Source organism: Phalangium opilio, unplaced genomic scaffold (genome assembly GCF_054372755.1).
Source record: "Phalangium opilio isolate 3A_F unplaced genomic scaffold, DU_Popi_V2 ptg000045l_1, whole genome shotgun sequence".
NCBI classification, from domain to species: domain Eukaryota; kingdom Metazoa; phylum Arthropoda; class Arachnida; order Opiliones; family Phalangiidae; genus Phalangium; species Phalangium opilio.
The window spans coordinates 6,670,311-7,618,980 of record NW_028324168.1 but is presented as its reverse complement, the minus strand read 5'-3'; the positions used below and the strand labels follow the sequence as shown (position 1 = coordinate 7,618,980).

Below are 948,670 nucleotides of genomic sequence, written 5' to 3'. Positions count from 1 at the left end.
GCCAGAAAGACCTTCCTCCACAGCTCTCAGGCTAAGAATGACCCGGCTGGCTTCTAATTTCCAACGTCAGCTGAACATGAAAGATTTTCCGAAACGACCTTCCTCCGCAGCTTCCAGCAGGCAAAGAACGAACGCGGCTTCTAACTAGGAAGTAAATTTCCAACGTCGTGGGGGCGCTAAAAGCGCCGATTCGCGGACTCGGATGGGCCGTGTCCTAGGCGCGAAATTCAAATAGCTGAACACCGCTAGGCCTATATTAATGATGAAAGCTAGGCCTATATTAATGATGAACGCTAGGCCTAAATAAATGGATAATTATTACCTATTATTAACATCTATCGTGACGCCACAAGTCAATTACCTCTGTGACGTGGTCACGTCACTTGACGTCATAGGTCACGTGACTTGACGTCATAGGTCACGTGACCTGACGTCATAGGTCGCGTGACTTGACGTCATAGGTCACGTGACCTGACGTCATAGGTCACGTGACCTGACGTCATATGTGACGTGATTCTACGTCATAGGTGACGTGTTTGACGTCATATGTGACGTGGTATGACGTCATACGTGACGTGGAGCTACGTCATACGTGACGTGATTCTACGTCATACGTGACGTGTTTGACGTCATATGTGACGCGGTATGACGTCATACGTGACGTGATTTACGTCATCGTGACGTGTTTTACGTCATAGGTCACGTGACCGGGTATGATTAATCCGTTCACTATCACACATAAACACACATTGTTATGCGACCAGCACTAGCTTAAGCTGGCTGCTATGTCCAATGCACTTGGAATAAAATCATTCATTTTAACTTTGATACTGTTTTCAAATTTTTCATTGGTTAAAGTCATTTATTCAGACTGTTTATAAAGAGTGAGTCGTGTCAACATTTTCGACTCTTCTATGTTGTGAAAGCACACTCTAATTCAGAGGGTATGAATCAAGTTTCTATACGTTAGCCACTAACTATAATTAGTAGGCTTACAAGTAAAAGTAAATTTATCACGCAGACTTATATATATTAATGCAATATTTTATTACGAAATATATTCCATTTGATACATTTGTATTTATTAAAAATCAATAGTTAAAATACTTTTCAAAAATGTGTAATCATTCATTATAACTTTAATACTGTATGCAAAATTTCATTCTTTAATTCTGTTTATTAAGAGTGCGTCATATTCGACTCAATTGTTCTGTGTTGAGAAAGCACTTTAATATAGTGGATCTTATACTTTAACTAGCCGCAAAGGAACCCGGTGCTTCCCGTCGGTGTTGGCCCTCCTGCTCATCAAACTTGGTCAGGGTAGGGTGAATTCTATAACTGTTTGGTACTAAATGCTCAGCAATCAACCCATGAACCTCGTCTTGACGTGGGACAAAAATCCACACGCGCGCCTTGGCAAATAGTTAAGCTCTAGTAGAGTAATGATGAGGGAACCATTTATCGCCTATGTGATTCGGTTTAGTAAACTTTTTCCAAACCTTCAGATGTTGGTAACAATCATGCTTTGTGGTAAGCTTCTCTCGAAAAAAAGTATTATATAATTAGTAAGCTTATAAATAGAATTAATTTGATCAAATAATATTTTATAAATATTAATGCAAGTTTTTATTTTGAAATATATTCCATTGATACATTAGATTTTATTAAAATGATTAATAATGAAAATAATAAAAATATTTTTATAAACGTGTAACTTCTGAGTGTTAAGTCCAGGTACTGAAAATAATAAGAAAATTTCTATTATTAACAAATTTTAATCGGCTTAGAATATCCACTGTTTTAACGCGCTAACACCCTACTGAGCATTACGCTGAAAAACTGGTTAGTAGGAATTTGGTTGGATCGGAAGTGCCTAAAGTCACTCAGGTCAGAATGCGCGTGTGGTTAGCCCCTCGGTGATATTATAAATTACTTACACCTCACTATAAAATTATATATTGTCGAGGGGTCCAACATTTACACGAAATCCCGTGCGCTTCTCGCGAAATCTTTGAAGAAATCAAGGAGGAAATCCCGAAATCTTGCATAAAATACAGAAAAACTACAGTGAAACTGCATAAAACAGAGAAAAACTACAGTAAAACTGCATAAAACAGACAGAAACTACAGTTAAACTGCATCAAACAGACAAAAACTACAGTAAAACTGCATAAAACAGACAGAAACTACAGTTAAACTGCATCAAACAGACAAAAACTACAGTAAAACTGCATAAAACAGAAAAGACTTACAGTAAAACTGCATAAAACAGAGAAAAACTACAGTAAAACTGCATAAAACCGACAAAAAGTACAGTAAAACTGCATTAAACAGACAAAAACTACAGTGAAACTGCATAAAACAGAGAAAAACTACAGTAAAACTGCATAAAACAGACAAAAACTACAGTTAAACTGCATCAAACAGAAAAAAACTACAGTAAAACTGCATAAAACAGACAAAAACTACAGTTAAACTGCATCAAACAGACAAAAACTACAGTAAAACTCATAAAACAGAAAAGACTTACAGTAAAACTGCATAAAACCGAGAAAAACTACAGTAAAACTGCATAAAACCGAGAAAAACTACAGTAAAACTGCATAAAACCGAGAAAAACTACAGTAAAACTGCATAAAACAGACAAAAACTACAGTAAAACTGCATTAAACAGAAAAGACTTACAGTAAAACTGCATAAAACAGACAAAAACTACAGTTAAACTGCATCAAACAGACAAAAACTACAGTAAAACTGCATAAAACAGACAAAAACTACAGTTAAACTGCATCAAACACACAAAAACTACAGTAAAACTGCATAAAACAGACAAAAACTAAAGTTAAACTGCATAAAACAGACAAAAACTAAAGTTAAACTGCATAAAACAGACAAAAACTACCGTAAACTGCATAAAACAGACAAAAACTACCGTAAACTGCATAAAACAGACAAAAACTACCGTAAAACTGCATAAAACAGACAAAAAACTACCGTAACACTGCATAAAACAGAGAAAAACTACAGTAAAACTGCATCAAACAGGCAAAAACTACGGTAAAACTGCATAAAACAGACAAAAACTACAGAAAACTGCATAAAACAGACAAAAACTACAGTAAAACTGCATAAAACAGAGAAAAACTACAGTAAAACTGCATAAAACAGAGAAAAACTACAGTAAAACTGCATAAAACAGAGAAAAACTACAGTAAAACTGCATAAAACAGAGAAAAACTACAGTAAAACTGCGTAAAACAGAGAAAAACTACAGTAAAACTGCATAAAATACAGAAAAACTACAGTAAAACTGCGTAAAACAGAGAAAAACTACATTAAAACAGAGGAAAACTACAGTAAAACTGCATAAAACAGAGAAAAACTACAGTAAAACTGCATAAAATACAGAAAAACTACAGTAAAACTGCGTAAAACAGAGAAAAACTACATTAAAACAGAGGAAAACTACATTAAAACAGAGGAAAACTACAGTAAAACTGCATAAAACAGACAAAAACTACAGTTAAACTGCATCAAACAGACAAAAACTACAGTAAAACTGCATAAAACAGACAAAAACTAAAGTTAAACTGCATAAAACAGACAAAAACTACCGTAAAACTGCATAAAACAGACAAAAAACTACCGTAACACTGCATAAAACAGAGAAAAACTACAGTAAAACTGCATCAAACAGGCAAAAACTACGGTAAAACTGCATAAAACAGACAAAAACTACAGAAAACTGCATAAAACAGAAAAAAACTACAGTAAAACTGCATAAAACAGAGAAAAACTACAGTAAAACTGCATAAAACTGCATAAAACAGAGAAAAACTACAGTAAAACTGCATAAAACAGAGAAAAACTACAGTAAAACTGCATAAAACAGAGAAAAACTACAGTAAAACTGCGTAAAACAGAGAAAAACTACAGTAAAACTGCATAAAATACAGAAAAACTACAGTAAAACTGCGTAAAACAGAGAAAAACTACATTAAAACAGAGGAAAACTACAGTAAAACTGCATAAAACAGAGAAAAACTACAGTAAAACTGCATAAAATACAGAAAAACTACAGTAAAACTGCGTAAAACAGAGAAAAACTACAGTAAAACTGCGTAAAACAGAGAAAAACTACAGTAAAACTGCATAAAATACAGAAAAACTACAGTAAAACTGCGTAAAACAGAGAAAAACTACATTAAAACAGAGGAAAACTACAGTAAAACTGCATAAAACAGAGAAAAACTACAGTAAAACTGCATAAAATACAGAAAAACTACAGTAAAACTGCGTAAAACAGAGAAAAACTACATTAAAACAGAGGAAAACTACAGTAAAACTGCATAAAACCGACAAAAAGTACAGTAAAACTGCATTAAACAGACAAAAACTACAGTGAAACTGCATAAAACAGAGAAAAACTACAGTAAAACTGCATAAAACAGACAAAAACTACAGTTAAACTGCATCAAACAGAAAAAAACTACAGTAAAACTGCATAAAACAGACAAAAACTACAGTTAAACTGCATCAAACAGACAAAAACTACAGTAAAACTCATAAAACAGAAAAGACTTACAGTAAAACTGCATAAAACCGAGAAAAACTACAGTAAAACTGCATAAAACCGAGAAAAACTACAGTAAAACTGCATAAAACCGAGAAAAACTACAGTAAAACTGCATAAAACAGACAAAAACTACAGTAAAACTGCATTAAACAGAAAAGACTTACAGTAAAACTGCATAAAACAGACAAAAACTACAGTTAAACTGCATCAAACAGACAAAAACTACAGTTAAACTGCATCAAACACACAAAAACTACAGTAAAACTGCATAAAACAGACAAAAACTAAAGTTAAACTGCATAAAACAGACAAAAACTAAAGTTAAACTGCATAAAACAGACAAAAACTACCGTAAACTGCATAAAACAGACAAAAACTACCGTAAACTGCATAAAACAGACAAAAACTACCGTAAAACTGCATAAAACAGACAAAAAACTACCGTAACACTGCATAAAACAGAGAAAAACTACAGTAAAACTGCATCAAACAGGCAAAAACTACGGTAAAACTGCATAAAACAGACAAAAACTACAGAAAACTGCATAAAACAGAGAAAAACTACAGTAAAACTGCATAAAACAGAGAAAAACTACAGTAAAACTGCATAAAACAGAGAAAAACTACAGTAAAACTGCATAAAACAGAGAAAAACTACAGTAAAACTGCATAAAACAGAGAAAAACTACAGTAAAACTGCGTAAAACAGAGAAAAACTACAGTAAAACTGCATAAAATACAGAAAAACTACAGTAAAACTGCGTAAAACAGAGAAAAACTACATTAAAACAGAGGAAAACTACAGTAAAACTGCATAAAACAGAGAAAAACTACAGTAAAACTGCATAAAATACAGAAAAACTACAGTAAAACTGCGTAAAACAGAGAAAAACTACATTAAAACAGAGGAAAACTACTGTAAAACTGCATAAAACAGACAAAAACTACAGTTAAACTGCATCAAACAGACAAAAACTACAGTAAAACTGCATAAAACAGACAAAAACTAAAGTTAAACTGCATAAAACAGACAAAAACTACCGTAAACTGCATAAAACAGACAAAAACTACCGTAAACTGCATAAAACAGACAAAAACTACCGTAAAACTGCATAAAACAGACAAAAAACTACCGTAACACTGCATAAAACAGAGAAAAACTACAGTAAAACTGCATCAAACAGGCAAAAACTACGGTAAAACTGCATAAAACAGACAAAAACTACAGAAAACTGCATAAAACAGAAAAAAACTACAGTAAAACTGCATAAAACAGAGAAAAACTGCATAAAACTGCATAAAACAGAGAAAAACTACAGTAAAACTGCATAAAACAGAGAAAAACTACAGTAAAACTGCATAAAACAGAGAAAAACTACAGTAAAACTGCGTAAAACAGAGAAAAACTACAGTAAAACTGCATTAAATACAGAAAAACTACAGTAAAACTGCGTAAAACAGAGAAAAACTACATTAAAACAGAGGAAAACTACAGCAAAACTGCATAAAACAGAGAAAAACTACAGTAAAACTGCATCAAACAGAGAAAAACTACAGTAAAACTGCATAAAACAGAGAAAAACTACAGTAAAACTGCTTAAAACAGAGAAAAACTACAGTAAAACTGCATAAAATACAGAAAAACTACAATTAAACGGTATAAAACACACAAAAACTACATAAAACACAAAAACTACGTAAAACACAAAAACTATAATTAACACACTAAAACTGTACAAAAAAACACAAAAACTACAATAAAACTACATAAAACACTGTTGTATGTTTATGAATCACGACTAAGTTTACGGAGGACGATAGTTTATTCACGTCTGGCTAGTTTACATTGTACAGGCGAACTGCCCTTAGTCTCTTATCACAAAACATTAAATAACCTCGTATGACAAAGATTAGATCAGATTAAAAAAGTAACATTAGATTAAAAAACATCTACCGTAAAAGTAACATTAGATTAAAAAACATCTACCGATAACGGTTGGCCTAGCAAGCCTACTACCAACATCTTCCTTCTCAAGTTAATGTTCCATCCATTACGGCATCAGCTGAAGTTTCAACTATTGATATAGCAGGGCATCATATCGAACTGGATGATGCAACTTTCCTCTTGACCGCAGACATCGAATGTGGGGTGCAGCGTTAGTCGGGTCCGTTCGCTGAGTCGACCTCTCCAAGGTTACGGGTACTTGAGGTTCGTTGATTCCCTGCATGCTGCGACGTTCCTCGTTAACAGCTTGTTGATTAATGAGTGATGGACGGTCACTGCTTCCTGGCTGACTGCTGTTGGGTCTAATCACGTTTCCAAGAGTTATATTAGTTTCTTGTCCTCTCGGTCTTACGTGCTTAAGTTGCGCCGCCTGGGGCCCGTAGCTTGGTACCAATGGAACGAACGATCCATTTGGGGACCCTAGCCTACTATGTCTCGTTCGGGGACTCTCTCGAGCTGCCTTGCTGTTTCCTCCAGGAATTACAATGTCTCGTCTATTCCTTCGTAGTGTGGTACCGTGTTCCGTTTCTAATAGGTAGGATCTTGGGCCAACCAATTCCTTACATATGCCATTAATCCAAGGATGATGCCTTTTGCGTGGATTAATTTTGACTTCTTGACCGATAGACAATGGTATCAGGTCTTTTGTTCCTCTGTCATACCATGCCTTCATTCTTTCTTGTTTTTGGACTATCATTTTTGGAACATCTGGTATGACTGCTGGTTTCAGTTTGGCCACATCTGTGGGGAGTAAAGACTTGGTTTGCCTCGAGAACAGCTTCTCGGCTGGTGTTACGCCGTCTTGTTGCGGGGTGTTTCTCCAATCCAGTATGGCGAGCAACACGTCCTGTTTCGCGTACTCCACTTTCTTGATGAGGTTCTTAACGATTTTGACCGCCGATTCTGCCTTTCCATTTGCCTGGCTATGGTAGGGTGGATTCGTCAGGATACCAAACAGTAGACAACTTTGGACGTCTCGCCATGACCTCTGCGCCTACGCAGCGACAGATCCCTAATCAACCGTCGGCATGTACACCAGAGCCTCAAGGACTTGTCCGCCAATATGAACCATGTCCCTTTCAAGACTCGTGGAATATTCAGAGATCGGAGCCCACAGAAGACCTGTTTCAGCTACAAGTACATCACATCGGAAACAAGTCAACGCAATCGAAAATGGAAGCCAGAAAAAAACATCTACCGATAACGGTTGGCCTAGCAAGCCTACTACCAACAAACACAAAAACTACAATAAAACTACATATAACACAAAAACTACAATAAAACTACATATAACACAAAAACTACAATAAAACACATAAAAACTACATTTAAACTGCATAAACAAAGTAATAAAACTACCCACACAAAATAATAAAACAACTCGAACAAAATAATAAAACTCCATAAACCAAATAATACACACAAGAACTGCAATAATACACACTAAAACTACATTCGAAAGTCAAGATAGCCCCCATAATCTCATTGTTAGCAAACATTTTTCATATTTATATCTAAAGTAATTTTATTTCAAATCCTTTTAATGCACGTCTGCCTTTTAAACGCTTATTTCTTCCCTGTACTTGAATACCGTGAACAACGTACGAGAACTAGTTTCATATATTAAGATGTTTTCTCCCAACAGACCGTCATTCGCTAGAGAGCCGCGTAATAGTAAACTTCCTTGTGCGTTTTAGAATTCTAGAAATCGTTAAAAAAAATACATAAATATAGTCTAAAACAATGCGATACACAATCTGTATATATATTTGCTTTATATGCGTGTATTGTAAATATTCCAATGGACAAATTGTCCATAGAGGCAAGTGTAAAGATTCACCGGTTCAGGATAACTTCAATATAACCAAGGTAAGAAATGTTCTCGAGAATCATGTTTATGAGCAAAATAGATATATATTTAGAAAATTGTGATTGAAAACGTTTTAGTTTGCAGGCACCTGGCACGAAACCTCCAGATCTTTCACGTTTTTTGAATTATTAATGAGATGCGTCCGAACCGAATACAACATTAGCGGTCAAGGAAAAATAGACATCAAAATTCACGGTGTTGACGCCATGTAAGCATTTATTTTTATTAAAGGTAATTTTTAACTGACAATGAACAAAAATGTTCACGCCCATAACAGTGTTTAAGCGGGTGAGACATTTTCCATTGTATACCCGATAATAAAACGGTAAATTTAAAGCGAATAGTCAGATTTGACAAATGTCCGACCTCTCGATACAAGCGCTACTATTAGCCGTTGACGCGTTAGAGTTATTGTGGTAGGAAATGTAAAATTCAAATTACAGTTATTAACGCAATTAAGGTTTTTAGGCCTAAAATTTAATGAACAAAACAGAAATTGACGTAATTTTCTCTATTGTTTTTGGGCTGTTGATATAAATTCTTTAAGAACGTTTTCCAGTTTCTAAATTATATTTAAAGTAATTAAAGTGCCTTTACAACCGATAATATTTGTTAATAAAATTAAAAATGTGTTTTTATTTTAACGGAAAATTTCAAACAAGCGTTTTTGCCGTGAACCCTATTTTAAAAACGAGAACGGTATATAAAATTTCACGCCCGAGGGTTTTTTCTTACCCTCTTATCGTTAGAAAATATTTCTAAAAATGTTTTAACGACTCTAACAGACCCGTTTTACTGAACCTCCATCTTATTATTTGAACCGAAAAAAGGTTTATAATTGACCGAAATGTTTTTTATTTTTTTACCAGTGGGGCTTCCAGATCTTTTCAAGGCAAAGCCGAATTAAAAGATGCTACTCAACCGGCGAAGTTCAAAGCCAAATTTAGAATATGTAAGTAAGTTATTTAGCTTAAGAAAATGTAAATTTAATTTAACTTTTTTACTTTGGTTAAATTCAGTGCCAATGTCTATAAACTACGATATCTTAAAAACGGATTATGACAACTACGCCATCATTTGGTCTTGCAATAATATGTTTGGTGGACGCTTAGGACATACAGGTAACTAATTCTGAATTGCGTACTTTAAATCAACAAGGTACAACATCCAAAGAACATCCCCATTAATTTAACACCATGAAATCACGCTTGATTTAAAAATACGCCTTACCAAGAACCCATATAGAAATAGAGAACGTACTTCAAAGATAGAACTTAGCTGTAGGGTTTTACCGGTACTCTTTAGCATTGACAAGTATATAACGACCCAGAAGATGACTCTTCATACCTTTTCATGTCTTATATGGGTTTTGCCTTTGTTTTAATTAAAATATTACTTACATATTTTAGAGCAATTGTGGATCATGAGTCGAAAACCAATGTTAGATGATTACGTAAAATCCCAACTTTACGATTTCTTGGATAAACATAATATAAGACGCCGGTTCTTAGAGGGCAACGCCAGACAAGAGAAATGCTTTCAACCGGAAGTTCCGGAAACGGCGGAAGTGATACCCATAGCTGCAAATACGACAATCTTAGCTGATGGAAATACGACAGTCTTACCTGATAACAACACGACACTTAGTTCAATTTAGGAAGAAATTCTCAATTTAAAACCAAATAATATACTTAATAGACGTTTTACAAAAAAATTTTGCGTTTTAATATTCCCAACTTCAAGTACTGGACCTCAAGTAATTTCAATCTTAAAAATCTAATAAAATATAAATGTAAGATAACAGAATCATGTTCACTGAACTTTAAAATTTTAATTTAAAAAAAATCGATAAAATATGAAATCGATAAAATATGAGGAAATGTAAAATATTTTTTAAATAAAAACCTTATTTTAAACCCAAAAGATGAATCATAAAATTATTTCTTCTAAATATTACAGGAACTAAATAACCCGAATATTTTGAACAAAACGGACAGGAAATAAATATTTTTAATTACAACCCACGCATTTATTTCCCCATATACATAAACTTTCACTTAATTCTCTATGAATGCCTTACATACGCTCATGAATTCTGAATTTATGGTTGACTCATAGTATACAGATTATTAGCCTAAATAAAATATCCAAATTTAGTATAAACACTCGTGGTACAAATGAATATACCTTTTCTTAGAACCATAGCAAAAAACGCGTGGGGTTTTTCCCAACATTGCCGGGAACCGAGGGGCAAATCACTCTCAAATTAAAAGATGACGCGTAATCCATGTAGAACACCAAAAGCACCACGTAGTCGGCCCCTTTCCAGGAACTTATAAGGAAGTTACATGGTAAAAACCCAACCACTTTATTTTTACTTTCATTTATTAATCTAGGGACAGGTATTTTCATCCCAAATCTATCACATCACTTAAAACTATTGTTTCAGTTATCTTACAAGCTATCGCCTTAAAGTGATACTTGTATTGTTAATTCAAGGATAAAATCAACTTAAAAATAGAGCGAACTTAAACTAAACGTACGTTTCAGGTACGCTACAGAAAAAAAGCGACTAGGGGGTAAATGAACTTATGATGCGATTGCCCAACCTATTTTGGGGGAATAGAAAAACTTCCTATGGTCTAGTCGGAAAAAACTTTTACTCCTGACCTAATTTTTATTTCAATACACGAGGGGCTAAATTTTCTAAAGTGAAAATTTTCTGTGGTAAAAATAATATACGCAAATTATTAGTCTACCTGGATACTTCGATAGCAACGGTTTGAAGATGGAGTTGAAATTAGGCTTAGCTTTAACCCTAATTTGGTCGTCATACCTGGTTTTAACCCAAGTGGAAGGTCAAGCATTATATAGAGGGTCGTGTCCTAGCCCACCAATTGAAGAGATTTTTCAAACTGATCAAGTAAGTTTTTTCCATGTTTGCAGTTTTTGCTCGTATATTATTAATTGGGAAAAAAACGTAATTGGTTTTGTTTATGATGCCTTTGGGTTAATTAAATTCTTTAGTAGAAGTATATTAGATTAGAAACTAGTTTCGCGATTATTTAAAAACTTAAAGGAAAAGCGAAAGCTATCTTAATTCAGAGAGAATAATGCGAGAGGAGTAGGAGCTTAAGCTAATTCTTTCTCTAAGCTTATTTTCTCTTATCTAACCATTAAACAAGATAGACAGGGTGATTCTAATAAGCGTGGTATTATTTAGCACTGCCTTTTAGTTTGTTAATTATAAATTTAAGGGGTCATCTCTGGAAGCAATCTTAACTTGAAAACGGTGTCCCTTGGGTCAAACAAAATGGAGATAGAAGTTATACATTTTCGACTCAAAATTTATTTCCCAAAGAACATCAAAACCCTTAATTTATGCATGCAGACTTATCAGATACACCCTGTATTTAAGTTTCCACGAAAAAATTCGTTTCAATCTCAAAGTTTAGTTTGTACCGAGTTGTACAACTATACTACATAAACACGCATACGTTTGTGATAAACGTACATTTCCGTCAAGTTTTGGGAAAACAATGGATTTAAATGGTTAAAAAGTGAGACTGTCTGAATTTCCTAGTACAAAAACAGGCGCATCACGCGTGACGTCGGTATTTCACCCAAATGTCTTTCACAATAAATAAATCACGATAATAAGAGCAAAAACAATAAGCCAATTTGAGCGAATCCGGGTCCTGGTATTTTTAAAAATTATAAAGTGAATGAACTGGGTCGGCCGGCCGATAAAGAGTGATTAACCCTTAAGTACTTGACGACGTATTAATTTCGGCCTCTAGAGTTTTTTAAAAAAAAAATTATACGAAATTTCTTTTCATATTTTAGGAAATAGTTCAAACGAGAGAAAGTTATTGGTTTTTGGAGAGATATTAATTCGTTGATTTTTATCTTGTATATTTATTAATTATTAGGTATAGACGTTATTGTAAGTTGTTAGAAGTGAAGTCATATTCCCAGGGAAGTAATTAAATGTTATTATAAAGAAATAACGCGTGTCACAAGTTCACAACTAACACTTCCTTAAAAACCTAAGCTATAATACTGCCAAAAATACCGGCACATAAATAAATAGAAAGGAAAATTAAACTTTGAACCCACCTACCACAACAAATTGACAATAATACGCATTTAAACATTCCAAAAATAACCCTTACGTATAATATATAATTTAAATTATTTAAAACATGTTATTAACTAAAAGGACATAGATGATGAATACAAACAAACAAATAAACTTTAAATTGTTTGGTAACACGAAACCAATAGAGCTCAAACTTCACGAAACTATCCCTAAACTCATAACTATATAGCTTTCCCTTTATTAGCTTCATCTAATTAAACAAAGCGTGTAATGGTACGTGGGTGATTTGGGTTAATGTAATCATAATAAACCCTAATAGTCGCAAAAGAAACGTGTTTTTTCACTTAAACTCTGGTGAGGCTATCCGGCACCCATAAATTACCCCCTCCCCCTTTTTTTCAAATTACTTTCGCTTTTTAACTTAAAAAGAACACGCGACGACATATTTTCTCGACATAATCATTGTGGTTTACCTGTAAGACATTCCCATAACGCGGGTCACTAGTTAAAATTGCGAAATGTAATCTCAAATTCTCAATTCGCGCAAATTAGATATACAATTTCGATTTTTGACCATAGGTACCGAATTCAGTTGGAGTTAGTGATTTAAGTGACGAGCACGCGTTGAAATTTAGACATTTTTTTCGTGCAATGATGAATTTAAGTTGGGTTGTGTTTGTGTTAGCGGTGGGCTTAGCGCCAATACGTATTTACGCGCAATCTTATTATATTGGAAAGTGTCCCAAGCCACCGGTTATGGAAGATTTGGATACCATTAAAGTGAGTAAAATTATGTCCACTGGAACATCGTGTTTGACTTAAAAGGTCTACAGGGAAAGTGGGGTTTTTTTAAAATCGTATGTACGGAGAATTTGTTTTTACAAGACTTAATTAGATTCACGGTTTTACTATTATTACTTAAAACAAAAAACTTACCGACTTTCATTTCAATCAAATGAAGTTAATTTTATTTGACAGTTTCTGGGTAGATGGTTTGAAGTGGAGAGGACATTTGCTTTGTTCGAGGCCACGCTTCGATGCGTCTCCACAGAATATTACCTAAGAGAAGACGGTAAACTCGGTATCCGAAATTCGGGTGTAAACGCTCTGTAAGTACAATTTATGTAAAATAATTCATATTAAGAGGATATTTAACGTTACTCGGAGAGATTCTAATCGTCTATGACAATAAAACCTAGGGGAAGAGAACAGAGCGTAACGGGACACGCTATTGCGCAAGACCCATTACACCCAGCACGACTGACTGTGTTCTTACAAGGAGGTAAATGTAACAGAAAAATTTAAATCTTACCAAAATGAAGTCGGTTCGATCATACGCGGTTTCCTTTTATAGTCCTATTTCCGGCAAACTTGACCGTCTTGCACACCGATTACAAAAATTTCGCAGTTCTTTGGTCTTGCAATGAGCTATTAGGTGGAATTCTGGGTCATACTGGTAAAGTTTTACCTTAGAATATTTTCAGACCCCAAAACGAAATTACAAAATAGGTTTATTTGCTAGAAAACATGTGGATTTTAGCGCGAAAACCATACCTTGATGAACAACTGAAGGCGGTCATCTACCAATTCCTAATTCAAACGGGAGTCGGACTGAAGGGTTTGAAAATGGTAGAACAAAATCACTGTCCCCAACGTGCGGTCAAAATCCCGGAAGAACCGGAAGACGACGAATACCATCACGCTTACAAACCAGACCTGAACCACAACTACCACCAATCAGTCGCCAGCGTTCCTGATATCCCGCCACAAGCTCATGTCCCTCAAATCACGTCCTATCACGGTCCACCTCAAGGACATGATCAAGGAAGTTACCAACAAGAGGAAATACAACCAAATTACCAAGCAGAGGTACAACTTGGTCAACGGTACAAGCCTGGTAAAGCTCCGTACCCCAATCAAGGACACGCCCAAGTACCTCATTATCACGATGATGGACCGGATAAAGGCCAAGGTGGTATTATTTATAAACAAGAAGACGACAGAAACTACGGTCATAGAGGACAAGTGGGTCAAGGAAGTGGACAAGTACATTTCAATGACGAATACCCTTCACCAAGAGAGGTTGACCAACCGAGCGGCAATACCCAATTTCCCCAAGACCACGAAGAGGAACCCAGGACATACAGGGACCGTAAAGGTCTTAGGCAGCCCGAAGCTGATGAAAGCAGACAGAGTAGTACAACTAAAGGACAATCAGACGAAGGCGCCAAAGAGTTCTTGGAATCACACAGAAGAAACGTTACTCTTGATGACAGGAACACTTCGAGTAACGCGAGTCTAAAGGACAAGGGGATGGAATACTACGAGTATATCAGAGACGGAGACGATACAAGAATAAGGAACAGTACCAGGAGGTTGAGACGACCCGCCTTGGAAGACGACCTCAAGTTGGACAAAGACACAGTCCGGTTCTTGGACTTGGACAAACGTAATAAATCGTCGTCACTTATCTTCATAAGCACCAAATCAAACAAAGAGGACCTTAATGACAAAAGGAATGTTACTAAAAGAATCATCAAAATTAAAGTTGATTAGATTTAATATGTTAATAACATCATAATAATCACGCCAAAATCAAATGACATATTTAGCTGGTCCGAAATTCTTCATTCACTCTATTTTAATATTTTTTAAATCTAATGCCAATTGACATTTTAATTAAGATGAGATTCCAATTAATTCCTCTAATACACGCCATCAATACTCTTGTTTATAATCATTTGTTAGTTCAGAGAGAATAAAATGTTAATTTTTAAAATAAATTGGTTTCTTTCTTCATCTCTCATCAAAGTTGTAGGAAAACTAACGATCATGTAGCGCTGAACTACTTAAAAGTACAGGAGCGCAAGCGCAGTAGGCCAATCAAGGGCGCGCAAACGCCTAAAAAATAAAGAAGCCTATAAAAAAGATATCTGAATGAAGAGAGTAATACCAGAAGTGAGATGAGACCAGAAGTACTGAGCTAACCAAATTCTTCACTCGGCGAAAGTGAATATTCTTGATAACACACGAACGGTTGGCCCTCTAGTGGCGGTTTCTGAATTTCCCCTCCAAAACGTGAGACGCTCGCGGTGGTAGACGGACGAACTAGATTCAAGCACCCGTTTCGTCCCTGTTCGGCCGCTTTAGGTTAAGGGGAAAGGGGTAGGAAATGTTTTTGGAACTCGACCAATTTATTTCTCAGTAGTGTAGGCGCGTGGGAAGCGGCATAAAATCCTCAAATTTGTTCACTAGTGCCAGGATCTACTATCAATGCTAGAGCCCTTCACTTCTAGTCTCATCACACTTCTGGTAATACTTACCAGAATTAAGAAATAGAATAGAATGTAAAAAAAAAGCCAACAATATTTTTCAAACACAATTTTTATTGCATTATCAAAGCAATCCAGAATATAGTAAAAGACGACAGGTTTGTTTTAGTAGTTTGTAAGATTCTACTAATATTGTTCTGTATATAACAATTTCCTACACCGTTTTTTTTTAAAAAAAAAGAAAAACAAATCGCGGGGGAAAAAAGAGGGGGGGATTATATGGTTATATTATCCAAAAATGTGTATTTGGAACGTTTAAAAACTAATTGTAAAAAACATTATTTTCTAGTACATAAAAAGATTTCGGTCTTTCTTACTAAACACTGACGAGATATATATTATTTACAATTTTTAATTATTATTTATTTTCTTGTTGTTATTATTATTATTATTATTATATAGCATTGTAAGAAAATACATTTTTCCAAAGTTTTTCACGTCCTCGCTTTTATATAACCTAGATTATGTTTTAGTTGTATATTATAATACGATTAGGGCCTACAAATACTATAAATTCTTGAAGGAGAGAGGGGGAATGGAGCGGTAATCCGAATATCTATAACGAACGTGCCTCTGTACCCCCCCCCTCCCACAGCAACGAAGTTCTCCCAGCATCCTCAACGTTTAGGTAGAGTTGTTTGGTACGGAAACGTAAAGGACGCCCCCTCTAGCAAGTAGTCCACTTAGCCTTGCGTAACCGTATCGTTACCGTTTTAAGTTCGTAAATCATCCGAAAGAGGGCGCCCATTACCTAAGTCCGAAAGCGTCGTTTAAGAAATGCTATCAGATGGCGTTCTGTACGTATTTGGATACGTGACGTTACGTTAACGGTACGGTTTCACAAGGCTTAGTGGACTACTTGCTTCTGTCTTAAAAATAGAAGCTAGTTCTCATACAAATACAATGGCGCTACGCGGCAGCGCTTAACAATCGGTACGGGCGTACGCGATGTACACTGGGAGAGTTTCAGTGTACCACTCCATCTTACCTCCTTACTCCCTGCTAAAGGGAACCAAAAATTTATTTACGACCAATAAGAAACGATATTATCAAAGACAAATTGAAATAAAAGAACGATTGCCACGGTACCATGTTTCCGACGCTCTCAAGAACAATCAGCGCCCTACTTTATGACGTTATGGCACGTGGCCTAAGATCTCCTTACGTTCTAACTTATCTTTATTTGATTTTGAAATTAATTTGCCGATTGGTGGAGAATTTGGTTAAGGGTTTGTCAGATCTATTATTTAAATAATATTAAAACCAGGGATAGATTTAATTTTAGAAGTAGGAATGGAGAACAGAGTAATCTAGGCGCGCGTCAAAGTCCCGGACCCCCTTCTCCAAGACGGGGGGGGGAGGGTGTATAAAAAGAAGAGGCGGGGGCGGGGGAGTCATAGCGACAGAGGTAAAAAGGAATTACATATTTTTCGCCGTCCCCGTCAGGAACGTCATCAAAACGTAGTTTAAGTGAGCTGCCCAATAAGATAATTTAAACTTTTCGTTACGTGTTGGAGGGAGGAACTCTATACTGGGTGGTCTATGAGTCGGACTGAAGTAAACTAAATACTAACCGTTCTCCATTCCTACTTCTAAGATTAAATCTATTCATGATAAAACTAATCAAATGCGCTTGGATCGTTAACTCAGTAACTCAACACAAAGGAACAAAACTTCAAACGCGAGAAAGAAAACTATTGATAAAATTGTTAGTTAAGTCGTTTAAACTACGAACTTGTCGCAGCGGAGGATCTCCTAATTATGGCACCTATGACGTCGTTATACAATTTCTTTCACCATCTTTGTCCTAAAACTCTTTTCTTTTTTTTAATTAGTGTTAAAATTTCCATATAAAGGCAACTCTGTTCTTAATTACTTTCAACGATCCTTTATAGTATTAGTGTTTCATACGCGTGTATTTTAACTGTGTTCTTATTATTAATTTCTTTTTATAAGATTTAAATTTTATGTTTCTATATGTATATCTATAGCTATAGATCAGCGTTAATGTTAATTTTAATTTTATGTCCTAAACCTCGGTTATTAAAGTTTGGCTTAAAGGGTTTGGTTTTATATTATTTTCATTATATATGAGGTAGAAACTTACCTATATACACGATTTGATTGGTTAATTTTTTTATTTATTTTTAATTAAAAACATTACCGGTTCTGGTTAGGTCACGTGGAGTCGCGTCCTACCCGTTTTTTCTGTTCGGTTCTTGGTAGGGATCGTCCCGCGTCAAGAATGTCTACGGAAGAAACGGCTTTACCCGGGTCCGAACTTTGATGCGTCGGCGTGAAATGACTAGGTCCTGGTAAGGTGGAAGCCGTGGTGGCGTTGCTACAAAGGGTGGAAGCGCAACTAACGCTACCGACTGCCGTAGTTAGCACCAAGCTACTCGCTCTTAAACTCATTGGAGACGCGCAACTAGAACCATTTGTGGTAGCGCGGATTTTGGCCCTGATTTTTTCAAGTCTACTGAGGGTACTGGCTTGGGGGGATGGAGGAACGGTTGTTGGTCGACCGAGAGCGTTCATGTAATCGGCGATTAACAACGTCAACTCAAGGATCTGAGTTAAAACGTTAAAGTTATAAAGGAATTACCTTTTACCCTAAGCAGAAAGTGAAGAACGAGAAGCCTAAACCGCAACGTGAAAAATGAGTTCCCCCATAGTCGATTCAAGATTTTCGTCCCCCTTACAGAGCGACGGGAAGAGTTGGTCTTATGCCGCGGCGGAGAGTTACTTTCGCGTAGTTTTACACAAGGTACATGCGTAAGTTGGCTCGAAAATATAGTTCACTTATTTCTTTATTTTCATGTCGTCTGCTATAGTTTAATTCCAAGGCTTAATATAATCTAGTCATTTAGGTAGTCGGGAATCGGCACCAGGCTGGGAAATAAGGATATTTTTTTAAACTAGTCCTTTGGACCAGTGACCCCCTAGTGTCTGAAATAATTAACTGGTCTCCGGACTGGTCCCAGCCTTTGCTCTCCAATAGATTTGCAATTAATAAACTGGTCCCGAGGACCAGTAACCCCCACTTCTTGAATTAAAAAACTAGTCCAAGCAATTAATAAACTGGTTTTGGACCAGAGGACGTGTGCTATTTCCCAGCCTGGACATTTGTCAAAATGTCAGATTTGAATTTAGCAAACATTTTAGAAAGCTACGAAAAGGATGACGTTTTTCCTGATTGATAAAGACGGAAAACTTAAAGGTGCAATAGAATGCATGAAAAACAATATCAAAATTCAACTTAACGAAACTTGAAAATTCCACGACGATTGAACCGAAAGAGCGCTAAAGAACAACGTTACGTTAAGCCTAGTTAAGCAGCCGATTTCTCAATAGTATTCCCCACTATCCCCAGGAGCCGCTACCATCGCGAACTACTTTCCGCTTGTCACGTGACATTAACGATGACCTAATATCAGAGAGAATTTAGAAGGGGAGTGGAAGGCCCCCCCTTTGACTCTATTAAACGTGATGACGCCCAAACAAGATGTCGCGTTGAGCTTTTTGGGGTAGGCGAGTTTCCGGTCACGTGTTCTAAAATCTCTCTGTTACAAACGCACCATACCGGAAATCGACCTGCCTAGATAACGTTTAGCAGACGACGTTGCTCTACATTCCAAACCACCCCTTCCACTCCCCTTCTAAATTCTCTCTGCTAATATATCTCTGATTCGATTGGTAGTTGAAAACGAGGCTCACCAACCACCCATTTATGTCCCCCCTTGCTTCTCATTTTACACGAATACCGTTGCTAAAGGCTGGAAAGGTTTAATGTTCTTCACTTTCTGCCCTAAAGCGAATCACCTTACCTTTGGTTTTGGCATAGAAAATAAAAGTTTTTCAGTTGTGGCTGTTGAAGAATGCGCGTCACTACGTCCCATAGTGGAGGAATCCCCACCGCCGCCGCGATCGGAGGAACCCATGTCCGATTGTTGTGATATAACTAGCATAAAATCATCCCGACAACCTCCGAAAGTAACCACCATTGAATATGGATATCGCACCAAAGGTTGCTGCGTAATTAAGTTCATAAACCCATATGGAACCAGGAAAAGTAATTAAAACTTAGGGACTCACCATGGAAACACAGTCCAACAAGGCTATACTATCTTCCGTCACCGCTAACCAAACTGACTGTTGATCACCTCCGCGAAGTTTAGCGCTATAAAGTCGGGAACCGCAGAAAGACCATTTCCGGGCGCAATTCAAATAAATGCGGACGCAATCCAAAACGTTGCGTCCTTTTAGAGCAATCCACTTCTCGCGAATTCTCTCCTGGTTTTGCCTGAAATGCCGCAACAATCTAGAAGCAATTAATCGTCAAGATTACGACATTAACAACAACAATAACAACGACAACGAAGAAAAAATCTAGAAGCAATTAGCCTTATTCCTGATCAGCGCCATCTACCCATAGCGGTGACTTTGAGAACTACAGTAAGCGGCAAGCCAATCAGATATCGCTAAAATCTGGTGACGTCATTTTTGGTAAGACCCGAGAGTGCCAGTCAGTGACGTCACCAGATTTTAGCGACATCTGATTGGCTTGCCGCTTACAGTAGTTCTCAAAGTCGCCGCTATGGGTAGGTGGCGCTGATCAGGAATAAGGCTAATTAATCGTCAAAATTACGACATTAACAACAACAATAACAACGACAACGAAGAAAAAGGTGAAGGAAAAAGTTTGTACTTTTCATTTGGAGGATCCCTGTATCGTTGAGGGAAAAACCTCTCTATCACTTGCTGCAATTGGTGTTGAGGATTCGCGGGTGTTCCAGTACTCCCCCGGGGCTTATCGGCGTTAAAATCACCAAACTCAATCTTTAAGGATAATTGGATTGGATTTTGTTAAACCGCGCGACAAAATGACTTATTTAATTTAAGACATATTGGTTAGGTGCTAACCTGAGCCATTAATGCCGCTAATTCGATGGACAAATCCCAACTAAGCGGAAATCGACCTTGAACCACGTCTTCGTTAATTTGATAAGCCGTTAATACGCGTTCACGATCAGTTTCCGCTTTGAGCAACTGACGGAAGCACAGCCGGTTCTTGTAAGTTAGTTTCAAGACTTTGGTGTTTTCGAATTTTCCCAAATGTTTTTCTCTTAAGGCTTGTTCCCATTTAGAAATGACATCACAGAGCTGTTCCAATGACGCCAGCCATTTCGTATTATCAAAAGTGGATGAGAGGAAAAGTATGAAAATGGCCAAAAGTCGACTCGACTCGCGAGTCATCAGAGTTTCGCCCTACGTAGTTGACCGTTTTATTGGCGTAGCTATACTGGGCCTGTTCACTCCCTTAAAATAGGTCTTGTGTTAATTAGCCATATGCCTGATCAGCGCACATGAGCATAGCGGCCAAAATTGGAACTATCATAAGGATGAGCTTAAAGTAGTGGCACTCTATGTTAACTCCCTATAGGGCATAATAAGTCAAACCCTCGGAGATGCCATTACTCCATTTTATACGAGCTAAGAGCGGAAAAACGTATTTTTAAATTTTACACCTGTAAAATCTTTTAAAAAACACTTGGAACTTGTATTTCTACTTACTTTCGAGGAAATACCACCGTTTTCTGAAGGTAAGAGTCTTTTTTTATACATTTATTACTATAGTAATAAAAACATTTAAGGTGAGCTAAGCCTTGGTCTTGTAAAACACGGAAGATTAGTGATTAGCGCGAGGATTAGCGTCGTTTTCAAAATCCACTACTTTAAGCTCATCCTTATGATAGTTCCAATTTTGGCCGCTATGCCCATGTGCGCTGATCAGGCATATGGCTAATTCGCTGTTACGCGGTTACCGTCGTCTGCTATCGTGTAATCTCGGTAATTTAGCTATAGCGCGAGCAGCTTGCGTCGTGATGCGCGTGATCGAGTAGGTTATGGTTAAACCAAGGAGCATAAATGTCTGAACTACTTTCAATCGCGAGTTTGCAAGTCCATCAGTAAACTAAATAGTTATTGGCGAAACTTTGATGTCCGCGTTTTTTAACACAGGCTCTATGGCCATTGTCATACTTTCTTTCGTATAATGGTCTTGGCTTTTGTAATATAGTAAAAGGGGTTGACTTACTTTGGCTGAATTCTGAAGGCAATGTTCCATGGACTTGTCTATGGGATCATCACTGTATAAGGCAAAGCCAGACTGACTAGAATCTCGAATTCCGGCTTCAGCGTTGAGCGTGTGAATAAATTCTTCAACGGTCGAAGAGCCATCGAATCCGACCACTTGGTACGTCCCATTCAGGTAATGTACCGGAATGCTATGTGGCAAGGAATGATGGTACGGGTTTTTGAGCAAAATACTTAGCACCTCCATTCGACTTGGTTTGCACTCGCGAGCACCGTTTTGAAGAGTCCTTTCCAAGGCGCGTTGGCAGAAAGTAGCGTATTTTCCAGCTTCCGTTCTGTCGTAATTGTCGTTGTTGTATTGGATTCCGTAATAAAATTCAATCACTTAGGTAATTAACTTACTTTGATTCGGCATTCCGTTGAAGATGGGCTCTCAGAAACCATAAAGTTCTGTTCTTGGGAACAAAGAGGGTGACAGTTAGCGCCAAGAGTTGCCACCCTTGAATAAACACAAAAGGCGCCGGATTAAGTTTGCTTTCAGCTGGCGTTGGTCTGTCGCCGGGAGAAGTGGAAGAATTATTGGAAGTCTTCTCAACCGATGACGTGTCGCATAAGAACAGAGATTGCGTAGCGCACAATAGAAGCTGCTACACGATGGAATAAAGTCCAAGAAAGAGTCAAAATTTTTAAACTCGGCACTTAGGGTTCAAATAACTAAAGGACAATTACTTGAACTCCTAGTCTTTGATGGGAATGTCTAGAAGTTTGTTTAATTAACTGGCAAAAAAGTTCGTTTTGTAATTCGGGGTATAGGAGACACTGTTGCAAGGAATTTTGGGCAAGAGCTATGTGGTAATCGATACCAGATGTTTCGAGCGGTACTGATATGAACAACTGGATGGACTGTACGAAAATTAAGTCGTAATTGTAACTACCACGAAGACTTGGAAGTAAAAAAAGCGCTTTAGCGACTTACTTTAAAAAGTTTCGTAGCTTCGACTTGTAGAGTGTCAGATGGAAGGGTAGTTAATGGTTGAGCTATGTTTTCCTTTGAGTATAATAGAATTGGGTGCCTCCATAAAACGCTGTCTGAAAATATAGATATTTCCTAATGATTGGGCCTAGTTTTCATGACATATTTGATGCGTCGTATGTTTTATTGGAATTGCAAGTACAACATTTTGAAAAAGAACAGTTACTTACTTTCATCCCCATCGACTTCCATCAATTTTGTCACTAACTGCTCAAACTGCGTCCCAACAAAATTATCACCTGATGAGACCACGGTCAAGTGGTAAAGCCACGAATCCTTAATTATAAAAAGTTTAATAACAATTAATTATAATTTAAAACTAAAACAGCAAGTTAAGAATTACAAAGATATATACCAATTCCTGTTTGGTCGCCATTAGCAAGTAAGTTGGTCCTTGGTGATTTGGGAATATTCCAACAGTATGCTCCGACTTGCTCATAGTGTCATCATGATCCTCTTCTTCGTCGCTATCTGACACGTGTGACACTTCTTCTACTCTCGCATCCCTCATGTTTATTTGTCCCAATGGCGTCTATGGGTTAGAAGTACTTAGTTTTCTATAGTCACCAAATATACGGGTGACGTACGGTTTCATTTGGCGTTTTGAAATACAGAAACATTCGACCTATCAGGACACACCAACACCGTCTGGAATGTCCATGCTTTACTTTGGTTATCCAACCTTCCATTGTTGGTCGGTTGTCCTCTTTGCTGAGCAATAAACGAGTGGCGTTTCTTCTTAAAACATTTTGCAACACTGAAATTAAATAATTAACCTAGATTTATCGCTACCAGCGCTAACCACTTCGTCACCCCAACAATACAAACGAAACAAACAATTAATTACCTTTGATCCATTCTTCCATCGTATTAACAGATTCCGCGGTTAAGTAGTAAGTTCTCTTTCCGGTTGAAATCTTGAAATTATAGATTTCGTAAGACAAATATTAAAAAAACGTCATCATTAAGTCTTGTCATCTCATCATACTTCGAACGTCGCGGCACCTTCCGCTCTAGTAACGCGACACACGTCATCCAAGGTGATAAGTCCTTGGGGTTTTCGAAAGACGTCATTCTGAGATTTAAAGTAGCTAAGGGTACCATTCTTTAAGACGAACCACCTGCGTCTCCACGTTTTGAGTTTCCCACCGAGTTTCGTTAAATACCCGCTCTTTTCAAGCGATTCCTATTAAACCGAAATTAATTCAAAGTCAAGCTTCGTCTCATGAACCGCTTCAACCTAACTCCACGCGTATTGTACCTTTTTGGGACTTAGTTCTATAATATTGGGGGTGCTTCTAATGGTTTGCGGTTCAACTGAATCGATACTTATCGCGTCGGAAGAGATGGCGTCAGGAGGAATGGCATAATCATCGGATAAAACAGATTCAACTGACGTGTCTGGAAAAACGGAGAAATTAATGGGATTACACAGTTCTATAGTCATCATGATCGATGGAACCGCGACTAATAGATTCGATATATCGATTAATTAACAGACGTGTACGGAGAAAGACGATTAAAAGGTTGAAAACAAATCGATTATTTTGACTTATTGCAAAAACAGATCGATTTAAATTATATCAAATAAAATGACAACGGTTGAATAAATAAAATTTAATTCTTTTTTTTTCTTTTGTTCGAATCGATTTCAAACAAATCCCAACGATTTTTCATCGGAAAGATAAAAATATCGGATCGGAATCATCCATCAGAAAGCTAAATTGATTACCAAATTAAATTTTCTAGTAATTCCCTTACTCTGCTCCTCTCACATTCAATGCCCCTTACATTTTATCAACGATAATAAATATTATTAAAATCGAAAGTAAAGCTCGGGATTCGGGGATGAAAAACTATCCCCATTTTAAGGAGAGACACAGGACAAAATTGAATTTCAGAATTTCGAAGTAAAATTGATAGTACAAGTTACCTCTCTTAACAGATTTGGTGGGGGAAGTTGAGCCCTGTCGGATGGGAGTCGAAGGAGGATGAAGAGCGGAGGATGAGGTGGAATTCTTCCCTCCTCCTCCTCCCGCGCTTCCTCCTTTACTAGGAGATCCTCCCGTGGAGAGAGACGACTCCGTTTCCCCGCTGGTCGTGTGAGAGGAATTGGTCGTTGTCACACGAGTGTCCTCATTGTCCGAAGAATCGGACGACTCTCCAGTAAAAGGCACGGATCGAATTTGAGATGCCCGCTGCGTAAGATTTCCGATCAAATCAAATGAAATCGCAATTTCTCTCTCAACTTCGTAAGGCTAGCTAGTTAGTGTTAGTGCGAACATACCCCTTTGACTGTGGCGTAAACGGGAATGTTCAAGTCGGGAAAGGCGCCGTTTGAATAGGAATCTTGATTTGGCTTGCTGTTATTATTTGGAGAACCTACCAATAAAAACATAAACTAGGCCTATAGATAATCTAGACTTTAAAAATAATAATTTAATAAGTTCGCGAACTGTATCTTTACACCATCAAAGCTATATACGTTTTGTCGGAAAATGTCATGGTATTTTGGGCAAAAACTACATCAGCTGTCGTGCCATGAAGCATAAACAAAACTGATAACATACCAGTTGGGGCAATTTGCAGAGACTCGGGAACCGTAATACCATTAACAGCCACATCATAAATTCGAGATTCCTGGAACGACAACAACGAAAAAAACTTAAATTCCTCATTAATTTTCATTATTGCACTTCATGAAGCGAAACTCGCGATAAAAGCGTATGTCTCCAGACGTTTACAGATACTAATATCAGGACAAACCCACGTGACAACTGTACGGAATTGATCCGTTTATATCCTGCAGCGACTCTTCAAGTCCTCAACCCCGGAAACGTTTTCCCGCCAATGTCACTAGCACCAGGGTTCAGGAATAAAAGGCGCGAAAAGGCACGCGGGCGAGCACAATCTCGAGTTAAATTAAAACACAAGACTCCTAGCTGGAACCGACAAAAACTTTTATCCATACAGCAACGTAGCGTCAAGTTGGCGCTCGCAAGATGTCTTTTCTAGAGCACACCATGACCCGGGGATGGAAGGAAGGGAGAGAATCTTTTCCTAGTTTTTTTTTCTTTTCGCTCTTTTTCTGTAGAAAATATTCTTTTTATTTCTTGAAGAAGAAATAAGATGTAGTCTAGAGGATTGGGGTTTTGATCGTGCACTTTGTGACAAAATAACGAAACTTTGCACAAAGTATCTATGTGTCTTAAGTAATCGATTAAAGATTGGAGGCATTCTGTATCTGTCCTGTGACATTTGTGACAGGCGCAAAAGTGTGACATAGTTTTGCAGAAGTGCACTCTGAACGCCCCCTCATTTCTCTCTTAACGTCTCCTTTCTTGGGGGCGGGCGCCTCTACTCCAGATAGTATAAAGTCTCGAAGGGGTCGTTCACTATAATACCTTTCAACAAAAAAATGCTTAAATTCAGGTGCTTCAATACAGTATTTTTATATTAAATAATCTTTAAATGTAAATATTGAAGTACTAACGATTATGTTTAATTTTAACTTTGGCAAACTATATAGAAATGAAAAACATTTTAGTGTAAAAGACATTGACAGGTACAATAGTTATTTCGATACATGTGAAAATTGTTATAAAACATACAGATATCAAAATTTTTGACAATAAATACATAAAAACATACAAAACTTAAATGTACCGAATGACAAATTATGTCATAGCTCTATCGCAACCAACACATTTGCATAGCGCGGTGCAAGGTAGTTGTGCTTTAACACAAGAGCACTGTCCACGGCAACCTTTAGTACAACCACATTTTAATATTTCGCGACACGACTCAGCAGCAGGAGGTAATGTTATCCATTTTATTTGCCAATTTTGCGAATCTTCTCTTTTGTACCATCCGTATTGGTTTGGATCTGGTAAATCAGGGACCCTTTTAAGGGCTTGGCCCCACACATGGCCCGATTGGAACGCTGCTCGCAATACATGTTGCATAAAAGCGTCTTTAGTTGGAGGAATATTTTCCAGTTCCCGATTTTTTTGAGTAAAAAGCGATTTTTTTCCATCATTTAAGTTTTCATCAGAACTAAGCTACATCTGTCATACATTAAAATGACAAAACGTTCGAGGGATGGAATCACTTCGTGTAATTTTGAAGCAGATAGTCCTTTTGATGGAGATAGGTCATCTATATTGATTTCTGATGTGGTCAAGACCTTTTCGATACTGGTAATTAAAACAATTCCAGGAAAATTTGCACAATAAATTTCCTGACTCAAAAAGACAAATAGTTCTTTCTTATTTTCGTCTATTCTTAAGAATTCAGGCCAATTTCGAGGTACTGCTTTTCTACCTTCAACTCGCACTCTAATTCCTTTTCCTCTTTTTTGCTTGGTGTTCACTTTTAAACTGTTTTCAATGTATGTGTCAAACACAACATCAACTCGACAAACGTTTCCAGTGAACTGTCTAGAAATGTATTTTCCGAACATCTCTGCGTAATCGAAGAACGAAGAAGCTGGAACAGGCTTTATCATGTTAAGGATGACTGCTCCATTAAGTACCACCATGTCCACCTCTGGGGTCGAATTTACCTCTTCGTTGACACAATTAATTTTAATGTTAACGTTAACTAAAAATATTTTCACTAGCGTGATTAACAAATTAGGGAATTTAAATTTAAAAACAGAAATAATTTCTACCTTACTAGAACCCATTTAACAATACATTTAGGCAATTTTACCTCAAAAACTAGGGATCGTAAAATTACATCTACATAACATATGGTCATTTTGCAACCAATATGTTACCAAAAAACTCGTCCATTTTTAACTAAAGGACTTAAACAAAGAAAAATTTACTAATCATGGGCACCTAGCCTTAATAACAAGTTTAAATAATGCGAGTGGTCCTAGGGAAAAAAGACGGACTCCCAAAATGAGACATTTTTATAAAATAATAATAGATATATAAAATAATTCTGAACTTACGAAATTAAACTTTTATTAAAGTGGTTCGTATTAACGTCTAGGGGAAATATTTTAAAAGAATAATAATAAAATAAAGCTTAATGCTTTTTATAAAATAAACTGTCGTCATTGAAATAACATTACATTTCCATTTAAAAACCTTAAAACTTATAGTATAAATAGTTAACGTTTCTTTGAGTATGTAAGACCCTTCCCAATAAATTTGCCAGTGCAAAAAATGGTAAAATAGTATGATGAACGACCCCTTCGAGATTTTATACTATCTGGAGTAGAGGCGCCCGCCCCCAAGAAAGGAGACGTTAAGAGAGAAATGAGGGGGCGTTCAGAGTGCACTTCTGCAAAACTATGTCGCACTTTTACGCCTGTCACAAATGTCACAGGACAGATACAGAATGCCTCCAATCTTTAATCGACTACTTAAGACACATAGATACTTTGTGCAAAGTTTTGTTCTTTTGTCACAAAGTGCACGATTTTACTAAAAATCAGCACGAATCCTCTAGACTAATGGTTTTCGCTCCGTCGCCCGGCCCTTCGCTCCGTCGCCCGGCCCCTCACTCTGCCCATACAGTTCAGGCGGGACACGCCAAGGAATTCTAGCGTGAAAAATGGAAGAAACGCGACGCGACAAAAGAGAAAAGAACTTCTTTTCAAGAGAGTAAACGCTCGACTCGAAATGGACTGGAATTCCTTAGGTTTTAATACCACCAACCAACTTAAGAATAGAGATAACATTTTTAATGCAACGTTAACGTTATTGGGCTTGAAATATTATGTCCGAGGACAGAGTTATAGGCATAATTCTTTCTCAAAAATTCGTCTAAAGCCTTACATTTCATGCACTGCTGAATGATCTATTTTACTGAAAATATAGTACCTTAATATCTGCATTATTAATAAGTCTAAAATATCATATTTTTACAAATTCCTGATGTGAATAATGTTGAAAGGTCGCTTATCTTTTATAGAGGAGGTCAAGTTAACGTCAATCGTGATAATGCTTTTTCCAAAATAATCTCATTACCCTACAACACGGAGACTAAATGTATACAAGCAGCAAAACAACATTTTTTATGTATTTCTGTAATAAAGCTATCTAGATTAAAGAGAAGATCACCTTAAAGTAGCGGAGTACATCGCAGAAGCCAACTTCCTCCATGCATTAAACTACAAGTGCGTTTCAGCGAAGTAAAAATGTTAAACATCCCTTTAAATGTACATCAATATAAAAGCAACAACTTAACTAAGCCTTCAAATGTGTTCTTTTTTAAAATGAAAATAACCATGTAGAAACATGACCGGGATTAGAATATAACGTGATGCAAAACGACGTTGCTAAACGCGAGAAACCGATTCAGTGGCGACTTTCTACTCGAAATGAAAAATAAAATATATAAACAAAATCACGTTGAAATAGCTGTTTAAGGTTTCCAACGTTACTCTTTTGAAAAAAGGCTCAACCGTCATTATCAAAAAAAAAATCGTTTTTAAGGAGTCAAACCATATACAGGGTGTTCCCGATAAGTCTATCATAAATTAAAGGGACCCAGAATCGATTTCCCAAAGACCAAAACACCCTGTATAGAGCGCGTAAATAGGGGGAACCGCTGGGAAAGAAAACTTGAAAACTTTAAGGCACGTCATCGACAAAGGCTTCTGGGAAAAATCGAAGAGGCGGTTTTCGATACATCGAGATTCGAGAGAAAAGTATCCTTTTGACCGAAGCAAAACTTTGTAAGCGGCTTTCGAGAGGATTAACGAAGAAAGAAGAGGGGCCATCGTTTTATCGGTCTGGCCCATCGGACAGTCTACAAACACGAGGGAAGGAAACGCGTGGGATGAAATAAAAAGGAGGTGAAGGGTCATCATGAAGTGCAGGCCTGATATCGATTGAGGAATGAAGAGTCTTTTCGTAGATAACAACCACTTGGATATTATATTACAGTTTGCCAGACTTGAAAGCGAGAGATATAGATCAATGGATATACCAAATATTAACTTCCACATTTATTGTTCTAATATCAGAATTCCTGATAGAATCGGAATTTCAGCGCTTCTCACCTTCGTTCCAGAACTACTATGAACTGAATGCTACCATAACAATATAGCGCATAGCATAAGTTTATAAGATATGTTCCTTCCATAAGTATGACACTACCTATACTTCGTAATGCTAGAGACTTAATGGGTGCTAGTTCGAGAATAGGATACACTCGGTTTAGCAGTCCATCTCCCTGTTTAGCTTGCACTAAGCCTTTCACAGCGTCTCACCAGGCGTGGCTCGCTTTACCTCGAATCTATGACCTACTTCACTCACTTCATGACAAGCTCCAGTTTCTAAGTTACCAGTGATAAACTCATGGAACATATCTTAGCTTGTCGGCCTAGATACTCGCCATTGTCCATGACCAAAGAATAAAGAATAAAGAAACACAGACTTACCCATGACGGAAACCGATGAAGGGGCGGTGTAGGGGGCTTCTCGTCATCCTCATCAACCCCGCATACGCTTCTATGATGATGTCTATGATGATGATGTGGGTGGTGGTGATAAAATTCGGGAAGATCATTATTAGTAGCTGGCGTATAAATCTCCGCGTAATCGTGGGTTTCGTTGTCAGTTCGTACAGTCCTTTTGGGACCGGTTGCGCTACGCGCGTCCGTTTTACGCTGCCCGGTCAAGTTCCGGTCCAAACTACCGTACCCGTCCGTGTTTTTCGCGTCCACGGGGCTTAGTTTATGATTGCGAACTCCGCCCCTGGTGGTGGCCGGTGAGGCCGACCTTGAAGATGGTCCACCGGTCGCGCTAGGAGAACCCGGTGCTGAATCTGTCACTCTGAAATGGTGCATTTTCTTACTGGTTCGAGGGGTAGGTAATGGCGAACCGTTTTCGGTCGTAGCGGAATTGTCCAAAGCGACCGAATCCAAAATGGGATCGTAGGCCACGTTAACGTCCAAATCGCAAAATTCGTCCGACGCCACTGAACTAACGATAGACACGTGATTATCGTACTTTTTCCGTTCGATTTTGACGCGAGGGGGAGCGGATTTTAATTGGGAACGTTTCTTGGAGTAATCAACGGCGGCGTATAATTGGTCGAAACTAGCGTCGAAGCTGGCGTTGCGAATGTGATGGTGATTACGTTGATTGTTACGTTGATGGCAATTGTTCAAATCGTTGGCAAGTTGGCAACAAATTGAATTGGATGGCGAGGAACAATCGCGACACTGATGGTGCAATTCGCGGGATTCCGAAGGATAACCGTCGTCCGATTCGCAACAACGGTCTTCGAAGCTGCCACGTGATGAATCTTCGGTGCTATTGCGGTGATCCTTTGTAATTTTGTTGCGGGAAGGGTTCAATTGCGATAGTTGCACCAAACGATTGCGCAAAAGTTCCAGTTGTTCGTTGCACTTTTGATTCTGTTCTCTTAAATGTTGGTTTTGTTGTTCTAACTGCGAATGTAAATTAAAAATGAAAATTCTTGATTAGGTTTCACCATATTGGATTACGTAAGTAATAAACTTAAACTTTGCTACTCATTTCTGTCTAGACAACAAGCATTAAAAGGTAATTTTGAAGTTTCTATTTCCGCGACAGACGACACGTACCTCTTTTAGTTTATTGGTGACCCATTCTTTGATTTTGGCCGCTTTAGCTTCAACTTGTTTGGCATCTTGAATTCGTAGTTTTTTCTGAAGAAAAATAATAAATATTATAATTAATGAAAATTCAAATTAAAATTTAATACGGAATTTCCATAGTCCTCATATCAATTCACGAAAATGTTTTTCTTTCGACGATATAAAAATAAACATCTATGACCCACAAAAGTGTACTCAGTTTATCACACCTCTTGATGCTGTCATATTTTTTGAATAAATATTTGAATATTTCAAAAAACTGAAAGGTTTTGAGTGGAATAAAGACCCAACCCTGGGGGAAAGGATTTTAACCGAAAAATGCAACAAGAAAAAATAAAAAGGCAAGCAAAGTATCAAATATCAATATTCAAGATTTTTCTTGCTGAATGGACAAGAATGCGTATCTATTTTGAATCTTCTAAAAGAAACCTTTCAGCCGTTTCCACCCTATATCTCCTCCATTTATTCAAATCCTAAGACGACTTTTTATAAAGGCTTGAAACATATTAATTCTCGGTGCAACAATATTGCATTTTTCAAACAAACAGAAGCAGATGATACCGAAGTTCCCCGCCACTTATCCGAGATGAGTTTTTTGAAACTCTACGCGTAGAGTCATAAGGGTGTGATAACTTTGGAACGCTATTTCTTAGGGTAAAATCCGCCCATGGACGTGCTGGTTCCACGGTGCTCAGTGGTAAAGCCTACCATTAAGGTAAGGAGGAGCCATTTTTACCATCCTTTCAAAGTAATAAACTCAAAATGGGTTTTTAATCAAAGGCCTAGGCTATTTAAGGGCTAACAAATGGAGGATGTAAAAGGTCGGCGCAGTAAAAAACAGGTTTTCCACCATAATCCCTTACTAACTGCGATGATGTAGGTATAGTTATAAAACTGACAATTATTACAAACATAAATCAAGAGTGCAACGTTTATTAGTTTTTTGGTTTTGGCTCTATTGTAAACTCAGCCTCGAAAAAAGATGTATTACGTCCCAAGAACTAACAACAAACCCTGAAACTATGGTTTTGTTATTTATCGAATATCGATTACTTTGTAAAAATCACCGCCGCAGTTCACAAGGTCTTAATTCTCAATAACATTATGCTATTTGAAAATTCAGAATCAAAAGTATCAAGTTTATCTCATCCCTAAACTCGAATAAAGCTAAAACTCTGATCCCCATTACGTAGTTCTGAATATTTCCAGTGAGTACTTTTACCTTCACTGCAATATTGCAGTGAGATACTCACTAATGAAACCCTGTTGGATTTATGTACCCTAGGTTCAGTTTTATACCCTAAAATCACGCACAACGTAAGTAGAAATGGGACTAGTTTGAAGTAGGACGTTTGTTAAAAATCCATAATTTCATATAGGGTATAGTTGGAACATAGATATAATAAATATATAAAGGTGAGAAAACAAGTAAAGAAGTGACCTCAAAAATGGGAAACATATCGAGAATAAAAAAGTCCCCTTCTCTTTCTAAACTAAACTAGTAAAGATACCTACAGGTTATTTATATTTCTTATATCTATGATACATATATCTACTTTCAAAACTCCACTTGATTTATTATAAAAGGTAACTTTAAAACTTGTTAGAAGTGAAACGTGTTTCTAATTAGATTAATAGGCATAGATATTGGAAAATCCGTAACTTGGCAGGTGGGTTGTAGATTAGGCCTAACGTTAAGCCTTGGTCCAGTAGTTATTTTATTAATAGAGGCGCTATAGGATAGTGTGTGTGAGCGGGAAAAGAACTAGGATTTCGCGTGAGAATTGGCTTTATCGTGGCACGTCAAAAAATTGTTCCTTTAGTTGTTAACAATTACAAAAAAAGGGCCATAAAAGTTACAACGTATGGCGACGCAGTTTTGTACGCTTCAATTGCCCGGCTAAGGGAATTATGGGTGAACAAAGTGTTTAGAGAGTATATTATGAACTACACCAGAGTTATGATCATGGTACATGAAAGAGCGGAGAAGGGAGGGGGGTGAAAAAGATATTAAAGACCATAAATAGGTTTTGTCCAGACTTGGAAAAACAAGTAGTGGATATCCTGAGAAATCATAGTTCTTTATGGGCTTAGATTTTGATGGAACGTTACCAAGCACATAAGAGAGAAACTAATAATGTTCAGAAACTACAAGAAACGTTGATTAATTGACAAAGGGTGAATTCATAAATCAACCAAAATCATTTATGTCTAATATATCTAATAGAGAAATCTCAATAATTTACCTATTAAATTACGCATTATAAATAATAACTATACTTTGTATATGAAATATTAATTTCCTTTTAAATTTCATATAATAAATAATTCAAAATGACTTAATACTGTATATGAAAGTGAATTTCATAAATTTTATATTTGACATGTTTCTACCTGAATTAAATATAAAAATATTCTCTTTGAAATGTTGTTTATGAAATTGGGTTTTACTCGTCGTCTGCTTCAGGTTTTTCCCAATAATTAAGCGCCATACATCGTAACTTTAACTTAGAAAGGAATTTAAATGAGGGGTTACGTACTTGTTCTTCAACTTCGCTCTCTAGAACGTTGATAACTTCTGGCGGGGGAACCTGAGGAGAGGAATTGGTCGAAGTGGAAGGGGAGACTCTAACGCCGGAGCCCGTGGAGGAGATGAGGCTTGAAAGCAATTGGTGGGGCTCGACTAGGAGACTCGAAGGACTGGATGAGGATGAAACTAACACGTCGCCTGCTGACGATTGAACCGAAGAGTCCACCAAACGATCCTCCATCAGCTGAGCCTAAATTGCAAAAAAAAAAGAAAGAAGAACAAACATAATTAGACACCAAGACTAGACAGAAATCTTAAATAAGAATGTTGAATCAGACAATGCCCTTTACGCAGTCTCGACTAGATTTGCTAATAAAGAAAGGTTATTCTTGATAACGGGTCACTTTTATTAGAAATAATGGACAAGACTTTGTCCAAGATGTCTGGGAACCCACATCTCCGTAATTAAATGTTGTAAACCTCCCATGTCCCGGTGACACTTTGTATTCAGTTGGACCCCTGTATTCACTACAACAGTTTACTTCAATTTATGGCCTATAAAAACTTACAGGCCTTTAATTCCCCAGAAGAAGCTTAAGCTCGCTCGAGAAAAAAAAAGTTAAGACTAAAAAGAAATAGCGAAAACCTGGGAAGTAAAAAAAAAGCAATAAAATTTAAGTCTTCCTTCGCACGCATTATTAAGCTGACAAAGGATAATGCCTCAGCTGCAATGCCGAGACAAGGGACGTACTGTGAACCCCAAATGCTTGACAACAGGTAATTGAGAAATCCCATCAACTTGACCCTTCTATGTTTGAAACTTGCCCAAGTATTCCCTACATGGGAATCAACGTATCAAGTATGAACTGTGAACCACGCAGTTTGCTCAGTCTTTATACTTTAAATTACAAAGACAGCTTGCTTAAGTATAACAAATCTAAGAAAATTTGCATTTCAGCTGTTAAATATTCAGATTGAAGTCAACAATGGCACAGATAAAAGCCAAAAACCCAAACAATTGCGCAAATTGCAAACAAAAAACTGAATATTCATCTTAAACGAACGATAGGCCGGACGGTAAAATGTTATAGAACATTTTCAACTTAAAATCGTGCACCCAAATAACATCCCCCTTTAATTATAGCAGACTTATTAAAAACACCCTGTATACTCCATTTACTAAGCCTAATTTTGACGTGGTTTCCTCCAAAATTTAATTAATCATAACACTACTCCCTCGGCAGGTTTAAAGCTAGTTTGAGAACCCTAATAATTTAGACATTCACTTCCTGTAAAAACAAGATCTTATTAAACAAAAAGAAAAAATCGATTATTTTAATGAGCAAGGTGAAATTTGGTATGTAAATAGATGGGGGGGGGGGCTAAATTAATATCGTTCCCAACTAGGTTATTACGTAAGGTAAAAAAGGTATTTTTCCCTTCACTCATAATCTAGCTAAGTGAGTTCCTTTACTTAAAAAGAAGAAAGAAAGAAAAAAAGACTCAACAATTCCGAAATTGGATCTAGAGCCAATCAGACGGAAGACATTTTTCCAACCCTATAACTTCACCTCTCTCGTTTCCGCTTTACGCTGCTAAGAATACAAGAGTAGTAGTCCAAGGTTCAGTTCACATATAAGATTAAAAATATTTAAAGAGAAAAATAGAAATAAATTAAATAAACAAGTCTAATGCTTAATTGGCAATTAAAATCTACTGAAATATGTATGTAGATACTTTAAATTGGTTTTCAAAAAATAATCAAATTTTTTTTAAAATATACGACCTAAATTTAATTAATATTTAGTCTGAGACGATGTGAAATTGATAAATAATATTTGATACAAAGTGCATTTTTAAACTAAATCAATTGGTGATTAAAAGGGTATTCAAAGTTTATTTAACAAGAATTTCGAAAATTCTCTCTCAGAGCTCTAAATGTCAGCTTTTCCCGGAGCACAGGTGTACGCAGGAAAAAACATTTCTACAGGGGCCGGTAGCAATAACATGGGAAGCTTCACGCCTATATGTTGGCTTTGCCCACATACACGGAGTTTAAAAAAAATACTTATTTGTTTATATCTTCTTTAATCTAATTTAGATCGAAAACAACAGTTCCAAACTTCATTATTATTTTATATACTATTTTGGAATAAATTATGAAACACGGCATGGATCTTTAATTTAAATTAGTCTGAAATCTTAGAAAACAGACCGAGTTTGATATCCATTTATAATAAACCTATTTATAGCTTGAAATATAAGGAAATTCACATTTATCAGCTAGTCAATTTTAATCCCTTATACGGACGGAATAAGAAATTTCCAGACGAAAAATAAAATTTACAATGAAAGGATTTTTGGGGTCGTAATAAAACAAACCCCGAACGGCTGAAATCTATCCCATAGCCTTTAAATCTCATTTCCCCGCAACCTCTATTATCTTCCTCTCCCCCACCCCCGTTTCGCCCGCACCCCTAAAAAACCCAATCCCAGTCCGAAAAATATTATCAAAGAATCAAAGAATCTAAACTGAACCCTCTAGCTCCAGGAAGAAGACTAGTATTTTGAGGAAAAATTCTTAACGCTTCAGACCTTTCCCGTATCAGGTTTTTTTCTTTTTCCTCCCAAGCATTCCTGTAGAATGAAGTAGAAACACCGTTAAAGCTGGAACCGAGAGTAAATGATGTCTGATCCCCCTAAAACCCCATAGTTTCTCTCTTCACCACGGGATTTTTCGGGGTTTTTTTTACCCGTGGTTATTAGATGAGATGGTTTGGGGAAATGTTTAAGTTCTCTACTTGATAGCACATCAAAATTACAATAATTACGATTTAAATAAATTCCAATTCAAAAACCCGGCGAGATATTGCTCGTTTCAAAGGGATCATAAAGTTGTCTGCTACACTAAGAACAACTTGTTAGTAATTAACTACCGCCAGCTATGTTTAACAGGTCTGGCCTATCGTCTGCAAATTAAACATTGCTAAATATATCCTTTCTAACTCAAATATTATGTGCACTTTTACCACATAAAAATAATGGGGCTGTCGTTTAGCCTTCCCAGACTAGCAGACGAATCCTCAAATGATCAACTCAACCACGCCATCTATATGACAAACCATAGTTTTTACGATAGGTCGAGTTCAGGTTGGACTAGAGGTTTTGGTAGGGGGAGCTAGCCTTAGCCGATAAAATCGGAGAAGCACTTCAAACTTTACCAATAGATGGGGTTATAAACGTTAAGGGCGAGTTCCGCTCACCCCCAACTCCGTACCACTATAGCCCCTTGACGTTAACGATTTCTTCTTTCTACTGCCTACGCGGAAGACTTTCCTTCAAATACTTTGAACCAATAGCGCAAAGGATGGAGCTTTACGAGTATTTTAGAGGAATAAGACCTTTATTCTCTTCTCTCTCACTTTGAACGAACTCTTTTTGGCTAAAAATCCCCCCGTATCCTTTAATACATAAACCCTACAGAACTATAAAAGATAGAAAAAACATTTATCGCTTAACATTCAGAGTGATCTTTTTATCGATGGTATTAATGGAGATCAAAAGTTGTAATCATTAGAACTTTTTTTATATGCCAATTAATGCGATGTAATGTTGTTCAATTTAAAAGTTATTCATCTAGAGGCTCTATACACCATGGGAAATAACTAATAATTTCCTTAAAAATCACTTCATTTTCCAATTCACCCTCCCTTTAAACCTTTATTATCATCGAATATATTAACGTTTATAAAAGTTTCAAAAACTTAATAGTCGCACGCATTAAGCTTGAAATGATGGCGTAAGTCCCGAACGGGTAATTTGACAATATATCCTTCCCCAGGAAATAACCAATTGATGGCCAATTAAGGGTTAAATTGATTTTAGCCCGGCCTTTCTCAGAATCACCTTTTCCACTTTGAAGCCTTTTTTCCCCTTTCTTTTTACCCCACAAAGTTAACGTTAAAAATAAAATGCACCCAACTAGCACTCCTCTCCCTTGACTCCCTATTAGATTCGTTTTGGCTCATTGATAGCGAATTTGGTCTAAATTTCCCTCTTCTATTTTTTATTAAGAGTTTGAAACTTTGGGGAAAATGGGGTTTTCCCTCTAAAGGCAATCTACTTTTTACTTTACGTTATAGAGCGCTGTTTAAGGTGTAGGTTTGGAAGGTGGAAGTAGAAAGCTAGACGGTTAACCCCAAAGGATTGCAAACTATACATAGACTGTAGAGATAATTTGGTGTATGGGTTTCGGTGCATTTTGATGTTTCAGTGTATATCTAAATGCTATGGAAAAAAACATTTATCAAGCAAGATCATCGAGTAAACATTGAAAATAAACAATTCCAGAGTATGAACATGAGCAAACATTGGAAAGAAATAATTCCTGACCATGATCACGAAAAAAACCTTTATTTTGGAGCATGTTGACGAGCAAAGCATGAAAAAACAATCCTAAGCAAACACTGCTCAAAACAATTTTAGCTGTAACACTTGGGAAAAATTTCCAACTGTGAAATACACGAGGTTGGGGCGTTCTCGAGCAAGCTCCGACTGAACCCGAGTAGTTCTATATTGTACACCATCTTTCCTTCTTAACTCTTATTGTTTAATCTTGCGTATACATTGACGACTTTCCGAAAGCGCGAGGGCTTGCCCTTTTTCTGGCTTTTCTCTTTTTTTCCGTATAGTTTCTGGGCAGCGCGATCTTTTAAGTATTAACGGCAACTGTCTAGAACCAAAAACTCTAGATATCAAATGCTTTCTTTTCGAGGTCCCTTTCCCTTCCTTAGATATTTCTCGCCTTTGTTTCAACGCCGTTCGTTCCTATAAAAGAAATGAGAGAGAGAGAGAGAAACCAAGAAAAAAATCTCTTCTTTTTGCCATCGCGATACCAAATTCAATTTTACTTCGGAATTGCTTTTTCCCCTTCTTTTTCTAGAGCTCTCTTTCAAGCTTTCTCTCTCTCTCTCTCTCTCTCTCTCTCTCTCTCTCTCTCTCTCTCTCTCTCTCTCTCTCTCTCTCTCTCAAATATCTTTCAAAATTCTTATTTTTATTCTTTTTATATCTTTTGACCTCGAAGTTTTTCATCTATACGATCCAGTCGCAGTCATATTCAAATTACAAGTGTGCAGCTAGCACCATTGTTTAAAGTGGTTTTTCTTTTTATTTTTTCAAGTCTAAAGTTTTGAGTTGAAACTATAAAATTTGAATTTATTATCAGTGCGTAAGGAATGATGATAATTTTGGGGTACAGCCATTAAATAGAGGTATGGTTTGTACTATACTAAGCCTTAGTACCTGAAACTAGAAGTAACTTATTATAGAGGCGTCACTAAGAATTCTTACACGCCTACAGGTATTAGACTGCAACTTAATTCGAGATGTTACTCTTTTAAGCTAGCAACTCTCGGGGTCATGTTGACCAAAATCAACCTCCCGGCAATAAAAATTCCTCATGCCAAATCTACAATTGCAATCATCCGCCAACATCTATACTTCATCCTACCTTTAAAAAATAAAAAAAACTGCCATAAAAACCCTTCCATAACAAAACCGATATAAGTCATCTATTTGGTTGTCGTGAAGGAGCGGTTTATACATAACGACGCGTAGGTAAGAAGCGCGAACAGCTCCAATCCATTAACTAGCGGAGCAGTCAGCTAGGCCTTAATGAATTTACACACCTCAATGGATAAATGTGCAACTGAGAGATAATAGAAACGTGGGGGAAAGAAACCAAAGAAAGAAAAAGAAATTTCATTACAATAAAATATAAAGCAGTGTGAAGTAGCATGGTACCTCGCGTTTCTACATGGATCTCATAATCCAATAGAGGATTGGAAAACTTTCCCACGTTTTGCGCGGCAGTTTCAATAGGAGTTTAGTATTCTAGCGAGAAAAAAAAACCTTTTCTCGTCCCCTTGATAAACGCAAAGTCCGTGGCGTTTCGTCCCTGAGTATGTTCTTCTTTTTTCGACTCGTAACAGGAAAGAATGAAAATAGAAAAAAAGAAAAAAGGTTCCCGACCAAAACCTCAATAAATTTTGAAAGCGCCGCTGCTACAGAGAGAGTCAGACGAAAACCTTTCCATTGGTATTCCAAAAACGTTATTATTCCACCAAAACCAAGTATACCAAAAAAATAAAAAGTGTGTCCAGAAAAGGACCACCTTTTTTTTATTTCTAGACTGCATTTTTTCTCTCCAACAATAGTGAACTTCTTTGAAGAGACTATTTATGACCATACAAAATATATTTATTTTCAAAAATAAAACACCATGTCCCGTGCGTAAAATTAGGATTTATATTTTCAACTAAATATTATTGTTAAGACTAAATTAAGTTTGGTAGTTTCAAATATAACCAACTCTACAGAGGTAGTAAAGACAGCCTAAAATTTTCCACGAAATTTTGTAAGAAAAAAAAGGGATATTTTTTGAAGACGCGCCAAAATTTCCAATAGCATAAACCGACCTTTCAATTTAAGCCTGTCGATATTCTATTCTTTTTCTTAGGGTTTCTGCCTCATGGCGGGAGTACAAAGGAGTTTTGCCTTTACCTTATCCTTTTCCTGCACTTTTTTTTCTTTTCTAGCGGAGTAAACCATTATCGTTAAGGTGAAACGAACTCTCCGGCGATCCAGACTAGAATAAACCGGCAACCCGCAATCCTCTTCTCCAAGAAAACGAAAGGGGAAAAAACCCCAACCCAACCCTAGAACTTTAGTATTATTAGTTCGTAAATTTTAGGCCAGTTTTCATACTCTCCAGATCAAACTATTTCTCGGAAATTCTTGAATTATTCAACGATGGAATATCGGTAAGGGGATTTGGATAGATATTACGAAACTATATCAAGTTCTACATTTATATATAGTACAGTAGTATAGAGGAAATGACCCAGAGAAATAAATGATGGTTTTTCTGTAAGGTTAAATATGAGGGTGCTTACAACCTAATACGAAATTGCGATGATAATAAACGTTGAATTACGTTTCACTTTAATAAAAATGAATATATTTCGTTATAAAATTTAACTATAACGATTGAAAAATTAATTTTTTAAAATTATTATGAATTTGCCCCTGAATGTTTGGTTCACCCATTGGTGTATTTCTAATGCTAAAAAAAAAGGTATGTACCAATCGCTTGCGAGCCAGTAGTGGCTCCTCCCTGTTTCAAAAGGGATCTACTAAGAAGGCAAATAAAGGTTCATTCATTCATTGCGTGAAAAACATTTCTACAGGCGCTGATTGAAAATACATGGAGAAGCTTCAGCCTGGTGGAGTACTTCTCCCTATTACAATTCAAATCGAATTTTAAGTTAAAATTACAAAATTTAAAATTTTAGAAAACGGTTAAAACTAGCCTATATATTTTTAAACGTCGAGTTCTACAATAGTTAATGTTAAAAATTTGGCAACTAAATACAACAGTTTGAACTTAATTTCTGTACAAATATCAGTCACAAAATTACAAACTTAAATCAACTTTTTCCTGAATGAATTCTAAATATAACATATGGGGTGTTACTTTGTATGATTAGTTTTATACCTTAAATGCAATGATATGAAAAATACATTAACCATATACGTTTCTCGTTTAAAATAATAACCATAAAAGCAAAAAAAAAGACCTCCCTTAGAAATAACGATTAAATAGTATAAAATCGGAACTGATTGATTAGACGCTTCCCTAGGTACACGGTTCAGGCTGGACTTCCAAGTTCAACTTTTACATCATTAAGCTAAGCTTATGAAGGAGGTCTTTAAAAAAAAGCTATTTTCAAGTCAATACGAAAACGATCGGGGATTTCAGTAATGATCTTGCCAAGTCTTACGTTAGGTATAGGCTTCGAAAAATTACCAACCGTTCCGTTATTCAAAACCGGATAAGGTTATACATATTAAATCATTCTGGGAATAAAAACCTACATGGAAATCGTGGTTAGAAAATATGAAGCAATACTACAGAATATAAGAAATAGAGATTTTAAGGGTCTGCAGTGACCAGTTTGAATTCTTGTTTATATAGGTTTAGGCTTAACTGTATTGGTCTAGGTTTCTTAAATAGAGATAAGATTGTTTTTCCTAAACATGTATCTCAAGTATATGTCACGTTAGATTAACTGCTATAGCTAAAATAAATAGGAGAATATCCGCTTTGGTTAAATATTTGAGAACTTTTTGTACGTGATCATTGTTCTTGTTCCAAATAAGTTTAATATCACATTTCATGCAATGCACGATTTGGCAGGTCTATAATTTTTTCCAGACTAAACAGATACGTCTCCGCATTTTTAAGGTAGATAGCTAAGCCTAATCTTTAATATATATATAAAAATAGGCCTAAATCAAACTCTTTCGAGGCGTTCCATTAACAATCACAATGAATTAGGGCTCTAACATAGATTATTGTAATGATTCAGTATTTTTCGATGCATCGCTAAGCCTAATTTAAATTATGTCTAAAATAATCATCTTTTGAGAGTTTAAAGTCTATAAATCACCCATCAATTTCATTAAACTCATAAGCCTATTTTAAAAACCTATTTGTCTACAATACGTAAGCACAACCTGGTTTAATAATGTCTAATTAAAGTAATCAATCATCGATGTTGTGTATACAGTCTCGAGTATTTACAGCTCATTACGCTTGAAATAACTAAGGGTATCGCTAAGCCTATTCAAGTAGAATAAATCCTTCGATAATAAACTCCAAGTCAGATTTTACGCATAATCATAATAGTGATAAAAATAAAGCAGCCAAGGCTTAGTAAAAAACTTGTTAAGGTAGGTAGAAATCATGGGGGGGGGCACAGGACTACAATTCTAAAACTAAAACCCAATTAACTCAGGAACAAAAAACATCGCTAGTCAAGTTCAGGTGTAAAGAGATTCGGAGAGAAAGAGAACCGAGAGAGACACCGAGGCTTAGATGGGTCCCTCTGGTGTGTAAATCACAGACAACTTGCCCAATTATTGCTAAGCCTTTTCCGCGATAAGCTCAGACTCGAAACACCCAACCAACACCCCCTTGAAAGTAATCATTATAAATTTGGCAAAGTAAAAGAAGGGAAGTCCAAAAAAAAATGGTCGATAGAAAACAATATGATCGGATTCACCGATAGGGGGCTCCAAAAGAACGGCCCGGACAGACCCGGACAAGAATAAAAATGGGATTTAACCCAAAATTAGCCGTCCAGACCCCTATCTTACGGGACCCCCCCCTCTCTTTCTACCCCTTACCTAGGAAATACCCAAGAGGAAATGGCTTATATGGGGGAGGAACAAGGAAGGGCTTAGACCCCCCCATGCTCAAGAGGGGGCGGACACTCGTTGAAATCCCTTAAGAAATGAAATTTTCTAAATCGAAATTTTGAGGAATTTATTATTTTGAATATTATCTTTTTTGACAGTAAAATGATAATTTAAATTAAAGGAAAATTGAAAACTGAGAATATTATAGAAATATTCGAGAATATATACTACATCAATTTGATAAATTTTATATAAAATTAAAAAATAATATTGAAAATGTTGGAAAAAAACCATTTAACAAAATTCCAAGATTATTTTTTCAAAAGACTGAACATATTCGAATTTTAGCAAGTAAGATATAGTGTGAGACCCCTTGCACCAGCTTCCCTCTTTCCTCGCTTCTAGCTTTGAGTTATGGGGCCGGGAAAAGTGCAGACATAAACTGGTTATAATATATTGGTAATGGAGAACCTAGGGAAAGATGGCCTATGCCTGTAGGATGAGTGAGATAGCGATGGAACCTAGCTCTCCGGCCGGTTCTCCTGGGGATTTCGTTTTGAACCCAGGTTGGCGAACGGGGTTTGCGGAAGGTAAAACAGGGCTCCCAGTTATTACGAATAAGAAAGGATTACCTTTAACGTGTTGTGTTAAAACCTTAATGAAAGACTAAGCCTTGGCCAGGAAAATGGAGTAAGTCTTCCATCTATGGGATAAAAGAATTTAAGGGGGGCAAGTTTCGAAGTCCTGCCTTGAACTCCAAGATCCCTCAATTTGGAGTCGAACGATAACTTATCGTTTGAGGGATTAAGTTATATGAATTATGCTTGCCATACAAATCAAACTATAAGGGGATTGGTATATTGAAGGTACTTGACACAAAGTTTAAAGTCTCTTATCAGCAAAGACACTCCATTTACGCGTCAGTTGACACTTGGCTTTATTACACACTGGAATTGATATGAATAAATGCGCTATTCAGTTAAATTTCCGCATGTACGGATACAAATAATACTAATAAATTAGCATCTTATATAAAAGTCTAACGAACTAAGCTGGAAAGTGTGCTGACAAAATATTATTCAAGTTCGAGAGTCTAGGAACCCGTATTTTTACAGAGACGTTACGTCCTTTGCTTCTACTTACATTAAAAATTAAAAATATACATGCATAATTTAACAGCTTCTATTATGTTTATTCTTAATTAAAAATTTCAATTTTTATTAATTTCCAAAAACCCTGTCTCTGAAAAGTTTGATTTAATACCGTTTTTGGGATTGAAAATTTAAAAAATTTGAATTGAAAGGAATTCACAGAAGAGAAGGTAAGGAAAAAAATGATTAAAATTCCCCAAGGGAAGATGAAAATAAAATTGCTTCGGGGCAATGAAAAGGATGCAATTGTGATTAATTAGGGGAGATCAAGACCAAGTTATTTCTACACAGAGAGAGAGAGAGAGGTCCGAGGCTCACAATAAACGTACACGATGGGAAAGATGCATTTTAGAATCATTAATTAAATGCAATTAGTACAAAAGAAGATTTTTACTTCTCCCCCTCTTTTTGGCACGGCCCGCGATTATTGTAATTAAACATAAAGGGGGCAGGGCAAACCCTTAAATAAATAATTGCTCCCAGCTTGGGGGCCTAGGGAAAACTAACGTAAAAGCGCTCTGCATGGAAAAAGGAGGCTTAAGTTTCATTTCGGAAAAATAAAAACGCATTACCAGGAAATTTCGGAATAAAAGTAATAGGACTAGCTCATTAGTCCAACGTTTTCGGCACTAATGTTGCAATACAATATTAAAGGCGGAATGAAATGGCTTAACCGTCATAGGAAATTACTGACCGCAATACCAGTAAAATGTAGTACTTATAATCACTAAAGTAAGTCATACGATTACTCCAAGTAAAGCGTACAATTTGCTGTACATTCATTAGTAGCTTCCATAATTACTTGGTACCGTCAACCTGGAAACGCCTACCTCCATTCTAAATTTAATTTAAAATTTATATATACGATTTTTCATTAAAACGTACGCCCGTTAGAAAACTTTAATACAACGATCGATTGATCCGTGGGTAGGTTTAAAGTTCAAACCCCATGCACCAAAACATTCACATTATGCTTCCCAACATCAATAAATTTAGATGCGTTCAACATCGAACCAAACTGATCCAATGAACCAAAGGCCATAGATGGTTGATTTAAGAACTATCTCCCAATACATGAACATTCGTCGACTGAAAGAATTTAAACAAACTGCGGATGGAACTGTACAAATTGCGTGGCATGGGGAAGGAGGGGCTCTTCCTGACACCCCTAGGGGCTTGCCCCCCTCTTAATTAAACAGAGTTTCATGATTTATCGCCTTGACTTAATTCATTTTTGGATGGCACTCGGCTCTCAGGAAAAGCCCCCTTACGAATTCTACGTACGCCCCAGCACGTGCAGACACTCGTCTACTGTACATGGGGCCTTTCTCTCCCCCCAAAGTGCGTGGCTTGACAAAACCCAATAACCAATATAAAATTCCATCTCTGCACTGGGAACCAAGGGGTGCTAGAATTAACCGTGTGAAACACGCCCGTCAGGGGCTTTCCAACCAAAACTCCCGCCGTTGCCGCTGCAATTCAGCATGCATGAGCAAACGCGAGAGAACGGGGTAGATTGCTTTTCATGCTACAACTATCGCACTCTTTTACTCGTGGTGCAACCAGAAGCACGTTTTTAAAAGTTAATTCCATGTTTCACGTGAAGAATAAAGACTTCGTGCAAAGATGTCACTGCATTCATTTTGGGTTCACTTCGAGAAAGGAATGTCTAAAGCAGAACGCTCTCTACCTATACCCTAGAATTTTCATTTAGACTGCTGGGGAGGTTTTAAAGATGTTTCCTTCCAAGTTAAGCCAAATTTAGTGCGTAACTTGAAACATCAAAAGTTAGAGAGGTTGGTCGCGGGAAGGGAGAAGAGTGGATGGAATATGTCGGATTCCTCCGAGGGATTGTCTTGGTGAAGTAAAACCCATTACTTCTAAAAAGCATTAAAAATAAGAAATTGTGTTTTCTTTTTTATTTTCCTTCTAACTCAAGCGCCCGTGGCGTTTCTGAGGGTGTTGAAAACTCGGAGACGCTACACGGGGGTTTGAGTTTTAGGGGGTGGACTATCTCACCACGATTTGTCTTCCTTTTACGATTGGCTGAGCGCCGCTTTTGACGTTTCATTCATCAAAGCTACGAGGTTAGAGTTGGTTTTTCTTACTTCTTTTTCCTCGTTCTTTAATTCTTTTTTATTTGAGAAAGCGCGGCCCCAAAATCCCTAGGTTTTTGTTTCTAAGTGTTTGTTGTCAGAGGTAAATACCTTCGTACCTAATAGCCAAGTTGAAAGATGGTGAAGTTAGGATTACCGTCGTTATTTACTCATAGAGACCTTTCATTTGAGTATAAACAACGTAGTTTAAGCAATTTTAAGAGTGAACCCCCGTAGACCCCAAAATTGGGGGTCTAACTATAAAATTGATATGGAACAAAGTGTGTGAGTACTTGTAGGAAAGCTAGTGATGTGACGATTCTAATGGTGATATTTTTAATGAATCAGGATATCTCAATTAGAAATTAACAACGTATTTTTGTTTCATGTACCTTATCACACCGGTTTTGAATTGAAAAAGGGTGCATGTATGAAGATATACTTCTTCGTCACAACATTTCATGCGTCGCAGCGAGCAACAAATCACGGGTCTTCACCAGCTAGGTGCATCCCACCTTATTGGCTCAAAACAGAGTTCTGAGCAAACAAGAGAAAGTATAAGGGGGTTGGGGGCATTCATTCCTCTTGGTAACCCCGCGGGGATTAGAGAATGATGGGAGACGACGAGAAGAATTTTGGGATAGCGTCTAATGGAGCGAGAGGAACGAAAAGAAAAACCCCCGGAAGGGAGAAAAAGTGAACGGGGAAGATGCTAGTTATAAAAAGAAGCGCCGCGGCAATAAGGGGGTGAATCAGATGGGGTGGGGGGGGGGGTAAAAGAAAGCCATGAAAGACGTATAGTCGCGGATTCTTGACTGTGAGCGATGGGGTTAGAGATGGCTCAAAATTTATCACCTCTCCTTAGGTGAATCCCGCACCAAGCCCAGCCTCTCAAATCCCAAACTATCCTTCTCTTATCCAGGCTCGTTCATTCTTCGAGATCTTCTAACAAACAGCGAGAAAAGCCCAACTATCTACAAAGATTTCCAAGCAAAAGATGGTGGTGTCGAGTAGAAGGAGGCAACGCGCCTACAACCAACCAACCATCGAAGTTAAAAAAAGGAACGTCTTAAAGATTAAGCATTAAGATACAATCTTTAAAGACAGACAGAGTGATCTTACAGGCTATTTATCATTTATAATAAATGGTTTTCCCTCTTGCAACCTTATTGGTCTTAATCTTAAAAATGTTTGTTGTTGTACACTCGCTTTGCCTGGTAATGGTAACGATTAAATGATTCCTATGAATGATAATTAAAATTGGCAAGATTTATTTTACTAATTAGACACGGAACAAAATTAATTTAGAAGTTGCATCTTTGACTTGCCATGGCTGATAACAGTAAGATAGTAATCTAACTATACGCAAAGTATTTTAAAATTAAATTAGTTGAAAATAGTTCGCGTCATTTGAACTTCTAACTTAATTTAACAAAGCTTTAATAATGTGCAAAGTTAACGCGTCTATGTTGTAGCAGTACGTATATTTTTCCAATTTGCATATTAATACGAGTTTCTATTAAACGTTTACCGTCCTAACTAAGTCATCAAAATTGAGGTGCCTAAAGATAACGTGGAATACTAATGACCATTACTATATGGCCGAAAGCATTTTATACCCACCCAGCAGCATGCAGGTTAGTTAAAAACTCTATAGTAGAAAAGATACTTTGGTCCTAACCTTACCGTCAATGTTAAAAAAGGAAGAAACGAAGCAGAGCCTGTAGGCGGTGACCCTAATTACGGCCATTATTCCCAGGACCCGATAACAAAAGAACATTCACCAGAGGACCAAGGAGGAATGGAGGAATGGGAGGGGAGAGAAAGTCCCACCAGTACTAATAAGAAAACAAGAGGCTACCAGTATACAGTCTTTGTTTCTTGAAGATCCATTCTTTTGTAACGAACTTTCTTTTTTTATATAACCTCGACACACCAACGTATTGTACCACCATATCTCAGGGTAAAAATATCGTAACTACACATAATTAAAGGTCGAGGTTCTCTAAAACGTTCTAACTTTGTTGTTAAATCCTTAAAGGTTTCAGAGAGACAAGTATTCATGGTCGCAATGACGCATTCAATTCTTCAAGGCCATGTTGAAGTATCCCCAATTCTTCCAAGTCATGGTGCATGTCCCATATATTACAATATGAAGAGCCCCCATGCCACGTCGAGGTTCAGTAAAGTTCAGAAGAACCCTGAAGTTACAACGTTCTTAATCTTACATGGTGAACTGTTCTTTTCGCAAAGGTCCTGCCATTCTTCCATCCATTGTTAATTAAAGGCGGCCGCGTTAGGTAGGTGAGGGGTAGACAAACCAAATTGGGGTTCAGAAGGCCCCCGCGGTAGTAGTCCTTTTCTTAGTAATGGTTCTTTCGTTTGACGTGGTGGTAGCTAGCTGGAGGTCATACGGTGGCTTTCTTTTTGTTCCCCCATTGTCTTCCGAGTCTACAAAAGGGGTGCTAAATGATCAGTGTTCCGGAAATCAATAATAGCACCCTTAATATACCATACTCTTGTTGCATTTCTATAGCTCTACCCACCCCGATAATCAAATAACGACTATTTGGTATCAAAAAGAAAAAAAGGGGGCTATCTAGGGTCAACCTTCATTACACAAGTCACTGTGGGTTCTTTATGACCCTGGCCAACCTTACTGACTCCTTGTCCCTCGTGTTTGAGGAAAAATGGTCCCGGTCATTTATGACGTGAACTTCATGACCGGGTATTAGGGACATAGGTCATAGGTTAATGCGGACATTTATATTTTCATGGTATTTGACGAGGTAATTTCGACAAAAGTAAATAACAGTGAATGCAGTTCATATAAACGAGGTTATCTTTTGTTTGATACAGTTTCAGAGGTCATAGGGATTTTCCTAACACGAATGATTGGGTAATATTGACCAATGGTCAGTCAGTCATGCAGTAATAATATCTGAGAAATGGAAATAATGTAGAAAATAGCTGAATATTATTGGATACAGATCTTAATTCTAATCTTTAAAAATATATCACTACATTAAAATGTCATTCTCTTTGCAAAAAATACAAACAAGACCTTCTTTCAAAGTAGGAAATTAGGCGCCATTCTTAAGCGTACGCAACAGGCTACGGTTAATCACTTGTCAAGACAAGCTTGTAAGAATTCGTTGAAAAGCCGATGACGAGACAAATTTGACGGGCCGGTCTTGGTCATTAGAGTACAAGAGCGACAAACGCTAAACTTCCAAGAAGACCGGCCACCACTTAGAAAAGGTTCGTAGTCTCTCCTTTTAACAAACATATAGGCGGTCGGTAGGAAACCCCATAGCAAATTACCTTCATTAAAAGGCGAAAGACTTTGGGAAAAGTGCATGAGTGAAGCATTATGGGCAGTATGGCAGTGAATGCATAGGTTAGTCTATACAAACGATCGTTAAAACAGCATGCACCAAAACGAAGTCAGAAGAGCATGCACCAAAACGAAGTCAGAAGAGAGAAAATTGAGAGGCTAGAATACATATTTGAGAACCTCGGGAATATCTCCTAAAGCCAGCGGTCAACCATGGCACGCTGCAGAGACAGTAAAGTATACTCAACTAGTAAGTATATCTATGAAGTTACAACGATCTCACAGGAAAAGGTGTGTGCAAGTTTCGAACCTTACTTATTGGTAATACCAAGAAAAAATAAGACACGAGAGTAGGTTTATATCTGCTCTTGCATCGCTTGCCAATATGGCGGCAATACACAAGTTCATGATCCTTAGTCGCTATTACATTTAGAACCAAACAAAATACGATTACACGAAACAAACAAACGTTATTCAAGAAGGAATTAAATAAACTCTACAAACAGAACCATGCCCATCCCCTCCCCTTTTTAACTTTTGGCTTCTCCCTGCATGGCCATCATTAAGTAACGCGCGCCGCTTACGTATTGAAGGGAGCAAGCGAGAATGATAGACTATTTTCATAGAAAACTTGGGAAAACGTGTCCCAATGCACTTCAACAACATAGCTATACTTCACAGTCAAAGGTTGACTCGAAGTAGCTGACGATGATCATAAAATTGGCCTATCACCTCCCCTCCCGCTATAGGGAAGAGTCTCTGGCGCTAATGGCTTTCTCCCTACTCTCATTTAGAGCGAAAGGAGGTTAGGCCTAACTGACTGTCCAAGGCCTAAAAGTAACAGTATACTGAACGTCCTTCGCGCGTTAAAACATTGTTAGTCGTTTAATCATCGAGGCCGGATTAATAGATTAGCGATACATGGAGAGGGAATTAAAACTAGAGACCTCCCCTATTATAACTCCACGTTCTGTATATCTACCCTGTCCTCTCTTGGGGTCTAAGAGGGCCTATTCCCTGTTATAAACTTCCTAATTCTACCCTACCCGGTAGGGAAGAGGGGTTTAGTTTTAGCAGAAATGCATAGCGGAAAGTGAGCGAGTCTATATGGGAACACGTGGAAACTTTAATTCTTAAAGGACTTGGTTCTGATTTACCCATTTCATTCTATCTATTTCCGCTACTATTATAGCTAATCGGAAGTGGGTTGGCACTCCAACGTTAATGTAACCCGAAGGCTAATTCTGGTATTATACTTAGATTGTTAAGATCGAATTTGTCAAAATGAGAGGGTCCTAGGCTCCTAGCTCTTCCGGATTCTTCAAGTATGTTTTATATAGGATATAATGGTTTAATTATTACGATTTTCGATGCTAGATAGACCTCAAATTTCATGCAAATCTCTCGTAAGTTTAAATCTCGAAAATTAATTTCAAGTTTCTATAGTTGAGTTAGGTTAGTAAAGTTTCGTCTGTTATTTCTGAATTGTTATAAGTTTAAAGATTAATATATACAGCTAATAAGAATCCTGGTTTAAGAGATCTTAGATTTTAAATTAACAGTCATTAAATTGAATTATTATACTGCTTGTTCAGCCAACCACGTAGTAGACGATACGAGCAAAGATTCGCAATTAAGAATAGTTCTAATTTCAAGTTTGCTTCTCGTTTTAACTCAAACAATTGGTTGAAAGTTTAGATAACGATATCAATTAGAAAAGCAGGTGCACTGAAATATATTTTAGGAACGTGCTTGTCTGCAGAAACCTACTTAAATTTGTACTGATAAAGTCAGAAAATTAAATATTGAAATAAATAAATTATAAAACTTAATTTACTAAAACATTCTTGTTCACCTAGAGAATTTTATAAAGTGTATTTTTAAATTGCCTTGCCTTAATTTTAAACTTACATAAAATTTAAACTTATATGTCTATTATTTTTTGAGCAAGGATTACGGGTAAAACTCACAAAAAAGGTCGCAAAAACCACGGATAAAAGGTTGTTTTCCTTCAGGTTCGTTCCTTACAGGTCATGTCGTACTTAACCTAAACCCTATTTTTTCTTCATCAACCGTACGAAAATATTAAATATTTACTTGTAATCCAAAGTTCCGGGTCTAGGTTATAAATTTTACATGAGAAAACTCAGTTTTCGAGACTACGATAGTCAAAATGACGATTATGTGTTTGTAAAAACGACCCTGTAAACTCGACATCTAATTTGACCAACAGCCATAATTTCGATGTACAATTTGACCAACAGCCATAATTTCGATGTACAATTTGACCAACAGCCATAATTTCGATGTACAATTTGACCAACAGCCATAATCTCGATGTACAAATTGACCAACAGCCATAATCTCGACGTATAATTTGACCAACCGTCATAATCTCGACGTACAATTTCACCAACCGTCATAATCTCGAAATACAATTTCACCAACCGTCATAATCTCGAAATACAATTACACCAACCGTCATAATCTCGACATACAATTTCACCAACCGTCATAATCTCGAAATACAATTACACCAACCGTCATAATCTCGACATACAATTTCACCAACTAGGTTCGTATTTTTAGCCAAAATAAAAAATGAAGTGATTAAATATTAAAATTTTCGTCGACAATTCCAAAGAATTTCACTTCTCTTCCTTTTATCGGATATAACGGAAGATTTCAAAAAAAAAAGGAAAAAAACGGCTTATAAGACCAAACATCAGAAGAAATAAATAAAAAGTTATAAAATGTTTCTAATATTTTTTTCATCATCTGGTTTCCACAAAGGTTTCAACGTTTTGCAATTTGAACTTTCTCGTAGCAATCAAGGTATTGTGGGATAGATGATAAATAGATATTAAATCAAGCGTAAACTTCGGTTTAATCTACTATAGATCCCATATCCTTTTTCCAGATAGTTCCCTTTATTCGAGATTCCGTCGAGAAAATAAAAAACCCTGCAATCTCTTTTTTTTTGTTCGATATAGTCCATAAAGTTTCATCATGTTTTAGAGATCGTCTTCTACGAGGACACTATATATATAGAACTTGTATTGGGGCATGGTTTGGTTAGGAAAAGGTGTCTAAAAGTACTACAAAGCGTATCACTCTGAAGATTCAATATTGATAAGATAGGACTAGAGTACATTCAAGCAAGTGTTACTTACAATAAGAGAAGTAGTGTTGCAAATTGCGGGTGGATTAGAAGTTAAATATTAAAACGGATATTGAATTAATATAAAATACTATAAAATTATTTGCGTTGTAAAAAATAAATAAAACTCAAAAAAATTATTTAAAAACAGAACCTTAAATCCAATTTTGATGAAATTGGTCTCATTTTGAAGCCATTAAACCGCCCTATCTCATTACACAACTCGTCTACTAAATATATCTTTCATTTACCTTGAATTTTAAAAATAAATAACCTGTAGTATATTATCTATAGCACACTAAGAATGGCACGAACTACAGAAAAGACATAACGACAAGGAGTAACGGCTCGTTTTTACAAGATTCCCTTTTTCCTATCCTTTTTTTTGTCAGCTTTTTTCTAGCTCCTTTCACCTTTGTCAATAATGCACCCGTAAAGACGTTCTACAGGAAGCGACGAAGCTTTATCGCTGTAAGACAAGAGAAGTCGAATACTTCACCAAATTATATAAAAAAAATTGTAAAAAAATTAGTAATCAAATCGCAATCTTAATTCTTCCAATCAATATTAATATTGAAAATTTCACTTTTAAAAAATAATATATTTACAAAATAAGAAGTATCCTGCCCCTTTACGGTCATGGGGATATAGGGTCCGATTTTCCAGGGACTTATAGAGAGATCTAAGGGTGATGGTCTCTTATTTTTTTATATTAAAGATATATTGGATGATAGGGTCCATTCTATTGGGGTCATAATACACTCTGGAATGTAACGTACACAATGTACCATAGTTTAATACAACTAGTTATTGGAATTAGTTTTAATACCAATAAATACGTATCAACAGATTCGCGTATATTCGACTAAATGCGTTTGGGAAGATAGCCAACATCCAGGGGTAAACTTTATAATGGATTTCCCATAGAACGCCTGTAGAAATGTTTTACCCGCAGCACACCAATGTCCAGGGTGAAGCCACCTTACAGGCTGATTATATTTAAAAAATATATTCTAAAACCGATCTCAGCAGTGATTTAGGGATGTTTTACAGTAAAACCTTTCATGCAAAAATACTGTATTATATTTTTATAAAAGAGCATTATGGGAATTGAACCACGCACGGTGCATGCAACTCCAGTAAAATTAATTGTTATCCCAGATCAATCTGTTATTCCCAATACCTCGTGGAATTTGGGTCCCATTATAGCCCCATACTAACTAATAGAACATTGATACGGAATTCCAGGCACCCAAAAAACCCCTATAAATATTGCAATTCCCAAACAACACCAGAGTAACCAGAATAGCAGCCCAACATCCCAATAAAATTTCCCACGGCCAGTAAAATCCCCTTGAGGATTAAATAGAGAACCTTCAGGACCATGTACGCCAGCCACCATCAGTTCTGCACCAAGGAATCATGGGAGAAAAATAGGAGGGGTGGTGTATGAAAGAAGGTTAACAATAATACCCCATTTTTTTTTTTTTTTAGAAGCGACAAGATATCTTGACAGTAGAAAGAGTACAGGATTGACTGTAAAAAAAGATAGATGCTAAATAGTCTAGATAGATTGAATATATACGGTGGGTGATGGGGGGGGGGTTCGGAGCAGATCCCCTGGCCAATCTCTGGGGAAGGTTAGCTCTCTCTCGCGCTAAGTCGTGAGCCACGCGTCTGACATACGCGCGCGCCCGGCGCGAGCAGGGGGATTTTCCCGCCAACTCGTACCCCCATATTACTCGTAACAGTCTGTGTGACTCATGCCAGTGACTACGAAGGGAGGTTTGAATCAAGGCACACAAAACCGTTGCTCTCTCTTTCTCTCCTCTCCCTGCACGGCCCGCTCCTGTTTCTATTATGAAAAAGATTGGGGTGCTTGCCTAACCTCTCTTTTTCCTATACGTCTCTCTACTCTGTTTCTACTCCAGGGCGACCCAACCCCCTTATAAAGTAGGAATGGAATAGACCTGACGAGCTATATACCGCTCATCTGGTGCACATGGTGTATTCCGGAGTACTCTTTTTGTAGGAATAAAGGATTGCGCGCGGATATCCTATGGGAGCAATATTGGTTTTAAGCCTCGCTAATTAAGACTGCATGAATCCTACATTCGTCGTAGGGGAATTTAGAAATATTTGAACAAGGCTAAGTTGGAAGACAGAGACGGTTTATTTATAAGGAAAAGAATCGATTTTTCAATTCCATATTGAAAAAGGGTTTAATATTAATAAATATATATAATTTTAACTTACTTTATGTTAATAATAATAATAAAACGGTGATTCTCTAATGCAAAATTTATGAATTTGAGATACCAATAGTAATAATTAACCGATTTCCTTTTGCTTCTGCCTTTGAAACGGAGTAAACAATAAATTGAGTTATCCTCAAAGTTTAACTCCAATGAATTGCCTTTTTTTGGTTGAGTCAGTAACCAATATAACGGCTATTTCCACACGTAAAATAACAATACAGACCTCCCGTTTATACAATATAGGCTCGCATATCCATACAAACAACTATTATACAAATAAACCCTAAATTATCCTAGATAAAAAACACAAGGAACAAAAAAAAACATAAGCAGAAAACCCCTTTGAGTAAAAATCAATAAATAAAACGATTTACAATTATAACGTGGTCTATGTCTCTTCCGCGTAAACTATGGTTCATGAATCTATTTAATTCTCTCTAGAAAAATATAGCTTAATAACTTGATGAAATTGGTTTTTAAAGCCTAAAATACAGGCTGTGTATTGGCCATTTTATATTAGTTTTTGCACGTGTAAATTGAATACATTAATGATAAAATATTAGGTTATGATATAGTCTTCTCACCTCAGGCGTTCCTTCCGCAAAGGTTGGACTGGAAATGACCAGCCCTAAAACCGGAAACGGTCGAGGTAACAACAACCGGAAGTAGTTTTACGTAGCAGCCCATCACCCCGGCCCCTTTTTTTGCACCACGAAAGCACCAGTTAAGTTTATCCACAAAAGAATATATTTATAATAATTTCAGCGGTTTAAAAAAATGAAAAGTTCTTTAGATGAGATTTGGGTTTTATCGGTAACGGTTACTCTAAGACATATTTCTAAAAGGACACAACAAAGGAAGCTAGTGACGTTTATACACGCTTATTGTAGAGAGAGAGAGACAAGCTCACGATCGTAAAACCTGACTGGCAATGAAAACCTTTCCTGGTCGAGTTTTTCCCCGACTATCTCGCGAGTTACGTATTGTAGCCTAGTTGGAAAGCTCGGCTCGCGTGGGGGACACGTAATGGAGCGAATAGGACTTCTATCTGAGGTTCGGGAGCGCACTCTGCCGGCTAGATTCGCAAACTGAATGAAAATCGCCCTAGTAAGAGAAGAGATATCGCGTCAGAGTGAACCGGGGTTGGGGGTTGGGGGGAAGAACACACGAGAATATAGTATAGGGGGTTTTCTAGGGGGATTAATACCATAAGAGGGATTAGGACTTGGATGGTTTCGTATAACTAGGATTAAAATTTAGGGGGTTTGTGTTAGTTTAAGGTGTTCTGAACTGACGTTATTTATTTTTACGTATTTAATTAAGGTAATGATTTCAATGTCATTCATTCCTGGGATTAGTTTTCTTACTAATTAAAGAAAAAGTTGTGTATGTCTTTTGTGGTAATAGAAGTATTCTACCAGCAGAACATTAATTGGTATTGGTGGGAAATAGAGCTCTAACTGATGCACTAGACTGGAAAATATTTAAGTTACTTTCAAATAAGGTTCAGAACTTAATTGAATTGAACTAACGCTATTTAAGGATCTAATTGGTTATTCACAAGCCTTTAAGTATTAATTAACCAAGTTTATGTTAGAAAAATAGATATTCCGTTTTCGTTTTTGCATATCGTTTACCTTTCACAAATTATACAATCAGTCTATAAAGAAGAAACCTACTACAATATGGAATAATACTTCCTACATCTGGTAGGGTACATACGGTTGGTTATATTGTCCTTCCGGTTTCCCCATAGGTTTTAGTACTATATGGAGAAGAATCGGGAGGGAAAATGAGAAAAAGCGGGTAAAAGAGGCGCGAAGCAAAAGAGGGAGGAAAAGGGCGGGAAAGCAGAAGCGCGGGAGAATGGAGGAAAGAGAGAAAGAGGGAAAAGAGCGCCAAAGGTGCACGTGACGCGGCCCGCGAATTTTATATCTGCCAGAGCAAAATCAATGGCAGCCGAGGGTGATGGGGAAAAACCTGGTAACCATGACAACCACCCTTTTCTCCCTCCGCCCTCGCGATTCCACGAGAGCAGCCCCCTTGGTTCTCGCGCCAAAATTTCACTGTCTGCACGAGCATGGCCAACTTGGCACGAGGAGCCGCTCAGAATAATAATAAAAAATAAAATTGAAATAAATTAAACAAAAGTTATAATATTAAATAATCCCTTATTCACCTAACTTATCCATAATAGAAGCACCTGGTTTGCTACACCAAAATCCACGAGTTTAAAAAAATGGGCTGACAATTTTTGACTAAGAACACAAAGGATCTTGTTAACTTCCCGCTTGATTTACTTCCGACTGCTATAGAAGAGAGAAAGAGAGACCCTCGTGAACCCGGGCTAAATAAGTCTGAACGTTTTAAAATGGAAATACACGATCAAAGCAGATTTGAAGTTGGGCCTATTTTCCATATAGGAGAGCGACTAAAGGAGCTATTTACAGTATTCCGACAATAGGACACTTTCTCTAAACTGTTAAAGCAGCACTCCACCCGCTGTGAACCACCTCCCCACCTTTTCAATGAATTTGATAAAACGTTTTAAGCTAAGGACCAAGAGATAGGGACAATATGCTGATTTCCACGCGATTAGTTACTACTTAAACTGGTTTAAATTAAATTGCCCAAGGAAACCTAATTTGAATATAAAAGCTCGATTTTATCGGGCTAAATTTGAACGATGTCTAGAGCGTCTCAATATAAACCATGCACTTTTCCAAAATTCCCAGCAAGAACATATCGAAAATATAAACCTTTTTTTCACAGTACATACACTTTATCATTAACTATTTCACCTAAGCTTAAATTAACATAGCAGGTAACCTATAAACTAATTCAACAAACAAACAACTCGGTTGTAACTTCCAATATTCCTTAACAAATTTCCATAAAACAGTAATTTCGGAAGCAAACATAACCTCCGAATCATGATCAAAGTAAAATTCCAGGTATAGTACAAATAAAACCAACAACGTTCTTGGCAAACCCTTCCAGATCGTTGCTATGGTTTAACCTCTTGACCTTATCGCCTGCCCACGACCGAAAATAGTTCAATATACCCAAGAATGTATATACGCACAAACAATTTAATGTAGCTCGGAAAACCCAAGCCTTTAAATATGTTAAGAACCAAAAGGATCCACTGATTCCATATTCTTGGATAAATTTCAACAAATTCCCATCACGGTCCTAACCAAACCAACCCTCTAAATCCTTCGAAATGCATTAAACCACGCGACCGCAAGCAAAAGAAGAAAAAAAAACCAACTATCCCATTCCCTGGAATGAAACCAATTACTGTCTCGAACCCTCATCCGAACCTAATTGAAATTAACTATCGAACTAAGGTACGGTTGCGGTTCTCTTTGAGTCCATCCCTAGATTGGGTTCCAAGAAATCAAGGAGTCTACGCCCTTTGACCCCTCCTGACTAACACGTCGTTAAGAAATACACCCTGACTCCCTATTCCGTCAGGTATGGTAAACAAAAGGTTAGGAAAATAAACTTTTTTCTAGGGTGCAGCGTATCCATGACAACGCTCGTTTCCGTCATAAGTTTCTGAAAGAAGGAAGGAAGATAGTGGTATTGGCACACACATCTCAATCTCAACTTCCGAAGTTTTACTTCTAAGGAATATAAGCTTTAACATCTTCATCTTGTCTCTGTTCTTTTAGTCACACCTCGAATAGAAAACTTGTGTATTTAATAACAACACTTACACTAATGTATAAATTCCATTCAATGTTAAAAACGTTCTGTAAAAACCTTGATTCAGGGGGCGGGGTGCTGTATTAAAAATCAAAATGTAGGCCACAAGGCAGAGAGACGTTAGGAGCAATCAGCAGACCGACTTAACCAAACATCCCGGAAAGAAATAATAATAATAAACCCCAGTTTTTCTTTCAGCTATAAACTTGTCAAAGAGTGTAAAACAATACTTCCGCATTCCCCATCTTGTTTTTAACATTTTTTTCTCTATATATATTCCTATGGAAGTAGACGTACGTAACGTTACGGGGGTAGGAAGGAACCTTTATGAAATCTCTCCCATAGGAGCGATGAAAATCTAGACGAGTTTGAGGGAATGGAGAAAGATTTCCAAAAGGAGATTATAGTCGGCCACACCGCACCACCACCAGAAAGCGCCCCTTCCCCCCCCCAAAAAAAAACACCCCCCCCCATATACTTCCGTTCCTCCGCCAAGTATATGTGCCTAAAAAGACCGTTAGCATTTGCTTCGAGTTTCCATAAAAAGGTATTATTTGAATTCCCGCTTTTTTTATACCCATCCCGTCGTCCAGTAAGATAATCTAAATCTGCCTCTTTTCATATTTGGCTTTCCTTTAGGTCTCTGTACAAGCGCAACTGATAAAAGAAGGGGAAACTGAAGCGTATGAATACGTAATGTTAAATATCATAATAAAGAAAGTAGTGATTAAAGAGTGAGCTTGAACAAGAGTTAAGTTTCTTTCAGCTATCGAGAAAAGTTCGGTTTTGCATTTTATTTTTTTGGAATTTTTCTCGATTTTAAATATTTATGAAATACGTTGATTTTAATATGCTAATTAGCTTTTTAATATTTGTAATTATGTAGGTATGTTTCTAACCCAGAAAACCATTATAATAAGTTGACTAATAATATTTCAAATTCACTTAAGATAAAAACAAGTTTCGTCTTGAAAACAAACCACAAAAACAATCGTAAAAACAAAGAAGTTCTTAAGGAAAAACAAAATTCCACGTGATCCTAAATCGAATTATTTCTCCACGAACTCGAAGCAAATATTTACAAAAAATTGCCTTTTTTTATAAAACAATTCCTATATACAGGGTGTTCCTTGCGGCAAACAAACAAAATGGAGATAGAAGTTACATTTCCCAAAGAACAATACATCAACCCCTTAATTTATTTACACACTTATGAGAAACACCCTGTATATAACGTACCCTCCCCTTTCCAAGCTACTTTTAAGCTATGCTTCTAAAACCACATATATTTCGAAAAAAAGCCATGTAGAGTAAACAATATAGAAAAAAAATCTACAGTAATATCTCACTAAGGTAGATAATACAACGATTTTTTGCATATATTCCTAATATCGATTTTACCCGTATACTTGGCAACAAAAGAAGCTTTAAAAATATATATATTCGTATATACCTATACATATAAATTAATCGATAACTTATATATATATATATATATATATATTGATTTGTGGTGTTAAAAAAAATTGTTACGTCTAGTAAGTAAAAAAAAAGACCCGAAACGGAAATGATATTCACTTCCGGTCAATAATATGTTAGAGGGAACTAGTAGGGATATAGTAAAGAAATAGCCCTAACATCGGTAAGAAAATTACGCCATGTAAGATATTAAAGGATATAACTAATCCCTTTTGAATTAACAGTAAATACTATAACTACCATCATAAGTTTAAAATATGTTTTTCATTAGTATGACACTACCTATACTCTTTGTAATGCTAGAGACTTACAGCTCATAGTTCGAGAACTTTGGGACATATCTTATGAACGCATGCTACCATGCCGTGTTCGTGTTATCAGGTCTTCTGTGAGCCAAGTAGATCTGAAAAGTTCTGACTGATTCATAATTAAGTCTTTCTCTATACAGAATCTTGGCTCACAAAGGTCCTGGCAACACTGAGGATGATAACTACGCATAAAGAAAACTAGAAAAACAAACTCACTCTTTGCTCAGCAGCTTCGGCACGTCTCTCCGCTTCAACGACCCTTCTTTCCAAATCCGCCAACTATACAAAACAAAACAAGAAAAGAAAAGAAAAAAAAGGGTTAATAAAGAATTAATAATTCATCAGACTTCCGGTATATAATTGAAAATTCATTAATTTTTAAATAAAAATCTTCCACAAAAAACCCTTATTTTCCCCACAAAGAGAGAAAGAAAGAGAGGAGAAAAAAAAAAGATTATATTTCTTTATCATTAAGTAAAGAAGTAGTTCGGAATAAAAAAATAATCCCAGAATCCCTTGTGATTATTCGCCGCTCTTCTGTAAGGAATTAAGCCTTCTCACAAAAGGAACGAGAAACTTCATTTAAATTCGTTCGTACAGAAGAGAAGATTCGGGTTCCTTCGCAGTCGTAGAAAGGATGGGCCCAAAATGCCCCAAGGGAAAATTCAGGAGTGCTTTCAGAACTGCATGGTGCTGCTCTAGAGCAGAAGATTCCACTCCAAAAATAAGATTTTCATTTACATATATACAAAGGCTACTAGAGTAAAAATAACGCATCTTTAAAAGGAGATTCATAATAAATACGTTAGGGACGTAGAAGCTGAACTTGCTTTAATGTTACGAACAATAAAACTTGGATGAAATGAGCATTATTCAGCATATATGTCAACACGGATCAATTATAAAAACGAGACAACAATCTATTATTATTTAAAGAAACTGTAATGAATACCCGTTTAATTTATGCATGCAGACTTATCAGAAACACCCAGTATATTTCCTTGAAAAGGTAGTAAACATGCAGTATTCAGTATTTTGACCTTTAATGTTTAATTACCGTTCATTTTTAAAAATGGAAGAAATTATAATTATAATTATTGTCATTATAATACGAATCCCAATTTCACTTGAGGTCAAAGGTCAAAACAGACTTACAGCACACGCTCGCTCCCCAACCAATTAGAAAAGGTTTTCTATTTTTACTTGAATTTCACTGTGTTGCAAATTATCTACATACGACTATAGTAAATGAGATTTTTCGTTAATTTGATTAAGTTCGCGCTAAATTAAATACTACAGTCGAATTCTCTCTCTCTCTCTCTCTCTCTCTCTCTCTCTCTCTCTCTCTCTCTCTCTCTCTCTCTGTTTTTAATTATATTAAAACAAGCGAATCTTCATTTTAAGAGAGAGGGAAATTGTTTTCTTAATTGGTCATGCGCATTGCCGCTTTCATCATGGTGATTTTTGAAATAAAATTAATTAAAAACTAGAAAATCAAATAATTTTTTAATATCTTTAAAACACACTATTCGTAAGTAATTTAAATTCATAATAACGTATTTATTAATATATATTATATACTAAACTTCATTAAGAAATGATAAAACTATTTTGCCTTTGACGCAGCAACAACAGCACCTTAATGAAAGGTTCTTTAGAAATTAATGATTTTGAGAAAAGTATAGTAAGAACAAAGCAAATTTGTCCTGTATGGTAGTACAAATAATAATGGATGAGTCAGTGGAAGGGAAGCTCCCAAGCGCCACCTAACGGAGGCTAAGACAACTAACAGGAGTTCTATCTGAACCAGGGTTACTAAAGAATGAGGTTGTTCACAACTACCTTAACAGCGGTTTTGTTTTTGTAAACAATGCTTTTGAAAGGGACCTTGACATACCAGAAAAAATGCAGATCCTCATTTACCTAACCCACGTGAAAGAGTTTAAGTTCTATTTTATCAGAAACGGCTAGAGTTGCGGAATTCTAATATTATTTACTACAAACAATCTATCAACAAACCCTGGCCGCTATATCGCGAGTTTCCCCTCAGAACTGAGAAACGCGAGACTCCAACTTAACGAGCTAGTGACGTTTTAAGTAGAGCAGGGCGCTGTCCTAACATGACGTCAATTTGCGCTGGGTCGAACCCATTACTAAGCTATCAAGTTAAGTGGACGAAAAAAACCCAGACTGATAATGCGGAAGAAGTTTTAAGAGGAGAGGAGAAAAGAGAAGCTCGAGAGACGAATTACTTTCCAATCAGAGTTTGCTGTACTGGGAAACGTACCTTAATGAATTTCTAGTCACATTAAAAATGCATTAGTTTTGGGTCGGCCTATAGTGACAACTCCGAATGAAGATTAATAACTACAAAAAGTCTCGCGCGCGCTATATGGACTTTAAGAGGATTTTGGCGGGAAATAAAAAAGCACGTGCTCTTAAAGGAGAGAATTTTTTTTTAGAAGGAGGCTGGAAATAAGGAAATGAAATTAGAGATTTTCTTTAGTGGGAATATTCTTTATTTATTAATTTCTTTGAAAAGTTAATTAAGATGTGGGTGTACCTCCTTTACGTTAATTCATTTTTAATTAAGTTATAATGGAATAAATAATGGCAACTTTTCATTTAATATTCGAGAGGTTACGGTTGTGTTTTAAGATTTTAATAATTCTTAAAAATGAGTTGTATTGATTTTGAAAATGAAGACGCGAAGATTAGATATATAACTTAAGCCTAGAATTGTAATGAATCGATATTAAAGTGGGGCGATAAAGAAAAAAAAATAGAAAGTATCGGATTGCAATTTAAATATTAAAATTGGACATTATTCATTCTATGATGAAATTTCAAATAATAAAAATCGAAAAATCCTAAGAATCTAGGCCTATAAATTGTTATTTGCAATAGCTGCTTTCGTGAAAATAAAATATTTTAGAGTTTTCAATTCTCAATTTAATTTTGCAATATTTATTTTAAGATTATCTAATAATTTCACCTAATTATTTCCTATCAAACTTTAAAGTTACTAGGCCTACAAAATAATGATTATAGAATTATAAGAAAATATAAATGATTATCTAAAATATTACCCTCTTTGTTGAATTGTAAAAAAAAAAAATTCAAAAATGAAATTCAAAATTTTACAAAAATTCCTTTGAGTTACAAAAATAGCCCAAAGGGATCGTCAGAAATATTTCTGCATTTGACGCGCTCAACAAAAGAACTATTTTAAATCTTAAAATTACTTTGAAAAAGTTAAAAGATGAAATTTTAAATTCCTTAAGAAAAAGTTCAACCAAATTTCTCTTGTACAGTTAGGGATGATCAGAACATCAGACAATTATTAAGTCCTTCCAAGAAATCACGATTATGCAATCTTACCTCTGTGAGTAAAGAGCCCACCGCGTGATCTCCGGAACCTTCTTCATCACTCTCAATCTGACCATCCCCTTTCACCGCTTTTTCCATCCAAAAAAAACTATGAACTAATAAATCTTTGTCTTACATCCCAGCTTGACTATAACCAAGTCTCGATGATCAAATACCACCATAACGTCATCAAACCAACAAAAAACGGCGCTGCTTTGCCTTCAGGACAGAATCCGAACAGTAAACCCCGAACGTACACACAAACGACAATTCATCCCCCATTTTTACCCCCATATGAAATTGGAATTGGGTCTAAAAATCCATCCTAGGTCAAACCGGGCTTTTATGATCTACATTCCTTCCTAACATCCTTCCGGAGATGATCAATTTGTAGTAGTTTTCCGACAAATTTTAGTATTATTCCTCCTAATAACGGTTATGATAGGATGACGTAATGGTTAGGTGTGGTATGAAAATTTGGTGGAAGATGCAAGAACCTGGATGGGGGTAGTAGATTTAATACCGCGTGTAGAGTAAACATACTGTATTGATGTTTGAGGCAGACGGCTTTTATGGGGAGAAACTCAACAGCGCCATCAAACGGACATATTTTGCGGTTACGTTATTAAAGGTATAGAATTAAATATTTCAAATTTCACGTATTTGACAAGAGCAGACCTTACATTTCTCACGTATTAACACAAATATTGAAGCTGAGCAACAAAGGTTTCCAATATAGCAATAAAAGTTAACACGAGAAAAAGTCATATGTATGTAATAATTCTCAAAACTTCTTTTTGGAAAATTCCAGACACGCAATAATAATAATAATAATACACTCATATATTTCCCAGACATTTCTGTCTATGAGTCACAAAAATAGGTCAAAACTGTTTTTGTTTTATAGCTATTTGAGATACGTGGATAGTGAGAGTGTGTTTTGCCCCAAGACAGCTCGCTCAAGGAGGGTTTCCCTGTGAATCAACTTTCTCCGATCGACCAACTCGGTGGTAAATCTTTAACAAGCGCCATCTACCAAGCTACTGTTGCGTGAAACCAATAATATTTAATATCGCGTTTCATTTAATTAACATTTTAGACACGTCTATTTAGGAAGTGTAATTAAGAGTATTCTAAAGTTAATTGAGTCTTAGAATAATTAAGATTAAAGGCATTGTACTCGAATAATCGATAAAAATCGATTTAACACAATCTTAAGACGCGGAACGTCGATAGAGGTCGCTTATGTATGGTTGGTTATTTGTAATACAATTGCATTTTCATAATTTGCCCATAGACGTTAAACAAACATACTCTTAAGTTATCAATTTGATTGGAATAAATATGCGTTCACAGCGCCAAAATGGTACAAAAGTTAAAAATACCTAATAGGAAAATTAACTTGGAACTATTAACTAAACCTTTCAAAATTAACATAAAAATTTAAATAAAGTAATTAATTTTAATATTATAATTAATAACGTCAAAATTAGTCAAACGAAATCGCGTAAAATGTTAATATAACCTCAGCCACAACCGCATAATTTACAAGAACAAATTTAAAGCAAGCCCATAAGTGTAAGTACTATACGCAATAACAAATATAAAACCAATTACGTCAACTATTATTACAGCAAACATAACCTTCCAATTATGGGGAAAACAGAACCAAAACAATTCTTTAACGTGTAAGCATTAAACGACTTTGCAAAGTAGAATAGGAAATTCTTAATAACCCAGAGTGCCCCGAGCCAAACAATATTGATTTCTATATTAATTCCCGGGAATTCCACCCTAGAATCGTGGTCAACGAAACCTTAGAGCGCTATAAAAGGCTTAGGAGATCAAAATAAATCCCTTATCAAAGGGTCAAGTCATACTGACCGGAAGCCAAGCACGTGCCTCTCGACTTAGCACTCTTATAGTAGATCGTAATATAGCAGAAAGAAATAAAAAAATAATAATCTAAAGTTCATTATTTGTAGTTAGAAATAAATCAAGAGTTAAAAGGGCTCTCTCCATATGGGAAAGCTAGAAAGTATTTACTTCTCTTAATGGACGTTTGATAAATATTTCGAGATCGTATAAGGTTTTTAATCTTATTTATAAAAGTTATAAACCTACGCGTCACGCAAACTGAATGGGTTCAAACGCAATCCGTATCTTTTCAAGTGGAAAAGATACTATTATTAATTCTATCAGACTATGTTGAAATATACCATACGTTACTCGTATTACTCAGTAAACATTCCAACTGAAGCGTATAAACAAGTCGAGAAGCAGGTGGACTTAACGCTCAACTTTTTCTTTCGACCAAAGTTTGTACCATATGATTCAATATAAGGTGAAGAAATTTAAGCTAGGGTAGTCCTAAGGGTTTGAACTACGGTATAAATTCTCAAGCTGATGTGAACAGTACATATCCGTAGGGAAAAAAAATATTGCAATTTTATGACGTTAAGTCGAGGACAAGTTTGATGTAATTAGATTTTTGGGGGTGCATGACGTTTTTAGTGGAGGCTGGTTATATGACCGAGAATGTGACCTTTCACGATGTTTTATGGATGTTTCTATATTAAATATCATCAGTTTACTACTTGAAATTGAATTTAACGAATTAAGGGGGGGGGGAGAAATCGCTTTGATGTAGTGCCTCTGCAAAATAATATTATATCATATTACTTAACCGTTATATACACCATATTCCAAAGGTAGTTTGAACTAAAACATTATTAGGTTTAGAACGTGAAAAGTGTAGCTAAGATAGAGGGTACACAGAGTACTAAACTAACCCATAATTGTCAAAAGGCATAATACCATAAGGCTATCACAATCTCCAAAGTAAAAAGGGTTTTCCCCCTAATAAGCTAGCTAGCTGCCTATCTAAATAATTTCCGTTCCGCTCGTTTAAGGTGGCGTTGATAAAAAAATAATAATGAACTGGTCGACTCGAGATTATTAAACTAACAAAATAAGAGGAAATAACTATGATCCAATTTTATCAAAAACAAATTCATATTTCGGAGGGGGCACATTATTCTTATCCTAGCTTTGCTCCATACCAAAAAAGCTGGGTCTAATTCATCTCTTTACGCCCAAAAAAAAATTGCCCTATCTCTGTTATTTAGTTAACCACATCGCGTTGCGTTCACCGAGCAAAAATGATTTATTATTCTAAGTCCATTACTGATAAAAATAAGCGAAAAACGGCCCATCCACCAGAAAAAAAGAACCCCTTAACCACACAGGACATATTCCAAAAACCCCCTTCACCCTTAGTTTTCCACACAGACTAAGAAAATAAAGAAAAATGTAACAAGCAAGCTGAGCTTTTATCTTGTTTGTGCAAACCCCCCCTCTTCCTTCCCCATTTCTGATAGCGGTTCGCATACTTTCCTATTGATTAATCAACCTATCAAGGGCAGGCAAAAGATATTCAGACGGGGTTAAAAAAACTGGGGAGCTTCCTCATTGGTCCGATAGATGTCGCCGCAATCACATTCGCCAGAGTTTTGCAAGGAAAAACCATTAAGGGGTTCATGAAAGAGAAAGAGAGGAATATTTTGGGAAAGAAATGTTTCGGACCGTACTGTGGCGGTCAAGCGAAACGTTATTTACAATAGTGAGTTTGACAATTTGACATTTGCAGTTAGAAGGGGATATTATTTTAGCGCCATCTATTTAGCTAAAAGGGGAAGAGATGAATTAAGCAAACGTATAATCAAGTTGGGAGTGTTTTCGTTAACGCTGTACTAGTTTAATTACTGTGATTATATTGTTTCATTAATTACTAACGAGTCTGGCTCTGAACCCCCCTAAAGTCCAAGATAGATACGTGAAGTTCGCCTGCCAGCCTTCAAACAAACAATAAACGTACAGTTTTCCAAATATAGTTAGTTGAAGCACCAAAAATACTTTTACGAAACTTAAAAATGTAGTATACTACCCGTGATTTTTCTTTAGATTTATGATCTTAAATTCTTACATTGTCAAAGATGTTTTGAACATCAGACTTAACAAATGACTTAATTATCTAGATAAATAAAAAGAAGGCGGGAAAATTCTTGGAAAATCCGATTTATCTCAAAAACACAACTAAAAATAGGAGGAAAAACAAGGGGGGATTATTCTACATAGCGAATGAAAAATGAGTGACCCCCTGTCAGAATAGGAGGTTATACAAATGATAATCCCAACGCGGATTCTTTAAGACCCTAGAGAAGGGAGACCCTATCGGCTATAGGGCCAGGGTTTTATGAAAAGGGGGTCTTTTATATTTACAAGAGACTCCTCTTTGTCGGGGGTGTAAAACCGTTCACTGGTAGAGCCTAAGAAACAATTTATGGCTGACTATTTACAAGGGAAACTGCATTGCGCGAAAAGAAAAAGAACATTGAGCCAATGTGTGATAGTCTAGTAAAGTATAGAAGGGATAGGGGCCCAGCACGCTCTTAGCAACTTTGGACTAAGGATTACGCGCCGCTTTATTTATAGATGGCGATTATTACCTTCCTTCTTAAGACTCCCTTTTCCTGCCTTTTCCACTAACCAAGGCTCCCTACTCCGCGTGCAGTTTCACCAAAGCGCGCGTGCCCCGAATACTTTGGCGTGCGCGGGAAGAAAAAGCGCGGGCTGCTTCTTCCTAGTACGTGGAGGATTAAAACTAGAGTAGAATTAGATATAGTCCAAATTTATCTATGCAAGTTATGATAAATTTAAAATACATTTGACTAACTGATAACGCAAATCAAACTTAAATTCATAATTCGAAAATGTTCACAATTTCTTTCGAAACCCAAATCCTTTTCGGGTTACGCTCTTAGTTACTACTCCCGAATTTTATCCTCCATGTTCCCTACTTCCCAAAATATTGGCGCGTGCTTTAGCGCTCCAGAGTGGGAATTTGGCGGGAGTTCGCGGGGCTAAAATAATGGGGGGTGGGCGCTAAAACTCTATATTAATCTTAGAGGGTCAGAGCCCAGAAAATATGAGCGCGTGCACGGAAAATACGAGGCACATAGCTATCCATGAAAGAGGTTTAGTTTAGGCGCTAAGCCTCGCGAGCACGTGTACCCACGCGACATATATAGTTGTTTCTTTTACACTTTTTGTCAGTAAATTTGGTAAAAACACGGGGGTGTCTGGGGGATTGCGAAGTTTGTTTTCCATAAATCATCTCGCTAATGTTGTTTAGGGGTGACGCTAGGTTTTTTTACACTAATTTTTCTATACTCAATAATGCATTGAAGAAATAACGTATAAAAAGGAACCGAGGCTTAAGAAAATGTTTTCTTGTTATTAACACGTCATTTTGTTTCGGCAGGTTTTCTCTCCCTACAAGTTATTGAGTCGATTCATCAACTCAAGCTGCGCGCCTCGAGAGCAGACAAAGAAACTTTTAGTTTTTCTTTAGGGGTAACCAATCAACATTCTCCATCTGGTATAAATAATGATGAATTATTTCAGCCTGTCTTTAATTTGACGCCATCAAAATGAAAAATCATGAAGCTAAGGTTTAAAGGCTGGGTCGTTTTCTCCGAAACGTCTACTATTCATCTACCTTAAGCCTAATCTTGCCTATAATGTAGGTTTAAGCGGTAGACCTTAATCATGTATATATTTAAGCTTAAACCTTAAGCCTAATCTTGCCTATAAAGTAGGTTTAAACGGTAGACCTTAATCATGTCTATATTTAAGCTTAAACCTTAAGCCTAATCTTGACTATAATTTAGGCTTAAATCTGAGGCCTAATTTTGTGTACAGAACATAGCTTATCTCGTTTAGAAGAGATGTAAAATAGGTCACGGTTTAACGATGACATTGCGGTATGTGGTTTACAAATCAACAGACACCCTAATCAACAAATCCCTTAAAACAATACCAAACTAAAATCCTCCACTCACTATACTAAAAGTGACTAGACACTATTGGTCCTAACAATGGGATTATAGCTTCGAATATATCTATTATATCATGGAATTTTAAACATATATATCTATATAGAAGGGTCTTTTATCTCTTGGAGCCAGCTATTAACATATTTAGGGATAATAATATATTTCAAAAGGCGAAAACCCGCCAGATGTCGGCTCAACCGCGGAAACTGTCTACCCAACCACTTTAACAAGGGAAGCCACTGCATAATGAGTGAAGAGGCAACAATGCGCGCGCTTTTCTAAAGAGGGCGCTCGCCCCGTAGCCACCCAGAGACAGCACCAATCGCGATTAGCATGACAATCCATTCCAGAGGGCAGAGCGCGAGGCCTCGTCAAACCTATACGAGGATAAACGGCTTAGACCGAAACCCCTGGAATAGTGCGGAAAGAATGTTAAAGGACAAGTATATCCCAGAATAAATCAGCCTTCCAACATGGAATACTATATACAATATTTTCCTATGATACTTGTCCTTTACGGAAGACCTATTCACTCTACACCGGAATCGTTTTAGCCTCAGAAATAACCGATAATATTGATCCGTTTACATTTTTTTCCTTCTCTTTTTTCTCCACTCTTTAGCGAATTCAGTTCAACAAACTGAACTCCCTGATAAAAAAATATTAACTAATTTATTATTTAAGCATAATAACGCATGGCAAGCCTTATATATATACATTAAGGCGATTCACGAAAGGATTCATGGGTTTTCCTTAAGTCGTTGCTTAAATATTTAAACTAAATCGGGTTTAAATCCTTCAATACGGTTATTTAAATTTCAACTTAGTAGGAAAGGATCTGAATATACTACAAGGAATAGAAACTACGACTCAACATCAAACAAACCAAAAAGTAACCTTCTCAAATTGAAACGAAACTTGTGAGATAATCAAAATTTGGAGGTATTCATTTCTAAATTAATTCGCAAAAATTCTTTACATCTTTCAACAGATGGCACCAGTCAAACTTCCGACATTTACGATGGTATAAACGATCCTTCCTTTTAGTTTAAAAATTATGTAAAGAAAGAAGAAGGAAGAGAAAAAAAACCTGTAGAAATGTAGAGAATGTTAAAACTTGAACATCAATAAATATTACCAGAGCGAAATGCCAAGGGGTAGGAAATAGCTGCCGGGAGATTCGGAGAGAAATCTTTGAAATTAGCATAGAGAAAAGAGAACCGTGGGATGAACGCGTTCACAGACAAGGGGGATATACGGAAAAATCTTGGAAAAGATATCTTAGAAGGGAAAGGATGTAAGGAGGATGAGGAGAAGGGATTGGGATTGGAAGAGGCTGAGCATGCACAGCGAGATGAAAGCGAAACCGTCATCCATCATAGTCAAAAGCTCCAAACGCCCCCACATCCGAAACTTATATCTCACACAAACCCAAAATTCTCCCCCAAAATACAGCTCATCCTATCTCCGACCAACGCCTCACAAGCTTGCTAGGCCTTTGAACATTTTTCCTGTCCGCGAATTCTCATTATAATGCTGATGGGGAAGGGAGGGGGGGGGGTAATATTTGACCTCCCCCAACCCCGGCGTCTCTTCCTTATTTTCGCTTTTGAAAAGCTATTAAGGATGGGGGGAAGAATAGAACAATAATATTCATTGGACGATGACTGAAGCTGATTATAAAGAATTCAGTATAGCTAGGCTTTAGCGGTTAGATGCATGGTATATTTCCCCGGAACTCTTTGACAACTTGGTATAGTTGAAGGAAACTGAGCCCCCCTCCCTTCTTAAAGTATTAATTAGATTTTAGAGGCTAGAGCTAACTTGCATAATTAGTTATTAACAATGCATTATGGTTAGGGATTTAAGGGATTTTAAGTCCCACACGGAATTTGAGGAGTTTGAAGATTCAGCGAATTTTCAATGGAAATCCGTTAAGCTATTAAAATGTCTTGAAGATTGTCATATTAACTTGTCCGTATTCTAATACAGTAATATTTATTCCACGTTTAATGAGACTTTATTATCGAAACAAAAATTTGTTTTTACTTTTGCACAGTATAGGGTTGAAAAAGTATTATTCCGACCAGTACGGATGGTTGGTTGGTTGGTTGGTTGGTTTAGTTGTGACCTGATAGAGAAATATCGCATTTAGTTGTCGTTACAACTCATAGATGGATTTACAAATCGATATAATTAATTTTAGCTAATTAAGTTTCTTGTCTGAAGAAACGATTAGAAATGCCAAGCGCAAAAGTACGATCGTATGTCGGGATCATCTTGTTTTTTTCCCTCAAAATCAAAATAACAGTTTCAAACCACGACTGTACAATTTTGTTCCATCGTAACGAGAGATTATATTATAGGTCAGAGGTGAAATTTTAATCACTATACCGTTAGGGAATAATCAATAGCTTAGAGAAGACCATAACTAAACCCACGCAAAGCCTTATAAAACCCAAGTTTCATGCACTGTCCATAAAAACTAAAAGACCTAACAGGCAGTAACCGTTCACAAAGAATTTAAGTAGGGCGTCGAAAACTTGGTTAAAAATCCCGGGGGTCCATCTACCAATTTAGGGTTAAGGCAGAAGGGGGGTGGGTGGGGGATAAGAGCTTCCCTAATTAGAGTCGACCAAGCAATTCATTGACCCGTCTACCAAAAACAAGCCACAAAGCCTTTCTTCTTTCCTATCTATATATACATCCTAAAAAGCAACACAGCACTCATTCCTAAGAGCTTTTCCTACCAGCAGAACATAGAAGCAGCCAAGGCTTAACATTTCGTCAGCTTCTATTAGAAGAAGAAAGCGTACCATAGTATAGGAGGGCTGGAAAAATCCTTAATAATTAAAGAGACTAGACACGAAGGGGTATGAAGAACAGAGCACAATGTTGTCTTCCTACTATAGCCAACAGAAGAAGTTAAGGAACCGGAAGTTGGTAACTAGTTTTATTTTCAAATAGAAATTAATTTACGTACAATTTTTGAAGAGGTTAACTTCGATATAATCAACTTTTGGATGTTATATTTTCAGTCAGCTGTTTAATATTTTACATACAATGTAAAGAAAGCTGAGCAGCGTGTGGTTTCCTCTATTCTCTATAACCCACTAGAACGTTTCCTTAAATTTTCCTTCATTAACTTCAATTGATCGGACTTCACCACAGGAAACGACCGAACTTTTTAGACAATTCTTTTATATAGAAAAAGAAGACCTCGTTATAAAGTCAAAAAAGTCCTTTCTTTTAAATATTCCTTTTCCTCTCTTTTTTTTTATATTTTTTCTCTTTCATATTTAAAATGGAGATAATACCTCAAGCTTTTTTGGCTTTTCTATGGCCCCCTCTTATTGATTCATTGATTTAAGTCTGTCCCTTTCTATTCTTTTATTAAGCCTTTTTTACGGGTGTAGTAAAATAGAATGTGTAGGATATTCAAATAGGGTTAGCAAATAGACATGTCTGGAACTCTGCAGGATTCAGCCCGAAGTTGGTTCTATTTCAAAAACGCGCAATAGGCGAAAAACTATTTTTGTTTCAACTCAATGTGACAAAGTTAAGCCAAAAAAGAAAATTAGAGATATGACTAGCGAAAGGTCAATTCTTCTGCAAGGGTTAAAGTTAAGGGCCAGTGAAACTTTTCTGTAAAATTTAGAGACATGGTAATTGTAATTATTTCCTTGAATTTGGTCTATAAATGAAACTTAGAGGTATAGAAATAATGAGTTCTAATTGGTCAAAGGTAAAGGTACCGATAATTTAATAATTAGTTTAAATATAGCGTGAAATTAAATACAAGAGTTTAATCTTAAATTCCTTCTGAAACTATAACATAAAATTTAATAAAAATAACTCAAATATTTCTTATATTCATCCCTGCATTAATTCAAATTTTCTTTATTGGATAATATCTTCGTTCAATACCATCTATATGGTGTTTATCATTGCGTATAAATCCGCCTAGGTTTTCCTCAAGTTTGTAAAACTTATTCTGAACTAAAACGCAATAAAATAAAAGGGATTGTTGCATGCAAGAATAAATTTCTCATCTAGCAGAGCGTGTTCATTTTTGGCTTCCCCTTGTTTTCTGGGCCTCTGGACACCAAACATTTCTACTGGAAGAGATATAGCTTGCCTAAAGCGGAAACGGGAGATTGTCTTCTCTACCCTTAGTACCCCAACATCCAAACGCATCCTCCTGTTAAATTCTACTTCCCTTTTTACTTCCTCGCTTGATAAAGGCGCCGGTTAGCTTTGTTGCATGCACGTAGCCCATACCCCCACCATGCCCCCTGTCTTCTTTTTAAGCCTTATCCACCACTATTTCCTTCCACCGTTTTCCACGTGCAATGTACGTTACACGTTACGAAAGGAGGCGGAAAACTCAAACCTCCGAGTGAAATAATTCTTCCACTTGGGATCACATTAACTCCTGTCTTTTCTCTCTGTTGTAACTAAGGGCTATGCCAAGGGGGTTCTTCCAAAGATTGGTATGGCGCGGGTCTATCTCGTGTACAGACAAAAAATTCACGGTAGAAAAAAAAATCCCCTAAATTTTAAGTTACAAGAATTCGATTCGTTTAGTTTTGTTACACCGCGCTTGTTTGAGCGTCAATATTTGTTACGTAGTTTTTTGCTCCAAGTCAAAATTAGGTATGCATGGTTTTCACAAAGTGAACATGGAAGTTATGAGGTTAGAAAATTTTTATTTGTGGGCACATCTTAATGCAAGTGAACCTTGCAGAAAAACTGCGCATTGAAATGTCTGGTCCAGAATTTATCTAAGTTGTATCTCCTCCTTTCCAGCTGACCATTACGTTACCGATGAAATAATGACCACCAAAGCGAGGAAAAGTGACCAACACAGAACCGCCTAGACAAGCGCTACTGAAAATGTTCTAAAAATTGATTATGGGAGTCTGTCTTGGAGGGATCAACTGGTAATCCATTTCATTATTCCACAGAGAGTGCAGAATCGCGTAGCAATGCAGGGTCCAAGAAAAAACTCTTGGGGGAGGAGGGGGGTCTCGACAAGTGTCCGAAGCAGAGCCCACCTTCTTCATCATCATGCACCCACCCAACCAACCGGGGGTCTACGAACCTCTTAAGAGTATGGGCCCTTTTTTCTCAACCCCAAAAATCTTCCAATATGGATGGACTAACTGGGGGTAAGAGTAGCGATCGAGGCTTCAATATCCTTCGTGTACACTGAACGTCCCCTCATTCGCGCGCGCGCGTCAAAGTCTTTTCCCGCCAAAAGTTTCCCGCCATTTGACAAGCGGCGCCGTGATGGATAGGTCAAGAGGCGAACGAGACACTAGGATGACATTATAAAGCCCCGTCAAACTTCATAGCACGCGCGTTTGCCCTTCAAGTTATAAGGCGGGAATTGGTCCATCATTGGAAGTGATTATGATAAACTTCGGTGATATGGCTTTAAGTTGTGGTAGTTAAGTTATACAACAACCTAACCTCGAGCTCTCCAGGAAGCACTCTTGACTGGGTATTGTTTACATCACAAAATCATCTGTATAACTGCTCTGAAAAGTCGCCTCGGAAGTATTTGAGCATCACTTTTCCTCTCAGTGTCATCAGTACTTGTCTGTCGCAAAATTTGGTCTACTGTCTTCTAGAGTTCCTCCTCTTCATGGATGGCGGTAGTAACAAGAATTATATAGGGCAGGGCGCCGTCTCGAAAAGGATTCTTCTCGGCAGTACTTCAGTATAAAACTACTACTAGTCGGCTACTATTTTTATAGCGAGCAATTTCATCGGGAAAACCCGAAGAAGAGTGGGTTTTTTGGGGTGGTAGGAATGGGATGGAGTGCGTCCCCAATTCCCTATCGTCCTTCCTAACTCAATGATTGACGTCTCTCCCTCGACTATAGGCACCCTCAATCGTCTCCTTTTTTTTCTTCTTGACCTTTGACATATTCACCCCGAAAGCCACGGGTATAATATCCGTCTATGCTCACTCGAGAAGAAAGCAGAGAAGAAGCATCTCTTGGAGGAGAAATTACATTCTTGATTGGACGTGTCTTCGTTACTAAGCCTTGGTCTCGTAGATCTTACGGAAAACAGGGATAAACCGGGCAGTCAATCAACTCAAGGTAGTATAACCCGAATTCTGCTGAAGATGTTCTAGATGATTCGAGCGGAAATTACGCTTTAAAGGGAAGGCGAGACGTAAATAAACCCACCCAATCGATGCTAAGCCTACTTTAATAATCACGTTATTTTTACGAAAAGATGTGGATATATATTTGATCAAGGCAAGCTGGCCCTTTTAATAAAATTTGAACTAATTAATGAACTATCCGTACGTAACCCTATCGTAAGAAAGTTTTAATGATATTGCAGCCTATTGCTTTCCCCATGGAAAGAAAGACAGAGCGCATGCGCTATAATCTTACTTCAAAAGGCTTAGGTAAATTAGGGTTGTTCAACTTTGACATATATATTGAATGAAGGAAGGGAAAAATCTAAAGCTTTAATTAAATGGCTGCAGGGAGGCCTAAAATGGAAAGGAACGAAAATTTCGGAGAGGGAAAGGGTGTAATAGGAACGTAAAAATGAAAAGACCGCTTAAGCGTATTAACTTTTAGATGACGGGGAAATAGAAAAGCTAACCAGGAAGCGTTTTATCACGACGCTACTTAGCCGCTCGCTACCAGAGGAGCTGCTGTAGTCTGGAGGCCGATTCTCTTCTTACAGACTAAGAAAGACTAGAAAGAAAATAAAGCCTAGTAATTCCGATAAAGAGAAAGAGATAGCCGTCGGGAGTGAATCCATCCCAAAAAGAAAAGAAAAAAAAATGTATATAAAAAAATATAATAGCCAAGGCCTAGCGCTAGCTTTTTCTCAACACGATCACGGGTTCTATCTCTCTCTCTTTTTTTTTTGGGCGCGCAATCTGAAAATCTATCTTAGCGTTCAATCATCTAGGCTTCTAGATGGCGTTCGTTGCTGCTAAATTAAGAACAGCCGTTGGAAGACGTTCCTACGTAGCTCTTAAGCGATTTTTCCATCCTCTCCCTCCTCCATAAGATTCGCTAATAACAACGAGAAAGAGCCAAGAGCGTCACTAGGAAAAAATAAGCTTAGATGATCGTTTCTTGGGAAGCGAAAAAATATCACGGAAAAAAACCCTAGTAATGAGCGGAAGTGAAAAATAGATCCGAAAATGATGGTTGCTTCGGAGAAGGGTAGAAAGAAGGGGCAAGGGGGAAGTAAAAATCCATTTTTGTTCATAAACGCTAGCGTAAACATAAATATGAGTGCGGTTAATATAATGGGTAGTACCACCTAAGCTTAAAGAGCTCTGCTCGAGTAATTTAGCCAGGTTGATGAGGAGACATTATTTTGGTGTGTTAAAATCCATCCGCCATCGACTTCCTCATGTCAAGAGCTTTAAAATAAGCACAAACAAGACATGCTACTTTAAATTAATTAATAACTTTCACATTAAGCCTAATCATACGTTGTTTGAGCTCATTTCAAAGCTCTAGCTGACCGAGTTCAATTTAAATATTGGTCTATCCGAATATACCAAAAAAGGTCCACGACCTCTCAGTATAATTGGCTTTTGGGAAATATTTTTATATGCCATAACAATCGAAAAAATGATAGGTCAAGACCCTTCCCTTGTTGGAGATAGTACCACCAAAAAAAAAAACCGCAATAAGCAATATCAAAATAGGTCGAGGCGGCATTAGAGATATAGAGAACTAACAGAGAATATAAGGTAATATAAAAGATAAAAGGTTGGTGAGAGTGCTCAGTGCAGAGAGGAACGCGTGGTGTGTGTGCATGGTGGTGGTTGCCTCTCCGCAGAACTCATAAATAAAATCTCTTTCCTCACAACGCGGCCAGAGAGAGTTCGGAGCTGATTTACGGGACCCAATGCGCAACCATTATAGAGGACTAAGGATAAAATAGGAGTGAAGAGAGATGAAGGGAGATTTAGCCATTTTCTAAACGAACTCCCATAAGCCTTGGCCAAATCCCAAAACCCAACCAAAATATAAGGGACGGTCAAAAGCTACCACGCCTAATTTCGCTACTGACTCGAAAATCTTCTTCTCTTTTTGATGAAAAATGTATAGAAACTTATTTTTGCAAGCCCATAGCAGGGAGGATTAGGAAAGGAGTCGTAGTATGATTCTACAACGCCAAACTAGACTCCTCCCACAATGAAGAAAGGGGGTCCAACTAAGGTTGTCACGTGGAGGGTTACTGTTTGAATATTCAGGTACTATTTTGCGCCCTCTATCCAACACAAAATGCACTACTTTCAACAAAATCTCGTACTACAGAGAAGGTTCTCACGAGAGGGTAGGCAGCTTGTCGCACGAGTTTGCGGGAACTCTTAGGGAAGTCTAAACAATCGTTTTCCAGCTCTAAAGAGCGGCAAAACGAAAAAGTGGGTAAAATTTCATCTCCTTTTCTACTCCTCCCTGTCTAAAGAGACCGCGTGGTATCGTTTTGACAGAAAAAAAAGCGCGGGAAATATCTCTCTATTTTAATATTTATCGAAAGGAAACCAATTTTTGAAAAAGGATCCGAAAGCCAAAAGCTAAATTATTGAAAAGAATATATTGAAATTTTTACGAGATCGGTTTAAGTTTAAAAGCCTGGGTTATAGAAAGGGGAAACGCCTCTTTTAAATTTATGTTTGTTCGGATTTGAAGGGGGGAGCTAAATTTTTAAGTGTTTATAAGCTTTCGTTGACCCGGACCCCGCTACTTGGATGTACAATATGCACGTACACTAGTTGGAATGGAAATCGGGTCCAAACCGAGGCTTAGAAAAGTTTAGAAATGAGAATATTATCAAGTAGTAAAAAGGAAAAGAGAGGAAACTCTAGGATGAGAATTTTTGGGAAAAGGAAATTCTGTAAAAGAGATTTAGGGACGTAAGAGGGATTAGGTCAGACGCTCTGCAGAGACTTCTAAACCCGACGGAAAATAGAGGGGAATGACACTCGCGTAGTTACTTAATTAAATCGGATTAATTCAATTTTTTAATTGTGAGCTTTTTAATTAAATCATTAAATCAGACTTAATAAATACGCAATCCAAAGACATAATATCTGTTCCTTCAGGAGTACGAACTATAAGACAAATTTCGATCAGGGCCGGAAATAAGCACAGGACACTGGACATTGTCCAATAAAATTTTAAAATGTCCCATAAATTTTTAAAAATCTAAGGGTCACTGGACGGTTGACCAGTAAGTTTATCCGAAGTTTTGATAACTTGACTATGAAGACGCAACACAATTTTTGCGCACTCCAGTGGACAATGTCCTATAAATTTTCCAGTCAAAGGGGGTGTCACTGGACACATGTCCTATAAGAAAATTTTCTTATTTACGGCCCTGATTTTGATAACGACTCAAATTCAACCTCCTCCAAGTGAACTGAACTGAACTAAACTCAGAAAATAAATCATATAAATAACCTATTCCATCTCTGCCAGATGCGCGTACACGTCACCCATCAAACTCATCCATAAGTTTTCCATCTTGGAAAAAAAGAGACGGTCAAAACATCGGTAGCTCTCGAATCAGGATTCAGCTTGGCTTTTTGCGTATATATATATAAGCAGATTTTTATGTCCTTTTTTTTTTGGGCACTCGGACCATTTCCCCGAAACAAACTCAAACGAGAAAACTGCATCAGTGAAACAACAACATCAAACGACGATGGAAAAACAAGAGCGGGGGAAACCAGTAAACAAGACGACGCGTTCGATATTAAAATTGAACCACCCCCACGCAGACAGAGTTATCTCAACTTTACAGACAAAAACAGAGGAAAACATTAACCCATCCATAAAACAAGGACCGAATGCATTGAAGTAAAATGAACACGAAAGACGGGCTAAAAAAAAGAGGAAAAAAAGTCCTTATTTTGAGTGAATGCATACCGAGAATCAAAATCTGAATAAAAATACACAACAGCCTGTTTTCCCATCTATATACCATACCACTTTTCCTTCTGCGATGTGTACAGGGTGTTTCTGATAAGTCTGGCATAAATTAAGGGGGATGTTCTTTGGGAAATCGGTTTTAAGTCGAAATTGTTCTATTAAACACTCTTGAAAATCATAACTGGAAAACATTGTCACTTGTGGCAAACAAAATGGAGATAGAAGTTAAATAAATTAAGGGGGATGTTCTTTGGCCTATTTTGAGTCGAAATTGTTCTATTAAACACTATTGAAAATCATAACTGGAAAACAGTGTTCCTTATTGCAAACAAAACGGAGATAGAAGTTACATTTTCGATTCAAAATCGATTTCCCAAAGAACATGAACCTGTGAAACACCACCCTGTATCGGAGAGTTTTGGGGAAAATGTCACAACGAAAAAAGTCCAGTACTTTAGATACGCCACATTACACAGGAGATTTAAAGGAATTTTTCCTTTAAAATGCTAGCATATATAAGATAGGTATATGGTAATGCATTTTCTACTATTCCCCGGAAGCGCATGCAAGATGGAAAGGTTTTTTGTTTCTGATTAGAATTTGATATTATTTTAAAACTTCATTTCGCTAAAAGGTATAATATGTCACGTTTTCTTTTCTTGTACCAAAACAAAGGGATGAATGTAAGTAAGGTTGGCTTTAAAGGGAATATAAAGTAATTGAAATTTTGGGAGTAAAAACGGCAATACCTCGGCTTGTTTGTTAACTTAACCAGCACCTAATCAAGTCACTTCAATACTATTATAGTTACAACTTTCCCAAGTAAACACAAGCGATGTCGAGGATTTGGTGACACCTGGTAAGGTAGTTTATAATCAATTACTACCAAAAGCTTACGCCGCGGTTATTTCCAAAACATTAAACACGTAGCCACGTATCTTATGTACAGACATAGAGAACAAATTGTATAAACCACCCACCTTAGACCCAGGTGCAAAAATCCGCCGTAAAAGTCATGTTAGACTAAACTTTAAAAGAAAGGAAAGACTATTACAACTTAACAATCGCCAGTTGGACCAGAGAGGGATATAACATTAAAGCTATAAAGTAGTGTAGAATACAGCCCATTTCAGAAAAAGAAAAAGAAAGAGTCAAGGCCTAACGGGTACTTACAAATCTGAGAAGGGAATAAAACTGCTGGTGCATGGATACAAAGTTACAAACACTACTTTTTATTTTCCAACCTCGTTAAAAGAGTACGTGATTGTTTAAAGCCAGCCCCATCTACTGAGAGATTCTTCATAAAGGAGAAAGGAAGAGAAGAGAAAGACGGTTTCAAAAATACACTCAACGTGATAGGGGGGGGGGAAAGAACTCATAATAAAAGTTATCACTCTAACGTCTTTCACTTCCAATAAAGTCTTAAACGAAAAGTGGTCTTTTAAGTTTCTTTTCATAACATTTCAGCACGAAATCTACGAAGATCTCATGGACTAGCTTTCTTTGACAAACATAGAGAGCACCATTACCATCCTCTTAAAGAAATGGCCGCCATGGGAGCTTAGGATGGGCGCCACAAAAACATCCAGGGGAGCTTAGGATCTATGCACTGACGCCGCAAAGTCAAACAAATCAGAGAACAAGGTACAAAAGAAAAACCTTCTACCCCCGCTTTACTAGTCCTCTTTATAAAATAGTGAATACAAAGTCCTTGTCATTAGTTAACAGTTGGAATAAATAACAGTCAAATGTTTCATTGTAGTTTAAAAATATTGTCCAAAACACTTTGTATACTATTTTTATCAACGCCTGGTAGGTAGCTTTTCCCTGAGCACCGGTGTGCAGCGGGTGGAACACTTCTACAGGGGTCATTGAAAAACCATAACAGAAGAAATAAATAGATTCCATTTTACAGATTTTCCTAAAAGGTTAAATATAAAGAATGAATGACTTATCTTTTAGCGGTTGTTTGAGACTTTTCAATGAAAAGGGGTATCTCTAGAAATATACCAATAAAAAAACAAGTGTTGAGAAATTCTTTACAGCAAAATCGTTTGGAAATGAAATATTATCAGCGGGTCTCTGAAACATTCGATAGCGTAGCTATGTAATAGATATTAGAAATATGAAAATATTGTATGAGGGAGATTAGACCGAGGCTTATTTGGTCAGAACTGGTAACTTTGAAGCCCATCTAACGTCGTTTGATTGGGTATACGAATACAATACATGCTCCATCTTAATCAAGCATTATAGCTAACTATCATTCTGATATCTATGGTCGAGTTGTCCAGTCCAGAATAACGAAAAAAGGTAATAATAACTGATCGAATTCTCCGTCGTTGGCGGGGGAATAACTTTCTTTTGCTATTTTTATCAGAAAAGTAGCTGCTTCTAAGCCTTGGCTTTCATATTGAAGAATGCATGCCTTTTTTGTTATTCGGCATTTCTTATCTCGAGAAATGGTATATAGTAACCATGAAAAAAAGAAAAACTAACCTTAGAAAAAAAGTGGGGGGGGGGGACGAGCAGGAAACGGTAATTGAAACACATTCCTTTTCTTTTTAAAAAGGGGAAGAATTTACGCCTGAATTTGAAAGCAAAAACCACGTATGTAAAAAACCTGATAATTTTTACTAATTAAATTAATAATAAGCGGAGTAGAGAAAATAATTTTTTTTAATTTATACTAAAGTTAGTTTTTATCTTAAAGTATCTGATTAAAAAAATCGAAAGGGTTAATGGCCGTACCTTGCCTGCAAATTGCAATCATCGGAGAAATGAAACGCGTTTTTACACTCTCACTAGCAACCAAAGGGTACAAGAGCGTTAAATTTTATTAAATTAAAAACAATTCCCCTTAGGATATAGTTTCGAAAGAACTCTAGGCACACGAGACACGAGATGAATATCGAAATAAATTTCCTTAATTAAATTAATTGAAAACCCTTTTCTTTATCTCTTTTCATTATCATTCTTTTAGAAGATATTTATAATATATAAGTAGAAAGTTGGCAGATAATCTTACGCTTAATTTCCTTTAACTTTTCTTTCTCTTTTAAGTTCTGTAAATTAGATTAAATTATATATATATATATAGTCAGAAGTCCATTAAATTAGCCTAGGAAGTAACCAAAAGCGGGGTTTGGGACTCCCCTCTCTTGTGTAGCAATACTGAAGAAGGGCGACACCTTCGCCACCTCGCGGTAATTTTTCTCAGATCTCCGGTTTAAGTGCGACTCGTACGCCAAAATTTGCCCTATCGAGAGAGAAAAAACTATTGGCCGAAAACGCCCCCTTCCACTGTAAAACCGAGCTCTCTTTAGCATAGGAGAAGGGAATGGGGGTGTGAATTTTGGAACAGTCAAGGTCATTCAGTTTTTTTATGACTCTTCATAAACCTATTGAAAAAAAAACTATTTAAAGGGAGGGTGAAGTAGAAAATCAAGTGATTTTTTATCGATTCTTCTACTAATTACAAGACCAGTCTGCATAGCCAAACATTCAGGAAATACTTCCGAATGATTTTAAAATTCAAATAAGGTTCAGATTTAAAGGATAATTTTAAATAAGGACGTCCGACCAATCGCGTAACCCCCTGCCTTTTTATAATTAGTAGAAGAATCGATAAAAAGACCACTTGATTTTCTACTTCACCCTCCCTTTAACAACCGTGGCCGTTCCTTTTTAATTTTACACGGAATTTTATTCCGTTAAAATTTAAGAAACGGCACCAAAACCCCTGTCCCTGTCCCTGTCCCTGTGCCGGACGAACGCTTACGATGAGAGAGAGAGGGAAACCGGTCGCGTCCGCGAAACGTACGCTTACGATGAGAGAATCAGAGAGAGAGATCGCTAGCGTACGCGTGGCGATACGAAGCTCCGCGTAGAGAGAGAACTGCCTGCCTGGTATATTAGTGAGAGTGGGAAGAGGGAGAAGGGGCAACCCGCTCGGAGAGAGAGGAAAGAAAGGTAGTTTAAATCTCGCGGGCTTTTTTGAGTGAAGGGAAACAAGATGATAATTTTCGTGCACTACTGCACTTTGTGCGCGTGATACATCAGAGATTATGCTGGATGGTTAGGTTAGGTTTCGTAAAATAGAGGGGACGGTTTACGGTCATAGTGATTTCTGGTTTAGGGGATCCAGGATTTTGTTTAAATACATTATTTGATTCGTATGGTTTTTAAAAATTATACTTTAGTGGGGTGCACAATTTAGTTTCATTAATATTATTTGAAATGTGACGTTATTAGAAATTAAAGGGATACACGATTGTGTTTCAGAAATGTTTTTAGTTGTACGATTTATTGGAGATCAACTATACGGGGGGTAACGTGAGCCGTGTAAAATTACTATTAAGGCCCAGCCCTTGGGCCATCTTGTTTTAATTTTTTATAAAGCAAACAATCTACCCTTTAAAGATCCAGCGTTCATGGGCTGAAGAAGTCACGCCCCGCTCACGTCAAGAAAGACTTCCTAGAGAGGAGCTCGAGATTTCTAACTGTGTTAGGAAAGGGGGAAAAATTTAACCCCCTATCCATGGAGCTAGAAGGAGTTTTTATCCCAGCAGAGACGTACGCTATACCAGCCATTGTAATTGTTCACTTCCTAGGCTAATTTAATGGACTTCTGATATAGTATATCTTCTTTTAATCTGGAATATTAAAACATTTTTTGAAAAAGAAAGAAAGAAAGGGAGAAATTTCTGCATTGCAAAAGTTTGAATTAGATTATGTAAATTTCGGTAGTAAAAATAGTAGTATAAAAATGAATATATTTAGCTGTATTTTAAATAAAGATTCAACGCTTATTTCTGTTGAAATATTTCGCTAACACGAGATTGTAAGGTAATAATTTTAGATGTAAAAAGATGATACAACGATGCAAATTTTTAAATTTCAACCCTAACAAAAAATGTTTCCCTTGACAAACGGGGTTTGTCCAAACCTCTGACGATTTCGGAAATACATCAAACTTTCAAAATCTAAAGCGCAAACACTTCCCGGTGCCAAACTAAGGCCCAAAATCCAGGGAAAAAGAGAATAGAATCTATAAAAAAACCGTCTGTGCCGAAATCCCAATAAAAATTTATATCACCGAAACCTTGATTCTACAAACACTGTATCAGAGAAGAACGGAGCGGAGCTATGGGTGAAATCGAATTTTCTCTTCAAAAGAAGAGCATCGACAGTGTCGAAAATACTATTACCCATATAAAAATAAAACTCATGGAACGAGAAAATTCCCGGACTCCCCCAGAAAAAAAACCTCCTTTCCATCTAGTTAAATTGATTCAATACCTACAAACCTTGGTGAAGGTGGATAATCCTGGCACCTATTTCACCTTCGCCCAATATTACTTCATTGTAACTAAAACGTTACATATTCCAAGGCAGAAGAGACTGTTCAAAGCTCGCCTAAGGCTCTTTTGTAACCAATATTTTCTATACCTTTATCAAATGAAATGGATGTAATAAAGGATAGAGATGGGGATATGGGATGAACATAGATGGATAACACTCATTTTAGGCTATGTATGTATTAGTTCTATTACGGTAAACATTTTCACCCACGCGTTATGCCCGATTTTGCCCACCCTTCCTTTTGTCGTCGCTTCTTATTGTTCCTCCATTAGACAAACTACATTTCATCAGGGATTAAAATTAATATTAACCATACTTAGATTAAAACTGATAGTGTACAAGTGATCAACACTTTCTTTTCTACTGTAAAAGTTTCACACTGTAACATACGAGATTTAATTCTAATAACTACAGAATTAAGTAATTAATTTTTAAAGAACCGCTCGCAAAATGTCCTAATGAAAAATAATTTTGTCTATTCCCATCGTTTCGTTTCCTCTTCGCAAAATCTCAGGGTGGGTAACCACGTCCCAATTTTCATGCTGAGTCTTTACTACAGCTAAAACGTGGGGTAATACAATTTGAACTCGATTTAAACAACACGTTCCATAAGGTTAATACCTAGTAAAGCTTTAGGGTTGACATTTTTACAACGTTAAGTTTGTACTATACAGTTAAGCCAGGCTCCATGCTTTTCAAAGCGAGTTTAGATTGTATTGAACACGCCTTTGGTTATGGAACCATCTTGGGATGCAGGGGATACTCCGGGGCTGTATGAAACCGCACACACAACTTTGGTTGCACGGACAAACTGTACCTAACGTGCATGGGAGGGAAACCAAGAATAGACCTTGTTCTAGTATCACCAACCCTGAGGTTGCATGCACCTTGCTTGAGATTGCTCTGCTCTAGCAATTGGATCAATACATTTTTGGTATAGGGCCTAGGAGAGATTGGATAGGGCTTCGAGTTAGTTACAGAATTGCACAGGGGCTTACATGTTTCAGTGGCGCCCTAACTGATTCATAAGGGCTTTGGAAGAGTACAGTTATAGTTTACTGAATAGGGTTTTAATTAAGGTTGGTAAACACGATACAAAGAAAACAATTTGAAGTAGCAATATTTGTACAACATGTTGTAACGTAATCGCAATAGGTTTGGTAATCAAATATTAATAATTTCCGTATCTAGTTCCGCTCTTTTAAAGTAGAAAGTGCAATTCCAAAAATGATAAAATTGTGTCGTCTTCTCTACAAATATTTGCTAAAATTGCATGGTTTAAGAATAAAATCCCTAGCTCGGTTTTCTTTCGATATTTCTTTAATTATCAGACCCCTCCTTTTTTCGATAATTTCCTAAAATAAATTTTGGTTTTAAAAGAAAGTAAAGTCAATTTGGATAAAACTAAAATCACTTTCGGTGAAACCAAGCCAGATCCCTCCTAGCTCAATCGAAAAACCCGCGCTAAATGAATGGCCTTTGTAATTTTCCTTCTCTAAAAGTCTCTCATCCCATCCAACCCCATTGCAAGTAAAATCTTCGGAGAAATTTCCTTTGGATTTCTTGGAATATTTTCTCTCCTCGTCTCAAGAAAGAATTAATTAAGAAACAGTTCACTTTTGAGAAACACTTTTCTCTCCGTCTCTCTCTTTCGTATAGGTTTTCTTGGCTTTTACAGAAGTATATTATAACGAAAGAAGTTATCAGAATTGATAAGCTATGGGGAGAATCTTCCCTGGTTAGGGTACTACCTATAACTTCGAGATCATTTACTTCCGTTTTTCTAAATTCCGGGCTTTTTCCTTAGAAATATTCAAGAAGGAAATGGAACAATTTCTCAATGCTCCCCATGCAGCAGCAGCGGAACATCCCTGCGGTCGAGTTCTACTTCTCGTTGGAAAGAAAACACACAAGCAAAATAGATTGAGTTTGGTCTATTTTTATTTCTCGGAGTAGACACTCGAGTAGATTTGAAAGAGGCTATACCGTTATATTTGCAGGTTTTGCGATATACAAAGTCAAAGCCCCAAGTGTCAGATTGATATATGGCGAATATATTTGGACTTAAGTTTTATTTTTGTATTTCCAAGAACGACTGAGAGATGGATGGATGGATATGAACTGGATTTGAAACATTCAGAATTCAACGTAATACACGATTTTGAAATGTCAAAATCATGGAGGATGGTATGAAGAAGAGGCACGTTCGTTCCAATAACCTTAACTATAACTAAATGCACCTTTCTACGCGTTAAAACCTTCGCTCTGTAATATAGGTGAGAGAAAAGAAATATAGAATCAGATCAGATGGTGCGACCGGGTTAGCAACGGATAGAAAATGGGAAGAGACAAGGGATCGGATACACCTGAAATTCAATCTTAACTTTCTAAATAGATTTTTCATAAATCGCATGCAGTTAATATTGGATTACTTTAATTTGAATATATTATTGGAATAGAAAATGCAATTTTTTAATATTATAAATTAAGTTTTGGGAAATGCAAGGAAATTTGGTGGCAAGTACGGGACCCCACGGATGAAAGAAGACAGTTTTGTTTGTGGAGCGTGTCAGAGACGAGAAGATGAAGAGAAAAGTAAAGAGAAAAAGAAGTTATAGGGAAGAGAAACTAGCTTAGGGTGGGCTAGGGGGATGGGAGGATGGACAAGGAACGACGACTCCACGGAGAGAGCAAAAAAGATTCGTTTGCTTAGAGAAAGAGAGCGAGAAAGCGAGCTTGTAAGCTGACTGTCGTAAGGTACCCTTTTATTCCATACGAGCTTAACACTACCCATTACCAAGCTCTCAATAAAATGGAATATTAAGCAAACAAGGGGTTCTTCGCAAGCAGTGACAAAGATACAGAAAGGTGTAAAGGAATCCATGCACATTCCCCCTTCCCCTATTCGTGTAAATGTGCATGGGGGGTGCTGGCCAATGACTTTTTCGTTACATGATATTTTATAGCCTGGGGTATTTCATTATAAAAGCACGCTGTTAACATTCTTATGTAGCATATTTTACTTAAAGGCATGAGTATGAATTTCTCTAATACTTTTTCAAAATTAAAGACGTATTAAGTAATGACAGACGTGAGATGAGACCAGAAGTACTGAGCTAACCAAATTCTTCACTCGGCGAAAGTGAATATTCTTGATAACACACGAACGGTTGGCCCTCTGGTAGCGGTTTCTGAATTTTCCCTCCAAAACGTGAGACGCTCGTGGCGGTAGACGCGGCCGAACTAGATTCCAGGAGCCGGGTCCGTGTTCCGCCGCTTTAGGTTGAGGGGAAGGGGGTAGGAAATGTTTTTGGAACTCGACCAATTTTTCTCTCTCTAGTTTTAGCGCGTGGGAAGCGGCATAAAATCCTCAAATTTGTTCACTAGTGCCAGGATCTACTATCAATGCTAGAGCCCTTCACCTCTAGTCTCATCTCACTTCTGGTAATGATTATGTGTTTTCGTACAATATTGAAACTGGATCCTGTGACGCAAATGATGTTACGGTATCAAAATATGTTGGACTAAAGTATATGAGGAATTTAAAAGTGTTTTCAAATTCAAAATCAGAAAATTAGGGCCAAAGTTAGAGCACATTCTCGCTAAGCCTAACCGTGCATGTCAAAGGTTAAAAAACCTCAATATATACAGAGCAGTCAGCAGAAATAACTTGCGAAGATTGAAGCTAAAGCTACGCCTTTATCTCAAACTCCAAAAGACCCAGTCAACAAAATATATACCGCGACAAATCCTTTTTACAAATCCACAAACCCAAACCTAAATGAATTCAATGGAGTTCTTTTCAACTTGACTGAGTCTAAAATTTGGGAAAAAGAGACGGACTCACTAAAAATAGAAAGGAAGAAGGAAGAAAAATAAAACCATTTCCAGTTCCCGTATTAACACATCTAGAAGCGAGTCCAGTAAAAGGCGTTTAAAAGATAGTGCTTATTTAGAGAGTCAATATGGTGGTACCCAATACCGAAATGACCAGGGACTCGTATCTTTGGAAGGAGCAAAAAAAAAACCCCCAAGAGAGATAAGGAGGAGGTCGCCGCGGACCGCTCCAGGAAACGGCGACTAGTTTTTTAAGAGAAGCGATTCGCTGCTCGTCTCTAGGGAGAAAAGGACTGCGGGTCTGCAAACCATACCACCTAAATGTGTTTAAGTCATTCTCCCATGAACATTTAAGACTTGAACTATATGACAAGAATAACCTTCAAAGATACGGAGAGAAATATCCTTTTCCCAAATCTAATTTTGTAAATTTCAAGTTCTAAGACGCAGCGGTCAATTTATATTCATGCATCTCTAACAACTCAATATTCTTGGTGGGAAATGATTAAATTCAGCTAGAAAAAGGAAGCCAAACGATCAATGATGAACAGAAATCGCCGCGCAAAGTTTACTCGCGCCATGCACCCATACCTATTAAAGCTCTTACGGTTGCTAGCGATTCTCTCCCTCGATCCCTAACAGGAAGTTAAGATATCTCCATTTCCGTTTACTTCCTTTTTTAAAAACTTAGAGATTCCCGAATCCCGCGAACGGAGAAGGTTTGGAAGAGAAAACTTCCATACAGGGATATGCACGCTTATTCAATTCCCGTGCAGTGACTCCTTTCTCTGTACTTAACCGCCCCCAACTAACTTATACAAAGAATATCAAGTACAAAGATGGGAAGGTGATTTCTTTAGGCCTAAGGTTATTAAATTTTACATTGTTAAGGAACAGAGTAACGTTTGCTTTCGAGCCATCAGTGATACATGGGAATCCTAATTTAAGATATTACAAACGAACTAAGAGCAATTTTGAATCTTCAATTCGATGCGGGGCGTATTTAATTCTTTAACTTCCAAAGAAAAGACGCGACTAACTCGCTATACCCAAGTCCTTTAAAAAGAAAACCCACAAACACGCAAAGTAAGTAAGCCCCCACCAAGGAATAAGGCGCGCGTATGCAAGGCGGCTCCTGGGAAAAAAGACATCGTTAAAAGCGCGTTAGAAATCAATCACGCGCCAATTTAAACACGTCACGTGCAAGGGTGTATACCTTGTACCACCCACCAATCCACCCCCACCCCGCCTTTACTACCATGCAAGTTTGACAATTCCCGGCACGTGTTTTGCGCCCAAAACAAAGAACCAAATGGGGTTTGTTTGCTAACACGAATCTGTCCCCTAAGGCAGCTCCATACATCGGGGATAAAAAACTGTAATAGTTAAAAAAGAGACTCTATGAGAATAACCCTAGGTTCTTATCATAAACGTGGCTCATCTGGGTCACGTGTCTATATTTTAAACTAGCTATTTTGCTTTTGAATTATTTCGCCTTTTTATAAACTTATTCGTTTAAAGATTGATTTAATTTTGGAATAAAAATAAAGCTAATGTTTACAAGATTCTAAATAGAAATGTCTAAAAAGAAGTGCTCCAAACTTCTTCAAAATAGACCAAAGGAGTACGTGAACTTTCTTTGTAAGATAGAAAATAAATATACAAGAAAAGGAACTATATTCGAGCAGATCTTGAGAAAGGAGTAAAATTACGGAAGCAGTATATAAAATCGGGCATTAAATTGCCCGTAAAGGGGCCGACAAAATCGATTTTTAAAATTCCTTCTCGTTTTACTCCCTCTCTCTCTCTATTGCGACGCTATCTTTCTCTCTTTTCCAAGAGCTGTTTCTATAGTTACAGCTATACGGAGCTAAGCCTTTTCCACTAGACTTCGCAGTGGAAGACGGACGGGTATATGGAATCTCTACAACGCGTAACTTCTCTCTTGGATGGATAACGGAGTTGGAACTATTGGAGATGCGACACCGGAATGAGATGAGATGGGATGGGATGGATGCTGGAGCAAATAGGATGAGTACATCAACAAGATGTCGCTATCTATTATCGGTACTAAAATCAGTATAGGTTTAATTTGAAAACCCAATATGCACAGGGTGTTTCTGATAAGTCTGCCATATATTAAGAGGGATGTTCTTTATCAGAAACACCCTGTATCATCTTTAATATTTTAGATATAGACACGCTCTTCCGATTAAAAAAGAAAAAGTTCTAGCCTTTTAAAAGACTAGCTGCCAGACGACTCTGGCAAAAACAGGAAGATCTCCCGGAAATTAGCATGCATGATTCCTTAAGAAGTTCTATAAGAGTTACTACGCCTAGCTCTTGAAGACACCAAAGGGGGAAAGACGTATATAAAATAAATGTCTTTGGTGATGTTTTTCGTATACGCACTAAGCTTGGGAACGAAGTGTTAAGAACTTTTTCTTAAAATATTTTTCTCTTATCTTCAATCATGACAGACAAAGTTAGGAATGAAAAGTTCGGTAACTTAATAAAACTTGGATTTAGTTCCATATACATAGCGAGAAAAGAATAGCTATTTAACTTAATTTAATCAGCTGTCTACTAAAAAGTATCTCCATTTTGCACAAAGGGACACTAACAGACTTCCTAGAAACCTAAACGTACAGTCTCCTGATAAACAATTCTTATACAATTCGTAATTTACAGTTAATTCATATACATAAATAAGGACATCACGCGTTGTTTACTGGAATGTTAATCAATATCCGTGGAATTAGACTGAGCTCTACACGAACCAGTTTCCCATCCTCATTAATTTCCAACTAAGGTTTAAACCTTGAGAATCCAGATAGATACACGCTCTCCTAGGCTACAGTCCTTGGCTGGTTGGATTAAGACAATTAGAATGCCCAAAACGCAGCCGACTACGTGCGGAATACCATCACCATCCATTGACGGTTATTCAATTGGCGAGACCAATTCCCCCTAGCCCTCCATCGCGACCAAGGTCTGCATGGTCGCATTGTTTTCTCACTCTCATATAAAGGAGATCCGCTATATATTAACTGTGCATCATGAAACGACAAAATTCTCCTAATAATATTGAACTGAGGGTCAAACTGTGTGGAAATTGGTCACCAGCACAACTAGAAGTAAAGAGCTCTAGCATTGGTAGTAGATCCTGGCGCTAGTGAACAAATTTGGGGCTTTTATGCCGCTTCCATCGCGTCTACACTAGAGAGAAAAAAATTGGTCTAGTTCCAAAAACATTTCCTATCCCCTTCCCCTCAACCTAAAGCCGCGGAACACGGACGCGGGTGTTTGAATCTAGTTCGGCCGTCTACCGAAACGAGCGTCTCACATTTTGGAGGGAAAATTCAGAAACCGCTAAAAGAGGGCCAACCGTTGGTGCGTTTTCAAGAATATTCACTTTCGCCTAGTGAAGAATTTGGTTAGCTCAGTACTTCTAGTCTCATCTTACTTCTGATTTGGCCCAAAAACAAAATTAAGGAAATTGTGGAATGACCGAATTTGTTAATTCAAGGAAGTGTTATTGTTGAGTCTCTCTTTGGAGGACTATGATGGTATCATCACTCTGTTTAAGCCTTGGCCCACTATAGCCTGTGCTTTATTACATTACTTGGCATAGAAAGAAAGAGAAGCTAGGCTAATTTAATCAAAGACTGCATGCACAAAGGCCTGCATGGGCTGTAGCTAATTTTTATTTTTTTTTCTCCCTTTGGATGTTTTTGTTTCTAACAACTTCCTCCAGGGCTACCTCACGCTGTCTAAGAATTTAATTACACTCAGCAGCCAGCTAGCACTTGGTAAGTTTGCTAACGAAATTCTCGTCTCATTCGAAAGGTTCAATGGGTATAAGGCTAATCCTTTGTTACGGATTTGAATTAAACCAAGGGTTAATTATACAAGCTTACGATGCATTTTCAGTACGAGACGAAAAGACAAGTCAGACAGTCGACTCTACAGGTTGGATACATTAGAATATTAAAATGGTCTATAATCAAATGCTTTGTGCAGAAGTTTCCTACTGTTACAGTTAAAAATGTAGATCGATGGAATGCAACACGTTTTTCTATAGCCCAAAAATTGAGAATCTAAAACACGTTCGGTTTTCTATCTCGGAATTTGGTCTATTTCGCAGTTGCTATGTACAATTCTTATTTAGTAAAAACATCAAAGTAATTCCCAGCACAGGAAGGTAATTTTGGTTTACAATTTGTTCCCACACATCTTGAAAAGTAAGGTATATAAATAACAACTTTTGAAGTTAAGTTTCCGAGGAATTTTCTCATCAGATCTCAGGTGCTTGGAAAAATCCGAATCATGTACCAGTACCACCAAGCAAAAGGTGGATAAAAGAGATACGATGAAAGGAGAGAATGTTATTTCGCGACTCTGGCCCAGCATACTTCGTAAAGCAAACTTGAACTAATAGAGATCAAAAGAAATTGGTTGAGACCGAAAAGAAAATTCACTTACAAAAACACAACCCACCCGGGATCAAACAAAATCATACGCACCATGAATGAATTATTAGGTCTTGCCTAATTACGCCTACTGTTAGAGAGTTTGTTCTAATTAACAAGCTTTCAATTTAAAACCAAAACCCTTGTGAATTCGCCAATTTCTATACGATATGGGCGTTGTTTAAGTCAGATACCTAATTAAAACCCGAAGCTAGGCAATCCCAATCAGTAATTCTAGAAATTTCAAAGCTAATTCTGCAATGTATCTTTGTATCATCAACTATAGGGCCTTCGTTCCGCTTTTCTCCATGATAATTTCCTTATCTTAGGGCAACCAGGCGGTAATATCATTCACAACCCCTCCCCCCCCCGGCTCCTTTTCCCAAACCAAACCAGGGAAAATTTCAAAACTCACCAAACGTAACGAAACGAGTCCGCGAGCACTCCGCGGATTTGGATATAGGCTTAGAAGGGGTTGGAAAATGAAGAATTTAAGGCCTATTTTTACACCCCCTAGCATATCCTCCTGTTCTACAAAACAGTATAGCAACACAGGAGAGGAGAATATAAGGGGATTTCTCGGGTTTACGCGGGAAAAGGCGCGAGAATCGTCAGCGCGTGCCTAATTTCCCGCCTTCAAGCTATGTATGACCCCGAGCTCGAGCGCCTTTGCCCTTTTACTTAACTCTATAAATTTAGAAGCTAAAATTATCTACACTAAGTCTTAGCCCCTTTTCGTATCGGCACTCTTTATTAGACTTTTAAAAGCCTATTGGTTTAAAGCGCCAACCGCTGCCGAATTTGCAAAATATTATATCATACAAGAAGATAAATTTCATCCGTTCCGTGGATGGATATGGAAGGCTTCCTTCCGTTTTAAGTTTCAGGAAAGGTTTCAGACGGTCGCGCGGGGTTAAGGATTTAATAATAACTAGATTTCCGGAAGGCCGAAGGGATTAATTATACGGAGGTATCGCCTTACTGGTTTTTAATGATTATCGCAATTTGATTGTCAAATTAAATTTATATACTTTATATAGAGGATAATAATTGGATATTATTTCTAATTGAGTAAGAAAACTATATTACAACACTTTGTTGCTATGGTTACGGCTACGACATATCGTTCCATCAATAGACTGCATAGTTACGTTGTCAAATGGCCTACGCCAATTTCGAAATAATTGGGATTTCCAAAGAACACATTTTCAAGTTTTTAAACATTAAATTATGGTTGTTGAAATTAAACACTCATATCCCTTCAAGAACCTCTTGCAACAAATCAATTAAAATTAAGCATTCATGATATAGGCCTAAATCAAGTCTACGAAAGTACACTTTCCTTGTAAACATCACTCCCGGAGGACAACTAAAATCAACATACGTAAATAAATAAAAAGGGAATAAATGTATAAACACTCACGCACCCCTTACAATAACTCTTAACGGTCCTATAACCAAATTACGAGAAATTTCCCCATAATATTCTTAGTCACAACATATAGTCAAAGTAAAAGTGTTCAGCTAACAAAGCTACATGCAGAAGTACTTAGATAGTTCTCAGCTCCTCTTAATTCCAAAAGAACTTCCCGTCCGCTAGACGAAACGTAATCCTCGCAACACGGGGTGCTAAATTCATACAATTCCATTCGGAATACCTACAAGGCTGCAAAGCAACTATCCAAGCTAATTCAGTACCCAAATAAAACGTATTGTTCCCCAATACATACTGTAGTAAAGTTTCAAGTTTGAAAACACCATACAAAACCCATCGAATCTTTTAGGTTACCGGTGTGTCACTTCGGTTACTTTATTGGACAACCTACCATATTCGTGTTAACTTATTTAATACAAGGAAAGTAGGGTGATGGGGTATTTCAAAGCGTATGTTATTTGGGTTTAAGGTTAAGATTTCTCCACTACATCATGATGAAAAGACAAAACCACGCGACACCCCTCCCGAAGGACAACCGCGCCCACTCTAATGCACCCTTCCTGGGCAAGTTACGGTCATTGACACGTGCGGTTGACCAAGCGGGGGCTTCTCCCCATTCGTGCATGCCCCTTCCCCCGCCCAACTACCCACCCATCCGGTCCTATAGTACCAAGGAAGGGTCCTTGTACCGTCTAACAAAATCAGCCATATTGCTTCCGAAGCTAATAAGGCGATTCTTATTGGCGAAAGAGCTAATTCTAGGGGAATATGGAGTAAATCCCCCGTACCCGGGACTCTTCCAAATAATACTTAAGTGTCCTCTTGTGACGTCATTGTCTCTATAAGGCAGGGAAACGAGTATTGTAACTCAATTTGTACCGCGAACTCTGAAATTGCAAGCTCCAGCATAGAAGAATTAAAAGTAAATGAAACCACAAATTATCAAACTCCACTATAAGGTAAACATTGAAAACTACAGATTGAGTAACGCATCCCAGAGAGACGAGTGTTAAGAAGGGGGTTAAAAGTTGAAGAAAATGGAATTTCATAACTTCTAGTTCATGGACATCTGTTCCTATATAAGGTTGGGTCACATCAAGACCCCAATGCTCGTCATTTTGATTCGTTTATGCGTCCCTAAGGAGAATTCTTATGGACTTGGGAATATACCTGAATGTTGAAGTCAGATCGGCGTAATATTGGCTAGGGCACTTTCCATGTTTTCACGATGAGATCGCAGTGAAATTAACGTTATATAATATAGGGGGTTTGGCTTTGGGTATGGTAGATTCTCAGCTTGGAAATGATACTAATGATATAGGGGGTGCAAAGGTTAGAGAACTTGGAGGCCTATTACATAGAACAGTACATTGAACGACTTGGATTAATGAATGCTAAAAAACCGACTTTATATAATTTCATAATTTTAATTAAGGGTTTTTAAGACTGACTTATAGAGAAAAGGTGTTTTGCTGTACAAATATACCAAAAATTATCCAGTACACTAAAAATTTGAAACATATTATCATAATTTGCCAATTTGAGTCAGCAGAAGTTAACGATGTACGCGACACGTGTCATATGCAAATAAACCTATTTAAATTAAGTTCAACTACCTTTAACACCTACACGAATAAGCTATTACCTTAAAAGCATTAAGTATGCATAAAAAACATCAAACACAGTTATAATCTACACATGCAAATCACACTTCGACGTATGCCATGAGAGAACTCCTTCAAATCCAAACATAAGTCACTCTATAAAAGTCTCGAGTTTGGGTTCGGATTTGGAATACAAAAAAGATTCAAGCCACCATTGGAGAGTCAGTCTCCTACTCTCCTTGCGGAAAGACCCGTACAAGATATTCCATCAAAACTAAGTAAGTATATTTAACTTAGGGCTAAGGAGAGAAGGATAGAGAACCAAACAGCCCGCGGTACAATACATATCCAGCGGCCAAGTTTCCACCCTCTTTGTCATGGCCCAATATACAATCAAACTTAGTACAAACGCAAACAAGCGGATCCCCCAAAACCCCGGCATATTGTCTTAAACCGTTCGAGATAGAAATCAATTCATTGTACTTCCGTTATACGTTAAAGAAGGAATTTACTAAATTGTCACAATAATATTGACCATTATTGTTGTGGGAAGGGCTAGACTAATCCTCAATATCATGTATGACGAAGTTTACATCGCGAATAATCTACCTCGCTGCCTGTTGCGCCTATATTACGGCTGACGGGCAACTCCTTATCGTCGTGTTTTGCAAACTGAACGTTTTGTTAACATTGAAGAGATACAATATTCATGGAAGACTGGAATACATTATAAATGTACCACACTATAAAATCTCTCCCTTTAGATTCAACTTCACTACACCGTCCGTCAAAAGACATCAATATTCAAAACAGGAGTCAGGGCCCCGAACCATTAGTCGACATAGCAGCGCGCAGCGTAGGAACGGGGGGGGGTCCAATCTAAGCTTCAGAAGATATACAGGAGAAGACAGCGGTGATTTTGCCCGCTGTTATTAGGCCTAAGCGAGTTGATGTCTCATCAGGAAAGTTCAATGAGTAAAAGACGAAAGAGCAAATGAAAGCCTACAATGATAAAGGGTTTTAATCGATTTAGATCTAGTCTAGAATTTAATGGAAAAATCAATTTTTGGGTTCTGGCACGGGTTTTGCTTAAGACTTAACGAACGAAGGTGATGGGGGCCAGTATTTTTAACTCACTTGTAAAGTAATTCTTTACTTGAGAATCGGTTTGTGCCACTTTCTTATATACAAATAAAACCTAATATAATACTTAAACACAGTAAACTTTGCTCTAAGGTCAATGAATACTTAACACCACGGAGTTTAGGTGAATTAGGCGCTAGTTACGTTAATAACAAGCCATCACGTGACTTAATGCAGACGATTTTTCGATTGGGTTTCTACACACTCGCTGGGGAGAATTATCCAATCAATGTAAATGAACGGCTTCATAAACTCAAGAAGTCAAACCATTCCAGTATCACTTTAGTATATCGAAAAACCCCTTCAACCCAATCTTAACCCTTTCTATTCCATTGCACACTAAGCAAGCTACAAAACATCATATAAAACCCAAGGCTTGATTGCCAATACACAGGGATCTTCAAAGATGGGTGGAAGGGGGTGTTAGGGTGCATAACGCTTAAGCCTAACGCACACATCATCCATCGCGACCCTAACGGAAAGAGGAGTTTCCTTTCCAGCATCCCTTCTCCCTACGTATCCTGCAGGGCTCGCAAAGGCAGCTGACGTTATAATTAGGTCGATTAATTAAAGATCACTAATCAAGGCCTCGCAGCCATAGCCAGCGAGGATATCCAAGAGTTCCACGGGGTTCCATGTCCCTGAACCCTTTGACCAAAATTCGGATATTCATCAATAGGAACTAGAGGACAAGGCCATGGAAAGAGTAGAATATTCAACAAGGAATAAGTGTGTCCGTATTAATTAGAAATGTTAATTAAGTGGAGGCGAACCAGCGCGCGGTTTATTATTAATTAAACGTCATTCTTTTGCGTGGTTCCTCCCTTGAATATCTAAATATAAACCCCAAAAAAGTACGCGAGAAAATTTGAAAACTATTTCTATATGTCGGAACTTGAGACTATTGGAACTCAAGGCACGATTTTCAGACCATATGGGCAAGAGGGATTCGTACCAGTTTCATAGTGCAATTTAGGGCTGGGTTGAATATACAGCTTGCTATAGGTATCTGATGAGTCAAAAGTTCGTAACCCTGACGTAAGTCATAGCTGTGCAAAGTTTATAAGTTGAAGAGCTTATCTTAAAATTGGGACGTCATTTATCCACACTTTCTGACCTGGATTGTTTCGTTATACCCTTGGCATGCAATACTGGTAAAAATATTTTACTTCATTTCAGGTACTTCTGATTAAAGTTTAAAGAGAACGCGAGGTTCTATCTCATTGGGCATTACGATTGAAATGAACTTAAGACAAGTGTATCCCCCTTCCTTACCCGGTCACGCGATTGAACATTCCTTGGGTGCTCACTTTGGAATGCTACCTCAACTTCAAAACTCCTACATGCACCGCTACGTCTATTCGCAACATATACCGCTCCGTTGACATGTAGATTTCTTCTAAGATACACAAAGGCTTAGCAAAAATATACCTATTTAATATTTTACGAACGTAATATAAGCACGAAACCCAACCCAAGATCATGGACTACTTACTATATACTCTATATACACCTTTCTTATAACGGAGCCTTTCTAGTTGCAATATGCCATTGAAAAGTTCAACATGCAAATTGATTCTAACGTTTTTTACATAACTGGATGATGGGTAGGGAGCGTAAAGATTGAATTTATTTCCTTCCGTGGAAGATGTATATAAGACTATATCAAATGCCATACCGCGCGCAAACTGTTCCGGAGTTATTTCAAGTATTTTGGGTGAATTTTCTAGTGGGAATACCACGCATGGGCGTTTTTAGTTTCGACTACTGGTTCGTCGCCAACGCCAAGTGGTAGTTGGTATTTAGTTTCACAGTACAAGGGTGGCGAAGAAATTTGGTTGTAGAGATAAACTATGAATTGATTATTTATATTTGAATGTTTTTCAAACATAAGTTTGATCGTGATTTACAATTAATGTTCTTGAATGTCATATTAGATTAGCGGTAAAAACCATATAGATCTGTGTACTGATAAATGTCATTACAGTTTCAGAAGATAGAAAACTTCAAGCGTTAAACCTTTCTTAACAGTAATAGCAACTGTCGCAATAAAAAAAATCCCCTGTCAAAAACAAAAGAAAAGAAACAATTTTAACACTTACTTTCTCTCTTAAGACTTCCCGTATCCTGGCAGCTTGATTCCTAAACCTTTGCAAGGACGATTCGAGTTCCTCGCAACGCTGCTTCCAATTGACATCCTCGTCTCGCAACGAGGTCAAGTCCGACATCGAGGACGTTGAACTCGCTACGCCTCCGTCCGAAGGTCGCGGACCTTTCCGGCCAACTGCCGGAGAACCCCATTCGTGAACGCTTCCAATTACGCCGTCCAGGAACGTGTCCGCGCTCTCCGTGCATTTAGTTCGCGTTCTAATGGGTAAATCTTCACCCATAACCTCGCCAGTCATGGCTAATAAAGAACTCAACGGCGAAAACAACGGAGAAGGTATTTTGGGTTTTTCAGAGGAAGACATGTTGGTGATATTAATTGTAATAGAATGAGTGTGGCACGACGACGCGCACGATGGAAGCGAGTCCCCAATGGACACGGTTTAGTTAAGCGCGCGCCCGAGTTAAGACGACCGTACTCGACCAGTTACGGAACACGAGTATCTTTGGTTGAGGATTGTTGGATGCTGAGAGACGATAAGAGATGTTGAAGGAGCATGCACCGTCTCCGAGACGGACTCGACGACTAAAGCTCCCGAACGGGGGTTTTCCCCCTCAAGCATCGATAACTATTGGGTGAACACTACGCGAGTGTACGAGATGCACTGGGGCTTCTCGGTGTAGGCTGTGCGGTGGGTATATGGTATACTGGAATTTACTGTGATATCATTCGAAGCGACGACATACCCTGCGCGCTGATTTTCGTCATGACTTATTACCTGCAAGGATAGAAAACGCATTTGATTACATTTAAATATGGTGTAGCGTGACGTAAAATTAATTTTAAACGAGATATCTAAGGTTGCATTTAGGCTTATTCAAATAAGTAAAGACCATCGTAAACAAATCGACGTTGAAAACTTACAAAACATTCTACCTGCTGCACATAAAACACATTGCCTTTAAGACAACCGTAAACAACAACCCGAGCTATCTTTCCAAATGCTATATACAGCTACACAATATGCATCCTATAAAATACGGCCAAAAGGTGTAAATTGCAAATATAAACTATCTCTTCCACGTTTTGTAACGAATCCCTATCTAAATTTTACGAATTTCAACTTAAACTCAGCCCACTTCGATTCTCCCGTTAAGGTATACTATCTCAAACAAGCAAACACGTTCTTCGAAACTAGAATCATCTAAAAGGGGTGAGAAAGATAGGGCATCCCTTTGGAAGGAATAAAACGAATATCCTTGATATGTTTCCCGGCACAATCTCGAATTATAGATGAATAGAGAAACCATGTATATTTATACGAGAAGAGATAGAAGGATTCGCAGTCTGTGTTTATGTACCTGAATTATTAAATTCGGGTGTAAATATTTATAAAACTATACACTATTTTGGCGCCAGAATAAAATGTACCACCGATCTTGGAGCGGGCAATGGCCCCAGACGAACAATCATAAAAATTATTATTTTATCTTCGAAATACAAGAAATGATAAGTCAGTGTTGTCACGAGATGTTAATTCATTTAAGGCAAGTAAACTTTCGAGATTTGAAATTTAACATTTTTGAAAATACATTATAATAAGTGTCATTCTTATAGATCATATCTTATAAACTTATGGGAATACTAAATTCTCGAGTCGACCTCGAAGCATGAACTTCTCTTTGGGACTTAAAACAATTCTCAATACATTCTAAGTAATGATCATTCTAAAATGAAGATAGCTAGTTCAAAAGAAGAAAAGAAATCGGACAGAAAAATAATAAGCCGATTTGAAATCGAGTCACAACTGTAGAATAAATTTCAAATTCCCTTTTCAAAAGATGAGCTTAAAAATTGTTTTCCCCAACTCTTTCTCTCGCCTTCGGGCCCATAATAAAGAGCCGTTACACAGTCTAATGTTAAATTCAAAAGCTTGTGTTGTATATATATGTATATAAAACTCAAGGTTTTCGTCGCGTTTCTCATTAGGCTAATGAGATGTTGGGTGACTGTATTCCCCGCTAAACAAGAAAACAAAGTTACACAGCTACGTTGGAATAAATCTAAATCAAGCTGCTTGCTCTACTACTGTTAGCCTGTACTCGCACTCGTATAGGTTTAAATTTAATGGTGTGCCAAGAAGGCAATTTGGAATTTACACGAGCAAAAGTTTGGAACAGATCAGAGGTACCAAAACTTTGTCTGGATATCGCGAAACTGCCGACGGAATAAATCAGTATGATAAATTGTAGAGCTGCGAAACTGGTTAGTTTAATCTATTCCAAACTGCACAGTCCGCGTTGAAATAGGTCAAGAAGAGCTCGAATTTGTTAGATTGTTACAAATTGTGCAAATTGGAATTATGTTAGGTTTAAAAAGCAAACCAACCGAAGATTTAAAACTAACTCATTAGTGGAAAATAAATAAAAGAATAGTCTAGGCCTAGTTAGTTTTATTTTATGGCTACCTTTTATGGTAATTCTACGGAAAACCAATTTTTCTATTCAATTAGATATAACGAAGACTTCCACTTTGAAATTTCCTTATTCAATAAATGAAAAATTTGCAAATCTAATTAAGAACTATTTACATGGATTATTGGATAATATGTTAATTACGTTTTGGGGAGAAAATAAACTTTGATTCAATTATTAAATTCAATTCAACACTTTTGTTAAATTGAATTACATTCAATTAAAACTGTTTTAAACAATCTACGCTTTCGTAACTTAGTAACAATTCTCGAGCTACATACAATTGTAATTCATGAAAAAGATAAAATTTAATTTAAATATATATTCAACTGCAAACAAATCCCTAAATAGGTCAATTTAAAAATAGGTACACCTATACTTATAATTAAATTCAACTAATCTAAAACCAATATGATTAAATTAAATTTAACACGTTGTAATAAGATAAATGGTAATAAAGAGTCAATTGAAAGCAATCAAGTTTCGGCAGTAGCAATAAAATGCGTGCAATTCAATTACCGTTGGGTCACAGACTCAGTTTCTTTTCAACAAAAGAAAAAGCAAGAAAAAAAACCCCAAAAGTCTAAACTAAAAAGATGACTAAGGGACAATCAATCCCAGAACACAAAAGAAAAACAAAGTCATAGAAACCGAATTAAAACCCACTAAAAGACAACAAAACCGACCAGTAAAAAAACAATACCTAAACCTAATGTATTTTTTTGTAACAAGATACCATAGGAGATAAAACTTAGAACGATAAATGGCACCTTGTGTTACGTTCCCATATGACCTAACATGGTCCAACTTACGACTCTGCCAACACACGACATTATATGAACTAAAGACCAGCATGCAATGTACCGTAGAGTTCAGACAAATAAACTCACACGGGATCGAATTTTAAAACGACATTTCAATAGGCTATTTCGACGTAACAAACAGGGGGGTAAAATTACGTTTGACCTTATGAAACTTTATTAGTCTGATCATAGAGTCACCGGAATTGGAGACAAAGGCCTAACGGAGAAAACAACGTTTGTTTCAGGGGAGAGTGTGCTATCCAGAGAAGCAAAAAGCATCGTATAAAGAAAACTATACACCTTCTTGTAGTCGAGTGTGACTCTTGCTTTGTAGTTTTTCGTAGTGGGGAATTCAGGCTTAAATAAACAGAAGGGAAGCTCAAGCTAGCTCCGGAGAGCCCTGGAGAAAAAAAGAGTCAGAGAGCAGGCAAGGAGGATGGGGATGAAAAAACTTGGAGTCTTGGAGACTTCTAATGATCCGGAGAGAGGGAAAAACTTTTTTCTACCGAATATACTATAGGGATGAAGCGCCTGTATTATACAGGGTGTTTCTGATAAGCCTGTCATTAAATTAAATAGCGTTTTCTTATAGGGTCAAAACTGAATGGGAAAGTGTCACCAGTACATGTGGACTACTAAATTTAGCTCCTCAAACATTGATTGATCCCTAAAACAAGGAAACAATTAAATGTTCTGGTGACACCACTTAGTTTGACCCCAAGAACACACCCTTTTTATCGTAAAAACACCCTGTATACTAAGAGTAAAACGTCGCATGAGATTTCTTCTCCCTTCTTTTACTACTCCCCTAGTAATGACTTTTTTATTCCACCGCGTTGGATAAAAAATTGCTCGATACTCGTCGAGTATGGCAGCAAAAAAATCTTTACATTTTTGCAAATCGCGCGATGTTGTACTGCCTACCTGAGAGCTAAAACGTAGCTGCTCCCATGAAGAATAATTACAGATTGAAATTAGTCAGATCTTGCTGTATAATTTAAGATCAAAAGAAATTAAAATAATTCAGCCATACTCTCTTCGGTAACGGGTCATACATACACCTTTGCAGAGATAAAAAATTATATGAATAACTCATTTTCTTGAGAGTTAATACGGTTCAGCTCTCATATTTCATACGTCTAATATAAATGGTCCTCTCATCATTTCCCGCCTAAATAATAGACCAGTTTAGTAGACGTGAGAGCATATATACATAAAATATATTTTTCACGAAGTTTTTGATAATATATACATAGTGCCCCCGCCTTTTATTCGTAACTACAGAAGTAAAAACATAAAGAAAAGAAAAACCACGTGGGAAAATAGCCGTCAAAATGTCGGCCACACGCGGATGTTTCTCGTGCGCGCCAAAAACTCCTCCCAATCGCGCGCGCCCAAAACGCTTTTGGCGGGAGAATACCAAGGCCCAGTAGCTAAGCCTAACTTAAAGGATAAAGAAAGGTGCAACGCAGGCGGTGAAATAAGAAAAATGTTCCCTAGAGTCTCTTTTTAAAGAGGGGTGTATTTTGTCTTGGAGAAACCATCACGTGCACGGACTTCCCTCTACTTACATTTTTACGACACGTGATATATAGCTAAGAACTCCCTATTTTAAAGGGAGAATGAAACATAGTTATTAAATGAACTACAGGTCCTGGAAACATACGATGGGTATTCTAACATTCTCAGATCTTAAGTTAGTTCTTGTTTGTGAGAACAGAAAATAAAGAGGGTTATAGAGAAATATCATACGCTTCATTGTCCCTTTAAGGAAAGGCTCGTTTAGATATTCTAAAAACCTACCAAGCATACACAAACCATCGAAGAGAAACAATCAATTTACTTTCGATTAAAAATTGTCCCGGAAATATTACTATAACAAATTAATTCAATCTTCCTTGAATTTTGAACTGATATTGCCCTTCATTTCAACTATGAACTACCCAGTTTAAAACTTGACTCAACAACATTCTTGGGCAATTATGAACTTCTTCATGAAGAAATTCACCCGAACCGAATTATTTATCATAAATTTACATAAAAATCAATAATATTTTAAATTCGTCGTGTATGGAAATACTCTATTATTGATATTATTTTAATATCAACTTTATTAAATAAAAAAGTAACATTTTTTTTTCATAAAACTCCCCCCCCCCCCGCCTCAACCACACTTCCCTTATCAATCAATATCCGTTTACAGAAAAGATACTACTTTAAATAACAAGAATCGGCAACCCAAATTACTTTTCCATAGACCCTCCTCACGAGCTGTCACTAATCTACAAAATCAGCTGTCACAAACAAGAGAGGTTGTGTTATTACTTGCGTAGTAGACCAACCTGGCTAGGGAATTGTAGTAGACGATTAGGCCTATTTTGTTGGCAATTAAGCCTTGGCTGGTCATTCTCGCCTGACCAGGAGGTTCCAGTCAACCCCCAAGGTTAAACTAAGCGTTACATAGCTTATTGAGGGAATTTACTATTTACCCTTGATACAGCCTCCATAAAAAGGGATCAAATAGTTAACGACCATGAGCTCTTTCTTGGGGATGGGTGATGTAGTCTGGTGCAGAGGGAGTGATGCTAGTGATACGGGACAAAAGAGGGTAGAAATGTCCTCCACTCCACTCCCTTACCAACGTTAATAATGGCTACGTTGTAATCTTTAGGTTCTCCCAAAGTCCCGAATCCGAAATAAATAAATGTAAAGTTATCAAATATCTATATTTTCGAGATATTTTCTTTCTGACGTCATAACTACCGTTAGGGTAAACCGATTCACACGAAATTTGGTACGTTTGTTCATTACAACATGCAGAAAGTACATATAAATTTTTATTTTAATCGTTGGCCATTTTGAAAAATGGCGTCCATAATAGTAACCGCAACTTCCGGACGCGATAACGATCGTTACGGTAAACTGATTCATGTGAAAGTTTGCATATTGGTTCACTATAACATGCAGAAACTATGTATAAATTTATATTTTAATCGGTGGTCATCTTGAAAAATCCCTTCCAAAAATTGTCGGCTCTAAAATGAATCTAAACATCCGGTTAACCTACTTCAGAACGGTTCTATACCAAGGACTTTCACGTCTCTAATCTCTTCCAGTACATTTCTACCCCCTTTATAACGTCTGACCTATTGAGAGTAGCCAGTAGCCACTCTGGATCTGTAAGACGTACGACTTTGACCATTAAGGAACCCCCGGACAATGGACGACGTCTAGAAAGGACATCAGGGTATCCCTGTCAATTGTCGTTCGTCTACACACACAGTCGTTCTATATAAAGCTTAACTCTGATTTTCAGTCTATATTTGTTCGATATCAAGACTCTAGTTCGTTGAACCTTTGTGTGTATGTCTCTTCTTGAAATATTGATTTCACAAATACAGAACGAGAAAGAACAAGTTTTGCTTGGACTGATAAATAAATAGTAAACCACCCACCCCCTCTTAAGGTTAAAAGTAACAGTTTTAAAGTGCACGTGGCACTCACCAATATTATGAAACTTCCTCGATCCCCTCTGAATTAGATTATTTATCTTATATCACAGCTTCCTAATTAAATTCATCATTAATCGCGGACACTTTAAATTTAAAGACAGACTACAAACACAGATAGCATAAACCCACGCGACTACGCTTTATTTCAATTTCGAACTTAACAAGGCATCTTTTTTATTTATTTTTTTCAAATTCGATATTTTAACAAGCGAACCGTGAAAATAACGAACAGATTAAAATTTTCTCTGCCGTCTTATAATTTGGCCATCGTCTTTTATAAAAACTTAACGCCGCCATGCAGTTTTGGCAAAGATCCAAGAAAATAAAATTATACCCAGAAAATTACGTCTAAGAAGAAGGAAAACGTGGCATGATCTATATTACATCATACCACCACGATCCTGCTCCCTGTAACACCCCTTTTCGTATAAACCCCCTAATAAAATGCAATCTCACATACAAGTACATTCTCAATTACATTTAGGTTGATATCCATAACAAAAAGTAGGTGTTTTTAAGGTTTATCAGAGTGATTCTTAAAATTCCCTTACTTCAAGTTCCGAACTTCTATTACACCATCCACGAAGTATGCTTATTAATAAACGTAAAAGCTAAAAAGAATTTTCCCCATTCACATTTGTAAATTTCTCGGCAAAGGCCTAACAGAAGTTTAAACCTACACGCTTTTTTATTTACCTGTTCTGTATAGTGCATGCATTTTCTATGCCTCTTTAGCTAGTTAAAGTAAACACTAAGCCTAAATGAAAATGGTTTCGGTATAGACCTAAAGGAAAACGAATTGTATTATCTCGAGAAGTCTGGGATAAAAACCGTAGCTTAGAGAGAGTGAAAAGTGTGTGAAAATGAAACAGGAAAAGGGAGAAAATAGAATCCTTTTTCATTATAACGAAAGTCCTTTTATTAAAAGCCTTGGAAAACTAATATTCTTAGGCCGCGTGTTGCTGTCATGGAGGAAGAAAAAATAGAAAGGAGACGAAAACACAGGGCAGGCAAGAATCAAATTTTCCTTCAATCAACAAAATCCCACAAGAGGGACAGAAGTGAGATTTTGTCACGTGACTACATTTTACCAGTCTGCTTCCCCTAAATTTTCAACATGCACTCCACCAAGTGGGACTGGAGTAGTAGCATCAAAAAATGTGGTTTTCCATCTCCTTTCTATTTTTCCTTCATGTTTGCCATCTTGCAAAGTTCCCATGTAGACCAAGGTTTAAGAATACATATAAAGTTGTAAGGTTTCCCAAACATATTAATGCTTTCCGGAGGAAATATCCCGTTAGATATATACATTTTTTCCCCTCACGCTATGAAAAACATTACAGGATTAAAGATTTTAATTTTAATAATAAATATAAATATAGGAGATAAAAGGTTTTTAGTGAAAAATTAATATCCTTCTTAAGAAAGTTTTGCATAAATAAATAAAAGAAGATTTATAGAATGTTTTACTGGAATTTTGGTAACAAAAAGGCGTGGCGTTACACGATTGGTCGGAGGTGCAAATTTCAAATATCCACCATATCTCAATCTAATTTAAATTAATTTTAAAACCAGGTAGGTGATAATTCCTGGATGTTACCCTATGTAGATTGGTCTCATAAGAATCGATAAAAAATTCACTTGTATTTCCATTTCACCTTCCCTTTAAAGGGAGCCTTAGAAAATTCATCTTAAAAATTTTCTTGTAACCTATAGGTGCGCAAAATTACGAAAAATTAACCCCCCTCCCCAAAAAAATAAAAAATTCCAAAGCCCCCCTCCACCAAAAAAAATTAAATAAAAACCATATATATTCGGTACCATGCATGTATCTAATTTCACATTTTTTTTTTCATCTTGAACATGAAATAGAAAGAAGAGAAAAATGGAAGCAGGGGAATGAAAATCCACACATACCGTGTCTCCATCTCTAAGACGTTCTAGGGAGTAGGTGGAAAATTAAAGGGGAACCGGGAGTAAGCCTACGCCCCCCTCAAAAGAGGATCATGTCACAGGAGGATGGAAGAGGAAGCGAATCTTCAAATCTCCGCCGATGAAGGATGGAATATAGGCCTTTGCTGAGAGATGACAAGACGGTCGTCGGTCGGTGACGCGCGTGGGTAACACTATGGACATGCAGTACCAAGTATAGGCCTACCATAGGAGGGATGGTAAATCCAGCCAGGTTGTCAACTCTAGGGAGACAAATGAAGCCTCACCCCCATTCTCTCTTCTTTCCTCATTTGAGGCCCTATTTCTTCTCCATTTCTTGGTTGTGTCCCTTCCCCCCCGGTTTCGTGTCTGCAAGAATGAATTCGCATATTCCAGAGAGTATGTATATATATGTCTTTATACAAACAGGAGTGGGTCGTCTTGAAACGACTATTGCATTTTACCATTAGGGTCAATGCGGATTTAACTTCAATGTTCAAGGTTTAATTGAATAAATTCGCCATCTGCGGGGATATACCCTAAAAATGGCCCAGTTTAATATGTCTGCGATGGTAGTTGGTAGGTAGTAGAGTCTGTCTTATATCGAAATTGATCCATTGCCCGGATAAATGCAACAGAAAGTGCTATAGTCTGCCCGCCTTCTATACCGTTTTCGGCAACAAAAAATTACACTTGTTATCAAGCCTGATGTCTATAAAATAATTGTATAAAAGTGGTGTGTGTACACTCCATGATGTAATTATTTTTATAACAGAAGTTCATCCGTTAAAGTTAAAGTAAGATGCTGGTTAGTTAAGGGAATACTTTTAAAATTGTCACAAACTTCAGAAGATGTAATATTGGTTCGGTACATGCGGGCTATGGTACATGAAACAGGGGAAAGATCTTACAGAAATTTAGGCCCCAAAGGTATTATGAGATATTGACCTAATGTTATGATTAAAGCGTTTTTAAGGATGATAAGTGAGCCTAGTCTGAATCAATATTTTGAAATGAAAAAAAGTTTATAAACCCTGTATGCATTTTTCAATGCACTAAAATTGTAATAACCAGTTTATCAATGACTAACTAATAATTCTTGGTATAGTTAATGAGTGCTCAAAAAATTATCAACATAAATACTTCAAAACAATACTGTATGGACTTTGAAACAGAAAATCCGGAGAAAACCACAAAACCTGTGACGTCAATTCAATCTTTTTTTCTTTCTTCCAAAAAACTTATCAAGCATCGTGCAAGCGAGTCACGAATTTCAAAAGAAAATTTCTAAGTGCTATTTTATCCCTCTACATAACAGTATAAGCCATAGCCTAAAAGTCATCTCCCGTAAAAGACTGTTTAACAGAAATTCTAGAGTGTTTACGACAACATCATACACTTTGAAAGCCATCAAGCCCTGGGCTTAATATTCAGCGCGTAAAATGCATTCGCTTTATAACGTAACATTCATACATACATTTCTTTAATAAATGAAGACAACTTTAAGACAGCGTAACCGGCGGCGGCCCCATAAAGGCTCAAGCTCGACTCTCAATATTAAATTTTAAAACATTTTTCAAAATGACTTTTTGAAGGTCTTAACGCCGTTGAGTTTTCTTCATCAAGAATTCTGTTCCTCAAACGCGACACTCAATGCACGATGGTGATTCTTAGATAAAAAATAACCTTGTAGTTAAAAGGGTGTAGCCAACCTATGGTCCACGAACTATTAAACAGAAGTCGACTATATACAGGGTGTTTCTGATATGTCTGCATGCACAAAATTAATGGGGGATGTTCTATGGGGAAATCAATTTTGAGTCGAAAATGTTGATTATAGTTGAGAGACCACCATGAAATAGTGCAGAACATTCCCTGTTATTATATCGTTTCTTAGTTACGCGTTTCAGCCATGAATGTGTAATAAACTTTGAATTCAGGCCGCCATCGCCAAAGTGAGGACCTCCTTCAACTAAAACATACGCTGAGAACCAAACCTTGCATACGTATATAACCAAGAATAAAACTTCAATATACCGAAATTTCAATCCAAGTATATCTCCAAAGTGGGGCCTTCAGAAAACTAAACTACAGATCCCAGAGCCCTAAATTGATTACTTAAACCTTGCAGTACACCCCATAACAAACCAAAACGTTATAAATTCAAACACCATTCTCTTCTCTCTCCCTCGGCTCTCGCAGACAAAGTAGGGTCCACCTCAAAACAAATCATAATTCGAGGACTCACTTCTGGCTGGCTATACCTTACATGCACCCCTTAAAATTTTACATCGTTTTAGCTATACGCAACTATATCCCTCATCATCGTCTTTGGCTTCAAACCGCGTTCCCCGAGAGCTGTCATAAGCTCTCACCCCCATTAAATTTAAACACAGAGGCTACATATTTTAACGGACGGCCTTCGGCCTCGCATGCCACCCTAGTCCTTATCCCCCCCCTTCAGAAACAGGAAGTTCCTATCCACCCACAGACAAGGGCACCCTTCCCTAAGTTAACTTAGAACCCTCAAAATCCAAAAATAAAATCTACATGACTAAGATGAATGAAAAATATGATCAAAGATTTCAAAATGTATATAAATTTAATACTTGATGTGAGATCATCCCCATATGACATGATTTCAGTTTGGATTAAGTTACATTTTGGACTCAATATTGATTTCCCATAGAACCCTGGGCCAGACTTATTAATTGCGTACTAATTAATTACTCGAATACTTAATTAAAAGCTTGTCTAGTTACAGACTGAGATATTAATCTTAAATTTAAAAAAAGGTAAAATGGATGTATTCAGAATCAAACTGACCGAAAAACGTCTAAGAGAATTCCTTCAAACCAAGATATTTTTAATTGACAATTCCTTAGTCCTCTGATTTTAAAAATAAAATATTTAAAAACCAACGTTATAAAACCAGACATATTAATAATAACCTTTAAAAAACATTTAAACATTAACATAACTACAAAAACCCCTTACATCACGGCTATATTAACCATTTAAAGAAAGAAAAATATAAATAAAAGTTGCTAAATGCAAATTGTATAATAACTAAAAAAACTAAAGTTCTCCAAAAAAGCCACCTGGCATGGTTATATTTTACCATCTTAATGATGCTACTAAATCTAAGAAGAAAAAAAAAACACCCGCTTAGCGCCAAGTTCTTTGCAAACAGAATACTTAGTGACGTAATATTAAAACCATAATGGCCCCGTCTTCCAGTATAAGACTGTAGACTTGCATCCACATGGCGCTCGCTGAGCCTGATTTAAAACCTACGCCATATAATCAGATATTCATTCTCATACACTCCAGTTGACATTAACAGCGCCGCGCGCAATTTCTCTGAATTGACGATTTCCGTTGAAAGCTCAGTATATGCCGACTGAATCTAGTCTAACTAGTTTTAGAAATATGTATATAGCTTCAATGGTAGGAGGTTATGCAAAGAGATTTATGGACGAACAAGTGTTAGTGTTAGATTGTAGTAAAGTGGTATAACATCACAGGGCTAGGAGAAGAGGCCCAGCAGAAGATGTAAGTTACAAGTTCTGGGCTGGGCTGGCAACTTAAAGGGAGTGTACAGGGTGTTACAAAAAGGATGGATGGTAGTATGGGGAATAAAAATAAAATACATTAAAATTCACTTTTATTTACAAACACAACTTCATAGTAAATTGAAAATAAACACTTGTTTACACCCAATTTGACCAAAAATCTATCGTAACCTTGGCCTAATACATGATTTTCTTAGTCGGTTCATAAAGGCCTATATTTTTTTGGGGAAAGAATGAAAGGAAGATTGGGAAAAAAAGGCAAGAGGGCCTCCCCCATATAAGAAAAGTTAACGTTTTGACATTTGACCTTCCTCTGTACCCTACGCGATCTCGAGTATACTCGAGAATTTTCTTTTCTTTTTCATATTTACGTAAGATGGCTAATATTTATATTACTCGCCCACTCACCCACATCGTTTGATCGTGATAACATCGCTTTAATTACAACGTTTAGGCATTTTAATGGGAACTAAATTTCAAAGGTCATTAAGGCAAGGTCTAATTATTGAAGTTTCCTCCCCCCATTATAATATAAGTTTTATGACAGGAGGTCATTTGGGATCGATTATACAACATACGGAGGAGGTTTATAGAGTGTTCCGTTATAATTAACTTCAAGTTTTGTTCACAATAATTTTTAATTGCTTAATATTTCAAAGGGGGAAATTTTTGGGTAAATATATTAAAAATTAATTTTAAACTTTTGTAAACAGTTGTTTCAAAATTTGGGGCTAAAATAGAGTACTTTGATTGGACTGCTAACTTCAAACCTTATCTAACGTCTTTGTTATCCATGTATCCAATCCATGTTCAGTCTTAAGCTTAAATTAAGCCTTTTCAAAAAGAGTCTAAAAAAATTAAATTAATATTTCAAATAGAAAAAAATCTCCATCAAATCACGAAAAGAATGTAAATTTTCGTGTTTCGCTAGCTGAATTGGACACCTACAATTTATTGTGGCAAATTAGACATGTCTAGCTAGCTCGGGAAAAAGACAAGAAAAAAGTTAGGAAAATTTACCAAATATATTGTTTCCCAAAGTTTCATTTATCTTTTGTAACAAAATACCCCTTTTTTCCCCAACCAAAAAAAAAAATTATACCAAAAGGGTTAAAAAGGTTTAGAAAGTCTACCAGAGGGTGGTTTTTGGAGTAGGCCTAACCAGCGGTATTACAAGACAAATAGGGAGGCGTATTTTCAGGCACTTCCTCTTTCTCAATTTCAATCTTATTTCTGACCCCGTTTTCTTCCCCTTCTTCCTAATGTCACTTGACTAAAACTCCATTCAACTAAAGCATCCTCCTAACACTTGGCTTCAGTGCCCCTTGATCTTTGATAAGAAAGTGAGCGGCCATCTTTAGATCACGTGAAAAAGAAGAAAGGCAAGGAGAAAAAAGGAGAATTCCTTCTCGAGCTTTTTTTGGTGTAGAACCTTGGTAATTCCTTGGCCTTAGGTACAAAGCCAAGCTCGAGAAACCAGGGAGGAGTGAGAAAATGAGTAGTATTGTGGGGTGAAAAATATTCTACAACGCGAGCCTAAACTCCTCCCACAGTGGGAGAGAGGCAGCGTGCCACGCGATAACCGATAACCGAGTTTTCCCTTTCTCCCTGGGAGTTAAGATGCACTGCTGTCAGTCTAAAAATACCTCTCCATTTCTACTGCTCCCTGATTGAACCTTAGGTACAAAAGCTAAGCTGGGAAAAAACGAAGCAGCAAATGGGATTTTCAGGAGGATTTAGGCTTAGTTTAAGGTCTCTATAGGCCAGGCAAATTTTTATTTCATGAGCAACCAGGGTTTTCCTACAGCTAAAGTTTATATTGGATAGTAAAGCTTAGATGTTTTATTCCATGGTGAATGAAGAAGGATAGCCAAGATTAAGGATTAAAGGTTTTATTTCTAAAGGTCCAATTTAATTTAGTATAGTACCGGATAACGATATTGACATGTTGACCAGCGATATAACAGATTTCAAAGATGATGTAATCAATTTTAGATATCAAAATTATATTTAATAATAAAATAGCCAAACAAATACAGACTTTTCAAAAGAATTGGGCTGAAGTATTGAAAATTTCAATTTGTCACCTTTATTTTTCTAACCACTTAGTAGATTCCCTAGCCGTTACACAAACGTTAATGGGTGCAACTAAAGCTCAAATTTATATTATATATATATATAAGATTAGAGCATTCCAATTGTAGGCTGTAGCAATACCAGTACATTTTGACAGAAAAAGGCATTCTCAATATGAAGAGGCGTCCTACGTTTTTTTTTCTTATTGAATACCCACGGACAAAAAAAAAATAGTCGCGGAAGAAGAATTGAGCTTCTTGGAAACAAGGTTCTAACTTAGACAAAAATACTTCCTAAGGACATTTCACGCCTTTCTAAATTAAATTACAAAGATTAAGCTTATGGAGGAAGTAGAGAAATGAGAGTTAAAGGGGAAAGGTAACTTAAACGGCACTGTCGCATATGTATCTCACGCGCATCTAACGCCAGTACTACGGCGCAGAGGGGAGGAGCCAGATATCACGTGAACCGTTAATAAGGAAATTCAAAAGGGTAAGTAAATAAGAAAAGATCGTTATAGAGCTCTCTGATGTAGGAATTTAAATTAATTCTGTTACCATGAGAGTTATTTCGAATGTTCTTAACCTATTTTTCACTTTAATAAGATGTAGACCGAGAAGCATCCAGTATCAATTTTCAGCCAAAGTAAGTTTCTTTGTTTGTACTGTCGCAGTGCGATGTCCTTACGGGATACAATTTTTGTCTCAAGTTCTAGGGTAAGTAAGAATTGCTTTTCCAGATTCTTGTGCGACCACCCTCGCGCCCACAACCAACTAAAGACAAAACCCAAAGGCCTATTTTAGACATTCCTAGAAAACCCAGCCAGTGGAAAGCCATACTGGGCGCCAAGCGGGGAGGGAAAAAGAGAGAGAGTGAGGAAATAAAACTAAAGTTGGGTATATAGAGGAGGACGTTTGGGTGTTTATCCAATCTAACAGAATTGCTCCCCACAAAAACTTCTTCTTCTGGTTTATTCCCCTTTGTGTTTTGCCTGCAGAAGTAGATTATCACAAGTTCTAAATGAATCTAATTACGAGTAAAGTAACCTGTATTGGACAAACCACTGAACTATTTAATAGGTGATTTAAATAATATAAGGACACGATAATCGTCTCACTAAGAACCAATTTGGGTCCTGAGAAGAACGTTCGTGGTGCTGTAGGGTCATGACCTCTAGTTTCATCCCCCCCCCCGAATCTTGGCCACTTTATAAATACAACCATAACGAAAAGAGAAAACCACTCAAATAAAATCAATAGATAACTTCGAGTTAGTTTACTTTGATTTAGTGTAACTATAAGGCAAGCAATTGGAAAAGTCCGCCAGTCAACCAACCACAACAACAGACTTTTTAGCTTTTCGTACAATAGTTTTTAGAATGCTCAATGGTTCGGAGAGTTAGAAAAAAAAAACGCCCAAACAAACCTTAAGTTTAGAACTTTTATTTTTATTTATTTGCTTCTTTCTTTGGTCTCCCTAAATTACACCTGGTTGGTGACATTACTTATCGTGGTTAAAAGGCTAGTTTTGTTTGCGTTTCGAACTTTGAACTTGACAGACAAAGTCGTCACTCACTCAGACTTTTTCAATTTAAGGTTTACCAATTTAAAGAAAGGGTTTCAATCTTATTTAAACAATTTAAATTACGTAATTGCAGAATTATCTGTAGAGTGTAGATTAATAAAAGTGAAAATTTATAAAAAACGATTTGGCGGTTAGTGACCCATTAAAATGTGAGAGACGTAGGGTACGTTGTATAGCGACAATTTATCTGATTAAAATTAAAGAGGGTGTTAAGAATCTTATGTCCCCTTTCTTCATCTTAAAGAAAAGTCCTTTATAAAGATTGGGAGAACACACTCGGAAAAAGAAATACAGAAAAGTTATTGAAACGTCATAGGGTGACTGATCGGTTTGGTTACAGATATAAGAAAAAAAAATAAAACACAAAATGATGTATAGAAAAAGAAAAAGCTATTATGGATCCCCGAGAAAGGCTTTTCAAATAAGACCATATTTGTCATCCCATGGCGACATTTTCTTTTTGATAAAAAAAAAATTTATATATATCTATAAAGCAATGCCCTTATATGGAAGTCGAAAACAATTACACGAATGGATAGATTTATTTCAAGCGACACTTTTATCCGGAGAGAAAATTGGCATCATAAATTATTACCAAAAGTTTTGTCAAAACAAAGGAACGATAAATTAAAAATAAAATAAAATGTTTGACTAAACTAAAGTGTCAGGACAGAAATCGGTATCCATGTATTGTAATTTAAAAATTTAATTTTAAAATTACTGTTTTATAATTTATTTAAATTTGCGCGTGCTCTCTACGTCACGTCACGTGATTGATTAACTTATAAAAGTTTCCAAAAGCCCCAAAGATAGTTTAAATGGATCCTTTTAAACCTATTAGGGTTTTTAAAATTTAATCCCGGTACCAAACCAAAATAAATCTCAATTTGTTAGTACAAATTCGCTATTCAGGGTTCGTATGAAATTTCCTAATTCAAAATGGTTATCGACTTTTTCAAGTCATGCCCCCTAATATCCCAGGGAAAAACTTCAAATCCCTTAGTGGAATTTACGCCCTCCAAATTCCTAATCCCCCAACTTATCCAGGTTGCGTAGGAACCCTGGTGGCAACCCCGTATCTTTAATACCTACAAAAACCAACCTTCAAATTAATGATTTGTAAGATTCAGGCGTGGAAAAGCACGCTCCGAATGAGGTCCAACGAGAAAATCCCATTTCTCCGGGGGCCCTAGATACCCCCAACAACATACATACAACAAACAGCAAAAGCGAAAGGGCGCGCGAGCGGCCCCGTGTTTTCTGAGGATTTTTCATTGGATTAAAAGATTAGAAGCATGATGGAAGCTTGATGAAAAGCTCGCGCCAAGGGTGGAGGAAAGAGTGCATTATACACCTTGCGTACAAGGAAACTTGTCAGTAAAGAATAGGGTAAACTAGAGCTTGCCCAGCCTCGTGACAAAGTGACAGGTGAAACCAAGAATGTAGAAGAAGAAGCGCATGCATTTACCAGAGTCTATCATACCCCGAGGGATGTCGGTCTTGACTTACGAAAGAGGCCCCCCTGCCTTTTCTCTTCTTAAAAATCCTTTCACAGAATTCGAATGGTCAAAAGTTAATTAACTAGGAGTTGTACTATAGTGTTAGTAATTGTAACGATATCGACCAATAAGGACGTCCCATATAGTGATCAGTACACCCAATTAAGTAAGAGATGACGTTAATTGAACCATAGATTTAAGTGGATAACCTGATTAAAATTAATGCAGTTAATCAAGGGCTTAATCTTTTTAATTAAGATAACTTTGAATTTATCTACTTCAGATAGAATAACGCTAATAGTCGTAGGCATTAATTCATTAGAAAGCATCAGGTCTTTCGACTGGCTCTTAGTCAAGCTTGGCCTCAAGGGATTTTAAATGATGTATTTGCAAGTCAGAAATTAAGCTAGGGATGACAGTGTACCGGGGAGATATGGAAACCATCGTTTGCTTCAAACACAAGTCAGAGAGGAACCTTTTTTTCTTAGGGGATTAATTTTGGGACAAAATGTTGAGATTTTCGCCGATATAAACTGGCAATTTTAGTTTTAAATTTTATTGGGAGAAATGACTCGTTTTCATTCTTCAAATAATACTTTCAACTTTCGTAGGATTAACAAGGGGATTATTATTATGTGTTGTTTTTGTTGTGTAAATAAAGGGTTATCGATTTGTGTTAAAAAAAGCACTTTGTTTTGTCAAACGCGTTATATATATATACATGTATATTTCTAAGTTTGTGTAGGGTCTTTGTAGCCATTACTATGCTAATACGGTGTAATAAACGACGTTAAGTTAAATTCTAAGTGTTATCCCCAAACCCTCAAGTGTTTATTACGATTTGGCACGCAAGCTATATTTTTTTCTGGAGACATTATTTTTTATAAGAAAATATTAAATTATTATTTTAAATCGACAATATTTAGTCGTATAATATTTAAAGTCAATCGATAATAGGTCAAATTTGGCCTCCCGTTAAAACTGGCCTATTTATAACAGCCTGAATGGTTTAATTTAGGCTTTATAGGCCTGGAATAACCTTTAACCCCATCTCTCCCGACACAATCTTTAATCAAAATTAACTTATATTTCCTAATTTAACCGTCCATTTCCCACATAAATCTTTTCAAAACTTTATACATTTACTCATTATCAAGTTCCTACCCCCTAAACTTCCGGTTGTAATTAATTAAACATGCCACCCCCTATCGCTTGGTGTGTAAATTCGTTATACAAACCGTTAACTAACATGAGCCTACGGAATAATTAGACCACCCATTGTATAATTAATAACCAACCTCGCTTTCACTTACGAGATACATTTATCATACGAAATATAATAAACCTAAAAATAATCCCAAGCATATTTTGGATGATTGCCTAATTCTCTATGAATACTTAAACAGTTCAGTAGCGCGAAATATTGTAGGTATAGTATATAAACCAAAAATAGATAATACCGAAGTTAAAGTTTAAAAGAAATCAATTCGGGCACTGCGGGGGACGGAATTGTAACCCCCTTCAATTGTACGAGGCACTAGCCTACGGATATTACGTGGTTTACTTCGTTATTGACGAATAAACTGTTTGACAACACCGGTTTAATACACTTCTGTTCTTAATGAAGACTACATATGCACGCTTAGTTAGTCATATTAAGCTTTAAAGCCCTTCAAATTTGTTGGGAACCTCTCTTCCCCCCTTTACAAATGGAACGGGAACTTTGCACTATCATCTAATTTAATCCCGCCACTTTCACTATTCCCTCCTCCTCGAAACCCCTGTTTCAATACACGACCGCGATCTCATACGGTTTTATGCCAAATCATTGGATTGTATCATGGAATAGTCCATTTACATTCCATATTAATATCGCACGGTGCACGAAAATTACAACACGTTTTAATCATTAAACCTAAAAACTGTGCTTAGCCAAATTACAAGGGTTTATTATTACTCTCTGATCATCAGTTTGAAAATTTATGCACCAAGGCCCTACTTTGACAGGGAAACGTTCCCGCCCAGAGAAATGTCAAATTATTTACCCCAGCTCGTGTATTTTAATAGGGAGGGGGATTTCCCTTTAAATGTCAAAGTTTGGTATTTTTAAACAGGTTTAAATTAAAATTAAACACTTACGGTTTAAATCCCAAGGCTTGAACCGAGTAAAACGGCTGAAAATTGAGTAATTCTTCTGTTAAGGGTCACAGCGGGTCAAATTTTCACGCGCCAATATTTTTTCGTTTTCGATGTTTGCTCAAAACGCGACGTGTCCGAGGCTTAGCGAGGTTGAACTGGGCTTCTCGCGTACGAAGCGATCTCTCTCCGTCAGACGCTGGGTGAATATTACGGCGCTAAACTCCCACACACGCATCGAAGCGAAACTACGGGGGTTGTAGTGGGCGGGGCTGGGGATCTATTGTTTTAAAAATTTTATTAAAATTCGCACGCCGAAGCGAAAACTCACGCAGGCCCCTGTGGGTTAAGAATCTAATTAAACAAGGGCCGAAAAATATCGGTGGTGGAAGCAGGTGCGAGGAAGTTAAGCCTAACCCGACGTTAGCCTAGATACTTCGACAATAAACTAAACGAGAGAATTCCGAAGCACCGCAGTCAGCCGACGGTATAGAATCAAACGAGCGGGCAGTCAAGGATCGTCTGCATGAAATCTTTCCATTGATCTGATCGAACCAGGGAAACTAGTGCCACCTATGAGCAGTAGGCCAAAACTACTATGTGAAAAACTTTTAACTTTAAATAAATTGGCATTTGTGCTTTGTATTTCAAAACTCAAAAGTAAATTTTTAGGCATTAATTAGACTTATATTTGAATATAATTTGGTGGTCTAAGTTTTGCGCCTCTAGAGGGGACGGAAATCGTATTATAAATCTGCTCAATTGACCCGCCAACCTTTGAAATTTGGCGGGAACGTGTGCTTTATAGGTGACGATTAATTTATACCTAAATTTGATCTAAATTCGTTTAAAAGTTATCAAATTTTTTCAGAGATTGAAAATTTATTACATTAATACTTTATACACAATAAAACTACTTCATTTACGAGCAAAATGAATTATTTCAAGGGAAAAGATATCTAGTCTAATATAAAGCATTATTAGGCCTACGAATTCTAGTCTTATTTTTATACAATTTTACATTAAAAACATCAAAATGGCATTGGCAATTATCTACGTATCGTAAAACCATAAACCAAATGAACCTCAATATTTTATATAAGTTCGGTTGTCTTTTTTTTCTTTTTTGTTTGTTTGTCTGACGTCATAAAAAATAAATATATATATACTCTTTTGGGGAGAAAAAATAAGAAATTTCATAAATCGTATACAGTTATAAAGCTTTCCCATGGAACGTTATCTAGGGCACAATATTTTACAAAGATAAGCCAATACCAAATTATAGATATATTTTTAACGCCTTATTCACACTTAATTATAACTAATTTTGGCCTGAATTAATTATTTTTTAGTTTTTGTTTCTTATTTCTTTGGCAATGACTAACCTGAGTGTTTCCTGTAATAAATTGTTAATTGATTAACAAAAAAAAGTTAACGTTACACTAGGCATTAGTTAATGTTAATTACCTTATTATTCGCCATAGCGTCTCTTAAAACGGCATTGGCCAATGTTAAGGAGACATTAATTAGTTTTCTGTCGTTAACCATCAGAATTTGGTCGCCACGAAATACGCCCGCTGAGTTTGGAATGCAACCACCTGGCCAGACTTCCGATACAAGTACTTTACCATTCAAATCTGAGTTGATGCCACCTTCTACTTTCATATTCAGAGTACCAGTCTGGAATTAATGATAATTAAGCGTTAGTATTTAAATTTAGTTATAATTGTAATTATATAGGTATAGGGTACCTTTTTAACTTCAATTATCTTCACTTCACGACCTTCAATTTGCTCTTCGGTGAACTACAAAGAAAGATAATTTACAATTTTAGTTATTATAATTACCTAGACGCCATATTAGATACACTTACAATTTTCAAAGGATCAAATTTATCACTTTTCTTCAAGGTTTGACCTTTGGGGTCAGCAACACCGTTGCCATTCTTGACATCTTTCACGCCGTTGGTCCCGTTAGTCTTAGCATCTTTATTATTAGTCCCATTGACCCCGTTGACCTTTCCATTTAAACTCGCGGCGGTCATTTTTGGCACATGATTGTTTCCGTTAGACACAGGGGGGAATGGGTTTAAAACTTCTTTGGATTTATTGACCGATATCGAATTAACGTTCACTTTCACACTTATGTCCTTTGCCTCCTTATTAATGGAAGGTTGCTTTTGTTGAGGCAACGGACTCGACGTGGTTGAGCTAGCGTTGGACGAGTTCAGACTGTTTGAAGAGGTCATACTGACCGAGAAAGAAGGTTTGTTCGATTGCCCCCCTGAAGCCGAGGACAAGGTTGAAGTTGGACTTGATGAAATTGATTCCAGTTGCCTGTGTCTTAAAGCTGGGTGCATACAACCACCTGTAACGTGAATTAAAATGAATTCTTGTCAGTTAATAAAGTTAGGCTTAAAAATAAGCCTTTGTTTATTTACCTCTTCCATTGGCGTTCGCCACGCTTTCATGAAACGTAAATCTATTACTCCTTGAAGTATCAGGATAAACTCCAATGGTCACTAAAGGACCTTTGACTGGACGATCAAAGTACGTTTGGGGTGGTTTTGGGGCTGGTCCCCGACTGTCTGTTATGGGTACATCCTTCCCATTGACTTGCCTGACGTTAGGACTAACTGGTGGACTACAACTAGCCAATGGTGAGCCCATAACCATACTAGTTGGTGGTGAGGAAGGGGTTACGGCAACTGTTGCGCCATTAACCCTGGATGGAATCGATATTGGCGCCGAGGTTGCGGACGCTGAGCCGGTAGATTGAGTAGGTGGTACCATAAGTGGTTTACTAGCCACTAAGGTCTGTCTGCGTAAGTCCACTGAGATGGGTTGCGTCGCCTTGAATTATTTTTTGAATTAGTTTTAATCCCTCAATTCCACGATATATCCGATTAGAAAAGCCTTAACGTTTTAGTATTGCTAAGCCTAGTTCGTCTGATCGGACATATAGTGGATTAGTTTTTAGAGTTAAAGAGTGTTAACATTAGATAATTAGCAAACAAGCAAGGCACATTAATTAAACAAGTATGAAAGAAAAAAAATACAAGCTAATATACCTTGACAGTGGTAGGGTCAACAAACATGTGAGGGTTAGTGCTGAGGGGAGGGACGTAGAGACTACCCCTGCGGGACAGAGGCTGAGCTCGAGGCTCCTCCATTGACGCCAGGTTATTTTCCTACAAAAATTAGGTAAGGCGCAGGCGAGGCGAGGTGTTAACGATTAAACTTAACGATAAAGTGCAAAAATGTTTAAAAAAAAAAAGGGCACACAAGGGAAGGGTTTTGAAAAATTAATGGACACACAATACTGGTTAAGAACTATGAAATACCCAAACACCATCTATATATTTATTAATTTGCACTAGTCTACAAGCTGCAAGGCCACAAACACTTAAACTTACTTTACCTTACGTCTAAAGAAGATTAATAATTGGTAGAAGGACTTAGTTTTTAAATTTACTTACATCTAGTTCATCTTTGGTTATTTCAAACACTTCCGGTTCTCCAAGATTGTCGTCATCCAACTTGTGGCTATCAAGATTGGGTTGACTAAGGGTTCTAGGAATTCCAGGGGGTGGGGGAGGAGGGAATGAAGCCTCGCTGTTCCTTTGACGTCGATTATGGTTCAAGGTAAAACATTGCGAGGGCGGAGGAGGATTGGTTTTTTTAAGGAAAACCTTTGACTGAGTGACATTTTCGGTTGAAGGCGCGGGCGTAATGTCACAAAGCTCACTGACTGTTGGGATTGGTTTAGGCTCCGAGCGAGGCTTAAATTCACCGTTTTGGGTACCGAACATGCGCTTATGCATTTGTTGGAATTCTTGCATTAGTTTCTCGTGTTGTTGGCGTTTGACGATCTCTTCTTGGTATTTTTCAACTTCAGAACCTGACAGAATGAAGGATATGTTTAAGTCTAGTTTTCATTGTAGTTATTAAGCCTAACGTCGTGTGGTGCATGCTTACCAGTTCGACTATGTCTGGCGTCCCCGTTGCTGATTGGATTGAGCTGTTTCTGTTGCAACTCCGCCAAGAAACTCTTTGTCAGAGCTGGAGTAGCTGGTCCGACAGAGGGGAAGGACAATGGTATCATCATCATAGGCGGAGGCGGCGTGATTCCATTCACCTGACTTGTTGACTGCCTTTTCATATCTTCTTCGAGTTTCTTCCTTTCCTCAGCCAATTTCTCAGCTTCCTTTTTCAATTTCCTTTGTTCTTCCTCCAGGTTTTTTCTTTCTCTGATCAGCCATTCCTCTTCTTTCTTGAGTTCTTCCGCTGATAAGGTACCGGTTGAGGAAACGGCTTTACGATCCGTTACGTCACTCGATGTCTCTTCATTAGGCATGATGACTGGTTGGGCGATAGCTTCTTCAGCTTCGCTAATACAATACTCTCGTTCTGAACCAGTAGTAGTGGTAAAACTAGGCGAAGAAGTTGCGTTGGTGGCTATGGTTGAGACACTGTCTTGTCTATTGTGTTGTTGGGATTCGTTTCCAGAATCCACGCAGTCTTTTTGGTTATGGTTTATGTCTCGTTTAGGGTCTATCTCGTGATGACCGTTTGTGCCGTTGGTACCGTTAGTACCGTTTCTGTAAATTTCGAAATAGTTTTTTTGAATTAGAGCAACTTTATTCAACTTAGGACTAACTCTTGTAAGCCTAATGTATTGACAAGGTTATCCATCTAAACAAACAGATCGTGACCTACTTGTTATCGTCTATATCTTGCGTCGCAACGGTGTCAGTTGACGCCGAGGACGACGTGGGTTCCTCTTGTCTCGTGATGTGACTAACACCGTTCAAAATGGCCGCGACTCTGCGAGCCTTTTCTTCGGGAAAAAGATCGAGTCCAGCCCCTTTTCTAACGGTCATCCGCAGATCCTTACTTGATTTCATCCATGCTACTGCCTAAAACGCCGTTCAAAGTTTTAAAAACCAATAATTACATTTCAAGTAACTTAAAACATACCTCTTTGAAATCAATTTCGAAGAAAGGTACACCATTAACATCAATGATATGATCCCCAACGTGCAGACCACTTTGTTCGGCTAAACCATTCGGTTTCACAGTTTGCACAAAGATACCGGGCAGATCGGGTGGGCCTTTAACAATTCTGTTTGTATCATAAAACAATTAGACTCAAGGTAATCAGTACAAAGGTACACATGGGATGAATTATTATCAATAAACAGTTACGAAGAAATCCATTAATTGAAGTCCGAGATTTATATACGATGGCAATGATGTTTTTGCAAAAAAGGGGGAGGGTTTACTTCGAATTATGGATTAAAGATATGTACTTACGTGCAACCAATACCGGCTGCTCCTATGTCGCTAATGAGAACGGACTTTTCGCAAAACTCTTCAAAATTAGAACTGCCGCTGTACGAATTCTGATGATAAGGTAAAGATAATAATGTTACGAAACAGTTCGCGATAAAGGTTATCGCTTATATTTTTGTGAACGATAGGTTTAGGGTTAGGAATTGGGTATTATTCGAACAATTACTCACAGATCCGATGACAGACCCGTTGGGAGAGTTCTTGCAAGCGTCAATCATTTTCCACGTCAAAGGATCTTTCTTTTTACTGCAGAAGATTTCAAAGCATCTTTTTTTGTATTTTCATCGCGAAATATTTTTTCGATAGTGATTCGTTTAGATAATAGCTTAATTAATTATTAAATGCGATCTTGCATATAGATGGTAATATGTTATAAGGGTGAGGTATTATATATAGAATATGAACGACATCTTATCTTGGCAGTATTATAAATTATTTAAAACTACACGTGACTACATATGACTCGTTGAAGACTGAAGTTGTAAAGAGGTGATTTTATCAGGTGATATATGCGTGGTGGGTAGAGATAACAATAATAATGGGATAATTAAAAAATGCTTTCAATAAAAGAAATTTGGGTCTTGGCGCATGTATCTTGTAGAAATTATTCTTGCTTCTTCAAGTATATTTTTAACACTTTGGACAATGAAGTAATAAATTTGTGGCAGGACTTAAATTGACTAAGATGAAAATTAAACAGGATTTACATCTTTTGATGACACTAAACGAACCACTATGGTATATCCGAAATTCAATTTCCCAATTAACCCAAAATTAGACGACAACAATTTTTAACAAGTTTATTCTAAAAAAAACAAAACCCGTGTAAAAATTCTACATCATGCCATGCAACCAGTGAAAGTTATTGTTAGTAAAGAACAAAGAAGTGTTATAGTGAGAAACGGGATTTCATTGGAAAATGGACGGAATTTGAAGTTTCCCTTTCTTGGGCCTGTTTTAAGTATAGTGTAAGAAAGAAATTGTTTTAGAAGATTCGAAATAATCTAATAATAATTTAAGAAAGAATGAAACGTGAGCGTGTGATTTACCCGGGTGATAATTTTGGAACTTGAACCGGTTTGGCCTCAACCGCAACTTCAATTGGTTTTGGATCATCCTTAGCAGAAGAAGAAGTGCTTGACGAATTAAACCTGGCCATTATGCTCTTGACGTTAGGTTTTTCATTTCCTTCCGTCAAAGTCTTTCCATTTGCATTTGCGTACGCGCCACTTCCGTTTACAGTAGGCTTAGCAATTACCTCACTCTGTGCGGAACCCTTAGACCCTAAATTCGCTAAGATTTCATCTATTGTTGATCCCCTTTTAAGCTTATTTGACTGATCGGTTTCTCCGTTTGAAATACTCTTTGCAATCTCAGGTTTAGATGTTGTGTTTAGGGCCTCATCTTTTTTGAATACCTTTCTAAGTGTTACTGGGAAAGGTGAAGTTTTAGTTTCGCCAAAAGGCTTAGCAACTTCACCGTTTGAAACAAGCTTCGGGACCGATTCGTTGGAGACAGGCTTTGGCTTAGTAAGCTCTTTCGAAGCTGTCTCGCCTACTTTAGGTACTTTTCTAAGCTTAATTGGGAATGGTGTACTCGAGGTTACAGCATCGTCCGAAATAGGCTTAGCTTTGGTTTCATTAGAAGTAGGCTTAGCTTTGATTTCACTGGAAGTAGGCTTAGCAGCGTAACCTTGAACATTCTTTGACCCTTCATTATCACCAGTCGCATCAAATTTGGAAAACCTCTTAAGCCTTAATCCGAACGGTAAATCATTTTCCTCGGACGTACTATCTGAAATAGGCTTAATAACCTCACTCTCTACTTTGGGTGACGCTACCTTCCTAAGTCTAACGGGAAACGGGGATGTTTTTTCACCACCATCTTCGTTAGAAGTAGGCTTCACGACCTCATCTACTTTTAACGTGGCAATATCCCCCTCATCTATTTTTGATAGCCTCTCAGTATCTTCGGGAATAGACACCGGAGCTGCTGGCGCCGCTTGAGCTTGTTGAGTTGAAGATGCACGATTAGGGTCAGATCGGTCATTCTCGACCCAGTTCGAGCGAGCCGCTATGATTTTCTCTTTCAACTTCTTCTCGAATTCGTTTTCTTCATCGTTAAAGGCTATCACGAAGGATTTGTTTTCCTTTGACTCTGATTGAAGTGGCGGTACTGGTGAAGGAGTTGGGGTGTTAGGGTTATCGTCGTCTAAAATTGAATCGAGTTCATCGAAAGCGGCGGTGATCTTTTCCGATTCGGAGTTGGTTTTACCCCGTATAGGAAGAACCTGAAGAGTAGATTCAGATTCACGCTGTTCTGATACTTCCGGTTTGATATCTGACGTAGGTTCCATTTCCGCGTCGACTTCTTGGTCGGTTGATGAAGTTTTATCGCTTTCAGTTGTCTCAGTTGTAAGCTCGGGTTCTTCTGGTATGGGTTCAATTGGTTTAGCTTCGTTGGAAGAAATTTCGGTTGAAATTACGGGAACTGGGAGAATGCCATCAGTTGGTTTTGGTTTATCAGAAGTTTCCTGGTTTGGTTCATCGTCTTCTAGAATTACGGCTTCACCTTGGATTGACTTTGCGTCTTCAGAAACGTCTTCTGTGGGATTAGGCTCTTCGTCTTTTAATGACATTGTCTCTTGGACTGGGGATGATAGAGGTTCTTCAGTTTTATCATCAACGTTCTTGAATTCATCATTAATCAATTTTGACTGCTCTTGTACTTCATGGGTTGACGAAGCATCTTCAGAAACGACTTCAATTGACTTGACTTCCTCTACAACATTTTTTATCGATTTGGAGTCTTCGGAAACATCTTTTATCGATTTGGCATCTTCGGAAACATCTTTTATCGACTTTGTATCTTCATTCGTCTTGGCTTCCTCAACCGGTACTGCCGAAGCTGAATAACTCCCAGAGCTTTTATCCAATGACAAAGCAATACCTTCATCAGACGACCTCCTTGACTCTGGTACTTTTTCAATCACGGCTTCAATAACCTGTTGATGACCATCCGATACTTTATCCTGTTCTTCATCTTCACCTTCTACACCGATACTTTCAAATTCCAACGTATCATTAACTGGTTGCTCCACAAAGACATTAACCTTGAACTTTCCCGAGTATAAACTCTTGTCGTTCAAAACCCAACTAGTGTTAGCATCCTGTACAGGAAGTAGCTCTGACTTGGGCCTAACTTTCTTACTACTCGAACTCTCAGTTGATTTAGTAGATTTAATTGATTTACTAAGTGAAACATTATCATCTTGGGGCTCTTTAGTTTTGGGGGACTCCTCTTTAGCGGCTAAAATAAACCCCGAGGTCCCTGATGCAACTGGTTTATCTGATTCAGGGTCAAACAAGGTTGGAGTGGAAAGACTTCGAGAGATTTTTCTCGGAAGGGTTTTCTTCTTTTTGGATTCCAATAAACCCAAATCGGTTAGTAGATTCGGCGTATGACTATATTTATGGTGCAAGTCAAGAGATAGATTTCATGATAAAAATAACATGCAAAAGAAAAGAAAAGGAAATTTTGTTCATGCAATTGTTACTTAGAGATATTTACGGAATTGGGGTAGGGAAAACAGTGACAGTGGACTAGAAAATATTGCACTATCAAATTTGTGTCATCGTCGTTAGTATACAAGGTACGCGTTGTATTTTTCTACACCCACATGGAATAACTAGAACGAAATACTTACTCTTTCACGGGAATCATCCCTACACCTGTAAAAAAACGAAAAACAAAGGTTTTGTTAAGCCTAATCTCATTTTAAAATGATAGGTTATTTAAATTTCGATTGTTTTAAAATACATATTTTGGAATTTATTTAAAAATAACGATTTTAACATAAAAACTAAATTGCTAGAATTAGTTTAAATTCCAAAAAAAATATACAGTAGATCTATAAATGTATATTTTAGGTATGTAGGTACCGTTCCTAAGTCTAATTACCAAACATAAATAATTATTTACAGTCAAAGCTAAGCCTATATTCAATTCGAAAAAAACATATTACCTCATCGCTAAATAATTAAATTTGTAAAATTTTAAAAAACTTACTTTTAACTTTCAGTACGACACCCGGCTTCGATTTGAGCAGACCAAGCACTTCTTCGTGTATGGCTCGATCAATATTGAATCCATTAATACGAACAATTTGATCACCGACCTTTAGAACACAGCAATTTAAAAAAAAAATTAATATTTTGCAAAAAATACTAAATAACATCTACACTCATCGTCTGTAGTCTTACATAAAGACTAAACTATAAAAAAAAACCCCACAAATAAACGTTATTTTAAAACACTCTTTAAATTTAAGTGACTAAGGCCATTTTAAATAACCACCTTACATAAAAGAATCACCTTAAAGTAAATCCTTGGAATTTTATTTTCCTAGATATTTTATTGAATCACAAAAACCTTTTTTACCGGCTTCTCATAAAGAGTAAGTCTACAGGGAGTTTACCATTCAAAACATTTCCCCAATACACCTGTGTCATAGTATATAGGTAGTTTAAAACTCTACCTCCCCCCCTAACTTTCGTTCCCTTTACAATATAATAGACCAAAAGCTATCCATACTCTGTTCTAAAAGGTATATATTCTATGAGAAATATTATAACATGTCGTGTATGACACGCTTAAAATAATAAGATTATGTTATGTTGTGTACATACTTTGAGTCCTTGACGCTCAGCTTCGGTGCCGGCTTGAATATCGGACACAAATATGCCGGTACCGTGTTCGCATCCTGGAAGAAATTGAAAATTAAAATTTTTTAATATTATTTTTATTAAATTTAAAAGAAAAGCTAACAACAAATGAAGAATGCGTGAAATTCTGACACGTATATTGAACAGGGCTTCTATTGTAACTCGAAGAACACGTTTCAAGGTAAATAAGTGATACCGAAACTTGGTTTCAATATTCGCATAAGAACACGAGTAATACCGAATTACACTCTTAGAAAGCTCTAATCTTCTAATACTAAGATGGTCCTTTTCAAAAGATGAATAAATCTTTCCGAGTCTGCAACAATAGCTAAGAAGGTAAAACTACATTTCACCATCTTAATAATCATCTTGACAATTGGCCAAAAACTATTTATTTCAAAAACGAAAGAAAGAAAGCTTCTGAATTTTTTTTAGCTCGATGTTGACGGCTATGATGTAATGGTATTGTCTACAAGGAAGTTTGGGAATTGTTGAGAAATAACACTAGCGTTTAAAGTTACAAGTGCTTTTAAGAATCACTTGTAACTTTAGAAAAATGTTTTTCTAAGAACTACAAAGAGGTAACGTTTAAACTACTCCGTTTTTCGACAGTGGTCAAGAAACCATAGTTTGTACAATTACCAAAGCACGGAGAAAATCAAAGATCAACTCAACACCAGGAGGAGGCCAGGCTACTTGGTGTAGTATCATATAACCTGGCCTCCTGGTGTAAATGGTATCAATACACCAAAGTGGCCACGATGTATTAAAAATAAATAGAGAAAAAATACTAACCTCCACGTATTGAAAATCCAAGGGGCACATTTCCTTTTCTTCTTAGTCGTATAACTCTGATCCTCGTTTGAGTATAAGGCGCCAAAACGTTGAATTCCATTTGGTGTTCATTTGGAATGAAAGGACTGTAATGAAACGCAAAAACGATATCCGCATAAACCACCAATTCTCAACTAATTCGGTCCTAAGCTTCACTTGGAATCAACTTCACAATAAAACTGAAAACAAACAGTCACAAGTATAACCCCTATTATTACCTCACCAAACCAAACACCATTATATTAAGTCCTTCCTTAATAATAAACCACCTGCTCTCCCAGAAAACCTATTACAAATAAGGTCAAAATAAAAGGGATCCTATTCTAGAGATTACACGTTTACCATGGCGCGGTAAAAGTAATACGTTAGGCTTAATGCCTCATTTCAAATGCGCTATTGTATTGTGAAAGTCAAACCTCATAAAGCATTCGCTAGCGATATTTGATCAGCTGCTTAAGTTTTTATAAACGATGATTCGTATTTTCAAGTTCAAAACGTGCCCCTTTTCAAGAATAAACCTTGGACTATACCTAATCGTTATTTTTTATTTTGATGATGGTTGCTTAACTTTCTTGGTTTGAATATTAAGGGAGATGTGCGTAAGTGTTTAGGCAATTCGTGACTACCCTTTCGTTTAAGCTATTATAAGCCTTCTTAATAATCTACCGAAAACCTTGAAGTAGTCGGTAGGTGTTATAGTTCGATTTATACAGGGTGTTTCTGATTTGGAGTTGAAAATGTAACTTCTATCGCCATTTTGCCACAAGGGACACTGTTTTCGAGTTAAGACAGTTGAGCTATAATACCTCTTGAACAATTACTTTAACTTGACCTTTGAATTGAAAGGTTTGACGGGTTTGGAGTACTTATTTAAAAAAACACCTACAACCAATACAAATTCAGATTAACTCTCAAGTGAAACTGAACGAAATTAATTTAAAATTTCAATTTGAAATATTAAGAATTTTTCATCTAGTTTTGTTAAATAACCGTTCTCGAAGTACAGACAACTGATAATAAAAAATTAAAATGAAAGTAAGAGCTCCAAACTGCTCTCGAATAAAAGTAAATTTATAGTTTCATTAATAACAAACATTAAAGATGTCTGTTTATAAATGAATAAATTTAAGAAAAGCACGTATAAAAATAAATAAATAATAATAAAGATATTTATATTTCGTCTTCCCTTTAGGATGCAATCACTGTATACGCGTGCAGTGAATGAATTAAATTGAAAACTCGTTCAGTATATTTTTGGGACTACCCTATAATAGATATATATTTTTTTATTCTAACTTCCAGATAGACAATTTCAAAGTAAATTACCTTTCAAACAACAGTACACGAAAATGAATTCGATTTTCTTTACGCTTTCGTAAGTTTTCCCATAAGAAAATAACTTTTTTTGTCTTTGGGAGAGAATTTTCTCTAGCAACCAAAATATAATAAAAAAAATATTGTCTCCATAATTTCAACGTGGATGCCTTAGATATTTTTCAGTTATTTCGTTCATAAATTTAGGCCTGATAAAATAATAGAGTCGATTGTTTCGTTTGTGGGTGGAAGAACTTTTTCCTCTTGAAAAGGTTCTAGTCGACTGAATAGACAGACGGTAAAGTATTCGGAATTTACTATATATTTTCTTTACCTGCAATAAACACGTTTAAAATAAATATATTCACGATTCTTTACGGATTTATTTTGTGTTTTTTTCCGTAGAAATGTTCTAAATTTAACTGGAAAATATATAGGTAAGGTTTTTAGAAATGTTTGAAACAATATAAAAGGTTTTCACGAGTTTTTCAAAGGATGATTAAGTGAAGTGATATATACGGGCTGTTTATATGAAGAAACTGTAGTGTTTGAGTAGCTTGGTTTGTCCATATGTTCAATAACAAATTTAAAAACAACCCAAGCCACAATATATCAGAAGTATTGCTACTATACTTGCAATTTTCTTGCAACACTGCAATAAAGTTGAAGCTAAGAAAATGGTGTTATACAGTATATAGGGGAAAACAAATCAATCAGATCGAGAAACACATTATTAAGATAAATTAAATCACAACTCGAGTAGGCTACATCTTAATACCTTTTCCTCAATAATAAAACTAAATTCTCCAAACACAATGTATTTTCAACAATTTCCTTATATTCGAGCTAACTGTTCCCAAAAAACACCCTTATAAATATTAAATAATCCAGTAGGACATCTCGCCATCCACATCAGTATTAAAACATTTTAAAAGAAATCTATCATTACATTACATCTCTTATCACTTGGGTAAGTAATTACGGGTAACCATGAACTTGGCTAACGAAATAAATTACACCCCCAGGGTGTTAATATCGACAATGTAATCGAGGTAATCACAGACACGATTTCTACCTTTTTCAGTCCGTGTTTTCTAAAGTGTTTATCCGTGGTCTAAGAGTGTGTCGGACACTTCCTTATTCCAGGATACCCAATTCTTCAATTAAATCAAATTAAAATATCCTTTGTCCTTTCCCAAGTTAGGGCGTGGCGTTAATGATGCCTTCAAGACACGCTAAAGGCGATTAAAATCTTCAAATCAGATGTTTAGAAAATTTTGAGTTAAACAATTCTTAGTTCCGTTGATGAGATTTTGAGAAACGTTATGGGCAGAGTAGAGTTGAATCTCGATGCGGATTACATGGCGATATAAACCTTTTAACTGTTTTGGGGGTTGGATACACGCTTCGGTGAGCGGGCCACTAGGTTGCAAAGCTTATCCGTATATTTAGTAAGCTTAGCATCGGAAGGATTTTTAAAAAAAATGAATATACGATTTTTGAAGCTAAAAATGTAATACCATAATGTTTCCGTTCGATTTACGTTTCATATATTTTTAACAAAAATTTCGAGGTCGATTGAGCAATAAGATTTTGTTGAGAAAACTTTTAAAAACTATAAGATGGCGTATTTTGGTTAATTGAGTTTTTAAAAGTTTATTTGTGTTCCGATTTCAATGAATGTATTTGTTGTGAATTATAGCTTCAAGTTCAAGGTGGAATTTAGGGCCTAGATTTTATGCAGAAACGAGGTAATCTAAGATTCGGGGTTAATTTCTTTTTTTTTTTAAATGGGTTTAAAGGGGTTACATCTCATAAGGAATTCGATTGAATGTATTGATAAATTAAATTAGGTTACTTCTTAACTTTTTAAATAAAATTGTTTATCTATTCAAAATAAAATATTATTTGAGCCGGATTCTTAAGATTCCATGAAAGAACTTAGTTTATATTGAATGTTTTTAAGATGTTTATCCTGGATTTTACACGCATAAACTTCATGAAAAAAATGGGGAATAATCATAATTCTTTTATAAGTTGTTCAATATTTGATTAAAATTAATATCTGCTCCAGAAAAAATACAGTTAATTCGGTAAATTACCTAAATATATTGAATTAATTCCATTGGTCTAACCATAAGGGGATTACACTTCATACACAGCTTAACTTGAGGTGTTTCTGAATTTTAGTTTTTGATATCACGTAAGAAAAGGTAAAAAAACCAAGGTCTTGCATAAATAAGAACCGTTTCACATGGAACTAGATCCTGGCCCGCATTTAAAGTCAAAATAATTCATGGTTCAAGATTAAGAAAATTATAATCATACTATAGAATAGATACACCTAAAAATAACATCCACGATAATTAACTTTAAATCTGTCCCGTAACAAAAAGCGTTCTAAAAGACGTATCACTTATATACTATACTTAGTTTAATGATATCGCTGTGTTAACACGCCTCACCGAACTACTGCAGGTCGCTTATAGATCACACTTTAAAATTTCTTGCCAAAAATTACATATATGTGAGTTTTTGGTATAAGGCATGACATTGATAGTATAAAACCTGGTTCGAATCATGAGATGCTGTAATATTTAACGCTCTCGTGATTTCGTTAATATTACTGAAGGTAAAGGCACCTGGATGCCGTATCGCCATTACAGGGGCAAAAGAGAGATCACGTGATGTAGTTTCCTATACCTAAAAATGAGCCAGCCGGATTCGGAACTCAAATTCGAAAATCTTCTCCCCTTGGGAAATCATGTAGAACAATTTTTTTTCTTCCGATTTTTATATTTTGGAGTATACATTTTTGGAGGCGCACGATTTCCTATTTAGGAAATTTTGCTGGTTTCTAGCTCTATTTAAAGTTAAGATTATTTTTGGTTTTCCATTTGAATATTATATGCTCTTTCTTTATACTAATTATTGTTAAGGGAAGTATTTCCGCGCATGCATGGTTTAACGGACTTTAATTGATCAGGTGCGCGTTCTAATATCCGGTGTAGATTGAAGAATAGGATGACGAATATGTTTGTTATAAGGATAAAATTAAATTTTTTGGAGATATTTTTAAAGTTATTGTTTTGAATATTTTGATAAATAATTGCGTGTAATAAGTGAAATTAATTAAGTACAACGATTCAATTAGTTTTTTATCATTTTGGTACATGTAGGAAATGCAGCGATCAATAGGAATATGAATCAAGATGACATGCCCCTCAAAACATGATATGCAAAATGAAATGAACCAAAATATTTTTGCTATATTTTGGACTAAGTTGATTTTGCATAATTTTCTTCACGTAATTTCATTTAGGAAATAAATTGGAAAATTTTTCCTTGGCATTTAAACTTTCATCACACATACATCCAAAAAAGCCTCTAAGCCCGATTCAACTTATCAGTAGCAATTTACAGTATGAATTGAAGACATGTCAAATATGAAAGATAACAGGTTTGACGAAAATTATCAATGACAAGTGATTCTTCTGAATAATTATGAAATTTCTCTCGAGTTAATTGCGCAAATTAAGTGCAATGTATTGGAATATATAATAGAAATAAGCATATCACACCCACTATCTATCCCAAAGTTCTTACAATTAAGATATCACCTTTTGACATCTTTTAAACCATTAATAAAATCACAATAAATTTCATTCCATACATTATTAAAGCACATTTTTGTCACCGATGTAATGAACAACACCATTAACCCAAATAAAATTATATTAGTTAAAATCCCCTGAACATAAATTAACAGAAAAAACGATGAATTTCGAACTAGATTCTATCTCACTAATTATATAAATAATAAATTCAAAATATAGCAAAATATTAAATACCTACTTATCATTTGGCAAAGAAAAGAAAAAGAAAAAACATAAAAGAATTCATAAATCTTTATAATAATATTAGTAATTAAAAATATGTGGGGCTAAAAGTTAATGAAAAACACAGAACGTATATTAACCTAAATACTAAGCCTAGAATTATTAAAAGACAAAGTATATTTGCAGTAGTATTTAAGTCAGAAAGACCCCACTCCCCTCACCCTATGGTATCTCATTACTGCCAATCACGTTTGACTTCAAAAGCTCAAATATAATTTATTCCAAAAAGTAGGTCTTAACTAAAGCTCGAGCAGTGTTTTCGCGGCTTTATTAATATTTAATCAAGTTTCTAATGATTTTGTCCTTGAAGTCGGTGTGTTTTTTTTTTTTTTCATTCTTAATTAGAATCGGAATAGCTGCTGGTTTATTTAATGCAAAAAATCGTTTCCGGGTGCGAATAACCCCTAAAGGTATTTTAGCGAAGTGATCTTAAACGTTTTGTGGTTGTAATTACGTCTGGTTCTTTGCCGTTAATCGCTTAAGGCTATGTTAAATATTTAATTAAGGATATTCTTCTTCTCTTCTTTTTATTATTAGAAATATATTTATTCTAAATTTAAGGATGTAAACTTTTTCATACCACATAAAGATGCAGTCTTGTATCTTCGGGGTTCTATACAAATTATTTATTTATTATTATGAGGAATTTGTTTAGTTATAAATATTTTCATATATTTATTTATTTATTTATTTATTTATTTATAATATGGATTGATCTTATACCGAATATATATTTTTAGGAAAACAAAATCTAGGCATATTGTTGTTGTAATTTTTGATTGATGGATTTGGGTCGAATTTTGGGCGTTGATTTAAGGGATATATGTTATTATTCAATGTTTTTATAACAAAGTATAACAGAGTTTCTATTGATTTTGCAGATTTTTTTCTGAGATTATGTTTATCAATGTTCGCACCTTATCGAGATTTAAACTTATGGGGGCAATGTAACTTAGTTTTAAATTGATCAAAGGGACTGTGAAATACCTCAAAGAATTGTTGGAAATGAACTATAAGTATTGATCAATAATTGTTTCAATCCGAAATACTAGGAAGCGAAAGTGGACCCATGAGGTCAGTTTATGGCTGCAAGTTGCATGTACCTTAACCTCTGACTTAACCGCAGAAATGTTTACACCTGTCGACAGCTTCCCCGGGGTCATACAAGCACCCGATAAAGGTGAAACCATAACCCTTTACGTACACCATCTACTAGTTACAGTTCATCTTACCTTTGAAAATGTGTTCTTGGTGGATTGGGCAACGGTTTTTGAGTCGCACCTGCTGGTAACTTCTGTCCACCAATGTTGCTACTGTTTTCCGAATTCAAAATCTTACTGTAGCCTTCATTTCCATTTTGTTGCTCTTTTTTATCCTGCAATTCTTGCAACTTTCGATGCTGAATTTGCTGTTGTTGTTGCACTTGAACCTTTTGTTGTTTCAACGCCTGTTTTTGTTGCTGGGCCATAATTTGCTTCCGCTGTTCCTTGGCTTGTTTATGTTGCTGTTGCAAGGCGTGCATATTCTGCGCCGTAACAACTTTAATTTGATCCTTTTGAGCAGGCGAAGGTGATGTCATCAATTGGGAACCATTATGCGAGATTGCAGCGGCCATTATCTTCGTTTGTTGATGATGTTGTTGATAAGCCATAATCTTCATTTGTTCCTTACGCGATGGGGTCCTTTGCAATTGATTTATTTGATTCAAGGCCACAATCTGCGCCTTTTGGGACACATTTCCGTTGAAGGATAGTACCTTACAATCGCCATTCGGTATCATCTTTTGATTGTTAAAGACAACGGGTTGAAAGATGGGTGGCCACGAGGACGCATTGGTGAATCCCATCGGTCCAACTTTAGCATTGTTGACATTGTGCAAATGATGTTGTTGCAAGTTTAAGGCGTAAAAGCACATATATCCCGCCGCGCCTTTTCCATTGCTTACTTGCCATTTTAGCATTCCAGCCGCAGCGGCGTTGGCAAAGTTATTATTAACATTATTGGAACCAGCACTGACCTTCATGACGCTACCGAAAATCCCAACGTTCTGAGGAGAGTTGCTAAGTTTAGAGATGGGTGAAATGCGTCCCATATTACGCGGAGTTAAATCACGTGTAGTTGCCGACCGGTTCATGTTGACGGACCCTCCAGGTGCGCGCCTTGGGCGCGGGACCCTTACAACGGGATGCGGTGAAGGGTGTCTGTTATTACGGTGTCCGTGATGACTGGAACTACGACGCCTTCTTCGTCGAGGTGGTGCCCGAGGTGTTTGAGTTTGAGATGATGGTATAGTTCCGTTAACTCGTGAAGACTGCTGATTAATATTCGATGTATTTGGGGGAAGAGTCGAACTACTGGTTGCCGCCGCGGTGGCACTACCACCACCACCAGACGTTGAGGCTCCCGTGCCAGGACCCGATCTCGGTGGCATCTCGAAAAAGATTACCGTTTTTATAAACTAGTTGTTGACGTTTGGGAAAAGAGGTTCCTGGGAACCCTTTGCGTAATGATTCTGCATCCAAAAATACCCCACTTAAGTCTTTCTTAGTTTAAAAAAAAACGTTTCTTATCCGCGGGGGGTAATATATATATTAATTACTACGATACTATAAAAAGGGAAGGTAGAAATTTTCAAAAAGAAAAAAAAAACTAGTTCTCTGTTAATATAACAGTCAAACAAAAATATTTTAATTAAGTATGCGATATAGAAAAACTAATATAGGTTATTAATACACGGGGGGTCCGCGATGTTGAAATTCCAGCGTTGCTGTTGTTTTCTTTTAAATATTTATAAATAATATAGTTTATAAATAAAACAATGGAATGTTACCGGGTACGAGATCGTTTAGAAATTTCCTAACACACTTATCGGTTAATTTTCCGAAATTGTTAAAAATCTACTAATATTTTTGAGATGAACCGTAGAAATACGTTTTTGCGAGTAACTCCTCAAAATTCTACTTCTCAAATGATTGAAGATTTTTTTACAGGGATTTGCTTTGCTACCCAAAAATCATTGAGATGTTTGGGGGGAAATCAAGGAGGGTCGAAATGAAATTTGGTAAAATAATAAAATAAAAAAAGAGGACCACTAGATTTTTTTTGGTTGATTTTAAACGCAAACGGGCCGGGTGCTATAAGCAGCGATTCGGTTCGCGGAGTTACCAGGAAAAAGACTTCTTAAAGTACTTAGATCGTCCAAGAATTTCTACCAGCTTCTCAAGAATGTATAGTTTCATTTTAAAATTTAGTGTTTTGCAGGTTTCCAATAGACAATTTTAGAGATATCACTAATCAGGACCTTCTCGAGAGAGGAGGCAATTTGGTCAGTTTAACCCCCCTTAAAAGGGCCCAGGCTACCTATAAACCTGTCTTCCTTTCTCTTCGGGCCTATGACCATTCTTTGGTAAATGAAATACATTCTTGAGAAAATACTTAAGGTTTATGGTGATGTAGAGTAAAAACGCGAGGTGGGGCATGAACAAACATTTGGGGGAAGGGGGGGTAGAACTGTTTGGTATACTGAGGGATCTGTTCTCACGCAACCCCCCCCCCCCCTCCGTGTCTAGTATATGTAAATAATAATAATAATAATAATAATAATATGCAGTCTCTTAGATATGGAACTAGAAGAATGAATAACTCCCTATGAGCTTGGATGATTTTGAATAAGCTTGCATGCTTATCACTCAAAGGTGCTAAATTTTTGTATGAATAATTTTGTGGGTGAGAATAAGAATTCTATCGGTTTTTGTAATTTAAATTTAAATATATATGAAAGATTTGGTTGGTATTTAGGTAACGAGTTAGAGCGTATACCGTTTTGAGGTTTAAGTATATGTTTAAGTATAATTAGAGTTGTAATTTATTGCTAATTATAACGGGGATGCGAATACCAAAAGATAGAAAATATTTGGAGCATTATGTTAAGTTATTAGCTCCGTTAAGTTTCATTAAATAGGGGTATAACAGAAGAGTAAGTTTAGGATCAGATTCCTAATTTTAGAAACTTTGTAATAGATGTTTTTACGATTTTTGGGCTTGGAAATCTGTTATAACTGTCTAATTCTTAACAGATTTAGGCTACATTACTGAAAATTCAAATAGCCTAATTTTGTATAATATTAAGCATGCAAATAGTAGTATAAAAAACACCTAACAATAACCCAATACAATTTCGGTATAAAAAATGTAAAAATATCAGCAAAAATGGGCTGCAAACCACACGAAGTTCTATTTTACTTTATTCGCGATGTTATTCTACAGGGCCGGTAGGCCCTTGTAGATATGACTTGATACTCTTTTGTAACGTTAAAGCAAAATTCACATGCTTTTACCATTTTTCCTATGGAGATTAACATGGGGTTTTTCGTGATATTTAGCCACCTCTAACTGAAAAACTAGAGCGAAGTTACTTTTCGGAATACTCTTAATTTAACAATTATGTATTCAAGGTGTGCTATCGGCTAGTTTAATTTAAATCAATTAACTCTAAGTATGTTAATTTTAGTTAATTCTGAAAGTACGTCAAAATTACTTTTGAGTCAGACTATCTAGCAGTAGACGCTGACAGATTACTTTACTATTTCATCCGAGCTTGAGCACCTTTATATGTATTTTCTAATTAACTGTAGCACCCTTAATAAGAAATAGGTCGTTATCAGGTCGAATTTTCGTCTAGAAAAGTAATTCAGGTAAATAATTACAGTTAACAGAGGTTTTTATATCATTTAAAGTAAGTTTTTGAACGTTCTTTACGGCCAAGGCTTAAGTTGTATTTTAGTTTGTCTATGAAATATAGTATTTATATAGTCTTTCCCCTTTCAAGATAAAAAAAGCTCATTTCCAGCTCTGTATTCCAAAAATACGCAGTCTGCTTCGTTTCCTGCTACAAACAAATATATGAGGACTGAGGTATACAGGGTTTCATTATTTGTTAATCTCACCAAAATGCTACTAATTGTGAAGGTGTGTGATATATTTCCTTAAACTAAACCAATGTAGAGGAATTTCCATGTTTACATCAGCACAGATTCTCTCAACGTAACCACGTTGGAAACGGAGAGTTACGTATGAGGTATACTGGGTTTCATTATTTGTTAATGGTTTAGAAATCAACGGTAGTGTTTTCACCCTGTGAAGAATTCAACTTCAAAATATTACAGGAAAGATCACAAAATGTTCAATGTGTTTTCCTACGGCAGTTAAAAGAGTGGTGTATAGGTTACTGGTTAGCGCAGTTCACTCAACATTCTCATTTGAGGACAGGTATACGCGGTTTCATTATTTGTTAATCTCACTAAAATGCTACTAATTGTGAAGGTGTGTGATATAATTCCTTAAAACTAAACCAATGTAGAGGACCAGATTATTCGTTAAAACAATTTTGGTCCTATTGAATCAGTTATACTGTGATGTTACGTTATCATTTTATAAACTATTTGTTACCAACAGTGGATTGTTTAATTCATAAGTAACAGTGGTGCTGGTTAATCCAGGAGGACAGTGTCGTTATATAATTTAATTAGTCAAATAATTTTCATGTTTACATCACAGATTCTCTCAACGTAACCACATTAGAAACGGAGGGTTACGTTGTTTGCTATTTCCACAGTCCACGTTGCCGTTTGTTTATTGGTTTAAATTGCTATGAATTGTATAGGTATTTGATTTAATTACTGGTATTCAAGCTAAACTATAGAATAACATCATTCATTAACATATTGTATAGATAATCTTTACCACAAACCTAGCACAGGATATGATAAAAATTTAACGCAATGTGTTGGAAATAATAAAAAACTCCTCTAAACATTAGAGTTAAGGTGAATTATTTATTAAAAGTCATTTTATAAGCTTAATGAGCACTGACGACAAGTTAATTTCAACGTAATTAAGTGTAATTAACGTGAAATTAAACCCCGAATGTACATTTTTTTTGGATGAAAACTCAGATGTCCTTGATTAAGATTGTATCTAACCAAGCCGTTGGTAAAGCCCCATGTTTTCTCTTTCACACTTAAGCTAATTTAAATTATCTCGAAAGCACCTTAATAGGCGCGAAATTCAAAAGTTTAGGGTAAAATAAGAATCGAAAACTCCACTAAAAATTGCAATTAAGGTGAAGTATACATTTAAACTCATTTTATAGCCTAAATGTACACTGCCAAAACACAATCCTACGTTAATTTTAACTCAATTAAATATAATTAACGTGAAATTAAACCAAAATATACATTTTTGGATAAAAGCTCAAATAACTTTTAAATAAACTGTTTAAACTACCCAAAAGTTTAGGGTACCATAATGATGAATATATGGCAAAAATATTAAACTGCACTAAACATTGCAAATAGGGTAAAAAATTCAAATAAATTTTAAGCTTAATCCACTCTCACGAACCACGCTCAAATTAAGATTAAAACATCACAAGTTTTTCGTACAGCCACAGTAGTTTCCTATTTCACTTTCAAATTAATCTAAATGATCATTAAAATGTATGCGCATACATTAAAATTTTAGGGTAATTGCAATTTAAGTTAATATTTTATTGAAACTTTTATTATAAAATAAATCCACACAAGATAAACAAGATAAGCCGTTAAATTAAACTCAATCAAGTATAATTAACCTAAGAAAAACATTAACATGTACAAAAATGGGCCAAGCCTCGCTTCGTGCCCTCTCCGCCCTAAAAAGTTCTGAGATCCCATGTAGAGCCAAGTCTGCCTTTTGTTCTCATTCAATCGCCAATTGAACAATTATGTTATAAATTAAGTCCTTTTCCTAATTAATAACCAATCTTCTTTGACTCTATCATTATTATACATCTTTGTTCGTATCAAAAATATCGTGACTTGGCAATCGCAATTAAAAGGAAGTCGAAGGGATATTCACTAAATCGTTTATGGTCGAGGGGATATGTACAAGTTTATAAGATGAGTCATGCACAACCCTATGTACAAATTATATGGTGAGTTATGCATAACCCTATTTACAAGTTTATAAGGCGAGTTATGCATAACCTTATGTACACCTGCGCTTGCCAAGTCACGATATTTTTGATACGAACAAAGATGTATAATAATGATAGAGTCAAAGAATATTGGTTATTAATTAGGAAAAGTACTTAATTTATAACATAATTGTTCAATTGGCGATTGAATGAGACCAAAAGGCAGACTTGGCTCTACATGGGATTTCAGAACTTTTACGGCGGAGAGGGCACGAAGCGAGGCTTGGCCCATTTTTGTACATGTTAATGTTTTTCTTAGGATCTCACTTCTTTTTGTAGACCCTCTCGTTATACTTCGGTAGTTATATTAAAACAAGACCCTCTCGTGGTACTTCGTTTGCCAATATAATCGCTAACGTTTGTCCATATTTACGCTGAATTACCCCTTTCGACCCGCAGAGAATATGCAATAAAGATTGTACGCGATATCCTAATAAAAGAATGTAGCATCAGTTACGACACATTTCTATTAAACTACTACTCCTATTAGCTTTAATATATATTTAACTTTCGGTTAACTTTGGACCATTACGTCCTTTCATCAAGAACACACACTATTTCTGTTGAAAAGACGGCAGCGCCATCTAGTTTTAAAATAAAGAACTAAAGAACAATTTTATAAAAAATTCGGGATGTTTTAATTTTTCTGTGCTTTATAAAATAAATGAAAACTAAATCCTGAATTTTAAGTTTCTATCTCCTCTAGAAGTACCTTAGAATTTTGATGATCGGTGAGTGAGTGAGTGAGTGACAAAATAAGGTAAATTTCACCTGCGATATTTCGAAAAGCATATAGGGTAGGAACTTGAAATTTGGAAACAATAGCTAGGATTGACAGTCCTCGCGGCAAGCAAAATTTCAGACTTTCACCTATACCCATCACGAAGTTACAGTGGGCTTAAAAGTGCCACGAGTTGCTTCGAGAAAAGGATGTCAGTGCTCGACTTGGCTGGGAGCACGGCACCAGAATGTGAAAGATTCGTGTTTTGGGTAAATTCATGGATACCTTATAATTAAACTAACAAATCTTTCACCCAGCCTCCATTTTCCTGTTTAATTCTTACGATTAATTAAATTGTCATTTAAAAGCTTTTTTCCCCATTTTGAAAAGAGAGCCATTGAAAAGGCGTGATATTTAAAAGTTTTGGGGCAAAGTAGTGATTGTTCTGCAAGAGTCAAACAGTCACTCCTCTAAAGTTTGCAGAATTTCTTGTTCAAACTCGTATAATAAACTGAAATAACACTAGTAAAAGAAGATAAGCCGTTAATTTCAACTTAAGGATCATATTTAATTAAAATTAATCGAAAACAACAGGTTTTTTTTGGGTAACTATAGATAACCCTTAACTGAAATAACAAAATAAGATTAAACTACGCCAGTTGTTCTTTCAGCCTAAATGTTTTCCTATTTAACACTAAAATTAATTACATTATCACTATAATGCATTAATAGGCTCCAAACACAAAATTTTAGGGTAAGGAATGTGTCAAAATGAAACTTTTCCATTTAAATTTTAATATATCATTAGCATAGTTCGCCAAATCACCAGCAACAATTTAATCTGGCAACATTCAATGTAATAATGTTGCCAATAAAACAAGGGCGTCTAGCCCATAACTAAGCCATATCACTAGCCATCTCTCGCTATCCCTAATTCAATAAATTTTCTTCTACTGAAATACCACCTAGCATACCAGTCAAGTGGGGGGAGCAACAGAAAATTTTAAAGCACAGTCTTACGATAAGTCTTGGAATTTGGGCCTCAAATTACAACCTCTAATCGAATCCGTTTGGTACACATCAACGTCAACGTAAATGTTCAATGTGATTACCATTGTGGTGCAGGCACTCTTCATCTGTCCATGTCTTTCAATTACTTTACAAGCAACGAACTCATGACGCAGGAAGTCCAAGTAAATGCCTTCAGAGATTTTCTTATCAAGAAAAAGGGTCCGATAATTTGGTTTCCAAGAATGCCCTCCCAAAAATGCACGTTATGAAGGTTTAAGGTACCATCCTTAAATAGCCTCGTCAGAGAACAGTACCTTTCTAAAAATAATGGATCGGCTTCAATTAGTTCACGCAAAGGTTTTGCCGTTTTAGGTAATCCTCGTAAACATCATGTTCAATTTTCCCTGGTTTGAATACACTGGCATTTTGCTAAAAGACGAGACTAACTAATTAAATTCGGTCCTAACTGCTACGTAACGACGATTAGTTTTCACTACGGCCTTTTTTCTCGGTTCCTCAGACAACTCGGACCTTCTGCTTCAAAGTCATTCCCAAAGAAACCTTTATGTTTTCTTTATTTTGTTCATAGTTTAAGGTTAGGGGGCCGACCTTTATTACAATGGTTTCTTTTTTCGGTATTTGTGCCTTTTTAACAGGCGTATTGTTAAAATTGTAACACTACAGAAATTGTATTTCAAATGGGACCGGCAATACCGCAACGCTGAGCCGAAAAACTGGATGGTAATTGTTTGGACCTATAGGGTCAGGACATTGGAGGACCAAACATACCGTGGTGTCACGTGTCGAATGTTAAAGCGACCTTCACCACTATACATACTATGACCTGCTGCTCAAGCTGACAATCTTTGAAAACTCAACTTTGAGGAACTTCCGGTCTTTTTAGATATAAAGGGGCTTTCAGTGTCGCTAAGTAGTAGAATTACAGTAGTTGGTCTCGTTTCCTAGCAAAATGCCAACTTATTCTAACCAGGAAAAATTGGGCAGCAAGTTTATTTTGGGTGAAGGTCGCGGTAACATTCAACCATAGAGAATTTTACACATGTGTAAAATTCTCTCTGGTTCAACTAAAGGTAGTGCTTTATGCCGAACGGTCTCCACACCGACATTTGGGTGCGAGGACTTTCGTCATTTCGATAGTGCAAGATCGTGAACGTAGAAGAGACTGTATAGTCTGTAATGAGGATACAGACTTTGACATCGTAGAAAGTTTTGAAGCCAATCTCATGCTTGTAGTAGAGCGGTGGAACAAGAAGTTGCACTAAGCCATTCTACTGTTCGTGCCAGTTTACAAGGGCATTACTACAGGCATAATCATATCCCCCTACATCAAGCCTTAACGGACGAGAAGTACCTAAGACGGCAATACCATTAGTCTTGCCATGCGTCATGAGTTTAGTGGTTGCAAATGTAATGCAAGACACGGACAGTCATCTGGAAGAGTGCCTCAACCACAATGGTAGACACTTCGAATATTTACGTTGAGTTGTTTACTAAACAGTTTAGAGGTTGCAATTTGAGGCCCAGGTTCTAAGACTAATCGTAGGACTGTGCTTTAAAATATTTTGTTGCATTCACGCATATTCTCCTGTATTCTTTGTGTATCTTGCCACTCGTTGTCACTTAAATACAATAAAACATGAATTCTAAACATTTATTTACACCCTGTATAATTTAGCACGACATCACCCGTTGGCAGTATTGGGGGTTGTACATAAAGGAAGCTGTTGGTCTGATCTCGACAACACTGTATATGTATACAGTGTACGAAACAAATATTTTTCTTCCATATTTCAAATACCGTCGTTTTTAAACTTTTCATAAATAAAGTACAACACAATATGCTTATACAGGGTGTTTGTGAAAAGTCCATCAATAATGAAAGGGCGTATTTATTGGGCCATTTTGAGTCGAAAATGTTCTATGACATTTTGCCGTCCGAGCCACGGTTTTCGAGTTATGATTTGAATATTTTAGGGATGACCCCTTCATTAAATTAGCGCTGTCTTTCAATTTCTTAATTAAATTTAAGGGGTCATCCGTAAATTACTCCAATCATAACTTGAAAACAGTGGCCCGAACGGAAAAATGTCATAGAACATTTTCGACTCAAAATGGCCTAATAAATACGCCCTTTCATTATTGATGGACCTTTCACAAACACCCTGTATAGACATCGTCTTCAAGCTCTTCTACTCATGATGCATTTCCTCAAAAATTCTCATTGATATATGTTTAGAGTGTACACAACAAATAAAAAAATTTATTCTACATTTCAAATACTGTCATTTTTGAACTAACTTCATATATAAAGTACAACATTATATGCTTTTCGAAAACTATGTTATTGGATATGAGTTCATATAATTAACTATACTTAAGTACTTCTTTAAGCTATTAGAAATAGATCAACCCCAAATGTATGTCGGTACAAAAAACATGAAATTATTCAAATTTTAATTACATTAAGACTGAAGGGACAGATATTATAAAAAAACGTCTTGATTTGGACCAAGGCCGAAAAAACAAACGATATGTCTGAGGTTTATCAGTTGACTGAAGTTTCAGATATTGCAATTTCTTTTTAAATTACTTTTATTCCTTTAATCCTTAATCAATATTTAATTCAATCAACTTATTTTTACTGTTAATCGATCTATTCCCTCTAAATTAATTTCAAAAATTACATATCTACGCTTTTTCAAGAATAATTCCATTTTCCGAAAACATTTTATCATGAAATTAATTATTTTGAAGGGATTTCGTGTCGATGATTACTAAGTTGGAAGCACAGTTTTAATTCTTGTTGCCTTGACAAATTTTCAAGTTTGCACCAAAAAAGTTTAAATCTGTTGTAAGTTGCTGGGAAGACTGATGTCAAGAAATTATGATAAAGAATTTATTTTGCTCAAACTAATTTATAAACTTATGTTGTCTACTTAAGACAAAGCAACAACCTCGGTCCTGTCTTGTTTCTTTTAGTAGGTAGCTCTCCTTTTATGCACTGGAAAAATATGATATCGGTGTAAATATAACCAAAGGAAAGGGTAAAGTTTACATAAAAAGAAATACTTCTCAGTTCCGATGACTTGTTATTTCCTGAGGAAATAAAATGGTTGAACACATCATACCTTACCAGAACTGCCATGGACCGATCGTACACAAATTACATAAGGAGAAACTAAAACACTGGGGCGATGCCGCCATTGGGGTCTTCTCCCTCTCGCCTAGAAGCACCGCTAGAGGCAGTGCGAGTTGACTTTCCTCCCGCCTGTAGTGAACTTTGGCACCGTCTGACGATGGCCCTTGGTGCAAGGAAGAATACCCCAATGGTCTCCTCGCCCCTGTGTGTTTTCGGAAATGGTCTCTACGCCTGATAAAATCATTCCGCGTAATACGTAACCGGTGTACAATACAAGTAACGCCAACAATGTAGTAAGGGGTGATGACGTTCCAAATCTAGATTGAGTTATGGCCAAGAAGCTTTGAAGTTCGGAGAGGGAAACTGCAGTGCAACCTTTCCTTCATAGTCGCGACAAAAAAATGTAACATTTCGATATTCGAAGTTAAATGTATAAATTCGCGTCCCCAATATATGCATCCACTATCAAATATTTACATTTTCCTTTCGAGTTATATCAAAGATCGCTTGCTCTTTTTAGACACTTCGTATAATATTTCAAATATTCAATATTCGTCACCCAACACGTACTCCCTTCAAAATAATTAATTTCATGATAAAATGTTTTCGGAAAATGGAATTATTCTTGAAAAAGCGTAGATATGTAATTTTTGAAATTAATTTAGAGGGAATAGATCGATTAACAGTAAAAATAAGTTGATTGAATTAAATATTGATTAAGGATTAAAGGAATAAAAGTAATTTAAAAAGAAATTGCAATATCTGAAACTTCAGTCAACTGATAAACCTCAGACATATCGTTTGTTTTTTCGGCCTTGGTCCAAATCAAGACGTTTTTTTATAATCTAGTCTGTTTCCTCGCTTCGAGGCATCAATTTGGCGTTCTTGAAACTGGCAATTTCCCCTCATTCTCTCTTCTTTAAGTTGAAACAATAGAATTTATGTAAAATGGGATTAACTGAAGCGATGAAATTAGGCCTGCCCAAAACATACACGAGGAAACTAATTGGTCATTCTGGACAATGGCCAGTAGCTAAACCATCCTATTGTAACGAAAGAGTCAATTAAAAAATTCTAAACCACTATACGATATTTTTTTCATTTTGTGATTATTTTTTATTTTTTTTATATTGAAGTTATTGGTGTAACAGGACTCGGGTGGCTCCATTTTGTTTAACAAAGTATTTTTCTTCATAAATTTAAATAGTTTAAAATAATTGATAACAAATGGAGTATGATCATTTCCTTAATTTTGAAGACTATAAAATTTTACCAAATTATTTGAATCGTTAAACCATATTGAGATTTGGTTTAGTTATTTTTTTATTTTTTTTTGTGTAATTATATTGGGGGGGGGGGTTAAAGGGGCAGTGAAATACCTGAATTATATTAAGCAAAAAAAAAAGGACTTGGTAAACCTAAAAATAACTTCTGTCTGAAATTGTAGAAAGAGGCATAGATTTCTCTGAAACTCAGCTATTAATTTTAACAATGAATAACAATCCAATGATTTATGGGTACTTGACGGTATTACACGGCATAAACCAATATAACATTACAAAACTACCAAATATATTTTTCGTAAATTCCTTAAAAATCCCCCAATGAATAAAACACATTGAAAACAAAACAAAGTGAATGACCTTATCGGCGTGTCGCCAAGTACAAGAAATATCCCAAATACAACAAATTTTCTATCGCTTGCATGACTGTATCTTTTTGAAGGTATCAACGTCAAATTTTACGGATAACAGTTTTTTTATTTTTTATTTTTTTGAGGAAACAAATGCAATAGGCGGAAATGGTCATCTTTAATATATATGTAACGGATGACAGACAACTGTCCCGGGCCATACTCGTTTTGAGTATCCCTTACTCATCGCCATAGTCCTGTACTAAATTCATCCCCTCTCCCTATATTTAACTCTTGTCTCACAGGCCAATTAACTCGAGAAATATAGATGGGTATTAAAAATAATAAGTATAATGCACGTGTAACTGTTTAAGGTCAGGCAAACTAAGAGGAAATAGATTTCTAAAAAATAACGGAACTAATTTTTTAAGCCTTGGCTTGAAATATTTGCATTGGGTGAAATATTACAAAAGGTGAAAATAAAAAAAATATATATTCGTTTCAAAGATCTAATGAATATTTTAAGAAATTATAATATTTTGATGGATTAAATTTTCCGATAATATCTATACCTAACGTATTAAGAAATACAAAGCAAAACATGCCCTATAAATGAATATATAAATATTTTTAGAAATACGAAATCCGTATAAATATCGAATTATAATTATTTTTTAACCCTATTTAAATGTTATGTTAATGTAGGCCTACATTTTAAGGTTTGAAAATAACAAAACACGATCAAAACAATAATATGGTAGCGCTATTTAAAAGGGACGCTGAACTGCCCTAAATATTCATTAACAAACTCATCTCCCCTAAAAGTTTTTTTAAATTACAAAACTGATAAATCTCTAGACTTTAACACTGAAAAAAAAACAGTAAATTTGAAACAATGAGAATTTCTTCATTTTGAATATATATAGGAATAGGTCTATTATTTCAGTTAGGAAACGGTTAAGAAATTCCGGACAATCTTTAAGAATGATGCCAAGAAAACCGCCCAATTTTAATCAGATAACTAACCTTGGAAAAATAATCTAAACTAACGAAACAAACACACCGAGACTCCTCCTGAGGTGTACAAGTTTTGGTAAACAAATTAACAAATGAAGTGAAATACGCAACTATACAATTAATTCCCTAACGAATCTAACAGAAAATAAAATTGAATTCTCTCCAATTAACATAAGAACAAGTAGAAAACAAATTAACACGAAGATAAAGATTAAATTGATTATCAATTATCTTATGGTCCTAAAATAAATATGATAATTGTTAGAGAAAATTCAATTTGAAGCTAGAGTCGTACTCAAAAGGAAATAAACTGTAAATATTTTGAGGACAAAAAAATAATAAGAAACATTTAAAATATCTTATTGCCACTTTGCCACGCAGTTTTGCATTACAAACAGTTACATCCTGTTACAACACGGAGAGGGAGAATTTATATTGGGTATATAATAATCAAAATGTCACGGTTGGACCGCTAAATTGTGGAATTTTTGGGAATGTTAACTGAAAATACTATATTATGTCTCTCCTTGATGATCTTCTTTAGTCCGTTTGACTTTAGTGGAGTAATATTTTATAGAATACACGGTACACATTATCTAGTCATTTTATTGCATATAATTTTAAAGGGAAAGCTAAAATGTAAACATTACTTCAAAATAAATATATCTATTTTTAAAATGGTTTCCTAAACTCAAAACGAAATTTACTCAATGCTATATAATTTGTGTGAAACGATAAAATATTTACTATTTTGTAAAGAAAAATCACCTTTTGCGAGACGCGTTATATTATATAATAACTAATTCTTCAGAGTGATGAACTTAGAGGAGCGTCCGACTGCAAGCATTAAATCAAATACTAACCCCCAATTTTGCAGTCATTTCACACGCCCTTTAAGTGGAAATTAGGGCACCCATAGACCCTCTATAATATACTATTTGGTGTATCACCCCGTATGAAAGGAGGGGGTCAAGCAAGGGTGACGGATCAGATATAGCGGAAGAAACTAAGAAAAAGATGCCTAGGTTACCGGTAAAACACGTGTAGGCCCATAACACACGCACACAAACTCAAGGCATGCTGGGGAGATTGGAAAATTCCCGCTTAAAAATTGTAAGTGGTAGAACGAGTTTAACGAGGCTGAAATTATAATACAAACGGCCAATTATGATCATACTCATATCTACAATATTTCATCAGTATCTTTCATTAGATATGATGATAAAAGCCGTTCATATTTATTTGCGAAATTCTTGTTCAGAACGAGCTAAGCAATTGGTTTCAGATTCAGTTAAGATTGTGGTTATTTTATGGAGATTAGTATCGCCTCGGTTAAATCGAAATTTATTTCATGGCAATTAACTTGTTTGCTTGTTGCATGGTTAAATAAATATTTATTTGTCGTAAATATTAAGATTTTGAAATATATACTGAAATATGAATACATTTTTGATTATTTATCAAATTTTACACCTTATTTCATAGGTCTGCTGTTTGGCATACCGATTTCTTCCGTCAGCAGTCTCGCGATTTCTCTAAAGAACCAAATGGAATTTTCTCTCTACACTTTACAGCACCCTCTATCGTTTAATCCCCGAAATTTCGTAATAATTTTAAAATTTCAGTTGAAAACAGTCAGTGGAAAAACAAAAACAGGACACTAAATTTAGCAAACACAAAACATTGCTCGCTTTGCATACATAAATCACACTGGAATGATAAACACGAATTAAACTAAACTATTAAATTATTCCGCTATCGTCATTTAAACGTAACCGGACGTTCGCAAATAAAAAATGCTAATTTCATACTATTTTTGTTTTTTTTTACGTAGAAATAAGAGTTCAAACTGAGTGAGAGAGCATTGCCCACTCTGAATTAGGTAGCTTACACCCTTTGTAAAATAATTTTTTATTTTTTTTTCTAACAAAACAGCAAAAAGAAGCTATTGCAAAGCATAATATAGACGGGGGTGGAGGCCCTTTAATTTTTAGGAAGTGTGTGTGTGTGTATACAGCAAAGTATATCGGAGGGTAAAAATTACCTAGAGTCGGTCTCCCCCGTTTGAAGTTGAATCACGTCCCGTCCACTACAGTGGACGAGTGGCAGTTTTGCGATGCAGCAGGGAGTTGAATTAAATTGGGTTCATGAAATAAATGACAACGTTATACGTTAAAAAACGCCTATATCCTCCTTTCCCGCCAACCAAGTAAAAAGGGTTTATATCAAGGTATAGTGAAAACGCAAAAATTATGAAAATATCCGTTTTTCGAATTTAAATATTTTCAAAGGTAAATACTTCGAACATGAATGAAGTTTGTATTTCATGGACTGGTAACTTTGAAACCCCTATCTAACGTCTTTTTTTTTGTCCACACACCACCAAATCATGTTCCATCTGAGCCCTAGATCTAGCAGACACTGCGTCCCTCCTTTGAAAAAAAAAATCTATTTGCCAATGGGTTTCATTATACCTTTAAAGACTGAGGGACGTAGATACTACGAAATTATATGACAATGTTCCCTTTATAATTAGCGAAACGACCCGGATATGGATAACCATTAGCTGAATTTATAACGTGTGCAAGTTATAAGTTTTTCAACGTCCAACATGCAGCTGCGTGCTAAAGCCACAGAACTGAGATTTGTAGAAAGAGGAGTAGAAAGGGGTACCTTCCGCCACTCCTTAATTGTGTTCCAGTACAATATTTATTCAACATGGAAAGCGTCACGTGTTTATAGACGAATTCATAAACTACAACGACTTTTAGAGATAATAGAAAATATAAGAGCCTCAACCAATTCTAGATGGCGTTAGAGTACCCTGAACGCGAACGCAGAGGTAGAGGGACTTGAGTTCCTGTCTGGTGGCTCCATCTAGAGTTGAATCTAGGCTTTTTATTGGAAAAGGTTCCCTATACGCCTGTTATCCTCTCTCTATAGGCAACTTAGACTTCATAAGTTATTTTCTTACGCTATATATTCTCCTGAATATAATTAATTTATTCAAAAGATACTATGTACTATTAATTCACTGTTATTATATCATCCCAGAATAAAAAAAATTAAGTTATTTAAACAAAATAAAAGGTTATATCGCAATCACGCAAAGTTCAGTTCAGAATTACTCCTCATCTCTTGACAATAGATTTAATTTAATTGAATTATCTAAGACTCGATTTAAATTATAATGGCGTGACAGTCCGGTTATAAAAACTTTTTATAAAAAAGAAATTGACCATGGCCGAGACGCAGACTTCTGTCGCGACATTGAAATTTAAGATTTTGAAACAATGAATTGTCTTATAAAATGAGTTTTAATTTTTTTTCTCTCTCCCTCAATAATGAGAATTAATGACTCTGATCTAATTGGTCTCATCAAAACTGGTACTATAAACAAGTTGCGCCATGCAAGGGACTATAAATCACATGATTTATTACAAAGCTTGATAAGAAGTTATAAAAAACCTTGAATTATTTATTACTCCATATACCTGTTTAATATATTAGCATTCAGAGTTTTATTTGAAGTTTATTAAGGGTTAAAATGAAAGTATTTTCTAAAAATGACTTCATTACAAGGAGTGTTAATTTAAAGGAAGGTACAAATGTACCACGTTACAGACAGACAACGAAATTAATCTAACTTCCCAATCAAAAGTTTAAAACTAAAACACATGAATTCTCCCTTTCTATATTATTTTAATTGTTTTTATCACTGGCCAATCACGGATAAAAGTCTAAAAATTAATAGCCTGTATCACTAGCTAAAATTTCCTTTCACCTTTCTATTCCTATCGCCTATATAGCAATATTATACAGAGAGAAGGTGAGACTGAATCTTATTCTCAAGACGTTTTTACCAAGAAAAACCAAAGATATACAGATGGTCGTTCTTTTACTTTGTTTCACGCATCACCGCTCCTAAAGAACGACAACCTCACGCACTCAAGTTTGAAAGAAAAAAGAAACAAGATGGCCCAAGGGCTGGGCCTTAATAGTAATTTTACACGGCTCACGTGACCCCCCGTATAGTTGATCTCCAATAAATCGTACAACTAAAAACATTTCTGAAACGCAATCGTGTATCCCCTTAATTTCTAATAACGTCACATTTCAAATAATATTAATGAAACTAAATTGTGCACCCCACTAAAGTATAATTTTTCAAAACCATACGAATCAAATAATGTATCTAAAACCAAATCCTGGATCCCCTAAACCAGAAATCACTATGACCGTAAACCGTCCCCTCTATTTTACGAAACCTAACCTAACCTAACCTAACCATTCAGCATAATCTCTGATGTATCACGCGCATGGTGCCGTTTCTTAAATTTTAACGGAATAAAATTCCGTGTAAAATTAAAAAAGTGCAGTAGTGCACGAAAATTATCATCTTGTTTCCCTTCACTCAAAAAAGCCCGCGAGATTTAAACTACCTTTCTTTCCTCTCTCTCCGAGCGGGATGCCCCCTCTCCCTCTTCCCCCTCTCACTAATATACCAGGCAGGCAGTTCTCTCTCTACGCGGAGCTTCGTATCGCCACCGCGTACGCTAGCGATCTCTCTCTCTCATCGTAAGCGTACGTTTCGCGGACGCGACCGGTTTCCCTCTCTCTCTCATCGTAAGCGTTCGTTTCGCGGACGCGTCCGGGACAGGGACAGGGACAGGGACAGGGACAGGGACAGGGACAGGGGTTTTGGTGCCGTTTCTTAAATTTTACCGTAATTAAAATTACGTGTAAAATTAAAAAACGTCTCAGGCAGCTAAGATTCAACTGTTACAGCTAAGCCTATGCCACAGCAGAATTAAAAAAGTGACATATTTGAAAATAAACCGCTATACATCATCGGATACGATGGGTTTCGTTTTTCGCATACAAATATAGACGCTTGCTTTGTATAGACAGGAGGAACTGGATAACTCCCCCCCATCCCCCCAACCTGAACCTTTCAAGGGTCAATGCCAGTAGCAAATTTAAATATTCCATTAAGTAAGTTGTTTAAATAACAAACAAATAGTTCCTGAGTTGGTTAATTCCTCTTTGACGTTTCGTGATGAATTTGACATTGATTTATTTCATAGTCAATTTGCAAGTTGATTATGTTAATAGAGTTATACTTGGTACAAAGGGAATACCCACTCTGTTTTGTTAGTACCACTAACGTAACGTGCAATTTCACGACTCAATACGTCAATTATGACGTGGCGCTAACACCAATTTCAGGTTCACTAATTCTGGCAAGAAAATTCCCAATAAATCAAAACCTAAATTTACTCTAAAATTTTACCGGAGTAGAGAGCCCCTCGCTTGTTTATAGTTCAGTGGTATCCCATGACAATTATGTTCAGATGCGTTCTGATTGGCTAGGAATCTTGAATGGTAAAAGGCACACCATTCAAAAAGGTCAAAAGTTAAATATATCTCATCATTTATCCTAACTGAGCTTTTGAAATATTGAATTATAGTTTCTATATAAATTGAACTTTCACCTTTGTAACTTATTTCCTGCAAAATGAAACACACCATACCATTCTGTCTATCGTTTAGCATCGCGTTTTAAAAAGAGTAATTCAACGTAATTAAATTTAAATTAAAAACCAGTGTGTGTATATTCACGATATATAAAATAAACAAATTTTTTAAATTAAAGGTTTCAAACGTAATTGGGGCCAAATTCCAAACGGTAAAGCGCATATTTTATAATATAATCCGAACGTACTCAAATAACAACTAAATTTCAACCTCAAAATGGGGGTAAAATAGACTTAGAAAACCGGTTTTAAATTCACAAATAATACAGTTAAGAAGATTGCAACTAAAAACAATATTTCTCGCCTTTCTCTAAAGTTATTCCATCTCATCAAAAATTCTAAACTTCCAAAAGGTGCGCTAAATTTTTTTCTCCGGAAAGATAATAACGATTATTAAGTAGATTAACCAGAAAGAAAAAGAGTCAAGTTTTATATTTCATTCTAATCATTTTCACCCTCATAATCATTAAAAGAAAAAAAGCTTGAAATCAAAAGAGGGAAAATTTTTTTACATACTTGATGGCATTGAGTGAAATTCTACTTTTATTAAAACACCATCACTTTCTCCTTTCTTTCATAGGAGGAAATAAAATAAATAATAAAATTATTCTAAATATTGACTGAGTATTTATGAATATGAATAAATTATCATATAAAATTACGGGATGAATCTGATTAATTTTTCCAGTAATATTGAATGTTCATTTTTTCTTAAATTAAAATTTCTGACCCCATGAAACAAAGTGTATTATTAGTAGCCCTAACTTGGAACAGATCTAATTTGGAACACTTCTATTAAAATCGTCATAACCAAAGTTCAGAAGTTTTAAATTAATATTTTAAGGGCTAATTTTGGTCATTTTAAAATACATCTATACGTAGAACACGGCCACAAGACTCTACTATAGATTATAGAGAAGATACAAGAATTATTGGATAACCTCATAATTTGGAAAATATATTTCATTTCATATTCACGTAAGGATTGATTTTATTTAAATTAATTTTCCTGTAAAATACCGGTGGAAGGTTCCCGAGTCAAAATATAAAAAATAATAAATAATAAAAAGTCCAATTTTAACCGTTAACAATTGAATTGTTAAAACAATTTGAAGAAAAGGAAATTGCTTTATAGTTTTAGGAAATTTTTACTTTTATCTTGGGAATTACGTTATAATAAACAGAGGGAGAGATTTTCTCTTTCTTGCTGTTGACCAACGGGAAAAGAAAATGCCTTATTAATATTTAACTCAAAACTCAGTGACCCTATTTTTATTTTTATATAGTTTTATATACTTTTGTTGTCAGCCATAAAAACAAGTAGCACCTAAGCCCTACCTCGTAACTTTTAATCTTAAAATTAAAATTGTTAAAAATATATGACACCTTGAAATAAACTCAGAAGATGAGATATTTCTACTATATAAATATTTTAAAGGTCTGATTTAGAAGAAACATAATTTATATTTGAGGTCAGAGGTCACGTCATACAATGTCCCAAGGTTCCAGTTTTAAAAATTAAAATAAGTCGCTGATGTTAGCCGGCGTACAAGCAACTATGTTTAATTATGAATGGAGTATACAGATTTCATATTTGACAGTCAAACACTGAAACCCACGTAAACCTCCATTTCATTAAACCACCACTCAACAACTAACCGCCTGAAGGAGTCAAGATAAAACGTACCCCGTCGACAAAAGAAACCAGCGTTAATATCGCACCTAGATTACGGCATATAAAATTCCGACCCAAAGTAAAGTGAACCTACCAGCACACTTGAAACCGTAATAAAAAGGTTCATATTTACAAAGCACGTAATATTAATATTTTTCCCTGGTTTTCCATTGATAATTCCTGGAGTTTTTGGTCTAATCTAATTTCCCTGATATCTCCAGGACTTCCTTGTGACGCTAACAAACGCACCCATTAGAGACATTTTTGGCAGGACTTCGCTTACGAGCTGCCTTTCCTAATTTAATTTGCGGGAGTTTACCAAGAAAAAAAGGATGAAAATTATAAAGTAAACCACCTACACCGTGCATTTACTTATAGCTTCATCAACGCAGCATACCTTAAAAATCTAAAGGCGTTAACGTGGTTAGAAAAAAAACTGTATTTTTACAAATATTTAGGAAGGATGCTGCCTGTGAAGAACTTTGGTATTTTAGGCGGGTAAACCTTAGAAATTGTTTATATATGATTATAATAAGTCCAAGGCTTACGTTACGGATTTGACACTAATTTTTTAAACAGAAGCTCATTTAGTGAAGTATAACAGAAAAAAAGAGGTTGACAAGTCCCTATTTTTGTGAATATACTAAACCAAATTTTTCTGGTTACTTATATCCCTCCGTGTTATGAACTTCTAACAGATCTTATTGTCCTCTTAATTAACTATAATTAACTTCCATAGTTAACTCTGAAGTTATTTACGTAGTTTGACCTATTTTGATAAAATATTTCTTAACAGTAAGCTATATCAGATTTCTTTAAACATTAGAGCACGTTTCAAGGAAAAATTAAACCGTGTTTTTAATTTTCTGGTGTAATTTAATCTTAACTTATTTTATCGTGTTTTGTGTTTTACTGTTTGAAAGGTCACGAATTGCAATTTTAAAAAATATATTGTAATAATTTTGGTATCTTGAAGGTCTATTCGACACCGAATTATCGATGTAGACATGTTTTATAAAATTATTAAACCATTGTGCTTGTGTGTGTGTGAAATAGACAGAGAGAGACAAAGGGTTTGACATAACATTAACCTAGAAAAACAATATCTCAACGCATGGAATGCTTTACTATGGGTTATGACGCATACCGATATACAGGATATCAAACCTAGATATTTTTTTGGCGGGTTGGCAGGTGTCAATATATTCGAAAAATATATCGCGTCTATTGATTCTCAATAGTTATTAACGGTTATAACCACGCACCTGGTGTCCAAGATGTAGTTAGGCTTAGCTTAAAGTCATTCGTTAAGTTTTTACTTAATTGGGCTTAGCCTTAATCGAATTCGGCTTAGCAACCTTAGGATGACGTTTCTAGCTTTGGCAATGCGCAATAGTAGAGATTATGATGGGGGGATAGAGCTTCAAACCATTTGTGACGTTACTCCTAGCTTTGGCAGAAAATTTCCGCCATTATGAGGGTTATTTCAGTACATATTAATATAGCTAACTTAGAATTAGGTTAAATTAAATACAAATATAAACTTTCAGGGCTCGAATTAGTCTTAGATGTCATCTTCGAATTAGATTTAATTAAAATCCACTCACCCTGCTGCTAAGCTTAATCTTACTTATCCCAATCAAACTTTTAATTATATTTAAAAAGTTAAACAAATTATGTATAAAAGAACAAAATTAACTAATTAAATACAAATATAAACTTCCAGGGCTCGAATAAGTCTTAGATGTCATCTTCGAATTAGGTTTAATTAAAATCCACTCACCCTGCTGCTAAGCTTAATCTTACTTATCCCAATCAAACTTTTAATCATATATAATTATTAAAAATTATGTATAAAAGATCAAAATTACCTTTCACCGTTGGGTTTCATACCGCCAATTAATTTAAATCAACGGCGTTACTCAATTAAATCCAATAAGTTAATAGTACGTAATTAAAACCGCACCGTCACATTTTTCTCTTCGCCGCGATTTAACTAATATTCCAATTAAATCAAATCAAATCATGAACCGACACCACACGAGTCACGAGAAACACAACCGATAACGATGGCGATAACAATTTAAACACATTAAAATTAATTTCAAAAAAACGTATCACAAAAAAAGGCAGCAGCTCCACAAACGTAGGCGGGCTTTCACGCCGATAAAAATATTATTAAATAATTTTTTTTCTTCTTTTTCACTTTCTATCAAGTAATTTAAAGGAATTTATTCCTTAAGTAATTTACTAATGCGTGGCGGGAAAATTATCCTACAGTGTACAGGTAAATTACGCGCGCGAAATTATTTACCGATACCTGAAAATAATATTACAGCTGCATTCAGGTAAATGACATCAAATCAAAATGCCGACCAAATAAAAACGATTTAAAATAAACTAAAAATTCATAACGGGGGGGGGGACGATAAACGGGGGGGAATAACTTCACGGTAAAATTGCAGAAATTTCAATACATTTGTTTACGGGAAAAAGGAGTTTATGGGAAAAGTGGAGACAATCTTTTAAAATTAGTTAATTTACCTTAAGAAAAAGACAATAACAAAAACAAATAAACTAAATATTTTGTTATTTTTAAATAAAGACCCGCATTTTACTGCCGTTTGAGACGACCGGAACCTGGCTTTTGTTGAAAGCAAGTGTGGTTGGTACAGTGTACCTGAGGACGCCAGTGTGAGAGTTCGAGCTCGAGGTAACTCCGCAGCTTTCGCGCGTTTGAATGGGGGGAGAGATATTAAAAAGGGGGGGATAGAAGCAGACGATGTTTTTTATTATTTTTTTTTCTTTTAAGTATATTTAGGTTTAGGCCCCCGCTAAGGCTTAGCTAATATTATACAGGTATAATCTCAGTGTATTATAACGTTAACAGACTGGATATATATATGACGTATGAATGACACTGGGGCGGAGGGATTTAAAAGAAAGCAACAACTAACATTTCTTTTGAGATGAGGAGAGGGACGATGGGGGATGCAATGGATAATGATCCCCCGAGAGGGGGAGAGAGAGAAATATGGTATTATTGTGTGGTTTGTGTTTTTATTTAAGGTATGTATGTTGCGTTGTATTTTTGATGAATTTGTGAGTAGCTAATAATTATTTTATGAGATATTTAGCTTTTCAAATTTGTCAATTACTATTTGAAAAAAAAAATAAAAAATCTAACTCAAAATTAAATAAATGAATAAAAATAAATAAATAAATTCTATGGTATTTTGAGAATATTATGATAAATCATAACCTTTACTACAAAAGAATTCAACCATTTAAGATGGGAATAAAACTTGGTTGAAATTCACTCCTCCGAATAATTTTAACTTTAAAAAATGGAAATTCCTTCAAAAAATTAAATAAAAAAATAACACAATTACCAATTTTCCTGAACGAATTTTTTTATAAATAAAAAAAACTAATAAATAAATAAATGAATAAAACAAAGCGTTCTAACCCTAAAAAAGGTTTCTAAATTTAGTCGTCGACTATAACAAAATGGGATGAGAAAATAAGTAAAGAGGACGGAAATGGCCACAAACCGCGAAATAAAAAGAAATAATAAAAAATGTTTATCGGTACAATAATTCCACACAACACTTCACTTCACTTCATCGCAACGAATTTTTCTACTGATTATAAAAATTGCAATGTAACGTCACGTCCCGCGGACTAGGTTTCCATGGAAACGACGGTTTTAATTTCACTTCCTAAACTTGGCTCCGTTATTTTAACCTACGCACCAAAGCACCACCCTATGGGTTACCACCATAACCTTACTATTCGTAAAAGGGACCAGAGACACTGTTCGCAAATGCCATATGGAGTCTACTCAAAATCTACCAAACTTCGAAACATATCAAGAAAGAAATTATTAAATATAACAGCGAAATTTTTTTAAAAAAAAGTGACAGTTGGTTTTGGTCAGTCTCGCTAGCTTAGTGGTCATTCGCATCTGTTAGGTACCGCTTTGGTTTAATGAGCAAATAGAATGGGTGACGTCACACTAAGGCTTCTGAGATAGCTCTATAGGGACTTGGCTAATATTACTACGTCATGAAACGTCAGGCTACCTTCCACTAGTGCTAAAAAACATACCAGAAGGAGGGCTTATATAGCTTTCATTCTGTAAAAAAACATACCATAATGGCGCTGTGGGCGGAGTTAAGCCCTAATTGCCAAGTCCCTATTGTAACTCTAGTCTTTGACTTGAAGAGACCAGTACAAAGAGGGGCTTATATAGCTTTCATTCTGTAAAAAAACATACCATAATGGCGCTGTGGGCGGAGTTAAGCCCTGTAACTATTGTAACTTTGGTCTTTGACTTGAAGAGACCAGTACAAAGATGTTTTAATAACTTCGGATTAAAGCACTTCCGAACGTGGGAAAGCTAGTAAAATCCTCGCTAAATCCTTAAGGGAGGGATTACAGGTAGACATGGGGGGTTAAAATATAGGGGGGGGGGTAACCAACGGAAGTATAGGGGGTTCCAAATAACGCCAGGTGTCATTGTGGTGGGTGTTTTTATATAACAATTTTCAATCGAACTCTACCCTATTGTTAACAGTATAAATATACGGATAAGGAAAGACACACACCCTGCCTTTAGCTTTGGAGTAGTCTTAAAATGAAAAATAGTTGTAGTGGAACCTGGACTAAACGCTGTAAACTTCCGGTGGTGGCGCAGGCCAATAGGCCCAATACCGGCCTCTTTTATATTACATCTCAATGGTGGTGGCTAAGGGACCCATCCTATCTTTAGAAAAACATTCAAAATAAAAAATTGCTTTAAGCGGCTTTCTCTCGCCCCTATGGTTGGCTCTTGGTGTGTGTCACTTGCCGGACTGGTTATATGAAAAGTTTTTAAACTCCTCTCGACCTGTTTTTAGCTCAACAATTCATTTTAATTCAGAATTGAGGGTCCTGAGCTGCTGCTCTATCTTTTATTTTCTTTTTTCTAATTTTTAACGTGTTTTTAAATTTAATGGGAAGATGAAATGATATTTCCAGGTTTGTATGACTATGATCCCTGTCCACTATACATTTCGGAATACGTTTCAACAGCCCTTTTATTATGGGGGGGATGGGATTTCTTTAAACTTATTTACATTTTAAAGTCACATTTTTTACGCAATGGCTGGGAAAATTTACTAGACCCTTACCTTGACGATAAACGTTTCAAAAATTTAAAATGGCATATAAATTTTTAGCAAGCAAAAAAAAAAAAAAAAAAAATAACCCGTTTATATTTGTACCATCTGTGGTTTTACCAAAAAAAAAATTATAAGTAAACTACATGTAAGTTATTGCCCAAGCGTATAGGGCAAAAAACATGGGAAGACCCGGACTGGAGATAGGGGTGGATGAATTTCAAGGTTATGACTTAAGCATATATTAAAAAAAATTCAAATTAAATAATTGATTATTAATTATATATCATCTTGAAAAACATTTTAAAAATTATTTTTAAAAACATTTGTTTACTAAGTAGGCTATGGGAATACCGAATACGCGTTAATTTTTTTTTTAATTTAAATGCTTATATTTGAATTGGGACAACATTCGGTTTAAGTTCAACCTCTAGCAACTTTTCATCATCTCAAATATGTGTAAAATAATTTGAAAGTAAAGCAAGCCATTGAAATCGCGAAGTACCTCAAAATAACGTATTATTTTATACATTTTATCTGAGGATTTTGATCAAACGGGGTTTTAGTTCGTGGTATGGGAAATATATGGGTTAAATAGAGCAAGACGTTTTCATTGTATACCAAAAGGGATTGTACATAGTAAAATATATACATACATTCGTGATATTTGGTTTTCGTAACTTGGTTAGTTTCTTAGCGCTTAAACCTATTTTTAGGGATTTAAATATAAAATTTCTAGACTGCAGACTCTATTATATTCAATTTTTTTATTTAGAGAGCCCAGTTGAAGAAGCTTAAGGTAAGGAGGTGTTAAATAAACTCAGCACTTATATTAAGCTAGCTAACACTCTTTCAGATTACACGTGTGAAGATGAAACCATTGTAATACCGGTTTGTATTTGATTTCTTGACACTAAAATTAGGCTTGAATCGAGTACCTGTCAATCATATTTTAACCATATACCTATGATTTTAACGGATTAATTCGAATTAAAAGGGGTTGCATTGAGGCGGAATTGTGTCTTACTGAGCGATTCGCGTGTTGTTAAACAACGGGGAAAATATTTTCTTTCATATTCCCTTTACAGAATTTACTTATAAAATAATCTTACGTTCAAGATACTAGCACCACCTATGAATATTATTTTGAACTAAAAATATCACTTTAAATATAGCCAATATTCTCAAACGTGGGGACGGATTTAACATTCAATGTAAATATTTCCCAATGACAATAGATCAATTCAAAACCCACTGATAAAAAAATTAAAATGTACTTACCGAATATCGTCATAGAGTGACATTTGCTCTTCTTTTTTTAAGAGGGATTTCATACCATTGAGTAATTGTTTCACATCTTGATTACTGTAATTATAATTAAATTAAAATTAAAGTATAAAAATTAAATACTTCAAAATGAATGAAAAATTAAATACTTTAAAATAATTGAAAAATTAAATACTTTAAAATAAATTAAAAATTAAATACTTTAAAATAAATGAAAAATTAAATGCTTTAAAATAAATGAAAAATTAAATGCTTTAAAATAAATGAAAAATTAAATACTTTAAAATAAATGAAAAATTAAATACTTTAAAATAAATAAAAATTAAATACTTTAAAATAAATAAAAATTAAATACTTTAAAATAAATAAAAATATAACGTACTTATAAAATTCATTAACCATCGTTTCCAAATCATCTCGTTCCTCCGCATCAGGTAATAAAACTTGAAGCTAATTAATTTTAATTATAATTATAATAAAGATTTAACCACCGAAGATTACTAACTTAAAAATCACCTTCATAGCCAAATGAGGGTCAGACCAGGGATCCGCTGTAATTTGCTCCATTTTGAAATTAAATAAATTATAAAACACAGTTTGCGCTTTTGCACCGATTTCTTCGTCTAAGTTAAGGCTTAATAATGAAGAGCAATTCTTGCTATCCAAGCATTAAGTTTATCAAATGTAAACCATTGTATTACTCAACTTTTATATAGATAAAATAGCAATTATATTACAGTTCCTGAATTCAAATTAAGCGTTTAGCGTTACACCAAGCTATCACCCGTTTTTAACAATTATACGAGATAATATTTATAATATAGCTTTGTATACACCATCAACTAAAACTGATACATAAACTATATAGTAAGTAATCTTTGGACTTTATTATTATTCAGATAAGGCTTATATGGTGTTATTTTTACAGCCAAATAGGTGTTGAAAGATACACTTACTCGCTTACCTGAACGTAGAAAACCTTGAAGCGGTTTTATTAATAATCGCAGTGATTAATTATTACCTAAAACCCCATTAAACTATCATGGCAAGGCGATATATACGATATTATAAATAAAAACTTCGCGTCAACCTTACCTGAAAGCATTTACCAATAGAAAACCGGTTTGTGCAATGTTAATTCAGTATCAGGTTAAATTGTCGGTGATTTTTTCAATATATATTTCTACACATTATTCTAATTTCTCGCGGGAAAGTTCAAATACACGATATAATAATAGAAAATTCGCGTCAACCTTACCTGAAAGTACTTACCCATAGAAAACCGGTTTTCGTAATGTTAATTCAGGTTCAAGTTAAGTTGTCGGTGATTTTTTCACTAAAATTTTTAAGTATTATTAAAATTTTTGAAATATGGACGAATCATATATTATTTTTACATTTACAGTCTTATGTATATGCTTATAAAAAGGGGCAGAATATATAAAAACAAATGTTTTTCTTTTAAAATATAAAACTTTCGGTTTTTAAGTAGGATTAAAAAGGGATTTGTGTTTTTCAAGGATATCAAGCTTTGTGGTGATGAAATTCGGGAACTTATTTTTTCTGTATTATTCAAATACTCCATTCAACGATTGTTTCGCGAGAAATTGGAATTCTAATTTGGTGCAAGAGTAAAACCTGAAATACACGTAAATTGTTCGAGTTGAAAAAAGGGTTTGTAATACGTAATTTCGGATTCGTACTTTGTACTCTTGGTTCCATACGATTTGTTTCGGAAGTAAGTTATAGTTTCCGTCAATCGTAATTGTACTTGGCTTCTTAGTTAATCCGTAGATTTTCACTTTTTCAATGTCAGCATTGTCGAATGAGCTCTTAAAGAACTGTTTCTTAGGTTGACCTTTAACCTTAAGTAGTCCCTTAAAAATTATCGGAAAAACCGTTCATTAAGCCTACTTTTCATCAAAAACCGTTCATTAAACCTACTTTTCATCAAAAATCGTTCATTAAGCCTACTTTTCATCAAAAACCGTTCATTAAGCCTACTTTTCATCAAAAACCGTTCATTAAGCCTACTTTTCATCAAAAACCGTTCATTAAGCATACTTTTCATCAAAAACCGTTCATTAAGCCTACTTTTCATCAAAAACCGTTCACTAAGCCTACTTTTCATCAAAAACCGTTCATTAAGCCTACTTTTCATCATAAACCGTTCATTAAGCCTACTTTTCATCAAAAACCGTTCACTAAGCCTACTTTTCACCAAAAACCGTTCATTAAGCCTACTTTTCACCAAAAACCGTTCATTAAGCCTAATTTTCATCAAAAACCGTTCATTAAACCTACTTTTCATCAAAAACCGTTCATTAAGCCTACTTTTCATCAAAAACCGTTCATTAAGCATACTTTTCATCAAAAACCGTTCATTAAGCCTACTTTTCATCAAAAACCGTTCACTAAGCCTACTTTTCATCAAAAACCGTTCATTAAGCCTACTTTTCACCAAAAACCGTTCATTAAGCCTACTTTTCACCAAAAACCGTTCATTAAGCCTAATTTTCATCAAAAACCGTTCATTAAACCTACTTTTCATCAAAAACCGTTCATTAAGCCTACTTTTCATCAAAAACCGTTCATTAAGCCTACTTTTCACCAAAAACCGTTCATTAAGCCTACTTTTCATCGAAAACCGTTCATTAAGCCTAACATGTAAGCCAAGGCATTGAAACTTACAGGGCTAGCTTCGAAATGCACATCAACATATTCGTGTGTTTCATATGAATTCAAGCAATCCCCATCATCCCAAAACAGGTATCCTGTAGCGAAACCATTCGAATCCAACGCCACTAATACCATCATGGGATTACTTCGACTACATTTAAAACCAAAGCCAATTAACTAAATTTGCATTAACTTAAAAAAAACAAGAGTATTAATTTTCACCTGGTCTCCAAATTCAAAGCGGCAATTTGTTGCGGAATAATTTGTCCCGCTTTAACATGGAGAGCAATTGGTTTAATTGTACTGTAGAGATAGGATTCCGTCTCGAAATCGTTCTCCGCCATTTTTTCACCCTTATTTAATTAAATTTAATTGAGATTAGTCCCTAAAACTAATTAAATAACGTAATTAAAAGACTTACAGTGTAGTAATCAAACCAATCACTCTCTGGTAAATAAACACGTTTCGTTTTGGCTCCCTGAACGTTAAAAGGTTGTTTAATTTAATTAACTTTAACTTAAGTTTAAATTGTAATTACTTTTTCGAGAACGGGAGAGATCATTAGGGAAGAGCCCCATAAGAACTGAGATTTAATTTCCCAGATAACTTCATCTTTGGGAAACCTTAAATTGAAAATAATAGCGACTTAATGATTAGGCCTAAAATATTTTAAAATTATTGCTGACTCATTAGGCCTTCAAAAAATATTCCCAACTCATTAAGCCTTAAAGCTAAGCCTATCTAAAATTTAGGTTGAACTTACTGGAACCATAAAGGTTGAATCGGCAAAGTTCCCTTCTCATGTGACAAATGAAACAGGGAATACAGATATGGTAATAGTTCGTAACGAATTTGAATCAAACTTTGAAACGATTCCAAGAACTCTGGTTTCTCAGTTTCAACCATCTTTAATTCCGAAAAACAATGTTTAACACGTTACCTCGCATACAACAACAAATACTTACCAAAGATTTTAGCTCCACATGAACGTATGGTAAGAACGTCATCAGTTGCAAAGCCCTCAAGTTCAATTCTTCGTCCTTAGAATCGAAACTCAAACTTCTTCCACTCTTAATTGATTAATCCTTTGTCAGTTGTCGAATTTAAAAACAAAAACTAAAACAAACATCTTACAAATGGTATTCCAAAAAATCCGTAAAGAACTGTTGATGATAAAACACTGTTAAGTTTGTCCCAAGTCAACTCCGATGTGGAATCGCCATGTCCAGCATAGCGTCCACTACCAGCGAAAGTTGAACTTGAAATTATCATGGTTCTACGATCTGGGTAAATATTCCTCACAGCACTGAAGGGTTTTTAAAACAGAACCTCCTTCGTATTCAATTGTCCCTCAGAAAGAGTTATTTGAGATTACTTACTCAGAGGTAATTTTAGCCATAAGATGTCCGTAAATATTATGAACGTCATAATGATTGCAGACCTTAGGTCCGCACCATTGGACACTGTCCATGCATAACGTATTATCGTAAATGGCACTTTGAAGTAAATTCGATGAAAAAGGGGGTTTGTTAAAATTGTCAGGTAAACAACCGGTTTGGGATCCTTTCGCGAGGTTGGTAACTGGTGAATTGTCCTCCTTTCATTTTTAAAATTAATTTTAATCGCGGCGGTTAATTAATGACTAAATTAAAATTAGCATCTTACAAGCCATAATCCATTAAATGGAATGTGTGTATTTAACTCCTTAAGTCTATCAGTCCACCAGGACAAAGTTGCGTGATTACCAAAGTCAGGGATGGCACTAACACCTCCGTGTTTGTTCTAAATTATCCCACAATTAGTTTTAACTAATTTGTTAATAGTAACCACGAAATTATTACCATTCCAAATACAGGATTAACTCTCCATGAATCATTAACAAAAACTCCATGATGGGCGCCAACGTCAAATGGCACCGAATGCTTGTTAACGGATGGATAAACCTTCAACACGACTTTCACTTCGTTCGACTTAAGAGTTGAAGTCAAATTTTGCAAATCGCGAGATTTATTTTGACTGTAAACAAATGGGGCTTCGTCGTCGTGAATATCCAAGTGCAAGACGTCCAGCGTCACGTTATTTTCGCTCATACTGTCAACAGTCGCTTGAAGTTCTTGAATTCCAATTGGTTCATTGTAAGAAACGTGAAGACCCAAACTCCAATAAGGTGGCATTTGAGGAAACCCAACCGCCTGAGATAAAGATGAGGTAATTGAAAGATATACTTATACTACGACGTTTTTGTCAACAGATTCAAATACCTCCGCGTATTGTTGAATGACATCTTGAGGCGTAGGGCCCAAGAAAAAATAAAAGTCCAATAACCCTCCTATTGTTCTGAAAGTAACAGCCGGCATGGGTTGTAATTGAACCTCTAAGAAGCAAGAAAAATATTGTACCGTAGGCTATGATTTTCAGCTCTAAAACTTTACTATGTACTTTATAAACTCGTGGTTTAAACAATAGAAAATTTGGGAGTGTACCCACCTAACGCGTTGCTATTCAAAAGTAAGACTCCGTGAGCCCTACCATCTTTCTCGATGCAAAGATAAAACGGGTGAGACCCATAATTTGTCTGGAATGAAAGTTTATTCACCGTAATTTGAAAATCGGAAACTTAAATTTGTTTTCCGCGTTGGAGAGATAATGATAGACAAGGTTAGGGGACTTTGAGGACGTATTTTGGCTAGTGCAGGGATTAGAAGTTGTTAAAAAAAGGTTCCAAATTCACCTCTTGGGATTTACGGGAAAACAAAAGCCAGGTTTTCCAATTCAAATCTAACCCAAAGTGTTCAAGGTCTTCGTCGCTAAGACCAAAGACTTTCTTAGAAGGTAAACGCGAAGATAGTTGCAAAAACTGAGGTGAAAATGTGAAGCCACCAATGCTTGTGTCAAATCTGTGAAGTGTTAACAATACGTTGATTAAAATTATCCAATAAAAATGAGGCCTTAATATTAATTTACATAATGGTTTCGGTGTCCGTTCTTCGAATATTTAAGTTAAACGGTGATGAGTTTGTATTGTAGTTCAATGAGTAAAGTGGAACTTGTTCCTCATTGGGTGGCTCGAGAACTTCAATTTTAGGATCAGGAACTTGGTATCGTGCTTCTTGCTTGTCGTAAAACTGAAAGAAATCACGTGATGTAAGTATGGCCTGACAAATGAAGAAGCCGGGTATAGCGGATGAAGTAGTTTAGGGGACACGTCGTCACGTTATTTAATTTTATTATAAGTATCTTCTTTATTCAAGGGAATGTGAAAACAAATTCTAAAAAGAAGAAAACGGTCCACGGGTCAAAGGTTACGCGAGATTCCACTAGTTAAATCGAAGGTCATCATCTTGTACAATAGCCAACCTAATAGATTACTTATCCCTTCACCGCTCAGCAAACTAATACAAGATTAATTTGCGTTTCACAGTACATTTAAATATTTAAAGACACCGTCCAGACCGTGTTTAGGAATTAAAATACTTAGAAGAAGTCATTCTCCTTTCTACTATATCCATGTCCTTTATTTACTCGCAAATCTATCAATCATCATTTAGCAGTAATCAAGTGTAAAGGTTTCTTTAAGCGTTGAAATAAACATTGATAAACGTTCGCGTGGTGGTATGTATGGTGATGACGAGACCAAATCTAAAGTTATTCCAATTTAGTCAAGTCACAGTCAAAGCAAGAAGCAGAATGCGTTATACAACATTTTCTTGGCTTATTTTGTGCGCCGGATTGGCCAACGCGTACACTGGTAATATAAGAGTTATATTATTTAATTAATTATGATTAAAATAATTAAATTAATTAAATATTGATTCAGATACAAATATCTTCGAGTCGAATCAGGATGAAATATCCTATCAGGTTTATGGGAAGAATATTGCTCATTTAAAAGTGACCGACACATCCGTGTCATTCGATTTTGAAACTGATGACGAAGATACGCGATTGTCGACGATATTTTACAAGTACACTTTAAGATATAGCGGAACTGGAATGGTCAAATTTGGACATGTCCAAGCGGGTAAATAAAATGAAACCTTTTCATTTTCGTGATCAAAGAATTTAACGATTAGCAAACTTTGCGTTTGGGGCTTTCCTAAATATGTTACTTATCCATAATTCTTCCTTAGGTCATTTTGGACTTTGAAGCAATTACTTATTGATTATTTTTCTAGGACACGATGGAAGATTCACAATAGACGGTCTACGGAAAGGCTCGGTATTTAACCTAACTCTAGACAGCACCGAAGAAGGTCTTCACATCAGGAACGACAATTTCAGGGTCAGACTTATACCACCGGCACCAATAATATCCGTTATAACAGTCACCCAGGATTACGTATTTCTTGGTTATCATTCACCAACGTCTGCTAAAAATCATAATGACTTCTACGAGTTGACGCATAGCAGGGTAATTCATTCATTAATTAATTCTATAATTGAGATTTTAATTAATTATAAGCAGTAATTATTTAAGGTTCAAGACGTGGAAAAAGTGGATGAAATAATCCCGTTCGAACCGGAAACGGAAATTAAAATCCCACCAACGGTTGGAAATACTTTTAAACTGTTCCGTAAAAGGGGTAATTACTACAGTGTTGTCAAAATTCGCGCGCATAATGAAGCCGGGTACAGCGAAAGCAGTATGTTATTGCTTTCGCCATTTCAAGAATATTGAAATGAAAATGTCGGGAGTCATTTTCGACAATAATATTTAACTCATTTTATAAATTCATTCTGCAAATAAAAGATTTTAAGAAAACATAACTCGAAGGTTTTCTTTATGTTTGACTATACAAGCTTCACAGTCACGATTCGGTTGAAGAAGTTCGCAAAGGTAAGGTAATACTTCATAATTAATATTGCAATAAGTAAAACCACGCCTGAGTTATGACAGTTGAATTTTTACATTTATAAATATTGCTAAAACTTGCCAAGAGTTTCACTGGCAATTAAGTTATGCAAAAATTGTTCTTTAGCACCTTGAAAAAAAATTGCACATCAAATTTATTTATTTTCCAAGACCCTTAATATTTACCTAATATAACCAATTTCATTAAATCGAACTAAAACCGTACACAATTCACTCTTCCTTTTATAACAAAACCACTAAAGTGAAACGAGTTAAACCGTGTTAAATAATGAAATTAACCTCGATTTTTTCTCTTTTCTATCCATAACAAAAGCTGCATCAAACAATTCAAGTTAAAACCCTGTTCAATACAATGGTTTTTCATTTTCCAAAGTTAATAATTTGAATCGCACGCAAAATAAAATATACCCAAACCTCAAGTAAGTATTTAAGCCTTTAAAGACCTCCCACATAATATATTCAGTAGCTACAGACAGGTCCGGGTCGTGCGTCATGCACGAAATTAAAAGTTAACCAATTTAAAAAAATTAAAGAAAAAATTATAAAACTCTAAATCGTGTAACTTGATAACAATCACAATAAAAAGCGTCAGATTTTTAATTCTGCAAATGAATTGTTTTCAGAAAATCGCCTTCTCGCGTTCGCCTTATAAAGGCACGCGATTACCGTATTACTAATCTAACTAACACAATGGGTAAGAAGAATTTGAACCGCCTCCAGTTTATGGTAATTAAAAACCATTGGGAAATTACCAAAACTCAAACTTCTCCGTGAATATTTTACAGCCGAAAGAAGATATAATATTTTAGCAGGTTGGGAAATTCTGTTTTTCATTCTGGGACAGGTTTTTTGAAGCGAATTTTGGTATCTTACAAGTCGCTGAAATAGAATAGCATGGGGTTTAATTATCTCTTAATTACGTTTTCGAGTGTAATAACGAATCTACCCACTAATAAGCTGGTAAAAATACCATTAAGGGATAATGTTAATAAGTCTAACCCCAAAATAGATTAAAGTTATCCTATATTGAAGGGAGAGCAAACTGTTTGAATTTTTAGGGAATATCTGGTTAATTGTTGTTTAATTTAAAAAGTAATTAATTTTTAATGCAACTTTGAAATTAGACATAGCGAGGAATAATGGTAAGGTTTTGTAAATAGGCTTAAGGGAGGTTCCCTGTTTGTCTGTCTGCTAGTAACGCTACGACGGTGCTTGGCTTTGCAAAACGTGATTTGTAACTATAGTTACACTAACCTTTTAAGCTATTATTACCATACCAAGTCAGGGTTCGAAATGGGCATTTTACATCTCCTTTAATTTCGCCCCAAAAAATATGGCCCCTTAAGGCTCGTAACAAACTTTGATAACCAAGTTATCTTGATTTGAAATCTGAAGTTCGCGGCCGTGATAATTCCATGAACTAACCCTGGAACCCTAACACAGTGAAATCTCTTAACAGCGTCAAAAACCTCGTATCTTAGCCCTAAGTTTGTATTAAAATTAATACATCTTGGCTCAAAAACAATATATGGAAATCGAAAAAATGCCTTTATGAAATTACAAATTATACTCCAATTTATAGCGAAAAACCTGTTTTGGTTTTACGGCGAATTCTGGCATAATTTTTTTTCTTATTTAATCTCGCCAACATTTTTTTAAATATAGAGTCATTTAAAATTATATATGAAAGAACAGCGGCACCAGTGGACCGTGAAATTGGCAATGAAACGGATAACGATGACGTTGATATGTAACGAATTTCAACGCTGAGATTTTATCACTGTTAATCCTTATTTACCATGAATTTAAATCAAGTTCGAAAAACACAATCCCTGCCTTACGCCCCAGTATAGACTTAACTTGGAATTACTTGAAACGGCCTAAGGAATACTTTACTTATCTTAGAAACTAAACGTCTTAACAGAAATAGATGAATCTAAAGTTATCTATTCTACCATTGTTGTCAAAATACCTATCAATGTTAACTTGTTAAGTCTTTAGAAAACAAGGCCTATTAAAAAAGGGTCTATTTGCAATACCATTTCATCAGAAACTTTTTTTTAACAACTTCGTAAATTTGAATTTAATTCACTTCCGGTCTTCAGGATATGAAAGTGACGGTTCACGCATTACTGGCAACGCTTTTTACCCCCTGCTTAAAGTAATTAAGCGTTTGAAATGTAAAAGTAATTAGAAGGTGTACCCGTCCCCCTGGGGGCCAACGTATGATCGTTATCCATATTTATCCGGTAGTCACTAAACTATCCCAAATCAAATCTAAGTATTTAAAATAAAAATAAAAAAATGTCATCTCCATAGTCGTTTCGTCATTGACAATAGCATATTGGCATAAAACCGGAATTAGAAAGTTAAATATGAAACGATAAAAAACAAAAAGATAAATCTGGAAATATATGAATTTTACGTTGTTGTGTCCTTCAGTATTTAGATAATGTCACGGCATGGTGACAATATCGGATGGAATATGTAAATATGACTTGAAATTAAATTTACCTGTTTGATTTATAAATATTTGCATTTTAGGCCTTGATAATTTTTTATCGATGTATTTAAATGTGGTAAGGTGGCATATAAAATATTTCTCACTTTTCATTTTATCTTTTTTTAAGTCAGAGTGTCAACTTCCAAATTAAAATTAAAATAAAAACACATTTTTGTTGCAGTAAGTTTTTTGATAGAATAATTGCTGTGTTAAGTGTTGTGGCATTGCTTAATTGGTTATAGGCGCTGATCTCTTTGTCATATTACACCACCCACAAAATGGCGACCAGAACTATTTACAGGCCCTGACAACACGGCTTTGTTTACTGTCCGAGGGTTATAGTAGGTAATCGAATTATTATTCCAATCAGGGGGTAATGACTAATGTAAATATTTAGGAAAAACCCACAGTTACGCATTATAAAATCCATTAAAAATAAAGACTAAACATTACATGGGCGTAATGGTTTCTATATTCAAATAAACGAAATAACCATTGATAAAACCATCGATTTTTGTAAGGTACAAGCAAATTTTCAAACCCCAATAAGGGTTTGTCGGTCTAACGCAAAAACCCTGGTCAGACCAGAATATTGAATATAATGATCAATAACACGCTGCCCGGGGGGTCCAGTCTCATTAAACTGGCCACCCAAAATCAATAAAAACACCTTACGGCATCAACACCGTATCTTCACCCAATAAATCCTATGAAATTACCACAGTTTAGAAGTATAGGGTATAAGCATGCATGCTTAGTATAATCTCAGGAAGCCAGGTAAATGTGATTGATAGGCGTGATAAAATATTTAAATATAGATTAGGCTTAGCACTGTCTCTCTTACCAATACGTGGAGTCTATGAGGTGTCTGAGGTTCCACCTTGAGTCTAACTTGCTGAATATCGTCTCCGTATCGGGAAGGCATGGGTAATCTTTTGAGCGGTACTTCGAACCCGTCATAGACGCTTTCAATGTCGCCATCGAGTTCGTATCCGTAATTATCAGGGTAGAAACAACGCACGGGACTCTTATTAGTGTCCTTGTTCCAACAACAACCTCTGGCACGACACTTGGATTCGCTGACCCCGGAGCTGTCCGGATAACAATCGAAATAACTTTCGCCCGAATTGAACGCTTCGATGACTTTGCCACGAAAGTTATGGACGCCTCTTCGTTTTTTACACTCCGGGTACCACGTTCTACCATCGCCTGACAGAAAAAAATATATTATTAACATTTTTAAAGAGGTTTTGCAGGAACGGATATGGACTGTGGCAGAGAAGCGCTAGAGTTAACAATTTAGAAAAAAAAATCAGATTCTCTATGAGTTGAATTGCTACTGATATTGGAATTGTTTAGGTTCATTCGATTTCGAATTAAATTAGAAATCATTGTCTGAAAGTTTCTTAATTAAATTTAAGAGGTCATCGGTCAAAAACTTACTGGGGTCACGGAATTCTTGGTAGGAAGGGTCCTCGCTTTCTTGGTGTCCAAAATCATGAAGAAATATAAAGTATATGGTAAGAAACGTGGCCAACAACACAATCAGGATGACAATTAGAACAATCAGTAGCTTGATCTTGCTGGAGATGGTCGTCAACTTCCGGCCAACTACGCTGTAACCTCGCGATCGAGACATTCTCTTCTCTTCTAATTTGTTATTTTAAGAATCACATCCGGTAAATTTATGCGTAAAATCGCCCGCATATCCTTGTACGGGATTTTCAAAACAATTCTGGAATGTAAACGTTTTATGAAACTTTAAATATTGAAAGAGAATATGTAAAAGGCAGCTACTCCAATTTTGGCACGACTCTCTTCTTCAGTGTGAAAGTGAAAATAAACCTGATTCAGTAGAAAGAATGTAAGCTACCGTGGGAAAATATCAAATAAGGTCATGGAAAAGGGATATGCCATAAAAGGTTCAACTCAAAGTTAAAAAAAAGTCTATAATTTACAAATTATAAAAAGTCTAAAATTCTCGGCTCAAACATTAAACAGACCAAAATTCTCCGCACAAAGACCAAAAATTACCCGCACAAATTTTAAATAGACCAAAAATTACCCGCACAAATTATAAATAGATCAAAAATTCCCCTGCACAAATTATAAATAGACCAAAAATTCCCCTGCACAAATTATAAATAGATCAAAAATTCCCTGTACAAATTATAAATAGATCAAAAATTCCCTGTACAAATTATAAATAGACCAAAAATTCCCCGCACAAATTACGAATAGATCAACTTCCCATACACGTAACTAAAAATAGACCAAATCCTAAACACCAACTCTCATCGCCTCCAATCCACGAAAAAAAAAAAGTTTCTGATCCATTTTCTCACCTTTCCAGGTCGCGATTTAAGTTGACAATAACACAGGGCACAGTAATAATCAACTTCTCACTTCTTGGCCCCAAATACAATTCTTGGCTTCCAAGCGATAGCCCCGACTCTCATAATTTCTCACACACACTCACGAACCACCTTCGGTTCTCAAACTTCAATAAAAAGTAAACGATCTTCCAGAGAAGGCAGTGAAGAAAGTAAAATCCGAACTCATATTCTCTCTTATCGAGTCCTTATTGAAAGAGAGAACTTAGGAACCGCCACTTTTTCAAACAAGAAAATGTCTTTCACGGAAAGCTAGGTAAAAGGCAGGTATGTAAAAAAACCCGCCCAAAACTTTTCGCGACTGTCCGTCACGAACACCTAAACTGTTATACCATCCAGGAATGAGATTCCAGGTAGAAATAATAATGAAAAAGCTCCCAGCTATAGAAGCAAGCCAGTATGGGGAGGGTAGAATTACTAGAGGAGAGTGAATTTAGTATAATAGGGTTCGCCAGAGACGGACGTAGTTTTCTGAAATTTCTGTTTGATGACTTTGATGCGATGAAGCCTGAGGTGTTGATTATTGAAGTTCGTGGAAGAGATGGTTAATAGGTTGTTAAACTTAACAGTCTGTAAAATGTTTGTTTTGTGGAATTATTTTCAGTCGATTGCTTCCACAGCTCAAGGAGACAAAGTTCAAAGTATCCTGCGTTGCCAGTTCAAATTGGTAATACGTGAACAAGTACTTTTAGTATGAGAAAGTACCCTACACATGGTGTTAAAAAGGCCCAAGGTACATATATTTTCATTAGGTTCTTTATCCCACGTGACCTTTACAGCTAGATACTATAAAGGACACCGTTCCATTCCGTTAAAGCAAACTATTCAATTTCATCTTAACTGTGCATCAAAATAAAACTAGCCAGGCTTTTGTAGACATAATATGTCTACTGCCAGGTTACATTGTATATAATATTATATTACATAAAAAAATTCCGCGTAATAAATTTATATCGTTCCATAGTCCACAGTGACGGTACCAAAGAAATATTTGGGGATAAAAAGTTATAATATAATTTGACTGCTTTAAATGTACAGTTATTTTTAAAAAAATTTGGTTTAAAACTGGAGCTTAAATCATTTAGGTAGCAGAGAAGTAAAATTATTTTAGTTAAAGACCTTGGAAATGTTATTATATAGAAATTGTTGCGTCTAGTCGTACTCGTGTAGATGTAGGGTTTTATATATTATGCTAGGGTGCTTTTGGTTCAAATACGTGTAAAAAAGGGTTCTTTATATTTTTCTATAGTTAAAATATAATTACTAGTTTTAAGGGTTCCAATTAAAAGGTTTAAAGGGGTAAAAAAATTAATTTTAAATTGAGGAAAACTTGAATTTTTTTTCTTTCTTTTTGAATAGTTGCAATGAAAAGCAATGAGGAAATTATGAAATTCAATTAAAGTCGTGATAAATCTTAATTTAACTAGATTTAACGATTATTACTAACGAGAAAACGAAATGAATAGAAATTGGGTAGGTTTGTATTTCAAAGGGAAACTGAAAGCAATTCAAATTTTCCTGTTCGGATTACGCCACTTTAAACCTAAAATACAACTTCTTGTAATTTCAACTTTCCTTAATTTTAATACGTTCGAACGTACTTCGGTATATCTCCAAATTCAATTCCAAACAAAAATCCCACATACAAAATGGACCAAAGTGAATTACATTCATTCACCCACAATAAGACACAATTATTGCTATCAAAAAAGGGCCGTAGTACAACCTACATACATTACGAAATAGCTGGTTTCTGTAACTTCTTATCACAAAGAACTTGACCCCTTGACACCCAACCGTTTAAGCTGGCAAAATAGTATACGCAATCAGAGAGAAAAACTAGAAACGTGAGCGTGCAATACGAGTTCTTTCATATGTACAAAAAAATGACTAAAACCTACTCGAGTCGAGTAGCGTAAAATTTGAAATATATTAATCCCGAAGTTTCTACATAAACTGGACATTAATTCATTTTGAGTCCATCTTTGTTTACGCCCAGTGCGTGTGTCCTCTCGAATTTGAGCCTAGTCAGGGTCTCCCTCTCGAATTTGAGCCTAGTCAGGGTCTCCCTCTCGAATTTGAGCCTAGCCAGCGTCTCCCTCTCGAATTTGAGCCTAGCCAGCGTCTCCCTCTCGAATTTGAGCCTAGCCAGCGTCTCCCTCTCGAATTTGAGCCTAGCCAGCGTCTCCCTCTCGAATTTGAGCCTAGCCAGCGTCTCCCTCTCGAATTTGAGCTTAGCGCGCATATCCCTCTCGAATTTGAGCTTAGCGCGCATATCCCTCTCGAATTTGTTAAAATAATCTAAAACCCGAGCTAATATATTTCTGACTAAATGAAGAACTAAAGTGCTTTACTTTTCCGTCAAAGAAAAGATAAAGAAAATATCGTAGGCGAAAAACTATTGAATAATCGCTTTCAAAATAAAACAGGTTCTACCTACTTAAATGGGAGGGAGTGTGATGGTGAACGCGGTTGGTTCCCTCGGAGAGGTAAAAATCATGTTCATGCAAAAAACAAAATTGGAAAAGGGGCAAACTACACCGTCCACTAAGTGACGCGTACGGCCTCAGCAAGGTCTTAACGCCTCCACAAAAATTCACAGACATGTTATAATTGCTTTTAGAACTTTGAAAGCTATTTTTAAAGCATTACATCAATAGAGTCAAAAAGATCTGGTACCCTGATTTTACTTAACTACTCTCAAAAGGTATTTTGACCAACCCACGTTCAATTTTAGTGAATTGCCCCGAGGAACTTACATAGTTTACAATGGTTAAACTGAAAGAATTTTAGTAGACTAAAAAGAATAGTTTTTGTGCAAAAATTGTAGTTTTTACCTTTTACTGCTCCTCTGCATAGACGGAATTGTTTCAATAAATTATTTGCAAGGTGAAACATATTTTTTATTGTACAATTTAACATAAATATTAAATATACACTTAGAAGTGTTCCATTAATATAATATAACATAATATATATATATATTTATAACTTTTTTTACACTAGAAGAGCTCTAACTTGCTCAGGACTGCGAGGCAAAAGTGAATTTGGTTCAGGATAATTGTTATAAGACAAATGTACCGCTTGGTATAGTTGATCATAGAAATCGCAAACAATTTGAATTGATCTTTTTCGCAGAGATTGCCTGCAATTGCCAGACAAAATTACACCATTGATTTTTTTCTTTCAAAGTGCAATATATCGCGCAATTTTCAGTAGTGTAATAATAAATATCAAGAAAGGCAACAACCCACCAACCAAGCAAGCCAAATAGTTCGTTTTAAATATCGAAAAAAGAAAAAAACCCACATTTTTTGCACAAAAACCACTGCACCATCATGCAACCAAACCCAACCCTAACTACAAATACCATATTGGTAAAAATCTTAATCAGAAATAGAGCTATTTCAGAAGCCTCAGTGTGACGTCACCCATGCTATTTTCCCATAGAACCAAAGCGGTACCAAACATGGCCGCCGACTGCCAAAGCTAAGCCCGTGACGTTTTACCTAGGCACTGACGTCACAACTGAGATAGCTCTATAGTATTGCAGTCACAATAGACTCATAGTACGAAGTACAAAACCAAACCCAATTGGTGTTTACAGGGAAAGGGAAAACCAAATTACACCTTAAACCAACCAATAAGCACTGCCATAGGCAGAAATTTCAATTGCAATCACAATTGCAATTACTTAACAACAAATTAATGAAAACCCAACCCTACCTCATTGATGTACTGAGAAGTAGGTGACTTTGTGCAATGATTAAGGTATCTGGTGATCCAAGAAAAGTGTCCATTTTATTCTGAAACATTGTACAAAATATCACAATGTTTAGAGTTTATTACATAGTAATTAATTTAATTAGCGGAGCGTCAATTAATTTAAACCTACTCCAATTGTACTAAATATCACTATGTTTAGAGTTTATCACGTAGTAATTAATTTAATTAGCGGAGCGTCAATTAATTTAAACCTACTCCAATTGTACTAAATATTACTATGTTTAGAGTTAATCACGTAGTAATTAATTTAATTAGCGGAGCGTCAATTAAATGGACTTATAATAGCAAATTTAAACCTACTCCAATAGCTTGAATAGCCAAAGAATCACATCCAGGTAAATTAGCCAATGGTCCCTGTTTGGGTTGATAATCTTGCAACACCTTGTATACAGCACCCATGGCCAAATTAGACACAATATGCGACGCCTGTTCACTAACTAACGTATCCAAATGGGCGTCCATCTACCAATACCAATAAACCCCATTACATTACATTAAAACCCCAACTACCTCCATTCCTATCTAAGATCCTATCGAACCCACCTGTGCTTGAAGCATTTCTAACCACTGGTCGACAAATTCAAACAAAGCCAAGGTGGAATGCATCTGATAAATGCAATTGGCCATATAAACAGCCATATCAGATGTAGCCAACTTAGAGGCGGTCATGTGACATAATTGAAGCAATGGTTCAATCATGGCTTGAAGAATTTGGGGGACATCTTGTTGGCGGTCATTCATAGAGACCAAACAAGCGTCTTGACAAGAAAGAACCTCTCTCATTAAGCTAAGAGTTTGGACAACAGCTTCGGATGGACCCAAACCAGCTGGAGGCAACTCAGCTTGTTCTATAAGTCTATTGCAATGGCAAGTTAAGCTGTTGTAGAACATTTTTTGAGCTAAAGAATGGAGTTCATCCAAGGTACTTAGGAGTTGAGAAGTTATTTGCATAACTTGACTGGATAATTAAGTTGATGTTAATTAATTAATATTTAAAGAAAGACAACTAGGTATCATCAAAAGCGCATAGATAACCAGAAAGTGAAGAACGAGAAGCCTAAACCGCAACGTGAAAAATGAGTTCCCCCATAGTTGATTCAAGATTTCCGTCCCCCTTACGGAGCGACGGGAAGAGTTGGTCTTATGCCGCGGCGGAGAGTTACTTTCGCGTAGTTTTACACAAGGTACATGCGTAAGTTGGCTCGAAAATATAGTTCACTTATTTCTTTATTTTCATGTCGTCTGCTATAGTTTAATTCCAAGGCTTAATATAATCTAGTCATTTAGGTAGTCGGGAATCGGCACATTTGTCAAAATGTCAGATTTGAATTTAGCAAACATTTTAGAAAGCTACGAGAAGGATGACTTTTTCCTGATTGATAAAGACTGAAAACTTAAAGGTGCAATAGAATGCATGAAAAACATCAAAATTCAACTTAACGAAAATTGAAAATTCCACGAAGATTGAACCGAAAGAGCGCTAAAGAACAACCGTTAAGCCTAGTTAAGCAGCCGATTTCTCAATAGTATTCCCCACTATCCCCAGGAGCCGCTACCATCGCGAACTACTTTCCGCTTGTTACGTGACATTAACGATGACCTAATATATATCTCTGATTCGATTGGTAGTTGAAAACGAGGCTCACCAACCACCCATTTGTGTCCCCCCTTGCTTCTCATTTTACACGAATACCGTTGCTAAAGGCTGGAAGGTTTAATGTTCTTCACTTTCTGATCTATGCGCTTTTGGTATCATCATATACCTAATGGTATGATGATAGAATTTGAGTAAGCTTGACAATCTGAACAAAATGACAGCACCAGGTTCTGACACTATCAATTGCTCAACCCTGACTTTCAAAGGTCGACATAACCCTTCTGTTATATGAGATAAGGCTTGTTTGATATCATTTTCCAAGCCTTCTTTGGTGCAATTACGAAGCAAGGCCTCTAACATCTCCTTCTCAGAAGCCGAGGTCTGATGTAACCAAGCTAACATATCTCCAGTATATCTTAAAGGATCGTGGGAATGCAACTCAATAGGTCGCGGTGTCCCTCCTGGTCCCCCTCTAGTTAAAGCATCAATAAATCCTCTAACTACAGCTGCTCTTCTGGCAGTTGCATATTCATCCAAGGAATACTGGAACAAAACCGGCCGGTCTTGCAAATTTTCCATAGCTTGCCATAACATGGGATTAATATCAGGGTTTTCAACATTTAGAAGGCGGCATTCGCTTTGCGTCCATCGATACAGACGTTCGTAAGCAGCTTCTTGATGTAGAGCCATGGATTCCATTATTTCAATTCCGGCAGTTTGTTGGTTACTTCTCAGTAATACTTTGCAATCTTCATGGATTTTTTTGACTTTTGTCAAAGCACCGAAGAAACCTTCTTCTAATTTACCATCGCGGTTTCCTCTCAAGCATTTTATTTCATCTTGGCTTAGTTGAAAGGTCTTCAAGAAGGAATCAACGATGTCTTGTTTCAATTGAACAGTTTGACATTCATTTTTAAGTTTATTTGTTTGACTAATTAAATCGTGTGTTTGCGCCTTGGTTTTTTGTAGACGATCAGTCATATCTTTGCAGTGGCTGCTCATGGTATGGATATCTTCGCACATTTTATCCAGAACATCCTTAACTTGACTAAAAGCTTGGACAAATTCTTCATTAACAGCTAGATTTTTTTTCTCAATATCACTACGTAAATTTCGGCGTGTTCTGATGTTATTCTCTACAAATATCGTCGATAAAGACCTAAGGGCTTCTAAAGTTTCCTAAAATCAATTAATTAACATGAAATACTTATAATTTACTCGATTAAATTAAATTAAAACGGAAATTAAGATTTGGACCAAGGCTTAACAAAATATTGATTGAAAATTCCTTTACCTTGTCAGATTCTAATCTTAAATCGAGTATTTTCCCAAGTTTCTGATTCAAATGACTACTTTGAAATCCCGATTCTTTAGCGGTTTCCATTTCAGTATCAAATAGTAATTAACTAAACGAAATAATTAGTTTCACACCCGGCCTCAAACGAAACGTACAGCGATGCCAGATGGAAAACCTTCAAGCTTCAACCCGCCAAAATCAAATTGGAAACAAGCCCAAAAAACCGCCAATCGGTATTTCGAAAAGAAGCCCAAAAACTGCCTATGATCTAAACTATCCAGCCCAAAAACAAGCCAAAAATTTATCGTGAAAATTTGAAATTAGTTTTTTTTAGAAATTTTAATGCAAATTCTATACTGACATCATTTTTAAAACCCAAAACAAAATGAAACCACTTGATTTAACCATAAATTGACGAATTATAAGCTACACAAATGGTTTGACAGTACCATTTGTCAGTTTTTTGGACATTCTAATGATCTTCCCCTATTGGCGGTATTTTAAGTACAGAAAGCCAAAGAAAAACCCCGACAAGCCCAATTTCCAGCCTACAGCCAAACCGTTTATTTCCAGCCAATATTTTTTAGAAGAAGCCCAATTGGCGGGTTTCCAGCCCAATATGGCATCCCTGCGAAACGTAGACCTTCCGTCGTCTGCTTATGCTACATTCAATAGAGGTCACTGGCAACTTACCGGCGACGGCATATCCTTTGACCTGACACGGAAACGAGATACCACGAGGTTTAGTATAAATTTTCTTCTTTTAAATAATAATTACGCATTCTTAAATTATTTATTTATTTACAAACAAACAGGGGGAACACGATGTCTATGTTCCACTTCGTAAATTGCCTGGCTTTGGCCTGTGTACCTTATTTTATGACCTACAAATTCACGGGATTGGCTGAATATGGATCATTTTGGAAGTGTGCCCAGGCTGGATCTATGTACATGGTCACTCAACTCTGTAAAATGTTACTTCTGGCGACGTTTTTCCCCACGAGCGACAGTAACCTGGGTTCAACCGTGGTAGGAGGAGTTGACGTGGTCCACGAATTCCTCAAATCCACAGTGGACTTGGCTGATTTGGCTGGCTTACACGTGGTAATGACCAAAATTGCTGGTAAAGGAGAGACCAAATTCCTGGTAGCTGGGTTAGGATGGGCCTCGGCCGAGTTCGTCATGACACGATTCATTCCATTATGGGTGGGAGCTGGCGGTTTAGAGTTTGATTGGAAGTACTTGCAATTGAGCTTCGACTCCAATATCAGTTTAATGCATTACATAATGGTCGCGACATTAGTGTGGCTCTCAGGACGCCATACCCTTAACCGTACCCATGTACCAATTGTGTTAATACTCCTTGCCGTCGCTTGTTATCGCCCCCTATTGGTTGAACTTATATTCCAACTATTCCATTTGGGTCCGTGGACCATACTGATCTTTAAGGGTATCGCGACAATGTCTATGGGAATAATTACTCTTCACATTTACTTAAGTTTAGCCCAAACCATGAATTCATATTAAATATTATTCACTAAAATCATGAACCAAATTGAATTGAATTGAACTGAACCCAAAAACAATAAAATAAAAAATAAAAAAACATCGTGTGTTCAAAAATGTAATGTTATGTATTAAGTTATTAAATACATTTTGTAATGATGATGATGATGATATTAAAATTGCTTTTTGTAATATACATTTTGTTTAACATAAATGTTCACATCCAACCACCAAGGCGAATTTTGGCTGGAAGAAAAATTCTGCACAAATAATCGGCCGAAATTTCGTTTAAAATTTGAATTTCGGCCTTTTGTCTCCTAATTTGCATCAAGGACATTTGATACCGCCAATCGGGACAATCAACAATGTATGGACGTGTCAATAGGGAATTTAGTTTACTTACATCTCTGTTATTCAAAGGTTGAGTTGAATTAACCAATCCTAGTCTAAGGAAAATTAAATATTATAAATTTTATTTAAATTCTCATAGAATTCGTCGAGCCACCACGTGGTATTTAGTAGTTGGCGCCAATTTTAAATCGGTTTAGAACACGTGGTTCAAACTTGATTCTTATATCAACCAAGACTTATTTTTTAAAGCATATTCGTGAGATTACCGACCTGGTAATGTCGCTAGTGTGAATACCAATCCATTTTAACCACGGGATTGTTAAAGTTTTGTTATGATAGGAAACTGCCTACAAGTTATTATTACACTTTGTACCATAAGTTGGGTTAGCTAAGACTTGGCTATGATTGAAAACTTACCATCGAGCCATATTTATAAATGGCCAGGATTTCTATGCCTAAAAACATAACTCAAATCATGTTAAATTATTGTTGAAATAGTGATTCATGTTAAATAGCAAACCATGTGGATCGCAGTCCGCCAGACCAAATACGGGTAATTGAAGATCAACCGATAATTTACGGGATAATTCGCGGGTATTTAAATCAGGGTATCCTTTACCCTAAATTACGTAACTCATATCTAACTCAACATTATTTATATTTAAACTAATTAATTATGAAATACCGTGATAATAATGCAAGGACATACAAAGTCCTGAAACTTCCCATCCAATAATTTTTGAAAAGTAGCATCTTTCTCGACCACTAATATAAACTTTGCCCTTGATTGGACAACTGGGAGTGAAAGGTCAATATTTTAAACGGACTAAGCATAATTTTAAAATAGTCAGTATTAAGTTAACCTTTTATAGCTCCTACATTAGTTGGAATGGAAATACCCTAAACAGCGTGCATTGCGATTAGGTTAGGTTAGATTAAACTAAACTCATTAACACTTTAGTTAAATTAGTTACCGCTATGGTTTCAAGGCAGTTTATCAAGTTATCCTCGGCATCGGTAAAATGTAAATTACCAGCGATTAGACCTTTGGATGTCGCGAGCTTTGAACCAAAACCCCTGTTTAATTTAAGTATTAAAACTTAATTTCTAATTTAAAACTCACAACTCTTAATTCAATTCTCGGTACTCGGTACAAACACGCTAAATCGTCAATAATAGTGTCAACTGAGGCTTGTGTCCCAAATAAAGCTGGGTTTTGATAGAAAATGTCCCTAACACCTCCCAAAGTTAATTTATGGAAGGTTACCAATTACATTAATCACTTTTATTTACCGTTTAGTTGAAAATGCATCATTTAAAAGTAAATTATGAATTTTCTCCAACATGTATGTAACTAAAGCTAAAGGGATTAACGGTATTAAATTATACGAAGCCTGCAGTAGACATAAATAGGCTAAGCCTACCAAACTTCTTTTCCTTTGAAATCATATCCATTTCAATTTTGGCGGGATTTTCAACTAATAGGACCCCAACCCCGTCTATAAATCTAACATTTGACCAGGCGTTTCTTTTGACTAGACTAAAGAAGGGGATTTGTTGTTCCTGAAGCGTTTCTACCACGGTAATCATGGTAGTTTCAATTTTCTCAATCAACATTTCACGAATTCTAATCGAATATTTTCAATCTTACAAAGGCTTAACCGAAAGTAGAGGAAATTAGGCCTAGTTTTACCTCTGTCTGTCAGTTACGGGCAATGACACGAAATAACGAACACATTCGTTTCTTAGCTCGCTCAAGCGAAACAAATCGTTTTCGGCATCACCCATGGCTCGTGCTGTAATTAAAGAAACATCAATTAAATGATATAAATGGGAAACAACAAAAATAAATTAACACGCAACTTCTTCCTTCAACACACACCGTAGTCTTCGATCAAAATATTTGAAAAAGCGCCATTTCCCAGTGCTGCCATCTACATATCAAATGAGAAGGTTTTCAAAATTATAAATTGAATTTGAAACTAGGTTTTTTTTATATTCTTTCTTTTAGAAAAACAAGTCCTAAACAAGTCATACCTGAACGAAAGCCGTGGGGTGGAAAAAGTTATTAACAAGGTCGTTTATATTTTGAATATACATGTATAGGGTGTGTGTATATGCGTAAAAAAGAAACCGGCTATATTTCATATGAATAAAATTCTAGTTTCCACTACAAAACTTTAAGTACTATTACTGTACATTAGCGATAATGGATTTTAGACCAGTTTGCTTATTTTTTAACCCTATTTAGTATAGTATTTAGTATCGTTGAATTGGGATGGAGAGAATTTACACTATCTTTTGATTTTCGCTTAATTACTCGAGCCCTGATTGTTGTAACCCTAATTATAAGGTATAATTGTAAAGGTAACAAATACACCTTTCACATATAAAGAGAGGGGGGGGGTCTCTGCGTCTCTTATAAAACTAGAGTTACAACACTTCAAAGTTCAGATGCAATAAAGTTTGGGGTGGTCAAAATTACACTAATTTTAATAATTTTTCGAGTTCCTGTAAATACTTTTGGTAATTTCGCAAAAAAGTAGCTAAACGCTTGCTTTAAACGATGACCCAACAAATAAGTATAGATCCCCAAACTCGTAAACTAGACGTGCCCGGCCACTAGGTGGAGTTTTTTCCAGTTCGCTTCATCATTTTCATAGAAGCTGAACACTAAGCTGAACAAGCTAGAGAACGTCACGTGTACATTTACGCACACACACAGTACACACTCCTAGGAGTGTAGTCTCGTAGACGTCGTCGGTCTAGGGTGGCTCTAGCGTCTGTTCTTCTATAACAGGGCAGCCAGTCAGTAAAACAGTATAGTGTCTCTCCTACAAAGTGTAGAACTCGCGGGAGATCGGTGCCACCACGACCAATTATAATGTAACTCAAAACAAAAAATAAAAGACCCCGCTAAAATCAACACGCCAAATATTCAAAAAAACGTAAGCAAATGCTTATATATATATTTATTATATATATATATATTCTTGAATTATAGATTAAATAATGACGTAAATATGTGTGTAGTGATGTTTCGATTTTTGTAGTCGCCAGTTTTTCGTTGTTTTTTTGTACGGTTGTTATAAAACTTTTACTGAAAGCAAGTAGGCCCCTACCCGTTTCTATACGGTATTATACAATATAATTTTATATACCCCCGCGGGGCCCATTTTATAATATAATAAAAAAACAGTTTTAAGTCACTGACATTGCGAAGAAACGATTCTATAGAAAAATGACTAAATATTTCGTCTACATTTTGCTATAGTCGCCGTGCAGTTTTTCCATAGATATTTCATTATATATATCTAGTACTAAAACCTCTCATACAAAGTCGAAATAATTTTATCTATACACTTCCAGCGGAGATAAACACATAACGCTTGCCTCTGTATTTTATTGTTAGATATTATTTCAGAAAATATGAGATTACATGCACAGAATTACGTATTACCTGTGTAGGTATATATTTCTAAGTGTATATCCATTTTCTTTTTTGAGGTTAATTATTTCACGCGTCTGAGAATTATGATTAATTTGTAACCTGAATATTTCCCAGAATTTAACGTATCATGGTCAGAAGTATATTAAAGATGAAGTATTTAATTTTTTCAAGCATGTGGTCAACATATTGTTTCATAGAATAAGCCTCTTCGGTGTAAAAATGGAGGTAGGGAACCCGCAGTATCATGACATACAAAGGGGTTGACAAATAGCCGCCGTCTCTGCGCACTCTCTGGACACAAAAATCCTATAGGGCGTGCGCCGAAAAGCGGGATTGAAGGCGAAGTTTTACCCCCGTGTCTTTCCCTCTTAGTTACATAGGAGACTTATACAGTAGTGTTATTTAACTTATGGCAATACGCGTAATAGACCAATGAAAATAAAAATAAAATAAGCAGACGACAGCTTTACAAATTCATAATTTCATTAGTGGAAACTTATTTATGGTATTTCAATTTTTGATAACTTCAGATTAATAAAATCCCCCAAATGAGAATAATAATTTGCCTAGGGTTAATAAATATAATTTATTATTAATGTAGGTATTAACAAATACGTTTGATTATTTAATAATTATTTGAAGCACGATTTAAGTCGGTTTCCATTTTCAGGATTACGCCACTTTATCAAAGTACGCCGATACCTAAATAGTTTAATAGTTTTTACTAAACCAAAAAATTATGAATTAACTTTCCTAATTTATGGGGGTCATTTAGGAAGCCTGTTTTTTCGTATAGAAAACAGAGAAGGCGACAATAAACTCTTTTATATTTTTCTACAAAGAAAAACAAAATGAAGTGATTCATTTGAGCGACTCTACTTAAAGATTAATGTTACAGATTAAATCCTTTTTGTTACAAGAACTTAAAAGCTATCGCGTCTGACATGGCTTTTAAAATTGAACTTCCACGATTTTGCTGAGTCGAGTTTTTGTCACTCAGTGAGACATTAATATTAATTTACGAATAACAGTGTTAATTACTTTAATTTAATTGAATAAGTGTTAATTATTTTAATTGAACTGAATAGCAGTAGCCTTATTTAATTTAATTGTTTCTGTAAAATAATACCAGCTAATTTTAGAGGCAATTAAAATAATTTTTAACTATTTACTAAACTATTACAAAACCTTATTTCCTCTTTATGCAAATTAATTTCCACGATATTACGTAATGACTTCGTCACGAACTAAATTTACATCTATACCTCATTAATTATTTCAATGTAAGGTTTTTTTCATTTAGGTAAAAATAAAGTGTATGAAAAAATGCAAGTCAGGTACTCTGAGGTTAAGTCATGAATTTGTTTAGTAGAACAATGAATATTGAACACGTTACCCAAAATATAAATAAGTTTTAGCGTTTAGTATTGGCCATTAAACACGTTTTACATTGAAGTAGTTAATTATAATTTTGTTTTATTTTAATTTTTAAAATATGCCTTTTTTTAAAGCGAGGCATTCATCAAGATCTTTATGTACAGTTCAATATTCAAGGGGTATTTCTCTTCACTCTTTTCCCTACCGATATATATAAATATATCATAAGTTTATAAGATATGTTCCCCATAAGTATAACACTTGTAATGTTAGAGACTTACAGCTCGAGCTAGTTCGAGAACGACGGAAGCGAGACAAACTTAGGAACATATCTTATGAACTTATGATATATAGGGGTGCTTCATATTTACGACCATTTGGGTCAATGATGCGCCGCTTAATTATGCAAATTACTGGGTGTTTACCTGCAACCAAATCCCATGAAAATAAATAACCGAAATTTCCCACCAAAAAAATAATAAATAAAATAAGATAAAAGCAACTCGAAGAAAACACAAAACTCGGACGTGCAGTAACGCATAAATTACGTCAAGATATGCATACTTCCGTTCTATTTCCTAGAAAAAACGGAACTAAAACTTGGGAAGAAATTTAAAACCGACAAACGTTCTTCTCTTTCTATTTAAAAAATAAATACAGATCTATAAGACCATCTGAAAAATGCCTTCCTCAAATTTATTAACCGTGGATTTGGACTCGGACAAAAAGGACAAGACCAGTATGAATGACTCCATTGATATCCATAGTGACGTCACCAAAATCATCGGAGACGAAGGGTAAATATACGTTACAGAGATATTTCCTTGATATCACATTACTGCGCAAATACATAGGGGTTTGTTTATTCCATTTTGAATTGTCAGTCACTACTTTTTTTTCCTAAGGCGATTAGTAAGTAATATCCCTACACCGTACTTTACAGTGTATTGATTTCAAGGTGAAATATAAACTTAAGATACTATATCTATTTTGAAGAAAATAATAAAGGGAGAATGAACTAGCTTGACAAGAATTTGGTTATATCAAGATTTCATAGATTATAAAAGTGTCACAGTTTAAAGTGTAACAGTTGGTCGATGGGGGTAGATAGTCTGACGTCATGCAGCCCCCACACTGAATGAAATATTTGCACGTGAAATACTGTTATTCCATCATATTGGGGGGATAGAACAGAAGAAAGAGATAGAAGGGTATGACGTTGCAAGGATTGAATAAATATGACTTAGAAAGAAGGGGCACATATTATTGCCACTATGTATAAGTGGCTTATTTCGCGTTAAAAATACAGCAGCATGGAAGATAAATTTCCCCGCCAGATACATTTATGCTCCCTTTAAGGCACTAATCACATGTTTGGTTATTCTGAGTGTTTAGAATGATGAAATGCTTAGGGTGGTGACCCGATGTTCTGTTTTAAATTGTTAAAACAGTACTTCGTAGTTAAAATTTTTATTCAAGAGTATTTTTTTCCCATCTTAACACTAACAGAAACGGCAGCAGCGTTGGTAGCTGGCAATCAGTTTATAGTCCAACAACGGAAACAATGTCCTACCAACCCGTCAAAGGCATCGGAAAATACAAGCAATCTTTAAAACAATTAATACCGATCAGAGTTCGAACCGGGTAAGTGACACGTTTTAATCTCTTATCTGAAGTAATTTGAATATACTTAGACACTCACAGGAAATTTAATATTTTTCCTTATCTCTAGATAGCTATATTTTAATTAATTATACAGGGTGTTTCTGATAAATCTGCATTCCACAAATTAAGGGGCATGTTCTTTGGGAAAACGATTTTTGAGTCGAAAATGTTCTATACTTCTATCTCCATTTTGACGTTCCGGCCACTGTTTTCAAAATCGAATTCCCAAAGAACATCCCCCTTAATTTATGCATGCAGACTTATCAGAAATTAACACCCTGTATAATCTAAGATTAGGTTATTAAACTTAATTACAAGGATATTTTTGCGATTATTTCTATTACTAGACCGGGTAGTTCAATGCCTGTGGACCAAGCCGGTTTTTTCGCCTTCATTTTGTTCTCATGGTTGACCCCTCTAGTATGGCGAGCGTACAAGAAGGGTCTCAACATGGCGGACATTTATTACTGTTCGCCATTCGAAAGTGCCAAAGTTAATGGAACTCGATTGTCCGCCATTTGGGATAAGATTATAAAAGAACGTAGTGGCAAGAATTCTTTATTTCGACACGCTCTGTACCATTTTATAAGCACTAGATATATAGTCGCCTGTTTCGCCTACATTCTATGTCTCGTCTTTGGATTCGTGGGACCAGTAAGTGACTTAATTATTATTTCAGGCAGAAATATCGTAACTGACAGGCATATAGATTAAAAGTTACGTCGGTTTGCTGATCGAATATCGATGGGTTTTATCATAAGGAGATCATCTCTCTAAGGGCCCAAGCGCATCTATTAGCAAAAACATCTAGTTCTGCTAGATGTGACGTAGATTTTGTATAGGGGCTCCTTCCGAATTTTTCGTGAAATTTGCGGCAGAGAAAAATAATTTTCAAAATCAGCCACGACCGATATCCTAAGCCGGTCGTGGTCTAGACGCGAGCTCTGAGATAACGCTCCCAAGCGGTTGGAAATCAAACTAAAACAGGCGGGTAGGCGAGAGAGGAAGGACTGAGGGGAAAAAATAAGTAAGAGAATTTCCAGAAGCCCCCAGCTCTCTCAGACACAAGAGGTAAATTCGCGCTTAGTAAAAATCACGAAGAGCTGTCGTGAGAAATCTTTGAAGGAGGGAAAAATGTTCAATGCCGGGTTTCTCTGCAGCGAGTGTGCTCGGCCTCTGTTTAGGCTATACAATTATTATACCACTTGAGATGAGACGGATGGCTGACCAAATCGGACATACATACATTTCAACCGTAACATAGAATCTTGGGCCCTTAGAGACATGATCTCCTTATGGTTTTATTGGAGAAGTCGAAAATTGCCGTCTTTATCTCGAAATCAATACAATCTCGATGTATGTTGTCTGGCCCGGCCAAATTAGAATTAGATATATGATAGAATCTAAAGTACATCAACCTGAAGTTCTCACTCAAACTCGTTTTTAACTATACTAGTGTCAATGGGATTGGATTGATTTTATTCTTCCCACAATTCTACGCGGAAAGTTGAAATTTTATTCCAAAATCAATATTAAACTAAAATGTTTTGCCGTATACTCCCTTTTCAAAGGCTTCCCCATCCAAACTTTCAATCAAAAATTTTAAATTAAATTCAATTTATAAGGCACCATATTACTTTTTAAACCATCGACCATATCGACGTACTCTCATTCGTAACACACAACGTAATTTAATAAAACCATGTCAGACACGGGGATCCGACATTGCTCTAGCTTCAAACCAAAATGGCCCAACACAAGAATCGAATAATAATACTGGACAAAAGCACTGAACTTATCGAACGTACTTCTCTTTATCCCACAGACCCTATTCTTAAGAATGTTATTAATATTCTCGGAATCGGAGCGAGAAGAAACCTTGGAAGGAGTTCTATGGACTGTTGGCCTATTTCTAAGCGAAGCCTTACGAGTTTTGACCTTCGTAACCCTATGGGCGATCAACTGTCGTACGGCCATCCGAGTACAAGCGGGTCTAACCTTCTTACTGTACAAAAAACTAGTTAAACTAAGAGCCCTTCCAGGAAAGACCGCTGGTGAGGTAATCCTCATGACCCTAAAATAAAATAAGCCTAATTCTTAAGAGGATTAATTTTGTAATTACATTTCAAAAGTTAATCAACTTGTTCTCTAACGACACGAACAAAGTCATGTTGATGGTATACACGGCACCCTTAATTATTGGTGGACCCTTGCTCATTGTGGCTACGTTAGTTTACACGTGGTATCTTATTGGGGTCTATTCTTTGGTCGGAGTAGCTGTATTTTGCTCGGCATACGCCTTCCAGGTAACTTAAAAGATCGCGTTGGACATAAGTCGATACTGATTTAAAATTTGCAGTTCTTAATTTCCAGGTTAACAACGAGTTACAGGAAAAAGGCCATATCTACCACAGACGAGCGTGTAAGAGGCTGGTGTCTTTTAATTGACTTTAAACGTGAAATTTTAACTTATTTATTAAAATCATGCAGATAAGTTTGATGGGGGAGATACTAACTTACATTAAACTAATCAAACTTTACGCCTGGGAGCGTCCATTCGCATCTAAAGTATCCGAAGTACGTCAACGCGAACGGGCCCTTCTAGAGAAGTGTCAATTTTTACAGGCCATCAGCGCTTCAACCGCTGTCTTGATACCCGTCCTCGCGACAGTACTAACTGTAATAACTTACACCTTACGTGGCAACAACTTACACCCATCCGAAGTAAGACGGCCCTAACAATGACTTATCATATTTGTTAAGCCTAATTCCCAAGTCTTGGTTTTTAAAATTTAGGCATTTACGATTCTAATGTTAAATACCATCGCGGCGCATGGTTTAAAAACTTTACCGTTATGTATTCGAGATCTTGTGAATGGTTTTGTTGCCCTGATGAGGGTCGAGGTAATTTCACGGTGAATTATATAAGTTCAAATATTTAATTAACACTTTCACGCTTCACGCACGAATCCCAGGTGTTTTTAAAATTAGACGAAAAGTACAGCTACGCCACGATACCTTCCCGTCCCGATATTGCCGTTTACGTTTCCAAGGCCACGATAAGTTGGCCCGTTAATGCCGGCGATGAACACGACGAAATTCTTACTGGTTAGTAGGTTAAATTACTATACAACATTAAATAGTAAATTTCTTCTCACCTCGTTTACTCTTTCAAAATCTAGCCAATAAGCTTCTAACTGTGGATACGGACCAAGAAGACAACGCCGCATTGGTCATACCACTATCTCCTCAACCAGCCTTGGTTAATATTAACTTAACTCTACCTGTCGTAAGTTGGAATTGGAAATTATGGTTAATAATTAAGATTTAAATAAGATTAACAACTTTAGGGACAAGTCTTTGGTGTTTGTGGTTCAGTGGCTAGTGGTAAATCATCCCTATTATCTGCCTTACTGGGTCAAATGCAGTTAGTCACTGGACAGGTGTCCCTGAAGAATTCGGTTGGTTATGTCTCTCAACAGTCCTGGATTTTGAACGCGACACTTAAGGATAACATACTATTCGGTCACCCTTTTAACTCCAAAAGGTATTTTAATACCGGTTTCCCGTGGTGACATACATATTTGAGTCAATCTAAGATCGCCAATGTCTTGACAGATATTACGAAGCCGTGTACTGCTGCAGCTTAACCGATGACATCGCGTCATTACCACACGGCGACCAAACAGAGGTAAGTTTAAATCTTGGAAACCAGTAATAGGACTTACAAAACTACTTCAGATAGGTGACAATGGTATAACCTTGAGCGGTGGTCAGAAACAACGTTTAAGTCTAGCCCGTGCTTTGTACGCCAATAAGGACTTATACCTTTTGGACGACCCCTTTTCGGCCGTCGACTACCAAGTAGGGAAGCACGTTTTTCAACACTGTATAAAAGGGGCGTTGCGCGGGAAAAGTATTCTATTAGTAACCAATCAAATTCAAGTAAGAATAACCCAGGGCCAAGATCAACGGGCAGTATTAACAATATTGTTGCTTCAGTACTTGCAAGAATGCGATAAAGTCCTCTTTATGAGTGACGGACAGATAGCCGAGGAAGGAACTCATGAAACTTTAATGAAGGACGATATAGAATACGCCCATTTCATCAACAATGTCAATGACGAGTTACTCAATACGTCCATGAGCAGTTCCAGAGATTTTACGGAACCCGGTACACCTGAAAGTACACGTGGTGAACTTTTCCGTGGAAGAAGTCGAAGCCCAAGTACTCCAAAGAGCATAACAAGTTTGGCCAATTCCATGTCCGATTCTGTGGACGATGGTTTAGCAGCCACTGGAATAATGAATGAAGAAACGGGTATCCAGGGCCAAATCTCTTGCGAGACGTACCAATCTTATATTGTAGCCGGCGGAGGTTACATCATCTGCTTCTTAGTTCTATTCTGGTACCTATTTCACGCTTGCGGCGTCGCCTTTTCTAATTGGTGGTTGAGCTTCTGGTTAGACCAAGGAAATGGGGAAAAGATATATAACGAAGACACTGGGTTGAGGATACAAACGAGTATCACTGATAACCCCGACTTGGATATGTATGAAAGTGTATATGGAGTGACCGCTTTAGCCACTGTTGTGATTAGCCTTATAATGGGTTTCCTATATGTTAAAGTAAGTTTTTAATCGAATTATAAATGGTTAGGGCGAATTAACTTGGTTGTATATTTATAGACGACATTCAGAGCGTCAAGTAGCTTTCACGACAAACTTCTGCAACGTGTCCTGTATTGTCCAATGAGGTTCTTCGAGACAGTTCCTATGGGGCGAATCATAAACATCTTCACCCGAGATTTGGATGAACGTAAGAAACCACAAGCGTTTCAACTTTGGGGGTGGATTAGTAAATCACCTTCCCTTCCACAGTTGATGTCCTCCTACCTGTCGTATTGGACGCTTTCCTGCAACACTCTATGGCCATAATATTCAGCCTTTTATTGGTCGCCTTTGTTTTCCATTGGTTTTACATCGCCATCATCATCATCCTCATCGTATACGTGTTCCTGTACCGGATGTTTCGGTTGGCCCTCAACGACTTAAAGCGGCTTGAAAACGTGTCCAGGGCGCCGGTTTACAGTCATATTTCGGCTTCGGCCAACGGTCTCAGTACCATCCAAGCCTTCCAACGTCAAGATGAGTTCGTTGATCGTTTCTCTCACTTGGTCGATCGACATTCGTCACCATTATACCTCTACTACTCCTCCTTGAGATGGCTCGGTGTCCGAATGGACTTTGCCTGTCTAGTCATAACCCTATTGGTTTGTTTATTGGCCGTGTTCCTTAAGAATGAAGCTGGTCCCGCTTATACCGGTCTGGCCATCGTCCTTGCCATGCAGGTAAGATCAATCCATGACTTGAAAATAAGCGTCCTAACCCTAATCTAACATTGTCCCGCGCAGTTTAGTGGGATACTGCAATACTTGGCCAGAATGGGTTGCGAAGTTGAAAGCCGTTTCACGTCCGTCGAAAGGATACACAATTACACGACTAATTTAGAAACGGAAGCCTCGTCGCTTGTGGAGCAAAATAAACCCGCCTCTGATTGGCCGACTAGAGGAAGGATTAGTTTCAGAGAAGTTCATATGAGGTACCGTCCGGGTTTACCATTAGCTTTAAAAGGAATCACGTTTGATATCAGTCCTCATGAGAAAATCGGTATCGTGGGTCAAACCGGAGCTGGTAGGTGACTTAGTAATTATACTTAAGTACATGGTTGTAATAAATTCATTCACAATTAAGGTAAGTCTTCAATCGGAGTTGTCCTATTTCGACTTGTGGAACTATCTTCGGGTACCATACACATTGATGGTGTCGATATAAGTAAAATCGGGTTGGAAGACTTACGCTCAAACTTGTCTATCATTCCTCAAGATCCCATTTTGTTCTGCGGAACTGTTAGGTAACTATTTATGGCTTTCTAACATCATTTATTAAGCCTAACTTGTTAAATCATTATTCCATAGACAAAACATGGACCCACTCAACACATTCGAAGATAATGAGTTATGGGACGCCCTTGAGAAAACCCAAATGAAAGAGAAGGTAAGACATGACAAGAAAATTGCTGGGCATCAAGAAATGTTTGCAGAAATGTTAAATACACACGCAGATAATAAGCATGAAGGGTGCCTTGGACGCGACCGTGGAAGACAGAGGTGAGAACTTCTCAGTTGGCGAAAGACAACTGCTCTGTTTAGCCAGGTCCTTGTTAAGGCATAGCAAGGTTGTGATACTTGATGAAGCAACGGCTTCAATGGATTCCGAGACGGACCAAACAATTCAACATACCATTCAAGACGTTTTTGCCGAAAGTACCATACTAATAATTGCCCATAGACTCAACACAGTATTGAACTGCGATCGAATTATGGTGCTAGATCATGGAAAGGTATTATTGTCAAAGTCAATTTCATCAATCTTAATCAAATTAATGAAATTTATTTTGTTCAGGTTGTGGAATTTGATACTCCATCAGTTTTGCTATCAAATCCTAAATCTCGCTTCTCGCAATTAAACCAAGTCACCCATTTATAACTAACTTTAAACTAAAATTGTTGAAAACTAAAAGAAACTATTATTTATATTATTAACTAGTTGAAAATATTATTAATGATTAAAATATATGTTGGGGATTAAAAAATAACCAACGTTAATGTGTTTATGCCAAAATTAAAGCGCGCTATTTTTACACCATGTATTAAAAACCCCATAATAGAATTTATTGCACGACGTATTTAGTTAGATTTAATTATTAATTAATTAATTAATTGTATTTCAACCACACACACTACAGTATACAAGACACACGTCTTAAATTTCCTATATAATTTAGCTCAATTCCATATTTTTAATTATTATTATTCATGTTTAAATTTTAAGAAGAAAAACACTTAATTTTATATGAAATTGGGTACAAAACAGTAACTAATAAAGATTAATCATTTTTATAAGCGTAATATTTAATTATTTCTACCAGTTTAAGTAACTATTACTACAAAGTCGCTCCACCATCGACCAACAAATTAACCCCGGTTATGAATGACGCGTCATCACTGGCTAAGAAGGCGATTGGTTTAGCAATCTCTATAGGTAATGCCATCCTACCAAGGGCCACACCCTGAATGGCGGCATTTTCCATCATGTCAACCGTTTCTTCAGTGGTACCGGGCATATTCTGTATTATGTTAGTTTTGGTTACATCGGGGTTGACAGAATTGACCCTAATTTGAAAGGGTGCCAGTTCCTTAGCGGAAAAACGGGTCAGTTGGTCGACACCAGCCTTTGAGACGCAGTACGGTAGACTGAACAGTTCCGGTTTCGTAGACAGACGACTTGAAACGTTGACGATACTCCCTTTTGTCAATTTCAAATACGGCACGCTAAGTTGACTCAAAGCAAAAGCTACTTTCAAGTTAACGTCAATAATGTGGTCAAATTGGCGCATATCAGTGGTTTCCAGAGTCTGGTTTAATCTAGCAATGCCAGCGCAGTTGACCAGAATGTCCAGTTTCCCAAAATGGTTGACGGTTTCGTTTATGACGTCTTCACGGACACTCTGTTTTGTTAGGTCTCCGGTTTGGATTAAAACCCGCTTGTCACTCAGGCCCTTTTGAAGACACTGTTGTCTTGTTTCTTCCAGCTTTTCGGGGTTAATATCAACTAGAGATACGTTACAGCCTAGACTCGCGAAATATATAGCAGTCGCTTGACCAATGCCCGAAGCGGCTCCGGTAACTATCGCGACTTTATTTTGCAAATTCGGCATTTTCAAAAATAATGGTTTTGGAAAATTTAAGAAAAAGACGACTTTTGTCTATCTGCAACTTCAAACTTGACTATACAGGTTGCTTTGTATTTTTTCTTTAGACCAGTTATAACCTTCAACTTATTGATAAGCAGTTGTTTAAACACAAGTACTGATAGCTGAATGTACAGGTACTTAAAATGAAAAACTCGTTTCCAAAAAGCTCGACTTAATGAATTGTCTCGAAACTTACATAATTAAGAGATAAAACTGAGACCTTGATTTAGAGCTAGATTTTATTAGCTAAAAATTCAAGAGTACAAAAACTCAAGGATACAATTGTATACTTAATTAGCCACCTTGTGTCTTACTAGCGAAATAGGACTATAAACACCTCCCGCCATCGACTAACAGATTAACCCCAGTTATGAAAGAGGCATCATCACTGGCTAAGAAAGCAATTGGTTTAGCTATCTCTTCGGGAAAGGCCATCCTACCTAAGGCAACAGCCTTGATCGAAACATTTTCAAGGGCTTGAACAGTTTCTTCAGTACATCCTGTTCCTGATCGTAAGATATTAGTCTTGACTATATCAGGGTTGACAGAGTTAACCCTAATTTGAAACGGTGCCAGTTCCTTAGCCGAACAACGGGTTAGTTGGTCGACACCAGCCTTTGAGACGCAGTACGGTAGACTGAACAGTTCCGGTTTCATAGCCAGACGACTCGAAACGTTGACGATGCTACCTTTTGTCAATTTCAAATGTGGTACGCTAAGTTGACTCAAAGCAAAAGCGACTTTCAAGTTGACGTCCATAATATGGTCAAATGTGGGCATATCAGAGTTTTCCAAGCTCTGGTTCAATCTCGTAATACCAGCGCAGTTGACCAAAATGTCCAGTTTTCCAAAATGGTTGATGGTTTCGTTGATGACATCTTCTCGGACATTCTGTTTGATTAGATCCCCAGTTTGGGTTAAGACCTGCTTGTCACTCAAGCCCTCTTCAAGACATTTTTGGCGCGTTTCTTCAAGTTTTTCGGGGTTAAGATCAACTAGGGATACGCTACAGCCTAGACTCGCGAAATGGATGGCAGTGGCTTGACCAATGCCCGAAGCGGCTCCCGTAATTAACGCGACTTTATTTTTCAAATTCGGCATTTTCAAAAATAATGGTCTTGGACAATTTAAGAAAAAGTCGACGGTTGTCTATCTGCAACTTCAAACTTGACTATAATGGTTGGGATGTATTCTTTCCTCAGACCAGTTAAAACCTTCAGCTTATTGATAAGCAGTTGTTGAAGCACTGATAACTGAATGTACAGTTACTTTAAGTGAAAAACTCGTTTCCAAATAGCTCGACTAAATGAATTGTCTCGTAACTTATATAATTAAATGAAAGATAAAACTGAGACTTTGATTTAGAGCTAGATTTTATTGGCTACAAATTCCAGAGTACAAATCAGGACATAAAAAACTCAAGGATACAATTGTATACTTAATTAGCCACCTTGCGTCTTACTAGCGAAATATGACTATAAAGACATTCCGCCATCGACTAACAAATTAACCCCAGTTATGAAAGAGGCATCGTCACTGGCTAAGAAAGCAATTGGTTTAGCTATCTCTTCGGGCAAGGCCATCCTACCTAAGGCAACAGCCTTGATCGAAACATTTTCAAGGGCTTGAACAGTTTCTTCAGTACTTCCTGGTCCAGATCGTAAGAGATTAGTCTTCGTTATATCAGGGTTGACAGAGTTAACCCTAATTTGAAACGGTGCCAGTTCCTTAGCCGAAAAACGGGTCAGTTGGTCGACACCAGCCTTTGAGATGCAATATGGGAGACTGAACAATTCCGCTTTCGTAGACACACGACTTGAAACGTTGACGATACTCCCTTTTGTCAATTTCAAATGTGGTACGCTAAGTTGACTCAATGAAAAAACTACTTTCAAGTTGACATCCATAATGTGGTCAAATTGAGGCATATCGGTGGTCTCCAAAGTCTGGTTCAATCTGACAATACCAGCGCAGTTGACCAGAATGTCCAATTTTCCAAAATGGTTGATGGTTTCGTTGATGACATCTTCACGTACACTCTGTTTGATTAGATCCCCAGTTTGGGTAAAAACCTGCTTGTCAGTTAATCCCTCTTTCAGACATTTTTGGCGCGTTTCTTCTAGTTTTTCGGGGTTAAGATCAACTAGGGATACGTTACAACCTAGACTCGCGAAATGGATGGCAGTCGCTTGACCAATGCCCGAAGCGGCTCCCGTAATTAACGCGACTTTATTTTGCAAATTCGGCATTTTCAAAAATATTTCTCCCTCTACTATATAAACAACAAGTTCAATCTCAACTTAAAAGAAGAAATTTGTAATTCAAGCTCTAGGTGATTATCGCATATTAATGACTACGACTAAAGTTCAAAGTATATCGATAACAGATGTGTAGTGGCTTTTCAAAACTATACTTGTTGCCGAGTGCTTACAATTTACCAAAGGGAGGATGAAACGAAAAAAAAGTAGAGCTTTTGTTTTTTTAAAAAAAAGACAGCCTTTATTGTTATAATTTCAATTACATTACAATTTTCAGTCCAACATTACTTAATCAAAACTAATCCAAGGCCATTCCTCCATCAACTAGCATATTAATCCCAGTAACGAAGGACGCATCGGACGATGCCAAAAACGCAATAGGTTTAGCAATTTCCATTGGATCGGCTCTGTTTTTATTAATCTGACTGAATAGCTTGTCCAGTTGTTCTTTCGTCATGCCCATGCTCTGTCTGATATTCGTCTTGACCGAACCGGGATTGACCGAATTGACCCTTATCCCAAAAGGAGACAACTGTTTAGCGGCGAATCGTGTCAGCTGGTCCACGGCAGCCTTAGAGGCGCTGTAGGCCAAACTGTGCAGAAATATCTTCTTGGAACCCACACTGGACACGTTGACAACTGAACCTTTGGTCTTCTTCAAATGAGGCAAACATAAGTGAATCAATCTCATTCCGGCCTTGAAGTTAATATCCATGATTTGGTTAAAAACTTCCATGTCGAGGTTCTCTAAAGTCTGTTCCTTCCCTTGAACACCGGCGTTGTTAATCAAGATGTCCAGTTGTCCAAAATGTTCCACGGTCTTGCGCACCAACTCTTCTTGGGCGGTTTCATGGCTGACGTCGCAGATTTGAATTTGAACTTCATCTTCGGTTAAGCCTTGTTCCAGACATAGTTTTAAGGTTTCTTCCAAGTTCGGGCTCAAATCGGCCAGAGATAATTTGGCGCCCAATGAAGCAAAATGGACAGCAGTTGCTTGTCCGATCCCAGAAGCGGCACCGGTTATAAGCGTGACTTTGTTTTTTAAATCCGGCATTTTAATGTAAGTGGTTTGGTGAAACTTAACTATATATCGCACTCCTTACTTTCAACAAGTCAGACAATCTTATCAGACGATTAAGGCCCGATCTCTCTACTTCTTTTCAATTGTCATCTTTTGATAATACACAATGAAAGTAATTCAGAGTACAGAAGAAGTCCAGCGATAGCGACACTCTTTCGATGTTTATCCCAAAGTAATTCGTTTGAAATATGATTATATGCAATATAGATCAAGTACACCTAAAAGTAATCTACCTTTACATCTACAAATACAGTATTATATGCAATATAGATCAAGTACACCTAAAAGTAATCTACCTTTACATCTACAAATACAGTATTATATGCAATATAGATCAAGTACACCTAAAAGTAATCTACCTTTACATCTACAAATACAGTATTATATGCAATATAGATCAAGTACACCTAAAAGTAATCTACCTTTACATCTACAAATACAGTATATGAATACAGGTGGAATGGATTTTCTGAAATAGAAACGAAGGTCAAATAACAAGTACCTGCTTTTTTGAAGCCGTCATAAACAAACATCAACGTAAACTATAATTCAACTTTATTTCAAAAAAGACTCAGTGTCATTTTCTTACAAAAAATAGGCCTATATTGCATATTAATTTAGAAATCCAAACATCTTCCACCATCTACGGGCAAATGAATCCCGTTTATAAATGACGCGTTACCAGAAGCTAAAAACGCTATGGGTTTAGCAATTTGCACGGGATCGGCCAACCAAGGTGCGACGAGCGACATCCATTCCTCTTTCGATATGGACATTGTTTTAGTCACGTTAGTCCGCACCGGTCCAGGATTAACTGAATTAACCCTTATTCCAAATGGAGCCAACTGTTGCGCGGCGTATCGTGTCAGTTGGTCAACGGCACTCTTGGACACCTTGTAAGTCAGACTGTAAGGATACTTGTACATTGAAGCCATACTGGAAACATTAACTACGGAACCCTTTGTCTTCTTCAAATATGGCACGCAGATTTGAATCAGACGCAACCCCGATTTGAAGTTAATGTTCATGACGGCATCGAAACATTCCATTGTAATATTGTCTAAATTCTGCTCTACACCAACTACCCCGGCGCAGTTAATTAATACGTCCGCTTGCCCAAAATGTTCCACTGTCTTCCTGACTAACTCTTCTTGCCCAACCGGGCAGTGGCGCCGCTAGAAACTTTTGCGGGGTAAGCGGTATTTTGTGTATGGGCCCCCTACCCAGCCGTGATCCATGCGTGGTGAAAACGGGGGTAAATCTAAGGTGCACCGCGGTGCCTGAGCGCTCCTTTCTCGCGCACAGTTGACGTAGAGGATGACAGAGATAGGGCGAGGAGGTCAATCCCCCCTGCGCAAAGGATGTGCGTCCTAAAACTAAACGTACCGAAAATTGTTTTTACTACCCCCTATTTTCCCATTTTTCGGCGGATTTTATAAAGCGCGTTTCTATCTCCCTCTTTCTCTCCTCTTCGTATTTACTATTTCGAAATAAGAAGTAACAGTAGAGAGTTTAAGTTGCAATACGTGTAAGGTTCTACAGTGCATTGGACAAATGCACCGTAGAAGCCTAAAATTAGTGCAGCATAAACTCTCTAATAATAATCCTCGAGTCAGCGCCGTCCCGTTGACGATCCTTATCAGTACACAAAAAAGTAACACAATAGAGCTGGTCGAAGTGAAAAGTGCTCGGTTTAGCTACCTCTTTCGCTTCCAATAAATTCCTACCAGAAGGAAGTTTCGATCAAGTGAAAGTATTTTCGCCTTTCACTTCTAGGCCCGGTAGGACTAAAGGTCCCCATCCCCAAAGCGCATTCTTTACTAACCTAACCCGATCCCATTATGATAGCGATAAAAGCCGGCCAAACCTGTAATAGCCACCGCGGTATTCCACCTGCGACTCCAGGACTAAATTTTGAATATTTTCAGTAAAATCGTATTTTTGTAAATGAGGCCCTTCCTCCAAAATTAGGCCCCCTTCAAAATTTGAAGTAAGCAGTCGCTTACCGCGATTACCTCTGGCGGCGCCACTGCAACCGGGTCAGTGACGTCCATGGCTTGAATTAGAACATGATCTTTAACAGTTATCCCAGTTTCGTAGCATTGTTTCACTGTTTCTTCGAAGTTAGGATTCACGTCCACCAAGGATAGTTTTGCTCCAAGTGAAGCGAAATGGATGGCCGTGGCTTGTCCGATACCCGAAGCAGCGCCGGTTATTAAAGCAACTTTGTTTTTTAGCGACATTGCGGTAAACTAAAAATATCGGCGGTTATAGACCGTTTTAAGGTTTAAAACTAATGTAGTAGAATAGGATAGATGTAGAAAACACCGTATATTAAATAAGCAGCTGCTGGTGTTTTCAAAATAAACACGTTTATAAAGGTTTCTAAAAATAAAAGGCACTAAAAAATTCTAAAACATTCTTTTATTTTTACTACAATTTCAGTAGAACAACATCCGAAATTATTTCCAAAACACAAAACACTTCCAAAAAATATCGAAAACAAACTACGCTACTATAATTAAATTATGTTAATGTCGAAGACTCAACCCTCCATCTACAACTAAATTAATTCCAGTTATAAAATCCGCTTCATCGCAAGCCAAGAACGCGATAGATTTGGCGATATCTTGAGGTTGCGCAATTCTTCCCAATAACGTTTTCTTGGCTGATTCCTCCATTATTAAATCGACATTATTACAATCCTGGAGCAAATTAGTATTAACCACACTAGGGTTAACCGAATTAACCCTAATTCCGAATTGCGACAACTCCATAGCCGCGATTTTCGTCAAAGTGTCGATTGAAGACTTTGAAACGCAATATGGTAAGCAATTGGGCTTGGGATACTGACTCAATCGGCTGGAAACATTGACCACTCGTCCTTTGGTCACTTTCAAATGCGGTACGCATAATTGAATCATGCGCAGAACTGATTTAAAATTGATGTCAAAAGTACGGTCGATATCGTGCATTGTAGTGTTCATAATGGTATGGTTGAGAATCATGATGCCCGCGCAGTTGATCAGTATGTCCAGTTGACCAAAATTTCGCATCGTATCATGGACAACTCTTTCTTGATCCTCCTGTTTCGTTAGGTCACACGCTTGAAGAAAAATATCGACGTTTTCGTGGTCTTGAATACAACAAAATTGTTTCGTTTCTTCAAGTTTAGTCAAATCCAAGTCAGTTAAAGATAATGAACAACCCAAGGAGGCGAAATGGACAGCGGTTGACCGTCCAATTCCCGAAGCTGCGCCTGTTATTAGAGCGACGCGATTTTTTAAGCTGTACATCCTGAGGATAGATAACACCGAATAACAGCAAAGTCACAGGTGTTTATATAGAAGTTACAGGCGGGTTTTTGGGTTTTTGTTCGTCCACACTTACATTGTTGGATATATTCAAAAGGAGGGTTTTTACATCTCCGAGCATATAAACAGTCGCAATACGTGTAAAATAAGATTAAATTATGCTATATTAAAACGAGTGCCATAATTACAATACAATGCATCAGTAGGGGTAGATTTTAATCTCTATAAAGAGACGGTGAAAGCAGAAAATATCCAAACAAAGAACGCGTTAATACCATGTTCCAAGCGCCGACAGACAGGTGTAAGCACGTGCTTTGCATCCGACTTCGTGTAATTAACTTCTATGGTTCAATTAAAATTTTCCCTAACTAAACAACGAAAATAAATTCCGAATCACGTCGAAAAGAAGTTTGAATCTTCTTTAATGAAACTATTCGAAACGCCCAGGGTGAATTGACGCAACAAAAATAATTCGAAATAAGTCAAAAGTAAAAGGTGATAAAGAGAATTTTGAAAAATAAATTTTAAGGGTAAATAAAACATTTAATTGTCCCGACTGTGAGCGGATGCGGAAAAAGAATTAAGAGAGTCGAAACTTAGAAAAACAAATCGCAAAGTTTCGGTTGGTACATATAAAGTCTACTAATTCGACGCCCCTGTTTTCCCAAAGGCATTTTATTTCTTTTTCCCACTCTCTACTCTTCCCAATTGAACAAGTTTTCTCCTCTCTTCCCCTATACCAACTACTTCCGATTTACTTCGGGCAATTTAACCCTCCCTCACGCATGGATTAAAACGCATTTAGTCCCTATTTCCCCTTTAAAGGGAAGTTGAACAGTCAAGAGTCGTTACTTAGTTGGATAAATTGTATTATCTTTTTATTTGAAGCCTAAATTAAGTACTAATAAAATTATGTTCCTAAGACTAAATTTCCCTTGAACTACAAATTATTTACTAAACCCAATCACAAATCATTTCAGAACTTAATTTGCTAATTTCGAAACAGATTATAGATGTACTTCGGTAAACTTCAGCTTACAAAAATGTACTTGTGCTGGAAAGCTAACCATGATTTAGGAAATGTTAACCCTAAGAATCGAGTTCAAACCATTAAGCCTAATCAAAGAGCTTCTATCCTTAAGCCTAATTAATCACCAAAATAATGGAGTTACAATCTACCACAGCCAAAAAAATGGCATAATTTTCCAAAGAGCGTCACCTTCTCTTTAATAACGTGAGAATTCATTACGTTACAGTAACTTGGCGAGAATTTAACGGGAGGGGGGAAAACAAAAAAAAATTGCCTTTTACAAAATCAACAAAGCCTAAGGGCCTGGAAATCATTTATAAAAGAAGTGGAAACGTAAAGCAAAACCCTTTTTAAAGAGAACTTTCACTCCCCGGCCTATTTCTCCTGGAAAATTCTTTAAATTATAACGAAGTAGTAAATAAAGATTTTCTTGCAAAGTCTACTAGATTACCGTTTTCCCGTCTTTAAAGGTAAAGGGGGGAAGGGAAAGAACTTACATTCTTACCTCCTCCAGGTGCTGAAGTAAAGTATAGGGAAAGATGCGATGGGTTGGGTTGGAGGAATGCTCTTTTATTCCTGACCCCCAGGGAGCAAATTGGTATAGGCATATATAGGGATTGAGAGAAGCTGGAAGAGGATGAAGGTACTGAGAGAGAGAGAGTAAACTCGGAGAGTAAAGAAGGGCTCTCGATTGGACGGCCAGTGATTGCATTAAGGTGGCTTGCCTTTTGCCCCGGTATGAAGTAAAAGAACTAGGGACACACCAATAAAATAAAGAAGGACCACCCAGCAATTTATAACCCCAGTTAGTGATGGGACGAGTTCGCAGATAACATCATTCATTTCTAGATGAATTATGTTACCACGTTCGTATAACCATGGGTTTTATTAAGAAATTGAGTTAATAATGCCAGTGTTTTATTTTTAAATTATGAATTTTTAGAGAAATATATATTTCCCTAACATTTTCAGGTTTCCTCAGGTTTCTATGAACACTGGACTCAAAATCTTCACGAAATCAAAAATGATTCTAAATAATTTTATCAAAACCATAATGCAGCTTTAAAATTAGACAAATTTTGACCTAAATCTTAAAAAAAATATGAACTTCCTGAAAAACTTCATTAAAGCTTAAGAAAGACATAAAACTTCTCAAAATCCTTTAATAATATGACATAACAGCTAAAGAAAACCTAAAACGAGATCGTGCATGCCATCTCAAAAGTCAAAACAACATAACATTAAAAAAAATGCCCTACTTATCTCTAGAAGGTCAAACGTGCAGTTTACTACAATTCTTAAATTAAACTGCTAAAGGCCTAGATTCACGTCCTTATTATTATCTCACTTATTAATCCCGTAATGATACATCAATAAAAACATCTGTTTTCACAGCATGATAAATGCGAACACTCCATAACGCTAAATCCAATAACTAAACAATGTTTATTGGTAGCCATACAATTTATATATCAGTTTGTTCTGGGCTTATAGACATCAGGCATTACGCCCCAAAACTATATCACGTCGGGTGGGATCAAAAGGTATATGTACATCACCCCTCTCCCCATCACCCAGTTACACTCTTTATCAAAGTACACATAAGATCGGGCCCATCCTCTGAAGGAAACTATACAGGGGCACTCCCTTGGTTTCCCCAATAACGTTTTCAGGAAACGTATATACTGCACCTCGCCTCGCGTAGTCGATCCATGCCCTCCCCCTAATTGTTTTATCCGTAATTGGTATTTGTTTGTCAACAAATAAAATTGCGCTGGAGATATTTGTCCGACAATTTACCGGGAGAGCGAGTTACGGGTCAATAAAGGGGAACAGAACTGATTCTATCCCCCTACTAGACTCTTTACCCTCAGGTACTAGGGTAGAACGTCACGTGTTTCGCGTCAGAAAAAAAGAATTTCAATCGATGTTTTCTGAATTTGCTGCAAATATGCATGGGGTTTCAAGGAATTTGAGAGATACCTTACAAAGAGAAAATAATAAAATCGTTTGGCAACATTAAGTTGAAAAGCAGACATGGCAATGTACTTAAACGATATATATCATAGTGTTTGAGCGGTTTGGAAGCGATCAAAAGTATCATAGAAATCGACTTTTCAATAAGGGAATTTTTTTAGGGAAAGTTTTGAATACATTTCTTGTAAAAACTTAGCGTAAGAGAAATCAACCCTTTGTGCTTCTATAAGTTAGCACTTCGTAATTGCAACTGAACTTATTACCCTAAAGTTCAAAGTTCTCTAGTACAAATTATAATCTTCAATCGTTACAAAATCAAAATGAACATCACTACTGCGAAAACTTCAATGTGAACTTAACATTAGTTGGTACCAGACAAATTTTCGCTCCAACCCTAAAACCACTTATTTTTCCAATGAAATCTTTACGACTTACGACGTTTCATCGTTAAAACATCCGATACAGGAGACAATTACCTTTAAACCTAACCCAAGCTACAAATACCGTGCGGAGAGACTAGTCTAGTAGGCAGCTAGTATAACGGGCCAAAACCTTTACCTTATAAGGAATACACTATACTATACAAAGAGCGCGCGCGAATTTAAGCATAGGACCAACTTTTCACCCGCGGGTATTTGCGCGAGAGCTTTTCAACAGGGAGAACTTTGACTCGGGGCCGAAATCTATAAAGTAAAGAACAGGAACAGAGAAGGGAGCCCAAAAGCGCGGGCGCGGGAAAAGGCGACGGGGCGCGAGAGAGAAGTCTGCGAAACTCAACGGAGGCTCAAGAGCAGCGGAGAAGACACGCAGTCGGAAAAGCTAAGGCATTGGGAGAGAGAGAGAGAGAGAGAGAGAGAGAGAGAGAGAGAGAGAGAGAGAGAGAGAGAGAGAGAGAGAGAGAGAGAAAGGCGCACCAGAATTTCCCGCCCAAACTGAAGCCTTAGATAACCTTTGGCAGTCCGGGGGAGAAAGCTTTGCCCTCATCAAGCTGATTCAATTACGAACCGTGTATTTGTAATTTAAATGGTGTGTATCTTAATAATAACTTAATGAATTTGCCTGGGCTTCGCTTCCCAGTAACGGATTGAGCAGTTTAAGGTTTGCTAGGGGGCTCCTTCTTCTTCTTCTACCTCCCTCTTCACCAATTTTTTATTTCAGGGGAGTATACCTACATACGTATACAGTTTGCCATTTCTTACTCCCAAAAAATGGTACTAGAAGGTCGTAGTATTAAAGTATTTAACCGGACAAGTCCTTGAATTTCGTTGTTAAACATATATATTTGGTACTGAGGGAAAAGAAGTTAAATAATATTACCTAATGATTTTTAAGATTCAAAATTTGTGCCAGATGCAAAACATCAGTGAAATTTAAAAAAACTATCAACTTCAAACTAATAGACTTCTAATATTGCCAATTTCATTCCATTGCAAACACCTTTGGTATCTGAAGCTTAGATTTAAACCGCGTTTCACCATCTTACTTGACAGTAGTATGTTTAGATACATATTAAGGTAAACCTTTGGTAAAGTATAAAAAGGGTTGGCATTTCCGGCTTCCGGAGAAGAACTCAGGAACTCAGGATTGGGCACAAATTAGATTTCCTGAGAAGTATTTTTTTTTATCTCCCGACTCTTTTTTTTTTCATTAAGTGTTTCACGTTTTTTTTTTATAGTATTGGAAATAAATTAAAGGAATTAAAGGGGTACCCTACGTAGACAAAGATGGGGGCTTGAAATTAAATTGTTGAAAAATTTGGTCCCTATTTATTTTATTTATTTACTTATTTGATTTAAAAGCAAGGCAATACTGAGTCAAACTGCTTCGTTTATTACTTTTCTAGTTTTAGTTAGTAACTTATTTGTCAGCCATTTTCCAAGATGGCGCCGGATAAAAGCATGCATCTATTACTTAAGATTATTTTCCCCATAAAAATAGTTTAAGCATGTCGTATAAAGTCAAACGCGCCATACAGCAATAGCAAGCACATACGTTTCATACTCCCTTTAAATTAATTAAATCCCTAAAAATACTCCCCCCCCCCCACACACACATCATATTCAATTAAAAACATCAAACGAAACCAAAAATAAATAAAATTCACATCTTAAAATATCAATTAAAAATTTTTCCAATTTCCTTCATTTTCTATTTCGACCAGCATACATATACTCCCTCCCTTTAAAACACGGCCAGTAACAAAAATAAACTAAGCTTAAACAGGCTTAAGTTAAAGTAAATGTTGGGGCCCGAGCTGCCCCTCCTCTCCTTAACGGAAAAGAGCTAGGAATGTGGGAAGGTGGGAGTCGACGCTCAATTCAATCAACTCCGTCGTGATTCTTAATTTAAGCCCGTTAATTAGGTGACTAATGAAATTACTAATTACAATCCCGGCAAGTCTGAGTTAAGCACTCCGATGGGCCAGAGACTGAACGCGTTTCCCTATCCCCCTCCCTTCTTCCACCAAATAACAGAAAGGAGTACCTGTGATTAAAAGAGTGCGCCTCCTGGTTAAGTGTACAGTAGCCTGCACTGAGAGAGAATATTTTCAGCCCCGGGCTAGATTTCCCCCTTCCCGGAACATGTAGGACTCATCAAAAGGGGGGACCACCCCAATTGGGGATGGATGGTTGGGATGGGATGGGACCGGAATTTCATTTAGCTCATTAAATCGCTGAGCGAATTAGGTCTTTTAATTGCTTTACTTTTAATAGGCATATCGAACTCGAAATTGGATTAAAAATAAAGGTTTGAATTTTACTTTTCCTTTACTGATGTTGTGCGGAAATTCAACGTTATTTGGATGAATTTTCGGTGTACGAAATATTTTAAAAAATACTTCGCTATTTTCAATCAAAATCCTAACTTAAAAACAGTAACCCGGAAGTTAACATTTTCATTTAACTTATTTAAGAAACATTATACAACCCTGGTGACTTTTTAAATTAATAAATAAAAATAAAAAGATGTTTCAAATTTCCGTCCATCCATTGACATTCTCTTAAACTAAACTATACGATAAACGTACACTTTTCTCGTTACGTTAAGTTACGTTTTTAACCTCTCTATTTAACGAACGATTACATCAACGGATCATTTTCGGATCATCGAAGCGAATGAATTTAAAAAAAAGATAACATTGGGTGCAATAAGGGCTGTATGCAATTTGAGATCCCTATATAAGAGACAATTCGTTGTAAGCTCCCTTTGGGAATCTGTTTTCGGACCATCTAGCACTGTGTTTCGTTGGAGAATGATGATCTACTTGATACGATGATACCGGCTCATTCTGGCGCGAATATCATGATTCCTCGGAAGCGCGCGCGTTCACCATCATTCACCATCCACGTGCGAAGCAAATAGCGCGGGAAAATAATAAAAAAGGGCGCCCTTTTTATCCCTCGTGCATTCCCTTCCCGCCAACCATGATATCATTGTACTACCCAAACCCCATCAGGGAATTGTAAGTAAATTAAATTGTTCCTACCTTATTGGTAGCCTTGAATTATAAAATTTGAAAATGTTTCGATGAAAAGACACGCTGTACATAAATCTGTTAATGAAAAAAGAAGGTAATTATGTTCATTAATGTCAATATTTAATAGTATCAAGAATTATATTAAATTAAATAAAAAATAAAGTTCACCTTTCTCATTAGAATCGTAATAAAGCCGATATATCATACATAAAATTTAGAGTGTTTTTTATACTACATATCCATGTTGCAAAATTATTTAAAAAAAACGTAAGGGGCACCATTATGCAAGGGCGTGCGTAACGGTTCTAAAAGCAACGTCAATACGGTTTTTTATACCTGATGTATTTTTTAGAAGTATAAGGAGGGTAGTAAAGTAATGCAAAAGTGTTATGGGCAAGTTCAAATATCACTTTTCCTTGAGCGCCGTGGCTCGTTTCTGTCAAAGCTGTATACATACGTACAGTAGCGGCAGTAGCTGCAACTTCTTAATGGCTAACATTGAATAAAAGCCTAAAGTTTTTACGTACAGATGGAGGAAAACGACCTCCCTTTTTCTAGGAACAAATATCTAAGCTAAGCTAAAGGATACTCCCAAAAACATTTTCATAAAAAAACTCTACTTTCCCTGTAAAAATAAAGTTGGAAGTATACTTAAGTTTGCTTCAATTGTTAAATCAGGAACGATAAATGTTATTTGGTCTAAAAAGAAAAGCTTTACTTTTAAAAAAGTAAAATGTTTATAAGAAATAGGCCTAGGGGTTGTTTAAATTAATATTTTAAGTTTAAAGTCTTGCAAGTTCAATCTGAACTACATTAAACGATCTCTTATCTGATTTAAACATATTCAAAACCTTTTCAAAGTAACCTTTGACCCCAAACAACCTACGTATATCCATTACATGAGCTGTAGGCAGCGGTTAATACGTCGCGACAAGAGCGGGTCCAAACACTTAGTCGCTATTAAGGTCCATCCCGTATAGAAAGTGTCCGAAGATACAATATCTCTCTCTATAGCTATAGGAAACCTTCTTGCCAGCGTCGGACGCTTGGCTTACCAGCAAATGGCCCGTACATTTTAAAGATCGCGCGCGAATTGGCGCTAGGCTATCTCTCGCGATTTGGGCGCATTAGTCCAAAGTGGAGGACACGTAAGAGATCGAGGACCGAAGAAAAAGATGTCCTCCAATAGAAGAGAGGGCAGTTTACGGAGGAAGCGAGGAAGATGACTTTAAGGACGCATCGCGAAACAAGTCTGCGGACATAAGTCAAGACCAGAGACTCTGAGAACATAAGGGATGGTGCACGCACGCTCTCTGATGTCCGAAATGGACTTATTCACGCCTAAATTCTTAGGAACTAACTCGAGTGTAATATATTTAGTTGTTGTTGATGGAGGGTTTGGTTGTTTATGGGTCTTGAATAGATAGACGCATCACAACCTTGCTCGCAAACGGATCTGTTTGGTCTTTTGGTAGCTCATTTTCATCTACATGCACTGTCTTGTGTCGTGCGCTATCTCATAATGCGGGACTTAAGGGGTTACCTTCATTTTTCTGTTCAAAGAGACTTTTTCTGTCCAAAGAAATACCTCTCATAAATATACGAGAGGACCAACTTCGGCTATAAAAACGACCATACCTCGAAAGTTTACGTATTTCAGATATCTATGAGGGGAAACAACAGCCCCTAACAGCTCGTGTACGCTATTAATGAACGATAAAGACCTGGCTGGTGCCCAGCCAGTTATCAAAATAGCTTTTAGCGAATATGGTTTCCTAGAATATATATACGAGATTGCAGTTCACGAGTTACTGGTATAGAAGTGGTACGTATAAGGGGTGGGGTGGATGGATTAGGGGTTAGACGAATAAAAGTCTGTGACACGAAGCGTAAGACAGTGACGCCGGAGTTCTTTCTGATTTATAGCGGGGCTAATGGGCGCGTGAGCGGAAATACAGGGAGAGAATAGCCCCGGACAAAAGCGATAATTAGCCATTAGACGCCGATTATACATTTCACTCAAGAAAGACATTTTTTTAAAGCGAAAATTAGCTGCTAAATTAAACTGACGACAGAGTGTTGGCGTTAAGCGTGGCCGCGCGCGTTAAGCTAACATTATCTTGGAATAACTAATGAGGAAGCTGCACCATCAAAATATATTCTCTTCAAAACATGACCCCTTTCTTTAGAAAATATGAATTTTTCAAAGGTTCTAGTTTTGTTAAGGGAAACAGTGAGAAATTTGAACCATCTCATGGCACGAGCAGAATTTCGATGCCTTTCATCTTGCTCTTTAGCGTCTGCGCTGTAGCGGTTTTGGATCCTGAGATTGCGCAGAGACGGCAGTGGATCAATCCCTTTGTACGTCCCTATACTAAGGGTTGGCTCCCCCATTTGTTTACGTAAAATGTTTGGCGTAATATTCCATAATGATCTTTACAATCCAACTCCTTTTAATTATTTATTCCACTGTCTTGAGTATGTATATAGGGGAAAACGCGCAAAATTTTGTCTTAATGCTTTCAATTAGGAGGGTGAAAGCTCTCAGGCTTCAGGGGGTGGCGGGCTCGACTGTTAGCGGAGTTAGACAGAGATGGTCGAAGGAAAAGGGAGTTAATTAGTGTTTCCAATTAGCGCCCAAAAATCTCTCTTTTTCTTGGAATCAGAGCGCTCGGGAAATGGGGGTATGTATGGAAAAGGGGTTGGGGGTTTGTTTGAGTCAACTCGCGCGACGTACGATGGCCACTTTGCAGATAGTTAATTATTTACTCGCCAGTCTGTATGTTTCCCCGGCCGGAGAAAGAGGAAGTCATTTTAAGATGACATTTCTGACACCGTCGAGTTATAAGTATGGTCATCACTTAGTAATCTTGAAAGTTATTGACTTTATAAAGTAATAATTATCGTGGTTTTAAAACATTTTTTGTTCCTCGAGCACTTCATGTTGTGTAATTATAAATTACAGTTCATTGTAATTGAACTATAGCTTTCTTAATAAATATTCAATTCTATCAATAATGACCTTAAAAATTGTCCCTCCGCTTAAGTTTCTCCATATCTTATTCTAAGAATAATTTTATCTAATTAATGAAAACTATAATGAATTCGGTATAATTTCTAATGAAATCAAACCGCAAAATTTAAAACTGCCCAGCGTCCACCTATAATATAACGCTATCTGAAAAAGAATGAACCGAATCTCTCCTATGGCCCAGAAAAGAAGAAAGAAAAACAGTTGTAAAGTTTGTCAATAGGTGCAAGGCTTATAGCTGTAACAGGAGCTCCATGGGTTTAAAGTTAAAGGAAGGCATCTGGGAAGCTGGCAGAAAGAGAGTGAGGAAAAGACGTCTCTCTAACAGGAGCAATCCATCATCGAGATGGGGAATAAAGGTTGCCTCCCTCTCTCTCTCTCTCTCTCTCTCTCTTTCTCTCTGTAGAGAATATTTTAAAAGAGATTTTAAAATGATCTAGCCAGGCCCTCCCTTGAGAGATAAACGCCTAAGATTATGCCCTACTGAATATCTGATGACCCATCCTAAGTATTAGCTTGATTCAATTGGGGAAAAAAATTCATAATCGTATAATAAAATGAGAGGGCCCTTCCCCCCCTCGGGTCGACGCCCCCCCTACTTTGTATCAAATCATAATAACGGAAGAATTTAAATGGGACGCGACCTTTCCTTTATGTTTAAGCAACTGTAAAATATCAATATGGCTTCTTTCAAGAAAAAAAATAAATAGAATGTTTTTCAATAGTTTGTGACGTCAAGGCTTCTGATAAAAACTTTTAATATTAATTAACAAAGTTATCACTGGCAAATTGTACATCTACATTAAATGATAATAAAAATCAGAGATTTAAACTGAAGGTTTGCTTTTTCCCATAGCATCGGTGTGAAGCAGTGTAAACATTTCTACAGGCGCACGTAAAATAATAATTTTACTTTTCTAAACAAAATAAGTCACTGATAACAGGTGAAACAATTAATAATTTTACTTATTGTTTAATGTATTAGCAATGCATAAAATTCCGAAGTCCCTTGACTACAACGGGCAGTCATAATTCTTATTTATCGAAAGAGTAAAATTTATCACCACTAAAACTCAAAGGGTTAAAATAAAAATCAAGTTTTCTATAGTTTGCGAGGCATTTTTCGCTGGTATGGCCATATCATTTGATAAGAAGAAATAAAAACCAAGTACACAAACACACACACACAAAAAAATGCTTTTAACTTGTCCTTGTCCAGCCTCGTCCCGCGTTTAAGAAACAATATTCGACAAATGCACGCCGATGTGATGCGATTTCAAAAATTGAAACATTTTTTTTCTTCTTCTTTCTAAATATTTCTTTTGCCAGCTAGTGGCGTTCTGGCATTGCGTTTTTTAAGAGGCAGGAGGGTCTCTTTGTCTCAGAGCTTGAAACTCTTGAGTGCTTTTTTTCTTTGTCCAAAAAAAAAGGACAAATGGCCGATTTTTATTTCTTATTTCTCTGTCTGTGTAATCGGCGTAAAAACGGTCAGGGAAAATTTCCTACATATGATTTTTTCAACTTGGTTTGTTTCTTAAGTTACCCCCTCTCGTGGAAGTTACGTTGGGTTTTTATACTATTATTATTATTTAAGTATTTACCGAAAGAAAAGGGTCAGTAAGCGTTTCCGTTTTTGGCACAGATATACAGGGTGTTTCTAATAAGTCTACCATAAACGTTACTGAACTTTTATCAGGGTTGCCACGGAATTTTCAGAAAAAATTCCCTGACCTTTTAGGGCGGAAGGGTAAATGTTTACAGCAGGTTTTAAGTGCTTATAATTAAATAAACTCTCTACATTAAGTTTTTCAATGTATTTTTCGCACCAAAATGATTAAGAAACATTTTAACTATAAGTTACAGTCTAAGAGATTTCTAGACATTTTTAAGGATTGCTCTAGAGTTTTCTGTGTTAAGAGAGGATGAGGAGAAACTTTCATTACTCTTTCAAGAAAGACTTATCCCCAGAAATTTTACCCACTAAAATCAGATTCCCTGACTTTGCTGAAACTTTAAAAAATTCCTGACTTTTCCAGGTTTTCCGGGTTTTCCCTGACCCGTGGCAACCCTGTTTATTTAGCAAAAGTGTACAATTATATGGATAGAAGTGTAAGTAAGTCTGGTAAACTAAGTTTCATTAAAAACTCCAACACATGCGAACAAAACCTTAAATGATGATACACCCCCTGCCCCCCTTTCGGATCTCGTGTCTCAGAGTTTTGCCGTTCGGGATTCATTTCGAAATTTTTAAAATGATTCTTTTTTAAAGTTGGTGCGCGGCCATCAGAAGTTGCGTTGATGTCATCCGAGGGGTAATGGCACTTCTCCTGGAAAATGGGGGCTTCTAAAATACCCCCCACCCCACCCCACTCCACTGTTCCCTCCATTTTAGGATGTTTTTTGGGACGATATAAGCGATACTAAAGCCATGGCTTGGATGGAGAGAAATGTTTGATGGCAATTTTTCCGCCTATTCGACCTTTTAGCGACGTCATTTAAGTCAAATAACTTCTAACCATTAGGCGGCCGTCCAAAATATATATCTTTTTCATTTAATTTTTTATCTTGTTTTTATTTCTCGTTTAGAGCAGCAGCTAGAAGAATTTCTTAGAAAAACTAATGTCCTTTATATCTTAACGTTATGATATCCCATTAGGTTATTTCTTATTTGACCCAATAAATATTATATTCCGAGTTAAATCTAGCTTTAATTTTAACTGGACTGCAGCTATTGTTAATGTTAAAGAACTTTACGTTAAGAAAATTTAATTAATTTAAAAAGTATACCGTAAGGGAATGAAACCGTTTAATCATTTTTATGGTATGTTTATAGCTAATTGAATTTAGCTACCTTTTTAAAGGGAGGGTGGAACTATAATTAAGTCATAAATTTAGGGGAATGTTCATTGGGAAATTGATTTTGAATCGAAAATTTTTTATGAGATTGATTTCCCAAAGAACATCCCCCTTCATTTATGGCAGACACCCTGTATATAGTACATGAGAATTTTAGCAATATGACGTCACAAATGTAAAAATATGCAGTACCTAGATTCAAATATAGAATCAATCTATTGATTATATAAGTAAAAAATTTTCTTCATAATTACATCATAAAATAAATTAAAATTTAGTTGAAAACAATTATTATTGGATCGAGTGTTTTTTGGAAAATTAATTCCACCGGACTGTTACCAATATAGAAATGACATCAAAAACTAAAATTCAAGCTCAGGAGCTTGTTCCCTTTTTATTCCATTCCATTATTCCTTTTTATAATTTAATTCTTAAAATAAGCACAAAGATTGGGAAGGGGTCGGCCTCTAAAGAAAAAAAAAGAAGTTTTCTTAATTTCCGAATCTGTAAAAGCAGCTCGGCTCTGTTCGCTATAATAATTCAGTTCACTCGCTCGCTCCGAAATTTCAAAACATTAAATTAGTCCGCATGGTTAGAGAGAGGACATACGTTCGTTTCCCCAACCGAAAAAGAACCCATTGTTTTACAGCTTTATTCTACTTTACCAAAAGTCCCATTTAATGTCTAGCTCTATTCAAATAGAACCGCTTAGCTCACCGGGACGACTTTGAAATAAAAAAACGGGTTATTTTTTCGCTCATTGGGAGAGATTTTTCCGTGTTAAGTTAGCGTTATTAATACACGGTTAATTTGTATAAAACGTTTTTCCACCTATAAGATCTCTCTCTCTCTCTCTCTCTCTCATTCTCTCTCTTCACGTTGTCTTTGGTCCCGCTCACCCATTTTTATTTTAAAACACAAAAAGAACTAAAGTTTAAACTCGATTAAGTCTTTGTTGAAACGAGAAATTTTACGCGATTGTTCTCCTGGATTTTTCAAAAGGTTTTTGAGGTTTTCATGGTAGATGAAGAAGGAAAAAAAGTATCCAGAATTTTCTTTAAAGGTATCATTAGTTATAATTATTTCTTGACAAAAAGATAGGGCGCTTTTAAATTAATGATATTTGTGTCGCATTAAAAGCATTAAAGAGATGGTGAAATATACAGGCTGTATTGGGTTCTATGCAAGCTTCATTGGACCACTTTTTTAATTCAAATCCCGAGCCTCACTGGTCCATCCAAAGGACTACTTTAATAGTTCCAACTTAAATACAGAGGGTAAGGGGCACTGGTCCTTGGGACAAGTAGTAATTATTCAAGACACCAGGGGTATCTTGTCTGGAGGACCAGTTTGAAAAAAAAAATGAATTCCTTATTTCGAATCCTGATTCTATTTATAACATAAATTTTGAACATGTTAGGCCTACCATTTACAAGTTTTCAAACATAACAGAAAAAATAAATAATAAAAATTCACTCCCAAAGTACACTTTTAGTATTTAGGTGTTGTTTATCAAAAACATCCATGGAAAAAAATTCCAACAACAGAATTCAGAGTAAATTTATAAAATTGATGAAAACTATACAGAAAAATTCAATTCAATTTGAAGGAGAAAAAAGTGGAGGGGGGGGGTGCCACGCAAGAAACTTCTAAATATAAGCAGAATAGGATGCTAAAACGAATCTGTTAAAGAAATGAAGCTATATAGTGCTGCAAGGAAAAGATTGATGCAATGAAAAAAGTACAGAGGACCCTCACTATTTCATTTCCATAGTGTTTAGGCGAGTATAGATCTTATAAAAGAGTTAGACGTAACGAAAGGGAAACAAAAATGTATTAAATTTCAACAGGAGAAAGTACCACGACGAAAGAGTAATTCTTAAGATTACGGAAAATGCATAAATCCCCTAGTTTATCCCTTAGTAAATTTTGATATTGAAAAAAATGCCTGGGAAATATATAGAGTGGCAAGTTAAAGGCACAGGGGCGTCGATGTTCCTACCATCTATCACACAGAGACGGGAGCAATACGGCTTGACGAAGATCCACTATCTACATTCTATATATATTCATGATACAATTACGAATGAAGAGAAGTAGGGGAAACGTCGTAGAAACTACAGAACTGTTTAGCCTTTAACTCAATTCAGAAAAGGCGCATGGACACACTGTATAAGTATCCATTCTATATACAAATCGATGCAACATTCTTAAAGGCAAAAAAATTCGGGTTGGGGAGAAGCTCATAAAGTAAAGTAAACCTAATATGTGACCTATCTCTGGTTATATAAGAGGCACAGGAAATTCTATCGACTATGTGATATCTCTATTTCTTGCCTTTCAAATGATACCTTATAATTGGACTTGCATCAATCAGGACTCGAGCAATTAAGCACATTAATAAAAAGTAATTAATTCTCTAAATATATTAAATTATATGACTCAATGCCTCCGTAAACATTTACATCAACTTAAGAGCTTCAGATTCAAGACACAAGCTAGAGAAGCCGTGAATAAAAAAAAAGAGAAAACTTTAAGTTATTCCTTCAATTTAAGTAATGCTACGTTACGTGTATAGGCTCTTTTGGGACCAAAGGGTTGCAAAAGACTTCGGAGGCAAAAATTCAATATATACCGAATCTGGTCTATCAATAACTCGCCAAATATATATAGATATATATATAGATCAGGGCTCTATATAGCTTTTTCTTAGAAGAGAAACTCTAAAGTTATGACTGTATATCACTACATATATACATAGACACACACTTCTATATAGTCTACAAAATGTCGGGTCAACGAAACCAAGCCATAAAATTGCGCAGCATTTTCACAATTTTTCAACAGTACGATGGGCACTTATAGGAAAAAGTATCTATATAGGTTTTTAAAATCGATTTAAGTACATCGAATTTTGTAAGTATAGATCGTGGGACGCAATAATACCCATCAGGAGAATCTATTTCAGTGATCATCTCTCGTTTTAGGGAATTTAGCTTCTATTCAATCCCCCCTCCCTCTATTTCACCTCCCCCTTCTAAGTTTCAAAATTGCTTCTTGGCAGCAATATACACTTTTAAATTTAGGGGGTGTTATAAGATACAGGTTTTGTTCACATCAGATAAAAGAATTTAAGTTTTGTATAATTTATAAATATTTACAGAAAATTTCCGATTGCCCCTACATGGTGACTTTTATAATTGCACAGATGCGCCGCAGTGTAAACATTTCTACAGGGGCTGGTAAGAAATACATGGGATGGATTTCCCCTGAATGGCATCTTTCCCTAACAGCAGGATAAAACTTAAAAACTTCTAAAAACTGTACCGTTAAATTTATTTTTGAGTTATAAGAACTGGTTATTAAACTAAGGGTCTTGCAAAATCAAAGTACCTTGTGTTATGTCCGAATAAGCCCCTTAAAACCGTACTAAAAATCACTTTGATCGAGTAGCCCTAATAGCCCAGGACCTTTTTTTGACTGTCGGTTCGGACATAGTGACTGATGACCCGCTATCACCGTCCACCCACCGTCGAAGGGTCCGCTACTAAACCATCTTTCTCTCTCAGTGTCCCTTAAGAACGTTGAAAAAAAAACCTACTATCCGAAGCGGGGGACGTCCGAAACGCTTTTTAAACTTTATAGTGGTCCTTACAAAAATTTCTTTTACACGCGGGCGAGTGGCTACTTAAACTTAGCTTGACCAGTTTGAAAATTTTTAGCAAATTAGACTTTAGAAAGGGAGGGATAGCGATGGGTTTTAGAGGCGGAACGGAAGATGACTGCATGCAGCTTTAGAGAAGAGAAAAATTTCCCCCAATTGAGTTAAGTTTATTTCGGTAATGCTAGCGTCCGAAAAAAAGGATGGATGGGATCAGTTTTGAGACACTTTTCAACCTTTGGAGTCGAGGCCACACTGTAGTCAAATTTCTTTGATGTTGGGATATTACACTAAAGTAGTGAAACGCAAAAATTTTGATTAATTTGATGCTAAACTAAACGAAAACTTCGACTAAGTCAAAAATATAGGATAATATAGGACAGGTTCAAAAATACATATGATTTTATAGGAATTATAGGACTGATGGGCTCCCTGTAAAGGATTACGTAACCCTCAGCTTACTAACTTCATATCCTTAATGAAAACTGGAAAATACTTATATATTTAACTACCCGTAAAATCAAATTAAATTATATTAACTCACGTTAAAATTAGCTCTTATAAAAAATGGGGGAGAAATAAAAATAAACCAGAGTGAGAAGATTAAATTTGAACAATAGCGGAAGACGCTTCCCTTTTTCTAGACGGTCCCAAAGTTTGTCAAAATTTCAACGCCTTACAAGATTTTGTTAATAAAAGTGTCGAGAATAATTTCCGCATGGTAGCCGTGTTAATGAATCGAAACTCTTTAAAATTTTGGATAAAAACGGCTGAGACAACTTGGCGATTTCACCCAAACATGATAAGGGCTTCTCTCTTCTTTTTTTCACAGTCGGTTGGGGAAGAAAAAAATGGTTAACTTAATTAAGGTCTGGAGTGAAATTCTAATTCAATCTCGCTGCTTTTTATCCCCCGTTTCATGCATAAATTTAACATCTATATTTTTTAAACTATATTTCGTGTATTTGACTTGCATTATTAAACTGTAATTAATTTAAAAATAGTGATTAATAAAAAAAGGCATTATTGAATGCAAGTTTTAAATGATAAAGGTACAAATGTTATTTGCAACTTTGCGCCATGATTTAATTGAACTTAATTAATATTTCCCTAAAATTTCAAATAAAAAACTGGATTAAATTTCAATCAGATTCCGTGTATTTTTACTGAAATGACTAAACATTGTCAAAAACTAGTAATGTGGGATAAAAATCAACCTTATCTCCCAATTCGCCATTTTCCATTTAAATACCCAAGTATCCCCGGAATTACAAGGTGAAACAATTACAAAACGGTGCACACGTAAACGTGAATCTTTTCGCGTCATTCAACTCTCTCATCCCTGAAAATCCTCTCCAAAATCCCGCCTTTCATACACCCAGTACTCCTAACCGTTACATCCAATCGGGGGTTGTTTCCTAGGAAGGCAAACCCCGCCTTAAAGTCATCTTTCCCGCCGAAAGAGGGGAACCTCGGTACGTAAACGTCTAGCGTGTATCCCCTTGAAAACCGCCTTCTCCTAAAATGTCAGCTATACGCAGGCGCGCACTAGTTGAGCTTAGCCTTAAGAAGGGTACGGGATAATTACATTAGGGGCTCGACCCCCCCCCCTTAGAAAACCCCCTTAACGGAAAAATAACAAAACTACTTGAGCAAAAGACAGACCTAATCATACAAGTTAGAGAGCTTCGTGAAACCGGAGGTCTGTCGCTCCTTAAGGCTTAGACGCGAACACGTGGTGCAAGATTTCCGGTTTTAAACCTAACACCATCCCAACAGTGGTGTGATTTATTTAAGTAAATATGGAACAATTAACAGAATTCGTTTCAAAATCCTTCACGACGGAGCGTCCGACGTTAACATCGGCCTTACCGGGTGACCAAAGTCCGAGTTCGGCGGCCGTAGCAGCGGCCGCGGCCGTTGCAGTTTCATTACCGGGTCCAAGAGCACCGTTATCCCGTTCAATTCACAGTGTCGTTGACAGACTATCGGCTTCGGCCCCGCATTTTCTAACGGCCTTCCCGGGTCTACCGGGATGCGGACCATTGGGCTTATTAACTGGGACATCCCCGTTGCTTTTCCCAACCCGACCGAGCAGTTTGAGTTCCACGGCTTCGAGTGATTTGGGTGGAAACGCCGCCGCCGGTGGAAGCGCCGCAGAAAGAGCGCAAGCCAACGCCCGCAGGCAGCAAGAGGAAGTGGACAGATTTATTCACATCAGAGATATGGCAAGAGGTAGGTCTTAAAAATCAAGATAAAAAACCGTTTGGATTTTGAAATTTTAAATAAGTTTTGCGATTGAATGTTTAAAGAGATGGTGGTAGCTCTTATAAAAGGGGTAATTGGGAGAATCATCGGTCAAAATTGTCTTCAAAACATAACGAAGCATATTAGCATAAATATCAGCTAATTATCATAAAAATAACAGAGCATATTGGGCGGCTAATTATCATAAACTATGTGGCGTTAAGAAATTAAATATAATTAAATTAAAAATAAGATGAATTTAATTATCTCGTAACAAAATTAAACCTAACATTCACCTCCTAATTAATAAATAAATAAATAAATAATTTTTACTTTATGCCAATATGAATAATCGGCACAAACTATGGAGCACATATAGAGACGCAAATTTCATATAGCAATTTCTAATGTTCTAGTATGCAAACATAGCAGACAATTGCTATCAAAGTAACGCGGTTCAGTTTTAGTTGAAACAACAGAATTTTACATGCAACAAAACAATACAGGGAGAAATCACAACCCAATGAAATGTGAACGGGGAAAAATATATATAAATATAGGGGGCATTATTGAATTAAGGGTTCACCCTAAGGGATTCGAGGATAACAGAGGGGGAATATATATAGCTGCCAACATGGATTAAACCAATTTTTTCCTTTACACATCCTAAGTCTATATTGTATAATGTCTCCTAGGTTTAAAAATAAATATTTAAAACCTATTATAAACTCAGAAGATATCTATATATTTATGAAATTTGAAAATTAATTGTGACAGTTTCACTGAATGAGTCAATTATGAAGGTATATGCGCAAATTGAATTTTAGTCTCCATTATATTGGGAGTTAAAAGCCATATGACATTAATACGATTTGAGTGGTAATGACTGTCTTAATTCTAAAACAAATGTCAAGAGCTATTAACATCAAAATGGTCTGCAAATAAATTTGTAATTCATGAACCAAACCAGCAAAACTATCATAATAATTTCCCGCATAAACACCGTAAAATCGCATTTCACAAATGAACCGCATCTAGACAGTCCTGTATAACATTTCGTCACAACACGCACGAATCTTCCGAAGCAGACGACGTCCTGCGCTACAAAAATACATTTCTTTCCATATTGCTAGCAATCCCATCAATATTTGAGGATGCAATTTTCGGTAACACCTCAAAAACCAGCCTTAATTCAATAACTAGAGAGAGAGATAGAAAATGGACCCCCGTATATTCGTTTTTGGGGGTCCCTTCTTTCATACGTGACGTTAGCTTTTTTCCAGCTTCGTAGATCGCCATTAGGGAAAAAGAGAAAAGTGGATCAGAGATAACGTAAGTGCAAATAAGAGAAACCACCAAAGGTAAAAAGAAAAAAAAAAAGAGAACCAAACCAATTTCGTTCGCGCTTCAGTAAGAATCTAAGAGCATTGTGTTAGTCTCTTTTGCCAAAGATGACGTGTTTACGGCTATAACGGATAGCCAATGATGTCTTATTGCCGCTATCCAGCTTGCCCTAGTGCAACCCGGAGCTCCCTGAGTGCATAGGGGCACGTTCTCATTGTAAAAGATTCAAGGTACTGTGTACCTTGGTCTTAAATGGGAAGGGATGAACCGATTTTCACGCAGAGTTGCCATATAGAAAATTTCGGGGGTTTTGTTAGCCAATTGAAACGGAAAATAAAACTCCGAAGTGATTTTCTTTTCTTTTTATTTTATTTTCGAGTACGAATCACTCGGATTGAATTTGAAAACAGGCCCAGTTCGGACTATAACCTTGTTCTGCTATTGGAAAACCGGCTTTAAGCGCAGTGAAAAAAGCAAAGTTTTCATCCTTAATTTATTTATTTATTTATTTATTTATATATTAAGACTAATTCGTAAATTGAAGATTCAGTAGCAAAGGCTTAACGTGAGTGTTTGCGTTTTTGAACCCTATATAATGCCAACCAATCAGAGAGCTCCGTTGTAATTTCAAATTAATGAATTAAATACAACGTAATACAATAATTAACTGTTTTTGCCTAAGGTCAGAGAGTCTAACTAACAAAAAATAAATAAATAAATAATAAAAATACGCCACACAAATTAAAGGAAGCAATAAACGAAACTAAATAGCCCAGGTTATTCCTTATGGAATTGAATCAATTCTGATTTTAAAAATAGATCAGAGCCTTATTATATAAACCCATCAAAACATAACATTCGGTATTGAAACCCAAAAATCGGCGTATACACAATTTTCCCGCCAATTGAATTTGATGTCGTCCCCATAAACTACTTTCCCTGAAATTGGGTGGAGTATTGGGGGGGTGGTTCCCCCGGGGAGTCATAACGCTCCGGGAAACCTAAAACCATGCCACCTATCCGAAAAATTCACTCCCCGTAATTTTCATTTTCACCTTTGGTCTCCTAGCATATAGGCCTAGTTCCCTTTTTAATAGCTATACCGCGGAAATTGCTTTAAGAGAACGAGCATGCGGTTAGTCGGTGTTAAATATTTTAACTTGGATATATCAAAGGCATTGAATGAATTAAATTATAGTGTGGCTAAGCCTTGGTCAAAAATGGTGGCGGGAACTTTAAGGGGGGGTATGGTCGTAAGTTAGAGGGCCGTTATTTTTCCCGCCCCCGTTTATTTCTTGTCATAGACCTTTACACTCTCTACACTAGCTTTGCGCCCAGCAAGCTTATATTTGGATGGGGGTTATGCCTCTCTCGCGATGTGTATACGTGACTGGGCCTTGGAGGGTACGACGTGATTCCTAGTGTACCTGATTTTACAGATGGACATTACCGAAGCCACCTTTTCGGATATAGAGATATGTTCGCGTATACCCTACCTCTTCCATCTCCCCCAAACTCCAAAAAAAAATAAGTGGGACCAGTTCAGACTTGTAAATACGTCGTCTGAACTATTCGGGATAAGTATTTAAGCTTTGAAATTGACATTATGGACCATTCTATTAATTAATTGCGCAGAAACCAACGCAGGGGAAGCCATCTTACAGGCTGAAACACCCTATGCATTTCCAATAGGCCCCTGTAGAAATGTTTCACCTGCTGCACACCATTTTCATAAAAAGCTTCGAAACATACTGTATATTTAAATTTGTCGCAAAGTAAAAATGTTGTTTCTTAACTATAAATTGACCGAGTAAGATTATTATATTTTTAAATTGAGACATTTTGTTAATGTTAAAGATGTGTTTCAGTGATTTAAAAAAACAGACCCGAGATATAAACAAAACTTATTGTTCAAATTGTCCCAAAACAAATTTTAAAAATGATAAACCAATAAATGTAAATGATTCATTTTGACGCCGGTAACGCATTTTAGCGAACAAACTGCATGCGAACAGAGCCCTGAAATCGCGAAAAGACGTAATATAAGTAAGCCTGGGAATAAAACCGCGAACAAGTTGTTTATTACAAGGAGCATTTCTCTAGGAAGCGGCATACGCGAAAGGAAAGGAAAAGATGGAATTTTCATTAGGTATACGGGGCAAAAGGGAGAAGTACGGGGTCGCCACTTACATGTTGAATTTTTGAGCATCCTAAAAATGGATGAGCGAATTAGGCAAATGACTAGGAGGCTTTGGCTCCAGGTGCGTACCACCGTACACCAACGTTACTCGCCCGTTTTCATTCGCTTATTTAAAATTGAAAAGGAAAAATTTTAGGGTAGTCCTCCTAGCAGCTAGGGCGTTAATCCACTTATCGTTCAGTCCAAAAATATTCGAGCACGTATTTTCGAGGGTAGACTATACGGACTAGTGCGGTTCATTTTCACCACGAATATTCAACTTAAAATACATTCAACGTGTATACTTATTACTATACAGTAACGGATTTAAAAGTTTAATACTCGTGAAATGGTTAAATAAATTCTTTCGAGCTCGCCCTTAGCTAGACGCCTATGGGGAGAATCATTGTACATCGATTCATTTTAGAAATTAGAATTATTCTACGGGTTTTTATTTTACCGCTCTAATTTAGTTTGCGCTGCACGGCTTATCTTAATTACGGTAAATAAGTAAATAAATGAAGGTGAGATTTGTGAAATACATCGAAATGTTTGCACCTATGACTTCCTAAAACACTTTACCATAGTACAAACCTTTAGAACACTTCTGCTAGCTTACCCTTGATTGAAGACTATTTAACATGTGTGACTATTTCCTGCTCTTTGGGGCCAATCAATCTATGGGCAGCACAAATTTTAGTAACTAAATACCCCATGGTTCTTTGACACTTTGTGGTCCGTTTGACCCTAGGAACGGGTCCTTTAATTCAATTGAAGTCAGACTTATCACAAACACCCTGTATTTAAACCAAACTAATTAGTCCTCTCTCAACGTTAGCTTAACCTCACAAATCCGAAGTGGAAACTAAATCCAATTTCCTCAATTTTGGAAAAATCACCTACATACTTTTCCTCCAATTTAAGAGTTGCTCCCTCTCATATAGTCTACCTTATTTTAAAATGTATTCCTTCAGCGGTCACGTTTCAAAAGGCCCGGCATGTTTCGCTCCCCAATACGCGTGCTATGTTCACCCTTTTAGAGCCAATAAAGTTAGGGTTGAATACCGTATTAGAAAAGTCCAGCCCGTTTTAGCTTCGTACGCGCTATCTGTATTTATTTGGATATAGACGGAGTTGGGTTGCCACCACCAGGCGCTATTCCGTTTTAGACGTCGAATAAATTAGATCACGCGCTCCCTCCTTGATAATTATTCCCAATTAGAAGGTTTGAAATCGGGGTAATGGCGTATATAAGCTTGCTGGTAGGTTCATTACGGCTATTACTCCGCCTGTATTGGAGGGGACAGTATAGCTTAGCTCCACTGCCGCTACAGTACCAAGGCGATTGATTGGATGGAAGTTTAAGCCTAAACCTTGCCCGCGCTTTAAACTTAACGGGGGTTTACTGTTTGGAAATTAAAGCTTGTATAGAGTTTATCCTTCCAGCAAACTCTGTTTATTAGAGAGTCCCTTCTATAACCCGAAAGTAGACAAATAACAAAAGATATCAAAAGACACGTTTCTAAGCCTAAATTGAGTGGAGTGTGGAACACAGGTTTTCAAGCCTAAATTGAGGGGGAACCGCAGGTTTTAAAGCCTAAATTGAGGGGGGAACGCAGGTTTTAAAGCCTAAATTGAGGGGGGAACGCAGGTTTTAAAGCCTAAATTGAGGGGGAACACACGTTATTAAGCCTAAAACGAGGGGGAACACACGTTATTAAGCCTAAAACACGTCAAATACAAGTTTAACTTCGATATATCAGTTGCACGTATCGTTAAGAATATTTATTTACTCTTAAATTGCAACGCTAAGCCTAAACTGAATTCCGCTTTTCAACACGCGGTCCCCATTGATTGTGAAACTGCAGTTTGATAACTTCGGTTTTTCCTATACTTCCGTTCCAACATTTAGTAATTACTATTGTATAGGAAAGTGGGGCGGGCGCCCAACGCTGTTAGCAATTGGAATTTAATAATTGAAAATGCCCGAATCATTTTAGACCGCGTTGCTTGGCAATCTCAGTTACCTACAGCTACGGTTGATTTTAGAGAGAAAGGGAACTTTTGGGGCCCCCACTTCCTGAATTATTTATTATATTGGTCGCGTGTTGTGGCCCCATTTAAGGCGCGAGTATTGTGGCGCGGCAGCGGTTATATTACAGTTACGATGGGATGGACCAAATTACCAAGGTTTATATTAGGCTATTAGGCTTTAATATGTTTTAGAAGACAATGTTGGTTAGTTTCTAATTTGATTTTCCTTTGAATTAAATTGGGCCATAGTTAGGGGACGGTTAAATTAAGCAATTTTGGGTATTATTAATAATAAATGCCATAGAAAGGTTAAGAACGTAGTATGACTTTAACGACGGTTCAAAAACTTAACAGAAGTTTAAAGAAAATTCTGAACTGATTTAATAATTGTTTACGCGGGAATAAAGTAACTAATTAAATAGGCATAATTGAAAGGGTTAAAAAATATTTTAACCCATTTGGCCTACAATATCCAACGGTCATCTTTTCAATTAACGCCAATCTTTAAACAAAATTAAAATTTCAAAAGCTTAATTACATTTTAATCAAATATTTGCATAAAATTACCCACGATATTGACGCTATTTTAGCATCTTTGAATTTCTACCCAGGTTTAATGAACCACCCTCCTTTGACTCCACCGGATACGCACGAAAACAGAAGCGAAATGAACTTGACCAGGGTCCATTCCCGTTCCGAAAGTAACGACGGAGGTTCCCCACCACCATCCCCAAATTCAGACGTCAAACACATTGTGGTAGATGACCGTTGTCCGGGGGAGTCCAACGGTAGCCGAGACACGCCGGTAGTCGAGACCATCACGGCTAGAAGCGAGAGTACACCACCGTGTCGGCCGGAACCCAGCCCATCAAGAGTGTCCTCTATGAGTCCGGACGATTCGGGGGGTTCGGCTATTAACGGTGGTAGCGGGTGTCTCAGCCCGGATGTTAACTCGTCAGCCAGTTCGCAATGTCACGCGCCCAAGGTCAAACAGCGGAGGTCAAGAACAAACTTTACTCTAGAACAACTTAATGAACTGGAGAGACTCTTCGACGAGACGCACTATCCCGACGCGTTTATGAGGGAAGAATTGTCTCAAAGGCTAGGGTTGTCCGAAGCCAGAGTTCAAGTAAGTAATTGCGGTCATGCATTCCATATTCAAATCCCGGCAGTAAAAATTATTTATACAAAGTAATTAATAGGCAAATATATTGATTATGTGTATTATGATAATAACAAGCCTTAGTTCAAAATATCGCTATAAATTATTGTACAATTCTAACCCCTAAAAGTGGTACACAAAATATAAGGCTAAGTTACTTTGTCTAGGATATCACCCTTTGTATTCTGACCAGCAGACCAAAATCATAGGGAGGCTGGATGGATTGGATTTAATTTATAGAGTATATATCAGATCGCTTCCATAGCTCTTTGGGTATATGGGCCTTGTCGATACGAGGATTGAACTAGAGTTACATGTAGTTAAGCTAGAACAGAAGAAGATAGTATATAGCTATGGCTGTGGCCTGACCATGCAGTCAGTATATACTACTAGAAAACGGCGGCGACTGGTCGCGGCTTGCGGCTCGATTCTGCGGACTGTCAGGCTGCCTTAAGACCTAATCGGACATCGGCCGATTCCGATTCCTGCACTAGGAGGAACCCCCTCCCCTACCCTATAGCTCCTCTTTACCCCTAACCCAATTAGGAACGATAGCGATAGATGAGCCACCTAATACGCTTTGAACGCTGTCCACTCGTGTCCCTAATACATGGACCCCCAACACACCAAAAAAAATCTCTATGAGAAGAATGGACATTTTTTATTTTTTTTTTTTTTCGCTTTTCTGCCTTGAAACTCGCGTACCAAAAATCTTTCGGAAGTTGGAAGTGATTTGATTGAATTGAAATCGATTTTAAATTTACAACACTTCTATTTTATTTTAAAACTGCGTTGGAATAAAGTGCAGGGAGTATATGTAGAAAAGGAGAGGAACATTACTCTAACAATCCCGTAAATCTTAACTCCCATAACAGATTAAGAAAAGGAGAACTTGGTTATCGCTTATCACGTTAATACCTTTTTAAGCTCGTTTATGTTTAGGTCTATTTTAGGGTTAAACACGTTGGTATTGTTGTCGTTTTAGGCCTATTTTATTGTTTTTAGTAATATCGATTAAGATAAAAGGGGGAAGGAAAAAATGGGAGAAGGGAAGCGAGGAGGAAGTGACGGGGGAAAATGTTGAAGCATGATATTGCAAATATCTTCGGACGTCTTCAAGCGGGCAATGCGCGGACGGGGGGGGCCGATTTCTTGACCCGAAAGATACGAGAAAGGCGATTCGCATTACGAACCAAACAAATAAAGACATCTTTTTTTCCCAACAACGGGGGCGAAAATATCGACAGAAAAGAGGACAGATCCGTTTACCAATGATATTAGTTCGAGACAAAATACGAGTTATGAATGCTACAACATATCATTTATGGAAAAGATAAAATATCTCTTTATCTCTCCCTCTCTTGCGCCTCCTCGCGTTTGCTTCTGCTATAACATATTGCTAGTATTTTTAGGACAATTTTTCAAGAGAAAAAGGTGTCACACAAACCATATCTCTTTTCATATTGAAATAATTAAGGTTTGAGTTTTTAAAAAACGCGACACTTACGATAAAATGACCTATAGAGAACAAACAAATAGATAAAGAAGAACGATAATCGCATGCACCTTTAATATTAAAAGGCCAAAAACAAAAAAAATCTCCTGTAGATAGAAAAACAGAGAAAAAACATAGTATAACCATGCAGCAACACATAAGAAATCGTCGTATCTTTTGCATAAAAAAATAAGTCCAAGATATCCACGAAAGGAGAGACATCAGAGAGAGAAAGAGAAAGGTTTTCTTCTCTTTTTTTTGTGAAGGAAATCGCATCATTACACGCTATTTTATTCACCGCAAAACGACCACAAAAAGCACTTTAAAATGAACCATTTTCGGGGCTGGGTGCTGGGGCTAGCTCTTTATTCCATTTTCTCTGCTCACCGTAAAAGAGAGTACAATCCTTAAGAAATATATATTGCCCAATGGGTGTTTTTAAGCCTTAGCTCCCTGGGTTTCTTTTTTTTTTAAGTCCTGGTTGAAAATGGATTCGTGAATTGTCTTCCTTTGTCGCCCAATAGAGACGAGAGTGGTCAGACAAGGGGAAATAACGCGGACAGATTTCCCTCTTATTCCCTAGCTATTCTTATCTTGCCCAAATGGACCACCAAACACCCCCTTTTAAAAGAAACGGAGACCCATAGATGGGAGAACACTTCTTCAACCATGGATGGTAAAACGCGAGCAAAATACGCCACCCTTTTTAGGTATTTATATCATGGCTTTCCCTTTTCCTGGGTTTTTTTAAATGGAGAAGCTTAGGAAGGGAAATGCAACCTCAAATGGTGGTTTAAATGTACTCTAAATATACCGGGGAAATTGTGATATGCCTTTTTAACTTTTAGATGGATATTTTCAATTTTGCATGATGCGATTTCTTCTTGCCCTCAGGTTGAAATTTTAAACAATAGAGATTTTATTAACAGGGGATTTTTAACAGACATGAAATAGCCAAAAATGTTGAATTTCTAAATGCACGTGTTTAGTAATTAGCTTTAGTTAACCAGAGTATGTCTGCCACACATTTAACAGTACTGACACTTCCGCTAGGTTACCCTAAACGTCTGGTAACGCTACCCTAAGTAAGATCAGAGAAATAAATAGGATATTTAACGTATTATCAGTATAGCTAGTGATCCATAAACGTATATACCACCCTTCGTTGCACCCTTACAAGTTCTAAACTGCATGCACTTAGTGTACCCTGGAGCATGCAGTCAGTATAGTTAAGTTCTACCCTTAAATCGATTCCCGTAAGAGTTTGAAGATGTGATAATTCAATCTGTATAACCCCTATCTACACTTCGCCCCAGAGCACGTGGGGTGAACTTTAAACAAAAAAAAATCCTTTTTTTTTTACATTGAATTTTGGGAGTCGAATCTATTTGTCATTCAGCTAGTCTCACTCCGTTGTTCGACTTATTAGAGTCAATGAAAAATATCGCGGGAATGTTTTAAAACTCTTATAGAAAAAACGCACCAACCCAGCTTTCTTTGTACTAAATCAAACTACTTGAACAAACTATAACTCTCTGGGTGCTTAAATAGTTTTTACCCCAGACAAAAACCGTCACCCTCTTTCTTTTTTGGAGTTGAAGAAGGGGTTTAACCCCTTTTCTTATATGTGTACAGGGTGTTTCTAATAGGGGTGGCCCGGAGGACAAAATGGAGTTAGAAGTTACATTTTCCACTCAAAGAACATCAAAACCCTTAATTTATTTACAGACTTATCAGAAACACCCTGTATACATAACCATTTTATACATTTAGAAATATCAGAGTCAAGCTAAAAACAGCCCAGAAAGGGGTTGGTTAGGATTTTCTTATACGGAGCTACTTGGGGGAAGGGGTGAAGGAAGAAAAAATTTGTCACCCATGAATGCTACTATAGTTTTTTTGTCGCCAAGTACTTAGCTCTAAGTGACATTTTTTTACTAAGAGATTTTTTTATTTTATTCTAAAGCCTTTATTCTTATAAAGTGTTTGTGACTCATATTCATCGATTAAAGGCGTAGTGTAAGTGCTTGAATTATTTGATTGGCTTGACATATGATAATAAGAAGCTGCATTAATGAATATAAAGGTTCAGAAAATTTAAATGTGCTCAATTAATTAAGTAATGATAAAAATAAAATTTAATCCTAAATTCGTAAAACTCCACGCAGAGGAGAGCATCCCGCGTTTTAGTAGCCGGATTATTATCGTGCCGAGCTGGAATCTGAGAGAGACTCTGGCTGCAGATTTTTAGGAGCCCATCTCACTCAAGTCTCTCATGGGACGCGCGGAGAAGGGGGGCGTGGCAGTAGTCAGGTCGAGATAAGCGGGTTTGGCACGTCGATTAAGTCGGGCTTTTACGCTGATTAAATCCTTGTTTCCTTAATGCTTCTTTTATAGAAGGTAAACGGTTTCATTCAGGGACCTTAATTGGGAAGAGTCGCTATAGCGCTCTCGCAGCAAGAGGAGAGAGATAGAGAGATATTCCCCCTTTTCATCGGACAAAAATAAAACCCCTCTTCTCCCGCCTTCTTCCAGTTGGTTACTTGGAAACATAAGATTCTCCTATTACTAATAAACTCGATCTAGAGTTGAGTATATAACCGCTATTATCCCCTCTTATAACCATGGGTAAAATACACCGGAAGTCAACAACAACTCCGCTTGAACCAGCAAGATGTAACTTAAAGGTTACCCAGTCGCTAAACAGACTTCCTTCGTACAACTTTGGGAAAACAGGCTTCGGACGAAATTTTTACATTGAAAATCCCTGCCATATTCAGGTTATCCATGACCAAATTTAGCCAATATCCCTGACAATTTTAGGATGTTTACCAGAGTCCAATTCATGATGACACCTGGGCTCATATTTAGCATTGCTCGAAGCGTGGTTTGATCCACCAAAACGAAATCCCTGAACTATCCCTGACTTTTTAGGAAAACATTTTAAAACCCTGACTTATCCCTGACTTTTTCCCCTATTATCCATATCCCTGACTTATCCAGGTTTTCCAGGCTATCCAGGTTCCGTACGAACCCTGTATTAGACACATTGAAACCCATTTCAACTGTTTTGTAATTAAAAACCAGAAGTGAGATGAGACTAGAAGTGAAGGGCTCTAGCATTAATAGTAGATCCTGGCATTAGTGAACAAATTTGAGGATTTTATTCCGCTCCCACGCGATAAAACTAGAGAGAAAAAAATTGGTCGAGTTCCAAAAACATTTCCTACCCCCTTCCCCTCAACCTAAAGCCACGGAACACGGACGCGGGTGCTTGAATCTAGTTCGGCCGTCTACCACCGCGAGCGTCTCACGTTTTGGAGGGAAAATTCAGAAACCGCCACCAGAGGGCCAACCGTTCGTGTGTTATCAAGAATATTCACTTTCGCCGAGTGAAGAATTTGGTTAGCTCAGTACTTCTGGTCTCATCTCACTTCTGTAAAAACGCAGAAAGAGATTTTTATGAGAAAATGCAATTGTTTTTAAAAACATTCGCCTCCTGTTTGAGGAAACTAAAACATCCTTCTAGTTGTAACCGAGATTCTTAAAACGGAGATATAGAAAATTAATTCAAAGATACGCGGCCAAAAGAGAACGCTGGCCAACGATTGTTGTCCAAGAACGGTGCCTCTTAGAATCCAGTATATTTAAGGAGGCAAAATTTACAACTAGCGCTAGAGTAAGGGTAAGGGCAAGATTTTCCCCCTAATAAATAGAGTGCAACGTCAAGCGTAAACTGACTTGGCTACGATGGAAAACTTCGGGTAGCAGTCAAGACATTGAGAAAAGAGAGAAAACGACTGAAGCCCCTCTAACCCCTTTTTTCTTACATTAAGAACATCACTAGGCCTATATACCGGTGGGGGGAGAGAGATCACATTCCTTATCCCATTCCACCCCCGCCCCCCATTAAGAACAAAAAGATCCATTCGGGATTCCGTAGTTCCCTCGAAAGAAATGAGCGTCACGTACAAACTGGTTCTCAAATATCCAGTCCAGCACTCCATAAAAACCTAAGAGACCTCAGAGAGACCAGCATGAAGAGAGAAAGGAAAAACGATATATAAAATAGAGAATTCACCAAATCCAACTTGGCTAATTAGTAGATTGATAGATCGAGTTCGGATGCCGTGCAGTTTTCAAGACAGATTTATATCAGATTGATTTGATTTTGAAATGGGGAGGGAGCTAGCTACCCTTTAACATCCGGTTCCGGTATGTGAATGGATGCAAAGACGAAAGATTGGGGCTTCGCCGTTACCAGTCCTGTATCAAATTTGCTCGAATGTTTTGATAAGCTTTGCGCTACTGTTTTTGATCAAATTTCCCCATTTTAAAACAACTTTAATCTGACTTAAAATATCAATGGGTGTCTCATGTCCCGCTATTTACTTGATAATCCAGCTTTTATAATATGGATAGTAGGTTTAAATCCCTATTTTCATTCTATATAGGTTTAATTATACTAAAAGGGTAATAAACAAACCCCCGGGCTTAATCCCACGTCGAAATCTACTATAAAAGCCCATCTTTATAGGCAGACAGTTTGGGATTGAGTCAAGGCGTTATAATCCGCTGGCCCCGGAATTTACGATAGTGCCGAATATAATCCCCAATTTGGGTGTAAAATTAAATCTACCAGTTATGGACACGTGACCACATATCCATCCATTATTAACGTGGACGTTATATATTTGTAAAAGAAATATTCTGTCAGTTAGGGGCACGTGCGATGCGCGCGCAGACATAGAATGATAGCGCAGTTGGGGGTAAATGTTTTCGTAAAATTTTGTAAGGGAGGATTAGATTACTACTCCCCGTGGGATTATGTAAATTTGATTTGGATTTTTAGGGAATTGGCAATTCGTGTAATTTTCCCACAAACCGTAATACAATCAATGCCGATTGGTGCCGTTTCTTGTTATTCATTATGGTCAGAAAAAATGTATTAAGCAATTGGAATTATTGAAATTGAACTTAATACATTGTTCGTGTAAATGTTTTTATCTTTCTTTATAAATTGCGTTCACTGTACACTTTATTTAACGTATCTATTGTTAAATAAAAACTTTTTTTTTTATCAAATTTCAATTTCCAACCTAATTTTGAAGGTCGGTAACAATGACTAGCATAGAAAGATTCGCTCTAATAACCTCAATTAATCACTGCCTTATTAAGACAAGCATCCATGAGTTTTTGCCTCCCCAAGGCTTAACAGTCACGCAACCCCCGCAGGGTTCTTCTTCCGTTTCGGAAGTGTATATTTTTTCCTTACTTCCTCCTCCCCCTTTATTTAGTACTTCGTCTATACTATAACTGAATCTTGAAGCAAGAGGAGGAGAAGGAGAAACTTAGGATAGGGTTAGTTTTAGGGCATTAGGCTTATGGAAAAGAAAGAAAAAAGGAAAAAAAGGAGAGAGCTAAAGCCGACTAAGGCTTAGAAGACGAAAGACCCCCCTGCGGCCGAAACTTCTTGATTACATTAGGACAGCCACTTATTTCTAATAAATTCCATCTTGTTAAACGGCAATTTCCTAATGAATAGATATAGTGTGCTCGGGTAACGTTTAGCCCCGAATTATGTAAATTAAGCGGTGGTGGTGGTCCCGAACTTCCCTCCCTCCCTCTCTCTCTCTCTCTCTCGTGGACCCCTTCCGGCGATTTTTCCGACGCTGGGATTTGGGATAACCCTCTCTCTCTCTCTCACTCTCATCCTCATCTTCCAAGAGGAACCCATCGATGCTGCAGTCTGTATACGCATCCTTATTTTAGGAAAAACCCTAAACTGTACTGTACGAAGGGTGGAGTATAGGACTAAATAGAGAATAACTCTTAATTGAATTCTGCGTCAACGTTAGGGTTAAGGACAGACGGTAAATAAAATTTGTGATCTGCCTTTAAGGAATCTTGATATAGTCAAATGCATGGTTTTCAAGGCGAGATGCGTGCTGGGCATGGACGTTAAGGATTATGGATTGGTGTGCAATTTGTCATATTGAACTGTTATTCGTCGTGTATTAGACGATAAAGGCGTTAACGATATGATATTTACAGTTTTTTTAAGTTGAAAACATAGATACAGACTGACTAAGAGTTGGTAGGTTTGAAGTGATGGTAACAATATATCCTTGGTTTAAATAAATTCGGAAAAGAAAAGAGAAAAAAATCAGGGTTTAGTCAGAGACTAAAACAGATTTATAAAGCGTATAATAGAATCGGGGTTAACCTTATTAACCGAGTTAAGACGAATCAAGTTCGAGAGAGGGTTGGTTAGCTATAACTGCTAATAGGAAAAACGACGACATAGCTAGTCGAGATCCAGCGCTTAATAAAAATCGGGGCCTTATTTCGGGGGAGCCACTTAATTAAGTTTGCTCGCTCAAGAACTCAAGATGTAGCTCGACTCAAAGCGATAGACGATCCTCTTGAAATAGGCGGCTTCTTAATGAAGCCACCCAGTAATTCCCATGAATATTCAACATTTAATACAACATAACCCTTTCAAATTAAAAAAATAAATCTAAAAAAACAAGATCGCAATAAATGTCTTGAATTAATTTTGATGGATATAAATTATTGCTAAGATTAGATAGTTCCCAAACACTTCGTACTATTTTAATATCCTCAAACTTTTGTCTCATAACTTTCCTAACTTTTTAAATTAGTATAGCAATTAAAAACAGATATCATATTGCTTCCGCCCCTCTATGGTTGCTTTCCTACGGGCACCGGTGTGTTGTAAGAACAACATTTCTACAGGGGCATAGAACCTTTCTATGATAATTCCCTTGCTAGTGGGTTGTTTTTCCTGGCCCGGACGGGGGCGTTAGCAACATCCGCTCGTCTTTCCCACATTTTTGATAAGGAGGTGGCCGGCTGTCCTCTCTGTGGGGAGGTCTTAGAGGACATCGAGCATGTAGTGCTGTTTTGTCCGGCCCTGGCACAAGCAAGAGCCCCGTACCTGAGGTTTGGGCCCATTACCCTGGCGGATAGCCTATCTCTCGGGGATAGGCCAAATATGGAAGTCATAACTATCACAAAAAGTATTTTAGCCAATTGGGCGAAATTGCGCCTTCTCTGCCCCATGCCCTATTAAAGGATTGAATCATATGTCGATCAGCTGTCATTGTACATAATTGTAAATAGTTTTCTTGTTGACTTTGTAACGTGTAAATATTAATTTAGTGTTTTTTTATTGTACGACATTTAATGCTTTGTTTTAGTTTTTTTTTTTTATTTTCGGACCTGTGAACCCACGTTAGAGGGTTCCTCCCTGTTCCAAAAGGGATTTGTAATCAAAAGGGTCAATAAACCATTCATTCACCATTCATTCATGGTAAGAAATACATGGGATAAGTTTCGCCTATATGGCAGCTTTCCCCTTTCGCATACCGGAGTGCAATGGGTGAAACATTCCTATGGGGGCCATAGAAAGTAAATGGGACAACATTCCCCTCTTATTTCATTTTTCAATATTATCGGAAAAATTCAATAAATTCTTATCACCAGGGAGTAAATGGCAGTGGTAGGCCAACCGAGACACATTCTGAAGCCATTGGAGAAACACAATAGAGACAACGACGAGATAATTCAATTATCAATCTCTACACCCTCTCTCTCTCTCTCTCTCTCTCTCTCTCTCTCTTGGTGACTCTATGGTAAAGACTTGCGCCCAAAAAGAGGGGGGAGAGAGACAGTAATTCTTTTTTATTAATCGCCAAGATTCCGTGATACCCAGGGATAAAAAAATAAATGGGGAGAGGCTAATAGACGCACTTTATTATTAGTCACTAACGATGACGAAATTGCGTGTTATACATATGCATTTATCCCTGTCTATCCTACGTATGGTGAAATTGAGAACACGTGGTCTAAGAATCGTCCCTAAAGAATATCTTTCAATTTTGGTTCGAAAAAAATTATCAGCGCATGAGGCTTAACTCATTTTATCATTTTGAAAACCTTGATTAAAACATTTTGATAGCTCTGCTTAATATACCCCTGTAAGTTAGCTTACTGCGCTTTTCCTTGGGCACTGGTGTATAGTAAGAACAACATTTCTACAGGGGCAGGTAGAAAATACATCCTGTAAGTTTCGCCTAAATGGCAGCTTTTCCTAAGTACGCACACCCGAGTTAAGGGGTGAAACATTCTTACAGGAGCCATAGAAAATATAATGGAATCTAATATTATTTTAATTTTTTTCTTTTATTCACAAAGGTATGGTTCCAAAACAGAAGGGCGAAGTGTCGAAAACACGAAAGTCAAGTCCAAAAGAGTAAGCAGTTTTTTTTTAATATATAATATATAAAATAAAGAATTTCTAGACAACTGAGTCTGACAGTCCCGTTTTATCACCCTCAATCTTTTTTCTGAACTCTAATTCTAACACAAACTACTTTGATTCTAATTGACAGTGTCAGTACCGGATCTAATGATGGCAGCAAGTACCCCGATCGAATCTTCTCGCATTGCTCCGTACATTAACGTCAGTAGCTCTTCGGCTAGTCGTTTACCGAATCACCACCAGGAGCGCTACTTAGTTCCTACGACGGCAGCCGCCCATTACCTACCCTACGCCGACCCGGCCTTCCTGGCTGCCGCCCACCACTATTCGGCCGCCGCGGCAGCAGCGGCCGCTGCCCACTCGGGTATCAATTCCGCCAGTTCCTCGGCCCAAGCAACGGCAGCGGCAGCTGCCGCAGCCGGATTCCTATTCTACCCAACCCCGACACATCCCTTCAGTTTAACGGCTCTGATGGCCGCGGAGAGACTCAGTAACAAGAACTCTAGCATCGCGGACTTGAGACTCAAAGCTCAGAAACACGCAGCCGCCCTGGGATTATGAAACGAGGCCCTTTTAAGTCTGAGAAAATAATCTAAAACGAGTGTTCCTGATGGGCCCCGTTCACATCATTCATTCGAGACTTAAAAGTAATAATTAAAATAAAACCTAACTAAATCAGAAACAAAACCCAATCAATTGACGCTATAAAAAATGTGCAATAACAATATGACAAAACAATATTTTAGGACAAAATAAATCGCGTGTACCAGTGATTATATAATATTCGATGATATAACAATTTTTCGTGTAAATAATGATAACAACAAAAAGGGTTAAAATTGTAAAAAAATGGGGTGATGATAATTATGGATTCAATTAAATCTTTTGTTTAATTAAAATTAGTTTGAAAAAAAATTGTCGTGAAAAAAAAATAATAAAGGAGGCGGAAAGGGAGCTCAAACAAAACTTTCCCAAACCATAAATTAATTAAAAATATTTAACAAAGTTCTCCGAAATAAAGTCATCGTAAAATCACGTCCAATTTCGATGATTTTGGTCATTCAAATATGACAAAAACCATGATTTTTCTCTATTGAAACCAGCGAAAATATAGCGAGAGAAATGGAAACGCATTAGACCTATTGTAAAAAGGTTTTTGAGAACTGCATCCCAATTTTCGTTTTTGGCTTATAAACTGTTATCATAATTAATTAAAAATTCTTAGTAACCCGGAAGTAGAAACAGGAAGTTACGAGGCAAGTTCCGAAGAAACCTACTACTTCTCTCGCTATATTATTTCTCCAATAAAAACCATTCGAAACCCCTAAAATCCACAACAACAAAAAAAACTAGAATATAGATCTAAGGAAGAAGATGGTTTTGAATAAAACCAACCAACTAAAGTATTAAAACTAAAAAACAATAAATAAAAACAATGTAATTCCTATGTATAAAAACAAAATAAAAAGTAATAACTTTGTTCTATTATAAAAAAAGTAAAACCACGTTGACCTCTTAAGTCTTAACAATACAAATCCATACTGCCGAGGAGGTCTACGTCGCGATACATCTTAAATAACAACGACACGTGACCTGGCGTGCAGGCGTCATCATTCAAAATCAATCCTTAAGAGAAAGAAGGTTGCTAAAAGCGTGCCGTCCTAACTTCTCCACATCAATTCTCGTAACAGAAGGCAAATAGAGCGAAATCCCTAAAGAGTTGAAGCGCGAAAGGTAAAATGCCCATATTTTTCTATCAATAAAAGGCAAAGGGTGCCAACTGCCTACTCAGACGATAATGGAAGGCTACAAGAATTTTCGCCTTGTCATCCTAAAGGGAATGGGTGGGGGGTCTATCCCTCTAAAGCACCCAACGCGACCCTATGTCCCTATCCCTAAAGGGTTTGAAGTTACAATACCATATAGGGTAGGGGGGACAAGCCCCCTTGTAAAAACATCAAGACAAAACGCTATAGGCAGGCTTTCACCCTTTTTACATAAAAATCTGCATGAAATCTCGTTTCCATTCAATGGGTTGCTACAGAAGATGGATACGATTCGTTCAAACATCTATTTCGTTTTCTATATTTGGGCTTTTTACGTATAAACGTTTGAATCTTTGGATGGTGACAATTTTGATATTTATAGATAACTGTCTGTGACTCGCGGATTTTAAGGGGTTACAGACGTGCATGCGTGTGGAATCATAACGGTAAGTCTGGCATGATATAAGCGAGAAAAACTAAACTTTAGGGGTTCTAAAGATCAATTTGACCCCTATTTTTCTCGTGACATAGTTGGAATGGTATGGTATGGTATGATTTCAAAATTCTCTGTTCAATTTAATTTAATCTCACTTAATTGGTAGAGAATTTAGAATCTTGTTTTTAAAATGACTAAAGTTACCATGAACCGAACAGTATGAAATTCCATGACCTTTTTTAAAATTCCAAATTCTCAGGTTAATTTAATTTCCCAGAAAGATTTTCCCTGACTAACTCTTTCTCACTTTAATTTGTATATAAAATTCCCTAAATTTAAAAATTTTAAAATTACTGAATAGGATAATTAAATACTGTTACAACCCTGTATCGGGAAAGCAAGATTTCATGGTAATTTATTAACTACCCAAGTGTACTAAAAGCAACGATATTTTGGTAATTAGACACAAAATAATCAGAAAAACAAATACGTTTTACTCGTGTCCAATTTGAGAAATGTTTCGAGAGAAATTTGAGCTAACAGTTGAATGGCAAATCTTTGAAGGATGAGTTGAAAACCGAAGACGAAATAGCGAAAAAAAGGAGGTGATTTTTACATTTTACAGTGAAAAGGTTTGAAAGTGACATCTGCCCAACCATAGCTCTTGCAAAACGGCGCGAAATAGAACGAGAAGTATAGAGAAAAGAGTTCGACGACGTTTAAAATGACAATCTATTTGTCAAACTCAAAATTCTTTGCCTGATGCCTATCAGACAATAACGCAAAAACGCGCGGCGAACACACACAATGACAAAAAACCAAAATGACTTTGATAAAATGGAAAACTGTCTCGTCCCAAATACGTTCATCCAGGCTTACATCACTCAAACAAATACTTGGGTGAGAAAGATAATGGCGTTAGGGTTAGATACTCCGGTCCTAGCTAGATAATATGGTCAAAATCTAATAGTTTTTTGGAACTTCAAACTATTTCAAATTTATAAGTCAATACTCTCTACTCTAACAAAAAAAAAAACAAAAAAAAAACGTATAATCACATCCTAGATTACATTACCAATATCGGGGTACTGTTTCGAAATCTACAGGGAAATAAACAGAAAATATGGTCCGTTTTCTAAAAAAAAAAAACAATCGAATCCTTATTCCCCACAAAGAAAGAAAGGAAAAAAACCCCCAAAATCCGATTCTAACCATATGGGAATTGGTTCCACTCAAGTGATCGCCACCATTTTATACCTTAGCAAAGTTGAAAGCGTCGAAGGTTCGACGAAGAAATCGAAAAAGGTAACAAAATCGGCAAGTCCACCGATTTAATTTATCAGAAACAGAAGTATATTAACTAGAAGTTAGCCTAACAATGTCTCTCAGAATGAATATGTAGCAATAAGCCTCTTCGACGTCACTAAGAGGGAAAGACAAGGGGGTATAACTTTGCCTTCCATCTCGCGCCTGCGCTCTATAGGCGTTTTGGGTCCAGAGAGTGTTCGGAGATGGCAATGGGTCGCAATACTACCCCCCCCCCTTTTCACATCTGTCATCGAAGAGGCTTATTTCCTACAGTTAAGGAAACCGGAGTTCTCTCTGCACCGTAGCCTTTTAATAACATCCTTATTAATCTACTTCCGTTAGGAAGTGATTGATTCGGAAGAAAGGCGTCGACAGCCTGATAAGATAAAAGCCCAAAATCGTTACGGGTCATTTGGTCCGAGAGATAAAAGCTGACAAACACAGATCAATTGGTAATAACAACTTCGCAGTCTTCCTTTGCTACCTTTTTTCTATTACATCATTATTATTAAGTGTTTATTTCCCTGAAGGTTTTATTTTATTTTTTAAAAAGGTATGCCTAGACATTTGAAATATACCATTTCATTTTTGTCTTTTCCTCGAATCTAAATATTAACTTTGTGTGGCTAAGTATTCGGGAAAATGCATGGTAAAGGTGTTTATTATACGTTGTTGTAACTTGTAAGAGCTTGGATAGCTTTAACCGAGATCGTCTAGCGTTTAATTTCGGTAATGCGAGTAGCGGAAGCGAGGATGCGGAACTGCCAGGCGGATGTATATAAAGCAAGCAGCAGCCGCCACCGTTTCCCTGCCAAAACATCCCTGGGGTCGAGTTAGGGAATAAGACAGAGAGACGCGTTCGCATTCAGCTTTTTATTTATAGTAGCTATAGAAATAATTCTGATTTTATTTGTAAGGATATTTTGGAAGTTCTTGGACTATGTTATCGTTATTTATTTAATTAAAGGTTTGGCAAGGTCTATTAAGGAACAGCTAAGGGCCTAGAGTTGCTTTCTTTTTAAAAAAAAGAGTTCCAGCAAAGCCGATTTCCCCCAGTTTTCCAGATTTTTCCCCACATATTTCCCTGAGTTTTCCAGGTTTTTTCCCACATATTTCCCCGAGTTTTCCAGGTTTTTACAAACACATTTCTCTGAGTTTTCCAGCTTTTTCCCCACATATTTCCCTGAGTTTTCCAGGTTTTTTCAAACATATTTCCCCGAGTTTTCCAGGTTTTTCCCCACATATTTCCCTGAGTTTTCCAGGTTTTTCCCCACATATTTCCCTAAGTTTACCAGGTTTTTTAAACATATTTCCCTGAGTTTTCCAGGTTTTTTCAAACATATTTACCTGAGTTTTCCAGGTTTGCCCCATGATATGGAGTAATAAAAACGGAAGTGGTTTATTTATATATATAGTTGAAGCAACCCCTTCAATGCAAACTTACTGAACTCAAACCTCACAAATTTCCCTGACTTCCCCGAATTTTCCAAAAAAAAAAAATCGAAATTTCCTTTTTAATAGTTTTTACCAACTATTTATTTCCCCGAGTTTTCCCATCTTTGTACGAACCCTGCCTGGTATAGTGCGAACGGGCCATATGGTTTTGCATGGTAGCAGAGGTTATTCGGATTTAGAAAAGGGAATTGGAACACAGATTAAAGGCGCGAAAACAAAAGATATATTCCCTCCCTCCGTTTCTTCCCGATACTATATAGACCTATACAGGCCCTTCCGTAAATCCTGGGGATTTCTCTAGTGAATCGAGGCGAACGCGGAACAGAACCATACGAAGAAAGAAAGAAAGAATTCTCGCGCCCTGATTACATCTTCACGGAGCGGCGAAACTTTTCTTAAAGGTTATCACTCAAAGAAATAAAGCGAGAGAAAAAGGGGCCCGAATGAGAAATATATGGACAAGGAAGGATCCATGCCTTACGCCATGTTACCTTTCAAACTTATTTCACTTGCTAAGAAACCCAGATATATATAGAGAGAGCCTTTTCATATTTGCCAAGAGGGCAAGAATGGATATCACCAGCGTTCTGGCTCTGGACATTTCTCAAAGGGATTTCGGATTTCTAGGTGGGGTATATCGGCCCCACATTATAGTAAATCGTTTTCTCGACTCGGTTCAGATGTGTAAAAAAAAAACAAATGAATAGAAAAGATGCGAAGTATACAGGGTGTTTCTGATAAATTATGGAGTTGATGAAAATGTAATTTATCTAAGACATTTTACCTGATTTCTCTAAACTGTAATAAATACTTAAGGTTTTCCCCGATACTAACTAACAACCAATAATCATGAAGTAGAACACGAAACTTACATCATCAAAACATGAAACGTTGCGCGGTACCTTTTACCATCACCAAAAAAAAGGGAGCCCACTCTTAAATTTAAATTCCTTATAGGAAAAATAGGAATTTTTTTCCGGAATTATAGGATTTTATAAGAGAAAAAAAGGGTTTTTATAGGAAAATATAGGACTAAAAATGCTCTAATATAATACAATTTTGGGCTTAAACTATGTAGAAAAATCCCCCCAAAAAAAATAACAAATTGGATTTTACTTTGAAAACTCAGAAGAACTTAATTAAAATATAACATAATATAATATATAAAAAATCCTAAGCGAGCTCCACAATTTCGGTGTCTATTCAAATGTGATCTCGATAAAAAAAAAAGCTAAATTTTGATAAATTTGATGCTAAACTATACGAAAACTTCGACTAAGTCAAAAATATAGGATATTATAGGACCTTTCATGAAATTATAGAATAATAAAGGACAGGTTCAAAAATATAGGAATTTATAGGAATTATAGGACCGGTGGGCTCCCTGAGGAGCCCACTCTTAAATTTAAATTCCTTATAGGAAAAATAGGAATTTTTTTCCGGAATTATAGGATTTTATAGGAGAAAAAATGTGTTTTTATAGGAAAATATAGGACTAAAAATGCTCTAATATAATACAATTTTGGGCTACAAGAGCTCGCGTAGGATTTTTTATATATTATATTATGTTATATTTTAATTAAGTTCTTCTGAGTTTTCAAAGTAAAATCCAATTTGTTATTTTTTATTTTTTGGGATTTAAAAAAATAATAAAAAATGTTTTGTACTCACCCAAAAAATTCACTCTTGAAAGTTGATAATGGGGTCCTAACTTAGAGACCGTCCATAACATGACTTGAAATCCAATCCTAATGAAATTCTCGTGTCCCGAGAGAGTTAATTCAAAATATTCTTCAAAAACTCTATATTTCAAAAGCAAAAAGTTATATTTTCAATTCTTAAATAACAAGTTTCAACATAACATAACATAACTGTACTATATATTGATAAAGGTTAGTCAAAACTATATATATATATATATATATATATATATATATATATATATATATATATATATATATATATATATATATTATATATAGAAGCCCAAACACCATCCAAATCAAATTTCCTATCTTGTAAAATAAGTATAAGTTTGACGGGGTGAATATATTTTGGAAGTGGTATATTGAGGGGGCCAGGCAATATATATAAAGAATGAAAATACATTGAAATACATAATACACTCTTAATATAAAGGAATAGGTCAACATAAACTTTAGGGTGTTAGGCTAAACGCCGAAGTAGGTAACTTGAAGTGATATATTTCTTATGGCGTGATAAAAGCTAATTTGAGAATCATTAGTTACGGATTCTACAGCATTTTTAGCGGTAATGGATCCGATGATTTAAGGTATGAACTAAGTTCCCATTTTAAAATATTCATTCAATTAACAAGCTTAAGGCTAGAGTAGACGACTTCAAGTTATCTACTTCAGGTATAGTGTTAAAAAAGCAGTGTACTGGCAACTTACAAACTAAATCAGGCGACCAAGTGTTTTGGAGTAAAAAAAGGGGGGGAGTGAAAATATTTTGCATTCCAATTTAAAAACCTCCACACTGAATTGTTCGGAATAAAATATAAACATAAAAATTTATTTAATATTTATTTTTATTTATTTATGTGCCACTGCTTTTTTTCTGGTACACAAATCCGTCTTCCGAATTTTGGGTAAAGTTAAAAAAGAACCACCAATCCTTAAGATTGGTTCGAATCTATTCGTCCAATGGAAATTTTTAGTCAAATTTGAAAAGCAAACTGAATGGCAAATTGAAAATTTTAGCATCCTCTCTGTCTCCTCCCGTTCATCTTTTTCTAACCAAACGTATTCAGAATTCTTTACAAAAACTTGCGAAAATATGAAAAAAAAAAAGAAAAATTGAATTTTCTAGGGGCGCGGCTTTTTGGGGTTGCTTAATGAACTAACTTTATGAGTAGGAAAACTTTCGAAATTGGTTTAAATTTATATGATGAAATTTAATAAAAAAAAAATAATAAAAATGAGTCGTGGAATTAATCTTTGAAAAAGACTTATATTTATAAGAAAAAATTGTCCCTAAAAATATAATTTATTTAAATTATATATTTCTCAATAATTTAAATATGATTCAAATTGTAAATATAAATATAGATAAAATTTTCAGAAAACAGTGTCCTTTGAAATAGAAATTACATCGATTTCCCAAAAGATCATTCCCATTAATTTATGCATGCAGACTTATCAGAAATTAACACCCTGTACATATATTTATATCAAAGCCATATATATATATACAGGGTTCATACAACTTTTGGAAAACAAATTTCCCTGAGATTTCCAGGTTTTTCCCCATATACTTCCCCGAGGTTTCCATGTCTTTCCCGTATGTGGAGCATTCCATGGAGCAAATGTTAACGAAGAAGGTGGGGGGGGGGGGGTCAAATAGGACTATAACATACTAAAAGGACATCCCCGTATCTCTAATATAACCAGCGTTATGAGCCTCCAAAGAATAGTGTAATGTTAATCCTATGGAGGGAATGTTCACGTACATTTTGCTTAATTACTCTAATTACTCGGCCCCTGTTTGACGCAAATTTCCCTGATTTCCCTGAAATTTACTAAAAATTCGAAAATTCCCTGAATTTTCCCTGAGGTTTTTGTCAACTACTTATTTCCCTGATTTTTCCAGGTTTGTATGAACCCTGATACAGTCATATCAAAGCTATATATCTTTACTTCAGACTTCCATATAAAGTATTTAACAATATATATGGAATTTCGTATAAACACCTTCGAGACTTTACAAATAAAGTTAAGAGTTTAGTTTCTTATTCGTAAATATATTTAAACCCTCAAGATACTTTAAAATAAAGAAAAAACACAGGCATAACACGTGGGAATAAGGAAAACAGTATCTTACAGTGATTGAAAGACTTCAAAGTCTTGAAAACTATACCTAACCACCAAAAACAACTTCTATCTTTAAATTCATCTGAGAATTGTAGAGAGAGCTTGAAAAAAAAAACCACAACTTACGTATTCCCGTTTACAAATAAAATAAAAAATAAAAACCCGAAACCTCAAATTCAACCTCATATAAAAGAACCAAATCTACTTTGGGGTTACCATAGTAAGTCTTCCTCAGTCAATTCTATGGAGAATTTGAAACGCCGCGTCGTGTATTTTACAAAAATTCCCTTATTCCCATAAGATGAGCTTCGTTTTATTTTAAAACATTATACCATAGACTTTCTAACTCCCCTCCCCCCTTCTGGGGGTAAAAAAAATCAGCTCTGAATATTTCATGTTCCCCAAACTGTAAAGTCTAACCTTTGCTAGCATGGACCATTTTACTTTAAGTTTAACGCAGTTTCTCCATAGCCTTTAACCATATTAATAATTTTAGTATTACAAAGGCTAAAATAAAATTACTCCAGTTTGAAAATAAATTGGTCTATTCTCCAAAATTCAATTTAACTTGATACAGTTTTGAAACGCAGATAAATACGTTGGGTCTTACTATCAAGTTTGTTTGAATTCCCGTCTATATTTTAACGATTGTACCAATTGGTTTCGGTATTGAGTTAGGGTATATTGTAGAGTACCAACCACGAAGGTTATAGGTTGAAGGTTAGGTACCAATCCTTGGGTTTACATTCGAACGTGCCTTGAAGGAAGTTGCAATTGAATTAAGGGTTTGATAAAAGGAGGGGGAAGGTAAATGATAAACCAATGGTGTTTCTTTTATAAAGGGGAATAACAAGTCAAGTATGGCATCACACTTGAGGTTAGGTTATGTTGCATAAAGGTCAAAGAAGGACTTTTTCCATTAAAATTAAATATTTCAGAAAATAAAACTTAATGTTCACTCTTCCTTTTCAAAATTTAAGGGTTCGATGTTTGAAAATCGATGTTTAGTATTATTTAAAAAAAAGGGAAAATAAATATTTTGATGTGTTAACTATCTTATGATATCATAAGCTAAGTCATTCTCTGGCGTTTTTCTCTATACTATAATATAAGGAACTTTGAGTCTATATATATTTTTAATCAAGATTTATACTAGAGAAGGACGGGGGGATGCCATTCTAGTCATATTATACCATATTTGATAAGAGGGGGCGCTATAAAGAAGATATCATCGGAGGCAACGGTCCGGAAAAAGGGGATATCTCATCATACTATAGTGATTTAAAGCAATAGCTTCCACCAGAGGGGTTCGTCCGCCGTCCGTTCATCTTTTACCACCACCAAAGATATTACCACGGAAAAATATCCTTACAAAATCAGAGGGCCTATTACGTTACGTTACGCTGTCTAGGGTCTTTCAAAAGGCTGTCGGTCTTACGCTTTTGCGGTCTTTGTCTTTGTCTGGATTAATATTTCAACTCTAAGATAGTGTGATACACCCTATTTGAGGCCACGACTTGTTTTCTTTCCCAAGAATTACGCATATTTTTGAAGAGCTTCTAAAATGTCTGGATTTGACGTGTTTTATGAGGCAACATAGCGTCAAAATCCATTGATATGTTAAAACTAAGGCAACTTGTGGTTACTTTTTCCGTTGCCCTTTTTTACATAACAATTGTAGAAATTCCTCCCAATGGGAGTTGTCATAAAGAATGGTTACAAATTTATAGCTTATTGTAAGAAAAAATGTGCTATGATCAGCTTATGTATTCAAAAACAAGATAGATGCAAATAGTTTAGTATTACGGTGGGTTGTGGTAAAAGAAATAGAATAAACCGACATTATCAGTCGTCCAAACTAAACATTGAAAATAAAATAAAATTTTACTTTTGTTGACATGATAAATAAACTAAAGGAATTAATACTCTTTCTATGTTTGGTAATTTCGCGTTAATCAACTTCTGAATTATATATTTAATAAAGATATAGTGGTAAGAATGTTAAGGCTAAGCTGAAAGTTAGGGGCGACTTTTCTAGATGGGATCTTTGGTAATTGAAACAAAATGGGCGCGACGCAAAAAGATAATCTGTTCCAGGGAAAACCATGAGAAGGGGATAGAAGAATAGGATGGCCGGACGCCGCTCTTCATTACGTCATCAAGAAATGAAGATCCACCATTTAGGGAGACAAGAGAGCGGGGGGGGGGGAGAAGGCGGGTTAAGGATAAACCTCCGACTAAAGGGGACCGTCCGTAAAACGTCAATTAAAAATTCTTAGGTTAAACTGATCAAATAATTTGATTAAAGTCTTGGGAACTGAACTAAAGTGAATTGAGCTGAACTCTGGAGCTACTGACAACCCTGAACTATGGATGGTTCGAGCTAAGAATTTTTCGATGCATATAAAAATAGTACAAAACTTTAAAAGAACGTCTTGCAGTTCAGTTAGGGAACCGAATTGAACTGAACTCTGGAGCTAGTGACAACCCTGCACTATGAAAGGTTCGACCTAAGAATTTTCTCAATACATATATAAAAATAGTACAAAACTTTAAAAGAACGTCTTGCAGTTCAGTTAGGGAACCGATTTGAATTGAACTTTGGAGCTAGTGACAACCCCGCACTATGAATGGTTCAAACTAAGAATTTTCTCAAAATGCATTTAAAATAAGAACAAAACTTAACTCCAAAAGAATTCTAATTAACCTATATTTATTTTTCTTCGGTAAGGGCCCCTTATTGGGGATATAGTTTTTCTTTAAACATTGGGTAAGGGGGGGGAAGAAGAAGAAGGGGCTGACGACGTTAAGTGATCCTCGCTAATTAAACGGGGCGCGGTGGGGGAGGGGAGGGGGGTTGTAGACGAGCCGGATTAAATCTAATCAGGGTGATTCGAGATTGATAATCAAAGCGGAAACAAGTAAGCGACTCGGACGCCCTAAAGTAGAAATCTATTTAAGAGAATTGTGCGGACGAGGCATGCCAGCAAGAAGAATTTCATCGAGATGGAAAAGCAGCCCATGACCCTCCGGAGAAGAATGGAGAGAAAACTGGGATGAAGACTGAGGAGAGGAGAGGATGCTTTTCTAGAAAAGACTGAGTCTCAGCTGCTAACTGGATCGTGGGTGGTGGACTGACGTGTGTGGCTGCTGGGCGCAGAGAGAGAGTCAAGCAGCTTCCTCTTTAATAAAACGCGTGGTTTCAAGAGGATAATCGTATCACCGCGATCAAAAACCAAAAACTGATCACGAGGAGCGCGGCTTGGGCACCCCCCGCATTGGGGGGCACGTGGACGGGGGAGGGGTACATTCCGCTTCTTCGGTTTTCAATTGTTTCTGACACCTTACACGCGTCTCGATGGCTACCAACTAAAAACTCAGTTCGCATTCGACCCTGATTCAACCTCCAGACAGGGTTCATAAAATTTTCAAGGTTTGTAAATGCAATTTTAATCTATTATTATAAACTATAAGTGAAATCTTCACTGAAAGAAGTTTTCCTAAAGTGGGCCATGTGTTTTTACACGTTTTTCATGTTCTAGGAACACTGATAATTGCACTAAAAGCAGGGATTCGTGCCCATACCCAGTGGTGAACTGCCCAATTAATTTAAAACTGTTCTGAACTAATATTAGCATTAATATTTCATTTAAATCAAAATAAAGATAATAATATCAAGGGAGAAACTCTAGTACGAACTGAGACTAAAGTTAGGAGGTGTAACTATCGAGATGTATGGGATTTAACGCGAAGCGATGGCTAAATTTAGTTAGAAGGGGGAGGGGGAAAAGGGGGCGGACACTGATAGGAAGCCAGGCTTAAATTGGAGAGACAGGATAAATCGAATTTGGAGAGGCATTTTAACAAAATAAAAGGGGTTTGCTGGCATAATAGGGAAGCCAAAAGTGTTTGGGCCAGCGCGATATCCCTGCCAAGAAGAATTGGCCCCTGCCATGAAAATAGCTTTTTCTTCCGTCACTTTGTCTTTATTTCAACCGAGCAACCAACCAGTCAAAGAGACCAGCGGCTTAAACCGGGTGCCAATGGGTTAAAGTTGATTCGATATAACACACACAACCTCTCCCGCCCCGATATCCATACTAAAGCTACTAGCCTAGCCATCCCCAATGATAGGCCTTATTTATTTAATACGTGAAGTGGGTACTCTAAAACTTCAACGTACATTCAATAAACTTCGAACAACTATTTATTGGGTTACATTTAACAGGAAAAAAATTCAAATTCACACTACTTATATGAATTTTAAACTTAAAACGCTGTAAGTAAACATTTGTAATTCACCACTTAGCGGTAAAACTTGATTAAGGTAAAGTTTTCAAGTCATTTGCTATTGCCATGTTATCAACTTATCTTTCATGATAAACCATTTCAAACCCCTTATTAATTCTAACTTATTTATTAACGAGTACTTACCAAATCCCCTCCTATTTAGCACCGTTGCTCCTTGAAGAAAGGTTGGAAGTTGCAGCAGCTTTGGAACATCCTTTGTTAACTAAGATTGACCAAGGCTTAACGTAATTGAATAACCTGTAGCTGAGAGGCGGGAGGGGGTTTATAACAGAATGGGCGAAGTGTCTGATACAATAGGTATTATAAATAACTCCCTAAACCTTCACTTTCATTTATTATTCATGAAAAATTCATGAATTTAATTTAAACTAATAAATTCACTAACAATTAACTACGAAAATTCATGACACGAAATTCACGGCGCGAGTCGTGGCCCGTGGGACTGAAGTACAGTTACATTACTAGACATGGTCCACTAGATCACGCACTTTCGCAACGGATTGTTTTAAAAGGCGGGAAATTGTGCGTTTTTCAACGGGTTTAAATTTAAAAAGATTCACTTGATTTTATTTTAATTTTAAGGCTAAGAGGGCAGGATGGCGCTAAGTTATTTGGACAGAATTAAGCTAATGAAATCATAGAGGCCAAGGCTTCGAAAAGAATATAAAATATTTAAAAGATTATTGAATAAAATTAGCTCAGGAACTTAAGTGATTCAATCTCATTAGCTTAAGGGTTTTTCATCCCTCTTCATTCTCTCGGGAGCACCATTCCCCACCCCCACCCCCGCTTAGCGAGGGCAAAGACTCCAAAGAGGCTCCGGGACTCTTCAATAATCGAGTGATATCGTCTTTATAAGTCCTTGGCATTATTCGGAGTGACTCGTGGAGCCGAGAGAAGAAAAGGGAGCTGAGGAGAGAGAGAGAGAGAGCGAGTCCTTTTAAAAAGATGGTCTTAATTTCTTCGTTCGCTGTATATCAATAATACCGTTTTAAAAGAAAATATATCTATAGGCAGAGTATGTCCCGCTCCCGAGGCAGGCAGGCAGGCAGTCGAGAGGAAAAAGGAGGTTGAGAAAGTGACAAGGTCTGCTCCCGCTTCTATTCTGCCTTATTTGGACGTTTTCCCACTTAGAAATCTGGTGGCTTTTCGGCCCTGTTTACATTCAGTTCAGCACCACACCATCAACTTAGGTTCCTGACACGGGCCCACAAAAATTATGTCAATTTTCAACAGTGCTCCACTGCTCCAGCTTTAAGCAACATTTTTTTCTCTAGCCTGGTGCACAAACCTTTCTTACGTGAAGCAGACGATACTCGACAGTATTGGGGTTAGACATAAACCAATATGCAATAGATAAACAATTAAAGCACCCACTGGGATAGAAATAAAATCATGGACTGTGGTTAATTGAGTGTAAACGAAGCCTGACATTCAATGAAAGGAAACTAAAAGAGCCTGCCTCTACGCAATGAAGTACTTTTGGAAAAGCCGCCATTCAAGAACAATAGAAGACGCTTTTTCCGCCCGATCATCTCACTGCACTCTCTTGACTTTTTTGGCCCCCATGCTCCCTTTGAACAGCGAATTCAAGGGGAGCATCCAGTAGGACTGGGTCCAAACAGTAGGTCGCAAAACTGGCCTCCCCTTAACCCCGGGGCCTATCATATCGCGTGAAGAGAGAGACCCCCATTCCATTAGTAAGATGAGGAGAGTAGATTTTTCTAAAACTATTCTCTCAGGCGCGCCATCTATTGAGTACCGAATAGAAATCGAGAAAATATTCCCCAGTAGAAGAAGAAAAAAATAAAGGGAGAATCCAACAGGAGGGAAAAGTCTATTGTTCAAAGACGGTCCTGCAAACTAGCTCAACTCACTGTTTGAAAAGTTAATGAAATTACTTTTTAAAAATGAGATTTTCAGCCTTTGCTCGCCAAGGGAATTGCAAAAAAGAGATCAAATTAAAAATATATATATAGGCATACAATCCCTTCACTTAACTTCGAGACTAATAAAAAACTTTACCATTTAGGCTTATATAAATTAAATCAGAAGATATATAATAAAATACCTTTTCATATTTTCGCAGTGCGCCATGCCACGTGGTAGCGGTTCCCGCCAAATTTCAGCGCGCCACGTGGCAGCAATTCCCGCCAAATTTCAGCGCGCCACGCGGCAGCAATTCCCGCCAAATTTCAGCGCGCCACGCGGCAGCAATTCCCGCCAAATTTCAGCGCGCCACGCGGCAGCAATTCCCGCCAAATTTCAGCGCGCCACGCGGTAGCAATTCCCGCCAAATTTCAGAGCGCCACGTGGCAGCAATTCCCGCCAAATTTAAATAATCTAAAGTCACGTGTATGGCCTAAATAAAAATGTTTTACATCTAGTTAGGTTTCTGAATGATCGGATATAATAAATGACAATTATATTTAATTATAATAACGACTAGTTAATTAATTAATCAAACATTACAGATTAAGTTACACTCGTACATGAGCAGAAATTCCAAATAATATTTACATCCATATATTAAGCTTTTCATTCAATTAAAACACCATCTGGAATTAAGATGTCGTTGGTTTAAGTTATTATTATTTAATTTAAATTTACACTTATGTACACTAATATTTTCTCGTGTTTCTGGTTTAATGATGTTTAGGAATGGTATTTAATTTAATTTAAATTAAATTAGAATTATTTCACTTTTGTCGCATTGTTTGTGTTTAGAACAATTCCGATAAATAGGCAAATTAAAATACGAATTTAACGATACTTAATCCTTCTTCATCCTGGTGCTGGTCATACGGTAGATGATGGAATCACGTCCGGGGTCCATGAACCACATGGCCACGCTGATGCTCAAAACAGCCAAGATTAAGATGATGCTAGTGAAGGCGATAGTGGCAAAAGCAATTGCGAAATTCTCATCAAATCTGTAGGCCAGACGCAATCCGTTGTCTTTACTTGGTGCTGGCTGAAATGATAAAAACTCCGGTTGGGTACGATCCATTTGGGACCACAGATGGTTCAAAGATAGTAGGCCAAAAAATTGGGACGTGAAAAACAGAAGTGTCTCTCTCTCTCAGCTAAGGACGTGAAAAACAGAAGTGTCTCTCTCTCTCAGCTAAGAAACTATGTACAAATTGTTATGGAATTTGTCGTATAAAAATGGTTTCCATATTACAACTTAGCGTCTGTCGTTCAGATCCCCCTAAACGACGCATCAACCCAATCCCTAAGGGAGGGGGGTCCTACCAACAGAAAAAAAAGCCATCCCAACGCGAGTTACGCAACTAGATGAAAAGTGTCCAAAGTGTCGGCCACGGTGACAACTCAGCGCTTGCTTGTGTAGCAACGGATATATGATACAATTAGTCGAAGTGTCCAAGAGGGGTATACACACACACACGACGACTCAACAAACCCCTTTTTATACCTTGATTTCCTATAAAGAGGGGGAGGGGGTTCGATTCCCCTTGAGAGAGAAAGAGAGAGAATCACTAGCAGAAGCACGGTGCCACCAATACGGAATTGTCCTTGCTTAGAATGCCGTCTTATTAAAGGCAAACCCACGTTTAAACTCAGCTTGAACGAGGGGCAAACTTGGGGTGAATAAGAGTAAGGCCTCTCTCTCTCTCCCAACAGATTTCCTATAGATCCCCATAGACGGTGTTATGGTCATTCATCACTTCCCCGTACCATTTCAGCTCCCTCCTCCAACCTCGTAACGGGAGCAAATAAAAGAGGAAAAGCTAATGACATCCCCCCACCCGACCATCACCACCTCACCTACCTACGCGGAATACCCTTACGCCTCTCGTTGGTAAATAAGTGCTGATTAATCAACATGGATTAATTTAAGAGGGAAGGTTAATTATATGCTAAATTGGTGAAAGGTTAGCTTAGCTATTTGTCAAAAGGAATTTTACAGTTTGCATTATGCTCCATAAATTTTGATTTATAAATGAATGGGGACATGGTTTCAAGGAGTCAATAATGAGGGGTTGAGGGGTTCGTCACTAAAGGGATCGACTGCCCTTTTTCCAGTGGCTCTCAAATTTTTAAAACCAATTACTACCGTACGACGTCACAGATACTAATAGCTACAGAAACCCTTCCCCATTAATGTACTTGTAAAATTGGACAACTCTCTAGAACCAACTTCTCAGTCAGGACTTCCTCATTCTAAAAGCATTTTAAGGCCCATTATCCTCCACCCTACTCAATTACCCCATCATCGAAATCTCGATCGTCACATTATCTAACTAAGTCACGTGACAACATAATAGACCTAAAAACCTATTACCCAAAGCACCACCACCACCACCACTAGACCCCCTCAACTTCAGTAATGGTGATAAAAGGGTTGCCAACCCAAAAAGGCGGGAAACTCTAGCTGTAATACTCTAGAACAAAGGCGAGCCACGCCGTTAAGAAAGCGCGCGCAAAATGATGGATCATGTCTCTCTTCTTTCGAATCTCTACTCCTAAGTGGGTAGGCAAACATCTTCCTAAGCCTAACCGAGAGAGTATGGTCTTCACTCAATATAATGCCAAAATAGGGACTAATGACTGAAGGAAAGCAACCCTCTTAGCGATACCCCCCTAACCCTACTTTACTCCCTTCCAATAACTCCATCAATTTGCTTACAAAACAACATTGAAATAAGAACACAGCACTCTGGGTAATATGGCCATAGGGTCTTAAACAATCAAGGAATCAACGTGCCCTTACTCTTTTAAGTTTTTTCGCCTCCCCCCCCCCCTAAGTCTAAGCGGCCCTAAAGAGATTCAGTTTGGGATTTATTTCATCGTTTAGTTTATGTTCTTTCATCGAATTAGGGGGATGAAACGGAGAGATAAATGATGTAGCGATAAACAAATAGGTATGGAGATTATATTTTCAACACGTGTTATCATAAGTTCATAAGATATGTTTGATATAAGTTTGTAACTGGTTAGTGAAGTACGGAGGTCATAGATGACTGGGGCACTGTCAAAGGCTTAGTACAGACTAAATAGGAACTTGGATTAAATACAACCATAAACGGATTTATGGGATAAGAACGTTGGAGTTAGCGAATTCACTCCCCATCCTCGCATACTTTATTGAGAAACTTCGTCTGCTTATATTTTGACTCCACCCACAAATTCTGTATATAGCTACTTGTAGAGATCGAATTTGTGGGTGGAGTCAAAATATAAGCAGACGAAGTTTCTCAATAAAGTATGCGAGGATGGTACTAGAGGCTAAAGCTATGATCCGACGTTCTTATCCCATAAATCCGTTTTTGATACAACTACGTATGGATATGGCACTCCCCGAAAAACGTGGCCAACATTTGTCCCTTAAACGGGGCGCCATCTAGGGCGAGCTACAGACAAAGAGGGGGGAAATGGGCAGTTTTTAGATTTGGTGTGACAAACCGTTAGCCAATGAGAGCGCGTGTTTTTAATTTTAACCGTGGTTCAAACTCAACTGCCTGTGGCGCGTCAATTTTTTTCTTCTAATGCACGTGACTTATGACGACACTGCTTGTCACACTAAAACTATTTTCATTTTTCCTATGATTTTCCATACGTTTTGACGGGTCAAAGGCGATTGCCTTACCGAAGGCTAGAGTGCCATATCCATACGTAGTTGTATTTAATCCAAGATAGGAACTAGACGGACTGCAAAATTAACAGTGTGGTTCTCGAACTAGCTAGCATTACGAACTATGGGTGTCATACTTATGGAAGGAACATATATTATAAACTTATGGTGTTATTAAACGGATCTTGCCTTAACATGTAAGATTGAGATACAGAGCTCATTTATTTATTTCATTGGAAGAGACAGAGGCAGTTGAAATTAATTTCAAACGCCACATTTTTATGTTTTTTTGTCTGTTTTTGTGATTGTTTTTGACTTTTGAATGATTGAAAAATATTTTAATTTTCTCTGAAAGGTTTTTTATGCGAAGTATTTGCGACTTTTAAGGGACAGGATGTCACTTTGTTTGTGTTAAAAGTATGTGTTTCTTTGAGTAATTAATGCATGCATTGTGTCAATTTAAATTTAGGTGTATAATAAATTAATTTTTGTTAATTAGCTGTCCCACAAAATTCAAAATTTTTATAATATTTGACATGCCAATCAAAACGCGAATTTTATATCTCACCCATAGGTTTAACATTGGCGAAAACGGGATTTAATTTATTTAATTTCACTTAAAATAATTAATTTGTCAACTAATTAATATCGCTAATGTATAAAGGTTAATTGTATGTATATCTGACTAAAGTTTCATAAATATAAACCGCTTTAATTCCGAGATAAACGAAAAAACATGAAAAGGTACTCACAGTAGTTGTAGCGTCTTCCAAAAGTTCGCGGGTTTTTCGAATTAGAGAAGCTGGTGGCGACATCTGGCTGAAGACGGTCACAACTGCCTCATTATCATATACCTCATTCATGGTGTTTACAGTCTGTAATTATAATTAAATAACAGGAGAATTAAATTAAAATGGCAAAATATTATTTTAAAATAGCAAAATATTATTTTAAAATAGCAGAATATTTTTTTAAAATAGCAAAGTATTTTTTAAAAATAGCAGAATATTCTTTTAAAATAGAAAAATATTATTTTAAATAGAAAAATATTATTTTAAATAGCAAAATATTATTTTAAATAGCAAAATATTATTTTATAATAGCAAAATATTATTTTATAATAGCAAAATATTATTTTAAATAGCAAAATATTTTTTTAAAATAGCAGAATATTTTTTAAAATAGCAGAATATTTTTTAAAATAGCAGAATATTTTTTAAAATAGCAGAATATTTTTTAAAATAGCAGAATATTTTTTAAAATAGCAGAATAGTTTTTTAAAATAGCGGAATATTATTTTAAATAGCAGAATATTATTTTATAGTAGCAAAATATTATTTTATAGTAGCAAAATATTTTTTTAAAATAGCAAAATATTTTTTTAAAATAGCAGAATAATTTTTTTAAATACCAGAATATTATTTTAAAATACCAGAATATTATTTTAAAATACCAGAATATTATTTTAAAATAGCAGAATATTATTTTAAAATAGCAGAATATTATTTTAAAATAGCAGAATATTTTAAAATAGCAGAACATTTTTTAAAAATAGCAGAATATTTTTTAAAAATAGCTGAATATTTTTTAAAATACCAGAATATTCTTTCAAAATACCAGAATATTCTTTCAAAATACCAGAATATTTTTTTAAAATACCAGAATATTTTTTTAAAATACCAGAATATTATTTTAAAATACCAGAATATTATTTTAAAATACCAGAATATTAATTTGACACTTAAAATATTCACATTAGTTAAAATTATATAGTTAGTAACATACCTCAGTTATTATTTGCTGTGTTAACCTAGTCCCTTCTTTGGCTTGGAATGAATCACTACCATATTGAGAAACAATAGAATGAAGACCCTTAAGTTGAACCCAATAAACATCAGGAATGCCATCAACAATAGCTGCTTTGTTTTGACGAAGCTACAATATTAAATTAATATCATTATAATTATAAACCCTGATAAATTTAACTTTCCTAATTAAATTAAATTAAATTATCTTACAGATTTCAAGAGCAGTTTAACAGTTTCCAACTCAATCAGGAAATCAGCATCCTCAGTTTGGCTAATATTAAAAGTACCATCATTAACAGGTCGACTCAGTTCAACATCATTTAACGCCAATTCTAATCTGGCTTCTCTCTCGGCTGGAATTTCACTCATCAAAACTCTTTCTTCAGATTTTGGGGCATATAACTGAAAACAAAAATTAATTATCTTTAATCTTAATTAACTTTAAATTTGTGTTAAAAAACATACCTCATCTGAAGCATCTAATTTTAAAACAATAGGGCGACCTTCGGGGGTATTTTCATACCGGTGAATAGTTCTAAAGGCCAAGAGGTCGTATTGACTATCCAAGTTACCCAACTGGAAGGTAATTAAGGATTATAATTAGCTTAATTTAAAGTGTAAGGTATAGATTTAAAGTGAGAAACTTACATTTTCAAGGGGGAAAGTTGTTCCTTCAGTTTTAAAATCCATATTTTCCGAGACTCCGATGATATCAAAGACAAATATTGCTTCTGGTCTTTGGAAAGGATTTACTGGTGCTAAACTTTGCCATTTCATATCCTATTTAATAGATTTTAAGTTTTTAAATGTTAATTTAAGATTATTTCATAATTTTAACATTTAATTCAAGATATTATTATTATTAAAGATAATTTAAAAGTACTTACAGGATTAACAGTGAAGGCTAACATTCCACTTAATGCATTGGCCGCATCTGTTGATCTCAAGGGTTCAATGGAGTTAAATTTAATGCCCTTAGGAGCATATGGAACGTGAAAGTTATCATCTGCTTTCAGGATTAACGGAAACGCTGGTAAAAAATAATTATATTTAATTTAATTTAAAGTAACATAACTTAAACGCTGCAAAACAATTATTAACGCCTAAGCCTTGGCTACTAAGGGTGACTATGTCACCTATTTAAAGTTTTAATCATATTCTGGGACTAAAAAGCTTAGTTTTAATATTAATTTAGGTAGAACCACTAATATTTTATTAAAATAAACATAATATATGTTCAATAATTACCTAAAAAGCAGATATTTAGTAGAATTGAAAGACCCATTTTCGGTTTCGTCTAAATCTCAGAAAGAACCCGGCGATGCTGCTACCCAAAATCATGTGATTGGATTTCTTTATCGATGAAGTACTTAGCGCCACCTATGGGAATGTTCAAAACACGTCTTTGGCGCGAAATATTTAAAAAATTAAAAAAAAACGTGACTTTTTCAAGTTCAATATATAGAAATACTTTAAAGTTTTTAACAATTTATTTCAATAATTAACAATGTTGTAAAATGTGCGTTAGAAAGCCTGTATTGAAATACATCGTAAAACTTGAAACATATTGTAAGTTTCGCAAGGAAAATTAGACCAAAAATAGGTCAAAGTATCTGTACACGTTGTACGAAAAGATTAGCCCAATTTGTTGTAAACTAAGGGTAAAAATTCCACTGCAGAGACGGAAGAGAACAGAGCGGAAAAAGATATAAAAAGTAACAAAAAAGATAGCAATGACGAAAGAGAGAGAGAGAAAGAGAAGTCGTCATTTCTCGGCAGGAGCAGAATCGTCTTTCGACGCTCGTTTAGAAACGGAAGTCAAAGTCTGGTTTCTATTTCTCGCGGGACTTCCGGTCGGAGTCTTCCGAACGACGGGGAGAGCTCTTCCGGGTACGGAAAGGAATAATTCCTTTCCCCCGTTTTCCCCTGGGCCTCCAGCGGCGACATAGTTCAGAGATCGTCCGCTAGAGACCGCGTCGGAGGCGCGGTTGGGATGAATCGGGGATCGGGATGCTACGCTTGCAGAAGTCGGAGCCGGAGAGATCCCGGAGGAAGATGCCAAAATGGAAAACTCATCGTCGGCTGAGATACAAAAACTCCCGCCGCGACTGGCTCCTTCCTGGGAGATGGAGATGGTGTTTTCCAAGCTGGCTGGACTGTTAGCTGGACGCACGGAACTAGCTCTCGAAGTTCCAGCTCGCGAAACTGGAGCCTTTAAAATAATTCAAGGAGAAAAATCGAATCTAGAACTAAATTCTAGCACAGTAGGCCTATTTCCTGAGGGAGGAGGGGCTAGGAAAAAAGGCGGGAAAAGTTTCAATAGTTAAGGCAAAAGCTAGACCAAATAAATCCTTTCCACGGAAAATATTTATTGTTATATTTGTACTTAAATACGCGTCATGTTCCAATGCCACGTTGAACCTACTTCTAGGTATAATTGCCTTCACCTAAAATAGAAGTTTCTCGTGTGCTTTGATATAATATACTCCTCTGAATTTTAACATCGCGTGCTGTGTAGTGTAGTATGCTAGGTTACTTTCAAAACTCCATTAATTTTTCAGTTTTTTTTTCCCTTGAGTAAAAGTAAGTCTAAAGGAACGACCTCTACAAGGCTTAAGTATAAAGAAACAAAGGCTTAGGTCTACTGTTTCAAACATTGTAGATAAACAAAACTTTTATCGAAAATTCGGTGCACACGAAGGAGCTGAAAGTTAAGGTCAATTTCGAAGCGAGGCGTTTATCGCGTGCGGCCCCAGTAGTGTATTTCAAGGATATTTTTCAATAATAAAGAAAAAAAGGGAGGAAACGTAAACGCGACTTTATAGTTATCGCGTTGGGTATCTGGATCAAACATAGAAACCACGAAAATAAGTCATTAGTGCCTGACAGAATCATTTTAAGGTTTCAGTGCTAAAAATATACTTGTGGTGTGAACTCACGAGGTATCGTTTCCATTGCATGGAACATCTCATTGGCATTTGAAGCGTGATTCTTTCCAGAAGTTGTCTATTTTCGCGCATGCGTTGAATCAGTTCTCGTTTGCGTTTTTCTTCGTTTAAGCTGGAATGACGCAGACAACAAATCTTTCATAATAATAATTATCCCCCACTAGCATTCCACTCCGAAAATATTTCCGCCATTTTGGGGGCAATTCTAAAGCAACATTCCCCTGCCCTTTCCTAATATTTCAAATTATTCGAAACAAAAGCTTATGGATATTTATTAAAAATAAATATCTATATCCATCTATTAAATTCTATCATTAATAAAAATTAGAATTAAATATAAAACTTCTTACCTTTTCGATGTATAATCATTTCGGGAATCGGTCCATCCGCCTGAACGCATAATATCCCTCATTCTCGTAAGTAGACGGGCATTTTCTCTCCTAATTTCTTCATTCCTTCCTTCCTCTAGACTGAGTTGTTTCAACTTAACATGTAAATGAAGGTAGGTATTTGGGGCACGAGTGTCAACGCAAGGTACGGCGCTAGACACCTACAACAAGATAAATGAAACGAAAAATTCTTGAATAATTTTAAAACACCTCATATACATTTACAACAAAAGTTATCAATCAATCAAATAAAGTAGCTAATGTCATAATTTAAATTCCACAAAAATAAACACGTAATCTCTCTTAGAAATTATAAAAAAAATTTATTTTTAGGTATTCGGGAGAAAGCAACTTACAGGGGAAACAGTTCCCATGTATTCTCTACCAGCCCCTGTAGAAATGTTTTTACTGCTGCACCGCGGTGTTCAGGGCAAAGCCATCTTACTTTCATTGCTTTTCGGGATCACTTTTAAAATAATCTAATCATAGCTTGTAAACGGTGACCCGGACGCCAAATTTTCATAGAACATTTTCGACTCAAAATCGCTCAAAGAACACCTTGAACCACATAAATTCTCACAAATATCTCAAAAACATGATGTATAACAACATAATTGTTTCAACTAAAAAATGATCAATTTATACTCTACTTTGATAAACCTATAGCCCAAAATTATATAATCATTTCTTAAAGTGAAATACCTGGCCATATACCTTATGATAAAAATAATATCATCGAAATGGGGGTGGTTGGGATAAGAAGAAAAATAGTTTCAATTAGCCTAAGAGATTGGATATTGGTAAAACTAAAAAGAGAAAAACGAAAACGATCTCGTTTTCTCTTTCTTTCTGTCTTTTTACTCCGGGATATAAACTGAAAGAACTTCCGCTCGCAGCCACTAAAGAAAAATCCGATAGAGATTCTATTGATCCGGAAAGATTGCGAGGGAGAGAAGAGATAACGAGAGGTTCGACACTAGTTGTTGTTTTACTATAACGTTTGTGTTCGATCAGTTTTTGTGTACTGTACAAATCACCTTATGTTTACCAGTCATTTAGTAAAGGTAGTGAACAAATAAAACGGTGTTTGCGGGCGTCGTTTTAATAATCAAGGCTCAACAGATAAATGTTGCTCGAGAAACGATTTACCTTTTCCATTCATAAATCCCGTATAAAGTTACGATTTAGCTGAAATTCGCGCATAAAATCATTCATTCAGATCATTTTCCTACAGAAGGGAGTGTGGATCCTCTCGTAAGGAGAGATAGAGCTCTGGAAGAGTTAGCAATTGGAAAGAACGGCCCCGTGGAGAGGAGGAGGGAGGGAGTTTGGATCGAGAGACAGATCGGGGGAGTGCATGGTGCGACTAAGAAGAGGAGCAAAAGAGTATTATTTACTTGTCTTCGATGTTTTTCGAATCGTTCTCGCTGCCATCGCTTTTCGAGAAGTTTACAAGGCGAAGCGAAACAAGGCCGTTGTTTAGTCTGCATGGCCGCTCCCGTTAAGAAGGACTGACCAAATGCAACTGGTCACGCCTCGTACCACTCTCACCACTGCACGACGACAGAGCCATACCAAGCGACGGAACGCTCGCTCGCTACAGCCTGCCACCGACTTTTGCGTTCCATTAAGGATTTTATTCCCCCCAACCAACCAAACTTCGCATGCATTTTTTGAAATGGAGTATTAAACATCGGATATGAAATAAAAACAATCGTACTGTTAATTGAGAGTTGAGACTTGGCCCAAATCCAGCCAGGTCTTTGACTAAGCCTCCCAAGAAAGTTTAAGCTAGGAGTGTTACGTACAAAATTCCTTTGTTCTTGTATAAACGCACATATTTAAACAATTCAATAATAAGAAAGTAGGCCTAGCTTTAGTATCGACTCCCATATTTAACCCTCCGTGGTACAATTTCTCCGAAGCCAACCAACTCGCGCGCGCCCTGATCTAAAAATCGAAAAAAAACCGGTTCGCACGCGATTACCCCGTAATAATAAGATTCCGTCTTCCGGAGAAAAAGGGAAAACCCGGAGCCGGAGCTAGCGACCTCGGCCTGAGAGCAAGAGAGAGGGAGAGAGAGAGAGAATATATATCACTAATCGCCACACGCTCCCCAAAAACTTTTCCCCCAACCAAGGCTTAACTTCTATACGGATGGCGCCACAGTCTCAGTCGCTTTTAAGTCGCGCTATCGCAAACTAGAGTTTTTGAACCTGGTCCCGCTGATGCAGTCGACCTAATTAACGCTGGAATCGCGTTTTCAAAAGAGAGGCGTTCTAATTCAATGGGCGGGAATAGTTCGCCGTAGTTTTTTTTCTTTTTACTCTTTTCACTCTCCCCTCTATCCTTTTTTTATCGACTTTATAAAACCATTGTCGAGAAATAAAGAATACGAAAAATAAAAATCCGTTCAAAGAGTTGGAAAAAGAGAAAAGTTTGGCGTATGCGTGGTTGCAGGCTCGAAGACCGATGACAACTAGCGCCCGTTTCCCGCCTTCCCCAACCAACTACCCCCGCTGCATTCTTCCAAAAAACAGAAAAAAAGAAAAAGGGGTACTGATGACAAAAACATGAGTTTTTAGGCGTAAATTCCACGCCTACTTGTTTTCCACTCACGCTGCTCTGTTGTCAAACATTGTGTTGAAACGTTTTAAATCGTTATTTTTACGTTTCTTTGAAGTTCATAATCTGCACGTACAATTGAATTATCAAGGTTAATTTAAAGTTTAAACATCCCGAGGTTTGAGTGAGGCGAAATTGGGTACAGAAAACTATTTAATACAACGTTCGGTCTTTACTATAATACTCTATGAACTACAACGTCATTCATTTTAGCTTTTGGAGAGATGTACGCCCCCTCTCAAAACTGCCTATATTATCGACACCTCAAAATTGACGCGTGAAATTATCTATAACTTTATTACATTGTACAATCAAATAAACAAATCATACTATTACCTTATCACACACGCAGAAGCGTGAATAGAAACACTAGAAGCAGTGGTGCGAATCTAATGAATTTTCTTCTTCCCCCCATCGTACTACGCTAAGCCTTGGTCGTAATATTAGTCCCAATGGTAGCTATCCACCCCATATTCACACTCAGACAGAGAGAGTGAGTGAGAGCTAAGCCTAAAAAGGCCTAACCCAAAACCCAAAGTTGACCTTTCTTTTAGGTTTAGAGGAGGATGTAGGCTTCATGACGACACTTGGTGGCGCTATCGACGCGCTGCATCCATGAACACGCCCTCTTCCGTTGGCATTCCTGTTTCCCCCCCCCCTCTCACTGATTTCACGCGCTTATACTCGCATGTAGACGACCCCTGAAACCAATACCCTCTCTCCCTTCTCTTCCTCTACACCCCGGGCCCTTATCGTTAGAGAAGAACCAAAGAAAATGTATTTTGAGGAATGGAAACTACCCATAAGTCCACTCAAGTGTTTTGTAGAGACTAATGGTGGTAGAGAGGGGTGTAGACTGTGTATCCCTCCCCCTGGGTGCTGCGGCACGCTTTTCTAAGAGGGGATACTGTATGATCCCAGTAGGGGGATGACACTGAGCTAAGAGATAAAAGGGGTAGTGCCCATTGAGTTTCCTTTCTATTCACTGGGTATATTTTCCATGATAGAGAAAGGGCGTCTATCGAACCGACGTCTCGTTCCGGATAATCGGGAGAAATAGCGATATCTAAACTCTCCGGCGCGTCAGGAAACTGGGTATCAGGCCGAGTTTGATAATCAGCCTCTATAGAGATTGCCTTAACGCCTACATTAGTTTCTAGAGTATTCTTAGATTGACGCGGCCCGTTCAATAGAAGAATTTTTTTATACACATATATTTTGTTGCATGAGGATCAAATGATGTAAGCTAGATGTACGAGAGGGAGATTGTTTTTTGAGTTTCCTAGGGGTGTTCAGGCTTCTACTACGCGAAAACATCCAGCGTCTCAATCGTTTACCACTTCTAAGGAAAATATGATAATAGGTTCTTATAGTTTCTAAAATATTTTGTGGATTTGAAACTAATTAATACTATTTTTTTAATTACTGCGTATTACTCGTTGTATAATGACAATTAAAACATTCTCTAGTCACTCAATTGTTTTTGTAGGCTAAGCCTTATCAAATCTAATATTAATTTTCAATCATAATGATTTTCTCTCCTACAATACAAACTTGCGAAACACCTCTTTTGTTTAGTTAATTATCCGTAAACTTATTCAATTACAAATTACACACTCCCTACCCTAATATCGGCTGAATTCTTAGCCGCTTGCCAGTTAGTTAGTTCTTGAGTCGGATCCAAAGTCCGAACTGGGAATCTTATATCTGAAATAATAATATTCGCTGACTTTTAATACGCCGGAGGAAAGTACCAAAATAATGGGGAGCATCGAGCGAGCGGTGAGTTGTAAAAGAAGCGTAAAAACGGGGAGCGCGTGGAAATAGAGGTGTCGGACATTTACCCATTGGAAGCCAAAGTTTCAGCTTAAATAAATTTTCTATGATTTTGAATTAAATAGGCAAGTACGCGACACCTTTTTATAGTTAGGCCCTCTAGCTGGTCTCTTGGACTTAGTCCTAGTTCTTTCCCTAATAATAACAAGGTTCTGGCGCGCCTGTTCTCGTTTCATTTCGTTTCGTAGTTGGCGCGTCGGTCGTCCGCTGGCTGGCAGCGTGCTCAAAACGCGCGCGCGTTTTCTCCCTTTTTACTTTCCCGCCTTTAATTGCGCGCGGGAAAAGCCGCGAGGAATAAATTATACGGGCTCCTCTATCCATTACTTCTCTTCCCCCCCCTCATCTGCCTCCTTATCCCTAACATCCTTCTCCCACCCCCATCTATTTCAAATCCCTCTCTCGCGCCCGCAGCTAAACTCCCGAAAAGAGTCGACCGCCGCCGCTATACCACTTTTCCCGCTCTCTCTCTCTCTCTCTCTCTCTCTCTCTCTCTCTCTCTCTCTCTCTCTCTCTCTCTCTCTCATGCACCCTCCCCCCGCTCTTTTCCGTATCGCTAATCTTATACTGACGTGGCGACGACGATACGAGAAAATTCAGGGTGCAGCAGAGGGTGTTTTATCTTAGAGAGAAAAGCGTGTATATAAAAAAAGGTCGTACTTAGACAACAGCGTCGAGAACATCTACTACTACTACACGGAATACAATGGTTTAAATGTATGGGTTTCGCTATTTTCTTAGGCGAACCCTATTTTTGTATTTATTCCAAATAAAAATACTTGAAAGTTTCGAGAATTGGAGGCTAAAAAATAAATATTGGTTGTTCAAGACTGTGTTTTTAATAAATTGCATTGTTTTAGTAATATGAAAATTATGTAAGATACTACGTTTTTGCTTTCATATTTGACAAGCGGTGGAAATAGGGAAGGAAGTGCCGATATAGGATGCGTATAAACTGAAAAACAAAAAAGTCCACGAGACTGAGACTGCGATACGGCGCCGACACGGAAACTTTGGACTCTCTCTCTCTTTCTCTATGGCTTATAAAGCCTTTTTCTTTTTTGGCGCGTCTTGTTCATTGATATACGCTGCTGGAAGCGTTTGTAATTAAATATAAGACAATCTCGCACTTTAGCGAGCGCGAGACGGATCGAAAAATGCGCACGCTCTATTATGACAGATTTTAACGTCGTCTGCATCGAAAAAGGATAGACTTTCACGCCTAATTGATTTTTCTTTTTATTATTATTTCTATTCATGAGCGTGTCTTTGAGACACGTTACAACTTTTATCTGCGCATGATAGAACATAGCTACGAATGTTAAGTTCATGGACATGCATTGCACCGTAAAACCTGTTGAACACGGAGGGAGAGTTGAACTGGTCTGTAATGAGCCAGCCATGATCTACATGGGGCGCAATTTATTCCCATATGATAAATACTCCTCCATAATCCCTTCATAGATATTTCATGTTTTCAGCTCTTGGGTGTCACTTACATGAAAAGGCCGTTCCGTTTTGAGGTGGGGGGGGGGGGTTGAAAGCAGCCAACAAACTTTCCCCTTCGTTTCCCCCCTACTCTCTCTCTCTCTTTCTCTTCCGTTCTTAATCTGTCACCAAAGAGGCTTTACGCCGTTTAGCTTTAAAGAAAAAGAAATAAAAAAGAGAGAAATAAAAAGGCCCGGACGGACTGGATTCCGAAAATGAGTTTTCGACCCAAGTTGATTCCTTTCCTCTTTACCCAAACGCCCCCTTCTCTCCCTCCTCTCTCTCTATCCCTACTTGGCACACGTATAATTTCGCTTCGTCTCGCTCTGACGTTATAGCGCTAACCCTAACCGCTTATGAAAGTGGATGGGCAAACGAGTGAAAAGTGAAGAATAGTATTGGAGCAAAAAGCACGTATCTCCAGTTATTTCATTACCGTATCTAAAACCCGATCAAATTAATACTTATTTAACCACTTTAAAACAATTTCTTTGAAAGAAAAACGCTAGTAAAAGTCGTATATGGTGTACCATCTGGCATGGAAACTTCGAAATTAGCATATTTCAATCGGCATTCTCGGGAGAGGGTAATTTGGCCTTGAAAGATTAGATTAACACTAAATGGTACTATAGTAGATAGGGGAATACGCTGAGTGTTAATTCATAGTTCCCCTTGATAAAAGAAACTTAATTTCACGTTTCTACCAACATGTTTTGGGAAAATTGGGCAGTCGCTCACTTTGAAGTATGAAGTACAAATAAAAGAAAGTTTTGTTGGTCTTAGGTTAATTTTGATAATTTCATTCAAGAATAAAGATTTAGGATTTACGTCAGTAGTGAGAAAAGGGGGGTTCTAACTCAGGAACCACCATGTTAAACCTATGGGGTTTTCCAGAGTACCACCATGTTATTTCCCATAGGGAACCCATATGGAACCCATAGGGAACCCATATGGAACCCATGCTATGTATTTTCTATGACGTCCTCGTTTTTTTTTTTTATGACGTAAAGATCGGGGGGGGGTGTTAGTGGTAAAATGGACACGTTTGATTTCCTGACCTATAAAAACCAAAATGTGGGTTATTTAAGTATTGAAGGAGGGAGGGGATGTGATTTAAAAAGAATTTTTTTTTACGACGTAAAGATCAGGGGGTGGTGTGAATATGTTGTGTCTGGGCAGTTCGATTTCCTGACCTATAAAAACTAAAATGCGGATTATTTTTTAAAGTATTAGAGGAAGAGGGGATGTGATTTAAAAAGAATTTTTTTTTTACGACGTAAAGATCAGGAGGTGGTGTTAGTGGTAAAAAATTAGTCGAATATGTTGTGTCTGGACAGTTCGATTTCCTGGTCTATAAAAACTAAAATGTAGATTATTTTTTAAAGTATTAGAGGAAGAGGGGATGTGATTTAAAAAGAAAAAACCCCTCTGGGAATACAAGACATAAGAAAATTTATCTCGTGATTATGTATAAATACCATCTTACTCGAGAAAATGGGAAAATTTGTATTTACACTACAAACGTTGAAATGAATACGTTGGAAGTTGTTAAGCTCTCTCAAGAAGCGATTATTCCAACTAGAGGGTCTGCAAATTCAGCCGGACTTGATTTGTATTCTCCTCGAAATTATGAAATTCCTGCTCAATCAACTATGTTGATAGAAACAGATCTTCAAATACGTGCTCCTTCAAATTGCTACGTCCGCATTGGTATGGTTTTAATTCCCGAACCATCATCCTAAAAAGGGGTGTATTTTTAAAGTTAATTAAATTTTTCAGCCGGACGTTCGGGTTTAGCGTTGAAAAACTCAATTTCCATCGGAGGTGGAGTTATAGATCGAGATTATACTGGTAACGTTGGGGTTATCTTATTTAATCATTCAAACGAGATGTTTATCGTTGAGAAGGGAGATCGTATTGCTCAACTCATTTGTGAAGTTATTGTGTCCCCTGTTTTGTTAGTATGTGAGGTAAAACTACGCGTTTTCAAAACAACTTTATATTGGAGTATAACCTTATTTTCTTCCCTCAAGTCTCTTGAAATGACCGCCAGAGGGATGAACGGTTTCGGCTCAACTGGAAAATAACGAATTTAAATTCATACGAGAATCGAATAAAAAAGCGTCCCCCGTTTTTTTTTTATGATGTAAAGATCGGGAGGTGGTGGTGTTAGTGGTAAAAAAAAAAAAACTTTATGTACCACTTAATATTAATTATCTGCAAAACTTGTAATGTGTTAAATAAAGACAAAAATATTTCAATCAAATTTGTTTATTTTGGAATATGAATTACAAATTTGTTTTTACTTTAAAACTAAAGATAAATGTTCGTGGTAAAAGCTGTCCGGGGTTTTAATATCATTCATTTGTCGCATCACCCAAAGTAAGTAATTATCCACGTGCAATTTCGCCTTTTCCTCCAGAAGTTGCGACGGGCTGGGCATTTTGAGGGTTTCAGCTATGGTTGCATTAAGTCCATGACCCAAACGACTGAAAATTTCTCCATCTCTGATATTTTCGAGAATGATGGTACTTGCGGGGCGAATAATTTTTCCAATTATTTCTTCCTGATCTCTGTACTCAAAATCCCTCGTCCGAATCATCTTCTCATCAAATGGAGGTCTTTGTTTCGTTATTCGAGCAATTTTTCCTTTCTCACTCGTTTCATGTTCGAAGTAAATGGTAAACATACATGGCATTTGAAGACAATAGATTACCATGTACTGGAATTCATTTCTCCCCTCAAAACGTGTGTATGTAACGATGTAATGCATTTTTCCCGAATGAATTCGAAGCGATAGAGTAGATGGTTCTTATAACAAAATCTAGTAATCAACGACGCTTTACGGTATTTTTTTTAAAACATTTAAAACTTTTTAGTATTTTATAAACGTAATAACAAACTAGAATATCGTTTAAAACAGGATATGTTGTATAGGATTTAATAATCCGTTTCAGACTCCACCCTTTCTGCATTTTATGAATGAAATCAATTGAGTATAGTCCGCATGTTGAAGATCTAAAGTCTTGAATTTGTTTATTTTGTATTTGAAACTGACGCGCTAGATGATGTATTTTCAAATTGTACGATTCGGGTCCTAACCCAAAACTATCGAAAAAAATCGCTTTTCCCCCTTTTTTATTAGATTTGACACCCAAGCTAATCCAATGTTGTCCAGGCTGATCACTCGTTTGATTGTTAAAAACTATATAGTAATCACCTTTCCTTTTTTTAGCGATGAAATTGGAAGGGAAAACCCCGTAAAATTTTCTACCGCAAATTTTGGAAAGAATAGATTCTAGCTGCAGGGTATCCATTTTCTTTCCTCAGTTATGAGGGGTTGTCTAATTATACGTAATACCTCTGTCCCTGGATATTTTCAATGTTGATTCGAATTCGGAAAATAAAATGACTGTTATATTGTCAGTTAAAGCCGCTTTAAATTTTAAAAGTAACTGTAAAGATCCTGTCTTAATCGGCTCTAAATGTTCCAAACCCCCTAGTTCATCGGCGGTTAGAGGGATGACGAAAAATGAATTTCCACTAACGTATTCGTCATATGTTATATTCGATCCGGAATTAATATTATAATTATTAGATCCCGTGAATAAGCTGAGATATTCTCTATGATATCTTTTCTCAGCGAAGTTCGGGGTAAATGCGGGGGAAGGATACCGACGAGTATCTATTATACACTCTAAGTGAGTGAGACCGAAATGTTCGAATGTGTAAGGCGAGGTGTGTATATTACCATTAAAATTAGTGGACTTACACATTGCGACAATTAATCTGTTGGGTAGGGTACCATTATACACCATGTCTCTGTACGTTTCGATAGTCCCCTGAGGTAGAGTGAAAAATTTGACCTCACTGCGGTTTAGGTTATAGACAGCCGGTCTATGTTCTAACGTTAACATGTGTCCGAGAACCAAATCGGGGTTTAATTTCCATTTTTTAACATATAGACTACTATCTACAATTTCGATTTTATATTGATCGTTATTGGTTGAGGGTGTCATTAAAACAAACTCATCGGGGTTTCGATTAAATTTTAATCGAAGCGAAACCCCATTTAATAGGGCTTTATTCATATTGAACAGTTCATGGTAAATTGGACCGAAGACAGTTACAATTTTCGACTGAGATATAGTTTGCATTCTCCTTTTTAAACCGTTTGAGGTGGTAGAGTTAAAAAGGTTGTCAATATCTAAACCTTCATTTTCATGTGTATATAATCTAGTCGACATTTGAGTTCGTTTGGTTTCTCTATTGAAATTGAGATGATCTGTTATATACCCTTTATAACTATACGTCGGTAGACCACTACTCAAACTGACCTCATTCAAGGCTACATCTAAATTAGAAAATAAAGCGGATAGACAATTGTTAACAGTAACCACTTTAGCATCGTTAGGAAGGTTATCGCCGTCGGCTTTAACTACCTTAAAGCTTACTGATAATAAAGTATCATCTAATTTTAGATAATGATCGGCTGAACCATGAACGAAGAATTCTAACGGAACTCCGGCGGTAAATGAATTACTCAATGGTTTTATTAAAACGCATTCACTCGCGTCCAAACAATTATTTGTAGCCGGTTCGGAAAAAAAATCGAGCGAGCTCATGAGTAACGTGGTATTATTGGCCATTTTTGTTTTTTAATCCAAGTAGTCTGGAAGACGTCTGGTTCTTTTTCTCTTAGGATTAGATGTGGTGCTACGACGTTTTTTTTTTCTTTTATATACGCCCTTCCCGGATTGAAGATTATTTATAACATTCATCCCTGATTCTTTCAATCGTTTAACAGCGGCTTCTTTGAAATTAGCGCCCTCAGCCAAATCCCCTAACACATTCGAAGTAGCACGTAGCGCCTCATTTTTTAAAACTCGACCAATAGGTTTGTATATGGGTTTTAAAAATGAAAATAGTGATCGAAAAACCGAACCGAACGAACCACCATGTTGATAATACGGTACGGAACTAAAATATGGCAAATCTCCCCCAGTCTGGTTGTTACTATTATGGTATCGTGAAAAGTATATTATATAAGGATTGTCGCTAGAATCCATTATGATTTTTATGTACCGAACACACTATGAGTCATTCATGAATTAAATAGGTTTATGGGAAGACAAGCCTATTTATATTCAAGAGGAAGGTTTTTTTCTTATGTGGAGTTTGAGAATGGTTTTGCCCTTTAAGAATTTTAGAAAGTCACCGTAACTAGTTCTAATATTGATTTCTATAGCTTCGAAAGAATTACATTTTAAGGGATAATAATCGGGGAAATCATAACTTTTCACTAAAACCTCCTCTCTTTCGAGATTTCGCGGGATGGGGACGGTCCGTAAAATTGGAGCCATTGTTGAAGCGTACAGGCTTTCTTCGACTAGAGATGAGTAAATTAGGAAATTTTGAATACCGGATCGTACATCGTGTACCCGGTTTGATCGAATTAGACCTTCGAGTTTCACGTTAATCTGATCTGAACTGAAACCTAAAATGTACGCCAAATTAGGGTGTGATTCGGGGAATTTTATAGAGACGGGTTCGCTAGTAGCTATCCGTGTTTTCCCATCATACGATTTAGATATTGTTACTTTATTTCTAAATTCACGGGGAATTACCTGGATCATGGAGTTATAAATCTCTTCTATACTAACATAGTAGCCGGGTGTGATATTGAGTTCGAGAGATTCGTCTATGTGGGAAATTTTCTGCGTTTCGCAAATTAATGACGTTTCGGAGTCTATAATTACCCCCGGTTCCATGTCCTCAACATGCGGTAATTCATCAGACCTAACTATCCCCCGAAATACGACCCAACCCTCATTATCCTCTTTACTTTTAAACCGTAATAATTTAGCCAATTCAGGACTAAATTTAACCAAAACCCCATTTGAAACTTCAATTTCAGCGTACATTTTCATTATAGTTTTAATCTCTTTAGAATTCGAATCTGTAGTAAATCTTTTACTTTCAAAAAGTCTAAAATTGAATCGTCCGTCGGAATTACTGTAGCCGAGATTGTGAAGCCATTCCTCTAAAAGTCTGTATAATTCATACCCCCCCGCGGACCGTTTACCTTTCCCAAATTTTTCCCAGTCCATGACGTGTGTTGAGGAATTTTCAATAACTTTTTCAGATGAAACTAAGTGAAAATGGGTACAGTCATCCGGGACATTTTCATATTGCAAAGGCATTATCAACTCTTTCAACCCACACTCGTAGTTCCCGTGTAAATGTATTTCTTTTGGTAATAAAATCTTAAACTTACTACTAGAATTGTCATTGAAAACATCCAAAGACGCGGTTGATATACAATGAATATAAAACGCGTCCATTATGATGTGAGTCGTATCATCTTATGATCAGGATAAATAAAAAGAGTCGTCATATATAGATTTCAATATGTTTATTGATATAAAACAGACACACCAAAATTTTTCCACAAGGGGAATCATGATTAAAAAACCTGAATAAAAACCGATATTTTTCCCGAATTGCAAATGCAATATCAAAAATATAATTACGTTGTTATAAAACCAACAAACTTACAAAACACAATTAAAAATTTAAAATGGTAATTAATACTTAATTTCAGTTTCATAACTAGTGAAGAAGCGAGAAGAAATTTTAACTTGTTTATTTTTTTGATTCATGAGGTCGGTTTTAAAGTCTTCTAACTTTAACAAACTATTAATAATGTCGATAGTTTCTTGAGCGTTTCCGGGGGCACGTCTTAAAACTCTTTGGTAAAAGTTAATATAATTTAATACTTCGCTCATCTGTAAATTTTGGACGGCCTGATCATAGAACGAAGAAACCCTATCACTCCAATCTAGGGTCACACACTGATGGCCCAGTTGGTTTTCGTATGAGTTTTGACAACCAACACACGAATTCTCTGCTATTTTATTTATTTCCCTTATGAGGAGATACGCCAACGTTTGTTGGGCTTCAAAGTCCCCTGTCAATTTAGGTGGGAAAAATATGAAATGTATAGTTGGAATTAAATATTTTAAATAATTCCATTCGTCAGGGGTCATCATTATCCCGGTTATACTACATGATTTTTTTTTCTGACGTGTTATAGCGACATTATGTTCAACACCTGCGTTTAAAACAGTTAACCACGCTCCATCGTTATTATGGTCCGACAGTGGGTATATTAATTGAGCGGGTGTCAAAAGTAAATTGTTATGACCTCTAAATGATTTAGAAAGTCTGATATTTTCTTTCGCTTCATTAAGTTTCACGATGTGTGTGTCGGTCAAAACTACGCCATCATGTGTTGGTAACCATCTTCCGATTTCAGACGAATAACGGAAAGAGCGTATGTTTAAGAACATATTCCCATTGTTGTTTTGTCTGGAAATAGTAGCGTATTTGACCAAAGTTCCATCTTTCTTTCTATATGTTGATCCTAATGGCGCTTTAAACAATATGTCAAAGCCACTTTTATTGTCATGAAACACGGGATCGGCTACGTCCATGTTGTAAAAATCGGGGCTGTAATTGGACGTCAAATCATTAACACTATAAAAAGCTATATAAATATAACAGATTATTCGGTAAAATGAAAAAACATCCAATTACCAAATTAGAGAGTCTTGAGCCATTTTTAGCGTTGTTCGCGCGTTGGATAATTGTAGAAGACTGAAAGCTTCCAACTGCAACCTTTCCTCTTATGTGATTTTAGTTTCGATTTACTGGACTCTCAAACCTTTTTTTTTTTTTTTAAAAAAAATCGGACCCAACTTCGAATTCGTGGTGGAAATAAGCTGCTTAAATCTTACAACATTGTATAAGATCCGGGCTGTAATTGGAAGCAAATCATTAACACTATATAAAGCTATATAAATATAACAGAATATTCGGTAAAATGAAAAACATCCAATTACCAAAATAGTGATTCTTGAGCCATTTTTAGCGTTGTTCACGCGTTGACTAATTGAAGAAGAATGAAAGCTTCTAACCTCAACCTTTCCTCTTATGTGATTTTAGTTCCGATTTCCTGGACTCTCAAACTTTTTTTTTTTTTTTTTTAAAAATCGGACCCAATTTCGAATTCATGACGGAAATAAGATGCTTAAATCTTATGACATTGTATAAGAAATAGTTTATTCTATTTTCACGTTCAATATAATATATTACGGATATATTGTCGAAACGAACTTTTTTCATTTTAATAAACGTCGAAACTACATGCGAGGACGTGTTTTCGGATTAATCGTTGTGGGTGAATTAATAATGGATAGTTATTTCTTTGGTTTTTAATGTATATTGGATATTTTATGAAGATAAGTCCTACATGATCTACCATAGAAACTAAATATCCTATTTGACCCACATACGAAACTATTTCGAGGTGGGATTAGCTAGTGATAAAAACGTTAAATTACATCAATAAGGATTATAGGTATCGGATTAAGCTTTGCGGGTGGATTAATAGTGGATAGTCATTTCCTCGGTTTTTAATGTATATCGGATATTTTACGGAAATAAGTCCTACGTGATTTATCGTAGAAAACACGAGTTTATGGTATTTTTAAATATCCTATTTGACCACGTATGAAACTAGTTAGGTAAGTTTGAATTCTTTCAGATTGTATATGTATTATACTATACTAATTTATTCGTTCCAGCGAGTATAAAAGTATCGGTCCTTCCTTCTAGAACCATCATTCTCGAATAGTATTTCTAGAGATAGTAACATTAAGATAGAAAATGACTGTCACCCCAATCGCCGTCGGTGAAGAAGTTAGAGCTATCCTACGGTACACGGCCACATTAGGCCCAATACCTGGACGAGATGAGCTACCTGAATTCACGTTCAGGGATTTGGAGGTAAGAATTTAACAAATTGATTCATTTTTATATTAAAAATTAAATATCACAACAACGTTTTTATTCATTTAAGATCTTGGTGCGATCGATACATGTGGGTTTTGTAATCAAGTTCGACTTACGACCGGAGATATCGTCCATAGATGTCTCCGTCTCTTACCATCCGAACCTGGACCGGCTCGTTAGAAGAATTGGGGGTGAAAATAGTATTGTAAAGGTATGTTTCTCTCTCTCTCTCTCTCTCTCTCTCTCTCTCGCTTAATTACATCATTATTCCATGTTTCCTTTATTTCTTCACTAGGTGATGAAGTTAGAGACGTTCATCCTACCACATGAACGGGCCCGGGCTTTCATTTTTAAAGACTATTTCGAGAGCCGGGGTAGCGGCAGCGGAGTGTAACCAAAAAAAATTTAATTTAAAAAAAAAAAAAAAAATATATATATACACATATAATATCATGGAAAATAAAAATTTTAAAAAAAATATATATATAAAATAAATTGAATATTGAAATAAATTAAATATTAAACAAGTAATGGAAAGTCTCTATTTTTTTTTTACAACATTTTATTTTTAAAAATCTTCATCATCCCAATCAATTAAAATTGGGGGCGAAGTTATTACAACTTTTTTTCTGGTTTTCTTATTAACCATAGTCGGTGGTTTCTTCTTTTCCAATAACTCCGTCTGGCTTCTAGTTATAATCGGTTCTTGACCGGTATTTCTGTTCACTTTACCCGAGACATTATATTTTCGTGATTTTTTTACGATTGGTTTCGTGTTAGTGGGAGTAAAAGTCGAAGCTGCGGGGGTTTGAACTGCGTTAGTTTGAAATGTTGGGGTTTGAAGGGGAGGAGGAGGAGTTGGAGGAGGTGTATAGGTGGAAGGGTTAGAATGAATAATTATAGGTGACGATTGTATATTCGGTGGGGTTGATGGTAGATTGCTAACGCTAACCGTTTTCGGAACAATGTGTTTTTTAGAAAACTGATACTTTGAAGCAATTCTTGATACCGTCGAGTTTTTTCTCTCGATGTAAGACCTTTTGTTCGAATTACCGTGAACATTTCCCGGTCAAGGTCCGTCATTTCATTGTTAATTAGATCTTGATTTGATCGAATTTGATCATATGGGACGAGAATTAATTTTTGAAGAGTATTCATTGTCCGAGTAATGTAGAAATACCACTGATAATGCTCGGTAAAAGCGAAGAAATTAGCGGAAAAAAACCCCCGTGTTGTTTCAATTTCAGAAGAGACTTCTTTCTTTTTAACGAAATATTTTTATCAGCTAGTTTACGTATCAAATTCCTGTACTTGACTAATTTTCTCCTTGTTTTATTATCTATGATAACATTTCCTTTTTTTAAGTTGCTTGATAGTTGGCATATGAATTTAAGTTGCGGATCGTTTACGCAGTCCACCCCTCTTAGAGGAAGACCGTTTAGACTACTAAATCTCCTCGATGTTCTCGACATAATGATGAAATTAATTGTTAAATATAGCTATTTATAAAATATCATCGGTAGATCTTCCAAAATTCCGTGTCCTCTTAACCTCAAATCATCGGGGCAATCCACCCTGAGATCCAGAATTAGATACGCGTACGGCGATAAACTAGTCGCATCCTCATACGCCAACAATAATTTATTGGGTTGTTTGGGAAAGACCTGTCTGGAAAGCGTAGCAATCTGATTCTTATCACGCATCATTCGCTTCAAAATTAAATAATGCGTGTTCAGGCTGATATCTCTCATTACGGAACCTTTAAAAAATTAGACATATTCAAAGTATGGTAATAACATATACACAAATAAAATCCATACACAACCTTGCTTGTACATATTTTGACTTAATAATATGCAGCTGGCGTTTTTATGGTGCGCATTTTTAATGAATAAATTTCCGACAGTTTTATTGTCTTTCAATTCGTTTAGAAGGTCATCGATAATAATCAAGTTATTTACATTACAGTCTAGTAAATTTTCAAGATCATCGGGGATTCCCTTAACAAATTCCAAAATTGGAAGTTCCTTTAGTAACTTTTCAAACTCGGTTTGATACGAACCGTACATATAAATTATTCTCTGTATTTTCGGGGTTATGCAAAACTCGTGATTACGTAGTAATTTAAAAACGAACGTGCTTTTACCTGAAATTAAGTTTTAAAGTTAATAACTATCGTATTAATTGTAAAAACAACGAAATTGACGTAACCTGATAAACTGGGTCCGTAAATAGCGTAGTTGCTAGGGTGACGAAACTTCAGATAGCACGAGTTCATTTTTAACAATGGATGGAATGATGTTCCGTGTCCGATATTTATACATGATTATTATTTTTTCTTTATTAAATCGATTTCGCTAATCCACGAGTTGAAGGATTCGTCATACGAATACCATTTAACGTAATGTTCTTTAGTACCATCAGATTTTTTACGCGTTTTTAAAATTTTTTCAATACGGAAAACGCAATCATTCAAATCTTTCCCCACAATTTGCATTTCCGGTTGAAGGAAAGTGCCCTCGATCAACCGAGAATTCAGATCTTCAATCTTATAGGTCCTCGGTTGCGTATTTAAAACCTCAAGCACTCTAAATAGTTCATCACTCCATCTTGGCTTGAATTTTTTATTAAACACGTTTGTTTGTTTGGAAATTCTAATAATGTTTCCCACGTATATATCTTCCGAATCTAAAGGGGGGCTGAAATCGATTTTACCAAACATTCTATACCAAACTTCTGCAGAGTTTTCGCTGTTGACTTCATTAGGATTCATTCCGATTGTTCTATGGAAACTGTCGTTATAAGCCTTTACTAAATTCGGTAATACATTATTGTAGTTAAACGTGTTATTCGCTGTCATATACTGGTAAATTCGATGTTTCATAGTTTGTATAAATCTATATAAAAAAACCCAAGTTAGACGCTTCCTTCCATTTAATAAAAAGTCTCACCTTTCACATATGGACGATTTCATTTCCGAAAACGTTGTATAATATTTTATACCCTTACTTTTTAAATATATCTGGAAACGAGGACCGAATTCTGAACCTCTATCGCTAGTAACTAATTTAGGTTTGTGTCGATTGCTTTTTAATAGGATATGTTTAAAAGCTTGAATCACCGTCTCCACCCTCTTATTTTTAATCGGAACTAGCGAACCCCATTTTGAAAAATAATCCACGCAAGCTAAAATATATCTGACCCCTTTATTATACCTTTTTAAGCTTTGCATATCGATTAAATCCAAACCCCAAATTTGATCAATACCAAATGAAATAACTCGCGGTCTCAAATAATTAATTCTAGCTGGTCTGTGTAGAGTATAAACATTTTGTTGTTTGAGAAATTCTTTAACATCTCGTACCCGATAACCAAAATTCCTCGCTTCCTTAAAGAGAGCAGCGACACTAGCGTAGGACCCCGGGCTTTTACTATTATAATAAATGCTTCGAATTTTCCCCCAATCTTTCCCCTTGTTTCGTGTCTCCTCTGCTCTACGCTTTTCCATCTCGTATCCTTTTCACAACGTAAAAAAAATCACCGCCTAAACTTTCACCTTTCTTGGTCTATTCACTCTCTTTACTGTCTTTCTCAAATGTTTATTCACATTCCAAAACCTTTTCCCCCGTCTAACTACCCTCCTACCTGATAGAAGTTTCCGCGAAACCTTAGACGGGACTATTATAATTCTCTTACGTAACATCATGGATCCAAATTCTGAATGAGTATGGTTTATTCATACACTTGATATTTATAGGAAAATAACGCAACTAGGAACAATAAACATCTTAGTAATATTTTTTTATTATCACACATTACAAAATAGGGTTATTTTTCCGCTATATCCTTATTCCCGTAAGGTAATGAAGTAACACCATCTTCCAAAATATACCGTTTATCATCATAACACGATAACGCGGCTTTCTGAACTTTCAAGGTATAAAGTTCATGATTCTCAGACTGGAATCGATACATGGTCTCCGACGTACGTTTCCTTTTGAAAAGACAATTTTTATAGTCCTCGTGTCTTATTTTGTTTTTCACAACAGTTTTACAAATCCCTTTCAACGTTTTTTTTTCTTCCGTTTCACTCAACAAAAGACTATAAATTTTACTACGGAGCCCTACGTATTCGTGAATGGGCTTCCCCGAAGTTTCATCTTTGAACTTCCCCAACGCCTTTTTATTGACCTCATTGTAGAGAAAATGGTTCTTAGGATAATTGCTAAAGTCAAATTTATCACCGTGTCTTTCTAAATCTTTATACACGTTTTCCGTTTGAACTTCAATACAGAATGAATCAGTGTCGGTGAATAACAATTTCACACGATCATTATATACTTGCTTTAAGAAATTGAAGTAAAAATCGAACATGAGATGTTTTGATAATTCAAGAACAGAAAACCCTATGTAAATTGGTCTATTTAAAGTAATTTTTTTGGGACGCATGGAAACGCCCACTAAATCTTTGTTAAATACCGTCACACTTTTAAACGAGGGTTGACTAACTTTCTTTAACAATGTTTTTTTTGTGTGCGCTAAATGAAATACTATTCTTTTCCTTAAATTTTCCATTGATTTACCAAATAACGAATTGACAATTAGCTTGAACAATGATTGTGTAAATTCGTCGGGCGCTAGCTTCCGCTGTTCTGTATTGAATTCAATAAACGGTCTAAGCCAACGCTCTTGTCTGAATTCTAACGCTCTATGTATTTTTGTTAAGACCATACCTTGTTGTAAGTAAAGTTTTAGATTTCTATAATGGAGAACATACTTCGTTTTAGACATTTGGTTGGGAATTAATTTTGGGTTTGATTCTTTAGGAGGTATGTTAAATTCTGCTAACACATCTTGACAATATGGTGAAAGTTGGGAAACCTGAACGCTCAATCTTTCGGGAGCCAAAGGGAAATCTGATGTAAAAGCATGAATTTCCGGGGGGTAAAGAAGGTCGCATTCGATGATGTATCCTAGATTATTATCATCGGGTATTTTGGGGATTTTTGTCATTAAACTATTTAATTCCGATTCGGGGACCCACTTAAAACCGTCAATTGGTAAATAATCGCTTAAACTTGTCCCATATCTGAAATGATAGACTAACATTAACCCCGTGTAATTATTTTTAAAAATCAACAAGTAACTCACAGGTTATTACAATCCAGATAGAGAATGTAACTCGTTGGTTTATCATTAACATATGTTTGAGGAATAAGCGGATTATTGGCAGCGGCGTATCGGTGTGTTATCATAGAAACTCCTCCACGGATTTCCGATTCTAGGAAGAGATACTGATCGATGTCTAATAATAACTCTAGTTTCACCCCAGTTTTGAAAAGCATCGCTTGCCAGGCGTAACCTGGTACTGTTGAAAATATTACTTTCTAGTATTTAAGAACTACATTAACAACACCTTACGTGTGAACGAATGTAGAACATCGAGGTTGTAAAATTGAAAACATTTGTCTCTAAACTCGTTAAAAACATCACATAATTGAACACAGTCGGTAAGCACATATAGATCATGGAGGTCACCTAGATATTTAAATGAATCCTTTAAAAACTTCAGCCTTTAGATTTTTTTGTTAGAAATAAAAAGCTATTACCCATATTTTTCAATTGGAATGTATTCCAAATTAATTTCACGTGTTCATAATCCTCTTCATCAATACTTTTATCCGATAGAGTACTGAAAAACGCTTCTTTATCCGGAAGCGCTGTCTCATCGAAAACCTTCAAGGAAGTTACGTATTCGTATGGATACGGTAATTTTTTTAATAGCAATTTCGCTTTGTCCTCTTCAAATAGGTTATTAAGAACCTTAAATTTTTCCGCCCCTTCTTTACCCAAATTCATCACGAGATTGGATAATGAAGTGTTTAGAAATCTAAAAACAATTACTATAATCACTTTTACAGGAGTAAAATAATGAAATATCTTACCTAAATGAGTCAATAAATCGGATATTACTAAACGTAAACGAAATGTAACGTTCCGTGTTTGAGGGGATGCAGGACAGTTTTTCATTTTTGAAAGATCCAGCCTTTTGAAGAATTAAATGTAAATCATAGCTGAAAAAATAGTGTTATGTTTTTAATCCTATTTTAGAATTTCATATTCAAACTATTACTTGGAGAGATTATGAAAAATACATGGTAGATATTTAGGGGGTTTGATTTTCAAATTACATGATGAATGCGCCGCTCCACGAAACTGACCAGTTAAATGACAATGATCACGTACTGGTCGGTCATCATCATCATCATCGGCGAAATTCTTCTTACAAACCCTACAGTGACTTGAAAATTGAAACTCTTTCTCCTGTTTATCCGTCATAATTAGTGGAATATTTATAGAGAGCATGTAACTATTAATGTCAGCCTCTATTAGCATTCGTTTGAGAAAAACACTAACAGCGTCCAATCCTCTGTTTAAAGGGGGCTTCAATTAGAACCGGTTAAAAGTAATTGGAAATTAAAAAATGTACCTGTAAACAAACGGTTTTGATGTTGTACCATCGCTATTCATAACGATGTATGCAAAACCACAAGTGATATGTTGATTAATTTTATGCGTGTGCGAAACTTTGTTATCTTGTTCGGGGCCTGCAATCGGAGATAGAATAGATTCGAAATCGGCAACAACGTATCTCGGTATTTTTTCCCTCATTTCATAATTCTTAAAAGTAAATTCTTGTTCTTCCGGCATTTCTATTAATGTCGGCGTGTGTTTTTTACAGCCGTCGATGTGTTTATCCCTTAATGTTTGTTTCGAAAATCTGTGTAGACATCTCCGACAATAAAATGTCGTGGCTTTCTTTTTAGTTAAATTAGAAAGAAGTCTCGATAAACTTTTAATCAGACAGAAGTGTTTCTTTCTTCCTTTAGAAATTAGCAACAGGTCTATTTGACGCCGTTCTTCACATTCGTATTCACTGATGAACAAAGGGTAGACAAACTTTTCGAATCCGAAAATATTGATACTTAAATTGTTACGCTTTTCGAAGGAAATTAGCTCACTCGGTGACACTTTGAATGGACTTTTAATATTTCCCATGTCTATTTCATTCAAGTATCTCGTGTAGTTACTAACTCTTTCACTGTTGAATTCAACAGGATGTAATTTAGCTAGAATAGAGTATTCGAAACATCTCTCATCCTTATTTCGAATATTTATCAACGCTTTTTTTGATTTCAAAAACGGGGGTAGCTTGAAATATGACGCTGGTCTTAGCGGATGATATGATACGATATTTACTTGTAAAAACAGAATTTTGTTCAAAACCCAGTTGCTACCACCTTTCTGGAATTGTTCCAAAGAGTTCCTAATTTTCTGAACACTTCTCTCTATTTGTTCATAAATCTCATCCTCGCTTAAAGTTGTATTTGTATAACCGCGAAAGAAGGGAAACTCTAAGACTTCCTGCGTTGAATTAACTAATTGTCGACTAAACTGGACATTAACCACAAGGTACCATTTAATACCTCGTCTTTCAGTCAAATGTTTCTTCAAATACGCATATATTGCTTCTCTATGTCTACTAGTAAACGTTAAAATATCAACTTCATTTTCATTCGCCTCTATCCGTGTTGTTACTAGAGCGTTACGTAAAATCGGAACTTCATTCGACTCTAAGTCATTAACTCCTGATTGATTTAAATTCCTTTCACTCGATGTGTTAGTACGTGAAGTACTAGGTTGATTCAAATTACCACGTGAAGTACTAGGTTGATTCAAATTACCACGTGAAGTACTCGGTTGATTAGTTTTGCTAGATGGGTCCGCATCATCCTTCCCTCGATCGGGGTAATTCTTTCTCAGTTGTTTTAGTCGTTTATGAATGGTTAAATGTTTTTCTAATCTGTAACAGCGGGAAAATGTCGCGCCGCAAACTTTACAAGTTAATTTGTTTCTTTGATGAACTTCGCGTATATGTCTATTTAATGTTTTCTTATAACTAAACTCCCGATTACAATCCGGACAGATGAAATTCATGATGATAACTGAAACTTAAAGTGCGGGTCTTTTCTCGAGTAGGATGGTATTTATACATAATCGTGAGATAAATTTTCTTATGTCTTGTATTTGCAGAGGGGTTTTTTCTTTTTAAATCACATCCCCTCTTCCTCTAATACTTTAAAAAATAATCAGCATTTTAGTTTTTATAGGTCAGGAAATCGAACTGCCCAGACACAAGATATTCACACCACCCCCTGATCTTTACGTCGTAAAAAAAAATTCTTTTTAAATCACATCCCCTCCCTCCTTCAATACTTAAATAACCCACATTTTGGTTTTTATAGGTCAGGAAATCAAACGTGTCCATTTTACCACTAACACCCCCCCCCCCCCGATCTTTACGTCATAAAAAAAAAAACGAGGACGTCATAGAAAATACATAGCATGGGTTCCATATGGGTTCCCTATGGGTTCCATATGGGTTCCCTATGGGAAATAACATGGTGGTACTCTGGAAAACCCCATAGGTTTAACATGGTGGTTCCTGAGTTAGAACCCCCCTTTTCTCACTACTTACGTCTATTTGCCTTTAAGCCTTGGCGATATCGACGTCGTCGTGGGCTCGTACAGTGGCGTCCCCTATAATATTCCTTGGCCAATTTCGCCTTTCTTGCAGACGCGAATCGGCCGCGGGCGATCGTAACTCAACAACGAAATGTACCTCTCTCTTCTCTTCTCTCTCTCGCTCGCTCTCTCTCTCTCTCTCCCTCCCTCTCTCTTCCTTCACGATCCACCAAAACCGTTTTTGACTGAGAGCCCGCCAAAAGCGCCCATCCAAGTTCTCTCCCTCATTATGAAAAGGAGAGAGAGACGCGGATCAAGCTTAAAAGGGCATGTGGAGAGAGCAGAGAGAGGAGAGAGGGAAATATCCCATTATAGATTAATTCGCCAGATATATTTCCCCAAAATCGCCCTATCTCGCCCAGTTTCCTTCTAAAAGGTAATTAAAAGCCGACAGAGGGAGAACGGACCCAAATTTTAGACTTGGACCCATTAAGTATACGGAGTTTCGATTGAGATAAAATGATTCTCGCAATTCGAACACTGCTTGGGAACGACCCGGTTTGTCGGGTTTGACCATTGAGAAAATTAACAAAAGTTAAAACAATTTAATAAAAAAATTAAAATTAAATTTCAATATATGATTACTCTATTAAGGTACCCATAAAACCACTGGAAACATTACAAAATTTTAACTGAAAAAAATATATAATTAAAGGACGTGCTAAGTACTAGAGGGTAGGGGGGGGGGACTAAATTTTTCAAAATACGTCACTGCATGCACTCGGTATAGCGAAAGACAAAACCGGTTTGGAAAGACCTTAAAATCAGATGCATTTATATATATAAAAAAACCATATATAATATTCCTTTATTTCTTTTCTCCAAGATTAAGGAGTACGTGGAAGGGAGCTTAATTGCAGTAGGAAGGTCTAACTAAGAGCGCGCGTTGCCGCCAAAGAAAATGATGATCGGTATGATATAGTCGCGCGCGATTTTTCCGTTCGCGGAATTTATATAGCGGAAAGATGAAACTCGAAACGGGGAGTACGATTGCAATGCAAGGTGCCATGCACGTTGCTGCTCTTTATAATCGTTTTTTTATATCATCGCTCCTAGGCCTATATAGGCCTCAATCTTTTTTTCACGTGTATCCAATGCAATTTTAAATTCATTTTCCCAGAAAAAAAATAGAAATAATTGAGCATGTCGTTTGATTTGTTAACAGACGAGATAAAATTTTAAAATTTGTACAGTATACATTAATTTATTGTACGCGATTTTAAAGGAGGTTTATTAGATAATATAATTTACTATAGATAGTTTTCACACATGGAGGATTCATACCATTTACACCAGGAAGCCGGGCTATCTGGAGGATTAAAGCAGACGGGTTTTTGTCCGCCAGATAGCCCGGCCTCCTGGTGTAAATGGTATGAATCCTCCATGTGTGAAAACTATAGAATTTAGAAAGAAACGTCAGGAAAATATAGATATGGCATAATTTCAACCAATTTCATTCATTACCACTGTCTCTTAATTCTGTTGCGTCAGAGACCCAGCAGAATTAACCAGAGGAACTCTTCGTACCTCAGATTTGATTGATGTCACTGAAAGCGCGACAGTATTTTTAACTAGTTGGAGGAAGGACACGTTCTTATTGATGGTGAAATGTAAATGAGATGGAAAAATGTATTATGGTTTCCCTAAGACGATGATGAAAAATGAAAGGTCTATATAGATGCTGCTTTCTCTCTATGCTCCTGAAGGAAAGGAGATGGGCAGATAGAGAGAGATGGGATAGGATATGCAAGGATCGCTAGACTAAACCATACTTCTCCGTATAACATCAACGTCAGGAATTTTCCTTCTTGTCGTTCGTCTTTCTCGGTTGCGTTTTAGGGATTGCGGAGTTGTGTTGGTGTGATCGGGGCCCGCGGGTCGTCGATATTAAGGCGAATAGCGTGTGCGCTAGCACGCGTAGGAGCGAGCCCCAGTATGAAAGAGGAGTAAGGCATTCTGGGACAGGAAAGAGATCGCCGGCGATCCCGTAAACACTCGGGTGGGGTATATAGGTCGTCTCCTTTCCTTTCCAACGACGCTCGGCGGCTATTTCAAGTCGGGGTATTTCGTTAACCCCCCCCCCTCCCTTTTGCTCCCCCACCCCCACCTCACCGCGTTCCCATAGCCAACGAAAAAGATCCACCACCCTATATACGCTGCACGGAATATAAACGAGGCTAGGAGCAACAACGTAGTAAGTCCACAAATGTCCCAAGAATTGAATACATCAATTTCCAATATCATGCACGAATAGGTTCGAATTTCATAATTTCATACATGTTTCTCAGGATTTTCAGAAGCCTTGGAATATACAGGGTGTTTCTGATAAGTCTGATGGGTTGATGTTCTTTGGGAAATTGATTTTGAGTCGAAAATGTTCTATACTTCTATCTCCATTTTGTTTGCCCTAAGGGACACTGTTTTCGAGTTAAGATTGGATGGAGGAAACGTCTAAAATTACACTTGAGACGTTTTCGCAGTGAAATAAGTATCTCTGGTTGGTTTTCCTCGGAAAATGCTTGGATATAAGAGAAGGAATGGAGGAGGAAGATGGGGAGACGGACGCCTGGCACTATCGCGGGGTTTTCGCGCTCCAAAGAGATTATACGGGCAGCCAGCTCAAGGAAGAGGAGAGCGAGAGAGAAATAGAGAAGGGAGCGCTGGGAAGGGGAGGGAAAGAGGGAGGGGGACTTTGGCGGGATAGGAATAGAAAACGGGAACTAGATCTCGCGCGCGCCGGAGAATTTGTAAAGGATGGAGCGGGGACTGAGCGGGCAGCCTATAGCTCCCTTCTCCTCCTCATCACCAGCCAGACCTCATCTCTCTTCTTCCCTCCGATACGGAACGGCTACGGAGGAGTCCGTACACGCCGGTAGGTCTCAGTCATGTGGAACAGCGCCAGTGCATGCAGTGGTGGTGGTAGCGTGCATGGCGTGGCCCTAACTTCTCCACCCAAAGAGGGCAGAGAGAAAGAGAGAGAGTAGAAAAACTTTTTATATATATATCTATAGATGAATTTATTCTAGCATCATGTGAATATTGTAAATTGCTAACTCAACGTATCCTATGCTGGAGCCGAGGGGGTAGACACTTGAGAACTCAGGTGTACAATATGTCTTGAACTCAATGTACTGTCAAAGCTGAACTGCGAGTTCCGAAGGCTTTGAACTCAATGCACTGTCAAAGCTGAACTCTTTTCAACTCAGGTGTACACAGAGATCCAGAGCGTCTACCCCCCTCGGCTGGAGCAACGGGGACTTGACGTTAATATTGGTATAGTCTAAAACTCTAAATTATATGGCCTGAGCTGACGACATACAATATGGTGGCCAAAACCGGGTGTTAAGAGATACGAGGGTGTGGCGTCACGAAAAAGTTCGTGGTAGCAGACTATACACGTGATGAAGATTTAAAGATGCAGAAAATACCGAGAGAAAAAAAAACAGCAAAGAACAAAGTTCATTAAAAATTCTAGGCTAAATTGAATCAATTCGGGATATGTTTAAATAGCGTCTCTCCATCGCTCCTCAAGCCGAAACTCGCGGAAATTCGGCGTTGTTTACTATTTTGGCTTTTCCTTTATTTTTTATTTTTTCTCTTAGAGAGAGAGAATCTTTTTTATTTCCGACGAGAGGTAGAATTTCCGACTATTTCTCGCCTTGTTTTTCTTCTTCTTTAGCGTCTCTCTCTCTTTATTAATGCCTTTCTTCTCTTTCGAAATAAAAAGTTGACCGAGTTTCCTTTCCTTTCCCAAGAATAATTCGCGTAGACCGTAGTAGGTTCGCCTTCGCCCCCGCAGAGTTTCGGTATATTCCGTTTTCCGTAATTGAAAACCGCCCTACACCGAAAACTATGAAATGAAGCTTACGCGGCCGGTATAAACGGAAATTAAGTATTTATTAACCACCAGTGCCAATGTTTATATAAAAAAAGAAATATTAGGAGAATTTCCGTTACGTTCGAATCTTCAGTTTCAAATAAAGAAAATAAAGAATTTCTTTTTAGAGGACAGGATAGTATTGCGTAATCATGAAAGACCAAATCACCCTTGGCTCGAAGTTTAAAGTTCGTTTAAAGTTAAGATTTGAGAGCAAACGCCGAATAAAAAGCTCTCTGGTAAGAAATACATAAAATTCCTCGTTCAAACTCATCCGCTTTTACAGCGAGCATAGATTGTATTTAAAATCAATCAGTCTATTGATATCACTTGGATAGAATAGAATCCCGCATATCTTCAAACGCCCCTCTAAATAAAACCACAACCCAGACGGGGGAATATGCGCTTAGAAACCATTAACTTTCTCCTCTCTCTCTTCATCCCTTAAATTTCCTCTCTCTTTCCCTCTCTCTCTCTAGAATGATGTTGGCCTCCCTCCATCACCCCTAAACCTAAAACGTCTTCAGTTCAGTCTGATAATACGGAAAGAATTCTCCGCCCTTAGTATATAGCCTAGTCGTTCACGTTTCCTTCTTAGCGATCCCAAACTAGAAATGGTCATTTTTTTCTTCTCTACCATTTTTAAGACGGCCGCCGTCCAGAAAGAGCTAGAATAAAAAACATTCTAGGAGACTCTAGCTAGACCCAGCTCGTTAATACCGAAAGCTGTCGATATAAGAAGGGCGAAAAAAAATAGAAGAAATTCTAGAGAGGCATTTTTAGTCTATCGTTTTTTTTTTTAAGGAATTGATTGAATATCTGGAAGAATATTTATTCAGAAAGTGTTTCTAATAACACATCTTACTAGAGATAAGGAAGAATTGAATATGCCGATAAATTCAACTGTTCACGGATTTAGTACCTAAAAGTTTCTTTTAATTAAAAGCCCCAACCCGACGTCTGATCGTGTACTTCAACCCTTTATATAAATGAGAATTAAATACCTTCATGAATTAAAAGTTAAAATTCCCATACACCAATATTTAAACCTGGATTGGTTCTGGTAATGATGGCGTAACATCTACGTATACTTCATTCAACACACCATGGAAACCATGGACCAACCGAGGCCGAGGCTAGACTTAACACTTTCGAGTTATTACTTTTCCTGCAGCTTTCAGAAACCACACGTAGGCGTACACGTTCAATAACCCTTATTTCCCTTCCCTTTTCAGACAGCGAGGTTCTAGATCCTTTTTTTCCCCGCGATCTGGACTATGAGAAGAGAGAGAGAGAGCCTTCCCCAAAAATTTGTTTTTACGTCAAGTTAACAAGCAACCGAGGATTTCCTAACTTTTTTTCCCGATAAAGGGAATTTAGGCTTCGAGCGTATTCGAGCCGGAGTGCCGAACAATGACGTAAAAATGAGGGAAAAACGTATATACCCAACTTCCGTGCCTACTGGGAGGTTAATTTGTCGTCGGAGCGAGTACAGCCAGGGGTATACGCGCGGCACAGAGAGCGCCTCCGGTCAGAGAAGTGGTACAGTATTAGTTGAGGAAATGGTTAATTTAGGCGCTTCTTTTTCAAGATTATCTTTAAATAGTTCCCTTAAGAAATTAGTTATTAACATTTATCCTTTTCAAAAGAAGGTGGGTTATATCGACCCAATGACGTTAGACAACGCTTCAACGTTACAAGTCCTTTAGTTTGAAGCCAGGCATATAGAGAGCTTTCAGATGGGTAGTAGCACGTCACACCCTCCCAAGTCTTACCGCTGTTCTGGTAGCTATATTGGCTTCATTCCTGCTTTAAAGCCACCAATATGGCAGCGTAAATTATGTCACGAGACTCAGCTCCTCCTCCAACTGAAGCCTCTCTATACGTAAACAACATAGTCGTCGTCGAACACCCCCCCCCCCCGGCTTTTGAAAAAGTGTTCCATACACTATAACCATCTCTTCAAACGCCTCTGTCACAGGGGGAGCGAGGCTTTTTGAGCCGGGAGCGAGCTCGCGCTCTAACGATATAGCTCTATTTTCCCGCCCAGCTGTGCCTTGTCACGTCGCGCCTCGTCGCGCGCCAACCGTTTTTTCTTCTTCTCCCTCCTTCTTCTTCTTCTTCTTCTCTTTCGCATTTTTTCTTTTCTTTCTTTTTCATCATTCTTTAGTTCTTATTTCCCTTCCCCCTTTTTTAGCCCCCCCTTCCTGGTCGTCTTAAAGAAAAAAGAAGAAAAGTCTCGGCCGCCGCGAAATGAAAGAAGAACGCCCCTGCATCTTAACGATAGATAAGGTGGGTGATTTCTCCTTTTCCCTCCTAAAGTGAGAATCGGCGGGAATTTGGATGTTTATAATATAAAGAAGAAATAGTATGTACCGTTTCAAAGCGTTCTTCTTCTAGTAGTATTTAGGCTATTAATGTTGTTTAAACTAATTTTAATATACGATATTTATATTTCAAAGTGTAAGTAAAAAACTTGCTTAAGAAGAAATTTATAGATTGATTGATTGATTGTGGGTTTGAATTGACGATTGAATTCCCCAAAGTTTATTTATTGGAAGTGATTTAGCGTAATGTGATTTTTATCAGCGTCTAAAGAAACGTACCGGCTGTTGAACTAGCACCGAAATATTTAGGGAAAAGGGATTTCAACTGAATAGGTTTCATATTAAATTAATTAAGTAATTAAATTTATTTAAAAAGATATACAAAAATCGGAATTAGTTTTGATGATTTCGCGAAATTCAGCTTCCGTTCCCTAACTTCTTTTTTGCCGTTAGATTATAAACCCTTGGAATTCCCTTCCCCCCCCCCTCTATTCCCAACCTCGGGCTTCTCGTTTCGTTTCTGGAAAACTGGCTGACGCACGCGCAGAGACTTTAGTGGCAAACGGCCAATTAATAAGAAAGAGAAGAAGAAAAAGAAAGCCAAAAAGAAGAAAGAAAAAAAAGAGGCGAAAAAGAAGAAGGAAAAGAGGTGACTATCTAATCGGGGAAAGAACCCGAAGTAGGGAGGGGAAGAAATCTAGAATGGGGGAAGAATATTAGAGGAGTCTAACACTTGTAATAAATTTTACAAAATTTTAGTTCCTTAATTATCCCGACTTATTTAAATTTTTCAACTCTACCTTTATTTCCTACACAATAGATAGTTTTCAAACATGGAGAATTCATACCATTTACAACAGGAGGCTGGGCTATACCTGGAGGACAAAAACCCGTCTGCTTTTGTCCTCCAGGTAGCTTGGCCTCCTGGTGTAAATGATATGAATCATCCATGTGTAAAAACTATCTATACAAACACTTCTAACTAATACATAGTTTTCAAAACTACTAGAATTCATACCATTAACACAAGGAGGCCAATAAAGCTACTTGGAGGACAATATAGTCTGCGCTTTTCTAGGCTGACCTTTTAATGTAAATGGTATGAATCCGCCAAGTCTGAAAATTATTTTACACATACCCTGTCGATCTTCGATTTGTTTGCCATTCAATGGTAACTCACTGACATTTCCTTGACCTTCCTAGCGACCGTTAGGTGCCCAAGTTTGTCTATATTCCGCACCCCATAATGGAGTAAGAAACCCCAAAATTATATCCAAAAGGTTGGCCCGTGTCGCCTTGAAAGTCACTTTCGGATTTTTTAAAGAGCTCTATTAGCCAGATTTAATGACGTATCCGACGCCACGATAAGGTCTCGCGTGCTCTCTACTCCGATATGGCCATTTTCTTCTCGTATCTCATAGCCGAAATACGGCAGGACCATGCAGAGGAGACGGAGAGAGAGAAGCCCCCTTAATGGTTTTTGAGGTGAACACACCGTGGCGCTTACGCCGTAATTTCAGCCATAAATAATAGGGCCGTGATGGAAACGCCTCTCCTCGACTAAACTCCCGAACCAAGTCAGTCCGTCCGTTCTGTTATTTTTACCTATCCCCAAATACCTCGCGCCAATAACGCAACCCAAAGAGCGATAAAAACAGACTGTTATGTCCGAAAATGTCCAAGTTACCACGAGTGGATTTGATTTGTTTTCAGTTTCCATTCAAAATCATTGCCTCTTGTTTTGAAGTACATTTTTTTAAACAAATTAGGCTACAATCTTAGAATGAAGCCAGTTTTTGGTGTTTTACATTAAAAAACCGGTTTTCCTAATGGAATTAAGGGGTATTTCAAGCTAGTAACTAAGAAAAGAATGTATATTTCATGTATTCATTTAAATTTAAAATTATGGGAATCTGGAGCGATTGAAGTCATTGGTTATAATAAAAACCTAAACCATAGTTCAGCTAATTTCAATCCATATTAGTTAGGCTTAGTTAAACTCAATCCATAGTTATTCTATAAATAATTACGGACCGAACTTCAAATTATGATGTTTGAATAAAAACGTGTATAAATTACACCCTTCAATGAATATGAAACTACTAGAATTTTTTTCTAAAGAAATACGTATACATTTGAAATATCCCTTACGTTTTTCGCGTCATAGAATGAAACGTATAGCCTACTTAACCCGTAAGTCATCAGATTCCAATTTGACGGTCAAAGACATATACACCCAGACTAATTATAAATGCAAGAAACGGCGCCAAAATAAAGAGAAACATATTATCCGCGAGCGATGATGGAAGTTTTATTCAAATGAATATTTCACTCCCCGGTAAATATTAACACCGACAAAAATATGAACTTAACGAGCTAGTCCCCTCAATTTTTCCCCTCATTAGCAATTAGACAATCCTATTCTTAAAACTAAGCAATATTATTAAAGCTCGATAAGACGCTAGTATGTTTAATTTTCCTTGAAAGTCAGTTTGAAAATAACGTTTTAAATTAAAAAATACTTTGACGAATTCGTCAACCAGCTAGACAAGTTCTCTAATCGTTCAAATACAGTTCCATGCCTATAAAATTTCACTCATTCCATTCTGTAATAAGATCCCAGGGTTTCGGGCCATCAACCAATTAACGTCAAACGACGGCTCACCATAACTGAGATATCATCACGAAATGTCAGCGGGAACGAAAAGTTTTATAAGTTACTTCCCCCTACTCTACCCTCCCCCCAACCAACCCATTCTTCTAACAGTCTCTCCATCCAACATTTCAAATCATAATCGTTCCGCGCTTTTCATTTTAAATTGAACAAAAACCAAGGACTCTTCATCTTCCTATACGGACTAAAATGGAATGAAGTAGTTTTAGGTCAAGTCTTAGCTATACAGGATGTTTCTGATTGAAGTCTGTCGAATCAAAATCGATTTCCCAATCCACCTTATTTCCTATCGCCACCGGAAATTAGGCTTATCTCGGGATTCGTGGAGGGGAAGAAATTGGTCTGTCGTCTGCTATAAAGGCCAAAAATATGTACTGTAGCAGACGACAGACGCATTTCTTCCCGTTACTACCCTCCACGAATCCCGAGATAAGCCTAACTTCCGGTGGATTTATGCGAGACATATTAGAAGCACAATTCAAGACGATTCCAGTCCAATATACTATGGGAAATCACTGCGTTTAAAGTTGGTTGAAGCATTGGGAACATATAGGAAGAAAGATGCAAGCCCAAAGGGGTTGGGTGGGATTTTCTAAAACCCCTTTGAACTTCCTCTAGCTCTCTCTCTTTCTATTTATTCTCTTCTCTCTCTGTGGCGGCGTCGTTTCTGAATGACTTATAAGGGGTCTTCGTTAGCGAATAGCTTCTACAACTTAGCTACTAGTTTATCGTCTGACGAATCGTTCGCATGCTCCCAGCAAAGCCTATAGTAGAGTCTCACCACACCGTTTTGCGTCAGAGGATATCTCGGGATTTGCGCGCGAGAACGCGGAGCTTCAGGGGACGGGGGGGGGGTGTTCAAAATCACGCTCCGATGACCACGTAACAACCTACCTCGCGGCTATTCAAGTTAGCAAAAAAGCTTTTTAGTTTCCATCTACTTTTTTTCTCTTGTGTGGTAGGTCCTTTTTGAAAAAATAAAATAAAAAATCCCTTGATAGCTTCGTTCGTAGCATTCTAAATTTAATTTTAAAGGGATAATGAAGAAGCTCAATTGATGAGAAATAGAACTACTGTGCGTGTCTAAAGGGGCTAGAGAAATTTACTCCCCCGTTTCCTAAATTTAACTGCGCATGCGCTTCATTGTTGCCAGTAATTCGTTATTAGAGCATTTATTGCAGGTTTGGAACTAATAGCGGTTGAATCGCATTCAGTCAGTCGCAAATGAATGGCAACACTTCTTCTATAAACGTCAACGTGTACGGCGGAAGATCTTATGCCTAGTACCCACTTACTAACATCCAATTTGATTAAATCGAAATGAATTAATGTTTTTGGTCAAGATGTGTCTTAATTTTCTTGTACCGCGTTGCGTTTGAAATAACTAATGTATGGACGCCCCCTTTTTTTATTACCATGGGGTATAAAAACGAGACTGGGAAAACGCCTACGACTTGGATAGTGTATATATATATTCCCCCGTCGCCACCGGGAACTGATAACTCGTTCTTCTCTAGTGGCACCCGTGAGCTCAAAGTTTCAAAGCGTGGAGGTCCAGAAAAAAAAAATTACGATTCGGAACGAAGCTACGATTACGGTCGGCGGCCAGCCAGCTAGCTAGCCAAGCAGATAGCTAATAAACAGGGTGTATAAACTCTAAATTCAACATAAATATCCAGTGTTAAAATTTCCAAGTCTACTAAAATGGGGTATTTTTCCCTACTGCCGTACATGTAACAATGATAGGCAATTTTCAAAAGGGTAGGCCTATAGTATCGTCTCCTTGAGTTAGGGTTAAAACGGAACATAGGGAGCCTGAAACGTCACACCCTTCTATCTCTCACTGGAGTTTCATCCCCCTTAGGGGTTGGAAACAGTATGCGCAAAAATGCCAACCAGAGAGGGGCTGCGTGACGTCAGACTATCTCTTCGCCCTAGCCAGTTGTTAGTTCCCTATTGATTGGGTATGTGGGGGCAAAGACGTAAGATAGGGGGGTATCCAGTCAACTGAAGTCCTTTGTTTGAAACGTCTTTGGAAAACAAGTTGGTCAAGCACAAAAAGATCTATTGTACCAGAAGCAAAGTACCTAACTATGTTGCGCGTATCTTTTAACTTTGTCAGGTATAAAAACTACAAGACTTTAATCAACAACTCGGATTCCCTCCATCATTCCAAGGTTCGGTTCGAGTCAAGCACATCTTTGAAAGAATGAGACACCCTGTATCTAAAAGTGGCTAGCCATTCGGCGCGGCTCTGGCACTGGCGCGCGAAGCCTTTAAAAAGGTTTTAACAATCCGGGTCGACTCTGGTGGAAAATATATGAGGGGAAAACGTCGAGCGATTGCGAAAACGACCCATTTCCCTTCCCTCTCGGGTCCCCCTCTCCCCCACTCCCTCTCCCGCCTTGCCTCTTTTGGTTCTCTCTCTCTCTCTCTCTCTCTCTCTCTCTCTCTCTCTCTCTCTCTCTCTCTCTCTCTCTCATCTCCGCTTCTCTTTCGGGGCGCTATCCGACGCCTTTATGACCAGGTTGCATGCGAGTTGATTGTTTCCCGGCACGGACTCTCTAGCAGGCACGCGGCGGCCGACGACTCCAGGAGGAGTGAGTGTGTGAGGTAGGCCTTTTAAAATACCCCCCAAACCTCTTCCCTCCTCTCGCCTCAAAAGTTTGCCCCCTACACCTCCCGATTTTCCTCCCTTTTTATAACGCCTCAAAAACTCTCCTCATCCCTCTCATGATCCCGAATCGCTAAAAAGGAAAACGACCACACACATTAAAAGGAGAGCCAACCGGAAGGACTGAGTTTTCACCATACATGTTGATATCATTTGAAATTTTTTAAAGAGGTCCGATCGTTTAATGCTTACTTACCATATAATTTCAGCCCCCCCCCCGATGTGTGCAAGGACCACGTGGTCTTTGACCCTTAACGTATACCATATAAAAATTACTTCTGGCTAGTAGAGAGCTTTCAGATGGGATAGTAGTATGTCACACCCTCCCAAGTCTTACCGCTGTTCTGGTAGCCATATTGGGGTGATCACAGGCTCATTCCTGCTTTAAACCCATCAATATGGCAGCGTAAATTATGTAATGAGACTCAGCTCCTCCTATTCTTGCCCTAACTTGAAGTATAAAACTATGCCTTAAGGAAATCCCCTAACAAAAGAAGTCGAAATTTCAAAACAATATTTCACCTTCACAATCCCTTTAAATATGCATTATTTTTTGAGTCACTGCGCACGATGAAGTGAAGTCAAGTTATCCGCGAAACTACAGGACAGTACGCCGTGCTAGGCCTAGTCAAATCGGTTGTAACCGATTGCAAGCTCAAGGGAATACAAGTTAATTTTAACGTCAAGATATTCTTACTGACTTATTTTTTTCAATATATATATTTTTGGTTTTGAGATAAAAAAAACCTGAAGATGTTATTACGCGCTTCAACGAATATGAATTATAGAGTCTAGTCCCCCCAGGCCTACTCAAAACACCGTCATATAAATTGGTACCGCGTCGTCGTCGTCGTGCAACGGTTAAACAATACCATGGTGACGTGTGTGTGACTGTGTGTATCTTTTACAATCGTACCATAGAGAAAATACATCATTATCAAAGATAAAAACCAAAGTTCTTGGTAATGGTAAAGATCGTACTATAGGTAAATAAATAATCAGTACCTAGTAGAGTACACTATAAATGGGACGAGCTACAGTGATTATACTTCTAGTTCAGATTTCTTCACTTCTTGGGTCAAAATAATTCTCGAGAGAATTTCATATATCGCCAAAAAAGAACTTCGTAAATTGAAGTAAAATCAGTATGATCTACCTTTGCAGTTATAAATGAGAAATGAGCTATACCAATAACATTATACTCAATCTTTTAAAGCAAATGGCTCATATTTCTCATTTGCATACGCGTAATTTGATAAAAATATTAGGCCAAAACATTATTCATTCCGGAAATTTTAACTTCAAATTATAGGTGTTCAATACGCAGCTCAAAAACCTTGATTTCTTTTTTTCTGGAATTTTTTTTTTATATCTCTTGGGTTGGAGAATCGTATTTTTTATATCAGTTCAGAATTTCCTAGCATTCATCCGGGAAGGAATTTTTCTTTTTTTTGTAGCGGGCGCTCAACGAAATATTTTCCGTCTCGACGGAATTTTTTTTTTTGCTTCTTCTCTCCCGATTTCTTCTTTTTTTCTTTTTTTCCCCCATGAAAAACGCAAAAGTGAGAAAACTTCACTTACGTTTCCACCCCATCTATCAAGCGAAATATTCAAAATCTTTTTCTTCTCGTGTGTCTATGTTAGTATTTTTTTTTTTTTAAGGAAATCGTGTATGAAGACGGAGTGAAGGGGGGGGAGGAGGGGACACCGTAGGAGAAAAATATTGCGTTGGAAGAGTCTTCAACTTCAAGACGAAAAAATTACTAATAGTAAAGTGAAAAAAGACGAAACTGTAGGTATAATACAACATTTGTGATACAAGTGTACGTACTTTGAAATTTTTGCGATGCCCCATGAAAAGTGAGTTAGGTTTGTTACCTTCCCAAACGCTAGCGCGCTTTTAACTGGGCCACACATCGGTTTCGTAACTAATTTGGACATAACACTTTCTAGAAACAAGTTAAAAAAAAATTCGCTTCACTGATCATCTCTATATACTACATACACTTTTTGAGAAGATTCTCGCAGCCTCCGTTCTTCTGCAAAGTTTTCCGTCTTTTCCCCCTCACTCTTTCTCAAAAAACCCTCTTCTTCCTCCCAACCTCCTCAACCTTCCGTCTTTTTTCTCTCTTTCTCTCTTTTTTTTCTCTCTTTCTCTCTTTTTTTTCTCTCTTTCTCTCTTTTTTTTCTCTCTTTAATTTATCCCGCCCTATTTTCTCCCGCGATCGCCCTTTCCATCATCGAGGGGTTTTCGTAACGCCAACGTCGCCGCCAAAGCGAGGAAGAGAAGAGACGTTTTCGCCTCTCGGCCTTCTCTCTCCCTCCCTCTCTCTCTGGCGCTCTTTCTCTTCCCCACTAGCGCTTAGGGGGCTTGAAATGCCCTTCTCCCTCTCTCTCTTTTCCCACCCTGAGGACGAAGCTGAAAGTCCTCCGCTCCGAAAGGGCTTTCGATTCCCCTACCTCCAACGCTCCTAGCTCACTCAATCCCGAGACTTTTCCCGGTTTTACGAAAAGACCATGGGGGGGGGATAGGGAGACAGGGGTTGCGAAGCCCCATTATGGAGTAGCCGCGTTAAAGGGGGCGTCCCTAAAATTTATTTCTGCGCCGTACGCTACTTCCCCAACACCTAATAAGAAAATTGTTTTTGATTTGTTTTTGTTTTTAAAATATAATAAAGGTAATACATAATATACTCGTCGATTAGATGTTTATAAGGATGGGAAATAGGTAAGATAATAAGAAGAGATTTAGAGATATGGATATTTTTCTCCCGTTAAAGGGTTAAGGCTTTGGATAATTTCTAAAAATCCATCTAGTACTACAGAAGTTAATAAAAAGGAAACATAACATAAAATTAGGGAATTTTTGATTAGATGTCTATAAGGTTGGGAAATAGTTAAAATAATAAGAAGAGATTTAGAAACGTAATTATACGGATATTTTTCTCTCGCTAAAGGGTTAAAAAAAGAGATATGGATATTTTTCTCCCGTTAAAGGGTTAAGGCTTTGGATAATTTCTAAAAATTCATCTAGTACTACAGAAGTTAATAAAAGGGAAGCTTAAAATTATAGAATTTTCGGCCTTTCAGAACTGTTCAACATTGTTAATATTAATTCCGAGGGAAAAACCGTAATTTCATTTTCTATTTGAACCCAATTTGATTGAGTTGAAAAGTGGATAAAAAAATCGCAAACATCCCTACGGACGGAACCACGTTTGCCACGTTTTTAAACTACATCGCTTTATAGAGAGAGGTTTGCCAAAGTCGCACGCATATATTGAAAATGAATTTAAAACGTTATTATCATGCGATAAGACAATTTAGGCATAATATTACAAACTATACCTGTATATCCGGATTTCATTTTAAAAACAACAAAGGGAGAGAGAAAAAACGAATAACACCGCGAATAGGGCAAGGGCGTTAAGTCACGGAAAAAACAAGAAAAACACCTCGCAAAAAATAGTTGGCCATATACGAAATGATTGATTTTATCCATTTTAAGCCTTTAACCCATATAGTATTTTCTCCGTTCATTCTTGCAAAAAAGTTTACGAAAGGAAACACATACACACAAAATAAAAAGCAAATTGGGCGGAAAAGCGAAAATGGAAACGGAAGGATTTTTTTCCTTTCCCGTATCTCTAGTAGAAATATTCAACTATAAAAGAAATATATTAAAAAAGAATCAATTTAAGTCCTTGGAATAATAGTCCGGATTTTCTTACTTTGGTGTTTCATTACTTTTAACACAAAGATGATAATTAAATATTTCTCAACAATTAGTGAACTGTAATACCTGAAACGTGTCTCAGGTATTAAACCTTGCCGCTATAGAATTTCTTCATCTTTTTGCTCCGTTACAGCGCACAAATTTTGTTTTTGCTTCAAACCTCGATATCTTATACCGAAAAAAAAACCGTGGAAAAATTGTGGAGCCCCTTTTTGCGACGTAAATTTATTTCTCCCAAAATATATTGCCATGCAATATAGGCCCCTATTTGGCCGAGTTTCCCCCTTTTAAAGTTCTTATTTTTTTCCCAACCGAGTCTTTTCGACGTTTCTCCGCCAATCCGGATATAAGCTAATCAAGACTTCCTTGAAATATTATAGGAAAAGATAAAAAAGTAGGCGATCGCCCGGTTAATAATATAATAGACCAGCTCGAACCGTATTTCATGAATTTACGCAATTCTTTCTAATAATATTGAGCAACATTTAGTATAAGATAAAATCAAACCAGGAATTCAACATCCTTAAAAATATTAAAATTCTACAAAAAACTACATTCATCCGTATTTAAATTAATGAATCCTTCCCCATTCTATTCATTAACGCATTGAAATCGAATAATATCGTATTTATCGGTGGAACTTCTTTATCAACAAGGGTAAAAGATTAGACAAAAAATATCAGAGAAAAGACAACCTTGGTGGCTCTGGGGTGCATAAAACAATAGTATGACTAAAAAAACCCTGCAGACATAGGCGCCCCATATCCTATAACCCCTTAAGTATATAATAGGGGTCCGTCAGTGAGGAAACGCTTTTCTCCCACTCCCATGCCATGCCATGCAACCTCTTTTATAGTATAGTATAGGGGTCTAGAATGTTAAATTCTTTTTTTTTTCTTTGAGATTTCTCGAACTCTTCCTTATCTGTATGCGAAGAGTGGCGCGTTCAAGCGGCGGCAGCTCTCTTATCCCGTTGGCCTTTCCTTTTATAACTCCTTCGTCGCGCCGTTTCTTTTAGCTTCGTTTAAATTCAATTCGAAAGTCTTACATTAATTTAAGACGTAGTTGAATAAGTAGAACCAGTGGTGATAGGCAATAAAAACATTAAGGGATAAATACGTCCTGTCAAAGGTCAACCCTAGCTGTTTGCTCGATCTAACTACCCACCCTTAATTTTAATCCATAACAGAACAGATCCACCAAGGGATGAGTCATATTAAAGCAAGCCTTCCTGGTGACATCACCAACTTCGTTTGGTACCACTGTTAATACAAGAAAATTGGGACAAGCAACCTTCGTTATGTATGACGTGAAACCTGTTCAACAACACAACCCATCTTGTTTTTAACACAATTCAAGCACACGCGGCTTTTTGGTGAAAGAAAAAGAACGTGAGGAGTGAGGAGGTGGAGGATGAAAAGAAGTTTTGGGAGACGAGATGGGAGGTTGGAAACTGTGCCGTCCTCCCTGGACATACAATCTTCTCTTTACCAAGGGGTTACTCACTATCATGTTCCACATATATATTCCGATTAAGGAATGGTTTGAAATTTATCATTGATAGGTAAAATAGTATATATAGTCGCTGGATTAGTGCACTGGAATAGTGACTATCCCCTCGATTTTCTCCGACCAGTTTCCTTTCATTCTCCTTCAGGCTCGACTTCCTACCGCGGCGGCGATTTTCGTTTCTTTTTCGACGCAGTCTCTCTCCGTTCCCCCTTTTCCCCTATATACTAAAATCCTCTTCTCTTTGCCCCCTTTGGGTCGTAAAGCGAGCGCGTCTGTTTCGGTCGTCCTTTGGATTGATCCACGGAACCGACCGCGCGCAAACCTCCCGCGTGGTGCGTCGCTCGCGCTGTTCTATACGTGATATAATGGTGGAGAAAGACCTATGTATAGAGGCCTGTATCGGGTCCTCCTCCTCCTCCAACGCGACTGGAATGTCCCTGCTCGCGCCTAGGGAAACAGTGTACAGTCAAAGAACAACTCGCGACCTTTCACTGCTTCCAAACCAGGAATTGGCAGAACGGAGAGGGGAAAAATCGAGTTTTAGCGGTCCGACTTCCGATTTAGAGAGAAAAGTAAAAAAAAAAAAAAAAGAAAGAAAGGCCGCCTAGTAAAAGACGAAATACCAAAGTAACTAAAGTCGCAACCTATCAACCGTAGAGGTCAATAGTCTTAGGATGGCTTGGTAGCCAATTGCTGGTGCAAGCAATTGGGCAAAAATGGAATAAGAACTTGAGGAACTTCTATGAAACACGGGATTTCATTTTCCCATAAACTTCGCTAAAAATATGAAAACCCAATGAATTTATACGCGTTACTTCATTCTCAAACCAGAATATCAACGACGCCTAACAGGAAAACAGATGTACATACAAACGGGTATAAAGAATGGTGCTGTCACAAAAAGATTCGTCAAGCTTTTGACGCGTAGGAAGAGAAACACACCTACAAACAGAAATATTTCAAAAATACCTCAAAATCGTACGCAACGACTAGTTACGATCAAGAACTTCACATTCAATTATCTAGGCCTACAAGCTCTTGTTTTCGTTCTCTTTGGTTCATTGGGGGACTTTTTACACAGAAGCAATGGATGCATTTTTGAAACAATATCCGCGCAAAAACCTCGCTTGAAAAACAAAGTTGAGGAGTGAAAACGAAATCAAGTGGATTAAATTAACGCTGTAGCCGAAACGTGGTAGAAAATAGTATCGCTCGCTTCTCGATCGCGAAAGAGAGGGCGAAATAACGAAACCCGTCGAAAAAAAGAGGGAGAGAGAGAAAGAGGAGAGCGTGGGTGGATCAGGAAGTAGAGGAAGCGAGCGATGTGGGAGTAAGAGGCATCGGGGGTGGTAAAAACGAGGCACGAAAAAACGAAAGGAAAAAAAGGAAGGGGGGGACTGGAGACGCTGACAAGGAGAGAAGAACGAACGGTTGGCGTTGGGGTTGGGTGGGTGGGTGGTAGTAGATGCCGGAGGACGGAAGAATAGTATATGGAGAGAAAAGGGAGGCAAGGGGGTGTTAGACGAAGGGCTCCCGGCTTTTTCCCCGATGGAAAAAAAAGAAGCGTGGAAGAAGAAGGAAGGGAAAGAAGGGAAAAAAGATCTAAAAAGAAGCTAGCCCATTTGGTGAGGGCACTCTAGCGATACGAAGAGACCGTACCGGTATACTGTAGTAGATGGAATGGAGCATGGAGCATGTATGGTCTCGGAGTATATAGACGCCGCGGACGTGGCTGGCGACCGAAAAGTATAATTAATAACGACGCCCGCCCGACTATACCAAGCAACGTTACCGATCGAGTTTTAGACCAAGCTCTGGTGGATGGGTAGGGTAGTGCGGAGATCGTTAGGGATGGTTGGAGAACAAGTGATGATGGTGCACGTGGTTATAAGTTCACTTTTCATTTATTGTAGAGTCCAGACTTTTTCATCAAAAAAAGAAAGCAAAATCGGTTCAACGACTATGGATCTTGTATGCTTAATTGGTTGAAAATTACTCAGACCTTGAATACTGTTAAATGATTTTTCCATTTCTCCATAATATCATTTGCATTACCACTTCTAAAAGTATAATAATTAGCACTTGCCTGTCATCCTCACACACTATTGCGTATATGGAATGGAATAACTGAGGGAATCATCCCAATTCCTTCTCTCATTCCTTCCCCCCCCCGTCCTGAAACCCCCTCTTTAGAATTGCGCTGCCGTTTTAAAACTCTCTCTCTCTCTCTCTCTCTCTTTGCGGAGAACTAGGCATATATACTCGGGTGATTAGCTATTCCCCTCTTTATATCTGTATGATCTGGTGAAGCGCGCCGCGCGGCCTCTTTTTAATTTCTTTTTTCCCTTTGGTTCGTTTTATGGTGGTTTAATTGGCGCGTCGTCGCTCGCTCTCTCTCTCTCTTTCTCTCTCGTTCACTCTTTTCAAAGAATCGGATCAGAAATTCCCTTTATAAAAATCCCCCCCCCTTTTAATCGCTTAGAGTGGAATAAATTTAACATTTAAACGAAAAGTCGGGATTATTGGAGACTTACTATTGTCATCTCAGAAAAAAATGCATCCTACTGAATATCTTCAAAACAAAAACAAAACGCCTTACCGGAGATTCGAATAAACAAGTTTCGCAATACAGGCTTTGGGTTATTTAACTTCCTTTCCCGTAACTGATAAATACGGAGAGGAAGTCAAATATTTGCCGGATAAGACTAGAAAAGAATATTTTTGGTAGATATCCATACATCCTACATACAACGGCACACGGCGCGTGAGCGTCTAATTCGAAAGAAGCGCTTTCGGTTTATATCTACAAGTAAAAGATTGAAGTCCACCGTAAAAATGGGAAGATAATCCGTAAAGAAAGATGACCATAACGTGTTACGGTTAGTCTTGTAAAAAAAATGTACTAAACGCATAACGTCGTAGAAAGCGAGCAAAAAGTCCGCGGATCGAAATCCTTGGAGAGAGAGAGCACGCGAAAGGTCTATTATAATCGGCAATAGGATCGCTGCGATCGATCACTTCTAAAAGTCTTGAGGAACAAAAAAAAAAAAAAAGATCTAAAGCTTGCCTTCCTTCCCTATATATAAGACCATGGACATAACTTCCCCTTTTCCTGCCTACCGATTCCGTCAGCGTGGCAGGTTAGCCTTTCCATGAGGCAGGACACAACGACAGAAGACTCCAACCAATCCACCCACCCTCTCTCCCTCTTTTCCCCGTCGACTCTATCGGGTCGGAAGAGAAAGGAGGAGGACGGCGGGGTTGGGGGGTTGCTGGAACAGCTAGTCGTTTCCCGCGCCTCTTCTCGAATCAATGGCGCTCGAGGGTTCCATTGTGAAATACCCCCTTACCCCGGTCCTTTCACCCGCCCACCGAAACTCAGCTCTATCTCGAACGCCCGACTATACGACGTCGGGAGACCCGTTTCCAAGGCCCCGAATAAAATACCGACTTTCGACAACCAAGGGAAGCTCCCGCGATAATGGGTCTCCAAGCCCTCTCTCCGTCTATTTTCCCGAAAAGCCAAATTCCCGCTGCTGGTTCAACTTATAAAGACGAATGAATGGAAAGGCATTAAAGTATACTAACATCGCTATACGAGACCCTGTCCTGTCTTTCTTTCTATTCGGTTTATAAACATGGACAAGTGAAGAACGACCCGAGGACGGACGGACGATCCACGGGAAAGCCAGCGAGGGTAGTATAATATATATATTGTTACTCTATCTTTAGAATGACCTCCCCACTCTTAATTCCTTTGAAGCCAAATGAGGGGATTTCCCGGAAAGATAATTGTCACAAATTCTTATTGGGTGCTGATACACGCTTCTTGACATACCATATACTGAAATCATTGAGAGTTAGTTATTTGTCCCAGAATTATAGAAAGTTGAAGATAAAATCTCTCTAATCCTCTCACGGAAGATTGTATTTAGTATTAGTTAAAGAACTGGGACTGATAATCAAGGCATCAAGGCCCAGTTCAAACCGCTTTACCTTGGAAGCTAAAACTAGTTTTCCAAGGACGTTACTCTTAAATAAAGGGTAAGAAATATTTCCCAAATTCGCGGCCATCTTAAAATATGGCGGCCAGAAATATAAAAAACCTTTTTTGTGGAATAATCTCTGTAAGTTTCAGTAATATCCCAGGGCAATTTTGCTAAGTCCTACTGAAGCTTCAACCCTCCGCTTTGAAAACGAATTTAAAACGAAGATAACAGTTTTCTTTCATTATGGATAGGATCACGGACTCACGGTACATTCAACCCCACGGATCTAAAATTTAACTTCAAGTCTAATACACTTCTGACACACACATAAATATAAATATATATGTATATACATATATACGCGTAAGGGACTCATCATGCATGCTTGGTCCGTGGAATGCCAAGTATATTACCCGAGAGTAAGTTAAGACCGTAACGTGCACGCCGTGCCGTGAGTCGTGAGGACACCATGGCGACACAGGGTCCGTTATATATCTACACCAAATCTCCCTCAAACCCCAAAAGTATATAGGCAACCCCTACACATTGGGTTGGGGAGGAAACTTTCAAAGTTAATCCCGGATTCGACAGTAGCCGTGATGCACCCTCTCCCGAAACGGACGACTGGAGTAGCTTAATATATTTCCCCAACTTTTATAAATATGCAAATGTGAAGGGTTTGAGAGGAAGGCTATAACAGAGTTCTCTATCTCCCTCTCTCCCTTCGATCTTTTTTTCAAAGTTGAAAAGTTAATATTATAAAAGATTTATGTGTACTTAACAGTTTTTAAAGTAAATTAGAAGGTGGTCAAGAAAAATTGACCGCGAAAAGTTGCGATAAACTTACTAAGAACTGAACTGAACCACAATTTTTTAAACGTTTTAACAAGTTTGTGTTTTAGAGATTAACCAATAAATTATCATTCATTAGAGTTAATCAATTAAAAATGTATAGTTCGTGTTTTAAGAATTGACTAATAATTATGTTAAAATTAATTAAAAATGTGCTTAAATATCGCATGCCAAAATTAAGATTAAAAACTTACGCATTTTGTTACTGTAGTTTGCTCCGAATTGGTTTTGAAAAATTTAAAAGGCAAAACTGAAATAAAACGAAAACCCAAAATGAATTTCAACTCGAAATAATTTTTTTTTACTTCCAATTTTTTATTGATAGTTTTCATCATTTTTATCTTAGAAAAACTCCCGGTATCTTACTCTCTCTTTTTTTAACTAATATAGAGGGGGGACAGAAACATTAAATTATATACAATGCTATCTTGTATATATATATGTATATACTTTCAACACACCCTGATGGCTTCGGACATTTATCGACACATAAGACAAGAATCATCGTACATTTTTTTTTACATTTTTGGTACAAGAATAATACCCGATTATTTCATTTCGTTTTACAGTACAGGTTGTTTTTTTGAAATTAAGCTTTAATGACTTCCATATGGCTGGTTAAATCAAAAAAGCGGCACCTAATAATTAATTAATTAACGCTTTACGCATATATCAACAACTTCATTAAATCTAAAACATAGCACTTATTCCCGATATACTCTCTCTTATCTCATCTCAGAATTCTCTATTTATATTTAGAATAACACCGACGATTTGTATGGTTTGTTTATTTATTTATTTATAACAGTTCATTTTGTGTGAGGGAATTTCTCGGCTTACAAACCCTACATGATATGAGGCACAATTAACTACATTTTTAAATATAGATTTATTTATTTTTTTGGTTTTCAATGGGCTTTTCCTGAAGAATTAAAAAATAATAAGAAAAAAGGCTCTATAGGCGATATCTAAAGAAACATTCATTTCATTTGTTTATTTTCCATCGCTGGAAGTAATTAAGTTTTTAATTAATTTGTATCGATAAGTTGTGGCGTTTTAACCCAACAATATCGACCTGAGATCTATTTTTTTAACGATAATTTTGAGTCGACGATACTAATTCACAAATGGCAGTTTGTTAGTTTCATTTCATTCTGTTTCCTCTAAAATATCGGAAGAAATTTCTATTTCCTCTAAATTATCGGAAGAAATTTTTAATCATCGCGCAGTGTCCGGCAACAAACGCAACAATGATGGACTGTTCTAATTATCGCGCAGTGTCCCGCAACAAACGCAACAATGATGGACTGAGGAAATCAAAGAACCGACGGAAAAAAATGTCTACACATCCGCGAACATCACATCACTTATGTTCAATTTCTTTTCGCGGAATTTGAAATAAATTCACATCACACAACGACGATTTACGACGTTTTTTAAACACCGAAATTGTTCAAATTATCGTAGCGTTATCGTTTCGATTCCCAAAACGATTCTTATTTGGTTATCGAGTTTGACAACGTCAACGAAACCAGCTGGATCATCGCCGGTCGAATGCAAAAGCGCGTCAAGTTTAGTACCCGTTAGCAGCTGACTGCAAGTGGCGCTGGCTTCGAACTCGTGCCTTGGCATAGAAACCACTTCGATATGAGGAAATCGGCGTCGAAATTCGTCTTTCGACAAACTTGTTTGTTTCAGAATATCGCTTAAACGCAAGCAATTACACGATCTGTGTATGCAGCCATAAAAAAGAGAAGAATTTGGAGGGGGGAACCAAATTAGATACATTGTCTAAACCTCTAACGACGTATCAAGAAAGGTATATGATAATGTTTTGGGAAAGGAGGGGGGGGGGAGAGACTCTCGGGTTATTTAATATTAAACGATGTCGAACGGACTTTTACAGCAGCGACTCTGATAATATGTGCTTAAGCGTATTTGGCGGGAACTAACTTTTGACGGAGGAAATTGCCGCCGGGGACCGTTAATAAAGGTGCAAACGACAAGAAAAAAAAAGGAACCACGCATGCATAATTCAAAATGGCAAATATACAACGATCGGGTACCGATGGAACGCAACAACTATAAAGTGTATTTATTTACGGAAAGATAAAACGCGTAAATAAATGTTGAATAAATAATGTAATCAAATGATCAATGGAATGGAATGGAATGTATGGATTTGCATCATGAAAAACCAGGCAAAAAATTGCATTTACGATATAACCATGGAAATTCGTAGCAACTACACAAAAACCCCAGAGAAAATAAGTGTTACTGGGAAAATGCGCAAGTCATCGTTGAAATTTGCCAATTTGCGCCAGAAAATGTGAAAAACCAACCAACAAAATGTCTACTACTATTTACTATTAATAAATAGTAAATAAACCGTAAATAAACCGCAATAAATACATGACACCCAAACACCAACAAGCAAGTATGCGAGGTAAATTAATTATGATTATCACTTTCACATGACAGGAACTACTTTCTTCTCTACCCAACTTAGTACGCAATATTCTTTCCCCGCAAGTTTTTAACCCGCTGTCATTTGAAAGTGAACTTAAAGGGGGGGGGAGAGAAAGATGATTTCCCGGGGGACTAAAAACAACAAGTGATAAATAATAAAAACCTGGGCCATTTCGTTTTAATAAGTCCATGAGGCAAAAAGAATTGATAAAAAAAAAATAAAAGATAAGTAAAGGTACTTACGCCTTGGTACTGGGCAACTGAAGGCGGAATGTAGGTAGGTGAGGAGAATCGCTCACCTCGAACAGGAAGTCGTCTCCGCCGATTTGAAGCTCGCCGTCGCCGCCACTGTCCGAGGGAACGCCGTCGAAAACGTCGAATCCCATTTCCTCAGGGTCTATTAAAAGAGATAAAAAGAAGTTGATAAGTTAGAGCAGAGAGAAAGATGAGAATCAGAGAGAAGAAGAAGAAGAGATGCCAGAAGTGTTACCCTGGAAACGCCCCATTCTCATCTCCGAACTAACGTCGCGCCAACCCGAGATTGCGATAGATATTAAAACTACCGCTTTAGACCCAATGCCAAGAAGAAAGTCTTATCGTAGGCTAATAATTAAGCTACTAAGTAAGGTTCAAGCCTCACGAGCTAGGCACTATTTTATTGAACTCATGCTGCGCAGCAAGATGCAACAAAACCTTTTCCTAAATACCGGTGCTACGATTGCAATAGATATTAAAACTACCGCCTTAACCCAATGCCAAGAAGAAAGTCTTATCGTAGGCTAATAATTAAGCTACTAAGTAAGGTTCAAGCCTTACGAGCTAGGCACTATTTTATTGAACTTATGCTGTGCAGCAAGATGCAACAAAACCTTTTCCCAAATACCGGTGCTACGATTGCAATAGATATTAAAACTACCGCCTTAACCCAATGCCAAGAAGAAAGTCTTATCGTAGGCTAATAATTAAGCTACTAAGTAAGGTTCAAGCCTTACGAGCTAGGCACTATTTTATTGAACTTATGCTGTGCAGCAAGATGCAACAAAACCTTTTCCCAAATACCGGTGCTACGATTGCAATAGATATTAAAACTACCGCCTTAACCCAATGCCAAGAAGAAAGTCTTATCGTAGGCTAATAATTAAGCTACTAAGTAAGGTTCAAGCCTCACGAGCTAGGCACTATTTTATTGAACTCATGCTGCGCAGCAAGATGCAACAAAACCTTTTCCTAAATACCGGTGCTACGATTGCAATAGATATTAAAACTACCGCCTTAACCCAATGCCAAGAAGAAAGTCTTATCGTAGGCTAATAATTAAGCTACTAAGTAAGGTTCAAGCCTTACGAGCTAGGCACTATTTTATTGAACTTATGCTGTGCAGCAAGATGCAACAAAACCTTTTCCCAAATACCGGTGCTACGATTGCAATAGATATTAAAACTACCGCCTTAACCCAATGCCAAGAAGAAAGTCTTATCGTAGGCTAATAATTAAGCTACTAAGTAAGGTTCAAGCCTCACGAGCTAGGCACTATTTTATTGAACTCATGCTGCGCAGCAAGATGCAACAAAACCTTTTCCTAAATACCGGTGCTACGATTGCAATAGATATTAAAACTACCGCCTTAACCCAATGCCAAGAAGAAAGTCTTATCGTAGGCTAATAATTAAGCTACTAAGTAAGGTTCAAGCCTCACGAGCTAGGCACTATTTTATTGAACTCATGCTGCGCAGCAAGATGCAACAAAACCTTTTCCCAAATACCGGTGCTACGATTGCAATAGATATTAAAACTACCGCCTTAACCCAATGCCAAGAAGAAAGTCTTATCGTAGGCTAATAATTAAGCTACTAAGTAAGGTTCAAGCCTCACGAGCTAGGCACTATTTTATTGAACTCATGCTGCGCAGCAAGATGCAACAAAACCTTTTCCCAAATACCGGTGCTACGATTGCAATAGATATTAAAACTACCGCCTTAACCCAATGCCAAGAAGAAAGTCTTATCGTAGGCTAATAATTAAGCTACTAAGTAAGGTCCAAGCCTTACGAGCTAGGCACTATTTTATTGAACTTATGCTGCGCAGCAAGATGCAACAAAACCTTTTCCCAAATACCGGTGCTACGATTGCAATAGATATTAAAACTACCGCCTTAACCTAATGCCAAGAAGAAATAAGTCTTATCATAGGCTAATAATTAAGCTACTAAGTAAGGTCCAAGCCTCACGAGCTAGGCACTATTTTATTGAACTTATGCTGCGCAGCAAGATGCAACATGTAAGAAACCTTTTCCTAAATACCAGCTCTACATAATATATTAGTTGAAAACTAAAAAAATAAGGTTAATATATCTTTGTTCAAGTATAACCAGTCAACCTTGAATCTTTCAAAACTTAACAACGCAACAAGTAACATGGAAAGCAAGATACAAGGAAACTCATGGCTTCCTACGGAAAACGAGCTAGATACTAACCTAAAGAGGAGGTGGATCCCATGAACTGCCACGGTAGGACGGATCGACCATCGGCGTCTCCGGTAATATCGGCCATGAAGCCGCGTAAAAATTCGGCCATAACCGGGGATCTGGCTAGTTTCAACGGACTCAATCCGGAGTACGTTGAAATGGTCGGATCGGCGCCGAAAGACAGTAAAAGACGGACGATTTCAACGTGGTCGTTTTCAACCGCGTCGTGTAAAGGCCTGTAAATAGATTGGTACAAAAAATATTCAATAAAGATCGCGTAATAATAACAAAAACATCCATCCCTTGGTTAAATTTCTTTCTTTATCTTTAATCCCTTAAAAACCAAAAAACCACGGACCACAAATTAATTTTCGGATATAAGTTACAAGAAATAAAAAGATGCCGAACAAAATAGGAAAAAACTGGCTTTTAGCCAAACAATAGGAGTGGGTGTATAAAATCATCCTCCATTGTATCCATCCCATTTCGTTTTCCCTATTTTCCCCTAAACACGATTATTGTGAAATTCAACTAGAGTTTGCTCTACATCTCTACATTCAAACCAAGAACAATTATTCCTCTTAGGCTTATCAAAAACAGCAAATTGCTGCGGATAATGAAAAACTCAAAAATATAACCCCCCCTCCCAGATAAGCGTTGAAAGATATAGTAGAAATTATTAAAACAGATAATTTTTATATCTCATTTGAAAAAGTCCATAACCTCAAATAAAAACTATACTTCAAAGAGTTTGCGGTGGGCCAATAATTAATTTGACTATTTCTTTATATTCTTATTCAATCCACCGGAAGTTAGGCTTAGGTTTATGCCGGGATTCATGGAAGGGGGGGGGGTGTAATGGGGGAGAAATTAGTATATCGCCTGCTACACTACGTTTTATTTTTTGGCCTTTGTAGCAGACGACAGATGAATTTCTTCCCAACCAAGATAAGCCTAATTTCCACCTTATTACCTATCGCCGGAAATTAGGCTAATCCCGGGATTCAAGGAGGGGGGGGGAGTAAGGGGAAGCAATTCAACTGTCGTCTGCTACACTACGTTTTATTTTTTTTGGCCTTTGTTGCAGACGACAGACTAATTTCTTCCCAACCCAAGATAAGCCTAATTTTCGGAGAAAGGGAATACGATTAAATCTTAAATTCAACTAAATTAGGATTAACTTCAATTTATGGGCGCCAGATTTTATATATGGAACAAGAAAAATAAAAAATTATAAGAAATAAATAAATTTTACCTGATGCCTCCCGCGGCGCTAGCGTTAACATCGGCGCCATATTGGAGCAAGGCTCTCGCTATCTCCAAATGCCCTCGTGAACAGCACTCGTGCAATGGCGTATAGCCGGCGTTATCTCGGGCGTTAACGTCGCAACATTTCGTCTCAACGCAGTATAGAACCACATCCTATCGCAACCCCAAAAAAGTAGGAAAAAGAAAAAAAAAATAGGCAAAAATGTTTAGAGAAAAATATATATAATATTTCAGACGAATGTAACGATTTATGATGGGAAATATTGGTTGGTAGTGTATTTTTTTTTTTAATTTTTTCAAGCTTACCGGATAGCATTGACGCGCGGCACGATGTAGAATCGTCTCTCCTAAGGCTTTGTTGACCATTAATCGCTTCATTTCGGGGGGCATCACTAAATCACCAGTTGCTTCGCAAACAACCTATAAGAACAAACAAACAAATAGGAAAGAATTAATATTGGCAGGGTAAAGCTCAAATATTTTCTTCTGATATTTCGTTTAAAGAAACAAACGAAACGAACGTAGTCGAAGTATAAAAGGGAATAGAGAGATAATCTTAACAGTTTAAAGTCTACTCTATATTATTATGTCTTTTTCTTTCTTTCTTTTGTTGTGGGAAAGCTAAGACTTTTTAAAGGGATGGTTTCTATTCCTTTGCAAATTCGTTTGGGTATATTTTAAGCTTTTAGTGATAAAAGGTTATTATATTTTTGCACTTTGAAATTTCCCTTTTAAGTCTAAAAGAGGTTTTTTTTTACTAAAAGGGATATTTTTATTTGTGTTGGTAAAGCGCTTATTTTGAAGTGGTGGTGTTATTTTATTTTTTTAACGGGTTAAGAAGTTCAAACCGCAATTACATTGAATTAAATAAATTAATCCTTGCCTGGTTTATCTATTTTATGAATTTAATTATAGTTTTATAAGCAATATTTAAATAAAATTGAATTTTAACTCAATTATTACAGTATTTACAAACTTTATTCCAAATTTCTAAGATTTTAAAAAATTAAGATTCTTACTTTGGCAAAGGCTTCATCCATATGACACATTTTCCTCTGTTTTTCTTCCTTTTTCTCGGAATTACTTTGTCCCTTTGTGGACGCTTTCTTCTTAGTGTGTCGTCTGGCGATCATATCTAATCCGGAACGGAATCTCTTTCTTCTGACGGCGTGCGAGCAGCTGATTTGCATCAACCTGCGTTGTCGCCACGTCAAATTAAGTTGCGACACGGCCCGACGATCGTTCTCGCTCTGCACCTCCACCGTGTTACCATTTTTATCTGCCATTTCGGATTTGACATCTTCGTTAGCAGACGACTGTAAAAGAAAGACAAGGTGGGAGAGGTGGATTTAAAAAAAATAAATAAATGGGGTCGTTAATAAAGATCGTAATTATAATTATAACAGTTGGAGAACTATTAACAATTTTGGAAAGATTTGTGTTATAAATTCAGAATTAAATTTTTTTCCATTAAACTAATTAATATACCTAAAATATTATTGACAGTTCTAAACTTTCTCTATCTAACTCCGTAGTAACTTTGTAGCTTTCTAAATTAGTAGGCATTTAATACTAAAATTTCAATATCGTAACACGTGGGCTATAGCTTATAAATCGATATATAAATTAGGCGCGAGAACCGAGGCATAGCCGAGACCGCTAATTACAATATGGTAATATATTATAAATGCAAATTACCTTAATTTTCTCATCGTCAAATTCCTCCTTCGGGTCGTCGGAAAGCTCAAGGTCTTCCAGGTCCTTAAGGTCCTCTTCATTAGGCGGGAGGGAATCCGTTTCGGACTCGTCCGGACAAGGAATCCCCATCCTCTCGTGATACAACCTTTCGAGTAACCGTCTCCTGAGCTTTTTCTTGGCTCTGGCGTCCGCAACCCGCAAGGCTTCTTGACGCAGTTCCTCTTCAACAACGGAGGCGCGTCCTTTGATACCATTCTTAGGAGACCCCGGTGATGGTGAGGTTGAACCGGGTGGTTGAGGGACATCCGTTCTGACCGTACTGGCGCCGTAAGGTCCCGTATTACTGGAAGGCTTAGTTGGCGAAGTTTCGTCCCTGGTGTTACGAAGGTCAAGTTGATTTTCTTCAATTACCGGCGACGTTTCGGTTTTGGTAACGGACGACTTATCAAATTCGCGTAATCGTACCACTTTCTGTCCGTCTAAGTCTTGCTGGTCAATTTCGGACAAATCGGAGTAAAGGTCAAGTACTCTTTGACGTTTATCGGCGGCAGCGGCGTCTTCGGCGTTAAGTTCACTATCTTTTTTATTTACCGAAGGGCTGGACATACGTACAGACGCCAAGTAACTCTTTTTGGTCGGACTCGCGGTTGGAACAGTAGGAATTATCAGAGGCGGTAGGGTTGGTGGTACGTCTTTACTTAGGGGTAACGGAATTGTAGCGGCGACGATATTTTGACTAGATGAACTATTTCCGGTTGAGACGATAGGTGTAATGTTTGTTTCCGGGGACGAATGAGAGGAATTAGTTTCGTTTTCACGGTTAATGGAGTTCGTTTTGACTCTTTCAGTGACTGCTGCGGGGGTGGCTGAAAATGGTTCGGTAGCGGCTGGCATTACTTCGGGATTGGTGGGTTCGACGATAGCTGGACAGGGTGAAGGGATACATGGACTGTCTGACGGTATACCATTTGGTACGCGGCTACCGTTAACGAACGGTATCGGGTGTTGAGATGGAGGTAGCATGGCCGCGGCGTGAAGTTTCTTCAAGCGCGCGCTTTCGTCCGCGTTGGCGGGAACGTCGTGTATCACGTGACTGGGCGGGAAATGTCCGTGGTAGACTGGTACGTAAACTGAAGGCGGTAGAACGGGGATGTTAGGTACGACTGAGGCGATGAGAGGCGGGGGTCCCGTTGGACTACGGCGGGATTCCGGTTCCGGTAGAGGATTGGGACGCGCTACGGAAGCCGCTTCTAATCGAGGCATTTTGGCGGGAATTGGTTGGGCAACTTCTGGGTAGGGACTCCTCGAACGTTTTGGAGGTGACCTTGGTCGGTGAATTTCGGGTACCGGTCGGTGAGGGATGTGTAACCGGTCCAAACCATTGATAGTGGGGATTTTTAACCCATTTCGACCAGAGGGGACCATTCCGGGGAAGGTTGGTTGGGGACGATGCAACGAGCTTTTAGGTTCGTCATCAATGACTATTATCTCGTTTTCTTCTTTGTTGTTATTATTCGAGTTATTGCGATGGTGGTGATGATTATTCTTTTGACTGTTGTGTTTGGAGGATGAGTGATGGTTGAGGGAGTGATACTGACTATGGACGTGGTGGCCATGATGGTTGCCATTGGCTCGCGATGCCAAATCGGCTAATCGGGCGCTACCCGAATCTTTACTCGAAGACGGTGGCCTGGAGGGTGAAGAATGGTCGTACCTCGATGACTTTTCGGAGCTCGAGGAATGCTCTTTTTTATGATGGTCCCTTTTACGCGATTGGCTGGATTGATAGGATTTTCCCGAACTGGTTCCGTGGCTCGTTGTGGTATTAGTGCCGTTACTGTAAACCACGTGACCTTGATGAGCGTGTTGTTGACTATTGGGAGCATTCGGTAGGCCGGTACTCCAGGCCGTCGTGGTGGGAACGTAAATGGGCATTGTGAGTTCCGTCCCTTGACGCGTATTTTCGTTTTTATTTCCGCCCGCGGTAGAAGTGTTTTTTGTGGAAGATGAATTCGGCGTTGTGGTTGGTGTCCTAGTCGCCGGCGACGAGGATTCTTTGTTATTTGAAGTATTTGCACCACTCAGACCCGGTATGAATCTAGGACAATGCGGCGAAGCGGCGGACATGACGCAACAAGCTCCGCAACCGCAATTCGGTTGATGGTGCGCCAAACCGGAAATGACTGCGGAGGCCGATGTGGGTACGCAACAGGCTGAGCTGCATTTAGCGGCCAAATGTTGCTCGTGGATTCGTTGAATGTGCTCAGCATACCGCGCGGCGTCCAACATCGCGGCCGGATTGGACAAGAAAGCCGCCGCTGTGGTTTTATCATTAGGATTAACGGCGCCAGCGTTAGAGGTAGGTGTGGCTTGGGTCGGTGTGGGTCTGAGTGTCGTGAAAGCACCCTTTTCTTCGGGTCGCCTACCAGGGTCGGAGGAAGGAGGAGGTTGTAACGTAGGCGGAGCGGCGTGCTGGAAATATTCCGGAAATAACGAATAACCCGGTAACCCCGGTACACCGAATAGTCCCCTAGCTCCGTTAGGGTCACGCTGATTTGCCGCGTTCGCCGCTGTTGAACGAATGTGTAATGATAAGGCCGCGGCGGTAGCGGGATCCATGTACGGCGAAACGGGTTGAGGCGCGGCAGTTCGGACACTATGAGGATCCAAACACCTTTCCCGTTGTTGAAGTATTCCCGCCATCATCGGATGGCAAAAGGGAGACGCGATTGACGGAACGCTTAATCCGGAACACGCACCGGCTGCAGCGCCGGCCGCGTCAGTCCGATAGGGTAAACGGAACAACGCCGCGGGATCCAGGAGTGAACCCGGCAACGCTCGACCACCGAAACCGGCTAAACCCAGTAATTTACGGTGTTCTAGCAACAGTCCAACTTCGTCCGGGTCAGCTGTGGAATCGGCCGATTGACGAACGGTTTTGATGGATAAGTCCAAAGGTATTTCGCGTTCCCGCCCGGTACCCATGACCGGTAATTCCAAGGGAACGCCAATTCCCTGCGTGCGTCCGTCGTAAGAGCGAACGGCAGTGGGGAAAAACGTCGGAAAATACATATCTGTAAAGGTCAAATTAAAACCCAAATTAGTTTAAGGTAAAGGATCGAGCTGATAAAAAAGAAACTGTCAAAATGGCTACGGGATTCATTATAAAAACAATAAACCCTGCTCTCTAGACAATAGAAATTTGGGCTTGTTGAAGTAGACGATATAAAGCGTCTAGGTTGGGTTGCAAGAACTAAAATGTAAGGATTCGTAAATAAAAAAGTAAAAATACCCATCGTTAACTACGAAAAACCGATCATTCATCAAGAAAATCGAGCATAGTAGCTTAGGTACAGAACGTAGAAAATTTTCTTGTTATCTCTTTTTCGAGGAAAAACGAGAGCCGGAGCGAAAAAAAAAAGCGGACGCCGAAATCAAAATTTCCTATTTTCTCTATCGCAGCAGCGTCTAGCGACGGTGGTACGAGAGAGAAGGAGCGAAGTCTAACAGACCTCGGGGTTCGGGCTCGCCTCCAGAATGGATTGAGGCCGATGGGAAAAACGAACTAAGGGGAATGAACGGGGGACTGAACCGAGTGAGGCAACCGAACGGAGACGCGCCTCGAATCGAGGGTGGTAAAAGAGGGAATGGAGCGATAGAGGCGCGCTGACGATATACGCGATTCTCCAAAATCCTTCGCTTCCCGGGGAGCGAGCGAGAGAGAGAGCCGTCGACGCGGCTGAATATCGCAGGCGGCGGTAATCGGAGCCGCGGAGCAACGGGGTCGTGCTCGGATGGCGCGCGCCGTCATCCATCTCAGTCCTTCCTATCTTCCCCCTTCCCCATTTATCCCCCCTCGCTCCCGGAGTCCCGATTTCCACCCTACATCCCCCACGCCGCCGCCGCTATCTACGGCTCCACAATACCCCAGAAAACCCACCCGCTTAAGGCGCTTACACAAGAGACTTTTCAAGGTGAACTCTTCGCTTTTGCAATTTCCTCATGACGTAATTTCCCCTCCATTTGGGGGCGAAATTGATTGGGCAGCTCCGAAATATCGTGTGAAGGAGCCTTTAAGAGTTCACGGAGATCGGGGCTCCGATTCTACCAAGCCGGAGGTGAACGTTGCCCGCCGCTTCGGGTGGGTTCGGCGAGGAGACGGTGGGGGAGGGGGGCAAGCAATGGGGGGGGGGGTTGAAAAATAAGGAAAACCGACGGTGTCGATGCTGGGCTATAGAGAAAAGGAGGTTGGGAGGCGAAATTTCGCGAGGCAACGCGCGTTCGTATAGAAATTCGACGCCGGATTGCGTACGGGAACGGGATCCTTATTATACGCCTGCCGAGGCCGAGGTAGGGGAGAGAGAGGAGGGTAAAGAAGGATTCTTCAGATTCGCCGGAGTGAGGACGGAGAAATTGGGCGAAGGATAACAATGAAACGGACGCGGTGTGTGCAGTGGGGAAGCGCATTAATGGGAGGGAAAAGCGGTAGAGCTTAGAGAAAGAGGTGTTTGTTAAGTTTTCCTCATCGTCGTGCTTACGAGTATCCGGATACGTATTCCACCAAAAGTCGGTGGAATGCGGCATTAGGGCTGGGATTTTCGGGTAGAAAACCCGTAGAAGAGTATAATAATAGATATAAAAAGAAAAATATAAAAGGTAGAGAGAGTATACACGGGACAAGGTGAAGGAATGCCGAAGGAATTCTTTCATTGTGTTATCTGGGTGCTGCTAAGAGGGGGGGAGGGGGATACGTTAAGTGTTAACGGCAGCGCCTTGTAATTTAATTACAATTACGCACTTCCAAACCGTCCCGGACAAATTAAACTTACATTAGCGGGTATATGGAGAAGTTAACGTATAAAGTATACTAGCCGTGCCATTAACAAAGGGAAAAATCTTTTATATTTTACCTTCTTGGGTAAAAAAAACCTGAAATTATTACAGTAAGGTACCCTCGAATCCATTTCGGAAGGATGATGATAAAGTTAAAAAGATACCGCGATAATTAGCGAGTTTTAAAGATTTCTTAATTTTATAGACGACCCCCTGTTCTTTGGGAAACGGACTTTTAGTGGAGTACAGTAGGGAGAGGAGACTTGAAAAGCGGGAAAGAGAGAGAGAAAACGCGCCAAATAGGCGCGGATGGGGGGGGGGGAAAGATTTCAAAGAGTCTGTTCGCACTAAGTACTAAATAAAATTCATCCGGAAACTAATTATAACCCTTTCGCCAGTAGAAATTTAAACTTTAAAATTTTAATTCAGGTAATTAACTCCCCAGTTAGATATTAATGAAATCGTTACTTAATTTTCGTTAACTCGTAGATTACATACATTTACGTAAATAAATTTATGAATTTTAGCCTAATTAATTAACTTATCCCGGAGTTAAATGGCTACTAAATAGGATTGTCTGTCGTTTACGTTAATTATTAAATAGGAACGGTGCGAACGTACTTAATTTCTATCACTCTTTTAAATCCCTTCTCGGCTCGCTCAACTGAGGAAGAAGAGAGAGCTCGCTACCAATAAAAGTTTTAAAGGGTGGGCTAAGAACGGGGAACTAAAACGGACCATGCAGTGGGAAAAATAAAAGACATTGGAGCGCCGAGAGAGAAAGTTTCAGAAAAGAAGGTACCCAAGATGTTGGATACTTTTATTAGAGTTCAGGATTATCGTGACCAATTTTAATATTTTCTAACCCTAAAGTTTGGAGTAAACTTTCCAATGATCTTAGCGGCCATATTTCCAACTCCCTGGGTTTCAAACATATTTAGGCACCACTTTTTCTTAAATCCTCGACTGTCATACTGCGCGGCTTTTAGAATTAATTGTCCTACTCCATGACTTTCCCAGGACTTTCAGAACCACTTTTACAACTCCATGACTTTCCCAGGACTTTTAGAACCAATTTTACAACCCCTCGACCACCCCAGGACTTTCAAAACCAATTTTACAACTCAATGACGATCCCAGGACTTTTAGAACCACTTTTACAAGTCCGTGATTTTCCCATGACTATTAGAACCAATTTTACAACTCAACGACGATACCAGGACAATTAAAACCTATTTTACAACTCCAGGACATTTTTATAACAACTTCCCACGAAGCAGAGATTCTGGGAACAGTTTTGAGTAAACGTCCAACGTCAGGACAAGTTACAAACAAAATTATTCAAAAAAAAAAAAAAAACTTATCAAGTGTTAGACCCCGCGTATTTTCCTCTAGCAAGCTCTGAGCGACTGTCTCGAGTCGAGAATCGGAGAAGAGATAGGAAACGAAAACGGGAGATAGTTTTAAGAAGAAGAAGAAGATTGCCGAGAGGGGGGAGGAAATAAAAGTGGAGAGGTGGGAAAGAAATCAAATGGAAGGAGAAGAAGAAGAAGTACGGAAGAAATACGGTCGCCGCCAAGGAGATAAAATGCGGCGGCCGGTTTTCTACCTTTTAAGTATACCGCCGACGTCCTTGCTCTCTCCCCCTCTGCCCCCCCCTCACTGTAAGCGCGCGCGATCTGGTCGTAGGGGCTTTTCCCGCGTCTTCCTTGCTATTATAATCGTACGTAATAATAAGGAGAATAATAAGAAGAAAAGAAGGTAGGGTCGGAAAACGGGGAACCCAATTTAGAAACTATTAAATTTCAAACAAGCTCCGTTATATACAATAAATATCAAGCCAATTAGGAATTTAAAACCTTATAAATTAGAAGGGATGGGGAAAACGGTTTCAAATTTATACGTTTTTACTTTGTATTTGTACTTATAATTAACAAATAAGTATTAGTAAATACGTAAGGAAGCCAATTAAGATATAGTTCAAATGTTATAGTTAAAATGAAGTACTGTACAGTTGATTAAATACATAGTTTACACACAATGAGGATCCATACCATTTACGCAAGGAGACCAGGCAAAATAGCAAACGATTTTACACTCTAAGTCGCTTGATCTCCTTGTTTTAATGGTAGGAATCCTCCATGCCTGTAAACTATGTATAGTGTTGTATGAACTAACTAATAGGGCTTACAGAAATTTCCAAAGCCCTTTAATTTGCGAGAGCATCACAGGTAAGTAAAGTAACTCTGAAATTTCCCGGAATTTTTAACCTACAATATATTTCCACTGATATTATTTCTTGACATACAGATATAATTACAATATAAATAACGATACCACACCATAAAATATACAATTATATTAATTCTACGCCCAATTACCATTCAATCCCAAGTCAATGCGCAAATAATAACGAACACCTTGATTATAACATAACATATCGTCAGATCCCACCCAATTTGATGGGAAAAAAAACCGAACTGAATAAAAAAACAGAATTATCTTTAGTTACAACAAAAACAGCACCTGAACTTATGACTAACATTTTATCACGTATATAGAACGTCACGCAGACATAACCTAAATACGCGACGAAACTATATCTATACCTGGAATCCACGTAATATAGCATGATTGACTCAAAAAGTATACGATCAGAAAAAAATAAATAAAATAGATTAAACGTGTGACGAGAAAAATTCCCCTTTAAAAACAGTTCAGCAATCTCGATTATAACCAAACAATATTCGGGGAAAATTAATAAAGCAAATAGAGAATGATAAAACTATTTAAATAAATATATGAAAATAATTCAATCTTCGTCGGGCAACTCTGATTCTGAAGTGTGGTTAAAAGTTAAGAAACGGAGGGGGGGGGGTAGGAAATTTATATAGCCATACTGTCTATTTTAAAGTGTACGCGTCCAAGTTCAAAATAACATCACGCTTCGATTAAGATCTAGGGTCCTAATTCCCCTTTTCTGAAGCGAAACCACCACCACCAAAAATATGTTTATGGACAACAGAGTTTCAGAAAGTGAGTCAAACCCTCCTTGAAACTCTAAAACCAATCCAATAAACAAACCCAAGGGCTATTAGTGTATACACTCTTTCAAATTTCGAAATCAAATATAAAATATATTATACGCTACACAATGTAATCTTTAAAAGTAATATAATTGACAAAATACCCTCGTAATCTGTGTACGAGTGATTATCCCCTCGACCCCCCCCCTCCCTTGGTCCCATCAACTACGTCATCATTTTAGCTGTGGCGCGCGAGATCCATAGCGCTTAACGAGCGTGGCGCGCGCGGTATCTGGCACCTAAAATTATTCCGTAACGCCACTCACTTCCTGCCCCGAAAAGTCCTTATTCCCCCCCCCCATTGCCACCCGATTTTTCCCGCCTTGATGGAGTTGAATTTCTTTTTTTTATTTTCTGGCATTTTCTACTCTTCTATCTCTTTTCGTTGGCGAAAAACTCCCGCATCGCGAGCGCGAGAAAAAATAAAAAAATAAGTTGGGATTTCCTGCAGGCTTGAACACAAAAAGAAGATATCGCAGCCCGATTCAGGGCGACCGACGAAAAAAGAAACGAGGGTTCAGAGTATAGAACGGAAAAAACCTGTCTCAGCAGAAAACGGCGCCCAGCAACTACAGTAACACGCCAGAGGGGATAACCACCACCCAGCGAAAACGGTGTACACTATGTGCCTTTGACTATACTAAAGGGATTAATCTTTAAAATTACTGCCTGCCCTTGAAAATATTAAAATGATTACTACTAATCCTTAATCGGTGTATAGAGTGATAAGCCCCTCGGTATCCGTGTTAATTTAAGCCAAACTAAGAAATTATTTTCATTAATATTTCATTATTGAATATTTTGTTTTTAAATTCATCCCAGTATTATAATAATGATGCTCTTTTAATTGCTTGTTAATTGTCACCTTCCAAACCATCGATATGACTCGGCTCTGTGTTAGATAGTTCATGACCTTTGACATACGCCAACAAGAGTCTTACACCCACCCATTATCAGAGGTTCCATCACCTTGGCCGAAGATCGGGTCACTTTTTGACTCAAATGTAGTGTGAACTACCCCTCGACCATGGGCACACCTCAAACTACTTTACAATAATTTGTAAAAACATCGTCAAAAGAACCTCACCTCAAACCCTTAATTGAAAATCCCTCTCCCTTAATAACTATAATTATATCGCTTTTCTGGCATGCTACATCGCTCCGTAATAAAAACCTCAACACGTGGAAATTTACAATTACTATTAAATCCTTTTGAAACTCACCGACTTTCCCAAATTTAAACTGTTTCAGCTGATAAATTCAATCGTCAATGAAATAAGTTTATTTATATCCAAGTGAGTTTTTGTTGATGCACTCAATTACTAATCTCATTTTTAGTCCAATCAATTTGATGATTCACAGTTAAAATCAATCACAAAATATTGCCGACTATGCTAAGTAATGTCCCCAACAAGTTCACGCGAAAAAATAACCCGGGCCGTAAAGGAGAAGAAGATCCCGGAAAAAACGCCTTCAAGTTCCGCGGAACTCAAGTGCAAAGTTCCGTAGTCAACGCGCGCGCTTTTAAATACGTCTTCACACAACGCTAACCACGTCGAAACTGAAGCTGCCGCGGCTGGTCTCCGAAGACTCCGATACGAGTTTCATCCCCTCTCTTCCCCGCGCGATTTTATCCCGACGAACTCTCCGCGGCGCTTTAATTCCCCCCCCCCCTATATTTTCCCGTTCTATTTCCTGCCTTATCCCTCGTTTCCCTTCCCCCCTTTTCCCCGTCTCCGAGTCTTTTGCGCGCGAGGTTCGTCTCGAATCTTGGCTGAGGGAAGCTTCTCTCGTTTGGAGCTGGCTGTTCTGTTCTGCTCTTCGGGAAGTAGTATACGCTCGAGGAGCCGGGGTCCGCGGCCACTGGCGGCCTGCCTGCCTTTGTTCCGCCTCGCCGCCGCCGCTACGAAACGATTACCGTCATTACCGCCCTACACGCGGGTGCGTGACACCGGGTCGAGACTATTTTCGCCGGCCGGGGGTGCGCCGTTGATGCCAGAGAGCGGAGAAATGATGGGCGCGTTCCCGAGGCAGCGTACCAGAGTTTACGGAGTTCGCTCGCCGCTCCCGCGCTACTCCCCTTGTATACACCAAGTACACGACCCCGATACCGAGCTCCCGAAAGGGAAAGGATTTTTTTTCTACTAATACGTTCTTCCATCTCTATAAATATTTTTTTTTTAAATACAGAATTTTGAGACATATCTGATTGGTTCAAACGTGGAAGACTAAAATTAGAGACATGGTTAATTATTTGATTTCAATATGAGAGTATTTGGATGAACTTGTATTTTATCAGAAAAGCGACATAATAGTTATCAGAGGCTTATAAAATGATATTTTTATACAGTAATTATATGTATAATGTAATACAGTGATTTAGCCCTACGTATTGCAACGTCATATCCTGAATTATCATATCATACCACAGTGTCTTTCTCCTACCCACATATTCATGTCACGACCCTTCAACCCCAAAAAACCGTAAAACTCTACTGGACAACATTCTGGATAGATAAATTAATTCTGTACATAACTTCACGTAATCAACTTCTGACACGTCTTGTGAATCGGAAATGGAATATTATCTTTCGAGGCACACGGAGAAGAGGTTTAATATACTTTTTTATATGACGTGGACTATATTTTCTTAGATATACATATAAATATATATAACTATATATATTCCTTTGGGGCCACGAAAGCGGCAGACGTAAATTATACGGCCAACCAAGAAGGAGCGAGAGAGCATTCCAAAACTGGTTCCCTTCTTCGCTTAAGACTTAAGGGGTCGGTAATCCCGGTAGAAATAGATGGCATGAAAATCCCCCGAATTCGTTAGCGCGACGACGACTACGAGGAAAATGGGTATATAGCAATGAGGGGGAGGGAGAGAGGGGGGAAGTCGTCCTAGCGATATAAAAAGGAATGGAGATTAAGCGCGAAGCAACGGCGAGACTGAAGACCGACCTAGACGTTCCCAGCTGCATAACACGGCGCGAGAAAAATCGTTAAAAGAAACAACAATTAAAAACTTTTCCCAGCGTGCGGACATTATTATCATTAGTAGATAAAATGGTTGAGAGATTTTATTATTATTATTAAAATTATATCCAGTTGGTATCAATTATTTTTAAATTATTTTATTATATATTTATCTCACGGAAGAATTTCACGAAATTTGTCAAAAATAATTAAAATTCTAACGTATTTAATTGTCGATTGATAAAATTCCTCAGCCACGTCATCTACTAACCCTTTCCTTAAACCCCGAAAAACCCTTTTTTTACTTTCCCTGAAATTCCCTTTCCATTTCGCGAAGGAACTCGTTTTCTCGCATCGCATGCACGCCGGGAGTTTAAAAGTTATTATTCCCTATACCATAGTGCGAACGTTTCTCCGATGAGAGGAGCTTCCCTTCGTCAACTCGCACCCCCCCCCGGTTCATTTCCCCCTCATTCGCTTCTCTTTATTCCCTTTCACTTCTCCCCAACCAACTTCGGACGGAGTTTGTTCTCTCTCTCGTTCGCTCCCGCTCGTCGACTATTCTCCCCATATACCGCGCGCTATACTTCCTAGCAGCGAGAGTTGGGGGGAAAGGGGGGTTCTCTCTCTCCCGTTTTCCTATCCCTATTTTCCCGTCGGCGCGGCGAGCGAGCCTTCTCCCCACTCATCCCGCTACACAATTCCCCGCAGGCTGAGCTTTCTCCCTCTTCAATCTAACCTATGCCTCCCTCGTCTGCGGCGCGCCTTTTCCCCATTCACCCCCTCTCCCCCTTAGTCTCTTTTCCCGAACGCGATCCTCTTCTGCGTTCGGGAAATAGTCTTTCGCAACTATGCCCAAGTCCAGATGAGTGCGATAGAGTGATAACTAGCGCAAACAATTGGTTTAAGTCAATTTTTGATAACTCAAGATTATTTTCGGTTGTGAAAAATTTAAAATTTATATATATATCCCCGGTTTTAATTGAGGATCTTGTTCAAAAATTATTTTTGGATAAATTATTTCCAAATGTCTTTCTCAAGGTCATTGAACGATTGAAGGTCAAATTTTTAAAATAGAATTTCAGCACGTGAAATAAATAAATAAATAAATAAATAAAATAATAAAAAAATAAGTTTTCGTGGAGAAACTGGCATAAACTCGTGAAATATCTTAAAAATTTTCGTACAAAAAATACCCAAGTTACGGCATTATTTCACTATCGCGTTTCTCTCCCCTAAAATGATGCCCCCCTCCCCACTTATTCCAGGCGAGAGGGAACGCTTAGGCTCCCTCTGAAACGCGCGCCCAATTTTGACGTCTGCGGCTCACGGAACGGAACCTAAACGCCTAACGTATATATATATATATATGTACGCGATATGTCTATAGTAATATTACGTATACCTAACGCGTTCTCCCTTCTCTAGTTCTCTCCCCGGTAATGAGTTGTATAATTTCGTCGGGAAAGCCATAGCTTCTATATAACGCAAAAAGTAAACTAACCCAAAGTTGATAAGAAATACCCTAAGAATCGAGCCGTTTTGAATTGGTTTTAAATTCTTCTGTTTAAATTTCTTGATTTACCAAATTTCCTACGCATTTCCTAAACACCTATTGGCCAATTTTAATTGCCTACAATATTATTATCCAAAATTGAAAGCTAAATACACAGATTTCCTCGTATTGATCTACTTCTGTCCTATCTCGCAGGTTATTATAATGACGCGTGGGTTTAGGGGATGAGGGTGAAAGAGCAGAGTAAAGAGGCGTATAGATAAAGGTCTACCCATTTGAAGGCGCGCCGAGCTAGCTAGCCCGGCTCGTTAATGACAGGATGCCAACAAGACGAGAAATGGAGCAAAACCAAGCACGAGAGAGAGAAAACGGTTTTATCGATACGTTGAAGCACCCACCAGGTTTTGTATACCACGCCGCGCTAAAACATTAATGTTATAGAGCCAGCGGTAGGGGTTAAGAGAGGCGTACTCTGATATAGTTTAAAGCTTCCATAACTGTTTACTTGACGGATATAATATGCACTTCCGGTTGGTTGGTTGGTTATACGTCGCTTCTCATTAGCACCCAGCGGAAGTTAAACAAGACTATCAATGTCTCGCGTTACAGTACACACTTACGCGCGTCAGGACAATGTTGAACTTTGAAATAAAGAAAGTTTTAAAGTGATTGGTTGGTGAGGAAATATTTTTTTCAAATTGAAATTTCACGAGCTATGCTAAGCCTAATTTGAAAATAATAATTTAATAGCACGTGGGGAAGTTTTTCTCGCGCCAAAATTGAAAAAACACGTGCCTAAAGCGCGCGCTACACCGTTAATTTTCCAAGAAAAGAGATAAAATGCGCACATTAAGCTACAAATTCAGACAATGAATTCATTTTCTTTCTTAAGAAAAAAAATATAAAGAATCACAAGCAAACGTAAAAAGATAATAATTCAACCCCCTCCCCTTGAGTAACGTTATCTTCCCCTCCCCCCCTGGCAATTCCACCTCCTACCATAAAATTACCTAGAACCGGATAAGACATAGACCGTCGACGTAGGCCCTCTTTCTCGATTCCGAAGAAGAAGGGATCAGATGAGAAGAATTTCGTCATTTCCGTAAAGTAATACCGCATCTTAATCTTTTTTTTTTCTCATGGAAAATAAGCAACCAACTCCTAATTTTTTTGTTTTTTATATTACCGTCTTCCTCCATAAGTAATATCCTTTCAACCTACGTGCTTACGAAGTCAATACAAAATACTAACGATGGTAGGTACATACATACGAATCTAACTTGGCGAAGTAAATAACTTAAGGTAGAAATTACGTAAGAAAAGAATCTGTCTTATAATCAACGTCAAGTCCAAACAGATTTACTTAGAAAGCTGAAATTTTGCAGGGACGTTAAGAATAAGTGTAGGTACTAATTAAGAATGATTTTTTTGAAATCCGCATCCAACTTGAAAAATGGCGGCCCAAAATGTAAAAAAAAGTAAATAAATAAATAATCTCTTTCCAGCTTACGATGCTCTATTTCTTGGGTTTCCTCTCTAAGAAACAAAACCTCTAGACTTTTCATGAGCGGCTCGAGCCAAAAACTAGCTAGGCCTATAACACTCTGACGAGAAGGCATCTAAAACGAGACTGGCTGGCAAAATTGGTTAGGAGACGAAAAATAAAAAAAAAAATAAAGTAGAAATATTGCTACGAGGCCAAGGCTTCTCGTTTCCAGATAACAATATATATAAAAAAAATACACAGAAATCCCTATACGCGTTTTTATACGGAATATGAGCTAGTTCGAACGCTATAGTTGCCGTACGCTGTTCAAGCAAAATTATGTATTGGGGTTTCCTCAACGTTAGGGGAGGGAGGGCAAAACGTAACGTAATATGAACGTATATGTACGGCCTTTCTCAATATAGCGAGAAAAAAATCTCTCGCTCTCTTTCAATTTTGAAGGTCTCGTTACGCGTAATCTCATGTGTCTGCAAAAGTGTATGGTAGAAAGGTTTCGACACACCTTATTCCAGCTAAAATACAATACGGCGTAAAGGTATTTAGCATAATTGAAGAGAAAACAAATATTTACGAGTTTATTAGGAATTTCGATGCGGTTTGGTTTCCAAATTTGGAGGGTTTTTTTTTAGGTTTTTTATGAATCAGCGAAATCGAGAAAGTTAACAGCCAGTAGGACAGACATTTTCAGAAACATTTACACCAATTACAGCAAAATGAACTAAATTTAGCTAAAAGCAAACGAAAGATTATTTTATTGAGGAAACCTCGAGTTTTATTTCGCATGGCCCGAGATCCTTTTCAGTATTATTTTGAGAAATAAAACTGACTAACGCACCCAAAAAAAAAAAAAAACGTGTTTTGTCCTTTCCTCTTTAAAGCCCAAAGACGCTTTCACAAACTACTCATCTATATGGAAGCTTGGCAATCTCCGTTAGCTGAGTCTAATTACGCTCTAGCAATGTTTTTTTTTATTTTCAAGGGCGATCGGCAAATAGGGTTTTGCGAATGCGCCCTTATCGTCGTCGCTACTGCAGCTCCCAGCTTTCCCCCTCCTTAATCTCCCCAATGGTTCACTCACTCTCTCTCTCTCTCTCGCTCCCTTTTCCACAAAAGTCGACGTCGAGGTCGCCAAAGAGGAAGAAGGAGGAGGAGGTGAGGTGAAGCCCGGAGGAGACGAATGGATCGAGATAAAATTCTGGCGTCGGCGGCGGCAGCTCGCGTTTAGAAGAGGCAAGTTGCGCTGCAAGCAGGCAGCTAGTTCTCTCTCTCCCTTCTCTTTTCTCTCTCTCTCATTACGATCTCTCCACCGCCCGGATTATTTATCGGCGGAGAGCAAGGTCCAATATACAGAGGCGTATAATGATAGCGGACAAAAGGGGCCACGCGACAAACTTTATACCTATACACATTTGCCTCTCTCTCTCTCGCGTATAGCGCGTAATCCAAAAAAAAAAAATATACGTCTACCGAATTCTAAATTCAGCAATTATCATTTTATAGTCTTAATAAAATTAATATAGATATCTATTAGTATATAGTATTGATTAAATAAAATAATTCTATAATTTAACTTAAAAATTAAGAATTTCCCCGAAATAGTCAATATTCCTATTAAGTTCCCGTTATTTTTTACAAAACAGATATTAATAAGATTTAAATATAAATTCAAATTCAAATTTAATTAAGGAATGTACTGTACATAAGGCTATTCTAGAAAAGTTCAGATTGTTTTATGCCCACAAATTGAGTTATCTCAGTTGTGACGTCAGTTCCAAGGTAAAACGTCATGGGCAGTGGGGCGGCCATGTTTGGTACCACTTTGGTTCTATAGGCAAATAGCATGGGTGACGTCAATCTAAGGCTTTTGAGACAGCTCATACACGTGGCTAGTCATTAAGACAAAAGTGACGTCACAATAAAACCTTCCAATATAAGATTACAGATGGCCCATATTAAAAAAAAAACTATTTATATATAAAGTGAGATCGAGTTTAAGAAGTTTAATTCTACTTTAGTCTTAACCAAATCCGTAGAGTAGACGTTTCAATTCCAATTCACTCCCATAGGGAATTGCGGACTTATATATACCCCTTTTAAGCGCGAAAGACACCACCAAAACCAGACAGAAACTAGTGGGGTTTATACCCTTGGGGTGACTAGTTCCTACCCCATACACCCTATTTTGAAAGCGCCAGAACGAAAGAGTGCATGCATGCAATAACCAGGGAGCCTGTGGTTATAGAGTCTGTTCTTCTCATTCCCCTTTATTTTCTCCTATTCTTCTACACCACAGATCCCGCCGCCTAGCTCTTTTATTTCTAAACCGAATCCGATTCTATTTCGACTTTCGTTGCTTCCTCGGATTGCGGCCTAAATGGGGGCTAGAAAATTTCCTCCCCCGTTTCTTAACCGCTTCAGTGTTGCCAGTAATTTTTTATTAGAGCATCTAATGAAGTTTAGAACTGAATGATAATTACTGAACCGAACAGAACCGTCTGTTGTAAATACAGTGTTGCCAGTATCTAATGAAGGTTTGAACTGAATGATAATTACTGAACCGAACTGTAATTGTAAATAGCAGTTGAATTGCACGAGTCACAAAAGGGTATCAAAACTTCTTGGCGCATTATCTATTCACTATAGACCATTCAATTATTGACATGTGTGAAGAAAACTTTACAGGGGTGTAGCAAGAAGTACCGCTAGAGGCAGGGCGTGTAGTGAACTCTGGCTCCATCTGGCCTTGGTTTCTCAATATGTAATTACAGAAATGGTCTATAGGGAATTCACTGTAAAATTCTTGTGAAGTCTCTCTTAGCGGTAAAGCTATAGATTCCACGAATTGGGAGTTCTAAAATTTATCGGGAATCTCTGCGGTATTGCTGTATCGTAAGTTTCCGCGAAGTGAATAGCCCCTTTGTCACTATCCCTAGATGTTTTTGCCCCAACATGTCGAGTATAGCGTGCGCCAGCGATTCGTATAGTCGTTTATCGCTATATTGATGGATGTGTTCTAGCTCCCGCGTCGCAAAGACCTTATTGATTTAGAATTATATTGTCTGGCGCGATCGACGCATTTTCAAGGTTTTTTCAAAATAATAATTTATGATTATGTATGCATTCATTTTTCTTCTATATCCGAGATTATAAGGAAGTGAAAATAACGGAAATGACCAATCATTCGATATACAAGGACTTCCTAATTTTGACTTCCCTTCTACTATAGGCCTTTTAATGTTTTTTTTTTTTAAAATCTTCGTCAATGATTTGTTAGATAAATATATATTTAAAAGATGAATATAAGAATAATGTTAAAAAGTTTCAATTTCAAGGATTTTCGAGGGAAAATCTTGACCTTCACTAATCAACTTTCCCTTGACCAAGAACTTCCTCAAATTATTTATTATTTCAAGGGAAATAAATCCAAGATCAGATACAGTAAATATTTCTTTGAATTTTATAAGGATTTTTGTAGAAAATATAATTTTTAAGTTTAAAATATCTTTAAGTTTAAAATATCTTTCCGGTATTTTCCAGTAGTACTTAATAAAATATACGCAATTCTAGGCAAAAAAAATAGCCTTCGTGACGTGAGTGACACAATTCCACGTGTTTTAATAAATTAAGAAGGACGTCTCGTTTTCGAAAATAGATTTTGAAATATAATTTTGCAAATACCATGCATGAAACCTTTTTTTTTAAATTTTAAAATGAATCTCACGGTTTTGGACTATAGCTACTTTAGAACTTGTTTATTTCGTTTAAAGATTGAAAGAGCGGGAATAGGTTAGCGAGCTGTATAAGAAAGACTAAGGGACTAAGGAGTAAGGAGGAGAGCCGGCGACCTACACCTATCGACTATATAGTGAAGCCCGTAAAAGCCAACCAAGGCTTCGATCGGGTCTTACATCAGCTTGGTGCGGGGAAAACACCATTTAGGAGGTTACGCCTAATAAGTCGAGACAGCCACGCGCACCCTTCGACTCCCACACTACTAATGTTATCTCTTGGCTGGCAATTTCGTCAAAAGAAAAGGAAGAAGAAGAAGAAAGATAAAGAAGAAAAGTTCTTCGGAGCGAGTTCCGTCCGTCCTTACGTACGTATCTAGGTCACAAACGGTGCGTGCTCGATATGCTTATATAATATATCTATGGCTTAATTTATATTCTATATAAGAATATATATATTCGATTGATTTGTAAGAAAAAAAGTTAGTTCGAACTTTCATGGGCATGCTTAATTATTTAAAGTTAAACAGTGTAATAATAGACCTTTAAAATAATTATTTTTTATTATTATTAATTATTGTTCATTTTTGATCTTTAATCTATAGTATTTCGGTAAAAGAACCCATATAGGATCTTAGAATTACAAGCTTTTCAGTCTGTTACAGATAACGGTTGAAACAATGCAATAATAGATCTTTAAAATAATTATTTTTAGGGCTATTGAAATAATTTTTCAAGTCGGAAAAATCTATGTATTTCGGTAAAAGAACGCATATAGTTTGTGAAAGCATCTCGATCTGCAGGTATGGAACTAAATGATCTGAATTGAACTAAGAATTACACTCACAATTCTTAACCCTGAACGTAACCCCACATTCGGTGTAAAAAGACGAAAACACCTAATTTTTAAAGTTAGCAAGAAAAAAAGGAAGAAAAAACACAACACACGATTTCCACCCAAAAAATAAACACCTGAAGCTAAGAAAATATGAAAACGGCTCAAAGGAACTATTTGGTTGGTATTTTTCAAGGCGGTTTGCCAAGAAATTTCGAAAAAAAAAAAAAAAAAATATTTTCTCCAGGTTTTTTGGTCTTTTTCGCCATACCATATTTTTAACGCCTTTATGCACGTGCGTCCTGAAAAGGGCGGGAAGCTAAAAATGCGCCAAAGTGAAAAAAAATGCGCGCTGGGAATGATATAAAGGAAAGACGGGGAGGGAGGGGGAAATAGGGGGGGGGGGGTAACCACAGGAAACTCAGCTCGCGCGAGAGGCCGAGACGCGAGACGAGTATTTACCTTTATTCCACCTGCGGCGCGTGCGGAGCCAAACCGAAAATCGACTTGAGCGCGCCCTGCCTGTACATGGGAGAGAAAAAGAGCGGGATACCAAAAAAAAATATATATATATATACCTGTATAAAAATGAGCTTGGAGGTTGTTTGGTTGGTCTGTCTCATCCAACGGAGGAAGTTGAAGCGGGCAACCTTTATGGCTCTTTTCATGCAGCCACGATAGAAATAGGGGTCTAAATATTAAAACACGGGTTTGAAATTTCCCGAAAAACCAGAGAACCCTTCATAAATTTTCTATGATATCTATACTACATACATTCAAGGGAGGATGAAGAAAGGCTTAAGAAAAATAGGCCAAAACATACAAATGACTGGCAATTTGTCCCCGTATCGCGTGTTCAATCTCCAATATTTTCCACTTATTTCAATAACTTCATTATCCCTTTAAAGACAATGAGCGAGCGGTCATAAGCCCGGATTCGAGATAAAATAATCAAGAAGTCACAAGAAGGCTATTTCCTCCCAGACGGTGTGTGTTTTCTCATTAAAAAGTAAGTTCAATCCAAGATAAAATAATAATAATAATAATAACGTACTTTTCCACCAACTTCGCAGCGTCTCAGAAAATAACTAGAACTATTTAACTGTGACGACGGTATTATAAACTACGGTACGGCGAAACCGTTCTAAATTGATAGCAAAAGCAATGGCTAGACTAACGTCACGTTATGACGTCACTAAAAGAAACCACCACATCGATCTTACGACTTTTACTGATCATGAAAAGTCACATACTACAAGGAAGTGAGGTGGACCATTGCATGCGACGCAATTTTTCCAGCTTGTAGAAGGCAATTCCAATTTCAATCTGACCCTCGTTGACGCCATTATGACCTTAGCAGAAAAATTAACTATACTTCACTGACTATCTTCCCTGGGCCAATAACAAAAACTATTAAAAATATTCAAATGATCCTAAAACTTATTTTAAACATGCAGCGTCTTCAATCTCCTTGAAAAAAAATGTAATGAAAACTTTAGGAACGATCCCTCCAAAACCGGAGTAATCTACGTCGACTACGCGAAGCGACGGAAAAGCCGGAGCACAGAAAAAAAAAAATAATAAAAAAAGAAAAAAACAGAAAAAGGAAAAAAAAAAGAAAAAAAGGGAAAACGAACGACTCGGATGAGGAAAAAAGCGGGAAGAGGGTTTGAGAGCGCGAGAAGTAGGGCGGGTCGCACGCGGAACGAGACGTGCCTGAGAAGAAGAGAGGCGAAAGGCACCATGAACGTGTTCAATCCTTTCACGCCGATTATTTATTTCCCGCCAATACTAAGCCTCCTTTTATTCAAGGCCACTAAAATGCACGTGGAAATAAATATTTTAATTTTCTAGCGACTAAATTAATTTGCAGGCAAAATGGTTTTTTTTTAAAAGTCTTTACTGTTTAATAACTAATATTACCGTTAAACTCGCAATATTAATATTCATAGGAGAATTTGATAAACTCGGGATTGGTAAGGGTAGGCGAGTAGAAAAGAGGCGCGCGTGAAGAAATAGGAAACGATCGATGTGGGCGCACACGTGCATGGGGGGGAAGGTTTGCGCCTTTTTACCCCCCTTTTTCGCCAACCCCTGTATAGGAGAATCTCCCCTTTCCCAAACCTACCACCCACTTTTCCCTTTTCCCCCTCCCCATGTTCGTCCATCGGCTGGGTGGTATGGAAAAAGTGGGTGGCCGTCGTTCACTCTACTCTTCTCTTATCTCTTATGAGCGCCTTCAGTCGCGAGGGAGGCCGAAGAGTCCAGAAGATCCCCAATAGTATATTAGCAACTTGGAAAGAACGTTTTTATCATTAATTTTGAAAAGATTTCATATCGGACCTACAACTAAAAAAGGTGCTAATAGAATACTGGCCCAAGAAATAGGCTTGTTATAAGGGTTTTTTGGGAATAGAATCGTCAAGGCCTTGGTATAGGAAGAACCAACTGACTGTCTTCTGAGATAGGTAGTGTGCGGAAATTTTAAGTGTGCAATTGTGGGGTTTACTAGAAATTAACAAAATTGGGGTGTGAATGATGGTACGTTCATAATTTAACAATGCAAAACTATATGCTTTTCCACTTGTCTTCAGTGTCCCCTTTTCACAAATCTCCATACTGTGTTTTAAACCCAAAATTCTCTTTCTCTATAGGCCTATAGTTGCTTTTATTTTTTTTATGGTAACTGAAAGGGTTTTAAAACAGGCTTTAGGGCATGACGTCGTTGAGGCAAGCAACCAACCAAGCAGCAAAACTATCTTCGCTTTAAGAAAATTCTAAGAGAAAAAAATAAATTTTCAGCGTCTTGGGGATTTATTTTTTTATATATATATTATTTTGCCATCTTTCTTGGTTGTGTGAGGTCCTCTCCTTTGAGTCCTTCGGGCCATCTCTACCTCCAAAAAAATCCACGTCGATTGAAGGCAGGTTTCAATCCATTTTGGTTCAAGCATTTACGTTACAGCCTTTCTTGACATCTCTCGCGAAAAGGAGAGAGAGCTTAATTTTTCACTGCCTTAAGCTAACAAAGACTACGTTTAATTTAAAAGCGTGAAGTTTCGACAAAAATTGGCCCAAAAAAAATGCAAAAAAAATAACATAACACGAGCTGTTTTTCAATGGGAATTAGGGGGTGAGCTCAACAGGTACGCAATTATCTTTGCTCTTATACTATAGTTGGTGACACCAGTGACAGCTTTGACCTCATTTGTATTGGTATTTTCCAGAAAAACCCTGCGTGAACCCTTCCCCACCTGAAATCTTTGGAAGAAGAGGAGAAATATTTGAAAAACAAAATTCTCAGGTGCGGCGATTCCAGTAACTTCTCTTTTGTCCGAGAAAAAAGGGGACCATTTAGAGTATAGAGGGAGGTGCGTGATGATGACGGTTTTAACAATATTTTAGGACCTTTCTAGAAGGTTCAAGGTTAAAGGTTATTCTTTATTTAAAAACCCTTCTAAATAATCAATTCTTGAATCTGGTTTAGGCTTTATGCCTAGGCTATGGTGCGGTTCACGAGGGGCTAATCACTGTTAAGGGCAGAACTTCAAAAAATTACGCGTAATCACTTCAATGCATGTACACTTATTTCTATCAGTGAGTGGCCCCTCGGCCGGTTCATAGTAAATTACCGCACAAAATTATTCTAGAACTGAACTTGAAATTTAAAATCATTAATTGAAATGGAAAAATTAATATAAAATCTATCTATAAAGAATTAACTAAAAGCAAAAGAACTTTGCAATTTGTTTTTCTTAGCTCTAAATACACAGCAAATCCATACGCCAATATGTCAATAGTTACTTTCCAATATCTATCTATTAAAAGAATATAGACGGTCATAAACGATTCAAGAAAAAAAAGATACATTATAGGTCGGTAATAGCGCATGCAGTAACGGAACGGCAGGTTGCTACAGAGTTGGAAAAAGAGTAGAAAACTTCTAAAAGGTAAGATCTATATATATCTGACGACATTTGACCTATAAAAATGACCATTGGTTCAAGTCACGCCAGGCCATACCATACCAGTCTAGGACGCGCCGGTGAGGACACCGAGCTAAATTGAATAGAGCGGAAGCCAACAGTTGGCAAGCTTGTAAGGGACCGTCTAATATTATTTCATTCGGTTTCCATTTGTGGAAAAGAAAACTTAGAAAAAAGGCGATGAAAGACAGATTATCCCACTGAAAATATTCAGTAAAGTGGATTAAACGGCGGAGGAAGGTATAATGAAAACAGGCGTATAGATAAAAGTAGTCAGTTAAAACTAAAGTTGAGATAAATAATGGTAAGAATTCGACACACCGCCTCCAAAAAGAAAGAAAAGTATGAAAAAGCATCAACAGTACAGAGAAAAAAGTATATTTTTCGCAATACGTTTCATTGGAAGTAAATAAATCCGCACAAATCAACTGCGCGCACTTTTCACAACGCGCCTAGCTTTAAATAAAGAATGACCTTGATATACTACGATTCTAATCTCCCCTTCCATCCACGTGCGCGGTATAATGGTAACCCACCCACTTTTCCCACCCCCTATAGTATATAGTATAGAATTTATAAGATTATGAAGGTACTAATAACTTCGTGTTAATTTATTTCGGGTTTCATTTTTCGCTCGCTCTAGCTTGGTTTTTCTTGGGATAACGGCGAATGCAATTGATAGGGGCGTAAACAAGAGCCGTCAACGGAATGTCTGTGACGTGGTAGTCGTATAGAAATGCGAGAGAAAAAAAAACAAACCGGAAAATTACGGTGGTAAAAACGAGAGAGAGAAACGAAGGTTCTCTCCTCACCAGTCAGTCCACAAAAGTAAAAAAATAAAATGAAGCTGGAATGGAAGAATATACACTTTCCTTTTTTATTTTTTGAAGCACGAGGTGCGGGTTTGACACGGCGGGTCACCAGCTGGCAAGTTGCCGCCACCGAGGAAGAATTTTTTTTCCTATCTTTTATATAGAGTAATATCGGTAGAGAGGGGGAGTGAACTGTGTATCCCCTTCGTTGAAGGCAACTTTGTATTAGAGAATACTATTTGCCTTCGGAAGGGGGGATATCACTAAGGTAAGAGATAGAGGGTTATGACGTTGCCATATATGTGAAAGATATTACTCTAATAGAGTAAATGATAAAAACGAAATGATAAAAAAAAATAAGCTACGGGTTGTAATATAGTTCTTATCTAACTCGTCTAATCTACGCTTTTCTTCTTTTTGAACTTAGTGAGTTAATGATAGATATTAATTTTAAAAATTTAATTCCTCCCCCCTGTTCTTGAGTTAGAACTTCGGTGCAGTGTTGTCAGGCCCTCTGTGTGAATCAAATCGGTAAAGTTGAGTCAAGTACCGAGTGAAACTGTACTGTCAGCCTTTTCTCTCCGCAATCTCTTGACTCAACAACATTTGCCTGGCAACACTGGCCCGAAACAGCGTCAAATATTCTAAAATCTCAATTACAATTATAATAAATTTACAAACGAGCCTTTATGGATGATCCCTACACAGCTCGAGAGCCCTAACTTCTCCCCCGATTCCACACCACCTCCTCCGACTCGAAGGAGAACGCTCGGCGCTCGCTCGCTCCCGGAACTTTATATTCCGTACCCGATTCGGGGTCGGGTGGCTCCCAAACTCTCCCAACTTCTCTCTTATGCCCCCAATGGTATATAAGGCTCGGGTAAAGCTGCGGAGCCATATATCCGAACCGACAGCTAAGGAAAAATAACACCCCGTGAAAAGGACGCGGCAATCTCGCTCGTTCCCGGACCAGCCAGAAATGAGAACCAAAAGAGAGCATGCATGCAGCCAGGGACAAAATACCGTCGTAAAAAAAGGCTCTCCCTCTTGGCCATGGAAAATTTTCCAGACCTTTTTAACCCTGCATAGGAAAAAAACCCTGAACTTATCAGTGCTATCATTGAAGCCAATCTATAAAGTTCAATGAGAGACCCAAATTCTAGAACTATCTTTAGAGGAAAATGCTAGCAGACTCCTCTAAACATGGCGGAACAGTAGTAATCGTTTTAAAGAGAAAATAAATGGTAATCATCAGGGTCGGATTAAGCAATATTGCACCCGGGGGCCGAGATAATGTGCGCCCCCTTAAGTCGGAAAAAAAGGAACAGCAAATGTTGCTAAGGGGGAATAGTTTAACTCAATGCGCCCCCAACAAGTCTTGCGCCCGGGGGGCCAGTGCCCCCTAGCCCCCCCCCCTTAATCCGGCCCTGGTAATCACTTTTAAATAAGAGATTAATTTTTTTTTAATATTTTCTCTTAAAAATTGCGCTCGCAAAATGACTGGCAACACTACTATCACTTCATAGTTTAATTTAATCTCTCTTAATTAAAATTTAAACCTCTTCTATCGTTCTATGTTATTTAAATGAAAATATACATTAATTTTTCTCGATCCCCTTGAAATTCAACAACCCTTTCTTTCCCCTTCCAGACCCATATGTTTTCAGAGCAAATATTCGAGGCGGGCGTTGTGGAAAATGGCAACAGGGCTTTGTAGCATTTTTTACTCCCCCCCCCCTCTTAGGTTGGCCGACTTTTTACGGAGAAGTAGCCTTGATAAAGGAGTTATTTACACAGGCTAGCGTCGCCGCCGAACAAAATATAATCTATCTAATAACAATACTAATATATAAAAAATATTATATGAAAAAGCGTGCCGACGAACTATATCGGAGAGAGAGAGAATGAATGAAAATGCTGCTGTAGCGGTGGCTAGCGTGGGACGATATAAAGTTGTCTGAAATGAAATGAATAAGTGCAGTTCGGCGTGTATTGCGAGGCAAAGAATTGAAGCATGTATTATAAAACGTGTAGAAAATGGCCCCTGTATTGTTTTGAACTAAAAAATAAAAAAATAAATAAATAAAGCGGATGTAGAAGATAGATATTTTCTAAAAGGGTTTACCAATTGAAGAACCGGGACCGGACAAAGAGATCCGGTAAAGGAGAGCGGTTTATAAACATCCTGATTTAGATCATATCATGTCAAATCGTGATTAAAACCAGCAACTGAGAAGCTAGCTCCCATAAGGAGCTAACAACTGGCTAGGGGGAAGAGATAGTCTGACGTCACGCAGCCCCTCTCTGGTTGGCATTTTTGCGCGTAGAATACTGTTTCCAACCGTTAGGGGGGATGAAACTCCAGTAAGAGATAGAAGGGTGTGACGTTTCAGGGTCAGAACTGTTAGCTCCCTATTGAACCAAACTAGGGCTAGGTATGCCTTACCCAAACCAATAACACACCATAAATGCTAAGGTAGTCAAATTGCCTCCCATGCAATTCCACAGATTTTTTTAAGAATGCGTGTTGCTTTTCACGCACAAACGGCTGGCTGCATTTGATAGATAATATATATAAAAAAAAAAAATATCACCATCCTGTATCTCATGGCAACGCGTGCATTTGGGCGTCTCAACACACTGCCTAATTCCACTATAGGAGAAAAAGGGCGACAACCCACCACCATCAACCTCCCATCCAGTTTGAAGACAAAACAAGCAAGGGCGAGTGGCGGCGAGTATGTCCTTTTACTATAGCATGCAGCAAACCCCATTCTTCCTCATTTTCTGCTCACGTGAGCTAATCACCCAGGCTGTAGCTAGCGCGCTCGCGTTTCGCTAGTCTTTCGCGGTTTTTATAATGCACAAGCGCCGGGGATATAAAAAATAAAAAGAAGTCCCTGTTCTAGGCTAGCTCCCTGGCTCCCTCCCTCCCTCCCCGGGTTCTTCTCCTCTCAATAAGCTTCCCCATTTTCCACCCTAAAAATGAAGGAGCGAAGGAAATTGGCGCGTCTCTGTAAGTTCGCCCGAAGGAAAAATAATCCCTCTTCGGGTTCTTTTCTTTCTTTCTTTCTCCGGAAAATCCTCACTTTCCATTCCCGCTTCAACCAGCTCATTCCTCTCCAGGAGGAGCAACCCCCCCTTTCCTACAATGCGAGCCCCCCCCACCGCCACCAGCCTTCTCCGGAGGGGATGGATATTTCCCTTTTCAATTTTGAATTAAGATGGGAGTAATTTTTTTTAACCCAATGAGTGTATTGGGGTTCTCAAAATTTTTCCAGATCATTTTTGGGTAGTACCATGAAAGAAAGGCTCGCAGTTCAGTTTGATTCAGAAACTGATTAATTTGGCTCCGGCATCACTGAGCTCAAGTTGAGGGTTTGTGAAGTTTTAGTCACATTTTCTTAACTACTATTTATTTTCAATACTTTTAAATCACAGCCTGTGAAATTCTCTTAAATCACAACCTGTGAAATACTGAAATTCTCTTAAATCACAACCTGTGAAATTCTCTTAAATCTCTCCAAATCGAGTATAATTAAAGTTTATAAAAATTTAAAAAATTGCCAATAATTCTATCTACAAATTTTTGGTCGAGTTTTCACGATATATAGGAAAGATTTTGGGACAAAATATTTCTCGCAAATGTCCGTCTCCATCTGTTGAAGGCTCGCTAGCTCACGCGCGCGCGCCTTGAGGGAGCCCCGTTATATAACTATACCCCCAGAATGTTTCTTACAAACGCTCCTATATCCCCCGCTGAGTAAATTTCGCCCCACCAATCTTCCCGCCTTTACTATATATCCATCTCAGGCGTATATTTCAATAGAAAGAAAGTCAGGCCCCTTTACTAAACTAACGAAGATAGGTTAAGATAAATGGAATTTTCTATTTGAAATGAACTCGGCGATGAAACTTCTTTTTCCTCGAAGCTACCATCTTCTTCCATTAGACCTCCGCTCCAAGAGCCACCCGGCCCGGTTTTTTACGACGACGGGTTCGGGCTTCGTCGTCGTTTCGCTCTTTTATATATCGCCGGCTTATAGGCCTAATAAGAAACTAACTTCGGAGGAGAAAGAAAGAAGAGGAGCCTTGAAGCTTCGAGGACGGTACGCGGAAACAAGTTGGGCAACGCTAACTTAAATAACCCTTCTTTCCAAAAAATATTATAATATTACAGAAGGTAATACAGGAGCCTAGGCGTTAGGCCTCTCTGCAAAGATGGCGATGGAGGGCTTTAAAATCTGATTGGATGAATGCGTCAGGTGGTATTAGTCATCCAACAGAATTAATAAGACGTTCTATTGGATCGGAATTTCAGAAACAAGACGCTATATTGGCTCAAAATTTCCGAAACAAGACGTTCTCTTGGCTAAGAATTTCAGAATCAAGACCCTCTATTGGCTGAAAATTTCATAAACAAGATCCTCTATTGGCTGAAAATTTCATAAACAAGACCCTCTATTGGCTAAAAATTTCGTAAACAAGACTTTTAATTGGCTCAAAATTTCCGAAACAAGACGTTCTCTTGGCTAAGAATTTCAGAATCAAGACGCTATAATGGCTTAGAATTTCTGAAACAAGACCCTCTTGGCTCAGAATTTCATAAACAAGACCCTCTATTGGCTAAGAATTTTGTAAACAAGACTCTCTATTGGCTGAAAATTTCCTAAACAAGACGCTCTTGGCTCAGAATTTCATAAACAAGACCCTCTATTGGCTGAAAATTTCATAAACAAGACGCTATACTGGCTCAGAATTTCAGAAACAATACGTGTAACAACCGCATACTCTCAACCATTCTAAAACTTCATATCTTGTAATGCCACAAATAAACCTCAACCACCCGTGTACTTTCAATCCAAATAACCCATTTCTCTATATACGGATTAAATTTTTCATAAGTGGTGAAAAAATCCTTGAGTTGAAAACTGAGCCGAGGAGTTTGGTTCAAAAAGGCGGTGGCCCGGGGGGGAGGGGGAGTAGAGGAAATGGGCTGCGAGAACTGAAAGTAATTAATCGTTGGGCACGAGTATGATCATTAAAGGGACGCGACGCTTCGACTACCAATTTTCCAGTAGAGGAGAAAACGGGCGAGAGAGAGAGAGAAAAGGCCTAAACGCCAACCCAAAACCATATAGGCTATAGATCTGTCCGCAAAGTTTCCGAGTAATTCATTATAACTCTTACTATAAGTCTTGGGAGATGATGTCTACTATAGACGCACGAATGAGTTTCCTACATTTCTCTTTTTTTTAAACCGTAAGGTGTACAGACGTTTAACGTATCAACGAACGTGGTTGAAGGTTCCACGTAAAGGGTCAAAGACATTGAGTCATAGACGTTTTTTTTTTCAAGCTAACTTTTGCTCTATAGTATGAATAAATTTCTCGCTGTAACAGGAAGGTACATATATTTATAATTAAGATGTAACGTCTGTTTAAAGAGCACCCAGGTGTGAGAGAAGGTTATTAAGTAGTCTAAAATAATCAACCCTTCGTGTTGTATATCGTATACAAGCCAATATATGCTGGGTATAAAAGTATTTAACTTTAAATTGTTTTCCTCACACTCCTATTTTATCTTTTAATTATTTTTTTAAATTATGGTGCCTATAGCCGTGATCTTAAACTACTCCTAAAATGACGGTAACAAACAAAGTAAAGTATTAACAATTTCTTGTTAATTGGAAGCGAAACAAATCGAGGATGAGATTCACGGAATTTTTTTTTACCAAGATCTTATCTTCATCTTCTCTTTCGCACCACCACCGTCTTTCTTATAAAATGAATCTTAAAGTTCCCTTTTTCTTCCGTGCGGTTTGAGAACTTTCAGTTGCCATCTAGCTGGGCGTCCGTCCCATCATTCCTCCCTCCTTATTCCTCTCTCCTCCATCTTTAGTCATCATCTCGGCGGCGATCTCTTTCCCTCTCCCCTTCCTCCTTCTCCCAGGCATCTTTCTCCATATCCTCCCATTCCTCCTGAACTCGGCTCCCTTCGCGAGTCTCTTTTATAACTCGCGCACATTTTCGCGTCCTCGTTTATCTAAAGCACGGAATGGACCGAGGAGATGAGGGGGAGAGAGAGAGAGAGAGAGAGAGGTGATATGGCGCAAAACGCGGGGCGAGATGCCTTTTCTCCCCATCCTCCAACCCTCACCCTATCCTCTTCCATCTTTCTCCGTCTACTTCTTATTTTTTTATCCTTCTCTTCACTTCTTCCTACGCGAGCGGCGAGAGATTCCAACCCGCCTGATGGTAGGCACAACCCTCCATCGTCCTCTCTTCCATTTCTCGAGAAGAAGAAGAAGAAGAAGAAGTGTAAGAAGGCGCTAAACAGGCGCCGGTGCTAAAACGTCTTAAGTAACTTTACAGCTAGAGATAAGAGCGCGGATTTGAATTTGATAATTGACACAGAAAATTTGTTCCAGGTTAAAATATTTTCCATATACTGTGACTTATGAGGTTACCGGCCCCTTTTAGGAGAGGTGTTCTGTCAAAGAGCGATCATGAACCAACAAGGAATGTCAGTCACTAACGAAAGGCTAGTACCTCGGGCAGTACCCACAGAAACACCTCTCGTGAATCCCTTACAAACATGAGTTAATAAATTTTCGCGAAAGTAAGAAATCCAATTGCAGTGTTTTGTTTTTGTTATCAGAAGAATACATACCGTGATTTACTAAGCCATAGACATCCTAACTATAACAAAGCTACAAACCCGGATTTAAAACATTTTGAAACTGAGGAGCGAAAGGTCGTCGCGCGAAACGACGGGGGTTCTCGAGGCGCGCATGCATGCAGGCAGGGGAAGAGGGGGGGTCGGAACTTTTCTCCCGCGCTTTCAACCCTCCCCCACGCGCGGTTTTAATGCATGCCGTGGAACGACCCCTAGTATTCCCTCGACGCACGGGCCACCGAAAGAGAGAGAAGAGCGCAGTGCGTGCACGTAGAATTTCGCGTGCCAAAAAAAGAGAAAAAGACGAAAAAAAAACTGGACTGTCGGCTTCCTAGTGGAAGGGAGGTGAAGAAGGAGAGGAGGGGAGGAAGTTTACGTTTAAAAGATCTTTCTTTCCCACTTTTTTTTTTTCTTCCTTCTTTTTCCTATATATTCCGCGAAAAAAGGGATCGTCTAATAGTCCGCTGAATTCTTTTTCATTTATTTTTTATTTCTTTTCGAAATAGGAAAGGCGAAAGGGCTTGCCACGCTTTTATGCCACCGTGTTTTGAAGTCCATAACTAAAAGGAGATAGACACCGGACCATGTTTGCCATATTTTAAAATAAAATCGTATATACTTAGCAGATTGCGCTAGAGACTGTTTTGAACCTTTTTTCGCTATAGAGAGCTTTCAGTTGGAGGAGGAGCCGAGTCTCGTGACGTAATTTACGCTGCCATATTGGTGGGTTTAAAGAAGGGATGAAGCTGAGACCACCCAATATGACTACCAGAACAGCGGTAAGACTTGGGAGGGTGTGACGTACTACTATCCCATCTGAAAGCTCTCTATAGGGAGCTCTGAAACGTCACACCCTTCTATATCTTACTGGAGTTTCATCCCCTAACGGTTGGAAACAGTATTCTACGCGCAAAAATGCCAACCAGAGGGGGGGGGGATGCTGCGTGACGTCAGACTATCTCTTCCCCCTAGCCAGCTTTTAGCTCCCTATAACAACGCCTGAATAGTGAGTGACTTCACCACTTGTAGGTCAAGAATAATTTAAATTACATTGTCTGGAAATAGTTTTACTTCGCATTTATCAACATCCGAGTTTCAATAGACGTTGAAACGAAACCTAACGAAGCGAACTGCTGCATGGACTTGGTCGGGGGTCCCCTAGCTGTTCTCTCTCTCTCGGAGATCCTTGGCTCTGTTGGTTACCATAGTATAGAGCCAACGCTGCCCATGAGTCGCTCGTGGCACGTGTACACGCTAGACTATCGATTAACGCTTGACCCATTTCTAAAACGCCAAACGCATTTTGGCTGTGCATGTGGCCCGTTCGGGGTTAACTGGCAATGACCACGAACCAGTCCACCAAGCAGCATTTTACCACCACCACGTCTTATCCCTTCTAAAACGTATGCATTTCGCATACTCTTCACGCCTCGCGGTATGATTTGCATCGGAGGCTTCGTTTAGCTAAGTTCGGTCGCGATATACTAACTACAAACGATTATAGGAACCCAAAGGCGTGAGAGAATTAAACACAACGAGAGCTAATCGCTTCCCGTAATCGGAACCTACCAGCTAGCTTAGGCTGCATTATACAATCTTAAGGCCCGTTTTCAATCAACTTTTTCCATGCTTTTCGCTGTGGCTTTTTTGAGAACTTTTGACGGGCTTTCGAAGATAAAAAATCTTCAAAAAAATTAAAACGGAAAAGCTGAAACTCGTATCGTTTTCAAACAAGCTTCAAATGAATAAAAAATTACAAGTGGGCGTGTTTTCATGTGTGTAGACGTCATTTTCTTTTCAAAAAAAAGTCCTAAACCCTAGCAAAACGCGCCAAAACTGTTTGAGCGACAAAAGCTTAAAGAAAAAAATGAGAAGCAAATATCAAACTCATTTAGATATCTGCTTCTTGAAGGTTTAAAGCCTGAAAAGACGAAAAGCTGAATTTGAAGCTTGTTTGAAAACACCAAGATTTTTTGCTTCGACTTTCCGCTGCCACTTTTGAAGCAAAAGCTTAATTTTTGTTCAAAAAAATCTTGATTGAAAACGCGCCTTTAGGCATGCACATGAGTAAGATGTTTAAAACTTGAAATTAATACGTGTTTTGCCTTATATTGAAGGCAGGAAACATGAATTTTTAATTTAAAAAGTACAGCTATTTTCAATGAGCGCCTGTAGAAGTGTTCCACCCGCCTCACATCGGTGTTCAGGGAGAAGCTACCCAACAGGGGCAAAAAGTAATTTTTTTAAAAAAAATCTTCTGGTTTTCTCCGACCAATTTTTTGAATAAAATTATGTAAAAATAAGAACAGCTGATTTCTATAAATAAATTTAATTGTCTAGAAATGAAGGTAAATTTCTCAACTAAATTCGGTGCGAAAAAAATAATAAAAACTTAATAAACACGTGTTGCACACGCAAAAAAAAGCAAAGTTTGATTATTTATAACATATTATAATGTTTTAGGTGAAATTAAAAAATAAATAAATAAATAAATAAATAAACCAGCGGTTTAAGAAAAAAAAGAAAAGAAAAAACAGCGTCAGGCGATAATTTATAAAATTGCGAGAAAAGCGGTGGTCGCGGATTATGCAGGCCCCGCGTCATCGCTCATGCGTGTACATTTTCTCGCTTTTTAACGAGGTAGATCGGGGGATTTTAAACGAGTTCTATCTTTTAGAAAAGCCGAGAGAGAGAGAGAGAGAGAGAGAGGAAAACAACCTTTATAATCGTTCCCCTCCGTTTAAAAAGACCCGAAGTTCGTGGCGTGGTAATTTCTCTCAGAGCGCGCAATTTTATATCGGTTCAGTTTGGTTTCGGGAATCGGGAATAGTTGGTTCTCTCGCAAACAGCCAGTCTCTCTCACTCTCTCTTTTCTCTGAGGGTTTTCCTCTTAGGAGCGCCCTACAGCTGGGAAAAATTGTTTTTTCTTTATTTTTATTCCCCTTTTTGTCGAACGCTATTTTATCATTCCAATTCGCGAACTAGCGACTCCAGACAAGGTCTCCGGACCGAGTATAAGAAGAAAAAGATTTAAAACGAAAAGGCGTTTTTGATATTGAGGTTGAATAAGTTCTTCGAAACGGAGAGAGAGAGTTTCCGAGTCTAAAGGTCTTTGGGAGTATAATAATTAGGCTGGAAATTATAGAGGTTACACAGAGAATCACTATCTATATCCAGCTCCTTCACTTTGTATGGAAGAACTGATTCGCGATTTTAACAGGGAATTTAGTAATCTAGCTACGTTTTGTCACAAGTAATTTAGTAATCTTTATAACTCAAACAAACCTTAGTAATCTTTCGGACCCCATTTCATAACAAAAGAGGTGTATGTCGAACTCGTTAAAGCGTCGTCACCATCGCCAGTTCATCACGGGAATTTTCTATACTACTAATAATAACCTTTATCGTAATTACAACGTTATCTAAACGAAAGAATCGGACATCACGAGGCTGCTGGCTCTGCTGCGGCAATCAAAAATCGCCTTATAGGGCCAATATAACTAATTATGTAAAGGAGAACCCCCCCCCCCAAAAGAAAGAAAGGCAGGCTCTTCACTCTAAGATAAAAAAAAAATATGAAAAAAGCGCCGAAAACTGTATCCCCATCCACGAACGGACGCACCCATCTCATGATTGATTGTAAAAAAAATTCTAGCGGATGAATAAACCGCGCGCGCTTCAGAAGTGTGTATTAACCCAAAGTTATCAAAAGAAAAAAATTTAAAAGTGATATTTCAATAATAAGATCAGAAAATTACGGGGGAAATCTCGCTTCAAAAGTGTGTATTAACCCAAAGTTATCAAAAGACAAAAATAAAAAATTAAAAGTGACATTTCAACAATAACATCACAAAATTATGGGGAAAATTTCGCATTAATCTATTTTTAACCACACAAAAAAAGGTAAAAAATATCGTTCTCTGTAATATGAACAAACCCGAAGAACGAAGAACGTTTGGTCGAAAGGTTTTTCGGTGAAAATATATATATATATATAAGAGCGCTGAAATAATAAAAAAGGAGCATAAAAAACTGGAGGGGAAACTTTCTCCAACGAAAAAAAAAAAAAAAAACAAAATTTGGAAAATAAAAAAAAGTATAGTTTGGAGTTAGGGGATAAACGACGACGGGAGAGTTATTTTCGGAGGGGTTTCCTTTTTGTTTTGGCGCTCTAAGGCACGTCGCGTTTCGGAGCTAGCTCGCTCGCGCCCGGCTGCAATTAGGCGGCAACTGAAACGCCGCGCGGTGCTGGTGGTGGTAGAGGTGGTAGTATGGCGCTTAAAAAAAGAAAAAAAAAAGAAAAAGAAAGAAAACAAGACGGCCCAAGGGCTCGTAATAGTAGCCATATCGTACGAGTGAATAGCCCCTCTATACCCTACCCTAATGAGTAGATAACCCCTCTATACGTTACCCTAATGAGTGAATAGCGCTATCTTTTTCAATGCTTAAATGATTTACCGTGCATAAAATCAGAGTGAATAGCCCCTCGATTCCCTACTCTAAACAGTGATTAAATTATAACCGTATAAATTTACTTATGCTGTAATTCTAATATTCCGGCGAATCGAAGAACAGATAGTTTTTAGTGATAATCCCCTCGATGAGTTTACAACATAGACTTATGCCGATGCACACTTATCGCATCTTATAAATTTCTAACAAGGACTTATGCCCAGAAACTTTTGAAAGAGAAAGTTTAGTTATAGTGATTACGCATTTTAGTGATTATCCCTTCGAATTACCTTTAGCAATGCTAAAATGATCAAACGCATAACGCTCATTTAACACTATGTTAGCTCTATCTAAACCCACATTTGAATTAACCGCCAAAACGTTCCAGTCAAACATAACATACATGACGATAGCTACCGAACGAGAACGAAACACATGAGGAGCGCGGTAGAAAAATCGTTATCTATTTAATTAGCACATACATAAAAAGAAAATAAATATAAAAACCCCAAACATACAAATTCATAAGTATCCGACCCCACAGATAAAAATTCAAAAGTTTCCGACCCCACAGATTAAGAGGTACCCCACCCCATATCACCCCGACATTTTAGAGATAAAAATAAATAATAACAAACTCGGAGTTTCTATCAAGTCTCTATGGTTTAGTGGTTAGAACGTTTGTCTACTACGCCAGCGACCCGGGTTCGATTCCCGGGTCTGACCTGAAAAAATTTTAATTATAATTAAATCTCTAACCGAGCCCAGTAACCCCTATGGGTGGGTTGTGGTAATATAAAGTTCCTTTTAAGCTAAAATCTGACGATAACGAAGCGACAACCCCGGCCACTACTACTACTACTACTACGACGGCTCGGGTCAAACTAAGAGCCTATCGTATACTACGATATGGCTAAAAAGCTATTTTCTCATTCTTTTCATGAGAGGTTTTCGCTTGGTAACGCGTGACCGACTTGGATAGAAACGATTTTTTCCAAGTGATTATATTTATTTTTTTTGGTTAAGACGTTTTAAGAAAATGCCCGAAACCCTCCATTTAGTTTTGAAAAATAGGCCCGGGTTTATGCTCCCTTAGAAGGCTACTCGTCCGCCAAACTCGTTGGAGGAATTTCAAAAGCGGTTTTAAAAAGTTCATAGCACCTTTAAAGGGATATACAAATAAGTATCACAGGGTTCAGACAACTTTTGGAAAACAAATTTCCCTGAGATTTCCGGGTTTTTCCCCATATACTTCCCTGAATTTTCCAGGTTTTTCCCCATATACTTCCCTGAATTTTCCAGGTTTTTTCCGTATATAGAGTATCCTATGGAGCAAATGTTAACGAAAGAGTGGGGGAAGTAGGACTATAACATACTCAAAGGACATCCCCGTATCCCTAATAGAACCAGAGTTATGAGCCTCCAAAGTTGGGTGTAATGTTAATCCTATGGAGGGTATGTTTATGAACATTTTGCTTAATTACTCGGCCCCTGTTTGACTCAAATTTCCCTGATTTCCCTGAATTTTACTAAAAATTCTAAATTTCCCTGAGGTTTTCCAGGTTTATTAACCCTGTATCACCACGTGCGTTTTTCCCGCCTGAAAATTTGAAATGCCTTAGTTATACTTATAACCCTTTAAGTGTCATTCAAAATATTCCTAAATATACATGTATGCATGGAATTTAGTAAACATAGCTACAAGGTAAAACTGGACAATGCAAATATGGCCTGGCATAACTCCGGAGCCCTTTTACTATTATCTAAACCTTCAGACCTGCTTCAGCTGGATGGTCTATAGCATAGGGGGTCCATTTCTGTTTATACCATTATATGCATGCCTACCACGATAACTTTTCTCTCTTCCTTTTTGGAAGGCGTGGTTTTTCCCTTTAAAAAGAAGAGTATTCCCGTCGAAGATCCCTTAGCCCCTTCGTATATTAGGCTTAGCTTTCCCGGACCTGGACTATAGGATATAAGAAACGGGCGAGGGCGGACGGTGATGGTCGTGGGGGTCAGGGGTATATATTACCGGCCTGGATATAAGACGGGGTCTGCTACTCGAAAAACGGCTTTACCAGGGCCAGGAAAATTGGGAGAGTAAAAACAGTCCGCAGTATAGATGGATGGCATGGTTAGGGATAACCATACGTCATTTGGGAGAGTGGGAAAATACAAGAGTTTCTCAGACGCTAATGTCCAATGAAACAGGTGGAAAATGTGCTCTTAATCGACTCTTATAATTATTTTACCAATAAGCTGCTAATAAATAAACTCATTTTATTTCAATTGCGAGAAACTTCCTCAGCATCTCTCAATTTCAACTTCGGTGCATTGTTATACCATGGACAATACTGAAGGACCGATGGCAGAGGGAAAAAGTTGAAAAATACTTGTTAATTCGCCTTTTAGGGTATATATTTGAAATTAGCTTGTTCGATTTCATAATAGAATCGTATTCTTAGCCCTTCTTAATATTTTTGCATTAATTATAAACAATTACGTGTTTTAATTGCGTGAACCCGCAACAATTACCAAGTCAACAGAATAAATTGCGAAAATCATTAAGTTATCTCAATTAATAAAATCCCTTCCCGTTAAAAGTTTTGGACAATTTTCAGTACTTTCTTAGCCACCCCATCTACAGTCGATCTCCCTTCTCTACAATATAATCGCCTCTCGCGCCTAGAGAAAGAGAAGAAGAAGAAGGAGGCTTCCAAGCTCGGGTCTCCTCCGTCTTTGGGAGGAAGAAGCAGAAAAAAATAAATAACGGATCGGAGAGTTTCTAGGCAAGAAGGACCAGGGCTAGGGCTGTCTTTCCCTTTTTCTCGCGTATATATACAGCGTACAACACACATATACACACAGACCAGCGACAGTCTACCATGCCCTTGCCCTATAGATCCTCCTCACGCAGTTCTGAACAACCACCCCATCCCATCCCATACCTCTCCTCTTTTCGTTTTATCGGAAAACGGCGGAGCGAGGAGCATGGAGGAACAGGGGTGAACGCGCCAGCCAGAAGAAGAAGAAGAAGTGGAGGTGGAGGTGGAATTGGGCAAGAAAAGTGAGCGAGCGACGGAATCGAGGAAGCGACGCGTAACTTGCTCGGTCCCAACCCGACGACGCTAGCTAGCCAGCTACCCTCGACGCTTCTCATTCCTCCTTATGCTGGCCAACTCCGTTGCCACCCACAACGGCGCGGTTATGTTCTAATAAGGGGGTTCTCCTAAAGATCGCCATCCAATCACCAAGGGTAGCTACTTAACCGTAACTTAATTCTTGCGGAATAAACAATATCATAGTTGTGATTATCATTACATGATCACATCCCACGCAATCCCAGTTCAAATTAAATTGATGTTATTACATATCCCTTCCCTGAATTGGATACCGACATGAGGGTTTGTTTACCACATGTTTCCAAATGATTTTAAGTTCGATTTGACTCCGACTTAGCCACTTATCCTTAGTAAAAATACTTCTACAGTCAGAGGTAACTTCGTCAGTACGACCTCTTTACGCGAGTACCATTCGGTTTCGAATATATAATGATTAAAAAAAAAAATAAATAAATATATTCACTTACCCCGATAGCTCCGTTTAACATCGAGGCGTTAATTCGACTCCCTGTTTGAAAACTTGGCGTGATATCCTCTTTCGAGACGCGACCGTCAAGAAGATGACTTGTCGACGACATTTATGACGTGTATTAACTGTAATTCTCTTCAACTACCTGGTGAATCGCTTATTCACAATTCCGTCCGTCGTTATTCTCGTGCATGTTTAGGGAAAGGAAATCCTGAAAGGATATTGAATATTAATTAGATTACGGGGTTAAATGAACTGGTATTATTACTCTATTAGACAAACACCTGGTTAATTAACACTTTGGGGAAAATACCCTTTATGATTATTTTCACGCTATAATAGTTAGCACATGTGGCAAGGGGAGATTTTCATAACACATTTTTTAAATTACACTGCACGATGCGATTATCTGTGCTCAGTTAGTGTATAAAATAGTTTTGCAAGTGAGGTAGCACTCCAAAAATATTTTCAGAAACAGAACTCAAAATGTAAGTATTTAATTAATCCTTTAGAGTACTTAATCATGCTCTAATAAGAAATTACTGGCCACCCTAAAGGTTAAAATTAAGAAACAGGGGAGGGGTAGGGAAATTTCACTATCCCCTTTAGTAACGCGCGCTATATAATTTCCATACAACTCACACCTTTAGGTATGATCCCTTTTAGTTCACGTCGACGGCAGATAAGTGTAGAAAGAGAAATGGGGAAAAAGAGAGAGCGAGAGAGAGAGAGAGAAAAAGCGGGCTCAGGGTTTAAAGTATAGCTGTGTAGATGGGTGGCACGCATGCAGGGCCTTGGCTCGTTCCGTGCCGCCTCGGTGCTGGTAGGCCAAAAGAGACCAAGAGCCAAAAGAAAAAGAAAAAAAATAGGAGCGAAAAAACGAAAGAAGAAAATAAGAAGACGCAAAAAGTAAAAAAAAAAAGAGAGACGACGCTTTTCCTCCTTCGATTGTATAAAAGAAGAAGGCGGAAAAGCGTCGCGTAGAGAGAGAAAAAGAGGGAGAGAGAGAGAGAGAGAGGTGAGGAGAGGAGGAGAAGCTGTTTAGAAAAAGGAAAAGACGGCGGGCAGGGAGGCAAGACGCGCAAAATGAACGGGGAGGTATATGGGTAAGCGTCCTCGCGCGCGGGTGGTACAGAGGACACATAAAAAAAGACGTAAAAATAACGGAGAAGCGAGCAAAAGGATGGGGGCATGTTTTTTCTTTTTTCCTCTGGTACAGAGACGGGCGTCGATTTTGCAGGGTTTCAAAGATCTTCCACATTTTGCAGAAATGAATGCGCCAAGACTCCATCACCCCCTCCCTCCTTTATGGTGGTGGTATATACGAGAATTTATATTGTATATGTTTAATGACGGGCTAAAGGTTGCCGAAATCCGGCCTTTTCCCCGAATTCCTCCCCCCCCCCATTGAATTTGGGATTTTGTCCGAAAACATAACATGTATACGCAATTTTGAGCTCGGGAAAATGTATTCTCAGAAACAGATATAAGGTTTTCGTGCGAAGATGGAGGGAGGGCAAAATGTAACGTCATTCAACCCTAATTTCAAGGTTTTCCCATGACCTTATAAAAGGTAAAAGCGACCACGCTCTTCCCAAACTGAAATTAAACTCCCTCGACTATTTAATCTTAAGAGCTTTCCAATATAGTTTGAAATTATCCCTCCGAGTTTTCCACGAAATTTGTCTATACCTTTTAGCACGTACATAACTTGAAATAGACCACTTTCCTTAACACTCAGAGTGTGTAATCGCTAACCCTAACCTGTAGAAATAATTAATTTCTAGTATATTTATCATACCTACATACCTGGAAAAATCGAAAACAATTAATGATAAATTACCAAAAATTCAAAACAAGGAGCGCATTGCTTCTTTCGTTATGTATATCCCTCGAGAGGGCGGGATATACGGTAAAATAAAATGGTCGCGCGCCAAAAAAAAAAAAAAAATGATGGTCCGGCCACGCAGCCAGGCGCGTGAAGTAAATGGAGCACGGGCTAATGACATGAAAAAACGCGCGCGATAATTGTAGAAAGGCGGACGGAGGAGACGATCTCTCTTTTTTCCCCCTTTTCCCGGCCTCTAATTAGTACGATTCCGAAAGAGATCCTTGGGAGAGAGAGAGGGGAGAGAGAGAGAGAGGGGGGAGAGAGAAATACTGGACTGTGTTGGGTAGGAAAGTAAAGCTTTTCGATCCGGCCAATAACTTGGCCATTCTGGGAACGCGGGAATGGTTAGGCCCCCAAAGTAATTAACCAAAAAAAGAAAGGAGGGAAGAAAAGGGATAAGGGTCTTCTTAGGATGGCTGGGGGGGGGGACACACGGAAAAATCGGATAAAGTTTGCTGCAAAGTTTTAGCGAAGAAAGGAAAAAATATATAAACTTGTATATTCTTTTAATTAGGGTTGAAATTGATTTAAACAGATTTTCCTATATTAAACCAATAAAAATATAATGTGATTATTAAAAATTCATCTATTAGCGTGGCTCAATTGTTTCAGTGTAATTGCTAAGAAAAGTATAAAATTAACGGAATATCACGATTTTTACGGTCAAAATATGATAATTTTACCATCAAAATACGATAATTTTACCATCAAAATACGACAATTTTATCATCAAAATACGCCAATTTTACCATCAAAATACGACAATTTTACCATCAAAATACGACAATTTTAAGATCAAAATACGACAATTTTAAGATCAAAATACGACAATTTTACGATCAAAAACTATTAGAATCCCTTTGAAAATATATAAGTAGTTAATATTTAACTATAATCCCTGTTCACTAGTTAAAATCTCATCGACATAATAATTCAAAACCAATGCGAATACGTCCTTCGTAAAAATATATACAGTATAAAATAATCATTCGTATATAAGAAACAAGTTCCTTGAGAAACGGCAGAAAATAAAACTATACAGCTAAAAAAAAAGACGAAAAAGAAATATATATAAAAAGTAAAAAAAAGAAAAAGGTCGATTATACGCTAACGACTATGACGATCTCAAACACGTTTCCAACGGACGTTGCATTTGTCGGCCGAGATAAAATATGCGCATAAAACGAGCCAGGCATATCGTTTTCCATAACGCATTCGTAATAAAAAGCGTCTGAGACGCGTGCTAAGACTCAAGTTGAAGAGAGGGGGGGAGTGAGCGGAAAAAAGGGGGCGTGCACGGCAAGGAAAAAAAAAAAAAAACTTTTCAACTTTTATTTTCGACACGCACGTATAGGAAAATCTACCTGGCAGTAAAGTATTTTGATTTTTCATGATTTTTTTGTTATCTCTCTCTCTAAAAATTTTCCAGTATTTGAACCAAGAGAGAGAAAAAATATTTCAATCTATATTTATTTATGGAAGTATTGACTAAGTCACCATTAACACATATCCTAGTTATAAGAATGAGGCAAACGGAATTTGTTTAGAATAAATATTTAGTAAACATTTTATTTATAGTCTAGAAATTCTAAAGAACTTAATAGAGGTGGGATTGGGATAGAGTAGCGAAATCATACCTTCCGCTTCAGTAAAAACTTAGGGTGAAAATGCATCAACCCCTTGCAACTAAACGCCATCTATCAGCGGAAAATAATCCCCTCATTACAGTCTGGGACTCTGGGTCGTTTATATATTTCCGCGTGTCGAGAATAGTTTTGTTTGGTTCAAAGGTCAAACTATACGGTACTAGAGTTCTTAGCTAATTACTTCAATATATTTAAAACCGAGTTAATGATACCTTTCTACGCTTTAATCCTAAATTAAAAAAAACATTTAAAATAAAATCAAAGGCAGATAAATCGGAATCGCTGCTGGAAATTGGAATGGATTTCTTATAGTATAGAAATATTTTATTTTTTACTTTTTTTCTTTCTTTGATATACCTGATCCCCCTTAAAATCCACTGAAAGGGGGGGGGATGACACTATTCGGGAAAAGTGTATAGCGTATCACGAAGGGGATATTCCGAAAATAGCGAAAGAGAAGAAGTCTTATAAAAGATTGGCGCTGCTAGAAAACGGTTCAAAGAGAGAAAGAGAGAGAGTACAGGGGTGGGAGTAGTACACCGCGGTGGAAGGCATAAACGAGAGAAACGGAGAGAAAGGAGTATACGGTGGTGGTGGTGGGTACGTTAGTAGACGAGGGTATCGAACGAACGGCCGCGTCTAGAAAACTGGAATAGGGGAACTTTGGAAGAAGCCAAGGAAAACGAGCGAAAAGAGGCTCGGAGATAAGTTAGAACAAAAGAAAATTAACCCAAAAGTTTGGAGAAAAAAAAAAAAAACAAACTTCTTTTTCAGAAATGAGTCGCCGCAATTTGATCACCCCCCAGGCAAGTTTTGGGTTATTACATTTTGCATTTATTTATTTTTAATTTGTCGATGTAGGAAGCAAGGAGCATTGTGGCTGCACTGCTAGGTAGCATTTGATTGGTTCATGTTGATAAATTTCTGGTTAGTTCTAGTGGGGGAGGGGGGTGCAAAAAAGAACAAGTTGGGAAAACCAAAATATTACCTCTCCGAGTCAAGAGGTCTACTACTACAAACTTATTTACCTAGATATGGAATTATTTCTCTTTTTTTGAAGTAAAATTTATGAAATATTGAAGCAGTATTCCAAGCATAGCGAATATACAGTAAAGCAGACGACATTTTACATCCAATAAGAATAAATCTCGGACACATGGAAATCAGTCAATGGGGAAAAGAACAGGAAATGAAGTCTACGCTTCAGCTGTTTACCGTTTATTCTGATAGCTACATTCACAACTGGTTTGCAGTGTAAACACTATCGTCTCGTCTCACCTCAACAATATTCTAAGTTTGCCAACATGAATGTTAATGTTAAATAACACCAAAGCTAAATTGTAGCTAGACGCACTAATAGTCAATGCGCACCATAAAGAGAATAAAAAGTCTGTAGCTATTACCCGTTTATCATTAGCCCTTTTACTATTCTAATTGCCACCATGATTTTTTCTTCTATTATAAAATCTCAACCTGATTATTTAAGAGTGTATTTAACTTTCGGTTCACTCTGAACCGTTAATGTCTCTCCATTATAGACACGAAAATCAAAGCCCAAAGTTTACTTCACCTCAGGCCTCAATTATTTACTCTTTGTTTCACTAAGCCTATTGCGGATAATACTTGATATACCCGCTGGAGTCTAGGTCTTAGTTTTCTTCATCAAATCACTAAATCAAGGATTATTCTATATACAGATGTAGTAAAGCTTAAGTAATATATAAACAGCCATTTCAAATAACAATATTAAAAAAAATCTTTGGAATATCAAAATGAAACAGAGCTTTAAAGCTACAAAAGTATTAAACGCATCATAATTACGAAAAATACTTCCACATATTCACTTTATATTATGGAAAAAGGGATTAGTAAGGTTCTGTATGATTTCTTAACACATCAACACAAGGCTAACTGCTAACGCGACGCACTAGTGTAACAATGGACGGACACACACAGACAAAAACATAAACTTCTACTTTACTCTTTCCGTATTAATTCTGAGTTGAGAAACAGGATTATCTCGAATACTAAGACAAGGAAGGATTATAAAATATGAAACATGGAGTGGAAGCTGTATCCTTATTACTCAGTTTTTTATTAACTAACGTTATCATTACTTGTCCGATATTAGCTTTGCAAAAGAGTTTCCGTGGTTTGTAATACTCGCTCTATATTGACTATGAAATGTGTATGGTGTTTCGACTTCATACGCAATCTTCATTACTCGTCCTATATAAAATTTGACTAGAAATTTTTGATTGATAGAGGTTTTTCTTAAACAATTTCTTAAATTTATTTGATATTAATTATTATCTTCGTCAGATATTTGCTTTAGTTATACTTACATCGTTTTAAGAAACTTTATTCGTAATATCGTTTGAACTTAAACTATTATTTTGGTTTCCCCGCTAGCGTACTGCCTTTGCCAAAGTTTTGGAAATCTAGGGTATATATAGCAATCGTCTCCCAGTAAATAATAAGAAAGTACGCAATTGCGAAAACCTTCGGTGGTGATCCCACCTTAGGGAGGCTAGACGTTTCTCGTAACCCTAGCTGATCGCCGCGTGTATCTTAACCCCAACGATGATGATGGAGATAAATAATAAGAAAATGCGCATTTGCGAAAACCTTTGGTGGTGATCCCACCTTAGGGAGGCTAGACGTTTCTCGTAACCCTAGCTGATCGCCGCGTAAATCTTAACCATAACAACGATAATAGAGTAGAAGCTAGTGTTGCAGATTAATGTCTATGTGGTATTGATGAAAGACCAGTTGATGGTGATGTTAGAAGCCAATGTTGCAGATTGGTGTCTATGTGGTATAGACGGAAGACTAGTGCATGGTGGTGTTAGAGACCATCAAGTAGGGACAGTTTTCCGAATTTCTGTGAACTGCGAACGCAGTCCGGAAACTAACAATACGTTTGCTCCGATTTCCCAACTGCGAACGCGGTGACAGACACACACACACACCCACACACACACACACACACACACACACAGACACACACGTTGAGTGTAATACCTCTCCGTGACATACGTCACTCGGAGAGGTAAAAAGAAGCGTTCGCGAGTACGAGGGTTAGAGCCTGACGTCCCCCGAACGCTAGCAAATTAAGATCCACGATCCGACAGGGGTGACCTATACGGCATTAGCGTCCCACTGAAGGCCCCATTTCCAGGAAGCGAGCGACGCCCGTCGCCCAAACCAAAAAGCTCAGCTTGTTCTACAGTACTGAGCAGTACTACGCGAACGACGTTGCCCCTCTTCTCCTGAAAAAGAAACCATGGCTGGCTATACCCAAGAAAAGGAAGGAAAGGAAAGTGGGAGTAAGGAGAGAGAGAGAGGAAACTCGGGATAAAAAGGGTCGGTGTAGGATGGAATGCGATGGAGGTGACGCCAGAGGGTGGTGCCCGATCCTTGTAGTGGGTGGCGTTGCATGGCACCTACTTCGTGCCCCAAAAGAACGACGCCACTCTCTCCTCTCCTCTGACGATATAAGAAAAAGGCTCATGCGTGTGTGTGTGAAAGGACGCGGGAAAAGCGGGGTAAAAAAAAAAAAAAAAAGTCGCGAAAGAAGCTTGCGCCATCAAGCGGATATAAGAGCAGATAGAAGTCTCTCTAAGAGTATAGGAAGTAGAAAAAAAGATGCTCTGGAAAAGGATGATGGGGATTGAAGATGCGAAAAGGAGTCTATACTCTAAACGAGAAACGGTGAGGGAAAGTCGTTACAAAGTCGGAAAAGAAACAGAGAGAGAGAGAGAGAGAGACAGAAAAAAAGTACGTCATCAAAATGATCCCAAGGATTAACAGGACTTTAATGTCGTCGACGATAATCATTCCTTCGTTCCCTCTATCTCACTCTCTTTAAATTAGATTGTTTTAACATAACGACTTTCATTTTTCTAGATCCACCCGGGGTAACTGGTGTTCAGCAAATATTCTAATATAACGGGGAAATCTAATTTTAGTAACAAAAGTGGAGTCTTTGATCAAAAATAGGTCTACATTATTCACCCAAGGATGGGGAGGGGAAGAAAAAAAAAAGAAGAGGGTGGAGGTGGAAACCCGTCCGAACCTTCCGGAATAATTCCGATATTTTAAGATCGCGCGAGGCGCGGGAAGTTTCGGGGATGTAAATGAGTCGCCCAAATTTGCGATCCGAAATAACCTCAAATACGGGAACGGTGCACCCCCCTCCAGCTATCCTACCCATCCTTTATTCGCGGCGGCGGGATTCGGAGGGTCTTTAGCGATCTCTCCGCCGGCCGGGTTGAGCCAACTTTGGACAAACTCTCCCTCCTCTTCTCATCTCTTCCCAGTCTTCTGTCAGAAGAGAGAGAGGATATAGGAAAAGCTTTAGCCGGACGCGGACCATTATCGAATGCGAGAGCCGAACGAGACGGGGACGACGACGCGAGCTGGCTAGATTAGTTTTCCCCGATCGCGAGCGGCTTCTAATTGCCAAGGCGCCGGGAGCTCCATTCGGCTTCGCTTCAATTGACGAGAGAGGAGAGAGAGAGAGAGAGAGAGGCACGACGCTGACGGGGAGGGAAAGACAGACGCCCACGCGTTTCCTACCCTCCATAGCCGCCGCCGGCGTCTCCCAAGGTTTTCCTCCTCTACCTCAACTCCTCTCCCAGATACGGAGGAGAGAGAACGAACGACGTTCCTAGCTGCGTTAGTGGATTGTCTCTCTCTCCTCTCTCTAACGAAAGCCATAGTGTTTGTCTTCGCTAGCGGAGTTTTGGGGGGTTGGTAGTGGTGGGGGATGGGGGTTAGGCGTATTACGCGCCCCGCGAAACCCCTTTTCCCCGCGCGCTTTTAATGCCTCGCCCGCCACCTCGCGAATAATTGATGCCGGGGCCTGGGCTACGAGCTCTTCTCTCTCTCCTAGCCCGTCGTCTCGATTATATTGGCAACCCCCTAGCTCTTTACCGGCCCTCCCGGTAGTACTCCGGCGTTCGTTTCGCCCCCCTCCCCAACTCCTGCCCATCAACGAAACCCCACGCCATTTCCACCATGCAGCAGCGTCGTCGTCGTCGACTTCGTAAGCGTCTCTCACTTTTCCCCTCCGCCATGCACCAACACTACCAACGCGCTTTAACGAGGCCGGGCGCTGCTGCGTCCTTAACGTGTCGCGACTTCCTATTCGCCCAGAGATCATTTTCTCGTGACAAACGACAGTCTAACCCGATAGAGGCCTATATAAACCCCTAGTCGGAAACTATATAGCGCAGCGACCGGCGTCTATAAACCCGGGGCCCTGAATCTCGCGTAAAACCGGGGATCGTTAATAAAGGGTCTTAGGTATAATATCGCGAATATCGCAGCTAGTCGTGGGCGTGTCCCCTCATATTACCAGAGACTCTTCCTTTTCCTTAGTACTTGTGTATATCACGGAATTGTATAACTCAATTCATTAATTTCCTTGAAGAAAATGACAAATATTTATTATCCATAGCTCAACTCTATTAAATATTCACGGGAAAGCCAGCCGACTAAATTTGTCCAGTAATAAAAAAGAATTTAGTAACACCTCAAATGAGGTCATTTTCCTTTTGGTCGACTCCGGTCGAGAAAAGGAACAATTACAACTGAGCTACAACCTTCCTTTCCAACTTCCTCCGTCAAACAACCAACCATTTACCAAATCTTTTATAATAAAAGTTCAATCTTGAATAAAATTTAATCAACAACAGGAAAATAGGGCAAAAGACTAAAAATATCGTAAAGGCACGAAGTTCTTGGAAGAGCCAACGGAATATTTCACAGATCGCGTTTAAGTAAATTTAGAAAATTGTTAAATGGCCTGAAATGTTTAATAGGCTTAGATCAAAACGATTCATTCCACCGGAAGTGGGTTCAATCAACCCGATGAAACCAGCCGCGACAAAACAAAAATACTAAAACTGCTCTTTTAAACATTTTCTTCATTAAATTATAACGAAGAACGTAACGTATCGTGAATAGTAACAAAATGCGTCGAGGCATATTTATATAGTCAACGTCCCAGAGCGGAAGGGAGTCAAGGGAAGAAAATATATCACGTGGGGGAACTCCTACACGTTGGCGGGCGGCGACGTCGGTGATTTTAATCCTTAAACGTGGAGAGAGCGAGCGAGCGTTTGAGAGGAAATGGAAAACTGATGAAACTTCCCCTCTCCACTGTTCCACTGTGCACCTCCGCTAATACGCGAGGCTAATAACGACCGAGTGTTAATCCGGACGGCTAAAACTTCCGTCTCTTGGCTCCCCCATAAAGGAATTCAATATAACTTGTCACTATTATAAAAGGCAGACATACCATCAAGCTTTCATTCTAGATATACTCAAGTGACAGTTGACACTGAACGACAGATTACCAAGCGACATTCTATATTATATTCGCGACAGATTCTAAAACTATGGTCAGGGATCTATGGGAATATATGTTTTTGTACAGGGTGTTTACAAATCTCAGAGAATGATAAATTGTTCAGGCTTGGGTTTACTCTTTTTGTCGACGTTTCAAGGGAGCGTTCGGTGCACATATCAAAGAGATTGATTATCTATGATCGGTTAACAATACGTCCTACACCTTCGTTAGTTATTGCCAGCAGTACAAAACAGTACAAAATTACCTTGACGGATTTTATATAAAACATCCATTTGCCATTTTATACCCGAAATTTCCTTGAATATAGTCAACAAATTTCCTCGATAAACCCTGTTGAGTTCGAAGCATCATCCCAATAATGCAGCGAATACCGACTATAGATTCAAGTAATGGCAAGAAATATCGAGAACATAACGCGGTAAAAACATTAATATAGTGGGGTCAATGGGGCATAGAAAACAAATTGGACGCGCAGAACTGAAGGGGGGGGGATCCCACGTTCTATGAAATATTCCTCTACAACCTATGGCTTGGCTTATACATTAACATACACCCTGTATAACGAAAGACAACCAAACGTCGGTCGACCTATAAATATAAATATATATATATATATATATATATATATATTTGATTTTATATTATAAAGCCTAAACTTCAGCCCTCCAGAACAGTTACGAGCTAGAGCAAGCTAGTTCGTAGACGATCTATGGATATTGGGGGCGAGGGGGGGATGGGGAGAGAGTGAGTGAGAGAGAGAGAGGGAGAGAGAGCGAGAGAGAGAATATTGGGGTTTCCAAAACTGAGTTAGTCTCTGCGGCTGCCGATAATAATAGCCGGGTAGACTTCTCCGCTTTTCTCTCTCGTCAGTGGAATGAATATACGGGCGGAACTCGTGAACTCCCGAAGAGAGAGGAGACGGGATTACTGATGCGGAAAGGCGGAACGACCGTGGTGGACACTGGACTGACTGACTGACTACCGGAGAAGAAGCCATAAGGGAGAAACGGACGGGGAAGAGGGGGATTAGTAACCAAGGATATATCGAGGCGTCCGATGACTGTGACCTCCTAAGTTGTCTGCCTCAACGCGGCGTCACGTGACGCTAATACACACCAGAAGTAGTTTAATCGAAATATAAAATCGCAGGGGGGTCATATTGGCGGTTACAAATGGCCATACAACTCGATATACATAGGAGGATTCATACCATTTGCACAAGGAGACCAGGCAACGTAGAGTGTAAAAAAGAAGGGCGATTTTACGCTCTAAGTCGCCTGGTCTCCTTGTGTTAATGGTAGGAATCCTCCATGCCTGTAAACTTTGTATACTTGGAAAAACTATAGAACAGACTGTAACGGTAGAGTGAATCATTATCCAGATACAAAACAAAAATAAGAGATTACTTTAAGTACTAACCTTTTGAATCTATAAAAAGACTTACGCACTGGACAACGATTTAAATCTAAACCGAGCTTTTATATTTCAATAGGCCTATAACCAAGGTGGATATAATCTTCAGTATACCTACGTTATAAGAAAAGGGAACCCAGACCAGTTTGACAGTAAACTGAAATATATTTTTTTCTCTCTCCCAAGTTTTATTTCTTATTTTTCTTCCGAAAAGTTTTCAATATATTCAAGAAGTTTAGAATTTTTTTTTCTTTTTTCATTATTTTCGCCTTATATAAAGTGAGATTTTACTTCGGAGAAAACGTAGCTAGCTGGAAACCCTGCGGGATTTTCATAGAAGGAAGGAAACGAGCGCGCGCTACTCAATATGATACGTGACTATTCGCCAAACCGAATCAGAAAGGTTTATGTTCGCATTGACGGTATCAAACCATTTATTAGCAGTAAACGTTTTAATTGAAAGTTAAACGTAAACACGTGGTACTCCCAAAGAAAAAAATGGGGGCGGGGCCTACAAATAGAATAATAATAATATTACTGAATTTCTCTGACGTGTTCGCTTGATTATAATGATTAAATACTAAGGAGGTAAAATGGGATACTCCCCGTCACAAAAAAGGGTCTTTCTTAGCCTTGAGTTAATTCACATTTTACACGCGAACACATTGATTTTCACGATACGGAGAATTCCAAGAAAGAAAGTAAGACCTCTCTCTAGAAATATTTCTCGAACGAGGTCTCGATCGCGGCCTCTCTAGAATAAACAATGTCACACCGACATCGAAACGGAAAACGGGCAAAAGCTCAAAGGTGCGATATACGATACCAAGGTCACTTGTCAGTAAAATTAATCTCAAACAAAACGTAGGCGTAGCTATAAACACACTGACAAGTCTTATAGCCAATTTGTAAAGAGCGCTGCTCTCTCCCAATTTTTCTTTTTTTTTTCTGGGGATTCTTTCATTCTTTCCTTCAATACTTTCTTTACCACACCCACAACCGGCAAGACGTTTCCATATAGACTATTTTTATCATAGTTTCGAGGTATTTCACGCCAGCATTTGACAAGGGTTAACGAAAAACAGTCTGAAAGGCGGGGAAATAGTTTCCACGTGGATGAATAAAATAGTCTTAATTTTTTCCACGAGACTTTGAAAGAAGGCGCGAGATATTTTTCTTTAGTTTTGTTCGCATTGTGCTCCGTTAAAAAACAAAAGAGCACTCAACTTTTATTTTAGTTAAGCGTTTATCGTACAATTTCTCTCTCCATCTTAAAATTCAGGTCGCGCTTAAAGTTTTATAGTAAGGTGCAGTCTTTTCTAATTAGAAAGTTTTAGAGCTATACCAATTTCGTATACACAAAAGCCTGCAGTGTGTTCCTGTTATTAAAGAAGAAAAAGGTTTTGTCTTCAATACTTAAAAAGATTTAATAACTATAGACATAATTCTTGGAAAGACTTAAAGCGAAAACATTTTCTGAAAGTGTGTCCATAAAAACGAGTTTACAAGAAGTAAGCATGGGCGAATACCAATTTTTGACTGTCGAGACGAATATCGAATAGTGAAAAATTTTCTTATCGAATACCGAGACGAATAGTTGTTTGGGAACCGAATATCGAATAGTTAGGCTTAACTTAAAATTGCCCTTATCGAATAGTTATCGAATAGTCAGAAATAGAAGGATTAATTAAAATCAATTTAAATTATATTTAGAATTTAGATGCGCTATAGAGTAGTAGCACTTCAGGCCTATTTTCCCATAGAAACTTATACATTAAAAATTGTAACTGCCATTACTTTTTTAAAACGTTTTTAGGGTTAATATTTTTGTTTTCTCGAATAGTTAATCGAATATTTAACGAATAGTTAATCGAATATTTAACGAATAGTTAGTCGAATATTTAACGAATAGTTAATCGAATATTTAACGAATAGTTAATCGAATATTTAACGAATAGTTAGTCGAATATTTAACGAATAGTAGGCCCGAATAGTAAAATTCACTATTCGATATTTGTTCGAATACCCGAAATGGGGCTTATCGAATATCGAGACGGTTATTCGTCTCGATATTCGATCGAGTTATTCGTGTTACTCGAGTATTCGCCCATGCTTAACAAGAAGCTAAAACGGAACTGTTATAAGTCAAAGATGTAGGAAAAAACAACCCGAGTTCCATGCAGCTTCGCGTTATAAATGTCTATGAAAATCAAAACACCATGTGCACTTTCCTGGAAAATAATAAATACACCCCAATACTGAAAAAGCAGAGTATAGTGAATGGACTCCCCATAGAAAAAAAAGATTAAAAGAATCGCCCAGATTTTGTAAACAATCAGCTGCACTACAGCTCCGTCGCACGCGCGCGGTCTAAAAACCAGAAACAGGCGGGAAATAAGTCCCTATTCTGTACGATACTTACAGGAGCCCGGTCGAAGACAAGGACGATAGTATAGAGGGAGCGGAGTGGGCATCGCATCGCAAACATTTTCCTCCTTCTAAGAGACCCAGAGTCGCCCTAGTGTCACGCGAGCGCAGCGCGTGACGACGAAAGGTCAGTAGCACCCCCGCTATGAGCCATTTCTCCCCGCTGACCACCCCTGCAAGCGACTACCCACTCTCCGTTCCGTCAAACCGGCCACCACCCATTGATGAACCCACACGTACACTCGTGCCTGCCTAGACTATTATATTATTTGACGTGCTTTGTGCTTATGATCAGCATTCGGATACCAAAGCCTTGCGGGGGGAGTTGGAGAATAATAATAATAACAACGAAAAAAGCCAAAAAAAAAAAACCCAAAAAATCAAAACAGGATACACAGTATGACCAAAATATGTTGTGGGAAAAACTTAGTCCTATTTGCCCCTCATCCAACCATACTAAAAAATTGGGGATCGAGTAAAATGGGGCCGAGTAATTAAACAAAATGTCCATAACCAAATCCCCCTCCATAGGAATAGCATAACACCCAAATTTGGAGCCTCATAACTCTGGTACTACTAAAGATACGGGGATGTCCTTTGAGTATGTTATAGTCCTATTTGCCCCCCCCCCCATCCAACCATACTAAACAAGACGACCCAAGGGCTGGGCTCGTAATAGTAGCCACATCGTACAGTACTTACCCGGCGTACAGAAAATTTGAGTGAATAGCCCCTCGATGCGCTACCTTTACATGTTTTAAAATGATTACTGTGTGAAGCGGATGAGATAACCACTACACAGCAAGTACATAGACAAGTGGGCATCGTTTGACCAAATCTTATTTGAATTGAAAACTAACTAATAAAAATAACTTCGGTATCTGGGCACGAACTTCGTTACAAACGACTTCACCGGGCACTGATCCACTGTGGGATACTGACCATCTTCGAAAATTGATCTTTTGAGCACTGGCATTCAATGGCTCTACCAACTGAGCCATGATACACGATGTTGAATTCCCTTTGAGCTAATTCAGTTGTGAATTTAAACTAACGAGCTTAGAAAAACCTTTCCGCACCCAGGTGGTCTCGAACCTGGGGCATTCCGCGTGTGAAGCGGTTAAGATAACCACTACACAGCAGATTCATATACAAGTGGGCATCGTTTGACTAAATCTTATTTGAATTCAAAACTAACAATAAACAAGAAGTCCCAAGGGCTGGGCCTTAATCGTTATCTCTTTGCCCTTATTGGCATTTAATTACGTTGACGTTTTCTAATAGTTCAAATTTGGTTCTTAATTTACCAAATATTTATATAAAACACTAGTGAAATGACAAAATCGAAATGACGTATAAAATACCATAATATTTATAATGTTTTTAACCCTTTAGGCGTACGAAACTCCCAATCTCAACCCTTCTAAACCCACTCTTAAAAATTAAATATTCAAAACCCCTCCGGAAGAACGAAGGAACCCTCAATCTAAAATGCACCAATACACAGACACACAAGGACCCAAAATTGAAACTCGCTGACTTAACAACTTCACCTATTACAATATTAAAACTATAAAGAAAAATCGCAACGCGCTTCCATCTATAGGTTAGGTTCGTTCCGGGAAAATCAACATCAATAATTTAAAAGCCGAACCTCCAATCACAATCGAAGAGAACTATATATATACAGGGTGTTAATTTCTGATAAGTCTGCATGCATAAATTAAGGGGTTGATGTTATTTGGGAAATCGATTTTGAGTCGAAAATGTATTAACTTCTATCTCCATTTTGTTTGTCCTAAGGGACGCTGTTTTCCAGTTAAGATTGGATGCAGTATTTTAGGAATGACCCCTTTTAAGAAACTGATTTCAAGACAATGATTAATTTCTAATTTAATTAAGGGATCATCTCTAAAACACTCTTTACAATCTTAACTCGAAAACAGTGTCCCTTGTTGCAATATGACGCAAAATCGTTTTCCCAAAGAACATCCATCCCCCTTAATTTATGCACGCAGACTTCTCAGAAACACCCTGTATATATATTGTAAAGCTAACCCTAAAGCCTTTAGTTCATCGGCGAATGAATAGCGGAGAAGGCATCATCAGTGGATTTATAAAGGTACCACTTACTATATCAAAAGGTATATAACGCTCGAGAAAAGGTTTGGACCAGATAAAATCAAACGGACGGAGAAATTCTAGAGAGCCTACATATAAAATCGGACAAAGTGCCCCCTATCGGAAATCGAGCGAACAAGCGAGAGACGATAGAAATGTAAAACTCGTTAGCGTTTCGCACCCCCCCCCCACGTCCCTACACTTTCCCGCGCAAAGTTCCTATTGCCGACGAGGAGGAAACAGAGAACAGTGGGCTCTGCTAGCTCGCCCCTTGGAAAATACTCCATAGGGAATTTGGAGCGCATATCTCGCTGGCGGCGACGGCCGAGAGACAAGCGAACCTTTAATTATTCATTCTTCATAAACCAGCAAAGGGAGAGAAGGCGGTGGGCGAGATGGGGGGGAGGGGAGTAGCACGGAGTTATATTAGATCGCCGCGGCTCGAGCTGAACTGAACTAAATTAAACTTGAAGTTGAAGGAAAGGAAAGTTAGAGCTGCGTGAAGTAATTAAACCAAAATGAATTCAAAGCCTAATTCTTGACTTAAATTAGGAGATTTAAGCGGTTTATTTTCCTGAATTTTCTTTGCTCTATATGTACCAAATTTCTCGGTATTTCCTTCTAATTTAACACTAATCCGTTGTTATATTAAACGCCTGAATTACGCATAAAAAAACGGTTTTCTTTATTAGGGTATCCCATTTCTATTTTATTTTGTGTTAATCTATTTCGGAAATATTAAGCATAGCGCGTGTAAGCAACATTTATGAACGGAGAAAATAAAATAAACACCACCAGAGAGAGAGAGAGAGAGAGGGCAGGTAGAGTCTTAGCTTTAGTTTCCTCCCATTTTCTGTCCTTATTACAGAGTGCGATAATGCGAGGAGAACACGCAATAGGTTAATTCGAAAAGCAGCTGGAATTTGACCTACAGTTATTAAGGAAGAATGCGTTAGATTAAGAATTACAACGGAAATGATCGAGGAGCAAATATAGTTTGAAATTGAATATATATTTCTTTTCAAATTTGTAACGTTATAGATTTATATTAAGAACTGAAGTAGCTAATGAAATTCAACCAACGCCTGTATGGCGTTTTCACTCTCATACACTAATGTTCGGCAGTGACAACATTTTTACAGGGGCAATTGAAAATATAAGGGGGAATTAAACCCTAAAAGCGGGCTTTCCTGTTAGAAAAGTTTCGCAAACCGATCTAAATCTTTTTGAATTTTTTCATTGCCCAATGGTGGCAGGCCTTGGCGGAGAGCTAAAATATCGAATAAGACCGTCGAAAATTGGGTAAAGCGAAGGATCCGAGAGAAAGGTGGAGGACTAAAGGGAAAGGGTCGAGGTAGAGAGAAGAGCGAGAGAGAGAGAGGAGAGAGTTTGGGCGTGTGTGTACTTGGCGGCCTTAGAAGCTTCAACGCCCGTTGAGTACGCAACATTTCCGTTTCGATAGGAAAAGAGAAAACGGGAAGAGAAGAGAGCCTTAGAATATATATAGACAAATAGTATTAAGTAAGGGTTTCAACAAAATCAGTGTAACGAAATAGAGAATTTTCGAAATTTATCGGAAACCGCCAGATCTTTCAATTATGTCTCGAGAATTTATTTTTATTCTTAATTCCCTGAGTTTTTAGGGAAATTTAAAAATTCCCTGACTTTTCCCTGACCTTTTAGGCATCATTAAAAAATATCCTGACTTTTCCCTGACCTTTTAGGCGTCATTTAAAAATACCCTGACTTTTCCCTGACCTTTTTAGAAGTCATTTTTAAATTCAACGACTTCACCAGGTTATTTTCATGACCAATAACAACCAACCTTCTACAGGTAAAAAACATTTACACAGGTCAAACAAAAATAAAGTAGAATCCCCGACAATATCAAGATTCAAGAAATTCAACTTTTGGAATAAAATTCCCCTATGCAATATTTTTTGTCTACACTTTGTTATGGGAACGGAGCGAGAGGTAAGACTCGAGTAAGAGAGAGAAACTCGAGCTCTCTCGCCGATATTAGAGAGGAGAAGAGGGAGAGGAGGAGGGGAGGGGGAAGGGAGATGGCCGCCGACTTGTAGCCTTGTAGGGCCGCAAGAGCTCGGTCGAGAGCGAGCCTCGGAGAGAAAATGGGAGAACGGGGAACGTTAGCCGCCGCGGTTTAAAAGGTGGGATACTCCATAAATCAACTGTACCGTCAACCTTTTTTGACAATATAATAAAACAATTTATCATTGCGGGAACTGAAATATTAATTATCTCTTTACAAAACGAGTCTACAGCGAGCGAGCAAGCGAGCCAGGGACCCAAACAGGACCAGGGTTTATATGTTAAGGGAAAGGATGCGGTCGAATTTTGGGCGGCGTATGGGGCAAGGAGTATTAAACTCGGAGACGAAAAATACCCTTTAAATATATAAAAAAATAAGTTATCATATTTATTTTAACCGACAGGAGTCCGATTCCCATACTATCCTTAACCTTGATCGCTTTAAAATTTATTTCAACTACTAAGTATTTCTAAATTAAAAGATATTAAGATGCTTCATCTCCAGCAATTTAAATACTCCTTGTCCGAGTCCCCTCTCTCTCGCCTCGAAGTTAAGGAGGAGGAATCTACTTAGCATCTTTCCCATCCATTCCGTGGCCTTTAAAACATAAACTAGTCGCGTTAAAAGTGTCATTTAAAGGCGTAAAAGTCGGAGGAAAAGAGAGAAAACTTTATTCTTCGCTTCAAAAGTCATTTAGCGAAGTGTTCGAGCAAGTTGTTTGAGACAAGAGAAAATAAAGAGGGTTAGCGCTCGCTTGTTTTGGGTAAATATTTGTTTAAACAACAGAAAACGAGACTTGATTCGGTTCTTGGATAATTACCGCTAGGATTACTTAAATTGCAACCATTTTAATACGTGAAATCAGAAAAGTTAATTAATTAAAACTGCATATTTTATAGAATGGGAATTTTGCCCCTATTGATACACATTTCCGTGGACACCGATGCGCGGCGGGTAAAACATTTTTACAGGGGCACGTTGAAGATATAATAAACCTGTAAACCTGTAAACCTGGGCATTTTTTAGCCTGTAAGGTAGCTTTCCGCTGAGCACCGAAGTAAAGGTTTCATATATAGTTAAAAAACTCGCACTCTTCCTGGAATGCAACAGACTCAATTCATAAGTCCGTAAATTCCAAAAAAAAAAAAAAAAAAATTAATCCAAGATTAATCATAATTTAAGCCAGTGTATGTACGATGATGATATGTCACCTTATACTAAAAGTCCATAAACTCTTATTCGATTACGGTTATGACACTGCCAAAGCATCATTTTCATTTTACGACCGCGGCTATATTCGCCACATAAAAATAATTCCAAAATTTATATCCCCACGTGCGATAAAATACCCCAATATAAACTTTATGAAAAATCCCCTTTAATCGGAATATGGAGTATTCTGGAAAGAGAGAGAGAGAAGAGAGGAAAATGGGACGGGGAAAAGCTCTTCAACTTTTCTTTTTGACGTCCCCGGCGCGGACGTTATAAGCATATATCCCACTTGCCAAATATCGAAGTTTTCGGGTTTTATACGGAGCGTCGCCCCGCACGCACGTGCTTAAGTTTTCACGCGCCGTTTGGCGCGCGATCTATAGAGCGTATACCACGAAGGTACCCAAAATAGCGCGCGCGCTTCTGACAGCTAAAGAGAAGGGATAGAAAGAGGCGCGTAAAACGCTGGAGGGAAAATTTCTCGCGCGCGGGAAATATTCCCGCCAAACTTTACCCCCACGTGCTTTTGATCCACGGTTATAGATATAAGAAATAAATATAAATCTACAGATCAAGATTTAATACCGGCGTCACTTTAGTTTAAAAATGTTACTAGGAAGTTTACATCTTTCAAGTATCTATGTCCTCGAAGCGTGCTTAGAGAGCAGCCAACCCTTGTGTTTGCCCAGATTAAAGAGGCACCCCTGGAGCAAATGCAACGGAGAGAGGTGAGGAGTCAGCGAGGAAGACTGGTGTATGGTGGTCAAACTCCTGGAAAAGACGAGTTAAGGGGGCAAGGGGGTGTTGATGCGTATGTGCACGAGTGCAGACTGTGCAGGACGTCGCTATAGGCCTCCTTGTCTACTTACTACACACAATCGTTATATCTCCTGACGCCACTCGTAACTCTTATAAACTCTCAATTTTTATAATTAAAAATGTATTTGCTAGCTGATAAATTGGGGAAGAGAAAGTCGAGTTGTTTGTCAGGAAGTTATGACTTCAGTATATAGAGGGTGATTTCCCGCCAATTGAAAGCGACGGGTGAGCACGTGGAATTTAAGAGTGAATAGATGTTAGTTTAGAAATTGAAAATCTATAGTTAGTTTGATTTTGTTACCTCTCTCTCTTGTTTAATAATTAATATTAAATTAACAAGGCTGAGACTGAATTTAACACAACTGATGAGGCTTTTAATATATTAACAAATCGACGCAGAAACACGATATGATCAGCTATAACTTGTTAAAAACAAAACACTCCCAAGTTTGCATATCCCCCACTGAAAATAAATAAATAAATATAAAAAATACCCGGAAAAACGTTAAGGGGGAAAAGTAGTTTAATTTTTTTGTCATTCTTCAAAAACGGACTTATATCCCGAAATATATATATAAGATGGGGAAAAGGGGGGGAAGAGCGACAGTAGTTAATTCCGTCCTTAGTTCCAATCCGCCTTCTCTTTTTTCCTCGTTATAAAAAAGGAAGGAAAACTATAAGACAAAAATAAAAATCGTACGCCAAAGCCGCCAGAGTAAGAAAAGAAATGATAGGAGAAACGAGTCTGAGAAAGCAAGCGAGAGAGAGAGAAATAAGGAAAAAATAAAAAAACCGGCAGACAAAAAAAAAAAAAACTATTTTATCAGCTTGGCTCCCGCCCAAGATTTGCCCTTAGCGCGTGAAGTGAAGGAGCACTGTGTTTTTCTTGCTTTTATTTTTCATCTCTTTTTCCAATTCTAGCGCGCGATGAGAGAGAGAGAGAGAGAGAGAGAGAGAGAGAGAGAGAGAGAGAGAGAGAGAGAGAGAGGGGAAAAATATATCTCGTTCTTATTCACCATTCTATCTCTAGGCACAGTTCTCCGTTTAATTTCCCGCTTTTTCTCTTTTACCACGTGAGAGCTATGGTTCCCGAGAGCTCTTTTCGCTTAGAGCTTTTCTTCTTTTTAGCCATATCGTAGTATACGATAGGCTCTTAGTTTGACCCGAGCCGTCGTAGTAGTAGTAGTAGTAGTGGCCGGGGTTGTCGCTTCGTTATCATCAGATTTTAGCTTAAAAGGAACTTTATATTACCACAACCCACCCATAGGGGTTACTGGGCTCGGTTAGAGATTTAATTTTAATTAAAATTTTTTCAGGTCAGACCCCCGAATCGAACCCGGGTCGCTGGCGCAACAGGCTAACATTCTACCAACTGAACCATAGAGACTTGATAGAAACTCCGAGTTTTTTATTATTTATTCTTATCTCTAAAATGTCGGGGTGATGTGGGGTGGGGTACCTCTTAATCTGTGGGGTCGGAAACTTTTGAATTTTTATCTGTGGGGTCGGATACTTATGAATTTGTATGTTTGGGGTTTTTATATTTATGTTTTTTATGTATGTGCTAATTAAATAGATAACGATTTTCCCCGTTTTTCGTTCTCGTTCGGTAGCTATCGTCATCTATGTTATGTTTGACTGGAACGTTTTGGCGGTTAATTCAAATGTGGGTTTAGATAGAGCTAAAATAGTGTTAAATGAGCGTTATGCGTTTGATCATTTTAGCATTGCTAAAGGTAATTCGAGGGGATAATCACTAAAATGCGTAATCACAATAACTAAACTTTCTCTTTCAAAAGTTTCTGGGCATAAGTCCTTGTTAGAAATTTATAAGATGCGATAAGTGTGCATCGGCATAAGTCTATGTTGTAAACTCATCGAGGGGATTATCACTAAAAACTATCTGTTCTTCGATTCGCCGGAATATTAGAATTACAGCATAAGTAAATTTATACGGTTATAATTTAATCACTGTTTAGAGTAGGGAATCGAGGGGCTATTCACTCTGATTTTATGCACGGTAGATCATTTAAGCATTGAAAAAGATAGCGCTATTCACTCATTAGGGTAAGGTATAGAGGGGTTATCCACTCATTAGGGTAGGGTATAGAGTGGTTATCCACTCATTAGGGTAGGGTATAGAGTGGTTATCCACTCATTAGGGTAGGGTATAGAGGGGCTATTCACTCGTACGATATGGCTACTATTACGAGCCCTTGGGCCGTCTTGTTATTTTAAGCGATGTGTATTAAAATGTCTTTAGATTCTCTCTCCCCTTTCCCTCTCTCCCTTTCAAAGGCTTCTACACTAACTTCCTCGACAGATAGGCAAACTACTCGAGAGAGCTATAGTCTAGACTCAATGAGATATACACCGTGAATATATTCGGTAATTTCACGAATGTTTGACACAGGCTTGTCAACTATTGTAAAGTGGACGCGTGCAAAGCGACATAAGGTACTTGGTCTCAAAGTAGACCAGTGTTTGGTCTCAAAGGCCTATAGTAGACTAAATAACGAGGTATATTATACCAACCAGGAATAAATACAGCTAAAAACAGTGTCTCTTATTGCAAAATGTGATAGAATCGATTTCATAAAGAACATCAACCCATTCATTTATGGAAACTTATCAGAAACACCCTGTATATATATTCTCGCAAGCTAGGGAATTTGGCTTTACCCCTTTAATCCACACGTCTAGAGTTTTTAGGTCCCAAAAATATAAAGAAACGGTGGTGGTGAAAAAAAAAAAAAGAAGAAAAAACTTGTTGGTGTTGCCTTAGCAACGGCCAAAGTTAAATAGACCTTCCATGGTGCTAAAGTGTCGCGCCTGGCTGTAAAGCCCAGAGGATGTACTCCATGCAGGGGAAGAAGGAAGCGTGCAGTAGACCTTTTCAGTAAGCCGTTCCCGAGGCTTAACAGCCTAAAATATCCACCCATACTTTAAAGCCAAAAGGACGTAACTAATTTAAAGTCATTTTAAAATTAATCAAAATAGTTCATTTCAATTTTACTCTGTTGGGCTGAAGAAATCGTCTCTTAGAAAACAGTTTCTAAAAGAATCCCTGATCGTATAGACTACGAACAAAGAGAGAGAGAGAGAGAGATAGAGAGAGAACATGGAATACTTGAGAAAAAAAAACAAAAAAAACAGGGAGTTATCCAGTGGGACCATTTTTTCTTTTCTTTATAACTAATGAGCACTCCAGAACTATGCCATTCCAACACTATACACTTTTAAATTTCAAGCCAATGATTGTACAGAAACAACATAGCACTACACAAGGGTAAGTAATTTACGTTACGTCCTTTTTACTCGAAAGCGAGCAACTTCGAATCTTCCCCCTAAAGTTTTTTTCCTTCCTACCTATTTCCTACACCTCCTAGCCTTTTCGGAATTTTTTTTTCATTCCTCAGTTCACGCTATCCTTTTCTCCTCTTCCCTCTCTCTCTCTCTCTCTCTCTCTCTCTCTCTCTCTCTCTCTCTCTCTCTCTCTCTCTCTCTCTCTCTCTCTCTCTCTCTCTCTCTCTCTCTCTCTCTCTCTCTCTCTCTCTCTCTCTCTCTCTCTCTCTCTCTCTCTCTCTCTCTCTCTCCCCTCTCTCTCTGCTATCCGCGGATTACAAGTATATTCCCCGGCGTTTTAGTATTTTCAGCTGCAGGGTGAACTGGCGCGGGCGTATACTACGTTCAGGGGTGTTCGCGCTCGATTTTGAGCTAGAGTGGCTGGCGACACAATTAAGCGAGGCGACGGCGACCCAGCCAGCCAACCAGGGATTACGCGCCTTTACAAAAAAGGTGACTAACTAAAAGCTATCAAACGCTGTCTTCAACAGCGTAACATTGGACCCAAACTGGTATTTAAATACAGATTTTTGTTTTTTTAAATCCGTAAAATACTTTAAATATTTAATTTCGGAAAAGAAATCAGGCAGGAAAAACATTTCTACCGGGCACGTAGAAAATATGTGAAAACGTTTCCGCCTAAATGTTGGCTTTTCCCTGGTGACATTACTGTGCTGCGGGTTAAACATTCCTACAGGGGCAGGTCCTCCACTTAATTTGGATCTATACGAACATTTTGGTCTCACTATGTGTGCCACTCCCTTTAATTTTAATTTTAACTTTTGATTTTCAAGTTTGATTTTGGCTTTTAATTTTAATTTTGAGGTTTAATTTTAACTTTAACTTTTAAAGTCTAATTTTAACTTTTAATTTTAAATTTTATTTTTGGCTTTTCATTTTGAAGTTTGATTTTAATTTTTGTTTTATGTTTTTAGTTCTGTATCATATCCTTTGTATATATGTATATATTTTTGTTTTCTTCATTGCTGAGCTCTCCCAACAGGAGAGCCGCCCCGTTCTAAAGGGGTGTACTTTGTACGGCTTCATAATAAACCTGTAAACCTGGAAACGTCTTCGCCTAAATGTTGGCTTTTCCCTGGTGACATTGCTGTGCTGCGGGTTAAACATTCCTACAGGGGCAGGTAGAAAATACACGGAGGAGGCCTCCTTTTCCAGGCACGGACGGGGTCCCTGCTTACGGGTGTCCGCCGCGCCGACTTCGGCGATTACCAGCGCACCTGTCGCCTCTGTGGTCTCCAGGACGAAGATGTCTTTCACGTCTTAATGGCTTGTCCAGAGACATGCGCCTCCTCCGCGACTTCCGATTGGCGACGTGTCAATCGTGGTAGCCCGTTGGAAGTCGTCCTAGGTCTGAAGGGCTCCGTGTGGGACCACGACGCCGTTCGGGCCATCCTCACGACCTGGTGGACCAAAAATGAAGCCTGGCGACGCGCCCACCCTGACTCGTCCATACCGCATTATCTGGACCGATAGGTCTCAAGGCTTCCGTTCCCCGCTGCCACCACAAACATTTGCGCACATTGTTGAACTTCTTAACTTCTGCTGCGCTCCCCCAATTGTAGGGAGCCGCCCTGTTTCAAAAGGGCGTACCATTGTACGGCGAACAATTAAACCTGTAAACCTGGAAACGTCTTCGCCTAAATGTTGGCTTTACCCTGGTGACATTACTGTGCTGCGGGTTAAACATGTCTACAGGGGCAGGTAGAAAATACATGGAAACGTTTCCGCCTAAATGTTGGCTTTTCCCGAAGACATTACTGTGCTGCGGGTTTAACATTCCTACAGGGGCAGATAGAAAATACATAGAAACGTTTCCGCCTAAATGTTGGCTTCTCCCTAGTAACATTACTGTGCTGCGGGTTAAACATTTCTACAGGGGCACGTAGAATTATTCCAGACTTATACGAAACAACAAGCTGTATAATAATAATAACAAACCCGAATAATTTTGATAACTATTTATTAGTCCATTTCTGTCACGCGAACTTTCTCTTTTACGTTTCGTTCTTAAGGATTTTAATCCGAAAACGTTTTCCTTTCCTTAGGAGTAACTCCCTCTTCTTCTTTTTTCCTCAATTCCTTATAAGATTTTTTTGCCCTTCTTTCTTAAGGAATTGACGAGAAGGAAATAAGAGTTAATCGGATTGGAGGTTCGCGAGGAAGCAAGGAAAGAAGGAAGAAAAAATGTATAAGGAAGGAAAAAAATTAGGAATTCCTTTATATTCTATATAGTATTTCTTCTCAGCGAGTGCATTGACGCGCGCAGTGTGGAACCAAGATTTTTATAAAAAAGGGTCCAACCCCGATTCTTAGAAATGGCAAATCGCTTTCTATTGTTAAGTTTTAAATTGTATAAACGGTTATAAAGGTTAAAACCTTTAAAAAAGGTTATAGCTTATCCAATTTCTTATATAATCGCGTGTATTTTTTGATTTGGATTTTTGGCGAATTTAATCGGAGAATTTTTCAGATTACCTCGAGCATATCAGAGGGTGTAGATAACTCTCCTTTATGAGATTCGATTTATTCAAAGCTATTTAACTATCTATATTTAATTAACAAAAGGTCTTCGACAATAATTAACAAAAAAAAATCAGGTTTTAATTGTAAATATTGTGCGTTGCACCCTGCAGTTAATTATGCACGATTTAAAACCTTAAATTACGATGATTTTAGGTGATTATAATAGGCCATATTATTATAAAGTAATCAACATTGAAAAAGGGTAACTATAACGCGTTACCAACTATAAGACGTAACCATTTTTCCGGAAATATAACTAACTTAGATACCAAAGGATCACGACCTAAAAGCAGCTAGTGCTTTGACAATTAAATCCCAATATCATAATCAAACGATGCTAACTAACTGCGCTTTAGGCGTTCCTAGTATATTTCCACATCTAAGGATAACAAAAAAGGTATCCTTTTAAAAAAGAAAAAAATCTCCGATACACACACACACCCATAGAGTCAGAAAAATAAAACCCCGCCGTCGGTGGTGGTGGCGTCGTCGTCAGCGGACTTATCCTCTTAGGGCATGCAGCTATATCGTGCAGAGGATAAGTTAACCCCTTCTTCCGTCCTATACAGCATCCCCATCGACGTCTCTACGCATCCCCTCTTCTAGCTTCCCAAACCCGTTACCTCCTTCCTGGGCTCCCTCTCATCTCAAATAGGCCTATACGGTCGTCCAGGAAAGCTAGTATATCCCCTCACACACACTCTCTCCTCTTCCAGCCTCTTACTATCCCTATATGTACCCATCCTTATTCCGAGGACGAGAAGCGACGTTAACTCAGCAGCGCTTTCTCCCATCTTCCACGATCCCCGCAGCTCGTTTTAGGAATGGAAACCTCGAGCTTTCTCTCCCCCTATAAGGGGCAAGCCACAGAAATATATTTCACTAGATAAGTAGGATAATCAGGAAAACTTTGGAGCATTTTTACATCATTTCTTCAAATCGTGAAATAGATAAAGTCTTAGTCAGACAAATATTAAAAATGGAAATCAGGAAGCCTATATGAAATAAGAAAAATCTAAGCTTTTGCCTATGAAGGGATTTCCACACTAAGACCGTGGCTTGTTTACAGGTGGGTCCCTTTACAATGCTAGCCCCTATGCCACAGCTAACCTACAGCGCCCTATACTAACTATTACCTTTAACCTCTGCAAGTTTTGATGGAAAGGAGAAACCGGGTTAAACCGCGGAGCAAAACTCCATTTAACAAAATAAATCCTTTCAATATATCTTCAATTAGAAACAATACTGGAAATACAGAAGAAAATGGCTGGAAATAAAATGCGTGGGTTTGCATTTCTCTCTTGGAAGTGGTTACCCCCTCGATCTTCTCTCTCCATCCTCCTTATTCCCCCTCGGGCATCGTCGCGAGAATTTCCGCATTTAGGCTTCCCGGATACTCGATCGCCGTTACGGAGAAAAGGGGCGCCGACATACTCCTACCCCCAAACCCCTGTACCCAACTATCCTATATCCCCGAGAAGAGGTGTTTTTTTTCCTTCCCATCTCTCCTCTTGAGCTTCCTCATCCCCCATCTATCCCTCTTTTTCTATACTCTTTTTCTTTCTCAGTCGTTCAGGGATGTGGCATGGCAGTTGGGATACCAGAGGGGGAATGGGGATGAGGAAGCTAGCTGCGTGTTGGGTACGCGCGGTATAATACTGGTTCCAGAGTTCTGTGAAGGGGGAGCGAAGGCGATAAGATTCCAACGGAACGGAATACTTATGTATATATATAATAAGAGGGATATGGAAACCGGGGGATGGCTCTAGGATGAGCCGAACGAAGGATGATACGGATTAAATTTCAAATTGTTGCGTGCATTTTCGGGATTGGAATATATGTAGGTGAGAGTGATTACAGGTGAATATGCAACACGTAGAATGAATGAATGAATGAATGATGTCTAGAGTGTATGATATCTGATGATTTTAAAGATAACTTGGGGGGGGGATTAATTGTTAAATAAATTTCAGATTAAGGATTTCTACAGATATTTCCCAAAATTTCGAATATAATTATGGGTGTTTGCATTTCCTGTGTGTCTCTTCGCATCCCTAATAAATTTTGTTAAAAACGGAAGTGCTTATCTATAAGGGAGTAAATAATACTTTTACGTCATACAGCTTCTCAAATACTACAATACGGCTGACGCTACTTATAGCAGAAGTCACGCGACAAACAGTTCAAAATATTTAGCAAGAAAAAAAATAAATAATAATAATAATAATAAACAGTACACGCGATTTCTGCAAAATAAATCCTCAAAATAAACAAAACAGCAGCCATAAATTTCACTTATTAAAAGAAAAAAAAAGATCTGAAATTCACGCGTATAAAATTAAAAGGAGGTCACGCAAACCGAACGCCTTAAAACGCTAAAGGAAGGGGGATTAAAAGTTTGGTCAAAACGGGATCTCTACTTCCGAGTCAACTGCACTTAAGCTAGGAAACGCCACGAGGGGCGACGAGTATATATAAAAGCTGTCAGTGAAGCGCGGGAGAAAATCGAAAGCATCGAAGAGGAAAGATGAAGAAAAAAAAAGGAAGCTTAAGAGCAGCAGCGGAGAGGATGCGGGGAGAACCGTTAGGTTTTTGACGACGGTCGAGAAAAACGTCGTTTCTCGTCCTGAGTTCTAGGGTCCGTTTACAATCTCCTTATCCTCCTCCCGCGACCCAATCTCCTTTTAACGTGGATTTATTTCGCGCTAGCTTGCAAGCGCCGCTTCGCGCTTCCTCTATAAGAAATTTACTTTTTTAAGTAAGGTATTTTTTCTTCTAAGTTTTAGGTTTGCTTTATACTCCTTAAGAGTCACGAAGAAATTGGTAGACACAGTGTGGACGAGATCAACAGATCAACGAATTATTTCGTCTTTGAATCGCCATAAATTACCGACGAATTAATTGGAATACCGTGTGAATCAATTGGAACAGCGTGTGAATCAATTAGAATATCACGTGAATAAATTAGAATATCACGTGAATAAATTAGAGTATCACGTGAATAAATTAGAATATCACGTGAATAAATTAGAATATCGCGTGAATAAATTAGAATATCGCGTGAATAAATTAGAATATCGCGTGAATAAATTAGAATATCGCGTGAATAAATTAGAATATCGCGTGAATAAATTAGAATATCGCGTGAATCAATTAGAATATCGCGTGAATCAATTAGGATATCGCGTGAATAAATTAGAATATCGCGTGAATAAATTAGAATATCGCGTGAATAAATTAGAATATCGCGTGAATAAATTAGAATATCGCGTGAATCAATTAGAATATCGCGTGAATCAATTAGAATATCGCGTGAATCAATTTGGATATCGCGTGAAATAACAGGAACACCGTGCGAATTAACAGCATAAAATTCAGCGGCGTGACGTATTTAGAAAGGGGGAATTGAAAAGCCAAGCCCGGGCTATAAGTACATGGGCCTTTGGGCGATATCTGACAGAGAGAAAGACGCGCGGCGGCAATTCAGTGCGACGCTGAAAATTTAATTAGTGCGAACGGCGGCGTTATATAGCTATATAGCTAGCTAGCCGCGTCGCGTCGTTTCAGCGTTTCTAAGCCGAGGAGAACCGAGAGAGAGAGCGTCAAAGGATCTTCATATTTTAACGGGATAGCAGCAGCGCCGTCAGAATGAAAGGGGAAATGAGCGAGAGCCTAGCTGCGTGCAGGCTCTAAAATTATTTGCCCGTTCGCGGAAATTTGTCGAAGCGTGGATCGTGCCAGGGGAAAAGTATGGGGGGAAACTGTTTAGAAGATAAATCTCCTGCGTTCTCCGTTGCTCTAGTTGCCCTGGAGGCGAGATGAGAGCAACGGCTTTCTGTCGTAAACGGCCATGCAATATAGAGGGACCCAGGAATTCATTCATACAGCTATTAGGAACCATTGTGGGCCGGGCTTGAAAACTTAGTAAGTAATAGTAACCCTCACGCTTCATAATTCTAACGTTTTTCTAACTCAGGGTTCTTACAGCCTTTGGAAAACTGATTTCCCTGAGTTTTCCAGGGTTTTCTTCGCGTACATTTCCCTGAGTTTTCCAGGGTATTTTTCGCGTACATTTCCCTGAGTTTTCCAGGGTTCTTTTCGCATAAATTTCCCTGAGTTTTCCAGGGTTTTTTTTCGCATACATTTCCTTGAGTTTTCCAGGTTTATTCGCATACATGGAGTAATAACAAGGGGAGTGGTTTTTATAGTTGAGCAAACTACCTAAATCTCACAAATTTCCTTAATTTCCCGGAATTTTATTTTACTAAAAATTGTTTACAGATTTACATTCCAATTAGCTGCATGCATTAATGAAGAACCTTATTCCAACCAAGGCATATGTGGTCGCGCGGGTTTCTATATACCTTCTAGAAAAGGGGGGTTCGATTGGCTTTCCAGGCAGGTGGTCGGCTTCTCATGCCTTTAGTATAAACTATATCTAAGACATAACTCTTTTAACCCCGCAGTGCACGGAAACGTGTTCACCAGCACCAAGGTTGTTTTTTTCCATACTCCCCCTGTATTATTAATATGCTAAAAACGTAAGCAAAACTTATAAGGTCTTAGTTTTTCTCCCAAGAAAGGTTTTGGAAGACGACCTAGCTGAAAGAGTGGATGGTATGTTTGTAAAATATTACTTCCACCGGATTCTAATTTCTAAAAATCTAAATACGTCTTTGTAGTTCCATAAATTTGTACTACTATGTATTTCACTATAGTTATGTTACCAGGCCCACTACTGATTCAAATATTCGTTCCTCACATCATCTACAACCCACTATCTTCATCCCCCCTCCTCGCACCGTCCCAAATTCTCCACCACCACTCACCAAAATCGGAGAATGACGTCATAGAGCGTGTCACCACCAGTTCTAACTCCTAAAGGGAGTAAGTAAGCCTTGGGTCATTATCGTCGAGGAGCGGAGTCGGGTCCGGGGGGAGGGGAAGGGGTGCGAAAAGGTCTAACGCGCGCGACAGAACAGCTTGCCAAGTCCCGGACGGAGTATGTCCGCTAATAAGATCAGGCTAGTGCTACAAAGCGCGCGCGAAAAGAGGAGGCAAATTTCCCGCCCCGTAAAGACATTAATAAACGCGTCAAAACCCCCTAGTTTGCCAGTCTTGAGTTGCCAAAGCTTCCAGAGTCCCATGAAGTCTAGGATTCGGAGGTTACCGAGTAGAATTTCTTAGGAAACAACATGTCCTATAGTGGAATTTAAAAAAATTCATGGAATATATTTCGCAGTTATAGTTAGACGCTTTTTGTAGTTGTGAGCAAAAAAAAAATAGTTAACTGAGTAAGTAGGGTAATTGGATTCAATACCCAATTTTTATCACGCTTAATTAATTCGGAATATAATGGTAATTTTTAAATTAAATATGACTGATTTTATTATATTTCTTAGATATTTCACTTGGGGGGAAAGAATTAAATATATACTCTACGGTATTTGTGGGAATTAATTTTGATTTTGTTTGTTTCGAAAAATGTTTTTTTGTAAAATTGTATTTCAACTGTATTCAATTTGTGTGTTGCCGAACTTGTCCGCTAGAAAATTGTTAAGATGGAGCGTACTAGAATAGAATAGCCCTAAAGGGTTATCTTCCCCCCTTTTACCTAGAGGTCTTCGTGGGTGGTGGCCAGTGCACAGTGAAAGAGAAGAACTTTCCACTAAGAGAGAGAGAGAGTGTACTTAGGGCGCCACGAAGACGGGGAGGACCGGGGGTGATAACCCAAAAGAAGGGACAAATAAAAAAGAGTAAAAAAAGAGTCAGAGCTACCTTAGATTTTAGAGAGAGAAGTTCGGCGACGTTTTCTTACGTACTTTAATAAATTCATGTTACATTTTAAAGAGTTACTTATTATCATAAGGTCGAACCAGAGTTAAGTAAAATAACTCCAGAGAATTAGAGATAGTTATTTTATGGTGCCGAAACCCGGGACCTTTAGGTATTTAAGTAAAGTAATAATTAGTAGAGAAGTGAAAGAAAATGTCGACCGCGGACGAATTAGAGACCTTAGAACGGTTGAGAAAAACTAGAACGTCAAAGAGGACTAATGTGACCAGATACATTAATAAGATAAGAGATGATCTAACAAGAACGATCATAGTTACTGGAGACGTCCAGAGGAACCTACAGCATCTAGCTAACAGAGAAAGAGAGTTACAAGCGTTGGACGAACAAATTGCCAATTTGACGCCCATATCAGAGTTAGACGACGAATTAAATGGCGTCCAAAAGTACGAGAATAGCATAACCGACTGCAGAGATGACGCCGATAGAGCCCTAGAAGCCGCCATCGCCGCTCAGAATCCCCAAACCACCACTGCGGCAGCCGGCAACGTGCCTCCAGCCGGCAACGTGCCTCCAGCAGGCAACGTGCCTCCAGCCAGTACCGGCCTTAGTGGAGCTTCGTCGACTTCATCCCAGAGCCAAAGTTCAACAACAGTGATTACGCAAGGTTTACAACAACAAGTACCACCAAGCCCGACAGCTCAAGTTAATCAACAAGGGAACGTATCGCAAAACTGTGTAAAATTACCTCGTATTAATATAGAGAAATATACGGGTGATCCAAGTAAATGGTTGAACTTTTGGAATCAATACAACGTCGCGATCCATCAAAACAATTCTTTAACAAAGGTAGATAAATACACTTACTTAAAGTCATATTTAGGGGGATTCGCGTTAACTTCAGTAACGGGATTAGCGTTAACAGAGGCTAATTACGACGCGGCGATAAAATTATTGGAGGAAAGATTCGGGTGCGAAGAAGATATAGTAAACACTCATATGAATAACATTACAAGTATGACCCCTGTTCACCGCAAGGGAGATTTAATAGGACTGCGTGCATTTTATGATAACTGTATTGTTGAAGTAAGAAGTCTAGAATCGTTAGGAAGAAGTGCGGACGGTGATTTTCTTCATCACATAATGGTCAAATTGATACCATACGAGTTGGCCTTAGAATATAGTAGACAGCAAAATAGAACGAGTCAACATAAAGTTAAAGATTTGTTAGAATTTATTCGCAAGGAAGTAGAGAGTAGAGAAAGGGCACAAGCCTTTACAAGGATGAACGAAAAATTCGAGCAAAGGGAGTATCAATACTCTAGAGGGTCAGAGAAAGCAAATCACAGAGAGCCAAATAACCCAAGAAGAAAACCATTTTCGTCAAGCGCCATATTGAGCAACGCGGTTGAGATTTCTTGTATATTTTGCGAAGCGCCACACAGCGCCGAAAATTGCAAATCTAAGAGTGTTGAAGAAAAACTGGAAATTCTTAAGAAAAAGAGAAAATGTTTCCGCTGCATGAAGGGTGACCACATGTCTAGAAGATGCACTTCTAAGATACAGTGCCAACACTGTCAGAGACGCCATCATACGGCGATGTGCGAAACTAGACATAAGGAAGAAAAGGAGAAGAAAGAAACTAGAATCGAGGAGTCCGAGGACACGGCGAATAATACCGTCATGCAAAACGAAATACCTAACGCGCCTTGTGGAATTTTACTTCAAACCGCTACAGTATTATTGAAAAGCGAAGAGAGTCAAGGTGTGGCGAGATGTTTGATTGACGGGGGGAGTCAAAGAAGCTTTGTAAGAAAAGATCTTTCCGAGAAACTAGCGTTGCCCGTAGTTGGAGAGATTCGACTGAATTACTTCCCTTTCGGGGCGAAAAAACCCACCGCAATCCTTACAAGAAGAGTTAAGCTAACCGTAAAGAGCATTCATGACGAAAAGTCAATAGAGATAGAAGCTGTAGAAACGCCTGAAATCAGCGCCGCAAGAATTCTAGTTCCTGGTAAAGAGATAGTCAAAGAATTTAAAGAAAACAACATGAGCCTAGCGGAAGATACTGAAAGCAAATTTCCGACGCAAAGTGAAATTGGACTTCTAATAGGGTCCGATTACTATTGGAAAATATTTAGCACCAAGTCAAAGAGATTAAACGAATCCTTGGTCGCTATGGAAAGCCTTTTCGGATGGGTAGTACAGGGTCCAAGTTCAGCCTCTTGCTTACTCATAACATCAGAGATAGAGGAGACAGACAGCTCAATCAACTTAATCTTGGAAAATTCAACAGACGACGAAATTGGGAAGAGTTTGAAAGCGTTTTGGGAGATCGAGTCACTCGGAATTATAGAAGCTGGAAGAAAAACAATGGATGAAAGAGAAGAAGAAGCCGTGAATAAGTTTGAAAATACCGTCAAATTTGAAGAGGGACGTTATCAAGTGAGCCTACCTTGGACAGAGGATAAACCCAAGCTGGGTAGTAACCTAAATATGGCCAAGAAGAGACTAGAGGGCCTTTCCAAGAGATTTCGCAAAGATTTCAACCTTTTCGAGAAGTATAAAACGGTAATTGAAGGCTACGAGGAAAAGGGTATCATTGAAAGAGTATTGGAAGGCGAGCAGAAGATAGACGGTCCGGTATACTACATTCCACACCAACCCGTGATAAAGCTTGAGAGAGAAACGACCAAATTACGCGTCGTATTCGACGCTTCCTCCCACGAAGGAAATGCCCTTTCCTTGAATGAAGTTCTTCTGCCTGGCCCAAACTTGATTCCGGATCTTTTAGAGATTTTAATGAAATTCCGAATGAGAAAAGTAGCACTAACTGCGGACATAGAGCAGGCCTTCCTGCAAATTACCGTAGCACCAGAGGACAGAGATGCTACTCGATTTCTTTGGAAACCAAATCCATTTGAGTCACCAGCAAACGAAGAAACAATCACTTATCGCATGACCAGAGTCATGTTCGGGGTCACTTCAAGCCCGTTCCATTTAGGGGCGACTATAAAGCATCACGCAAAGAGTTATGAAGGGGAATATCCGGAGACTTGTCAAATTCTCAGCAACGACATGTTTGTAGATGACTTGACGAGTGGAGCAGATAACGATGATTCAGCATTTCAAAGAGCCCTAGAATCGAAGACCATATTAGAGAAGGCAGCAATGAAACTAAGGAAATGGAGAACCAGCTCAACCGAAGTCCGAACAAGAATTAAGGAACAAAATTGGGAACCAGAGCCCAATTCAGAGAAGCTAATCTTAAAGGGCGGTAGCAAAAGCCAGATGGTTTTAGGAGTAGTCTGGAACGACCAGACGGACACCTTTGGATTTCAAGTAGATTCCTTAATCGAGAGCATTCCAGAGTTCGAAGATACGAAACGGAGCTTATTAAGATCAGCTGCGAGGATTTTCGACCCTCTCGGTTTATTATCACCATTTTCCGTAAGAGTAAAAATTATGTTTCAAGAGCTATGGCTGCAAAGGAAGGGGTGGGACCAACCTTTACCGGAAGAGGTAGCAAGAGCGTGGAGAAGCTGGTTGGCAGAGTTACCTGATCTAGCCCTAATATCCACGCCAAGACACTGTCATTCGAATCTAGGAGAAAAAGAAATAGAGACAAAGGAGTTGCATTGCTTCTGTGACGCAAGTGAAGCTGCGTACGGAGCCGCCATCTACGCCCGAATTACGTCAAAGAAGGGAGAAATCACGACCCTCTTAGTCACGTCAAAAACTAGAGTCGCGCCTATCAAAAAGCTGTCAGTTCCAGTACTAGAGTTAATGGCAGCCCTAGTTGGTGCTAGGTTAACCCAAAGAGTAAATCAAGTTTTCAAAACGACTAAAGAAAATATTCAGTACTGGTCGGATTCTCAAACCGTAATTAAATGGATACATGGAATGTCTAGAAGGTGGAAGCCCATGGTCGCTCACAGAGTGGAGGACATCCAAAGTCTCACCGAGCCGGATTCATGGAAGTATTGCAAGGGGAAAGACAATCCAGCTGATCTCCTCACTCGGGGTGAAAAAGTCAGAGATTTAGCAAAAAATAAAGTATGGTGGAAGGGTCCAATGTGGCTAGAGAAAAATAAAAAAGAATGGCCTGATCAAGGGTTTGAAAATCTGAAACCGGAAGAGGAAATAGAGTTCAAGGCCCAAATGAGAAAAAATTACATAGATTGCTCCCAATTAGTTCTGAGTGTTACGTCAAAAAAACCAAAGGAAAAACTACTGAACTTGGCAAACTATAGTAAGCTGCAGTTCCCTGTAAGAATCTACGCGTGGATGAGAAGATTCATCCTCAACGGGGGGGAACAAAAAACCAACAAAATAAAGACACCTTTGACAACAGAAGAAATTCAAGCCTCCAGAGAATATTTCATCAAAGAAGCTCAAGAAGAAGACTTTCCGTTAGAGATTTCTAATTTAAGAAACGAAATGGAATTACAAAAAGACTCCCCGATTAAACAATTAAATCCGTTTCTGGACAAGTCTGGAATCTTGAGAATAGGAGGACGCCTCCAAAAGGCGAAACTATCATATGAGGAAAAACATCCTGTTATCCTCTCTAAGAAGTGCAGATTGGCCGAATTGATAATAGACGAGGCGCACTTGAGGGTGTACCATCAAGGGTTAGCAAATACTTTGGCGCAAGTAAGAGAAAAGTATTGGATCATCAAAGGGAGGCAAGCGATAAAGAAAAGAATTTCACATTGCTTAACATGCAAGTTATGGAGAGCTAAGTCCCTAGAAGAGGAAACTGCCCCCTTACCTATGGATCGAATAACAAAAGCTCATAGCTTTGAAGTCACGGGGGTAGATTTCGCCGGCCCTCTGTATTTAAAGGGAGAAACCCCTTACAAGGCTTACATCTGCCTCTTTACGTGTGCAGTAACGAGAGCGGTACATTTGGAGTTGGTGACTGAAATGTCAACCACTACCTTCCTTCTAGCCTTAAGAAGGTTTGTTTCAAGAAGAGGACTAGTTAATGTCATGTACTCCGACAACGCTTTGAGTTTTAAGAAGGCCGATCGGGACTTAATATCGATCTGGAAAAATATAAAGAAACCAGAAGTCTACGAATATTTCGGAAAGACAGGAATAGCCTGGAAATTTATTGCAGAAAGGTCCCCTTGGTGGGGAGGTTTTTACGAAAGGCAAGTGAAAACCGTGAAAACGGCTCTTAAGAAGACACTGGGAAAAGCGCTGTTAAATTTCGATGAGATGCAAACTGTTATTGCAGAAATAGAAGCCGTGGTCAATTCTAGGCCACTGACTTACCAGTACAGCGAATCCAGCGAACCAATCTGTTTGACTCCTGCTCATTTCTTAGTAGGACGCCGCCTAACGTCATTACCACCAGATTCTCAATTTAACGCAACAAACGCGATTTCAAGTAAACAAGCAGTGAAGAGATGGAGATATAAAGAAACTCTCCTAAACAAATTTTGGAATCAATGGAGGCGGGACTATTTGTTACTTCTAAATTCAGCACATAATGTAGAATTTTCGAAGAAAGGTTCCGTGAAACCTGGAGATGTTGTGCTAGTTAACGACTTAAATCTACCTAGACAACAGTGGCAAATGGCGCGTGTGGTAGAGGTTTTTGAGGGACGCGATTTAAAAATACGCGCGTGTTCTTTAAAATTACCAAACAAGAAACTGATTAGACGAGCAATAAATTTGCTCCACCCATTGGAACTAGACAATTCCCAACAACCATAGACACTACAAGATGAACTATCGTTCATGGGGGGGAATTTGTGGGAATTAATTTTGATTTTGTTTGTTTCGAAAAATGTTTTTTTGTAAAATTGTATTTCAACTGTATTCAATTTGTGTGTTGCCGAACTTGTCCGCTAGAAAATTGTTAAGATGGAGCGTACTAGAATAGAATAGCCCTAAAGGGTTATCTTCCCCCCTTTTACCTAGAGGTCTTCGTGGGTGGTGGCCAGTGCACAGTGAAAGAGAAGAACTTTCCACTAAGAGAGAGAGAGAGTGTACTTAGGGCGCCACGAAGACGGGGAGGACCGGGGGTGATAACCCAAAAGAAGGGACAAATAAAAAAGAGTAAAAAAAGAGTCAGAGCTACCTTAGATTTTAGAGAGAGAAGTTCGGCGACGTTTTCTTACGTACTTTAATAAATTCATGTTACATTTTAAAGAGTTACTTATTATCATAAGGTCGAACCAGAGTTAAGTAAAATAACTCCAGAGAATTAGAGATAGTTATTTTAGTATTAATTAAAAATTTCAAAAATTTCGGAAAAGAAATGGAGGCAGGAAAAACATTTCTACAGGGGCAGGTAGAAAATATATGGAAACGTTTCCGCCTAAATGTTGGCTTCTCCCGAAGGCATTACTGCGCTGCGGGTTAGTAAGTAAAATAAGCAAAAACTGATGTTTTGAATGAATTCACGCAATAAAATTCCTTATAAATCAAAATACCTCACCTTGATATCAGATAAAACCCTAATTAAATGCCAACACAAAGCCGTGAAATAATTGTAATATCTCTAATAGATATATACAGAATAAAAAGTAAAACAACTTTCTCCATCCCATCCTAAAAAAAGGGGGCCTATCTCCATAAAAGTATTGCTAAAATTAGGCTTAATGCTTCAGGGGAAAGCCTACGATAGGGGAAGAGAAGAAAAAGCAACCGGAAATATAGAATTCTCACATCCCTCCCGAGAAGAAGCTATAGTATAGCTTAGGTCTTTACGGATAGGGATTCAGCCTTGCAGCCTCTCTCTCTCCGCATTATAATTCCATTCGCATATAAGTCTATACGCCGCCGAGAAATTATTCCCGTCAGTTTTCCGAGCTCGAACACCCTCAGCCGCTCCTTGGCAACTATACCATCTAGTGGTTGGAGTGCGGGAGGGTCAGGGAGAGAGAGAGAGAGAGAGAGAGAACCGTAGCTCCGGAGAAGTAGCAAGGAAGCGGAGGAGAATGGGGAAAACGCGGTCAACTCAGTTTGATCGTGGCAGAGCACGCTGGAGGAAATAAAAGGGGGAGGGGAGGAGAAAGAGGGAAGTAAAGGTGGCTGGCTGGCTGGTGGGGGTGAGGAAGTAGGTGGTGGATAGGGAGTTCTCTTTTCCCGTCGCCCTAATAGTCTTTCTCTTTTAGCGATCGTTTCCCCTTCTACTACAACGAGCTGCGCCGCGCTTCTCCGTTCTCCCCGTTTTCGGTTCCGTGGAAGAGAGAGACCGAAAGAGAGAGAGAGACTTATATCGTATCGTATGAAGCTACAGAGGGAATTGGATGAAGGAGAGTGGAAAGGAAAGTTACGTCTTTTGGAGTTAAAATATCGTAACTGATGGGACACGTTTTTTTTTTCTTGGAATATTAAAAGCAAGGTTTATATATTCTTAGAAATAGATTAAATACCCTGAAGAACACTTCATGCAAGGTTGGAGACACCACTATAGTTTGCCTGTTTTAAAATATACTATTCGTGAAAATTAATTTCGATTGGAGACTGCACATGCTACCAAGTGTCTATAAGCACAGGACAATGGACATTGTCCAATAAAATCTGAAAATGTCCCATAATTTAAAAAAAACTAAGGGGGTCACTGGACAACTGTAACGGGGACTTCGGTGAATGTCCCTACGTTACTCTCGGTGACTTTAGGGAAGGTCCCTTTATGAACTTCATGCCCTTATTTGGAAAACTTTCCGTAAAGATGATTCACCCCTTTCGCTCGACCACCGGAGAGGATTTGGGGTTTCTTGGGGTTTTTTGGAGTCAAAGGAGTGTTCGGTAAAAAGAGAGGAAAAAGACTTCACTTCAGTTTTGGATTGTATCGAATAAAGATGTTCTTGTAAAAACGTTTCACCTTATTTCCCCGATAAAAACTTATGTAGCGATACCTCGTCACATAACTTGGTGGAGGCGCCGGGCAGATTAAAAAATAGGACGGTAATGAAGATTAAAAAATAGGACGGTAATGAAGATTAAAAAATAGGACGGTAATGAAGATTAATAAATAGGACGTAAATAATAAATAGGACGGTTAGTGAAGACAAATAGGACGGTTAGTGAAAACAAATCGGACGGTAATTGAAGACTAGTGACCACAAAGAGGACTGTAACTGAAGACAAAGAAATAGGACGGTAACTGAAGACAAAGAAATAGGACGGTAATTGAAGACAAAGAAAAAGGACGGTAAATTAAATCGGACGGGAATTGAAGACAAAGAAATAGGACGGTAAATTAAATCGGACGGTAATTGAAGACAAAGAAATAGGACGTTGGTTAAGAACAGTCAAAGGATATAAACAATTGAAGTCGCTATAAGAAAATTTGCACGACCCAAAAGTATATTTAAATATATTAAAGTCGAGGACCATAGGAAGAACAAAAGAATAATGATGACGCGTAACCAATCTTCAAAAATGGGTGATGAACCTAGCGTGACCGACCAAAACAGCAGTCAGACTAATAGTGAAGGGCTGAGTACGGCGAGAAACCAGTCAAATTCGAGTTTTACTCCAAATGAATTGACTAGTATACTGACTGCAGTAACTACCCAGGTCACCAAACAAATGGGCGATATGATGAAAGAATTGTTGAATGAGCAAAGAAAGCTCGTAGATTTAAACACCGCGGCATTGGAAAGTTTCGCAACCTCGATTCAAAAGGACGCGGCCGCGGATTTGGAAGCACCAAACTTCGAGACGTTACGCGGAGCCCAGGGCTCGTCAAATTCGGATACTCAAATCTATGAAGTTCATAGTGACCTGAACGCTGGTGCCGAACCATTCGACACTGCGGGATCTATTGTGGAGCCATTTCCCCAAACTAGATCTAGACCTGATGTAGCTGGACACTGTCCAAGTACGAGTCCATCTAGTGCCAATATAACGATGCCAAGGTTTGCCATTGGACAAGATGCCCTGGGTTTTCTAAACGACGTGGAAAGGTACCGAAGATTATCGCGATTAAATGATAAGGAACTATTTGAAAAAATGGAATGCATGTTAGAGGGTGATCTAGTTCTTTGGTGGGACAGGGCAAATGTCGATTTAGGTACATGGGAGGAATTTCGGGACCGTTTTTGCCGGGCGTTTGTTGGTATCGACTACCGATATCAACTTGAAGACAAATTAGCGTGTAGGAGGCAAAAGCCAAATGAATGCGTTCTAACGTATATGTTAGAAAAGGAGCGCCTATGTCGCCAAATTGAACCAAAAATGAGTTCAACTAGCATCGCTAGTAAAATATTGAGCGGAATGAACCCGCATCTATTGCAAATTATGCGTTTATCGCCTAGCCCATCAATTTCGGAAGTGCAGGAGGCAGCTCAAAGGGCACAAAGTCTAAATGAACAAATTACAGAATATGATAGAGTTTTCTATTCTAGACCTCCCTCGTTGTCTGGTAGTGACAATAGCTCAACATATAGGAACAGTCAAACTTTTAGACCTAACGCTCAAACAAATCAAAGGTATAACGTAAATAGGAAAAATTTGGGTGGAAGCGAAAATTGGGGTAATTATGGGAAGCCCCCTAATCCGGTTACTCGAAATAACCAAATTCAAGCCAATAATTATTTACCGAGAAAACCAGATTCGGGTTTACAGTGTTACAAGTGTAACAGGTTCGGTCATAGATCTTTTAATTGTCCTGGTATGAACGATAACCAAAGACCGTCTATGCCCAAAGTATCGGCTATCGGTCAGGGGCGGGACCCTGACTTTCAGCCGGATAATGCGGTAGAAGTAGCTTATGGAGAGTTAAGTTTTGTGAATAATCAAATGGGTTTGGAGGAGGGGGATTACGAGCGTCCTCAATTTCACGCTAGCTTAATAGGAGTCGTTAAAGATTCCCCGAATGAAATTAGAATAGGTAAAGAAATGGGTGACCTAACATGGGATGAAATGTCACCATTTGCGGCGTTAAAGCCTTCAGATGAGATTGACCTAAATATTCTAGCAGTGAGAAAACTTATAAAAGAGCAAGGTAGACCAAAAATTCCCGTTTCAGTGGGATCCTGGGATGGTTTTGCGGTTCTTGATAGTGGTTCGGATGTAACGGTGTTACCCAAAGAAGTGTGGGACAAGGCGAAGGGTAATAACAAATTGAAACCTTGGAATGGTGGTACGGTGCAGGTAGCAAATAAAGGAAATTTGGAAATCATTGGAAAAGCTAGGATTGTTGTTAAGATACAAGATAAATCTTGGAGGTTTGACGTAATAGTTACGCCAATGTTAGAAAGTGAGTTTATACTCGGATGGGATTTTTGTTTATATACCGGGTTGTATGTCAAACCCCATCTTTCGTCTTATTGTTTTGGTTCAGACGAAACGCTTTACCCACTAAAAAATAGAGATGGGATGATTAGTACTGTCGCTTCAGTAGAACAAGAAGCCCACTATTGGGATAGTCAAATAACGAGTAAAGAAAAGAGAGATATCCTTTCTGTTATTCAGGAATTGGTAGATGAACCCCAGGATGTTTTTTCGGGTCATATGGGCCATACAAACGTAGTAAAACATAAGATTAAATATTACAATCAGTGTTCTAGCTTAACTCGTTTTTTGTTGTATAAATTGCTTTTCTTAATTTTTTTTGTTACCATAAGTTACTGTGTTTGTTCAATTAGTATTTGGATTTTCAATATTCTGTATTTTTGTTTTGTTTTATTTTCTGGTTTGGCCAATTTTTGTCATTGTTTAAAATTTTTCTTGCTATTGTATAATGAAGATAATGAAGAGTGTTGTCGCAGTTGTGCTCCAATTTTGGTGGGGGGGTGTTGTAACGGGGACTTCGGTGAATGTCCCTACGTTACTCTCGGTGACTTTAGGGAAGGTCCCTTTATGAACTTCATGCCCTTATTTGGAAAACTTTCCGTAAAGATGATTCACCCCTTTCGCTCGACCACCGGAGAGGATTTGGGGTTTCTTGGGGTTTTTTGGAGTCAAAGGAGTGTTCGGTAAAAAGAGAGGAAAAAGACTTCACTTCAGTTTTGGATTGTATCGAATAAAGATGTTCTTGTAAAAACGTTTCACCTTATTTCCCCGATAAAAACTTATGTAGCGATACCTCGTCACATAACTGACCAAAATAAATTTCACCGTAGTTTTTATAGCTTGACTATTAAGTTTCGATACTATTTTTGGGCATCACTCCAGTGGACAGTGTCCTATATATTTTGCAGTCAAAGGAGGGGTCAATGGACACACGTCCTATAAGAAATAATTCTTATTTCCGGCGGTGTACAGTCTATCTGTTATTTTGAAGCTCCCCATCATAGTTTCCCTGTGTTAAAATAATCACCTACGCCTGAGTGTATTCCTCAATATATTCAATCTAAATATCCCGTTCATCAAAATTACTCCTTTTCTTTTTGATACCACATGGAGTTGTATCATTTTTCCACTGGAATTCTCGGAGAAAAAGAAGAGGGGGGAGGGTTAAGTAGGGTGGGGAGGGGGAAGGCGTTCCACGGAAAATAAATCATTACCGAGAAAACTCCCGGCGTCTCGGATCTTTTGTTCCGGCACGATGCTATTTCGCGCGCGAACCGGGGAAACTACGCGGGAGACTTGGACGGGAAACGAGTGTGCTAGCGAGAGAATACGCCGAAAGAAAAAAAAAACGGCGTTTCTCCTCCTGGATCTTAAACAAATAATCGTCCATAGGGTCCAACGAAGAAATTGTAAAATTAAACTTTTTTTTTCAAGTTATATCATCGCAACTCAATCATTTAAAAAGATACGAACGTTGAAAAGTCGTACGAACCCAAACTAATAAACACTTCCATAACAAATGATACGAAATCCAATTTAATTAGATTAGAGAGTACAAGTTCCTAGGAAATTAAATAAGCTTTGGGCATGCATGTAATGCAGAAACATCTTCGGTTACAACATTGGATGGATATTTTTTGTCTATAAGGCACGATTCTCTCCTCCGGAGCACCTATATCGACCTGACGATGGGAGGGCAACCGCCCCTCTTAAAAAATAAGAATGGATAGTGGGGTAGGGCCAGCGAGATTGGGGGAACGAACCATGTATGCCATACAAGCGGGAGCCGATCAAACTGGGCGAGAGAGAGATACTGAGTGAGAGAGAGAGAGAGAGTCTCCTTCGATTTTGCGGGAATAAGAATTAACGATCGCATTGGGTATATAAGAAATTTCCAATCGTTTTTCGCTATACCGATTATTTGTTAAGTTTTTACAGAATATTTTTCCCCCTAGTATTGGTTCTGTCGAACCTCGATAGTCTTTTAATGGCGTATCTCTTTGCAGACTTCGTGTGGTCAAACCAGAGCAAATCGCTAGCGATCTCACCTACCGCGCATTTCAATGGAACTGGACCGGTATAAATCCATAATATTTACCTCGTGAATACGGGAAATGAATGAATCGCTATATTCCGACAACTTCACTTCCGCGTTTGGGAACATATAATGAAATCGAAGCCAGCAGCAGCCAGAGCGCTATAGGAAAAAGCAAAACTTCTACGGCTATGCTAACCTATACTATACGTTTTACGAAGAAATATATAGGGTTGGTACTGGTAATTGGGAACACTTTTTACAAATCTTTGAATAACTTTCGTGGCGCTAACGTTAGACACCTGAAACTTTCAGGACATGAAATTTGATTCTTTAGACACAATTCGCTATGATTTCAGCTCTTTAACTCTTTTAAATTTTGCACAATATCCTATTTCCTAAACCCCTTAGAGGACCCCAAATGTGAACAATCGCTGGTAAATGGGAACACCCTGACTCTAAATAGTGAACGCGGGACCCAAATGGGAACACCAATGCTAATCAAATGAGAGGAATAAAAAAGGCCCTAGGAAAAAAGCTACCAATACGTAGGGCCTAAATTCATGCACCCGGATTAAAGTTTACGCAGATTTGATAAGTGATAATAGGATAATATAGTTAAAAACAATACCTGAGTCAAAATGCTCACTAATTTGTTGAGAAGTCACATTTTATTCGCCTCTAGCATAACAGCTGACTCGGTTTGCCGTTTTCCCGCCCAATACGTAGTGGTAGCTATGGCCCTCTTACGGCTAAATTGAAAACTTTGCTAAAGGCGCGAAATTTGAGTATTTTTTGGGTCAATGATGTATTTTAAAGTTATTATTATCCGAAAGTAGCTTGTTTACACCACTTTTACGTTTAATCTTTTAGTAAAATAGCTTAAAAATGATTCTAATTATCCTCGAAACGTCGTGTTCCCATTTGCAATTTTTACTTGATTTTTTCCAACTCTATTTTTGAATCGAATTCCGAATCGAAACGAGAGATTTTAATATCAATTTTATAGCTAAAAACGTGATCTATCTAATGGTTAAAGGTTTGTTATCGTGGCATTATTGTAACTCTCGCTAAAGCTTATTCCCCGACGGTATTGTATCAAGAAACACCTAAAATTGGCATCAACTTAAGTTGATGAGTCCGAGTTGGTGCGTATATTGGTCCGTATCTTTCATCCACGTATTCCTACAATATTCGGACCATTTTTATCGTAATCCTCGATATTCAATCTACAAATTGAGCCCTTTTAAAAGGAATTTGAGCCATCCAAAAATTTGTTACAAAATTTTAAAGAAAAAGTGTTCCCAATTAGAATCGTTCCCAATTACCGGTACCAACCCTAGACGCAGTTTCGCGCGGCTTTTTACGATCGGGATCCTTGGCAGTGTTGGGATAAAAACAAAAAAACAAAAAACCCCGGGCCCTTTAGCAAGAAAACGTAAAAAAAATAATAATAAAGAAAAAGAAAAGAAGGTAGGCCTATAAAAAGACGAAGAAGAGAGAAAGGATCTGGCTTGGCTGTATAGCTGCGCAGGAACTCGGCAGAGAGTTTTTTGGAGAATGAAAAATCTATACAGCGAAGAGCCGACAGCTAGCTATAGCGCCGAGCTTCCAAAAACTCCCGTTGGTTGTTTTATAAAAGAATGATACCCTACTGAAGGAAGGAAGAGGCTGAGATGAAAAAGTGATGGATCTTAGGTACAAAACAATGCAAGTCTCGAATAAATGAATAATAGACGATTTAGATAGATTTTAATATGAATAGTAATTATTTTATAGGAAGAAATATTAAAAACCTTTAAGGGAAATTATCCACTTATTTAAATTAATTTATTTGGAAAACACAGACCCAAATAGGCGACAAAAAAATCTTCAAAATTATTTACATATGACTTTTCCAATACATAGTTTACACGCAAGGAGGATTCATACCATTTCCACAAGGAGACCAGGCAACCTAGAGCGTAAAATAGCAGACGATTTTACACTCTAAGTCGCCTGGTATCCTTGTGTTAATGGTAGGAATCCTCTATGTATTCCATGAGGAATCTCTCTACATCTTTGAAGGTCTATTTTCAATTTCCTTCTATACATTTCCCAGTCCCTCAAGGTCTATTTTCGAATTGAATAGACGAAACTTCTATAGAGGAGTAGGCTATATTTTCAATTTCCACCATCCAACATATGCATGCAGTTATCAAGATAATTCTGACTCCGAAATAAATTCCAACCTTATATCTTATAAAGTTAAGTTAAGACACATTTGCCTTCAAAATACAACCTAAAAAAAGAGTCGACGGCGGTACAGAGCGATGGAGATAAAAAATAAGAAGACGAGAGGATGATCCTAGAAAGCGCGCGAGAGATGCGAGAAGCAAAGAAAGAAAGAAAGAAAGAAGAGAGATGGAGTTTTGGTTTTCCTCTCCGCGTTTCCAGGACGTTTTCCGCGAGTATTCACGCTCAACGGAGAAGAGAGAGAGAAATAGAGAGAGGGAGAGAAAGAGAGAACGCACGCTCGCTCGGCGCAATCCCCGACAAGTCTGTCACGGCCACCGAAGATAAACAACTCTTCCCGGCGGAGTTATTCACCCCCATCCTTCTCTTCATCCCAATTTCTCCTCGGAGCGCGCCGCGTGCGCTAGCTCCGTCTTCATCCCTTCTCCATCTCTCATTTTGGAAGCCGCGCGTCGCCAAATCAGACTTTCGCGGAAAAGACGAAGGGGGGCGAGAGAGGACGTATTCGGGACTTTCCCTAAAGACTTACACGCGTATATACGTAGTTAGATTCGCGTGTGTAAATCAATTAACTTTGAAATTATCTAAGATCGAATTAAGATTTCCTTTGTTGATATAGAAAGCATTTTGAAAATTTGCTTTCATTGTGTTCAAGATGATTCAAAGAGATCAGTTTGTCTGGACCTTGTCAAAAATAGATAAATGGAATTGGTAGATAAAATATAAGCAGACCCGATATCGACAGATTTATTACCGATTATCACTAATTGATACCCTGGCCCAAGGAAAACCAACTAATTCTCAACTATAATCGAAAGCCCCTTTAAGAGATTCATCTATTACTTTATTACGAAGCAAAATAATCTAATTTGTTTTAGAATTAAGGAATAAAAATCCATGGTACAATATTTCAAGAACAAATCTGTACACTTCGGATTAATCTATTTCTACAAAGCGTTGCGCTTTAATGTAAATTCTCTAAATTGTATCGTCTCTAGCTCGTTGGCAGATGAGTTTGAAACTCGACGTTCTCGCGTATAATACTTAATCGCCTTTTCCACCCAAATCATTAGTGAGATTTCAGAGAGAGAGAGGGAGGGAGAGAATGAGAGAGAGAGAGACAGTAGGACATATCCTACAACGACGGTATACTAATTCTCCACAACGCTTCATGGGAGAATATACTTAGATCATTTAGTCAGTGTAATGATTATTATCAAATTCTAAATTTCTATAGGAAAAACCAAATAAATTTAAACGTATTTCAATGGGACCCAAGATTACAAATCAGAACATTCAGGGTTGCCACGGAATTTTCAGAACCAAATTCCCTGACTTTTCCAGGTTCCCCCTGACCTTTTTAGGCCGAAAGTGTAAATGTTTACAGCACGTTTTAAGTGCTTACAATTAAATAAACTCTCTACATTAAGTTTTCCAATGTATTTTTCGCACCAAAATGAATAAGAATCATTTTAACAAGAGATTTTTTAGAGAGAATTTACTTATAAATCAAATTCCCTGACCTTTTCGGTCCATTTTTAAATTCCTGGAATTTTCCAGGTTTTCCCTGACCTGTGGCAACCCTGAAGTAAATTTAAACGTATTTGAATGGGACCCAAGATTCCAAATCAGAAGATAGTAAGAAACTAAGAATAAAGCCAAAGATATTTCTTTTCAGTGATTACTCCACTCATTTCTGAGACGTCCTACTAGTTTAACAACCCCCCTCTCTCCCACCTTATATACCTATCAATCGATACCTAAAAAATAATTAATTTTCCTTAATAACATCCATACCTGTAACAAAATATTCCCAAACCACCACCTTTTAAAAAAATGGCCAAGGGGCCAAAGAGTTTGGGAGAAAAGAGACTGAAAACTCCCCGCCCCATTTAAAACCCGGAGCGGGAAAAATCGTTAACGGGAAAGAAATCAACATTAATCAACCCCCTGAAGAAGGCAGTGTATATAGGATAAGGCCTAAAAATAATGCCCAAGTAAAAAAAAATTAAAAACCTGATGAGAGTTCCCGCCGCTCAGCTGCGGTACGGTGTACAAAAGTGGAAAAGAAACAAAACTTGGCAAATTCGCCTTTAAAACCCAAACCCGAAGCGTTTCCCCCTTCAATTCCGAGCCAGCGAACCTATAAATATGCATAGAAACGGTGCAGGGAAGAAATTCGAGGGCCAGGACAAACGAAACCATCCTAAAATTATACAATATTCGGAGTTTTCCCCAGTCCTGTTGCCGCGTATTTCCATTTCCCTGAACGTAACCTAATTATTACCTCTATAATACGTACCACTTAAGGGTTTGATTATATGCCACTGTATATAATTTCTAAATCGATAAAAATGTCCCACTATTTCACATATATCGATGCTTGATTTAGATATTGACAACTGTTCGACCCCCCTCCTTCAAGAAAAGCCGCGAGCGCGCGAGAAACCAGTGGTGGTGGTGAAACGAGCGCTTGTCAACGGGAAAGTGCCAGAAGAGCGCGCGCCGACCTATATATATTACGGCCCTTTCGCGCCAAAATGCTACCAAGGAAAGAGAAGAAGCGCGGGAAAGTTTACCCATAGGAGAACGATGCGGTAAGAATAAGAATAAAAAATCCCAGGTTTAATTTCCCCAAGTTCCCTTTGGAGCAAGATCCCACGTTGTATTAAAGTTTAACAGAAGTATGTTGAACCAAAGTCATAATTTCCGACAAATCTTAAACCCTAACCCAGTTACCCAGCATTTAAGTTAGTAGAAGAGATTATTTCTGTTTATATACTTCTGGCGGATTCCGATATAGTAAATCTCATGGGAGTCTGGCAGAGCGCGCTTTTTTTTTTTTTACAAGATTATTTTCCCGCCTTTTTTCATAACGCCGCTAGAAAGCCCCTTTTAGCAGATAAAGCTGAAGCTACCTTAGATGACGAATCTATTTTATAAACATTCATAAACATCTTTAAATTTGTTGAAATATTTGTTCAAGGACCTTACGACATCTACTAGGGGTCTAGGTTCGAAATCAACCAAAATCACATATTCAAACTTTCCCGCCTCTTTTTCGTTGCCGCCAAAAACAATTTTTTTCAAGGACTATGCTGCCATCTATACATCAGCAACGGTGTTTTTCTTTGTTTGCCGCCTAAAACTATTTTCTAAAGACTATGCTGCCATCTATGCATCGGCAAAGGAGTTATTGAACTTATTGTAGAAATACGTCATAAAAATGGCGGCTCCCTGAAGAATTGCCCCTAACCCGCATTGTTTTCAAAGTTACGTTGATTATTACGTAAATATAAACAAATATAGATCAAAATGCCACGAAGGGACAGTAGTTCGGATAGCGATCGAGGTTCCTACCGACGCAGACGCGATAGAAAACGAAATAGCAGGTAATTTCTATAATAATTTCGACATTCCCTAAGCCTTGGTCACAATGTCAGGTAAACTTCTTTCCCACAGTTCCCCGGATTCCCGCGGCAATTCCGAGTCAAGCAATGACAGAATAAAACGCAAAACTTACCGTTCTCGTTCAAGAAGTGGCTCCCGAACACGCAGCAGTCGCCGTAGAAGTAGATCCCGCTCATTATCACCCAGAAGAAGCCCAAGAAGATATTCCCATAGATCAAGAAGTACCTCAAGAAGTAGAACTAGCGGTAGAAGATCCCGTTCAGGTTCTAGAAGGAGAAGATCCAGATCAAGATCAGGAAGTCGTAAACCAAGTCACAGACATTCAAAATCAAATTCCCCAAAGTAAATACATCAAAGTAATTAAAGTGAAAATTATTAATCAACTAATTAACTTAACTTTTAGACCCAAAACAACAAAGATTAAAGAAGAGAAAGAGGGTACGGGTGCTGATTATTTAAAACAGAAAGTACAACAAGCAATCAAAGCTGCTGGTAAAATTAAATTAAACTAATTTTAAGCCTATAAATATTAAATATTAATTAAAAATTATAATAATAATTATCATAGCTACTGCAAGTGCTGAGCTAAGAGAGAAAGGTTTCCTCGGAGAATCTAACACCTCAACAACGATAAGTGATCAATTAAAACGTGCTCAAGCTATTGATGATATCAATGCCCAATCATTTGTGCAACAAGAATTCATATCAAGTAGAAATTTGAACAAAACAGTCACTCCAGTAAACGCAAACACAAAAACACTTCCAAAAACATATTAACATAAAAACAATAATTATTAATCACCTTTGATGATTCTATAATAGAAAACGGAGGACAACTTTGACAAAGATGGACACATGTCCGCTATATTTGGTTTGGCAGCACCAAAATTGGGATTAAATACTAATCCAGCTGATGCCTCCATCAAGAAATTAGAATCCTGGAAAGAAAATCCCGAAATGCTCGTTCATGAAAGTGTAAGTGATAATAAATAATTAATAATTAAATTAAATTAAAATAGGAAATTATTTGTAATTTTTTGTAATTCATAATGTTTAATGTTTTTAAAAATTACAGCTCTTTGTTGATCAGTCAGGTAAACAAGAACGGTGGCTGAAAAAACTCTTTGTCATGCGTAAAAAGAAAATTAACATAACAGAGGATATGTAAATAAATATTCACACAATTGTTGTAAATAGTAATAAATTTAAAAAAAATATTCATACACTGTTGAATAATTTCTTGCATGAAATCACACATAGGCTTATTCGAATTCACTTAACCCTAATTATATTCCACTTCTATAATAAAACTAAACTAAAACTAACCTAAGATTACTACTACATGAATTAGGCCTATTTGTTAAAACCACGCACAGGCCTTGAAAAATAAAGGATTAGGAGGCAATGGTTAAAAATCTCCTAATAGATGGCTTTAGACACGTAGAAAATCCATTAAGAATATAATAAAAGAGAAGTAGAACCTCTAAGGGGTGTGGAGACACCTCTATAGTAAAACAAAACTAAAACTATCCTAAGATTACTACTACTTAAACTAGGCCTATTTTTTAAAACCACGCACAGGCCTTGAAAAATTAAGATAACGGAGGCAATGGTTAAAAATCTCCCAATAGATGGCTTTAGACACGTAGAAAAATCCATTAAGAATATAATAAAAGAGAAGTAGAACCTCTAAGGGGTGTAAAAGACACCTCTATAGTAAAACAAAACTAAAACTATCCTAAGATTACTACTACATGAATTAGGCCTATTTGTTAAACCACGCACAGGCCTTGAAAAATAAAGGATTAAGAGGCAATGGTTAAAAATCTCCCAATAGATGGCTTTACGCACGTAGAAAAATACATTAAGAATATAATAAAAGAGAAGTAGAAACTCTAAGGGGTGTGGAGACAGTTCTATAGTAAAACAAAACTAAAACTATCCTAAGATTACTACTACTTAAACTAGGCCTATTTGTTAAAACCACGCACAGGCCTTGAAAAATTAAGGATTAGGAGGCAATGGTTAAAAATCTCCCAATAGATGGCTTTAGACACGTAGAAAAATCCATTAAGAATATAATAAAAGAGAAGTAGAACCTCTAAGGGGAGTGGAGATGATCGCGATCGCGGCACCGTACCGTATCCAAATTATTTCTTTAAACATTCTGATTTTATAAGGGTTCTAACATTAAAGAAAATTCAATTGCGTATTTTTAAAACCCAAGTATTAAATGGACTTAAGGCGGTCCGCTGATCCTCCTTTTTCATGTTGTTCTCTATGACATTTTCTTAGGCTTAGAGTTCCAGGCCTAGACCGTCTGAGTTCCCCATCGATTCTTTCTCTGTTTCCCCCCCCCTTCCTTATGCTACGGGGGTTGTAAGAGGCGGCGGGTGATTGGCCAGTGAGCGCGGTGTAAAGCAAGAGAGAATTATTTATTAAACGCTGAAAACAAAATGAAATCTCGCAATCGATAGAGTAGAGTGTCGCTACAAACATAAACGATGTGGGAGTGAATCAGTGAAATCGAAGAGTGCATGCAAAGGTTTTATTCTTCGCCTCCCAAAATATCGATGGTTAACTATATAATTTAAATCTAATCGCCTTTTAACTAGGCTGAATGTTAGAAATCGAAGTCCTCTTGGCTGTTGGCTTGTTACATTACGCGTTAGGGTTAGGAGTTACGCGCCACTAGTCTAAATGCTAACCGTGCTGCTAAGACTAGTCTTAAATCTCCTCCTACACAATAATAATAATAAGAAGCCGGCAAAGCTTTAATTTCTGAAAATACTCAAGAAACACTTGCGCGGGAAGAAGAAATACACCTTTACCCTCATTATGAAATTGTTTGTGATTACCTAGGATCTCATTAGGGCGTTATAATAAAGACGTAGTGATTAAAAACTGATTGACAAGATTTGATTTGATTTGCTACTCTCTCTTCTAAATTGGTAAGTTACCATAATATTTCTAAATTAATATCTGGGATTACGGGGTTCAAAGATTGTTCTAAGGTGCACCTTTACCTTAATTGCCCCCCTTTTCGAGAATATTGTAAAGATATCAGTGGCAGTTTTTATTATCTTTGTTATCTTATCGAATATGTGCATTAGCTAAGTACCTAAGTACCACCAGACGTGGTGCCACTGCTAAGGTGTGTTACTGTTACTTACATTAAGGTCTAATTTAACGTTGTGTTAATTTTAACGAAAATGGCAGGTCGAATAAGGTAGGTGTTATTATATTAATGATTTTAAGCTAAACATTCTTTCCAATAGTAATGAGTTTTAATTAAAATAAAGCTTATCAGGTGTTTGATCTTAATTAAATTTAACTGAATTTGTCGGATTTTTTTAACCTTATAAGCTATAGTTCCCAAAAATAATATTATCTAGATCAATTTATCATAATTTTTGTCCTGATTTGAGCATTTTGTGTACATATTTAAAGTCAAAATTTTTGAAAATTAAGTGCATATGAGTACACCACGTTTGCTGTAGTGTTTTTATACCTCTTGTACCATGCCCAATTTGGGGAAAAAGTAGTTCATACTTGCGCAACAAAGCACAGAGCACATAAAATAAAACTTCTACTAACGAGGGACTTTTTCCCATTTGATTGTAATAATTATAGAAAACATTACAACACGCAATTTGGTTAGTTATAGCTTTTACTTGTACATATAAACCAGTCCTAACAACAACAGGTGATCATATTGTACGCTTTTTCTTTCATTTTGACTGTTTACTCATCTGCTTTTGGTTTTAATCATTACCAATAACGTAAAACAATAGTTGGTCTAGTATAAAATCATTCTCTTGACTTTTTAAAAAGGCTCTGGTAAGTTTAGTTAATATTTTTGGGGTTTTTATAAACTAAATGACAATTTACGAAGTAGGACTAAATTAATCAAAATTGGATAAAAAATCAAATTATTTTCTTCTATTCCCATATATATATAATTAATTCGGAATTTTGATGCAACACGCGTCTTATAAACACCTGTTATAAGAATAACAATAGAGCACTATAATTCATCACTGAAAAGGACACAGAAAATTAAATAAATAATAAAACATTGACTGATTTTGATTGATGTTTTTCCCATCAATATTTAGGCCCTATAACTTGTGGTTTAAGATATATAACCTGTCGTTCCTTTTAAAATAAATTTAAGTACAGGTAGCATCGGGTATGAAGGTTAGGTCGTACTAAAAATAATAATAACTTGCTATTTTTAATAGTTCTTAAAAAAATTACGTATTTCCTCTTATAAGAGCACAATAGCATTCAAATTTAATTGCCCGTAAATTATGCAATATTTTTTTTATGATATCTCATCCTGAACCTTGGAATATAAAAGTTATGTTCCTAACATAAATACATATATTCTATGCCTATATAGTCCTTTAATTTTTAACCCATTCCAAAACGTTTCATTTTGCTGATGAAAAGTTACGAAATATTTTCGTTTTAACTGGTTTATTTTGTTTATTCCTATACTATTTAATTGCCTGTTTTAAACCATATGACTAATGTAATTTAAAACTTCATCTTTAATATCGCTTAATTATTTTTTTGAAGTACTGGTATGTTTTTTAAAGCGCAAAGTACAAATATTTAAATTTCACCATCACAAACGAGATATTAATTCCAAAAGAGTCCAATTTTGTTAAAAAAAAATCTATGTCGCGTTCATACATCTTCTGGAAGCGTTTTTCCCCGAGTTTTCCACGTTTCTTTCCCATATCTTTCCCTGAGCTTTCCATAGGTTTTCCCCATATCTTTCCATATATTTTTCCCCATATCTTTCCCCGAGTTTTCCATAGGTTTTTACTTTTTCCCCATATCTTTACCAGAGTATTCCACGGGTTTTTCTCCATATCTTTCCTCGAGTTTTCCACGTTTCTTTCCCTGAGCTTTCCATAGGTTTTCCCCATATCTTTCCACAGGTTTTTCCCCATATCTTTCCACGTTTTCCCCCATATATTTCCCCGAGTTTTCCATAGGTTTTTCTCCGAGTTTGTTTCCCAATATATCGAGTAATAACAACGGGAGCGAATTTTTATAGTTGAAGCAACCCCTTCGGAGCAAACTTACTCAAACCTCACAAATTTCCCTGAATTTTACTAAAAATTCTAAATTTTGTCAACTAGCCTATTTATTTCCCCTGACTTTTCCAGGTTTGTATGAACCCTGTAATACAAAGTACGCCTCGTGTTAACCCAAAACATTTCAGTTTAATATTAATTTTCACAACTTCTTCTTTATAATGAAATATATTTAAATATATCTTTCTCTGTATTTCTAGACTCACGATGCAGTGCTTTTTAAGTCTATGGCGTTTATTCCGTATTCGATGCCTTTTACTATCTATGCTATTAGGCGGTGCTTTGCTTTGGACTATTTTAACTAAATCTCAAACTATAAATGACACTTCGTATCCGAGTCATTTAATTCAACATCACGTCGCACCATCTCAATCGGAAAAAGCTTGTCAACATCCCGATATTGACATTAATAACCCATTAATGACCAAGTAAGCTTTTAAATTAAAATATTCCTCTTAAACTATAACGTATCATTTAACTTTGTTTAAAAGCTTCCGTATCATTTTTACGTGACATAATAATAGTCTAGTTGCAAATACGTTTTAAAATTGTCAAGTATCAAAATTTTTTATTGGGCGAATGGTAAACGATCTAACAGTTTGATTCATTCAAAACATTTGTTTTATGTACCTTTGTCAGTATAAAATGTGTTATAACCATAATAATATACCTTTTAGTATTACTATCACGTTTTTAGTGCCAATAATATCTTTAATACTGGGGATTTTTGTTTTAAACCAATATTTAAACAAAGGCTAGTTATTTAATGGACCGTCCATATACAGGGTGTTTCTGATAATGTTCTGTTAGCGATTTTGAGTCGAAAGTGTAACTTCTATCTCCATTTTGTTTACCCTAAGGAACACTGTTTTCCAGTTAAGATTTTCAAGAGTGTTTTAGGGATGACCCCTTAATTAAACTAGAAATCATTGTCTTAAATTTAAGGGGTCATCCGTAAAATACTCTGGATACAATCTTAACTGGAAAACAGTGTCCCTTAGGGCAAACAAAATGGAGATATAAGTGCAGAACATTTTCGACTCAAAATTGACGATTTCCCAAAGAACATTAACCCCCTTAATTTATGTACAAACTTATCAGAAACACACTGTATAAATTGGGTTCAGCATTTATGGTTGCAACAAGTGTGACCATAGTAAGCGTCTAAATTTGGGATTGTCTGTAGCGAAGCGTGAAATAAAACCTTGACCACCTGTTAACGCGATATTCCCCAAAAAATATCGGCAAACATGACAAAAAAAATTGCGCGTATAACGTTTTTCTAGACACATCAAAGACGTGGGGAAACTAAAATGCATCGACACTGACTGGTTATTTGTCTCCGATGGTTACGTCCATGTTTGCCCCGATGCTAAAAAGAAATACGGACCCTACACTTGTTCTATATCTTACTACGAACGTGTTGACGATTACAATTCCAAGATATCAAAGACAGTGACGATAGATTCGACAGATGTCAAGCAATTATTGGAAGCCGATTTTTTTAGCGCAAAATGCAAAAGTAATGGCGGGAAATCGTGGAGTAGTATTTTGGCCGGACTTCACCGGAAAGAGGATGTTGTTGAAAAGAAAAAAAAGATTTTGGAACAGAAAAATGGGGACAAAACCGCGACGGGTTTAAACGTTTTGATAATGGGCTTGGATTCAATGTCAAGGGCGCATTATATACGAAAAATGCCCAAAACATACAACTATATTACCAAAGATTTGGAAGGAGTCGTGCTTGAGGGATATAACATTGTCGGAGATGGTGGGTGATTAATAATTCCAATTAAATTAAATTAAAAGGGAAAGGACTTCTTATCTTAAGCGTTGCACATTTAATATAGGCACCCCTCAAGCTTTGATACCCATTTTGACTGGTTTTACCGAGCCTGAACTTCCGGAAACCAGGAAACGAATAGATAATGCTAACTACGTTAACATTTATCCATTTGTATGGAAAAACTTTAGTCAAAATGGTTACCTAACGGCTTTTGCCGAAGATACACCCAATACGGGAATATTCACCTATAGACTTATGGGTTTTAAAGAGGAACCAACCGATCATTATATGAGGCCGTTTCATGTTGAAGCTGATAAAGTTCTCAAAAAGCATCCTAAATTCTGTTTGGGTAGTCTACCTCGCCATAAGGTGAATGTGATAACTTAACTTAGTTCATTCAGGGTTGCCACGGAATTTTCAGAACCAAATTCCCAGCTGACTTTTCCAGGTTTTCCCTGACCTTTTAGGCCGAAATTGTAAATGTTTACAGCACGTTTTAAGTGCTTATAATTAAATAAACCCGATCTACATTAAGTTTTCCAATGTATTTGTTGCACCAAAATGATTAAGAATCATTTTAACTATAAATAACAGTCCAGGAGATTTTTTAAAGGCATTTACTTTACAAAAACAATATTCTAGACATTTTTAAGGATTACTCCAGAGTTTTCTGTGTTAAAGGAACTGCAAAGAGGGCATCGGCGGGTGGGTAAAAATTATTTGAAATACGTCACAGACATCACGTGATGCCAAGATACAAAGACTCCTCATGGTGTGGAACTGGACATCTAGTCCTTGTTTTTCGCAAGATTGAAGCGCCAATTCCATGAAGTGGTATTTCTCGAAATAAAACGAACTAAGCTTCTTTGATCCACGCCTCTCCCCGGTCACGTGGTGCCTCTGACGTATTTCAAATAATTTTTCCCACCCGCCGATGCCTACTTTACAGTCCCTTTAAGAGAGGATGCGAGTATAGAAACTTGCATTACTCTTTCAATAAAGACTTATCCCCAGAAATTTTACCCACTAAAATCAAATTCCCTGACTTTGCTGAAGTTTTTAAAATTCCCTGACTTTGCTGAAGTTTTTAAAATTCCCTGACTTTGCTGAAGTTTTTAAAATTCCCTGACTTTGCTGAAGTTTTTAAAATTCCCTGACTTTGCTGAAGTTTTTAAAATTCCCTGACTTTGCTGAAGTTTTTTAAATTCCCTGACTTTGCTGAAGTTTTTTAAATTCCCTGACTTTGCTGAAGTTTTTAAAATTCCCTGACTTTGCTGAAGTTTTTAAAATTCCCTGACTTTGCTGAAGTTTTTAAAATTCCCTGACTTTGCTGAAGTTTTTAAAATTGCCTGACTTTGCTGAAGTTTTTAAAATTGCCTGACTTTGCTGAAGTTTTTAAAATTGCCTGACTTTGCTGAAGTTTTTAAAATTCCCTGACTTTGCTGAAGTTTTTAAAATTCCCTGACTTTGCTGAAGTTTTTAAAATTCCCTGACTTTGCTGAAGTTTTTAAAATTCCCTGACGTTTCCCTGACCTTTTCGGCCCATTTTCAAATTCCCTGACTTTTCCAGGTTTTCCCTGACCCGTGGCAACCCTGATTTGTAATTTACCGTGAAATACGCTAACTAACTAACTAATAGCGATATTTGGTTATTAAAATAGGTCATGTTCAATTGGGCTAAACAACTATTTCAAGTATATAAAGATGTACCTAAATTTGCGTTTCTCTTTCACGGCGAATTGAGCCACGACGATTACAATACCGTTCAATACGCGGATGACGATTTTGCCGAAACTCTAGATTACTTAAAAACTAGCGGCTTCTTAGATAACACTCTCTTAATCTTAATGAGTGATCACGGTCACAGGTTCGCTAGCATACGATCAACGCAGCAAGGCAAACAAGAAGAAAGACTGCCATTTTTCTCAATAATACCACCGAAATCTTTCCGTGAAAAATACCCGGAACTTTTCAAAAACTTACAAATAAACTCTAAGAGGCTGGTCACACCTTTCGATATCCATCCAACCTTACTGACAATACTCAACCCTTTCATTCCGTTAAAAGGAGATATCACTCATCGTAGTATAAGCCTTTTTTCCGAAGTTCCGAAAGAGGTAAATATAATTAATCTAATCTGAGAGAAATAGGCATGCGCGCGCTAACTGTGGCACAGCTAAGGTTGGGTGGGACACCATTAAATGGGGGAGAAATAGTCGGACTCGATTGTAATTGGCTAAGAAAGGGGCTACAGACGAACCAATTAAAATTGCGTGTGCGTGTTTTCTTTGGGTCTACTGAATTGAACTTTGAACTTTTAAACGTGTAATTTTAACAGCGCACGTGGTGCCAAGGTTAGGGTGGGACATCAAAATATGGGGGAGAAATAGTAGGGCTCAATGGTAATGGGCTAAAAAGGGCTACAGACGAACCAATTAAAATTGCGCGTTTTCTTTGGGTCTACTGAATTGAACTTTGAACTTTTAAACGTGTTTTTAACAGCGCACGTGGTGCCAAGGTTAGGGTGGGACACCATTAAATCGGGGAGGAATAGTAGGACTCAATTGTAATTGGCTAAGAAAGGGGCTACAGACGAACCAATTAAAATTGAGTGTTTTCTTTGGGTCTACTGAATTGAACTTTGAACTTTTAAACGTGTTTTTAACAGCGCACGTGGTGCCAAGGTTAGGGTGGGACATCAAAATATGGGGGAGAAATAGTAGGGCTCAATGGTAATGGGCTAAAAAGGGCTACATACAGAAGAACTAATTAAAATTGCGTGTTTTCTTTGGGTCTCTGAATTGAACTTTGAACTTTTAAACGTGTAATTTTAACAGCGCACGTGGTGCCAAGGTTAGGGTGGGACATCAAAATATGGGGGAGAAATAGTAGGGCTCATAATGTGCTAAAAAGGGCTACAGACGAACCAATTAAAATTGGGTGTTTTCTTTGGGTCTACTGAATTGAAACTTTGAACTTTTAAACGTGTTTATAACAGCGCACGTGGTGCCAAGGTTAGGGTGGGACATCAAAATATGGGGGAGAAATAGTAGGGCTCAATGGTAATGGGCTAAAAAGGGCTACAGACGAACCAATTAAAATTGCGCGTTTTCTTTGGGTCTACTGAATTGAACTTTGAACTCTTAAACGTGTTTTTAACAGCGCACGTGGTGCCAAGGTTAGGGTGGGACATCAAAATATGGGGGAGAAATAGTAGGGCTCAATGGTAATGGGCTAAAAAGGGCTACAGACGAACCAATTAAAATTGCGCGTTTTCTTTGGGTCTACTGAATTGAACTTTGAACTTTTAAACGTGTTTATAACAGCGCACGTGGTGCCAAGGTTAGGGTGGGACATCAAAATATGGGGGAGAAATAGTAGGGCTCAATGGTAATGGGCTAAAAAGGGCTACAGACGAACCAATTAAAATTGCGCGTTTTCTTTGGGTCTACTGAATTGAACTTTGAACTCTTAAACGCGTTTTTAACAGCGCACGTGGTGCCAAGGTTAGGGTGGGACATCAAAATATGGGGGAGAAATAGTAGGGCTCAATGGTAATGGGCTAAAAAGGGCTACAGACGAACCAATTAAAATTGCGCGTTTTCTTTGGGTCTACTGAATTGAACTTTGAACTCTTAAACGTGTTTTTAACAGCGCACGTGGTGCCAAGGTTAGGGTGGGACATCAAAATATGGGGGAGAAATAGTCGGACTCGATTGTAATTGGCTAAGAAAGGGGCTATAGACGAACCAATTAAAATTGCGTGTTTTCTTTGGGTCTACTGAATTGAACTTTGAACTTTTAAACGTGTTATTTTAACAGCGCACGTGTTCTAACGCTGATATCGAACCCCATTGGTGCACCTGTTTAAGTTGGGAGGACGTTTCCGCGGAAGATCCTACATCTAAACAAGCGGCTCAAGCTGTCATAGACTATATCAACGAGTATACAAAATCATTTACGCCGTTATGCGCGGAATTAACCTTGGAGAAAGTTCTCAAAGTCGAGAAGCACGTTCCTAACCCTGCCTTACTCCAATACTTGCACAACAAGGATCAAGATGGTTTTGTCGCCGATCTAAGTGACAAAATGGAATCGTCTGAAATCATTTACGAAGTTCAATTTCGAGTTTTTCCGAGCCAAGGAATTTACGAGGCCTCGGTTAAACATAAGAAATTATCTTCAACGTTTCACGTCAGAGAAACTGAAATCAGTCGAGTCAATTTGTACGGCGATCAACCTGATTGTGTACAAGATAAGTTACCTAATTTACGTAAATATTGCTATTGCAAAGCTCATCTAGTTTAACGCGTTTTTACGTTTGTTCAATGTATTTTTTCAAGTAGGTATAAATCATTTCTTCGCTTCATAAAACATAACCAAAAAAATCTTAAATACCTTCCTGCATAGCTGTATTTAAATTTTAAAATAGGTAGATTAATGCCAAATTAATCTACAGCCATCGGGAATTTTTAATGGAAACAATTTTGAATTTTTCAACTAAAATTAAATTTCTATATCTTAATGTTAATGAAGTTGTTACTGTGAGAAAAAAAAAGGCACCAAAAACCTTTTTTTCCGACCAAAAGCATTGTTTATGTTTACCGCGCATAGATGTAAGTATTGTGTGCATTTTAAATAGCCATGTTCTATTGAAATTTGACAGTTTTTATGTTAATTATCACGTGGTTCTTATTTTGTTATTATAGTACTTATTTGCGTATTAAGTACAAAACTAGGGTATAACTTTCATGTTAATGTGACGAAATATTTAATTGACTGATCCATTTAATTTAAATACTTAGTTAACTATTCAAGCTCGAATCTTTATGAAAAAAAAAAAAAAAAAGGTTGTAGTTTCCTATAATTTAAAATAAATAATTCTCAAATTATTGAGTCGCGGCTTTAAATAGTTTTTCGATTTACTTTAATTATTAATTATTTAAGTTTTTCCTAAATTAAAATTTTGAACTCAAATTTTTATTAAATTTGTGATATTAATTTCCAAAATTAATTAGGAATTAAAGCTGCCTAATTAATTTGGTTAATTTACTTTTTTTTATGTATAGTCACTGCGTATCATTATCATATTATTTCATTTAAAGAATATCTACAACATTTCTTTTTTGATGTAAAAACTTTCAACCCAACCCAAGCGTACAAAGCATCAAATGGTAATAAGCTTTGCTGTGCCAAAAATTTTAAGGTTTTTTTTTTTTTGTATAAAATTGAAAGAAAAAAAAAAGAGTGTAATTTTTGATAATTTTGCGTTAAGCTCTAATCATATACTTCCTACTACAGTTTTTGTGTTACTCGTTACTCGGGAAAATATATGTATAAACCAATAAAGTTTCATATACTATATATCTTGAAAGTTATTTTTTAACCATCTAACTTAACCCTAAGCTAAGCCTAACATAACTTAACCCTGAGCTAAGCCTAACATAACTTAACCCTGAGCTAAGCCTAACATAACTTGACCCTGAGCTAAGTCTAACATAACTTGACCCTGAGCTAAGTCTAACATAACTTGACCCTGAGCTAAGTCTAACATAACTTGACCCTGAGCTAAGCCTAACATAACTTAACCCTAAGCTAAGCCTAACATAACTTAACCCTAACGTAACTTAACCCTAAGCTAAGCCTAACGTAACTTAACCCTAAGCTAAGCCTAACGTAACTTAACCCTAAGCTAAGCCTAACGTAACTTAACCCTATGCTAACCCTAACGTAACTTAACCCTAACGTAACTTAACCCTCAGCTAAGCCTAACATAACTTAACCCTAAGCTAAGCCTAACGTAACTGGACCCTGAGCTAAGCCTAACATAACTTGACCCTGAGCTAAGCCTAACATAACTTGACCCTGAGCTAAGCCTAACATAACTTGACCCTGAGCTAAGCCTAACATAACTTAACCCTAAGCTAAGCCTAACATAACTTAACCCTAGCACAACTTAACCCCAAGGTCCCTAACCTAGGCCTAACATAACTAAGCTAAGAATAACGTATCCGTTACCTAAGCCTAACATAACTTACCCTAAATGAACATGACATCATAATAACAATGGGATAGAACGTTGCCATCTAATCACCTTTCCTTTTAAAAATGAAAATAAAATACCATTTACCTCTTCTCTTCCTATGCTGTAAACTGAGCGGTCTGAGCGCACCGTCCGGACCAAGGGACCCTGAAGAGGCCAGAGGGACTTCGCCTAACAGCGGGCAGTTGCACCATTGCACCAATCACGAGATATACTAGCTTTGACTTTGGCGCCATTTCTTAAGCCTTAGCCTATCAAATTTCGCCGGTATACTTTTTTGGGTCCCTTTTGCACTTTAGAAACCGCGCAAAAACTCTTAGGCGCATTAATCACGACCTGATTCTCCTTTAATTACTATAAAAAAGGATAATTACGTAATTTTTTAACCAAAATCCCGATTTTAAACGGAGCGACACAAAATCGCGACTTCAGCTTCAAATGCTGAGAGAACTAATCACGTGATGCAATCGGGCCAACGAAACCTCTCGATTTCAAACTGATTTTATAACCAGCCAATTATATTTCAGGATATGAAATGTCAGATTATATACAAGTAATATAGGAAGCCGAGGCTTAGTATACACTAATGGCACCCCATGTTATTTCCCCATAGAGCTTAATACAGTCGAAGGCAGAGAGCTGCCATTACTCTATATTCAAATACATTAAGTATAGAAAAACGTCACTAAAACCACACAAATTTATTAAAATTGAGGCACGGAGCTTCTATTTACAGGGAGAGGAAACTTCATCCCCCTCTAGTACTGTAAACGCTCTTAGGAAACGTAGACACTATTTGTCCATAAAAAGGGGCACATATTTTAACCCCCCTCGGTTTTCGCTGGCAAAAAAAGGAGCCTATGTAAACAACAAAGATGGCCGCCTTCACTCGTTAGTTGAAAGGCATAAGCCTTGGTGTTTTAAAGGTTAAATTTTTAAATTTTGAATGGACTGCGATTCCAGGCTAATAGTTTGCACAAGAGGGAATGAGGAGAAATGTGTATACCAATCATCATTTAATGGCAAGGAATTGAAGTTCCACCAAGAAAATGACGTCAGACTTTGTTTACATGGGCTCGGGGTGCGCGCGAGGAGCGAAAGCGTTGCGCAGAACTGAGGTACGCTAAGGGCTAGGGGCGAAAGTCCGAGTTTCCTCTCCCTGTAAATAGAAGATCCGTGATTGAGGCAAAACAGGGCAAAAATAATATTTTTCTATCACAGACATTTATTTTTATGTGTTACGATGAATGTTACAATTCAGTATACAGTGTATAAACATATGGCATGCAAAAAATTTGTGTAAAATATACAATTACGAAAAAAAATTGAGCAAGAGCAAATACTTTTTTTCCGAGACAGTTACATGTAGTTTTTTTGTGTTTTTTTAAAGAGTTGATATAAAAACTTGGGGGAAACATTTAATCATTTTAATTACCACGGAATCCCGATTCCGTTTTAAGAGGATTTATTATAGAGATTGTAGAAGGGAAAAGGGGTTTATGGTATCAATTTATTACCAACGTAAAAATGAGTATTTTAAGAAATTCACGTGTAGATTTTTGACAACAATTTTTCATTTAAAGAGATTCAAAATAAAATAAACAATTTGTACATAGAAAAGTTACACTTAAGAGTCTTTAAAAGACGTTGATTTTTTTGTTTATTATAAAGAGTAGTGTTGTGTTGTATAAGCTAAGTAGCAAATATTACATGTTACATGAAAAAACGGTATATATATATATATATATATACGATATTAAAGAGCTACACTCATGAAAAAAAATAAAATATATATATATAAAAGAACAAACAAAAAGTTGATTTCAGCTAATTATTAAATTTTAATTCGAAATTTTGTATTTTAATTAGAAAAAATCATGACAATGTTCACGAACATTTTTATCCAAATTGTTTTAAAAAATGTTTTATCCAAATTGGGTTAAGGTTAATTGTTTCAAATTTTAAATTGGTCGTTACTCGTAGTAATTGTAATTGTAAGTGACATTTATACCATAAAAATTGTAAAAATATCTTTTCCATTTATTAGCAAAAATGTATGTTTTTGGAAGCGACCATTTGGCAAAAATGTTTCCGTTTTTCTTACCGTTTCTTTAAATTAAAATAAACCATCATTATTAATTAATTAATTAAAAATATATAACTAAATTAATTAATGAATCATCCCACCCACTCTAGGCCTATTACGTATTTAATTGATGTTTAAACCAGTGGTGTGCGAGTCCCGTTTTTTTCGGTTTCGAGCCGAGTCAGAGTATCGAAACTAATTTCTTATCGAGTATCGAGCCGAGTCTCAAAAATACTTTCGAGTATCGAGTATTGAGATAGGTCAAATTTTGGTTCTTTCGAGTAATTATCGAGTCTCAAATATTGACTTGTCGAGTATGCAATTTTATAAATTTCTTGAAAATAACGAAGATGTTCAATTATCTAACATCTAACTAGTTCAAAAAGATTGTTAGTGATCAATTAAACATTGAACGGCTGATTTTCAAAATAAATGCTCATGAACTCATCGTCTGCTATAGTTATAAGCCTCGGACTCGAGTATTTGTGAGTATTTAAGATGTTAAAAAGCTACTCGAATCTGTCTCGAGTATCTCAATGTGTTGTTATCGAACTTAACGATACTCGCACACCCCTGGTTTAAACTAATTAAGAAGAAAAATAGTAGTAATTAATAATTATAATTAAAAAATCACAACGATAAGTTCTGCAAAATGCAAAACTGGAGCACCAAAGTTAAGTTAACATCTCTTTCTCAACTAATTTGTAATTTCCCTGATAACTCCAATTTCTTCTCAATTAATAATGCAATTAAGTAATGAAGATCATATTAATTAATTAATTAATTCTCATAAAATAATTGGTTCTTTTAAGTATTTTATTGAACGTAAAAAAAGATATAAAAAAAAATACTGAAAAATAGGAAGAATTTGAATTTGAATTTCAATAAATTTTGAGCTCGTTACTTTTTTTAAGTTTGTAGAAAATTTGTTCCATCATTATTTAAGTTTGTTTTAATTAATAATACTTGTGTTTTAAATCGCTAATTATTTAATTAAAAAAAAATAGGCCTTCATATTCTAAACTTGCGAATGTGTACCTTTTCTTAAATTTATTTTTTAATACCTAAATTAATTAAACTTAAAAAAAAAGCTAAGGGGTTGTTTTTGTTTTTGTTTTTGTTTATCTTTCTTTTACGTTAATTTACTAAAATTAAAAGTATATTTAAACTTAAAACTTGAGATTACTAAAGAAAAACTGAAAAGAGGGAGGGGAGGGGGCCAATGCTGTTGGTTAATTAATTAATTAATCCTGCCTAAATGAACTATTATTTTTAAGGTTATTTTTATGTATACCATTATTTGATATGATGACAAGATTTTTACCAATTGTACCGATACTTAATTCGCTTCAACTTCAGCTGGTGGTTTAGGTTGGTCCCCTTGTTGTTGTTGTTGGTCAGTTATAACAGCGGCCGCCTTTTCTTTATCTTCAGGTTCTAATTCAGCCATTTTCTTTTCCCCGACTTCTTCCTTCTCTTTGGGTTCAGCTTCGGCTTCTTTAGTACCTTCAACATCTCCGTTAGCCGGTTTCTCTTCAGCTGGGATTAGAAAAGATAAAATACCAAAGATAATTAGCTGGGATAAGAAAAGATAAAATACCAAAGATAATTAGCTGGGATAAGAAAAGATAAAATACCAAAGATAATTAGCTGGGATAAGAAAAGATAAAATATCAAAGATAATTAGCTGGGATTAGAAAAGATAAAATACCAAAGATAATTAGCTGGGATAAGAAAAGATAAAATACCAAAGATAATTAGCTGGGATAAGAAAAAATAAAATACCAAAGATAATTAGCTGGGATAAGAAAAAATAAAATACCAAAGATAATTAGCTGGGATAAGAAAAGATAAAATACCAAAGATAATTAGCTGGGATAAGAAAAGATAAAATACCAAAGATAATTAGCTGGGATAAGAAAAGATAAAATATCAAAGATAATTAGCTGGGATTAGAAAAGATAAAATACCAAAGATAATTAGCTGGGATAAGAAAAGATAAAATACCAAAGATAATTAGCTGGGATAAGAAAAGATAAAATACCAAAGATAATTAGCTGGGATAAGAAAAGATAAAATACCAAAGATAATTAGCTGGGATAAGAAAAGATAAAATACCAAAGATAATTAGCTGGGATAAGAAAAGATAAAATATCAAAGATAATTAGCTGGGATAAGAAAAGATAAAATACCAAAGATAATTAGCTGGGATAAGAAAAGATAAAATACCAAAGATAATTAGCTGGGATAAGAAAAGATAAAATACCAAAGATAATTAGCTGGGATAAGAAAAGATAAAATACCAAAGATAATTAGCTGGGATAAGAAAAGATAAAATACCAAAGATAATTAGCTGGGATAAGAAAAGATAAAATACCAAAGATAATTAGCTGGGATAAGAAAAGATAAAATACCAAAGATAATTAGCTGGGATAAGAAAAGATAAAATACCAAAGATAATTAGCTGGGATAAGAAAAGATAAAATATCAAAGATAATGAGTCGACTCCTTCAATTTCTAAACTTAAGTTTTAATTAGTTTAATTGGGTTTTCTTACCAGTTTGTTCACCATCTTTCTTGCCTTGTTTGTATTTTTTACTCTTCTTAACAAAGCCATTGTCAATTAAACTGTATCCCGAGTCAATGATGGTTTGATTAAGCTCATGAGGGGTGATACCTAAAACATCCTTCATCTAGGATAAGTTTTAATTATAAATAAACAAAGTTAATTTCAGGTTATGTAGTCAGGGTTCATACAACTTCAGGAAAACTGATATCCTTGAGTTTGACAGGTTTTTCCCCCGTTTCTCTCCCCCCCCGAAATTACCGCGTTTCTTCCCCCGTTTCCCCCCCCCCCGAAATTACCGCGTTTCCCCCCGTTTTTCCCCCGAAATTACCGCGTTTTTCCCCAGTTTTTCCCCCGAAATTACCGCGTTTTCCCCCGAAATTACCGCGTTTTTTCCCCCGAAATTACCGCGTTTTTCCCCCCGTTTTTCTCCCGAAATTACCGCGTTTTTCCCCCCGTTTTTCCCCCGAAATTACCGCGTTTTTTCCCCCGAAATTACCGCGTTTTTTCCCCCGAAATTACCGCGTTTTTTCCCCCGAAATTACCGCGTTTTTTCCCCCGTTTTTCCCCCGAAATTACCGCGTTTTTTCCCCCGTTTTTCCCCCGAAATTACCACGTTTTTTCCCCCGAAATTACCGCGTTTTCCCCCCCCGTTTTTCCCCCGAAATTACCGCGTTTTTTCCCCCGTTTTTCCCCCGAAATTACCGCGTTTTTCCCCCGTTTTCCCCCCGAAATTACCACGTTTTCCCCCGAAATTACCGCGTTTTTTCCCCCGTTTTCCCCCCGAAATTACCGCGTTTTCCCCCCGTTTCCCCCCCGAAATTACCGCGTTTTCCCCCCGTTTCCCCCCCGAAATTACCGCGTTTTCCCCCCGTTTCCCCCCCGAAATTACCGCGTTTTCCCCCGTTTCCCCCCCGAAATTACCGCGTTTTTCCCCCCGAAATTACCGCGTTTTTCCCCCGAAATTACCGCGTTTTTCCCCCGAAATTACCGCGTTTTTTCCCCGAAATTTGCGCGTTTTTCCCTCCGTTTCCCCCCCGAAATTACCACGTAATTACCCCCGTTTTCCCCCCGAAATTACCGCGTTTTTCCCCCCGAAATTACCGCGTTTTTCCCCCCGAAATTACCGCGTTTTCCCCCCCGAAATTACCGCGTAATTACCCCCCATATTTCCCACCGAGTTTCCCAGTTTTGTATGAACCCTAGTAGTACAAGCTAGGCGGATTAGTGACAATTACCCTCTGGTTATCAAATTTATATTCTCGTCCAATCCTAGAAAGCACCAATCTAGTGGATGGATTTATCATACTATTCAACCAAACAGCAAAATAAGGAGCTGCCATGGTCGGGACACAGTAGCCTTGAGATTTAAACTCCTTGGAAAGGACAAGCGCCATGTCCTTCATCCAGATATTCTGAGTAGTAACCAAGTGACGTTTACCGGCAGCTTCGGGTAATGTCATGGCTTTGAAGTGAGCCTGAGCTACATCCCTGACGTCACAAACGCTGAAATTGACTTTGGGTATCATGGGAATAGATCTCTCTAACAAGCGTTTGATAATGTCCAGACTGGTACCAAAAGAACTGTGAAGTAATGGACCCAAGACAAGACCAGGATTGATAACAGCCAATTCAAACTTCTTGTCATCTTAAGAAGAATTATCTTAAATTACTTATCTTAGGGGGGGAGGGGAGGGGGGCGGGGCTCTTACCAGGCAGCTCTTTAACAAAATCCCACGCAAATTTCTCGGCTAGCGTTTTACTTTTGGCATAGGCATCGGCATTTGGGGTTTCCACATTGGTCCAATCTTCTTCATTGTAAATTTTACCCTCTTCGACAGTCGCATCTCCGTGAACAGCGGCTACTGAACTAGTAAGGACAACTCTCTTAACCGTTCCAGCTTGAGAACAAGCTTCAAGAACTCTTTTGGTCCCATCAACCGCGGGTTTGATTAAGTCATCTTCATGAGCGGGTGGGGCATTAGGAAAGGGGGAGGCCATGTGCATGACGTAAGTACAGTCTTTAACAGCACTATGAATTAAGTGATAAAAATTGTATATCAGTTGTAGGAAATGAAGGGTGGGGGTAAAAGCTTTGATAAGTAATAATACTAACTCATTCCAGCCTTCATCTTTAGTAAGATCAGCTTCAACAAGCTCAACAGGATATGTGGCATCAGGCACTAGTTCTTTAATGGGCCTAACTTTCTTCTCATCTTCTAAACTTCTTACTGTCCCCCTTACTTTGTAACCCTCTTCTTGTAAAAGTTTGACAACATGCATTGCTATGAAGCCAGAGGCTCCAGTGACTAGTACCACTTCAAGATTGAAAAAAAAAAAAAAAAAAATCAATACATCAGTTGTCAAGTTTTTTAACCCTCCATTATCTACTACCATGGAAAAACCCATTATCTTGATTAAATAGTGAATAACTTGAAAATCCTATCTATTCTCAAGGACACACCACGTCGTTTTTCGAATTTTAAAATGTCTTTCCTTGTAAATCAGGATTTATTTTATATTGCCATGTTGAAAATTGACCATGGACTTTAACAAACGGGAGCCATAGCGGCTTGCCGCCAATCGGACTCGCCACAGGCCACACCTGCTTTTAAGCCTAACGGGTATCTAAAAGTTGGGCCTAGGTTTGTCTAGGCTTTTGTTTGATAAAGCCGACATTCAAATAACATTTTAAAACTAACTAACAACGAATTACTCATACACAGAAGCTGAACCGAACATTTAATCAATTAATCAAACATTACTTATTTACATTAAGTATTTAATTTCCCCCAAACTAGTATAATTAAAATTACTTACACGGAGAATCTGTTGAAGACGCCATTTTCAGGTTTTTGACAGGCTCGGTATTCGGTAAAATTGCGGGAATTTGGTTTTCGGCTTCGATGTGCTCGCACTTTAATGGCTACTGGGCTATTCGACCAATGAGAGAACGCCCACTCTTTATATAGCCTCGCAGTTGCGCTTGCGCCCTTTTTTATGTAAATCACGTGAAAGAAAATATAGCGAGGAATAAAAAACGCCTTTTTTAGGAGTGGCTTTCAATGTTATCCTTGATATCTAGTGGGGTAGCTTTTGGTTCCTTTTACAGTATTCTCTATTTTCAATCACGAGACTTTTAAAGCAAGGATGATTATTCTCATGTACCCAAGATTAGAATAACATTTATAAGCCAAATACGTCACAAATCGTCCATCGCGATTTCAACTCCAACAGATTATATTCTCAAATCACGAGACTTTTAAAGCAAGGATGATTATTCTTATGTACGCAAGATTAGAATAATATTTATAGGCATATTTATAAGCCAAATGGCCCATCACAATTTCGACTCCAACAGATTATACACCATCCTAGTTTTTAGGACAAAGGTTTCCAAGGGGGGAGGATAAAGTTTTTCAGTTTTTCATTTCACAACAAGTTTACCTTACGCGAGTGCTAGGTTGGTGTTTCCCTCGGTCTGTCAAGTTAAAATAACAAAACATGAAGAAAAAGGTTTGATTAACAATTTAATTAATTAATAAGTACTTCATTTTATAATTATATAAATTACGCAAGGTCTTACTCATGGGTAAAAGTGGGTCTGGAAAGACGAGTATGAGATCCATCATCTTTGCAAATTACATAGCAAGGGATACTCGAAGATTAGGAGCTACTAGTATGAAAAAAAAATTAGTTTCACGTCAAAATTAATCACTTAAAACTAACAAATTTCATATTTAAAATCCGTAGTTGATGTTGAACATTCGCACGTAAGGTTCTTGGGAAACTTAGTCCTGAACTTATGGGACTGCGGGGGTCAAGAAGCCTTTATGGAAAGCTATTTCGCTAGCCAAAGAGATAATATCTTCCGTAATGTTGAAGTTTTGATCTACGTTTTTGATGTAGAATCGCGAGAGCTTGAAAAAGATATGCATTATTATCAATCATGTTTGGAAGCAATATTACAAAATTCTCCGGAAGCCAAAATATTTTGTTTGATTCACAAAATGGATTTGGTTCAAGAAGATCAAAGAGAAGTGGTAAGTAAATATTGATGCCAATTAATTATTAATGCGTCATATGATGCCAATTAATTATTAATGCGTCATATGATGCCAATTAATTATTAATGCGTCATATTTGATAGATAATAATTTTATCTTAGATATTCTGTGATCGTGAAGAAGAATTAAAACGTTTATCACGTCCACTTAATTGCACTTGTTTTAGAACTTCAATTTGGGATGAAACCCTTTACAAAGTGATTTGTTTAACCTTTTATCATGGATAAAGAATGCGCGTGAGGAAATTAGTTTTCACGCTATAGGATAGGCAACTCCTATCTCGAACGACAGCTTATTCTGTATATACTCTGTTACAAAGTCGGTTGTCAGCACGCGTAAGGCTAGGTCTCTATGGAACGTAGCTTTGTACGTACTGACAAGAGACAAAAAACTTCAGGATCTTCAGGATTTAAAATATCCGAGAGTTTTTTTAGCTCGAGTGCACGGACCTCTAGACCTTAGTTTCAAATACGTGTGAAATTGCATACAGCCTACTACACGTGTTTGAAACTAAGGCCTAGAGGTCCGTGCACTTGAGCTAAAAAACTCTCGGATATTTTAAATCCTGAAGATCCTGAAGTTTTTTGTCTCTTGACAGTACGTACAAAGCTACGTTACATAGGGACCTAGTTTTGCGCGTGCTGACAACCGACGTTGTAACAGAGTGTATACAGAATATTCTGTCGCTCGAGATAGGGAGTTGCCTATCCTGTAGAGTGAAAACAAATTTCCTCACGCGCATCCTTCATCCATGCTTTTATATTGTTGATTAAACCTAATTAATTTGATTAATTAATTAATTTAGGCTTGGTCTTCAATTGTGTACACTCTAGTTCCTAATGTTCAACAATTGGAAGCTAATTTACAACAATTTGCTACAATTATTGACGCGGATGAAGTTTTACTCTTTGAAAAAGCCACTTTTTTGGTAATTCCGACAAAGTAATTATCGTTATCTTAATTAAAACTAATTTTTTATTCTCTTTGATAGGTAATTTCGCATAGCCAAAGACAACCTCATAATGACATCCATCGTTTTGAGAAAGTTTCCAACATTATAAAGCAATTTAAATTAAGTTGCAGTAAATTAGCCGCTCAGTTTCAAAGTATGGAAGTTAGAAATACCAACTTTGCAGCTTATATTGATGTCTTTACTCCCAATACTTACGTTATGGTTGTCATTTCTGATCCTACAATTCGTAAGTTAACTTAATATTAATACCAGGGTTCATACAAACCTTTTTTTGGAAAACTCAGGGAAATATTATAAATAGTTGATAAAAAAACTCGGGGTAATTTGTGAGGATTGAGTAAAAACTACTCCTGTTGTTATTACTCTATATTTGGGGAAAAACATGGAAAACCAAGGGAAATATATGGGAGAAAATATAAGGAAAATATGTGGGAGAAAATATAAGGAAAATATATGGGGAAAAAACCTGGAAAACTCATGGAAATATATGGGAGAAAATCTGGAAAATTCAGGGAAATATATGGGGAAAAAACATGGGAAAACTCAGGGAAATATTTGGGAAAAAATCTGGAAATTCGGGGAAATATATGGGAAAAAACCTGGAAAAGTCATGGAAATATATAGGAAAACTCAAGGAAATATATGGGAGAAAATATAAGGAAAATATATGGGGAAAAAACCTGGAAAACTCATGGAAATATATGGGAGAAAATATAAGGAAAATATATGGGGAAAAAACCTGGAAAACTCATGGAAATATGGGGAAAAAACCTGGAAAACTCATGGAAATATATGGGAAAAAACATGGAAAAATATGGGAAAAAACATGGAAAACTCAGGGAAAAATATGGGAAAAAACATGGAAAACTCATGGAAATATATAGGAAAACTCATGGAAATAATAAGGGAAAAAACCTGGAAAACTATTAAACTAAGGAAAATATTTGGGGGGAAAAAACCTGGAAAACTCAGGGAAATTGGTTATTTAAAACTTGTATGAACCCTGAAATAATTAAAGGGACCTTAATTAACATTTTATTAATAACTAATTAAATATCATTAGCATCTGCTGCTACTTTGATTAACATTCGAAATGCTAGAAAACATTTTGAGAAACTTGAAGGAGTAAAACAGTCTCAACATTCTTTAGTTCGTTAAGAAAAAGATGACTTTATTATTATTATTTCTCTTTTCTATTATTCATTTTGATGTAATTATAATCAAATAAACACACAAATTAAAAATAGATGCTTGGTTTCATTTATTTCTTATTTCTTAAAAATTGAGCTAAAATAGGGATTTTTATTTGGTATACTTGACCCTGTTTGAATTTGGGAAATTAATTAATTAATTAATACTCGTATTTTAATAAAATTAAAAAGCAGCTTGATGCCAAAAAGCTTTTTTCCGATGTTAAAATTATTAGTTTCTTTATCACCAATGAGATTCCAATCTATTAGCCACTTCTTTTAAAAATTCAGCGTGATTAGCGTATAAATTTAAGCTGGAATTCATATCCATCCATTGAACACTGACAGCATCATCTCCGGCAGTTAATGGGAACTTTCCAACATTTTCCCCAGTTTCATCATGAAAATTTTGAACTACAGTCTCCATCCACGAATTATCAGTGTTTCTAGGATCATCTACGTATCCTTTATAAATCTAAATTGCGTTATTTACCAATTAGCGGTCTTATTCCTGATCAGCGCCACCTACCCATAGCGGCGACTTTGAGAACTACTGTAAGAGGCAAGCCAATCAGATGCCGTTAAAATCTGGTGATGTCACTGACGGGCACTCTCTCGTGGGGTCTTACCAAAAATGACATCACCAGATTTTAGCGACATCTGATTGGCTTGCCTCTTACAGTAGTTCTCAAAGTCGCCGCTATGGGTAGGTGGCGCTGATCAGGAATAAGACCGCTAATTAAATATCTGAAATCCCTTAAAAAAGAAGAAGAAACAGCGGTACCTCTTCCCCAGAATCAAAAAAAGATCCGATACTCTGATTTAAAAGCTGCTTTTCATTATCAGTTAATGATAAGCTATTGATTGCTTCCTCGCAAAATTCCCTTTTCAATGTTTCAGAAACATTTTCATTCGCATCTACCATACCCTATTTGTGTCCGAGTTAAAAGTAAAACAAAGTTAGAAAGATTTATTTTAATTAATTTCCCAAAAATTATGTCCAAATTAATAAATTACCCCTGGAATTGCCCATTCTCCATTATCTTTTCTTTTAATTGCGACAAATTGCAATATGGGTTTCTTAGATTCTGAATGATACATTTTTAAGCCTTCACTGGTTCTTTTCCATTTTGTTACAACAGGATCAGCCGCGTGGTTAGGACCCCATTTTCCTAATCTACCCCTTCCGCTAAGTCCTGTCCTTCCCATAATATTCAATGGGGCTCCGTTTATAATTTTATATGGTCCCAAGAAGCTTTTTCTATTCACTTCTCCATCAATTTCATTCCAATTGGGTTTGAATTTAGGATGACTTGGGTTTAAACAATGTTATAAGTTACTCTATTACCAAGTTATGTAAGAATACTTTTCAATAACTATGATTACTTTAATTCTGGATCCTCCCACGAATTATTAGTGACAACTGAAAATTTAGGAGGGTTATATTCCGCCCAATCTACACTCCAAGATACTTTCTCATCAGGAACAAACAGTCTCTCGATGTTTTTAAGAGAGTAAGGATAAAGAGTATTCCGACATTTTGTGTGCATTTTTTCTTAAAATGAAATTTTAATGTTTTTATGAAAGAATCACGCTTGAATTTTAGTACTTACTGTAGTTTAAGTGTCGGGCATTACCTCGAAACGGACAGGATGAAATTAGTTTAATTAAATTTAATGCTAAACTCATTAGCTTTAGCTCGTTTTTAATTTAAGAGCGTGAGCCTGTCATTTTCAAATAAGTAAACAAGCCTAGGGCGACCTATAAGCAGACGATAGCTATTTGACCTCTGAGTCACGAGGTCGAGTCTTCTCGATTGTGATTGGCGGACCTTCAGTTTCAATTTAATTTTCGGAGGGAAGCCAAATCTTCGATGAAAAACTCTTTTAATGTCAATTAACAAGTAATTTTCTAAGTATTCTATATAAAACCAATCGAACTTTTCATTTGGCCGTGTAGACAACAAAATCAACTTCAGATTGGAAATAAATGTATTCCTTGGTTTTTGGAGAGGTACATTTGTGGAAAGTGAAATGACTAAGGCTTAAGAATGGCGCCAGATTTTCGTGTTTGGGACTTTGACGTTTTTATTCACCGTATTCAACGGCATCAAGTGGATAGAAATTGCGGAGTAATTTGGGTTCGTAATTAACTTTAATTTCTTAGTTTTATTTTTTGTTTAACTTTATATATGGTTTGGAGGAATTATTTCTTCATTGTGCGTTAGTTTTTTGATAAATCAAATCTAAGTATATTGTTCTAAGTCAAGATGACATTAGTGTAGTTTTGACAGGCGCCCACTTTGAATATAAAGTCAATAGCAACCCTCAGCTTTGACCGTATTAAGCTCTATAGAGAAATAACATAGAGTGCCACTAATCTATTAGGATATTTAATTTAAATACGAAAGAAAGTTTATCTTATTTTAAGTTTTTGTCGGGGAAAATTTGCTATAACTGGGTGGAAATTTACAAAAACGTTAAGCAAATACTCTTCAATACTGGGAGATAAATTTTTCCCAATTTACATAAAAACAACACATTTCATACCATCTATATTTTCCATTGTTTGCGAAAACATATTTACTCTTTAATTAAAACGTCTTAAAATAGACCCAAATATAAATATATCTTCATTAAATACTACAATCTTTCACTAACCAACTAAAATATTGAAAGAGTGGAGACACGATTGTCTTTTGAATGTCTAAATTTCTGATAAACATCCTATTTCCGAGGAAGAGAACCCCCAAGTTCTTTGTAATCGGGCCAATAACAAATTCGGTAGTGTATACACTTTTCAAAAGATTGGAGTTTTTCCTCCCTATCGTGGTGGCTTTTGCAACCCTTTTTTTTTAATTTAACCCGCACACAATATAAAAGGGGTCCCATTAGCAATCTGTCTCTGATATGAAAAGCAAGTCAGTCTAGTTCCCCGTCCCCCTCTGGTTCCTCTTTATCTTGAAGACGTTATGGAAAAAGACCGCGTAAATGTCCCCCTTTGAGCCTCAACTGCCTTTCACATCCCTGGAAATATAATAATACAAAGTCAGACCCCTGGCCAGACTCATTTCCCATCAGTCTCCCGCGATTGTATAAGCCCTATTTTTCTAAAAAAAATATATATAAGGACCCTTTTCCACGTATTGCCTCAGGTAAAATTGTTCCTAGAAGTTGGTTGTGGAGATATCTTTCCATAGGGAAGCCAACAAGTTTAATAATATACGTATTTGGCCGCCAGGTGAAGCTCGCGCTGGAAAAAGAATTATCCAATAGACCAATCAAATCGCGTTTTACTTTCCCCGCGCTTTTCTACCACCCCGCTCCAAAACCTAGACTTCTAGAGAGAGCTAGAAGCCTAGAACAGTCAGGTAAAAACGCCAAAGTCGCCAACAGGTAATACTATTGAGTTCGTACTGCGAGAGTTTAGACGTGTGTCGAATATTCTCCGTGTTTTGATTTAACTATAATAATTTATACGCGTTTTTGCGGTTTAATTTGAGTTGAAGATATTTGATTTAAACTCCAATAACTTTCTACAAAGTTTAATTTAATAACGCTTGAGTTTATCGCGATTCCTGATTAAATTCGAATATGGTCCAGTTGAAAATAGTTCTTGAACCACCTGGTGCTTAGAATTCTCTAAAAGTTTACGGAGGTAAATCCGTCGCCCCTTCTCTTAAGAAGGAAGGTAAACGTACTTTTCTTTTAGCGCTACAGCGCGCCATAAACTCAAATACTTTTAAAATAAAAAGTTCCAATCGCGTTTGTGTCGGTGAAGAAGTATATTTTTCCAAACATGTCAGTGCCATTTTCGTTCTCAAATTCGACGGTACGTTCAAAACTTAACAAATTTTGGAATAAGCGTTCGGTAACAATTACGGAATACGATCCAACATACAAAGTTATATATCTCGGAAATGTCATAACTCCTTGGGCTAAAGGAGAAGGAGTTTGCGACAAACCCTTAGCCACGTTATGGAAAAACTATTGTTCCAACGTCAAACACGAAATGGTTATGAAAGTGACCATCACAAACTCGGGTTTAAAAGCCGTGACCAAGGAACACGGATTAACGGAGTATTGGGCGAATCGGGTGACCTATTGTATGGCCCATCCTCAGTACCCACGTCTATTTTGCTGGATATACCGACACGAGGGACGCAAAATGAAACAGGAGCTGAGATGTCACGCCGTATTATGCTCGAAAGAGGATAAAGCCAGACAGATGGCCGTATTATTGAACGCCAGAGTTACTGCCGCCCTACAAGAGTTCCGTAGAGAAAAACTAAGTCGTCAAAAGGCTAGATTATCCTTAGCCAATTCCTGTTACGAACATCCCAGTCTACCTCGACGAAAATTGTTATTAAGTACCGGGACCATCAACTTTAGACCACCGTTGGAACGCTCGAAATCCGCGCCGAAGTTAACGGTCATCGAAGAAATTGAAGAAGTGGCCGAAGAAATTTTCGACGAGGATTATTACGATTACGAGGACTTGATGACCGGTTCCGTCGCGTCGGAACAAGAAAGTTCAAATTCGGACTTGACACCCGATGACGTGGATTCGTTAAGCGATCACTACATTGCCGGCACGGAAAGTGACTATTTAGACTCTGATTCAGTCGAGGATATGCCCAATCCGCGTAGGATGAGGCATTTAAACTCCATAGATGAATCCATTGATGAAGAGGATAATGTTTCGGACGAATCTGGATATTCGGAAGAAAAAGAGTTCTCTAGGATGTAGTGGGACTAATTAACTTTAATGGTTAATTATAGAAGAAGAAGGAGGAAAAACACTAATGGTATATTTAGGAAAACTTCCTATGACCTCGCCCTTTCTCTCTAATCTTATCTTATTTGTAAATATTTAGTTTCTTTCCCCCACTCAATAAGGTCGAACCTGCCCCCCCCCAATATGATAAAATGTTCAAATTAGTTATAGCCCAATATTGAATCGCCGCTGATTTTCCCCGAATCCAAATTTCAAACAAAGAAACGAATGAATTAATAATTTATTTTTAGGAAGGGGTTATCAAAACGTAATACGAATTTACTGTGATTTTATTTACCTTGTTAGGTTTTTGAGTTCGAAATTCAATTTATATTTAATTAAAAATAAAGTTCTAATTGCGGTTTCTGTTAGGTTAGATCGTTAACCCTAAAATTAATTTCACTTTGCTTTTTAACTGAGTTCATTGTTTTGAAACTAGGTGGTTTTTTTACTGTTTGCTCAAATTATTTTAGATGTTTTAATCAAATTTATTAAACAATGAATTAAAATTATTAATACATTCAAAATTTAGACTGAAAAAAATCTTATAAAACCTTTCGAAACTTAACTTGCAAAATTACGAACCTCAATTTAATAAATTCAGCTCAAAAATCTCTTCCCCCCCCCCCTAACTAAGGCACTATTAAAATCAATATCTAACCCACTTCCACCCCCATACCCCAAAAAAATAAAACTATATAATTTCAAAATTATAGTTTTTAATGTAAATAATACTTCCAATTACCTTTTAAGTCAAGATAAAATATACAAAATAATAACTTCCCAAACCCCCAAATAAAGTCTGTTACGAAATTCCATTTTCCAACTTATCCAACTTCGTTTGAAAATAATATATCCAGTAACGACTTTCTTTTCAAACTTGGAATAATATAATCACCCTTAAAACCAAAGATATATAATTAAAAAAATAAAGGACCATAGACAAAAATGTCCTCCATGTGTATGTGTGGTGTCTGTATAAATTCAAACATCGGTTTTTATTATTTCTAAATATTAAAAGAAACATTTAACGTTAAAACTTTGCTTCTAGCAAATCTGGACTGATTTTTCTTATAGCTACGAACAGCATACATAATATATATATATATATATAACCGTAATGGTACCATTACCTATAGTACCGCCGATTTAAAAACAGGCCTTTTGCTATGCGCCATTAGAAGTTTTTTTCTTTAAAACTAAGATGTCGTAGCTCGATTAATTCCTGGCCCAAAGCTATCTTTATAAAATTCCCGAATTTCTAATTCTATAGGTCTGGTTTTTTTTACAGTATATAAGGTATATATTGTAGTGGTGACTTTGCAATAGTTTGTTGTAGTGTAACTAACGATAAAGTTCCAAAATCGTTTTTATACTTCTTTATTAGAGCATAGAGATAAATGTTTGATAGGAAATCAGTCATTGTGAAGTCATGATTAATTATTATCGGATTTTATCGACTGATATTGGTTGATTTTAATTTAATTGTCATACATGTGATACTGCAGTTTTTTTCTTTGCTAGTCAAGGCTAGTTTTTTTATTATTCAAAATTTATTGCGAGTATGATATGTTTACAGGGTTGTTTTTAACGTTTTAGTTGAATTTCTTGAGGCTCCTTTGGTTTTAATAATTGTAATTATTTTTTCCTTATTTTTATGAGTAGATTTTCCTTACTGCTATAACATTTTCATCTGTAGATATTACCAATTTTATTCTAAGCGCTGTTTTACCTCATTTCTGCCAGAGGTTTCACCTCATATCTAGTAGCAATATCACCTCACGTCTATCAATAATTTTCACTGAGAAATTTCACCTCATTTCTATTGCAATTTCACCTCATTTCTACATCTACTATAGCAATTTCGCCTCATTTCTACATCTACTATAGCAATTTCGCCTCATTTCTACATCTACTATAGCAATTTTGCCTCATTTCTACATCTACTATAGCAATTTCACCTCATTTCTACATCTACTATAGCAATTTTACCTCAATCCTATCCCCCAAAAATCTTTTGATTACAAAATTCAATCAAACATAATTTTTCTAAAAATTACTACACTACGACTACGCCAAAAACAACCCTTGAATCTAAATACTTCAAATGAAAAATTGTATGATTTTTTAATTAGGTATCTACATGACATTTAAAATAATTAAATCAATACCATTGCTTGCCAAGAATTAAATTAGCAATAGTTTTTAGGAACCGGTTTTTCTATTAAAAAAAATAAGAAAAAATTAAATCTAGTGAGGCAATGCAATATATGTCGCGTTTTAATTAAGAAAACGGTTCTATAAGACCTTCTGAAATAACGACAAAAAGAGACTCGTTTAATTATTAATAAATTGAAATGATTGCTTTGGCCCACGTCTATATTATTATAAATTGATCCAATTTTTAAATAACCCAAAAGTCCCAAATCGAGCTACGTATTCTAGATCACACACTTTTTTGAACACGAAAAAAGTGATTTATCCGCTTTAAAATAAATCTAATTATAATTAACTTTTAGATAGAAACAGTTTTTAACAATCATAAAACTTATTTCTTACTACATGAGATCATACCTTTTCCTTGTCCCAAGGTTGTCCCCTATTTAAGTTCTTTCACCATATAGGTTATATTAATTTCTAACATCTATATCCCAATGCTGCTCTAGGTGTTCTGAAAAACAACCTAGACCCAGATTTCTAGCTAGTTTTTCTTCGCATTATTACGGTATTATCTTTAAAATCCAAAATTTTCGCTGTCAAAAAACTCAAAAATCTAGTTTTCGCCCGTTTTTTTTAACTTCTTTTTCCCCACTGTACCAAATAATTTTAAAATAAAGAAATAGGTAGGTAGGTGTAAAGGGTATCTAAAATTATTAATTATATTTAATGTAATTAATTATAACTGGCCCCACCTCTTCCTTAAAAAACAGGACCTATACTAAATGTTTATTTAAATCTCCCAAAATATTGCTCAAAAAAATCAAATGAAATGAAATAAAATATATAAAGACTTTGTATAAAATTATTGTTTTTTTTTTTAATTTCTTTTTGGGGGTAAAGTATGTAATTACCTATAATGGTCTTTATTTAATAATTTCGCACCTTTTTATTGACTTTGACCGTTTTGTATAAATTTATATAGAGTTGTATATTATGTTCGGTGTGTTTTGTCAATGATATATAAAAAATATTAGAATTTCTCTGTGATATTTTCGTTTTTTAATTTATTCATATTATTTCATACAATAACACGTGTTTTCTCTATGAATTTTGCGTGGTGCTGTATATGTGCAAGTTGACGTTTGTCATAAGAACATTACATTACGTGACAGGCTTAAATTTTTAATCTACACGTACAGTATTACATACAGTCTGCGGCGAATTAAATTGTGGCGGGGTTTTTTGTTTACCATAGTGTAGGCCTAGGAACATTCTAGAAGTGCAGTAGTTGAAGTGATGTAATTGCGCTCTGAAAGTACACGGGGAAATTTTTATAAACCGCAGCAGCTGTTGTCAAATTGTCTCACTTTAAACGCGTATAAGGGTTGGTTATTTGGTAGACGCTAAGTTGAAAGTACAATGCGACCTGTCATACATTGTTGTAATAGTGGGACTTATAAGCTGGTATTTTAAAATAAAATACGTAAGGTTATGAAGGATTAAAATAAATAAGGTTTTAATTGAGCGGGTGAAAAATTCCAGCGTACTAAACGTTTTTACTTCCTTTTGGGTTAAATAAACCGAAACACCTGTATATTTAAGGTCAAAGTTCATAATAACCCCAAATTCGTGATACTCTTAGCTGAATTTCCAGTCTAACAATTTCTACTAACTTTCTTTGATTCTGTTATAACTTCGTTATCATGTACCACCTTTCCCGATCCCAATAACTCGCTCTTTCATCATTATATTAAAAGAACAAAGTATGGTATAAGCGTGGGATCCCCAAATCTCATAGTTTTATTTGCTTTCTTCTTCAAACCGCTTAATTTTCTTTATGGTCGACGCGCCATTTTATTCTTTCTTTTTTCCTTATGACGTTTATTCTTTCCCGCCCTTTTCGACACGTGTTTTAGCGGAATTAAAGAATTTGGCGCCTTTTTTAAATAGTCGGTTATTATAGGTGTACGCCCACGGCCAATGTACTCACTATAGTTGGGAGTTTTGTGATTTCTACCTACTACTTGATACTCGCTTGTTGATGGGAAGTCCCTGATTTCTATATCAGGATTGCCTGAAGAAATCAGATTTTTCTGGCGACCCAAGGTGACAAGGTCTCTCCTCCTATAGTTTTGCTCTTTCCTTACCCGTCACGTTTCCCCGGTTACCCGGCCGGGTAAAACGGATTGAAAGGGGAAATTGCAATTTTGATTATTTTGAGGAGAGTTTTTTTTATTTATTTTTGCCTTTTTGCGTACGTTAATTTCCGTTAGGTTATTCCGCGCTTTTTGGACTTTTGGTTTGTCTAATAATAGATGGCCTTTTAACACAATTCACGATCCCCGCGTCCCCGGGCAAAAGTTGACCTTTCTATAGACGCTATGGTAGGGTGCTTCGGATAATTTAATTCGAAACGAGAGAGAAAATGGAAATGTTTTTTCGTAAATTAAATTTGTTAAATTATTTTGAGTGTTTATTTCTTCTTAAGTTTTGCAAAGTCCTGAATATAGATGGTTGCAAAAATCCTACTAGTTTATAGGTTTAATTTGAACATGATTTTAACAAAATTATCCTAATCGGACGCACATTGACGTCATATTAAAATATCTCAAACAATACATATCGATATCTTTAATTCATTATCTCTTCGAGATAAAATAGACAATGAAACGGTTTATCGAACCTAATAATTAATTTTTTTTCCTTTTGCTTTTTTATATGAGAAAAATTAAGAATTTAATAATTACTTTTAAGTTCTTTAAGTTCTAATATATTAATCGCTTCCTGCGCTTTAATTTTTAAAAAGACGGAAGAGGGCACAAACAAGACAGGGGCAAAACGCGAGGCATCTTCTAGAAAAAATAAATTAATTTTCTTTTCCGTTTGAAGAAGTAGAAAGTTTATCACCTAGGTGGGCCCCCGAATTTCCCTTTCAGATAAAATATAGCCGCGTTTTGTTATTTATAAACAATACCCGTGAAGGTAGACAAATGTTTTTTATATTTCTTTAATCATACTTCTTAGCCTTGTCTTCATTACATCAATTTCGGTGTTTAATTTTAAAGAATCGCAACTAGTACACGAGAAGGTATGGAGGTTACGTATTTAAAGCGTAGAAATACGTTTAATTGTATTGCATTTATTTCGGTAGACAGAAATCGTTAAAAAGGCTGTTCAAAGATCTTCATTGATGCGTAAACAATGCATTCGAAAGTCTGACTTCTTTTTATACGCGTCAACGATTTCTTTACTTAAATACGTTCGAATTGAAACGGGTAATGAAGTAAAAGCGCTCGTGTCTGGTTATATTTTAATACTGACAGACTTCTACCTTTATTAATCATTTACTATCGAATAGATCGAAATCTTTTATTTTTTATTTGCCCCTCTGTGACTTCCGATTTGGTTTTTATATTCTCTTTTTAATAAGAAGGCCTCAAAAAGAAGGCTGATACCGAGTTGTACTAAGTCTCTTTAAAGCTAGACTGTAAGAAACAAAAGTTGATTAATATGAGACGTTTCTTATAGTGTTGAAATTTGTGGGAATATAAGAAATTTTTCAATTTTGGCGCGAAATCTGCACGTGTTTTCCAAATTCTCAATTTCAATTTAGGCCTAACACGTGCAAGTTCTTGTTAAGTCGGTAATCTCTTATAGGGTTGAAATTTCACTAGAATTGCACGTGTATCTCGAGACTTAACAAAATCCTTCAATTTTGGCGCGAGAAAAATCTGCACGTGCTTTCTCAATTTTCAATTTCAAGTTAGGCCTAACACGTGCAAGTTCTCGGAAAGTCTGTAATGGGGTAAACGCTAGCTAAATTTGAAAAGGTAATTTTTCTAGGAAAAATAACCGACGATAACTTCAGGTTCATACGCTTCTGTCTGTACCTTAGTTTATTCAATGATTATTTAGTCTCAAGCGTGGTGGCAAGTGTAGGGGAAAGAAATAAGATTTCGATTTTTCTTATTCGGATTTTCGTTTGTTCTCTCTTAGTTACGGGTCACCTACGATAATTTTTACGTTGAAAACTTGAAATGTGTTGAATTTAATTTGATTAGGTATTATAGTACACGAGGGATCGATCTTCATTGTTTAAATTAGGTCCAACCTTTGCAGGTTTTTTTGTTTTTATGACGTGATCTAAATTATAATACATTGTTTCGCAAGAAGATACTTGTTAATTAAGATGAACCCAACTTATATAATTGAAGTTTTATTTCTTTGATAAGGGATATTTATTGGATTTGTGGTTTTTGGGAATGTTATTGCGATTTCAAATAAATAATGTTGAATTAGATCAAGGTTGGGTGTATGGATTTATTGAAATGGGTCAGTTATAGCGGCGGTATTGCTTGTATTTATTATTTATGTTTTGTACAGTACAGGCTTGAAATTATGGTTGGAGTTTTATTATATAGGGGTGTTTATTTATGTTTTGTACGGGTTTAAAATTATGTTTAAAATTAAATTATTTTTTACGAGGAATTATGATGATTTAAAATCTTATATTTGAAATTTGATTTATTTAATTTATCAGAAACACCCTGTATAAAATTATTTGCCCAGCCATATTTTTCAATTTTAGGAAAATGTATTCTATTGTTATTTTAGAAACTTCAAAAACTGAAATTTCCAAAAAAATTTCCTTCACAAACATAAAAGTAGAAACCAAAATTCTACCGCTACATTTATCCCCAGTTCTTATTATTATATATACATTTTTTTTTTGTTACAAATTGAAATGTTTCGGAAATGACATAACATCATTTTCATTTTCCAAACGGAAACTCTGCGGTTTTATTTTTGGGGAAAAGAAACGCCGCTCTAAAATTTCAATCATAACAGGTATTATCTATTGTTAGAATATACAAAAAAAATTATTATTTCCCCTTGCTGCATCCTTCATTATTTCCGATTATTTTCGTAAAATCTTTTTTCGGTAAATACTGGTCGATCTAGAAAAGGGAATTTTACTAAATCATTATACACGGGCTAATATATCCGGAAACTACCGGTTATCCGTATTAATTTTTAATCCAATGATGTTATATATTCTGAGCCAATTAATTCTTGAGCCGGTTTAATGACTGACTATAAGTAGCCCTTATAACGCCTCTTTATCTTTCGAATTAAGATTTTGGCACGTACTTTTAGGTATATAGTCTATGTCCCACGAAAACTCGACGTCTCTGACGCGGAGAGTTCAATCATTTTCCTATTATATCTTTTAATAGGTTTGCATTTTAGCGAATATTAAAATCGTTATTTATAGATCATTAGTTAAATTATATTATAAATATCTTGTTAGTGAAAATATATTCATGGGAGTATGAAAGTGCATGCGGATTAATTTTCGAATTAACGTTTAGTGAAATAGGCAATAGGGATGCTGTACTTGGTTGGTTTTCGATGCCATTTGAGTTTATACAGGGTTCATAAAAACCTGGAAGTTTTTGGATGTCTCATGAGTTTATACAGGGTTCATACAAATCTGGAAAACAGGGAAAAAGCCCCCCCCCCCACAAAAAAGGGGAATTTACCCCACGATTGGGGTAAATATATTTTTTCCCAACTCTTTTCCCCAAAATGAAACTAAGAATTGTAGGCCCTTTTTCCCATAAGTACGAAAACATCTGGATGTCATTGTCTTGTTTGCTGTATCTAGTTCTTCTATATCACTTCACTCTCTCTTTAATCTAAGGGTTGAGGTCACGGGGTCAGTATCCATTCCAAGATACTGTAGGTGAGCGCTAGCGGTCGGTTATTTTTAGGAGGTTTTTGGCGTCAGTTTTTTTCTTTGAAGAAAATTGTGTCTTGATCCTGGAGCTATCTGTCTCTTAGGCTACAAACTGAGCTCCTTGGAAAATGGCTTCACGTATTCGCAATCAATATTGCAGACGTTCCCAGAAAAAAAGTCTATAGCTTTCTATAGCAACTTTTTAGCCACATCGTATATATACGATGAGGCTATTAGTTTGTCCCGCGAGCCTGTGGTGGTGATGGTGGTCGTCGTGGTAGTAGTTTTTCGCGATTCGGAATGTGGTCAGAGTTACCCAAAGAAATGGTTATGTCAGAGCTAACCGAAGAAATGGTTATTTTATGCCTTTGGCAGTATAAAATTTTTCGTTCGTCATTGAAGGGAGGGAGAGTGAACGTGAGAGAATTGTGGTGAGGTGATATTTCTCGTTCGTGTATTTTAAAAGGATGGGGATTATAATAGCATGTTTAAGCATTGCATTTAATTGTACAGGTAAGGTTAAGCTTTGTAAATTGTGGTTTACGTTTCCTCGATATATTTAAAGCTAGAGAGAGGGAGGATTTTAGTATTGCCTTAATTTAAATGTAAGGTTTAATACTCCCTTTAAAATTCCGGTCACCCGTCGACAATAAGGGTTTCACGCAATAAATCATCCCGCTCCCCGATTTTAAAATTCAAAGAAATCGAGGGGAATTTTTAAGAAGCAAAAGCAAGTAAATACCGACGTTATATATAGAATGGTGTTTATTATTAGAATTTACGTGTATTTCTCCTCAAATCGAGAAGAATTTTAAAAGAAAGTCCGAGCGGGCGAGAGTTCTAGAAGCGCGCTTTGGAAATGTTTTAGTTTCTTCTTAGCTACAAGGTATCGATGGGACTAATAGTTTTACCTGAGTAGTATTGGTAGTAGTAGTGGTAGTAGTAGTAGTATTAGTAATTTAGTAACGGGCGTTGGTGATATTTGATTCTCTTTGCCAAGCAGTCATTGAAAAATTATTCCCTCTGACCGGTATATTAGGGGATATTTCACTAGAAGTATATTTATTGTAGTAGGGATAGCGAGAGTACGTAAACGATGTGGCTTAATTATGGGCAGACCATCTTGTTTTGAAACATTGGGGCTGTTTTCGAGATATGTTAAGGAGAGTTGTGGCGGGTTTAGGTGTTCTTCTCTTTCCCAGGAGTTTAGAAGAAAGAACAGTGCAGGGTTTTAGGAACGTAAAAAATTGTCTGTACTTAAAAGTAACCTATTGCTTAGAGTCATTTCACTGTCTGCATGCCATAGATAAGAGGCCTTAACTTCTTTAGTCTTAATGGAAAGAACCTCTCTGTAATTTTTCTTTCTGTTATTAGAAAGAGCCTATAAGATAATTAATATTTCAAATTAAAACTATTCAATTATCTACAATATTGCGGCCATGTTTGCTACCTCTTTGGTTCTATGGGTAAATAGCATGGATGACGTCACACTAAGGCTTCTGAGATAGTTAGCTCTATTCCGTTTTTAATTGGGCCTGTTGCAGTCAAAATATGTCAATCGCAATCAACCAGTCATATCTGGTGATGGGTTTATCCCTTTAATACCTATTGAAATAGTTATGTATCTCGACATAACGTTGTCACGTTGTTTCGATAACCAATGCCAAAAACTTGGTAATCTATTGAAAAAAATTGACAAGATCCGACAGCCGTTTCCTTTCTCATTGTAAAATTAGAAAAATAGAAAAAAACCCAAACCTTAGATAAATAAATGTAAACGGCGAATCCATAACGTATCAATAATGATAAGAAATAATTCTTACCTATTTATGCCTGTATTTTTTTTATAATTCTCCAACCGAAATCGAATTAAATTAATTAAACTTTCTAGTTTATTATCCCTTTAACAATTATACCCGAGTCATAATCATTAATTAATGACCTTGAACTCAGGCAGTGTACTAGAGGCGACACTAGTTTAATCAATGTTAATATATTCCCAATCTGTATCTCTCAACTCTATCTGAATCTGAAGTCATAGATTATTCAAAATTATTTTCTGGGTACATTGTTCCCAGATAGTACCATTGAGATAGCACTCATCTTTTTACTTGGGTATTTGAAGGTTCAATTTAAAACTGCACCGAGAGCAAATATGGTACGCTTACGTTTCGAATAGGTTTAAATAAAGCTAGATTCCCATTAAAACTTTAGTAAGGATTTACTCTGTGTTGCGAATTTATCACGTGTTTTGGGTGTTGAGATAGGCTTTTAGGGTCGAGGCCCGATTTCACCATAGGTGGTCTCTTCTACCATCTACACAATCTTATTTAGTATTCAATTTTATTTTAACCCCCTAAAGCCATATTTTAGGCGGGTAAACTTCTTAAAAAGAAGAGTGTTGTAAGCCCCCTGTAAAGCGAAGAGGCCATTTTTTCGTTAGGCTTAATCGTAATCTTCTACCAAATGGATTGATTGGTCAGACATAACAATCTCTACTGGTTTTTTCGATTTTCAAACCCCTATGAGGACAACTGTTGATATTATATCTAGTTTTGGTTAAAGGACATTCCAATTATTGTTCTAAATTTGTCATATAAATTTTATCTGCAGGGGTTGTCATGTTTTACGTTGCGTTTAATCTTTGCGAAGTCATGATTTACGTAGCCTTTAATCTTTGCGCAATTTTTTTAATTTATCTTTTTCAATTATAATGATATTTAAATAAATTCATTGTGAAGGTTAAATTGAGCATTTCAAGGGTTATTTTAATGAATTTTATGGTTATTTAATTTTCAGCCTGGCGTATTTACAGGAAAATATGAATTTTAAATTTTTTTTTAATAAATTATAGTTGAAAATATATATTTATTAAAAAAGAAAACACGCTTTTCGTAAACATATTTATATATAAAATGTAATATAAGATAAAATTCACTTTAAAAGTTAAAACTTGCTATAAAATTTAATGAGGCTCTAAATACCAAACGGTATATTTTATAGGTAGTCAAAAAAAAGTAGATTAATTATGAACTGAATATTGTATACATTTTGATTCCAAATTGTTCTGAACAACGTATAGTGTGATGAAACTGAAAAACCCTTTTGTTTATCGTGGTCAACTTTTGTTCACCCGGCCCTGATCTACCCTCCCCTTGAATGCCCCACACTCTAGGCCTAGAACAATTCTTATAATATTAAGTCAAACATTAACCACGAACCTATTGATAAAAGAATTCGTAACTTTTATTTATTTTTTATTTTTCATTTTAAAACTTTATTATTGTTATCATCATTATTTTTTTCGTTTTCATAATTTTTGCTTTTTTCACTTCTATAACAAAGAAAGGCGCGAGTTTTTAATATTTTTTATTTTTCAAAGAAATTAAATTTTCCCGTTTTTCTTTGAAATTCCTTTTAAAAGAATCGAGTTTACAAAGTTTACATCGAAAAAAAAAATAATAATAAAAGAAATATACAGCGAGTTTGTTTTTATTCCAAGAAAACGGAAAGTTTCTTTCGGTTTATTTCATAAATATCTCTATGACTTCTTCCGTCTGACCAGCGCGTGGTCCAAATATCGTTATTTTATGCGCCCGAACATCTGTTTGTTGTTGTCGACTCGAGCAGTTGGTCAGAATGGTTGTATATATATATAGGCCTATATCTAGGACTTCATACTCATAGTATTATTTTTTGGAAACATCTGCTTGGTTTCCATATCCTTAAAGAGAAGCTGAAACTAAATTAAATTTACTTATCACTCCTGACAGACATACTCCTTGCCCATACCCCATACATCCATTTTGTAATTCAAAATTTAACAACATATTTGACTCTATAGGATGCAACGATGCATCGGCCAAGAATCGGCTTCGGCCACTTGGCCGAATAATCGAATCGGCCGATTTTTTTCGGCCGACTCTTTTTGGTTAGATCTAATCTTTTGAGCTAGTATAAAGGAACTAACAAGTTTGCCATTTAACAAATTACGTAATTTAACCAAATTCTCCGTCAGCCCCCCCTTTCAAAAACGTTACCAGTACCAGTTGCTCTCTAAGAGCGTGGCGCACATGCGCAATCGGCGCAACCGAGAGAAAAAAATCAGAGAAGTTTGTTTACGTTATTACAAAGCTACGGTAACAACGCTGAATGCTGATCTCTCTAGTCTAGTGTGAGCCTCTAACCGTATTTTCGGGTTTACCCTTTTTGAATTTCCTTCTCAACGGATCACGTGACGTCTTACTCCTAGGCTGTGCGCCGAGGTAGGTGCGCGGGAGAGCCATGGTGGCCGGCCGTTATGGTTCGCCTTCCCCTTCTATCTTTGACTCTCCTTTCGATTTGTGCGCACTGCTACTTCCCACCAAAGAGAATATACCAAGAGGAGTGGTAACTTTGTAAATAGGGACCGGGACTGATTTTGAGAAACAAGTTCCGGTTGTTCACGTGACCGTGTCGTCTACTTAAAAATTACCTTTTGTACGTCACCACCAAAAATAAGCAGCCGACATAATTTAACCAATAAAAGGCGTCGCGGCTTAGCCACTAAACAAAAACCGGATCTAGTTACTCCAAAACCGTGGCCGGGCTTTTCAAAAGCCCTGTGGAAGGATAGACTTTTTGCTCCTCTTGGTATATTCTCTTTGTTGAATTTGTTCCCACCCGTTCCACAAACAATGTCGCTCTATCACAGTCTGGATTTTATTATTGTCAGCTATCCCTCTAATGTGTTTGGTGTCATTGTCTCTAGCGTGTATTCCTGCAGTCCCTTGTTTACTTAAAGTAATAATACTTGAAGTCTTGAATGCTACTTCTTGTTTTTAAAGGATGAGAAAGGAAAGGGGTTTTTTTAGGAAATGAAACTTAAATCTCACGCTTAAAATTATTTTTTCCTATCCGGAATGCAAAGAAAGAACTAATCAAAAACAAGTTGTAGCAAAAAGAATGGACAAAATGTGTGTTGAACTAAATGAAGTAGTATCTCGGAAACAAAACCAGATAGATTATTGTCCTTAGAATTTTTTGACAAGTAGCACTCCTATTCTAATGCCTAAAACGTATAACCTTGAGGCTTCGGCCGATTAATCGGCCGAAGCCGATTTTTTAGAGACCGATGCATCGAATCGGCCGATTCCCAAAAATTACGAATCGTTGCATCCATTCTATACAAAGTTTTTGGGCTAGGTGTATTGATACCATTTAGACCAGGAGACCAGGCTCTTTAAGGGTTCATACAAACCTGGAAAACTCAAGTTACCTATATTTGTCCATATACTCCTTGCCCATACGCCATCCATTTTGTAATTCAAAATTTAACAACATCTTTGACTCTATACAAAGTTTTCGGGCTATGAGGATTAATACCATTTACACCAGGAGCCCAGGCTCCTTAAGGGTTCATAAAAACCTGGAAAACTCAAGTTTCAACCACCTGCATCGTTGATACACCGATAAAAATCGCTTTTTCCACTTTTTAAAAAAAACTTCAATGAAATCGTAGGACTACGCCTGAGTGACTTTTACAACTTCACCCGCGTCTCTGTTGTCAATATAAGAATATAATAACCAACCTTATGCTTGGTTGTACTGCACCCCCCTATCCCTTTCCCTACATAACAAGGTAGATAATTTTCTGCTGACGAGGCTCGACTCCAGTTAGCTTTATTTCTGTATATCGCGTAATGATTTCTTATATTCTTTTTGGGAGTGGCCCCAGGTAATCTCTTATTATTATTTTTTCCTGTTTTTTTAATAATAATAAGATCTGATTTTGAGAAGCAACCGCTCGCTGTAGCTACCTTTTTATAGGTTACCAAGGTTTTTAAGGCACGCTTGCTTGTCTGTATTATCACGCCGTAGAACAATGCAATCTTTATTGTTTTAAAAGGGGGATTGTTAACACGGAAGTTATATTATACTGTTATTGACGATTTCAAGCAATTTGCTTCAAGTGTTTTTGTAATGGGTTGGCCGGGGTTGGCTACGGTAATGGCAGCGTGTAGTATATCTACATAGAAACGTATGCGGTTAAATTGAACCTACTGCCACTAATGGGTATTGAAATTTAGAGTCACGTGATATTTTGAACCTATTTTATTCATAGATAAAAATTTATAAATCACAAACCAAAAAAAATATTTCAATATTTTGATAAAAGATACGCATATTTAAATTTATTCTTTATTTCCTGGTTTATGGGAAATAATTAAATTGAATAACAGTTGAAATAGTGTTTATTTAACGGTCTTACACCGTTAATAATTAAATTATTGACACCTTTTTATACCTAAAATAATTGGGAGTCAAATTGAAATATTTGGTAATTTTTTAGAAAAAAATTATTTAAAATTTTAAACTCCCAACAATAAACTTCGTTAGTTCATTAACCCCGCGCTTTGTTAACAATAACCTTAAATTACAGATTAACGGGAAGTTAATAGTTTTAGTTTTAACCTCGATTTCAAGTGAATATACACTACTAGCTAGCCACTCAACACCACACCTTAGGTTTGATCGAGTTTTTTTTGGTCAGCGGTAATTTTTATTTGGGTGGTGTTAAGTTTTGGGATAGGCCGAAGCCGTTATCTTTTGTTGTTACGTTTCATTAGTAAACAATATACACTTTGAGGGAATAAGTACTTCCTACTCATTAAGTATTTTGACCCCTGAGCTTTAATTTTATCACTTTACATTCCAAACCGTCACTACAATTTTTTTTGCCGCGTCAATAAACTAAATAATAAACAACAATAAACATTCGATATAAAAATATTTTGATCACTCCATTTAACAAATATAACGAGATGATTTTTCTATTTCTATATATATGTAGGTCTTTATGTAAATATTATATTTCGTTCTCGTTTACATCGCGTCGTCATGGCAACCGATTTAAAATTGGGGCCAATGTCTAGCATGCACGAGAGTTATTTGTAATGGTTTTCATATTTCGTCCAGACAGCATATGTTCATAAAGATATGTTTTATAAGTTTGTCACTGGTTAATGAGAGCTTGTGATGCCTGGTTAGGCGCTGTCAAAGGCTTAGTACAGACTAAATAGGAAGATGGTAGTCCTGCAAAATTAAAGGAATAGCGACGTGATTTAAAAATTATCTCAAATCTAAAGAAAACCTTACTTTTTTGAGAGTTTAAACTCTTATGATTCCAAAAATATGCTTGAATAATATTTAATTATGAGGGAAAACACAGAAAAAAAACTTTGAAAACTTGAAATTTGGGGGACAAAGGCAAATTTGCGGAGAAGATTTGTGGCGGGTTTTTCACCTTGCTACGTCATTCACGGCATCTCGCGGAAAAGCCAAGCGCGAGACTCCCGAGTTTACTAATGCGGCGCGCGCGCGAATCTGAATAAATTAGGCTTAACACTTAGGCTGAGACACTTATAGGCGTCACGTGCCAAGCGCGCGCGCCCGAGACTCCCGAGTCTACTAATGCTGCGCGCGCGCGAGCAAAGAAAATATAGAACTATCGTCTGCGCGCGAATCTGAATAAATTAGGCTTAACGCTGCGCGGCGACACTAACAGGCGCGTCACGTGAGCGACATCTAGAATGAAAATTTCTCCTTACTACGTCATCAAACGAAAGAAAATCTCAACTAGGCCTTTTCCAAACACAAAACTTTGATTGCAATTTAATAAATTTCTACGAAACCAAATACAAAAGTAAACATATCATAATAAACTAGATTTTTCAAGGATTTTTTTCGCATTTTAAGTTTGTGGGTGACGAAAATTATGTCACTAACACTTTAACCATCGAGTGTAACCAATCAATTCTCGCTTGTCGTTCTAATTGAACTAGCTCGAGCTGTAAGTCTCTCAGTAGCATTACGATCTTGTATAGGTATTGTCATACTTATGGAACATATCACTTATAAACTTATGCAGACAGGTAAATAGTTTTCTCCTTCAACCGTCTGTGTATTTTACCGTTTTATCCCGGACTTGTCGACTCTAGAGAGAGAAAGAGATCTCATTGGCCCATATAAAAAACCCAACCGACAATTTTTTCACCACGAAATCGTATTGGTGTCACAGGCAGGGTTCACGTCAATCGATTAACTGCCGCAGTTTCATTTAATCTCGAAAAATAGCCATTATAATCATACCTTGATTAATACTGCCAAAAAATAAAAAGCGCCCAAAAAAGAAATTATTTTTTTTCTTTCTATTTTAGGTGATAAGGATCTAGCACGAAATGCTTGTTTTACATAATTTATATCTCTATTATTAGCATATTTTAAAATTGACCTAGCGCTAGATCATTTTCGTGAATCAAGAAAAGTTAGGAATTTTTTGCTTTTTCTTTGGGATGATTTTATTGCAATTACGTTGCAAGTTCTTAAATAAATAAAATTTGGGATTTTTTGTTTTTAGAAATTGTGTAGGCATGTTTTGGGCACCATTTTATACGATTTACTAATGGGCATCTTTTGAAAACAAATTTGGAATTTTATAGAAATTTAAATTCATTAAGTTGCAAAGTTTAACCTTGGTTTTTCTTAAAACTCTTTCTGCGTTATTTGATGAACACGACGTAGAAGTGTAATTGGACTTTATTAAAAACACGAAATTTTTATCAAAATATTTTTCAGAATTAATAGCTTAAAGGCCGACTTCCACCGAAAAGGGTTCTTACGAACTGAAGACCGTGCATCGATTCTTAACAATAGAGCAACCGTGCCAATTTTCGAGTCCCCACTGGGGCAAAATTTGGAGGGGTTCTTACGAACTGAAAACCTTGCTATGCGGGTTCTTACGAACTGAAGATAAACAATAGAAAGTCTCTTAAATATTTCATTCCCGATTTTTACGACCCTCTGAAGGAAAATATCTATTGTATATCTTCAGTTCGTAAGAACCCCCGTATCAAGGTTTTCAGTTCGTAAGAACCCCTCAAAATTTTGTCCAGCGGGGATTCGAAAATCGGCACGGTCGCTCCATTGTTACTCTCGATGCACGGTTTTCAGTTCGTAAGAACCCTTTTCGATGGAAGTCGGCCTTTAAGGAGCTATTTTTGATTGGATATTTTTTTTTTTCAAATAGAAACTTGGAATATTCGCGTAAACAAACCCTTAAATACGATGAGTTTGCAATCAGGTTGCAATTTGCTATCAAAATTATATCTTTTATATTTTATTTTATTTTTATCCAATGGAATGTTTTTCCCTCCCATTTTCACCTAAGCGTACATAAGTTCATAAGATATATTCCTTCCATAAGTATGACACTATCTATACAAGTTCGTAATGCTACTGAGAGACTTAGAGCTCGAGCTAGTTCGAACTTCGAGAACGACAAGCGAGAATTGATTGTCTACAACTCTACACTCGGTGGTTAATTTTGAAGGACCATTCCATCTAGCTCCTATAGACCAATACGAATATTACATGCAGGGAAACAAACTTCCAGGGGCAAGCCTCTATTGTGGATAATTTCAATCATGTCAGGAGACACCGCTAGAGGCATGACCGAGTTGGCTAGCCTCTCCGATGCAGTGAGTTTGGGCTGCCTCTAGTGTTGTCTTGTGGCGACAGGGAAATTATCCAGTATGTAGGCGTGCCCCTGGAAGTTTGTTTCTCTGTAGGTAATATTCGTATTGGTCTATTTAGTCTGCATTACTAAGCCTTTGACAGCGCCTTATGCACCAGGCGTCTTCGCTTTACCTCGAATCTATGACCTACCTCACTCACATCATGACAAGCTCCAGTTTCTAAGTTACCAATGACAAAACTTATGGAATATATCTTATGAGCTTATATCACGACTATGGTAGTAGCTACCTGAACTTACTTAAATGGCGTTAGTAGGCGGACGAGTTTTCTTTCTTTTTTTTTGAGTTGTTTTTTTATATACCCCGGCCCGGCGTGACTTTTCTTTTTTGGCAGCTCGCGTACACCGGATAATAATAATATTGGAAGAAGCCATTGCCATGGGCCCGCAATGTGGGTGATTTTTGCTTTTGACCCCTTTCTATTCCGCTTTCAATTTAACTTGTACATTTCCATATTGGGCTAACTATTCTGGCGACAGGTTAACTACGAGATACTTTCTGGAGGGTTTTTTTTTTTTTTTGTTCCCTGGTTCATTTCTTTTGGGGCCCGCTATTAACTTTTTTTTTTTTTGTTATTCTTGTTTGGGGGTGAAATTTTGAAGGGCACTTTTTTTTATTCTCTTGAAGTTTTGAATGGGGGTCGATCAAGGATTAAGGTTCTTTTCTTCGTGTTTTGGTTTTACCGATTTGTAGGGGGAAAATACATTGAACCACGTGTGTTACTAATAATGGAAAGTTTCGTTTTGAAGAAGCTTTGCGGTTCTTAGAATTTAAGGGATTTGAAAGGTGTTGACTCAGGGAAAGTTGTTGGGTCCCTTGAAAGTACTGAGAATGAGTTGAAAGGCTTAGATTTAACTGGAGATACGCGTTTGAAGGGTTGATTTTTGACTAGATAGTGGACGTTAGGCTTAGTATTTGACCTTGCAGTGGTTGGAGGTGTACGTCAGGCTTAGTATTTGACCTTGCAGTGGTTGGAGGCGAGGTTTTGGAGGCTTGAGTTAAAGACCCATGATATTTTGCTGCTAAGTCCTTTGCAGCTTTGCTAGAGTTGCACTGTTGAGTGATCTTCAGGCTTTGGTTGCTCTGAGGAGTTGTCTTAAGGTTTGGGTTGTTCTGGGTAGTGGTCCCAAGGTCCAATCTTCTCAATATCTTCGAAAAATTAACCGTTTAATCTCTATTAAAATTAACTACCACAAATTCTGAAACCCCAATCGTGTGAACTTTCACCACCACCATCAAGTTCTTGCTCCAAATCAGCGCGTAAAGATCTTAATTGTTAATTGGAAACTGGGTTTTCTCAAATAATTAAGTCCAGATCTAACCTAACTAAACCTTCTCGGTACCGAGTCCTTACCTTCGTAAAGTTTTCGCAGAAATTTATTGTTGATAAGATCATTTTACAACCTTAGAAAGTACACGAGAAACTTGTTTTTATGTGGAAATTTTGCCATTTTTATATTAGATACCATAACAATACCTAGAAGGCAATCAGATAGTGAAATAAAAATTATAAAAACACAATATATACTGTCAACTCGCGTTTTAAAAAAATTAATTAATTACACTTTTTCTGGGTCATATATTACATTCGTTGCATTATACAGGGTGTTTCTGATAGGGGAATGTTCTTTAGGAAATCGATTTTGAGTTGAAAATGTAACTTCTATCTCCATTTTGTTTGCAATAAGGGACACTGTTTTCCAGTTAAGATTGCATCCAGAGTATTTTACGGATGACCCCTTAAATTTTATTAAACTGAAAGCCAATGATTTCTAATTTAATTAGGGGGTCATCCCTAAAAAACTCTTGAAAATCATAACTCAAAAACAGTGTCTCTTATGGCAAACAAAATGGAGATAGAATAACAGAACATTTTCGACTCAAAATCGATTTCCCAAATAACATCTCGCTTAATTTATGGCATGTAGACTTATCATAAACACCCTGTATTGTTTTGACCAGAAAGATTGATTATAATTGCATGATTTATCCTTGTGTGCATTTAAAGTCAACTTTAAGTAACTAAAACATTTAATTTCGAATCGTGTTTTCCTGGTATTATATTAGAAGAAAATCTCTTTAACCCCTTGCTTGATCAGCTCCACCGTCGTCAATTCAAACTTTTGTTATGATTTCTATTTTTATTTGATTTCAAATTCAAAAGTCAACCTTGAACGAAGGTCATTTCACTTTTGTCTCAAAGATTTTAATCCTTTTTTTTCTAAACCTCAAGTTTTCCTTCAATTGGTTGTTAAGTTAAAAATGCAAAAGAAAAATGTGATGTGATGGGATCCCTTAAACTGGTTTTATAATTCGACAACGACTTTGTACATTTACATTTTTTTACCTTAAGCCATCTTAAATAGAAAGTGATTAATCTGAAGTAGGTAGGAATTATGGCGACTAGACCCCTTTTTTGTGGACTCTGGTGTGCAAAATAATAAACTGGTCGCAGGACTGGTCCCACCTTAGTTTTCCTATAGATTTGCACTTAATATTCTGGTCCCAAGGACCAGTAAATTAATAAACTGATTTTGGACCAGATAATCGATACAAAATGGTGACCTTACCGCATTTTCTTTTCTGGAGAAATTTAAAAGAATTCAAGGAGAACAACATGGAAATTATATTGTAATTTAATAACTTCCGTTTAATCTAGTTAAACTCGTAATCGGCTTGTAACCTAAAGAGCTATTTTTCGTCTTTTTGCAATATTTGGGCGTATGTTGTATCGCGAAGTTTTTTGAATATTTTCGAGGTTATTTATATGTTTTGATCTTCAGACTTCAAGGAGAAGGCTCGGGGATACCGTTTTCCATTTTTTTATGGAACTTTGGGTGGTTGACGTTTATGATATCTTCTAGCTGGGGTTCGCTGTTTACCTTAGTCTTTCAGAAACTGAAGAAAGGGCCCTACTTAGGGGACATTAACGATTGATTTTAATGAATGAACATGCAATTTTCTTGTTGATCATTGATAATAATCTCTCTTAGTCTCTTGTTCTTAACGCACAAGCTGTTAAATAATTAATATCATTTTTTTCAAGGTGGTTTTTGTTATTAATTATTTCTCAATTGATTAATTGCATTTTGATTAGGTTTTGACGTATTTGGTTTTTGCGACCTTTTAATTGTCACGTTTGTTGATTGAAGTAAACCATTTTGGGCAGTTAATCCGGTTATAAATGAAATATATCAACAATAACTATTAATTAACAAATGATTAAATCAACTTTGAAGTTCAAATTACAATTAACGAAAAGGAAATCACAATTCACCAAATAAACGATGAAATTGACCTGCTCAGAGGCCCTTGAAAATTTTTGTTTATATTACAATGAAAGCCTCAATCGTTACATCCCATCCCACCACCATCTAAAATTGTAAAACCGTAAAATTTCTGGGAAGAAGCCAATTTTAAAGAATATTTCGAATCATTGCCTAAATGGGTGTTTGAAACAAAACCCCATAAGCTCAGCTGTAATGATCTGTTTTCGTCATAAGCTAAAATGTGGGCGCACTGTTTCTTAAATTGGTATGAAACCGGGCGAAGGTGCAGCCAGCGCGAGACATAAGTTGAAAGAACCCTGTATATACAAACCCCCACGTGAGCTCGTGCTAAATTTACGCGGGAAATCTGGGAACAACGTCACCAATTGCGGCGCGCGCGAGCGCGAGCTAGAAGTTGTTTATGATCCCACGTGTATAAATAAACAAAAAACAAAACGGTGTTGAAACCACTACCAAGTACCAAGCTGGCACTGAAATTATATCTAATTTCAAGGCGAGGTATTTCTTGCCTTTTTCCGTAGGTGTTTATTATCTTTCACGCTAAAGAATTTTGAAATCTCACCATTCCTTTAGGCAAGGGCTTTAAAACCGCGTCGTCAAAATGCTGACACATTTTAAAACATAACACAAGTGCTAAGGTTTACGCAAAATCATAGTTTGAAACATTTTTTTCTTTGCGGTTTTTTTTATTTTCTTCTTTTCCGGAATACCTTGAATAATTTTCTATGCACTTATTCTTTGGAAAATTCCCTTGTTGCTTTGGTATAGACTTAAGTTGTCGCCTTGGCTCTAATTCTATAATATATTCCATTACGCGTAGGTTTCTAAGGGTCTCACATTTTGATAAATTGGAAATTTGTAATTCACCGTGTGTACATGTCTTTGGGGAAGACCTTCCTGGTTTTTTACTTCAAACGTTAAATGTTTTTATTTTCTTTTATAATTAGTTTCCAATTTTAGCCTTAAGTTTGAAACGTTTGGTAGTAGTAGGTTTGATTCATTTTATAGAAAAAGGTAACAATTCTACCATATATTGCCAATAAAAATTCAAAAGTGAAATTTATTTTCAAACCTTAACGCTAATGATATATTTATTGTCATATGATCTAAGTGGAAAAAGGCGCGTACTTTTGTGACATTTTCAGTACATATAAATATATGGACCGGTATCTTAATATTATTATACCTAATACCTTATTCTTTTTAACCTAGTTTAAATCAAGTTTAATCCATTACGTAATCATTACATAATCGATCGACAAAAGCGAGTTTGAAACAAATTTCAAAGTCAAAATAAGTTAAAACTTTGGCGAATTTATCCTTTGTCGATATAAGGCCTAGACCTCTTTTTATAAGCAAAACTGATCATTACCATGCATGCACAATGTCTTTAGGCTCGCCCCCTTCTCCCTTTCCCGCTTTATTTTCCCGCCAAAATAAAGGCGGGTACCGATTTCTGGTGGCACCCTCATCTATTATTGCTTACTTTCATCATACGAAAGGTCAATGTAACTTTGGTCCATTTTAAATCGGCTTGAGCGATTGAACTTATTATTGTTATTTTAATATTATAAAAACCGGTTCAAGCTAGCTTGCTTTTACTTAGGTTATTTGTTTGTCATTAACTCTTTTGTTCACCGACATTTTACCTTATAGGTGAATATAGGTGTCATGATTGGACCTTTTTCTTATATTAAAATATTTAAAATGTTACAAGGGAATGTGAAATGAATTTTAAAATTACATAAAAATAATCGCGGTGTATACGATTTTAAATTGTAACACCCAAAATTGGAAGTAATTTGCTTAAAAACCCCAAAAGGGAATTGCCCCCACGATTCTCAACCTGTCAGTTGGAATTCTAAAGCCCAAGTATTGGATTGACAGTTTTGAATTGTAAATCCCAGAATTGAAGATTGTTTGTAAGATTAAAACCCCAAAAGGGTATTGCCCCACGACACGATTGCCACCACGAACCCTTTTTTCTTTGGCCGACCCCCAAAAGATTTAGAGACCTTTGACCTCTGAACCAGGAAAATACAGTATCTGAAAAATTCTACTTCATGTAAATAAAACTTCAGAATTTTTCCTCAAATGAATGTAACACCGCCAACTTGAAGTTCGTAATAATCCCGTATACACTTGACTTAATTCATCTCACCTTTAAATTATATAAGCTTAATTAGAATAATTATTAGGTTTAGCATAATTAAGCTAGGGTGTTTTGATTAAATCGAATGATGTAGCTAGTCAGTTTCTACGAAATAAGTTGTACGAGATGAGTCACGCGGTTGGAGTTTCGTCATATTAACAGTTTGAGCAGCTCTGAACCCCACATCAGCCCACACTAAAGGCCTATTCAGACGGTAAAACCTTTGACTCAACTAGATAGATAGGTCAAAAAGTTAAGTCAGCTAAAATTGGTCTGTTATCAATATTTAATTTGGTCGTTCAACTTCTCCAACTTCTGTTAATCTCACGACCCAACTCAAGTTGACTCAAGTAAATGAGTCAAAACGTTGTATCGTCTGAAAGGGCCTTAACTCTACCCTTTTTTCATTCGACAACTCATTAATTCCGGACGGTATCTTGTAAAGTAGTAATGCGAAATTAAACCAGATACCTATACGTAATGATACTACGAAATTCCACGTATAAGAGTTTGGTTGCACTTCTTTTGGGGGTTGGGTTCCATAATATTATAGAAAGGTTTCGACTTTTATTAACGTGGAAAACCCTTTTTGAAATTTGAACCCGCACTTGTCAAGAATGACATTTTCGCTTTATTTTTACTTGTGAATGTGACGTAATATTTTTACCGAGTTTTTCGAAAAACAAGTGACGTATGTTGCTAGACCTTATATAAGAGCTTGTTTTCAAATACACCACGCTTGATATAAAAATGTTTGCAATCGTACACCTGTTTTATCATTAAAATAGTCTCGTCAGATTTGGTTCGGTGTGATGTGGCAATGTTGTTGATATCTGATGCTTTATAACGGATTTTTCAATAAAACTCTACAAAAATGTCTTTAATGTTTGAAGGGGTTTCTGATAAGTCTACATTCCAAAAATTAAGCTGGATGTTCTTTGGGAAATCGATTTTGAGTCAAAAATGTAACTTCTATCTCCATTTTGTTTGCCACAAGTTACACTGTTTTCCAGTTAGGATTGGATGCATTATTTTACGGATGAGCCCTTAAATTTATGAAGAAACTGATTTCAAGGCAATGATTTCTATTTTAATTAAGGGGTCATCCCTAAAACACCCATCAAATCATAACTCGAAAATAGTGTCCCTAAATTAGGGCAAAATCTATTTCCCAAAGAACATCCCTCTTAATTTAACATATTTTTGGGGGTGGTAATTTAGGCCTATTTATAGACAGACATGATGGAAAAAATTATTTTGTTTATTATGGTAGGGTAGTTGGAGCTACTTTAGCTTTTCAAAATTACAGACCGTAAGATCTGAATAAAATGTGGTACATATTTGATTTATATGTGGTATTTGTGTTACTGTTACGAAGGAAGACGTCCAGGCGTTAAGTCCCCCTCTTTGCCAGTAAAATAATGAAATTCCTTCCGTCAAGAAATTAAGCCGTCATCTTAAGTAAAACATATAAAAGGTCATTTCCTCTCAAAATCACTCGGCGCGAATTAAATCCTACCTAGATTCCACGGTGTTTAAGATTTTTCAGATAGAGAATTGGCAGTAAATATGGTAGATAGTATTAGTTCCTCTTGCGAAAATTACACTAAGTGCTATTGCGATGTAATTTAGATGGTTATGAACGCGTTAGAAGCTCCATGCAGTTTTCGTTACAGCTCGGTTGAGCGAAGCGCCAAAAACACCACGCCTTTAAACAAAACAGATTAATTTCGTTTAGAAGCTCATAAATTGATGTATATCAAAATCCCAAGTAGATTTAGACTGCCATGAAATCAGGGATAGATTTAATTTTAGAAGTAGGAATGGAGAACAGAGTAATCTGGACGCGCGTCAAAGTCCCGGACACACTGCCACGGGACGGGGGGGGGCGGGTATGAAAGAAGAGGCGGGTCATAGCGACAGAGGTTAAAAAAGAAATTACGTATTTTTCGCCGTCCCCGTCAGCAACGTCGTCAAAACGTAGTTTAAGTGAGCCAATAAGATAATTTAAAATTTTCGTAACGTGTTGTAGGGAGGGCTTCTATACTGGGCTATGAAGTAAATACTAACCGTTCTCCATTCCTACTTCTAAAATTAAATCTATCCCTGATGAGATCAATAAATAATCAAGGTTTAGACCAATAACCCGTAAGAGCTCTTAGAACGCAGCCATCTTAGATTTTTCTCACAAGCTCAATCTTTTGCCAAAATATTTTAAATTGGTATTTTATTTATTACTTCTAATTATTGGCTTTAGTTTTGTGTGTGTAAAAACTTAATGTTTGATGGTTAGAGGTGGTGCCGCGTAAGAGTACGTCTCTAGTTTTAAAGTTTATTTTTGGTGCGTGATGTGTCGTCGGAATGCTGTTGGAAACAGAGCGGTGAATTGCTCGGATATGTCAGTTCTAACCTCCATATGAATCCATTGCTTACTTCGCCAATCAAGCGTGACTAAGTAGGCTAGCCCATCGTCGACATTATTTTCACTGTTTTTTTTTTAATTTATATTATTTACCCTTTTTTCGTATCTCGCAACTACAAATTTTAATAAAATACCGATAGAGGATAAAAATACTGTTTCGAGCATTTTGACAGGTCCTAATTCGAGTGGCCGCGTATTTTTACGTGTTTATTACGACGACGTAATGTACCAAAGAGGAAGTTGTAGATTGGAAATGCAGTTCATTCATTCAGAGCGCTAGAAGATATCTAACATTATACTTTTGCTGTTACGATGTGAATAAAAAATATTATGGGATAGATAACACGATGTGCCCGGTCATACTACAGTTTTGCGCCGACTCTAGTCGTTAGAATTAGTGTTATTAAATTTATTATAAGGTGGTTCCGGCTTGTGTGGAAAATTCGCGGAATATCTGAAGTATGGGGAACTTTGTTTATAACATAATGCGTCAGTTCGACACCAAAAATTGGGAAGAAAGGGTTGGGATAAAGGCGCCCAGCCACAACGAGACAGTACAATAGTTTTCCAGCCCTAAAGAGGGCAAAACGAAAAATGGAATCTTATCAAGGTGGCGCAAAATTAGTTTGACATTTGTTAAAGAAACCTAAAAAATATTGAATGTTCATTTTTTTCAGTGATTTATAACTTTACCATAGTGTAATTTACCTGTCATGTTTGATTTGGACCATAACAATCCGTAGCATATAATGTCTATTCTTTGACGACACTTACTACTTTTCGAGCAAAACAATTAAGGTTCAAGCTAAGATATTTTTTTCTTAGGTAGAACTATTTTACTTTATAGTAACGAGAAACAAGATTCCGATCATTCCATTCCCCAAAATTATAATAAATAAAATAAAATAATAATTCAAATGCATATATATTTTTAGGTTGCAGGACATAATAACGCGCGTTTTTTTTTGCCTTACGGTAAAGTTAATGATAGCCATTATTTCTAAATTACTTCAGTCTTACGTATACCCTCCTCGTTTTTACTTAAGCTCGCTTATTTTAGTCCTTAGAGAACATCTTATACATCGTTTTCAGACTAGCCTAGGAGGATTGATACCGTTTACACCAGGAGGCCAGGGTACTTGGCAGATGTGCAGACTTACCAAGTATAGCCTGGACTCCTGCAGTGTAAATGGTATCAATTCTCCTAGGTCTGAAACTATGTATATGATATAAAAACACGAGACCAAAAATATACCTTAAGGCAAACCAGTAACCGCATTTCTTTTCTTCAATACCGACTCGAGTCGCCGTAATATAATTACAGTTCAGAAGACAAAAAAAAAAAAAAAAAATGAAAGATATTCTAAACTGCCCGTCTCTCAGCTTATTATCGAAAGTGAATTCTTGATCCCGGGCTCTCCATTGTCTTAACCTGTTTTAAAGGGACACTGAAGTGTATGAATTGAGTGATACTGTAGGTCGCAAAGGCCCAGTATATAGAAGTATATAGAGTTTTTTCCAACCCAAGTACATTAGCTTTCGTTACCGATCTTGACTCGAAAATGTAATTTATATGACATTTTACCATAATGCGAAGCAAATTAGCATTAAACAGTTTACTATATTTAATTGCGTCCGAATCAAAACAAGACTCAGTCATACACGTCACGCGTGGCGTGTTTCATATTCCCTTTAAATTATTATTTTAAAACGCGATATTTTGAAGGACTTTTGCCAGGTTTTTGAACGTTTCTTTTCTTTCTTCCTATACAGCCCAGGTGTGATTCCAAAAGCTATAATCTTTTTCATTTCAAGTTTGTGTTCGTTTGTAATAGATTGAAGTGGACACGCCATACTAGAATTAATATGAAAGAAGAGAAATAAAATCGAATATCGAGAAAGTTCTTGAATAAAATGTTATAGCGAAATCGTGATCTCTTAAATGATACTCAATAATATTAAAAGTTAAGTTATTAAAATACGACGACTTAAGACGTCGTAAGTGGACAACAAAGACCCTTAAAGATATGATTTCAAACAATACGGACCAAAAAATGCTGGACTGGAAAATTTTATTGTGTTGTCAGGGATAGATTTAATTTTAGAAGTAGGAATGGAGAACGGCGGTTAGTATTTACTTCAGTTCGACTCATAGACACCCAGTATAGAGCCCCTCCCTCCAACACGTAACGAAAAGTTTAAATTATCTTATTGGCTCACGTAAAGTACGTTTTGATGACGTTGCTGACGGAGACGGCGAAAAATACGTAATTCCTTTTTACCTCTGTCGCTATGACCCCCCGCTTCTTCATTTTATACCCCCTCCGTCCCGTGGAAGGGGGTCCGGGACTTTGACGTTCGGCCAGATTATTCTGTTCTCCATTCCTACTTCTAAAATTAAATCTATCCCTGGTGTTGTCGAAAGATTCCTTTTGTTATTATATTCTTTTCACGTTTAATATGACTACAGATATTTTAATTACTCGTTATCAAAATCACAATTTAAAGATAAGTCAGAGAGATTCAAATGAAAGTTATCACGGGGCCCAGACGGAGACTTAGACATTTCGCCGTGATTTTTTACTCTAATAGCTCCATCTTGAATCTTTTAGAAAAAGATGAAAATGAAAAGAACTGAACCGAGGGCAAAAAGAGGGGTGGAGGGGGATGAATTACTTCCCAATCCCAACCTGGGCGGGATATCCCAGGTGAGAAGGCTTGGGAAATTTTTTTTTTCTTTATTTCGATGAGAGAGAGGGATTTTTGAATGAGAGAAGCAAAAAAGAAGAAGAAAGCGCTAAAATAGGTAGTACTTAATAAGAGGCCCGGACTGTTGAACAATAGACCGAATCTCACTCAATGGCCCGCCTATAAAAAAGATTGCGGTTTAAGCTTGTTTGGCTGAAGTAACTCTCTGATATAAAACTGTAAAAAAATCAAAAAGCCACCATTGGATTCATTTGGATTGGGATGAGATTTTTAGGCCACCTGCGAAGTGACGTTGGTTGGGTCTTGATCGCACTAGATATTTATTTATACTGATTTTTATGCTTTCACGCTGTATGCAAATGCGAACTCGTCTTGTTATGACCACCTCCATTCCGTTATACAAATTTTATAGTGCATTTTTCCCCTGCTAGTGTTATTATCTCGTGATGTTTTTGAAGTCTTCATTCGGATGAAAGACGTTGCTATATTTATAAGTATATTTGAAATAACCTTTGCACGCTTTGCACCTGTCCCTTACACACCCTCGCCTAGCTTGCGGGTAATGTCAAGGTACAGCGTACAATTACTATTTGGCTTCCTCTTGCCATGGGTAAAAAGAGGGTTGGACATTGGGGGGGGGGGAATGAATACGCTTGAATCTGGGATTTTTATTATTACGAAGGATTGCATTTTTTTGCGATATTTCAAAAGTCGCGGCTTCAGCTAGAACTTGCAGGTATCATTTTTAAAGAAGCCCCAGGTTCCCCAGGTTGGATTAGACCGATTTTTACTATCTGATAAGAGATAAGTCAAAAGGTTTCGATTGATTTTTATAAACCTTTCCAATCGGATAAAATAATTTTGCCCGTATTAAATTTCAACGTGATACCCTAAAGATTAAAAATAAACACTTCTTTCAAAATAAGGTAGTACCATGACTTCTGTCCTTGAAGTCAATATGTACAATTGGGATTGTGTCAAAAGTTAAAGAGTTACTGAGTTAGTTTATTGCTTTGAAAACCTTCAAAAACTTGGAAAAGAATCTTTCCTTATACCTTAATTCACTGCCATCCTTTATTTACGATAAACCCGGGAAGGGTTCGACCCGGCTACTTGTTGCGTCAGACTATACAGGGTGTTTCTGAAAAGTCCATCACAAATTAAGGGGCGTGTTTATGGGACCAAACTGAGCGGAAAGTACCAAAGAACATGGGGTGTACAACATTTTGTTACGGAGATATGGCCTTCCAAACATTCGCCCCTAAAACAAGGAAATATCCAAAAATGAGGAGTAACACTTAAGACCGACTAACCAGCTTGTTTAAAATTACTAGACAATTTCAATAGCCTTTAATCGAACAATTGATTTCTACCTTTACTAATCAGAAGCGTATAAATGAGTAGAAGTATGCCTACGGTGGTAATGTAAAATTAATCCCAAGTGACATGATGTTTCAAGATCTTCCCAGCACCAAGTAAAATGGTTCTGATTGAAGGGACTTTTATTAGCACAGCGTAAACAACGTTATTTTCAGGAATTAGTCCAAATGTCCACGGGCGGCATTACAAAAACGAGGCAGTCTTTCGAATGATACTTGGACATGTTGGAAGATCCCTGGCTTGTTCCTGTTATCTCAAACCGTAAAAAGCTACGCAAATCTTCATCATCACGGACAACACTCTTGTACGTTAGGTATGACCTTGAGAAAACCTAAAAGGACATCTCGAATGTATTTGAAAAACCCATCTCCAATTAAGGGGCGTGTTGTTTGTTTCCAACAGAGTAAACTCGCCCAGAGAACAATTACAATGCAGAGCCACGTTTCGGCGTTAATGGCCCACAAAGGTGGTCCCAAACAAAAGAACAAACTTTAATTTGTTTCGTTCAGTAAGTATTTCATGTGTCATAGATAAAACGCCATGATTAATGCACAAAGAAAATGTTATTGACAAGTTTTCGGACCGCGATGCTGAAATGTGGTGGTGCACCATCGTGCATGAACCACATTCTGTTTATTAAACCTAAGGGTACGTCTTCGAGTAGTTCTGGTAAATCGTCCCGTAAGAACTACAAGTAAGCCACACCGTTTAACCTGGGCTCTAGGAAATATGGCCCAATTAAATTGTCACCCACAATACTACACCACACGTTTAATTTTACATTACCACCGTAGGCATACTTCTACTCATTTATACGCTTCTGATTAGTAAAGGTAGAAATCAATTGTTCGATTAAAGGCTATTGAAATTGTCTAGTAATTTTAAACAAGCTGGTTAGTCGGTCTTAAGTGTTACTCCTCATTTTTGGATATTTCCTTGTTTTAGGGGCGAATGTTTGGAAGGCCATATCTCCGTAACAAAATGTTGTACACCCCATGTTCTTTGGTACTTTCCGCTCAGTTTGGTCCCATAAACACGCCCCTTAATTTGTGATGGACTTTTCAGAAACACCCTGTATAATTTCTTAAGCCATAAAAATGTATAAGTTTCTGTAAAATTTTAAAATTTAACTAAAGGGTATAAGTAAAAAGACAGAACTTGGGGTAAAAAGGGGAAATACCTAATGGCTTCTAATTATACGTCTCCGTTTATAGGACCACTTTCCACAAAAAAATACACCTTTCTTATGTAGTACAGGGTGTTTTTGATCAGTCTGCATTCCATAAATTATGGGTTTTATGTTCTTTGAGTCAAAAATGAAACTTCTATCTTCAGAAACACCCTGTATACGTAGGGATTTGTACGCCAAAAGAATATATTAAAGTAGAAAACTGTTCAAAGGAATAGTTGCAATTGCATATAAATTAATAATCAAAATTATTATATATATATTTTATAAAACGCGTGTTTTAAAAACGTGACTTTTTATTATGGTTCCTAGACACGTGCTCGCTGTCCATCAGTATCGATAAAATGTTATAAGGAAGTATTTCCAAAAATATATTTTATCCTAGACCTTGCTTCTTAACTTGACAATACACTTTTTCTTTTATTTTTTTTTTAAATATAACTTTATGTAACCCTAAATTACATGTCATTTTCAACAGTCTCACGTGTTTGGGTCTCTAGGCTTATGGCTACTTTATAGGTCTTTAAGTGTATAATTGTTTTTTTGTTTTATTAACTTGTTTACTTTTGCCAAGCGGCTGTCCTTGATGCGAACGAGACATTGGCGGCGGAATTTAGATGTATATGGAATTATTATGAATTTTATTAAACGTGTACCTGCTTGTTACATATGGGATTTTGCCTTGAAGTACTAAGTGTTCAAACTTAACAAATGTTCTGTGACCCTCAACCCCTTAATTTATGGCATACTTATCAGAAACACCCTATTTATGTCAACACCATTCCTGATTTGTACGCATTTTTGGTGCAATATTTTAAAATTATCATTTTTAGGCCCAATACGTTTAATTTAATTTTAATTGAATTTAAACATAAGTTTATAAGATATGTTCCATAAGTGTGTCACTCGTTAATGAGAGTTTGTCATGAAGTGACGTAGGCGAAACGTCATAGATTCTCGTAAAGCGACGCCTGGTGAGGCGCTGTCAAAGGCTTAGTACAGACTAAAGAGGAGGATGGACTGCAAAACCGAGTGTAGTCAATTCTCACGTCGTTCTTGAACTAGCTCTCATTAAGCCACTAGCATTACGAAGTATAGGTAGTGACATACTTATGGAACATATCTTATAAACTTATGATTTAAATAACTCACTTTTAGTTAAATAATATAAATTGTCAACGTCGACATCCGGGAACATTTTAATCAATAAGAACTCAATCTATTTTTGGAGTTTGTCCAATATTCGACGAGAAAAACATATTTAATCGTTATTGATACGGAATTATCAGTTATCCCGACTAGAAAATCAGGCTTAACCCTTTGAGTACCTTTAAAAGTAAAAAACAAAACCACGAGCTGCAATCGTGTTCTCATTTAATATCCGGCCGAGTCATAACTCTCTTATAAAATATTATGACAAGCCAAACCCGTTGACAACACCTCCGGGGCACCGGGCTTGAATTAACAGTCAAAGTCATTTATCTCTATTGTTCTTTATCTATAGAACGTTACGACGTTTTTCAGTTAAGTTTAAGCATGAAATAGGTTTCGTTATAACCAATCCCACGCTTTTGCTTTTCTTTATCTTTAATCGATTAATAGGGTTTTGGAAGCTTATAATGAAGTTCTTTAGTTTGAAATTTATTCAAGGTGTTCTATGAAGGTTTGTTAATTTGACTCAAGTACATGAGTGCAATTGTTCTTTGGGAAATAATTATTTTGAGTCGAAAATGTAATAATTATTTTGAGTCGAAAATGTATGTAAGTTCTGTGATATTTTGAGTAGCCTAAGAGCCATATCGTAAACAAGTAGTATTTTAGAGTGTTTTACAGATACTCTCTTACTTAAATTTATAAAAATATGTCTTAGTGGTGGTACAAGACTAGAAAAAGTAAAAGATAAAAGAGAAAAATGGAATGACTGAAGTAGCAGATATTAAAATGTTTCAGTTTAAAGACATGATTATTTAAAAAATATATATTTATCTTGGTTTTTTTTTTAATTTTTTTTTCACCAAAATTAATTTCCCATAAATACCCCTCCCCTTTTGTAACACCCTGCGTATAGTTTAACCTGTAACATGGACAGGTATGTCAAATACCCTGACATTTATGAATAACTCTATCTTTCAATAATCACCAAATCCTGGAATAACTCGCTTTTAAAAACGATTAGTTTATCTCGCCAACTACCGATTTAAAATAATTAACTGTTTTTTTTTTACTTTGATAACAGAAAGTTGCAGTTAGAAATTAACAGTATAAGCGATTAAGATAAAGTCACCGGGTTTTCCCCGAAAAAGAAAGAAAGAAAAATTGGAGCTTACTGATGTGATATTATAATTCAGTTCAGATTGTATATAAGCTTATAATCTTTATATCAACCTATATTATATCTTTTTTCTAAGAAAGAACCTTATTTTATTTAATCGTACCCTACGTAGTTTTAAAGAAAAAAAATAAAAAAAGATCAATCCATCATAAACGTATAATTTAACTTTCTTAAATCCCCGGCGACCTAACGCCTTCTTTGCCCAAAAAAAATCTAGGCTAGATATTTTACACTTTAATTTTATAATATTTAATATTATATGTTATAAAGTTTTAAAATTAAAAAAATGTAGGGTTTTCCAGATCTTTGAATTTGAACTTTTTTTTTCTAAAAAATTATCATTTTTAACTCTGGTTATGTATTCTGGACTTTTACTTGGTACCATTGGACAGCGAATAATTTTTGTTTCAAGTACTTTTACCGTTTCTCGTAATCATATAAATTCCTATGTAGAGTTTTCTGACGAATCTGACCTCAGTACCTTGGTCAATACTAGGCTAGGAGTATTGATACCATTTACACCAGGAAGCCATCTAGGCGCAGACAAAGTGCGCAGTACTTTAAAACCAAGTAGTCTCGCCTCCTGGTGTAAATTGTATAAATCCTCCAAGGTTGAAATTTACTATGTATAATGATGTCTTGTAAGGGGCCCAATTAGTTGTCTTTATAAGCCCTTACTTTCAGGGCCCCCTAACTTAGTTAATGGGCCCTACAAAACGCAGTTGCCTACCCTTGGCGTCGCCATCTCATAAGCAACTTTATTATATAAAATCCGGGCGAATTTTTAACGAACACAAAACTAATTAGTGCCATTAAATTTCTTTCAGATATTAAACTTAAAAATGAATAAAATATTTCATAATTATTACTTAGAATGACCTTGGAAAAAAATTAATTCTATAGTTGAATAACATTTAACAATGGGGTAAAAATTTTTTATTATTTTGATATAAGATAAAAAACACGATGATAAATTCAAGAATTTCGCGCCAAAATTATATAAATAAGAAATATAATAACCAATTTTTCTTGGACCAGACCCTAGAGTTATTTTATAAAATTACTTTTTAAGAATAACATAAAGGCCGGGAGATTCCAAGCGACAGAATTATTTTCTAAGGAAAAAAGATAAATAACTGCATCCATAAATCAAAAGATGAGCAATTTTAAATAATGTTATAAAAGGGGAAAAAAATAAGAATTGAGATTGTCAATGTGAAAATGGTATTTATTTTGTTATTTTAGAATTTGTTCATATTCGAAGTAAATGGTTGAATTAAGAGAATTCTGGGTATAGAGGATATAGGCTTATGAAAAAGGTAATAAGGTAGGGTTTCATCCTATTCACGGTCAGACCGCGAACAATTTAGCTAGACAACGGACGGAAATGACTTTAAATTTTTTCTTTTTCTTTTTGGGATGATGCTCATTGTTCGTTTTAAGACAAAAGACAACGTGACTTCACTTCATCGCAATTTATCATTAGGATGTTTTTTTATATACCTGTATTTATATACAGTAGTCATTGGCATCACGCGGACTTTAACCAAACATTTAAAGGAAAATTTAATTCTAAATGTTTTTTCTTATTTTATTTTTATTCCAAAGGGCATATTTAATAATTATAAACATTAGAATTTAAAATGTGTTTAGATATAAAAGGAATACATAGATTTTACTTGAAATCTTTATGCACCCATAGACTACATAGGGTTATGTCGAACCAAAGACATTTGACAAGGCTTACAAGTTACCAGTCCACCATAATCTTGTTTGAAGCGTCTCGGCTTTGTTGTCCACATACCCAGCAACATTAAGAAAACATAACAAGGTGGTTAAACACTAGACTCCTCCCACTTTTGTTAACTTGGAGCCTGCGCGTTAGATCTGTCTATCTGTCTATATGTAACGCATACATCGGAATGGTTACTATACCGCAATGGGGAATTTAAAAATTAATTCACATCGGGTTATGCATGGTTATCTAATGAAAGTGGATTCATTGGAATGTAACCATCTGGAAATATGTAAATACATAAGTTTCTTATTATTATTGTTCATATTCTTCAAGAAAAAGAAAGCGTATCTGGACTTATTGTTGAAAATCACTAGTCCGATTATTTATTTATGTATGTATTTATTTACTTTTCAATACTGTCCGAATTTCTACTGACCGAAAATTATAATAGTAAGCTTAATCAAGAAAGACAATCTTGCATGCGGTTTAGAACGTGAATGTTCTGGAATATCCTTGGCTCGCGTACGACAATAAAAGTCTTTTCTTACATTAATTTTGAGATAATTTCGCGGTAAAAAAAGTAATTTATGGATTCATCTCATTCATTAAAAAGTGACATATTCTTTATCTAATATAGTTACGTGACGTCAAGTACCTTAATTGCGTCAGACCTTGAAACTTTTTTTCTTTTTCTCTTCAAATGTGTTTTTGAAGGAAAAATATTGTTTTTTAACTTCCTTTAATTAATTTAAGTTGAAAAAGTAGAAAAACATCCCTTTTTTATTTCAGAAATTTATTTACTTGTTTTTAAAAGTGCTCTTGGAAAATTTTGAGTCGAAATTTTAACTTCTATCTCCATTTTGTTTGGCCTAATGGATACTGTTTTCGAGTTATGATTTTTCAGAGTGTTTTAGGGATGACCCCTTAATTAAATTATTAATTAATCATTGTCTTAATCAGTTTCTTATTTAAATTTAAGGGGTCATCCGTAAAATACTCTGGATGCAATCTTAACTCGAAAACAGTGTCTCTTAGGGCAAACAAAATGAAGATAGAAGTTACACTTTCGACTCAAAATTGACTTCCCAAAGAACATCACCCTTAATTTATGCATGTAGACTTATCAGAAACACCCTGTACCTAAAACATCAACTAAATATTGATAAATTGCCAGAAGATTATAATATATACGTCGATGCATTGCTAAAAGATTTGGTCTTGAACTTGTAACCGTGTATCTAATACCCATTGACCCCTAAAATCGGAGGTCGTTTAAAAATTGAATAATTTATAATAGGGGAAAAAGGAAAGAGTTTTTCCATGATAAAAAATGACTCTTATTGTAATCGAAATCGTCCAATGACTCTACAAAAAAAAAACGATACTCAAGTAGTTATGCCTTTAGCCGTGATTGATTACGATCTCGAAGGCAAAAAGGCACTTAGGTTAGGTGTACTTCAGTCTTTGGTGGCGCCTTGTTGTATGGGTTTTCCCTTTTCTTTTGTTCTAAACTGATTGGAGAAGAACTATACGTAATCGTCCATTTACCGATTATTCATCAAAGGCGTCGGATAGTTACGGTTGAAAACTATTACAACTTATAGAATTTTGAAGTATTTAGATGAAGTATCCCATATTTTTTTAAATCGACTATCAATTTAACCTTGATCGCTCACTTTTTGTGTATAGATTAATTTTTTTTTCAACGGCCACTTGGTTACGGGATCAAATTTGATGTTAATATTTACTAAAACTATTGTCAAACGCTATAATATTGAGGCGCGGATTGATACACAACGTTGTTCAAAGAAAGCAGTCTAGCATGGTTGGTTATAATCAATTTAAGGAATAAGTTACGTTAAAAAACCTTGTACAAGGTCGAATTGATTTAGTTTGGTTTGCTGACGAAATCGAACGTTATCGACTCTTATCCTTAAATGCCACCATTATTATTGCGATCCCGTGATTTCATTGGTTAATTATCTAATTAGGAAAGGGGGTGTGTGTTTTTGTGAACCGTGTGTTATATTTAGAGTATTAATGTGTTTTGCTTTGGTGTATATTTTCTCTTGATAATATTATGGGTTTATATGCCAATTGACCTTATTTCTACCGATTTACGTCATAACTAACAGTTATTGAATTGAATTGAAAGTGTTGTTTATTGTGCAATGAAAAATGTTTTTACACACACTAACAGTTATATTGTTATTATTATGATTCCGAGAATTGAATGATATTTATTAAGTAGCTTAGGCATATTAGATAAGCCGTTATATTCTGAGATTTAAAATTGGAATAGTTTTAAGATAATGCCAGAAATTTTGGAAAAATAATACTTTAAAGTCGTTGAACGACAATCGAAAATGTTGGAAGCAAAAACAATTAACTCTCCAAAATTAATTAACATACTTAATGAACTAGTCAATTTAAATCAAAGCTTTTTGAAAATTGCACTAAACTTGTTTTGAAAAAGTAATATCAGTGTAATTCAATTTTGACAGCCATTTTGATTTTAACTATAAAACCTCGAAATTTTTTTTAGTGATTTCATTCCAAAACACAACGATTTTCTGGAATAATCTTTGCACGTGACTTTCTGTTGGTGACAATGCACTTAAGCTATGATAAGAAGCTCACTAAAGCTTTAAACCTAAGGGCGCCAGCCAATATTCTCTTTATCTATATGATTATTGCCAAAAATTTTACTCTACACTAATGGCTAAAATGGGTTCATAGTTCATGGTTCTTAGTATCAACTCAAACTTGTACTTCACCAAAAATCAAAAAGTACATTAAAATATTTAAGTTTTCCGATAGTTACATAACCTTTAGAATTTTCAAAAGTATTTCTTAAAAGCATTCCATCTTTCACTTTCAAATTGTTTTTATGTGACGTCATATCCGTGGCTTTCCCAGTGTTTTCTTTAGACCTATATTAAAGGGAAGTCACACAGATGGGGGGCAGGGGGTTAGAATGGAAAATTTCCACGAAAGTTGGTCAAAGAACCGATCTGACTAGACACTTTATCCCATATTATTTATAGCGACTGATTGAAGATTTTTACGAGTTACAAATGACAGTGTAGAATAATACGGGGTGTGTAGCTTTCCAATGGATATTAAACGTAAGACCCGTCTTACCTTTGAGTTCGGTAACAACTCGGCGTGGAAAACAATTTTCATATAAAACCATGAAGAAAGATTTAGCTTCTATAACGGTATCGAACAAATTTGATACGGTTTCCGAAAGAGGTCTTTTATTAGACCAGGAATTTTGTTACAACACGTGCCGTTACGATTCACGTGTTTCTTTTAATTTTATGCAAGATTGTGTAGTACTGGCAGCTTCATCGCCTTGGTCCTTTAAATATACACACGAAGATAACACGCAGTGCCAATACTCCACTTAAACCAAGGAGTAAAATAGTTTTCTTAGCTATAGGAGTTGAAAATATTAAAAAGTCTAAAATAAAATACCTTTTTCATAATTTCAAAATGATTTTCTATGAAAAGGTTCTATGGCATCCCTAAAATACTCAAATGATAACTTGTTTAGTCAGACTTAAAATAGACCACAGAACCCACTGCGATTTGATCCTGATTTATTTGAGTTTGTGTGGGTTTTAAGGGTTTTAGTAGACGGATATCATTCGGGTTTAATTCAAAATTAAATTTGATATTTGATTGACGGAAATGAAATTTTTACTCAATTTTTTTACAAAAAATTATTTTTACACTATTACGTAATTAATTTATGTCAGGGCTGCGTAAACTCCGAGTTTCAGTTGTCAATCAATGTCAGTTAACGTCAGCCAATACAACAACTACTACAGAAAACTCCACTGAAAAAACTTGCCGAGCTAAAAATATATTTCAAGTTGTTAGCAATGGTGGTATTCAAATAATTTAAAATAATCTAGGCCTATTTGTGTTCTAAAAATATTATTCTCTTGAGCAATTATCTGCAATATTGATAAAACTAAGCCCCTTTTCCATTTTTCGTTATTCTATCTTGAAATTTTAAGCCCTTAGCTATCTTTTATACTTTTTTGAACTTTGTTATTCTAATAAACTTTGCTTTCTCCATATATATAAATTTAATTTAACAATTTAGGATAAGTTTTAATCCATTTTATGAGATTTTGAAACAGTTGCCAATAAAGCTATATACTTCGATGTGGTTTTTTTCGCTAGAACGGTATAAATCAATCTAATCAGATTATTAAAAAAAATACTTACCCTTTATTAGAATTATCTCATTGCTCAGATATGTCAATTTCATCACACACGTTGTTTCAACTTGCTTACGAAAGATATTGAATTATAGTCTATTTTTAGTTTTAAAATAAAGAATAGCTATCTCACGTTTGTCTATATGATGTTCAACAAAAGTATATTAACTTCGATGCAGTGTTGTTACTGTAAAGCCCTCTGTGGGTCTAGTTGGTTGAGTACTGATTCAAACTGAACTGTTAGCCTTTCTCTCCGCTATCTCTCGACTCACAAACGACCTGGCAACACTGGGGGAACGAAGAAATAAAAACCCCATAGTGGAAACTATGTATTAGGAAATCACTTGGTTGAAAAGAATGGATGTTATTCCATAAAGGTTTTTCACATTTATCTCCGTTATTTTCCAAGATGGTGGCGGATTTAAAAAATATTTTGTAGAGCCCACCTACTACTTATGAGGAACGCCCCTGAAAAATTTTAACCTTCTAGATAAAGCGGTTTGAACTAGGGGTTCATTTAAGTCCTTTAGTCAGTGTTTTGATAACTTTTGAGTTAATCTCTTTTTTATATATATATAAAACACCTGATTTACTTTTTATCTAACTTTTCTTCGCGCTTGCGTATTGAAATATATGAGAGTGAACATAAACTGTATTCACGCCAATTGAGTATGAACATTGTACTCCTTTTATTTATGTATTTCTTGCCATATCTGGGTTTTCAAACATTTTCATCTTTTGAGATTGCGATTTTTACTTAACCCGAATTACTTTTAAACTTTTATTCTTTCTTTTATTACATCCCGATTTAGCAATAGCATGGTTTGCTTTTTGAGAAAAATATTTTGTTCACGCGTATATATTTGAATTTATTTGCGAAATCAAGAGTTCAAGAACCCTAATAAGAATTTAAATTTTTAAATAAATATTTATTTTGGGCATAAAATTAGCTTTTTTTTTGGTCTGAAAGCTTAATAAAATTTAGGGGTTGTTAATATTATTTTTATTAAATACGAAACGGTTTTGGGCTAATATAATTTATTGCACCCACTGGAACCAACACATAAATGGGGTAAAAAGGGCATTAGAATATTATATTTAATGTATTTAAATTAGTTTAAAGAAAGAAAGAATTAAATGAGGAAATCAGACAACCATAAAACACCTCTAAAACCGGTGTATGTCCAGTCTAGCCCTAAAACGTTTTTAAAGTCTCCTCCCCATATAAAAGAAGTGGCGCAATTTTGCTGCTACCACGTTTTAAGAATGAATTTTTATTTTACTTTTGCAATATATATTTCTTTTATCTTGACGGGCCCGGCATCAACTTCATCGGAATCAACCTTGAGTGACCCAGATAGAGGCCGTGAAACTCTCCAATTTGATTTTCGTTTCTTTTTTATTTCGGCTTATTTTGTTATAGTTCTCTTCTCATTCTGTCTAAGAACAAAATCTGGTTATTTATTATTAAATTCCATTCCCCGCTTGCTTAGAGTCTCGATTCCCTCCCTGAATGATCCATACACTAGGCCACACACAAGAGTCTAAGAAAAACTGGCTTTTAACAATTTAAATGGAGGCTAAAATCTTGTCTAAACTACCACATAACCCTATAGTAATCTCCATAAGTATAAGTATTTTCCATTCGAGCCCAATTTTAAGAGACTCTGGCGCCATCTACGTTTAAAATATTCTTCTCTGTCATTTATGACGTCAGTGCCTAGGGAAAACGTCACAGGCTTAGCTTTGGCATTGGGCGGCCATGTTTGGTACCGCGTTGGTTCTATGGGCAAATAGCATGGGTGACGTCCCACGAACTTACGAAGGCTTCTGAGATAGCTCTATTGTGAATTCCTTTCTTAGTCGAGTTGGATTACTTACTGAATATAGAAACGAGATATCATAGTAGGCCTCCCTCCTGCGTGTTGGTGTATCTGCAAATAACAATGGTATTGTTTATACCCTTACTTATGAAGAGTATGATAGCTTTATGCTACTATTCTAAATTTGGACTCGAATTTCAAATTTGATTTAAAATACGTTTCATCTTCTCTTTATCCGAGTATAGGAAAACCAGAAACCATTGCCCGAAGTGTGTTGATTTTCTTATTTCTTACTGTACAAATTCTTTTATTTTAAACTAAACCAAATCTGCTTTGCTCTCTGCCTGGATTTTGGGGTGAAATATACTCAATGACCTACTTGAGTAGATGGGCTAATAAGTACCAGTATGTTTCGGTATTATAATTAGAAATTTTGTTCAGTTAAACCCCTTATCTTTAATTGACGTCTTCGGGTCTTTGTCTTTTAAATTTAGGTTTTGTGGCGTCAATATTATCAAATATCTTAAGCACCCCTTTTATGCCCAATCGATAAATGCGTCTTCAAAACACAACTATCAGAAGGCTGCTGTCTTAAAGTATATAAAACACACTCAAAATCGATTTCCCAAAGAACACCAACCCCTTAATTTATCAGAAACACCCTGTATGTCTGGATTAAGTCACGTTGCTTAACCAACAGTCGTGACCCCTACCTTAACAGATAAATTTAAGGTCATTCCATGTTTGTATCTATTAGGATAATATGACTCTATCTTATAAGTAGGTTAATTTGCATGTGAAAAAAGATTACCTCTTTTTATCTCCATTTTTTTTCCTCGATAAAATTCAGGTTCGTGGTCGCATCATCCTTTATGAGATATTTTATTTATCAGCATAAAAGGGTACTAACTATGAAACTGGGGAAACAGTGTTTTTCCTACGTGGTTTGAAATGTATAGAATCGTACCTTGGTCTCAGTAACAGTTATGGTAATTTACATTTAGGAGTTCTATTTCCATGCTAAAATAAACGTCCGAGATAAATTTGAATATTTGGAATTGAATTTAAAAATAACATTGAATTGAAGTAAACGCGTTACTTTGAACTAAATCCGAATGCAACGTGATTTGCAGGAAATAAAAGAAACACGTCGTGTATTTTTAGGGTCCAATATATAACAATTTCCTATTTAGCATAATTAATATTTAAAATACAAGATTAGTTACGCACGTTTTTGTCCATTTTTTTATTTAATTTTTAATTTTAACCCAGACGGAAGTCATTCGTTTATATTAACGGTATTTGAATATAAGATCTTTACACGCGACACGACAAGGAAGTCTCGAATTTTATTTTTAATTATCAACGTCCCATAAGAGCCCTAGACCGATTAATAATATTTGCATATTCCGGATTTTCGGATTTTCCGTTATACTCAAATAATTAGTATCAGGAAAACATAGAGGCGAACCGGGGAATATTGTATAAAGTTGAGACTGGGGATAAATATTCTTCGTGTCGCTTCTAATTTTTCTTGATACTATGTTTTAGAAATGTATTACATATTTTTGTAATATAATATATGCCTTTTTCGTAGAAAATTCGAACTATTAATTTTCTGAGTTATTCTTTTTACTTGGTACTTATTTAGAAAAGTGGCACCTTCAGTATTTTACCATACACGTCTATAGAGTAATAGCTAACGACTGCCATAACGAATAATAATAAATAAATTTAAGAATCGTGATAGGGTAGCTAGGTTATTCAATTTTGAAAAGGAATTCAACAAGATTTGAAAGCAAAAAAACTTGAAAAAGTTAAACGATGTGAAAATAAAAACTAAAATTTAATTTTAGGTTCTTTTAAATGGTAGGCGCGTGGTTAGGACTTGTGCGCTGTGACTTCTCGTGTAGGTCAGCAATTAAAGGGACAGTAAAACCAAAGTATCCTTGAATTTCTCTATGATAAAATTACCCCTAAAGTTCTGTTTAATAATTAATTGGTTATCTTTGAAATATTATCAATACACCAAAAATGGTTTCACTTTTCCTTTATAAAACAAAAATCAAAATCCGGCTTAAGTTTTGGTGGTTATCCGTGGTTAAAGCCGCCTCAAATCTTATTATTAATTAAGGCCTATTTTATGGGGGTACCTTTACGTTTCTCCCTAATATGAAAAAGGTAAAAATCTTTAGCCGTAGCCCTACTAAGAGAGTGACAAGCCGGAACCAAGGCCCCTCGTCATTGCAAATGCTTCATCTCAAACCTCATTAATATCAAACACATCCCCGTATTCTACTCTCACTAACATTAATCTTTGAAATATCTCTTTCTAAAACCATACTTTTGATCAATACAAAGTCATACTACAAGATTAAGCTTTCCATGCTTGTATTTAACTGCAACTTTAATGTTGACCATCCTTAACACTCCCATTCAGGAACTAGCTAAGCGTTGTAGGTATATTTTTTTAACTGATCTGAATAATAGACCTTAAAAATATATGTAGGGTAATGCATAGGGGAATCAGGTTAGATTAGTTGGCAGTATTGGATTACTACTGATAACGTTGAGTTCAGTAACGTCAAGAGTGAGTAAAACATGGAGTATGAAGTTAAATCTTTTGATAGTTTTCACTGAGGGGAAAGGAATTATTCCTCCCCCTCATTAAGATACAGACTCTAATCTCTATGCTTCCATGTAAAAAAGGGGGTAGTCAACCCACCTTCAGTATTGGGACAAGGGGGTTGATCCATTGCCGTCGGCCCGTCTCTGCTTTCTCTCTCTCTTCTTTGGATTCAAAACGCCTGAGCGCAGGCGCTGAGTAAGGCAAAGTTTTACCCCCGTGTCTTTCCCTCTTACTTACGTCGAAGAGGCTTGCTTATTCACGGATGATAGAATTGCATACTCCTGGTCGTGATTAACTCTTGTCGGTACCAATATACGAAGTTACAGTCTAAGAAAACGTTATTTCACAGTTGATTTTTATGGAAATATCTGTGATAACCAAGGTGGTTATTTTGTGAATTAGATTTTTATCGAAGATAAGATGTCGTTGGGATGGGTAGGGCGCTGAATGATGATCTATTATAGAACGCGTTCGCAACTTTATACCTCCGATATTTTAATGTTATTTTCGCTATCTTTTGAAATATAACGCCGCGCCACACCCTAGATCTTCGACCGTTTAAGGTAGAAGATTTGTAGTAATCTCAATTACGGAAAGATTTAGTGTTTTCGGAGGCCAGTTGCTTTTGCTGAGAGCCGCAGTCTTTCTTTAATAAAGCATCTAAAATACAAGTGTTAGAATGCAAGTTGAGTGAAATATATTATACAGGGTGTTTATGATAAGTCTGCATGCATAAATTAAGGAGAATGTTCTTTTTGCGATTTTTGAGTAACAAAATAAAGCATTTATGACGTTTTGCCTGAAGGGCTACTGTTTCAAAGGAAACTGTTGGAAGCAGACGATGCGGAGTCAATAACTCATATTTTGGTATTTGTTCCGTTTTGATAAAATATTCAAAAATGTGTCATCTTGTCAATCAAATATCGATAACGTTTAGAAAATAAAACAGAGTTTTCCAAGAAATGATATTCAGTTATGGGATACTTTTAATTAAATATTTTTATTATCAGTTAAAGATAGGCGCCGCGTAATAAAACATTCCACCGGTGACTAGGAAAATTGTCCCCAGTTATATACGTACTCTTAACCCTAATATCTGTACTTGCAATCGTAAAACTTGCATTCCTGAACGCTTTGAGGAAAAACGGGACGGTTACCAATAGCCTGGCTTGAAATTAAAGTTTATTAGTGACTATTAATTCACTCTTTTCAAGGAAAGGGGGAGGAATATCGCTTAAATTTAAGCAACAAGTGGAGAAAGACGTTTTAAGAGAAGTCTTTAAAATTATTTTTGCTAAATTTGTAAAATTAAAAGCTCGAAATATTAATTTTTTCATTTTTCGAACTTGTAGGGTATGTTTAGTATAGTAATCATGGTTTGACCAAGTATTTCTGGTCATTACTTAAGGGTAAGAAGCTCGAAACGCTTGTGTCTTCGCCATAAACATTGAGGTGATCTTTGACCTCAAATATCTCAGCTCAAACCCTACCCCAAAAATATGTATAGCTATCAAATATTTTTTAACACTAATCATAGTTCTCTATAATAAACCTTGAAATCTTAATTTCTAAAGGTTTAAAACCCTGATGATAATATCCCAATCAATTTAGGCAGTAATTTCTTTGATATTTTTTTTATCAAAGCACACTTGTTTCAAGGTAAGACTGAACTAAAGTTATAATATAAATACCTCTAAAAATTACCGAATTAAAAACATATACCACAGGCTTGTAATCCCACTAACAACTAAAGTTGATTTACAAAGTAGACTCCGCTTCTCAAGACAAAGTTATTTTTCTTCAAGGCCAACTAATTCTTAATCTTCTAGATTAACCTTGACCGCAATTAGATAAAATTATAGAGGTTAGTCGCCATCTATATTCTGGCTCTAAATTTAATTTCAATAAAAATAAAAATAAATAAATAAAAAATAAATTTAGAAGGAAGTTTGACTTAAAAATTTGCATAATTGTTATTGCACCTCGGTATAACAATGACAAACGTATAATTTTGTAAATTATTATTTGATTTAAGAGGAAGTCGTTTTGAATAGCAGTAATATAGTATATTAATTTAGTGAGATATTCTTAGTATATTAATTTAGTGAGATATTCTAGTCAGTTAATTAATTTCTCTACTGAAATATCTTTAACATAAATTTATTAGTATACCTTAATTAAGGGTTAACATTTGATTCCGCCGTAATTTGCATTTTATCTGAAATAGATTAGAAATCGAAAATAATGGGAAGAGCTGGAGAGAGAATATTATTTAAATCTCTAGATCGAGTTTTGATAGCTACAACTTGTTGAAGGCGCGAAATGATGTCATTAACTTCTTATCAAATAATAAATAGTCAAATTTAACTTCTTTTACATTAATTAATCCATGAACCGGTCATTGAAAAGGTTAATTAATTTAAAATTTCATCAAATATATTAACCATGAAATTTTAAAACAGCCCAAAGGGAAGAACACATTTATTGAAATGTTTTTAAGAAGCTAGAAGATTAAATAAGAAAGCCCATATCACTATAGTCTTAGGGTTGATGTTCCCTTAAATCTATATTTAGTCTGTTTACACCTTTTGACCCAAATTAAGTTTTCCCCAAACGTTTTCTAAAACTGACCATGATAAATTTTATTTTATATAAACTATACCTAGAGCTTTTTCGCTCGAGGCTTATTTCAAAACTTTAGAAAATATTCTGAACTTTTGAGAGTGTAATGTAAACCTTTAGAGATAGAAACCGCGTCAAACGGTTATTTCTACCATTTCTACGGTTAGTTTGATGGTATAAAGAGCGCGACTATATGCTTTTCTTTGCGGAATTACACAGTAAATGCCCCCAAGTTATAGGCCATGTAAGATCAACTCTTTCTTCTCTTTTCTTCGCGTGCTAGTAGACGCCCATCGTTCTTAGATGGATAAGCCTTGGTCTCCGCAAAATAAATAAATTCCAAACCATGTCGCGCTTGTAAGTTGTAACGCTTATATTACAGCGAAAACGTCGTATCTATGAACAAGATAATAAAGGGATGATGAAACGTCTGTAAATGTCCTTTGAGAAATCGATTTTGAGTCGAAAATGTAATTTTTATGACACTAATTGAGTGTTTTAGGGATGACCCCTTAAATAAATTAGAATTTATTATCTTGAAATCAGTTTCTTAATTAAATTTAAGGGGTCATCCATAAAAAACTCTGGATGCAATCTTAACTCGAAAACAGTGGCCGGTTGATAAACGACAACTTTCTATCATTCACAACCCCTTTAAGTAGTTACACCATTGCGTCTTTTATAGGATAAAGTTGACTATATTGCCACCGTTATACACAATCGTACATTATTGTGTTTACTTTCCCCCTTAAGGCTTAATAGCTTTTGATTTTTCTTGATGGAGATTTTTTTATTTTTCCTTTTCGTTTACTCCACTCCGCACGTGCTGCAAAGTATAATCTTCGTCAGAGCGCGCGAACTTTTGGCGCGCAAAATCCTTTTGTATACAGTTCGCCACGCATTCCAGGCCATGTTTGTATTCTTAGTTTAATATTATTACCCCCTTCCCCCAACCCCCTATCACGAGGATAGATAATACCAATGTACTGTGTACTTATAGACCAGGAAATAACGGAGGTATATATCGAGAAATTCTTTTATAGCTTGTTGATGATAGACTTATATCAAATAAGAAAGATGCTGTAGCTTCGTAGTTCCCGCGTGTAATGTAATGTAATGGGGTATTCGCAAGTAGAAATATTTTTGGGTGTTTAAAGAAACATTCTAGTTCCAATACATTCTGATTGAAAAACATTTCACGAGTTTATGTTATCTTTGCAGACTACTTTGTCGCGGAATTGTCTAGGTTTATGGATAGGGTTTTAACTTGTACGTCATGTGATAAATAGCCGCACTGGAGAGCTTATATGTCACGTGACAAATAGCTTGAATGCGAAAAAACTTCAGTTCATTAGAGTGTAGGGCAGAGTTTCACTTTACAATTTTTTTTGTGGGGGAAAAAAAGGTGTATAAGATTAATTTGTTTTGGGTTTTTTTTTTAATGAGTTGTTTAAATTTTAAACCGAAAAGGTTTTTATGGTTTAACCTAGATATTAAATTTTTCTGTGGGAAAAAATAAATTGCATGGTGGTGGTGTTGGTGGTATACTTGAGTTTGCATCGGCGATTTTCTTCGGCATCTTTTGAAAATTACTCTTTGGTTTGTTTTGAAGTTTCGAACCTTAGTCTATTGACGTTTTCCAGTGACTGCCAGTAATGCAACCATTCCAATTACTTGTAAATAAGAGGCCATTTCTTTCCGGTGTCAAATTTACAAAAATTCACGATATTTTGTTACTAATGGCTCTGCAATAATTACCTTTTAAAAATGGAAAAAAAAAATTCTTGAGTTGGGTGAAACTATGTTGAATGGGCGCAATGATCTTTCTATGTCTTCTGTAATAGGGGTGGAGCTAAAAATGGGAATATACTTCACCATTCTTCCCTTTATTTGAGTTAATTACAACCCTTAGGCTAAAAGAAATTTAACTTCTGTTATGACAAACAACACGGCTAAAACGATTTTAAACAAAAAACGTTAAGGAGAGTATTTAACCTCAAAATTTAAAAGCATTATTTGCTTTGAAAAGTTCATATTGACAATTTAAAGACTTCAATATTTGCCTGACTTTAACAGAGTTTAAGATCTTTGTTTGGCATTAATATTATTTACGGTTTTGATTTGAGAACTATTTTTGGTTATAAATGTTTGGTTATCAAACATTAAGTGAATGCCCATTACAATTAAACGTACTTGATTAACCTAACCTAATATATTCAGTTATCGTTTGAGAGCTATTCTTGGTTATAAACCCTAAATAGCGTCTTATCAAATGTTACGTGAATATTTATTAATTAAACTTAACACTGGCGTGGGTGAAGGCAACCGGGTTTTTCCTGGTAGACAAAAAGGGGGTTATTTTATTTTATCCTCTTTTGTATGACGTTTTTCAATTTATGTTAAAATCCGTCTAGCATCCTTAAACTTTCTTTTTAAGTCTCTTTTTCTTTTCAAAAGGCGTTGCTATATGAGTTTTTACGGTTTTTATCAAGCGGATAAAAACTGAGAGAGGATAATTTCATTTTGCGTAATGTTTTGTAAGAATAAGTCAAAGTCAAGAGCAGCACTCAGAGAAAATATATATTATCTTTTAACATCCTGTTTTCTCCCAGTCTCCCTCCAAGGCTCTAAGGAAGGTATATTTTCAGGCGCCATTTTAAAAAATGGAGGAAGGCTTATTCAAATACAAAAATCTTGGGAAATCATTCAATATTGAGTCGACAATGTAACTTCTATCTCCATTTTCTTTGAAATAAGGGACACAGTTTTCAAGTTAAGACTGGAGTATTTTTCACCTTGGTAAAGCGGTTTAGACTAGTCTTTGATTATCATTTAGTCATCGGCGATTCTTTGAAAGCTTTTAGGATTTATTAGATAACAGACAGAAAGGTAGCAAAAGTGATGATTTCTCGATAAATACACCATACCTAGTTTCAGTTTTGTGGTTTGGATTACTGCACTTAAAAATTGATTTAAGGATTAAGTTCGATTTATCGCAAACACGTCAGTTATTTGTTATCTAGAAATTTTTATAATGCTATAGATAAACAGTTATTTATTTTTATCCATTTTCTGGGAATTCAGAATCAGAATTACGTATCAGTGTTCAATAGATAGGAGTTGTATCAGAAGCAAATATAGAATATAAAGAGTGAGAATTAATTTAATTTCCCAATAGATAGATCCTTACCTTAACAATTTTACTTAGCTCAATTTTATACACTCTTGCAATTACTAATCACTTCCTTGCGTACATACATACGAACTAATTATGCACTGACACGATAAGGAGTGAGAATTAATTTCATTTTCCCAATAGGTAGATCCTTACCTTAACAATTTTACTTAGCTCAATTTTATACACTCTTGCAATTAATACGAACTAATTATGCACTACCACGATTATCCATTTATGACTCTTCCATATTAACATAGTTTATGCAACTACCATTCTTGTATATGTAACATCTGTCGAATTAATAATTCATCATACTTAATCCCTTCAATTATGAACAAATCAACAGAACAGGTGCGTTTCCGGTTTTATTCCCCCCCCCCATCACTACATCAAAAAATTACGAATTTACTACCAAGAAAAGGGATACGAAAAGGTTTAACTTATAGACTGCACCGGATATCTTGATGATACCACACCCTGCGTGACTCGATACCTGTGAAGGTAACTCGAGCAGCACGTGAACTATACTTGAAAACGGGAATCCTTAAGATTTAAACAACCCCTTAAGATAAAACTAACTTTAGAACAGAACGACAGCCAAGGCTTAATATAGTTAAAATGAAAGTTTCATTTGTACTACGTCTTTCGCTGGTCGTATCTCACAACTTATAATTATTGTCATAAGTTCATAAGATATGTTCCTTAAGTTTGTCACTGGTAACTTAGAAACTGGAGCTTGTCATGAAGTGAGTGAGGTAGGTCGTAGATTCTCGTAAAGCGAACGACGCCTGGTGAGGCGCTGTCAAAGGCTTAGTACAGACAAAATAGCAAGATGGAAGTCCTGCTAAACCGAGTTTAGTTAACTAGCTATCAGTAACTATCTCTCTAGCATTACAAAGTATAGGAAGTGTCATACTTATGGAAGGAACATATCTTATAAAAATGCTATTCCTATGGAGGAGGTTGTTTGTTTAAGTTTTGCTTAATTAGCCTAAGATGTTAGTATGGTAAGATGGGGGACAAATTGGACAATAACATACTCAAATGACATCCCCGTATCTCTAGTAGAAAAAGAGTTACGAGCCTCCAAAGTTTATTTTCATAAATCAAAAGTAACCTAATAACAATAAGTGAGACAAAAAATAAGTTGACGACGATATTGAGGTAGCCTCAAGTTTAAACTATCCTTGTATGGGGTGTAAAGAGGACTAAAACATATCCAAAGGAGATCCCCGTATCTCTAGTAGAACAAGAGTTATGAGCCTGCAAACTATAGTCTAATGCAATTCCTATAAAGGGGTTTGTTTGTTTACGTTTTGCTTAATTACTTAGCCCCTGTTTATCGTAGCCCTACGTTTTTAGTATGGTTAGATGGGGGACAAATTGCACTATAACACATCCAAAGGTCATCCCCGTATCTCTAGTAGAAACGGAGTTACGAGCCTGCAAAGTATAGCCTAAAGCTTTTCCTATGACGGGGTTTGTTTGAATACGTTTTCCTTAATTTCTCGACCCTGTTTTCTCGGTCACGAATAATAACATATCTGTAGTGTAGTGGGCAACACGACCGCCTCACACCCGGAAGGCCACAGGTTCGAAACCGCGAAGTTTTTTTTTTTTTTTTGCTTGGGATATCTGAAGACCTTTATAATTATCCGAACACTTGTGTCAAGGTGACATTATTTACATTATATAAAAACGTCTTGGTTTGGACCAAGGCCGAAAAAACAAACGATATGTGTGAGGTTTATCAATTGACTGAAGTTCAGATATTGAAATTTTTTCTAGTTATTTTTATACACTCAATCCTTAATCAATATTTAATTCAATCAACTGATTTTACTGTTAATCGACCTAGTCCCTCTAAATTAATTGAAAAAATTACATATCTACGCTTTTTCAAGAACAATTACATTTTCCGAAAACATTTTATCATGAAATTAATTATTTTGAAGGGATTTCGTGTCGATGCTCACTAACTTGTGAGCATCTTGACCGACATAGTTTTAATTGTTGCTGGCTTGACAAATTTTCAAGTTTGCACCAAAAGAAGTTTAAATCTGTTTTAAGTTGTTGATAAGACTGTCGTTTAGAGTGAATGTCGTCTACTTAAGACAAAGCAACAAAGTTTATCCTGTGTGGTAAAGGGTAAAGATCACATGAACAGAAATACTTCTCAGACTTGTTATATTCATTTCCCGCGGAAATAATATGGTTAAACACATCATTCATTACTAGTTATGCCAAGAAGGTCACATTTAACTCCGACACCCCCTCCCTTCCTCTATTTTCCCAATATATGGCATTTTATAATCACCAGTGGTTTCAGTGTATGGGTCATCTGAGCTGTCGCAACACGCTCAGCCAATATTACCATAGACTGAGTTATGACCAAGAAATTCTTAAGTACGGAAAAGGAAGTTCCAGTGCAACTTTACCATCAAAGAGGCGACAATAGAAATGTAGCATTTCGATATACGAAATTAAATGTATGAATTCGCGCAACACCCTTGTTTGGCATCCACGATCAAATATTTATATTTTCCATTCGAGTTATGCCAAAGTTCGCTTGCTTTTTTTAGACATCCAGTAGAACATTTCAAATATTCAATACTGTATCCTCAAGATGATAAATTAATTTCATGATAAAATGTTTTCGGAAAATGTAATTGTTCTTGAAAAAGCGTAGATATGTAATTTTTTCAATTAATTTAGAGGGACTAGGTCGATTAACAGTAAAATCAGTTGATTGAATTAAATATTGATTAAGGATTGAGTGTATAAAAATAACTAGAAAAAATTTCAATATCTGAACTTCAGTCAATTGATAAACCTCACACATTTCGTTTGTTTTTTCGGCCTTGGTCCAAACCAAGACGTTTTTATATATTTAGATTGGTCTTATAATTAATGGAAGATTCGATAAAAATGCACTTGATCTTCCTCTTTACCCTCCTGTTAACACCCTTGATCTGAAAGTTGGTGCGCTGGAAAGTTCAGAAGTATAACGAATTTGATTAGAATTTATGTCTTCACGATGACTAAGAAATTGGTGGCTCTATAATAATAGAGAGAGAGCACACCATATCTTGCAACGTCACGGGTCTCTATCTCTTACGTCGGTGTCATCCCCTCTACCGAGGGAGCACAGTACTCGCTCATGAAAACGCTCCACCAGTAGAGGGGTTGCACGACGGCGCTTGTTCTTTCCCTCCCTGGCCATTGCTGTGTCCCTATATGTCGTGTTAACAATACATTCTAGGTGTTCAGTTATGGCCTATAATTCAATCGCCTAAGAGATTTGTAACGGATTAGTTACCCTTCTTCAGTAATTCATATTATTGTCACGCATACCAGTTTATTTTATGTTTTTGCATATCAATTCAATTTAATTGAAAACCTTTTTTGTTTACCCCTTTAAAATATCATTTGAAATCTTGTTTACATCCATGGCTGGATTACCCCAAAAGAGCTGGTTACCCTTTGCGCGAGCCGGAACGAATGCCCTGTGTCAACCAGAACGACCCGCCACTCTTTTAACGGCAAATTAAACCAGAACCTCCTGCGACCCCTGTAAACCGAATGGAATCACGAGCTCTCTGAGTGCCAGGTGAATACGAGCTCAGACGAATACTAAGAACAACATCACCTGACCCGGCTCAAACGATGAGAGGTTTTAAGAGGAAGAAAGGTTACCAGATAGGAGATTCTAGTATTTTTACCCTCTGAGGGACCAGGCTGGTCAACGACGGATGCGCGCCTAAGACTTCGTGCCCGCTAGATCTATCTATGATAGACGTTGAACAAACTAAAGTGCCGAGAAATCTAACTCCACCACCCGAAGACCGTGCCCAGGACATTACCGTCTCATATAAACTATACGGAAACGACTTCTAAGACCGCGCCGAGAAACCCCTGTCTTCGTGGGCCAAGATTTGCCACCCAAGATAAACTATATGTGCGCAAATGGTTCGAGCAGTGCCGTCCGCGAGATTACGCTCTAAACAATTTAATCTAAAACAATGTGCGCGTAGGACCACCTACCACAAGTTCCGTAAAAGCCGGCGTCATTAACGTAACTCCCGTAAAACAAGGGTATCCAGCCATTCCCCCCTTCTATGTAATGTGTATTATAGTCATTTAACATATGATGCATAATTATCTTATCATTAATTGCGTTTTATTATTAGTATCGCGTTGCCATTAATTCTTGTTCTAAAGGGATTGTCTTAATAAATACAGTATACCAATGATGACACTCTTTAATTATTCCCCTAGACAACTTAACCAACATTAAACTAAATTCATAAACCCTTTAAAGAAAAGTCTCTCAGATCACACATGCAAGTTCCCTAAGAGAATTTACACTGGTATTGTGTTCTACAATCCTCAAGTCACGAGTCATCCCATTAAGGTTCTCCTGGACTTGGAAACATCAGAACAAACAATAAGAATAAATGGTCCGGTCTTTGAAGTGTATTGTTGCCATCAAACCTTTCTCAAGCCTTAACTTGAGCGTCAACGTCTTCATTTTGACCAAATCAGGTAGACATAAGTAAGGAGTCTAACTTTTTCTCGAGTCTTCTTCACCAGTGTCGGATTTGGAGGGAGATGTTGCAGATATTAACCGCAACACGATAATTCGCAGAAAATGCTCTGCCGCTTTTCGGGTCCCGTTTGGGGATACATCACTTCCAAAGGACTTGGGAGTTTGACTCACTTTGATGGACATCTGAACTGTGAATTAATTTCATGATAAAATGTTTTCGGAAAATGTAATTGTTCTTGAAAAAGCGTAGATATGTAATTTTTTCAATTAATTTAGAGGGACTAGGTCGATTAACAGTAAAATCAGTTGATTGAATTAAATATTGATTAAGGATTGAGTGTATAAAAATAACTAGAAAAAATTTCAATATCTGAACTTCAGTCAATTTATAAACCTCACACATATCGTTTGTTTTTTCGGCCTTGGTCCAAACCAAGACGTTTTTATATAATATCTGTCGCTTCAGTCTTAATGTAATTAAATTTTGAGTAATTATGTTTTCTTTACCGCTTATTATTATGTCCAATTACGATGGTCAAAAAATGTATCTAGGCGGACGAGATAACCACTACACTACACATACCAGGTAATACTGAGATTCCGAAGAGATCTAGCTTATTATTATGTCGAATCACGATGGTCAAAACATGTATCTACCAGGGCTCGAACCCGGGACCTTCCGCGTGTAAAGCGGACGTGATAACCACTACACAATGAATACTTGGGTATTCTGAGTTTTCGAAGAGATCTAGCTTATTATTGTGTCCAATAACGATAGTCAAGTCATGTATCTACCAGGGCTCGAACCTGGGACCTTCCGAGTGTAAAGCGGACGTGATAACCACTACACCATAGATACTTGGTTAATCTGAGTTTTCGAAGAGCTCTAGCATTATTATTATGTCCAATAACGATGGTCGAAACAAGTACTTCTGTAATTAACTAAAATTAACATACTTAGACTTATTTTTTTCTGATTAAACTAGCCGATCGCACACCCTGAATAATTAATTGTTAAATTAAGAGTATTCCGAAAAGTAACTTCGCTGTAGTTTTTCAGTTAGAGGTGGTTAAATATCACGAAAAACCCCATGTTAATCTCCATAGGAAAATTGGAAAAAGCATGTGAATTTTGCTTTAACGTTAAAGAAGAGTATCAAGTCATATCTACAAGGGCCTACCGGCCCTGTAGAATTCCCGTATCTCTGGTAGAACCAGAGTTATGAGCCTCCTGAATTTAGTGTAATGCTATACCAATGGACGGGGTTGTTTGTTTAGGTTTTGCTTAATTACTCGACCCCTAAATGTCGTAGCCCTACGTTTTTAGTATGGTTAGATGGGGGACAAATTGCACTATAACATACTCAAAGGACATCCCCGTATCTCTACTAGAACCAGAGTTACGAGCCTCCAAAGTTGGGTCTAATGCTATTCCTATGGAAGGAAATGTTTGATTACTTTTTACTTAATTACTCCGCTTGTATTCTCGGTCACCCGTAATAACATATCTGTAGTGTAGTGGGTAACACATCCGCCTCACACCCGGAAGGCCACAGGTTCGAAACCGCGAAGTTTTTTTTTTTTTGCTTGGGATATGTAAAGACCTTTATAATTATCCGAACATTTGTGTCAAGGTCACATTATTTACATCCCCGTATCTCTGGTAGAACCAGAGTTCCGAGCCTCCAAAATTTAGTTTACTTCATTTCCTATGGAGGGGTTTGTTTCTTTACGTTTTGCTTAAGTACTCGGCCCCTGTTTGTCGTAGCCCAAAGTTTTTATTATGGTTAGGTGGGGGACAAATTGGGCTATAACATACTCAAAGGACATTCCCGTATCTCTAGAAAAAAAGAGTTACGAGCCTGCAAAGTTTATTTTCAAAACTCAAAAGTAACCTCCTAACAATAAGTGAGACAAAAAATAAGTTGACGACGATATTGAGGTAGCCTCAAGTTTAAAGTATCCTTGTATGGGGAGCAAAGAGTACTATAACATTTCCAAAGGAGATCCCCTTATCTCTAATAGAACGAGAGTTATGAGCCTACAAAGTTCAGTGTTAAAATCATAAGTAATATAATAACAATAAGTAAGACGATACCATACGTTGACGAACATTTTGCTTAATATCTCGGCCCCTGTTTGTCGTAGCCCTATGTTCTTAGTATGGTTGGATGGGGGACAAATTGGACTATAACATACTCAAAGGACATCCCCCTATGTCTAGAAGAACCCGAGTTACGAGCCTCTAAATTTGGGTGTGACGCTATTTCTATAGCATGTTTTTGAATATTTCGCTTAATTTTTGGCCCCTGTTTGACGCAACCCCAAACCTTTGGTATAGTAGGATGGGGGACAAATTAGACGATAACATACTCAAAGGACATCCCCGTATCTCTACTAGAACCAGAGTTACGAGCGTCGAAAATTGGGTCAAATGCTTTTCCTATGGAGGGGTTGTTTATTTACGTTTTGCTTAATTACTTGGCCCCTGTTTGTCGTAGCCCAAAGTTTTTAGTATGGTTAGATGGGGGACAAATTTCACTATAATTTACTGAAAGGACATCGAAGTATTTCTACTAGAACCAGAGTTACGAGCCTCCAAAATTGGGTCAAACGCTTTTCCTATGGAGGGGTTGTTCGTTTACGTTTTTCTTAATTACTCGGCCCATGTTTGTCGTAGCCCTACGTTTTTAGTATGGTTAGATGGGGGACAAATTGCACTAAAACATACTCAAAGGACATCCCCGTATCTCTACTAGAACCAGAGTTACGAGCCTCCAAAGTTGGGTCTTATGCTATTCCTATGGAAGGAAATGTTTGTTTACTTTTTACTTAATTACTCGGCTTGTATTCTCGGTTACCCGTAAGAACATATCTGTAGTGTAGTGGTTAACACATCCGCCTCACTACCGGAAGGCCACAGGTTCGACACCGCGAAGTTTTCTTTTTTTTTTTTTTTTTGCTTGGGATATCTAAACACCTTTATAATTATCCGAATAGTTGTGTCAAGGTGACATTATTTACATTCCCGTATCTCTGGTAGAACCAGAGTTACGAGCCTCCAGAGTTTAGTGTAATGCTATTCCGATGGACGGGGTTGTTTGTTTAGGTTTTGCTTATTTACTCGACTACTGTTTGTCGTAGCCCTAGGTTTTTAGTATGGTTAGATGGGGGCCAAATATCACTATAACATATCCAAAGGACATCCCCGTATCTCTATTAGAACAAGAGTTACGAGCCTCCAAAATTGGGTTAAACGCATTTCCTATGGAGGGGTTGTTCGTTTACGTTTTTCTTAATTACTTGGCCCATGTTTGTCGTAGCCCTACGTTTCTAGTATGGTTAGATGGGGGACAAATTGCACTATAACATACTCAAAGGACATCCCCGTATCTCTACTAGAACCAGAGTTACGAGCCTCCAAAGTTGGGTCTAATGCTATTCCTATGGAAGGAAATGTTTTATTACTTTTTACTTAATTACTCCGCTTGTATTCTCGGTCACCCGTAACAACATATCTGTAGTGTAGTGGTTAACACATCCGCCTCACTACCGGAAGGCCACAGGTTCGACACCGCGAAGTTTTCTTTTTTTTTTGCTTGGGATATCTAAACACCTTTATAATTATCCGAATAGTTGTGTCAAGGTGACATTATTTACATTCCCGTATCTCTGGTAGAACCAGAGTTACGAGCCTCCAGAGTTTAGTGTAATGCTATTCCGATGGACGGGGTTGTTTGTTTAGGTTTTGCTTATTTACTCGACTACTGTTTGTCGTAGCCCTAGGTTTTTAGTATGGTTAGATGGGGGCCAAATATCACTATAACATATCCAAAGGACATCCCCGTATCTCTTCTAGAACCAGAGTTACGAGCCTCCAAAATTGGGTCAAACGCATTTCCTATGGAGGGGTTGTTCGTTTACGTTTTTCTTAATTACTTGGCCCATGTTTGTCGTAGCCCTACGTTTCTAGTATGGTTAGATGGGGGACAAATTGCACTATAACATACTCAAAGGACATCCCCGTATCTCTACTACAACCAGAGTTACGAGCCTCCAAAGTTGGGTCTTATGCTATTCCTATGGAAGGAAATGTTTGTTTACTTTTTACTTAATTACTCGGCTTGTATTCTCGGTTACCCGTAATAAAATATCTGTAGTGTAGTGGTTAACACATCCGCCTCACTACCGGAAGGCCACAGGTTCGACACCGCGAAGTTTTCTTTTTTTTTTTTTTTTTGCTTGGGATATCTAAACACCTTTATAATTATCCGAATAGTTGTGTCAAGGTGACATTATTTACATTCCCGTATCTCTGGTAGAACCAGAGTTACGAGCCTCCAGAGTTTAGTGTAATGCTATTCCGATGGACGGGGTTGTTTGTTTAGGTTTTGCTTATTTACTCGACTACTGTTTGTCGTAGCCCTAGGTTTTTAGTATGGTTAGATGGGGGCCAAATATCACTATAACATATCCAAAGGACATCCCCGTATCTCTATTAGAACAAGAGTTACGAGCCTCCAAAATTGGGTTAAACGCATTTCCTATGGAGGGGTTGTTCGTTTACGTTTTTCTTAATTACTTGGCCCATGTTTGTCGTAGCCCTACGTTTCTAGTATGGTTAGATGGGGGACAAATTGCACTATAACATACTCAAAGGACATCCCCGTATCTCTACTAGAACCAGAGTTACGAGCCTCCAAAGTTGGGTCTAATGCTATTCCTATGGAAGGAAATGTTTTATTACTTTTTACTTAATTACTCCGCTTGTATTCTCGGTCACCCGTAACAACATATCTGTAGTGTAGTGGTTAACACATCCGCCTCACTACCGGAAGGCCACAGGTTCGACACCGCGAAGTTTTCTTTTTTTTTTTTTGCTTGGGATATCTAAACACCTTTATAATTATCCGAATAGTTGTGTCAAGGTGACATTATTTACATTCCCGTATCTCTGGTAGAACCAGAGTTACGAGCCTCCAGAGTTTAGTGTAATGCTATTCCGATGGACGGGGTTGTTTGTTTAGGTTTTGCTTATTTACTCGACTACTGTTTGTCGTAGCCCTAGGTTTTTAGTATGGTTAGATGGGGGCCAAATACCACTATAACATATCCAAAGGACATCCCCGTATCTCTACTAGAACCAGAGTTACGAGCCTCCAAAATTGGGTCAAACGCATTTCCTATGGAGGGGTTGTTCGTTTACGTTTTTCTTAATTACTTGGCCCATGTTTGTCGTAGCCCTACGTTTTTAGTATGGTTAGATGGGGGACAAATTGCACTATAACATACTCAAAGGACATCCCCGTATGTCTACTAGAACCAGAGTTACGAGCCTCCAAAGTTGGGTCTTATGCTATTCCTATGGAAGGAAATGTTTGTTTACTTTTTACTTAATTACTCGGCTTGTATTCTCGGTTACCCGTAATAAAATATCTGTAGTGTAGTGGTTAACACATCCGCCTCACTACCGGAAGGCCACAGGTTCGACACCGCGAAGTTTTCTTTTTTTTTTTTTTTTTGCTTGGGATATCTAAACACCTTTATAATTATCCGAATAGTTGTGTCAAGGTGACATTATTTACATTCCCGTATCTCTGGTAGAACCAGAGTTACGAGCCTCCAGAGTTTAGTGTAATGCTATTCCGATGGACGGGGTTGTTTGTTTAGGTTTTGCTTATTTACTCGACTACTGTTTGTCGTAGCCCTAGGTTTTTAGTATGGTTAGATGGGGGCCAAATATCACTATAACATATCCAAAGGACATCCCCGTATCTCTATTAGAACAAGAGTTACGAGCCTCCAAAATTGGGTTAAACGCATTTCCTATGGAGGGGTTGTTCGTTTACGTTTTTCTTAATTACTTGGCCCATGTTTGTCGTAGCCCTACGTTTCTAGTATGGTTAGATGGGGGACAAATTGCACAATAACATACTCAAAGGACATCCCCGTATCTCTACTAGAACCAGAGTTACGAGCCTCCAAAGTTGGGTCTAATGCTATTCCTATGGAAGGAAATGTTTTATTACTTTTTACTTAATTACTCCGTTTGTATTCTCGGTCACCCGTAACAACATATCTGTAGTGTAGTGGTTAACACATCCGCCTGACTACCGGAAGGCCACAGGTTCGACACCGCGAAGTTTTTTTTTTTTTTGCTTGGGATATCTAAACACCTTTATAATTATCCGAATAGTTGTGTCAAGGTGACATTATTTACATTCCCGTATCTCTGGTAGAACCAGAGTTACGAGCCTCCAGAGTTTAGTGTAATGCTATTCCGAAGGACGGGGTTGTTTGTTTAGGTTTTGCTTATTTACTCGACTACTGTTTGTCGTAGCCCTAGGTTTTTAGTATGGTTAGATGGGGGCCAAATATCACTATAACATATCCAAAGGACATCCCCGTATCTCTATTAGAACAAGAGTTACGAGCCTCCAAAATTGGGTCAAACGCATTTCCTATGGAGGGGTTGTTCGTTTACGTTTTTGTTAATTACTTGGCCCATGTTTGTCGTAGCCCTACGTTTTTAGTATGGTTAGATGGGGGATAAATTGCACTATAACATACTCAAAGGACATCCCCGTATCTCTACTAGAACCAGAGTTACGAGCCTCCAAAGTTGGGTCTAATGCTATTCCTATGGAAGGAAATGTTTTATTACTTTTTACTTAATTACTCCGCTTGTATTCTCGGTCACCCGTAACAACATATCTGTAGTGTAGTGGTTAACACATCCGCCTCACTACCGGAAGGCCACAGGTTCGACACCGCGAAGTTTTCTTTTTTTTTTGCTTGGGATATCTAAACACCTTTATAATTATCCGAATAGTTGTGTCAAGGTGACATTATTTACATTCCCGTATCTCTGGTAGAACCAGAGTTACGAGCCTCCAGAGTTTAGTGTAATGCTATTCCGATGGACGGGGTTGTTTGTTTAGGTTTTGCTTATTTACTCGACTACTGTTTGTCGTAGCCCAAAGTTTTTAGTATGGTTAGATGGGGGACAAATTTCACTATAATTTACTGAAAGGACATCGAAGTATTTCTACTAGAACCAGAGTTACGAGCCTCCAAAATTGGGTCAAACGCTTTTCCTATGGAGGGGTTGTTCGTTTACGTTTTTCTTAATTACTCGGCCCATGTTTGTCGTAGCCCTACGTTTTTAGTATGGTTAGATGGGGGACAAATTGCACTATAACATACTCAAAGGACATCCCCGTATCTCTACTAGAACCAGAGTTACGAGCCTCCAAAGTTGGGTCTTATGCTATTCCTATGGAAGGAAATGTTTGTTTACTTTTTACTTAATTACTCGGCTTGTATTCTCGGTTACCCGTAACAACATATCTGTAGTGTAGTGGTTAACACATCCGCCTCACTACCGGAAGGCCACAGGTTCGACACCGCGAAGTTTTCTTTTTTTTTTTGCTTGGGATATCTAAACACCTTTATAATTATCCGAATAGTTGTGTCAAGGTGACATTATTTACATTCCCGTATCTCTGGTAGAACCAGAGTTACGAGCCTCCAGAGTTTAGTGTAATGCTATTCCGATGGACGGGGTTGTTTGTTTAGGTTTTGCTTATTTACTCGACTACTGTTTGTCGTAGCCCTAGGTTTTTAGTATGGTTAGATGGGGGCCAAATATCACTATAACATATCCAAAGGACATCCCCGTATCTCTATTAGAACAAGAGTTACGAGCCTCCAAAATTGGGTTAAACGCATTTCCTATGGAGGGGTTGTTCGTTTACGTTTTTCTTAATTACTTGGCCCATGTTTGTCGTAGCCCTACGTTTCTAGTATGGTTAGATGGGGGACAAATTGCACTATAACATACTCAAAGGACATCCCCGTATCTCTACTAGAACCAGAGTTACGAGCCTCCAAAGTTGGGTCTAATGCTATTCCTATGGAAGGAAATGTTTTATTTCTTTTTACTTAATTACTCCGCTTGTATTCTCGGTCACCCGTAACAACATATCTGTAGTGTAGTGGTTAACACATCCGCCTCACTACCGGAAGGCCACAGGTTCGACACCGCGAAGTTTTTTTTTTTTTTTGCTTGGGATATGTAAAGACCTTTATAATTATCCGAACATTTGTGTCAAGGTCACATTATTTACATCCCCGTATCTCTGGTAGAACCAGAGTTCCGAGCCTCCAAAATTTAGTTTACTTCATTTCCTATGGAGGGGTTTGTTTCTTTACGTTTTGCTTAAGTACTCGGCCCCTGTTTGTCGTAGCCCAAAGTTTTTATTATGGTTAGGTGGGGGACAAATTGGGCTATAACATACTCAAAGGACATCCCCGTATCTCTAGTAAAAAAGAGTTACGAGCCTGCAAAGTTTATTTTCAAAACTCAAAAGTAACCTCCTAACAATAAGTGAGACAAAAAATAAGTTGACGACGATATTGAGGTAGCCTCAAGTTTAAAGTATCCTTGTATGGGGAGCAAAGAGTACTATAACATTTCCAAAGGAGATCCCCTTATCTCTAATAGAACGAGAGTTATGAGCCTACAAAGTTCAGTGTTAAAATCATAAGTAATATAATAACAATAAGTAAGACGATACCATACGTTGACGAACATTTTGCTTAATATCTCGGCCCCTGTTTGTCGTAGCCCTATTTTCTTAGTATGGTTGGATGGGGGACAAATTGGACTATAACATACTCAAAGGACATCCCCTATGTCTAGAAGAACCAGAGTTACGAGCCTCTAAATTTGGGTGTGACGCTATTTCTATAGCATGTTTTTGAATATTTCGCTTAATTTTTGGCCCCTGTTTGACGCAACCCCAAACCTTTGGTATAGTAGGATGGGGGACAAATTAGACGATAACATACTCAAAGGACATCCCCGTATCTCTACTAGAACCAGAGTTACGAGCGTCGAAAATTGGGTCAAATGCTTTTCCTAAGGAGGGGTTGTTTATTTACGTTTTTCTTAATTACTTGGCCCCTGTTTGTCGTAGCCCAAAGTTTTTAGTATGGTTAGATGGGGGACAAATTTCACTATAATTTACTGAAAGGACATCGAAGTATTTCTACTAGAACCAGAGTTACGAGCCTCCAAAGTTGGGTCTAATGCTATTCCTATGGAAGGAAATGATTTATTACTTTTTACTTAATTACTCCGCTTGTATTCTCGGTCACCCGTAACAACATATCTGTAGTGTAGTGGTTAACACATCCGCCTCACTACCGGAAGGCCACAGGTTCGACACCGCGAAGTTTTCTTTTTTTTTTTTGCTTGGGATATCTAAACACCTTTATAATTATCCGAATAGTTGTGTCAAGGTGACATTATTTACATTCCCGTATCTCTGGTAGAACCAGAGTTACGAGCCTCCAGAGTTTAGTGTAATGCTATTCCGATGGACGGGGTTGTTTGTTTAGGTTTTGCTTATTTACTCGACTACTGTTTGTCGTAGCCCTAGGTTTTTAGTATGGTTAGATGGGGGCCAAATATCACTATAACATATCCAAAGGACATCCCCGTATCTCTACTAGAACCAGAGTTACGAGCCTCCAAAATTGGGTCAAACGCATTTCCTATGGAGGGGTTGTTCGTTTACGTTTTTCTTAATTACTTGGCCCATGTTTGTCGTAGCCCTACGTTTTTAGTATGGTTAGATGGGGGACAAATTGCACTATAACATACTCAAAGGACATCCCCGTATGTCTACTAGAACCAGAGTTACGAGCCTCCAAAGTTGGGTCTTATGCTATTCCTATGGAAGGAAATGTTTGTTTACTTTTTACTTAATTACTCGGCTTGTATTCTCGGTTACCCGTAATAAAATATCTGTAGTGTAGTGGTTAACACATCCGCCTCACTACCGGAAGGCCACAGGTTCGACACCGCGAAGTTTTCTTTTTTTTTTTTTTTTTTTGCTTGGGATATCTAAACACCTTTATAATTATCCGAATAGTTGTGTCAAGGTGACATTATTTACATTCCCGTATCTCTGGTAGAACCAGAGTTACGAGCCTCCAGAGTTTAGTGTAATGCTATTCCGATGGACGGGGTTGTTTGTTTAGGTTTTGCTTATTTACTCGACTACTGTTTGTCGTAGCCCTAGGTTTTTAGTATGGTTAGATGGGGGCCAAATATCACTATAACATATCCAAAGGACATCCCCGTATCTCTATTAGAACAAGAGTTACGAGCCTCCAAAATTGGGTTAAACGCATTTCCTATGGAGGGGTTGTTCGTTTACGTTTTTCTTAATTACTTGGCCCATGTTTGTCGTAGCCCTACGTTTCTAGTATGGTTAGATGGGGGACAAATTGCACTATAACATACTCAAAGGACATCCCCGTATCTCCACTAGAACCAGAGTTACGAGCCTCCAAAGTTGGGTCTAATGCTATTCCTATGGAAGGAAATGTTTTATTACTTTTTACTTAATTACTCCGCTTGTATTCTCGGTCACCCGTAACAACATATCTGTAGTGTAGTGGTTAACACATCCGCCTCACTACCGGAAGGCCACAGGTTCGACACCGCGAAGTTTTTTTTTTTTTTTTGCTTGGGATATCTAAACACCTTTATAATTATCCGAATAGTTGTGTCAAGGTGACATTATTTACATTCCCGTATCTCTGGTAGAACCAGAGTTACGAGCCTCCAGAGTTTAGTGTAATGCTATTCCGATGGACGGGGTTGTTTGTTTAGGTTTTGCTTATTTACTCGACTACTGTTTGTCGTAGCCCTAGGTTTTTAGTATGGTTAGATGGGGGCCAAATATCACTATAACATATCCAAAGGACATCCCCGTATCTCTATTAGAACAAGAGTTACGAGCCTCCAAAATTGGGTTAAACGCATTTCCTATGGAGGGGTTGTTCGTTTACGTTTTTCTTAATTACTTGGCCCATGTTTGTCGTAGCCCTACGTTTCTAGTATGGTTAGATGGGGGACAAATTGCACTATAACATACTCAAAGGACATCCCCGTATCTCCACTAGAACCAGAGTTACGAGCCTCCAAAGTTGGGTCTAATGCTATTCCTATGGAAGGAAATGTTTTATTACTTTTTACTTAATTATTCCGCTTGTATTCTCGGTCACCCGTAACAACATATCTGTAGTGTAGTGGTTAACACATCCGCCTCACTACCGAAAGGCCACAGGTTCGACACCGCGAAGTTTTTTTTTTTTTTTTTGCTTGGGATATCTAAACACCTTTATAATTATCCGAATAGTTGTGTCAAGGTGACATTATTTACATTCCCGTATCTCTGGTAGAACCAGAGTTACGAGCCTCCAGAGTTTAGTGTAATGCTATTCCGATGGACGGGGTTGTTTGTTTAGGTTTTGCTTATTTACTCGACTACTGTTTGTCGTAGCCCTAGGTTTTTAGTATGGTTAGATGGGGGCCAAATATCACTATAACATATCCAAAGGACATCCCCGTATCTCTATTAGAACAAGAGTTACGAGCCTCCAAAATTGGGTTAAACGCATTTCCTATGGAGGGGTTGTTCGTTTACGTTTTTCTTAATTACTTGGCCCATGTTTGTCGTAGCCCTACGTTTCTAGTATGGTTAGATGGGGGACAAATTGCACTATAACATACTCAAAGGACATCCCCGTATCTCCACTAGAACCAGAGTTACGAGCCTCCAAAGTTGGGTCTAATGCTATTCCTATGGAAGGAAATGTTTTATTACTTTTTACTTAATTACTCCGCTTGTATTCTCGGTCACCCGTAACAACATATCTGTAGTGTAGTGGTTAACACATCCGCCTCACTACCGGAAGGCCACAGGTTCGACACCGCGAAGTTTTTTTTTTTTTTTTGCTTGGGATATCTAAACACCTTTATAATTATCCGAATAGTTGTGTCAAGGTGACATTATTTACATTCCCGTATCTCTGGTAGAACCAGAGTTACGAGCCTCCAGAGTTTAGTGTAATGCTATTCCGATGGACGGGGTTGTTTGTTTAGGTTTTGCTTATTTACTCGACTACTGTTTGTCGTAGCCCTAGGTTTTTAGTATGGTTAGATAAGGGCCAAATAGCACTATAACATATCCAAAGGACATCCCCGTATCTCTATTAGAACAAGAGTTACGAGCCTCCAAAATTGGGTTAAACGCATTTCCTATGGAGGGGTTGTTCGTTTACGTTTTTCTTAATTACTTGGCCCATGTTTGTCGTAGCCCTACGTTTCTAGTATGGTTAGATGGGGGACAAATTGCACTATAACATACTCAAAGGACATCCCCGTATCTCTACTAGAACCAGAGTTACGAGCCTCCAAAGTTGGGTCTAATGCTATTCCTATGGAAGGAAATGTTTTATTACTTTTTACTTAATTACTCCGCTTGTATTCTCGGTCACCCGTAACAACATATCTGTAGTGTAGTGGTTAACACATCCGCCTCACTACCGGAAGGCCACAGGTTCGACACCGCGAAGTTTTCTTTTTTTTTTTTTGCTTGGGATATCTAAACACCTTTATAATTATCCGAATAGTTGTGTCAAGGTGACATTATTTACATTCCCGTATCTCTGGTAGAACCAGAGTTACGAGCCTCCAGAGTTTAGTGTAATGCTATTCCGATGGACGGGGTTGTTTGTTTAGGTTTTGCTTATTTACTCGACTACTGTTTGTCGTAGCCCTAGGTTTTTAGTATGGTTAGATGGGGGCCAAATATCACTATAACATATCCAAAGGACATCCCCGTATCTCTACTAGAACCAGAGTTACGAGCCTCCAAAATTGGGTCAAACGCATTTCCTATGGAGGGGTTGTTCGTTTACGTTTTTCTTAATTACTTGGCCCATGTTTGTCGTAGCCCTACGTTTTTAGTATGGTTAGATGGGGGACAAATTGCACTATAACATACTCAAAGGACATCCCCGTATCTCTACTAGAACCAGAGTTACGAGCCTCCAAAGTTGGGTCTTATGCTATTCCTATGGAAGGAAATGTTTGTTTACTTTTTACTTAATTACTCGGCTTGTATTCTCGGTTACCCGTAATAAAATATCTGTAGTGTAGTGGTTAACACATCCGCCTCACTACCGGAAGGCCACAGGTTCGACACCGCGAAGTTTTCTTTTTTTTTTTTTTTTTGCTTGGGATATCTAAACACCTTTATAATTATCCGAATAGTTGTGTCAAGGTGACATTATTTACATTCCCGTATCTCTGGTAGAACCAGAGTTACGAGCCTCCAGAGTTTAGTGTAATGCTATTCCGATGGACGGGGTTGTTTGTTTAGAATTTGCTTATTTACTCGACTACTGTTTGTCGTAGCCCTAGGTTTTTAGTATGGTTAGATGGGGGACAAATTGCACTATAACATACTCAAAGGACATCCCCGTATCTCTACTAGAACCAGAGTTACGAGCCTCCAAAGTTGGGTCTTATGCTATTCCTATGGAAGGAAATGTTTGTTTACTTTTTACTTAATTACTCGGCTTGTATTCTCGGTTACCCGTAATAAAATATCTGTAGTGTAGTGGTTAACACATCCGCCTCACTACCGGAAGGCCACAGGTTCGACACCGCGAAGTTTTCTTTTTTTTTTTTGCTTGGGATATCTAAACACCTTTATAATTATCCGAATAGTTGCGTCAAGGTGACATTATTTACATTCCCGTATCTCTGGTAGAACCAGAGTTACGAGCCTCCAGAGTTTAGTGTAATGCTATTCCGATGGACGGGGTTGTTTGTTTAGGTTTTGCTTATTTACTCGACTACTGTTTGTCGTAGCCCTAGGTTTTTAGTATGGTTAGATGGGGGACAAATTGCACTATAACATACTCAAAGGACATCCCCGTATCTCTACTAGAACCAGAGTTACGAGCCTCCAAAGTTGGGTCTTATGCTATTCCTATGGAAGGAAATGTTTTTTTACTTTTTACTTAATTACTCGGCTTGTATTCTCGGTTACCCGTAACAACATATCTGTAGTGTAGTGGTTAACACATCCGCCCCACTACCGGAAGGCCACAGGTTCGACACCGCGAAGTTTTCTTTTTTTTTTTTTGCTTGGGATATCTAAACACCTTTATAATTATCCGAATAGTTGTGTCAAGGTGACATTATTTACATTCCCGTATCTCTGGTAGAACCAGAGTTACGAGCCTCCAGAGTTTAGTGTAATGCTATTCCGATGGACGGGGTTGTTTGTTTAGGTTTTGCTTATTTACTCGACTACTGTTTGTCGTAGCCCTAGGTTTTTAGTATGTTTAGATGGGGGCCAAATATCACTATAACATATCCAAAGGACATCCCCGTATCTCTATTAGAACAAGAGTTACGAGCCTCCAAAATTGGGTTAAACGCATTTCCTATGGAGGGGTTGTTCGTTTACGTTCTTCTTAATTACTTGGCCCATGTTTGTCGTAGCCCTACGTTTCTAGTATGGTTAGATGGGGGACAAATTGCACTATAACATACTCAAAGGACATCCCCGTATCTCTACTAGAACCAGAGTTACGAGCCTCCAAAGTTGGGTCTAATGCTATTCCTATGGAAGGAAATGTTTTATTACTTTTTACTTAATTACTCCGCTTGTATTCTCGGTCACCCGTAACAACATATCTGTAGTGTAGTGGTTAACACATCCGCCTCACTACCGGAAGGCCACAGGTTCGACACCGCGAAGTTTTCTTTTTTTTTTTTTGCTTGGGATATCTAAACACCTTTATAATTATCCGAATAGTTGTGTCAAGGTGACATTATTTACATTCCCGTATCTCTGGTAGAACCAGAGTTACGAGCCTCCAGAGTTTAGTGTAATGCTATTCCGATGGACGGGGTTGTTTGTTTAGGTTTTGCTTATTTACTCGACTACTGTTTGTCGTAGCCCTAGGTTTTTAGTATGGTTAGATGGGGGCCAAATATCACTATAACATATCCAAAGGACATCCCCGTATCTCTACTAGAACCAGAGTTACGAGCCTCCAAAATTGGGTCAAACGCATTTCCTATGGAGGGGTTGTTCGTTTACGTTTTTCTTAATTACTTGGCCCATGTTTGTCGTAGCCCTACGTTTTTAGTATGGTTAGATGGGGGACAAATTGCACTATAACATACTCAAAGGACATCCCCGTATCTCTACTAGAACCAGAGTTACGAGCCTCCAAAGTTGGGTCTTATGCTATTCCTATGGAAGGAAATGTTTGTTTACTTTTTACTTAATTACTCGACTTGTATTCTCGGTTACCCGTAATAAAATATCTGTAGTGTAGTGGTTAACACATCCGCCTCACTACCGGAAGGCCACAGGTTCGACACCGCGAAGTTTTCTTTTTTTTTTTTTTTTTGCTTGGGATATCTAAACACCTTTATAATTATCCGAATAGTTGTGTCAAGGTGACATTATTTACATTCCCGTATCTCTGGTAGAACCAGAGTTACGAGCCTCCAGAGTTTAGTGTAATGCTATTCCGATGGACGGGGTTGTTTGTTTAGAATTTGCTTATTTACTCGACTACTGTTTGTCGTAGCCCTAGGTTTTTAGTATGGTTAGATGGGGGACAAATTGCACTATAACATACTCAAAGGACATCCCCGTATCTCTACTAGAACCAGAGTTACGAGCCTCCAAAGTTGGGTCTTATGCTATTCCTATGGAAGGAAATGTTTGTTTACTTTTTACTTAATTACTCGGCTTGTATTCTCGGTTACCCGTAATAAAATATCTGTAGTGTAGTGGTTAACACATCCGCCTCACTACCGGAAGGCCACAGGTTCGACACCGCGAAGTTTTCTTTTTTTTTTTTGCTTGGGATATCTAAACACCTTTATAATTATCCGAATAGTTGCGTCAAGGTGACATTATTTACATTCCCGTATCTCTGGTAGAACCAGAGTTACGAGCCTCCAGAGTTTAGTGTAATGCTATTCCGATGGACGGGGTTGTTTGTTTAGGTTTTGCTTATTTACTCGACTACTGTTTGTCGTAGCCCTAGGTTTTTAGTATGGTTAGATGGGGGACAAATTGCACTATAACATACTCAAAGGACATCCCCGTATCTCTACTAGAACCAGAGTTACGAGCCTCCAAAGTTGGGTCTTATGCTATTCCTATGGAAGGAAATGTTTTTTTACTTTTTACTTAATTACTCGGCTTGTATTCTCGGTTACCCGTAACAACATATCTGTAGTGTAGTGGTTAACACATCCGCCCCACTACCGGAAGGCCACAGGTTCGACACCGCGAAGTTTTCTTTTTTTTTTTTGCTTGGGATATCTAAACACCTTTATAATTATCCGAATAGTTGTGTCAAGGTGACATTATTTACATTCCCGTATCTCTGGTAGAACCAGAGTTACGAGCCTCCAGAGTTTAGTGTAATGCTATTCCGATGGACGGGGTTGTTTGTTTAGGTTTTGCTTATTTACTCGACTACTGTTTGTCGTAGCCCTAGGTTTTTAGTATGTTTAGATGGGGGCCAAATATCACTATAACATATCCAAAGGACATCCCCGTATCTCTATTAGAACAAGAGTTACGAGCCTCCAAAATTGGGTTAAACGCATTTCCTATGGAGGGGTTGTTCGTTTACGTTCTTCTTAATTACTTGGCCCATGTTTGTCGTAGCCCTACGTTTCTAGTATGGTTAGATGGGGGACAAATTGCACTATAACATACTCAAAGGACATCCACGTATCTCTACTAGAACCAGAGCTACGAGCCTCCAAAGTTGGGTCTAATGCTATTCCTATGGAAGGAAATGTTTTATTACTTTTTACTTAATTACTCCGCTTGTATTCTCGGTCACCCGTAACAACATATCTGTAGTGTAGTGGGTAACGCATCCGCCTCACACCCGGAAGGCCACAGGTTCGAAACCGCGAAGTTTTTTTTTTTTTTGCTTGGGATATGTAAAGACCTTTATAATTATCCGAACATTTGTGTCAAGGTCACATTATTTACATCCCCGTATCTCTGGTAGAACCAGAGTTCCGAGCCTCCAAAATTTAGTTTACTTCATTTCCTATGGAGGGGTTTGTTTCTTTACGTTTTGCTTAAGTACTCGGCCCCTGTTTGTCGTAGCCCAAAGTTTTTATTATGGTTAGGTGGGGGACAAATTGGGCTATAACATACTCAAAGGACATCCCCGTATCTCTAGTAAAAAAGAGTTACGAGCCTGCAAAGTTTATTTTCAAAACTCAAAAGTAACCTCCTAACAATAAGTGAGACAAAAAATAAGTTGACGACGATATTGAGGTAGCCTCAAGTTTAAAGTATCCTTGTATGGGGAGCAAAGAGTACTATAACATTTCCAAAGGAGATCCCCTTATCTCTAATAGAACGAGAGTTATGAGCCTACAAAGTTCAGTGTTAAAATCATAAGTAATATAATAACAATAAGTAAGACGATACCATACGTTGACGAACATTTTGCTTAATATCTCGGCCCCTGTTTGTCGTAGCCCTATGTTCTTAGTATGGTTGGATGGGGGACAAATTGGACTATAACATACTCAAAGGACATCCCCCTATGTCTAGAAGAACCAGAGTTACGAGCCTCTAAATTTGGGTGTGACGCTATTTCTATAGCATGTTTTTGAATATTTCGCTTAATTTTTGGCCCCTGTTTGACGCAACCCCAAACCTTTGGTATAGTAGGATGGGGGACAAATTAGACGATAACATACTCAAAGGACATCCCCGTATCTCTACTAGAACCAGAGTTACGAGCGTCGAAAATTGGGTCAAATGCTTTTCCTATGGAGGGGTTGTTTACGTTTTGCTTAATTACTTGGCCCCTGTTTGTCGTAGCCCAAAGTTTTTAGTATGGTTAGATGGGGGACAAATTTCACTATAATTTACTGAAAGGACATCGAAGTATTTCTACTAGAACCAGAGTTACGAGCCTCCAAAATTGGGTCAAACGCTTTTCCTATGGAGGGGTTGTTCGTTTACGTTTTTCTTAATTACTCGGCCCATGTTTGTCGTAGCCCTACGTTTTTAGTATGGTTAGATGGGGGACAAATTGCACTATAACATACTCAAAGGACATCCCCGTATCTCTAATAGAACCAGAGTTACGAGCCTCCAAAGTTGGGTCTTATGCTATTCCTATGGAAGGAAATGTTTGTTTACTTTTTACTTAATTACTCGGCTTGTATTCTCGGTTACCCGTAACAACATATCTGTAGTGTAGTGGTTAACACATCCGCCTCACTACCGGAAGGCCACAGGTTCGACACCGCGAAGTTTTCTTTTTTTTTTGCTTGGGATATCTAAACACCTTTATAATTATCCGAATAGTTGTGTCAAGGTGACATTATTTACATTCCCGTATCTCTGGTAGAACCAGAGTTACGAGCCTCCAGAGTTTAGTGTAATGCTATTCCGATGGACGGGGTTGTTTGTTTAGGTTTTGCTTATTTACTCGACTACTGTTTGTCGTAGCCCTAGGTTTTTAGTATGTTTAGATGGGGGCCAAATATCACTATAACATATCCAAAGGACATCCCCGTATCTCTATTAGAACAAGAGTTACGAGCCTCCAAAATTGGGTTAAACGCATTTCCTATGGAGGGGTTGTTCGTTTACGTTCTTCTTAATTACTTGGCCCATGTTTGTCGTAGCCCTACGTTTCTAGTATGGTTAGATGGGGGACAAATTGCACTATAACATACTCAAAGGACATCCTCGTATCTCTACTAGAACCAGAGCTACGAGCCTCCAAAGTTGGGTCTAATGCTATTCCTATGGAAGGAAATGTTTTATTACTTTTTACTTAATTACTCCGCTTGTATTCTCGGTCATCCGTAACAACATATCTGTAGTGTAGTGGGTAACGCATCCGCCTCACACCCGGAAGGCCACAGGTTCGAAACCGCGAAGTTTTTTTTTTTTTTTTGCTTGGGAAATGTAAAGACCTTTATAATTATCCGAACATTTGTGTCAAGGTCACATTATTTACATCCCCGTATCTCTGGTAGAACCAGAGTTCCGAGCCTCCAAAATTTAGTTTACTTCATGTCCTATGGAGGGGTTTGTTTCTTTACGTTTTGCTTAAGTACTCGGCCCCTGTTTGTCGTAGCCCAAAGTTTTTATTATGGTTAGGTGGGGGACAAATTGGGCTATAACATACTCAAAGGACATCCCCGTATCTCTAGTAAAAAAGAGTTACGAGCCTGCAAAGTTTATTTTCAAAACTCAAAAGTAACCTCCTAACAATAAGTGAGACAAAAATAAGTTGACGACGATATTGAGGTAGCCTCAAGTTTAAAGTATCCTTGTATGGGGAGCAAAGAGTACTATAACATTTCCAAAGGAGATCCCCTTATCTCTAATAGAACGAGAGTTATGAGCCTACAAAGTTCAGTGTTAAAATCATAAGTAATATAATAACAATAAGTAAGACGATACCATACGTTGACGAACATTTTGCTTAATATCTCGGCCCCTGTTTGTCGTAGCCCTATGTTCTTAGTATGGTTGGATGGGGGACAAATTGGACTATAACATACTCAAAGGACATCCCCCTATGTCTAGAAGAACCAGAGTTACGAGCCTCTAAATTTGGGTGTGACGCTATTTCTATAGCATGTTTTTGAATATTTCGCTTAATTTTTGGCCCCTGTTTGACGCAACCCCAAACCTTTGGTATAGTAGGATGGGGGACAAATTAGACGATAACATACTCAAAGGACATCCCCGTATCTCTACTAGAACCAGAGTTACGAGCGTCGAAAATTGGGTCAAATGCTTTTCCTATGGAGGGGTTGTTTATTTACGTTTTGCTTAATTACTTGGCCCCTGTTTGTCGTAGCCCAAAGTTTTTAGTATGGTTAGATGGGGGACAAATTTCACTATAATTTACTGAAAGGACATCGAAGTATTTCTACTAGAACCAGAGTTACGAGCCTCCAAAATTGGGTCAAACGCTTTTCCTATGGAGGGGTTGTTCGTTTACGTTTTTCTTAATTACTCGGCCCATGTTTGTCGTAGCCCTACGTTTTTAGTATGGTTAGATGGGGGACAAATTGCACTATAACATACTCAAAGGACATCCCCGTATCTCTAATAGAACCAGAGTTACGAGCCTCCAAAGTTGGGTCTTATGCTATTCCTATGGAAGGAAATGTTTGTTTACTTTTTACTTAATTACTCGGCTTGTATTCTCGGTTACCCGTAACAACATATCTGTAGTGTAGTGGTTAACACATCCGCCTCACTACCGGAAGGCCACAGGTTCGACACCGCGAAGTTTTCTTTTTTTTTTTTGCTTGGGATATCTAAACACCTTTATAATTATCCGAATAGTTGTGTCAAGGTGACATTATTTACATTCCCGTATCTCTGGTAGAACCAGAGTTACGAGCCTCCAGAGTTTAGTGTAATGCTATTCCGATGGACGGGGTTGTTTGTTTAGGTTTTGCTTATTTACTCGACTACTGTTTGTCGTAGCCCTAGGTTTTTAGTATGGTTAGATGGGGGACAAATTGCACTATAACATACTCAAAGGACATCCCCGTATCTCTACTAGAACCAGAGTTACGAGCCTCCAAAGTTGGGTCTTATGCTATTCCTATGGAAGGAAATGTTTTTTTACTTTTTACTTAATTACTCGGCTTGTATTCTCGGTTACCCGTAACAACATATCTGTAGTGTAGTGGTTAACACATCCGCCCCACTACCGGAAGGCCACAGGTTCGACACCGCGAAGTTTTCTTTTTTTTTTTTGCTTGGGATATCTAAACACCTTTATAATTATCCGAATAGTTGTGTCAAGGTGACATTATTTACATTCCCGTATCTCTGGTAGAACCAGAGTTACGAGCCTCCAGAGTTTAGTGTAATGCTATTCCGATGGACGGGGTTGTTTGTTTAGGTTTTGCTTATTTACTCGACTACTGTTTGTCGTAGCCCTAGGTTTTTAGTATGTTTAGATGGGGGCCAAATATCACTATAACATATCCAAAGGACATCCCCGTATCTCTATTAGAACAAGAGTTACGAGCCTCCAAAATTGGGTTAAACGCATTTCCTATGGAGGGGTTGTTCGTTTACGTTCTTCTTAATTACTTGGCCCATGTTTGTCGTAGCCCTACGTTTCTAGTATGGTTAGATGGGGGACAAATTGCACTATAACATACTCAAAGGACATCCCCGTATCTCTACTAGAACCAGAGCTACGAGCCTCCAAAGTTGGGTCTAATGCTATTCCTATGGAAGGAAATGTTTTATTACTTTTTACTTAATTACTCCGCTTGTATTCTCGGTCACCCGTAACAACATATCTGTAGTGTAGTGGGTAACGCATCCGCCTCACACTCGGAAGGCCACAGGTTCGAAACCGCGAAGTTTTTTTTTTTTTTGCTTGGGATATGTAAAGACCTTTATAATTATCCGAACATTTGTGTCAAGGTCACATTATTTACATCCCCGTATCTCTGGTAGAACCAGAGTTCCGAGCCTCCAAAATTTAGTTTACTTCATTTCCTATGGAGGGGTTTGTTTCTTTACGTTTTGCTTAAGTACTCGGCCCCTGTTTGTCGTAGCCCAAAGTTTTTATTATGGTTAGGTGGGGGACAAATTGGGCTATAACATACTCAAAGGACATCCCCGTATCTCTAGTAAAAAAGAGTTACGAGCCTGCAAAGTTTATTTTCAAAACTCAAAAGTAACCTCCTAACAATAAGTGAGACAAAAAATAAGTTGACGACGATATTGAGGTAGCCTCAAGTTTAAAGTATCCTTGTATGGGGAGCAAAGAGTACTATAACATTTCCAAAGGAGATCCCCTTATCTCTAATAGAACGAGAGTTATGAGCCTACAAAGTTCAGTGTTAAAATCATAAGTAATATAATAACAATAAGTAAGACGATACCATACGTTGACGAACATTTTGCTTAATATCTCGGCCCCTGTTTGTCGTAGCCCTATGTTCTTAGTATGGTTGGATGGGGGACAAATTGGACTATAACATACTCAAAGGACATCCCCCTATGTCTAGAAGAACCAGAGTTACGAGCCTCTAAATTTGGGTGTGACGCTATTTCTATAGCATGTTTTTGAATATTTCGCTTAATTTTTGGCCCCTGTTTGACGCAACCCCAAACCTTTGGTATAGTAGGATGGGGGACAAATTAGACGATAACATACTCAAAGGACATCCCCGTATCTCTACTAGAACCAGAGTTACGAGCGTCGAAAATTGGGTCAAATGCTTTTCCTATGGAGGGGTTGTTTATTTACGTTTTGCTTAATTACTTGGCCCCTGTTTGTCGTAGCCCAAAGTTTTTAGTATGGTTAGATGGGGGACAAATTTCACTATAATTTACTGAAAGGACATCGAAGTATTTCTACTAGAACCAGAGTTACGAGCCTCCAAAATTGGGTCAAACGCTTTTCCTATGGAGGGGTTGTTCGTTTACGTTTTTCTTAATTACTCGGCCCATGTTTGTCGTAGCCCTACGTTTTTAGTATGGTTAGATGGGGGACAAATTGCACTATAACATACTCAAAGGACATCCCCGTATCTCTAATAGAACCAGAGTTACGAGCCTCCAAAGTTGGGTCTTATGCTATTCCTATGGAAGGAAATGTTTGTTTACTTTTTACTTAATTACTCGGCTTGTATTCTCGGTTACCCGTAACAACATATCTGTAGTGTAGTGGTTAACACATCCGCCTCACTACCGGAAGGCCACAGGTTCGGCACCGCGAAGTTTTCTTTTTTTTTTTTGCTTGGGATATCTAAACACCTTTATAATTATCCGAATAGTTGTGTCAAGGTGACATTATTTACATTCCCGTATCTCTGGTAGAACCAGAGTTACGAGCCTCCAGAGCTTAGTGTAATGCTATTCCGATGGACGGGGTTGTTTGTTTAGGTTTTGCTTATTTACTCGACTACTGTTTGTCGTAGCCCTAGGTTTTTAGTATGGTTAGATGGGGGACAAATTGCACTATAACATACTCAAAGGACATCCCCGTATCTCTACTAGAACCAGAGTTACGAGCCTCCAAAGTTGGGTCTTATGCTATTCCTATGGAAGGAAATGTTTTTTTACTTTATACTTAATTACTCGGCTTGTATTCTCGGTTACCCGTAACAACATATCTGTAGTGTAGTGGTTAACACATCCGCCCCACTACCGGAAGGCCACAGGTTCGACACCGCGAAGTTTTCTTTTTTTTTTTGCTTGGGATATCTAAACACCTTTATAATTATCCGAATAGTTGTGTCAAGGTGACATTATTTACATTCCCGTATCTCTGGTAGAACCAGAGTTACGAGCCTCCAGAGTTTAGTGTAATGCTATTCCGATGGACGGGGTTGTTTGTTTAGGTTTTGCTTATTTACTCGACTACTGTTTGTCGTAGCCCTAGGTTTTTAGTATGTTTAGATGGGGGCCAAATATCACTATAACATATCCAAAGGACATCCCCGTATCTCTATTAGAACAAGAGTTACGAGCCTCCAAAATTGGGTTAAACGCATTTCCTATGGAGGGGTTGTTCGTTTACGTTCTTCTTAATTACTTGGCCCATGTTTGTCGTAGCCCTACGTTTCTAGTATGGTTAGATGGGGGACAAATTGCACTATAACATACTCAAAGGACATCCCCGTATCTCTACTAGAACCAGAGCTACGAGCCTCCAAAGTTGGGTCTAATGCTATTCCTATGGAAGGAAATGTTTTATTACTTTTTACTTAATTACTCCGCTTGTATTCTCGGTCACCCGTAATAACATATCTGTAGTGTAGTGGGTAACGCATCCGCCTCACACCCGGAAGGCCACAGGTTCGAAACCGCGAAGTTTTTTTTTTTTTTTGCTTGGGATATGTAAAGACCTTTATAATTATCCGAACATTTGTGTCAATGTCACATTATTTACATCCCCGTATCTCTGGTAGAACCAGAGTTCCGAGCCTCCAAAATTTAGTTTACTTCATTTCCTATGGAGGGGTTTGTTTCTTTACGTTTTGCTTAAGTACTCGGCCCCTGTTTGTCGTAGCCCAAAGTTTTTATTATGGTTAGGTGGGGGACAAATTGTGCTATAACATACTCAAAGGACATCCCCGTATCTCTAGTAAAAAAGAGTTACGAGCCTGCAAAGTTTATTTTCAAAACTCAAAAGTAACCTCCTAACAATAAGTGAGACAAAAAATAAGTTGACGACGATATTGAGGTAGCCTCAAGTTTAAAGTATCCTTGTATGGGGAGCAAAGAGTACTATAACATTTCCAAAGGAGATCCCCTTATCTCCAATAGAACGAGAGTTATGAGCCTACAAAGTTCAGTGTTAAAATCATAAGTAATATAATAACAATAAGTAAGACGATACCATACGTTGACGAACATTTTGCTTAATATCTCGGCCCCTGTTTGTCGTAGCCCTATGTTCTTAGTATGGTTGGATGGGGGACAAATTGGACTATAACATACTCAAAGGACATCCCCCTATGTCTAGAAGAACCAGAGTTACGAGCCTCTAAATTTGGGTGTGACGCTATTTCTATAGCATGTTTTTGAATATTTCGCTTAATTTTTGGCCCCTGTTTGACGCAACCCCAAACCTTTGGTATAGTAGGATGGGGGACAAATTAGACGATAACATACTCAAAGGACATCCCCGTATCTCTACTAGAACCAGAGTTACGAGCGTCGAAAATTGGGTCAAATGCTTTTCCTATGGAGGGGTTGTTTATTTACGTTTTGCTTAATTACTTGGCCCCTGTTTGTCGTAGCCCAAAGTTTTTAGTATGGTTAGATGGGGGACAAATTTCACTATAATTTACTGAAAGGACATCGAAGTATTTCTACTAGAACCAGAGTTACGAGCCTCCAAAATTGGGTCAAACGCTTTTCCTATGGAGGGGTTGTTCGTTTACGTTTTTCTTAATTACTCGGCCCATGTTTGTCGTAGCCCTACGTTTTTAGTATGGTTAGATGGGGGACAAATTGCACTATAACATACTCAAAGGACATCCCCGTATCTCTAATAGAACCAGAGTTACGAGCCTCCAAAGTTGGGTCTTATGCTATTCCTATGGAAGGAAATGTTTGTTTACTTTTTACTTAATTACTCGGCTTGTATTCTCGGTTACCCGTAATAACATATCTGTAGTGTAGTGGTTAACACATCCGCCTCACTACCGGAAGGCCACAGGTTCGACACCGCGAAGTTTTCTTTTTTTTTTTTTTTTGCTTGGGATATCTGAAGACCTTGTTAATTATCCGAACATTTGTGTCAAGGTGACATTATTTACATTCCCGTATCTCTGGTAGAACCAGAGTTATAAGCCTTCTGAATTTAGTGTAATGCTATTTCAATGGACGGGGTTGTTTGTTTACGTTTTGCTTAATTACTTGGCCCCTGTTTGTCGTAGCCCTACGTTCTTAGTATGTTTAGATGGGGGACAAATATCACTATAACATATCCAAAGGACATCCCCGTATCTCTAGTAGAAACAGAGTTACGAGCCTGCAAATTATAGTCTGATGCAATTCCTATGGAGGGGTTTGTTTGTTTACGTTTTGCTTAATTACCTGGCCCCTGTTTGTCGTAGCCCTACGTTTTTAGTATGGTTAGATGGGGGACAAATTGCACTATAACATTCTCAAAGGACATCCCCGTATCTCTACTAGAACCAGAGTTACAAGCCTCCAAAGTTGGGTCTAATGCTATTCCTATGGAAGGAAATGTTTGTTTACTTTTTACTTAATTACTCGGGCTTGTATTCTCGGTCACCCGTAATAACACATCTGTAGTGTAGTGGTTAACACATCCGCCTCACTCCCGGAAGGCCACAGGTTCGAAACCGCGAAGTTTTTTTTTTCGCTTGGGATATGTAAAGACCTTTATAATTATCCGAACAATTGTGTCAAGGTGACATTATTTACATTCCCGTATCTCTGGTAGAACCAGAGTTATGAGCCTCCTGAATTTAGTGTAATGCTATTCCAATGGACGGGGTTGTTTGTTTAGGTTTTGCTAAATTACTCGACCCCTGTTTGTCGTAGCCCTAGGTTTTTAGTATGGTTAGATGGGGGACAAATACCACTATAACATATCCAAAGGACATCCCCTTATCTCTAGTAGAAACAGAGTTACGAGCCTGCAAAGTATAGTCTAATGCAATTCCTATGGAGGGGTTGTTTGTTTACGTTTTGCTTAATTACTTGGCCCCTGTTTGTTCGAGCCCAAAGTTTTTAGTATGGTTAGATGGGAGACAAATTGCACTATAACTTACTCAAAGGACATCCCCGTATCTCTACTAGAACCAGAGTTACGAGCCTCCAAAATTGGGTCAAACGCATTTCCTATGGAGGGGTTGTTCGTTTACGTTTTTCTTGATTACTAGGTCCATGCTTGTCGTAGCCCTACGTTTTTCGTATGGTTAGATGGGGGACAAATTGCACTATAACATACTCAAAGGACATCCCCGTATCTCTACTAGAACCAGAGTTACGAGCCTCCAAATTTGGGTCTAATGCTATTCCTATGGAAGGAAATGTTTGATTACTTTTTACTTAATTACTCCGCTTGTATTCTCGGTCACCCGTAATAACATATCTGTAGTGTAGTGGGTAACACATCCGCCTCACACCCGGAAGGCCACAGGTTCGAAACCGCGAAGTTTTTTTTTTTTCTTGGGATATGTAAAGACCTTTATAATTATCCGAACATTTGTGTCAAGGTCACATTATTTACATCCCCGTATCTCTGGTAGAACCAGAGTTCCGAGCCTCCAAAATTTAGTTTACTTCATTTCCTATGGAGGGGTTTGTTTCTTTACGTTTTGCTTAAGTACTCGGCCCCTGTTTGTCGTAGCCCAAAGTTTTTATTATGGTTAGGTGGGGGACAAATTGGGCTATAACATACTCAAAGGACATCCCCGTATCTCTAGTAAAAAAGAGTTACGAGCCTGCAAAGTTTATTTTCAAAACTCAAAAGTAACCTCCTAACAATAAGTGAGACAAAAAATAAGTTGACGACGATATTGAGGTAGCCTCAAGTTTAAAGTATCCTTGTATGGGGAGCAAAGAGTACTATAACATTTCCAAAGGAGATCCCCTTATCTCTAATAGAACGAGAGTTATGAGCCTACAAAGTTCAGTGTTAAAATCATAAGTAATATAATAACAATAAGTAAGACGATACCATACGTTGACGAACATTTTGCTTAATATCTCGGCCCCTGTTTGTCGTAGCCCTATGTTCTTAGTATGGTTGGATGGGGGACAAATTGGACTATAACATACTCACAGGACATCCCCCTATGTCTAGAAGAACAAGAGTTACGAGCCTCTAAATTTGGGTGTGACGCCATTTCTATAGCATGTTTTTGAATATTTCGCTAAATTTTTCGGCCCCTGTTTGACGCAACCCCAAACCTTTGGTATAGTAGGATGGGGGACAAATTAGACGATAGTATACTCAAAGGACATCCCCGTATCTCTACTAGAACCAGAGTTACGAGCGTCGAAAATTGGGTCAAACGCATTTCCTATGGAGGGGTTTTTCGTTTACGTTTTTCTTAATTACTTGGCCCATGTTTGTCGTAGCCCTACGTTTTTAGTATGGTTAGATGGGGGACAAATTGCACTATAATTTACTGAAAGGACATCGAAGTATTTCTACTAGAACCAGAGTTACGAGCCTCCAAAATTGGGTCAAACGCTTTTCCTATGGAGGGGTTGTTCGTTTACGTTTTTCTTAATTACTTGGCCCCTGTTTGTCGTAGCCCTATGTTCTTAGTATGTTTAGATGGGGGACAAATATCACTATAACATATCCAAAGGACATCCCCGTATCTCTAGTAGAAACAGAGTTACGAGCCTGCAAATTATAGTCTGATGCAATTCCTATGGAGGGGTTTGTTTGTTTACGTTTTGCTTAATTACCTGGCCCCTGTTTGTCGTAGCCCTACGTTTTTAGTATGGTTAGATGGGGGACAAATTGCACTATAACATACTCAAAGGACATCCCCGTATCTCTACTAGAACCAGAGTTACGAGCCTCCAAAGTTGGGTCTAATGCTATTCCTATGGAAGGAAATGTTTGTTTACTTTTTACTTAATTACTCGGGCTTGTATTCTCGGTCACCCGTAATAACACATCTGTAGTGTAGTGGTTAACACATCCGCCTCACTCCCGGAAGGCCACAGGTTCGAAACCGCGAAGTTTTTTTTTTCGCTTGGGATATGTAAAGACCTTTATAATTATCCGAACATTTGTGTCAAGGTGACATTATTTACATTCCCGTATCTCTGGTAGAACCAGAGTTATGAGCCTCCTGAATTTAGTGTAATGCTATTCCAATGGACGGGGTTGTTTGTTTAGGTTTTGCTAAACTACTCGACCCCTGTTTTTCCTAGCCCTACGTTCTTAGTATGTTTAGATGGGGGACAAATATCACTATAACATATCCAAAGGACATCCCCGTATCTCTAGTAGAAACAGAGTTACGAGCCTGCAAATAATAGTCTAATGCAATTCCTATGGAGGGGTTTGTTTGTTTACGTTTTGCTTAATTACCTGGCCCCTGTTTGTCGTAGCCCTACGTTTTTAGTATGGTTGGATGGGGGACAAATTGCACTATAACATACTCAAAGGACATCCCCGTATCTCTACTAGAACCAGAGTTACGAGCCTCCAAAGTTGGGTCTAATGCTATTCCTATGGAAGGAAATGTTTGTTTACTTTTTACTTAATTACTCGGCCCCTGTTTGTCGTAGCCCAAAGTTTTAAGTATGGTTAGATGGGGGACAAATTACACTATAACATACTCAAAGGACATCCCCGTATCTCTACTAGAACCAGAGTTACGAGCCTCCAAAGCTGGGTCTAATGCTATTCCTATGGAAGGAAATGTTTGTTTACTTTTTACTTAATTACTCGGCCTTGTATTCTCGGTCACCCGTAATAACATATCTGTAGTGTAGTGGTTAACACATCCGCCTCACTCCCGGAAGGCCACAGGTTCGAAACCGCGAAGTTTTTTTTTTCGCTTGGGATATGTAAAGACCTTTATCCGAACATTTGTGTCATCTGACATTATTTACATTCCCGTATCTCTGGTAGAACCAGAGTTACGAGCCTCCAGAGTTTAGTGTAATGCTATTCCGATGGACGGGGTTGTTTTTTTAGGTTTTGCTTAATTACTCGACCCCTGTTTGTCGTAGCCCTACGATTTTAGTATGGTTAGATGGGGGACAAATTGCACTATAACATATCCGAAGGACATCCCCGTATCTCTAGTAGAAAAAGAGTTACGAGCCTGCAAAATTTATTTTCAAAAATCAAAAGTAACCTCCTAACAATAAGTGAGACAAAAAATAAGTTGACGACGATATTGAGGTAGCCTCAAGTTTAAAGTATCCTTGTATGGGGAGCAAAGAGTACTATAACATATCCAAAGGAGATCCCCGTATCTCTAATAGAACGAGAGTTATGAGCCTACAAAGTTCAGTGTTAAAATCATAAGTAATATAATAACAATAAGTGAGACGATACCATACGTTGACGAACATTTTGCTTAATATCTCGGCCCCTGTTTGTCGTAGCTCTATGTTCTTAGTATGGTTGGATGGGGGACAAATCGGACTATAACGTACTCAAAGGTCATCACCCCTATGTCTAGTAGAACCAGAGTTACGAGCCTCTAAAGTTGGGTGTGACGCTATTTCTATGGCATGTTTTTGAACATTTCCCTTAATTACTCGGCCCCTGTTTGACGCAACCCCTATCCTTTGGTATAGTAGGATGGGGGACAAATTCGACCATGAAATACTCAAAGGACATCCCCCTATGTCTAGTAGAACCAAAGTTACGAGCCTCTAAAGTTGGGTGTGACGCTATTTCTATGGCATGTTTTTGTATATTTCGCTTAATTTCTTAGTCCCTGTTTGAAAAAACCCCAAACCTTTGAAATAGTAGGATTGGGGACAATTTGGACGATAACATACTCAAAGGACATCCCCGTATCTCTACTAGAACCAGAGTTACGAGCCTCCAAACTTGGGTGTAATACTATTCCTAAGGAGGGGTTGTTTGTTTACGTTTTGCTTAATTACTTGGCCCCTGTTTGTCGTAGCCCAAAGTTTTTAGTATGGTTAGATGGGGGACAAATTGCACTATAACTTGCTCAAAGGACATTTCCGTATCTCTACTAGAACCAGAGTTACGAGCCTCCAAAATTGGGTCAAATGCTTTTCCTATGGAGGGGTTGTTTGTTTACGTTTTGCTTAATTATTTGGCCCCTGTTTGTCGTAGCCCAAAGTTTTTAGTATGGTTAGATGGGGGACAAATTGCACTATAACTTACTTAAAGGACATCCCCGTATCTTTACTAGAACCAGAGTTACGAGCCTCCAAAATTGGGTCAAACGCATTTCCTATGGATGGGTTGTTCGTTAAGTTTTTCTTAATTACTTGGCCCATGTTTGTCGTAGCTCTACGTTTTTAGTATGGTTAGATGGGGGACAAATTGCACTATAACATACTCAAAGGACATCGCCGTATCTCTACTAGAACCAGAGTTACGAGCCTCCAAAGTTGGGTCTAATGCTATTCCTATGGAAGGAAATGTTTGTTTACTTTTTACTTAATTACTCGGGCTTGTATTCTCGGTCACCAGTCATAACACATCTGTAGTGTAGTGGTTAACACATCCGCCTCACTCCCGGAAGGCCACAAGTTCGAAACCGCGAAGTTTTTTTTTTCGCTTGGGATATGTAAAGACCTTTATCCGAACATTCGTGTCAAGGTGACATTATTTACATTCCCGTATCTCTGGTAGAACCAGAGTTATGAGCCTCCTGAATTTAGTGTAATGCTATTCCAATGGACGGGGTTGTTTGTTTAGGTTTTGCTAAATTACTCGACCCCTGTTTGTCGTAGCCCTAGGTTTTTAGTATGGTTAGATGGGGGACAAATATCACTATAACATATCCAAAGGACATCCCCGTATCTCTAGTAGAAACAGAGTTACGAGCCTGCAAAGTATAGTCTAATGCAATTCCTATGGAGGGGTTTGTTTGAATACGTTTTCCTTAATTCGTGGACCATGTTTTCTCGGACACGAATCATAACATATCTGTAGTGTAGTGGTTAACACGCCCGCCGCACACCCGGAAGGCCACAGGTTCGAAACCGCGAAGTTTAGTGTTTTTTCTTTTTTTTTTTTTTTGCTTGGGATATCTAAAGACCTTTATAATTATCCGAACATTTGTGTCATCTGACATTATTTACATTCCCGTATCTCTGGTAGAACCAGAGTTACGAGCCTCCAGAGTTTAGTGTAATGCTATTCCGATGGACGGGGTTGTTTGTTTAGGTTTTGCTTAATTACTCGACCCCTGTTTGTCGTAGCCCTAGGTTTTTAGTATGGTTAGATGGGGGCCAAATATCACTATAACATATCCAAATGACATCCCCGTATCTCTTGTAGAAACAGAGTTACGAGCCTGCAAAGTATAGTCTAATGCTATTCCTATGGCGGGGTTTGTTTGTTTACATTTTCCTTAATTTCTCGGAATGTTTTCTCGATTAGCGATATTAACATGTCTGTAGTGTAGTGGTAACACATCCGCCTCACACTCGGAAGGCTACAGGTTCGAAACCGCGTAAGTACCGCGAAGTTTTCTTTTTTTTGTTTTTGCTTGGGATATGTAAAGACCTTTATAATTATCCGAACATTTGTGTCAAGGTGACATTATTTACATTTCCGTATGTCTGGTAGAACCAGAGTTACGAGCTTCCAAAATTTAGAGTAGTGCTATTCCTATGGAGGAGGTTGTTTGTTTAAGTTTTGCTTAATTAGCCTAAGTTGTTAGTATGGTAAGATGGGGGACAAATCGGACAATAACATACTCAAATGAAATCCCCGTATCTCTAGTAGAAACAGAGTTACGAGCCTCCAAAGTTTATTTTCATAAATCCAAAGTAACCTAATAACAATAAGTGAGACAAAAAATAAGTTCACGACGATATTGAGGTAGCCTCAAGTTTAAAGTATCCTTGTATGGGGAGTAAAGAGGACTAAAATATATCCAAAGGAGATCCCCGATTCCCCGTATCTCTAGTAGAACAAGAGTTATTATATATATATAATAGTTTTATTATTCTTAATTGAAGTTCTAAATTATTTGTGATGTCTTACGCAACTAAAACTTGTTTTTTTGTAAATTAACTTTTACTTTTTACCTAAAATTCTTTACACTGAGAATTCCGTGAGCGACTGGTTTTGATATTGAAAGATTACAATTATACCATATATATCAATAAAGGTTAAAGGTCATGGCTGCCTGATAATCAACGTTCAGCTCAATCCGTCCGTATTTTACAACTTGAACTTATTCATTCAACTTTGGTTTGGTCCAGTTATAGTTATGTATATAAGTTGTAAGAAGTATTTTAGGCGATAATAGACATTTACACCCACGTGATTTTCGGGGACTGTTTTCTGTCTGTCTGGCGTAAAATTTAAATATAATTTTAAAGATAATCCCAGAAAGGTTGGATTATTTATAAGTATTTAAATGAATTCTAAACCAACTTTAATCCTAGAATTTTACAATAAATTCAAAATATATTTTCTTTTATGTTAAGGTGTATTAACCAAAACGCCTATGATAATATGCTGTGACATTGAATTTATTAGCCATACTTTGTCGGATAAGTAAGAGACAACGAGTTAAGACTTAAAGGTTAAAACTTGTACTATACCTAAGCCTTTTTTACTTTGGGGAATTTAAGAAAAAAGAAAATAAAATAATTTTATGAATTCAGAAGTTGAATAACCTTTATAGTTTTAACTCCCGTTTTTTGAAGTTGAATCTTTTTTTAGCAACTGCTACACACTGAGCGCAGCGCCATGTTAATTATTTGGGGGTGTTATCTACTTTTAACGCTTGTCAGGTAAAAACTACAGGTTTAAAGTTCAGAAACGCCCGCGCGCCGTCGCTACATTTACTACTTCAGAATGTTTTTGTGTAAAAAAGAAATTTTTAATTTATTTTTGAAACTTTAAATGAGAGAGAGTTAGACTCGAATCGTATAATATATATTTAATGGTAATAATCCCTGGTTCAGTTCAGTTCAGATCAGATCTTTCAGTATGATGGCTTTAATGAAATATCAAACGATAATTAAGTACTTAATTATTAAAGACGATTATTCATATAATTAATACATGTGAATTTTAATTTGGTAATTTTGAAATGAAGATATCTTTCCCGTAATTATTTTTTTAATTTTAAATTAATTAAGGATTCTATAGTCTAATTAATTTACCTTTAAGAAATTACCAAATAATATTAGAAGTGCACCTTAATATTAGTGTTATTTAACCATTAGATTTAATGTAATACGGATTAAAAAAATTATTTATTCGAAATTGATATTTTTAAAATCTTTAACAAATACCCTTTCCTTCTTAGCTATGCTAATGATATACAATAATTTATGAGCATTTTTAAACCATAGAGGCTGAAAAACAACTTCTTAATATTGCATAATCCTTATTTACATTTAAATACATGTTTTATATAAAAAGTAAAAGTAGACGCGACTACTTTACAAACCAGGTATAAAATTAAATTCAATATGAAAATTACTTAGCATTTTTTTACTTTTTTTATTTAAAATATCTGCATTTATGAAAAATAACTGGCAAAAAGGTATCTTCGAGTTAGATATTCGAGCATCGTGCTTTGCTTTTTGGAAACAGGACAAACTCGTTTTAGTTTTTTAGCGTAAAAGTTGAGTAATAGGAGACCTATCTTTAAATTTTTGTTCTTGGTTCCTTCTATTAATTTTGTGTCAATTCTTCTCAGCTTTGAAAGACTAAACACGTGACCACTGTGTACGATTTCCATCATGAACATTCTGTTTTCCTATTGGTGGATTAATAGGATGAAAGCCTTATATTTGTCCTTGTACTTTAACATATTTCTTCGAAAGCTTACATGATTTGTTCATTATAGACTTCGACAATTACAAAACGATAAATCAATTAATTTTTTTTTTTTTTTGCTTAAGAATGTTGGAATAGCGTCCTTAAAAAAAGGTTACCAGACATAAATAGTTTTAAAAGATACTCAAAATTCTGTTGAATTCAACTCTTATTAATTTTCGTCTGTTCACGTGCCGAAATAAGCCTAAACTTAAACTTAAATAAAAGAAAGAAAATTAGGCTTAACCCAGTAAAAGCACGTGCGATTTTTATGGCGCCAAACTTGAAAGATAATAGGCTTAGGATTAGAGCGCATAACATGCACGTTTTATACCATAATTTGTTCATTATAGACTTCGACAATTACAAAACGATAAATCAATTAATTTTTTTTTTTGCTTAAGAATGTTGGAATAGCGTCCTTAAAAAAAGGTTACCAGACATAAATAGTTTTAAAAGATACTCAAAATTCTGTTGAATTCAACTCTTATTAATTTTCGTCTGTTCACGTGCCGAAATAAGCCTAAACTTAAACTTAAATAAAAGAAAGAAAATTAGGCTTAACCCAGTAAAAGCACGTGCGATTTTTATGGCGCCAAACTTGAAAGATAATAGGCTTAGGATTAGAGCGCATAACATGCACGTTTTATACCATAATTTCTTAAACTCTCTATTGACCTCACGTGAATTCGAAAAAACGCGCGAGAATTTGAATTATACACCTCAAGGCAATAACTTTATAGTCCATGAGCCCTTGCTAGCAATTTTTATCCCTTCTAAGCTTCTCAAAGGGTATTGATAAAAACCAGATAGACCGAGCTCATTAAGAAAAGATTTAATTGTTCTCGGAAACTAGTTCGAATTAGTATTCCGTCGCCCTTTCCATGCTAAGAAATGCCTTTTAATTCTTAATATATTCCGATAATGACATCTTTATTGTCCCAAAAAACTAGCTTATATCCGTCGTTTAAATTCCATAGGGTTATAATTAACATTGCGTAAGTTTCCCTAGCGTAGAATGCCTTAAAAACTAACTTTAAAAACCCGTTTAACATCGAATAATTAACGCATTCGCAGACTGCAAACTATGTGCCGATATGGAATATTTAGTTAAAAGATATATAATAACCCGACACAAGTTTTTCTTACGCAACTCGAATTATGTTACTTATGTTCTAACCCGCACTTGGCACCGTGTTTCTGTCAGAAGTTCAAGTATGTGTCTAAGCTGCGAGCATTTTTTTATATTAATGTATTTTTAAGACAATTTTTAATACCACCTGCCGATCCCCAATCGCGCCCGTTTTTATTTTAACGCGTCGCCTTTCTTGAATTTTAATTACGTTCAAAGTAGTTTTTTTTAATCGAACTTATATTTTGAAATTAATTATGCCATCTATAATCGTAGCGAAATATTACCTAAAATTGAGTAAGAATCTGCAGGAGACAAAATTATACCCATACGGTGTTTTTTTATGAAATCCATTAATGTTATTTAAATTTTGAATATGCAAAATATTATATATTTTATGGTCGTAAATATGTTTTTTTTAAATTAAATTTTAATTTATATAAATTTATAAATATTTATAAAGCAATAACTTAAACACTTGCAGTCGACAATATTTTTTAATAGAATATTTCAATTGATTTGCCAAATTTTCTTATCAAATTATAGAAAAGCAGTGGTTTTTTATTGAAATTGCATAGAAATTTCTCGAAAATAAACAATCTCCGAGATAAATTTAAGGAATGTTAATCTACAGTAATTCTTTCTGGGAAGAATTTGTAAAATCTAGAGTACATAGGCCTACACTCTTAATGAAATCAAAACATTACAGCGGCCCATGACCAGTGTATGTAAACACTTGAAAAGAAATTTCTTCGGAACCCCATGATGATGAAACCAATTGAACTAAAAAAAATTACAAATTTGAACTGCATCTATAATTTCTCCCATTATTTTCTCCTAGGTATACGAACGAGTTTTTGTCGGTATTTTAGGGGGAGGGAGAGAGATAGAGTTAGAGGAAATCGTGAAACTATGATAAAAGCCACAACTTAAATGTTTAAAGAACAAATAAGCGTGACTTCTTCCATTGGCGCATTCCTGGCGTGTTTTAACAGTACTTTTCCCGGTCTATAATAACTAAAATAATAGCAGCTATTCCTCTGCGCAGCTCCGTAGATCCTTTGCAAAAGGGGTGGGAGAAAATTTAGCGCCAAAAAATGTATTTCCAAATTGCCACCTACGACTTACGTAAGACCGGGTAAGACCCATAGTCGTCTCGAGAACGACAATGCGTGTTATTAGAAATAAATTAACGGAAAGTTATAGATCATTCCATTATAGACAGGGGGAAGAGCACTTTACAGGGTGTAGGGGTGAAGAGAACTTTAAAGGGGTGTAGGGGGTGAAGAGAACCTTACAGGGTGTAGGGCGTGAAGAGAACTTTACAGGATGAAGAGAAGTATATTCCATAATTTCAGGTTAAGATACTTCCGTAACCTGGGTATATTTTTAGGGAGGGACAGGTTAAGTTTTAAAAGATAATTGTGTTTATTCAGGAGACGTTTTTCACGCCGGTAGGGGGTGCTGCTCTTGAAAAAAACGACCTTTACATATTCGACCTTCGAAGATTCTCTCTCTCTTTTTTTAAATTTTTATCCCATAGCAGTTAAAGTTAAATATTTTAAAACAAGAAACGCCTTTACTTTAGTGGTTAAATTCCAAAAAAAATCCACATATACGAATTTTATGAAATTTATTTTTATTTCTTCCCAAAGTAATAATTTTATTTGATAAGATTAATGTGATATATTAACCGTAAATTAACTAAACTATTGAACAGGAATTTCGGTAAAGTTCTTAAAAGCCTTTCCAATTTCCGCCCAATATTACACTTTTTTGAGATTATTTGAGGGTTCTTTGAACTTCTTTTTTATTAAATAATAATATAATTAATGATTTTTATTCATTTAAATTGAAATGAAAAAAAAATTAATTTTAATTTGTTTCCCATCGAGATCGTGATCAGTATAATTCTACGTTTTAATTGCGCTTCAGAAATAATTTTCTAATTCCCTCCGTAAAATTTTACAGTAAACTGGGTTGGTGTAAATTAAATTTAGCTTTATTAAAAGATTTATTTAAAATATTTTTATTTTGTAAAAACTAAACAAAGTTATTTATTGTATCTTTAAAACTTTCGCTGCATTTTTTTTTTCAACTTCCTTATTTTTAATATAAAAAAATCATTTATTATTTAAAAAAGAATAAGAATCGTCGTCACAGTTGAATTAATTTTAAAAATCAAAATATATTTCCTATATCAATATTTTTTTATTTTTTTTTATTCCAGAATTTTCCCATTTCATTTTTGTAAAGAAATTTTTATATCAGTTAAGTGAAGTGAAGTGGTTTTATCTCTAGAAGTTTAAACCAGAAAAGTAACTGATTTTAGACTAAATATTTCATTATTTGAAGTAAGAACAAGAAATAACAACATTATCTTAAAATTCAGATAAATATGTTTTAGATTTGATACCAAATAGGGGTTTTTTTATTTTCCGATTGACTCATAATCCATTTAAAGAAATTAATCGATTGACTTTTAAACGCCCAACTTTTCTCCCCTAAAATAAGTCCGTATTCTAATTAATCCCACGAAATGCGAAAGGAAATCATTAAAATTACGTGGGGGTTGTAATCCTAGTTTTGCCTACGCTTATATACTTAGTCTGTAAATCTCCTGTAAGCCAGTTAGGTCATTTCCTAGCTAGGTAGGTACGAGGGGCAAACCACACACGTGAAATTAGGTGTACGAATAAAGTCTTATGAAGTACTGTACCTTGAAAATCCCTTTGAAAACCCAGCAAGTTCATTGAACACCATTTAAAAACCCATAAAATCTCTTGAACACCCTTTGTAAACCCCGACGTCCATTGAAAACCCTTGAAGTCCCTTAATAACCCTTTGAAATCCTTTTAGTCCCTTGGAAACCCATTAAAAACCCACTTAGTCCATTGGAAACCCATTAAAAACCCACTTAGTCCATTGGAAACCCATTACAAACCCACTTAGTCCATTGGAAACCCATTAAAAACCCCCTTAGTCCCTTGAAAACCCTTTGTAAACCCCATGAAGTCCCTTTGAAGTCCTCACCTGAAAATTAAATTGACGTCACTTGAAGCCTGAAATCAGGTGTGAGCTCTCCCTCGGATAGGCAACCGATGAAAGGGTCACGCTGACGCCGTTAATTCGCTTCCGTTTTACTTTGAAAATCCTCATCGCCCACCTTTATCTATTTCAGGTTAACCTGATAGCGTGTAGGTTTAGTATCCCTACCGAATCATATCATGGCATGGCATGGAATTAGATAAAAGTATCCTCTTCCGTAAATAAATTTTTAATCAAATTGATAAAAGTTTTATCACATTTTGATATCTTCATCGGGTTTGGGAAGACTATGGCAGATTTTATTGAGAAACTTTCTAAGGAGTTTTTTTCATCAAAAGTTGCTTTCCTGAATTCATAGATTACGAAATGAATTACGTCGAATTCCTTGATTTTAACTGTTGATTACTATTTTATTTTTCTAACTGATAAAATGTTTCTTTTCATGTTATTGTAAATTTATATTTTTAAGCATTTCCGGAAGTAGGATATAAATTTAAATACTTTTCTTCCGGCGTCGGAAATGAAAAGGATTCGTATGTGAAGAATAATGATTTATTATTAAGGGATAATAAAAACAGTAAAATTAATTAATCTACCTTATTTAATAGTTTTTTAAAAGTGAAATTAAGACTTAATTATTAAATTAATGATTACGCTATTTGCAATTAAATTAAATTGAATTAAATTCATAAATTCTAACCTTAATTATTAAATCAATTAGTAGAGGATAAATGTATTTATTATCATGAGTATATTAGTTTCTTTGTACGGTTATAAGCCTTTTGATAGAATTTAAAACCGATTCTTTAAAATATTTCAAACGTATAACTTCTCTATACCTCTTTTCCAATTGCTTCTGGTTTATAAAACGGTTCGTGCAGTGCAGTGAACTAAAGTCACGAGTGTAAAATGCTTTATAATCGTTTCGCTGTCGATTTTTATACCTTAACTCATCGATTAGATTCCCAAAGTCTGATTAATTTTAACCCCCACCCCCTCCTCTCCACCTTCATTTTAGTTTTAATTCTTCATCCATTAAAATGTGAGGCGCGCTTAAGAGATTTAAACTTAAGAATCATCAGAATTTAGCTTCATTGCGGGGTCGTTGCTATTTCAAAAAATAAGAAGAAAAAAATATCTTCTTGAACTTGCGTGGGATTGGGAGTTTTAAATTTTTAAACATATTTTAGAAATCTGCACGATTTCTTATTTTTAACAATATTTGGACCGCTGCATCTTGTTTGTAGGTGCTTATATTTTCTATATTATGAAGCGACAAATATTTTAACCTTGACAATTATATTTGTTTATTTGTGTAAAAATTATTCGCAGTCGGCAGGATTCGAACCTGCGCGGGGAGACCCCAACAGATTTCTAGTCTGTCGCCTTAACCACTCGGCCACGACTGCTTGCCGAATTTTCTCTTAGAGCAGTATAGGAAACTAAATCACTCGCCGTTGCTGGTTAAATAGCGGCCGCTTGCAAAGAAGCCTGCGCTTTGCATAAGAATGTTAGATTTAAATCGGTTCATTTCTTTATTATTTATATAAAAGTAATTCGCAGTCGGCAGGATTCGAACCTGCGCGGGGAGACCCCAACAGATTTCTAGTCTGTCGCCTTAACCACTCGGCCACGACTGCTTGTTATATTTGCGTAATTAAAAATAATTTGAGATTTTTAACGTTCTGAATTAATCATATTCACTATTACAATTAAATCTCATTCTCTTGGATTATGAATTAAACCGTTAATACATATCCTTTAAGAAAAATCTCTGAATACGGGCGTATGCCTCTGTGATTCAAACTTGGCGCCTTTTTTTCTTTTTTTTTTGTTGTTATTGAGTTACATAAATCCGTCGCTAGATGGCCACCTTATCCCGTAAAGATCACTATGGATCCCCCTATTTTGCTACCATCCCTCCCTCCTAACCTTAACTGAAAAGTCGTCTGCTTCTCGTCAACACGTGGATAGAGAAGTAGGCTTAAGGTTGTGAGTTGTCCCATGATTTAAAGCGTGCTTATACTATTGAAAATGCCGAAGAAAAGCAAAGTTGGAAAGCAGCGTAAAGATAAGTTTTATCATTTAGCCAAAGATGCTGGATATAGGTCTAGGGCCGCCTTTAAATTAGTACAATTAAATCGAAAATTCGAGTTTTTGCAACGCGCCCGAGTCTTAGTTGATTTATGCGCTGCTCCAGGAGGATGGCTACAAATAGCCCAACAAAATATGCCCGTTTCCAGCGTAATAATAGGTGTAGATTTGGTTCCAATTAAACCAATACCAAACGTAATTACTATTCAAGAAGATATTACCACGGGAAAATGCAGATCAGCGATTAAGAAGCATCTTAAAACATGGAAAGCTGATGTTGTACTAAATGATGGTGCTCCCAACGTAGGAAAAAGTTGGGACCATGATGCTTTTGCCCAAGCCCAACTTACATTACACGCTATGAAGCTAGCAACAGAAATTTTAATGAAAGGAGGATGGTTCGTGACTAAGGTTTTCCGTTCTAAAGATTACAATGCATTACTATGGGTCTTTAACAAACTTTTCAAGAAAGTTCACGCAACTAAACCTCAAGCTTCTAGACACGAATCTGCTGAAATTTTCGTTGTATGTCAACATTATTTAGCACCAGATAAAATTGATCCTAAATTCCTGGATCCAGCTCACGTCTTCAAAGATGTAGAACCTGAAACAAAAAAGAAGTTAAACCTCTTCAAACCCGATGGAAAAGTGAAGAAGGCCAAAGCTGAAGGTTACGCTGACGGAGATCTAACCCTTGTTCATAAAGTGCCAGCTTCAGAGTTCATCCACAGCAATAACCATTTGGAAATACTCGCAAATTGCACGGAAATCTTCATTGACGATGACAAAATCTTAAAACACCCTTTGACAAAGAATGAGATCAAGGAATGCCTCTCTGACATCAAGGTTTTGGGGAAATCAGAGCTGAAGGATCTCCTTGCGTGGAGGAAAAAGCTCAAGCAATACTTTGACAAGTTAAATTCCGGGAAAAAAGCTGTAAAGGAAGATGGAGAAGCTCAAGATGAAGAAAAATTGGAAACACCGAAGGAAATCAATGAAATTGCAGTTGATAATGAAGATGAGGATGACGATGCCAGATTAAAAGCTGAACTAAAACGAAAGAAGAAAAAGATTTTAAAAGACAAACGGAAACTACAAGCCAAGACGGAATTAAAAATGATCATTAAAGATGACGAACCAATTGCCCAAGAAGATGCCGAGTTATTCCAATTAGAGCAAATTAGAAAAAGAAATGATTTGAATTTAGTCACTGAACAAGATGCATCCGTCATCCCGGGAGAGGATGAAGATGAAAGTGATGATGATGATGACATCCATCCATCGCGTAAAAGAAAAATCACATCATATGACCGTGATGATAAATCCTTGGAATGGAACCAGTACAACACCAAACTTAGTGAGAGTGAAGATGACAGTATGGATGAAACTGGAAGTATCCAGTTATCAGAATCAGATCATGAAGATGAAGATGACGAAGGAAGTGATGCGGATGATGATGGAGAAGTTGAATTGAGTACCAGAGATGTGAATCCATTAGTTGTAGATCTTGCCGATGAACCAGATACTCATTCTAAGAGGGCGAAGATATGGTTTGATAAAGAAACCTTCGGAGACTTGGAAAGTGATGAAGATATTGAACTAGACCTCATGGCGGAAAATGAGCAAAACAAGAATGAGAAGATGGAGGAGAATAGAAAAAACGGAACTGATGAAACTAAAGATGAGGAATCTGGAGCATCGGATGAAGATGATTCTGACTCTGATGACGATACCTCATCATCAGATGAAGATGAAAAACCGGAAATCCCGCGTAAAAAACGAAAGAAAATCAAACTTGATCCTCAAGGAATGGCATTAGGAACTCTCATGGTTCGTTCCAAGAAAGCCAAACGCGACATAATTGACGCTGCTTACAACAGATACGCCTTCAATGACGAAAACCTCCCGGATTGGTTCACTCAAGATGAAGCCAAACACAACCGTCCTAATATACCAGTTAGCGCGGAAATGGTGGCTGAATACAAAGCCAGATTAAAGGAAATTAACGCCAGACCAATTAAGAAAGTGGCCGAAGCTAAGGGAAGAAAACGCAAGAGGGAATTGAAGAAATTGGAAAGAGCTAGAAAGAAGGCTGAAGCTGTAACGGAAAGCATGGATATGAGTGCCCATGAAAAGGCCCAACATATAAAGACCATCTATAAGAAGGCCTTGGCTGAAAAGAAGGATAAGAACGTCACCTACGTTTTCCCTAAGAAAGGAATTGGAAAGAAAGTCCGCAGACCTCCCGGTGTCAAGGGAAAATTCAAAGTTGTTGATAAGAGAATGAAGAAGGATGATAGAGTAAAGAAGGCACAAACAAAAGGAAAGAAATCTGTAAGGAGGAGGAAAAGGATGGGACGTTAAAATACACGAAGATCGCCACTAACTAATCTTGTAAAGAGAGTCAAAAATAAAATTTAGTTCAATTAAAACTAGTATTTATTTATTTCTTGGGTAGTGATTACATGTGCATAAAGTAAATATTAAGGCCCGCCTTGTTCCCGCTGGTTTTCCCTCTCAATTTCTTCATTAATTTTATCCCAGTTAATTTCAATCTGAAATAAAAATCCATTCATTCATTAGTTCTTTATCTAAATTAGTTTAAATTAAACTAATTAACTGTTTACCCCTTTAGAATGTTCTAAAAACTTCTTATTACTTTCCTCCATCTCAAAACGTTGCAAATATTTTTGCCTAAACGCGATAACAGTGTCTAAGTGGCATTTATTTCTTAATGCCAAATCCAAGGCTCTATATGAATAAATAAGATTAGGTTTAATTAATTCCATTAAATTTTAAGTTAAAATACCTGTCCCAATTATAGTTATGAATATTGTTTAAAATAGCTCTGAATGGCAAACCAGCTTGCAACAAGTAAGTCTCAGCGTCTCTATTATTACGACATAGAAGTGCCATTTCCGCATCTCTTAACTCACGTTGGGGCAAACTTTTTATATGTTGGATATAATAAACCTTATCCACTTCTTCTAATGCAGCGTAGGCCACTTCGGCCGTGTTTAAATCGCGAGCCGCTGTTGACATAGCGGCTAAACAACCCCATAAAGCTTCATCCTTTAATTAGATTTTATGATGAGTAACGTAACATTATACCTTAAAAGGAAAAATCGAGGACTACTGCGCCGCCATTGCTTTAGTGGCGTCTTCTAAACATTATTCTTATTCCCAGCCCTTCTCTCAGCCTGCGAGAATTCAACCAATCCCGTATGGGTTAGGGTTCTGACGCCACCACTAAAGCAATGGCGGCGCAGTAGTCCTCGTTTTTAAGACTACTGAGCCAAAGGGAAAAATAAATACGTTAACGAAACGGCACAATCTTAAGGCATCCTCCCAATGAGATGATGCAACGTAACCGTGTAAAACTGAAGCATAAGGGGAAACTGAAACGGAAACTTGAGACCCGTCAGCGCGTCTTAATGTTATATGGTTCCCAATGAAGTTAACTATCTGGGGATTTTTACCAAATTCCCTGAAATTGATGCGAACAAGTATAGTTAATTAGTGAGAGAAAGTGATCATAAACGTATGATTGAGTACCCGGCTCTTCTTTCTGTTATTGTCCTTGGTAAAAGCCCAGGATCGACAAATACAACATTGGGATAGTACCAAATGATTAGACGTCCTCCTTCTTGCAATGTTGCCAAAATATTGGCGCTATCATTCCATTGCATTGATTGCATCATGGCCCCTAATTTATACGATCTTAAAGCGGCACTCGGTTGAGGTCGAACCATAGTCAAATATAAATCGTTATTTTTATCAATGATAGACAGTTTTCTTTCATTTGGGAGTCCGCATTGATCCAATGCTACCTCTAATACCTCAGCCTATTAAGTTTATTATTAATTTAAATTAGGTTTATCATAACTTTAAGTGAAATAATTCACTTTATGCGTGTAAGGTTTGCCATCCCCCAAAATTCGCCCAGTTTGTGTATCAAACAGAAATATAACTAGAGTAGAAAGAAGATTAATTGTAGTAATTAACTAAAAGGAAAAAGTTAATGAAGATTAACCTTTTTCATCAGATTTATCTCTTATTGCGGCCGCATCGTTACTTAAACTAACTGTGTAGGTATTTAAGATATCAGGTCGCATTCCGGGCCATTTGGGTGAACTTAGAGCCTTTCCGTCATAGGAATAAAGTATAACCCCTCCACCATCGACCAATAGAAAGTATTTCTCCGCTTGCATTATAAGACTAGCATTGCCTTCTTTTAAATCAGTTATTTGCGGAGTGTTCCAGTTTCTAGTACTACATTAATTAGCGTAATTAAGTTAATAGCTCTTAATAAGTACTTAATTTTAAAAGTAATTGCGCTAACCTATATATAAAACACTGGTTTGAAGTTACAACTATCAAATGACTATAACCCAACGAAGTTTTTATAATATTGTCAGTAAAGTCTAAGCTTTCAACTACATCATTTGAAACATTTCTAACAACAATTGTTTTACGTCCCCGGACGGTTGCTTCAAAGTTTTTCCATTCTAAACGCCTAAAAATATGCACCGGCGGTTTTAATTAAATTTTATAATTATAAAAGTGATCAGTTTTTAATTAAATCACTTTTCTATCACGTGGGCAAAAACAACGTGACCATTCCCACAAGCTCCAGCAACTTGGGTTCCATCACTGGACCAAGATACGCTATAAATGCTTTGAGTTTGAGGTTTATCCAAAGAAAATGACCACTGAAGTTAAGTTTTATTGGTGTTAAAATATTATTTTTATGCCAGGAGTTATTAATTAGCGATTGCGTAAGTTCATAAGGTATGTTCCATAAGTTCGTCACTGGTCACTTAGAGCTGACGTAGGTGGAACGTCATAGATTCTCGTAAAGCAAAGACGCCAGATGAGGCGCTGTCAAAGGCTTAGGAAGATGGACCTCACCAGGCGTCGCTTTACGAGAATCTATGACGTTCCACCTACGTCAGCTCTCAGTAGCCAGTGACGAACTTATGGAACATATCTTATGAACTTATGTTATTATATACCCCAGTTTTATCGCATAGTCTTAATGTATTGAATGACCCGACGCTAAATAACTCTCCATCAGGTGACCAAGCTAAAGATGTGACGGGATAATCCATGGCGCCACTCGTATACAAAAGGCGGCCATACATATCCCAAACTTTGTATTTACAATCCTCCCCACCCGATACAATATGAGTATTATTAGGATTCCAGGCTACTTTTAGTATAAGAGCTTCGTGAGCTTTCCACTATTTTAATTCAATTTAGTTTTAATGGTGTATTTAAAAATTATATTTAATTACAAAATTAACCTGTAAAGGTTTGGAATTTGGTTGTAAAGATTTAATGACTAGATTGCTACCCAATGTGTAAAGAATTTGATCAGAGTTTGGACCCCAAGCGATGGAATATATTGGAACATCTTGAAGAATTTTTTTTATAGTTACAGATTAAATTAATCAAGTTTGATTAGTTTAATTACTGTTTGAAGAAAGGGTTGATCGTAGCATTCCGCTACGCGACCATATTTTAATTTGCCCATCTTCACCCGATGTTACTAATGCAGTTCCATCATGACTCCATCTCCCCGCCAATACAGCTCCTCTGTGAGCTTCAACACTCTTTTCTATACGACCCGCTTTACTAACTAAATGGAATTTTCCTGAATACGTGAAAATTTTAAGTAATATTAATATTTAATTGGTAAATTTTTAAATTTTGGTAGATAGGCCTCCTGGTGTAAAAGTATCAATACTCCTTGTCTGTAAACTATATATTGATAAATTGTCCATTTTTAAAACAAATCTGACCATCAGTTGAGGTTAATGCAAATAAATCGGTTCCAGATTGCTTTTTCGCGGCCCCAGCTAAACGTGGAAACCAATGTAAATCGGTTGGAAATATATCTTCGGGTAAATCCGCAACTTTGGTTGCGTCTCCAGTTTTGAGGCTCCATTGTAAAAGTTGGTGATCATCACCAGCTGAAAAAGCAACTTCGGTTGTGTACCAACCAACGCAACTTACCAAATCCTGATTTAAAATACCCAATTTTACTTTAATTTTAGTAAAAATTTCTTTAATTTAATATATTTCTGTTAAAACTTACGGTATGTTTGGCCTCTTTCGGCAAATACGTTTTAAACCGCATGGCATTTGCTATTTTAAACTTTTGTTTACATACACAAAACCGTCGTCATAGCAACAGCCTATTTTTTTAAAAAAAAATACCAAGTTTTTCGCTGATCGCAGCACTGAACGAACCAAATAGGAATAACTGCGTTTCAGTGGGATTCGGTACTCTAAGCAAGCGAACCGGTTTTCCTCTACCTTTTTGGGGGGTTGCTAGAAAGAACTGGTAGCACTGTAAAGTGACGGGACGAGTCGCACGTAGTTTAGTTTAACCTTGAAATCAACTTGACAGCTATTTATTTTAATTAAAAATTAAAATTATTTGTCTACTAGACTACCTTGATGGTGTTTTTTAACCTTCGCCAATATGTATGGCTCTTTGTGCGCCAAGTTAGGAGTCGGTATGCCTAGACATAACACGCGTTTCTTCAGTTCTAGCTAAGCCTTTGATAGTTTATTTACAAAATTTCATTGGTAAAGAGTAGAATTGTTTCGATCTAATCGAATTATAATTAAATAAAATGATGGATGAAGTGGAAGTAATCGCGGAAAAGAAGAGCAAATGGCCGAAGTCCGAACTGTCGATATTCCCTAGTTTGGTTAGATTCATAAACAGAACTGAACGTAATGTTGAAGTTCTATGGATCAATTACAAAGCAGTACCTTATTACTATAACACATTGGCCCCTAATGAGTTTCTGGACGTAAATACGTACGTTGGACATCCATGGATCTTTAAAGACGCTGAAACAGGTGACCATATGGTGGTACAAAGAAAAATAATGTACCTTCCTAAAAGACTACCAAGTACCCCAGTAAGAAGATGCGTGACCATAACCTTGCCAATATTCCCTCTTAAAACTCGTTGTTTACAAGTGTTTAAGAAAATTTTGGATAATCCTGATAAGATTAAACAACTGGAAATACCATTGTCCCTTAAACAAGAACTTGAAGAGTATTATGCCATGAAATGATAAAATTTTGGTAATACTCACCTTTTCAAAAGACTGAGAAAATACCTTGGTGTTTAATTGTAATTACTGTCAAATTAATATACATTTATGATCAAATGTTAATTTCTGTTACTGAATTTTTACAAAAGATGTACTTTTTTGCCTGGCTCATCTTTACCATTTTGTATAATTTTACAGGTTATTAAAATGTAAATAATTGGCATTATTAAACAAATTTTTTGAAAGCATTTAAATAATATAACTAAGCACAAAAGGAACAAAAAATAAACATCAAATTAGGGCAATTCTGAGCTCTTAAGGGTTGCTATTATTTTGGTTTTCAAAAAACCCGCGGTCGAAATTTCTAGTATGAAAACATAGATGGCGGTAGTGAATCAATTTTCCCCTTTTCCCGCCAAATATTTTTTTTTTTTCAAATTTCCCGCTAAAACATGGTTTCTGTTATGCAGGTTTGTCGAATATGTTTACTTCCGTTGGAATGGATTCAAGTTAACCCTTTTGATGATATTTTAAGGTAAATATATATTTTTAAACTCTATAATTGTATTTATAATTACATATAACTCTAAGACATTCTTAATGTAGAACCGTTTTAATCTAAAGTATTTAATACGGCCTAATTTACGTGTCAACCCCTTAATAGAGTATTTTGTGACGAATTACCAATCATAGGGCCTAACATTTCTTCAAAGTTGGTAGCTTTTTTTAATCTTCTAAATTGGTCGTGCATAAAACCAGGCATGTGTTTTGTTCAAGACAGAACCACCCTAAAAACGAGACCAAGCTTCCATTCTTTCTTCAACTCTTTTTTTTTTCTTTAGTCGGGCTAGGAGGACAGAGAAAGTATTTTCATATATATAAAAAAGACAAGTCCTTTGTGTTTGTGAGATAAAGAGGCTAGGGTGAAATTATTAATTTGAAATCCTCCCCTCCCCCTCTCACTCTAGAGCTCTTCTTTCGAATTTAGTCAAGCTGAAATAACCTCCTTTACAATTGGTGTAGTATTTTTTTTTTTACTTCGCGCCCTCTCTTTGCCTTCTAAAAGATGAGAGAGAGAGAAAAGGTTTTTTGGGGGGTGCTTTTTTGTCCTCTTAGAATCCCTCTCATATCTCTTAAGTTAAGTTGTTTTTTCATCTAAAGAAGCCCCTTTCTCCTTACCATTTATTTCGTTATGTAGAAAAAGGACTCGCAGAGTAATTGGGTAGAAAAGCGTCACTTTTCTTTCACTTCTCTTTAAAGGAATAGTGTTAAATGTTAACGTTGCAACTACTCGTCTCCCTCGCGATGAAATCTTTTAAAATTTACACTAATTAATCTAATTAAAGTGGTCTCTAAAATTAACCTAATTTCGTTAAAGAGATACAATTCCTTCATTCTTAAATTAAATTTTGAAATTACTCGTCTCCCTCGCGATGAAATCTTTTAAAATTTACACTAATTAATCTAATTAAATTGGTCTTTAAAATTATCCTAATTTCGTTAAAGAGGCAAAATTACTTCATGCTTAAATTAAATTAATTAGAGAAATTACATGAAAAGTACGTTATCTCCAAAACATTGGGGTAGGGGACAAGGTAACGTTAGGGCTATACCCATGGGACTAGGCCTAAAGAGTCTGTGACACTACTCCTTTAAGAGAAGCGTAAAAAATCTCAGTTTTTCTATCTCTTTATTCTCTCTCTCTCTCACTTCTTTAAACATCCAGCTGGAATTAATTTGGAAATGGGAAACCTTGCTATTTTTTTATTATATTGAAAAAAAAAGGGTTGTGATAGTAATTGAAAGGCGCGGGTCCTTTTCTTTATTTCCCCTTCTACATTTTCTCACCATCTTGTGTTAAATTTTGTTTAAATAGCGGAGATGTTTCTCACCCCCCCCCCTAGCTCTTTCTTATCAATTTAAATTTTAAACGTTCTGTAAAGGTACTTTTGATTGGTTTGAAAAGACAATTAAAAAAAGTTCCAAGTTATTTAGAAGTTAATTAACAAGTTGGGCAATCATAACTGAAATTTTACTAAGCTATATTTTTATTTATTTATTTATTTATTTATTATTACGAGGATGTTTTAAGTTTTGAAGTACGAACAAAACCTCAGATACTGTTGTTTAGGGCATAATGAAGCGGGCAATGCTTACACCTGATTTATCTATTATGTGTTAATAACATTTTTTTTCTTCTTTTCATAAGTAAGATTTTGTAATTTTTTTGGGTTTTTTAAAATAGCTTTTGGCTAATACCCTATTGTCTTTATTCTCATTATAAACTGAGTTCCCAACACAAAACAATAGCAACATTGATAAGAATTTGGTAGAGACTAAAGAGTAAAAGGATTCGGGGAAAAAAAATTGGAGAATAACATCTTAAAGACACATTGAGGGGTGACTTTGCGACGAGGTGTCGGATAATTAGACAATTTTCTAATTTCAAAATAGGATACTTAACGCTTTTGTCTATAAGATTGTCTATAAGTTTTCGACACCTCTCTCACTAGCTTTGGGCTCCTGATTTTTATAATAAGAAAAGAGAACCTAGGAGAAAAAAATGTATTACTAGAAGATAAAACCTCTTTTTTTTTGCAAAGCGTCTTGCCTTCATTTAGAGTAACAAAGAAAATCTTTTAAAGTCATTTTTGTTAAAAGTCGAGCTGCTGGCCTTTGTTATCGACGAAGAAAGGTTTTGGGAAAATTAGTATTTTTTAATATATATAAATTTATATGTATTACTTGTATCGGGATATATCAGGTTTCATATAAATTAAAATTTCAAGGCATTATGGTTATGGGAAATTATTAGTTTTCCGAAATGACTTAATCGAAAAAGTGAAAATTAATTAATTTTTATATTATTTTTAGATAAATTTTAATGAATTTTTGGGATGAATTTGAGTCGAAACTGAACAGTACTTTTTAAAGGTAAGAAAAGATTTTTTATTTGTGATTTTTGTAAATTGTTTGTATGCCTTTGGTTTTACCGTTGTTGTTATGCCAACAAATCCAACCTCTTCCGCACGATTTAAGCCCTTTGAACAGCGAGTCTCGAACCGCAATCGCAATTTAAATTACCCAATTATCTTAATTAAGAATACAATTTTACATAAATGTTCACACACCCACATAAGCCATAGAGTTAAATTCTTAATTATTTTCTTTCGTACCCTCCTAACGGTCTATTTATACTCGAATTTAAATATTCATCTACATAAAGAATCTAGCAAAAGCAAAACAAAAAAAAAAAACCCCTTTCAATCTAGCATCAAACCAACTCATTCATTAGAAGTCAAACCATACACCGCGACAATCTTGAAAATGAAAGGAAAAAGTTAATTTTGCAAAGACCAACCATAAGTTTATAAGTGATATGTTCCTTCCATAAGTATGACACTTCCTATTCTTCGTAAGGCTAGAAACTTGCTGAGAGCTAGTTCGAGGGAGAACGACGGAAGCGAGAATTAATACATAGTTTACAGGCATGGAGGAATCCTACCATTAACACAAGGAGACCAGGTGACTTAGAGCGAAAAATCGTCTGCTACTTTACGCTCTAAGTTGCCTGGTCTCCTTGTGCAAATGGTATGAATCCTCCTTGCGTCTAAACTATGTATTGACTACACTCGGTGGTTAATTTTGCAGAGGACTTCCATCTTCCTATTTATTCTGCATTACTAAGCCTTTGACAGCGCCTTATGCACCAGGCGTTTTCGCTTTAAACTGAATCTACGACCTACCTCACTCACTTCACGACAAGCCTCTCTGAGTATAACCACGGAACAAACTTATGGAACATATCTTATGAACTTATGAAAGACGCTTATTTCTGTTATTCCCTTTGGGACGGAAATTCCAAGACACGACGATGCGCAGTTTTGGTTTTCATTGAACAAAAAAAAAACCTTAAGAGAAAAGAGAAAATAGGCTCACTTCCTTTTCGTATTTCGGCGACGGGGGTTTTTGGGGTTGAAATAAAAAGGCTCGCACAAAGAGTGGTTTTTGTTCCTTCGTAAGCCCAGCACGCGCGCGCGCTCCGCGATTCGTTACGTTTTCCCCAAATGACTTTCATCTCAGTTTAAGCGCGAAGTTTTTAGTCCTCTCCCCTCTTTTTTCTTCTCCTCCTTAAGAAATGCTGCCTTCTAATTCCGTGACATAATACGTGTAGAAAAAAGGGCTGTCTTAGTTTGCTTGGACGCTCTTTTGGCAAAAGATTTAATTAATGCTTCGTTGTCTTTGAGCTGTGAAATCGGACTTTCTCTCCACGCGCTTTTAGATTTTTTCAATGTCAGAACGAAAACGGCTTAAGTTCGTTTTCTGGCGGAATGATGTCTTGTATGTTAAATTAAGTAGAGGAAGGGGGCTATTTGGTCAGTTTTCCCGGGGCCCTTACCTTCTAGGGGGCCCTGGCTACCTGTAGGAGGGGGCCCATATCGTCAGGGAATTCAGTGAAATTAGTCGTAACTCTGTATAGTAGTTAGTATTAAATTTTGACTATCGTATGTACAGGGTGTTTTTGATAAGTCTGCATGCATAAATTAAGGGGGATGTTCTTAATTAAATTTAAGGGGTTATCCGTAAAATACTCTTTACAATCTTAACTTGAAAACAGTGGCCCGAACGACGGTAAAATACAAACACGCGCGTAAACTCGATATTTCGAAGTTACTTCGTTTTGATTCTCAAGTAGTACTAAATATTTTGCCGCGTGTGGATTCCCGCCATTTTTATCTCGCGCCTTTCTCACGAATAAATAAAAACAAGAGGGTTGCAACTGCTCTAATCGGAGCTCTCTGGATAAACGCCATTTATCCTTTAAGAAGGAGAGAGAGAGAGAAACTCTCGTGCCGAAATTTTTTTGATTGATGGTTAGTTTAGCGAAAGGACAGATGGGATAGAGCGGCGGCGCTATCTGAGGAGAAGGATTATTGGGAAACGCTCCAGAAAGATTTGATTCCATTTGTCAATCTCTCATTTTTATTCGAGGCGCGCGAGCGTACGTGTGTCCCGTATTCCGTAAGTCTCAACTTGTACACGCTACAAGGGTGGTCTCCACGGCTAAAAAGGACGAGCTCTTTGAATGAATGATATTCCTCTAGATTATTTATAACTTCAAAGGGTTTCTATTTCTCTTCATTTCCTTAACTTAATCTCCTTAACCCCAAAAGTTACGCCGTAATGATCGTAAAAATATGATATTTTACTAAGCACACTGAAAATCCTAGAATACTTTCTGTTTTGAAAGAAATCTTCTTTCTTGGAAACGTGGTACCAGCCAACTATTTTAAATCTTTTTTTTTTTGAGTTGGTGGACTCGGTTTTGAAATTATAGTCATGATATTTCCTCAATAGTTTTGAGGTGTCTATTCAATTTCATACACTTTTTTGAGGTGTCTATGCAATTTCATACACTTTTTTGAGGTGTCTATGCAATTTCATACACTTTTTTGAGGTGTCTATGCAATTTCATACACTTTTTTGAGGTGTCTATGCAATTTCATACACTTTTTTGAGGTGTCTATGCAATTTCATACACTTTTTTGAGGTGTCTATGCAATTTCATACACTTTTTTGAGGTGTCTATGCAATTTCATACACTTTTTTGAGGTGTATATGCAATTTCATACACTTTTTTGAAGTGTCCATGCAATTTCATACTCCTTTTTGAAGTGTCCGTGCAATTTCATACTCCTTTTTGAAGTGTCCGTGCAATTTCATACTCCTTTTTGAAGTGTCCGTGCAATTTCATACAGTGTTTTGAGGTGTCCATGCGATTTCATACACCTTTTTGAAGTGTCCATGAAATTTCATACTCCTTTTTGAAGTGTCCATGAAATTTCATACTCCTTTTTGAAGTGTCCATGAAATTTCATACTCCTTTTTGAAGTGTCCATGAAATTTCATACTCCTTTTTGAAGTGTCCATGAAATTTCATACTCCTTTTTGAAGTGTCCATGAAATTTCATACTCCTTTTTGAAGTGTCCATGAAATTTCATACTCCTTTTTGAAGTGTCCATGAAATTTCATACTCCTTTTTGAAGTGTCCATGAAATTTCATACTCCTTTTTGAAGTGTCCGTGAAATTTCATACACTTTTTTGAGGTGTCCGTGCAATTTCATACACTTTTTTGAAGTGTCCGTGCAATTTCATACACTTTTTTGAAGTGTCCGTGCAATTTCATACACTTTTTTGAGGTGTCCATGCAATTTCATACAGTTTTTTGAAGTGTCCATGCAATTTCATACAGTTTTTTGAAGTGTCCATGCAATTTCATACAATTTGTTGTTAAATTCATGTATTTTCATACAATTTAATGAGATGTCCTGTAATGTCCATACATGCAGTTTCATACAATGTTTTGAGAAGATGTGCATGTAGTTTCTGTTTTGAGAAAGTAGCTCAAACTATAAACCATGTTCTATAAGAGCGAATGTTCCATCCAGTATTAATTAAAAATGACCATCAATTTAAAAATTGTTTGCAAATTTTACATGGGAGATTTATTATTTATGTACATTTATATTTTTATTTTATACAATACTAGATTTTCTCTTGACCCTCATACCATACTTTATAATATACATTATAATCTTTACAGTAATATTGATTTTTCTTGTAAAAAGTTTTAAGAAGAGGAAGTTTCGGTGATCATTAATCAGTCCTTCCTATGAATATATATCTCTCTCCTTTTTAATCGAAAAGACTTCAATACATTTCCTATACGTGGAATCTTCCCGCCAAATAGCTATACGCCGCCTGCAACAAGCCGCCCACTAGTCGGTTTAGAGTCGTCGAATCTTTTGAATATTTATCAAAATAACTTCAGTGCTTCCCGTATAGGGTTTTCTCTCCAAAAAAATTTGAAAATGCTTTTTAAGCGCAACTTTAAAAACTCCGTGGTTATCAAAGAAAATTGAATTGATGGCTTTTTCTTAACCATAGCAATCCGATTTCTAAATTATGAATAGAGTTAGGCCTATAGTGCAGTCGCCATATAAGACTTTTTCTAAAAACTCCGTTTTTTTTGTTGTTATATCGAATGAAAAATTGACATCGAAATGCATTGTATTTCCGTATAACGCAATGCACCCTTAATCATATTTTCTTAAAAGTTAACTTATGTGATTGGATGAAAGGGCAAAGTGTATAGTGCCAAGTATTTTAATCGGGTTTTTTTAGGTTAAAGTTGATTCTTGAATACTAAAATTAATATTTGTTGTGTGAAGAAAAATATGTATTTCGTAGTCGTGGCCTTATAGAACATTTTCCACTCAAAATCGATCTCCAAAAGGAACATCCACACTTTAATTTATCGCAACTTATCAGAAACACAACTGCTAACTAACCGTTTTTCCAAAGTATTAAGTTAAAACATTAGCGTTTAGCATTTTGCTAAAAAGGAGCAAACCACCTGCTAACGCCAATCAAGATGAATCAAAAACGACACGAAACGGAGAGAATAAACGCTCTGTAAAGAGAAAATAGAGAGAAAGAAATGAATAAGAGTATAAAAGAGAGAGAACCGATTTGCTCGACAACGTACAAAAGGTGTTTTGTAAACCACAATAAATTACTAACACCCGAGCCAAAAGGGACCCTACATTACAATTGTCAACGCACCTCGCATTGGGTGGCACCTTCTTTGTCTTATTTTATTCGCCATTCTCTTCAATTGAAGTAGATAATCGCGAAATTATCAATACCTTTCTCTCACCTACTCCCATCCCATCATTGGTCCATATCATTCTTAATTGCAATTACTTCGGTGTATTTTACTTTTGGTTCTATATGGGTCCCCGTCTTTTTATTATCCGCTTAAATTAATGAACAGTTAGTTTCTCGCATTGCCTACCACGTCGCGCGTCATGGCCTAAGCCCTCACGAATAGCGCGAACCTTTCAAAGACCATCCATTAATCTTCACAATGGAACAGGTGACACTATCACTTTTTATTACGATTGTGTACAATTGAGTCCCTGTTTGGACGGATGATAGATAATGGGTACTTATTTCTAAATATAACGATATATTGTTGCGTAAATTAATTGTAAATACTTAAGGCGCCGCAACTGATTTAGTACAAAGTAACATTAGTTTTTATTCGCGATTGAAATCTTATAGGTTGAGGAAAACTTTACACTAGTTGGTTCTGTTGAAACCCTAGCTAACTCTACGTCCACTATAGCCGGCGTGCACTCTGCAGGTGGTGGTGATATACTTATGTATACACTCGTTTCTGGCCCATTTTCCATCTCTCGGAAGTGGTGGATCATCTGTTTTTATAATGCGATTCCATCAAAGCATCCCATTCTCTAGAGATATCCTCTGTTCTTTCCTCTTCCCAAAATACTTCATTTAAAGACCATAGCCAACCATACATCCAAAGTCCATCCTATAATCTAGCTCCGTTCGCATTAGAAAAGCACGACATGGTTACGTGATCTTCGAAATGAGTGTGAGTGGCCTTCTTCTAAAGGCCTTTTCAGAGATGGGTCAAAAGGTTGATTCAGCCCAAATTGGTCATTCCACTTGTCCAACTTCCAGGGAGTGTAGATTTTTGAGTTCACCTCTTAAATATTGTTAATTTTCTCTATCTGGGTGCGGACGAAACTTTGTGGGGAAAGGAGCATCTTTTGGATCCCTTCTTCTTTTTCTCCTCCATTGTGGACTTTTACGCGTTACTTATAAACCTCTATTGTGTTTGTCGGGTTGGGAAAGACTTAGGAGAGGTTGAAACGGAAACTCCGGGACAGGCGGGCGGGCGATCCGGGACTCTTTAAAAGCGCGCCGGGCGTCGAGTCGTGGGTGACCCCGAGAGTGCGTCCTTTGCCCTTATGGCTCGCCTCGACAGGCTCGGGGTTTGCCCCTATAAGAAACGGGCAAAGGAAGGAAGTAGCCAACGCTCGAGTGGCGTCCAGCAAAGGCCTAACGCGACCCCGAAAAACTATGAGCTTTTATGAGAGGGTGAAAAAGGGTATAAAAGCCACGCCGTACGAAAAAGAAAACCCCGGCAAAGGAAAGACTATCCGCGACTATTATATAGCTTATAGTATTCCATCCCATTCTAAGTTTACTATTAAAGCCACGTTGTTTTATACCAATTAACTTTTATAGTTTGAAATATCATTCTATAGCTTTGATTACAGTTTACTTTTGGTTTTGAAATGGACTTTTTTCTCCCCCTTTCTCTTTGAATTCAAAGTTTTCATATAATCTTCATGGAACTCGATGCTTCCGGATAAAGGAAATATGGATGGCTTTTTTATCCCTTATGGTTATTTTTTATATTTTTCGCACAATACCCTTGTCTATTTGTGTTTATTTAGTCTGCATATAGTTTATTTGTTATATATAAAGAAGTTAAATATAAAAATAAGCCCAAACAAATCAACTAAAAACAACTCCGTTCTCCCAGATGAGAACAAAACCATGAATGACACTTATTTTTCATTTTCCGGGTAGTTTTCCAAAGACATAGTTCTTCCCTCTCTCTAGCGGGTTTTAGGACGGTGTTTAGAAGCGGCGTTGCTATGACGTATAAAAATCTTTCATTTCTCTCAGTCTCCTTTTTGGAAACGAAAGATAAGAAAATTGAATTCCTCTCTCTGTTCAGTTGGGCAGCCGAAAATGGGAACATTTGAAGAAACGATATACGCTCATGGACCATTTCGACGCGGTATCCGTGCCACGATTTTCCCCGCCTTTTCTAGCGTATTTATCATACTTTACCCCAGGAATGAACCAGAACTGCTCAGTCATTGTACCGAAGTTGTCTTTAGGAATTTAGGGAGGCGGTAGCTGAAGACGGAAAGGTCGGCCCCATAAACACCTTTAAAAAGAAGAGGGGCTGCTTGCTGCTATAGGAATGCGTATTTCTTTGGTAGGGCGGCTAGGGTGGGCGGACTTCGCGGTTCCTCTCGTTCTTTTTCTAAGGGAATAGAAAACCCACATAAAGAATGGCTAGCTCCTCTTTTCATTCTTCCAATGGGGATTCAGAGAAAATATGAAGTTTGCTGTCACAGTTAGACTTTAGTCAGTTATAAGAGAAAGGAGTCACGTTCGCACTGAAATTCTTAATTTAATTTAAAAAAATAATACCAAATACTTCAATCTTTATTTGAATTGTAAAGTGAAAAGGTGTATTTACCCAAAGCCAGCATTTAGGCGTTGCAATCCTAATGTATTTCCAATACACCCCTGTAGAACTGTTTATCACGCAATACACCAGTGTTCAGGATAAAGACAGCATTTAGGAGAGAGACTCTGAAAATATTATTTGTTTGCAATGAGCTTACTCTAATTAAGCGTATATCTTGAGTAGTTTACCATATGCCTGAAGAAAATAATTACTTAAATTCTCTACACATCGGAACCAAAACCGAACGGGCTTCAATTCGATGTCAAAAAGAATAGGAACAAAAAAAAAAGCTAGAAAAGTACCGACCGAGTTTCCACGAAGCCAAATGTATAGCTGTATGGTGCGAGAAACGGAAATCAAATCGGTTATAAACGTTAGACTGAGAGAAATTTCTCACTCTCTCTCTCTCTCTCAGTCGCTTCTTCCAACAATCGCCTTTGCAAGCAGAGCCCGCTTTAGGGCCTGGACAGAAAAGTAAAAAGGGATGGATACTGACGACTGACTGGATGGGGGGAAAACGAACCTATAACTGGGAGAAATGTAAGGCGGGAAAATAGGAAATAAAAGATATTTTTCTCCGGCATCATCGAGAGAAAGATGCCCCGAGGCCCCATATTCGTTTTTTGAAGGTATACAGAGACTGCGATGCGGGTATAGTTCTGGGTCCCTTTTTTTCTTCCTCCTTCCTCCTCCCTAGATCTAGCAGTCCCGGACTGGTACTCGGCAGGCAGTGTACTGTCTTTTACAATTTTTGAAGACGACCGACTAGCTCTGGTGTGTATTTTTGTTAGTTTTTCGGACCGTCAAAATGAGAGAAAAGATGAGAGGGATGGTGAAAGGGGATGGGGATGGGAAAGGAGAGAAAGATGGAAGGAAGAGGAGAGAAAAATAAACTCGGGGGTTTTTGTATTTCCGTAGTCGCAGATAAAAATATTAGGATTGAAAAGAGGGAGGGTGGTGGTGCTGGTTTAGTTGAATTGAACTGTGGTGGAAATAGGATGTAAGAACTCTGATTGCAAGTTTTCCGTGCGGTTTCCAATGCTTAGTTCAAAATATTGAAAGAATGGGGAGTAATTCCCCTTAAATTTAGTAGTACACTTCTGCTAGATAAAGGTTTATTCAATAACGTTGTTAGACTATTGAAGACTGATGTTTTACTCTACACGTGTGGGGGCCAATCAATGTTGTGGGAGCCCATGCATACCCCCTTAATTAAATATTGTAGACCCAATTCATGTTCTGGTGACCCTGGTTTGACCCTTGTAACACTTTGTCCTATAATTTATATCAGACTTATCAGAAACACCCCAGCCTGAATATCAGTGCAAAGATATGTATACTACCACCGAGGGGGTAGACACTTTGGATCTCTGTGTACACCTGAATTCAAAAGAGTTCAGCTTTGACAGTGCATTGAGTTCAAAGCTTTCGGAACTCAGAGTTCAGCTTTGACAGTACATTGAGTTCAAGACATATTGTACACCTGAGTTCTCAAGTGTCTACCCCCTCGACTACCACACTCTCCGAAATAAATTTCGTAATATTTTCAAAGTTACTACGATGTGGCCCTGGAAACATTTGAGGACACAGAGAAAGGTTTTGGTGCGGCGTACGCTACGTGTTTCTCGTTTTCTTCTTCTGTTCAAGGGAGTATCGTCCCTAAAGAACTGAGAGAGGGCGAGAGAGAGAAGGGGTGGTAAACGTGCTAGCTACATAGGATAGTGTATATACGATGAGAAGTACCTTACATCACATAGGAAAAAGAGAGACTCGGGATTCTTTATCATTATTTTCTCCCTGGACGCGCAGTCTCTTCTTATCAGTCGTTCACGCAGCCACGATTAATGTTTAACATCCTATGATCCAGTTATTTTTATATAGAAAGAGCACCAGGGAGGCTGCAGTGAGTGGAGAGAGAGAGAGAGAGAGAGAGAGAGAGAGAGAGAGAGAGAGAGAGAGAGAGAGAGAGAGAGAGAGAGAGTTCTTTTTGAAGTGTGCACGCTTGAAATGTTCTTTACATTTTTTCTTTCATCTTGGTTGGGTTTCTTTTAACTGCACGTAAGGTATTCCGTGTCGAATTTAGTCTAGGCGACGAGGAAAAGAGGTGAACTTAATTCACTTCTTCGGAAAGATATTGTTATCTAACTTAAAAATCGGCATCCTTATCTTTTGAAATTAGATTTTAGATAGGCTTAAGATTTAAGAGTTGTAAACAATTATTACACCCTTTTCATGCCTGGAGAAATTATTAATTCAAAGGTTTGTTGTCGCTCATGAGGGTTGACAGAATCTTTGTGAGTCAAGAAAGAAGGGTTAGCAGTTCAGTTTGAATCAGTACGTGACTCACAGACAGACGGTTTCAAAATTTTAATTTTAAAGCTCTCTCAGATAGTAGATAGAGGGCAGTAATTTCTTCTTGCTCGTTGCATGATGTCACCCATGAAAATTGTTGCTAGATTGCAATAAATATCTTGCAGCTTTGAAGGATAAATAAAATTTAATTAATTACGAAGTTTCATAACCCGTTTAACCCTTTGAATTATACCCAACAATAATCTCAAACTTCTGTTATACCCCGTCGGGAATTTGAGTTGAAAATCCTTAAAAATACGACCGAAAAACGTGCGTCGTAGTTAAAACTGCTTATAATTCAATGACTTTCAATTGCTTTTCTATTCCATAACGGTAGGAAATAAAGCCATCCATACATCATGCTCTAAATGATAGCATCTTAAAGCATATACGACTCCAATTTATCTCGGCTCCACAGACCATTGATTAGCCTTTGAATATTTTATTAGTATAATAGAGACATTCGCTTGGGAGTGATTTGTCATTGGATTTACAAACACTGTGTTGACGCCGGGAGGGATTAAATTCTTACCTCAGGGCAGGATTTTATCGTCTATAGGGTTAGGGTTAATATCAGGGACAGCCTACCCTATCTTGATGTAGGCCTAGTTAATACCCGCGGGTTCGATTACGTTATCTCGCTCCAATGAGGGAATGATTTCTATAATCGTGGCTAGCGCGGGAAAACAGTCGGTCACGCGTTAGAAAAAGGCGCGATTTTGCGCGGGGATGGTAAACGTGGCTAGCACGCGCTCTTCTCGTGGTCCACGAGAGCTAGATGGAATAGAGTCAAAGCGGGGGAGTCTGTAATCATGTCATATATTCCCACCTTTGATCGAATTCACTTTAGGCAGGTGGACCAACTAAAGAATCCTACCCTGCACGATTGAAGTCTTTAATTTGTGCATGAATCCATGAATGACTTAATCCGTCGCGTACTTCTGTGACTCAATTTTATTTGGGCCCTTGTTTGGAAGTACTGCCATGGTACCCATGACCCCCCAATCGAAAAAAAAAGAAAAAACCGTTTTACTCTATCCTGGTTGGGGTTTTAGCCCCCAAGACACGTTCAGGGACAGCTGCTACGTTATTGTCCATCGTTTTTATGTATTTTTACGCCTCTTAGGAGATTATATCAGGCGGATTAGGTCAAAGTTTACTAATCCTGATAGATTGTAATTTGGTTGCGTGAGACCAATCTTAATTTCCGCGGAGTTTTTATAATTTTGATGATATATTAGGTTCTGAGGTTTAAACAGTTATTTTGTTATTGTTTTTACACAATTAAATAAAACCTTTTCTTTAATTTTTCTTTAGAAAATTGGAACGGGATCGGATTGAAAATAGTTAGGTCTCAAACAGTTCATATATAATTTCAAAAACTATTAGTTCCGTCTTAAATAGTTCATCTGAATTTAATACACGCGAGTCCGCCGAATCCTCCCGCTTAAACTGGCACTCTGGCAGATGATAGTTGAAAAAACTCGAAGTGCAAAATTTTAGTGAAGAGCGAAGACAGATTCAGTTTGCGCGGGAAGCAAGTTAAAGGCGTGTTTGAACAATATCATCGTCAATGATCAGAAGTGATTGAATCAGAAGAAGAAGTAATTAAAACAAAAGAAAAAGTGATTGAAACGTAAGAAATTGAAACTGTTAAAGTTAAACCTTGGTCAGTACAACGTGGACAACGTCAACTTCGGCCGTTAAAGCGAATTTCTTCAAAACTTTTGACAATTTCTTTTTAATTATGCATACAACAGCAACAAAATTAGCCATCCCAGCACCCGTAAGTCCATTTTTTATTATACTTAACCATATTTGCTCTTTATTAAAGGTGGGGTGGCGTAGCGGTTAGCGCTTTCGCCTCGCAGCAAGAGGATCCCGGGTTCGATCCCGGACTGTGGCACCGGGTGAAAATCTGGGAACAAATCCTTCTGCGTAGAGTTTGCAAGTTCTCTCCCCGCTTGTTAAAGGAGTTTTCCTCCGTGGTCTAACCCGGTTTCTCCTTTCCATCAAAACTTGCTGAGGTTAACGGTAATAGTTAGTATAGGGCGCTGTAGGTTAGCTGTGGCATAGGGGCTAGCCACCACCCCTCTATGCATTGTAAAGGGACCCACCTGTAAATAAGCCACAGGCTTAGTGTGGAAATCCCTTCGTAGACAAAAGCTTAGATTATTATTATTATTATTATTTGCGTTTCCATCCTGTTCACGTCAGAATGATACATTGTATCTCTGTTTCATCACCCATAAAACCTAACTGGGTACATAAATCAGTTGGAAACAATATTGACTAAGCTAGGTAATAATCTAGACTCTTCAAAATATCTCATTAAATGGAAGAGATACCCTTATTTTCCTTTCGGGAGCCAATAAAATCACAACCAGGGGGAAACTTAGCTTTGGCTTAACGAAAAGGAAACTGAGGGGAAAACTGAGACCATTTTGAAAGAGAAAATTATCCCGAAAGCTTTCCAAAGTATTTCTAGGATAAACTGTATGGAAATATACCTGCTTATGCAAATGTAGTGACTCTCAAGAGAAAAGTCTGAGAACGGTTTTAGCTCCAGACTTTTCTAGCTCCAAGAATAGAGGGCTTTCGGTCATTAGTAGTAATTGATCAAGGGACCCATTCCAATGCGCGCAATAGATGAAGTCTCTTTTCTCGATTCTCTTTTTTTTTAGTTCACTATGGAAAGCTATAGCTAGCTATAGTTGAATGGTAGCTAGCTAGAATAGATTCTAAATTCGACAGAAGCACTCCACTTTATATACCGATAACTGAACTATCTAGGTGATGAGTTGGGATTTTTTTTTTGCCTTCATTCCTCTTTCATAATATAGAGGATACCCTAACCTGTTATGTTTTAAACTTTAATTAATTGTTTGGTGAGTGGGATACTCGTGTTTTAGTCTGGAAGCTGTTTAGATGCTTAACTATGACGCTGTGATTTAATACCGCAGTTGTTTGTTAGAATTACGTATATTTTATTTGTTGGGTGGAAACACATTTCAAAGTTACAACATGCAATGCAAACGTGCCTGCGAATAATAATATATATTCAACTTTTAATCTTAGTCATTTGATAAAATTAATGTCTAACCTTTTATAAAGATAAAATGATATTTTAAACCTTGGATAAAGGTGGGGAAATAACATTTTTAGACTTGATAATGCTAGGAAAATAACATTTTTAGACTTGATAATGCTAGGAAAATAACATTTTGAGACTTGATAAAGGTAGTAAATAACATTTTTAGACTTGATAATGCTGGGAAAATAACATTTTTAGACTTGATAAAGGTAGTAAATAACATTTTTAGACTTGATAAAGGTAGTTAATAACATTTTTTGACTTCATAAAGGTAGTAAATAACATTTTTAGACTTGATAAAGTTGCAAAATAACAATTTTAGACTTGATAAAGTTGCAAAATAACATTTTTAGACTTGATAAAGTTGCAAAATAACATTTTTAGACTTGATAAAGGTGGGCAAAATAACAATTTTAGACTTGATAAAGGTGGGCAAAATAACAATTTTAGACTTGATAAAGGTGGGCAAAATAACAATTTTAGACTTGATAAAGGTGGGCAAAATAACAATTTTAGACTTGATAAAGGTGGGCAAAATAACAATTTTAGACTTGATAAAGGTGGGCAAAATAACAATTTTAGACTTGATAAAGTTGCAAAATAACATTTTAAAACTTGATAAAGTTGCAAAATAACATTTTAAAACTTGATAAAGTTGCAAAATAACAATTTTAGACTTCATAAAGGTGGGCAAAATAACAATTTTAGACTTTATAAAGGTGGGCAAAATAACAATTTTAGACTTTATAAAGGTGGGCAAAATAACAATTTTAGACTTGATAAAGGTGGGCAAAATAACAATTTTAGACTTGATAAAGGTGGGCAAAATAACAATTTTAGACTTGATAAAGGTGGGCAAAAACCATTTTTAGACTTGATAAAGGTGGAAAACGAACTCATTTTGACGATCGCTGACTTGAAAGTGTCCGTTTATTTAGTAGGGGAGAAAATTGCTTCAGGTTGATAGGGCAAAAGCCCAAGCCTGGATGGAAGAGGAGTATTTTTTTTTTCGGGATGAAAGTGGGAAGAATAGCCAAGAATAGCGTATAATAGAATAGAAACGATTGACTTAAAAAATAGCGCGCAGAAAGGGATCGAACAGAAGAGTAAAAGTATAGAGCGAGAGAAAAAGAGGGTCCCGCTATTATGATCCGGAGATGCCTCGGGATTTGCAGAAAAGAAACGTAAGCGTGCGCGCCCCATTCTTCCCCGTGCCAACAGCCCCTTTTCATGGGCACAAGCAGAGCCGGACCAAGGCGTGTAAAGTCCAGATGGGATGGCTCATACCGCTTCTGCAAATTTCAAAGGCTTTCCCTTTTTATTGCAATGGTCTATTTTATTTTCCAATTTTCAGTAAAATCAGTAAAATTAATTTATTTATAGATAGTTTTCACACATGGAGGATTCACCAGGAAGCCGGGCTATCTGGAGGACAAAAGCAGACTGGTTTTTGTCCTCCAGATAGCCCGGCCTCCTGGTGTAATTGGTATGAATCCTCCATGTGTGAAAACTATCTATTTATTAATTTCGAAAGTCTGACAATATGAAGGGTTGCCTAAATAGTGCGGATTTTTTTAATGAACAATATTATTTTTGAATTACCATCTAGCCTACCATACCCTTGGACTGTTCTTTTGGTTCACTCTTTTTGGGATTCTTTCCTTCTCTCTCTTTCTCCCGATTCAATTGACAGAGAATTATGTTCCTTTTTTCAAGCTCTAGGGAGACACTGAGATGGACCACTCTCTTTTCTATCTGTTCCATTCCTTATTCTCTACTATTCAGCTAGCTGCCTTGCCTTTTGAAATACCTACCTCTTCCCGCTTGCAATGGTCTTGGATAGAAAATAGGAGAATAGATAAAAAGGTCCCTGTCTCTCTCTACCTCTCCCTCCCTCAATACTAACGGACAGTGGAGGGTGGCCAGCTTGGTAGGTGTAGTAGCTCCTCACCTACTATGCTTCTCTCTCCCCCCAAAAATTTGATTTGGCTAAAAAGGTTTTTCTGTACTTCTCCTACTATCTCATGGGTTATATTTCTATCTCTATAGCTTCCCCTCCTCCTCTATCTTTTGAAGAATCCTTTTATTTAAATTAAAACTTTCATTAAAGTTTTATCTTGGCCCCTGATCCGTATACAGGGTGTTTCTGATAAGTCTGTAAATAAATTAAGGGGGTTGATGTTGTTCTTTGGAAAATCGATTTTGAGTCGAAAATGTTCTGTACTTCTATCTCCAGCCATTTTGATTGCCCTAAGGGACACTGTTTTAGAGTTATGATTTTTAAGAGTGATTTAGGGATGACCCCTTAATTAATTAAATTAGAAATCATTGTCTTAATCAGTTTCTTGATTAAATTTAAGGGGTCATTCTCAAGGGTTATCTCAGTGAAAACGCTGAATTTCCATAAACAAACGCTAAAATAGACAGGAAAATTGAACATTTCGTCGATTTAGTAGGCATGTAGTTTTGTAAAATAGATGCTGCCTGCCTCTATTGAGATTTTTTTCTAATTTACATTTTTAAACGTATATACAGACATTTTGAAAGAAATGGCCGACCCCTTGCCTCCTTTTTTGAAAACTAAATAATCACAAAGTTAAATATGAAACTTTGAGAGAAAATCTAAATGAAATTTCATTCAGAAGAAAAAAGTTGTGACACGACATAGAAATATAAATATAGTAATACAAAATATATCTTGAGAAATATGAGGTTCCAAGAAAAAAGTATTATCACTACTAAGAAATCCTCCAGAAAAACCTCACCTTTCAAAATAACCTCAAGTTCATATAGAACTAACTTTCTGGGAAGGTTTTCTTTTTCCTCCCGTTCATCTATATCTATCCGTATATAAAAAGATAAAAACTGACTTTTTATTAAAATGCGAGAGAATTTGAATGTAAGGTAAGGTTTTTTTGGGGGGGGGGAGGGAATTTCTTTCGCGCCTTCTCAGATTACCTATAACGTTGGTTGGTTGGAGGAAGGTTGGATTGGCCCCTACAGTTCGTGCGGTTTAGGGTTTTGAAAGGCGTTTTAACAAACAAATAAAAGAGCTACCGAAAGAAGAAGCGCTTGCTAGCTCTCCCTTTCCCTTCTAGGTTGTGACGTGAACGTCTTTATAAGCTAGAGTATATACTCTTTTTCGATTGAAGCTCTGCAGACCCCCGGTTCTCTCTCTCTCTTTCTCCTAATACCTGTCAGCCAGGGTAAACCTAAGGACATTTCCATTTTCTAGCTGCTATCCTCAATCCAGCGTGCCGCCACCTCCCTTTTTCTCTGTCCAACTATATGGATATAGCTTTTATCCAAGGGTACCCCCCATGCCACCATTTTAGCCGGTTTATGCAATAGACGTTATTTTCTGTACTTAACTCAAATACAGGGTGTTAATCTCTGATGATAAGTCTGCGTGCGTAAATTAAGGGTTGATGTTCTTTTGGAAATCAATTTTGAGAGAGTCGAAAATGTAACTTCTATCTCCATTTTGTTTGTCCTAAGTTTTGAATAAGTCACTGACGGTGGTTTAGCCTAGTAGGGACTACTTATTTTGTAAATTCAAACTAAGCCGTAGACGAAAAAGAGAGAGAAGGAGAAAAAAATGCAGCTCTCCCGTTTTCTAAAAAGTTTGCGCTGGCTATTGTCAAAATCGTCAGAGGTAACCTCACTCTTCTCAGTCCCCTTTTTTGTCCGTTTCTGGATGAAATGACTTTATTTCTCTCTCTCTCACTCTCTTTCTGCTTACTCGGATGCCAAACTTTTTTCCTCACCATTTTCCTCCGCTCTTTTTTACGTAAAACGATCACTTTGAAAAGTTCTCATCAAAATCCTTAGAAATATTTCCACTTTCCCTTCTATTTGATCTACTACATTCTGCCAGAGACCATGTTACGTGTAACCGAAATTCGCAACTTGATACGCTTATTATTTATTGCCTGGTCTGTCAAATAGTAAAGCAAATAATTATTAAAAGATAACATTGACCAAGTATGATAGAAATAACCTGACTGGCCCCTTAATTTTAAACGAAATGTTTTTTTTAACACTTTTTAATGTTAACATCCTATAGAAAAAGCATTGTTTTTTGTTGGTCTGTTGACTGTCTTGAAAACTACAGCGAAGTTAAATAACCATTCGTAATATACAAGTTTAAATTATAATGTCAAAAATAACTGTTATTGGAAAACTCTGGGTAATTTTAAAAATTAATTTCTCATTTATCAAATAATACCAAGATATTTCTATGATTTTACACAAATTAACTGAAATAATATCACTTTAGCATGGGTGTATTGCGGTGAAACACTTTTACAGGGGCTCATAGAAAAAGCATGGAAACGTTTCAGCCTATAAGTCGGCTTCCTCTTTTGAAGAATTTTAATTTTTCCGAACTCTAAAATTTGAATTTATTTAAGCGTATATTAAAAAAAATAAACAGAAGTTAAAGGGATGATCACCCAAATTATTTCAACACCACGTTCAACAGAAGCTATAAGGCAAAAAGACGCCAAAATTAAAAAAAAATTCTTTTTTGATATACTTTGAATTTCTTTATATATTTACAAAAAAAAAACTAGAACAGCTTAATCTATACTCGACTTTTAAATCGCCTTTAAAACCATCCGTGATAGTCTCGCTAGACTAAAATTAAAAGGAGCACCCCCTTTTTAGGCTTTTTATATTAAAATAAAAAAAAATAATGTTTTATAAAAAAGAAGAAAAAGAAAGAAGCACTGAGGGTCTTGGAGGCGTGACGTAGTCCGTTCTTCATTAATTTCTATTCGAAACGCTTCCCACAGGCGTCTAATATTTTAAATAGGTCTTTTCTACACCTCGTTCAAAAATTTTGTTTCTGTATGAAATATGTTTTTGGGATATAAAAATTTATATAGGAGGCAACTTTTCTAAACATAACGAAGGATATTTCGCGGTGCATGGCGGGGAAAAAAAATAGCCTACAGCTCTAAGCAGGCGTATGATAGAATTAAAAATTTTGTACCATGGTGTATACTCTATCTCTCTCTCTCTAGTTATACACACAATTTTTTTTTGTACCCACACTGACAAAAACGAGCCGTGTTTGCTTTAATTTTTTTATGTACTACCTACCTACTATTCCCAGATCGTATAGCTTTTTTTTACAAATTTTATCACCCCGAAAGAATTTGTAGAGTAACCATCTTGTTAAAGGACAAGTCTCATATTGCACTTTTTAAATTTAATCCGGTATACATCAACTTCCGGTAGCGTGAAATTTTCAGGATTTTCTTTTGAAGGGGAAAGTTTAAATTCTTTCTTTTTAAATTTTTGAAAAGTTATTTCTGTAGCTTGTTTAAAAATTTGACGATTTAAATGGGACTGGCCCTTTAAGATGATAATTCAATGGTTGTTAAACTGGAGTAATGGTTAATAAGTTGGTTATAACTTAGCTTAACCGGCGTTGAAATGCATGGATTAACGCGGATGAGACGATATATAATTTTGAACGTATTGATAAAAAGTTTTAGAATTTCATATAAAAGCATTTACACTTCTGTTTGTTTGAGAGAAACCGTATGTGATAAAAAAACAGTAATTTTTTTTTAATTGGCTTGGGAATTTAAACCAGTTTTTTTTTTACCCCTGACGAACTAATACAAAAAAATATTACCCCCTCGAAACATATTTTTCATTTAAATTTTTTTCTATAGAAAAGTAAACGTGATGGTGAAACATTTTTGAAACTTTTTTTGTGTTTGAGTGGTTGGTGGTTGGGATGGGGATGAGATGCTGTAGGGGTTTATTTTTATATGTTTGTTGAGACGAATTTTTTTGGGTTGAATTAAGGTTTATTTGAATTTTCTAAGGTGCATGGTATATATGATTTTGATTTTTCTATTTTTTATTTCATGAAGAATTAATTGAAACACTTCTAAAGGGTTTTTATTACAATTTTTAGATCGTAATTATTTAGTAAACTAGAATGGGTGGCGTGTATGTATGTTTTTGGTTTTGGAGAATATGGTATATTTTCGAATTAGTAGAAAGATTTCAAAAGCTACCCTAGATACGTAATCAATCAATTGAATTGAATTTCTTGTTTTTGATAATTTTGGAAAAAAATGTTTCATGGGATTTTTTTTACGTTAACACTGTTGTTTCAAATGTAAAATACTATAGCGAAATTGTTTTGCACTCTGAAGTTACCGAGAAACACTTGTCTTTGTGCTATAAGGGTAACCTTTGACCTCAAATACCTCAGACCACACATAGAATATTTGAAATCTCACAACAGAAACGGATGTTAAATACAAATTATATTTGAATTCGAATTTATACAGCACATTTAAAACCAATCTACTGACCTCTCAACGGGAGGTCACGAATTAGCTCGAAAATTACCATAGGGGGTAAATGACTTATGGATTTTTTCAAAGACCAATTTTTATTTGATGGATCACCCAAAATCCACTAGTCAAATAAAACTACAATTTTTCCCACCATGCATCATAACTTCAAAGTTAAAATAAAAATTATTCCTAAAACACTTAACAACATAACGAAATAAAAAACTTAACTAATTCTAAAGCGGCGGGTTTAAAAACACTTTTCCCTATCGTATAAACCTTTTGAAATTAACGAATGAATAGCAATTAAACGCAATTAGTCGTTTTCTATGGATTACCGCATCCAGATCTCTTTTAAAAATTTTAATTTTTTTTTTAAATTTATAAAGAGCTGTAGACATAAAGTCGGGTAACCCATCTTTTCAATGTTTCAATCTCTCTTTTAATTCATCGTTAGTTTAAATGAATAGCAAATAAAATTCCAAAAAGAAAAAAAATGAAGTTGCGGCTTGGGATTTTTTTTCTCTTCTCACTCTTTATGTGATCTTGTATCTCTTTGATATGAAGGGATGATTTTTTTCTTTTAAATTTGACTGAGTGGGGACTGTTTTTTGTTTTACCCGATTTGAGCTTGAATTTATCTTTGAAGTAACAGAACTTTATGCGTGCCTTTGTGAGGAGTTGCGCGATATTCAAATGAAAAATGTCAAAACACTTTTATTTCTTTTAATGTAGAATTTTCACGCTCTTTTATTTTTTATTTATTTATTTATTTTTTATAATTGGAAGTTATACACTTAAATTGACAATTTCTTCGCGGAATTAAGTAGCAATAGATGGCGCCTAAATCTCAATGGCAAAAGAGATAGAGAGAGAAGGAGACATAGTTTTCATAGCTTTCTCTAAGAGGTCTAAGGGAAATTTTTCGTTGCTATGGCAACAAGGTCTCTCATCCCACGAACGGAACGGATGTTCAAGATCATGTTCTCTTCCCTCATCTGAAAGTCCTGGGGGATTATTAATTAAAAGGTGTTGAAGCGGAGAAATAGTATTCCGCGCACTTAAATCTGTTAGAAATAACTTAATTACAATTGGAATAGTTTTAGGCGACGGGACCACGAAGTAAATGGTGCATGGTCGTTACCATGACCTCCCGGGTTAGATAATTTTACTCGAAAACTAATTAACATTTCGAGATTATTTTTCAATACATTCCATATAATTTAAACGTGGCGGGTTATTTTTTATTATATATTAAGAAAAAAGTAAATTAACTCGAAATTAATGAATTATTCTATGGTATAAAAATATAAATTTACCTCCTTAAGCGCGATTTATTCCCTTATTTAATTTATTATTAAAACAATTTTTCTTTAATAACTTCGGCCTTATCCGCTTTATTTTTGCGCATCTTGAAGCATTTTATTTGGTGCTCACTTTCAATGTTAACTTTAAAACAAGAATTGAATTCCTAAATTACGCTATAGAATCTTGATAAACTTTGCCGCCAAGTGTTAATACTACAACTAAAGGAGAAGGGGGTGAAATGATATCAAAGGTATATTATAACGTCTGGTGGGCTCTAGCTATCCCTTATATAAATTCTCCCGCCAAAATGCTGGAGCGGAGCCAATGATGGGAAAGACCACAATCGCATTATTCACGCCCCGTCGCCTCTAACTATCCTCCACTTGTAAAATGACCGACCATTGGACGGAAACCCTTAAACGCCGCCGCGGCCAAACACCGTCCCAACCTGCCTGCCACTTTTCCATTTTCTCTCAACTTTCCTTCCCCCCCCCCTCCTTCATTGCTTTGATATCTACCTTTAAAGAGAAGAGCACCACCTCTCTCTCTTATCCCTGGCTTCAAACTCCGTTTAATATTAAAGTGCCAGTGACACCGTATTTTATCTTAATTTATTTTACAGCTGCCATCTGAAGAAATGCTTTGACTTTATCGAAAACCTTGGCGTAATTTTCATTTTGTTTACCTTAAATTTTACATATTCTCGATGAAATTTACTTTTTTTAATAATATCGGTATAAATGAAAAATAAAGTAACTCGCGCAATTTCGAGTATTTTTGCCAACATTTTTGAATCTAGAGGTTAACTCCATGGAAGAAATGACGTTGTTACAAGGCCTTTTATCTAATAGATAGTTTTCAGTTCACACATGGAGGATTCATACCATTTACACCAGGAGGCCGGTCTACCTGGAGGACAAAAACCCGTCTGCTTTTGTCCTCCAGGTAGCCTGGCCTTCTGGTGAAAATGGTATGAATCGTCTATGTGTTAAAACTATATACAGAAAGAAGGAATTTTCACTAAGCGAGTGTTTTAAGACAAAGTGTGTGTCAGCGCCACTTTAAGCTAAAGGAAACCACCCTCTTTACTTGTCTCCCCCCTTTTGATATAAGTTTGCCCGTGAGGCGCCGCTGGTGCCGGGACAACTCAACTGCCTTTCGCGCTCTGTTGCGCCTCCGAAGTGCTCGGAGCTAGTTGATTTCTGAATAATCTCTTTACGTCTCTCCTCTCTCCGCGCGGTCTCTCTCTCTCCCTCTTTCTCTCTCTCCTGGATCTTATACCCCAAGTACTTCCTTCCATACCATACCGTACCGTACCAACATCACCAGCTCGTGGTTTATATTGCGCGGAAAGAGCACGTGGTCGACGCTCGATAAGTAAATAAAAAAACGCGCTCGCGCGAAACCTAGCGGGAATCGCGGGAAAAACTTAACCCTTTCGTGGATCGGAATGATTTACAGTTTGCTTATACGATCGAGTATCGTGGTAGTTAATTATTAGTTTTAAGTAATTATTATTACTCCGTCATGAATCTCTCAACGCGTCATCCACATCATCCTGGTGGTCCAGGACCCAATAACAACAACCAGGACTCTCACGTCAAACGACCTATGAACGCTTTTATGGTGTGGTCCCGAGCTCAAAGACGCAAGATCGCGTTGGAAAACCCTAAAATGCATAATTCCGAAATTAGTAAACGCTTGGGAAGCGAATGGAAGCATTTAACCGAAGGAGAGAAAAGACCTTTCATCGAGGAAGCCAAGAGATTACGCGCCCTTCACATGAAAGAGCATCCTGATTACAAATACAAACCTCGAAGGAAACCCAAAAACTTGATGAAAAAGGACCGGTTCCCGTTTCCATTACCGTATATGCATATGGACTATTTAGGAATCCCTAGAAATATACCCGGTCTTTCAGTACCGGGTTTGGTACCCTATCCCGGTTTACCACCGACCCATCAATTTCACGGGCACAATCCTCATCATCAATCGGATGCCGCCCTTGTCCAGTTCGGGACCACTTTAGGGTCCATGCACTTGGCTCACGGGTTGAACCCCGATGGTTCATCTCCATCGAACTTAGATAATGAGGACGTAAAACAACGCGTTCATTCGTCTCAAAGTAATTTGAACTCTCACGTCGGACATCGGGAACTCGTGGTTTCGTCCAACAGTCCGTTTCGACTCGTTTGCACGTCCACCGTGACGTCACCGACGAGTTCGGCGTCTATAACGCCTTCGACTTTTTCTTACGGACCTTACGGAGGGGCGTCTTATCCTTACGGACACGCTTATCTGATGCCGTGCGGTTGCGGGACTGGTTACGAATGCGGGTCACATTCACCCGCGACTTCGGCGGTCAGTTCGGCGTCCGTTCTCAGTCCATTCTTGAAAGCGGTGGACGGTCTTCCTTACAGTATGGTAGCGGCGGCCGCTGCTTCAGCCGCGGCGGCAGCCGGCGTTTCGTCGGCGAGTTCTTCATCGTCTCCTCCAATATCATCATCTTCCAGTAGCGCCAATAACAATTCGCACCCCTTAGGGTTTTTGAGTAGTAACTCGGGCAACTCCGTCTCCGAGGCGAATTCCGCCGCGACCGCTCATAGAGTCTCATCTCACGCCGCGACGAACTCGTTTAATCGTGATTATTTGTTAGGTTTGTATAGTTCTTGTTTGAGTAAAAGTAAGATAGCCAATTCCGATGGACACGAGATTTAGTTTACACCCATAGTTCTATTTAGGAGTCCATATGTTCAAGCAGCCAAAATTTCTATTTTAAACACATCTTTAAACACTATCTTTAAAACCATAATATAAGTAAATTACTGCAGCTCATTTCACTTCCTTGATAATGTAGATAGATTAAACCTGAAACCTTATAAAAAAATAAATTTGAAGGTTTTTAATGGTATCTATATCCAATTAATTACTTAGAATTAAATAACTTAATTATAATATTTTTAGTCTCCATTGAACTTAAACGTGCTTGAATATGGACTTAAACGTGCTTGAATATGGACTTAAACGTGCTTGAATATGGACTTATAAACCACGTTAATTAGGGACTAATTTAATTAAATAAATTGTCCGTATCCTCCTCCATCAATTAAGATAATAATCAACCAGCCATAACTTTTAATGAACGAAAATTTTGTAATTAATTAACTGTTAATATTTATTTAATGAATTTCAGTAATTGAAAGGACAATATTTTAAACAAAACATATCTCTTCTATATAAATATACCATTTCAAATGTAACATCTTTTTTAGGTATTTATTAAATAGGAATTCTGTGAAATTTGAACTTTTTTTAATTAATGCATTTATTTTATGCTGAAAAAAAATTAAAATATAAAGCGGATTTAAATAGCTCAAGTATTCCCCCTTTAAATAGAGTATTCTAAAAGATCAGTCCTTCAATATTTAGTTCAATTCATATACTGAATTCACCGCGCTGTCTATTCAAAAATCCATCAATATTATTCAAAAGCATATATAGCGACACTTATAGTCAAGACAATATGGGGTTGAAATACAAATCCCTTCTGGATAATGTCACTGTGACAAATGAGTTAAAAGCGGGGGTGCTGCTGCTGAGGATGAAAGACTATCGTCATGAAATTATCAATTTATTTCGTGAATATTGTAAATATATATTGAACCGAATAGTTGTAAATTCGAGAAATTGTGGGGAAAAATATAATGAAAAGTTAGAAAATTATCAAACTTCTTTCTCATTGGTTAATTGAAAATCAGGCGCGAAAACTTTAGCGCTCTTTTAAATTTGGCGCTTTTAATATTTCATTATCAAATTAGATTTAATGAGAAGATCACATGAAATTTCAATTTTCTTAAACTCTATTGTACGTTAACACCATGCACACGTGTTCATATATGGTCTGAGACAATGATCAAAAATTCTCCCCATCTTTATTTCACCATAAAAATTTCTAGCCATGGTTAATAAACAGCACCGAGTTTCTATATTTAGGGCGAATTAAATATTTTTAAAATAATGAAATAATTTCTTGATATAATAAGTCTAATATTGGAACGCGTGAAAAACCATGAAACGGTTTGACAGCCCATTGCTCTCAGAACGTACTACAACACAATATAAAGAAAAGATCTATATAGCGGACCCCTTTTCACACATTTTGTTGTTTTGGGACGGGCGAAATGAGTGTTCAACCGCGAGCGATCAACGATTCAAAGACCCCTTCAGTTGCAAATATATATATATATAAAAAAAAGTGGAATGAAAACTTCGATCTATCAAAAATATAGAAACCCCCCGAGTCCCAAAAAATCTACTATTCTCAGTACACGCGCTCCAAAATATGACAGCCGTTTATTAGAATACGTCCGCTATGTTTACAAATTGCTTTTTAAGCTGCTGAATGCAGCTCTATGCGGGTTTTGGGTTTCTGCGTTATGTCTCATCTCAGTCTCTCTTTCTCTTTCACCATTTCTATCTGATAAATTTCGTATAATTTTCTAATTTTATGTAGGGATTTAGTATAATTGATGATCTAAATTTTACTACGTAATTAGTAAGCTCTCAATGAATGCAAATGATAGGTTTTTAAACTGTTAAGAAGTGGGTTAATTGTCTTTAAAAACAATTAGTTCAAGATCTACCATTTGAATTTTTGTCCATCCTAGTATATCTTAATTTTTTGATATTTATATAAGAAAACATTTCCTATTAAAATGAAATTTATCGTGAATTTGATTCAAGTGATATTAAGAAAAGCGGTTAAACGAGTTTTATTTATACTTAATTTTAAATTTCAAAGAAAATTATCGATGATTCTTACAAATTTCATAGAAAATTATCGACAATTCTTACAAATTTCATAGAAAAATATCGACAATTCTTACAAATTTCATAGTAAATTATCGATAATTCTTACAAATTTCATAAAAAATTATCGATAATTCTTACAAATTTGATAAAAAATTATCGATAATTCTTACAAATTTCATAGAAAATTATCGATAATTCTTACAAATTTCATAGAAAATTATCGATAATTCTTACAAATTTCATAAAAAATTATCGATAATTCTTACAAATTTCATAAAAATTATCGATAATTCTTACAAATTTCATTGAAAATTATTGATAATTCTTACAATTTTCATAGAAAATTATTGATAATTCTTACAATTTTAATAGAAAATTATCTTCAATTTTCCAATTACAAAAACAGGGAGCTAGAAATCGAAAGAAAGGCAATAATTTAATTAAAAGTTCTAATAATTTTAGCTACTTAAAACTAACCAAATTTTCATGCAGATTGAAACAATTTTGCCATCATAACGTTTAGCAAAATATCTACTTTTGAAAACTTGTCTCTCTCTACAGATACACCAATGAAAATTCTTGTTGTATCCCTGTGCAATTTCACCTTAACATTTTTCACCTTCTTTTTAATAATGAAATGAAATGAAATGAAAATTTGGTTTATTGTGTATAATAAAAGCTACTACAGCTCACGAGATAATACACACTTATTCTCAGAAAATATCAACCGGTATTCATAGTACATACATAACAACAAATATTTCTTAAAAATAACCGTTAAATACACTATATACAAGTCAGAGGGTATTGTCATAATTACACTATATACAATTCAGAGGGTATTGTCATAATTACATCATATACAAATCAGAGAGTATTGTCATAATTATTGACCATTGACACTGCCAATTATAAACAAGAATAAGCCAAAACTGAGGAAGAATGTTAGTCAGGTTACTTTTTTACTTTATATCTTTCAATTTTGCAGAGAAAATGTCAAATTTGTCCTGTAGGGCATTGCAGGTGTTCTGCATACGTAGTATAGGGTTTAATTTTGTTCTTGAAGGGTAAAACGTGGTAGTCCGTCTTAGGGTAGTGGGCACAAAAAAGGCAAGTTGGGATAGTAAGGTTGGTGATGCGAAAACACCATTAAGTAACCTATGGACAAATTTCACATCTTCAAGGTTCCAGATGTACTCCAAAGAATTTAAACCTAAATGTTCTAATAGGGAAGCATAAACATATTCTTGGTCTGTTAGGAAATACGTATGGCAGAATTCAATAATAATAATAATAATAATATATTATATAAATTAAATATAAATTGAATGCAAGCGCTACTATAAAAAATAATTAATGGTGCGTGCATGCATGCTTTGCTTTTCAAGTTATATTATTATTTAATAATAATACTTCAAACAAAAATCTTTTCTTTTCTACCGAAAAATCTCCCAAAAAATATGATGTAAGCTATTAAGGCTATATACTCGCTTTTTATTCGCCTTTTTATGTAGGCAACAATAAGTACGTTATTAATGAGAAACCTCCTTAAAAATTGGGGTCTATAGTCCTCTCTATTCATCAATTTAAGTGTTAAGCTAAGCGCACTAATGAATTTACGCTTTGAGTATATACCAGTTTAGTCTGCGTATTCTGACCTTAGCCATTTTTTTTACGACGATTAATTGTTCAAGAATTTTGATGCCTTGGATGAAATCTTCAAGATGAAAATAGTCAGTAGTCGGTTTAGGATAATGGGCATTTTTAGACTAGCCAATTGGAAGCTTGGGTATTTTTAGACTATCCAATGGGGAGCTTGGCCATTTTTAGACTATCTAATGGGGAGCTTGGCCATTTTTAGACTAGCCAATGGGGAGCTTGGCCATTTTTAGACTATCCAATTGGAAGCTTGACCATTTTTAGACTAGCCAATGGGGAGCTTGGCCATTTTTAGACTAGCCAATGGGGAGCTTGGCCATTTTTAGACTATCCAATTGGAAGCTTGACCATTTTTAGACTATCCAATGGGGAAGCTTGACCATTTTTAGACTATCCAATGGGGAAGCTTGACCATTTTTAGACTATCCAATGGGGAAGCTTGACCATTTTTAGACTATCCAATGGGGAAGCTTGACCATTTTTAGACTATCCAATGGGGAAGCTTGACCATTTTTAGACTATCCAATGGGGAAGCTTGACCATTTTTAGACTATCCAATGGGGAAGCTTGACCATTTTTAGACTATCCAATGGGGAAGCTTGACCATTTTTAGACTATCCAATGGGGAAGCTTGACCATTTTTAGACTATCCAATGGGGAAGCTTGACCATTTTTAGACTATCCAATGGGGAAGCTTGACCATTTTTAGACTATCCAATGGGGAAGCTTGACCATTTTTAGACTATCCAATGGGGAAGCTTGACCATTTTTAGACTATCCAATGGGGAAGCTTGACCATTTTTAGACTATCCAATGGGGAAGCTTGACCATTTTTAGACTATCCAATGGGGAAGCTTGACCATTTTTAGACTATCCAATGGGGAAGCTTGACCATTTTTAGACTATCCAATGGGGAAGCTTGACCATTTTTAGACTATCCAATGGGGAAGCTTGACCATTTTTAGACTATCCAATGGGGAAGCTTGACCATTTTTAGACTATCCAATGGGGAAGCTTGACCATTTTTAGACTATCCAATGGGGAAGCTTGACCATTTTTAGACTATCCAATGGGGAAGCTTGACCATTTTTAGACTATCCAATGGGGAAGCTTGACCATTTTTAGACTATCCAATGGGGAAGCTTGACCATTTTTAGACTATCCAATGGGGAAGCTTGACCATTTTTAGACTATCCAATGGGGAAGCTTGACCATTTTTAGACTATCCAATGGGGAAGCTTGACCATTTTTAGACTATCCAATGGGGAAGCTTGACCATTTTTAGACTATCCAATGGGGAAGCTTGACCATTTTTAGACTATCCAATGGGGAAGCTTGACCATTTTTAGACTATCCAATGGGGAAGCTTGACCATTTTTAGACTATCCAATGGGGAAGCTTGACCATTTTTAGACTATCCAATGGGGAAGCTTGACCATTTTTAGACTATCCAATGGGGAAGCTTGACCATTTTTAGACTATCCAATGGGGAAGCTTGACCATTTTTAGACTATCCAATGGGGAAGCTTGACCATTTTTAGACTATCCAATGGGGAAGCTTGACCATTTTTAGACTATCCAATGGGGAAGCTTGACCATTTTTAGACTATCCAATGGGGAAGCTTGACCATTTTTAGACTATCCAATGGGGAAGCTTGACCATTTTTAGACTATCCAATGGGGAAGCTTGACCATTTTTAGACTATCCAATGGGGAAGCTTGACCATTTTTAGACTATCCAATGGGGAAGCTTGACCATTTTTAGACTATCCAATGGGGAAGCTTGACCATTTTTAGACTATCCAATGGGGAAGCTTGACCATTTTTAGACTATCCAATGGGGAAGCTTGACCATTTTTAGACTATCCAATGGGGAAGCTTGACCATTTTTAGACTATCCAATGGGGAAGCTTGACCATTTTTAGACTATCCAATGGGGAAGCTTGACCATTTTTAGACTATCCAATGGGGAAGCTTGACCATTTTTAGACTATCCAATGGGGAAGCTTGACCATTCTTAGACTATCCAATGGGGAAGCTTGACCATTTTTAGACTATCCAATGGGGAAGCTTGACCATTTTTAGACTATCCAATGGGGAAGCTTGACCATTCTTAGACTATCCAATGGGGAAGCTTGACCATTCTTAGACTATCCAATGGGGAAGCTTGACCATTCTTAGACTATCCAATGGGGAAGCTTGACCATTCTTAGACTATCCAATGGGGAAGCTTGACCATTTTTAGACTATCCAATGGGGAAGCTTGACCATTCTTAGACTATCCAATGGGGAAGCTTGACCATTTTTAGACTATCCAATGGGGAAGCTTGACCATTCTTAGACTATCCAATGGGGAAGCTTGACCATTTTTAGACTATCCAATGGGGAAGCTTGACCATTCTTAGACTATCCAATGGGGAAGCTTGACCATTTTTAGACTATCCAATGGGGAAGCTTGACCATTTTTAGACTATCCAATGGGGAAGCTTGACCATTCTTAGACTATCCAATGGGGAAGCTTGACCATTCTTAGACTATCCAATGGGGAAGCTTGACCATTTTTAGACTATCCAATGGGGAAGCTTGACCATTCTTAGACTATCCAATGGGGAAGCTTGACCATTCTTAGACTATCCAATGGGGAAGCTTGACCATTTTTAGACTATCCAATGGGGAAGCTTGACCATTCTTAGACTATCCAATGGGGAAGCTTGACCATTCTTAGACTATCCAATGGGGAAGCTTGACCATTCTTAGACTATCCAATGGGGAAGCTTGACCATTCTTAGACTATCCAATGGGGAAGCTTGACCATTTTTAGACTATCCAATGGGGAAGCTTGACCATTTTTAGACTATCCAATGGGGAAGCTTGACCATTCTTAGACTATCCAATGGGGAAGCTTGACCATTTTTAGACTATCCAATGGGGAAGCTTGACCATTCTTAGACTATCCAATGGGGAAGCTTGACCATTTTTAGACTATCCAATGGGGAAGCTTGACCATTCTTAGACTATCCAATGGGGAAGCTTGACCATTTTTAGACTATCCAATGGGGAAGCTTGACCATTTTTAGACTATCCAATGGGGAAGCTTGACCATTTTTAGACTATCCAATGGGGAAGCTTGACCATTTTTAGACTATCCAATGGGGAAGCTTGACCATTTTTAGACTATCCAATGGGGAAGCTTGACCATTTTTAGACTATCCAATGGGGAAGCTTGACCATTTTTAGACTATCCAATGGGGAAGCTTGACCATTCTTAGACTATCCAATGGGGAAGCTTGACCATTTTTAGACTATCCAATGGGGAAGCTTGACCATTCTTAGACTATCCAATGGGGAAGCTTGACCATTCTTAGACTATCCAATGGGGAAGCTTGACCATTCTTAGACTATCCAATGGGGAAGCTTGACCATTCTTAGACTATCCAATGGGGAAGCTTGACCATTCTTAGACTATCCAATGGGGAAGCTTGACCATTCTTAGACTATCCAATGGGGAAGCTTGACCATTTTTAGACTATCCAATGGGGAAGCTTGACCATTTTTAGACTATCCAATGGGGAAGCTTGACCATTTTTAGACTATCCAATGGGGAAGCTTGACCATTTTTAGACTATCCAATGGGGAAGCTTGACCATTTTTAGACTATCCAATGGGGAAGCTTGACCATTTTTAGACTATCCAATGGGGAAGCTTGACCATTTTTAGACTATCCAATGGGGAAGCTTGACCATTTTTAGACTATCCAATGGGGAAGCTTGACCATTTTTAGACTATCCAATGGGGAAGCTTGACCATTTTTAGACTATCCAATGGGGAAGCTTGACCATTTTTAGACTATCCAATGGGGAAGCTTGACCATTTTTAGACTATCCAATGGGGAAGCTTGACCATTTTTAGACTATCCAATGGGGAAGCTTGACCATTTTTAGACTATCCAATGGGGAAGCTTGACCATTTTTAGACTATCCAATGGGGAAGCTTGACCATTTTTAGACTATCCAATGGGGAAGCTTGACCATTTTTAGACTATCCAATGGGGAAGCTTGACCATTTTTAGACTATCCAATGGGGAAGCTTGACCATTTTTAGACTATCCAATGGGGAAGCTTGACCATTTTTAGACTATCCAATGGGGAAGCTTGACCATTTTTAGACTATCCAATGGGGAAGCTTGACCATTTTTAGACTATCCAATGGGGAAGCTTGACCATTTTTAGACTATCCAATGGGGAAGCTTGACCATTTTTAGACTATCCAATGGGGAAGCTTGACCATTTTTAGACTATCCAATGGGGAAGCTTGACCATTTTTAGACTATCCAATGGGGAAGCTTGACCATTTTTAGACTATCCAATGGGGAAGCTTGACCATTTTTAGACTATCCAATGGGGAAGCTTGACCATTTTTAGACTATCCAATGGGGAAGCTTGACCATTTTTAGACTATCCAATGGGGAAGCTTGACCATTTTTAGACTATCCAATGGGGAAGCTTGACCATTTTTAGACTATCCAATGGGGAAGCTTGACCATTTTTAGACTATCCAATGGGGAAGCTTGACCATTTTTAGACTATCCAATGGGGAAGCTTGACCATTTTTAGACTATCCAATGGGGAAGCTTGACCATTTTTAGACTATCCAATGGGGAAGCTTGACCATTTTTAGACTATCCAATGGGGAAGCTTGACCATTTTTAGACTATCCAATGGGGAAGCTTGACCATTTTTAGACTATCCAATGGGGAAGCTTGACCATTTTTAGACTATCCAATGGGGAAGCTTGACCATTTTTAGACTATCCAATGGGGAAGCTTGACCATTTTTAGACTATCCAATGGGGAAGCTTGACCATTTTTAGACTATCCAATGGGGAAGCTTGACCATTTTTAGACTATCCAATGGGGAAGCTTGACCATTTTTAGACTATCCAATGGGGAAGCTTGACCATTTTTAGACTATCCAATGGGGAAGCTTGACCATTTTTAGACTATCCAATGGGGAAGCTTGACCATTTTTAGACTATCCAATGGGGAAGCTTGACCATTTTTAGACTATCCAATGGGGAAGCTTGACCATTTTTAGACTATCCAATGGGGAAGCTTGACCATTTTTAGACTATCCAATGGGGAAGCTTGACCATTTTTAGACTATCCAATGGGGAAGCTTGACCATTTTTAGACTATCCAATGGGGAAGCTTGACCATTTTTAGACTATCCAATGGGGAAGCTTGACCATTTTTAGACTATCCAATGGGGAAGCTTGACCATTTTTAGACTATCCAATGGGGAAGCTTGACCATTTTTAGACTATCCAATGGGGAAGCTTGACCATTTTTAGACTATCCAATGGGGAAGCTTGACCATTTTTAGACTATCCAATGGGGAAGCTTGACCATTTTTAGACTATCCAATGGGGAAGCTTGACCATTTTTAGACTATCCAATGGGGAAGCTTGACCATTTTTAGACTATCCAATGGGGAAGCTTGACCATTTTTAGACTATCCAATGGGGAAGCTTGACCATTTTTAGACTATCCAATGGGGAAGCTTGACCATTTTTAGACTATCCAATGGGGAAGCTTGACCATTTTTAGACTATCCAATGGGGAAGCTTGACCATTTTTAGACTATCCAATGGGGAAGCTTGACCATTTTTAGACTATCCAATGGGGAAGCTTGACCATTTTTAGACTATCCAATGGGGAAGCTTGACCATTTTTAGACTATCCAATGGGGAAGCTTGACCATTTTTAGACTATCCAATGGGGAAGCTTGACCATTTTTAGACTATCCAATGGGGAAGCTTGACCATTTTTAGACTATCCAATGGGGAAGCTTGACCATTTTTAGACTATCCAATGGGGAAGCTTGACCATTTTTAGACTATCCAATGGGGAAGCTTGACCATTTTTAGACTATCCAATGGGGAAGCTTGACCATTTTTAGACTATCCAATGGGGAAGCTTGACCATTTTTAGACTATCCAATGGGGAAGCTTGACCATTTTTAGACTATCCAATGGGGAAGCTTGACCATTTTTAGACTATCCAATGGGGAAGCTTGACCATTTTTAGACTATCCAATGGGGAAGCTTGACCATTTTTAGACTATCCAATGGGGAAGCTTGACCATTTTTAGACTATCCAATGGGGAAGCTTGACCATTTTTAGACTATCCAATGGGGAAGCTTGACCATTTTTAGACTATCCAATGGGGAAGCTTGACCATTTTTAGACTATCCAATGGGGAAGCTTGACCATTTTTAGACTATCCAATGGGGAAGCTTGACCATTTTTAGACTATCCAATGGGGAAGCTTGACCATTTTTAGACTATCCAATGGGGAAGCTTGACCATTCTTAGACTATCCAATGGGGAAGCTTGACCATTCTTAGACTATCCAATGGGGAAGCTTGACCATTTTTAGACTATCCAATGGGGAAGCTTGACCATTCTTAGACTATCCAATGGGGAAGCTTGACCATTTTTAGACTATCCAATGGGGAAGCTTGACCATTTTTAGACTATCCAATGGGGAAGCTTGACCATTCTTAGACTATCCAATGGGGAAGCTTGACCATTCTTAGACTATCCAATGGGGAAGCTTGACCATTTTTAGACTATCCAATGGGGAAGCTTGACCATTTTTAGACTATCCAATGGGGAAGCTTGACCATTCTTAGACTATCCAATGGGGAAGCTTGACCATTTTTAGACTATCCAATGGGGAAGCTTGACCATTTTTAGACTATCCAATGGGGAAGCTTGACCATTTTTAGACTATCCAATGGGGAAGCTTGACCATTTTTAGACTATCCAATGGGGAAGCTTGACCATTTTTAGACTATCCAATGGGGAAGCTTGACCATTTTTAGACTATCCAATGGGGAAGCTTGACCATTTTTAGACTATCCAATGGGGAAGCTTGACCATTTTTAGACTATCCAATGGGGAAGCTTGACCATTTTTAGACTATCCAATGGGGAAGCTTGACCATTCTTAGACTATCCAATGGGGAAGCTTGACCATTTTTAGACTATCCAATGGGGAAGCTTGACCATTTTTAGACTATCCAATGGGGAAGCTTGACCATTCTTAGACTATCCAATGGGGAAGCTTGACCATTTTTAGACTATCCAATGGGGAAGCTTGACCATTCTTAGACTATCCAATGGGGAAGCTTGACCATTTTTAGACTATCCAATGGGGAAGCTTGACCATTTTTAGACTATCCAATGGGGAAGCTTGACCATTCTTAGACTATCCAATGGGGAAGCTTGACCATTCTTAGACTATCCAATGGGGAAGCTTGACCATTCTTAGACTGTCCAATGGGGAAGCTTGACCATTCTTAGACTATCCAATGGGGAAGCTTGACCATTTTTAGACTATCCAATGGGGAAGCTTGACCATTCTTAGACTATCCAATGGGGAAGCTTGACCATTTTTAGACTATCCAATGGGGAAGCTTGACCATTCTTAGACTATCCAATGGGGAAGCTTGACCATTTTTAGACTATCCAATGGGGAAGCTTGACCATTCTTAGACTATCCAATGGGGAAGCTTGACCATTTTTAGACTATCCAATGGGGAAGCTTGACCATTCTTAGACTATCCAATGGGGAAGCTTGACCATTCTTAGACTATCCAATGGGGAAGCTTGACCATTCTTAGACTATCCAATGGGGAAGCTTGACCATTTTTAGACTATCCAATGGGGAAGCTTGACCATTCTTAGACTATCCAATGGGGAAGCTTGACCATTCTTAGACTATCCAATGGGGAAGCTTGACCATTTTTAGACTATCCAATGGGGAAGCTTGACCATTCTTAGACTATCCAATGGGGAAGCTTGACCATTCTTAGACTATCCAATGGGGAAGCTTGACCATTTTTAGACTATCCAATGGGGAAGCTTGACCATTTTTAGACTATCCAATGGGGAAGCTTGACCATTCTTAGACTATCCAATGGGGAAGCTTGACCATTTTTAGACTATCCAATGGGGAAGCTTGACCATTCTTAGACTATCCAATGGGGAAGCTTGACCATTTTTAGACTATCCAATGGGGAAGCTTGACCATTCTTAGACTATCCAATGGGGAAGCTTGACCATTTTTAGACTATCCAATGGGGAAGCTTGACCATTTTTAGACTATCCAATGGGGAAGCTTGACCATTCTTAGACTATCCAATGGGGAAGCTTGACCATTTTTAGACTATCCAATGGGGAAGCTTGACCATTTTTAGACTATCCAATGGGGAAGCTTGACCATTTTTAGACTATCCAATGGGGAAGCTTGACCATTTTTAGACTATCCAATGGGGAAGCTTGACCATTTTTAGACTATCCAATGGGGAAGCTTGACAATTTTTAGACTATCCAATGGGGAAGCTTGACCATTTTTAGACTATCCAATGGGGAAGCTTGACCATTCTTAGACTATCCAATGGGGAAGCTTGACCATTCTTAGACTATCCAATGGGGAAGCTTGACCATTTTTAGACTATCCAATGGGGAAGCTTGACCATTCTTAGACTATCCAATGGGGAAGCTTGACCATTCTTAGACTATCCAATGGGGAAGCTTGACCATTTTTAGACTATCCAATGGGGAAGCTTGACCATTTTTAGACTATCCAATGGGGAAGCTTGACCATTCTTAGACTATCCAATGGGGAAGCTTGACCATTTTTAGACTATCCAATGGGGAAGCTTGACCATTCTTAGACTATCCAATGGGGAAGCTTGACCATTTTTAGACTATCCAATGGGGAAGCTTGACCATTCTTAGACTATCCAATGGGGAAGCTTGACCATTTTTAGACTATCCAATGGGGAAGCTTGACCATTTTTAGACTATCCAATGGGGAAGCTTGACCATTCTTAGACTATCCAATGGGGAAGCTTGACCATTTTTAGACTATCCAATGGGGAAGCTTGACCATTTTTAGACTATCCAATGGGGAAGCTTGACCATTTTTAGACTATCCAATGGGGAAGCTTGACCATTTTTAGACTATCCAATGGGGAAGCTTGACCATTTTTAGACTATCCAATGGGGAAGCTTGACAATTCTTAGACTATCCAATGGGGAAGCTTGACCATTCTTAGACTATCCAATGGGGAAGCTTGACCATTCTTAGACTATCCAATGGGGAAGCTTGACCATTCTTAGACTATCCAATGGGGAAGCTTGACCATTCTTAGACTATCCAATGGGGAAGCTTGACCATTTTTAGACTATCCAATGGGGAAGCTTGACCATTCTTAGACTATCCAATGGGGAAGCTTGACCATTCTTAGACTATCCAATGGGGAAGCTTGACCATTCTTAGACTATCCAATGGGGAAGCTTGACCATTCTTAGACTATCCAATGGGGAAGCTTGACCATTCTTAGACTATCCAATGGGGAAGCTTGACCATTCTTAGACTATCCAATTGGGGGCTTGGATATATATTAGAATGCTGAATATCAGAATGCATGACTACATTCTTAAACTTAATTTCATTGAAGCCAACAATTAAGAAAAATATGACATAAAAAAACCCCAAAGCGCCTATACCCATTCTTAAATTAATGGTAAAATGGAACCATTTTTAAAGATGAGCTGCTAGCCGGTAGCAAAATTTCCAAAGAAAGAAAGAAAAAATTTGAGGTATGAATTTGAAAAGGAAGCCCATCAGTATTTCTATAAAAAGTTCTCTTCATGAATCCAGTTGAGCTATAGTAGTAACAACCACCGTAGCTTTTATGCAAAAGAAAACCGTTCTCAATTGTAATTGTCTTATATACTTCTATATATCTGTAAGTCTTCCACCCTACATTTTAGTGTCTAGAACGAGAGGTCGAACACTTGTTAAGAAAACCTTCCTATTCTTAAGCTTGTCTATGAATGAAATATAATATTACTGAGCATGCACCGACCTCTTAGTTGGTATACAATTTAAGGTTTGAAACTGGCTATAGCTCCTCTATATCTTTCTCATCACTCACCTAGCAATCCGACCTAGCTGGCTGATTATCTATTGGAGACTTTGCAATGTCTACCTTTATCTTTGCGGGGGTGGAACCCATGGGGAAGATGCTAGGTACCCGGGTGTCATTTTCTTACCTTACCTTATACCTATCCTTGTGCATTCTATCTCTTTTCTTCTAAAAGTGTAATTGAAATTTTGATGACCATTCTTATACTTGATCTTCCTCGCTTATCAGACCTCAACGCGGTTGTAGATTTTTTTTTGCGTTATTGAATAGGCTTTTGTGTTTGAACTTAAACCGCCTGCTTGTTTGAATATAATAAGGGGGTCGTGTATAAAGCTTAAGTTGTATTTGTATCGGACATATTTAGAAGAAATCATGTAAAGGACCCAGGACAGCAGTGTGGACTTCCTCGGGTTGTTATTTTCGGTTGGTGGTTACCCACATCACATCACGACTTAAATTCTTTTTTTTTTAATTGATAAGCCCTTATGGTAGACCCGTATTTATTCATTATAGGGTTATGATCTAGAAACTAGCGTGATTGCTCGTTAAGAAAAAGGACCTAGAAAAATCTTTGAATAAAAAAAAAGTATACAAGAATTTTTTTTATTTTATTTCATCCCCAAAATGTTTTATTTGGGCGGTTTGCCTTTGGTCTAAATAGGAACAACACAGTTCATCATCCATCGCGCGGCATACCCTACATGAAAAGTAAAAGAAAACAGTGTCTGGAAACTTGTATTTATTGGCCTTGCTAGGGGAGTTGAGGATCAAAATTGAGCATTCACCTTCTTAAAAAGAAGTTGAAAGAATGTTTTTTATTTTTTTTTTCTATGAAATTTCTTTTTAAAAAAAATTGTTGCGGGTCTTTTTTATCAGAGGTAGATTATAGCGAAATTATGGAATTAATCAGCAAAGCTTTTAGTTTCCCCGATAGATTCACGTACCTTTTAGTGCAGGACCTGAAAATAGTAGTTAAACAGTTGCAATTAGTGTTTGTACTTGGACTCCAACCCGGTTAGATTTTGGTACAAGGAAATTTTTTTTTGAACTGCTTCAAAAACCATCGTCTGATTCATCTTAAATAAAATGATAACAATTAAACAGAGACAAAGTTCACCATCGTCCTTGTTGCTACCGGTCTCCCTTCTCGGGATTGTAATATTAACTGAAATTGCTTAAAAAAGTATGCGATCAAAAATAAGGGTCGAAAGGTTAACATTTTCATGTAAGATACACTTTCAATTAATCAACTTCTCTTTACGCCAACTTTGGTATAGAAATGCATTTTTTCTCCGCACAATGTTTCACTATGTTTTCACGAAAATGAATAGATTTGTACCGAAACCTAGGAATATTATAAAAAACACGGTCGTTCCGGTAAGATTGGTTTGTATGGACCATTTAGGGAAATAATTAATGAATATCTGCCCCTTATTGTAAAATTTAGCCTTAACAAATCAAAAAATCTGGTGAAAAATACGCATTTTGTGTTTTATTTTATAGTTTATTGAAAAATTATTAATTTACAATTTTTACAAACGTTAAACAATGTATATAATTTAATTGTTTTGGAGGTGTAAAGGGAAAAAAATGTAATGTTTTCCCATATCGTAACTTTAATAACATTTTGGGAAAATGGGTTTTTTTCTACGTTGTGTTTTTGTAATGGTGGTTGCTATATATACATATATATGAAGAGAATTTGAAGAAAGATCAGAAAAAACCATTAGTTCTAGCTCATCAAGCAAAACGAAACTATTTATGAGTTCATAAAAGATATATAATTCTTATACACTTTTCAAATGTTTTGGGGCCAATAGTGATTGCGATTCATTTTAAGTTTCAGTGGTAAAACGCCGCGTAACAAAGGTTTTTTCAAATCCCTATTGACTTATATTGAACTATACGTAAAAGTAGATACAAAATACGCGTTCTGAATCACTTTACCGAAAACATTATCGTTCAAATACTCAGATATCGAAAGAATTATCGTTCAAATACCCGGATATCGAAAAAGTTATCTTTCAAATACTCGGATATCGAAAAAGTTATCTTTCAAATACTCAGATATCGAAAAAGTTATCGTTCAAATACTCGGATATCGAAAAAGTTATCTTTCAAATACTCGGATATCGAAAAAGTTATCGTTCAAATACTCAGACATCGAAAAAGTTATCGTTCAAATACTCAGACATAGAAAAAGTTATCGTTCAAATACTCAGACATCGAAAAAGTTATCGGTCAAGTACTCAGACATCGAAAAAGTTATCGTTCAAATACTCAGACATCGAAAAAGTTATCGTTCAAATACTCAGATTTCGAAAAGGTTATCGTTAAAATACTCAGACATCGAAAAAGTTATCGTTCAAATACTCAGACATCGAAAAAGTTATCGTTCAAATACTCAGATTTCGAAAAGGTTATCGTTAAAATACTCAGACATCGAAAAAGTTATCGTTCAAATACTCAGGTATCGGAAAGTTATCGTTCAAATACTCAGGTATCGGAAAGTTATCGTTCAAATACTCAGATATCGAAAAGGTTTTCGTGCAAATGCTTAGACATCGAAAAATGTTATCGTTCAAATACTCAGGTATCGGAAAATTTTATCGTTCAAATACTCAGGTATCGGAAAATTTTATCGTTCAAATACTCAGGTATCGAAAAGGTTTTCGTTCAAATGCTTAGACATCGAAAAATATTATCGTTCAAATACTCAGGTATCGAAAAAGTTGCAGGGTTCAACTTCAAAAATCTCAACCGGCATTTCTTGAGTTACGTTTCTTTCGTTCTCACAATCGTAATTGTTCTCAAGTTTTTTGAGTCCATTTTCTTTACTACATAGGAAACAATCCTTTCTAGCTGGCAAGTAAATATACTACCCATAGTTTATACCTTTTTTTCTTTGGCGTATTACGTTGCACTCAACGCAGGCGTAGAATAGTTTTAAAACGTTCTTTTGATTGTCCCTTTATGTCTTTTTAAAACATCCCACCTCGGGCCATTCTATCTATATACGCATTATAATGGTTCGCGTACCATGATATTAGTTTGAGCCTTTACCGTATATCAGTTCGCTTCCAAGTTGCCCCTTTCTACAATGATTCAACATTTCCTGATGAGTGATTTTTTTCTCTCTCTTTCTTTAAGTAATGCACTCTTTTATAATATTGCTTCATATTTTTTCTTGTTTTTTCATTTTCATGGTAAGTCGCGAACTATAAGCAATGTTTTTTTTATTTTTCTTACCTTTTTCTTTGGACGTTCTGAGATTGTTTTTAAAGTTTCTAGTGTGGGAAAAATAAATTTAAGGGTTGGGTTTATTTCGATTATGAAGGGTTTTAACTTTGTGTACTGTATACGTGTGTGTTCTTATATAGTTCTTAAAATTTCGGGTTTCATTTTTTTCGGTCAATGTTCTCAGAATTTTAAATTTAGTGTCGGTGATTTAGGAAATGTCGAGTAATAATTATTTTTTAAGCAATTGAATTGTTTAAACTTATCTAACATCCTTTATCGTATTTTATCAAATATCGTCGGAAAATTTGATTTACAAGTATTGTTCATCGTTTAGTATCGTTAAAACTATCGAAACTTGATCGATAGTGTTGAAAAATCGATCTTGGAAACATTTATCGTTTAGTATCGTTAAAACTATCAAAACTTGATCGATAATGTTGAAAAATCGATTTTGGAAACATTTATCGTTTAGTATCGTTAAAGCTGTCGAAACTTGATCGGTAATGTTGAATAATCGATGTTGGAAACATTATTTATCGTTTATTATCGTTATAATTATCGAAACAATCTTCCGATATCGTTGAAAACTTAACTTCGATAAATATAATTTATATAGCCGGTTGAAAAAAATAATTTAATATCGTATGAATTATAGAAACAAGTGGTTACCTTCCGGTATCGCTGAAAACACGTTTGTGTTAATTTCAGCTACCAGTAAAAAAAAATAAAATCAATTCTAAATTCAGCTCTAAATAACCCTTAATAAAAAAAAACCAAAAAAAAAAACATTGAATCATCGAATTTCTCCACAAAAACACAATAAAAATTTTGATACACATGTATAAATTCCCACATCAAAATAATCTATTGCCATTTCCCTTTTATGTGATACGTTTTTCGGAAGGACACGAATGATACCGCGATGGGGGAGAAGGGGGGATTAAAAAGTATATTCAATTCATCTATGAGAAAATAAGGCGTTTGAGTAGATCGCCTAATACATAGGCCTACCGAATATGCAACGGTATAAATTTCTAGCGTTACAAAACAGGGCATGCAGACTAGACCACACATGCAGGGAAAGATCCACCACGCCCCTTTATCTTTCATTATATTCCCTATTATCATCGTTATTATTGGATCATAGCGAAGTTATAATAGAAAGTGCGCTCCCTCCCCCCAAAGTGACACCCCCAACCAAACCAACAATCTCCGAAGCTACGAACGTGAAATTGTTTAGAAAAAAAAAATAGGTATTGGGAAAAGTAATTGTTTTCACGCCGACACAGAGAATTGAGAACATCTCGCCACTTTTTGACGCATTTTTTATTTTGTCCTACGAGCGGACACACGTCAAAGACTTTCACACGAAGGGGAATGTTGTTTTATTTATTTTTTTAAATAGGTGGTGTTGTTGTGTTGTTTATTGACGGGGTTTATGGGTGGGTTGTGGTACTGGTCCAGTTTCTCCGTTAAAATTACAGGATTAAAAATTAAATTATAGGTTTATATTGAATGTAGGAATCTCTTGTTTCTGTTTTCTATACTGTTTGGAAAGAAGTATTGTTTTCCTTATCCGGTATAAACCGTATTTCTTTGTATATTCGAAGCTATTTTGGTTTCTGTGTTTAATGCTCTAATTTTATGCCATGAATTAGTTCAATGTTTTTCATGTTAGGCCACGATACAGGGTGTTTTTGATAAATCTAGTATAAAATAAAGGGTGGGGTCTTAGGGTCAAATTGAGTGCATGTATAGTGTCAAAGAATTGAGGTATAAAATACTTAGTTACAGAGATACGGACTCTCAAACGTTGATTGACCCCTAAAAACATGGAGTTAGTAATAACACGTGTGGTCATCGTCTTTGTAATTGTTGCCTTAAGAAGTTTTCTATTGGTCAATAACAAGAGTGAGGCGCGCCAAGACGTTAAGCTCGAACTTTTGAATAACAATTTTTTAGTTTAATACAGTTTTCATTAATCCTAAAAATATCAAATAACTTTCACAACAAAAACCAGTCAAAATACCAGATATTTCCTTTTAAATCTTTCATCGCTACGAAAAAAACTCCAAAAAAAACCCACGAACTATAGACGAAAGGAACGTCGCAACGCAGACCCCTTTTTTTTCTGGCACTAAACAGTGAGACAAAATCATTCTAGCGCTTCCGGAATTAAATGCCTTTTAGTTTGATCCAATTCTTATCAAATGACATCTAACAGTAAAGCGGCGCGACATTTCTATTGGGTTCCCAAAATGGGTGTAAGCTATTACGTTTTTTCCCCACAATGCCCTGTGTCTCCTTATGGCGATTATTCCGCTAGAAATGTATTTGGGGAAGTCGATGCGGCAATAAAAAGCCAACCCATGGTATAACAACGACTCGTGCAAAATACCAGCACCACCATTAGATTAAGTTGTATTCATCCAGCCTCCTTAATGTGTATAGTGTAATGTGTATAGTCATTTCTCTTTTTGCTAATTTGACAAAAAACTGAACTGGTTGGGTTAGTTTGGTGTTGGTGGTAGCTGCAATAATAGGATGGGTTTTTTTTTTACTATCAGACTGCGAATGCCCTTTTCACAAATTACAAACGCCAATTCGGAAATGGCTAATGAGCCATTAACACCGTGGTTCCCGTCACCCATACTTTCAGGTTGCTTTTTTTTATCTGCTATGGCTTTTTAAATTAATAGGAAAAACCGTTATTTGTTAAAACGTATTTGTATTAACAGCAAGGGTTTTTTCTGTTGAAGTTCGAATCTGATATCCTTCATCATTAAAATAGAACTATTTTGAACTCATCCGTTCAAATTAACAAGACTTTGAAATTTTTCAAACTTAACTTCAGCCATAAACACTTACTTTTTTTTGGAATTTTGAAACGGGGTATAGTTTTTTTCATACTTCATTAGATGTATCAACTATTGCTTCCAAACGACCCAAGGTCAACTCAACTACCATAGGTCATAACGAATGACAGGAGTAAGTCTTCGAGCTTATATCCTTATAAATAAACGCACACTATAGTAATCCAAATATATTAGATATAAATTCTACACCTATAGGGACCAATAATTCTTACTGATGTCTATGGGATATTGTATTAAGGCGTATTTAAAAAGGCGATTTAGGCTTAAAAGAGAGAGCTGATAGACGCGAAGACAATTAATACTTGTCAGTAAACTCCGTAGTACTTACCTTGACTTTGAAGGCGTTTAACTCGCTGCCAAGTACAAATGACTGTCGGGGCGAGATTAACCACAAAAACCTGGAACTAATCGAGATAAATCTAGTGGTAAAATTTTCTCCTTTTGTGTAAGACTAGAGATTTTTCGTTTCTTGTATCATTTGATAGCTTAGGCGTTATCCGGACATCAAAAGCTATAAATATGGATTAGATAGGGCCAATTTTTTCTTTTTTTCTTTTCGTTTTTACAATTTCTTTATTAAAGCTCTATTCAATTGTGTATATATACCAAGAATGTTACAAGGACACTAAAGTTTCTCATTTTTCTTATTTTTTTTTTCATTTTTGAAATATCTTTTGTACCTTTCAAAAGATATTGCGTCAAAAAATCTTTTTACAATTTTCCTGTAAAGAGGTTTAGTGTTTTATAATGGACATGCGAGGTAAAATTAATTTTTCTCGGACTGAGTAATTTGTTACATCAAAAAAAGAAAAAAAATTAAAAATTAAAATGGAGATGGGGGATTTTTCAATTTGCATTTGACTGAATTTTAAGTTTTATTTACTTTATTTTTTTTAAACGTTACTGATAACGGCTTAGATGAACACCAATTGTAAATAAAAATGACACCTATAAACTTACAAATACCCTTTTTAAAACATTATATAAAATGTTATTTCTCTTTTGTCTTAAGACCTATTTGGGAATTTTTCAATTAAGCTAAACCTATCATTATTTTTGCCTTTTTAAAACCCGGTGATTATTTCCGCTCTACATAACCCCGTGGAACAATGTGTTTACTTTATTTACTCATTTAAACCTTCTTTAACTACGGGTACAATACCATTATACGAAAATACCACCCCTTTCAATGGTATTTTTATTAGTCTGTAAAGTGTTTTTGAGGTCGACCTGACGAAAGTTTTTCTCCGAATTTCTATATGGTGTATAGCAGTTTTAACGCCTGCTTCTGTACGTTTTTAATCTGTTGTATATCTATTAACACTCGTAATATTTGACGAAACCAGTTTTGAAACAATTCCCATTTTTCCTAGATTGATTTTTATTTTATTTTTTTTTAAATATATTTATTTCTTCAACCTTTAATGGTATTTTGAGTTTTTGACATGATTGAAATAAGCAGTGTTCGCTTTTCTACTTAGAGAAATACTTTAAAAGGGCCAAACATAAAGATTATTTTCATTAAATTGCTGTAAGAAATAATTTAATTTTTGTGTCTGGTTAATTTTTAAAATAACTAATCTTAAAAAACCTTCCATGCACTACAATTGAGACCTAATTTGTGGTCCTTAATAATGTTGAGCTATTCAGTTTTGTGTGGAAAAAACGAAGATAAGTATTCTACATTTTTTTGCTTCAAATAATTGGTGTTTTATAATCATGTCTTTTAAACTAAAACTTCAATATCTGGTGCTACAGTCAATCCATATTGTACACTACTACAGGTTTTGTTTGGCGCCATCTATTGATGCCCCAAATAGGTTTTTTCTTATTCTCCTGTTTTGAAATTATATTAGTTGCTTGTATGAATTTTATTCGCTACAAACAGAGGCGTGATTCCAATATAATTATTTTTAAAGTTTATTTTAATATTTAAAACTTAACAAACTACAATACCCGAATGGCACCGCACGAGAAACTTCAAATATACCTTACATTCCATTGAATTAAACCCAATTCTATTAAAAGACAACTTTTTATTTAAAATAAATCAGAATACAATATATACTATTATGAAAGGTATAAAGCTCTCTAACAATATTTATCTCTAAACAAAAAGCTAAAGAAAAAATAAAACACTTCTTATAAAAACAAGCTATCTCCGCTTGACTTGTCAAATCTGCCATGCGCTAGAAATTTACTGTGTAAGAAAAAAGATATCGTATATACAGTTTCTCTTTTAACCGACGCCTTTGCTACCAGATATTTCCTGATTAAATAATTACTAGTGTTGTCAACTAGACAACCAACTCTGTTTTTCTTTTTATTAATCATGATATGTTTATTTTAAACACATGTTTACTGACTTTTAAGTATATCTTAATGTGTTGAAGGATGCCATATACATATACATGTTCAATTCGTATTCATACGTGTTAATTACGGGTTTATTTAAATTATTTTTATATTAATCAACCTGGAGCGAGCGAGCGACCTTGGTCAGACCAGCGCAGAGGTATTGACCTATCCTAAATACCGATTTCTAAAGTAATACCCCCTTCTTGTACACACACAGACACACACACTTCAAAGTGAGAAAAACCTGAACTTTAGACACCTCGCATTAAAATTTTATTATTTTATTTTTTTCCCCTTATTCTATATTTCATTTTTGAAAAGAATTTTTTTTTCGGTAGCGATGATAGCACAATGGTTTGAATTGTATATATTGCGTTATACTGTATACAGTGTTATATTTTAAACAATTTTTCTCTCAGAGCAGATTTTATATATTTTTTTTCCGATACAACTAACTATTGTATACCCTTTTAAAATATTGGTTATAAAACCCGCATAGCTGATTTTCTTACACTAGGGCGTTACATCCCCCGCGCTAAACTTGTAAGAAACCGCTGTTTAAAGGTGTACTGTAACAGGGATAGATTTAATTTTAGAAGTAGGAATGGAGAACGGCGGTTAGTATTTACTTCAGTCCGACTCATAGACCACCCAGTATAGAGCCCCTAGCTCCCTCCAACACGTAACGAAAAGTTTAAATTATCTTATTGGCTGGCTTACTTAAACTACGTTTTGATGACTTTGCTGACTGGGACGGCGAAAAATAGTGACGTAATTCCATTTTACCTCTGTCGCTATGACCCCCGCCTCTTTTTTCATACCCCCTCCTCCGTCCTCGTGGAACGGGGTCCGGGACGTTGACGCGCGCCCAGATATTACTCTGTTCTCCATTCCTACTTCAAAAATTAAATCTATCCCTGACTGTAATCATGTAACTGCAATTTTTCGAAACTCAGTCTGTCTTCTTTTGCAACTTCTTCCTGTAATCAGCCTCGATATTTCTGCTCATTTTACTCTTCCGTTCTCGAACACTTCTTGCAGCATCTTTAGCATCCCTTTAATTTTAAACGGTCGGCGGTGAGAAGAAGTACTTGTAGTACAGATATTATTTTTTTAAAAGATGAAATGTGATGAGAAAGATGGAAGTATAATAGTAACGTACTCGCTTATCATGAAAAAAATGTTAAAAAAATTAAAATATTTAAAAAAGGGCTCCTGTTATTTTAGTCACGGTGCTTATTCGAGCGTGAATTCTAAAATAGGCGATTTTTAAAAATAATATTCCTTTCCTTCTATATCTATGTATCGTGTATGTGTACAGTTTTATCATTGAATATTATTGGTCCCGCGGGTACTTTGACAATACCAAAATCTTTTCAGGGAATATTTTCTTTACAAAGAAATCTATAGCTTCTTCCTCTCCATATCATTTTTTGGAGACACAACTATATAATCATCCATTTTTCGGACAATTTTTTGTCCAACACTATTGTACCAACTGCAGGGCCTCTAAAAACTTTAGTTTTTGACATTTAGGAATAATTATGGAGTGTGCATCAAGTTAGACTGTTTTTGTTGTGTGTGTGTATGTATGTTTTTTTATTCGTATATTTATAACACATATTCTTCAATTCTTATTTATTGAAAGGGTATTTTTCGTTTTTCCCCATTTTATTATTATTTTTTATCGCTTAAAAATTTATTTAATATTAATTCCGCTTATTTTGAGATTAGATCCTGGTTGTTTTTCTTTAAAATGATCATCCGGGTTTTTTCCAAAAATTGAAAAAAGTACTCGATTATGAAACACCCTGTATAATTGAAAATTTGAATCTATTTCGAAATATTTTTAAAATCATATTCACGAAGTTTTTAAAATCAGGCAATCAACCTGGCAAAGCAACATAATAATAAAAACAGGAGGCGTAATGGCGTATATATTTTGAAAAACCAATCGTGCATTGTTGCAAATTAAATTTCTTTTCAAACTGGTTTTTTTCTTTTTCAACTCGCAACGATAATCTAAATACATTACTTCGCTTTAAGCATGATACTCGCGTTGAAAGATTAATAGATAATCAAGATTCCTTTACACCGCGCGATAAATGAATTACAGCTGATTTTTGTACCGATAACCTGGCACGAAACTTTGCCAATCCATACCAGTCTTAAAATACAATACTATATAATGTCTCGTACCATAAGTACATGAGATATGCTCCATAGGTTAGTAAGAGCTTGTCATGAAGTGAGTGAGGTAGGTCATAGATTCGAGGTAAAGCGAAGACACCTGGTGAGGCGCTGTCAAAGGCTTAGTACAGACTAAATAATAATAAGATTGTAGTCCTGCAAAATTAACAGAGTGTACAAAATCAATTATCGCTTGTCGTTCTCGAACTAGCTCGAGCTGTAAGTCTCTAGATAGCATTTCGAACTGTATGTAGTGTAAAACTTATATAACATATCACTTATAAACTTATGCTCGTACTCAATATGATGAAAGAATGTATAGTAGAGAATATTACAAATTGGATGGACTTTAAAATAAATGAACCTCTACTTTTAAAATTGAGATTTCGGGGCTGAGAAATTGTTCATCCATCGATACACGATCTGTTCTGCATAACAAAAGAGATTTCTTTTGGGAGAAGACTGCCTAGGGTAGATTGGCGTTCATTATTTCAGGGCGCGGGGTGAAATGGCAAACACGCCTCGGCTCGATTCACTTAAAAAGAATTACCTCATCAATGTTCCCTTTCGACGCACATTTCAAACCCTCGTGTTCTTAGACTTCCCTAAGATTTAGCAAGGAAGAAGCTCATGGAGCTAAGACGTACGCTTCCTAGAGCCCGGGAAGGAATAGGCGGGAAACACTCCGCCTCTTCTTTCTCTTGTAAGCTTTGACTTGTCTCAATACACTTAACAAGATCATGTTTGTTTCTCCTTCTTTTCCCCATCCCCACAAGTTCCTATACTTGAAACCACGTTTTCTCCCCCATCAGTGCGGTGAATTTAGACCGTAATCTCTTTTCTCAAATGCGCTTTTAAACATTAGCAGCTTGGGTAAACCAATAAGTAATTTGGAATCAGATTGACGTGAGAAATAAGGTTCTTCTGGGAAAAAGTCCAAATGGCGCCATTGGAACAATAAAGGATATTACTACTTATTATCAGCGCTAATTGTTAACGAGCATGAAGCTGATAATAAGAAAGCTTATTTGCACACACTGGCAGTTGAAATGGAATTTTTACATGATAATACTGCAGTAATAGGTGTTTGTATAAAATGGGAGGTGCTTCTAGAGGAAATGTAACAGACGCGTCATCTTTGTGACGTTTAGCATCATGTGACGTCCCTCTCGCAAATCACGACGACGCGACTCTATCACGTGACGCATGCAGTGACGTTTAAGAGTTTCTTTTGAAAAGCTGATTAAGCCACAACGAAGCATTCAACCATTTGTTGGAACGACTAAAATACATTGAATTCTCAACATTCAACATTATCACTCATTCTTTCTCATCACCTGTAGATAAATTTCAACGTTAGATTTGAGCTATAATTTAATTTATTTTAACCCTTTTTTGTGGGATATATCTTAATAAAGTTAAACAAGCCTCAATCAATCTCGACCCACGCGCCTCCTCGAACTTTAGTAACTCGTTAGAGCTATAACAAACGCTTGCTTTCGTTGTTAATTTCTTCATCGGTTTCCTTTCCAGTGTCTTGTTCTTAAAAATTGTTAATACCTACAGTACTTAAATACAAACCCCGATTTTTTAAAAAGCTCTTTTCTCTGTTTTTGACACGAAGGTCATGACTTTTTTCTTTACCTGAGTCGCGCCGGACCCTCTCGAGACTCTAGAGTTCTCGTGATCCCAGAAGTAGATAAATGTAAAGATATCAAATTATCGTTAAGGATTAGATCTTTTAACGGCGTCGTTTCTTGCGGAACCAAAGACGTTAGTGAGGGCTTCAAAGCTTCCTGTCCAACACCAGGAAGCCATATCTTTGTTGTCCACGTCCGTCTTAAGAAAACTAAAGGTGGTCAAAGACAAGAGTCTATTTTACCCCCGTTTTTGAAAAGATACAATTAATCACTACATTTTAATCAACTTCTATTGATCCCCGTTAAGTTTTCGCCAGCTGACGTCTGTTTCGGAATTTTTTCCGTTTTTTTCAAAAATCTTCCATCCCCCTTTTTCCTGCTTTTTCTCATGGTACTGCATTAACTTGATCCATGCATTTGGGCTTTGAAAACATATTTTTTTTCTGTACAGATTCCCGCCTCCTCCATTATCTTAAAATATTTCTCTATAACATACTCTCACTGTCTTTAAGAAAATTCTTAAGAAAATACACTTAGAAATTATCTCACCTTTCTATCTACCTGTGGAAAATTTAACTTTTTTTTCTTATAATAGGTAATGTGTAAATGGAACTAAGTGTAAATGCGTTTAAGCTGATGTTAAACAAGATGTTTAAGTATATTGAAGGTTGAATTAGGGTCTGATTTTTGACTATTGTGTGAACGAATGAACATACAGGGTGTAACAAATTAAGGGGCTGATGTTCTTAGGGAAATCAATAATTTTGAGTCGAAAATGTAATTTCTATCTCCATTTTGTTTGCCACAAGGGACACTGTTTTTTGAGTCCCTTATCAGAAACACCCTGTACTTGGAGAGAGTTTTGCGTTATACTGGTTATAGATTTAAGAGGTATATCCTGATTAGTGTCAAAATGAAATAAACCCATTCCATTGTTAAGTCTTAATCACCATTGTAATGCGCACTGCCAGCTATACCTCATTCACCTCAATACCTAGATCACTCCCAGCAATAGAGTGGATAAAGATTAGGGCGTGATTCCACGACGTTACGTCGTTGAAAATTCTGACCGTTCCGTTTTTCCCAGCTCAGCTTAGTCATGTCTTTCTTTCTTTATTTTTTTCTCGCAGCTGCCAATCGTGTCCAAACCTATAATTAATAATGACGTAAAATAAGTTATGTATATAAATATATATTAAAAAGAATCGTGTTAATCGCTAATCAGGTTTTTTTTTTGGTTGGAAGCGGTCGAAAGTGACACGTTCTTCCAACGCCCCTTGTGTTTCAATACAGCCTGGATAATTCGCTTTGGTTAAAAAACGTTTATTAAAGTTTTTAAATGATAAGAATCTAAAACCCAACAGCATGCCTGCCTCGTTCTAATTCGAATAATTTTAATAACGGCTTAACCATGCAACTATAACTGGTTTATTGAAATTTAGTATAATGAGAAAAAAAATGTATATTGTCACGACCCCCGCGACTCCCCCCTTCAGCAGTGTCACGACCCCCGCGACTCCCCCCTTCAGCCGGAGAACCAAGCCCCGCCCTCATCCGAAACACGCCAACCTACGGGCCAATCAGGGAACAGCTCCTGCACGAAAGCGCGGCAATCCCCGAGCCAGGCCCTATAAAAAGGGGCTCCGGCGAAGGAAGGAACAACAGTTCCAGCCCAACCGTTCCAGACCAGCCAGCCGAACTCTCTGACCCAGCCGCAGCCGAACTCTCTGACCCAGCCGCAGCCGAACTCTCTGACCCAGCCGCAGCCGAACTCTCTGACCCAGCCGCAGCCGAACTCTCTGACCCAGCCGCAGCCGAACTCTCTGACCTAGCCGCAGCCGACGACGACCGACCCGCCGCAGCCGACGACGACCGCCCCGCCGCAGCCGACGACGACCGACCAGCCGCAGCCGACGACGACCGACCAGCCGCAGCCGACGACGACCGACTAGCCGCAGCCGACGACGACCGATCCACCTCGGCCGACAATCGACCCGCCACAATCAGCGACGACGGGGACGACACGGAAGAGTATTCCTACGAGGCTACCGGCCCCGACCTAACGCCCGCTCCCGCTTCGGATCCCGTGGCCAGTACCGGCCATACCCGTTACGCTCTCCGAGCTCGCGCTACTATAAATTACAAAGAATAACTGTATAATTCCCGTTTCCACCAATAAAGACTTATTACTCGCAAAACAGGCGTTACACTGGTGGAGGTGCGGGGCAGCATCTAACCCATCACTCTCACCCGCCACACGGGTCGCTACTACCATGGCCGCTACGCTACCCTCGTTCAAAGGACGCCCAGCTGACGACATCAAACCCTGGCTGCGTCGATTCGAGCGGATTGCCACGATAAACGAATGGCCCGCCGCGAGTTGGACCAACTACGTCGCGCTCTACTTTGAGGATACCGCGGCCCAGTTTTGGGACGACGTCCTCGATGCCCGTCCACCGGCTACCTGGGCAGCCGCCAAAGCCCTCTTACGGGGAGCATTTGAAAAAAAGGTAGACGTAGCCGGAATAGAACACGAACTGTTTCACCGCCGACAGGGCAACGAGGAATCATACCCCGTTTACAGTGCAGCAATCCTCGCGCTTTGCAGCAAACTCGGTCGGGAAGTCACCGAGGAAGAGAAAATTCGACACATAATCCGAGGGCTTCACGTAGACCTCATCGAGGGGGTCTATCGCACCGAGCCTGCATCATTGGACGATCTAGCGACCTCCGTGATTCTTATCGCCGATTCTAGACGCGCCGTCTCGCGCAGCCGTGCCGCCGCCCGCAATTCGAACGATACCGTACCCAGGCCTGATGCAACTCGAATGCTAGATTTCCGACCAAGACTGATGCCCTCGCAACCAACCTCAAACTATCCGCAACTTGCAACGGTCCCGCCCGCCCAAGAAGAACCGGGGTATCGCCGCGCCGATCGCATGCGTACGTCCGACAACCGTCCCATCTGTTTTAACTGCGAAAGACCGGGGCACGTCGCCCGCTACTGCAGGGAGACCCGGGCTATCGCTCCCGCCCCAGCGGCCTCGGGAAACGACCACGCACGGTCATAAGGGAGAGTCCGACCGTGAGCACCGAACCACCAATCTCTCCCACTTACCCACCCGCTAATTCACTGACTGTAGTACAACAGCCCGACCGAAACGCGATCACGGACCCCGCTGCCTCGGATAAACAGCTAGTGTGGGTATCGTGCCTAGTGAACAAAATTCCGACCACGGCTCTCGTCGACCCCGGGTCGGCCATCTCCGCTCTTCACGAAGACTTCGCCACCAAACTACAACTGCAATTATCTACGTGGAACCAGCCGCTCCGATCAGCGTTCGGGCACGTGGCCTTTGCGACGGGCAAGGCGGAAATCACCCTAGACCTTCTCGGGAAAACTTTCCAGCATCACACGGTCGTGATGCCACACTTACCAGCCGACATCGTCCTCGGCATCGATTGGGCTCGCCGTAACCATGTCACGCTCGACTTCGGCACACCTGAAGTCCTCAGCATCCCGAACCACGAAGTTCCAGCCCGAAGCACCCTGCCTGAAGGGCTCTCATCTTCGGATACCGCCCCCAAGTTGGCGGACTCTCCGTACAACGAAGAACCCCAGCTCCTCTCGGCGTACGTGGGATTAGCCGAGCCGATGTCTCTCGAACCATGGACCGAAGCCGTTATCCCCATCGCCCTCTCACCGGGAACCACCTTCGCCCACGGTATCCTGACGCCAAACCACGCATTACGCCAAAAGACGGGTCTCGCCGCACCAAACGCTATCGTCGAAATCTCCAACGAACGATCTCACCTCGCCATCGCCAACCTGTCTTGGCAGAACCAAGTAATCCAACCCGGTATGAAGCTGGGGAACATCGAGGAACACGCCAACCGAGACATCCTGGTCGACCCGATTAACCATATCGGTACCGACTGCAACGAAAGGCAGGAAACTTGGCGCCGCTCAACTATCTCCGACCATCTAGCCCCGGCTGACCGTCGCGACGTCGAGAAGGTTCTTAAAGACTTTAGTCACTGTTTCCAAGACGCCGACCAGCCCGTCCGAAAGTCCCGACTCCCCGCGCATCACATAAACACCGAAGGTCACCTCCCGGTCCACCTACCCCCGAATCGAACGTCATTCCCAGAACGAGATACTATTCGGGAGGAAGTAAAGAAAATGGAAGCTAATAACGTCGTTCGCCCATCACGCAGCCCCTGGTCATCTCGGGTCGTACTCGTTCGAAAGAAGGACGGAACCAACCGCTTCTGCGTCGACTTCCGCCGCTTGAATACCCTAACAAAGAAGGACGTCTACCCGCTCCCCCGCGTCGACGACGCCCTCGATCGACTACGCGGAGCCAAATTCTTTTCGACGATGGATCTCGCGTCCGGATACTGGCAAATCCCAGTCGCGCCGGAAGATCAAGAGAAAACCGCATTCAGTACTCCCGAAGGACTCTACGAGTTCACCGTAATGCCATTCGGACTCGTAAACGCCCCGGCAACATTCCAACGGACTATGGACGTCGTTCTTGCCGGCTTGAAATGGAACACGTGCCTCGTGTATCTCGACGACATCGTGGTCTTTTCCACCACGCTCTCCGAACACCTAAGCCACCTTCGCAAGGTGCTAGAGAGAATCGACGACGCAGGGTTAACCCTAAAACCGGAGAAATGTCACTTCGCCGCTCCGTCCATTAAATTTTTGGGCCACATCGTCTCGGGCGACGGAATCGCAACGGATCCTGATCTCACTCAAGCTGTCGCAAACTTCCGCCCACCAACCTCACGAAAAGAGTTGCAATCTTTCCTGGGATTGTGCTCTTACTACCGCCGATTCGTGAAGCATTTCGCTAAGATAGCACGCCCTCTGACGGAACTAACAAGCAACAAAGTACCGTTTTCATGGAACAGCAGAGAAGATAAGGCTTTCCGAACCTTGAAAGACAAACTCACGAGTCCACCAATACTGAGCCATTTCGACCCGACCCTCCCGACGGAAATTCACCCAGATGCTAGCGACAAGGGAATCGGTGCGGTATTAAGCCAGCGCGTAAATGGCGTCGAACATGTCATCGCCTACGCCAGCCGCACCCTGTCCGCGCCTGAGATCAACTACAGCACAACCGAAAAAGAATGCCTCGCTCTGGTTTGGTCCCTTGGCCGCTTCCGCCCTTACATCCACGGCCGTCCCGTTCGAATCGTCACGGATCACCACGCGCTCTGTTGGCTACGAAGCCTGAAAGACCCACATACACGCCTCGCCCGCTGGTCCCTCGACACGCAAGCCCAAGAAATGGAAATTTACCATCGCAGCGGCAAACGCCACTCGAACGCCGACTGCCTCAGCCGTTTGACCCCCGCTGAGCCGCCTGACGACCCCACGCCGACCGGTGCCTGCTGCTCACTCCTCGACCTTCCCGATGTCAGCCAAACCCAACAGGATGACCCAGCCTGGGGACCTATCATGGGGCACCTGCGGGACCCGAACTCCCCCGTTTCACCACCTATCAAACGACGAGCACAGAAATACACCCTAATCAACGGCACCCTATATCGCAAGGCGCAGCATCGCCCTCTCCTAGTAATCCCGGGTACTCTTCGGAACGATGTTTTACATGCCTGTCACGATCATCCTACCGCGGGCCACTTCGGTATTTTCCGGACCTATCGCCGCCTCCGGGACCGCTACTATTGGCCTAAATTGCGCCATACCACCCAGCACTACGTCCGTTCCTGTAAACTCTGCCAAACCAGGAAGACGCCGAATACCCGCCCTTTGGGGCTACTGCAGCCACTCCCTTGCCCGGACGAACCTTTCGCCAGATGTGGCATGGACTTTCTCGGTCCCTTCCCGAAGTCACGACTCGGCAATACATTCATAATTGTCTGCACCGACTACCTCACTAAATGGGCCGAAACCAAGGCCGTCCCAGCCGCCACTGCCGCAGAAGCAGCCACCTTCTTTGTGGAGCAAATCGTATTTCGCCACGGCGCCCCGAAGGAACTTCTAACAGACCGGGGATCCCAGTTCATGGCCGCCCTTACTCAGGAGATCCTAGCTAGGGTCGGAACCGGCCATGTCCGCACGACCGCGTATCACCCACAAACGAACGGCCTAACCGAGCGCCTGAACAAAACCCTCGCCGATACACTATCTATGTACGTTTCCGACGACCACTCCAACTGGGATGAAGCGCTGCCCAGTGCCACCTTCGCCTACAACTCCGCCATTCAGGAATCTACCCGCGATTCCCCGTTCCGTCTTCTCTATCTCCGTACCCCCGTGATACCCCTGGACCGTATCTTGCCCGTCGCTCCCGCCCCACCTCCACTCTACTCACCTCAAGACGTGCGCGCTAACGCCCGGACGAACATTGCCCTTGCTCAGGAAAAGCAAACCCAGCACTACAACCTCAGTCATCAACCGGACACCTTTTCCGCCGGCCAGTGGGTCTACATTCGCAAACCCACCCGCAAACGCGGTCGCTCGGAAAAACTCCTCCACCAACACCATGGCCCGTTCGAAATCCTTCGTCGCCTGGGCCCTGTTACCTGTCTCGTCCGTACCAAGCCGGGGGGCCGCCGCGAGGCCGAACCGATACACGTCTCTCGGATGAAGCACGCCACGGTGCGCGACGCTACCGTGGTTTCCGGAGAACCCGGGACGGGCCCCTCAAAAGGGGGGGCAGTGTCACGACCCCCGCGACTCCCCCCTTCAGCAGTGTCACGACCCCCGCGACTCCCCCCTTCAGCCGGAGAACCAAGCCCCGCCCTCATCCGAAACACGCCAACCTACGGGCCAATCAGGGAACAGCTCCTGCACGAAAGCGCGGCAATCCCCGAGCCAGGCCCTATAAAAAGGGGCTCCGGCGAAGGAAGGAACAACAGTTCCAGCCCAACCGTTCCAGACCAGCCAGCCGAACTCTCTGACCCAGCCGCAGCCGAACTCTCTGACCCAGCCGCAGCCGAACTCTCTGACCCAGCCGCAGCCGAACTCTCTGACCCAGCCGCAGCCGAACTCTCTGACCCAGCCGCAGCCGAACTCTCTGACCTAGCCGCAGCCGACGACGACCGACCCGCCGCAGCCGACGACGACCGCCCCGCCGCAGCCGACGACGACCGACCAGCCGCAGCCGACGACGACCGACCAGCCGCAGCCGACGACGACCGACTAGCCGCAGCCGACGACGACCGATCCACCTCGGCCGACAATCGACCCGCCACAATCAGCGACGACGGGGACGACACGGAAGAGTATTCCTACGAGGCTACCGGCCCCGACCTAACGCCCGCTCCCGCTTCGGATCCCGTGGCCAGTACCGGCCATACCCGTTACGCTCTCCGAGCTCGCGCTACTATAAATTACAAAGAATAACTGTATAATTCCCGTTTCCACCAATAAAGACTTATTACTCGCAAAACAGGCGTTACAATATATATAAAATAAACAATGTGGTCCTACGTTATAATGACATGGAAACCTCGAAATAATTTAAAGGTAAAATAGATTCGTTTCGATTCAAAATTGAGTCTTCTGTTTGATCAAGTTGGTTTCTAACAATACGGATTGATAACTTTGAAGCCAGATAGTGGTGAATTCAAAATTGTTTTGCTTATATTTACAATTTTACACCAATTTTTCATAGGTCTGAAATTTATCATACTAATTTATTTCGACACTAGTCTGGTGAATTGCAAATAAAATAAAATTTGGTAGCCAGATAGTGGTGAAATCTAAGTCGTTTTGCCTATATGTATACAATATTTACACCAATTTTTCATAGGTCTGAAATTTACCATACCAATTTATTTCGACACCAGTCTGGTGAATTGCAAATAAAATAAAATTTGGTAGCCAGATAGTGGTGAAATCTAAGTCGTTTTGCCTATATGTATACAATATTTACACCAATTTTTCATAGGTCTGAAATTTACCATACTAATTTATTTCGTCACCAGTCTGGCGAATTGCAAATAAAATGAAAGTTTGTTATTCCATACAGCGGTGCTGGAATTTGCCTTTAAAACACCCATATAAGAAAAATCAGAAACTGCTAATTTTGAAACCCTCGACTTAAGGATTCAAAGTGTAGCTTTTGAAAAACTTCAAGACTTTGAGTTCAAAATCTTAGCGCGCAGGTGTAATTTCATTTTATTAAGAAATTTAGAAAGAAGAAAGATAACAAGATTTTTATCTTAACTTGTAGGTTTTAAACATTGAATTATTTTTTTTGAAAATAAGCGTAGAAAAGGGGGCGGTTATGTTCTCCTCCCTCCCTTAGTAACTCAAGGCGTAAAACGAGCCCGATTTACATTTTAATTAAATTTTTGGATAAGTTAATTATATGATATTAAGTTATCAAACGCGTTGAATGGGATAACGACACTTCGTGATAAAGACGTTCCCGCAACAAACCCAAAATACAACATGTTTATATTCCCTCGACGTTTAGGCCTACAATAAAACGTAACCAAAAATTATTTGACGTTTTTTAACTTTAAGAATAACCTATAATTATCGAGTTTCATCAGAAGTTGATTAGCCATTAGTTATATAATGTTTCAGATCAATTTTCAGATTTTAGTCTCCTTAAGCATGGAGTAATTAAACAGGAGAAGAAATAAATAATATAACTGTTTCTTCACAATGAAATTACTACCAGAGAGGAGGGAAACTTGTCAGTTAATTTTTTTATGAACTCACAGGTCATTTTAATCCTTAACTTCATTTTAAATTACTTCTGCATTATTAAAAAAAATTAAAAAACACGAACGACAGGTTTAATGCGGTTTTCATATAAAATTCAAATACGCTATTAGCACTGGTAACTTTTGGCAGCGTAAACTGACCGATGGTATAAACTATTAACCGCTGATACGTCATATTTGACCATTTTTTAAGCCAATCTTTAAGATTACAGCGCCGTGATTTTAAGGCACAAAAATACAGTATATAATGCGTAAAATAGAGCCATTGAAAATTTTGACGTCAAATTTTACAGGGGATTTGGAAGGATTTTTTTTTATTATTCATTCATTCTTTCTTTTCTTCAAAGTATTCGTCACGAATTCAGGATTTTTTTTAATAACATAGAAGGATGGATGTATCTTTTTAATTTCGGTGCATGTATGAGTTGGCTGACTATATTTGTATCCGGATTATGTTGTACGCATGCAACCGGGGTCATATTTGGGTGTAATTTTCTTATTATTTTGATTGTTAGTTTTCCTAGGATTTATATTGAATTTTTAACAATTTCATATATATAAGAAAACTGTACGTCACTCATCATTCCATAAGAAAAATAACTATCCGCAATTTTAAAGGCAATAAATTCCAAGCCACGAAAAACATCCAGTTCACTTTTTGGGGTTCATACAAACCTGAAAAACTCTGGGAAATAAATAGTTGACAAAAAAAGTAAGTTTAATAAAGAGTAAGTTAGCTCTGAAGGGCTAGTTTCAACTATAACTGAAACCACTCCCGTTGTTATTACTCCATATATGGGAAAACTCAGGGAAATATATGGGAAAAACCTGGAAAACTCAGGGAAATATGTGGGGAAAAACCCTGGAAAACTCAGGGAAATATATGGGGAAAAACCCTGGAAAGCTCTAACACTTGAATGTTTTTCTATACTAGATTTATATTAACTCTGAGATGTAAATAGAAATGCAGGTGCATATTTTTCTTCGGCAAAAGAATTCCAGAAACTATTTTATTTCAATCTTTTGTATCAAAATCGAAGGCATTTCGATGTACTCGCATTTCCAGGCACCAAATACCCCATAAATTAGGATTTAAACACGCTATTAACGTCATCGACGTTAAGTTTAATGCTTGTCTTTTAACAAAAGGCACGATTGTCCCTAAAGTTATTTTATACCTTCTACCTTTTGAACGAACCAAAAAGGTGTGCCATAAAATTATTTTAATACTGTCGTTAAAATCACTTAATACTCTGATCTAGTCGCGTTTCGTGGTAAATTTAATTCACAATAGAATTATGGGAAACACTTTGAAATTTACGAGGCATTTCACTTAACGGTATTTATTAATTTTGAGTCCTTTGGACTGTAATTTCTAAAATGATCTAAATTAATTAAAGAGCTTAAAATATTGTTTTAAATTTTAAAATATATTAATTTGTGTTAGCGATGAAACAATAGATGAATCTTAACTATTAAATAATGAATCATTATTAGATAATTTAAAAAAACTTAATAATAGACGAAATTGATCCAGACCTTTGTAACGAGCTAAAAATAATTTTGATCTACTGACAAGAAATTTCCAATTGTTAATAGAGCGTTTCTTACGTACATATTTTATTCAAATGATTAATTGTTATGCATTTAATTAACGGCGTAATTGCATTTGTTTAGATAAAACCTGATTGGTTCAATTTAAATTTAATTAGATTGTAGGAAAATTAGAATCGCCCTTGAAGTTACAAACTTTGAATATAACCATTGATGCAACTAAGTTGAAATGTAAGTTCAAAGTTCAAACTCGTCTTTTTGCTCGAAGAAAGATACTCCTAGAAACGTTAGATGTTTTTCTTTCTTTTTTTAAAAAAATCGTGATGTATCGATTGCAGTCTAAGAAAGAGCTAATTTTCTTTACTTAAAAACTGGTTTCGTCACGAATATTTGATACTTTTAAAGAAAGGCCACGGATATGTATGTTATGTATTTCAATCGGCTTCTGTAATGCGTGTGGGCTTTGAAACACAAAAGGACCCGAGCAGAAATCGAGGGGTTTTGAATTTCGTGCTAAACTGGCGGTGGTGGTACTTCGTATTTCTTATACATAGTTCCAAGAAAGTATATATAATTTCGCCTGTTGCAAATCACGAAATCTATTTTAAAAGAAACGCCATTTCTATAGAAGCAAATACAACTGTTTACAGAAAAATCTTTTCATTGTGAAACTGTAAATTAATTAATGACGGTTCAACTTCAAAGGAATACTTTTTTTTACAATATTATACTGGGTTTAAAGTGAAAGTAAAATGTATAAATCTCTGCCAATTTCAATTAGGGATTATTCAAAAATTTGAATTGTTATTTCAGTCTAGAATAGGATTTTATTTGCAGGGTTACTGGCTAGCGATTCGTCTCCGTCCCAACTTTGAGAAGAATTGAACCAAACCACTTCTAATGAACCTTAGGTCAAAATGTGATAGAAGTTACATTTTCGACTCAAAATCGATTTCCCAAAGAACATCAACCCCAGTTAATTTATGCATGGAGACTTAGTAGAAACACCCTGTATATATAATTAACGTAAAAACATAATTTTTTATGCTTAAAGATTAAAAATAACAGTTTGTTCTTCACTGTGCCTTTGAAATTATACGGTTTTTCCCCTGATTTTCTTTGACAGTATTTCAAAAGGAGTTCGATAAAAATCGTGATTAAGTCTTCAAAGTATAAGAGCAATTAAATTAAGGAATTAAAATAATAGGGTATGAGTGGTATAAAATAGGTAATTTTACTACAAGAACCATTTGAAGTTATAAGAGGGAGATGGCGCGACTTTGTAGAATGGGAATGACTGTAATTATGATCGGAATCCTAGTGGCGGGTCCGCGGCACCCCGAATTAGGTCTCTGACACCCTAAATTTAATCATCGGTTTTGGCCCATAACCGCGCCAGCGTTTTGTCCTCTCTTAACTCGAAAACAGTAAAGGGACCAACTGAAGTATAACCCGTTTTTGAAGTAAGCGTGAAACCAAATGAATTAAATATGGTGGTATTTTTTAATCATTTAAAACGTGCACCGAATTACCTCAATTTTCCAGTTTGGGACGTTTATTCATGGCCCAGCTCGACGTTAGACGTTCGCGTTGGTTATCTGCAGCGTAGTAAAACCGTGGTTTGGTGTCGACTGACGCATTCCATTGGCAGATTGCTAGCTGTTAATAAAAAACGGCATTATTAAATTTTTCGCCAGTTCACACTCCCTTTAAAACTTAATTTAAAACTGCTCCCAACTCAATCGTATATATAAGAAAGCCATGCATTCAGCGTTGTAGAATTACCATTGGCCGCAATAAATTTGCACCGTTCGAATCCTTTCTCTATGACAAATGAATGGTTTGCTATTTTTACGGTAGCCGGCAATTAAGTTTTTGGAAATCGCGTTTCTGGGATCCGTGCATGGTCTCGCGCGTAATAGTCTGGGATTTTTGACACCTTGGCCGTGTAATAATCGCACGCTATAATTCCCGCCATAAATGGGCAGATGACGCCGAATTCTTCTTCAGCCCCCCCCCCATCTCGGCGATTCTTAAGACTTTTAAAGGTCGGAATAGATATTAAAGAGGCCTGACTCGGTAAGGAGATCATAATGGATGGTCTTTCTTACACACCGTAGTGTCGGTGTTTTTGCCTTTGATCCCGACACGCACTGTTGAATATCATTTTTACATCGCTTTGTTATTAGCATTGTTGCTGTATTGCATTTTTAAACTATCGCTGGCCAATATTTTCTTTTATTTTGTTTTTAATTTTATATACATTTTTTTATTTCTAGGTGTCTCAAGTTATTTCGTTATGATATGGTGTCTTCGTCTGTAATTGTACATGCGGACAAGTGTCAGGAGCTATGGGTTACGTGCGTCTAAAGGTAAGCTTAATTTTGATAATTAGGGGTGGTATTTTATGCAATAAACGAATTTTACGTTAAAAATTTAAATATTCGTAAATCCATTGGTAACTTCGAAAAATGATTTTAAAACCCATTTAAAACTTCGGAAAATGATTTTAAAACCCATTTAAAACTTCGGAAAATACTTCTATAAAAACACATTTAAAGCTTCTGAAAATACTTCTATAAAAACACATTTAAAGCTTCTGAAAATACTTCTATAAAAACACATTTAAAACTTCGGGAAATACTTCTATAAAAACACATTTAAACCTTTGTGAAATACTACTATAAAAACACATTTAAAACTTCGGGAAATACTTCTATAAAACACATTTAAAACTTCGGGAAATACTTCTATAAAACCCATTTAAAACTTCGAAAAATACTTCTAAACCCATTTAAAACTTCGAAAAATACTTCCATAAAACACATTTACAACTTCAGAAAATAGTAAAAAATTAAAAAAATCTGTGAATAATTCAATGAAAAGTAAACCCTTTGAGAATTATCCCTTTTCCCAAAACTTAAATGAAGCCATTATCCCCAACTTTCGCCCAAATATTTGACACCCTTTGGGAAAAATCGCTATACGTAAACAGTACACCCTCGCCATACAAAAGTCTGGAAAGAATAACCAGCATCGATTATCCATAAATCATAAATAAACTAGGAGAGAGAACGATAAACACATATTCATATAACCCCCCCCACACACACACACCACACCGCCCGACACATTATTACAGCTATAGTCTGTGGGGGGGGCAGAGAAACTCTCCCCAATACACAAGAGACCAGAAAGCTGGTCCAAGCTAATTTAAAGAAAAAGTATCACGTATGGTGCATGCTAGGTGTGGGTTTTAACGACTTTCATGAGTCTCAAGTTCCTTCGACTTTTGGAAAAGTACTTTCGCCAATAGTAAAATGTACTGATCCAGTGGGAAGCTTTTTTCAAAATGCACTTTTCCCCCCTGGGGGTAGAAAAATTTTCGTTCCCCTCAACGAAAGGCTTTTGGCGAAATCTAGCGGCGAAATTTTCGTCCCATAGACGCTAATGTTAAAATTGAAATTTGGAAATGTACTCTAAACAGGACAAATGTACTTTCGGTACTGAAGACTTTAAAATGTACCGAAAAAGTACAATTGTACCACTCAGAACATCCCTACTCTCAACGACTTCCAGTGTGTTCTGGGCTGGGTTGATTTGTCCCAATAAGAGCCAATGTGAATCTACGTGTGCTTGTACTTACAGACTTGGCGTTTGTTACTTGACCTTTAAATATAGTCCAAAGCATTTTCTAAATGGAATAGCGTCGCACGGACCACGTCGTGTTATTTAAGGGGAAAAATGCGGTAAAAGGTGGCTATGAAGAGATACCCCCTATTATTATCTCGGAGCTTTTCCCAACCACACCATAGTTTTACTGGAAACATCCTATTAAATTCAATGAAGGCTTTTCGCGCCAACCATCCTGCCCAGGAGGAACACCGACCGTATGCACTTTTCCCCGAATCTCCCGTTCCTCGATCGCGCCGACGCTCGGCTCTGTTTTAAAGCCAAGCCCATGGCTGTACTGGGGCTACGCCCCCTCGATATTCGGACCGGAAACTATCCGGATCCCCCCCATGTATTTTTGACGCCGTTTTTTTGGACAGCTATGGTTAATACCGTCTATTTAAATAGGTTGGTTGCATGGCGCTTTGTGAGGGCCAATTTTTTTTAAGCCCAATCTCCTTGTTTTCAAATTTGAACTTCTGAGGTATAAACAAAATAAATATCGTCTAGGGGTCATAGTTCATGAATTCTGGGATATTAATGTCCAATAAATAGTTAAAAAACAGTAACGTATGTAACTTTGAGCTATAAGGCTGTTCATCGTAAGAGGTCATAGGTCATGAATTAAGGAAATTAATACTTAAAACAAAGTCTTAACTTAACGACATGGATTATGAAATTTATAATTCTGCTACACACAAACTTAAGTATTGTAAAACAATAGGTTTTCTTTTATCAGTGTGTACCATTCTGTTTCACCAGTGTTTTTACCCCAGTTAACGTGTCTCTGTTCAGAAATTTCCTTACGTTCAATGCGAGCTTTATCCAAGCTTTGTTTGATCGGCAAAGTTTTAATTTAACCACGCTTTTTGGGTTACGTGATGTATTGTCTTAAATTTTTCTATGGCCTGCTCAGCCTCTTTTTTTGTTGTTCGGTTGTATGAAGCTTGGCGGCCCAGCAGCATCAATTCTTCTACTCGCCCTAGAGTCCAAACAAGACTTGGATCTTTTATTTCATTAAAACTATATAGGAACACAGATTAAACAATGGTTACCTGCTCCCCTTTAATTTGGTGGGGAGAAATTGCATAAATGGAAAAAAACGAAGTCTTTGATTTGTATAAGGATGTTTTTAAAGTTGTAAGAGGTGTAAATTGACTTCGAACTTTTCGCCTTTACCATTTTGTAAAATATTTACATGAACAACTGGCCCAAATTGAAGTTTATTATAACCAAAATGGAAAACCATGGTGGGTAATTGAATTGTTACTAGGCATTCCATGAAGTATTTAAAGTAAGGTTCAGTTCCACGACAAAAGATTAGCTTCGAAACAAATGTGGTAATTGTTGATACAATTTTAGTTCCGGTCCCTTCTTCATTGTCGTATATTAAATGAAAGTGAAGGTCAAAGACCATGTCCTCGTACCCTCCCATTACACGGTTGTCTGAATAGCTATAGCTGTATCCTATATAGCGTCATCAACGTTTTAGTTCTTTGTTTAAACTTTATTTGATGTTGGGGGCTCGGCCATTTTGATGACAAATGTTTTTATAATTTTCCAGCCAGCAGTCTGCATGCATGGTCTATAGTAGGCCTTGCGTAATCGTAAATAGTTTTTTTCTCTATAAAGTTTCCTTTTATTTCTGTTTTCTTGTTTTTACACGGCGTATACGCTGTGTCATCAATATCCCATTAGTGTCTCCGTCACTCTCGTGGTCCGACTTCACTATGACCATGCATCCATCTAGGACCCTGTAATATTCACTTTTTTCAAAAGGTGTAGGAGGTTTTCACCATCTGCTTATAACATAGATGATTTTTTTGTGAATCCTTCAGGTGGGATGTAGGGGTTATCTTTCCGGTTTCTGTTCTGTATTTAGAGTTGGAAGCCGCGCATCTTATTGTTTTCCTCCTTAGTATAGACAAACCCAAGTGCAATTTTTTTTATATGGTTGCATGGTTCACTGTATAGAGCCTCAGACTTTATATATGCGAGATGAGTTTTATTTATATTTATAACAAAGATACCATTGTGGCGCGTGAATGATATAGTTTTATATTTCTTTTCAAATTTTGTGTTTTTTCTTTAAAAAAAATTGGGAGTTAATTTTTTGGAGATAACTGGAAAAATTATTCTGAAAGAAATTAGCTATGGGATTATTAAGAGATTTTATGCAAATGACAATGGAATATAATTCGAAAGTTTGAACAAATTTTAACCTAAAAAATTGTTTATACAAAACACTATCGTAGAAAACGTACCTTTAGATTAAATTTCTTCTGGTAATTTTTAGAAAACCTGAAGTTTTCCACAGACAGGGTTGTTTTGGAGTAAGAATACCTTAATGAAATATTTATCTGCTAGTAGGAAAATAAACCCCTCAAGCTATACTCCCTCAAGAACTTATTTAAGACATTAGAACATTTACATTAGCATTGATGCATTAGAGAACCAGAAATAGTATAGGGCTAAAAACATGAAATCAAATCTTCCAACGTTCTCAGGTTATATGCAAGAGTTCTTGCCCCTATATCCAGTTGCAGCTCTTTTCTTATTTTCACCGAAGTAACGTGGTGTATTATGATTACATATTCTCCTCTATTAACGCGTTTATATTCCATATACCCTTCGGTCATATTTATACGAATACCTGCTCGTGAGAAAAAGGCCATTGTGATTCCACGGCTACCATGGGCTACCGTGCGAAAATACAACTAACGCCCCCACCGTTTCCAGCTATTCAAGATGAATAAGAGTTAAATCATTTTGAGAATTCATTCGCTCACATGTTAAATTTAACTACCAGACAGTGTAAATTTCTGCAGAATTTTCAGACTGGTACCAATCTAACTGGTCCATATTTCTACCCCATTTGTCTTGGCTGTGTATATTACAATCAGAAATTCATAATTTAATGAAAGAATTTGCGTCTCTCTTATCATTTCACGGGGAATTTTTTACCGCTAAATTGAAGTTGATGATTTCTGCTTTAGTTAAAATGCAAAATTGAATTGAAATTAATGTTTTGCCACTGCAGTTAACTGTGTAAGTGTTGGAAGTAGTTTCATAATATACAGTCGGAATTTGTGCTCAAAATACATTACAATTCACCTTAGTTCATTAAGATCCCAAATATTTTAGTTTTTAAGGTTTTAAATATCATAATTTTTTTCACTTTAAATTACAAAGTTAACCAAAATAAAATTCAGTTCAGTTTATTAAGATTCCATGCAGATATATTATTTTTTTTTCAAGGTTTTAAATAAGGCTTAAATTAAGGTTCCCTTGAAAAGGTAAAGGTCATACATAGGTCATTATCATAATTTATTTATTATTTTACTTTAAATTACAAACTTCATCTCCTTTTAATCTTTGATTTAACTGCCAAGTGACTCTAGTGTTACAAGTAACATTGCTGAATGTGGGCGTAATATGGCGGCAATACGAATTTTTTTCCTATACAGTAGGCCCGCAGAATGTCCGCACCCCACTCTTAACTTATGTTTTTTTTTATTTCGAATTTTCTTTTCAATAAATTTCCTCGCGATCCCCCCACGCAACTTCCCCCGTTATATTTTTGAATAGTCGTCAACTTTTGACGAGACAATACTAAAGGCATTGAATAATAATAATCATAATGAATAAAAGAAATAAAAAATACCGCGAAAAAGTCGGATAATACCTTTGCCCCGCCAATTGCATGCCGCCATGCCATGCCATGCCTTTTTCTAAAGAACTCCCAAATACCGCGCCACTTTTATATACTGGAATATAGATAATTCATTTTTTTCATATATATATATATACATATATAAGAATTTAACTTATTGTTCTGACGGTTTGTAAAATTTTTAAACGTAAAAAAATTATTTCAAATGGTTATTTTTTTTATTATTAATTTTATTTTTTCAAAATGCATCTGAAGGTGTGTAAGCTGTAAAATAATTGTAAAGGGAACATAACACATTATTCTTCTTAGTTTGATATTGAATTTACAATATGAAATACCCTGCATATAATATCCTAAGGGATAAAACTGAAATTGATGAGGATCATGATATAAAGCGTACTTGAAAATAATTTCTATAATTAATTAAAAGTCATGAGGTATAAATTCGCCCTAAAACCAACAATACATGTACACAAAATCTCAATTCGCAATATACATTCGCTTATATATTAATATATATTATACCCTTTTTCATCATTATAATCATTAAATTCACCTGGCTCATCCACAAAATTCATTCGAGAATAATTCTGAATTTGAAGAGAAAGATCGTATATATATTTAAATATAAACTATATATATCTACTCATTATATTGTCTCTTAGCACATTGCAACTAGAATTAAAAATTCCCTACCACATATTTCTTTTCCATACAAAAGTGCACGTATGCTTTGGTTTCCTAAGACATTTTTTTTTCATGAAATGTTCACCCCGAGTGCCTAGATTTCATTTATACAGATATCCTTTCTCCTTTTCTAAATCCAAACTGGTTAGATTTATTCATACAATGTGCTAACATAATACAGAAAGGGCAATTCCCAATCCTTATGTATATATAGAGAGACACTCGAACATTTCCAATTTGTATATTAAAATTCAAGTGGCCAGGGACAGTTAAAACGTATTAATATTCCGATTCATTGGATTCTATTTTAAAAATCTTCATCATACTCCGTCCGACCTTGCATCCCCCTCATCCTCATCTCCATCCTCATCTTCCACAGCCACTGTACCACAGCCCGTACCATCCCTGCACTTTAGATTCCTCATAGCCCGCGGTAAAAGCCAATAATTCTCATTTATTTCTACGGACTCTAACTATTGAAATCGAAGGGTGTTAGAGAAAGCAGGACGTTATTATATTTGAACCAAGACTAGTTCAAGCTATAAGTGAACTGCTTTTGCTTGACACCGATGAAAATGGCCTCCGGTCATGCATTCTCTCTTCTCTCAAAGCTTATACCATCTTATCTCTCTCTCTCTCTCTCTCTCTCTCTTTCTCTCTCTCTCTCTCTCTCTCTCTCTCTCTCTCTCTCTCTCTTTCTCTCTTCCTTTTAACTATAGTACAGATACGATGGTCGCGACGGTTGGGGGGCATTATTGGGGCGTCACAAACGGAGCGGCTCGGCCCCAATTTAATTATGAGATCTGAGAGGAGAGAGAGATAGAGAAATGAGAATGGTCCCATCCTATAGGGCTAACATAAACAGTTGAATCGGCCCTTATCAGAAGTGGATTAATAATCAGACGTTGTGCATGGAAGATATTTTAATATTTATCCTTTAAATATACAGGGTGTTTATGAAAAGTCTGCATTCCATAAATGAAGGGTTGATATTCTTTGGGAAATCGATTTTGAGTCGAAAATTTAACTTAGGCGAGCCACTGTTTTCCCATTTAAGATTGTATCCAGAGTATTTTACGGATGGCCCCTTAAATTTAAGTAATAAACTGATTAAGACAATGATTTCTAATTTAATTATAATATTAAACTACCATATTTGCTTATTATTTCGTAAATTTGAAACTATATCTATTCTATAATGAAAATTTCGGATTCCAAGTCTCATGCAGCTCCATTTTAAACCCAATACTCACCTGATAACTTTAGCGATAACCCACTTTTATCTTTGACTACAACTCCTCTCCGGTTCTCTTCTCCTCTTCCCATCCTCCTTATTCTATCTGTGGCGTTCGGCTTAATTACGAGATGGTGCGGGATGAAGCGCCCGAGCGATATCTCATCATTTTCGTATAACCCTTTTTGGTCGCAGGGAGCTCGCGGCGGCGACGGCAGTTTGCGAGATTCAATTCGAAGAGTCGGAGTTTGTGCAGGATGAAGGCTATCAAATACATACACCCATTCTAGAATCAACAATTGTACATACATACCGCGATAGGAAACCCAATAGAAAGAAGGGTTCAATCCTCAATGAAGGTTTTCTATATACCTGCACCAAAATTGAGATCAAATTACAGTTCAGATAGATGGATACCGAGACGTTTTTGAAGATGGCATGGCGAAAATGCGTTGTAAATATTTGTAGAACTAGGTACCATTTTTTTTATTTCAGAGAGGGGGGGGGTGAAATTTCACCATAAGTTTATAAGATATTTTCCATAAGTATTACACTTCCTATACTAGTTCGCAATGCTAGAGAATTACAGCTCGAGCTAGTTCGATGGAGAATAACGACATGCGAGAATGACCTACGTCACAAGCTCCGGCCAGTTTGTAACCAATGAAAACTTATGGAACATATCTTATTAACTTATGATTTCAACAATACCATAGCCTAAACAGTACAAACAAAATTATTCAAATCGCGTCAAACAATTGAACCTCAACGTCGCATTGCATTTTAATATAATGCACGTCAATCAAACAACTTATTGACAGGTAAATTGGATATATAAGTGGTCTGGTGTACAAACTAGCCCCATTATTAGTATACCTCCACCAATATTTATTTAGGACTCGCATTGACGGCGATTTAAAGTAACCAAGAGAAACTTTTTCTCTATTTTCCTTTTTCAATACCTCATACATTACAGCCCGTTTTTAATCTGCAGCCTCTCGCGACACCGTATTTTCCTAAAACCAGCGCTGTCATTTTAATATCCCAGGCAGTACCGCACGCTGAAAGATAAAAATTTCCACGTGCTACGTATAAGGTTTCCCCGGGCTATTAAAAAATGACTGCTCTAGAACATCTCCCTCTATTACTCTAGAATGCCCCAGTGCAGGCTAAAGGACAACCGAATTAATCTAGCTGGTTTTATCCTTATTAATAGCCGGGATATCTCGTGCTCCGGGCAGAGCGGAGCTAGCTCATTTCGTTTGTTGGGGTCGCGATTTACGACTTTTTTTGGTTGGTTGGGCTTCGAACAAGTTTATCAAGACAAAAAAAAAATGGTCCATCAAAAGCGTTAGGCTTAGCTCAAAGTACTGAATTTACTTACCAAACAACTAATAATTGAGGTGGTTAAGCCTTTTGCTAACAGTAAGGTGTGCGTGCGATGTATAGGACCAACTAAAAACTACCTTAACGCTAATTAGTTTTTTGTGTTTAATATCTGTTCCCCATTCCGGTTTAAAGGTCGATAAAATTTTTGGGTGAGATTTTTTTACGATCAATCACGTGACACACCTTTAGGGTTAATTCTAAGCGTTGATCAACCAATGGGAGACTTCCATTATCTTTCCATAAGCCTAAAATAACCTGGATCGAAATAACTTGGATAAAGAAGTTGAGATGTCAATGTAAGCCCAGAAAATCATGTTATACAGGGTGTTTCTGAAAAGTCCATCACAAATTAAGGGGCGTGTTTATGGGACCAAACTGAGCGGAAAGTACCAAAGAACATGGGGTGTACAACATTTTGTTACGGAGATATGGCCTTCCAAACATTCGCCCCTAAAACAAGGAAATATCCAAAAATGAGGAGTAACACTTAAGACCGACTAACCAGCTTGTTTAAAATTACTAGACAATTTCAATAGCCTTTAATCGAACACTTGATTTCTACCTTTACTAATCAGAAGCGTATAAATGAGTAGAAGTATGCCTACGGTGGTAATGTAAAATTAATCCCAAGTGACATGATGTTTCAAGATCTTCCCAGCACCAAGTAAAATGGTTCTGATTGAAGGGACTTTTATTAGCACAGCGTAAACAACGTTATTTTCAGGAATTAGTCCAAATGTCCACGGGCGGCATTACAAAAACGAGGCAGTCTTTCGAATGATACTTGGACATGTTGGAAGATCCCTGGCTTGTTCCTGTTATCTCAAACCGTAAAAAGCTACGCAAATCTTCATCATCACGGACAACACTCTTGTACGTTAGGTATGACCTTGAGAAAACCTAAAAGGACATCTCGAATGTATTTGAAAAACCCATCTCCAATTAAGGGGCGTGTTGTTTGTTTCCAACAGAGTAAACTCGCCCAGAGAACAATTACAATGCAGAGCCACGTTTCGGCGTTAATGGCCCACAAAGGTGGTCCCAAACAAAAGAACAAACTTTAATTTGTTTCGTTCAGTAAGTGTTTCATGTGTCATAGATAAAACGCCATGATTAATGCACAAAGAAAATGTTATTGACAAGTTTTCGGACCGCGATGCTGAAATGTGGTGGTGCACCATCGTGCATGAACCACATTCTGTTTATTAAACCTAAGGGTACGTCTTCGAGTAGTTCTGGTAAATCGTCCCGTAAGAACTACAAGTAAGCCACACCGTTTAACCTGGGCTCTAGGAAATATGGCCCAATTAAATTGTCATCCACAATACTACACCACACGTTTAAGCTGAATTGTACTTTGTGAATTCTAACGCAAGTTGCGTGTGGTTTTTTCTTAATCAGCAAACCAATTGGCGGCTGGTTGTTTTTGGATCGTCCTCGAAAATAGTGAGAACTTCGCCTATTCTTAAAAAACAGAGCACTAAAACAGAGCACTATGTTTTTTAAGAAAGGAATAAAAGAGGTTTCACGTACATGTGTTTGTTTTATTAAACTCATAATTCAACGAAGTCTGTTACAATGCCTTTCTTCACAAATGCCGAATATGCGGATATGCACCTAATGTATGGACTAGCCGAGGGGAATGCCGCTGCAGCTGTACGCTTGTATCAGGAAAGATTTCCGCAGAGGCGACTACCAAATCGACTGACGTTCGAGGCTGTGGACAGACGTTTGAGGCAAGATGGACGAATCCAACCGGCTGGACCTCAACCTAGAGCGAGAGCCATCCCAGAGGCCGTAGAAGACGAAGTTCTCACCATTTTCGAGGACGAGCCTGAATCAAGTACCCGCCAAGTTGGTCGCCGATTAGGCGTAAACCACACGCTCGTGTGGAAAATCCTCAGAAGCCACCGGTTTCATCCTTTCCATGTTCAAAAAGTTCAAGGTTTGAATCCAGCGGACTACCCACGACGCACGGCGTTTTGTCAGTGGTTTCTGGCTAAAGTAAACGATATCGATTTCCCACGGGATTTGTTGGTTACTGACGAAGCTAACTTTTCACGGGATGGTATTATTAACTTACATAATAAACATCAATGGTCCCAGCTAAACCCCCACGCAACTTGCGTTAGAAGTCACCAAGTACAGTTCAGTTTAAACGTGTGGTGTGGTATTGTGGGTGACAATTTAATTGGGCCAAATTTCCTAGAGCCCAGGTTAAACGGTGTGGCTTACTTGCAGTTCTTACGGGACGATTTACCGGAACTACTCGAAGACGTACCCTTAGGTTTGGTAAACAGAATGTGGTTCATGCACGATGGTGCACCACCACATTTCAGCATCGCGGTCCGAAATTATCTTAACGCGACCTTCCCTTTGCGGTGGTTAGGTCGAGGTGGACCTGTGGAGTGGCCTGCTCGATCACCCGATCTGAACCCTTGTGATTTCTTTCTTTGGGGCCACCTGAAAGACTTAGTTTATCAGACTGAAGTGCCCGATGTTGAAGAGCTACGTCGACGAATAATTCACGGCTGTCAAACAATTCGCGAAACTCCAGGCATTTTTCAACGTGTAAGGGAATCATTTGTAAGACGTGCTAATGTGTGCCTTAACGCGGGTGGTGGACACTTTGAACAATTTTTGTAACTAGTTGCAATTAAATGTTAAAACTTGTCAATAAATTCATTTTCTTCGTGCATTAATCATGGCGTTTTATCTATGACACATGAAACACTTACTGAACGAAACAAATTAAAGTTTGTTCTTGTTTTTGGGACCACCTTTGTGGGCCATTAACGCCGAAACGTGGCTCTGCATTGTAATTGTTCTCTGGGCGAGTTTACTCTGTTGGAAACAAACAACACGCCCCTTAATTGGAGATGGGTTTTTCAAATACATTCGAGATGTCCTTTTAGGTTTTCTCAAGGTCATACCTAACGTACAAGAGTGTTGTCCGTGATGATGAAGATTTGCGTAGCTTTTTACGGTTTGAGATAACAGGAACAAGCCAGGGATCTTCTAACATGTCCAAGTATCATTCGAAAGACTGCCTCGTTTTTGTAATGCCGCCCGTGGACATTTGGACTAATTCCTGAAAATAACGTTGTTTACGCTGTGCTAATAAAAGTCCCTTCAATCAGAACCATTTTACTTGGTGCTGGGAAGATCTTGAAACATCATGTCACTTGGGATTAATTTTACATTACCACCGTAGGCATACTTCTACTCATTTATACGCTTCTGATTAGTAAAGGTAGAAATCAATTGTTCGATTAAAGGCTATTGAAATTGTCTAGTAATTTTAAACAAGCTGGTTAGTCGGTCTTAAGTGTTACTCCTCATTTTTGGATATTTCCTTGTTTTAGGGGCGAATGTTTGGAAGGCCATATCTCCGTAACAAAATGTTGTACACCCCATGTTCTTTGGTACTTTCCGCTCAGTTTGGTCCCATAAACACGCCCCTTAATTTGTGATGGACTTTTCAGAAACACCCTGTATAATTTTGGGAAGACAATATGTGTAACATTTTTGCCAAAAAATTAATCTATTATAAAATTTTAATTTGAATATTTTAATTACAATAAATCTTAACTAGCATAAATGCCACTATCATTTGTGATACTCCATTTAATTCTCTATATGACGCAAACTTTAGCAAAGGCGTGTCTATTTACTCCTGGGCTCATAATGGATAATCAGACAGTGTCAATCTTTCTAGATCACCTTAGATCAAAGTATTGGAACTCCTCTACTTGAAAAGGCTAGCGGGAAAAAATGTGTATCTAAGAGGGGATAGTGGCCCCAACCAACCAAATCTGGGAGATTGGGTCCCAATAAAGCGGGAGCGTGGGCTTATACTATAAGGAAGGGGTGCCCTTCAAGCTACTGTAGGAATAGACACCTCAGGGCACTAAACGTAAGTCTCGAATCAAACCAGAGACCGACCGACGGACCCCCTTCAATACACAATCTTCTTTCATGGAATGATGGCTGCTGGAAACGTTACGTTGACTGAGGAGCGAAAGAAAAAAATATGGTATACCCATATTGAAAAAGTGTTTGCTCTTCTGCCAAGTGCCAAAGTGTTCCTACCGAAACGAGCACTGTCTTCTTACGAAAACTTCTTTTTAGATCCTGTCTTCGTAACTATAATGCTTATTGGAATTGTTAGGCAGTTAGAAAACCCCTTTTCCCCCTGTAAACGAACTTATCCCTGAGCTCCGGTATGTAGCGGTTGAAACGTGTCTACTGGCTGAAAGATAGTATTTCTGATATTTTTTTATTATTATTTGTTTCTGAGGTTTTTTGCAATATTCCTTACTGAAATTACTAGTTTGTAGTTGTAGGTAAGTTGCTGTATCTTTAGTAGAAGCTTTGAAATCCGCCGCCATTTTAAAAAATGGTGGACAGATAAGTTAATTTAATTTAACTTAAACGTCCTGACGTTGACATAAATTATTTTTGATCTAATTTACAATATTTTTTAATCTTCTATTTATTTTTAATCAACTTACTATTTTTAATTACATATATTTAATACGACTAAATTAAATCACTACATAAACAGATGAGATTCATTGATCTAATTAGAAATTAAATGCCGGAATATTCTTGATTTAATTATCTGAAGCCATTCGATGTTTATTCAACTATCCATCCCCATTAATAATTAATAAAATTATTTAATAAAAGGCCGCAAAAAAAGAGAGAGAAAGATTAGTCCCCGGCCGTTCCCCGCATAAAAAAATAGATCTCTGTCCCAACAAGAAGAAAAAAAATTCATTGAGATGCATGAAAATAATTGGATGAATTCTTACGTACACGCATATACTAAACTCTCCAACTGAGACAAACTATCACAGCCTCCTACCGTCATTTATTATAGTATATTATCTGAATACATTTTTCTTATTCCTTATTCCCAATTACGATTTACGAATCCTTGCCTCCGAGGTGTTTTATGCGCCGTGAGAGTTGTTAGGGTAATGGTTGCGCCAATAAACCATGCACGTCTGTATTAATTTCCCCCTAAAAATTACATATTGAAACTCTTTTTCTCTAGTAAGAAGGCGCTGTTATAAATGAATTAGTTCTTCTAATGGAGCTTCCGGCGTTCTAGAAACTCTCACAGATTATTAATAAAAGCGGGGGTGGGTGGGGGAAAGGAGTCTGAATGACTGGTCAAGATTATTATGGCCTCCATGGACAGAATAGAGTCCCATATAATATAATAACGCCGCTCGGACCTTAAAAACTGACCGCACACAGTACCTCTCCCCCTCCCAACTTGCGTTGGAGAATAAATGGTCACTCCATTACACCATTGACCGGAGCAGCCAGCTCCGATGATCTATTATCTCCCTCTATATATCTTCTATAAGATAAACCACACCCACTCACTTTATATCAAAGAACTTTGGTGGCGTCCATGGTGCGGTGCTTAGCTGACCAATGGCTCTTTATGGAGGTCAAACTGCTCCGGTCAGACAAACCTAGGGAGGATGAAATTGGATTCCCTACTACTACCCCCTCCCCCTACCCCTTGCGTTATTCTATTCTATAGAATCTTTTACAGTGGATGATGGTTAGGTTAAAGTTGTTAAAGATGAAATGGTTAAGATGATATTATGAATATTAAAATGAATTGCGAAACTTATATGAGATTACGGAAAATCTTTAAGAAAGTTAAGGCATTGGAGAATAGGCAGGAAAATACTGGAAAAAGGGGAGGAAAATGCTGGAAAATGGGGAGGAAAATGCTGTAAAATGGGGAGGAAAATGCTGGAAAATGGGGAGGAAAATACTGGAAAATGGGGAGGAAAATGCTGGAAAATGGGGAGGAAAATGCTGGAAAATGGGGAGGAAAATGCTGGAAAATGGGGAGGAAAATGCTGGAAAATGGGGAGGAAAATGCTGGAAAATGGGGTGGAAAATGCTGGAAAATAGGGTGGAAAATGCTGGAAAATTGGGAGGAAAACAGGGCGGAAAATGCTGGAAAATAGGGTGGAAAATACTGGAAAATGGGGAGGAAAATACTGGAAATGAAGTTATACGCAATTGAAAGGTGATTGGGAATTCTATGGCCGAATCATCTCATCTATAAGGAAGATGCGGTTTCAGGAAGGGGGATTATAGTAGAGGGGGGAATAGCTCGGTGATCTTAATTTGCGGCGAACCCCCCTTAATTTATGAGGTGCCGGTTATATAAGACTATCTGACGCTTTTGCGCCCATCGTATAAAGGACCAGCTTTATATTCGGTCATTTCTAGAGATTGGACGCGGCGGCCCTGCTCAGGCTATAGCCCTCCCAAACACATACACACAACTGAGGTCGTCCAATTTTAAAGCCGTCAAAAGAGCGCACCAAATTTTCCCGCCTGACCAGAATGGATTGTCACGATTATGGGACTTTCTAAAACCCCCCACGACATATTCGCGAATAGCCCGTGATTAGAATGAACCTTTCTAAGCCTAGTTTCCTAATAATGGACCAGTTAAATGCCTCTATTCAAGGGAACTATTCGCATATTCAAAACTAAACGCGTAATATCGCTTCCCGCGATGCCATTTTCAAACTTTAAGCTATTGGAACCTATTATGAAAGTATACTATACGCGCTTATAGCTTCAAATTGAATCCCCCAACTTTTATTCTAAAGCCTGGCTTCCTTAATTCCAGAGTTAAGCTTAAGCATCTTTCAGCGCTTAATTCAAAGCTTAATAAGCTAAGCGTTTAAATTAAGTTAGTCAATTAGTAACGTACTCAAGAACGGATGATTTATAAAAATGTTTGAGGTTTTACGTTGGAAAATAGGAAAAACTTTTTCTTTACAAAATGGCACAAAAAGGTTAGGGAAAACCTGGAATAGTCAGGGAATTTGACTGTGGCAAGCCTGGGAAGTGTGAATTATAAAAATCTTTACGTTATAAAGTTACTATTCTTGAAGAGTGCTGAGATACATATTTTTTTCCTGTCTTTCTTTATCAAAATACTCAAAGAAGATAGGTTTTTTACGAGAAGAAAACTAGAGTGCTATGAAATTAAGGTATATGAAAATGATAACAACTTTAACCAAAGTGTGAAAGTATAGTAAGGACTTTTTACGTTCACTTTATAGTTGTATGAGAAGGAAGGTTCCTTATTGAAAATGTTTGTGAATAAGGGCGACTCCATTACATTGCTTTTATGCGCATCGACTATTTCCACGTCGCTTTTCAGCATCATCCAAAGTTGTATTTTTTACGCGTTGTTAACCTGATTTTACAACCTCTTTCAATAAAGATAAGATGTTGCTGGAGTGCATGTATACAACCATTTTCGTTGTGTAAAGATGGTGTTCGAAAAATTTCAATTTCTTTGAAGAAAAATAACAATATAAAGAGCTACTAAATATAATCAGTATAGATTCTTGCTAGAGAGTGATACTCCAAAAGTTGAAAGTAAGTTTATAAGCACCGGTCAATTGGTTAGAATACCCTTGTCTAATCGGAAGAGTCATCTATAGAACGACACATTTATTTTAAAATTTTAAAATCCTCATTTTAAAATGGTTTATCTTATAAATATGAATAATGGTTTGTTCTCTATAGACTATTTCATTAATTCCTGAAGGGAAGCAAAGAATACAGGGGTTGGGGGAGGTAATTTTCTTGTGTTATTCCCCCTCATGCCAAGGTGGTGCACCCACCGTTAGAGGCTATCCTCCCGTGCTTCGTGTAGTGAACTATGGCTAGCTCCATCTGGCGTTGCCTCTTGGTTATCGCTAGGAATTTAGGGAAATAACTAGCTTAAGAGGGCTTATTCCGGCCTTGGGTGTTGGTTTCCCCCCAAGTAATTCATGGAATAGTCTATTGAATAGAACTGTTCAAAAAAGGGCTTGGTATTTCTTGTTAAAATAACAAAGTATTGGGTAGGACCTTTATTGGAGTGAAGCTAACACTTGAGCCGGATGAAATTTCCTCCCCTAGATTGACTAAAGGTCTCTCAGAAAGAGAAATACAGAGTAACTGCATGGCGACGTGTGCCGGTATGTTTGTAAAAGATCTCACTCTCTCTAGAAATACTAGAGAAAGTCAGCTTCCCTACAGTATTACCGTTTGTCCCTCGTTCCGAAAACCGGACGGACTTTGACGAAAAAATATTCCTCGGTTTTGTCCACGCACCCACCAAAACCATTTTCGCCTAGAGCAATTTTTATACGGAGCTATTCTACCTCGACCAAAAAGGCCTGGGAGGGTTTTTGAAGCCCGGGTAGGCTACCCAGCAAAAGAAAACATTTTAAAACGGGCCTTTTTTCCCTGACCTTTCGAGATTTATAGAGACTGTTCACGTTTTTTCAAACTTATGTATAGGACCAATGGTACCACCAACACCTTCTAGGAAACCTCCCCAAAATTCATCCAAGGGTGGTACACTGGGTTGACTGGTGAAACTTTGTCCTGGAGGGCTATTTTTTGTAAGCCTTGTTGGTCTAGAAAATCGGACTTAATATTGTAAAGGTGGTTCCTTGCTTGCTTGCTCGATCCCTTCAGGGAGTTGTGTAGTATATATACATGGTTGGCGAGTTGAATACAAATTCAAGGAAATTTATATAAGACGCGTGTTGTATGTATGTATGGACATTGTCCAATTTGATTATTGTATTTTTTTTAGTTCTTCGTCGAGGTGTATAGAATTTACTCTATAGTTTGGTCTCCCAAAGAACATTTATGCATGCAGACTTATCAGTAACACCCTGTATAAGCTAGGGTCTAAATTAATCTTCTACGCTGTTAATACACCCCAAAAAAATACCATCATACCCCAAAGATAATTTATATAATCCATACTAAAACTAGCCTCTGTCGTATACCGTAAAAGCGATAAAACTTAACGATAACAACTTTGGACGTTAACTAGAGCAACTTTCCCCTATATACACCTTTTTCAACCCCATTCTACGGCTTGAAAACCAACACCTATAGCTAAAAAAGGTGAAAAAAAATAACCCCCAACGCATAACGGTATATCCTCATGTACAATGCTATCCAAAAAAAATGTGATACTACAAAGCTTTGTTTAGCCTTTTTTATGTCACTATTAGGAAAAATGTCCCAGCAGTAGGGTGTCAGTAACCCCTCACCCAACCCCCCTAAAAAAGTGTATGGACCATAAGTTTATAAGTGATATGTTACATAAGTATTACACTAGCTATACAAGTTCGTAATGCTATCCAGAGACTTACAGCTCGAGCTATAGTTCGAGAACGACAAGCGAGAATTGATTGACTATATAGTTTAGCTATGACCTACTCCACTCACTACATGACAAGCTCCAGTTTGTAACAAATTACGAACTTATGGAGGAACATATCTTATCAACTTATGGTGGACTCCATAGACGATTTTCGGGAACATTAATCATTTTAAGGGGGTGAGAATGAAGGACAATCTAATGAAAAAAAAATGCCGCATCCATCCAAGACCAAAACGATTCCAACAACGTGTTCGCAGAATCACCACGGTTGGTTTGTGATGAAATGAGTAATTAAGATAAAGTGTATGGTAAGAGGAAAATTAACACACGCGTAAAGCCTTTGCCTTAATTCACCAGTTAGGACGGAATAAAACATTAGTTTATATACGATGAGACAATGTTAAAATAGACAAAAGTATGACAAGGTGAAAACGGTGGTTTAGAAGTTTACTAATTGAAGTACACGTATATGTTTTGCAAGCCGAACTGCGAATGGAAAATGTGACAGTTGAATTTCACGGGTCATGGAAATTGGGTAACCTTTGACCCCTTAATATATCAGGGTTACATTTAGTAGTGCAGGAACACCATTACAAGGTGAAAGTTTCAATTAAATTTAGTTTCAAACCAATGAGAGTTATAAATTTTTAAAATTAAACATCTTCATTTTATAAACTTCTACTTAAAATATTTGACAAAACTACCTACTTTAGCTTTTCCCCAAATTACCCATCTACAACCACATGGACATTACACCCCCCAAAAACTCTCTTATCAACCTTAAATAGGTTTTTTTCTCTGTCTCTTCTAAAAATGAGGGTAGGGTGTTGGAAAAACCATAAGCCTACATTGTCTACATAAAAAAGGGTATAAAAAATTGTGGGGTGAATTTTTTTTTACACACTGTCTCTCTTTAGCTACTAGGCATTACGTAGAAAGCTAAATACCGGTTACTTGCTCAAACTAATTGTCGTTTTTGGTGCAGTGTGTGTTCCAAGGATATTTTAGGTTACCTCATCCTTTTTTTAGTAGGATGTATGGGAGAGAGTTTGTGTCCTTAATAAAAGACCACGCAGATAATGAGTTAGGGAGTATGTTACGCATTAAAGAGAAGAGATAATGCTTTTTTTTTAGGAACTAGTGAAAAAAAATCTGTGGGTTCCTTCTGCTCTGTATGGTTACGATCAGTTTTTTTGGGGGTGGAGGTACCAAAATGACTAGGTATCTAAAAATGAGATCTTTATACCATTGAATTTTAAGAGAGAATATGACCGTGTGTGTTTGAGGAGGGTCTTTGTCGATGGTAATACCAAACTGCTATGATGATGAAAGAGTATCGTAGATATCCAAGATTGATGAAATATTTTTAAACCACTTTTTCTAAAAAATTCTTGTCACGTAGTATATTGTAGAGTTTTAATGAACTATGTGGAATAGAGGTAATCTAGTCAAATGAAACTTTTCCATCATTTATATTACCCTTTTATCCGTAATTATGCCAAGTTTCAGTACCAATTCTTGCATCGGAAAACTGTGTTTTTGTGCAGTTAAAAAAATAAAAATTTAAGCCAAAGCCCCTGTACGCTGGCTTCTCCCTGAGCACCGATGTGCAGCGGTTGAAACACTTCTACAGGCGCTTCTATAAAAATATTATTTTTTTTTAATTAACTAATAGTAAATTAAATTAAACTACACCCATTTCTAAATTCTACTTAAAAATTCTGAAATTTTTGAGTCCATTTAACGTCATTGTCATGCAAAAACAGCGCTTTTTATGGGCAACGGACTGAATAACTTTTCCATCTTTATTATTATAACGGGCAGAATTTCTTTTCAAAATTATTACCTTTTCTCGGGGGTGGGGGAAGGGGTCCCCATAGGAAAACTACCTTAACCTATATGAGAATATTTTTAAACCTAAAAAAATAAAAAATACGGTGGAAAAAGGGTCATTTTAAAATATAACAGCCCATGCACCGTAACGAAATATGCGCGAAAAAATATATATACCATATTTCCTATAAAAAAGGCGCGAAAAGGAGAGAGAGAGAGAGACACCCAACCAACGTAGGGGACTGTGCACACTCACTTTAGAGTAGAGTTGAGTAGAGTAGAGTAGAGTAGACCCAACTCAAACTCCATTATTAAGCAAAATAGCTTTAAAAAAAAATATAATGAAAACTTCACCTTGTTCCATTCCATCCTGCACACACACCCCATCTCTCGTTCTATATAAAATCCCGCGCCTTTTTTTAAGTTTGGCGGGAAAATGGGGTCTCAACGGGTATAGTGAGAATCTTAATAATAATGTCCCATACCCTTTTTTTTGGAAAACCAACCACCTTACCTACCACCACCACCTTTTCCCTTAAATTCCATTTTATGGCACCAAAAAAAAAAAAAGAAGAGCCTGAATTCTGCTTCTATAATACTGAAGTAAGAAGAAAGAATAAAAAACCGCGCATAAATAGTCGAGTTAGCAGTTTTTGAAGCTGTACGCTCTTTCCCCCCTTTCCTAAATAGCCCACGAGACTCTGACTCTCTTTTCTTGGAAAAAATATTCTCTCTCTCTCTCTCACTCTCTCAAAAGTTTTGATAAGATAGTCGGGAAAAGAGAAATTTTTCTACGTATTCAATTCTGGAATTCTTTACCCATTTTTTATTTTTCAGGGAAGAATTATACTATACCACCGTATGAGATGGGGTTTGAAATGGACTATTTTTTATTTTATTTTATTCTATATATTATTAATTTTTTGGGAAGGGTTTAGTTTTGGTCGGTCGGCTTCTCTTTTGCTTGGTATGGAAAAGAATGCGTATCTGTTTTTATCGAAAAAGTATTTTTGGGTTAGCTTTCCCTTATTGCTCAGTTTCTCTCTAAATAGGTATATATTTTGAATATCGTATGTACAGGGTGTTTCTAATAAGTCTAGTATTATAAATTAAGGGGATGTTCTTTGGGAAATTGATTCTGAGTCAAAAATAATGTAACTTTTGTGCTACTAAAGAATATATAACCCTCTTTAATTTAATCCAGTAGTTTGAACAAAACCTGTATAGTTATATCTGCTCCAATAGTCTATACTCTATATAGCTAAAATCCATATCCAAGGCATGTTATATATACGTAAGGTATAGTGATATACTAATATAGTTGAATATAATAAAGAAAAAAAATTCCTTTTTTTTATACATTCTAAATGGAGAGGAGTAAAGGAGGGCTACGTTATCTGCGAGTAACAGAAGACTTTTCTTTCTCGTGATCCTCTCTCCCTCTCTCTCTCTCTCTCCTGTCTCTCTTTCTCTCACTCTTCGAACGGATAGAGAATCGCCAACTTTCATTGTATACTTCTCCTCCCTTCATTGCTAAAAACGGAGGGAGCCTGTCGCTCCATAGCTGCACTGCACCTCTTTTTGCTCCTGCAGATCTGAATTTTTGTAAAGCAGTTCTGAACTACTAACGGGTATTTGAAAGAACGAAGGAGAGAACTAGAGACATCGGAGAGAGAAAAAAGAAGGAAACTGAGAAGAAACCTTTTCTATATCATCGGACGGCGGTGATGTTTTAAAGTTTTGACAAAAAATAATAAAAAAATATATAGAAGGGAAAAATTGTGAATCGAAAATATAGAGCCCAGTCAGCACATATCAAAATCGTCGGATACTTTTTAAGAATACCATGGATAAAAAAGAAGGGGATGAGGAGAGAAGAGAATGTTTGAAAGATGCATTCTTCCTTTAACACGACGGATTTTTGAGGAAGATATTTGGAAAAAGAAGAACTAGAAGAGTCGATCAAACATATAAAGAAGGGATACTACGACTTTATATAGAGAGGGATATGTTGGATAGATAGGGCTATCTATGACTGAAGTAGATTAACCCTGTAGTTATCAATATAGTGAAATAATTATATAATTTAAGTCTGTTTTAAAATCATAAAAATACAAATAGATCCTAAAGTTTCTTATAAGTCTGCATGCATAAATTAAGGGGATGTTCTTTTGAGTCGAAAATGTAACTTCTATCTCCATTTTGTTTGACCTAAGGGACACTGTTTTCAAGTTATGATTTTCAAGGGTGTTTTAGGGAAGACCCCTTAATTAAATTAGAAATCATTGAATGTTCAGTTACATAATTAAATTTAAGGGGCCATCCGTAAAATACCATGTCCAATCTTCCCTCAATCCCAAAAACGGTCAAAAATATTTCTTTCAAATTAATCTACTTCTACCTAGACTTATTCTCTTGAATCTCTGCTGCTTCCAGCTCAGGAGGGTCTATTTTTAGGCGGATTGGAATAGAATAGGGTCTCTTCTGCCGCTGCTGCTATATAGTGGATAAAGTCCAGCTTCACAAAGATAAACCGGGATATTTTATGTTCAATACAAAAACCTTTATATTATCGACTTTAAAAAAAAATCAAAATCGCCACGAAGAAGAGGAGTCCTGGATTTACAGAGAGAATATTGAATTTTTTTCTTCTACTTCCAAGGGACTATATTCTTAAAACGCCTTGTTATTATTATATTGTGAAAGAGGATTTCAAATATGGTCTATGTATGTACGTTTTCTTATATAAACCTGTTGGCATAGACCGTCCTAGGTGTAATTCAGGTTTGTAAAGATTTTTAGTGCCCAAAAACGTAAAATTAACCCCTGGTATTTAGTTTTAATTTTGGCTCATATCAGGGCTCTAAATAGTTGAAGGAAAGGTGCAGGTAACATACCTTAAAAGAAGGGCCGTTTTTATAATCACGCACTTCCACCAAACCCATGCAAAATCGATGAATTTTGGTCTTTTATATTCTAATTTCGATTATTTTTTTTTTTATTTCACTTCATCCTATTCCATTTGTTAAAACGATGGTAAACAATGATATTGTCAGTATGTCAATCGTCCCCAGTCATACACCATAGAAAGTTTCTTTCGTGTTTACTCTGTAAAATGGTGCTACGTTAAAAAACCTTTTAGATTCTCCGACAGTCCTCGCTTTGACGCCCATGGCAAAGCAACCTTTTTTTTTTTTTTACTTCTTTCCCTATTCTATGCTATATCTATACGTGAATTCGAATCTTGCTGCAGTCCTGTCAATCGGACAAGTACTATATACATATGTATATATGTGAATGGGGTTGCCATGGCTACAATATATTGGCGCAAAATTGGCCCTAACTCTATAGAGGGTTCAAATTTCCTTATATTGAAATATAGACCCTGTACATATACAAATAATTCCCAACCAAGTTCCAAATTAAGAACTGATCTTTTTCATCTTTGTCGTTAAAACATTTCAGTAAACACGTGTGCTAATTTTCTGGCGCCAAATTTGCAGTAAACACGTGGTATTTTTTTTTTCTCGCGCCAAATTTGAAATTAAAGATCGCACGTGTTTTTTTTTTTCGCGCCAAATTGGATAAAGATCGCACGTGTTTTTTTTTTTCGCGCCAAATTGGATAAAGATCGCACGTGTTTTTTTTCGCGCCAAATTGGATGGAGATCGCACATGTTTTTTTTTCGCGCCAAATTGGATAAAGATCGCACGTGTTTTTTTTTCGCGCCAAATTGGATAAAGATCGCATGTGTTTTTTTTTCGCGCCAAATAACTTTAAATTATCGAGTTTTAAACACTTTTGCGCAACAAGAACCAGAACTTAGCCAAGCTATCAAGCGACGCTAGGAACTTTGGAGAATATTATCAACTTATGACTAATCTAGTAAAAGAATCTTTATACGGATTAAAATTCTTGCGATTTAGCTCGAGCGAGAGAAGCTTTTAAAAACGGGCAAACATCGTAACTTGGCGCGCGCGCGCCCGTGTGACGTAAATGACGTTTGACGATTGACGGATCCATAAAGAGAAGAGAGAGAGAGAGAGAGGAGAAGGCTTTCGTTTCGTAATAAAAAACCCGAACGTTTTTCGAATGATTTGAAAAGATGAAAACCCGCCTTTTGTAAAAAAAAACCTTGAAGCGCCCCGATGCGAGCTTGTGCTTATCGTGATCGCTTTCATTCAATTCAATCAAGACGTCGACCACAATCACGCCTCTACTTCCTTCCTCCATTTTTTTCACCCTCTTTTTAAAGTCACGTGACTGATGTGGTCATCTTTTCGGTTGACCTCATGATGGCTCGCGCGTTTATTCATCTGTCAGGGGAGCTTTTTGACCGCGGTATATAAATTAAAAGTGAAATCACCATGCACCCACGTGACTAACCTAAGTGGGTTCCATCCATAGTTTGAATTGACGCTTTTAGATTGGGTGTTTTTTAATATAATGTTAAACCAACTTTGGGTCAGCGTTTTTGTGTATTTTTTAGACGTTATACCGTAACTTCAAAAATTTCCTTGAAGAAAGGAAGAAACTTGGCCATTTTGATGGTGTCCCGGAAAAGGATAGCACCTTAAGCTTTTAGAATATATATATATAATGCATGAATCGCTCTAAATTCTACAAATAAAACCTGACAACCTTTGTATTTTACCATCTGAAGATCTCAAAATATCCATGAATATTTTTAATACACAAAGAATATTGACTTTCTCCCATTGAATTTTATATTTGAAATTTAACATTAAGATACAGATTCTTGTAAGAAATTAATAACCTCTTCGAATACTATGTATTTTTTTGCGCTGATTCAAGCAGACTATAAATGAAAAAGGTCGATTTGAATGCCTACCAAACCCTCAGTTGGTACCAACTTAAATATTCCGTGTACGCAATGTATGAACCAATACTGTTTTAAATCCCTTAGAAGAAACTGAACGTTTACGGAACTTTAAAAGTGAAATTGTAAAGACATAGAAACGGTGGCGGTTTTTCTCTCCTATCTATACCGGAAATGGCTAGCGACATAACCTGGGCTATATCCTGCCGCCACGCGTTTCCTATATATAAAAGAGTGTATGGAATAATACGCTAGCCAGACTTATACATTCGTAGTCCCAGTTTTGTGATATAGTTATTGTTAAAAAGGATATATTTCCACACACACTCTCTCTCTCGCTCTCTCTCTCTCTGTCTCTCTCTCTCTCTCTCTCTCTCTCAGACCTATATACTCTTCCCATGAACACTAGCTGCACAGGGTTTTTCTGATATGTCTGCATGCATAAATTAAGGGTAAGGGAGACGGACGGTGTTCTTTGGGAAACCAATTTTGAGTCGAAAATGTAACTTCTATCTCCATTTTGATTGTCCTAAGGGATCGCACTGTTAAGATTGGAGTATCGGTTTCGACCCTGATAAGGGTATACGTTGTATTGAATGTAAAATAGAAGACTATAGTTTTAAATTTTCTTTCTTCCTTCCTTTTGGTCAAAAAGAGGTATAGTCTTCTTTCTCTCATTTTCTCTTGTGTCTGGACGTGAAGAATGAATATAAAGTTGTTTGTTTTCTTTCTCTCACTCTCTCTCTCTCTCTCTTTCTCTCTCTCTCTCTCTCTCTTTCTCTTTCTCTTTCTCTCTCTCTCTCTTTCTCTCTTTCTACGAAACAAGTCTCTTATAACTTTCCATAATGTCTCTTAAGGACTAACTTCTATAGATATTTTTAAACTGAACCGTTTTCCCATTATATTGCATAGTTCTGACTTTTTGGAGACTAAAGGGTTTATCTTACTTGTTTTGGTATTACAGTCTGGGAAATGGGACACACTTCCTATATGGTCCAAAGCCAGTTTATTAATTGCTTGGACCAGTTTTGAAATTCATTAAGTGGGGGTTAATTACTAATTGCAAATCTAGAGGGAAAACAATTGGGGACAAGTCCAAGGACCAGTTTATTATTTTGGGACGCAATGGATAGTAACTGGCTGGTCCCAGAGTTACTTCAATTTGGCCTGAAACTTTGATATATAAGCGATAAAGCTAAATCCCTTTTCTATAAGGTGACTTCCTGTCTTTCTGATGGCACTCTCTCTCTCTTTCTCTCAAGTGTCTTTAGTGGCCCCGGCAAGACAAACACTAGCTTTTCTAACAATAACAATTCCAAATATAGGAAAATATAATAGATGAAGCCGCCCCCTTCTCCCCTCCCTGGTCCTGTCCCCTAGTTCGAAATATAATACCACCTTTGCGCCGAGCACTATAAAATTCCAACTAACAAATTTTCCAAAAGAGATGATACTAGCCAAAAGTCGTTGAAAATTTTCTATAGAAAAATATGAATAGAAGGAAATGGAGAATGAGACAGTGTGCAGCTTTTTTGATCATCCCTTTGATTGTGTTTCTCGTAAAGGACAAGTCTAATTTCAAGATTTTACCTTATTGAACATTAGATATACCAAACAGAAATTTTGTCCCCTCAAAATGAAAATTTCAAAATCTCGCGCTACCGGATGTTAATGTCAGCTTCCTGTGACGTAAAATAAGGCTTAGGATTAGGCCCAATCTTGAGCCTAATGTTATTAGGCCCAATCTTGAGCCTAATGTTATTAGGCTCAAGTTTAGTTTGAAACTTCAAATTGTAAATTGAAGCGCGTGACTCGCTTCAGATCTCGCGCCAACCTTTTACGTAATTATTTCGGGAAATTTTGAATAATATAATTCCCGCGCATTTCAAATATCACAGTTACTTTTTTAGGTGAACGTGGTTTTTAAATTATTTCAAAAATTTCTATCTTCATGAAATCTTAACCGATTTCAACGAAGCTTGTTTTATTTTAAAGGGAAAAATGTCCCCTGCCTTATTAAATTGTATTTTATATTAGACTTGTCCTTTAATATAGAACTTCACCCTACTCTAACACCTACCTGCAAGTTAAACTATAGTGATGCAGGGTGCTGGTATAGGGGGGGGGGTTTCTGTTTGACTATGGGCAAAACTGGATAGTCCCTAAAGTGTCTGCGCGAACTTCTATCCATAGGATAATTGCAACAAGCGCTTCGCTATTTGAACAACTTTATTAAAATTCTTCTTCCCAAGGGATAAAAGTGCGGGTTACATATAGAGAGCTCAAATTTTCGGAGGGTGATGGTGTAGCTATAGTCTATTTTATTCTCTGTCACATATCAGACGGAAATTGCTCTATAGGTGTTATGTTTCGTACTGTGTTCTATATTTGAAATATCATTGGTGAATTAATATAACCATGGTAATTAGCCTATAATAATTATCTGGGAAAATTATTAATTATAATTAAATTCTCTAATTTGGACGTGAAATAAACATTAGCAACAATAAATCTATAAAAATAAATAAGTTTTTTTAAGTTTTTATGACGTTTTATTGTTTTTAAGATATATTTATATTTGTTTTAATTATTTAGTTATAATTGTATTAAAAAAAAATAAAAATTGCCTTTTCGTAAATAGTTCCTGGTGGTAGGCTTCTCCTTTTACATTGGTGTGCCGCGGGTGAAACATTTCTACAGGGGCTGATTGGAAATACATAGCCGAGTTTCATCCTAAATGTCGGCTTCACCCAATGTACTTCTGAAGCTTCATTCCAATTTCCTAAAGCCCGTGCTGCCGACTAGATTCGTAGAAACTCTCTTTTAGTACATGTAGTTGTCTGCGTAGTGGTTTTTAGTGAATGTTAGAGGCGCGGGGATAGAAACAAACGTTTGGCAGGTAAACTTAACGGCGCTCCTCGCTAGGGGTTGAGAGCAACTCTCTCTCTCTGTCGAGTTCTCCGTGGAACTAAAGTCCGCAACGCTCCCATATCTCTGATCCCTAAATTTTGACATGTTTCTCCGGATCCTGATCCCCAGAATGTATCTCTTTCCAATGGGGGGTTTATTGTTTACCTTTTTGTGGTTGCTCGTTATTGGTAAACCAATGGTCGACACCAACGTAGATCGTGGTCTACCTCTATCTATACAGAGTGGCTTAATTATTTGGGTTTTTTCTAGCTGCCTCATTTACTGAACTCAGAATGGATTGATCAAAAATGTCTTGATTAGAATCAAGTCCTAAAAAGTATCGATAAGACTGAGGTTATCACTTGACTGAAGGATCAGATATTAACTTTTCTTTTTAATTGAAACTTAAAGGCATGCTTAAGAAAAAACAACGTTCCATTACCGTTTTCCGTTGAAATAACTTATTTTACAGGTAATCAATTTCAAAAATTTACTTATCTCGGGTTTTCGGGCACAATTCCATTCCCCCAAAACATTTTATCATTACATTAATCACTTTTGAGAGAGTACGTGTATGACATTCCCTCATTTGTGCCCGGCATGCTTCGCAGTGGATACGTTTTAAAACAATGGCGGAAAATTAAGTAGGGACAGTTAGATTTTTACTCGTGGTTATGAAAAATGATGTAACGTCTAGTGTACTTCAGTCAACAGTCATACTGTTCATTCTCATAGCTCAGGACATGATTAATGCTGCTCACTATTTCTCTCTCTAGTTTCAAACAATGGTTAGAGACCATTCAGTGCCGCGGGTCGCACATGAATATATTTCAACTACAGTTTACATCAATTCTCCGTGGTCGTACTATTAGCGGGTTAAGCACTAATTTGTTCAGAACATGTCTCGAAAGTGTGCTTGTTGTAAGTTTTTAAAGCAGTGTTGCCAATGTGTGGGTAATTTCCCACATCGTGGGAGATTTAGGTTTGGTTTTAGGCTCTGTGGGGAAAAAGTAATATTTTTCCGAAATCAATGAAATGTCGGAATTTTCCTGTTCAAGGGTTAATAGTGCGAAATTTTCAAAATTTTATCCGGTTTAATAATTTCAAGCGACATTTTGAAATAAATTCGGTGATTTTAAGTTTGGCACTGAAAAAAAAAGAAAGCATATTTTGAGAATTTTAAAGCTTTATAGCATTTGTACATATTGTCAAAGCCATGCGGAGTGATATTCCATATTAAACTTAGTATGATAAAATAGTCCAGATAAATATGACTGTAAAAAAGGGGGTGTGGGAAATGCGGCAAATTTTTAAAATGGAAGTGGGAAAATCCACTTTCTAACATTAGCAACACTGATTTGAAGGTTTTGGTCATGGCTAAACAGACCGCTCATTCAGTTTTCTATTGTTTTAAAGCTTATTTTGACACGTTATCTCTCAAAAGTGATTAATGTAATGATAAAATGTTTTGGGGGAATGGAATTGTGCCCGAAAACCCGAGATAAGTAAATTTTTGAAATTGATTACCTGTAAAATAAGTTATTTCAACGGAAAACGGTAATGGAACGTTGTTTTTTCTTAAGCATGCCTTTAAGTTTCAATTAAAAAGAAAAGTTAATATCTGATCCTTCAGTCAAGTGATAACCTCAGTCTTATCGATACTTTTTAGGACTTGATTCTAATCAAGACATTTTTGATCAATATCTGCTCCTTCAGTCTTCATTTTAATTAAGATTGTTAAGAAACTGTTTTACATTTTCAAAATCTACACTAAGCAGAAACATATAAAAATGGGACCGTAACTTTTGCTCAATCAGTCATTTATTTATAATGATACTCCAAAAAATAAAAACGTAACTCATTGAAAGTTTGTATTCTTATTGTAATTAACATAATACAATTTTTTACAACCCTTTATTGAAACGCGAGGCGCTCCCCTAAAAATTCCACAAATAGGACCAAATTGACAGTTTTACACAATTTTTTAAAACGCTGATTTAGCCTATGTCTGTTTAACCTTTAGCTCAAACTTTTCATAAGCCCAATATGAAATTCGGATGTCCTTAAAACTTCTCAACGACGATCCGAGATTTTCAATTTCGAACTTTTTTGTAGCATTAACTAACGTCTGTTTGATATTAAGCTTATAAACCTTAAACACAATATAGTCAGGGCAATGCCGACTCAATTTTTAAGGGCTACCCTAAAAGTCCACAAAGGTGATCCAAGATTGTTAATAAATACGCCTAAAAAGTGCCCTCTTCAAAATATGTAGCCGGGGAAAAGAGAGCGTGATCGAGTGGGCTATGCTAGTGGGTATTTTGGTAGTAAGTAACGGGGGTTGGGACTCCAGGCATAGCCCGCTCCATCACGCACTCGACAACGCAAAGCAGCTCGTGCCAGCGTGGGAAATAAGGCGGTAACACAGGGCAAATGACGAGTTTAAAAATCGCCTGGTACAGTTCAAAAATTAAATCGGAGGGGGGGGGGGGTCAGTGGTCCACGAGACTACTAAAAAATTCAAGGGTAACCAGAGTCCACACATTAAAATTCTAATATTTTAATTATCCACTTCCTTAGCTTAGCAGACGACGTGCTCTGGCCAATGGTCACGGACCAGTTTATTTATTCCAAGTCAGGAGGGTCTCTGGTCTAATGTCCAGTTTAAAAAAATCCTTATTTCCCACCCTGACTCGCGCTATAGGGCAAGCAGCTTGCGACGTGTTGCGCGTGATCGAGTAGGCTATGGTCCGGTCAAAAGAAATCTTCAGTTCAGCCAAGAAGTTATATCAGTATCTCAGAGAGAAGATATAAGATGCCTTTGTATTCGCGCGCCATAGTCCCAGTCCCCCTTTCAAAATACAAGGGGGGACGTAAAAGGAGGCGCCGGGCTATTTCGCTCTAGTCAGTCGGAAATTTTCCTCACTCGCGTCGTCGCGCTGACGTGAGTTTTCAAGAACCAATGAGATGCTGGTTGTAATTTAGAGACGGGGATTGACTGCGGACCTACGTTAGGACTGGAAATAAAGCTGGAAATCTGGCGAATTTATATCTTCTCTCTGAGATACTGATATAACTTCTTGGTTCAGCGTTGTAAATAAGGCGGTGGCACAGGGAAAATGACCAGTTTAAAAATTAAATCGGAGGGGGAACAGTGGACCACAGGACCACTAAGGAAATTCTAGGGTAACCAGGGTCCAGACATTATCTCAACTATTTTAATTACCCACTTCTTTAGTTTAGCAAACGCCGCGCCCTGGTCAATGGTCATGGACCAGTTCATTTATTCCTGGGCAGGGGGGTCGCTGGCCCAATGTCTAGTTTTAAAAAAATCCCTATTTCCCACCCTGCTTCAGATGGAAGTCTGACTCCTGGAGCTCCTAAAGTCCAGAGATGCATATGACAAGGATTCATTTCTCATAAGCGAGAATGGCCAACTCTGTTGTGTTAGAGACAGCCTGGCAGCCTGGTATTTTTTTACTTCTAAACAGGCTGGGAAATAAGGATATTTTTTAAACTAGTCCTTTGGACCAGTGACCCCCTAGTGTCTGAAATTATTTACTGGTCTCCGGACTGGTCCCAGCCTTTGCTCTCCAATAGATTTGCAATTAATAAACTGGTCCTGAGGACCAGTAACCCCCACTTCTTGAATTAAAAAACTAGTCCAAGCAATTAATAAACTGGTTTTGGACCAGAGGAAGTGTGCTATTTCCCAGCCTGCTTCTAAAGTTCTAAGTCAGCTGGGTTTTCACCTTTAAAAGTTAATACATCCCTTTAAAAATGTTATTAAATGAATGAATCTATACGGTTGCAGTTATGTCGAAATGAGAGCAATTAAATATGTGTCTTTGATATTTAGCTCTGATAATTTCAGAAACTTAGTAAAAAGTAGTGTTATGTATTTAACCAGAATTTATTTTATTGAAATTTATTAATAATTATTTAATTAAAAAAATTGTAATACTATTTTATGTTTTAAATTTCACAAATAAAATTCAAAACAGTAAACATAGGGCAAAGGTTATATTGTATTATAAATAGCCAGTGGGATTGATTTTAGCTATATCGCAATTAGAGCTCGACATTTTCTATCCATTATCCACAAATTAGTAATTAATTTGAATGAAAATAGGTGGATATCTTTTATTAATTGGGAAATAATGCACACACTTTACATTTAAATTTTAGAAGTTGAATTTATTATTTACTTTTTGTATGTAATATTCAGCATTAATTTGACTAAGACAATTAACTAATTACCTACGAGGAATTAACTAGTATATATGTTTAAAATTATAATTTAATCGTTTCAAAACTAATATGGTTTTGAACCGGTTTTAATAATTTAGTTATTAAAATTTGTGATTATCGATTGGTCAATATTGAAAATCAACCAATGGTGGAACTAATTTTTTTAAACTCAATGAAACTGAAATATCAATGAATAATCTACTGAAAGAGGTATCAACCTATTATTTTTTTCCAAAAGAAGGTAAATAAGGATTAGATGGCCGCTTGCTGCTTCAAACAAGATTTTTAACCATGAATAGAATATTTTGTTAATTTTAGTCAAATTTAGATATTCGGTAATCGAGTTGATATGAATAAAGCCCTTTTTGCTCATGTCTATTTTTAAACTTTAATCACAGATTTCGCTTACCATTTCACAAGCATAATAAACACTACTGAAGGGCGCAAATCTATCTGTGATCAGTAATGGTGACCAATATAGCAATTTGCCCAATTAATCGGTTTGAACTTCATTTGCACATTTCTATTCGTTAATTAGAAATGTTGCGAGAAATTTGAATGGAATATAAGTAGATATCTCTTTTAGTAGATAATTTTTGATGATTCATTGAGTTAAAAAATTGGTATCAGTATTTCAATTAAGCTTTGATATCAACAGCGGTTAATTTACGATATGGGCTTATGATAATAGTCTGTTTATAAGATAAAATCGTTACATCAAGTGTCACAAGACAGTATCTACCTCCAAAATCGAGTGTTAGTAACTTTAAAACCATCTCCTCGTCACAGGATATCCGAGGGTGAATTTATTATATCATTGATAGTCTAGATAGACAAGATAATCTGACAAGGCGCAATAGCTCAGTCAAGTTTTGGCAAGGCCTAATACCGTTTTGCTTGACTGCATGGCGCGGTCAAATTCCTTTTAAAGCATAGATCATGTAGTATCCACCCTTGATTTTCATTTCGCAACACACGTTGGATTCGTAAACCTCGACGCGCACCACGATTTTCTAGAAGCATTAAAATGTGCAACAACACACTGAGCGCATACATTTTTAATAAATAACATTTCTAAATTCTCACTACAGCTGTTTTCGGGCTGAAGCGACCGAAAGACGGCGATAAATAAAAATTCTTCGGGGGGGGGGGTTGTTTCGAGGGAACGAAATTCAAATGCAAGGCGCGTCCCATCAACAAACAAAATTGAATTCGTTTTATGCAATTATAATATTGAAATTTTATACAATTAAGTAATATTTAAGAAAACAAAGCACTACTTTCAAAGTCTAAACTTTAATTAAAAGTACGACGATACGAGAAGGCGAAGTAGTAAAGGGCAACGAGAGGTAAACATTTTTTTAAACGGCAAAAATGAACGTTAAGCCAAGGCTTAGCGCAATTTCACCGCCTTAAAAAAAGTGCCTAGTTTAGAAATAGATTGTGGGACAATCAAAAGGTGGAAAATTATGAAATTAGGCTTATATTAAAGCTTGAAACCTACTTTAAATTATATTTAAAATCCATCCATGAGCAAATCCTCAAAAAATATGAAAATGGCAACGAAAAAGGACCCACTCTCAAATTTTTTTCCCCTTAAAAAAATGGCGGCCACAAACGGGGTAATTTGTCACGGCGGCAATATTAAAGCAGTCTTATCTCACTATCGATAGGCCATTTCAACCAAAAGGCATTAAGAAAAAACAATCGGATTATTAAGACGCAACTATACGTAAAAAAAGGCCAATATTGGTCTCGCTGATATTTACCAATAAAACAGCGTATCCATGCTAAAATATCGCAGATTGGGGTAGTTTTTAAAATTTAAAATTAAACATACTTAAAATTAATTTTTCTCAAAAACCTTAAAAATGGTCCTAGAAAAAGGTTTAAATTTTGATATAAAACCGTTCCCAAACGTAACAAACGAATATTTCATTTCAAAAGGGTTGCGACAAAATGGCTAAATTTGAAAAAAACTCCATGTTATTTCTATGGGAAAATTTAACTTTTTCACCAAAAGGGCTGAATCATTTTATGCAAATGAAAACCACCCTTAGCAACTTTATTTTTTATAAAATAAACTAATGAGTGGATCTTTTTGAAATTTTAACCACATATTGAGGGCCCGAATTGTAGTTCTGTGGAATTTTTTCAAAGCAGTTAATACGATACAAAAAAAGTTATAACCAATCAAAAAACCATCCTTATACATTAAAGTCGGTATGAGGTCTTATCTAAGAGAGCTATCGCTCTCCTAGAATATTTTAAATCTGAAGCAAAATACTAGGCTATACCCCAATATTAACCAATTTAAAAAAATTTAATATTACATCTTAGAAAAAATAAATTGTTTATAATATTTTTATGAAAACTCTCGCCTCCCAGTTCCCCCGCTTGAAGAAAGATTTGAACACGCGTGATAATATTAATTTTATTTATATTTTATTTTTTAAGCGGTGTTTATTTTAATTTAATACAAGCTTATCCGCTAAACGACTGTTTTAGGTTAGCACAAACAACCCATTAATTCATCGACAGTTTCACAAGTTGCTGTAACATTGTCGGTCTCGCACTTGAAATTTTTACACTGATCGTCTTCGGTGCATGGGCAATAATCAACATCAATAGAAATACCGAAAGTAATTTTTCCCCTTGTTTGATTTATTCCGTCTGGACACCCACCTCCCTTTTCTAAAAAATCAAAGACAATTATTTGTGACTTTATTTAATTTTATATTAATGAGAATAAAATCAGTGCGTTTTCTCACGTGTAAAATCCTGAATCAGAGCTTCAAGTTGGCAAATACACGAAATCAGCAGCACAGACGCCAAAATGAAGCATCGAATAGAAACGGGTCCAGTCATTATATTCTTCTTATCTAATATACCTTTCTAATACTAATGGGAAAAAATATACTTAATTTCATCTCAAAATATTAATTAAATTTGAGAGAAAAAAGGGTGGACGGCTTATTATTATTAAACTGAGGATTGTAGTATACAGGGTGTTAATAAAGGTTTTTCACAAGTGGGAGAAAGGCTCGGACGCTGATTTTGAAGAGTAAATTTTCAAACTTAACCAAACGGGAGAAGTGAATGAGTGGAAAACTTAAAAATTTACTTACCACCAAAAACGTTGTTGTCTGTTCAAACTTCAAAGACTAGAGATAAACTCTGCGGGAATGGGGCTTTTTATACTAAAAATATGTAATGGTTAATGCTGTTGCAACAACGAGAGATTCAATACACCACGCGATCCCCAAACGTAGAACAAACGTTAACAATATAATCATATATGACCGATGTTTGGATTGTTGGAAGAAAATTAAAAAAATACAGTCGTACTTTCAAAATAATATAGCTCGATTCTTTGAAAAATTCGAGGGGCTAGTCACTCCTAATAGTGTATACACGGTGTACCTTTGAACGAAGCGTAATTTTTGAAAGCTTCATCCTTTGGCAGTGCTAAAATGATTCCACGTTAACCCTTAATTGGTGCCTACGGAAATCTGAGAGTGATTAAGCCCTCGGAAACAATGGGAGTATAGGCCTAGGTTGAGGAACACTGTACTTATTAATCCTTTATATTAAAAATATATGTGTATGCTTTTGCAATAACAAAAATCCAATTAAAATCGTATCAAAAATTCTCAACGTTGGAGGTTACTCGGAGGCTGGATGTTTTCGCTGCGTATGTATATGTAATAATGGAAGAACCAGTACGCGTAAATCTTCCTATGCGTTTTAACTATCGTGGCACCAATTATGCGCGTCTACACCTTTAGATGTATTGTTTTTCGTGGCTCAAAAAGAGTAAGCTTTACTTCGTAAAACATAACGTCTCTGCATCTATATCTTTTGCTCCGAATCTGGCCAAGGTTATAGTCTAAAGGCGACTCTATTCTGTAAAGGGATACCGTAACTGTTCGCGAAGTATTTTATTAAGTACTATAGTGTTATATTTAAAAGAATCCTGAAAAATCCATTGAGACACGTGTGATTATATTTAATGGTTTTTTATTTCATGGCATTTTTGTATTTTAATATAACCCACCCCCCCCCTTTTTTTTGGAGAAAAACATAAAGGGAAACTATAATGTCTCCGAAGAATTTATTTTTTTCCCCGAGAGTTGTATTTAAAAAGTATAACTAAATTTTTATATTTAATTGAATTTAACTATGCCGAAATTAGTAACCGGCCTAATTGAGTGAAAGTCTCCCTTCCAGACGTTGTTCCGTCATTCGGGCTTACTTTAAACAAATCAGTTCCTCGTAATATCTAAAGACGAATGTTTTTGAAAATTTATTCTCCACAAATAATCCTCGCCAGAAAATATTTTCTTGGAAATAGGTGTACCGCGGGTGAAACATTTCTACAGGGGCTGATTGGAAATACATAGCCGATTTTCACCCTAAATGTCGGCTTCACCCAATGTAATTGCGAAGCTTCATTCCTAAAGCCCGTGCTACCACCTAGATTCGTAGAAACTCCCTTTTAGTACGTGTAGTTGCCTGAGTAGTGGTTTTTTGTGAATGTTAGAGAAGCGGGGATAGAAACAAACGTTTGGCAGGTAAACTTAACGGCGCTCCTCGCTAGGGGCTGAGAACAACTCTCTCTCTCTCTCTGTCGAGTTCTCCGTGAAACTAAAGTCCGCAACGCTCCCATATATCTGATCCCTAAACTTACGTGTTCCTCCGGATCCTGTTCCCTAGAATGTATCTCTTTCCAAGGGGGGTGTAAAATCCTTTGCATAAAACTTGTATTTTTATCTATTTTTTATCTATGTAAATAATTGAAACATTTGTACCCAAAAATAACCTAACCAAGAAAAAATAACCTGTATAGAAAAAAACCACCTGCAAAAATATCTCCTTCAAAATCAACAATAGCTTAAAAACCCAACATTCAATACCTTGTCAATACAAAAAAGAACAAATTGTAAAACCGAAAACCGTGAAAACACGCCCAACTAAATTCCCTCCGAGAGCAAAAAACTTTAACCCTTGACCTGACCTAACCCTAAAACGAGGAACATGCTGACCAAGGGGGAAGGAAGTTGGGGGCGGATTCATGATTTTCACGTTATCATCCAAAGAATCGATGTAAAAAAGAGTCACTTAACAACTTCGCTTCGCAACCTTAACTTAACAACTTCGCTTCAAACTCTCAACAACTGAAGCAACCCTAAACTCTGTCCCTCCCTGACACAGAGCTACCGAACCGACCAATGTAACTATAAGCATTCAAATAAACCTTTTAATTAGTTGTTTTAACTTAGTAGTTTTACTTAACAATCACGCGCTCACGATTCACACGAATTAGGAATTTAGATAACCTTTTAAAACCAACTCATTTCAATGAACAAAACTTCAGTCTAACCAAACGGATAAACGGGGATCCTTAAGAAATAAACTATTAAACCCCCCGCAAGAAATAACAGGGGGTTTATTGTTTACCTTTTTGCGGTTGCTTGTTATTGGTAACCCAATGGTCGACACCAACGTATATCGTGGTCTACCTCTATATATACAGAGTGGCTTAAATATTTGGGTTTTTTTCTAGCTGCCTGATTTACTGAACTCAGAATGAAGATTTTAAATCTAAAACAAAATACTATACCCCAACATTAACCAATTTAAAAAATATTTAATTTTTCATTCTAGAAAAAATAAATTGTTTGTAATATTTTTATGAAAGCTCTCGCCTCCCAGTTCCCCCACTTGAAAAAAGATTTGAACACGCGTGATAATATTAATTTTATTTTATTTTTTAAGCGGTGTTTATTTTAATTTAATACAAGCATAACCGCTAAACGACTGTTTTAGGTTAGCACAAACAACCCATTAATTCATCGACAGTTTCACAAGATGCTGTGGCATTTTCTTTCTTGCACTTGAAATTTTTACATTGATCGTCTTTGGTGCATGGGCAATAATCAACAGGAACATAGTTATATAGCTTTCCCCTTTTTTGATTTATTCCATCTGGACACCCGCCTCCCTCCTCTAAAAGATGAAAGACAAATTATTTTTAACGTTATTCAATTTTATATTAATGAGAAACAAATCGGGTTTTTTTTCTCACGTGTATAATCCTTAACATCCAGAGCTTCAAGTTGGCAAATGAACGAAATCAGTAGCACAGACGCCAAAATGAAGCATCGAATAGTAACGGGTCCAGTCATTATGTTCCCCTTATCTAATATACCTTTCTTTCTAAAGGAAAAAAATATACTTAATTTGATAGAAAATCAAAGCGGCCGGGTTATTAAACTGAGGATTGTTGTGTACAAGGTGTTAACAAAGATTTGTCACAAATTTGTGAAGCTCTTCCAGGCTAATTTTGGAAAATAAATTTTCAAACTTTAAAATTTGCTAGAAAGGCTTGAAGGCTGATTTTGAAGAGTAAATTTTCAAACTTAAATTGGGAGAAGGGCTCAGACGCTGATTTTGAAGAGTAAAATTTCAAACTTAAATTGGGAGAAGGGCTCAGACGCTAATTTTGAAGAGTAAATTTTCAAACTTAACCAAACGGGAGAAGTGAATGAGAAAAATTTTAAGTAAAGTTTTACTTACCACCAAAAACGTTGTTGTCTGTTCAAAGAATGAAAGACTAGTGATAAACGCTGCGGGAATGGGGCTTTTTATACTAAAAATATGTAATGGTTAATGCTGTTGCAACAACGAGAGATCCAATACACCACGCGATCCCCAGTTAAACGTAGAACAAACCTTAACAATATATATATATATATATATATATATATATATATATATATATATATATATATATATATATATATATATATATGAGTGATGTTTGGATTGTTGGAAGAAAATTAAAAAGATACAGTAGTACTTTCAAAATAATATAGCCCGATGCTTTGAAAAAATCGAGGGGCTAGTCACTCCGAGTAATCAATGTATACACGGTGTACCTTTGAAAGAAGCGTAGTTTTTGAAAGCTTTACCCTTTGACAGTGCTAAAATGATTCCAAGTTAACCCTTAATTGGTGCCTACGGAAATCTGAGAGTGATTAACCCCTCGGAAACAATGGGAGTATAGGCCTAGGTTGAGGAACACGGTACTTATTAATCCTTTATATTAAAAGTATATGTGTATGCTTTTGCAATAACAAAAATCCAATTAAAATCATATCAAATATTCTCAACGTGGGAGGTTCCTCGGAGGTTGGATGTTTTCGCTGTACACGTTACGTGAATGTATATGTAATAATGGAAGAACCAGTACTCGTAAATCTTCCTATGCGTTTTAACTTTCGTGGCACCAATTATACGGGTCTACAGCTGTAAATGTATTGTTTTTCGTAGCTCAAAAAGAGTAAGCTTTACTTCGTAAAACATAACGTCTCTGCATCTATATCTTTTGCTCCGAATCTGGCCAAGGTTATAGTCTAACGCGACTCTATTCTGTAAAGGGATACCGTAACTGTTCGCGAAGTATTTTATTAAGTACTATAGTGTTATATTTAAAAGAATCCTGAAAAATCCATTGAGACACGTGTGATTATATTTAATGGTTTTTTATTTCATGGCATTTTTGTATTTTAATATAACCCCCCCCCCCCTTTTTTTGGAGAAAAACATAAAGGGATACTATAATGTCTCCGAAGAATTTATTTTTTTTTCCCACGAGAGTTGTATTTAAAAAGTATAACTTAATTTTTATATTTAATTGAATTTAACTAAGCCGGAAATAATTAACCGGCCTAATTGTGTGAAAGTCTCCCTTCCAGACGTTGAGAGGTTGGTGTTCCGTCTTTCAGTCTTACTTTAAACAAATCAGTTCCTCGTAATATCTAAAGAAGAATTTTTGAAAATTTATTCCCTACAAATAATCTTTGCCAGAAAATATTTTCTTGGAAATAGGTGTACCGCGGGTGAAACATTTCTACAGGGGCTGATTGGAAATACATAGCCGATTTTCACCCTAAATGTCGGCTTCACCCAATGTAATTGCGAAGCTTCATTCCTAAAGCCCGTGCTACCACCTAGATTCGTAGAAACTCCCTTTTAGTACGTGTAGTTGCCTGCGTAGTGGTTTTTTTGTGAATGTTAGAGGAGCGGGCTAAAACAAAATACTATAAACTATACCAGAAGTCCATAACCCCCCTCGAAGTACTGAGATGTAACGGTTTATACTCTGGCCGTCTTCAGTGTGGAAATTTTGTTCCGACCCCCCGTTTTCCGACTAGTTTTGGGGAAATATTTTCCCCCCCTTTCAAGCCGGGCTTGGCGCCAAAAATATTTCTGAGAGGGTAGTTTTTTCACGAACGGGGTGACGTTGGGTAGTATTGTCCAATCGAAACGTTCCCTTCTCTATCGTTTCCTCTTGCCACAAAAAATGGTATAGGGGGGGGGAGTAGAATAAGGCTTGGCGGGAGAGTTCCACAAGTGCTGTTTTTTCACGTACGTAAAATCTTTAAATTTTCCATTTTTTATCAGTTTTCGGCTATTGTTACCTCTCTATTTTTTAATATATTGCTCATATTCAGAAGACTAAATTAATATTCTTCATAAAATGTTTTGATCTTAACTTAAACGATAAAAAAAGATTTTTTTGTATTTAAAAAAAAAACTACCGGGTCCCTAACCCTAATATCCACGCTAGCCTCTGCGCCGCGTTGCGTTCTGGGGAATTTCCGTTGTCATTTTTTACAACCTCTCAGACACGCCCTCTGTTCTTATAGGCTCCCTTATGTTCGGGAAATTCAAAAGCCAAAAAGAAACACCCCTTTAGAGACACTTTTTCTCTCTTGGGACCGCCACTATCGCACGGCTCTCTCAGAGGCGAGAATTTGTGTGGTGGCGCTAGCGTCGCGGTGTTTGACTGAATTGAGCCCTGAAGAGGGTATGGGGGAAAGCTTGATTTTTGTACTCCAAGTGTGATGGACTCCTGACTATACCCCTATATTATCCAGTTTAAAATGTCTTATCTTTCGTATTAGAAAAATTAAGTTATTTACGATATTTTCATGACAACAATCGTCTCCCAGTGCCCCCAATTGAAAAAAGATTTGAAAACACGTGATAATATTAATTTTATTTTATTTTTTAAGCGGTGTTTATTTAATTTAATACAAGCCACCCGCTAATCGGCTGTTTTAGGTTAGCAGTCGCAAGCTAAGTAACCTTTTACTTTGGCACAAGATGCTGTGGCAGTTTCGATCTCGCACTTGAAACCTTTACATTCTTCATCTGATACGCATCTACAAATATATGATCCTAACTGCTTAGATTCCTTTAGCCCGCTTGGACACCCGCCTCCCTTTTCTAAAAAAAACAAAGGGAAAGAAAGACGTTATTTAATTTTATGTTAATGAGAAACAAATAAGTGATTTTCATACGTGTGTAATTTTTATTTTTTGTCTTATATTGACAAAATAAGGAAATCCGCCAGAATGAAACATCGAATAGTAATGGATCCAGTCATTATACTCTCTTTATCTAAAGGGAAAAAAATACACTTAATTTTATCTGAAATAATTATTAAATTTTAGAGAAAATAAAAGTGGCAAGGTTCTTAAACTGAAAATTGTAGTATGCAGGATGTTAACAAAGATTTTTTATAAACAGGAGAAGGGCTTGGTCGCTAATTTTGAATAGTAAATTTTCAAAAACGGAGAAGGGAAATATGGAAATATTTTGAGTGAAGTTTTACGTACCACCAAATAAATTGTTGTCTGTTGAAAGACTAGTGAAAAACGCAGCTGGAATGGGCCTTTTTATACTAAAAAATATTTACCGTTTAATGCTCTTTCGTAAACGAGAGAACCAGTACATCACGCGATCCCCACTTAAACGTAGAACAAACGTTTATAATAATATAGCCTAGTGCTTTGAAACAATCGAGGGGGCTAGTCACTCCGAGTACCTTTGAACGATTCATCCTTTGAAAGCTTCACCCTTGACACTAGTGCTCAAACGATTCCACGTAACCCGTAATCGGTGCCTACGAATTCTGAGTGGGGGTTCCTTGGTGGTTGGATGTTTTGACTCTACACGTTAGTGAATGTATATGTAATATAGGAAGAACCATTACGTGTAAATCTGCCTATGCGTTTTATTTTTCGTAGCAGTAATTTTGCTCGTCTGCAGCAGCTACGCGTGTATAGCGTCGTATAGTTTTTCGTGACTCTCAAAACGAGTTAGCTTTACCTCGTGCAAGCATAGCGTCACTGCACGCCTGCACCTATATATCTTTTTTGCTCTGATTATTGTGAAGGTTAGACTTTAAACGGGACTCTATTGTGCATGAGGGTTCACGAAGTATTTTTTACGGATATTATATTTAAAAAGTACAACTAAAGATTTATATTTAATTACTCTGAAATAAGTAACCAAAATAACGTCTCCCTTCCAGACGTTGAGAGGTTGGTGTTCCGTCATTCAGGCTAACTTTAAAAAAATCAGTTCGTTTGTAATACCATGGTCGCAAAACGGCCGCGTATCAATAGAAGATGGGATCTAGAGTGTAGATTTTTTATTATCGTCGTTTAATTGGAAGACCGTCACCTAATTTTAGGCCTAATTTATATTATATATTTTTCGTCAGATATCGTGTTTTATAATCAAATTTCTAAATGAGAGAACCCCTTTTAGACCTACTTCCCCCAATTTTAGTCAGTACCGCCTTTTTCTAGTTATTGCGAAAGGCTGACGTGTTTGAATTTAAATTTCCACCTGTTAAAGTATGGGTATACTATTTTTCTGATATTATAATTCACGTAACATTTATATAAGCCCTATTTTTCATCTACTTTCGAAAAGTCTTAAATATGAAATAATTAAAAACAAACACCAGTTGATTATATTTTTAATAGGCTAGAAATGACGTCACAGTCCCGCTATTTAAATGTGAAAATGGTAACCCTCTCGTATGTGGGATTTGATTTCATCATCATTTATGTACCGTTACTGTTCTTTGGTATATCATTACGCAGGGAAAAAACGGTAAAGTAATACAGTTCCTTTGCTAAAGATCTGACCCTCTTAACAAAGATCAGCTGACCCATGTACCAAAAAACAGTTTCACTTTTCGTCAATTGGTGATGCTAAAAACGTGGACCAAAATCGGAATATTAAAATGGTGTGCTCATTTATGTAATCTAGATTTCTTGAGAATTCTGGCATCGGCCAAAACCTCTATCTAAAAAATATGTATAGGCCTAGGTCGATTTTTCTAAATGATTTTAACAAGCGTGATCATATTTATTTCATTTTATTTCATGACGTATGTTTATATATTTATAAATACAAATTATATTATTTATAATAGTTCTTACCTACACTGGCAAAACCGTGTAAATCCAAAACATTCTATTCTTGTCTTTCCATTTTTACACTTAAACCCGTTACAGTCTTCATTAGTTTTGCACGGACAGTCAATAGTTTGCCCTTTCCGTCTCTCCTTTATTTTTCCGGGACAGCCGCCTCCTTCCTCTAAAAAAGAAAGACAGTTAATAGTGAGATTATTCCATTTTATTTTAATCAGTAACGGAAACTTGCTTACGTGTATAATCTATAGCTTCAAATTGGCAAATGAACGAAATCAGTAGTACAGAAACCAGAATGAAGCATCGTATAGAAACGGACCCAGACATTATACACTCCTTATCTAAAATACCTTTATAACGGGGGGGGGATTGGTTAATTTCATCTCAAAATATATATTTTTGAGTAATAAATAGCAACTAAGGAGAGCTTTCACAAATGTTAAGGTACAAATTCATCCGAGTGTTCCTATGGGTCAGTAAACGTGATCGTACCCCGATCGACGCTATTGATTAAAAAACCTCGAATCCAAAATGATGAAAATAATTTAAGAGTAAAAGGGCCGAGAAATAATATTGTACAATAGTTATATGAAAAACCTCTTGTCTCCCGGGATTTTCGTCGATCTCCAAATAGGACCCCAAAAGTACCTTATCAACTTGCTAATATTTGGGATATAGCGTTCTGTACAAATTATGTTATTTTAGTGTATAGTTCCAATAATTTTGGGTACAATGCCGATTTTTCTATCCATTGAATTTAATCAAATATAAACTGTACCTATAAGTTTTCATTATTATTGGGCGTACCAAATTGAGTTTAAACATGGTTTAGATTATTTTATAAAACATGGACTGAGGGGAAATTTGTGAAATGCTTTCTAATTATTTTATCTATATGCTACTTTCAAATATATAAATATGACTTTTTAAGTTGAGTATCATATACTTAATTTAAAATCTTTCCAGTACTTACCGAGTTAACTGTTTCCTGTAGCTTCAGACAGCGAAGATACTTTCCCCTAGGGGTATCATGCCGTTTTATAATACCCGATAGAAAAATACCCGATTTCATAACACTTTCATTTGTCATGTTTTGACAGTGCTGACGTCGTCCATAACCAACTGAAGGTTATATATTTCCACCTGTTAAAGTATTGGTTTAATATTTATCTGATGTTTATTATTCAAATTTTTGAATTTCTAACTATAATATTTGGCCTATTTTTCATCTATTATCGAAATATCGTAAGAAAAAGTAGATGACATCAATTAGTTTTTTTTTACATTCTATCTTTAATTAACTGGATTTGGCGTCAGATATCAATTGGACATCTGTATTGGTCCGACTCCTACCATTGGAAAGGTTGCCTATCGACAATACGGGAATCAGGGTTAAATAATATGAAAGCTCGATTCTGGGATTTAAATCTTAAGATTCTTGTCTTAGCCGACATAAGTGATCTGTAAATATTTGGAAGGGGCTGTAATGGTCGCAAAATGACCGCCTTTCTTTAGAAAATGGCATCTAGTATAGGTTAATTATCGAAGTTTAATTGGAAGACGTAATTTTAGGCCTAATTTATATTATATTTTTCGTCAAATATCGTGTTTTATAATCAAATTTCAAAATGAGAGAACCCCTTTTTGACTCACTTCCCCCCAATTTTAGTCAGCACCGCCTTTTTCTAGTTATTGCGAGAGGCTGACGTGTTTGAATTTAAATTTCCACCTGTTAAAGTAAGGGTATAATATTTTCCTGATATTATAATTCACGTGATATTTATATAAGCCCTATTTTTCATCTACTTTCGAAAAATTGTCTTAAATATCAAATAATTAAAAACGAAAACCAGTTGATTATATTTTTAATAGGCTAGAAATGACGTCCCAGTCCCGCTATTTAAATATGAAAATGGTAAGCCTCTTGTATGTGGGATTTGATTACATCATCATCATTTATGTACCGTTACTGTTCTTTGGTATATCACTAGGCAAGGAAAAAAGGTGACGCTATATAGTTCCTTTGAAACAAAGATCAGCTGACCCGTGTACCAAAAAACAGTTTCACTTTTAGCCAATTGGCCATATGTCTAATCAGCGCCACTAGCGGATGGTCTGAGAACTACTCCCATAGAGACTAGGTATATTTAAGAGGGTTTGCAGAATCATAGCCAGGTGGCTCGAACGCCGCGCCATCTGACGGAAATTCTGCAAACCCGCTTAAATATACCTAGTCTCTATGGGAGTAGTTCTCAGACCATCCGCTAGTGGCGCTGATTAGACATATGGCCAATTGGTGATGCTACAAACGTGGACTAAAATCGGAATATGAAAATGGTGCGCTCATTTATGTAATCTAAATTTTTTGAGAATTCTCGCGCCGGCCAAAACCCCTATTTAAAAAATATGTATAGGCCTAGGTCGATTTTTCTAAATGATTTTAACAAGCGTGATCATATTATTTTATTTTATTTCATGACGTATGTTTATACATTTATATATGTATTTAATATAAACGAACCTGTTCCCCGTTACAATAGTTCTTACTCACAGTTGCAACGCCTGTAACATTTTATTCTTTTCTTTCCATATTTACACTTAAACCCGTTTCAGTCTTTTATTTTTTTGCACGGACAGTAAACAGTACCCAATTCACTTTTTGGTTCTATATCTCCGGGACAGCCGCCTCCCTCCTCTAAATAAGAAAGACAGTTATTAGTGAGCGGTTATTCAATTCTATATTAATCAGTAATGTAAACTTGCTAACGTGTAAAATCTACAGCTTGAAGTTGGCAAATAAACGAAATCAGCAGCACAGACGCCAGAATGAAGCATCGAATAGTAAGGGATCCAGACATTATGCTTTGGTTTTAACTGGAAAATTTGTTGTTAATTTCTTCTGAAAAGTATTAAATATTTTCTAGTTAAAATTTTCAAGGTTATTAAATTAAGAGTAGTATACAGAGTGGTGTCACAAATTTTACTATAAGCGTACCAAACAAACTTGGTCATACCATAACCCTTTATTAAAAAAATTCAGTTGACCTCGAAAAATGGAAGTTTTTTATCATAATTTATGTCAATGTGTTTAGAAAATAAGTTTAAACTAAAGAAATAGCCTAGCTAAAGCGAAATTTATTTCACAACTAGGCCTAACTTAATTTCAACGTGGCTAGGATTATTTCCTAAAACTGACTTTTATGAAGCTTTTATTTTTTTCGTAACACTCGATCGGACTCTTTTCCAACTTGGTTTTTTTTAATGTACTTTCAGATATAAATATGATAACTCCAATTTTCTATAGTTAACTAATTTCAAATAGAAAAAAAATAGAATAATTTTAACTTAATTTTCTACTTACCAACCAAATGGATTCCGCGTTTTCAAGACTATAGTGATAAACGTACACTGGGTATGAGTTTTTTTTGTACTGAAAAAGTGTACGTCTGCATACATGGTCGTACAATAATTAGAGAACCTGTGCATAAGTATAGAGCTAGGTACGTAGAACGAACGTTTTGTCTTTTACTCTATAATCAGAGTAGGACGACATTTCTCGGGAAAGTACAGATGAGTTTTGCGAAAGAATGGGAGTATGGTAAGGCTATACTACTATACGACAGTTTGAAGCTAAAAAACGTTTACATGTAAGCTCTCTTTTTCGTTAAAAATACAGAACAATATTTCTACTTAATTTTGTCCAGAAATTAATGTTGTTGTTTGTCCCGCGAACTAATGTGTTTTTTGATAATAACGAAAGATATTACCAAAAAAAAACTAACGCATGTCAAGATCCTCGCATACTTTGGTCTTAAGAAGTACATTTTTGACATTTTGATTTTATTAATTTATTTACAAACATATCAGAAACACCCTGTATACGAAACCTTCTTAATTTAGCCAAAACGTCATTCAAACTAAAGTTTTTGCCCTCAAAACCGCAATTTTTCTAAAATTATCGAAAACGGTGTGAATTCGTGATTTAAGCAGTCTTAGCCAAAATATTTGGAGGTAAAAGATATTTTGTACCTAAAAGATGTAATACAAAGAAACTTTTGTGCTCCATATCCTAAATATAGAGCGTAGTCTACGTTCATAATCTTTACTATTCTCACGGAGAATTATGGGAACAAAAAGGTTGCCTTAAGCCAAGCGAACACGAACATTAATTATAAACCCATCACCACTAAGGGTTTTTTTCCAATACATTAAGCTCTTTTATAAGCTAAGAACCTTGTTCAGGAGCTTATAAAGGACAAGTCTAATCTAATGTGAAACAAAAGTGTAGGCGTGTTTGTTTATATTTTAACTAGATCTTGACGCAAATTTCTGTTTAATTTTTACATTGGTGATCCAGTTTAATTTATTTTAGTTACATTAAGTTAATAAAAAAGGGGGCTAGGGCCGAAGTAGAGTAGAATATTTCCCCATAGAACTATCTATCCCTCATTACTTGGGTCCCATAATTAACTTTTATATAATAGATGAATTTTCTGTATTTGAATTCATGATACTTCTCCTTTAAAGAGATAAGGCAGTAGTTATAAAATGAAAAATTGTTTTTTGGTAGCCACCAATTTTTTTTCTTCTCCAATGTCAGTCTTGCGGAACATCGCTCTAACTCGGCTCCCTTCGTTACCCATTTAAACAAAGACCTATAGATTCATCCCTTCCACTTATAGAATACAATAAAGAATGCGGTATACGACCCTCTCCTATGAGGTCGAATATTATCGGATATTTGGAGCACCCCCTCTTTCCATTCATTGAAAATTCAGAGTGAGATGATCTTTATACACCTAATATCTCTCTAGTCTTTAAAAACCACTTTGTTCCTCCTTAAACCTTACTAGGCCTACGATTAAGGCGTCGATTTAGCTATAGCCTAGCTTGGCCTTGTTTAAGGCTGTTATAAGAAACTCCTTTCAGAGTTTGCATCTAAGGACGACATCTGTTGTTAAAATTGCTCCAACTAATTACACGCTTCTCTTAACACGGGTCCTTATTAAATCTCTTGTCTTTTTGCGTGATCCGATCAGGAAGCCATACATGTTTTGTATTAGGTTTGGAAATTGTATATAGCCTTAATTTCTTCAATTAAATCCAATTGAATGACTACGACCTTATTGATGTTGGTTGTTTTTATAAAATTTCTCAAGTTTGAAAAGTTAAAACTTAAATCTAAAAGAAACCATACTAATATCATGATCAAACGCCTGGGTTTGAATGCGAATATTCCACGCCATCTTTTAATGATTCAGTTAACTTTAAAAAAACCTTGGAAAAATCCCCCTGCACCAACTGTTTGTAAAAAGAAAAATAAACCACTGTATTGTTGATCAAAGCAAAGGCTTAACAATTTCAAAACAAACCGCGGTCGTGTTTTTGCGCGTTGTATTTTAACCTTTATCTTGGTACAAAACTCGACTTTTTCTATGATATCAAAGAAAAGAAAGCTTCAAATAGTACTGTAGAATGTATACAATGCTCTTTGAACTGTGTAGAACTAGTACACTATTGAATACCTAAGCTCATTTAAGTTGAATCTCCTTTCACCGATATGTCAAATTCACGTGGTCGCTCTTTAAGAACCGGGGGTTGGGAGTAGAGAGAGAGAAAGAGGAGAATCGAGATGAGGTGGGCTATAGCCTACAAATATGATGAGGGGAGCTTTTAAGGGGCTTGAGCCCCACTCTCTTTAGTACATTTGATAGATGAGATGACTGGGAATTTAGGTTTACTAATAGTAATAACATTTTTAGTGATCGAAAGTGTAGTGATGGTACGTTTTTAGTGTTTTTACTGGAGGATTAGACGACATCTTGACCCCCATAGGGTTACGTTAGGTTCAATGGTGTGGTCTTAGGGTCAGATTGAGTGGAAAGTGTCACCAGAACAACTGTCTCATCTACACTATGGGTATTCTCCAAGCTAAGGGCGGTTGTGTTTGGCGCTTGGAGACTGTATTACATGAGTTAGGGGTTTTGTAAAGTGTCACATACAGGTAACGGGAATGATTCCCCCTTCAATGTAGCTTCGGTCACTCCTAACCACTCTATAGCTAGCTAACTAGTGGATCTTTGGGGTTACGCCACCATCTCGGCACCTTTTGATCTGCTTTGCTGGGGTTTCTATGGTTTTTACGTTTTTCATTGAAAATCCCTACTGTGTTTTTCCTTTTTTTTTTTTTGAAAAAGAAAGAGTTTGGTTCCTTTGATTTTTAGTCATTAACTCAAAGGTTTCTATTTAAATATGGATTTTCCGCGAAAAAATACCTGCATGTGTTCGATTCTGCAGGGTTTTGAATTTCTACGAAACGTCTATATTAATCCATTAGCTTAAAGATAATTAAAATTTATATCAAATGTTTGTTAGAGAAACACTTTTACAGGCGCCTTTCAGTTTCTATGCCTTCGAATTATTGACCTTCTTGAAAAGTTTGAATTTAGGCTTAACGTTTTCCTTGGAAACCTTTGAAATTAGGCTTAATGTTTTCTTTCAAACATCCGGATTACAGACTTCCCAATAAAAACTTTGAAATAGGCCTACGAAATTTTAAAACCAGTGTATATATATATATAAATTTATCATATTCAGTGTTTTTGCCTTAGGCTACTATGACACAGTTGAGAGTTACTTGAACACTATGACAAATTGTTATATCAGAGTACAGGGTCTGTACACTCTCTCTCTCTTTATACTCCATTTAGAAAACGGACACTGTACATGACAAATGATAGTATTTTTCATTTTTTCGCCGTCCGGGGATAGAAATTGAATATGCACCGCGAGATAATCGAAGAAAATACTGCTTCCGTCATACATTTTTTTAAGTTTCAGATCCTCCTATATTTTAGATCAGTTTTAGATTTAAAAAAAAAAGAGAGAAGTTTATGAATGATAAAAATCGTGGTTGAGAAGATCTAGAAAACTTCAAACTATGCCAAGATATGAGTTCACAAAGAATGCATGCTTTTATTTTTTAGCTTGATGCGCAGCAGCATGCAGGGTGACAAAAGGCTGGCTTTATTGCATCCTGTCCCCGCTTTTATATTTTTTCCTCAATATTGAAAACGGTGGAATGTCATCAGTCAAAAAGAGGACTCGCTGATCAGGAGTCCTGATGCACCACGTGACTTCTCAATCATCGAAAACTATATATAAATTCGTATTAAGGAATGCCTAGGCTCAGAACGTATACGTTCGATATTGAACTGAACTGAATCCTTAGGTTAATCTTTAACGTATTTCTCTTTTGATATTACTATAACTGAATTGAATTGAATCATTTGATTCTAAAAGAACTAGACCCTTATTGAGGTGGATGGTTGAAAAAGATACGTGACAATCTGAGGTTTTCTTTTAAAAACGTTGGAGCTCGTGCTTCATTTCTAGCGCGCTCGCTTCCAAATGGTGTCAAAGAATTTCCTCAAAAGTGTTTCGCGCCATAAAGAAGGCCTCTTTTTGAACCAACTCTCTCTCTATCTCCATCCCTACTCTTCTGCTCTTTTCTTTGCGCGCAATATGTCCCCAAACATCGCGGTTTCTGTAACTATTCCGGATAGTATTGCCGTTAGAAATCATTGGAGCTTCACGCGTTTCTTCTAAGGAGTCTTCCCTCTCTCTGCTTTAAAGAAAATTTCCAGCCCTTTTCCCGGTTCCCTCCTCTGTTTCTTTTGACTTCATACGATCCCTTCATCCTTTTAAAAGTAGGCTTAGATGCTTTTCTGACTCTCTCTCTCTGTTCAAGAGTGTACTGTACATACACAGCTGGCTGACTGGGTTTTCCGACTCCCGAGAATCGCGGAAATAAGAGCGTTGAAATAACGAAGTTAGAGGCCTGCAATAATCTCGCCATCTATTGATGTCCATGGAAAAAGGTGTTTTTCAAAATGATCTATACGTTTTCTAGAGATGTATCTTTAATTTGAAAAATATGGCTGGAAGTAATTCAATGGGTCTGTTGAGAGAGGTTTGAAATGTAAGGTTTGTTACTCCTAGTGCCATATTTTAATAACTTGCTACCCACTTTGGAAAAAGTGTTATAACTCTGGTTCTATAAGAGATACATGGAAGTCCTTTGATTATGTCATACCCTTATTTATTTCCTTTCGAACGATAGTAAATACTTCAGGCCTCGAAAAACAAAAAAAAAACCAACATCTGATTCTGAAACACGTATATCGTCTTATTTACCATTTCTTAGTAAACACGTTCCTAAGCTTTTGCCAAGTAAACAATGCGAAGAGCGTATTTTACTTCACCACACTAACGACAAAAACTTAGCACCATTTTAAAACTAACTTGACCCCCGTGTAACTTAAAAAGAGGAACTTATTCAAAAATAAAAATAAAATCTCTTTCTCTAAGAGAGAGAGGGGGAAAAGTAGTTTGCGACTATACAGTCAAGTCTGAAAGAAGATCCAGAGTTTTGAGATGGTTTCCGAAATGTAAAATATGTATAAAAGAAACCGGGAGTTATCCTTCTTCGTAAAAGAAAAGCAAGGGGGTTCCTCTAGGATAAAACTCTAGATTCAAAGAAAAGAAGAAGAATAGTTTTTCGAGCTTTAAACCTTAAGGAGTAGAGAATATAAGTCGGAAGTTGGTACAATGAGAGGCTCGCCTTTCGATGTCCGCTCTTTTGGAAAGTCGGTGGCAGGCAGGCGGGCCAGCTACTTCTGCGCGACGGTGCAAGAGGTCTTCTTATATCCAAAACAGTTTTAACTTTTCTTCTATTCGGGAAGCGAAAAAGGGACACCCTTTTCAACGACTTTTTAGGAGTCTAAAAAGAACACCCGCATCATGCTTACTACGCCGCGACCTTTCAAAAAGACAGAACATCGTATACTTCAGTGTAGAAAGAAGAGAAGGATGTATACCGCCCGGTTTTTTGGTCTTGGTGGTCTTCGTCTCCGTCTTCTTCTTAAAGGGAGAGTTTCAGTACCATCTGAGATGCGTGGCAATATGTAAATCCTTGAATTTCATAAAAATTTGTGCAATGGTCTTAGTTAGAGAGAGTTAGAATGAAGATATGTTTAATTTGAAACTTCAACTATGCTAACAAGACATGAACGTTTCTTAACAATTTTCAATAATTAACTTCAAGCTGTAGGTTGCTGGTTAATTGCTCTGAATTCATCATCGTGGTTTTAGCAAGTTTTCTAAGATCTCAGCCTGATCATATCATAAACACTGAATAACCTCTTTTATACCGGAAGCTTCAGTGCTTGTAACTGTAGCCAAGAATGTATCGAAGTTAATGATGAAATTTTGACGTAATGGGTATAGGAGAAGCGCGATGCGATATATGGAGTGAGGCTTTCCCTTTAAAAAAGAGGAGAGAAAATAGTTCTAACCGGATACGGGACAACGCCGCATGGGTAATGTGCCATGATACTCGCGTCATTCCCGCTAGATCTGCCTTATTCCATCCCCATTATCCTAGCATCTTTCAGCATCTTCCTTCTCTCAGCTATCCGCTTTATGTTTCCCCTATTTTGGCGCGCTCGAATCTCGCGCGCCCCCTTTTTTTCTACCGGTTACTTCAAAGAAAAAGGAGCGCGATACTCTTAATGCCATCTTCTCTTATCCCCCAAAAATTTCCATACCGCGGATACCAAGAATATTTCGTCGTCTTGAATGTCGACTTTTCTCTTTCTGAGACGTTTTTCGAAGCGTACATACACTTACTTATAAGCGAGCGCCGACCGCCGCCTATTTTAGAATCTCTCTTTTGAACATTTCCACGTTACGCTTTCCCGCTTTTTATGCTGTTAGTTACATTCAGGGGGTATTATATTATTACGTTTCAAGATTTTCCTGGTTGAAATTACGTTTAAAAGTAATGAAATTAACGTGTCAGGACTTCTCTATAGGGAATTACGTGTTAAAAATGATGCTGTGTTTTCAAACCTCCAGTTAAACTAAAAAACTTCCGTAGCCTTGGCGTATGTGCAATGTTAAGCCTAATTTGAAAATGAAAATTGAGCAGCACGTGCGATTTTTTCACGCGCCAAACTGGAAAGATCTAAGTCCAAAACGTCAACTGTTTTCCAGTCAATTTATTTCCAAAACTCTTCATTTTATAATTAGGCCTAGACTCAATTTGCAACTAAGCTTTTGGTCAATTTTTTATTAGGCCAAAATTAAATCTAAAGAAATGACGCAATTTCCTTATAAAAAACTGTATAAAAAAAGGAGTGGAGGTCAAAGTGCAAATTGCAACTTTGAAGTAGAAATCAGCTTCGTGTCGGTCGCGTTTTAAATGTTCTTTTTTAATTAAGTCAAATAATTCCAAAAAATAAAGTCCCGGTATTTTATCTCCCAACAGATGGTAAAGTTCCTCACAATGTGGAGACAGTTGGACTTACTTCGACCTGGTAAGTCTAAAATCCTTTTGACTATATCTTTACCCTTGGCCTAGAAACGATATCTAAGCCTTGGTCTTTATTATTGACGTGATATTGATAATATTGAATGAAGGTGCAAAGTGATGATATTAATATGTATTAATGTCTAATAACTGTTGTTTGGCGGGAAATAATATTTTTCCCGCCTTTATTGTCCCATATACACCTAACCAAAATGAGAATCAATTGAATGGTGGGGGTTCTTTTTTCTCCAGTCAATATTGATTGGCAATTCCTCTTGCTCTATCATTTTGCGGTTTGCCATTATAGTTATACCGTATTATATGATCGGTGTTTTATTTTATTGAATAGAATGTTTTTAATACCTTATGTGAGGCAACGATCACATTTCTATATATATTCGAATCTCCACCCATTCCTGTTTCTTTTCAACATATTGTCCTGAGTTGGTTAATAATTCAGAGTATTATTTATTTACTTATTTATTAGTTTTATTTAGTTTTAACTATAAGAATCATTTTGAACGTTTACCAACTTTTCAAAAGGCATACCCTAATTTTAATATTTTTTAGTTATTATAGGTATAAGTATGACCAAATTTACTTCATGAAACTTAAAGATGAAAAAGGGGTTAAAATAATCACGAAGATTTTTCCAAAAAAAAAAAGAAAGAAATATAAATTTTTATCTTGAACCCTTTTAGATCACTAAAATCAAATAAAAATTTTGATTAGCACGGTGGGTCCCTTGGCTTTTATGAAAGGGTTGGAGAATGAGTGGTATAATATAAAGAATGAATCTGAATTGGTAATTGTCAGCTATTCAGGCGAGGCGTCACAATGGGATCTTGAATAACTTTGGGCCGTGTAATAATATCTCTCTATCATCCTCTTTTCTCATCCGACTGTCTGTTTTTAACTGGAAAACATTTTCATCATCCAACCATACCTTGCGCAGTTGCCTTCACTTATATTGCTAGAAATCCGAGATCTCTGTCGCTATATCGCAAAAGGGTATAACCTTCCTTGGGGTTTTAACAATGGATGGTGGAACGGATAAACCGTATTCTCATTGGACCTTCGTACATTAAGCAAAACTCATGCATACACAATGAATGGGGTTTCGACGTACCTAATAAAACCTATATTTTAAGCTCCTTTGTAATAACAAAACGTCTCTACGTCAAAACTGAAGTAAATGAGTTGAAGTTTGACATTCTAAGAACGTAATGCTTATATACGTCACGGATTCACGGTACTAATTCTTATTTAAAAATTAATTCCGATTAGTTTGTTTAATCATTTAAAAAACTGGGAATGACGTTGCTACACCTGTTGAAAGGTGTTCCAAAAAGGTGCTACAGTATGGGAAATCAATTTTTAGTCTAAAATGTTGATAATTTCAAGGCTCGTTATGATTTTGCACAAGTTTACGGGGTCTCCTACTTCTTCTAGATTAACTTCTGGTGCTTTCCATCCTTAGTTTCCCTTATTTGATGGTATAAAAAATGCTCTGTTATTGTTAAATACCGTAGGGATTTTGGGCCAAAATTGCAAATAATGGTAAAAAGAATAATTTTATTATTTTATTGTCAGCTCAGGGATTTAGGAACATTGCTTTCATTTTCCTTTATTTCTTTTGGTTTGGGGGTTAATACTGGGGATATAATTTAATTCAATTTTTGGCCCCTACGCTCTGTATTGTTTGGGATAACTCGCCTCTTTCGATCAATTTGTGTTAGTTAAATTAATTAGGCCGTATAGTTCCAAATGCTTACTAGTTTAGATCAGTTATGATAGCCATATCAATCGATATTCATGAAATACCACACCAAATTCATGATAATATTTACATATATCTCTAAACAAATCGACAGCAACTCTTATACTTTTCAAAAACTTAACTTTTTTTTTTACACGCCTACCCCAAAAATTACCATTACATTGGAAACCAAACCAAACCATCCAGCGTATAAAAATAAGGAACAGTCCCAACGTCGAAATTTTAACAAAGAACCCGTTTATCCCTTCCAAACATTGTGGTACACACTATAGAGAGCTCGGAGTTCCGTACACGCGGTACACCCTAAAGAAAGGTGTCCAAAACTCGGTTCCTTGAGCAAATACAATCCCTAGAAAGGATAGTAGGGTGCACCATCCATACTCGGTTGTCCTACGGAGTAAGGTGCGCACGAGGGTGTCAAAATAAAAGAAAAATAAATTCTCGTGCTCGATTTTTCTTTTATAAAGCGCCCCCTGTATCCCTTGAAAAGCTCGTGCACAGTTGGCGCGAAAGAGTAGCACGTTGCGCTATACTATAGTGTATAGAAAAGGCGCGGCAAAAACTATTGGAGTGTTATATACGCACATTCACAAGGGCTCGCTTGTTCCCGCTCTTTTAAATTCGGCTGGGACTCAGGCCCCAGTTTGTTCCTTATAATAGTAAAATGTATTCTTTTGAAAAAGCGCCCGCTTTACCCGCGTACAGACTGGTGTAGATTAACTCAAAGTTAACTTGCTAAACACGCTTCCCTGAAGAAGATTCGTTAAAATTTCAAGAAATTTATGGTGATGAACTTGGGTGGGATGACCAAAGTACAAGGGGCTGGTTAGATATGGATTCCTACCATTAACACAAGGAGACCAAGGGACTTAGAGCGTAAAATCGTCTGCTATTTTACGCTCAAAGTTGCCTGGTCTCCTTGTGTAAATGGTATGAATCCTCCTTGCGTCTAAACTATGTATTATCTAAATTTAAATGAATTTCAGATCAGGAGATATTGTTTGAAAAATATTATATTTTTAACTGAAAAAAATAGAAATCAGAGTTCCTCCATAATTTCTGTCTAATATTCTTCTTCAATTTCTGTGGATAGACAAGTTGGGTGAGCCACGAAAGGTTTATATGTGATTCAGAATATTCTTCAGATTCTTGAGCCCCATTTCTGTTTATTGTCACACACAATGTCCAAGGAAGGAACGAACGAACTCTTTGCCATAGCCCATGGACGCAAAAAGTTTTACTTTGCTACCGTATAGCTCCTGTTGCCTTTTAACAAAGACCTATTTTTCCGATCCCGAAGTGGAAGGGGAGGGAGATGGTGGTAAAGAAGGACATGGTTTATTCTGAAATAACAGTGACTAGGTGCTGACTTGTTTGAATTGGAAAATAGCTCGGAAAATAGTGATATATACAAGCGGTACGCGAAAAGTTCTTTGCTATTCTCTATTTTCTCCGATATCTTTACACAAAAACGTTCAAACTGATGCACGTATATCTAGCTCCTTCCTTGCCTCATGGTCATGGTTTTGTCTGGAAAATTAGCAATTCCGAAATGTATCCTCGAATATTCTATACACCAAGTGGATTGTTGCGTTGGCGAATATGTACAGGGTGTTTCTGATAAGTCTGCATGCATAAATTAAGCTGGATGTTCTTTAGGAAATAAATTTTTTGAGTCGAAAATGTTCTGTACTTCTATCACCATTTTGTTTACAATAAGGGACACTGTTTTCGAGTTGTGATTTATTTTCAAGAGTGTTTTAGGGATGACCCCTTAATTAATTAAATTAGAAATCATTGTCTTGAAATCAGTTTTTTAATTAAAATCAAGGGGTCATCCGTAAAGTACTAAGAGTTAGATGCCACGAATACTTTGTACAATTCCTTGTTCTTTCTTTATATTTACTCTTGCTGTAACTGATTCCGAATATAACAGCAAAAAAAAGTCCGGTGCAGTCTATATGATAAGGTAGGCCTATACACCGTATACTCTAAACGAGCCGACAATGTCTATATCGGACACCAGATACAATACTCCGCGTCGACTATAATGGAACACGCATTCCCCCAACCCCCAAACATCCCCCCTACCCCATCCCTGACAAACCCCAAAAATCTAAAAACGTAATCTTAACGCCTCGGTTATGTTATATCGATATATAGTATCTTTGTGGAACCATGGTCGTATATAGTATCGTTCTTTGTACCCCATATCCCAATGGCCCCCTCCCTCCCCTCGTGGTGGAGGTCGTTTTCTTTTCAGGTGTCATATCCACGTGTCTCTTTGGATCACGTTCACCCTACTCTCGTTTCCACTTCCGTTTCCTGTAGGGTAGCTTCTCGTGCCCCTCGTGTACCCCATCCCATCCCCTTGTCGTATCGCTCCATGCAGTTAGTTGCTTCGACGGCTACTATACGCGTGCTATTATACCGTTGGCGATATCTCTGGGTTTCGTTCAGTGTCCCAAATGCCCCCTCTAGTACTTTTTGGTACCTAACTGTACGAGAACGACATTCGGATCTAGTTATAGTTTTTTGTGCGGTGGTTTATTTTTTTATTTTATTTTTTTTAGATTTGTTCTTTTAATCATGTGGGTTGGACTGGACGGTTTGTATTGATTGTGTTGTGGGGTTTGACTTGAATTGTTTGGGGTTTTTTTGGTGGGGAAGATGTAGGTAAGGTGGTATTATCAGGGGGGCGTCCATGTTTTGGGTGTAATTTAATGTGTATTAGGTGGATTGATTGTAATTGTTGCAATATTGATGAATTTTAAGTAGATATTGAAAGTACTGAATTTGTAGAAAATATACTTAGTTCTTTAGTATACATTTATAACATTAAGTCTTGAAAACATTAGCTATAACCACATTTTAAGTTTCATGTGATAAACACACATAGATTAACAATAATGGTAAATATTCACTTATTGTGAATTTGGATATTTTTGTGCACGTAAAGCTTTAAATATTGTTTATTTTATCTGGAATACATAAAGCCAATAGGAAACGTCGTGCCCCCTGTTATCCCTTGTAAATTTCTAAGCGGGTTTTGTGGGCCGGGCCGCCGGGCTTGAGTATTATTCAATTACTATGTGATTTCAATGGTTTGTAAGAACACCTGGCCAGGCACGCTCGAGATAGATAGATATTATTCGCGATATAAAATTCGTCATGTCAAGCTACTAAAATCTTCGCATACGTTTAGAAATTGCTACACATTTATTCCTATAAACTGTATGCATTCCTACTAATATATATAGTGAATTTCTAGGTTTCTGCCTATAATATATCGTTAATGACGTACGTTAATTTTAATCTCCGTATTTGAAACAGACAGACAAACTTTAATAATCTTAATAGTACAAAAACATGCTAGAAATAAATAGATATATTATGAAATAAGACACGAGACGAGTCCCTACCTCGTTCTTTGCCGAGAAAATCTGTATTGCTTGGGTTAAACGTGAAGTCTCTCTTCCTTGTAGTGCCGCGGTATCTTCCGGATCATCGCGCCGTCTTCCTTTCCCTACAGTAGAAAAAGAGACTCCTTACTCCGGAGGAGAGAGATAATCGTCATCCCCTTCCCCAAATGAAAAAAAAAATAGATATAAAACCTCATTTTTTTGCCGTTCCCCGAGTCTCAGTTGGATGGCGGCACCATCCGTTCATGCGCTATTAAATCAACACCATCCCTTCCAATAAGATCCGCACCTTGCGCCGCGATGTCGTAACCGAGGTACTACAATGAATATGGGCGGGATCGCCCCCCTCGCGCCGATTTCCCAGCGACTGACAGACGTCCCCTCGACCAATTGGAAGCCTCGTTACATCTCGGGCTAGTTGGGGATTTATAAAGGGGGAAATAGGGGGGAGAGAACGAGTGAAGTGATCTATCCGTAATCACAAAATCCTCTTTTAGACTAAAACCACTCTGTCAGAGAATATCCACGCGGAAAGACGCGTCCAATTTCGCACCGATCTCTAGTAACGTTCTACTCAAATCTGACTTACTTAATTCTACGGCGCGTGACTTGACACTAATTTTCACTCAATCGGAAGTAAAGATTACCGAGATTAGTCGAGTCTCGTTCGGGACGCGTACGTTAATTATATCTTAGGAACAATTAATTATAAAAATCGGGTTCAGTAATTAAAAGTGGCTACCACGGAGGAATTTCTGCATTGCCGTTTTCTATGGGAGCGTACCTTCCCGTTCGCCGTCCCTGGAGGTAACCCTGGTTCGAATCAGGGCGGCTCGGGTCCCATGGGTACGGGGTTACCCTCGCCACCTCAACATCATCTTCACTTACCCCAAAATGTCGGAGCTTTCAGAATTGGAACCGGTCCGTCCGGAAACCCAGGCGGGATGTCCGGGAAAGCGGTTTCGGACCACGTTAAACGTCCCATGAACGCCTTTATGGTTTGGTCCCGCGGACAACGAAGGAAGATGGCCCAAGAAAATCCAAAGATGCACAATTCCGAGATAAGTAAAAGATTGGGCGCCGAATGGAAGCAATTAACCGAAGCGGAGAAGAGACCGTTTATCGATGAAGCTAAGAGACTACGCGCGTTGCATATGAAGGAACATCCCGATTACAAGTACCGTCCCAGAAGGAAACCCAAACCCATGATTAAGAAGGAGAACCCCTTTTTAAGCATGCACCATCCGAGTCATCCGTCACATTGTCTACCCATGGACTCTCTCGCGCGTTACGCTCCTCACCATCTACCTTTACCCCCGCCTCATCCGGGACACGGTGGTCATCAAGTAGTCAGTCCCATACCGACATCCATGTCCTCGAGTTCCATGACAACCTCGCCGACACACGGTGGTGTACAACAACATAACCATCGTTCCAGCTCTCCGACAAACAACCCTCCATTATCTTTGAGCCCGGCGTCACGTTGTTCTCCTAGTAGTAACAACGGAACGTCTTCACCACCCATGTCCAGCAGTCCGTTAGACAGTGAAAAGGCTATTACGGCGCGCACTTTTCCCTTGGCACCCTTACCGACGTCGTTGGGTTCACATCTAAGTGGACTTTACGGAGGACTCGATTCATTGGCGAAATTAAGAGCGGCGAACGCTGCCTCGGACTTGTTGGGGAAACCCTCAGATATGTCACCATTTTCAGGGGCAGCGGCTAGTACCTTACTGTCATCTTTGTCCCAGTCTCACGCGGCGGCTGCCGTTGCCGCGGCCGCGGCTTTTAATGGCTCTTACGGAAGTTTGATATCGTGCGGTTGTCCCCCGAGCGGCTACTTTTCCGCCGGGAATGTGAACGGATCATCCGGCGCTCCTCAGCCTCCGTCGAGCGTTTCTCCGGGATCTCAGTCTCAGCTTCACCATCATCACCACGCCGCGGCTGCCGCTGCAGCCGCCGCTGAACTTCAAAGGTCTCCCTTCGCCTATCTCTTTGTCAAACCGGAAGAGAGGTTCGCTAGACACCCCAGCCCCTTATCCTCGGCTTCCCTAGTGTAGCCGTAACTTTCTAAAAACATTAGTTAAATAAATGAAATGACTTTAAAATAACAAAACATTGGGTCATTTTTCCCGTTATTTAAATTAATATTTTAGAATTGCCCATAACTGGAAGACGTGTGATATTTGCTTTTTCGAATGAAAGTTATGTTTTGCGTTTAAATTTGGGAAAAGTTCGCAGAGTTTTAGTTTGGGACCTTTAGGTTCAATTGTTCTTTCTCACTGTCTAACCTCTCTCTTTCGTTGCGCATTTAAGTGAAATTCTACAAACTTCGTTCTCAGGTTTTCTCTTGCATTTATTCTTCGCACAATTTTACTAATTTTAATATTGCTTTTACTATCACTTTAATGTCGATTAACTTTATTAAGACAATGTTTAAGTTACGGTTAATATCACACTTCTTCTTTTTAACCACATTACTTCAAAATTATTCCTGTACTAAATTAAAATTACTTTGCTAAAATTATGTTCAACATTCCCCCATAATTTGAAAATGTTTCAAAATTTAAAAAAATTTATTTAAAAAAAGAAATAGAGACAAAACCGGTGTTTATCGTAAGAGTATTATTTATAAAAATAAATATAAATAAATGTAAATAAACAACTCCCTTCAATTAAAAAGAAAGAAAGACTGTTACACATAAAATTAGAATTTAACGGGCATTTATAATTATTTTATTGATATTGTAAATTTTAACTTTTTTCGTTTTACAATTGTTATTGATTTTTTTTTAAAAGTAATTTTATTTCGGTTATAAAAAAACTAGTCAGGTGGTTGAGTTCGAATTTATCTTCACCCCTTCCCCTCCCCCTTAATCCCATTCCCTCCGAAATGAATTATGGGGAAAACTAACTGCCAATTAAAATAGAATAAGAGTAAAGTCGTAGAGTTATGTAATGTATGTATAAAAAAGTTCCTATTGGATATAAAAACCCCAAAAAAACCAACCATGTGGTAATGAATACATAAATTTAAATTGTTCAGCGGTAGTTAAAACATGGATAACTCTACCCCCTTCCCTTCCCCCCCTTGTATACGAAACTAAAGCTCGCGCTAATACGCAATATACCAGAAGTAAATTAAATTTGAAATTATAAAAACCATTTTTAATTTATATTTGGTGCATTTAAATTTTCTCACTTGATTTTTTTTTAATTTACCCCCCCCCCCATCGAGTGAGTTTACTTTCGAGTTTTATCTACTTCTGATAGTAATTGTATAATAAAAATAAAAACCCAGGTATATATCTTGATCGTTTAACTGTTCATAGCGTATATATACATTATGTAAATAAATTGGTGTGTATATCCCCCAGCAGTAAAAGTGGTAGAGAGAAAGTATACTATGTAATATTAATTAGGAAATTTTAAATTGATGAGATAAATTGGAAAGAATTACCACGTGATGAATCGAGATAAACAAAATAAAAAATAATGATAATATGGTGACATTTACCGGAAAATATATTGTTTTATTTAACAAAAAAACTGAATATTTGTCTTTTATTTTAATTTTAAGATGGTGCTATGAAAGTGGGTTATAGTGCTTATTCGAGGCTACGAATTTAATGAGTTACTTTGCGATTGGATGGTTATGCAAATTAGGCTTAATTAGTTACTCTTTAAAGTGGATTTAATTTATTTATTAGCGGCGTTTGACTTAATTAATTTTTTATGGAAGCTTATGGGTTATTTTGAAATAAATTTACGAAACGCTTTTTCAAACTTAATTAAAAACATTTTAATCAACATTAAGGCTGGGGTTTTCGGTATTCAAGGCCGGCTTAACAATAAGGTTAATCTTGAAGATGCTGTACATCTCAGATTTAGGTTTCTATATTCTGGCATCGCGTTTAATCAAAATTTATAAAATTGAATGTGACTTATTTAGTGTCTTTGCAATGGCAAACTTAATTTTCCCCTCTCTCTGCTAGGACCAAACCAAATAAACCTCCAAAATCAGTAAAACAAATGGAACTCCAAATCATCATTTGACATATAGTCGCTTCGCGTAAATCAAAACCCAATTTTGAAAACAAAACCAACCCAGATTAAAATAATTAACCCTAACCAAAAAAATAAATAAATAAATCTCCCAAAAACCAGAAAAGTGGGCTTCCGAAAGAGTAGGGTATAGAATAATTCGTCGTGACTTGGGGGGGGGGGAGAAGGCTTTTTGTTTATATCCAGTTGTCCGAGCAGTTAAATCTCATTAGAAAAAAAGAAATAAAAATTTCACCGCCGTATTTGAAACAACTCCCATTTCTTTTGTATACACAATAAACCTGATAAACTATTGCCGCATTCAGGCTGCACAAAAGCACGAGGCGAATAGGTGTTCCTCTCTTAGTCAAAACAATTGGGGAAGCTTTTTTATATTTCACCTGAAATGAAAGTGAAAGTAAATAATGGGCAACGTTAATTCTTTTCAGAATATATATATACGGCTTTTATACTCGTGGCGACACATTTTAAATAAAAACAATACCTTTAGAGTGAAAGATAGGTGAATTACTTGAATAGAGAGGACAGAGAAAGAGAGAGTAACAACGCCTTTAAGGTTTTAAGCTCTTCGTCCATACCTCATTGTCAGTATGTCCTATTGTATTTTTTAATTTTTCGTACACCCCTATATATATGTATATATGTCTTTTGTTTTATATATATATGTGTGTGTATACAGGGTGTTTCTGATAACTGTATGCATTCTATAAATTAAGGGGGATGTTCATTTGGAAATCGGTTAACTGTCTTCTATCTCAATTTTGTTTGCCCTAAGGGATACTGTTTTCGAGTTAAGATTTTCAAGGGTGTTTTAGGGATGACCCCTTAATTAAATTATAAATCATTGTCTTAATCAGTTTCTTAATTAAATTTAAGGGGCCATCCGTAAAATACTCTGGATGCAATCTTAACTCGTCAACAGTGTCCCTTGTGGCAAACAAAATGGCGATAGAAGTACAGAACATTTTCGACTCAAAATTGATCTCCCAAAAAAACATAAACACCTTAATTTATGCACACAGACTTATCAGAAACACCCTGTATATATAGATACACACACAGAAAGCGAAAGTCCAAATAGTAGTCGCTTCTATAGCTTGAAAGCAAAGCGGTTTTGGGCGCGACATTATTAATTATTGTCGTATACTCGCTTCCCCGTGACACTTCCGACCCCCTTCACTCCCAATTTCCGCACACCCTATTCCGATTTAAAAGGAGAGCGTCGAGAGATCGTAGACTAATTAACGCCAGCCACCAAACAACGCGGTTGTTTCCCCTTAATTGTATCTACAAAATAATTCTGTTCATATTGTTTCAATCTTTCAGCACTTACAGACCTAATTAACCTCGTATATTTGAACTGAAACAGTTGACCGTGAAATTCCATGTTCAACAACGGGGCTGGAAACATAAGGGAGGCTGTACACGCGCTCCTTGGTGTCCTGGTGTCTTGATTTAAGGGTGTTGAAAAATGTAACTGTCCTGGTGATATTTATTTAGTCTATGTAGAGAGCAACTAAAGGCAAACTCATCTCTCTCTCTTTCTCTCTCTCTCTCAGCCCTTTCTCTTTTATTTTTAAGTACAACCTTTGGTATAGTGGGAGGGTTACGAAATCGGATCCTTCTCATTAATTTGTCTCGGCTTAAGCGCTCAAATCTATTTTCATTTTGGCAAATCTTCAATGGGACCTTGCGCCTACCATATATACAGATACTACCTTACTTGACAGCGTTATCAAAGGTGTACGAACACCTTATTTTATCTCTTTTTAAATACCAAAGTAACTTGGGTCGACGCAGTCTCTTTGACACTCGGGCAGCGTGCGCCAGCAACACTTTGTGTTCTACGTCTTTGAAGGGAGGGGGTTTCACCTCTTCTGTGTATAGTCATTGTTTCTGTAAGCTTTATAGGTGAGAATAAGGGTTTTCCGGCAAAAGGGGGGAGGGGGGCACGTAAAAGGAGGGGGGGACAGTATCTTTTCTCTTTCTTTTGTACTTTTAATGATCGTCAACATCAATAGGATCATTTCTCAGTGTCTGAAGCTTTACAGTTGGAACGCCTCCTCGTTTTGCCTCCTCGCTTTTAATTCTTTCTGATTAGGTCTCTTTTTTTGCAAGGTCTTCTCATTTAAAGTGTTGACATTCGCAAGAAAGCATTAGCTAAATTGTAATGACTGCATGGAGGTGTCAGTTTTGTAGCTTTAATTGCTCGCTTGTAACAATTAAATGTAAATGTTCTGTTTTGAAGTAGTTGTGGATGAAAAAAGGCTGCAGGAATCCCGGCATACTTCTTCCATCATTTCTTATGGGATGAAATTGCCGGTCACTCAAGGTGTTATACCTTACTGGTCAAATATATGAGTATCTCTTTCTGTGCATGTCCCTACCAATAGAGTAAGGAGGAAAAGAGAATGAGATAAAATATCGAACGGGTAGCAAGCAATTCTATTGTGTCAGCTTTTTCTCTGGATTGTATTCCAGTTCGTAGTTTGCACCATTCACGATGGTATGGCGTAGGGTTACTACGGTATAATTTTCAAGTAGTTCTATAGTAAACTTGGCTAGGGTATGATCCATCTTCTCTCGGGCGCGGTACGGAGTTTTAAATCAGTTTACAATAGGGCATAGGGTGTCCCTATTACATTTTCTTCTGTTCGTACGTCCCCTTTTCGGTCAGACGGATATAGAGGCGCGAATTTTTTTTCTTTTTTTGTTGCACGTGGTGTTATCTGAAAGCGCGGGAAGAGTAGGGACTAGGAAGGCGCTAGGTTTGGGTGCCCCATAGATATAAAAAATATAGTTTTAGTTCTCAATATGTGATTGATATATTTGCAGGTATAACTGCAGCTTGGTTTTGAATTCTGGTTATCGTTCAGTTTAAATCAGTACAGTTGTAGACAATAGAACCAGACGATACTGCTTAGTGACAGTTTTAGTGGATTTTGGCTCGCTATTCCCATTGTAGGTGCAAGTTCAACCTCTCCAATTAGATAGCGCTGCATTTTTGCATTTACACTAAATTCTTAAGCCCCAAATTAATATATTTATATATCTATGAGGTTTTCGGGATAAAAAATACTCGGCACAAAAGAGGCGCGCAAAAATACGCGCGTTTCACAATGATATCTTCTATTTGGCGTGCAATATAAGAACGTTTTACGTGTCGTGATAAAAAGCCATCCACCAGGATGCGTGGACCTTCGGAATATAGCGGAGAAAACGCCACCAAAGAGGATATAAAGAAGAGGAGTGGAACTGATGCCGTTTTATCGAGTTCTCTCTTTGAACGCTTCTCTTTGCGTCCTCTTATTGGTTTTAAAATATGGTGAACAACTAGGTTGTTTCTACTCCTATTATTTATACCCTCTATGAAGCGAGAAAGGAAACACCTTTTATTTTCCTTCTTTTTGGTGCCCTTTATTCCAGCGGGCAGTCTATTGAGGCGACCATTGTCCATCTAGAAATAAAACTCTTTCTTTCTCTCTCTCCCTCTGTGTTCGGTCGTAGATCAGCCGGCAGGCATTTATATATATTTTTTGTTAGTTTGTAACAAATAAAGGGGAAGACACCTACGCCTAACCATTTATTTCATACGATGCTGAAAGGCGTTGACGTTACACAAATACGGTCCAAAATTGACCCACCTCAGGTTAAAAGTAAAATAATGGCCTTAATATTTTAAACCTTTCATTACTCGTTAAGCTGGGAAGAAAATGCTAACTGTTATTCATTCCTATACTTCCTTTAAATATATCAAGAAGCGATATTTAGTTTACTAGGGAGAAGGTTTAAGATGCCTAAGTATTCTACGCCATAGTCCCAGTACTACCCCTTTCAAAATACAAGGGAGGCCGGGATATTTTCTTTCAAGAACCAATGAGATGCTGGCTGGTTGTAATTTAGAGGCGGATATTAACTCCGGACCTACTATACGTTTGGACTGGAGATAAAGCTAGATTATATATGTGGCGGATTTAGACCTTCTCCCTAGTAAACTAGATATCACTTCTTGATATATAAAATCCTCCTTTCTTCAAAAAATATATAATACCAGCCCAAGAAAGTGTTTAGCTTTTCTTTTGCAAACTCTAGTATCAGGTCTTATTTATTCCGGTATTGTTGAATCTATCGAAGGCCCCAAAAATACACTTGAAAGTTTTTACTCGTAACAATAATGTCCCTGCTGTATCACCACTACCAACACCACCAAGTCCCAACCGACTCTTATCTATCTTGGAAAGCATTTAGGGAAAGATTTAACAATCGCTTCTCTATTTTGATATACCGTATGGGACTTAAAGAAGGAGATAGATCGGTTAGAAAAAGAGTATTGCTTTGATCGCGCCAAGAGATATAGGAAACCAACCCTCTTTTTCGCGCGTTTTTCTCTCCAAGGAGTTATAGTTCTCTTCTGTTATACTAATTGAACTCCGTGGCTATATTGATAAAAGCCCGCCATCAAAAACGAACGGTAGCTATATTGTTATTTCCCGCCACTTTTGGATGGTTGCACGTGAGACGAAGTAATTCTTACCTTGTATTTTTCTTTTCAAAGATTATAAGATGAGATAAATATATATTTATATATACCGAAGTTTATCTGTTTTCTGAGATCTTGCAGTTAGTGAGTGAGGTCGTGTCTCGGATATATAGGTTTACACTGTGTTTTGGGTTTTGTTGGTATTCTTTGTTGGTGGTGGTGTTGGGAATATGAATAGGGAGGGTATTAGAAGAAATATATAAACTATTTCTTGATATAATGTCTACGGAGTAACGAGGGGCTAATCACCAAATGCGTATTACGTGTAATTTATTTCAGTAAACTGCAGATAAGTGTATAGGGGTTTTAACTACAAAAATTCGAGGGTTTCTGTAATTTGGAATAGATGGTCCAGAAAAATAGGGGTATTTCTGTAATTTGGAATAGATGGTCCAGAAAAATAGGGGTATTTCTGTAATTTGGAATAGATGGTCCAAAAAAATGGGGGATTTCTGTAATTTGGAATATATGGTCTACAAAAATAGGAGTATTTCTGTAATTTGGAATAGATGGTCCAGAAAAGGAGTATTTCTGTAATTTGGAATAGATGGTCCAGAAAAGTAGGGGGATTTCTGTAATTTGGAATAGATGGCCCAGAAAAATAGGGGGAGTTCTGTAACTTGGAGTAGATGGTCCACTAAAATAGGGGGATTTCTGTAACTTTGACCAGATGGCCCAGAAAAATATGGGGATTTCTGTGATTTGGAATGGAGGGTGCACCAAAATGGGAAGAACTCATCTGAAATGTATTTATTTTGCAATCAATTGATATAATATTCATACCTTTCGTCACAAATTGAAACGTGGAAACAATTATGTTTACCCAAACTTAATTAGGTTATTACACTATAGGTATTCAGCTTATCTATAGGCAAAACCTGGTTGGTGCGGCATTATAAAATGAAATAATTTTTTATTATCGAACAAGGAGAAGGGGGGAGAGCGATAACTAATAAACGGGGCACTCCTTTTAATAAATGTTATCGCGGGAGCCGGGCACTCGAAACGAAGAATAGGACGGTGCGAAGAGAAACTTCAAAGAAATCTAAGAAACAATGGGCATGTGACCTTTTGTTACTGAGAAAAAAACTATATCTACCTGTCTATCTTACAGACTTCTGCTTTGATGCGCCTGCGCTAATCTTTTTCTACTTCTGAAAGAGAACCGCGCGCCCATCTCAAGACGATTTCGGCATTTTCTTTCAGAAACAGATGACAAAAGAAAAGAAGAAAAAAAAAATACACCTGAAAGAATAGCGCCCGGATTTTAAGGAAACACTTGAAATCGGTAGCTCACTCCTCCATATCCCCTCTCCTTATTCAATCTCTTCCCTCCACAGTTTATCCATCGCTCTAATCTTGACATTTTATATCCACTCCTTACAAAGAGATGGTGAAATAACTTCAGCTAATTATCCCAACTGTACAAAGTCATTTTGACGATTCAGCTCCCGTATTTCGTAATTTCATAAAGGCCCATTCATACTAAAATCTTAGGCTCACGCCTCGGGGAAGTCGCTTAAATGCTAGACACGTGTCAACGGCAACGTAAATGATTCGCGGGTTCAGTTTGAAATTTTTATTTTCAATTTCTTCTGGAAGTACTTATCGACTATCGAGATGGCGCCACATCTTTAGCGCCTTTTTTTCAGCCATAGTTCACTCGATCATGCCTTAATGACGCGTGATCGAGTGAGCTATATACTCTTTAGCAGACGATATACGAAAAGTTTTAGGATCCTAGCCGCGGTTATTTGTCATTTTGGATTCAGCTATTTTAGTATTCATAAGAAAAGTCTTGGTTCAAAAATCACTATATACGCGACGCGATTCCTTTTAAGTCGTCTGCTCTAAGGTCTGAACAGAGAAATGAACGTACCAAACAAAGTTAACGAGGCGACCGACGGGAACGTAAGATTTTACTCTAGGCCTAGTCGGAATTTCTGAAAGGGCCTTAACACTTGAGAACGTATGAACAGCCCTGTTTGGTTTTGGTAAGTTCATATATGTTTTGTTGAAAGTTTGGCATGTTGGGGGAGCTGTAAGGAAGAACATGACGGGATCACGACCCTGTGAAAATGTATATCTTTAAACTTTCGTGATATTTCGTTCGTCTTAAATTACGTGATTAGCAGCGTTGATTAATTTTGAATTAGTTCATCAAATAGGAGCTAGTTAATTTCATATTTCCTTTAACATCTGTAAGCGCGGCATTTATGTCATATTTCTTATCTATTAACTAGATTATATCATAAATGAAAGATGTAGATCCCACGAACAATCTGTGGGGGTGATCGACGCTTGCTTTTTTTTCCCATTCTTCTTTTATTATAATTCGGCAATCATTGCATTGCATTGCCGTTTCCTTGTTTATAAATTATCTCTGGAGTACCTTTTGCGTGATAAGCCTTGTCGCTCGTCTCGCTGATTTTGTCATAAATTTCAAAAGATTGATAGAGAAAGAGAGAGGGAAAGAGACTGCTGAGAGGCCTCCGCATTTTGTATCTACTTATCCGTGCCATTTCAAAGACAATGACAATGAGCCCCCTTCGTTTATTTGATTTCATTATCAAATGACGCCGTTGTATCAATGAACTTTGATTTATTGAGTTCACCTTAAAGCTACTTGATACTTTAAATAGAATTCTTGAAATGCTACAAATCGTACAATCCTAAATATAACGATGGATCATCATTAACTTAAGTAAAGTTAAGATTACAAATGTGTAGAACTAGGACGTCCAAATGACATCCGAATGGCGTGAAGCTATTACAACAAACCCTCAACAAGAGCCATAAAACTTATCTCATTAGCGGAGATGGCATATACACAACAAAAATCCATAGATTATACAAAACGTGAGACGCTTGACGCATTGTTACTTGACCACTTTTCCCTAGCTAGCCGAAGCGTTATCCCCAAACTAAAGCAGATAAGAAGGTGTTAGGGTCTTCTGTCCTCATGCAGTTGTATTCATTCCTCTTTCTCATTCCTTCTGAAGAGCGACCAAGAAGGGGACGTGTTTTTGTCCAGGGAAGGTCACATCATGTTAGGTAGTAGTAGTAGAAGGTGCGGAACTATCTTTCAGCTCAGCTAGAGCAGGGCGCCAACCATTGTGCGTTCAGGGACCAAGCGGGATACACACTGATAAGAGTATCCACTTTTTGGACACGGAGGGTCTTTTAATGTCGGAAGGAATTAGGGCCATTACATTGTTAGGCGACATATACTTCTTCTAGACTTTATCTATCTATGGAAAGAGTCGACAGACCTAAAGGTTAAAGGGTATTTCATAACCCCTTTTTTTCCTTCTTCTTGCATCGTTCTAGGACTTGCTATCTTTTGGGTTGTTTTTTTCTTTTTTACCAAAAGCATTGGTGCTTGTATTATTTTTCTTGTAACAAGGGTTAATGATAGTTGGTTATGTTTACTTTAGTTACGATGATAAGTTTGATAATCGAGATTTCGGTAAATTTATGGGTTTTTTTTCTTTAAATCAATGAGTGAGTCTCCCCTCGAATGGTATTTATTAATCTTTGTATTTAAAATGAAATCACGGAGCATTACGAAAATACATTTTTTCATAATAAGATTTATAATTAAGGTTTGTTAAAAAAAATCAGTTTTTAATTTTAACAATCGCAACCAATTTCTAATAATCCTATCTCACCTAGATTAAAATAAAAATATACAGGGTGTTTCTGATAAGTGTATTTTAGATAGAAGTTACATTTTCGACTCAAAATCGGTTTCCCAATGAACATCCCCCTTAATTTAGTTACAGACTTATCAGAAACACCCTTTACAAATAAGAAAATACATTTATCATTAAAAAAAAACACTTCAACACGCGGGAATCTTCAATAATAACAATCAACAATAATCGTTCAATTATATTAAAAGAAACGTGTATTACAACAAACGTATATAAATAGAGCGATATATTGAAGTTGAAATCCTCCAATGGCAGGCAATAATACAATGGACAGTTACACAAAAACCTACATAAAAACGTAAAATAAATATATAAAAGGAGCCCAAACCACCGCGCGCTGTAAGACTCGACAATGTTTAAAAAGAAAATATAAAAACATCCATAATCTGACAATATAACTCGTTAACTGGAGCGGAACAAAAGGCTTTTTGCTTGTCGATATTCTCACCCAATGAGAGACATAAGCCATACATACACTTCGTCTGTTTTCATTTCTATTGTGCTAAAACGATTCTCTGCAGCGTTTTAACGCTACAACTCGATCATAGCGAAGCTTACTCGCTATTTCTTCGATAAAATTTCGCGAGGAACCCTTCTTTCAGCAATTTCCACGATCCAAATATCTAAAATAGTCAAACTGAAAACGTTTTGTTTTTATATCGATATACTTTGGTTTTATCAGGGATAGATTTAATTTTAGAAGTAGGAATGGAGAACAGAGTTATCTGGGCGCGTGTCATAGTCCCGGACCCCCTTCCACGGGAAAGGGGGGGGGGTATGAAAGAAGAGGCGGGAGGTCATAGCGACAGAGGTAAAAAGAATTACGTATTTTTCGCCGTCCCCGTCAGCAACGTCATCAAAACGTAGTATAAGTGAGCCAATGAGATAATTTAAACTCTTCGTTACGTGTTGGAGGGAGGGGCTCTATACTGGACTCTTTCTAACCGTTCTCCATTCCTGCTTCTAAAATTAAATCTATCCCTGGTTTTATGTGAAGAAAATGCCAGACAAAACCTCCAAATTCAATAAGATACCGGAAAAAATCACTATATTTTAAAAACTCGATATTAAAACGAATCGTACTTGGCTATTTCCATCGTAAGCATTGATCTGTCAGTCAGTCTTAATCAAACACGTGGTCCACGCGCTGTTGTACAAGTTATTGAAGTTACCCCGTTGTTTTCGCAACACCTGTTAAGTTGAGGATTTTTTTTTATTATTTTATTTATTTTGGAATGGCGTTAAGGACGTTCCTATCCTTTTATTTCGGAATATATCATTTAGACAAAAAGGACAAGAAATTACCGACGACAATGACGTAAAGCATGTTGTTCGAGTGTCATATTCAAATTTGTATTTTATTTGCCCAAACGCCAATTTGCATAAAAAATGATAAATATCACCATTGTTATACAAAATTTTGATAGCTTATTTTACTTTGAATTATAAGAACAAAAATATGGTGATACTCAGAAGTAAGATACTCTATTTATATAGAATTAAATAAAATACTGATTCTTAAATTCTTGTAAATTGGCAATTTTAAAATTTGAATTCGTAATTTAAAAAATCTTGGCTAGATGTGTTGATTAAAAGCCTATTTGTTTGTAAAACAATGCAAAAGCAGAAATATGTAGACCAAACTGCTTGCGGATGTGTTGAAAACATTTAGCGAAAAGATAACATTGCGCAAGTGCAGATTGAATACACCATTTTGCATAAGTCCTGCGTTTTTTCATTCTATTTCAATGACGAATTGCATTCCATACCAATTTCATTGCCCATCCCTTGCAATTGAATGATCTGCAAGAGGTTTTCGCGCCTTCGTATGCAACGGTTCCATGTCTGCCCCCACCAGATTTCATTACAATTCTGAACTTTTCGAGCGTATTCAAAACGTTGGTATTCAGAAATTCAAATCAATTGGAAAATTTATTAAATTAAAAATTAAAAAATCAATTCGATTTCTATGCGCGGCGTGTAAATTTATATTTAAATAATAAGCGATGAATTCTTCAAGTGTAATACAACGTTACAAACGAAATAAAAGCGGGAATTTTTTTCTAGACGGATGTTTAAAGGGAGGCTGTATGAATGAAATATTTTGTATATATTTTTTTTTAATATAAAATCATGATATTGAAATTAAGGTTTATAACTGGAAATTTTTTAGATACCAAATTTTTACTGTACTTTATTGTACCTTTGCTCTTATGAGCAGCTAGAATAGGACTTGAAACACGCCTAAATTTCTCAAAAAGATTAGTTTAATTAGTTCCTTTGCCGTGACAAATCTAGTTACTGGAAACGTTTTATTTTGTTTAGAATTAGAGTTATTTTAGTATACCTTTGAATAGAACACTTTAAAGGTTGGAACCTCGAAAGGAGAGAGAGAAAGAGAGAGAGGAGATTTATTCGGCATCCGAAAACGTATCTAGAGGCACTTACAAAGTAAATTCATTTTAGACACACACACACTAAAGGTGGCCTGTTATTCCCCCATGCACGCGATCCATTGAAATGTAAAAAACCTGTTATGAGTTGAAGCAAAAGAGGATAGAAAAGAAAGGGATCTGAACTTTGCACAAAAAGATGAAGCAGCCAAAGTAGTGGCAGTAGAGATGCCTGCCTGCCTGCCAGAGCTCGAAGCGAGCGGCCTTTCATCGGCTTCTCTTGTTCGAGGTTTTTGGGTAATGGAAAGACCCTAAGTAGCTTCTTTTTCTTACCGCCGAACGGCGCTGGCTACCAGCGTTTTTATCATCGTTTCTTTTGTGCGTAAGATTCCCTATAGGGCTAGAAGAAAAGGTGAGCGGGCCAACAAGTAGATTAGATGGTAACCTCCAACTACATCTCTCTTTTCAAAATTCAAATCTGCACTTTGACATAAAACAACCTGAGTATGTGCGAGAACCCTGAGAACATACAGCGCATGCGCGAGACGTGATTATGCCATTTAAAGACCCAAATTTTGAGTGTATCAGCTCAATAGTACCATTAAACCCTTATTTGCGCTAAACAGCATACAGAGGGCGTTAGTTAACGCGAGATATTCCATGGCCATACCCATCCAATAGCAGACGATTCTTCAATCTGGTAATGGTATAGAGAGCTTTCAGATGAGATAGTAGTACGTCACACCCTCCCAAGTCTTACCGCTGTTCTGGTAGCCATATTGTTGGTGGTTTCAGCTTCATTCCTGCTTTAAACCCACCACCAATATGGCAGCGTAAATTATGTCACGAGACTCAGCTCCTCCTCCAACTGAAAGCTCTCTATTCTATTTCTATGTCAAGCGCAGTTGAACAGGCTAATGTCTAGTAATCTCTAGCGGACAATTCGATTAAGTGAATTAAAGATAGCTTTTAAGATCTCGTGGGAAAATAAATGAAGTGAAATACGTGCTTCAAATTAAGACAAAAATGGTCTAAACAGTTTGAACATCAACCATCTCTCCTAGGTAACACCGTGTTTAGGGAGAGAGAGAATGGAAGTTAGCTAGTCCCAAGTTAGCCATTGTAATTGTTATTAAATTTTGATTCTGTTGAAAAGCCCGAGCTGCAGCTTTTGTGGAAAGCAGGGGGACGATTGTTTGAGCATTCAGGGTTACAAAAACGAAGAAGGTAGCTATAGCTTTTATAGCGCTATTTATTAAAAAGAAGTAAATTTTCTCTCTCTCTCTCTCTACAGCCATTCTTTTTTACGTTAACGTAATTCGGGCTTTAGCAATCGAATTTTCTTTTCGGGGGTTTTTTTCTTTCTTTTATTATTTTAAAAGAAAATGATGTGGTAAAAGCTATGGCGCGTTTGTGAGAATTCGGATTTGTAAATTGAATTTTTTTAAACAAAGAACTTAATTGCGAGAAGAGGGTGTTTTTCTGCTGGCTGCTAAATTATTATTTCGAATTGAATCGAACTTTCACCCCCTAATACAACATCTTTACAATAAACTATTGGGTCAGTAACTGTCCTTGAAATCTTGTCTGAAAATAAACTTGAAGAAATGTTGTTAATGTTGAATTAGAAGTTACTCGGAAAAAGGGGGGGGGAGTTGAAGTTGTTAATAAAATCATGAAACTGGTTAGTTTAAATTATTGAACAGTTTGAAAACCTTGCTTGTAACTTTTACATCTGATATTTAAGTTAATTTTGACCTACTTCCACGTATTCTATGGACTCGTTTGTTTATTTTGAAGTTATTTAATATTTTTAACTTTAAAAATAAATAATAAATGACAAATTTTAAACAATTTATATCAAAACTTGTCACAATTTATTATTTAACATAATTTTCTAGTACGAAATTACGCTGCAAATAGCATCCGTGAAAACGAGAATACAATATTCAAATATAACACAAAACGAGTCAGTTTAAAATTAGTTAGGGCAACGCCACGAAAATAATAAACACTTTTTTTAACATATCTTTATATTCTTTCCTTTATATTAGAACCGGCACTAAAATTACTTAATAAAAAAATAAAAATAAAATTGAAATAAAAATCTCGTGCACGATTTTAAGTTCATTTAAAATTTAAGTCCCGACGCCCCGTGCCACCTGGGAGAAAATATGTAGATGGAGCGGTGAAAATGATGACGAGCGACCTGCGGCAATGAAAGTCTCCCTCGCGCACGCTCCTACCCCCTACCCTTCGGAAGAGAAGAGGTGATTGTCAAGTGCTCCCGCTTAGCGCCATGTATGAGAGCTAGCTTCTATTTTTAAAATACAGAGGGCGTACTGTACGACCCTACCTAAACACTGGGCATGCTGGGAGGACTTCGTTGCCGTATAGATGGGGGTACAGACCGCAACGTTATAGGCTAGGTATGGAGGTTGCGGCTCCTTCCGTCTCACTCCTCCAAGGCGCCACCAAATAGAAAAGAAATAAGATTATTTTTTGCGCTTATCTCCCAGTTCTACAGTATAACCAGAGTGAATTACCTGTATTCTCTTGATCGTGGACGACCCAATGTGAAAAGAAAATGTAGGAACGTCCGTAAAAGAAGTCCTTATTATTTAATAGACTTTCAAATAAATAGCTCATGCAGGGGCAGCTCCGAGAAAAGAGCAATTATGATTTTTCTTTAAAAAAAATATATTTTTTTATTCTATAGTCGGAAAAGACGCGTTTCTCTTCCTCCCTCTCTCCCATTTTAAAGTTTACGCGTATATACAGAGATATTTGAAGAAATGGTTGACAAATTAATAGGTGGTATGATGTAAAGGGGCTAGAGAAATTTTCTCCCCCGGTTTCTTAACTTTAACCACGCTTCAGAGATTGCGGATTTAAAACTGAATCGAATAGACAGAACTACCAAGCAATTTCAGTCTGTTGTTGTTGTTGTTGTTGTTGTAGATAGCGGTTAAATTGCACACGTCGCAAATGACTGGCAATACTTGCTTGTCCTCGCACTAATTTTATCTTGAACCGTGAAGAAAAATAGGCTAACTAAACCATTTATATTAAATAACTATGATACAATACAAGGAGCGTATAAACCTCGGTTGCCGGTATTCTTTACTCTTTATTGAATAGGTAGTAATAGGCGAGGCGAGTCAAGCGCCGCCGTCAGATTCATCTTCTGCTCAGTCGTCTGCTAGAAAGTATAAACACAAGTCCACCAGCCTATTCACGAGGAATTCTATAAAGCGAGATAAAGTATTTCATTATTGCCCCTTGAATATCCCGAGAGCCACCTTTTCTTTTATAATAAAAACATATCTGGCTAGCTGCTTCTTGAGTATCTTCTTTTCATTTGCCGAATGACCTCTAGCTAGCTTTACATTCTTACCATATTTTCCCCACAATCTTTTCTATTTTTATAAAAGAATTAATCCTCGACTGTAGGGTGCATTTTTCATTACATTCGGTGTATATTAAAGCGAAGCCTTGCGCTGGCGTTTGAATAATATGAAATGTTAAACCATTACAAGTTAAAATATTAAATTAAATGATTATTTTTTTATATATAAATGTATAAATTCTAAAACACGTATGGTTATGGTGTATAGTTTTAATATTAGAAACAATTCTACTATGACCTTTTTTATCTTTAAATAAAAGAGAGGTCCAAGCTTACCATAAATCATGCACGTGACTTTGGTTACGTCGAAATGGTTTCAAATTTATAATACCTCTGAAGGTGCCAAAACACTTATGAAAAGGGCTCCGATATACAGGGTGAAACAGATCGAACTAACCCATAATTTTGAGTAGAATATTGAAGTATTTCTGCAACGAGTACAACAAACAACATTATTCTCCGTCTGATCTGTTTCACCCTGTACACGTAAAACCTAATTAATAAAGAAAATTATTTTCCCCGAACCAAAATAAAACGCGCCCATCATCATTACACCACCACACGTTGGTTGGCGTTATAGTATTATATACGTCCCATATTACGTGACCATCATAAAAGGAATTGAAAATAATGAAAGGTCCGCGGGCTGCTCGCGGACGGTGTCGCCCCAAAATTCGTGAAGGCCCATTAAAAGGCGCGAGAGAGAGGGGGGGCTTAAGAGAAGAACGTGCGCGAATAGTTTTAACTCTGATATTCTCTCTATTACAACAAGGAGATCGCGAGAGAGACACACATAAAGTGTGCTATAGTGTGCTGTAATATGAAAGAAGTGGATTTATATATTCCTCGACCTGATATTGAGAGGGAAGACATAAGGACTAGCTGAGACAGAACAAAGAGGGTGTTGACTCGACGATTTCTGATTACACCTGGAATTGTCTCGCGCGCCATTCAAAGAATCAGGAGATGCGCGCCCCATAATACCCATTCCCGCCTAAAAAAGAGACCCTTTCTTTAGATGGAAACGCATTCCACTATGAATTTTTACCATCTTCTCCCGAATTTATTTCCCATTTTATCGTTCTGATTTCCCAGACTATCGGTCCACGCTGTTTGAGTTTGTTTATTCCACTCGCAGCTTTGTTTTTCACTACTCTATTTAGTAACATTCTGAATCGTTTAACTTGCAAAACATGATTAGGAGTAATTTAATGTTCAAATTCCACTCGCAGTTTTGTTAGTAACATTCTGAATCGTTTAACTTCCAAAACATGATAAGGTGTAACCGATCAATGTTCAACAGTTCGTAACAAGAACTTTTTTACTTGTATGAAGAGATTGTTAAAGATTGAACAACATTCAAGGGACAATTAACTCAATCCTTCTCGCTATGGCTTTAGTCTCTTATATGATTATGATTTAGAAAATAAGGTATATTACGGCCGTCGCCTGACTGGGGTGAACAAAGACGGGACGTTTTGATTGTATACTGGTGAAATGATTATAATATGGGGTGCTAACTTGCTTGGTGTGGGAGAAATGACCCTCCGGAGTCCGTACACACTTAACCTTTATTTTTATTACGGGTATATAACTATTATGATATTGTGGCCACAAAGAATTTTTGAAAGAATGTGCGTGCACGAACTGGCTCGTGTCTTATGCACGATTTTATCTCCTTTCTGGAATCTACGACCATACATTCCGATATAATGTCCTTAAATTTAAACACTTTCGTGATATGGTTAGGCCTATTTTAACGATTTATATTAGGCCTAATTGAGTGAGATAATGTTTTAATAATGTTGTATCCTATTTAATTCTGATCACGTGTATTCAAAATAATTTTAAGAATTCGTTACGTCACTGTCCCTTTACTAATTTAAAGCAAATGGCAGGCGCCGATCACGCGTCACCAGCGGGTAGACTTCCAATTTATAAAGAACATAACATATCCACGAAAGATATCAAGCGTAAGGTTGTATAGTTTTGTATCGCAATCCATCTTAAAACGAACAAAAGAGCCGCGCCGCGCTCGCGCCATTTTAAGAATTAGCCTTGTTTCAAGACCACCCGCCAACTTATTACAAAAATCACAATCTCGTCTATTACGTGTATTGTAAGTTCATAAGGTATGTTCCGTGATAAGTTTGTCACTGGTAACTTAGAAACTGGAGCTTGTAATTTTGAAGTGAGTGAGGTAGGCCCAGGGTGGGAAATAAGGATTTTTTTTAAAACTGGACATTGGGCCAGCGACCCCCCTGGTCTGAAATAAATAAACTGGTCCATGACCATTGACCAGGGCGCGTCGTCTGCTAAACTAAAGAAGTGGATAATTAAAATAGCTGAGATAATGTCTGGACTCTGGCTACCCTTGAATTTTATTAGTGGTCAAGTGAACCACTGACTCCCCCCCCCCTCCGATTTAATTTTTAAACTGGTCATTTGCCCTGTGCCACCGCCTTATTTCCCACGCTGGGTAGGTCATAGATTCTCGTAAAGCGACGCCTGGTGCATAAGGCGCTGTCAAAGGCTTAGTAATGCAGACTAAATATGAAGATGGAATGATCCTGCAAAATTAACCACCGAGTGTAGACAATAAATTCTCGCTTCCGTCGTTCTCCTTCGCGAACTATAGCTCGAGCTGTAAGTCTCTCAGTAGCATTACGAACTTGTATAGGTAGTGTCATTCATACTTATCATGTAACATATCTCATAAACTTATGCTGTAGATCCATCCATCGAACATATCGGTCAATTTTGCTTTCCCCTCAAGAGATCCCTAGCTGCATGTCTAGTTCAATCTATGTAAGAGATTTCCATCGAAAACAACGGGATATTGAGAATTTGTAGGGTAGTTCTTCTTCATGCAGTGTCACGAAGGCCTAAGTTGGTCTATTGTATTTAGTCATGTCCTTTTCAGGCTTTGAAAGGCGCCGGTAACGAGGAAAAATCCCGAGGGCTCCTTGTTGCCAGTACGGCAGGCCAGGGAAGAGGATTTTTAGTTGGACAATATGGACTTCCCGTTGAGTTTGATATCGAAATAAAACTATATCTTTTCAGTGGTGAAATGAATCACTGTGCTGCGTGGTCTATAGATTTTAACAGTTTTGTCTGGTTAGAAGTTAATATTTTGAAGTAAATCAAGTTCATACATAATATCCGTGCAATTTACGTGCAAAGGTGGGAGGGACCATCTACTCCACAGTATATTATTCTCTCTGATATCACCAAGAAGTTTAATTAACCGTCTAAGATTATCCATCTTGCACGTGAACTCGATTAAGTTTAATTTTGGTATTTATTTATTTATTTTTGTGGTTGTTTTTCTTAAAATTCAATTCCTATAACTTCTTTATTTTTCAAAATAAAGCAACGCAAAATATTATAAAAATATTTCAAAATGAAAAATAAAGAGGAAAAATAAGATTATGGGAATTCATGCCCGATAACTTTTCCATTGAATTTCATATTTCTGGAAAAATAGCTCACAACTTCATTCTTAAAAATATAAAAAAAAAATAACATCAAATTTGAAAAGGAACTTTGAAAAAGAATGTTGAACTTTTTAAGGAGAATGATGATTACGTTTGTTGCTTTCAAACTTTGAGACTTTTATTAGAGTTTTATTAACAATATTAACATGCCACTATAAACTAAGCAAAGGCTTGTTGTTTTGTTATTTAAAAGATTGAAAATTTTATGGAAGGAGATAAATTTTGGCTACGTATTTTAAAACGTACATCATAATGATTCTTTTGAAAAATATTTCCTTTTTTACCCCAAGAAAAAAAAAATGATGCATCAATACAATTTAATTTCTATAAAGATTACCCGCTGATGGAGTTACCAAAGAAGTTATTTGTTTATTTAACACATTTATTATAACACTTTTCAAACCAAATCAAATTAGAAAAAATACTTTTCTAGATGGTTGATTTTTATAGTGTATTTATGAATTAATGAAATATTACTAAAATTAGCGCTTATTTTTTATGTTACGGTTAATAATAGGAATTATAATATTAATTAGGCTATTTTAAAGTGACAGTGAAATGTTTCATTTATTATACGAAACGTCTTACCCCTTAACGATTAAAGGTAGCTCGAAAGAATTTTCTAAAAATACGACAATAAAGCAGACGACTTTAACTTCAGTTCAAAGGTCACTGGCACGCGCGCGGGACCAGCTGCTTCGTTTTCCTTTTTTCCTGCTAACGAGTACCAACCGGTTATAATGAAGAAGGCTGAAACGCGTAAACCTTGTTAACGATCAGGACACCACACCGTCTCCTTGATATAATAAGAACAAACCCCAACGACAACTTAAAGGTAACGCTTTACTTTTATACTATCACTGGACAGTTATCCTTATTGGATGGTACCACGTTAGGGTGTCGTTTTCAAGGGGTGTAGACAATCATCCCCGGTAGTCCAGGACAACTGGACACAAAACACAAAAGCTCACTGTTTTTTATATATAGACGATACGGTATACTGAAAGCGCTGGCCAGTGTCCTCGTCCACCTCCCTCCCGCCTTAGGCCTTGGCTTCTCGCGATGGCGGTAGAACCTAAGGGATAGGTACTGGGTTTAACCGCGCAAACGGGAACCCGAAGATAGTTGTACCATGGATGATGTACGCTTAGACACCGTGTATAGGAACTACGAACAAAGTAATTCTTTCAAATAACGAAAGACCATGGTCTAAGCAACTCCATGGTATTTCAGTGTTTATACTCCTAGGTTCTAGATGCACGGAGAGGTTTAGGGATGGCAAGGGGGTAAATCCTATGGTACAATTGACGGCTAGCCTAACAACAAAGTCCGATTCTCTATTGAAGCCTCCGGCCAATAAAGAGAAAATCGTCCAAGGCGGATAATACCCACGGTCCGTTCGAAATTTGGCCAGTTTGTCCGAATTCTCCCCCCTCCAATCCCCACACCCTATGCTACTCTAGTCCGGTGTTGTGTCTCCTTTTTCGGAAATCCACGCAATTCGGGTGGATCTAAAGCCCAAAGTTTCGTCTCCTATCCTTCTTTCCGGCTTGGATATTGTTAATAGTATTTTTTATTTCGTTCCACGAAGATATTTTCACTTAAGGTTTCTGATTAAATTGGCTACCTAACAGTAAAGCTGATTAAAAGAACTTTCTTTAGAAGTACAATTTTTTTAGTCTGTTGCTATCGCCAGCTCGTTGTTAAGGGAAACTAGAAATTGTCTATTTTTTTTATTTTCATTTGGACATTGTCCAGACGTAGGCGGAATTATTTTTTTTCCTGCTAGCTTTAGTACTAAAGTTATATAACTGTTAATAAGAAGTTTAATCTTTATAACTTCGTATAATTGATTGGTATACTTATTGAAGGGGTTTATTGGACAGATTACGAAGCCAAGATGATTTTGAGGACACTTTTAGTCGGTGTACAAATTGGTATACTTATGTAAGACAGTTAATTATCATTTTTCGCTATACCCTTAATTACTACGATGGTGGTTATGACATCTACCCTCAATTAGGTGATTGAATTTTCTTGAAGATTCTCAAATTTCGACCCAATGCCAGATATATATTACATTTAAATCAAATCAGAACATTATGCATCATAATATCCGTCATTTAAACCAACCGATATTAACAATCGGTTCCAATATTAATAAATTGGACGTTTAAACCTCAATATATATTGTATTTCCGTTTACATATCCTGAACGCGAGGTATTATAATTTTGACTCGTATATACCTTGAGCTATAGCTCGGGATTTGCGATCTGAAACTGGGGTCCCGTTACCATTGTATCTCAGTGGCGCGAATAATCCCCTTAGATCTCCAAGAGAGACCGATTCTGTTCCTTCAGAAGACGTTTTTAGTCCCATATATAGAATGGGGATGAGTTTTGGCGGGAACCTATGATACATTCACGTGGGGGTATTGGTCCATACAAGCGACTCGGAGCTCTTGGTCATTGTAAGCTAGACTAGAATGTGCCCGGACAATAGTGGACAATAGCCTAAGCCTAGATTCTTAGTCAATCCAGGATCGTGGATCTATATGCTGTGTTAGTAGATAGCTTTGAGCCTCGTGTATTGCATCTTTTGAGTTGACAAAAGTGTCTCTCGCAATACACCTCGTATTGGACACTGTCCATGATTGGCTTTCGAGGTTTCAGTCCAGTTATACCAGTATTGATTTATAGGTGAAAGACTACGTATATAGATTTTTATGACCAAAAAAAATTAGACTTCAGTTTCTACATCTGCTCCTGGTTTCTATAACAACAAAATTTTTTTAAATCTATAAATTTTTTTAATACACTTAATTAAATAAAAAATATTCTTTTAACTAAAAAGTTCACTCTGCGTTTTGAAAACATCGGGAACAGTCGAAAATTTTGACTTAAAATTGGCCATAATTTAAATTAATCGTAAGTAAATTACTAACTAATATTATTAAATATTTAAATACGTAGCATATCCTCTGTTTGCGTAATATCTTCACCATGTACTTTACAACGTAACACTTAAATTTAACTATCCCTTGTTTAGTATAAGGACTAAGAAGACTATAAAACAAGACAATAAATTAAAAATCGCTAATAAATTAATTAGTAATCTACCCTCCTAGCTTTTAATAAGGTAGTATAGTGAGTCCTTTCATACTTGAATAAGTGCGTGGAAAATTATCCCTTACAGCGGGGGCCACGTGCGATGCATTCTAATATAAAGCGCGCCTTTTAATAGCGACGCAGGTTGGTTGGTGGGCTGGTTAAGAGCGTGATTCCACGTAATTAAAAGAGTCAAGTCTCCCCCCCCCCTTATTCACGCGATGCTTTCCTTAGATCCCTATTTATCCTCATCAACTAGTGTTCGCTTAGATAGACTTAATGGATAGAAAACGACTAACAAGTCGCGTCGTTTAACATAAAGGCGCTCGCGAGGTTTGACAACCGTATAAGAATTAACAAAGTGACTCGTCAATCAATTAAACCTAAATGAACAAAGATATTTTTATGGACCTTTGAAGCTAAGGTTACTAACTTACGTCGTCTGCTAGTTACTAAGTCTTTACAGGTAACACTTGTTACAAAGTTGATTTTAAAATTATATACCTTTCATAATAGGGAAAGACACGGGGGGTAAAACTCTGCCCTCCATCTCGCTTTATGGCGCCTGCGCACTAGTCTATTTGTATCATGAGAGTGCATGCGCAGAGATGGATGGAAATGTATCAACCCCCTTGTATGTATGTCCCGATACCTAGGGTTACCACCTTTTTTAACTTCAAAAAGGTCCTTTGCCAACGACATATAAACACCAATACGAGACATGGTGTACGTGGCTACTCAAGAAGTTTGACGCGGCTGTGCCTTTACCCGTATTCACTATATAGCACGGTATACTTCGATATATATACACTCTTACATACTCCATTTTCATTAGCGCTAGGTGTCGCTTAATTATGAACGAACGAGGGGCTTTTATATCAACTCCTTTTTGCTCGTGAACCCTTCTCTCCTGTCTCGAGGTTATTATAGCCCTGCGCGTTAATGAGGAATTCTGCTCCTTGAAGCTTTAATTAATGATCTCATTTAGAATAGAAGACTGTGTCTGCAGTATTATACCAGGATTCCGTATAGAGCCCCGTTTTGCATAATGGCGCGCGACACTTCTGTCTCTCTCTTATACTTTGAGCTCCTTTAGTTAGTGTATTTAGAATTAAATCGACTACCACAACTACTTCGTATGATTTTATCAAATTGTTTTACTACCTGGTAAATTAGTTTTAAATTATTTTAAAATGAAACGGTGTTGTATCTTGAAGTTTTACCACCTGATTTCTAGAAATTCTTAAAAAGTAGCCCATTCTCGCTTCGTAATAATTTACCAAGCGCAATACTCCTACGGAACTTATTTAAAAACTTACAAGTATGGATGTTATCAATAGCGAGGATGTCAACGGATCGAAATTTAAAAAAGTCACTGTCGCGAAAGTTTTTATAACGTTCCTCGTGCCCCTTTTAAGAGGTGTAGGTACTTGAAGCAAAATATTATTCAAGAACCTTTTTGGGTGTAAATTCACTTTGACTTGGTATTTTCTGGTTCTCACTATTTCTCAGGGTTTTATTCACACGATGTCCTTGTCCTGTGTAGATAGGCCCTATAGCGTTTTGCGTACTACAGCGGATTTCAGATAACGACTGGTGAAAGCTTGCCTATTGCTTTTCAATAGAATAGAAAGTGTCTATTGTGCTATGCCATCCAGTATGGACGCCCTAGTGAACGCGTTTCACTCCATCTCTCGTACAATGCCCCTGTAATGAAGCCCACTATTCGGATATACGCGACTAACAGGGTTGCTGGAGGAACTCTATAGTGGTAGCGGCCTCGTGCTCCGTTGTACACCCTTCAATTCCAATAAGGAGGAGGGGGGTTGGACTATCGAATCGAAACGTATCGTTTCGAATAGGATGAACCCCTTTATGCACCCTCCCTACCCATAGTTTGGTTTGGCATTGCGACTTTATGGAGATTGATCAAGATTGAGACCTGTTTTGGCGGCTACAATATAGACTGTTCCCGTAATTTCAGATGAGAAGCAAACGCCACGGAGACCACGGGGTAGGTCACCTTCTTGGGCTATTTCCCTCCTGCCAAGAAACAACCAGCCTGGGCTAATTTTAATTAACCGCCCTTTGTACTAGCCGCAACATGGTATGCTGTCAACCATAATCTCATAAACGACACATTCGGGTTTATAAGTTCTAAAACACAAACGCTAAATCCTGGGCAAAATCTAGCGCTTTATAGGTATTATAAATTAATTCTGCAAAATTCCACTCGTGGGAAGGTAGATTTAGCTGTAGCTACTACTTGCAGTATATCTAAAAAAAATTTCACCCCATACTTCATTCAATCTCGCCTCTCCCTCTCTCACACACACACATACTTGGGCGCTATGGTGAGGGTGTTTGGCACCACTTGAAATTGAGTTGGGGGGTGTGATCGCGCCCCGCGGGTTTCCTAGCTCGGGGAACGAAAAGTTCCGCCAATTTCCGAACGTATGCTCTTTGGAGTGGCTCTCTTCACTATCTAGAATATTGTAGTAGAGTTGGGGGACACAGGGTCGGTGATAATACCGATGTCGCTGAACACTTCCCGGGATAAACAAGAAAGACCCTAGTAGCTCTTTACCGACCGACGCCAGCTCCCGCTTCGGTCCTGGTCCAAGTGTGGCACGCATGCGTTACTATATGACACATCAATTCCTTTTGGTTCGTGTTTCTATAACCGTGAAAAATTAATGAAGTAGGCAGATTTATTTAGTTGATATTGTGGTGTATATGTTAGGGTCTGATTGTGCGTGGCCTTGAAAAGTTAATCCGCATGCCCAAGTTAAGGCTTTATTTCGTTATGGGGTCCCGTACTGGCTTTTCAGCGGTGCAGAACCCTTATTAATATACTACTTAACAAATTTATTATTATTTTAAACCAAAATAATCTTTTTAGTGTTGCACTGTGATGTCTGGTTCCCTCACACCTTGACCATAGCGTTAGTTAGTTCCATGCCTTGACCATATTGGCTCGTGAAACCTTGTAATTCATATAGATAAGTTTGTTTATTTTGACGCCCTTTTAACTCGATTTTCGTTTCATTCCGAGGGTAAAAAAGAGAGAGATGAATTGGTTTTTAAAACTGAACAACTTTTATTTATTTTCTATTGAAGCGCTAAAATAATTCTCAATGGGACCTATATACAAAAATACATCTACGGTGCCGTCCCTAGTGCGCACTTTTCTACACCGTTTTCCACGAATGGAGGACGTCTACCCCGTTTGAATCTTAATCTTAGTTCGATTTGAAACCTTCCGTAGATTTAGCGACGTGTAAATCAAGTCGATTGTACTCCTTGTCTGGATACAAGAGAGGGTGTCCCTGACGCTGCTGTAACATCACGCCTATGTACTCCCTGATTAAAATATACAATTTCTATTCACTACCGGCTCTTTTCAGATGGGCCTTGGTCTTCTCTTTTTTCTCTCACCCCTCTCCAGGGTTTTGGGACTCTTTGTGAGCCTCTGAAAACGGAGCTTTGAGACTTGGACGCCTTAATTTGAGAAGTTTTGGTTCCCCTAGTTGCTCCTTGATATCTTAAATGTAGCTAAGAATAATTAGGCTTAACTCAAACTACTATATTTTCTTAAACAGCAAACTTGTTTTGTTCTTGCGTGTCCTGATGCACAAAATTTCGAATAGCTCTCAATTTATTTCTATAAGAGAAAAATACTGATTTCTAAGTGTTGTATGACGTCTGCCGCGGTTATTTCCTCCACGTTTGAGCTTTGAAAGGAAGCCGAGAGAGTATAGTGTAGGCGCGGGTTGGGGTATCCAGCCAGCCAGCGAGCTAGGCCTTCTCTCGGCTATAAACACTCGTGAATGGTTTTCAATTTTACATCAGACAATGGTCAAATCAGGCTGAATAGGATGGTATATAGTGGGGAAGGGAAGTTGGCGTTGATCTCGTTACACTACCCCTAATAATAAACGTCGATTTTGCTCTTCAATAGGAGAAGAGGGGGTATCAGGAGTAAACGCGAGAGAGGAGACGTAGCTCGAGAGAGAGAGAGAGAGAGAGAGAGAAATTCGCTATTTTGTCCTATCTCGAAGTTTTGTACATACGTGTTACGTATGTGGTAACTCCAGCAATCGTGGCTCTCAAATTTATAGCGATACACAGTAATGTGAAGACAAACGACCGGCATTCAACTAATTTTAGTCCCCCCCCTTTAATTAAATACTTTAATTAATGTATGCAAATACGGTGATGATAGCGAAACGAACATTTTCCGGAATTTGCATTCCATCTTTGTAAACAAATATTTTTACAACAGTGCAAGTTTTATTTCTAACCTAAACACAAAATCCCTTCAAAGAGAAGTTTTCACGCTTTTCCCAAAGCTCGAAATTGTTTAACTCTTTAAATGTTGCGGAAAACATAACTTAGAACTCTAATAAAGAAACAAATTTATGAATTATATTAGTTATTCGGGTCTAAGTGAGTTAGGACATTATTGCTTTCAAATTATCCTGTGTGTGTCGAGGATAGCTTTTCGTTCTCCGTATTCTTTTCAACGTGGCACCCTTCGCGCGCTCGACAAAAGGGGCTTCTTCCCAACTCGACACTTTGTCCCGCGATTCTATTCCCATCTCTCTTTCGCGCTCTCTTTTCGCGCCTTTCTCGCGTAGTCTCGCGCTCTAGGAGGATGAGCACGCGTGGGGCTCTTTGTGTCCCACGCGCGCGCGCACGGGTTGAGTTCGAATTCGATATTTTTATTAAACTTATTATAGGCCTAGGATCCGTTTTTGTCAAGTATTTTCTGAAGGGTCTGGTTGTCCATGGGAACCGTTTTGATATACGGGTCTTGACCCAAAATTGAAGAGTGTTTGGGATCAGTAGACGAAAATAGAAAGGATCACGTTGAAAGTGAAGTTGAACACCAGTACATTTTGTCTAATTTCCTTGATTGTTGCGAGTTTTAACCTTTGATTAGGCCTAACACATTGTTTGAATTTAGTTTTAACCTTTGATTAGGCCTAACGCATCGTCTGCATTTACTTTTAAAGTTTGATTAGGCCTAATGCATCGTCTGCTTTTAGTTTTATCCTTTGATTAGGCCTAACGCATCGTCCGCATTTACTTTTATCCTTTGATTAGGCTTAAGACATCGTCTGCATTTACTTTTAAAGTTTGATTAGGGTTAACACATTTGCGAAGGAAGGGAAAACATCGTAATCCGAACTAAACCTAATACGATTTTCCCCTCATCGAATTTTGACAATTAGTTTATGTAAATTTTCCTTGAGGATTCACCAACTCAACCAAAATACGATGACGTTATAATACTCCGTTCCATTCTTCTCTTCATCAGAATAGAAAAATAGAAAAAAACTGTAAAAAGACTACGGGGATTTGAAGCGTAGCCCCAAATCCCAAATTAACAAAATTGAAATAATAGCTTCGAGTTATGAAGCCTAGTTAATTAGTTTTTGATTTTTTTTTCTTTAATGAAATGGCCAATGCTCTCGGGGAAGAGAAAATCCCCTTTTGTAAGTGGACCTTAATTAGAAAAGCGTATAAATTACCTTAGCACTTAATAAATTTTAAATTGAAAGTGAATTACGTCATCTTGATTAAGATGTATTGAAGTTTTCTTTTAAAAGCTAAATAATTATTTTAAAATTAAGAAATTAATTATTGAGATTCGCTTCAATGCACCAATCTGAATCAAATTACCGTATCACAGTATCTTCGCAAAGGATCATTAACTAAACCATTTAAAACTCAAACGGTAAAAATTCAATTGTAAACAACTTAATCAAGCTACGGTTTTGTTTCATCCTCTCTTTTAAACATTAAACAACCTTGGTAAGGCCATTCCTTTTAAAAATAGTAAGAAACAAGTTAAAATACTAGTAAAAAATTTGTGTTTAGTAGATTTGATGAGAGAGTTTCAGTTCAAAATGAGATGAAGGGGAACAAGACGAGTGGGAGAGAGAGAAACGGGGTGCACACACGTAACACAAAGGCGAAAAAAAATTTCTCCTTCTAGCCGGATGCTTTTATTGAAAACTGTTTTATCCCTATTAGAGAATAAGAGAATTTTTGTGAGCAAAAGCCTCGTCTATTCTTTACTAACACCCTCTACGCGTTTGTAGTGGTCCAGGGACTCCCATTATAAATGGAAACTTGCCCGAACCGGGGGCCCCGCCAGCCCCAGCCCCCATCCATACAACGTACCCGTTGGATTGGAAATGTTACTCAAAAGCGGCGGCAGACACAATAGAAGAATCCCCAAAAAACCGGGAGCAAAGAGACTACCTCCTATCCCCCTAATACGTTCCAAAACCAACCATGAGTTTAGATAATTATACCTTGAATATTCCTCTACTTAAACATGGATAGATTTAATTTTAGAAGTAGGGATGGAGAACGGTATTTACTTCAGTCCGACTCATAGCCCACCCAGTATAGAGCCCCTAGCTCCCTCCAACACGTAACGAAAAGTTTAAATTATCTTATTGGCTCACTTAAACTACGTTTTGATGACGTTGCTGACGGGGACGGCGAAAAATACGTAATTCCTTTTTACCTTTGTCGCTATGACCCCTCGCCTATTCTTTCATCCCCCCCCGTCCCGTGGAAGGGGGTCCGGGACTTAAAGGCGCGCGCCCAGATATTACTCTCTTCTCCATTCCTACTTCTAAAAATTAAATCTATCCCTGTTCAAAGTACTTAGATAATTTTAAGAGTTTGCAGTTTTTAACATAAGAAGTTTTAACCATATTCTTGTACGTATTGCGAGAATCATTGCACCATCGAAATAAAAGAGATTCCACTAGCGAAAGAATAGAAAAACCCGGGGGAAGGGAGGGATCTGGCTGAATCGGACGAGAAAAAAAGGGAGAAAAAATTATTCCACTATGGTAGATCCATTGGAGAAATGATGCCCGACCGTGTATGGGACGCCTTGAGCTTGCTTGCACGCGCCCCCATAGTAATACTTCTGACGTTGTGTAACACGCGCTTTCGGGGCACCCAGTGCACCCTGACACCCTCCTGTTTCAAACCCCGGGTTGCCCTCACTTTACTCTTTTCAAGTGGAGAGGCGTCTACCGATGAAATTGCCTATACGCCAGCCATTGACAATTATGGAAAATAGAGAGGCCCACTACATTTACTGGGGGTGCATGCATGACGATGTGGAGATATCTTCCGTATAGACCGTTCTATTAATTCCTGAAGTGAAGCACAAACACCATATCACCTTCATGGGTTATGTCACCTTATTCACCTCCCCTCCAGTATGTTGGTTTATCTGTAAGTTATTAATGAAATGGTCTATTAGAGCTTGGAATAAGCTTTTAGAGGTTTTTTTTAGTACATGGGAATTTTTGCCTCACGTTGATAGTCTGTATGTAAAAAGAGTTCAAAGCTCAGCAAAGCTAAGAAGGTCAGGGAAAAGTCAAAGTGTTTTGGAGTCGTGGTTAAATGGTCAGTGGAGAAGTTCAAGAATTTAAAAATAGGTTTAAAAATGTTTTAAGAAGTATCGAGGAATATGTAAATTAAAATTTAATTGATCACTTTTAATAGCGTAAAATATTTTAAATAATATTAAAGGTTATTTACCTGATTTTATTAAACCTTAAACTGGATTATAATAGCCAATTGAATTCGTAAATAAGTGTGAGAAAGGCTCGAGCAAAAACAACTTATTATACACGCTCCATTTCATTTCATTTTGATTAAACTCGATCGCTAAATTAAAGCCAAATGCATGCTATAATAGTATTTTAAAAATTCTATCGAATTAAAAAGGCATTAAGATCACGTGCAACAAGTATAAATAAAACTTGTGTGGTAATAACAACACGAGGATCCCAATTGAACTATAGCGATAATGTCTTTTTAGCCATATCGTAGTATACGATAGGCTCTTAGTTTGACCCGAGCCGTCGTAGTAGTAGTAGTAGTAGTAGTAGTAGTAGTAGTGGCCGGGGTTGTCGCTTCGTTATCGTCAGATTTTAGCTTAAAAGGAACTTTATATTACCACAACCCACCCATAGGGGTTACTGGGCTCGGTTAGAGATTTAATTTTAATTAAAATTTTTTTGAGATCGCAGCCGGGATTCGAACCCGGGTCCCTCACGCAGAAGACGGACATTCTACCATTGAGCTATAGAGACTCGATAGAAACCCCGAGTTTTTTATTATTTATTCTTATCTCTAAAATGTCGGGGTGGTGTGGGGTGGGGTACCTCTTAATCTGTGGGGTCGGAAACTTTTGAATTTTTATCTGTGGGGTCGGATACTTATGAATTTGTATGTTTGGGGTTTTTATATTTATTTTCTTTTTATGTATGTGCTAATTAAATAGATAACGATTTTCCCCGTTTCGTTCTCGTTCGGTAGCTATCGTCATTTATGTTATGTTTGACTGGAACGTTTTGGCGGTTAATTCAAATGTGGGTTTAGATAGAGCTAACATAGTGTTAAATGAGCGTTATGCGTTTGATCATTTTAGCATTGCTAAAGGTAATTCGAGGGGATAATCACTAAATTGCGTAATCACTATAACTAAACTTTCTCTTTCAAAAGTTTCTGGGCATAAGTCCTTGTTAGAAATTTATAAGATGCGATAAGTGTGCATCGGCATAAGTCTATGTTGTAAACTCATCGAGGGGATTATCACTAAAAACTATCTGTTCTTCGATTCGCCGGAATATTAGAATTACAGCATAAGTAAATTTATACGGTTATAATTTAATCACTGTTTAGAGTAGGGAATCGAGGGGCTATTCACTCTGATTTTATGCACGGTAAATCATTTAAGCATTGAAAAAGATAGCGCTATTCACTCATTAGGGTAAGGTATAGAGGGGTTATCCACTCATTAGGGTAGGGTATAGAGGGGCTATTCACTCGTACGATATGGCTACTATTACGAGCCCTTGGGCCGTCTTGTTAAATAGGCTATAGTAAACAGAAATAAACCTACGTAATCTCGAATCACATAAAGCTTGCCTCGAAATTGAAGGGTTTAATATACGCTATATCATAAGGCTATCATACTCTACATAAGTATTGCTCGAAAGGATAAAGATGTAACTAAGAGGAAAAGACACGGGGTAAAACTTCCTTTGAACAATGCCAATACGATAATCTGCCCCAACGGCAGACCCATACTTATGTAGTATAAGGTTCTATATTTGCTTATCCTAGCATGAAAAAAGAGGTGTTGACCACTCTATTCAATATGAATATGAATAGTAAAATTCATATTTTTTTGGATTATAATTTTATGTAGTATATGATGTCTTATTTTTTACACTATAGCTAATGATCTGAGAAATTTAAAAAAAATATATAACTTTATAAAAATAGTGATTGTATATTATAGTTAATAGGTTTTTTAAAAAATAATTTTTTTAAGGGGTCACTTAACATTGAGGTTCAATATGACCGTGAGAATGGTTCGAAATAACTATATTTTGTGAAATATTTTCCGGTATATTTCATAATATAAATTTATAATTCATTTTAAATATTAATTTATGGTAAAATAATTGTTTAAAAGTTGTAAGCAATTGAGGGCGGAACCTTGTAATTGGGGCTGTACTTATAGGCGTAACAACTTTAAAGGGCATGGATTTAAAATAATTTAAAGTAAATACGTTAATTTTCCTAGCTTTTTAAAATTATTTTAATCCAAATAAATTCATTTACTGTTTATTCCGGACTTAAAATTGATTTATGGTTTTATATTTACCCCATGTTCCTCAATGGCGGAACATTTATGAACTCTGTAAGGTTACATGTCTGTGGTCTGAAAATAGCTATAATATTTAGGTCTCTTAAACCTATTACTTGCCTTTTTTGCCGCCATAGTCTATCAAAAAGAAAAAAACGTTGTCGGAAAACGGTTTTTGGTAGTCCGTCGTTTTAACAATGGTAATGATTTTCTAACGGACATCATTTCGTCCTTTGTTGCCCGGGATCTCTTTTTAGAATAGAAACTCCGGCGTTTGTTGTATAATGTTAATGTGTCATTTCGATCGGAGGTTGCGTTGAATCGTGTCCTCCCTGTTGCTACGGTTTCGAGTTTAAACCTTGTCACAGTAGAGCTGGGCGTAGTAGACGTCCTAGATCGAAATGGTCCATGCCTGGTAGCCTAGCCATCAGTCTATAAGAATCTGAAAGCCCCTGTAAGCGGCCCGTGAAAGCAAGCGTACGAAATGACTGCCGTGAGCACGCGAGAGCCAAAAAAACCCATGAAAAACATGTAAAACAAGATGTCAAGTTAGATAGTATGATCTTTGAGCTACAAAATACTGAACTTCTAAATTTTTGAAGTTGCTATTGCCAAGTTAGCCTCGAGCCCGTCGCTTGCACCGCAGTAGGAAGCTAAAGGGCTAATGAAAGTTATTTCGAAAGGGTTCAAAGGATAATGAAACATTCCGAGTTATGCTCCAAACTACGTGACTCCCCGATGAGATATTCACAACAGTCCCAAAAACAGGGGGCGCTCTAAAAAAACCTCGCCAGCCAACCTACCAGCCTGCTTTTGATTCGCGTTTCACGCGCATATTCATACACACAACGCTGTCTGAATGTTACCATTCAAGATGAAAAGGGCCGACGTTTTTTCTTCTCCTTCTCCTTCATTGTCTACCAAGAAGGCCCCCATTCAGATTTTTTTCTGCTTTGGCGCGTTTTAGCCCTGGCGAACGCCGTTTTTTTTACTCCAATTGTATTCCTCTAGATGGCGCTATTAACAGAAGCGGTGTATGTCTGTCTTCCCCCATTTTCTCCCAGTCTATATTGACGCATTCTTTTATGTAGAATTGCAGCTTTTGTGATAAATACAAAAGAAAAACGCAATTTTTAGGTTCTTTTTTATCATCTTTTATCCTTACATAAGAAATTTTTCTCGCGTATCTCGAGATATCACGAGTTTATGGAATTTACTCGTGAATTTTGAACACGGTAGATGTCGCGTTTGAGTGAGCTAAAAAAGTTCGTCACGTGACATTGCCCAATCACTACTCCATTAAATAGTAACACTACTACTTCGAAATATAGTTCTTGACAGAAACGACTCCCAAGTGGCATATTTTCTCTTTTTAATTGGATTTATACGTTTTTCTACTTTTAAATATTCTTTCTAAAGTTAAAAAGATTCATGTCGATTTATAGAAATGAACTGGGGAAACGGGGCTTGGCATAAAAAATCCCATTTATTAAGCTTAGGCCTAGAATAAGAAGAGTGAAGAAAAAGGGGTTTTTCTTCTGTTTAATATTGTCTGTTTTCATTTCTTATTGTATTGTGTGTACAACGCGCGAAACTTAAATGTACAGAATGTGGGGAGAGAATGTAAAGAAAAAGAAATTCACCAGTTTTTCTCTCGCTTTGAAGTCTTTTTGGTTTGAATCTTTTTTCTATTCATTGCCGGTATGCATAAACAAATGTTTAATGTATGGAATGTTTTATTGGTAATTTTCTTTTCATAAAAACTCTGGAGTATTACAAATTTATCATGTACGAGTATACACTCACTACCAAACAGATTGCTAAAAACGAAGGGAACAAAAAATAAAGGGTGGTTGTAACATTTTGTGCAATAATAACTTTGAGAAATTTGTAAGAAATTCCCTGGGGACTAGAATTTTATTGAATTATGATTAAATTAATGATGATATTATGAATTTTTTAATGCTATTTTCCATAGAGTTATTTTATCGTTGTGATATTGAAAGTTTACAAACCTTCCATGGTGGGACAAACAGTGTTGGACTTTGTAGATTATGAATGTGCAACATATGGCAAATGGGTCGTAGTAAATTTTTGGTTGGTCCCAAAAATCTGACCTAAAACGAGAGTGGATGCGACAATAGTGTTCTGTTTCGTCCGCGGAAATATCGTTTAAATTCGTCACAGGTCCAGAATTTTTCTTTGTTGTCCATTTTGAATAGAAGAGGTGTTTGTTATGTGGGAGAAACGAGAATATCTCTCAATTCTTTTTTTTTTCTCTTATCCTGATAAATTATAGAATACATCTCGCCGAAGCAACAACAAAGGCGTCCCCAAAAACTTTGAATACAAAAGAATAAACGAATAGAAAAGAATGGAATGGCCGAAAAGGTCCCCTAAATAACACCTTTCTATCCAATTCCAAAATAAAACGTTCACTCTCTCTCTCTTTCTCTCTATTATATAGGCCTATATCTGTATTTTATTTTCCTAGCATATCCGCCTTAAGTATATTCGCGTCGTTGACATTGATGAAGTCTAATTCGCACTAAATATGACGACTTCTTTTTATGTTTTACAGAATAATTGTAACATACGCCGGATTATCAATATGTCAAATCAAGAATCGCACCTGTAACCAAACCCGTCTATGGAGTATTGATATCATTTTCTACTGAGCATGACATTAACGAAGGTGAGAACGTAAAAATTTTGATAAAATAGATGAAAAATAGACCTTCTTCTAAGTGAAAATTGAGGAAAAGTTCACATGTAGTTCAATTGTGCCTTTTGAATCAAGAGTATGACATTAACCAAGGTGAGAACATAAAAATTTTGATAAATAGATGAAAAATAGACTTCTAAGTGAAAATTGAGATATCAAGAGTATTATGCCTAGATATAAGTTTAATTTTTGGGATTAATGCGAACGTATTCACAAACGTATGTACGCGATACGTTAGCGACATTAAAGGCGTCTCGTCTTTATTCTAACAATATGGTTTCTATTGTGTCTACGCTTCGGACAATAGGAAACCCCTATATGCTGGTGGAGGAGTAAGGGGGGTATGGCAAACCTTTTTTTTTGTGTATATCAGCACTCGGACTTTATTATCTCGGCCACAGCTCGATGGCATAATGGTGAAGAAAAAAAATATTCTCGCTTCCCCCCTTGTAGAAAGTTCTCAGTTCCGTCGCTCAATTTGTTCTGTTTGTTTGGCGCTCCGATAGATGGGTGGATAACAGGGTGTGGGTGTCGGGAAAAACAATGGTGTTGGGCCGGACGCGGGCGGCATGTGACGTCGCGCGCGCCGAGCTAAAGAATAGGTTTTTGGCGCCGCCAAACAATGGAAATCCGAACTATAGAAATTGGACTACTATCTTATTCTCTCTCTACTGTTCTGACGCCTACACAAAGTATTATAACTTCCCCCCCCCTATCCCTCTCTTTCACTCTCTCTCTCTGTCCGTCATGGATGGTGTCGTATGACTGTAAGTGAAAGTGACGCTGCTGTGGACTTGGTTAGCTAGCTAGCTAGGAGCAGGGCAACTTTCGTATAGATAGAAGAATGGATTGTTGGCTTGGTCTATATTGTTCGGATTATCATATTGTCTTTCCGTGGTGATTGAAGCCTGTATTGTCTGTCATATCACCCAGTATGTAGGACGTTAACTACATCGCATAGATTCACCGCCAAGACTAGTTAGGAGACGCGACAAAATGGATAACTATAATGAATAACTATTAAACTTTACTTCAGTTCGACTCGTAACCCAATGAAGAGCTCCACCCATTTAAGACTTAACTAAATATTTAAAATAACTTATTGGTTCTACGTTTCTGACGGAGATAGATGGCGCCTTAAAGACCCGCCTCATATTTTCTACCCCCGCTTCGTGCAAGCGGGTTTCGTTATCTGTCGTTCATTCCCGTTTCTGTAAAATAGATACGTTCCTGACCAATATTTTTAAAGAAACAAAATATGTTCCTGAAACAAGTTAGATTTTTGGCAGTCAAATTCGGAAAGTAATTAAAAGCCGATGAATTAAACCCTTGTCACGCGAATATTAAATCAAAAAGCATCGAATTATATAAAGTTTTAACAATCAGAGACAATGGAAACATAAAAATTCTACGGATACCTGGTTAAATAAACGTTTCTATATAACTTTTTTTATTAGGAAAGGCGTTACGTTAAACAGTTAGTACAAATATCCCTATGAATGAAAAATGGAAAGTATTTAGCATTATGCCTCATGAAACAAACTAAATACGATATAGCCTAAATGATTTAATGGCTTCTTCTCACGATATACGTTTGAAACAATAGTTGAAAACCCACGTAGAACAACGTTAACCCTCGCTGTTTACGTTTGTTTTGAAGGCAAAACGTCGCTTTCTTTTCATGCTGTACAAATTATATATAAACTAAATAAACAGCTGAAATTAAACGAGGTTAAAAGTTAACGCATTCTGAAGTGTTGCGTTAATAGCGTCACCAGATGTCGCTTTGGCGCAATTAACTTTTAAATATGCGCTAATGTGTAGTAAGCTTAAAACACAGAGATAATTGGTTACAGGCTTAAAAGGAACCGAAACTCCTATAAAGAAAAGCATTTATTTCCCTTAAGAATCTGTTAATTCTAAGGTTACAAAAATCATTATTCAAGTTGAAACTTTCGGTAGCGATCTATATATGAATGATTTAATTACTTATTCGTTCATGGGGCAGTTTATAAAGCTTAGATGAAGTTGGAATAGGGGTTAAGAGTGCATGTGCGGGGGAAGGGGGGGAGACCGACCCTCCGGAACAGATCGGACACGATGCAAAGTCAACGGAGCGAAATATTTCAATAATCTTTGGAGCGCGTTGTTGCCGATTTTACAGCACCCTATTTTCATCCCGGGTCCCTTCTCTTCTCATCTCTTTTGGGCGCGTTTTCCCCGTCAAATGTCCACTGGTTCGCATCAATCGTTTCATCATTTTCATCATCTAGCCTGCTGGGGATGGATGCTTGGAAGCGTTCCTTTTTTACAAAACTTTCAGGAGAGCTTATGAGTATATAAACTTTCATTCAGTTACAGGCTTACAGCAACGGTTTAAAAGCAGAGTTTAAAACGGGGAAACCATGAAGGGACAACTTATTTCCGTGCCCAAAATTGAAGGGCCCCCGTTCTCCATGTAGGAAGAGGGGAAGGGGAGTTTACAATGCCTATAATGGCTTACGGTTTTGGCGTTGGTACTCAATAAAGCGAATTGAGCGTTTCATTTCGCTTTGACGAACATAGAGGACGCTTTTGGCGCTTTTCTAGACGCGCGCAATCTTTCGCGCCAAATTTTCCCATTTAGCTTTTCCAATCACGATGTTCGTTCGTTGCTTACTGCGATAAAACCCCCGGGAAGAAAACGATGGTGACGACCAAAAGTTGACAATTCCAATAAATGAAAACCCCTCTAGCGATGTTATCACAGTTAGCTTTACTAACACGGTGCTGTTGGGAAAAGGTAGCTTAACTTAGTTTGCCGGGTTTTCTGGAATTAAATACGCTTCAATAGTCAGTAATGAAAATACATTGACGTAAAAGTCACTACTACTACAACTACTACTTCTTCTGTAGTTCCTCAGTTTTGTAGAGTCCCTGACTTTAGGGGCTACCTCATTGAACCCTTTGAAGTTTGTTTTCAACGAGTAGGGACATGAACCCCCCCCCCTCTCAAATGAAAAAACGAATCAGTATCTGTGTAAAGGAAAATTTAAATTTATATTTCTGATGTCTATGTCTGTATAAAACCCAATATAAAAAATTTACCAAATGTGAGAATTGTATTGATGTTTTCCCAGTTGGGGATATTTACTAAAGGTGTGTAATTATTGTCATCCAAATAGAACCTTACAATATTTTGAACAAGTTTGTCTTCTTTATGAAATGTCCCTTTTGCGGGCGGGGCTATCTTGGGGATATCTGGTCGTTGTCCATTTGATTTATATCTTACAAAGTTTGAAAGATCCTAAAGGTCAAACTGTATGAAAGAGCAACGAAAGAGAAAAGTCGAAAAGGGAGAGCATTTCTGACCATGATACAAGGATGTATTTTTTTTTTTTTTAGTGTTGGATGGACCCCAAGATATCTTCTCTGGTTTCCACTCCATTTTGTCCACTTTTGATCTTTTGTCCGATATGTCCGTTTCTTAGAAAACTCCGTACATCCTGCCGAGTTGTTAAGAAGTATCAATCTGGTTGGTTCTTTGGGAGTAAGTACAAGTGATGACGCGAGTCATAACATAGTGTGTTCGAAAATATTATACAGGGGTATATTTTTTAACACTGCCATCTTTATTTTTAAAGCATATTTTCTTGACCCCTCTTGTGACCTATGACCCTACGCATTAAGTAAAATCGGATAGGGAAAAAAAACTTCGAAGTTAGAAGAAAAATAAAATAACAAGTTAAGTTTTTAATAATCAATTTAATAGCAAAATTATTATAATTAATTGAATTCTTATTAATCACTCTGCAATTTTCACAAAATCAATCAAATCAATCAAGCTAAGGTAACCCTTTTCTGATTTCTTAACAATGCCTCATTGTCATTGTCAGTAAAACCGCTCCCACTTGTGGTTGTTGTTGCATTCTTAGAAAACTTCTCGTAACTATATATGTTAAAAAGAAAAAAACACACCATATAACTATGTAGCATGCAGATCCGGATATTGTAGAATTGGAAATATATATAAAATCCTGTTAGCCATGCCGCAAAAAAAAACCATATATATTTTTTTTCTTTTAAATCTTTAAAACTTAACTCTACGTGACTTGGCTTCAATTGTTTCAGTTACATGATTGACGTCGGTAAAATACCTGCATCTTAGCCCTGTTCGGCGCAGCTCGCCTTGTTAAACAAAAGCTCAACTGGTGGGATGGGTGATCGGGTCAGATGCCACAGTGAAGGATATACCTTAAGACACCTAACTACCCGAATATCCACCATTAGTTGATGCAACTTATATCGCCTTTTAAGAATTTGATCTTTTCTATTTTGTGTTGGGGAATTTTTTTTCCAAAAAAGATAAAAGAATTTACTCTCCCCACTTTGATTCATTGATCGTGTAGTTGAGATCATTGGTAAAATCATAAGTTTATAAGTGATATGTTCTATAAGTATGACGCTACCTATACATCGTAATGTTAGAGAGTTAGTTCGAGAACGACAAGCGAGAATTGAAGTCCTATACTCGGTTAGTTTTACAGTCCAACTTATGATAAAATGAATAGTATTTCTTTTTTCACTATTTCCTTTAGCCAGATTAAATAATTGATTACCTTTTTTCTTTATCACTGGTTCGTTCGCACTAGAGGTGAACTTTTAATCACGATGACTGCAAATCAACCCCCAATTTAACTACACCTAACCTAAACTAACAACTTACAGTGGTTTTAAAGCTTAGGTATAGGCCTACAGAAACGCAAAAACTCTCTCGATTTGCGAGCTGGTGTAACCTTCTCGATTTGCCAATTGACCGTGTTAATAATTGATTATGGTTAAACAGTCGGGCATCGAGTTTCTCCTTAGCTCAACGGGATATCGTCTTTTTACCTATACGAGTGTATAATAATGCCAAAGACACGTTCGTCTGTATGGTGTTGGTGGTGAAGGAACCCATTGCGAAAAAACGCCCTATAGCCGCGAAAAAACCTGAGTCTATTCATCGGAAGACGATTTATGACTGTGGCTAGTCACTTGATTATTAATTTTGAAAAAAAGAAATTCTTTTATTTGGAACCATAAAGAATAATGGAAAGGGTGCGAAATGAAATATGGTTCTAAGGGGATTCATAGAAAAACACAATGACACTCGATTTCACCACCCAAGCGATTCTCTTCTTTGGAGGTATACCGCTATATACGCGTTTAACCTCGACGAGGGGCTCGTCACTCCTCTGAATCCGTCCCCAACAACATTCCTTTGACATTATATTCTAAGTACATAACCCCTTGGAACGGAATATGACAATAAATTCAAAATTCATTTCGTTATTCTGAAGATATATAAGATATAAGAAATATGTTTATAATTTGTTAGGAAATCCTTAATTTTTACTTTAAATTGAGATTTTGGGGCATTTCTATATCATTTTCAATATAATCAAGATCTTCGTAAGTTTAGCTTGCTTGAGATTAAAAATCAAGGGAAAAAATTGGTTCTCGAAAATACAATCCTCAATGATTAAACGATTTTTTCAGCGAATCGAATCTAACCTACACCGCGCCCCAAACTTGATATCTTATAAGCTGTTTTATATTTGTTACAATTTTTAAATCCCCATCATGATAAAAATTCGAACACAATCATCTTAAATCATTAGGCACCCCGTAGACAATTCGCTCATTCGGAGGTATATGTTCACACGTGATAAATAGTAAAACACATTACTTACATTTTCTGATAACGAACTCGTTCTTTGGGTGACACTGAAGGCTTGGTTTCTTCTAATGCTTTTCTCAAATGAACCATTTTGATTTGGGTTGAACTGACACCGGATTTTCGACGCGTTTTAACGTGACCTTCGCTTATATGGGTGCCAAACATGTTCTCCACCAATACAGTAACCTTTATAATTAAATAATGAAACCAATCTAATGTATAGGCAGGTTTATGAAGTAATTTTTCGCCGTTCAACTTTTTAAAATGAGATGAGAACAAATATTGTGGAAATACCTCGTCACTTATTTTTTGTTTCTGCTCACTGCTAAGTTCTTTGGGACCTTCCTTGATTGAAGGAAAGTAAACGAAATTGTCCTGTATTTTATTACTAGTTGCGTCATCAACTAAAAACCAAAAATAAATAAGAAAATAATGAGATAAACCTTACTAAATTAATTTAATAAATCAATTACTCGATTCCAATCTTTTATCCAAATTTTCATTAAGAGCATCAACATGGGCGGTGTATAATAAAGCTTGTAAATCAGCTCCACTGAAATAATCCGTTTCTTCGGCTAAAACCTTTAAATCGACGTCGGGGTCAAGATTCAAATGTCGACTTAAGGCCTTAAGTATCGCTTCTCTGTCAGCCTTTGAAATAAAATTAAAAAAAAAATAAATAAATGTTTAAAATCAATTTGAACGCCCCAATTTCGTTCCTAACTTTTCCTGATATCTCAAAAAGATTTAAAGGTTTAACCTCGATTAAACAATGTCTACTTAAAAAGATCTAAAACAGATGGATGCCTATAACCTCGTGATCTATAACCTAATCAATTTTAAACTAAATCCTTCGAAAATTGTCCAAAATCACACGATGTAATTTTAAAGAGAATGTGAAACGATTTTTTAGTAATATCATAACGCTTTAATAGCCCCCCCCCCCCATTCTTGGGTTATTTCCCAAGCGCCAGGAAGCACCGCTAGAGGCAGTGCGATTCGGCTAGCCTTCCACTGCTCCATTTGGCGTTTCCCTGGGTTAGTGCCTAGGAAATAACCCGCTGTGTACGTTGGTTGGTACATTCTAACTTTTGCTTTTACCATTACTTTAAAAGGTTGTAAAACAGTTACAATTCAAACTAGCTAATCCAGTCTCTATAATAGGGGATTAAAATCTGTAGAATTCAGTATTCTTTTTTTTTTTTTTAGATCCGCTAAAGGAAATTCTGGCGCTAGATCGAAAAAGTTCGCACCCCTGATTTATTGTCCAGAATTTTGTGGAGTCTCCGTGGGAAAAAAAACTCGTCGTCACCGCAGCTTTGGCAAAGGGGGTTCATGTTTGACAAAGACAAGAGGGCATATACGGATTAAAAGGTTGTATAAGAGTTGACGGCTGGCGGGTTTTGTTCAATTTGATTTATGACTGGTGACAAATCTACCTTTGAAAATAGTGTGTAATGATTTTCTAATTCCTTTCTATACTTTTTTTCTTTTTTCAAGTAAACGACAATGGGGATGATGTTCCGAGCAGTTTTCTTGTGTTAGGCGTCGACTTACCTTAACGATAACTTCGAGACGGCATATATAAATGGTATGTTAAAAGATACGGGGAAATATTCTATCTCCATTTTGACCTAATGTTTTTGAGTTATGATTTTCAAGAGTGTTTTAGCGATGACCCCTTAATTAAATTAGAAATCATTGTCTTAATCAGTTTCTTGATTAAATTTAAGGGGTCACCCCTAAAATACTCTGGATGCAATCTTAACTCCCCGAAAACGGTGTCCCTTGTGGCATACAAAATGGAGATAGAAGTACAGAACATTTTCGACTCAAAATTGATTTCCCAAAGAACAATCCCCTTAATTTAAGGGAAACTTCTAAGAAACACTCAGTACATAAAGATATTCAATACCACAATTACACGGAAAATTACAATTTACACCATGTTACGAACTTCCAGCACGAGAAAAGGTATTAGAATATCAACATACCACATTTCTTCTATACACGCGGTATTATAGTATACATTAACAGTACCCGAATGAAATACGTGGTACCACACGCACGCGGTACCATTCAAAAAGCATGCGCCTTAAATTTTGACTGACATTTGAAATGAAAATTGTTAATCTCACATTTCAATCGTGCGCGTAACTTCTATCCTATAGTTGTCAGTTGAGACTCGCGTACTAGAGAAGGCAACGTTAACAAAAAAAAATGCTCCCGAGGAAGCGTGCATTGTGTAAAGGCCTATTTACCATGCCATTTACCAAAACCCAGCCGAAAAGGCAATATACTACAGCCTGCAAACCTTTATATCAATTCAATTTCAGCTGAAGATACGCTCCTGTAAGTTTAACATTTTCGACGTTAAAAAGGGGGGTAGGGAACCCTTAGTATCGGGACATACATTACCATCCGTCTCTGCGCAGTCTCATGACACAATAAACCTACAGCGCAGCCGCGAAAAAGCGAAATGGAAGGCAGTACGTACTGTGTTTTGCCATAGTTTCATCTCGAAATGTGTGGTCTATTTTCGCCTCGTTTTCGCACTTGCTCTCAGTAAGATATGGTAAGTGTCACACTTAGAGAATGCATCTCATAAGCTTATGGTTTCAGTCATAGATAAGTAGGAGGGGTGGGTTAACAATTAAGATTTTCTCTATATAATTTAACAAAGAATGTGTACCGTATATCAAACGATTCAGTTCAGGCAACGTTAGGTTGAACTATGGTAGGAGCTATAGCCTTTAAGTTGGGCGGGAACGTCTCTCTCCCTCCTCTTTTCTCCTATTATCTCCGTTTATGCGAATTTCGAATCGTGGTGTATATACATACATAGGCAAGGCCTAACTCTTGGAATAATGTCAGCCGGACAGTGTTCTCAGTGTGTCTGTGGCTTCACTGATAAGGGTATTAAAATCTTTTGAAGGCTTTCTCCGACACTTTAGAAGAGAGAGACTATACATACAGTCTCTCTCTATCGCTCTCTTGTATTATATCTGAGTATACAGGGTGTTTCTGATAAGTTTGCATGCATAAATTAAGGGGTTTATGTTCTTTGGAAAAATCTCCATTTTGTTTGCCACAAGGGACACTGTTTTTGAGTTACGATTTTCAAGAGTGTTTTAGGGGATGACCCCTTAATTAAATTAGAAATAATTGTTAATTAAATTTAAGGGGTCATTCGTAAAATATTATGGACAACCCGAACTTCAAAATGTCACTCAATATCGCACAAAGAACATCCCCCCCCTTAATTTATGCATGCAGATTTATCATAAACACCCTGTATACTAAAATTCAAGGGGGCGCGCTTGGCTATTTGGCCTTCCACAACTGTCAGATAGCAAACTATCCACGTATATACGCGTAACTGACGCCTTAACCTTTGGGGAAATTCTATTGGTTTGGCTCCGTTCTCATTTATATATATTTAAGTTGGCTCTTTTCTTTCGGCCTGTGAAAGTTTTTTTCGAATCATCAATAACTTCGGTGTGACGCGCCAAATTTCAACGGATTCGATTGAAATTTTGTACAATGGTTCATTATCTATAAAAGTTAAAGTCCTACCAAACCAAGACTCAACACAACCGTCGTGTACTTTCAAGCTTTCTTTACACCTACACCGCAGCGTCCCATTTGCTATATTTAATCAGACGTCATAATTGCGATTCGTCGTTATTAAAAAATAGCTTATGCATTGAAGCGTTTAAGTCCCGCTATTTTCTTCTATCTATATAACGTCCATGTAGCTATTTGGGGGGAGTATGGGGGTAGACAAAACTTGATCCTGGCATAATAGGCATCAACCCAAGAGGATCAGCAAAGGCTAAAAGTGGGCCGTGACTCAAATAGCATTAAATTTGCATCTCAAACGTTCAAGGAGGATTATGCCACGATAGAAAAGGGAAGCCGATAAAGACGGGACACGGTGTGTGTGTGGGGGGGGGTGAAGATATAAGCCCGTATCCCCCCCCCCCAGTGGTTTTTCACAAATTTGACGTTATGCCTTTATTTTTTCCACCAGCTCAAACCACCACCACTAAAGTAAGTAACAATTTCTCGGGCCCTATACATGCGATGCGAGTTTTTAAGTCACTGAAAAAGAAGCTTAAGTTTTTCCCCTATTTTAAATAGGAGAGTAAGCTGCACTAGGACGTGTTCGCACTTAAGGTAGAAGTGTGTTACAAAAATCGCGAAGAGGTTTAGAACTTAGAATTATTTGAGTAGTGGAAAAACTTGATAGGTTTTGGTAAACGAACTAGAGAGGCTTCTATGAACGATTTGAGTGAAAAATCTTCTCTGACATTTTTCTCTAAGGGACACAGTTTACAAGTTATGAATAGTGTGTTTTAGGGATGACCCCTTATTTAAATTAGCATCATCTTTTAGTTTCTTAAATAAATTTGAGGAGTCACACACCCTAAGGACAAAATATCATAGAACGTTTTTCAATCAAATTCGTCCATAGAACCCATAGTACTTCGGACGTACCACCATTTTAGAAGACTATTCATTACTGGATAATAATTCATAACCTCACGTTATGGATGTTTTCTACTAAGATGTATCTCGTTCTCATAGTGCGAATGAAACCCTAGGTGTCTGGCACCTTAACCACATGCACCAACCTTTGTTGAATCATTTTCTCACCCCCCCCATCTGACTTTTTTTGTGTAACCCATCAAGAAACAATGCAAAGAGGATTTTCCAGCTCATTTCTTTTTCTTATACAAAGTTACAATGTAAATGCTTGACAGCTTTGTTGTACCCATTATGTTGCCTACGAAATTGAAGTTTTTAAAAGGGAAGGCAAAACTAAGAAAGTCTAATATCATAGCGATTAAAATTAAGATTATAGTAATCAAGTTATAAAACAACAGGAAAAACATAGCGCCACTTTTATTGCGTTTTTTTTAAAAAAAGCAGATACGTCAAAGTGAAAAGTGAAATAGAAAAAAAATCCGCCAAATTTCTACACCCAATGATAGATTTATGGTGTTAAGTTACCTTATTTTCCCATCCCAAATCCCACAGACTTTTATCCTCTATACAAGGTCTAACTCGTATAAAAACGTGACAAGCTGTCACACTTACCTCATCATGACAAAAGATTATCCCCATCCCCTTGATGGCTACCGACTACCGTCTCCCCCGAAATTTGGTTTCTAATAACCTAATACCATTTCATTCCCATCATAGAAATATCAACCTTCACAACTTTAGTTACTGGCCAAGGCTTAACTAATATTAATAAATAAAAGTTAGTTTGATTTACCGTATCGGGCATTGGACAGTTGACTCTCTTATCCAAGCGTCCTGGACGCAATAAGGCAGGGTCAATTAAATCCGGACGACTGGTTGCTGCTAAAACGAATACTCCTGAAAAATTTGGCGGGAAAAATATATTCGGTTAGGCTTAGTGTGTTAATGGTCTGCAGGTTATTTTAGTAATATTGATAAGATTTGTAGTGCTGGTACCTTGTAACGCTTCAACTCCATCCATTTGAGTTAGAAGTTGGTTTACAACACGATCTGTTACTCCCGTACTATCGTGACCTCTCCTGTAAGGTCAAGTTAGGGTTACATTAATGGGTATTTATGTTAGTAATTATTTATAGCGTTTATGAGTTTCAATGAACTTTAATTAGTGTTAATAATAGTTTTTCGTACCTTGGTGCGATCGCATCGAACTCATCGAAAAAAATTACACATGGTTTGGCACTTTGAGCCCTTAAAAGTAAATAATTAAATAAAAAAAAATATTTAGAAAATACAAAAGAAATAACAGGAAAGCCAACATTTAGGCGCCCGAGACCCCATGTTAAACCTATGGCCCCTGTAGAAATGTTTAACCCGCAATGAATGAATGAATGAATGAATCTTTATTTGCCTTCTATGGAGATCCCTTTTGAAACAGGGAGGAGCCACTACTGGCTCGCAAGCAATTGGTACATACCTTTTTTTTTTTTTGGAGCATTAGAAAGGTAAGATTTACAAGATTAAATAAAATTAAATATACAATATGAATATATACAATGATAATGAAGCAATACATTTTGTGTTTTGTTTTTACTTCCAACGGAGTGAGAGGGGGCGCAACACACTAGCAAAATGGGGGAAGGAAACTGTTATTATTTTTTGGGTAATGTTTTTGAACGGCGTTGACTCCAGAGGGTAAGAATCATTTTGGTAATTAAAATGTCTGAGAAGAATACGTGGGGATCAATGTAACCTAGACGTATCTCGAGGGTTGAAGCCCGAGTAGAATATGCTACACGAACCGAGGCAAAATCAGGGCATACCATGACTATATGATGCACATCTTCAACCGTATTTGGACAACCAGGGCAAGAAGGGTCCCCTCCAAATATTGTCGAAATTCGACCAGTCGTAGGGAGGGACCCAGTCCGAGCTTGGAAAAGCAAGTGACTGCCTTTGTCGTTGGAGTAAAATGATTCTAGGCAATACACCAATGTCCAGGGAGAAGCTACCGTATAGAAAATCCCCCTAAATTGAAACTTAAAATACAAACTCACCTAGTAAAAACCTCTCTAACCGCTTGTTCACTTGCACCAATATATTTCGACAGCAATTCTGGACCCTATTTATTAATTAGTTTAATTATTTAAAGCCATATTATTAATTAATGAGCAATAAAATAGGAATAAATTAAATTAAAAAAAAGAGAGGAATAGGCAAGTTATCAATCTTTTTTTTTTAAATGAAAACAATGGGAAGCGTTTTTGGGCTTGGAGAGGAAAGGCTACGGGCTACCACCACCACTGCGGCGGTGATGGTAGCCTGGTAGGAGGGTATACGCTAGAAAAGAGCCGTTTAGAACAAAGGCGACATTCTTGAATAGGGTAGGGGGACACTAAACAGAGGAGGAGTGTACGCTGGACAATAATGGTCTCTTAGCTTCATTTATTCTATTCTGGCGACAGACCCCTCCAAGGGAGTGTTTGTCCGGTGATAGCCCAAAGACAAAAGACTTAAGAGAACGGGGTACGTAAGCCTTGTTTCTGGACTCGCCCGTGCCTCATTAGAACTTGATAGAGCTCTCTCTCTCTCTCTCTCTCTCTGATGGCATTCTGTTTTATGCGCCCATAGTAACGTAATTACATTGAAGGCTTCGGGTTTAACAATATCATACTTAAATACGCGATTGTACGGAATTACCTTCATTAAATGGGTCTTGTCGGATATAGGATTTAGGGATAGAAAACGCACGGGGAATTTGGATTAAGCTTTATTTCCCTCTAGCGTATGTATCACTTCATCTTAGAATATTTGTATTATACCTTAAATTCTGTTTCGTCTGCAAATTAGCCTAGGTTTCAGAATATATCACCTGTCTGTTTTGGATGCGTTTTGAATTGAATAGAGGCAGGTAATAGACCAAACTATATATTTTGCCTGCTACCACTTTCAGAGGTGTTTTATCAGGACTACTTTAACATGCAATGTATTGTTTATTAATCCGCAATAGCTTTCTCTGTTTTGTAAACAATATTATAGTTTTCAGACTCTGAGGTTTGATGATGCCATTTACAATGCAGGAGGCGAGGTTACTTGTTAGTTGTTACTTCACTTTGTAACTGGCCTCCTGGTGTAACTGGTATCAATAACCCTTGTCTGAAAACTATGCATATCCTTCTATCCGTGTTTAAATTAATATTGCAGTCTTAATTAAGTATGATCATAGTACAAGCTATCTTGGTTGACTTAACGATTTACTATAAGTCAACTAACCATGCAATTGAAACCAGTTTTCCTTTTTAAAAGCGATGAATTCTTACCTTAATACTGATGAAATTGAGTTGACACTGACTGGCAACAACACTGGCAAGCAAGGTCTTTCCGGTTCCCGGTGCCCCGTACAATAGAAGACCCGATTGAGGTCTTAAAGGGCACGTAGAGAAGAGTTTCGGATACTTTGTGATGTAGCAAAGAGAGAGAAAGAGACGAAAATTAAAGAGGGATGGCCCCTGCACCGTATAGTGAGTGACTCCATCCATTCCATTCCACCCACAAATCTCTTGTCTTCGCCCGAATAGCTTCCCTCCCCCCCCGCGCCCAAAAGGGGTTAAAGCGGAAAGGACTTATTAAAACACAGAGACTTTAATGAGCTGAAAAGAGGGATTTTAACGGGGGATGCTCTAAACGAAAAGCTATTCGAATGCTAATTTGTTCGCTAAGCTTTTCGGTCCTTTGTCGCATCTCTACGCCCGTTTTAATATCTTTCTCATTAGATGTAGTTTAACTCGAAAGTTATCAATATTTTCAATTATTATAAACAAGAGTTCCAAGTTATTTTTGAACTTTAGCCATAAATATGGGACCTATTTTTTTACCGCAATACCTATTTTCCTTGTTGCAATAATAACCCCGTAATGCCTAAGTCTGGGTATATTGTAGGGCTTATAGTAACGGCATTGTTAATGAAAAAATTAAACAAGACTACTGCGCCAGAATAACTTAAACCTAGTTCAAGTTATCTTTGAACTTTGCCATAAATATAGGGCATGTTTTTCTATACCGCGCGCGCCTTTCTTGGTGCAATAATAACCCCATAATTCCTAAGTCTGGGTCTATCCTAGGGCTTATAGTATTGTTAATGAAAAAATTAAAGAGACTACCGCGACAGAATAACTTAAACCTCAAATTAATATACTTTTTCTCTTACTCTTTTCTTTTAATATACGAATTTGCGGTCTTAGAATGTCAGAGAATTGTTATTGGAAACCCCAATTTTTAATTGAGAGATTTATAGCGTTTAGTCATTTGCAAGATTGGAAGTAATATGGTATGGTTAGGGGGCCAACGTCAAATATTTGGTCTCCTCGCTCAATCGAAAACTCAACCAAGAAGCGCGAAGAGTAAATTAAAAGAGACTTTGATAATGAAGAGCAAACCCAAAATCTTTCCTTTCACTACGACCCAAATTTAAATTAAAATATCACTATTCTAAAGAAGAATTAAATCCAAATCAAACCCAACCCAAAGCCAAAGTCTATTTGTTTCAAGTTTACTCGGGTTTTGTACCCAAGACGTATTGTATTCCTGTTTTGCGAAGACATTGTGTTTAACATACCTTTAAAGGCCAAGTTAATGTTTGTTCCAGTATTTTTTTGGCTTGACTTAGTCCTCCCACATCGTTCCAATCTTTGAGCGATTCATTGTGCAGTTTTACACCGTGTAGGCTGTATGGTGTAAAATCGGTTAAGGCCTTATCAAAATCCGAATCTAGAAGCATTATTCCGTCCGTTTCCTCTTTCTCAAGTTCCGTGTCTAATTTTGAAAAATTACCTTAATTTTTCCGGTCGTTTTTAACGAAATAACCTAAGCCTTGGTCGTAATATTATAGACCAAGTACACTTAAGCCTCTAAAGTACAATTAAAACACTATTTTTATATTTTATCTGTTTAAAATTTCGTTAATGCGTATTATTTTATTGAGACCAAGGCTTAAAAATGGGCCTAATTTTATTTACCGTAAACACGTTCGGCATGAAAATGTATAGCTCTATCCACAACGGTTTCCAAATCTCGCGTGACGTAACCTTCCGTTTTGGAAGCGATTTTAGCCAATCCGGGGCCTTCCACGCAACGAATGGAGATTGTGGTTTTATTCAAAATTATCGCTTTTAGAATTTCCTCGCGTTGCGCCTGTCAATAAAATAACCAGCCAGCCAGCCGTAATGGTTATGCGTAAATATTTTCCACCATCTCCGTTCGTGAAAAGTAAAAAACAAAAAGATAATCTTACGAGATTTGGGGCGGTTATTTCGAAAATGTTATTGAAAACATGTCGACCTCTAGTATCGGATAGTAAGGGGTGTAATGAATCGGTGGATTTGGCTGTAGCTAAGATGGTAATGCGAACGTTGCTATCGCGAAAATAACGCAAAACGGACAGCAAAGCTGCAAATGCGAGAAATTAAATCTTATTTAATTGCGTATTAATTCATATTAAAACCCAATTGACTAAATAAACAAAGGCTTGTAAGGAGGGGTTGGATACCTACATTGTGTAAGAAATTTGAGACAAATTAAAGACTGGTTTAAAATTTCAAACGTAATTGCCCATAGAAAGTATTAAAGCACAGAATTTCAAGAGATGTCCGACCCCTTGCTTATACTAAATCATTAGAACATTTTAAAAAGTAACAAGTTCTGGTCAAACAACTTCCAAATTTTCAAAGATTTATCCCATCCCAAAAATCATTGGTTGATAAAAAAATATAGGTTGGTGCATATATGAACTCACTGGCAGCAACTTTAGCGAAATACAGGGAATCGGGACTGGCTTCTTGCTCTGGCGAAGAGACTCTACTAGCAGCCGTTTCCAAATCTTCCAATAAAACAATAGAGGGCTGACGATGGGCGGCTTCCCAAAAGGCGCCACCCCAAATTTTCTTGATGGAATCAGCTCGTTTCCCTATAGGAGGGGCAGACATACCATTGTTTTATTGGAAAAGGCCGTGGCAACGTTATTAACATAATCATAGCTCGGATATACCTCTTAGCTGTTTGCAGTCTATAATTTGGGTATAAACTCTGTATTTCGAGTCTTGTAACTCGCGACAGATTGATTTGGCTAAAGTGGATTTTCCCACACCTTTGGGACCGCATAGCAAGGTAGTATTGAATTGCGGGTACTCGCTTAATTGCTTTGATAATGTAGTTAAACCCAAACTGAACGTCAGAAACTGTACTAAATCATTTCCAACAGTTTCTACTCCTCTATTTAAATTTGAAATTATGAATTTAACACTCGTTTCGTTAAGTTTCTTAAACTATATCTATTAGCATAGGTTTATAAGATGTGTTTTCCATAAGTATGACACTAACTATACTTCGTAATTATGCTAGAAACAGCTCGAGCTAGTTCAATTAGAACGACAAGCGAGAATTGAAGTCCTGCACTTGGTGTTAATTTTGCAGGATTTCCATCTATACCTATTTAGTCTGCATTACTAAGCCTTTGACAGCGCCTCACCAGGCGTCGCTTTACCTCTAATCTATGACCTACCTCCCTCACTTCATGACAAGGTCCAGTTTCTAAGTTACCAGCAAGAAGTGATGTCTAGTTTATTAGGGAGAAGGTATAAATTCGCCACATTTCCAGCTTTATCTTCAGCCCAAACGTAGGTCCGGAGTTAATCCCCGCCTCTAAATTACGTATTTTCCGACTGAGGAGAGGCGCGAAATAGCCCGGCCTCCTTTTACGTCCCCCCTTGTATTTTGAAAGGGGGACTGGGACTATGGCGTGCGAATACTTAGGCATCTTATACCTTCTCCCTAGTAAACTAGATATCGCTTCTTGTTACCAGTGATAAACTTATGGAGGAACCTATCTTATGAACTTATGCTATATTAGAAAGAACAATTGTCTTTACCCCAAAGTAATTAGTTTTCGGCCATAAGCTTGCGGGTCCAAATCAAGTAAAGTTTTAAAAGGTACCCTAACATCGTATGGTTTATAAATGGGCGATATTTTATCTCCAATTTCAATATTGACACCGTGAGCGGTGTTATGGGTTAAATAATAATAAGGTTCACAAGTTTCGTTAACCTCATTGTTAGCTGGTATTAGTATGAAATCGTGTTTTCCTAATTGAAGTTAATTAACATATTAAACTGAATTCGTTTAAGGCTTTTAAATCTTATTCGAACCTTTCTCTAAATTTAATTGAACCAAAGTGCCTTTTGATACTAAAATCGGACCATCTAAGGTGTTTGATTTAATCCATGATTTGAATTTTTGGATTGTGTTCGATTCTTCCGAATTAGGCTTAGATTTCAAGTAAGTGTTAACGTTTACGCAACCGCAAAATAAAAATTAAATTGGCTTACCAATGACATCAGCGGTCGCATTTTCAACACTGTTAAACACGAATGTTCGTAATTTAAACTTTTAATCACGATACTCGATGTTATTTCAAGGCCTAATTGCCTTCGTAACCCGTCATTTAACGCCGCGTATCCAGGTATTAATCCCCCTTGGTTTAACAATTCGAAATTGAGCAATCGTACTTGAACAATAGCCGTTTCAAAATCGCATTCGTCCTTATTGGCTGCACTCGAATTTGCATCGTCATCTTTCGAAACCGTTTTAGAATTGCCTCCTAAGCCTAACGGTTTTTTGCTAGAACTTTCCGATTTTTCGTAAGGCGATAACACCTTTTTAATCGATGCCACGAAACTGCGATTGTTTATTTGATCTCGAAAACTTAATGGAATATCGATATCGTTGAGGTAAAGAACTGACGATATATCGTTTGGATAATCGAACGCGTCTGTGACTGAAGTAACGCGAAAAACTTTCTCGACATCGCGTTGAATTTGAATTATATCCGGTTTTGATGATGCGAAATTCGCAATTTGATTTGCATCGTACGGGTTAGCGTTGCTTTCGGGATCGTCGTAACCTACGCTGCGTTTTATCGTTTTAAATATTGACGATAAAAAACCGGTATTTTGATTATCGATATCGTTATCGGAGCGATTTTCGTCGGTGTTTTTCGATTTACTACTAGAATGAACCGAATTAGAGGGTACTATATGGATTTCTGTTCCGCGATTAAGAATTAATGGTGCAGTATTAGGTTCGGTATCGCCTATTTATTAAAGGAAAACAAAGCGTTAGGCCTCGGTTTAAAATATATGCTAAGCCTAATTTGTACTATTCGCTTATGCTCGTTCGTAACTTAAACTTACCGACATTTACAAAAACGCAAACGGATTTGTTGACCCATATAGGGAAGGTCAAGTTACTCCAAATAATTTTAATTTGATTCATTAATTCTGATTCTATTTTCGACGCGTTCAAATTCTAATTTTGATGAAAGAGTATTAATTCTTCAAATAAGCCTAACTTCCGATTCCCTTGAAAAACTTTTATTACCACTATTTCCCAATCGTCCATAGACGCGGGCTCTAAATAAGCCTTTTCGCATGATGAAAAAGTCGCGGTTTTATCATAACGTACGCAAACCTTAACATTATCCAAATTAATTTAATTTTTAAAAGTTTTTAAAAATTTTGCTTACATCATCGCCATCTTTTAAGCCTAATTTGACACCAAAAACGCCATTTAATTCAATTTCCTGCTCATTATTAGTCGTTTCACCAGCCCACGTTAAACACGATTTTAAATTTGAACCGTATATAATTTCAAAGTGAAGTGGAGGCTTTAAGTAATTAGCGCAAATTTTAATTATCAATTAACTACCTGCCCTGAATAATTAACTCGAATACTTACATCTCCAGTTATTCCCCATTGTTTAGGAATTTTAAGAAAACAATGTTTATCGTTTATAAACTTTACAGTAGCTCCTGTTGCAAACTGCATTATTGTAAGTAATTCAAATCGCAAATATAGTCCTTAAAATCAATATTAACGATTAGAATACTCCTAAAATCTAAAACAATTCAAATATGGCGCCACTATGCGGGAGTAACGCGAAATATAAAAAGCGGTGGTAAATTTAGATTTCCCGCGCAAAGATTTTCCGGGAAATTTCTATTTCTTAGCAACTTTAAGAATTTCCCGGTTAAAAAAATGAGAGAGGAAAACCGGAGGGGGGGGGGTAAATTTCTTTAGCACTTCCAAGCGCCTAGTGCTAGATTCATTAGCAGTATTATGACGTCATTCAGCGTCTAGGGTTCGAAACCTAGAATTTTAAGCCCTCCCGTTTTCCTCTATTTGGAAGCTTCCGCCTTGAAAATGGCGACCGTAACCGTAGCGTTGAAAGATGAAATAGATGGTGAATGGTATTCGTTTCTGTTAAGTCATGAAGAAGAAACGAGACTCTCGCAAGGTGAGACAAGTATTTGTTTATTAAAATTCGTATTAGGCTTACCGTATTGAATTTGTTCTTAGTAGCAACTTTAAATTTCTTAGTTAGGCTAGCGAACAGCGGTTTTCAGCTTGAGGGGAGAAGGTACGACGCGCTTATCAATGGCGCCCTAGCTCATATTCTCTAAGCCGCTTTGTAATTCTTTTTTGTCAGAAACCGGCTTTTAAATAAATAAATTTTGAAATAAAACAAGGAAAATTTTGTTTCTTTTATTATTTGAGGGGGGTGTATAAATCCTACCCGAAATTATAACGTTCATTTCAAATATGTGTCAAATTATTAATATTTAAATTGGCGCGAAATTCAAAAACTGTCATACTGAAGCTGAAACTTGATTTCAGACCCCGATTTTGCCTCGCTGCTTCTTAACAGCGTTAAAAAGAACAAATCCAACACACCATCTACATCAGAAGCAAATGGCGCTCCCATTATTAGCACAATATCAACTTTGCCTTCTACTTCTCAAAATTCCATTCCTCAGGAAATGGACATCATATCTGAAGTTCCAGGTACTTAAGCCTACTTGTTATTAGGCCTAACTTAGGGTTATGAATACAATGGGCGGAATTTCATTCTTTAGGTCTATTTAAGCATAGCCCACTCGATCACGCGCGTCACGACGCAAGCTGCGTCGTGACGCGCGTGATCGAGTGGGCTATGATTTAAGCAAAGGTGTTCACCTATTTATTATAAAATTCAAATGTCCTACACCTAACCTAATCAGATGATGATAATGAAGAAAAATTCACGTGGAGTTACCAGTCTGTCTTGACCTTAATGTCATTGTTCAAACAATACAAGGACAAATTTGAAAGTCCCGAAATGAAAAAGAAAAATGTTTGGAAAGAAATATCTAAAAAGATGCAAGAGCAAGGCTACATCATTTCGCCTGAACAATGTGATAAAAAGTGGCGGAACTTAAGATGTACATACAAAGGAATACTTGTTAAAAAGAGCCTGAACCCTTCACACAAAAAAACTTGGGAATTTTTCAATGAAATGCATGATATTTGTCAAGAAGACCCTAATCTTAATGAAGCCACTAACCCTTTGACTGGAACGCCATTGGGCTATGGTTCCAAACTCCTGAACACCACAACAGTACCATCCTTACCCTTGTATCAACTAGTGCAGAGTGGCCCTGGAACGTCCATTTTAAAACGGACCACTCTAGCGGCGGAAAGTAACAACTCAAATGTGCCCTCCTCTAAAAAACGCAAAACGGCCATTTTGACTTCGGGACAGGGCGCTACTGAACATAGTGAAGTTGTGGTATTATCTGAACCAAGGCCTAACAGTGAACCTCAATGGGTCACGGCTTTTAGGTTAGAAATGCGCAGAGACAATGAGAGGAACCTTGCCGAAATGAAGGCGATGCATAATGAAAGCCTTAAGCTACTCAAAGAAAGGAATGATATTCTGAAAACATTGGTGACATTGTTAGACCCTGCCAATAACAACAACAAGGAGCAGACCTAGATTACTCTGAAAATTTGTTCAATCATTTTTAATATAAATAAAGTCATATTTTTCATGTACCATTAAATTAAATTCATCCTAGCTTAGGATGATGTAAATAAATTTTCGTACACTAAAATAATAATGTCGTTTTAATATTTGTTTTTATTGAAACATCGAGTGTAAAAGGCTTACTATACTTCCTATACTCTTATGTTCCTCCATTTTCTTGTAGAAATTTTAGGTATTTTCTGATTGGATGAAAGTGGCAATGGTATGACGTAATACACAAATTAAATTCATCAGTTTAGGATGATGTAAATAAATTTTCGTACACTATAATGTCGTTTTAATATTTGTTTTTATTGAAACATCGAGTGTTAAAAGGCTTACTATACTTCCTATACTCTTATATTCCTCCATGGTCTTGTAGAAATCTTAGGTATTTTCTGATTGAATGAAAGTGGCAATGGTATGACGTAATACACAAAAGCCCGCCAATATAAAAAAAATGGCGTCACGTGGATTCTTTATTGACAGTTCGGTTATTTGAATTTTTTAAATGTTTCCTAATCTATTGAGTAAATTAGTTATTATTCGGTTATAGGCCTTAGTTGATCTTAATTTTTTAGTGTCTAATCGCGCTTAACTGCTGAGTTAATTATTATTTAAAGGCTTTGGTTTTAAGAATTGCTTGTCATTAAGAGTTGAACTTGCAAACCTAGATTGAATAATGGAAGAGTTCTTGCAGTCAAAAGAAGAACTTGTGAAGAAGTTTAATTCGGAATTAATTAAAGTAGCGCGATTTATGGACGAACTTAAGCCTTCAGTTGATAAAGTAAATGACAAATTACCCTTAAATGAAGTTGGAGGAGCTTCATGTTCGGAGGACCCAAAGATTCTTATTGCCAATTTTAACAAGAATCTACGTGAAATGATTGATATTGCCAAGAACATAGCTACATCTGCTGAGGAACGAACCAATAATTACAAGAAATTGGCGGCGGAATTGAAACTTGAAGCGGATATTCTTCAGAAGAATGTTAGTGAACTAGAGTCAAAGTTCGGTATTAATCCTACAGACGCAGCAGCAAGTTCTGAAGTTAATGTTCAGCAGGATGTAGCTATCAAGAATGAAGTCGGAATTGATGAGCCTGCGCCTAAAATTGAAACTGAAGCCCAGTATCCTGCTAATGAGGAAATGGATAAGCCTAATGAAACTGCAGAGACCCCAGTCAAAGAAGCAGCTCCTAAAACTCCCCCATGTTACGAAGAAAAATTGTTTGACACTATTGCGACTCCCGAAACCCCAAAGCTTACATCAAATATGGAGGAGGTTCAGAAGTTGTTGGGTGCAATGGCTAATGCAAATAATACAGAATCAAAATTAACTACTCCGGTAAAACCACCAAACCCAATTCAGAATCAGGGTTTTCAGACTCCGGAAATATTTATGGGAAGGGCCCAGGGCACTAAGGGTTTATTTGGTATAACTGAAACAAAAACTCCTGAAACACCCGAATATACATCTAATTTTGCAGAATATCTTAAGAATTTAAAGTAATCATTTTTATTTTTATTTTTTTATTGTTTGTAAACTTTTTTTATTGCTTTTTTTTATTGTTTGTAAAAAAATTTATTTGGTTTTGAATTAAATAAAAATTGTATAAAATGAAATATTGTTAAAAGCGCCATAATTTAATCAAATTTCTATTAACACATTAAAATGAAGCGAAAGTATTATTAACAAATAAGCCTATCTGGAAAAATTATAAACAAGTTGAATATTAAAAAAAACACTTCCTAGCTTATTTCTAGTCTTGTTTAATTTCTTTTTTTTTTCGTATGGTTCAGTGCACTGCACTACTACAATCGGTTTCGTAATGTACTAACTCTTACGGTCTAACTGCGCTATTGCACTGAACGCATATCGCTCAGTCAGTCTTCGTTCCTCGTCGTTTTGTTTATTATTAGACGGTACGGTTTGGTTTGTTGACTTTCATTGTTTTTACTTCTTAATTCTTCAATGATTAGTTCGGTTTCCATAATCTCGGATGTTATTTTATCCTGAATTACTAACTTAAAGTAAGTTCTAAATTATAAGCATATACTAACTGAAGTAAAATTAACGGAACGGTGCGTTCGTAACCCTTGGCTAATCCCATGCCTTAATGGCCAAGGCTTAAAGTGACAGGGCGTTTTTTTTTAACTGGTATTCAGCAAACTGACAACTGTCAATCATTAAATCAAAGTCAGCACGAATACAGGGCTTCCGATAATATCTATTTATGGCTCCTCCACCGTTTGCAATGCATAGTCCACCTCCACCACCGGGGTTACTTTTTCCCAACATGTTTCCGCCATTACCACCCCCACCTCCACCACCACCAAATTATTTGCTACGCAATTTGAGAAACAATGGATTTGGTAATATGATGATTATTATTTTTAGCAGCTGAATCAATAGTATAAAGTTATATTTAAAAATATTTTAAGCTTTCCCAGTTTTACCACGAATCCCTCGCGCCCAGCATAGTTGCAGACCTAAAAAGATTATCAACATCTGTGACCCTCAAACTGGTCAAGATATAACTGAAGAGATTTTAAGTTCCGTGAATAAAAAGAATGCCCCGGATAAGAGTTATCCCTTGAAGAAAGTCAGTCCTCCATTTCGCCCTCATAGAAGACCCCCTTTACCAGTGTCCAGTCCTTTGCCCATACCTTTGGGTTTCATCCGCAAGACACCACCACCACCACCACTTATCATGAAGTGTGTACCCGATCCGGAATTTTTGTGGCCAGAAGATGATATTCGTTGGCGTAATCCTAATGGGTTGAGTCCCTTCTTTGGGAGTTGCTCTTGGCCTCCAAACTCCGCTAATTTGCCAGATGAAGATGGTGCCATCCGAGAACCTCGTAAAAGATATCAGTCTGTCTCTGTTAATAAAAGTAAGTAAAAATCATGGTTACTCGGATGTTAAATCAACATTACAGGGTTCGTACACGACCTGGAAAACCTGGAAAAGTCAGAGAAGTTGAAAATGGGCCTAAAATGTCAGGGAAAAGTCAGGGAAATTAAAAATGGGCCTAAAATGTCAGGGAAGTTGAAAATGGGCCTAAAATGTCAGGGAAAAGTCAGGGAAGTTGGATATGGGCCTAAAATGTCAGGGAAAAGTCAGGGAAATTAAAAATGGGCCTAAAATGTCAGGGAAAAGTCAGGGAAGTTGAAAATGGGCCTAAAATGTCAGGGAAATTAAAAATGGACCTTAAAAGTCAGGGAAATGTCAGGGAAGTTGAAAATGGGCCTAAAATGTCAGGGAAAAGTCAGGGAAGTTGAAAATGGGCCTAAAATGTCAGGGAAATTAAAAATGGACCTTAAAAGTCAGGGAAGTTGAAAATGGGCCTAAAATGTCAGGGAAAAGTCAGGGAAGTTGAAAATGGGCCTAAAATGTCAGGGAAATTAAAAATGGACCTTAAAAGTCAGGGAAATGTCAGGGAAGTTGAAAATGGGCCTAAAATGTCAGGGAAAAGTCAGGGAAGTTGAAAATGGGCCTAAAATGTCAGGGAAATTAAAAATGGACCTTAAAAGTCAGGGAAATGTCAGGGAAGTTGAAAATGGGCCTAAAATGTCAGGGAAAAGTCAGGGAAGTTGAAAATGGGCCTAAAATGTCAGGGAAATGTCAGGGAAATTAAAAATGGACCTTAAAAGTCAGGGAAATGTCAGGGAAGTTGAAAATGGGCCTAAAATGTCAGGGAAAAGTCAGGGAAGTTGAAAATGGGCCTAAAATGTCAGGGAAATTAAAAATGGACCTTAAAAGTCAGGGAAATGTCAGGGAAAAATTTATTGGAGGGAAATTTAAAGTCTGGATAACAGTAGGGTGACCTTCTGAGACTTGAGCAGAGCACCAAATTTGCTTCGCTCGCTCTAGTTATTTACAACAATAATTCGTGCAAAAATGACTCTAGTGAATTTAGATTGGTTTTCATATATGTTCGCCATGTACATTATTGAAAATGGTCAGGGGAAATTTGTGGAATTTTGTCAGGGAAAACCTGGAAAAGTCAGCTAGGAATTTCATTCCAAAAATTTTGTACAAACCCTGCATTAATTTAAATAATTTATTGTTGTTTCCATACAGAAAACATCGTGAACTATAACAGAGACGTACTTCTCTCTTTACGTTATCATCCTTTGGCTTTGGAGAAACCAGCTGGTCTTCCTGATCTGGATGTTATTAAGAAGGAAGTTAAGCAGCCAGAAAAAACCTCCGAGAAGGTTTGTGACAATGGAGCTCAAACTGTCGTGGCTCGATCGGCATTCAAGTCTCAATCAAAAAATGCTATTGGCTTCAAAAAGGGATATTCAAATCATAAATTGAAACCATCAACGCTAAAAAAGGATAATATCAGCGGTGAAGAGATGAAATCCAAGGTGAGAGAAAGTTTCTTGTACCTGTCCTTTATGGCTCCCACCAGGTCCCTAAAAGTCCCTAAAGTCCCTATTTTCCTACAAGGTCCTTAATCTACCCTAAAATTGGTATTCGGTCCTTAAATCACCCTATTTTTATAAACCTCAGAAAAAGTATAAGGGTGACCTGAAAATGTCTTGTCTGAGATTTGACCAGAGCCCCAAATTTGCGGAGCTCGCTTCGCTCGCTCCGGTTATTTATGATTTACTTAATGTTAAATTTAAACAAATTAATTGGCTAATTTTTATAACAATAACAACTTTTGCAAAAATTATTCGACTGAATTTAGACTGGTTTTCATATATGTTTGTCATGTACGTTATTGCAAATGGTCAGAGAAATTTGTTCAAGTTAGTCAGCGAAAACCTGGAAAAGTCAGGGAATTTCATTCCAAAACTTTTGTACGAACCCTGTAAAGGGCCCAAATTCTAGTTCAGTGGATTTTTTAAAAAACAGTAAACATGATACGAAAATAGTTACTTCTAATCAAAAAAACCTTCCTTATTCATTAGAGCCAGTATCAAGTCTTACCTACCGCTCCCTTAGAATAAGAATATAAACAAAAGAAAGTCAGAAATAATATCATATTTTGTCGAAAAAATAGAAAAGAGTAATAGGTTCCTAACTGTTTGTGATATTTTCACAGAATAGATATCATTTGGTTTTACCAGTGGTCCTTTTTTGGTTCCTACTTTTAGAATTTAGGTCCCTATTTTACCCTATTTTTATCGTGAAAAGTCCCTTTTTCCCCTATTTATTTTTGAGGTTTTGGTGGGAGCCCTGTTTATTATTTAATTCAAAACTTAATTTAATGTAAAAACATTTAGGCTTTGAAGTCACCCGTTACTTTAGATAGAGGAGATGGTAAAGAAGTTGGGGAAGTTAACAATCTCATTGAAAAAATTTCTAATTTAGCTATTGGTTAAGCGCAAAAACAAAAAAACAAAAGATCTCCGTAGCTTTCTTCTTTCTTTTGGTGAAAATTTAAAATTTAAATTTTCTGAATTAAGCTCAAAAGATAATTAGAGAAAAAAGTACTAATACCAAAACAAACGTATAAAAATTCTCACTTAAATATTTATTACATTATATACTCATATTAATATATATATGTTGTGTTCGTTTTTACTTCCTTAAAAGCATTTAGGAAAGTTAATTGTGTTTGAACTTTTTGTTTTCGAGGTTTTTGTGTCACTCTTATAAAAATTTACGTTGTTGTTGTTGTTGTTTTCATAATCCTTTGTTCAAAAAAGTTAACAAACACTCAAAGCCAAACCTTTAGTTCCTCTATATTATTATAATAATAATATTATAAAAGAAATACTTATACATACAAAACAAAACAAGGAAAGGAAAACAACTTAAAACTAAGCCTTCCTAGTATTAAAAAATATAAAAAGGAAAAAAAATCCTTCTATTAGATTTAAGAAGAAAAAGGAAAAGTGTTTAAAGGATTTAGTTTCTCTGTTTAACGGGTTCAAATTCTTTTAAAACCCCCAAATATATCTTATTTTCTGTGATATATATGTATATATATACAAGAAGAAGATAATTTTCTACATTTAGTGCCAACATTTGTAAAAGTACTCCTATATTTTTTTTAAATGTTGAAAGGAAATAAAAATTCTTCGCTTGAAATCTCTATTTCTATTTCCAAGTGTTAACTTATTTTAGGCCAAGGCCTAGTTTCCAGCGGCATTTGTTAGGAAAGCACGTGGCGTAGGAAACTCCTTTTAAATCGCCCGCGAATTGCTCTGATTGGCTAATATGGATTTCACGTGACGCGATCGTCTGAATGATGAAACAATCATTTTTCTCTTCGCTTCGAATGTTCTCGTCGGAAATTTTCAAATAATCAAGATAAACCTAGGAAAATCAAGTTAAATATCATGGTAATTATTAATTTTAAGTTCAATATTAGTTATTAATGTAGTCGTAATCTAATTTCGTAGTAATGTATCTGGTTTTTTCGTTAAGCCTTGGCCATTTTAATGCTTGGATTTAACTTTATTTTAATTTAACCAGACTTCGGGAGTCATTATCGCTGGGTTGGCGCTTGCCGCTGTTGGATTCACCGGAAGGTACATTGCAAAATCATCGAGAATATTATCCGAAACGCTTCAACAACAATTAAAGTCTTTACCTAATGCTGCGGTAATTATAAAATTTCCTCCTCATTACCCTACCCTAAAAATTTAATTTTCTCACGAAATCTATAATTACGTGTAGAGTTTTGCTAATAGTAAATATTACAAAGGAGGTTTTGATCCCAAAATGACGAAAAGGGAAGCGTCTTTAATTTTAGGTGTTAGGTAAAACAATTTTGAATTTTTAAATAGGGACTTGACACTACTATAGAGTAATGGCAGTACTAGGTATGCAAACGTCATCATACCCTTCAATCTCTTAGCTAAGTGTCATCCCCCCCTACCAGGCGCGTACAGTATCCCCTCTTACAAAAGCGCGCCTAGAGGGAGGGATACACAGTCTACTCCCCCCTCTAAGGACACTACTCTATGGTCAAGCTACCTTCCACTAGTGCTAAATAACATACCAGGAGGAGGGGCTTATCTAGCTTTCATTCTGTTAAAAAAAACATACCATAATGGCGCTGGGGGCGGAGTTAAGCTTGAATTGCCAAGTCCCTATTATTTGTAATTAGAATTTGGGGTTTGAATTAATTTAAGAAGTTTCTTTTAATGATTAGCCCATCTGCTAGTAAATTGAAAATTAAGGAAGCCCATAGAAGAATTATGATACTTAATCATCCTGATAAAGGTTAGAACTTTTTTTTTAACAATTAATTAGTCCAAAAGTTGAATTGGAAATCTCAAACCATGGAATAATTATTAAACCTATTTTTAAAAAAAAAAAAATATAGCTAATCATGAATCTAAATAACTATGAATATACAGCTCTATCATATGCCCCTTCTATCCTGTCGATTTGGTTTGGGTGTTACCCTCCTAGCTTTGACGCGTTTTGCGTAGCTCTAATAGCCAATCACGAGACAAGAGGAAGTGACGTTTCGAATTTACACACCCCCGGACTCCCCCTCCCTTCCCCCGCTCCTAACACTAGCAGACACGTGACTGATGTCTCCTTTCGCTAAGCCCCGCCCAAACCTTATCGAGAGGTTAGACAGCCTAACGCAGCTGTATATTCATGATTCATGATCTAATTACTTCCCATCAAGGATGAAAAGGGGAGAGAAATCGGTGGGCTAACTGAGGCACAACTCAGGTTGGGTGGGACGCCAAAATATGGGGGAGAAATAGTCGGGTTAGAGATAGACCAATCACAATTGAGTCCGACTATTCCTCCCCCTTTTTTTGGAGTCCCACCCAACCTGAGGTATGCCATAGTTAGCGCTCTGATTTCTCGTAGATTAATCCTCGTTTCCCATGATTGAGTTTTATCATATTTCCCTTAAAGGGAGGGTGAAGTAGAAAATCAAGTGATTTTTTATCGATTCTTCTACTAATTATAAGACCAATCTGCATAGTGAAACATTCAGGAAATTTTAAAATTCAAATTAGGTTCAGATTTTTAAGGGTAATATTAAAAAAGGACTGGCGACCAATCGCGTAACGCCCTGCCTTTTTATTAACAAAATTCTCGTTGCACGCTCCATGTCTCGCGCCACGATCGTCACGTCGCGCGCGAATTTTATCAAATCTGGTGATAAATTTCATTCAACACGGAACGTGCCACGAGAATTTTGTTAAGAGGAAGGCAGGGCGTTACGCGATTGGTCGGCAGTCCTTGTTTATTATTACCCTTAATATCTGAACCTAATTTGAATTTTAAAATCATTCGGAATCTGTATTTCCTGAATGTTTCACTATGCAGACTGTTCTTATAATTAATAGAAGAATCGATAAAAAATCACTTGATTTTCCACTTCACCCTCCCTTTAATCAACTTATGGATGGCAATAAATAATTTCTCTGATAATTTTATTTCTCATTGAAATTAGGTGGTTCACCGTATATTGCCTCTAAAATCAATGAAGCGAAAGATTTATTAGAAAGTAACAAACCTGGAAATTAAAAATACTGAAATTTATAGTTTTTATTGAAAATTATTCATGTAATTCTTAATTAAAATAAAGACAAATATTTAAGAAAAATAAGCTTTAATCAATCAACATAGTTATTTATTTTATTTTTATATACTATATGGAATGCTAATAAACAAACACGCGACGCATTACAATATATTTGAAGAATAAAAAACGTAATGTAATATAATATAATACTCTCTAGTAGAAAAATATACAAGAAAAATAATTCTCGCGTAGTTTTAGGCCAAATTAATTAATTTAATTTAAATTAATTCCCATTTATTTTTTTTAATGTTGAGATTGTTGGGCAACTTCTTCCAAGAGACTATCTAACGTATCACCTTTAATTTCTACGAATCTTTTTCGTTTGCGACTAAAATAATAAATATCTCCCGTATAAATATCAAACCAAAGCGCGTGTAAATGCAAATTTCCTTTCTCTATTCTAGGACGTAAAAATTCGTAGGACGCCACGTTTTGAAGCTGTTGTAAACAGTTCACCTGAGATGGGTATTTTAAGCAAAATTATTGGTTAGATTTAAGTTAAGTTTTAGTAATTAATTAGTTTCCCTTAATTAACCTGAGATAGTTTATCCTCAATCGCGAATTTATTATCAGGATCAATGTAGGCCACGAATCTTTTATTTGGCATTTCCGCTTCAAAATGTAAAGGTTTATCGTAACCATTTTTTTCCAAATCACGAAAATGGTCTAAAGAAGTTGACCCGTGTCGTCGCATCCACGCTTGTAAAGGTCCCAATTCTTTAATTGGTCTATCATCGTCTTTAATTTTGTATAGTGTATTAATTGCCTTAAATGTAATTAATTAATTGAATTTAACTTAATGAAGAGACGTAGTTCGTTCCTTTTACAGGTGTTAAATAAAATTTAACCTTGCAATCAGAATGTCCACAAATGACTACGTGACTAACGTCATTGGTTACGCAGCCCAATTCAAGCACAGCTGGCTCCGTTGTGGCCTGATGCGCGTCATATAAGCAAGAATGAGGAACTAAATTGCCAGCGCTACGAACAATCAACATATCTCCTACGCAAGTTTGCGTGAATCTGGTAGGTAACATGCGACTGTCCACGCAAGTAAAAAATACCGCTGTTGGCTATGTATTAAATATGAATTACGTTTTTAATTTTATGAAGAAAAAAAAGGGAGACGACGCGGCAATTGGAAATGGACCAATTAAAAATCTTACGTAAGTTTTTTAATTTGTCCATGGATTGGCTTACTGTTGGATGATCTTGTACTCGTCGAAATTGCGCAACCATTTCTGATCTTTGAGTTATTCGGTATTTTATAATACCCCTAAGAACCTTTTCAAATCCCAGAGGCATAACTTAACTAACTTAAATTAGGGATAGGTGTACACTATTGTTTACTCTTAAAGCGGCTAATTCATAGCCCACTCGATCACGCGCAACACGACGCAAGCTATAGAAGCTCTTCAAAGAATTCCATTTACATTCATAAGCACGACTTTTGTTTTGAAGAAAATTTAAAGGAACCCAAAATTAAAATTAAGTTCTACGGGAGGAGGTAGCTTTTTTGGCGAGATCCTTTGTGTTATTCAACCAAATGACCTGAAATTTTAATGGGACGTGTGTTTTGACGTGCTTTATTATACTAAAAAGGATTCAAGCTTCTAGAACGGATAGGTTTTTTTTCATAAAAATAATTTTTCAAAGTCAAAATGGTGGCTTCAGTGCTAAAACTGCATCAGGGATAGATTTAATTTAATTTTAGAAGCAGGAATGGAGAACGGTTAGTATTTACTTCAGTCCGACTCATAGCCCAGTATAGAGCCCCTCCATCCAATACGAGGGGTCCGACATTGGAAATTCTAAGCCGATTAAAATATGTTAATAATAGAACTTTTCTTATTAATTTCAGTACCTGGAATCAACGCTCAGAAGTTACGCGTTTATAAAAATATTTTCATTATGAATCTTTTTAATAAAATCTAATGTATCAATGGAATGTATTTCAAAATAAAAACTTGCATTAATATTTATAAAATATTATTTGATAGAATTAATTCTATTTATAAGCTTACTAATTATATAAGCAGAATTATATATATTACTTATTTTGGAAAAAATAACATCGGAACATTTGGAAAAAGGTTACTAAACCGAATCACATACGCGATAAATGGTTCCCTCATTTTTAATAAATCCAAATGTATCATATGGAATATATTTCGAAATAAAATATTGCATTAATATATAAGTCTGCGTGATAAATTTACTTTTACTTGTAAGCCTACTAATTATAGTTAATGGCTAAGGTATAGAAACTTGATTCATACCCTCTGAATTAGAGTGTGCTTTCTCAACATAGAAGAGTCGAATATGTTGACACGACACACTCTTTATAAACAGTCTGAATAAATGACTTTAACCAATGAAAAATTTGAATACAGTTTCAAAGTTAAAATGAATGATTTTATTCCAAGTGCATTGGACTGAAGCCACGCAACACGGCACAAAGTAATGGTCAACCTATGACGTCAGGTCACGTGACCCATGACGTCAAGTGACGTAAACTCATGACGTCAAGTGACGTAACTCATGACGTCAAGTGACGTAACTCATGACGTCAAGTGACGTGACCCATGACGCCAAGTGACGTGACCCATGACGTCAAGTGACGTGACCCATGACGTCAAGTGACGTGACTCATGACGTCAAGTGACGTGACCCATGACGTCAAGTGACGTGACTCATGACGTCAAGTGACGTGACCCATGACGTCAAGTGACGCGACCTATGACGTCAAGTGACGTGACCCATGACGTCAAGTGACGTGACTCATGACGTCAAGTGACGTGACCCATGACGTCAAGTGACGCGACCTATGACGTCAAGTGACGCGACCCATGACGTCATAGGTCACGTGACTTGACGTCAGGTCACGTGACCTATGACGTCAAGTCACGTGGCCTATGATGTCAAGTGACGTGACCTATGACGTCAAGTGGCGTGACGACGTCACAGAGGTAATTGACTTGTGGCGTCACGATAATGTTAATAATAGGTAATGATTATCCATTTATTTAGGCCTAGCGTTCATTCATTAATATAGGCCTAGCGTTCATAATTAATATAGGCCTAGCGGTGTTCAGCTATTTGGATTTCGCGCCTAGGACACGGCCCATCCGAGTCCGCGAATCGGCGCTTTTAGCGCCCCACGACGTTGGAAATTTACTTCCTAGTTAGAAGCCGCACAACGCGTTCATTCTTTGCCTGCTGGAAGCTGCGGAGGAAGGTCGCTTCGGAAAATCTCTCTTGCTCAGTTGACGTTGGAAATTACAAGCCAGCCGGGTCATTCTTAGCCTGGAAGCTGTGGAGGAAGATCGCTTGGGAAAATCTTTCCCGCTTAGCTGCTCGTGATACCGGCTTTTGAGGTCGATTCTTGATCGTTCCGCCATTTCACTGATCGTTTTTCCCGAGGAAGCAAGCTGAATCCGAAGCTCTTCAACAAACTTGGCGGCCATTGCTTCGCCTCGTGGTGCTTTAACAGTCCGTAAGCCTAACCTTTACAATAATCCAAACTCATCTAGCTCCCCTTTAATTATTTCTTTTATTTCAAGTATTTAAATTAATTAGGTAGTGTTAAATGTTAGTGAATTTTATTTATTTATTAAAAATCAAGTACCATAAATAAAATTTTACAACGAGATGTTGGACAAGAGAGAATCCCTTAATTAATATAGGGGCTCTTATTTAAAGATATTAAACGGGTACGTAATTAATTTAGAGAATTTGCGACAGATTTTCGGAAATAAAGCCCTGCCGAGATAATTTTAAGACACGAGGTTACCCTAAGCCTAAGTTTAAGCCTTGTCCAATTTAAACCCTAGTTATTTACGGGGTCTGTCCGTGGGAATAGTTTTAAAATAAAAGCAGGTTTCCTAAGATTAGTCAAGGGGGTATTTTAAATTAATTTAGAGATAAAGCGACAAATTTTCGAAAATCAAGTCCCGAAGAGATAATTTTAAGACACGAGGTTGCGCTAACCTAAGCCTAAGTTAAGCCTTGTCCCAAGGTTTTTTTATTTATCGGTTCTGTGGGAGTTAGTTTAGGGTATGTTTTAAATTATTTTTAAGTTACGTAATTTAATTTATAATAAATGGTAGATTTTTTCGAAAATTAGTTTAGGGAATGCTTTAAATTAATTGGGTAATAAAAGGGTACATAAATTATTTTACAATGGTTTTTCTAAAATTATTTTGGGAAATAATTAGTTAGCCAGATTATTTAATTAAGGTTGGAAATCGCGGTAATCAAGCCTTTCTTTAATTCGGGGTAATTGGTCGCCTGTTTTGGTAGCGTGTTTTTTAATTTAGAACACGATTTTCTTAAATTATTTAAATATAAGAGATTATTTCGTTCTGCCCAAAAATAGGCAATAGTTTAAGATTTGTTATTAATGTTTTAATTTATAGATGCGGCTGATATTCTCTGATTTTTCCGTTGCTTGTCATTCCGAGACTTATCATTGCCGATGACTTCCGCTGTTCTGGACTTGCTATGTATCATTCCTGATGACACGCTTCGTTGGATTCACGTTACATGATGTCTTCTGGACTTGCTATGTATCATTCCTGATGACACGCTTCGTTGGATTCACGTTACATGATGTCTTCTGGACTTGCTATGTATCATTCCTGATGACACGCTTCGTTGGATTCACGTTACATGATGTCTTCTGGACTTGCTCTTTCTCTCAGCCCTGACTTAAAGATATGGAGGAAATCATCGAAGCTAGAAGAGACAAATACATCTTTTTTACTTGCAAATTTTTCATGTAACCACTTAACTTAATTTTTTTGCTTGCAAATTTTATTTGTAACTACTTATTATTTTTTTTGCGTTCAATCTTTAACTTACAGACCTCTTTAATATTTTTTGTGTTCGAAATTTTTGTAAACACTTTGGTTTTTTTTTTATTATTGAATAAATTTTGCCTTAAACCTCGTTCTTTCTTTTCTTGAATTTGTTAAAATACTAGACTTGGTTTTAATTTTTTAAATTCAGGACTTAGGGGGATTTTTTTGACCCCTATTTTAAGCTTTTTACTTAAAAATCCAGTAAAATACATATTAAAACAATTTTTTTTCCAAAAAAAATTTTTTTTATGAAAAATTTATTAAAAAATAAATTTTTTTTTAAAAAAACAATAAAAAAAGCATAAAAAAAGGTCAAAAAAAACGTTATAAGTAAATCGATTGATTTTTTTGAACCGAGTCTAATATCGAAACTTTTTATTGACCACAAGTTACCAGGCCTAACATCAGGCCTGCGGGCCCAATTTAAATTTAACAAGTCCCTGTTCAACTCGGGAATCATTAAATTTAAACTAAGGCCCGCTGTGGAGCCCCCAAAACAAGGAAACTTCGTCCTTAGCATGGGATTTCCAATGAAAGTCCACTTGCAGACGTCCACTTCTTCCTGCGCAAGAAAAATTCGAATTAATATTTGGAAAAAAGGCTCATGAATGATTTAAAATTAATTACCTTAATATGAAAATCCACTTGAGTATTTTCGGCACTTGAGTATGTTCGGGCATAAAACAAATAACTATTATTTTACATAAATGGCAAACGCGTGACATTAAATTAAATACCTTGTAGGGGAAGAAAAATAATACCATAAAAAGCTAAGCCTTGCCTAAAACCCGCTTAAAATCGTGACTACTTTTAAAGGACAAAGCGTATAAGCAACCTTCTACCTTAAAATTAAATCAGAAATTTATTTATATCCTACAAAACTCCCTCGAGTTGCCAAACGCTTTTCCCCTAAAAATATTTATAATTAAAACCATAAACTAGATACCGCAAAGGGAATCTCACCCTTGAAATCCTGATTACGTTCATTATTCTTAAAAGGGAAGGCTAGGACCAGTTTTCACCTATTTCATAATTAAGCATTTTATTCATGTCCTGGCTAAAAAAAATCCCTAAGAACAGGACACAAGCGCTTTCCCTTCTAAAAATAAATATAATAATAAACTAAATACCCTAATAATTGCCTCAAATTAACACGCTGTCAAAATAAGTTTTTTTTTCCTAATGAGATTCCCTTTCAACGGATAAAATCAAAGTGTAGACCTGAATTAAGAATGGAATTGTCCTATTAATATTGCTATATTTACTATTAATAAGATTTAATTATTGCACTAAGGGCCTAAAATATTTCACACGTTGCCTAAAATGTTTACCACGCTGTATAAATAGCTTTCGTAAAGAGATTCAGTTTCAAAGAGATAAAATCAAAGTGTAGACCTGAATTAAGAATGGGTTCATTGACCTGATCTATATTGCTTGCCATTTTGTAAAATAATAGTTATTGATTCTGGAATCCAACATAAATCGCTCCTTTGGAAACGGATGATAGCTAAAATAAAATAAATTCGAACAAATACTTATCATCTTAAATAGCAATTTCACTTTCAAATAAATAATTCAACCAGGGATAGATTTAATTTTAGAAGCAGGAATGGAGAACGGTTAGTATTTACTTCAGTCCGACTCATAGCCCAGTATAGAGCCCCTCCCTCCAACACGTAACGAAAAGTTTAAATTATCTTATTCAGGGTTGCCACGGAATTTTCAGAACCAAATTCCCTGACTTTTCCAGGTTTTCCCTGACGTTTTTCTGAGATATTCCCTGACCTTTTTAATCCGATAGTGTAAATGTTTACAGCACGTTCTAAGTGCTTATAATTAAATGAACTCTCTACATTAAGTTTTCCAATATGCTTGTTGCACCAAAATGATTTAAGAAACATTTAAACTATAAATAACAGTCTAAGAGACTTTTTATAGAGCATTTACTTTATAAAAACAATTCTAGACATTTTTAAGGATAGCTCTAGAGTTTTCTCTCTCTGTCGCTATGACCCGCCTCTTTTATATCCCCGTTCCGTGGAAGGGGATCCGGGACTTTGACGCGCGCTCACATTACTCTGTTCTCCATTCCTACTTCTAAAATGAAATATATCCCTGATTTAACATAACTAGATTTAGGGACCATCTTTAAATATTTATCAATTAACAGGATTCGTACAAAATTTTTGAATGAAATTCCTTTACTTTTCCAAACTCGGCAAATTCAACTGACTAAACTCGGCAAATTCCCCTGACTAAACTCGGCAAATTCCCCTGACTAAACTCGGAAAATTCCCCTGACTAAACTCGGCAAATTTCCCTGACTAAAGTCCACTAATTTCCCTGACTAAAGCCCACAAAGTTCCCTGAATGAAGTCCACTAATTTCCCTGACTAAAGCCCACAAAGTTCCCTGAATGAAGTCCACTAATTTTCCTGACTAAAGTCCACAAATTTCCCTGACTAAAGCCCACAAAGTTCCCTGAATGAAGTCCACTAATTTCCCTGACTAAAGCCCACAAAGTTCCCTGAATGAAGTCCACTAATTTTCCTGACTAAAGTCCACAAATTTCCCTGACTAAAGCCCACAAATTTCCCTGACCATTTTCAATTACCCAGACTTTTTAAGGTTTTGTACGAACCCTGATTAAGTGCATAAATAATCACTTTGAATTACGTAAACCCACTAAAAAGATTGAATAGCTAAACCTGGAATAAATTCATGGTAGAGTTAACCGGAACGTGTAACCAAGACGAATCAAAAATTTATTAAGATTAATTTAAAATATTTGAACTAAGTATGACATGTTGGTCATGAATACGGTTCACTTGAAGGGTCAGTTAGCAATAACTTAAGTTAATTAAAACTATTCAGATTGATCTTTCAAAAATTTTCTACCAGAGTTGAACAAGCTAAGTGGCTTAAAATGAAACAGCAATACCTTACAATAACTTACGAATAAATAAATCAAGTAATCTTAAATGAATGGTCAGTTTACGATAAATTTCCGCAATTTAAAAATTGCATACTTAATCTATCACGCATTTCAGCCACAAACTATGAATCTGAAAGGTAAATCTGAATGTTTTCCCTTAAAAATCGCGGAACAGAAAATTTACACCCAGCTTATTGAAATTAACCTTACATTTGCCAAAACGAAGGCCAAGATTGAAGCCAATCATTAAAGCCAAAGTTTAACACTCAAAATACCGCAACATCCAATACTGCCAAGATAATTTCATTACGTTTCCACCCCAAGGCGGTAATCCGTACCCCTTAATTAATAAACTTGTACCCCTTATACTCTTGATTTTGACAAAATTTAGAGTTTAAAAGTACTTACCAACAAATAAGCCTTGGCTGTTATGACACCTAAGCCTAATCTCGTTGACGCAATTTACGAACCCAGGGTTTAGCTTGATTTGCGCAGATTTTCATTGCCTATTTTAAATTTAAATTAATAAACAAGCATTTTCACCTAAAATAGGATCAAAAATTATGATAAAAACCTTAATAAATTGCCAAATCCGGGTTATTTTAGCCAGCGTTACCCACAGTCGTGAAATCTCCAACTGCCCTTAAGGTGACGTGTCAAAATTTCTGACGGCCCACTCGATCACGCGCTCATCGCGAGCCAATTTTTGCGTGCGTGATCCTGAAATGAGTGCGCTATGACTTTGTCTATTCGCCCATGCAGTGTAGTAAGGCTATGCCAATATAGAGTGCTGTCAGAAGCGCCAGTGTGACGTCACCCATGCTGTTTTCCCATAAAGAAAAAACGGTAACTGTCATGGCCGCCATTGCTTAAGGCAGACTTGTGACGTTTAACCTTGGATCTGACGTCACAACTGACAGCACTCTATAGAGCAGTATTTCATGAGTCACAAATATATTTAAGGCAATTTAATGAGTTTCCGTTTTTGCTCATTAAAAACTAGAGATGGGCCGATACCGATGCCATATCGGTATCGGTACCGATATTTGGCTTTAACCGATATATCGGTATCGGTTATAAATGAACCGATATTTCTACCCGATATTTTTTAAAGAAAATAAATACTTATGTTAAGATTAGGTGGCCCAAACTCTGAGACAGCACAGTTTTTCATCTATTTTTGGATAACGTAACTAATGTCCAAAATGGGTTTGTCGTATGATAAGTCAGTTTTATAGTTTCAAGTACCGAAATTGGATCGAAAATCATCTATAGAGATGGGCCGATACCGATACCATATCGGTATCGGTTTGATATCGGTTTAATCGAAGGATCGGGTAAAATATCGGTATCGGTACGTATCGGTTTCCGAAGTATCGGATCACATCGGTATCGGTTTAAACTGGTATCGGCCCATCTCTATTAAAAACTACTTCACGGAAATACAGCTTGTCACCATGGAGCAGTATTCAAGCAGCCAAAAATACCTTTAATCGGTATTTTTGTATCCTTTAATAATTCTCCATTTTAATAGGAACTTTCGTTATCACTTCAATAAAACTTATATATCTTCTTCAATGAATTTTAATAGATAAATATTTCCGAGTAGTTTTAGTGTAGTGCCACCATAGAGCAATATTCTAAGAGTCATAAATGTATTGAAGGCAATGTACGTTTTATTTGTAGTTATAACGAAAGTTCCTTTTATTTTGCAATTGAGAACGGTAAACCTTTTTCCCTCAAGACCATTGACGTTTCAATTGGTTTTTTCCATTAAGAAGTTGTGACTCATGAAATAGCCTTACTACACTGCATGGGCGAATTCAGTGATGCCAGGTGGGAAAAATGGAATTTCCCTTTCTAACCCTTAAAATTTCCCTTTTTGGAGCAAAATTTCCCTAGTTCAGGGTTGCCAGATTTTGCGCATAGAAAATGTTAGAATTATAGCTTGACAACTGTTTTTGCTTGGATTTTTGGCGATGTATTTTCGTAACGATTACAATGGGTCAGTTATTTAGCAGACGACTTTCGGTAATTCTATGTTTGGAAATTACTAAAAACAGTAGCAGGGTTGCCATCTAATAAGAATCCAACGTAATTAATAGGTCAATTTGATGAAGTTGTTTAATTTTCTATGTTGAGATTGTAGGTTTTGAATAAAATATTTCTTCCCATGGAATTTCCCTAGATTTAGCAAATTTTTGGTGGAATTTCCCTTTTCCCTTTTTACCGTTTTTAGGAGTCAAAATTTCCCAGATATGGGAAATTTCCCTCAATCTGGCATCACTGGGGCGAATAGACAAAGTCATAGCGCACTCATTTCAGGATCACGCACGCAAAAATTGGCTCGCGATGAGCGCGTGATCGAGTGGGCCGTCAGAAATTTTGACACGTCACCTTAAGGGCAGTTGGAGATTTCACGACTGTGGGTAACGCTGGCTAAAATAACCCGGATTTGGCAATTTATTAAGGTTTTTATCATAATTTTTGATCCTATTTTAGGTGAAAATGCTTGTTTATTAATTTAAATTTAAAATAGGCAATGAAAATCTGCGCAAATCAAGCTAAACCCTGGGTTCGTAAATTGCGTCAACGAGATTAGGCTTAGGTGTCATAACAGCCAAGGCTTATTTGTTGGTAAGTACTTTTAAACTCTAAATTTTGTCAAAATCAAGAGTATAAGGGGTACAAGTTTATTAATTAAGGGGTACGGATTACCGCCTTGGGGTGGAAACGTAATGAAATTATCTTGGCAGTATTGGATGTTGCGGTATTTTGAGTGTTAAACTTTGGCTTTAATGATTGGCTTCAATCTTGGCCTTCGTTTTGGCAAATGTAAGGTTAATTTCAATAAGCTGGGTGTAAATTTTCTGTTCCGCGATTTTTAAGGGAAAACATTCAGATTTACCTTTCAGATTCATAGTTTGTGGCTGAAATGCGTGATAGATTAAGTATGCAATTTTTAAATTGCGGAAATTTATCGTAAACTGACCATTCATTTAAGATTACTTGATTTATTTATTCGTAAGTTATTGTAAGGTATTGCTGTTTCATTTTAAGCCACTTAGCTTGTTCAACTCTGGTAGAAAATTTTTGAAAGATCAATCTGAATAGTTTTAATTAACTTAAGTTATTGCTAACTGACCCTTCAAGTGAACCGTATTCATGACCAACATGTCATACTTAGTTCAAATATTTTAAATTAATCTTAATAAATTTTTGATTCGTCTTGGTTACACGTTCCGGTTAACTCTACCATGAATTTATTCCAGGTTTAGCTATTCAATCTTTTTAGTGGGTTTACGTAATTCAAAGTGATTATTTATGCACTTAATCAGGGTTCGTACAAAACCTTAAAAAGTCTGGGTAATTGAAAATGGTCAGGGAAATTTGTGGGCTTTAGTCAGGGAAATTTGTGGACTTTAGTCAGGAAAATTAGTGGACTTCATTCAGGGAACTTTGTGGGCTTTAGTCAGGGAAATTAGTGGACTTCATTCAGGGAACTTTGTGGGCTTTAGTCAGGGAAATTAGTGGACTTTAGTCAGGGAAATTTGCCGAGTTTAGTCAGGGGAATTTTCCGAGTTTAGTCAGGGGAATTTGCCGAGTTTAGTCAGGGGAATTTGCCGAGTTTAGTCAGTTGAATTTGCCGAGTTTGGAAAAGTAAAGGAATTTCATTCAAAAATTTTGTACGAATCCTGTTAATTGATAAATATTTAAAGATGGTCCCTAAATCTAGTTATGTTAAATCAGGGATATATTTCATTTTAGAAGTAGGAATGGAGAACAGAGTAATGTGAGCGCGCGTCAAAGTCCCGGATCCCCTTCCACGGAACGGGGATATAAAAGAGGCGGGTCATAGCGACAGAGAGAGAAAACTCTAGAGCTATCCTTAAAAATTGTTTTTATAAAGTAAATGCTCTATAAAAAGTCTCTTAGACTGTTATTTATAGTTTAAATGTTTCTTAAATCATTTTGGTGCAACAAGCATATTGGAAAACTTAATGTAGAGAGTTCATTTAATTATAAGCACTTAGAACGTGCTGTAAACATTTACACTATCGGATTAAAAAGGTCAGGGAATATCTCAGAAAAACGTCAGGGAAAACCTGGAAAAGTCAGGGAATTTGGTTCTGAAAATTCCGTGGCAACCCTGAATAAGATAATTTAAACTTTTCGTTACGTGTTGGAGGGAGGGGCTCTATACTGGGCTATGAGTCGGACTGAAGTAAATACTAACCGTTCTCCATTCCTGCTTCTAAAATTAAATCTATCCCTGGTTGAATTATTTATTTGAAAGTGAAATTGCTATTTAAGATGATAAGTATTTGTTCGAATTTATTTTATTTTAGCTATCATCCGTTTCCAAAGGAGCGATTTATGTTGGATTCCAGAATCAATAACTATTATTTTACAAAATGGCAAGCAATATAGATCAGGTCAATGAACCCATTCTTAATTCAGGTCTACACTTTGATTTTATCTCTTTGAAACTGAATCTCTTTACGAAAGCTATTTATACAGCGTGGTAAACATTTTAGGCAACGTGTGAAATATTTTAGGCCCTTAGTGCAATAATTAAATCTTATTAATAGTAAATATAGCAATATTAATAGGACAATTCCATTCTTAATTCAGGTCTACACTTTGATTTTATCCGTTGAAAGGGAATCTCATTAGGAAAAAAACTTATTTTGACAGCGTGTTAATTTGAGGCAATTATTAGGGTATTTAGTTTATTATTATATTTATTTTTAGAAGGGAAAGCGCTTGTGTCCTGTTCTTAGGGATTTTTTTAGCCAGGACATGAATAAAATGCTTAATTATGAAATAGGTGAAAACTGGTCCTAGCCTTCCCTTTTAAGAATAATGAACGTAATCAGGATTTCAAGGGTGAGATTCCCTTTGCGGTATCTAGTTTATGGTTTTAATTATAAATATTTTTAGGGGAAAAGCGTTTGGCAACTCGAGGGAGTTTTGTAGGATATAAATAAATTTCTGATTTAATTTTAAGGTAGAAGGTTGCTTATACGCTTTGTCCTTTAAAAGTAGTCACGATTTTAAGCGGGTTTTAGGCAAGGCTTAGCTTTTTATGGTATTATTTTTCTTCCCCTACAAGGTATTTAATTTAATGTCACGCGTTTGCCATTTATGTAAAATAATAGTTATTTGTTTTATGCCCGAACATACTCAAGTGCCGAAAATACTCAAGTGGATTTTCATATTAAGGTAATTAATTTTAAATCATTCATGAGCCTTTTTTCCAAATATTAATTCGAATTTTTCTTGCGCAGGAAGAAGTGGACGTCTGCAAGTGGACTTTCATTGGAAATCCCATGCTAAGGACGAAGTTTCCTTGTTTTGGGGGCTCCACAGCGGGCCTTAGTTTAAATTTAATGATTCCCGAGTTGAACAGGGACTTGTTAAATTTAAATTGGGCCCGCAGGCCTGATGTTAGGCCTGGTAACTTGTGGTCAATAAAAAGTTTCGATATTAGACTCGGTTCAAAAAAATCAATCGATTTACTTATAACGTTTTTTTGACCTTTTTTATGCTTTTTTTATTGTTTTTTTAAAAAAAATTTATTTTTTAATAAATTTTTCATAAAAAAAATTTTTTTTGGAAAAAAAATTGTTTTAATATGTATTTTACTGGATTTTTAAGTAAAAAGCTTAAAAAAGGGGTCAAAAAATCCCCCTAAGTCCTGAATTTAAAAAATTAAAACCAAGTCTAGTATTTTAACAAATTCAAGAAAAGAAAGAACGAGGTTTAAGGCAAAATTTATTCAATAATAAAAAAAAAAACCAAAGTGTTTACAAAAATTTCGAACACAAAAAATATTAAAGAGGTCTGTAAGTTAAAGATTTAACGCAAAAAAAATAATAAGTAGTTACAAATAAAATTTGCAAGCAAAAAAATTAAGTTAAGTGGTTACATGAAAAATTTGCAAGTAAAAAAGATGTATTTGTCTCTTCTAGCTTCGATGATTTCCTCCATATCTTTAAGTCAGGGCTGAGAGAAAGAGCAAGTCCAGAAGACACCATGTAACGTGAATCCAACGAAGCGTGTCATCAGGAATGATACATAGCAAGTCCAGAAGACATCATGTAACGTGAATCCAACGAAGCGTGTCATCAGGAATGATACATAGCAAGTCCAGAAGACATCATGTAACGTGAATCCAACGAAGCGTGTCATCAGGAATGATACATAGCAAGTCCAGAACAGCGGAAGTCATCGGCAATGATAAGTCTCGGAATGACAAGCAACGGAAAAATCAAAGAATATCAGCCGCATCTATAAATTAAAACATTAATAACAAATCTTAAACTATTGCCTATTTTTGGGCAGAACGAAATAATCTCTTATATTTAAATAATTTAAGAAAATCGTGTTCTAAATTAAAAAACACGCTACCAAAACAGGCGACCAATTACCCCGAATTAAAGAAAGGCTTGATTACCGCGATTTCCAACCTTAATTAAATAATCTGGCTAACTAATTATTTCCCAAAATAATTTTAGAAAAACCATTTTAAAATAATTTATGTACCCTTTTATTACCCAATTAATTTAAAGCATTCCCTAAACTAATTTTCGAAAAAATCTACCATTTATTATAAATTAAATTACGTAACTTAAAAATAATTTAAAACATACCCTAAACTAACTCCCACAGAACCGATAAATAAAAAAACCTTGGGACAAGGCTTAACTTAGGCTTAGGTTAGCGCAACCTCGTGTCTTAAAATTATCTCTTCGGGACTTGATTTTCGAAAATTTGTCGCTTTATCTCTAAATTAATTTAAAATACCCCCTTGGCTAATCTTAGGAAACCTGCTTTTATTTTAAAACTATTCCCACGGACAGACCCCGTAAATAACTAGGGTTTAAATTGGACAAGGCTTAAACTTAGGCTTAGGGTAACCTCGTGTCTTAAAATTATCTCGGCAGGGCTTTATTTCCGAAAATCTGTCGCAAATTCTCTAAATTAATTACGTACCCGTTTAATATCTTTAAATAAGAGCCCCTATACTAATTAAGGGATTCTCTCTTGTCCAACATCTCGTTGTAAAATTTTATTTATGGTACTTGATTTTTAATAAATAAATAAAATTCACTAACATTTAACACTACCTAATTAATTTAAATACTTGAAATAAAAGAAATAATTAAAGGGGAGCTAGATGAGTTTGGATTATTGTAAAGGTTAGGCTTACGGACTGTTAAAGCACCACGAGGCGAAGCAATGGCCGCCAAGTTTGTTGAAGAGCTTCGGATTCAGCTTGCTTCCTCGGGAAAAACGATCAGTGAAATGGCGGAACGATCAAGAATCGACCTCAAAAGCCGGTATCACGAGCAGCTAAGCGGGAAAGATTTTCCCAAGCGATCTTCCTCCACAGCTTCCAGGCTAAGAATGACCCGGCTGGCTTGTAATTTCCAACGTCAACTGAGCAAGAGAGATTTTCCGAAGCGACCTTCCTCCGCAGCTTCCAGCAGGCAAAGAATGAACGCGTTGTGCGGCTTCTAACTAGGAAGTAAATTTCCAACGTCGTGGGGCGCTAAAAGCGCCGATTCGCGGACTCGGATGGGCCGTGTCCTAGGCGCGAAATCCAAATAGCTGAACACCGCTAGGCCTATATTAATTATGAACGCTAGGCCTATATTAATGAATGAACGCTAGGCCTAAATAAATGGATAATCATTACCTATTATTAACATTATCGTGACGCCACAAGTCAATTACCTCTGTGACGTCGTCACGCCACTTGACGTCATAGGTCACGTCACTTGACATCATAGGCCACGTGACTTGACGTCATAGGTCACGTGACCTGACGTCAAGTCACGTGACCTATGACGTCATGGGTCGCGTCACTTGACGTCATAGGTCGCGTCACTTGACGTCATGGGTCACGTCACTTGACGTCATGAGTCACGTCACTTGACGTCATGAGTCACGTCACTTGACGTCATGGGTCGCGTCACTTGACGTCATGGGTCGCGTCACTTGACGTCATGGGTCACGTCACTTGACGTCATGAGTCACGTCACTTGACGTCATGGGTCACGTCACTTGACGTCATGAGTCACGTCACTTGACGTCATGGGTCACGTCACTTGACGTCATGGGTCACGTCACTTGGCGTCATGGGTCACGTCACTTGACGTCATGAGTTACGTCACTTGACGTCATGAGTTACGTCACTTGACGTCATGGATCACGTGACCTGACGTCATAGGTTGACCATTACTTTGTGCCGTGTTGCGTGGCTTCAGTCCAATGCACTTGGAATAAAATCATTCATTTTAACTTTGAAACTGTATTCAAATTTTTCATTGGTTAAAGTCATTTATTCAGACTGTTTATAAAGAGTGTGTCGTGTCAACATATTCGACTCTTCTATGTTGAGAAAGCACACTCTAATTCAGAGGGTATGAATCAAGTTTCTATACCTTAGCCATTAACTATAATTAGTAGGCTTACAAGGAAAAGTAAATTTATCACGCAGACTTATATATTAATGCAGTATTTTATTTCGAAATATATTCCATTTGATACATTTGGATTTATTAAAAATGAGGGAACCATTTATCGCGTATGTGATTCGGTTTAGTAACCTTTTTCCAAATGTTCCGATTTTATTTTTTCCAAAATAAGTAATATATATACCTAATTCTGCTTATATAATTAGTAAGCTTATAAATAGAATTAATTCTATCAAATAATATTTTATAAATATTAATGCAAGTTTTTATTTTGAAATACATTCCATTGATACATTAGATTTTATTAAAAAGATTAATAATGAAAATATTTTTATAAACGCGTAACTTCTGAGCGTTGATTCCAGGTACTGAAAATAATAAGAAAATTTCTATTATTAACAAATTTTAATCGGCTTAGAATTTCCAATGTCGGACCCTTCGTATTGGATGGAGGGGCTCTATACTGGACTATGAGTCGGACTGAAGTAAATACTAACCGTTCTCCATTCCTGCTTCTAAAATTAAATTAAATCTATCCCTGTTTTTCCAGGCTAATACCCTATGAGCATTGCGGTGGAAAACGAGGTTGTTAGGATGGAAAACAAGGGTATTTGGGTGGGAAAACGTAGCATCAGGAGGGGGGTTATAAGGTACTCCATTATGCTTTCGCGTCCAGGTAGGAAGTGCGTAAAGTCACTCAGGCCAGAATACGTAAGTGTTTAGCTCCTCGGTGACACAATAAATAACATCAATCAATGTCGCTATTAAATTATTTATTGTTTGACATTTACACGAATTCCAGTACGCTTCTAGCGATATTAATTTATTTATTTATACAATTGCCCATAGAGCCATCTGAGTGGCTTAAGTATGAGCAGAAATAATATTAGGCGTTTGCTATGAGAGTTGAAAGATTATTTTTTAACGAAAACAATTAAGTTAAAAGTGGTTGTAGGGGCGAGAAGGCAAGTAAGGTGAACAAACGATCTAAAAACTAAGGTAAGGTAAAGACTTGAAATAATCAGACAGTTTACGTCGAAATTGGGAAAGAATTCCAGTAGTCAATGACGGCAGTAGTAAAATGAGTTTGGCGATAAGAAGATATAGCCCTAGGCTTAAATAGTTTATGAGAATGACCACGGGTACGAGTGTTTGAATTACGGGTGAAGAAGTTTGAGAAGTCGGAGGCAAGGTGACCATGAATTAGGTCATGAACGAGGCACAGATTATTCATTTTGAGGCGGATGGGGACAGGGTCAATACGCAGCACCGAGAGCCTTTGCGGGGCTGGGCGATTGCAGAGTTGATTGGGGGAGCTTGGAGTATGCATTTTGAGCCAATTGTAATGTGTGAAGGTCGGTAGAGAGGTGAGGTGACCAAATAGGGGAGCAAAAATCGAATATAGGGAGAACAAGGGAAGAATAGAGAGTTTGTATTAGGGGTAGGGAGCGAAAGTGAATGTCGCGTATCATACCCGTGACGCTTCGCACACGTTTAGCTACTTTCGAGCAATATTATAGAAAAGAATAGAAAATATTTATTGTGCTTGTCAACAGAATCATGCAAGAGAGACTATACTAATAATAGTATAGTTGATTTTTACGGCCAAGGTGGAGAATCTTACATTTCGCAATATTAAATGTTAGCCCGTGGACAACTGCTTCGAGGTCGCGTTGGAGGGCTGCGCTGTCAGCCGAGTCATGGATAAGATGGTAGAGTTTCGCATCGTCAGCAAGAGCTTGCAATAACTGAAGGCATAGAGTTAATAAGCACATTGAAAAGTTATGGCCCTATTAAATATGGAGCCCTGAGGGGCCCCCTTTTCAATGCATTGCCAATCAGTTGTTATTCCGTGAAGAACTACGCGCTGCTTGCGGCCAGTGATGTAATGGGAAAGCCATTTGAGGGCACCGCCTGCGACACCAGCATCATAGAGGGCCGAGAGGAGGGCGCTATGGGGAATGGAATCGAAAGTCTTGCTAAAATCAAGATAAAGAACGTCAAGCCATTGCGTTCAATCGTTAGTGGCGTGGAGCAGGTTCGTTAAGCACGAGCGAAGAGGAAGGAAACCATGCTGGGCTTGTGAGAAGAAATTGTTTGGTAGAAACGTAGCTGTTCATGCACAAGACTCTCACAAAGTTTAGATACCTGATTGAGAATGCTTACGGGACGATAATTAGACGAGCCCTTTTTGTGAATTGGTGTTAAATTAGCCTCCTCCCATATGGCAGGGACAGTGCGCGACCTAAAGGAATGAGAGATGAGGAGATAAATCGGCAAGGTTAAAATTGGGGCAGGAGATTTTAAGAGGTAGGGGTGGAGACCATCAGAACCCGGGGATTTGTTAACATTTAAATAGGACAGAAGGCTTTTAAGATCGGCAGGGGCACAAGTGAATTGGCTAAGAGTTAGTGGCGGTATAACGGCGGGGATGGTGGGAGCAGAGAATGGAGGGGTTGGATTGGTGAGTCGAACAGAGACATTGAGCAACGAGGCGCTCTCAGTGATTGTAGATGTAAGGGAACCATCAGGATATTTAAGTTGAATAATTTTATAGTGGCATTTGCTGCTCCGTTAATGGTAGAGTAGAAGGCCCTGGGGTTAGTACGTATAAGAGAGACAAGAGAACGCTCGTGACGCCGCTGAGTGTTTCTGTAGTGAGTCGTGTGAGCGTTTTCTGGCTTTATTATAGTCAAGACGAAGGCGAGCTAAGGTAAATAGTAGACTTGCCCGAGTCCGGTCAGCAAGAGGCAATGTAGGATAAGGTTTGGTAAGGGGGGAAAATAAGCGCACGCCCGAGCGCGGTAGAGCGTGGAAGGCAGAATAGTTTAAATCAGGGTCACCTTGGCAGAGTACTAAGGAGCAATCAACAGAAAGAAATCTGTTGAACGAGGCGTAGTCGGTTTTGAAAAAATTTGGCTTTGGGACATGTATGGGCTCGGAGGCTGAGAGGGCAACATTAAACAGAAGGGTACCGTGGTCACTCGTACCTACTGGAGGTAGTAATGTGGGAGTGTGTGCTACATTAGGGTCAGTAACTAAAATTAGATCCAGGGAATTGTCAGTACAATGGGCACCACCATCACGCGTAGGAAAATCGACTATTTGCGTCAAAGATGAGTGCAGGGCGGTATCACAGACCAGTTTGCTCGCCCGAAACGCACCAGGCTACAGGTACAGAGGTAGTCCTGTCAATGCGTGGGTATAGTTACTTACTACTTATGGTTATCACAGAATGCAGTTAATGTGGTGAGGAACATAACCTGCAGGGAATCGTGGTTATTATAAGTCACATTAGGCGAGCAGTAGAAGAAATCAATAAATTACGAAATCAAATAGGAAATCCCGAAATCTTTTAATTCAAAATTCACAAAGTTTAAAAATTCCAAAATAAAATTGCAAAGAAGACAACTGGTAAAACGTAATACAGAAGAAACTGCAACAATTTCTTTCTCCCGCTTTTTCTAAACTGCGAGTGCAAGGCTTCCTGTAATAATAAAAAATTAATATTACCAAATGGGGATATTAATTATTACCGGAACAATATAATACTTCTCTTCGAGAGAAGTGTACCACAAAACGGGGTAAGTGTAACGTCATTCTTCCCAACTTCGGAACATTTGGAGCAAGGTTACTAAATCGAATCACATACGCGATAAATAGTTCCCTCATCATTAGTCTATATGCGTTACACTATTTGGCAAGACGCACTTGTGGATTATTGTCTCACCCCAAGACTAGGTTAGGGAGTTGATTGCTGAGGCTTTAGTACCAAACAGTTATAGAATTCACCTTACGGCGCGATGCCCATCTGTAGTTTGATGAGCGGGACAACAAACAAAAAGGGTGAGCCTGGGAAGAATGACGTTACGTAACTAATGTATTAAGATGATACAGAGTGGCATCCTTCTATTATCCCCTTCTGTTATTACTTAAAGCCACGAATCATAGGCCTGAAGAACCGGCCACTTTTCCCCCATTTCATAAACTTGAACCATAGTTTCTTAAAACTCTCATTAATACTCGGCGTGATAAAGTTCATTTAGACTGACCCAACCACCTTGGTTAGCGATCCAATTAGCGAGGCGTCTATCCACTATGAGAGCCATACCATCCACTAGGCTTATGACGAATTCGGGGCGCCCAAGTCGTACGCAGTCCATAGCCAAGGCACCGGCAACGGCAAAGAGAGCAATAACGCGCCCCCAATTCACATCCTGATGAAATAGTTCCCCGGCCACTGAATGTAGAAGGTTTTGCGCCGCCTCTTCGCTGGATATGGTCTATGGTAGGTACGGAGTAAAATATAAATCAAAACAGCTAATAAATAACTCTATCAAATAGGCTTACTTTCCAACCAACATTGCTAGTGACGCTTCTAAAAAGTTTAGGGTGAGTTCTTTCCAGCTCCGTTCCCAAACGACGCAAATGAGAAGAAACACTGTTCAAACTGGGGCTTTTATCGGCAACGCTACTTGGTCCGAATATAGCCGACAGATTAGTGACGCTTCGTAGCCGCTGCAGGTTCAGTTTCTTGCACGAGATACCAGACAAGGCTCTAACTTTGTACCGAATATACCGTCCACAGAGTGTCCTCGATTGAGCCACGATGACGTCGTGAGAAGGATGTCGATTCCATCCAAAAGTGCTGGTAAAAACGTGCCCCACCTGCAGATCGTAAAATTAGGTGAGAATATACACGAAGAAATAGAATACCTTACCTGACTAATTTTCCTCATGGTAGAATCGGTATGACTTTCCCTGGCTTTCTCAGCCGCAGCGGCGTACATTGCTAACGAAGGATCTTGCAACAAACCGGAAGTACTCAACTTCCTGGGCGGTGGTATTAATGAACCGGAACTTTTCCTGGGAACAGTCTGCGTAGCCCGATGAGCGGTTGGACTGGGTGGACATTGCCCAATGGCCGGACTGACCCGTCCATTTTGCAAACTCACTCCGCCACTGGTTGCCGTATTGGCGTTAACCAAGGGAGGCGAGAGTTCCGTCGTGGTTGGCGTGTTTGGTTTACTCCTGACGGGACTCGGGTGCAGTTGGTTCGTGACAGCGGGCAAAAATACGTCGTCGGTGTCATCGAAATTGATAGGACGAACCGTTAGGGCTAGCGACAAATGTTGAGCGAGTTTCGGAGGTGACAACACGTTCCCGCTGTTGCGTGAAGACATGGTTTACTTTCTAATATCACCTCGGCCCGACACGCACCTTATCCGTAATCTACGGTATTTTTACGGGTTCATTAGACAATAAAGATAACTTTCTACAGATAATGGCCGAGGTCTATTACGCCTTCAAGTGAGTGATGAGAGACTAATAGAGGCGAATAGATAAGAGTTCTGTGACAAAAACAATACATCGTGTTATAATTGTTGACGTTTGATATAAAAATATGGATTTTTTTCTGACTGGTTTGGATTATTCATACTAATATAATATTATCAAAGTTAAATTAACGCTTATCTTAATGCCATCCAGAATTAATCTAGATGTTTTTCGAACCACCATAGAGCAAGATTCAAGCAGATCTAGCTGCAAATAATGCACTTTATGGAACTTTCATTATCACTCCGATAAAAATTACCCCATCACAAAATTTATCTATACATCGATTACTGATTACGCGCAATCATATTATCACTGTCAAATTAAGTTCTACTTTAAAATATTGCTCGTAATCATTGAAGTATATTCAAAGTATCGTTTAAAACGTGAAGTTCGTTTTAAAAGTACTCTTATTTCATTTAAATATTAATTGAAAATGACTATGACGCATAATTTAGTTTAAGTTAATTTAACGAAAGCAACATACCAGAATATCAAATCACTAACTCGTTACAATCCCATCCATCCAAGTTTACTGAGAAAATCACGAACACTTTTCTTAATTCTATTATAACTTTAAACAGGAAACCCGGCTCATCTTCGTTGACGGTCTTACCGAGGCCGGTGGTTAACTTCGATCAAATGAATTCGATGGCCTGTAAAAAAGTTACCAAGAAAAAATAAAACTTCAAAAAAAAAAAAAAAAAAAAAAAATCCGAACGGAGTTGAACTGCGGTAAAAAAGAAAGAAATTTATTTCAATATTATCAGTTTTTAATGATTTTTTAATAACATACTTTAGGTATTACGAAAAATAAAAAAGGATTATTAAAAAACATTACGGAAGCTACACGCCACGCGTTAAGAGGTCGATACTCGTGGTTTTGTTGATCTAGTGAGAATAATTTAATGCAGTCAGCGATTTAGGCTGGTGGGAGGGGTCCTCCAAGAAAAACCCCCTTAGCTATTAAATCAATTTATTACTTCTTTTTTCGATTTCTATAAAGGAAAATGACACCCTTGATTTATTTCTGTTTGATTTTATAGGGTGTATAATATAAGTAATAGTACAAATTGAAACTAAGTGTTTATATACAATATTAAAGAGGATATTAACAATTTCTTTCCTGGAGTTAGGCCTCTAATAGTATCAGGTGATGCGTTTTTACCCTTTCCCGCTTAAGACTATACATAAACACGCACATTCAATATTTTACTCTCTCTCTTTTAATAAAAGACATAAAATTCCAGGTTATTTTATTCTCTCTTTTAATGAATGACATAAAATCCCAGGTTGGTCCTTTCCTTTAAGACCAAATCCTTGACAGATCTCTAACACTGTTCCGCGACTTTCAGCCAATCAAGAGTGTATAAACTGTGAAAGTTGACGTTAAAAATCAGAAATAAATTAACCAAGAAATGATGAGAATTCTTATACATATTATCTGAAAGGAAAATGTCTCAAACTTTCAGGCTAATCTACTGTAGAACTTGTTGAACAGAACCTTACTCGATGACATAATGAAACTGTTTGTTCTATAAACGATGAAATAAAAAAACTAACTTAAGGCCAACTGATGTTTATTTTAAATAAGCTTTTGATTATTTAAGGAGGTTACTATTTATAGTAGACCTTAGACTACTATCACAAGTATATAATTACGCGTTAAAAGTCTGTAGTTGCGTATTTTCCAACACCAAATATTTATCTTAACAGGAATACATAATAGCTAAGAGCTGGTCCTAAGTATTAAGAAACTTTCAAAATAGTTTCCCGGGAGTTCATTAGCGAAACAAAACAAAATAAATTTTCAACGCTAATTAGCATTGGCTGCTGTACGTAATTAAAATTTCGGTAGTGGTCTGTAATGGGGGCAAAAAATAATTGGAGATAAAACATACATACTTATTCACTTCTCTCTTTGCAAAACATGGCTTGGCCTAGAGTAAGTAACCTGATCCTTAGCTGCGAGCCAATAAAAATTCGTTCATACTTTATTTGGGGAAACGCAACTGATGTAAAGAGATATTCATTAAAGAGAAGGCATGCAAGAATTATTTCATTTTCACCCGAGAATGTCCACTCAAAAGTATCAAAAACCTATATCACCCTTAAAACAACTGATCTTCTTATTATGCAACTTACACTTTGATATTCGCTGACAAAATGTTGGATTGTCACGCGTTAAATGAAGCAACTCAAGTTACAACTATCTAACTAAAATTGATACTGCAGCCGAGGCTAAAATGTTTTTAAAAATAATGTAGACGTAATAAACATCTGTATAGAAACGCATATAAGTCAATGGGAAAAATAGCGGATGCGTCAATGAGCGAGTGAGTTAAAGCTTCGAAGAGAAAAGACGGTCTACATTGCAGTAATGAATATCCACCACGTTACAACTTGGATACTAATTGCATTATCGCTATGTTTAATCTGTAATGGACAGATGATTTATCGTGGGAAATGTCCCAAGCCTCCTCTACAACCTTCGTTTAATATTGAAAAGGTAACATTTTAGTGTTGGTTTCATTTTTGATTGAGTTACAATCTTTTTCAATAGTATATGGGTACTTGGTACGAGATAGGCAGGACTTACGCCTTTTTTGAACTGGGGAAACGTTGTATCTACGCCGATTACACGTTAATGGAACATGGATTTATGGTTGGTATAGTCAATCACGCAACTAACTACTGGTAAGTTAGATTTAATCTTATTCCCTCGAGTGATTTTTTCGAACCCAAGCCTAATTCTTTTATTAACCCTCTAGGGACCATAAAACTAGTGTTGCTGGTAAAGGTATGGTGGATCCTCATAGACCAGGTCGATTAATGGTTAAAATAGGAAAATGTAAGTTTATAAACACAAAGATAATTTATTGTTATTTTTTATTATTATTTTGCTTTTTACAATGTTAGTATAATAAATTTCCGCGCGATGTTAGGCGTTAGTTGTTGTTAGTGACATAAAATAATAGATTAATTTACATACTTATTCGCGACCAATGACACGCTTAACGGTGTCCTTAAGGTCATCCCAAAGGGTTCCCAAATCTTCTTTGTAGGGGCGGAAGAACTCCAAGGCTTCACGGGCGGCTTCCTTGGTCAAAGTCTTGCTGTTTTCCAAGGTCTGGGGTGTAAAAAATAAGATTAGGTTAGCGTGTGCAATTGGATGGGTTAATAGTATCGCGCATATACCTGTTTGGCAATGATCTTAAGTTGTTCAGCACGGTCCTTGGCTTTCTCAACACCTTCCCTGACGGTTTGTTTCAACCAATCGGCGAATTTGGCGGCCTTCTCCTTGAGTTGAACTCCGAGTCCACGGAGGTATTCCTTGATGGATTCCCAAGTACTGATGATAGAGTAGTCAGCGGAACCACCTGGAAGGAGTCTGCGGATGAGCCCTCTCAAGGCTTCGATTCCCTTCTCCTTAACCAAGTCGATCAAAAGGTTGGCGACCTGTTTTGGAAAAAAAGAGTTGTAAACATCCATTCACTAACGGTTGCCATCATTTAAGACTTACCAAACTGTCTCCGAAGAGTTTCCTCAAGTACTCGGTAATAGCTTCAACGTTGACCTTCTCGGCAATCTTGTTCTTAACCTTCTCCAAAATGGCGCGGATGTCAATTTGTCCGATCAAGGCACTGAAGATGTCTCTCAAGCTACGTTTTCCGAGTCCGATCTTCTCCAAAAGTTGTCGGAGCCAATCCTTGGCCTTTTCCTTGATTTTTTCAGCCAAGTCCTTAGCCTTGGAACCAGCGTCCAATCCGATTTCCTTGATCTTTTGGGTGACTTCCTTAGCCTTCTCGATAAGTTCGTTCTTGACTTCGCGACCATGGTCGACAGCGTCACGGATCTTGTTCAAGATTTGGTCCAAAGTTTCTCGGAGGGTTTTGCCAAGTTCGGTTTTGATGTCGTCTTCGATTCTGAATGTAAATCGGGTGGTGTTTGGGTTATTAAAGAGATTACGGGAACGTATATAGAGATATGGGGTACTAACTCGTCGGCTTCTTCAGCGTATTCGGCTCCCAAAACACTCCTTAGAGAAGGGGCGTTCTCCATACCCAAGATGAAGTCGTCGACAACATCGTTGGAGGTCTTCTCCAAGACTGAAATTTAAAAAAGATTGTGTTGAGGAACTTAGGCCTAATTCTCTCTCACACATAAGCTCATAAAACCTCATTTAAAGCTACTTAGATTTAAGTAATTAGGATATAACTCACCATCGACAAACGACGCCGAGGCGAAGCCAATCAAGAAGAAAAGGGCAAAGTACTTCATCCTAAAATTCAATTAAGAAAGTAATTAGCTATAGAACAAGTATTTTCCTTACAAGTCCCAATTAGTTGCTTACATGTTTTCGAATGAAGAACTCGAATTGTGTTGAGTTCAGAATTCCTCCATCTTTATATACAGTCCATTAGACCTTGGTTTATGGTTCCAACTACTTTACCATATCTCAAAGCGTGTGAAAATTTCATATCTTTTAACTTGTGCTCGAGCTCACTTTTACTAAAGATCCTTATAGGTTTCCGGATCCGAAAAAGTTGTCTCATCATCATTTAACCTCGATATTTTACAATCTAACTTATTAATCTAATCACAATTAAAGGCAACATGTTTTTATTTTCTCACATGGTACAAATGATATCAAGGTTCCTCCTTTGTTTGTTCATTGGGAGAGAAATAGCGTAGTAAAAGGTGGGAAAGACTAAAAGAGGGTTGAAGTTGTAACAAGAAATATCATTAACCCACCCACGCAAGGCTTTCGGTGTATTGCATCAAAAAGACCAGATTAAATAGTTTCAACGTATAAAAAAATTTCCTTTGTCATTTATCAAGCTCCATTTTGGTCTAATTACAACGTTTTGTCAACCGATTACGAGAACTACGCCTTGGTTTGGTCGTGTAGTAACTTAGCCTGGATTTTGCATACAGGTAATGAGTTAATTAAATTAACCGCGATAGTTTTAAATTAATTAGTATTAAATTAATTTCAGAGATTTTATGGGTTTTGGCGAGGGAACAAACACTAACAGCTAAAAGCTGGAACGAAATAAACCATTACATAAAACAGAATAATATTAGAACACTTGGTTTCAGAATGACTAAGCAAATAAAATGCGAATTTGACTTTTACTCCTAGAAATGTTTTAGAATTATATATATATATATATATATATATATATATTTTATTTTGTAAATTAAAGAATATGGGCTTTCTAATAACACCAAAGATTTCAATAAATACGTTTAAATTGGTGTTATGTATTTAAATTATTTAGAACCTATAAAGAAGTTGGAATTTTGGTCACCAAAGACGACTCTAGACGATTCTGAGTCTCTGAGAAGCTTTTGAACTATTCTAATAGACCATTCTATAAATTACTTGCAAAGAAACCAACGCACATAAGTGGAAGGTCGCCCTCTTAGTTATTTACCTGGCGCCAACCAAGAGGTAACTTCAGACGGAGGAGCCCGAGTTCACTACACGCGGAGTGAGGCTACAAGGTGACCTCCTCGTCCCTGTTGCATTTGCTTCTCTGTTGGAATTAATGTAATAGTCTATAACAACGTAAACTTTGAATGGGTGTTCCATTTCCAAAATAGAAAAATAGTTTTTCTATTCGGAAATGTAACAATAAAAGTTTTCCGGTGGTCTAAACAGTCTAAACGGCACGTTTTTATAAGAATTTCCTTTCTTTCGTCCTCAAAAGAAGTAAAATAAATTGAATCAGCAACGCGAAAGGCGCAAAGGAAAAAAAAAGTTTCAAAGCTAAACTACATGTCAAGTCAAAATAAATGAAAAACACTCATGTAAAATTCATAAAGCGCTTTCCAGTTCTAGAAAAGAAATATTTTCTATCGTCTAGTTTCCAAAATGTACACCTAAATATGAAAACGCCATCAGGTATTACAGAAACGTGGACAAAGGAAAATGTTTTTACCGCAAGATGTTTTTTATATCAATTTTCTGCCCCCTTCCCCCCCCCCAAAGAAAACAACACTTCGTAAACTATTTGTTTTGTGATTGAGGTTTAGAGACTTTGAGGTAAAAAAATATATTGATTATTTTGATCTATTTTATGTCTAAGGAGAAACAGGACTCGTTTTCGTGTAATAAATTCCAGTTTTCAGTATATTTTAAATGAAACTATTCCTTTTACACATATCATTTACCTATCCATCATAATTTTCAACATAGCCTCAATTTTTAAGTGTTAAACAAGCTAATAAACTCCAACTTTCAACTTTAGCTCGCGTTTTGTAGCTTTGCATTTTTTTCCTGAGCTAACGCGAGGTTTGGCGCAATTTTACAAGCGCATGCGCTACGCGACGCTTCAAAACGCGCGCTAATGTGTTGCAGTAAGCTTTAGTGATTGGCCCCTCGATAAGACATCGTGAGGTAAATAGATTGGACAGTCCTAAATTTCGATATAATTTGAACACGTGGATGATTGATAATGTTTTTTGCGGTTTTCGAAATGCAATTATTTACCAATTATCCAACCATAAAGGTTTTTATAGGTGGGCAGTTAATATTGAATATATTGAAATAAAACGTTGCCCCCGTATAGGATTAATCTCACGTGTTTTCAAACCCACAAAGAAAGGGAGACGTAGGGTAAAAGTTTTTATTAAATTTAAAGGTATTTCATTATAATTTATCGTGACATATCCGGAATTATATGGTTTTTGATATATATATAGAAGTGAAAAATATATTTATAATATCGAATATACCATATGTAATTAACGGTAAATGTAAATTATCACAGTTATAATTAGAAGTATCGTTAAGATCAGAACGAATGTCGTACTTCGGGTGTGATCCGAGCATTGTTGAAAATGGTTTAAAAGTGCCACCTGAAATATAAATAATTTTAATTTGATTATTTCCGTGAACTTTTGGAAACAAAAGATCTTTGAAAAACACATAAATTTGGTTCATATCAGTCCACAAGTACGAAATTTTCAAACTTTCTCATCGCTAAATTTTGAAATTTTCAAACTTTCTCATTACCGAAGTTTGAAATTTTCAAACTTCCTTATTTATGGACCGATTTTGACATTGTTAGTGTTATTTTAAAGCTCTAAACAAGCTCTATACGAATCTGTAATCAGACCCCCAAAATGTACTTCATTTGAGGCAGTAAGTACCATCGAAAACATTACCCAAGAAGTATAGTATTTTCCAATCGCGTTAAGCAAAGCCTAACCTAAGATTAACGAACGTTTCAAAGTTACTTCTTGGGATCACGTGGCTAATGACCCGAAAATAGTATCAATAATAAATGATATCCAGAGCGAATTGGCTGGCGTTTTGGTCCTACTGTATATTCGAGACACGTTTTACAAGCACCAGTACGTAATGATTCTTGAGATAGCGAATTAGTAGGCCTATGTCGTCTGCCAACAGAATGCGCGTGGAGTTCAATAATATGGTGGGATGATCTCTGCCAGCCCCTTTGATTATATATACTATAAGTCAAAGCAATTTTCTTCAAGATAATAGACTACGACATATATGGAAAAAATCGGAAATGACTTTCTGCAAATGTCAAATTACATCCTACCCAGACGTCCCACTCTGAAAGAACAATACATAAAAAGCTACCTTATACTTATTTCCACGACATTAAGCACCTTAGACTCGTACTTTTCTTCCATATTGATTATTCTGCCTGAAAAATATGCCTTGGGTTTTCTTATCTCAGAAGCATTGGGTCGAAAAACAATTGGAATTCTTTTGCTCAGATGGATTGTTCTCTTAACGGAAGCCTAGACCTTATTTATGACCAAGGGAGATTTTCAAGGCAGTAATAGCCTTGTATCTACTGTAATCACTGGTTGAAACATATTATGATGAATGTGGGATGAACTGGAGTATTAATGAAAAATTATAGGAGGGTCTCTCATGGGTATAAAGCATTTTTACATAAAAAAATACCAGATACCGGGTTCTAACTATATACAGGGTGTTTCTCTGAACATTCCCAGGTCTTGCTGGGAATTAGGACTTGTAGAGAGAGTGTATTCGAGATTTTAACAAAACACCCTGTATCATGGGTGCTTTTTTTATTAAGTATTTTGGTAGCTTCTCTTTATCTAATAGGGCGTATTTCTCAAGGAAAATTAGATTGCGTTACAAACTTGAAGGTATTAAATCGTTGAAAACGAGGCGAGTCTATTTCAAATAGACAGTAAAACCTTTTCCCTTTCTTTTCGAATTAGCATCATTTTAAAACCTTTTCAAAAATCTAAGTAGCGTTTCATTATCCCTTTCATTTTAAGCAAGCGGTTTCTGACTTTAGTATTTTCTTGTTAAGATAAGATAGGGATTGCAGATTGAAAAGCGTTTTAGGGAAAATTTGGGCCCCTAAAAAGGTATTTTACTCTGAATTACTAACCTCTAGAGGGTTTAAGAAATTGACCCGAAAATCTGTAGCACCCTAGACTTTAATTCTGTTAAATAAAATTTCATAGGAACTTGTAGGCCTAATTTAAAAAAGCAGAAGCCTACAGTTCTTTCCTAGAGTTAAGCCTAATTTTAAAATGAGAGTTGAAAAGCACGTGCTGTGTACATTTTTCTCTCGCCAAACTTGAAAGATATCTAGTTACCATAGATACGTAAGATTTTCGTAGACATTTCTTAAACTCTCTAGGCCTAATGTAAGTTTTGAAGAAAGAAGAAAATATTAGTACCTCATTTTGGTACTGTACCTCTTAACAGGGAATATAAAATTCAATTTATCACTCTTTCAAAACTTCAGCTGGCACGAGGCGAGAGAGGCCGAGCGAGGCGTGATTCAATCTCGACCCGTTAAGGATAAAAACTGGGTAGAAAAATATTTCGAAACTAAAAATTTCGGTTCTTTGATAGAAATTTAATTTTTGATAAAGTTCATAGGGTTGGACTTTTTTTTTGTTGAAGAACCCTCAATATTTTTTATTAAATATATATAGTTTCAAAATTGATCCCCCCTCACGTTAAATCCTTTCATCTTCTTTTGGAAATACCGGATTTTACCAAGGTATTCAGTGTTGCTATGGCAATAGAAAAATTTCTCTCGAGTTATAGGTATAAAGGGATTTCAGTTTTCAATGAGAGAGACATTTTAAAAGCGAAAAATCCCCTTATTTTTAAAAGGACTAGATTTGTAGGGATTCCGTGGTAGCAAACATACTTCACGAAAATTGAAAAACCCCAAAGATATAAGCTTAAATGTTTGACAAGTTTTTCAAGTTGAATATCAGTACCAAAAGCCCATAAAAAATTCACTTCCGGTGAAGTGGTAGGTTAGGTCATTTCCACATTCATAATAAACTCATAAATATTAATCTTACGTACCCAACCTCCTTGAGCGGCGATCCAACCAGCTAAATTCCGATCAACAACTTTCCCCACACATTCCACAAGACACAGGACCAACTCGGGTCTTCCTAGCCTGACGCAATCCAACGCCAAAGCTCCAGCAATTGCGAAAAGTGCTACAACACGTCCCCAATTGACCTCTGACCTAAATAACTCTCTGGCGACGGAATGAAACAGATTCTGAACCGAAGTTTCGTTTGGAAGAGACTGTAAACACAAAGAAAAATATCAATTAAAAATCCGCGAAGGGCAGTCAAAACTTTTACCCCCACTTTAATTAAAATTTTCGGAAGAAGAGAAGTGAAATAAAACAGAAGTTTTCAAAGTAATTGTGGGTTCGGAAGACATGAAAGTGCGTAAACCCCATATTTGCCCATGGACGCCATTTTGAGGGTATAATCGACAATTTAACTACGATATACCTAATTACCTGAACTCCAACATTTGACGTGACGCTTTGAAACAATTTGGGATGTCTTCGTTCCAATTCCAAGCCAAGTTGACGGATTTCCGCACCAACTGCGGTTAAGGCTGCTGATGACGATGACGCGACATTAGCGACGCTTTTAAGCCTTTGTAAGCCTAATTTCTTTCCGGCAACCGCGCATGATCGTAGTCGAGTTCGAATGTAACGGCCACAAAGAGTTTTTGATTGGTCCACTATGTCCTGTTGCGAAGTGTGTTGAGTACGCCACACCAGGCGACGGGTCACGGCGTGACCTACCTTTGAGGGGTTAAAACAAATTTTCAAACCTCTTTGTCGAAAAATAACAAGTTGGGAAAACCAAAATATTACCTCTCCGAGTCAAGAGGTCTACTACTACAAACTTATTTACCTAGATATGGAATTATTTCACTTTTTTGAAGTAAAAATTTACGAAATATTGAAGCAGTATTCCAAACAAAGCGAACAGTAAAGTAGACGACATTTTACATCCAATAAGGATAAATCTTGGACACATGGAAATCAGTCAATGGGGAAAAGAACAGGAAATGAAGTCTACGCTTCAGCTGTTTACCCTATATTATGATAGCTACATTCACAACTGGTTTGCAGTGTAAACACTATCGTCTCGTCTCACCTCAACAATATTCTTAGTTTGCCAACATGAATGTTAACGTTAAATAACACCAAAGCTAAATTGTACCTAGACGCACTAATAGTTAATGCGCACCATAAAGAGAATAATAAGTCAGTAGCTACTACCCGTTTACCATTAGCCCTTTAACTAATCTAATTGCCACCATGATCTTTTCCTCTATTATAAAATCTTAACCTGATTATTTAAGAGTGTATTAAACTTTCGGCTCACTCTGAACCGTTAATGTCTCTTCATTTCAGACACGAAAATCAAAGCCAAAAGTTTACTTCACCTCAGGCCTCAATTATTTACAATTTGTTTCACTAAGCCTATTGCGGATAATACTTGTTATACCCGCCGGAGTCTAGGTCTTAGATTTCTTCATGAAGTCACTAAACCAAGGATTATTCTATATACAGATGTAGTATAGCTTAAGTAATATATAAACAGCCATTTCAAATAACAATATTAAAACAAATCTTTGGAATATCAAAATGAAACAGAGCTTTAAAGCTACAAAAGTACTAAATGCATCATAATTACGAAAAATACTTCCACATATTCACTTTATATTATGGAAAAAGGGAATATTAAGGTTCTGTATGATTTCTTAACACATCAACACAAGGCTAACTGCTAACGCGACGCACTAGTGTAACAATGGACGGACACACACAGACAAAAACATAAGCTGCTTTTTAACTCTTTCCGTATTAATTTTGAGTTGAGAAACAAGATTATCTTAAATATTAAAATAAATATAATTAATATTAAATATTTTCTTCGTCAGTTGTTTGCCTTATTGAGCGTTACATCGTTTTGATAAAGAACAATTAAACATTCTTGAGAGACTTGACTAATATTGGCGTTTGAAATGAAGCATACGCCGGTTGCTTCGCCTTATTCAAATAGGTAGTATATAAAGGATTCGAATCGCAGCTGTAGATAAGAACATCGCAATTGCGTGAACCTTGGAGGAAGACCCCTCCATTGGAAGGCTAGACGTTTCTCGTAACCCTAGCCGATCGCCGCGTATGTCTTAACCTTAAGGATGATGGTGGTGTTAGAAGCCAGGTATACAGACTGGTGTCCATGTGGGATGGACAAAAACAAAGACCAGAAGATGGTGGTGTTAGAAGCCAGGTGTACAGACTGGTGTCCATGTGGGATGGACAAAAACAAAGACCAGAAGATGGTGGTGTTATAAGCCAGGTGTACAGACTGGTGTCCATGTGGGATGGATAAAAACAAAGACCAGAAGATGGTGATGTTAGAAGCCAGGTGTACAGACTGGTGTCCATGTGGGATGGACAAAAACAAAAACCAGAAGATGGTGGTGTTAGAAGCCAGGTGTACAGACTGGTGTCCTTGTGGAATGGACAAAGACGAGAAGGTGGTGGTGTTTAGAAGCCAGTAAGTACAGACTGGTGTCCATGTGGAATGGGCGAAAGACTAGAAGATGGTGGTGTTTAGAAGCTAGAAATTTCAGACTGGTGTCCATGTGGGGTGGACAAATGAACAGAGTTGTTAGACAGGCAATGGAGTAATAGCCTGTAAGTGGAATACAATTTCCGGGACTGTAAATGCGGTCTGGAAATTGAATACACGTTTGCTCCGATCTGCAAACTGCGAACGCGGTCACGTGGGTGTAACAACAGACAGACAGACAGACAGACAGACACGTCGAATTTAGAACCTCTCCGTGACATACGTCACTCGGAGAGGTAAAAACATCGAAGAAAATAGAACTTTATATAAAACTGCAAGAAAATATCCGACGCATGTGTAATACCTCCGTTTGTGTATTTAGGGTAGTTAATAAAGTATACATACATTCCCTAGAGCCGGTACACTAGTACCTGCCTTATATTGACTTAAAAGATAAAGGTATACTAAAGGTACAGAGAAATACTTGAAGATAATTAGTTAAAAGGTTCAGACGTTTATTTTTGAGGCTAATAATTATGTATAATATTTATCGGTATTCATATTTTTATCTACTAATTAAAAAAGTAGGATTAAACAAGCCTAATTACTTTATTAGAAAGGTTTATAAAAGTAATCGTGTTTGTATTTCATCTTTCCTTTCAAGCGCAAGCGAGAGAGAGAGAGATGTTTCTCTGCAAAGCTTCCAAGAACCTCGTTAGAATTTGCACGTGGGGAGATAAATTAAGAATTAAAAGCTAGTTATACATCTACGCTTGTTCGATTCGTTTGTACGACATTCATTGGACTAGTAGCGAATAGAAAGGACTTAAATTGGGCTTCGCTATCTTTCAAGGGTTTGTTATTTTAACTAGCAGAAATTCCCTTCCTATCTAATCGAAGGCACCAAATCAAAGACGATAATAAAGAGCTTGTTTTAAATAGAAATGAAATAAATTTGAATTTAAATTCAAATTAATTCATTTTTCTTTCTTTTAAATCGGAGTTCATTAAATAATTTCGTTATTTTTTAACTAAGGATTAAGTTTCGGGAATTCGACAAATTCTTTCTGATAATAATCTAAAAATTTAATTTAATGTAAATTTAATTGGATTTTTTTTTTCGAATTTATTTTTTAGGTAGATGTAGTTTTAATATGGAAATTATATTGGTTTGAGATACATGGATATGAAAGCCCCATTTACAAGTATCTAAATTGATGACACTCGAGTTTTTGAGTGGTTTTTAGAATAGTTAATCCAGGAGTTCATAATAACCCCCCTTCGGGGGGGAAGTATGAAACTGGCCATAGAGCTAATGGTAAAAATCGCGAACAACAAGATTCTGTCGTTGCGCATAGAAAGGATTAGCCTGTTTATGGACATACAACCTTACAGTATATCGTAGTGGTATCTATGCTCCTTGGTTTTCGTTTCAAAACTTCCGTTGGCTGGGATCCCCGTCGAAAAGAAAAATGGCGATATGGTGGACGTAGAAACACGTTGCAATTCTTTTATTAAAGATACTGCGAATAAATTTGTCCAAACCGTTTTAATTTAACCACGGAATTCTCACTCACACATATCACAACAAAACATCATTGACGATCGTTTAAATGTTTTGTAGAAAACTAGAAACCCGGACTAAAAGCCAACTTCTTAGCCAAGGCTAAATTTACACCGTTCCGACAGAAGCAGACGTGAGCCATTTTCGCTCCCAAAATCACAAGATAAAAATAGTGCTAAACCGGAAGTATGTAAGTTCATGCGCGTGGGCGCTAAAAATGGGGTAACTATTTCTTTGGGAGTTAAACGGTGTATGAATCCGCTGAGCTTTACGGCGAAACTTTGTTGTTACGGGCTTTTTAACCAGTTTCGTACTTCGGGTTATTATGAACTCCTGGTTAATCTAATGCGATATGAAGTTTCATTTACATAAAAAAATATCACTAGGTCTACGTGTCATTTCAACTTAAGCTGAAAATCTATCGTGTAAAAATGGTTTTTGACAACCCCACAAAATAAATAATAAATGTAAGACATGAAAAAGGTCAATTATTCACCTGACTAAACTTTTTCCTCTTGGATAAGGCGGCTTGAGCTTCGACGGCCGCTGTGTAACACGATAAGGAATGTCCGGCGTTGATATTAATACTGGCCATGCTACTTTTTCTGGTCAGCATAGAATGTCCTCCTCCTCCACCACCCACCGAATGACTACCACCGACACCCGCGCCGGAACTTCCGTTTCCATTTCCGCTTCCGTTCAAATCGGACTTGGCCAAGACACCACCACCACCTCCTATGATGGTCTTGGCGTGTTGCAAGACGCTTCGACGCGTCTTGACCGAGTCCGGCGTGTTTCCGGCGGGGAGCACCATGGCGCAACCACCTCCGCCGACGTCCGTGCAGCCTGAAGACTGATCTTCACTGCCGAACAGGAAGAGCGAATTGCTTCCCCGAACTGCACTCTGAATGACTGGAGATTCCTCCTCTTCCGAGGATAGTGATAGCATCGATGGATGTTTGTGCTATAGAGCGCCACTCTGTGTGTGGTTCGCTTTTAGCAAAGACCTCTAATACTTCAGAACCTTTTTTTCTTCTCTTTTCTTAATCTCGGTATGATTTCTTATTTTCTTTAGACCTAATCCATATCTCTATAAGACTCCAATTCAGAAGTTCAATATTTGAGGTAACCCTAACTCGTTCTTGTTTCTTTTATTTTAGTTCTTAATAGAATTCTGATAGTAAAGAATCAGTTTAGTCTAGGCCATCGACATTTTGAGAGAATTCACAACCTTGTTATCAGTTACCCCTCAAAATGGCAACAGTTCCAACTGCAACCTTCTGGACCTGTCGCAACACTAACGTTTTTACCTGGTTTTAAGTTGATAGCTATTGGCAACCTTGGAACCACCTAGGAAAGGGTTCAGATAGAACGTTTTCCCCTGGGTTAGCTCAACTATGGAATGAGTAGAATTTAACGTAGAAAGAAAAGGTTTGTTAGGAGAAAATTTGCCCCTTTTAAGGTTACAATAAAGAGCATCAATACTGGTACGAGGATAAGGGTAAATTCAAATAACCATGATGATATTTTCGAAAGAGGTTATTTTCTCCCTTCATAAACATTTTACATTAGCTAATGAACCTCTGTTTCCAGCTATATACGCATCATGGAAGCGGCACTATCTCGGAATGTAATTTCGTTTGGATTGATTTACTAGTTCAAAGCTCCTAGCTTTCAAGCTTTCAAGACCTTTGGAGTTTTCGCGTCTTGAAAGGGAAGATTATCTGGAGATTATTAAAGGCGGGCATGCTGCGCTCCGCCAACTCAACAGGTAGATTAGAGAAAGGGCGAACTCCTTAGAAGCCAAATTTTATCGAGGGGCGTCGTAAAACGTCATTTACGTCTTCTTAGTCTTACCTGGTTTTAACGATTAGTCTTTAAACGCAATTAAATTTTATTGGCTAGTTTAATCCTTAAGGATTTAAGAGAGGTTTTTAAAAACCAGCGAAGTTTTTAGAGGTGGTAGGGTTAAGCTTCACTATTCTTGCACCATGTTTAACAGATGTTAGGGGGATTTCACGCGGACTGTTTGTTAACAAAGGAATGTACAATCATAATCAAAAATATTTAATTTACTATGTTATTACGAGTATTTTAGCACACCTACGATTTGAAATAAACTTCTTATCGAAGTTTATCTAGTTGAAATATTAGCACAATATAATAAAGACCTACACACCCAAGATAATCCCATCTTTTCAAGCTGCAAAATCCACATCACATCACACCATATTCTAACAAAAGCAAACTTTAAAATTTATACGAGCTGGTTGGTGGTATCTTCCTCTAAACAAATATTTATCTTGTATGCATACGAAATCCCAACGGCCCAACACACCTGCCGCAGGAATGTTGACAGATACGACGTTCGTCAATAGATCAAACGGGAAGGTATAGTTCAATCCCTTAAACAGTGACAAGTATCCTTGACTGTTGACTTAACATTAAACTATAGAACCGTTATTACCTGTCACCAGTTGCCAAGGGTTACAGAGTTTAAATCAACACTGACGTCTATAGTAAACTTTTTCCTGAACAGGGAGGCTATTCAGGATTTCAGGTACCGTTAGACTGGTGGAGACACGTTGACTGTGTACCCAGTCTTTATAAAGGAGCTATTGGGAACACTACCGCTCAATATAAATAGGGTTTTAATTTATTCCGGGGCATCGTTCGAATGGATTTAAGCTTTAGGAAAAGCTGCTTAGTAGCCCAGATTTGCTCGAGCTTAGGGTTAGGAAAATTTATATGAACTTAGGCCTTGTACGTGCTTAAGTATGTTTATTCTGTTAAGTTTCTATTGTGTTATGTTTATAATAGTTCTTTGTTCTTCCGTTTTCTCTACATACGTGGGACTTTTTTTTCTAGCTAGCTCTTGTAAAGATGGGAATACTTTCACTACAATTTATGAACTTCAGTAAAGGCGCTGTAAGATAAAGGTACTTCAAATTTTTTTAGCTCGGTTTTAATTTCTCTTGGGAGTAATATCTTCGTGTTTTTTCTACAAAATTTTTATGACTTTTCTTTTTTGCCAGAGTTTATTATGAAAAGCAGTGATGCGGTTGAAATTAGGCTTAGCGCTTAAAGAAAATCAAATTATACATGATTTTAAGATGAGACCAAAATAGTGCATGGAACAAAGGCTTAAAACTTTGTATAACTTCCTAAATATACGTTTTGAAATTCAACTTAGTTGTAAAAATATGTGAAAGAGATAAAACACCCTATAAAATATCCTGTTGATCCCAAAAACACGGAACCATTTGTCACAAAGTATTTAGATACCCCCATTTTGTTTTTCATAAACCTCATAAATCAAAAGTCTGGAGAAAAGTTTATATAAGATTCTTCAAGACTGGATAATAAGTGTTTTGAATTTTCCCTTGGTACTAAAACAGAAATTGTTTAAAAGCGAAATATTGCGTTCCATAACTTCAAAATAATATACTTCCAACAAGAAATCTGTGATTTATGATAAAATATTCCGTTTAGAAGTATTCCATTACAAGAAATTGAAACATTAAAGATGTAAAATGTTAGGCCTAAAAACTGTATTAGATTTATGAACAGCCCCCATTACCATAATATAATATTCTTTACTACTTTTTCGACTCGATTACAGTTTTGCAATTTGCTTAATATAATCCAGTGCGTTAAGCCTAGCGCAAAAAAAAACCCCCATTCCTTGGGGGCATTTTCTGATGGGTTTACTAAACTCAACTATGAGTTGGGGGTTCAAACCACATCAAGAAGAACGTATTAGTAGAATTTTTAACCCTAACTTCGCCTCCAGTCATGTTTCCCCCGGAAATTGGATGATTTTATGTCTCTTACAATGCCTAACGATAATCCAGCCTTCCGTAACCATGGTTACCAATGTTCTCCAACCTTTAAGCACTCTCTACCTCTCTCGATCTCGCGCGCTCTCTCTCGCTTTGCATTTCTGTGAAAAGCGTTGCTCTTGAGCTTCTTCAAAGGGAGGATGAAACGTTACAATTCAAAGACTATAATTTTCAATGCACTCAGAGCTTCCAAATGTTAATAATTTAAATTAATAGGTATTACTCAGTTTACTTAAATAGCGTTTCATACTGTAATTGATTTAAAATAGAGCTTTAACTATTTAGAGACGGTTTTCTGAAAGATGTTAGTTATAAGTTCACTGCTACTTTAAGAGCTCTGAAAATTCTCTTTTAAAATAAGATTCCACGCACGCTTTCAACTGTAAATTACATAATCAAATAAAAGTTCGCCGAGAAAGAAGCGATTTATCACGAAAATGAATACAAATTAAGCAGAGAAAGGGACCTTAAAGAGGGATTATAGCTAAACCTCCATTAATCTTTGTTAATTCCTCTTCGGAGTCCACGTCTCAGGGAAAGTTTTCGCACCGAAACGTTTCCCTACAAGGTGGCGCGACATAATTAGACCGTCTCTCAATCGTAATTAAAGAGATTAATACGCTGTTATTATTAACTGTATATCATCTTCCATTCTCAATTAAACGTACTTTTTCATTAAGTAAATATAAAGAGATTAAAAGGAGATTAGGCTTAGTATCGATCGGTGTCATTGTAGATGGCGACATGCTTTTTGAGATAACATTTGGAGACAGGAGTCTTTGGGCGGGAAAATTAATGAGGCAGATACGCTCGCGAGTCGCGACAAATTAAATTCTTCAGGATTCGCTTACAGTACAGAAGATTGATTATTGTTAATAACGAAACTTAATTGTGTTTACGATGAAAGTGGCAGACTTTATTGATTATTCTTAGGATGTGTTGGCTGGGTAAATAGAAATACTAACTGGACTGGAGTTGGCTATATGCAAGGTAGGCCTTGGCTTGTTTTAAGCTTTATTAGGCCTAAATCGAATTCTGCTAACTGCATCTTCATATAAAGTTGTAAAATAACGGAAATTGGGTATAACACAACCCTAAATAAGACCTAACACGCTAACCTATAAAATTGTTTAAAGTTACGAAGTAAATCCTCAACCAATCGTTAAACGAAATCATTAAGCGGCGCAATTTAGAAAATGAACAACATATCCGATCAATACTTCTTCATTCAGTGTATGTTTAGTTTTAAAGGGAGGTGGGGCTAGGAACTAAATTGGAATCGTTCATTTCCTTGATCGCTAAAAAAGTGAACCTCTTTGGCAAGTCAGGAAATTAAAGTCGGTAGACCGGAAAGAAGCTTTAAAAAGTACATTAACGGCTTTCGTTTCGGACCCTAAGCCCGAGCTAACGGGTCTGGGAAAACTAACGAAGGAACCACGAGGGAACAAAGGGGGTATACTGGCTAAGAGGCTCGTTAAAAAGCTCTTTTACTAATGTCTCGCACCATTACTGTCAACACGTTCGGCTCGTTTACATTGATTAGGACTTGGGCAGAGAGGGACAGCCATTGGGACGCACCAGGGGAGCAGGTACTGGCGTCTTGCCTTCCATATACCCCTCCCCCCCCTCCCGAAACACAGGCAAGGCAAGTGGTAAATATAGACAATAGATGAAATGAAACGTTCTTAATGTCCTAGTCTCAGCATACCTACTATACTTCTCCAAAATCTCAAAGCACTACCTGTCCAGACGAATTAGGCTTAACTGGGATGTAGTACTATACTATAGGATGGGACATAAGTACTCTTGCAGTGACTATACACTTACCGTACTGTCTTTATTTACTAAGAGGTTTCGATTTACATGGTTCACGCGCCAATCCTAAAACAAAAGGCGCAGCGCGATAAAGACCTATAGCTTGCTCCATCTCAAACCATGGGAGACAAAATAAGCTTGGCAATGAATCATCAAGGCAGCCTCGGTCCTCCTGCTTCTACTGGTAACTGGAGTTTGGTACAGTCGAATTAAGGTTCCGTTCGATATTTCCAAACACACAGAAGCAGTAGTAGAGTCTTATCTAATCGAAATTTTTGTCAATCAACCGTAACGGACTATATAACTACGTCCGTTTCTGATCGCTGTAAATTTAGAATCAAGGCTAATGGATAGAGTTTGTTAGACTCTTGTGTATAAACATTTCAGTATATACAATCGTTACGCTTAAGGGTATCAAATTAATTAACCGATTCATGTATGTATATATATATAATTAGGAATCATGGTTTATCCGGCCTGTTAAATCAATCGGAAGTACGTAGGTTTTTTTAATCAAGATTCACGCTAAGCTAAATGTTTCAAATCTTGATTAGTGCACGATTTCCTTATATTATTAAACGGAAATTTTTATAAAAAGGGAAGTGCATGCTGTGTCTTGGTGGTAGAACCTGTAACACTTTCAAAGTACAGTAATAACCTAACCACAAAACGTGAATAATTTATAATCAGGTGGAAATTGCAGCGCCTGCAACGCTATTTCACTTAAACTTTGTTCTCATAGACTTATCACAGCTTACAGCTTTATTTTTAGTAACATTTCCACCTCAAAAGGTTCTGATATTTTATTGAGATTAAAAAATATCAATAAATATCGGGATAATTTTGAAAAATGTTTTCTCGTAATTTGGCAGTAAATTATTCGGTGTGAGATAAACTAAGGCAACAACAACAATTTTACCATTGTTGGGGTGTATTGTATATTTCAGTTAATTTCACTGTTTGAGCTACTGTAGCCCTAGCAAATTAAGTCTGTAAATATAGTTTATTGACCGTCATAACGGCGCCGGTCGTCAACGTACCAACGAATGATCACTTTCTGTGTGGCCGTTAGTCAAAATGATTCGAACTTATAACTTATTTGAAGGACACAATAGATAGCAACCAAAAGAAAAAAAAATCCATTCCCCATAAAAATAAAAAATTAATAACAATAATTCAGTGAAAACCTATTTCTTATTTTATCACTTGAGGCGTACAAAATTCGAAAAAAAAAAAAACAAGGTCAAAGTTGTCAGTTTTTGGAAGCCAACTATAACTTTTATTTTCGAAATATTTTAATACTGTTTCTACTTTCTATCTATCTTTCCTGGAGAGGTTAGAAAACTCTCAGCCTTGCTAGGCTACTACAAGTCCCTACAATGAAGGACATAGTTTAAGAGAAAGAAAAACATGCTAGGGGATAATTTCATCGGCTAGTATGAGGAAAATTTACAAGGGATGCTAAGACTATTTTAATTAATTTATTATAATACTTTATTATATATAGGAGGAAAGCCTCTACGACACGAGGAGTGAGGTCTATGAAAAATATATGCCTGAGGCGATACAAGTTTTGGGAGCGTAAAAGTTTATTTTTTCTTTCTTTACTTTTAGAACCATAAAATGTTATTATTTTAGGAAGTTTATAATATTAATTTTTTTACGAGATATAGGCCTAGGCATATCGGTTCTGCGTCCTTGGGGTGTTTTTACTGAAATGTAATGGATTTTTCGGTTTCCAGGATTCGCGGACAACAAAACATTCAAATATCGCATTCTTTTAAAAAGGATTCCAAAAGGACCAAAATCATTCGAGCGGCTAAAGCAATCTTTGCGCATTTGATTTTATTTGGGAAAAACTTTGAATAAATATTGATTTAACTCCGAGAAACTAAAATTTCGTCTTTTAAGCGACTTTTTCGTTTTTCCCCATGCTAAACTCAATTGGTTTTGAGTTAAAAATGGTGCTGTGCAAGCAGAATTCTATAGAAAAGGGGTACTCTGTGATGTATTTCAATTCGGTAACATTACAGAGGTTAATAAATCGACCCAAAATCGGTTAGGAAAACATTAGGCGCGAAATAATCCACGTGAAACTTATAGATCTTTCAGAATTTGGCGCGAAAAAAAAACTCCACGCGCTTAAATTCCAATTTCAAATTAGGCTTAACAATCATTCATTCATTTATTATGATTTTGAAATCCCGGTTGATACACGATGCCAGACTTTATCAAAACAATTTGATTTCATACGCACAAACACTAGTCTGATCAAGGGCACTTATTTGCCAAAAATAAATCCCTTCCAAATAATCCCCCAATAAGATAAGAAACCAGAATAACAGAATGATCTAGAACCATATTACATTGGTCAAAATAAATCACCTGAGGTACACAAGCACACACATGTTAGGTGATCTCTTATTTGAGACCTGTTTAAGCCTAAGGTAAAAAAAAAAATATTGTTGTCTGAAACAAGTCTAGAGATGGATCAAGAGGGGCTCACCACACTTAGATCCTATTCCCGACTTCGGAACAATCAATTCCATAAATAGTTCAGTACAATTTTAGGCAAGTATGAAGAGGTTTGTTTTAGGGGTGTATTTGGAGTAATCATCCCCTCGGATCAATTCAAACCCTACCCTACAGTTAAGCGCTCAGTCGTAAACCAACCATAGTTTGATTGCAAAGCTTTACCACGACTCAGGTAAATTTCTCCTGATTCTAGCTCAAACCAAAATAAGGTAAAAGAGAAGTAAGGTGCATGGAAAGCTGCACAGCTGCTGTGAAGTTTAGATAAAAGGTACGTTTTCCTCCGGCTTCGAACGCGTGCAGTTCAATCCTCGATCCCAAAAGGGGGCGTACTTTTCCCGCTTTATCGACCACGTGCCAAAGAGGGTAAAGCGAGCCAAGCTTCTAGTTGCGGACGACGGGCTTTACGTTGGCTAGTTTTAGTTTAAGGAAAGGTAGTAATAGTCAGAATAGAGACGCGCGCCGCGACGCACGGTTGGAGCAGACTCCAGTGTTTGTTCCCTTTTCAAGTTGAAGTTTGCGCGATCGGGTCTTTTGTTACCGTCACGAAAAAAGTCTAAGGCACTCGAAGAATCTTTAAGTAGAGTCTACGAAGACCCAGGGTGCAAAAATGTTTCATCACATACTTTGAAACAAGTTTTCAAAAACTTGCGGAGATAAAAAAAAACCTAAAGAAATCCGGTGGTAGACCCCGCCGGCTATAAAATTTTCTAAAAGATCCTCATCTTCAATCTATCCCAATTTATTTTTTCAACGAGCCATCTTCTCTCCCTTTATCGTCTCGAAAAATGACGACATTGCAAACTTATTCCAATTGCAACGGAAGGTCTTCGTCGGAGACATTGATAGTGCATTCGAGAAAGTTAAGTCTACCACCGTTAACGCGTCCTAGGTTGTCTCTGTCGAGTTACACGGAAAGCACCTTGGGTCAACACAGTCCAGGAGCAACCAGTAACGGTAGTTCATCGCCACAATTATTCTTGCAACAGACTAGAAAATTTAGCCAACTCGTGGCCGAAAAGATTCCGCGAACATGGAGAGTCGGAGGAAGTGTCGGAGATGCTTTCATGCATCAGGAGGTTGTGGACCAGGTAAGCTTTTACTTTTTGAAATTTGTTTGTAAATAATTAAACAGTTTCAAGAACGCAAAGTCGAAGTCCGGGGTTGAGGTTAAAAAAGTTGGTTAAAATTTAAATTGTTGAGTCGAGCTGATGGAAAACAGGCGATAGTGAAATTATAATTTTAACCAACATATTTTAATCTGTTCCTCTGAACGTAGCTCAATTTCTTCTATACCTATTGTCCCACAGGCGAAGAATTTGTGCGGACGATATTTAAGGACAAAACTACGTTCCTGCGCCGCAGCCAATAAGAAACTTGGTTTGCAAAGGTTAAGAAGCGTCAGTCGTTTAACGTCATCAAATCATCAAACTACAGTGTGCGCGGTAGGGGTGCAACTTAAACTATTGTGTCAACAACTAGAACGTGCCCATCCTAAATTGTATCATAGCGTTTTAGGCAACGTTGGACTCTGTAGTCTATCAAGCCCCGGTTCGGTTGATAATTTACTGCAAACGTTAGCGCGAGAGTTGTTTAGAAATGATATTACGTGGGGTAGGATTGTGGCACTGTTTGCCGTGACGGGAGCCCTAGCGTCCGACTGCGTCAGAGTGGGACATCCAGAGTACGTCCTAACTTTAGTCGAGAGTCTAGGGACATTCGTGGACAGGGATTTGGCCACTTGGATAACGCAACAAGGTGGATGGGTAAGTAACGTTTAGAGACGTAATTTGTGTTTATTTAGGTAATAGGGTTTTAGGGATTATTATGATAATGATGGAACAGTACCCTTTTATCCTAATTGCATTTCGATCTCCCTCTACGACGCCACGGTTTTCGATAAGCTAATTAGGAGGGCTAATTAGTACGAAGCTTTGGGTGAATCTTTTAACTATTATTTAAGGTTAAGAGTGTCTGGAATACGTCAATAGTTAATTGGAAAAGGGTTTGCGAAACGTATAAACTCGAACTCGCAGAATCGGAATCAATTCACTTAGCCTAAACGAGAAAACTTAAAACGTATCACTTCACTCTCCCTTTGAAAGCCCCACAGGCCAACATCTTACGCATTAAGAGAGTTTATTAGGTTACACCGCACCTAACGACATTTCTGTATAAAAATTATAGAGTCCAACAAAAGCTATTAAACTTGAAAGTTGCAAACACGCTCTTAAAAAAACAAGACACCATTTAAATTTTTAATCTCATTTTCACGCATTTCTCTAGAGGGAAGGCCGCCTTGACAAAATAACTTTTTGACAATTTAATGAGTACTGGGAGTCCAACTTCTTTAATTTAGAACTAAAGTTCAAAAACTAGTACGTGACTTGAGAGAATTTTAAACCTCAATCCCACGAAAAGTCGTTTTAAAATCTTTATCTCGCGTTGCTCAACAACAAATAACTAAAATAGAAAAATCCCTAGAGAGATGCGAGAAAAATAAATAAAACTGATCTTATATGCAAATTTTGTAAGACGATTCCGCAAAAACGTTATTTTAAATACCGTGTCTAAACTTTCAAATTTCTCTCCATAGGATTTATCGTAAGTTTATAAGATATGTTCCCCATAAGTATGACACTACCTATACAAGTTAGCAATGCAAGAGACTTACAGCTCGAGCTAGTTCGCGAACCACACTCGGATAATTTTGTAATACTTCCATCTAGTTCCTATTTAGTCTGTACAAAGCCTTTGACAGCGCCTCCCTCACCAGGAGTCGCTTTACCTCGAATCTATGACCTACCTCATTCACTTCATGACAAGCTCCAGTTTCTAAGTTACCAGTGACAAACTTATGGAACATATCTTATGAACTTGAGATTTATCTTACGTCGGAAGTTTCAAGTTTGGGGAAGATTTTATAATCTCAAAATCCAGCAAAATCAGGATTACGTGAGATTAAGGGGGTTTTTGGAAAATGCTAATGCGACGGCCGTTGCGACAACGTGTTTTAGATCCTCTATTTGAAATTCAATGCATTAGGAGGAGGAAATTACTAACATTATTAGGCTTGAAACAAGAGGAAACTAACTACAAAGCCAGTTTTAATGTGTATAGTAATAGTAGTTGTAGTTGTTTCATCTCTTTGAACGGATGGAGAGCCAATAATGATTGGGAATAATTAAATTACCGTAATTAGTGTTAAAGAATCGATGCTAGAGACTTCAATCAAAGGGAATATAACCTGTTATTTAGGTATGACAACAATAAAGTCTCTATATAGAAAGACAAGCATCAAAGGCACCCACTTTTAGGCCGCCATTTTTAAAGATGGCCACGGATTGGGAAAAAAAATATTTTTGTGTGAATAGGACTTAATTGTAAGGTCCCTGCAAAATTTCAGCCTTCCAGCTAAAGCGGTTTGGACTGGGCGTTCATTCAGTTATAACTTAACCTTCATGGCTAGTTTCTGAATAAGGTTACATTCCCTTTAATTTAAATGGGAGGTAAGTTTCTCCTGGAATTGAATTGATTTGAAGCTTCAGGCTAATTTAATAAATGAACCTGTCAATCAATGAATTTACCAATTTCCTATTAAAACCAGTTAAGTGTTCGATCAGATGTTTTACGTAGAAATATATTTCCCCATAATTCTCGCCATGGTTTTCACATTCTCTTTAAGAACAATTACTGTCTCCAAAAAATTCACTTATCAAAGGGGTAGCCATTCATCCTTTATTATGAAAGAGAAAACGATTTATATATTGTTCTTTTACTTTTGTTGGAGTTTTTCGACATAAAAGGGGAAACGCTGTTAATAGTCTTTTAGATCATTTACACTCCGTTGGGCCTCTCTCACTTTTGGGTCACTGGAAACGTTTTTATTTGCTTGACCGAGTTATACCTGCTTTCGTTGTGGACCTCCTCTTCCCTCCCCCTCTCCCCTTTCAGAATAAAAATAATAAAGTCCTTTTTAAGGACTTCCAAGTCAAAGAGAAATTAAGTTTCTTTTCAGTTCTTTCTTGATATTTTTAACCTTTGAATCAATATTGGTAAAAATCCTATTTTTAGACAAATATTGTTTTTTATTGAGTTGTTCCAAACGCAAGTAGACTCATAAATTCGTAAAGGAAATTGATTAGGGTCAGGTGATACTCGTAATTAAATTGGATTCATTTTTGGTTTATTTTCAATAACTGTTCATAATTTTCAAAAATAAAAAAGCCTATCCTGATTAACAGAAGATGAAGTTTTAGCATATTTTTGGTTTTGGTGAGTAGCCCTTGATTAAACCATATGTTTACAATAAATGCCACGTGATAAGTATGAAATTACCTATACTTCGTAACGCTAGAGACTTACAGCTCGAGCTAGTCCGAAAACAAGCGAGAATTTAAGTCCTACACTCGGTTTTGCAGGACCATTCCATCTAGTTCCTATTTAGTCTGTACTAAGCCTTTGATAGCGCCTCCCTCACCAGGTGTCTTCGCTTTACTTCGAATCTATGACCTACCTCACTCACTTCAATTCCAGCTCTCAATAACCAGTGGCAAACTTATGGAACATATCTTATGATCTAACTATATATTCATCCATATTTGAAGAACACTACCGAAAATAAACCTAAAACTTTTCACAACTAGTCATAGATTGATTACCCTACCCAATCCTCAGAAATATCTATCATAAGAGTTGATCTGAATTACGTTTTCGTGCGCTCAAAGATATATCACCGGTGTTTCTTCTTTGTAGAAAAACAAACCACAAAAGTTTCGATTCAAACTTTAAAAGTTATTAGAAATAAACCACTGGTCACGTTTTAAAACCTAATGGTTATATTCATGAAGAAACACTCAGTTTAAATAATCATGAGTGCATGCCACTTATATTATATTTGCTTATTTTCCATTGTGAAAGTCCGGCATAAAAGCCATACATCATTTTAAATCTATATTATTCGAAAAATTTCCGATTAGTATCCTACATTGTTGCGTATTCAACCAGAATGGAAATTGTAGAATATAAATTTCAAAAATTCCTAATTTTTCCGCTGGAAAAGAAATATTTGATAATCTGACCTACATAAAGCCACCGTCGCCGCGTACTTTTGATTTGGTAATGTTAAAGGGTTAAGATTAATTTATTAAAATAAAAAAAATTCGATAGGTATATCGAATCCCGATACAGTATATTCGCTTATCAAAATTGTCCCCAATTTTATTTGGAATTTTCATGAATTTTTTAATATAATAATAATAGAACCGGCCTTTTAAGGTTCAATCGCATCAATATATCTCTAATCAAAAATTTATAGATTTTTCTTTACCCTCCGATATTGTTTCTCAAGCAGACGACGTGTTTATGTTGCTAAGCCTATTTTTAAAATCTCCAATAATCTTAAAGAAACGTTAATAAACCGCGTGTTTTTGGTTTTGAGCAATATTTATGAGATTTAGGCCCAAACAAACCTCCCAATTCTATTGAAAGTACAATACAAAATAAAGGTCTCTGGAGTCCGCAGACACTCCTAAAATCTGAGTGACGGGGACCAGAAGAAAATATTTCTTCTGCGGGGACCCATTCTTTTGGGTGAACAAAAGCTGACTGTCTTTTTAAATTAAATTTTTCAGCCATTCTTTTAGGCGCCTTTTTCATCTCTTAAATATAAAAGTTGTCATTTCTTTTTAGGTAATAAATTGTGTATAAGGAAAGAATTAAGATTGGCATCCGCCCTTGTAAGCTCAAACAAAAAGAAAAGAAAGCTTCTATAGCGGCCCCAAATTAAAACGGCAGCGTATACTAACATAAAGCGCGCGCGCGCTAATTAAGTTTTATTAAAGTTAGGGACCTATTAAATTAGGAGGGCACAAAACTATGATAAATTAGTAACGTGTTTGAATAAACAAGTCGGCCGCACCTGTTCAGTTTAGTTCTAATGAGCTTTCTTACGGGGGGGGGGGGCATTGAAGCATTTTTTACGGGTTGGGAATTTAAAGGGGCAATAAACTATCATTCTCTAATAGACCTAGCCTAGATCGTTTTCGCTGTTTCTCTCTCTCTCGGTTTTAACTTGTCAGGCCCTCTGTGAGCTAAGTTAGTCAAGTACTGATCTTGGATCACAAACTGCCTGTGGCAAACACTGAGGTGACAACGACAGATTGAAAGCGTCGTGTCATTAAACCTTTACGCATATACAATCCCTTTAATATAATGTATCTAAAAACGAAACAGGTGTACAAGTTTCTAACCATTAAGCTTTCAAAGCATACGCTTTTGGGAGAACTAACTGAAATAGGCCTAAGGCCTACTACACTAGAGACTCAAATGACGTAGCATTACTAGCATACCTTTATAATGTAGTTAAATATTTTTCCTCCCTAGGTAATTTAGTGAGAGAGAGAGGAAAAATGATTGCCCCAACTTGCGTTCTGACGTCATTCGAAACGAAAATGGCTCTATCATAAAAATATATAGATATGTTTTTTCTTCAGTGGCCAAACCTTAAATATATTTCCGCAAAACCTTCAAAAAGGTTTTTTTATTTTTTTTTTTACAAACGTTACTTGATGCGAAGAAAAACGGTTTTTCCTTAAAATCCCTATAGACCTTAGTGAGTTAGGATTGAAGTAACAAGATGACCAATGTGTTAATGGTCACGCAAAAACTAGCTACATCGTAGAACTCAAAATACATTTCCCATACAACCCACTGCACTTCTACTTCCAACCATCTTTCTTGGAAAAACACCCTGTACATGAACTAAGACGCAAACCCGTTCGATTTCGGCCCCCAAAATCATCTGCAGAACCGAAAATCATCTGCTGGAGGGAAGAAAGAATTCCTGGGGCTTATAAATCAAAAAAGCGTGAAACAACTTTCGCCCCCGTGTCAATTTTGCTATTCTTCCGGAATGAACCATATATGTAGCGTGCGTGCAGTTTCGAATAAGCACTTTCAAACTGCTTTCAAATGATAATAGAAGTATTTCACATTTGAAAAATTTGCACTGTGTGCATAGCTAAGCCTAAAAGAATACAGAAGGTCATAGGTCAAGGCATTCAATGGATGGATATTGAGTGTGTCCAATTGAGTTTGGGAAGAATTTTGCCTTTAGGGAATTCTTATTCAAACAGAAATACGTCCATTTCCAAAAATTGCAAATTACCCTTGATTATATTGAAAATTGGGGTAAAGTTTGTCGAATTTCCAATGTCAATCGATATCGAATAGAAAATAAACAAAAAGATTTGAAAGTAGCTGGTGTATGTGTGTGTGAAAAGAGATTTCATCCGAAGATCGGATTGAACTGTCAGATAAAGGTTTCCTTTTTCTATCTTTACCCCTTTTTCCCTTTCGACTACATTATCATTTCAACTAGTTTCAACTCTTTAAAGCTTCTCATACAGTTTTTTCCCTGATTTTATTTGAAAAAGGAGAGAGAGTGTGTAGTACTAAAGATATATTTTTTTGATCGAATTTCGTACCAAAAATAGGCTTAGATTAAATCAATATAGGCCCTATATAAAAAAGCCCAAAGCTTTCTATCCGAACTTAAAAAGTTCTAATGACCTACCATTTTTCTTCGGGACTGGTAACGGGTGTGGGTAGAAAAACGAACACCAGTAGCTACAGCTAGGCCTAACCGTATGGTTTTTTGGATATTGATTATTTTCGTTCAAAAAATAAGGGAGAATAAAACTCGCTACAGTGTTGCCTGATTGATTATTTATTTATTTATGAGAGTTTGGTCAAAGTTCAGTTTAAACCAGTTGCAACAGAAAAATAATGGTTAGTGTGCAGACAAGTGTTGCTTGTCATTTGGGACAATAAAACTCGCTACAGTGTTGCCCGATTTATTATTTATGAGAGTTTGATCAAAGTTCAGTTTAAACCAGTTCCAACAGTAAAATCAGTGTGTAGACAAGTGTTGCCTGTCATTTGGGAGTCCCTTTAGTACAAACGTAACATTTCTTGGTTCTTTAACTTCTTTCTCTTAAAGCTCAAAGGTTCGGGTAACAGTACAGTCTCTCTTTAAAGTGTCTGTCACACGCTAAATAAATAATCTTAGACCCGGCCATGAATGAAGATATCACCGTCACTTTAACCAATAAAAACAAGACTCCATTCTATCCCCTATTGTTATGGCAGTCACAAAGCACGGAAAGTATCGTAACAAGGTTTGATGACCATTGCCGAGGATCGTATCTCTTGGACACTCGAGTGTTTTTCTGCCCCAAAAGTACTAAAGTGGCAATATAGAGAGAGAGAGAGAGAGAAAATAAAGGACCTCCTAGCTCTTGTTACGTCTAACCAAGCTTGAATCCTTGACGATTTTTGTCGTTATAAAAATACCATAAAATTGGGTAAGGGGCGCTTGGGGGGAAGGGTGTATATCCTGGTGGGGCTCTGTTTCTCATTACAGATACGGGGCACGTGCCCCCTAAGGAGAAAACGGAAAGAAACTTCGATCGAAACAGCCCATGCAACACCGACATCATCCTCTCCTCTGCAGTATCGATTTTGCTCCAAATAAAACTTGGGGTATACTTCACTATAGTTCTTTGGGCTCTTGGGCACCCCTCACTTATTCCCAGCCCAAGGTTCGCGCCACTCAACCCAGCCCATCCCTTTTTCTGATTAAGTCTATATAAACAGAAAAAGGCATATACACCTATTCACTGCCTCAAAGGGCTTTTAGACAGGTGAAAGAATACAAAAAAAATATCATTATAATAGGAAACAAGATGGATCGAAACATGTAACAAAGACATTGTTTGCATACTACCGCTGTAAAGGCAAAAAGTGCCTAACCATTTCTTTTAAAAACTCAATACGATTACTAGTTACGTTTGCAACAATTATATTTGCATCGGGAAGTATATAAAATGTTTCATATTCCCTTACTTAAAAACACGTAACTCGAAACAATTTTTGGATAGGGGACAGTGGTTTTGCTTGGGGTTAATTTTTAAGTTAACTTAGACTTTCTCTATAAGAAAAAAAAAATTAATTGCGAACGAGTTAAATCGCACCAAACTCGTTTAATTTATTCAATTTTAAATGGGCGCTTATTATTTACGCTTTCGCCTCAAATTTATTTAAAAAAAAAGGTTTATTTTTTATTTTTTTGGGGGGAAATCCTGTTAAGGGCTATTTTTGATTTTACTATAAGATAAATAATAGGCATAAATTATTTACAGAACGTGATGGTGACGCACGAGCGCTTTTGGGGGTTTAAATAACCCTAATTTAAAAATATATTCTGTTTGAAAGTTCCATAAATAATATTAATATTACCCATGTTTGATTTTTATATATTATATTAAATAAAGAAAGCTGTTCAAAGTTTTCCTTTCAAAACAAATAATTTTTCACTCGTCAATAATTAACTTCACCAAGGTCAATATTTTAAAATATTTTTACCTCAGTTAGACTTAGCTACTAAATAAGAGGGTAATTGAAGTTTGTTTCCCAACCTTTTAAAGGGAATATAAACACCCTGTATTTCAATAACTGTAAAGTGGCACTAAAGTTACGTTAACAAAGAAATGTAAACGTAACCAGTGTTAACTCACCAACCTATTGTTTCAATTTACTTCACACTCCCTTTAAATAGCAAATTATACCCGCCAAAATTTCCACCCCACGAGATGGTTTCCCAACCCTTTAAAGGAAATATAAACACCCTGTATTTAAATAACTGTAAAGTGGCACTATGTTTACGTTAACAAAGGAATGTAAACGTAACTAGTGTTAACTTACCAACCTATTGTTTCAATTTAATTCACACTCCCTTTAAATAGCAAATTATACCCGCCAAAATTTCCATCCACCCCACGTGATTACTTTCCTAGTGAATTTTCCTTATTAATTAAATACCTTTAATAAATCTAATTATTTTATTTTTTCTCTCTCTCTTATCTATTTGAACAGGTGGTTTTGTTATCTCAATGCAACAGGACAACGTGGGATTGGACAAGCGTTTTTATCCTGTTAGTGGCACTATCCTTCCCGGTTATAATAATTAGTTTAGTATGGAAGCATACCACGTAAAGTAATTAATGAAAAATTTAATTAATCAATCAAAAGAAGAAGAAGAAAAAAAAATCTAGTATTTTGTTTTGTCAATCAATCTTAAAAGTTCCTTATTACGTTTTTCGTTGCCGATATTTTTAATTAACTTTATAATATAAACAACAACGAAGAAGGAAAAATATTCTATGCAATGTGTTAAGCTTAATAATTATGATTAAGTTTCGAAATAAATAATTATCTTCGAAGAAATTACGAATCGATGTTTTACGATTGTAATCCGAACCCTTTTTCTAACCCTAAAATGATGTCCCAACAACAGAAGTAACGTGAACTGACTAAAAGTATGGAATAAGGCTTAAGTAACGTTAAGCCTTGGCGCAAAAAAAAAGGCTCACAAAGTTGCAACAGGGATAGATTTAATTTTAATAGTAGGAATGGAGAACAGAGTAATCTGGGCGGGCGTCAAAGTTCCGGACCCCCTTCCACGGGAGGGAGGGGTATGAAAGAAGAGGCGGGTCATAGCGGCAGCGGTAAAAGGAATTACGTATTTTTAGCGTCCCCGTCAGAAATGTCATCAATACGTAGTTTAAGTGAGCCAATAAGATAATTTAAACTTTTCGTTACGTGTTGGAGGGAGGGGCTCTATACTAGGACTGAAGTAAATACTAACCGTTCTTCATTCCTACTTCCAAAATTAAATCTATCCCTGGTTGCAATCAAAACCAAAACCCCGACTCATCTGACATTAAACTTAATTCGTGGAAGACAAGGCTTAACTTAGGCCTTTGCGAGTCTTACCCCGTAGTAAAGTGAAATAAAGTAGCCATTTACGAATAATATTTGAACAAATATGCATGACGTTTCTGATATGCAAAAGCCAGCCACAAGAAACTAAACTAACCATTCATACTTTTAGTTTGTCCACCAACACTTCCGACCTTACCTTTTACCAATGCCAAAAAAAAAACAAAATGTTAACTGCAATCCCAAAAAAACTACGTCAACTATAAGATTATTTTGTAAAAATATATAATAAAAAAACGTATACAAACTTTACGTCAGTTGAAAAAATGCTTATTTCATTTAATTATATCGGAAAAAAAAAGAAATAAGTGTTTTCTTATTTACAACACTCAATAAAATTAGTGAAATGTTTTAGTTTTAGTTTCGCATTTAACAAGAAAAAAAAATATAGTAAATTGGGGTGAAGAGAAAGGGGGGGGTTAGAGAAAGAAAATTGGGTGAATAGGGTAATTAAACGAACGGTCTTACTTTATGGGGTTAATCAAAATCTTATTTTAATTAATACTACCCGGGTCGGTCGGTTCTCAAGTGAAAAAAAAAGGCATTTCACAATTTATACATATATATATACCTATTCCCTCCGATTAATTTTAATTACTTACTTTTATCTTTTAATATTAAAAAGTAAAAACTAACCCCCCCCCCCCTTTTATTGAGAAAAATTCGTGTCGACTAGAAATTTTTTTTTTCTTTACACTTTTTATTTTATTTTAATTGTTTAGTTGTAATTATCGCGATTAGGATATAGGAGAAAATGCTAATTTGAAAAATTTTAGTTCTATGGCCAAATCAATTAATTAATTTATTAATTAAAATAAATTAATTTGCTTTTACTCAGTCCTGACGTCATTTTAAATATTTAATTAGGAGGAGATCGAATTTTTTTATTTAAATATAAAATTAACTTAATTAAGTATAATTAAATAACTTTAGAAGTATATTAACTTGAAGTTTAAAAGTATCCCTAGCCTGTGATTGTTAATTATAATTAACAAAAATGCTTCAAATAGCACTGCAATGCAAACTTTGCAAAGTGTACTAGGATACTTTTAACTTCATATTATGTACTTCGGGTTTACTACAAGGCCTAAGTCAAGAAGGTATGCATGTATTTATGAAGGCAATAACAACAGATTAACTAACAAAAACAGAGCATAAATAAAGGGATATTTGTATGTATTAAACTTGAGGGGGTGATATTTAATAATTAATTAATTAATTAAACTATAGTTAAGTGTTACCGGTACTCGTGGGTCTCTTTTTTAAAACACTATAGCTATAATATTTTGTAAATTATTTGTTACGATTCAAGCCTTATATACTAAATGTTGCGCTTGCTTTTTATGTCAACTTTCGTTTTGCAAAAAAAGTATATTTTCAATTGTTTTCACCCCAAAAAATTGAAGTATTTAAGGATCTAAACTTTAATTTACATTTTCCGTTAACAGGAAAATTTATATTTGCAAAAAAATAATAATAATAATAAAAAAAAAGGAAATTTTATCACGAAAGGCTGAAAAATATGGCCCCCTAATTCTTCAAAAAAGTAGGCCTGAATTAGTTGTTCTATATAAAAAAGGTGGTTTCCCTTTTTTTTTTTTTTTCATTTTACGTGTCACAAATTATATTATAACTGCACTTAATCCACTTTAACTACGCTGTATATTTTACGTACGAACCAGAAACAGGCGAAGAAGCCAACGGTTCCTTTAAAGACAAATTGGGAATATTCCTATTACTTGCTTTCCAAATTAAGAACTAATTTTGTTTTAAAAAGCACACCAGACCAAATACTGAAGCTAATTATTTTTGTGATAGTGGCGGGATTAAAAAAGGGCGCCAAAATAGTGCGGGGATTAAAAAAGCGCGCCAAAATAGTGCGGGGATTAAAAAAGCGCGCCAAAATAGTGTGGGAATTAAAAAGGGCGCCAAAATAGTGTGGGGATTGAAAAAGGGCGCCAAAATAGTGTGGGGATTGAAAAAGGGCGCCAAAATAGTGTGGGAATTAAAAAGGGCGCCAAAATAGTGTGGGAATTAAAAAGGGCGCCAAAATAGTGTGGGAATTAAAAAGGGCGCCAAAATAGTGTGGGGATTGAAAAAGGGCGCCAAAATAGTGTGGGGATTGAAAAAGGGCGCCAAAATAGTGTGGGGATTGAAAAAGGGCGCCAAAATAGTGTGGGGATTGAAAAAGGGCGCCAAAATAGTGCTGGGATTGAAAAAGGGCGCCAAAATAGTGCGGGGATTAAAAAAGGGCGCCAAAATAGTGCTGGGATTGAAAAAGGGCGCCAAAATAGTGCTGGGATTGAAAAAGGGCGCCAAAATAGTGCTGGGATTGAAAAAGGGCGCCAAAATAGTGCGGGAATTAAAAATGGGCGCCAAAATAGTGCGGGAATTAAAAAAGGGCGCCAAAATAGTGCGGGAATTAAAAAAGGGCGCCAAAATAGTGCGGGAATTAAAAAAGGGCGCCAAAATAGTGCGGGAATTAAAAAAGGGCGCCAAAATAGTGCGGGAATTAAAAAGGGCGCCAAAATAGTGTGGGGTTATTAAAAAAAGGCGCCAAAATCAGTGCCAGGCTTAAAAAAAGCGCCAAAATAGTGAGAGGCTTAAAAAAAGCGCCAAAATAGTGAGAGGCTTTAAAAACTGGCGCCCAATAGTGAGGGGTTAAATAAAAATGCTGCAAAAATCCTAGGCTCAAAAATGCGCCATAGTGAAAGGCTTAAAACTGATCCCATAGTATTAAGCCTAAAGATTGCGCAACATAATCACCCCCAAAATAAATAAAGGTACTTTAAAATGAAACCATAGCCAAGCAAGCCTTGGGAGATTTTAGCCACGTGGCACAAATGCAAAAAAATGAACAAGGCTTAAATAATAAAAGAAGGTCCTACCAGTTAGAAGAAAGAAGAGGAACACCATGATGAAAGTGTAGCCAAAGTATAAAAACGTCGAAGTTGCGCCACTGATGTGTAATTTAGTGAAAAAGTAATGCACACAATAGATGAACAGGTAGAATGCTGTAAATCCACTCGTCAAGAAGGAACGCCACCACCAATGGTAATCCTATTCAAACAAACAGTTTCTTTCTTTATTAGAAAACAACATTTGATTATCACTTCCAATGGCCATAATGTTGTACATAAATGCTAAGACCAAAATCAACCGAAACTAAAACTAACAATCAAAGATAAAATTGTAAGCCTTGGTTCAAGTTGCTAAGCCTACCGGAGCCTACTCTCAAAAACAAAGATAAGCCTTGGTTTGAACTGAAGGAAATGATATAACGATTTCAATTATAATAATCTTAATAATTAATTAAAGTTAATTTTACTTAGATTTAATTTTAATTTAAACAACTTAAGCCTAATTTTTACCGAGAAAAGCAAACAAAAAAAAAAAACAAAGAACATAAGGTTTTCTTACCTCCGCACAAAGATGAAAATAGCACAGAAGGATGGTGGTTTCAGAACAGGTGATGACCAAAATGGTGAACACCAGAAACAAGAATCCAAACATGTAGTACATTTGGTTCGACCTGATGGGCAAACATTTCAACCAACCTCATTAGGCCTAACTAAAATTTATCTATTAAAAGGCTCAATTCTTGGTCCCAAAAACCACGTGACAGTTCAAAATTCCCGGTTTCTAACCCTAATCCCCAGAGTTCTGGGCCACTAGAAGTCGACTTATAATAACAATGGCGCGAAATAAAAAAATTCCCTTCCACAAGATGACGCTAAATACAAAATGGGCGCGAAATCCCAAAATTCCCCCACTAGATGTCGCCACATGTCATATAAAATAACCGGGGGGGGGGGGAAATACCGATTACGGAAATGTAATAAACTTATAATAATAAAAACTAGATGTCGCCACATGCCATATAAAATGAGCGCAAAATTTCAAAATTCCCGCCCATTAGATGTCGCCACGTGTCATATAAAATGAGCGCGACTGCTCGAGATTCCAAAATTTCCACCCACTAGATGTCGCCACATGCCATATAAAATTAGCGGGAAATTCGAAAATTCCCGCCCAATAGATGTCGCCACGTGTCATATCAAATAAGCGCTAAATTTGAACGTTGAATTAAAGTTTAAACTTACCAAATGCTATTGAGAATGAAGAAAAGCTGGATAAAGATACAACCAAAGGGTAAAATTCCGCCCATAATGATGCCAGGAATTGGTTGAGTGTAAATAGATTGGTCAGGAATTTGACGGGGGATTTGATTAGTTCTAACTGGATGTTCAATCACCTTTAAAAACAAAAATAATTTATGATTATTATTCAATAATTTTGATAATAATTAATTAATGAATTAATGAATAATATAAGATATAAATTAATTTACCCTCTTTTTAAATCCAAAATAGGCTCCAACAAAAGTTAATGGCAATGATATGCCAAACCAGAGTGAGAGGAGAGCCAAGAGAGTGGTAAAGGGAATTGCCGCTGAGCTGTCTTTGGCCCATAATAGGATGTTTAGGACAAAAAACAGACAAAATACGATGCTAAAAAGAATGACAAATAAAATTAAAAATTATTAAAATCATTTTAGCCTATTTTTCATTAATTAATGGGTTCAAAGGTTACTGGACTCTTTTTTAACTTACCTAGGGCAGAATAAAGCTGTCAAAAGAACATTGCACTTCCACTTTTCACCGCCAAAACCTTAAAAATAAAATAAATTAAATAATTAATTAATAAAAAAATTATAATAATTAAAAAATTAAATAATTAATTAATAAAAAAATTATAATAATTAAAAAATTAATTAATTAATAAAAAATATTATAATAATTAAAAAATTAAATAATTAATTAATAAAAAAAATTATAATAATTAAAAAATTAAATAATTAATTAATAAAAAAATTATAATAATTAAAAAATTAAATAATTAATTAATAAAAAAAATTATAATAATTAAAAAATAGGGGTGTGCGGGTAGTGATTTTTCCATTTCGAATCGGGTTCGGGTAATCAAAAATATTGTTATCGGGTATCAGGGCGGGTACCCGAATTTTTGTCGGGTATTCGGGTAATTAGGCTTAGCCGAAAAATGGTTGTCGGGTAATAGTCGGGTATTAAAAGTTAGACGAATAGTTATCAGGGGTGGGTACCCAAAATGTTTTGCCTGGTATTAGGGTAATTAGGCTTAAATAAATACATATTTCCTTCAAAAATTCCCTTTAGTACACTATTCTTACAGTTATATCTCAATCCTGGGTTATTCAATGTATGATCTTTCTTAATTTCTTTCTTTTTGATGCTTTCTTTAACTTCTGGTTCCGCTTTCACCTTCTTAACCCTTAGTCTTATTTCAACACAGAATACTGGCAATGGGATGATATAGGTGTGTCGCGCTGCGTGCGGTGATTCTAGTCTGTCTCAGAAAGAAACTACCACAGAACGCATACCTTATGTGAACTAAATTTCACCTTGAAACAGTGTTTCATGGAATTTCGTCATTCTTAAAATTTCAAAGGGTGGTCCCCTTTCACTTCATATTCCTATTTTTCTACCCGCGAATAACCCGACAACCAGTTTCAGCTTGTCACGAGTAATGGGGGGGGGATTATTTTTACTACCCGAGTAGTTTCGAATAGTTGGAAAATTCATTTTCGGGTATCGGGGCGGGTACCCGACCCGATACCCGAACGGGTAATCTTCGGGTATCGGGTACCCGCACACCCCTATTAAAAAATTAAATAATTAATAAAAAAATTATAATAATTAAAAAATTAAATAATTAATAAAAAAATTATAATAATTAAAAAATTAAATAATTAATTAATAAAAAAAAATTATAATAATTAAAAAATTAAATAATTAATTAATAAAAAAAATTATAATAATTAAAAAATTAAATAATTAATTAATAAAAAATAAATTATAATAATTAAAAAATTAAATAATTAATTAATAAAAAAATTATAATAATTAAAAAATTAAATAATTAATTAATAAAAAAATTATAATAATTAAAAAATTAAAATATACTTTTATATATGCGGGCTGAAACATATCCTGCAGGTGTTCCCAGACAAACATAAAGTACCATAGCACATGTCATTAATGCACCACGATTTGCTGGTGACAAAAATCCAAGACAAGCAAAAACTAAAAAAAAAAAAAAAAAGATTAAATTACAATTATTAATATTAATATTCTTAATTCAAACATTATAATTAATTAATATAATTTAAACTTACAGAGAGTAATGACAGTCATGAATAAAACTTGAGATCCACTTCCTAACAAAACTGAAAGTATCATTCCCTTTCTAGGTGGACGGAAAACATCTCCATGGACTAATTTCCATCCAAATTCTTCTTGGGCATCATCCCCGGTATCAATTTGATTATAACGGGCAATATCCTTGTGAAGTGTACGTAGCAGAATCATAGCAACCATTCCAGTTAAGAACAAGACAATTACCAGAGAGTTTAAAATACTAAAAAAAGAATTAGTTTATTTTTATTAATTTAATAATTTTAATTTTCAATTAAAAATTCCTATAAAACTAATTAAAAACTTACCTAAACCATTGAATATTTGTATGAGGCATTGAATCCAATATATAATCCCACCGAGAGGACCATTTAACTCTATTGTCCTCTTCAAAATTGATAGAATAAGTGTATGTTATATTTAAAGTCTTCATATCAGCGGGGAATTTCTCGGGGATTTCCATCGGAGCTTGTTTAACATTGCAAGAATTCAAATTTGTGGGATCAGTTTTTAAACTGTAAGGAGCGACTTTAACAGCCACTATTCTTCCACCAGATTCCCCAAAATATTGACCCCAAGTTTCATCTTTTCCACTGTGATAAACCACATTGATGTGAATGTGGTTGAAAATGTAATAAGTTTCTGGTTTTTTATACGCAGGCTTTAGAAACAATGTTATGAATGTTAAATTTCATCATATATATTGTTTTAAATGGCAATAAACTTACACTTATTGCGCAAGCATCCTTTTGAATGCCTGCAACATTAACATAACATCCCATAGGGAATCCGGGAACGCAATATTTGCCATTTAAGACATTTTCGCTCACAGGGTAACACCAAGTTACGGGCATATTATCAACAATCCAATGATGTTGATAATTTCTTAACATGCCTTTTTTAAGAGTGTTTAACTTTTCAACATGATCTTTTACTGAGAGATCATAGTTTTTTGTGCATAAAACTTTGCATTGTTCATTTTTAAGGAAACTGATCTATTTTTTTTTTTTTAACAAAAGATGTTAATGTTAAGACTGATATTTTTCATAATAAAATTTTAAATAAGGTTTCAAACCTTATATGCTGAAGGTCTAATACGTTCCCCAAATACAACCTGACCCAAATTTTCAACTGGTGAATCATTTTCATTTGAAGGTAGACAAAAATCAAAGCTAACATAATAAAACATATAATACTTAGATATGGTTAATTAATTTTAAGTGATAAGCATGGTTTATGTATTAAAGATACATTAATATCTAATAAGAATGCCCATTTTAAACTACATTAATATCTAATAAGAATGTAGAAACCTAGGTATTTTACCCCACATTTAAACTATGGTTAATTTTAATGTGATAAGTCTGGTTTATGTTTTAAATATACATTAATATCTATTAATAATGTAGAAACCTAGGTATTTTACCCCATTTTAAACTATGGTTAATTTTAATTTAAACTATGGTTAATTTTAATGTGATAAGCCTGATTTATGTATTAAATATACATTAATATCTAATAAGAATGTAGAAACCTAGGTATTTTACCCCATTTTAAACTATGGTTAATTTTAATTTAAACTATGGTTAATTTTAATGTGATAAGTCTGGTTTATGTATTAAATATACATTAATATCTAATAATAATATAGAAACCTAGGTATTTTACCCCATGTTAAACTAAAAACATTATCATAATACTATAAAATGTCAACAAAACGAAATATAAAAAAACTTAGTACTTACTGATGGTATTCAAATGGTAGAACACTTTCTTCAGAATCCAACTTGTTTACGTACAATAAAACGTCAGACTGTCAATTTAGATAATAAAACGAGGTTATTATACACAGAATTGTCATAATATAATACATTTACAGAGATTTATAACTAGTGAAACGGCCGCCACTTTTTTACAGAATTACAGAATGTGCCTACAAGTGCCCTCAGTATGAAAACTACTATAGCAGAAGTTTTATAGAAAAAGACTTATATTTAAGTTAATTACCGGTGAAACTGGTTCAAATTGCATATATATAATAACTAAACTATGATCTATATTATAAACCATTTTAAAACTTAATTCCGAACTAATTTACTTGAATTTAAGGGTGACTACAACTTACTATTTTACAGAAAATGCTTATATTTAAGTTAATTACGGGTCAAATTAATTCAAATTTACTATACATAATCAGAAACGTGTTTGGTTTAATATACACTACTTAAATAGTTAATAACTAGCTATTATCTCACTTAAATTCGGGGTGTCTACAACACACTATTTTACAGAAAATGCTTATATTTAAGTTAATTACGGGTCAAATTAATTCAAATTTACTATACATAATCAGAAACGTGTTTGGTTTAATATACACTACTTAAATAGTTAATAACTAGCTATTTTCTCACTTAAATTCAGGGTGTCTACAACACACTATTTTACAGAAAATGAATTATTTTATTTAATTACGGGTCAAATTAATTCAAATTTACTATACATAATCAGAAACGTGTTTGGTTTAATATACACTACTGAAATAGATAATAACTAGCTATTATCTCACTTAAATTCAGGGTGTCTACAACACACTATTTTACAGATTCATGGGTGCCTCCAAATATACTATTTTACAGAAAATGCTTATATTTAAGTTAATTACCAATCAAATTATTTCAAATTACCTACATCTACTAAGAATATTACGCTCTATAATATAAACGCGTTTAAAAATTTATTTCTACCAAATATACTTAAATTTAAGGGTGCTTACAGATTTTGTACTCGGGAAAAGATGACTTACAGGAGGCACTATTTTACAGAAAATGCTTATATTTAAGTTAATTACGGGTCAAATTAATTCAAATTTACTATACATAATCAGAAACGTGTTTGGTTTAATATACACTACTTAAATAGTTAATAACTAGCTATTATCTCACTTAAATTCGGGGTGTCTACAACACACTATTTTACAGAAAATGCGTATATTTAAGTTAATTACGGGTCAAATTATTTCAAATTTGCTATACATAATCAGAAACGTGTTTGGTTTAATATACACTACTTAAATAGTTAATAACTAGCTATTTTCTCACTTAAATTCAGGGTGCCTACAACACATTATTTTACAGATTCGTGGGTGCCTCCAAATATACTATTTTACAGAAAATGCGATTATTTAAGTTAATTACGAGTAGCAATCATACTTAAACTGAGGAAGGCAACAAGACTTTCGTAATCTTGTCTACTGGGGTAAGAATTTTACCAAAATGTGAATATTTATTTATTTAATATTTAAGTTAATTAAGTATGAAATTAAATCCAACTTGGATTATAATGCTATTTGAGTGTGATGTTCAAATTAAACACTATAAAAAGTAAATTGTGCCAATTAAACTTACGGTAAGGGTGCCTTCAAAATATTGCTAAAGGAAAACCACGGCCACAGCGGTTTGAACTGTCCAAAATGCTTTTATTTAACATAACTATTAAAGTAATGAAATTTAATTTGTTAATGTGTCATATGAATGTGGTGCTCAATTTAAACGCAATTTAATGTTAATTGCGAGCAATTATTCTCAAATATAAGTTGCCTACAACTTACATAATACAATTTTACATAACCTGGGTGCCTACGAGACACAATTTTACCTAAACGCTATCATTTAACTTAATTTTGGATGGAATTCGATCTAAGTTGGTACATATACATTTGAGATTGCGCTGATTAATTTAAACGCGACTTAAAATTAATTCTGAGCAATTATTTTCAAATAAATGGTGCCTACAACTTTTGAATTTTACATAACCTGCGTGCCTACAAGACACTATTTTACCAAAACGCTTTCATTTCACTTAATTTGGATGGAATTCAATCTAAGTTGGTACATATACATTTATGATTGCGCTGATTAATTTAAACGCGATTTAAAGTTAATTCTGAGCAATTATTCTCAAATATAAGTGGCCTACAAATTTTGAATTTTACATAACCTGGGTGTCTACAACTTTTGAATTTTACATAACCTGGGTGCCTACAAGACACTATTTTATCAGAACGCTTTCATTTAACTTAATTTTGGATGGAATTCAATCTAAGTTGGTACATATATATTTCAGATTGCGATGATTAATTTAAAGGCAACACAGTTTCTCGATGCAACTACCCTTTTTGAAACACTCTGTATAAATTAACGTAATAATTTTTGTAAGTTTTGTTAATGGTTTTGATGTTATTTTATCAATTTAAAACAACAGCACTCTTCCGTTTTGAACTATTAAATTATTAAATAACAAAAGAATTAACACAACAGTTATCCAGGAAAAAATTGGTGTGATGGGTTATATTGGAGAAATTTGATCACATTAAAATTTATTAAATATGACGCAAAGCAATAGGACTAGGGCGCTTACTAGACCCAAAAGCTATCATCTGTGTGGGCTAATTATTTTTGGATTACATGATATGGGGTATACAAGTTTCTAGTACCCCTAGCACGTGACGTGATTTATTAATGGCCCCTCGACAACTATGCGTTTTACAAGTTACGAGTCTAAGAAGGAAAGGCGCGGGGTAAAACTCTGCCTTCCATCTCGCTTTTTAGCCCCACCGCTGTGGGTGTTTTGGATCTGAGAGTGCACAAACACAGCACTAGAGCAACTCTCTTGTATCTCCGGATACTTAGGGTTGCCTACCCCCTTTTCCCGTCGAAAGGGTGTATTGTCTATCGCGCTTTGTAAAACGCATAGTTGTCGAGGGGCCTTTAATAAATCACGTCACGTGCTAGGGGTACTAGTAACTTGTATACCCCATATCATGTAATCCAAAAATAATTAGCCCACACAGATGATAGCTTTTGGGTCTAGTAAGCGCCCTAGTCCTATTGTTTTGCGTCATATTTAATAAATTTTAATGTGATCAAATTTCCTGTAAAATAGTATATTTGGAGGCACCCATGAATCTGTAAAATAGTGTGTTGTAGACACCCTGAATTTAAGTGAGATAATAGCTAGTTATTAACTATTTAAGTAGTGTATATTAAACCAAACACGTTTCTGATTATGTATAGTAAATTTGAATTAATTTGACCCGTAATTAACTTAAATAATCGCATTTTCTGTAAAATAGTGCCTCCTGTAAGTCATCTTTTCCCGAGTACAAAATCTGTATGCACCCTTAAATTTAAGTATATTTCATAGAAATTAATTTTTAAACGCGTTTATATTATAGAGCGTAATATTCTTAGTAGATGTAGGTAATTTGAATTAATTTGACCCGTAATTAACTTAAATTTAAGCATTTTCTGTAAAATAGTGCCTCCTGTAAGTCATCTTTTCCCGAGTACAAAATCTGTAAGCACCCTTAAATTTAAGTATATTTGGTAGAAATAAATTTTTAAACGCGTTTATATTATAGAGCGTAATATTCTTAGTAGATGTAGGTAATTTGAATTAATTTGATCGGTAATTAACTTAAATATAAGCATTTTCTGTAAAATAGTATATTTGGAGGCACCCATGAATCTGTAAAATAGTGTGTTGTAGACACCCCGAATTTAAGTGAGAAAATAGCTAGTTATTAACTATTTAAGTAGTGTATATTAAACCAAACACGTTTCTGATTATGTATAGTAAATTTGAATTAATTTGACCCGTAATTAACTTAAATAATTCATTTTCTGTAAAATAGTGTGTTGTAGACACCCTGAATTTAAGTGAGAAAATAGCTAGTTATTAACTATTTAAGTAGTGTATATTAAACCAAACACGTTTCTGATTATGTATAGTAAATTTGAATTAATTTGACCCGTAATTAACTCAAATATAAGCATTTTCTGTAAAATAGTAAGTTGTAGTCACCCTTAAATTCAAGTAAATTAGTTCGGAATTAAGTTTTAAAATGGTTTATAATATAGATCATAGTTTACTTATTATATATATGCAATTTTGAACCAGTTTCACCGGTAATTAACTTAAATATAAGTCTTTTTCTATAAAACTACTGCTATAGTAGTTTTCCTACTGAGGGCACTTGTAGGCACTTTCTGTAATTCTGTAAAAAAGTGGCGGCCTAGTGAAACCGTGTACGGTGAACAAACGAAATAAAAAAGCAGTCAAAACTAATTTTTTGGGAACCCAACTTACCCAAGTCGGTAGACCTAAGCCTACTTCACATTCAAAAACATACAAAAAATTTTCAGAAGCCGAGGCTTAAGAATAGAATCGTCATCACACACACACAGCAACTCACCTTGCATCCTTGAGTTACTTTTGACTCGACACAAAAATTAACTGGCGCCAAACCAGGTAAATAAAAGGCGTAACTACAACTTAAAAGTGTTAAAATAATAACAAGATTGTTCGTTAAGCCGCGGTTAATCATTTTCAATTAATTATTCCAAGTTTCGAAACCAAATTTGCGGCGACACGTCGTCCACCGTCGTACACTCCGACACTCGTGAGAATGACGTAAAATCTGCGAAAATCCGAGATGGCAGTCCAAAAGTTCGTTCAGGGGCGTGTACAAAATAATTCGGTAGGTTACCGGTTCAATAATAAACACTGAATTTGGGATCTAGCAGATTTTTAGATACCTTGCACTGAACGCAGCGAGGTGTAGTAGCGTTCTCTTGTTGATTTTGACGGGCGTTTCTGTACCAATTTCATTTTCATTCAAGTTTGTTGTAGGACATTAGGCGCAATTGTAGAAGTTTTCTACAACAGTATTAAAATCGAAGATGATACTGAAAATAAAAGTTACCTTTTTTTTCCCTTCAGTTTAAAAAAATAAATTAGAATAAATACGTTAATAAAACCACTGTTTTATTAATAATATTTAAAACAAAATCTGCATAAACTACATTTCAGAATTATGAAAAAAACCAAAAAAAAAAAAAATACATATTTTCAAGAAATTTTTACAGAGTTGATGGGCCTCATTTTGATGATATTATTTTTATTATTTAACAATATTGAAATTTTATACAAAAATTTAAAATTGATTGTATTAATTATCTGTTTTATGTAATAGACATTAATTAAAAACTAATTACATAGATTTTTTTTTACATAGCTAGGCCAACATTTAAGCCTACTATCAAATAATTTAAAGGGTTTTCTTTTCTCTTAAGACGTGCAGTTCCATCCATCTTATATTAAAAGCTTCAATATATTTTTTTTTTCTTTTTTTTGCACATTTTCAGGAGGAAGGTTTTAATTATTAATTAACGAAAGCCTACTTAACTCTCATTAAGTAAAATGCTGGTTGCAATATTAATATCATTATTTGAATTCCTCAAAGCCCTAACTACATTTTGCCTATCAAAACCCATCTCAACAAGAGTTTGAACCTGTTCTTCGGGGATCGGAGTAGATTCACTCTCAATGTTGTTGCCATTAACATTTTCATTAACTAATTAAATCAAATTAAATTAATTAATCCCCTAGTTGTAAAAGAAATAAAAGAAAAGAAAAAAGTGATTAAAAATTAAACGATACCAGTTTCTTCCGTGTTTGGATGATTATTTCTCCGTCTAAAATTAAAAGCATTCTCCCAAGCTTCTCTATTACGTAAATCTCCCATAAAACTGTTTCCTCTATTCACTCCAGCAGCAGGAACTAACCGCTCAGCGTAACCTTGAGCCATATGCATCCTCTGCAATTTAAACAGCGTTCAAAGTTACATCCTAACGTTGCAAAATTGTAATGTATACCTGTTGACTAGCTCTGTCTCTAGCCTCTCTAGCTCTCGAAAGCCAAGCTTGTTGCTCCAAAATCTCCATTTGTTGTTGCCTCTGAATATCAAGAGTGGCTCCCATGGGTACAATTCCTTCTTGAGGAGGGGAAGACTGCGTAATCCACCCTAAGGTAGCATCGGCAAATTTGGCCACAAATGATGGAAACCTAATAAAATCTCGAACTCTACAAAAGTTCCATCTGCAGATTATTCCGGCTAATAAGCAGCAGAATCCAGATAACATAGATTCGCGACTAGCACTGATCATCTGAAGACCCAAGAGGTACGTTAATGTTTTCCCTGTTACCGGGAAAACACCCATTATGTGGGTTTGGGCCACTCTTGGAATGTCCAAGAAATAGTTTATAAATAATGGAAAGACTATTCCAAACCTGTATAAATTTAATTTAACCAAAATTAAATATTATTTACACCTAAACACTTGTTAAAGGGAGGGTGAAGTGGAAAATCAAGTGATTTTTTATCGATTCTTCTACTAATTATAAGACCAGTCTGCATAGTGAAACATTCAGGAAATACCAGCTCCGAATGATTTTAAAATTATTTCAAATTAGGTTCAGATTTAAAGGATAATTTTAAACAAGGACTTCCGACCAATCACGTAACGCCCTGCCTTTTTATTAACAAAATTCTCGTGGCACGTTCCATGTTGAATGAAATTTTGTGCGAGATTTGATAAAATTAGGCGCGCTATATGACAATCGTGGCGCGAGACATGGAACGTGCCACGAGAATTTTGTTAACAAAAAGGCAGGGCGTTACGTGATTGGTCGGAGGGGCTTATTTAAAATTATCCTTAAAATCTGAACCTAATTTGAACTAATTTTAAAATCATTCGGAGTTTGTATTTCCTGAATGTTTCACTATGCAGAATGGTCTTAAAATTGGTAGAAGAATCCATAAAAAATCACTTGATTTTCTACTTCACCCTCCCTTTAAAAGTAACACTTACGGTCCTGTTGGAAGTTGCACGATATTTATGTCAATTTGCCTCAAAAAGTAAACAGCTGTTAACTCAAGCATTGTGCTAACTGTGCAAGCAGCTAATAGGTATGACTAGAATGTAATAGTTAATTAGTTTTCTTGGTTTTTATACACATAATCACAGCTAATTAACCTACAGCAAATTTCAAAGACCCAAACCGTCTTTCAAATATTCTGAAGTAATAGATAAGCAAGCATCCGCATACTAAATCTTTTGTGTCAAGAAATGTGGCTTTGGATGTAATGACTCTCCATATCTTTGTATGACAGCGCAACGAATATTATGCCGTAATTTCGCAGAAAACAACATTGAAAGAAGTTGTGACTTACCTCAAATTTGTTGTAAATATCAGGTATGTTATAAACAACATAATGTTTAGCGTGAGCCCATAATGGTACATTTAAGGCACAAGATGTAAGAAACATGCAGCCTAAAATGCCTTTAGAAACAGGAGCTTTATCTATAAATACAAAATAACTAATAAGCTCATAATTTTAACTTGTGACTGATAAATAATGACAATGAAGTTTAGTGAATAAACTTATATTAAGACATTAGACAATGGAAAATGACCAAGGCTTAGCAATAATTTCCAAAATAGACAAATATAACGTTACTTACAAAAGCCTGTTGTGCTGTACTGTGACAAAATTGCAGCCATTGTTCTTTAAAATTAACACGTTAATGAAAATCGTTAAAAATTTACTAAATATTAATTAAACTGCAAATGATGATAGCTGCAATCCGACATTATAATCAGTTTACAATTTACTTCTGACGTCATCATGAAAGGCGCTGAACATCAGCGCTCATTCATCTGTCAAAATTACCCGCGAATTTCAAAAGACACGTGCGTTATATGGAAGCACATGGCTAGTTTGTAGCTATGTTTTAGCGTTAACCAAACTAAAAATAGAAAAGGTTATATTTCAGAGCATAATCAGATAAATTTGATTAAAATTAGCTGAGATAGACAAAAATTAATTCATCTATTAATAAATAGGCTGATCATTATATTTCCTGCATAATTAATAAAATATTTATACAACTAAACGAATTTTTGGCTTCATAAGCATTTAAGAAACACTCTTCATAATGTGATTTCCGTACAAGTATATTCTATTGCCTTAATTCAAAACGCGTTGTATACGACTAGGCGTAGGTAGGTAGGTGTATACTTGATAACTGGAAAACCACCTGCTAAAACGACACCCAAACTATGTGTTGTGTGATGAAGTTATTTTAGTCCTGATTTTGAGCTCTAGACCTACAATGAACTCAGGTAGACCTCTATTTCGTTTTATATTTAGTTAATTGAATATAATAATAATATAATTCATTCCTATAGCGATTTTAAGTTGCAAATCAAAATTTATAACCATGGGAGGACGGTATTATTTATACGTGGAAGGTTTGGCTTCAATGAGCATGCAGTTTGTTAAATTTTAACCAGAATCTAACAAAAGATTATTGTTGTATTTAGAAAGCAATAAAGGTTTCACGACAGTTAAAATTAAAAGAGTTAAAGTTATCACTGAAGCGGAAACTCCCATATCCGTTTCCTTAAATAGAATGGAAGGAAGCGCGGAAGATGCGCAAGATATAATTTTAAAACCACTGGAAAAATACGCACAAATATTTATACTTAAATTGAATATTAATAGTGATCAAGTCATTAAGGTTACTTATACTTCACTGGCTTTGACTTTTCTTAAACTGACGTCCAAATTTTGAAACGTAAAACTAACCGTAAAACAATTTGGCCCAAGACACAATATTTTTTTATCAAAACAAAATGGTCAAAACCATAATAAAAGATTTTACATTCTGAAAATTTCCGAACTTTTTTTTCTAGATGCAGGAGGTTTCTTTAAAGTTAATTGTGGGATTTAATTATAATAAAGGAGAGGAGTGCGTAAATATGGAATTAACTCACGCCCTTCCCAAGTTAAGGATACGTAGACCTTCATTCTCACTTCTGGCTGTTCCAAAAAGCCAGGAGCCATTATACGCGGGGGAAAGGCAAGTTATTTGAGGTTCTATTGTTAATTTCTTTCGGGTAAATATTGATTACCGCGATATATAACATTTAATTCGTGTTTTCTACACTTCAGATTCGAGATAATTTATAAACTAATTAATCATTTACACGAATTTTGCGTCAGCTTAGAATGGAAACCAGAATTATTAAATTATGGAGAAGCTCAAAAATACTCGGACGTAATTTGTCATCAACCCAGGACCATGGTTTACCAATGTAAACCAGGTATGGTAACTTCCATCAGCGTACCATTTACTATTTTAACCCAAAGTGCTATAGAGGTTTGAAAATTTTGATAATTCAGATTCTAAAGAGTTTTGTATCTATTAATTCTTAAAGTTAAATTTTAATTCCAGTTAGTATCGCCAATTAAAGCAACACTGCAATATTTAGAAACCAAAACTAAACCCATGATGATGAAATCAAAATTTAAGAGGATAAGCAGTTCAAGATCTACCGGAAGTTTGCCATTAATTATTTATGAAGATAATAATTTAGATAAAGAAATTCAAATGGGAGAATCAAATGATTATAAAAATAAAACCATAACTAAAACTTACTCTTGCGTTAGCTCTGTCAAATTAACCATGGGGAAACTGTGTGAAAATTCTTTACAAGTTTACACATTGAATCCTAGAACTGGTTTATAATAAAATGTACTTTTATGTTGCAGTTTAAATAAAAGACAACTTTATTTTGAAATTATAAAACTGTGAACTAAATTTTTATTTGCAATTCAAAGTAATTCTAAAAAACATTTTGAACATTTTTTTTACACAAAATCATGACTTATTCAAAGATATAATTAATAATTCCACATTGCTAATAATAATAACATAAAATGATTAAAATAATTCATATAATTTAAATACGTCTATTTTAAAGTCAGGATTTTTTTTTTTCCAAAGTAATTAACATAATTCTTGACCTAAAAGAAATAATAATAATTCCCTAACTAACTTTTTCCCAATCCTTCACGTATTTTATGCCACCACATCATAACGGGTTCTCTATTTTTCCATAATAATTCTTGACCATAGAAACCATAACCACTGTAAAGATTCAAGTATTTTCTTGAGCTCATTAGTCAGAGTTCCTTAAAAGGAGGGTGAAGTAGAAAATCAAGTGATTTTTTAACGATTTTTCTACTAATTATAAGACCAGTCTGCATAGTGAAACATTCAGGAAATACCAGCTCCGAATGATTTTAAAATTCAAATTAGGTTCAGATTTTAAGGATAATTTTAAGGAAGGACTGCCGACCAATCGCGTAACGTCCTGCCTTTTTGTTAACAAAATTCTCGTGGCACGTTCCGTGTTGAATGAAATTTATCACGAGATTTGATAAAATTCGCGCGCCACGTGATAATCATGGCGCAAGACATGGAGCATGCGTGCCACGAGAAATATGTTAGTAAAAAGGCAGGGCGTTACGCGATTGGTCGGCATGCAGTCCTTGTTTAAAATTATCCTTAAAATCTGAACCTAATTTGAATTTTAAAATCATTCGGAGCTGGTATTTCCTGAATGTATCACTATGCATGCAGACTGGTCTTATAATTAGTAGAAGAATCGATAAAAAATTACTTGATTTTCTACTTCACCCTCCCTTTAATTAACTAAAATTATTTTAAATTTTCATTTAAAATTAAATAATACTAACATTCCAAATAAGGCTCCCCCTAAATGAGCAGCGTGATCAAAAATACGCCATCCTAGAGCTAAACCCGCAACATCTAGGCCCATTACAGCCATTATAGCCTAAAATATTTTAATTAGGACATTTAAAGGGATAGTATCACGCAAAACTCAATGGGACAAAAAAAATTAAAAAAATTTACATATCCTGCAGGAAAGGTAAAAAATGGTAAGAAAACTATGGCAATTTGAGCATCAGGAAATTTGAAACATATTGGAGCTAAGATAGCAAATAATGCTCCACTCTGAACAAGTATAAAAAATTCTGTTAAAAAGATATTCAAGATTTATATCTACATAACCAAAACCGGATTTATGGGATAAGAACATCGGATCGTAGCTTTAGCCTCTAGTACCATCCTGGCATACTTTATTGAGAAACTTCGTCTGCTTATATATTGACTCCACCCACAAATTCGATCTCTAGAACTAGCTATATACAGAATTTGTGGGTGGAGTCAAAATATAAGCAGACGAAGTTTCTCAATAAAGTATGCGAGGATGGGGAGTGAATTCGCTAACTCCGACGTTCTTATTCCATAAATCCGTTTTTGACATAACATTATCTTACAGCTCCTAAAGATGGTGTTAATCTTTTAGTTGCTATTTTGTGTACGTAACTTACAAATGACGAAACAACTCCTTTAAATTAATAAATAATATACCTTTCAATATTTAAAAAAACATTGAAAAATATTGTACCAACTAACCTGCACTCAAATAAACACCTAGAAATTGTTCTTTACCGAACAATTTACCAGCTATGTTTGAGAAACTAAATAAAACATACATATTTGCCGCTAAATGGAACAGTGAAAAGTGACTAAATGTTGAAAGCAGCATTGGTAAACATACTGCTTCTATAAAATTAGTATAAATTATTAGTATACTATAAATCTTCTATAACCCAAAAAATATTTACTAACTAGAGGACGGATTAGATGTGAAGTATTTAATCATGAAAGGGGTTAAACTCTTGACCCTCCACATTCCAAATACAACAACATTAATGAAGATTATTCCCACGGATAATTGTTGACCATCAGATAAACTATTCCACCAGGCATTCAACTATAAACAGCCACACCGTACCGTAAGTTGTGGTATACCAAGAAATGTTTTATATTTTTTCAAAGTATCGATACCCTCCTAAGCCTAGATCAAATTTAATCCTCACATGTCTCCTTAATTCACTTTGTTTAAAGGCTGGCTGCTTTTTCCACATTCCCCCGAGTTTGCTTTCTCTTAAATGCCTGATAGCGTCAGATCTCATTTGTTCATATTGCCATACTGTGCATCCGACAAAGCTAGCACCACAAACCTTAATGGCAATTATTAAACAATTTATCATCCCCCATATGGACTTAAAACCATTAAATCCAATCAAAACCTACCCCCACTGTGAATAAAAATGGCCTCAGAAGTTTCCTAAAGTTACCAGGTTCATTAGAAACTGCCTGAACTGGGGATAAACCAAAACGGTTGGGCCTTTTTGAGACTGAAGATGGGTCATTATTGGTTTTAAACCATCTAATAATCTTTCCCCTAGACGCTCTGAGATTTATATTTGAGAACTCGAGTAGTTTTTTAAGCTGACATGTTTGATTTGTTAACGTGGAATACCTAAAGTTGAGAAAATAAATGTTACGATTACGAAACACATGGGGTACTAAGGAGAAGCCAAAATCAACCAAGGCTTAAGAATTTCATAAAATATATTGGACCCAATCCGTAATTTAAGTTTGATACTATTATTAAACACAAATAGCGATAATTTAAATTTGTTTTACCTTGCGTAATTCCCTTTAACAGATTTAGAATAATTATTAGTAACTGCGCGAAAATAACACGATGTTAACAAGGCTGATGTCATTTTGAAAAGTGAATGAACTTTAGTTTAACTTAGTCTAAGCAGACGACAAAACATGTACCACGTGCTGTTAATTGCGCCAAAAGTGCCGTGGCCGGCCACCGTGACCCTTATATGCCATGTGACATTGACCAGAAGTGGTGGTTCGTGACTACCCGCGAAAATTAAACTAGTAAAAATGTCTTTAAATATTATTTTTAAACGTATAAACGCTTTAAAAAACTTACAATTATTAAAATATGCAAAACCAAAGCTATTTAAACCACCAATAATCACGCGGAATAATTATGTAGCCTTTAATAATTGGCCTGATGATATAAATGCTACCCAAATAGAAAAAGATAAAAGCACGGATTTTGAAAAAATAAGTGAAATTGCCAAGCTTTTAAAATGCTCAAATATCATAGCTATGAAGCTTATTGCAAAAAACAAAAAGCTTTTAAGAAAAAGACACAATTTGTTAGCGAAGGATACCAAATTCTTGACAGATCATTTGGATCTTACAGATATAATTACAAACCCTAAAGTTCTAACATTAAGTCCAGGTTATATTGATCAACATTACTACATACTACAAGAAGTGGGTTTAAGGAATATCAAAGCGTCAAGTTTAATCCTGTAATTAGTATATTAATTTTCCCAAACTAAACTAAACCATTTCAAGCTCAATCTTTAAGTTTATTTTTTCCCCCCAGGTTTTATCAAATCATGAGCAAAAATGTTGAGGAACTAAAAAGAATGGAATTGATCCAGTTAAATGTGGATCCTTTAGAAAATATGCTTAGAATTTTGGGAAATGATTCGGAACTGTGTTCACAAATAAAATACAATCTAAGCTTCCTAAGTGATGATCACCAAAGTATATCAGTTCATACTTTGCGTCATGTCATAGTTTGTACCTATTTGGGTTTCAAACTCGGTATCACGATTGAAGAAGTTATGAAAAGGTTCAGCACTTACTCATCAGTCAAGAATAGATCTCTTTCAAATCTTACACAAATTTTTAATATTCTTGAAAATAACGGCTATCCCATGGAAAAGGTGAAAAAAAAATATATTTAAATCTCGTTAAGCCTATTTTATAAGCGCCATCTAGCGATATTTCTATTTTAAGCCTATTTTTAAAGCGCCATCTAGCGATATTTCTATTTTAAGCCTAATTTTAAATGCGCCATCTAGCGATATTTCTATTTTAAGCCTATTTTTAAAGCGCCATCTAACGATATTTCTATTTTAAGCCTATTTTTAAAGCGCCATCTAGCGATATTTCTATTTTAAGCCTAATTTCATAAGCGCCATCTAGCGATATTTCTATTTTAAGCCTATTTTTAAAGCGCCATCTAGCGATATTTCTATTTTAAGCCTAATTTTAAAGCGCCATCTAGCGATATTTCTATTTTAAGGCCAATTTTAAAGCGCCATCTAGCGATATTTCTATTTTAAGCCTATTTCCGAAGAAATTTTAAATATACAATTAAAAACCACTAAATAATTATCATTTCAGCTAACGAATAACATCTTTATCTTGAGTGGCGACCCTAAAAACATAACGGAACTCATGAAATTAGGTTTATACAAAGGAATAGACTTTAAATCCCTAATTTTCAAAAATGCATACTTATTCATATGTAAATCTCAAAACATGTTATTTAACGCGGAACTAATGTTTCAAAATGGATTTACCGCGGAACAAATCATGGATTGCCCTAGAATATTAGGCCTAAGTCCCGAAACTATTGTCAAACGTTTAAAAGACCTTCACCAAATCCCTGAATTGGGAGTAATGAGATTCCACCCTAAATTTATCCACTTAATAAACTCCTACAACACCGCGATTGAACGTTTAGAAAACTTAAAATCTGAAGGTTTTTCTACATTCTCAATAAGCTGCTTAGTTTCGTCTGAAAATAACTTTAAAGCTAAAAAACAATATGGTAGCGATACTAATACCGGAAGTGAAATGGTTTACTATCTTTCACACTTTTTTAACAAATCAAATGAGGAAATTAAGAAACAATTGTCAAAACATCCGAGAAGTAGAAAGCATCGTAATGCTGTAAATATGGAAACAAACTGCAAGTTTTTACTAAACTCGGGTGTCACCAAAGAGCAGCTATGGAACAGTTTACCCGTTATTTTCTACTCTGAAAAATTGGTTGCTGAAATTTTCACCAACATTGAAAGATACGTAGAATTAGAACCCTTTGAAGAATGGCGCAAACATCCGCTTCTGTTAGATTTAGTTATTTATTATATTGAAAAACGTAGCGGATTTAACGGAGATGGTGCCTTAAGACTTCATTAATAAAAGGTTGTTTCTATTTAGGCTTAAGTTTTGGTTCTTAAATAGCCAGGAAGCCTATTTAGGCTCATCCCAAATTTTGGGCTTAAAGGGAGGGTGAAGTGGAAAATCAAGTAATTTTTTATCGATTCTTCTACTAATTATAAGACCAGTCTGCATATAGTGAAACATTCAGGAAATACAGACTCCGAATGATTTTAAAATTCAAATTAGGTTCAGATTTTAAGGATAATTTTAAAGAAGGACCTCCGACCAATCGCGTAATGCCTTGCCTTTTTATTAACAAAATTCTCGTGACACGCATGCTCCATGTTGAATGAAATTTATCACGAGATTTGATAGAATTCGCGCGCGACGTGACAATCGTGGCGCGAGACATGGAGCATGCGTGCCACGAGAATTTTGTTAATAAAAAGGCAGGGCGGTACGTGATTGGTCGGCAGTCCTTGTTTAAAATTATCCTTAAAATCTGAACCTAATTTGAATTTTAAAATCATTCGGAGCTGGTATTTCCTGAATGTTTCACTATGCAGACTGGTCTTATAATTAGTAGAAGAATCGATAAAAAAATCACTTCATTTTCTACTTCACCCTCCCTTTAATAGCCTATTACCTGATGAATACTATTTAAGCCCAAACTTTGGGCCTAAATCGCCAGTATCTTAATTAAAAAAAAATCAATTTTTCGCTTTGGACAATTGAATTTATTGTAAAGACATCGTGTAAAATTATTTAAAGAAACGAACTAAATTTTGTACAAAAATTACAAACAATTAAAAAACTAAACTAAAATAACACAAACAAATGAATTAATTAAAAATAAATGAAAATAAATAATTAAAATTAAAATCACGGCGTTTCTTTTAACTCTTCTTCGTGTTTCAGAAAAGACATAAGAGACTCGGACATGACAGTCTGATTGGTCATTGGGACATGATGAGTGCCTGTCATATTTGAAACTGTGATTTCGGGACCAATTAGGGTTAAATTGACCGCCATTAAATCGTCTTCATCCTAATTAATGGAAATGCAACAGAGTAATTTAATTTACTAATTTCTTTGTTAAGTTGCTGAAAAAAGTAAAAAAACACCCCAACTTACCACCCAATTGTTCCTTGCAGCATCTTGTTCTTTAACGGGAGTTGACTGACATTTAGCTCTTTGTAAATCAAATTCATCCAAACTAAAAGAAAAATTAAATAAAATAAAATTAACTCAAATTTAAGTTAACAGATTTACAATACAACTAATTAATTAATTAATACAAACTTAGGACTGAAATTTGATAGTCTAGACGCGGTATTTGAAGCCACGCCTGACTTGGGCTTATAATTTTGTTTCAATAAATCTCCCCATCTTGTTTGAACTTCATTTGACGCGGTAGATGTTGATTTAGTAGAATTTGTGTTTGAAATTAATGGTTCGGGTGTAGATCTATAAAAATTAAATTAAATATTGAAAGTTCAGGGTTCGTACGAAATTTTTACATTGAAAATCCCTGACTTTTCCAGGATATCCCTGACCAAATTTTAGCAATATCCCTGACCATTTTAAGGTGTTAACCAGAGCCCACTTCATCATTCACACCTGGCTCATATTAAGCATTGCTCGAAGCAATCATGGTTTGATATACAAAACGAAATCCCTAACATATCCCTGACTTTTTAGGAAAATGTTTTAAATCCCTGACTTATCCCTGACTTTTTCCCCTATTTTCCATATCCCTGACTTATCCAGGTTTTCCAGGTTATCCAGGTTCCGTACAAACCCTGAAGTTAGTTAAAAAAAAACCCCAAAAAACCCCAAGGAAAATTAATATTTATTATTTACCTTGCTGCTGATTTGGAATCTTCTAAAGAAAGATGTTTAAAGAATCCACCCGATTTGGGTGCAATCAAAAAGGGTCCTGAGGCGGTGGCTAAAGGTGACTGGTCTTCATAACCCTTTTTTGGAAATATCAGCTCCCTTGAACAGTTAATTGAAGTTTGAGGCGTATCCACTTCAGGGATGGTACTAAGTTCGTGCGGTTCATTTTCCTCATCAACCCAATGTGGATAACTAACAGGTGGTTTTGCCCTACAATATTTATTTAGATTTTTAAAAAATTAATTAAATTAATTAATTAATGCTTTTATAAGTTAAGCCTTAAGCTAAGTTTTAATTTTAATTTTAATTTTAACCTTATGCAATCCTCTAAATTATGTCCAGTTGGTAATATGGCCAAAATTTCCCTTAAATCATCTATGGTTTCAATTGGTACATCAAACTCGCCACTCTTTAACTTTCCAGTCAAAAACTTATGTTGAATGTAAGTTGGAATTTTGAAATCGGAAGTTAAAGATTGAGGGAGGGTTTTTGTTTTGGAATCACTAAAACTGCTGCCAAAAAAGAATTAGAATTAAAAATAATTAGCATTAGTTGAAACTAAAAGATAAGAGAAGAAAAGAAAAGAAAATCAATTACGACAACCTCTTAATTGAACTTGAACTTTTGCTTGATTGACTAGATTCGGTACTGGTTGGTTCTTCCGAATAATAATTTGGCTCCTTAGTTTGAATTGTTAATTCTCCATCAACTTCGTCATCCGTCACTTCCTTATTGGTTTCAAGTTGTTTCTCTTCATCTTTCATTTCAGGGAAAATTCTATGACGAACTGCTTTCTTCATCTTCCTTCCTCTAAATTCCTCCAAGTAAGTTTTAGGGTCAGAAACTGTAATTTCCTTGAAGAACCTTTCAGGACGTTTAAATTCAAATTTGAAAGTCGTTCTGGGATCATCCCCGATATATTTGTCCAAAACTTTCTTGATTTGAGTGGATAATACGCTTGACCCAATTGTAGAAGAAGATGTAGTTGTAGATGTAGTTGTGCCGCTTGAAATTTGTTCCTGCTTATTTTGTCGCGTTTTTGCCTTAGTTTCATTCGTTTTTTCTTGGGTTTCAACAGTCGTTGTTGGTCTTGAACCAATTGTAGAAGAAGATGAAGTTGTAGATGTAGTTGTGCCGCTTGAAATTTGTTCCTCCTTATTTTGTCGCGTTTTTGCCTTAATTTCATTCGTTTTTTCTCGGGTTTCAACAGTCGTTTTTGGTGTTGAAGAAGCGATACTCGAAGTACCAACTGTTGTAGGAGATATTTGAACATTTGGAGTAACTAAGGCCTTTGTTGAAGTTCCGGGAGACGTTATTATTATTTCTGGGGTATTAGACGTTGATTGAGAGATATTTGAAGAACCAATAGTAGTAGAAGAAGAAGATGAAATTGATTCTGGATTTGGAGTGGGTGATGAGCTTTCAGGATTAATTTTTCTATTTGAAACATATTTTGGGGATGCAAAGAATTTCTTTGTCTTGGCTTGACGAATTAAATGTCGCTCGTATTTTTGCAACATTGAATGAGTTAAGGGATTATTGGTAGTGTCTAATTCATGTGGTAGAGACGCAGCAAATGAGCTTGAGGAAGAGCTTAAAGATGATTCTGGCATAAGCTTTTCGGGTGTTTGAGTCCCTACTGTCGCTGTATGTTTAGTATTACCTAAATTAATTAATAATAATTATAAATTTAATTAGTTATAAATAAAATTACGCGGGAAATAATCATTTAACACACAATCTATTCTTGTCGGAGTGATCTTAAGAGTTTCATCCTGCTGCTGCTGCTGCTGATCTGGAGGAGGTATGGCAGGTTGTAAGGTAACGTTCATTCCATTTTGAATAGTTGTATCATCATTTAGATAAAGCCCACTATCAAAATGACCACTGTGATGCTGTGGTCCCATCCACTCATTTCCATAGCTTCCAAAGTTTTGAAAGTCAAGAGTAGTTTCATTAAACTTTCCCTTCTTTGGTTTTCTTCGGGTAACAAAACTGTCAGCATCACTAATAAAGCCAAGGCCTACTATGATTTAAAATTTAGAATGTTAAATTTCATGTTTTAGAAATTAATAATTTTAATTGGGCTTACAATTAATGCCTAGTTCTTCAACAGCTTTTTCAGAAGCCTCCTCACGATTCTTATCTTCTAAATTATTTATTTCTAATGTTTTCTGATTTTTTTTAACTTGGGGCAATGATTCTTGAATTAGTTTCTGTTGCTGTTTTTGTCTATCGGCTCTATAAGCTTTTTCTAAATCTTCAACAACTTCATTATGGCACTAAATTAGGATTAACTCATTAGATTAATTAACCAAAATTAACTATTAAAACTAATTATATTCCTAACATTTAGAATCTGTTCCTTTTCAAGAGCTTGATTGAACCTTTCCCAATTTTTATCATCGATTGCATCAACCCTTTTCCTCCTTGTTTCTTTGGATATTGTTTCTAAACTCTGGGCTTTTAAAGCTTCAACTCTGGCATCTGATTGTTGAGATATTGGTTCCCTAATGCTTTCAAAATACCGCCTCTTTTCAGGTTTTGAAGATGGTTGAAATTCTACGTAAAGTAATAATTAATTTCCTTCTCAGATATTACCCAAAATGCATTTTAATCTTACTATCTAACAAAAGTGGGGCGGGTTCTTTAGAAGGTGGAGGTAATGAAGCTATAAAACCCGCTCGCTCTCGTTCAACTCTTAAAGCAGCCATTCTTGCATTCAATAATTTTTGGGAATCAGATGCTTCAGTATATTGTTTCTGCCTAAGTACTTGCTCAGCGTGTTTGCCACGTTGCTCAGCTCTGGTTCTATTAGATGTTAAAGCCAATATCTTCTCCTGCTGCCTCTGAATCTGCACAAACTATAAAGTAAGCCCACATCCTAATACTCCACATAATCCTATATTAACCTCATCTAGTTTGGCTTTTTGATGTTGCCTTAATGCTTCTAAGTTTGTACCAAAATCTGTCTTGGCCTTCGAGACTATAACTTGATTATTTTCCTTATTCCCACAGTTAATTTCATCAATCTAAATTATATTCAATAACAACATAACACCTGATCAATAAAATGCAAGAGGGTCTAACCAAGGCTTAGCAATCATACCTCCGAATCCTTTGTTTTCTTCTTTGTTAAAATCACGCCGATGTTTTGAGCCATTTCGTAAACAGATAAACTAAATTTTTAAACTAAAACTATTCAATTACACTAATATAAAAACAAACTCAAAAACTTCACGAAATATTATTAAAAGTCCGGTATAATTAGACTTTCAAAAACGGGCGGTCACACAAAAAGGCGGTGCTGACTAGAGTCCCGGACTACCGCGCTGAAAACGTTTATACTTGATACGTCGAAACTCGAAAGACCAACTACCCTTACTAACTACTAGCTTCATAAAAGAAACCTCGGTTCTTTGTATATGCAATGATCACGTGACATATTTGGACCAATGATAGAGCGAAGTGAAAGTAGGTCATAAATTTGAACAACACGTTACACCCGTCTGCTACTACTAGGCCTACTGGGAAATGCCGCTAATAGAGGCGTTTTCCTTTGGGTCCTCGCGGAGCGCTCCAATGGAGGAATAAAACCAGGAGATCCTATTCTTCAAAAACAGTCTTTAACGAAGCTGGAAACTACTACTACAATTTTTATTGCTCCTTGGGAACGCTCCGCGAGGACCCAAAGGAAAACGCTATCAATCTGTAAGGTGAAAAATAAAAAATAAACTCAAACGTATTTAACTTCATTACCTTTCAGAAGATAACAAATTCGATCTAACGAATAAAAAAACTAAGTACAATGAGACAATTAAAAGGAAAGGTGAAAGAAACACGCAAAGAAAAAAGACAGAGAAAGGAAGATAATGTAAAAAATAAACAGTTGTTTTTTAGATTTGCTCTACCAATATTAGCCATAATTATCGGCATCTTAATAACTTATATTTACATAAATACTAGACCTAAAAATGTCCAATAAATAAGCGAAATTCCAAAGCTGTAAAGATTCCAAAAATAATAAAAAAATACCTATATTTTTTATATAAATTCTTTATTAAAGAAAAACAATGCTCAAAAATTTGTATTACATGTTGTTGTTTTTTTTTTTTTATCTTTATGAGCTCACAATGGCTTCTTTCCAATAAACCACTATTACCACCAGGCTGTTTTGTGTCTTTTTTTTTTTTTTTTGCTAAAAGCTACTGAAACATGTAACAAATAGGCAAATTATTTACAAATGGTAACAGGTGTGTTATTTTTTTTAACATTCCTTCCAAATTTTTTAACTTCCCACCTGAAAAATTTTTTAAGTTTTTTTTTTTTTTTGAACTTTCAAATTCAAAATATTTCAATTCAAAATAAAATAAAATGGGTGCAGTTATTGAAAATTTTTTAAATGTACTATTTGATTTTTTTTTATCTAAAATATTTGACGAAATAATTTTTTTTTTTTTTGTATTTTTAAAAAATGAACTTTTAAATTGTTTTTATCTGGTTATCTCTACACAATGTTGGTTGTTTTTTTAAAATGCCAGGGTTATTTATTTTATGTGCTATACAGTTTTTTTTTGTTTTTTAGGGACTAGGTTAATGTTTATTTGTTTTATTTTTTTTTGTTGTAAATATATGGTTTTGGTCCTTTTTTTTTTAGTGTCAAAATATTACAAGGGGGCGTATACGTTATTTGCATAAGTTTATTTTTTTCAATAGTCTCACGGAGTTTTGAAAAGTTTATCATCTTTGTCAAAAAGTTCAAAACTAAAAGGGTTTCCTGGAGCAAAGAGGTAGTTAAAAATAATTAAGGAAAGAGATGCTTTTTTTTAACTAATTTGTTATTTTCAAATGGAATGGATGTTTATTTATTTATTTTTTTTTTTTAGCTTTTGGCAAAATTTTAAACTCGATTTTTTTTTTTGCAAAACGTTTTTTTTTTTTTTTTAAGATTTTGTTGTTATTTTTTCTTTTTTGTTTTATATGTGACCACTATGCAAAAACATTTTATTATTATTTTTATTGGTTTCTGGTAACGTTTTTTTCTTGTCAAATTTTAAAATTAAATTGGTTTAGGCACTTAGTGGTCACTAAAAATATCACTGACCAAGTACAACTGGCAAAAAATGTGTTTTGGTTGTTTCTTTTAAGTTCTTAAATCTAATTTACAATAAAATGTAGGACTGCGTGATAATGGGGGGATCATAGTGTTTCTATATTTTCTTATTCCCAAGGCCAAGGCCAAAGGAATTTTCTAAAATGATCACGTGATCAGAAGTGGCCAGCTACAGATTCCCAACACTTAAGCCTTGTCAAACTAAAGAACTGTATGTCATCAACTTTGTAATCACGTGATCACCTTTTGGCCCGCTGCGGTTAGCGTTAGGTATTCCTTAACACTTAAGCCTTTGTCATTTGTCAAATTAATAACTTAGTTAATAGTTAATGGCTATTGATCACGTTGGCCAGCTGCAGATTCCGCAACACTTAAGCCTTGCCAAACTAAAGAACATGTGTCAACAACTTTGTAATCACGTGATCACCCTTTGGCCCACAGTGGTTAGGGATTCCGCAACACTTAAACCTTTGTCATTTGTCAAACTAAAGAACTTATGTCAACAACTTTGTGATCACCCTTTGGCTGGCAGTGGTTAGGGTTATGGATTCTGCAACACTTAAGCCTTTGTCATTTGTCAAACTAAAGAACTTACATTAACCCCTAGTAATCACGTGATCACCACTCACCCGCCGTTTTTCCCACATAATAAAGAATTGCGGCTAGGGATTCCTAAACACTTAGGCCTTGTCAAACTCTATATAAGCAAAGGCTTAGAAATAAATCAGCCTAAATAATAATAATAATAGGCCTAATTATCACACAGTCCTAAATTAAAATAAAATGGACAATTAACCTAATTATTTCGAGTTACAATTATTTAACGAAATAAAGTGATAATGAATAAAATGATTGCGATTGAATTTTTTTTTTTTTTTTTTCAAAGTTTTAAACAAGTTAAAATAAAAACTGTTATTTACAAATTTCTTCTACGTGAAGGGGGGGGGGCGGGGCTATTAGTTAGAACGTAACGTAACTATAAACGACATAGCTAAAGCAATATATAGTATAGTCATTACTATAATAATTAAAATTTAATTAATTAACTAAATAGAAATAGTAGACAACATTAAACTTGTCTAGAAGGAAAAGTTATTAATTAAATATTGCAATTAAAGATCTAAACATTAAAGCAAAATTAATAATTATATAACCAAAACTAATGGAAATTTTAAAAACCGGTAAAGTTCATCAGTGTGGCATGTGAGGATTAATTAATTAGCAATCACAGAAATTTTTAATTAATCTAAGATAGTTAAAAAATACTAATTAATTTTAAATATGCAAAATATAATTCCGTTGCGTTAAATTCAAAAATTATTTTAAGCTCATAAGCAAAAAGGCTTAGTAAATAATGAAAGGAGATTTGCTAATTAGTTAGTTAATTAATTAATTACTGCACGCAAAATTAGACATAACATAAATTCATGGAAGATTTATATGTTTTTTGGTTTTTAATTTTTCCCCCCAAAAAAATATGAGTAAACAAAAAAAAAAAAAAAAAAAAACAACAGTGCAGGGGAAGAATATTCAAAAATTAAAATTAATTAATTAACATCTAAATTATTTAAACCCCCATTCCTGGTAAAAAAATTTATTTAATGATTATTAAGATGTTTTTTGAAATTGAGAACCATAACTAATCTTAATACTTAACAAAACAAAAAAGAAAAAAAAACCAAGGAGGGAGAGAAAGAAACAGAGAGAGAAAAAGAACAAAAAACAAATTGTGCAGATTTACTCTTCACCACTGGATGCTCCTGGCTCGGAATCGCTATCAGAATAATCATCATCAGATTCGCTGCTTGATTCAGCACGAGAATGCGAGGAGGATCCAACACTAGATTGTCTGGAGTAGTGAGCTGAATCTGGATCACCCTCCATGCTACTAGAAGTACCGCGAGGTCTGAAGAAAAATTGCACCCATTTAAACTAAGACTAACATTTAAACAAGACTAATCATTTTGCAATACTCCGCAAGTGGTTTTCCAATGTGCTAAAGGGGTACTTAAGGCTATGCAGTGCCTCTTATCATACAAATTAACACAATCAAAAATAAACCCTTGAAGTCATAAATTTCACAATTTCCTTTGCCAAACACTATAAAGTTACAAAGAGCAACAGTTTAGGCCTGCCCAATTAAATACCCCCCTGGGATACAGTGACCACAACATTATAAGATGCCATTTCTAGTTTAGCATAGATTTTTTTTTATCTTTGGTAAATCGTAAATTAATAAATTTAACAATTTCTTTTGCCAAAAAACTAAATCCATCAAGATACTGGTCAATTGAAGGCGTTCCCGATGTCTATGGACAGTTCCCAAGCAACCCCCACCACGTCTAATGGGCCCCCAGTGAGTTAAGTCTTTCAATACATGTATATGAATACAATAACTGGTTCTGAAGTCAGGGACAATATATATACCAAAAACGGATTTATGGGATAAGAACGTCGGATCATAGCTTTAGCCTCTAGTACCATCCTCGCATACTTTATTGAGAAACTTCGTCTGCTTATATTTTGACTCCACCCACAAATTCGATCTCTAGAAGTAGCTATATACAGAATTTGTGGGTGGAGTCAAAATATAAGCAGACGAAGTTTCTCAATGAAGTATGCGAGGATGGGGAGTGAATTCGCTAACTCCGACGTTCTTATCCCATAAATCCGTTTTCGTATATACTTATAAGAGACTAGAAAACACTGCAAATTTTTCATTTCCAATGAGTTTAAAAATGATAAATTTGATGCTTAACTATGGGAAAACTTCCCAAACTAAGTAATAAAAAATATAGGATATTATAGGACCTTTCATGAAATTATAGGATATTATAGGACCTTTCATGAAATTATAGGATATTATAGGACCTTTCATGAAATTATAGGATATTATAGGACCTTTCATGAAATTATAGGATTTTATAAGATATTATAGGACCTTTCACGAAATTATAGAATGTAGGACAGGATCAAAATTATAGGATTTTATAGGTTATTATAGGACCACATTACCTTTCTGGTCTGGCAGCGGCACTAAGGGTCATTCCAGGTGGAAGATCACCACCTCCATTGGCCATTTCTACATAAAAAAAAACACCAAATAAAAATAGCTTAACACCACAACCACAAATGGGTGTTACTGTTTCTAGAGAAAATATTCAATTGAAAGAAATCCTTACGTATAACATAAGGTTCTAAGGCTTTTGGCACCATTTTCCTAGCTTTTTCTAAGTTTTCAGGCGTACACGTTCCTTTGTCTAAATCAAAGGCCAAACCCATTCTCTTTAATACTTCTATATCATCGTGAATTTCGAATGTGTTGTCAAATGTAAACAGGTACTCTGATCTAAAATTATCGGAAATTGGTTTAAAACTTTAAATATCTTTAATAAAAAATCATTTTCAAGGTGGCGTACTTGTCACTGGAAATGCTGCAATCAATCACAGTGCTTTTATTTGTATTAACAATGATGTATGGCAGTTGAATGGCTGAGTTAGGCGAGGGTTCACTCTGTCTTTCCAGAGTTTTATTTCTTTCGACCAAATTTTTGAAGGCAATTTGCTATTAAAATAACAAAGCTTAAAAACTCGCGACTCCTTCAAAATTAGTCTAAAAGTAATGAACTTAAATACTTGTAGAATTAGATCGTGTAACTGTTGATTCTTCAACCTTAACCTCTCCAAACGTTTGGACTTTTCAATCTAAGTAATTTTAAATTTGTTTAATCCTTAAGTCCTCCGAGGAATGGGGTTAAAGTTCAAACCACGTACTTCTAAATTCTGGCATTCCTGAGCGGAATTAGTTGGCAAACCCAACCATTTAATTTCTTTTTTCTCTTTTGAGATTATATTCATCGCCATTAAGACGTTTAGAGCATCGTAAACTCTCCTCCTGATATTCTTCTGATCATAAGCCTAAACAAAAACCCCCACGCGTTAACCTATAACCTTACAAAAAAGGCGTAGGTCAAAACCCTAACCTGGTCACAACTGGAAGCTCCGGCTCTATGAGACTGTAAGGTAAACTCGGCCACTAATTCGTCAGCGACTTCATTATACGAAGTCGTTCCCTTCTTTTGTACCTTTTCGCAAACTTTCATGGAAAAATGCCTCAAACCTTTACCTCCACCTTTGTCAGCGTTGTTGGCGGAACTACCACTACCCCCGACATTTCCACTCAGACCACTAATGTTTCTACGACTTCTTTTACTGCAATGCAAATGCAGCGGGACATAAGGGTTTTAAGAAACCAGAAGATGGGGGGGGGGGGGCTTTGAGAAGTTGTTAAGTAATAACTCACGGGTCATTATAATCCTCAAGTTCGAGGGTTCGTTTACCACTCAAAGAGGTTTGGTCTGAGTAAGCCGTTTTAGGGCTAGAACCAATTGCGTGCCCACCAACTGAAGGCAATGTGGCGGCTCTTTGTTGGCTGTTTAATATCTAAAAGTTCTCCGAAAGTTAGAATACTAAGGGGACGTTTATATAATCAGGTTGGACATTGTTGGGTCTTTATGTCTATGATCATGGGTCAGGGTCAAAGTTAAGGGTCTCTTGACCCGTACAGCGTTAAAAAATGTCCAACCATTACAATGTGTTGTTAAGAAACTAAAGCTAACCATGGGCGTATTTTGTAGGTGAACTGTCTTGGGTAAAATAGTAGGTTCGGTTTTAAATGGCGACATTTTCGTTGGTGTAGCCACAGCTGTTGTGGCAGTCCCCGCGGGATTAGCAATTGGAACTGCTATAAATTGCGTGGTCCCCATACCTAAAAATGAAACCCAAAAATATTTCTAGACACCAGACGTTACAACAAAGCCTAGCGCGACTTAACTTAACCTATAATGACACGGAGGTCATCATGATCATTTAATACTTTATATAAAAAAACACTGCTATCTACACGAGAGGAACACTGAAAAGTATAGCAGAAGGCTAAAGAGGTATAGTCTATCATTACATTAGAGAGCCTTCTACATGGTCCAATGCTCGCTATTCCCTCAGGCCACGCATTTTTTCTCCCCTTCAGGTGATTTAAAAATTCTAGGGGTAGTACCCTACCCTTGTATAAAAATCTATCTACACCACCCCATTTCCTGGCTAGCTTACAGTACAACGTATAGTAATTGGAAGAAAGATAAAAAAAAACGCGATAAGTCATTAAACTAAAAGTTTAATTTTACCATAAACCCCCTAATTAGCCCCTTTTGATGAGTGCAAGGTGCTTGCAAAGAATTTAATTGATTTTATGACGTTTGGACCAAAATTTGATAGTCTTTTTAGATTTAATAAAGTTTTTTAATGGTTGCTACATATATTGACGATGTTATCAAACCTTTTAGGTTTAATTTGCAAGCAGCGTAACAACCCTGTTTCCTATATCAAGTTTCAGGAAACTTAAAAATATTAAATTTAAGGTAGGTGTATTTGTGGCTGGCGTGTGACGAAATTTTTTCAAGCATAAAACTCCTATTTGTGCCAAATGTTTCATAGGTAATTGAAGTTCAAAAATCAATCATGAACAAACACTAAACAACATTAATTTTCACTTGATATAAGTTTAAAATAAAACAAAGTTGATTTAAAATGTTCCTACACTTCTAGAAAACTCAAAACGTTACTATACAAATCAATTTTCCAACCCAAAAAGAAATTTACATATTTTATGTATTAGATTACAGAGAGATAACTTTTCTGGATTCGCATCCCCCTCACGTTGATAAAAAACAAGACTTAAAGCCCAGAACAAATTCAGCATTGGACCCTGTCAGCCAGAATGTTATCAGATGTACATAAATTAGAGTAAAACATTCCCTCCCACCCCCCCCCCTCTTGTCTGCCATGTTTAGAAATGAACTTATATTCTCTTCAATCATGTGACACGTATTTCTAGTGAGTCGTGGATAGGTGCAAGTTGACCTTTGAACTCGTGATGTTACGCGAGACAAAGCCGCAGCGGTAGACCTAGTCTCTAGTATATCCCCCTTTTTAAAGTTATGGTGAAAATCGACCGGTTTTAGGGCCCCCTTTCATGCATCTGCCATAGTCTGTTTGAGGAAACTGGAGAAACGTTGTGCATGATACCACAATAATTATCAACGTTTTTAATATCCACGAAAAACACGCGATTTAGGGAATTTTCGCGTCTAATGTATATTTTTATAACAAGGCAGATAGCAGCGTGCCAATTTTTCCATGACGTAAGGGATAATACACCCCCTTTCTTCAAAGCTAAAAGCGACGTAGAATATTTTATCGGGTGGGGTAACGCCTCCCACACATTCGTGCTGGATAGAAAAACGCGCCAAAATGCTCTCGTCCAATAAAAAACCCCTAAAAAAAAGCGCGCCAAATGGAACAGTCCGAGTCTATGGAAAAAGCGCGTGAGAAATCGGTGTATACGTACTACACACTGAAGGCACGAAAAGTAAAGTTTAAAAGGGGGAAAATATATATATAGGGAAACCAGCGCGAAATTCGCGGCCGATCCTGATTCCGAGCTCTGAATGAACGAAGCGCGCGCGGCTTGGCGCCAATTTTATGGCGGGAAATCCAAGAAAAAGATGATTCGCGCTCTCTTTTTGGGCGGGAAAATCTGGCGCGCTTAGCCTGTTGCCTGTAGCAACGGAGGCGAAAACTTGGCGCGTAAAATTTTCGCCATGCCAAAATTGTTTTTAGCCCTTATACCAAAATCGATTCTAGTGTGCCCCTTACACATGAAAAATAATGCAAATCTAACAAAGTTGTTAGATATAAAAGCAAACAATGCAATAATAATCACCCATAAGGGAATTCACTCTGTTTCCGCCCAGTTTCCTCACTTAATTTAGGCGGGAAATCAACGCGAGGTAGTCAAGGAAACCCCTCAAAAACTCCTACAAAATTTATGAGGCATAAAACTGATAAAAATCATAAAAGAATGTCTGTTTAAATCCCAAAAAATTTGGATACTTTTTACTTTGAACCATCAGAAAAAAAAAGGCGGGAACTCAAGAGCGAGCAACATACATTTCATACTATTTGCACCCCCCCCCCCTTTTTCTTACTCCGGGAGGTTTTTTTTTTAAGTTGAGGAAGGGGGGGGGGATGAAACACAGTATGGCAGGGGGCCCCCAGGGCATAATTATATTAAAAAAAGAACTTATTAAATGAGATTTTGATAGAACTCTTTTTCCCAGAAATAGAAATTATGATAGAATTCGATTTCCATTAAGAGTACAGGTTATAAACGTACTGACATTTACAGTAGATGTACATTAAACCTTCTACCTTCTTCAATAAACATTTAAATTAAATGCTAATCTAATTTTGTACAGTATGGACGCCTTATTTACAAAGTAAATTAGTTTCTAGAGCGAGCCTAACATTCATACACCTATCTTAAACCAAAAACCAACATGATAAGAGTACTATGATAATGTACATTTCTTTTGCATGTCTAAATCTGACCTTGGATCCTAAAATTCTGCAAGCCTTAGGGCACATAGACATAGTTTTTAATTTAAAAAGGAAAATATGATCTATATTACGTAACTACATTGAAGCTACATCCTACTCTTACCTAATGAATAAAAGCGGTAAAGATTGGGTAATAAGACTTACCACCACCTTTCTGCAGACCACCAACAGCTTTGAACATGATGTTTCCTTTAGCATCCCGATAAACACCCTTCATAAAGACAAAATAATAAACAATTCATGATATAAACAAGACTGATTTGATTAATGTTATACAGTGTCAGGTAAGATTAATTTATGGTCAAGTTTAAGATAAGTAACTTTACTTAGGACTTACATCTGCAGTTTTGTAGTAACGAAGTACTTGAGCATTGGCATCCGTTTTTGAGCCACTAGGTGAAGCTACAGCTATCACCGCATTTCCTGGTGTAGTACCCAATTTAATCCCTTTAACGTTGGCCATATTCTTTCTCAGTTTCTATTATCAAATGAATGGGAAGCGGAGAAAACTAAATTTATTTCATATTCAAATCACATGAAACATCTTGACCATAGTTTAAACAATTTCTGGACCATTAATATAAAGTTAATAACATTATGACTCATCTGAGTTACAATAATTTAGCCAGTTTAAAATTAAAATAATATAAAAGTTGTATTTCTTTAAGATACTCCGTGTAGAGTAGTTAATGGCAATGCTAACTTAGGTTAATTTGGCCTACTACATCTACTACGATAAACCAATAGGTTACCGCTACAAATTAATAGATATTTTCAAAATTATGTATTATTTGCAATCGCATAAATTTGCCATAATAACACTTCATAAACAAAGGATTGATGCATTTACTTGGCTTCAGGTTAGGGTAAACACCTAACTTAATTTCAGTTTAAAATTGCACACTTAAGTCTAACATCTCAAGTTCATAAAAATGATTTTAATATAACCTATTATAATTAATTTAATTTTAAAAAACTGAGCTACTAGCAAGTGGCAAACAATTTTTCCTCCCCCACGTTGGTATTTCACTACTTTTTCTGCCTTACTTACTTACCCCAAATGTTAGGCTTAGGACAACGTGCTTATTACACTTTTAGATATCGTAATTTCAGCAGAAAATTTCCTTTTGATTAAGCAAACTTTCTAAACAACCTAAATCTAATAATGGCCTTCAATTAGGGTAAATAATACGCGATTTGTTTGTGACATTGAGTTGGGGAACGCGAAAAAAGAGAGGGCCGAAATGGTAGCCCTCGAAATCACGTTGTTCTAAGCTTTCTAGGTACCACATTAGTTGTGACCCGATTACAAAAGCGAGGTATTAGTTAAGCCTAATGATTATCAGGGAGATTACTTAGATTAAACGGGTGATTAGGGTGCGTAATTATCAAACAATTAGGCCTAAAATTTAAACGGAATAAATGAAATAACTCACCCTTTCGGAGGCAAGTTTTCCTCAGCACATCCTAACACCTTCCAATTCCTATGCAAAAATGGCCGCACAGCGTCTAAATTTTGCACAACACTGAATTTTGAATCGCGACTTACGGTTTTTACCAAGACCGAGGCTTAAAATTTTGGTTTTAAAATTTTAACTGGAACTTTAATTATTCACCGGGATTAATATAATTAATTAATATTTACAAATTACGGTCTTAAATCGTGATAATCATCGGCCCGTCTTCTTACCGACGTCGTCCTGTTTTGAAAACGCACTTGGCGCTGGGATAACCTACTAGAACGATGATTGGTTAACGAGAAACACGTGAAAGTGGCGCATGCTCAGTTTGAAATTATCGACCAATCAGATGGCTTTACTACAATACGGTTCCATTCATAAAAGCTGGAAACCCTCGTGCTCGTATTTTTGAATTTTTGGCACATTTTCTTTATTGTTAAGCCTATTTACAAGTTCGATAAATTTTTGTTTTTTCGCTATTTCCAAGCAAAATAATCAACATTTTTGATTAATTAACATTAGATTACAATTAAAACACGAGGTTTCACTTAAGATGAAACTTTTTTTTTTACTTTGGTGCAGTTTTATCACACAAAAATAACATTCATATATTCTATTATTCAAAAGAAAAAAAAATTAAGATGATAATTAAAAGTTGATAACAAATTTACAACTTTGGTTTATATTTATTATTTAAAGGCTGGAAATTTTATTAATTAAAAATTTGGGACTTAAAGTTTGACGATTATTTGCAATAAATTGCTTTAAATTTTGAGTTTGACCTTTATCTAAATAATTGTGTAGATGTAAAAGGGTAAAGAGAGTGGCGTCACGGAGATCTCCTCCAACTAGAATAAATTATAGAAAAAATTGTTTCTCCACATCATGCTTAAATTATAAATTCATATTTAATTAAATTAAATTAAATTAAATATAACTTACCTTTTTCCTCTGATAAGATTTTGAATAAGGCCTTAATTACACCAAAAAGTTCTCCGTTTTTTGGATTGTTATTCTTAATTAGCAGTCCTAAAAATAAATGATATAATTAAACAGAATAATTAATATAATTAAACAGAATAATTAATATAATTAAACAGAATAATTAATATAATTAAACAGAATAATTAATATAATTAAACAGAATAATTAACATAATTAAACATAATAAGTAATATAATAAAAAATAATATAATTAAACAGAATAATTAATATAATAAAAAATAATTAATATAATTAAACAGAATAATTAATATAATAAAAATTAATTAATATAATTAAACAGAATAATTAATATAATAAAAAATAATATAATTAAACAGAATAATTAATATAATAAAAAATAATATAATTAAACAGAATAATTAATATAATAAAAATTAATTAATATAATTAAACAGAATAATTAATATAATAAAAAAATAATATAATTAAACAGAATAATTAATATAATAAAAAATAATTAATATAACTAAACAGAATAATTAATATAATAAAAAATAATTAATATAATTAAACAGAATAATTAATATAATTAAACAGAATAATTAATATAATTAAACAGAATAATTAATATAATTAAACAGAATAATTAATATAATAAAAAATAATAATTTATATAATTGAGAAATAAGTTCAAATAATAATACAATAAAAAAGTAAATAATACAATTAAAAATTAATTAATATAATTTAAAAAATAATACAATAAAAAAGTAAATAATACAATTAAAAATTAATTAATGTAATTAAAAAAGTAATTAACCAATAAAATTAAATTTATTTTAAACTCACCAAGAAGCTGAACTAAATAAGTTAGACTCTTCACTCTCACATCAGATTGTTCCAAAATCGGTAATAACTGTCTTTTAACTAAATATCTAATAGTCCAATCCCACTTTTTATAAGACGCCAATAGCTCCAAACCCAAATTGGCTCCTGCCAACTCATCATCAGTTGCTAAAAAATTAAATTAAAATTAATCGGCACCACCACCACCATAATCTTATAAGATAAGTTCCTTCCATAAGTATGACTTTGTAATGCTATTCACTTCGTGACAATCTCTCACAAACTTATGGAGGAACATATCTTATGAGCTTATGGTATCAGAAATCGAAATTACCATTAGGTTCTGCATATACATGAACCAAATCTTTCATAATCCCCGTGACATCGCATTGATTCTCCTTATTTACTTTAAAACAACTCATAATGGCCATTCCCGCTTTCCTCTTCATTTTCCCGCTTTGACTGTTCCATTGCGTCATAATAATTTTCATAAAAGTTGTCATAGTTAAGTCAGTTTCCTCGACGGGAGTCAGAACTTGGGGCCAAGAGATAGCCACATTTCCCGTAATGAAAACAGCGATACTTGGCCGATCTTTTAACATATTAAAACATAACATCCTTGGAAAATGTATATCTTCATCTTGACGACAAATTAATGTTAAAATTCGAGTGATTTCTCCGAGACCATTAATGTATTTGTTATGAGCCTTGAATAAATAAGAATTTGAACATTCCTTGAATTCGTTTATCAAATTCTTAAACGTGTCAATCTTCTGTTGTAAATGGAACAATATGGCCACTAAACTATTCTCGTAACCAGTTGGGAATACCGCTTTGTGACATCCAGTGAAAGGGTTTAATCTTAAATTTATCGATGAAAAGATTATAGCCGATATTAGTGACCAACTCGAAGTAATGATGGCTGGATTTTTAAATTTATTTAAAACTCCTTGCACGGTCTTTTCTTTCGTGTCCTCATCCTCAATTTTGTCAACTCGCTTTAAGTCATTCAAAATGTCTTCAACGTATTTACATTTAACCAAAGGTGTTTGAAAAATGTTCCAAAATTGTCCGGTTAATTTCATTTCGTCATTTAGTTCTTCCCTTAAACATTGTTTCTTGGAATTGGGAACTGAACTTGGCTCTGAGTTCAGTTTTCGCTTCAGTGTTGTTACTTTTGTCTGTGGAATGATTGTACCGACTTTTTTGGTCATCAACATTGGTGTCGCATTAGCATTTTTGCTAGAATTGAGGTGGCTAATTCGTTTATTAACCAATGTGGGTACTTGTGAAATGGGTATTTCTGGTTCCAATAAAGTGGTGGATGACTTAACAAGCTTTGATTGAGGTCTGGTCAAATTTCTTGGTTCAGAAACGATGTCGTCATGGCGTAAGGTATTTGGATGAACGAAAGATGGTTCTTCAATTTGATTTGTAGGATTTGAAGTAACAGTACTAGTACTGTCCGTTGAAACACTCCTTGCCTTTACAAATGTCCTAGTTAATGGAGATATTGCATGTGTTTTTCCTCGTAGTTGAGATGATTTGAAGCCACTTGGCTTGTCCACGGGTTTTCGCGGATTTATGAAGTTATTATTGCAGGGCAGAAACTTTGGAGGGTTCTTGGGTACCGTGCTACTTTTAAGTAATGACGATTTACCGCCTTTCTTAGATTCTTTTCCTGTTTTATTTCCATGAGAAACTTCTTGGTCGTCACTGGTAGGTTCGTCACTTCCCTTTTTATCCGATCTTGATGAACCGCGGACGCTAAACGGTGTTGAATTTAACGTAGCGTGTTTGGAAGATGACGAATCAAAGGTACTGTCATAGCAAGAATCTTTAAACGGTGGTGACGCAACCCTTTTTCGTTTTGTTTCAGATACATTTTTAGGTGGACTACTTAGTGGTTGATGACTTCCGGGTCCAAAATTTAACGTAAACTCGTTTGAAATTGTATCAATCTCAAAATGAAGATTTTTTATCGCTTTATTCGTATCTGGTAATCGAATACTAATACTGTAGTTTCCAGTATCAGAGTTATGACTGAAGTTTGCTTTTAATTTTGAGTTAAATCCTGATGTTTGAGACGGGTTACCAGGATTTGAAGAAGAAGGAATACAATCTAATTGGTCCTCATTCTGAGAACTATGATTAGTGTAACGCGAATCTGAGTCTTTGGAACAGTGTTGAGTTTGTTGTAATTGTAATTGTCTTTGATTTGATGTTGATGGTAAAGTATTTAAAGTTGAAGGTTTGTCCTTGGTTGAATTGTTTGTATCTGTACTTCTCTTCACTCTCTCTACAACTGGTCCTGAATTGGGAAGAGGCCTTAATTCGTCCAAAACAGTTGTATTTGAAAGTAGTTCCGAGTCAAATCCTTCAGATTCTTGGTGCTGAAATGGTCTTGGTGGTACCGAAGTCATCTCCTCATCATCATTATCGGAATCAGATCCAAAGAGTTCATTAATCTCATTTGGAGAAACGATGTTTAATTGATCGTTAATTACATTTTCTTCCGTCATCATACTGTCAAAGAACGATTCGGTTGGAGATAATGAGGGAGAAGGTGGTAAAGGTGATAATGGTCTCTCAAAAATCGAACTCAAACTAAGTCTATTTGTCATTCGTCTAACTCTTCGTAAAGTAGTTTTAATTTCGTCATCTGATTTGTTCACCTTATTGACAGTTACTGACTCTTCAATAAAAACTGAATCAGTTGATTCGGAAACATTCAACTGTTGTCCTTTCTCATTTTGACTAGAAAGTTGATGGTTACCAGTTTCTACAGACGTCGACGATGACGCTTTGACGTAATTAACATCCAATTCGTAGTGTTCTTGCGCATTAGAACACGCAGTTGTGATCAAATACTTAACGACTTCACTGACTTCAACATCTCTGCGCAAACTATTTTCATCCGATTTATCATTGCCATCAACTTTGTCTTGTCTTTCACAATTGTCTTTGTCAACCTTGTTCCCAATATTTTGAAGCTCAATTTGAGTTTCACAGAGATTCAACTGATTGTCACCATCTACTTTGTCACATCCATTTTTCAAGTCACCACATTCGTCTTCATGAAGCTTATCACGCTTGTCTTCATGAAGATCAATTGGAAGTTCATCACACTCGTCTTCATGAAGATCAATTGGAAGTTCATCACGCTCATCTTCATGAAGATCAATTGGAAGTTCATCACGCTCGTCTTCATGAAGATCAATTTGAAGTTCATCACACTTGTCTTCACGAAGATCATTAACAAGTTCTTGAGTTTCAACTTGAACTTCCTCAATTTTATCATCTTCAACTTGAACTTTCTCCTTAATTTCATCACTGAACACTCTGACTTCATCTAATTTACACTGAGCCAAAACTTTCAATGAAGCGACACTAAAGTTCATCTGAACATCAATATTAGGTACATTGGGATCAACTGCGAATAGGACATCATCATCATCTCCCCCCGATGTGACCATCAAATCATTTTTATCCGAACTAATTCCATCTTGAACTGAATCAATCGGCACAAGATTCAAAACATGTTCAGTGTTATTATCATCATTGTCATTGTGTGACGTATTTCCAACTGTAACGGAATCGCAGATACCATTGTCCAAAATAACTGGTGGAGGGGAAGGATACTTAATGATAGTAGGTGAAGAATTGGGACTAATCATGGCCGGTTGTTGCTCCATTTTCTTCATGGGACTAGACATAACTTTCCGGCGTTTAGCAGGGGACAATGATAACAAAGAATAAGAATGATGATCCAAACATGGACTACTTTGTTTTTTCGCCATCATCGTTTCTTTTCGTTTTATGGGGGATATTTTAATAGGCGATTTATGTAAAGGTTTATCCTTAACGGGTTGCGTAGTAATTATATTTTTCTCTGTTTTCTCATCATCAGATGACAATAAAAGTTCATCTACACGGGATGACGTATCTCCTTGTAAAAGTTTTTCCAATTTGGACGCGTCATCGTTATCGTTATCATTATCATTATCATCTTCATTGTCACTTTGTAGTACTAAAAGAAACTTAATTCTTATAGCGCTTCATTTAAAGTTTGAAATTAAATTAAGCTTAAGCTTAAGCTTGAAGAGCGAGCTTACAATTTAATTCAGTTTCAATTGCATCGTGAGGTTTAGAGTAACTCAGGATTTTTCTGTATGTATTAATCTGTCGTGTCTCCGCTTTGCTAAGTTTACCTAACAATAATATTATAATATATGTGTATTCTAATTAAGCAATTATAATCGTAATCGTTTTAATTAATTAATATACCAGTTATTCCAACTTTATCTTCAATTTGGACTAAAACTTTCTAAAAGTTATTTTAAAAATTAGCCTTAAAGTTATTTCCAAAATGCTAAAAGAATATATAATAATATTTTACCAAACACGAAGTATATGATTTTTTCAAATTTGATAATTTACGTTGAGCAGCTTTAAGCTCAGTCATTAATTTAGTATTTTGCGCTGAAATTCAGGACAAAACAGAAAAAAAACCAAAAAAAAAACTTTATGTTATTTTTCAAGTCTACTGCCTTCAGAAGTGAGATGAGACTAGAAGTACTGAGCTAACCAAATTCTTCACTCGGCGAAAGTGAATATTCTTGATAACACACGAACGGTTGGCCCTCTGGTGGCGGTTTCAGAATTTCCCTTCCAAAACGTGAGACGCTCGCGGTGGTAGACGGCCGAACTAGATTCAAGGAACCACGACCGTGTTCGGCCGTTTTAGGTTGAGGGGAAGGGGGTAGGAAATGTTTTTGGAACTCGACCAACTTTTTTCTCTGTAGTGTAGGCGCGATTGAAGCGGCGTAAAATCCTCAAATTTGTTCACTAGTGCTAGGATCTACTACCAATGCTAGAGCCCTTCACTTCTAGTCTCATCTCACTTCTGCTGCCTTACATCAAAATCAGTCACCACTTTATTTTTATAGTGTTCTTAAAGATAAGATAACACCCCCTGATAACGGGACACGATCCCTCAATTTTTATATTTCGATTCCACATAACTAACTGGGATTACATATCGTAATTGAATGAAACAGTGCAGTGTTTTCTCTTTTAATTACACAGTTTTTAAGATCGACTAAACAATAAATATTTCACCTATTTTAATTTTTAACAAAAGAAATGAAGCGTTTTGTTCATTTCTCCGTTATTTTTATATTAATTGTTGTAACAAAGTGTTATGACGGAATTTTACGAGAACAAAATCGCGATTTGAGCAATTTTTTTGATCAGGAAGCTGAGCGTATTATCAAGAGCAACAATTTAAGAGTAATTCAAAAGCGCAGCAATGAAAAAGTCAGTAAATCCGATATTTACGAAGGTAGCGGTGATTATTCAAACAACATAGCTATTAAACCACGGAAAAATTTGAAGGGATATGTAAAAGAAAGTTTCTACAACGCGGATAATGACTTACACTTTGAGAATGACAATGACAATGAAAATAACGATCACATTGACATTATTAGTTCCCAACCTCCTCCTTCTCCTTCTCCTTCATCTTCACCCGAATTTTCAACCACAACATTAAAGGAAAAGTTCAGGTAACATAACTGATTATACCTTAAACAGGGTTCATACAACTTTTGGACAAAACAAATTTCCCTGAGATTTCCAGTTCCAGGTTTTCCCCCACATACTTCCCTGAGATTTCCAGGTTTTCCCCCATATACTTCTCTGAGATTTCCAGGTTTTTCCTCATATACTTCCCTGAGATTTCCAGGTTTTTCCCCATATACTTCCCTGATATTACCAGGTTTTTCCCATATATGGAGGTAATGTTAACGAAGGAGGGGTGGGGGCAAATAGGACTATTACATACTCAAAGGACATCCCCGTATCTCTAATGTAACCATAGTTATGAGCCCCCAAAGTTTAGTGTAATGTTAATCCTATGGAGGGTTGGAGGGTATGTTCACGAACATTTTACTTAATTACTCAGCCCCTGATTGACGCAAATTTCCCTGAATTTTACTAAAAATTCTAAATTTCCCTAAGTTTTCCCTGACGTTTTTGTCAATTATTTATTTCCCTGATTTTTCCAGGTTTGTATGAACCCTGTTAACAGAACGGCATTCTTCTGAATATAAAAGGAAAAATATTATAAAACAAAAAATAAATTATCTTTCATTACAAATGATAATTAGCTTTTAATTAGGCTTAAAAACTATCAAGGACTACTGCCTCGCTATCCGCCATTGCTTTAGTGGTGTCTGCTAGCCAGAACCCCTTATCCTTATGGGATTGGTTGAATCATCACAGGCTAAGAGAGGTAAGGGGTTCTGGGTAGCAGACGCCACTAAACCAATGGCGTCTGCTAGCCAGAACCCCGGCCTTATCCCTATGGGATTGGTTGAATCCTCACAGGCTAAGAGAGGTAAGGGGTTCTGGGTAGCAGACGCCACTAAACCAATGGCGGATGGTACAGTAGTCCTTGATAGTTTTTAAGCCTAATTAAATGCTAATTATCATTTGTAATAAGAGATAATTCATTTTCATTTTAAATATTTAATTCCTTATATATTTAGAAAAAGGGTGGCCGTTCTTTTAATTAAGGTATAACGTTATGTAACCTGAACTTTTCCTTTTAAGTTCTACCACATCAACAAAATTTGAAGAAATCACAACAACAACAACAACAACAACAACTGCAACTTCAACTTCAACCCAAACTAAACCAAGCAGTACTTTTAAACCAAGCTCTATTTCAAGCAGTAAAACAACTGAAACAACAACTTCAAAACCTTCCGATTGCGTAAAAGAAACTTGTGATTTAATATGGGCAAATTTTTCAGCAATAATTGAACCAAAACATATCACAACTCTTGAAAACACCGACTACCAACTTGAATGTGCTCTAAGAAATGACGAAACTAAAAACGTAACACTACCTGATGGCAGCAAAATATTTTGGACCGTAAATCTTAATCTTAATCTTAATGAAGATAATGAAAATTTTGATTCTTATTACCCAATTCCCGATAAATTAATGCCAAAGTACAGTGGGACGGAAAATGAAATTGTATCGTTTAAAAACGCAACGGAATTTAACGCAGGGGCTTATTTATGCCTTATTTTATTACCAGATAAATGTTGTGAAAAGAAAAAGATAACTTTGGTTAGAATTTATAAAAAACCCGATTACGCTTTGCATTTAATTATAACAGGGGCAATTTGCGGGGTGCAATTGATAGCTTGCATACCTTTTGCGCTTTATACTAGAAGGAGAATGTACGCGCATCATCAATTAGCTATTGCAGAGCCCGATGACGAACAAAAACTAATAGTTTAAAAATAAATGTCATGAACATCGGTGGAAATATTTTTTGTACTTACATTTTGATCTATCCAATTGTTTCCCTTTTTTCTTTCTAAATAAAACACATTACTCGTTAAAATATAGTAATAAAATTAACTAAATATTAACTTACATATCAGATTTAAGAGATAGAAGGCCTTTATATTCTTCAGTTTCAGCCTCTTTATTTTTAGCTAACTCTTTAAATTGTTCGGTAATTACCGTTGTTGCTTTAAGTTCATCTTCCAACTCTTTAATTCGATTGTCTTGGTCATTATTACGCGTTTTATATTCTTCTAACGCCTTAATTAGGATATTCACGTATTTTAAAAATTAATTATAAAATAAAAACAATTTAATTTACCTTTTTTGCTGGTAATAATTCTTCAAGAACTTGTTTTAATTCTCTTTCATATGTTGTACAATCAGTTTCTAGTCTTCTTTTTAAAAGCTTTAACTGGTTACACTGTGTATTTAAGTTAAGGCTAGAATAATATAATACACAAACTAATTCTTTTTAATTTAAAACTAATTAATTAAAAGGATATCAGTTTCTTTTTCATGAAATTTCTTTAGAACTAAACTGCAAATTAAGATAATGGTTTTAGACATTAGCAAATGTTTTTCACTAAATATTATAAAATATATGAAACTTACTCGTTCGATACGATCTTGCTCTTCAATGTCGTCCAATCAACCTACAAAAATAATAAGAAAATATTGAAATATAATTTAAAAACCACGATCATGTGCTCAGTGCACATGATTTTCCTTTAAAGCATGTCGCGTTAAGCCTTGCCTAAAACACCCTTAAATGTAATTTTAACGAATGACACATCATTTAGCTTACCCTTCGCGTTTCCGGGATGTTAAGGGGTAAGAAATCCGAACTTTCCATACTTATATTTCTCTGAAATACATGGTAAAAGTTAATTACAATGATTAACACTAAGACAGGACACAGGACGAAGCCATTTTGAAACCTTGAAAATAATTACGAAATCGGCCGTAGCCGGCGTAGCAGACGCTCTTATGGCTCAGTTCACTTCAGTTTTACTATGAGTTATTTCCTTTACATACTGGAATATATTTTAAAAAAGCGGCAACACAGCAACAGGTTTTAAAATTTTTATTATAAATGGCGGGACATTCAAGGTATTAAGTTCGGCATGGTTTGTTTTGGGGGATTTAAAAAGTGCTGATTGAAGGAGTTAACTTTTTAAAAGTTTGATAGAGGGAATGTTTTAAATTACAGATGATATTTAGTAGTTGTTAGAGACCTAACGTCGTTTCTTTTGTTGTTCGAAAAATATGAAATCCTGAAACAACATAACATCACCTGTAAGTACAGCCTTTCTTATTTACAAACCACGTTGAAACTTACAATAAGAAACAAAGCCCCTAATAGGGTAGCTTTTTGGCTTACATCTATAAGGAGATAATTTGAAAACATTTAGGGTTATAAATATTGGATAATAACGATTGAACACGTACCAATGTCAACTGGAAAGGTTAATCCAAAATTATCAGCATTTGTCACCATTTCTTGCGCGAAACCACCCCATTGTTTGGTGATCTTACCAACTTCGTTTATGCCGTTTTTGCATAAGATCTAACACGCAACAAACATGAATCAACGCGTTAGAACTATTTTATACAATTACACCTACTTGAAAGTCAATGTCCGAGCAACACTCGCAATGACAGCAAGATCCTTTGATCAAGAGAACCGGTTCCATGTCCTTGTCAAGGATGGTAAAATGTCCCGCGTTACAACAACCCCCTCTTTGCAGAACTTTACCAATAATTGTCCCGGGTGGACTGCTCACTTCTACTTCCTAATTATAACCATGAACAAGTACTTTATTAGGCTTAAGTGTTCGTTATTATAATGCAAACCTGAAGGCAGCAACTACATCCAAAGCAACATGGACACTTGAATGGTCTATGTATGTGCATAACTTCCAGACCAAAATTGTCTAGTATTTTCATCTCGAAAGACCTGGCGCTACCGCAACACATACTAGGTCGGCAGTCCAACTCTGAAAACCAAAGTAAAACCGGTGCAAATTTGAAGGGCAGTGACAATAAATAGCAAATCCTTACCTTCAACCGCGTAAAACACCTTTTGACCCAAGCTAGAATTTGGAAAAGTTATTGTACTGATGAAATAATTTTAATTATAATTAATGAATATTGAAGAGCAAAGTGCACGTTGCACAATGGCGTTCAAAATGACATCGACTTTGAATGACATGCGCTCCAATATTATCGATAAAATTAAACCGATTAAAATTACTTATTGGTAATAACGTATTTATTAGCAGCGTCATATCCAGATAGAACCTCGAGTATCTCGATTTGTTGCTTGACTAACAACTGATCAACATTTGACAAATACTGTACAGCGGGCGGGAAAACGCCGGAAGCGACGTGTTGTCCAACCCAACTGACGTGGTGATTATTATTAGGCCCTAAATTGCGCGAGAAAATTAACTTTAATCAAATTGGTTTTTCCGGTCTGCGAGAATCAGTCCTCATTAAATCGTAACTGACCCTTGACATTTAACGTAGACGCGTTGCCGTACATACCGGTGGGATATTGATTGTCTTGCGGCGGATACGCGTTCAAAGCAACTGGTTGTCCCGTAACCACCGGTTCCACACTGTTATACATGCTTTCCTATCCAGATAAATGACCGTCTTCCGAAACAGGACTTAAAAACGACTCCATTTTGAATTTTAAATAATGAAACTGACAGCAAATTAGGTTGAAGAGCAGACCATTAGTAATTCCTCACACGGTTCCCCGAGCCCGAAAACCTACTGATTTAACCGTTGCGCGAGCACGCCACGAACTAGAAACGTGTCGGTCGGTAACTAAGTACCTTCGACCATTTCCCACGTACTTTGCAGAGTCGGAAACGAACGTAGGTACCGCTACGTAAAAGTCCGCTTCCTCAGGGACAGAAAACCCTTCACTTATTAAGTATTTTATTCATGACCTCATTTACTAAAACGAAATTCCCTTTAACTTTCCTGGCACGCTTAGTTTCACTGGTAATCTACTTAAACGCAATGGGGTGAGAGCTTTTCCCTTTAACTATCATTGGTTAAAACTACTTGCATATCTAGCGAAATTGAACCAATATTGCGGAAGCTGTACATACATACATCTGGCATGCTTGCTGTAATATAACCAATAGGGAGCCAACAACTGGCTAGGGGGTAGAGATAGTTTGACGTCACGCAGCCCCTCTCTGGTTGGCATTTTTGCGCTTAGAATACTGTTTCCAACCGTTAGGGGGATGAAACTCCAGTAAGAGATAGAAGGGTGTGACGTTTCAGGGTCAGAACTGTTAGCTCCCTAGAAAGTCACTTCCCCGCCTTTACCAACATTGTTTCCTACACATTTCATAACGCGTGTCTTTGGAATTAGGGCAACCCTTAAATCCCGCCTTCAAGTCATGACTTTCAAAGGTTATCAGGCGTTACCTAATAAATTTAACCAACCAGTGGTAGTCAATACGCGTGCCAAAGTATTTAGAAGCAACAGGAGCGACCTAACACGTCGTTATTTTACCATTCTTTTACGATATCTGCATATTTCTTTCAAGCCTTCAGGCTTAGTATATCAACTTGGAAAAACAAGCGTTCGTTTTACATCGATTTCCATAAGACCCTACCCCGGATCCATAAAACCTCTGATAAAACTGTTTGTAGTCGTCACGCGATAATGTCTTCTTGTTTCGCGTCATTGCGTGTTGAATGGTCACTCCTCCTCAAGGTTTCAAATCATTAGGATGTTTTATATGCATAGGTTGTGATAACAATAATCAAGAATTTAAATATTGAGAAATAGAAGACTTTTATTATGTAAAGAAAGTTGTACAAGACTTAACAAATATATATATATGTACTATACGATATACAGTCTAAACTACAAAAGGTTTACAATAAGTGTATAGGAAAGTTTTTTCTTCTTCTCATTTCTCTCAGTTCTTTTATAAGTGATTGTTAACTCTTTCGAAGAACATAAAGTCCTGGTACGGATAAAGATAAAGTGTTTTAGTGTTAAAGGAAAATACATTATGATAAGGATTACAACTTACAATTAAGAACAGAGCACCAATTAGCGTGGCTTTCATGGTTATGTCTGTGCGGATTGTATAAGGAGTTTCACATTTGGAGAAGTGAAGTTATACGAATTGAGAACAAAATTCTTAATTACCTATGTCTTCGGGAAACGTTATGCCAAAATTATCAGCGTCAGTTAGGGCTTCTTTAAAAAACCCCGCCCATTGTTTGCGAATTGTCCCGTGTTCATTTATGCCGTTACGACATAAAACCTTTAGGGAAAATTTAGGACTTATCGTAGACTTTTATCGTGGTGTGTCATCTTTCAAGATCAACAGGTGTCAACTAACTTACTTGATATTCAGTATCCTGGAAAAAGCTACAATGACAACAAGGTCCTTTTATGGTAAATTGCTTTTTGCCATCGTAATCTTGCACTTCAAAATTGGCCGGTTCGCAAAAGGTACCAGCTTGAACTACGCGACCTATGACGGTTCCCGGTGGGGCACTGACTTCCAATTTCTGCGTGTAGAAAAAGAAGCTGTAATTGGTAACGAGATAAAAGGGTTAAAGTCGTCGTGTTAAGTATACGTACTTGCGGCCACCATGGCAAGCAGTAACACGGACACGCCATGGGTCTATTAAGGTGAATGACTTCAGTTCCCTGATAGTCTAGGATCTTAATATCAAATGGTCTACCCGGACCACAGCAGGCTCTAGTACACCAATCAGTTTCTGAATTCGGCGAAAAGTCATCAATTTAATACAGTGTTAATGTTGAAGGTTGTTTAATTACCCTCGACGGCAAAGTAGACCCTATTCCCGGACTTGCTGGAGATAATGTACTTGTTGTTACTTTCAAAACCAGTCAAGGCTTCCATCATTTCGACATTTTGCTTAACGAGTAACTGATCCAACTCGATTAAGTATTCCAAACCAGGAGGACAACTTTGAATCTCGTCCGCGGCATTCCAGTTGGATCCTTTGGGAATCGAGGGTAAATACCCACCAGTTCCACTGCACAAGTCTTAATAAAAACGTATTTGGATTGAGACCATTCAGAGACCGACAAAATGTGTAAAAAAGTAGGCCAAAATCGACCGAAACAAAATGTTTCAATTTTGGTTCGATTTTGACGTCGTAACTGATTCCATTTTGTAGACTCAATTCAAAGTCGTCACTCAAATACTTACTGCCAACCATGGGCGATGGTCTAACACGAGGTTGAACCGTTACGATACTCATATCACAGTGTACGCTTTAACAATGTCTACACTAAGCTATGTTACAAATAAAATCTGAACACAAGATTTCCCTAAAGCTTTCCGCGTCATTTATGTTAGCGTTCTGATTTTTATTACGTTAGCTAATGGTGTCTGTTTACCAAATGAACATTCGCTAGCTTGTCAACTTCTTCACTGTCAGACGAAAAACACAAGCACGCGTTGTAAACCGCAACAGTTCTTCTCACCGTTGCTGGTATCGAATCGTTATTATAAAGTTGAAAAACGCGATGCAGCACGGCATTGTTTACCGGTTTACGAAAATCGATATTGGGTGGAAGCTTTTATTTCTAAAGTTTTCCCATTAGTTTTATAACGAATCATAGACCATTTCATATATTACACGCAGAAAAACGAACACACAATGCGCTCTTACCAAGAAGCACCGCGAGTTGGCTAGCCTCCCGCTGTATGTTTTTTTCGAAATGGTCTATACTGCCTTGAATCTATGCCCCAGCTCCACTACATCTAACGATTTTAGGCGTTATCAAATTCTGAAAATGGTTCGGTTAAGTTTATAGTCAACATTTCAAAATTACTTTGTACTGTGACAGAACAACGCCAATAACATAAATGGGCGTGGTTTAAATGCACGCACGCGACTTCCTTATATGAATATTGGTAGAACTCAAAAAAGAAAACAAATTATTGCCGAACAGTCGCTAAACGCCCTTAGTAAAATGTAAACATATTCAAGGGGATTATGAGTAAACTCAACTGCTTTGTTGGAGGGTAACCTTTTTTTGTATGGCATGATGTGATGACAATTTCACGTTAAAACATTTTTATTTTTTCTTTACACGATACAAATATAAAATTATAAATTTACATGTACGAAAAATTATAGTTATACAAGATTAAAGTTTCGGGGAACAATTTCGTTAAAACGTATAAAAGGGCTTTTAAATTTTGGCCCCAGACTTCAAAAATATAATAATAATACGGAAAACTAGTCTTTTTTTAGGCACCTGTAATATCCTTTTCATTTGGTTCAATTTTAAAATTACGAGAGGGCACCCAAGACACCTCCAAGTATTCCTTCTTGACTTGTTTCAAAGAACATAAAGTCCTTTGGAAATTAAAAGAGTGTGTTAACCATTATTCCGCGCACGTGTATCGAGTTTCTTTAGCCCTAAAATTAGGCTTAACTCTATTGATACTCTTACGACCTAAGCCTAATTTTCTTTTAATACTTCGGAAGCTCAAAGACAGCTAAGTGTAGTTAAGCCTAATTTTAGGGTTAAGAGCAATAGTAAAGCGATTAAAGGTGTCCATACTATTAAAAATAAGGCCCCCATCAAAGTGGCTTTCATGGAAACGTCTAGGTCAAGTGGAAAAGTAATACCAAAGTGGTCCGCGTCAGTAAAAGCCTCTTTCAACAAACCAGTCCATTGCTTTCTAATCGATCCAATCTCCGTCACTCCATCTCTACCATAAACCTAAAACCCAAAACCTCATTTTGTTTAAAATACAGATACAAATAAACCTATTCCTGGATTCCATCATCATCTACCACCAACCTTAAAAACTACATCAGCACAACATCTGCACTGAATACAAGGCCCAATGATTTTAAAAATATCTTCGCCGGCCGCGTTTCTAACTGTGAAGTAGGGTTTGCAAAAACTCATGTCTTGATGGACAGAACCAATGACATTGCCTGGTGGCGCAGATATCTCGAGTTCCTACAAAGGTCAAGGGTTAAGTAGGTTTGGGTTCCTTGAAAACCAGAGGTTACGGATGTCGATGACATATAGGTCAGAAGGCCAAACAAAGTTAGGTACCTGTCTGAAACAACAGCACCAACAGCATTGACAACGATATGGGCGATAAAAGTGCATGACTTCATTGCCACCGTTATCAAGGATTTTCATATCAAAGCATCGGACGGGTCCACAACAGTTTCTTGTGCAGCAATCGGAATCTATATGATCAGATAGTTGTAGGGACAGGTAGGGCAGAACTAGACCTAACATAGCTGCGAATAAAACATACCTTCTGCAGCGTAGTACACTTTCTGCCCCATGCTATAATAAATTTGTGTTTTTTTTTAAACGTGCGACTTTTATGCGCGTGAAACTAATTTAGGCCTAAGTATCATGTGTAATTATGTTCAAGTTCCTACAAAGGGTTTCTTGAAAATCAGATATTATGGGTGTCAAGGTCATAGGCCAAACATCCAAGGTCAGAAGGTCAAACATAGGAAGAAATGTTAATAATGTTCACCTATTCATAATGGCGTATTTATTAGCCGTCTCGAAACCAATTAACATTTCGAGAACCTCAACTTTCTGTTTGACCAGTAACTGATCAACCGCTGTCAAGTATTCCAATCCAGGCGGACAGTTAACGGGTACCATAGGTGGTGCGACATTACCTTAAATTTAAAAGGAAAAAATATTTTATCATTTCGTAAGAGTTCAACAAAAACAATTAGATATTACAACTAAAATTATTCTGACATTTCTAATTTTAAGATACGGTTTAACAACACTCAATAAAATGAATCGAGAATGCATACAGCCAATTGGAATGAACCAATGAGATGCTGGTTGTAATTTAGAGGCGGCGGGGATTAACTCCGGACCTACGTTTGGACTGGAGATAAAGCTGGAAATGTGGCGAATTTATTCCTTACCCCCAATAAACTAGATATCACTTCTTGTCGAGACCTATAAGTTCGTCATACATAAAATCCGCCTAGATACAATGATTCATTCCCATTGGTTGTATGGATCCTCGATTGAAGGTAAAATTTTGAAGATAAGACATTGGTAGGCCTACTTTTCCCTGATTACAACAAGAGAATCCCAAGCTATAGGGCTTCTACTTTCCAGGATTAAATTTGGTAGATAAAAACCTTTTTCTTTGTTTGAACAGTTTTGTTATCTTAGCGAGGTTACGTGAAAATGGCGTCTATTATCAAAATGCAAGAAATAGTCAACTTAGGGGCGGAAATAGCCAACGTTCCTTATCCGGTATCGTACATAAATGATAAAACTTCGTTATTACAAAACATTGGAAATAAATTATATAGGCTTAAAATTTTAGGATATAGTGCAGCGGTACTAAGAAGTACGTTGTAACGTTGGGAAATTCCAATTTATTTTATATCTCGTATATGGCATAATTTCCAGGCAATAATAATGGCAGTTGGGTTGTACCGAAACGTGGGACTTAGTACACGTCTGCCACTACCCTATCTGTAATATCGTGACGAGTCAACACACGTGTTAAGTTAGGCTTAGTGATATATTGCACCATAGAAAAGGCGAAGGACAGTGTGAACTATTTCGATTATTGAATCTGGGTTTTCAATTCATAACCCGATTCCATGAGATATTGGTCTAGATAAATGTTTAACCGAAATTCCCACGAGTTTCTTTGAATAACTTTCTTTCAAATTAACTAATACTTCCATAACCTTTGACCTTTAATATTATCTTATCTGACTTATGTCCCATCCCTCGAGTGTGGCACATAACCCAAACCCGCCTGTCAAAAATTTGCTTGAGATTTTTCAACAGCTAAACCAAAATGTTTCTCGTTACCCATGGATGGCATGTTTTAATCTATATCCCTTATGTAGCCTACGATACTTTGGGTGTTGAGGTACCGGTACATTGTATGGATGGTACACACTTAACTTTGGGTGGTGATGCGTGCTGGTTTACACTCTTCAAAGAGAACCAGTTTTGAATCTACTGTTCCTAAGTTCTCTAGCGATGTAATTTCTATTATATCAAGTCTTTCTCATTTGACACATTCGAATAAATTTTTTTTTCATAAAGCTGGCCAAAGAAACTTACTTTCCTTTACAAGGCGCACGAAGTATCTCTTTTATAAACGTAACCTTGGGTTTTATGAGGTATTCTAAGTCTAGGGTTCTTGCTGGGAAACCTTTTTTGAAGGAGGATTGCAATAATAATAAACTTGGGACGTCTTAGCAAAAAAGGCTACGGGCTATTAGCTAAGAAACTGCTTTTAACCAAGCTATAAATATCAGCAGGGTTGATTCTACAAAATGTCAAAGTTCACGCTCATGCGTTGTAATTAAGATTAATTAACTTAAATGATAGGATAATTAATTTAACTAAATAATAAATATGGATATGAATGAGGTGAAAGGATATCCAGACCGGGCGAAAAGGGGTTGGTTCATATCATGCAACTTTTGGTAAACCAATATCCCATCCAATTTCCCCACGTGTAGGACCACCTAAAGCCCGCCTATCTTCAAGTAGAAGGTGTGGTTTTTTTTCCCTCAAAATTTTATTTCATTTTATTCCGGTAAAATACCGTCTCGGCATCAAAAATTCAAAACGCTCGGCTTCGAAATTTCATTAAGACCCCAGCATTTACAATTTTCATGGTCTTACATTGAAAATTTTAAACTTTCCTTTGGGAATATTACTTACAATTAAATAAAATTAACTTTCCTAATTGCGTAAACAACACCCCACTTTGAAATCAACTTAAACAAGACACACAAACATCTCCCTCAAAAGAAATGAAGTAAAAATCATATTTACCACCGGGATAACCCGGTCCTGCGAACCCCACACCAGGTTGGGTGGTAATTGTAGTTGACATGGCACAGTTGAAGAATTAATGTCAACTTAAAAGCTAAAACTGAATCAACAACGGACGTAACCGTAGCTCGATTGATTAAAAACTAAATTACGACGAAATTCGTATTGTTCCTTATTTTGAAATCACTACCAGGAGGAAGGAGGAAAACGAGGATGTCTTTGGAGGAGAAAAATCAATGCTTTGGAAGAGCACACAGACTCCTCTATACGAAGGGAGTACTGAAACGGATGGAAACTGCTGGGACTAAGCAACGCTGCTGCGAAGCATGCTGGTTTATTTTTTCTCTTTCTCCTCCTCCTAGCGTGTGTCCTTGAAACTACAGTCCCCGTGATAGATTCGCGAGACGCCCCTTCGTTATCCGAAGCAGTTCCAAGCTTTTGTACAGTACCAACATCCAAAGTCCTCCTGGACCCAAGGTTTACCCTGGTTTTACCATTATGGGGTTAGAGATAACGAGAGGTTGGTCACTCGTTCCATGGGGTCACTCTTAAAAAAAGGGGGTATGGGGCTGATAAACTCTCGTCTACGGGCTCTCCCATAACACAAAAAACCTAAAGCGAGGTGGAAGGTAAAGTTTTATTCACGTACCATTCCCTCATAGTCCTAAAAATGGCCTAATTCAATGCTTTAGTGTTTTAAAAGACCTAGTAACATCAGAAGGGGATAATAGAAGAAGGATGACACTCTGTATCCTCTTAATGCTTTAGTTTTGTAACGTCATTCTTCCCAGGCTCACCCCTTTTATTTTGCTTTCCCGCTTATCAAACTACAAACGGGCATCGCACCGTAAGGTGAATTTTATAATTGTTTGGCATTAAATCCCCAGCAATCATCCCACAAACCTCGTCATGACGTGGGACAGAAATGCACGAGCGCGTCTTGCCAAATATTTAAACGCTAATAGAGTAATGATGAGGGAACTATTTATCGTGTATGTGATTCGGATTAGTAACCTTGCTCTAAATGTTCCGATGTTGGGAAGAATGACGTTACACTTACCCCGCTTTGTGGTACACTTCTCTCGAAGAGAAGTATTATATACTTCTGGTAACATCTAATTTTGGCTGTATACCCCAAATACGCCTAAAAATCAAATCCTTTGTAGTCCGGAACGGTTTTTTACAGGGTGTCTAGTGCATTATGGGTAGGTTTTTCCCTCCTATTGGCTAGATTCATGTTAAATACGACCTAATATACCCCATAGATGTCTCTCCATCGCTGACACAAATTTCATCCCCCATTTTAATACCTTCTTGTTTCATTTCTATCTCAACCTTAGTATTTCACTTAGAGATTCGTCGTGGTACTCAAAAGAGTGTTGAGCCCCTCGGAGAGATTTGAAGTGCCGTATCGCAAATACATCTGGGAGATTGGGATGGGCACTAAATCTTTAGTCAATTTTACCTGTCACTAGATAAGCCAGATAAGCGAATGTCTTCAGGTGTCGAAAGTGTTTCCAAGTAAGATTGACGTCACCAGCGTGTTACGGGGAATTTTGGTCTATTTTCAATGGCCACGGGAGGAAAGTGGGTGTGTTGAAACTCTGAACTTTGATGCTGCATAGTTTGACACATCCTTCAATGGCCAGGCCGCTCTTTCACGACAAGTTGACAAAAGGGCCGTGAAAATGGAGAATTCACAATAGATAGGGAGGGTCAGGCAATTCCTGGTATCCATAAGCGTTGCACACAGTCACAGTAGCTACGAAAAGAAAATGAACCACCACGACTGGTACCGGATTTTTATCAGGGAAAGGGTTTTAATTTAGGGAATTTACTACCACTATTTTTAGAAGTTGAATAGAACTACGCTTTTCAAAAGATGAGGGGACGAAAGTGTTATTTGCTTGACCAGCCCATACACCTAAGTCCCTTTTGTATGAAGCCATATCTAGCATCTTTGTCATCCAAATACCAATCAGGGTTCTATCTTAAGCAAACAAGGTGGTCAAACACCCAATTACTTTACCCCCTGACTTTTGAAAAGGGCTCTTTAGAGCGAAATTGATGGTAAAGGGAAGATAACCTGTTAAGAAACTGGAACTTTTTTACCACCTATGACTTTGATGCGGTGTTATTCCTTTTGCAGCTCTAGTAGAGGTCTCTATCCACTGCAATTATTGATGCGTTTCAGTAGCCCTTTAATTTTGATAATTAAAAGCATTCAATTATAATACGACAACGGTATATTATAAAATTATCCGCATAATTATATTTTGTCGTAAATTTTTCGATGCAAAATTGTTTTGTATCTCAGAACAGTTTTCTGTCATTTATTTTGTTTTTATGTATAGTTTTACAGTTTTATTTTATTTTTTATTCAGTTTAATTTTAATATAGTGGAGTCCCTTTGTTTTTTGTTTTTGTTTATTTTATAGACAAAACTATTTCATATTTAATTCATTGTAATTTACGAAAAAAACAAAAGAAAAAAGGCGTATAAAAAACATGGTGTTTGTTTTTTAGTTTGAACTAATCCACCGGATTTCAAATTTTAAACAATCCCAATATTTAAAAAAATTATAATATATAACATTAAGAAAAAAAATTGGAATATTGTTTTCTACGAAAAAAAAAAAAAAAAAAAAAATTACCGATAATTTATTAAAAAAAGGCCAATTTCTATTTGAAATTAATTTAAACCTTTTTTTAGCTTACTAATTACTTTAATGCGATTAAAATTAATTAATTAATTATATTCATCACCGTGTCTGGGGGGAGAAAAGGGGGAATGATTTTTGAAATTAATTATAATTATAATAATAATAATAATAATAATAAAAAATCACTAATAAACAAAATATTTACGAGAAATGGCACATGATATTAACATGGATTTGGTGATAATTTTTTCTTATAAGGTCCAAAAAAAATTATTATAATAATCCTAAAAAAAAAAAAAATGTCTTATATACCCTAAATTATCAAAATATAAATTTTTATTCCAATGAATAAAAGAAATGAATTTATTTCTTTATTTCCAAAAAATGGAATTGAATTAACACCTAAATATTAATTAAAAAAAATAGTACCTTCACCCCCATACTAATTAAAGAAAACAAAAAAAAAAATTAAGCGTTTTATAATAATAAACTATGGTTGCCTGTACATTATTAATGCAATGCAATGCAATTGTAAATTTTATTTACAAAATCCTGTGAAATAGAAACTTTGGCCTTTTTTATTTTAAATTGGGGGGGGGGGAATAATAATTATTTATTTAATTAATTATTAATGAAAGAAATTAAATTTAATTTAAAGGGAAGAGAAAGAAATAAAGAAAGAAAGTGTAATGCCTATTTGTTTTTTTCTACCTTCAAGTTTATAAACATCGACAAGGCATTTTTATATATATACAAATCAGAGAAGAAGTTTTAAGAATTGATTTTACTGAATTAGATATAATTATTTAATAAAATAAAAAAGGGGTTCGTTTTAATTTTAAAATAATATAAAACAGTACTTAGTATTTAGAAGAGACCAAAAACTGCCAATGTAGTTAATTCCCTTGTTGTATTTCTTCATCTGTAGTTTGTAGTTTTAAATGTTGGTATAGTATTTTATACCGTCGTAGTCTTTGTGGTTTATTTTCCCTATATTTTCTAAATTTATATTTTAGTTTATTTATTTATTTATTTTTTCTTTCTTACAAAATATAATTCAAGCCGTTTTCTTTATTTCATTTTAAATTTCTTATTCTTCTCAAAAAATTTTAGTGTGGCCTGGTATATTTAGTATATGTCTTTTTTCTTATAATTATTAAGTCAAAAAAAAAAAAAAGTAAAATTTGAGAAAAAGTTTTCGTTAATTTTTTTTAGCTATAGTACGTACGATGTTTTGGTTTTTTGCATTTCATTTTTTTAATTCCTCCCCAGTTTAAATTTCGTTTGTTTGTCGTATTTTTTCATCTTCAAACTTTTGCAACTAACAACATAGCCAACCATTTTTCTCGTCGCCAAAAACTTTTCGCGCACCAACTGGCCCATCCATAAGTAGTTTCGCAGTGATCCAAGTTTAAATATAAAATCACCAACCGTAGTTTAGTTTTCAAAATATCCAACTTTGTCGTAAAAGGTTCCTTTTTTTCCAATTATTATATTTCAACAACGAGGCCCTAAGAATAGTACCAATACTTTTCATCTTGTGAAAAAAATACTATAGGCACATTTTTTCATAATTTTTTTAGCAGCATTTTTAAATTACGATAAAACTTTTCCAAGGAAAAATAGACATCTTTTTTTCCCGTCCAAATGTTAACGCCTAATATTAAAAATAAAACTGTTGATTTAAAAAACAATTAATTGAGTCGAAAGTTGTATTGATTCAAAGAACGTCGGTCGAAACTCGAAAACAAAACGAAGCGATAGGTATATTTTTTAATTAAGGCCTAGTCTCAAGACGTTTGTTGTTGTTGAGAATTTTGTTGCTGTTCCGAAGGCTGTTGTTGTTGTTGTTGTTGTTGAATGTTATGTTGTTGTTGCGAAACGAGTTGTATTTGTTGTCCGTGAAAGTGTTGTTGTTGTTGAGTGGCGGGACTGGTTGGCTGTGGTGGTAGTTGTTGGTGTTGAGAAGTTTGTACGGCGGCGGCGGCGTTGGCGCCAGTGGCCGAGATATTTAATGCACCCCAGAGGGTGCCTGCCAGTCAGGTTTGAAGTTGGAGGCTCGAAAAGGGCTGTTGGGGCTGGTGTTGGTGTTGGTGGCTGTTGACGGGGTGTTCAGGCTGCTGCTGGCCGCCACCTGGGAGTTGGGACTGGCCCCGAGATTGGTCAGCTGGGTGGGGTTGTTGCTGGTGTTGGGTCCCTGTTGAGGTTGTTGTCCCGGGCCCCCTTGATTGCTGTTGCGCGGCCCCACCGCCTGTTGGTTGTTGGGGTTGTTGTTGGAGGTGGACGATTGGAGGGCCAAGGCCGCCCGTCCGTGCCGGCCCCCCGGCGTGCTTGGCGACACTGGAATTATGATTATTCAGGTGACGAGAGGTGCATTTATGTCGTTTGAGATCTCGTTCCTCGACGAAGCGTTTACCGCAGACGCCGCAGGCGAAGGGTTTTTCGCCAGAGTGCATTTTTATATGGCGCGTCAACTTATCCCTGCGGTAGAATGCTTTACCGCAGGCTAGGCACGCGTACGGTTTCTCACCTGTATGGATGCGCCGATGGCGAGTCAACTTGTCCTTGCGGTAGAAGCCCCGTCCGCAGAAGTCGCACGGGTAGGGCCGTTCTCCGGTGTGGATCATGGAATGTCGCGTCAAGTGGTTCTTCTGCGAGAAGCTCTTGCCGCAGACGTCGCAGTGGAAGGGCTTATCGCCCGTGTGGGTCCGCATGTGATCCAGGAGTTTGCAGCGATAGCTAAAGCCGCTGCCGCAGATATCGCACGAGCAAGACTTCTCGCCGTGGGCCGCGCGAACGTGGATGCGCACTCGTTCCGACGAGGCGAATAATTTGCCGCAAATATCGCAGGGCACCGTCTTCTCGCCCTTGGTGTGCGCCGACAAATGCGCTTGCAACTCCGAAGCCGCCTTAAACGGGACTTTGCAAGAAGGACACGGCCAAAGCTTGTCCTTGGCGTCTTCCTTTTGCTCGACTACCGTCCCTTGAGCGAGTTTACCGGTATCGATACCCGGAAAGGCGGACGGTACCGAGCTTCCCAATAAGTTGCGGCTAGCGGCGAAATCGTTGGCAGCAGCCTGAGCTTTCACTCCACCCCTGTTTTGGACTTTCGGCTTTTGGTCCTCCTGGTGCTGGAGGGGTGGTGGCGGCGGAGGGGTCGCGCCAGTGTTGGCGTGGAAATTGGCGAGGTGAGAACGAGGGTCGAATCCTAAACGCCGAGAAGAGCAAAAATCCGGCAACGACAACCATCCATTAACCGAATACCCACTCCTCCTTAACACTTAATACTTATCAACCCAACGGATACGTCAACCACAGAGTGGTCTTCGCACCCAGCGAGATAGCATTCGACAGCGAAAACAACCGCCTTAAAGGGGCCAACAAGGTCCCCTTTAACCAACCAACCATCGAAGACCCACACCAATAAAGCAACCTTAGCACCAAAGCACTTGGCGCTCAACCTCATGCCAATATCCATCATTTTTCGGTATCATTCTGAAACCCACGATTTTCGGAACAATTTTTAACACACCCGAGGTTTTGGCCACCTTCTTAAAAACTCCAACAACGTAAAAATCACGACAAAAACACAAGAGTAGGACCACTAATGGGCCGTAAAACAAACTGAACCGGGAGAGATGGTTTGTGTGGTAAAATGTTTGTTAAAATCGTGCGTTCAAAATGTTACGCAAATAAATACAAAGCAGTAAAAATAGTAAACGTGCAGAAGTGAGATTAAACTTGAGAGAAGTGACGGAACAGAAGAAAAAATATACGATTTAAATAATTGGACATAACTATATAAATAAAACCATAAAAGCTAAATTAAATTACCCCGTCCCTTAATAATTATAACTCGATTTTTAATTGGCTGCGGCCAGAATTCCACTTTTAAGCACGAAAAATTGGTATTTATATTTATTTATTTATTTAATTCCCTACGCGATCAGTATTTCAAGGGATCATTGAATTTTCATTTTTAAATTCAATTAAAAAAAATTCTAATTTAGGCTAAAGAATAATGATTCAATAATTCAAATTATATATCGCAATAAGAGAAATGAAAGGAAAAATATGATGAATAAATGTAAAAATTTTGTAGTTAGAAACAAAATTGAGAGTTTTCCACCTACCAGTTGCTCCCTGTAACATATACAGGTAGTCGTATTTTTCAGTATTAGCTGCTCGTACCGCGTAGTATTCGTGAATTTCCATGAGTACAGGGGTTTATTATAAGGTCCAGACCAATATAACAAAAAAACCAAAAAACAGAACAAAAAGTCAATGCTTAGAATGCAATCTGGCTGCAGCCCCGCGACCTCAAAAATTTTGAAACTTTTTTTTCTTTTTTATTTCACTTTCATTTCATTATCCCTTTGCTTTTTCTTAAAATAAATATTGTGAGATTTCATTCTTATTTTTATTTTTATTTGTGGGTTGAAATTTTAACGGTAGGCCCTAATATAAATTTCTGAAATTGAAGTAATATATTGGGGATACGTATTGTTCATGAAAAGCATGGTTTTCTCCAACGAAGATGAATTTAAAATTTTAATTTCAAATTAAATCCTATACATAGCTTTCAGACTAGGAGGACAGATACCATTTATATCAGGAGGCGAGGCTACTTGATGGACAAAGGGCATCACGAAGAAGCCTCACCTCCTGCAATGTAAATGGTATCAATACTCCTAGCCAGAAAACGATGTATTGAAATAATTGTGCGCCCATATTATTTTTGGCTTTTTTAATAGCCTTGACGTAGAAAATCGTTTCTGAACAGTATTAAATTTAATAAGAGCTTCGATTAAAACCAAATAGGTCAAAATTGGACCCTTAGTAACAACGGTATCGAGAACTGTATGACGTCATACTGAAATTAGACTTAACGGAGCGTATCTATATTCTATAGATATCGTGCGGATAGAAGTGTTGCCAGACATTTTTTGTGACGTGTGCTATCTACAACAACAGAGTGTAAAGCTTGTATTTTTATCCTGTTCAGTTCAGTAATTATCATTCAGTTCCAAACCCTAATACAATAGATGCTCTAATAATAAAATACTGGCAACCCTGCAGAAGCGCGCGCGGTTTAAAGTGAAGAAATGGGGAAGTAAATTTCTCTCGAATCTTTAATGCACACTATGTATTATTTATAGATAAATTATGGTATAATTAAAGCTCTTATTCAAACCTAACTCTGTTCAAAAACCAATTTTCTAGCAAGACTAAACATTACTTAGACCAAACGAAAACTCTCTCCCCCCCCCCTTGAATAATTAACTTTAATTTCGATAACAAACCGATATAATTTTCCGCAATTTCCTCCATGCTATGACGATATTGCACTATTGATTAGTACAGTATAAAATATGACATGACAAAATGATTTTTGAATTGCCTGAAAAAGTACAGAAGTACAAGCCACTAAATATTGTAGTCCAAGGTTGGTAAAAACTAAAAATCGCGGGGAAAAGCTGTCATGACATTTGTGCGTACGGAGTTTTGCTATAAACCCGACCCAATACCTGTGCCAGTGCCAGCCAGAACGTTTACTAACAAAAATTATGAAACTGTAGGCCTACATGTCCTTGATATTTAATTTATGTTATTAAGTGACAGTTTAAACCGAAACATTGTCCGGCTTCAGAATATCATTAGTCATTTTAAGATTGAATTAGTAAGGGACTTAAATAAGGCGTGGATATGACTAAAAACTGATCATAATATGAATATGACGTTGAAGTAATTAGAATTAGGCTTAGCAAACTCCTCTTCCGTCGAATCGCTCATTAAACTTCAAAAATTAGGCTTAGCAAACTCCTTGTCCAGAGAGTCGCTCAGTTAACTTCAAAAATTAGGCTTAGCAAACTCCTTGTCCAGAGAGTCGCTCAGTTAACTTCAAAAATTAGGCTTAGCAAACTCCTTGTCCAGAGAGTCGCTCAGTTAACTTCAAAAATTAGGCTTAGCAAACTCCTTGTCCAGAGAGTCGCTCAGTTAACTTCAAAAATTAGGCTTAGCAAACTCCTTGTCCAGAGAGTCGCTCAGTTAACTTCAAAAATTAGACTTAGCAAACTCCTTGTCCAGAGAGTCGCTCAGTTAACTTCAAAAATTAGGCTTAGCAAACTCCTTGTCCAGAGAGTCGCTCAGTTAACTTCAAAAATTAGGCTTAGCAAACTCCTTGTCCAGAGAGTCGCTCAGTTAACTTCAAAAATTAGACTTAGCAAACTCCTTGTCCAGAGAGTCGCTCAGTTAACTTCAAAAATTAGGCTTAGCAAACTCCTTGTCCAGAGAGTCGCTCAGTTAACTTCAAAAATTAGGCTTAGCAAACTCCTTGTCCAGAGAGTCGCTCAGTTAACTTCAAAAATTAGGCTTAGCAAACTCTTTGTCAAGAGAGTCGCTCAGTTAACTTCAAAAATTAGGCTTAGCAAACTCCTTGTCAATAGTCGCTCAGTTAACTTCAAAAATTAGGCTTAGCAAACTCCTTGTCAATAGTCGCTCAGTTAACTTCAAAAATTAGGCTTAGCAAACTCCTTGTCAATAGTCGCTCAGTTAACTTCAAAAATTAGGCTTAGCAAACTCCTTGTAAAGAGATTCGCTCAGTTAACTTCAAAAATTAGGCATAGCAAACTCCTTATCAAGAGAGTCGCTCAGTTAACTTCAAAAATTAGGCTTAGCAAACTCCTTGTCAAGAGAGACCGTCAGTTAACTTCACGTATCATAATGACGAGCCGTAACTTATTCCTGATTCGAAATAAGGCTTAGCAACAGAATTCCTGACTGACTATGCCAGACATGACAATAAACATAAGGCAGACTTTAGATTGGCAGTCAATTACATCACGTTTTCATACTAATTTCATAGGGGCACTAAATCATATTTTTGCCTTACACTATCCCTTTAATGTACAGGTATTTTCCGATAAGTCTACAAAATCAATTAACGCTAGAGTGAGCAGCGTTCGCTTATCGGGGCCTATCGGTTCGTGGAAAAAACCTAGAGATCGTAAAAAAATACCACGTCACTAGACAGTGTTAGGAAAGTTACTATAAAGAAAACGCACTTCGTGTCTACGCCATACATGTCCATAAATTTAAGACAATGCCCCGCACGCGATCCATTGTATATTTTGTCTCATTTTCTGTGAACCCAGCCGACAAAGGCCTAACTTGGCCATATTCTATAATGTCTATGACATAAAGGGGGAGGAAACATACGGGCGAGTACAATGAAACTACGAAAAACCCAAAATGGCGGCCTACGTTGGTTATTGCGAGGGGGAAAAAAGAAACCGAGTTAGGCTTAAAAGAATGACATCTTTTTCGTGGCTTTTTGGTTATCTCATCGTTCTTTAAAATGCATTTTTTCGACAGATATCGTATTTGCCAGCGATATTTGCCAATTTTTAACAGAGAGATAACTTCCACTAGCTTGTTTATTTTACAATTACCACCAATAAACTTGTTCAAAATGAAAATTTTCCATTTTTTTCCCAAAAATTCAAATATATATAAAAGTTGAAAAATTATAAAATGCAGTCACAACAAATGCGTGCTACTCTTGTTTTAATATTTATTAATTAGTAAAAAAAATAATAATAAACTTAATATTATTAATAGAAACAAACTGACAACAAATAAAAACCATGCTTAAAAATTGACTAGAACTATTTAAAACTGGGACACATTTAATTTTTGTACTTTCTTTAAAAGTTGTTGATTTTAGCGAGTAAAATATCGCATTGTTGAGGTCCTAAACATCATTTTTAATCGTTTTTTTTTGGTCGTTGACGGACTTGGATGTTTTGCCCGTAAGCCGACTCTGCCCCTGAACTCCTTTGTTCGCGAAAACCTAGTGTTTGATCGTATTTCGCCGTAATTACGGGTAAAATTCTATATTAATCGCGATTCCGATTAATTGAGATTAAAAATTAGGAGCGTATTTCGGAAGCCGTCGCTCTGATAAGCGAAAAATCTGACAATGGGTAGTCAGTTTTTGGGGTAAAATTTGGGCTGTAAGGGGGGCTTCCTTGCCGAGCCCCTTTATGGCAAGCTGCGCGTAGCGTTTCTTACGGGCGCAAAAGGGAAGCAGGGGAGAGAGAATTTTCGCGGGGCCGCGGCCGAGCACTCTACGGCGGGGAAAGGTTTCCAAGCTTTTACGGCCAACGGGGAAAACCAACATGGCTACCCCCTCGAACGTGGAAACGTCGGAATCGGGGAGTCCTAGGCGCACGTTCGGTCCGCGAAAGCGGCGGGAAATGGGGGAGCGCAACGAGGGAAGGATAAGCGTGTCACCCGCCCTGGAAGATCCCCGCTCGAAAGTCGCGAACGAGACGGCGGCCACCGAAAATTCGGCTTGCCAATCTCGCGGCGTACGCTAAGCTTAATTCTAGGCTAAAATTAAATAATAATTAAAACTTTTATCATACCGGGAAAGGCTGCCGGAAATACGAAAGCCGGAGTACAAACGACTTGCTCGGGTGTAGAGGCCATTTTTACTTTCTCACCGAGGATCCATGGACGTAAAGACGATGATAAGCGACATCTATCCAGGGTTAAAAATCCACCAATGGAATGCTAGAGTCCCAGCGTGGCTCTCGAGCTGGCAGTCTCGTTCGCGCGCTCTTATATTTTCTATATCTTTCGAGCAAAAATATCTTTTATCTCAACGCGAGCCTGAGATTTCGATTTACATTGAAAACACACTGTCGTTAATTCGGATTTAGGCTTAACGCGGGGGAAAAATTAAAAACCAAAACACTGACGGTGGGGTAGGGTACACGCGCGATGGAAGTCCCTTCTACGAAGCTTTCTCGGGCGGCGGAAGCCGATTTTCCCCGAGGTCAAAAGTGGGCGGGAAACTGAAGGGAACGGGCCAGTCCACTGCTTACATTCCCCCTCTCTCAAGCGCGCCTTCCAACTTTGTTTGAGACAAACCGAAACACACTTTTTCCGCGGGACGGTTTGGCGGGAAATATCTACAACAAACTCATACTGACACTGACCGACGCGTTAAGCCTAACTTTTTAAGAACTTAAAAAACACTTGACGGACAAAACATTTTCAACGTTTTCGACCACTGACGCTTGCTTTAAACTTTTTCCAATATAACTAAGCGTTTCCATGGGGATTTTCCTACAGAGGCAGATAGAAAAGGCAAAAGAAAAACTCGATTTCTACGGCGAAAGCCAGCGATTGGTTTCCCTCCTTTCTACCCCTCTTTTGAACACTGGCTACCCCCCTTATAATTCACAGTGGGCTATGCTCGGCATAGGGGGTCGCGATAATAAAAAAAAAACCATGTAGGGAAGGAAGGAGGGAAAGAAAGAAGTCTACGGACTACTCGAGCGAGATTTTCTGCAGATGTTTCTAGGCCTATTTTCCTTGGAATCTTGATAAAAAGTTTTTGTGTTTGTTCGTATATTAGTAGGCCTTGGCCAAGCCCCTTTTTGTCCAAACTTTTGGACAATTCACGAGACTATTTAAATTTGACACGCTTTATATAGAGGTATTAATACGGACAAAGCGATTTGACTTGGTGACAAAAATCTTAAAACAGGTTTCTAGTGTACATTTTTTCTTCCTTATTTCAAACTTTCTGTCTAGTCAAGGAGAGCCTTCTAGCGGCATTCTAATTTGACCAAGGCTTATATGAACTGTCAACATTTGATTAATGGAAAGAGAACCCATAAAAATGCGCTTGAACTAAATAAATCACACTTTACTGTGCAATAACGAAGCCATAAAATGTAATACAATGCAACTATCATAAAACCTAACCCTAAATCTAACTTTTCAAACGAAAGCGCGCGAAAATTTCAAATTCCCAGCAACTACCTAAGCCTAATTATATTTTTCAGCGGCGAAACGGATCTTCAAAAAACTAATTTCACAAAGAATAAAATATCATAAAAAATATCACTGAAGTATAAATAAAAATAGAACATAGACATTTCCTGTGTCCCTATTATTAAACTATCATTTTTTTCAAAACCAAAATAACAAAGAGGAAAAGGGAGGGCAATGAAATAGGCCTAAACCATCTGATTAAAAAAATCAAAAGAAAAAGAGACCATAGACCCGAAGTCGGTGAACTGAAACTGGGTAGAGGAGGAGCGGAGGGAGAAAGTTTAGATTAATCCGGGTACTACTTTTAATTTCGGATAGTGACATTTAGTTTTATTTTTCCCCTCCCAATATTCCTAATGAAATTAAAAATTAAAAGTTTTTTAAAAACCCCTCTTTTTGTTTCAAACGTCATAAAAACAAAAGTTTTAGAAAGTTTTATTTTAAAGGACGAGTCTCACAGTCTTAAAAGCTCCTAAGACTAAGTTTTAAAAATAAAAATCTAGAAGTAGAAATTTCTAAAGATACAGAGTGATGTCACATATGCTATTTCCCATCTGAAAACTTGAAATAGGGACTTGGCAATTCGGGCTTAACTCCGCCCCCAGCGCCATTATGGTATGTTTTTTTTAACAGAATGAAAGCTATATAAGCCCCTCCTCCTGGTATGTTTTTTAGCACTAGTGGAAGGTAGCCTGACGTTGCATGACGTAGTACTGCCAAGTCCCTATTAGCTAGGTTACCAATGAAAATTGTTATCTCTAGCAATCCACTCTGACGTCAAAATTGATTAAAAAAAATAACTCTTTTCCATATCCATTACCTAATCAAGGTTTATAAACAAAGATGACATGGCATGGACACTTGTTCTTTAAATAAAAATGTGTTCAGCAGAGCTCAATTTTTGAGGGGGTTAAAATGTAACTCGTCATTTCTACGTGACGTGGAGGTTTCTGGGAGCCGCAAATTTACAAACCCCACCACCGTCGAAGCCACCACCAAGAATTACCACTCCCATCCCCAAAAATTCCTACAGTCTCCACTACGAGGCTTGATCTTCCTCCCAATCCCAAAGACCTTTCTCTCCCAAAATCACTCGCTCGATTCTCCCAGAGGCGAGCGGTTGTTAAGTAAGATTTTCTCCGTTGCTAAGGTCTTCCAATCCAACATTTTAACAATACCAAAATGCAGAATCCAGCTATGATTATCACCTCTATATTTGGCTTAGCATTCTTAGCATTGTGTCAAGTAAGTCAATAATTAAATTCTTAATTAAAAGAAGCGTTAATTAATTTTGATTTCAATTCTAAAAGGCTAAGAGCGAGGCCGTCACCCATAAAGTGACGTTTACCATCAGCTCCGATGGTAAAGATCTAGGCAACATTGTTATTGGTCTATTTGGAAAAACAACACCTAAAACTGTCGAGAATTTCTACACGTTCGCCGGAACTGGATTCAATAATTACAAATATCAAGGATCCATATTTCATCGCGTAATTAAGGATTTCATGATTCAAGGTTTGTATATTGTCTTAATATGATCTTTCCCTGGCTTCTCTTAGACTTAGAGACGGGCCTAATGATACTGTAGAGGTACCCCAACCTCTTAATCTATTGCCTAACCAATCACTAGTAGATTATTGAAGGTTTAAACCCAAACCCAGCTTTGATTAGTAGTTTCCCTCGGTTTAGAATGCATCTGGTGTAGATTAACACTTACTTCCGGTGCTTAGAACTTCCCACGCCTTTCAATGTGGGTTCCTCTAAAGTGATATGTCTAATCTAAACATTCTACAATCTTGACGTGGGTTAAAAACCTTGTCTGGGCGAATGAGAATGATTCCTCTATCTTTCCCTCTGCTGTTGAGGCACTTTTGCCTTTGCAATGCATGCCGGTTAAAACTGTAAGACCTTATAAGGGGGTCCCGTTAGGGGTGGGTGTACTATGGACTATATCAAAATGCCTTTCGTATATTTTTAAGTAATTAGATATGGTTGGAATAAAAAATAAAAAATACGTTTTGAGTTTATAATATTTTCTTGATCTCAAATGCGCATTGAAATATGATACTTAGACTTTTCTGGATTGAGGTTTTTTTAATATTGGCAGGTTAAGTTGGTATTGGGGGATGGGGCGACTTGTGTTCTATAATCTAGTTTTTTTTTAATATTGGCAGGTTAAGTTGGTATTGGGCGACTTGTGTTCTATAATCTAGTTTTTTTTTAATATTGGCAGGTTAAGTTGGTATTGGATGATGGGGCGACTTGTGTTCTATAATCTAGTTCTTTTTTAATATTGGCAGGTTAAGTTGGTATTGGGTGATGGGGCGACTTGTCTTCTATAATCTAGTTCTTTTTTAATATTGGCAGGTTAAGTTGGTATTGGGTGATGGGGCGACTTACGTTCTATAATCTAGTTTTTTTTAATATTGGCAGGTTAAGTTGGTATTGGGTGATGGGGCGACTTACGTTCTATAATCTTAGTTAGTCTTAGGGTGGTTTCTGAATTAGATCATTTCTTTATGTTAATTTATGCCTCTTTTTAGTTTTAATTGGTTTCAAATGGGGGGGGGGTTACGAAGAAAACGTTAACGAATTAGTGGTTAATGCTAATTAATTATAATTTTGATATTAACAGGAGGAGATATCACAGCTACTGATGGTTCAGGTGGAACCTCAATTTGGGGGACTCAATATTTCCCAGATGAAAATTTTATCAATAAACACACGGGACCTGGTTTAATCAGCATGGCTAATGCTGGCAAAGACACAAATGGTTCCCAATTCTTTATAACTACCGTAGCTACACCCTGGTTAGACGGGCATCACGTAGTTTTTGGTAAAGTCATTGAAGGTATGGATGTAGTCAAAGCTATCGAAGCCAGTCAAACTACCGATAAGGATAAGCCAGTCAAAGATATCGTTATATCAAAAAGTTCAGCCGAGAAATTGAAAATACCTATTGAAGTTACTCTTTAAATTAATTAAAATTTTTGGGGTGATATTTTTTTACACTTAAAATAAAATAAAATGCTTTAAATATTTGTAAGACCAAAAGAGTTAGGCCATTTGTAATTTTTTGTACTTTTGTTGATGTTAATTGTTGTTGTATTTTTTTTGACCAATTGTTAAACATTTGTTTTTTGAAATAGAAAAATGAAAATAACCTTATTTATATTGAGATCTGAGTCATTATTAAATTTAATATGTAAACTTATTTTTTTCTACTTTCTGTATATTTTTAATTAATACTTTTTCTAGTTTAATGTAATTAAATCTACTTCCCATGGCAACTAACCATTATCACCAAAGTCCATTTTAACTAACTACTAGTCTTAAGTAGATTTTAAATCCATAACCTAATGTATTTTATAAAGTTTAGAAAAATTTGTAATAATTAATTAGTCGTGGAGCTTGTAAAATCTCAATATCTCAATTAAATGGTTACCTATTTTTCTCCAAAGTACAATAAAACAATTGTGATAAAATTTCTTAGCCTTTTTTTTTCACTTCCGAAGTTCCGACTTACCCACCCAGTTTAGACACGTTTTACAGTCTTAGAAGGAACCAGAACGTCCAGAATTCCAAAGTCCAATAAAAACCGGTTTTTTTTACATACAATTTGTTCTACATTTAAATTGAATCAAAAATATTATAATAAAAAACAATCCCAAAAGCCAAAACTAAACTATAAATCGTGTAAAAATAAAATTTAAGCCTAAATGATCGTAATATTTTCATAGATGGCAGTAGTTACAAGGTTTTCTACAAAGGGCGGGAAAAAGAGGCGGGAATTTTAATATTCATCCTGAGTATATGAGCCAGGTAAAACAACTTTCTTCCAATTCCAATCATTCGCTCGACGTTCTTAGACGCGAGCGGTCGTTAATTTAAACTTTCTTCGTAGTTAATTGTTTTAAATTCAACATTTAAATCTCGACAATGTTGAATCCAAGAATCATTTGCGCCTGTATTTTTACTATAACAATTTTTGGATTGTGTCAAGTAAGTCCTTGGTTAATTTCTTACTTAAATCTAACATTAAGGTTAATTTTTTGTTAACTCCCAGGCTAAGACTGAGACGGTTACGCATAAAGTGTACTTCACCATAAGTTCAAATGGTCAAGAATTAGGCAACGTTGTTCTGGGTCTTTTTGGTAAAACGACACCAAGGACTGCCGAAAATTTCTTCGCTTTTGCCGGAAATGGATACAAAGGTTTAAAATACGAAGGAACCAAATTTCATCGCGTAATAAAGAAATTCATGATTCAAGGTTTGTGTATTTTTTTTCTATAAAAACTAATTAACTTGGGTAGTGGCAGCTCCTACGCTTGACTATATTAGGTTCTATAGGAAGTTAACATGGGGTGTCAACTCCCCAATTGATCAAGGTCCGTCTGTTTTTTCCCCCGCAGTTAGTAAGCCTTGGTTTTAAATATTTAAGCCTTCTAAAGCAAACGTACTTTAGCTTAATTACACATTTAAACATATGTTTAAACTCAGTTTTACCTGAAATCGTCATTTGAACATCGTTACAGTTAGGAAATTCAAACTTGGTTATTTTTAGATTAATTATTGTAGTGTAGACGTCTTTAACCATCTATCTAACAAAATTTGTCATTTCAACAATTCATCGGTGTTGATAAAATTCAAACCATATTTTTTTCAACAATAAACCCCCCCCCCCCCCACAAGTTAACCTTTGAAATTAAACCTAATCTGAAAGTCAAAATTTTGTACAAGTTTTTCAAGTTTCTAGATACAGTTCCTGGTTTCAACAGAGGGGTTTTTGACCAGGATAATTACCGCCTATACCCTTGAGCGACTTCGAAGCGACTAAAATTGAAAGTTATCATTGAAAAACCGGTTTATTGGTGGCTTCCAAGACGCTCAAAGATTAATTTATAATATCTAAAGGGTTAAAAACTTAAAACGCTGATACGTTAAGTTTAATAATAAAACTGGTTTATTTAAATTTCTTAAAAGGAGGCAATGTCGATGGTAGAGGAGGTACATCTATCTACGGAACCCGATATTTCGATGACGAAAACTTTATCAACAAACACACAATCCCTGGATTACTTAGCATGGCCAATGCCGGTAAGTACTTACTTGTGTATCATTTTCTTTTAAGCTTAAATATTAATATATGTACCTTTTCAGGCAAGGACACAAATGGTTCCCAATTCTTTATTACAACTGTTCCTACACCATGGTTAGATGACCGTCACGTTGTCTTTGGTAAAGTGCTGGAAGGCATGGAAGTTGTCAAAGCCGTCGAAGCCACTCAAACAGGAAGCGGAGACAAACCAGTCAATGACATAGTCATATCCAGAAGCTCAGCTGAAAAATTGCAAAATCCAATTGAAGTTACTCTTTAAGATATTTAATTAAAATAATTATGGAGTGATATTATTGTACAGAAAATTGCAAATAAACATTCCTAGAGAGTTAATATTGATTAATTTAATATCGCAGTCTAATTTTAATTCATGTAAGGACCACTAGATGGACATAGTATAGCTAAGAGATAAGAGAAAGTCCGGGAGAATTTGGCGGGAAACTTAATTTTCTTAGGATATACGTTCCAACTTTCTCAAGATTGATGCCGTTAAAGAAATCCCTCAAAATGGCGGAGATATTTAAAGATTCTATAAATAGGACTGTGGAATCCCCCAGTTTGACCCTTACCCTAGGATAGCAATGAGGTTTAATCAAGTTAAACACTTAGAGACGGTTATAGCATTCCCACAGTTGGTCCATTACTCCATTAGGCGATACGCCACATTATAGGAAATTAGGTTTTATATTGTTTTGGCGGGTTCTTTATTGTATTAAGAATTTGCAGGCTGCATCTCACGTTTCGAAAGACAACGGCTACAGTAATTTAGAAACGTACATTCAACCTAATTTATTATTCCATTCGCAGAAACGAAAACTAGGCCTAGCGAAGACAAAAATAAGATTTCGAGTCTTCTCTCTCTTCACAAGGTCCCCTTTTTGTTTTGGTTTCGATGGACTTTAGGCTTAGGTTTCGGTGGCGCCAACCTCTATTTTACCTATTTATGTCTTGAGAGAGGGAGAGAAACGTGATGCCGAGGCTATTTTAAGGCAGTCGCATGCGCCAATTTGCCAAAAAGACGGTCAAAACAAAGGACCAAATTGTCTTCTCGGGTTGCCCATTAAGAATAGCTGACCCCTTGTTCTCCCAATGTTTACTAACGAATAATAACAGCCAACAAAAGATAGCCAAGGGGTTCAGCACTTCACAAATTAGCATTTCTTATATAGATAGAGCTTTTGAATATTACAAGTAATCCGTTTAGTACAGAGAGAGTGTACACCAAATAGGCCGAGTGAATGGCCTCTCGAAGAGGCTCGAAGCGTACGCCAGAAATCTTCATTGATGAATTTGAAACTTTGTTGAAATAGGGTCCATGGAATATGGTTTAGTGGAACGTCATATAGTAAGTTCTACATAATTTTTTGTCACCCTAAACATTTGCCAAACACATGTGGATTTTTCTTCTTCTTTTTTATATATTCCATCTATCACATGATTCGTAGGCCGCCGCCGGAAGCGTGGTTTTTCAAGTTTTAGAAACCATCTCCCTGCTCCCCCTAGGCTTCTGTCTTAAGTGCTCACCCACTCTTCCTTTTAATAATGTAACTTCCGTTTCGTACCAAGTTCACTTTCGCTGTGGCTTCAACATGACTCGAGACCCTCCTTCCCCTAAACCTATTACTTAAGAGATTCTTAAAAAAAATATATGTTTCCCCATAAAGAAGGCAGATAATATTAGGCCTTGGTACACTTTAAACTTGATACTAATGGTTTATACAACACTATCAGATCAGTTTGAATTACTGATAAAGTTGAATATGGGACCAAGTAATATAAAGTGAGGCTGAAGACATATCTATTGATGTACATACGTAGTTTGCAATAATGCATTAAAGTTCTGAGAAAACAGTATTTAAGCCTAATTCGTTTAACCTTTGACCCGATGTTAAGCCTAATTCAAGCATTAAAGTTCTGACAAAACAATATTTAAGTCTAATTCGTTTAACCTTTGACCTGATGTTAAGCCTAATTCAAGCATTAAAGTTCTGACAAAAACAATATTTAAGCCTAATTCGTTTAACCTTTGACCTGATACTAAGCCTAATTCAAGCAACATTAAGATTCTGACAAAACAGTATTTAAGCCTAAGTCGTTTAACTTTTGACCTTGTAATGCTAAGCCTAATCTTTCTCTCTGTATCTTAAGCCTATTTTACGAGTTTAGGCTTCACTCTCACTTTAATTTTAAAAAGTTATGTCTGGCGCGCGCGATTCCTGCCACTTGCGGAGCTCGGAGTGGATGGCCAACTGTTTTTGTATTATCTGACGCGCGGTTTGACTTATTTGACCTCCATCCGTTTTCCGCTTCGGATCGGATAACTTTCCTTTTTTCGGAGGATAGAGAGAGAGACAGGATCGGAGCATCTTCATCCGGCGCGTTGACTTCGCTCCCCCCAATCTTAATCCGCGGGACCCCTACTGTTCCAATGATTTTTTTTGTGTTCTGTATAAAAAATTATCTAAAAGGAGAAAAGCCTACGTACGTACAGCTTAGCTTCCAGATATTGTTTCAGTCCTTGAGATTCTAGTGGTTAGAAGTGTTGCTTTCTTTACAAGAGCTTCTTGTCTTAACGAATAGGTTAAATTTAGGTCAAGGTGCAATTTATATATATAAGAAACCTAATTCTTCTTCAGATCATAGTTCCCTGACTTTCCATTTCCATGTAAGATATTTTCCCTAACCAAGTTTATTTTTGATTCTACTAATTTCTATTGGTATTTTAATTAATTACCTAATTACTTAAATTATTATTAATATACAAGTTTTATCTCCAAATATTCCAATAATAACTCGTATCCTTTGTCTGATATACAGGAAACAAAATTGACATTTATATATAAATGTATATAAAAAAGCCTAAAAAATAAATCGGAAACCGAAGTCATGTATGAATATACCTGTGGTTTAGGTTTTTTCGAAATATGGAAGACAGTTGAGACACCACCGGATATCAAACTAGCGGAAACGAATATGATAGGTCCTATTTTTTTCGCCCCTATATATATTTCACCAGGAATTTTCATATCCAAAAGAAAGACTAGATTACCGCCTACCATCTCTAACTGCGCAGCAAACCTAACTTGAAACAAACCACCAAAGTCATAAGCCTATTTTGCACGGTACCCGTAAGTTAACTCGCGAATACTGAGAACTCCAGTGTCTGGAAATAGAACACATCCATGTAACTAAGAGGGAAAGACAAGAGGGGTGTAGAATTTTGCCTCCTATCCCACTTTTGGCGCCTGCGCTGTAGGCTAAGGGGATGATGTGAGTGAGAGAGAGAAGGCAATGGATTCACCCCCTTGTATCTCTTGAGGGTTGCCTATCCCCCTCTTTACAACACAAGAGAAAATTCAGCATAAGCCTGCTTTTCTATATTGATGTTAAACTTATGAAAATAGACTTATGGCCAAGATAAAAACTTCCAGAGCTGGAAATATCTCTCCTTTGAATGAACAAATAGAAGAAAAAAAATATACATTCTCGCAACATTCTTCTGTAGGATATTCTCCGTTTATCAACTTAGAAACAATGTAGGCAAAGGCAGGGAAATGAGATAAAGGGTTATAATTTGGGATTAGAAAAACGTGTACGGTTAGCTTCGAAGACGTTAGGTCTATTTAATGGCGTAACTTTACAAAATAGATTATATATAAATCGGAACCTAGGGAAGCGAAAAAAGATCCGGAATTCCCCAGTCCATCTATTGGATATAATAGAAACGATCTGAAAGCTGAAAAGGTTATAGAGTTGGAGGGAAGGTCCGAGTGCACGCCAATGGTCACTCCGCTAAAGGAAAGACAGATCGTGAAAAGTGATAAGGGAGAAGGAAAAAAAAAACGAATTTCCGGTTTAAATGACCCTATGACCTTTAACATTTATTTTATAGAACGGTTTTAAGCCTAAAATTACTTAGTTTTGACAGCTCATTGGTAAATGGTAGGAAAGAGATTTGAAAATTTCAAGGTTTAAACATGAAAGGTCTTATGTTTGGAGCGTACAAGTTTTTCTTAAACTATCCAATCAAACTAATCGATGACGGAACTAAGAAGGTATCGGCCCTATAAATAAAAGTTTGGATATTGCACTTGGGCCTTGGCGACGTGTCTAAAGCGCAAGGAGCATTATATCGTCTGGCACGTAACTAAATCACGGTATTTTCCGTTGAAAACAACAGATTATTTAGAAGATGGGTGATGGTGTTGATTGTAACCACGTGGACGCGCGTGGTATGTCTTGTTTATAAACTCTCGAATAACAGAGAGCCATAGCGCAAAATCCCCCCCCTCCCCTTGATTCTCAATTGTTTATTTCGGTCAATTGGCTTGAGCAGAAGCTTAGCGAAAACAAGAACTATCCGGGCCCGCGACAGTTTATCTTGGTCACATTAGTGTTACCATTTTGGATGCTCGGTATGCTCGGGAGAATCTTTGGTCATAGCTAGACGCGGTGATATCTTGCTTATCTCTTTGCCACCTTTGGTCAGCTTGTCATCGAGTTTACCGTGACGAGGAAAATATCCTATTTGCACATTCGTCACTTGGCGTTTATGTTTAGTACGGATTTGAAAGATTTTTGAGATTTATATAACTTGGAAATCCACAGAATTTTAAAAGGGATTTCAAACTGACTGTTCAACCTAAGGAATTTCTGAAAATCCAAGAATACTAAAATATTATTTACCTCCCTAACTTGGGCAATTCAATTGAAGTTCATATTTCCAGAATTCGCTCAAGACAAAACATTAAAAACTGGTACAAATTAAAATAATTATAATCTTATCTTATCTAATTAGCCAAGCTTCCTGAGATAATTTTGGTCCACTTATCTAATCCGAACTAACACCAAAATCGGAAATAAACACTAACAAATAATCTAAAACATTCTGTTTTCAGTTTGGGGTGGCCTAGGCTATAGGCTACGACGCCGAGATGAAGAAAGCTTCGAATTAAAAGAACACGAGGATAACATAATCGGTGCGGACGGTCGCATGCCATGAAAATGTTACATAAAGTAAACAACCATACCATGTCGGCTCCCATCTTTTTACTTTTATAAACAATTGGAACCCAAATGAGAAATTGGTCAGAGAGCTAGCAAGCTTTCTTTGGCTATGTCGTACGCCAGCCAATTTTGTCTACATGTTCTTTTCATTGACTTAAGGCCGGGTTTTTTTCTTGGTATTTTTGTTTATGCTTCCAATGAAGCAGCAGTTCTGTTGGCGGTGGTTTACAGTAGAGTTGCGTTGCATTTTGGCATTTTTTTTTATTAATAGGGCTAAGCGGATCATTAAAAATAAGTTTATTAGATGTACGTGGGTGGTTTCTCTCTAGTTTACATTAACTTACCCCCCCCCCCAGGGTTTTAAATTAATTTTCGTCTATCTAAACTTTAGATATAAAAATCTAGGATTATTTCCTAATTAATGATCAAAGATGATTAATATTTTTTTGGCAGATTTTAATAATTTTAAGGAAAAAATTATTTAAAAGCTATTGCATTCTGTGTTTAGAATTAATAATAAAATTTTGAAAAATTAGGACTAAAGAAAAGTAGAATATTGGATGGTTTTTTTTTGAATTTTAGGTAAACATATTTGTGATATTTGCATAATAAGTTTATTAAATTAAAAATATCCATGATCAAGGCAAAATTTCTGCATTTGCTGAATGTTTTTATTTTGTTTTTAAGCAATTATTGTTCGTTTTAATCTAAATTAACCGAATTTTAAGTCAAAATAATTCAATCTTTCCTGCCCGTTTTTGTAGGAAAAGATACCCAAAAATAAGTCCGCGTTACAATCTAAGTAGGTCACGAGGCCCTAAAAGTAATTATCTGTTGTTCACAGTTATACACTTGAAAAGGTAAGCAATTCCAGTAAAAATAGATCTCCCATAATGCTTGTTCTCCTCACAAACAGTCTTCGGAAGAAAACCTGGATGGATATATCTTTTTTTAATACAGACGCCGCTAGACAAAACAACTGAGGCCAAGAGGGTGGGTAATAAATACGCTCCTACCAAGATGGTACCGTACCGTTTGAAATCCACAGTTCAATGCGTTAAAAACAGATGCAACGAAGATACCGGGTTGTGTAAAACTGCGTGTTACCCTCCCCGAAACCCAAAAATAGCTTTCAAAGTGGTCTCAACTGACGAATATAAGCGTGCAGAGACTTCAATGTGGTTAAGCCTAATGTTAGGCTTAAATCAGAAACAACAGGCGTATTGGGGCCTAAACACAATGTTGATTTGAAGCAATGGGGCGATGAATTTAGGCTTAATACAACCAGAGAAATTGTGTGTTCAAACAACACGAATTAAGCCTTTGCTAATTCAAAACATTTCAATTATGACGTAAGGGGTTTGAATCCTTCACACAAACACATGTGTGAAAAATTAGGCTTAACCATGAGGAATACCACCCTTCCTACAACGATTTCAAACTTTACTACAGGTATTAATCTAACATATTAAGTTATTTCTAAAAGAAGCGTACGCCACCTCATTGGGACAGCTGGGAACGCACTCGCGAAGTATCTTTTCAGCATTGCACATCCCAAGAGGTACAAAAAGCAAGTGCGCACCTCCACCTCAATTTTTCGTTCTTTTACTTTTCTCGGGCCGTACATGGCTCCGTATTTGACGGGGCATAGGTTAGGGGGTTCTAAACACTAAAATTGGCAACACGTGCGTCTAGAAAATCAAAAGAAGAAAGTCTGAAGGCGCGCGCCACAGTATCCCCCCTTTTGTACTAAAAATATCGTCTACCCAACGCTACGAGAGCGGGGGCAGAGTGTGCGGTACTGGCTCGGTTCAGTTGGGTGCACTTTACACCGTGATGGCGCATATTTGCTGTAAAAGAGCGGGCGCACGAGCCGACACAGCTTGGAGTGCAGCAGTCTATACAACTCGGACACGCGTCTCGCGCTCTTTCTTTTTCCTATGATCTTATATACTCCATCTTCTTGTACTCGACCCCCTACTCCTCCTTCTCCTTCCCCCAAACGTCTTTCTCTGGCTTCTTCCACGCTTAAACACACCATCCTTGCCACCCTTTTGAACCATCTTTGCATCTTTTTTTTTTAACGACGGGGGTCGTGCCTTAAGGGATTTCAACGATTGGGGTATGTTCCCATCCCATCCCATCCCATGGTGTACAATTTATTACAAATCTTACAAAGAAGCTTATCTATTGATGTCACTATACCCAATATAATGATTGGCGTGTGACACAATGCAATCTTATCTAAAAGTTTGAAAAAAAATCGGACTTTACGATTGTGTTAGAAAAGTTTATTTGTTTCAATTCTAGCAAATCCTAAATTGCAACTATAACTTTAAGTGGAATTTTTAAGGATTGCAACTCAGCAACGTTAAGGCAAAACTTTCATCTCGAGGATGTACATTATTATCCCAGTGCAGTGATTAAAATAAAAGTTTTAAATTTGTAAGAAATTTAATGACATTACCCTAATAAAAATTCCTATTTTAACTCCCGCATTCTTAAACAGAAATTAACAGTATCTTTCATTCACTGTAGTTTAATTGAGAGAAAATAACTTTGCTAAATTCTCTCCGAACACAGACAGACAGAGATAAGTTCATTAAAGTTCATTGTAAACGGTCCCTCACTCTTCTTTGGAGCGTGGTTGAAAAGCCACCCGGTTTCAAAACTAGCTAGATTTAGTTCCACGGATCTTCGCCAAAGCGAGCGCGCGCGTTGCCCATAGTTTTCTCTACTAGGCCATCCATACCGCATCCGATCCGATGACGGATGCAGACCATGCAAGATCTTCTCCACTCTCTCCCATCCTCCTGCTCCTCAGCTTCCTCCCCCGCTTCTCCCGCGCAAGTTCAGCCCATTAGAACGCGTCTTGCTCTACAGCTCTACGTTCCCTACACACCGGTGGCGCGCGTGCTAGAGGTATAAATATAGAATTCCCAATGACTTCTTCCTTTACCAAGTATTTCCTCCCCACTCATGTTGGTGGAATTATTTCACAACCATCCAGCAAACAACCCCCACCTAAGATACAGTATACATTCTTTCTTATACACTCTCTCGTGGCACTGTTCCTATTCGTTAACCTCAGGATGGAAGACAATTACAGTCCCATGGGACATTGCGCGGGGAATGGAGTTTTACTGTTTACAAGACAACTGGGACTTGTATGGCTGGAAATACATAGATACGAAGGGGCAGAACGTCCATAGAAAAGTCATTTGTCTTTTGTATATAAGGGGCATTCTTTTATTGTCTCCGAAAAAAAATTTGGTTCCATCGTTAGACTTAACGAGAGACGGATGGAACTAATAATTATACCTGTAAAGGTCATAAGGTCAAGTAGAGAGAGGGACAACGTGAAGTGAAGCGCTTATAGTAAGACTTGATTATTTTGAAAATAATTTTTACGTTAGATAAAAAGTAAAGTTATTTTTTAATAAATATTTCGCTACAAAAAAGTGTTGACAATCAAACCATTTCCCCTAACAATGCTTTATAATTGCGAAATCCCTAACAATTTCTTCAGTAAATCATACAACGGACACAAGAACTTCAACAATAACCACTCTGCCATGCCATATCCCTCTTTGTCGCTTGAATATCCCTAGAACAATATAAAACTATAGCCACCGTTTCATCTTTTCCGCTAGGAACAAGGCTTAAACGTTGGCTGTAGGGGCATATAGCAGAGTGTTAGGGGAAGGCCCCATTGGTTGGTTATCATACGTAATACTTTAGATAAGTTCCAGCTACTAAACGGTCATATCCCATTACAAAAAAACTTATCGTGAAACAATATGGGTGAGGAAATAAGTTCAAACTTTATAGAGTACATCCCATGGTAAGGAGAAATTACAAGCCTGGGATATGAGGCTAGTTTCCGAAATGCTTATGGAAATCCCAAGGTTAAAACGGGACCATAGTTAATACGTAACCACATTTAAGACACGTTCTCTTGAATTTAACTCTTGAAGTTTAAATTTCTCAAATTTGTTAAGACTAATTTAAATTTGAAACGCCGTGCTGGTGCAATTGATCAAGGGAAGCGCAAGGTTAGTTTCTTAAATATGAACAAGGCCTAAAATTTAAAGACGTTATAACTTGGCCACGCGCTACTATCCACCAGCGAAGCACCAACCATCACATCCACCGAGTTTGCCCGCGCCGAGACATAACAAGACCAGCTGGGTCTAAATATACCCCTGGACCCATCGAGCAAAAAGAAAAATCCCTATATACATAGCTTCAACATCGTCGTCATAAGCCGGCACACGAGCGAGAGAAGTTTTTATACACAAAAACTTGGAACCTCCTTCATTCCCCCTTACCAAGTACTCGGTGCACCATACACCCCTTACCCTTAGAGCTCCGAAAATTTCGGCAGCACCCCGTGCAAGAAGAAGACGAAAAAAAAGGACCAAGACATCCTGCCTCCTAGAATCATTCCTTCATCTCCATCCTTCTCTAGACTAAGAAGAAGATCAAGAAACACATACATTCGACAAGCGAACACCGACCAAGATGACACGAAAATTTATACCGTACGCGACGGCCCTCAATTAAAAACGAAACTTAATTAACTTTAATTTAAATATTATATTTTTTATACCGGTGTATTTAATTATTACATTTATATTACAATCATTCCGAAGTTTTTGAAACTTTAAAATATTAATTTTCAAGAGATTAAAACTTTTCCCCTCGCAAACATTTCGCAACAACAACGGAATCAAGCAACTAAGAAGATATTTTTAAAACAGCTGTCGTCTTTAGAGTGTGCGGGGGTTAAAAATTTAAAAGTATTCTCGTATCAACATTCGCAGTTGGGGATTTTTAACGTGGAGTGAACATTTTACCACCAAAGTAAAGTGGCTTGCGCTTTAGATTTGGTAATAACGTAACGTGTTGTTAGTAATTGTATCGTCATCAAGGAAGTTACCCCCAACTAAGAAAGAAACATTCGCTATCAACACCACCTTGTGTGTTTGAGAGTTTGAACTCATTTGATATTGAATAAACATTGACTCAAGAAGTGTTTAAAGTATTACTGGAGTGGTGGTGTTTGGAACATTGTAATTAACAATGCCGCGTGCCTTTTTAATTACTAATAAGCGGTACCACGCTGCTGTCAGTGATGGACAACAGAATACAGAAAGTAGAGGTGAGTTTTTGTAATTTTCTTTAATTTAATTTAATTAAGCTAGTTTATTTTTAAGTTAGAATGTATGTTGTTTATTTTATAAGAATGAAGTTTGTATATGGCAATAGATACTGATAATTCGGGGTTAAACCAAGTATTTTCCTATTTAATATTTGACTACTGATAAGTTTTCCATGTGGTAGCTTTTAGCCTTTTACTGTAAGTCTAGATGTATGGCAAGATAACGCAGTCCATAATACAATGTAGTACATATCCTAATCTTGATCGATAAGAAATAGCTAGAGAAGCAAACGTGTTGAATATATAATTAAGTACTTGGCAACGCAACTGTTTAAGAAAACTAAAATCGACAAAAAGGTCTTCCCGAAATATATTGGAAAAAGATTAGGCATAAAATATGGGTTTCGAACGTTATAATAGAGAGAAAAATAGTAATAAACTGCGCGTGAATATTAAGACTTTAACTGCGAAAACCTCATACCTTATGAAAATCGTAACAAAAGATATGGAATAAAATTAGAAATCAATATTTACGAGCTTTTAAAAACAGCTTAACCAAGTAATATTTACGTTCCCTTCCCAACAGAAACGAGCCCGGAACGTCGCGTTCAAACAGCCGAGGAACCCTCTTACAACAACTTCCCCTTCGATCTACGACGTACTTCGGTTACGGATGCAGTTACTTCCGGTCAACACCAACAACACTACCGACACTTATCGCCACATTCGGCTTCCTTTTCTGACGTAGCGGCGGCTGAAGCTCTCTTAGCTCTACTTCCTGCCAGTCCCAGATCTCCAGCCAACCTCAGCCGGGGTGTGTCTCCGGTTAGCAGAGATTCCAGCAGTTCAAACTACACCCGAGCTCAAGATTTGTCTCTTCCACACTCCCCCGCCTCGTCGTGTTACTCGGGCTCGGATCTGGACCAAGTACGATCGGACAACGATACTCGCGACGACGTCATCCTGGTACATCACCGAAACAATCGATACGCCAATGAACAATACGAACCGTTAGGCCTAACCGTCAAAGCCTTCCGTCAACCCGAATCCGTTTCCATCGCCGCGGTACTTCAACGCGTCATAACACCCAAGGGTTTGTCTCAAACACGCCAACAACCTCAGGAAGACATTCTGGAACAAGGCCATTCGTGTCCGGAATGCGGTAAACGTTACAGCACTAGCAGTAACTTGGCCAGACATCGCCAAACCCATAGAAGCGTCGAGGACCGTCGGGCAGCGAGACAATGCCCTCACTGCGACAAAGTTTACGTATCCATGCCAGCTTACAGTATGCACGTCAGAACGCACGGACAAGGTTGCAGGTGTCCTTACTGCGGCAAGTGTTTCTCGAGACCTTGGTTACTTCAGGGACATATCAGAACCCATACCGGAGAAAAACCCTTCACTTGCCCAATTTGTTCCAAGGCCTTCGCTGATAAGAGCAACTTGAGAGCCCACATCCAAACTCATTCTTCGACGAAACCATTCGTTTGCGGACGCTGCGGCAAGGCCTTCGCCTTGAAGAGTTACTTGTACAAACACGAGGAATCATCCTGCATGAGATTGCAGTCCAAAATTGGTTTGGAACACGATGGCAGTAATAGCTCCACAAACTCCCAACAGTCCAAAATTTTGGTTGAGGGTCAATACGCTTAGAAAACGATAGATGACAACTGTCACAGTTGATGGGTATATTTGGAAACCAATCAAACTACAAATATTACATATCCCGGTTCGAAATATAGTCAGGGGTCTATGTCAAAAATTTGACAGAATTGCTAAGCCTAACGCGATTTTTTTATAATGAAAAAAATATATATTTTTTTTTCAACTACAAGCGTTGTTTTCTAAGAGAAACTTTCATACATAACATAATTAGATCATTCCTTACAAAATCACAAATATTTGATTGCTTTTTTCCGAAATACGAGGAAGCAAATTATGACACATTCAAGTTACGGTTATTTTTGATATATTTACACAGATAAAAAAATAAATCTAATATATTCTTATAGAAAAAAAATGTCAGTAAAACTTTATGAAAACCCTCTAACAGTAAGACGAAAAACTATTTCAAAATACAGGATATAAATAGCGTTAGAAAACTTTCTTAAAAATAAAGTGTTTAAGATGATGTGGTCAGATTACGCGGAGTTAAGATATTTTTCGTTAGGCCTAACTCATCCCCCCAAAACCCTCCTCTCTAGAAAAGTTAGATAGAAACTATACGTTTCTAAAAATAAAACCTAAAAAATGTGTAACTATAAGTCACGTGACTCAGGGGTTTCAAGTGACGTAAATTATCACGACAAAAAAAAATAATAAGAAAAAAAAGCTCAAATTGTGTGTTTTTTTAAAACTTCAGAAATGGGATGAATTTTTTTTCCATAATTTTTTATATGTATAACTAAGGATGTGTGGATATGAAAGTCAATTTTTTAAAATTTTCTATAAACTTATTTGTAACCTTATTTAATTTTTTTTTAATTTGAATATAGATGTAAAATAGATAATATTAATCGTGGCCATTTAAGTTATAATTATAGTTTAGTGTTTCTTTGTAGTTAGAGATTATTTTATAATATAATTATCGTCGTAGAATCTTTTTATACTTAATTGGATGAAAAAAAATTAAATTAATTAATTATTGGGGGAAATTAAAACTAGTCCGTTTATTTATTTTTTATTTATTGCCATTTTTTATTATTACGACCGATTATTTATTTAATATTAAATGTGTTTTTATGTTTTTATACTTAATTTTTACACCAACGAAATTTTGAATGAAAATAAAGAGATTTTCTGGTATGATTTGGTATATTTTTTAACCTATACAAAAAACGTGGTTTTATTTCCTTACTAGTCATTAAATTTTACTTATTTTGTAACAAGAATTGTAATCCCTTTGTGAATGGAGAAATCCCCCCAAAAATACGTAAAAAAAACAGTTTCCTAATTCCTCTACAATCCCAAAGATGAATTCTGTATTTTTTCCCCTTCAATTCGTTGACTTTTAGGCTTAGTATTCACTCTAAGGGAAGTTAGCCACCAAATCCCAAAAATGGAATTCATTTTTACAAATAGATTGAAGAAAAAGTCAAAAATATTTCGAAATTTCGAAAGAAGTATTTACAATTTCGATTTAAATTTAAAGATATCGCGAGTTATTGGGTTGGTTGGTTTACAACTTTCAAGTCCAAGGCTTAAAACACTCTGGTAAATTTCAAGGTTACGTTCCTTAAAACTAGGGTTAACGTAGTCTGAAATAGGCTTAGGTTTATGATCATCTATTATAATTCAGTATTCCTCATCAGTTAGGCCTTGGCTCGTTAGGCTTAGCTACTGTATTTCATGATGAGGACAAAACCTAACCACAAACGTCTTGAAATAAAGACGTCACGCAAAAACAAAGAAAATAAAACCCTATTGACACAAAGAAGCCTTACACACATACATTCACAAGTATATACATACATACATCTCTCTTTCACGCTCTGGTAAAAAGTTTTAAGTAAAAAGTAAAGTTTAGCTTCTCTCCTGAAGAATGAGAGCCAAGAGCGTGTTTGTGGCATGCCCATCTTCCTACACTAGAAATACTCAACTTCATTCATCTCACTGCCAAAAGCACTTATCTTCCGTTCTCTCCTAACTCGAGTTACTTGACTATGATTTCAAAAATGATTCTATCGAGGCTCTCTCCCCCGCGAGCGTGGATATGCTCTGGAGGAATCTGGCCTAAAGGGATCTAAAGAAGCCAAAAATAGACACTTTTCTTAAAGTAGTCGGACACTTCCACTGCCCTGAATCTTAACAGCTTGCTATTATAAATTAGCAAAAACGAAGTATCCAACCCTTAACGAAGAAAGCTGAAGATCACTTCGAAACATTCCAGAGTTTCCTATCTTACCATCGGTTGGTGAAATGGTAGAAACAGAAAACAGGATGTTGTGTTTCGTAACCAACCAAAGATTCCGAATCCCTCACCTAGGCCTTGGTTAGCTAAGCTTAGGTGTAAAGGTTTTTGGTAAACGAATTTAGCCTTTGAAAATGCGTCGTATAAACCTTGATAAAAAAAATTGAATTAGGCTTAGCTACAGTTTATTTATTATAAAATATTTATATTGATAATAAAATATGCATTTTCAAAAGTGTAAACATGAAAAATACACATCTCTTTTTAATGTAAATATTGAAGGTAAAAACGTCAAAAGGAAAATATTTCGAAGGAATATTCCAAATTCTCTATTTGAAAAACAAAAGCTTGTCTGCTCTGGATTTTTGAGAGCAAAGCAGACAAGACTCGTCTTGCTTTTACAACCCCAATCTATCACAAATTCATTTCTAAAACACTACTACAGAGATTCTGAGAGATAGATATATATTGACCTTTTTTATATCTAAGGTTAAATTGTCGGATTAGAAACTTTATCGACGGAGAGAGAGGAAAAAAATATAAAAACATGACCGAGCCGCTGTTGGAACTTTGATAGCCTGAGTAAAAAGGATTTCTTTCTGGATCCAGGTTGCCAGATCGAAAAAATAAACAAGGCGTACCGGGACTGTATGATTCCAGATATAGTAACCCCTGTCAACAAACTACAATAAAACGCTAAGTCTTTTAAACATGCAACAGGGAAAAGATTGCAACCTGATTCATGATGTGTTATGTTAGGCTTAGTTATATTTAAATTCAGATTAGGCTTAGGTTAGATTAGTTTCAGATTCAGGTTAGGCTTAGGTTAGATTAGTTTCAGATTCAGGTTAGGCTTAGGTTAGTTTCAGATTCAGGTTAGTCTTAGGCTTAGGTAATTAGTTTCAGATTCAGGTTAGTCGTTAGGTTAGGTAATTAGTTTCAGATTCAGGTTAGTCGTTAGGTTAGGTAATTAGTTTCAGATTCAGGTTAGTCGTTAGGTTAAGTTAGTTTCAGATTCAGGTTAGTCGTTAGGTTAAGTTAGTTTCAGATTCAGGTTAGTCTTAGGCTTAGGTTAGTTTCAGATTCAGGTTAGGTTTGGCTTAGGTTAGTTTCAGATTCAGGTTAGGTTTGGCTTAGGTTAGTTTCAGATTCAGGCTAGGCTAGGCTAGGCTAGGCTAAGGTTAGTTTCAGTTAAGGCTAGGCTAGGCTTAGGTTTGATTCAGTTGGGGGGGGGGGGCTCAGGTGTCCGTTTTCTAGCGAAATCTCTGCCTACAATCTATACAATCCGAGTCGCTAAACCTAAATTAAATCATTCGTAAATTCGAACTTTTCCCATTTACTGTACCTAAGCCTTTTTCAACTAAAAGGTTATTGACCCAATGATATTTTAGAATGGTTAGTCTATTCTTTCTCTTTCAAACCCTAAATTTTACGAGTTTCAACTAACAATGTAGCGTAATTTTGTCACTAACGAAAAAGACTATGGACTACCAACAACAAAAATGACTCGACGAGTGGAAAACATCCGAAATGGCGGTCGTATAGACGAAAATAATAAAGAACAACAAGAAATTATCTTTTGAAACCTTACAGCACAACCCAATTTATGTTATTTTTTCTTCAAAGAACGAAAAAAGGCAAGCAACAACCAAACCCCAACGAAAGGAAAAAAAAATGGCAAAAATTTCCTAAAAAGACATAAAGGACATGGGGTTGAAGTTAATACCAAAAGTATATTATATAACGCGGAAGTAAATATGTCTCAAAGTAATGTTCCTTAACACCTTAAGAAAATTTCAATAGGTCTACAAGAAATTATGGTTTACTTCAACGAAAATACTTCTGGTGGCGAAGATCTACATCTACACTCCACTATATTTTTTTGGGGATTCTCCCTTTTTTCATTTGCAGCTAAAATAAATTAAAAGAAAATAAGATAAGACACCGACGATATACTATCAAGAGTATATAAAAAAGAGTGTATATTTTCCATCCTCGAATACGCTATGCTATAACCCTTTAAGGAGGATTGAGGCGAGGAACATAATGTTTATCTACTCCTGATATAGATACTACACAACACAGAGAAGGGATAAAGCTCTAGGGAACAGTTTTTACCGTCAAAGTTTACTACGACGCTAACAACTCATCTTAAACTATACTTTAAGGCTAGAGAGATCCCTACCATGAACCATATACAACATATCCTCTATCGTCCCAAAGGTGGCCACGGTTTCATTTTTTGGTCTAGAGAGAGGAATGACTACTCCAGATAAAACAGATTTTTTTCTTCTTTACTTTACTTTTTCTATATTGTAAGATTTCTTTTTTACTTTGTAAGGATTCGTTGGGGTTCTGAAAAGTCTGATTGGTCAATTTTTCTCTAGTTGAGGAAAAAATTATTTCTATGACTTTTAATGATATTTTTCTCTTAAAGGGTGGATGGGGGATGAAGTTTTTAATTGCATTTACGCTCCAAAAATTACAAATTAAAGATTTATAATATAATTAGTAATAAATTAGTTTGGCTTCACTTGAATTATTTGAGTAAAATTCGGTATTACTTCAGGTCTCTTTCCACCAATAATACCTTTCATCCAGAGCTACAGGTACAATACGTTTGTTTAGTTAAAGGGATAGAATCAAGGATTTCCGACTAGTACAAGATGAGGGCAGTTTTAGGTTAAAAAATGTGCCTAAAATTATGTGTGCCAAAAAAAAAATCGAATTAAACCGTTTAAAATTAAGAAAAGTACGTTAGATATTTTGAAATTCAAACTAGCCGCGAATACCACCCAACTTGTTTTGTTACCCTAGTGACGTTGCTAACGTCCACTGATTCATTGGTTGTTTGGAAATAGGAGTATATAGGTAGCTCTAGATCACTGTATAGTAGCTTTTCTCCTTCACTGGGGAAGCGGCGCATATTCGAGAAGACATTTGTAAACATAATTCTGATTTATCATGTTTATTATCCTTTGTTTCCTTAACTCTTGGTTACGTTGTAGAGTTGGGATGATAGAGATTTGTCAAAATAGTTACGGGTAATGGCCAAAACACCTCATTTTTGCGCTATTTTGGCAAAGGCTTAGCTTCCATGAAAAATACTAATTTGGCGAAAATGCAAAATGCACAATAGTATGAAAACTACTTTTAGGTGTAAATCTACTATATTTCCGTGTGTGAGGAGGCTAGCGGGGTAATGTAGGTGGTTCGCTCGTGTTTTTGCCGAACGACTGTAGAGGGAGCAGTGATGGGAGCGGCGCCGAAAACTAATTCTTTTAAACATTAATTAAAAATAGTTAAGTTATTAAAACTATCAATATATATATATTTTTGAAAACGTAATTTTAGGTTCTATCTGATTTAAAAAAATGAAAGCTTTTCGTTTGTAGTCAAAAGATTGATTCTATCCCTTTAAGTCACATGGCAAACAGACACCTTAAAACAACACCATCACTCTTCTATTAAACCTAGTTTATTTTAAAACAACGCGTAACTTGGAAGGTCTATTTTATGTTAATAAGCAAGAACCAACCAAGTCTTCAGATTCTAAGTACTTCATAATCCGGGTGTCTTGAGAGTAGCGACATCTACTCTACATCGTTCAAACATCAAAAACTAAAGAAAACACGTTCGTAAGACAAGAGAGAAACCTCGGAGAGAAGAGACAGAGAGAGAAAGAGAGTGAAGTCTCGTATAAGAGAGAGAGAGAGAAGTTGAAAGCTAATTTCATCCTTTTTGACCAAGACAAACCCAAGCAACGAACCAACCACCACCCTTCCTAAAACCCTCCCTACAATCCATTAGTGTTTAGAGCTTCCAGCGATATAACCTTCTCACCCTGCTCTAAAGTACACTCCACACCTCGTACCATCCTGTACCTCAAAGAAACGTTGCAGAGTTCTCCTCTTACAAGGAAAGAGATAGGACAGAGAGAGAGAAAGAGAGAAGATGCAAGAAAGGATTAAAAAAGAACATCCGAGCTTTGAAGCTTTAAAGGAAGACATGTCATCGTTTCTGGCGCTGTATACTTCGCGCTGTGTGTTCCTGAAAAGTTCAGAGAACATATAGCAGCACCGCATAAAGTCTCGGTTGGTTAAGCTTGTATCTACCAAAAACCCAATCTCTTTTTAAAGAAAGTTCTTCAGGCGCGAATCTAACAGTTGTACAACGACGACTTGTTAAGTTTGAAGCGTAACTTAATGATGTACAGGATGCGCAATGTGTGGTTGAACTTGGAAGAAAGGTTAAGATGTCGGACATTAGCTATTTACGTTTGAATTTATCCCTAATTATACCTGCATACCCAAACACGTAACGCTTCTTGTAGCAGACGATTTTTAAAACTTTTTATACTCCCTTTAAGGACCCTGGGGAAAAAAAAGGCGGTTAAAGGTAATAGGATTCCTTGGGGGATAGCTCCAACAACAAACAGCTCATTACACCCAAAATTTGAAGGGCCAAGGCTTGCCATTCCCTGGTAGCACGTACAAGGTGAGTCTTAGAAGGGAGTACTGTATTTCTTTCAAATCTCCAAATTTTTCTAGCATTGGTACTGTACTAAAAATCAAGGTTCCTCAAGGGAGAAAGTTACAAGTGCGCTACCCCTCGTGACTCATGGTCTCAAGTTAACTTGGCGAACTCTGGGTTGAACTCAACTGCGAGAAAAGATGGAAGGAAAAACGGGAAAACGCGAGGAAGCGAAATTAATTTAAAAGAATAAGAGAAATGGGAAGAAAAATTAAAAGAAAAGGCCCAACACACAAACAAGAAAAAGATAGAAATTTAGAAATTATCTTTCAAAAGGACCCTGCAGGCCTCTTTATGATACTGTCTGTCTTTCATCTTTCGAGGACCCAACCCAAAGATGGTTTGTGCCCCTGGTGGCTATCTTTCCCCTGAGCGTCAGACTGCAGCGGGTGCAACACATCTACAGGTGCGACTAAAAATTAAACAGAACTAGTTTCAGATTCAGAACTTAATATTTCCTACGGATTATAACTTTAAAGGTTTTTGGGTTGGAAGATATGACGTTATAAATTTCATAGAAGTGATAAAAATTTTCCGGGCTAGTATTGAAAATCAATAAAGTTTTTGTTTTTATTGTCAACAAGCGGATTTGAACCTTCTCCCTCCCACAACTTGCTAGAATATAATACATGAAAATAAATAAATATTTCCCATTTTCCTTTTCTTGTTTATTTTCATAGCAAGTTTCGTTTATTTAATAAATAAAAAAAAAACACTCTAATCTTAACTCGAAAACAGCGGCCCTTAGGACAAAATATCATAGAACATTTTTGACTCAAAATCCATCAACGTATGGATTCCAGCATGATTCTTTAAGCCTTTGCCTTTGAAAAAATCATAAAACCGTATTATAAAATCCATTAAATTTAAAGAGACATCCGCGATGTTTTTTAGAAACCACTTCAGCAATCCAGCCGAGACTAACAATAGTATCATATTTCAGTCGTCACTATTCTTTTTACGGTTCTGTACAAGATCCACCCACTTAGGCTCTCGTTGGACTTGTAGCCGTTCCATTGTTTCTTTAGCCAACGATCTCATCGATCAAAAATTGGGGGAGATAGAGGTCATTCCCACTAGCGTCCTCCATTTTTGTTTGGTCAAGGTGACAATCAAATGGAGTGAGTGACGTAAACTTAAGCTTTTTTTTTATTTATTTCATATCCGCTATTTTCCCCAGAAACTTATACTTTCCTTGCCAAAACTGACCGATGATTGTTACATCCCTAACTATTTAGTTGGCCTTTCTACAGTGCTAACCAACTACTACAAGCTTCCTTCATTTTGCACCAAAACTGCACCTTGAGAATTTTATGGGCCAAAAGTTACAAAACTCGCGCACTGTTACTTCTTAAAAAGAAGTTAGTATTATTTTAACACACTCCAGTAAAGTGTCTTTTACAGGTTCTTAAACTTTATATTATCTTCTAGGGGTCTCATTTTACTGGTATGTCACAAAACGTCTGATCCAGTTTCGGTTGACACTAAACTACAAAGCAATTTCAAGGTATTCGTAACTACAATAGAAACCGCGTTAAAGTATACCTTAAACACCGGTGTTAACTTAAATTGAAACGTATGGTGAGGTAGGAAAACGGAAAAACACAATACCTCTCTTGAGAAAAACACCTTGAAAATTTAATATCAAAATTCCACCAAGAGACTACGTGTCATTGGAATTGAGATTGAAACTATACTGTATAGTGTTTAAGAGACCAAAATTCTCAAAGACAAACTGCACGTTAACAACAGCCGCTCAAAGAGTATGACAATATCTTCATCTTTTGAAAGATACATTATTTACATACTTTTAATGGAATTAAATGCAACATTTGATTTGGATTTAACTTTTGACCTATAAAATTCATCTACTAATACCGTAGACCTTTAGTGCATGCAGTTGCTATTGAAATGAATGCGTGGGTAGACCGTATAGACCGAGCTTCGTTCGCTGTTAATTAGGAGAGCTTAAATTATAAATGAAAATGGAGGAACTAGAAAAACTAGTTTCTGTTTTATTAATAAAGAGCGTTCGTACGATCCTTTTTTGTTCTGTTTGTTGCTCGTTAATTATTAAATACCTCTGGCACAGGAAAATATATTGTTTGTCAGTTTACGGATACTTTTAGTCGCACGCTGAATTAGTAATTAGGTTTATAATAGTTAGGCCTAATGAATTTGAATTCCCAAACGCTTAGCTGAAAACTTGTAAATTAGGTTTAATAAAATTTAATGGTGTTATAACTTTTTTTTTTTAAAAAAAGCTATAACTTTGAATTTTAAGAGAGGATTTAATAGTATTAAGGAAGTTGTTTTGAAGATAACAAATCAAACGAGTCGTTAACTTGTTTAAAGCCTAAGAGCCAAGGCCTAAGAATTAAAATAATATAACAATCTTACGAGTTCAAAGGGGTTAATGCATTGTAAACGTGCCAGCTTTCATTTACGACACCTAGCTATAGGCGAGTAATAACCGAAACATAACGTTGCTATCATCAAAGTTTACGAGAATGTACAAAGAGAATCTCTAAATCCCTTCATGAGCATCCACTAAATTAGAACCAACACAGATAAGGCTATAACGCATCAACATAAAATCAAACACGTTGACTATTGCCTTCATTAAATCAATTTCACCGATCAAACTATATGTTTTGGAATCTGTATATTCGTGAAGATCCAATTAACAAGTTGAAAGCTGTAATAACGTATTAATATCATATTGGCCCTTACTTAATAGGCATTAACGAGTTAATCACGAATACAAACTTCAAGGAGAGGCGCTACAAATCGCGTTATTTGGACATCATATCCCTATAGCACCCGCGCGTATAGGAGTTGTATAAAACTCCTATAATAGCAATAAAATCCCTATGGAACCAATAAGAGAATTGATTCATTTCGAAATTCCATCCCAGTCTAAATAAACAGCGTGGTGTAACTCGATTAAAACGTCAGATTTCACGTAACGCAGCTTGATACTGTACTGCAATTTAAGATAGAAACGTACTTAATGCTTATGTGCGGAGCTAGGCTTAAAAGATTCGCGTTAGCTGTTGATGGGTATATGCGGGGCAGAAGTCAATTATCACAAAGTTCAACTAAAATAAAATTCACTTTTCTTTTCCTTTCATGTAATTCTAGAGGATACAAGTGGCGCATGACACCTCAGAGTCAGACCACCTAACCAATCATGTTAAAACCCACGTTACCAACTAACAATGCGTACGACGCGACTATCGACCACGATTTATGACATTTCGCTGAATGATACAGTTAGATAACCTTATCTTAATCGACTTCTGATGAGAGTTGTACTTGGAATTAAAGAGCCCGCCCTATCGCGACCCGCGCTGCAGATTTTTCCTAAGAACTAACGTAACGACAACCATCGGAGGAATATAGGTCCAACAGCTGGGACATCTTGAAGCCTTTCTGATAGACCATTTCGAATATTACTTGGGGCGATCAATTACCCAACCTTGATAAGGTATCTACATTTAACAAGTAAGAAGTATACGCCTCCAATTCAAAGGAAGTGTCCGAAAGTCGCGCGACTATATCCAAGAAGAGATGACAAAGATGCCATGACGCGTTAGGCCTAACCCAGTAGCTATTCGATAAGTAGAAAACTAATAAACGAAAATAGATCCAACACAGCCAATAACGCTTCACTACGCGATGGACACTTTTCCCCATTATGGACCCTCTTTACCCGTCTCCGAGCCCATATAGTTTACCTACGGAATTGGCGATACCCATATCACATTACCAACTCCGAAAAAAAAAAGTGTTGGGGCTACATCTTCCAAGAAATGGGTTTTATGCCCAAGTGGATGACAATATTCTTGAACAAGTTCACACTGGGTTATTTTACGAACGTTTGAACTTTGAGGCTACAGGGTATTGGCGTTAGATATTAGCAGACGACGCTAAGTAAAAACTCAAACCAGAAAGAACACACCATTAAAATTTAATAGCAGATCAGGAAACTGGAATACATTTATATAATGCGGTCTTAATATAAAGACCAGTTTTTCTTTTTTTCATACTAGGTTTTCTAATTTCCGGTTCTATAAAGTAACGACTTGATGTTTGTCATCACTTCCTTTCAAAGTAACCTTACGAAAATAAAAAAAATAAAAACCACCCCATAAAACGTCCAGTGTTTTAGAAAATAGAACCAATATAAATAAGTACACTGAAAGAATAGATAGGTAAATTAATTCCCCATAAATTTATGTAACAATACTAATTAAAATGAATAGGAAAATGTCTTATTTACTGATTCGGGAAGTAAGCAAAAATCATAATGAATAAAAGATGTTATACGCTTCTAAAATATGACAAGGGTTAGCTAACCTAATTTATCTACAGGTCTATAAAAGACCTTCAAGATGTCTAATTCAACACCTCAGCACAAGAGTCCCCTTTACAGGCTCAATTTCTTGACATATCTTAACTCCACCCACTTCATCCTCTTTGCCCATTAACGAACTTTTTTAATTAACCTAACCCCTCTTCTTTTTGGTGGTGAAGATAGCCTCCTTAGCTATCCTCGGGTCAGTGTTCAAAAATTCGATCAACAAGTCTTAGTTTCTTTAGGAAGACGTATATACGTCTCGGAACTGTGAATGTGATAAAAGGTAAAATAAGCCACCAGGAATACATATAACCACTAGGAATAATTGTGCTACATCCATTTTCATTCAACGTATCCAGGCACGCTTTTTGTTTTTGTGGGGGGAGAGCTAGACTAATCAGTATGTAGGTATGACGAATTTTACCTTGCGAATTTTTAATCTACCTCACTGCCTGTTGCACCTTGCGTTACTCAGGTTGCAAGTAACCAATCAATGAACTTACAGTTAGTAAGACGTCAGAAGCCCGGCCCACAAAACCCGAATACATAGAAATTAACATGGGAGATACTTGGTACAATGATTCCCAGTACCTTTATGTATACCTGATGCGCCACAAACCCTTCAGATCCCCTCTCTCACTACGTATTAATTACCTATGGACGTACGGCATTGTAGCTAGCTAGTTCAAGATGCTCTATAGATTCAGGCTTAGGTACGGGGGGTCGAAGGCCTGTCAGTTTTGTTTCAGGAAAGCGTTAATGAACTTGGATAATCTCCAAAAGATTTTTCACGCCCTTAGTCTAGAAGAGTGTATCTTTAATGTTCGATAAAATGAGTTGCTAGCTCGATCCCTGTCCCTGGAAAAAGGAAGGAAGACCTTCTCCCTTGACCCTATCAACCGTTATTGACTCTTGTCGATTTATATGCTTGAATAATTTAAAAGTAGGCTTAACTAAGACGACGGGAGAAAGAGAGTGTAAGTTATTACTGCAGCTGGTTGCTTCGTAGATCTATCAGAAGTGAGATGAGACTAGAAGTGAAGGGCTCTAGCATTGATAGTAGATCCTGGCACTAGTGAACAAATTTGAGGATTTCATGCCGCTTCCCACGCGCCTACACTACTGAGAAAAAAATTGGTCGAGTTCCAAAAACATTTCCAACCCCTTCCCCTCAACCTAAAGCGGCCGAACACGGACGCGGCTCCTTGAATCTAGTTCGGCCGTCTACCACCGCGAGCAACTCACGTTTTGGAGGGAAAATTCAGAAACCGCTACTAGAGGGCCAACCGTTCTTGTGTTATCAAGAATATTCACTTTCGCCGAGTGAAGAATTTGGTTAGCTCAGTACTTCTGGTCTCATCGCACTTCTGGATCTATGCATATTCAAGTAATTATGTTGAAATTTAATATAAAATGAGGGAGGTGTGTTATATATCTTTTTCCTTTAGAAAATATTTGATTTTGGAGGTTAATTTATCTTAGATTAAATTTTATACTGATCAAGTTATGGTTTTCAAGAGTGTTTTAGGGATGACCCCTTTATTAAATTAGAAATAATTGTCTTTAGTTTTTTAATTAAACTTAAGGGGTAATCCGTAAAATACCACAACTGAAAAACTAAGTATACTAATTTATCTGAATTTGTAATGCACTTATCTTTGATGAAATACAATACAACACGTAACCTCCTCCATCTTTGTCAAATACTTTAAATGCAAATTTCAAAAAATCTACCTTTATACCTAAAAAATGAAATGAAACTGAATTTTTATTTATTTTTTTTTTCAGGACGCACTTGAAATTCTAGCGGTACCCTGCTGCTCCAAAACTCAATAATAAAAATTTCTACAATGGAAAGGACCCCGAAAAACTATCCAAAAAATCTCCAAGGGGCATTAAAACCCATTGTTGAAAAAGCCCAACGGACAAAGGGCAGATCGTTGTAACGCGTCTACGTTCACACTATCAAAACATTTTTGAAAAAAAAAAAAACACTTGCCTAGGTTTTTAGGAATTGGAATCATTTCAGGTGGAAACAAGACCCTACTTCTCTTTACTGGAGTCAGAAAAGGTCGATATCTGAAGCATCGCGATACAATAGTGACCTATAGCTAGGCAATAGACAGAAAAAAGAAGAAATAAAGAAAAAGATGTATCGAAGATATTACAGCCTGGTTGGTCCAAAAAAGTTAAATAATAAAAACACATAAAACCCTGTAGTGTCTTCAATAATCCCATATATGGGCCATCATTTTAGGAAAAAAGATAGGAAATAAAACCCTTATTGAGTTAACAAGAACAAGGACAGCTGCCGCGCAACAAAGGACTCCAACTGACTTAAAAAGAAGTTCAATGGGGAACCAATTCGGAAGTATAAATATTACCCAATTTTTATTTATTTATATTTTAAACTTAAATGTGGAACAAGCTTAAAAATTAGGCCAGATTAGAACAAATACGTTTCACCAATTAGACTTTAAAGAAAATCGAATTGAAATAATTTATGGAATTCTTAGAAATTAGCCTTAGCAACTGTTTTATCAACGAGTTGATTAAAGTAGCGGAAAATAAGATTGAAAGACTAGAGAATTAGGCTTAGCGAGAAAGAGGCTTAAATCCCAGTAGTCACAGTAAAACAAACACCCCAAACCAAAACTGACGACCCGAAAAACAAAACTAGAAGAGGAGCATTTTACTTTATAAATACACAAAACAAACTATACATTCAACACCCCAGTCATGCATGCAAATAAGACTCGCCGCGTCCAGCTATAAAACAACGTTCTCTATCGACAATTTAAAAGTTATTTTCATTGGTTCTGTATTCTATTCCGGCTCCGGGGGGGGGGGGCAGATGTGCGAGAGAATTCTGAGAAACGTAGGCCAATATAGTGTTCGAATTGGCGCAGCTTTCGTTCCAGCAAAGCTATAGCTAGCTAGTCCTCCGAGGAAGAAGAGTACAGCGAGAACGGAAAACCGGAGAGGAGAGAGAAAACGGATATCTAAAGGGGAGCTCCGCTTAAAACCAGAGCAGAATAGGCAAGGTTTTCGACAGAGAAAGCTAGGGGCTTCTCCGGCCAGCGCGTACGAACGAAGCTCGTTGCTCGTTGCTTAGGTAACCCGGGCAACAAGGGGTAGAATAAACCGGCTGGCTGGCTGGCTGGTCCGCTTGCCTAAGAGAGTTTTGGGAAAGGGAACTCGGAGGAACGCGTCGTCGGAGCAAGCGAGTCAGCGAGTGGCCGAATCGGAGAGATATCGAATCGAAAAGGGATTCTAGAGTCTCAACACCTAGGGAAGGAGAGAAGAGAAAAAATACAGACTATCCTATCACGCTTAAATACAGTCAGTGCGTGATCGAGAAGTTCTATCCCACTGCCCAGAGTTCTTTCCGCGGCTTTAGGTTTATTGGGAGTCCTGGCGTAAATATCTCGAGTCCGTCGTCGACTAAATGACCGAGAAATAATGTAAAGATCCTAGAAAACGTCGTCGAAGAAATCGACTTGACTTTATCGAAGACGGAGGAAGGCCAAGCAACAACTCGGAAAAAAAGGTTCGTAAGGATTTTCCTTATTTTTTTGTAATGTTTTTCATAGTGTTTAAATTTACTATGATGATTTGTCCGAATTCCCTATTTAGGCATTTTTGAAGAAAAATTATGAATAGTATTTTTTTACTTTTTTCTTTAATATGTAAGCTTTATTTATAAATTTATTTGTAAAGGCGCCTTTTGGAAGTTTTCCCCGTAATACACCCGTGTTTTACGGGAATAACTCCATTCAGGGGGCTTTCAAAAACTAAAATTATTTATTAAAACTGTTGGTGTTCAAGAATTAAGGGCCTGTTAGTAAACGAAACCATAGGAATATTATAATTACGATATGTTTTACTTCAAAAGTATAGTCGTTTTAAAGTGGATTTTTTTTTTAGTTGCAGAACTGGGGGTTTGAAACAAAAATATTCTAATATGTTCATTTAGTAAAAATGTTACTATATTTCGTTATAATATATATTTTTTATGTACCTGCAGTTTTATAAAAAATTATGTCGTATAACGAGCCATTATTAAATTTTACAAGTGAAATATAATCCCTTACTTCAAACCGGTTGGTACAAAATTATTCAAATTTAAAATGTTTTGTTTTTACGATTTTATCTAGGCACATATCTACATCGTTAAATTTTTACCCCATTATTATCCGAATATTATAACCAAGGTTTCTCTAAAAATCAATAACTTAGGTTAAAGAGGAGGTTTTTTTTTATTTTTTTAATGATAATGGAGAGGGTTTATAATAAAATTTCATTTTTGCTGAACTGACTGAAACCAAAAAGAAGATGAAAATGGCGAGAGATAAAAAATATCATCTCATTATTTTTATTGAAAAATAAAAAAAATATTAAAAATTATGATTTGGGATTTTTCATTGATCGGAAAAAATTGAGATGAGGGGAAACGGATTATTTTTAGAATGTAATCAATTAATATCAAATAGTCGTTTAGTAACAGTTGATACTTCGATTTTAATTGATTTTAATCTTTCAAAATAATTGAAAGTAAAGTAAATTAAATTAAACCAATAAAATAATAGAAATAAATGTAAGAAATATTTAAATGAAATCAATTAATATCAAATAGTCGTTTAGTAACAGTTGATACTTCGATTTTAATTGATTTTAATCTTTCAAAATAATTGAAAGTAAAGTAAATTAAATTACACCAATAAAATAATAGAAATAAGTGTAAGAAATATTTAAATAAAATCAATTTAACATAAATTGGGGAGTAAATTAAACTAAATTAATAATTAAACGCTTTCATCTATATTTGAAATTAAACTTTAACTCGATTAAATTTAAAATATAATCTAAATTCCTTAAATAAAATTTTATTATGGAGTGCGAACGCAACCATATCCCTATATATTTCTCATGAAAACTCATAAGCGATAAACGTTTCAGGGAAAACTCCATTTACAGTTTTGGGTTTTCACGGCATAACGAACAAATTCGATCGCGAGGGCTGGTGCATGGGATTTAGGCTTAACTGTTAAGCCCTAGTTTTCCACCAAAACTATATATCAACTGAAAACTTTTCTATAACTCCATTCTACACTAGATTACGAAGAAAACTTTTGTAATTTAGAATTAAACTAACTCCCATAAACTCACTACAAAACGGTTCAAAATGGTTCCGAAGCAGTAGGGCTATGTTCAAAATTTATTCGGGATGGACGTTTTCAAAAATATACCGGGGATATCATCTCATCTTTATACGAGTCCAAAATGGATAGGGAATTTCGTTTCGTGACTCTCCAAGTCTAAGGGGAAGCTATACAGGGTGTTTTTCATAAGTCTGCATCCATAAATTAAGGTGTTGATGTTCTTTGGGAAATCGATTTTGAATCGAAAATGTAACTTCTATCTCCATTTTGTTTGCCACAAGAGACACTGTTTTCCCAAAGAACATCAATACCTTAAATTATGCATGTAGACTTATCAGAAATACCCTGTACATGGAAGTCGCGTTCCAAAAGCGTACGTATTTCGTAAAGCTTATCATAATATTATAAAAGAGAGCAGCCGCGTTCTGGAGATATTCCCAAAAGTATACTTTGGATTTTTCCAGGCGTTCCCTTTTGGCATCGTTGATTGGATCATTACGGATATACAGTTTTCAATAGCCAGATTAAGGGAGACACCATTTTCGCGCCAAAAATGTAGCCTGGAATATGGAATTGTTGTCATGGTTACCATACACAATTTTCCATTTTCATCTACATGTGTGTTTATATAATACCAACGTGGATTATCAAAACGTTTTGTGGGGGGCCTTGCACGTTTGTGGTAGCTGTTCAACCCATAAATCGCAACGTTTATTGACATGAACTGAAGACTTTTGGTTGGAACTATTGTCAAAGCTTCTATTTGAAGAATATGTTAATATCACCTGATTTTAAATGTTATTTTCTCATCAACAGGGTTTATGTAAATATGCTAAATTAATTTAATTACAGGTGGTTCTTAGCGTTACCGATTTTTTCCAAAATTTCATAAAATTTCGCTCTTATGTGTAACATTACGAACAGGAATTGTTTTAAATCACGCTACCACACGTAGATATCACTATGAAACGAAAAAATTTCTTGTTACCTCACAAAAATTCGGAAATTTAAAAATTATCTATACCTTACTACACTTTAGCACTAAAATACTTAACAAAGTTGTCAAGATTCGTTCTATTATTAAGGTACCCTCCCTATCTCTCTCTCTCCCTTTGTTTTTAAAATAAACTTTTCTCTTAGAAAACCAAAACCACGCAATCTCGCAATAAGATTTTTGAAGAAAGATTTTAAGGTAGCGGAAATCTTCCACCAACATCGTGCACCACCAAGGAATGATGAAGTCTTTACTTCGCCGTAGTTCAGCTCAGGGACACCGCGGCTTGGGAGTCCATGAGGGAACTTTTAAGAGAGATAATTTATTTTGCTTTTTGGAAAAATGCGCTGAGGATGAAGAAGGTGTGGTAGGATAGGATGGAGTGAACTTTAGGAGGAAGGGGTGGAACAAAGAGAATTGGAATTTATTTTTAAACAGTGCGAGTGTGTATGACGCTGAATATATAGACAAATATAAGAAGATACGGTGGGCGTTTCTAATATACATAGTTTCAGAAGTGTATAATACTTTTCTTTGAGAGAAGTGTACCACCACAAAGCGGGTGGGTAATTGTAACATAATTCTTCCTCCCAACATCAAATTAACATTTGGAGTGCAAGGTTACTAAACCGAATCACATACGCGATAAATAGTTCACTCTCTCTATTAGCTCTTAACTATTTGCCAAGGCGCATGCGCTTGTGCATTGATTTTTGTCCCGCGTCAAGGCAAAGACGGTATGTCCTTGTGATAAATTATTTTGCTATGGTAAGAAACAGGATACCAAGAGAAAGAAAGAGCTTATAAAAATTTTAAAACTAGAAATCCCTTTTGGTTTCAACTTTTAAGAATGAAAATAATAGCATTTAAAAAGGGAGAAAGTTTTCTTTTTCGGCGAAATTCAAGATGTTCCAATCCATTTTGCCGGTAACGTTTTGCTTAAAGGCCTTTTTCTTTTTTGCCAGTAATTTTATTTTATCGGACCATTAGCTCTTATAAACTTCTAAACATAGCTATTTTTTTATTAGAACAATAACCAAAATGGATTAAGTCGGCCTTGTCACTAAGTGCATTGTTTTTATATTTTTCATTCGCAAAGTTATTTCCTACGTTTTCTTATATCGCTAAATGCGTTCGTAGCGTTACTTATAGACAGACAAAAGCTGGGACTTCCTTATTAGAATGATAATCTAAATTAATTAAGTTCTCCTTGTCACTAAGTGAATTGTTTTTACATTTTTCATTCGCAATTTTATTTACTTCTAACCTAAATGCTGTCAAAGCGTTATTAATAGACATACATCATAGCGTTACTTATAGACGGACAAAGTTGGGACTTTTTAATTATAATTATATACGCCTTAGCCGGCTTGAAACTTTCCCTTTTAAAAAACTGTTAGCTCAGAGCCAATAGTCGTTTAAAAGGGCAAAGGTCAAAATGATTGAATCAATCAAATATTTAAGTACTGTCAATACAATACAGTATTGAAGACGGTCTTCAAAATTTATTCAGGACCACATGACAAGGCATCCCCATCTATCCTTTCAAAACGTATCGTAATTTCTAATTAATTATGCGATTTTCGAACCTTTATAATTAGTAGCTAGACGTCTCGGAGAACTGGAGCGGAAATTTGAAATATATATGACATCATCTCTACTCAAAAGCTTACACCATCGCATCCGTTCGTTGCCTTTTGCAATCTAAATTATATTATCTCTTGGCAACCGGAATCCAATTTCGAATTTTCAAACATGACCCCTATCTCTCTACTCTGCTGTATATCCAGTATCTACCAAAATCGCCTAAAGGAGATCATTTATACATCGAGTCTAAAATTTACATTTCCCGCAGTAGGTAATCGAATTCAAGCGGAAAAAATAGCCTTAAACCATTGAACGCGCTAAGCCTAAATATATTCTCAATTTATTTAAGCCTAAATCCTTCAATTCGAAGCATAGTGTTACACCTAACATACTAGTAGATCAATTAATTCTAAAATTAGGCTACAAAACAATGGCCTAATTTAGAACTTTTGAAGTTCATTATTTAACAAATAAAAACGTTGCTTCAAAGGTTGCGGGCGAAACTTACACAGATTTTCGCGGCGAAAAGCGAAAAATCTAAATATTTCTTATTTTAACCTAACATACTCGTAGATCAACTAAGCCTATAAAACAATGGCTAAATTTGTTAAGCCTAATTCAGAGCTTAGGAAGTTCATTATTTAACAAATAAAAACGCAACTTCAAAGGCTGGTTTCGAAAATTACACAGATTTCCGCAACGAAAAGCGAAAAATCTAAATCTTTTTCGTTTCATGAAAATACTTTAAATATTTGCCCTTTCCACGTCAAAAACCCAAAATATCAGTGAAGCCTAACCCACCCACTTTATTTTAACGTTAATACCTGAATAATTAAAGCACGAATATATATATATATATTCCATTTCCAGGAATTAGACGAACTCTCTGTGCTGCAAAATGTTTTAAAATTCTCCTCCTAACTTTTAGTTTTGGACACTTGCAGAAAATGTTGTCAAATAAATCGGGCGGGAACCACCAAAAATTCGGAATGGGCAAAACCTTCGTGGATTTTTAAATGAAGAGGGGTTACGTTCGGGTCCTATTGGCAAAGGTCTCCCCCTCCCAAAAGTCCCTGGGCGAACTACTCACAACTCACAAGGTTATATACATTTAATGGGGTTTCCGTGTGTCGTGACACTAATGGAGAAGTCGCGAGATCAGTATGGGAGTTAGATGAGCACTAGAACCGCGACAGAGTTTTAATCATTAAAAGGTATAAGTTACGTGAGATTTGGAAGAGAGTCAGAGACGCGACTGTAGCTATGAAGGGGGGCAAAACTCCGGATCGGTCGGTTTCGGTATGATTTATCGCGCTAGAGGTTCAAGATGGCGATATTATAAGATGTAACGATACGTCGAGATTTTAAGAGCATCACCGAAAACTTCGAACGATTACTTTGGTATAATATTAATTTGACCCAGCTGTCATTCACGAGACTAAATTAGGCTTAAGGTACACGTAAAGGGGATGGATTAGGCTTAAGGTACACGTAAAGGGGATGGATTAGGCTTAAGGTACACGTAAAGGGGATGGATTAGGCTTAAGGTACACGTAAAGGGGATGGATTAGGTTTAAAGTACACGTAAAGGGGATGGATTAGGCTTAAAGTACACGTAAAGGGGATGGATTAGGCTTAAAGTACACGTAAAGGGGATGGATTAGGCTTAAAGTACACGTAAAGGGGATGGATTAGGCTTAAAGTACACGTAAAGGGATGGATTAGGCTTAAAGTACACGTAAAGGGGATGGACTAGGCTTAAAGTAACGTAGGCTTATGGTAGGAGCTAACTGACACGCTCAAACTCAACTTTCTTATGTTTTGATGCGTGTTCTTACTGACTTAATTTGCATTAAAACTATATAAAAATAGAAACTTCTAGTTAGCCCTTTTTCCAAAACAAGAGGGAGCTAAAGATAATAAAGACAGCATCTGAGTTGCGAGCAACACGCGTATACAAAGTTGAAAGTTTTAGCTCGTAAAGAAAAATCACGACCCCCGCTTCATATACTTAAGTCTAATTAAGGCAAATAAGCAGAAATGAGAAGTTTATATTAACGGGGAGGGTGTTGAGAAGAAGGAAGTATTAAGAAAAGAACCGAGAAAAAGGGATGGGGGGCTGGAAGAGTAGGGTAATAAGGGTGCAGAGGCCCATCTAACAATCAATGTTGACAACCAGCCCAGCAGTTGGGCCAAGTATAAACTGTTTCCAAAATAGGGCCAGGAGCTGTTTCCAAAATAATTTCTATCCTAAAACAAAGCCTCATCGCGCATGGTATGTTGGTCCAGAGAGTGGATACTTCTCGCAACAAACAATAAACGAAGGTTGAAAGAAGTTCTGGCTGGATAGAATTAGTTTCAGCACATCGCGACAAAAAACTTCACCTAAGCCTAAATGTAATATTTTTCAAATTAAATTAGGCTTAACAATCTAAACGAATCTTTCGCTAAAGGTCAAATTAACCTTTGACCTATTCATTAATATTAAAAAAATATATTTGCTCGAAGGAATTAAAAAAAGAAGATCTGATGACAAATTTTAATTAGCCATCTTTCTATTCATTGGAACGTTTGGTTTAATCCCATTCGAAATTTAACCCTAAAATCTCAGACGCTAATCCTCCAGTGTCAAATGTCCCGTCTCTCGATTGACTTCGGGGGTCCCGAAAGGAAGGCTGTGCTGGTACTAGGTTTCGGTTCTCAAAATTTTAATTAAAAGCTGGGTAAAATGGTAGGGGGGAAGAGGTCTTGGCAATGGTTTCGCCTTTCTGTCAGTGTTTAGAAGCCAAGGCCCAATGTACTTGAAAGCTTTCTGAAGTTCTAATTAGACATAAAAGACTGAAAATAGGAGGTGGTTCCTATTCTGACCCCCAGAATAGCTGCAAACTTGGGCCAGTAACAGTTCATGACAGTTTGATGTAGTCAAAAGACCCCTGACCCTCTGTGTGTATGTACAATATAATATATATATATCCAACAACCCAACCAACTTTTCTATTGTTTGAGAAACTTTTGGTTGGAGTTATACACGTTGGATATATGCTAATATTGGAACTGGGATTTCTATGGATATGGGGGAAATGGAGATATGTAATTAAATATTTAATTAAATTTCAAAGGTGAGCTCTCCCCCCCTCTCTAACTGCGTTATTACTTAAAACGGATTAAAGTTCAGGTTTTCACCAAGGGAGATTAGAGAGACTTCAAATAGTACCATTCTCTCTCTCTGAAATATATGCCATTTGACATTTTGCAAATTATAAAATAAAGAGATGAGATTTCGGCTTTGTGAACGTCTTCTGCTAATCTTATTAAACCTTATTGCAAATACATCTAACCATTTATAATTATAACCATGAATACATTTAGAAGTAAATAATTTAAGTCCTATGCTCTTCTTGTTGGAAGGCCAAAATAATCTTGCGGGTTACGTAATCAAAAATTTCTAATTAAAAATAAATTAAGACCGTAGTAAAGCTTAAAACTAAGGAGCCAAACTTAACTCCTCCCAAAAGACACGCACAGCTGTTGATGAATGCTCTGACATATTTTTCCTTTGCATAAATCCCATTGGAACTCTTTAAAAATTAGGACATCAGAACCAGAAATGAAAAACAAGATATTAATATTTTAAATAAGAATTTTCCATTAGTTGGAACTCCTTAGTTAAACCGAGGCTTAGGGTCTTGAAATGAGAAAATAATTAGGAAGTAACGTTTTTGCTTAAAAGATGTTTCGTAAAAAATAAATGTGACAAAACCTTTAAGACAGGTTTAAATCAAAACTAAGCTAGGGGTCTTAAACTAGAGCTTTGGAAAAATGAATATCTACAAAATTAAAAGAAGATAAGAACGATTAAGGAATATAACTATAGTGTCATACCAATTGTTATAAATAGACCATTTAATTAATTTCAACAGAAAAGCAAACGCCACAAGGTCACCATCTTGGGTTGTTTCCTTCAAATGCCAAGAAGCACCGCTAGAGGCATTGCTAGCCTTCCTCTACAAGTATAGTGAACTCGGGCTCCGACAAGTGGCAGGAAAATAAACCTAAAATTGTGGCCTCTAGCCCCTTGCGTTGACTTCTCAGCGAGTTATTAATGAAATGGTCTATTACTACGCTATAACACTATTAAAAATTCACCCTTTTCAACCGGCCGTGTTTATTTTTCAACACAACGCAAGTTGTTTTTCCTGAAATTCAGATTCGCGTGCTGTGTACTGATTTACTAATGGGAAAAAGAGGGGAGAGGTTAGTTTGGGCTAACTACGCGACACAATACTCTGGGTTTCGAAAATATACTAAATCCTCTAGTAATCTAGCTAGCTGACAATGTGAGTTAGTATTAAACTAAACTTAAGAGAAAGAGAACGGTATTATACGCGATTTTATATAACAAAACGGAATATCGATTTAGAAACACAGGAAGAACAAAGAGAATATATAGTAAGAGGAGTAGAAGTTTAAGCATTTATTATTTAAGACCCCTATTTGTTTTCTTGATATTTTATTAATTATTTTTCTAGAAAAAAATGGTTTTAGTAAACCTAAGGAGACCCAACCACCTGATCTTCTACTCCTAGTGATATATTCTCATTGGATAGAGTAAGAGTGGCACTGCACTGAACTGCAGAGTTATTTCTATTTACGTTTGCTATTAGTCATACGAAACTTTTAGTAAACATTACTCGTAATATTATTAGTGACAGTTGATCTTAACTCCATTAACCAAATCAGAATGTGAACTAAATATTTACATAATCGATTACCATATATTTATATATATCTATATATATCTGTCCTGAATTTGTAAACCGATCGCCAATTTATGTATAAACCAATTAAAATTAGGCGAGTCCAAAACTAATATAATATACTAAGACAGCATCCAATTTAATTGGATGTTAGGCGTGTTACAGAACAAAAGTGTAACGCAATTAAAGATACACCCTAAAATATCTTAAACTTTAATTACAAATTTAATTAGAGCTAAAAGCATCGAGTAAATTAATTTCTAAATAACTTCGGTTATATATTGCATATACGGAGTTTTAATTTTGAAGTGAAGTTTATATTTGAAACCCAAACAAACATAAGGTGCAATAAAAGTTACACGGAACTTTGCATAGACATGCTTTGAAAATCAAAGAAGGTATTATACAGGGTGTTCCTTGTTGCAAAATCTGTTACATTTTCGATTGAAAATTTATTTCCCATTCCACTCATGTACTATACCAACGGTTCTATAATTATTAATTACCCTTTTTGTAACACCCTGTATAACTTAGAGGAAAGGTTTGGCTTATCTCTGAAAAGGTAATTTAGTTAGGGTTGGCTAACTTTTAACTTAGTAATTTACCTGACGCGCGTACCTACGTGTCTTGAAGGCGAAAACTCAGCCAAGTAAAGATAAAAATATTGAGAAACTGAAGTCGATTTCAATAGGAAAGGAACCTAACGTTCCTTCTCCCCCTTAAGTTTCCGTTCAAGATAATTCCTAAACACACCGCCATGAATATGGTCCAATGGTTTCCTTAAAGGCCGACTTCCAGCAGCGAAAACCGGTTCGAGCATCGAGACTAACAATGGATCATGCGACTTTTGGAAAGGTTCCAACTCAAAATGGATCATGCGACCGTGCGGATTTTCGAATCCCCGCTGGGATAAAAGTTGGAAAGGTTCCAACTAACAATGGATCATGCGACCGTGCCGATTTTCGAAAACCTGCTGGGGTAAAAGTTGGAAAGGTTCCAAATAACTGAAAGAGGAGCAATGTGGTTCTAGCGAACAGAATATGAACAAAAGAAATCCTCGGTTTTCATTTCGCTGGAGGTCGGCCTTTAAATTTCCCACACCACCTCGTAGAAACTCCTCCTTTTCTGCCTCCATTAATATACTATCCTCGGACAATTACCAACATCAACGACTCGTCTCTGTTATCATAGACTGTGAAAATTTGCGCCGACTTTGATCATGGCCAGGCTAAGTTAAGGTCCAACCGTATCTTTTGTTTCTAGTACTCGAGTCACGTCGACACTGTTAGGAGGAAACACGTAAAGGGAAAGTTCTACAGCCCCCCCTCACCTACCGGTTAAAGGGAGGGTGAAAGTAAAATCAAGCGTTATTTTTTTATCCATTCGATTCCTCTACTAATTATTGTGAAACAACAGAAAATATACCTCAGAATGATTTTAAAATTCAAATTAGTTCGAGATTTCATAGATAAAATTTTAAATTTGCACCTCTAACCAATTGCGTAACGTCCTGCCTTCTGGTTAACAAAAAATCAGTACTTTGTATGTGTTTAAATTGATTTTAAAATTCTAGGCTAAACTTTCTAATTTCATTGAAAACCTTTAAAGTCAACTTACTTAAACAAAAAAAAAAGGGACTGATTCTCCGGTACTGATCAAATATTAATTTAGTCAGTATTTTAAATCATTAAAGCTCGAATTTCATTGGTTTAAAACTTGTAGAACTTTAAGCAAATGGATTTTTGTCGCGTGAGGGGCGTGACACTCGAGTCAAAGTCAGCTTGCATGCAAAAATAATGAATTTTGTTTTTCTTTGAAAAACGAAGAAGAGGACATTAAAAAATAAAATGTACTTAACACGCTTCCGTAAATAAGGATTAATCAAAGTCGACACGCGAAGTTCTGTTCTGTCTTTTTTAAGAAGTTAAATAAATAAAAAGGTATAGAATTCAGGAGCTGGAATGAAATTTCAAAGTGTCGCCTGCTTGATAAGGAACATTTATTTTACCTAACACCTACAACTATTTAAAAGGGTCTATAATAATTTTCTAGTTATTTCCCGCCCATTTTCGTAATTTATTTGAAAATAAAAAAGAAAAATCTTCAAGACAGTTATTGGATTTTACTGGATTTTTTCCTTTTTTATTCATTTAACAAAACGATTTAATTAGTTTCAATTCTATACCCTTTCTAGGAATGGAGATAAAAACGAAAAGTTGGGGGTTTCATTCTTAATCAAATTTATTCCTAAGCTACGTACGTCCTCGTGCACATGTACATGTGTGAATTATAGATATTCAAGCTTAGCCATCCTAAAAAATCAATTACCACCGATTCGCTCGAGTTATTTGCTGAACCCCGAAAAAAAAAGATGTCTAACATAAAAAAGAAAAGAAATTCCAACCCCAAAATTCCTAGTTCAGATTCCCTAATGTTGTATTGCAAGTGCATAAGTAATATATATATGTTACAAGAAGTACGATTAATTATAATTAATGCTAATTACAATCCTTGTCACTCACAAATTAAAAGAATTCATTGCAAGAATGAGAGAACGATTTTGGGTTGGAGTGTCAGAACAACGAATTAAAACTTGTGTGATAATGGGGGTGAATTAAGCCAGGGCGTACACTTCCGGTGTTTCAGAAGGTATCATTTAGTGTTAGGGTCTTCACACCTTAATTACTTACTTCTGGTGATAGTAGAGGGTTAAAGAAACGGGTCTTCTCTAACAGGGTGCACGAGGTTAAGGGGGTGGGATGGTATGTCGGTCGCCACATTACCCGAAGATAATTCGATTTGCACTCGAGTTGGGTTTTCTAGGAGAAAGGCAGGAACGGGGTGTAATATAACCAATGGGAAACGCGCGAGCGCGGTGCAGGAGGAGGCAAAGACCCGGGTAATGTAGTTAAGGATAAGTTCCGAAGCGAAGGATCTTTCTAATTAAAACCTAGTCCTAAATTGTTGCGTTTCCATAACATCCTCTCAATTAAATACAACCAGGCTTGAAGGAGAATTTTTTTCCGTTCTATCGCTAACTGCAACACCAGGAGTCCAGGACCAATCACAGTTAATTTCAAGGATGTAAGTATAGGTTAGAGAAATGTCTTAAGTTTGGATGCAGTCTTACAACTTTGGCTATAATTAGCAATGGCTTATCACTTAAAGTTGCATTTTTAATTTACTATGCTATAAAAGGAATCCGTATAGACAAATTTTCTGACGACATCCGAATGCGTGGTAAATGCACCGTAATTTCCCGTAAATTTGAGTAAATTCCTCAAACTATACTCGAGTCGATGCGCTCGAATCAATTTCTGCTTAAACCGCGATTTTCTTCTCCAATCAGGTCATTCCCGCTTCCATTCTTTATCAGAAACTGCTTGCCTTTAGAGGCAACCAAGGCTTAACGAGATGGAATGGAAATACCTCCATCATTCCTTCTACATGGTTTGGAAAAATAGTAATCGGGTCAAAACAGGGTTCGTACGAAATTTTTACATTGAAAATCCCTGACTTTTCCAGGTTATCCCTGACCAAATTTTGGTAATATCCCTGACCATTTTAAGGTGTTTATTAGAGTCCACTTCATCACACCAGACTCATATTTAGCATTGCTCGAAGCGTGGTTTGATATAACAAACGAAATCCCTGACATATCTCTGACTTTTTAGGAAATATTTTTAAATCCCTGACTTTTCCCCTATTTTCCATATCCCTGACTTATCCAGGTTTTCCAGGTTATCCAGGTTCCGTACGAACCCTGCAAAAGCAGCTAGCATAAAGTAATTCAGAGAAAGAGTACTTATGAGCGAATAAAAGATATAATTATAGAATAATTTTTAATACTTGAACCTTCAAAAAGAAAAGGGCATATAAACGTTTTTCTTACAAGTAATTACCATATCATTTAAGACAGAGTTTCTCCATCCAGAAAAGAGAAAACTACAGCTAAGATGCAAGGAAGAAAGGCATTAAATTGAGGCTACTTCCTTTCCCCATCCCCCTCGAAAAAATAACCTATTTATTAAAGGCCCGTCATAAAGTCCTTATCTAAGTTTCCTCTTCGTAATTCTCAACTTCCTAACTGTGGAAACTGTATAACGCTGCTGCAATTTAGTTTTCTCGCGGGTACGTCAATCTAAGCTGAAACTGTAATAGAAAAAAGGAGGAAGGTAAACCGTTTATTTCGTTGGCCAAGGCCCAAGGTTATACGTAACTCAGGTAAAGAGTAAAGATGTTAGCACAAGTTTATAAGATATGTTTCATGATAAGTATGACACTTCCTATAAGTTCGAGGGAAAACGACGGAAGCAAAAATTTATTGTTTACACTCTGTTAATATTACAGGACTTCCATCTTCCTATTAATCTGCATTACTAAGCCTTTAACAGCGTCTCACCAGGCGTCGCTTTACCTCGAATCTATGACCTACCTCAATCACTTCATGACAAGCTTCAGTTTCTAAGTTACCAGTGACAAACTTATGGACGAACATATCTTATGAACTTAAGATGTTAGTTTCTCCTTTAGGGGGGGGGTTAAGCATAAAATTTCGGTTGCTAAAAATGATGGGTTTATGCTTTGCCATAAAAAAAATTACTTCTCTTTAACATTTTTTTTCTACATTCTTTCGATTTGAGCCCAGTATGGTTTAAAATAAGGCCTATCATTTTTTGAGCGAAACGTTCTGGTTGGTTTTTCAGTGGAATATTTCTACCACGGGTATTTTACGATGCTAAGCGGTTAGGATCACCCTAGAAACAAGTTGTCGCAAAAAGAGAAATATATAAATTTAAAAACTTTCTTTTTTTTCTTTTTGGCAACTGAAAAATTGCCGTTTCAATTTTCGTAACTATTAAATATATTTTAAGACTCTGTATTGGTTATCTTATCTTCGTCGCGGTGAAAAATGCAGTATACAAAAATGGACAGACGAAGTTACGAAGTCTCATCGTACGACACCCTTCAAAATACCCATGTGATAAAAAATATTAGGGTTTCGAGGGAACGATATGGCTAGGCAGTCAGAGAGCCAATAGCTAAGGGGGTTATTACCAACCAGGGTGGGCAGGAGGACGCATCGATTGTGGGCGGAAGTGTGGGCCCGGGACAAGGTTAGGTGGGCGGAAGATTCAGGCGGCTTTTAGGTCTCTCTGACTCTAGGGGCTTCAACAAATAATGCTCCATAGGGACATCGTGGAATTGGGGCGAAAAAAGACCGAGAAACATATAGAAATACATAGAGTATTATTCCGACGTCCCTAGGAAGTATTTTTTGTCTAATTTATCTATCTAGTAGTTCTGACTTCGATCGAATTTCACCTCCGATCTTAGGCTGCCTGAAATTGGAAAGAAAACGTTGCGGAAGCACTTGATAAGTCGCGAGGCACTAGAGTCCGTGATGGAAGCTACACTGTACAACTCCTCAAGAAAAACCATCTTGAGATTCAAATTTCATACGTCATGTTTACTCAAAGATCATTTACCCTTCTTTATAGATACGAAGACGCGTGCGAGAACTAGAGACTAGCAAAGGCCCTTCTCAAAAACCAAAGCTCACAAAAGAGAGGATATAAAAAAAAATATATTTGACTTTCCGATGTTGATTTTTCTAACCTTTACGTACAGCTTAGCTTGCCTTGAATTGTTGGATTTTCGAAGAAATATATATTTTGGGGAAAATATCCTGGAACTGGAAGTAACGATTTTTATTTCCGTTATTACTTCCTAGAAGTGTATACTAACTTCCTAAGGCTAATTATTAAAATATACTGGAAATGAGTAAGGAAAATATTCGATAAAAGTAGATTATAAACTGAAGTTATGATATAGAAATTATTGTGACGCTAAATATAATGGGCAAAATAACTGGGTGGTGACCTACACAATTGAACCTAACCTATCACCTCATAAACACGATAGAGGGTCAGGTTGCTATGAAGACATTTAATAGCTTTAAATTAATCTACTTTTGATATATGGAATATTTAATTAAATACATACATTAAAACAAATAAAGAATCGTACCGTAGTTTCCTATGAAATTTCGCATTATAGATTTTTTCCAAACATGTATACACATTTTCCCCAGCATTATAATTTCCCAGCTTAATGTTATTATTGATCAAAATTCATAAATGCAACGTGGACAAATTTTTCTAAAAAAATAAAAAAAGAAGCTTAAATATTTGCCCAAATCACATTCACAATGCATTCAGAATCTCAAAATATGATGCTAAAAGCTATCGCGAAAGCCCCGAAGTTAAAATATTCGACTTTGCTTAAATAACAAAGGAATTTTTCCCCAATACTTTGGTGTGGTGTTTTTCTTACGTTTGAAATACCGCTGAAAGTGTAAGAAAAAAAACCCTGATCAATAAAGTAAACTTACTAAAGAGGAAGGAGTTGAAGGAAGAAAAGAAAAGGGGGAAGTGAAGAGGTGAAATTCCACAAAGGCTTAACTTGTACAAGTTATACCTTAAAGAATCTCCGGTTGGAACGACCACAGGAGGTTTCGACGTATTTCAAAATATTTTGAGTTGAATTTAAAGTTAAGAAAATTAAACAGAACTTTTAATGGTTATCGTTGACTCACGAACCATACTGCTCCGTTTCACATCTCTCCTTCAAGGTAAATAACTCGAAACACTTCCTGTATGTATTTTTAGGCTTAAAAATGATGCCTTAAGCCTTGGCGAGAATTTTGTTTATGAGTCTGGACAACGCTAGCTAGCGTTGTTATAAAGAAGCAACAAAAGTAGGCCTATAACTCATTGGTCACTACAAGTAGGCTAGAGGCGAGTTACAAGAGTGTAGATAAAAGTAACCTTAGATATTTTTCTATATAAATCACTGTTGAACTGGCCAGTGCGCCTAAAACTACTTAAGGAAAGGAAACTACGCTCTCAAACGTTTTTCCCGCCAAACTCTAAGGCCTACAATATTTTTCCCGCCAGTTACAAGATGAAAAAGGTTCTATAAAAAAGTTTGCAAGTACTTCTGGGGCAGACGTCAACTGTTACAGTTAAAAGAAGTATAGTAAAATCGAGAGAGTAATCACCTCTCGCGTAGTAACTTCACTAACATTTGAACTTTTTAATCTTAAGTGCATGGTTTGATATTGTCAAACTGGTTATATATTCAACATTACTGTATGCATAGAGAGATTATTTTAACGTAGGGTGGTTATCCCCTCGGTTTCAAAATACAGCGAAGGAAAGGAAAGAAAAGATAAATAATGTGTGAAAAGTTGAGAGTGCTAGCCGAACATTTTTACCCAACTCTAAACGAAAGTTTTGGTAAACAAAGATTTTTTTGGTCTCTCGTTTATCGGTTTCATCTTTCTGTCAAACGTCTAAAAATCTGGGGCAATGACAAACATGTCTCGTATCGTTGTCATCTGTAACATTTTTAAGTTTTTAAAGACATTTTTACGGTTTATTTATTTATTTTTGGCTTTTTCATGTGTTGAGGGAAAAACATTTCTACAGGCGCTCGTAGGAAATACATGGTTGGTTTTACCCCTAGATGCTTTCTTACGTAGGGGATATTACTATTTGGAGTTTCAAATATATTTTCAATTTTATTACGGCGTTGGTTATGTTTTTAAGCCTAATTATTTTCTTTTGGCAGATGGCCCTTTTGTACAGATTCATGCGACTAAACGACCGGGCCAACACGGGCGTCTTCACGTTTATCGTGACGCGTTCAGTGACGCGCGATTTCCATCGAGACGCCACGACGAAAGAATTTTGTTTCGGTTACCACAGATGGGCGTTAACGTTCAGTCGCACGGACAAAATGTTAGGTGTCTTCTTGGTACTAAAGAGTCCCGCGTCGCCGGGTGCCCGTTGCTACTTGGACTTTGCCTTTACCCTCCTAAACCGGGAACACTTTAGTCGAAACGAGACTCTGTCCGAAAGACAATGCCGTTTCTCGGCCGAGTGTCCGGCGCACGGTTCGGCCCGTTGGGTCCTCTTGTCGGATTTGAGGACCCGGCGCTTTGCCGACGAGAACGGAGAGTTTATTTTGGAGTTGGCCTTGGCTAACACGTTGACCGTGTACGAGGGTGACGCTCGCCTAATAGCTCCGGCGGCTGCCGTGGCCGCTACCGCCAAAGTGTCCTCGTCGACTCCCGCCACCCCGGGAACCGCTCCGGGCGTCGCTCAGCTCCCTCGCCTTCTTGAGTCCTCCTTCTTCGCCTTCGGGGGATTCGAATGGAACGTCACAGTCGTCGGAACGCCTACGCCTATCTCGCCCAACACGCACTGTGAGTATGGCCTCTAAACTTTTTGCTGGTCAGTGAATGTTCCTTTATTAATTTTCCATTTCCACGATGTACAGCGAACCAATCATCTCCATCGCATCATCACCACGGCAGTAGCCATCACCATCATCATCATCACCATTCTCCAAGCACGCCTCACATGCAGCAACGCGTCCTTTTGAATAGACTAACCGGTTTCGGTCACCCGTGTCGTCTACAATACCGCGTCATCCTAACGGGAGACAACGATCGTCGAGTAGACAGTGGCCTCTTGGACCAAATATCGGACAGTGAAGGTAGAATACGCGGTTTTCCTTTACGCATTCAACTCTCGGACTTTGTCCGCCGGGCCCACGGTCGCGTACACGTCGAGATGCTTTCAGCCAACGCCATCAGCGAGGTCGAAGTCCCGGTGCAATTGAACTCGGCCGGATCCTTGAACTCCGGTTTGGACCCTCAGATAACGCAACCCATTTGCTCGGCCAATTGCTACGATCGCGATAAGCAAGAGTGGAACGTAGAGGCCGACGCGGAAGGAGACCATCTCAGATTGAAACTGTTTTACGCCGATTTGCATCACGTGCCCCGAAATCACCTGCGGTACGTTTCTTGGAACGCCTACGTCGTCAGGAGGCATCCGACCTCCGGGGAGCGAGAGAGCGTGGCCGTTAGAAACGCCCCACACGCCAATTATTACGTGCAGGATGGAGTCGATATGGGTGTTTTGATGGACACGGATTTATCAGTTGCCCAAGTAAGTCAAAAAAATATTCAATATCACAGTAAGCGTATCAACCTAAAGCTATAAACGCGATTGAAGCTGTCCATTTACTTTCGCACGAAAACCGAGAAATTCGGTACTAAAATTGAACGCGGTAAACTATGATAAAATGATTTTTCCCCGACGATTTTTGGAATGTGGTTTTGACACGCGATAGAATCGCGTGGTTACGCGTCTTTTAAATCGTAGACCTACCAGTATGTTTTTCCCACTTTAATATTTTAAAGGGACTCTGACACAAATTCCCCATCAAAATTAACCTTGTCGTCTTACCAACGTAAACAAAGTCAAACTCTGTCCCTTTAAACCATAAAAATATTTTTCCCCTTTCTATTTTCAAAAGGGATAGCGCAAACATACTTAAGTCACGCGTGAAACGTTTGGGGAAAAGAAACCTTTCAAGGGGAGACAAAAATGGATCATTTATTAGCCTACTACTTTGAAGTTTCAAAAATAAAATAAATAAATAAAAACCCTCCAAATTTACTTTCTTTGAAAAACATCTCGTTATCCGTATCCGTAGTATTTTTAATATCCGACAACCCTACCTGAAGTTGATAGTTCAAAGTAATTCCCAGGAGTTCCCTTCCCTGAATACTAAATACGGTGTCCACTACGTGATTTTAGAATAAGAAGAAAAAAAAAGAAAGAAAAAACTTCAATCCAATCTCAGCCGTTTGACTCTTCAGAAATTTCAAACGTTTCTTATTTTCTTTAAAATTCTTTTCTTGGACGGTTGAGAAACTTCGTGAGGGAAATTTTTTTTTAAAAAAAAAAGAAAGAGAGAAAGAAGAAAGTACTGCAGGGAAAGGTATCTAAATGGGCGTTTCAGTCCGACTTTACTCAATTATAAGAAGCTTGTAATAGCTTCCATTGCGGCTTCGGTATCATTGCAAATTTCGGTTGATTCACGAGAAAAATAAATCAGAAACGTTGTGAAACTTAGGAGAATCAGCTGTTTGTATAAATCTAAAAAAAAACGAAAACCTTTCTTCTTTTTACCTTTCTTGAGTGCTCACTAAGAGTTATATTATTTTAAGTTCCAAAGGCATATTTTTCCCTTGCAAATTTATGCGCATTTTTTTGGGATGGAACGCTAGCCTTTTTTGCATACGTAAAAAATTCATCTAAAAACCGTTCGCCATTTTTTTTTGGTTTCTTTACCTGAACAAAATCATAACGTGAAAAAGAAACAGGTCGCGAATGGCGCCTAAAATGTTGTAGGTATAGTAACTTGATTAATTTTAATCATTTACGCTATCTCAAATTTAAATCTAATTAAACCTTAGTTGGAATTTGTGGATCAAATGGATTGGACATATAATTCCCGCCAAATAACTTACGTAACTATGTAAATATGCACGTGGGTGTAGGCCTATAGAGATCCAAGCAGTTTCCAAGTGCATAAGAGATACAGTAACAGGTCGTGGCACATATAGGGGTGTACACTGTTTTAGAGTTATGAATTGAGTGTTTTAGGGACGACCCCTTAATTAAATTAGAAATCATTGTCTTTCAGTTTCTCGTATTAAATTTAGGGGGCCATTAACTAAAACACTCAAAGCATAAATTGCAAACTGTGACTCTTAGGGTAAAATGTAATAGAACGTATTCGACTCAAACCGATTTCCCATAGAACTCCATGTACGGAATTCGTATAATACCACCCTCCTTTTATGGAACACCTTGAATATACTATAGGTCAAAAGCGATCCCAGAGTTTCTCTCTCTACCCCATCACGTGTCTAAACTAAACTTCAGAAAATCAACCGAGTGGAAAAAAGGCATAGATTGAAAGAAAAAAATTCGCACATGTGTTAAAATTTTTTTCCCAAGGACTATAGGCCTAGCTTCCCTTATACTTCTTTTTTACTTGATAGATTCCGTGCCTTCTTTTCATGCCATGTTGATTCCAGTAGATTTTTCACCCAAAGCTTTTCCATTTTCTTTTGGGGAGTCCCTGGACCCTCTTTTTTGGACTCAAGAAAGAGCAAAAGGTGAAAGGAAAAGGGGGGGGACGGGGGGTTTCGGAATAATATAAATTATCATAGCTTTAAAAATCTAGACATATACTGTGTAGAATTGAGAAGAAATGAAAATGGTGTATAAAACGCTATTTGTCCAATGCTTGCATGAGAAATGAAGCCAAAGAAGCTAAAGGATTTTATTTTTCATATTTCTCTTTTAGGTAACAGGTATATGCGTTTAACTCAGTCGATTGTAAAATATACGCGGTATAGGCCAAGCTAAGGCCTAGTAGGTGAACCTTTTTTGAATATATATTTTATATCTTGAAAAAAAAAAATGGGAAAAGATGATTTCAATTTTTGACTATTTCGAATATTTTTTTATATATACATACATTTACGATTTGGTTGAGTTAGGCTTAATAAAAATTCAAAATCGGCTTATTCGAGGCATGTAAATTTGTTACCGTTTTCAAGGGAGAGTGAAATAAATGCGTGGGAAGGAATTTTAAATAAATATTTCGGAGTTACGAGTTTATTTATAATTGTAGTTTTGCTACTAATTGGTCAATAAGTTTAAAAGTACGCAAAGGGGTCAAAGCGTCATTGCATACGTCACGTGATAGAGGTATCGTGACCCTTGAGAAAGCTTTAAGTTAAAAAAAAAAGTGTTTAGGGCCAAGGCTTAAAGATGGAAGGTCACACTATCTTTATAAATATGCAAAATCGGGGAACTAGGAGAAAAAAGGGGCCATTTCGAATAGTCTAAATTCGATATAGAAGTAGTTCGTTCCTTTAAGCATAATTTACAACACGGTGGCGTTATCTTTCTCGGGTTTTCTATATAGACCAAACCGGGCCGTTCTACATCGCCTATAGCCATAAGGAATCCAGAAAAAAACCAACCCTTTTATATATTTGCAATATGAACTTTCACTGGCGCCAAAGGCACCGCAATGATATTACCATAGTTATAACCGCAGGAACGTGAACTTTAGCCTTAGTATCCTCTGACAATGAAAAAAAGTACATTGGTTTCGAGTTCTTAGAGAAGAAAATCGCCAATAAAAATATAATCCTGAAGAGAGAGAGAGAGAGAGAGAGAGAGAGAGAGAGAGAGAGAGAGAGAGAGAGAGAGAGAGAGAGAGAGAAGGGGGGGGAAATACGGCGGCAGAGCCAAGTCTTCTATTTCTAAACCTTAGTAAGTAACAACATCGAAAAAGTCTTAAAACGTCAGAATCTGGAATCGAGTTTCAACTTCGTGATAAGAATTGTTTTTCTTTCTTTTCTTCATCTACGTTTTTATCTTTCAAGCAAAAATTCCATTCCTGGCTATTAATAAAGCCTACTATTTTACCTCGAAAGTGTACCGAAGCGTAAGGCAGAATCTACTGTTAAGTATTAATATTATTAAACTCATTTCATATTATAAATATATTTTCTTATCTAATATTAAAAACGTGACAGATAAATTCAGCGTATTTCTTATTACAAATTGCACTGCCCCTTTCTGTTGGCTTTCGTATCGAGCACTGGTGTATTGCGGGTTAAACATTTCTACAGGGGCTCATAGAAAATCAACGCGAACGTTAACCCCTAAATGTCGTCTTTCCCTAAATGCCACGAAATGTTAAAAATCATCACTTATATTAATCCGAATTAATTTGTGATAAGAGATGCGGTCTTTCCCAAACATTAAGTAGCATTAAAAAGTTTCACCTTTAATAGCTGCACAATTTTACGCATCCCATTTCCATGATATTAGATACCAAAAAGAAATAAGCCTAAGCCTAACTAACTTATTCCGGTTTTGACACCAACGCATTTTCATTTGAAGATAATGCGAGGGAGAAAACTCATCTCTCGTTTCATTCTTTTACTCACCATGGCTTAGAATTAGGGTTGTGAAACTGCAGCTAACAGCTGAAAGCTTTTTCGAAAACCGACGAAATTCATCTATGCCCTAATAGCTTATAGCGCCGAATTGCGAGATTACCCTACTGCTACAAAAGTTCACTATATTACGATACATCCTTAGAAACAACCCCAAACTCTAATAAACGAAGCCTGTTGATTTCTTATAAATTTACGAATAGAAAGGTTGTAAAACTGTACGTTTGTTTTATACCCCGTTTCCCCGACTTTTGTTTTATTTATTTTTATTTTGGGAAGAATATTTCCTGTTTTTTTTCCTTGCATCTTTTCCTCAGAGGGATTTGGCCTCCACGAGTCCTAATCAGGATCATCTTATTAAGTGCGCGGAAAAAGCTAGAGGAAATTCCCTGGAATTAAAACCCCTAGAGATTTGAGATTATTTGGATATTGCTTCTAAACAGATGAAATTCAGCCTAAAGGGGACTGAATACAAAAATAGAAGATGTACCGTATAAAGTCACAACTTCCTGTTTAAAATTAGGGCAATAGTTAAGCCTAATTCGTTTTTATAAACAAAATGTTTTTCAGACTTTATACCCCTTAGAAAAGGCCCCTGATAAACATTTGTTTCAAAAGATTTATAATAAAAAATTAAAACTCGTGATTTTTAAGTTTAAAATCAGTATTTTTAGAATCTGAATATCTACGCCTTTGCCTTAGATTCTTGATAAAATATTAGCTTCGTATAGTCTGATTTGGTTTTTGTGCCTAATTAAAAAAAAAGATTTACTACACAATCTGTGAATTAATTCACCCCTTTTATAAATAACCAAAACCCTTTCGGAACATCTCGGTTAATTCTAATTCTACCCAAAGTTCCTCTTATTCAAAAACCAGAGGCTGAAAAAAAAAAAAATACTCAAAACTTTCCCCAAAGGAGGGCAAGAAGATCGAGAAGAAATGGGGCGAAATTTGCTTAAAACTCATTTTCATTTCAATAGCAAATGCTTGCCTTTAGTCCTACTCGTTATATGTGAGCCATAAAACTCCCTCCCCCTTCTGATTACGCTGCTTGCCACCACCAATGGCCTAAAATTGTCCACCACTTCCTCGGGTTGCTGCCAAAAATGGGGGTTAAGTTCCTTTCATACTCCATAAAGCATCAACAGCTGGGTGGACAGCGTTATTAGGTGGTTGAAAAATTGGGTCCCCCATTGTATAATAAAATGGGCATTTTTTATACATTATACATTATACATGTCGCTTTTGGAATTTGTCGCGAAAAGTCTTACTCTTTAGTATGCTCCAATGACAATATTGTCATAGATATCAGAGACATAATCTAGAGTTACACAATAAAGAATGCAATGAGTATAGCGATTAGCGAATAGCCTAACCTAACCTGGCATGGTATATAAACTCTTTTATCTATGCATTGACTAAAGCCGTGCTAAAGCTAAAGAAAAGCTAAAAAAAAAACCAAACCTAGGCTTAAGAAGGAATATCAAGAAAACTGAAAACTGTCTTCCATCTCCAAAATATTACTACTTTGCGTGAGACAACGTTATACGATCTAGCTACAGCGCTTTTTGATCGAAGTTGATTACCCGTTGGAAAGGTCTCTATCTTTTTTTTCCCCTTCCCTGTGATCTTTTTCTTATTAGCAGTTAGGCCTTGGTCAATTTTATTTTGCGAGGATGAAAGGAAAGGTTAGGCCTAACCCTTCTAACCGCCTTCTAGTTATCCCCTTTATGATTTGGCTGATCGTTTTGGTTGGCTTGGTACGCCAATATGAATTAGGGTAGAAGCTTAAACCGTAATCATATTTGGTGACTCAATAGACTGTCAGAAACAAAGTTTTACTGACTCCTTCGTTCCTAGGCACGTCATAAAGACAAGGCTTAGCGGTATAGAAATGCCCGCGTTGGAAATCGTTTCGTTCCTTAAGCCTAACTTTTTCAAAATCCCGAATAGAATAACAGGTATACTTTTTATCTTCAAACTGACAGATAAATTGCTTCACGGTTGAAGCAAAAGGTATTCTACTTCTTAAATTAAGAGTTGTAATTTTCACCCCAAGAAATTCTTAAGAGCTTACTGCCAATTAAGACTCATTAATTAAAAAAACCCGAATGTAATTCTTAACATTCTCCAATTAAGAAAAAGGCCCAGAACAAAACCCGAGCGAGTTGAATGAGATGAAAGTAAGGCCAAGGCCTTTTTCTCAGGCCTTGGTACTATTATTATTATTTTCTTTTTTAACTTCGTTTCCACATGGTAGACTTTCTGACGTTAGTGTAGGCCCAGCTGCAAACACAGAACTCTTAAATGAACTTTATACTATGGGCATCATTAACCGCCGGTAGTTGAGAACTTGAGAGAGAGAGAGAGAGAGAGAGAGAAAGTAATAAAGAGCAAAAAGCTGTTCTCCCACCAACCAAATTAATTAAGAAGTCCATGGCACCTTTATCGCCCCCAACTCAAGGCTTAACCCATTCTATCCTAGCAAGATAATGTATACTTGGTTTTCCTCCCCTTTACATAGACTGGAAACCTTTTATAAAAAAAGAAACAGCCTTGATGGCAGAAGGTGTAATTTCATCACTTTAAAACTAATGGATTAAAATTCGGTGATTAGGAAAAAAAAAAAAGAAGAAAGAAAGATTTCAAAGTTCGCGCCTTATCTACGCCTCTGTTTTGCAAACATACATAATTTAGATTTAGCTAAAAAGATCTCTGACACGCATGCAGTTCCTGAATATCGATTTCTCAGTGTGGAAACGGGAATCTCATTGGTTAAATAAAACCACGTGACCTCCGCCTACGATTCGGTGATTTGTTTAACACCTGGGGATTGCAGTCTATAGAGGAAATAATGTACATATATATAGTCTGGGTTTATCTATACAACGAAATCAATGGAGTTAGTTTGTGGAACTAATTCAATATGCAAATAAGAAAGGTATAGGCCGAGGCTTACACACACCCAAAGCTATCGTGCCTCGATAGTGGGTTTTCCATTGTTAGGAAAAGTTAAGAGGATAAGATAATAGGGCTACAACTTTAAGAGTTAAAAATCAAAGCTGCAACAGAATTACACAATACTTTTGTTCAGATATCCTTTGATTCAAAGGGAGTATGAACTATAAAACGAACCGTCTGCTAACCTGGTATGTTAACGTAACTATATCACCATACACTTTCACTTAATAACATCTGGTGTCAAATTATGGTAATAAGGTGATCCACCCTTATTTTTTTTCCTCTCTTTATACTCCCTTTAAGGGATGTATTAGAAATCTGCCCTCGTTATTAGAAAAAAGGAAAAACCATTTTTCAATGAAGATTGGTTGGGTTGCCACGCCTGACAATCGCTCATCTTGTCAAATTATTCATCAAAATTTTTTTTATAAATTCAATCGATTTGTAATTCTATAATTAATCACTTTTGGTTGCTTGCCAAAGAAGATATATCGATATACTAATGTTTTTTTTTTTGTAAAAAGGGTCGTCATGTTCTAATTGAACAATACGAAATCTGAATCTCACAGTCACAGAGAGCACTTAAATTAAATTTAGGATCGACCCAGTTCTATACAGGGTGTTTCTAAGTTAAAGGGAATGTTCTTAATTTATGGCACACTTATCAGAAACACCCTGTACACATTCTAAATATTTTTTATTTCTCACCCCAAACCTTAAAATATTTTAACGTCAAGATATAAAATGACCTAAAGACACGACATCCTTCCTATTTACATGTAAGCACAGGGACACGTCCCTCTGATCTAGATCAGAGCGTCACCAAGCTAGGTATGTCTAAAAAAACCCCAAAAAACCCAGGTTCCTTTGGAAACCTCCCTAAGGCTCGTCGAGAGCTCTCAGGTCAATACATTAACCGCGATAAAAAACAAGGCAAAAATCGTAACGCCAGGTCGAGGCCTGTCTTTTCTATTCTGTTTTCCATCTCACGGATTTCACCCATAGCAAATTCCTATTGGAAAAATGCCAACCAATATCGATTGCCTGAAGGGCCTTCCATTCTAATCAGAGAAAGAGCGGGGGAAAAAAGCTTGATCCTATCCAGCAGAAACTGAGCTTGCTAGCCAAGGCTTAAAAATCGAATTTAAGTTCACGCGAACAAACGTAATAATAAACATAAGCGGGGAAGTGGAACACGAGGGTGTAAACACCACTTTGGATAAGCTGTATAATCCATTAGCTCCATTTTATCAAACACAAATCCTAAAGAAAAAACTCCAGGTTTTCTATATCCCCTAGCTCTTTCTCTGGTGAAAAAAGGGGCGTGTATAGTTGATGGGCTATCATCCATCTTGTACAAACTTGGGTTAGCTTTAGCCTTGAATCCCGGTGTACACGTTACAACCCCAGAGTCCCCCAACGAGTACACCGGTGTAGAAAACCCTACACTCTGCAAAAGGTAAAACGGACTGACACCTGTTGCATCAAGCTTTCTTTTCAGGTTTCATTCATTCTTTCTTCTTAAAAACGGGGTTAGCTTATCGAACCTTTTTTTGGTATCCGGAAAAGGCAGGTCGGGTATTGGGTTTTCATTTTTAAAGAAAGAAAAAGCTTCTATTCTTTAGAGAAAAAGTATATACGGTCTAAGTCAAAGAATGAAGGATGGTGTATGTTTTGTTTGACCGGAGATTGGAGTGGGTCCAGTTTGGGGGTGGAGACAGGCAGCGCGTCGAAAGTATGGATGGCTGGCTAGTGTCTCAGGGTTATTGTCCGAAATATGGCAAAAGTGTCAAAGGTCTCTCAAAGATTGTTTCTTAAAGACCAGGGGGGGATGCAATTCATTGGGGCAAGGAAGTGAAAAGAACGTAACGTAGTGACAAAAATGTCTAGTTCTCCATTATTGTTTAAAGGTTAGCGAATATAGTTAGTTTTCCCATATCCTATAGACGGGCTTCGTTGATTTTGGGATTCGATTTGCCGCCATATTTTAAAATGGCGACCCGAAAATTAATTCCCTAAATGTATCCTTTCTTTTACCGGCTCCAATTACAAACTATCTTTTAAATTTAAATATTGAACACACTTCAAGACAATCATCTCAATACTTAGAATACCGTGGGATATAAAACTAGAAACGTATGGGCCTAAAATAAATCAAATAAAATCCTTACCTTTATCCGCCGCAAATCACTTCCGACTTCCGAGTCGCCTTGAAAGACACGTCGAGACGAATTAGAGTTGTTCACTTAATTCGGGAGACAAATTCTACTTGTTCTTGGCAATTTACTGTCTCTTTCTGTCTTTCTTAACCCTTGGCTCTAGCTAGCTAGAGTGACTTGCATTCCTATATAGAAAACCGGAATAGAAAAGAAGGAACAAAACGTTTAAGATAAATTAGACTTGGAAAAGAAGAAAGGAAGGAAGAGAAGGAAATGGTCTAATCGAGGAGACAAGACAAAAACCTGATTTCTTACTCAATGCTGAAAGAAATCAAGGAAAAATACGTGGCTAAGTTAAGAGGGCTTGAATATTATTTTAAAACTACAGAAATGACTAAACATGGTGTTAAAATTCAACTGGTACTGTTAAATATCATTAAAATTTACAGGCAAGCTAGGGTCATTTGAAGTTATTATACGACCCTGGGGTCCACTTGGTAAATTTATAATTGATAATTAATTTAATTCGGGTACCTCTGACGTTATTTACTTATGTTCTTCACTAAATTAATCGTCCCAGATAATTAACACTTTGATATATGGTTCTAAAGATCCCTATAGGCTCCTTTGGCGCTAGTTATTGGGGCAAATAATTGGACGATACTGCAGCTAGCATCCTTTATAGCGTCGAGTCATCTCTAGCAGCGTAACTCAGCGTATCCAGAAAAGGATGTGCTATGCCTTTTGTTTTATTCGAAGTCACCCCTTTCCCCTCAATGCAGTAAAGAATTAATTAGACGATAATTAAAAGCTGTCCTTAATATACCATTTATTTTAATACGGTAGAATCATTTCGTACGAAATTGATTAAAGCTTTGATCCTAGAAATGTTTAGACGAAAAAATAAAAAAAACAGCCCCAATTAAGAAGGGCATTCAGCATTGCATTCGTACAAGTTTAAAAGGTTTTCTTTAATTACGGTAAGTCAAGTTAAGGAAATTAATTAGAAAATGGCCTTAATTATAGGAAGTAAATAGGCATCGAGTGATTGAAAAAATAGAAATCATCATATCATCCATCCTTTCAATCTACATCGCCGCAACTTGAAGTGTCCCTGGCGACTTGAGTTATAAATAGATTCATTTATATCTCTCTCTCTGGAGTAGAGGATCCTTTCAAGAGAACTTTTGCGGGGAGACCAAAAGCCTCTATTCATTATTCAAATAATGGAATTAAGAGATCTGTTACAGTCTTTCCATTCTCGTCTTCCTCAACAAGTTTTACACGTGATGGAATGATACGAGGGAAGCTCAGGAGCAAAGGAAGAGTTAGGGGAAGCTCCGGAGCAAAGGAAGAGTTAGGGGAAGCTCAGGAGCAAAGGAAGAGTTAGGGGAAGCTCAAGAGGAAATCTAATTTGATTCTTAATCCCAATATGAATTAAACCACAACCGATCGAGGATGAAGTAGAATTAGCTTAACAAATTTTAATCCCTACCCCGGCCGTGACGTACATACGTTTTCATCTCAGCTGGACTCCCGGGGTGTTTGTGGTAGTGATGGTATTTCCAAAAGTGTTCGGAATAAAGATGGAGCTTAACATATGTAATAAGGAGAGAGAGAGAAAACTAATTTTACATCTACACCTCTGATATTTCTTTTTTTATTCATTGGATTGCCTTGAATTTCATCGGAAGAATTTAAATTATCCTTGATCTTCCCGATTAAGGGAGCATTTTGTTCTCTCCCCAAAGGTTTAAGCTTAAAGACCCTGAAAATTTACATATTTTTTTCATTTTAAAGGTATTATGCAACGATTGAAGCGTTTTCCGTTAAGTCTATCACTGCATGGGAATCATAAAATCGTAATCCCGACCTGCCAAAACTAACTCAATGTATTTTAAGGCGTTTTACAATCACTTTAAGTGTAAGGAAACTTCGTTTTTAGTTTTTTTTAAAGTTTGTAGAAAACTTCCCATCAAATCCTTTAAAAAAAAAAATATTGGAAATCGTTTTAAACTATTTTATCTGGTACACTTTATTTTCATTGGTTTCGAAAGATAAAGGAAAATCAGAATTAGGTTTTTATGCGGTGAAAGAATATAGAAATCCGCTCTTTTTAAGATTGTAAGGAATTTTCAAGTCGATTTAAGGAAATCTGGGGTGAAATCCAACCTTTCTTCTTAGTTTTATCAAAGACTTAACTTTCCTTTCTCTTAGTTAGTTATTTATAATTCAGAGGTTTTTTAAGAAAGGTTAAGATAAGTTATATTTATTATAAGAAGATAAATATCCCACTGAATCTTTCTTTTTTTTTCGTGTTTACTAAAGCTTAGTTGGATTTAAGGATAATATTTGAAATATTTAAAATAAAGGCTCCTAGTACGGCCAACTTCCAATGATTAACTTAATCTTAAACTAAATATACCTAGTGGAAATATAGAAATTTAATGCTTAAACGAACATTTTATCTTTCTCGAACTCCCCCTTAAAAGATTTCTACAAATCCTTTGTAAGCCAATATCCAAAAGTGACTTTAGGAGAAGATATAATAAATCCAGTATACACACAAGACTAACTTCATACTTTTGGGTTATCACAAAGGACACCCGAGGGAAATTTGAACCAAAACTCTTAATACAAGGTAGATAGGGAAAGCTATAGTGCTCGGCTAGAGTGTTGGGAGGAGTTCCAAACTGCCAGAGAACTACAATATACGTTTGTTAGTAATGACGCTAGGATCCGCTGGCTCATGCAGTCCGAGTAACAATTAGCAAACTTCTAAATTACTCGATAACGTAGTAGCAATGGTTTATAAGATACGTTCCATAAGTATGACACTACCTATCCTTCCACTTCCTATTTAGTCTGCATACTAAGCCTTTGACAGCGCCCCCATCACCAGGCGTGGCTTTAAGAGAATCTATGACCTATGTCACTTCATGACAAGCTCTTAGTAACCAGTGACAAACTTATCTAAGTAACACAACAACTTCTGTAACACTAAAGAAAGTAGGCATCACTTACGGAACGTTTTGTTACTTATGGCATCAAGCCTGTATCTCAGTCAAAAGCGATGAAACCGTTCATTATTTTCCATTATTCGAGGGCAGAGCGTTTTGGTTTCCAGTACACGTTCGCGGATAACCCAATACCTCACTCGTTCCAATGGTGCATGCTTGTTCTCATTCTCACGTGTATAATTATATCATATATCTCCTATCAGCGTTACGCAAGGTAGCAAAGGCCCAATTTCTATATATTTTGTTAAGGTAAAGTGACTTGGGAAGATTAGGGTGTATTTTTTCTATTGAATCTTTGGGGCTTTGGGCACGCGCATACATATACTTTTACATATAACCACGTAACGTTTCGTTAGGCTTAGTAAATGGACGGGTGTTAAAACAGTCAAGAACGTGCATTTTGGCGCGAACTTTGTCTATTCAAATTTTGGTTGAATATTTTTGAGCTAAAAGGCGTATCCAGTTCAATTATACAAAGGAATTAATTCCAACGAGTTGTATGTATCTCAACCGGAATTTATTCCTAACTAACAAGAATATTGAACAGAGGTTAGATCTTAGTCCAAAAGGTATAGAAGCGCCCTCTCCTCACCATTAAATAATACATCTCGTTTGAAACAATAGAATTATCGCTCAGAACTTCAACATTCATGAATAAATTGAATTAATTCACGGTTATTTGTAGGAACAAATCAACTCGTAATTTATGATAAATTCCGGGGGGGAGGAGGGGCTTCATTTTATCTTGGATTCCTCGAAGTTGCGGACAATGATAAAGGATTGTATAAACTATTTTCGAACAAGTAGCGAGGCGTTTAAAGTGTAATTAACAGGAAAGGGAAAATCTCGGAAATCCACCCTCCTTTTTCATATTTTTCCAAGAAAGAGAGAAAGATAAATTTATCCTTAAAATATGCCAACGATCAATCAATCATAAAACGGTTTGCGTAATGTAGCATTAATATATTACTTGATAACTTCAGGCCTAAACTTTTCCTCAATTCAACAGATCAAAAACTTTGAAGATAATTGAGAAGCAATTAGTCTATGTTTATTCTTGCAAGATTTATACCTTTTCCAAAAATGAATCTGCTAAGCCTAAATCGTTCCCTAAGCCTAATTTGATTCTCGAGTATGTTAATTATAGCCTGCCATTTTCAAAACATCTCTGTAAATTGTTAAATGTACCGTAACTTAAGCATCTTTAATAGATCAAAATATGGATAAAAAACCCAGATTCCACAAATTCAATTATCAAAGTATAGGATAAGTATGCCTTTCTACGTAGTACCTAGAGAACTTCATATTTTAAAAATAATTTAATTTGCAAGATGAAAATTATTTAGGAAAAAAAAAATATATTTCAACACTCTTAATCCAATTAGTTCCAGGAATTTTCCCGGGATTCGTGGACTCATTAAAACGTATAACTCCGGTTCCTACCCCCCCCCCCCCAAATAGAAAATTGCGTACTAAAACATACAAGGAGCCTTAAGTTCATAAGAGTATCTAGGTATGGCCGACTATATAAGTCGATAATGCCTATGAAACTGGATGAAAAATTTCAAATAAGCAATTAACACTTTAGTCAGTAATTTCTTAACAAAATCACTTTTGACACGCGACTAACCCCAAACGCTTTACATCTACACAAGGATCAGGTGACCAAAAAGAAAACAAAGCTTAAGTGCATGCATTCTTAAGAACTTAAAATACTTCTCCATTATGGAGACAGGCGCGTATTTTCCCAACCCGAGTTTGTACCACAAACAATGTCTTCCTAAGCTCATGAATATGACCCGGCCCAACTGCGTACAACAACAACAGCATCCAACTTCAGGCACGGAAAAAACTGACACCAAAAACCATCGCTTACCCATCCCCTAAAGGCTATATCTTGAACGTGAACGTGACAAAGTGGTTTCTATATTTTTATTAAAAGGTTTATATTTTTTTTATTTATTCTATATTCTTGACAATATAACTGGTAAGCAGGTACAACCCTACCTTTTGGCTAACACAACAAATATATATAAAATCAGGAATTGAATCAAATATCTCACGAATGTTCTAACAGTTAGGGAATTAAAATCGTCATAACTCGAAAACAGTTGGCCAGACGACAAAATGCCACATAACATTTTTGACTCGAAATCGTGCACCCAAAGAACACTCCCCCTTAATTTATGCATGCAGACTTGTCAGAAACATTGATATTCCAGGGTAATATTGATTAAATTCATTGCGAGACAGAAAAAAGACGGTCCAAGTAAGATTGTCCACCTTTTGGCTACGCTGCAAAGCATAACGCGGTATAAGAGGAGAAGATTCCTTTCCGGGGTCATCCCAAATACGTCAGAATTTTGATGGAACGTTTATAATCGCGGTTGAAAGGTATGATTGCCAAGAAAAGAAAAGGTTTTGGTGGTACGGTGGTGTACCACGTATTTTCCATGGCATCTAAAATAGGGGCGCTTAAGCTTGAATATTTTATTAAATTTCTAGCTTCAACTTCAAGATACAGCTATTTTTAAACATCAGGGGGAAATAGATAGATAGATAAGTTTATAAGATATGTTCCCCATAAGTATGACACTACCTATACAAGTTCGTAGTGCTAGAGACTTACAGCAGGCGTCGCATAAATCAGGGTTCATACAAAATTTTTACATCGAAAATCCCTGACTTTTCCAGGTTATCCCTGACCAAATTTTGGCAATATCCCTGACAATTTTAAGGTGTTTACCAGAGTCCACTTCCCCACACCGGGACCATATTTATCATTTCTCGAAGCATGGTTTGATATACCAAACGAAATCCCTGACTTTTTAGGAAAAACTCTATGACCTCACTCACTTACTCCATGACAAGCTCTCAACAACCAGTGACAAACTTATGGAACATGGACATACCTTATAAACGTATGATACAGGGTAATATATTAAATTGTCTCTGTCAATAAAGTTGTCTAGAATGTTTATAGGGGGAAAGACGTTTCAAGTCCTCCAGCAGCAGGATACCAGAGATTTAATTTAAAATATTATTTTTAGAAAGCAATTTTCGAAAAATTGATTTCAATTATTTTTTATTTCAATTTCAATTTCAATTTAGAAACAGGCAGGGACCTAAAATCTAATTAATTTTTCTCACTCCTGTATTTAATCTTATCATTCCTTAATTTGTTAGGAAGAAGGGGGGGGGAGAAAAAAGGTAATTAAAAAGGATTATCTGTTAAACCTAGGAAGAAGGAGTTCGCTAATTATTTCGCAACAATCTGCATGCGCGAGAATATCAGATTAAAAAGAAGATAAAGAGAGAAAATAGGCCAAAACGTCTACAATTCTCCCCAAAATTAAACCTCGGCTTTGAGAATAACTAACGAAAATTTTCTAAACTATTCAATTAAATGTGTTAGAATAAATTGTTTGGTGAGTTTCCAATAACATTAGGCTTAGAGCTCAAAACTTTAAGCTCTTTAAATTAAAGTCGTTGAGTTCATTGTTTATAGTAAGTAGATTGCGTTTAGAGTTAGGCTTAGCAACGCACCATAAAAGTTACAAAACATACCAGGCCTACAACAGAGAAAAATTTGGAAAAACATCATAGGAGAGAAAACATCTTTCTGGGGAGATTCTAGATCATTCTCAAGTATAATTAGAATAAACAAGAAGGGAAAATGGGCTGCTGGGAAATGTTTGTGACTATACAGTTAATCTAATGATTGGATTAGCCTACTTTAACGACAAGGAAACGCGGGGCGCAAACAACACAACGGGAATTAACGTCATTTATCTCGAGTGCGACAAGCCTTAAGTCCCAAATTCTCGCTGCTGCATTTCGTGTCAGTAACAGCGTACGAATATCCTTGGCCACTTTAGAATAAACAGCCACTCGGGGTTAAAGTTCAATTAAATTGAATCTCTTATATAACGCGCGGACATGGTTTGTTGAAAAAAATAAAATAAATAGATATACAAATCCCTTTGTCAATTAAGATTAAAATGGTGTGTAGTCAAAATATAGACAATTCCATTAAGTACTTAAGCAACGAAGGAGGACATTCCAAGATAGTTTAACTTATTTCAACGCCTATCAAAGTTAAAAACGCACTTTAAAATAAAACGGTTGTAGACTGTCGAGTATTCTCAACACGCTACTTTTATCTTTGAAACCTAAGCTAAGCCTTAGTGATCGCTCTTCTCTTCTTGAAGTATTTTCCAAAAGAGATTTTTTCTCTTACGAAATTACATTTCGGGCCTAACTTAGCAAACAAAGCAGGTTTTTTGGCGATACGTCAAAGAAAGCCATATCAAGACTGGATTCCCCACCAATAGAAAACCTTAGAAAGTGATTGAATCGTACAGGAAACGTTAATAAAATAGAGGTAATCCAAGATTGCAATTGGGTACAAACATCGAACGAGATTCGGAAATGCGGAAGACGTGTTTGAGATGCAGTTTTTGTGATGTGCCTGCTGGCTGTACCAAAATAAAAACAACAACAAAGACACGCATACTATACCGTCTTTCTTTCATTCGGTATACCAGATTAGAGAAATTTATGGATCTCAATCTGTACTCGAATTTATCCAATTCAACCAAGAATATTGAAACGCGATATAGCTAATATTTGTATTTAATAAATCTATAAATTTGCGAATGAAATGCATAGTCTAGGGGAGAATTAAGTGTCGGCATAACTTTCTAAAAGTAATGGCCAATATTCATATAAAAACAAAATAAATTCATGGAGTTTATTCCATGTATATAGATGAAAGAAAGTTTTAGTCCCTTTCAAGAAGAATATATCGATTGAGATGCACAGCGAGATATATACGTCTCTTTCTAACTATCACAAGGACAATATAGTTCTTGAATAGACTGTCTTAATTGGTCAATGAGCCATGAACATCACACAGTACAGAATCGAACAGAGACGTACAAATAAATTAGAGGAAGCTCAGACTAAGTACCGTAGCTTTCAGTAAACCATTCAAATCAAATGAATGAATGTTCTCTATAGAAACAATCGATCTGACTTGACTCTTGTCTGTTTGAGATCTGTATATAGAAACGTATTTGAGCTTCGAGCTTCATTTAACAAGGATTAAGGCTTATTTCGAGTATTTACCCTTCACTATTCTAGAGTTTCGGCCTTTTGATTCATTGTATCAAAGTTAAGAATGGATAAACCAATTCGGAAATTACAAACAGAGAAACCAACAGACAGATGTAAAGACAAATCTTAACTTGAAAACAGTGTCCCTTATTGCAAACAAAATGGAGATAGAAGTTACATTTTCGACTCTCAAAATTGATTTCCCAAAGAACATCAACTCCTTAATTTATTTACAGACTCATCAGAAACACCCTGTATAACCATATTTTCCTTGGAATAAATAACAAAATAAACAAAACAGAACGTTATCATTAAAAATGCAAATAATACATTTTCCTGCAGGTTACCCCTTTCATAGCTTCAAATGTAAATAAGATGCTTGAAGGCTTAGTGTGGACCTAGATATGGCCTAGATTATTATTATTATTGCTACATACCTCTCCCTAAGATAAAGGAAACACTTTGGTATGCGGAGAAATATGCCCTATAATTTCCTTGTCATATTTTCCTTGGTATTTGATTAAGGCTGAATCTTTCACCCCGCTCCTAAACAAACCAACTCAAAGTAAATCACCAGAAATAAATCATTTGGAATTAAAACACACCAAGCTTCAAGCTCAAACGAGGTGATCTAACTAACTTCTCCCGCTAATTGACTTCTACGACAGTTGTGTCGATAAAGTTTTAATCTCGGAAATTTCCATGAGCAGTGTATGGTATAAGCAAAATTCTGATTGGTTAAATCGAAACTTTGGATCGATGACGTAATGAAGGGAATTAGCATTATAATGGAGGTTGGTTCTAAAAGAACATTGAATGAACGTTATCGCCCAAACAAAATTTTACCAAAACTCGTTAACATATCAGTATATACGGAAGCCTAGAGTTTGACCCATTTTTGCAAACTATAGTCGAAACTTTGAATATCTAAATAAATTGATGTATTCAATATACGACATTTATTAGAATTTTGCGAATTTTTTATAGTATAAATTCAGTCTGAGGCGACTGGCCTAAAATTAGGTCTACAAATGAACCTAAATTATTTTTAAAATTTCAACCGAAATTTCAAAATTATTTTTAGATTTCAACCGAAATTTCTAAATATTTCAAGCTTGCAACCGCGATTTATATGTCTTGAATTTATGGGAACATTTTAAATAACCAAAAGTTGCCTTAATCTTTCCTAATAGCGCAACATTTAATGCAAATCGAAAATCATCTTAAATCCCCAATCGGGATAGGGGGAAGGGGGCGGGATATATTCTTAGCTTCCATGTCCAATGCTTTTACCTTTGAAGCAATTTCGACGCAACAGTCATTAGAATCTCATTACCCTTCTGATTAATCACTGTATAAATTTTGCCTGCCATTTAATCCTGATATACGAGCCGATTAGAGAGCACCAGGAAAGATAGGGAGCGCGCGTTAGTGGGTGGGAGGGAGGGGATCGGTATCCGTTCGCTTGATAGCGATGTTTATTAATGGAAATTTCTAATTCCTTATATTTTTTTCTACCTTCCTCTATCTCTCTCTCCCTCTCTCTCTAGCTACGAGGATCTTCATCTGTTTATCTCGACCCTGCTGGACCACAGACGCAAGTTCCCAACGCGGTTGTTGTCACCACTACTCCCGCTGTCGGTAATAGAGGTCAACAAACGCCAATGCCCTCTCTGACCGTCCATATAGAGTGGTTAGATTCCCTACTGTTATTCGGAGCTGTCTATCATAAATACGATGATGTCCCGAGGGTTCACGCTAACCAGATGAGGTATGGTACAAAGTTTGGCCCTTGATAAGTCGATGGTTGTCAAGGGTTTCTTTCAAAACTACTAGTATTTACAGTGTTTATCTACTTTTTTCACCAGGAGTGTCAGAGCTTATGTTTTGTCAAGTTGTTTTTTTGCCCAGGAGTCTAAGAGCTTATGTTTTGTCAAGTTGTTTTTTTGCCCAGGAGTCTAAGAGCTTATGTTTTGTCAAGGTGTTTTTGCCCAGGAGTGTCAGAGCTTATGTTTTGTCAAGGTGTTTTTGCCCAGGAGTGTCAGAGCTTATGTTTTATCAAATTTTTCCCACCACGAGTGTCAGAGCTTATGTTTTATCAAATTTTTCCCACCACGAGTGTCAGAGCTTATGTTTTATCAAATTTTTCCCACCACGAGTGTCAGAGCTTATGTTTTATCAAATTTTTCCCACCACGAGTGTCAGAGCTTATGTTTTATCAAATTTTTCCCACCACGAGTGTCAGAGCTTATGTTTTATCAAATTTTTCCCACCACGAGTGTCAGAGCTTATGTTTTATCAAATTTTTCCCACCACGAGTGTCAGAGCTTATGTTTTATCAAATTTTTCCCACCACGAGTGTCAGAGCTCTAATAAGGCAGATGTAACCCATGGTGTCAAATATGTTTTCTTATACATTGATTTGTCAAGTGAGGGCGTGCCTTATTTAACATTGATTGAGCTTACAACATTGACCAAAATACCCCCAAAATAAAAATAATAATCAAAAACTAACAACTCACCCAAAAAAACCAACTATTTCCAGACGTGAAATCGCAGCGTTGCAGGCTGAGAACTACGGATTGGAGCGCCAATTAGTCAGCTACCAAAAGAGTCTCTCATTCGCCAACGCCACGCCTCCTCCAGCGGGTCAAGTAAACCGAGGTCCTCCAAGTGGTCGTCAAAGACAACCTTCTCCTGGTCAGTTCGATCCCGACTTGGACGATGACCCGAGCGACGAAGAAGACGATGACCGAGTCCGGCGAGGTGGTCGAGGTAGGCGTTATTACGACCGGAGATTGTCAGAAGATGGTCAAGCTTCGTTGTCCGAAACGGAGTACACTTGAGACAACCGAAATCACCAAAAACCAATTCATTCACTGATCACAAACGTAAACTATCCCGCACACCGAGTCTGAGTTCAGTCGAAGAGGGTCGCTGCATGAGCCAAGTGAGAACACGTAACACGTCACGGAACCTTCGATCTCAGGGTCCTGGAATTAGAAGGATTAAGAAAAAAAAGAATTAAGTATTTTTTACTTTTTAAAATAAACAATATCCCATATAACCCCTTGACCTTAATCGGTATAAATTAAAGCTAAAACCAAGCGTACTTCTTTCGCAATTTGAATGCAATTTAAATGTTGTTAATACGAAATAAAATGGTCACAAACAAGGAGCAATATTTGAGTGGAATCTTGCTCTATGTTTGTCTAAAATCGCCATAACTCGGGTACACTTTCTACTAATGAATTATTGTGACGTCATGTAAAGTACGTGAAAAGCAAATTAAATAAATTAACGAGCAAAACAAAACGCGATTTAAAAATTCGAAATTTCGAAATCTTCTTTAAGAAATCCTGATAAATTTTGATGATATTTTGTACTCACTCAAACTATTGCATTCAAATTGCGAATAAAAAATTAATAAACTTTACCCGGAAGTGTGTGCCATTAAACCAAGAAATTATTACAATATTGGGTGTGAAAATAACAAAAAATAAAACAACAATTAACAAAATAACAACAACAACTCCCTACACAAAAAAATCATAATTAGTTTTGAATTAGTCCTAACATATATTTTTGGTACCTAAATAAAAACTAAAAATCATACGGTTAGATGAGTTTGAAATATTTAATATTATAATAAAACTAATTAGTTGTCCAGCTTTTTTAATAAAAAATAAAATTGATAAATTATTATAGATTTAAATGACAAAAAAAGAAAAAAGGATATAGGATGAAAGAAATATAAAGAATTCTTGATACATTTTCCATCGCCTAAAACAATTAAATATCTTTAAAATAAATTTGAATTAAAATAAAAACCGCCCTTTTTTCCTTTTTAAAAGTTTGCGATTTGAAAATAAATAAATAAAAAAACGTTTTTAAAAAAAATTAGATGATTAGAAAATTTTTGAATTTTGAAGTTTTTCGGATTGGATTTTATGATTATATTAAAAAAAATTTATCAAAATAAAAAACCAAAAAAATGCCCAAAAAAAAAAATATCTTTAAAATTGAAAAATTAAAATAAACGGGATTTTAAATGTATTTGAAAAAAACTATTTGCCAAAAAACCAAAAACCATTCTAACCAATCCCATATTGTAGTAAAATTAAACTATAAAAAAATATTCAAGCCTTTTTTCATATAATAGATTAAACTATGGTACTTTTAGTATCTCTCTATAAGTAGATATCTTGATTCAAAGTTAGGCCTAGCTAGTAAAAATGGTGGATTGCTATTGGCCGAACCAAAAAGCTTTTTTCCCTATTCGTAAGCCACTTGCGAAGTTTACAGGGGTCAACAAATGTAAGGTCAGTCAGTAGTAGTCAGTATGACGTCGCAACCATCAAAAAATAGACCCAAAAAAAAGCGCATGACATAACCTGAACGGGCATAAAACCGAATGCGCACATACTATTCCAATGGAAACCCGGTATAACCTTTACTCCATGCGACAATTACAAAATCCGTCAACCTCGTAAATGCAGAAAGGACACTTCGACAGAGGTTTCCATTGGAATTGTCCATGGAAGAAAATTTTCCTGAATTGCTTTTATTTTGCTAGAGGTAGCATAGAGAATATAAAGCAGAGGAGTAGACAGTTCTCGCAAAATTTTATGGATCTACTTCCGGATGTGCACTCGGTTTCTTGGTAGAGACGTGGTTACCTTTGTCTAAATATAACTCTCTGCCTCCATAGAGGACATATACACTAAAGCGGAAGACATATCTCAACCAATGATATGACTTGTACAGAAGCGGAAAAAACCGGAAATGACTAGCAAAATTTGTCGAGATATTTCCTTGTGTATTGGTAAAGGACATAGTGTCTACTCCCCTACTGTACATCCTCTATGGAGGTAGGAAGAGGCATGCATCTAGGAAAGAGTCTAGATTCTCAGGGGGTATCGATCCCATGGGGGGGGGCTGCATGGTACCTCACATCCGGCTATAAAAAGGTCAGGAGCTTTTCCCTGTAAGATCTCGAGACCTATTGCGACGAGTTGATGGGCGCCATCCTTCTAGGACTATACAAAATCCCCGCAAGCTAGTACAGAGAGCAAGCGCCATGTCCACCGACTTTAATAGCCAAATGGGGACATTAGATATCGATGCGGGGTTGGATGGATTCCAATGATTTAAAGAAGTTATTTTCTTCTATTTCTTCGACATTTACCAGGCTACGTTTTGTTACTCTTCTACTTCGACGTAAAAAACCGTATATCCACTTAAGTACATTTCTAATAAAGAACTCTAACTTGTACTCGCGCCTTCATGACCTTATAAAATAATGAAGGACTTCACAACATGGCGCAAAGTCGCCAAACCGAATAAGGCAGAGTACGACATGAACAGTTAAGCCTAATTTGAAAATTAAAAAAAAACCACGTGCGGATAATTTTTCTCGCGCCAAACTTGAAGAACGATTTTACGCGCCAAAAACGCTTTCCACTGACATTTCCAGCATGAACTTTAACCTTTTACACCTTTCCAAATTCCCAAAACATTTCCCCTGACCTAAGGTTTAACCTTTTGTCAAACTTTTAATGGGACATTGAAACATTTCAACGAGTAATTAACAAAATAATTATTACGGATGGATAAACTAATCAAAAAACCCAGATTTTCTGGGTATAATTTGAATTTCCTTGCTCCTAAACCTTTACTGCCTTCAGGGGATAATTTTGACAGTTTTAACGGTGACCTGGACTGAATAAACGAACGAGATCCTAACGATATTAGCGTCAACTGTCCCCTCTATTTCCCTAGTGATTATAATTGAAGCTATTACGCCATTTTAATTGGGTAAATCATGTCATTGGGGGGGGGCAGTATTAAAACCTCTTCCCTTAGGAACCTAAATTAAGTCGTCATCCAATCACAGGAATAACAAAAAAGAAATTATCCCAAACGAAAGAGATCAATCAGTAATTTTAGCATCAATTGAAAATCATCCAATGTAGGTCTAGTAGTAGTATTGGGGAAAAATATATCTTTGAACACACACAAAACCAATTGAAAGAGAGTAAAAAAATATATATTCCGATCAATTGGATGGCAAAGTTAGGAAATATATATGAGATTCCCATAAATCATCCTATATATATGTTTAGTACAAATATATATATTGAAAATACCTTCAACAGAAGTTAGTCAAACGAAGTAAAGTGAAATTCGGAGATACAATCTAATCTAGGCTTTCCTATCAGAAGTGAGATGAGACTAGAAGTACTGAGCTAACCAAATTCTTCACTCGGCGAAAGTGAATATTCTTGATAAGACACCAACGGTTGGCCCTCTAGTAGCGGTTTCTGAATTTTCCCTCCAAAACGTGAGACGCTCGTGGCGGTAGACGGCCGAACTAGATTCAAGCACCCGCGTCTGTGTTCAGCTGCTTTAGGTTGAGGGGAAGGGGGTAGGAAATGTTTTTGGAACTCGACCAATTTTTTTCTCAGTAGTGTAGGCGCGATGGAAGCGGCCAATAAAATCCTCAAATTTGTTCACTAGTGCCAGGATCTACTACCAATGCTAGAGCCCTTCACTTCTAGTCTCATCTTACTTCTGGTTATATTGATTCTAATTTTTTTTGGTGGACGTTTTACTTCAACTTATTTACTTCGGCAAAAACCACGCGCCGGTACTGAATTGAAAAAGCCTTAGCCAAAAAAGAGTTGTTTATAATACAACAATACAATACACCCATGGTAGTATTTTTCTCTCAGAAAACAACATAATCATTTCTATGCCTAGCTACAATTCCGAGGAACCCTAATACCTTTTTGATATTATTTTATTAAAGATATATATTATCCATACGAGAGAATGGCAAGCCTTCACTTTCTCAGAATCGCAGGTAAAAAAAAACAATAGTATAGTTTCCTTTTGGCTAAAGACCTTAGATGCAAAGAAAGGCTTTTATTTTCTTTTATTTTTTGGTTCAAGAAAAGTCAATATATCATAGAGAATAGGGATGAATTATTGAAAGCAATTTATCCATTGACTAAAAGGGTTTGGGTTAAAACACAGGCCCCAATAATTGCTTTTGTATATTTATGATTTACATTTTATTTTTAGTTCGTTTTAAACTTAAGTTATTTATGAAATATTCTATTCTATTATAATGCATTGTATTATATTTCGATTTGTTACCTATTACATTATAGTATTTTTGGAAAAAAATAAATAATCTGCAAAAGGGGGAGTTTTAAATTTTAGGATATTTTATAATATGTTAAACCAGTCAGAAAATTATAACTAAAATAAAATTGTAGGAAATAACCATTTACATAGGAATGCATACAGCTACTAGGAATCCTTGCGTAGGAAATAGTTTTTTCAATGTGGTTGGATACGTGGAATACCATAAAAAAATCATTCAAAATATTTCTTTTAGGCTACAAGCGTCTCTATTTAGTATTACTACCTCAAAAATATAATTTTTTTTAAATCCCTGTAATATAAATGAACCAACCAATCAGGTGGCTAGGAATGTAACTCCAAAACAAACCGTTACGACAAAGTAATATTGTTGATCTACTGAACTATAATACAGTACAATGCTTCAGAGCCTGAATAGAGTTTTTCAAACTAAGCCTAAATGACCACTAAAAATAACCCCAACAGCAAGAAAACATTATAGAAGTTTATTTCTAAATGACCAACCATAAATTTAGAAAGAAAATAAAGGGGCTTAACCCATAGAGTTTTCACCCCCCCCCCTTCCTTAACAAACTGTTCCCATTAAAAAAAATACAGTTAACATGTTGCTAAGGCTATAGAGTAGAGTAGAGTAGATATTTGTTGAAACAACTGGGTTGGAAAAAATTGAGGTAAAAGGGTTCATCAGGCGAAAGAATGAGAATTGAGAATATGGGCTCTTGGCACGACATTGTAACGGGTTTTAGGATTAAGGCGCCAATATTACTGTATATATCTATATACTTTAGCTAAATATATTCTATATCTATTCACGTAAAACTTTGGGAGGGGTTTCTGACATTTTAGTGTCTTTTAAGATCATTTTTTATTTAGTAACAACATTAAGTATTGAAAGGTCAAATTCGTTAACAGTTCATGGAGTTTAAACATAAAACTCTTTCTCTAGAACTAGCCTAGATTCTAAAAATCCCCCAGAAAAAAAAAGAAGTAAAATTGCAACTATATTCCAATTTTTATTTTAAAACCCGAAATTCCCTAAAATTTAATAAAATATCGATACTTATTCATGATTAGGGCGGAGTTTACCGTTTTTAAACTTCATAATTTTAAATTTAATTATTCATTAAATTAAATATGGATTCTAAAAAAATTCCAAAAAAAAAATGGCAAGTAGTCTAATTTTTAGAACCCGAAATTCCCTAAATTTAATAAAATGTCGAATTTAAATTACTAAAATCCTTAACTAGATATTCGTCTAGACATGTACCGAAACAGAGTACATTTTCCTTAAACAAACTCACTGAGTTATTAATTTAGTTAAAATGTCAAGAGAGAAGAACCTATTTTCTCAAAATACAAGAGACATTTCTACAGAAAGAGAGAACGAGAGAGGGAGAGAGAGTTACGCAAATGAATTAAGTATGAATCGCCTTAAGGTCTTAAATAAATTTTGTGAAATGATTCTGGTTACTTATTCCGAAGCTACACCGGAAAATTAATTGAATTGTTTCGTATGCGCTCGTATAGTGTCATTTATTTAGATATATTCAGTCGGTTAGGTCGGAGTCGGACAAAAGGGCAAAGGTCATAATGATTAAGGTAGAGAGAGTAGCTAGCTGTGTTAATACATAAATGGAGAATACACTATGGAGAAACGAACGGAATTCCTTACAATAGTTGCAATGAAAGTGGCAAGAATTATGGAGGGGTAGGACACTTTATAAAAACTTGGAGGGATTGGACACTTTATTTTGCAATAAAAGTGGCAAGAATATGGAGGGATTGGACACTTTATTTTGCAATAAAAGTGGCAAGAATTATGGAGGGGTAAGACACTTTATAAAATAGAAATATTGCTCTAGCATTTGAAATTAACAGAACGAACCAGTTCTTATTAATTTTGAGAACCACACAACCTACTTAGGGAAGTGGCAGTTCAGCACGTGTGTGTCATTTTGTACAATTGCGTGAAAAAAGTCATTGGGCAGACCTAGACCTACAATAGTCATTACACCTGGTAACCATTAAGCTGGCGTTAAAGGAACATAAACCCAACTAAATTAAAATAGGGAATAAAAATTAATATAGCTATAATTAAATTTCCCCTCTCTTCTGTTAGTTAAACAAGGCTTCATTAGGAAAAGCAAAGTACTTGTTGTTTAACGTTGCGTAACCTCTTTACTGCTGCTTTTACGGAATTTGAATTTTAATGGGGAAAAGCAAACTAACGTCCGTCATTTATTCCTACATTGCTAAGAAGCTAGGAATACATAGAGTTAATTGGAATGATTGCGCCCCCTATTATTCGCGAAGTACAACTCGTTATACTCTTAGAACTTGTCACAAAATTCGCATAGATGCGTTGAGTGAAAATGGATGTACAAAACAATTATTCCAATTAGTTGTATGCATTCGCGAACAAAGCCTATAACGAGCTAGTTTTGGTAACAAATTTTGATTATGTTTGCATGGTATGGTAAACACGGGTAAAATCTAGATTTGATCAATAAATTAATGCCAGTGCATTTTCAGACAAACTATACGCTTTACATAAATTCTATTGTACAATCTAACAATTTTAATTGAAGTCGTTGAATTATGTACAAGCGCTTTCGAGGTGAAATTGATAGCGGGGAAACGTTGGCTCTGATCAAACTAGGATAAAGGGGTAAGGGGTAAACAAAGGGAAGAAGGGAGTGAACTATGACCTCAGCACTACCTGAATAGAAGCTATACTTGCGCTACAAATCAGATATAAGGTTTTTATAAGCCTATATAATAATAGAAATTGAAATAAACTTTCAATTCAAAAAATAAATAAATAAAATAATACTCAAACTAGCATCTGGTTAAATTTTATAATCTAGAATAAAGCAATCCTCATACGTTAAAATATGAAAAAAGGCTTGAATAAAATATACCACCCTTCAGATTAAAAATAAACAAAACAAACAATTCAAACCCAAGAAATCTATTCGATATTCGCAAAAAAAAAAAAACAAATTAAATTTGGTGATAAATTCCTAACGTCACACTACTTTCCTCGCAAACTTTTACCTCTGGTACCACAAAAACCAAGAAATAATAATAAAAAAAATCCCCGTTTATATGTATCTAAAAACAAAATCTCTCATATATATATATAAATGTATTTTTCCACGTAATTATAAATATAATAACTAAAGTATATTACGAGAAAATGAAAATCATGTGTGTTCTATATTGATATTGTATCGTTACACATTGGACCAAAAAAAATAATTAAAAAAAAAAAAACGTTAGACCTAGAGCTTATTAAAATGTTTGCCATAATTTAACGGGAGAAAAAAATTTAAGTGCAATAATTTTGCTAGAATTTAAATATTGTCAGCTATATTGCCTTGTTCGACGTTTGAAGCAAATTTTAATTTAATTAACTTTAAAAATTCTCGGGCAAATTTCAAAACTGTATACGACAAAACAAGCACTTTGTGATTAATAACTGGGATTTGTTACCTAATAAATAAAATACACCTAAAATGGATTAAATACTTATATGAAATTCACAAGGGCACCTCTCAATTGGCCTCTATCCTCTCTATTGTTCAAACATGATGAAAATTAAAATTTAACAGATAATTTTCCTAAATGGTTGCGGCTTTCTAAAAACAGCGGTGTATACAGAAACGGGTTGCGTCATTTTACTATTAAATGACTTTGTTTTTTGTCAATAAAAAGGGTTCTAAAATCATTATTTGTATTTAATTAATTTCAACCTAACGCTATGGAGGCCAAGGCTTAGCAAAGAAACCGTTTCAAAGACCAATAATGAATTTTACATACCTTTAAAAGATAATTCCCGTCGATATAAAGTTTGTAGAGTGGCTTACTTGCAATATCAATTACATAAAATAATTTAAATAACGTAGCGGCTAAATGTGAGCCTGTTTTCGTTATTATTATACACCCACCGACTAAAATCACTACATAGTAAATTCCCGCCTTTTCCAAGCAAGGTGGTTTGCTCCCCCCAACGGCAACCGCCATCCCAAATTTCCCCAAATTTTTTTTTTTCTTAGCCAAGGCTTAATTAGGAAACAAACATTTTACACTCCATATAAATTAAATTCTTACCTATAAACGACGATACTTGTTGCACTTTCAAGTAGTTCAGTTTAAGACTTACTAAAATCACCACTTTTTAATTTAAATAAACAATTAGAACTTAATTTCCTTGGACTTTAGGTGGGTTGCATGATCCTACTCCATCGTCTCTAAGCGCGCCCGGTACGGTACTACGGTACCCGCGTAAAGGCAAGCGCACACCTACCGTCATCGGACGGACCGCACGTATCGCACGCATCGGATTTTATTATTATTACCATTGTTTCAAATGAGAACGCGCTCATCTGTCCGCATCGTACGTATCGGAGGTCGGCAATGCCGACGAGGATTCCCGATAGGGGCATACAATCCGTATGGTCCGTACGGAGCTAAGACAAAAATCGCTCAACGAATGCTCAGATTATGTGTTGATGAAACATAAAATGGCGCTCTTTTAAGATTAGGAAAATTTGCTAGGTTTACCACATTATTCCAAGTTGAAAGGTGTTTCCGGTAAGTAATTTAATACGGGAAAAATCAGAAAAAATGCTGATTTTACTAGAAAAAAAAACACGCACAACTAGCCACTATGTTAAGCCTAGTTTGAAATTTCCCGAGTATTCCGTCGCGCATTCTCAATTGCTCATACGCGCGTTCGGAATTTCGGAAATCCGAATGCTCCGAATTCAGTGTGCGCAGTTGAAGAAAATTATCCGATGCGTGCGATCCGTGCGGTCCGTCCGATGACGTTAGGTGTGCGCTAGCCTTAAATGAGCTACACGTGCCCTAACAGAAAGCCTACTAACAGGGGTGCGTCAAAATATAAGGATTTCTTATCGAGAGATTATGGTGCTTGCTTTTTACATTATTTAATCTCATTTAAGAAGAATTCTGACGCAATTTTGAATAAGGATTAATTTGAAGAGATACAGTGTTAGTAGGAAAATAAGTTATACAAATAAGTGTTAGTATATTGTTACGGTTTAATACATACATACCAAACACGATTCCAAGAATAAATATATTTGTTATTCTATAGTCCACTTTTAAGTAGTTTAATTACACATCCGAGAAAAAAACTATCTAGTAACTCTTACGTTAAACAAAAGTCTAATTTCTAATGCCTAATTTGTTTTGAAAAACATTTAAATTAAAAGGATATATCACTGATGAGACTGGACCTTCGACTTCCGAGTTGTACGTCATTGGGAAGAAAAGTCAAATTATCGTAACCCACCGTGGGCCAACTGGAAGCGCTACCCACTCTACGTTTCAGTCCAGTTTCCTCCTCGTCAACTTCCGGCGGTTGCAGTTGTTGTAGGTTATAATCGAGACTAGCTCGAGATGAGGAAGCTGGGCCACTTCCCTCTGCGGAACTAGAAGCCCAGGATGGTGAACGGCTTCGGAAGAAGGACCTCAAACTAATCAATGAAGAATTCAATGACCAGGGATGGTTGGTGCTTATTGGAATTTGTGCGTTTTCTGGTGCAATTTCAGCCATCTTTATTACAGCGTCTTGTAGAACGTCTTCGGGATTAACCTGTGATTGTTTGGAAGGAAGAATATATCTTAAATAAATTAAATTTTGGACTATAGTCTTTAAGCAGCTTGGACAGTAGGCAGGTTATCTCAATTGGTAGAAGTTGAGAGGAACATTTTAAAGGCGACACTTTTTGCCAGCACTTATTAGCAACACCCGAAATAGTAAGACAAACCTTATGCACCCCATGCGTGTAAATATAACGAAATAGGTGTTATGTACACATGTATACACGTCAAAAGCCAAAATATAGCAACATACAACAAGTTTCTCGAACCTCCTTCTCCCCATCTTCATTGTGAGCGGCAGCAACGTGCTCTGGGGTATCGTCTTGATTGGCCGTTGTCAGATCCAAAACGGTCATTTCCGCTCGCTTGTCTTCCTCCCGATGTTGTTTAACATCCGGCTTATCCCGGAAGTAAGTTCCGCTCGTAAAATCAGAGCCCTTTGCCGACGCATTCTTCTCCGAGCGTCTGTTCACCGCTTCCGACTCAGAGGAGGCTCGTACCGCCCTTTTCGAGAAGGTAACTGACACACCCAATAGAAGAGACTCTGCTTCGTCCGAGGTGGTGGTACCACCGGGACATAACGTTGTTTTCGAAGGAAGTTTAGTGTCGTACGGTACAGAGGCTGATCGACTCAATAGCTTGGCGCATTCGGAATCTTTTGGAACCAACTACAAAATATAAACGGGGGAAGAGACCCATAGTTATTGCTAAACTAATTGTTTTTAAGGTCGTAAACACTTGAGCTATAGAGTTGGGGGAAGATGGGACGGACGTAGTAGGCTGTAGCAAGTGCGAACGAAACCCTGTAGTTTTTCCAATATACCAGGAGGATAATATTATGCGCGCCCTTCCGAAAAAGAAATTACTATATCCTCCGGAAAAAAAGGAAGAGCAAGAATCTTTTCGTAACAGAGAAACATTTCCCAGCAGCGCCTAAAGATTCCTAGATTAAACCCTCTCCTCCGGTACCTCCATCTCCAACCCAACTTGGGTTTTCACGCAGCTTCTCATTCTCCCTATACTTGTATCCATCCAGAAGTATATAATACTTCTCTGATCCGGGAAAAGTGTACCAGCACAAAGCGGTTGGGTAAAGTAATTGTAACACGATTCTTCTATACCCAACATCAGATTAACATTTATTATAGCAAGGTTAATTACTAAAACCGAATCACATACGCTGTAGATAAATAGTTCCCTTGGCGCTTAACTATTTAAAGTGTTAGTGACATAATTTTCGTCACCCACAAACTTAAAATGCTAAAAAAATCCTTGAAAAATCTAGTTTATTATGATATTTTTACTTTTGTATTTGGTTTCGTAGAAATTTGTAAAATTGCAATCAAAGTTTAGTGTTTGGAAAGGCCTAGTTAAAATTTTGTTTCGCTTAATGACGTAGTAAGGAGAAACTTTCACTCTAGATGTCGCTCACGTGACGCCTATAAGTGTCTCAGCGCCGCGTTAAGCCTATTTTATTCAGATTCGCGCGGCATTAGTAGACTCGGGAGTCTCGGGCGCGCGCGCTTGGCTTTTCCGCGAGATGCCGTGAGTGACGTAGCAAGGAGAAAACCCGCCAAAAATCTTCTCCGCAAATTTGCTTTTGCCCCCCCAAATTTCAAGTTTTCAAAGTGTTTTTTCTGTGTTTTCCTTCATATTTAAATATTAATCAAGCATATTTTTGGAATCAGAAGAGTTTAAACTCTCAAAAAAGTAAGGTTTTCTTTAGATTTGAGATAATTTTTAAATCACGTCGCTATTCCTTTAACTATAAGGCGCACGCGCTTGTTTAATTTTTGCCCCACCTCAAGACAATCAAGGTTTGTGGGTTGATTGCTGAGGAATTAGTACAAGATAAACAGTTACAGAATTCACCCTAGCACTTTGCGATGTCCATCGCCACGCACAAGCGCTCTCAGCTCCTGTGGCTGTAATTGTACAACTTTGTAATCGAAGTATGAGCACTAATAAATTAAATTAACAATAATAATAACTAATCTGAAGTGTGATGAGCGGAGATTAAACAAAAAGGGCTACCTCGCCAGGGAAGACTCATGTTACATAACTAAACAGCATTAAGAGGATTCAGAGTGTCACACTTCTTCAATTATCCCCTTCCGTTGTATCCTATCTATCCATCCTAAAAACTAACTCCCGTCAGTGACTCTCTGGCCCGAGAAAGAGAGGTAATCGATTATATATATATTTTTTTCTCCCTGAAGAATACCATGAATGGGAAGACAAAAAAGAAGTTTTTTTAGGGTCCTATTTTTGAAAAAGTAACCCAATACCAGAGGCTCGGAAGTATTTCTCATCCCGAATGCGCTGTAGTTTTTAATTTAAAACTTTTTCGCTTCTTTGAATATCCTAAAGGGACTTTTTGCGAATGAATGAAGGGGGTGGTGAAAGTTTTTAAAAGCATTTTTTGTTTGAGCAAAAGGAAAACCGTTGGCATAAACTATTTCATGATTCAGAAATTTTTCAAAAATATTCCCTAGCTGACTTACGAGTTGCGTCATGCGTGCAACAAAATTCGTTGCTAAGCCTAATTCAAACTCTCTTAATAATTTCCTCAATTTCTAAATAAAATTATTTATAGCAAAATTATGGACTAATTAAAATCAATCCGATTCAAACAGTTGCGGCGGCTCATTAGAACCCATTAAGTCTAATTTCTCAAAATAATTAAACTAAAAGCTTTTTAGGCATAATTTCTCAAATCATTCTCTAAATCCTCTTAGCCTAACTTCTTAAATCATTCATTAAAATTTGCTAAGCCTAATCTAAGTAAGAAATTGATAAAATAAATAATAATAAAAACTTACCCTCATTACTGTTCTTATGAGTTTGGGTGTAGGTGGTCTCTTATTCTTGTCCGTTATAACTGGCTGGACATGAATTGAATTTTTCTTAACTTTAGAAGCATCTGCTCTTGCTTTATTATTTTGAATTAAGCACCTTTAAAAAAAAATAAACCAAATTGCGCAATTAATCATAGGAGAAAATTAAGTTCATCATATTTGGATGAATCCCGAAAAAGTACGGGTTATTTTCTCCTACACCCAAAGCTAAAGTTGCTTCAAAAAGGTTTTATTTTTTTAACCTTTAATATTAATGGTGTTATCCAAGCATTTTGTCGTGGTTTCTAACATTATGAGTTAAGGCTAAAATATGGGAGCTGCCATCACGGACTTGAATTTATGTTCTTATCTACTAAATATATTAGGCCTAATGTATTTCCGGACAACTAACCCCAATAAAAAGGACCCAAAAAGAGATACATTTGTTACGAAAATATTCTTCGAGGTAAGTTTTGTAAGGAAGGATTGATACCATTTACAACAGGAGGAGATCAGGCTACTTGGTAGTACTGCACTTTGTACGCCAAGTACCCCCCCTGGCCTCCTGCCCTGCAGTGTAAATGGTACCAATCATCCTAGTTCAAAACCTATCTATTAATTTCTAAGATGCGTTTTAGAAAAATAATAAAATTCGCCTAAGAAAACCACTCCGAGAAATTGTAAATTATTTGAAGACCTTTACCTATTTTACATATTAGAAGCCATAACTCCAATAACTCATGAACAAAAGGGCATTATCTATTTTCCCAAAATAGGCCAAGATTTAAAATAATATCCGTACGAAAATAATAATAATAATAATAAAATGTCATCTGAATTTTTTTTTTTTTTCAGTATTTTTAAAGCATCATAAACACCATGATAAATCAGAATATATATTCAATGGAAAGAGAACTATTCATCGATTGGTTCCAATAAAAATGACATAATAGTAACGACATTATAGACTATAGAATTATATCGGAAAAAGGGTCCACCAACCCGACGATGTTTCCAAAATACTTGGACCGTCAAATAAACTGGTCGTAACAATCCTGTTTTTGTCCCTTAAGTTACTTCCTTTATACGTGTTATGATACATACATATACGCATGCCATCAACCATTACAATGAAGTACATATTAAGAAGTACTTAACATGGTTTCCAACCCTAGCATAAGACAGAAAGAGCCCCTAGTTCTATGGTAGATAAATTTATATTTCCAAAATCCGAAACACCCAAACTTTAAGTCTCATATTCAACTGATTCACTTCAACGAATCAACTTCGAATAACGTAAGACGTTTTACGTTTCTTTTAGTGGGGCACCAGAATTTCTGGCAATGTTCCAAATGGTCGCCATTAAAAGAGGAGGGAAAACAAGACTACGTGAAAGGGTTTTTTCCCGCTCTTTCTTACCACACTTGGAAGTGATGACAATGAGCGAAATCCTTTTGCAAAAGAGGTGCAAAAAGAGAGCCTAGAAGAGGCAATGGGCCCTCTCACGAAAAACACTTAATCAAAAAAGGCCCTGACGATCATTACAAAAACTCAACCAAGGCCACCAGCCAACCTGCCAACGCCTCGTGGGGTCCTTACCTAATACAGCCGTATTGCGCAATACAGTCAACTCTACTAGTCCGCTAGTATTAATAGAATTCTAGTAAGGTGTTAGGTTTGGTTCAATAGACTTTTGCGGTTGGTACAGGCAACTACTACATCACATCACATCACCTCGGTGATGGGGGCTGGAAAATCTATTTTTTCTTTGGTCATACCAGAGTTTTTACCGCGTTTTTCACAGCCAAAATTGAATACCAGGGCGAAGTATACTATACATATATATGGGGCATACTTGCTATCTCGTCGGAAACTAGTGTATGAGATCTTATCTTAATACAGTGTGATAAATGTCTGTTATTTTCAGGGTGGTGTATTTCAATTTGCGAAAAATATAGTCTATTTCGCTATTTTGGACTTTATATAGTTTATGGCCTAACCAGATTTTCTTAAAGTGACGTAGGGATTTAAGTAATTGACGGAAAAAAGAGTTTAACTTAATTAAAACTGATATTAATAAAAAATAAATTGGTAAAAAATAATACTGGTGTTCAAACTACTGCATAGGTTTGCTTAAATTATTGGTCTAATTACGTATTAAAAATTGTTCAATATAGGCCTATTAATATGTCAAACAAATATTTAAAAGAAAAATCAATAATATCAATAGCTTAATTTAATTCACCTAAAGCATCAATGGCTACACTAAGGAAATAATAGAATCACTGAAAAGATTCTATTCCTTTAACAGTGCGAACGCGACCACGGTATCTCCACCACCTCGAGTCGAGTCTTTATAAAAACGGGTCTAGCTGCTAAGGCTGGCTAGTATCCATATAGGAGAGACGCACCGAAATAAAACGGAAACAAGAAAAGAAGATCTTTTTCCTCGGCGCGCAGTTCTTCCTTCTCTTTCCTTCCAATTCCTCCTAAACCTCCTTTTTTTCTCACTCACTCTCTTCTAGAATTTTCCCGCCAAAGTTTCGCTTCAAAGCTTTTGGATTGTGAGCACGGGGGAGGGGGGGAGAAGGGGGAATGCAATCACCCCCACAAGCGAGCGTCATCTTTAGGTTTTCCTAGAGACCTACCGGTAGAGTTTCTCCTTTCCTCTCTCTCTCTCTCTCTCTCTCTCAAAAAAAGAGAGAGATATATTCCGAAACACACACACAGACACCGAAAAGAAGAATTGATAGACAAGACGACGCCAAAACCGATCAGACTCTATAACAGTTAACGCTAAAAAGAGCAGGCAGGGGGGAGATGGGCAAGGGGGGGGGGTTCGGCTATTTATTCGCCTGACCATTTCCGCGGCTATTTACCGCGGATAGAGTAAATAAAATAAAATACATTCAGTTTCTTTACTGAAATTGAAGTTTCTTTAAAGTTAAAGTTGATGTTTATTGCTTATGATTTGTGTAGAATTCTTTCAAACTTGATATCTTCCCCCAACTTAAAGTATCAAATAGCAAGATTAATATTAGGGGTTTAAAAACGTAATGTATGTCCTCCAGGCGCCCCTAAATGTGCTTTACCTGATTGGTGTTCAAGGGGAAAGCGCGCATTTAGGGGCAAACTACCCCATATATTTTTAACGAGCCCCTGTAAGCTGTTTATCCCGCATTGCACTAATTGGTTTAAAGTGTTTTTAAATATAATTAAGAGTAATTACGAATAGGTTAAACAGTTTCAATTAAATGTCTTCCAAAAAAATCAAAGTCCTAAATATACGTGTGTTCAATGTAATGTAAATGTGCTTTACCTTAGTGGTGTTTAAGGGGAAAGCGCCCATTTAGGGGCAAACTACCCCATATATTTTCAACGCGCCCCTGTAGAATGTTTATCCCGCATTGCACTATTTGTTTTTAAATTCATTTTAAATATAATTAAGAGTAATTACGAATAGGTTAAACAGTTACAATCTTCTAAAAAATCAAAGTCCTAAATATAAGCGTGTTCAACGTAATGTACGACACCCACAATGTACTTACCAGTACTTGTTGTTGGTAAAGAACAGTGCAGATAAAAAATAAAGATTATCTTACTTTGCTTTTCTTTTAAGAATGGCTTCCGCTTCGGGATAGGTCTTGAGGGCTTCCCAGAGGTCATCTTTGGACAAGACGAACAAATTGGAGTATCCTTTGGAACGAACATCAGCCGTCCTTCTCGTGTACCCGTCCAATCCCAAGAGACTAATCTCGCCAAAGACACTGCCTTCCTTCAGAGTGGCCAAGACCAGGTCATTGTTTTCCCCGCCAACTACCTCCACCTGTCCGTTATTCACGATGTACATCTCCTTACCGATCTCACCCTTTTTTTTAAAAAAAAGAAACGAAAATAAACGTCGTACAAGTGCCCTGATCTATTTTCATTTGGTGTTAAGTCTAAAAATACCGTAAAAACAAACAAACTCACCTTCTTACAGATGTATCCTTGAGGTAGAAAAAGCACAGGCTTAATTTTATGGACCAAATCACGGAGAAAAGATCGGTCGCAATCTTTAAAGATTTGGACTTTGGCTAAAGTGTTGTAATGGACACTGATGGCCACGTCCGTTTTCATTTTTATTGGTAGCGAATCCAAAATATGCGCCTCGTCTGTTAAGATTATTGTAACGCACGTGACCTTATTCACGATGCATGAGCCAAGGCTTAATGCGCTTTTTCTAACTAACAAAGCCCGGAGAAAATAATACATCGTCTGCTTCAGAGTAGAAACGTTTTTGAAGCTGACGACGCATCATTTTTAACCGGATTTGTTAGTTAGAAAAAGGTTCCTTAAGCCTTGGCGCGCGCATCGGGAATAAATAAGGTAGTTTCCGCTGCAATTACCATAAAACCAATTCCCCCAAAGCCCATTTAAAAATAAAACCGTTGAAAATGCGACTTACTGAACGTTTTTTGTTGTTCCCAAGTATGATTCAACCACAGTCGAACTCTCCTTTGCAAGTCTTCGGGCAAATCAAGATTACGAAGATATCTGACGCTTTGATCCATTAACTGTCTATACTGGTTCTTACTTTGAGTCGCGGTGGCCACGATATCCCTAATCTAGCGATTTTAAAACAGGCCCCGTATCAGAATTCAACCCACCCCCAAACTTAACAGAGTTCGCACTTGAGAATAAATCGATTTTTTTTCCCCCGAAACATTCAACAAAATAAATACTTACTTGTCCAATAAGGAATGCGAATACGAAGACACCCATTAACCAACTAATGGTCATAAAACCGTATTCGCGGTCATTTAACGGTCTAGGATTTCGACCAATTGAGGTCGCCGTTTTAGTAGCGAAGTAAAAACATCGAATGTATCTGAGCAGAAACCGAGATCGATAATCAATATTTTCTTAACGATTAAGCGAGAAATTGCGTACAAACTTCGTAACCGCAACTTACGCGTTTCCAACACCGTTATAAACCCAAGTATTAGTCCCAATGCCCTCGTAAGTTGACATGGCGTAATAGGCGCATGAATTAGCGTGGATTAAAAACATCATGTAAAGCAAAGTATGGATAATTCGGATAACAAACGGAGTTTTGGCCACAGCGTCGACGCGTTGGAAAAATTCCCAAAATGTTTGAATCTTTCGTGATTAAAAGGTTATTATTGTACACATTAATTAAAAACAAAACAACACTTCATTCAATTAACTGACTTTTAATAGTCGAGGAAATCGCAATATGGGTTTAACTCCAACGACAAAATAAAGCAGGTCCAATGGTAGAAGCGACAAAACGTCCATCTATAAGGGTCATTGAATTTAAGCCTAACTAAATTCGCCTACGCTATTTCATTTAAGTGCGCCTACTTTAAAAATGGGTTGTTTCACGTAATATCTAGTTGTTTTAGGCAATTCTTCCTGCGATATTTATGTTTCAAATTGTTTAACAAGTCTTGAAGACTTGAAGGCTTATTTACTTACCATCCATAGTCCATTTTCCAAGTACCGAATTCTAACTTTGATATAAATTACATCCAACAAGTAGATGAAGTCGCAAAAATAATCGGCTGCCATGAAATAGGGTCTCGTTTCGTCAGTTTCATAAGGAAAAACGGACCTCAACAATATAAACCATGCATTGTACGAATAACAAAGCGCAACTAGGAACAGCCAGGATATGTAACATCGACTCTGAGGATCCAAGACTTTCGGACAAAACGGTAACTTGAAACGACCAATTTGAATGAAGCCACAACCCTTGCTGCTTTGTTCTTCGTGGTCAGCTTCGGACCCTGGATGAATCAAGGATTCCAAACGAGGGCGTCCATCTGGTTGCTCTTCATCGTTGTCAGGGGGCGGAGCTTAAATTTTCAACGTTTGGAATTCGCGTTTAGATTTGAGGTCAGCTAGGGGTCAAGAAGAAATATTTGAAAACTTACAAGGAGAAGGTGTAGGGGGTTGGGCTATCCTGCTTTTGACGCTCTGAGCCCGATTGGCGAACGCCTCGACCAGGGCTTGAATCTTTCGCGCCACGAGTGATCCTCGACCTCCCACCGTAACCCTTTGACATTACAGTTAGGCTTAGCAAATTAATTTGGTAATTGACAAGGGGTACGATAGTTTAGGGTTTACCAGGAGTCAGTGTCTCGCGTAGAGACGTCAACTAGTTCGGCGTTAAGCGAGTCTGGAGTGTTAGTCGCAGATGGTGGTAGATGAACACTGATAGTTGGTACACGAGCTGGTGGACTCCGAAAGAAGAAAGTTGAATTTGATTTTTTAGTTTGACAAACGGTCGATTTCTCGGGTAAGGATTTGTTAGGCGATGCTTCAAAACCTATTAACAAATAATTTGGATCCATAAGATCCAATCACGCATTTGTTTATTCAAGAAAAACTGTCATAAAAACACGACGCGAGGTATGGTAATGTCTTTCCCTGTTTCAAAGGTAACGTGGACGTCATTAGACCTACTGTCTTTAAGGCAAATGCAAGCGAGTAAACTGTCAAACATTTAAACCCACAAAACATATCCAGATAAGATAAAAAATAATGTAGAGGTTTATTGTTGGTAACCCCGGGGTTCAATTCAATATGTTCATTAAACCAAACCCACGTGACTTGTACGCCTATTATCCCAGATGGAGCTACAAAATAAAGACCGAATCAGTCGATATATCCGCAGCCTTATGGTACTTTAACGAGACTAAATTGAGCTTAAGATGCAATGGAATATAACATAAAAAAGGTAAAAATATAAAGCGAGATATCATTCTCATTCTCACCGAAAAACTTCAAGATACGTATTCTGAATAACTGGACAGTTGACGCGGCGTAGGTCGCGTGTAGGCCCCCTCTCTGGCTGCACATTTCGGGTGGGTCAAGACCCAAATAAGATAACCTAACGCGAATGATGATGACCTTTTAATGAACCTTAAAAGGCGTAGTAAGGTTACATCGCGTCGCCGCTACGATGGAGTGATGCTCGATCGACCGTTCCCGAGCAGTTTTTGGATGGATCATCTAGTATACCAGCCAGTTTCAACAAGGAAGAGAAAGAGACCGAATGTTCTCTCCCCGAAATTTTCACATCCTCCTACATGTACATTTTACGACAAGTTAACTTTGTAGCGGTTGGGAAACATATATAGAGCTTTTTTCCCCCAAGGACTATCCGAGAATGATTGTGAGGTTAAAAGTTGAACTAATGAATGTTAGAAAAAAAATGCAGTTCAAAAAGGGTTATTTTTTGACGGTAACAATGCGTGGGTTAATTGAACAACATATTCCAATCAAAATATTGCCAAAAAGCAACTTTCCCAGCAACTTCTTGCAATATAAATAATTCAAAAAGCGTAAAAGAACACTTCCCTTGAAACGGAAATATAAAATAGGCCTAAAGCGATATCACGACTTTCCGGGAAATTACAATGAAATTTTATCTATCAAACCAGCCTAAATAGTTTCCCCGGTCTCTTTCTCTAACTTATTACCAAGTTAAGTTGGTATAACGCGTCGGGATCATCGTATCTACATTTAGGAACGTGCGGAAAGGAAGCTTTCCTCGTCCTTGCTTTCCTTTCCTTCCTCTATTGAATTTAGCGCATGCGCTTCAGCTCGTATATAGGGGATATTTAATCGACTTTTTCTCGTTTAACAGTAACGCTTTTACCGCCCTTAACGTAACGTAACTTATTCTTCGATCGAATTAAAATTAAACGAAATTAAATGGAAATAAGTTAACACAATCCCACTTCTTTGAAAACAATATTTAAAAAAAAAATATTAAGCACAATAGTCTTAAATAACACAAATATGATTAAAATAATATTAAATACGCGTAAAAACATCAAAAAATGCAATAAAAGTGACAAATAAATTCCAAAAACATTAACTTACATATTTCATCGTCATCTTCAAAAGCCAGATTATCGTTTCCCGCTTTAACAAAATACTCGGCTCTATTTGCCAACAAAGCGTTGACCAATTCGTCACTAAAATCAGGTGAATGCGACGTTTCACCTTCCTCAATATCTGTTTCACTTCTCCAAGGCAATTCAGTGACGGGCCAAATATCGTTATCCTAAAAAAAACAACCCAGATTCAATAAAACCAGCATACAAATACCCTCATAAGGTACTATACGCCTAAACAATATATAATTATAAATAAACTACCCTCATGTAAATATTTGGCGGGGTAAAAGAGAATTAGTGGAGGGTGTACGGTCTCAAAAACAATGGGAGATTTTAATAATCTGAAAATACCTGCTCATCTTCGAAAGGTACGTGATCGGGTATACTCGGATGACGCGAGCTACAAAACCTTTTCAAAATACTCCTAGTTTGAATCCTATTTAGTTTATTTTCATCAACAGAATTTGACCTGTTGCAACGCGAATTATAATAAACTTTATTGGCAGGAGAAGCTAACTCCGATAGTTCCACCACGTTTAAGCGACTAGGAGCGGACATGGCTTCTATACGACTAAACAATTTCAATTAAACGTAGTAGACGGGTTTGAAAAAAAAAAAAACTTCCCGCCTCGGTACAAGTTGTATACAACTCGATTTTTGCTCCAGAAGCAGTTTCGACTGTCTACTGTAAGGGTTATTCTTCTCTATAGTTTGAGGGCTCTCTCTTTCTCTCTTGTTGGGCGTCTTGGTTACCTTGGTTACGGGAGAACCCGGTGATTACCGCTAAATTTAGTTTAAGGAGAAAGAGGTAGGTCGGTATACCGAGAATATGACAAGGTATCACGAGATGTAATTGAATGGCTAGCTAGCTAGCTAGCCGCTTTTAATAACAAAATGTCTTTATCAATGTATATAGACGATTAAATCGATAAGTTCATGGCAGAAACCGGTTAAAACTGACCCAATTTGGATTAAGATGGCTTATTGTAAGCCTATATTATTTTTATTATAAATTTAATGTCACAGGAAATCATGGATGGTTAATAAAACCCAAACTAAAGGCTTATGGAATATTTTTACACTTTAGCCTTGAACTTTTACGCTTTAATTAATAAATAATATTTTATTACACATTAAACGCCACAACTGAGGTAAACCACGGCCATGGAATTACAGCTTTTAAAAATTTGGCGCCAAATGTTGCATCTTTCGCGCCTTTTTACCGCCCTCTAGCGGTAGTAAAATATCGCGACGCTCGTAGTACTTGGCCCGGGTTTGTTTACATTTCGACATCTGTCAAATTCGACTCGACCGAATCCGCAACATCGAATTTAATTGGTGTTATATTTAAAATCTAGAGTTAACTTAATTAAGCCCACATTTCGCTACATTTACCAGGTAATCTTAACCTAATTTTTGCCTTATCTTCAGTCTTTGCTAAGGACTAATAAAAAAAAAAATCAATGATAAGAACATTGATTAGATTTTATTATTGATTCAGTGGCCATAAAAATGGCTGAAGCTTGCAGTCGATCTTTATGGGACTTCAGTAATACCGCTGATATAAATAAATGGCTCATTTTCATAATATTAGACCCGGATTTTATAAGTAGCGTCAAAATCTGTGTTGTTTTTGGAAGCTCCGGTAATGAAGCCATTGTTGTCACCAAAGACGATGATGTTTATGCCTTTGGTTCCAACTGCAGTGGTTGTTTGGGATTAGGGGATTCTCACGGAAATTTAGAGCCCAGAAAGGGTAAGATATCTATTTGAAAATGTCCCATAATATACCTTCCTAATTTCAAATTAATAATTACATAACAGTTGACGCTTTATGTCAGAAGAAAATCAAGAGTTTTGCTTATGGTAGTGGACCTCACGTTTTGGCTATAACGGAAAACGGAGAATTATATAGTTGGGGACATAATGGATATTGCCAATTAGGGAATGGAAACACTAATCAGGGTCTAACACCTGGTTTAATATCGTCAGAATTTTTATCAAGGAAAGTTGTGGAGGTTGCTTGTGGTAGCCATCATTCCATGGCTCTAACAATAGATGGGGAGGTACATTCACTAAAGGGGTGTGGTTTAAATAAATCAGTGGTGTGCGAGTCTCGTTTTTTCGGTTTCGAGCCGAGTCCGAGTATCAAAAAAATTTCTTATCTTGAGTATCGAGCCGAGTATTGAAAAGTCTTTCGAGTATCAAGTATTTAGATTAGGTGAAATTTTAGTTTCGAGTATTTATCGAGTCCCAAATATTTACTTGTCGAGTATTTATCGAGTAAATTTCTTAACTTCCTAGAAAATAACACTTATGTTCGAACACTAATTACAAGTTTATAAGATTGTTAATTTGTTAGTGATCAATTAAACTTTAAACGGGTTATTTTAAAAACAAATGCTCACTTTTCAAAAGGAAATTCACTTTATAGAGCTATCTCAGTTGTAGCGTCAATGCCTTGGTTAAACGTCATAGGCTTAGGTGTGGCAGTGGGCGGCCATGTTTGGTACCGCTTTGCTTCTATGGGATGGGCAAATAGCATTTCTGACGTCACACTAAGACTTCTAAGATATCTCTATTCATTATCAAGGAATATTTTTAGCGAACATCGTCTGCTAAAGTTATAAGCCTTGGATTCGAGTATTTATCCAAGTATTTAAGGAGCTGAAAAGCTACTCGAAACTTTCTCGAGTATTTCAATATATTGTTATCGAGTATCGAGTCGAGTACTCGGCTCGATACTCGAGTTGAGTACTCGAACTTAACGAGTACTCGCACACCACTGGGTTTAATACTTAATCTTCATGAAATTAAAGAGTTTAAAAACAAAAAATTTAAGGTATTTGCATGGGGTCAAAATAACTGTGGTCAAGTTGGTTCAGGTTCAACCACAAATCAACCGGCACCACGTAAAGTAACTGGAGGAATTGGTAGTAGAAAAGTTGTGGCCATTTCATGTGGTCAAACGTCTTCCATGGCAGTACTTGATAATGGTGAAGTTTACGGTTGGGGGTACAATGGAAATGGACAATTGGGATTAGGGAATAATGTAAATCAAGCCAATCCCAATAGAGTAGCTAATCTACAAGGGACTGTTATTGTTAAAGTATGTTTTAACGGAGACCTATAGAGCTATCTCAGAAGCTTTTGTGTGACGTCACCCATGCTATTTGCCCATAGAACCAAAGTGGTACCAAACATGGCCGCCCACTGGCAAAGCTAAGCCCGTCACGTTTTACCTAGGCACTGACGTCACAACTGAGATAGCTCTATTGATAAATAAAAATATTAGTTTTAAATAGTTTAAATTATATATAATTAGGTTGTTTGTGGTTATGCCCATACACTGGCTCTATCAGATGAAGGGGTTCTTTATGCTTGGGGGGCGAATTCTTACGGACAACTTGGAATTGGGAATAAAGCAAATCAGGTTTCACCCGTTAAGATTGCCCCTGAAATTGGAAGGTACATGAAGTAATTGACTAAAAATCTTCGCGGTAATCTAAGGGGGTTTAAAAAAGGCGGTTGTTAATGTAATTTAATTAATTTTAGGGTCATTGAAATAGCTGCATCTCATTATAATCACATTTCAGCGGCTTTAACACAAAGTTCTAAAGTATTTATGTGGGGTCAATGTAGGGGACAATCGGTTACGTCTCCTAATGAGACTCCTTTTCACTCCCTACACGATGTTTTCGCGTGTTTCGCGTCCCCTACTGTGACTTGGAAACCAATGGAATTGGGTAAATTACCCCATGTTATTAAAGGGAAACTTAGTTCAGGCAACATAACATTATACCTTAAAAGAATGGCCTTTCTCTAAATAATAAATGATCTCTTATTACAAAATAATTAGCATTTAATTAGTATTAAAAAGTGGACTACTGCGCCGCCATTTCCTTTGTGACGTCAGAACCCTTACCCCTACGTGATTGGTTGAATTCTCACAGGCTGATACGCAGGCTGGGAAATAGCACACTTCCTCTGGTCCAAAACCAGTTTATTAATTGCTTGGACCAATCCACCTCTGCTTGGACTAGTTTTTTAATTCAAGAAGTGGGGGTTACTGGTCCTCGGGACCAGTTTATTAATTGCAAATCTATTGGAGAGCAAAGGCTGGGACCAGTCCGGAGACCAGTAAATGATTTCAGACACTAGGGGGTCACTGGTCCAAAGGACTAGTTTAAAAAATATCCTTATTTCCCAGCCTGGCTGATAGAGGTAAGGTAAGGCATGGGAGGGCATAGCCCACTCGATCACGCACCCAGTAAAAAAAAATGGCGGTTGGCACAGTAGTCCTCGTTTTTAAGACTAATTCAAAATGCTAATTATTTTGTAATAAGATATAGGCCTATTTAATTCCTTTTATATTTAGAAAAAGGCCGTTCTTTTAAGGTATAATGTTATGTTACCTGAACTTTGGTGCAACTTTTGATGTAAAAATCATTTTAACAATAACAATAACAATAACAAAAAAATTCATATTTCCAATCTTAAAAAGCAGATGTGGAAAGAGCAATTCGCGTTTACGACAGTTTAAAATCCGCATTTGATGATAATGCAACTAGTGACTTAAAATTTTGCATCGATGGCAAACTAATCTACGTTCATAAAGCAATTTTAAAAATCCGTTGTCAGCATTTCAGCTCTATGTTTCAATCTCATTGGGAAGAAGATGAGAAAGAGTTAGACCTAATTAAAATTATTATTAATTAATTTAACTAAATTGGCCATATGTCTAATGAGCGCCACTAGCGGATGGTCTGAAAACTACTCCCATAGAGTCTAGGTATATTTAAGCGGGTTTGCAGAATTTCCGTCAGATGGCGCGGCGTTCGAGCCACCTGGCTATGATTCTGCAAACCCTCTTAAATATACCTAGACTCTATGGGAGTAGTTCTCAGACCATCCGCTAGTGGCGCTGATTAGACATATGGCCAATTAAACAATTAAATTAAAAGTTTAAAAACTTAATTTGCAGTACTTTAGAGATCACCCAATTTTCCTACTCAGTTTACCGAGCATTTCTGTACTTCCTATACACTGATGAAGTTGACGTTCCTCCTGAAGACGCAATTGAGCTTTTAGACTTGGCTAATTCTTATTGCGAGAACCAATTAAAACGTCAATGCGAACGTATCATAAAAAACGGGATTAAAGTTGAAAATGTTGCCAAACTTTACTCTGCCGCTATAAATTTTGAAGCTAAGGTCATTCATTATTTGATTTCATATTATATTAATCTAATTAATAAATAATATTAATATTAATATTAATATTAATATTAATATTAATAAATATACTAATAATATATATTTAAAAAGGAATTGGAAGAATTCTGTTTTCGTTTTGCCCTGAATCATTTAACAGCCGTCGCCCAAACTCAGGCATTTCATGGATTAGATGAAATGACACTTAAAAATTTCATAACAAAAGCAGCTCTAAATGGGGCCTTTAAGTATTAAATTATATATATATATTATTTTTTTGTTATATTTAAAAAATATGTATCGAACAAAATAAAATTTAATTTCTTTCTTTGGTTGTAAATAATGAAATGGGAAGTTCCTAATACTAAAAAAAAAATTGTTATGCAATGTTTTAAAATTAATTTGTGATTCTAATAATAAAAAAAAAAATGTTTCTTTCCAATTTTGTGTGGAGTTTGTTTTTTTTTGAAGGAATTCTGAGGGGTTTTTTAGACTCTGGGAAGTGTTAAATTTTAGGGTTTAGTAGCGTCTGCTAAACTGAACTTCTTACCCAGACGGGATTGGTTGAATTGTGACAGGCAGTCTGGGAAATAAGGATATTTTTTAAACTAGTCCTTAGGACCAGCGACCCCCTGTCGTCCTAAATAATAAACTGGTCTCTGGACTGGTCCCCGCCTTTGTTCTCCTATATTTGCAATTAATAAACTGGTCCCGAGGACCAGTAACCCCCAGTTTTTGAATTAAAAAACTAGTCCAGGCAATTAATAAACTGGTTTTGGACCAGAGGAAGTGTGCTATTTCCCAGACTGAGACGCAGGCTAGGAAATAAGACAGGTTTACAGGTCAAAAACCAGTTTATTAATAGCTTGGACCACTATTTTTTATTCAAAACGCGAGGGTCACTGGTCCCAATGACTAGTTTATTAATTCCTACTTTTATTAAAAATTGATATGAGATTGGGGACCTCTTTAATTATTTTCATTTTAACATAAATTTCGACTCCAGGAATCCAGTTGTGTATACAACCCTAAGCCGAGAGAGATATTTTTAGAAGAGAGAACGACCACAAGTCCTGGGACCAGTAGAAAAATAAATTGGGGAAGGGTCACTGGTCCCGGGACCAGTTTCATATTTAAAGGGGCTAACCGGACCTCTCCCGAGGCAGTCTGCCTTTAGGGACGGGGGAAAACACTCAGCTTTTTGGCCATAAGGAGTGGCGCCACTGTCGCGGCGGGGGGCTAGGCATTATGCTTCCCAACAGTTTGACCCCGCAAGCCTCCGGTGGCGCCCTTTAAGACATCAGGGGTCACTGGTCCGGAGGACTAGTTCAGAAATAAACCTTATTTCCAAGCCTGGCTGAGAGAGGTATTGAGGTAAGAGGTTCGGGGTAGCAGACGCCCCTAAAGCAATGGCGCAGTAGTCCTCGATTTTAAGCCCAATTAAACGTTAATTATTTTGTAATTAGTGGTCCTTTGTTACCTCAACATTTCCGTTAAGGGTTTATTTAAGTCATGATTAGTTTCGTTTATACGTCATCAAAACGTGTTTTCTTTTCAAAAAGAAAAAAAGTTCTTCAACCAATTGTGTAAACTTTTAAAATTAAGAAGTAGGCCTACGTATCTCATGATCTGCCCCTGGGTTTTTATCACCTTGTTATCCAGAAGCTATTGATTGAAAACGTTTGATGTCTCTCTACCCCTAATCGAGTCTCTCCTTTGGCAGACACAAAAGAACGCCCAGATGAAGTGAACGGAAAAGGGGTGTTTTGGGGTAGTTTGTAAGAAGAGATACTCCTATGTCAAGTACCACCAATAACCCTTTCCTTCCTGGCAAATTCTCCTTGGAAATTTTTTTTTTTTTAAAAAAAGAAAACTAGCAAAAGTTCAAAATGATAAAACGCCCCGAGGTCTTTCAGTTAAAAGGGTTATGGAAGGGGGGGGGGAAGAAGGGGGGAATTTCTTTTCCTAAACGAATTTGTCATATCTGTAAAAGTGTAGTAGGGCCTAGCTGCCTAAAAGAAGTACCGGTATAGGCCATGATGGTAGTGGTAAAAAAATAAAGAAAAAACAAGGGGGGGGGGAGGAACCGGCCTAGAAAACTTTTCTTTCTTTCTTCCTACGTTGGATCTCTCTCCTGGCGCTTCTACCATACGAAGAAGGATTTGTAGGTGAGCGAGTTGAGGAAAATATGGGACCTTATGTCCTGAATACTGACTACTGGCCCAAGAACAGTGTTGGAGCTGCGCTGTCGAAACACCCTTGCTTTGCGTGTCAATAACACCATTGGTCTTTGTTTCAATTGGTCACGATGTCAACGCATAAAGGGGCGATGGTTAGCCCCTATGTCACTGCTAACCGACAGAGCCCTATACTAACTATTACCATTAACCATTAACTTAATGAAAGTTAGAAACCGGGTTAAACTAACTCCTTTAACAAAGAGGAGATACCTATCGCAAAGAAAGGTTTGTTCCAATGGTTTTTCACCAGGTGTCACTGTCCGGGATCGTACGCGGGACCCTCTTGAAAGCGCTAAGTAGCCGCAACCCACCGAGCGTGATAAACAGTCAACCATCTCATCTGTTAACTACCTACACCCCTTCTCTCCATGTTTCTTTTCCCTTTGTGCTCTCAAATTGATTTGATCGATTTTAAACTCACTTCTGTCAGGTTGGAAGATCGTGGGAGGTCGGCCGAGAAGCTCCCGAAGACTTGAAGAGACAAAATATAAAAAAAAAAGAATATGAAAACTTGGTCCCGAGGTATGTTCAGTTCTCTCTCTCTTGGTTAGCTGCTGCAGGCTGCCTAGATGCCTGCCACCACCCATAATCATAAGGCCTGACCAAGAAGAATATTTTTTTTTGTTGCTGTTGTTGTTGAACCGTAGCGGGAGAGGAAAGGACGGAGGCCAAGGTAGTAGGTTCGCTGCGGATGACGAGATCGGACTTTTAAGTGTCCTCCTCTTCGATGACCCATCTTGCGAAAAAGAAGAATTGGAAGAACTTGAAACTTGTCATGCAGAGAGAGAGAGAGAGAGAGCGACAGAGATATGTCTTGTCTTTTTTTCTTTTATTCGGTTCACTTTCCTGAAAAAGAAAGAGTGGTTTCCTTTATCAATAATAAGCTCTTAACCAATAACAATAGAAACCATTCAAGTTTCAAGTTTCCTTGCTATAATTGAACGTATTTATTAATTATTATCAATTAATAATTAATTATAGTTCATGTTTGAAATTAATATAAGCTCTGTTGCAAACTAATTAGTCTAAATTTCTATAAAATTTTAATTACGTACATCATAGAAATATAAATTATGTAAATTAAAATTATTATTATTGATAATTTGTTCTGATTTTAATTTGAAAAACTAATGATTTTGCGGGTTTAAATTGGATTAGGCTAACGCCGATACATCAGCCTTGGCGTTTATAGAAATCCGTAATCAAGGTTTTCCCGCATTCCTTCCAATATCTAAGCTCATCCTTTAAGCGGCGTATTTATCAAAGTCAGCTTGGTTTTGGGACCAAGTTTTCTCCTGGGGAATCTGGATTCGGCGCTGCTCTGCTTTTCGATACATCTCTCACACTGTCAGTAGCCCCTAATTGCTCTCTCTTTCAGATATCTCTATCTATTTTCCGGCCTTTTATCCTGGCACCTATAAGTGACCAAAAGTCCGGGCCCTTCAATCGAGAGAGAAGAAAAAAAAAACCCTCCCATGGTGGTTCAAGTCCTCCAAAGGTTAAAGGCCAAGTGCTTTCCTTTGATTCTTTTGAGTAAGCATTTCTATATACGCGACTCTTTCTATGGACTCTTGCTGTTTAAATCGTGGTATAGGTCCTGGGAATTCCGTAGACAACGATGGGATGGTAGAAATAATAGGGAGTAATTATTCTTCTATTTTTATTAATAAATGTATATTGAGAGAAAGCCCGCATTTAGGGGCAAAGTTACTAATGCTTTTTCTACCGGCGCCTGTAGAAATGTTTAACCCGCAATGCTTCCTTATAGGCGCTAAGCGGAGATTTTTGGCGCGAGAAAAAACAAAATCTCACGTGCTTTTGAAATTTGATTTATAATAATAATAATAATAATAATAATAATAATAATAATAATAATATTTATTTAGCGGGAAAGGACCGCAGGCAACCACAGAGGCAAAGCCTATACAAGGTGGTTACCGGGACAAAACAAAAAAAAAAAAAAAAAAAAATACACAAAGAGAAATAAATAAATAACAATTAATTTAAATTATAATCCAAGAGCCATTTATCAAGAAAAAATTTGGAAAGTAAGGACCGAAACTGGGGAACTGAAGAGTGAGAGGCGGCTTCTCTGAGGTGTGCAGGTAAGGCGTTCCAAACGTAGGCGCTTCTATAGAAAAACGAATTTTTCAAAGCAAGGCAT

General features: G+C 36.9%; 60 protein-coding genes, 16 long non-coding RNA genes and 3 other non-coding genes across 118 annotated transcripts; 41 read left to right on the top strand and 38 right to left on the bottom strand.

Moving 5' to 3' along the window:
• The first annotated feature begins 8,235 nt into the window (after positions 1-8,235).
• LOC149677231 (apolipoprotein D-like) lies at positions 8,236-10,358 on the top strand. Of its 2 annotated transcripts, none has more exons than XM_089838543.1 (5): positions 8,236-8,450; positions 8,529-8,659; positions 9,321-9,403; positions 9,471-9,572; positions 9,861-10,358. In XM_089838543.1, the coding sequence occupies exons 1-5, from the start codon at positions 8,325-8,327 to the stop codon at positions 10,106-10,108; spliced, it is 690 nt and encodes a 229-aa protein (XP_089694669.1). In that variant the 5' UTR covers positions 8,236-8,324; the 3' UTR covers positions 10,109-10,358. The 2 variants fall into 2 exon arrangements, with proteins under 2 accessions (XP_089694669.1, XP_089694670.1); XM_089838544.1 differs by having other exon boundaries at positions 8,317-8,450; positions 8,536-8,659.
• A 611-nt stretch (positions 10,359-10,969) lies between these two features.
• On the top strand, positions 10,970-15,336 carry LOC149677230 (uncharacterized). 2 transcript variants are annotated; one of them, XM_089838257.1, is made up of 5 exons: positions 10,970-11,374; positions 13,532-13,662; positions 13,753-13,835; positions 13,908-14,009; positions 14,076-15,336. In XM_089838257.1, the coding sequence occupies exons 1-5, from the start codon at positions 11,240-11,242 to the stop codon at positions 15,107-15,109; spliced, it is 1,485 nt and encodes a 494-aa protein (XP_089694383.1). In that variant the 5' UTR covers positions 10,970-11,239; the 3' UTR covers positions 15,110-15,336. The 2 variants fall into 2 exon arrangements, with proteins under 2 accessions (XP_089694383.1, XP_089694384.1); XM_089838258.1 differs by lacking the exon at positions 10,970-11,374 and adding an exon at positions 12,545-13,333.
• A 583-nt stretch (positions 15,337-15,919) lies between these two features.
• LOC149677228 (uncharacterized protein CG43867) lies at positions 15,920-120,154 on the bottom strand. Of its 5 annotated transcripts, none has more exons than XM_089838244.1 (24): positions 119,671-120,154; positions 100,072-100,854; positions 61,130-61,192; positions 34,160-34,399; positions 31,587-31,670; positions 30,417-31,430; positions 25,585-25,654; positions 25,302-25,396; positions 24,948-25,212; positions 24,276-24,415; positions 24,003-24,200; positions 23,862-23,931; positions 23,602-23,771; positions 23,370-23,546; positions 23,185-23,290; positions 22,958-23,070; positions 22,711-22,884; positions 22,384-22,628; positions 21,983-22,316; positions 20,809-21,048; positions 20,594-20,724; positions 19,981-20,206; positions 19,713-19,916; positions 15,920-18,456 (listed from the first exon to the last, which is right to left on the bottom strand). In XM_089838244.1, exons 2-24 carry the CDS (start codon positions 100,438-100,440, stop codon positions 18,064-18,066), a joined length of 5,121 nt encoding a protein of 1,706 aa, XP_089694370.1. In that variant the 5' UTR covers positions 100,441-100,854; positions 119,671-120,154; the 3' UTR covers positions 15,920-18,063. The 5 variants fall into 5 exon arrangements, with proteins under 5 accessions (XP_089694370.1, XP_089694373.1, XP_089694372.1 ...); XM_089838247.1 differs by having other exon boundaries at positions 19,981-20,188; XM_089838246.1 differs by having other exon boundaries at positions 22,384-22,625.
• Positions 31,520-33,070, top strand: LOC149677229 (uncharacterized). The gene is made up of 5 exons (XR_016366600.1): positions 31,520-32,334; positions 32,400-32,495; positions 32,590-32,827; positions 32,905-32,936; positions 32,999-33,070. It is a non-coding gene; the product is annotated as an uncharacterized LOC149677229 (long non-coding RNA).
• Positions 120,155-120,529: 375 nt separating the features above from the next.
• On the bottom strand, positions 120,530-138,223 carry LOC149677226 (uncharacterized). The gene is made up of 17 exons (XM_089838599.1): positions 137,025-138,223; positions 130,541-130,665; positions 129,710-129,783; positions 129,090-129,198; positions 128,728-128,752; positions 125,192-125,267; positions 124,983-125,071; positions 124,647-124,791; positions 124,386-124,585; positions 123,645-124,267; positions 123,146-123,567; positions 122,738-122,857; positions 122,108-122,519; positions 121,541-122,034; positions 121,419-121,472; positions 121,135-121,347; positions 120,530-121,063 (listed from the first exon to the last, which is right to left on the bottom strand). The coding sequence occupies exons 1-17, from the start codon at positions 138,221-138,223 to the stop codon at positions 121,016-121,018; spliced, it is 4,428 nt and encodes a 1,475-aa protein (XP_089694725.1). The 3' UTR covers positions 120,530-121,015.
• LOC149677227 (uncharacterized) lies at positions 125,276-128,515 on the bottom strand. Its single transcript, XM_089838242.1, has 2 exons — positions 126,071-128,515; positions 125,276-125,973 (listed from the first exon to the last, which is right to left on the bottom strand). Exons 1-2 carry the CDS (start codon positions 127,657-127,659, stop codon positions 125,931-125,933), a joined length of 1,632 nt encoding a protein of 543 aa, XP_089694368.1. The 5' UTR covers positions 127,660-128,515; the 3' UTR covers positions 125,276-125,930.
• A 1,830-nt stretch (positions 138,224-140,053) lies between the features above and the next one.
• Positions 140,054-141,342, top strand: LOC149677225 (uncharacterized). 5 transcript variants are annotated; one of them, XR_016366599.1, is made up of 4 exons: positions 140,054-140,486; positions 140,642-140,706; positions 140,761-140,869; positions 140,958-141,342. It is a non-coding gene; the product is annotated as an uncharacterized LOC149677225 (long non-coding RNA). The 5 variants fall into 5 exon arrangements; XR_016366596.1 differs by having other exon boundaries at positions 140,621-140,706; positions 140,797-140,869; XR_016366595.1 differs by having other exon boundaries at positions 140,621-140,706.
• A 26-nt stretch (positions 141,343-141,368) lies between these two features.
• Positions 141,369-143,490, top strand: LOC149677224 (uncharacterized). The gene is made up of 2 exons (XR_016366594.1): positions 141,369-141,454; positions 141,524-143,490. It is a non-coding gene; the product is annotated as an uncharacterized LOC149677224 (long non-coding RNA).
• A 21,890-nt stretch (positions 143,491-165,380) lies between these two features.
• LOC149677222 (maltase-glucoamylase-like) lies at positions 165,381-176,814 on the bottom strand. Its single transcript, XM_089838241.1, has 19 exons — positions 176,411-176,814; positions 175,509-175,800; positions 174,910-175,274; positions 169,654-169,814; positions 169,421-169,586; positions 169,177-169,264; positions 168,951-169,063; positions 168,531-168,881; positions 168,355-168,471; positions 168,069-168,286; positions 167,824-167,995; positions 167,655-167,759; positions 167,453-167,595; positions 167,228-167,312; positions 167,111-167,167; positions 166,912-167,042; positions 166,702-166,840; positions 165,714-165,887; positions 165,381-165,648 (listed from the first exon to the last, which is right to left on the bottom strand). The coding sequence occupies exons 2-19, from the start codon at positions 175,702-175,704 to the stop codon at positions 165,583-165,585; spliced, it is 2,847 nt and encodes a 948-aa protein (XP_089694367.1). The 5' UTR covers positions 175,705-175,800; positions 176,411-176,814; the 3' UTR covers positions 165,381-165,582.
• LOC149677223 (uncharacterized) lies at positions 170,221-171,413 on the top strand. Its single transcript, XM_089838243.1, has 4 exons — positions 170,221-170,437; positions 170,507-170,710; positions 170,865-171,100; positions 171,167-171,413. The coding sequence occupies exons 1-4, from the start codon at positions 170,308-170,310 to the stop codon at positions 171,365-171,367; spliced, it is 771 nt and encodes a 256-aa protein (XP_089694369.1). The 5' UTR covers positions 170,221-170,307; the 3' UTR covers positions 171,368-171,413.
• Positions 176,815-179,336: 2,522 nt separating the features above from the next.
• Cog6 (conserved oligomeric Golgi complex subunit 6) lies at positions 179,337-183,588 on the bottom strand. 2 transcript variants are annotated; one of them, XM_089838252.1, is made up of 6 exons: positions 183,136-183,588; positions 182,008-183,020; positions 180,788-181,202; positions 180,545-180,706; positions 180,185-180,264; positions 179,337-179,603 (listed from the first exon to the last, which is right to left on the bottom strand). In XM_089838252.1, the coding sequence occupies exons 1-6, from the start codon at positions 183,223-183,225 to the stop codon at positions 179,456-179,458; spliced, it is 1,908 nt and encodes a 635-aa protein (XP_089694378.1). In that variant the 5' UTR covers positions 183,226-183,588; the 3' UTR covers positions 179,337-179,455. The 2 variants fall into 2 exon arrangements, with proteins under 2 accessions (XP_089694378.1, XP_089694379.1); XM_089838253.1 differs by lacking the exons at positions 179,337-179,603; positions 180,185-180,264 and adding an exon at positions 180,372-180,435 and having other exon boundaries at positions 180,541-180,706.
• A 131-nt stretch (positions 183,589-183,719) lies between these two features.
• On the top strand, positions 183,720-184,840 carry LOC149677220 (BOS complex subunit TMEM147). The gene is made up of 2 exons (XM_089838255.1): positions 183,720-183,879; positions 183,954-184,840. The coding sequence occupies exons 1-2, from the start codon at positions 183,758-183,760 to the stop codon at positions 184,663-184,665; spliced, it is 834 nt and encodes a 277-aa protein (XP_089694381.1). The 5' UTR covers positions 183,720-183,757; the 3' UTR covers positions 184,666-184,840.
• On the bottom strand, positions 184,139-254,802 carry mei-W68 (meiotic W68). The gene is made up of 15 exons (XM_089838254.1): positions 253,971-254,802; positions 247,375-247,505; positions 212,452-212,517; positions 186,878-186,929; positions 186,689-186,791; positions 186,420-186,622; positions 186,289-186,355; positions 186,119-186,227; positions 185,970-186,056; positions 185,859-185,895; positions 185,681-185,790; positions 185,516-185,615; positions 185,413-185,450; positions 185,266-185,342; positions 184,139-185,090 (listed from the first exon to the last, which is right to left on the bottom strand). Exons 4-15 carry the CDS (start codon positions 186,927-186,929, stop codon positions 184,862-184,864), a joined length of 1,212 nt encoding a protein of 403 aa, XP_089694380.1. The 5' UTR covers positions 212,452-212,517; positions 247,375-247,505; positions 253,971-254,802; the 3' UTR covers positions 184,139-184,861.
• LOC149677219 (ATP-binding cassette sub-family C member 5-like) lies at positions 187,733-198,459 on the top strand. 2 transcript variants are annotated; one of them, XM_089838250.1, is made up of 22 exons: positions 187,733-187,943; positions 190,484-190,620; positions 191,333-191,467; positions 191,836-192,142; positions 193,314-193,547; positions 193,621-193,794; positions 193,848-193,910; positions 193,979-194,212; positions 194,285-194,392; positions 194,464-194,596; positions 194,671-194,777; positions 194,839-195,035; positions 195,107-195,179; positions 195,230-195,433; positions 195,491-196,117; positions 196,178-196,307; positions 196,370-196,839; positions 196,903-197,182; positions 197,243-197,402; positions 197,467-197,545; positions 197,613-197,891; positions 197,954-198,459. In XM_089838250.1, exons 2-22 carry the CDS (start codon positions 190,505-190,507, stop codon positions 198,035-198,037), a joined length of 4,194 nt encoding a protein of 1,397 aa, XP_089694376.1. In that variant the 5' UTR covers positions 187,733-187,943; positions 190,484-190,504; the 3' UTR covers positions 198,038-198,459. The 2 variants fall into 2 exon arrangements, with proteins under 2 accessions (XP_089694376.1, XP_089694377.1); XM_089838251.1 differs by lacking the exons at positions 187,733-187,943; positions 190,484-190,620; positions 191,333-191,467; positions 191,836-192,142 and having other exon boundaries at positions 193,401-193,542.
• Positions 223,793-241,352, top strand: LOC149677218 (uncharacterized). The gene is made up of 4 exons (XM_089838597.1): positions 223,793-224,225; positions 230,406-230,923; positions 240,672-240,729; positions 240,869-241,352. The coding sequence occupies exons 1-4, from the start codon at positions 223,793-223,795 to the stop codon at positions 241,297-241,299; spliced, it is 1,440 nt and encodes a 479-aa protein (XP_089694723.1). The 3' UTR covers positions 241,300-241,352.
• Positions 254,803-256,257: 1,455 nt separating the features above from the next.
• ATP6AP2 (ATPase H(+)-transporting accessory protein 2) lies at positions 256,258-262,642 on the bottom strand. The gene is made up of 8 exons (XM_089838229.1): positions 262,500-262,642; positions 262,139-262,281; positions 261,900-262,031; positions 261,717-261,827; positions 261,462-261,653; positions 261,229-261,378; positions 260,196-260,318; positions 256,258-256,821 (listed from the first exon to the last, which is right to left on the bottom strand). The coding sequence occupies exons 1-8, from the start codon at positions 262,534-262,536 to the stop codon at positions 256,621-256,623; spliced, it is 1,089 nt and encodes a 362-aa protein (XP_089694355.1). The 5' UTR covers positions 262,537-262,642; the 3' UTR covers positions 256,258-256,620.
• An 80-nt stretch (positions 262,643-262,722) lies between these two features.
• Positions 262,723-295,509, bottom strand: LOC149677211 (uncharacterized). 2 transcript variants are annotated; one of them, XM_089838238.1, is made up of 4 exons: positions 295,319-295,509; positions 264,550-264,749; positions 264,191-264,311; positions 262,723-263,463 (listed from the first exon to the last, which is right to left on the bottom strand). In XM_089838238.1, the coding sequence occupies exons 1-4, from the start codon at positions 295,343-295,345 to the stop codon at positions 263,017-263,019; spliced, it is 795 nt and encodes a 264-aa protein (XP_089694364.1). In that variant the 5' UTR covers positions 295,346-295,509; the 3' UTR covers positions 262,723-263,016. The 2 variants fall into 2 exon arrangements, with proteins under 2 accessions (XP_089694364.1, XP_089694363.1); XM_089838237.1 differs by lacking the exon at positions 295,319-295,509 and adding an exon at positions 265,986-267,945.
• LOC149677215 (uncharacterized) lies at positions 271,375-276,038 on the top strand. 2 transcript variants are annotated; one of them, XM_089838221.1, is made up of 3 exons: positions 271,375-272,244; positions 272,314-272,504; positions 272,568-276,038. In XM_089838221.1, the coding sequence occupies exons 1-3, from the start codon at positions 272,001-272,003 to the stop codon at positions 272,619-272,621; spliced, it is 489 nt and encodes a 162-aa protein (XP_089694347.1). In that variant the 5' UTR covers positions 271,375-272,000; the 3' UTR covers positions 272,622-276,038. The 2 variants fall into 2 exon arrangements, with proteins under 2 accessions (XP_089694347.1, XP_089694345.1); XM_089838219.1 differs by having other exon boundaries at positions 272,314-276,038.
• LOC149677214 (uncharacterized) lies at positions 279,250-279,810 on the top strand. The gene is made up of 3 exons (XM_089838222.1): positions 279,250-279,384; positions 279,458-279,601; positions 279,686-279,810. The coding sequence occupies exons 1-3, from the start codon at positions 279,265-279,267 to the stop codon at positions 279,782-279,784; spliced, it is 363 nt and encodes a 120-aa protein (XP_089694348.1). The 5' UTR covers positions 279,250-279,264; the 3' UTR covers positions 279,785-279,810.
• LOC149677213 (uncharacterized) lies at positions 280,397-282,942 on the bottom strand. Of its 2 annotated transcripts, none has more exons than XM_089838218.1 (3): positions 281,602-281,822; positions 281,216-281,536; positions 280,397-281,149 (listed from the first exon to the last, which is right to left on the bottom strand). In XM_089838218.1, exons 1-3 carry the CDS (start codon positions 281,666-281,668, stop codon positions 280,890-280,892), a joined length of 648 nt encoding a protein of 215 aa, XP_089694344.1. In that variant the 5' UTR covers positions 281,669-281,822; the 3' UTR covers positions 280,397-280,889. The 2 variants fall into 2 exon arrangements, 1 of the variants encoding a protein (XP_089694344.1); XR_016366590.1 differs by adding an exon at positions 282,342-282,942 and having other exon boundaries at positions 281,010-281,471; positions 281,602-282,287.
• On the bottom strand, positions 283,067-287,748 carry LOC149677212 (uncharacterized). Its single transcript, XM_089838217.1, has 7 exons — positions 285,881-287,748; positions 285,524-285,820; positions 285,336-285,464; positions 285,000-285,280; positions 284,812-284,928; positions 284,542-284,758; positions 283,067-284,479 (listed from the first exon to the last, which is right to left on the bottom strand). The coding sequence occupies exons 1-7, from the start codon at positions 287,386-287,388 to the stop codon at positions 283,219-283,221; spliced, it is 3,810 nt and encodes a 1,269-aa protein (XP_089694343.1). The 5' UTR covers positions 287,389-287,748; the 3' UTR covers positions 283,067-283,218.
• A 14,382-nt stretch (positions 295,510-309,891) lies between the features above and the next one.
• Positions 309,892-405,357, bottom strand: LOC149677207 (uncharacterized). 3 transcript variants are annotated; one of them, XM_089838225.1, is made up of 9 exons: positions 405,223-405,357; positions 355,525-355,737; positions 317,518-320,591; positions 316,839-317,135; positions 316,126-316,239; positions 315,806-315,972; positions 314,560-314,786; positions 312,330-312,483; positions 309,892-311,346 (listed from the first exon to the last, which is right to left on the bottom strand). In XM_089838225.1, exons 3-9 carry the CDS (start codon positions 320,587-320,589, stop codon positions 311,076-311,078), a joined length of 4,302 nt encoding a protein of 1,433 aa, XP_089694351.1. In that variant the 5' UTR covers positions 320,590-320,591; positions 355,525-355,737; positions 405,223-405,357; the 3' UTR covers positions 309,892-311,075. The 3 variants fall into 3 exon arrangements, with proteins under 3 accessions (XP_089694351.1, XP_089694350.1, XP_089694349.1); XM_089838224.1 differs by lacking the exons at positions 355,525-355,737; positions 405,223-405,357 and adding an exon at positions 326,660-327,139; XM_089838223.1 differs by lacking the exons at positions 355,525-355,737; positions 405,223-405,357 and adding an exon at positions 320,810-321,352.
• On the top strand, positions 344,575-345,591 carry LOC149677210 (uncharacterized). The gene is made up of 2 exons (XR_016366662.1): positions 344,575-344,914; positions 344,986-345,591. It is a non-coding gene; the product is annotated as an uncharacterized LOC149677210 (long non-coding RNA).
• Positions 346,406-347,785, top strand: LOC149677209 (uncharacterized). Its single transcript, XR_016366593.1, has 2 exons — positions 346,406-347,167; positions 347,236-347,785. It is a non-coding gene; the product is annotated as an uncharacterized LOC149677209 (long non-coding RNA).
• Positions 387,362-392,893, top strand: LOC149677208 (uncharacterized). Its single transcript, XM_089838596.1, has one exon. The coding sequence runs from the start codon at positions 387,362-387,364 to the stop codon at positions 392,891-392,893; it is 5,532 nt and encodes a 1,843-aa protein (XP_089694722.1).
• On the top strand, positions 404,909-406,331 carry LOC149677206 (uncharacterized). The gene is made up of 6 exons (XM_089838236.1): positions 404,909-405,091; positions 405,162-405,452; positions 405,514-405,602; positions 405,679-405,848; positions 405,933-406,085; positions 406,186-406,331. The coding sequence occupies exons 1-6, from the start codon at positions 405,015-405,017 to the stop codon at positions 406,276-406,278; spliced, it is 873 nt and encodes a 290-aa protein (XP_089694362.1). The 5' UTR covers positions 404,909-405,014; the 3' UTR covers positions 406,279-406,331.
• Positions 406,332-407,476: 1,145 nt separating this feature from the next.
• LOC149677205 (uncharacterized) lies at positions 407,477-417,371 on the top strand. Its single transcript, XM_089838216.1, has 6 exons — positions 407,477-408,061; positions 410,422-410,649; positions 411,508-411,992; positions 412,072-412,376; positions 413,669-414,124; positions 415,830-417,371. The coding sequence occupies exons 2-6, from the start codon at positions 410,429-410,431 to the stop codon at positions 416,313-416,315; spliced, it is 1,953 nt and encodes a 650-aa protein (XP_089694342.1). The 5' UTR covers positions 407,477-408,061; positions 410,422-410,428; the 3' UTR covers positions 416,316-417,371.
• Positions 417,372-419,255: 1,884 nt separating this feature from the next.
• LOC149677204 (uncharacterized) lies at positions 419,256-425,682 on the bottom strand. The gene is made up of 6 exons (XM_089838228.1): positions 425,523-425,682; positions 424,819-425,020; positions 424,415-424,734; positions 423,941-424,350; positions 422,694-422,829; positions 419,256-421,675 (listed from the first exon to the last, which is right to left on the bottom strand). Exons 1-6 carry the CDS (start codon positions 425,545-425,547, stop codon positions 421,476-421,478), a joined length of 1,293 nt encoding a protein of 430 aa, XP_089694354.1. The 5' UTR covers positions 425,548-425,682; the 3' UTR covers positions 419,256-421,475.
• A 381-nt stretch (positions 425,683-426,063) lies between these two features.
• Positions 426,064-428,988, top strand: RagA-B (Ras-related GTP binding A/B). Its single transcript, XM_089838233.1, has 7 exons — positions 426,064-426,218; positions 426,282-426,381; positions 426,456-426,745; positions 426,871-426,966; positions 427,575-427,697; positions 427,761-427,968; positions 428,806-428,988. Exons 1-7 carry the CDS (start codon positions 426,207-426,209, stop codon positions 428,898-428,900), a joined length of 924 nt encoding a protein of 307 aa, XP_089694359.1. The 5' UTR covers positions 426,064-426,206; the 3' UTR covers positions 428,901-428,988.
• On the bottom strand, positions 428,980-430,712 carry LOC149677202 (ADP-ribose pyrophosphatase). 2 transcript variants are annotated; one of them, XM_089838235.1, is made up of 5 exons: positions 430,570-430,712; positions 430,319-430,487; positions 429,950-430,244; positions 429,717-429,860; positions 428,980-429,407 (listed from the first exon to the last, which is right to left on the bottom strand). In XM_089838235.1, exons 1-5 carry the CDS (start codon positions 430,619-430,621, stop codon positions 429,177-429,179), a joined length of 891 nt encoding a protein of 296 aa, XP_089694361.1. In that variant the 5' UTR covers positions 430,622-430,712; the 3' UTR covers positions 428,980-429,176. The 2 variants fall into 2 exon arrangements, with proteins under 2 accessions (XP_089694361.1, XP_089694360.1); XM_089838234.1 differs by having other exon boundaries at positions 430,546-430,704.
• Positions 430,713-430,780: 68 nt separating this feature from the next.
• On the top strand, positions 430,781-702,064 carry LOC149677190 (uncharacterized). 2 transcript variants are annotated; one of them, XR_016366592.1, is made up of 8 exons: positions 430,781-431,072; positions 535,161-535,225; positions 537,565-537,624; positions 599,241-599,333; positions 652,316-652,364; positions 694,573-694,686; positions 701,627-701,791; positions 701,918-702,064. It is a non-coding gene; the product is annotated as an uncharacterized LOC149677190 (long non-coding RNA). The 2 variants fall into 2 exon arrangements; XR_016366591.1 differs by lacking the exons at positions 701,627-701,791; positions 701,918-702,064 and adding exons at positions 698,101-698,245; positions 698,340-698,430.
• On the top strand, positions 431,698-436,915 carry LOC149677201 (protein FAM43A). The gene has a single exon (XM_089838231.1). It carries the CDS (start codon positions 432,731-432,733, stop codon positions 433,679-433,681), a length of 951 nt encoding a protein of 316 aa, XP_089694357.1. The 5' UTR covers positions 431,698-432,730; the 3' UTR covers positions 433,682-436,915.
• Positions 472,078-474,469, bottom strand: LOC149677200 (uncharacterized). Its single transcript, XR_016366661.1, has 2 exons — positions 472,638-474,469; positions 472,078-472,258 (listed from the first exon to the last, which is right to left on the bottom strand). It is a non-coding gene; the product is annotated as an uncharacterized LOC149677200 (long non-coding RNA).
• On the bottom strand, positions 488,218-488,290 carry TRNAV-UAC (transfer RNA valine (anticodon UAC)). Its single transcript has one exon. It is a non-coding gene; the product is annotated as a tRNA-Val (tRNA).
• Positions 526,848-526,929, bottom strand: TRNAS-AGA (transfer RNA serine (anticodon AGA)). The gene has a single exon. It is a non-coding gene; the product is annotated as a tRNA-Ser (tRNA).
• Positions 527,079-527,160, bottom strand: TRNAS-AGA (transfer RNA serine (anticodon AGA)). The gene has a single exon. It is a non-coding gene; the product is annotated as a tRNA-Ser (tRNA).
• On the top strand, positions 527,467-530,046 carry LOC149677196 (pre-rRNA 2'-O-ribose RNA methyltransferase FTSJ3). Its single transcript, XM_089838211.1, has one exon. The coding sequence runs from the start codon at positions 527,555-527,557 to the stop codon at positions 529,976-529,978; it is 2,424 nt and encodes an 807-aa protein (XP_089694337.1). The 5' UTR covers positions 527,467-527,554; the 3' UTR covers positions 529,979-530,046.
• Oseg5 (intraflagellar transport protein Oseg5) lies at positions 530,039-534,072 on the bottom strand. 2 transcript variants are annotated; one of them, XM_089838214.1, is made up of 15 exons: positions 533,936-534,072; positions 533,715-533,859; positions 533,419-533,638; positions 533,091-533,270; positions 532,921-533,030; positions 532,630-532,857; positions 532,202-532,326; positions 531,957-532,130; positions 531,648-531,886; positions 531,520-531,584; positions 531,170-531,459; positions 530,930-531,101; positions 530,424-530,686; positions 530,242-530,365; positions 530,039-530,169 (listed from the first exon to the last, which is right to left on the bottom strand). In XM_089838214.1, exons 2-15 carry the CDS (start codon positions 533,754-533,756, stop codon positions 530,098-530,100), a joined length of 2,304 nt encoding a protein of 767 aa, XP_089694340.1. In that variant the 5' UTR covers positions 533,757-533,859; positions 533,936-534,072; the 3' UTR covers positions 530,039-530,097. The 2 variants fall into 2 exon arrangements, with proteins under 2 accessions (XP_089694340.1, XP_089694339.1); XM_089838213.1 differs by lacking the exon at positions 533,936-534,072 and having other exon boundaries at positions 533,715-533,925.
• Vhl (von Hippel-Lindau protein) lies at positions 533,975-534,938 on the top strand. The gene has a single exon (XM_089838215.1). The coding sequence runs from the start codon at positions 534,259-534,261 to the stop codon at positions 534,709-534,711; it is 453 nt and encodes a 150-aa protein (XP_089694341.1). The 5' UTR covers positions 533,975-534,258; the 3' UTR covers positions 534,712-534,938.
• Positions 558,737-561,213, top strand: LOC149677193 (uncharacterized). Its single transcript, XM_089838210.1, has one exon. The coding sequence runs from the start codon at positions 559,441-559,443 to the stop codon at positions 560,629-560,631; it is 1,191 nt and encodes a 396-aa protein (XP_089694336.1). The 5' UTR covers positions 558,737-559,440; the 3' UTR covers positions 560,632-561,213.
• Positions 628,254-631,823, bottom strand: LOC149677192 (uncharacterized). The gene is made up of 2 exons (XR_016366589.1): positions 628,587-631,823; positions 628,254-628,496 (listed from the first exon to the last, which is right to left on the bottom strand). It is a non-coding gene; the product is annotated as an uncharacterized LOC149677192 (long non-coding RNA).
• LOC149677191 (uncharacterized) lies at positions 657,758-661,087 on the top strand. The gene has a single exon (XM_089838209.1). The coding sequence runs from the start codon at positions 658,402-658,404 to the stop codon at positions 659,617-659,619; it is 1,218 nt and encodes a 405-aa protein (XP_089694335.1). The 5' UTR covers positions 657,758-658,401; the 3' UTR covers positions 659,620-661,087.
• LOC149677189 (peroxisomal ATPase PEX1-like) lies at positions 698,441-714,637 on the bottom strand. Of its 2 annotated transcripts, XM_089838226.1 has the most exons (22): positions 714,295-714,637; positions 713,694-713,815; positions 713,482-713,622; positions 713,337-713,426; positions 713,150-713,264; positions 712,286-713,049; positions 712,106-712,223; positions 711,829-712,042; positions 710,949-711,172; positions 710,697-710,867; positions 710,196-710,350; positions 709,921-710,095; positions 709,521-709,717; positions 708,226-708,360; positions 706,963-707,027; positions 706,097-706,156; positions 705,905-705,987; positions 705,702-705,805; positions 700,891-701,068; positions 700,712-700,821; positions 700,431-700,603; positions 698,441-698,644 (listed from the first exon to the last, which is right to left on the bottom strand). In XM_089838226.1, exons 2-22 carry the CDS (start codon positions 713,781-713,783, stop codon positions 698,536-698,538), a joined length of 3,471 nt encoding a protein of 1,156 aa, XP_089694352.1. In that variant the 5' UTR covers positions 713,784-713,815; positions 714,295-714,637; the 3' UTR covers positions 698,441-698,535. The 2 variants fall into 2 exon arrangements, with proteins under 2 accessions (XP_089694352.1, XP_089694353.1); XM_089838227.1 differs by lacking the exon at positions 708,226-708,360.
• Positions 714,113-715,894, top strand: LOC149677188 (uncharacterized). Its single transcript, XM_089838230.1, has 3 exons — positions 714,113-714,252; positions 714,633-714,800; positions 715,016-715,894. The coding sequence occupies exons 1-3, from the start codon at positions 714,159-714,161 to the stop codon at positions 715,768-715,770; spliced, it is 1,017 nt and encodes a 338-aa protein (XP_089694356.1). The 5' UTR covers positions 714,113-714,158; the 3' UTR covers positions 715,771-715,894.
• A 1,779-nt stretch (positions 715,895-717,673) lies between these two features.
• Positions 717,674-721,862, top strand: LOC149677187 (uncharacterized). The gene is made up of 5 exons (XM_089838204.1): positions 717,674-717,834; positions 717,970-718,176; positions 718,246-718,698; positions 719,889-720,181; positions 721,046-721,862. Exons 2-5 carry the CDS (start codon positions 718,038-718,040, stop codon positions 721,142-721,144), a joined length of 984 nt encoding a protein of 327 aa, XP_089694330.1. The 5' UTR covers positions 717,674-717,834; positions 717,970-718,037; the 3' UTR covers positions 721,145-721,862.
• A 95-nt stretch (positions 721,863-721,957) lies between these two features.
• Positions 721,958-724,353, top strand: LOC149677186 (mitochondrial import inner membrane translocase subunit TIM14-like). The gene is made up of 5 exons (XM_089838208.1): positions 721,958-722,110; positions 722,244-722,372; positions 722,448-722,530; positions 722,926-722,996; positions 724,198-724,353. Exons 1-5 carry the CDS (start codon positions 722,108-722,110, stop codon positions 724,269-724,271), a joined length of 360 nt encoding a protein of 119 aa, XP_089694334.1. The 5' UTR covers positions 721,958-722,107; the 3' UTR covers positions 724,272-724,353.
• Positions 724,340-726,038, bottom strand: CAHbeta (carbonic anhydrase beta). Of its 3 annotated transcripts, none has more exons than XM_089838205.1 (4): positions 725,530-726,038; positions 725,178-725,402; positions 724,865-725,095; positions 724,340-724,785 (listed from the first exon to the last, which is right to left on the bottom strand). In XM_089838205.1, exons 1-4 carry the CDS (start codon positions 725,632-725,634, stop codon positions 724,573-724,575), a joined length of 774 nt encoding a protein of 257 aa, XP_089694331.1. In that variant the 5' UTR covers positions 725,635-726,038; the 3' UTR covers positions 724,340-724,572. The 3 variants fall into 3 exon arrangements, with proteins under 3 accessions (XP_089694331.1, XP_089694333.1, XP_089694332.1); XM_089838207.1 differs by having other exon boundaries at positions 725,178-725,370; positions 725,530-726,037; XM_089838206.1 differs by having other exon boundaries at positions 725,496-726,036.
• Positions 725,442-726,321, top strand: LOC149677184 (uncharacterized). Its single transcript, XR_016366588.1, has 2 exons — positions 725,442-725,495; positions 726,191-726,321. It is a non-coding gene; the product is annotated as an uncharacterized LOC149677184 (long non-coding RNA).
• A 1,120-nt stretch (positions 726,322-727,441) lies between these two features.
• On the top strand, positions 727,442-729,279 carry LOC149677183 (uncharacterized). The gene is made up of 2 exons (XR_016366587.1): positions 727,442-727,825; positions 728,748-729,279. It is a non-coding gene; the product is annotated as an uncharacterized LOC149677183 (long non-coding RNA).
• LOC149677182 (uncharacterized) lies at positions 729,068-734,044 on the bottom strand. The gene is made up of 4 exons (XR_016366585.1): positions 732,701-734,044; positions 732,535-732,632; positions 729,819-730,698; positions 729,068-729,753 (listed from the first exon to the last, which is right to left on the bottom strand). It is a non-coding gene; the product is annotated as an uncharacterized LOC149677182 (long non-coding RNA).
• A 357-nt stretch (positions 734,045-734,401) lies between these two features.
• Positions 734,402-739,253, top strand: LOC149677181 (uncharacterized). Its single transcript, XR_016366584.1, has 4 exons — positions 734,402-734,597; positions 734,666-734,763; positions 736,476-737,352; positions 737,418-739,253. It is a non-coding gene; the product is annotated as an uncharacterized LOC149677181 (long non-coding RNA).
• On the bottom strand, positions 737,887-739,726 carry LOC149677180 (uncharacterized). The gene is made up of 2 exons (XR_016366586.1): positions 739,343-739,726; positions 737,887-738,420 (listed from the first exon to the last, which is right to left on the bottom strand). It is a non-coding gene; the product is annotated as an uncharacterized LOC149677180 (long non-coding RNA).
• Positions 739,727-741,212: 1,486 nt separating this feature from the next.
• Positions 741,213-746,890, top strand: LOC149677178 (uncharacterized). The gene is made up of 5 exons (XR_016366583.1): positions 741,213-743,786; positions 743,847-744,900; positions 744,957-745,299; positions 745,357-746,684; positions 746,751-746,890. It is a non-coding gene; the product is annotated as an uncharacterized LOC149677178 (long non-coding RNA).
• On the bottom strand, positions 743,949-745,795 carry LOC149677179 (uncharacterized). Of its 2 annotated transcripts, none has more exons than XM_089838199.1 (4): positions 745,334-745,795; positions 744,963-745,280; positions 744,665-744,895; positions 743,949-744,099 (listed from the first exon to the last, which is right to left on the bottom strand). In XM_089838199.1, exons 1-4 carry the CDS (start codon positions 745,793-745,795, stop codon positions 743,989-743,991), a joined length of 1,122 nt encoding a protein of 373 aa, XP_089694325.1. In that variant the 3' UTR covers positions 743,949-743,988. The 2 variants fall into 2 exon arrangements, with proteins under 2 accessions (XP_089694325.1, XP_089694326.1); XM_089838200.1 differs by having other exon boundaries at positions 744,673-744,895.
• A 781-nt stretch (positions 746,891-747,671) lies between the features above and the next one.
• LOC149677176 (apolipoprotein D-like) lies at positions 747,672-751,116 on the top strand. The gene is made up of 6 exons (XM_089838202.1): positions 747,672-747,894; positions 747,973-748,458; positions 748,513-748,646; positions 748,721-748,800; positions 750,792-750,887; positions 750,950-751,116. Exons 2-6 carry the CDS (start codon positions 748,330-748,332, stop codon positions 751,093-751,095), a joined length of 585 nt encoding a protein of 194 aa, XP_089694328.1. The 5' UTR covers positions 747,672-747,894; positions 747,973-748,329; the 3' UTR covers positions 751,096-751,116.
• Positions 748,452-750,996, bottom strand: LOC149677177 (uncharacterized). The gene is made up of 6 exons (XM_089838201.1): positions 750,304-750,996; positions 750,173-750,231; positions 749,950-750,058; positions 749,473-749,875; positions 749,148-749,408; positions 748,452-749,079 (listed from the first exon to the last, which is right to left on the bottom strand). Coding segments are annotated over exons 1-6 (972 nt in total). The 5' UTR covers positions 750,306-750,996; the 3' UTR covers positions 748,452-748,941.
• Positions 751,117-752,570: 1,454 nt separating the features above from the next.
• Positions 752,571-760,574, bottom strand: LOC149677175 (uncharacterized). The gene is made up of 4 exons (XM_089838197.1): positions 759,896-760,574; positions 755,756-756,049; positions 755,302-755,532; positions 752,571-752,816 (listed from the first exon to the last, which is right to left on the bottom strand). The coding sequence occupies exons 1-4, from the start codon at positions 760,346-760,348 to the stop codon at positions 752,703-752,705; spliced, it is 1,092 nt and encodes a 363-aa protein (XP_089694323.1). The 5' UTR covers positions 760,349-760,574; the 3' UTR covers positions 752,571-752,702.
• A 1,022-nt stretch (positions 760,575-761,596) lies between these two features.
• Positions 761,597-763,426, top strand: LOC149677174 (uncharacterized). Its single transcript, XR_016366582.1, has 3 exons — positions 761,597-761,790; positions 761,855-762,338; positions 762,435-763,426. It is a non-coding gene; the product is annotated as an uncharacterized LOC149677174 (long non-coding RNA).
• Positions 763,427-767,930: 4,504 nt separating this feature from the next.
• Positions 767,931-778,682, top strand: LOC149677173 (bcl-2-related ovarian killer protein homolog B-like). The gene is made up of 3 exons (XM_089838198.1): positions 767,931-768,679; positions 768,899-769,354; positions 777,525-778,682. Exons 1-3 carry the CDS (start codon positions 768,377-768,379, stop codon positions 777,642-777,644), a joined length of 879 nt encoding a protein of 292 aa, XP_089694324.1. The 5' UTR covers positions 767,931-768,376; the 3' UTR covers positions 777,645-778,682.
• Positions 778,683-778,684: 2 nt separating this feature from the next.
• TM9SF2 (transmembrane 9 superfamily protein member 2) lies at positions 778,685-791,141 on the bottom strand. The gene is made up of 13 exons (XM_089838196.1): positions 790,917-791,141; positions 786,409-786,476; positions 785,739-785,835; positions 785,392-785,658; positions 784,972-785,324; positions 784,645-784,886; positions 784,433-784,552; positions 783,044-783,101; positions 782,782-782,941; positions 782,534-782,685; positions 781,851-781,962; positions 781,319-781,490; positions 778,685-780,137 (listed from the first exon to the last, which is right to left on the bottom strand). Exons 1-13 carry the CDS (start codon positions 791,046-791,048, stop codon positions 780,070-780,072), a joined length of 2,001 nt encoding a protein of 666 aa, XP_089694322.1. The 5' UTR covers positions 791,049-791,141; the 3' UTR covers positions 778,685-780,069.
• Positions 791,142-791,467: 326 nt separating this feature from the next.
• LOC149677171 (ubiquitin-associated domain-containing protein 2-like) lies at positions 791,468-794,174 on the bottom strand. The gene is made up of 7 exons (XM_089838190.1): positions 794,029-794,174; positions 793,737-793,867; positions 793,544-793,663; positions 793,375-793,478; positions 792,379-792,793; positions 792,164-792,320; positions 791,468-792,077 (listed from the first exon to the last, which is right to left on the bottom strand). The coding sequence occupies exons 1-7, from the start codon at positions 794,066-794,068 to the stop codon at positions 791,905-791,907; spliced, it is 1,140 nt and encodes a 379-aa protein (XP_089694316.1). The 5' UTR covers positions 794,069-794,174; the 3' UTR covers positions 791,468-791,904.
• Positions 794,175-794,299: 125 nt separating this feature from the next.
• Positions 794,300-796,142, top strand: LOC149677170 (uncharacterized). Of its 2 annotated transcripts, XM_089838193.1 has the most exons (6): positions 794,300-794,689; positions 794,756-794,818; positions 794,891-795,087; positions 795,263-795,443; positions 795,522-795,729; positions 795,805-796,142. In XM_089838193.1, the coding sequence occupies exons 1-4, from the start codon at positions 794,680-794,682 to the stop codon at positions 795,440-795,442; spliced, it is 450 nt and encodes a 149-aa protein (XP_089694319.1). In that variant the 5' UTR covers positions 794,300-794,679; the 3' UTR covers position 795,443; positions 795,522-795,729; positions 795,805-796,142. The 2 variants fall into 2 exon arrangements, with proteins under 2 accessions (XP_089694319.1, XP_089694321.1); XM_089838195.1 differs by having other exon boundaries at positions 795,263-795,673.
• rho-7 (rhomboid family intramembrane serine protease rho-7) lies at positions 796,139-799,081 on the bottom strand. The gene is made up of 9 exons (XM_089838192.1): positions 798,937-799,081; positions 798,541-798,769; positions 798,324-798,467; positions 798,073-798,217; positions 797,857-798,006; positions 797,718-797,788; positions 797,290-797,391; positions 797,112-797,209; positions 796,139-796,500 (listed from the first exon to the last, which is right to left on the bottom strand). Exons 1-9 carry the CDS (start codon positions 799,017-799,019, stop codon positions 796,404-796,406), a joined length of 1,119 nt encoding a protein of 372 aa, XP_089694318.1. The 5' UTR covers positions 799,020-799,081; the 3' UTR covers positions 796,139-796,403.
• mTerf5 (mitochondrial transcription termination factor 5) lies at positions 799,076-802,153 on the top strand. Its single transcript, XM_089838184.1, has 3 exons — positions 799,076-799,634; positions 799,712-800,057; positions 800,521-802,153. Exons 1-3 carry the CDS (start codon positions 799,195-799,197, stop codon positions 801,319-801,321), a joined length of 1,587 nt encoding a protein of 528 aa, XP_089694310.1. The 5' UTR covers positions 799,076-799,194; the 3' UTR covers positions 801,322-802,153.
• On the bottom strand, positions 802,000-806,636 carry LOC149677167 (uncharacterized). 3 transcript variants are annotated; one of them, XM_089838183.1, is made up of 12 exons: positions 806,294-806,636; positions 806,097-806,216; positions 805,808-806,039; positions 805,535-805,746; positions 805,277-805,466; positions 804,923-805,207; positions 803,788-804,847; positions 803,499-803,696; positions 803,149-803,394; positions 802,588-802,752; positions 802,420-802,501; positions 802,000-802,332 (listed from the first exon to the last, which is right to left on the bottom strand). In XM_089838183.1, exons 1-12 carry the CDS (start codon positions 806,345-806,347, stop codon positions 802,168-802,170), a joined length of 3,009 nt encoding a protein of 1,002 aa, XP_089694309.1. In that variant the 5' UTR covers positions 806,348-806,636; the 3' UTR covers positions 802,000-802,167. The 3 variants fall into 3 exon arrangements, with proteins under 3 accessions (XP_089694309.1, XP_089694307.1, XP_089694308.1); XM_089838181.1 differs by having other exon boundaries at positions 804,923-805,210; positions 806,294-806,634; XM_089838182.1 differs by having other exon boundaries at positions 803,499-803,693; positions 804,923-805,210; positions 806,294-806,634.
• Positions 806,637-807,278: 642 nt separating this feature from the next.
• Positions 807,279-817,485, bottom strand: Dp (transcription factor Dp). 5 transcript variants are annotated; one of them, XR_016366581.1, is made up of 13 exons: positions 817,192-817,485; positions 816,093-816,233; positions 815,900-815,966; positions 812,917-813,065; positions 812,601-812,740; positions 812,281-812,509; positions 812,072-812,215; positions 811,934-812,002; positions 811,717-811,862; positions 811,480-811,646; positions 811,313-811,379; positions 808,816-810,203; positions 807,279-808,540 (listed from the first exon to the last, which is right to left on the bottom strand). XR_016366581.1 is itself a non-coding variant. In XM_089838187.1 (13 exons), the coding sequence occupies exons 3-13, from the start codon at positions 816,216-816,218 to the stop codon at positions 810,035-810,037; spliced, it is 1,473 nt and encodes a 490-aa protein (XP_089694313.1). In that variant the 5' UTR covers positions 816,219-816,233; positions 817,192-817,239; positions 817,305-817,485; the 3' UTR covers positions 807,279-810,034. The 5 variants fall into 5 exon arrangements, 4 of the variants coding, with proteins under 4 accessions (XP_089694313.1, XP_089694311.1, XP_089694315.1 ...); XM_089838187.1 differs by having other exon boundaries at positions 807,279-810,203; positions 817,192-817,239; positions 817,305-817,485; XM_089838185.1 differs by having other exon boundaries at positions 807,279-810,203.
• Positions 817,486-817,615: 130 nt separating this feature from the next.
• On the bottom strand, positions 817,616-827,327 carry LOC149677164 (uncharacterized). The gene is made up of 13 exons (XM_089838180.1): positions 827,178-827,327; positions 826,985-827,025; positions 826,876-826,910; positions 826,692-826,795; positions 826,461-826,630; positions 826,366-826,400; positions 823,406-823,488; positions 823,294-823,333; positions 823,122-823,217; positions 819,341-823,036; positions 819,010-819,174; positions 818,158-818,244; positions 817,616-818,063 (listed from the first exon to the last, which is right to left on the bottom strand). The coding sequence occupies exons 1-13, from the start codon at positions 827,223-827,225 to the stop codon at positions 817,909-817,911; spliced, it is 4,755 nt and encodes a 1,584-aa protein (XP_089694306.1). The 5' UTR covers positions 827,226-827,327; the 3' UTR covers positions 817,616-817,908.
• LOC149677165 (uncharacterized) lies at positions 823,731-826,427 on the top strand. The gene is made up of 2 exons (XM_089838191.1): positions 823,731-824,573; positions 825,622-826,427. The coding sequence occupies exons 1-2, from the start codon at positions 824,152-824,154 to the stop codon at positions 826,319-826,321; spliced, it is 1,122 nt and encodes a 373-aa protein (XP_089694317.1). The 5' UTR covers positions 823,731-824,151; the 3' UTR covers positions 826,322-826,427.
• Positions 827,328-827,476: 149 nt separating the features above from the next.
• On the bottom strand, positions 827,477-829,263 carry LOC149677163 (phospholipid scramblase 1-like). The gene is made up of 7 exons (XM_089838595.1): positions 828,627-829,263; positions 828,434-828,465; positions 828,227-828,369; positions 827,998-828,165; positions 827,822-827,939; positions 827,712-827,755; positions 827,477-827,646 (listed from the first exon to the last, which is right to left on the bottom strand). Exons 3-7 carry the CDS (start codon positions 828,347-828,349, stop codon positions 827,608-827,610), a joined length of 492 nt encoding a protein of 163 aa, XP_089694721.1. The 5' UTR covers positions 828,350-828,369; positions 828,434-828,465; positions 828,627-829,263; the 3' UTR covers positions 827,477-827,607.
• Positions 829,264-830,176: 913 nt separating this feature from the next.
• Positions 830,177-832,304, bottom strand: LOC149677162 (phospholipid scramblase 1-like). 2 transcript variants are annotated; one of them, XM_089838174.1, is made up of 7 exons: positions 831,598-832,304; positions 831,201-831,431; positions 831,000-831,139; positions 830,759-830,926; positions 830,559-830,676; positions 830,440-830,483; positions 830,177-830,370 (listed from the first exon to the last, which is right to left on the bottom strand). In XM_089838174.1, the coding sequence occupies exons 1-7, from the start codon at positions 831,647-831,649 to the stop codon at positions 830,332-830,334; spliced, it is 792 nt and encodes a 263-aa protein (XP_089694300.1). In that variant the 5' UTR covers positions 831,650-832,304; the 3' UTR covers positions 830,177-830,331. The 2 variants fall into 2 exon arrangements, with proteins under 2 accessions (XP_089694300.1, XP_089694301.1); XM_089838175.1 differs by having other exon boundaries at positions 831,201-831,386.
• A 150-nt stretch (positions 832,305-832,454) lies between these two features.
• LOC149677161 (phospholipid scramblase 2-like) lies at positions 832,455-836,534 on the bottom strand. The gene is made up of 7 exons (XM_089838176.1): positions 836,220-836,534; positions 833,914-834,064; positions 833,683-833,714; positions 833,472-833,611; positions 833,208-833,372; positions 832,965-833,126; positions 832,455-832,756 (listed from the first exon to the last, which is right to left on the bottom strand). Exons 1-7 carry the CDS (start codon positions 836,278-836,280, stop codon positions 832,691-832,693), a joined length of 777 nt encoding a protein of 258 aa, XP_089694302.1. The 5' UTR covers positions 836,281-836,534; the 3' UTR covers positions 832,455-832,690.
• A 4,256-nt stretch (positions 836,535-840,790) lies between these two features.
• On the bottom strand, positions 840,791-848,272 carry LOC149677160 (uncharacterized). 4 transcript variants are annotated; one of them, XM_089838173.1, is made up of 4 exons: positions 847,312-848,177; positions 843,016-843,063; positions 841,413-842,090; positions 840,791-841,222 (listed from the first exon to the last, which is right to left on the bottom strand). In XM_089838173.1, exons 1-4 carry the CDS (start codon positions 847,373-847,375, stop codon positions 840,894-840,896), a joined length of 1,119 nt encoding a protein of 372 aa, XP_089694299.1. In that variant the 5' UTR covers positions 847,376-848,177; the 3' UTR covers positions 840,791-840,893. The 4 variants fall into 4 exon arrangements, with proteins under 4 accessions (XP_089694299.1, XP_089694296.1, XP_089694298.1 ...); XM_089838170.1 differs by having other exon boundaries at positions 840,791-842,090; positions 847,312-848,272; XM_089838172.1 differs by lacking the exon at positions 847,312-848,177 and adding an exon at positions 846,584-847,291 and having other exon boundaries at positions 840,791-842,090.
• A 1,510-nt stretch (positions 848,273-849,782) lies between these two features.
• LOC149677159 (peptidyl-prolyl cis-trans isomerase B-like) lies at positions 849,783-852,216 on the top strand. Its single transcript, XM_089838178.1, has 3 exons — positions 849,783-849,976; positions 850,042-850,246; positions 851,367-852,216. Exons 1-3 carry the CDS (start codon positions 849,914-849,916, stop codon positions 851,705-851,707), a joined length of 609 nt encoding a protein of 202 aa, XP_089694304.1. The 5' UTR covers positions 849,783-849,913; the 3' UTR covers positions 851,708-852,216.
• Positions 852,217-852,572: 356 nt separating this feature from the next.
• On the top strand, positions 852,573-854,184 carry LOC149677158 (uncharacterized). Its single transcript, XM_089838179.1, has 4 exons — positions 852,573-852,733; positions 852,798-853,002; positions 853,716-853,829; positions 853,893-854,184. Exons 1-4 carry the CDS (start codon positions 852,671-852,673, stop codon positions 854,108-854,110), a joined length of 600 nt encoding a protein of 199 aa, XP_089694305.1. The 5' UTR covers positions 852,573-852,670; the 3' UTR covers positions 854,111-854,184.
• An 8,543-nt stretch (positions 854,185-862,727) lies between these two features.
• LOC149677157 (uncharacterized) lies at positions 862,728-866,837 on the top strand. The gene is made up of 2 exons (XM_089838169.1): positions 862,728-864,022; positions 864,609-866,837. The coding sequence occupies exons 1-2, from the start codon at positions 863,944-863,946 to the stop codon at positions 865,676-865,678; spliced, it is 1,149 nt and encodes a 382-aa protein (XP_089694295.1). The 5' UTR covers positions 862,728-863,943; the 3' UTR covers positions 865,679-866,837.
• A 12,933-nt stretch (positions 866,838-879,770) lies between these two features.
• Positions 879,771-918,348, top strand: LOC149677156 (uncharacterized). The gene is made up of 5 exons (XM_089838157.1): positions 879,771-880,381; positions 896,967-897,603; positions 897,678-898,354; positions 917,053-917,273; positions 918,048-918,348. The coding sequence occupies exons 2-5, from the start codon at positions 896,967-896,969 to the stop codon at positions 918,346-918,348; spliced, it is 1,836 nt and encodes a 611-aa protein (XP_089694283.1). The 5' UTR covers positions 879,771-880,381.
• Positions 907,378-926,954, bottom strand: LOC149677155 (uncharacterized). Its single transcript, XR_016366580.1, has 3 exons — positions 926,786-926,954; positions 918,025-918,495; positions 907,378-907,549 (listed from the first exon to the last, which is right to left on the bottom strand). It is a non-coding gene; the product is annotated as an uncharacterized LOC149677155 (long non-coding RNA).
• Positions 926,955-927,759: 805 nt separating this feature from the next.
• CngB (Cyclic nucleotide-gated ion channel subunit B) lies at positions 927,760-939,611 on the bottom strand. The gene is made up of 15 exons (XM_089838594.1): positions 939,405-939,611; positions 939,037-939,220; positions 937,273-937,474; positions 937,080-937,201; positions 936,622-937,001; positions 936,508-936,558; positions 936,355-936,441; positions 936,095-936,282; positions 935,869-936,010; positions 935,588-935,747; positions 935,113-935,294; positions 934,743-935,008; positions 931,126-931,258; positions 928,573-928,971; positions 927,760-928,295 (listed from the first exon to the last, which is right to left on the bottom strand). The coding sequence occupies exons 1-15, from the start codon at positions 939,609-939,611 to the stop codon at positions 927,906-927,908; spliced, it is 3,093 nt and encodes a 1,030-aa protein (XP_089694720.1). The 3' UTR covers positions 927,760-927,905.
• Positions 939,612-940,302: 691 nt separating this feature from the next.
• On the top strand, positions 940,303-944,708 carry LOC149677153 (RCC1 and BTB domain-containing protein 1-like). 5 transcript variants are annotated; one of them, XM_089838134.1, is made up of 9 exons: positions 940,303-940,451; positions 940,555-940,809; positions 940,878-941,119; positions 941,896-942,162; positions 942,379-942,521; positions 942,609-942,799; positions 943,561-943,741; positions 944,038-944,266; positions 944,381-944,708. In XM_089838134.1, the coding sequence occupies exons 2-9, from the start codon at positions 940,566-940,568 to the stop codon at positions 944,519-944,521; spliced, it is 1,638 nt and encodes a 545-aa protein (XP_089694260.1). In that variant the 5' UTR covers positions 940,303-940,451; positions 940,555-940,565; the 3' UTR covers positions 944,522-944,708. The 5 variants fall into 5 exon arrangements, with proteins under 5 accessions (XP_089694260.1, XP_089694259.1, XP_089694258.1 ...); XM_089838133.1 differs by having other exon boundaries at positions 943,558-943,741; XM_089838132.1 differs by having other exon boundaries at positions 942,379-942,530.
• The last annotated feature ends 3,962 nt before the right edge of the window (positions 944,709-948,670 follow it).

Coding starts and splice junctions, on each gene's coding strand:
- LOC149677228 (XM_089838244.1), bottom strand. CDS start 100,440: ATGTCTTCCTCTGAAAAACCCAAAATACCTTCTCCGTTGTTTTCGCCG. Junction 23,291..23,369: donor TGGCGACCAAACAGGAATTG/GTATATATCTTT, acceptor TTTATAATTAAG/GATTCGTGGCTTTACCACTT. Junction 22,629..22,710: donor ATCAAAGACTAGGAGTTCAA/GTAATTGTCCTT, acceptor TCCATCGTGTAG/CAGCTTCTATTGTGCGCTAC.
- LOC149677205 (XM_089838216.1), top strand. CDS start 410,429: ATGCAGTGCTTTTTAAGTCTATGGCGTTTATTCCGTATTCGATGCCTT. Junction 410,650..411,507: donor AATAACCCATTAATGACCAA/GTAAGCTTTTAA, acceptor ACGTTTTTCTAG/ACACATCAAAGACGTGGGGA. Junction 414,125..415,829: donor TTTCCGAAGTTCCGAAAGAG/GTAAATATAATT, acceptor TTATTTTAACAG/CGCACGTGTTCTAACGCTGA.
- RagA-B (XM_089838233.1), top strand. Junction 427,698..427,760: donor TTGAAAAAGCCACTTTTTTG/GTAATTCCGACA, acceptor TCTCTTTGATAG/GTAATTTCGCATAGCCAAAG. Junction 427,969..428,805: donor CATTTCTGATCCTACAATTC/GTAAGTTAACTT, acceptor AAATATCATTAG/CATCTGCTGCTACTTTGATT.
- LOC149677176 (XM_089838202.1), top strand. CDS start 748,330: ATGAATATCCACCACGTTACAACTTGGATACTAATTGCATTATCGCTA. Junction 748,459..748,512: donor CTTCGTTTAATATTGAAAAG/GTAACATTTTAG, acceptor CTTTTTCAATAG/TATATGGGTACTTGGTACGA. Junction 750,888..750,949: donor AGCCTGGATTTTGCATACAG/GTAATGAGTTAA, acceptor AATTAATTTCAG/AGATTTTATGGGTTTTGGCG.
- LOC149677193 (XM_089838210.1), top strand. CDS start 559,441: ATGAATCTCTCAACGCGTCATCCACATCATCCTGGTGGTCCAGGACCC.
- LOC149677215 (XM_089838219.1), top strand. CDS start 272,001: ATGTATAAATACCATCTTACTCGAGAAAATGGGAAAATTTGTATTTAC. Junction 272,245..272,313: donor AAATTGCTACGTCCGCATTG/GTATGGTTTTAA, acceptor TAAATTTTTCAG/CCGGACGTTCGGGTTTAGCG.
- LOC149677177 (XM_089838201.1), bottom strand. Junction 750,059..750,172: donor CTCGGCGTCGTTTGTCGATG/GTGAGTTATATC, acceptor TTTAAATTTCAG/TCTTGGAGAAGACCTCCAAC. Junction 749,409..749,472: donor AACTCTTCGGAGACAGTTTG/GTAAGTCTTAAA, acceptor TTTCCAAAACAG/GTCGCCAACCTTTTGATCGA.
- LOC149677208 (XM_089838596.1), top strand. CDS start 387,362: ATGTCGACCGCGGACGAATTAGAGACCTTAGAACGGTTGAGAAAAACT.
- LOC149677202 (XM_089838234.1), bottom strand. CDS start 430,621: ATGAGTTTAGCATTAAATTTAATTAAACTAATTTCATCCTGTCCGTTT. Junction 430,488..430,545: donor TGCCCGACACTTAAACTACA/GTAAGTACTAAA, acceptor TTTCATTTTAAG/AAAAAATGCACACAAAATGT. Junction 429,408..429,716: donor TTTTTGATTCTGGGGAAGAG/GTACCGCTGTTT, acceptor AACGCAATTTAG/ATTTATAAAGGATACGTAGA.
- LOC149677187 (XM_089838204.1), top strand. CDS start 718,038: ATGGCTCCTCCACCGTTTGCAATGCATAGTCCACCTCCACCACCGGGG. Junction 718,699..719,888: donor GTCTGTCTCTGTTAATAAAA/GTAAGTAAAAAT, acceptor GTTTCCATACAG/AAAACATCGTGAACTATAAC. Junction 720,182..721,045: donor GTGAAGAGATGAAATCCAAG/GTGAGAGAAAGT, acceptor AAAAACATTTAG/GCTTTGAAGTCACCCGTTAC.
- Vhl (XM_089838215.1), top strand. CDS start 534,259: ATGATGGATGAAGTGGAAGTAATCGCGGAAAAGAAGAGCAAATGGCCG.
- Dp (XM_089838185.1), bottom strand. CDS start 816,218: ATGGCCAACGTTAAAGGGATTAAATTGGGTACTACACCAGGAAATGCG. Junction 812,510..812,600: donor CTTGAGGATTATAATGACCC/GTGAGTTATTAC, acceptor TTTGCATTGCAG/TAAAAGAAGTCGTAGAAACA. Junction 811,380..811,479: donor CTTAGAACCTTATGTTATAC/GTAAGGATTTCT, acceptor TTTTTTATGTAG/AAATGGCCAATGGAGGTGGT.
- LOC149677218 (XM_089838597.1), top strand. CDS start 223,793: ATGGAACAATTAACAGAATTCGTTTCAAAATCCTTCACGACGGAGCGT. Junction 224,226..230,405: donor CATCAGAGATATGGCAAGAG/GTAGGTCTTAAA, acceptor ATTTCTACCCAG/GTTTAATGAACCACCCTCCT. Junction 240,730..240,868: donor CGAAAGTCAAGTCCAAAAGA/GTAAGCAGTTTT, acceptor TCTAATTGACAG/TGTCAGTACCGGATCTAATG.
- LOC149677162 (XM_089838174.1), bottom strand. CDS start 831,649: ATGAGTATCGTAACGGTTCAACCTCGTGTTAGACCATCGCCCATGGTT. Junction 830,484..830,558: donor AACGTTTCCCGAAGACATAG/GTAATTAAGAAT, acceptor CAATCCGCACAG/ACATAACCATGAAAGCCACG. Junction 830,371..830,439: donor TTGGTGCTCTGTTCTTAATT/GTAAGTTGTAAT, acceptor TATCCGTACCAG/GACTTTATGTTCTTCGAAAG.
- LOC149677165 (XM_089838191.1), top strand. CDS start 824,152: ATGAAGCGTTTTGTTCATTTCTCCGTTATTTTTATATTAATTGTTGTA. Junction 824,574..825,621: donor ACATTAAAGGAAAAGTTCAG/GTAACATAACTG, acceptor TTTCCTTTTAAG/TTCTACCACATCAACAAAAT.
- LOC149677211 (XM_089838237.1), bottom strand. CDS start 266,078: ATGCAGACTAAACAACGGCCTTGTTTCGCTTCGCCTTGTAAACTTCTC. Junction 264,750..265,985: donor TCGAAAAACATCGAAGACAA/GTAAATAATACT, acceptor ATCTTGTTGTAG/GTGTCTAGCGCCGTACCTTG. Junction 264,312..264,549: donor AATGATTATACATCGAAAAG/GTAAGAAGTTTT, acceptor GCGTCATTCCAG/CTTAAACGAAGAAAAACGCA.
- LOC149677196 (XM_089838211.1), top strand. CDS start 527,555: ATGCCGAAGAAAAGCAAAGTTGGAAAGCAGCGTAAAGATAAGTTTTAT.
- LOC149677230 (XM_089838257.1), top strand. CDS start 11,240: ATGGAGTTGAAATTAGGCTTAGCTTTAACCCTAATTTGGTCGTCATAC. Junction 13,836..13,907: donor GACTGTGTTCTTACAAGGAG/GTAAATGTAACA, acceptor TTCCTTTTATAG/TCCTATTTCCGGCAAACTTG. Junction 14,010..14,075: donor TGGAATTCTGGGTCATACTG/GTAAAGTTTTAC, acceptor TTTATTTGCTAG/AAAACATGTGGATTTTAGCG.
- LOC149677159 (XM_089838178.1), top strand. CDS start 849,914: ATGCAGAATCCAGCTATGATTATCACCTCTATATTTGGCTTAGCATTC. Junction 849,977..850,041: donor CATTCTTAGCATTGTGTCAA/GTAAGTCAATAA, acceptor CAATTCTAAAAG/GCTAAGAGCGAGGCCGTCAC. Junction 850,247..851,366: donor TAAGGATTTCATGATTCAAG/GTTTGTATATTG, acceptor TGATATTAACAG/GAGGAGATATCACAGCTACT.
- LOC149677186 (XM_089838208.1), top strand. Junction 722,531..722,925: donor TCTTTAATTTTAGGTGTTAG/GTAAAACAATTT, acceptor TTTAATGATTAG/CCCATCTGCTAGTAAATTGA. Junction 722,997..724,197: donor ACTTAATCATCCTGATAAAG/GTTAGAACTTTT, acceptor CATTGAAATTAG/GTGGTTCACCGTATATTGCC.
- LOC149677188 (XM_089838230.1), top strand. CDS start 714,159: ATGGCGACCGTAACCGTAGCGTTGAAAGATGAAATAGATGGTGAATGG. Junction 714,253..714,632: donor AGAAACGAGACTCTCGCAAG/GTGAGACAAGTA, acceptor ACTTGATTTCAG/ACCCCGATTTTGCCTCGCTG. Junction 714,801..715,015: donor CATCATATCTGAAGTTCCAG/GTACTTAAGCCT, acceptor TAACCTAATCAG/ATGATGATAATGAAGAAAAA.
- LOC149677219 (XM_089838250.1), top strand. CDS start 190,505: ATGCCTTCCTCAAATTTATTAACCGTGGATTTGGACTCGGACAAAAAG. Junction 190,621..191,332: donor AAAATCATCGGAGACGAAGG/GTAAATATACGT, acceptor TAACACTAACAG/AAACGGCAGCAGCGTTGGTA. Junction 197,892..197,953: donor TGGTGCTAGATCATGGAAAG/GTATTATTGTCA, acceptor TATTTTGTTCAG/GTTGTGGAATTTGATACTCC.
- LOC149677206 (XM_089838236.1), top strand. CDS start 405,015: ATGCCACGAAGGGACAGTAGTTCGGATAGCGATCGAGGTTCCTACCGA. Junction 405,092..405,161: donor GATAGAAAACGAAATAGCAG/GTAATTTCTATA, acceptor TCTTTCCCACAG/TTCCCCGGATTCCCGCGGCA. Junction 405,849..405,932: donor TGAACAAAACAGTCACTCCA/GTAAACGCAAAC, acceptor ATTCTATAATAG/AAAACGGAGGACAACTTTGA.
- LOC149677226 (XM_089838599.1), bottom strand. CDS start 138,223: ATGCCACCGAGATCGGGTCCTGGCACGGGAGCCTCAACGTCTGGTGGT. Junction 129,784..130,540: donor TGGATTTTCAATACGTGGAG/GTTAGTATTTTT, acceptor AATTTCTTCCAG/GATGCGAACACGGTACCGGC. Junction 122,858..123,145: donor TAACCAAAGATGAACTAGAT/GTAAGTAAATTT, acceptor TAATTTTTGTAG/GAAAATAACCTGGCGTCAAT.
- CAHbeta (XM_089838205.1), bottom strand. CDS start 725,634: ATGCCTCTGGGATTTGAAAAGGTTCTTAGGGGTATTATAAAATACCGA. Junction 725,403..725,529: donor GAGTACAAGATCATCCAACA/GTAAGCCAATCC, acceptor TTTAATACATAG/CCAACAGCGGTATTTTTTAC. Junction 725,096..725,177: donor GTGGACATTCTGATTGCAAG/GTTAAATTTTAT, acceptor ATTACATTTAAG/GCAATTAATACACTATACAA.
- LOC149677189 (XM_089838226.1), bottom strand. CDS start 713,783: ATGCAGTTTGCAACAGGAGCTACTGTAAAGTTTATAAACGATAAACAT. Junction 713,623..713,693: donor AATGGGGAATAACTGGAGAT/GTAAGTATTCGA, acceptor AATTACTTAAAG/CCTCCACTTCACTTTGAAAT. Junction 698,645..700,430: donor CGAGTTCGTTATCAGAAAAT/GTAAGTAATGTG, acceptor TAACATATATAG/TTACGAGAAGTTTTCTAAGA.
- LOC149677161 (XM_089838176.1), bottom strand. CDS start 836,280: ATGTCAACTACAATTACCACCCAACCTGGTGTGGGGTTCGCAGGACCG. Junction 834,065..836,219: donor AGGACCGGGTTATCCCGGTG/GTAAATATGATT, acceptor TTTAAATTTAAG/GTAATGTCGCACCACCTATG. Junction 833,373..833,471: donor GGTGCTGTTGTTTCAGACAG/GTACCTAACTTT, acceptor TGACCTTTGTAG/GAACTCGAGATATCTGCGCC.
- CngB (XM_089838594.1), bottom strand. CDS start 939,611: ATGTCCGCTCCTAGTCGCTTAAACGTGGTGGAACTATCGGAGTTAGCT. Junction 936,283..936,354: donor GATTTCCTCGACTATTAAAA/GTCAGTTAATTG, acceptor TAATCACGAAAG/ATTCAAACATTTTGGGAATT. Junction 935,009..935,112: donor AAGGATACATCTGTAAGAAG/GTGAGTTTGTTT, acceptor TTTAAAAAAAAG/GGTGAGATCGGTAAGGAGAT.
- rho-7 (XM_089838192.1), bottom strand. CDS start 799,019: ATGACATCAGCCTTGTTAACATCGTGTTATTTTCGCGCAGTTACTAAT. Junction 798,468..798,540: donor CATTTTTATTCACAGTGGGG/GTAGGTTTTGAT, acceptor ATTGCCATTAAG/GTTTGTGGTGCTAGCTTTGT. Junction 798,007..798,072: donor CACATCTAATCCGTCCTCTA/GTTAGTAAATAT, acceptor CTAATTTTATAG/AAGCAGTATGTTTACCAATG.
- LOC149677175 (XM_089838197.1), bottom strand. CDS start 760,348: ATGCTATCACTATCCTCGGAAGAGGAGGAATCTCCAGTCATTCAGAGT. Junction 755,533..755,755: donor CGTCAAATGTTGGAGTTCAG/GTAATTAGGTAT, acceptor TTGTGTTTACAG/TCTCTTCCAAACGAAACTTC. Junction 752,817..755,301: donor TCGCCGCTCAAGGAGGTTGG/GTACGTAAGATT, acceptor TTTATATTTCAG/GTGGCACTTTTAAACCATTT.
- ATP6AP2 (XM_089838229.1), bottom strand. CDS start 262,536: ATGGGTCTTTCAATTCTACTAAATATCTGCTTTTTAG. Junction 262,032..262,138: donor TAGCCTTCACTGTTAATCCT/GTAAGTACTTTT, acceptor TCTATTAAATAG/GATATGAAATGGCAAAGTTT. Junction 256,822..260,195: donor TGGAAGACGCTACAACTACT/GTGAGTACCTTT, acceptor TTATCATTTCAG/CCAGCACCAAGTAAAGACAA.
- LOC149677153 (XM_089838130.1), top strand. CDS start 940,566: ATGGCTGAAGCTTGCAGTCGATCTTTATGGGACTTCAGTAATACCGCT. Junction 941,120..941,895: donor CTCTAACAATAGATGGGGAG/GTACATTCACTA, acceptor AAAAAATTTAAG/GTATTTGCATGGGGTCAAAA. Junction 942,531..942,608: donor GAAATTGGAAGGTACATGAA/GTAATTGACTAA, acceptor AATTAATTTTAG/GGTCATTGAAATAGCTGCAT.
- LOC149677204 (XM_089838228.1), bottom strand. CDS start 425,547: ATGGCGTCTTCAACAGATTCTCCGT. Junction 425,021..425,522: donor GTCTTCAACAGATTCTCCGT/GTAAGTAATTTT, acceptor TCAATCTTGAAG/TGGTACTAGTCACTGGAGCC. Junction 421,676..422,693: donor GAAAGATGGTGAACAAACTG/GTAAGAAAACCC, acceptor TTCTAATCCCAG/CTGAAGAGAAACCGGCTAAC.
- LOC149677171 (XM_089838190.1), bottom strand. CDS start 794,068: ATGGCTGCAATTTTGTCACAGTACAGCACAACAGGCTTTT. Junction 793,868..794,028: donor GTACAGCACAACAGGCTTTT/GTAAGTAACGTT, acceptor TTGTATTTATAG/ATAAAGCTCCTGTTTCTAAA. Junction 793,664..793,736: donor ATATTTACAACAAATTTGAG/GTAAGTCACAAC, acceptor TGTCATACAAAG/ATATGGAGAGTCATTACATC.
- LOC149677201 (XM_089838231.1), top strand. CDS start 432,731: ATGTCAGTGCCATTTTCGTTCTCAAATTCGACGGTACGTTCAAAACTT.
- LOC149677223 (XM_089838243.1), top strand. CDS start 170,308: ATGGTGATGACGAGACCAAATCTAAAGTTATTCCAATTTAGTCAAGTC. Junction 170,438..170,506: donor ATTGGCCAACGCGTACACTG/GTAATATAAGAG, acceptor ATATTGATTCAG/ATACAAATATCTTCGAGTCG. Junction 170,711..170,864: donor ATTTGGACATGTCCAAGCGG/GTAAATAAAATG, acceptor TTATTTTTCTAG/GACACGATGGAAGATTCACA.
- mTerf5 (XM_089838184.1), top strand. CDS start 799,195: ATGTCTTTAAATATTATTTTTAAACGTATAAACGCTTTAAAAAACTTA. Junction 799,635..799,711: donor AAAGCGTCAAGTTTAATCCT/GTAATTAGTATA, acceptor TTTTCCCCCCAG/GTTTTATCAAATCATGAGCA. Junction 800,058..800,520: donor ACGGCTATCCCATGGAAAAG/GTGAAAAAAAAA, acceptor TTATCATTTCAG/CTAACGAATAACATCTTTAT.
- LOC149677212 (XM_089838217.1), bottom strand. CDS start 287,388: ATGAATTTCATCTGTCCGGATTGTAATCGGGAGTTTAGTTATAAGAAA. Junction 285,281..285,335: donor CGATTTATTGACTCATTTAG/GTAAGATATTTC, acceptor AATTGTTTTTAG/ATTTCTAAACACTTCATTAT. Junction 284,929..284,999: donor ATTCCAATTGAAAAATATGG/GTAATAGCTTTT, acceptor TTAAATATCTAG/GTGACCTCCATGATCTATAT.
- mei-W68 (XM_089838254.1), bottom strand. CDS start 186,929: ATGGCAGCACTGGGAAATGGCGCTTTTTCAAATATTTTGATCGAAGAC. Junction 186,356..186,419: donor TTCAAAGGAAAAGAAGTTTG/GTAGGCTTAGCC, acceptor TAATCCCTTTAG/CTTTAGTTACATACATGTTG. Junction 185,896..185,969: donor ACTGCCTTGAAACCATAGCG/GTAACTAATTTA, acceptor CACGCTGTTTAG/GGTATTTCCATTCCAACTAA.
- LOC149677160 (XM_089838170.1), bottom strand. CDS start 847,375: ATGGCCTCTACACCCGAGCAAGTCGTTTGTACTCCGGCTTTCGTATTT. Junction 843,064..847,311: donor ATTTCCGGCAGCCTTTCCCG/GTATGATAAAAG, acceptor CGGTACGAGCAG/CTAATACTGAAAAATACGAC. Junction 842,091..843,015: donor TATGTTACAGGGAGCAACTG/GTAGGTGGAAAA, acceptor CTCGGCGTTTAG/GATTCGACCCTCGTTCTCAC.
- LOC149677220 (XM_089838255.1), top strand. CDS start 183,758: ATGGCATCCCTGCGAAACGTAGACCTTCCGTCGTCTGCTTATGCTACA. Junction 183,880..183,953: donor CGGAAACGAGATACCACGAG/GTTTAGTATAAA, acceptor ACAAACAAACAG/GGGGAACACGATGTCTATGT.
- LOC149677167 (XM_089838181.1), bottom strand. CDS start 806,347: ATGGCTCAAAACATCGGCGTGATTTTAACAAAGAAGAAAACAAAGGAT. Junction 806,040..806,096: donor AAAAAGCCAAACTAGATGAG/GTTAATATAGGA, acceptor TAGTTTGTGCAG/ATTCAGAGGCAGCAGGAGAA. Junction 805,211..805,276: donor TGAAGAACTAGGCATTAATT/GTAAGCCCAATT, acceptor TTTAAATCATAG/TAGGCCTTGGCTTTATTAGT.
- LOC149677164 (XM_089838180.1), bottom strand. CDS start 827,225: ATGGAAAGTTCGGATTTCTTACCCCTTAACATCCCGGAAACGCGAAGG. Junction 826,401..826,460: donor CTATCTCTTAAATCTGATAT/GTAAGTTAATAT, acceptor TGTTTTATTTAG/AAAGAAAAAAGGGAAACAAT. Junction 818,064..818,157: donor AATCTTATCAGAGGAAAAAG/GTAAGTTATATT, acceptor AATTTATTCTAG/TTGGAGGAGATCTCCGTGAC.
- LOC149677214 (XM_089838222.1), top strand. CDS start 279,265: ATGACTGTCACCCCAATCGCCGTCGGTGAAGAAGTTAGAGCTATCCTA. Junction 279,385..279,457: donor TCACGTTCAGGGATTTGGAG/GTAAGAATTTAA, acceptor TATTCATTTAAG/ATCTTGGTGCGATCGATACA. Junction 279,602..279,685: donor GTGAAAATAGTATTGTAAAG/GTATGTTTCTCT, acceptor TTTCTTCACTAG/GTGATGAAGTTAGAGACGTT.
- LOC149677231 (XM_089838543.1), top strand. CDS start 8,325: ATGCGATACACAATCTGTATATATATTTGCTTTATATGCGTGTATTGT. Junction 8,451..8,528: donor ATAACTTCAATATAACCAAG/GTAAGAAATGTT, acceptor AAAACGTTTTAG/TTTGCAGGCACCTGGCACGA. Junction 9,573..9,860: donor TGGACGCTTAGGACATACAG/GTAACTAATTCT, acceptor TACATATTTTAG/AGCAATTGTGGATCATGAGT.
- LOC149677157 (XM_089838169.1), top strand. CDS start 863,944: ATGCCGCGTGCCTTTTTAATTACTAATAAGCGGTACCACGCTGCTGTC. Junction 864,023..864,608: donor ACAGAATACAGAAAGTAGAG/GTGAGTTTTTGT, acceptor CCTTCCCAACAG/AAACGAGCCCGGAACGTCGC.
- LOC149677156 (XM_089838157.1), top strand. CDS start 896,967: ATGGCCCTTTTGTACAGATTCATGCGACTAAACGACCGGGCCAACACG. Junction 897,604..897,677: donor TATCTCGCCCAACACGCACT/GTGAGTATGGCC, acceptor CACGATGTACAG/CGAACCAATCATCTCCATCG. Junction 898,355..917,052: donor CGGATTTATCAGTTGCCCAA/GTAAGTCAAAAA, acceptor CTCTCTCTCTAG/CTACGAGGATCTTCATCTGT.
- Oseg5 (XM_089838214.1), bottom strand. CDS start 533,756: ATGCGGTTTAAAACGTATTTGCCGAAAGAGGCCAAACATACC. Junction 532,131..532,201: donor TTTGCCCACGTGATAGAAAA/GTGATTTAATTA, acceptor GCATATTTTTAG/GCGTTTAGAATGGAAAAACT. Junction 530,687..530,929: donor GATTGTGCCGTTTCGTTAAC/GTATTTATTTTT, acceptor ATCTAATTAAAG/GATGAAGCTTTATGGGGTTG.
- LOC149677207 (XM_089838223.1), bottom strand. Junction 317,136..317,517: donor TTGACGATGAGAAAATTAAG/GTAATTTGCATT, acceptor TTTCTTTTACAG/TCGTCTGCTAACGAAGATGT. Junction 312,484..314,559: donor GGGATCCACCTCCTCTTTAG/GTTAGTATCTAG, acceptor CTCTTTTAATAG/ACCCTGAGGAAATGGGATTC.
- LOC149677222 (XM_089838241.1), bottom strand. CDS start 175,704: ATGTCTCGATCGCGAGGTTACAGCGTAGTTGGCCGGAAGTTGACGACC. Junction 169,265..169,420: donor TTTCCCGTAAATCCCAAGAG/GTGAATTTGGAA, acceptor CTTTCATTCCAG/ACAAATTATGGGTCTCACCC. Junction 165,649..165,713: donor TATGGAACCAAGAGTACAAA/GTACGAATCCGA, acceptor CGTGTATTTCAG/GTTTTACTCTTGCACCAAAT.
- LOC149677173 (XM_089838198.1), top strand. CDS start 768,377: ATGACGACATTGCAAACTTATTCCAATTGCAACGGAAGGTCTTCGTCG. Junction 768,680..768,898: donor ATCAGGAGGTTGTGGACCAG/GTAAGCTTTTAC, acceptor ATTGTCCCACAG/GCGAAGAATTTGTGCGGACG. Junction 769,355..777,524: donor TAACGCAACAAGGTGGATGG/GTAAGTAACGTT, acceptor CTATTTGAACAG/GTGGTTTTGTTATCTCAATG.
- LOC149677158 (XM_089838179.1), top strand. CDS start 852,671: ATGTTGAATCCAAGAATCATTTGCGCCTGTATTTTTACTATAACAATT. Junction 853,003..853,715: donor AAAGAAATTCATGATTCAAG/GTTTGTGTATTT, acceptor ATTTCTTAAAAG/GAGGCAATGTCGATGGTAGA. Junction 853,830..853,892: donor ACTTAGCATGGCCAATGCCG/GTAAGTACTTAC, acceptor GTACCTTTTCAG/GCAAGGACACAAATGGTTCC.
- TM9SF2 (XM_089838196.1), bottom strand. CDS start 791,048: ATGATTAACCGCGGCTTAACGAACAATCTTGTTATTATTTTAACACTT. Junction 785,836..786,408: donor CTACCATTTGAATACCATCA/GTAAGTACTAAG, acceptor TTATTATGTTAG/CTTTGATTTTTGTCTACCTT. Junction 784,887..784,971: donor ACAAATATTCAATGGTTTAG/GTAAGTTTTTAA, acceptor TTCTTTTTTTAG/TATTTTAAACTCTCTGGTAA.
- LOC149677213 (XM_089838218.1), bottom strand. CDS start 281,668: ATGAACTCGTGCTATCTGAAGTTTCGTCACCCTAGCAACTACGCTATT. Junction 281,537..281,601: donor TTACGGACCCAGTTTATCAG/GTTACGTCAATT, acceptor ACTTAATTTCAG/GTAAAAGCACGTTCGTTTTT. Junction 281,150..281,215: donor TCAAAATATGTACAAGCAAG/GTTGTGTATGGA, acceptor AATTTTTTAAAG/GTTCCGTAATGAGAGATATC.
- Cog6 (XM_089838252.1), bottom strand. CDS start 183,225: ATGGAAACCGCTAAAGAATCGGGATTTCAAAGTAGTCATTTGAATCAG. Junction 183,021..183,135: donor TAAGATTAGAATCTGACAAG/GTAAAGGAATTT, acceptor AATTGATTTTAG/GAAACTTTAGAAGCCCTTAG. Junction 179,604..180,184: donor CTTCTCAGTACATCAATGAG/GTAGGGTTGGGT, acceptor TGGCAATTGCAG/GCAATCTCTGCGAAAAAGAT.
- LOC149677227 (XM_089838242.1), bottom strand. CDS start 127,659: ATGTCATTAAAAGACGAAGAGCCTAATCCCACAGAAGACGTTTCTGAA. Junction 125,974..126,070: donor GTTCCAAAATTATCACCCGG/GTAAATCACACG, acceptor TACTTAAAACAG/GCCCAAGAAAGGGAAACTTC.
- LOC149677179 (XM_089838199.1), bottom strand. CDS start 745,795: ATGTCTTCACGCAACAGCGGGAACGTGTTGTCACCTCCGAAACTCGCT. Junction 744,896..744,962: donor CTAGCAATGTTGGTTGGAAA/GTAAGCCTATTT, acceptor TACCTACCATAG/ACCATATCCAGCGAAGAGGC. Junction 744,100..744,664: donor TCGCTAACCAAGGTGGTTGG/GTCAGTCTAAAT, acceptor TTATTATTACAG/GAAGCCTTGCACTCGCAGTT.
- LOC149677170 (XM_089838193.1), top strand. Junction 794,819..794,890: donor GTATTATTTATACGTGGAAG/GTTTGGCTTCAA, acceptor TGTTGTATTTAG/AAAGCAATAAAGGTTTCACG. Junction 795,088..795,262: donor ATAGTGATCAAGTCATTAAG/GTTACTTATACT, acceptor TTTTTTTTCTAG/ATGCAGGAGGTTTCTTTAAA.
- LOC149677163 (XM_089838595.1), bottom strand. CDS start 828,349: ATGTGTTGCGGTAGCGCCAGGTCTTTCGAGATGAAAATACTAGACAAT. Junction 827,940..827,997: donor GCTCGGACATTGACTTTCAA/GTAGGTGTAATT, acceptor GTTGCGTGTTAG/ATCTTATGCAAAAACGGCAT. Junction 827,647..827,711: donor TAGGGGCTTTGTTTCTTATT/GTAAGTTTCAAC, acceptor ATGTTGTTTCAG/GATTTCATATTTTTCGAACA.
- LOC149677191 (XM_089838209.1), top strand. CDS start 658,402: ATGGGTACGGGGTTACCCTCGCCACCTCAACATCATCTTCACTTACCC.